This window comes from Cervus elaphus, chromosome 17 (genome assembly GCF_910594005.1).
Source record: "Cervus elaphus chromosome 17, mCerEla1.1, whole genome shotgun sequence".
In the NCBI taxonomy this organism is placed as follows: Eukaryota; Metazoa; Chordata; class Mammalia; order Artiodactyla; family Cervidae; genus Cervus; species Cervus elaphus.
This window is the reverse complement of record NC_057831.1, coordinates 6,230,702-7,384,134: the sequence shown is the minus strand read 5'-3', so window position 1 is coordinate 7,384,134 and position 1,153,433 is coordinate 6,230,702. Positions and strand designations below refer to the sequence as shown.

At 39.9% G+C, this 1,153,433-nt stretch overlaps 11 protein-coding genes, 3 long non-coding RNA genes and 4 pseudogenes across 25 annotated transcripts; 5 read left to right on the top strand and 13 right to left on the bottom strand.

The window, feature by feature from the left end:
* Positions 1–154,989: 154,989 nt before the first annotated feature.
* LOC122673618 lies at positions 154,990–229,311 on the top strand. Its single transcript, XR_006334751.1, has 3 exons — positions 154,990–155,098; positions 189,105–189,244; positions 229,200–229,311. It is a non-coding gene; the product is annotated as an uncharacterized LOC122673618 (long non-coding RNA).
* A 70,417-nt stretch (positions 229,312–299,728) lies between these two features.
* On the top strand, positions 299,729–301,255 carry LOC122673613 (cAMP-regulated phosphoprotein 19-like). Its single transcript, XM_043871541.1, has one exon. The coding sequence runs from the start codon at positions 299,768–299,770 to the stop codon at positions 300,104–300,106; it is 339 nt and encodes a 112-aa protein (XP_043727476.1). The 5' UTR covers positions 299,729–299,767; the 3' UTR covers positions 300,107–301,255.
* Positions 301,256–306,954: 5,699 nt separating this feature from the next.
* On the bottom strand, positions 306,955–316,539 carry LOC122673220 (rho GTPase-activating protein 20-like). The gene is made up of 8 exons (XM_043870747.1): positions 316,526–316,539; positions 316,250–316,305; positions 315,643–315,713; positions 314,836–314,997; positions 311,356–311,465; positions 310,651–310,837; positions 309,317–309,455; positions 306,955–307,112 (listed from the first exon to the last, which is right to left on the bottom strand). Exons 1-8 carry the CDS (start codon positions 316,537–316,539, stop codon positions 306,982–306,984), a joined length of 870 nt encoding a protein of 289 aa, XP_043726682.1. The 3' UTR covers positions 306,955–306,981.
* LOC122673219 (rho GTPase-activating protein 20-like) lies at positions 316,433–329,609 on the bottom strand. Its single transcript, XM_043870746.1, has 7 exons — positions 329,596–329,609; positions 329,258–329,375; positions 327,906–328,067; positions 324,419–324,528; positions 323,713–323,899; positions 322,380–322,518; positions 316,433–316,959 (listed from the first exon to the last, which is right to left on the bottom strand). Exons 1-7 carry the CDS (start codon positions 329,607–329,609, stop codon positions 316,682–316,684), a joined length of 1,008 nt encoding a protein of 335 aa, XP_043726681.1. The 3' UTR covers positions 316,433–316,681.
* Positions 329,503–341,306, bottom strand: LOC122673600 (rho GTPase-activating protein 20-like). Its single transcript, XM_043871521.1, has 5 exons — positions 340,967–341,306; positions 337,489–337,598; positions 336,783–336,969; positions 335,452–335,590; positions 329,503–330,029 (listed from the first exon to the last, which is right to left on the bottom strand). Exons 1-5 carry the CDS (start codon positions 341,123–341,125, stop codon positions 329,752–329,754), a joined length of 873 nt encoding a protein of 290 aa, XP_043727456.1. The 5' UTR covers positions 341,126–341,306; the 3' UTR covers positions 329,503–329,751.
* Positions 341,307–354,017: 12,711 nt separating this feature from the next.
* Positions 354,018–369,194, bottom strand: LOC122673218 (rho GTPase-activating protein 20-like). The gene is made up of 9 exons (XM_043870744.1): positions 369,181–369,194; positions 368,905–368,960; positions 368,298–368,368; positions 367,491–367,652; positions 363,979–364,088; positions 363,274–363,460; positions 361,621–361,759; positions 356,005–356,174; positions 354,018–354,212 (listed from the first exon to the last, which is right to left on the bottom strand). Exons 1-9 carry the CDS (start codon positions 369,192–369,194, stop codon positions 354,036–354,038), a joined length of 1,086 nt encoding a protein of 361 aa, XP_043726679.1. The 3' UTR covers positions 354,018–354,035.
* Positions 369,088–868,894, bottom strand: LOC122673217. The gene is made up of 15 exons (XM_043870743.1): positions 868,882–868,894; positions 868,502–868,589; positions 867,796–867,982; positions 866,463–866,601; positions 860,873–861,042; positions 858,919–859,080; positions 855,446–855,555; positions 854,740–854,926; positions 853,407–853,545; positions 847,819–847,988; positions 845,865–846,026; positions 842,406–842,515; positions 841,701–841,887; positions 840,365–840,503; positions 369,088–369,614 (listed from the first exon to the last, which is right to left on the bottom strand). The coding sequence occupies exons 1-15, from the start codon at positions 868,892–868,894 to the stop codon at positions 369,337–369,339; spliced, it is 2,241 nt and encodes a 746-aa protein (XP_043726678.1). The 3' UTR covers positions 369,088–369,336.
* On the bottom strand, positions 420,297–427,392 carry LOC122673610 (annotated as a pseudogene).
* LOC122673603 (cGMP-specific 3',5'-cyclic phosphodiesterase-like) lies at positions 435,083–505,248 on the bottom strand. 6 transcript variants are annotated; one of them, XR_006334742.1, is made up of 5 exons: positions 505,079–505,248; positions 482,338–482,926; positions 450,180–450,518; positions 446,235–446,550; positions 440,146–440,862 (listed from the first exon to the last, which is right to left on the bottom strand). XR_006334742.1 is itself a non-coding variant. In XM_043871530.1 (3 exons), the coding sequence occupies exons 1-3, from the start codon at positions 505,198–505,200 to the stop codon at positions 440,827–440,829; spliced, it is 747 nt and encodes a 248-aa protein (XP_043727465.1). In that variant the 5' UTR covers positions 505,201–505,248; the 3' UTR covers positions 440,151–440,826. The 6 variants fall into 6 exon arrangements, 4 of the variants coding, with proteins under 4 accessions (XP_043727465.1, XP_043727467.1, XP_043727466.1 ...); XR_006334741.1 differs by lacking the exons at positions 446,235–446,550; positions 450,180–450,518 and adding an exon at positions 435,083–435,100 and having other exon boundaries at positions 440,721–440,862; XM_043871530.1 differs by lacking the exons at positions 446,235–446,550; positions 450,180–450,518 and having other exon boundaries at positions 440,151–440,862.
* On the top strand, positions 477,821–477,936 carry LOC122673661 (annotated as a pseudogene).
* On the top strand, positions 686,961–761,921 carry LOC122673617. Its single transcript, XR_006334750.1, has 3 exons — positions 686,961–687,069; positions 721,687–721,826; positions 761,810–761,921. It is a non-coding gene; the product is annotated as an uncharacterized LOC122673617 (long non-coding RNA).
* On the bottom strand, positions 771,985–775,910 carry LOC122673616. The gene is made up of 2 exons (XR_006334749.1): positions 775,747–775,910; positions 771,985–772,014 (listed from the first exon to the last, which is right to left on the bottom strand). It is a non-coding gene; the product is annotated as an uncharacterized LOC122673616 (long non-coding RNA).
* A 2,797-nt stretch (positions 868,895–871,691) lies between the features above and the next one.
* LOC122673216 (T-cell activation Rho GTPase-activating protein-like) lies at positions 871,692–901,509 on the bottom strand. Its single transcript, XM_043870742.1, has 11 exons — positions 901,497–901,509; positions 901,117–901,204; positions 900,411–900,597; positions 899,078–899,216; positions 893,488–893,657; positions 891,534–891,695; positions 888,061–888,170; positions 887,355–887,541; positions 886,024–886,162; positions 873,940–874,109; positions 871,692–872,148 (listed from the first exon to the last, which is right to left on the bottom strand). The coding sequence occupies exons 1-11, from the start codon at positions 901,507–901,509 to the stop codon at positions 871,972–871,974; spliced, it is 1,542 nt and encodes a 513-aa protein (XP_043726677.1). The 3' UTR covers positions 871,692–871,971.
* A 2,797-nt stretch (positions 901,510–904,306) lies between these two features.
* LOC122673615 (T-cell activation Rho GTPase-activating protein-like) lies at positions 904,307–945,201 on the bottom strand. The gene is made up of 11 exons (XM_043871542.1): positions 943,679–945,201; positions 940,207–940,316; positions 939,502–939,688; positions 938,168–938,306; positions 926,117–926,286; positions 924,164–924,325; positions 920,676–920,785; positions 919,970–920,156; positions 918,639–918,777; positions 906,555–906,724; positions 904,307–904,763 (listed from the first exon to the last, which is right to left on the bottom strand). The coding sequence occupies exons 1-11, from the start codon at positions 943,835–943,837 to the stop codon at positions 904,587–904,589; spliced, it is 1,710 nt and encodes a 569-aa protein (XP_043727477.1). The 5' UTR covers positions 943,838–945,201; the 3' UTR covers positions 904,307–904,586.
* A 107-nt stretch (positions 945,202–945,308) lies between these two features.
* LOC122673599 (rho GTPase-activating protein 20-like) lies at positions 945,309–956,975 on the bottom strand. Its single transcript, XM_043871519.1, has 5 exons — positions 956,807–956,975; positions 953,287–953,396; positions 952,582–952,768; positions 951,249–951,387; positions 945,309–945,802 (listed from the first exon to the last, which is right to left on the bottom strand). The coding sequence occupies exons 1-5, from the start codon at positions 956,963–956,965 to the stop codon at positions 945,525–945,527; spliced, it is 873 nt and encodes a 290-aa protein (XP_043727454.1). The 5' UTR covers positions 956,966–956,975; the 3' UTR covers positions 945,309–945,524.
* Positions 956,976–1,010,665: 53,690 nt separating this feature from the next.
* Positions 1,010,666–1,017,575, bottom strand: LOC122673607 (annotated as a pseudogene). Its single transcript, XR_006334746.1, has 5 exons — positions 1,017,503–1,017,575; positions 1,016,594–1,016,741; positions 1,013,519–1,013,639; positions 1,012,176–1,012,279; positions 1,010,666–1,011,487 (listed from the first exon to the last, which is right to left on the bottom strand). The product of XR_006334746.1 is annotated as a mitotic spindle assembly checkpoint protein MAD2A-like (transcript).
* A 7,713-nt stretch (positions 1,017,576–1,025,288) lies between these two features.
* LOC122673601 (cGMP-specific 3',5'-cyclic phosphodiesterase-like) lies at positions 1,025,289–1,095,730 on the bottom strand. Of its 6 annotated transcripts, none has more exons than XR_006334736.1 (4): positions 1,095,310–1,095,729; positions 1,072,554–1,073,142; positions 1,030,934–1,031,075; positions 1,025,289–1,025,304 (listed from the first exon to the last, which is right to left on the bottom strand). XR_006334736.1 is itself a non-coding variant. In XM_043871523.1 (3 exons), the coding sequence occupies exons 1-3, from the start codon at positions 1,095,429–1,095,431 to the stop codon at positions 1,041,092–1,041,094; spliced, it is 747 nt and encodes a 248-aa protein (XP_043727458.1). In that variant the 5' UTR covers positions 1,095,432–1,095,730; the 3' UTR covers positions 1,040,357–1,041,091. The 6 variants fall into 6 exon arrangements, 4 of the variants coding, with proteins under 4 accessions (XP_043727458.1, XP_043727460.1, XP_043727459.1 ...); XR_006334735.1 differs by lacking the exon at positions 1,025,289–1,025,304 and adding an exon at positions 1,028,535–1,029,290; XM_043871523.1 differs by lacking the exons at positions 1,025,289–1,025,304; positions 1,030,934–1,031,075 and adding an exon at positions 1,040,357–1,041,127 and having other exon boundaries at positions 1,095,310–1,095,730.
* Positions 1,068,039–1,068,154, top strand: LOC122673660 (annotated as a pseudogene).
* Positions 1,095,731–1,153,433: the final 57,703 nt, after the last annotated feature.

The following is a 1,153,433-nucleotide window of genomic DNA, read 5'->3' as shown; positions in this document are numbered from 1 at the left end:
TTTTATGGTCATAGATCTTCTCTCATCTTTCAAATTTGCTTTGAACTAAATACTCCAACAAATACCGTATTTCTAGAAAAAATTTCTTTCACTACCAGTTGCATTCAGTTTCTCTAAGGAAGCAGATGGAGCTTGACCTCCAAGTAATAAATTCAGTGACCTTCCTGGGTACTATTCTATGTCCTTTATCACCAAGTAATAATTTTCACAGGCTTCCCAGGTAGCTCAGTGGGTAAAGAATCGTCTGCAATGCAGAAGACGTGGGTTCGATCCCTGGGTCAGGAAGATTCCTTGGAGTAAAGCATGGCAGCCCACTCCAGTATTCTTGCCTGGAGAAACCCATGGACAGAGGATCGTAGCAGGCTATGGTCCATAGAGTCTCAAAGAGTTGGACATGACTGAAGTGACTTGGCATGCAGGCACGCATACAGTAACTTTCAACAACTTTAGAGGTCAGGGATTTAAAGTTCCTTTGTCTTATTTTGTTGGCTTCATTGGTCAAATTCTTGTCTTTAGAATCCAAACTTTAGTGGTAATACTCTGCTGGACTAAGACTGGGTCTTACAGAATGGATGCTCAGCTGTGATCTTAGTTTATAGAGCCAGGTAAAGCCTCGGTTCTCCTATATATAAAATGGATAAGAGCTGGATCAAGATGGTGGAATACAAGGACATGGAACTTCCTTCCACAAATAGATCAAAAATACATCTACATGTGGAACAATTCTCATAGAATACATGAAGAATGCTGGCAGAAGATCTCATCTGACCAAAAATGCAAAAAAGATCCCCATGTAATCAGGTAGGATGAGAGAAAAACATATTTTTAATCAACTTCACCTTTTCCAAAATCTACAGTTATACTTTGTTGTTAGGATGGGACCTGCACCCCTGGGAAAGAGGTGTGAAAGAGGAAAGGTTCCCTTACCCTGGGGGTGTGGGGTGTGCTTCATCAGTAGTGAGATCAGCTGGGACAGAAGGAGAGCTTCAGCGGCTCAGAGGAGATGCAGCAGCTGGACTGTAGCAGGCAGGACAGAGAGAGCGAGGTGCACAGAAGGTCCTGACCGTCGCACTGCAGTCCCCAGCCCAGGGATGCATGTCTGCTGCTGGCTTTCACTGTGGTGCCGGATGTTTGATACAATTAACAAGACAACGAGAGACAAAAACTTCGGCTTCTGTACTAGGATACTGGCATTAAATAGAAGTGATGCTTGTTTGAGTGGGAATTCATCCTTTAAGTGGCCATCTTATTTGTGAATATTTTTTGTTATTGTGAATTTTTACTTTTCTCTTACCTACTGGGGCTCAGTAAATGAATACTTACATAAAATCTCCCTAACTCTTCCATATTGTTGAGAAAACTAAATATGGGATTATATCCATAATATTTACACACCTGACATATATCAATCAAACCATACATATTAGTGATTGTTACTATTATCATTATTCTACCAACATTCTTTAACAAAGATCAGTCAGTTCAGTTGCTCAGTCGTGTCCGACTCTTTGCGACCCCATGAATCACAACACACCAGGCCTCCTTGTCCATCACCAACTCCTGGAATTTACTCAAGCTCATGCCCATCAAGTCGGTGATGCCATCCAGCCATCTCATCCTCTGTCATCCCCTTCTCCTCCTGCCCCCAATCCCTCCCAGTATCAGGGTCTTTTCCAATGAGTCAGCTCTTAGCTCTTAGGTGGCCAAAGTATTGGAGTTTCAGCTTCAGCATCAGTCCTTCCAATGAACACCCAGGACTGATCTCCTTGCAGTCCTAGGGACTCTCAAGAGTCTTCTCCAACACCATAGTTCAAAAGCATCAATCCTTCGGCACTCAGCTTTCTTCACAGTCCAACTCTCACATATACACGTGACCACTGGAAAAACCATAGCCTTGACCAGACGGACCTATGTTGACAAAGTAATGTCTCTGCTTTATAATATGCTGTCTAGGTTGGTTGTAACTTTCCTTCCAAGGAGTAAGCATCTTTTAATTTCATGGCTGTAATCACCATCTGCAATGATTTTGGAGCCCCCCAAAATAAAGTCTGATACTGTTTCCACTGTCTCCCCATCTATTTTCCATGAGGTGATGGGACCAGATGCCATGATCTTAGTTTTCTGAATGTTGAGCTTTAAGCCAACTTTTTCACTCTCCTCTTTCACTTTCATCAAGAAGCTCTTTAGTTCTTCTTCATTTTCTGCAATAAGGATGGTGTCATCTGCATATCTGAGGTTATTGATATTTCTCCCAGCAATCTTGATCCCAGCTTGTGCTTCTTCCAGCCCAGCGTTTCTCATGATGTACTCTGCATAGAAGTTAAATAAGCAGGGTGACAATATACAGCCTTGACGTACTCTGTTTCCTGTTTGGAACCAGTGTGTTGTTCCATGTCTAGTTCTAACTGTTGCTTCCTCACCTGCATACAGGTTTCTCAAGAGGCAGGTCAGGTGGTCTGGTATGCCCATCTCTTTCAGAATTTTCCACAGTTTATTGTGATCCACATAGTCGAAGGCTTTGGCGTAGTCAATAAAGCAGAAATAGATGTTTTTCTGGAACTCTCTTGCTTTTCCAATGATCCAGCAGATGTTGGCAATTTGATCTCTGGTTCCTCTGCCTTTTCTAAAACCAGCTTGAATATCTGGAAGTTCACGGTTCATGTATTGCTGAAGCCTGGCTTGGAGAATTTTGAGCATTACTTTACTAGCGTGTGAGATGAGTGCAATTGTGTGGTAGTTTAAGAAAGATAGTTAACCACAAACTATGGGTACCCTCATAGTCTTTGGGGGTACCCACTAGCAGAATGGATTTAACCATCTAGCAATTCACAAACTTTTATGTTCATAGACCACTACAGTGAGCTGGGCCTCTCATTTAATTTATTCAATCCACCAGAATTTACTTCTTCAAACCAACTAACAAAAAATACTTTTTATAAATTCTGTAGCCCAATACATTCATGCTGTTTTTCCTCTTCAAAGGGCAGACACAGAAAGTATAGACAAAGAGTTTAGGACTCTAAGTCAGAGACTGAAAAGGAGAATAGTTTCTGGCAGAATCAATATGAAAGACCAGGGCTCCAATCTCTTTAGAGACTTTGCCTCCTTCCTTTCCTCCATTTTATTTTTATTCAGTTTGCTGAAATCCTCTTTAAGCTAAGATAGAAATCAAAAGTAAGATCCAATCGTTACGATTTTTTTTTGAGACTGGAGAAAAGAGCCAAAAAATGATGATAAACGGAAAGATAAACAGTCCTGGTTGAGAGCATTCAGTACCCAGTTCCTGGGACTTGCAGTCAAATGGCCTTGCTAACAAAGAAACTGACCTTGTATAGGATGGCTGCCATTTCTTCAGTTCTCTATCCTTTCTATCCTTGCTTCCACTCCTAGCTTTTTATTTATTTTTTTTTAAAGTGTGCGTTATCAGATCAGTAGATACTTTAATCTACTGACTGGTTCAGTGCATCTCAAAATTAAAGTGCTTAAAATCCCCTGGAGATTTTGCTAAAATGCAGGTTCTGACTCTGTAGGTCTGAAAGATAGTCTGCATTTCCAGCAAATTCCCAGATGATATTTATGCTGCTGATCTAGGGCCAAGGCCCACACTTACAGGGGCAAGAATTTAGTATATTCCCAGCGATGTTGGGTAGGATGAAATGAAAAACCCTTACTGAAGAGTAAAGAGTTTTCCTTTATAAACATTGCTATATAAAAGGAAAGGACATTAAATTGGTCTTTCTAGCACTACTTGGGTTTGCAAAGGCATGCTAGTTACTCTATTTCTGGTCTTTCAACGATATTTCAAAATAATAATATTCCTTTTATCATAATAAAAGGAAAATAATAATATTCCTTTTATTAAGAATCAACTTTGTTCTTGAGTATCTGCACATAGCCCTCATGATTTCCAAGTTACTTCATGACTTCTTACTTTTTTACCCTCAATGGAACCCTTACGTTTATTCTAATTAGAATGTAGATAACTGATAGTGATAGTGTAAGCAGATGGAAATCTCCTACTGTGTGGCATATGCTGTGGTGAGTGCGGGAGACACAACTATGAATCAGGCATATATAGTATCTAACTGCCCCTCCTTCTAACCCAGGAAGATGGGTTATGACTTTGTGTGAAAGAGAAACACACGCTGAGTTAGATAACCGCAGCAGAAACAGCTGGTAAGTGGCAAGGCTGAAATATAAACCCAGTTCTTTTTGACTGTAAAACTCTTGCTTATAGCTCCTGAACTCATTCTGAATAGGGGATTGCCTACCCTCTCATCACCATAAGTAACCAGGGTTTTGTATTTTTTAGTGTCCAAAAAAAATTACTTCATCTCTCTTTCTTATCCTTTCAGGACAAAGCTGCTGACTCTATAGTAATAGCTACCAAAATATTTATAAATAAGTATCCCATCTTCAAGCACAAGTAATCCAAACATACACAATATTTTAAGATTGTTTTGGGATTAGATACTTTTTCTCACTTTACTGTGATTTCCTACTGTTCTATCTCTTGTCCTGGGTGACTGACTAAAACAGGTTTTTTTTTTTTTTTTTTTTTTCAGAAAGGAAACTCCTACCACACACAGAAATCCGGACACTATCTATCAGAATGTAAGCACAGGCTTATCAGTTATTAACTATTTGGAATGTAACTGTGGGCTTATTGATTATTGACTGTTTGAACACATAACATGTGAATGATGGGGTTATTGTAGTTGTATTTACCCTTCCTTTGTTTATGTAAGTCTCAAGGGAATTGGGGTAGTGGGTTTGGACACATGGGGTATAAAAGATTTTCACAAATGCTGGTCGGGGTCCTTGGCTAAGAGGAGACTCTGCCTTGGGCTCGCCGGTGTAATAAACTGCACTCCACTAAAAAAAAAAACAAAAAAACACAAAGTGATGCTGGGATTTAAATGTGAAAACTAAAACAATGAAGTTTATAGAGATAACCCAGGCGAATAACTTCATGAACTTGGAGTGGGAAAAGATTTCTTAAGCAGAATATAAAATACACTAATCAAAAAGGAAAATATTGATGTATCAATTCAGTTCAGTCGTTCAGTCGTGCCCGACTCTTTGCAACCCCATGGACTGCAGCACACCATGGACTGCAGCACTAATTAAAACTTCTGTTGATAAAATAGAGTATTAAGAAAAGTAAGCCACAAAGCAGAGGATATTTGCAATACACAAACCAAAAGAGAATTCCACCCACCCCAAATCCAACAGATCAGTAAGAAAAAAGATAGAAAAAATATTAGAATATGTTGTAAAAGACTTACATGGATGGACACTTGACAAAAAAGCATAGCCAAATTGCCAGTAACATATGAAAATGTTCTCAACCTCATTTGTCAAAAGGGAAATGCAAATTAAAGCCACACTAAGATATCACCCTACACCTTCCAGAATGTCTAAAACTAAGAAGACTGACAATACCAATCTCAATCGATGGTTTAGAGTAACTGGAACTCTTGCACATTAGTAGGAGTGTAAATTGATACAGCAGCTTCAGAAGATCTTTTCATGACGCACATTAAAACTGAACAAATGCACAGCCAATGATTCAGCAGTTCCACTTGTAGGTACATATGCAACAGGTATGTGAATTACAAAAGTCAGGTACATGAATATGCACATGCTTAAGCATTCATAATAGCCACAACTGGGAACAATTCAAATATCTACAAACACAGAATGGACAAGTAAACTTCATTTCATTCATTTAATGACATGCTAGATAGCAATGAACATGAACTGCTACGTGTAACAAGAAGGGTAAAATCTCATAAGAGTCCAACAAAAGAAGTCAAATACATGTTGTATGATTCTGTCTATATGAAAGTCAAAAGCAGGCAGAACTGATCTATAGTGTTAGAAGACAGGAGAGGTACTTTTGCACTGGAGGCCCCTGGCAGGGGCTTGAGGAGGATTTCCAGAGTCCTGGAAATGTACTATTTCTTGATCCAGGTGGTGATTACCAAGGTGTGTTCTTTTTATGAAAATTCACTGAGATGTATACTTGTATATATGTAGGCAAATGTATATACTTTCCTATATGTATGCTATTTAAAATAAAACACATGAAGGAGCAAAATTATTTAAAGTTTCTATTTTTAAGGTCATCTGTTACTGGGTTTTTTTTCACTCTACAGCAAAGAAACAAGCATTTTCTTCATTTTATTCCTTTGCCGTGCAAAACTGAAATCTGTCTTTCAAGCAAATTTTTATGCCATTTGTAAAATACATTTCTATTACTGCTTTTTGTCCCCAGGTTTTGCTTTTCAACATCAAATCCATTTTGTGGTTTTCTTTGGAGATCTGAAACCAATCCTGTTTTTTTGTCTCTTTTCCATTTGCCTTTTATGTTTCAGTAGAGTTCTGGTAATAATCCCATTTGACCTTAGGACAAATGCATTACCAAACATTAAACAAAGACCAGTCACCATGGGCCTGATGTGTGACCTCATTCCATCTAACATTTAAGGACATAACAGTCTTCTAAGAATGATGGGACAATTGCTTCCTGAGGATGTGAGGCTTATTACTGAATAGATGCTCTATGAGGAAAAAAAAAAAAAAAAGCGCAGATGCTGGGAGTACAAATGGAGTTTATCCTGTCAAAAGTGAAACCCCCCTGTCATCACAGCTTGGCACACTCTCCACTGCCACCGCCCAGGGTAGCTTATGCCAGCACATGGTAAGAGTAATTTGGAAAAGACGTGGGTTCTGGGGTCATCGGATAGGGATTCAAACTCTAGGTCTTACTAACAGTGTGTGCCGAGCATGTGTTCAATCTCTATGAACTTCAAATGACTTCTCTATAAAAATAAGGATAAAAATAACTACATCACAAAACAGTCACAGGCGTTTCAATTACACAGACATATAAATGTCTCTAACATGGTATTTAGCACATCTAGGTGTTCAAAGAATGAAACTCTTCTCTTTTCTATTCTTTTCCTTTTTAGGCAAAAGGAATAGTTTGCAATCATATTTGAGTTTTTGATTCATAGCAATTTGGTTTTGGAGATGATAAGTCCTGGAATATTTATTTCATGAATGCATGTTGGATCCATAGATCATTTCATATGTATATATTTTTTAACCTTTTGAATTTTCCAGATGCAATCTGTACCCAAAATGGGATAAGAAAATAATAATAACTGTAAAATTCCTTTAATGGGAAAGAAGATAGTTTAATATTTGATCCACTCTCTTAAAGGAATAGACAGAAATAGTGTAGACGAGAATTTACTTTGTATTCTTAATTCTTACTTCAAAGCCTCACAAATCTGTAGACCTGAGCATAAGTGTAGTGTTTTTAGAGAAATGCACATTTGGTTACTTCTGTCCTCAGCTCCAGTTTTATTGAGAAATAACTGCCATGCATCACTTTATAAGTTTAAGTAATGGCTTGATTTACATTCATTGTGAAATCGGTTCTGCTAATGTCTATCTTCTTACATAGATAAAACAAGAAAAGAAAGAAAAAAGAGGAAAATTCCTCCCTGTGATGTGAAAACTCTTAGGATTCACTCTCATAATAACTTTCCTATATTGGCATAACTTGGAGATATTTCAGGTTTGGTTCCAGACCACCACAATAAAGCGATTATCACAATAAGGTGAGTCACAGGATTTTTTTTTTTTTTTTTTGGTTTCCCAGTGCTTGTAAAACATATTTACACTATACTGCAGTCTCTTAAGTGTGCAATAGCATTATGTCTAAAAAAAAGTACACACCTAAGTTAAAATCTTTTATTACTAAAAAATGCTAACCATCCTCTGACAACTCAGGGTTGCCACAAACTTTCAGCTCTGAAAAATCTAACATCTCTTAAGTGCAATTAAGAAAAGCACAATAATACAATATGCCCACGTATCATTCTTCAGTGTTAGCCATGGTCATCATATTGTACATTACATCCCCAGTGATTATTTATCTTACAACTGGAGGGTTGTAACCTTTGACTTTCCTCCTCCCATCCCCACTCCCTCACCCTTTCCTCTGGTAACCACAGGTCTGATCTCTTCTTCTATGCATTTGGGTTTTGTTTGGTTGGTTTCTTAAGATTATAAGTGAGATCATACAGTATTTGTCTTTCTTATCTGACTTATGTCACTTAGCAAAATGCCTTCAAGATCTATCCAAGGTGTCACAAAACAGTAGGGTTTTCTTGTTCTTTTTATCACTGAATAATATTCCATTGCATATATACACCACATCTTTATCCATTCATCCAACAATGGACACTGAGGATGTTTCCATGTCTTAGCTATTGTAAATAATTGTGCTATGAACATGGTGGGGTGCAGATTTCATTTTGAGTCAGTGTTTTTATTTTTTGAATATATTCCCAGAAGTGGAATTGATCACATGGTAATTCTACTTTTACTTTTTTGAGGGTATTGCATATTATTTTCCATAGCCGCTGCACCAATTTACAATCTTATCAATAGCACACAGGGTTCCCTTTACTCCCACATCCACGCACATCTGACTATATTTTTTTTTTTCCTCCATCCATGGAATTTTCTAGGCAAGAGTACTGGAGTGGGTTGCCATTTCCTTCTCCATGACTATATTTTTTTTATGATAATCAGCTACAGCTGGCTTTAAAAAAATGTGTTACCTAGGAAAGCTGAAATACCTGGAGCATTCCTTATACTAAATACCATAGTATTGAGCATTCTTATTTTATTCTTAAAAATTATAGGAAGGTGAAGCAACTTGCCTAAGGTGGCCATTTAAAGTTAGGAGTCAAAAAAAAATGTTAGGAGCCACTGAATCTCCCACTCCTTTCTCTGAGTTCCAAGTGGCAGAAAGTAGCCACAAATGCTGGGAACAAGTCAGCGTATTAATGGTTGGTAAAGCTGAAATAGGAAATGCAGCTGAGACTCAAGGTTGAAATGCAGTGTTCTGTAACTTTGACTCAGGGACATCTAGGAGCCCTTTGGCAGGTGGAGTTGGCTCTGCAAAGCCGACTCCAGCTGCATGTGCCTACCAGTCTCATGGAGCAGACCAGGTCTGCCTAGCAAGCTCAGACACTGCAGAGTGCAGTTCAAGAGAGAAAGATGGGCCCTCATGAATACTGTGCAATGACCCTCCTCAGATAATGTTCCCTGGCTAGAGAATGCTTGTAGAGCAACAGATGTTTTTAACCATGTCAGAAAATATTTATCCGAAATGCTACTTGCTCTGTAGTTTTACTTAAGAGTATTAATTTGTTTAGCTCGCTTCTTCAAACTTCTTACATCAGGGAAAGTGACAAGCTACATGCCCGCATGATTATTAATGACAGATTATTATTGTGATTATTATTATTTTGGCTATCACTTTTCTTACTGTATTATAGATATTCCCCGTAGCATCAGTTTATTTATTTATTTATTTTTTTTGGCGCCGGGGACCGCCAGGCCGCCAGCGGAGCCGGCCGCGTCCCCGCCCCCGTAGCATCAGTTTAATGTTATACCTTGCAAAGAGACGTCCTTGGAGGATGACACAGAATACTCTCCCTGTGCTTATTCAAACTGATACGGAGTTAGGCCTGTAAATCCTCTAGGAGATCCTTTATGGCTCCAAACTGTAAAGCTGCTCCATAAAACTGTAAAGCCAGAAGAGAAAGAAAGGAAAAAAAGCCACATAAAGGCTAAGCACTATTTACCACATATCAGTGAAGATAAAATTAGGTGAAAGACTGCGTTTCTGGGTACAGGTAGAAGTTTATTCCCTCAAGTTAAGAACCTTACAGTGAAACTATAACTAACATCTTATTAAGTCACCTCATTAACAAATCAGTTTAATGTAGGAAGAAACATGGGCAGCCTATGCAGACACATGATATTAATTTACTTCTTTATACTCCTATCATGTCACAGAAGGATTTGAAGCATCTAAACCACTGTTATTTTGTTTGTTTGCTTTCCAGGAATTTGGCACCCAACACAATTGCATTTAACAGTGTGGCTATGAACAAAAAAGCTCAGTGAATAATTCATACACGTAGTCTTTGTAATTTGTTAAATCCTCTGTGCATCTGGAAAACTCTGGGAAGTAAAATAATTGAAAGAGTCGAGAGGGTTGACATTCAAAGGCACTGCGTCCTGTCTCCATGACGAACCAACAGCTCTCAAGGGAAATGCACACGTGAGCTTTATGACTTGGGAACATTTAGGTTCTCTCACCTCACAGATGGTGACTGCAGCCATGAAATTAAAAGACGCTTACTCCTTGGAAGGAAAGTTATGACCCACCTAGATAGCATGTTAAAAAGCAGAGACATTACTTTGCCAACACAGGTCCGTCTCTTTAAGGCTATGGTTTTTCCAGTGGTCATGTATGGATGTGAGAGTCGGACTGTGAAGAAATCTGAGCGCTGAAGAATTGATGCTTTTGAACTGTGGTGCTGGAGAAGACTCTGGAGAGTCCCTTGGACTGAAAGGAGATCCAACCAGTCCATCCTAAAGGAGATCAATCCCGGGAGTTCATTGGAAGGACTGATGGCTGAAGCTGAAACTCCAATACTTTGGCCACCTCATGTGAAGAGTTGACTCATTGGAAAAGACCCTGATACTGGGAGGGATTGGGGGCAGGAGGAGAAGGGGACGACAGAGGATGAGATGGTTGGATGGCAACACCAACTCGATGGACAGGAATTTCAGTAAACTCTGGGAGTTGGTAATGGACAGGGAGGCCTGGCGTGCTGCGATTCACGCGGTCGCAGAGTCGGACACGACTGAGCGACTGAACTGAACTAACTGAACTTCACCTCTTTCTCACTTGACTCTTTCTCTCTGTCCTCCAAATAGTCTTGCTTTTAAATAGAGAATAAATGAACTCAATAAACCAAGCTTCCATCTCTGTAATCTTCTATCACAAATTAAAGATATTTCACACAGTTTTGACCATAAAACATAGGTTTAAAAGGATAGGTTTTTTTTCATGTAAATAGTAAAAATGGATTATGCAGCTGTATTTTTAGCTTGGTGAGTGGCTACCTTACAGTGGTACTTCTTTCCATGTTTATTAATAGAAAGTGTAACCTACACATGCTGTGAAAGAGATATTGTTTGGTCTGCCCTCCTTCACTGGACTTAAATTTCTGTGTTCTCTTGACTACACACCCTACTCCTGTAACTGTGATTTCTTTTGTTGACAGAGACAGCTTGGAAGATGTATGTACATGGGTTGGTTTCACTGGGTCATGAGTATTATCGTGTTTTATCACTATGACACTGCACTCATTTTAATCATTCCCCCATTCCAAAATTTTGAAAAGCCTGCTCAGAACATAGACTATCCCTTCAAAGCCCTTGCTGCTCTTTAGTTTATGGTTCATCTATTTCAGCAGTTCTTAACATAGGGTACAAGAACAGAATGTTGTCCTTTTGTTTATTAATCCCTGGAGGGATTTTAGAAAATATATGTGATGATTTCCAAGTGGGGCCCAGATATCAGAATGTGTTTTCATTTCCCTCACCCCTTCCCAGGACGATGCTACTGAGCCTTCAGGATTCAGAATCACAGAGCTATTCATACAACTGCCTGTGCATCTGAAAAGGTAATACTGCCTAATGGTGTAAGAGACCCTGTAGTCAGACGGTCTTGTTTCAAATCTGGTGACCACTTTTAACCAGTGTGACATTAAGCAAAGTACTTAGCCATGCTGATCTTCAGTTTCCTCATTTGCAAAATGTGGATGGTAACAGAAGAACATACATCATACACATAAAACAACCAGAATAGTGTCTGGCACATAACAAGTAGTAGAAAAGTATATTAATAAATATTTAATTCTCACTTCCAGTTTATTTTTTCATTTTAAAATTTCTCCCAAATGTTAAGGAGAGCATTATTTATGTGTACATGGTTTATGCATTTTAAGTGGTTAGCAAGTTGGTGTTCCTAAATAAAACACTAAGATTTTCTACTGTTTCATCATCCCCATAATCACCCAGCATGTGCTCAAGAAAGTCCAACTAAATGACTATACTATTTAATTAAAATTTTATTATTTATACCCTCACTTTATTCTAAAAGGGTTTGTCCAGGCTCTTACAAAATACATATAGAACATAAGAAGCTAAAGAACTAAGTAATAATAAAATCAAAGCAAAAGATAAACAAGGGTAGGAAGACAAATTAGTCTTTTAAATTTGGCTCCCAAGAAGGCACCCTATAAGGTCCTATATTCTTTTAGTTCAGGCCCATATCATTCATTCAAGGCTAAATTCAGAGGGTTATTTTACACTATCCGTACAATAGCTTTCCTGGTAACACAAGAAATAGATGACTTTCACTAATGCTATGTTCATAAGCAGGAAAATTTAGGCTCTAAGAATGAGGCAAATTATTACACTTAAATACTGATATTCAGATACAATTTGTTTTACCCCCAAATGGCTTATTCCAAGTCATTTCAGTCAAAGTCATTTTAGTCCGTCAAGTTAAAGCTATGGTTTTCCCAGTAGTTATGTATGGATGAGAGAGTTGGACCATAAAGAAGGCTGAGCACCAAAGAACTGATGGTTTTGAACTGTGGTGTTGGAGAAGACTCTTGACAGCCCCTTAGACTGTAAGGAGATCAAACCAGTCAATCCTGAATATTGACTGGAAATCAGCTGAAGTTCCAATACTTAGGCCACCTGATGTGAAGAACTGAATCATTGGAAAAGACCCTGATGCTGGGAAAGATTGAAGGCGGGAGAAGAAAGATGCTGGGAAAGATTGAAGGCGGGAGGAGAAGGGGACGACAGAGGATGAGATGGTTGGATGGCATCCCTGACTCGATGGACATGAGTTTGAGTGAGCTCCAGGAGTTGGTGATGGACAGGAAAGCCTGGTGTGCAGCAGTCCATGGGGTTGCAAAGAGTAGGACATGACTGAGCAACTGAACTAAACTGAAAATGGCTTAATTTATATTAACAATATTAGATAAAACATAAACCTTTTAAAACACCTGCTAGACAATACTACCCCATAAAAGACAACGGTTTACATTCAACTATTCAAAGAACTGAGCCTAAAATGCATGCCAGATATGACATTTATTTCCATTTCTGTGATCCACTTTTATCAAAGCATGCAACTGCTTGTGGTTAGCTCTTAACTCTATAAAAGGAGTTGAATGAGAATTCGAGAAGTTTGGCCTAGCAGCCACCCACAATCTCCTCCGGACATCCTTCCCCCGCGTTGTCAAACATCTGTCACAAGTACACCCTACAGCCCGATCTGCAGGGCACCCATCCTGGAAAACTGCCTGCAGGCAGATAGCTTAGCGTGCATTTCCCTCAGCAGCCAGAAAACGTGCCGTGTTCTTGTGGACTAACCTACTAAGACAAGAGAAAGACAAAACAACTGTCAAGTCTAAACTTGTCAGAGAGCCACTTAGGGCTTCAGCACTTTTACTGTCAGGCTCGATTGTGGCAACATTTCATTCTCTGAGTCAGAAGAGGGAGGTTGGAGATGGTGCACATTAGTCACTGACGACATTAAAACTCATGATTGTTTGATTTGGCGAATCTATTTCGAGGCTAAAACTTTTCAGGGATTTTAAAATTACAGTGCCTCCCAGGACATCCCAGTAGAATTTATGTGTATTAGTGTATATGTTATATTCCCTCCCCCATGCAGTTAACGCATCTTAATCTCACTGAAAATGATAGGTTGGCAAACAAAGTTAGAATCTGAGGTGAAAGTCTCCTGGTTACTCTAATTTTAGTTTTGATCTTAAATTTTAGTGTCTTATATTTCAGGCTGATAGTTTTTACTTCTATTCCTTATTTGTTGAGCGTTTTTTATCATAAAAGAATTTTAGATTTTCTCCAATGGTGTCTCTGACTCTATTGAGATGATCATGTCACTTTTATCTTTTATTTAGCTAACGTATTGTACTACTATGATTGGGCTTCCCTGGCGGCTCAGACGGTAAACAGTCCACCTGCAATGTGGGAGACCTGGGTTTGATCCCTGGGCTGGGAAGGTCCCCTGCGGGAGGGCACAGCAACCACTCCAGTACTCTCGCCTGGAGGATCCCATGGACGGGAGCCTGGCGGGCTAAGTGCATGAGCGACTGAGCACAGCACAGTACTGTGACTGGGGGGCTCCCCGGTGGCTCAGACGGTACTGTATCTGCGTGTACTGCAGGAGACCCACTGATTTTCATATGCTGAGCCCACGTTTTATTTCTGGGTTAAATCCCATTTGGATATTATTAAACGATTGACCTAGAGCAATATTTCTCCATTATAAGCTTCAGAATAATAATTCCATTGTATGCTAACAGTTGCTCCATGAAAAAGGAGTTGCATTAAGTAAATGTGAGAAATGCTGGGTTACAGTTAAATAGTTTTCTTTTTAGAAGACTATCTCAGAGAATATAATGTACTAACTGACTTTGCAAATCTCTAAGAGGGAGGTATTCATATTCATAGAGTGTTTATTATGCGCCAGGTATTCTTCTAGGCACTGGAAAGGTAGAAATGAGAAAAAGAGAAAAGAAATCTCTGCTCTGTGGAGTATACATTCTAGAAGAAAGGCAAACAAGAAATATAAAAAATCATGCAACTTATAAAATGTTAAAGTACTATATATTACATAAAAAAGAAAAATCAGGTAAGCTCCTTGACACCAGGCTTGAAAATAATTTCTTGGATTTGACACCGAAAGCAAAGGCAACAAAAGCAAAGAATTAAGTGGGACCACATTAAACTAAAGGGCTTCTGCACAGGAGAGGAAACCGTCAACAGGACGAAAAGGCGACCTACCGAATGACGGAAAATACCTGCAGATCGTACATCTGAAAGGGGCTAATATAAAAAACACATGACTCAATAGCTAAAAAGCCAAAGAGTCTGATTTAAAACGGGGGGAGCATCTGAATAGACATTTTTCCAATAAGACATACAGATGCCTCATCGTAAAGAAAAGCTGTTCCACACCATCAGTCATCAGGGAAACGCAAACCAAAACCATACTGAGATATCACCTCATGCCTATTAGAATGACGATTATTTAAAAAGTCAAGAAATAACATTTCTAGGTACTTTTGCCATAAGCATCTTTGGCACAAGCATTTTGCCACATTTTTGCTGCATAACTAATTGGCTATATGGCAATTTTTCTGTAAAAATAAAATAAGTGGTTGATAGTTTGGTGTGATGTACAGAAAGCATGACAGATGATGATGACTTTACACCAAAAGTTGTTTTTGTTTTTTGTTTTTGAAATACAATACATTGGAGGAGAAAGAGGCCAAATATACATTTCTCACAGAACTTTGGAATGCCTCTCAATGGACATGTGACAATAATATTCCAAGAAAAACCAATAGTGGGGAAGGTTTCACAACACAACACAAAGCTCAGTTATAAATAGGCAGCCTAGTATTCGGAAAGTCTATCTAAATGAAGGAAGAAATTTTAGTGAAAGAAGGAAATGTATGATTTTGAACAAGGAGAAGGATCAACAAGCCAAAAAAAAAAAAAAAAAAGATGCAAAATAGTACAAAAAAAAGACCTGGAAGACAAGTGTTTTGGTACAAGCCAAGAAATAAATTTTTTGAGAAGTATTGCTTCGAATAGTTTGTATTTTGCAATAAAGCCTATTCCTTTCTGATGTTTCCTGTTTACATTCTTTTTAATGTCCTTTTATTTGTTGTTACTTATCTTTTATGGCAAAACTGCCCTGTGACTAAGTAGTTATGTGGCAAGAATGCTTGGGACAAAGATGTCTATGTCAAAGGTAAACACCTCTGAAGAAACTGCCAGACATAGAAACAGCACGTGTTGGTGAGGACGCAGAGAAAAAGGAACACTCGTGGACTACTGGCGGGAATGTAACTTAGTGCAACCACTTTCCAAAACAGTATGGGGGGGGGGTAGTCCTTCCAAACTTAAAAACAGAACTACCACATGATCTAGCAATTCCACTTCTAGGTATTTGCCTAAAGAAAAAACAAAAAACCACTAATTCAAAAAAATACGTGCACCCTCATGCTCACTGCAGCATTATTTATAATAGCCAATTCATGGAAACAACTTAACACTGACAGATAAATGAATACAGAAAATATGGTATTATAAATAAATACAATGAAATATTCTTCAGTCATAAAAAATGAAATCTTTCCATTTGCCACTGCCACAACATGGATGGACCTTGAGGGCATTATGCTAAGTGAAATAAGTCTAACAGAGAAAGAGGAACACCATGTGATTTTACATGTGGAATCTTAAAAAGAAAACAAGCTCATAGATCCAGAGAACAGATTTGTGTTTACCAGAGGTGGGGGGGAGGGGGTGGAGCTCAGAAAAATGTGTAAAAGGGTCAAAAGGCACAAATAAAGATTTTCAGTTGCAAATAAATCACATGGATGTAATAATGTACAGCATGGTGACTATAATAAAAAATCACGTACTGCATATTTGACAGTTGCTATGACAGTAGATCTTAAAAATGCTCATCACAAGAAAAACATTTTTTTGGTAGCATGTGTAGTAACGGATGTTAACTAGACTTCTTAGAGTGATCATTTTGCAGTATATACAAATAACAAATCACTATGTTGTGTACCTGAAACTAATATAATTTCATATGTCAATTACACCTCAATTAAGAAAAGAGAAAGTGAAAACTCACTTCAAGAGGTTTCAAAAATTCTGGGTAGGAGGATGGGCAGCGCATTAAAATATTTATAGGACACTCAGGAAAGGCCTTGTTGAAAAGCGACATTAGAGAGAAACGGGAGAGAATAGCTGATTCAAAAATAGCAATGAAGTCATTATGGCTGAAGCGGACTGATGGAGAAAGTGGTAGTAACATTCACTGCCTCTTACCTGGATTACTGCGGTAGATCCTGGACAAATTTCACTGTTTCAACTTTTGCTTCTTCCCCCACCCCATGGGTTGAGAGTAGTCTCTCTGTGTGTATAGTATGGTATGGAGGTATAGGTGGGGATGGGTAGGCAAAAATAAAAGCACTGAAATTAGTTAAGAGTCTATTTCAGTAATCAAGATGAAAGAGGATGGGGATTCAATCCATAAGTGAAGATGAGGAGAAGTGTTCATATTCTGGGTGTTTTGAACATTGAGTCAACAGGATTTGTTGGATAAGAGAAGAGAGAAGTTTGGATAAGAGGTATGAGAGAAAGATGTTAAAAATGACTTTAAATTTTGGTCTCGTGCAACTCTTAGGATAGAGTTGCATCAACAGAGAAGGGACAGAATGTGGGTGGAGCAAGTTTCTGAAAGAGTCAAGATTTCAGTTTTGGAACATGTTGTACTTACGATTTCTATTTTAAAAGTGCAAAGTAAGTATAGGAATTAACACACACATGGTCTCTGTTGCTGACTTGATGAGATACATCTTTTACTTAATACCAGTACCAGTACTTAATACCAAAACCTTACATTGTGGATAGCTAAAGACATTAAGAAAAAGTCAGAATTAAACAGATGCTATTTATACTATTATTTAATTTGTAATTTCTCTCCCATTTTCCAAAAATCTGACTGGTTTTTAGAACTTGCCTTTTTTTGTGGATTAAGGACCTTGCTCAAAGTATTTTTTTTTTTTTCTTTTAAAAGCACTTTTATTTCCATCAAAAAACAAAAACAAAACCTCTGTAGGCAAACGTCAGCTTCCCTGATGCCTCAGACAGCAAAGAATCTGCCTGCAATGCAGGAGACCTGGTTCGATCCCTGGGTTGAAAAGAACCCCTGAAGAAGGAAATGGCTACTCACTCTAGTATGCTGGCCTGGAAAATTCCATGGATAGAGGAACCAGGCAGGCGACAGTCCATGGGGTCACAAAGAGTCAGACATGACTGGATGACTAATGCTTTCACTTTCTCAAAGTATTTTTTGAACCTGTTTTACCAACCAACCAACCAACCCAACCTACAAAATAACAACCAAGAAAACAACAAAATTTTCGATTTGTCTTCTTATGGGATGAGTAATCATTCTTCAGTCTTCTGCTTTTAAAATTCACACTCAGGGCTGACACATAACTGTGAAGTAAACAGACTGCTTTCCTCCAGCAGTGGAAGAGGTGATGGAGGCAGCTGGGAGAGCACTAGAGACTGAGGAGAGGAAAGTACAGTCCTCAGAGATCAGCCTGTACAGAGGAGCGTGGCTGTTGCCCGTCATCCGGGGCATACCTTGGACTCTTGTCCCACTTCCTTTGAAGTGAGATGTGGCCATGCAACTGAGTTCCAGCCAGTGGAATATGACTATAAGTGACCTGGTCTACTTCCAGGTCTTGTCTAGGAAACCTTTCCACTTGATGATACTTATTCCTTTCCCTTTTGATTGGCTGAGGACTAGTCTGCCATACTGGAAACATGCTGAAAATAACAGATCCTAAACTGGAGAACCCTGGGTCTCTGAATTCTGCTCAGACCATCCATGAACTAAGAACTTCCATTTTTGAACTTAACATGAGTGGGAAATAAATGTTTACTGTAGTTGAGCTATTTATTACACATTTGTGTGTTTATTTGTTATAGCAGCTAATGGCCTCAAATCTAATCCTAAGAGAGAAATAGTGGTTCAAAAGCACACTTACTGCCCATATTTTCCTATTTAACTCTCCTGTTTGTAGCCAGCTATTTCCTTCAAATCTCCTATAAGTTAATAGTTGAGGAGTGGAATTACAATTACATACCTTTAAATGCAGGGCTTATATTAAGCTCATGGAATATTCCATATACTATAATACTGACTTAGGCAAGAATTCAAAGATGTAAACCTTTGAGGCCTGAGAAACTGGCAGCATTACTGAGATGTTCAGTTTTTCCAATTTGATTTGCACTGCCAGCTAAATCTGTTTACTGAGTGCATGGTAGTATTTGGAGATCTAATTCAATGATCTATTTGAAAATTTCTGATCATGCTTTTGAAACACTGCCTTTCTCAAATATTATATCCTTATATATATTTTAAAAGTTTCCTTAGAAGTTTTTTTTTCCATTTTTAATATATCCATTCCTTGTCTATAGAGGCATACAGTGTAAAGCCTATATTTTCAAATTTCATATACACATGTCCTTCAGAGGAAAATAAAGTTGTTTCCAACACAGGGGATGTCTTCTACAATGACTCCATGTTAAATATATATTCTTTAAAGTAAAGTACAAAGTTACAAAATGGTGTGGACTTTCTAACCTTGGACTGAGAGGAAAAAAATAAGTAAATTAACATTCTATAAGGAAATAAAAATACTTGAAGATTTTTGTCTACAAATTTAGATACCAAGGGTAAAAATCTTCCAGTATTTAAACTCTGGCTTAGTACCTGGTATACTATGATAATATATGAGCAGTGACAGGCTCCTCTTCCTCAACTATCTCCTCTAAGTATATGATACAGAGTCTCTATGCCCTGCAATATTCCGAATAGTAGTAGTAAGAAAAAAATGTATAATCAAAATAGTTTTATTGAACACTATCATGTGTCAAGGATTATGTAAAGCACTTTTTTTTAATGAATCTTTTAAGGTAATTCTCACAATGACTCTATGAAGAGGCAGATATTATTTTCTACTTTTCCAGTGAGGAAGTTGAAGCACAGATAGATTTAATGACTTGTTCAAGGCTATATTTAGTATGTTGAGAGAGCAAGGAACTGAACAATTTGGCAGTCTGGCTCCATAGCCCATACTCTATATTCCTGGAAAAGCTAACATATTAAGCCCCTTTCATTAAGTGCAAACTGATTCACCATTTTTACTAATGATAGCACATATTGGGTGTTAAAATAATAATGCAAGAAATTAAAAGAAGAAATTATTATCTTTATATTAATATATATATATACTTATGGTTATTCTTATGGTTATATAAGTATAGCTAAACTTATAGTACTTATTATGAGAAATGTAGTACTTACACTAATACATTAATGGTATATATTATATATAAAACTAAGTCAGGTTTAAATATTAGAACGTTTTCAACTTATTATTACCTAAAAATATAGCCAAAACCTTAAATACTGAGATATATATATATGTTATACACACACATAAACTATACTATATGCTAACACATTATACTAAAGAAATCATGACTCACATAAATAATAATCAGTGTAAATACAATTAAATAAAATATAAAAACTGTTACATTGTCCTAATCTGGGAAAAGCTCAGAATTATTTATGTGAAACATATGAAATACACTAGATAAAAATACATTTTTAAAATACATCTTTAAAAATGAACTTTTTTGGAGGGCCTTAGGTGATTTAATGTTCTTAAATATCTTCAAAGTGGTAAATATATTAATATTTATGGTAACATTAAACTATAATGTCAAAGATACATATTTAATTTCTAGGACAGAAAGCTTCTTGAAGGCAAATCATTTAAAAAATCTCCAGCACTAGTCTAGTGTCTGGTATACAGTTCAAATAGAGGAATAACGAACAATTAAAGAGTTATATTAGTCAGGGTTCTCCAGAAAAACAAGACCAACAGAATACATACAGACATATAAGAGATTTATTGTAGGAATCAGTTCATGCAGTTATGGAGAGACAGGAAAGCTGGCTGTATAATTGTTGGAGCCCAAAGTTCTGAGAACTAGGGGAGTTGATGGTGTTAAGTCCCAGAGTCATAAGGTCTAAGAACCAGGAGCTCTGACCTCCAAGGGCAGAAGAAATGGATGTCCCAGCTCCAGAAGAGAGACAAATGCCTTACCTTTAGCTTTTTGTTCCATTCTGGCCCTCAACTGATTGGAAGATTCCCACCAGCACTGGTGAGGGTGGATCTCTTCTTAGTCTACTAATTCAAATGCTAACCTCTTCTGGAAATACCCACACAGACACATCACCAAATAAGTTTTGCCTGGCATTCCCTTAGCCCAGTCAAGTTGATGCATAAAATTAACCATCACAAGAGTGTTTCCAAGTGAAGGACCATTTAGACCTGCTTCACGTCAATGAATAATAAAAGTGATTCATCATCTAACAAATTTATTATCTATATTAATTCATTATGTCCCTATAAAAGTGAAACTTTTGACCTATAATATTTTTGACATTGTTAATCTGATTAGCAGCCATTTTCTTTATAGCTCATAAAGTCAGTGATAGGTTAGTTCAATTCAAGTAAAAAAATCATGGTTCCTAAACTGGTAATTTTGGAATTAACAAAATGATATTGTATAGCTGAGCATGATAACTAGAAAGGCATATTTGAGAGCTGTGCTGACTAATACAGTGGCTATTCGCTACATGTGGCTATTTAAATTTAAAATAATTAAATTAAAAAATTAGTTGCACCAGTGGTAACTGCATCGAAAAGTACAGACAGTTCCATCATCACAGAAGGTTCTACCAGACATTATTATTCTAGAGAAAGAACGTATAATCTGAGTCAATTATTGTGTTGCTGTTCAGTTGCTAAGTTGTGTCCAACTCTTATCTTCTCAGTGTTCATCTAATGACTTATCTAGCATGAATCTGAAGTCTTGCCTTCCTCTTGCTCTAGCTCTGGAGAAGGCACTAACCATGGGAAAAGTATACCTAGTGGAAGGAAGAAAGAAATTAAAGGCAAGAAGCAGGATAACATATAAATTCTGCCATCAGCTTTTCTGAGATCAAGAAATTTGTATATAATACACCATAGTTATTTAGTCTTACAACTTTTGTGAGCAAAAATGTGTTTGAAGGAGATACAACAGAACTATGGAGTATTATGTGACCTGTCAGTTGGGTGAACAACCTAAAATCAAATAATACAAACAGAAAAAGGCATCAGAAACAACAAATATGAAAGGACATAGGTAAACTTCAAACCATTTAGTAGCAATGTCATCCAACTGCTGCAGAGGATGGAATTTTCCCTCGATGCTTCCACACTTAGAGGATGGGGATTTCCTGCTGCTTTCTTCCTTTGAGCAATCAGCCTTTGAGGGGTCTCTTGATGTCTAGGTTTCCAAATACAACTACCAGCTCTTCCTTAGGTACTACCCTTGTACTTTGAACTTTTCAACCTAGGATTCCTTTCTCAAACTGAGTCTAACAAAATGACTAATTACATCCAAGGCAATGACACAATATCAGCTATTTAAATGTTCCAGAAAAGTTCCTATTTCCATTACAAACAATTTCATTCCTAACCTCTCGCTGACCTAGTTATGGTAGGTTCATTGTAATTAGATCTCTTAACAGTTACCATCTTGTCTCTTTCAAGCTGCATTTTGACTTGTCTCTTTTTCAAACAAACTGTAATAAATATTAGATTTAAAATATTCACAAAGACAAGCAAAAAGAAAAAGGTGTTTGCACATGAGTGGGGACATAATTCACTGCAGTGTTTAATCTTTATCTTTTTAAAACAAACTCTAGCTTTGGGAGGAATACTGCAGGAAATAGAAAAAGGAAACAATGTCTCACATGCTTCTAAATGCAGTTGAGATATTTTAAATAAAATATTTAGCCATTTAACCAAAACTTTCACTTTTCATCACCAAGCAATTCTGACAATATGAATTGTCCATTGTGCAACATGCATCAATTTCAGTTTGAGTATAATTAATGGAGAATATATGCAAGAGTATTTTGGCAAGTCTTATTTTGGTGCCTTATTTTGTTTTGTTTTTTTTTTTTTTTGGTGCCTTATTTTGAACCAAGAAAAAATAATTAAAAATTATAACTTTTACTTTACCTTCTTAGGCTGCTGTTTACAGTCACTTGCTGGTCATATACCTGGCATAAGACATGTGAAGCCACTCTGAGTATAACTCAAAGAAGAATTTAGAGCCTCCTGGAGTTAATTTCTGATATATATTTTCCTTAATAGAAGGAAAACTACAATATTTTCTAGTGGTACTATGGTGTTGAGCTTGGGAGGATGATAATTTTTCCAGAAAGTCAGTAAGTTATACACTTGATTCAGAGCTAGTACATATCTCAATATTTTAACTAACATGGAGGAATGGACGAGATAATAAAATGACTGGGTAATGTGTAACAGAGGTCCACATCTGAACTATGCTTATTGCCAGAGTTCAGATCTTTGCTGGAATATATCTATAGGTTGTTTGAAGTCTCTTTGAATGAAGAAATTAGAAATCTCCTTGGAAAGATCTTTAAAAAAAGAGAGACATTTAGGTATGACAAAATCATCCCTATAACAAAATATTCACTAGTGGAGTTTTAGTTGTGAATACAACCATGCTGGTCTGGCTCCAATTTAATTCCTGGGGGGAATGGGGCACATGTTCTCTGCACCTCCAGTTAGCATTTCTTTTAAATAATAAAAGTCTTCTCAAGGTTGTTGCTCCCTCATTTAAAGAGTCAGTGTTATATGCTATCAAAGGTGCAGACTGACACTTACATGCAGATCATCTTCCAGTTCCTTCTTTTTCATACTAGGTGACGTTCTTCAATCAAGTCAGACAACATTCAAAGCCCTTAATCTGTTATGGAGATCATGACAGACATGGTCTCTTCCATGAGAACAGTTATGGTCTCTCAGAGAAGGCAGATCTCAAAAACAAGTACAACAGTAATTATATAATCACAAGAAGGTGAGAATACATGAGAGGGGATCTCATCTAACAGGAGACTGATAAGGAAATCCTCTTAGAGTGAGATTTAAGTGGATAGCTGCAAAATGCGTTCAGTTAATCAGGTCAATGGAATATGGAGAAAACATTACAAAGAAGAACATGTGCCAAGACTGGTAGCAAGAATGAATCTACTGTGGTCCAAGAAGAGAAAGAAGCTAGCAGAGCTGCTGGAAACAGACGGAAGAGGAGGACAGAGGGAGATGAGGCTGTGTTGGGAGGCAAGGACAAAGTAACAGAGGGCTCCATCAGTCACAGAAAGGGTGTCCATTCCATTCCAAGAGTAACGGGGGAGTCAGAAGAGGGTTCTGAGTAGGAAGTGACATGATTAGGTTTGTTTTATTACAAGTCCACCTTCACTGTTTGTTGCTGAATGGATTACAAGGTAGCCAGAATGGACATGTGGCACTTACTGCGATAACTAATCCAAGAGACATTCGTGACTCTAGGTTAGAGTGGTAGCTCTCAAAGTGTTGTCCATGGCACCCCAGGAGGCTCAGAGATGCTTTCTTGAGGCCTGCAAGGTAAAAATTATTTTCATAACAAAACTGTTACTGACCTTTTAAATTGGCTTGATATTTGCGATGATGGTACAAAAGCAATAGAGGGTAAACTTCTGGAAAATTTAGCTCAAATTAAGACTTAGAGTCATTGAATTCTTCATCTTAACATATTCTCATTGGAAACTTTTATTTAAGTTTTATTTAAGAATTTAAGAATTTCCTTGATGAAGCAGAAACATTACTGATTCTATTAAATCTCATCCCCCAGGACACATATTTTTAATATTGTGTGACAAAATAGTGAAACATATTGCAAAAGGAGCTTAAAGTTACTGCCAGCTTCCCATAGCAGATGCTCTTTGTGGTAGCAGAGGTCAGTTGCTCAGTTTACCAGAGGGCTAAAGAAAGACAGCATGTGAGATTAGATGCTCTAAAAGAAGAGATATAAAGACAATGCAGGCACATATAAATATATCTTTGGGCATTTATGAGTCACTCTGCAAAGCTATTTAACCTCCCAGTTTTGCCTGATAGGCTCTCAGGGTGACCCCAGAAAGTCACTGTTGAGTATTAACAATGATGTGCTAGAGTGGGCTCATCACAGATCAGGAAAATGGATTGTGTTTGTCTCTTCTCAACTCCACCTTCAATGATGTCAGGTTGGTAGACTGAAATCAGACATGATGGTGTTCTTCACATGCATGTTAAGTTGCTTCGTCGCGTCCACTCTTTGTGACCCCATGGACTGTAGCCCGCGAGGCTCCTCTGTCCATGGGATTCTCCAGGCAAGAATACTGGAGTAGGTTCCCTTCTCCAGGAGATCCCTTCTCCAGGGGATCTTCCTGGCCCAGGGATCAAACCCATGTCTCTTATGTCTCCTGCACTGTCAGGCAGGTTCTTTACTACTAGCACCACCTGGGAAGCCAGGTGTTATTTACCACCACATTAATTAACAAACAAATGGGGCTCTTTAAAAAAAAAAAAAACAAAAACCCTGGAGAGCCAGTTGTTAAACATTTACCAGCATACTTCTGGTCCAGCCAGGTCTCTAAATTCTTTCTCCCTCTCATGTTCCCAAGACAAATAAATCATCAGCTCTCTCCATCAATCCCCATTCATTTAATAATCTTTGTTTTAAAAGAGAATTGGAGGTAACAGTTGGCATTGTTAAATGGAAACATTTCGCATACATGTTCAACAAATATTTGTTGAATGTTGATAACTGAATAAAATGTGGGTCAAAAAAGGCTAAGAATATATATCTTAATTGTTATTGATGTAATATATTGTCTTCCATAGCACATATTTTGAATATAGCACTTATATCATAGTAGAGTTATTTGTTTAAATACAAATGCCAAAAATCTAGCTATTGAGACAAGTGATTAAGTCCCTGTGTTCTTTATTTCCAATTTACTTTTATGAACAGATGTACAGAACAGACTTTTGGACTCTGTGGGAGAAGGCGAGGGTGGGATGTTTCCAGAGAACAGCATCGAAACATGTATATTAGCTATAGTGAAACAGGTCACCAGCCCAGGTGGGATGCATGAGACAAGTGCTCGGGCCTGGTGCACTGGGAGGACCCAGAGGAATCGGGTGGAGAGGGAGGTGGGAGGGGGGATCGGGATGGGGAATACATGTAAATCCATGGCTGATTCATGTCAATGTATGACAAAACCCACTACAATATTGTAAAGTAATTAGCCTCCAACTAATAAAAATAAATGAAAAAGAAAAAGAAAATATATTTAGAGAAGACACTAAAATCTTAATTTATTTTCTTAATGATATATGACTTGTATAGTCCTAGTGTTAACATCCATTTAGGGAAAAAATAGGGACTCGAACCTTTGAGAAAGCCTCTGTTCATCATGCTTTATGATGCTCTGCAATGCCAGCCTTCTCTAGTCAAGAGCCGAAACAAACAAAAAAGGAGCTCACTAATAATCAATTCCCAGTCATTCTAGGATTAATAGGATAGTTTGTGGCATAGGTTGTTATCTCCATCTTTGCTTTTCTTTATTTTCTTTTTGGCTTCCTGCCACTGAGTTTTTGCATTATTCATTAGAATCCACACCAGTGCATGATTGGGGAAATAAAGGACTCTGAAGTGCAAATTTTTCATTTTACTGCTTGTTAGCAGTGCTTCAGAAAGTGTTATTGCAGGAGGAGATGGTCAAAACAATTAAATGAAACTTGTTTGTATTTATAGGCTTCAAATAATCTATTTAACATAAAGATGGATCTACTTAACTTTATACATTAAAGATTGGCTGGAAATACTAAAGCTATTCATCAGTTGTTCAAACTCTCTAAGATTCTTACAAGGTATCAAAAATCTTAAAAAATTAGATAATAACCCTTCTTCCTCCAAAAAAGCCTTCATGTCTCACAATTTTAAAAAGTATTTCCACAACAGGTACTTTGTCATGATGAGTGCATTTGAGCAAGTTCCCTGGAAGATAAACAAAATGTTGGGCTTCAGTTATAGCAGAGCTCTCCAAAAGAAATAAAGTGACTAGTTAATCCTCAGAGCACTGGAATTCGCTGGACTGTTAGCCAGATGACTATTTAGGAAACTGCCATGTGTTTCTGTGTATAAATGCTCGTATTTCGACACTCTTGTTTGACGAAAGAGCAGAAGGAAGACAAATATGGGACCACTCACCTCAAAACAGGTGTTAAGGATTGTAGAGAAATAGTTCCTATTCATGAATTCATGTGGGTGTATATGTGGGTGTTGTGGCAGGTGTAGGTGAAGCAAAGAGGGGGACAGATAGCTATTGGTTAACATCCCTGTCACTGCTGACACTTGGAACTAAGCAGCCGAAGTTCTAAGAGACTTTTCCTGGTTATCTTCAAGACTGCCATGATGAAGACCTCTGGCCTGGGTGAGGTTTCTGGCAGTGTGACTGCGAAGAGTTCTTTTTAAACTGACGATGATGCCATTTCTCTAGTTTGAAGATTAAGCTAAGCTTTATCACAGCTCAGTTGTGTTTTTTGCCTCTCCACTGAATGTGTGTGTTTTTCAGCAAAGTCTCTCAGGATACTGGAAAATACCTAGTTACATACAAATAAACACACAGTTACCATTAAATTTCCCATGCACCATCTAAGAGTGCAAAAACATATTGTTCTGGGTACAGAAGAGAAATCTATCTCCTCCAGTCCTCTCATAAATCCAGCCTTGATTACCAGACTTTAACTGAATCAACATCATCACTGTGTCCCCCAATCTCTTCCTTCTATAGCAGCCATTCCAGGGCTACACTGGGACTAGGGAGAAAAATAAACACAACAAAAAAACCCCTCTCTGCTTGCACTAGTTTGGAGGGCATAGAAAAACAGGAGCTGAAAGAAGCAAACCAAGACACCACTGATGCCGTTATCAAGAGACTTATAAATGCTGTATCATTCCCAGGAGAACTGTTCCCTGACGTGGTCAGGTCAGCTTTTGGGGGTGATATGTGATTTCTCTTCTTGAACCAATAAATAGTGAAGATCAACCTTCTACTGTAAAGTAGGAATCAGGAGAAGAGGAGAAGAAATTAGTTTTCTACATTGGTATTAGTTGCAGGCATTTTAATTTCACTTTTTAATTTATATACTTGTCTCTGAATAAAATGCCATTTCAAATATTTAATTCAAGGCACACATTGATGACAAAATGTAATAAAGTATAGCTTCTGACTTTTTATTTAGGCTCCTAGATGTTATTTTTTATTCCTGAAATTTCCCTTGAGTCCTTGGCATAATTCTGTTCCTTTGCCTGCTCTTTAGTTTCTTTTCTCACCAACAATTCCAGAGTTTGATTTTATGAATCAAATTCACATTGAGTCAGTGGAGGAATGCATTTTGAAAACTTATCTTTGAGCTGCATCTTACTTTTCCTGCATCAGCCAGCATCCTCTAATACAGACTTCCTTCCCTTAACCTCATGAGACACAAAAATATCTCAGAACATTTTCCAGAAAAATGTTTGTATTAGAGATCAAAACTAACATTAGGCAGAAACATCCTCTGTGAAAACAAAAGGGGGGACAATTAAGTACAGTTTTCAGTCAAAAAAGACCCTACATATATAATTAAAATAAAAATTCAGAATCCTGCAAATGGCTTTGCTAGAATTACATAATCACAAAGGTAAAAAGGAAAACAAAAAAAAATATTGAATTGCAGTATTGATTTTTACTTCCTAAAAGGGCTAGGATAAGACTATTAATATCAAAGGAGTCACCTCAAATTTCAGCAAATTAGAAATAATTCATGCTCAGTCAACAAATAATTTTTGGTGTCTATCATGTCAGTCAAAGTGCTAGGCCTAAAGCTTTTGGGAAATACTTTTATTTTCTTATTGATCAGGATGAAGGATTTTAGCTTCAACCTCTTCAAAATGACCTAGAAGTAATTTTATTTGGAATTTTGTAGATATTTAATAATCATTCTCATTTCTATAATTACTTGTAAATGTTAATTACAGAAACTGATTGCTAATATTCCAAATCAGTAAGAAATCAGCAACTGCATCACTCTTCCTACTGTTTCATAACCACACCGTTAAGACTAACAAGACTAGAACACACACCTTTAAGAAAGGCCCACCCCTGTGTACCTGAGCACCAGCTGACCCATGAGGGCATACAGTTCACACTCCCAACTCCATACCCAGTAATCCCAGGACTTTGGATCCTGTCCGTTCCAGTTGGATCTGTTTGTTGCCCCCTTGGATTGGCCTCTCGTTATCAGCTAGACCGTGGTTCTATTATACATATTTGGTTTCCCCAACTGTAACTCCTTTGCAATTCTTAAAAACAATGACTGCTTGCACCATCTATTTCTTTTCTGGATTTTGGCTCTTTCTTTGTTAAATTCCTAACCTAGCTTTAACATGTCAGGCTCTAGTCCTTAAGTTTTGCTATGTCTGGTCAGTACCTTTATTGAATCCATTTAAGTTATTATGTATTAATAGTTATATATTCAAAAGAGTAAATTTAATAGGATTGACAGTAGTCATGGTATATGCATTTTTATATTTAAACGAAAAACCATTTTTCTGAAATATTTGTTCAAAGCCTGTATTTATTTCTTCTGGTTAAATGCTGTATTTCCTGATCAGTAAAATACTAATAAAAGATCCTTGAGATTAAGTTTAGTTTTTTTTTCTACATTTTGACCACCCCCCAAATTTTTCTGTAACTATCTGTGATTAAATGATAAATGATAATGTATGTAAAGGCACTTTAGAGTGTTCTACAGGTGCTTATGATTATATTATCATTACACACACCTAACAGTCTCAGGTAAGCCAATATCAGCTTATCACTAAATCTAACTGAGTCAGATTTCTTTTTCACTGCATGAAGTTTCATTTAAGAATATATCATTTAGGGAAGAATTTTATAAGTACTCTATCAACAGCATCAAAATAGGTTATAAGAATGAGTGTCACTTTCAAATATGCTTACCTTACTTTTCAGTTTTGCTAATGTGCTGAAAAAACCTGATTAAATACTAAAGATGTGGATGAGGATTTTTGTATTTTCATAATTCCCGTCCCCATTCCTCATATAAAAACAATTTCTTTTCAAACAATATTGTATTCTGGTGAGAACACAAGGTCAGCCAACTAAAGCAGTCATGTGACAATTATCTTGAAGAACAGTATGTAAATTACTTAGCAAAAGGGATATGAATTAGTCTACATTTAAAAAATTTAGGTAAATGTGAGTTTGGGTGAGATTCATACTATTCCACAGAGAGAAATTTGTATGCTTTTCAAAACATGGGTCAACTGAATTCACTAAACATTTTGAAAATTATATAACTTCCTGTCTTGCTTAAGATGTAAGGATCATGTCACTGTCTACAGAATTTAATTTATAACCCAGGTGGGAATGTATTCAATAAATTTATTTTTTGTTCTAAATAGTATACTCTTGAAAAAATAGCTCTCACTGGAAGAAAACTGTTCATAACTATGTAGTTTTTAAACATAAGCGAACAAACATACTGAAATCAAAGTCACATCAGAGAAGCATGACCCAAAATAATTTGCTAAAAGGAAGTTCATGTATACTCAGAACTCATGGAACTCTAGCCCTGGCTGAAGACTTTGTAAATAAATCTTGTACAGCATAGTGGACTGGAGGTTAGAGGCTATTTAGTATAAATAAGCAAAAACAGAGCTTGTATTTGACATACCCTATTACAGAAGACTTTCCCCCAAGGTTTTCAAGTATTGGAATTCATAATAGAAAGCCAAATATGTCCTTGAAAGTCTAATGGATGTCATCAATTATTTGACATTTTTAAACATGCATACTGTGACCATGAGCTATGAATTATTTGAAAAATTCTTATGATGTTAATTCTTGGGATCTGTGTGCAATTTTAATTTCCAAATTTGGGATATCATGAGGCTTTATTAAGGGAAAAGATAACTGCCTACTCTTTGCCAAGCAGAGTATAAGGTTTTTCATTTATAACTCTCAGTTTCTTGTAACAGCCAACAAGGTAGGCATTCTACCCACAATTTACAGAGGAAGACTCTGAGATTCAAGCTGTAAGAACCAACTTTGTGGGGAGTTCTCAAACTTTAGTTATTCATTTATTTATTTATCTTAAGCAAATAAACCCATGCTTCATTCATTGAGAGAGATATGTGTATCTATGACAGACTGAAAAGGAAATGCTGTGATTCCCAAATCTGTGGAAATTCCAGGAATGACTGAGTATGTGGTGGGTCATTGATCCAAGAGGTCCCTTTCAAGAATAGGATGATGAAGCAGGAGTTTAGAATCTGTAAAAGAAAATCGGGGAAAAAGTAGAACACAGACTTATGCATTTGGAAGAAGATATTGTGTATGTATACACACACACACACACACACACACATTTTGAATCTTAAGGTGCTAAGAAACACCATTTTCCTTCTGTATTCTGTATTCTTTATCCATCTCCTTTGCCCAGTAGTTACTCAACACTTACAAGCCAACCCATCACCAGTTACCATATATTAATACATACAAGTTCAGAAGACATAAAATAGTTCTAGGAACAAGAGGAAATACTACAAGTTTCTCATTCCGCAGTGTCTGGACCCTCAGATTCCTGTGGAGGACACCAGGGAGCCAGGGCAGGAGTTAAATTCAACTTAGTTCAGTGAAGTTATAAAGTATAATCTTTTTCAGAAGACCATCTGTTATGCCCCTCTCTGATTGTTCCTGTCTCCTTTCTTCAGGGTTAACTTGAAAAATATGATCCCTCACTTTCACTTTTGGAAACTTGTCCCCCCTAACTCCTGCCCATTTGAGACAACGATGAGTAGTGCTTACATTAAATCTCTTATTTCAGTTTAAGACTTGACTTATTTGAAGCTCTGACTCTTTTCTTTTGACTCCCTAGCCCAAGCAATCCTTCAGCAGGAAAAGGATGACAGAGCTGGGGTTGGGGAAGTGTAATCTGTAGACAGAGTGATTTTTATCAGCTTTGACATGGCTTAGTATGAGTCATATCAGTGTCCATCAGGTTCAGTATTTTACTACCAATAGAAAATCTCAAGAGTATGGCATCAAATTTAAAATTTAGGTACATTCCAGCTTCTTTTAGTAACATACAATCATAGAAGTTTAGGGCTAAAAATGACTTTTGTTTTTCCATTCAGTCTAAAGTCCTCAACTACATTAAAAAGCTAAAATAATAACTCTGACACATGTCAAGTAACATATAAGGCTTTTTATATATATGTTCTCTATACATATACTTTACATTGTCTCAACATATTATAATCATCAGGGTAGAAATCATTATCCTCTATATAAGAATCTGACATTCAAAGCATTTAGGGAGATATTAAGATTTTTAATAGGGAAGAAGCAGACATTTAAAGAAATCACTCCACTTGTACCACAGCAAAAATTTCGGGGTACAGAAGTAAACTTGAGGAACATCAGTTGGGGTTTATTGCATTAGTCTCATGAAGTCAAGTTTGGATTAGAGATGGTGGGATGGAGAAGAAGAGACAACAGAATCAACAGAAATTCAGGGTATAGAACTAATGAGACTTGACGACAGATTTGTCACGGGAGGTGAGAGAAAGGAGAAGGAAGAGCCAGATTTGGTGCCTCGTTTTCAGCGTGAGCAACGGGCTGGATGGTGGAGACACTAGGAAAGATGAAAAGCCCTGACAAGAAGATTTGGGAAGTGCAGGGAAAGCAGGGAGCAGAGAAGGGATGCAGGAGGCCAGATCAGGAACTGATGACATGATTCAGGGAATCTTTTGTTCTCTCTCTTTTTTTTTTAATATATTTTTCCATTTCTATAATTATTTCTTAATTGTAGTTGATTTACAGTGTTTTGGGTATACAGCAAAGTGATTCAAATATATAGATACATATAGACTTTTTTCAGATTCTGTTTCATTATAGGTTATTATAAGACATTGAATATAGTTCCCTGAGCCAAACAGTAGGCATTTGTTTCTTTATCTCCTTTATATATAGTAGTATCTGTTAATCCCAAATCCTAATTTATCCATGCCTGGCTTTCCCTTTTGGTAATCATAAGTTTGTTTCCTATGTCTATGAGTCTACTTCTGTTTTGTAACTAAGGTGATTTGTATCAATTTTTAAAAAACTTTTTCAAATAGTTTTTAAGACTGGAGATCTGAGAATACACTTTCTACCCAATGTCCTCTTAATCTTTTCCCCTCCCGTTATCTGTAGGCCAATCCCGAAGGCACTTGGCCCTTAGGTTTAAAATGCAGATGTTAACTGCATTTTCTGGGTAACCGCAGAGATTTATCAACTTACATGATCTAATAATACCTTGTGACCCCCTTGGACTTAGCTAGATTTTAGGTAACCTGAGAGAAAGGATACTGTTGTAGAAGAATTACTGGTGTAACGGGGATCTCATCTCAACCTAAACTGGGATTTGGAATTTTGGTATGTGTCTGACGAAAAGTTGCAGCTGAAAGTTCAAAGTGGCTGTTTTCGTTGCAGTAGTTAACATAGAAGGAAAGTATCTTCAGAGAGAAGGGAATCTGAAGAGAGAAATGGAGAGGGATGTGAGTGGACAGAAGGCTGTTTCTTCTATTAAGGGTTGCATGGAGTTAGTCTGAACCCTGGTGGAGACATGGGCTGCAAGATAGACCTGTTCCCACGGGCACTGAGGCACCCACTATGTGGCTTAGGGGCCAAGGTGACGAAGCAGGACAGAGCTGAGAGAACATCATCATCTTCTCTCAGCACTAAATGCTCTGCTCCCTTCTCTTTCTTGCATGGTTTCCAAGAAGTCAGCTGTGACTCTTATCTTTATTTCTCTATAAATAAGGTGTTCCCCACCCCCTGACTTTTTCAGGATTTTTTCTCCATCTATGGTTTTTCATAACTTGCAAATGATACGCCAAGGCATAGCACTTTTGTTTTTGGCATTTATCCTGCTTATTCTCTGAGCTTCCTAAATCTGGGGAAATGTCTAGTCATTATTATTCCAAATACATCTTCTGTTCCTTTCTGTCCTCTCCTTCCCATTGTGCACACATTACACTTTTTGCAGTTGTCCTCAGTCCTTGGATACTCCGTTCTGTTTTGTCCAGTCCTCCTTCTCTTTGTTTTGTATTTTGAGAATTGCTCATCTGTTCTTGCACGCTGTTCACTTTACTCATTACAGCCCTAAGCACATTACTCATCGCTGTTTTAAATTCCTGGTCTGATAATTCCAATATCCCTGCCATATTTGGTTTTGATACTTGTCCTACCTCTTCAAACTGTGGGGTTTTTTGCCACTTGCTATGCCATGTTATTTTTCTTGATATCTGAACATGACTTAGTTGTAAAAGAAACTGCTGTAAATAGTTCTTTATTAATATAGTGGTGAGCTGTCAGGGGAGGGGACGAGTTCTCTGGTTCTGTGATTAGGTCTCAGTCTTTCAGGAGATGGTGCCTCTGCATTGTGAAGGAGCATCCTTTCACCACATCTAGGCATAACACAGCCTTGTTCTGAGATAACAAAAACCATCTGGGCTGAAGGGGTTTTACTTTGTGAGTACCAGAATAGGAGTCGGCTCACCGAGTAGGGAGCCAGTGTTAGGTACCCCTCTCAAGCGGCTCTCCTAGCCAGGACGGAAGCAGGGGATGACAGGCAGAAAAATCTCAGAGGGCTGCTCTCTTGTGCTATGCTTCTGGGGACTATGGAGATGGGTGGATGAAACCCTCAAGTACGCGTGGAGGGCGATGAGAGTCGTTACTGTGGCTTTGTTTGTAAGCACAGAGGGGTGAGGCCTGGGGGAAACGTGGACTACATGAGAAAAGTAGTTTTCAAGCTGAAGTGTCCTTCAGAGTAACTTGGGACTTTTTAAAAAAGATCTCTGCCCAGGTCCTACTTGCAGGGTTTCTGTTTTAGAAAGTCTAGGGTGACAACTATGTTATGAAACAGCTCTGTGGGGAATTCTGATGCTTATGCCTGATTAAAATCTACTGCCTTCAATTTATTAGAGTTGAGTCATTTGACACTAGTCAAATAGCTAGCAAAAGAAAAAGAATTTAGATTTTTTGGAGAGACTTCCCTTTTTGACTTTATTGTTTTATATTCTTCTCCCCTTCTCCCCAGCTTTCCACATTCTCACTAAAACAACTTCCTTTCCCTGGTATTGGTTTTTCTAATTTCTCACTGAAGGCTTCTCTGTAGGAGAATTATTAGGAAGCCCACCGAGCCTTACTTTTGATTCTCCATAGTTGGACTCAGATAAAAGAAAAATTAAGAATGTAAACATCCTTTTTTTTTTTTCCCCTTAGAAGAAAATGGTTCACAATTTTATTTTGTTTGACCAGTTCAATGTTAAACAATTGTGTGAATATTTTTCTTGAAACATCCACTCTCTTCTACTGCTATTTCCACAGCTCACTCTACTGTTATTTTTGCTTAAATTATCAATGGAATTTAGACATCAAAGCACTTTCACTTCATTTCTCCATTCTGGCTCCACAGGCTCCAAAGTTTTGAGCCACAAAAATGACCCCTCACCATACATGATTTCATTCATTTCTGTATAAGCTGAAGGAGAATTTTTTCTCTTGTAGAATCTATGGTATCTAAAATAAACTATGTTAGGGACTTAATTCCTGATTAATACATCCTTTATTCCCCAATTTTACCCATAATTTTCAATCCAACAGAATTCTAGTCTTCTCGAAATAAAGTTAAAACAACTGTGTAACAATTTTTTCAGTGCAAAAATTTCAAATGTCAATTCTATTAAATGGAGGTCAAAATTTCTTTTGGAATTAAACATTTTTTCCCCCCAATTATTCTCCAGGAATTAAAGAAGAAAAAATAGACCAAGCTCCAGTTTGAAAGAGCCATAATTCAGCACACTCTGTATTACTTCTCAGAGAAAGAAATCTGAGTTTCTAAAGAAAGAAACAATGCATTAAGTGCTGGGGGAAAGAAAAATGAGGGTCTCCAGTCTTGGGAATGTAGTGCCCTGAGGCAGACTGACCCAATCCGCTGTTGACAAAGTGACATCACTACTGTGCTGTAGGGAGTGCATGCTCAGTCACTCAGCTGTGTCCGACTCTCTGGGAGTCCATGGACTATATAGCCTGCCAGGCTCCTCTGTCCACAGATGCTCCATGGAAAAATACTAGAGTGGGTTGCCATGCCCTTCTCCAGGGGATCTTCCTGACCCAGGGATTAAACCCACATCTCATTAAGTCTCCTGCATTGGCAGGCAGGTTCTTTACCACGAGCGCCATCTGGGAAGCCCTGAAGTTAGGGCTAGGCATATACTTTCTACCCTGAAATCTCTGGTATCTTCATATTACTCTGAATACATAGCAGGGTCAATGAATGTGTCCTTGAGAAAAGTAAAAAAAAGAAAGAAGAAAAGCCTTCTATTTCTCAATGCTAATTAATTTAAAATTCAAATGAAGGAATAATGTGGTTTAATGTATAAGTAGCATATGAATAGTGGCTATGCCAAAAAGAGGTTTGGGGAACCATCTTTTGGTGCCCTAACCCACCCCCAGTTACTTCCACAAATTCATATGTTTACCAGTTAAACAACTGGTGTTCTCTTAATGCATGAAAATCATCTTTTGAAAAAGTTCTTATTTTCACTGATCTATGATTTGTAATTAAGATACAAACAATTGAGACAAGACTCCTAACTTCCCCACCTCCACTTCCTGCCGCCCCTCAACTCCTCTTCTTGTGAACATGCTGATCCCAGCAGATATGTAAGTGAATATGGAAACACGAACTTCAGCGTTCACTATCCTGAATACTACTAGTATTCCATAAAGACCCAACTTCTGTGCAAATAAAATTCTTACTAAAGGAAAAGAGACAGATGATTTTCTGGAGAACAGAAGGACTCAAATTAAATGTGTATATAGTATATGCTCCATGGATGACTGGGAGACGTCATATATCACTTAAGCAGCATTTGTTATATCATTTTTATATAGGTGTGGTTTATAGGAAAGCTATACTGAAAAATAAAGAAATGAAAGGGATTATCTGTGGATTTCTTCTTTTTATTTTTAAATTGATCTGGGCTTACTTTTTGAGGATTTCCATCCACAGTCTATTTCTACACATCTGCATCCCACACACGGGAAGTAGAGGAAAAGAAGAGCACATTTTACAATTTTGGAGACTAATTAAATAGGTATTTGCCTGGAGAAGTACTTATCATGATGTTTAAAATGTTCTGTAATAGTTATTTAACAAGAACCTCAGATTCTTCTGTTTCTGGGAACTCAAAGGAAAGTAAGAGCTGTAGCTGATTTTGAGACTGACGTATGTGCAAAATGAGGACACAATTGAGGTTGAAATGCCACTCTGAGATTTCCCTTAAGGTATTGCTTCGTTCCTGTTTCATCAAAAGCATATCAAGGAGTCACTATGTGTAAAATATCTTGGTTTGGGGATGGATGGAAAGAGGAATTAAACATGGCCCTTACTTCCCCAGTGGCTCAGACAGTAAAGCATCTGCCTGCAATGTGGGAGACCTGGGTTTGATCCCTGGGTCGGGAAGATCCCCTGGAGAAGGAAACGGCAACCCACTCCAGTACTCTTGCCTAAAAAACTCCATGGACGAAGGTGCCTCGCAGGCTACAGTCCATGGGATTGGAAAGAATCAGACACAATTGAGCAGCTTCACTTTTTTGCTTTCAAAGGAGATTTTAACCCAGTGAGGGTGACACACAGGAGGGAGTACACAAAAAGGATTTAGGGAGTGAACAAGATGGAAGTTGGGGGGAAATGCTGAAGGTGAGCTCAGAAGAGAAGGCTACAGTGTTCTGTGTGTTGTTGGGGATGTCTTTTAATCCCCATCTTACAGAGTGAACAGTATTATACTACCTCAGTTGGAAGGGGGACTTGTAAATATATCTCACTTGAATCTGGAATCTGATCTCACTCAGTAATCCCACCCATAATATCTACTATTTTAATAGCATCTATACTCTCAGTGGTTCTTAATCTTTGGAACAGTTTGCATCCTTTAGAAAACATGAATAAACTACGATTCTTTCCCACGGGAGAAGAGGGGAGGAAGAAGCACATGAAAAAATTCAGGGACTTCTTTCTGAAGTACTGGACAATCACTTAACTCCTTTATGTCTCAATTTCTCAGGCAGGGAATGGCAAAGCCTACTCCATAAAGTTCTTGAGAGAATTAAATAAGATAATTGTATACCATGCACCTATGGTCAGTCAACTTATGACAAAGGAGGAAAGAATATACAATGGAGAAAAAGTTTCTTCAATAATTGGTGCTGGGTTAAAAGGACAGTTGCATGTAAAGAATGAAATTAGAACATTCTCTAATATCATACATAAAAATAAACTCAAAATGGATTAAAAATCATGTAAAATCAGATACTATAAAACTCCTAGAAGAAAACATAGGCAGAACACTCTGACATAAACTGTAGCAATATCTTTTTGGATCCATCTCCTACAGTAATGGAAATAAGAACAAAAATAAACAAATGGAATGCAATTAAACTTAAAAGCTTTTGCACAGCAAAGGAAACTATAAACAAAATGAAAAGACAACCTACGAACTGGGAGAAAATATTTGCAAATGATGCAACCAACAAAGATTATTCTCCAAAATATACAAACAGCCCATACAGCTAAAGATAAAAAAAAAAAAAACTAATCAAAAAAAGGGCAGAAGACCTAAATAGACATTTCTCCAAAGAAATATGTATATATATATATACATATATAAAACTGAATCACTTTTCTGTACACTTGAAACTAACACAACTTTGTAAATCAACTATACTTCAATAAAAAAATAATGATATAAAGTACCTAGCACTGATCCCAGAGCAAATATTCAGTAAACGACAGGCATTATTTTATTCTTTCGTTCTTCCTTTTCCTTGGAAGATGTGTTCTTTCCTTCACTGTGACTGATGAGTCAGAGATAAGAGTGGGGGATCAAACAGGGGCTGTTCACCAAGTAAGGTGGAGGAGAAAAGGGGATAGATAAGTTTCATGCCCAGGCATGAAATATGATAGAAAAAGGAATTCTAGGAACTTCATAGGAAGTTATCTGTAGGACTCTCTAGGAGAATACTGTAAAGGATCTATGAAGATGCTGCTCTAGATGTAAATATTTTATGGGTTTACTATAATAGTAATACTAATAGTATTAGTTTCAATAATAATGACAAATGCACACTTAGAGAGAACTTACTGTGTGCCAGGCATTGTGTTTAACTTAGCTTATACAGATCACGTCATTTAATCCTTACAACAATATGAAATTAACACAGTACATAATATCTCATCTGAAGTTCTAAAAAAAAAAAAATCTTTGAAAACTAAAATTTTGAAATAATTGACTGCAAAATCTGACCTGAACTGACATGAGTATATTTTTAGTCTTTATTTATCCCTTTAAAAGTAAATATTTGCACATTTTGCTATAGAAATCTTAATGTTTGGTCAAGGGGTGTTTCATGCCCTACTAGGGTAATGTCCTTGCCATTCTAAAAAATGTCTCTAAGTTTCAAAATTTGCCTAGCCTACAGAATTTCAGATAAGGAGTTTTTGAAAAGAGCTAACATTTATTGAGAACATGCTATTTGTCAGGTTTGAGCCCTAGTTTCTACTTATGTTAATGAATTTATCCTCATCATAATCCTCAGAGGTAGATATATTTAGCATCCTTCCTGCTTTAGAGTTGAAGTGACTATACAAAGTACAGAGAAGTCAAGGAACTCAAGGGTACCAGCTAGTAACTTAGATACACAGAAGCTGAACACAGGCAATCTGGATCTGAGAAGCTTTTGCTTAATTGCTACACATACTGCCTCATTTATGTTATTACAATTGTTATCCTCATTCTACAGATGAAAATTCTGAAAATTAAAGGTAATTTTAAATTAAAATAAAAATGAAATTTAGAAGTAATTATATCTAAGATAAAGTGTTTATGTGATCTTGGGCAAGTTATTTAGCCATTCTGTACCTCAACTTTCCTTTCTGTAAAATAGAGACATTAATAATACATACCACATAGGATTGTTATGGGGAGTAAGTTAGGTTAAAACACTTAGAGAAATGTCTGATATACTCCATGAAATCAACACAGATTAGCTCTTACTATTATTACAACTAAGACATGTGGATGCCAGAAGGGAGGAGAAGGATATAATGAAAGTTAATCCTCATGCAAAGATTTACTATAAAGAAGGTAAAAGGGGTAATATTTTTCTTCCAGACATTAAATCAGTGTTTTCTTTATTTTTTGTTCCCTAGTCCCGAGGTGTTTAATGGCTGCCTATCTGCTCAATCAATGGCATTTATTGCTTCAGAGAGTAGGTACAGAACAAAGAGGTCTTTTATTTCTCTTTCAGTCTATGAGCTGACATTTTTTAATCCATTGCAAGACTTTAATCATGAAGTCATGCTTTGTTAAAGAACAAGACTGTTTTGTAAATCCCCAAAGCTTCTCTTTACAATTAAAAGTCTGGGCCTGGTTCACTTAACTCTTCTAGTATTGTATTTGTAAGAAGCCACGGCATGAAGAGAACAAGGCTTGTACTGAAAGGATTCTCTTGTAACAGGATGGGAAGTTCCTTTTAACTAAGAATAGGATTTGAAAACTACAAAAAGAGAAGTGGGCGAGTATAGATCTGAGTGACATACTCATCTACTTGGGTGCTAATACCCTGGAGAGAGGGAAGATGAAGTGCTGTAAGCTCTTTAGCAAACCCTACATTTAGCCTTGCTTAGTGCTATGTGGTCTCTGGGAAGAAGAGCAACGTCTGAGGCAATATTTGAAGGCTGCCTCAAAGAATTCTGCATATTGTAGAATGGCACTCATGACTCTTTTGTGAGTGAAAGTCGCTCAGTTGTGTCTGACTCTTTGTGACCCCAAGGGCTATACAGTCCATAGAATTCTCCAGGCCAGAATACTGGAGTGGGTAGCCTTTCTCTTCCTCAGGGCATCTTCCCAAGCCAGGAATCAAACCAGGGTCTCCTGCATTGCAGGCAGATTCTTTACCAATTGAGCTATTTTGAGTCTCCCACAAATAGCATAGATTTAAGACAATCAGTAAAACAGAAAAGAATCACTATAGGGACCTCAGGACAAGGGAAGGTGACAAGATGCAGAGGCATCAATGGCAGATGAAACCACAGAAAAAGACTGACAGCAGGCACTGGAATGAGCCTCATTCAGCGATGAGGAAGGAAAGGAAAAATTGCAGGAAACAGCATGTGGATCAGATCTTTCCCTATGTCACCATAATGGCCTGGACCCACAAGCTAGTTTTAAAGAAAGATTTAGAGAAGTCTCTCTAAGAAGGGAGAAACAGTTGTGACTAACCTTTAATGAACTGATTTTTTTTACTCCAAAATATTTTAAAATCAAAAGAAGCTGAATTACTTTTATTTGTCCAATTATATTTTGTCTTTTCCTGCTTGTAGAAGAAACTGAACTCCAGAGATGCGTGAGGTTAAATAATAAAGGTCTACTTTTTTTTTTACAGTCAAATATATGTTTTAATTCTACTATATTTCAAAGATATTAAATCTCAGAATTTTCTAAAACCAAACCCCATTCTAAGTCATGTCAGAATTTGGAGGGCTTCCCAGGTAGCACTAGTGGTGAAGAATCCACTGCACAATTTGTCCATGACAGATATTAAGGATATGTAATTACCCTCCATTCAAAAACAATTAGAAAACTGGACAAATTTTAGTAAATAATTATTTTAAGATACTTGATGGTAGGCAACATAGAACAGTAGTCCTAGATGAAGGATAAACAAATGAGTTAGGTGAGCCTTACCTTCTCCCAGGTTTTCTTCCTGGAAGTAATTTCCACTGAAGTACAAGAAGGGGAGGGATACAAACAAAACTTGGGTATGTCAATGAATTGAAGAGACAAATTATCACTTGGGGAAGTCAAAGCAACTAGAATTTGTGGAACAGACTGCATAAGAGGAAGGAGCTATGCAGAAGTGTTCCATATACCTTCAGAGTCCCACTGAATCTTTGCTTGACTATCAAAAAGTATATCGTTGGGCATGAACAATATCAGAAGAACAATTACTACAGAGCTGTAAACTACAAAAATTTATACAGTTCGTAAAAGTCTGAGAATTATTCAAGGTCCCATACCCAAAGTAAAGAGACTTTAGTGAATATATGGTCCATTTAGTAGAAACTCCAGAAGAGCCTCACCTTAAAAGTGGGGCTAAATAAGCACTGGAGGTAAAACAGATTCACCTTAAAAGACAACAAAATACAGCACTCAGAAACATAAACCCCCTACGATGTCCAGCATCCAAACAAAATTACCACATACTTGAGGAAGCAGAAAAATGTGACCCATAACTTGGAGAGAAGTCAGTCAATAAAACAGACCTAAAATGAAAAGGATAGTACAATTAAGTAACAGACAAGAACTTTAAAAAGCACAAATCCAACATACATATTGGGTAGTGACAGAAAGTATTCAAAAAGAAGCTCAGAGGAAAAAAAACTAAAAAAAGTAGTCCTCAGTGACCTGTGAGACAATAACAAATGATTTGACACATTTGCAATTGTATTTCCAGAGGAGAAGGCAAGGAAGAGAAAAAATACTTGAAAAAATAATGGCCAAAAGTTTTCTAATTTTGATTTAAACAAAGCTATAAACCTTCAGATCCTAAAATCAAGATGAAGCCCAAGTGAAATAAACATAAAATCTCTTCATGTTTCATTATAATTAAACCACTGAAAAGGGAATCTTAAAAAAAAAATCAGGAAAGAAAAGACACACTGCATCCAGAAAAACAAAGATTAAAAACAACAGCAGACTTCCTGTCATAAATTATGCAATTCCAAAGAAAATGGACTTATCTCTCCAAAACACTGACAGAAAAAAGTGTCAACTTAATATTCTATATCCAGTAAATATCTTTCATAAACAAGTGCAAGCAGAAATAGACATGCTTATTGTATAATTTTTAGGGAAATTCAAATGATCTAGAATTTCCATATGATTTATTAAACTACAGTTGTAGTTTAATACAACTGTATTAAAGGATACCCTCTGTATCCATGGGTTTCACATCCAGAGTTAACCAATTATGGATTATTGGTTAAATAATCCCTGCCCCTCCAATCTAGAAAGCTCCAAAAAGCAAAATTTGAATTTGACATGCACTAGCAACTACTTACATAGCCTTTACAACCCAATTACATAGCATTTCATTGTGTTAGGTATTATAATTAACCTAGAAATGATTTAAAGTATATGGGAGAATTGTGAAAGTTATATGCAAATATCATGCCATTTTACATAAGCACCTTGGACACATAGGGGTTTTGGTATATGTAGGGGCAGGGGTCCTGGAACCAATTCCCTGTGATTATCCAGGGATGATGGTAACAAAATTGGAAGATTTATATCATCTGATTTCAAAGTTTATACAACTATTGTATTCAAAGCAGTATAATAATGGTAAAGAACAGACTTATGGATCAATGGAAAAGATATGATAATTCAGAAATAGATCAACACATATAATCAATCAATTTTCAACAAAAGTATCAAAAAATCAGAGGGGGAATGGATAGTCTTTTCAAGAAACTGCTAGTATAATTGGATATCTGTATGGAAAAAAATGGATCTCAGCTCTTTTTATTAAGTTATACATTAAAAAATGATTCAAAATAAGCAATATGTGTAAATATAAGAGAGAAGGTCATAACTCTTTTAGAGGAAAACAGGAGAAAATCTTTATGACTTTGGATTTGGCAAAGATTTATTAAATTAGACATAATCATAAGCCATAAATGAAAAATTTGATTGATTAGACTTCATCAAAATCAAAACTTTCACTTGTCAAAAGACACTATTAATGAGAAGGCAAGGTGCAAAACGGGAGGAAATATTTGCAAAACATATCTGAAAAAGGGTGTAAAACACACATATATACAGAGAATATATAAAGAACTTTCATAATGCAATAATATCATCCCAACTAAGAAAGGGACAAAGAAAAAGTTCTGGACACTTACAACTAATAAGCTCAAGAAAAAATACCCAACATCATCAATCATTTGGAAAATGCAAATTAAAATTACCAGTAAATATCATTGTACACCCAATATAAGCCATTGAAAATGCCAACAATTTCAACCGTTGGCAGGAATGTAGAGAAGCTGGAACCCTCACACACTGCTGAATGTAAAATGTCACCCTCATTTTGGATAATAGCTCAGCAGTTTCTTAGAAAGTTAACTGAACACTTAACATAGGAGCCATCGGGTCTGAAGAAACAATCAGTGATACAAAGTAGCAGTTTAATACACAAGTGGAAATAAACTGCATGAAATTAATGGCACAAGAAATGAGAGAGAAAAATGGAAGTATTATACGTTCTTAAAGTTAATAAATTAAATTAAATTCGTAAAATACGGTTTAAAGAAAGACTGTGATAATTTAAAAGATTGCTCCTAGTGGTGGTGGTGGTTTAGTTGCTAAGTCGTGTCCGACTCTTGCAACACCATGGACTGTAGCCCGCCAGGCTCCTCTGTTCATGGGATTCTCTAGGCAAGAATACTGGAGTGGGTTGCCATTTCCTTCTCCAGGAGATCTTCCTGACCCAGGAATCGAACCCGGGTCTCCTGCATTGCAGGCAGATTCTTTACCAACTGAGCTACAAGGGAAGCCTCAAAATGCTCCTAAAGACCTGGGAAAAAGAGGACAGTATCCTAGGGTCTTTTCATTCTAGTTCCCCAAATAATTATCTTTCTTGGATCGGCAGAGAAAGCGTTTCCTTTGTGGCCCCAGTCTCCTCTCCACACCTCTGCTCCTCAGCAGCAAGCCCAGCTCTGCTGAAATCACCATGCCCAGAATTCTCTCCCTCAGCCCACTTGGCCCCACGGCATAAACTGTTTCCTACCCTCTGTTCTCCTAAAGGGAATGCGAGGTCCGGGGGGTACCAAGTTCTCTAAGCTTTTCCTCCTGTTCTCCTAAGGAGAAACTCTCATTTCTCCTGGGTCTTTGTTCCTAGCTGCTTCGGTGGACCGTGGCTACATGGACTGAGGGATACATGCGCGGAAGAAGCTTGGCAGGGATACTGAGAGAAAATCGTTCCCTCTGCTGTGCCCCATTGAATATGGAAACAGCACAGTCAACTTGATGTTTAGGGCAGTGGCCGTCACAGACATACACCCAAAATTTTATATATATATATGCATATAATTCCAGTTCCAGTTTCTCTACATCCTAGATAAGGCAGGAAGCGGTCTGGTCAAGCTAACCTGTTGACTGCGCGGCTCTGGACAGGAGTTTGGGTGGGGCGGGATCTACTTCCCGGAGGAGGCTCACCGGCGCTGAACCAGGCTCTAGCCCAACGAGCCTTGACAGGATCAGACTGGAGCAGGCCGGTTCTGGGAAGCGGATTGCGCATGCGCGAGAGGCTCTCCGCTTTGAGGGAGGGGCAGTTAGAAAGCAGGCCGGTGCTCACGTGTACCTGATGAGGAGCAGTTTCCGCTACAGGAAAGCCACCATTCTTTCCCAATATCAGACATTAGGGGGCGGGAGGCCACCCAAATGGAGCCCGCCTGAAAATAGCCTGCGCTGACTACTTCTACAGCCCTTCTCTCTCCTGCCCAAGCCGCTAGTGTCATTCTCTTCTCGTCTTTACCTGAGGGCGGCTCTCGTCAACCACCACCCACTCCTGTGCACTCAGAAACCACTGTCCCCGCCACCCTCACCTGCCCGGTGCGAACCGTGGCCAAGGTAGGTCTGGTGTCCCGGCCCTGCCTGCCCGGGCGTGGGCGAGGGGGTGGGTATCCGGTGAGTCGTGGGAGCAACCCAATGAGGGCGCTATAATAAAATTGGTGCTGAAATGTTCCAGGGAAAGTGGGTATGGGTGCCACAATGGGGATATGTTTTTTGGCAAGAAACTTAAAAGTTCAGGCTCTAGGAGTGAATTGAGGTAAAAAGGGCATCCGTTTTTGGAAGGAGTAAGTTTACTTCACAAATCCATCACATATTTAGGAGAACAGAAGGGAAAGCTGAATTTCTGACAGAACACTAGTTGGCCGTTCATGTTCAACTCTAGCAAACAGCGGTGCATTCTACGGCATCATCTTCCCTGTCGGCGCCCTCAGATACAGTCACAGGCACCGGGTGCTGTAAGGCTGTCCATGCTCCGCCACTCTATCGGAATTCGATCCTTTTCAGGACTTTCCCTTCGGTCAAAGTCAAGTCATTCATGAAGCGGGAATGCGCGGGGTGGGGGAGTTCAGATTCTTCTAGTGAAATACCAAGAAAATCCACAGAGACCAGGATATTTAAAACAACCATCACTCCCAGAACCTAGAGTTCCTTGGAAAGAACTAAGGGACTTCCCTGGTGGTCCAGTGGCCAGGACTCCACCCTCCCAGTGCAGGAGGTGAGGGTTCCATTCCTGGTCAGGGGACTAGATCCCACATACCTAAGACTTGGCGCAGTCAGGTAAGTAAATAAGCAAATTTTTGGAAGTGTATATGTGTGTGTGTATGTGTGTGTGTGTGTGTGTGTGTGTATAAAGAGCAACTGAACAACTAATTAGAAAAAAAAAAAGTCAAAATCAGGAGTTTCAGGACTTGAAAGATGATTTGGTTGGGTGAATGGGGAGTGGTTAAAGAGACAGAGTTCCCTCAATAACTAGGAGGGTCACGGAAGGAGCAGAAGCCATGCCTGGCGAAGAAAACGAGAGAACAATGAGTCCTTAGGAGTCTACAGCCCTGGTTCAGCTCATTATTACTTACCATGTTGTTATAGAGAACAAAGATAGGGAAATGTCACTGAGGCAGAGTGAAATTTATAAGCAATTGTAAGCTTTAGGTGGGCTTCCCTGGTAGCCCATCTGTAAAGAATCTACCTGCAATGCGGGAGACCTGGGTTTGATCCCTGTGTTTGATCCCTGTGTTGGGACGATCCCCTGGAGGAGGGCAAGGCAACCCACTCCAGTATTCTTGCCTGGAGAACCCCTTGGACAGAGGACTCTGGTGAACTGTGGTCCATAGGGTTGCAAAGAGTGGTACAGAACTGAGTGATAAAGCGCAGCACGCACAAGCTTTAGGTAAGATGTGTGTGTGTGTGTGTGTGTGTGTCTGTGTGTGTCTGTGCATGCGCGCTCAGTCGTGTCCGACTTTTTCCGACCCCATGGACTATAGCCTGCCAGGCTCCTCTGTCCATGGAATTTTCCAGGCAAGAATACTGGAGTGGGTTGTCATTCCCTACTTCAGGGGATCTTCTCCACCCAGGGATTGAACCCACATCTCTTGCATCTCCTGCATTGGCAGGTGGATTCTTTAGCACTGTGCCACCGGGAAGCCCAAGTTAGGTAAGATAAGGGACTATTTTAACAATGAATATGGCCAAATTAAGACTTATATGGACTAATTCTCATTTAGTCCATTATCAAACTGTTTATAAACAATCATTTCCTGTTATGCTTTCCATTCTGAACTTTTAGAAATCTTATCTACAAATAAGTTTAGGTATAGTGTTTTTGTGTTGATAGCTTTGTGTTTTTCTTTTTTCCCCATCCTTTGGAGCAGTACCAGAACTAGATAGGATTGAAATAATTTCATAAATGCGTTTGAAATAAGAGAGTATGTGTTGATTTCTGTTTTACACTATAGGTACTTGTTACTACTGTGTTTTTTTTTTTTTTTGGTCACTTGTTGATATTTTGAATCATAAAAATAATTTGGATTATAACTTCCATTACAAAACTCAAAGTGGCAAAAATAGCAGGTTAGTACACATATTTGGAAAATGCCTTGTTCCTCACTTTCCCCTCGTTTTTTGAAAGACCAAAATGATCTTTCAGATTCCAAGATCTCAATACTTTATGTAAATGAAAATACACATAAACCATCATCTTACCTGTCTGAAACAGAAAATACTCATAAACCATCATCTTACTGTCTAATAAATGCCTTTTAGAGTGAAAGAAGGAAAGTCAGTAGTTTGTCTGTGTCTTCAGTTGCTTTCCCAATATCTAGTCTGTCCTGTCTAGGAAAAATCCAGAGCAACACACTAAATCAAGTTTAAGTGACGGATTTAAGCTAGATTGTAACTTGAAAGTTTAGAGAGTTTGACTCATATGGGTGTTGTGTGTATAAATGATGTGTTTTATGAACCTTAACAATAGGTGATAAAATCTCATAAACATCTATCGGTGGTGGTGTTCAGTCACTAAGTCATGTCCAACTCTGTGACCCCATGGACTGCAGCATGCCATGCTTCCCTGTCCTTCACTTTCTCTCAGAGTTTGCTCAAACTCATGTACATTGAGTCAGTGATGCCATTCAACAAGCTCATCCTCTGTCGTCCCCTTCTCCTCCTGCCCTCAGTCTTTCCCAACATTAATATTAGGGTCTTTTCCAGTGGTTCGGCTCTTCACATCAGGTGGGCAAAAGTGTTGGAGTGTCAGCGTCAGCCCTTCCAATAGTCATCTATAGAAGCACTCAAATAACCTTAGTTTAGACAGCAAACTTTTTTTTTCCTTGTAGCACTTTAATTATTTATTTATTTTTTAACACCAAAACATTTTGTATTGGGGTGTAGTCGATTAACAGTGTTGTGATAGTGTCAGGTGAATAGTGAAGGGACTCAGCAATACATATACATGTATCCATTCTACCCCAAGACACCCTCCCATCCAGACTGGCACATAATATTGAGTAGAGTTCCATGTGCTATACAATAAGTTTTTGTTGGTTATTCATTTTAAATATAGCAGTGTGTACATGACATTCCCAAAGTCCTTAATTATCCCTTCCCCTCGGCAATCAGGAGTTTGTTTTTAAGTCTGTAAGTCTTTTTCTGTTTTGTATTTAAATTCATTTGTATCATTTCTTTTTAGATTCCACATATAAGTGATGTCATATGATATTTGTCTCTTTCTCTGTCTGACTTACTTCACTAAGACACTGTCTTAGTGTCTTAGACAGTATGACACTGTCTAGGTCCATCCACATGGCTGCAAATGGCCTTATTTCATTCTTTTTAATGGCTGAGTAGTATTCCATTGTATACATATACCACATCATCTTTATCCATTCCTCTGTTGATGGACATTTACCCTGTTTCCATGTCTTGGCTATTTTAAACAGTGCTGCAATGAACATTGGGGTGCATCTGTCTTTTGGGGCCATGTTTTTCTCTGGATATCTGCCCAGAAGTGGAATTGCAGGGTCATATGGTAGCTCTAATTTTAGTTTTTTAAGGAACCTCCATGCTGTTATCCATAGTAGCTATACCAGTTTACATTGCCACCAACAGTGCAGGAGGGTTCCCTTCTCTCCACACTGTCTCCAGCATTTGTTGTTGTGGATTTTTTTTTTTTTTTTTTGATAATAGCCATTCTGACTGGTGTGAGGTGGTATCTCATTGTAGTTTTGATTTGCATTTCTGTAATCACTAGCGATGTTGAACATCTTTTCATGTGCCTATTGGCCATCTATATATCCTCTTTAGAGAAATGTCTGTTCAGGTCTTCTGCCCATCCTTTGAGTGGGTTTTTGTGTTTTGATCCTATTAAGTGTCATAGGCTGTTTGTAAAGTTTGGAGATTAATCCCTTATCAGTCACATCATTTGCAAATATTTTCTCCCAATCTGAGGATTGTCTTTTTGTTTGTTTATTGTTTCCTTTGCTGTGCAAAAGCTTTTAAGTTTAAGTAGGTCCCATTTGGACAGTGAACTTTTAAAAAATTTTTCCTACGTTTTTTCTTCGACTTCCTTGTTGATTTCTTGGAATCCTGGAAGTCTCTGAGCAACAGTTTTCCCAAGACTCTGAGGCAGTGGTTGCATCATTTAAGAATCCAGTTTGTAATTTTATCTTTATTCTGGTTACATTTCCATTATAAACAGTTTAAGCATGTACACACACACGTCTATACATCAAAGACTCTATCCCTCATAAACTGTTTTTGCCTTATTCATAAGCCAGGACTGTGTACAGTCAAGGATCAGATAGTTCTCCAAAAAGCTATTACGGAAAAACTTTGGATTTAAAGGGAAATAATTATTCATCAAACCTTTAGAAAATTCTCAAGCTACGGTTCACCCTTAATTAATTAAATATCAACATTTTAATCTTATTTTTTCTTTTCTTTGTAAAAAAACAATAGTATTTATATGTAAATATGTAAGTAAATATTTATATGTAAATATTTACTATATGTAAATAAAGTAAGTAAAGCTTACTTTAATAGCATCTCTTATGTTCCTATTCTCTTACACTGCATTTCTGAGTTGTTCGTTTACAATAAACCTGTGTTGTGATTTCTCACAATTTTTTTATGGAGTGTGTTATTTTATTTCTAGATCTCTGATCACATTTAAAAACTTTAATCTTTCTGTTCCAGTAATAACTTTTTTCTTCAATGTTCTGCAGAGGAAGTAAGCAGATTCTCACAGTAAGCAGATTGAATGTTTGAATGTGTCTTCAAAACATGCATGGGAAAAAGAAAGTGTAAAGGTCACATTTTTGGCAGCAAAATACTTAAATAGCACTTGTTGTTAAGCCCACTAAGAGACACCCCCATCCTAAATTACTCAACATAAAACTATATTCTTATGAAAAAAGAACAAAACAGGAAGGTAAGATAAGTGTCTCTGAGACATGTCAGGTCCTGATGTGTCTTCACAAATATCAATCAGTTTATGATTTAGACTTTTAAATTACAGAAGGAAATTTGTTTGAGAGCTTTCTTTGTTATATTTGGAATACTTAAGAGTAGTTTTAGAATATAGTTAGAATAGGTTTATGTTGTTTGGGAAAAATAAATGGTAATGGTCTGCAAAGCTGCCCTGTCACCAGCTGGGTCTCAGAAACAGTGCTCTGCCTTCACCAAGCTTTCTGTACTTTCTGCTGCTAAGTAGGCACTAAGGGTGGACAGTGAGAGACGGAAGGAAGAGAATGCACCAACTTCTCTTATTTCAGTCCTCTTATCACCCATCAGCCACTTCACATTGGGAGATTACTACATAAGCATCTATCTTCCTAATTTCTCTTGAAAAATTGGAAAATCTCACCATATTGAGCCTGAAAACCAGGAGCATCAGCTAAGTCAGCCAAGCTGAGAAGCAGCTGATCCCATAAGTAGACCATCTGCTCTTGATTTTTTCCACAGTCCTTACCATTCCCTAACATCCCACCTGTAAAAGCAAATGTTGGTTGCTCTTGATGAGTACAAATAGCGAAAATTGGAATCACTGTGAAGTTATGATCAAAAGCCAGTAAAAATATGAGGGGAATGCAGGAACCAAGAGACTTTTGTTAAAATGACAAGCATTTGATTGAGGTGGATGAAAAGGGATCTAAAACGAATGCGGATTCTAATTGATTAGCATTTATATTAATTGGTTGCTGCTGCTAAGTCACTTCAGTCATGTCCGACTCTTGTGCCACCCCATAGACAGCAACCTGCCAGGCTCCCCCGTCCCTGGGATTCTCCAGGTAAGAATACTGGAGTTGGGTTGCCATTTCCTTCTCCAGTATTAACTGGAACTGATGATATTGTTGAGAAAGTTGGCTGGAGCCAGGTTGCTAATTACAAATACCAACTGCCCAAATCACATGATAGATATTGGTTTATGGAAAGATGTTAGCGTTAGATTGTCCCAAGCTCCATAGCTATCCTCAGATTGTGGTGAAAGAAAGTGAAACTGAGTTGCTCAGTCGTGTCTGACTCTTTGTGGCCCCATGGACTGTAGCCTGCCAGGCTCTTCTGTCCATGGAATTCTCCAGGCAAGAATACTGGATTGGGTTGCCATTCCCTTCTCCAGGGGATCTTCCTGACCCAGGGATCGAACCCCACCCAGGGATTGAACCCGGGTCTCCTGCATTGCAGGCAGATTCTTTATCATCTGAGCCACTGGGAAAGTCCAGGGAAATCACAATGTGGTATGTGCCTTTAGTTTTGTAATTACATTTTGGCTGCTTCAGATCTGTATTAGGCCAATATTCGGATTATACAGTCACAGTCAGACTCTCCCATGGTATCTATTTCTTGAAAATTAATTAGCTGGACTTCCCAGGTTGCGAAGTGGTAAAGAATCTTCATGCTAGTGCAGGAGATGAAAGAGATGTGGGTTTGATCCCTGGATCAGGAAGATCCCCTAGAGTAGGAAATGGCAACCCGCTCCAGTATTCTTGCCTAGAAAATTCCATGAACAGAGGCGCCTGGCAGGCTATAGTCCAGGGGATCGGAAAGAGTTGAAAATGACTATGAGTGTGCACGCACACACACACAATTAGCTACTTTCAGTTTAACTCTGGCTGATGAATGAGATACCCTTTATTAGGGACAGTTTGCTAAATAGGAATTCCAGTTGTCATGTTGAGTATTGTTTGATTACTCAGTGATAACTCCTACACCCCCTCCTTCTCCCCCTAATAGGGATCTTTGTTCATATAATTTAACCTCTTTAATACAGTCATGCTGCTGCTGCTGCTGCATCGCTTCAGTCGTGTCTAACTCTGTGCGACCCCATAGACTGCAGCCCACCAGGCTCCCCCGTCCCTGGGATTCTCCAGGTAAGAACACTGGAGTGGGTTGCCATTTCCTTCTCCTAATACAGCCATATGCGTTCCTAATCCGACTGTGATAATCTCATTCTTCTCAGCTGTTCATATTTTAGTAATAGGTATGATGCTTTTCTGGTTAGTGCAAGGAGTGAAATCTTCTGGGGAACTTTGGGAAAATTTTTGTCACAATTAAAAAGAGACACACAAAAACGTTATTTTCACTTGATGTTCTTTTGTCTGATTATGATATAAGGTAGTTAGCCTAAGGACAAGCCCATATCCTGAAGAATGCATTGTGGAATGATAGAAAGATCCTTAGTCCTTCATGATGTTATTGAGGCATTGAATTAAGCAATCCCGAAGCTGCCTCACCTGAGAAGGTCTTATATAAAATAATAAATTTCATAAGCCTTCAGCTAGTTAGGCCAGGATTTTCTGTTTCTTGTAGGTGAAATCTTCCTATTGAATATACTGAGGGGAATCTTCATTAGTGAGTGATTTACGGTTAGAGGGTTTGTCAGATTAAGTAGAAAGGTCTTTATCTCAGCCTGTCTTAGAAAACAGATTATCCTAGAAAGGAGAGAGAGAACTGAATGATGGGAGAAAGATAAAAGAGAGTCAATAAGGTATAAATAAAAGTATATATGAAAATGTGGCAGTAGCCTAGACCAGGAGTCAGAACATACTCTGACAAATTCATTCAGATTAAAAATTTTAGATACAAATATTCCCTCTAAGATTGCTCAGCTAGTTCAAGTGGATTGTGCTCCTGATAAGTTTTGAGTACTTCCATGTTTCTTAAATTGCTGATCCTAAATTATTAATGTTATGTTAATTCAACCAAGTTCTCTTATCTAGCCATCACTAGTGACAGGTTTTTATTGAACTTAACGTCACTAAAATTTAAACATTAATTAAAGATTTTTATGAAATAAGTTTCTTTTATGAAACTGATTTGTTTAAAATCTCAATATTTCATCAGGTTTGCATATCAAATAATCTTGAGCCCAGACTGCATACTTATTATTAGAAATGTTTGATATGGTTGGTTCAAGTTTAGGGCCAAAGAGTTCTTTATCTGATCAATTTCTTATTCCTTCAGAGGCAGGTATGCGTGTACACACACATATATAAACTCTATTGATAGATAGATAGATAGATAGAGCTATATGTCTCTTCTTAGCTCAGCTTCTCTGTGCTATATTCTATTCTGCTTATGAAAAAAGATGTGGTACGCCATCACATCATTTGATAAAAACTTCATATCACAAGTGAGAAATTATATGGGAGGAGGAGAAATGTATTCTAGGATAAGTTAAATAAATAACAGGTAACTTCACTAAAGTCACATGTGCTGGAAAATATATATAGGTATATTTAGGATCTTGGGGGAATTAGTGAGGGGAGGGGCTAAGTATTGGCTCAGCAGTAGCCTAGAACAAGACTGCAGACTGTGGCCGGTGGGCCAGACCCAGCCTGCTGCCTGTTTATGTGGTACATAAACTAAAAAAGGGTTTAACATTTTTAAATATTTGGAAAAATTAAAAGGTTATTTTGTGACATAAGAAAATCATATGAAATTAAAATTCCAGTTTCCGTAAATAATTTTATTGGTATAGAACCATGTCCATTTGTTTACATATTGTTTACAGCTACTCTCCAACTAGGAAGGCAGAGTTGAACAAGTGCAACACAGATGCAATGCTTCAGAGATTAAGATATTTACTATTTGGCTGTTTACAAAAGTCTGCCGATCTCTAGCCTCAACCAGTGCATCTCAGCCTTTAATGTGCATTGAATCACTTGGGGATCCTGTGTAAATATAGAGATTCTGATTCACAAGGTGTGGGGATCCTGAGTGTCCACATATCTGATGTGCCAAGAATCATACTTGAAGTTACAAAGACCTGGTGCAGAATCAGCAAATTTGTTCTTTAAAGGGCCAGATAATAACTATTTCAGGATCTGTAGGCTTTCCTTTTTTCTTTGTTTACAACTACTAAATCTTCAGGGGAAAGTACACATAGACTACATGCAAAAGAACAGGAGTGACTATGTTCCAATAAATGATTATTTACAAAAGCAAGCTTTGGATTGTACTTGGACAACAAGCTCAGTTTGCCAATTACTGGCCTAGAGTGTTAATATCTGGTGTCCATTAAGAAATAGGCATTGCCCTACTCTTAACTTGCTTCCTAGTTCCATTACACACACCAGTAATAATGCTGATGAAGATAACAGTTAACTTTTATTGGGTGATTATTATATGCCAGGCTCTATATTAAGGACTCTGAACTTTCTCTTATTTAATCCTCACAACAAATCCTAGGAAGCAGAGACTCATTATTTTGGCTTACAAATGAAGAAACTGAGCTTCAGAAAAAAAGTAATTTGCTCAAAGCTGCCACAGCAAACTAATAGTGGGCCTGGGATAAAACATAACCCATGATTATTACATGGCTGTTGGATTATTGGATTACTGAATGGACCATGTATGCTCATAGAAGTTCTGCAAGCCAACAAACTGGACTGTCAGTACACTGGCATCTTTCTTTGGGGATCTTGTGCTCATAGACCTGAATAATAAAAGATTAGACGTCTCTTTCGAGTCAACAGTCAATGTAGGTGTCAGAAACCTGGATGTTTGGCTCAGGGAGGGCAGAGCTTTCTGTTTTATGACAGACGTAGCACCTTCCCTGCACAGTCTTAAAGTTACGGCTCAGCGAGGCCTCAGAAACCACACTTCCATAGTCTTGGATTTTTGATGCGCTAGAAATTAAATTAATTTACTTTATAATAATGTGTTATTTTAGGTACCACATAGCATGGCCTTCTGTCATCTTTGTGTACTTTGGAATTTTCAATTATACAGTGAATGTTCTTTCTAATGACTGTGACTTAAATTACAGTTCACTTTCCAAATTCCTCTAGACTTTTTTCCTTTTTCTTAGCTACAGTTTCTAAAGTAGAGAAGTACACCTTGATTCTGGTCTAGAATTTAAGATGAGTTTTATCTGTCTGTATAATGTTATACTCATTTGAAAAGACCCTGATGCTGAGACAGATTGAAGGTGGGAGCAGAAGGGAATGACAGAGGATGAGATGGTTGGATGGCATCACTGACTCAATGGACATGAGTTTGAGTAAGTTCTGGGAGTTGGTGATGGACAGGGAAGCCTGGCGTGCTGTGGTCCATGGGGTCACAAAGAGTCGGACACAACTGAGCGACTGAACTGAACTGAACTGAATACCGTTATTTCTGTGTAAATTAGTATTTTAGGCATAGGGTGCATATCAGCATAACACTATAGTAGATTAATAGACCACTGAGAGCAAATGTATTGTAAATAAAAATGCTTTGAGGAAAATTTTCTGGAGTCTCAGACACAGATTGAGACTTCCTAGTTTGAGACATTGTGTAAAAATACACAATGTATTTTTACATTACAGATAACATGTAAAGATGAATAATTGTGTCATTTTTGTGAAACATCTATTGAAAAACTTTATATCACTGCCATGATGATTAGTAATTATTTGTACTTTATGAGCAGTTAATGTGGGTTACAGGGCAAGGAGGAATGTAGCTAAGTTTTCAAAATCCTAAGAATCTATCATCTTAAATTTTTATGTGGGGAAGGGAAGGAAATATGGCACTAAACTATGAAATCACACAGAATCATAGATTCTTAGAGCTAGAACTTTTGATGATCTAATATAGCCATCTACATACCCTTACTTTTCTATGTAAGTCCAAACTGATTAAGTGAAATTCTTAAAGGCATTTGTTTCTCCAACACAAATATATTGGACTTTCTTCCCTGAATCTGGGAATATGTGTTATTTTCCTAGATCTGTCATAACAAACTACCACAAACTGGGTGGCTTAAAACAGCAGATACTTATTGTCTTACAGTTCTGGAGGCTAGAAATCTGAGATCAGAGTGTTGGCTAGCTGAAGGCCCTTAGGAGGAATCCTTCCCTGTCTTTCCTAGCTTCTGGTGAAGGCCAGCAATCCTTGTCATTCTTTGCCTATTGATGTATCACCCCAGTCTCTGCTTCCCCCTTCACTTGGTGTGTTCTTTTTCTTTTCTTTAAAAAAATGTGTTTATTTATTTGGCTTAGTTGTAGCCCACGGGGTCTTCATTGTGGCATGCGTGATCTGTCGTTGTGGCATGGGCTTAGTTGCCCTGTGGCATGTGTAAATTAGTATTTTAGGTGTAGGGCACATATCAGCATAACACTATTTATATTAATATGTCACTAAGAGCAAATGTGTTGTAAATAAAAAATGCTTTGAGAAAACATTTTCTGGAATCTCAGACACAATATCCTCAGATTATAGATAACATGTAAAGATGAATAATTGTGTCATTTTTATGAATCATCTGTTGAAAAACTTTATATCACTGCCTTGATGATTAATAATAATTATCACTTTATGAGCAAGCAGTGTAAGTTACAGTGCTAGAAGTCCCCATATGTTATTTTCTCTGTCTCTTTGTCTTCACATTGCTGCCTTCTTCTAAGAACACCAGTCATACTGGATTGGAGCTAATCATACTCCAGTATGACTTCATCTTAACTAATTATATTTACAATAACCCTATTTCCAAATAAAGCCACCTTTTGAGGTACTGGGTATTAAGACTTAAATATATCTTTTTGTGGGGGACACAGTTCAACCATTAATACAAAGATGCAAAGTTATTATTGTTCTTTCCCAGTCAGATCTTACAGTGTGGGGAAGAAGGTATATATAGATCAAGAGGATGCATGTTTTAATAGGGCGGTATGCACAAAATGCTGTAAGATTACCACAGTGGGAGCAACTACGTTTTTCTAAGTGAAACGGTAGAGGAAGGCTTTCAAAGAGAGTTGCCATTTGAATCAGGCTTTGAGGGACAGCTAGGAATTCACTGACAAAAAGATGCCAGGTGGGAGGGACACATCAGGCAAATACATGGCTTTGAGTAAAGGCATGGAAATGAGAGTGAGTAAAGTGTGTGTTTGCTGTGGTTAGTACTAGCTACTCTTTATTGAGTAATTGTGTTGTTGAATATTAACAACAGTCCCTTAATACTCATTTTGCAAATGGGAAAACTGAAATTTAGAGAAAGTAAGCACTTAATTTTAGTTCACATGTCTAGAAGATGTCTACTGGGATTAGAACTGGGACAGTCTCATCACACAATCTGTTTTAGCCATTGTGGTAAAAATTAAAGTTCAAGATATTTAGGAGTGCATAAGTGATGGTTAAAGGTAAGGCTGAAGAAATAGGTTAAAGATAAATTGTGAAGAAATTGTTTCATCACTTGATTTCTCTAACAGAAATTTACTTTATTTAATAGAGTTTGAACTTTAAGTACAGTAGGCAGTTGAACAATTGCCAGAGCTTTAAGGAAGGTATAAATAGCCAGATTCCTGAAGGGTAGTGGGTGGTTGGGGGAGAGGAAGATTGGAGGGCCCAGAGGCTTGAGAGGAAGCTACAGTGGCCAGCCATGTTAGAAATAATGAAGACTGAAACTAGACAGAGATAATGGGGTGAGAGTAGGTGGTAACTGACAAGAGAGACTTGACAGTTAAGACCAGTCACATGTTAATGCTAAAATAAGGGTACTCAATTGCATCGCCTTTCTTGCTCCTTTGATTCTAGTGTTGGAAGTAGAAATGTTTCAACTCAACTGATTAAAGCAATAATTTCCACCCATAACCTAACATTGGAAAGAGTCTAGTATGTCTGAATGCTGTTTAATTATTAATGCTAAAGCTAATTAAACAGTTATAGAAGACATTTTTTTTTTCAAATTCCAAAGACTGAGTTAATATATTTAAAAGCAAACTTCATAAAAGTGACAGAAAATATTTTGCCAGAAATGCCTTGATGCTATTTCGTATATCTTTATTAAGTAATAACTCCTTTGAGTTGAATTCATCCGAGTGTTACTCTGGGTATAGCCACACTTTGATAGCTCAATTTATTCTACTAGAGCTATTATGTTTAAAGATCTGCTGTTTCTTAACGGTTTTAAAGCTGCCCAAACAATAACAACTATCCAACAGGATATTTTTGGATGTTTCAGAAGAAGAAATTTACAACAGGAAAATTTGTTAAAAGAAGCTTCATTTCCCTTACGTGAATTTCTTATATTTTGAGGAATTACTTGATGCAGGTGTCTGGCGCCACCACAAGCCACACCTGTGACTTGCCTCTCTTCAGTGATGTTTGGCCAGTCTGTGTGTCCTCAGCAGCCTTCTCCTAGCACTGCCCAGGGCCACGTGACACAGCTGCCATCAGTCAGACAAAAGCAAACATAAGCAATGTTTGTGAACCTTTTTTATGTTTTTAGTCCTTAACTTGAAAGTATAATACCATGTATTTGGGGGAAACTGAGACATAAGCTGACATACTCCTATATACACTATGTCTCACTAAGTGAAAGCCTAATAAGTAATGAAAAGAATGCTAAAATTCCTATTTGAATTGGTTTTATATTACACAGTGGAAACTGAAGTTACCTGAAAATGATAGGCATTATTAATCTAGTATTTTCCCAGGTGCAAAACCAAACATGCATTGTGTGGAAAGTGTATGTCTTCTTGTGATGGAATCTCAGCTTGGTATCTTGCATCATTGCTAAATAAAAAGAATTGTTGGAATGTTAATTTATAATGTTGAGATTAAATTAGAATTCAGTGTTGTTAAGATTTGAAAGAAAGAGCGATTAAGCGGCTTAAAGTTTTTGTATTTCATCACTTCTGAGAGACCATTCTTTTTATCAATTAATGTTTGGTATAACATCATCCCAAAGGACAGGGAGATGGAGAACAGGAAGAATTCTTCTTTGTTTAGTGCAAAGGTACTCCCAAAGAAAAACATGAAAGATAAATAGTACTACAAAATGCTGATGGTGCAAACTCACTTGGCTAAGCAGTGCAAGCATGTTAATATTGTGAGTTTTTGACTACTGTTAAAATATATAATACAACAGGAGGAAAAACCCCTGACCTTATTCTCAGTGTCCAAGCTATGGCTGCTAACGTGAAGAAAGGCTCTGCATCATATAATGTTCCGATGGACTCACTGTAACTTGGGTCTGTGGGGGTTTCTAGAACTAACATGTCTGCATCATGTAGCGATCTGTAAGATCGCTAGGAGGAGCTTCTTCCTTTGCTTAACAAAGTTCCTAGAATCTGACAGGGAACCAGCCTGGAATCAGGTGGCTAAATGGGGCCTGTGATGGTTTTCTCATAGTAAAGAGTTTAATCATGCAGAGAATGATCATATGAAGGTGTAGTCCACATGAATATGCTGCTTACCCAGAGATTCCTAGCAGTTTAACAATGGGTCTAGATAGGGAGCTGGACCTAGAGTCCAGAACTAAAGGGAGAGGAGACATAGGGTAAAGCACTTTCAGAGACCATCACCTCTCAGATCCTGGAGAAAGTGACAGACAAGTGTGCTTCTGCTTGGCCCATTGAGAGATTCACTTGATTTGCTTTCAGTTTGGGCTAGATCCCCTCATACCTGGACACTCTTGGGTTTTAGTGATATAAAACAGAGCCTCAAATCATTTAGAATCAAGAGCATATGTGCAGGGAACACATTTGCGTTTCAGACCCCTGTGGTCAGCTGCCATTCACTCAGAATCCAGCCGTGGTACATGACACATGACCCTTACAGATGATTAAAAAGTGGTGGACACAGCTGGGTTCACACCAACTGGCTCATATTCTGTCCCAATGGATTCTTAAATGATTATACATTGATCAAGTTCATGAACATCACTGGTGCACAGAAAGCAGTAACATTTCTGGTATCTTGTATGCTCTAAGAAAAAGTCATTTGCCATTTATAATGTTTCAGAGTTAAAGTCATTGAAGTAATATTTAATTTGTTAAAAATTAAAGAAAATTAATAGTGTTATGGGGGCTTCTCAGGTAGCTCAGTGCTCAAGAATCTGCCTCCCAATGCAGGAGACAGAGGTTCGATCCCTGAGTTAGGAAAATCCCCTAGAGTAGGAAATGACAAGCCACTCCAGTATTCTTGCCTGTAAAATCTCATGGACAGAGGAGTCTGGCAGGCTACAGTCCATGGGGTCACAAAGAATTGGACATGACTTAGCGACTAAACAACAGCAGTAGTGTTATAGTATCTATGATTTCACAAAGATACTCAGTTTATTTTAAAAGAAATGAATTTAGAGACAATTTGTAAATAATGGCTATATGAATCAGAGGAGAGGTGAGGGTTCACTGATCTGGAGGTCTTGCCCTGCTTCACCTAGGAAGCTGTTCTTATGTGTTATGTGAAGAACAGATACCAGTGCTCTGCAGGGCTTGAGTCTGAATCTGCTGCCATAAACTCAGTTATGAGCTTAGATCATTTGTTTAAAGCAGTTATCTCAAATAAGACAAAAAGACACTAGAACAGTTGGTTAAAGTTTCTGAAAACCACAGAACAAGACAATTCATTGAGCAGAATAAATAGTGGGGATTTGGAATGATCTTTCTGCATCTGTAACAATGGGTAGGGGGAAAGAGAATTACCAATTTTCCAGCTGTTCAGGATGAAACAACATTTTCTAGGATTCACATTTCATATCAGAGTTGTTTAACCGGCAAAGTGCTGAAGTGCTTAAATATGGAACCGTGAAGCTAAAGCTCAAGAAGACTGGTCAGAAACATTTCTGGAACGAGCCTTTGGCTGTAGTAGCTATTTCTGCTCTGTTGGTCAGTGATGAAATGTACCATAATCAGTGTGCTAAATTATCCAGAGGAAGGTTTACTTTGGTGGTTTTGAGGTATCTTCTTTCAGAATTTTGATGTGGCAGCATATCCCTTAACAGCTCATTTCCTGAGGGATACTGAGCAAGAGCCAAATCCAGGAAAAAAAGGAAAGTTTAAACTCTTTCACCTCCCTGTGAACCCTGTCCTTGTTTAAACATATAAGACACTCTCAGAATCTGGTTTATACTGAACACTGCCGCAAAGGTGCTGAGTATTTTTTATGCAGAGATCCAGGGCCTACTTTTCAGCAGAAAAATAAGAGAAGATGCCTTGAGCAGCATTGTGCTTTCCTCAGATGTGAAGCTAAAGCCAAAATGAATAAAACAACCTTATTTTTTTCTATAAAAATTTAGTTGGAGAAAATTTAGTTTATGTGCAGACATATTTAGTATCTTTTTATTATCCATTAGGAATTTATAAGAGCTCATGTCTCAATCATTATATTATGGTGTATCTTCAGATCTCAGTTTGGTCTTTACTCCATCCAGGAAGCCCTTCCTGACCATAGCTGTCTCCAAATAATATTGGCCCTGGGAAGCTGTCTCCTCCTCTTCTCCTCAGGGCATTTTACATTTACTCCAATTTCTATTGATTTGATGGCAGTTATCCTGTGAACACACAGATCTGGACTTAGAGAGTTCACTTTAATGAAGATTTTTTTCACTGAATGTGTATTACAATACTACAAGATCCATAGTTGGTTGAATCCTTGGTTGATTGAATCTGGATGTGGAACCATGGATATGGATGGCTGATGATAAAAAGTAGTGGACACAGCTGGTTATAAATGAAGAAGTTATAAATGAATTTTTGACTGCTCAGGGGTTGGAGGGGTTTTGAAGGCCCAAACTCAGTGTTGTTCAAGGGTCAGCTGTATTGTCTTCTGACTTTTTCTGTCTTTCTTCGACAGAATCATGCCAAATGGCTAATAATGTAAATGCTATTTTTTTTTTTTTTACGTACAGAGTTACTCATAAGATAAATGTATTCTGAGGAAGTCAAATTGCAGAATCAATAAATCCTCAAAACAGGGGAGGGACAGCAGGAGGGGACTGGAGATCATGGAGACTCACTAACTGTTTCTGAATAAAGTGTATGTATTTCTTTGAAAGACATTACTACAAGCTTTAAAATAAATAGAATTATTTATAGGTAAGTCTGATCTACTATGATTTGATTGGCCCGTATTCTTTAAATTTTATAGTACTGATTCCTGAAATTCTAAAACAATTGGTTAAAAAAGTATAAAGTATTTTAGAGAGATCTTTGGTCAAAGCTGAATTATATAACAGGTTTTATTTTCTTTGGTATTTTATGAAAAAGAGTCAAAGAATAGCTCTGACCAGTGGTTTACTGGTAAATGTTTACTAACCAGTTCTCAGGTTTGGGGGTGCTGGGGTGAGTCCTGATTCATAGAATTTGACAATTAACATGGTGTAAATACTCCCACGTGGACAATTTAAAACTACCAAGGGGCTCTCGATCGGCTCTAAAACCTCCTGCAAGTTTAATAATTGGCTTGTAAAGATAGGGTTGCCAGCTCTAGTATACTGGCTAAAGCTCAGAGCTTAAGAGGTTATCAAACTAGTTACCAAGTGTGAATATGGAGTCTTAACACTCTGCCTTATGACCCTCCAAGTGCTTGTAGAGGAAGGGAAAACATAATAGGGATAAGAATGGGATAGTTTCACTTGTGCACAGAGAATGTCACCTGCCATGTCAGTAAACACAGGATGTTGGGGCTCTCTGGCCATCAACCACTGCCGCCGCCCTGACTGAAGAGATTCAAGATGGAAAACAAAAAACAAAAACAGATACTGGCCCCAGATAGTGAAGGTGCACATCAAAGGAAAGATTTCAGTGAACCCAGACTCTTACATCTTCCCATATACAGGAAATTCATTGACTCGAGATGTCTGGTTTTCTTTAATTAACAGCAACCTTTTGATGTTCTGAGTTTTGGTTGCAAAAACTCCTATGTATCCTGGCTCCCTCCTTACCTCTTCAGAGCAGTCCTTTAGAGCTAAGAGGCTGACCCCTGGGCTTAAGTTTAGAAATTCCACTGAATAAAACATAATTCTCAGCCCTTGGGTTGTGCATTTTTTTCAGTTGATACACTATATTTTCTGTATGTAGATTTTTATATCAAGTATGCCAAAAAGTATATTAACTCGAGTGAAGAGTTCCTTAAGACTTTGAAATAAATATTAAATGTGCCTTTAAAATATAAAGATTTTGGTATTACTTATAGCAAGTTATTGAAAGTATAATTTCAATAAATGGCCATGGATAAGCAATTTCCTGCTAGTCACTAAACTTCTTCCTTTATTACTTTTTAATTTCTATCCCTCTGTTGTTTCCTCTTTGGCATCCTTTTCTCTTGAATCAGTCTCTCTGCATCAATGCCAATTTACTTCACCAAAACAAATACCCTTATGAAAGCTCTTTGTCAGCTAGACATTTTATAGTGTGTAACTAAAATAGTTTTTTTCCTCCTGCAACACCACTCTTTAAATGAAAAGAACATTATAGGGATATTGCCAATCCTGTGCCAGAGTTTTTAAAAATAACCTCTGAATAATCTCACCCTACCTAGATGTGTTAGTCATTTAAGGAAAAGAGATTTAAATATTTAATCTGCCAGAATTGAAAGTTGTTAGTAAAAGTGTTTTAACTTTATTCATTCCTCTCAGCAGCTCAGGTCTGAGACTTTGAAGGTCTGTGTTGACTCAATTCACTGCCTCCTGAGATGTTTTTTTCAACTGGCACCTGATAAGGAGTACCTTCACGATAAATGTACTCTGACGTGGTCCTTCTTGTTGTTGTTCAGTCGCTCAGTCGTGTCCTACTCTTTGTGACCCCATGAACTGTAGCCCGCCAGGCTCCTGTGTCCATGGGATTCTCCAGGCAAGAATATATTGGAGTGGATTGCCATTTCCTTCTCCAGAGGATCTTCCCAACCCAGGGATCAAACCTGCACGGGCAGGTGGATTCTTTAACTACTGAGCCACCAGGGAAGCCCAGTGTAAAGCTACTACTGTTCAAAAACTGTAGCCAGAAGTCCACACAAGGCCAGCTCTGATCTGCAAGCATCTTTCTGAGCTTGGGAACTTGCTGGGAGCCCAGATTTCTAACCAAAGCCACTAATCAAAACTTATAACGCAGGACTTCCCTGGTGGTCCAGTGGTTACGAATCCACCTGCTGATGCAGGGGACATGGATTTGACCCCTGGTCCAGGAACTAGGATCCCACATGCTGTAGGGCAACTACTGAGCCTGCACCCCCTAGAGCCCATGCTCTACAACAAGAGAAGCCCCTGTGATAAGCCTGTGCAGTGCAACCCTGTAGTGAAGACCCCATGCAGTCCCTCCCCCCCATAAAAAAACTTAGAATGCAACTGTGTCAGACACAGACAATTCCATCAAAAGTGAGATATGCTTATTAAATTCTCATCAAGCCTCTTGCAAACAATTTTATGAAATCTAGCTCTGACCCATAACCTGATTTCCTATAGGAAAAAAAAAAAACAATCCACAAGGTGTATGATTAATCTTTTTTTCTCTACCAGTGTAGGGGTAGGTAGAAAGGCGGACCTTTTCAACACCAAAGAACTCTCAAGTTACTGAAAGATGGGCAGTGTTTGATTAACAGACTGTTATGGTTGATCTTCAGAACTAGTTTCCAGCCCAGAGTAATTCCAAATCTTAAAAGTTCAGCAACTTAAAAAAAATTAATATCGTGGTTAAGTGGGTGATAGTGAGATCTGCTGCTGCTGCTGCTAAGTCGCTCAGTCGTGTCCGACTCTGTGCGACCCCAAAGACGGCAGCCCACCAGGCCACCCTGTCCCTGGGATTCTCCAGGCAAGAACACTGGAGTGGGTTGCCATTTCCTTCTCCAGTGCATGAAAGTGAAAAGTGAAAGTGAAGTGGCTCAGTCGTGTCTGACTCTTACCAACCCCTTGGACTGCAGCCTACCAGGCTCTTCTGTCTATGGGATTTTCCAGGCAAGAGTACTGGAGTGGGGTGCATTGCTTTCTCCGGTTAGTGAGATCAGGCGGAGGCTTTCAGAAAGGGCTTTCTGTAGCACCGCCAGCGAGAGTGGGAACATTAAGAAAAAATCAAAACGAGATTGTCAGTGCATTGTCAGCTTGACATCAGTCAAGCCAAACCTTCTGATTTTTCCTGAATGCCCAAACGCTTCTACCCCACTGCTCTGAATGGCAGGTGTTCAAAGGCACTGAAGTCCCAGTCTGATGTTCACTGCCATCTTTCCACACCTGACCAGGGGACTGTGAGCATCCAGGGGCAGGGCTAGGGAACCACGTGGTACACATGCGCTCACACAGGTGCATTCATCCTTGGGGACAGGATGCTCTCACATCCCTGGGCCCAGCGGCTGTAGGAGTGCCCAGCACCTCACTACTGGAGCTTCAAGTGCAGAGCTGGAAACCAAACAAAAATCCACAGAAACATTTCACTCTACACTGTTTTCAGATGTTCGGTGAACTATGAGCACTTGGGTAGAATTGAGATCAGATTTTCAACTAATCAACATGAACTGAGCTATGAATCAATTTCCAACTCAGAGCTGAGAAAGGATTTCTTCGGTCCTTGAAGAGATGCCAAATGTATGACTTTGAAGAAATGATTGTTTTTATTTTAAGCACACCACAGCACGTACTGCAAATAAGAGTTCATTTGCCTCCTATTTGGGCTTCCCTGGTGGCTCAGAGGTTAAAGCGTCTGCCTGAAATGCGGGAGACCCAGGTTCAATCCCCGGGTCAGGAAGATCCCCTGGAGAAGGAAATGGCAACCCACTCCTGTATTCTTGCCTGGAGAATCCCATGGAGGGGGGAACCTGGTAGGTTACAGTCCATGGGGTCCCAAAGAATTGGACACGACTGAGCTACTTCACTTTCACCTCCTACTTAACCAGGGACTGTGGAGCAGTAAGAAAGGGTGGAAGGAAGCCCCTCCTCCTGGCATTTCAAGGCTGTCCATCTTTTTTCCCTGAGAAGAGCCTGACTGAACCTAAAGCCATAAAGAACTACTTTGTAAGCTCTGAAACCAGGGCTGAACCAGTTCCAAAACATGCTCCGAAAACGCAGAGAGGAAGAAGCACTGATTCTGCATGTGGCCATGTAAGAGCATTCACTTGGAGAAGTAAAATTCTGGGATGTTTATTCAACCCAACAGTCTCCTGATGTAAGGGACTATCTTCAGAAATACCTTTATTAACTGAAATTCATCCACAGTTGACAAGAAGGAGGAGGAGGAGGAATTCACCAGCCATTTGGCCATGGATTCCACTGGAAACCCATCTGAGTGACTGAGCTGTCTCAGATGCTTTTGAATTCCCAGCCACAGGGGTTGGAGGGCTGCTGCCATGACAGCTCAGCTGCAGGAATGCTATCAGAAACCACCTTCCACTCTGATGATTCTCACAAAACAAATGAGCCAGAGCCCGGTTATCTACACACACACACACACACACACACACACACACACACACAGCTCAGCTGGAGTAATGCTGTCAGAAACCACCTTCCACTCTGACGATTCTCACAAAACAAATGAGCCAGAGCCCAGTTATCTGCACACACACACACACACACACACACACACACACACACACACACACAGCTCAGCTGCAGTAATGCTCTCAGAAACCACCTTCCACTCTGACGATTCTCACAAAACAAATGAGCCAGAGCCCAGTTATCTGCACACACACACACACACACACACACACACACACACACACACACAGCTCAGCTGCAGTAATGCTGTCAGAAACCACCTTCCACTCTGACGATTCTCACAAAACAAATGAGCCAGAGCCCAGTTATCCACACACACACACACACACACACACACACACACACACACGCACCTCTCTGGATCTATTATTTCCCAACTGCATCATTTTATTTTCTGATAATCCTCTATCAATTCCACTTCATGAAGTTCCTACACCTGTTTTTCCCTGGCACAACATGTAGGTGAACCCCTGAGCAGTTGCATGAATTCAGGATGGTGCTTTATAAACAGTTGCTAGGATCATAAGAAGAAAACTTACGAGTCCCAGCCAGTACTTTCATACTTACCCCTTCCATGTGTGTTTGCTCACTGCTTTTACGTGAACAGTGAGTAAGAAAGTCAAAATAAGCTGCTTCGATCAGTTTCCAGTCTGAGCATGTGGAAACTGCCAGAAAACCAAGGCTATGACGCTGGAATTTTGGAAACCAGTGTTTCTGTCTTTTCTCTTTGACAGTTACCTGTTTCTTACTCTAAAATATGAATCTAAAGGCATTAGGATGGATGCTATGCCTTCTTACTAACTATTCAATCTCCGAACACATAGCTCCCCATCTCACCCAAATCCCTGACAATCCACATTTTCTAGAAGCCAGTGACATGCCAGGAGCAAACCCAGATTCTGAGTCTTTATGTCTATGTCCAAGGACATACCCAGCTAACTCTGGGTCACAGTGGGAGCCAGCATGTTCGGTCCTTGAGTATTAAAAAAAAAAAGATATGGCCAAGAAATAGATTTACAGAAGGATACATAATGAAATAAACCTGAGTCGTCTTTTGTTTTCTTTTTTAAAGTTCTTATTATTTTTAACTTGCTAAATCTTCTCTCACCTATTCTTGTTTGCTCTGACACAGCAGAGGCAAAATAGTGATAATCTAGAATAGGGAAAGCTAGTTCTAAAACAATATTTTATCAGAGAAAACTTAGAAAAATGCCACTTTTCTTTAGAAAGTCTTCAAAAGGTAAAAACAAGTTGAACACACTGATTTTTAAAATTTTATTTTGTAAAGCACTAGAACTCTTCCTTCTCCAAGGAACTTAATACTGGCAGAAAGACTGCCTTTAAACACAGCATGAATGATAATTTTTCTTTTTACCTACAAGGAAATCATTACCCATGTTTTTCTTAATCTTTCTGCATTGGCTGTTTGTCAGTTGGAAACATTGATAGCTCTCATTAGTGAGTAGGTATTAAAATAGCCCATTTATTAAAAAGGAAAACAAGCAAATACACATTTTGCAGAGTTCAGCAATACAATGCACTGTTGGGAGTTTTCCATTCACTTATATATTTTTTTCTATGTATATTGAGAGTACTCTGATTCTTCAGGGAACTGTTTATCGTATTACTCTGTTAAACAAAATAAAGCAATTTTCAATCTATAGCCACTTCAGCAGGAAAAGAAGAAAAACAAAACTTATTTCTTGGTGGATGGTTGGAGGAGAGATCATGGTACAACATGAACTTGTTTAAAAGGAAAGAAGGTGGGTTGAGCTGATACAGTGAACCTGAACTAGTGTACACGAGGACAAGTGTTAAATGCTCAATGAGCTTTTCTTCTTTCCTTGAGTTGAGAGTATCAGGGTCTTAGAACTGTACCCTCTCCACAGTCTAACCCCTCCCCACCAAAACAAACAGTAAACAAACAAACTACTCATCTAGGGAGATTACTAATCAGGTGGTTAGCAGGTTATTGATGACATATATGATTTTGTCCCTCTTTAATTTTCTTCCCAGATTTCCTTTAGTAGCATCCCTCGTTATTCTGTAAAGTCTTTTGAATTTCTCCTTCATTCTCGAGAGACATCAATTAGAGAAATATTATGTCAGTTGATAAAGGTTTGATCCTTCTCACCCATATCTGCATTATGTAACAGGATTCTTGAAGATGGAAAATCTTCCTTCCTCCCTCAGTAAAGCATCCAAAACCAAAACTACTTGTCTTCCACTTCCCAACCCCCTGCTCACCATGAATGAGATCTCATCCAGCCTTTGCACATTTTGAAAGGAAAAAACTACTATAATTGAGAATATTCTGTTACAGAAGAGGAATATCTGTTTTCCAGGTTTATCAATAATGGATATTAAATAATAGAGGGGAAAGGTAGTTCTAAGAAGAATAGTAGGATCTTAGAAAACAAAAAAGAAAAGCAAATAAATAGTTGCCTTTGTTCTCTGCATCTGCTTATTTTACAGCTCTGCACCTACTTCCATCTCTGCTGCTATTAGGGCTACACAGTTACTTCAGATTCTCTGGAGCCAAGCCTCTAGGCAGATCAGCAGTTAAGCTGTATTGAAAAACCACAGAAAGTGACATAAAAAAACCAAGCCAAACTAAAATTACCCAAACAAAAAACTATTTAATCAAGTGAAATTTTCTTGATTTCTGCTTTTCTGAGTAACTATGTCATTACTTAAACATCTTGCTGCCTTGTTTCATTGGTGTGTGTTTGCATCACCCCATCGACCTTAATCTTCAAATGTAGTGTTTCCTTTCATTTAGAAGGGTTTGAATATTCCCATCCCCTTATTTTCTAACAGATTTGCTGCTGGGAGAGATTAACTGTTGCCCTAGAAACATGCAAAACATCAATTTCCCTGGAGCAGTATCTCAGTAATTCCAGCACTTAAATCACAATGTTTAGTTCCAGCTAGTTCAGTAAGTACTTTAAGGTTGATTAAATGACCATTAAAGATCCAAGAGCAACCGGAGTGAAAAATCTCCGAAGAAGCAGATCACCCATGTTGGCAGCTCCTTCCATTCAGAGAAGACCAAGACTATTCTTTTTAAGACTGCCTAGAAGACATACAATTGTCATTTACTAATGGCAACTGCAGAATTAGAATTATTCACACTAATCCTATGCTTAACACAGATGTCACGTATACAAATTTTTCCAACACTTTCTACATGTGTGCTCAGTCACTTCAGTCGTGTCTGACTCTCTGTGACCCCATGGACAACGGCCCGCCAGGCTCCTTTGCCCATGGGATTCTCCAGGCAAGAATACTGGAGTGGGTTGCCATTTCCTTCTCCATTTCTAAATGTAACATGTGGTCAAAACATAGATAAGCATCCTTGTGTGTAGGTATGTGTGTGTATGTGTGCTTACTGTATAGAATCTCTCTCTGATTTTTTTTCCCTTCTTACTTTTTGGTGTAACTTCGTTCTCTTCCTTGTTTACCGACTCTCAGGGAGAGATTTGGCAATTTAGTTTATGTCTCTTGAGGAATGCAGAGAGAATAGATAAAGGATTTGAGAGATATCTCTAAACTGTTTTGATTTCATTGCATGTGTGTTTAGTTGTTCAGTCGTGTCTGACTCTTTTCAACCCCAGGACTGTAGCCCACCAGGGTCCTGTGTCCGTGGATTTCCTAGGCATGAATTTTGGAATGGGTTGCATTTCCTGCTCCAGGGGATCTCCCCTACCCAGGGATGGAATGTGTGTCTCCTGCACTGGCAGGTGAATTCTTTACCACTGAGCCACCTGGGATTTCACCAGGACAGGAATAAGATTGGGCATTTGTGTTATAGTTTGAATCAGGGATTAATTTTCTGATACTGATATGAAAGATGAAATTTCAAAATATGCCTACAAATCATCACATTTGCTCATAAGAGTTCCTGGGAGAGGGAAAACTGAAACAAAAATAAAACAAGACAAATAACAGTATCAACACAGGAATAGAAAACAAAACTTGATTCATTAACCAGGAGTCAGTAAGAAATTTTGGAGCATGCCCATAAAATTCACACAAGTTCCCAAGGGAAATGCCACTCCATCAGTTTTGAAATGACTTTCCATCAGCTGTCAGACCATTGACGAGTACTTTCAATCCCCACTTCCAGTCTCCTTTGGTGGAATGTACTATTCTGTAAAGATTGAGGGAAGTATGGTATTCTGTATACCCACTTCATGTGTGAAACTGAGACATAAAGGATTTCTCTGGGATTCAAAGCTTTCTGAAGCAAGAATGTCCTGATGAATTATAGAAGTGCAATTAAATTATATATGCTTCCCTGGTGGCTCAGATGGTAAAGAATCTGCCTGCAATGCGGCAGACTTGGGATAGATCCCTGGGTTGGGAAGATCCCTTGGAAAAGGGAAAGGCAACCCACTGCAGTATTCTGGCCTGGAGAATCCCATTGGCTGTATAGTCCATGGGGTCAGACAAAGAGTCAGAGTCAGACACGACTGAGCCACTTTCACTAATTTAAAAATGTGTAGTGTAATGCTTAGAAATTCATTTAGCGTATTTGCAATAATTCACATATATTAGTATTATACAAATATATATATGTAAGTTCATTGGAAATTTTGGCTGTTATGAATTAAAATCTAATGTGAATGCTTCAAAATAATTCATAAGAAGGCTTTGCTTTCTATAATTGAGATTAAAATGCATTTAGTTGATTTACAATGTAGTGCTAGTTTCAGGTATATAGCAAAGTGGTTCATTTATGCATATACATACGTTCTTTTTCAGACTCTTTACTCATATAGGTTATTACAGAATATTGAGTAGAGTTCTTTGTGCTGCATAGTAGGTCCTTGTTGGTTATCTGTTTATATGTAGTAGTGTGTGTATATTAATCCCAAATTCCTGATTTATTCCTCCCACTGTTTCCCCTTTGGTAACAATAAGTTTGTTTTCAAAATCTCTGAGTCGATTTCTGTGAAATATATTTTATATACACTATGCTGTGTTTATTTTTTTAACAGGGTTACTAATCATGTACATTTTGAAATAGTTATAATTTTAAAAATTATAATCCTGAAAGTCTCATTTCTATGCTCAGGAAAATATTTAAATACTCTTCCTATGTGACTTTATTTTGTCTTGACTCCAGATGTTAATTACAGTCTATTTTCCTCCAACTAGTGGCTATCAAAATGCCTTCTAAAATGCTTTAAACCAGTGCTTTATTTAAAGTGTATGCTCTCAAAGGTAGTTGTCTGCTTTAAAAATGAAAGATACCAAAAATAGATAAAAGATACCACATCACTTATTCCATTTGTATTTAAGCCGGAAGGAACTTGTGGGGCCCTCCGGTCAGGTACCACATCCTCTCTTTTGTAAAGATAAGGATGCTGAGCCCCGTGAGACAGAGGGGCTTGCCAAGGCCGCACAGCTAGTTAAGGCGGAGCCAGCATTGCAGCCCACATCTCTTGGCTCACAGTTGAGACTGTGGCTGCTATATTTCAGGGAGACCATATTTAGAATAGATTAAAATGATGAAATTTTCTCTCTACATCTGTATTTTTCAGTAAATCATTATCTGAAATGAATTAAATTCACCATTTCCAATGTTTATCTGAAAAGACCTGGAACTCTGAACATTTTGAGATTTGTCTTTCATTAGCTACATTGAAAAGAGTGAGTCAGTTTGACCTCCTGTCCTGAACGCAGCGCTCAGACGCTGATGGACTGGGCATACAGCTGCTCTGAACCTCTCTGTCACTCTTTTTTAATGCTTAGCGTTATTTTTTTTAAAATAATTTTGCTGTTTTCTTTTTTATTATTACTGGAGTATAATTTCTGAGCCTCTGTCTTGAATACCATACTTTTTACCTGATTTGAAGTTATTGGGGATTTGGGAAGTAGCTGAAATTTTTCAGTTTACAACAGTGTTATTTAAAGTTCACCATTAAAGATCACAGATACAAAAATATTATTTATAGTCCTTCTCCCTCTGGTTACTATAAATAACTTAAAAAAGTATAATTAAGGTAATGTTTCAAAGGACTTTTCAACATTCGACATACCTGACATTTATCATCCTAATGCCTGGAAAGGAATGCTTGACTTAAGAGGAACTTTGCTTTTTCACTATAGGAAGTGCACTATCCTAAGTGCACTTGCCCTCTTCAATTCCCTTAAGGATTAGAAGACTAGTTATCATATTTTTTTCTGTTTTTTTTAAGTTGAGGTATAGTTGATGTACAATATTATATAAGTTACAGATATACAGCATAGTGATTTACAATTTTTAAAATGATTTACAATTTTAAAGGTTATATTCCATTTATAGTTAATATTAAATATTGATTATATCCCCTATGTTGTGCATTACATCCTTGTAGCTTTTTTATTTTATACATAATAGTCTGTACCTCTTAGTCCTCTACCCTTATCTTGTCCCTACCCACTACTATCCTCTGGTTTATTTTCTGTATCTGTGAGTCTGTTTCTTTTCTATTATATTCTCTAGTTTTAGTTTTTAGATTCTACATTTAAAGTAGATCATATTGTATTTGCCTTTCTCTGACTTATTTTACTTAGTATAATACCCTCCACATCATCCATGTTGTTGCAAACGGCAAAATTTCATTCCTTTTTATAGTGAGTAGTATTCCACTTTACATCTATATATACACACACACACACATATATATATACATAATGCAATGCATATGTATATATGTGAATACATACATGTATACAGGTATGTGTATATGTATATACACACACACATACATATATGCCATACTTTCTCTGTCTATTCTCCATTGATGATCATTTAGGTTACTTCCATGTCTTGGCTATTGTAAATTGTGCTACTGTGAACTTTGGGGTGCATGTATCTTTTTGAATTAGTGTTTTTGTTTTTTTTCAGGTATATACCCAGTAGTGGAAGTGCTGGGTCATATGGTAGTTCTATTTTCAGTTTTTTGATGAATCTCCATACTGTTTTCCACAGTGGCTGTACCAATTTACATTCCCACCAACAGTGTATGAGGGTTCCCGTTTCTCCACATCCTTGCCAACAGTTGTTGTTATTATTATTATTTTTTTTTCTTCTTTTTTTATTTTTTATTAGCTGGAGGCTAATTACTTCACAACATTTCAGTGGGTCTTGTCGTACATTGATATGAATCAGCCATAGATTTACACGTATTCCCCATCCCGATCCCCCCTCCCACTCCCTCTCCACCCAATTCCTCTGGGTCTTCCCAGTGCACCAGGCCCGAGCACTTGTCTCATGCATCCCACCTGGGCTGGTGATCTGTTTCACCATAGATAGTATACATGCTGTTCTTTTGAAATATCCCACCCTCACCTTCTCCCACAGAGTTCAAAAGTCTGTTCTGTATTTCTGTGTCTCTTTTTCTGTTTTGCATACAGGGTTATCGTTACCATCTTTCTAAATTCCATATATATGTGTTAGTATGCTGTAATGTTCTTTATCTTTCTGGCTTACTTCACTCTGTATAATGGGCTCCAGTTTCATCCATCTCATTAGAACTGATTCAAATGAATTCTTTTTAACGGCTGAGTAATATTCCATGGTGTATATGTACCACAGCTTCCTTATCCATTCATCTGCTGATGGGCATCTAGGTTGCTTCCATGTCCTGGCTATTATAAACAGTGCTGCGATGAACATTGGGGTGCACGTGTCTCTTTCAGATCTGGTTTCCTCAGTGTGTATGCCCAGAAGTGGGATTGCTGGGTCATATGGCAGTTCTATTTCCAGTTTTTTAAGAAATCTCCACACTGTTTTCCATAGCGGCTGTACTAGTTTGCATTCCCACCAACAGTGTAAGAGGGTTCCCTTTTCTCCACAGCCTCTCCAGCATTTATTGCTTGTAGACTTTTGGATAGCAGCCATCCTGATTGGCGTGTAATGGTACCTCATTGTGGTTTTGATTTGCATTTCTCTAATAATGAGTGATGTTGAGCATCTTTTCATGTGTTTGTTAGCCATCTGTATGTCTTCTTTGGAGAAATGTCTGTTTAGTTCTTTGGCCCATTTTTTGATTGGGTCATTGATTTTTCTGGAATTGAGCTGCAGGAGTTGCTTGTATATTTTTGAGATTAATCCTTTGTCTGTTTCTTCATTTGCTATTATTTTCTCCCAATCTGAGGGCTGTCTTTTCACCTTACTTATGGTTTCCTTTATAGTGCAAAAGCTTTTAAGTTTCATTAGGTCCCATTTGTTTAGTTTTGCTTTTATTTCCAATATTCTGGGAGGTGGGTCATAGAGGATCTTGCTGTGATTTATGTCGGAGAGTGTTTTGCCTATGGTCTCCTCTAGGAGTTTTATAGTTTCTGGTCTTACATTTAGATCTTTAATCCATTTTGAGTTTATTTTTGTGTATGGTGTTAGAAAGTGTTCTAGTTTCATTCTTTTACAAGTGGTTGACCAGTTTTCCCAGCACCACTTGTTAAACAGGTTGTCTTTTTTCCATTGTACATCCTTGCCTCCTTTGTCAAAGATAAGGTGTCCATAGGTTCGTGGATTTATCTCTGGGCTTTCTATTCTGTTCCATTGATCTATATTTCTGTCTTTGTGCCAGTACCATACTGTCTTGATGACTGTGGCTTTGTATTATTATTTTTATGATAGCCATTCTGGCATGTGTAAGGTGATATCTGATTGTACCTTTACTTTACATTTCTCTGATGATTAACAATGTTGAACACCTTTTCATGTACCTGTTGGCTGTCTGTCTTCTTTAGAAAAAAATCTATTATTCAGGTCTTCACATTTAAATTGTGTTGGATGGTCATTATTATTTCTTGATATTGAGCTGTATTAGCTTTTTATGTATTTTGGATATTAACCCCTTATCAATCATATCATTTGCATATATTTTCTCCTGTTCAGTAGATTGTCTTTTCTTTTTGTCAGTGGTTCCCTTTGCTGTGCAAATCTTTCAAGTTTAATTAGGTCCCATTTGCTTGTTTTTACTTTTATTTCCTTTGCTATGGGCTTTCCTGGTGGCTCAGATGGTAATGACTTTTCCTGCAATGCAGGAAACCTGGGTTTGATCCCTGGGTCAGGAAGATCCCCTGGAGAGGGAAATGGCCATCCACTCCAGTATTCTTGCCTGGGAAATCCATGGACAGAGGAGCCTGGTATTTACAGTCCATGGAGTTGCAAAAAGAGTCAGACATGATCAGGTGACTAGGAGACAAGATCCAAAAAATATTGCTACCATTTATGTCAAAGAGTGTTCTGCTTAGGTTTTCTTCTAGGAGTTTTATCACTTCCAGCCTTACATTTAGGTTTTTAATTCATTTTGAGTTTATTTTTGTATGTGGTGTTAGAGAATTTTCTAATTTCATTCTTTTACATGGAGCTATCCAGTTTTCTTCGCACCACTTATTGAAGAGACTTCTACTCTATTGTATGATGTTTTCACCTCCTTTGTTGTTGCTTGACCTTAAGTGCACAGGTTTCTTTCTGTGCCTTCTATTGATTTATGTGCCTGGTTTGTGCCAGTACCATGCTCACTTGCTTACCGTAGCTTTGTAGTATAGTCTGAAATCAGAGAGTATGGTTCCTACAGTTCTGTTCTTTCTCAGATTATTTGGGCCATTTGGGGTCTTTTGTGTTTCCATACATTTAAAAATTATTTGTTCTATTTCTGTGAAAAATACCTTTGGTAGTTTGATAGGGATTGCATTGAATCTGTAGATTTTCTTAGGTAATATGGTCATTTTAGCAATATTAATTCTTCTAATCCATGAACACACTATATCTTTCCATATGTTTGTGCTGTCTTCAGTTTCCTTTGTGAGTGTCATAGTTTACAGAGTATGAGTCTTTTACCTCCTCATGTAGTTTTATCCCTAGTTATTTTATTCTTTTTGATGCTATGGTAAATGGGATTGTTTCCTTAATTTCTCTTTCTGATTATTTGTTATAAGTATATTGAAATGCAACAATTTTCTGTGTATTAATTTTTTATCCTACAACTTTACAAATTCATTGATGAGCTTTAGTATTTTCTGGAGGTGTCTTTAGGATTTTCTGTGTATATAGTAAGGAGAAGGAAATGGCAACCCACTCCAGTATTCTTGCCTGGAGATTCATGTGGATGGAGGAGCCTGGTGGGCTGCTGTCCATTCTGGCTGCTGTCCAGAATCAGACATTACTGAATCAACTTAGCATGCATGCATGCATTAGAGAAGGAAATGACAACCCACTCCAGTATTCTTGAAAATCCCAGGGATGGAGGAGCCTGGTGGGCTGCCGTCTATGGGGTCGCACAGAGTTGGACACGACTGAATCGACTTAGCAGCAGCAGCAGCATGTATATAGTATCACGCTATCTACAGTGACAGTTTTGCTTCTTCCTTTCAAATTTGGATTCCTTTTATTTCTTTTTCTTGTCTGATTGTCATGGCTAGGACTTCTAAAATTATGTTGAATAAAAGCAGACATCCTTGTCTTGTTCCTGATCTTAGAGGAATTGCTTTCAGCCTTTCACCACTGGGTATAATGTTAGTTGTGGGCTTATCATACCCGGCCTTTATTATGTTGAGATATGTTCACTCTATACCTACTTTCCTGAGATTTTTCTTTTTTAATCATAAATGGATGTTGAATTTTGTCAAGTTTCTTCTATATCTATTGAGATGATCATATGGTTTTTATTCTTCAATTTGTTGATATGGTGTATCATATTGATAGGTAGATATTGAAAAATCCTTTCATTCTTGGGATAAATCCCAGTTGATTATGGTAAATGATCCTTTTGATGTATTGCTGGTTTCAGTTTGCTGAGATTATGTTGAGGATATTTGCATCTATGTTCTTTAGTTATATTGGCCTGTAATTTTCTTTTTTTCTGATATCTGTCTAGTTTTGATATTGAAGTGATGCTGTCATCACAGAATAAATTCAGAAGGATTCCTTTCTCTACAGTTTTTTGGAACACTTTGAGAAGGATGAGTTAACTCTTCTTTAAAGGTTTGATAGAGTTCACCAATGAAGCCATTCAGTCCTGGACTTTTGTTTGTTGGGAATTTTTAAATTTTTTTTGTTGTTCACTCTCCAAGTTGTGTCTGACTTTTTGTGACCCTGTGGACTACAGTGTGCCAAGCTTTCCTGTCCTTGCCATCTCCTGGAGTTTGCTCAGATTCATGTCCATTGAGTCAGTGATGCCCTCGAGCCAGCTCATCCTCTCTTGCCCCTTCTCCTGCTGTCCTCAGGGTCTTTTCCAGTCAGTTGGCTCTTTTCATCAGGTGGCCAAAGTATTGGAGCTTCAGCTTCAGCATCAGTCCTTCCAACAATATTCAGGGTTGATTTCCTTTAGGATTGACTGGTTTGCTCTCCTTGCTATCCCAGGGACTCTCAGGAGTCTTCTCCAGCACCACAGTTCAAAAACATCAATTCTTTAGTATTCAGCCTTTCTTTATGTTCCAACTCTAACATCTGTACAACTAGTGGAAAAACCATAGCCCTGACTGTATGGATCTTGTTGGCAAAGTGATGTCTCTGCTTTTTAATATGTTGTTGAGGTTTGTGATACTTTTTTCTTCCAAGGATCAAGCGTCTTTTAATTTCATGGCTGCAGTCACCGTTTGCAGTGAGTCTAGAGCCCAAGAAAATAAATCTGTCACTGTTTCCACTTTTCCCCCTTCTGTTTGTCATAAAGTGATGGGACCGGATGTCATGATCTTAGTTTTCTGAACGTTGAGCTTTAAGCCAGCTTCCTCACTCTCCTCTTTCACTTTCATCAAGAGGCTGTTTAGTTCCTCTTTATTTTCTGCCATTAGAGTGGTATTGTCTGCATATCTGAAGTTGTTGATAGTCTCCCAGCAACCTTGATTCCAGCTTGTAATTCATCCAGCCCAGCATTTCTCATGATGTACTCTGCATATAAGCTAAGTAAGCAGGGTGACAATATACAACTTTGTCACACTCCTGTTCCAATTTTGAACCAATCTGTTCCATGTCCACTTCTGACTGTTGGTTCTTGACCTGCATACAGATTTCTCAGGAGATAGTTAAGGTGGTCTGGTACTCCCATCTCTTTTAGAATTTTCCACAATTTGTTGTGATCCACACAGTCAATGGCTTTAGCATAGTCAGTGAAACAGAAGTAGATGTTTTTCTGGAATTCTCTTGCTTTTTCCATGATCCAGCAAATGTTGGCTATTTGGTTTCTGGTTTTTCTGCCTTTTCTAAATCCAGCTTGTACATCTGGAAGCTCACAGTTCACGTAATGTTGAAGCCTAGCTTGAAGGATTTTGAGTATTACCTTTCTAACATGTAAAATTAGTGCAATTGTGAGGTAGTTTGAACATTCTTTGGCATTGCCTGTCTTAGGGATTGGAATGAAAACTCTTTTCAAGTCTTGTGGCCGCTGCTGAGTTTTCCCAATTTGCTGGCAGGTTGAGTGCAGCACTTTAACAGCATCATCTTTTAGGATTTGAAATAGCTCAGCTGGAATTCCATCACCTCCACTAGCTTTGTTTGTTGTAGTGCTTCTTAAGGCCTGCTTGACTTCACAGTCCAGGATGTCTGGCTCTAGGTGAGTGACCACATCATCATGGTTATTTGGGTCACTAGGACCTTTTTTGTATAGTTTTGTGCATTCTTGTCTCTTCTGCTTCTATTAGGGCCTTACCATTTCTGTCCTTTATTGTGCCCATCCTTGTGTGAAATGTTCCCTTTGCATCTCTAATTTTCTTGGAAGAGATCTCTAGTCTTTCCCATTCTATTGTTTTCCTCTGTTTCTTTGCATTGTTCGCTTAGCAAGGCTTTCTTATGTTTCCTTGCTCTTCTCTGGAACTGTGCATTCAGTTGGGTATATCTTTCCCTTTCTCCTTTGCCTTTTTGCTTCTCTTCTTTTCTCAGGTATTCATAAAGCCTCCTTATACAACCACTCTGCTTCCCGCATTTCTTTTTCTTTGCCGTGGTTTTGGTCACCGCCTCCTGTAAAGTGTTAATGAACCTCTGTCCATAATTCTTCAGTCACTCTGTCTACAAAATCTCGTCCCTTGAATCTATTTGTCCACTGTATCATCATAAAGGATTTGACTTAGGTCATACCTGAATGGCCTAGTGGTTTTCCCTACTTTCTAAAATTTAAGCCTGAATTTTGCAATAGGAGCTCATGATCTGAGCCACAGTCAGCTGCAGATCTTGTTTTTGCTGGCTGTATAGTTTCTCTGTCTTGCTGCAAAGAATATAATTTTTAAATTACTTATTTAATTTCATTAGTGGTAGCTGGTCTGTTCTTATTTTCTATTTTTCACTGGCTCAATCTTCGGAGATTGTACATTTCTAGGAGTTTGTTCATCATCTAGGTTATCCATTTACTGTAGTAGTCTCTTATGATCTTTCGTATTTGTATGGTATTGATTGTAACTTCTCCCTTTTCATTTCAAACTTTATTGATTTGGGCCCTCTCCTGTTCTTTTCTTTTTCTTTGGTGAGTCTGTCTAAAGGTTTAACAATTTTATTTTTTTCTAGTTTCAGCTCTTGGTTTCCTTGATCTTATATATATAAGATATTATATATATGTATTATATATATTTATATATATAATATATAATTATAAGGTATAGTATATATAATACATATAAGATCTAATGTAATATATAATGTATTATATATAATGTGTAATATATAATATAGATTAATATATATAAATTTATTAATATATTGATTTATACTATATATAATATTATATATTATAAATTATATATCATTGACTAATAATTATATGTAATTATTAGTCAGTGATGTATAAGATATAATTATATAAATTATATATATAATATAACATATATTAATAAGTACAATAATTATTAATATATTATACACTATATAATGTATTATATAGTCAAATGTATATATTAATATTTGATATTATATAATAATTATATATTTAATATTATAATTAATATTAATGTATTATATAATTATATTATATATAATATAATATCAATACTATATTATATAAACACAATATATTATATATTATTAAGTATATATATATTAAATTTATAAATAAAATCATATTTAATAACTGAATAATATAAAATAATATATAATATATCAGAGAAGGCAATGGCAACCCATTCCAGTACTCTTGCCTGGAAAATCCCATGGGCGGAGGAGCCTGGTAGGCTGCAGTCCATGGGGTTGGTAAGAGTCTGACAGGACTGAGTGACTTCACTTTCACTTTTCACTTTCATGCATTGGAGAAGGAAATGGCAATCCACTCCAGTATTCTTGCCTGGAGAATCCCAGGGACGGGGGAGCCTGGTGGGCTGCCGTCTATGGGTCGCACTGAGTCGGACACGACTGAAGTGACTTAGCAGCAGCAGCAACAGCAGCATATAACATGTATAATATATATATCATAATAATGTATCATAATATGTATATGATATGATATATATCATAATATATATAATTAATATATTATAATATACACTATATAAAATTTATATATATTTATATATAGTATATATTTATTATGTTATAATAAATACATATTAATTTATATTTATTCACATATATGTTATATATGAATATATATTATATATTTATACAATATATAATATAATACATATGTTTATATACATTATATAAATAATATATTTATATAACATATATCAGTATATATGTTATATTATATATTAATATATTAATTTCATATACTATATTATAATTAATCAATATAGTTCATGTTAGTAATATATCAATATTATATATAATTAATATATTAATTATACAATTCACGTATTTATATATAATTATATGTATAAGAAAATATATAATTATATATATAATTAGTCTCTTTCATTTGTTGCTGCTGTGATTTTTATGATTTCATTTCTTCTACGAACTTTGGATTTATTAGTTCTTCTTTAACTCTTTTCGGTGTAAGTGTTGATTGTTTACTTGAGGTTTTCCTTGTTTCCCAGGGCAAACTGTCACTGCTCTAAACTTCCCTCTTTGAACTGCTTTTGCTGTGTCCCATAGATTTTGGATCATTGTGCTTTCATATTCATTTGTCTCCAAAAGTACACTATGCTGAGTATATGTACTTGCTTCAGTTTTCATGGGATCTGAATAATAGCAATCATATTTTTCTCGAGGGATTAAGATTACAAAATTGATAAATGGCAGAACTGTGATTAAATGCATGCAGTGTTCATTCAGCTCCTTGCCTGAGCATTAAAAAAAAAAACAACACCCTTAGGAGGAGATAGTTTCCCAGGTCCAACATTATTTGGTTGCATCTGTGGTCAGGGAGGGCTTCCTGGGTAGAGTAATGTCCAGGTTGAGACCTGAAAAGATACCATACTGTAGTGCTTGAGAGCCTGGGTTCTAGACACAATGCTGGGGCTGGTATCTCCTAACTTTTAGTTACTAAATCTCCCTAAATTTTAGTTTCCATGTCTGTATAATGGGGAGTATATTACTACATCTGTCTGTCGGTTTTCTGTGAGCATAGGATGAAGTAATCCACATAAAGTGTTTTACACAATGCTGGACATAATGGGCACTCAAAAAGCTTAACGAGGGCTTCCCTGGAGGCTCAGTGATAAAGAATCTGCTTGCCAATGCAAGAGACATGGGTTCAGTCCCTGATCTGGAAAGATCCCACATGCCACAGAGCAGCTAAGCCTGTGTGCCAACACCTGTTGAGCTCTTACTCTAGAGCCTGGAAGCCACAACTGCTGAGCTTACGTTCTGCAACTACTGACAACTGCACACCCTAGAGGCCCAGGCTCCCCAACAAGAGAAGCCACAACAGTGAGGAACCCGAGCATCACAGCTAGAGAGTTGCCCTCACTTGCCACAATTAGAGAAACACCAGTGCAGCAGCAAAGACCTAGTCGTCAATAATAATAATAGCAAGAAAGCTTAACTATGCATATACTTGATTGGTGACAAAGATCAAAATGGAAATCCCATTATCCATTTCTCCAAACTCCACAATATCCCATGAGAGAAGAAGACCTGAATGGTGGTCTCAGGGCTAGGGATGAGAGAGGTTTCTTTGTACTCTCCTTTGAATAGCTCAGATGTCATTAAGCCTTGCTTGCCAGAAAAAAATTAGCTAGTCAGCAGGTGTTTATGATGTGATAAAAGAAGCTCAAACAAGACAGAACATAAACTGGACATGGTTCCAGCCCTCCAAAAGCCAAGGATACCAAGAATGGTGGTTCTCACATTTGTTATAGAAATGCACTGTTGGTGGTGAAGTGTGAGATTCTGGGTAGACACTAAAATGAAGTACTTTTAAGATTAAGGCATCCTGGAGATGATGAAACAGTTGTTATGCGAAGCAGACAAGAGGACCTGTTGTGAGTCAGAGAAGCTGTTCTCTGCACCTGGGACATTAAGGTAAGATTTTAGGGATGGGAATTGCAAAGTAAGAAACACGGTGAAAGTTGTTTAAAGTATAGATAGCGATGAGAATGGTCATATGGAATAGAAGTGAAGGGTGAAGAATCTTAAAGTATATGGTTTAAAGTTTATTAGAAAACTGCTAGAGACAAAGAGAAAGATTTTATGGTCTGTGTTTCTCCCTCTCTCATACACGTGCACACACACACTTCCAGGAATATCTCTCTTACCTTCCTTTCCCCACTCCCCTCCCCTTGCTCGACGAACACTTGCAGAGTCTCCAGGTCTCAGCATTGGGTCTTCCTTCAGAAGGTCACCCCTGGCCATGGGCTGGGTTAGGGCTTTCCCTATGTGCCCTAATGTCCTCTGCTTGTGTCAAGTCTGTTTTCTTTGTCTATTGCTGTTTAACAAATTTTCTACCACAAATGTAGCAGATTGTCTTCTCACAGTTTCTGTGAGTCAGGATCTAAAGCCAAGATCAATATGTTGTCTGGCTATGTCCTCATCTAGGGAGAGTTAGTCTTCCAAGCTCCCTCATGGTGTTGACAGAATTTATTTCCTTGCAGTTGTAGGACTGATCTGTTTTCTTAATAGCTATTGAGTGAACCCACCTCAGAGCAGGTCCTTGTCATATGGCGCTCTCTCCAACATGACAGTTTGCTTTCTCAAGGCCAGCAGGAGACTGTCTCTTCTCCATCATCTAAGACTCAGTCTTATGTAAATCACATGATCACAGGAGTGACTACCCATTGCCTTTGACATATATAATGTATAATTACATATATAATGTAACCTAATCTAGGAAAGGACTTCTCCCTCATTCTCACAAATCTTGCCTATACGTAAGGGAAAGAAATTGTACAAAGCATGCAAACCTGGGCTGGGGGGTCTTGGGGAATCTCAGAATTCTACCTACCAAAACATTCTTTATCAGACTGAATTATAATTACCAGATTACTGAGATTTCAGAGAGACTATATCATGGTGAACCTGGAGCTTCTGCTTTGTATACTGTTTGGCAAATACTGGGCTCTCAATAGATACTTGCTCAGTTATTTAATAAATCTGACAGATCAGTTTAGATAGTTGAGAGTATGAAGGCTTAAAGGGAAAAGATTTTAATAATCTATGCATTTAGTGGAATCATAAGTGAAAAGATGCTATTGAAGGGCAAGGAAGAACAGAGAAATTGTGAACTAAATCCAGAGTCTGCAGAATCTGTGAATGAAGATAGTATCATTACTGTGGTGATGGAAAAACTGGGTCCCGTATTTCTGGAGGTAGTGGTTATGTGACACTCAGCAGTGTTTGATCAGTTATATTGCATTTGGTGTTGAATAAGTGAGAATGAGCTATTCTCAGTAATGGTGCTACAATATGGAAGGCCATCATGTGATTTATTGCTTAAAAGAAAATTGGAGCTTTTCTTCTGATGAAGGCACATGGTTAAATATTAGTGGAGAATGTATCAGACTGAATCAAGTAAATATAGGGAATTTAAAGCAGAGAACTGGTTTACTTAGATGATGGAAAACTTAGAAGCCAAGAAGGGACAGCAAGACTAGCTAGGGATCAGTATCAGGAAGCTTCTGCCTTCGAGGTGTGTGAAGGGACAAGGGGGGTCACAGGAGTTTGGGGGCCAAGGCTGCAGAACTGGGGTCATGGAGGAGAGCTGGCTGTCTCTAGAGATGCTGGCTGATTCAGAAAACAGGAGGGATGCCCTGGCTTCTCCCTTCTGCCTACTCTTTAATTTCACCTAGTGTCTCCTGTTAATTGAACCCTGCTGGAGGCAGTTGATGAGGGAACAGAGAAATGCAGGCAGCAGGCTTCAGCCCTCTTCCTCCTGAGTCTCCTAGTTTGGAGATAAGAAAGGGATCTGAAGGCAAACAAGTTCAGAATTAGCATAGGGACAAAAAGAAGAGGAAAGGAGTCATATGTAGAGATCCATTACACCAACACTTTCTAGCATAAAAATTGCTGACCTTTGGTAATGGCAGTCTGGGTGGTAAGATTAATTAAAAAACAACTGAAACCAAGTGAAAAACAAGATTTTTGGTACTTAAAATGGAGTTTGTATAAAGAATTAAATCAAATATTGATTAGAATTTTATTTCATACTTTAAACAGCCTAAACAATTAAATTTAACAGAAAAATTGGAATATATATATATATATGGCTAAGGTGAGATGATTTAAAGAAAGGAAACCCAGAAACTATAAGATGAACAGACGTAATTTATTATGCAAGATATTGTTAAAAGTATGGCAAAATATCATAAATCATAAAGTCAGAATACATATGCTGAATCACAAAAGAACGCCTGTAATAAATAATACAAAACAGTCATTACCTATATTATGCCTTCAAAGTAAGAAAAGCACCCAAATAGAACAGTTAGCAAAGCCATTGGCAATTCACACAGCAGAGTAAGACAGTATGACTCGATTTTTGTAAAGAAAGGTATTACTAGAAAAGAAGACCTCCTTGTCTAATAATGGAGATAAATTTGAAAGGTTGCATATCTGGCTGGTTTCTTGTGTTAGCTATTGGTCGGGAGCAGCAGAGGAGTGTGGGCTGGAGATCAGGTAATGGGGAGATAAAAGTAAAAGGAGTAAATAAGAAAAGTTTGGACAAGACATACAGCATAGATATGGTCCCATTTTCTGTAAGATGATACAAGTATATGGCTATCCCTGTGTGTGTGTATACGATTTCTACCGCCTGCACTCTGATCCGGTCACCATCAGCTCTCACCAGTTCCAGCTACAATCTTCTTTCTGTTTTCCATATTCCACACTTGCCCTCTTACAGTTCATTCTCTGAAGCAGCATCTGGAGTGGGGTTTTGAAAAATTAGACCATGATCCTCCTCTGATCAGTACCCTCTTGCGGTTTTCCATTGCAGTCAGAGTAGAATTTGGCCCCTGTAGCTTCTCTAACCTCCTGGTGCACTGCTCTCCCCTTCCCTCGGGACGGTCCAGCCGCACCGGTCCTCCGTCTCTCCCCTCCCCTCGGGACGGTCCAGCCGCACCGGTCCTCTGTCTCTCCCCTCCCCTGGGGACGGTCCAGCCACACCGGTCCTCCGTCTCTCCCCTGCCCTCGGGACGGTCCAGCCGCACTGGTCCTCTGTCTCTCTCCCCTCCTCTCGGGACGGTCCAGCCGCACTGGTCCTCCGTCTCTCCCCTCCTCTCTGGACGGTCCAGCCGTACCGGTCCTCTGTCTCTCCCCTCCCCTGGGGACGGTCCAGCCGCACCGGTCCTCTGTCTCTCCCCTCCCCTGGGGACGGTCCAGCCGCACCGGTCCTCTGTCTCTCCCCTCCCCTGGGGACGGTCCAGCCGCACCGGTCCTCTGTCTCTCCCCTCCCCTCGGGACGGTCCAGCCGCACCGGTCCTCCGTCTCTCCCCTCCCCTCGGGACGGTCCAGCCGCACCGGTCCTCCGTCTCTCCCCTCCCCTGGGGACGGTCCAGCCGCACCGGTCCTCCGTCTCTCCCCTCCCCTGGGGACGGTCCAGCCGCACCGGTCCTCCGTCTCTCCCCTCCCCTCGGGACGGTCCAGCCGCACCGGTCCTCTGTCTCTCCCCTGCCCTCGGGATGGTCCAGCCCCACTGGTCCTCTGTCCTCCCTGTTTCTCAGACATCACCTCACCTCACAGCTTTAATAGCACAGCCATCACTTCCGACCAGCTGTCTCCATCTCCCTGCTCTCACCTCCACACCTCTGTTCAAGTGTCACCGTTTCAGAAAGGGCTTTTCATGATGGCCTCATCTAAAACAGCATCTTCGCTCTCTAAATTAGCACCCTTCTTTGTTTTTCCTCATTGCGCCTGTTACTGTCAGACATGTGACTAGAATAAAAGCACCTTGAGGACAGAGACTGTGAATCACATGGCACACGGTAGGCACTCAAAAATTATTTGTTGAGTGAAGGAATAAATGGATAAGTGAATGCAGATATTTGGGGAAGGATAGTCAGCAAAATATTAACAGGAATAGGTTTCAGCAATAGGTTTGCAAATTAGTTGACCCTGTATTTTCTAGACATGGGCAGAAAGTTGTATATCCATAAATCTAGCTTCCGCATCATATATGTGCACCCTGAATCTGACTGTTTATTGCAGTGGAGATAAATATGTTTTGTCCATGTCAAAAGACAAATCACTGATGTTTGCTGTAGAACTTAGAAAAAGTGGGCTGATGTTTCGGTTTATTAAAACAAGATGGATTAATGACTGAATAGAAAGATGGGTGGTTGCTGTTGCTGTTCAGTCGTTCAGTCGTGTCCGACTCTCTGTGACCCCGTGGACTGCAGCACACCAGACTTCCCCGTCCCTCAACATCTCCCGGAGCTTGCTCAAACTCATGTCCATTAAGTCGGTGATGCTGTCTCGTTCTTTGTCTTCCCCTTCTCCTCCTGCCTTCAATCTTTGCCAGCATCAGGGTCTTTTCTAATGAGTAGGCTCTTTGCATCAGGTGGCCAAAGTATTGGAATTTCAGCTTCAGTATCAGTCCATGCAATGAATATTCAGGATTGATTTCCTTTAGAATTGACTGGTTTGATCTCCTTGCAGTCCAAGGAACTCTCAAGAGTCTTTCTGCAACACCACATTTCAAAAGCATCAATTCATTGGTTCTTAGCCTTCTTTATGTTCCAGCTCTCACATCACATGACCACTGGAAAAACCACAGCTTTGAACTAGATGGACCTTTGTTGGCAAAGTAATGTCTCTGCTTTTTAATATGCTGTCTAGGTTTGCCATAGCTTTTCTTTCAAGGAGCAAGCGTCTTTTAATTTCATGGCTGCAGTCAACATCTGCAGTGATTTTGGAGCCCAAGAAAATATTCTGCTACTGTTTCCATATCTATTTGCCATGAAGTGATGGGACTGGATGCCATGATCTTTGTTATTTGAATGTTGAGTTTTAAGCCAGCTTTTTCACTCTCCTCTTTCACCATCATCAAGAGGCTTTTTAGTTCCTCTTCACTTCCTACCATAAGGGTGATATCATTTGCATATCTGAGATTATGGATGTTTCTCCTGGCAACCTTGATTCCAGCTTGTGCTTCATCCAGCCCAGCGTTTGACATGAAGTACTCCACATATAAGTTAAATAAACAGGGTAACAGTATACAACCTTGATGTACTCCTTTCCCAGTTTGAACCAGTCTGTTGTTCCATGGCTGGTTCTAACTGTTGCTTCTTGACCTACATACAGATTTCTCAGGAAGTAGGTTAGGTGGCCTGGTATTCCCATCTCTTTAAGAATTTTCCACAGTTTGTCGTGATCCACATAGTCAAAGGCTTTAGAGTAGTCAATGAAGCAGAGATAGATGTTTTTCTGAAACTCTCTTGCTTTTTCTATGATCCAAAGGATGTGGCAATTTGATCTCTGGTTCCTCTGCCTTTTCTAAATCCAGATTGAACATCTGGAAGTTCTCGGTTCACATACTGTTGAAGCTTAGCTTGGAAAATTTTGAGTATTATTTTGCTAGCATGTGAAATGAGTGCTTTTGTGTGGTAGTTTGAACATTCTTTGGCATTGCCCTTCTTTGGGATTGGAATGAAAACATCTTTTAAAGTCCTGTGACCACTGCTGAGTTTTCCAAATTTCCTGGCATACTGAGTGCAGCACTTTCACAGCATCATCTTTTAGGATTTGAAATAGCTCAGCTGGAATTCCATCACCTCCACTAGCTTAGTTCGTAGTGATGCTTCCTAAAGCCCAGACATCTTTACGCTCCAGGATGTCTGGCTCTAGGTGAGTGATCACACCATCATGGTTATCTGCATCGTTAAGATCTTTTTGTATGGTTTTTCTTTGTGTTCTTGCCACCTCTTAATATTTTCTGCTTCTGTTAGGTCCATACCGTTTCTGTCCTTTATTGAGCCCATCTTTGCATGAAGTGTTCCCTTGGTATCTCTATTTTTCTCACAGAGATCTCTACTCTTTCCTGTTCTATCGTTTTCCCCTATTTTTTGCATTGTTTACTTAGAAAAGCTTTCTTGTCTCTCCTTGCTGTTATTTGGAACTCTGCATTCAGATGGGTGTATCTTTCTTTTTCTCCTTTGCCTTTTGCTTCTCTTCTTTTCTCAGCTATTTGTAAGGCCTCCTCAAATAACCATTTTGCCTTTTTGCATTTCTTTTTCTTGGCAATTTCTTTTTTATGTAATAAAACAAGATAGTAAGGTATTAATGGTAGAATCCAGGTGGTTAGTTTATATATTTTCATTCTAACTAAGAGTCTTTCAACTTACAAATATTTGGAAAATTTCACATTAAAATTTTGAAAAATTGGATAAACAATAAATTCAAATAGTATAATATGCAAAACTAATTACTTTTCAATGAGAAAAGAAAAAGGACTTTAGATATTCTGGTGAATGCATTAACAACATTCTTAGATACAGTAAAATATTTTAGCCTTTTTAATGTCTTAGGATTTGTGGTTGTATAAATGACATTTCTCTGATTGGAAAAAAGATCCATTTTGATCATGTGATAGTATGATTTCATCAAACATCTTTTGTACTTTAAGCATTTCTAGGAGACGCAATTAGAGGCTGGTCTTTTCCATTAATTAGGGCTTTCAGAAGCTTACAGAAAAACACCCTTCTGTACATGACAAGCCATTGAGAGCTGTTTTGCAGAACTACAATTAGTACTGTTAATAATAGCTTTTCCAGGAAAAGAATTTAATGACTGTGCAGAATCAAAAAATCTAAATACGGTATCATTGTATATTTCACTTCAACGTTTTCTTTGTTTTTCATGAGATAAATAAGCAGAAAAATTTGTCTCAGTGCTAAATATCATTACCTTCTAAACAACTACTCTAAAAACATGTTCATTCATTCCAGTGCCACGCTGTTCCTTACACAGAAGTTGAAGAGAGAAAGGGACAGAATTTTAACTCGTATGTATGTCTGTCTTTCTTCCTCTTATCCACCCTGATCCTTGTTCCCATCTCCTTGTGGTTCTCAACTTTCTTCTTTCTTTCTGTTTCCCTTCCTCCTTCCCTCCTCTTTGATCTCCTCCTCCTCCTTCTCTCTTTCTCTCTCTATCCTCTCCCTTCCTCTTGCCTTAACTGCCAGAGAGAGGGGCCAGGTCATTCCTACACGCTCATTTCGTTTCTCCCCCAAGTGAGATAATATTGTGGTTGAATACAGGGGAATGTTAAATTCTCCACTTGAGACATATACGCTATACATTTTTATTGTTGCTTATACTTTTCAATTTCTCTCTGTCTCTCTTTTCTCTATTAGGTCTCTATCTGATTTGAAAAGAGATTTAAGTTTTCCACTATAAATGTATTTTAATCAAGTTCTCCTTCCATCATCCCAGATTTTGCTTTATATAATTAGCACCTTTTTTGATTGATGCATTCATACAGTGCATTTTTTTTCACACATTGTATCTTTTATCATGATATAACTTCCCTTCTTATCTAGTTTAGTGTTTTCCCCTGCTTATCAAGTTTAAGACAGTACCTTAAGTTCTGTATTGATATTAATATTTCTATCTCTTTTTCTTTTGCTTGCATTTATCTGATACTTTCTTTCCCATTTCCTTATTTTAAATGTTATTTAAATAAACATTTTAAATAATTTCCACTTATTTTTTATTCTTTTTTAATCCAGCATGACTAAATCTTTTAATGGAAGTGTATGGTCTGCTGACATTGAGCATATCATCTGATACATTTTATTTTTGTCCTTAATTTCTCCTCTTATTGTACCTTATTATTTGCAGTTTATTCTTGTTTCTCTGTTTGTTCAGGTTACTATTCATTCCATTCCTCTTCACCCTTTTAAGCACCACTATTCTGCTGCTCAAAGTCAGACACATATTTCTCTGCTTACTGTTCAAAAATGAGATACCTAGTTGTTTTTTTTCCTTCACTTACACATAAGAGGAACTATATTGACTCATAGAGTATAAAAGTCCAAAGGTATAGCAGGATGAAGAAATAAATACTTCACTGGACTCTTGTTTTCTTTCTCTCTCTTTCCTCTGTGCTTTCTCGCTTTCTCTTTTGTTAGCTTTACTGAGGTGTACTTGACAAATAAAGCTGTAATGTATTTAAAGTGTGCAGTGTAATTATTTAATATATGTATACATTGTGAAAGGAGTGTGAAAGTGTTAGTTGCTCTTCATGTCTGACTCTTTGCCACCCCATGGACTGTAGCCCGCCAGGCTCCTCTGTTCTTGGAATTCTCCAGGCAAGAATACTGGAGTGGGTAGCCATTCCCTTCTCCGGGGAATCTTTCCAACCCAGGGATTAAACCCGGGTCTCCTGCATTGCAGGCAGATTCTTTACCATCTGAACCACCAGAGAAAGGAGAGGCCAGCCTTTTTCTACCAAGACATTCCACCTCTCCTAATTATCATCTGGCTCACTCCAATAAGATATGCCTGTTAGCATACTTTCACTTGCTTATCTTCTGTGCAGCATCCCACCAGATGTTTTTATTCCTCAGTATTTTCACCTCAATCTCATCTTACCACCATCCATAATTTCTAGGTTTTTCTGAGGTAGTTAAACACTTGTAGACTCATTAGACGTTCATTTTAAGAATTCTTATTTAGTACTTTTAAAACTCATTCCTGGACAGTCTACCATTATCTATTTAGATTTAAATACATATTTAGATTGTGTCTGTGTGCTGTACTAAAGTGCTCTTCCATTTTTGTTGTTGTTGTTCAGCTTGTCGTAAATCTCCCCAGCAGCTCTATTTCACTGGATGCCTATATTCTTTGATATTTCTCTTCCGGGTTGTTGTTGTAACAGGTTGTTATTTTTACTGATGTGGGGCTGGGTACAGATCTTGGAGCGTCAGTGGTTTCATTAGTGATAAGCAAGGTACCCTGTGTCTAAACCACTGGAGAATTGTACAGCGGATAGATAGCCAGACTCTATTTAGACAACAGAGACAGTCGTTCTACTCACTCTTTCCTACCCTCAGAAATAGGGAAATTTTAGCCTACTCCTTACTCATAGGCATCAGTCAGACTGAGAAATATGAAACGAGGTCAGCCATAGGTGCTGGGAGGTGTACAGAACTCTGAAGCTTTCCCAGCATTCACCAAGTGTGAACTTCTCTTGAGGGCCTCTGAGTTTAGTTTTCAGGCTTATGCTTGCCCCATGTTAGAAAGGCTCCCATATTATTTCCTCTGCGAAGACCTTTTCTGAGCTCAGTGTCTTACTTACGCTCAGTGGCTCACCATCGCCAGCTGCTGCTTGGCTTAACACAGGCAGATGGATTCAAAGTAGGGGTGAATAGAAAATAAGACATTCCGATTTGATCACTGTTTTCCCAGATCCTCTCAAAACAGAATTCTAGTTTTCAAAAAGTCATTTAATTAATTTTACAAATCATTAGAATGTCTTTAAAATGGAGAAGTAAGCAGAAATGAAAAAGAACAGGGTTTGGTCATGGTTAATATATAGATTGTGCCAGGAGTTATTTTTATTGACAGTCCAAAATTCTTCTAGTAACTACTGCCCCTCCCCTGACTCAGCTCATGTAATTTGAGCCTTGATAAGTTGCACTGTTAGTTAGGAATATTTGTTTTGCAAGTAGCAAAAATCTAATATGACATAAAAACATGGAATTTATTTCCTATTACAATGATCCTGAAGCAAGCAGATTTGGAGGGAGGGTAAGTAGAGATATATCAAACTTCAGATAACTGGTAATTCAGTTATGTCATTAGTGAACTAGTTTTCTTCCTAAGTTCTATTCCTCTGTGGCAAAACTATTTCTTCTCAAGATTGTGAGATGCTTGCCAACAATTCCCAGTGATCCTCATTTCCTTGGTAACATCCAGAAAGATGCAGGACATGCATCTTTCCATTAGCTCTCTGAGAAGAGCATATAAATGTCTCTTCCAGAAGTCCCCAGCAAACATCAGACACACTTCATTGTCCCTATTTGAATCATATTCTACAATGAGCAAAAATCTATACTAGTCACTGGCTTGCACATAGGTGACCACGGCCATGCACTTGTTAACACAGGAGGTAAAGGTCCACCAACACTCTCCTGTCAGGGTCACTAACGATTTCCACTTTGCTAAACCGGTGATCAATTCTCTGCCCTCGTTTATTTGACTTAGTATCATTTGACTCAAATGATTGATCATCCACTCCCTCTTGAAACACTTTCTGCCCTTTGGGTCCATGACTCTACTGTCCAAGTTTTCCTCCTACTTCAGTGACTCTTCCAATTTAGTCTCCTTTGCTGTGTCTTCCTTAAGATCCTAACATCTTATAACCCTGAAATAGTCTTTATACCTATTCTCTTTTCTGTCAACCCTTATTGCTTTCACAGTCTCATCCAGGTTCACAGCTTTAAATAAGATTTTGCAAACTATGTATAATCAGCATTGTAACCATCTAGGAAAATATACAAGATCAACATCATCATTCTTATCATTTAATGCCAGATAAATTTTATATAATTTCTCCTGCAGAACTTAATTATAATATGTAGATTACATTATTACCTCCATTTTACAGGTGAGAAAACAGACTGAAGACAATGGAACTAGCTTGGACAATGTCCCAGCGAGAGGAAGTAGAACCAGGCCTTGAACCTGGACAAATGGATTTCAGCGCTGTTCCTAACCACCATGTGTGACCTCCATGGTGTCGACAGCTTCTTGATTTGTAGCACATCTGAAGGCATTCATTTGCTATTCATTCTAGCATGTGACTCAACTGAAGCGACTTAGCATGCACGCAAAATACTTCAAAATTTTCAGCAATGATTGTCCTGTTTCAAGGTGAATTTTAAAGGTCAACCTGCCAGTGATTTCATTTTCTTAAAAAAGGACTGAACTGACATTGAACGCATTAAAAAGAAGCCTAAAACACTTTTTGAAACTTTTCTTTCCATAGTTAGTGCCTCTTTTATTTCTGTCCTTCTTTACCATCTTACTGGAATAATACCTTTATAAAATAAAGCATAAAATTTGATCCGAGAGATGATAAGAAACTACCTTTGTTTCTTTGCCCTTAATTTACTATCTGAATTCCTACTTCCTTATTCTGCTGAATTTACCACTGTATTACTTTTCACCTCATTATTGCCAAGTCCAATGAGCATTTTTCAGTCTCTTACACTGTTTTCCTCTGGCATTTAACTGTGTTGATTATTTCCTCTTTAAAAGTATTTCCTCCCATGAGATGATGATGTCCTCTTCCTGTGACATCATGCTCTTTGGATTTCCTACTATTTCTGTGACATTTTTTTTAGAGCCACACTTATTTGAAGTATGATTAAGTTTGGTTTACTTTTTAGTCCTCTTCTCATTATTGTCTCTTCATGGAAAATGTTGTCTATCTCTGTATTTAATTATTATTTAAAAGTGAATAACTCTAAACATATATCTTCAGCCAGAGGTCTAATAATTTCCTTCAGTCAACATACCCAGAATCGAGCCGTGTGTCTTCCCTTTTCCACCTTGAAACTATTGGACTTTTCTTTTCTCTGTCTACACTAGTGCTATGTCACCACCACTATCTAAAGTGTAAATTAGATGATTTATCTAATTATTTGGTGCTTCCTAGTTCTCTCACTTTCAGCACCTAAGTGGTCACACATATTGTATGTCAAGTCTGCCTTCTCTAGTGTGTCTCCAGTGGTATTATGTTAGTTCAACTCTAGTCATCTCCAGCAGGTTGTTATTTGATCCCCCTGATTTCAGACTTGCCCCTGCAGTTGTTTTTCCATACTGCTATCAGGGTGACTTTTCCACATTTTGATCTGACCTTGTCATTCACCAGATGAGTTCCTTCAGTAACTCCCTGATGCTTGGAAGAGGTAGTTCAAGCTCAGCAAAGCCCTTCCTAAATTAGTTCCAATCTATTTCTCCAGCCTCATTTTCTGTCAATTCTGTATTAACTTTTTGCATATTCTGCTTATATTTTTCTTCCATCCTCCATCTCCTCCCCTTCTTTCTTTTTTCTTCTTTTCTTCCCACACTCTTATTTTCTTTTTCTTCCTTCAGTATTAGATTGGGTGTTGTTCTCAGATGATGGTGAAGTTCTTTTATTTTCCTAGACCATCTGAAACATTTTTTCCCCATGTTGTTCATCCTTTGGACTCCTATTCATTCTACTAAGGCCAGTTCATGTACCGTTTAGTCCAATTTCTTGGCAGTGAGCCCATTACTGCCTTATTTGTACTAATTTTGTAATATATGCATACTTTATTATACATAAAAGCTATCTAGTTACTTGTTTGGATTCTGTGGGTCTCAGAATATTGTCAGTTTCTTAAAGTTAGTAATCTGTTTTTATTATAATTTTATCCCCTGTTACAGTGTTGACCATATAATTTGTTGTTCACTTGATTAGTAGTGTCCAACTCTTTGTGATCCTATGGAGTGCAGCATGCTAGGATTCCCTGTCCTTCCCTGTCCTGTGGAATTTGCTCAATTCATGTCCATTGAGTAGGTGATGCTATCTAACCATCTCACCCTCTGCCACCCCCTTCTCTTTTTGCCTTCAATCTTTCCCAGCATCAGGGTCTCTTCCAATGAGTTAGTTCTTTGCATCAGGTGGCCCAAGTATTGGGGCTTCAGCATCAGTCTTTCCAGTGAACATTCAGGAATGATTTCCTCTAAGATTGACTGGTTTGATCTCCTTGCAGTCCGAGGGACTGTTAATAGTCTTCTCCAGCAAGACAGTTTGAAAATATCAGTTCTTTGGTTCTCAGCCTTTTTTATGGTTCAACTCTCACATCCATACATGACTACTGGAAAAACCATAGATTGGACTGTATGGACTTTGTTGGCAAAATGATACCTCTATATTTTTAATACTGTCTAGGTTTGTCATGGCTTTTCTTCCAAGGAGCAAGTGTCTTTAAATTTCATGGCTGCAATCACCATCTGCAGTGGTTTTGGAGCCCAAGAAAATGAAATCTGTCACTGTTTCCATTTTTCCACTATCTATTTGCCATGAAGTGATGGGGCTGGATGCCATAATCTTAGTTTTTTGAATGTTGAGTTTTAAGCCAGCTTTTTCACTCTTCTCTTCCTGCTCATCAGGAGACTTTTTAGTTTCTCTTCATTTTTTTTTGCCATTAGAGCAGTATCATCTGCATGTCTGAGGTTGTTGCTATTTCTCCCAGTAATCTTGATTCCAGCCTGACATTTCTCATGATGTAGTCTGAATAGAAATTAAAGAAGCAGGATGACAATACAGTTTTGTTATGCCTTTCCCAGTTTTGAGCCAGTCTGTTGTGCCATATCCAGTTCTAACTGTTGCTTCTTGACCTGCATGCACATTTCTCAGGAGACAGGTAAGATGGTCTGGTGTTCCCATCTCTTTAAGAATTTTCTAGTTTGTTGTGATCTACCCAGTCAAAGGCTTTAGCATGAAGCAGAAGTAGATGGTTTTGCTGGAATTTCCTTGCTTTCTCTATGATCCAATGAATGTTGGCCATTTGTTCTCTGGTTCCCTGCCTTTTCTAAACCCAGCTTGTACATCTGGAAATTCTAGGTTTACATACTGCTTAAGCCTAACTTGAAGTATTTTGAGCATAATCTTACTAGAATGTGAAGTAAGCACAATTGTCCAGTAGTTTGAACATTCTCCAGGATTGTCCTTCTTTGGGATTGGAAGGAAAACTAATCTTTTTCAGTCCTGTGGCCACCGCTGAGTTTTCCAAATTTGCTGACATACTGAGTGCAGCACTTTAACAGCATCATCTTTTAGATTTGAAATAGCTCAGTTGGAATTCCATCACCACCACTAGCTTGTTCATAGTAACTTGATTTCATAGTCCAGGATGTCTGGCTCTAAGTGAGTGACCACACTACCATTGCTATCTGGGTTGTTAAGACTTTTCTTATAGAGTTCTTCTGTGTATTCTTGTGACCTCTTCTTAATCTCTTCTGCTTTTGTTAGGTCCTTACCATTTCTGTCTTTTATCATGCCCATCCTTGCATGAAAGGTTCCCTTGATATATCCAGTTTTCTTGAAGAGATTTCTAGTCTTTACCATTCTATTTTTTCCCTCTATTTCTTTGCATTGTTCATTTAAGAAGGCCTTCTTATTTCTTCTTGCTATTCTCTGGATCTCTACATTCAGTTGGGTATATCTTTCCCTTTGTCCCTTGCCTTTAGCTTCTCTTCTTTCCCTAGCTGTTTGTAAAGCCTCCTCAGACAACCACTTTGCCTTTTTGCATTTCTTTTCCTTTGGGATGGTTTTAGTTACCACTCCCTGTACCATGGTATGAAGCTCCATCCACAGTTCTTCAGGCACTCTGTCTACCATATCTAATCCCTTGAATCTATTCACCACCTGCACTGTATAATCATAAAGAATTTGATTTAGGTCATATGTGAATGGCCTAATGGTTTTCCCTGCTTCCTTCAATTTATCATGAATTTTGCAATGTGGCACTGATGATCTAAGGCACAATCAGCTGCAGGTCTTTTCTTTGCTGACTGTATAGAGTTTCTCCATCTTCAGCTGCAAAGAATATAATCAATCTGATTTCAGTATCGACAATTTGGTGATTTCCATATATAAAGTTGTCTCTTACGTCATTGGGAAAAAGTTTGCTATGACCGGGGTGTTCTCGTGACAAAATTCTGTTAGTCTTTGCCGTGCTTCATTTTGTAGTCCAAGGCCAAAGTTGCCTGCTATTCCAGATATCTTTTGGCTTCCTACTTGTTCATTCCAGTCTCCTATGATGAAAATGGCATCTTTTTTGTTGTTAGTTCCAGAAGGTATTGTAGGTCTTCATGTGATGTATGTGTGTTAGTCCCTCAGTCATGTCTGACAGAACTGGTCAACTTCAGCATCTTCAGCATCAGTGTAAGGCATAGACTTGGATTACTGTGATATTGAATGATTTGCCTTGGAAACAAACCAAGATCATTGTGTTATTTTTGAGACTGCACCAAGTACTACATTTCAGACACTTTTTTCTGACTATAAGGACTACTCCATTTCTTCTAAGGGATTCTTGCCTACAGTAGTAGATGTAATGGTGATCTGAATAAAATTTTTCCATTTTAGTTCACTGATTCCTGAGATGTCAATGTTCATTCTTGCCATCTCCTGCTTGACCTGCTTGACCATGTCCAGTTTACCTTGATTCATGGCTCTTACATTCCAGGTTCCCATACAATGTTGTTCTTACAGCATCAGAGTTTACTTTGACCACCAGACATATCCGTTACTGAGTATCATTTCCCTTCTGGCCCAGCCATTTCATTCTTTCTGGAGCTGTTGGTAATTGCCCTTTGCTCTTCCTCAATAGCTTACTGGACACCTTCTGATATGGGGGTCTTATCTGCTGGTGTCATATCTTTTTGCCTTTTCACACTGTTCATGGTGTTCTTGTAGCAAGAATACTGGAATGGATTGCCATTTCGTCCTCCAGTGGACCATGTTTTGTCAGAACTCTTCACTAAGACCTCTTCATCTTGGGTGGCCCTGCATGACATGGCTCATAGCTTCATTGAGTTACTCAAGCCCCTTCACTGTGACAAGGCTGTGATCCTTGAAGGGGCACCATGTAATAGAGGGTCAGTATTTGTTGAGCTTGTCTTAATTGAAACCATAAGCTTGGTAATTTCCCATGATATTAAAAGTATTTCTAGAAATGATATCACACATTTTAATACCGCATTACTGTGCATTGTGCATCCCTTTATTAAGCCTAAGTAGTTTTCACCATAAGTTAAGTATGTAAGGAATTGCATTTACTAGTCCATGTCATTAGATACCATTTAGTATTAAAAACAAAGTATGTGTGTTATTTATGCTAAAAATTCTTAACATTTTCCATATGGAAAAATCATTTCTATTTTCTCGTGGAAATGACAGTAAAGGCAGTGCCATATGGGATAACATTAATAGCTGAATCCAAATAAATGTGATTACATCATTCTCAAGGAATTCAAGTCTCATATTCTAGAGTCATCTATTTCTACAGTTTCAAGTTTATAGCAAATATAGAAGTAGATTATTTAATAATGACAAAAGAATTAATTCTTATTGTTTGCAGAAAGAGCTCAGCTAAATTTAGCTTTTAAAAACAAATAAGAGCTGCAGAAAAATGAACCTTGCAAATTTGTCTAATTTGTTTTTACAGTTGGGAGATACAAAAAATTAAGGGCTTTTTGATCTTCTCTTCCAGTAATTCTTTTTTGTTTTTGATCATCTCCCTCAAACCTTTAAAACTTGAAAGAAATAGATAGCTATTCTATTAATGAATAAGACATAGCACATGTTAAGTTCCCTCCCTTTAAATATTTGGTTTATGATGGGAAAGACTTATCAAATTAACCCTTATATAACTACTTCTGTCTTCTAAGTGATAAGCAGTTGGCATGTGTTTTTCATTGAGGTGAAAGTGAGGTGAAATTCATGTAACATAAAATTGACCTTGTTTAAAGTGACATTTAGTACATTCATAATATTGTGCCACTGTGACTTCTGTCTGGTTCGAAAATGTTTTTTCATGCCAAAAGAAAACCCTGTGCGTTTACCCCATCCTACCCATATTCTGGTGACTGTCAGTCTGCTTTCTGTTTCTGTGTATTTGTCTATTTTTGATATTCCATTTAAATTTTATTTATTCGTTTTTATGGCTCCTCTGGGTCTTTGCTGTTGCACACAGGCTTTCTCTAGGTGCGATGAGTGGGGCTACTCTTCACTGCGGTGCACAGGCTTCTCACTGGGGTGGCTTCTCCCGTTGTGGAGCACAGGCTCTGGGCCACGCAGGCTCAGTAGCTGTAGGCTTAGTTTCTCTGTGGCATGTGGGATCTTCTCAGACCAGGGGTCAAATGTATGTCCCTTCCATTGGCAGGTGAACTCTAATCCACTGTAGCACCAAGGAAGTCCCTATATATTTTATTTAAATGGAGTCATAATATATATGATACTCTGTGTCTGGTTTCTTCCACCTAGAATGTTTATGAGGTATCTATGTTGCAGCATGTGTCAATACTTCATGCATTTTTAAGGCTGAATAATATTCCACTGAATGAATACACCACAATTTGTTTATCCATAAATACACATTTGGGTTGTGTCCCTCTTTTAGCTATTGTGAATAGTGCTGCTATGAACATTCATGTACAAGTATTTGTCTGATTACCTATTTTCAGTGGGTTTGGTATATTTTTGACACGGATCTAACAGCAAGTCTCCTGAATTTTGGAAAGCTATTAGCAAATTTGACTGAATATAGAGTTTTCTCATCTTGGAATGTATCTAAAAAAACTGAATTTCAAGGCATTGAGTACTTTTTTTCATGAAATTGCCACTTCTGTTCCTGGAAAAAAGCATATAGTCATGGAGAATTCAGTTAAGTTGTTCATATTTATTGAAATTTGTTGAATTTCTAGAATATGAAATCAGTTTCTATTGTATGTCAGTTACTGTATTCACTTGGGAGTACGCAAATAAGTTTCGCTTTCAAGAAGCTTATAGGTAGTGGAACAGATATTCAAATAGCATATAAGAACTCATGGGGATGCTGCTGTGCTTCAGAATTTGTCCAGGATGCTGTGGGTGGAAAGAAGTAGCACTTAACCCTGTCTGGACGGGTCCAGTCAGACCTCCTAGAAGTGAACTCTGAACTCCTCCCAAGTATCATGAAGACGAAGTAGCAGTCTCCGAACCAGTCCTGCTTCCATCCCACTCCTTGGAGGTAGATAATGTACCCTTTTTAATGTTTGTATAATTAAAGTATACATTTGGATTGAATGCACACAGAGATAAATATATCTTGAGACAGAATTAAAGTGTACGTGCTATTTCGGGACATGCTTTTTGCATGTAACTGTTGTGGTATCTCTCCTTAGACACACGGATGAGCTTAGACTGAAGATGTATAGGTTAGCCTGGTGAGTAAAAGTGTGAGTTAGAGCAGCATGGGTAAGGCATAAAGATGGGAGAGGGCATGGCGTATTTTAAACCTCTATTTAATTCAGGTTTTCTGTGTAGGAACCTGAAATTAGCATTGAAACCTTATAATGTTGAAATAGAACTGACATGTCTGAACAATCTATAACTAGATTTGAATTAATTTAGGATTCTTTGTAAGCCTTTGCATTTTTGTTTTTATGTTTTCCTTTTATGTTCTTAGCAAAGCCTTATTTAAAAGATTTTATTCAATTCAGTTCGGTCGCTCAGTCATATCCTACTCTTTGCAACCCCATGAATCACAGCACACCAGGCCTCCCTATCCATCACCAACTCCCGGAGTTTACTCAAACTCATGTCCATCGAGTCGGTGATGCCATCCAACCATCTCATCCTCTGTCATCCCCTTCTCCTCCTGCTCCCAATCCCTCCCAGCATTAGGGTCTTTTCCAATGAGTCAACTCTTCGCATGAGGTGGCCAAAGTATTGGAGTTTCAGCTTCAGCATCAGTCCTTCCAATGAACACCCAGGACTGATCTCCTTTAGGATGGACTGGTTGGATCTCCTTGCAGTCCAAGGTATTCTCAAGAGTCTTCTCCAACACCACAGTTCAAAAGCATCAATTCTGTGGCGCTCAGCTTTCTTGACTGTCCAACTCTCACATTCATACATGACCACTGGAAAAACCATAGCTTTGACTAAAAGATTTTATTAGACTGGTGCAAAAGTAACTGCAGTTTTTCACTGTTTAACTTTTCTGTTTCATATTGGAATACATTCTGAAATGTATTATGCTATGATATATGTCATTTTATTTATTTATTTATTTTTATTTTAGTTGGAAACTAATTGCTTTACAGTATTGTAGTGAGTTTTGCCATACGTTGATATGAATCAGCCATGGTTTTACATGTGTTCCCCACTCTGAACACCCCTCCCACCTCCTTCTCCATCCCATCCCTCTGGGTCATCCCCCTGAGCACTTGTCTCGTGCATCCAACCTGGACTGGCGATTTGTTTCACATATGACAATATACATGTTTCAGTGTTACTATCTCAGATCATCCCACTCTCGCCTTCTCCCACAGAGTCCAAAAGACAGTTCTATGCATCTGTGTCTCGCATACAGGGTTATTGTTACCATCTTTCTAAATTCCACATGTATGCGTTAGTATACTGTATTGGTGTTATTCTTTCTGGCTTACTTCACTTTGTATAATAGGCTCCGGTTCATCTTCCTCATTAGAACTGATTCAAATGTATCCTTTTTAATGGCTGAGTAATATTCCGTTCTGTACATGTACCACTGCTTTCTTATCCATTTGTCTGCTGTTGGACATCTAGGTTGCTTCCATGTCCTGGCTATTATAAACAGTGCTGTGATGCACATTGGGGTACACATGTCTCTTTGAATTCTGGTTTCCTCGGTGTGTATGCCCAGCAGTGGGATTGCTGGGTCATATGGCAGTTCTATTTCCAGTTTTTTAAGGAATCTCCACACTGTTCTCCATAGTGGCTATACTAGTTTACATTCCCACCAACAGTGTAAGATGGTTCCCTTTTCTCCACATGCTCTCCAGCATTTATTGTTTGTAGACTTTTGGATAGAGGCCATCTGACCAGCGTGAGATGGTACCTCATTGTGGTTTTGATTTGCATTTCTCTGATAATGAGTGATGTTGAGCATCTTTTCATGTGTTTGTTAGCTATCTATATGTCTTCTTTGGAGAAATGTCTGTTTAGTTGTTTGGCCCACTTTTAGATTGGGTTGTTTATTTTTCTGGAATTGAGCTTCAGGAGTTGCTTGTATATTTTTGAGATTAATTGTCAGTTGCTTCATTTGCTATTATTTTCTCCCATTCTGAAGGCTGTCTTTTCACGTTGCTTATAGTTTCCTTTGTTTTGCAAAAGCTTTTGAGTTTAATTAGGTCCCATTTGTTAATTTTTGCTTTTATTTCCATTACTCTGGGAGTTGGGTCATGGAGGATCCTGCTGTGATTTATGTCGAAGAGTGTTTTGCCTGTGTTTTCCTCCAGGACTTTTATAGTTTCTGGTCATACATTTAGATCTTTAATCCATTTTGAGTTTATTTTTGTGTATGGTGTTAGAAAGTGTTCTAGTTTCATTCTTTTACAAGTGGTTGACCAGTTTGCCCAGCACCACTTGTCAAAGAGATTGTCTTTTCTCCATTGAATATTTTTGCCTCCTTTTTCAAAGATAAAGTGTCCATAGGTGCGTGGGTTTATCTCTGGGCTTTCTATTTTGTTCCATTGATCTATATTTCTGTCTTTGTGCCAGTACCATACCGTTTTGATGACTGCAGCTTTGTAGCAGAGCTTGAAGTCAGGCAGGTTGATTCCTCCAGTTCCATTCTTCTTTCTCAAGATTGCTTTGGCTATTCGAGGTTTTTTGTATTTCCATACAAATTGTGAAATTATTTGTTCTAGTTCTGTGAAGAATACCATTGGTAGCTTGATAGGGATTGCATTGAATCTATAGATTGCTTTGGATTGTCTACTCATTTTCACTACATTGATTCTTCCAATCCATGAACATGGTATATTTCTCCATCTATTTGTGTCCTCTTTGATTTCTTTCATCAGTGTTTTATAGTTTTCTATATATAGGTCTTTTGTTTCTTTTGGTAGATATATTCCTAAGTATTTTATTCTTTTTGTTGCAGTGGTGAATGGTAATTGTTTCCTTAATTTCTCTTTCTGTTTTCTCATTGTTAGTGTATAAGAATGCAAGGGATTTCTGTGTGTTAATTTTATATCCTGCAACTTTACTATATTCATTGATTAGCTCTACTAGTTTTCTGATAGAGTCTTTAGGGTTTTCTAAAGAGGATCATGTCATCGGCAAACAGTGAGAGTTTTACTTCTTCTTTTCCAATCTGGATTCCTTTTATTTCTTTTTCTGCTCTGATTGCTGTGGCCAAAACTTCCAAAACTATGTTGAATAGTAGTGGTGAGAGTGGACACCCTTGCATTGTTCCTGACTTTAGGGGAAATGCTCTGAATATTTTACCATTGAGGATAATGTTTGCTGTGGGTTTGTCATATATAGCTTTTATTATGTTGAGGTATGTTCCTTCTATTCTTGCTTTCTGGAGAGTTTTTATAATAAATGGATGTTGAATTTTGTCAAAGGCTTTTTCTGCATCTATTGAGATAATCATATGGTTTTTATCTTTGAATTTGTTAATGTGGCGTATTACATTGATTTGTGGATATTAAAGAATCCTTGCATTCCTGGGATAAAGCCCACTTGGTCATGCTGTATGATGTTTTTAATATGTTGTTGGGTTCTGTTTGCTAGAATTTTGTTAAGGATTTTTGCATCTATGTTCATCAGTGATATTGTCCTGTAGTTTTCTTTTTTGTGGCATCTTTGTCTGGTTTTGGTATTAGGGTGATGGTGACCTCATAGAATGAGTTTGTAACTTTACCTTCTTTTGCAATTTTCTGGAAGAGTTTGAGTAAGATTGGTATTAGCTCTCCTCTAAATTTTTGGTAGAGTTCAGCTGTGACGCCATCTGGTCCTGGGCTTTTGTTTGCTGGAAGATTTTTGATTACAGTTTCGATTTTCTTGCTTGTGATGGGTCTGTTAAGATCTTCTATTTCTTCCTGGTTCAGTTTTGGAAAGTTATACTTTTCTAGGAATTTTTCCATTTCTTCCACGTTGTCCATTTTATTGGCATAGAGCTGCTGGTAGTAGTCTCTTATGATCGTGTGTATTTCTGTGCTTTCTGTTGTGATCTCTCCATTTTCATTTCTTGATTTGTTGATTTCATTTCTTCATTTGTTGATTTCATTCTTCTCCCTTTGTTTCTTGATGCAGACAGTCTGGCTAATGGTTTGTCAATTTTATTTATGTTCTCCAGGAATCAGCTTTTAGGTTTGTTGATTTTTGCTATGGTCTCTTTTGTTTCTTTTGCATTTATTTCTGCCCTAATTTGTAAGATTTCTTTCCTTCTCCTAACCTGGGGTTCCTCATTTCTTTCTTCTCTAGTTGCTTTAGGTGTAGAGTTAGGTTATTTATTTGACTTTTTTCTTGTTTCTTGAGGTAAACCTGTATTGCTATGAACCTTCCCCTTAGCACTGCTTTTACAGTGTCCCATAGGTTTGGGGTTGTTGTGTTTTCATTTTCATTCGTTTCTATGCATATTTTGATTTCTTTTTTGATTTCTTCTATGATTTGTTGGTTATTCAGAAGCGTGTTGTTTAGCCTCCATATGTTGGAATTTTTAATCGTTTTTTTCCTGTAATTGAGATCTAATCTTACTTCATTGTGGTCAGAAAAGATGATTGGAATGATTTCAGTTTTTTTGAATTTACCAAGGCTAGATTTATGGCCCAGGATGTGATCTATCCTAGAGAAGGTTCCATGTGCACTTGAGAAAAAGGTGAAATTCATTGTTTTGGGATGAAATGTCCTATTAGATATCAATTAGGTCTAACTTGTGCATTGTATCATTTAAAGTTTGTGTTTCCTTGTTAATTTCCTGTTTAGTTGATCTATCCATAGGTGTGAGTGGGGTATTAAAGTCTCCCACTATTATTGTGTTGCTGTTAATTTCCCCTTTCATACTTGTTAGCCTTTGCCTTACATATTGCAGTGCTCCTATGTTGGATGCATATATATTTATAATTGTTATATCTTCTTCTTGGATTGATCCTTTGATCATTATGTAGTGTCCTTTGTCTCTTTTCTCAGCCTTTATTTTAAAATCTATTTTATCTGATATGAGTATTGCTACTCCTGCTTTTTTTGGTCTCCATTTGCATGAAATATCTTTTCCAACCCTTCCCTTTCAGTCTGTATGTGTCCCTTGTTTTGAGGTGGGTCTCTTGTAGACAGCATACATAGGGTCTTGTTTTTGTATCCATTCAGCCAGTCTTTGTCTTTGGTTGGGGCATTCAACCCATTTCCATTTAAGGTAATTATTGATATGTATGGTCCCATTGACATTTACTTTGTTGTTTTGGGTTCGAGTTTATACACCTTTTTCTGTATTTCCTGTCTAGAGAAGATCCTTTAGCATTTATTGAAGAGCTAGTTTGGTGGTGCTGAATTCTCTCAGCTTTTGCTTGTGTGTAAAGCTTTTGATTTCTTCTTCGTATTTCAATGAGATCCTTGCTGCGTATAGGAATCTGAGTTGTAGATTTTTCCCTTTCATCACTTTAAGTATGTCCTGTCATTCCTTTCTGGCCTGAAGAGTTTCTATTGAAAGATCAGCTGTTATCCTTATGGGGATCCCCTTATGTGTTATTTGTTGTTTTTCCCTTGCTGCTTTTAGTATTTGTTCTTTGTGTTTGATCTTTGTTAATTTGATTAATATGTGTCTTGGGGTATTTCGCCTTGGGTTTATCCTGTTTGGGACTCTCTGGGTTTCCTGGACTTGTGTGACTATTTCCTTCCCTATTTTAGGGAAGTTTTCAACTATTATCTCCTTGAGTGTTTTCTCATGGCCTTTCTTTTTGTCTTCTTCTTCTGGGACTCCTATGATTCAAATGTTGGGGTGTTTCACATTGTCCCAGAGGTCCCTGGGGTTGTCCTCATTTCTTTTAATTCTTTTTTCCTCTCTGCTTCATTTATTTCTATTATTCTATCTTCTATCTCAATTATCATATCTCTGCCTCCGTTATTCTACTGTTGGTTCCCTCCAGAGTGTTTTTGATCTCATTTATTCCATTATTCATTATTGATTGACTCTTTTTTATTTCTTCTAGGTCCTTGTTAAACATTTCTTGCATCTTCTCAAACCTTGTCTCCAGGCTTTTTGTCTGTAACTCCATTATGTTTTCAAGATTTTGGATCATTTTTATTATCATTATTCTAAATTCTTTTCAGGGAGACTTCCTATCTCTTCCTTTTTTGTTTGGTTTGGTGGGCATTTATCATGTTCCTTTACCTGCTGAGTATTTCCCTGCCTTTTCATCTTGTTTAGATTGCTGTGTTTGGAGTGGCTTTTCTGTATTCTGGCAGTTTGTGGTTCCTCTTTATTCTGAAAGGTTCCTCCCTGGAGGTGGGGTTGGACGAGTGGCTTGTCAAGGTTTCCTGGTTAGGGAAGGTTGCCTTAGTGTCCTGGTGGGTGGAGCTGGATTTCTTCTCTCTGGAGTGCAATGAAGTGTCCAGTCATGAGTTTTGAGATGTCTGTGGGTTTGGTGTGACTTTAGGCAGCCTGTATATTGAAGCTCAGGGCTATGTTCCTGCGTTGCTGGAGAATTTGCATGGTATGTCTTTCTCTAGAACGTGTTGGCCCTTGGGTGGTGCTTGGTTTCAGTGTAGGTATGGAGGCTTTTGAAAAGGACTATTAGCTCAGTCAGGAAAGAATCTGCCTACAGTGCAGGAGTTCCGGGTTCGATCCCTGGGTCTGGAAGATCCCTTGGAAAAGGAAATGGCAACTCACTCCAGTATCCTTGCCTGGAAAATCTCATGGACAGAAGAGCCTGGTGGGCTGCAGTCCATGGGGTCACAAAGAGTTGGGCACGACTGGGTGACTAACACTTATGGAGGCTTTTGGATGATCTCTTATCAATTAATGTTCCCTGGAGTCAGGAGTTCTCTGGTGCTCTCAGGTTTTGGGCTTAAGCCGCCTGCGTCTGAGTTTCAGTTTTATTCTTACATTAGCCTCAAGACTTCTCTATCCATACAGCCCTGATAATAAAACTTCTAGGTTAATGGTGAAAAGATTCTCCACAGTGAGGGACACCCAGAGAGGTTCACAGAGTTACATGGAGAAGAGAGAGAGAGGAGGGAAATAGAGGTGACCAGGAGGAGAAGAGAGGGAATCAAAAGGGGAGAGAGCAATCTAGCCAGTAAACAATTCCCTATGTGCTCTCCACAGTCTGGATCCCTCAGAGAGGTTCACGGAGTTACATAGAGAAGAGAAGAGGGAGGAAGGAGATAGAAGTGAGCAGGAGGAGAAAAGGGGGAATCAAAAGGAGAGAGATATATCTAGGCAGTACTCTGTTCCCTAAGTGTTCTCTGTAGCCCAGAACACTCACAGAAATTCACAGAGTTGGGTTGAGAAGAGAAGGGGGAAGGAGGAGATAGAGGTGACCTGGGAGAGAAAAAGGAGAGTCAAAAGGGGGAGAGAGTTTATGTTGCTATTTCACATTAGCTCCCTCAGATTGCCCTCAGGGCATTCAGGTCTGGTTCTTATCCTAAGCAATGTTGCTGCTCCTCTCCATCCAGCCCCCTCTTGCTGGTGGCGGATGCTAGTGTCTGGGTTACTTTTCTGCTGGGAGTTGCCATTAGGCATGTAGCCTGTGGGTTTTATTTATTTATTTTTCCTCCTGGTTGTGTTGCCCTCTGAGCTTTGAAAACTTTCCCCAGACCCGCCGGTGAGAGGTTTCCTGGTGTTTGGAAACTTCTCCTCTATTAAGGCTCCCTTCCTGGGATGGATCTCCATCCCTAATTCTTTCGTCTCTCTTTTTATCTTTTATATTTTGTCCTATCTCCTTTCAAAGACAATGGGCTGCTTTTCTGGGTGCCTGATGTCCTCTGCCAGTGTTCAGAAGTTGTTTTTTGGAGTTTGCTCAGCATTCAACTATTCTTTTGATGAATTTGTGGGGGAGAAAGTGGTCTCCCCGTCCTATTCCTCTACCATCTTAGGACCACCCCCCATTATACATCATTTTAATGCCCATTTCTCACTTTATGTTTTGTTGCTAACGACTTATTCCTTGCTGTTTATTTTAGACTAAGGGAATTATGTTAGAGAAAATGCAAATTCAAACAATTTTTTATTCGAGTTAAAAATGGGTTGTAAAGCGGCAGTGACAACTCACAACATCAACAGTGCATCTGGCCCATGAACTGCTAAGGAACATACAGTGCAGTGGTGGTTCAAGAAGTTTTGCAAAGGAGACGAGAGCCTTGAAGATGAGGAGCATAGTGGTTGACCATTGGAAATTGACAGCTGATCACTGAAGTTTATCCTTTTACAGCTACATGAAAAATTGCTGAAGAACTCAGTGTTGACCATTCTACTATCATTCTGCATTTGAAGTAAATTGGAAAGGTGAAAAAACTCAATAAGTGCGGGCCTCCTGAGTTGATTGTAAATCAAAAAATTGTCATTTTGAAGTATCGTCGTCTTTTATTCAGTGTGATGACAATGAACCATTTCTCAGTTGGATTGTGATGTGTGATAACAAGTGGATTTTGTATGACAACCAGGGATGACCAGCTCAGTGGTTGGACCAAGAAGACGCTCCAAAGCACTACCCAAAGCCAACCTGCACCAAAAAGGATCATGGTCACTGTTTGGTGATCTGCTGCCCTTCCCATCCACTACATCTTTGTGAATCCAGGCAAAACCATTACATTTGAGACATATATTCAGAAAATTGATGAGATGCGCCAAAAACTGCAATGCCTGCAGCTGATGTTGGTCAACAGCGAGGGCCAAATCTTCTTTAAGACGGTGCCTGGCAGCATGTCGCACAACCAAAGCTTCAAAAGTTGAATGAATTGGGCTATGAAGTTTTGCCTCATTTGCCGTAGTCATCTGACCTCTCACCAACTGACTAACCACTTCTTCAAGCATCTCAACAAATTTTGCAGGGAAACTGCTTCCATAAGCAGCAGGAGACAGAACACGCTTTCCAAGAATTCATTGAATCCCAAAGCATGGATTTTTACACTGCAGGAGTAAACAAACTTATTTTTCGATGGCAAAAATATGTTGATTTTAATGGTTTCTATACTGATTAATAAAGATGTGTTTGAGCCTAGTTATAATGATTTAAAATTCACAGTTCAAATTTGCAGTTACATTGGCACCAACCAAATAAGTTCCACCAGGAAGCAACTGTTTCATCTTGTTTGTTTACCCAAGTATAGCATTGAACTGTGTGCTGTTACTCACAACTTTAGTCTTGCTCAGCATTCGTTGTGCCGTGACTATAGTGGAAGCACTGTGGTAAGATGCTGGGGATAAACAGACAAGATTTTCTTTTTATAAGACAGAATCCATGTCCTACTGGCAATCCACAGTCTAATGGAAGACCTAGAGATATGGATATATAGATGTAGATATTGTACAGGTAATTAAGAAGTATAGGGTTCCCTGGTAAAAAAATCGGCTTGCCAATGCAGGAGAGGTAGATCTGATCCCTGAGTGGGAAAGATTCCGTGGAGAAGGAAATGGCAACCCACTCCAGTATTCTTGCCTGGGAAATATCATGGACAGAGGAGCCTGGCAGGCTACAGTCCTTGGGGTTGCAAAAGAGTTGGACACAAGTTAGTGACTAAACAACATTTAAGAATTATACATCAAGGGCCTTAGCCCTCAGACTGATGAGGTCAGGGAAGGCTTCTTGACATAAATGAATATGAATTATCTAAGATAAGAAGTGTGAGCCAAATATTTCAGGCAAAGGATCAAGCAAAATAAAAATTGCTTGCAATTTCATCATTTTGGAGCCTGATATGAAAGAGTCTCAGAGGTAATCTTCCCAACCCAGGGACTGAACCCGGGTCTCCCACACTGCAGGTGGGTTCTTTACCAGCTAAGCCACCGGGGGAGCCCTTGGAAGAGACAGAGGTGAGGAAATGGGAGTCCTCACATGTGGTGTCAGAGAGTTTATACTTGATCAGATGCTGGACAATGCCACTGAATGATATTTAAAGCAGACAGATATGGTCAGGAAGTGTGGATTTGAGGGCAGGTTTACAGTTGGGGAGACCAATTAACAAGTCATTACACTAGTCCAGTCGAGAGATTGTGAAGCCTGAGCAAGAGTCATGATATGAAAGGAACAGGGAGGAGGAAGGGACTGAATTAACAGATTTCTAGAAGTAATATGAGAAGGATTTAATGATAAGAGGAAATAGTGCTGAAAGGAGAAGGAAAACAATGGATGTATGCTAGATCTTTTTCTTTTGGTAAAGGGGGAGATGCCTGTGCCACCAGCTTACAGAGCCAAGAAAAAGTAAGCAAATTTGGGAGGACAAAATGGTTAATGCATTTTTCTCACTAGGAGCATCTGGATCTGCTCCTAATGGACTTAACGGTTCAGAGATTTGAGGAAAAGTTAAAGTTGGGTAAACAGACAGAAATGAGCCAAAGGGGCTGATGAAACCATCACTCAGAGAGATTATGTAGGCTAATGAAGAGTGATGAGCTGAGAATGGACATATAGGGCAATAGTTAGCTTATGAAAAAGAAAATGTAACTATATAGGAATTATATAGTGACTAGAATTTTCAAAATAGAAACAGGTGTGTGTCATGAGGGTCAAGAAGGAGTGTCAAGGGAGTTAAGAAGAAGGGCAGTCAAGGGGTGCAAGGACATCCACTTAAAGACTGAAGACTGAAAATGTCCTTTGGAAATTCCTCAGTTGCTGAGAATGCTTATGTGCTATCCAGGTAGGCTGAGGCCACCGATAATGATATGATAAAATAATAAATAAGGATAGTGAATATTTATGAGGATTTGCCATACGCCAGGTATAGTTCTAACTATTTTTTGTGATTTATCTCTAAGACTCTTCATTTCTACTTGAGTTCGTTTGAGACCTAGTTCTCCAATCGTTCTATGGTCCAAAGTTCTCTATGGTTCAAAGTTACATTCTCATAGTGTTCTTCTTGGAGAAGGAAATGGCAGCCCACTCCACTATTCTTGCCTGGAGAGTTCTGTGGACAGAGGAGCCTGGTGGGCTGCTGTCCATGGGGTTTCACAGAGTCGGACATGACTGAAGCGGCTTAGCATGCATGCATGCATTGGAGAAAGAAATGATAACCCACTCCAGTATTCTTGCCTGGAGAATCCCAGGGACAGAGGAGCCTGGTGGGCTGCTGTCTATGGGATCGCCTAGAGTTGGACACGACTGAAGCGCCTTAGCAGCAGCAGCAGCAGTGTTCTTCTGCTTCTTACACTATTTTATTTCTCTTTTTGAGTTCAGGTTTAGAGGAAATCTCTGGTTCATTGAATAATAAACACACATTGCTTTAGGTTCAAGAAATACAATGATGTACTGCAATTACCTTCAAACTTGACAAGTTCTTCTTTAACTGTCAGAATTTTTACATTCTTTTCTCCAAAAACTTAAGTTCTATTCCATTTATCCCACATCATGTCATCCTAATGTAGTAGATGCTTTTGCTTGAAAATCTTTGATTGATGAGCCCGTTATACTTTATATAAAAGATTTTGAGTTGAAGAGTAGTTGATTTGCAATGTTGTAATTGTGCCAACATCTGCTGTACAGCAAGGTGACTCAGTTATACACATATGTGAATTCTTTTTAATATTATTTTCCATTATGGTTTACCACAGGATATTCAATATAGTTCCCTGTGCTATGCATTAGGATCTTGTTGTTTATCCATTCCAAATATAATAGTTTGAATTTACCAACCTGAAGCTCCCAGTCCATCTGTCTTGCTTGCCACCACCCTGCCCACCCTTGGCAGTGACAGGCATGTTCTTTATGTCTATGAACTGTTTCTGTTTTGTAGGTAGGTTCATTTGTGCCATATTTTAGATTCCACATAAAAGTGATATCATATAATGTTTTTGTCTTTCTCTTCTGATTTACTTCCCTTAGTATGATAACCTGTAGTTGCATCCATTTTGCTGCAAATGGCATTATTTCTCTCTTTTTTTAAATCATTCAGTAGTATTCTGTTGTATATATGTATTGCATCTTCTTTGTCCATTCATCCGTCAATGGACATTTAGGTTATTTCCACGTTTTGGCTATTGTCAACAGTGCTGCTATGTTTTTGAATTATAATTTAATCTGGATATATTCCCACGAGTGATATTGCTGGATCATACGGTGATTCTGTTTTTAGTTTTCTGTTGTTGCTCAGCTGCTAAGTCATCTCTGACTCTTTGCAACCCCATGAACTGCAGCATGCCAGGCTTCCCTATCCTTCACTATCTCCCGGAGTTTGCTCAGATTCATGTCCATTGAGTCAGTGATGCCATCCAGCCACCTCATCCTCTGCTGCCCCCTTCTCCTTTTGCCTTCAATCTTTCCCAGCATCAGGGTCTTTTCCAATGAGTCAGCTCTTTGCATCAGGTGGCCAAAGTATTGGAGCTTCAGCTCCAGCATCAGTCTTTCCAATGAATATTCAGGGTTGACTTCCTTTAGAATTGACTGGTTTGATCTCCTTGCCGTCCACAGGACTGTCAAGAGTCTTCTCCAGCACCACAATTGGAAAGTATAAATTCTTTGGTGCTAAGCTTTCTTCATGGTCCAATTCTCACATCAGTACAGGACTACTGGAGAAACCATAGTTTTGACTACACAGACCTTTGTTGGCAAAGTGGTATCTCTGCATTTGGATATGCTATCTAAGTTTGTCATAGCTTTCCTTCCAAGGAGCAAGCATCTTTTAATTTTGTGGCTGCATTCACTGTCCACAGTGATTTTAGAGCCCAAGAAAATAAAATCTGCCACTGTTTCCATTTTGCCCCCATCTATTTGCCATGAAGTGATGGGATTGGATACCATGATCTTAGGTTTCTGAATGTTGAGTTTTCTAAGGAACCTCCATCCTGTTTTCCATTGTGGCTGTGCCAACTTACATTGTCACCAACAGTGTAGGAGGGTTCCTTTTTCTCCACACTCTCTCCAGCATTGTCATTTGTAGACTTTTTAATGATGGCCATTCTTATTAGTTGGTAAAGAATCTGCCTGCAATGTAGGAGACCTGGGTTCAATTCCTGGGCTGGGAAGATCCCCTGGAGAAGGAAATGGCAACCCACTCCAGTATTCTTGCCTGGAGAATCCCATGGCAGAGGAGCCTGGTAGGCTACAGTCCATGGGGTCACACAGTCAGACATGACTTAGCAACTGAGAGAGAGAGAGATTCTTATCTGTGTGAGGTGAAACCTTACTAAAGTTTTGATTTGCATTTCCCTGATAATTGGTTATATTGAGCATCTTTTCATGTGCCTACTGGCCATCTGTGTGTCTTCTTTGAAGAAATATCTGTTAAGGTCTACTGCCCATTTTTCTATAGGTTTATTTGTTTTGTTATTGAGTTATGAGTTATGCGTTACTTTTATATTTTGGAGGTTAAACCCTTGTCTGTTGCATCATTTGCAAATATTCTCTCCCATTCTGTAGGTTGTCTTTTCATTTTGCTTATGGTTTCCTTTACAGTAACCAAATAATACTCAAAATTCTCCAAGCTAGCCCTCAACAGTGTGTGAACCAAGAACTTCCAGATGCTCAAGCTGGCTTTAGAAAGGGCAGAGGAACCAGAGATCAAATTGCCAACATCTGCTGGATCATCGAAAAAGCAAGAGAGTTCCAGAAAAACATCTACTTCTGCTTTATTGACAATGCCAAAGCCTTTGACTGTGTGGATCATGACAAACTGTGGGAAATTCTGAAAGAGATGGGAATACCAGACCACCTGACCTGTCTCCTGAGAAATCTGTATGCAGATCAAGAAGCAACAGTTAGAACCACACATGGAACCAATGGACTGGTTCCAAATTGGGAAAGGAGTATATCAAGGCTGTATATTGTCACCCTGTTTATTTAACTTATATGCAGAGTACATGATGAGAAATGCTGGACTGAATGGGGCACAAGCTGGAATCAAGATTGCTGGGAGAAATATCAGTAACTTCAGATATGCAGATGACACCGCCCTTTTGGCAGAAAGCAAAGAAGAACTAAAGAACCTCTTGATGAACGTGAAATAGGGGAGTGGAACAGTTGGCTTAAAACTCAACATTCAAAAAACAAAGATCATGGCATCTAGTCCCCTCACTTCATGGCAAATAGATGGGGAAACAGTGACAAACTTTATTTTCTTGGGCTCCAAAATCACTGCAGATGGTGATCTCAGCCATGAAATTAAAAGACTCTTGCTCCTTGGAAGAAAAGCTATGACAAACCTAGACAGCACATTAAAAAGCAGAGACATTACTTTGCCAACAAAGGTCTGTCTAGTCAAGGCTATGTTTTTTTCCAGTAGTCATGTATGAGTGTGAGAGTTGGGCTATAAAGAAAGCTGAGCACCAAAGAAATGATCCTTTTGAACTGTGGTGTTGGAGAAGACTCTTGACAGTCCCTTGGACTACAAGGAGATCCAACCTATCAATCCTAAAGGAAATCTGTCCTGAAAATTCATTGGAAGGACTGATGCTGAAGCTGAAACTCCAATACTTTAGCCACCTGATGTGAAGAACTGGATCACTGGAAAAGACCCTGATGCTGGGAAAGCTTGAAGGTGGGAGGAAAGGGAACGACAGAGGATGAGAATGGTTGGATGGCATCACCGCCTCAGTAAACTTGAGTTTCAGCAAGATCCGATAGTTGATGATGGACAGGGAAGCCTGGTGTGCTACAGTCCATGGGGTCACAGGGAGTTGGACATGACTGAGCAACTGAATTGTTCCTTTACTGTGTAAAAGCTTGTAAGTCTGTTTGTGTTCTTGTGCTCAGTCGTGTCTGTCTCTGCGACCACATGGATTGTAGCCTGCCAGGCTCGTCTGTCTGTGGGATTTCTCCAGACAAGAATACTGGAATGGGTTGCCATTTCCTCCTCCAGGGACCTTCCTGACCCAGGGATCGAACTCACATCTCCTGCATCTCCTGTATTGGCAGGCAGATTCTTTACCACGAACTGCGAAGCTCAAGTTTGTTTAGGTCCCATTTGCTTATTTACTTATTATTTCTATTGCCTTGAGAGACTGACCTAAGAAAACATTAGTACAATTCATGTCAGAATATTTTGCCTATGCTCTCTTCTAGAAGTTTCATGGTGTCATGTCTTATGTTAAAATCTTTAATTTATTTTGAATTTAGTTTTGTGCATGGTGTGAAGGTGTGTTCTAAATTCATTCATTTACATGTGTTTGTTCAACTTTCCCAGCACTACTTGCTGAAGAGACTTTTTCTCATTTTATACTCTTGTCTCCTTTGTTGAATATTAATTGACTGTAAGTGTGTGGGTTTATTTCTGGGCTATCTATTCTGTTTCATTGATCTGTGTGCCTGTTTTTGTACCAGAACCATTCTGTTTTGATTACTGTAGTTTTGTAGTATTGTCTGAAGTCTGTGAGAGGTATGCCTTCTGCTTTTTTTTCCACTTTAGGTTTGCTGTAGCAATTCTGAATCTTTGATGGTCCCATATAAATTTTTTGATTATTTATTCTCATTCTGTAAAAAATATCATGGGTAATTTGATAGGGATCACAGATTAAATTACAGATTAAATCTGTAAATTGCTTTGGGTAGTATTGCAATTTTGACAATGTTAATTCTTCCAATTAAGAGCATGAGATCTCTTTCCACTTATTGAAATCTGTTTTTATTTTCTTTATTAATGTTTTATAGTTCTCAGCATAAAAGCCTTTCACCTTCTTGGTCAGGTTTATTCCTAGGGTATTGTGTGTGTGTATGTCCGCAAGCTTAAGTTTTCTTTTTTTTAACATTCCCTTTCTAATATTTCATTGTTAGCGTAATAGAATGCAACTGATTTCTGAATGTTAATTTTATATCCTGCTACTTTGCTGAATTTATTTATTAGATCTAGAAGTTTTTGTGTGGAATCCCTAGAGTTTTCTATGGTTAGTATCATGTTGTCTGCATGCGTGACAGTTTTACCTCTCCCTTCCAGTCTGGTTATGTTTTATACTTTCTTCTTGTCTGGTTGCTGTGACTAGGACTTTCAGTACTGTGTTGAAGAGACGTGGTGAGAGTGGGCATCTTAGTATTTTTCCATATTTTAGTGGGAAGGCTTTTAACTGTTCATTGTTGAGTATTATATTGGTGATCAGCCTATTATACTTTAAAAATATTGTGTCTGTTAAACTGAATATGAACTTTAAAAATCCCTTAGGCCATAAGGCTTGAAACAATAATATTTATGTTCTGGATTATGTTGCATTTTAACTATTATTATTACACAATTGGTTAGTGCAACATAATTATATATTTTTTTGATAAGTCATACATAGAACTTGAAATTTTACATAGGGTACGTGGGAACCACTGGAGGCATGGGCAGGTAACAAAATGTGTTATATTTGTGTACTGTCCCTTACTTGCTGAACAGAGAGCATGACAGATCCTGAGACCAGCTACTACTCAATATCTGCTTGTTTGAATTTCTTAGTTTTTCCCACTTATTGGGAGTTTTCCTTAGTCCTCCTTAGGAGAGTTTTTTTTTTTTTAAAAAGAAAGCATTTAGCCATAATAATTTCACAATACAATGCACTTTAAACACATAGCAACAAAATAAAACAAAATAAGCACCTATAAAGCAGAAGTATCTATTATGTGGTCTACAATAGAAATTTCCTTTTCCCTTTAGGTGTCAAAAATCTTTCATTCTGTTTTGAAGCATTTATCTGGGGAAAACTGAATATTCAGCATATTTTACTAAACTTCCTGTCACTTTTAATATGGATTTAAATATTTTACTAAACATCCTCTCACTTTTAATATGGATTTAAATACTCTTTGAATTATAGGTACTGGATCCACAACATTATGTGTAAATCACTATCCTAGGCACTGTAGTAACCTTTAATCCTGATATCACAGGAGTACTTATACTTTACACTGCCAACTAGATGACTCTTTAAATTTATATTGCCCGCTAAGTTGCTTCAGTTGTGTCCAATTCTTTTTGACCCTGTGGACAGTAGTCCGCCAGGCTCCTCTGTCCATGGGACTCTCCAGGCAAGAATACTGGAGTGGGTTGCCATTTCCTCCTCCAGGGGATCTTCCTGACCTAGGGATCGAACCTGTGTCTCCTGCATTGGCAGGCAGGTTCTTTACCACTAGCACCACCTGGAAGTATTTAAAATAGCTTTCAGTAAAACTGTTTAGAATAAACATTAAAACTGATGACGCTGTAGTCAAGGTTAACTCACTTATGCATATTGTGAAAGACTTTTAAAGATGGCCACTGAATATGCTAGAGCAATTAAAGTAGGAAGTTTATGCTACTCTTTCCCTCATGAGTTCATTTAAATGAATCCTTACCATTAGTTTTTTCTTTTTTTAAAATAAAGTTGATTTATTGGGTGCAATGAAAAGAAGGAAAAGTAAAAGAGAGCCAGTTTTCCTAATTTTTTACCCCTGGTCCTAGGGAGGGTATTTTCATGAATTAAACTTAATTGACTGAGATAGGTAGGAATGGTGATAGATGCAATACTAGTGTTCGTAGCTGCATCTTTGCCAAAGATCCCTGTTGCAACAAAAGCCAGAAGGGTGAGGTGGATCTGCCGTGTCCCTGAGCAGGTTGGGAGTCTGGGGGTGCTGCCGGCCATCCGTGGCTCCTTCTTCGCTTCCATAATCGAGAGTGAAGGCCCGCTGCTCCCGGATGGTCTCTCTTTTCCATGGCTGCGTCATTAAAAGAAGGATTTCCGTTTCTCTCAAAACTTACTCTTCCCATTAGTCAGGTTTCTAATACTGTGGCTCAATTGGAAAACAAAGTTTAAAAACTATTGGAATCAAGACATGCTTGCAGTGAGGTCAGCTGTCTTCAGCACAGAGTTGTTACTTTTTTTCTTAGGGGTTTATGAGCATACTTGATTCTTTTGTATACTTAGTTCCCAAAGTGAAATAATTACAAAAGAAATTTTAAGAAGTTTTCTATACACTTATTGTTTTCCTCTTAGTTGCTTTTATCCTGATAGTTATCAGTTGAAACTGCTTGAGATAACCTCAGTCAGTATGTAGATCAAAACTGGTAATATCTACATTAAAAGGCAGATGTGTGACAGTATTTTCCTTTGAATTGATGCCAAGAAAGAGGGAACTTGCAAACTTTCTAAGACATCTAAAGCTCAACATTCAGAAAATGAAGATCATGGCACTTCATGGCAAATAGATGGGGAAACAGTGGCTGACTTTATTTTTCTGGGCTCCAAAATCACTGCAGATGGTGATTGCAGCCATGAAATTAAAAGATGCTTACTCCTTGGAAGGAAAGTTATGGCCAACCTAGACAGCATATTAAAAGCAGAGACATTATTTTGTTAACAAAGTTCTGTCTAGTCAAGGCTGTGGTTTTTCCAGTAGTCATGAATGTATGTGAGAGTTGGACTATGAAGAAAGCTGAACACTAATATATTGATGCTTTTTTTTTTTTTTATTTTTTTATTTTTTTATTTTTTTTAATTTTTTTATTAGTTGGAGGCTAATTACTTCACAACATTTCAGTGGGTTTTGTCATACATTGATATGAATCAGCCATAGATTTACACGTATTCCCCATCCCAATCCCCCCTCCCACCTCCCTCTTCACCCGACTCCTCTGGGTCTTCCCAGTGCACCAGGCCCGAGCACTTGTCTCATGCATCCCACCTGGGCTGGTGATCTGTTTCACCATAGATAGTATACATGCTGTTCTTTCAAAACATCCCACCCTCACCTTCTCCCACAGAGTTCAAAAGTCTGTTCTGTATTTCTGTGTCTCTTTTTCTGTTTTGCATATAGGGTTATCATTACCATCTTTCTAAATTCCATATATATGTGTTAGTATGCTGTAATGTTCTTTATCTTTCTGGCTTACTTCACTCTGTATAATGGGCTCCAGTTTCATCCATCTCATTAGGACTGATTCAAATGAATTCTTTTTGACAGCTGAGTAATATTCCATGGTGTATATGTACCACAGCTTCCTTATCCATTCATCTGCTGATGGGCAAATAAAAGCAAAACTAAACAAATGGGATCTAATGAAACTTAAAAGCTTTTGCACTACAAAGGAAACTATAAGTAAGGTGAAAAGACAGCCATCAGATTGGGAGAAAATAATAGCAAATGAAGAAACAGACAAAGGATTAATCTCAAAAATATACAAGCAACTCCTGAAGCTCAATTCCAGAAAAATAAATGACCCAATCAAAAAATGGGCCAAAGAACTAAACAGACATTTCTCCAAAGAAGACATACAGATGGCTAACAAACACATGAAAAGGTGCTCAACATCACTCATTATTAGAGAAATGCAAATCAAAACCACAATGAGGTACCATTACACGCCAGTCAGGATGGCTGCTATCCAAAAGACTACAAGCAATAAATGCTGGAGAGGGTGTGGAGAAAAGGGAACCCTCTTACACTGTTGGTGGGAATGCAAACTAGTACAGCCACTATGGAAAACAGTGTGGAGATTCCTTAAAAAACTGGAAATAGAACTGCCATATGACCCAGCAATCCCACTTTTGGGCATACACACTGAGGAAACCAGATCTGAAAGAGACACGTGCACCCCAATGTTCATTACAGCACTGTTTATATATTGATGCTTTTGAAGTGTGGTGTTGGAGAAGACTCTTGAGAGTCCCTGGGACTGCAAGGAGATCCAACCAGTACATCCTAAAGGAGATCAGTCCTGGGTGTTCATTGGAAGGACTGATGTTGAAGCTGAAACTCCAATACTTTGGCCACCTGATGCTAAGAGCTGACTTATTTGAAAAGACCCTGATGCTGGGAAAGATTGAAGGCAGGAGGAGAAGGGGACAACAGAGGATGAGATAGTCGGATGGCATCACCGACTCAATAGACTTGAGTTTGGGTGAACTCTGGGAGTTGGTGATGGGCAGGGAGGCCTGGCGTGCCACGGTTCATGGGGTTGCAAAGAGTCAGACATGACTGGGGACTGAACTCACCTGAACTGAAAGAGTGTAGTGTATATGAATAAGTTCTAGCTGATGAGATAAAATGGCTTTACAAAAGCCATCTTTACAGGAATCTGGGGCCTGAAACAAATACAGTAAATGACCTTCTACCATGCAGTATATTCATCCACATGAAATCTGGAGTTAAAGCAAAATATAAGAAAAATGAAGAGAGATACTTTAAAGAATATTAACAAATAGCCTGAAGAAGTATCTAAGCTGGTAATTGGATCCAGTCCTGTCAATGCTGATGTTGTTTGCTATGTTTGTGTCTCAGTTCACTTTTGACATCAGCTGGTGAAATCACCTGTTGTTGGTCTTTCCTATTAGCTCCCTCAGTTTCTGATTCTTGGATTCTACTTCCTTCTAATCGCAACAGATCCTTCAGATTATGGGACAGAACAATTTCTCATCTGCACTCTCCTGGAGGTGTGGCCATGGGGTTTAGTTTGTTGCTCCCATAACTTAAATCCCGCAAGAAGGCAGGCAGTCTTGTTCTCTGTAGTTGAATGTTTGGTCTCTTCTGTGGTCTCATCTTGTATGTGACTGATTAGTAGATTGTCCCCATAGATCCAGGATCAGTTAGGGACTTCTTTCCTGCATCTAGCTTGTTATTAGAGATATTCATTCAATTCAATTTTACAAATATTTACTGAGCTAGATTCAAGACACTATATGGAGTGCCTCAGAGATCCTGAGATGAGTAAAACAAAATCATTGACATCGAAGATTTTTTGCAATTTGGAAAGTGATTTTAATGCACAGTAAAGATAGAAGGTTTAGAAGATGAAAAAAAGTTTAATGGAGTGAGAATGCTGTGTATGAGATTTGTCTACATGAAGAAAGGAGGTAGGGACAGTAATATGTACTTTTGAGTTCCAGTTCCTTTGCTGAATTATCTCATTTAAAGCTAAAACTGTAGCTGTGAAGTAGGAATTATGCACATTTTACAGATTACAAAACAAAGGATTTGAAAAATTAAATAATTTTTCTACAGTTACACAACTAATGAGTAGAGATTTGAATACAGTGACTCCAAAGCTCACAGATGTTCTTTCTACCATTTTGTTCTGTCTGAAAGTGTCAGGAAGGAAAAAAAAACCTTTAAAGGAAGAAGGCACAGGTCTTCTTTGGAGAGGCCACCAGGTTTGACTGGAATATGTGGAAGTTGAGGGAAAGTAGTAGGAAATAAGACTGGAAATATATGTCGGGCCTGTATATTTAGAGGGATCTTAAATACCAGGGTAAGAGTGCTAATTTGATGGACAGTGACGAGCCACTGAAGGTTTTGGAGCCAGAAGATGAGTTGAGAGCTGAGGGTAAGAAGGAATGGTCTGACAGCAGTGCCAGGGTAGACGGGAGAAGATGCTCTTCCACTCTGTCCCCTGTTATAGAGCTCCAGTTAAAAACAAGAAAGGTATAAACAAAGCAGAGGAAGTGAGGATTGAAGAGAGAGAATGCAAAGCATATTTTGGAGATAGAATCTACGTGACTTGATGACTTGCCAGAATTTAAGGAGTAAAGTAGAAAGAAGAGCTGAAAATGACTCAGTTATTATAAACTTGAAGGTATGAAGGGGAAAAAAAAAGAGAATTCCTATTACCTGAAAACCAGAGAAGGATCTCCTCTAAGGGAGAGAGTTGTTAAATTGGTTTAGGATAAATTAAATTTATGGTTCAGATAGGTGAGCTCAGGGATTATAGCTAATAAACAGCTAAGAATGTGAGTCTGAAGCTCCAGAAAGAGGCCCAGGATAGGGAAGTATGTTTAGTCTCTATATGGAAATGATGATCTAGGCTGGAAAGTGGGAGAAGATACTTAGAAAAAAGAGAGGAACCTGAAAACTAATGACAACTAGGAAGAAAATGACTGGTAACACCTCAAACAGTAGACATTTTATCAGAATTTTTTTCTTTTAATTTGGTAACACCATGTGACAAGTAGGATTTTAGTTTCCCTGCCTAGGGATCAAACCCACGTGCCCTGATTTGAAAGTATGAAATCTTAACCACTGGATGGCCAGGGATCCCGGACTTATTACTCCTCATCTAGATCCTGCAAATGTAAAATTTTTCTTTCACACTTATGTATGTCAGCCATTTGATAAAATTATAAATTTCAAAGTATACATTTCAGTTGATACCTCTGCTTCACTATTTAGTCATATTCTGAACCTAATCTTTTGCTATCTGCTTTAATAAAAATTTGTGATGATAAGCATAAAAATGAATCCTTTTGAGAGTAAAGCATGGTTAACATATATTTAATACTGAAGTTCATCAGAGATAATTAGACATATGATTTGATTCCTATCTATTGATTTCAAAGAACTTTAAACTTGTTTCAGCTTCTTCTTAGTTCAGCTCAGTCGCTCAGTCATGTCCGACTCTTGGTGACCCCATGAATCGCAGCACACCAGGCCTCCCTATCCATCACCAACTCCCGGAGTTTACTTAAACTCACGCCCATCGAGTTGGTGATGCCATCCCGCCATCTCATTCTCTATCATCCCCTTCTCCTCCTGCCCCGAATCCTTCCCAGCATCAGGGTCTTTTCCAATGAGTCAACTCTTCGCATGAGGTGACCAAAGTATTGGAGTTTCAGCTTCAACATCAGTCCCTCCAATGAACACCCAGGACTGATCTCCTTTAGGATGTACTGGTTGGATCTCCTTGCAGTCCAAGGGACTCTCAAGAGTCTTCTCCAACACAACAGCTCAAGAGCATCAGTTCTTCGGCGCTCAGCTTTCTTCACAGTCCAACTCTCACATCCATACATGACCACTAGTAAAACCATAGCCTTGACTAGATGGACCTTTGTTGGCAAAGTAATGTCTCTGCTTTTTAACATGCTGTCTAGGTTGGTCATAACTTTCCTTCCAAGGAGTAAGCATCTTTTAATTTCATGGCTGCAGTCACCATCTGCAGTGATTTTGGATTAGGCTTGAAAAAATTTGTATATATATTTTTTACTCACTGACAGTTGTGAACAAAGTATGGGAAAGAAAGATTTAAAAAGGGAACACTAGGGAGTCATGGTAAAAATGTCATAAGAATAGTAAAAATATAGATAGTTTTTCTGTTTCTCCTTTTCACCCCTTCTTTTAAACATGTATTCTTCTAGTTCTTTGGCCCATTTTTTGATTGGGTCATTTATTTTTCTGGGATTGAGCTGCAGGAGTTGCTTGTATATTTTTGAGATTAATCCTTTGTCTGTTTCTTCATTTGCTATTATTTTCTCCCAATCTGAGGGCTGTCTTTTCACCTTACTTATAGTTTCCTTTGTAGTGCAAAAGCTTTTAAGTTTCATTAGGTCCCATTTGTTTAGTTTTGCTTTTATTTCCAATATTCTGGGAGGTGGGTCATAGAGGATCTTGCTGTGATTTATGTCGGAGAGTGTTTTGCCTATGTTCTCCTCTAGGAGTTTTATAGTTTCTGGTCTTACATTTAGATCTTTAATCCATTTTGAGTTTATTTTTGTGTATGGTGTTAGAAAGTGTTCTAGTTTCATTCTTTTACAAGTGGTTGACCAGTTTTCCCAGCACCACTTGTTAAAGAGGTTGTCTTTTTTCCCAAAGAAGACATACAGATGGCTAACAAACACATGAAAAGATGCTCAACATCACTCATTATTAGAGAAATGCAAATCAAAACCACAATGAGGTACCATTACACGCCAGTCAGGATGGCTGCTATCCAAAAGTCTACAAGCAATAAATGCTGGAGAGGGTGTGGAGAAAAGGGAACCCTCTTACACTGTTGGTGGGAATGCAAACTAGTATAGCCACTATGGAGAACAGTGTGGAGATTTCTTAAAAAATGGGAAATAGAACTGCCATATGACCCAGTAATGCCACTTCTGGGCATACACACTGAGGAAACCAGATCTGAAAGAGACACGTGCACCCCAGTGTTCATCGCAGCACTGTTTATAATAGCCAGGACATGGAAGCAACCTAGATGCCCATCAGCAGATGAATGGATAAGGAAGCTGTGGTACATATACACCATGGAATATTACTCAGCCATTAAAAAGAATTCATTTGAACCAGTCCTAATGAGATGGATGAAGCTGGAGCCCATTATACAGAGTGAAGTAAGCCAGAAAGATAAAGAACATTACAGCATACTAACACATATATATGGAATTTAGAAAGGTGATAACGATAACCCTATATGAAAAACAGAAAAAGAGACACAGAAATACAGAACAGACTTTTGAACTCTGTGGGAGAATGTGAGGGTGGGATATTTCAAAAGAACAGGATGTATACTATCTATGGTAAAACAGATCACCAGCCCAGGTGGGATGCATGAGACAAGTGCTCAGGCCTGGTGCACTGGGAAGACCCAGAGGAAATGGGTGGAGAGGGAGGTGGGAGGGGGGATCGGGATTGGGAATACATGTAAATCCATGGCTGATTCATATCAATGTATGACAAAACCCACTGGGGAAAAAAAATAAATAAAAAATAAATAAATAAATAAATAAATAAAAAGCCAAGGCGGGGTGGGGGGGGTGGGGGGAGTAGCCCTCTAAATTCTACTTACAAATCCTTCTTCTGTAATAGTTGGTGGCTCTGAAACAAAATAAAATATTACATTATCTCACTCAAAAAAAAAAAAAAAACATGTATTCTTCTAAATATTAGGACTCAATGACATGTGTTTTAAGAAGCACATGTAAACATCAATTAAACATGTAATTTAGAAGTTCTGATTTATATTAAAAGAGGAGTATTTGTTTTATAAATGTGTTTAGCATTGCTAACTCGGTGCATTTAAGCATTTGTTCACAGATGTTAAATTACTTTATAGAGAGAGACAGGGTGGAGGCTCTTCTGGTCTGCTGGTACAGAGCCTCGTGTTTCTGAAACTGTGCTAACTGTGCCCCGTTAGCCTGTGCATTGTGCGTTTATTGACACGGGAACACCCAGCAATGAGCGGCTTGGAGAGATGGTTAGAACTTGGGCTGAAATAACATTTCAACAAAAGAAGGATACACTTTTAGAGAAGTGGCAAGATAAAGGAAGAGGACATTGAACTTCTTGGGGCAGTTAATTGTGGGAAGGGAAATATATGGGGAAGCTAATGGTAGATTAAGGCTAGTCTTAGCAAGATTTGTTAGGCATGTTCCTCTGGTGCCATCTCTAGGCTGCTAAGGGTCAAGAATTGTCTCCAGCGATTAATTGCTCTCCTTTCTAGTAGAGAAAATTTACATCCTGATTTTAGACAAAGGGAGTTGGGGGAGAGAACTTCTCTTGTATCTGCTTTTTCTCTATTGCTTTTAGCTCAAATCTATGCCAAAGTGGCATATTTTGGGAGTGGATATATTCTGCTGCCCTTCACAAGCTTTCAGCTGGAACTTAAAAGTTACTGCTCTGTGTGCGTGCTAAGTTGCTTCAGTTGTGTCTGACTCTTTGAGACCACATGGAATATAGCCCGCCAGGCTCCCCTGTCCATGAGATTCTCCAGGCAAGAATACTGGAGTGGGTTACTGCTAGCTAAACATAAATCATAAAATAAAATGTATCTACAAGTGCATATAGGTTAATGGAAAGTTCAGATTCAATCACATTATTTTTATTTACATTCAGATTCAAGATTACAAAGATTTGTTGTCTTGAGAAGAATCTCCTGGGGTGCTTGGTCATGTAACCCAGATCTCTCCTTGCAGAATCTGACTCAGTGGTCTGGAATGGGATCTTTCATTTTATGTTTTTAACTGGAAGCCCACATCCTTGGTACTCAATTTGGGCCAAGTACCAACAGTATTGGCAGCATAGGGTTTGTTAGAGATATAGACTTTGGGAACCCGTGCTAGGCTTGTTAAATTAGAATTTTCATTTAGTAAGAATTCCAAGCATTCATAGAAGCCTGAGAGATGTCCCTCTGAATCAGTGGTTCTCAAAGAATAGTTCCAGACCAGCGGCAGCAGCAGCATCAGGGAACTTGTTGAAACTGCAAATTCTCAGGCCCTAACCTAGACCTACGGAATGAGAAACTGTGGGGCTGGAGCCTAGCAATCTGTGAGCCCACCAGGTGATTCTAATGCATGCCAAAGTTTGAGAGTCACTTCTGTACATGATTCTTGTCATTGAGAAAATGAGGACACGTAATCTAATCCTACAAGGCTTGTTTAAGCCAGGAGTCCCAACTTTAAACATTAGAGTTTAAAAAAAAACGTCAAGCCACGTGACCACAATTTAGTTAGAATATCTGTGATGTGGATTTTTTAAATGTTCTGATTTTAAGAACAGCTTGGGTTGAAAGATGACTAATTTAATTCATCAACAAATCCAGCAGTCAGTTCTAGAAATAGGCAGGTTGCCAGCATCCTTTCACTTTGTACTGTCTTAGATTTGGAAGTTTTGTCTGATGTGGAGTACCTGTTGAGAGATACATTTCATGACTTTCTCATGCTCCTACACATCAGAAATACAAGGCCATGAGGACTGTTTAACTGGGCCATTTCTTAGGGTTTTATTTTCACGGAGTAATCTTGAGGAATAAAGTAATGTTCCTCTGAAACAAAGAGTAGCATTCCTTAACTCTTGCTATGAAAGGGTGGTTTCTCCAACTGGCTTGCTTAAGGCTCCATCTGAGCCCTCCTCCACATTGCTGTACTGAGACTGGCAAAGCAAGGCAAATGGATGCTCGTGTTGCTTCCTGTGCTATGTGTAGTAAAGTCTTTTATTCCTGACTCAGAAATCCTGTATCTCTACCAATATTTATGAAATCCTTTCAGGTGAACTTACTAAGTTGTAACTAGGGTAATATTCCAATCCCAGACCTGAAGTATGCTATTTCTATTACTCTAGCCTCTTTCAATTAGATCTTGTTCTTTAGACCGTAATCGAGTATTTCTGTCCCAATGAGTCATAGATTTCATTCTAGCCTGTATTTGGGTTTCTTCATCTTGTTATTATTCAGCTTTATCCCACTCAGGATAGTGCCCCTCTTTTGGCAACCTTACTCCAGGTCAGCATCTCCCTGGGATACAACTAAGCCTATCTAAGCTCCAGAAGAGGACCAGATTTTAATATGTTAAAGCACGTACATCTCTGTAATAGTAATAATAGCATCATGCATTTGTATAACATGTCATCACTGTCAGTGTGCTTTTATAAAAATCATTTTACATAATTTATTTTTATTTTTTGTTTAATAACTAGACTAGTACATTGCATGTAGTAGGCATTCATTATTTATTTCCTTAAACAAATGAGTGGAAATACTCATGAACTTAAAATAGATGAAGAGAAGAAAACATCCTGTTTGTAGATGTAGGTGATGTACCTTACCTTTCTGATAAAAGTGCCTGAATCATGTTAACCATTCTGATCATCATCTTCCTTGTGATTATCATCATCATCATTTGTATTAAGTAAACTCACACATTGTTTTAGTTTGATAGAATGGTTTATTTTCTTCTCCTTAAAGAACCTTGGTACTAAAAAGACAAATGTATTAGTATATTATCAAGTCAGTTAACAGTCTTTATTGACTTTCTCGTCTAATTCATGTATGGCTTGTTGTCTCATCCTTGTAGAGTGTCTTCTCAGCCTTTTAATTTGGATAGTTAATCTGTCCTATAACTTACTGTGCTGTGCTGTGTCGCTTAGTCATGTCCTACTCTTTTTGGCCCCATGGACTGTAGCCCTCCAGGCTCCTCTGTCCATGGAATTTTCCAGGCAAGAATACTGGAGTGAGTTGTCTTTTCCTACTCCAGGGAATCTTTCTGACCCAGGGATCAAACCCTGTCATTGGCTACCTGGGAAGCCTAAGTATGTTAGAAAAATGTACAAAAAGTGCATTTTGGGAACACGAATTCCATACTGTGAAGGTGAAGGGGCAGGATGAAAAAGTATTGTCCACATTACAATGAGCATAAAATAATTTCAGTGGTTGGAAGGGATATTTTATTTATGAGAATATCATGGAATCTTAATTTATTACTTATAGGGTTTGGGGAGACTCTGTTTTATGTTAAACACTTAGGAAAACAGTCTCACTAGAAATATAAGAGTTTGTATAATCTTTCTCCATTATGCAGTACAGGAGCAGATAACAAGATGAGTGGCTTCCAAAAACAAACAGAAAGATTGCATTAGCTCTTATAGAGAAACACAGAGCACCTACAGGTAGAACAAAAAGAGGAACTGAAAGTTGTGTACCTCACTGATAGAGGCAGCCTTTCTTACATGTGAGCAGCTGCCGCAAGAATTTACCACACATTCAGGGTGGGATCAGCAGAGAAATAACTCCAGAAAGAATGAAGAGATGGAGCCAAAGCAGCAACACCACGCAGTTGTGGATGTGACTGGTGATGGAAGCAAGGTCTGATGCTGTAAAGAGCAATATTGCATAGGAACCTGGAATGTTAATAAGTCCATGAATCAAGGCAAATTGGAAGTGGTCAAACAGGAGATGGCAAGACTGAATGTCGACATTCTAGGAATCAGTGAACTAAAATGGACTGGAATGGGTGAATTTAACTCAAATGACCATTATATCAGCTACTGCGGGCAAGAATCCCTTGGAAGAAATGGAGTAGCCATCATAGTCCACAAAAGAGTCCGAAATGCAGTACTTGGATGCAGTCTCAAAAATGACAGAATGATCTCTGCTCATTTCTAAGGCAAACCATTCAATATCTCAGTAATCCAAGCCTATGCCCCAACCAGTAATGCTGAAGAAGCTGAACAGTTCTATGAAGACCCACAAGACCTTCTAGAAACACCCAAAAAAGATGTCCTTTCATTATAGGGGACTGGAGTGCAAAAGTAGGAAGTCAAGAAATACCTGGAGTAACAGGCAAATTTAGCCTTGGAGTACAGAATGAAGCAGGGTAAAGGCTAATAGAGTTTTCCAAGAGAGCACACTGGTCATAGCAAACACCCTCTTCCAACAACTCAAGAGAAGACTCTACACATGGACATCACCAGATGGTCAACACCGAAATCTGATTGATTATACTCTTTGCAGCCAAAGATGGAGAAGCTCTATACAGTCAGCAAAAACAAGACCAGGAGCTGACTGTGGCTCAGATCATGAAGTCCTTATTGCCACATTCAGACTTAAATTGAAGAAAGTTGGTAAAACCATTGGACCATTCAGGTATGACCTAAGTCAAATACCTTATGATTATACAGTGAAAGTGACAAGTAGATTCAAAGGGTTAGAACTGATAGACAGCGTGCCTGAAGAATTATGGATGGAGGTTCGTGACATTGTACAGGAGGCAGGAATCAAAACTATCCCCCCAAAAAAAGAAATGTAAAAAGGCAAAAGAGTTGTCTGAGGAGGCCTTACAAATAGCTGTGAAAAGAAGAAAAACAAAAGGCAAAGGAGAAAAGGAAAGATATACTCATTTGAATGCAGAGTTCCAAAGAATAGCAAGGAGAGAGAAGAAAGACTTCCTCAGCGATCAATAAAGAAATAGAGGAAAACAATAGAAAGGGAAAGAGTAGAGAGATAGCTTCAAGAAGATTAGAGATACCAAGGGAACATTTCCTGCAAAGATGGGCACAATAAAGGACAGAAATGGTATGAACCTAACAGAAGCAGAAGATATTAAGAAGAGGTGGCAAGAATACACAGAAGAACTATAGAAAAAAGATCTGCATGACTCAGATAACCACGGTGGTGTGATCACTCACCCAGAGCCAGACATCCTGGAATGCAAAGTCAAGTGGGCCTTAGGAAGCATTACTATGAACAAAGCTAGTGGAGGTGATAGAATTCCAGTTGAGCTATTTCAAATCCTAAAAGATGACGCTGTGAAAGTGCTATGCTCAGTATGCCAGCAAATATGGGAAACTCAGCAGTGGCCATAGGACTGGAAAAGGTGAGTTTTCATTCCAATCCCAAAGAAAGGCAATGTCAAGAAATGCTCAAAGTACCACACAATTGCACTCATCTCACATGCTAGCAAAGGAATGCTCAAAATTCTCCAAGCTAGGCTTCAATAGTACATGAACCGTGGACTTCCAGAGGTTCAAGCCAGATTTAGAAAAGGCAGAACAACCAGAGATTATGCTGCCAACATCCTTTGGATCATTGAAATAGCAAGAGAGTTTCAGGAAAAACATCTACTTCTGCTTTATTGACTATGCCAAAGCCTTTGACTATGTGGATCACAACAAACTGTGGAAAATTCTTAAAGAGATGGGAATTCCAGACCACCTGACCTGCCTCCTGAGAAATCTGTATGCAGGTCAGGAAGCAACAGTTAGAACCGGACATGAAACAATGGGCTGGTTCTAAATTGGGGAGGGAGTACATCAAGGCTGTTTATTGTCACCCTGTTTATTTAACTTATATGCAGAGTACATCATGAGAAATGCTAGACTAGATGAAGCACAAGCTGGAATCAGGATTGCCAGGAGAAATGCCAATAATCTCAGATAAGCAAATGACACCACCCTTATGGCAGAAAGCAAAGAACTAAAGAGCCTCTTGATGAAAGTGAAAGAGGAGAGTGGAACAGTTGACTTAAAACTCAACATTCAGAAAACTAAGATCATGGCATCTGGTCCCATCACTTCATGGCAAATGGTTGGTGAAACAATGGAAACTGTGACAGAGCTTGTTTTTGGGTGCTCCAAAATCACTGCAAATGGTGACTGCAGCCATTAAATTAAAAGACACTTGCTCCTTGGAAGAAAAGCTGTGACCAACCTAGATAGCATATTAAAAAGCAGAGACATTACAAGGTCCATCTAGTCAAAGCTATGGTTTTTCTAGTAGTCATGTATGGATGTGAGAGTTGAACTATAAAGAAAGCTGAACACTGATGTATTGATGCTTTTGAACTGTGGTGCTGGAGAAGACTCTTGAGAGCCCCTTGGACTGCAAGGAGATCCAACCAGTCAATCCTAAAGGAAATAAGTCCTGAATATTCATTGGAAGGACTGATGCTAAAGCTGAAACTCCAATACTTTGGCCACGTGATGTGAAGAACTGACTTATTTGAAAAGACCCTGATCCTGGGAAAGATTGAAGGTGGGAGGAAAAGGAGACGGCAGAGGATGCAATGATAGTATGGTATCACCAACTCAATGGACATGAGTTTGAGTAAACTCCGGTAGCTGGTGATGGATAGGGAGGCCTGGCGTGCTGCCGTCCATGGGTTCGCAAAGAGTTGGACACGCCTGAGCAACTGAACTGAACTGATAGGATAGGAGGGAAGCTCTTTAACTTCTATACAATTAAGAACAGATTTCAAAAGCTATGGAATTGTTTATGGTAAACCTTAACCTAAGGATTTTTGGTTCTTATTTCAATTCATGATTTAAATAAAAATTGCAGTTTAGGAAGTCTTTTATTAGATAACAAATGGTGTGTAATGCAGAGGAAGTTGTTTATAGTAAAATCCCTGGGCAGTTAAATAAAAATTTACTTTTAAAACAATTTCTTAGCCCCTGCCTGAGATTAGATGTAAAACCTGTTCCTTAGGTTGAATTCAGGGAAAAATGGAAGAGTCACACACACAATATTCATTGTAAGATTTTGGCCTATTCGTAATCATTCAATAGCTTGGATTCAGTCAGTATGGATGTTTCAGCTTGGGATTTTTACAAAGGATAGGCAGAATTCCTTTGAGTATTTCAGATAAAGAAATTGAGTAAAACCAGTTCAATCAAGATTTGTACCCAGAGTTGTCAGAAATAGTAAGTCTTCCCCTCAGTCCTCTCCTGAAAGTTGGGAGGGGCTTGACTGTCCATTCCTGTAAGACTGTGCTGCTTCTTTGCCTAACTTTTCTCAAAGCAAGTTGTATTTGCCTGTGTTTAAAAGGCTCTTTTCAGTCTTCAAATTCTTCATATCTCATATAATTACAGATTTTTTTCTATTTTTAAAAAATTATTTATTTATTTATTTCATTTATTTTTATTAGTTGGAGGCTAATTACTTCACAACATTGCAGTGGGTTTTGTCATACATTGACATGAATCAGCCATGGAGTTACATGTATTCCCCATCTGTCAGGGAATGTTTGACGGGAGGATTCCTACATGCTGTCTCTCATGAGTCCTTTGTCCCTCTTCAAGCAGAACAGCACGCTGCTCCCAGGGTCTGAGGTCATTGTGTGAGACAAGCATGAGTCTCCTTTAGTAAACATTCTCCTTAGGACAAAACAGCTTAATCTCCTTCCCCTTTCTTGAGATACGGATTGTCTCCCGACCTTGTGACTAACATTACCCCTTGTTCCCTTGGTAACGGTTGCTGCACATTTGGTTTTCTGATCTCTGTCATTCCCGAAAGAAGTTTCTTGTACTGCAGCCTATATATACTCATAGAAAAATCATTAAAGCACCTTTGCTCCATCAGAGCTTAGGTCACTGGGTCTTTTTTGTCTCTTTCTCTCTCTTTCTCTCTCTCTGTCTTTCTGGCTGACTCTCTGGAGCGTGGAGACCCGTCGTGCTCACTTTTCTGCCCGGGCTTCTAAGACCCCCTCGAGAGGGCGCCTGGTGCCTTCGTGAGCGATGCAAGTCCTGTATCAAGGACTTTATTGGTCCTCTGCATAAACCAAGGGATATCAGCCTCTTTCTCTCTTTCACTTTCTTATCGTCGACTCTGTACCACAAGGTTCCGGTCCATTAAAGGACCCCAACACCGATCCCGATCCCCCCTCCCACCTCCCTCTTCGCCTGATTCCTCTGGGTCTTCCCAGTGCACCAGGCCTGAGCACTTGTCTCATGCATCCCACCTGGGCTGGTGATCTGTTTCACTTTAGATAATATACATGCTGTTCTCTCGAACCATCCCACCCTCGCCTTCTCCCACAGAGTCCAAAAGTCTGTTCTGTACATCTGTGTCTCTTTTTCTGTTTTGCATATAGGGTTATCATTACCATCTTTCTAAATTCCATATATATGTGTTAGTATGCTGTAATGTTCTTTATCTTTCTGGCTTATTTCACTCTGTATAATGGGCTCCAGTTTCATCCATCTCATTAGAACTGATTCAAATGAATTCTTTTTAATGGCTGAGTAATATTCCATGGTGTATATGTACCACAGCTTCCTTATCCATTCATCTGCTGATGGGCATCTAGGTTGCTTCCATGTCCTGGCTATTATAAACAGTGCTGCGATGAACATTGGGGTGCACGTGTCTCTTTCAGATCTGGTTTCCTCAGTGTGTATGCCCAGAAGTGGGATTGCTGGGTCATATGGCAGTTCTATTTCCCATTTTTTAAGAAATCTCCACACTGTTCTCCATAGTGGGTGTAGTAGTTTGCATTCCCACCAACAGTGTAAGGGGGTTCCCTTTTCTCCACACCCTCTCCAGCATTTATTGCTTGTAGACTTTGGGATAGCAGCCATCCTGACTGGCATGTAATGGTACCTCATTGTGGTTTTGATTTGCATTTCTCTGATAATGAGTGATGTTGAGCATCTTTTCATGTGTTTGTTAGCCATCTGTATGTCTTCTTTGGAGAAATGTCTGTTTAGTTCTTTGGCCCATTTTTTGATTGGGTCATTGATTTTTCTGGAATTGAGCTTCAGGAGTTGCTTGTATATTTTTGAGATTAATCCTTTGTCTGTTTCTTCATTTGCTATTATTTTCTCCCAATCTGAGGGCTGTCTTTTCACCTTACTTATGGTTTCCTTTGTAGTGCAAAAGCTTTTAAGTTTCATTAGGTCCCATTTGTTTAGTTTTGCTTTTATTTCCAATATTCTGGGAGGTGGGTCATAGAGGATCTTGCTGTGATTTATGTCGGAGAGTGTTTTGCCTATGTTCTCCTCTAGGAGTTTTATAGTTTCTGGTCTTACATTTAGATCTTTAATCCATTTTGAGTTTATTTTTGTGTATGGTGTTAGAAAGTGTTCTAGTTTCATTCTTTTACAAGTGGTTGACCAGTTTTCCCAGCACCACTTGTTAAAGAGGTTGTCTTTTTTCCATTGTACATCCTTGCCTCCTTTGTCAAAGATAAGGTGTCCATAGGTTCGTGGATTTATCTCTGGGCTTTCTATTCTGTTCCATTGATCTATATTTCTGTCTTTGTGCCAGTACCATACTGTCTTGATGACTGTGGCTTTGTAGTAGAGTGTGAAGTCAGGCAGGTTGATTCTTCCAGTTCCATTCTTCTTTCTCAAGATTACTTTGGCTATTTGAGGTTTTTTGTATTTCCATACAAATTGTGAAATTATTTGTTCTAGTTCTATACTTACAGTTTTAAGCCATCAGTTTCCAATTTCACATGATGCTGTGTTATAAGGATATCTTTCACATCCTTTAAATACTTCTTGTGTCTTCAGTGAATAATTAAACATAATTTCCTGTTCAGTTTTGATGGTTGCTGGTATATTTTCATTAGAACTAAGTGATTGTAATAGTTTTTCTTAAAATTTTTGTGTAAAAATCTGTAACGTTTATAGATTAAAAAGCTGTTCAGAATATGATGCTCCATGGTGCAGTGTGGCAACTTAAAAGAAATGAGTTGGCCTCAAAGATACAAATTTTCAGGGCATCAAGATCATACTAACCATATAAAGGTGCTGTTGTATTTTACTTTCAAAAAAGTGACAGACTAGCATTTTAGAATAAGAATTGGTAAGAAACTGATATCTGAAGAAGAAGTTACATAGTATCTTATTGTAACTGGATGTTAGGAAGAAACTTAGAGATGGTGTGGGACCAACACTTGACGTTTTCAGGTTACATACAGGAAAGTAAATTCTAACAAATATGAGAACTGTCTTTTAAAATCTTTGTTTTTGAAGCAAAGACATATATTCTTTAATACAATCTCTACTAATAATAGAAAGGAACCAAATGATATTTGGTTTAAGATTATACCTGAAGATTTATATTTGAATTAAATGTTTTATTATTTAATTTTAATAAGTAAAGTTTGAAACTGTATCCTCCATTAATACCTGTTTCATTTTAATCACATCTCCTATTTATTAATAGTTTGTTTTTTAGCGTTTATTGAGTATCTATTATGCATGGTTACGGAGAAGGCAATGGCACCCCACTCCAGTACTCTTGCCTGGAAAATCCCACGGACAGAGGAGCCTGGTAGGCTGCAGTCCATGGGGTCGCGAAGAGTCAGACATGACTGAGCGACTTCACTTTCACTTTTCACTTTTATGCATTGGAGAAGGAAATGGCAACCCACTCCAGTGTTCTTGCCAGGAGAATCCCAGGGATGGGATCGCACAGAGTCGGGCACGACTGAAGGGACTTAGCAGCAGCAGTATGCATGGTTAATGCTAGTTTTTCAGGGGTCCAAAAATAAGCATGATTCCTGTCCTCCAAAGAGATAGAAAGGGACTTCCTGCCTGTCTAGTGGTTAAGACTCCATCTTTCAGTGCAGGAAGTGAGGATTCAGTACTTGGCTGTGAGGCTAAGATCCCACATATCTCAGAGCCAAAAAACCAAAGCATAAAACAGAAGCAATATTGTAACAAATTTGATAAAGACATAAAAATGTTTAAAAAAAAAGAGAGGAAAATATATGAACCTTCAATTGAGCTAATTAAGTAAATTGCTCAATTTTTAAAAATTATCAGGACTCCTTTTGACTCTTAAAAAATTGTTGAGGATCCCAAAGAACTTCTGTTTATATAGCTAATATTAGTATTTACCACATTGGAAATTAAAAATTAAAAGTGAATAAACTTAAAATACAAACATACAATAATAATACCTTTCTTTAGCTATCAGGATGATAATCTTATCTCATGTTGTTTAGCCTGTGGAAAACTCTACTGTCTGTACACTTGAAAGAAAATGAGAATGAAAAGGGCAAATAATGTCTTAGCAATATTGAGAAAATGTTCTGACTTTATGAAGCCTCTAAAATCAGGGTCTTGAGGACCCCCCAAATGCCAAACAGATAAAGAGAGGAAGAGCAATTTATGTCAAGTAGTGCTGAAAACCATTAACTAACACATTAACTTGAGTCTTCATTATTTAATATTGAGTGTAAACTTTAATAAAAAAGCAAACTAGTAGCACTGATTTTTCCAGTAAGCTTGGTTCAGAAATGAAGGCACTCCTCTGCCCCTGGTGGCAGTCTATCCCCGTTAGGGGCTGAGAGGGTTTGAGTGGTGCACAGTCACCGTGTGTCTTAGCTGGGATTGTGAGGCTCTGAATGTGGACTCTGCCTTTCAGACACTGAGATGCTATACTTGGAACCTCTGAAACATGCTAACTTATACCCTAAACATTTCCACAATGAAATAAAAGCAACTAAGTTAAAATCCATCCGTGTTTTAAAAAACCAGTAACCGTACATTGAATACAGTTGATGCTCAATATTTCAGTTGGGCAGAAAAAGGAGCATTCTTTGTTTTTCTTGACTGCATGGTCTTATTACCTAGGGTAAATAAAGAGACAGCAAGACAGGTGTACAACCCCTACCACATTCAGTTATGCACGCCACCGCCCCCCCCCCATTTTAGTTTAGAACATTGTTTTTCAGCAGGAAGATTAAGAATAGATTTTATCCTTTTACTGAGGTAGTTCTGAGCTTTTGTGAATCAATAACCTAATAACTCAAGATTTTTCATTAGCTTTTAGCCTCCCTCCCAGTATTTAGAAGTACAGTATATCATGGTGTAGCGGTCATCTCCCTGGGAGAATGGGAAGACTTTCCAAGATACCTAAGCTTGAATGGTCTTATAGCAATAAATTTTCTGACACTTTATTTTCATGTGAAGTTTTCCCTCAAAACTGATGTCAGAAAACACTCCTACTTCATAAGAGCCTGTCTTTATAGAGAATATGAAATTTCCTCAGTCACCTTATTTCTTACCTGAGTGTATTGCCTGAAGAGTAAACCTCTCTGGGTATCTAACGAAGGTGAAGCCTCTGGCAATGACTAATCACAACACTATGAACCTACAGGGCTTTGAGTCTTTCCCAAATTTGCACATATTTCTCTTAAGGAGAAAGCCTAATGATAGAAACTTCTATTTCTGCCACTTAAAAATGAGGTGAATTCACACATGTGGTATAGAGGGTAAGAAACTAACACCAATTTTTATTTACTCAACTTTGCTTTTTTCATTTCCAAAGAATTCATGGCTTCCATGAAAGAGTCCATTGAGGAAAAAATATTACTAACAAATATTAAATGCTTAAAAATGATCTTTTCTGCATACTTCAATTATGGAAACCCTTTTCCGATTGTCTCAATATCATTCTTTGGTATCTGAAATCAAGTAAGAACAGTCAAAATATGGAGAAGGAAGCTTTTTAAGCAATGCAATTGTATGTTTTCTGGACATATGAAAATTTTCAAAACATATTGGAAACATTAAAAAAAAAACTTTAATGTGGTTTCTTTTAGATTTAATATATATCATCAACTAAAGTAATTAAAATCTATTTTTTCTAAGTCAGGTCATATAAAGTGAAAGTGAAAGTCGTTCAGTCCTGTCTGACTCTTTGTGACCCCATGGAATACACAGCCCGTGGAGTTCTCCAGGCCAGAATACTGGAGTGGGTAGCTGTTCCCTTCTCCAGGGGATCGTCCCAACCCAGGAATCGAACCCAGGTTTCCCACATTGCAGGCGGATTCTTTACCAGCTGAGCTACCAGGGAAGCCCATGTCATGTAAATTTATTCTAATTACCAGTACTCCTCACCTTGTTTGAATAAAAAATTAAATGCTTTCTATGTCCTATGACAGAAGGTAACATTGTAGACTAGCTGTTAGATCAGTTACCACCTGAGAGAAGCCAATACTCTGACACAGCAGAGAGGGGACAGGGAAGAAATTACTCTGACCTAAATCCCCTCCCTCAGACCTGAAGATGTGCCTCTCATTGGCTGAACATACTTGGATGTAAAAGGATCTTATGGGTCAAGCTCCCAGAGAATAGAAGAAAGTGAAAAATGATTAAGTGAGAATGCAGAAGAAGATTTGGGAAACACCTAGAAATGCAGAAAATGAATGACTCTAATGAACACCTGAACAACAACAGAAAATGATTGTATATCTTAGCTGGGTCCTTTAAAAAATGAATCTGAAGGCAAAGAGTAAAAGACTGCTTTTTGGCAGCTAATCATCCATGGTGTTTCTACACAACTGTGACAGCTTTTGTCCAAGATTATGTTTTGAAGGATGTTTGTGTAGCAGACAACCTTGGCAGATAGGAATAATGTCATGATAGTAAAGATAATTTTTAACTTATATGTTTACTTAACTTCTATGCAGAGTACATCATGAGAAATGCTGGACTGGATGAAGCACTAGCTGGAATCAAGATTGCTGGGAGAAATACCAATAACCTCAGATATGCAAATGACACCACCCTTATGGCAGAAAGCAAAGAGCTAAAGAGCCTCTTGATGAAAGTAAAAGAGGAGAGTGAAAAAGCTGACTTAAAGCTCAACATTCAGAAAACTAAGATCATGGCATCCGGTCCCATCACTTTATCGCAAATAGATTGGGGAAACAGTGACAGACTTTATTTTTTTGGTCTCCAGAATTACTGCAGATGGTGACTGCAACCATGAAATTAAAAGATGCTTGTTCCTTGGGAGAAAAGCTATGACCAACCTAGACAGCATATTAAAAAGTAGAGACATTACTTTGCCAACAAAGGTCCGTCTAGTCAAGGCTATGGATTTTCCACTGGTCATGTACGGATGTGAGAGTTGCACTATAAAGAAAGCTGAGCACCGAAGAACTGATGCTTTTGAACTGAGGTGTTGGAGAAGACTCTTGAGAGTCCCTTGGACTGCAAGGAGATCCAACCAGTCCATCCTAAAGGAGATCAGTCCTGGGTGTTCATTGCAAGGACTCATGTTGAAACTGAAACTCCAATACTTTGGCCACCTGATGCAAAGAACTGAGTCATTTGAAAAGACTCTGATGCTGGGAAAGATTGAGGGCAGGAGGAGAAGGGGGCAACAGAGGGTACGATGGTTGGATGGCATTACTGACTCAATGGACATGAGTTTGAGTAAACTCTGGGAGTTTGTGATGGACAGGGAAGCCTGGCGTGCTGCAGTCCTTGGGATCGCAAAGAGTCAGACACGACTGAGCAACTTGCTTTTTCTCAGCTGTGCCACAAATATTCTGTGTGCAGAGTGTCTGCATGTGGCTTGGTTGGCAAGGGGAGCATATAACCATAGAGCTCCTGTTGCCTGCTGTGATAATAAAGTCCTTTGTGTCCCACCAAGGCCCTCATGCCTTCCCTCAGCATCTGTGTAACCATGGCAGGTTCACTTGTTAGCTCACAAGCAAGGTAAGACCCTTCGCAGTTCTTCGGGCTAATACTGTATTTGGGAAGTACAAGCCTAAGACAGTGGAGGTAAGGGAAAAGGAGCAGTGAGGCAAAGACATGTGCATTGCCTTGCTCTTTACTATAAAGAACCGCAAAGGAGGCATTATTAGTCACTGTTCACTCAGTGTTGTAGACTTTTCTAGAAAGATTGAAAGAAGGAACTTCCACTCAAAGTAGACCATAAGAAAAAGTGAAAGGAGGGGGACAATTTCTCCTTGACCTCTTCCCATATCCTCTTCCCCTTGGTCAAGGTTTACCTCGATTATGATCTCACTTCTTGGTTGCATCTCAGTGGCTGCTCAGAAAACCAGGTTCCATGCCTTGCAGTGTAGTATTTCATCCAAATACGAAAGTGGAGGACTGACTTTATGTAAGTAAAGTGTTGACCAAGGCATGGAAAGGAGGAAGTAGACAAGAGAATTTGAGACGGTACATATGATTTATATTTTAGTATAATGGGTAAAAGTGTATTTGCATATCAAACAGTTCCTAACATTTTGCTTTCCATAAAATTGAAGGGGAACCTAATTGAGCTTTTAGCTTATTGCTTAAAAAAAGAGGACCCTTTAGTAATAGATTATGTGATTTTTTTTTTTTGATCATGAAGTTAGAAGTAGTTCAAAGAAATATGAGCCAATATTCTAACAGAACTTCTATTTTTATCTACTTGTGTTGGTTTTTTAAAAATAATTTTATTTATGTATTTTCAGTTGTGCCGAGTCTTCCTTGCTGTGCATAGGCTTCCTCTAGTTGCTGTGCTAGCAGGCGCTCCTTTTGTTTCCATGCACAGGCTTCTCACTGTGCTGGCTTCTTTTGTTGCAGAGCACAGACTGTAGGCGTATGGGCTTCAGTAGTTGCAACATGTGGGTTCAGTAGTTGTGGCCCACAGGCTTTGTAGTTCCTGATCTAGCGACTGAACCAGCGTCCCCTGTGGCCCTTGAACTGGCAGGCAGATTTTTTTTTTTTAACCTCTGAGCCACCTGGGAAGCTGCAGCTAAGGTACTTCTTTTATGTCCACCTCCTGTTGACTAAAAGGCATTTGTAAGAGAATGAAGAAGAGACGTGACAAATGGGTTAAAGTCACAAACTTGGGAATAATGTGATTCTTTGTTACAAGCTTACTGTGGTAAGGACACGTAACATGAGACCGTAGCAGTGTTAACTGCTGACTACGGGCACTGTGTTGTACAGCGGTTCCCCAGAACCTGTTCATGCAGCACAACTCAAACTCTATCTCCCCTGAACAGTTCCCTGTTTCTGCCTCCTCCCAGCCCCTAACAACTGCCATTCTGCTCTCTGCTTCAATCACTTTAAGTATTTTGGATCTCTTTTATAAATGCAACCATGAATTGTCCTTCTCCGTCTAGCTTATATAATAATATATAACTAGTATTAGTATAATATTCTCTAGGTTTGTCCACATTGTTGGATATGGCAGAATTTTCTCCTTTTTTCAGGATGAATAATATTTCATTGTATGTGTGTATATGTGTATAAACATACATACATACCACTTTTCTTTATCCATTTATCTGTTGATAGACACTTAAATTGGGCTTTCCCAGTGGCTCAGCAGTAGGGAATCAACCTGCAATGCAGGAGACGCAAGTTCGATCCCTGGGCCAGGAAGATCCCCTGGAGGATAGCACGGCAACCCACTCTGGTGTTCTTGCCTGGAGAATCTCATGGACAGAGGAGCGTGACAGGCTATAGTCCATGAGGTTGCAAGGAGTCAGACGTGAATGAAGCAACCGAGCACATACACACCCCCACATAATAGATATTTAAGTTACTTCCATCTCCTGGTTGTTATGAATAATGCTGCAGAGGACATGGGAATGTAAGTATCTCTTTAGGATGCTGATTTCAGTTCTTTTGAGTATATACCTAAAAGTGAGATTGCTGGATTGTATGGTAGTTCTATTTCTAGTTTTTTTTAGCAGCCTCTATACCATTTTACCTTCCATGATAGCTCAGTTGGTAAAGAATCTGCCTGCAATGTGGGAGACCTGGGTTCAATCCCCTGGAGAAGATCTTCCCCTGCTGGGAAGGTCCCCTGGAGAAGGGAAAGGTTACCCATTCTAGTATTCCGGCCTGGAGAACTCCATGCACTGTATAGTCCATGGGGTCATAAAGCCTGAGCGACTTTCGCTTTCACTTTCATACCAATTTACCTAGTGCTTGTACCATTTTACATTTCCACCAATAGTGAACACGGGTGCCTGTGCCTCCCCACGCTCTCTGGCACTTGGTATGTTTTTGTATTTTTGATAATAGTCATCCTAACAGGTATGAAGTGGTAACTCATTTGGTTTTGGTTTGTGTTTCCCTAATGATCAGTGATTTTGAGCATGTTTTCACACATCTGTTCATAATTTGTCTGTTTTGTTTTTAAAGTTGTTCAAGTCCTTTGTCCGTTCTTCATTCAGGTTACACTCACATGTAAGAGCTAGGGAAAAGAGAATTCAGTGAAGTACAGAGAGGCATTTCCCACAACGGGGAAAGTGTTTTAATTTGAAATCCAGCATGGAGACAGTATTGGAATCGAGGAGTTGACTTAAAGTTATTTTTTCCAGTATTTCACATGTGTTTACCCCTTACAGGTAGTAGATAAAATATTCTTCATTTTCCTGATTCCAAGTTAGAAGGTAAAATTCATTTAAGATATGCATAACTGGTTGTTTTGTGGAAGGTCTTTTATGTTTTGGGTTTTTGTTTAAATCTTTATGTCTCTATCTACCAAGGAAGGTTGTTATTTCCTCCCTTGCTTCTGAATCTGTATTTCACAACTGGATGTCTATAAATAGTACCAGGCAGTACAGTAATTATACAATTACTAAAGGTCATTGTTAGTATGAACATATTTCATTTAGATGCAGACTTTTACTGCTGTATCACAGACATTTGAGAAATACACTGATTCACACTAGAAATGGCACTACTGACTCGAAGAGTTTGAGCAAAATCCAGGAGCTGGTGATGGACAGGGAAGCCTGGCGTGCTGCCGTCCATGGGTCACAAAGAATTGGACATGACTGAGCAACTGAGGTGAACTGAACACTAGGAGTTAGCATGGATTTACCACAGGTTGATACCAGAGGTTTACAATTTGTCTAAAAATATTTCTTTGTCATTTGTTGCCAAGGGGACAATAATTGCAATCTCTGTTTCAAGAAAGACTGTGTAGTATAATCCTATACTGCATAGATGTGTTTATGTTTGGATGTAACAGAGCAGTGGACACAACAAGTTAAAGCCCTTCTTCTTCTGTTTCTTAAATATTATACTTGGGCAGGTTGATTCAGTTTATTTCAACAAATTCTTTACTGAATTCCTGCTATTACCAAGTACCAGAGAAACAAAGCTCAATGAAATACAGTCCCAGAGAAATATAGATGTACATCGAATATTTTGAAATAATGTGAGAGGAGTCTTAATATATACAGGGTACTGTGAGTTTGAAAGAGATTCTCCTTATTTGGCTTGAGCAATAAAGGGTGGGCACGGCTTCTGAAGGAGGAGATGTCTAAGATGTTCCTTAAGGGAGGAACATGTGTGGCCAGGTTTGGGTGGAGAGAAGGTAATGACTGGTCAGAAGATGGTTCCTGCCATAGAGAGCATAAAGGTAGTGCTGAATGAACAACAGGGTGAGTGGGGGGAACCCTATATTATCCTGTATTAATAGTAAAATATGAGGTGTTAGGTTTCTGGGAGCTTGAGCAGGGCTAGCTCTGGAGGGCTTCATAGGCTGCTGTATTTGAAGACTTGAAGTATGCAGAGAACAGCATTCATAGTCCAATTGACACTCATGTAACTCTGGTGGCAGTGTGGAGGGTGTATTTAAAGGAAGCAAATCCAGAGGCATTTTTAATGCTTCAGTCAGGCATGAGTGGAACTTGGCGATGATAGAGTTAGGGAGAGGGAGGGCACAATTAGGAGAGAGTAAGGAGGCATCTATTTATGACAGTGCTTTTGTTGAACCAGAAAAAGTACAGCTTGAAGGGTGAGAAAGACCTGAATTTGAACTCCAGCTTCATCACTTCAGGATTTGAGCTGTTTACAAGTTATAATGTTCTGTATTTCTGAAAGTGAGGGTGACACTTCCTCATGTTATCATGGGGATTAGACTTGACCTGAAACAGTGCTTGAATAGCATGTCAGTAAATGTTACTAGTGTTACTGTTAAAATCTTCAAGACTTAGTCTCCTCTCCTGCATTATAGATTTGTTGTGATGTTATAGCAAGACAATATGTGTTAAAGGTGCCTAATCTTTTGGATAAAGAATTTTTTCAGGAAAAATTTTATGTGTTACTTTCCCCCAATTGAAAGAAAAATAGATTTGAACCTCATTTAAAAATACTATTTTTGTAGCCAGTGCAATTTACTGTTTTATGAATAAAAGCAAACCAGTGAGACCTTTGGCCACGGAAATGCTAGTAAGGATCAACCCTGAGAATTAGCTGTATCATTGCATCATCGTGATTGAGAACATAAGAGCAACGATCAGACTGACGGCTGATTGTGTGTCTTTAAGCAAATTAGCTTGCCTCTCTGTGCCTCAGTTTCCTGATTTCTAAATGTCTATAGACCCTAAAATATGTACGAGGGTTAAATTAGATAATCACTCATGTAAACTGCTCAGCTGTATGCTGGGTACATGCTAAAGACCTCCCAAATAATGACTATTATTTTTTGGAGGGCAGTGTTCAAAAGAATGACTTTACATGCACTGGCTCTTTGTGGATGTTACTAGCGGGCCCCACTGGCAGATGGGGAATGCAGACTGAGAGCTGAGTTATGCTGCCGCAGGTCACACAGCAGGGAGGCACTAGAGCTGAGGCTAGAATTACTTCGTCCTCTTCAGTGTTGTATTTCCCGAGTCTGTTGTGTCTCCTACTAGGGCTTAGTTGGTGACCCTTTCTTGCCACTCCAATCCAAACTAGGTCTTCCTCTCTCCAAGGTTGAAAGATAACCTCTGCTTTATCAGAATGCAACAGGAGCTCTATAACATGGGCTCTGGTTTTCTGGAAGGGTGACCACTGCTTCACTCTGCACTGACGCTGGAGGGCCCAGCCTACGGAGGGTCTCAGCTGCTGTTTGGCTCCTCCTCCTATGGGCGAAGGATACTCTTAGCGAGTCCCCAGCTTCCCACTTGCACCAGGACCTGCTAAACTTGAGTGCACCTTCCCAGAGTCAAGGAATTTTAGTGATGCTCCTCTCAGGATCCCTAGGTCTCTCCTTCCTTCCACCTGAATAGCCTCCTTCTCTGTTTTGTGTGAACGGATAGGCTAGACTTAATTGCCATTTGAGTAGCGGCATGGGTTTCTTATTGGTGGTCACTGTGAAAACATTTTCAAGCCAAGATATTGATATATTTGTTATAAACTATGATAGTTGGGAATTCCCTGTTGTACAGTGGTTAGGATCCTGTGAGTTCCCTTTTGAGGGTGTGGTTTTGATCCCTGATTGGGAGACTTAAGATCCCACAAGCTACTCAATGTGGCCAAAACAAGCAAAACATACGTAATAACAATTAAGAAGCGGTCTGGTGGGCCCAGGTGGCACTCGTGGTAAAGAACTCACCTACCAATGCAAGAGACATCAGAAACAGGTTTGATCCCTGGGTCAGGAAGATCCCCTGGAGAAGGAGATAGCAACCCACCCCAGTATTCTTGCCTGGAGAATCCCATGGACAGAGGAGCCTGGTGGGCTACAGTCCATAGGGTCGTAGAGTCGGATGCAGCTGAAGCAACTTGGCACACACCACACACAAGCAGTCTGGGAGATAACACCTGGAAGAATCTCATCTGTGAGTGGATATGCTCACTTAAGGGCAGACTCTACTTTTAAAGGTGTCAACTTTTCCCTTTGACAGATAAGGACAGGTAGAGAAAAACATGGAATTTGATTTGCTTTTCAGGTAATATATACATACCCACCTCATATTCAAAAATAAAACTTAGGAGAGTTGTTGAGGGCTTCATTAGAAGAAGTAACAATTTCCCGATCTCAACTTCTCCAGTGCATTTGAGTTCCTTCCTTATGTTCCATGATTTTTTTAACAGGCCTGTAGTCCAGTGAACAATGCAAAGAAATAGAGGAAAACGACAGAATGGGAAAGACTAGAGATCTCTTCAAGAAAATTAGAGGTACCAAGGGAACATTTCACGCAAAGATGGGTTTGATAAAGGACAGAAATGGTATGGACCTAAGAGAAGCAGAAGATATTAAGAAAAGGTGGCAGGAGTACACAGAAGAACTGTACAAAAAAGATCTTCACGACCCAGATAATCACGATGGTGTGATCACTCACCTAGAGCCAGACGTCCTGGAGTGTGAAGTCAGGGGGGCCTTAGCAAGCACCACTATGAACAAAGCTAGTGGAGGTGATGGAATTCCAGTTGAGCTATTTCAAGTCCTGAAAGATGATGCTGTGAAAGTGCTGTACTCAATATGCCAGCAAATTTGCACAACTCAGCAGTGGCCACAGGACTGGAAAAGGTCAGTTTTCATTCCAATCCCAAAGAAAGGCAGTCCCAAAGAATGCTCAAACTAAAGCACAATTGCACTCATCTCACACGCTAGTAAAGTAATGTTCAAAATTCTCCAAGCCAGGCTTTAGCAATATGTGAACCATGAACTTCCAGATGTTCAAGCTGGATTTAGAAAAGGCAGAGGAACCAGAGATCAAATTGCCAACATCCGCTGGATCATCAAAAAAGCAAGAGAGTTCCAGAAAAACATCTACTTCTGCTTTATTCATTATGCCAAAGCATTTGACCGTGTGGATCACAATAAACTGTGGAAAATTCTGAAAGAGATGGGCATACCAGACCACCTGACCTGCCTCTTGAGATACCTGTATGCAGATGAGGAAGCAACAGTTAGAACTGGACATGGAACACCAGACTGGTTCCAAATAGGAAAAGGAGTACGTCAAGGCTGTATATTGTCACCCTGCTTACTTAACTTATATGCAGAGTACATCATGAGAAACGCTGGGCTGGAAGAAGCACAAGCTGGAATCAAGATTGCCGAGAGAAATGTCAATAACCTCAGATACGCAGATGACACCACCCTTATGGCAGATAGTGAAGAAGAACTAAAGAGCCTCTTGATGAAAGTGAAAGAGGAGAGTGAAAAAGTTGGCTTAAAGCTTAACATTCAGAAAACTAAGTGCGCGGAGCCGGCCTGACTGCTCAGGCCCCTTCTCGGCCCTGAGAGAGATCAAGAGGTCCCTCTCTGTCCCGCCACCCCTGATTTATTAAAGTGCAAATTGGCCTTTCTCACCTCCCTCAAGGAAATCGCTGCAGCCACCATTTGCCCATTTTCCTGACTCTGATAAGATTATCGGGCTCCTGTGAATGGCTTATGTCTAGGTAGTCTTTACCTGATTGTAAGACGCTGGTGCCATGCTCTGCTGGAGTTAAGATAAAACTCCTGAGCTAAAACTAGTGTCTGCAGTTCTGCACGTATGCAAGTCTTTGATCTAAAATTTGGTGAATCCTGTTAGCATATATATGTATGTTACCCCTCAATAAAGTCGTCGGAATCAGTCACAAGCTGACTCCGTCCCTCTCAACCCCATCTTTCCTAGTCTTTTATTTCTCAGGTGCTCTGGTGATTGCGTCCTCGACCTGTTCGTTTTGCCGGCAGGCCCGGCAAGTGGCGCCCGAACAGGGACGTGGGCGGATCCCAGCGCACAGCCACCCGAAATATTGAAAGTGATCCCGGGAGAAAACCTCATCTATTCAGGTATCGTTGAAAAACTGTGGGTGGAGAGGGTATAGTTGAGAGTAAAAATTATGGGGCAAAGTAATAGTAGGCAGTTCTTTGTTTCTATGTTAAAAACTATGCTAAAAGCTAGAGGAATTTCTGTGTCTAAACAGAAACTAGAAAGATTTCTTGTCTTTGTGGAGGAAACTTGTCCTTGGTTCCCAGAGGAAGGAACTGTTAGCCTTGAAACTTGGGTAAAGGTGGGAGAACAAATTCGAACAGTTTATACCCTCTGTGGACCAGACAAAGTTCCTCTTGATGCTTATTCTCTATGGACTCTAATAAGAGATTGTTTAAACCCAGAACACGAGAGTAGGAAACTTGAAACAGCCTTGAAACTTATAACACCCAAGTGTTCAGGTGCCCCCCCAATGGGTAGCGGAGCACATATATGACTCCCCAATTGTTTCAGGTTCCAGAAAAAATGATAATGAGACTACTGCTTTCGAACAAGACTCAGATTCGGAACTTTCTCCTGATGAGGAAGACAATTTAAAAGAGCAGGCTTTTGAGCATGACAAAGAAGGATGGGATGCCTTTATAGTAACTCAACAAAAGAATAAAGACCAAGGCTCCCCTTTTTCTGAACTTAGAGAGATGCTAACATCCATATCTCAGAGAATGGAACAACTAGACTTATCGCCCATAAATACAACTAAGCCGTTGCATTCTAAAACGCCATCTGTTATAGCCGGTTTAGCTCCTGACCCGCTGCCGCCGCCCGTCCCGCTCCCTCCCCCTCCTCTCGCAGAAGCGCCTTTGATTCCAACAGCGCCTCTATATGTTCCGTCTAGCCTAAAAAGGCCAGTACTTTCACCACTACAAATGGCTGTGAAAACAGCCCGAGAACAGGGTGAAAATCTTGAGGGATATTCCATGATTTTCCCTGTCTTTCAAGATGCTAATCATCGGAGGTATCATGAGCCCCTGCCTTTTAAACAACTGAAAGAACTGAAACAAGCTTGCGCTCAATACGGGCCTACTGCGCCGTTTACTCTAGCCGTAATTGAAAGTCTTTCATCTCAATACTTGCCTCCTAACGATTGGAAGGCTGTTGCGCGAGCCTGTCTCTCAGGAGGTGATTATCTCTTGTGGCACTCAGAATACGGCGAGGTCTGTAACATCATTGAAGACCGTAACCGCCGTAATGGGCTGCAGGTTACTTTTGACATGCTAATGGAGGAAAGACAATTTAGAGACCTTAATCAACAACTGACCCTTCCTCCCCTAAAATACTAAACGATGAGGGGCGAGCTGCTCTGGCACTAGTTGAAAAGGCCCTCTCTCAACATTTTGCTACCTACTGTGATTTTTCTCAACCGTGGGGACTATATGTGTTTCCCTCTAAACATACCCCGACGGCAGTGTTATAGCAAAATGCTCCCTTACAGTGGATCCATTTACCTGTATCACCTTCAAAAGTTCTTACTCCTTTTTTTGATTTCATTAGCCTCCTCATTGCCAAAGGAAGGCGTCTTTCCAGAGAAATGTTGGGAGCCGATCCTGCTTACATTTATGTGCCCTATACCAAAGAACAGCAGGAATGGCTTTTTCAGTTTAATGACTCGTGGACTTTGGCCTTTTCCTCCTTTACAGGTCAAATTATTAATCATTTACCATCTGATAAACTTTTGCATTTTGTCAGCCAGCATTCATTTATTTTTCCAAAGAATGTTTCTAATGTTTCTATTCAAGATGCTCTTACGATCTTTACTGACGGATCCTCCAATGGAACCGCTGCCTTTGTGGTTAATGATACCCCTTTCTCCTGGCAGACAAACTATACATCGGCTCAAGAAGTAGAACTTTCAGCCGTTCATAAAGTATGCTCACGATATTCCTCACAGTCTTTTAATTTGTTTACTGATAGCAAATACATTGCTCATGCTTTGCAATATATAGAAACCATTCCCTTTATTTCTACTGTGAATTCTAACATTCAACATTTGTTACGTTCAATTCAGTCTCTGCTGCAACAGCGCACCTTACCCTGCTTCTTTGGACATTTACGTGCCCACACTGGGCTTCCTGGACCTCTATCTATGGGAAATCAGATGGCTGATTCTCACACTAGAGTTTTTCTTTCACAGGTGGAAGCAGCACAGCAGTCACATGCACTACATCACCAGAATAGTAATACTCTTCGTTTGCAATTTCAAATTCCTCAAGAGACTGCACGACAAATTGTTAAATCTTGTTCTGTTTGCCCTAAGTTTCTCCCAGTTCCACATCTTGGCGTTAATCCTCGCGGGCTTCTACCGAATTATCTTTGGCAAATGGATGTCACTCATGTCCCTTCCTTTGGTCGTTTAAAGTACATTCATGTATCTATTGACACCTTTTCAGGATATATTGTGGCATCCTTACAGACTGGTGAGGCCGCAAAACATTCTATCTCACATTGTCTTTATGCTTTTTCCGTTTTAGGCACGCCAAAGATTATAAAAACTGATAATGGCCCCAGCTATGTCTCCTCTGCCTTCAAAAATTTTTGTTCCTCTTTTTCTATCACCCTAAAAACAGGCATTCCTTATAATCCACAGGGTCAAGGCATCATGGAACGTGCTAATCAAACTTTAAAACTACAGCTTCAAAAAATACAGAGGGGGGAGCTCTACCCCCTTCTACCCAGAAATTACCTTAATCACGCTTTATATTTTTTAAATTTTTTAATTTTAGATAAAGAAGGACATTCAGCCACGCAGAGATTTTGGGACCCTCAGATTTCCAGCAGGAAGCCGATGGTCTTGTGGAAAGACCTGCTGGATAATAACTGGCATGGCCCAGATCCCGTGTTAATTTGGGGGAGGGGTCATGTATGTGTTTTTCCACAGGATGCCAAAGCACCGCACTGGCTCCCGGAAAGGCTGGTACGCCAGACGGAGGAGATTACTGAATCAGCAATTAGGTCGGCTGACTTTAGAGCAGAAGAATCTTCTCCCGACAAATCAGCAGATACATGAGTGTTAATGCGTACTTATATTACAAAAATAGATCTGTTTCTTCTCCTAATGATTTTAATCGATTTGAGGGTGACTACTACCAAGTTTGGGATGAATATTTCTGGATGACCCCTGAAAAAGGACAGCTACTGACCCCTGCTGACATTTGCTGGGAGCAAAAGACTCATGTACCAACATTTGGAGGCCGAGAATTTCCAGGATATCACATGAAACATATGGGACTATTGCCTACCCACAAATGTAAGACTGTGATGGATGTAACGTTTATTGTCAACAAGTCTGTTATGTGGCCGGGGACAGATTGGGAAAATAGCCCTGGTATAAGATGGGTAGCTCCAAATAACACTCGATGGATTTGTGGATACAACCTTTGGCCCTGGCTCCCTGTAGGATGGGTGGGGAGATGTACCCTAGGGTTTGTGTTTGCCCCTGGGAGAATTCATAAGCAAAAAATTAGTCAACCTGTTAATTTACCTTATGTTAAAGCCTGGTGGTCACGCTCTGTTTTTCATTGGTATGATTATTTAGCCTCAATTTTTGTGCCCTCTTTAGGAGCCACTGATATTATGCTCAGGGTAGAGGCTCTGAACAATTTTACAAAACAAGCTTTGACAGATACTAGAAGAGCTTTAGAGGCTCTTAATGAAGAACAAACACAGATGAGAAAAGCCGTTCTACAAAATCGTATGGCTTTAGATATTCTAACAGCCTCTCAAGGGGGAACATGTGCCTTAATAAAAATGGAGTGTTGTGTATATATTCCTGATTATTCCTCAAATGTTTCTGATGCTTTAGAAGATATGAAACAACAAGTAGCCGCTATGGATTTTTCTGACTCCAGCATTTGGAGTCAGATATCTGCCTGGTTTCATAGTGATTGGTGGAAATCTGTAATTTTTATCATTATATGCATATTGTTATTGCTGTGTTTTGGCCCTTGCATTTGTCAATGCTTATCTGAGATGATAAATAAAAGATTGCTGATGTGTTCCCATTTGCAAACGCGGCCATTTCCTTCGAGGGAGATATAATGGCCATTAGTCAAAAGAAAAGGGGGAGATGCGGGGAGCCGGCCTGACTGCTCAGGCCCCTTCTCGGCCCTGAGAGAGATCAAGAGGTCCCTCTCTGTCCCGCCACCCCTGATGTATTAAAGTGCAAATTGGCCTTTCTCACCTCCCGCAAGGAAATCGCTGCAGCCACCATTTGCCCATTTTCCTGACTCTGATAAGATTATCGGGCTCCTGTGAATGGCTTATGTCTAGGTAGTCTTTACCTGATTGTAAGACGCTGGTGCCATGCTCTGCTGGAGTTAAGATAAAACTCCTGAGCTAAAACTAGTGTCTGCAGTTCTGCACGTATGCAAGTCTTTGATCTAAAATTTGGTGAATCCTGTTAGCATATATATGTATGTTACCCCTCAATAAAGTCGTCGGAATCAGTCACAAGCTGACTCCGTCCCTCTCAACCCCATCTTTCCTAGTCTTTTATTTCTCAGGTGCTCTGGTGATTGCGTCCTCGACCTGTTCGTTTTGCCGGCAGGCCCGGCAACTAAGATCATGGCATCTGGTCCCATCACTTCATTGGAAATAGGTGGGGAGACAGTGGAAACAGTGTCAGACTTTATTTTTTTGGGCTCCAAAATCACTGCAGATGGTGATTGCAGCCATGAAATTAAAAGACACTTACTCCTTGGAAGGAAAGTTATGACCAACCTAGAGAGCATATTAAAAAGCAGAGACATTACTTTGTCAACAAATGTCCATCTAGTCAAGGTTATGGTTTTTCCAGGGGTCATGTATGGATGTGAGAGTTGGACTGTGAAGAAAGCTGAGCGCCGAAGAACTGATGCTTTTGAACTGTGGTGTTGGAGAATACTTTTGAGAGTCCCTTGGACTGCAAGGAGATCCGATCAGTCCATCCTAAAGGAGATGAGTCCTGGGTGTTCATTGGAAGGACTGATGCTGAAGGTGAGTTTACTCAAACTCATGCCCATCGAGTCAGTGATGCCATCCAGCCATCTCATCCTCTGTTGTCCCCTTCTCCTCCTGCCCCCAATCCCTCCCAGCATCAGGTCTTTTCCAGTGAGTCAACTCTTTGCATGAGGTGGCCAAAGTATTGGAGTTTCAGCTATTTCCCCACCTATTTCCAATGAAGTGATGGGACCAGATGCCATGATCTTAGTTTTCTGAATGTTAAGCTTTAAGCCAACTTTTTCACTCTCCTCTTTCACTTTCATCAATAGGCTTTTCAGTTCCTCTTCAGTCTCTGCCATAAGGGTGGTGTCATTTACATATCTGAGGTTATTGATATTTCTCCCGGCAATCTTGATTCCAGCTTGTGCTTCTTCCAGCCCAGCGTTTCTCATGAACTGTCAGTATGGTTTTATCTCCTTTCTCCTGCTCATTTTTATGAAGATATTTTGGTGAGACAAGTGTTTGTAATTGAAACAAACAAACAAAAAGTTAAATTGGCCCTGTAAGAGAATTGTTCTGTATATCCATATCTACCTTCACTTTTGGGGCTTCCCAGTTGGTGCAAGTGGTAAAGAACCTGCCTGCCAGTGCAGGAGACTTAAGAGACACGGGTTTGATCCCTGGGTCGGGAAGATCCTCTGAAGGAAGAAATAGCAACCCACCCCAGTATTATTGCCTGGAGAATCCCATGGACAGAGGAGCCTAGTGGGCTACAGTCCATGGCGTCTCACAGAGTCAGACACGACAGAAGCAACATAGCACCTTCATTTTTGGTGCAAGAGAGGTTGCTTATAGAGTTCAGATACGTCAGTGATGTTCATTATAGAAGTCACTCATCAGTTGGAATAGAAAGGGAAGTAGCTTTAAATCCAATTTAAAGGGAACTCCTTTAAATCCAATTCAGAACTGCACCAACTTATGAATAAAAATGCTTCTTGCAGAAACTATCATGTCCATAAGTGTTTTTCTGAAGGCGTTTGTATGGTGATTTTGGTTGTTATCTCAAAATCAGTTGCTATATTTTATCAAGTAACTGCCACAGGCTCCTGTCTTAAGTATAGCATTTTGGGTTACTGTATTACCAATAAGCAAGAATTAAAAACAAAACTCGACAACAAACTAGCCATCGGTCAAAAGTTTGTCATTAGTCTCCTCTTTGAAGGGGCAGCAAATGAGTTGCAGATGGACTGCTATTTACATACAGTTCCTCAGTGTACCCTGAGGGCTTGGCGGATGTTTCCTGCAGTGTCATCACCATGCAGTATTTAAAATTTACACTTAAAAGAGCCCTTGCTTAAGAGAGAATAGGCAAAAAGTGAATTATTCCTAGGTGGGCGGTCCGCAGAGTTGCAGGACTGTGGGTGGTGTGTTACACTTTTCTCTGGGCCAAGGTCATCGATCGTTGTTGTAAAGGGTGGATGCAGAGGAAGGAAAAGGTCTGTGCATTTATGTTCAGGAGTGTTGCTGGGCAGCCAGACTGGTTCGCTTTCTTTTTCTCCTTCTCCTCCCCAGAGCCCTGTCCTGCTATTGATACTCGGAGAATGAATCTTTAGATGGGGTCCACCATCTTCCCATTTCATTGGACTTGGTCCCCATGTCACTTCCTTAGAGACAGTTTTCCTGACCATCCTCTCCAAGCAAGTTCCCCTAACTGCTCTTGTTTTTTTCCCTTAAATATTTGCTTATTTGGCTGCACTGGGTATTAGTTGCATCGCACAGGATCTTTGCTCTTTGCTGTCACTTGCGGGATCTCTCAGTTGTGGCAAGTGAACTCTTACTTGCAGCATATGGAATCTACTATAGTTCCCTGACTAGGGATCGAACCTGGGCCATCTGCACTGGGAGTATGGAATTTTAGCCATTGGACCACCAGAGAAGTCCCTCCCTAACTGCTCTTTACTGTCACACTCAGTCATTTTCTTCGTATCATCTACCACAGATTTTGTTCATGTGTTCTCAAAAAAAAGATCTGTCACCCATTTTGGGCTATAACCTCCAGAGTTTACGTATTTGTCTCATCACTCTTCTTCCACAATAGAATATTGAAAAGAGAAGGCACTTGATAGAAGTAAGGGTTTTATAGAACTAACATCCCTTAGGTTAGAACTAACAAGACCCTTAGGTCAGAACTAACAAGACCCTTAGGTCTTTATTTGCCTTATTAATGTTGTTCGTTGATAACTTCTCAAAACTGATGAAATTTAACAATAATACTATGTTACTTTAGTGGGAAAAATTCTTTTCTCAGCGTCTTCTTTTTTTTTTTTTAACAGCTAGCATAGAGTTCCTTTAGGAAAGAAAAATTTTCCTCTAGAAAGATGGCTATGTAGTCCACTATGGGGGGGTGGAAACATCAGGGCATGGTTTACGATAGTAAAGTGAAACAAATCGCTGGATAAAATACTTTACATAAGATGTTAATAGTAATCTGAAGTTGGAGAAGGCAGTCATGCAACATGGTGCAAATCAGGTCTCTTTAAAAAAGTGTTTAACAAGTTAAGGAGGTGTAATAGTTTCTTGTTGCAGGACTGCTGAAGTCTTTAGAGGACACAGTTGTCTAATATCTGGTGTTAAGACACTTGTTCTGACATAAATCACTTTTATAGCTTCAAACTTTGGAAGAGTCAGCTGCACTCACACACTTTGGGGAGAAGCTTGGGAAGCCCAGTGAAAGGGGGCTGTATCCGTGTGTGATTACCGTGGGACTGGGAGCTGCAGCAGCTCCAGAAGTGACAGGTGGGTATAACTGAAGTCTCAGTGGCCTCATCTATCGCTTTAAGTTGTACCTTAAGTTCACATCTTGAAAACATTCTTGACTGGTTACTTTGGGGCTTCCAGAAATATCTATCTTGCATTGAATGCTGCAGAAAGTTTCAGACGCATAATGCATACATAGAATGTAATCACTGGTTAAAAATAAAGTGTTTGGTATTTTTAGTGACATGTTAAAAAAAAGCAAATGTGTGAGTATTTCTGATTTCTGTTTTTAATGGTGGGAAATCTTGTGTTTTCTATTTCAACTATCTGTTTCTAGTTACCACAGTCAGTTTCCCAGGGGAAGGCTCAGGACTCTGTGCATCCTGTGAGGGAAACTGGCTTCGGCCGGGGTGGGAGGAGAAGGTGAAGCCGTGAGAAGCTGAGCTGGGTCCCTCCTGTAGCCGGTCTTCTGCTCAGGATTCCTGGAGGAAGGGGGCTCCTAGGTGATTCTGGGGGCTCTCTTTTGGGACCTTAATCTCTGGAGTATTGTTTCTTTATTTTTGTTATCATTGAGAGTGTGACTCAGATCTGTACCTTTTTCAAAGCCAGTCAAGTTCGGGGAGACACCTGCTAAGTACAGTATCCACACACCTGAAGGCAATTACTTTCATTATGCCAGACATGCAATTAAGGAGTGAATGTTGTGTGAATCATTAGTCTTCCTTCCTTGAGATGTAAAAATGAGCAGTGACAACTCAAACTCTTTAACCTTTTTGGTTTAAAAGTTATAGGATGTTAATACATTGTTAAAATATTTAAATCCATAAATTACCAGTTACTGCCAAACCACAAGTGAAATTATGCTCTTGCTTATACAAAATGAATCTGATTGTACTTTTAGAGTTTTGTGGGCTTGATGACTTGCTCTCTTAAACCTTAGAGGGAAGAAAATTCCACTCTACAGTTTTGCAGAAAGTCTTGTTCTTTGAGATGCCTTTGGTACATGGCTGGGATATAGATTCAGGGAGACCTTTCCAAATGGATTTAGAGCAGGTTCATATCTGGTTCTTCAGCTGAGCTTATATCTTTTTGTAGCTTCTCTTAAATTACCCAGTATTGCTTTGGTTGCCCCGTGTCCTAAAATGTGTTTATGCACCAGAGTCATTTCTGCTCAGTTGACCTTCAAAAAAAAAAAAGTACAGGAAGGTAGCAATGTTAGAGGTAAAGAACACAGGCTTCATGCTTTGGAATCAGACACAGTTGCCTTATTATGTTGCTTAATAGCTATGAAGATCACTTTGCATAACAGGAGAAACTTATATTTAGGATGACTTCTACATTAGCCCCTGTGGCTTAAATGGCAATTATGGATACATTTTGGAAGTTGAATAGTTACAGTAGGCAATTTAGCTTTTAGGATATTAGTTTACTACTCTTTCTTTATCTGCAGCTCTGTCTACAATGGCAACCCACTCCAGTGTTCTTGGCTGGAGAATCCCAGGGGCGGGGGAGCCTGGTGGGCTGCCATCTATGGGGTTGCACAGAGTCGGACACGACTGAAGCGACTTAGCAGCAGCAGCAGCAGCTGTCTACATAAAACATCTTTCTCTTTCTAGTTTATTTGCCTAGATCATCTCTCATTCCTTCAAGCTGCATTTTAACATGCTGGTTTGCAAGGAGCTTTTCCTGACTTTCTGGTCTCTACTATATGCCTGTTTTATCATGCCCAGTTTCATGCCCTAACATATGGTGCTGCAATTGTTTCTTGACGTGCAACTTCCTCCAGTTATCTCTGAACTTGTGAGCACAGAGATTATTATTATCATTTTATTTTTATCATTGCATCCTCCATGTCAATCACAGGCATCATTCTGGTCTTCTGGTACAGAGTCAGCTCTTGATAAGTATTGATTTAATAAAATTACTTATTGGTTCTTCAGGTAGCATTTACATCTCCAAGGGGAATAATCACCCTTTATTTAAGCAACTTACCAGTGCAAATCACATCTTTACTTCCAGCTTTATGATATGCTTTTAATAGAGGAATTATGAATGTTAGATAAGAAAGAGGATTTGGAATTCATGTAATTCAGTAAAGGAATTTTACATAGAAAGAGACCAAAGTCCAGAGAAATCAATCAATTTATCTGACATCATAGAGCTTGTTAATGGCAGAACCAGTATTTTAGAGAGGGAGGCAGTGTTCAAAGGTGAATGCTTATGGCTTTGAGGTCACACCTGTGTTGAACTCTGTTTTAGCTCCTTTACATTGTTGGCACTGTTGGCATTGGCTAAGATACTGACTTGCAAACCTTGGTTTCTTCACCTCTGATTTGAAGAGGGTGTTTAGGAAAGAGAGTGAGGACAGAAAACTTCTTATGGGGATTATATGAGTTAACATATGAGAATGTGTTGCACAAATTGTGTAGAACTATATAGTAATAGCCATGACTACTTAGACTTAGGATTCTTTAACAATCATTGATGCTGCCTCTGACTCTGAGGGAAACACTTCAAGTCTTTGAACTACTGTTTAGTTCCCAGTAAATAGGTGTGAAGAGCCTTTCTTGTTTTAATAAAGACCTTTGCTGTTAAGTTAGAAGTGCTCCTTACAAACACCTAATAAGGAAACAGCTACCAGTTTAACTTGTATCGAGTCTCTCTCTCCTTCCCATCAGTTTAATTTTCTGACCTCCACATTGTTAAATAGTATGTGCTGTCTCGATTCTGACCTGTAAATAACAAGCTGTCATTTATGAATTCCTTCCTAAATTAAGGATAATTACAAATACTCATTTTCTTGTGTTTACTGTTTACAAGTAACTGGAACATAGATTATTTTTGGACTATTACTTTGCCATACTAAAATAAAGCTGACATTTGATTATCATGCTAAGCTATTCTGAACACCGCTTAGCCATCAGACCTCTCATGCGTGGGAGCTGTGCTAATACATAAATATTGAGGACTGGCATTCCAAGTTAAGGCTCATACTTGCTCCGTGGCAGATGTGATAATAAGGGGAGGAAAAAAGGAAGGCATAAATGGAGTGGAGAGTCTGGCCTGAGGCAAAGCTGTAAAGCAGGTCAGGTTAATCTTCACATGTTTCTCAGCTGTCTTTACCCTTCTATCCCTTGAACACCCTCTCTGAAGAATTTTTTCTCCTAGATTCCTGTAGCCACGCTGCCCTGGTTACTCAAAGCTTGTTACAGCTCTTTATAAAAGCAGCTGGTTCTTTTCTGCCTGGCAAATGGAAGACTGCTCCCCCTCTGCGCTGGGCTCACCTTCACTTTTCAGGCAAGGTATTGATTGTAACAGTGTTCTTTCTGCGTACATGCTGCTACTTTTGCTATCAAGTACAAAGCAAAGCAGAAGTATTAACAGTTCAGAACTCTTCTGGTCCTTTACTCCCCAGAAGGTTCAGGATTGTTTTTTAATTAATGTATCTAATGTTATGGAAACTCTAGAGAATATAAATCTGCTTCCTTTTAGTTGATACTTTTCGTTTTAATTCTTTACTACAGAGGCAAAAATTTAGCCTAATCTTTCTGCCAATTGATGAAAGTGTGAAAGTGTGAGTTGCTCAGTCGTGACCAACTCTGTGTGACCCCATGAACTGTAGCCCGCCAGGCTTCTCTGTCCATGGGATTCTCCAGGGAAGAATACTGGAGTGGGTTGCCATTTCCTCCCACAGGGGATCTTCTCAACTCAGGGATGGAACCTGTCTCCCGCATTGCAGGCAGATTTTGTACAGCCTGAGCCACTAGGGAAGCCGATTAATGTATCTGATGTTAAGGAAACTCACGAGAATATAAAGCTGCTTCCTTTTAGTTGATACTTTAGTTTTTAATTCGTTACTCCAGAGGCAAAAAATTAAGCCTAATCTCTCTGCCAATTGATGAATGTTCATTTATTTGCAGGAGGAGGTGGCTACAGTCTTTCATAAGGCTTCTTAGCTCATTTTTAAATATCAACTTGTTTTTCCTTAGCCAGTAAGGAATAAGTGGCTAGCAGTTCCTTAGCTAGCCTGTTTCTTTCCTTTTGGAGGGTTTCCTCAATGTGTTTCTAGTAATACAATGGCTAGAGACACATTTATTTTTGAAGCCCTTGCCCTTGAATTATTTGTGCAAGAAGCTGATGTTTCTCTTTCACTTTTGCTGACTCTCTGTGTGTCCTTATCTCTTTTTTGCCTTCTCCATTGCTTTCTTTTCCTACTGAATCTTCTTTTTGTTTATTTTTAGTCATTCTCAGAGAGCCAAGCAAAATTTCCCTTAAATAATTTTCTTCACATGTACTTTTTTGTTCTTTCTGTTCATTGTTAATTATACTTTCATAAAAGCAATGCAACTCTATTGAATAAATAAATTAAAAATATATGAACATTAAAAAAGTTTCTAAGAGATAAGTAAAAAATCTTAATGTCTCCTATTGACTTCCTATTATAACTCCCTAAGATAAACTCTGTTGACTGTTTCTTGTGTGTCCTGCCAGACCTTTATTATATCAATCAAGTAATACATACTGAATCCAAATTTCAAATAAAAACCTCTGGTTATGAAAATATCTCACTTGAACTTTTGTACCTCAGTTTAACTTCTTCATGGAGCTCCCATTGTCCTGCTTATCCCTGAGTTCTGGGAGGCTGAATAGTGTTAAGGGCATTTCATCTGGATCACAGTCATCTTTCTATACTGGTCCCTACCTTTTCATTCTTTTTATTTCTTTGGTTATCAGCATGGCTCTATCTGGTCATTTCTTCTCATAAAATGTTTGCCTTATACTTGGGCTTTTGCATTGAATACAAAAAGCCAAAAAATTGACATTTTTTTATTCCTGTAGATTCTTCTGCATTATCCTCTTCTGGAGACATAGAACACTCCAGCTGCTGCCTAAAGGGGGATAAATGTCAGAGAGTAAAAGCAAATATAAGAAAAAAAAATTACCTAATAAGTGTAAATATGTTCACTGACCATTCAATGGGAATTTTCCTGATGCTTTCTCAGTATATTGAGAAAGATTAGGATAATAAACCATGATGTAATGGCACATTCCACTAGCCTGTGGACCTCCCTCTCAGCATCCAGTCCACATAAGCAAAATGCCGAAATTCACCGGAGAATTTATTGAAGAAAGGAAATTTATAAGAATAACAAGTACTTTGGCTTCTGTAGGGAAAATATATTTGTTCTCTGGAGTCTTTCAAGATGTTTTCTTTGTTTTTTTGTCTTTGGCTTTCTATACTTTGAGTATGTTGTGCCTGGGAGGAGATTTTTTTTTTTTTAGTATTTATTCTGCTTGGTGTTCTCTGAGCTTCATGTGTGTGTTCTTTAGTGTATGCCATTAGTTTGGGAACATTCTCAGCCATTATTACTTCAAATATTTCTTGTTTCTTTTCATGTAAGTATCATGTACAGGCCTTCATATCATGCACAATTTACATCTCTTGTTAATTATCACATAGTTCCTGGATATACTATTCTGTTTCTTTTTCCATTAATTTTTATGTTTGCATTTCTGTTTGGGAAGCTTCTGTTGACATGTCTTTTATGAGACTGGTTCTATCACTATTCTACTAATGAGCAAAGACATTCTTTTGTCGTTGTTCATCTTCAGTCCCTCAGTTGTGTCCAACTCTGTGACCCCATGGACTGTAGCACTCCAGGCTTCCCTGTCTTTCACCATCCCCCGGAGTTTACTTAAACTCACATGCATTGAGTCAGTGATGCCATCCAACCATCTCATCCTCTGTCGTCCCCTTCTCCTCCTGCTTTCAGTCTTGCCCAGCATCAGGGTCTTTTCCAATGACTTGGCTCTTCATATCGGGTAGCCAAAATATTGGAGTATTAGCTTCAACATCAGTACTTCCAGTAAATATTCAGGGTTGATTTCCTTTAGGATTGACTGGTTTGATCTCCTTGTTGTCCAAGGGACTCTCAAGAGTTTTCTCCAACACCACAGTTCAAAAGCATCAGTTCTTCAGCACTCAGCCTGCTCTAATAATTACAAAATAGCTGATCCTTATTCTGATGCCTGCTGAGTCTCTTCAGACTGTTTTCTCTTGCCTTAGCATTCCTTGTAATTTTTTGTTGAAAACTGGACATGGTCTAGCAAGTATTAGGATCTAACGGGTAACTAGGCGTTTAGTGTTAGGTTTTGTGTTAATCTGGCTAGGTGCTGACTGTGTTTAATTTTTCTTAGCTCTAAGTGCCAGAGGTTTCAGTTCCCTTTAGTTTCTTTGTCCTTCACCCCCCACCTAGTTCTCTTTGGATTTCCCCAAGAATTCCTTTTTAAATGTAGTCTGTGTCCTGCAACTCTCTCGGTTGTAATTCCGTTTTATTGTACTGAAATCCTGTTGATGCACTGACAGGTTTTGGAGAGGGGCAGCGGTTACGCTTGTGGCTCAGCTGGTGAAGAATCGGCCTGCAACGCAGTAGACCTGGGTTTGATGCCTGGTTTGGGAAGACCCCCTGAAGAAGGGAAAAGCTACCCTCTCCAGTACTCTGGCCTGGAGAATTCCATGGACTGTATGTATAGTCCAGTTCATTTTAGTTCAGTCACTCAGTTGTATCTGACTCTTTGTGACCTTATGGACTTCAGCACGCCAGGCCTCCCTGTCCATTACCAACCCCGGAGTTTACTCAAACTCATGTCCATTGAGTCGGTGATGCCATCCAACCATCTCATCCTCTGTCGTCCCCTTCTCCTCCTGCCTTCAATCTTTCCCAGCATCAGGGTCTTTTCAAATGAGTCAGCTCTTCGCATCAGGTGGCCAAAGTGTTGGAGTTTCAGTTTTAGCATCAGTCCTTCCAGTGAATGTTGAGGACTGATTTCCTTGAGGATGGACTAGTTGGATCTCCTTGCATTCCAAGGGACTCTCAAGAGTCTTCTCCAATACAACAGGTCGACAACATTTCTTCTGTGCTCAGCTTTCTTTATAGTCTGACTCTCACAGCCATACACAACTACTGGAAAAACCATATCTTTGACTACCTGGACGTTTGTCAGCAAAGTAATGTCTCTGCTTTGTAATATGCCATCTAGATTTGTCATAGCTTTTCTCCCAAGGAGGAAGTGTCTTTTAATTTCATGACTGCAGTCACCATCTGCAGTGATTTTGGAGCCCAAGAAAATAAATTCTGTCACTGTTTCCCTTGTTTCCCCACCTGTTTGCCACGAAGTGATGGGACTGGATGCCATGATCTTTGTTTTCTGAATGTTGACTTTTAAGCCAACTTTTTCACTCTCCTCTTTCACTTTCGTCCAGAAGCTCTTTAGTTCTTCACTTTCTGCCCTAAGGGTGGTGTCATCTGCGTATCTGAGTTATTGGTATTTCTCCCCGCAATCTTGGTTCCAGCTTATGCTGCATCCAGCCTGGCACTTCTCATGATATACTCTGCATATAATTTAAATAGGCAGGGTGACACTATGCAACCTTAACGCACTCCTTTCCTGATTTGGAACCAGTCTATTGTTCCATGTCTGGTTCTAACTGTTGGTTCTTGACCAGAATACAGATTTCTCAGGAGGCAAGTCAAGTGGTCTGGAATTCCCATCTCCTGAAGAATGTTCCACAGTTTGTTTTGATCCACAGAGTCAAAGGCTTTGGCATAGTCAATAAAGCAGAAGTAGGTGTTTTTCTGGAACTCTCTTGCTTTTTTGATGCTCCAGAGGATGTTGGCAATTTGATCTCTAGTTCCTCTGTCATTTCTAAATCCAGCTTGAACCTCTGGAAGTTCACGGTTCATGTACTGTTGAAGCCTGGCTTGGAGAATTTTGATCATTCCTTTGCTCGTGTGTGAGATAAGTGCAATTTTGCAGTAGTTTGAACATTCTTTGACATTGTCTTTCTTTGGGATTGGAATGAAAACTCACCTTTTCCAGTCTTGTAGCCACTGCTGAGTTTTCCAAGTTTGCTGGCATATTGAGCACAGCACTTTCACAGCATCATCTTTTAAGTTTTGAAATAGCTCAACTGGAATTCCATCACCTCCACCAGCTTTGTGCATAGTGATGCTTCTTAAGGCCCACTTCACTTCACATTCCAGGATGTCTGGCTCTAGGTGAGTGACCACATCATCATGGTTATCTGGGTCATGAAGATCTCTTTTGTATAGTTCTTCTGTGTATTCTTGCCACCTCTTCTTAATATCTTCTGCTTCTGTTAGGTCCATACCATTTCTGTCCTTTATCAAACCCATCTTTGCCTGAAATGTTCCCTTGGTACCTCTAATTTTCTTGAAGAGATCTCTAGTCTTTCCCAGTCTATTGTTTCCTATTTGTCTGCATTGATCACTGAGGAAGGATTTCTTATCTCTCCTTGCTATTCTTTGGAACTCTGCATTCAGCTAGGTACATCTTTCCTTTTCTCCTTTGCCTTTCACTTCTCTTCTTTTATCAGCTATTTGTAAGGCCTCCTCAGACAACCTTTTGTCTTTCTGCATTTCTTTTTCTTGAGTATAGTCATAATCACTGCCTGCTAAACAGTGTCCCAAACCTCAGTCCATAGTTCTTCAGGCATTCAGTTCTATTAGATATAATCCCTTAAATCTATTTTCACTTCCACTGTATAATCGTAAGGGATTTTATTTAGGTCATACCTGGATGGTCTAGTGATTTTCCCTGCTTTCTTCAATTTAAATATGAAGTTAAGACTGGGTGCTGACTGTGGCTCAGATCATGAACTCCTTATTGCCTAGTCTCTTAGCAACTTTCAAATATGAATACAATATTGTTAACTATAGTCAACATGCTGTACATTGCATCCCCATGACTTATTTCTTTTGCAACTGGAATTTGTGCCTTTTGACTCCCTCCACCCAGTTTTGCCCCCCTCCCAAACCCTGTCTCTGGCAACCGCCATCTGTTTTTCTGTTCATTTATTTTGGCCACATCGAGTGACATGTGGAACTTCCCCAACCAGGGATGAAGCTGTCCCTCTTGCAGTGAAAGTGATGATTCTTAACCACTGGGCCACTGGGGAAGTTCCAATCTATTTTTTTTTAATCTGGGACTCTTAAACTTTGATCCTGAAGCTTACCTCTGACATCTGGGGATCCCTGGTTATCTACTAATTTATTATAATTAAGCAATAAAATGTGCTGATGGGACTTCTGTTCATTTTGTAAGAAATTTGTCCACAGCATGGGCTTGGCTTAGGGTGTAGATGGTCAGGCAGGAAGGCTGGTGTTAAATGAAACCTCTAAATTACAATTGACAGATTTAGCAAGTAAAAATATGGGACATGCAGTTGTTTGAATTTTAGTTTATATAGCCAATAAAAGAAAAAACCACAGGCCTAATACAGTATCACTTGTTCTGCCTTCACCATAAGTGTAATCTTTTTTTTTTAAAAATATTTGTTCATTTATTTGGCTGTGCTGAGCCCCCATTTCAGCACCCAGGGTCTTCAGCTGTGGTGTGTGTGACCCTTAGCTGCATCATGCAGACTCTCAGTTCTGGCGTGTAGGATCTAGTTCCCTGATCAGGGGTCGAATCTGGGGCTACTGCATTGGGAGCATGGGGTCTTAGTCAGTGGACCACCAGGGAAATCTCTAGAATTGTAACCTTAACCAGTTTGGAATTTTCTGGTCAACACTAATGTGATGATCTGTCACATGGGTGCTTTTCCATCTCAGAGGAAGAAGAGGCCATCTGCATGGTAAAACCCTGCTGGTTCTTTCCCCCTAATAATATGTCCTGGCCTAAAAATAACTCTTTCTTTTGTCTAGTAGCTCCTTTACCCTACCCTTCTTCGTATAAAAACTTTAGATTTTGTACAACCCCTTTGAGTGTCCTTCTAGTTGCTAGATGGGATGCTGCTTGATCCATGAATTGTTGAATAAAGCCAATTAGATCTTCAAATTTACTGGGTTGAATTTTATTTTTTTAACACAATAAATGTATTTTTAGTGTAAGTATTTTTTTTACAACCCTACTCTGTCATTATGTGGAGGTATTTGCTTAGGATCAGTTCTTTGAGAGGAACCCTCTAATTCTTTGCATGGAAACAGAAATATAACTCTTGTATTTATGTGTCTACAAGGGGAGGAGGAGTAGAGTTGGGAGTTGATTTTTTTGTATATACAAATTTTCAGATAGTTTGCTGATTTTTCAGTGCCGTGTCTCACTTTCACTTTCTGCAGTACCTCACATTCCCAAGTACCTTATGTCGCTGTGATTCTATGGCCTTGATAGGCTCCCATTGCAACTGAGTTCCTCTCAGCGCATCTTGTAGGCCAAAGCTTCTGAACCAGAGTGTCATGTGGATTGCAAAGATTTAGCAACATATTGATAATTTTACACTTCTTATCATGACAAAAACTTTAAAGCATTTTTTTTTTGCTATCCTTTAAAAAAATATAGGAGCTTCCTTGGTGTCTCATTGGTAAAGAATCTGCCTGCCAATGCAGGAGACGTGAGTTTGATCCCTGATCTGGGAAGATCCCACATCTGATCCCACATTCAGAGCAACAAAGCGTGTGTGCCACAATTACTGAGTCTGTGCTCTAGAGCTGAGGCTGCAATGAAGCCTGTGCGCCCTAGAGCCCATGCCCTGAAACAGGAGAAGCCCCTGCAATTAGCAGCCTGTGCACTGCAACAAAGAGTAGCCCTGGCCCCCCACAACTAGAGAAAAGCCTGCACATCAGCAAAGACCCAGCACAGCCAAAAAGAAGTAAATGTTTCTAAAACTTACAGCAATTACATTTTTGGTTTACATTTTTGGCTTCCCAGTTTCAGTAATTATTATTTTAATGCATAGGACTCTGTGCAGAGTACATATTCTCAGAGAGCAGAAGTATGTCCCAGTTTTTCTATTCTTTTGGGGTTTTTTTTGTCTTCAATGATATTCAGTGTTTTGAGTGTGAGCATAAAATATTTAATGCTTCAGGAGATCACTCTGGTTAGTGTGGTGTATCATGCAGAACCTCCTATAGACCAGGCTCAGCTTTTTCCTTCCTGAGTCAGCTGGCCCTGGAGAAATCCCTAGGAGTCTGTAAGTGGTATCACTGAGAGGAGAAGTAACAGTCCAGCAGGAACAGGCAGGGCCCACATGTTCCTACAGTCTGCTGCTGCTGCTGCTAACTCGCGTCAGTCATGTCCGAGTCTGTGTGACCCCATAGACGGCAGCCCACCAGGCTCCCCCGTCCCTGGGATTCTCCGGGCAAGAACACTGGAGTGGGTTGCCATTTCCTTCTCCAGTGCATGAAAGTGAAAAGTGGAAGTGAAGTCGTTTACTTGTGCCTTTAGTTTCTGCTAGTCCAATCTTGTACATGTCGTTTTCACATGCCAGCTTTATGGCTTCCTGGATTAGATAATACCCAGTTCTTGATGAACAGTCACATCTCCTGTTACTTGGTATCCCAGAGTTAAGTCTCAGCCTGCACCAAGGAGCCAAGTGGCAAGAGAACATCTGTTTTATAAAAGGAGAGTGTTTATCCTCTTTAAGTGCGCTGGCATGTCTCCTAAATCCTAGAGGTTTGTCTGTAAATCATCAATCAGGGCTTGCTGTTGGGTCCTTGCAACAGTTTGTTTGCTACAGATGTTTTGATCAACAGTCATTCTTCCAGATTCCCACTTCAATTGGTCGGTTATGAAATTGCTCATGCTGCAGAGTGGGTTAGCTGCAATATCTTATTGTATTCTGGCATCAACTTAAGATTGTCAACCTGGCAAATTATTTATTTAGTAAGTTGGTGGAGGAAGCATATAGAAAATCTCCCTGAAATGTTACATCTCTGCCTTAGTGATAAGCAAGCAAAATCCAGCACCTTGTCTTTCATTTGGAGGAGACAGTCATATACTGATATGTCGTGGACTCTGGACTCCCTAAAACTTCAGAGTTGGAAGGATGCTGACTTTCCTAGGAATAATCTCTCTATATGTCTAAAGTTCCTGTTTACACTCCTGCTAGCCAGATTCTGTCAGAATTATGTCATCAATATGTGGGATCAGCAAGATGGCCTTTGGAATGGTGTGATGATATGAGTGTTTGCAGACTAAACTGTGGCACAGAGCCAAGCATTGAGGAGAAACAACTATGATCCTAATCTCCTGCCCTTGCTAGCTGACGGAGAATACTTCTGTACCTCTGTGTGTGTGTGTGTGTGTGTGTGTGTGTGTGTGTGTGTGTGTAAAAGAGAGAGAGAGAGACTTGGAGTATACAGGGTACCAGGGGTCATATTGCTTTGTTCTAGTGAAGAATCTTCATGAAGATCAGCAACCATGGTTAGATTAACAACAGTCTTTTTTGATTTTTTCTAAGGAGTCAGTCTGTTATATACATGGGACAAATGGGCCAGTTAAATAGGAATGGAAGATTTACAATCTCAGTATTTTTCAAGTATTCAATGGAGGTAGTACTGTGAAATTTCCTCAGGAGTACAGAACTGATACTAACTTACTACTTTGGGAGAAAGGCTTTGTCCCTGAGACTTACACTTTGCTGTTTCTGTCATTATATCCTTTACTTCATAGTTCAGGATTCCAGTGTTATAACCCTGTCAGTTGCTGAGTATCCCTGTTCCAACTGAGCTTTCACAACTGAGGAAATGACCACAGGCATGTTCTCAGATGTACTAGGCCTATGCTGAGATGGAGTTGAGCCAAAGATCCAGTTATAAATCATCCCCTAAGTAAATACTTTCTAACTCCTAGAAAACAGTGGCATCCTGGATCCGTGGGGGTTTATGTCATCTCAGAGGCACTATCCAGATGTTACTGGTAGGTATGTGTAGCTTCTTTCTTAGCACATTGTATCCCTGTGTGTTAGGGTTCTCCGGAGAAACAAAGGAAATCCATCCTGAATATCCATGATGATGAAGCTGAAGCTCCAATACTTTGACCACCTTATGCAGAGAGCTGGACTCATTTGAAAAGATGCTGGGAAGTTCAGTTCAGTTCAGTCCGTCAGTCATGTCCGACTCTTTGCGACCCCATGGAGTGCAGCATGCCAGGCTTCCCTGTCCATCACCAACTCTTGGAGCTTACTCAAACTCATGTCCATCCCATCGGTGATGCCATCGAACCATCTCATCCTCTGTCATCCCTTTCTCCTCCCGCCTTCAATCTTTCCCAGAATCAGGGTCTTTTCAAATGAGTCGGTTCTTTACACCAGGTGGCCAAAGTATTGGAGTTTCAGCTTCAACATCAGTCCTTCCCAATAATATTGAGGACTGATTTCCTTTAGGATGGCCTGGTTGGATCTCCTTGCAGTCCAAGGGACTCTCAAGAGTCTTCTCCAACACCACAGTTCAAAAGCATCAATTCTTTGGCACTCAACTTTCTTTATAGTCCAGCTCTCACATCCATACATGACCACTGGAAAAACCGTAACTTTGGTTAGATGGACCATCATTGGCAAAGTAGTGTCTGTATTTTTTAATATGCTGTCTAGGTTGGTCAAAGCTTTTCTTCCAAGCTTTCTTCTTTCCAAGGAACAAGTTTCTTTTAATCTTATGGCTGCCGTCACCATCAGCAATGATTTTGGAGCCCCCCAAAATAAAATCTGTCACTGTTTCCATTGTTTCCCCATCTATTTGCCATGAAGTGATGGGACCGGATGCCATGCTCTTAGTTTTCTAAATGTTGAGCTTTAAGCCAACTTTTTCACTCTCTACTTTCACTTTCATCAAGAGGCTCTTTAGTTCTTCTTCACTTTCTGCCATGAGGGTGGTGTCATCTGCATATCTGAGGTTATTGATATTTCTCCTGACAATCTTGATTCCAGCTTGTGCTTCATCTAGCCTGGCATTTCTCATTATATACTCTGCATATAAGTTAAATAAGCAGGGTGACAGTATACAACCTTGATGTACTCCTTTCCTGATTTGGAACCAGTCTGTCATTCCATGTCCAGTTCTAACTGTTGCTTCTTGATCTGCATGCAGATTTCTCAGGAGGCAGGTCAGGTGGTCTGGTATTCCCATCTCTTTCAGAATGTTCTAAAACAACAGTTTGTTGTGACCCACACAGTCAAAGGCTTTCGCATAGTCAATAAAGCAGAAGTAGGTGTTTTTCTGTAACTCTCTTGCTTTTTTGATGATCCAGCAGATGTTGACAATTTGATCTCTGGTTCCTCTGTCATTTCTAAATCCTGTCATTTCTAAATCTGGAAGTTCACGGTTCACGTACTGTTGAAGCCTGGCTTGGAGAATTTTGAGCATTCTTTTGCTCAAATGTGACATGGGTGTAATTTTGCAGTAGGTTGAACATTCTTTGATATTACCTTTCTTTGGGATTGGAATGAAAATTGACCTTTTCCAGTCCTGTGGCCACTGCTGAGTTTTCCAAATGTGCTGGCATATTGAGTGCAGCACTTTCACAGCATCATCTTTCAGGATTTGAAATAGCTCAACTGGAATTCCATCACCTCCACTAGCTTTGTTCGTAGTGATGCTGGGAAAGATTGAAGCAAAAAGAGAAGATGGTGGCAGAGGATAAGATGGTTAGATAGCATCACTGACTCAATGGACATGAATTTGAGAAAACTCTGGAAGATGGTGAAGGACAGGGGAGCCTGGCATGCTGTAGTCCATGGAGTCACAAAGAGTCAGACATGACTAAGTGACTGAACAATGACAGCAACTGCAAAAGAAACAGAACCAATAGGAGGTACAGAAATAGGTATATACAATGAGGTTTATTATGGGAATTGGCTCACATGGTTATGGGCCTGAGATACGCCACAGTCTGCCATCTGCAAGCTGGAGCGCCAGGGAAGTCAGTAGTATATCTCTGTGTCCAGCGATCCTGGCTAACGGCTTGAGAACCAATAATACACTGGCATTCAGTCCTGGAGTCTGAAAGCCTGAAAAACAAGAACTCCAGTGTCCAAGGGCAGGAGAAGATAGATGTCACAGCTCAAGAAGAAAGAGAATTAACCCTCTGTTGACGTTTTTGTTTCTGTTTGGTCTTTCAACAGACTGGATGATGCCAGCCCTCATTGGTTAGGGCAGATCTTTTTTACTCAGTCTGTATGATTCAAATGCTTAACTCTTCTGGAAATATCCTCACAGAAACACCTGGAAAAATAATATTTTATCAGCTATCTGGGGATTCCTTAGCCCAGTCATCTTTAGATGTAAAATTAAGCATCACATCCTAACAAATGGTCCTATTCCCTTGGGAGTAGGCTCCTAGGAATCTTCTAAGAACATTTATACTTGTGGAATTATTCCAGGAAAGTGAAAGTGAAGTCGCTCAGTCATGTCCGACTCTTTGCGGCTCCATGGATTATAGCCCATGGAATTTTCCAGGCAAGAGTACTGGAGTGGGTTGCCATTTCCTCCTCCAGGGGATCTTCCTGACCTAGGGATCAAACCCAGGTCTCCTGCATTGCAGGCAGAGGCTTTACCTCTGAGCCACCAGGGAAGCCCCATTATTCCAGGGTCCCTCCTGAAATATACCTGGCCTCACCTTCATTCAGGGGCTGTGGTTGTGTTTGCTGACTCAGGCCTAAAATTGGATGAAAGACCTTAAGTCTTTTATGTTGACTCAAGTCAGGTCTCTGTTTGCCAGATATTGGTTTTGTATTAATGTCACATAAATCAAGCAGAACCTTACTAAAACTAGCCATTTATCTCAGTTCTTCACTCATTAGCCTATACCAAAGGTCCTTGGAGGTCAAACCATTTTGATAGTCACCCTGGCCCTACTGTCCATCATGTCATCTTGCCCGTCTTGCTTTTCCTGGTTAAGTGACATGCTTTATCAGCTCATTGAAATCAGAAAGACTAAACAGCAGCATCTTTTTATCTAGAAGGACAACTACTACAGAACTACAGACGTTTTTGGGGAAGATGGTGCTTCAGTCTTGACTGAATATTGTCTAAAGCAGTATATTTCTCAATAGTTTGGTATGGGCCTTATACTCTGAGCCATCTCAGGGGATTTAGTTAGGAGTTGATTGTACTTAATTAGTCTATCTCTTCCAACATTTCTGTCTTCTTAATCTTTGGATTTCTTGCTGAACAGTGTCTCAAGGATATTTTTTGCACACCAAGTTCATTTAATGAAAGTGTGACCTTATCTATAAATTCATCCTGGTCTATAATTTTGTTCCTCTCTCCATGGTCTAACACTTGTAGAATCTATTTCCCCAGGTTAACCACAATGTAGAATTAATAACAACATATTTTAATTACTTTGGTGTGTAACTTGTTCACTTTCTGAATTAGATTTTGTACCATCCTCACCATGACGTGTTTGAATTTAATTCTAGCTAACAATCTTGAGACAATGAAAGATGCAAGGAGTGGAACACAAGGAAATTTGTCATGCTTTTGAAAGGTTTTCTGCTCAGATGAAGCCATAGAGGATCGTAGGTCTGGTAGCTCTCTACTCATCAGACAGGGAAGAAGGAATTGCTTCCGCTGACCAGGGTAGCTCCCCAGGAGTTAGGGATCTGGCATATGCAGAGTTATCTGAGTCTGTCCAAGTGTCTCCCTTCGAATTACCAAGCTACCACTCTGTCCCAGACAATGTCCTGAATTTTCCAGAACACTCAATGAGGTTAAAATTTGACATATATTCACCATAACTTGAACTGGGAACTTAAAATCCTGCACTGGTTATTTTCCTTTTTATTAGCCTCAGCAATGTAGTCAGAAGACATTATTGATGGTCCCCATGAACTTCACATTTGTAATTTTTGCCATCCTATTTTATTATAGCAGCCACTTGGGGCTTCCCTGGTGGCTCAGAGGTAAAGCGTCTGCCTGCAATGTGGGAGACCTGGGTTCGATCCCTGGGTTGGGAAGATCCCCTGGAGAAGGAAATGGCAACCCACTTGAGTATTCTTACCTGGAAAGTCCCATGGACGGAGGAGCCTGGTAGGCCACAGCCCATGGGGTCACAAAGAGTCCGACATGACTGAGCAACTTTGCTTGCTTGCTTGCTTGGTTTGTCCAAGCATTGACTCCAAAATGTGCCTCATTCTGAGTGATCACAGGTGATAATCTAAATAACTATTTTACCTCTGCATATCATGGATTTTCCTATGAAAGTCGCTCAGTCATGTCTAACTCTTTGTGACCCCATGGACTATACAGTCCATGGAATTCTCCAGGCCAGAATACTGGAGTGGGTAGCTGTTCCCTTCTCCAGGGGATCTTCCCAACCCAGGGATTGAACCTAGGTCTCCCGCATTGCGGGTGGATTCTTTACCATCTGAGCCACAAGGGAAGCCAGATTTTCCTAGATTCCACCATTTAGTTCTTGTAGGATATTTTCTCTGTTGAGATCTATTTAGATCATATAGCCCTGGATTTTCGTTTCTTTGATACTATGTTGTGGCGATACATAGTTGTAGAGGGCAGAATGTAGCCTGATTAATAAAGAGATGTATGTATAACGTATGTATATACGACAGGACTCAAGTGACTTAGCGTGCAGACACATACGTGGGTTACAGAAATATTGGAGGGGTTGAAGAAGCAAGTTTCAGGATGAACTTCCAGAAACAATTCCCAAAGCCACAGAATGCAAATGGTTGCCAGCATAGTTGGCTGTTGTTTAGTCAGTAAGTTGTGTTGAACTCTTCTGTGACTCTGTGGGCTTAGCCTGCCTGGCTCCTCAGTCCGCGTGATTTCTCAGGCAAGAATACTGGAGTGGGTTGTCATTTCCTTCTCCAGAAGATCTTCCTGATCCAGGGATTGAAGCCATGTCTCCTGGGTCAGCATATTCTTGTTGAAATGAGGATGCTGGGAAACTGTTGCTATGGTTGCTCGCTCCAGAGCCATGCTGCAGCTGGTATGACCCACACCAGCAGAAGATGTGCTTCATTCTGTGATTCTCTTCTCACTTCCTCAGTTCTGAATTCATTTCTCACACACACACACACACACACACTCACACTCACACACACACAAATGCCTCAGCTGGTGGAACCTAAATCATACTGGAACTTCCTCTGTAAGTTCATCTGGGAAGTATAGCTCTTATTTTTCCAGACTCTGTTGTACACTAGAGAAAGATCCAAATAGAGGTTGAGTGGATCAATCTACTATTAGTATGTTTTTCAGTGGAGTTTTAATTGCCACACACTTTTCTTTCTCCTACTTTTTCTCTTTGTTGTTGTTGTTTGTATCTGTAATTAGATATTGTTATGGTTTCTATTTGTCTGTTACTCTGTTTTGAATGTATAAGCTGTTTACTAAGAAAATCTGTGGAGACACGTGGGTAGCATGAGCTAGGGCAGCTGCCAGGGTCAGTCTGTGAGCATCATCCTGAGACATTTCTCACACAGTCCCTGCCTGCTCCTGGGGCACACTCTCCTTCACTTGGACAAACAAGACAGAGAGATGCTATATCTATATCTATATATATCTCAGTGGCTTTCCAAATTGTGAATTTGTCTTTAGTTATCTTATTAGCTGACTCTGTTATCTGCTGTAAATATGATTATACTTTTTGCTTCATCCCCACTCTAACTTCTGAGTTAGGAGGCTATATCTCAGGAAATATATGTGGCAAGTATTAATGGTTTCTCCTTTGGTCCCTTCAATTCTATGGTTCTATGTGTGTAGAACTGGGTGCCTGTAGAACTTTTTAAAGCAAGTAAACAATTGTTGATGAGGCTTCCTGGGCTCTGTCACTTACATTTCAAGAACTCCTTTTCCTGCAGGAACTCTGGAGAGGTGTAAGTTAGCTGTACATCCTCTCTGGATTTGGCAAATAGCCTTCACAATTTATGGCTTGGGATTATGACCATTCCTAGTTTTATCAGATTTTTCTATTCTGCGTTTTGTTCTTTGTTGTTTTGTAGGCTTAGCTAGCATAGTGTAATAAAAACAGCTTTATCATGACATGTCTTGGCAGAAGTTTGGGAATAGGAGAGAGAATGGAAGGAATATTTTAGATTTTTCTCTCTTTCAGAGTAGTGATAATAAAAGTCAAGTTCTTTTTTTAAATTGGACTGACTGCGCTGTGCAGCCTGCAGGCTCCCAGTGCCCGGAGCAGGAGCTGAGCCCAGGCCACGGCAGTGAAAGGGCTGGTCCCAACCATGAGGCCTCAGGGAACTCCCCTCAGGTTCCTTTTTCCTAATGTGCTTTTGACTCCTTTTGCATGTTAGTGCAAATAACATTTGCCTAATAACAACAACATAAAGAGAATAAATTTGGTAACTAAATGGATGATGATCTAGTGTGGGATCTAATTAATGGAAAATGGCATTAAGTTGCAACTGACAACTTAAACCACTTTGTATAATTCTCCCGAAGAAACTTCTTATCTGGGGATCCATTGAAAACGGTGAAATTTTGCTTCTTTGTTGACCAATCTTCCCTTCAAAACACCTTTGGATACTTAGAGACTCAACAGTATATTAAGAATAATTGGGTTCCCCCCGGCTGTGGAAGGGAAACAAAAGTATTATGGGTTTTAAGCCAGAGTAAAACTAGTAATATTTAGGTCATAAATGGAAATGTCACAGTGTTCTGGCAAGGTTTGCTTTGCATATTTATGATTTTAGTTATTTATACCCTACTTTGTTTTGAAAAGGATTTCAGGCAACTTACAAAAACACACAAAATAAAAACAAGTAAGTGGGGAAATTGAGATAAAGGGAAAATATTTTGGAAAAACAAGATGAAGCACAGGGGGAAAGAATTTAACAAATGCTTGCTGCAGAATTCTGTCTACTTGCTTAAAGAGGGCTAGCTGTTTGGCTCAGATTTTCTAGTAGCCAGTGGAAAGAAGCAAATGTAATTAGCTGCAAGATTCACAAACTTATTAAGATATAAATAAAGCCACTGCTCAGGAGACCTGTATAATATTCCTGGTACTAGAAAAACCTGATTAAAATGTAATGACTTGTTTTCCTAACAGCATTTGTAATGTAAGTAAAATAATTTTCACAGAGAAAATTTTGTGTAGCTTCTTTTAATAAAATTCTGTGGCATAACACCAAAAAGTAATCATATAAAATTTATTCCAGCAGGGGCTAGAATGAAGCAGTTCAGGTGCAGGCTCTTACTGGTTTGTAAAATTTGAGTATTCAGATAAATAGTATTTGTTGCAAAATATATTTCTTTCCATTTTAATAATTGTTTTAAATTTATATATGATATATGTATATAAAAAATTCAAGTAGTAAATTAAAACAAAACCCACTTCCTCTTTCCAGGAGGACTCATTGTTAAAAATTTGGATTTTTAAAATATAGAGTCAAATGTATCAATGTACTTGTAGTATGTTCATACACACACTTACAGACACATGAACAGAGTTACATCCTGATATCCACCACTCATAAATCCAGGTGTGTTACTTTTAAGTCATATGCTTTGGTGTAGGGTCCAGCTGATGGTCCATGTGGACTAATGGAATAATTTCATTTGGGAGGAGTGCTCTTCATGGTGCCAGGAACAGAAGCCAGGAGCAGATGTGTTCTGAAGGATATCTGCCAGGCCAGTTACCCAGGGATGTGCTGTGGAGTGGCCATGCAGGCAAGCTTTGGGTCTCTGCCTCCCACCACCCATTCCCTCTAGCCAGGCAGTGAACATCACATATCTTCTTCCAGGTCAGAGAAGTGTAAGTGAAAACTCAAGTAGAAAAGAAAAGCTCTTATCCTCAGTTCCTGCAGATGTCCTGGTGACAAAGAGCCAGTCAGGTCCCACAGACCACTGGTTACATGAAAGGGAGGTTGCAAACTCAAAGGGAAAGAGATTTAATAGAAATACTAGTTCAGGGAACTAAAATAATATCACATATGTCCTAAGAGTGATAAAGAAAGCTATCACAGCTGAAGAATATGATTAGGGATTTACTGAAACAAGAGTAGATGGTAACAATAATGTTATATGTCAATTACATATCAATAAAAAAGAATAAATAGTAATGGCAAAATCAGAAAATATGACTTAAGGAGTATGGTATAATTATTAACATTAAAATCTCTTTACTTCCGGAAGAGCACAAAATCAAGCAAAGAAGAAATTAATGAGCTGGAAATGTGAGAAATGACATAAAATGGCACACAGCTAAAAGGGTTAAAGGAGCAAAAATGTAAGAGAAAAGTTGAGATAGGGATGATATTAAATATTCCAGGATCTATCAAAATGAGTGCCAGATGGAGAAAATAAAATAGACATGATATTTAGGGGAAGGGAAAGAGAATTTCCAGACAGAAAGATATGGTTACTGAAATAAAGAAAAACCCCAACCAATACAATGTTGTAAAGTAAAATAAATAAATAATTTTTAAAAATTAAATTAAAAAATATATATACTGACAGGGCCTACATGGGGGCTCATTGTTAAAATGACTTATTATGCTGACCTCTCAAACAAAGAATAAAATCACAGTGATCCTTGAGATTGAAAAGAAAAAAGAATTATTGTGAGGAGTAAATGAAATAATACATGGAACGCATTCTACACAGTGCTGAGCACACAGTAAACACTCAATAAATGTTAGCTGTACACATGTAAAAAGAAAGAAAAAACCCAAATCCTAAGCAGGATGTATTCAAAACACACACACACACACACACACACACACACACACACAGATACATGGTAGAGAGGGTTTAGTACATGAGGAACAAAAAACCCTAAAACTTTCTGTAAGGAAAACAGACGATTTACAAGGAAATGAGGGTCTGATTGATACGAACCTTCTTACTAGCCACATAAGGCTGTTAAAAGGTTGATAAAATCAGAGGTGAAGAATGGAGACTGGAAAAAAAAGTTGGGGGGTAAAAATAAATAGATACCAAATTGTAGGTATAAAATGTTTTCAAAGTAAACTAGCAAGAAAATCGGAGAAGGCAATGGCACCCTACTCCAGTGCTCTTGCCTGGAAAATCCCATGGACGGAGGAGCCTGGTGGGCTGCAGTCCATGGGGTCGCTAAGAGTCGGACACGACTGAGCAACTTTCACCTTTCACTTTCATGCACTGGAGAAGGAAATGGCAACCCACTCCAGTGTTCTTGCCTGGAGAATCCCAGGGATGGGGGAGCCTGGTGGGCTGCCGTCTGTGGGGTCGCACAGAGTCGGACATGACTGAAGTGACATAGCAGCAGCAGCAAGAAAATAAAGATTAAATAGGTAAACTAATAACTTTTTAGCTAAACAATCTTGAGTTATGGAAAGCAAAACAGAAACAAAGCTGAATTTGTTTATTGGATGGAAAATATCTTCAGTCAGGAAAGAAAAGGGAAAGAGCGAAGGAGAGGACAGACAGACAGATGATTATATGTAGGGAATTCATGTCTTAACAAAATTTTGAGGTGGCTCTCCTGTTAGCGCTCCTGTGGAAGGAGCCAAGACTGCCGACTCTTGCGTGACGGCCTTATGCTGTAGCCCTTTCCTTTAAACCTGCAGGAAACATGTCTTTATTCATAATCTCAGTGGTAGTGTGGTTTTTGCTTTTTTAAATTTCAGACAGGTGCTAGTCGGGTGTGGTGTCTTGCATGACCTGTGCAGCTGTTAACATCACCTCTAACACTTCCACACAACTTGAGTATCAGCGTGTTATAGGGAGTTAAAGAAAATCACAAGTATCCTTAGAACTTTGTAATTCAGGACAGAGGATTTCAATTCACCAGTGAGTGTAACAATGTATTAATTGGAGTTGTCTCTAAAGTGAACACTAGGGCAATCTGATTTGAATTTCTTACTTTAAAAATGGTTATCACTTTTTCTATATGTTAAAAAATTAAAAATTAAAAAAATTAAAATTTTTACTATATTATATTTTAATGTATAGAAGAAAGATAAGAATGAAAGAAAAGGAAATGAAGAGAGGAAAGGAAGTATTGGGCAATATCTCTTTAAGGCTTTGGTTCAAATCTATAGATCTCTGTAGATAGTAAATTCCAATTTTTCTTCATGATATTCAGATTTGGAGACAACATTCTTGGGGTTATAATTATAATAGTATGCCGATGTTACTGCAAAATTCAGTAAACAACTGAAACCCCTATCTATGCTTGCTTCTATGAGTATCTGCTTCTTTTTCTTAAGAATTGTACGAAATAACACGAGAGAGTATTACACGAAAACCACTTCTTCTGGACTTGAATGCTGTAAAACTGGATAAGCTGCTTCAGTGAAATTTGTCGTAAGTTGGGCAAACCTAAGTAAATTACATCTGCAATTAAAAATGACACTTGATCATGCATGTTTGTGGAGCTCCCACCTGGGTATGATCATGTTTTATGATCATTTGTACTTTTAGCAACAAATGTTATATCTACTTTCCCATAGCTTTCCCTTCCTGTTAATGGAGTGAGAAATGAAATATGCTTTCTTAACTTCCCTTGGGCTTTAAGCAAAGTTAGACCATGACTAGGCAACCAGCAATGGGAAACAATGAGAAATAAATGACAAATTCTCACAAATCAAATCCTTTCTTAAGGTCAGCTATGCACATGTGTTGCACTGCAGCTAATAATAATACAGAAGAAATAAACAAAGACTTGTAACCTTATTGCTGTTTTCTCCTTCTTCTCCTTTCCACACCCCAAACCTAATCTCTGGCGTGTAGGTGACTGTCAGTGTCAACCTTATTTCGTAGGTAGAAACATGAAAACTAACATCAACATAAACTAATTTACTTAATTGTGAGTTCTTTAAGGACAGAAATTGTATCCTAATGGTACTTTGAATGCACAGGTAGAGAACAATGCCTAGCTTATATCTGTTGCCCAAGAACAACATAATGTCACTTCACACATGTTTATGGCACACACAAAGGCAGTTCTGCCAGCTTCTGTCATGGAAAAGATAAAAATAGTGCCGTGAATACAGAACTCTGAACCCTTCATAAAACATATAGCTCTGCCAAGATGGTCTTGATTATTCGGGTTTATCTTTTTCACTTTATCGCTAGGGTGCGGAAACGTCTTGATTTTCAAGTGGCATAAGAAACCAGAAAGGTTTGTATGGAAACCGTGACATGGGACCATAAAATATCGAGTCAGGACATTTTGTTCTTATTATTTTATCTTTAACAGTATTTTGAGAATTAATGAGAACAATTTTTTTCAGTGCAGTTAATGGTCCATGAAAGGCAATGTAGAGAGTGAAAAAAGTTGGGAGTCATCTAATCAACTGATATTTACTGGATTGTCTATTATATGTCAAATCTTTGCTAAACTTTCACTGTCTCAAAGGAGTTAGACAGATATGGTTCCCTGTTCTCATTGAGCTGACATTTTAGAGAAAGTGTTAGGCAGAAAACTAACTAGCTAAACAAACGGCCGAGTGAACAAGTGTGCACTGGAGTGTGGGATGCCGGGGGAGCTGACTTCCCATTGGAGAGGGCACCAGTTAGGCAACACTGGCTGAGGTCAGGAGGAGAGTCCAGACCCGGAAGAGGGGTCTTTCAGACCGATAAACCACGGAAGCAAAAGCTCTGATTTGGGAAAGAATCTGCACCTGAGATCTAGGCTTGAATACACACACACTGATCTCTAAGCACAAGTGGGTAAACCGTTTTACCTAATTTCACATTCATAAAATCAAAATAACAATGCGTGTGTTGAAAGTCAGGGCTTCCCAGGTGGCTCCAGTGGTAAAGAACCCTCCCGCCAATGCAAGAAATGTGGTTTTGATCCTGGATTGGGAAGAGCCCCTGGAGGAGGGCATGGCAACCGACTCCAGTATTCTTTCCTGGAGAGTCCCCATGGAGAGAGGAGCCTGGTGGGCTACAGGTCACAGGTTGCCTACCTATGAGTTAGACATGACCGGAGCAACTTAGCATGCACTCACGCAAGCTGAAACCCGGTGTGAAAGTTAAAACTCTTCATGGCAAAGCACTCTAGACATTGTAGACCTTCAGAAAAGGCTGCTTCCCTTTTCTACCAACATTTTATAGCTTTAGCTGAATTATTTACAGAAGTCACAACAACAACAAAATGTTAACATTTCTGAAGAATAAGTGTCATTTTGTTCCAAGCAGCGCTTACTGGAAAAAAAATTTAAAAAACTCTTTTGGAAGCTTTAAACAAGATCCAGCAGTACCCTAACAACTGTGACGGTCACAGATTACCATACATACTTTTGATCCAAGTGTGTTTCAGTGACTGCAAAAAAATCACTATTGAAATGTAACAGACTGAAGTTCTTACTTGTTGAGTTTTCAGTGATAGATTAGAGTGTATTTAATCACCTTTTCAGCATGAGTTAATTTAATCTCTTTTACATTAAACAGACTCTTAAACAAGACTTTGAAATGCTGCTGTATTACACTAGGATTATTTTACTATATATAGACATTTTGGAGTTTTAAAAGCCCTACCCTAAAATGTATCTGTTTAGATGACCTTTCGTAACCAATTCCAGTTGGCTGATACAATTTTATCAGCCAATTGTAATGCTTGCTTTCTTAATAGACAAGTAACCTTCCCTTTCTTGGAGCAAGAATACTTGATACACTAAATGACTAGAGAAATTTAAGTCCTTAGTAAACTCTACTCACTAAAATATGTCCCTTTGAGACCAAACCACACCCATAAAATGAGTCACAATAAAATAATCCCTGGGATTAATATCTGATCTGTATAACCTATGTGTTCTGATGAAGAACAAGTTGATGTAGTTGTTCAGTTGTTATGTCCAACTCTTTGTGACCTTGTGGACTGCAGCATGCCAGGTTTCCCTGTCCTTCACTATCTCCCTGAATTTGCTCAAACTCACACCCATTGTGTCAGTGATGCCATCGAACCATCTCATTCTCTGTTGCCCCCTTTTCCTCCTTCCCTTAGTCTTCCCCAGCATCTGGGTCTTTTCCAGTGGGTTGGCTCTTCACATCAGGTGGACAAAGTATTGGAGCTTTAGCATCAGTCCTTCCAGTGAATATTCAAGGTTGATTTCCTTCAGGATTGACTAGTTTGATCTCCATGCTGTTTAAGGGATTTTCAAGAGTCTCCACCACCATCAATTTGAAAGCATCAACTCTTTGGCGCTCAGCCTTCTTTATGGTCCAGATCTCACATCCATACATGACCACTGGAAAAACCATAACTTAGACTATATGGACCTTTGTCAGCAAAGTGATGTCTCTACTTTTTAATATACTATCTAAGTTTGTCATAGCTTTTCTTCCAAGGAGCAAGCATCTTTTCTCTTCATGGCTGCAGTCAGCTTTCACAGTGATTTTGGAGCCTAAGAAAATAAAATCTGTCACTGCTTCCACTTTTTCTCTGTTTGCCATGAAGCGATGAGATGCTATGATCTTCGTTTTTCGAATATTGAGTTTTAAGACAACTTTTTCATTCTCCTCTTTCATTTTCATCAAGAAGCTCTTTAGTTCCACTTTGTTTTCTGCCATTTGAGTGATGTTATCTGCATATATGAGGTTGTTGATATTTCTTCCAGCAATCTTGATTCCATCTTGTGATTCATCCAGCCTGGTATTTCACATGATTCATTCTGTATAGATGTTAGGTAAGCATTGTGACAATATACAGCCTTGAGGTACTCCTTGCCCAATTTTGAACCAGTCCATTTGTTCCATGTTCCAGGTTCTCATTGTTGCTTTTGGGCCTTCATACAGGTTTCTCAGGAGGCAGGAAAAGTGGTCTGGTATTCCCATCTCCACGGGAGGAGAAGGTGTCAGAGAGGTGGAAAGAGCCATGTGGAGCTTATGATAGTGCTCATAAGGAAAAAAAAGAAAAACAAGTTTTCCTGAGGGAGGGCATAGAAACTCATCAGAAAAAAAAATTGTGGCATAGGTGAAGTGAAGCAAAGTGAAGTTATTATTGTAGAGAAAACTGCTGTGAGTCATCTGGGTTAAAAATTAAACCAACCAACCAACAAACAAAAAATTCTAATTGTAAGAGAATGAGACAGGAATATTTTTTAGTTTTTTAATCTAAATTATTCCCAGGAGTGTAGACTTTCTTTCTGAGAATAAAAGCAGTGAAAGGAGATTTCTGTGGGTTGAGTTAATTTCTTCTGCTGGATACCCCTGAAAAATCATAACAACTGACTGAAATGAATCTTAGCTTTGCCTTTGTTCAGCCAAATTCATGTCTCTCTTTTCTCTTTATTAGTGGCCTAGAATACCTCCCATCTCTCCATTTACTTAAATCCCACAATATCTTGTTAAAAACATATCTTTTTTGTTAAGTTTCTCTCTCTGACCTTTTTTTCAGTAAGCTCTCCCTTCTCTAACTTTCCTGAACTACTCTTTTTAGCTTAACCCGAATAGGGCTTCTCCAATGGCTCAGTGGTAAAGAATCTGCCTGCAGTGTGGAACCCTTGGGTTTAATCCCTGGGTTGGGAAGATCTCTTGGAGAAGGAAATGGCAACCCACTCCAGTATTCTTGCCTGGGAAATCCCATGGACACAGGAGCCTGGCAGGCTATAGCCCGTGGGGTCGCAAAGTCGGACACAACAGAGCAACAGAAACACACACACAGAGAAGGGGAAATAGAGTGAGGCTGTTTGTGGAACTGGTAGACTGATGATCATTTCAGGGTCTATATGCAGGAATTGAATTGTCAGTCTTTTTTGGGGGTGGCGAGGGGTAAGAAGGAGGCAAGTGTTTGTGGAACTTGGATAGTAAAAATATGATGCCAGTGTAGGGGATGAGGTTGAATTTTTTCTTTATTAGCTTTTAGGGTAGGTTTTGAGCTCCAGGGAGAGAGAGGTGAAGGCTGGAGGAATCATAGTTATAAAAGACTCAGTAAGACATTGAATAGAAGCAGTGCTGCTTCAGGACCCATGAGAATGCTAGCACAGATCTGATGAGAAGAACATCCCCAGCCCTACGTCTTCCCCCTCCCTTTTCACCCTAAGATTCGGGAGGCCATTGCTGTGAAACTTTTGAGCATGCCAGGCTGTGTTCCCACACATGGTTCCAGAAACAGAATCAATGAAGACGTACCTAGATGAAGAGGCCAGAGAGGAGGGGCACAAACAGAGTGATCACAGGAAAATGCAAGATAACACCCAAGACTCAGAGATACATCAGGGAGATTGTGAGACGGAGAAGGGGGTTAGGGAGGGGCTTAATTTCTGCATGAGCAGATGTAGGTCAGTATTCCTAACAGTCTGGCATAAGTGTCAATATGGTTTTATTCCTGCTCATAACATAGCATAGTCCCTTCCAGCTCTTTCGTTTATAGTGGTACTAAGTAATGCATTTCTTTAAAAGCTACTGGCTATAATCAAAAGTAGCCAGTGTGCATTTCTTTAAAAACATTGTATTTATGCCCAAGTTTTCACTACAGGTTCATTGAAACTAATTAGTGTATTTATTTGCCAGGGCTGTTATTATAAAATACCACAAATTGAGTGGCTTAACAACAGAAATTTATTGTCTCATGGTTCTGGAAGCTAAAAAACCAAGATGAAGGTGTTGGTAAGGCTAATTCCTCCTAAGGACTGTAAGGGAGAGTCTGTTCCATGTCTCTCTCTAGCTTCAAGTGGGTGGTTGTCCATCTTTGGCATTGTTTGGTTTGTAGGTCTCTGCCCTCATATTCACATGGTGTTCTTCCTGTATGTATGTCTGTCCAGATATCCCTTTTTATAAGTTTATCAGTCATATTGGAGTAGAGACTCATTCTAGTAAATTGGGGTATATAGTCCCTTTGCCGGGCTTCCCAGGTGGTGCTAGTAGTAAAGAACCTGCCTGCCAATGCAGGAGATGGAAGAGACATGGATTTGATCCCTGGGTTTGGAATATTCCCTAGAGAAGGGCATGGCAACCCACTCCAGTATTCTTGCCTGAAAGTTCCATGGACAGAGGAGCCTGGCGGGCTACAGTCCATAGGATCGAAAAGAGTCGAATATGACTGAAGTGACTAAGCACAGTCCCTACACCAATTCCCTGGTGGCTCAGATCCGGTGAAGCGTCTGCCTACAGTGCGGGAGACCCAGGTTCAATCCCTGGGTTGGGAAGATCTCCTGGAGAAGGAAATGGCAACCCACTCCAGTATTGTTGCCTGGAAAATCCTAGGAATGGTGGAACCTGGTAGACTACAGTCCATGGGGTGGCAGAGAGTCGGACACGACTGAGCAACTTCACTTCTATGCCAATTATGACCTCATCCTAACTAATCACACTTACAGTGACCCTATTTGCAAGTAAGACCACATAATGAGGGACTGGGAATTAGGACTTCAACATAAGAACTTTGTAGGACACAATTCAATCCATAACAGTTGGACATGTTGAAGACCTAGAGATGAATTAGAATTCTTGGTCTGAGAATCTGGGGCTATGGTGGGGGTAGTACAGCGCTGTCTTTGAAGATGAAGTGCTCTAGGATAATTAAGTTTTTGTCTCTTAATTAGCTCTGCTCTAGATATTCCTTTAACTAGTGGTGAGGGGAAAGAGTGATCACGAAGTGAACAGATGCTCCCCAGTTATAGTCATCATATATGTGACATCATATAATATATATATATATATTAATCCAAATGAGAGCACATGGTTTATAACAGACTAAGTGATGATTGATAAAGTATACAAAATTGGGGCCAGTCTTGGCCTCATTTGTGGTAGGCTATTCATGTGAAAGGATTGCTTTTGATCCATGGTATGGTAGGTGATCAGTACCTCAAAACATCTAACAACCTAAGTTTGTGAATGTATTTCACAGCAAAATGAATTTTTCAGATGTAATTAGGATTAGGGACCTTAAAATAAGGAGATTATGCTGGATTACCCATGTGACCCAGATGAGAACTTTATCTCAGTTCAATTCAGTTCAGTCGCTAAGTCTTGTCTGACTCTTTGCGACCCCATGGACCACAGTACGCCAGGACTGCGGCACGCCAGGCTTCCCTGTCCATCAACTCCCGGAGCCTACTCAAACTCATGTCCATCGTGTCAGTGATGCCATCAACCATCTCATCCTCTGTCATCCCCTTCTCCTCCCACCTTCAATCTTTCCCAGCATCAGGGTTTTTTTCAGATGAGTCGGTTCTTTTCATCAGGTGGCCAATGTATTGGAGTTTCAGTTTCAGCATCAGTCCTTCCAATGAATATTAAGGACTGATTTCCTTTAGGATTGTCAGGTTGGATCTCCTTGCAGTCCAAGGGACTCTCAAGAGTCTTTTCCAACACCACAGTTCAAAGGCATCAATTCTTCAGCGCTCAGCTTTCTTTATAGTCCAACTCTCACATCCATATATGACTACTGGAAAACCATAGCTTTGACTAGACGGACCTTTGTTGGTAAAGTAATGTATCTACTTTTTAATATGCTGTCTAGGTTGGTCATAGCTATTCTTCCAAGAAGCAAGAGTCTTTTAATTTCATGGCTGCAGTCACCATCTGCAGTGATTTTGGAGCCCAAGAAAATAAAGTCATTGTTTTCATTGTTTCCCCATCTATTTGCCATGAAGTGATGGGACCAGATGCCATGATCTTCGTTTTCTGAATGTTGAGTTTTAAGCCAACTTTTTCACTCTCCTCTTTCACTTTCATCAAGAGGCTCTTTAATTCTTCTTCACTTTCTGCCATAAGGGTGGTGTCATCTGCGTATCTGAGTTTATTGATATTTCTCCCAGAAATCTTGATTCCAGCTTGTGCTTCATTCAGCCCGGCATTTCGCATGATGTACTCTGCATATAAGATAAATAAACAGGGAGACAATATACAGCCTTGACATACTCCTTTTCTGATTTGGAACTGTCTGTTGTTCCATGTCCAATTCTAACTGTTGCTTCCTGACCTGCATACAGGTTTCTCAAGAAGCAGGTCAGGTGGTCTGGTATTCCCATCTCTTTAAGAATATTCCACAGTTTGTTGTGATCCACACAGTCAAAGGCTTTGGCGTAGTCAATAAAGCAAAAGTAGATGTTTCTCTGGGGCTCTTTGGCTTTTTCAGTGACCCAGCGAATGTTGGCAATTTGATCTCTGGTTCTTCTGCCTTTTCTAAATCCAGCTTGAATATCTGGAAGTTCACAAGAACTTTATCTAGCTGGAGGTAGTAGAGGTAAACCAAAGGATAAGGTCAGAGAAACTCAGATAATGGGAAGGACTCAATCCACTGTAGCTCACTTTGAAGATGAAGGAAGGTAGGTGGCCTCTGGATACTGAAAGTAACCGCTAGCTAACAGAGCAAAGACCTTAGTCTTAAAGCCACGAGGAACTCGATTCTGCTGATAACCTGAATGACCTTGGAAAGGAACATTTCCTAGAGCAACCTAGAAACTAGCTAGTCAGCACTTTGATTTTGACCTTGTGAAACCAGAACAGAGGAACCAGTAGGACCAACCAGACTTCTGACCTACAGAACTGTGAGATAATATCTTTGTGTTGTTAAATTGTTGTTAAGCTCCTAAACTCGTGGCAATTTGTTATAGCAGCAACAGAAAACTAATACAGTAGGTGTTAGCTGGAATTTCTCTGCCTTTAAGGTCAAGATAAGCCTGGAGTCCTCTTGTTTATGGTGACAAGGACAAATCACAAATTGTCAGGTTTATAAGGACAGATCTCTTGTCCTCACCAAGATTTCTGCAGGGCCTCAGGTCACGGAGGATAATGTATACTGTCGTGATTTTCTCTTGCTCAGACTTCCTGTTTCTACTGGAGAGTCTTGTAAAATTCTTGTGCAGTTGAGCTTGGTCACCTGCCTTCTTCTATTGTGACGAAAAGAATATGCTGGTCTGGTCTGCTGGAAAATGCGATGTTAGCTTACTTTAGCTGCGGCAGCCAAGGTCATTGTATATCAGGTGACAGCCAGCCTATCCTCAGATACCTTGTGAGCACGACTAGGAAAGATCAGTAGAACTGCCTGATTCCCACTTGTGCAAATAGTAAAATACTTATTTTATGTCACTGAGGTTTTGTGATTATTTGTTACATATTATTATTATGGTTTTATTAGATACCTCACACTTACCTGAGGGAGTTTTGTTCCCTTGGTAGTACATCCTTTTTTACTCTTTCTCCTCCTCCTATGCCTGAACCATACCATTTCCAGCCTCGTTTTGGTATATTTTATCTCTGTCTGTCTCCCATTTTTTCCTGTTGATATAAATTTCTTAGTTTTAAAATAATAGCTTCTTTCAACAGTCTGTTATCAGAGGCAAACTTCTTGTGTGGTAGTCTTCTAGGGAGTTAGATAAGAGGATTCTTTCATAAGGAGTGAATCGTAGCAGAAGGTTAATTCTGCGGATGTCCTGAATGATGTCCTTGGGGGTCTGAGTGACCACAGAGTTGTCAGGGAACCAGAACAGTCTCCAAAAGGGAAGAGTAATATCTCTGATCATGGTTTCTTAGATTAGAGAACATGATTCAAGTTCAAGGGTATTCAAGGGGTCTTAACACCTGTCTTTCTGACATCCAGCCCCAAATTACCTTGTATTGTTATCTTAAATCTGTATGTCACATGTCCTCAACAAAATTGTAAAGCTTTTGAATGTAGGCTTTGCTTTCTATGTTTTTGAAATCATGACATGTTGTCCACTGTGCCCTGCATATAGTGGGCCTTAAGTCAGTGTACATTACTAATGATAAAGAAAAATTAGACCCTAAAAGAAGAAGAGAGACTTTGTGAGGAATATCTCTGATTAGTTTCACCATCTCTAAATTTTTAAAAATCTTAATCTGGGAAGATATTCTAGATTTAAGAAAAAAAAAGTCAAGTTTAAAATTGAATTCTTAGAAGAGAGAAATAAGTGTTAAATTGAATCACAGATTACAAAGAGGAGGTTTTGAAATTACCAAAATCAAGAAGTGCAGATCCAACAGCTATCTATTGATTACTAAGTTGCTGAAGATTATAATTCATTGACATAAGCACTGGCTCCGTATGTCTAAGACAGGAAGCTTTTGGAAGGCAGCTGCTGATGTGAAAGTCATTGCTTAATGTTAAATTTTCTTGTAATAACTCCTTGGCAGAATCCTACTAGCAATTATAATACAAAGCAAAATATGTTGCAACAATATGTGTGAAAATATCAAATCCAAAATTCATTTTATATAGAACACTCATCCTTTGCCTTATACTTGAAATTTCCACTGATTCTTACATTCATTTAAAATTTACATTATTTCCCCAGACTATTAATAAAGATTAGCTATAGATTGAGAAAGGAGTGTTAGTTGCTCAGTCATGTCCCACTCTTTGCGACCCCATGGACTATAGCCCACCAGGCTCCTCTGTCCTTGGGATTCTCCAGGCAAGAATACTGGAGTGGGTACCCATTCCCTTCTGCAGGGGATCTTCCTGACCCAGGGATTGAACTCTGATCTCCTGCATTCTAGACAGATTCATTCCCACCTTAGCCATAGGAGAAGCCCTATAGATTCAGCCCTACTTTAAAAAATGACGCTTTTCCTTAATACAAAAGTAATATATACTGAAAATAGTAGTCCAGATACTATGCTTTAAATTCCTAACACCTACATACACAAGTTTGATGTTTGCCATTTTTAGATGATAAGCATAACACCGTGACCTTGGATGGCATCACTGACTCAATGGACATGTGAAAGTGAAAGTTGCTCAGTCGTGTCCAACTCTTTGCAACCCCAAGGACTGTATAGTCCATGGAATTCTCTAGGCCAGAATACTGGAGTGGGTAGCCTTTCCCTTCTCCAGGGGATTTTCCCAACCCAGGGATCGAACCCAGGTCTCCTGCATTGCAGGCTGATTCTTCACCAGCTGAGCCACAAGGGAAGAATTTGAGCAAACTAGGGGAGATAGTGAAGGACAGGGAAGCCTGGGTGTTGCAGTCTATGGGATTGCAAACAGTTGGACATGACAGCAACAATTGACCTTAATCAAATGGCAATATAATGGCCTCTGAATAGATAAACAAAACATTTGATTGAGAGTCCAAATAGCTATTGAGGTGTGTGTCTAAACCAAAAAATAAAGAAGAGGGATGCACACTTGCCTTTAAACTCTCAATCTTATCAGCTTAACTGTTTGTGTTCATGTATGGTTCTTGTGATACCAACTATGAAAGATTCAACATGGTTGCAAATTGATTTCAGCTCTTCCCGTTGAGGAAAGTTCCTCTCTGGGAATTTTAGATAGTTTTATTGACTTGCTTAACTGATAGAACATGATAAAGAATACTTTCTGGGACTTTTGAGGCTAGATCCTAAGAAGCTCTGTAACTGTTATGCAGTCCTACAGAGCACCCTCTGGAACCTCTGAGCTGCCACCTAAGAAGTTTGCCTCAGCCGAGTCTGCCATGCTGCAGGAGTGCTCCAGCTGACAGTCCCAGCTAGCCCTGCTTCCAGCCATAGCTTCCAGGATGTCAGACACGTAAGTGAAGCTGGCTTGAACTCTTCAAAGCAGAGTATTAGCTAGCTGACTATCACTGAGTACCTCAGTCAACGCTATGAGGAGTAGAACCCTCACCTGACTGAAGTCGTCTTAAATTCTTGGTCCATAAAATTGACAGTTATATGTAAGTGACTGTGTTCTTAAGTCACCTAGTTTGGGAAAGTGTCTCACTTCTCTATTCCTGAATGGCAAATAATCCCTGTACTTAGTGACTTAAAATGACAGCAACCATTATCTTTCTGTGTCTGTTTGGGTCAGGAAGTTGAAAGGCCACAGCTGGACTGACTTCTCACTGCTCTACAATGTCTGAACTGGGAATACTTGAAAGCCGGGAGTGACTTGATGGCTGAGGGCTTGAGTCATATGAAAACTTATGCTTTTGGTGGTTGATTTGGACTGTTAGCCAGGACCTCAGCTGATCTGTTGACTGGCATCTGTGTAGCTTTGTGATCTTTCCATGAGGTCTCTTCACGTGGGCTGGTTTGGGCTTCCTCAGAGCTTGGTACCAGGTTCCAAGTGAGTGAATGCTCTGTTGTCTCTATGTCTTAGTTTTGTAAATCACGCATGTTCTTTTTGATGTAGTCATAGGCTGTCTAGATCAAGGGGAGGAAAGACAAATCTCAGGTGACCAAGGCCTCAGGTTTGTTTTTGTTTGTCTGTTTGTTTTGCATGGGTTAAAGGATTTCTTGGGCACAAGGCTTTCAGTGGTAAAACCAGACAAATTCCAGGCAGACCAGGATGAATTGGTCACCCTACTAAACCTCCTGTTCTGGAGGAGTATCAGAGTCACATTTTATTAAAAGTGGGAGACAGCGTTGGAGCCATCTTTGAAAAATAAATCCTCCCACAGGTGTTTTATTTATTCCAGAATGTATAGTTGGAACACCAGTTGATATTGCTAGGGGAATGAACCGTTCATCAGAGTACAAATTCTGTGAGAACAGAGATTTTTCTTCTGTTGTCTATCAGTGAGTTTCAGGATTTAGTATAGTGATTGGCACAAAGTCATTGTCAATAAATTTTTATGGAATGACTGAATGGATAAATGTTAAGTTCTGTAACATTCCATTGCATAAAATCCAGGTAATATATGACTTTACCACACTTTTCTTGCTTGCTAGTAACCAGAGGAGAAATTATTTAAATTTTTTTTTTTAACGAAATAACAACCTTTCAGGGCAGTAGAAAGTAGAAAGCTAATCAAAACCAATGGACTTTAGAGACTATCACTTCATCCTATGAGACCAGCCTCTGAGTTCTCTCCCTTAAGTATGCTTCACAGGCAGAATCTTGGATGACTGTAGCAGGGATGTAGCAAGATGAAAAGGTGCAAAGGTTCCTTATATTTGTCTGACACGCAGGGTATTTCTGTTGTGATAGGGTCCTTTTGGTCAAAAGTCATACCCTTTCTCTCATTTAAGCAAGTGGTGGTTAAGAATATTACTTTTGCTTTGGAAAACCCGTAAGTTGGAGAAGGGTGAATAGGGAAGATTCTATAGTAAGAACCTAAGGCTTTGGGAGAGGAAGAGATGTTAAGAAAAATTAAGGGAGAAGGTCCATACTCTAAATCAGATTCCTTTAAAGGATGTAACATGAACCGATGTAGAAAATTGGAAGACCATTTTGGCAGCTGGCTATGCTCTGTGTTCATTTTCTCATCCTTCACATCAAGGGATTTGTTAATACTTTCCAGAGTTTAAACATGGGGTTACATTATTTAACAACTCCAAAATTTTAATAAATTGTTTTTCATTTATTTTTATTAGTTGGAGGCTAATTACTTGACATTATTGTAGTGGTTTTTGCCGTACATTGACATGAGTCAACCATGGTTTTACATGTGTTCCCCATCCTGATAAATAGCATGTTTCTGACAGAAGGACATTGATCTCAAAGAATGAAGACCTCTTTTGGGAAAAAATGGGAAATGTGATGGGATGATAGGATCCATGTAGAGAATGGAAGAGTTCAGATGTCAGACAAAGGGAATTTTTTTCATACTGCAGAAGAGTGACTTTTCCTTTTCCTATTTTTGCCTTGACATGTCAGTGCCCTAAATTATTTCCACACATTCTCCATAATTGTAAGTTTCTTAATCTTAAAGTTTGTAAAATAGATTTTAAAGATTTATCATTCTTCACATTGATGCTAAAATAAAAGACTAGATATTATATTTATAAAACAAGATTAATTTCCATAGAGAAATTCTATAATATGTCACATCATTCCATAAAAACCATACAATTTACTGAGACAACTTGTTACAGTATCAAATAACTTTGGTATAAATTATTGATAAATGACACAAATGATTCTGATTTAGTTACCAAAATGAATTACATACACTTGAAAATAAGCCTCTTTATTACTTCCTGGCTATTTAAAAACTATTTTAAATTTGGAGTTGTTATAATGTAACCTCCTGCTTCAACTTTGGACACTATTAATAAATTCCCTGTTCTGAAAGATGAGGAAATGAACACATAATGTAGCCAGCTGCCAACATGGCCTCCAATGATTCTCACTCCCTTGCATTTCCACACTTGTTTAGTTCCCTCTCTCACTGAATAAGACATATGTGACTCAGAAATTGTGTGAGGTAATGGATGTTAGCTTTTTTCAGCAGTTAAGTTTTGAGGTAATTTAATACATAGCAGTAGGTAACTGGTTCACATATATAATTCCCACTTTCCCACTCATCTGTTTCCACTTTCCTCAGCGTCCGTTATTTGCATGACTTCCGTTTTCTTGTTCGCTTGGCCAGAAAGAGCTAAATTCTGTCCGCTGGCAGCTGTCCTGTTATGAGATGCTCAGATAGCTTCTTGATAACGGACCAGAAAAGTGGAAATTTTCTGGGTGTAGCTTCTCTCTCCTCCTTCGGGTGCTTATATAGCACAAGAGTCTCTGTCCTGTTCGTTCTCAGTGCCTTCAGATAATTGCTTTCTGTAGGGTTTTACAGTTGTTTTCTGAGGAGATCGCCTGCTAGGGTCTTACTCTATTAATAAGACAATCAGAAATTCCTCCCTTATTTTTAAAAAATTTGTTCTTTGTTTCAACTGGGCTTTGAATGAAATAATTGTTGATAGCTGCTTTTTCATCCAACCTTTCTAACCAGAAGTTCTTCCAATTTGGTTTCTTTTAGTAAAAGACAAAAACATACTTGGTTTACAATTCTGTCTTACTCTTTGTAACTCTCTGATAGCAAACCCAAGCACTGAAATATAGGGTAGATTTTGTTGAACCCTTATTTAAAAGCACAGACTTTCTGTTATCATGTATTTCAAACTCTATCTCCAGGAACCAGTGAGAAGTTTAATAATCAGGGAGAACTAGGCAACTTGACAACTGGGTGACATTGGGTAAGTTGTTGGGTCACTGTGTGCCTCAGTTTGTGAATTTGGGACAAAAGTATCTATCAAAAGTATGGTGTCAAGGATTAAATGTGGTGATAAATATAAAGTCCCAATAAAGAGTAGGTAATAAGAAAATGTTGATGGTTTGTTTAACTCTTGATTTTACATTTTTCTCACTCCTAAATTAAATTAGGACTCTTAATTATTTTTAATCGTTCCCTATTTTTTTTTCCAATATGCCATTTTATTTATAAGTTTCTACCCTGGTGGCTCAGAGGTTAAAGTGTCTGCCTGCAATGCAGAAGACCTGGGTTCAATCCCTAGGTCGAGAAGATCCCCTGGAGAAGGAAATGGAAACCCACTCCAGTATTCTTGCCTGGAGAATCCCATGAATGGAGGAGCCTGGTGGGCTACAGTCTATGGGATTGCAGAGTCGGACACGACTGAGTGACTTCACTTTCACTTTCATGATTATTTGAGACTCTAGTTTATACTTCTCATTATGTTTTAAGTGTTTCAAGAGACAGCTTTTGCTTATTTGTAGTGCCTTGTATAGATTAAAAGTATTCAGTGAGAATCTGCAGAATTTATTTTCTTGAGTTGTCATTTCATCATCATTATAGCAGTTTCCTTGTGAGATATTATAAAACCCAATATCTGTTCTTAAAATGCATGAAACACTCTTAGTAACACTGATTTTCCCTTTTTTTTCAGTGTTTAAAAATAAACCTAAAGATTTGACTTAAAATTTTCAAATTCAAAAGCACACACTAATCAGTTTGATCCAGGATCCATAATGGCAAATGTCTCTCCATCTTAACTTCAAATGTTTAGGGAGATTTATAATCAAGGACTAAAGATGTCAACAAAACACTTCTCTGTCTTTAGTCAAATATTTTTAACAGTTGACTAGATGGTATGACTATACATCCACGTTTTGCTTTTGTTTTTTTTCGGATACACTTGAATTTGTGTACAAGCATGTTGTCTTTCTCTCCCTTCAGTACGTGGGTGGGAGCTCTTGTTTTTGTTTGCCTAGCATAAAACATGCCCCACCATCACATCATAGGAATGGATAAATGACCTCATCAATGCCAACAAAATGATTCTTCACTTTAAAAATATGAATCTCTAGTGGATACGCACAAGAAAGAAAGTAGCTAAAACGGAGTAATTTATGACAGTGTGACTCTGATTAAGACTTCATAAACACCTTCTACTAAGGTCCCCTCTTATTTTTTTTCAAGATTTCCTTTTTGATGAGGACCATTTTTTAAAGTCTTTATTGTTACAATATTATTTCTGTTTTATGTTTTGGTTTTTTGACCTTGCATCGTGCGGGATCTTAGCTCCCCAACCAGAGACTGAACCCATACCCCCTGCATTAGAAAACAAAGTCTTAACCATTGTACCACCAGGAAAATCCCCCCTCTTCTTGAAGTTTGTTGAGCTCTACCTCTGGTATAGTGAGATAAGATTCTTTCCTTTTCTTTTGTTGTGTGGGAGGGGGAGCATAAGTTAATCAGAATTTTTTTTTTCTTTTGAACGATAAAAAAGTACAGAATATATCTTTTTGGAATTGCTTTATATACTCTTGGACACAAAGAAAATATCATAATAGTAATTATTTTTGATTCTCTACTTGAAGCAAAGTCCTGTTCTTCTTTTCCCCTTTTCCATTTCATGTTCCTGTGAGAGAAATTAAACCAATTGCTCAAAGACCATTGTAGAAAAGGCTTTAACTATCACTGCTCTAAAACAGAAACCCAAAGAAAGAAGAGGACTAGAGAGAAATCACAATCTGGATATTAGGTGATACTGGTGCTTGAAGGAAAATGTTCAGGTACTGTGTCGGGAAGCAGAATGCTCAGTGTAGGCCTTCTATGACTAAATGCTCTGTAAACAGCTGTGACTAAACACATAGTATGGATTTCTGAAAGCTAAATGACTTCAGGAAAATTCTGCTTGCTTTTGAGGGCATCAGTGTACAGTTTCTTTTTGTGATTTGTCAAGCTATTTATAAGTTTTTTTTTGTTTGTTTTTTTTTTTTCAGTGGGTTTTGTCATACATTGACATGAATCAGCAATAGATTTACACGTATTCCCCATCCCGATCCCCCCTCCCACCTCCCTCTCCACCCGATTCCTCTGGGTCTTCCCAGTGCACCAGGTTCGAGCACTTGTCTCATGCATCCCACCTGGGCTGGTGATCTGTTTCACCATAGATAATATACATGCTGTTCTTTCGAAACATCCCACCCTTACCTTCTCCCACAGAGTTCAAAAGTCTGTTCTGTACTTCTGTGTCTCTTTTTCTGTTTTGCATATAGGGTTGTCGTTACCATCTTTCTAAATTCCATATATATGTGTTAGTATGCTGTAATGTTCTTTATCTTTCTGGCTTACTTCACTCTGTATAATGGGCTCCAGTTTCATCCATCTCATTAGAACTGATTCAAATGAATTCTTTTTAACGGCTGAGTAATATTCCATGGTGTATATGTACCACAGCTTCTTTATCCATTCATCTGCTGATGGGCATCTAGGTTGCTTCCATGTCCTGGCTATTATAAACAGCCTATAGCGTAAGGGAAAGTGTTTCTATGTAGGTATTCTATCCTTAACTTAAAACCCATTTGTGGATTTCGAACAGTCTATAATGCATAGATCTGTTGCTCTCCTTTACTCCTTTCACTGTCCCCTCCTATATTGTGCGTGCTGTCTTCATTCATAGTTTATGTGCAAAATTAAGGCTACGGAGGCCCCTGAACTCCCACTTAACATGTTGTCTTTACTGCTGAAAACCTTTACACCTTCATAAGTAGTGCTTAGTTGCTAGAGCCTCTCTATGTGTTAGTTCGTAGCTTCTCATAGAAGCTTAAGAAGTGAGTCTTATGAAAGCTTCCACTGCTGGAACTATATTGATGCAAACAGAATTGACAGAGTTCAGTTATTAAGTCTCCTTTAGAACACATTGATAACTGTCAGAAAGTTTTTGGTGAGGTGATGTTCAGCTTTTTCCCCCTGACCTCATTACTGAATTTGGAGAAGGCAATGGCACCCCACTCCAGTACTCTTGCCTGGAAATCCCCATGGACGGAGGAGCCTGGTAGGCTGCAATCCATGGGGTCGCTACGAGTCGGACAGGACTGAGTGACTTCACTTTCACTCCAGTGTTCTTGCCTGGAGAATCCCAGGGACAGGGGAGCCTGGTGGGCTGCCGTCTATGGGGTCCCACAGAGTCGGACATGACTGAAGCCACTTAGCAGCAGCAGCATTACTGAATTATAGTGAATGCAAATCTTAAACTAAATTATTGAACAGATATAGATTACCACGTGTGAACAAAACTGTATATACAGCATTTTCTGTCAGTTTGATTATGTTCCTGCTCTCTTTTTTAGGTGTCCTAATGGCAACCCACTCCAGTATTCTTGCCTGGAGAGTTCCATGGACAGAGGAGCCTGGTAGGCTGCAGCCCATGGGGTCACGACTGAGTGACTAACACTCTCACTTTCAAGACCATCTTCAATAAAGCATTTCAGTTCAGTTCAGCTCAGTTGCTCAGTCGTGTCCGACTCTTTGCGACCAGGGACTGCAGCACACCTGGCTTCCCTCCATCACCAACTCCTGGAGCTTACTCAAACTCATGTTCATCGAGTTGGTGATGCCATCCAACCATCTCATCCCCTGTTATCCCCTTCTCCTCCTGCCTTCAATCTTCCCCATCATCAGGGTCTTTTCAAATGAGTCATTTGCTTAAAACAGTTGCAAGAATGTGCCGAAGGTAGGATTTGGCTGATTTTATATCTGATGAAAGGAAAACAGAGTTCTTCACTCTAGGGTCTGGATCCCAGAGCAATTAATAACTAAGCCTTAAGCTCTGTATCCCAAGATTCAGGTACTAGGGCTTCCTAGATTACTATACTTTTATGCAAGTGCAGGAGTGTCTTAAAAGTTTAGGTAACCCACATGTCTGGAATACCACTATTGTTACCATTGAAAACACATTTTTAATATCTATCATGCTGACAACACAAGGATTCATTTCACAAATGAGACCCTGCTTTGTTACTCATTATTTTAATCATTAAAAATCTAGTATTGGTCACAAAGAAAGAAAGCTGAAGTTTGTAGAATAGCTGTCTCTAAAGTGTGATCTTTCTCATATAATGCTAGGTGACTATCCCTGGAATGTGAATTTTCAATTAGATAATTGATTAAATTTAAGGTGTAATTGGGCTTCCCTCATAGCTCAGTTGGTAAATCATCTGCCTGCAATGCAGGAGACCTGGGTTCGATTCCTGGGTTGGGAAGATCCCCTGGAGAAGGAAATGGCAACCCACTCCAGTATTCTTGCCTGGAGAATCCCATGGACAGAGGAGCCTGGCAGGCTACAGGCCACGGAATCACAAGAGTTGGATATGACTTAGTGGCTAAACCACCACCAAGGTATAATTGAAGCTAAATAACACATATTATATATTATTTCTGTTTAAATACTTTAATGCAAATTTAAGGTGTTTTGTTATTCTGAAATTTTCAGGGATTATAAATGTTCATGGTTTTAGAAGTTCAGGCTCAGGAATTCTGTGATTCAAATATTAGTTAAGTTTAAGCAATATCAATAATTAAATATAGTTTTGTATCAGAGTTGGAAAGCAAAACGACTGTGAAATAGTAGCTCCAGAATTTCTGAGTCTATTTGGTCTAACTGTTTGGTCTGAGTATATTTGAAAGGAGAGTCTAGTAATGAATTTACTAGACTTCGTATTTACATAACAAGGTCACTGTTTTATGTTTGTTTGGATGGCTTTGAATCTGAGATTATGTAGGACCCTGCTTGGATATTTTCACTGGGCAGACTTATGCAATATAACTTTCAAAAGTTGAGATGGCATATATTTTTAATAATTCATTTGTAATGTATGTGAGGCATTTATGCTTAAATTTTAAAATTTTGAATGTTTGATTATTCTGATCTATAAGAGAGACAAAATTATCTAGTGGATGGGAAGCTTTACTGCAGAATTTGATTTGAGTTTCACAAATGACAATAAAATAGTAGAAGTTCCTTTTCTATAATATTAAGCATTAGTATATACTTCCAGGGTCTAAACATAATGGCAGGTCTAACAAGAAACAGGTTTATGGTCTAAAAAAAGGTATCATTTTATCTTCATTATACTTGTTTTCCTAAGAAATAGTTATTGTATTATGCTCCAGTTTACTAAATCTGTGTTGCATCATGCATATAGTTTCATGGACCAATTGCAATTTTTAATGTGATTCTTGAAAATTATTCACAAAGGTGCTTTAACCACTCTAAGACCTCACTTTTTCATTTGTAAAACTATGATTCTCTCCTTAAAAGGAAATTATATTTCTAAATCATATGATGATTAAGGAATCTGTATAAAATTTGTGAGTGATTCCTTATAATAAAAATTATGGTGAAATTTTTAAAGAGATGATTTTCAATTAGTATGAACTATTTTTTCCTCTGTCCTAAAATCTTACTCTTTACAGTTCTTCAGAAACTGGAGTCATTTATTCTGTGGTCTTTAAAGTCTCTAATCTGAAAAGCTATTCTGTGTTTCAGAAAGGCTTAAAGCTATTATGTGGTCCCTCAACTTAGGCAGAGAATGGCTTTTGGGATCACGAATGGATGAGAGTCAATAAGATCATTCTGAGAGAGAAAAGATAATGAGAAAAGGATAGGGTAGAAGAAAGAGCCCTGAGGAATAACAACATTAGGAAAAGTGAAAAGTACGGGCAAAGGAAAATTTGAATATTTTCATCAATTGACATCGTATGTGCTAGGAAAGATGAGTAAGTGGTCAAGTGTATCAAACACTGTTTTACATTTCTGGTGAGGTTGTAGAGGGTTTAAAAGACCACTGATTTCACCATATAGGTGAGAATGGATAAACTAAAAATTAGTGTTTGTATTTTAAGCTATCAAAAAGTTGTAGAGTCAAGTAAGTCTAAATAAATTCCAAACATAGACAGACCTTCTCTGTCTTTGACAAGTCAGTGCCAGCTTGCATTTCTGGGTTAGTCTGTGAATTGCTAGCAAATGTAATAGGCTTGTCATGGTCAAAGAAAAACTGTGAGGACAAGGGTAAAACAGCCACACTGGGGTGGACATGTTACATCTGAATCTGAAGGAGAATTCCACTCTCCCCGGTTCTCCTCTGTGGGAATTTTACTGAATAAGCTCAATTTTGCTGTGAACTTAAAACTGCCCTAGAAAACAAAGTTTATTAATTTAAGAGAAGTGACATGCAGAATTAATTGGATTGGATTTACACCAGGGTAACTGAAACAGAAGAAAGCATTAGTAACAGATCAATAGAAATAATCTAAAGCATGTAGGATAAGACAACTAAAAAATTACTGAATAGAAAAGCAAGATCTGGGAGGAAAATATAACCTGGCCTAGTGTGCATGTAATTTATGTCCCAAGAAAGAAGGAGAATGGGCAGGAAAATAAAATATGAAGAGAAAATAGCCTAGACGTTTTCAAAGCTGATTAAAGTCTCACACCCCAGAATTAAGAAGCCTGCTGAATACCAGGCAGGATAAACACAAAGAAAATCTTGCCAAGGTAAATCATAGTCAAGCTGTTGAAAACTAAAGATAAAGAGAAAAACCCTAGAAATAGTCCTGATTAAGAAAGATGGATGATTGACTAAATACACAGAAGCTAGAGAAATGGAATAACATCTTTTAAATGCTAAAAGGATGTCAATTCACAATTCTTTACCTAATAAAAATATCTACTACAATTAAAATGAAGTAAAAATGGCTTCAGAAAAATTACGAGGTTATTCTTCACTAGCAGACATGCCTGAACAGTAGGTTAAAGAAGTTTTTTTTAGAATGAAGAGAATTTTCCCAGTTGGAAAGTTGGATATTTAGTAAGAAAACAAAGAACACAGAAAAGGATGAACACGTGGATAAATATAAAAATGAAAGTCATAAATCAGTTATATCAATAATTATATAAATATTGATAGATTATAATTATAATTTTATAATTATACAAATATCGAGGCTTAGTTTCTCCATAGCATGTGGAATCTTCTTAGACCAGGGATCAAACTGCTGTCCCCTGCATTGGCAGGTGCATTCTTATCAACTGCACTACCAGGGAAGTCCTCTGCATCGTAATTTTTAATGGCTTAATGTCAGGTTGCTTATAAAACAAGACCCAATTATAAATTGTATTACTGGGTCTTGCTTTTAAGTCCAAGCTGACATTTTCTGCATTTTGCAGTTTATTCCGTCAATAAACTGACTGAACTGAACTGTAATGTTTAAACATACACATACCTTTGACTTGTTAGTTCCCTTTGTGACTCAGACAGTAAAGCGTCTGCCTACAGTGCCTACAATGAAGGAGACCCGGGTTCAATCCCTGGGTCGGGAAGACCTCCTGGAGAAGGAAATGGCAATCCGCTCCAGTATTCTTGCCTGGAAAATCCCATGGATGGTGGAACCTGGTAGGCACCAGGCCATGGGGTCGCAGAGTCAAACACGACTGAGCGACTTCAGTTTCACCTTTGACTTTGCAAGTGTACATCTAGGTATATCCCCACCCCATCCCCCAAATTAGTTCACAAGTTCACAAAAAGTTTTGTATAAAAAGAACGCTTACATTAGTTTTGTTCCAGTAGAGCATCAGGCAAAGCACGGAAGTTGAGAATATAATGATTTCAGTAGAAAGGGTGATTAAATTGACGCTAGCGGTAAAGAGTCCTGACAATGCAGGAGATGGAGAAGACGCAGGTTTGATCTTTGGGTCAGGAAGATCCCCTGGAGGAGGGCATGGCAACCCATTCCAGTATTGTTGCCCAGAGAATCCCATGGACAGAGGATCCTAGTGGGCTAAAGTCCATGGGGTCACAAAGAGTTGGACATGACTGAAGTGACTTAGCATGCCATCTGAGAAAGAAGCGCCCTTGGAACTGAAGTTTGTCCACCTTTGGCCCGACAGTGGAACCACTTCCTTTAACAATGTGAACTGCAAGTACAGCTCAGATAGCCCTCTGGTCTCCAAGGATCTGAGAGCAAGCACTGACTCAAGAGAAAAGGTTGACATTGTGGGAAGAACAGGAACTGGAAAAAGTTCCCTCACCCCTGCCTCTTCTAGATAGTCAGAACACAGTGGTACAATTCTGATTGATAACAATTCAACAACCCAAATCGGACTTCACAATTTAAGGAAGAAAATGTCAGACTACAAACAACTCATAAAAGACTGGAAATAACCCAAAAGTTCATCAACAGGAAATGTGAAAACAAATTGTAGTTAATTTCATATAATGAGACACTATGGGCGTAGTGAAAGTAGTAATAAACCACAGACACAATCACATTAGCGAATCTTTGAAATATTATTTGTGTGAAAAAAGCTAAACACAAAGAATACATACCATATGACTTCATTAAAAAAAATCATTGGAGTATCAGTTCAGTTCGGTCGCTCAGTTGTGTCTGATTCTTTGCAACCCCATGGACTGCAGCATGCCAGTTTCCCTGTCCATCACCAACTCTCAGAGCTTACTCATACTCATGTGCATTGAGCTGGTGATGTCATCCAACCATCTCATCCTCTGTCATCCTCTTCTCCTCTCACCCTCAATCTTTCCCAGCATCAGGATATTTTCAAATGAGTTCTTTGCATCACATGGCCAAAGTATTGGAGCTTCAGCTTCAGCATCAGTCCTTCCAATGAATATTCAGGACTGATTTCCTTTAGGATGGACTGGTTGGATCTCCTTACAGTCCAAGGGAGTCTTAAGAGTCTTCTCCAACACCACAGTTTCAAAAGCATCAGTTCTTTGGCACTCAGCTTTCTTTTTTTTTTTTAAACGCCAAACAGGGACTCTTATTTATTCTGGTTTCTTAAAAATAAAACCTCAAGGGCAAAAATACTACCTTAAGAAGCATAAATATTCAGTGATTTAAGACTTTTGTAGACTTGATTATTTTAATAGTATCCACACAATCTCTTTTCATATCATTTACATATTCGGTATGACCCATAAAAATATTACATATTCTCATGTGTTCTATAAGCAACTCTATCAGTCTAATTTGAAAGTAGATTTATGTACACCAATAAGATATGCAGGCATTCCTTGGGTGATATATACACAATAATCACATAAAACTGATTCTGATTTCCCAATACACTGTTGTCAATGTGTAGCTAGGGAAAAGCAAAACTGGTTATCAGGTCCAAATGAAGAAGACACCTCAACTCCTCTAGCACATTTCATTATTTACACATTTCACTGGGCAATTGCCATCCTTGACCAACCATGTAAGCTTCTTTCCATCAGAGGAAACTTTACAATTCTGCTAATATTGTGGAAAATCCTCTGTGGCTAGCTACTCAGATATCACAAGCAGGAGGAGCTTCAGTGGGACATTCATGGCTATATATGAATTACTACACGATTTACCAAAGCCTATATTTTTTGCCATTAATATTACCAAGTTGTAGTGGAGAAAGTCATTATCTTCTACGCTATAGCTTAGATGATGGTGTTGATCTTTCAAGCCTAACAAAATAATACTTTTATAAATCAAGTATAGTCTAGAAATGACACCAACTATTGAATTATAGATGTTCACCAGTTCACCAGTCGCTCAGTCATGGCCAACTCTTTGCGACCCCATGGACTGCAACATGCCAGGCTTCCCTGTCCATCACCAACTCCTGGAGCCTACTCAAACTCATGTCCATTGAGTTGGTGATGCCATCCAACCATCTCATCCTCTGCCATCCCCCTCTCCTCCCACCTTCAGTCTTTCCCAGCATCAGGGTCCCCTCCAATGAGTCGGCTCTTTGCATCAGGTGGCCAAAGTACCGGAGTTTCAGCTTCAGCATCAGTCCTTCCAATGAACATTCAGGACTGATTTCCTTTAGGATTGACAGGTTGGATCTCCTCACAGTCCAAGAGACTCTCAAGAGTCCTCTCCAACACCACAGTTCAAAAGCATCAATTCTTTGGTGCCCAGCTTTCTTGATAGTCCAACTCTCCCATCCATACATGACTACTGGAAAAGCCATAGCTTTGACTAGACGGACCTTTGTTGGCAAAGTCATGTCGCTGCTTTTTATGCTTTATGTGCTATCTAGGTCGGTCATAGCTTGTCTTCCAAGAAGCAGGGTGCTTTCCATTTCATGGCTGCAGTCACCATCTGCAGTGACTTTGGAGCCCCCAAAAATGAAGTATGTCACTGTTCCCACTGTTTCCCCATCTATTTGCCATGAAGTGATGGGACCAGATGCCATGATCTTCATTTCCTGAATGCTGAGTCTTTTTTTTTTTCTTTTTTTTTCTTTTTCATTGGTTCTCTCATGCAATCCTTTATAATAACCCTTCAAGGAAGGCACAGTCATTGCCATTTATAGATAAGGAACCTGTGGCATGTAATAGGAGAGTAATCAAGGCCAAGGTTTCACAGGATTAAATGGCAGTATTGGGATTTGAACTGGGATCGGCCTGATTCTTGAGCCTGCACTCTTACCACTTTTCAAGAATATTAAGTCAAGGTTCTGGCAAGTTTTGCATGTCGAGTTGTTCGGTCTGGATATTATCTTCTAGGCAGACCTTTTTCAAAACTTGTTCTATAAGATCACCTTGAGATTTTTTTTTTTTTTTGAGGTCATCAATTTGTGATAGTTTATTTATTTATTTATTTATTTATTTTTAAATTTTTATTAGTTGGAGGCTAATTACTTCACAACATTTCAGTGGGTTTTGTCATACATTGATATGAATCAGCCATAGATTTACACGTATTCCCCATCCCAATCCCCTCTCCCACCTCCCTCTCCACCCGATTCCTCTGGGTCTTCCCAGTGCACCAGGCCCGAGCACTTGTCTCATGCATCCCACCTGGGCTGGTGATCTGTTTCACCATAGATAGTATACATGCTGTTCTTTCGAAACATCCCACCCTCACCTTCTCCCACAGAGTTCGAAAGTCTGTTCTGTATTTCTGTGTCTCTTTTTCTGTTTTGCATATAGGGTTATCGTTACCATCTTTCTAAATTCCATATATATGTGTTAGTATGCTGTAATGTTCTTTATCTTTCTGGCTTACTTCACTCTGTATAATGGGCTCCAGTTTCATCCATCTCATTGGAACTGATTCAAATGAATTCTTTTTAACGACTGAGTAATATTCCATGGTGTATATGTACCACAGCTTCCTTATCCATTCACCTGCTGATGGGCATCTAGGTTGCTTCCATGTCCTGGCTATTATAAACAGTGCTGCGATGAACATTGGGGTGCACGTGTCTCTTTCAGATCTGGTTTCCTCAGTGTGTATGCCCAGGAGTGGGATTGCTGGGTCATATGGCAGTTCTATTTCCCATTTTTTAAGAAATCTCCACACTGTTCTCCATAGCGGCTGTACTAGTTTGCATTCCCACCAACAATGTAAGGGGGTTCCCTTTTCTCCACACCGTCTCTAGCATTTATTGCTTGTAGACTTTTGGATAGCAGCCATCCTGACTGGCGTGTAATGGTACCTCATTGTGGTTTTGATTTGCATTTCTCTGATAATGAGTGATGTTGAACATCTTTTCATGTATTTGTTAGCCATCTGTATGTCTTCCTTGGAGAAATGTCTGTTTAGTTCTTTGGCCCATTTTTTGATTGGGTCATTGATTTCTCTGGGATTGAGCTGCAGGAGTTGCTTGTATATTTTTGAGATTAATCCTTTGTCTGTTTCTTCATTTGCTGTTATTTTCTCCCAATCTGAGGGCTGTCTTTTCACCTTACTTATAGTTTCCTTTGTTGTGCAAAAGCTTTTAAGTTTCATTAGGTCCCATTTGTTTAGTTTTGCTTTTATTTCCAATATTCTGGGAGGTGGGTCATAGAGGATCTTGCTGTGATTTATGTTGGAGAGTGTTTTGCCTATGTTCTCCTCTAGGAGTTTTATAGTTTCTGGTCTTACATTTAGATCTTTAATCCATTTTGAGTTTATTTTTGTGTATGGTGTTAGAAAGTGTTCTAGTTTCATTCTTTTACAAGTGGTTGACCAGTTTTCCCAGCACCACTTGTTAAAGAGGTTGTCTTTTTTCCATTGTATATCCTTGCCTCCTTTGTCAAAGATAAGGTGTTCATAGGTTCGTGGATTTATCTCTGGGCTTTCTATTCTGTTCCATTGATCTATATTTCTGTCTTTGTGCCAGTACCATACTGTCTTGATGACTGTGGCTTTGTAGTAGAGTCTGAAGTCAGGCAGGTTGATTCCTCCAGTTCCATTCTTCTTTCTCAAGATTACTTTGGCTATTTGAGGTTTTTTGTATTTCTATACAAATTGTGAAATTATTTGGTCTAGTTCTGTGAAAAATACCATTGGTAGCTTGATAGGGATTACATTGAATCTATAGATTGCTTTGGGTAGAATAGCCATTTTGACAATATTGATTCTTCCAATCCATGAACACGGTATATTTCTCCATCTGTTTGTGTCCTCTTTGATTTCTTTCATCAGTGTTTTATAGTTTTCTATGTATAGGTCTTTTGTTTCTTTAGGTAGATATACTCCTAAGTATTTTATTCTTTTTGTTGCAATGGTGAATGGTATTGTTTCCTTAATTTCTCTTTCTGTTTTTTCATTGTTAGTATATAGGAATGCAAGGGATTTCTGTGTGTTAATTTTATATCCTGCAACTTTACTATATTCATTGATTAGCTCTAGTAATTTTCTGGTACAGTCTTTAGGGCTTTCTATGTAGAGGATCATGTCATCTGCAAACAGTGAGAGTTTCACTTCTTTTCCTATCTGGATTCCTTTTACTTCTTTTTCTGCTCTGATTGCTGTGGCCAAAACTTCCAACACTATGTTGAATAGTAGTGGTGAGAGTGGGCACCCTTGTCTTGTTCCTGATTTCAGGGGAAATGCTTTCAGTTTTTCACCATTGAGGGTGATGCTTGCTGTGGGTTTGTCATATATAGCTTTTATTATGTTGAGGTATGTTCCTTCTATTCCTGCTTTCTGGAGAGTTTTAATCATAAATGAGTGTTCAATTTTGTCAAAGGCTTTCTCTGCATCTATTGAGATAATCATATGGTTTTTATCTTTCAATTTGTTAATGTGGTGTAGTACATTGATTGATTTGTGGATATTAAAGAATCCTTGCATTCCTGGGATAAAGCCCACTTGGTCATGGTGTATGATTTTTTTAATATGTTGCTGGATTCTGTTTGCTAGAATTTTGTTAAGGATTTTTGCATCTATGTTCATCCGTGATATTGGCCTGTAGTTTTCTTTTTTTGTGGCATCTTTGTCTGGTTTTGGAATTAGGGTGATGGTGGCCTCACAGAATGAGTTTGGAAGCTTACCTTCATCTGCAATTTTCTGAAAGAGTTTGAATAAGATAGGTGTTAGCTCTTCTCTAAATTTTTGGTAGAATTCAGCTGTGAAGCCATCTGGTCCTGGGCTTTTGTTTGCTGGAAAATTTTTGATTACAGTTTCGATTTCCTTGCTTGTGATGGGTCTGTTAAGATCTTCTATTTCTTCCTGGTTCAGTTTTGGAAAGTTATACTTTTCTAAGAATTTGTCCATTTCATCCAAGTTGTCCATTTTATTGGCATAGAGCTGCTGGTAGTAGTCTCTTATGATCCTTTGTATTTCAGTGTTGTCTGTTGTGATCTCTCCATTTTCATTTCTAATTTTGTTAATTTGGTTCTTCTCTCTTTGCTTCTTAATGAGTCTTGCTAATGGTTTGTCAATTTTGTTTATTTTTTCAAAAAACCAGCTTTTAGCTTTGTTGATTTTTGCTATGGTCTCTTTAGTTTCTTTTGCATTTATTTCTGCCCTGAGTTTTACGATTTCTTTCCTTCTGCTAACCCTGGGGTTCTTCATTTCTTCCTTCTCTAATTGCTTTAGGTGTAGACTTAGGTTATTTATTTGGCTTTTTTCTTGTTTCTTGATGTAAGCCTGTAATGCTATGAACCTTCCCCTTAGCACTGCTTTTACAGTGTCCCATAGGTTTTGGGTTGTTGTGTTTTCATTTTCATTCATTTCTATACATATTTTGATTTCTTTTTTGATTTCTTCTATGACTTGTTGGTTATTCAGAAGCGTGTTATTTAGCCTCCATATATTTGAATTTTTAACAATTTTTTTCCTGTAGTTGAGATCTAATCTTACTGCACTGTGGTCAGAAAACATGACTGGAATGATTTCAATTTTTTTGAATTTTCCAAGACCAGATTTATGGCCCAGGATGTGATCTATTCTGGAGAAGGTTCCGTGTGCACTTAAGAAAAAGGTGAAGTTGATTGTTTTGGAGTGAAATGTCCTATAGATATCAATTAGGTCTAGCTGGTCCATTGTGTCATTTAAGGTTTGTGTTTCCTTGTTAATTTTCTGTTTAGTTGATCTATCCATAGTTGTGAGTGGGGTATTAAAGTCTCCCACTATTATTGTGTTACTATTAATTTCCTCTTTCATACCCATTAGCGTTTGCAGCACATATTGCGGTGCTCCTATGTTGGGTGCATATATATTTATAATTGTTATATCTTCTTCTTTGATTGATCCTTTGATCATTATGTAGTGTCCTTCTTTGTCTCTTTTCACATCCTTTATTTGGGTAAAGGAACATGAAAAATGCCCACCAAGTCAAACAAAAGAGGAGGAGATAGGAAATCTACCTGAAAAAGAATTTAGAATAATGATAATAAAAATGATCCAAAATCTTGAAAACAGATAAATACCCTGGAGACAAAGATTGAAAAGATGCAAGAAATGTTTAATAAAGACCTAGAAGAAATAAAAAAGAATCAATTAAAAATGAATAATGCAATGAATGAGATCAAAAACACTCTGGAGGGAACCAAGAGTAGAATAACAGAGACAGAAGATAGGATAAGTGAGGTAGAAGATAAAATGGTGGAAATAAATGAAGCAGAGAGGAAAAAAGAAAAAAGGATCAAAAGAAATGAGGACAACCTCAGGGACCTCTGGGACACTGTGAAATGCCCCAACATTTGAATCATAGGAGTCCCAGAAGAAGAAGACAAAAAGAAAGGCCATGAGAAAATACTCGAGGAGATAATAGCTGAAAACTTCCCTAAAATGGGGAAGGAAATAGCCATCCAAGTCCAAGAAACCCAGAGAGTCCCAAACAGGATAAACCCAAGGCGAAACACCCCAAGACACATATTAATCAAATTAACAAAGATCAAACACAAAGAACAAATACTAAAAGCAGCAAGGGAGAAACAACAAATGACACACAAAGGGATTCCCATAAGGATAACAGCTGATCTATCAATAGAAACCCTCCAGGCCAGAAGGGAATGGCAGGACATACTGAAAGTAATGAAAGAGAATAACCTACAACCTAGATTACTGTACCCAGCAAGGATCTCATTCAGATATGAAGGAGAATTCAAAAGCTTTACAGACAAGCAAAAGCTGAGAGAATTCAGCACCACCAAACCAGCTCTTCAACAAATGCTAAAGGATCTTCTCTGGACAGGAAACACAGAAAGGCTGTATAAACGTGAACCCAAAACAGCAAAGTAAATGGCAACGGGACCACACCTATCAATAATTACCTTAAATGTAAATGGGTTGAATGCCCCAACCAAAAGACAAAGATTGGCTGAATGGATACAAAAACAAGACCCCTATATATGCTGTCTACAAGAGACCCACCTCAAAACAAGAGACACATACAGACTAAAAGTGAAAAAAATATTTCACGCAAATGGAGACCAAAAGAAAGCAGGAGTCGCAATACTCGTATCAGAATGCTGAGTTTTAAGCCAACTTTTTCCCTCTCCTCTTTCACGTTCATCAAGAGGCTCTTTAGCTCCTCTTCACTTTCTGCCATAAGGGTGGTGTCATCTGCATATCTGAGGTTATTGATATTTCTCCTGGAAATCTTGATTCCAGGTTGTGCTTCATCCTGTCTGGCATTTCTCATGAGGCGCTCTGCATATAAGTTAAATAAGCAGGGTATCAATATACAGCCTTGACTGTATATTGGACTGTCAGGGATTTGGAACAGATTTGGAACCAGTCTGTTGTTCCATGTCCAGTTCTAATTGTAGCTTCTTGACCTGCATACAGGTTTCTCAGGAGGCACAGTTGATTTATAAAGTTGTGTTGGTTTCAGGTGTACAGGAAAGTGAATCAGTTATATATCCTCTTGTTCAGGTTACTTTCCCACATGGGCCATCACGGGGAACAACTCCAGTCCCCTGTGCTGTGCAGCAGGCCCTTATTAGTTTCCTGTTTTAGATACAGCAGCATGCATGTGTCACTCTCAATTTCCCACTTTATCCCCCATCAAACCTTTCACCACTTGTAACCATGAATTTGTTTTCTGCACCTGTGACTCTTTTCTGTTTTGTAAATAAGTTCCTTTACGTCTTTTTTTTTTTTTTAGATTCCACATTTAAGCAATATCCTATATTTGTCTCTCTCCATCTGACTTCACTCAGTATGACAATCTCTAGGCCCATCACGTTGCTATAAATGGCATTATTTCATTCTTTTTTATGGCTGAGTAATATTCTGTTGTGTATGTGTACCACATCTTTGTTACCCACTCCTTTGTTCTTTTCGGTCTTTGTTATCCAGGTGTTAGCTATTTTGCCCTTGTTCTCTAATTTTCTCTGTTTTTCCTTGTTTTCTATTTCTTTGTCATTTTGTTTCCTTTTTTGGAGACTTTTTAAACTGCATTTTCAGCCTTTCTATTGAATTTTCCATTTCAGGATATTTATTTTAAAAACTTCTTTTATGTCTCTGATTTTTTTTAATCCATCCCTTTCTTGTTTCATGGTTGTAACATGTTTTCTTGTTTATTAATGATAGACTTTGAAATTTTGTTCTTCTGTAATGTCAGTTTCTTAAAAATTACTTTGTTTGAAATCATGTGGAAGACTTTACTCAGATTTCTGGTGTCTTTAGTATTACCCTCATAATTAAAAGCTTTGGGTGAAAATGGTCATTGGAAACTCTGAAAATACAGGTGGAAGTTACTGTCTTCTCTAGAATGATCTAAATGGGATTTTTTTCTGGAGAACCCCAGTATCCCAATACTTTAAGATTTTCCTAAGACTGTGGATTTCTAAGAGAGTTTTCTTTTATAGTACAGATTACTTTTTGGAATGCAAAGCTCAGTGCTCTGGTGGTCAAGTGGGAAAACAGGTTATGTGTCTCAACTTTCAACATTTAATCCAGTTAATCTGAGTCATTCAGTCCTTCACTTCTCCAGAGAAGAATTCTCCAGTATTCAGTCAGTACTGAGGAAGGGTAGCTATCAGATTATGAAGAGGAAAGTGTGTCTAGGGAAACCCTAATTTGTTACACATCTTTTACCCAGTCCTCCTTATTTTAACCTCGAAACACTTTAGGTTTCCGTGGTGGCTCAGATGGTAAAGAATCTGCCTGCAGTGCAGGAGACCAGGCTTTGATCCCCTGGAGAAGGCTGTGGCAACACACCAGATATTCTTCCGTGGAGAATTCCATGGACGCAGGCTCCTGGCAGGTCATGATCCATGGGGTTGCAAAGAGTCGGCATGTCTGAGTGACTAACGTTTGCACTATAAATTTCAGAAAAACCTGTTGTTACAAATGTTGAACCTTCTGAGGATTCTTCTTTGTAAACTAAAACTTAAGTCTCAGATTTTGCTACTGCTTATTTTAGATTAGGTATTCTAACTCCCATCTGTTTTTCTGGGTTCCAAAAGTTTGTTGCTGTTGTTACCTCTCTTGTTTGTCTTGTAATTTTTTTGTCTTTAAAATATGCAGTTAGAGTGAGGTTTCTGAAGACAGATAATTGAATTGTTTATTAAGTGTACTCTTTTAATTCAGAAGACTTTTTTAAAATTGACTTTAGAGGGTAAGAAATGAAGCCTTGTCCTTCAATTTATGAGAGTACTTATTACTATGACTACTTGAGTGTGTAAAATTAGAATATATTTAATAAGCTTCCCATAATTATTTTAAGCATTATTTTTATGAATGCAGAATGTTTTCATGACAGCAAGCAATTATCTTTGACAATAAAATTTAAATGTATTAATGACTAGTAGTTATTCTAGTGTGTTTGGTTATTAGCAGTTATTTAGAATTTAGTCACAGTAAATTCACGCTATACATAATCCTTTTATGCATTTTCCAGACTCCTCTCCTAATTGATTATTACCTTCATAAGAAAAATTTATCTTTATCACAACTCTTAAACTCTAGAACCTACAGTGTCTTGTATGTCTGATGAGAGCACTAACTTTATGTTGTGTGCATTTAAGAGAGGGGAAACCAACAGGACTGAAGTACATCATACTCTAATTACTCATATTTCAGTTTAACAATTGATAGGTGGATCCAGAGAATCCATGTAACATTTTTAAAGCTAGTGAAATTTTATAGAACCTTAAAAGAACTTATGTTTTTGTGTGTGGAATTCTTATTAGAATAATCCCGCTGATTATCATCTGTGCACTTAGGCAGAATGAAAGCTTACTGGCACTGCATGTGACACAGTCAGTTCTGCACTTCAGTTTCTCCAGTTGTTGTGCCAAAACTATTTTAAAATGGTACCTGAGCCTAGCCTTGCTTAAATGTTCCTTGGACCTTACTTGGTAAAAGATAAGTTTATGTTTTCAAAACTATCCTGTGATTTCTGTTTTTAGTTCAGTTTAATATGGATGTTTTAAATTTGCATGATTCTGACAAGAATACAGTGTTAAAACCTGAGGACTTTTGGTTTTACAAATGAAATCAAAATAAAGAAGGAGGAAACTGACTTTACTATTCAAATAGCTTTGTATAATTTTTAGCAATTAGACTTGAGATCATTCAGTCTATGTTTGAGAAAAGTTTTCAGTTAACTTTTGCAAGGCACTATTTAAAACTTCTTTTCAAAGTAGTATAGATGGATATTGTAACTGTGTGTTGCAACTCAATCTTGTAACTATGTTTTTTTTTTTTCATTGAACCTAATTTGTATGGTCTGAATAAATAACTCCCAGAAGAATTCCCTTACTCAAAGGGAGGTCTGAAAATTATAGCAAGTTACCTGCTTTTCTCACTAATTTGAAGTAAGATGAGTTTGATTTATACATGATGGATTAAGTTGTTTTTGTTGTTCCTCAGAAGAGTGTGTCCCTTCTGAAAGAGCAAGTTACTGATCTTTCCCAAGAACTGTAGCTATGAGAAGGAGCTGAGAGCAGTGCTAGTAACGATGGTGCTGCTCGTTTGAAAGCAACTAAAATGAGTGCGAGTCTAGGCTGAGCTTCTCCTTTCACTGGCGTATGAGGGTCAAAGAAAGAACGAGTAATGAACATTAGGGGTACTTACTCTGTGTCAGACCCACTTTCATAAGCTGTATGGTATTAATTCATCTTCAGAGCAGCTCTGTAAAGTAAATACAATTATTATCATCCCCATTTCATAGAAGAAGGAATAGAGGCAAGTCATGGGGCTGATAAATTATAGAACTGGGCTTTGCATCCAGACAGTCTGGTTCTGGAGTCCATAAGCTTAACTACCACTCTAAATTGTTGCTACTATAAGAGAATTCTGCAGAAAAATATGAAATTGCTCTCAAATAAAAGAAGAAAAAGAAGTGAGGATAAAAGAACATAGCCAAACCAAGTGATTCAAGGTCATGGGGCTCTGATTTATTGACATGGATCAGTATTATTGTCAGATTTTAACTTATTTGGCTTATATAGAGAAAAGAGTAAAATAAAGATGACTAAAGGGGTTTCCTGGATGGCTCAGCGGTAAAGAATCTGCCTGCAACACAGGAGACTCAGGTTCGATCCCTGGGTCAGGAAGATCCGTCTGAAGGAAGAAATGGCAACCCACTTCAATATTCTTGCCTGGAGAGTCCCATGGACAGAGGAGCCTGGCCGGATACAGTGCAAAAGGTCAAAAAAAGTCAGACACAATTGAGTGACTAAGCATGCAGGAAGTAAATTTATCACATTAAAATCAGGAAGAAACACAATATACCTTGTAAATTCAGTAATTTTTCTTCTCAGTTACTTATTCTACTGACATTATTGTAATTCCAAAGGGAGGATGGAAGTGAGAATCACATTAACATGTACATGTATAACTGAATCACTTTGTTGTACACCTAGAACAAACACAACATTGTTAATCAACTATACACCAAAGTAAAATAAAGATAAATAACTTACTGAAAAAATGTTTTGAGGTGCCAATTTGACGTTCAGTGATCAATGCTAAGTAAGCTGTTGGATAAATGTAACTTAAGCTCAGAAGTTTGGGCTGAAGATACAAATTGGAGATCATTAAGACATAATAATATTTAAAGTCATGAAATTGCTTGGTATTATCTAGGAAGAGGATAGACAGAGAGAAGGAAATCTCATGTTAGGGTAAGAGGAGAAGTCAATAAAGGAGCCTGGGAAAGAGCAGTTCATAGAACAAGAGGAAATGCAGGAATGTGTGACGCAGGAAAGCCAGGAAACTAAGCAAGGTAGAACGTGCCTAAGCCTGCTGAGGATTAGATTATGTGCAAGAAAAGTTTCACTGGGTTTGGCAATGTGGAAGGCACTGATGAATTTAGCAAAAGTAGTTTCAATGGACTGTGGACAGGGAGGCTAGATTGAGACGGATGGAAAAATTAAGAGGAAGTAAGCATGGGTAAACTAATATAGGGAAAGGCTTAGTAGACTAATTCTACTATGCTTCTTAAAATTGTTCTCATGTGCAACTCTATGAGACCCCATGGACTGTAGCCCGCCAGGCTCCTCTGTCCATTGACTTCTCCAAGCAAGAACACTGGAGTGGATAGCCATTCCCTTCTCTAGGGGATTTTCCCCACCCAGGGATCGAACCCGGTCTGCTGCTTTCAGGCGGACTCTTTCCCATCTGAGCCACCAGGGAGGCCCTCATAAGACAAAGCCCAGTTTTAATCACTACCCTCCTCAACTCTATGGAACCGTCATTCACATGATTCTATCATCTTTTCTCTGTATTTGTTTACCTCTTATTTATCCTTCCACCTCATCTTTCCCTTTAAAATTCCATTACTGTATCTTAGGGAATTCATTTTTTCTGGTTAAAAGTCTTCAGCCATATCTTTCAGTGTTATCTCTGCTTGCTTGCTTTGTCTTTGCCTTGACAGGGGACACTGACTCCCCTTACGTACCGTACAGGCCGGGAGTGGGAGCGTTATCCTTGTTGACTACTGCTATTTTCAGGCAATACCCCTGCTCTTCTGAGTTTTCCCAGAGTGGGATGGAGTTTTAGTTATCTTAAAAGTAGCAGGGCTCTCAGAGAGTCTTGCATATAGTATTCATTGTACTGCATATTCCATTTTATATAAGACTTTAGCAACCATGGATTTTGGTAACCATAGCCCAGGGCTATTAAGGGGTGACTGTAGTTTCTTTCTGTTAAAACTCTTGCCTGTATTTGTTTTTTTCTTTTTTCCTCTAGAACTCTTTCTTGGGACCAGAATATAACTCAAAGAAACATTGTTCCAAGCAGTCTTTAAAATAAGCAGAGAATCTTTAATTTCTTCAAACTTTCCACTCTCCATTTTTAAATGTTAGGCTGCACGTACAGATTTACTCCTTTTGCTAAGTGTTCTGCTTCTTCATCTGTTTTCTAATCATCATTACATTCAAGGAATTCTCTATCATTTTTGTATTATTAGAAGAAATAAAAATGTATTTGCCTAAAAAAAAAAGAAACATTGTTCCAGATATATCAGAGAGTAAGGATTTTGATTATGAAGTTTTCAGCTTTACGTCCTCTGAATGTTATACCTGAAAAACATGAAACTAACATAGTTCTTCTAAATATTAAATATCAAAATAGTCATTTTAGAAGGATAATGTGAAATAAAGTGGTTGCTAAGAACACTTCGGAGCTAATGTAGTGCACAAGAAAGTAGATGAAAACTCATAATTTTTTATGTAAAAATATTTCATATACTTGTTTTCATTTCTAGATTACAGTGTATTGGCAAAGCAGTAGTTTTCTCTGAATTTATAATTTGGTTTGTCTTCATGAAATGTTTATCTCTTTCTAACTCAACCTTTAACCCTAAGAGACATTTGAGCCCTAGGAAAATTATCCCTTTGGCACAGGAATTTTTCACTTTGAATGACTTATTATTCAGTTTTGGTTAAAAGAATTTGATTAAAAAGATTAAGTACCCAAGAAAATGTATAATCTGCAATTTTAGAAAAAAAATTTAATAATCAAACATTCCTTTTTCATATGCTCGTAATTAAACCCATAGTCACCATAATTTCTAAATATATGTCATTCATCCATCATCTCAAATCTCTAAAGTAGCTTCTTGGTAAGAATAAATGATATATTGAATCATGACCAGTTTTATTATTTAGCATAACAGCTTAGAAATGAATCTATCTTCAGAATTTTTTTTTTAACCTATTTATATACCCAAATATGGCTTCCCAGGTAGCACAATGGTAAAGAATCTACCTGCCAGTGGAGGAGATGCAAGAGACGTGGATTCAATCCCTTGGTTGGAAAGATCCCATGGAGAAGGAAATGGTAACCCACTCCAGTATTCTTTCATGGAAAATTCCATAGACAGAGGAAGCTGGCTGACTGCAGTCCATGGGGTCACAAAGAATCAGACATGACTGAGTGACTGAGCATGCACACATGCATATCCCAATATAGAAAACAAACCTCTGGATAACAGAAAGATTAATGAGCAATATGGTCTCTAGAGGCCCTCACTATCAGTTCTCAGTCCTGTCTTGTGAAAAAAATCTTCTAAGCTAAAATCTTCTAAGCTAAAACCTTCTCTTCTTTGTGAATGTAATGTGGTTTTTCTTATAGAAAGTGATCACATATTCCAAGAGTCTAATATAATGTATTTGGTTGTCTATTTCACTTCTCTTTTTGAGTATAAGACAGTTCAAGCCAGAGATTCGGCTCTTTGGTTGGATCTCCTCAAAGTAATGGGGTTTCGCTAATAGCTCAGTAAAGAATCTTTCTGCAATGCAGGAGACCTGAGTTCGATTTTTGGGTTGGGAAGATATGCTGGAGAAGGAAATAGCAACCCACTCCAGTATTCTCTCCTGGAGAATCCCATGGACAGAGGAGCCTGGCAGGCTACAGTCCACGGGGTCGCAAAGAGTCAGACATGACTTAGCCACTGAGCTACCACCACATACCTCAAACTGATGATGCTACCATTAAAACAACAATAATTACAAAATGTGAAATCTGTGGTTACGTAGACTCTAAACTTCGCTGTTACAAGTAGAACATGATTGTGAAAGTGGATTATTTTCCAAATTTTACAGTAATAGACATGACTTTTTTTTTTAAGTTGCAGTTGCCGATCCCCAGAAAATACCATTGACTCTATTGAAACCATTTATTGGTGTTACAGTAAATACACATACTTTATTGTTGTTGTTGTTCAGTTGCTAAGTTGTGTCTGACTCTTTATGACTGCTTGAACTGCAGCCCACCAGGCCTCCCCGGTCCTTCACTATCTCCCGGAGTTTGCTCAAACGCAAGTGCATTGAGTTGGTGATGCCATCCAACCATCTCATCCTCTGTTGTTCCCTTCTCCTCTTGCCCTCAGTTTTTTCCAACATCAGTATCTTTTTTTTTCCAATGCGTCAGCTCTTCACATCAGGTGGCCAATGTATTGGAGCTTCAGCTTCAGTATCAGTCCTTCCAATGAATATTTAGGGTTGATTTCCTTTAAGATTGACTGATTTGATCTCTTTGCTGTCCGAGGGACTCTCAAGAGTCTTCTCCAGCCCTGCAGTTCAAAAACATCAATTCTTTGTCATTCAGCTTTCTTTATGGTCCAACTCTCACATCCGTACCTGACTACTGGAAAAACCATAGCTTTGACTATATAGATGTTTGTCAGCAAAGTGATGTCTTTGCTTTGTAATATGCTATCTAGGTTTGTCATAGTTTTTCTTCCCAGGAGTAAGTGTCTTTTAATTTCATGGCTGCAGTCACTGCCGTGATTTTGTGAAGTTGCTCAGTCATGTCTGACTCTTTGTGATCCCGTGGACTGTAGCCTACCAAGCTCTTCTGTCCGTGGAATTCTCCAGGCAAGAATACTGGGGTGGGTAACCTTTCCCTTCTCCAGGGGATCTTCCCAACCCTGGGATCGAACCCAAGTCTCCCTCATTGCAGGCAGACACTTTACTCTCTGAGCCACCAGGGAAGCCCTGATTTTGGAGCCCAGGAAAATAAAATCTGTCACTGTTTTCACTTTTTATCCATCTATTTGCCATGAAGTGATGGGACCAGAGGCTATGATCTTAGTTTTTTGAATTTTGTGTTTTAAGCCAGCTTTTCCACTCTCCTCCTTTACCCTCAGCAAGAGACTGTTTAGTTCCTCTTTACTTTCTGTCATTAAAGTGGTATCATTTGCGTATCTGAGGTTCTTGATATTTCTCCTGGCAATCTTGATTCCAGCTTGTGATTCACCTGACCTTTGTAGACCTTTATTTTCTTCACATAAGTAATACATATTTACCCCTTCCTTTTTCCTTCCTGTTTAACAGAATCACACAGCTTTTCTTACAGTGAATATGAATTATTTTCCTTTTTTGACTTGAGCAACCACCAAGCAGTATAGATTTGGGGAGAAATAAAGGGATCTCATCTAAAGTTTCTTTTTTTTAATATGAAGACAGAATTTGTAGGTCAGAGTTGTTTAAGTATTATGCCTTAGTTTATAAGTTTAGGCAAGTCATTAAACTTCTCAGGACTTCATTTACCTCACCTGTGAAATGAAAATCATGGACTAAATTACAAATTCTTGCAATGCTAAAAATTTCAGTTATTATTTGATTGATGTAAATCTGTCTAAGATTAAAAATTGAAAGTGGAACAATAGCTTTTTAACAATCATAAAAGAATTATTAAGCACTAAATTATGCATGGCAATATTTTTCTATAAAATTTAAAAAATTAAGTGTCTTCTTTGAACCAGCTTACATTTAAAAATGAAAAGTCAAATAGGTCACCAGATCCATTAAAGAAGACATTCAATATATCTTGACATTTCTTCATTCAACCTAGTCATTTACATCTCTTAGCTAGACCTTGTGCAGGCAACAGAGGATTCAGAGATGAATAAAACATGGCCTCTAACCTCGAGGAGTTTACAGTTTAACATGTTTAAAAGTCACTGCTAAATTATGACCATAAAGACCTGAATAGCAAATTTGTAAATTGGGATTTTGCTTATTCTTTAGAACTGATGTTATCTTCCTTTACTAAATTAGTCAGGGAGTTATTAAGTTAGTCAGTGTAAGTGTAACTGTAGGCTTGATAAAGGAAGGTACAGGTCTTATTTGAAGCTGTAATGCAGTATAATCACTTAGTCCAGTGATTAGAATGGAGAGATACTTGATATGTTTGGTGAAGTGAATTAAGGGCATAAGATACATTGACATTTCTTACTATGATATCATTTTTGCTTGTTTACTTTGGAATATACACATACAGACTACTGCACAAAATACTGTTGTGTTGCTCAATGAGTTATGGTAAAGTAAGCACCTGTATAACCACTACGGAGGTTAATAAAAAGATCATTGCCCCCTTTTAACTCCTACTCCTTCCCTTCTTCCAAAAATCACACTGATTTCTTGTGCTATCCACATGGCCCAAGAGGCTGCCAAAAGCATTACTCAGCTTGTCATCACCTCTGGTGGGATTAGGAGACACTAAGTGGGACTTTCTAGGCACGCTTCTCTGCGTGTCTTTCTTCTGACTCTCGGTCCTTGTAATTTGGTCTGCCATAATGGATCACATTATTGTTACTATCACATTTTATTATCATATTATCACATATTATCATTATATTATATTATATACTATATCATATCATATTATCACATATCATTATATTATCACATTATTATTATTATCATCATTATTATTGGAAGATGACAATATTTTAAGCCAAGGCACAGAGGTCATATTGAAAAGAAATACTAACTTTAAACAATTGTAAATATATAATCTTCCTGCCACTGCAGGAGATGCAAGTGACATGGGTTTGATCCCTGGTCAGGAAGGTCTCCTGCAGTAGGAAATGGCAACCCACTCCAGTATTCTTGCCTGGAAAATTCCATGGACAGAGGAGCCTGGCAGGCTACAATCCATGGGGTCGCAGAGTCAGACACGGCTGAGCAACTGAGCATGTGCTATTTACCATTATTTGGTCTTCAGTTTTGAACTTTATAGTTAAATACACAGGTATTGTTCAGTTCAGTCACTCAGCCGTGTCCAACTTTTTGCGACCCCATGGACTGCAGCATGCCAGGTTCCCTGTCCATCACCAGCTCCCAGAGCTTATTCAAACTCATGTTCATCGAGTCGGTGATGCCATCCAACCATCTCATCCTCTGTTGTCCCCTTCTCCTCCCGCCTTCAAACTTTCCCAGCATCAGAGTCTTTTCCAATGAGTCAGTTCTTTGCACCAGGTGGCCAAAGTATTGGAGTTTCAGTTTCAACATCAGTCCTTTCAATGAATATTCAGGACTGTTTCCTTTAGGATGGACTGGTTGGATCTCCTTGCAGTCCAAGGGACTCTCAAGAGTCTTCTCCAACACCACAGTTCAAAAGCATCAAATCTTTGGCACTCAGCTTTTTTTATAGTCCAACTCTCACATCCATACATGACTAGCGGAAAAACCATAGCCTTGACTAGATGGACCTTTGTTGGCAAAGTAATGTCTCTGCTTTTTAATATGTTGTCTAGGTTGGTCATAGCTTTCCTTCCAAGGAGTAAGCATCTTTTTATTTCATGGCTGCAGTCACCATCTGCAGTGATTTTGGAGCCCCCCAAAATAAAGTCTGACACTCTTTCCACTGTTTCCCCATCTATTTCCCATGAAGTGATGGGACCAGATGCCATGATCTTAGTTTTCTGAATGTTGAGCTTTAAGCCAACTTTTTCACTCTCCTCTTTCACTCTCATCAAGAGGCTCTTCAGTTCTTCTTTGCTCTCTGCCATAAGGGTGGTGTCATCTGCATATCTGAGGTTATTGATATTTCTCCCAGCAATCTTGAATCCAGCTTGTGCTTCATCCAGCCTGACTCACTGGAGAAGGCCCTGATGCTGGGAAAGATTGAAGGCAGGAGGAGATGGTTGGATGGCATCACTGACTCAATGGGCATTAGTTTGAGTAAGCTCCAGGAGTTGGTGATGGACAGGGAAGCCTGGTGTGCTGCAGTCCATGGGGTCACAAAGAGTCAGACACAACTGAGCGACTGAGCTGAACTGAACTGATAATGGCATGTATCCACCATTGTAGGATCACACAAAGTATTTTCACTACCCCCAAAATCCTCTGTGTTCTGCCTCCCCACAACACTGGCAACCACTGATCTTTTTGCCGTCTCCATAGTTTTACCTTTTCCAGAATTTGAGTAGTTGGAATCATATGGTATGTAGGTAGCCCTTTCACACTGGCTTATTTCACCTAGTAATATGTGCTTAAGGTTTCTTCGTGTGTTCTCATGGATTGATAGCTCATTTTTAGCTCTGAATAATACTCCATTGTCTATTTACACCACAGTGTATTTATCCTTTCACTTTCTAAAGGATATCTTTAATGCTTCCAAATTTTGGCAGTTACAAATTAAGTTGATATAAGCTTCCATGTTCAGATTTTCATGTGGACATAGATATCAACATTTGAGTAAATACCAAGGATTGTGATTACTAGATTGTATTGTAAGAGTACAGTTTGTTTTGTATGAAACTGCCAGACCATCTTCCAAAGTGGCTATATCATCTTAACATTCCCGTTTGCAGTGTGTGAATTTGGGTTGCTCTGCATCCTCTCCAGCTTTTGTTGTCAGTATGTTGGATTCTGGCCATTCTAATGGATATATAATGGTATCTCTTTGTTTTAATTCTCAGTTTGCTAATGACATATGATGTTGAACATCTTTTCATATGTTTACTTGCCATCTGTATGTCTTCTTTAGTGAGGTGTCTGTTAAGACCTTTCGCCCATTTTTAAACATGAGATTATTGATTTTCTTTTTGAGTTTTAAGAATTCTTGTAAATGGATGATAGTCCTTTATCAGATATGTCTTTTCTAAGTATTTTCTCCCAATCTGTTGGTTATCTTCTCCTTCTTTTGACATTGTCTGTTGCAGAGCAAAATTATTTTTAAATTGGAGGGTAATTATTTTACAGTGTTGTGTTGGTTTCTGCCATGCAACAAATCAAATCGGCCTTAAGTGTGTATATATATACCCCTCCCTCCAGAGCAGAAGTTCTTAATTATAATGAAGTCCAAGTATCAGTTGTTTCTTTCAAGCACAGTACTTTGGGTATTGTATTTAAAATATCATCACCATGTCTGTCGTCTAGATTTTCTTCTATGTTTTTCTGGGAGTTCTATAGTTTCTTTTTTAAAGCACTACAGATTTTTTAAGCTGTATTCAGACAAGTTGGTATACAAAATTTAGCATGAACAGCATAATGAGTCTGCTTTCTTTGGCTGGGCTGCACAGAATGCAGGGTCTTGGTTTCCCCACCAGGTACTGAACCTGCACCCTCGGCAGTGGAGGTGCAGAGTCTAAGCCTTGGACCACCAGGGAAGTCCCAGGAGTTCTGTAGTTTCGCATTTTTAATTTATATCTAGGATCTGTTTGAGTTAATCTTTTTGGACGGTGTAAAGTCTGCAAAGATTCTTTTTTTTTTTTTTTTCATGTGGATGTCTAGTTGTTCTAGCACCATTTATTGAAAAGATTATCTTTTTTCCACTGATTTGCCTTTGCTCCTTGTCAAAGATTAATTGACTGTGTTTGTCTAGGTCTATTTCTTGGTTCTCTATTCTGTTTCATAGATCTGTTTGTTTCTTCTCTTGCCAATATCTTACTGTCTTGATCACTGCAACTTTATAGTAAGTTTTGAAGGCAGATAGTGTCAGTCCTCTGACATGCTTTTCTTTACTTAAATGTTCCTTCCTAGTTGCTCCAGTACCTCTGCAACTACTATATTTCAATGAGTGTGCCTGTCTGTGTTTTAATCCTTCTTGCTCTTTTATGGTCTGTCCTGATCAGCTTACCACTTTGCTTTCTTTATTTAATAATCCATATTGAAATTTATAGCTAATTGTTTTTAAATTTACATGTGGCAAGCTTCTTCCCTGAACCCCTCTGATTCTCATCAGAAAGAAGTTCCACTGAAAGTAAGGAAGATCAACAGATCTCCACAATAATTGCCTCAAGTTCCCATATATCCCCCTGGCTTGCACTGTCATACTTGCCCATGTATTTCATAATACCTTATGTCATATCTCTGCATATCCCAAGACAGAATGTTCTTCTTTCTGCCAGCCCTTGAATTGACTAGTTGCTCCTCAGGCCTGATTTCTCCTTCTACCTACAAGCAGGCTGAGGTCTCCCTGAACTGTACTCCAGCTTTATTCATTTCTATTGTATTTCCTCTACAGTACTGAGCTCAGTTGTTGTAATAGATTTCTCAGTTTTCTGAGGAAAAGGAGAATTTCTTATTAATTTTGATACTCACAAACAACTATCCCAGTGACCAGTATATAGCAGTTGCTCCATTAGGTATGTATGTTGAATTCCTGATTAAAACTAAAGCTACTGAGCCCCTGCTTATTGCAACTAGAGAAAGCCCACACAGCATGAATTTTAGTCATCTGTGATAATGAAATTTATAAAAATTTAAACAGTGCAAAAGCTAGCATCAGTTCCTCATTGGTAGTTAAGTTGTTTTAATAGATCCCCCTGAGGACTTTTCCCATTCAAGTATTTTGTGATTTAAAAAATGTTCAGTTTTGTTCACACTTTGAAACAGTTAACTGACAGAGATATGAGTAGATGGTAGGAAAAAAATTCAGAAGAATCTAGGAATTCCTAGATTTCTAGATAAATTCCATAATTTATAAACTGAAAAATCAGTCCTTTAGTAGATAATAAACTGTGTAATTTCTTGTGAAGTTATTTCCATTCCTTTGGTGAAAGTGAAAGTCACTCAGCTGTGTCCAACTCTTTGCAACCCCGTGGACTATACAGTCCATGGAATTATCCAGGCTAGAATACTGGAGTGGGTAGCCTTTCCCTTCTCCAGGGGATCTTTCCAACCCAGGGATCGAACCCAGGTCTCCTTCATTGCAGGCAGTCTTTACCAGCTGAGCCACAAGGAAAGTCCAAGAATACTGGAATGGGTACCCTATCCCTTCTCCAGGGGATCTTCCCGACCCAGGAATCAAACCATGGTCTACTGCATTGCAGGCAGATTCTTTACCACTGAGCTATCAGGTATTTACATGTATTTTAATGGTTCTTTGTTTTTATATTTCTGAGCAATTTCAATCATATAAAACTTTAAAGATTTTTATTCACAGAAGTATTGCATTTTTTTAGCATGTTCTGTGAAAAACTTCATTCAGAACTGGAATTATTAAAATTAATATTAATCTCTAGAGATATATTTTTCAGCAGATGAGAGAATACTTAGGCTATTAAACCTAATTCATAAATCACTATGTAGGGTAACGAGACTTTAATGTTCTCTTCAATTTTTCCATTAACTTGAAGTGTCCAGGGCTTTTAAATAAGTTATTTTGGTACAATCACTATGGGACAAATATGACTCTGTTGCTATGGAAAACTTACTCCTTAAATGTGCATTTTCCCTTCTATATTGAGATCTCTTAATTCCTTTTCCATACTCCCATAATATAACATATCAAAGACTATAAGTATTCTAACACTTTTCTGTTATGATTATTGATATGTAAAATATGTATCAGAGAGTATGGTAATTAAAATTAAAAATGAAGAAGAAGTAAAAGTTTAGCTTTTTAAAGGTAACAGTATTGTAGCTACCAAGAATCAGAGCCCACCATTAATTCTATAAACTACTAAAACATTTGTATGTCATAATCCAAATATAATAATGGCCTGATTTATATAACTTGATAGAAAAATTGGAAGTTTGAATTTTAAATGTGTAAATCAAAGTTCCCAGAAGTGATATGTCTGAATATTTAGTACCACATAATGCTCCAAGAAGATAAATTTGAGAAATGCATTCTTAGAAATTCAGCTTGTATGTTATATATGTCTTATAGTTATGAAAGCTGTTTAATCTAGTTTAACACTTTACTAACTTGATATTGAAACAGTTATTTTAATAATTAACATATTAGTTGATTTTGGAAATCATTTAACCAAACTCACTGTAAGAAATATTGCAGTATGTCAGTAATCTAAAGCTAATGTAGTAATATGTACTTATTTATTAATTTTTGGCTGTGCTGGGTCTTCATTGCTTTATGGGTCTTTCATAGCTGTGGTGAGAAGGGGCTATCTGATTGCAGTGCACAGTGGTGGCTTCCCTTGCTGTGGAGCGTGGATTATAGGGTACATGGGCCTCAGTATTTGTGACGCGTGGGCTCAGTAGTTGCAGCTTGTGGGCTCTGGGGCACAGGCTCTAGCTAATTGTGATCTACAGGCTTAGTTTCTCTTAGGCATGTGGGATCTTCCCAGACCAGGGACTGAACCCATGTCTCTAGCATTGGGATTCTTCACCACTGAGCCACCAGGGAAGCCCAATAATATGAACTTTTATCATGATATAACTTCCAATTTACTTCTATGGATTTGCAAATATTTGCATCAAACAATTGAACATAACTTTAAAAGGTGAACAGGTAGAATTATTTCCGAATTTTTTTATTCTCCAATCACGTAGTAAGATTAGCTTCTAAAAATAAAGCCTGAAGATTGAATGTAATATTTTGGAGGATATTTTAACAATAGGTAGATTAGGTAATCTGAAAATCCTCCCAATAAAAATGCCAAATTTAAAGCAAAATAAGATGAATATATTTGAAAGAATAGCTGGAATTACAGTAAAGTGAGGGAAGTCCTTTTGGGTCACAGAGAAAGGTGGCATGTGAAGCAGGCTTTCCTGGATTGAGGTTGTAGATAGGTGAAACCTAGGAGACAATCTGAGAGCTGATTTTGTTGGAGCGCTGGAAAAGGAGGGCTAAGGGAAAAGTAGGGAGTTAGTTTGGGTTTTAATGGTGATCCAGCTATAGGTTCTTCTCATGATGAGTGTATAGAATCATACTCTGTGTATATCAGGGCTTTTGGAGGTCTACCCTTCAGGGAAATGGTGGCTGAGAGAAATCTACTCACTTGGACAGTGTGATGATAGGAAGCTTGTTGGGGTAGTCATAGGCCCTGTATGGAAATAACCTGATTTGCTGAGGATTTGTTAACATGGATCAACCCATACAAGTTTAGGTTTCGAGTACCTGTGAGGTCCAGGAAACCCCAAGCTAACAAATTAACAAAACAAGTGGTCTTTACTTCACACCTACTAGGATGGCTGTAATCAATAAAACAGAAAGTAACAACTGTTAGCCAGGATGTGGAGAAATTGGAAGCCTCATGTATTGTAGTGGGGATGTAAAATGATGGAGCTGCTAAGGTAAACTGTGTGTTGGTTCCTCAAAAAGTTAAACACAACATTGCCATATGGCCCAGCAATTCCCTTCCTAGGTATGCATCTAAACAAATGAAAAGCCGGGACATAAGTATTTGTACACCAATTTTCATAACAGTTCAGTTCAGTCGCTCAGTCGTGTCCAACTCTTTGTGACCCCATGGACTGCAGCACGCCAGGCCTCCTTGTCCATCACCAACTCCCGGAGTTGAATCAGACTCATGTCCATTGAGTTGGTGATGCCATCCAACCATCTCATCCTCTGTCATCCCCTTCTCTTCCTGCCTTCAATCTTTCCCAGCATCAGAGTCTTTTCAAATGAGTTAGTTCTTCTCATCAGGTGGCCAAAGTATTGGAGTTTCAGCTTCAACATCAGTCCTTCAAATGAATATTCAGGACTGATTCCTTGAGGATGGACTAGTTGGATCTCCTTGCAGTGCAAGGAACTCTTAAGAGTCTGCTCCAACATCACAGTTCAAAACGCATCAATTCTTCGGCGCTCAGCTTTCTTTATAGTCCAACTCTCACATCCGTACATGACTACTAGAAAAACCATAGCCTTGACTAGACAGAGCTTTGTTGGCAAAGTAATGTCTCTGCTTTTTAATAAGATGTCTAGGTTGGTCATAACTTTTCTTGCAAGGAGTAAGCATCTTTTTATTTCATGGCTGCAATCACCATCTGCAGTGATTTTGGGGCCCCCCAAAATAAAGTCTGTCACTGTTTCCACGGTTTCCCCATTATTTGCCAGGAAGTGATGGGACTGGATGCCATGATCTTAGTTTCCTGAATGTTGAGCCTTAAGCCAACTTTTTCACTCTCCTCTTCCACTTTCATCAAGAGGCTCTTTTGTTCTTCTTCACTTTCTGCGATAAGGGTGGTATCATCTGCATATCTGAGGTTATTGATATTTCTCCTGGCAATCTAGATTCCAGCTTGTGCTTCTTCCAGCCCAGCTTTTCTCATGATGTACTCTGCATGTAAGTTAAATAAGCAGGGAGACAATATACAGCCTTGACATACTCCTTTTCCTATTTGGAACTAGTCTGTTGTTCCATGTCTAGTTCTAACTGTTGCTTCCTGACCTGCATACAGGTTTCTCAAGAGGCAGGTCAGGTGGTCTGGTATTCCCATCTCTTTCAGAATTTTCCACAGTTTATTGTGATCCACACAGTCAAAAGCTTTGGCATAGTCAATAAAGCAGAAGTAGATGTTTTTCTGGAACTCTCTTGCTCTTTTGATGATCCAGCAGATGTTGGCAATTTGATCTCTGTTTCCTCTGCCTTTTCTAAAACCAGCTTGAACATCTGGAAGTTCACAGTTCACGTATTGCTGAAGCCTGGCTTGGAGAATTTTGAACATACTTTGCTAGTGTGTGAGATGAGTGTAATTCTGTGGTAGTTTGAGCATTCTTTGGCATTGCCTTTCTTTGGGATTGGAATGACAACTGACCTTTTCCAGTCCTGTGGCCACTGCTGAGTTTTCCAAATTTGCTGGCATATTGAGTGCAGCACTTTCACAGCATCATCTTTTAGGATTTGAAATAGCTCAACTGGAATTCCATCACCCCCACTAGCTTTCTTCATAGTGATACAGCATTGTGCAAAACAGCTGAAAGGTAGAAACCACCCAAGTGTCTATCAACAAATGGATGGATAAACAAAATGTGATTTATACTCCACTATGGAAAGGGATGAAATCTTGATATATGCTACAACATGGATAGACACTGATAATATTTTAAGTGTAATAAGCCATACATAGAAAGGCAAATATTGTATGATTCCTCCATTTATACCTCCATTTATAAGAGGTATCTAGAATAGGCAAATTCATTGAGATAGGAAGTAGAATAGAGGTTAACAGAGGTTGCGGGAGTAGGAAAGGGAGAGTTATTGTTTAATGGATACAGAATGGCTGGAGGCAAAATGTTTTGAGCATAACAGTAGTTCACCCAACACTGAGAATTTATGTAATGCCACTGCACTGTTGTTGGAAATATAAGTGGGTACTGCCATTACAGAAAGACTCTACTATGGAGGTTCCTCAAAAAAAAAAAAAATTTGGTAAAGAAAGATAGAACTACCACATGATCCAGCAGTTTCACTTCTGGGTATTTATTCAAAGGAAATTAAAGCACTCTTTTAGATATCTGAACTCCCATGTATATTGCAGCATTATTCACAATTATTCCAAGACATGGAAACAACCTGTGTCCTTAAATGGAGTAATGCTTAAATAAAATGTGGTATGTGTATTCAACAGAATATTATTCAGCTGTTAAAAAAGGAGATCTTGCCATTTGTGACTATGTAGATGAAACTTGAGGGCATTAAGCTAAGTGAAATAATTCAGACGAAAACAAATGCTGTATGAGGTCACTTACATGTGGCATCTAAAGAGGTTGAAGTCGTAGAAATGGAGAATAGAGTGGTGGCTGCCAAGGGCTGGGGTTGGGGGAAATGAGGGGATATTGGTTAAAGAGTGTGAACTTCCCATTGTAAGAGGGGTACATTCTGAGGCTGTAATGTGCAACATGGTGACTATGGTTTCCAATACTGTATTGTATGCCTGAAATTTGCCAAGAAAGCATATCTTAAATGTTCTCATCATCACCACCACCACAACAACAAAATGGTACTTATGTGAGGCGAAGGATGTGTTAGTTAATCTTATTGTGATGAACATTTTGCAATGCATGTGTATTAAATGTGATGGTTATCACATTGTACACTTTAAAATTATCCATTGTTAAGTATCAATTATATCTCAGAAAAGTTGGAGAAAAGAATGTAATTTTAATTTCACCTACCTTACTGTTATGGACTGAATGTTTGTCTCCCCCAAATTTACATGTTGACATTCTAACCCAATGTGATGGTATTAAGAGCTTTTAGCTTTGAAAGGTGATTAAATCGTCAGCATGGAGTCCTGATGAATGGGATTAGCGCTCTTATAAAGGATACCTCAGAAAGCTCTATACCATGCAGGACACAGCAAGTGAGCTCTCGCCCGACACTAAATCTTTTGGGACATTGATCTTGGACTTCCAGACTCCATAACTGTGGGAAATAAATGTTTGCTATTAAAGCCATCTGTCTATGGTATTTTTGTTACAGCAGTTCAAATGGACCAAGATACCGATAACCAAAGTTTCTTGGGTACTCTCAGGGGTTCAGACTACAATTTGAAAATCATACTTTGAGAATAAGATTATATGACTAGATTAAAAGCACAGTTATATGCCATTCATAAGAAAAATGTCTAAAGTGTAAGTTGAAAGTATTTACTAGGGTGACAGAAAATAGACCAAAAAATATGCATGTGTTGTTAGAATCAGGCTAGGTAGGCTTTAAGGCAAAATGCATTACTAAATATAAAGAGAGCAACAATATTATGGTTAATATTCTTCAGGAATGTCTAATAATCCTAAATTTATAATGAACCTAATAAACTATCATCTCACTATATAAAGACAAATTTAACAAAGACATAATGATAGTGAAATGTATTACCATAAGGGCTTCCCAGTGGCACTAGTGGTAAAGAACCTGCCTGCCAAAACAGGAGACGTAAGAGATGCAGGTTCAATTTCTGGATCGGGAAGATCCCCTGAAGGAGGGCATGGCAACTCACTCCAGTATTCTTGCCTGGAGAATCTCATGGACAGAAAAGCCTGGCAGGCTACAGTCCAAAGGGTTGCAAAAAGTCAGTCATAACCAAAGCAACTTAGCACACACTCACATATTACCACATAGTGTAATATGTTGACATGTATCTGTAATTACTAGCTTCTCAGAGAAATGAACAACAAAGTAAACAAGCTTGTTCTAATTGACCTACAGATATGCTGACACTGTAACTGATGCCAGATATTTCATAAAGTGTGTGAGTTTAACCTCCGTATGCTGAAGGTTAAAACTGTGGCTCTCAGAACCTTATGTTCCCATTGAGATGCTTCCTAATAAAGATTGAATTAATTTAAGGGGAAATAATTTAGGCTCTAGGATTCTTAATTAACTCTTTTGAGTATTGAGACATTTTATTGCACTTTTAGGAAATACTGCTTGAAGTGACTACTGAAAAGATGCTGCTGCTGCTGCTGCTGCTGCTAAGTCGCTTCAGTTGTGTCCGACTCTGTTTGACCCCATAGACGAAAGCCCACCAGGCTCCACCATCCCTGGGATTCTCCAGGTAAGAATACTGGAGTGGGTTGCCGTTTCCTTCTCCAGTGCATGCATGCATGCTTAGTCGCTTCAGTCGTGTCCGACTCTGTGCGACCCCATGGACTGCAGCCTGCCAGGCTCCTCTCTCCATGGGATTTTCCAGGCTTGAGTACTGGAGTGGGTCTCCATTGCCTTCTTCAAAAAGATGCTACAGCTACTCAAAATAAGTATAGCTTTCCCTACTCAGAATAAGTATAGCTTTCTTCTAATAAAGAATAGTGAGGAAACTTCTCTATGCTCAAGAACGTGGAAGTAAAGAAATAAGATTGCCTCTCAGAGATAAATTATTAAATCAGTTCATACCGGATCAGAAAAAGAGATATTCAAGAATTCACTTCTCCCTGTTCTGCCTGTAGTCCGAGTCCCCGGTCGGGAAAGAAGACTCCTCGAAACAATGCAACTCGCAATAGGGGAATTTATTACTGACTGGAGCCAGGGCCTCCTGCCCTCACCAGGTGTGTGAGGACGAAAGGCCCCGAGCCCCAGTTCTCTCGGGTATTTATTAGGTCAAAATAAGCAGCAGGTAGTTGGCGCAATCGGATTGGTTACACAGTGGGTGGTTGGCGTAAGTGGATTGGTTACACAGTTGGAAGGTAATTTTTGTTGGCCCAACGTGGGGCTTTCAGCTTTCCCCTGATAGGTTCCCTTTTTTCTGGCTAGGCATATGTTGCTTGGCTGGCTCCAGGAGGCCTGATAATTATGTTACCCTGGGAAACCAGGCCTACTCCTAATCTAGGCTGCCTGCCATGGCATTAGCCGTGACAGCCTCACATTTCCCCCTGTCTGTTGTTCAAGTAGAGGAATCTTCTTCTTTGCCCTGTGAAATTGACTGATATTGTTGTCTCAATATCATAATGTGGATGGTATTTAGGCGCTCCCTAATAAATGAGATCAGACGGTTTAAAATGCATGGACCAAAGGTCAGTAAGAATATTAATATTATGAGTGGACCCAGGAGGGTGGAAATCAAACTGGTCAACCAGGGGGAGCGCTGAAACCAAGGTTTAAACCAACCTTGTTGGGCTTTTTGTTCTCTCTTTCGCTGGGCTAGTCCCTCTCTTACTTTCTGGAGAGATTTTTGTACCACCCCTGAATGGTCGATATAGAAACAGCATTTTTTTCCCAGTGCTGCACATAATCTTTCTTGTAGAAACAACAAATTTAAACCTCTCTTATTCTGTAACACTACTTCAGCAAAGGAGCTCAAGGATTCTTGGAGGTGCGAAATGGACTGTTTCCGTGGTTTCGCAACCCCAAGTGGCGCAATAAAAAGAGTCAACTCCCCCACATTTTTCAATTTGGTTTCGATCTCTTTTTCCCCCCCAGGCAGACATAGACAGGCACCTGTTCGTAGTACTGTGGGCCTTTTTGCTCACAGTTACAGGTGAACAGACCTAAAGAGCCGTGGGCAAAGAACTTGGTCAGTTGGTGGGGACCAAACCCACTACCGTCAGCCGCCAGCACGCACAAATCAAAGGTCAGTACTGGCCACCATGTCCCTTTGGGGGCCACTTTGGAGCTCGAATTAAGCACTTCTCCAGTCTCAGGATTGTAGATCATCTAAGTCAGGTTAGCCGGCTGATGGGGGTTGTGGCTGGTTCCTCCTGGGCCGATGAAAACTGTTATTAGCAGGAGAGTTAAGAGGGCTCTCGTCGTACGAGTTTCAGTTTTAAAGGATGTGACGGGTGAGGTCTTGCCTCCCCTTCTGCTTGCATCCTCTCTTGTTCTTCCGGGGTGGCTTGCCACAGGTGATTGCAGTTAACCCTGGGCCCGATCCCATCGACCTTAACAGCAGTAGGAGTGGTAAGGAGAACAACATAAGGGCCTTTCCATCTAGGTTCTAATGCTTTAGACTGGTGTTGTTTTACCTAAACCCAATCACCCGGGCCAATATTATGTGAGGGGATGGTTCCCTTGCTTGTTCCCTCGTGTATCTCTCGAATTAATTTTTAAACATGGCTATGCACCTTGCTTAATGCCATCAGTGTTTGCTGGAATTGTCCCAAGGTAGGGGGTGGTAGGCATTTTCTCTCGAATATAGGACACACAGGAGGGGGTCTTCCATACAGAATCTCAAAAGGGGTAAGATTCAGCTTATAAGGGGGTGTTACGCGCTCTAAAGAGTGCGTAGGGAAGGAGGGTCACCCAGTCCCCACCAGTCTCTATTGCCAACTTTGTCAAAGTTTTTTTTAGGGTCCGATTCATTCTTTTAACCTGTCTTGAGCTCTGGGGATTATATTCACAATGTAACTTCCATTTTGTCCCCAGAGCTTGGGCTAGCCCTTGTACAATCTGGCTCACAAAGGCAGGTCCGTTATCAGAGCCCATAGTCACTGGCAGCCTGTACCTAGGCACTATCTCTTCTAAGATCTTTTTTAGCAACGACTGTTGCTGTCTCTCCCTTAGTGGGGAAGGCTTTTACCCACCCCGAGAAGGTATCTACAAGAACCAACAGATAGCGATACCCGTACTTGCCTGGCCCTACCTCAGTGAAATCTATCTCCCAGTGTTGCCCTGGCTCTTCCCCTCGGTACCTCGTTCCAGTGTGCTGCCTTTTCTGTCCTCATCAGCTGGCACACTTTGCAAGCCTGGATTATCTCTCGTACAGTTGTATTTTGTCGAGGGAACCTCAGGCAGGCCATCTGGAGAAGAGTCAGGTCTTTTTTTTCCTCAAGTGTGTAGTTGTGTGCAGGTGTTCACATAGGTGATGATCCAGGATGGCAGGCAATATCAGGTTGTTTTTTTGATCTCGGTACCATCCATCTTTGTCATCTTTCTGGAGGGTGGTATCCTCATTGATCCAAATGAGGTCAGGGAGGGAATAGTCGGGGACTGAGGCAGACTCCCCATACCAGGAGGTGGAAGTCCCATGGCTAATGTGGGGGCGGCGTAGTCCCAGCTGGCCGCTTTTAGTAGGGCCCGTCTGAGTGTCTGGAAAGCCTGTTTTATTGGCTCAGTCCAAGTCCAGTTTGGGGTCTCTTTACTTCCCTCATACAAGGGCCGGGCCTTCTCAGCAAACCCCATGATCCACAGTCTACAATATCTAACAGTCTCCAGAAACTCTCTCATCTGGCGGGGGGTCTTGGGCTCTGGTATCTGCAATATTGTTTCCTTCATGGCCTGAGTTAGCCACCTTTGCCCCTGCCTGATCTTATACCCCAAATAGGTGACCTCTTGCCGAGATATTTGCGCCTTCTTTGCGCTAGCACGATATCCCAAGGTGCCTAGAGTCTGTAAGAGGTCACCGGTGGCACGGCTGCATGCCTCCTCTGTGGTTCCAGCCAACATAAGGTCATCCACATATTGCAGCAGGATGACCTCTGGGTGGCGAGTCCGATATTCATAGAGGTCTTCACTCAAAGCCTCATTAAACAAGGTAGGGGAGTTTTTTTTTTTGAACCCTTGTGGGAGGCGGGTCCAAGTTTGTTGTACTACCGTTTGGCCTTCCCCCTCAGTCCACTCAAAGGCAAATATCTCCTGGCTCTGGGCCGCCAGGGGTAGGCTGAAAAAAGCATCTTTCAAGTCCAACACAGTGTACCAAGTGTACTCAGGCAGCAGACTGCTCAGGAGGGTATACGGGTTGGGGACAGTAGGGTGTATGTCACTCACCCGCTTGTTGACTTCTCATAGGTCCTGGACAGGTCTGTAATCCGTACTCCCTGGCTTCTTCACCGGTAGTAAGGGGGTGTTCCAAGGGGATTGGCACCGCTTGAGAATTCCGGCATCCCTGAGCCGCCGAATGTGGGGAGTGATCTCCCGCCAAGCCTCCTGGCTCATAGGATATTGTTTCACCCTCACAGGAGTCGCCTCGGCTTTTAGTTTGATAACGACCGGATGTCTCTGTTTAGCCAGTCCCATTCCTGCTGTTTTTGCCCATGCCAACGGGTATTTGTGGACCCACGGTTGTATATCTGGTGTTATAACCTCTGAGGGCTCAGGCACAAAAAGTCTGTATTCATCTCTTAAAGCTAGAGACAAGACATGTATCGGCTGTCCAAGTCCATCCGTGACTGACATTCTCCCAGGGTCAAAATGGATCTGAGCATTAACTTTAGTCAACAAGTCCCGTCCAAGTAGAGGGGCTGGGCATTCTGGTATCACCAAAAACGAATGGGACACCTGATGGGTCCCCAAATTTACTTTCCGTTCTGTGGTCCAACAGTATTTTTTTTGTCCCCGTGGCTCTCTGCACCAAGCTGGTTTTCTTAGACACTGGTCCCAGTTTTTGATTTAAAACAGAGTGTTGGGCGCCAGTGTCCACCATGAAGCCAACGGGTTTCCCCTCCACATGTATGGTTACCCAGGACTTGGGGAGGGGTGCCGAGTCTTGACTCCCCTAGTCACTGTCTTCTCCCACATATAGAACTCGAGTTCCAGGGGAAATTCTCTCTCTTTGGGTTGTTCCTCTCTTCAGGTCCCTCTTAGGGCACTCCTTTTTCTAGTGCCCCCATTCTTTGCAGTAAGCGCACTGATCTTTCTTTAGGGCCTGCCTTTTTGGTCTCTCTTTTTCTCCCATCTGGGGGCCTTGAGGCTCCCTCAGTTCTGTTCCGGCCTTTATCCCTGCAGAAAGAATCTTGGCTAGCTATCTCTGGTTCTTCCGGTTTTCTTTCGCCCTATGTTCCCTATCTTTTTTTCTGATCTTCTCAGCTAGTTCCCTTTCTTCCTGACGAAGTCGTTCTTCCCTTTCTTCTGGGGTCTCCCTATTATTAAATACCTTTTCAGCTGCTTTCAGTAAGTCTTGTATTGTCTGTTTTCTTAACCCCTCTATCTTTTGTAATTTTCTCTTAATATCTGGGGCTGCCTGATTCACAAACACTAGTAGAACTGTAGCACGTGATTCCTCAGCCTGGGGGTCCATGGGTGTATATTGCCTGAAGGCTTCCATTAGCCTCTCTAAGAAGGCTGACGGGCTCTCAGTGGGCTCTTGCCTTACTAAATTTACCTTTGCCAAATTTGTCGGCTTCTTAGCTGCGGCCTGCAGGCCAGCCATTAGAGTCTGGCGGTACACTCGGAGATGCTCCCTACCTTCCACTTGCTCAAAATCCCAGTTAGGCCGCAACAGAGGAAACCCCTCATCCACGAGAAGAGGCTGGGCGGTTGGTCTCCCGTCGACCCCCGGGACCCGTTTCTGCTCCTCTGCCAGGATTCGCTCCCATTCTTCCATGGTGAAGAGCACCTGTAACAGCTGCTGGCAATCATCCCAGGTGGGGTTATGAGTGAACACAATGGAATCTAAGAGGTTAATGAGGCCTTGGGATTTCTCCGAAAAAGGAGGATTTTGGGTTTTCTAATTATACAGATCACTCGTGGAAAAGGGCCAGTACTGATAGGTTTGCTCTCTGTCTGGGCTAGCTGGTCCCACCCGGACGGGGAGTGCCTGTACAGTAGATGAAGGTAACTCTGGGTCCCCATGATCTTGCTCACCCCTATTTTTTCTATTTTTTCTCCAGGGTTGGGATTCCCTTGTCCCTTCTGATTCATCGGGGTGGGGGGGGGGGCTCTTCCCCCCGGGGGGCTCCTGCAATGGAGGAGGGGCATATGGTGGGGGCCTAATTTCCGTCTCCAAGTCAATCAGGTTCCAGTCCGAGGATTCCTGCAAGACCGGTTTTGGGCCCTTATTCTTGGCTTCCTCTGGGGGAGTGGGAGTTTTTATAACCAGGGCCTGTACATTAGGAGAATCAGGGAGTTTGTGAACAAAAAGTTTTAACCATTCGGGCGGATCTTTTGCTAGATCTTGCCAGACCATAACATATGGGACTTGGCTCGGGTGGCCCCAGGGATCAGGAGCCATAACTTTTTTTTTTCACCGCCCGAATAATAGAAGGTTGAAAAGTTCCCTCTGGAGGCCATCTAACTTGGAAGGTGGGCCACTCTGCAGAGCAAAAGGTTATTAATTTACTCTTTGTAACTAGTAGCGACAGATCATATGCTCTAGCCCTGACATCCGAGAAATGATCAGTCATGAGAGAGAGTGAGGTAGATTTTCTTTGCCCCATAGCGAGAGTCAGAAGAAGTCATCGAGAATTACCACCAATAATTCCTATCAGGAGTGGTGGCGGCCAGGAGGTTGGGCTTGTGGTATGCTTCGTGGAACTATTTGAGTGCCTTAGTCGCTGCACAGAAGTTTTCTTGCTGGGGGCGGGCACCCTAAGGGTTTCTAACCCGTTCCGTGACCCCCTTATCCTTTCACGGGAGTCTTCCAGTGGCAGGCGCCCTATTGGCTCTTAAGTGCCTGTCCCGTGCCCACACAGATGGGTTTTTATTTGGCCAGATTCTCGGTTTAGAATACGAGAAAAAAAAGAAAGGAGTTTCACCCTCTCGGGCTCCCGTTACTGGGGCTGACTTGTTGGGAGGCCTTCAGAATCCGCCAGGGAGTAGCCCTGGCCAGGACTCATCAGTTGCCCCGACAAATGTCTGCCCGTTCACTGAAACTCCCAGAAACAGAAATGAGGCTCCAAGGCTTTATAGGACGAAGTAGACAACGACACATCAGAGAACGAGACAGGAGACAATGCCGGCAGTTATACAGAAAAACACACAGACAGACACACATCGGCCGACAACACAGATCCTCTGGAACAAGGGTCACCTTACCGTATGGCGTCCACTGTTCCCCAGATTCGGGCTTAGGAGAGGAGGTCTCCTTCCCGCAGAGCTGGCTGCCTCCCAGCGCGCTCGCTGGCCTCGGCCTCATGCCAGCCGGAACGGCCAGTCCGTTCCCTCATGGAAAGCTTTCCCTAACGCCAGACAGCTTCCTGCTTCACAGCAGGGTCTTGGCTTTACTCTGGTCTTTTTGCACTAGACACCTTCCTGCTTCACAGCAGGGCCTCGGCTTTACTCTGGTCTTTTTGCGCCAGACACCTTCCTGCTTCACAGCAGGGCCTCGGCTTTACTCTGGACTTTTCTAGACCTGCCTGAGCACCGGTGCTATTACCTGTCTTTTTTCCCCTTTGTTCCAAAGAGCATTCTTCCCCGGTCAAGGGATCCCGGACGAGCCCCCAAATGTTCTGCCCGTAGTCCGAGTCCCCGGTCGGGAAAGAAGACTCCTCGAAACAATGCAACTCGCAATAGGGGAATTTATTACTGACTCGAGCCAGGGCCTCCCGCCCTCACCAGGTGTGTGAGGATGAAAGGCCCCGAGCCCCAGTTTTCTCGGGTATTTATTAGGTCAAAATAAGCAGCAGGTAGTTGGCGCAATCGGATTGGTTACACAGTGGGTAGTTGGCGTAAGCGGATTGGTTACACAGTTGGAAGGTAATTTTTGTTGGCCCAACGTGGGGCTTTCAGCTTTCCCCTGATAGGTTCCCTTTTTTCTGGCTAGGCATATGTTGCTTGGCTGGCTCCAGGAGGCCTGATAATTTTGTTACCCTGGGAAACCAGGCCTACTCCTAATCTAGGCTGCCTGCCATGGCATTAGCCATGACAGCCTCACACTCCCATACTAGGGAAGTTTTCAGCTATTATCTCTTCAAATATTTTCTCAAATCCCTTCTCTCTCTCTTCTCCTTCTGGGACCCCATAATGATAATGTTGCTACATTTAATGTTGTCCCAGTGGTCTCTTAGGCTGTCTTTGTTTTTTTTCACTCTTACATCTGTATTCTGTTTTGTGGCAGTGGTTTCCACCTTTCTGTCTTCCAGGTCACTTATCCATTCTTCTGCCTCAGTTATTCTGTTATTGATTCATTCTAGATTATTGTTCATCTCTGTTTGTTCCTTAGTTCTTCTAGGTCTTTGGTAAACATTTCTTGCATCTTCTCCATTATTTTCCTGAGATCCTGGATCATCTTCACTATCATTATTCTGAATTCTTTTTCTGAAAGGTTGCCTATCTCCCCTTCATTTAGTTGTTTTTCTGGGATTTTATCTTGTCCCTTCATCTGGGACATAATTCTCTGTATTTACATTTTAACTCTAACAATTTAATAACTTTCTGTGATGTGGTTTTCATTCTGGAGGCTGCAGGATTGTAGTTTTTCTTGCTTTTTCTGTCTGCCCTCTGGTAGATGAGGCTAAGAGTCTTGTGTATGCTCCCTGATGGAAGGGACTGGTGCTGGGGAAAATGGGGTTTTGCTCTGGTGAGCAGAGCTGTGCTCAGTAAAACTATAATTGAATTGTCTGCCGATGAGTGGGGCTGCACTCCCTCCCCCTTTTAGTTGCTTGGCCTGAGGCAACCCAGTCCTGGCGTCTACAGGTTCTGTGGTTTCAAGAGGGCTTATACCAAGGGGGAACTCCCAGGATTGCTGCTGCCAGTATTCACCTCCCTGCAGCAAGCCACTGTCAACTGTGGCTCCATAGGAAACCCTCCAGTATCAGCAGATAGGTCTGATTCAGTCTCCTGTCTGGTCACTGCTCCTTTCCCCCAGGTCCTAGAGCACGCAAGATTTTCTTTGTACCCTCCAAGAGTGGAGTCTCTGTTTCCCCTAGTCCTGTGAAAGCCCTGAGATCAAATCACTGGCCTTCAAAGTCAGATTTCCTGGAGATTCCTAGTCCCTTTAGCAGATCCCCAGACTGGGAAGCTTGACATGTGGCTAAGACCCTTCACAACAGTGGGAGAACTTCTTTGGTATTGTTGTTCTCCAGTTTGTGGGTCACCCACCTGGCAGGTATGGGATTTGATTTTACTGTGATTGCATCTGTCCTACTGTCTCATTAAGGCTTCTTCTTTGTCTTTGGACATGGGGTATCCATTTTTCGTGGGTTCCATCATCTTTCTCTTGATAGTGGTTCAATAGCTAGTTGCGATTTTGATGCTCTCTCAGGGAGATGAACACATGTCCTTCCACTCCACAATCTTGAACCAATCTGCCTTTGCTAACAATTGTGGTGATGTGGCCCTTGTTACATACCTAGTGGGACAGCTTGGTAACTCTGGCCATTCAGAGGAGACAATTAACTTATTTTTCTCTGATTCTTTTGCTTTACTGCCTATGATTTGGTTTCCTGGGCATTTTCACCTAAAATACATTCACCAATCTACCAATCAGTGAACACAAGTCGTAACTGGTTTTTGTAAATGAAAGTAGCATCTTAAAAAAAAAAAATTCTGCATTAGGTTACAGTGAGTTAGCTCCCCAGAGTCTGATTCCCTTGCATGTACCAGAAATCAAAGTCCCAGACACCCAGAGCTTAACTGAAATGAGATGATGGCCTGAGGTCCTCTTGACTGTGGGTCTGTTGGGAGGACAGCATACCTCTCATGAGAGATAACCGACCTCACTGCCTTATGCTCCCTTCTCACTGCAACACTTATGACCCCAGGTAAGGGCGTGCTCTGGCTCATTATCCTGAGTTTGAGCGTCAGGCGAGTGTACACTCCATGGTTCTGTTTCTTCACAACAAAGATTTGGAGTGACGGACATTAAAGCTCTCGGCATGTCACAGCTCTCGGGTCTTGGACAGACCATGTTATAGCTCTCAGGTCTCGAACAGACCATGTTATAGCTCTTAGACAAATCAGTGTTACAGCTCCGTGTTACAGTTCTATTTTATTTAAAAAATAGCAGGAAAATCCATCTTCGAGGCGTGAGGGCATGTCGACCCACAGACGCCAAGAGAAGAGTGCCGCAGCGCGTGGGGGAGAGAGAGAGAGAGAGACCCCCAGCCCGTTGGCTCCTCTTTTTATATATTTTTTTCTCCCCCTGGGCCTGCCCTATGTAAATTGGGCTAGCCAGGAGTGTTGTTTGTTCTACCTGAGGTCCTCACTCCTGTCCTCAGACCTTCTTTTGTTCTATTTTTGCAGGCTTTTTTCTTCCTTGTCTTTTAGCCACCGCCATTCTGTACTCTTGTTTTCTATTCTAACTACCTAACATTCCCCCCCGTCAAGAGATGGGAGGCCCAATTCTTTGGGAATAGGGGCGTCAAGGTCTTTCTTACTTCCTGCTGAACTGGGATGGCGAGGGGCATTGGGCCTTCCCCTCTTGCTAGTCTCAAGACTCAGAGTCTTATAGCAGAGTCCATCTAAGGGTGAGTGGTATTTTCCGTGGTCGACTGTAGCTTTGTATCTTTGTTGAACTGGCGCTGCATGTCGTAGCTTGACCTGGGCAGAGACAAGACAGGTTAGACAATTGACAGTACATGGAACAATCATAAGCAGCATCAATATGGCGTAACAAGGACTAGTAGGGGCATTAACCAATTCCAAATTCACATCACCAGGATGGCTCAAGTCCCTTCTTGTTCAGGGATCAGAAGATCTATCTCCTGTCTGTCTTGGAGTACGATCCCTACCAAGCTGTGTAGGCTCTTTAGAGTTATCCTGAGAAATCTTATCTCCAGAAACTTAATATTTGGGATGTTCATTAGATGACACTCATTTGTCATCCTGAATAGGCATCTGAGATCTCCCAGGTGCTCACAGGTGTACTGAGTGTCCTCTTCTGTTTTCTTCCACGGCTTGACTCGTGAGTAGTGAATCCAGGAGTCATGTTCTGGTACCTTGACTGCTGTGGGGGTAGAAAGTATTACAAGGTAGGGGCCCCTCCATGTGGGCTGGAGTTGAGCCTTTGGGGACCCATCTTTCCATACTTTAATTAGGACTTGAGTCCCTGGAGCATATAGTGGTGACTCCTTAGAATCTTTGGGGTTCTGGTTGACACCCTGTAAGTGTATATCCTGTTGGAATTGCCCAAAGGCCATGGTATAAGACTGGAGGGTCTGCACCTCTGGATCTAGGAAGAGGTCATTGATATAAACAAAAGGTCTCCCATATAGCATCTCATAAGGACTAAGACCAACCTGTTCCTTAGGGGCAATACAAGTGCAGAGGAGAGCTATTGGTAAAGCCTCCTTCCACCCAGGGAGTTCTCCTGGGTTATCTTTTTTATTGCTGATTTTAAGAATTGGTTGGCTCTTTCTACTTTTCCTGAAGACTGAAGCCTCCAAGCACAATGGAGATAATAAGTAATGACCAATGCTTTAGAGACCCTTTGGGTGACCTTAGAAATAAATGATGTCCCATTGTCACTTTGTAATGATCTGGGCAGACCAAATCTTGGAATGATTTCATGGAACAGCTTTTTTACCACCTCCTCACCCTTCTCAGTTCAGGTGGGAAAGCCTTCAATCCATCCTGTGAATGTATCTATCATGGCTAATAGGTATTTATATCCTTGAGAAACTGGCATCTGGGTGAAGTCCATCTGCCAGTCCTCTCCTGGGCAGGCCCCACGTCTTTGGATGGGCTGGGCTAGCTGGAGTCTTCAAGCTCCTTGGGGGCTGTTTAATTGGCAAGTGGGACAAAAGGAGACCACTTGCCTTATAATTGTTTGAAGGCCTGTTCGTTTTAAGGAACTTTCTAGTAATCTTTGGAGGGCCTTTTACCCTAAATGAGTAGTGGCAGGTAAGGAGTTAACCAACTTCCATTGGAGGTTTCCAGGCAGAAAAAGGAGTCCCTCCTTTTGGAACAACCCCATATGATCTTCTTGAAAGCCCTCACTCTTAGCTTTAAGAGTCTCACCTTCAGTATATGAAGGAGTTTCTGGCAAATTAGTCTGTGGAACTAAGGTCATGGTTCTGTAACGCTGCTCTCTTAGCTGCCTGATCAGCTGCCTTGATTCCCTCGTGCCACTTCAGTGCTCCCTTTTTGGTGCCCTGTAGTGTGGGAGACTGAAACCTCAGTGGGCAGATGGACTGCCTCCAAGAGTCTAAGAATTTGATCACCATATTTGATTGGGGACCCTCAGGTGGTCAAGTGGGCCCTTTCCAAATAGCAGCACGTGCATGTAGCACCAGAAAGGCATACTTGGAGTCAGGGTAAATGGTTACTCTTTTTCCTTTTCCCAGTTCTAAAGCTCGAGTCAGGGCTATGAGCTCAGCCAATTGGGCTGAAGTACCTGGTGGCAGATGCTTAACCTCTATGATTTCAAAATTGGAGACTACTGCATATCCGGCTCTTCTTTTTCCATCCAAGACAAAGCTGCTTCCATCAATGTACTAGATTTCCTCAGGATTGGCCAGAGGATCTTCCGACAATCCCTCTCGGGGTTTTGTCCAGTGGTCCAAGGTTTCTAGGCAAGAGTGAAAGGGAAGAGAGCCCTTGGGGGTAGGCAGGAGGGTGGCTGGGTTAAGAACCTCACAAGGGGATACAGTGAGGCCTGGATTTTCCATCATTTCTTGATATCTGAAGATTCTTTGATCAGACATCCATAAATGGCCTTTCCCATTTAGGAGTTGTTTTACTTGGTGGCTGGTAAAAATAGTTAGTTTGTCCCCAGAGGAGAGTTTTAAAGCCTCTTCTATCATGATTGCAACAGCTGCAAGATTTCGAAGGCAGGGGGGCCAGCCTCGGGCGGTTGGATTGAGCCTCTTGGCTAAGTAAGGTATAGGCTGGGGCTCAGATCCCAACGTTTGAGTGAACACTCTCAAGACTGTTCCCTCTCTTTCATGGACATAAAGTTGGAATGCTTTTTCTGGTTCTGGCAACCTCAAGGCAGGTGCCTGAGTTAAGGCCTGTTTTAGTATAGCCTCTGCCTTCTTTTGAGGAGTTCCCCACATCAGTGGGATTGAATCATCTCATCCCTTTAAGCTTTCATATAAGGGCTGGGCAATTAGACCATAGTTGGGTATCCAGTTTCTACAATACCCAGTTAGCCCAAGGAAAGCTGGCAATTGTTTTCGAGTCGTGGGGGAGGGCAACTAGAGGATTCCTTGTACCCAATCGGAGGACAGCCTCCTGGACCCGTGTGTAACCTGAACTCCCAGGTAAGTGACCTTTGTCTCAACCATCTGTGCCTTAGCACGGGAGACTTTATATCCCCTTTCTGCCAAAAAGTTTAGAACCTGAATTTTATGTTGTTGGGCATTTTTTTTTCATCTGGAGAGCAGATTAGTAGGTTATCTATGAATTGTAATATTTTCCCATTAGGTCCCAGGTCCAGATCTAGGAGATCCCAGCTAAGGGCCTGTCCAAACAAGTGGGGGCTATCTCTGAAACCCTGAGGTAATATTGTCCAAGTCATCTGTTGGTGTTTTTCTCCTGGGGCCTCCCACTCAAAGGCAAAAAGATATTGGGATTCTTTAGCCAGTGGTATGCAAAAAAATGCATCTTTGAGAGCTAAGACTGTAAACGACTTGGCACTGGGTGGTATTTCTCCCAAGATTACATAGGAATTGGGTACTGTGGGATGGAGGGGGACTACAACTTCATATATGATATAGAGATCTTGAACCATTTGCCAGGTTCCATCTTTTTTCTTTACTGAGAGGATTGGGGTGTTGCATGGCGAATTGGTGGGGACCAATAGCCCACAAGCAAGGAATTTATTTATTGAAGGCTGTAGTCCCTCCTGAGCCTCCCTTTTGAGGGGATATTGTTTCTGGCTAGGAAACCGAGTGGGATCTCAGAGGACAATGATAACCAGTTCAGCTTGATGGGCTCGTCCAGGAATTCCCTGGTCCCACACCTGGGGGTTAATTTTGTCTTCCCATAGTTTTTGGTCCCTCTCTATTGGAGAAGGTGTAATGGGTTCTTCAGTACTAACCAGAAGCTGTGGGGCCCTAGGGGCTGAAAAGCTTCCCGTCACAAGGGTGGTCCCCAGTTTAGTGAGTATGTCTCTTCCCATTAAGGGAGTAGGACAGTCAGGGACCACCAGGAACTGATGGGAAATTATCTGTCCATCCCAGCAACAAAGAAGTGCTTGGGTGAATCTTCTAGTAGTTGCTTTTCCTGTAGCACCCAAAATGGTACAAGTTTGGGAGGAGAAGGCTCCGGAGTAGGAGATCAAGACAGAGCAGGTAGCCCCTGTGTCAACCAAGAAATTCTCGGACCTACCTGCCACATCCAGTTGCACCCTTGGCTCCAGCCCCGTGATGGTTATCTGTGACAGGCGGGCTGGCTGGAGAGGGCCGCTTCAGTCCTCTTGAACCATCGTGAGGGAAGGCTTGGCCCTTGATCTTGAGGCTCTTGGGTCCCGAGGGCAGAGTGCCGCCCAGTGTCCCAGTTGATGGCATTTGTAGTAAGCCATTTTAGGAGACTTGTCACGGTTTGGACACTCTTTGGCCCAATGCCCCACCTGTCTACAGATTAGGCATTTGCCTCGTGCCTTGTCATTCAAGGCCTTGGGGTTTGCCATAGGGCTTCCCTGGAGGGTGGCCAGCATCTGGGCATGCCTTGTCTCCTTCTCTCCCTCTCCTGGGCCTTGGCCTCTTTCTCCTGTTCTCTGTTATAAAAGGTATTGGTGGCTGTCTGGACCATCTCATCTAAAGAGGAAGCAGGGTCCTGCTGCTGTAGCTGTTGTAACTTAATTCTGATATCTGATGCACATTGGGATAGGAATTTTTCCTTTAAAATCACCTGTCCCTCCTAAGAGTCTAAGTCCAGATTGGTAAACTTTTGGAGGGCCTCTTTTAGCCTTTCCAGAAAGGCAATGGGGTTCTCATTGGGCTCCTGAGCTTTTGCTGAGACTGGGCACAGTCCCACGAGTAATAGGCTTCCCTCTATTTCCATGGGTGGACTTCCTTAGGGGTGAGTCTTTCTGAAGCTTATCCTATGCAGCACTGTTGCAACCAGAGAGCCAGGTGTCCCTGGGTCAGGGTGCAGATCCCCAGGCAGGCTGAGGCATGACAGCTTCCTAGAGATTGAATCCCCAGGCAGGTTGAGGCATGATGGCCTCCTGAGAATTGGGTCCCTGGGCAGGTCGAGGTATGACGACCTCCTGGGATCCCTGGACTGGTGGATCCCTGAGCAGGTTGAGGCGTGACAACCTTTCGAGGACCAGATCCCTAGGTAGGTCAAGGCAGGTTGACCTCCTAGGACCCCTGGGCTGGAGGTGGGCATCCCCAAGATCTCCAGCATGACCAGTGCTGGGTAGGATTGAGGGGTTGTAATCTTAACTCATTGATGGTTTGTCCACCATGGATGGGAATAGATATCATGATGTAAAGCACTCCAGTCCTGTACCCTGAGACTGAGGAACAGTGTAACAGTCATAAGCCTTATCCTCTTACTCTAAGGGATTGTAAGTCACTGATTTCTTCCTTAGTCCTCCATAAGAGCAGGTTAGGGTGTCTCCAGTGGTAAACATTTCCTTGTCATAGACCCACTTTAGGTAATAACAGAAGTACCGATAAAGGAGCGGGTTATCTGGCCCTATTAGGGACATTAAGGTATTTTAATAATAGGCTGGGTGGAGCAGTGTTGCCTACAAGAGGGCAGAGTCCTGGTTGTAGGGGTTAGTAAGTGGCTTAAGAACAAATTTGTTAAGAGGCAACAGACCAGATGTTCCATAAAAGTGGAGTGGAGATTTGATCCAGGGGTGCATTTGTAGCTTTAGGAGAAGGGTGGTAAGGGTTTGGACCCAAACGGCCTTCAGGGCTAACTCCCAAAGTGGCAAACATTATCCCTGGAAGCCAAATTGCCTTTGAAGGGATGCCACCAACAGAGGGACTTCTCGCAGGCATTGTGTGCCTGTCACCTGCCTTAGTGGGTCCCCTGAGGTATACTGCTGTTGCACGTGTTGTAGGGAATATGGAAGGTGAAGGCCTGAATATCTGGAGGGGTTGAATATTATACAGTATTTCCCTCCTAAGGGCCAGCTATTTTCTGGTTGTCTCTCTAGAAGATTGTAGAGGCGACACTGTGGGCCTGGATGTGGCTCAGGAAGAAGCATGAAACAGGAGGGAGAGGTCAGAGCACAACCTTTGAAAGAAAGGCGTAGCCCGAGGGCTTAGCGTGTACCAGTTAAAGTCAGCTGGGTCCAGATGACACGTCAGACTCAAGGAAACCTTACTCCCCAATCTGTGAGCCGGAAGACGCACCCAGAGGAGGCAGGACAGCTCTAGTTCAGTCGCTCAGTCGTGTCCGACTCTTCACGACCCCATGAATCGCAGCATGCCAGGCCTCCCTGTCCATCACCAACTCCCGGAGTTTACTCAAACTCATGTCCGTCGAATCGGTGATGCCATCCAGCCATTTCATCCTCTGTCGTCCCCTTCTCCTCCTTCCCCCAATCCCTCGCAGCATCAGGGTCTTTTCCAAAGAGTCAACTCTTCGCATGAGGTGGCCAAAGTATTGGAGTTTCAGCTTCAGCATCAGTCTTTCCAATGAACATCCAGGACTGATCTCTTTTAGGATGGACTGGTTGGATCTCCTTGCAGTCCAAGGGACTCTCAAGAGTCTTCTCCAACACCACAGTTCAAAAGCATCAATTCTTCAGCGCTCAGCTTTCTTCGCAGTCCAACTCTCACATCCATACATGACCACTGGAAAAACCATAGCCTTGACTAGACGGGCACTTGTTGGCAAACTAATCGCTCTGCTTTTTAATACGCTATCTACGTTGGTCATAACTTTCCTTCCGAAGAGTAAGCGTCTTTTAATTTCACGGCTACAATCACCATCTGCAGTGATTTTGGAGCCCAAAAAAATAAAGTCTGACAGTGTTTCCACTGTCTCCCCGTCTATTTGCTATGAAGTGATAGGACAAGATGCCATGATCTTAGTTTTCTGAATGTTGAGCTTTAAGCCAACTTTTCCACTCTCCTCTTTCACTTTCATCAAGAGGCTTTTTAGTTCCTCTTCACTTTCTGCCATAAGGATGGTGTCATCCGCATATCTGAGGTTATTAATATTTCTCCCGGCAATCTTGATTCCAGCTAGTGCTTCCTCCAGCCCAGCATTTCTCACGATGTACTCTGCATGTAAGTTAAATAAGCAGGGTGACAATATATCAGCCTTGACATACTCCTTTTCCTATTTGGAACCAGTCTGTTGTTCCATGTCTAGTTCTAACTGTTGCTTCCTGACCTGCATACAGGTTTCTCAAGAGGCAGGTCAGGTGGTCTGGTATTCCCATCTCTTTCAGAATTTTCCAGAGTGTCTTGTGATCCACACAGTCAAAGGCTTTGGCATAGTCAATAAAGCAGAAGCAGATGTTTTTCTGGAACTCTCTTGCTCTTTTGATGATCCAGCAGATGTTGGCAATTTGATCTCTGGTTCCTCTGCCTTTTCTAAAACCAGCTTGTGCATCTGGAAGTTCACAGTTCACGTATTGCTGAAGCCTGGCTTGGAGAATTTTGAGCATTACTTTACTAGCGTGTGAGATGAGTGCAGTTGTGCAGTAGTTTGAGCATTCTTTGGGATTGCCTTTCTTAGGTACTGGAATGACAACTGACCTTTTCCAGTCCTGTGGCCACTGCTGAGTTTTCCAAATTTGCTGGCATATTTAGTGCAGCGCTTTCACAGCATCATCTTTCAGGATTTGAAATAGCTCAACTGGAATTCCATCACCTTCACTAGCTTTGCTTGTAGTGATGCTTTCTAAGGCCCACTTGGCTTCACATTCCAGGATGTCTGGCTCTAGTTGAGTGATCACATCATCAGGATTATCTGGGTGATGAAGATCTTTTTAGTATAGCTCTTCTGTGCATTCCTTCCACCTCTTCGTAATATCTTTTTCTTCTGTTAGGTCCATACCGTTTCTGTCCTTTATTGAGCCCATCTTTGCATGAAATGTTTCTTTGGTACCTCTAATTTTCTTGAAGAGGTCTCTTGTTTCCCGTTGTATTGTTTTCCTCTATTTCTTTGCACTGATCTCTGAGGAAGGCTTTCTTATCTCTCCTTGCCATTCTTTGGAACTCTGTATTCACATGAGTCTATCTTTCCTTCTCTCCTTTGCCTTTCCCTTCTCTTCTATTCACAGCTATTTGTTAGGCCTTCTGAGACAACCATTTTGCCTTTTTGCATTTCTTTTTCTTGGGGATGGTCTTGATCCCTGTCTCCTGTATAATGTCATGAGCCTCCATCCATAGTTCATCAGGGACTCTGTCTATAAGATCTAGTCCCTTAAATCTATTGCTCACTTCTACTGTATAGTCATAAGGGATATGATTTAGGTCATACCTGAATGGTGTAGTGGTTTTCTCTACTTTCTTCAATTTAAGTCTGAATTTGGCAATAATGAGTTCATGATCTGAGCCACAGTCAGCTCCTGGTCTTGTTTTTGCTGACTGTATAGAGCTTCTCCATCTCCGGCTGCAAAGAATATAATCAATCTGATTTCGGTGTTGCCCATCTGGTGATGTCCATGTGTAGAGTCTTCTCTTGTGTTGTTGGAAGAAGGTGTTTGCTATGACCAGTGAGTTCTCTTGGCAAAACTCTATTAGCCTTTGCCTGCTTCTTTCTGTACTCCAAGGCCAAATTTGCCTGTTACTCCAGGTGTTTCTTGACTTCCTTCTTTTGTATTCCAGTCCCCTATAATGAAAAGGACATCTTTTTTGACTGTTAGTTCTAGAAGGTCTTGTAGGTCTTCATAGAACCATTCAACTTCAGCTTCTTCAGCCTTACTGATTGAGGCATAGGCTTGGATTACCGTGATATTGAATGGTTTGCCTTGGAAACGAACAGAAATCATTCTGTCGTTTTTGAGATTGCATCCAAGTACTGCATTTCAGACTCTTTTGTTGACCATGATGGCTACTCCATTTCTTCTAAGGTATTCCTGCCCACAGTAGTATATATAATGGTCATCTGAGTTAAATTCACCCATTCCAGTCCATTTTATTTCGCTGATTCCTAAAATGTTGACACTCACTCTTGCCATCTGCTGTTTGACCACTTCCAATTTGCCTTGATTCATGGACCTAACATTCCAGATTCCTATGCAATATTGCTCTTTACAGCATGGGACCTTGCTTCTATCACTAGTCACATCCACAACTGGGCATTGTTTTTGCTTTGGCTCCATCCCTTCATTCTTTCTGGAGTTATTTCTCCACTGATCTCAATGCACTGTCAAAAGACAGAGAAGTGGGTGGTTCCCCAGTGGCTGGGATGATCCTGCCACTCATCAGCATATGAATTCACCCTGCCAGCAAAACCTAGCCAGGCAGCATTCCATGGTCTGCACCCTTCAGAGTGTGCTTCTTTCTGAATCCTAACCAAGCTACCTCTTACCTGTAGCTTTGTCTTTCACTGAATTTTTGCAATGAGACATCAGATCCTGAGCTTCATTAGGTCCTGAAGCTGGGCATCCTGGGTTTTTGTGGGGCTTGAGTCCCGGTAGAGAGAGCTGAAGGACAGGAGGAAAAAGCAGTGGGACAAACGTGCCAAGGAATTGCCTTCATAGCCTCCTGGAAAATTTGCTAAATATCTCACTGGTGCTCACAGTTTTCATTGGCCTGATCCTTGGCACAGAGAAGAGTAAGGACAGAAGAACCCCCACCAGCTTGGGTAACAGCTACTGGAGCTCAGCAGATAGTGCCTTTGGGACATACTAAAGAGTAGCCTCTCCAGAGTCCCTCAGTTGCACCCACTGCTGCCCGCCTGTTTGCAGGGGATTCGAGGAAACAAGAAACAAGAGATTGTAAAGGAATTAAGATTTCGTTAGGCATATGTCCCTCCAGCCATAGGAGCGAGGACCCCTCCTACCTTAACAGGAGGTCTTCTGGAATCTGAGACTGAGTCCCGTGAGCTTTCTGCTGAGTTTGTTTTTCGCTGTCCCAGTTTCCAGCACGACGGGCACTTCCCCTGTGCTGGGTTTTCTTCGAGTTCTGCTTCTGTCCGATGAGCTTTGCCGAGTTGGGCTCCTGCTGTGCTTGGCCTCTTCCTTGTGGGGGCCGCGCGGAGGTGGTTTCAGCCAGGTTAAATCCGAGTCACGGCACCATAGATGTCAGGGGAGTGTAATCTCCTCAGTTCTGTCTCGTCACAACAAAGATTTGGCATGACGGACGTTAAAGCTCTCGGCATGTCACAGCTCTCGGGTCTTGGACAGACTGTGTTATAGCTCTCGGGTCTCGAACAGACCATGTTATAGCTCTTAGACAAATCAGTGTTACAGCTCCGTGTTACAGTTCTATTTTATTTAGAAAATAGCAGGAAAATCCATCTTCGAGGCATGAGGGCATATTGACCCAAAGACGCGAAGAGAAGAGCGCCCCAGCACGCGGGGGGAGAGAGAGAGAGACCCAGCCCTTTGGCTCCTCTTTTTACATGTTTTTTCCTCCCCCTAGGCCTGCCCTATGTAAATTGGGCTAGTCAGGAGTGTTGCTTCCTCACTCTGGTCCTTGGACCTTCTTTTGTTCTATTTTTGCAGGCTTTTTTCTTCCTTGTCTTTTAGCCACCACCATTCTGGACTCTTGTTTTCTATTCTAACTACCTAACATGAGCATCAGATAAGAATAAGCCAGTACATCTCTCCCTACTGTTTTTCATAGATTTGACAACAAATACATTGGACCCCTCGGATACTGTTAGGACAGTGAAGTATTAAGGTGATAGAATTCTCAGACTTGGAACATTTTATGGTGTAGAGATAAGTGAAAGTGAAAGTGTTAGTCACTCAGCTGTGTCTGACTCGTGACTCCATGGACTGTGTGGACTGTAGCCCTTCAGGCTTCTCTTTCTATGGAATTCTCCAGGCAAGAATACAGGACTGCATAGCCATTCCCTTCTCCAGGGGATTTCCTGACCCAGTGATCAAACTCAAGTCTCCTGAGGTGCAGGCAGATTCTTTACCTTCTGAGCCACCAGAGATAAGAAACAAGTAAGCAATAGTACAAGACTGGTGTAAGTGTTACAGAAGTAAGGGATACAGAAAATGTCTGTGGGTATTCAGAGGAAACAGGAATCGCCTCTGCTTGAGGGAGAAGACTTAATGGAGGAGGTAGTAGGTAAAATGGCTCAGTAGTAAAGAATCCTCTTGCCAATGCAGGAGATGCAAGTTTGATACCTGGGTTGAGAGAATCCCCTGGAGAAGGAGATAGCAACCTACTCCAGTATTCTTGCTTGGGAAGTCTCATGGAGAGAGGAGCCTGGCAGGCTACAGTTTATGGGGTCTCAAAAGAGTCAGACATGACTTTGTGGCTAAACACCACCAACAAAGTATGTAAAACAACCTTGAAGAAGTGTGACTGATAAAGTGATATTTTCGAATCTATTTAAAAATTCTTGCTTATCCCCACACATATGCTTAAATCCCCTGGGTGGCTTCCTGCTGGTAGAGACAAAGACTGAAATACCCAGCATGTCTGCTTATCCAGCTTTATCTTACCCTGCACTCTCTGCTCACCTGTACTCTGGCCTTCTCTGGGTTCCTGTGTGATGCTGGGCTCCCTCCAGGTCTAGCGGCTTTGGACATGCCACTCTCTCTGCCTGAAACCCACCCACACACCATCTCATCTGTATTTCCTAATTTGCACCTACAAAGTCTCTTGATTTCAGTTAAAAGTGAATCTCATCTAAGTCTGCTTGTTACAGTGTAAATGCCATCCGCTGGTTAAATGCTGTCATGTACTGCTTCACTTTTATTCCAGTACCTGCATTGTGCTGTTTCACAGATCTAATGACACATGTCCCTGTGTGATTATTTGATTTGTCTGAACCCAGATACTCCAGACTGTAAACTCAAAGAAAGATGAGACATTATCTGTTTTTTTCCCATTGGATGCTTACCACCCTGCATACACTCACCCACCACCTGACCCATGCATGGTTGCTGTGCAATAAATATTTGTTGAATGAATGAGAAATGCAAAAATGGAGAAGTTGTTTTAGATTGTGGGCAAAATGCAAATCAAAATACAGAGGTGAAAACTGCCCAAGCTCAAGGACATAGGAAATTATGCTTTAATGGCAGAGATTTATTACTTAACTGCGGGATATGCAGAGATGAGTTAGTTAATGCCTCAGGAAAGGACTAACCCTCACTAAAAGCACTTCTTGCTACCAACCAGATTCTTGACAGAAAGAAAAAGTTGTTATTCATCAAGTGGTAGAAAAATGTGACAAAAGTCAAATAATTTAGGGAAACAATTAGTAATGTTTCAAAAACATTTGTTAATGGATTGTACAAAATATGGTTAAGGTCAGGTACCAGTGCAAAACCAAAGCCTTGAAAGAAATGAACAAAGCACCTTGTCTGAGCCTGCAGTGACACTGTTAGTTTTTCAGAAAGAACTGGTCTTAGAGCAAATCAAGCATAGACAAAATTTCCTTTTTTAAAATTATATTAATGCAAAATTTACACACAGTGAAATGCAAAAAAATCTTAAGGGTATAATTTGAAGATTTTGAAAAATTCACATGAATCTAATCTACAACATTTTCCAGATGATAGAATTTTCCCTTCCTCCCAGACAGTTCCTTCTTGTCCATCCCCAGTTGGCTCCCTCTCCCACAGGAAGCTACTGCTGTGAAATCTAAATCCATAAAGTAGTTTTGCCTGTTTTGGATCTTCATAGAAATTAAATTATACAGTAAGCATAATTTGGTGTCTGGTTTCTGTTGCTCAGCATATTTTGGGGATTCATCCATGTTGTTGCATATTGCAGTGGTTCACGCCTTCATGTCACTTCAGAGTAGTCTGTTGTCCAAATATACCATAATTTATTTACTCATTTTCATTTCGACATGCATTTGGATTGTTTCCATTTAAGACTTATTAATACTATAAATAAATAATACAAATTATTAACTTCATATCAACTTATGAATAAATTTACTATGAACTTTATTGTACAAATATTTGTGGATATACATTTATTTTTTATATAATTTTATTTATCTATTTGTTTTTGGCTGTGCTTGGTCTTCGTTGCTGCGAGGGCTTTTCTCTAGTTGCAGCGAGTGGGGGCTACTCTTTGTTGGCAGTACATGGTCTTCTCATTGTGGTGACTTCTGTCGTTGTGGAGCATGGGTTTGAGTAATTGTGGCACATGGGCTTGTAGGATCTTCCTGGATCAGGGATTGAACCCGTGTCTCTTGCATTGGCAGGCAGGTGGACTCTTTACCACTGAGCCACTAGGGAAGCCTGGACATATGTTTACTTTAATCTCAGGTATATACCTAGGTGGTGCAGTGGTAAAGAATCCACTTGCCAAAGCAGCATGCAAGAGCCATGGGTTTGATTGGGAAAATCCCCTGGGGTAGGAAATGGCAACCTGCTCCAATATTCCTACCTGGAGAATTCCGTGGACAGTGGAGCCTGGCAGGCTACAGTCTATGGGGTTGCAAAGAATAGGACACAACTGAGTGCACGTGCACGCGTGTGCGTGCCCACACACACACATACACGCTCCCCCGCCCTCCCACCAGGAAACTGATGGGGCATCGGTTCAGTTCAGTTTAGTCACTGAGTCATGTCTGACTCTTTGCGACCCCATGGACTGCAGCACGCCAGGCTGCCCTGTCCACCACCAGCTCCCAGAGCTTACTCAAATTCATGTCCACTGAGTCGGTGATGCCATCCAACCGTCTCATCCTTTGTTGTCCCCTTCTCCTCCTGCCTTCAGTCTTTCACAGCATCAGGGTCTTTTCCAGTGAAGCAGTTCTTCACATCTGGTGCCCAAAGTATTGGAGTTTCATCTTCAGCATTAGTCCTTCCAGTGAAATCTAAGTTGTCATTTTTTTTTATATAGCTAGTGATTTCTGTTTCCTAAGAAGTGTTTGCCTAACTCAAGTTGGCAAAGAAATTATCCTCAAATTTCCCTAGATGTATTAACATTTTAGCCTTCGCTTTTAGGTTTATGATCTTAAGTCAGTGTGGGTTTATTTCTGAAATTTCTGTGCTTTTTGGTTGATCAGCTTATCTGTCCTTTTGCCAGTACTACCCTAGCTTGATTACTATAAAGTTATGCTATTTCTTGAAATCAAGTAGTGTAAACTCTCCAATCTATTTCTCCTTTTTCAAGATTAGTTTTCTAGGTATTTTGTATTTTCATATACATTTTGGAATCAACTTACCAGTTTCTAAAAGCAAAACAAACTTTAAAAATCCTGCTGAGATCGTGATTGGGGTTGCATTCAATTTACAGATCAATTTGGGAAAACATAACATTTTAACAATATTAAGTTTTCCAATTTATTGATGTATATTTCTCTTAGTTCAGGTGTTCTTTAATTTTTTCTCAGCTATGATTAATAGTTTAGTGAAGAGCTCTTACACTTATGCTATTGCTATTCTCTGAGTACCATACTTTTCATATTATTATTTAGGATGGTTTTATGTTTCATTTTCTAAGTACTCATTGCTAAAATCTGGAAAAAAACAATTGATTTTTGTATTTGACTTGTGTTGGTATCCTGTAAATCTTTCTAAAAGTACTTAATAATTCTAGGAGTTGTTTTGTAGATTTTTTGGTATTTTCAGTGTAAATAATTTATTATATTTAAATATGGAAGAGTTTTAGTTTTTTTCCAGTACTTACATATTTTTGTTTTGCATTGTCTCATTGACTAGAATCTCAAGAAAAATGTTGACTAGAAGTGGTGAGTGAACATCCTTGCTTGTTCCCAATATTAAGAAAGCATTCAGTTTTTTACCAGCAAACATAATTTTAACTGTAGGTTTTCTACAAATGTCTCTTATTAGAGTCTGTTCCTAATGTACTAGTTTTTAAAAGTCACTTCTTTAATTCTGGGCTCTTCTGGGTCACTGTTGCTGCGTAGGCTTTTCCTTGGCTGGGGCAAGCAGGGGCTGCTCAATAGCGGTGGCCCGGGCCTCTAGTGTGGCGGCTTCTCTCTCGCTGCAGAGCGCAGGTGCGTGGGCTCCGGTGGCCGTGACCCGTGGGCTCAGGACTTGTGGCTCCCGGGCCGAGAGCACAGGCTCAGTAGTTGTGGCACACAGACTCAGTTGCCCCACAGCATGTGACGTCTTTGCCCATCATCAAACCCGTGTCTCCTGCATTGGCTCTTTACCTCTGACTCTTTACCACTGAGCCATCAGGGAAACCCTGTTAATTTTTTTTTTTTTAAATCATGAAGATGTGTTGATTTTTTTTTTAAGTGATTTTATTGAAGTGATCATATAATTTTCTCTTTTCATGCTTATGTGGTTAACTGTATCCATTGATTTTTAAATGTTGAACTAACTGTGCCTTCCTGTGAAAAATTTCACTTGGCTGTATTTCTTTTTTATACATTATTAGATTTAAATTACTAATAGTTTGTTAGGGAATTTTATGTCTATATTCATGAGAGATATTGGTTTGTAAATTTATTTTTGTAATGTCCTTATCTGGTTTTGGGATCAAGATTGTCGTAACCTTATAAAATGTATTGCAAAGTGTTTTTCTCCTATTTTCTGAAAAAAATTGTGCAGAATTAGTATTATTTCTTCTTTACTTGCTAGGAGCATTCATTAGACACTCCAGATTAGCCTGGAATTTCCCTTGAGGGAAAGCTTCTGATTACAAATTGAAAGAAATATTGTAATAGTCAGATTTTCTAACTTCTTATATCTGTTTTGGCAGTTTGTGTCTCCTTCCACCAATTATTTTCTTGCATTTTTCCCGAGTTGTCCAGTTTTTGCTTGTCTTTTAGTATTATTTATTTATTGTTGGACGTGTTGGATCTTGGTTGTGACACACGGGATCTTCCATGCATCATGTGGAATCTTTTGTCGTGGCAAGTGGGCTCAGCAGTTCAGGCATGCTGGCTTGGTCACCCCATAGCATGTAGGATTTTATTTCCCCAAGCAGGGAAACCTGTGTCCCCTGCATTGGAAGGTGGATTCTTAACCACTGGACTACTAGGGAAGTCCCTGTCCAGTTTGAAAAAATAACATAAAAATTTTAATGATACTATCTTTTTGAAATTTAATGTCTGCAGTTTCCCTAGTGATACCCTCTTTCATTCTTTATACTAATATTTTCCCCTCTTTTATTGTTGATCAGTCTAGTTACAGGTTTATCAATTTTATTAATCCTTTCAAGGAATCCACTTTTGACTTTGACTTTAATGTTTATATTCCATTTTACTTTTTGTTTATATTCTGATTGCTGCTTTTATATTTATTATTTTATTCCTTTTATTTATTTGAATTTAATTTAATCTTTTTATAGCTTTAGTTGAAACTTAGTTTAGTTCTTCTTTTCCAATATAGAGCTGCAAAGCTCCCTTTAAACACCACTTTTACAGTATCACACAAACTTATATCTGTTGTGATTTCATTATTATTTAGTTAAAAGTGTTTCCTAATTAGTCTATGTTTTCTTTTTGGACCTATCAATTATTTATAAATGTATTGCTTTACTTTCAAACATTTCGATATTTTCAAATATTTGATATTTTTTGTTCATTGACTTTTACTTTAATTTTTATTAAGATCAAAAAACATAATTCACATGATTTTAATCCTGTTACATTTTGAGACTCCTTTTTTGTTGTTGTTCAGTACATGATTTATCTTGGTGACTATTACATGTGCATTTTAAAAGAGTAAGTATTCTCTAGGTGCTGGGTGTAGTATCCATAAAAACAAGCAGTTAGATTAAATTGCTTGGCAGTGTTAAGTCTTACATTCTTCCGGATTTCTCAGTTTGTTTATTCTAACAGTGACTGAGAAAGGAGTGTTAAAATATCCAACTATAATTGTGGCTTTGTCAGTTCTTCTCTTTAATTTTTTCAGGTTTTTCTTTATGTAGTTTGAAACCCTGTTATTAGGTACATTGGAAGAGGATTATGACTTCTTAATAACTGACTCTTTAGCATCTTGGAATGTACATTTTTAACCTTTTGTATGTTTACAATGGCTACTTTAAAGACTTTATTTCCCAGTGCCAGCATGTGTCATCTTTGAGATTATTTCTTTTGTCTATTTTTCTTCATGGTTACATGTTATATGTTCTTGTATCTTCACACATTTAGTCATTTTTGATAGTCTGCAGAGTATTGTAGATGCTTTGTTTTTGAAAATTTAGGTTTTCTTTGTTTCCCTAAAGATCATTGCGTTTTATACTAATGGACAGTTAATTTACTAGAGTATCAGCTTGGTCCTGTTGAGCACTGGTTTAAGACTTAATTTGGTTGTGTTTAGGATGGCCTTTCTGTGATTCTTCTGAAGCAAATCCTTTTTAGGCTCTCAACTAGATGCCCAGAATGTTCAACAAGTTCTCTCCACTGTAGATGATTGAAATTCCAGTTTTTCCTAGCACCATATTATCTCCAGAATTATTATTCAACTCACTGTCACCCAGTAACTGTTCTGTTCTAGTCCTTGTAAAATTTTGTCCTGTATGTAGTACAAAGTAGTATTTGGTCCAAAGTCTGTGGAATCCTGTGAAGATTTCTGTTGTTTCTTTTCTGAACATCTTTCTGGTACCTTTCCAGCAAATTCCAGTTACTACAGCAGCCCCAAACATTGATTTCTGTTTCCTTCAGTCAGAATGATCATGCCTTGCTTTTTTTGGACTCTACTTGTCTCCACTTCATTTTGGAAAGAGGACAAAACAAGGATGAATGTATAGCTTACCTCATGAATTTCTCTTTTCAGAGGGATTACATCTAGTTCTTTCTGTTGTACATTGCCTGAAAACAATTGCTTTACATAGTTTTTCAAGTTCTGTTGTTGTCTCTGGTTGTAGTCTATCGTGATCAGAACTTAAAGTTCACATAGATGTTAAAAAATTGTCCCCAGTACATCTTGTCTTTTTTGAAAAATGTGGAGGGGTATTGGGTTTCCCAGGTGACACAGTGGTAAAGAATCCACCCACAATGCAGGAAACACAAGAGATGCAGGTTTTATCCCTGGGTTGGGGAGATGCCCTGGAATAGGAAATGGCAACCCACTCTGGTATTCTTGCCTGGAAAAATTCAATGGAAGAGAAGCCTGGCAAGCTGCAGTCTATGGGGTCGCAAAGAGTTTGACATGACTGAGTGACAAGCATCACGTGCAGAGGGGCTATTTTAGTAACATTTTCAGAAGTGGTTTGTCAAAATGATAAACCTCTACTAATTTTCCTATATACATATTACCTGTGAAATATTTTATCTTAAAAAGAAAGCAAGAATTAACAAAAGTCTCTCTAACATATGCATAATTTACTTTGTTTTTCTTAGCTCCCCCTGTCATCATCATCTTTCTCTCTCTCTCCAAAATTTTTCATTTGTTTATCATTCTTCCATCTCTCAAGCTATTTTCTTAGAGTTGGTCCAGTTTGTTTCCTTCCACACTCAGGGACATTAAGCCTCTAGGGAGTTGTGTCTTTAGGAGTTCTTTGCTACTCGTTGCAAATAGTCTAACTTGCTTTTCGAAAAAAATCTGTTTTTTACCCATTTTTTTTCTAAAAAGGGGAAAAACAAATTGCCATCTGTCTGACTTGTCTTGTGTGTGTACACACATGCAGAGAAACAACATCAGGGAGGGGCTAACTTGGTTTTAAATTATCCTGGTCTAGACAATTGACACAATCTTCCAGAGACAATGGGTTCGAGGAGTTTTCTATCATTTCTCTATCTCTTTTCTGTGCTATGAAGGAATAATTCTCTATTAAAGGATGCTGTTGGTATCAACTGGGTACCCTCCAACTGCTTCCAGTGTATTGACTGAGCTCCTAGAACTGTTGAATGACTCCTTTAATTTTACTTAAAGTATACACAAATAAAATGTAGATTTTCGTTATCAACAAGTTTTTCACAGATGCATCAATAGACTGGGAGTGTGGAAATCAGCGTTAAGAAATCCAAAATGCTTATTTAAAGACTTGCAGAGTGTTGAGATGACATGGTATTTCCAGACAGATCTAATGTTTAAGTGTACACAATGTATCTTGCTTTAGAAAATTGCTAGTTTCTGTAGTCCCTTACGTCTCAAGGATAGACTTAAAAATATTTATTTAGCTCATGCTCTGTGTCTTACACTAGGCTGGGGCAGAATAATTTTTTTTTCCATTTATTTTTATTCATTGGAGGCTAATTACTTTACAATATTGTAGTGGTTTTTGCCATACATTGACATGAATCAGCCATGAATTTACATGTGTTCCCCATCCCAATCCCCCCTCCCGCCTCCCTCCCCATCCCATCTCTCTGGGTCTTCCCAGTGCACCAGCCCTGAGCACTTGTCTCATGCATCCAATCTGGGCTGGTGATCTGTTTCACCCTTGATAGTATACTTGTTTCAATGTTATTCTCTCAGAACATCCCACCCTTGCCTTCTCCCACAGAGTCTAAAAGTCTGTTCTATACATCTGTGTCTCTTTTTCTGTTTTGCATATAGGGTTATCGTTATCATCTTTTAAAATTCCATATATATGTGTTAGTATACTGTATTGGTCTTTATCTTTACCTGGCTTACTTCACTCTGTATAATGGGCTCCAGTTTCATCCATCTCATTAGAACTGATTCAAATGAATTCTTTTTAATGGCTAAGTAATATTCCATTGTGTATATGTACCACAGCTTCCTTATCCGTTCGTCTGCTGATGGGCATCTAGGTTGCTTCCATGTCCTGGCTATTATAAACAGTGCTTCGATGAACATTGGGGTACATGTGTCTCTTTTGATTCTAGTTTCCTTGGTATGTATGCCCAGGAATAATTTCTTTTAGATAATTGACCAGAAGGAAAATAGTCCCAGCAAAAGGGGCTTCCCAGGTAGATCAGTGGGTAAAGAACCTGTCTGCAATGCAGGAGACACAGACGATTTGGTTTCTTCCTGGGTCGGGAAGATATCCTGGAGGAGGGTACTGCAACTCACTCCAGTATTCTTGCTGGAGATTCCCATGGACAGAGGCACCTGGCGGCGGGCTATAGTCCGTAGGTCACAGAGTCGGACACGACTGAAGTGACTGAGCGTGCATGCACACAGGATGCAAGAAGGTGATTCTTTGAGTATTTGAAAACTATTTCAGTTGACTGATGTGAGTTTGAGTGGAGCCTAAATGACATGAGAGAGGGAGGACAAACCTCTCCTAGCTGCATGGCAGAAGCCATAGAGAAGGGGGAAAGGACACCTGCAAATTTGACTAGTGATTTGACTTTGAATGCACTTTGCACCTGTGCTTTTGATCTTCACTTGTTCACTTCACAAGTTTGTCCATTAAACCCAAAGTGAGCACAAGTGTTTGAAAAATTAAATTACTGTTCCACTGACTCTAAAAAGAATCAGTCTAAGACAACAAAATTTTATGTCACTATGAAAAAATTACTTTTTTCCAAAAGTTTATGTTTACAATTGGTAGGCTGTATTAAATAGTTTTATAGTAGATTCATCCTGGACCAATATGAAAATCTTCAGTTATATGAGAAAATTCACGGTAAATGTTAATAGAAGAAATAAACAGCACTAACTTAAATTGACAGTAAAAACTGCACACAACAAAACTACAAAATTTGAGTGGAGAAATTGGATTTAATAGGTTTATGACTGCAAAAAACACTCAAAAAGGCAAAAGCTATAAAGTGTAAAAGTGGACATGAAAAATAAATAGGCTGATTACTCAGAGGAAAATGTGATATAAAATGTTTATATAAAGTAGTTGATACCTGGTGAATATTTTCAAATAAATTTCCAATGTAGACAAAAATTCTTATTTAAATATTTACATTTATTAAAAATAATGTCAAAGCATCCTCAGGATTAAAACAGTGGGATAAAAAAGGAAACAGGTGAAGCATCTTCTTCATGTACAAGATACATCTAAAACAAGTTACATTGTTTACAGAAGAGTGTAACAATTTTTCTAACATTTTATTATAATACTTGGTTAGTCTGCTCAGTGATAGTTAAAATTATAGATACTGAGACAGATACTGTTAAATCTGAAAAAGTTGAAACTCAATTTACAAATATTCTGATAGTTATTAATATATCAAAGTGTACTGCAATTCATGATTTAAAGTTTTTCCATATGTAGTGTAACTCTGTATATTATGGAGTCATTCATATTTGCAAATACTCACTTGCAAAATGTATTTGAATCCAAATCAAACTTACCTGACAGTTCTTCATCAGAGAATACCTAGGTCCCTTCAATGCAAGTGGGACTCGGTAAGTTTTCAGGATGCTTTGGTATGTTCCAAGGTGCAAGATAAACTTGAATCCATTTTGGAAAAGATATTTTTCACATCTCCTGTCCCCTCCCCCACTCTACTAGAGAGAATATTAAATCATCTTCTTTTCTACAAAATTAAAGTCACATGGTTACAAAGTACAAACATTCAGGGTAAAAATTAACCTCCTGTAAGCCGTTTAGTGGGAGAGGTAGGACATGAGTCGTACAGTGATAACAAAAATGAATAAATATATGCGTGTCTTAGATTTAAGCTGAGAAACCATACTTTGCACATTTTTAATGACAGGGCCATGAAACTGGAAAGATTCTGGAGGGTATGATGTACAATCACTTCTTAATGCATGTGTTGAAAATGGAATGCGATTCTCTGCCTTCAGTTTAGTACTTCCCCTGAAAAGTTAAGCACCAGCAAGAAGTCTGTTTAAAAAGGCATTTATCATCGTATCATCCACTGGATCACCCATTTGAGTGTTTAAATAGCTCTTAGTCCTGTGTAACAAAAGAGAAATAAAACTATATCAATATATCAAAGGATATATGTTTAATTTTTCTAAACCTCTTGTGCCAACTCCTTCATAAAGAAATGAAATAAAAATTTTATTTAAAAGTACTTTTTAAAAAAGACCAAATCATTCTATTGTTATACTGACCTGAAGAGAAACTATTGACAGAGAAAAATAGCAAAATGTATATATGAAGCCTCCTATTAAGAAAAAAAAAAAAAAAAAAAAACAGGAAAAAGGACACAAAAAAGTGTGCAGAGGTCTTTTTTTACAAAAAATATAAAACAGCCAAAAGTTTATACACAACATTAACTTTGAAGAGTGTTCAGTTCAGTTCAGTCACTCAGTCGTGTCTGACTCTTTGTGACCCCATGAACCGCAGCACGCCAGGCCTCCCTGTCCATCACCAACTCCCGGAGTCCACCCAAACCCATGTCCATTGTGTTGGTGATGCCATCCAACCATCTCATCCTCTGTCGTCCCCTTCTCCTCCCGCCTTCAATCTTTCCCAGCATCAGGGTCTTTTCAAATGAGTCAGCTCTCCACATCAGGTGGCCAAAGTATTGGAGTTTCAGCTTCAACATCAGTCCCTCCAATGAACATCTAGGACTGATCTCCTTTAGGAGATGAAGAGTGTAGATAAAAGAAAATGGAACATGTCATTTTGTTCAGTCCATTTACCACTTCACAATATGGGCTAAACCATTTGTTTACACATGCTGTTAGTATTTTAAATTTCTATACATTATTTTTTTTTTACTTTTTATGTGTTTGTTTTTCCTTACACTCATAAATAATTATTTCTCCAAGTGTGAAACTTTATGTTTAATTTGTCTATAATAGTGCTTCCATCAGTAAAGAGCTTGATGTTGATTATCTAGTTTCTTTACTGTACATGTAGAAAGAAAATTCTACACATATATTAAGAGCTCTGTAGTTTTAGCAGAAACGGTGTTCCTAGCAACTCTTGAGAAACAGCAACTGAGAGATCCTAAAAGTAAATCAAGTGAAATTAAAGCACCTGTAGGTCGTTGGGCACAAGTAGGCAACTGTCACGTTAGCTTTTTCTTTCTTAGGTAATGGAATTGGTTACGTAATGCTTTATAATTCCAGTGCAGTGCTGTTTGGTCTTCTGAAATCTAAACTTCCAAGATTTAAGACAGTGATGAAAGGCAAATGGTAACTTGGCTGACTTCTTGGCTGTTTAGTGTGGTGTTTGGTGTTTTGTGATGAGAACACACTAATAAGGATCTTTTATCAAGATTGGCTCTGTCAGAGCAACGAAGGGAGTGAGATGGAGAGGTGAGAGCTCAAGCCCCTTGTTCGGTGACACTCGGGATCCTTGAGTGTGTGTGGGATTGGGAAGTTCTGGGAAGAGCAAAGTACCATTTAATTTCAGAGCTTATACAAGCAAGTCTACTTGCCTTGGCTTCTAGTTTTATGTCATAAAATTTTCAATAATTGCTATTAAATATGATAAAATAAAACTTAAAGGAAATAGTTTTCTGAATCAAGAAATTGTTATTATTATGGCTGTTAACATGAAAATCTGAAACAGGCAAGTCAGTTTCTTGTGGACGCTGTATGTTCTTTCACATGGCCTATCTTTAGAGCAGGAGTGGGGGTAATTATAAAGGATAGTATTATGCAGGTCTAAGGTGACAGACAGGGAGGCCTGGCATGCTGCAGTCCATGGGATTGCGAAGAGTCAGACACGACTGAGTGACTGAACTGACTGACAGAAGTAGGTGCTAGTGGTAAAGAATCTGCCTGCCCTAGCAGAAGATGTAGGAGATGCAGGTTTGATGCCTGGTTTGGGAAGATCCTCTGGAGTAGGAAATGGCAACCCACTCCAGTATTCTTGCCTGGGAAATCCCATTGACAGAGGAGCCTGGTGGGCTGTAGTCCACAGGATCGCAAAGAGTTGGACACAACTGAGCACTGAGAAAGATCTGCACCCCCAAAAGCAAGCATTCATTTTGCACTGTATGCAGCCCATTTCCCAGAGTCCTGAGCAGAGTCTGACCAAGTGGTCTGAATGAAATGCATACTCATCTGAAGAAAATGTTTATTTCAGTAGAAGCAGAGCATAACCAGGGACACATATTACAATCAAAGACCTTCTTCTGCAGAATCTTTTAAAAACAATTAGATGAGAAGATGCAATTTTTTGGACTTAATTCATGCCAAGATGATGCATGTATTTGGGCGCAAATACTTGCATATGTGTCATTATAAACAAACACAGCAAATATTGCTACCCAATCTTTTTCCACACAACTTTTCAGACAGCTAATACCAATAAACCAGAGGGTCCTGCAATTTAAAATCTTCTATTTTTGATGTAGTCCAGTAAACCTGATGCCAAAATAGGATGGCCCTAGAGATCAACTTAACATAAATTTACTGAAGAATTTACTCATCAGAATACTTTGTATGGTTACATGAGATCACAGTGAGGCATAAAATGTGGTGTACACTCTTGAGGAACTTTGAGTCTTGTAGGAGAGAGAAGACACAGATTGTAATCCTGAGGTATTAAGTGACAGTTGGGCAAGATGGTCAAGAGGGTCCTACAGGAAATCTAGATGAGAGGAGAGAGCTGGAAGATCTAAAATGTTTAAGCAACAATCGGGGAATTTGGCTGAGGTAGGGAGGAGCAGAGAAAAAGAAGGTAGGATCCAGAGAGGAAGCGAGTTGCTCAGAAGGGCTCCAGGATACATGATCACTGATCCTGAAAAACAAGTCTTTACTGTCTGCTGCATTCTGCATTGTCTACAGCATGTCGGTGCCTCGAGTTAGAAAGGATTGTTGGAGCCACAGATGCCTCAGTGTTTCCAGAATGCCTAATAATATAAGGAATATGTTTGGATTGTTTGACCTTCTTCTTTTTTTTAAAACATGGAGAACAGTGAAATCAAACCAATTCTTGAATACTAAGTTTTATAAGATTGGAGAACACTAAGTCATTTTTATACTACTAAATTAGTTACTAGACATAGAAATGTATCTGTAAAGTATACTGTATACTTAATCAAATATTTGGGCTTCCCTGGTGGCTCAGATGGTAAAGCGTCTGCCTACAATGCAGGAGACACAGGTTCGATCCCTGGGTCAGGAAGATCCCCTGGAGAAGGAAATGGCAGCCCACTCCAGTACTCTTGCCTGGAAAATCCCATGGACAGAGGAGCCTGGTAGGCTACAGTCCATGGGGTCGCAAAGAGTCGGATACGACTGAGCAACTTGACTTTACTTTAATCAAATATTTAATGGACAGCCTTTGTGTGTGTCTTTGACAACTTAAACCAACTATTTTCACTGTACATTTATGAGAGGAAACTGTTAGTTCTTTCTGTGATTTGTGGAAATTATTTTTGCCATGGAACTCTTTACAAAGTTATCTTCTAATTTTATTTTCCCTAGCACATTCTACTTAGGCTAGCAATACATTATAAGTGCTCTATTTAATAATGCTGCATAGGAAGCTTTATTTCTGTTCCAGTGATTAAATTTACTGAAAGTAACTATGTAAACTTAATTTTTTATCTAATATTATATCCAAAAAGATATTTATCCAATGAATATGCCAAAGTCAGTGTCTGTATTTGTGGAACATAACTTTTTACAAATCCTGTTTACTGATATCTCCAACTAATCTTATATTTTTCCAAAAAATGCACAGTGTCTAATTGCATGCAACTGGATATAAACTTCAAATGTGCTTACTTGGATCATTCTCTGTTTGGAAAAGAAATATCTACCATTATAACCAAGGTTTCTCTTTTTATTTAGTTTTAAAACAGTTGAAAACATAACGCAGTGAACCCATCTTTTTTTTATATGGTTTTAAAACATTTCCCCAGAAGCTTTATTTTTTGTTGGTTTTTTTTCATTTATTTATATTAGTTGGAGGCTAATTACTTTACAATATTGTAGTGTTTTTTTCCATACATTGATATGAATCAGCCATGGATTTACGTGTGTTCCCCATCCTGAACTCCCCTCGCACCTCCCTCCCCATCCCTTCCCTCTGGATCATCCTAGTGCACCAGGTTTGATGCATGAACCCATCTTTAAAGAGGTTTCCTGGTGGGATCTCAGAGCTTAAATACTGCTAGCAGGATTGCAGATGGTCCGTCTATATGATACAGCCTATCAAATGACTGATCTCTTACATGGGCAGATGGCAGAGGGGCCTGACAGCAGCTCAGTTTCCAAGTTGTGAGAGAGAGAGAGAGAGAGAGTGTGTGTATAACTGCTGAAGAACAAAGCTCCTTTACTCTGAAAGGCAAAAATAATTGTATATGTTACCTAGGCCATATTTGTCAGCACAACACTGAAAACTAACTCTTGAGTTTTGGAGTTATGCATGAAAAGAATAGTTTACCTAACTAAAACAAAGCAAAACAAAAAGTTGTAAGGCTGCTGATTTACCTAAACTATGGTTCTAAATTTTCTATAAAATAAAAACTCAGAGAACTCTGCTCAGTATTATGTAACAACCTAAATAGGAAAAGAATGTGAAATAGAGAAGGTACATGTGCATGTATAACTGAGTCACTTTGCTGCACACCTGAGACTGTCACAATATCATTAATCAGCTATACTCCAAAAAATAAAAAAATAAAACCTGAAATCGTTGAAGAATGGTGAGCATCTGAAATAGTTGAAGAATGATTCAGTTGAAGAATGCTTCAGAAAATTTTAAATTTAATGTTAATCTTTACTCTTTGATAATTTGAAATTTAAGAAAAATAATTTGCATCTTTTCATCTACAAGAATCTAAAATACTTGTTTTCATAACCTCCTGTTCTCTGTATTTTCAAAAAAAAGTACAATTCTATATTCAATTTGAACTCATCTCTTCTGAGAAATAAATGAAAAGTTTCAAAACATTGTTAGCTGCAGAGCAGGCCCTGGGCTAGTGGTACTCTTTGCTGTCTCTGTGAAGGACACAGTTGTTTCATTAACTTCCAGAGCTAGTTGATCTGAAAAATCTCAGTTGTTTTCCTTTCAAATTATTCTGTCATCTGACACAGCTCAATCATTTATCATGAGAACAGTCAGAAATGAGGGGTTTTTTTTTTTCTTCTCTTTTTTTCTGATCTAAGATGTAGTAAGTAAGCAAACAAATTTCCAGTCTAATTTCTGGTGCAGCCTTTCCCAGGAAACAAGATATTTTGAGAAGAAAATGAGTTGGTTCCTGCCTGGAGCCTAGATGCGGTAAACCATCTATCTCCTCAGGAGATGGAAGGCAGCCATACATTTGGCAGCAAATACTCAGACAACTGACAGAGCAGGCAATTGACGGCACAGGAAAAGCGCATCTGTTGCATTATTAAGTATCAAGATGACAAACAGAGGTCGTAATTAAGCTTGTACTTAACAGTTCATTGCCTTGAGTAATAACCACTACGATTTTCTAAAGGCACCCTCCTATCCCTTCTCTCAGGCCCTCCCAGAGAAATGTAATGATGTCAGAGTTGTCATCACTAGGACAATTTATCAGCACTCTCCTTAATTAAAACCTTTCCTCTAGTCTTCTTGTTAACATTTTTATATTTTCCAGCTTTTAAAATTACTTCAGTTGCTCTTTGGAGACAAATCAGTGTATAAATCCCCAAACACAAATAAATAAGTCAGCCCAATTACATTTTGTCTAAGGCAATTACTTCATTTATATATGTCTATTCAAAAGGAGAAAGAAAAGTATTAGAGAAACTTCAGATGAATACTGTATTTTGATAAATAAAAACACTGAAATGGATTATGCAATGAAATGGCAAGGTATTCTATAAAACCTATATTACATATGTTACATATTACATCTTTGCATAAAGATTGAGTTTTTTCTGTTAGAGGTGAAAGAAAAGAAAAGAAGTATACTTAGCAGGTAATTAGAAATAATATTTTTACAGAGCTAATGTGTCCTAACTTATTTTTAAAAAGAGTAAAATAATGAATTAGATTTCCATATTCAAGAGAAATAAAATGCACTAATTTTGAGTATACAAGAAACCAAAAGACACCAAAAAAAGAAAAAAGCAGCTGTTCAAAGAATGATTATAATATGGCAATTAGTACCTGATCAAATGTATAATTAAAAAACTGAGGATTCTAGTTAATAAGGATTATTCTGAGATGTTTCAAATTTGGTATGTTGAGCCAGGTACAAGTAAATAAAAATATAACTTGTTAATTTCTCCAACCATATGTACATTATAAGTGATGTTCGAGGTCCCTGCATAATACAGTGTTGTATGGATGTGAAGGCTGGACTGTAAAGAAAGCAGAGTGCAGAAGATTTGATGCTTTTGAACTGTGTTGTTGGAGAAGACTCTTGAGAGTCCCTTGGGCTTCAAGGAGATCAAACCAGTCAGTCTTAAAGGAAATCAATCCTGTATATTCATTGGAAGGACTGATGCTAAAGCTGAAACTCCAATACTTTGGCCATGTCATGCGAAGAACTGACTCATTGAAAAAGACCCTGATGCTGGGGAAGATTGAGGGCAAGAGGAGAAGGGGAGGACAGAGGATGAGATAGTTGAATGGTATCACCGACTCAATGGACATGAGTTTGAGTAAGCTCTGGGAGTTGGTGATGGACAGGGAAACTTGGTGTGCTGCAGTCCATGGGGTCGCAAAGAGTTGGATTCAACTGAGCAACTGAATTGAATGTTGAAAGTCAAGTAAGAAGGAATAAAGTATGGCTTTTAGGTTATACTAAAAGTATGGATCGTTAGGTTCTGTTAAGAAAAAAAGAACAACTGAGAGGTCTGTGAATTTACTGTACATAAATTTCTCATGAGTTTTCAGTAAAGAGTTTTTGGTCTATAGGTATCATAGAAGACCAGGCATTGGACAATAAGACACATCAGTACTGCGGGCCTCACATTCCTGAGCAATCCAGTAGGCAAATCCACAGTGGTTAATATGGGGTTTTTTTTTGCCATTATTGTTCCTGTTTTGTTATTATTGCTCGGCTGATACTCCAGTAAAGCTGTTCCTTCTGTAGTCAGCGTAATTTATTTGCTATAGGACAATGCTGATCAAGTAAGCACAGGATGCAGAAGATTGAGTAGGCTGTTCTCCCCTGATTATTTCTAGTCCTCTTACAGGGATAACAGGTACGAGGGAAGAACACTAGTTTCACTTGCCATTTTCAGTGCTCACTTTTCTCTTCCTTTTTATTTTTTAAAAGTTATCCCCACCATTGCTGAAAAGTTTGCTGGTAGATAAAAGAATCCCTGGAGGGCTCCCACAATCCTGCAATGGGGAATTTTTTATTTCAGTATAATGGACTTAGATGAACATGTGAACGAGAAGGTGGAAGCTAGAGTATTCTTCTATTTCGCATGGATTGTATCAGTCCCCTCCTGCTTTCCAGTGCATATTCTTGGCCTAAGCGTGTGAATCAGTTTAAGAGCAAGGATTTTGGAAAAAGTTCTAGGTTTAAGTACTGGCTTCTACCTCTATGGGTCATGTGATTCTGGGCAGGTCAGTTATACTTTGCTGGCTTTGGTTGCCTCATATGTGAAAATATAGTCGTGATGATACCTATTTCAGAGACATTTTGAGATAAATAAATGAGACTATGTAGGGAATTTAGTGTAGTCAGACGTATAAACAATTAACAAATGATATGCTTGTACAACATGAAAAGAGTTTCCCACTCAAAATGATTCACTCTTCCAATTAAGAGTGTGTATGGAAAAGATAAAATATGCATCCTCAAGGGCAAACGATAGGAAAAGAACTGTTTTGGGGGTACTTCTCTTTTGTCTCAGAAGAGAACAGACTTGTCAGCAACCCTGTCAAATACACAGCTACGGGAACCCTTGTTGCAGCCTTGGGGGCACACTGTCACCACCCCAGATATTTTGGAAATTTAGCTCTCATTAAGCTTGTGGCAAGGTCCTTGATCTACCATGGAAGCTTAAGGCTGTCCCATGAGCCAGCAAGAGAGAACTGTGTTAAGGTTTATTCTTCACTGGGATTGAATTTTTGATGGCTTAGCTGTTTTAGGGCCAGGATGGACCACTTGGGTTCTCAGAGATACCCTGGGACACCCCAGTGAAAGACATTATTTGGTAACTCACTATGTTAGCATAACACTTGCCAGGGTGAGCTGTTTTATTTCACTATTATCCCTAACCAAAACCTAGTTGATTTTTGGCTGACTGAAGTTCACTGCCTCTTCAAGCTGGTCAGTTTTGCTGCTTTATTCTCTCTTTCATCACTGACCTCCTTTTGTCCTACCTATTCTACCTTCCTGTTGCTTGCTGGTAAGATTACTCTAGGTTTCCTGGCTTGAGCATTTTGTTTTGATCGTTACTGTCAAAGCTTTTGCCCAAATTTGTAACATTTCTGACATAAAGTTCAGGTACCACAAAAGATAGCTTTTTTCCCTACTCACCTGCCCTCATGATCCAGTATTATACTTCATCTCTTTCTCATAGCCTTGACCATCTTACTTCTCTATCCCTAAGTCTTAGTTGCCTGGCACAAATTTAACCTTTGTTAAACCTACCATTTTACATTTTGCATACCTACAACAGACTTGCTCATTGAGGCTGGAAAAAATACACAATCACAGCTGCATTCACGGTGCACAGTTTATAGCCACAAGACCGCAATATTAAATTTATGACAACAGATCTCAAAGGAGCACCCAGTTAAGCCCAGAAGTCCAGTAATCCTTCCTTTGTCAGTCTTCCCTCACATTCCCTAAAAGATCTTCTCTTTCTTCAAACACCCAAAATTCTATCCCCTTTTCTCACGCATATCTGTTGACCTTATTTCACCAATAAAATAGAAAGAAAGCATAAGAAAAGCCCTTATGTTTTCACTGCCAACACCCCAAAAACATCTGGCTTCGAAAACCTACAGGGCTTACATCCTGAGGAGACATAGGGCCATAGGGAATGGAGAGTCTGCTCTTGAAGAACTGATGTGCAGATTCACTTAACCCTGGCACTCAGTCCACAAACAGCAATTTGAAAAGTGCCCAGGCCGTATGTGAAGGAGATTCATTTGCTGATCTTAAAGCATCTGCCAGAGGGACACGAGCTTGCTGAGACTCTTTCCAGGGCTGGACGTGCTAGTGGGTGCCATTTGTGTATTCTAACTTGCTAGCGCCCACCTCCTCGCGATGCCGTCGCAGCCCTGCCAGAGGCAGCAGGTGAGTGCTCTATCCCCTTGTGTCTCTGCCACAGTCCTCCTGGAGGTGATGGGCAAGTGCCTCACCCCTCATGTATGTTCCAGTCACTTCATTGGAGGTGGTGGGTGAGTATCCTGCCTCCCCCACAGACCCCCAGAGCCAGTGGGCACATGCAGCACACACAGAATATGCCCCTTGAACACTGGGCTCTCATGGCTGGGCGGACTGTGTTTCAGAGCCTGTAGTTCTCAAACAGAGGGAGACTTCAAGAGACATCCAAGTACCAGTGCAGGATTAAACAATAAAGCTCATGGCCTACAGGGGCCACCTCTTTAAGACTGGGAGAGAGAGCTGTTTTACCTAATGTATAGAACAAACATGAAGAGTCAAGCAAAATGAGGAAATAGAAAAGTAGGAAAAAGAAGAGCAAGCTAAGTCTTCAGAAAAAAAAGTTAATGAGATGAGTAACTTGCATAATAAGGAATTCAAAGTAGTAGTCATAAAGATGCTCACTGAACTCAGGAAGAGAATGGATGAACAGAGAGAGCTTTGATAAAGGGATAGAAAATAAACACCAAACAGAAGTCACAAAACTGAAGAATACAATAACTGAACTGAAAATATATTTAGAAGGGTTCAATAGTGGACTTGAATGAAGCAGAAGAAAAAAAAAAAAATTAGGGATCTGGGAGACAAGGAAGTGGAACTCACCCAGACAGAGAAGCAAAAAACAAAAAAAGTAAAGACTGCTTAAGGGACCTGTGGGACAACATCAAGAAAAATAATATCTATATTATAGGAGTCCTAGAAGGACAAAAGGCAGGAATAGGAACAGAAAACTTAACTTGAAAAAATTATGGCTGAAAACTTCCCTAACAATGCTAAGGAAACAAATATCTAGATTCAGGAAGCCCAGAGAATTCCAAACAAGAAGAACCCAAACAGACTCACACCAAGACACAGAGTAATTAAAATGCCAAAAGTTAAAGAGGGAATCTTAAAAGCAGCAAGAGAGAAACAAGGTATTTTGCATAAGGGAACACCCATAACATGAACAGCAGATTTCTCAGGTGAAACCTTGCAGGTCAGAAGGGAGTGGCATGATATATAGAAACTACTTAAAGGAAAATACTTCTGATCATGCAGGATTATCATTCACATTTGAAGAAGATATCAAAAGTTTTCTAAATGAGCAAAAGCTAAGGAAGTTCATCAATGCTAAACTGGCTATACAAGAAGTGTTAAAGGGATCTTCTTTAAGGTGAAAAGAAAAGGCATTAATTAGTAACTAGAAAACATAAGAAAGTAAAAATCTCAGCAGTTGAGATAATATATAGTACAGGAAGTAGACTAATTACTTATAAAACTAGTATGAATGTTAAAAGAGAAAAGTAGTAAAAATAACCCTAATTACATAATTAGTTAATTAGGGATTCACAAACTTGTAAGACTGTAAAATATGATATCAAAAATATAAAATATGAAGATGAGTGCAAGAATGCAGGCTTGTAGAATGTATTCAAATTTGCTATCAATTTAAACTATTGTACATTTATTAAAAAGCAGAGACATTACTTTGCCAACAAAGGTCTGTCTAGTCAAAGCTATGGTTTTTCCAGTAGTCATGTATGGATGTGAAAGTTGGACCATAAAGAAGGCTGAACACTGAAGAATTGATGCTTTTGAACTGTGGTGTTGGAGAAGACTCTTGAGAGTCCCTTGGGCTGCAAGATCAAACCAGTCAATCCTAAGGAATTCAATCCTGAATATTCATTGGAAGGACTGATGCTGAAGCTGAATCTCCAATTATTTAACCACCTGATGTGAAGAGTCGACTCACTAGAAAAGACCCTGATGCTGGAAAAGACTGAAGGCAGAGGAGAGGGGACGACAGAGGATGAGATGATTGGATGGCATCATCAACTCGGTGGATGTGAGTTTGAGCAAGCTCTGGGAGCTGGTGAAGGGGAAGCCTGGCGTGCTGCAGTCCATGGAGTCACAAAGAGTCAGACACGACTGAGCGACTGAACAACAACAATGGTATGCAGAGACTGTTATCTGTGAGCCTCATGGTAACCATAACGCACAAAGCTCTAATAGATGCACAGAAGATAATGAGAAAGGAATCAAAGCGTAACACTACAGAAAGTCATCAAACAACGAGGGAAGAAAGCAAGAAACCTGAAAAAAAACAAACAAAACAGAGATGAACTACAAAACAGTGAGAAAAAAATTTAATAAAATGGCAATTAGTACACACCTATTAATAATTATTTTAAATGTGAAAGGGCTAATTTGTCCAATCAAAAGACATATACTGACTGAATGGATAAAAGAAAACAAGACCCACTTATATGCTGCCTAATCTTGTAAGAAAAAGACTCATCTGTCCAGGCAGGTTGCATAGAAGGTAACAAACAACTACCTCTTCTACAAGCAGACTGAATACTCCTATACAAATATGCATTTGGATAGAAAGCAACATTCTAGAACTATGTTAATCTAATATTTTAGCAGTGAAGAATTCTTGAAGTTTTTCTTTTTATCTTATAAACTCATAAAAGTTGAGGCTACTTTAGCAACATTTTAATGGCTTTCACTGCTTCTCTTCAGACATGACCCAGATAATCACAATGGCGTGGTCACTCACCTAGAGCCAGACATCCTTAGGAAGCAGAACTGCAAACAAAGCTAATGGAGGTGATGGAATTCCAGTTAAGCTGTTTCAAATCCTAAAAGATGATGCTGTGAAAGTGCTGCACTCAATATGCCAGCAAGGTTGGAAAACTCAGCAGGGGCCACAGAACTGGAAAAGGTCAGTTTTCATTCCAACCCCAAAGAAAGGCAATGCCAAGGAATGTTCAAACTACTGCAGAATTGCACTCATCCCACACACTAGCAAAGTAATGCTCAAAATTCTCCAAGCCAGGTTTCAACAGTTCGTGAACCATAAATTTCCAGATGTTCAACCTGGATTTAGAAAAGGCAGAGGAACCAGAGATCAAGTTGCCAACATCCACTGGATCATCAAAAAAGCAAGAAAGTTCCAGAAAAACATCTACTTCTGCTTCATTGACTACCCCAAAGCCTTTGACTGTGTGGGTCACAGCAAACTGTGGAAAATTCTGAAAGAGATGGGAATACCAGACCACCTGACCTGCCGCCTGAGAAATCTGTATGCAGGTCAGGAAGCAACAGAACCGGACATGGAACAACAAACTGGTTCCAAATCGGGAAAGGAGTATGTCAATGCTGTATACTGTCACCCTGCTTATTTAACTTATATGCAGAGTACATCATGAGAAATTCTGGACTGAATGAAGCACAAGCTGGAATCAAGATTGCAGGGAGAAATATCAATAACCTCAGATATGCAGATGACACCACCCTTATGGCAGAAAGTGAAGAAGAACTAAAGAGCCTCTTGAGGAAAGTGAAAGAGGAGAGTGAAAAAGTTGGCTTAAAACTCAACATTTAGAAAACTAAGATCATGGCATCCAGTCCCATCACTTCATGGCAAATAGATGGGGAAACAATGAAACAGTGACAGACTTTATTTTTCTGGGCAACAAAATCACTGCAGATGGTGACTGCAGCCATGAAATTGAAAGACTCTTGCTCCTTGGAAGAAAAGTTATGACCAACCTAGATAGTTTATTAAAAAGCAGAGACATTACTTTGCCAACAAAGGTTCGTCTAGTCAAAGCTATGGTTTTTCCAGTGGTCATGTATGGATGTGAGAGTTTGACGATATAGAAACTCAGTCCTGAATATTCATTGGAAGGCCTGATGTTGAAACTGAAACTCCAGTACTTCGGCCACCTGATGTAAAGTACTGACTCATTTGAAAAGACCCTGATGCTGGGAAAGATTGACGGCAGGAGGAGATGGTTGGATGGCATCACCGACTCAATGGACATGAGTTTGAGCCAACTCCGGAAGTTGGTGATGGACAGGAAGCCTCATGTGCTGCAGTCCATGCGATTGCAAAGAGTTGGAGATGACTGAGCGACTGAACTGAACTGAGACTGATCATTTGCAGTTTTTATAAACTAAAAGTGAAAGTAAAGTGTTAGTTGTTCAGTTTTGTCTGACTCTTTGCAACCCAGTGGACTATAGCCCACCAGGATCCTCTGTCCATGGGACCCTCAAGCATGAATACTGGAATGAGATGCCATGCCCTTCTGCAGGGGACCTTCCTGACCCAGGGATCAAACCTGAGCCTTTTGTGTCTTCTGCATTGGCAGGCAGGTTCTTTACCACTAGCATCATCTGGGAAGGTATCCTAAGACAAAGTTAATTTTCTTGAAACTGTCTAAACTTTCTCTGTCCATACAAGTATTTTTTTTTTTAACTATCTTCTTGCTGTACAGAGTATTTGCTTTAAGAAGAAATTACTCTGTTTTCCCACTGATAAGCAAAAGTGCATCCCATTACTTTGTCTACACATTTAATCTTTTAATCATTGCTCCCAAGATTGCTCCAGCACGAATTTTCAACCTAAATATCCAATTTATTTTCCACACAGAAAATTGAAAGATAAGGAATAACTGTTGCATACACAATCTTGGTAGCATACCAGCAAATTTCATGAGCACACATAAAGCAATTACCTACAGCTATCATTTTTACAACTCCATAAAGTGGCAAAAATAGACACGTTCAGTAAATAAAAAGTATTTTATATGTAAATAAGGGGGTGACAGGGAGGCCTGGCATGCTGCAGTCCATGGGGTTGCAAAGAGTCAGACATGACTGAGTGACTGAATTAACTGAACTGAACTGAAGGGGGCTTCCCAGGTGGCTCAGTGATAAAGAATCCGCCTGCCAAGCAGGAGACTTGGATTCAATCCCTGGGAAGATTCCCCTGGAGTAAAAAATGACAACCCAATCTAGTATTCTTGCCTAGAAAATTTCATGGATAGAGGAGCCTGGCAGGCTACAGTCCAAGGGGTTGCAAAGAGTCGTACATGACTGAGCAAATGAGCATGCATATGTACATAATAAGAAATGTGAATAATAAGAAAAATGTAAATACATAAATAATAAGCAAATATTGGGACTAATATTTCAGTATTCTATTTCATATAGAAATTAAGTATTCAAAGATTATTTATTAAATAATCCAATATTAGTACTGGTCTTAAAGTTAACTAAAAAACCTGGAAATTATATCTAAGCAGATATGCCACTGAGTATAATTACTACTGATAAAAAAAAGTGTGTCAGAGTTATATTTCAGTTTAGTTAAATACAGTTTTTTCTTTGCATTAGTTTCACCACCACCGATCACCATGCTTCTCACATGTAATCTCAGAACTTACAACCCCACAGCAAAGTAGGCGTTATTAGCCTGTTTAGAGATGAATTAACGGAAACACTTCTTTGGTAAGTGGTGGAACCTGTATTCTGCCCTCCGTCTATCTTGCTTTCCAACTTGCTGAGGTACTTCTGAATGTCTCGGTAATTTGTGAGCTCAGGAAGCATGTTGCCTCCAATTTGATTTGTTCTCTCTCATGATTGTTTTGGCTATTCTCGTCTTTTGTGTTTCGTGCAAATTTTGTAATTATTTCTTCTTCTTCTGTGAAGAATGCCATCTGTACAGTAGATCTCCTACACACGAAGCCTCGGCTGCGAACTTTCGCAGGTGTGAACGTGCGTTTGCACGCCCAGTCACGTAAGTCAGCACACTGTGCGCCAGTTTTGTCAGCTGGGCACCCAGGCTCACTTTGTTGGACTTGTGAGCAGCTTTGATTTACGAACGTGCTCTTGGTATGGAACTCATTCGTATGCAGGGGACTTACTGTGTTTTGATAGGGATTGCACTGAATCTGTAGAATGCTGTGGTTAGTATGGATATAGTAACACTATTAATTCTTCTACTTCATAAGCATGGAGTAACTTTTCACTTGTTTCTGTTTACTTCAGTTTTGTCCTTAATGTTATGTAGTTTTCAATGTACAGATCTCCCATTTCTAGGTATTAGGTAAATACACTTTTATATTTTCCATCATCTTGAACACTGTGCAAATGATGCTACCTTGTCTGATCAGTAAACTGATGTGAAAGCTTTAGGAAGTTCAGGTCAACTGGTCTCTTCATAAGAAAGCACATATAAGACCTATTTAAAAATTACATTATGCCCAGAAGTGGGATTGCTGGGTCATATGGCAGTTCTATTTCCAGTTTTTTAAGAAATCTCCACACTGTTCTCCATAGTGGCTGTACTAGTTTGCATTCCCACCAACAGTGTAAGAGGGTTCCCTTTTCTCCACACCCTCTCCAGCATTTATTGCTTGTAGACTTTTGGATAGCAGCCATCCTGACTGGCGTGTAATGGTACCTCATTGTGGTTTTGATTTGCATTTCTCTAATAATGAGTGATGTTGAGCATCTTTTCATGTGTTTGTTAGCTATCTGTATGTCTTCTTTGGAGAAATGTCTGTTTAGTTCTTTGGCCTATTTTTTGATTGGGTCATTGATTTTTCTGGAATTGAGCTTCAGGAGTTGCTTGTATATTTTTGAGATTAATCCTTTGTCTGTTTCTTCATTTGCTATTATTTTCTCCCAATCTGAGGGCTGTCTTTTCACCTTACTTATAGTTTCCTTTGTAGTGCAAAAGCTTTTAAGTTTCATTAGGTCCCATTTGTTTAGTTTTGCTTTTATTTCCAATATTCTGGGAGGTGGGTCATAGAGGATCTTGCTGTGATTTATGTTGGAGAGTGTTTTGCCTATGTTCTCCTCTAGGAGTTTTATAGCTTCTGGTCTTACATTTAGATCTTTAGTCCATTTTGAGTTTATTCTGGGCATACACACTGAGGAAACCAGATCTGAAAGAGACACGTGCACCCCAATGTTCATTGCAGCACTATTTATAATAGCCAGGACATGGAAGCAACCTAGATGCCCATCAGCAGATGAATGGATAAGGAAGCTGTGGTACATATACACCATGGAATATTACTCAGCCGTTAAAAAGAATTCATTTGAATCAGTTCCAATGAGATGGATGAAACTGGAGCCCATTATACAGAGTGAAGTAAGCCAGAAAGATAAAGAACATTACAGCATACTAACACATATATATGGAATTTAGAAAGATGATAACGATAACCCTATATGCAAAACAGAAAAAGAAACACAGAAATATAGAACAGACTTTTGAACTCTGTGGGAGAAGGTGAGGGTGGGATGTTTCAAAAGAACAGCATGTATACTATCTATGGTGAAACAGATCACCAGCCCAGGTGGGATGCATGAGACAAGGGCTCGGGCCTGGTGCACTGGGAAGACCCAGAGGAATCGGGTGGAGAGGGAGGTGGGAGAGGGGATCGGGATGGGGAATACATGTAAATCTATGGCTGATTCATATCAATGTATGGCAAAACCCACTGAAATGTGAAGTAATTAGCCTCCAACTAATAAAAATAAAATTAAAAAAAAATTACATTATGCATTATATTCCACACTTATAAAATAGAGAACTCATAGAAACATTCTTAAACCAAAATTACCAAAGCAGTCTGATTTATCAAAAAAGAATTACCTTGATTACATGAACATTTTTAACAGAAAATGTTGCTATGGAAGGATCATTTTTCTCTTAATAGCACAGCTGAAGTATTCGAAGTCTGCTCCTTTATATGTGGGATTCTAGGGATAATATATTTATGTAGACACCTAAATTTTCTATAAAGCAATCAGAATTGATTTTTATTTTAAAAGATCTTTCATTTATTAATTTATAGAAATTAATTTATTAATGACTGTGATGGTAGGAAAATATTTCATGCTTACATTGAGAGATAAAGACTGTTCTCAACTGTAGATAGAAAAGATCTAGTATCTAGTTTTATACCTTTAGTAATAGGTCAAAAGTAAGTACAGAAACACTATATCACAGTTGTTAACATTGCAATGTGTTCTTCTTTCCCATAAAGTTGAAGCACAAAAAGACAAAACAAGGGGAGGAAAAAAAAAACCAACAACTCTTTGATATCTCTCAGTGACCGAGCTCATCACATGCTGAGACCATAAAACCAGATCTTAAGTGTTTGTTGCCACCCAAGGGCTTCCCTGGTGGCTCAGAGGGTAAAGCGTCCGCCGGCAATGTGGGAGACCTGAGTTCGATCCCTGAGTGGGGAAGATCCCCTGGAGAAGGAAATGGCAACGCACTCCGGTACTCTTGCCTGGAAAATCCCATGGACAGAGGAACCTGGTAGGCTACAGTCCACGGGGTCGTAAAGAGTCGGACATGACTGAGCGACTTAACTTTCACTTTCTTTCAAGGGAAATACGGTGACGCTAGTGGTAAAGAACCTGCCTGTCAATGCAGGAGATTCCAGTTTGATGTCTGGGTAGGGGAGATCCCCTGAGGGCATGGCAACCCACTCCAGTATTCTTGCCTGGAGAATCCTATGGACAGAGGAGCCTGGAGGGTTACAGTCCATAGGGTTGCAGAGTTGGATACGACAGACATAGCACGCAGGCAAGGGAAATATTATTGGTCCTGCACAAATTAGAATCAAAATAAACTTTGCAAAACATCAGAAACAAAGGTAAACTCTTGAGCCCAGGAATACCAGTACTCTACTCTAAGTAAGCTCTGCTCGCGGTCCCTGCTAACCTGTCATGCCTAGTAGATAGGGGCCCAGAATATGACTGTCTTTTGGGAGGGTGCCTGAACTAATTTACATAACTTTGGATATTACAGTTTATAGTAATGAGCATCCTCCTTGAAACCCAGCAATATAGACAAAAAGAATGTATAAAGTTTAAAATAGTAAAAGGGAAAAGGAAAAATTAGTAAACCTGCTCAGTCCAGTAGAATGTAGTAGTGAGATGGAAAGTGAAGTGAAAGTCACTCAGTCGTGTTGGACTTTTTGCGACCCATGGACTATATAGTCCCTGGAATTCTCCAGGCTAGAATACTGGAGTGGGTAGCTTTCCCCTTCTCCAGGGCATCTTCCCAACCGAGGGGTTGAAGCCAGGTCTCCCACATTGCCTGCAGATTCTTTACCAGCTGAGCCATAAGGGAAGCCCAAGAATACTGGAGTGCGTAGCCTATCCCTTCTCCAGGGGATCTTCCCGACCCAGAGATCACCGGGGTCTCCTGCATTGCAGGTGGATTCTTTACCAACTGAGCTATCAGGGAAGTGGGATGGAAAGAGAAGGGAGAAAAGTATCATACCTCGAAATTACAAAATAAGATATAGGAAGATTCCCAAACTGTCATTGTTTTCAAAAACTTTAAATAGAATAAACTCTCCAGTTAAAAGACAAAGATAATTAGTCTGTCAATTGGATTTTAGAAATTTTATTGTATTCTGTTTTAAAAGAGATACCTAAGACATAATGACACAGAAAAGTCTAAAGAGAAAATAACGGTATCAGGCTATTACCAAGAAAAAGGGAACTTATTTGGCTGTGTTAATATTGGAAAAAAATGTATCTTCAGTTAGAATTTTTTTTTAGTAAAGAACTATAAGGTCTCGTGATGTATATTTATATCACGTGAAATATATTTATGTTGTGTGCTTAGTCGCTTAGTTGCATCTGACTCCTTGTGACCCCATGGACTGTAGTCCACCGGGATCCTCTGTCCATGGGGATACTCCAGGCATGAATACTGAAATGGGTTGCCGTGCTCTCCTCCATGCAATCTTCCCAAACCAGGGATCGAACCCAGGTCTCTTGCATTGCTGGCAGATGCTTACCATCTGAGCCACCAGGGAATCCTAGATCTATCTATATATATATGATATAGATATACCTAATGTATATTATGCTTTTCATATATAATCTATGTTTATATAATAGATATCATCAGATCTTAAGCTTCTTTATTCAGAAAAAAATTTTGCCCAGTATTAACACTGCTAATATTAATATAGTAATTACATTATTTATCAATGTATTAGTAAAATACACTACAGTAAAAAGTAGATATTTTAATATATAATATATGATACAATATTGATAATACCATTAATAATATAACAATATTAGTACTATTAGTATATTACTACATTATTACTTATATATATAATTCTAGCTAATATATAAACATTTGTATACATACATACATACATACATATATATACATATACATAAAGTATTATACCTGTCTGAACCTAAGTATCCAATATAAAACACTAGAAAAAAGAGTGTACACAAAGAAAATAGAATGACGGAAATGATCAAATTAAGAGCAGAAATTAATTAATATGGGCCAGTTTCACTTACAACATTGGAAACAAAAATGCTTAATGCCCAACCAAAGCAAGCAGAGTGTGTGTGTGTAGATATGTATAAATATATAACTATAATGTGAAAGTACTAAGTGTTGGTAAGGTATGGAACAACTGGAAGTTTCATATGCTGTTGCTAGGAATAGAAATTGGTTAAAAGTGTTTTAAAAGTCTCTTAGCAAACTTTAATAAATGCCTAAATTGAAAAAATATATCCAAACCATAAAAAATCCCAATACTATATTTAAGAACATTCTAGTAATTCTCAAAATCATTACTCAGACCATCTCAAATTTTCCTCACATTTTTCTGAATTGAAATGTTCAGATGAGTACTTGCTAAAAAGACACAAATATGAACAAGGCATAGTCCTTGCCAAAAGGGATTCATGGATAATTTCAGGCGACAAACTAATTACTAATAGAGAAGATCATGGAAGTACTAGAGGATTTACAAAATGATTTGGTAAAAAATAGATTAGTAGTAAAACTTGAATCTGGTTAAAGAGGTGTAGAAAGTGCATGAAGAATACTTGCCAGAGGTAGTGATATTAAGTAGGGCCTTGCAGGAAAATAGAAATTTTCTTTGCAAATTAGCTTGGGAGAGATGTAGAGACAGAATTTTAGATCACATCCACAATATTAAATGTACAGAGATAAGAAACCGTATGTTGGAACCATATGTAGTAAGAGAAGAAACTGAGAAAGTATATTGGGGCCAAATTTCATAATGTATATGTTATAAAAAGAAGTAAGACAGTTACTGTGACTTCCTAGTATATCAAATTGCTTAAAATCTGTTATTATTAGAAATAATACCTATTTGCAGAAGTATATCATATCACTACTTTAAATTTTATACTTACTATTAGCTGCTTGAATATCACAAGAAACTCCTATTATTTTAATTAAACAGATTTATGTCATTTTAATAAGAAGATAATTTTGATGAGAGTAAAATGAAGAAATCTGAAATGTTATGGGCATTTTTTAAAAAATGCCCTGTTACTTTGGGACTGTGTGTGTAAACTCAGTCGTGTCCGACTCTTTGCAACCCCATGGACTGTAGCCTGCCCAGGCTTCTCTGTCCATGGAGTTTTCCAGGCAAGAATACTGGAGCGGGTTGCCACTTCCTACTCCAGGGGATCTTCCTGACCCAGAGATCGAACCTGTGTCTCCCAATTCTCCTACATTGGCGGGTGGATTCTTTACCACTGCACCACCTGGGAAGTAGCTGTGACTTTTGAGAAATTCACTGGATAAGAGTGTTTCTCTTTACTGGTATTTTTATAGGCAGTGAACTGCTTGTTGAAACAAGTAGCATGGGTTTTATAGTGAAAAAAAATGTTCTTTCTCATCCCATATTTAATATGTTTAGAAACACACAAAGGTCTGATATATTACTGACATACTTTATATCTTTAACTTTTAAAATTGAAATAATAAACTCAGATTCTTTAGCTTATAGGCAACAGATATCCACTTCTACTTGGTTGAGCTGAAGGAGGAAATTTACAATGAGGATATTCAGATATGTTGAGTAAGCAAGGGGATTTGAAAACGCCTTAGGAAAGAGTGAACACGCCAGAGGATGAGATGGTTGGATGGCATCACCGACTTGACAGACATGAGTTTGAGTAAACTCCGGGAGTTAGTGATGGACAGGGAAGCCTGGCATACTTCAGTCCATGGGGTGGCAGAGAGTCGGACATGACTGAGCAACTGAACTGAACTGAACTAGGAGAGTGAAAACTAGGGTGATCGTATGGATCTCAGAAGTAAGAGTTCTGTCATTTCGTGGCTCTAGCTGGCTCTCAAGAATCCAACTGACTGTTCAATCAATCAGCTGTGGTCATCCTGCCAGGATATAGAACAGAGCAATAGGGGCCTAATTCACAATCATTATACATGGGTGAAAATATAAAATTTGGGAATGATTCTTCCTCCAAATAGATATTCCAAAGAATTAAAGCATTTTGTTTTATATATAAATGAATGAGTCTAAGGGAATGCTCTTTTCTTCAAGTCTCACTGAACTTATGCATCCTCTTTATCCTAGCCGTTGGCTGTAAGAAAAACATATGCAAAAATAGAACAGGCTGCATTCAACATTTTCTTTAAATATTGTTTGGGAAAATGTCTGACATACTGTTTGTCAGAGGCAAAAGTTTCCAGAGAGCTATAGTTAGTGGCTATAAAAACATTAAGAGAAGCATTGTATTAAATGTTACTCTTAGCTGATCTAGCTGAAGAAAAAAATGACAGAAGAGAAGGGTGTTTGAGATGACAAGGGGTATGATAAAAAGTCACTGCTCACAGTTTGGAGAAATCAAAAAGTCCCTGTTAAAGTCTGAATGCAACCTCTCTATTTGGCTGTCCTACAACATGCTAAGTCGCTTCAGTCGTGTCCGACTCTTTGCGAGCCCAGGCTGTAGCCTGCCGGGCTCCTCTGTCCATGGGATTCTCCAGGCAAGAATACTGGAGTGGGTTGTCAACCCCTCCTTTAGGGTTCTTCCCAACCCAGGGATCGAGCTCGAGTCTCTCATGTCTACATGTGTCGGCAAGCAGGTTCTTTACCACCAGCACCACCTGGAAAGCCCTTGGTTGCACTAGCAGAGGGAAACGGACCTGAGTCCCAGAGTGAGGTGTACACCCAGGGTGACCTGGCTGAAGCACTACCAGCCCAAGAAAGGTTAAAAAGATCATATTCCCTGAGGTGTCTGGGAAAGCCCAGAGGAGAGAACACTGTGCTTCCTAACACACGCTAGTATTTAGTTGCTAATGATACCTGAGGGCTTATTATGTGCCAGGTACCTGAGATTGGCTTGCTTTATTTCACTTAACATTCAGAATAGCTTAATGAGATAAGCACTGTTCTGTACTCCAGTTTACTGAAGTGGCCACACGGAAAGTGCAAGCTTTTGGGCCATGTGATTTTATTTTGATACTCCGTATAAACAGATGTCAGCATAAAAAATTTTTAAGAGGAAAACCAGTCCCTTCATTGTTAAAAGTTTATCCTAAAATAAACTAAGTGATGGCAGTTTCTCAGGCAGCACCCAACATTAGTGAAGCTCTAACTTTGTGCCATATTAAAGATGTGTAAGCTTGACCGGGGTTATGAATTTGATTATTTTTTAAATGGTCGGCAGTTTAGCAGGTGTCTTTGCCAGACCCCTCAAAGCTTTTCTCAATTATAGAAAAAAAATGCCTTGCACTTTGGCAAGTGAATATTTTTCATTTGTATGCTCATCCAAAACAGGGGATACAGCATTTCTATTTCTGTATATGAGAGTCAGGCTTCCCAGGTGGCACTACTGGTAAAGAACCCACCTGCCAATGCAGAAGACATAACAAAGCTGGGTTTGATCCCTGGGTCGGGAAGATCCCCTGGAGGAGGGCATGGCAATCCACTCCAGTATTCTTGCCTAGAGAATCCCATGGACAGAGGAGCCTGGTGGGCTATAGACCATGGGGTCATAAAGAGTCAGACACAAATGACTTAACATGCATGGAGGCAGAGTCAGCAAGGATAGTCATTATTCTGAGCATGCATGGTAAAATTTTTAATTATAAGTTTATAACCAAGTTAATGAATTTATGATATTTTTGTAATTTATATATTATAACAAACAAAATGTGTAGTTAATGTAATTAATTATTAGTTGCAAATTTAATGATAACAAGGATAGTTAATATTTTGTAGAACTATGAATTTTCATATCACATGTATTTTTTTTTCCTTTGGGCATTTTTTTGTCTCCTAACTTGTATTCTGATTATTTGAATATCTCCCCCTCTATATTTTAGGCACAACTAGCCAGGGACTATATTATAATCTCAGCATTTTCTCCAGTTATATCAAGAATTAGGATTCTTTAACTTTTGTACCGCAAGCACACCACTTTTACAGTAGTTTGGGGAGAATTATTTTCCATGTCTGAGTTTCCTTATCATGGCAATACCTTCCATTGCTTATTTCTATTCCAGGACCTATAAATTGCTTCAGAGTAAGGTTTTCGAAACTAGACACTGTATACCACCTCCACAGTTTTTGCCAAATATATCATCTGTGTTATTACTTAATATTTTCTTTAAATAAATTCAAGACTTTTATGTAGAATTTACTTGTGAAGGAACTATCTAGCTATTGCAAATGGGAAAACAGAATAAGGCAAGTGATTTGCAATAGTTGTATAGATCCTTTATAAATATACTTTATTTATATAATTTATGGGTTTCCCAATGACTCAGTGGTAAAGAATCTGCCTACAGTGCAGGAGATGCAGGTTCCATCTCTGGTTCAGGAAGACCCCCCGGAGGAGGAAATGATAACCCTCTCCAATATTCTTGCCTGGGAAATCCCATGGACTAAGGAGCCTAGCGGGCTACAGTCCATGGGCTCACAAAAGAATCAGGTACGACTGAGCGACTAAGCATGCACAAGCATATAATTTATAGGTATAATCACCTATATAATAATTATATACATTAAAATAATACACTGGAAACAAAGCTTTGGCTTTATTTTCTTACCGGTTCTCAACTGAAAGAGGGAGAGAGAGAGTAGCAGTTACTAGAGAAGCATTAAATACACACTGGCTCTAATCTCAGTCTTTACCGTTGATGCAATCAAGTTAACCAAAGGAAGTTTATAAAGGAGTGGGTTTCTTACGATCTAATGCTATATTACTTCATGCCACTTTTAAAATTTTTTATTTCTGTTTCATTGGAGGATAGTTGCTTTACAATATTGTGTTGCTTTCTGCCACATATCAACATGAATCAGCCATAGGTATACATATGTCTCCTCCCTCTTGAACTTCCTTCCCATCTCCCATCCCAGCCCACCCTTCAGGTTGTCACAGAACACTGGATTTGAGCTCCCTGCATCATGCAGTAAATTTCCACTGGCTATCTAATTTTACATATGGTAATGTATATGTTTCGATGCTACTCTCTCAATTCACCCTCACCCACCACCATGTCCAAAAATGCCCATGAACATCTTATTTCCAGCTATGGTTTTATTTTGGGAAACATGCCTTATGACATGGGCCACAAACAATGTGCATCATACCTTAGCTCAAATCCCTTCTCCTTAATTGCCTGATTTTTAACAAGTTACTTAATTCCTTTAAACCTTGATTTCTTACTGAGGAGAGGAATGATAGTATTTGCATTTCAAGATGACTTTGAGAGTATATGATGTAATATTCACGATGTGTCTAGTCTTGTGCCTAGAGTTTATTGAAAAAAGTGACCTCCTACTATGTGTCAACTATGGTCTTCTGGTGCTTCAGCATCTGGAAGACATGACAGAGAAGAACTCTGCTTTCAGGGAACTTGATTCTAGTAAGGGCAGATCAACCACAAACAACTCAGGTCATTTCAGGCAGTAAGTAAAGCTCTGAGGTAAATAAAACAAGGCAACATGAAAGAAACTGACTGGTATTCAGTGAATACTAACTTCCTTCTGGACTGTCACCTCTATATCAGTTCAATTCAGTCGCTCAGTCGTGTCCGACTCTTTGCGACCCTGTGAATCGCAGCATGCCAGGCCTCCCTGTCCATCACCAACTCCCAGAGTTTACTCAAATTCATATCCATTGAGTCAGTGATGCCATCCAACCATGTCATCCTCTGTCATCCCCTTCTCCTCTTGCCTTCAATCTTTCCCAGTGTCACGGTCTTTTCAAATGAGTCAGCTCTTCGCATCAGGTGGCCAAAGTATTGGAGTTTCAGCTTCATCACCTCTATATGGTTAGTATTTAATATATGTGAAAAGGATGAACTATTGAGAATATGCTTGTCAACTGACGTAAATAAAGGGCAAACACCAGAATAAATAATATATTAATTTCAGTTTACAACATAATTAATTAAATGTGAAAAGTGAAAGTGTTAGTCAGTCATGTCCGACTCTTTGTGACCCTATAGACTGTGGAAATACATGGGCCACATCTTAGGTTTCTGTACTGCTCTAAGATCTGCTCTAAGTCTTTGTAAAGCACATGCTCTTGTTTTTGAAACAGAGGACATTTAAATGATCATGTTTTGCAAATTAAATGCGGTTGAGGCTTTATCACCTACTTTTGTCATGAAAAAAAAGTGAAAGTGTTAGTTACTTCTCTTCAGACTCATCGTTTGCAGTTTTTATAAACTACAGTGTGTCGCTCAGTCACATCCAACTCTTTGTGACCCTGTGGACTGTAGCCCTCAAGGCTCTTCTGTCCATGAAATTCTCCAGGCAAGAATACTGGAGTGGGTAGCCTTTTCCTTCTTCAGAAGTCTTCCTGACCAAGGAATCGAATCTGGGTTCCTGGATTGCAGACAGAATCTTAAGCATCTGAGCTACTTTTGTCACAGTTGCGTTTAAAAAAAAAAAAAATCTCCGGAACTCCTTTTTTATGCTTAATGGGTTTGGTTTCAAAAAAGTTAACATTTTCCCACATAATTCAAACCCACTAATATACTTTGGGGAAAATTTTAGGAATTTTTGTTCAAATATATGTATTATATTTCTACATAGACAAATTTCACTGGGTAATTTCTCAAGATAAATTTTTTTTAAAAAACTTTCTCACTTTTTTCTTTTTTTGCAAAACGTGTAAATCTATGGCTGATTCATATCACTGTATGACAAAACCCACTGAAAAAATAAATAAATAAATAAATGAAAAAAAAAATACTGAACCACGATTTTAAACTGAACTAAACGAACCTTTTGCAGACTCTCTATAAATGGGAACTTACTGTTGAATTCAGTCATCAGCAGAGTCCCTGAGTGGGACAGTACTCCAGGTCAGGGTGCTAATGGCAATGGAATGGGAAACCAAGTTGAAACAATTAAATTTTGTGTGAAAAACACAGGATGGATTTACACAGACAAATAAATTTCAAAGACCTATTATTTGTCCTGTGAAAGATAAATTTGAGGCATTGCAGATTAACTTTGGATTGCTAGGAAAAAAGGTTTCTTTTCCAATTCTTTTATCCCTTTTTCAGTTTTGTCATTTGTAATGGCTTTGAGTTCTATTTCTCTTACTGGACTCTGTTAACCAATCTTTCCAGTGTCTAACTGGTTTAATTATTGGACTATAATATTTTGAAGGATCAATTAAAAGAGTATCAAGTTAGAGACAGGATGCCCAATTAGAAAATACTGAAAAGGCAGCAAATCTGCTCCCTGTGTCTTTCATCTCAGGCATTGTTGAATCTTGCTTTTCCTTCTCAAGTTACAATAACCTTTTTGATTTCTGTGATGGAAGGAAAGATCAGGCTGATTCTCAGAACCCACAAATGAGTCTCTTACCCTGCTCTACTTCTTCAAAGATTCAGCTAAATTTGACTTGCAGTTATGTTTTCAATGTAATTACCAGGCACAAAAGAAAATTGCTTCCTTTATTATCATAACTGAAAAGCACCATTTCTTTATTCTTCCATTTTTTAATGTTACATTTTATATCAGTGGGATTCATGTAAATTTTATTTTTTCAGTGGCAATTCACAATAAGAGATTTTCAAAGTAATGCCACAGTTTGTTTTTGTTTGTTTTCTGTCTGAATCCCTACCTCTAAAACAAGTAAGTTCAGTGCTGCTCATCCATAATTTACTTTAGAAGCCTAATGATTCTATTTCCTAGAATAGTAATTATGAATGTTTAACAGACTAGATGACATAGTGGAAAAAGCTGTGATCTAGTTCTGACCGCAGTGTTTACTGTTTGTCCTTTAGCAAGTGAAATCTGAATTCTGAATCACCAGTTACCTATCGGTAGAACATCAAATGTAGAAATGCATATATCTGCTTTTTACACAGACTAAAGCAGCATACAAGAGCTCATGAAGCATGGCTACAGTTAACCTCGTTTTTTAGTGCTCATTTTATGCAGCCACTTGTGTTCATTTGGACAGTTGTCATTTTGGGAGCTTGAATTATGGTGTTGAATGCCTCAGTTCTTCTCTAAACAAATCCATGGAGATTACCACTGAGATTCCAAACATATGAAAGATATTTGGAGGATGAAAAAGCAGTTCAGAGCCACCCTTAGCCACAATGTTGAAGTCTGTACCTCGTAGGTGAACTGCCCCAGACTTCTTGAAAATTTACTTTTAGAAATAACGATACAAATGATATACTGTCTGTAATAGTACTGATTCGCTGATAAGTCTGTATTGAAATTTTGGGGTCAGCCTACCTCACATAATCCATTTCTCTCTCCGTCCTCTCTCCTACCAAACCTGCCAGCCAGGAATGCCTCTGACACGCAAGGCTGCCTGGGGATTTGGTCTGTGTGGCTGCGTCATCCAGAAGCCCTCTGAAATCCAGACTAGTGCAGGGATTTCCGGTCTGTAGCAAATGGAAGACCCTTAAAAGACTAAAATTAAGTTTTATTTTACTTTGTGAAGTGAGGTGGAACTGAGTCGAGCTGACTGAGGAAAAGATTTCAGAAAACAGGCTGACCAGTAACAAGACACTGTGATGGTCGATTTCATATGTCAACTTGACGAGTCTGTGGCATGCAGTAGTTTGGGCAGCACCAGTCTAGATTCGATCAAAGAAGGAATTCAGCCTCAAGACTCCAGTGTAGAAACCCTGCCTGAGTTTCTCACTTGCCTGACCAGCCTTGAGAATTTCGACTCAAGACTGTGACATTAAATCTTACATGAATTTCTAGCCTGTCAGCTTGCCCTCCAGATTTCGAGCTTGTCAGCCCTCATGAACATGTAAGCTAGTTTCTTACGATTAAATGCTTGTGCATTCTCTCTCTCTGCCTGAAACAACAAAACAAACACATTTCAGTACAACAGAGTAAATAGGGGGAAGAAGACAACAGTTTAAGACGTACATTCACTCACTACTTAGTCTTATCAAATGTAATCTACTTCTTGTTTTCCAACCTTTACTTCTTGCATCCCAACCAAATGTCTACCTTGAAATTCTGCTGCAGTAAGCTTCTATGTTCAAGTTGCCAAGTTTCTAAATAAAAGTTGTGGTTTTTTTTTCCCCTGCCAAATTCTAATCTTATCTCAAGGATAATACCCTCTGATCTTAAATTATAACTATTTACAGATCTCCTTAAAATCCATTTGTGTGCTTTGGAAAGAAAGCTGAAACTTGCTATCTATAAAGACATAATGGGGCTATAATTCATGTTCATTCTGGGAGGCCCAAGACACCATTTTTTAAGAAAATGAGAGAACACAGAAAGGAACTAGCATTTAGGAGACTGGAATAGAGTTGTTTGAAAAGATTAAGAGACATGATCACTGTGGTTGTCATCTGTACATGTGCAGAGGAACCAGTCAGGAACAAGCTGACCCAGTTATCTAGCAATTACTGTGCCAGGCCCCTGGGGTGTAGAAGCCTGGGATCTAATGAGAGAGGCAAAGTTAAAACATGCTAAGCATTTACATAAATATTTTCAGGTTCACAAAACCTTTTGTTCATATGCATGAATAAAATAATAAAGCAAAAATTATTACCAAAAAAAAAAAGAATAAGTTAAGCTGCTTGTTCAAGTTATAGGAGTGACCAGGGCAGGGCTTCACTGGTGTGTCTTGGCTTCTCACTGCTCAGCCCTGTTCCTTGTGGCTCCTGGAGGTGCTGTGGAACACCACCTGAGAGCCATTGAGAGGTCAAGATTTCCCATTTTCTCAGTTTCTAGAACCCATGGATTATATGTGTACACATTCACTTGAACACATTTGGTTGGGGGCAGAGAATCATTGGGGGAAAGAAAACAACTCATGTATACATAAAGAAATACTTCATTTTCAGAAATTAAAAAAAAATTTAAAAAAAGCACATGCCTTAAGACTACATTTCACACAAATTATGTGAAAATGATTACAGGGCTGTAGAAATTCAGAAGAGGAAATGCCAGTCTGACTGAACAAATGAAGACAGACTTCACTGGGAAGCTGACTCTCGATACGCTGAGTCTGGACAAGAGAAGAGGACAAGAAGGGGACCCTATAGGAGTGGTGGCAGTGAGAACACAAGGCTGGGGCAGGAGCGACTGAACGTGATGCTGGGAGACTGACCGCGCGGAGCAAAGAGCCTGCACAGTGAGTCCTAGTGCAAACACATCTGGGGAGATTGAGACGCGTTACCAAGGGCAGGCCCTGAGGTTCCGGGTCGCCTCTAAGCATCCAGCATTTATGACTTTCCCCAATACATATTGGATGTTTAAAATTGCATGTAAAATGAGGAAATTTTATTTGATTCAGGAGGTAATGGGAGAGCAACATCTTTCTAAATTAGACAAGTACATTGTGCTCTTTCCTTCTACAGGTCTTATAGTAAAACTATGTGTTATTAATGTTCTTCTGTGTATTCTTGCCACCTCTTCTTAATATCTTCTGCTTCTTTTAGGTCCATACCATTTCTGTCCTTTATTGTGCCCATCTTTGCAGGAAATGTTCCCTTGGTATCTCTAACTTTCTTGACGAGAACGCTAGTCTTTCCCATTCTATGGTTTTCCTCTATTTCTTTGCATTGATACACAAAATACACAGAAGAATGATAGAAAAAGACCTTTATGACCCAGATAAACACGATGGTGTGATTACCCACATAGAGCCAGACATCCTGGTATGCAAAGTCAAGTGGGCCCTAGGAAGCATCACTTTGAACAAAGTTTCTGGAGGTGATGAAATCCCAGTTGAGCTATTTCAAATCCTAAACGATGATGCTGTGAAAGTGCTGCACTCAATATGCCAGCAAATTTGGAAAACTCAGCAGTGGCCACAGGACTGGAAAAGGTCAGTTTTCATTCCAATCCCAAAGAAAGGCAACACCAAAGAATGTTCAAAGTACTGCACAATTGTACTCATGTCACATGCCAGTAAAGTAATGCTCAAAATTCTCCAAGCCAAGTTTCAACAATACGTGAACCATAAATTTCCGGACATTCAAGCTGGATTTCGAAAAGGCAGAAGAACCAGAGATCAAATTGCCAACATCCACTGGATCATCAAAAAAAAAAAAAAGAGAGTTACAGAAAAACATCTACTTCTGTTTTATTGACTACACCAAAGCCTTTGACTGTGTGGATCACAAAAAACTGTGGAAAATCCTGAAAGAGATGGGAATACCAGACCACCTGACTTGCCTCTTGAGAAATCTATACACAGGTCAAGAATCAGGAGTTAGAACTGGACATGGAACAACAGACTGGTTCCAAATCGAAAAAGGAGTATGTCAAGGCTGTATATTGTCACCCTGCTTATTTAACTTATATGCAGAATACATCATGAGAAATGCTGGGCTGGATGAACCACAAGCTGGAATCAAGATTGCAGGGAAAAACATCAATAACCTCAGATATGCTGATGACACCACCCTTATGGCAGAAAGTGAAGAAGAACTAAAGAGCCTCTTGATGAAAGTGAAAGAGGAGAGTGAAAAAGCTGGCTTAAAACTCAATATTCAGAAAACTAAGATCTTGGCATCTGGTCCCATCACTTCATGGCAAATGGATGGGGAAACAATGGAAACAGTGACAGACTTTAATTTTTGGGCTCCAGAATCACTGCAGGTGGTGACTGCAGTCATGAAATTAAAAGACACTTGCTCCTTGGAAGAAAATCTATGACCAACCTGGATGGCATATTAAAAATCAGAGATGTTACTTTGCCAACAAAATCCGTCTAGTCAAAGGTATGGTTTTTCTAATAGTCATGTATGGATGTGAGAGTTGGACTATAAAGAAAGCTAAGTGCTGAAGAAGTGATGCTTTTGAACTGTGGTGTTAGAGAAGACTCTTGAGAGTCCCTTGGACTGCCAGGAGATCCAACAAGTCCATCCTAAAGGAAATCAGTCCTGAATAGTCACTGGAAGGACCGATGTTGAAGCTGAAACTGCAATACTTTGGTCACCTGATGTGAAGAGCTGACTCCTTGGGAAAGATACTGATGCTGGGAAAGTTTGATGGCAGAGGAGAAGGGGACGAAGAGGATGAGATGGTTGGACATGGACCGATTCAGTGGACATGAGTTTGGGTGAACTCCAGGAGTTGGTGATGGACAGGGAGGCCTGGCGTGCTGTGTTTCATAGGGTCCCAAAGAGTTGGACATGACTGAGCGACTGAACTGACTGACTGATTTTTAATGTGTTATTAATGTAGAACTTCCCTAGTGGCTTGATGGTAAAGAATTCGCCTATAATGAGAGAGACCTGTTTTCCATCCCTGGCTTGGGAAGATCCCCTTGAGGAGAGGATGGCAACCCACTTCAGTATTCTTGCCTAGAGAATCCTAATGGACAGAAGAGCCTGGCAGGCTGCAGTCCATGGTTCGCAGAGTTGGACACTACTCACCAACTAAGCAACTATTACCACAATTATATTTCAATGTAATAACCCAATATTGATTTGAACTCTTGATAATATTCAAAATATGATAAAAGCAACACATTGCCAATTCCCCAAAACTTTACAATTGTTTTGTTAAATGTACTAAAGTTAACCAAGTTCTGAGATGCATGTTTTCTACTACCACAAGTTACTTTTTCTGTCTTTTAAGTAGTACATCATCATTTTGATAGTCGGTTTCCCTGGTGGCTCACATGTAAAGACTCTGTAATGCAGGAGACTGGGGTGGGGAAGATCCCCTGGAGAAGGGAACGGCAACCCACTCCAGTGTTCTTGCCTGGAGAATTCCATGGACCACGGAGCCTGGTGGGTTATAGTCCATGAGGTCGCAAAGAGTTGGACACAACTGAGTGACTAAGCCTTGCACTTTCATAGTTTTGACAGTACTTGGAATTTATTTGAATCATGTACCGTAAGACTCACAGACTTGGAAATGAGTGTTTATGAGGATCCTTAGAAACAGGAGGCATAGCACACCCTGCAGGGTTGGGCGGGGGCCCATGGAGAAGCTCCAAAGCTGGTCAGGAGGTAGAAGGTATGGGAGAAATTGTGGGCAGGAGCCTTCACTGTGGTTTCCATGGACAGGTGCAACTGAGGCAGTGTAAGCAGGCTTAGGATTGGCTAGTGTGAGTAATTTCAGCAGTCTCTGGGGGCATAGGCCTTTATTGTCTGGTACTTAGCCTCTGGAGTGATTGAGACAAGAGGATATTGCCCTGGAGTGTAAGAGCCCAAGAAAGGAGGTGGTTGGGGATATGGACTCTGGATTGTTTGGTTTACATTTGAAAAGCACATGCAAGGGATAGTTGTTTATTGTCCCTAAAAAACTGGCTGACATTGGGAGGGGCAGTTCTTTCAGGCTAGCAAGTATGTAATCCAGGAACTACCTAGTATCTAGCTCTGATCTACTAACGAGATACCAGAAAATCCTAAACAGTTAAAAATAAACTAGGCCCATAAAAACCGAAAAACTGCCTAGGGAACCGTGTATAAGGCAGGAACTGAATTAGCCTTAAAGTACTGGGGCTGACTCTGACATTCCCAATATCCATGCTGATGAAGCTCTGTACTACTGATATAAAAATCTTTCTTTAGTAGCTTCAGGGAGTTAGATCGGGGCAGCTGAAGAAGATTAAATGAGAATGGCAAGGGTGGAGGAGGAGCTTTAAAAATTTGTATTCGAGGTGAGCCATCAAACTGAAATAAAATATGAGATATGAAGACAGTAAAAAAAAATAACCAGTCAGGAGATGAATTCATTCCAGATAAAAATGAAAAATGTTGAGCACTCTTAAAATGACTTTTAAGTCTGTTTAAAATCCTATCTTAGTCTACTTAGGTTGCCATAATGTAATGCCATAGACTGGATGATTTAAAAAACAAATTTATTTTCCTACAGTTTTGGAGGCTGTTAAGTCTAAGATAAAGGTGCTGGCCGGGTCTGCTAATGGCAAGCGCTCTCTTCCTGGCTTGTGGGGGGCTGCCTTCTCACTCTGTTGTCACAGGTCAGAGAGAGCTGATGACTCTTCCACTTTTATAGGGACATCAGTTCCAATATATCAGATTAGTACCCTTTTGACTTCTTTTAACCCTGATATCTTGGAAACCCTATCTCCAATACAGTCACACGGGCGATGAGGGTTTCAGTATACGAATTTGGGGAGGTGACACAGTTCGGTTCAAAGCAGTGTGCCTCTAGCTGCCCAAAATTCATGTCTTTATCATGTGCAAAATACATCGTTCTGTCCACACAGCCCCCAAAGCCTCAGTTCATTCTAGCATCAACGCTGAAGTCCAGAGTCTGATCTACAGACCATATAAACCAGATATGGATGAGATTCAAGGTACATTTCATTCTGAGACAAAAACTCTTCTCTGGCTGTGAACCTGCGACATCAGACAATGATGTGCTTCTGAGATGCAGTGGTGGTTCAGGCACAGACAGTCCCACTCCAGAAGGAACAGGAAAGAAGGCCAGGGTGACGGGTCCCAGGCAAACCCAAACCTAGCGAGGCAGCTTCCTTCAGTGTAGCTGCTGAAGAGTGTTGCGTTAGTTTCTGCCGTACAGCAAAGTGAATCAGTTATATGTGTACATGTACCCACTCTCTGATTTCCCTCCCAGTTAGGTGACCGCAGAGCACTGAGCAGAGTTCCCTAGCTATGCAGTAGGTTCTCATCAGTCTTCTGTTTTACACATAGTAATGTATTTCAGTCCCAATCTCCCAATTCACCCAGCCCTCCTCTTCACCCCTTCACATTCATATGTATGTTCTGTATACTTGTGTTTGTTTCTTTCTTCGCAAATAGGTGAAAGTGAAAGTCACTCAGTCATGTCTGAATCTTTGTGACCCCATGGACTATACAGTCCGTGGAATTCTCCAGGTCAGAATACTGGAGTGGGTAGCCGTTCCCTTTTCCAGGGGATCTTCCCAACCCAGGGATTGACCCCAGGTCTCGCATTGCAGGAGGATTCTTTACCAGCTCAGCCACCAGAGAAACCCTGGTGCAAATAGGTTAAGCTGTACCATTTTTTCTAGATTCCACATAGGTGTGTTAATATACAGTATTTGTTTTTCTGACTCACTTCACTCTGTATGACAGTCTCTAGATTTATCCACATCTCTACAGATGACTTGATTTTGTTCCTTGTTATGTTTCATATTCCTTTGTCTATATATATATATATATATATAGATAGATAGATAGATAGATAGATAGATACACACATACACACACACACATACACACACTTATATACATTATACATTATACAGTGGAAGTGAGAAATAGATGAAAGGGATTAGATCTCATAGACAGAGTGCTTGAAAAACTATAGATGGAGGTTCATGACATTGTCCAGGAGGCAGGGATCAAAACCAACCCCAAGAAAAAGAAATGCAAAAAGGCAAAATGGTTGTCTGAGAAGGCCTAACAAATAGCTGTGAAAAGAAGAGAAGCGAAAGGCAAAGGAGAGAAGGAAAGATATACTCATGTGAATACAGAGTTCCAAAGAATGGCAAGGAGAGATAAGAAAGCCTTCCTCAGAGATCAGTGCAAAGAAATAGAGGAAAACAATAGAATGGGAAAGACTAGAGATCTCTTCAAGAAAATTAGAGGTACCAAAGAAACATTTCATGCAAAGATGGGCTCAATAAAGGACAGAAACAGTATGGACCTAACAGAAGCAGAAGATATTAAGAAGAGGTGGCAAGAATACACAGAAGAACTGTACTAAAAAGATCTTCATCCCCCAGATAATCCTGATGATGTGATCACTCACCTAGAGCCAGACATCTGGAATGCAAAGTCAGGTGGGCCTTAGGAAGCATCACTACGAACGAAGCTAGTGGAGGTGATGGAATTCCAGTTGAGCTATTTCAAATCCTAGAAGATGATGCTATGAAAGTGCTGCACTCAATATGCCAGCAAATTTGGAAAACTCAGCGGTGGCCACAGGACTGGAAAAGGTCACTTTTCATTCCAATCCCAAAGAAAGGCAATGCCAAAGACTGCTCAAACTACCACACAATTGCACTCATCTCACACGCTAGCAAAGTAATGCTCAAAATTCTCCAAGCCAGGCTTCAACAGTATGTAAACTGAACTTCCTGATGTTCAAACTGCCCTTAGAAAAGGCAGAGGAACCAGAGATCAAATTGCCCACATTTGTTGGATCATCAAAAAAGCAAGAGAGTTCCAGAAAAACATCTACTTCTGCTTTATTGACTATGCCAAAGCCTTTGACTGTGTGGACCACAACAAACTGTGGAATATTCTTAAAGAGATGGGAATACCAGACCACCTGACCTGCCTCTTGAGAAATCTGTATGCAAGTCAGGAAGCAACAGTCAGAACTGGACATGGAACAACAGACTGGTTCCAAATAGGAAAAGGAGTACGTCAAGGCTGTATATTGTCACCCTGCTTATTTAACTTATATGCAGAGAACATCATGTGAAATACCAGGCTGGATGAAGCACAAGCTAGAATCAAGATTGCCAGGAGAAATATCAACAACCTCAGATACACAGATGACATCACCCTTATGGCAGAAAGTTTAGTTCTTCTGAACTAAAGAGCCTCTTGATGAAAGTGAAAGAGGAGCATGAAAAAGCTGGCTTAAAACTCACTATTCAGCAAACTAAGATCATGGCATCTGGTCCCATCACCTCATGGGAAATAGATGGGGAGACAGTGGAAACAGTGTCAGACTTTATTTTTTTGGGCTCCAAAATCACTGCGGATGGTGACTAAAGCCATGAAATTAAAAGATGCTTGCTCCTTGGAAGAAAAGTTATGACAGCATATTAAAAAGCAGAGACATTAGTTTGCCAGCAAAGGTCTGTTTGGTCAAAGCTATTGTTTTTCCAGTAGTCATGTATGGATGTGAAAGTTGGACTATAAAGAAAGCTGAGTGCCGAAGAATTGATACTTTTGAACTGTGGTGTTGGAGAATACTCTTGAAAGTCCCTTGGACTGCAAGGAGATCTGACAAATCAATCCTAAAGGAAATCAGTCCTGAATATTCTTTGGAAGGACTGATGTTGAAGCTAAAACTCCAATACTCTGGCCACCTGATGCGAAGAAGTGACTTACTTGAAAAGACCCCAATGCTGGGAAAGATTGAGGGCAGGAGGAGAAGGGGACGACAGAGGATGAGATGGTTGAATGGCATCACCGACTTGATGGACATGAGTTTGAGCAAGGTCTGGGAATTGGTGATGGACAGGGAAGCCTGCTGTGCTGCAGTCCCTGGGGTCGCAAAGAGTTGGACACGACTGAGCAACTCTACTGAACTGAACTGATACACACACACACACACACACACACAATTAGGTTTCCCAGGTGGCACTAGTGGTGAGGAACCTGCCTGCCAGGAGGTGTTAGAAATGTGGGTTCATCCCTGGGTCTGGAAGTGACACTGGAGGACGGCATGGCAACCCCCTCCAGTATTCTTGCCTGGAGAATTGCATGGACGGAGGAGCCTGGTGGGCTACAGTCCATAGGGTTGCAGAGAGTCAAAGACAACTAAGGCAGCCTAACGCGCATGCTTGCATACATACATACATACATACACGTCCATGCTTTGTCCATTGCTCTGCTGGTGCATGTTTAGGTTGCTTCCGTGGCCTGGCTACTGTAAAGAGTGCTGCCTTGAGCATTGAGGGCCATGTGTTTTTGCAGTTATGGTTTTCTCCAGGTGTATGCCCAGGAGTGGGATTGCTGGGTCATGATAGTTCTATTTTTACTTTTTTAAGGAACCTCTCTACTGTTCTCCATAGTGGCTGTATCAATTACATTCCCCCCAGCAATGTAAGAGAGTTCCCTTTTCTGCATACCCTTTCCAGCATTTATTGTTTATAAATTTTCTTGGGAATAATCCTCTTTGGCTCCATTCTCCACCTTCTGGACCCACTGGGGTGGCAGTCCTGTGGCTTTGCCAGATGGAGGTCTCATCCCCAAGGCTTCAGTTGGAGGCCATATGGCCTGTTGAAACAAAGGTGATGGCCCATGCTTCGAAGCTTAAGAAGCAATCTGATGATCTGTGAATGGCCTTTGGAGTCTTTCTGTTTCTTAAAGAATAGTGTACATTTGCAGCCAAATAGCTCTATGTGTCCCTCTTATAAAATCTAAGCAGTTTAACAGCCTTCTTTCATTTCATCCTGTCTCAGTACCCCTGATTGGCAATGTTTCTGCTAATAAAATCCTATATCTATTCCTGGTTTTTGCTGAGGTGGTGGATAATTTTTTGATTCCAACCCCTATTAGTCTTATTTTCAATGGTTGAAATACCCTGTGTTTTCTTTAGAAAAAGCTTACTCTTTTTTTTTTTTTTTTTGTAAAATGTGTAGACTGAAAAATTTCTAAGTATTCAAGTGCTGCTTCCTTTTTGCTCAACAACTCCTTCTTCAGTTCAGCTCCCTCTTCTTGCATTTTATTATAAGCAGTCAGGAGGAACCACACTGCTCCTTTAAAACTTTAATGAGCAACCTCTACAGCTAAAAACCCATTTTTTATATTCCATTTTATTTTATTATAAAAACCAATTTTTAAAATATAGTTGCTATATGTTGTGTCTGATATAGTAATCCACAATTTGTAAAGGTTATATTCCATTTATAGTTATTATAAAATATCTACTGTTATTTCCATGTGGTACAATATATCCTTGTAGCTTATTTTACACTTAAAGCTTGTACCTCTTAATCCCCTATTCTATCATGCCCTTCCCCTTTCCCAGTTTGTAACCACTGGCTTGTTCTCTATATCTCTAAGTCTGCTTCTTTTGTCTTTTATTCACTAGATTCCTCATATAAGTGATATCATACAGTGTTTTTGTCTTACTTATTTCACTTAGCATAGAGCTCTGCCCAGGTCCATCCATACTGCTGGAAATGGCAACAATTTATTCTTTTTTATGGCTGAGTGGTATTCCATTGTATATATGTGCATTCCATTCATCTGTCAATGGACCCTTAGGTGGCTTCTGTGTCTTCAAAGTTGAATAATACTGCCATGAACATTGGGGTGCATGTATATTTTCGAGTAGAATTTTGTATTTTCCAGATATGTACCCAGGAGTGAGATTGCTGAGTCATATGGTAATTCTATTTTTAGTTTTTTTTTTTAGAAACCTCCATACTGTTTTCCACAGTATGAATGGATGCACTAAGTGAGAAGTTAAAAGTTTTTAACAAAGAGCCAAACAACCAAATAGAGGTGAAGAGCACAATAACTGAAATAAAAAATACATTCAAAGGAATCAACAGTAGATTGAATGATACAGGGCAACAGATAAGTGAGCCAGAAGACAAGAGTAGTGCAAATCCCTGCTGCTGAACTAAATACTCATTTCTATTGCTTGCAAGTTCTGTTTTTCACAGAACTAGAACACCGGTTCAACCAAGTTCTTTGCCCTTTATCACGTGGTTATCTTTTCTTAGTTTCCAGCAAAATGTTCTTCATTTCCATCTGAGACTTCACCAGAATGACCTTGAATGTCCATATTTCTACCAACATTCTGTTCATAATTATTTGTTTGTTCTCTAAGAAGATAGACTGCCTCTCAAGCTCTCCTCTTTTCTTTCTGAATCCGTATTAGAATCACCTCTAACATCTATAGTTCCACCAATATTGTCCTCACAGTAACTCAGGCTTTTATTAGCATGTCTCTCAAAAGCTCCTAAAGCCTCTACTCACTACCCAGTTTGCAAAGCCCCTTCCACATTTTTAGGTATTGTTACAGCAGCAGCCTACTTCTTGGTACCAGAATCAAAAAGGAAAAGGAATGATCTCTATTAAAATATATATATAAAATCAGGAAGGCAAGAAGGAAGTGCTTGGGCGTCGCAGAGCTGGAGAAGCGGAGGAAGAGGGAGGAGTATGTCTGCAGAAGTCCCCGAGGCAACCTCCGCGGAGGAGCAGAAGGAAATGGAAGATAAAGTGACTAGCCCAGAGAAAGCTGAAGAAGCAAAATTAAAAGCAAGGTATCCTCATCTGGGACAAAAGCCTGGAGGTTCCGATTTTTTAAGGAAACGATTGCAGAAAGGGCAAAAATATTTTGATTCTGGGGATTACAACATGGCTAAAGCAAAAATGAAGAACAAGCAACTTCCTACTGCAACCCCGGATAAGACAGAGGTCACTGGTGACCACATTCCCACTCCACAGGACCTTCCTCAACGGAAACCATCTCTTGTTGCTAGCAAACTGGCTGGCTGATTAAAAAGAGCTGAACTGCATGGATCTTCTAATTCCCATGATTTCTCCTTAATATGTTACTCCTCTGCTTTTTATTTCCTTTTACTCCCTATGTCATTTGAGAGTGATGGCTTTGCAGATAGCGGTAGTGTGTGCTGCTATTGTAAGGGAATATACATGTGTAGAGTTTTGATTAGTTTAACAGTGCACTGATGAAAAGAACACGTTAGAGCAACATAAAGTAATCTACTTGAAAATAATTGTATATATTACCTAACTCCTAGTGTAGGGCTGGATCCAACAAGTAACAAACAAGTTTTGCAGTTTTAATGTTGGCTTTCTTTAATTCATCTTAATTATAGCTTTGTATGTTACTCTTATTTAATATAACCTCTACTGTTGATTTCTTCTGGATTTTCCTTTTGGGTTTTGTAAAACAGAAGTTTAAGACCACAAGTTAGAAGAAAGGTCACATATTTCAAACACAAATAAATGGGGCTCCAAAAGATTTGTATCCTGTGCTTGAACTTGAATGGCCTTAAATCTGTTTCAGCTTTAACAATAGAATTTTACTCGGGCAATATTTGCCCATTCCGGTGTAACTTACGTGACTCTATTGCTTAACAGCTGCTGTTGAAGCTAGTATTCTTATTCAGTTCTATAGTGTTCAGAATACCTTCTGTCATTGAAGATGTGAATGAAGTGTGCATGTGCATCGACTGTTGAATTCACTTTTGTGCCATTTTTGTAAATACAATAGTTTTGCACAACCTCTCACAACTGTCTGTATTACTTTCACATATTGAAGAGTAGATAATGTGCCAACCAGAAGCACAAGAGTTCCTACAAAAAACTCTGTATGTCATTAGAGCTTTTGTATAGTAAGAATAGTTTATAGTCTTGGGGTTATAGAATACCAAACTGAAATCTTTGCTCAGACTGCCATAGACTTAAGCTTTTTCATTTGTTAGTAGTACCCATGACATTCAGTGGCCTTGTGCAAATATGATATGTTGCTTAGGCATATCTTTTGTCCTATGCAGAATGTTTCATTTTGACTTTTATGAAAATTACTATTCATATAATTTATATAAACTTTTTTAATGTAGAAACTTTTTACTTCCACAGTCAATTTGGGGGACACTAGAATAAAATACTTTGCCTCTTGTGGCCAAAAAAAAAAAAAATATATATATATATAAAATCATAAGGATAGGAAAAAGATCCAGTTAGTAACCCTAGAAAATATATCAGCACTTAAAAACTCATAAAATTTAAAACATGAACTCTGAATGGGACAAAGTTAAAGACATAACAAACTGGAAGAGAGAACTAAGAATTGTACCCAGGATGCAGCATAAACAAAAAAATAGAAAAATAGTTGAGACATGATGTTCAAGAATCCTTGTTTAATAGAATTTTAATGGGATGCTAGCAAAAGATAACAAATGATAATAGAATATTACAGCAGCATATTCAGAGAGATAATGTCTGAGAAGTTTTAATATGCATAAATAAAAATCAATAGGAAAAACACTCATCTACAGTGTACCAATCCAAGAAAAGTTAGGAGGAGGAGGACGAATGAAGCCATTGGAAACTGCTGATGAAACTAAACTATGGAATAAAATGATGTAACTCAAAACACATTGTAGTGACAACAAATGTAAATAGATTACATGACTCTGGTTAAATGAAAAATAAAATTACTAGCTTAGATATAAAAGAAGTCAGTTATATGCTGTTTATAGGAGACACTGACACAAACACACACACACCAAATCCATGCACACCCACCCTAAAACAGAAAATTTAAAAAGAGAAAAAACAAAAGAGATATTCCAGGCATATATGGACCGAAAGAAGAGCTGGAATAAAAATATTATTCAAAATAGAATATAAAGCAGATGCATTAATATTAATAAAGAATATTTATGGAAAGAGTATAAAAATTATAACTTACTATGCTTAATATGGACGTAGACTGTAATCCTCCTCCAAAAAAAAACAGCTATAAAAACTCAGAATTACAAAATAAAATTGACAAACTTACTATCATAATGGGAGAATTTAACACCTCTCTTAGAAACTAATTTAGAGAATATACAGAGAGGATTTGAGTAACACATACAGCATGATTTTAAATATATGTATATCTTTGTACCCAAAAGAGAACCCAACAGAGAATACACACACTTCTAAAGCATGCATGCAACATTTGAAAATTTAAAATTTACTATATACTTGCAGTCATAAAGAATCACAATCATTCACGTATTATCTAGTCACTACTCTATTAAAATTAGAAATTAACTATTACAAATGGTAATGAAAATCCTTCAGGGTTGGGAACCTGAAAAAATAAAAAGCCTAAACAATGTATGGATTAAAGAGTAATTCACAAAGAAAATTATAACATGTATTAACTGAATAATTAAAAAACTAAAATATTAAAAAATAAAAATAATTTATGAGATATAGCTAATGCAGTGAAATAAAAAATTGAACATACTAGTCAATATATTGTAATTATTAATCACCGTAAAGATAATTCATTTCCTCTTAAAGCCTTTGAATAGCTTTCTTTCTGGAATAAATCAAGATTTTCATCCTTAGTATCTTTGCTTTCCTTTGAAAATATTTAACCTTAATTACATCACTAAGTGAAGGTTGTCTGATGATTACACAGATCTTACTAACTATGGTAAAAACTAATATCAGAAAATCTAATTGCCTTTTATTCATTCTAAATTAGACAAATGGGTCCTTTTATAGTTTTGTCAGTTCCTAGGATCTTTTCTAAAATTAATAACTTGACTTTCTCAGTGAGTATCCTAGGGGAAAGCTAACATTTATTGGCCATTTCCACATGGCAAGAATCTCCTCTGTGAGTTACAGTTGACAGACTATTTTCAGCTTTTCTTTACCTCCTATTATTTCTCTTTTTCAGATTTGAGGGACTTTTGTATATCTTTCTTGGCTCAAAAACTCACAGATAAACTGCCCAGCCATGTTTTTACCCCTTTTTGCTATGGAATTGTTTCTATTTAAAAGAAAATTTACACAAGCATGCAATTATTCCCAAATGTATCACACCAATATCCCATTTTTGCAAGATGAGTAAAAACAGTGACTACCAGAACTTGTGAACAGTAAAGACTGTAAAGTCATATCTAAAACTTATGTCTTATTGCTACTCACTGAAATTCCACTTGTGCTGTTTTCTGCCTCTTCAGTTTTAAAATTTGCAGTCATTACCAATTAATGTAAAATTTCTGTACTCTTAAGAAAACTTCACAGATTCATTTATACCTTTTTTAGTAGATTTTCACTCAGGCATTAAAAGTAATATAAACTTAACACAAGGAATAATCATTTACCTCAGGAATTTGGATTGTTGAGCTATGTATAAAAATACCAGTGTAATTCCTGATGGTGCAAAGCAACATATGAGCCAATATCTCATGGGGTCAAATGTTCATGCATTATAAAAGAGCAATCAATTTGAGCTGTAATGGTCACAGATGTCTTTTGTGAAATTTCTGAGAGTAGAACCCAAGTAGCTATCTAGTTTGTGTATATTTAGAGACAAACAGGAGTTGATAATTATACTTAGAGACATGTGTGTATCTTGTTCAGGAAATAGTGAAGTGTCTGACCTAGCTAAAGAAAAGGATCTACACTGAGAAATAGTGAAGAAAAAATGGATTACTGGAGCAGGTTGCATTGTAGAGGATCTTCTGTGACCTAAGGAGATAAGTTAAGAGCAGTGTTTATTTATGTATGTTTCTAGGATCATTCATTAATAAGTTTCCTCTAAAAGGATCTCTCAGGTCAGATGTGGAAAATACTGAGTTTCTTTACTGTGAGTCTTCTCTAAGACATTAATATGTTAATGGGCATTTTGATTTCCAGTAGGAAAATACAGCATTTCCCAAACCTATTTGACCATGGAACCCTTGCTAGGGAAACAGTGCATGGATCAAGTATTCTATATATATTGGTATCAATCTCAGTCTGCAAACTGTAATATATTAAGATATGTACTGTTCTATAGTTTTAAATAGTACGTTTTATTTCTAGTTTAATCCTTTGTTCCCAGATTGGCAGAAATTCAAGATCTTTCCATTTTCTCCATGAATGTATCCATGTTATGGAGTTTACTAATGCTAAGGAGCTAGGTCATTGTGGAATGAGGTGTGACATGTATCCACTGTATCATCTGTGTATGCTGGATGTCTGCTGAAATGTCCTACTTGCTTTCTGGTCCCAGGTGATGGGCCTGAGACATGTGTTACTCAGATCCACTGGTTCTCTTTGTTCCTTCCATACTGTAATTCTCATGTTGATGGGAATAACTTCACTGATCTGCTCCATGTTGAGGTATGAGAAATTCTGTATGAATGAACAGTGCACCGTCTTTCTTAGACCTGTTATGTAACTGCTCTGTGGGGGCCCCCTAATCCCTCTTGGTCTCCACTTATGGAATGTGGCGTGTATCCCATGCCCCTAGTGAATCCAGGCTTTTCCCATGTGGTCTCTATTGAGATCTTCACCCTCTGCCAGGCATGGTTTTTGTTTCCTAGGAAACTAAGTTCTCAAAACTTGTAAGCAATGAAATGCTCTCTTTTTCTCTTATACTTCTGTAATTTCTTCTCTTCTGAGGAAATGATCTAGCTATCCCTTAAGACAGCTTAAGACAAGGAGAAAGGAAGAGCTAAGGAATATCTGAGGGAAAAAAATCAATTATTATTTCAAAGATATTCCCTGCCATGCTTCCTAATACCCTTTGGGAAATGCTAGTCTAAAGAATGGAGGGTTAAAAGCTGATGAATAAAAGGATGTTTGTGACTGTTGTGCTGTCTTGAGTTTCGTTTTCATGTGTGGTAAGTTACAGTATTATTGTTGTTCACTCATTGTGTCCAACTCTTTGAAACCCCATGGATTACAGCACCCAGGTTCCTCTGTCCTCCACTATCTCACTACTGAGAATTGGTGATGCTGTCTAACTATTTCATCCTCTGCCATCCTTTGTTGCCTTCAGTCTTTCCCAGCATCAGAGTCTTTTCCAGTGAATTGGCTCTTTGTGTATTGAGCTTCAGCAACCAAGGAGTTTCAGTCCTTCCAATGAATATTTAGGGTTGATTTCCTTTAGGATTGATTGGCTTGATCTCCTTGCAGTCCAAGAGACTCTTAAGAGTCTTCTCCAGCACCACAATTTAAAACATCAATTCTTCAGCACTCAGCCTTCTTTATGATCCAACTTTCACATCCATACATGAGTACTGGAAAAAGCAGGGCTTTGAATATATGGACCTTTGTCGGTAAAGTGATGTCTCTGCTTTTAAATATGCTATCTAGATTTGTCATTGCTTTCCTTCCAAGGAGCAAGCATCTTTTAATTTCATGGCTGCAGTCACCATCTGCAGTGATTTTGGAGCCCAAGAAAATAAAATCTGTCACTGTTTTCACTTTTTCCCCTCTGCTTGCCATGAAGTGATGAGACTGGATGTCATGATCTTAGTTTTTCTAATGGTTAGTTTCAAACCAGCTTTTTCACTCTCCTCTTTCACCCTTTTCAAAAGCCTCTTTAGTTCGTCTTCACTTGCTGCCATTAGAGTGGTATCATCTGCATATCTGTGGTTGTTGATAATTCTCCCAGAAATCTTGATTCCAACTTGTGATTTGTCCGGCACAGCACTTCACATGATATACTCTGCGTGTCAATTAATTGAGCAGGGTGATGATATACAGCCTTTCTAAATTATGAACCAGTCTTTTGTTCCACGTCCAATTCTAACTGTTGCTTCTTGACTGGCATACAGATTTCTCAGGAGGCAAGTAAGGTGGTCTGGTACTCACATCTCTTTAAGCATTTTTCATAGTTTGTTGTGATCCACATGGTCAAAGGGCTTCCGATAGCTCAGCAGGTAAAGATACCACCTCCAACACAGGAGTCTCAGGAGACATGGATTTGATCCCTGGATCAGGAAGATTCCCCTGGAGGAGGAAATGGCAACCCACTCCAGTATTCTTGCCTGGAAAATCCCATGAACAGAGGAGCCTGGTGAGCTACCGTCCATAGGGTTGCAAAAAGTTGGACACAACTGAAACAGCTGAGCACCATGGATAGATACAGTCAAAGGCTTTAGCATAGTCAGTGAAGCAGACACAGACGTTTTTCTGGAACTCCCTTACGTTCCTCAGTAAATAGTGAATAACTCATTGTCTTTGTAGTCTTCTGTGGAGCACTCTTCTACATTGACTCTTGAAAATCCCCTGTTGCTGTTGGCAACTCTTCTTCTACCATATGAAGTAGGCCGGTTTGCTTGTTGAAGACGTGGGGATCAGCCCAGAGCCAGCTTCAAACAGCAGACACGTAGATTACTCTAGCTGAGCTGCCAACTGATTACAGGTTCGTAAGTGATCTTAGTTGAGACCCAAACTGCCAGTTGAGCATCTCCCGAAGTGTTAAAATGAATCATAAGCAAATGAAATGGTGGTTTAACCTATTTTTATTGCATCGATATAAAAATGTACAGTACAGTACAAAAATGCAATATAATATGGTAGGAATGAAAGAAGAGATATTTTGGAGGGAATATTTTCTCAAATATGGATATATGGGATCAAGAAAAACTGAAATGGTATAAGCTGGGACCTTGAAAGGTCTTATTTTTCACTGAATGATCCAAAGTGGTTCTCTTGGTTTAAGTGCCTCATGTTCATTCTTGTGCCAGGAAATTCATTTATTTCTGGATGAGATGTGATTGTTTAATTCAATCTCAACAAAATCATGCAAATGTTTTGTAAAAAAGTGTTCTCAAGTAAGATATTATAAGATAAAGAAAAAGGAAGGGTAAACTGTGCTTATGGGCACTGTAATCTTCAGGAACTTAGAAAACTGTAGACAGGTCAGTGGATGGACCCATCCTTGATGAGGTCATGGCATTATACTGCAGTTGTGCCTTTCTGTAAATCACTGTCACTCTCACTGGCTTGGATTCAAGAGGTTGTTCTGTTGTCACTGATGAAATGAAAGCAAACAGTTGTCTTAGTTTGAACGTATTCTTAGGTAATCAGTTCAGTTCAGTCCTAGTTTCTCAGGTATTCAGTTGCTCAGTCATGTCTGACTCTTTGCAACCCCCTGAATCGGAGCATGCCAGGCCTCCCTGTCCATCACCAACTCCCAGAGTTTACTCAAACTCATGTCCATCTAGTCGGTGATGCCATCCAGCCATTTCATCCTCTGTCATCCCCTTTTCCTCCTGCCCCCAATCCCTCCCAGCATCAGGGTCTTTTCCAATGAGTCAACTCTTCGCATGAGGTGGCCAAAGTATTGGAGTTTCAGCTTCAGATCAGTCCTTTCAGTGAACACCCAGGACTGATCTTCTTTAGGATTGACCGGTTGGATCTCCTTGCAGTCCAAGGGACTCTCAAGAGTCTTCTCCAACACCATAGTTCAAAAGCATCAATTTTTCGGTGCTCAGCTTTCCTCACAGTCCGACTCTCACATCCATACATGACCACTGGAAAAACCATGGCCTTGACTAGATGGACCTTTGTTGGCAAAGTAATGTCTCTGCTTTTTAATATGCTATCTAGGTTGGTTATAACTTTCCTTCCAAGGAGTAAGCATCTTTTAATTTCATGGCTGCAATCACCATCTGCAGTGATTTTGGAGCCCCCCAAAATAAAAGTCTGACACTGTTTCCACTGTCTCCCCATCTATTTCCCATGAAGTGATGGGACCAGATGCCATGATCTCAGTTTTCTGAATGTTGAGCATAGACTCATCTAAATGGATTGTCGTAAAGATTTCCTCAAAGCAATGAGATAAGTGTCATAAAACCAAGAGGTATTAAAAATATAAAGGGACTCATGATTCATGCCCTCAGGTTCTGAAGCTAAATGCTGCCTTATAAGAATGAACTGCTACCAGGAAGCTGCGATTATCTAGGCTCAAGTAGTACTAACTCTAATCTCATGAGAACTTCTGCTAGACCTATTAATTGCTTCTTTACAGATTTATTTTACATCAATTATCTTAATCTTTAGAGAAATCCTAAGATTTAGGTATTTTTCATTAACAACTTAGAGATGAAGGAACTGAAACTGATCTAGAATAATTGGCCAAAGTTAATGCAACTGGTAAATACTGGTACGAGAGTTTCTACTCTGGAAAATATTTTTGACATTAGTCCTTTTTTTGTCAGTGATGCTGGTTTTTTTCAACCTATTGCAAAGGCACTAGAAACTTGCAGTGCCTCAGGGACCACTGACCAGAAAAAGAAAGGAGAGGGGAATAAACCAGGCAGTGCCCTGGGCCGCTCACTCCAGGTTCAGCCAGAGCACGTCTTTTATATATGAGTTTTATTTAAAGTTTTATTTTAAAAATTTCAAAATGTGATATATTACTGGGATGTCCATTTTGAACTGTGGTGTTGGAGAAGACTCTTGAGAGTCCCTTGGACTGCAAGGAGATTCAACCAGTTCATCCTAAAGGAAATCAGTTCTTTCTAATCAGTCCATCAGTCCATCCTAAAGAAATCAGTCCATCCTAAAGGAATCAGCCCATTCTAAAGAAATCAGTACATCCTAAAGGAATCAATCCATTCTAAAGAAATCAGTACATCCTAAAGAACTCAGTCCATCCTAAAGGAATCAGTCCATTCTAAAGAAATCAGTCCATCTTAAAGGAGATCAGTCCTGGGTGTTCATTGGAAGGACTGATGCTGAAGCCAAAACTCCAATACTTTGGCCACCTGATGCAAAGAACTAACTCATTGGAAAAATCCCTGATGCTGGGAAAGATTGAAGGCAGGAGGAGAAGGGGACCAGATAGGGTGAGATGGTTGGATGGCATCACTGATTCGATGGACATGAGTTTAAGTAAGCTCCGGGAGTTGGTGATGGACAGGGAGGCCTGGCACGCTGCAGCCCTTGACCCCAACGAGCTGGGGTCACTGCAGTCCTTGGGATCATAAAGAGTCGGACCCGACTGAGCAACTGAACTGAACTGAACCATGATGTCTTCTAAAGCTGTATTAGTAGCTTCTTGAAATCAGAACAGTCTTATCCTTCCTTTGATCTCACAAGTGGGAAACTTCCCATGTCTTGGAGCGGATGGAAATTACTGCCCTTAGAATGTGCTTTGGACTCCAAGATCTCCCATTGACCCTGGCAGCCTTGCTGTCTTTTGCATCAAAGCCAGTTACATTATTCACGTACCTGCAACCTTCTCACTGTTATCAGTGACGTCAGTGATATGACTGTTATCACAACTCACTGACTTCGGTCCAAAGAGAGACGTGATATCTTCTCCAAATATCTTGAGACAGTTTTCAATGAGAAATTGTATGAAAGAAATCTGTAACAAAGAGGGGCAAAGAATGGGGTATTACTGTACATATGGCCTAATAGTAAATCACATTTCATACATGAATCTTGGCTCTCACAAAAAATGCAAAAGAAGTCAGAAAAATTCACTTGATTTAAACAATAGGTATATATTATATATGCATCAGCTTTTTCTAAGAAATAACTAATCTTTTCAAGAATACTTTCGGCACAAATTTTAAAATTCTTTTCGTCGGTGGACTAAAGTTATAATATGTGGCCTAGTCTGATAGCTAAAATTTTGTAATGATTGCTACATGCTTAACACTAGGATGATTTTTAAGTAGCCTACATAGGATGTTTGGGACAAAAATGTATATTTTCTTATTAAGTTTTATTTATTTTTATTGAACTTTTTTCTAGTTTTCTTGAGATAGAATTTATATATAGCATCTCATTAAACTTGATAAAGCATCAAATGCAACACAAATTTTGAAATTCACTTCAGTGAAGAACTATCTGAAACGTGGGTAGGAGAGGTTTCTGTGTGGGGTGGCGGGGTTTGTGACGGAAGAAAGCATCTGGAGAGAAAACATGTCTGTCTGTCTAACTGCATTGCCTTGCCTCACACTTGCTGTCCAGGGGAGCTTGGAAAAGAGCTGTGATCTTCTTAGGCATGTTGTGGCTCTGTCAGGATGTTCTGAAATATTTTACTAGCCTCCTCATCCTCTAGCAGAGACACAATAGAAGCCAAGTATTTTCCTGAATGAGCCAGAACTGGCAGAGTGAGGCCGGTATGTGTGGAACCTTGGGTGCTCATATTGCCCAGGCCGCCTAAGATGTGCCGAGACTGACCAGATGTATTGGGTGTTGTCATCATTGTGTAATGGTGAAATCATAGTTTGGAGGTTTGTACACCCCTCAATGATTAGGCTGAGAGTTGAATCTTGGTTCTCAGACTCCAAAGCCACGTTCTTCTCTATCACACCATCCTACTCTTATCTCTCTATTGTTTAATCTCTTGGATGGCAAAGGAGAAGTGACTCGACTGTTCTCAGTTGCAACACACCTTCCCATGCCCAACCAGAGCAGGCCTCTGCCAGTCCAAGGCAGTGTAATTAAAATGTGCACTTTAAATGATTGGTTCACCAGAGTTAATACCACAGACTTCAGGTTCAAAATGGGGACTCTGCCCTGCAAGGCATAAAAATGAGAGCTCTCATTACCTTCTTGGTGAAGTTTTCGAATGCTGTGCTGCCAGAATTAAGCAGACCAAGAATGCTTGGGGTGATACACACTGATAAATTATAAGCTGTCATCTGATTGGATGAGGAATGTTGCTCAATGTTGTGTAACACTCCAAAAAGGTATCGCAGAAAAACTACATTGGCTCTTGGCAGCTGGTCTAGCAGCCTAATGACAGAAAAAGGCACTTATCAATAAAGCGAGTCATTTTGCTCAGTAAGTGGAAATACAGAGAACAAAGTACTTCTTTTTATACCATGTCCACAGTCCATTCTCACAGTTCCAGGCATGAATGCACACAAAAAGGTTTCACCGAGTTGAATTCCTGAGCCAGTAAGAACTGCTCTGGTTAGTTAAGTGTTTGTATTTAAGATCATACCGCTGGCAGATTGGTTCTTTATCATCTCTTTTTAGACCAATGGATTTCATCTCCAACGATTTCGTGTATTCAGGAGGTGTAAAATGGTCAAGCATTCCGTATTAATAAGATTAGCAGAAAAACACCAATTACAATGTCACCAATAAGGCGTGCATCTCCTTTCAAACTGGCTTCCATGGGTATGATCAAGTGAAACCTTTTGATACTGGTCATTATTTTAGTGGACACAGCTGTAAACCATAAGCTGATATTTTCCTAAGAGTATGTTGGTTGTATTTTCTCAGAGTTGAGAAAATTGCATCATTACCTCTGGGTCGCAGTTATTTTCTCCTCCTCATTCCCTTGATCAATAACATCAAGCCATTTATCATAGAGAGTGGCTGAAAATATGCCTCCTGGAATATTTCGAAGAAAATCCTTATATAGATCAAAAAATATATATTAGTCTTATGATAAATTCAATGGAGAAGTTGAAAAGAAAATATTTAGTTGACAAATTCAGTTCAGTCCATGGTTCCTTCATAGCCACGCAGACTGATTCACACAGAGCTTGGCTGTGATTCTCCACAGCCTTGCACATCCAGAAGTACTGGTTGGATTTTCCCCAACTAAAATTAGACGCATAAAAGTAGAGTTTGGGCTGTAGTGAGAATGAAGCTAAAGCTCCTTCTATCACCTGGAACTTACTCTTTGTGTTCATGTTAGCACATTCGTACAAACTGGCAAGGTCTGGTGATAACTCATCCTAAATCCTATTAGTTTCTTGAAAAGAAATGCACATACCCATTTTGTTTGTTTACTTAAGACACAGTGCTTGCTCTGAATTCAAGAAAGAGAAGTTCTGAAATAAAACAAACAAAAGTACACCCCTACATGCTCTTATACACATATTAAGAGAAGACTTGAGGTATATGTGCTCTTTGGGGAAAAGCTAGTCTCATAATAGCTTCAGTCTTTTTCCTTCTTTTTTTTTTTTTTTTTTAAACCATATAAAAGTTCAGTCCTACAGACTTTTAAGCAGCAGGTGTTAGAAATAAATCAAAAGCCCCAAAGGGTAAACAACATGTTACCCTTACAACTCTTTGAATGGAATATATCCTCCCCAAAGAGGAAACTGAGAATTTAGATACATTGCAACTTCACACCTGTGGGATAGAAAATGCAAATGTAAGCTTCCTAAGTGGAGGCCTAGAAAGTTCATCACTGATGAACAAGTCTTAGTATCATAGAATGGGGCCTATTAAAGTAGATGAAGTTGTAAACTGTTGTGCAAGACTGAGGGGAAATGATTGTATTGCCTTGCCAGTTTCAAAGGCACAACTTGCTTCCACTGGTCTTAATATAGAGCCTGACTTCTCTTAATAGTATCTTGTTCAGGCAATGTTTCTGGGCAACTGTCGTGATTATAATGCAGTCAGTGTTCACTTGTTTCAGTACTTATTGAGCTGCTGTTTGTGCCAGGCACTCTTTTGAGTACTGAGGACAGAGTACAAAGATAATGTACAAAGTCGCAGTCCTCTCATACTTTTTCTTGTAATTGGTATACAGTACCCAATCATGGTCATTAGGTTTTCACTATGCTTTTTATGGAGTGCCCACAGTACATTTGGAAGGAGGAAGCACTCCATTTCCGTTCAGTCGTTCAGTCATGTCCTACTCTTTGGGACCCCATGGACTGCAGCACGCCAGGCTTTCCTGTCCATCACCAACACCTGGGTCTTGCTCAAATTCATGTCCGTCGAGTTGGTGATGCCATTCGACCACCTCAGCTGGCTTTGGCTTCTGGGTGTCTGGGAGTGTGCAGCAGGCCTTTGCCTTGTGTACCAAACTACATGCACTTGGAGAGTGTGTCTCTTCTCTCTCCTGAACCCTGTGCTGTAGAATCGATTGGTGAGACTGAGTATGGTTAAGCCAGGACATGACTCATGCAGAATATGCTGTGGGTATTTGCTATTGGATCTCTGTTTATAGACAGTTTAGTGGAAAACTCAATGTGGTTCTGTCTATATATTCATTTGTGACTTAGACCAACTTTATGGTGGCTTTACATATGGTATTATCAAGGCTGAGGTTGCAAAGTCTGATTCCCCACCAAGATCAATCAACTTTAGGAAAAGAACACTTTGGGATTGTGTCAGACCTGTACCCATAAGTAGCCACCCTCTTACTAGTCTGTGCTTAGAGCATGGAAATAGGCAAGAGCCTAGTAAATCTTGCTCAGAACTCAAATCAGTCCCCAGGGTGCACCTTACAGAGGGTAGCACTCTACTTGCTGTTTGCACACCTAGTGTGTGTTATTATGGTGCACGTGCAGTAGGGGTCAGCTCTAAGTAGTATCTGCAGTGTTGCTGTTATCATACAATCGAACATTAATAGGGGACAAGGAAAGACCATATGTTTAGTTTCTAAGGTAATTTTAATAACCTGTCTGTAGTTATTACTACATCAATATATCTTTGTTCATAGCTGCTAACAAGTATCAAGATGAATTGATTAAATTTTTTTGCTGTTCTATTATTGCCCTGGTAGAAATTTAACTATACACTTGTGATTTAGCTGTATCATTTCAAACTCAGTCTATTTTTTGTATGAATCTATTGAATTTTCAAAATTCCAAACTGATTTTGACTGTTGCACTCACTTTAAAAATAAGATTTATAAGATGAGGCATGTAATAAAAACTGGTTACCATGTAACTGTAACCTTGGGTGGTGGGTTAAACATACAAATATTAACAAAGGGTGTTGAAGATGGTAAGAGAGATCAAAGGAGGAACAAATGGTGGAGTCATCCCTACACTAATTTTAAAGTAAAAGGCATTGAGAGACAGGGGAAGGAAGGATGGTGAAATGATCAGAGAATTTGGTGGCCTCACTAAGCGTTTTTCGATTCCCTGTAAGACAAATGGGTTTCCCAGGTGGTGCTGGTGATAAAGAACCTGCCTGCCAATGCAGGAGATGCAAGGGATGCAGGTTCGATCCCTGAATCAGGAAGATCTCCTGGAGAAGGGCATGGCAGCCCACTCTAGTATTCTTACCTGGAGAATCCCATGGACCAAGGGGCCTGGTGGGCTACAGTCCATGGGATCACAGAGAGTCGGAAGCAACTAGGTGACTAACACACACACACACACACACACACACACACACACACACGAGTTTACCACAGTAAGTAACCATCAGTCTTGCATCCATGCTGAGTTGCTTCAGCCGTGTCTGACTCTGTGCCACCCCATGGACTATATAGCCTGCCGGACTCCTCTGTCCATGGGATTCTCCAGGCAAGAATACTGGAGTCGGTATGCCAGTCCCTTTTCCAGGGATCCTTCCAACCCAGGAATGGAACCCAGGTCTCCCACATTGCAGGCGGATTCTTTACTGTCTGAGCCCCTTGGGAAGTTACTTCTGTTAACTATTTCCAAAAGCTTAATGTAAATTTTATTTTGGAAATGCTGCCTTCGTTAAAAGATGATGAGGAAGTCATGAAAAGCAGGAAGCTTGTTTTGGTAAACACTCTATGTGTAAGTGTGTATTTTGAAATTTATTATTATTCTTTTGCATGGAGTGTTCAGGAGTCAAGATGTGCAATGAAAAAGGAAAATATCTAATATGTGGGGCTTATCGTATTTGGGGTACCTTCCTTCAATTTTGGCTTTGTGAAGTGTTTTTCACTTTTTCAAATCCTTCCTCTCTTATGCCTCTTATGTTTCTTGGGCAGTCGTAATGAAGGACCAGTCATACAGCTTCAGATTTCCTCTGTGTGTGGATAATGCTCAAATGTTCCTTACCTTTAAGGTGGATGCTACCACAAGAATGGACTCATCATCCAAGTTCACTTTGTCCCCAGAGTTTAGTTTCTTCTTTAGGGCTCGGCATGATTGTATTTTGCCTGATTTTCCGAAGATGCCTTCTGTAAACGGCCCGTTTTGGTTGATAAAGGAAAGCATATCCTATAGGGAAGGAAAGAAAAGAAAAGTATGGGACATTTCATATCTACAAGCCCAGAGCACAAGCTTGCTCCTCTTTTGACAGAGCTGTGGTGTATGAGGGTACAGTGCTAGAACTGGACCGAAGTCAATTTGAAATTTTTTCTTCAGTGTCTCTAAATATATTTTCTACCCAACAATCGATTTGGCATTCATACCCTGAGACATTTTAAACACTTGTGTAATCAGATTTTCCGTTTAATGAATTTACCGTGTTAAACGTCTCTGCTTTGAGGCCTTTGTAGATTCACCCTCTCCTCCTTCACCGCTCCTTTCTCATTATTCCCTGTTATAGATGCTCTTCCCTAAGTGTGGAAATCGTTTTGCCATATTCATGCTCCATTTGTGTATTCCCCTTTCAGGGACTGTCCACCCCATTCATTCCTATTTCCTGTATTCCCTCCCCTCAAAATCAGGCTCAATATGCCTCTCCTCCTTCTCCGACGACATTTCTTTCTCATCAGCCTTTCTAGTTCCTTTTTCTGTATTTTAATATCCTCTGCTGTCTGCAGAGTAGAGAGATAACAGATATTGGAGCCAGGTTTTTCAAGGAATGTGGAAATCTGTTCTGCTACTTATCCACTGTGAGACTTTAAGCATAGCACATACTTGGGTGTGGCTCTTTTGTTTTTCATTTATGAAGTGGGGGTGATGATAATCATAGCTGCCCCCTAAATTTTCTGTGAAAGACACAGGTCTGGGGTAGTGCTAGCACATAACTTGGATGACAAATTTCTTCATATCTACCATAAAATTCCCTGCATCTAGTGTAGTGCGTGGAGAGATAGTGGACAGTGAACAAGTGTTAATGCTTACAGTTCAATGTACTAATTTGATAAAGCACAGTCCAAACTCTGTGACTTTCTTTTGACACATTCTGTCAGGCTCAAATGATTCATTTTTTGCCAGAGGATGAGTACTTTATGCTTAAACACTTGAGTTACAAATCAAATCCGTGTGAGACATTTTGAGTCATAAGGCGGAGTAGACTCAGCTGAAGGAGACTTGAGACGAGTGTCGACTTCAAGGGAGGAGACCAGGAGACCATATGAGGATGAAGTGGACCCTCAGAGATTCTTTCACACAGAGTCTGAAGGAAAGTTACACAGCTCAAAATACCCTGGAGTTAAAATTCCCCTCCAGGTCCTCCCCACCGTTCTATGCAATATAAAGAACTCTGTCACCCGAAGAAAAACATGGACATTAGGTTGATTACGCCCAGCTCCCAGCTGGTCCCAGCCTCTGGCCAGTCTCTGAAATTCCTTGCCCCAGCTGTGTGAGAGAGAACTGCTCTGAACAACCTTGGCGAACAGGCCCCCTTAGGACAGAGGCTTTCCACATACAGGCCTGTAGATGCTCACTCTTTTCTTGGGGTGGTGCAGCAGCTCACTCCTCTGACTGCTGCCCCTTCTCGCCTCGTTAAAGGTGATCTGTTCCTGTCAAGTGCTGGTCTCATGCTTTCTCCCAACCTCGCCTTCTCTGACTCCCTTACCTTACAGAGTCCATTTTAACTGGCCTGAGCCAGTATAGGTGGGTCTTTGTTGAAATCAGTGGAATGGATGAGAGTACCTTTTCATCTGGTATTTGCCTTGTAACTCTGCAGTACCTAAATCAGACCTTATTCTTTGAAGTAATATTATGAAACTTATCAGACAAAGCCAGACTTCTTCATTTGGGGGTAGATTTGGAAGAGAACACTTGATCTCTCAGAACTCCCCTCCTCAGGAGGGTTACAGAAAACCAAAATAAGACCTACCAGAATTGGGGTGGGCAGGCTGTCGTTATCACATACATCCTCAAGAGGAGCTCCAAAGAGCTGTTTTGGCTTTGTGGGTGGTAGAGGTGGGTGTTGGTTGTCCTCGCGAGTCCTGGAGCTACACCAAAAGGCCCAGGTTTTGACAGAACTCTTGCTAACTGTCTTCTTGTCTGAATCGAATATAGGAGAGAGATTTTCACTAGTAGTAGTTTAGCTTATTTAGCCTGATTTCCACCCCTTAGAGTCAGCAGCATGTTCATTGCAGTGGCTCAAAGAGAGAAACTGAACCATTTGTTATATAGAATTCCCCACATTCTGAAACAGACTAATTGCCTCCTTGTAGTGTTAACATGTTCTTCTTCCCCATATTCTGCAAACCAGTAGTTAAACCTAGAGGCGGGATCAGACTCAGGGTTGATTCTCCCTGTGACAGTGTTCCCCAGACAGTGCTGTCTATTCCCTTTGCCCTGTGTCATGAGGCACTTAACCTGTAGCTATACAGGTTTCCTAAAGTTAAGTATTATCAGTGGATTCTGGTATCAGATCTCATTTTAAAAGCCAAACATATTTAACATTCAAATCAAGCAGCATTTGGTTATCATTTACTTTTGTAGTAAGTTTCCTCCCTCTGTTCAATTTCCTGTTTGGCTTTCTGAGTACCCAGTCATGCCCAATTTTCTCTCATCAAGAGAATCGCCTTTCATGAGACATCCTGCCTGACCCCGGGGTTTCAGTCAGCCTCTGGACCTCTTCTCTGGGAGGCCACACCCCTCAGTCAGCTCCAAGGATGACTTCCTGCCCTCACGGTCCTTGGGAAGTAGTCATTAAACGCAGACTATGTGGTAAGATTACAGGTGGCCATTTTTCTGTAACACCTTCCTCAGCTAACCCAAAGATGAATTTTAACTACCAACAGCCCCTGTCAAAGGAATGCAATGAAGGGCTTTTCCAAGAAAGAGTGATCAGCAATGAAAAATTGAGTTCAAAGTTTCTCGTGCCCAGCTATAAATGTTTTCCTGATATTTGCTCAATAAACCTGCTTAATATTTCCTTAAATAACCTGCTTAAATAGCCAGCTACAGAAGTCAATAGAGGAGCCAAGTTGTAGAAAAATAAACAGAAGAATGTAACCACATGTTTTAAAATGCCCATCCACTTGGCTTTTCTGAGACATAGTGAGTGCATCACCATGTCCATTCAAGTGGGTGAGCCACTTGTGGTGCCGGGTGAGAGAACCAGAAGGCTCCCATTCTGCCTCCTAATGGGATAAGTTACCTGAAGCTCTTTGAGCTTCAGTTTGCTCCAACTTAACATAAATGATGCTACTTACACCTCGCTGGACTACATAACATAATGTACTACTCCGTGCAAGACATGTCACATAGCAGCCTTAATAAAGGTAATTTCCCTCCTTCAAAGGGCCTAAGGCAGCCTAGACATCAGTCAGCTCCCCCACAAGCAGACCCCACCTCCATTCTCCATTTGATTTTGCAGCCTCCAGAAGGTGTGCATTCCTGAAGGAATGTCATCACTTTGCCTTAGGCTCTTCCTGCCTTGACATCATACCGCCATCATTTTAAAAGGAGATGATGAAGAAAGCAAATGCATTCCTAAATTCAGGAAGAGATTCTCCTAATTAATATGTACAAATGTTAAAAGGATACATGTTTATATGGGTTGAGTTGCTTTATGCACCCTGGTGTCCCTGCTCTTAACCTGATTATTTTATTTCTAAAACTACCCAAAGGTATTCATGGATTCCAAATGTATTCATTCATTGTTCAGCTTTAATAAGAATGCTCAGGAAGAACACTCCATCAGTTGCTACAAAGCTATACGTCCAGGTACTCTATGAGCATAGATGGAAAGCAAAATAGACATTAAGCCCTATACTTTTATTTTCAGGCCTAGATGGCCCTTTCGTAATCCTCATTGGTTGGTGTTAGAGTTCTTGTTGGCTCTGTGACCAATAAACGTACATACTGTAGCCACGAAAAGTATGGGGCTCAGTTGTTCAGTCGTGTCCAACTCTTGCAACGCTGTGGACTGTAGTCTATCCTGGAGTGGGTTGCCAGGGACTGTTAAACAGGTTAACTTTATAACCTCATCTTTCTTAAACAATCCTGACAAGATTTAGGTTAGTGTTTCCTCATGTTCAAATTAGGGTTTGAATGTTAAAAAGTGAAATGTTGAAACTTTGTGGGTATAGAATAACAATTATGAGAATAAAAATACTTTAAGTAGAAATTCTCTTCTGGCCCCAATACTTCTTAAGTTAGTGAGACATTCTATTCAGAGAAAGAAATATCAATGGGACAATATTGGAATGGTAGCAGGGTAGCAGGGATAATAAGAGGAAAGATTTAAACAAAAAAAACAAACACATAAATATTTAGTCCAGTTCCATTCGCAGCCTGGCTCTGAAGCAGAATGGAAAGTGAGCTTGCTGTGGAGATAGACTCGAGAGTTCAAGTCTCAGGGGTGGTCCTACGATTGCAGAGGAATAGGACGGGGAGACCACTTTGTCCCTCACAAATTCATCCGAAGAACATTTGAACGCTGAGCAAATTCCACGAAACAACTTCTGAATGCTGGCAGAGGACATCAGGCACCCAGAAAGGCAGCCCATTGTTTTTGAGAGGAGGTAGGACAAAATATAAAAGATAAAAAGGGAGACAAAAGAGGCAGGGACAGAGATCCGTCCTGGGAAGGGAGTCTTAAAAGAGCAGAAGTTTCCAAACACCAGGAAACACTCTCATAGCGGGTCTGTGGGGAGTTTTGGAATCTCAGAGGACAACGTAACCGGGAGGAAAAATAAATATATAAATAAATAAAACCCACAGATTATGTGCCCAATGGCAGCTTCCAGCAGAAAAGTTGCCCAGACGCTGGCATCCACCACCAGCAAGTGGGGGCTGAACCGGGAGGCATGGGCTGCATTGCTTAGAGTAAGGACCGGGCCTGAATGCCCCGAGGGCAATCTGAGGGAGCTAATGTGAGATAGCAACCCGGACTGTGGGATAGCCAGAGAGAGAGAAAGAGAACTGTCCCGAGAAAAGCCCTAACCAAAGACTTTGCCAGACATCACCACATACACATGGACATCACCAGATGGTCAACACTGAAATCAGATTGATTATATTCTTTGCAGGCAAAGATGGAGAAGCTCTATACAGTCAGCAAAAACAAGACCAGGAGCTGACTGTGGCTCAGATCATGAACTCCTTATTGCCAAATGCAGACTTAAACTGAAGAAAGCAGGGAAGACCACTAGACCATTCAGGTATGACCTAAATCAAATCCCTGATGACTATAGAGTGGAAGTGAGAAATAGATTTAAGGGACTAAATCTGATAGACAGAGAGCCTGATGAACTATGAACGGAGGTTCGTGACATTGTACAGGAGACAGGGATCAAGAGCATCCCCATGGAAAAGAAATGCAAAAAGGCAAAATGGTTGTCTGAGGAGGCCTGACAAATAGCTGTGAAAAGAAGAGAAGCGAAAAGCAAAGGAGAAAAGGAAAGATATTCCCATTTGAATGCAGAGTTCCAAAGAATAGCCAGGAGAGAGAAGAAAGCCTTCCTCAGCGATCACTGCAAAGAAATAGAGGAAAACCACAGAATGGGAAAGACTAGACATCTCTTCAAGAAAATTAGAGAGACCAGGGGAACATTACATGCAAAGATGGGTTCAAGAAAGGACAGAAATTGTATGGACCTAACAGAAGCAGAAGATATCAAGAAGACGTGGCAAGAATACACAGAAGAACTGCACAAAGAAGACCTTCATGACCCAGATAATCACAATGGTGTGATCACTCACGTAGAGCCAGACATCCTGGAATGTGAAGTCAAGTGGGCCTTAGAAAGCATCACTTCGAACCGAGCTAGTGGATGTGATGGAATTCCAGTTGAGCTATTTCAAATCCTGAAAGATGATGCTGTGAAAGTGCTGCACTCAATATGTCAACAAATTTGGAAAACTCAGCAGGGGCCACAGGACTGGAAAAGGTCAGTTTTCATTCCAATCCCTAAGAAAGGCAATCCCAAAGAAGGCTCAAACTACCGCACAATTGCACTCATCTCACATGCTAGTAAAGTAATGCTCAAAATTCTCCAAGCCAGGCTTCAGCAATATGTGAGCTGAGAACTTCCAGATATCCAAGCTGGTTTTGAAAAGGCAGAGGAACCAGAGATCAAATTGCCAGTATCCACTGGATCATCGAAAAAGCAAGAGAGTTCCAGAAAAACATCTACTTCTGCTTTATGGACTACGCCAAAGCCTTCGAGCGTGTGGATCACAACAAACTGTGGAAAATTCTGAAGGAGATGGGAATACCAGACCACCTGACCTGCCTCTTGAGAAACCTGTATGCAGGTCAGGAAGCAACAGTTAGAACTAGACACGGAACAACAGACTGGTTCCAAATAGGAAAAGGAGTACGTCAAGGCTGTACATTGTCACCCTGCTTATTTAACTTGTATGCAGAGTACATCATGAGAAACGCTGGGCTGGAAGAAGCACAAGCTGGAATCAAGATTGCCAGGAGAAATATCAATAACCTCAGATATGCAGATGACACCACCCTTATGGCAGAGGGTGAGGAGGAACTAAAAAGCCGCTTGATGAAAGTGAAAGAGGAGAGTGAAAAAGTTGGCTTAAAGCTCAATATTCAGAAAACTAAGATCATGGCATCTGGTCCCATCACCTCATGGGAAATAGGTGGGGAGACAGTGGAAACAGTGTCAGACTTTATTTTTGGGGGCTCCAAAATCACTGCGGATGGTGATTGCAGCCATGAAATTAAAAGACGCTTACTCCTTGGAAGGAAAGTTATGACCAACCTAGATAGCACATTAAAAAGCAGAGACATTACCTTGCCAACAAAGGTCCGTCTGGTCAAGGCTATGGTTTTCCAGTGGTCATGTATGGATGTGAGAGTTGTACTGTGAAGAAAGCTGAGTGCTGAAAAATTGATGCTTTTCGACTGTGGTGTTGGAGAAGACTCTTGAGAGTCCCTTGGACTGCAAGGAGATCCAACCAGTCCATACTAAAGGAGATCAGTCCTGGGTGTTCATTGGAAGGACTGATGCTGAAGCCGAAACTCCAATACTTTGGCCACCTGATGCAAAGAACTAGCTCATTGGAAAAATCCCTGATGCTGGGAAAGATTGAAGGCAGGAGCAGAAGGGGACCAGACAGGGTGAGATGGTTGGATGGCATCACTGATTCGATGGACATGAGTTTAAGTAAGCTCCGGGAGTTGGTGATGGACAGGGAGGCCTGGCACGCTGCAGCCCTTGACCCCAAGGAGTTGGGGTCACTACAGTCCTTGGGATCATCAAGAGTCAGACACGACTGAGCAACTGAACTGAACCGAACCATGATGTCTTCTAAAGCTGTATTAGCAGCTTCTTGAAATCAGAACAGTCTTATCCTTCCTTTGATCTCACAAGCGGGAAACTTCCCATGTCTTGGAGCGGATGGAAATTACTGCCCTTAGAATGTGCTTTGGACTCCAAGATCTCCCATTGACCCTGGCAGCCTTGCTGTCTTTTGCATCAAAGCCAGTTACATTATTCACGTACCTGCAACCTTCTCACTGTTATCAGTGACGTCAGTGATATCACTGTTATCACAACTCACTGACTTCGGTCCAAAGAGAGACGTGATATCTTCTCCAAATATCTTGAGACAGTTTTCAATGAGAAATTGTATGAAAGAAATCTGTAACACAGAGGGGCAAAAAATGGGGTATTACTGTACATATGGCCTAATAGTAAATCACATTTCAGACATGAATCTTGGCTCTCACAAAAAATGCAAAAGAAGTCAGAAAAATTCACTTGATTTAAAAAATATATATATATATTATATATGCATCAGCTTTTTCTAAGAAATAACTAATCCTTTCAAGAGTACTTTGGGCACAAATTTTAAAATTCTTTTCGTCGGTGGACTAAAGTTATAATATGTGGCCTAGTCTGATAGCTAAAATTTTGTAATGATTGCTACATGCTTAACACTAGGATGATTTTTAAGTAGCCTACATAGGATGTTTGGGACAAAAATGTATATTTTCTTATTAAGTTTTGTTTATTTTTATTGAACTTTTTTCTAGTTTTCTTGAGATAGAATTTATATATACCATCTCATTAAACTTGATAAAGCATCAAATGCAACACAAATTTTGAAATTCACTTCAGTGAAGAACTATCTGAAACGTGGGTAGCAGAGGTTTCTGTGTGGGGTGGCAGGGTTTGTGACGGAAGAAAGCATCTGGAGAGAAAACATGTCTGTCTGTCTAACTGCATTGCCTTGCCTCACACTTGCTGTCCAGGGGAGCTTGGAAAAGAGCTGTGATCTTCTTAGGCATGTTGTGGCTCTGTCAGGATGTTCTGAAATATTTTACTAGCCTCCTCATCCTCTAGCAGAGACACAATAGAAGCCAAGTATTTTCCTGAATGAGCCAGAACTGGCAGAGTGAGGCCGGTATGTGTGGAACCTTGGGTGCTCATATTGCCCAGGCCGCCTAAGATGTGCCGAGACTGACCAGATGTATTGGGTGTTGTCATCATTGTGTAATGGTGAAATCATAGTTTGGAGGTTTGTACACCCCTCAATGATTAGGCTGAGAGTTGAATCTTGGTTCTCAGACTCCAAAGCCACGTTCTTCTCTATCACACCATCCTACTCTTATCTCTCTATTGTTTAATCTCTTGGATGGCAAAGGAGAAGTGACTCGACTGTTCTCAGTTGCAACACACCTTCCCATGCCCAACCAGAGCAGGCCTCTGCCAGTCCAAGGCAGTGTAATTAAAATGTGCACTTTAAACTGGTTCACCAGAGTTAATACCACAGACTTCAGGTTCAAAATGGGGACTCTGCCCTGCAAGGCATAAAAATGAGAGCTCTCATTACCTTCTTGGTGAAGTTTTTGAATGCTGTGCTGCCAGAATTAAGCAGACCAAGAATGCTTGGGGTTATACACACTGATAAATTATAAGCTGTCATCTGATTGGATGAGGAATGTTGCTCAATGTTGTGTAACACTCCAAAAAGGTATCGCAGAAAAACTACATTGGCTCTTGGCAGCTGGTCTAGAAGCCTAATGACAGAAAAAGGCACTTATCAATAAAGCGAGTCATTTTGCTCAGTAAGTGGAAATACAGAGAACACAGTACTTCTTTTTATACCATGTCCACAGTCCATTCTCACAGTTCCAGGCATGAATGCACACAAAAATGTTTCACCAAATTTAATTCCTGAGCCAGGTAAGAACTGCTCTGGTTAGTTATGTGTTTGTATTTAAGATCATACCGCTGGCAGATTGGTTCTTTATCATCTCTTTTTAGACCAATGGATTTCATCTCCAACAATTTCGTGTATTCAGAAGGTGTAAAATGGTCAAGCATTCCGTATTAATAAGATTAGCAGAAAAACACCAATTACAATGTCACCAATAAGGCGTGCATCTCTTTTCAAACTGGCTTCCAGGGGTATGATCAAGTGAAACCGTTTGATACTGGTCATTATTTTAGTGGACACAGCTGTAAACTATAAGCTGATATTTTCCTAAGAGTATGTTGGTTGTATTTTCTCAGAGTTGAGAAAATTGCATCATTACCTCTGGGTCGCAGTTATTTTCTCCTCCTCATTCCCTTGATCAATAACATCAAGCCATTTATCATAGAGAGTGGCTGAAAATATGCCTCCTGGAATATTTCGAAGAAAATCCTTAGATAGATCAAAAAATGTATATTAGTCTTATGATAAATTCAATGGAGAAGTTGCAAAGAAAATATTTAGTTGACAAATTCAGTTCAGTCCATGGTTCCTTCATAGCCACGCAGACTGATTCACACAGAGCTTGGCTGTGATTCTCCACAGCCTTGCACATCCAGAAGTACTGGTTGGATTTTCCCCAACTAAAATTAGACGCATAAAAGTAGAGTTTGGGCTGTAGTGAGAATGAAGCTAAAGCTCCTTCTATCACCTGGAACTTACTCTTTGTGTTCATGTTAGCACATTCGTACAAACTGGCAAGGTCTGGTGATAACTCATCCTAAATCCTGTTAGTTTCTTGAAAAGAAATGCACATACCCATTTTGTTTGTTTACTTAAGACACAGTGCTTGCTCTGAATTCAAGAAAGAGAAGTTCTGAAATAAAACAAACAAAAGTACACCCCTACATGCTCTTATACACATATTAAGAGAAGACTTGAGGTATATGTGCTCTTTGGGAAAAAGCTAGTCTGATAATAGCTTCAGTCTTTTTCCTTTTTTTTTTTTAAACCATATAAAAGTTCAGTCCTACAGACTTTTAAGCAGCAGGTGTTAGAAATAAATCAAAAGCCCCAAAGGGTAAACAACATGTTACCCTTACAACTCTCTGAATGGAATATATCCTCCCCAAAGAGGAAACTGAGAATTTAGATACATTGCAACTTCACACCTGTGGGATAGAAAATGCAAATGTAAGCTTCCTAAGTGGAGGCCTGGAAAGTTCATCACTGATGAACAAGTCTTAGTATCATAGAATGGGGCCTATTAAAATAGATGAAGTTGTAAACTGTTGTGCAAGACTGAGGGGAAATGATTGTATTGCCTTGCCAGTTTCAAAGGCACAACTTGCTTCCACTGGTCTTAATATAGAGCCTGACTTCTCTTAATAGTATCTTGTTCAGGCAATGTTTCTGGGCAACTGTCGTGATTATAATGCAGTCAGTGTTCACTTGTTTCAGTACTTATTGAGCTGCTGTTTGTGCCAGGCACTCTTTTGAGTACTGAGGACAGAGTACAAAGATAATGTACAAAGTCGCAGTCCTCTCATACTTTTTCTTGTAATTGGTATACAGTACCCAATCATGGTCATTAGGTTTTCACTATGCTTTTTATGGAGTGCCCACAGTACATTTGGAAGGAGGAAGCACTCCACTTCCGTTCAGTCGTTCAGTCGTGTCCTACTCTTTGGGACCCCATGGACTGCAGCACACCAGGCTTTCCTGTCCATCACCAACACCTGGGTCTTGCTCAAATTCATGTCCGTCGAGTTGGTGACGCCATTCGACCACCTCAGCTGGCTTTGGCTTCTGGGAGTCTGGGAGTGTGCAGCAGGCCTTTGCCTTGTGTACCAAACTACATGCACTTGGAGAGTGTGTCTCTTCTCTCTCCTGGACCCTGTGCTGTAGAATCGATTGGTGAGACTGAGTATGGTTAAGCCAGGACATGACTCATGCAGAATATGCTGTGGGTATTTGCTATTGGATCTCTGTTTATAGACAGTTAGTGGAAAACTCAATGTGGTTCTGTCTATATATTCATTTCTGATTTAGACCAACTCTGTGGTGGCTCTGACATATGGTATTATCAAGGCTGAGGTTGCAAAGTCTGATTCCCCACCAAGATCAATCAACTTTAGGAAAAGAACACTTTGGGATTGTGTAAGACCTGTACCCATAAGTAGCCACCCTCTTACTAGTCTGTGCTTAGAGCATGGAAATAGGCAAGAGCCTAGTAAATCTTGCTCAGAACTCAAATCAGTCCCCAGGGTGCACCTTACAGAGGGTAGCGCTCTACTTGCTGTTTGCACACCTAGTGTGTGTTATTATGGTGCACGTGCAGTAGGGGTCAACTCTAAGTGGTATCTGCAGTGTTGCTGTTATCATACAATCGAACATTAATAGGGGACAAGGAAAGACCATATGTTTAGTTTCTAAGGTAATTTTAATAACCTGTCTGTAGTTATTACTACATCAATATATCTTTGTTCATAGCTGCTAACAAGTATCAAGATGAATTGATTAAATTTTTTTACTGTTCTATTATTACCCTGGTATAAATTTAACTATACACTTGTGATTTAGCTGTATCATTTCAAACTCAGTCTATTTTTTGTATGAATCTATTGAATTTTCAAAATTCCAAACTGATTTTGACTGTTGCACTCACTTTAAAAATAAGATTTATAAGATGAGGCATGTAATAAAAACTGGTTACCATGTAACTGTAACCTTGGGTGGTGGGTTAAACATACAAATATTAACAAAGGGTGTTGAAGATGGTAAGAGAGATCAAAGGAGGAACAAATGGTGGAGTCATCCCTACACTAATTTTAAAGTAAAAGGCATTGAGAGACAGGGGAAGGAAGGATGGTGAAATGATCAGAGGATTTGGTGGCCTCACTAAGCGTTTTTTGATTCCCTGTAAGACAAATGGGCTTCCCAGGTGTTGCTAGTGATAAAGGACCTGCCTGCCAATGCAGGAGATGCAAGGGATGCAGGTTCGATCCCTGAATCAGGAAGATCTCCTGGAGAAGGGCATGGCAGCCCACTCTAGTATTCTTACCTGGAGAATCCCATGGACCAAGGGGCCTGGTGGGCTACAGTCCATGGGATCACAGAGAGTCAGACGCGACTAGGCGACTAACACACACACACACACACACACACACACACACACACACACACACACACACACACAGGAGTTTACCACAGTAAGTAACCATCTGTCTTGCATCCATGCTGAGTTGCTTCAGCCGTGTCTGACTCTGTGCCACCCCATGGACTATAGCCTGCCGGACTCCTCCGTCCATGGGATTCTCCAGGCAAGACTACTGGAGTCGGTATGCCAGTCCCTTTTCCAGGGATCCTTCCAACCCAGGAATGGAACCCAGGTCTCCCACATTGCAGGCGGATTCTTTACTGTCTGAGCCCCTTGGGAAGTTACTTCTGTTAAGTATTTCCAAAAGCTTAATGTAAATTTTATTTTGGAAATGCTGCCTTCGTTAAAAGATGATGAGGAAGTCATCAAAAGCAGGAAGCTTGTTTTGGTAAACACTCTATGTGTAAGTGTGTATTTCGAAATTTATTATTATTCTTTTGCATGGAGTGTTCAGGAGTCAAGATGTGCAATGAAAAAGGAAAATATCTAATATGTGGAGCTTATCATATTTGGGGTACCTTCCTTCAATTTTGGCTTTGTGAAGTGTTTTTCACTTTTTCAAATCCTTCCTCTCTTATGCCTCTTATGTTTCTTGGGCAGTCATAAAGAAGGACCAGTCATACAGCTTCAGATTTCCTCTGTGTGTGGATAAGGCTCAAACTTTCCTTACCTTTAAGGTGGATGCTACCACAAGAATGGATTCATCATCCAAGTTCACTTTGTCCCCGGAATTTAGTTTCTTCTTTAGGGCTCTGCATGATTGTATTTTGCCAGATTTTCTGAAGATGCCTTCTGTAAACAGCCCTTTTTTATTGATAAAGGAAAGCATATCCTATAGGGAAGGAAAGAAAAGAAAAGTATGGGACGTTTCATATCTACAAGCCCAGAGCACAAGCTTGCTCCTCTTTCGACAGAGCTGTGGTGTATGAGGGTACAGTGCTAGAACTGGACCGAAGTCAATTTGAAATTTTTTCTTCAGTGTCTCTAAATATATTTTCTACCCAACAATCGATTTGGCATTCATACCGTGAAACATTTTAAACACTTGTGTAATCAGACTTTCCGTTTTAGTGAATTTACCGTGTTAAACGTCTCTGCTTTGAGGCCTTTGTAGATTCACCCTCTCCTCCTTCACCGCTCCTTTCTCATTATTCCCTGTTATAGATGCTCTTCCCTAAGTGTGGAAATCTTTTTGCCATATTCATGCTCCATTTGTGTATTCCCCTTTCAGGGACTGTCCACCCCATTCATTCCTATTTCCTGTATTCCCTCCCCTCAAAATCAGGCTCAATATGCCTCTCCTCCTTCTCCGACCACATTTCTTTCTCATCAGCCTTTCTAGTTCCTTTTTCTGTATTTTAATATCCTCTGCTGTCTGCAGAGTAGAGAGATAACAGATATTGGAGCCAGGTTTTTCAAGGAATGTGGAATCTGTTCTGCTACTTATCCACTGTGTGACTTTAGGCATAGCACATACTTGGGTGAGGCTCTTTTGTTTTTCATTTATGAAGTGGGGGTGATGATAATCATAGCTGCCCCCTAAATTTTCTGTGAAATACACAGGTCTGGGGTAGTGCTAGCACATAACTTGGATGACAAATTTCTTCATATCTACCATAAAATTCCCTGCATCTAGTGTAGTGCTTGGAGAGATAGTGGACAGTGAACAAGTGTTAATGCTTACAGTTCAATACACTAATTTGATAAAGCACAGTCCAAACTCTGTGACTTTCTTTTGACACATTCTGTCAGGCTCAAATGATTCATTTTTTGCCAGAGGATGAGTACTTTATGCTTAAACACTTGAGTTACAAATCAAATCCGTGTGAGACATTTTGAGTCATAAGGCGGAGTAGACTCAGCTGAAGGAGACTTGAGACGAGTGTCGACTTCAAGGGAGGAGACCAGGAGACCATATGAGGATGAAGTGGACCCTCAGAGATTCTTTCACACAGAGTCTGAAGGAAAGTTACACAGCTCAAAATAGCCTGGAGTTAAAACTCCCCTCCAGGTCCTCCCCACCGTTCTATGCAAAATAAAGAACACTGTCACCCGAAGAAAAACATGGACATTAGGTTGATTACGCCCAGCTCCCAGCTGGTCCCAGCCTCTGCCCGGTCTCCGAAATTCCTTGCCCCAGCTGTGTGAGAGAGAACTGCTCTGAACAACCTTGGCGAACAGGCCCCCTTAGGACAGAGGCTTTCCACATACAGGCCTGTAGATGCTCACTCTTTTCTTGGGGTGGTGCAGCAGCTCACTCCTCTGACTGCTGCCCCTTCTCGCCTCGTTAAAGGTGATCTGTTCCTGTCAAGTGCTGGTCTCATGCTTTCTCCCAACCTCGCCTTCTCTGACTCCCTTACCTTACAGAGTCCATTTTAACTGGCCTGAGCCAGTATAGGTGGGTCTTTGTTGAAATCAGTGGAATGGATGAGAGTACCTTTTCATCTGGTATTTGCCTTGTAACTCTGCAGTACCTAAATCAGACCTTATTCTTTGAAGTAATATTATGAAACTTATCAGACAAAGCCAGACTTCTTCATTTGGGGGTAGATTTGGAAGAGAACACTTGATCTCTCAGAACTCCCCTCCTCAGGAGGGTTACAGAAAACCAAAATAAGACCTACCAGAATTGGGGTGGGCAGGCTGTCGTTATCACATACATCCTCAAGAGGAGCTCCAAAGAGCTGTTTTGGCTTTGTGGGTGGTAGAGGTGGGTGTTGGTTGTCCTCGCGAGTCCTGGAGCTACACCAAAAGGCCCAGGTTTTGACAGAACTCTTGCTAACTGTCTTCTTGTCTGAATCGAATATAGGAGAGAGATTTTCACTAGTAGTAGTTTAGCTTATTTAGCCTGATTTCCACCCCTTAGAGTCAGCAGCATGTTCATTGCAGTGGCTCAAAGAGAGAAACTGAACCATTTGTTATATAGAATTCCCCACATTCTGAAACAGACTAATTGCCTCCTTGTAGTGTTAACATGTTCTTCTTCCCCATATTCTGCAAACCAGTAGTTAAACCTAGAGGCGGGATCAGACTCAGGGTTGATTCTCCCTGTGACAGTGTTCCCCAGACAGTGCTGTCTATTCCCTTTGCCCTGTGTCATGAGGCACTTAACCTGTAGCTATACAGGTTTCCTAAAGTTAAGTATTATCAGTGGATTCTGGTATCAGATCTCATTTTAAAAGCCAAACATATTTAACATTCAAATCAAGCAGCATTTGGTTATCATTTACTTTTGTAGTAAGTTTCCTCCCTCTGTTCAATTTCCTGTTTGGCTTTCTGAGTACCCAGTCATGCCCAATTTTCTCTCATCAAGAGAATCGCCTTTCATGAGACATCCTGCCTGACCCCGGGGTTTCAGTCAGCCTCTGGACCTCTTCTCTGGGAGGCCACACCCCTCAGTCAGCTCCAAGGATGACTTCCTGCCCTCACGGTCCTTGGGAAGTAGTCATTAAACGCAGACTATGTGGTAAGATTACAGGTGGCCATTTTTCTGTAACACCTTCCTCAGCTAACCCAAAGATGAATTTTAACTACCAACAGCCCCTGTCAAAGGAATGCAATGAAGGGCTTTTCCAAGAAAGAGTGATCAGCAATGAAAAATTGAGTTCAAAGTTTCTCGTGCCCAGCTATAAATGTTTTCCTGATATTTGCTCAATAAACCTGCTTAATATTTCCTTAAATAACCTGCTTAAATAGCCAGCTACAGAAGTCAATAGAGGAGCCAAGTTGTAGAAAAATAAACAGAAGAATGTAACCACATGTTTTAAAATGCCCATCCACTTGGCTTTTCTGAGACATAGTGAGTGCATCACCATGTCCATTCAAGTGGGTGAGCCACTTGTGGTGCCGGGTGAGAGAACCAGAAGGCTCCCATTCTGCCTCCTAATGGGATAAGTTACCTGAAGCTCTTTGAGCTTCAGTTTGCTCCAACTTAACATAAATGATGCTACTTACACCTCGCTGGACTACATAACATAATGTACTACTCCGTGCAAGACATGTCACATAGCAGCCTTAATAAAGGTAATTTCCCTCCTTCAAAGGGCCTAAGGCAGCCTAGACATCAGTCAGCTCCCCCACAAGCAGACCCCACCTCCATTCTCCATTTGATTTTGCAGCCTCCAGAAGGTGTGCATTCCTGAAGGAATGTCATCACTTTGCCTTAGGCTCTTCCTGCCTTGACATCATACCGCCATCATTTTAAAAGGAGATGATGAAGAAAGCAAATGCATTCCTAAATTCAGGAAGAGATTCTCCTAATTTATATGTACAAATGTTAAAAGGATACATGTTTATATGGGTTGAGTTGCTTTATGCACCCTGGTGTCCCTGCTCTTAACCTGATTATTTTATTTCTAAAACCACCCAAAGGTATTCATGGATTCCAAATGTATTCATTCATTGTTCAGCTTTAATAAGAATGCTCAGGAAGAACGCTCCATCAGTTGCTACAAAGCTATACGTCCAGCTACCCTATGAGCATAGATGGAAAGCAAAATAGACATTAAGCCCTATACTTTTATTTTCAGGCCTAGATGGCCCTTTCGTAATCCTCATTGGTTGGTGTTAGAGTTCTTGTTGGCTCTGTGACCAATAAACGTACATACTGTAGCCACGAAAAGTATGGTGCTCAGTTGTTCAGTCGTGTCCAACTCTTGCAACGCTGTGGACTGTAGTCTATCCTGGAGTGGGTTGCCAGGGACTGTTAAACAGGTTAACTTTATAACCTCATCTTTCTTAAACAATCCTGACAAGATTTAGGTTAGTGTTTCCTCATGTTCAAATTAGGGTTTGAATGTTAAAAAGTGAAATGTTGAAACTTTGTGGGTATAGAATAACAATTATGAGAATAAAAATACTTTAAGTAGAAATTCTCTTCTGGCCCCAATACTTCTTAAATTAGTGAGACATTCTATTCAGAGAAAGAAATATCAATGGGACAATATTGGAATGGTAGCAGGGTAGCAGGGATAATAAGAGGAAAGATTTAAACAAAAAAAACAAACACATAAATATTTAGTCCAGTTCCATTCGCAGCCTGGCTCTGAAGCAGAATGGAAAGTGAGCTTGCTGTGGAGATAGACTCGAGAGTTCAAGTCTCAGGGGTGGTCCTACGATTGCAGAGGAATAGGACGGGGAGACCACTTTGTCCCTCACAAATTCATCCGAAGAACATTTGAACGCTGAGCAAATTCCACGAAACAACTTCTGAATGCTGGCAGAGGACATCAGGCACCCAGAAAGGCAGCCCATTGTTTTTGAGAGGAGGTAGGACAAAATATAAAAGATAAAAAGGGAGACAAAAGAGGCAGGGACAGAGATCCGTCCTGGGAAGGGAGTCTTAAAAGAGCAGAAGTTTCCAAACACCAGGAAACACTCTCATAGCGGGTCTGTGGGGAGTTTTGGAATCTCAGAGGACAACGTAACCGGGAGGAAAAATAAATATATAAATAAATAAAACCCACAGATTATGTGCCCAATGGCAGCTTCCAGCAGAAAAGTTGCCCAGACGCTGGCATCCACCACCAGCAAGTGGGGGCTGAACCGGGAGGCATGGGCTGCATTGCTTAGAGTAAGGACCGGGCCTGAATGCCCCGAGGGCAATCTGAGGGAGCTAATGTGAGATAGCAACCCGGACTGTGGGATAGCCAGAGAGAGAGAGAAAGAGAACTGTCCCGAGAAAAGCCCTAACCAAAGACTTTGCCAGACATCACCACATACACATGGACATCACCAGATGGTCAACACCGAAATCAGATTGATTATATTCTTTGCAGGCAAAGATGGAGAAGCTCTATACAGTCAGCAAAAACAAGACCAGGAGCTGACTGTGGCTCAGATCATGAACTCCTTATTGCCAAATGCAGACTTAAACTGAAGAAAGCAGGGAAGACCACTAGACCATTCAGGTATGACCTAAATCAAATCCCTGATGACTATAGAGTGGAAGTGAGAAATAGATTTAAGGGACTAAATCTGATAGACAGAGAGCCTGATGAACTATGAACGGAGGTTCGTGACATTGTACAGGAGACAGGGATCAAGAGCATCCCCATGGAAAAGAAATGCAAAAAGGCAAAATGGTTGTCTGAGGAGGCCTGACAAATAGCTGTGAAAAGAAGAGAAGCGAAAAGCAAAGGAGAAAAGGAAAGATATTCCCATTTGAATGCAGAGTTCCAAAGAATAGCCAGGAGAGAGAAGAAAGCCTTCCTCAGCGATCACTGCAAAGAAATAGAGGAAAACCACAGAATGGGAAAGACTAGACATCTCTTCAAGAAAATTAGAGAGACCAGGGGAACATTACATGCAAAGATGGGTTCAAGAAAGGACAGAAATTGTATGGACCTAACAGAAGCAGAAGATATCAAGAAGACGTGGCAAGAATACACAGAAGAACTGCACAAAGAAGACCTTCATGACCCAGATAATCACAATGGTGTGATCACTCACGTAGAGCCAGACATCCTGGAATGTGAAGTCAAGTGGGCCTTAGAAAGCATCACTTCGAACCGAGCTAGTGGATGTGATGGAATTCCAGTTGAGCTGTTTCAAATCCTGAAAGATGATGCTGTGAAAGTGCTGCACTCAATATGTCAACAAATTTGGAAAACTCAGCAGGGGCCACAGGACTGGAAAAGGTCAGTTTTCATTCCAATCCCTAAGAAAGGCAATCCCAAAGAAGGCTCAAACTACCGCACAATTGCACTCATCTCACATGCTAGTAAAGTAATGCTCAAAATTCTCCAAGCCAGGCTTCAGCAATATGTGAGCTGAGAACTTCCAGATATCCAAGCTGGTTTTGAAAAGGCAGAGGAACCAGAGATCAAATTGCCAGTATCCACTGGATCATCGAAAAAGCAAGAGAGTTCCAGAAAAACATCTACTTCTGCTTTATGGACTACGCCAAAGCCTTCGAGCGTGTGGATCACAACAAACTGTGGAAAATTCTGAAGGAGATGGGAATACCAGACCACCTGACCTGCCTCTTGAGAAACCTGTATGCAGGTCAGGAAGCAACAGTTAGAACTAGACACGGAACAACAGACTGGTTCCAAATAGGAAAAGGAGTACGTCAAGGCTGTACATTGTCACCCTGCTTATTTAACTTGTATGCAGAGTACATCATGAGAAACGCTGGGCTGGAAGAAGCACAAGCTGGAATCAAGATTGCCAGGAGAAATATCAATAACCTCAGATATGCAGATGACACCACCCTTATGGCAGAGGGTGAGGAGGAACTAAAAAGCCGCTTGATGAAAGTGAAAGAGGAGAGTGAAAAAGTTGGCTTAAAGCTCAATATTCAGAAAACTAAGATCATGGCATCTGGTCCCATCACCTCATGGGAAATAGGTGGGGAGACAGTGGAAACAGTGTCAGACTTTATTTTTTGGGGCTCCAAAATCACTGCGGATGGTGATTGCAGCCATGAAATTAAAAGACGCTTACTCCTTGGAAGGAAAGTTATGACCAACCTAGATAGCACATTAAAAAGCAGAGACATTACCTTGCCAACAAAGGTCCGTCTGGTCAAGGCTATGGTTTTCCAGTGGTCATGTATGGATGTGAGAGTTGTACTGTGAAGAAAGCTGAGTGCTGAAAAATTGATGCTTTTCGACTGTGGTGTTGGAGAAGACTCTTGAGAGTCCCTTGGACTGCAAGGAGATCCAACCAGTCCATACTAAAGGAGATCAGTCCTGGGTGTTCATTGGAAGGACTGATGCTGAAGCCGAAACTCCAATACTTTGGCCACCTGATGCAAAGAACTAGCTCATTGGAAAAATCCCTGATGCTGGGAAAGATTGAAGGCAGGAGCAGAAGGGGACCAGACAGGGTGAGATGGTTGGATGGCATCACTGATTCAATGGACATGAGTTTAAGTAAGCTCCGGGAGTTGGTGATGGACAGGGAGGCCTGGCACGCTGCAGCCCTTGACCCCAAGGAGTTGGGGTCACTACAGTCCTTGGGATCATCAAGAGTCAGACACGACTGAGCAACTGAACTGAACCGAACCATGATGTCTTCTAAAGCTGTATTAGCAGCTTCTTGAAATCAGAACAGTCTTATCCTTCCTTTGATCTCACAAGCGGGAAACTTCCCATGTCTTGGAGCGGATGGAAATTACTGCCCTTAGAATGTGCTTTGGACTCCAAGATCTCCCATTGACCCTGGCAGCCTTGCTGTCTTTTGCATCAAAGCCAGTTACATTATTCACGTACCTGCAACCTTCTCACTGTTATCAGTGACGTCAGTGATATGACTGTTATCACAACTCACTGACTTCGGTCCAAAGAGAGACGTGATATCTTCTCCAAATATCTTGAGACAGTTTTCAATGAGAAATTGTATGAAAGAAATCTGTAACACAGAGGGGCAAAAAATGGGGTATTACTGTACATATGGCCTAATAGTAAATCACATTTCAGACATGAATCTTGGCTCTCACAAAAAATGCAAAAGAAGTCAGAAAAATTCACTTGATTTAAAATATATATATATATTATATATGCATCAGCTTTTTCTAAGAAATAACTAATCCTTTCAAGAGTACTTTGGGCACAAATTTTAAAATTCTTTTCGTCGGTGGACTAAAGTTATAATATGTGGCCTAGTCTGATAGCTAAAATTTTGTAATGATTGCTACATGCTTAACACTAGGATGATTTTTAAGTAGCCTACATAGGATGTTTGGGACAAAAATGTATATTTTCTTATTAAGTTTTGTTTATTTTTATTGAACTTTTTTCTAGTTTTCTTGAGATAGAATTTATATATACCATCTCATTAAACTTGATAAAGCATCAAATGCAACACAAATTTTGAAATTCACTTCAGTGAAGAACTATCTGAAACGTGGGTAGCAGAGGTTTCTGTGTGGGGTGGCAGGGTTTGTGACGGAAGAAAGCATCTGGAGAGAAAACATGTCTGTCTGTCTAACTGCATTGCCTTGCCTCACACTTGCTGTCCAGGGGAGCTTGGAAAAGAGCTGTGATCTTCTTAGGCATGTTGTGGCTCTGTCAGGATGTTCTGAAATATTTTACTAGCCTCCTCATCCTCTAGCAGAGACACAATAGAAGCCAAGTATTTTCCTGAATGAGCCAGAACTGGCAGAGTGAGGCCGGTATGTGTGGAACCTTGGGTGCTCATATTGCCCAGGCCGCCTAAGATGTGCCGAGACTGACCAGATGTATTGAGTGTTGTCATCATTGTGTAATGGTGAAATCATAGTTTGGAGGTTTGTACACCCCTCAATGATTAGGCTGAGAGTTGAATCTTGGTTCTCAGACTCCAAAGCCACGTTCTTCTCTATCACACCATCCTACTCTTATCTCTCTATTGTTTAATCTCTTGGATGGCAAAGGAGAAGTGACTCGACTGTTCTCAGTTGCAACACACCTTCCCATGCCCAACCAGAGCAGGCCTCTGCCAGTCCAAGGCAGTGTAATTAAAATGTGCACTTTAAACTGGTTCACCAGAGTTAATACCACAGACTTCAGGTTCAAAATGGGGACTCTGCCCTGCAAGGCATAAAAATGAGAGCTCTCATTACCTTCTTGGTGAAGTTTTTGAATGCTGTGCTGCCAGAATTAAGCAGACCAAGAATGCTTGGGGTTATACACACTGATAAAATATAAGCTGTCATCTGATTGGATGAGGAATGTTGCTCAATGTTGTGTAACACTCCAAAAAGGTATCGCAGAAAAACTACATTGGCTCTTGGCAGCTGGTCTAGAAGCCTAATGACAGAAAAAGGCACTTATCAATAAAGCGAGTCATTTTGCTCAGTAAGTGGAAATACAGAGAACAAAATACTTCTTTTTATACCATGTCCACAGTCCATTCTCACAGTTCCAGGCATGAATGCACACAAAAATGTTTCACCAAATTTAATTCCTGAGCCAGGTAAGAACTGCTCTGGTTAGTTATGTGTTTGTATTTAAGATCATACCGCTGGCAGATTGGTTCTTTATCATCTCTTTTTAGACCAATGGATTTCATCTCCAACGATTTCGTGTATTCAGAAGGTGTAAAATGGTCAAGCATTCCGTATTAATAAGATTAGCAGAAAAACACCAATTACAATGTCACCAATAAGGCGTGCATCTCTTTTCAAACTGGCTTCCAGGGGTATGATCAAGTGAAACCGTTTGATACTGGTCATTATTTTAGTGGACACAGCTGTAAACTATAAGCTGATATTTTCCTAAGAGTATGTTGGTTGTATTTTCTCAGAGTTGAGAAAATTGCATCATTACCTCTGGGTCGCAGTTATTTTCTCCTCCTCATTCCCTTGATCAATAACATCAAGCCATTTATCATAGAGAGTGGCTGAAAATATGCCTCCTGGAATATTTCGAAGAAAATCCTTAGATAGATCAAAAAATGTATATTAGTCTTATGATAAATTCAATGGAGAAGTTGCAAAGAAAATATTTAGTTGACAAATTCAGTTCAGTCCGTGGTTCCTTCATAGCCACGCAGACTGATTCACACAGAGCTTGGCTGTGATTCTCCACAGCCTTGCACATCCAGAAGTACTGGTTGGATTTTCCCCAACTAAAATTAGACGCATAAAAGTAGAGTTGGGGCTGTAGTGAGAATGAAGCTAAAGCTCCTTCTATCACCTGGAACTTACTCTTTGTGTTCATGTTAGCACATTCGTACAAACTGGCAAGGTCTGGTGATAACTCATCCTAAATCCTGTTAGTTTCTTGAAAAGAAATGCACATACCCATTTTGTTTGTTTACTTAAGACACAGTGCTTGCTCTGAATTCAAGAAAGAGAAGTTCTGAAATAAAACAAACAAAAGTACACCCCTACATGCTCTTATACACATATTAAGAGAAGACTTGAGGTATATGTGCTCTTTGGGAAAAAGCTAGTCTGATAATAGCTTCAGTCTTTTTCCTTTTTTTTTTTTAAACCATATAAAAGTTCAGTCCTACAGACTTTTAAGCAGCAGGTGTTAGAAATAAATCAAAAGCCCCAAAGGGTAAACAACATGTTACCCTTACAACTCTCTGAATGGAATATATCCTCCCCAAAGAGGAAACTGAGAATTTAGATACATTGCAACTTCACACCTGTGGGATAGAAAATGCAAATGTAAGCTTCCTAAGTGGAGGCCTGGAAAGTTCATCACTGATGAACAAGTCTTAGTATCATAGAATGGGGCCTATTAAAATAGATGAAGTTGTAAACTGTTGTGCAAGACTGAGGGGAAATGATTGTATTGCCTTGCCAGTTTCAAAGGCACAACTTGCTTCCACTGGTCTTAATATAGAGCCTGACTTCTCTTAATAGTATCTTGTTCAGGCAATGTTTCTGGGCAACTGTCGTGATTATAATGCAGTCAGTGTTCACTTGTTTCAGTACTTATTGAGCTGCTGTTTGTGCCAGGCACTCTTTTGAGTACTGAGGACAGAGTACAAAGATAATGTACAAAGTCGCAGTCCTCTCATACTTTTTCTTGTAATTGGTATACAGTACCCAATCATGGTCATTAGGTTTTCACTATGCTTTTTATGGAGTGCCCACAGTACATTTGGAAGGAGGAAGCACTCCACTTCCGTTCAGTCGTTCAGTCGTGTCCTACTCTTTGGGACCCCATGGACTGCAGCACACCAGGCTTTCCTGTCCATCACCAACACCTGGGTCTTGCTCAAATTCATGTCCGTCGAGTTGGTGACGCCATTCGACCACCTCAGCTGGCTTTGGCTTCTGGGAGTCTGGGAGTGTGCAGCAGGCCTTTGCCTTGTGTACCAAACTACATGCACTTGGAGAGTGTGTCTCTTCTCTCTCCTGGACCCTGTGCTGTAGAATCGATTGGTGAGACTGAGTATGGTTAAGCCAGGACATGACTCATGCAGAATATGCTGTGGGTATTTGCTATTGGATCTCTGTTTATAGACAGTTTAGTGGAAAACTCAATGTGGTTCTGTCTATATATTCATTTCTGATTTAGACCAACTCTGTGGTGGCTCTGACATATGGTATTATCAAGGCTGAGGTTGCAAAGTCTGATTCCCCACCAAGATCAATCAACTTTAGGAAAAGAACACTTTGGGATTGTGTAAGACCTGTACCCATAAGTAGCCACCCTCTTACTAGTCTGTGCTTAGAGCATGGAAATAGGCAAGAGCCTAGTAAATCTTGCTCAGAACTCAAATCAGTCCCCAGGGTGCACCTTACAGAGGGTAGCGCTCTACTTGCTGTTTGCACACCTAGTGTGTGTTATTATGGTGCACGTGCAGTAGGGGTCAACTCTAAGTGGTATCTGCAGTGTTGCTGTTATCATACAATCGAACATTAATAGGGGACAAGGAAAGACCATATGTTTAGTTTCTAAGGTAATTTTAATAACCTGTCTGTAGTTATTACTACATCAATATATCTTTGTTCATAGCTGCTAACAAGTATCAAGATGAATTGATTAAATTTTTTTACTGTTCTATTATTACCCTGGTATAAATTTAACTATACACTTGTGATTTAGCTGTATCATTTCAAACTCAGTCTATTTTTTGTATGAATCTATTGAATTTTCAAAATTCCAAACTGATTTTGACTGTTGCACTCACTTTAAAAATAAGATTTATAAGATGAGGCATGTAATAAAAACTGGTTACCATGTAACTGTAACCTTGGGTGGTGGGTTAAACATACAAATATTAACAAAGGGTGTTGAAGATGGTAAGAGAGATCAAAGGAGGAACAAATGGTGGAGTCATCCCTACACTAATTTTAAAGTAAAAGGCATTGAGAGACAGGGGAAGGAAGGATGGTGAAATGATCAGAGGATTTGGTGGCCTCACTAAGCGTTTTTTGATTCCCTGTAAGACAAATGGGCTTCCCAGGTGTTGCTAGTGATAAAGGACCTGCCTGCCAATGCAGGAGATGCAAGGGATGCAGGTTCGATCCCTGAATCAGGAAGATCTCCTGGAGAAGGGCATGGCAGCCCACTCTAGTATTCTTACCTGGAGAATCCCATGGACCAAGGGGCCTGGTGGGCTACAGTCCATGGGATCACAGAGAGTCAGACGCGACTAGGCGACTAACACACACACACACACACACACACACACACAGACACACACACACAGGAATTTACCACAGTAAGTAACCATCTGTCTTGCATCCATGCTGAGTTGCTTCAGCCGTGTCTGACTCTGTGCCACCCCATGGACTATAGCCTGCCGGACTCCTCCGTCCATGGGATTCTCCAGGCAAGACTACTGGAGTCGGTATGCCAGTCCCTTTTCCAGGGATCCTTCCAACCCAGGAATGGAACCCAGGTCTCCCACATTGCAGGCGGATTCTTTACTGTCTGAGCCCCTTGGGAAGTTACTTCTGTTAAGTATTTCCAAAAGCTTAATGTAAATTTTATTTTGGAAATGCTGCCTTCGTTAAAAGATGATGAGGAAGTCATCAAAAGCAGGAAGCTTGTTTTGGTAAACACTCTATGTGTAAGTGTGTATTTCGAAATTTATTATTATTCTTTTGCATGGAGTGTTCAGGAGTCAAGATGTGCAATGAAAAAGGAAAATATCTAATATGTGGGGCTTATCATATTTGGGGTACCTTCCTTCAATTTTGGCTTTGTGAAGTGTTTTTCACTTTTTCAAATCCTTCCTCTCTTACGCCTCTTATGTTTCTTGGGCAGTCATAAAGAAGGACCAGTCATACAGCTTCAGATTTCCTCTGTGTGTGGATAAGGCTCAAACTTTCCTTACCTTTAAGGTGGATGCTACCACAAGAATGGATTCATCATCCAAGTTCACTTTGTCCCCGGAATTTAGTTTCTTCTTTAGGGCTCTGCATGATTGTATTTTGCCAGATTTTCTGAAGATGCCTTCTGTAAACAGCCCTTTTTTATTGATAAAGGAAAGCATATCCTATAGGGAAGGAAAGAAAAGAAAAGTATGGGACGTTTCATATCTACAAGCCCAGAGCACAAGCTTGCTCCTCTTTTGACAGAGCTGTGGTGTATGAGGGTACAGTGCTAGAACTGGACCGAAGTCAATTTGAAATTTTTTCTTCAGTGTCTCTAAATATATTTTCTACCCAACAATCGATTTGGCATTCATACCGTGAAACATTTTAAACACTTGTGTAATCAGACTTTCCGTTTTAGTGAATTTACCGTGTTAAACGTCTCTGCTTTGAGGCCTTTGTAGATTCACCCTCTCCTCCTTCACCGCTCCTTTCTCATTATTCCCTGTTATAGATGCTCTTCCCTAAGTGTGGAAATCTTTTTGCCATATTCATGCTCCATTTGTGTATTCCCCTTTCAGGGACTGTCCACCCCATTCATTCCTATTTCCTGTATTCCCTCCCCTCAAAATCAGGCTCAATATGCCTCTCCTCCTTCTCCGACCACATTTCTTTCTCATCAGCCTTTCTAGTTCCTTTTTCTGTATTTTAATATCCTCTGCTGTCTGCAGAGTAGAGAGATAACAGATATTGGAGCCAGGTTTTTCAAGGAATGTGGAATCTGTTCTGCTACTTATCCACTGTGAGACTTTAGGCATAGCACATACTTGGGTGAGGCTCTTTTGTTTTTCATTTATGAAGTGGGGGTGATGATAATCATAGCTGCCCCCTAAATTTTCTGTGAAAGACACAGGTCTGGGGTAGTGCTAGCACATAACTTGGATGACAAATTTCTTCATATCTACCATAAAATTCCCTGCATCTAGTGTAGTGCTTGGAGAGATAGTGGACAGTGAACAAGTGTTAATGCTTACAGTTCAATACACTAATTTGATAAAGCACAGTCCAAACTCTGTGGCTTTCTTTTGACACATTCTGTCAGGCTCAAATGATTCATTTTTTGCCAGAGGATGAGTACTTTATGCTTAAACACTTGAGTTACAAATCAAATCCGTGTGAGACATTTTGAGTCATAAGGCGGAGTAGACTCAGCTGAAGGAGACTTGAGACGAGTGTCGACTTCAAGGGAGGAGACCAGGAGACCATTTGAGGATGAAGTGGACCCTCAGAGATTCTTACACACAGAGTCTGAAGGAAAGTTACACAGCTCAAAATAGCCTGGAGTTAAAACTCCCCTCCAGGTCCTCCCCACCGTTCTATGCAAAATAAAGAACACTGTCACCCGAAGAAAAACATGGACATTAGGTTGATTACGCCCAGCTCCCAGCTGGTCCCAGCCTCTGGCCGGTCTCCGAAATTCCTTGCCCCAGCTGTGTGAGAGAGAACTGCTCTGAACAACCTTGGCGAACAGGCCCCCTTAGGACAGAGGCTTTCCACATACAGGCCTGTAGATGCTCACTCTTCTCTTGGGGTGGTGCAGCAGCTCACTCCTCTGACTGCTGCCCCTTCTCGCCTCGTTAAAGGTGATCTGTTCCTGTCAAGTGCTGGTCTCATGCTTTCTCCCAACCTCGCCTTCTCTGACTCCCTTACCTTACAGAGTCCATTTTAACTGGCCTGAGCCAGTATAGGTGGGTCTTTGTTGAAATCAGTGGAATGGATGAGAGTACCTTTTCATCTGGTATTTGCCTTGTAACTCTGCAGTACCTAAATCAGACCTTATTCTTTGAAGTAATATTATGAAACTTATCAGACAAAGCCAGACTTCTTCATTTGGGGGTAGATTTGGAAGAGAACACTTGATCTCTCAGAACTCCCCTCCTCAGGAGGGTTACAGAAAACCAAAATAAGACCTACCAGAATTGGGGTGGGCAGGCTGTCGTTATCACATACATCCTCAAGAGGAGCTCCAAAGAGCTGTTTTGGCTTTGTGGGTGGTAGAGGTGGGTGTTGGTTGTCCTCGCGAGTCCTGGAGCTACACCAAAAGGCCCAGGTTTTGACAGAACTCTTGCTAACTGTCTTCTTGTCTGAATCGAATATAGGAGAGAGATTTTCACTAGTAGTAGTTTAGCTTATTTAGCCTGATTTCCACCCCTTAGAGTCAGCAGCATGTTCATTGCAGTGGCTCAAAGAGAGAAACTGAACCATTTGTTATATAGAATTCCCCACATTCTGAAACAGACTAATTGCCTCCTTGTAGTGTTAACATGTTCTTCTTCCCCATATTCTGCAAACCAGTAGTTAAACCTAGAGGCGGGATCAGACTCAGGGTTGATTCTCCCTGTGACAGTGTTCCCCAGACAGTGCTGTCTATTCCCTTTGCCCTGTGTCATGAGGCACTTAACCTGTAGCTATACAGGTTTCCTAATGTTCAGTATTATCAGTGGATTCTGGTATCAGATCTCATTTTAAAAGCCAAACATATTTAACGTTCAAATCAAGCAGCATTTGGTTATCATTTACTTTTGTAGTAAGTTTCCTCCCTCTGTTCAATTTCCTGTTTGGCTTTCTGAGTACCCAGTCATGCCCAATTTTCTCTCATCAAGAGAATCGCCTTTCATGAGACATCCTGCCTGACCCCGGGGTTTCAGTCAGCCTCTGGACCTCTTCTCTGGGAGGCCACACCCCTCAGTCAGCTCCAAGGATGACTTCCTGCCCGCACGGTCCTTGGGAAGTAGTCATTAAATGCAGACTATGTGGTAAGATTACAGGTGGCCATTTTTCTGTAACACCTTCCTCAGCTAACCCAAAGATGAATTTTAACTACCAACAGCCCCTGTCAAAGGAATGCAATGAAGGGCTTTTCCAAGAAAGAGTGATCAGCAATGAAAAATTGAGTTCAAAGTTTCTCGTGCCCAGCTATAAATGTTTTCCTGATATTTGCTCAATAAACCTGCTTAATATTTCCTTAAATAACCTGCTTAAATAGCCAGCTACAGAAGTCAATAGAGGAGCCAAGTTGTAGAAAAATAAACAGAAGAATGTAACCACATGTTTTAAAATGCCCATCCACTTGGCTTTTCTGAGACATAGTGAGTGCATCACCATGTCCATTCAAGTGGGTGAGCCACTTGTGGTGCCGGGTGAGAGAACCAGAAGGCTCCCATTCTGCCTCCTAATGGGATAAGTTACCTGAAGCTCTTTGAGCTTCAGTTTGCTCCAACTTAACATAAATGATGCTACTTACACCTCGCTGGACTACATAACATAATGTACTACTCCGTGCAAGACATGTCACATAGCAGCCTTAATAAAGGTAATTTCCCTCCTTCAAAGGGCCTAAGGCAGCCTAGACATCAGTCAGCTCCCCCACAAGCAGACCCCACCTCCATTCTCCATTTGATTTTGCAGCCTCCAGAAGGTGTGCATTCCTGAAGGAATGTCATCACTTTGCCTTAGGCTCTTCCTGCCTTGACATCATACCGCCATCATTTTAAAAGGAGATGATGAAGAAAGCAAATGCATTCCTAAATTCAGGAAGAGATTCTCCTAATTAATATGTACAAATGTTAAAAGGATACATGTTTATATGGGTTGAGTTGCTTTATGCATCCTGGTTTCCCTGCTCTTAACCTGATTATATTATTTCTAAAACCACCCAAAGGTATTCATGGATTCCAAATGTATTCATTCATTGTTCAGCTTTAATAAGAATGCTCAGGAAGAACGCTCCATCAGTTGCTACAAAGCTATACGTCCAGCTACCCTATGAGCATAGACGGAAAGCAAAATAGACATTAAGCCCTATACTTTTATTTTCAGGCCTAGATGGCCCTTTCGTAATCCTCATTGGTTGGTGTTAGAGTTCTTGTTGGCTCTGTGACCAATAAACGTACATACTGTAGCCACGAAAAGTATGGTGCTCAGTTGTTCAGTCGTGTCCAACTCTTGCAACGCTGTGGACTGTCGTCTATCAGGCTCCTGTCTACGGGATTTCCCGGATAATAATACTGGAGTGGGTTGCCAGGGACTGGTAAACAGTTTAACTTTATAACCTCATCTTTTTTAAACAATCCTAACAAGATTTAGGTTAGTGTTTCCTCATGGTCAAATTAGGGTTTGAATGTTAAAAAGTGAAATGTTGAAACTTTGTGGGTATAGAATAACAATTATGAGAATAAAAATACTTTAAGTAGAAATTCTCTTCTGGCCCCAATACTTCTTAAGTTAGTGAGACATTTTATTCAGAGGAAGAAATATAAATGGGACAATATTGGAATGGTAGCAGGGTAGCAGGGATAATGAGAGGAAAGATTTAAACAAAAAAAACAAACACATAAATATTTAGTCCAGTTCCATTCACAGCCTGGCTCTGAAGCAGAATGGAAAGTGAGCTTGCTGTGGAGATAGACTCGAGAGTTCAAGTCTCAGGGGTGGTCCTACGATTGCAGAGGAATAGGACGGGGAGACCACTTTGTCCCTCACAAATTCATCCAAAGAACATTTGAACGCTGAGCAAATTCCACGAAACAACTTCTGAATGCTGGCAGAGGACATCAGGCACCCAGAAAGGCAGCCCATTGTTTTTGAGAGGAGGTAGGACAAAATATAAAAGATAAAAAGGGAGACAAAAGAGGCAGGGACAGAGATCTGTCCTGGGAAGGGAGTCTTAAAAGAGCAGAAGTTTCCAAACACCAGGAAACACTCTCATAGCGGGTCTGTGGGGAGTTTTGGAATCTCAGAGGACAACATAACCGGGAGGAAAAGTAAATATATAAATAAATAAAACCCACAGATTATGTGCCTAACGGCAACTCCCAGCAGAAAAGTAGCCCAGACGCTGGCATCCACCACCAGCAAGTGGGGGCTGAACCGGGAAGCATGGGCTGCATTTCTTAGAGTAAGGACCGGGCCTGAATGCCCCGAGGGCAATCTGAGGGAGCTAATGTGAGATAGCAACCCGGACTGTGGGATAGCCAGAGAGAGAGAAAGAGAACTGTCCCGAGAAAAGCCCTAACCTAAGACATTGCCAGACATCACCACATACACATGGACATCACCAGATGGTCAACACCGAAATCAGATTGATTATATTCTTTGCAGGCAAAGATGGAGAAGCTCTATACAGTCAGCAAAAACAAGACCAGGAGCTGACTGTGGCTCCTATCATGAACTCCTTATTGCCAAATGCAGACTTCAACAGAAGAAAGCGGGGAAGACCACTAGACCATTCAGGTATGACCTAAATCAAATCCATGATGACTATAGAGTGGAAGTGAGAAATAGATTTAAGGGACTAAATCTGATAGACAGAGAGCCTGATGAACTATGAACGGAAGTTCGTGACATTGTACAGGAGACAGGGATCAAGAGCATCCCCATGGAAAAGAAATGCAAAAAGGCAAAATGGTTGTCTGAGGAGGCCTGACAAATAGCTGTGAAAAGAAGAGAAGAGAAAAGGAAAGATATTCCCATTTGAATGCAGAGTTCCAAAGAATAGCCAGGAGAGAGAAGAAAGCCTTCCTCAGCGATCAATGCAAAGAAATAGAGGAAAACAACAGAATGGGAAAGACTAGAGATCTCTTCAAGAAAATTAGAGATACCAGGGGAACATTACATGCAAAGATGGGTTCAAGAAAGGACAGAAATGGTATGGACCTAACAGAAGCAGAAGATATTAAGAAGAGGTGGCAAGAATACACAGAAGAACTGTACAAAGAAGGTCTTCATGACCCAGATAATCACAATGGTGTGATCACTCACGTAGAGCCAGACATCCTGGAATGTGAAGTCAAGTGGGCCTTAGAAAGCATCACTTCGAACCGAGCTAGTGGATGTGATGGAATTCCAGTTGAGCTATTTCAAATCCTGAAAGATGATGCTGTGAAAGTGCTGCACTCAATATGTCAACAAATTTGGAAAACTCAGCAGGGGCCACAGGACTGGAAAAGGTCAGTTTTCACTCCAATCCCTAAGAAAGGCAATCCCAAAGAAGGCTCAAACTACCGCACAATTGCACTCATCTCACATGCTAGTAAAGTAATGCTCAAAATTCTCCAAGCCAGGCTTCAGCAATATGTGAGCTGAGAACTTCCAGATATCCAAGCTGGTTTTGAAAAGGCAGAGGAACCAGAGATCAAATTGCCAGTATCCACTGGATCATCGAAAAAGCAAGAGAGTTCCAGAAAAACATCTATTTCTGCTTTATTGACTATGCCAAAGCCTTCGAGCGTGTGGATCACGCTCGAATAAACTGTGGAAAATTCTGAAGGAGATGGGAATACCAGACCACCTGACCTGCCCCTTGAGAAACCTGTATGCAGGTCAGGAAGCAACAGTTAGAACTAGACACGGAACAACTGACTGGTTCCAAATAGGAAAAGGAGTACGTCAAGGCTGTACATTGTCACCCTGCTTATTTAACTTATATGCAGAGTACATCATGAGAAACGCTGGGCTGGAAGAAGCACAAGCTGGAATCAAGATTGCCAGGAGAAATATCAATAACCTCAGATATGCAGATGACACCACCCTTATGGCAGAGGGTGAAGAGGAACTAAAAAGCCGCTTGATGAAAGTGAAAGAGGAGAGTGAAAAAGTTGGCTTAAAGCTCAACATTCAGAAAACTAAGATCATGGCATCTGGTCCCATCACCTCATGGGAAATAGATGCGGAGACAGTGGAAACAGTGTCATACTTTATTTTTTGGGGCTCCAAAATCACTTCGGGTGGTGACTGCAGCCATGAAATTAAAAGACGCTTACTCCTTGGAAGGAAAGTTATGACCAACCTAGATAGCACATTAAAAAGCAGAGACATTACCTTGCCAACAAAGGTCCGTCTGGTCAAGGCTATGGTTTTCCAGTGGTCATGTATGGATGTGAGAGTTGTACTGTGAAGAAAGCTGAGTGCTGAAAAATTGATGCTTTTCGACTGTGGTGTTGGAGAAGACTCTTGAGAGTCCCTTGGACTGCAAGGAGATCCAACCGGTCCATCCTAAAGGAGATCAGTCCTGGGTGTTCATTGGAAGGACTGATGCTGAAGCCAAAACTCCAATACTTTGGCCACCTGATGCAAAGAACTAGCTCATTGGAAAAATCCCTGATGCTGGGAAAGATTGAAGGCAGGAGCAGAAGGGGACCAGACAGGGTGAGATGGTTGGATGGCATCACTGATTCGATGGACATGAGTTTAAGTAAGCTCCGGGAGTTGGTGATGGACAGGGAGGCCTGGCACGCTGCAGCCCTTGACCCCAAGGAGTTGGGGTCAGTGCAGTCCTTGGGATCATAAAGAGTCAGACTCGACTGAGCAACTGAACTGAACTGAACCATGATGTCTTCTAAAGCTGTATTAGTAGCTTCTTGAAATCAGAACAGTCTTATCCTTTCTTTGATCTCACAAGTGGGAAACTTCCCATGTCTTGGAGCGGATGGAAATTACTGCCCTTAGAATGTGCTTTGGACTCCAAGATCTCCCATTGACCCTGGCAGCCTTGCTGTCTTTTGCATCAAAGCCAGTTACATTATTCACGTACCTGCAACCTTCTCACTGTTATCAGTGATGTCAGTGCTATCACTGTTATCACAACACACTGACTTCGGTCCAAAGAGAGACGTGATACTTTCTCCAAATATCTTGAGACAGTTTTCAATGAGAAATTGTATGAAAGAAATCTGTAACACAGAGGGGCAAAAAATGGGGTATTACTGTACATATGGCCTAATAGTAAATCACATTTCATACATGAATCTTGGCTCTCACAAAAAATGCAAAAGAAGTCAGAAAAATTCACTTGATTTAAAAAATATATATATATTATATATGCATCAGCTTTTTCTAAGAAATAACTAATCCTTTCAAGAGTACTTTGGACACAAATTTTAAAATTCTTTTCGTCGGTGGACTAAAGTTATAATATGTGGCCTAGTCTGATAGCTAAAATTTTGTAATGATTGCTACATGCTTAACACTAGGATGATTTTTAAGTAGCCTACATAGGATGTTTGGGACAAAAATGTATATTTTCTTATTAAGTTTTGTTTATTTTTATTGAACTTTTTTCTAGTTTTCTTGAGATAGAATTTATATATACCATCTCATTAAACTTGATAAAGCATCAAATGCAACACAAATTTTGAAATTCACTTCAGTGAAGAACTATCTGAAACGTGGGTAGCAGAGGTTTCTGTGTGGGGTGGCAGGGTTTGTGACGGAAGAAAGCATCTGGAGAGAAAACATGTCTCTCTGTCTAACTGCATTGCCTTGCCTCACACTTGCTGTCCAGGGGAGCTTGGAAAAGAGCTGTGATCTTCTTAGGCATGTTGTGGCTCTGTCAGGATGTTCTGAAATATTTTACTAGCCTCCTCATCCTCTAGCAGAGACACAATAGAAGCCAAGTATTTTCCTGAATGAGCCAGAACTGGCAGAGTGAGGCCGGTATGTGTGGAACCTTGGGTGCTCATATTGCCCAGGCCGCCTAAGATGTGCCGAGACTGACCAGATGTATTGGGTGTTGTCATCATTGTGTAATGGTGAAATCATAGTTTGGAGGTTTGTACACCCCTCAGTGATTAGGCTGAGAGTTGAATCTTGGTTCTCAGACTCCAAAGCCAGGTTCTTCTCTATCACACCATCCTACTCTTATCTCTCTATTGTTTAATCTCTTGGATGGCAAAGGAGAAGTGACTCGACTGTTCTCAGTTGCAACACACCTTCCCATGCCCAACCAGAGCAGGCCTCTGCCAGTCCAAGACAGTGTAATTAAAAAGTGCACTTTAAACATCTGGTTCACCAGAGTTAATACCACAGACTTCAGGTTCAAAATGGGGACTCTGCCCTGCAAGGCATAAAAATGAGAGCTCTCATTACCTTCTTGGTGAAGTTTTCGAATGCTGTGCTGCCAGAATTAAGCAGACCAAGAATGCTTGTGGTCATACACACTGATAAAGTATAAGCTGTCATCTGATTGGATGAGGAATGTTGCTCAATGTTGTGTAACACTCCAAAAAGGTATCGCAGAAAAACTACATTGGCTCTTGGCAGCTGGTCTAGAAGCCTAATGACAGAAAAAGGCACTTATCAATAAAGCGAGTCATTTTGCTCAGTAAGTGGAAATACAGAGAACAAAGTACTTCTTTTTATACCATGTCCACAGTCCATTCTCACAGTTCCAGGCATGAATGCACACAAAAATGTTTCACCGAGTTTAATTCCTGAGCCAGGTAAGAACTGCTCTGGTTAGTTAAGTGTTTGTATTTAAGATCATACCGCTGGCAGATTGGTTCTTTATCATCTCTTTTTAGACCAATGGATTTCATCTCCAACGATTTCGTGTATTCAGAAGGTGTAAAATGGTCAAGCATTCCGTATTAATAAGATTAGCAGAAAAACACCAATTACAATGTCACCAATAAGGCGTGCATCTCTTTTCAAACTGGCTTCCATGGGTATGATCAAGTGAAACCTTTTGATACTGGTCATTATTTTAGTGGACACAGCTGTAACCATAAGCTGATATTTTCCTAAGAGTATGTTGGTTGTATTTTCTCAGAGTTGAGAAAATTGCATCATTACCTCTGGGTCGCAGTTATTTTCTCCTCCTCATTCCCTTGATCAATAACATCAAGCCATTTATCATACAGAGTGGCTGAAAATATGCTTCCTGGAATATTTTGAAGAAAATCCTTAGATAGATCAAAAAATATATATTAGTCTTATGATAAATTCAATGGAGAAGTTGCAAAGAAAATATTTAGTTGACAAATTCAGTTCAGTCCGTGGTTCCTTCATAGCCACGCAGACTGATTCACACAGAGCTTGGCTGTGATTCTCCACAGCCTTGCACATCCATAAATGCTGGTTGGATTTTCCCCAACTAAAATTAGACGCATAAAAGTAGAGTTTGGGCTGTAGTGAGAATGAAGCTAAAGCTCCTTCTATCACCTGGAACTTACTCTTTGTGTTCATGTTAGCACATTCGTACAAACTGGCAAGGTCTGGTGATAACTCATCCTAAATCCTATTAGTTTCTTGAAAAGAAATGCATATACCCATTTTGTTTGTTTACTTAAGACACAGTGCTTGCTCTGAATTCAAGAAAGAGAAGTTCTGAAATAAAACAAACAAAAGTACAGCCCTACGTGCTCTTATACACATATTAAGAGAAGACTTGAGGTATATGTGCTCTTTGGGGAAAAGCTAGTCTCATAATAGCTTCAGTCTTTTTTTTTTTTTTTTAAACCATATAAAAGTTCAGTCCTACAGACTTTTAAGCAGCAGGTGTTAGAAATAAATCAAAAGCCCCAAAGGGTAAACAACATGTTACCCTAACAACTCTTTGAATGGAATATATCCTCCCCAAAGAGGAAACTGAGAATTTAGATACATTGCAACTTCACACCTGTGGGATAGAAAATGCAAATGTAAGCTTCCTAAGTGGAGGCCTGGAAAGTTCATCACTGATGAACAAGTCTTAGTATCATAGAATGGGGCCTATTAAAATAGTTGAAGTTGTAAACTGTTGTGCAAGACTGAGGGGAAATGATTGTATTGCCTTGCCAGTTTCAAAGGCACAACTTGCTTCCACTGGTCTTAATATAGAGCCTGACTTCTCTTAATAGTATCTTGTTCAGGCAATGTTTCTGGGCAACTGTCGTGATTATAATGCAGTCAGTGTTCACTTGTTTCAGTACTTATTGAGCTGCTGTTTGTGCCAGGCACTCTTTTGAGTACTGAGGACAGAGTACAAAGATAATGTACAAAGTCGCAGTCCTCTCATACTTTTTCTTGTAATTGGTATACAGTACCCAATCATGGTCATTAGGTTTTCACTATGCTTTTTATGGAGTGCCCACAGTACATTTGGAAGGAGGAAGCACTCCACTTCCGTTCAGTCGTTCAGTCGTGTCCTACTCTTTGGGACCCCATGGACTGCAGCACACCAGGCTTTCCTGTCCATCACCAACACCTGGGTCTTGCTCAAATTCATGTCCGTCGAGTTGGTGACGCCATTCGACCACCTCAGCTGGCTTTGGCTTCTGGGAGTCTGGGAGTGTGCAGCAGGCCTTTGCCTTGTGTACCAAACTACATGCACTTGGAGAGTGTGTCTCTTCTCTCTCCTGGACCCTGTGCTGTAGAATCGATTGGTGAGACTGAGTATGGTTAAGCCAGGACATGACTCATGCAGAATATGCTGTGGGTATTTGCTATTGGATCTCTGTTTATAGACAGTTTAATGGAAAACTCAATGTGGTTCTGTCTATGTATTCATTTCTGATTTAGACCAACTCTGTGGTGGCTTTGACATATGGTATTATCAAGGCTGAGGTTGCAAAGTCTGATTCCCCACCAAGATCAATCAACTTTAGGGAAAGAACACTTTGGGATTGTGTAAGACCTGTACCCATAAGTAGCCACCCTCTTACTAGTCTGTGCTTAGAGCATGGAAATAGGCAAGAGCCTAGTAAATCTTGCTCAGAACTCAAATCAGTCCCCAGGGTGCACCTTATAGAGGGTAGCACTCTACTTGCTGTTTGCACACCTAGTGTGTGTTATTATGGTGCACGTGCAGTAGGGGTCAACTCTAAGTGGTATCTGCAGTGTTGCTGTTATCATAGAATCGAACATTAATAGGGGAAAAGGAAAGACCATATGGTTAGTTTCTAATGTAATTTTAATAACCTGTCTGTAGTTATTACTACATCAATATAATTTTGTTCATAGCTGCTAACAAGTATCAAGATGAATTGATTAAATTTTTTTCCTGTTCTATTATTGCCCTGGTATAAATTTAACTATACACTTGTGATTTAGCTGTATCATTTCAAACTCAGTCTATTTTTTGTATGAATCTGTTGAATTTTCAAAATTCCAAACTGATTTTGACTGTTGCACTCACTTTAAAAATAAGATTTATAAGATGAGGCATGTAATAAAAACTGGTTACCATGTAACTGTAACCTTGGGTGGTGGGTTAAACATACAAATATTAACAAAGGGTGTTGAAGATGGTAAGAGAGATCAAAGGAGGAACAAATGGTGGAGTCATCCCTACTCTAATTTTAAAGTAAAAGGCATTGAGAGACAGGGGAAGGAAGGATGATGAATGATCAGAGAATCTGGTGGCCTCACTAAGCATTTTTCGATTCCCTGTAAGACAAATGGGCTTCCCAGGTGGTGCTAGTGATAAAGAACCTGCCTGCCAATGCAGGAGATGCAAGGGATGCAGGTTCGATCCCTGAATCAGGAAGATCTCCTGGAGAAGGGCATGGCAGCCCACTCTAGTATTCTTGCCTGGAGAATCCCATGGACCAAGGGGCCTGGTGGGCTACAGTCCATGGGATCACAGAGAGTCGGACACGACTAGGCGACTAACACACACACACACACACACACACACACACACACACACACACACGAGTTTACCACAGTAAGTAACCATCAGTCTTGCATCCATGCTGAGTTGCTTCAGCCGTGTCTGACTCTGTGCCACCCCATGGACTATATAGCCTGCCAGACTCCTTTGTCCATGGGATTCTCCAGGCAAGACTACTGGAGTCGGTATGCCAGTCCCTTTTCCAGGGATCCTTCCAACCCAGGAATCGAACCCAGGTCTCCCGCATTGCAGGCGGATTCTTTACTGTCTGAGCCCCTTGGGAAGTTACTTCTGTTAAGTATTTCCAAAAGCTTAATGTAAATTTTATTTTGGAAATGCTGCCTTCGTTAAAAGATGATGAGGAAGTCATCAAAAGCAGGAAGCTTGTTTTGGTAAACACTCTATGTGTAAGTGTGTATTCTGAAATTTATTATTATTCTTTTGCATGGAGTGTTCAGGAGTCAAGATGTGCAATGAAAAAGGAAAATATCTAATATGTGGAGCTTATCATATTTGGGGTACCTTCCTTCAATTTTGGCTTTGTGAAGTGTTTTTCACTTTTTCAAATCCTTCCTCTCTTACACCTCTTATGTTTCTTGGGCAGTCATAATGAAGGACCAGTCATACAGCTTCAGATTTCCTCTGTGTGTGGATAAGGCTCAAACGTTCCTTACCTTTAAGGTGGATGCTACCACAAGAATGGACTCATCATCCAAGTTCACTTTGTCCCCTGAGTTTAGTTTCTCCTTTAGGGCCCTGCGTGACTGTATATTGCCTGATGTTCTAAAGATGCCTTCTGTGAACGGCCCGTTTTTGTTGATAAAGGAAAGCATATCCTATAGGGAAGGAAAGAAAAGAAAAGTATGGGACGTTTCATATCTACAAGCCCAGAGCACAAGCTTGCTCCTCTTTCGACAGAGCTGTGGTGTATGAGGGTACAGTGCTAGAACTGGACCGAAGTCAATTTGAAATTTTTTCTTCAGTGTCTCTAAATATATTTTCTACCCAACAATCGATTTGGCATTCATACCGTGAAACATTTTAAACACTTGTGTAATCAGACTTTCCGTTTTAGTGAATTTACCGTGTTAAACGTCTCTGCTTTGAGGCCTTTGTAGATTCACCCTCTCCTCCTTCACCGCTCCTTTCTCATTATTCCCTGTTATAGATGCTCTTCCCTAAGTGTGGAAATCTTTTTGCCATATTCATGCTCCATTTGTGTATTCCCCTTTCAGGGACTGTCCACCCCATTCATTCCTATTTCCTGTATTCCCTCCCCTCAAAATCAGGCTCAATATGCCTCTCCTCCTTCTCCGACCACATTTCTTTCTCATCAGCCTTTCTAGTTCCTTTTTCTGTATTTTAATATCCTCTGCTGTCTGCAGAGTAGAGAGATAACAGATATTGGAGCCAGGTTTTTCAAGGAATGTGGAATCTGTTCTGCTACTTATCCACTGTGAGACTTTAGGCATAGCACATACTTGGGTGAGGCTCTTTTGTTTTTCATTTATGAAGTGGGGGTGATGATAATCATAGCTGCCCCCTAAATTTTCTGTGAAAGACACAGGTCTGGGGTAGTGCTAGCACATAACTTGGATGACAAATTTCTTCATATCTACCATAAAATTCCCTGCATCTAGTGTAGTGCTTGGAGAGATAGTGGACAGTGAACAAGTGTTAATGCTTACAGTTCAATACACTAATTTGATAAAGCACAGTCCAAACTCTGTGACTTTCTTTTGACACATTCTGTCAGGCTCAAATGATTCATTTTTTGCCAGAGGATGAGTACTTTATGCTTAAACACTTGAGTTACAAATCAAATCCGTGTGAGACATTTTGAGTCATAAGGCGGAGTAGACTCAGCTGAAGGAGACTTGAGACGAGTGTCGACTTCAAGGGAGGAGACCAGGAGACCATTTGAGGATGAAGTGGACCCTCAGAGATTCTTACACACAGAGTCTGAAGGAAAGTTACACAGCTCAAAATAGCCTGGAGTTAAAACTCCCCTCCAGGTCCTCCCCACCATTCTATGCAAAATAAAGAACACTGTCACCCGCAGAAAAACATGGACATTAGGTTGATTACGCCCAGCTCCCAGCTGGTCCCAGCCTCTGGCCGGTCTCCGAAATTCCTTGCCCCAGCTGTGTGAGAGAGAACTGCTCTGAACAACCTTGGCGAACAGGCCCCCTTAGGACAGAGGCTTTCCACATACAGGCCTGTAGATGCTCACTCTTCTCTTGGGGTGGTGCAGCAGCTCACTCCTCTGACTGCTGCCCCTTCTCGCCTCGTTAAAGGTGATCTGTTCCTGTCAAGTGCTGGTCTCATGCTTTCTCCCAACCTCGCCTTCTCTGACTCCCTTACCTTACAGAGTCCATTTTAACTGGCCTGAGCCAGTATAGGTGGGTCTTTGTTGAAATCAGTGGAATGGATGAGAGTACCTTTTCATCTGGTATTTGCCTTGTAACTCTGCAGTACCTAAATCAGACCTTATTCTTTGAAGTAATATTATGAAACTTATCAGACAAAGCCAGACTTCTTCATCTGGGGGTAGATTTGGAAGAGAACACTTGATCTCTCAGAACTCCCCTCCTCAGGAGGGTTACAGAAAACCAAAATAAGACCTACCAGAATTGGGGTGGGCAGGCTGTCGTTATCACATACATCCTCAAGAGGAGCTCCAAAGAGCTGTTTTGGCTTTGTGGGTGGTAGAGGTGGGTGTTGGTTGTCCTCGCGAGTCCTGGAGCTACACCAAAAGGCCCAGGTTTTGACAGAACTCTTGCTAACTGTCTTCTTGTCTGAATCGAATATAGGAGAGAGATTTTCACTAGTAGTAGTTTAGCTTATTTAGCCTGATTTCCACCCCTTAGAGTCAGCAGCATGTTCATTGCAGTGGCTCAAAGAGAGAAACTGAACCATTTGTTATATAGAATTCCCCACATTCTGAAACAGACTAATTGCCTCCTTGTAGTGTTAACATGTTCTTCTTCCCCATATTCTGCAAACCAGTAGTTAAACCTAGAGGCGGGATCAGACTCAGGGTTGATTCTCCCTGTGACAGTGTTCCCCAGACAGTGCTGTCTATTCCCTTTGCCCTGTGTCATGAGGCACTTAACCTGTAGCTATACAGGTTTCCTAATGTTCAGTATTATCAGTGGATTCTGGTATCAGATCTCATTTTAAAAGCCAAACATATTTAACGTTCAAATCAAGCAGCATTTGGTTATCATTTACTTTTGTAGTAAGTTTCCTCCCTCTGTTCAATTTCCTGTTTGGCTTTCTGAGTACCCAGTCATGCCCAATTTTCTATCATGAAAAGAATCGCCTTTCATGAGACATCCTGCCTGACCCTGTGTTTCAGTCAGCCTCTGGACCTCTTCTCTGGGAGGCCACACCCCTCAGTCAGCTCCAAGGATGACTTCCTGCCCGCACGGTCCTTGGGAAGTAGTCATTAAATGCAGACTATGTGGTAAGATTACAGGTGGCCATTTTTCTGTAACACCTTCCTCAGCTAACCCAAAGATGAATTTTAACTACCAACAGCCCCTGTCAAAGGAATGCAATGAAGGGCTTTTCCAAGAAAGAGTGATCAGCAATGAAAAATTGAGTTCAAAGTTTCTCGTGCCCAGCCATAAATGTTTTCCTGATATTTGCTCAATAAACCTGCTTAATATTTCCTTAAATAACCTGCCTAAATAGCCAGCTACAGAAGTCAATAGAGGAGCCAAGTTGTAGAAAAATAAACAGAAGAATGTAACCACATGTTTTAAAATGCCCATCCACTTGGCTTTTCTGAGACATAGTGAGTGCATCACCATGTCCATTCAAGTGGGTGAGCCACTTGTGGTGCCGGGTGAGAGAACCAGAAGGCTCCCATTCTGCCTCCTAATGGGATAAGTTACCTGAAGCTCTTTGAGCTTCAGTTTGCTCCAACTTAACATAAATGATGCTACTTACACCTCGCTGGACTACATAACATAATGTACTACTCCGTGCAAGACATGTCACATAGCAGCCTTAATAAAGGTAATTTCCCTCCTTCAAAGGGCCTAAGGCAGCCTAGACATCAGTCAGCTCCCCCACAAGCAGACCCCACCTCCATTCTCCATTTGATTTTGCAGCCTCCAGAAGGTGTGCATTCCTGAAGGAATGTCATCACTTTGCCTTAGGCTCTTCCTGCCTTGACATCATACCGCCATCATTTTAAAAGGAGATGATGAAGAAAGCAAATGCATTCCTAAATTCAGGAAGAGATTCTCCTAATTAATATGTACAAATGTTAAAAGGATACATGTTTATATGGGTTGAGTTGCTTTATGCACCCTGGTGTCCCTGCTCTTAACCTGATTATTTTATTTCTAAAACCACCCAAAGGTATTCATGGATTCCAAATGTATTCATTCATTGTTCAGCTTTAATAAGAATGCTCAGGAAGAACGCTCCATCAGTTGCTACAAAGCTATACGTCCAGGTACCCTATGAGCATAGACGGAAAGCAAAATAGACATTAAGCCCTATACTTTTATTTTCAGGCCTAGATGGCCCTTTCGTAATCCTCATTGGTTGGTGTTAGAGTTCTTGTTGGCTCTGTGACCAATAAACGTACATACTGTAGCCACGAAAAGTATGGTGCTCAGTTGTTCAGTCGTGTCCAACTCTTGCAACGCTGTGGACTGTCGTCTATCAGGCTCCTGTCTACGGGATTTCCCGGATAATAATACTGGAGTGGGTTGCCAGGGACTGGTAAACAGTTTAACTTTATAACCTCATCTTTTTTAAACAATCCTAACAAGATTTAGGTTAGTGTTTCCTCATGGTCAAATTAGGGTTTGAATGTTAAAAAGTGAAATGTTGAAACTTTGTGGGTATAGAATAACAATTATGAGAATAAAAATACTTTAAGTAGAAATTCTCTTCTGGCCCCAATACTTCTTAAGTTAGTGAGACATTTTATTCAGAGGAAGAAATATAAATGGGACAATATTGGAATGGTAGCAGGGTAGCAGGGATAATGAGAGGAAAGATTTAAACAAAAAAAACAAACACATAAATATTTAGTCCAGTTCCATTCGCAGCCTGGCTCTGAAGCAGAATGGAAAGTGAGCTTGCTGTGGAGATAGACTCGAGAGTTCAAGTCTCAGGGGTGGTCCTACGATTGCAGAGGAATAGGACGGGGAGACCACTTTGTCCCTCACAAATTCATCCGAAGAACATTTGAACGCTGAGCAAATTCCACGAAACAACTTCTGAATGCTGGCAGAGGACATCAGGCACCCAGAAAGGCAGCCCATTGTTTTTGAGAGGAGGTAGGACAAAATATAAAAGATAAAAAGGGAGACAAAAGAGGCAGGGACAGAGATCCGTCCTGGGAAGGGAGTCTTAAAAGAGCAGAAGTTTCCAAACACCAGGAAACACTCTCATAGCGGGTTTGTGGGGAGTTTTGGAATCTCAGAGGACAACATAACCGGGAGGAAAAGTAAATATATAAATAAATAAAACCCACAGATTATGTGCCTAACGGCAACTCCCAGCAGAAAAGTAGCCCAGACGCTGGCATCCACCACCAGCAAGTGGGGGCTGAACCGGGAAGCATGGGCTGCATTGCTTAGAGTAAGGACCGGGCCTGAATGCCCCGAGGGCAATCTGAGGGAGCTAATGTGAGATAGCAACCCGGACTGTGGGATAGCCAGAGAGAGAGAAAGAGAACTGTCCCGAGAAAAGCCCTAACCTAAGACATTGCCAGACATCACCACATACACATGGACATCACCAGATGGTCAACACCGAAATCAGATTGATTATATTCTTTGCAGGCAAAGATGGAGAAGCTCTATACAGTCAGCAAAAACAAGACCAGGAGCTGACTGTGGCTCCTATCATGAACTCCTTATTGCCAAATGCAGACTTCAACAGAAGAAAGCGGGGAAGACCACTAGACCATTCAGGTATGACCTAAATCAAATCCATGATGACTATAGAGTGGAAGTGAGAAATAGATTTAAGGGACTAAATCTGATAGACAGAGAGCCTGATGAACTATGAACGGAAGTTCGTGACATTGTACAGGAGACAGGGATCAAGAGCATCCCCATGGAAAAGAAATGCAAAAAGGCAAAATGGTTGTCTGAGGAGGCCTGACAAATAGCTGTGAAAAGAAGAGAAGAGAAAAGGAAAGATATTCCCATTTGAATGCAGAGTTCCAAAGAATAGCCAGGAGAGAGAAGAAAGCCTTCCTCAGCGATCAATGCAAAGAAATAGAGGAAAACAACAGAATGGGAAAGACTAGAGATCTCTTCAAGAAAATTAGAGATACCAGGGGAACATTACATGCAAAGATGGGTTCAAGAAAGGACAGAAATGGTATGGACCTAACAGAAGCAGAAGATATTAAGAAGAGGTGGCAAGAATACACAGAAGAACTGTACAAAGAAGGTCTTCATGACCCAGATAATCACAATGGTGTGATCACTCACGTAGAGCCAGACATCCTGGAATGTGAAGTCAAGTGGGCCTTAGAAAGCATCACTTCGAACCGAGCTAGTGGATGTGATGGAATTCCAGTTGAGCTATTTCAAATCCTGAAAGATGATGCTGTGAAAGTGCTGCACTCAATATGTCAACAAATTTGGAAAACTCAGCAGGGGCCACAGGACTGGAAAAGGTCAGTTTTCACTCCAATCCCTAAGAAAGGCAATCCCAAAGAAGGCTCAAACTACCGCACAATTGCACTCATCTCACATGCTAGTAAAGTAATGCTCAAAATTCTCCAAGCCAGGCTTCAGCAATATGTGAGCTGAGAACTTCCAGATATCCAAGCTGGTTTTGAAAAGGCAGAGGAACCAGAGATCAAATTGCCAGTATCCACTGGATCATCGAAAAAGCAAGAGAGTTCCAGAAAAACATCTATTTCTGCTTTATTGACTATGCCAAAGCCTTCGAGCGTGTGGATCACGCTCGAATAAACTGTGGAAAATTCTGAAGGAGAAGGGAATACCAGACCACCTGACCTGCCCCTTGAGAAACCTGTATGCAGGTCAGGAAGCAACAGTTAGAACTAGACACGGAACAACTGACTGGTTCCAAATAGGAAAAGGAGTACGTCAAGGCTGTACATTGTCACCCTGCTTATTTAACTTATATGCAGAGTACATCAAGAGAAACGCTGGGCTGGAAGAAGCACAAGCTGGAATCAAGATTGCCAGGAGAAATATCAATAACCTCAGATATGCAGATGACACCACCCTTATGGCAGAGGGTGAAGAGGAACTAAAAAGCCGCTTGATGAAAGTGAAAGAGGAGAGTGAAAAAGTTGGCTTAAAGCTCAACATTCAGAAAACTAAGATCATGGCATCTGGTCCCATCACCTCATGGGAAATAGATGCGGAGACAGTGGAAACAGTGTCATACTTTATTTTTGGGGGCTCCAAAATCACTGCGGGTGGTGATTGCAGCCATGAAATTAAAAGACGCTTACTCCTTGGAAGGAAAGTTATGACCAACCTAGATAGCACATTAAAAAGCAGAGACATTACCTTGCCAACAAAGGTCCGTCTGGTCAAGGCTATGGTTTTCCAGTGGTCATGTATGGATGTGAGAGTTGTACTGTGAAGAAAGCTGAGTGCTGAAAAATTGATGCTTTTCGACTGTGGTGTTGGAGAAGACTCTTGAGAGTCCCTTGGACTGCAAGGAGATCCAACCGGTCCATCCTAAAGGAGATCAGTCCTGGGTGTTCATTGGAAGGACTGATGCTGAAGCCGAAACTCCAATACTTTGGCCACCTGATGCAAAGAACTAACTCATTGGAAAAATCCCTGATGCTGGGAAAGATTGAAGGCAGGAGCAGAAGGGGACCAGACAGGGTGAGATGGTTGGATGGCATCACTGATTCGATGGACATGAGTTTAAGTAAGCTCCGGGAGTTGGTGATGGACAGGGAGGCCTGGCACGCTGCAGCCCTTGACCCCAAGGAGTTGGGGTCAGTGCAGTCCTTGGGATCATAAAGAGTCAGACTCGACTGAGCAACTGAACTGAACTGAACCATGATGTCTTCTAAAGCTGTATTAGTAGCTTCTTGAAATCAGAACAGTCTTATCCTTTCTTTGATCTCACAAGTGGGAAACTTCCCATGTCTTGGAGCGGATGGAAATTACTGCCCTTAGAATGTGCTTTGGACTCCAAGATCTCCCATTGACCCTGGCAGCCTTGCTGTCTTTTGCATCAAAGCCAGTTACATTATTCACGTACCTGCAACCTTCTCACTGTTATCAGTGACGTCAGTGATATGACTGTTATCACAACTCACTGATTTCGGTCCAAAGAGAGACGTGATATCTTCTCCAAATATCTTGAGACAGTTTTCAATGAGAAATTGTATGAAAGAAATCTGTAACACAGAGGGGCAAAAAATGGGGTATTACTGTACATATGGCCTAATAGTAAATCACATTTCATACATGAATCTTGGCTCTCACAAAAAATGCAAAAGAAGTCAGAAAAATTCACTTGATTTAAAAAATATATATATATTATATATGCATCAGCTTTTTCTAAGAAATAACTAATCCTTTCAAGAGTACTTTGGACACAAATTTTTTTTTTTTTTTCAATTTTTTTATTAGTTGGAGGCTAATTGCTTCACAACATTTCAGTGGGTTTTGTCATACATTGATATGAATCAGCCATAGATTTACACTTATTCCCCATCCCGATCCCCCTTCCCATCTCCCTCTCCACCTGATTCCTCTGGGTCTTCCCAGTGCACCAGGCTGGAGCACTTGTCTCATGCATCCCACCTGGGCTGGTGATCTGTTTCACCATAGATAGTATACATGCTGTTCTTTTGAAACATCCCACCCTCACCTTCTCCCACAGAGTTCAAAAGTCTGTTCTGTATTTCTGGGACACAAATTTTAAAATTCTTTTCGTCGGTGGACTAAAGTTATAATATGTGGCCTAGTCTGATAGCTAAAATTTTGTAATGATTGCTACATGCTTAACACTAGGATGATTTTTAAGTAGCCTACATAGGATGTTTGGGACAAAAATGTATATTTTCTTATTAAGTTTTGTTTATTTTTATTGAACTTTTTTCTAGTTTTCTTGAGATAGAATTTATATATACCATCTCATTAAACTTGATAAAGCATCAAATGCAACACAAATTTTGAAATTCAGTTCAGTGAAGAACTATCTGAAACGTGGGTAGCAGAAGTTTCCGTGTAGGGTGGCAGGGTTTGTGACGGAAGAAAGCATCTGGAGAGACAACATGTCTGTCTGTCTAACTGCATTGCCTTGCCTCACACTTGCTGTCCAGGGGAGCTTGGAAAAGAGCTGTGATCTTCTTAGGCATGTTGTGGCTCTGTCAGGATGTTCTGAAATATTTTACTAGCCTCCTCATCCTCTAGCAGAGACACAATAGAAGCCAAGTATTTTCCTGAATGAGCCAGAACTGGCAGAGTGAGGCCGGTATGTGTGGAACCTTGGGTGCTCATATTGCCCAGGCCGCCTAAGATGTGCCGAGACTGACCAGATGTATTGGGTGTTGTCATCATTGTGTAATGATGAAATCATAGTTTGGAGGTTTGTACACCCCTCAGTGATTAGGCTGAGAGTTGAATCTTGGTTCTCAGACTCCAAAGCCAGGGTCTTCTCTATCATACCATCCTACTCTTATCTCTCTATTGTTTAATCTCTTGGATGGCAAAGGAGAAGTGACTCGACTGTTCTCAGTTGCAACACACCTTCCCATGCCCAACCAGAGCAGGCCTCTGCCAGTCCAAGGCAGTGTAATTAAAATGTGCACTTTAAACATCTGGTTCACCAGAGTTAATACCACAGACTTCAGGTTCAAAATGGGGACTCTGCCCTGCAAGGCATAAAAATGAGAGCTCTCATTACCTTCTTGGTGAAGTTTTCGAATGCTGTGCTGCCAGAATTAAGCAGACCAAGAATGCTTGTGGTCATACACACTGATAAAATATAAGCTGTCATCTGATTGGATGAGGAATGTTGCTCAATGTTGTGTAACACTCCAAAAAGGTATCGCAGAAAAACTACATTGGCTCTTGGCAGCTGGTCTAGAAGCCTAATGACAGAAAAAGGCACTTATCAATAAAGCGAGTCATTTTGCTCAGTAAGTGGAAATACAGAGAAAAAAATACTTCTTTTTATACCATGTCCACAGTCCATTCTCACAGTTCCAGGCATGAATGCACACAAAAATGTTTCACCGAGTTTAATTCCTGAGCCAGGTAAGAACTGCTCTGGTTAGTTATGTGTTTGTATTTAAGATCATACCGCTGGCAGATTGGTTCTTTATCATCTCTTTTTAGACCAATGGATTTCATCTCCAACGATTTCGTGTATTCAGAAGGTGTAAAATGGTCAAGCATTCCATATTAATAAGATTAGCAGAAAAACACCAATTACAATGTCACCAATAAGGCGTGCATCTCTTTTCAAACTGGCTTCCATGGGTATGATCAAGTGAAACCTTTTGATACTGGTCATTATTTTAGTGGACACAGCTGTAACCATAAGCTGATATTTTCCTAAGAGTATGTTGGTTGTATTTTCTCAGAGTTGAGAAAATTGCATCATTACCTCTGGGTCGCAGTTATTTTCTCCTCCTCATTCCCTTGATCAATAACATCAAGCCATTTATCATAGAGAGTGGCTGAAAATATGCTTCCTGGAATATTTTGAAGAAAATCCTTAGATAGATCAAAAAATATATATTAGTCTTATGATAAATTCAATGGAGAAGTTGCAAAGAAAATATTTAGTTGACAAATTCAGTTCAGTCCGTGGTTCCTTCATAGCCACGCAGACTGATTCACACAGAGCTTGGCTGTGATTCTCCACAGCCTTGCACATCCAGAAGTACTGGTTGGATTTTCCCCAACTAAAATTAGACGCATAAAAGTAGAGTTTGGGCTGTAGTGAGAATGAAGCTAAAGCTCCTTCTATCACCTGGAACTTACTCTTTGTGTTCATGTTAGCACATTAGTACAAACTGGCAAGGTCTGGTGATAACTCATCCTAAATCCTATTAGTTTCTTGAAAAGAAATGCACATACCCATTTTGTTTGTTTACTTAAGACACAGTGCTTGCTCTGAATTCAAGAAAGAGAAGTTCTGAAATAAAACAAACAAAAGTACACCCCTACATGCTCTTATACACATATTAAGAGAAGACTTGAGGTATATGTGCTCTTTGGGGAAAAGCTAGTCTCATAATAGCTTCAATCTTTTTTTTTTTTTTAAACCATATAAAAGTTCAGTCCTACAGACTTTTAAGCAGCAGGTGTTAGAAATAAATCAAAAGCCCCAAAGGGTAAACAACATGTTACCCTTACAACTCTTTGAATGGAATATATCCTCCCCAAAGAGGAAACTGAGAATTTAGATACATTGCAACTTCACACCTGTGGGATAGAAAATGCAAATGTAAGCTTCCTAAGTGGAGGCCTGGAAAGTTCATCACTGATGAACAAGTCTTAGTATCATAGAATGGGGCCTATTAAAATAGTTGAAGTTGTAAACTGTTGTGCAAGACTGAGGGGAAATGATTGTATTGCCTTGCCAGTTTCAAAGGCACAACTTGCTTCCACTGGTCTTAATATAGAGCCTGACTTCTCTTAATAGTATCTTGTTCAGGCAGTGTTTCTGGGCAACTGTCGTGATTATAATGCAGTCAGTGTTCACTTGTTTCAGTACTTACTGAGCTGCTGTTTGTGCCAGGCACTCTTTTGAGTACTGAGGACAGAGTACAAAGATAATGTACAAAGTCGCAGTCCTCTCATACTTTTTCTTGTAATTGGTATACAGTACCCAATCATGGTCATTAGGTTTTCACTATGCTTTTTATGGAGTGCCCACAGTACATTTGGAAGGAGGAAGCACTCCATTTCCGTTCAGTCGTTCAGTCGTGTCCTACTCTTTGGGACCCCATGGACTGCAGCACACCAGGCTTTCCTGTCCATCACCAACACCTGGGTCTTGCTCAAATTCATGTCCATTGAGTTGGTGATGCCATTCAACCACCTCAGCTGGCTTTGGCTTCTAGGAGTCTGGGAGTGTGCAGCAGGCCTTTGCCTTGTGTACCAAACTACATGCACTTGGAGAGTGTGTCTCTTCTCTCTCCTGGTCCCCGTGCTGTAGAATCGATTGGTGAGACTGAGTATGGTTAAGCCAGGACATGACTCATGCAGAATATGCTGTGGGTATTTGCTATTGGATCTCTGTTTATAGACAGTTTAGTGGAAAACTCAAGGTGGTTCTGTCTATGTATTCATTTCTGATTTAGACCAACTCTGTGGTGGCTTTGACATATGGTATTATCAAGGCTGAGGTTGCAAAGTTTGATTCCCCACCAAGATCAATCAACTTTAGGAAAAGAACACTTTGGGATTGTGTAAGACCTGTACCCATAAGTAGCCACCCTCTTACTAGTCTGTGCTTAGAGCATGGAAATAGGCAAGAGCCTAGTAAATCTTGCTCAGAACTCAAATCAGTCCCCAGGGTGCACCTTACAGAGGGTAGCACTCTACTTGCTGTTTGCACACCTAGTGTGTGTTATTATGGTGCACGTGCAGTAGGGGTCAGCTCTAAGTGGTATCTGCACTGTTGCTGTTATCATACAATCGAACATTAATAGGGCACAAGGAAAGACCATATATTTAGTTTCTAATGTAATTTTAATAACCTGTCTGTAGTTATTACTACATCAATATATCTTTGTTCATAGCTGCTAACAGGTATCAAGATGAATTGATTAAATTTTTTTCCTGTTCTATTATTGCCCTGGTAGAAATTTAACTATACACTTGTGATTTAGCTGCCCTGGTAGAAATTTAACTATACACTTGTGATTTAGCTGTATCATTTCAAACTCAGTCTATTTTTTGTATGAATCTATTGAATTTTCAAAATTCCAAACTGATTTTGACTGTTGCACTCACTTTAAAAATAAGATTTATAAGATGAGGCATGTAATAAAAACTGGTTACCATGTAACTGTAACCTTGGGTGGTGGGTTAAACATACAAATATTAACAAAGGGTGTTGAAGATGGTAAGAGAGATCAAAGGAGGAACAAATGGTGGAGTCATCCCTACTCTAATTTTAAAGTAAAAGGCATTGAGAGACAGGGGAAGGAAGGATGGTGAAATGATCAGAGAATTTGGTGGCCTCACTAAGCGTTTTTTGATTCCCTGTAAGACAAATGGGCTTCCCAGGTGGTGCTGGTGATAAAGAACCTGCCTGCCAATGCAGGAGATGCAAGGGGTGCAGGTTCGATCCCTGAATCAGGAAGATCTCCTGGAGAAGGGCATGGCAGCCCACTCTAGTATTCTTGCCTGGAGAATCCCATGGACCAAGGGGCCTGGTGGGCTACAGTCCATGGGATCACAGAGAGTCGGACACGACTAGGCGACTAACACACACACACACACACACACACACACACACACACACACACACGAGTTTACCACAGTAAGTAACCATCTGTCTTGCATCCATGCTGAGTTGCTTCAGCCGTGTCTGACTCTGTGCCACCCCATGGACTATATAGCCTGCCGGACTCCTCCGTCCATGGGATTCTCCAGACAAAAATACTGGAGTCGGTATGCCAGTCCCTTTTCCAGGGATTCTTCCAACCCAGGAATCGAACCCAGGTTTCCCAAATTGCAGGCGGATTCTTTACTGTCTGAGCCCCTTGGGAAGTTACTTCTGTTAACTATTTCCAAAAGCTTAATGTAAATTTTATTTTGGAAATGCTGCCTTCATTAAAAGATGATGAGGAAGTCATCAAAAGCAGGAAGCTTGTTTTGGTAAACACTCTATGTGTAAGTGTGTATTTTGAAATTTATTATTATTCTTTTGCATGGAGTGTTCAGGAGTCAAGATGTGCAATGAAAAAGGAAAATATCTAATATGTGGGGCTTATCATCTTTGGGGTACCTTCCTTCAATTTTGGCTTTGTGAAGTGTTTTTCACTTTTTCAAATCCTTCCTCTCTTACGCCTCTTATGTTTCTTGGGCGGTCATAATGAAGGACCAGTCATACAGCTTCAGATTTCCTCTGTGTGTGGATAAGGCTCAAACTTTCCTTACCTTTAAGGTGGATGCTACCACAAGAATGGATTCATCATCCAAGTTCACTTTGTCCCCAGAGTTTAGTTTCTCCTTTAGGGCCCTGCGTGACTGTATATTGCCTGATTTTCTGAAGATGCCTTCTGTAAACGGCCCGTTTTGATTGATGTAGGAAAGCATATCCTATAGGGAAGGAAAGAAAAGAAAAGTATGGGACGTTTCATATCTACAAGCCCAGAGCACAAGCTTGCTCCTCTTTTGACAGAGCTGTGGTGTATGAGGGTACAGTGCTAGAACTGGACCGAAGTCAATTTGAAATTTTTTCTTCAGTGTCTCTAAATATATTTTCTACCCAACAATCGATTTGGCATTCATACCGTGAAACATTTTAAACACTTGTGTAATCAGACTTTCCGTTTTAGTGAATTTACCGTGTTAAACGTCTCTGCTTTGAGGCCTTTGTAGATTCACCCTCTCCTCCTTCACTGCTCCTTTCTCATTATTCCCTGTTATAGATGCTCTTCCCTAAGTGTGGAAATCTTTTTGCCATATTCATGCTCCATTTGTGTATTCCCCTTTCAGGGACTGTCCACCCCATTCATTCCTATTTCCTGTATTCCCTCCCCTCAAAATCAGGCTCAATATGCCTCTCCTCCTTCTCTGACCACATTTCTTTCTCATCAGCCTTTCTAGTTCCTTTTTCTGTATTTTAATATCCTCTGCTGTCTGCAGAGTAGAGAGATAACAGATATTGGAGCCAGGTTTTTCAAGGAATGTGGAATCTGTTCTGCTACTTATCCACTGTGAGACTTTAGGCATAGCACATACTTGGGTGAGGCTCTTTTGTTTTTCATTTATGAAGTGGGGGTGATGATAATCATAGCTGCCCCCTAAATTTTCTGTGAAAGACACAGGTCTGGGGTAGTGCTAGCACATAACTTGGATGACAAATTTCTTCATATCTACCATAAAATTCCCTGCAACTAGTATAGTGCTTGGAGAGATAGTGGACAGTGAACAAGTGTTAATGCTTACAGTTCAATGTACTAATTTGATAAAGCACAGTCCAAACTCTGTGGCTTTCTTTTGACACATTCTGTCAGGCTCAAATGATTCATTTTTTGCCAGAGGATGAGTACTTTATGCTTAAACACTAGAGTTACAAATCAAATCCGTGTGAGACATTTTGAGTCATAAGGCGGAGTAGACTCAGCTGAAGGAGACTTGAGACGAGTGTCGACTTCAAGGGAGGAGACCAGGAGACCATATGAGGATGAAGTGGACCCTCAGAGATTCTTACACACAGAGTCTGAAGGAAAGTTACACAGCTCAAAATAGCCTGGAGTTAAAACTCCCCTCCAGGTCCTCCCCACCGTTCTATGCAAAATAAAGAACTCTGTCACCCGAAGAAAAACATGGACATTAGGTTGATTACGCCCAGATCCCAGCTGGTCCCAGCCTCTGGCCGGTCTCCGAAATTCCTTGCCCCAGCTGTGTGAGAGAGAACTGCTCTGAACAACCTTGGCGAACAGGCCCCCTTAGGACAGAGGCTTTCCACATACAGGCCTGTAGATGCTCACTCTTTTCTTGGGGTGGTGCAGCAGCTCACTCCTCTGACTGCTGCCCCTTCTCGCCTCGTTAAAGGTGATCTGTTCCTGTCAAGTGCTGGTCTCATGCTTTCTCCCAACCTCGCCTTCTCTGACTCCCTTACCTTACAGAGTCCATTTTAACTGGCCTGAGCCAGTATAGGTGGGTCTTTGTTGAAATCAGTGGAATGGATGAGAGTACCTTTTCATCTGGTATTTGCCTTGTAACTCTGCAGTACCTAAATCAGACCTTATTCTTTGAAGTAATATTATGAAACTTATCAGACAAAGCCAGACTTCTTCATTTGGGGGTAGATTTGGAAGAGAACACTTGATCTCTCAGAACTCCCCTCCTCAGGAGGGTTACAGAAAACCAAAATAAGACCTACCAGAATTGGGGTGGGCAGGCTGTCGTTATCACATACATCCTCAAGAGGAGCTCCAAAGAGCTGTTTTGGCTTTGTGGGTGGTAGAGGTGGGTGTTGGTTGTCCTCGCGAGTCCTGGAGCTACACCAAAAGGCCCAGGTTTTGACAGAACTCTTGCTAACTGTCTTCTTGTCTGAATCGAATATAGGAGAGAGATTTTCACTAGTAGTAGTTTAGCTTATTTAGCCTGATTTCCACCCCTTAGAGTCAGCAGCATGTTCATTGCAGTGGCTCAAAGAGAGAAACTGAACCATTTGTTATATAGAATTCCCCACATTCTGAAACAGACTAATTGCCTCCTTGTAGTGTTAACATGTTCTTCTTCCCCATATTCTGCAAACCAGTAGTTAAACCTAGAGGCGGGATCAGACTCAGGGTTGATTCTCCCTGTGACAGTGTTCCCCAGACAGTGCTGTCTATTCCCTTTGCCCTGTGTCATGAGGCACTTAACCTGTAGCTATACAGGTTTCCTAATGTTCAGTATTATCAGTGGATTCTGGTATCAGATCTCATTTTAAAAGCCAAACATATTTAACGTTCAAATCAAGCAGCATTTGGTTATCATTTACTTTTGTAGTAAGTTTCCTCCCTCTGTTCAATTTCCTGTTTGGCTTTCTGAGTACCCAGTCATGCCCAATTTTCTATCATGAAAAGAATCGCCTTTCATGAGACATCCTGCCTGACCCCGGGGTTTCAGTCAGCCTCTGGACCTCTTCTCTGGGAGGCCACACCCCTCAGTCAGCTCCAAGGATGACTTCCTGCCCGCACGGTCCTTGGGAAGTAGTCATTAAATGCAGACTATGTGGTAAGATTACAGGTGGCCATTTTTCTGTAACACCTTCCTCAGCTAACCCAAAGATGAATTTTAACTACCAACAGCCCCTGTCAAAGGAATGCAATGAAGGGCTTTTCCAAGAAAGAGTGATCAGCAATGAAAAATTGAGTTCAAAGTTTCTCGTGCCCAGCTATAAATGTTTTCCTGATATTTGCTCAATAAACCTGCTTAATATTTCCTTAAATAACCTGCTTAAATAGCCAGCTACAGAAGTCAATAGAGGAGCCAAGTTGTAGAAAAATAAACAGAAGAATGTAACCACATGTTTTAAAATGCCCATCCACTTGGCTTTTCTGAGACATAGTGAGTGCATCACCATGTCCATTCAAGTGGGTGAGCCACTTGTGGTGCCGGGTGAGAGAACCAGAAGGCTCCCATTCTGCCTCCTAATGGGATAAGTTACCTGAAGCTCTTTGAGCTTCAGTTTGCTCCAACTTAACATAAATGATGCTACTTACACCTCGCTGGACTACATAACATAATGTACTACTCCGTGCAAGACATGTCACATAGCAGCCTTAATAAAGGTAATTTCCCTCCTTCAAAGGGCCTAAGGCAGCCTAGACATCAGTCAGCTCCCCCACAAGCAGACCCCACCCCCATTCTCCATTTGATTTTGCAGCCTCCAGAAGGTGTGCATTCCTGAAGGAATGTCATCACTTTGCCTTAGGCTCTTCCTGCCTTGACATCATACCGCCATCATTTTAAAAGGAGATGATGAAGAAAGCAAATGCATTCCTAAATTCAGGAAGAGATTCTCCTAATTAATATGTACAAATGTTAAAAGGATACATGTTTATATGGGTTGAGTTGCTTTATGCACCCTGGTGTCCCTGCTCTTAACCTGATTATTTTATTTCTAAAACCACCCAAAGGTATTCATGGATTCCAAATGTATTCATTCATTGTTCAGCTTTAATAAGAATGCTCAGGAAGAACGCTCCATCAGTTGCTACAAAGCTATACGTCCAGCTACCCTATGAGCATAGACGGAAAGCAAAATAGACATTAAGCCCTATACTTTTATTTTCAGGCCTAGATGGCCCTTTCGTAATCCTCATTGGTTGGTGTTAGAGTTCTTGTTGGCTCTGTGACCAATAAACGTACATACTGTAGCCACGAAAAGTATGGTGCTCAGTTGTTCAGTCGTGTCCAACTCTTGCAACGCTGTGGACTGTCGCCTATCAGGCTCCTGTCTACGGGATTTCCCGGATAATAATACTGGAGTGGGTTGCCAGGGACTGTTAAACAGGTTAGCTTTATAACTTCATCTTTCTTAAACAATCCTGACAAGATTTAGGTTAGTGTTTCCTCATGGTCAAATTAGGGTTTGAATGTTAAAAAGTGAAATGTTGAAACTTTGTGGGTATAGAATAACAATTATGAGAATAAAAATACTTTAAGTAGAAATTCTCTTCTGGCCCCAATACTTCTTAAGTTAGTGAGACATTTCATTCAGAGGAAGAAATATCAATGGGACAATATTGGAATGGTAGCAGGGTAGCAGGGATAATAAGAGGAAAGATTTAAACAAAAAAAACAAACACATAAATATTTAGTCCAGTTCCATTCACAGCCTGGCTCTGAAGCAGAATGGAAAGTGAGCTTGCTGTGGAGATAGACTCGAGAGTTCAAGTCTCAGGGGTGGTCCTACGATTGCAGAGGAATAGGACGGGGAGACCACTTTGTCCCTAACAAATTCATCCAAAGAACATTTGAACGCTGAGCAAATTCCACGAAACAACTTCTGAATGCTGGCAGAGGACATCAGGCACCCAGAAAGGCAGCCCATTGTTTTTGAGAGGAGGTAGGACAAAATATAAAAGATAAAAAGGGAGACAAAAGAGGCAGGGACAGAGATCCGTCCTGGGAAGGGAGTCTTAAAAGAGCAGAAGTTTCCAAACACCAGGAAACACTCTCATAGCGGGTCTGTGGGGAGTTTTGGAATCTCAGAGGACAACATAACCGGGAGGAAAAGTAAATATATAAATAAATAAAACCCACAGATTATGTGCCCAACGGCAACTCCCAGCAGAAAAGTAGCCCAGACGCTGGCATCCACCACCAGCAAGTGGGGGCTGAACCTGGAGGCAAGGGCTGCATTGCTTAGAGTAAGGACCTGGCCTGAATGCCCCGAGGGCAATCTGAGGGAGCTAATGTGAGATAGCAACCCGGACTGTGGGATAGCCAGAAAGAGAGAAAGAGAACTGTCCCGAGAAAAGCCCTAACCTAAGACATTGCCAGACATCACCACATACACATGGACATCACCAGATGGTCAACACCGAAATCAGATTGATTATATTCTTTGCAGGCAAAGATGGAGAAGCTCTATACAGTCAGCAAAAACAAGACCAGGAGCTGACTGTGGCTCCTATCATGAACTCCTTATTGCCAAATGCAGACTTCAACTGCAGAAAGCGGGGAAGACCACTAGACCATTCAGGTATGACCTAAATCAAATCCCTGATGACTATAGAGTGGAAGTGAGAAATAGATTTAAGGGACTAAATCTGATAGACAGAGAGCCTGATGAACTATGAACGGAGGTTCGTGACATTGTACAGGAGACAGGGATCAAGAGCATTCCCATGGAAAAGAAATGCAAAAAGGCAGAATGGTTGCCTGAGGAGGCCTGACAAATAGCTGTGAAAAGAAGAGAAGCGAAAAGCAAAGGAGAAAAGGAAAGATATTCCCATTTGAATGCAGAGTTCCAAAGAATAGCCAGGAGAGAGAAGAAAGCCTTCCTCAGCAATCAATGCAAAGAAATAGAGGAAAACAACAGAATGGGAAAGACTAGAGATCTCTTCAAGAAAATTAGAGAGACCAGGGGAACATTACATGCAAAGATGGGTTCAAGAAAGGACAGAAATTGTATGGACCTAACAGAAGCAGAAGATATCAAGAAGACGTGGCAAGAATACACAGAAGAACTGTACAAAGAAGACCTTCATGACCCAGATAATCACAATGGTGTGATCACTCACGTAGAGCCAGACATCCTGGAATGTGAAGTCAAGTGGGCCTTAGAAAGCATCACTTCGAACCGAGCTAGTGGATGTGATGGAATTCCAGTTGAGCTATTTCAAATCCTGAAAGATGATGCTGTGAAAGTGCTGCACTCAATATGTCAACAAATTTGGAAAACTCAGCAGGGGCCACAGGACTGGAAAAGGTCAGTTTTCATTCCAATCCCTAAGAAAGGCAATCCCAAAGAAGGCTCAAACTACCGCACAATTGCACTCATCTCACATGCTAGTAAAGTAATGCTCAAAATTCTCCAAGCCAGGCTTCAGCAATATGTGAGCTGAGAACTTCCAGATATCCAAGCTGGTTTTGAAAAGGCACAGGAACCAGAGATCAAATTGCCAGTATCCAGTGGATCATCGAAAAAGCAAGAGAGTTCCAGAAAAACATCTATTTCTGCTTTATTGACTATGCCAAAGCCTTCGAGCGTGTGGATGACGCTCGAATAAACTGTGGAAAATTCTGAAGTAGTTGGGAATACCAGACCACCTGACCTGCCCCTTGAGAAACCTGTATGCAGGTCAGGAAGCAACAGTTAGAACTAGACACGGAACAACAGACTGGTTCCAAATAGGAAAAGGAGTACGTCAAGGCTGTACATTGTCACCCTGCTTATTTAACTTGTATGCAGAGTACATCATGAGAAACGCTGGGCTGGAAGAAGCACAAGCTGGAATCAAGATTGCCAGGAGAAATATCAATAACCTCAGATATGCAGATGACACCACCCTTATGGCAGAGGGTGAAGAGGAACTAAAAAGCCGCTTGATGAAAGTGAAAGAGGAGAGTGAAAAAGTTGGCTTAAAGCTCAACATTCAGAAAACTAAGATCATGGCATCTGGTCCCATCACCTCATGGGAAATAGGTGGGGAGACAGTGGAAACAGTGTCAGACTTTATTTTTTGGGGCTCCAAAATCACTGCGGATGGTGACTGCAGTCATGAAATTAAAAGACGCTTACTCCTTGGAAGGAAAGTTATGACCAACCTAGATAGCACATTAAAAAGCAGAGACATTACCTTGCCAACAAAGGTCCGTCTGGTCAAGGCTATGGTTTTTCCAGTGGTCATGTATGGATGTGAGAGTTGTACTGTGAAGAAAGCTGAGTGCTGAAAAATTGATGCTTTTTGACTGTGATGTTGGAGAAGACACTTGAGAGTCCCTTGGACTGCAAGGAGATCCAACCAGTCCATCCTAAAGGAGATCAGTCCTGGGTGTTCATTGGAAGGACTGATGCTGAAGCTGAAACTCCAGTACTTTGGCCACCTCATGTAAAGAGTCGACTCACTGGAAAAGACTGTGATGCCGGAGGGATTGGGGGCAGGAGGAGAAGGGAACGACAGAGGATGAGATGGCCAATGGCATCACCGACTCCCTGGGCATGAGTTTGAGTAAACTGTGGAAGTTGGTGATGCACAGGGAATTTTGGCGTACTGCGATCATGGGCTTGCAAAGGGTCGGACACGACTGAGTTCCTGAACTGTACTGAAGACATTTCCGCCATGCTCACAGAACAAAGGACTGAGCAAGTACCAGAGGAGAGCTAGCTGGCTGTGGTCTGGCCCATCCCCTGCCGGAGACAGGGGGCAAGTGGGGGGCAGCAGAGCCTGAAAGGGCAATCTCGGCCCCAGAGAGGCATCCTCTACCAAACTGCAAGCAGACTCCCAGTTGCTAACAAAGTCTTCCTGGGATACTCGACGGTTGACATCCGTCAGGAGGGTCACAGCCAGAGATCAGCTCCCCAGAGGAGACACACGACACACCTGAGATGGGCGCGCCCGATGCCACCGAGGAAACCGAGCGGCTGAGACCGGGGAGGTGATAAGATGAGCCCGCACCTGGGGTGACTGCACTCGTCAAGCACCTGTTCGCCTGAGCTGCTCGGACCTGGGATGGGCACAAAACGCAGGCCCAACCGAGTCTGTGCCTTTGTGGAGTACCCGAGAACCTGAACCTGAGCGACTTAGACCTGCGAAGTGCATGTAACCCAGGGCCTGCTCCCTGCAGAGCAACCTGGAGCCTGAGCAGTGTAGACAGGGAAAGCACACACGCTGTGAGTGGGGGCAAACCCAGTGTGGCCGAGACGCTGCGAGCACTCCCCACACACACCAGTGACATTTGTTTGCAGTGCCCCTCCCTCCCCACAGCACGACTGAATAAGTGAGCCTAAATAAGTGACCGCCTCCGTCCCCCTGTGTCAGGGTGGAAATCAGACACTGAAGAGACCTGCAAACAGAAGAAACTAAAATAAACAGAGGGAACTGCTTTGGAAGTGACAGGTGCAACAGTTTAAAACCCTGTAGTTAACACCAACTACTTTGGAAGAGGCCTATAGATCTTGAGAAGTATAAGCTGGATCAAGGAACTATCTGAAACTGAACTAACCCCACGCTGCCCACAGCAGCTCCAGAGAAATTCCTAGATATAGTTTTACTATTATCATTTAAAAATTTTTTTAAGTTTTTTTTCAATTTTTAAGTCCTCTATTACTCCTTTAGTTTTCATTTTTATAACCTACTATTACCTTGAAAGAAAAGACCCTATTTTTAAAACAAACTTCATATATATTTATTATAATTTTTGTGACTTTGTTTTTTTTAGTATTGTATTTTTAAGAATCTAACCTCTACTCTAGATTTTTTTTTTACTCTAGATTTTTAATCTTTGCTTTTTGATATTTGTTATCAATTTTGTACTTTTAAGAACCCAGTCTTCAGTACCCATTTTTTTTGGGAGTGAGATGACTGGCTTGATTGCTCTCTCCCCATTTTGACTCTGCTTTTTCTCCACCAGGTCGCCTCTATCTCCTCCCTCCCCCTTCTCTTCCCTACCCAACTCTGTGAATCTCTGTGTGTTCAGGGCTGTGGAGAACACTTAGGGAACTGATTCCTGGCTGGATCTGTCTCTCTCCTTTTGATTCCCCCTTTTATCCTCCTGGCCACCTCTGTCTCCTTCCTCCCTCTTCTCTTCTCTGTGTAAGTCCGTGAACACCTCTGAGGCATCCAGACTGTGGAGAGCACATAGGAAAGTGATTACTGGCTAGCTTGCTTTCTCCCCTTTGGATTCCCTCTCTTCTCCTCCTGGTCACCTCTATCTCCTTCCTCCCTCTTCTCTCCTCCATGTAACTCTGTGAACCTCTCTGGGTGTCCCTCACTATGGTGAACCTTTTCATCATTAACTTAGATGTTTTATCACCAGTGCTGTATAGATAGAGAAGTCTTGAGGCTACTGTAAGAATAAGACTGGAAACCAGAGGCAGGAGGCTTAAGTCCAAAAACTGAGAACACCAGAGAACTCCTGACTCCAGGGAACATTAATCGATAAGAGCTCATCCAAAAGCCTCCCTACCTACACTGAAACCAAGCACCACCCAAGGGCCAACAAGTTCTAGAGAAAGACATACCATGCAAATTCTCCAGCAACACAGGAATATAGCCCTGAGCTTCAATATACAGGCTCCCCAAAGTCACACCAAACCCATAGACATCTCAAAACTCATGACTGGACACTTCATTGCACTCCAGAGAGAAGAAATCCAGCTCCACCCACCAGAACACTGACTCAAGCTTCCCTAACAAGGAAACCTTGACAAGCCACCCGTCCAACCCCACCCACAGAGAGGAAAGGCCACCCCAAACACAGCAATCTAAACAAGATGAAGAGGCAGAGAAATACTCAGCAGGTAAAGGAACATGATAAATGCCCACCAAACCAAACAAAAGAGGAGGAGATAGGGAGTCTACCTCAAAAAGAATTCAGAATAATGGTAGTAAAAAAAATCCAAAATCTTGAAAATAAAACAGAGTTACAGATAAATAGCCTGGAGACAAGGATTGATAAGGTGCAAGAAATGTTTAACAAGGACCTAGAAGAAATAAAAAAAGTCAATCAATAATGAATAATGGAATAAATGAGATCAAAAACACTCTGGAGGGAACCAACAGTAGAATAACAAAGACAGAAGATAGGATAAGTGATGTAGAAGGTAGAATGGTAGAAATAAATGAAGCAGAGAGGAAAAAAGGAAAAAGAATTAAAAGAAATGAGGACAACCTCAGAGACCTCTGGGACAATGTGAAACACCCCAACATTCGAATCATAGGAGTCCTAGAAGAAGAAGACAAAAAGAAAGGCCATGAGAAAATATTTCAGGAGATAATAGTTGAAAACTGCCCTAAAATGGTGAAGGAAACAGTCACACAAGTCCAAGAAACCCAGAGAGTCCCAAACAGGATAAACCCAAGGTGAAATACCCTAAGACACATATTAATCAGCTTAACAAAGATCAAACACAAAGAACAAATATTAAAAGCAGCAAGGGAGAAACAACATATAACACACAAGGGGATTCCCGTAAGGATAACAGCTGATCTTTCAATAGAAACTCTTCGGGCCAGTAGGGAATGGCAGGACATACTTAAAGTGATGAAAGAAAAAAACCTACAACCCAGATTACTGTACCCAGCAAGGATCTCACTCAAATATGAAGAAGCAATCAAAAGCTTTACAGACAAGCAAAAGCTGAGAGAATTTTACACCACCAAACCAGCTCTTCAACAAATGCTAAAGGATCTTCTCTAGACAGGAAACACAGAAAGGGTGTATAAACTCGGACTCAAAACAATAAAGTAAATGGCAATGGGCTCATACTTATCAATAATTACCTTAAATGTAAATGGGTTGAATGCCCCAACCAAAGGACAAAGACTGGCTGAATGGATACAAAAACAAGACCACTATATATGTTGTCTACAAGAGACCCACCTCAAGACAAGGGACACATACAGACTGAAAGTGAAGGGCTGGATAAAGATATTCCATGCAAATGGAGACCAAAAGAAAGCAGGAGTAGCAATACTCATCTCAGATAAAATAGACTTTAAAATAAAGTCTGTGAAAAGAGACAAAGGACACTACATAATGATCAAGGGATCAATCTAAGAAGATATAACAATTATAAATATATATGTACCCAAGATAGGAGCACAACAATATGTAAAAAATGTTAACAAGTGTGAAAGGAGAAATTAACAGTAACACAATAATAGTGGGAGACTTTAATACCCCAATCACACCTATGGATAGATGAACTGAACAGAAAATTAACAAGGAAACACAAACTTTAAATGATAAAATGGACCACTTAGACCTAATTGATACGTATAGGACATTTCACCCCAAAACAATGAATTTCACCTTTTTCTCAAGTGCACACGGAACCTTCTCCAGGATAGATCACATCCTGGGCCATAAATCTAGCCTTGGTAAATTCAAAAAAACTGAAATCATTCCAAGCATCTTTTCTGACCACAGTGCAGTAAGATTAGATGTCAATTACAGGAGAAAAGCTATTAAAAATGCCAACATAGGGAGGCTGAACAACATGCTTCTGAATAACCAACAAATCATAGAAGAAATTAAAAAAGAAATCAAAATATGCATAGAAATGAATGAAAATGAAAACACAATCACCCAAACCCTATAGGACACTATAAAAGCAGTGCTAATGGGAAGGTTCATAACAATACGGGGTTACCCCAAGAAACAAGAAAAAGGTCAAATAAATAACCTAACTCTACACCTAAAGCAAGTAGAAAAGGAAGAAATGAAGAACCCCAGGGTTAGTAGAAGGAAATAAATCTTAAAATTAGGGCAGAAATAAATGCAAAAGAAACAAAAGAGACCATGGCAAAAATCAACAAAGCTAAAAGCTGGTTCTTGGAGAAGATAAATAAAATTAACAAACCATTAGCCAGATTCATCAAGAAAAAAAGGGAGAAGAATCAAATCAACAAAATTAGAAATGAAAATGGAGAGATCACAACAGACAACACAGAAATACACAGGATCATAAGAGACTACTATCAGCAACTATATGCCAATAAAATGGACAACGTGGAAGAAATGGAAAAATTCTTAGAAAAGCATAATTTTCCAAAACTGAACCAGGAAGAAACAGAAGATCTTAACAGACCCATCACAAGCACAGAAATCGAAACCATAACCAGAAATCTTCCAACAAACAAAAGCCCAGGACCAGATGGCTTCACAGCTGAATTCTACCAAAAATTTAGAGAAGAGCTAACACCTATTTTACTCAAACTCTTCCAGAAAATTACAGAGGAAGGTAAACTTCCAAACTCATTCTATGAGGCCACCAGAACCCTAGTACCAAAACCTGACAAAGATGCCACAAAAAAAGAAAACTACAGGCCAATATCACTGATGAACATAGATGCAAAAATCCTTAACAAAATTCTAGCAGACAGAATCCAACAACATAGTAAAAAGATCATACTTCATGACCAAGTAGGCTTTATCCCAGGGATGCAAGGATTCTTCAATATCCACAAATCAATCAATGTAATACAGCACATTAACACATTGAAAGTTAAAAACCATATGGTTATCTCAATAGATGCAGAGAAATCCTTTGACAAAATTCAATATTCATTTATGATAAAAAAAAAAAACAACAACAAACTCTCCAGAAGTCAGGAATAGAAGGAACATACCTCAACATAATAAAAGCTATATATGACAAACCCACAGCAAACATTACCCTCAATGGCGAAAAATTCAAAGCATTTCCCCTAAAGTCAGGAACAAGACAAGGGTGCCCACTCTCACCACTACTTTTCAACATAGTTTTGGAAGTTTTGGCCACAGCAATCAGAGCAGAAAAAGAAAAGGAATCCAGATTGGAAAAGAAAAAGTAAAACTCTCACTGTTTGCAGATGACATCATCCTCTATATAGAAAACCCTAAAGACTCCACCGGAAAATTACTAGAACTAATCCATGAATACAGTAAAGTTGCAGGATATAAAATTAACACACAGAAATCCCTTGCATTCCTATACACTAACAATGAGAAAACAGAGAAATTAAGGAAACAATTCTATTCACCATTGTAACGAAAAGAATAAAATACTTAGGAATATATCTACCTAAAGAAACAAAAAACCTATATATAGAAAACTGTAAAGCACTGATGAAAGAAATCAAAGATGACACAAAAAGATAGAGAAATATACCATGTTTGTGAATTGGGAGAATCAATATAGTGAAAATGAGTATACTACCCAAAGCAATCTGTAGATTCAATGCAATCCCTATCAAGCGAACAATGGTATTTTTCAAAGAACTAGAACAAATAATTTCACAATTTGTATGGAAATACAAAAAACCTCAAATAGCCAAAGCAATCTTGAGAAAGAAGAATGGAACTGGGGGAATCAACCTTCCTGACTTAAGGCTGTACTACAAAGCCACAGTCATCAAGACAGTATGGTATTGGCACAAAGACAGAAATACAGATCAATGGAACAGAATAGAAATCCCAGAGATAAATCCACGCACCTATGGACACCTTATGTTTGACAAAGTAGGCAAGAATATACAAGGGAGAAAAGACAATCTCTTTAACAAGTGGTGCTGGGAAAACTGGTCAACCACTTGTAAAAGAATGAAACTAGAACACTTTCTAACACCATACAGAAAAATAAACTCAAAATGGATCAAAGATCTAAATGTAAGACCAGAAACTATAAAACTCCTAGAGGAAAACATAGGCAAAACACTCTCTGACATGAATCACAGCAGGATCCTCTATGACCCACCTCCCAGAATATTGGAAATAAAAGCAAAACTAAACAAATGGGACCTAATGAAACTTAAAAGCTTTTGCACTACAAAGGAAACTATAAGTAAGGTGAAAAGACAGCCCTCAGAATGGGAGAAAATAATAGCAAATGAAGCAACTGACAAAAGCTTAATCTCAAAAATATACAAGCAACTCCTGAGGCTCAATTCCAGAAAAATAAATGACCCAATCAAAAAATGGGCCAAAGAACTAAACAGACATTTCTCCAAAGAAGACATACAGATGGCTAACAAACACATGAAAAGATGCTCAACATCACTCATTATCAGAGAAATGCAAATCAAAACCACAATGAGGTACCATTTCACGCCAGTCAGGATGGCTGCTATCCAAAAGTCTACAAGCAATAAATGCTGGAAAGGGTATGGAGAGAAAGGAACCCTCTTACACTGTTGGTGGGAATGCAAACTAGTACAGCCACTATGGAGAATAGTGTGGAGATTTCTTAAAAAAACTGGAAATAGAACTGCCATATGACCCAGCAATCCCACTCCTGGGCAATACACACTGAGGAAACCGGAATAGAAAGAGACACGTGTACCCCAACGTTCATTGCAGCACTGTTTATAATAGCCAGGACATGGACGCAACCTAGATGTCCATCAGCAGACAAATGGATAAGAAAGCTGTGGTACATATACACAATGAATATTACTCAGCCATTAAAAAGAGTACATTTGAGTCAGTTCTAATGAGGTGGATGAAACTGGAGCCTATTATACAAAGTGAAGTAAACCAGAAAGAAAAACACCAATACAGTATACTAACGCATATGTATCGAATTTAGAAGGATGGTAATGATAACCTTATATGTGATACAGCAAGAGAGACACAGATGTATAGAACAGTCTTTGGACTCTGTGGGAGATGGAGAGGGTGGGATGATTTGAGAGAAGAGCATTGAATCATGTAAATTATCATATGTGAAACAGATCACCAGCCCAGGTTCGATGCATGAGACTGGGTGCTCAGGGCTGGTGCACTGGGAAGACCCAGAGGGATGGGATGGGGAGGGAGCTGGGAGGGGGGTTCAAGATGGGGAACACATGTACACCCATGGCTGATTCATTTCAATGTATGGCAAAACCACTGCAATATTGTAAAGTAATTAGCCTCCAAATAAATAAATTTAAAAAAAAGAAAAAAGATTGCCAGGAGAAATGTCAATAACCTCAGACATGCAGATGACACCACCCTTATGGCAGAAAGCGAAGAACTAAAGAACTTCTTGATGAAAGTGAAAGAGGAGAGTGAAAAAGTTGGCTTAAAACTCAACATTCCGAAAGCTAAGATCATGGCATCTAGGCCCATTACTTCACAGCAAATAGACAGGTAAACAGTGGAAACATTGACAGACTTTATGATTTTGCATGCCAAAATCATAGTAGATGGTGACTGCAGCCATGAAATTAAAAGATGCTTGCTCCTTGGAAGAAAAGTTATGACCAACCAAACAGCATATTAAAAAACAGAGACATTACTCTGCCAACAAAGGTCCGTCTAGTCAAAGCTATGGTTTTTCAAGTAGTCATGAATGTATGTGAGAGTTGGACTATAAAGAAAGCTGAGCACTGAAGAATTGATGCTTTTGCACTGTGCTTTTGGAGAAGACTCCTCAGAGTCCCTTGGACAGCAAGGAGAACCAACCCATCCATCCTAAAGGAAATCAGTCCTAAATGTTCATTGGAAGGACTGTTGCTGAAGATGCAATGTCAATACTTTGGCCATGTGATGCAAAGAACCGTCTCATTTGAAAAGACCCTGATCCTGGCAAAGATTGAAGGCAGATGAGAAGGGGCAACAGAGGATGAAATGGTTGGATGGCATCACTGGCTTGATGGACATAGGTTTGAGTAAACTCTGGGTGTTCATCATGGACAGGGAGGCCTGGTGTGTTGCAGTCCATGGGGTCACAAAGAGCCGGACATGACTGAGCGACTGAGCTGAACTGAACTGAACTGAAGAATGTTGTTTAGGTTTTTTTTTTTTTTTAACAATGTTGTTTAGTTTTTATTGCTATTTTTGTCTTCTGTGAAAGTTTCGTTTCTTTTCTTAATGCTAGCAAATAGCAAATGTTTTAGTTACTGTTCTTTTTGAAATATATTTTCTTCAATAAATATACCAATGTAAAAACAAAAGAGTTCAAGTCTAACCAGAATGCCCAAGGCCACTTCAGCCTAAGCCCAGAATAGATTCTAGGTCTTCTCTAAGCCACACAGTCATCTAAACACCTCCTGTGAGGTGCCCGAGATGCTGGACAAAATCTTGGGATGGGGAACGTGTGTTCCCAGGCCATAAGAAGCTCATGTTCTAATAAGATACATAGATGTGTGTGTGTGTGTGTGTGTGTGTGTGTGTGTGTTTAAGTTGTTCAGTCTTGCCCAACTCTTTGTGATCCCATGGACTGTAGGCTGCCAGGCTCCTCTGTCAGTGGGATTCTCCAGGCAAGAATATTGGTGTGACTGATAGCCATTCCCTTTGCCAAGGGATCTTCCTGACCCAGGGGTCAAACTCAGGTCTCCTGTGTTGTAGGCAGATGCTTTACCATTTAAGCCACCAGCAAAGTCCACACAGATGTGTACCTACAGAATTATATGTAGGAAGTGCTATGCTGTCTACCTAGAGGAATTTAAAAAAAAAAAAAAAAAAACCTTCCTAGAAGTGAATTGGGTCTTGATTTCAGACCTTTGGGGTTTCTCTGGGCTTGATTCTGGGTGGAATTGGTGCCTGCCTATACTGCCCTCCAGCCCCCCATGGAGAACTGGCTGTACGTTGTTTGTTTTCAGGAGTAGAGACGAGAGCCAGGAGAAGCCACTTGTAGGAAAGGAAGGGGCTCACCTTTCCCATGCTCATCCCTGGCTTGGTTCTTGGCTGAGCGCCTGGGTTTCAGGATAAACTGGTCTTGAATCTCTTGGGACCCCTCCAGGAAGTCCTCCTGGAGGGCAGAAGCAGAAGTGGAGTCCTCCAGTCCCTGCTGCAGCAGCCCAGTAGCTGGAACACTGCTCATTTTAATTCCATAGGGATGTTCATGACCTATATGGAGAAAAATGTAAATATAGATTCAGACCGATAGTGATGTGTGTGATCAAACCTACCTTACTGTGAGCTAGTGTGCCACACTGGTGTGACTGCTGACCTTAAGGTGCTTCTGGGTAGAGAAGGCTGTGACTCCCAAGTAAGCATAATATGCACTCTCACGGGGACATGCTGCAAAAAGCAGGTGCCCAAGCCGAAAAGTTTAAACCATAACAAGAAAAATGTTTTTAGACACCTTTTTTGGCCTGGAAGGTATATATTCATCAGTGAATTGCACACTATTGACTTTCATTGCGTTTCCATCTGAGAATATTTATGTCCTTCTAGTTTCTGTCTTGGAGAAGGCAATGGCACCCCACTCCAGTACTCTTGCCTGGAAAATCCCATGGACAGAGGGGTCTGGTAGGCTGCAGTCCATGGGTTGCTAAGAGTCGGACACAACTGAGCGACTTCACTTTCACTTTTCACTTTCATGCATTGGAGAAGGAAGTGGCAACTCACTCCAGTGCTCTTGCCTGGAGAATCCCAGGGATGGCAGAGCCTGGTGGGCTGCCGTCTATGGGGTCGCACAGAGTCGGACACGACTGATGCGACTTAGCAGCAGCAGCAGCAGTTTCTGCCTTGACACTTACTATACCTGTACATCTTAGGCAAAGTGCTAACTTTAACATTCCTCCTTTGAAACACTGACCCTCACACATAGACTCATAAGGATCAAAGTAAATATATTAATAAGCATTGGTGCTTAATATTTTTAAAACAATCGGACTCTGTATGTTAAGAATTGCTCTGATCAGTGTTCTGCCACACATGTCAGTTTAACCGATTTTCCATTTCCTTTTGTCAGTTCAGTAGGCAGAGTGCAGTGAGGTGGTTTGGTGAATGTTTCTCTCCCACTACTGCTTCCCTCTAAGGGGTTTCCTACGAGGCAGTGATCAGAGACAAGCCTGCATGGCCGAGAAAACCCAGACGTAAAGTGCAAAACAGTGTTTACAGAGTGGAAAACCACACCAGAAATCATTGGGAGTTGCCTGCCTGCCAAGTGATTTGTTTTGCTCTTTCATGCTGTAAATTGCTTCCTCTCCATAGACTTCTCTAAGGCCCTGTGCTGTCCGGTGGATTCCATCTTTAAAGAATTGCATGAAGGCTCCTTTTCTTTTGTTTCTGATTCGTTAAATGCAGCTGGAGTTCTTGCTTTTGCTTTACATCTGGCATAAAAACAATGTCAGTGCTCTATTCAGAACAAGAATCACAGCGACTTCCATCCTTTAAGGCAAAAGAAGCTTCTGTGAGAGTAATAAAATACAACCAAGTCACCAGGATAACCAGGAGCTAATCCATAATTGTGAGCTGAGAACATGTTAACAAATGCATTCAGAATGACTGCTGAGGCAGCATCATGAAAGGCAGCCTCTCAGGAGTCTTTAGAGCCAGCCATGGTGTCTGAAGCTGTTCGAAGCTTAAAAGTTGTCATCTACATTGTTTTATTTAAATTAATGCATTTTATTAAACTAAATATGTTTATTCAATTTTTTTCACTTTACTGCTGACTGACTTTTACAAGGATGTCAACAAGGCAAGAAAAACATGTGAAATGGGTGAGGTGATTTTTGTCTTCAGCTTTATACTTGGTGACTCCATGTGGTCTAAGACTGGGAATATACATATCAAAGAAAAAACATAGTTGTTTAGATTCTCCAGACCACTTGAAAATGTTCCTCAGATCACTTGAAAGAATAATAGACTCAAAAAAAAAAAAAAAAAGAAAGAGTAATAGACTCACAGGATTGTTGAACAGATGAAAAAAGTTAAAAAAAGATTCTGTAAGAGGAAGTGCTCTAAGATTTCTAGCAGAAGTCATTGTCACCATTACTATATTGCAAGTTCTACTCTAGATTTTGTCTTTTCCCTTGTTTTAATCCCTCCTTTTTTCACTTACCACCCTGACAGATTTGCTCATCCAAGAATGTGCATTATTATTTCTAGTTAACTTGCTATGATAACTATTTTAGGAAAGATGTAGTCTATTTATCAAAAATTTCAAGAGCAGTGCTAGGGAACTCAGCTTGAGAAACAGCAAAGTTACATGCAGATGGTTTAGTCAGTGAAGAATCTAAGAGTCTGAGTGTGATTACTTCATTTTCTTTATGATACTTTTCTTTATGAGAAAAGCTTTGGGCACAGAGTAGGTATTAAATAAATGTACTTGAAGTCAGAGGCATGGCTGGATTTTAGAAGATTATCACAAAATAGAGACTACTTAGTAGTTAGAAAATGGAACTGAGAACATCAAGACTGGAATATGAAAAATAATGTATGAGCAAAAGAAATTCCCGGTTGTGTTGCTTTCATATCTAAGTGAGTAAATAAAGAGTAATTGTTTTCAAGACAACTCTGTTTGTCAAGTGGAAAAAGTAAAGAAGAAAAATTCACACTGCTGTCCCCAAATAGACCATAAGCTGCTGCCTGAAGACATGCTATCTGTGCTTGGGATAGAGCAGGTGCTTAGAATTATTTAACACACGTATAAATGAATACCGCAAGAGATTTTCAGTTTAAGTGCATTTAAGCATTTAAGCTTATCAACCATTACTTTGAGACCTTAAAGTTACAATTTGGAACCCAACCAACTCCATCTTAGGTTTTCCCTGACACTTACCAGTAAGTGGATATGAGGCCTTTTTCGTGCCAGAACTGATCCACAACTGGTAATCTTTCTCAGAGCCCTTGGAAACAAAAAGAACTATGTGTCACAGCAAATCTTCCTAGTAGGCACTTGAAGAACTCATTTCCTTAGCATTTCTATACTTTCAAAAGGAGAATTAGGGCCAGTATAAGTGCTGTTTGGCCCGTGGGAGTGGCAAACATTTTTGAGTTAACAATGCAGATTCCAGTAACCCCTGTCCCTCTCTCAGAGCCTCCAGTGGACCATTTGAGATTCTCGTCCTTTTTGATAAAGGGTGAGGATCTGTGGAACCACAGTACAGTCAGTTAGCCTCTCACTTTGTGGGTGGTTCATAGTATAAAAAAATCATGGTAATTTTAAATAAAATTATAAATAAATATATAAATAAAATGTATAAATTATAAATAAAAATAATTTTAAAAACTTCTCTTCACCATGGAAGAGAAGTCTAATCTCAAGAATCCTGCTTTCTGCTGTTTTGAGGCTCCTTGGAGAATGCTGGCTTTTGCCTTAAAAGGCCCCTGCCCAGTCAGACGTGTTGTCCAGAAAGCCACATAGCTCTGCCATGACTGTTCCTGAACAAAGTAAAACTTGAAAGGAGGCATTAGCTCAGCAACCATTAACAAAATGAGACAGATGCCCAAGAGGCCTTCAGTAGATGGCAGCCTACTGGCTGTGATGTAGGCAAGCACCACTCAAGGCAGAGAAGGGACAAGGACTCTAACCTGAAGAATGAGTCAGATGTAGAAAAGAGTTTCTTCCAGCAGAATCACTGCCTAAGAAGACTGAATGTCCCATTTGAAACAAGTTTAAATTATGAAGACTGCTAAATTGAAGAGCCCTCCAGGAGAGGATAAAGCAAAAAATGTTTGAAATAGAGTTGTTGGTGATAGGTAATAGATACTATGCTTACCTTTGACTCCTGATTAAAAGTCACAGCCTTGCCATGAAGGAAGCAAAGTCCCAGGTATGGAAGCAATCACACACACAAACACACACATATAACTAAATAGGCTCAAAATTGTATTGCAAATAAGAAATGAGAGAGCAGATAAAAATCTTTTCTTTTAAGGTAAAAATTGGAAAAACTATGATGGAATCCCTTAAATCAGGCATATGTATTTGGCAAATGACCCTAGTTATTCACTGAAATAGAAATTTTTTGTCTAGTGAGATGGATCACTTTGATTTCCTTTGATTAAGCAAAGGAAAGTTACAAAAATGAAATAAAATGAGTTCTAACATCAATTAGTCTCACCAGCCTTATCCCTAAAGCCAGTTTCTTCTAAGATTTAATTCTCATTCAGGGCATATATATCATATAGATTAGAAGTCAGTGCAGAGGGGTGATGTACTTAATGCATATGAATTCAATTTTATTTAAAATGTATTACTAAATTATATTTTTACAGAAATCTTGATGTCTTATACCAAATTCTGGATGCCTTGAGGTTTTAAGGGGCTTTACTATACCATTGAGAAACATAAATACAAATATTGTAATTACGTCATATCACAATAGCAAGACATTTTCACTCCAGTATTCTTGCCTGGAAAATTCGATAGACAGAGGAGCCTGGTGGGCTACAGTCCATGAGCTCTCAAAGAGTCGGACACGACTAAGTGACCAACACACACGTAGGTTATTAATATAGTTTGGCTGCCTTCAGTTTCTACATTTAATGAGACAAAATATGACTTACTTATCTGAAATAATCAGCTATCTTATGATGATAGATACATTACACACAAACACAGACACACACACACACATACAAATCTCAAAAATCAAAGTTGGTTTTTTAACTAAAAATAACTTGCTGGTAACTTACAGTTATTCCCAGCTTAGAAAGTGACATGTTGATAACATCATTCACTGTGTCTGAATTTGTCACTGTTACAGTAACAGACTGCAAAAAAGAAGCGAGAAAAGCTGCTGTAAATTAAACATTTTTAAACAAGTGAGTAAATAATTATTGTTAAATTATTATCTATATTCTAAAGGCAAAGCTTATAATTCAGGTAATGACAAAGTAAAATGCTTGTGTATAGAATATAAGCCCCTAATTATAATCTATTTCCATTCCTTTATATAACATGAAGCTAGTAGAAAGCATTCCAGTAAAACAAATATTTCTGCTAAAGGATTTGAGGCACACAAAATATAATAGCCTAACAAGAAATAGAAAGACTGAGAATTCCACAAGGGCACATAGGCTGACCCTCAGCACCTTAAGGCTGTTTCCATAATGGAGGAAAAATAGTTTAAAAAAAAGTACCATCTCGGTGTTCCTGAGTTGTGCTGTTATAATATGGATTTATTTCTTTGCCATTACACAGTCAGTTTTAGTAAAATTAGAATGAGAACTGGTTATTAAAGATGTTTTTAAAAACAAAACTACTATTCAGTGATTACTTTCTTTCTTTCAGGTGTCATGATTACTAAGATTTTCATGATTGAAATCTAATGAATCAATTAAATAAAACTAATCTAGGAAATGAGATTGAAAATTTTAAAAATTTAAGTTCCATTCTAAACTCTGTCAGTGAACAGGGTGATTATTATAGCTCTTGGCCACACAACACATTAAAAAATTCTCCATAAAAATAGGAAGACAAGTCATAGAAAATTAATATAAGATAATAATGACTAAAATTTCTCAAACTTGGTGAAAGACATAAATGTATAAATTCAAGAAGTTCAGAAAATACCAAACAGGTAGATTAAAAGAAAACCATGCTTTGACACTTCATAGCCACACAGCTAAAAACCAAAAATAAAGAGAAGATCTTGAGAGCAGCTGAAGAAAAATGACAAGTCACATACAGAGGGTTGATGTTTGAGTGAGCACAGAGTACTCATCAGAAAACATAGAGACTGAAAGTGAAACATCTTTACAGTGTTGAAAGGAAAATATTTGCAAACAAAATTCTATATCCAGCAAAAATACCCTTGAAGAGTGAAGGTGAAATAAGGACATTTCAGGTGAAAGAAACTAAGAAAATCTGTTGGTACCAGATATGTACAAGAAAAGTTAAGGAAAGTTCTCCAGGATGAAATGAAGTACTAGAAGGAAACTTGAATCTTCAGGAATGAAGAACATTAGAAATGTTTATTTTGTGTAAATTGTACATAAATAAAGTTGATTTTTCAAAATTTCTAGGTGAAAAATTCTGAATATTACCCATTGTCACAAATTAATGTAGGCAGAGATGAAACTGTGCTTTGCAACCAGAGAACCCTCTAGTTGCAGCTCTTGCCGGCATTGCATTTACCTGGTGCTCAGGAACAGATGGGGATTTTGCCTGGCTTTGCTCTTGGCCAGGAAATAACTGTCTTAAATGACTTCCTTTTTCTACCTTCAAATACTGTTTTATGTCATCTAGAGTTACTGTAAACTACAGTAGAACAAAGTATCATAAAAAAAATATCCAGAATATCTTTTCATCACAAATGTCTAGGCTACTGCACTACACTTTCAGAAATCAAATTACATGCAAAAAACTGGGGTTAATGGTATGATCCCCCCTCCCCCACCAGGTAGCATAAGCAAAATAAGGTAGAGATATGCTGATCCTTTGAAAGTATCATCCCTTTTGGCTCAGTTCTATCCAGACATTCCTCAGAATGAAAAACCTTTCAAAAGTCTTCTGCATTTAGCATTACCTTCCTCTTAATCCTGTGCTGGAAAGGGGCATTATTGAGATCAGCTGACAAAATGGAAAAGTAAATGGTTGATTAAAGTATTACATGTATGGTAATTTACTAAAGGTCATAGCTGTGTGATGGTTATATGAGAGAACATCCTTATTCTTAGGACATACCTAATTATTTAAGGAGAAAGGGCATGGTGTACGTATGACCCTCAAAAATAGCTACACACACACACACACACACACAAATATATAGAGAGAGAGAAAAAGAGAGGAGACAAATAAATGATCAAACAAATGAACAAAATGTTCATAAATAGGTGAATCTAGGTAAATGGTATATGGTGTGTTCTTTGTACTATTTTTGTAACTTTTCTGTAAGTTTACAATTATTTCAAATAAAAACATCACAGGAAAAAAAAAAAAACAGTGGAAACAATCCAAACCACAATGTATGCAAATAGCAGCCATTAAAAAATAAGTTTATTTCCAATAGGAAATAGCTGCTTGTGAAAATCATTTTATTACAATGATCCACTATAATTGTTATTAAAAGATCCAGAGAAATATTATGGACACTTAACAGGCAATATTTTTTTTCCCATGCTTAAGCACTGTAACTATTGTGGATCCCTCTTACATCATATTGTCTAGGATTCACTTTTTATATATGCACAGACACTCATCTTTTTACAGGAAAATATGTTACAGTACTTTCTAAATTACTTTCCCTCTCTTTCTCCTCTCCTTTGTTCTCCCTCCTACCCACCCCATCTCTCTATCTCTTCTGTATATCTCTATCAGTTTCATTTTGCTAAGTTGAAAACTTGGAATTTAATTTTTGCTCTTAAAAATACTTACACAGGCACCGTTTTTGATGTCCTCAGTGAAGATTTTGAGGGGAACACTTTTTGGCTGATCCTTCTCTTCGGCTAGACTGATGTACCTAATAAAATTCAATAATAACCCAGAATAGGGTAGACGAATTAGCTTTAGCTATTAGCTTATTTTCAAATCAATCCATGTTGCTAATATTTTAAATACTGTTATTATTTTCTTAAAAATTTATTTAATTTGAAAAAAAAAAAATTTATTTAATTTGCCTGCACTGGGTGTCAGTTGTGGCACACAGGATCTTTACTTGTGGCATGCAGACTCCTAGTTGTGGCGTGTGGGATCTGTCTAGTTCCCTGACCAGGTATTGAATGCAGGCGCCTGCACTGGACCCCCAGAGAAGTCCCTTATTTGTTATTATTCTTTTTTTAAAGTCTATTTTTTATTTTGCTTTATTTTAATGTTTAAATTTTTGGCTGTGCTGGGTCTTTGTTGCTGGGGAAGCCCATCTCTAGTTGTAGCCAGTGGGGGTCACGCTCTGGCTGCAGTTCACGGGCGTCTCCTTGCAGTGGCTTCTCTTGCTGTGGGCACGCGGGCTTCAGCAGCTGCGGTTCGGTTCCTGGGCTCTGGAGCATAGGTTCAGTTGACTGTGGTGCACAGGCTTAGCTGCTCCATGGCATGGGGCATCCTCCTGTATCAGGGATCAAACCTGTGTCTCCTGCATTGGCAAGCAGATTCTTTACCACTGAGCCGTCAGGGAAGCCCTTGTCATTATTCTTAAAAGTGTGGAGAGATAAACTGAGTAAAATCAAATTAGTGATTGGAAGAAGATATGCAAAAATATTTTCAGGAAAATAAGATGTGACCCAGAAAGTAACAGGTCGCCTTTGTCATGTGAGATTTGGGCAGTAGATCCAATCCTCAAAGTTTTCCTGCGTAGATTGGAGGACCCGGGGCCTTCCTGGGTTCGAGGACAGGAAGTAGCATGTGCTTTGAGACTCTTTCATTAGAATAAGTAATCCACACTTGTGAAAATTTAGCATATGTTTTGAGAATAATGTTAGTTCCAACCATTAGGATGGCGAGAAGGGAAAGATGACAGTGACACAGAGAACTTCCTTAAAACTAAGCAGAACATACATGGATATGAGAGAACATTCTTTGCAGTAGCAGTCAGGATAAATCTAAACAAGAAGTCATTTGAGGGGAGTCTTAACAATTCCCACCAAGGAGAAGGAAAAAGTTTGGGGGCCCTGCCTTGAAGAGATTTGCATTCTTCTATCATGAATTAAAGATTTAAAATATGTATACTGTTGTCAAAATACCTTTGAAGGAAGGACTGCCATTTTTCCTTTTGTTCAGAAGAACTACGATATTAAAAAATGGAAGAAAAATTACAGAAAATACGTACACTAACATATTAAGACTGGTACTAACATATTAAGTGCTACTCCAGATTAAAAAAAATAGCAGCAGCCAGTTGTTAACTAATGTGTATGCATGTGTAAGTTGTACCTTCTTCCTAATTAGGCTCTTGATATGGAGTCTCTCTTTTTTAAACCATATTACAGTGATGAGAAGTAGATGTTAAACTTGACAAGAAGATGGTTTGAAATCTAAACACTTAACTGCAAGTGTGATGCAAGCTGTGTAATCATGGGCAAGTCACTAAACCACTCCGAGCCTCAGTTTCCAGAACAGGAAAAGGATTAACTATACCTGAGTGTTCTTGTAGGTGGAAGTGCTATTCAGATATAAAGAACATTATTATTCAGATTAAATCATACTTAGGAATCGGCATTTGGATGGAACTGTCTTATCTCAGAAACAGGAGTGTCCTTTTAGGAAAGAACCCTACAATATTTTATTCCTTTATGTGTGTATCATATAATAAATTGTAATATATGAAATTAGTTCCTAGAAAACTTATTCATTACTACGATCCTCTGATGAAGATCCATCTACTGCTAAATTATTAAAGATTAGCATTTTCTCTGCTAAAGTTTGTGTAGCGTTTAATATCCAGAGCTGAAAATGTTTTAGGCTCATTCATACACAGACTTATCACTAACTTTTATTTATTGTGGTAAATTATGCATAACATAAAACTGACCATTAGTGATCATCTGTACATTAACAGTATTGTGCAACCATCACCACTACCTAGTTCTGGAATATTTTCATTACCCAACGGCAAACCCTGTGTGCATTAAGGAGTCACACCCCAGTCCCCTCCATGCTCAGCCCCATACCAGGTTTGGTTTATACATTCACTAGTTGATAAACATTTAGGCTATTTCCACTTTTTTTTTTTTTTTGGCTAAGATGGATAAAGCAGCTATAAGCATTTGTGTATAAATTTTTTGTGTGGATGTAAGTTTTCATTTCTATTGGATATATACCCGGAATATGTATGTCCTCCTATGGCTGCCATATTTTATATTCCTACCAAAACACTGCTCCTACCCCTCATCCGCATTTCAAGAACTGTTTCACCAGGAAGTGAATGCACTCTTAGCTCCCCAACCTGCATATGTACACAAACACAGCTTCTAATTACTCATGGCAATCTGCAGAAGAGTAAAATAGCAAATGGCAAAAGCACTAGGTGCCAGGCATTGTTATGAATGCCATGTATGTTCTTACACAGCTTTTAAACCTAATAACATGTGTAAACCTGACTTCTGCCTTTCTAGACTCACTAGGAAAAAAGTTTCTTGGACACTCCCTTATCAGAAACTGCACATTCCCAAATGAAACTGCTTTCTTTCACTTACAACATGGAAAAGATGTTTAAGCAATAGGAACTGGATCTTTAGAGAAATAAGTCATGGAAAGGAGACATGTAAAAATGATACAAATACACATTTCTTCCCCAAAAGCTTTCAAAGTTTTCATTAAGTCAACAGCTGCATTCTAGAATTTAGTAAATTTACCACTTGGCAACATTTTAGTTGTCTTACCTCTGTGATGATACAAGAGATTTCGGTGGAGTCCGTGAGGAGGACAAGAGAGGGTGTCAAGTGCGTGTGATGAATGCCCAGTGTGCGTAAAAGACTGAGATTTGGGGCATGGTTGTTCCAAATGGCAGTTGTAAACGTTTCATGACACTTGCGAACCGGGGACTGTCAACTTGGGACATTCACATTCCCCATCTTCACTCCAGTCTAAGAATGTTATTGGAAAACTGACCTCTATGTACTCCATGGAATCATACCTTTGTTTTTATTGTCACCCTTCTACGCACACCAAATAAGATTATATGTACACAGCAATTCAGGCAGCCTAGTATTTTGTGACACAATCAATGTTATGTGTATAATTAAATCCCATTTTAAAGGGAATTAATTTGGGAGTATAAAGTCAGTTTTTCAAATATAATTGTACTTTTTCAAGAAAGATAATCAGGATTGAGGGCAGGATATTGGTGAGGGGTCCTAGAGTCTTGCTCTCATGATCCTCCTTCCTCATACAAGGATACCATGAACACATGAGGATCTGGCTTCCCAAGTAGCTCAGATAGCCCATCTGAAAAACCACTGATCAAAACCAAAGGAAATGACTCCACTCGTTTCCACTGTTTACTATCCATATGCGTGCATTTGCACATAAAAACCGTTTTGGGGGGAGAAGTACAAGGCATATGTGTCATCTGTTGTTGTTTAAGTCACTCAGTCATGTCTGACTTTTTGCAACCGCGTGGACCGTAGCCCGCCAGGCTCCTCTGTCCGCGGGATTTCCTAGGCAGAATACTGGTGTGGGTTGCCATTTCCACCTCCAGGGGATCTTCCTGACCCAGGAATTGAGCCAGCGTCTCCTGCAAGTCTCCTACATTGCAGGCAGACTCTTTACCAGGGACGCCCATATGTGTCATTATGGTCAGTCAAGAAGTGAGTCACTGGCTCAATATACAATCAGATTAAAACGTTCTTCTTTTTAACCCACGTAGATACAGGACACCAAGCTGTAGGTCTCACCTGAAGGTGGCCACAGAGTTCACCGTGGGCCAGCCCAGGCCAAAGGGCCTCCTGGCGCTGACGCTGGCTTCACCAGCCTTGTCTCTACTGTTGGCAGTCCACATGGTGCTCAGGAGTATTTTATCTTAAAGTTCTTTTTATACCTGGAAAGAACCAAATAACGCCTCTGTTAGTTTTTTCTTAAACGTGATGGGAGCAGCTGTGTTCATGCTAAGATGGTGCTTCTTATTCCTGGAGGGCCAAGCATGCCTCCTTCATCTTTATTTCTCTCTGTGGACAGCCTGGCAAGGCATTTGATAGACCTTTTCAAAAATGTGTGTTGAGCGGAGGCTGGTCCAGGAAGTCCCTGAAAATACTTCCTTAATCGTAGGAATAGACATTTTCTGAATGTTAAGTAATAAGTATAGACCATCCTTTTTATTTTAGAGCTTTTTAAGAGAACCATTAACTCACTTATCAGTCTCATATTTACTATTATATATTATATTTAAAAATAAATCTTATATAAATGTAAATATTTAGCATTTTATAATTATAATAATATAAATGTACAAAATATATAAATATTTTTGTAATTATTATAATTAATCATTCATGCCTTGCATATGTCAAAAAGTATTGAGAGGCTGAACCAAAATGCATGCATGATATATGGTTTATAAAAAGTTAAAGAACTTTTTCCTTAACAGAGACCAAAAAAAAAAGCTAGATTAGAGAGATTTAAAATACATTTTCAACTTTAATTTTTAAAAAAAAATTTTTTTATTATCTAGCATAGGTTATTTTAAATTTCCTTTCTTAAAATTTTGTTCATAACATTTCCCCTTATAGCTAAAAACTGAAAAATTGTTAGCATACAAACTGAACCCCAACTTAAAACTCAGTCAGTCAGTCAGTCAGTCAGTCAACCTCAGACCAGTGGCCAGGATGTCTTCTGTGTAGATGATAGACATCTTTCCCATTTACCTCTGGGGAATCAGAAGGTCACCAGTGAAATTGCTCTCTGACAGATTCTGCTGATTCTCTGTTGACTTCTAGCATGGAAACCACCATATCTCTTGGTTAATTCACAAATTTTACTCTTGGCAGGCCTGAGATTTAGATAGCTACAACCCCTATGAAAGATGCCTAGGTAACTTGGGCACACAGTTCTGGAGCTTTCTACAATTCAGAACCACATGTAGACACACTAAATGTAGAATGAGATCTGAAATACTTCATGTGCAGAAATGCCTTTGATTCCTCTGGTTCAGGAACAGTTAAAGCTCCAACTCTTCAATGGGATTTATGAAATGAAAATAATTTTGCAAGAAGCCTGCTTGAAGGATAACCTTGATTCAGTGGGCACTATGGATATAAATGTGATGGAGACCTGCTTTGTGATACAAGGTGGGTTTTTTCTGCAGTTTCAACATTTTTACCCTATGCCTGTGTATTTGAAGATTTAATGAAACATAATTATCAGATAAAATTATTTTTCTATATAGTAACTCTAAAAGTATTTTCAAATTAAAAGTTTATGCCCAGTGGGAAAGAGGGCTTTCCTGATAGGTGGTAAAGAATCTGCCTGCAATACAGGACACTCCCGTTCGATTCCTGGGTTGGGAAGATCGCCTGGAGAAGGGAAAGGCTACCCTCCAGTATTCTGGCCTGGAGAATTCCATGGAATGTATACTCCATGGGGTCACAAAGAGTTGGACATGACTTTCACTTAATGGGGAAGATAGATGCCTATCTGTTGGATTTTATAGATTTTATTTTTTCTGATGTAAATGTCTAAGTGTATTGACACCCAAGGTACTGTGTGGAAACTTCCAAATCCACTGACCTGGGAAAAGGCATTTCAATAATTCTCTTCTTAGTGAAATGAAGTGCCGAGATTATTCATTCCCTTGAAACCAAACCAAGGAGTTATCCAAAGGCCCAGAGGATGGTTTCTATTCTCCAGGAACACTGAATACTTACCATACAGTGAGCACTGTTCTAAGTATTTTATAAACATTTTTTTTTCCACTTAATTGTCAACTACACCAGGTAGTCTTTAGTAGCTCCATTTTACAAGTGAGGAAACTCACATAGAGGTTCAGTAAATTGCCCAAAGCAACAGAAGCAGGGTTTGAACTCAGACAACCTAACTCATGAGGCTAAATCATGAGCCTGTGCTCCTACCTACTTGGCCTCCATGTGTGTTGACCTCAACTTCCCTGAGGTACCCTCTCCTCTTTCCTATCCTCAGCCTCAACACTTCTCCAGGAACCACCAGACTTTCTGACGGAATTGTTCTTTAATTTGCAGACTGACATGATAAATCTCATGACATTATACCAACAAAGCTAGATGCCAGCTTGGAAATGTTTTAAACAACAAAACTTTATACTCTAGTGAATTCTCCTAGGGTCTCATTGTATTTCTTCACACTTAGTCATGACTTAATGAGATTTTCTCATAAGTTAGAACAAATCTAATGTAAACTGACCCAAGGATGAGAAGGAAGAGGACTACCTTTAAAATTTTTATTGTGTGTCCCTTACTACGGATTCCCACACCCCTCTCCTTTCCTCTTTGTTGTTGTTTTTCAGTTGCTAAGTCATGTCAGACTGTTTGCAACCCCATGGATTGCAGAATGCCGGGCTCCCCTGACCTTCACTATCTCCGGGAGTTTGCTCAGATTCATGTCCATTGAGACAATGAGGCTATATAACCATCTCTAACTCTGCTGCCCACTTCTCCTCCTGCCCTCAATCGTTCTCTGCATCAGGGTCATTTCCAGTGAGTTCACTCTTCACATCAGGTGGCCAAAGAATTGGAGCTTCAGCTTCAGCATCAGTCCTTCCAATGAATATTCCAGGTTGATTTCCTTTTGGATTGTCTGGTTTGATCTCTTTGCTGTCCGTGGGACTCTCAAGAGTCTGCTTCAGCACCACAATTCAAAAGCATCCATTCTCTGGTGCTCCACCTTCTTTATGGTCCAACTCTCACATCCATACATGACTACTGGAAAAACCATAAGCTTTGACTATGTGGACCTTTGTTGGCAGAATAATGTCTATGCTTTTTAATATGCTGTCTAGGTTTGTCATATCTTTTCTTCCAAAGAGCAAGCTTCTTTTAATTTCATGGCTACAGTCACTGTCTGCAGTGATTTGGGAGCCCACATCTCTCACTACTTCCACTTTTCCCCCATCTGTTTGCCATGAAGGGATGGGACCAGATGCCATAATACTAGTTCTTTGAATGTTGTTTTAAGCCAACTTTTTCACTCTCTTCTTTCACTCTCATCACGAGGCTCTTTAGTTCCTCTTTGCTTGCATCTGCCATTAGAGTGGCATCATCTGCATATCAAGAGGTTGTTGCTATTTCTCCCAGCAATCTTGATTTCAGCTTATGATTTATCCAGTCTGGCATTTTGCATGATGTGCTCTGCATATAAGTTAAATAAGCAGGGTGACAATATACAGCTTTGTCATACTCCTTTACCCAATTTTGAATCTGTCATTCCATATCTGGTTCTAACTGTTTCTTCTTGACCTGCGTACAGGTTTCTCAGGAGGTAGGTAAGGTGGTCTGGTATTCCCATGTCTTGAAGAACTCTCCATAGTTTTTTGTGATCCACAGAGTCTTCATTGACTACATTAGCATAGTCAATGAAGCAGAAGTAGATGTCTTTCTGGAATTCCCTTGCTTTATGAGCCAACAAATGTTGGAAATTTGATCTCTGGTTCTTCTGCCTTTTCTAAACTGAGACTGTATATTTGGAAGTTCTAGGTTCACATACTGATGAAGCCTAGCTGTAAGAATTGTGAGTCTAACCTTACTAACATGTGAAATGAGAGCAATTGTATGGTAGCTTGAATATTCTTTGACATTGCCCTTCTTTGGAATTGGAATGAAAACTGACCTTTTCCAGTCGCGTGGCCACTGCTGAGTTTTCCAGATTTGCTGGCATGTTGAACACAGCACTTTAACAGCATTCTGTTTTCAGATTTTAGATAGCTCAGCTGGAATCCCATCACCACCACTAGCTTTGTTTGTAGTAATGCTTCCTAAGGCCCACTCAGCTTCATGCTCCAGAAAGTCTGGGTCTAGGTGAGTGACCACAACATCGTGGTTATCTGGGTCTTTAAAACCTTTTTTTGTATAGTTCTTCTGTGTATTCTTGCCAACTCTTCTTAATATCTTCAGCTTCTGTTAGGTCCATAACATTTCTGTCCCTTATTGTGCCCATCTTTGCATGAAATGTTCTCTTGATATCTCCAATTTTCTTGAAGAGATTTGTTAGTCTTCCCCATTTTATTGTTTTCCTCTGATGCTTTACATTGTTCATTGAAGAAGGCCTTGTTATCTCTCCTTGCTATTCTCTGGCACTCTGCATTCAGATGGGTATATCTTTCCCTTTCTCCCTTGCCTTTCACTTCTCTCCTTTTCTCAGCTATTTGTAAAGCCTCCTCAAACAGCCACCTTGCCTTTTGCATGTGTTTTTCTCCAGAATGGTTTTCGTCACCGCCTCGTATACAGTGTTACAAACTTTCGTCCATAGTTCTTTAGGTGCTCTACTGAAATCAGACTGATTATGTTCTTTACAGCTAAAGATGGAGAAGCTCTGTACAGTTAGCAAAAACAAGACATGGAGCAGACTGTGGCTCAGATCATGAGCTCCTGACTGCAAAATTCAGGCATGAAGCTGAGTATTGACCATTTGGTGATGTCCATGTGTAGAGTCTCTTCTTGTTTTGCTGGAAGAGGGTGTTTGCTATGACCAGTGCATTCTCTTGACAAAACTCTGTTCACCGTTGCCCTTCTTCCTTTCCTCTATCTCAGCCTTTATACTGGAGGGTAAGCCCCAATGGTTTGTGGAGCTTATGGGATTCTAGGCAGACTTCTCCTATTCTAACACAAGACTGTTCTCTTAGATGCTTGGAAATAGAGATTGTGGTATATTGCGTAAGTATCTGCTGTTTCATTGATAAGTTAATAGTAATCATCTTTTGATCTAAATAACATTCATTTTTTACTGTTTCTGTATTCTGTAACAGCTAAATGTGAGGATAGTGATGTCTAAAAATGGTGTTGGCTATGTATAGTCCCTCCCTATTTGTTAATTCTTCATAGGCCTCTACTAGTATCTATATCTTAATATTTATAAAGTAGATCCTGTTATAAAAAGTAAAAGTATAATTTTATTTGAAAGGTAGCTTATTAGCATTCTAATTAATATCAAAATAATGTTGAAGAATTCTTGAGATTGATTCTTGAGAACAGAAGTTCTAATGTTTGTAGTGTGGGAGAAAATGACCAAAAAAATCTCAAAATAATTTTCACTGAATATTAACATCCCACAACTGGAGAAATATAATTTCTTTGTGAAGAAATAAATGTTTAAACCCTCCTTATTATTACCCCCCCCCTCTTTTTAGTCGCTCAGTCGTGTCCGACTCTTGCGACCCCATGGACTGTAGCCTGCCAGGCTCCTCTGTCCATGGGATTTTCCAGGCAATAACACTGGAGTGGATTGCCATTTCCTTCTCCGTTGTTATTATTTCCTAGAAAGTAAAATGTACTTATTCTGATCAAATACATAGGGAGAAGTCAGTAAATTACTTATTCCATTTGTGTTAATTTCTACCGCATCAGCCTCAAGATGAGTGAGTTTTCAGCTGAAGTCTGAAGGTGAGCTGAGGTAATAGGGAACCTCAGTGCTCCCACCTCTTCTTATGGCTAAGTGGCAAAACTAGGTGCTAAACTCAGATTATTAATTTGAACAGATTGATTCAAGGCAGGATACAATATTCCATCTAAGAATGAGGCATGACAGGGAAGAAATATGCTTGTTATCACAGGAGGTGATTTCTTTTTAGTTGTTTCTTTCTGGGGAAAAAAAAAAAAAACATTTTTGTATTTTAATAAGGATCATGAATATACCTAAATGTTACTGTGGGAATGATCTTCTAGGTCTTTTTCTAAAAACTGTGGTGAAGTCTTGCACAAGTTCTCAGCACTGTAGTTCCTGCAGTGGGGGAATTGTGTCCTCCCCTCCCCCACCCGCTAAAGTCCTTAACACAGTGAAGTCCTCAGTGCAAACATGACTCTATTTGGAGATAGAGCTTTGGGGGATGTCATGAAGGCTAATGAGGTCATAAAGGGTAAGACTCAAATCCAGTAGGATTGGTGGGCTTATTGGCACCAAGGAGATGCCTTGTGAGCACACGATGAGAAGACAGCTCTCTGCAAGGCAGGAGGAGAGCTCTCCCTGGAGCCTCACCATTCTGGCGCCTGATCTTGGATTTCCAGCCTCCAGAACTATAAGAAAACACATTTCTTTTGTGAAGCCACCAAGTCTGTGGTCTTAGTCGCATCTGTGTTGAGGGCTGAGTGGAAAGTGCACCCCGCTGGTTCTGTCTCCAACATATATTCTGCACCTGTGTGGCTGAATCTTTGGTTTTTACCGCCAGCCCCAGGGTGGAGTCCTCGACCTTTCACAGGACTGCTGCCTCCCTGCTAGTCTCCCTGCTTCCACTCTTGCTTACTCCAACATCTGTCGTCTGCCAATAGCCAGAAAGCTTTGCTAAAAAGTATATGCAGATATGGTTACTATCCTCGTTAAACACTTTTCAGCATAGCATTTTAACCCCTTACTGTGGCCTGTGGAGACCCAGTGGCCTGGACCCCCGACTACAGTGTTACGTCTAACGTCATGCCCCTCACTTTAGGCTCCAGTCACATTGGCCCTCCCAGAGCTATCCTCATCCACCGGGCCCAGCTGCACCCAGTCAGGCCTGCTGCTCCCTCAGCCTCGAAGGCTCAGCGCCTTGGCTGGGAATGGCGGCTGCTTCTCCACGCACAGGTCTAGTTTAGAGGCTGCCTTCTTGAGAGGTCCTGCTGGACAACCCCTTTCTAATATGGTCCTGTCTTCTTCATGATTCCCTTCATGATACTCATGATGTATCATGATGTAACGCCTTGTATCACAGGCGTTAGTCACAACCTTTCCTTCCCCCTCTCATTTCTTATTTTTTATCATCTGTCTACAAGCCGCAGACAAGAGAGACCCTGTCTGTCATATTTTCTTAAAGGTTAGCAAAGGTGTCATTTAATGGTGATTAGGAAAGCATGTAATATATACGCACTTGGTATTAGACATAAGCAACAAATCACTAAATAAGGAGAGGTACCGCTTCTGCTTCTCTATCCGCTTTTGAGTTCTATGGGGCTGTGGATCAGCAGGGTACCATTAGCTTCCTCAGATGATGAAGTATTCTCGCTGTTGGTGTCCACCTCAACAGAAGGGCTTCTCCTGAAAAACATCAAACACCACAGAACAGCTAGTCACTGGTCAGATATACGATGGGGTTTATGTTAAATGTCAAGGTTGACACAACTCTAAAAAATAAGCCTCAGTCTCCCAAACAGAGCTTCACAGCTCAAATCTAGGAATCAGCAAGCTATAGAAAGCTACCGAGAAAAATGAGGTCACTCAGGGAGTTGATGTGGACAGACAACAGTTTCAAGGACAAAGCCCTTGGGCCTGTGGACTCTTAGAGGCAGTGAAATAGAGAAAGGAGCAGAGCTGGTCTTGAACTGTTAGGAAGAGGAGAACCAGAAGGCCAAAGGTAGAGAGGATTACAGGAAGGCAAAAACAGATAATAGTTAAAAACCACACAAAATAGGATAATGTGTGGCCTATTATAGATAAAACGATGTGGAGATTTGCCAAGAAGTCATTACAATTTGGTTTCATGTTAGCCTAAAATTTTAGATAACCGAGGATTCTGGAAAATTGACTTCAATCATATCTAAATCAATATTCAAATTTTGGGGAAAATTCTCTAAGATCAGCTAAATAATACTGGAAACATCAAAAAAGTTTATAAATACTAGGCAGTGCCTAGTTATTACTTGACTGAGCTATGACTAAGGTCTAACAGAACTGCCTGATCAAAACAACTAAATTGTACTGAACATAAAGACTCTTTGATAAACAGAGCAGATATTTTCATAGATCTATAGAAAATTTTAGTCTTGAAGTCAAGAAAATTTCCCCCTACATCCTGCCCCACCATGAGAATATAAAGCTGCTCACTCATGTTCTGCAGTATGAATCTTAGGAACACCAGTAGCTTTTCATGAAACCTGTGCTGAAGTGAAAAATTAGTTCATATGTCTTAGAAGAAACAAAATAAAATTCGTCGTGTGACCACCAATTTGTTTTGATGATAAAAAATAGTATATTAAAGGATTACCTGATGTGGTGAAACCTTGAATGACAACCAAAAAGCTCAGAGTGCTTTTTGATTGCCCTGAAAATCCTTTTTTTCTCCAATTCTCGGCACTGAAAGCTGAGTATGTCTACAGCACTTGGCAGAGTACTGTGAACAGACCCATGAAGCCTGAGGAGGAGTAGTCCAGGTGATGGCCAGTAGGCCATTATGATGTCACCGTTCTGAGGCTCATGCCATAGCTGACAAGGTTCCATATCTGTTCCCCTGACTTTAGCTCTGTCTTTTGATGTTTTTGGAGAAGGGAATGGCAACCCACTCCAGTACTCTTGCCTGGAGAATCCCATGGACAGAGGAGCCTGGAGAGCTACAGGCTCCAGGTAGTCACAAAGAGTCGGACACAATTGAGCGACTGATGCTTTGATTTTTTTTTAATTAATATTTTTATTTTGAAATAACTGCAGATTCACATGCAGTGACAAGAAATAACACAGAGTCTATAACCTTTTACCCAGTTTCCCGTGATGGTAGTATCTCTCTAAGCTATAGCACAATATAGCACAATATAACTAGGATATTAACATTGAAACTGTCCAGATACAGCACATTTCCATCACCTCAATGATAGCCACACAGACTCCCCTCCACTTCTGCCACCTCTTTAATCCCTGCAACCACTAATTTTTCTCCTTTAATCTTGCCATTTCAAGAAGGTTATATCGATGGGATCATACAGGATGTAACATTTTGGGATTTGCTCCAGTTTTGCTCCCTGCTCAGCATAATTGGAGATTCATCTAGACTTTTGCAGGTGTTAATAGTTCATTTCTTTGTAACTCTTAGTAGCAGTCCATGAGAATGATGTATCACTTTTTGTTTAACCATATTGTGGAACACCTGTGCTGTCTTCAGTTTTGGGCTGTTACAAATAAAGCTGCAGCAAACATTTGTGTACACGTTTTTTTTTTGGTGTCAATGGAAGTATCCATTTCTCTAGGTTAAAGGCCTAGGAGTGTAAATGCCCAATTGTATGGTAGTTATAGGTCTTCCCTGATGACTCAGGGGTAAAGAATCTGTCTGCAAATTCAGGAGATGAGGGATTGATTCTTGGGTGAGCAAGATCCTCTGGAGAAGGACAAGGCAACCCACTCCACTGTTCTTCCCTGGAGAATCCCAAGGACAGAGGAGCCTGATGGTCTACAGTCTACGAGGACACAAAGAGCAAACAACAGCAGCAATGGTATCTTTTGTTTTTAAAGAAAATGCCAAATTGTTTTCCAGAGTGGCTGTACCATTTCGTGTTCTCCCCAGCACTGTATGAGTGATTCAGTTTCCCCACATAAGTGTTTGGTGGTGTCACTTTTAGGCATTCTGATAGCTGTGTCGTGCCATCTCATGGTGGATTTATTTTGCATTTCCCTAATAGTTAATGATGCTGAGCATCTTTTCCTGTGCTGATTTGCCTTCTGTGTGTCTTCTTCAGTGTTCTGGAACCTGTAGTCTTCTGCTAAAAGCATTTTATGTAAAGACGGTATTCTCTTTCCACTAGAAAATTGACCATTGTACAGTTGAGGAGGCTGCCACTCAGTTAGTTTGGGTAACTGTGAGGCCAAGAAGCCTGGTATAGTAATAATGAAGGATCAGCTCCAACCGACCCAGGGGTCACACAGCTTCTGGGCAGCGAGGCCCCTAACCTCTTTTCCTGGGGACGGTCTCTTTTCTTTGACAATGGTGGAGAACTGAAATTTGACCATATGGAAGTTTGTGGTTTCTCTTGTAGGTTCTTATGATAGTTATCTGAATGCATATTTTATATTCCCCACTAGACTCTTACAGAGGCTTCCAAGGTGGCAAAGTGGGTAAAGAATCCACCTGCAGAAGACACGGGAGATATGGGTTCAGTTCCTGGGTTGGGACGATTCCCCTGGAGAAGGGCATGGCAACCCACTCCAGTATTCTTGTCTGGAGAATCCCATGGACAATAGGAGCCTGGCAGGCTACAGTCCATAGGGTCACAAAGAGTCACACATGACTGAAGTGATTGAGGATGCATGCAGACTCTTAAGGACTTCAAGGAATTAGTCTATTTTTGATTTATCATTTAATTCTCACAGGCATTGGCACATGGGAAGAATTCAAAACATTTTATTGAATAAATCAGTGAGATGGCTTTCTGCCATGAATGTAGGGGAAAAGGATCATCCAAAGTAGTCTGTCTTTCACTTCATTTGTTCAACGGTGTTTGAACCTGGCACTAAAGGAAAGGCATTTGGTTAGGTCTGGGCAGAGGGAGCAAAAGGGATTCTGACTCAACTCTAGATTTAAGTGGAGGAGACAGAAATTAAACAGTGTCACCAGTAAGTCTTAATGCCAGACTCTGGTAGGTACTACAAAGAAAATTTACAGACTGAGATGATCAATTACCACTGAGACCGGACTCCTGCCTTTGTGGGGAGGGCAGGCAAGGAAGGCTTCTTTGAAGGACTCATTTGAAATGAGCTTTTAAAGATAATTTGGAATTAGACAATTGGTGAGGCGGGGGAGGGAGAAAGAGAACGAGGGATGGAGACAGGAGGGAGGAGAAAGAGAGAGGGAGAATGAGAAGGGGAAAAAGAAGAGGAAGAAAACAGTGTTTGGGGAGAGGGTGTTTTATATTTTGTGCCAAAGGGTAGAACTTGAATCTATGAAATTTCGGAGACCTGAAAGAGTTTACTGGGTTGGAGACACAAACAAGAGGTATAAGAAGGTGCAGTAAGTCTGAAAAGGTAGGTGGAGGCCAGCAGGAAAGGTCTTCTTAGTGTTTTCTGACCTTGTTAAGGCCTGTGATCTTAAAGCCAAACTAGCGTGGCAGGTGGGTTCTTTACCACTAGCACCACCTGGGAAGCCCAAGCACGGACCGCAAGTAGACAGCGGCCTCCAGAGACCGCTTACTACTTTTAAAGGGACGGTGCCACTGGACATGCTCGACTGTATTTAGAACCATAGAGGCTTACTGGGCAACACTTCCTGGCCTCTCATCAAGGGTCTGCAGGATCTATTTCAGGCAAGAAGTGTAGACAGACATATCTCTGCACTTTCCCCAATTCCCAGATTATCTCCATTCTCTGTCTTTCTCTTTTGGAGCGCTTAGAGCCAGGAAAACTTCTCCCCTTCTGGAATCTATTCACTGGTAATCAGTTTTGATATGCTTCAGACTTTTCAGGCTATCCTCCTCCAGAGGTTCTGAGCCACCAGATCCAAAGAACCTGTATTTTTGAAAAGCTTTTTGTATGATTCTTGCATGTAACCAGGATTGTGATTGTGTTTTAGGTATCCATTGAGAAAGAAGTGTTCTTTTATCATTGTTCCCTTGGAGTGAGGCAAAAGAGAGAAACTTTTTTCCCAGAAAGATTAAGGGAGCTTTCCTTAGTCATGTAGTAGTTAACTTTAAAGCTTAATTTTTACAAAATACCATTACTAGTTGTTTTAATTTTTGAAAGAACTAAATAGAATAACAGTGGCAAGGTGTTTTAATTTATTTCACTGAACATTGAACTTTTGCCCTAAATATAAAATAGAAGAGATGATCCCATGCCAGTAGTACCACCATTTAAACACATTGCAAAGACAAGACTATTTTCTTAATTCTGATTTTTCCCTTAGATTTTTAAATTTTTGATTAAATGTCTGTAGTGGAAAATGGATGGTGTATTGTCAAGAATGTGAGTTTTGGATCCCAATTACCTAGTTTGACTCCCTCCTTGTTCTTTACTACATACATGAGAAGACAAGGAAAACCAGTTTACAGTGTCCTCATTTGTAAAAAAGATAATAATAAAAGTACCTACCTAATAGGCTTGTTACTAAAATTAGATAATACTTTGGAAAACTCACTGTGGTTCCCAGCACAGTAATCCCTCAGTTAATGTTAGTTATGCTCTTAGGAGACTGTGAAACTTTGCATTGAAAAACAAAACACACTCTCATGGATGTTCCTCCATGACAAAGACGGGGAGATGGAACAGGTTCTAGTGTTGACTGATGAACTGTAAGTTGCCATGCTCTCTCTCAGGCAGTTTATGTATGTCGTCTGGTTTCTTTGTAGCAGATTTGTGAGGTAAGAATCATTATTTATAGTTTTACAGACAGAGAAACTGAGGCTCAGTAAAGTTAAGTAACTGAGAGTCGTATATCTAACAATTCATAGAGGCACATTTATCTAATTTAAAAATCATATGGTGTTTCCACAACTAAACAACGTTTGCCCTCTGGAGGAAGGAAGTATATCTAAGCCACCTCACATTTAGGTTGGTTCCCAGATTATTTAATTGGAATGTATCTGACTGTTTTCATTAACTGTCAGCATTGTACTCAGGCAGTAAAGAATTCACCTGCAATGCAGGAGACCCTGGTTCAATCCCTGGGTTGGGAAGATCCCCTGGAAAAGGAAATGGCAACCCTCTCCAGTATTCTTGCCTGGAGAATTCCATGGACACAGGGGCCCGGCAAGCTTCATGGCTTGCAACCCCAAGTCCATGGGGTTGCGAAGAGTCAGACGTGACTGAGTGACTAACACACATACACAGGCACACACACTCTTCTCAAAGTGGCAGGTTGTGGAACCCTTAGCCAGCGCTCAGACAGGAAGCTTGTATCATCTCCCCAGGTGGACAGCATGCTCCTGTCACTCTAAGGACCCACTGCATCATCTCCCCAGGTGGACAGCACGCCCCTGTCACCCTAAGGACCCACTGTGTCATCTCCTCAGGTGGACAGCACGCCCCTGTCACTCTAAGGACCCACTGTGTCATCTCCCCGGGTGGACAGCACGCCCCTGTCCCTCTAAGGACCCACTGCGTCATCTCCCCGGGTGGACAGCACGCCCCTGTCCCTCTAAGGACCCACTGCGTCATCTCCCTGGGTGGACAGCACGCCCCTGTCACCCTAAGGACCCACTGCGTCATCTCCCCGGGTGGACAGCACACCCCCGTCACTCTAAGGACCCACTGCGTCATCTCCCCGGGTGGACAGCACGCCCCCGTCACTCTAAGGTGCCACTGCATCATCTCCCCGGGTGGACAGCACGCCCCTGTCACTCTAAGGACCCACTGCGTCATCTCCCCGGGTGGACAGCACGCCCCCGTCACTCTAAGGTGCCACTGCATCATCTCCCCGGGTGGACAGCACGCCCCTGTCACTCTAAGGACCCATACTTGGGCTGTAGACAGACTGGGAAGAGCAGGCAGGATTTGAAAGTGTTCTAATTGATGAGTCACCTCCTGATGTCCAGTTGTTCACGTCTCTAATGACAGATACCAGAGTGAATTGTGGGTGAACCTTTCCACTGCCTCTCCAACCGATCCCCATTCTGGGTCACTGTCCCTGTGAGTAACTTCTCTCCTGATTCTGGTACTCTGGGCCTTCTGCTGCCTGATAATTGATTTCTTCCTTCACAAAGAGGGAAGCGAATCCTTGGCAGGGAGCATTTGTTCCACTACCCTTTGCTGCCCTCTGCTGACCATACCTGGAAACTATGTTTAACCTTCAGGCCCTTGGTTGAAGGCAGATTTCTAAACAGTCAGTGAATCCTGGCATACAAAAAATGAAATAAAATAATTGATATATCATGTATCATTTTTAAAAGTCAAATTTTAAAAATATACATTAAAATGTATTTCAAATTTCAAAAAAAATACACAGTGAACTAAATATTTAAACATACCTTTAAAAAATACAGTCATACCTCAGTATCTATGAGGGGTTAATTCTACCCAGGATGTCCTGTGGATACTGCAACACATGGATATTAAAGTGCCTTGTGTAAAATGGTATAGTATTTGCATATAACCTGTGCACATCCTTCTGTATGCTTTATATCATCTATAGGTTACTTATAATCTATAGGTGCAAGGTAAATATAATGTAAATGCTATTTACATAGTTGCCAGTGCACAGCCAATTTAAATATTGCTTTGTGGAATTTTCTGGAATTTTGAGGGGAACACTTTTTTATCTTAGGTTGGTTGAATCCGTGGATGTGAAACCTGTAGACACCTAGGGCCTATTGTACTAGCTTATATGTACATAAACCCTGCCATCCATCTTTTCATTCACAGGAGAGATCTGATAGCACAGTTGAAAGTTATGCAACCAGTATTAATCTTTTTCATCATGCATGTGTATGAAAAAACCATAAAATTTAGAAGAAACCAACAGCAAAAAACAAGATGATGGTCCAGGTGGAACAGATTTAAATTGACTCCTGAAGAAAACAGGAGCCTCTTTTTTAATTAAGAGAACTGAAAAAAAAGTGATTAAACTCCATGCCCTCCCAAACTTAACATCTGCAGGTCAAGGACCCAAAAAATAAGTGGTTAGGAAACAAGAATAATCAGAGAAGGAAGATTTCTTAGAAATTAAAGGTCAGTTCAGTTCAGTTGCTTAGTAGTGTCCAACTCTTTGTGACCCCATGAACTGCAGCACGCCAGGCTTCCCTGTCCTTCACCAGCTCCCAGAACTTGCTCAAACTCATATCCATCAAGTCCGTGATGCCATCCAACTATCTCATCCTCTGTCATCCCCTTCTCCTCCTGCCCTCAATCTTTCCCAGCATCAGAGTCTTTTCAAATGAGTCAGTTCTTCAAATCAGGTGGCCAAAGTATTGGAGTTTCAGCTTCAGCATCAGTCCTTCCAATGAATATCCAGGACTGATTTCCTTTAGGATGGACTGGTTGGATCTCCTTGCAGTCCAAGGGACTCTCAAGAGTCTTCTCCAACACCACAGTTCAAAAGCATCAATTCTTTAGCACTCACCTTTCTTTATGGTCCAACTCTTACATCTATACATGACTACTGGAAAAACCATAGCTTTGTCTAGACAGATCTTTTTTGGCAGAGTAATGTCTTCTTTTTAATATGCTGTCTAGGTTGGTCATAGTATCATTGCCTAAATGAATAATTTATTTGAAAGTCTTGAAGATTGAGTTTAAGGAATCTGATTTGACCTTGACACTTGGAATATTCATCTTGCCATCTTATATAGATTACCTTATTTTTCTCAATAAATAAAGCGATTCAATATTTCAGTAAGTAGTAATTCATAATTGCAGTAATGTAAATGCTATTTCAGTTTGTAGAATCAGCATATAAATAAAACTTGGAAGACAATAATAACTATTAAAGAGAATCTAATATTGACATTGATCATGTAAGAAAAAGGAAGTTTGAATGTTAAAGGCAGCAGACACATGTGGAAGGTTATGTCAGACACAAATTTTTCTCACTTTGTCAAGACATGCTATCTAAAATTGATGTAACAAAATATGGAGACTAAGCATAGGCTTTAGAATTATAGGTAACCACCAGAAGAACCGAAATACTGGAACTGGAAAAACTTAGCAATGGATAAAGAAATATGAACTAAATTTATCATCTCTCAGTAGATAACTGTCTAAAGTTGATGAACAAGAGGTGGAAGAACTAACGTAAGTTTCAGAGGTGTGGTAATAACTAGCAGCAAAATAAAAAAAAATGTTTAAAAGTGTGGAGCTGAATTAGATATGGGGAGTGGGAGAGTGAGGTCAGGTAGAGAACTTTTCATTCAGCACCACTCTGGACTGTTTGATTTTTAAAAGAAAAACTTGCATATGTATTAATTTTACGCATTAAAAGTGAAAAAGCAAAAAGCAAGACCTTTCTGCAGCGGCACCTCCCGGCACTGCTTTCTTCCACAGCTGCAGTCTTTCTCCTCACACTCGGTCAGTCAGAGCCTGCCGAGACAGGACGGAGGGAAGCAGCAACGTTTCTGCCCTGAAGTTTAGGTTTAGGCTTTTCTTTTTTTTCTTTTTTGGCTTATGCTTGTGTTTTATCTTCTCAATGGCCCACCTTTTGGAATACTAACTTTTGAATTTAATCTGTGATATCTAGAATCTCCTTAAAGTCTTGCTAAACTTTTGTATCCTTCTGCTCCTTTTTCTTAATTTTTAAAAAAATTGAGGTAAAATTAGTATATCATATTTATACAGACTTCAGGTAGACAATATTATAAATCAATATTGGTGTACAGTACAAAGTAATCAGTAAGTCTAGTAACCGGCCATCACCATACACTTGATCCCCTTCATTCTTCATTTAAAGAAAGCTTCAAACTGTTTTTCACGGTGGGTGAAGCAGTTTACATTCCCACCAACACTGTACAAGAGTAATCCTGCCCCTCTGGTCTTACTGAGATCCTGGTGTTTTAATTTTGACTCTGGTCACCTACTTCCTATCTGGGTCCAGCTTAACCCACCTAGGTAGGAAGGGAAAGTTTATGGAAGAGTGACGACAATCACAATCAGAATAAACACAGCAGTGTATATTATTAACTTAAAAAACATAGTGCTAAGGAAGTGGGGTGATGGTCTCTACCCCACTCCTCATATTTTCATGGAGAAAAGTGTATTTCACCCCTAGAAAGAATACAGTTGGAAGAATTTGGGAGTAGAGGTTTTCTCTAGACCACAGTCTTGCATGAGACAAGGAACTAGAATATCTAAATTTTCTAAGAAGGCAATAATGTCTCACATGTCACCCTGAGAGAAAGTAGGCAGCATATATGGGGAGATCCCACGAGCACCACCCACACAAAACAAGGAAGAGCACAAACAAGAAATACACACATATATTAAACATGGACGCAGTTTCCGGTCAGTGAGTACAGATTCCCAGACTGTGGACTTGACTCTGGCGCAGTTGGCTGGCCTGCCCTGGGACTGAGACCCACTCGTCTCAAGTCCTCACTGTCTCCAACACAGGCACCACTGAGTTATCTGTCGTCTTCTTTGGCTGAGAATAGCAGTGTTGACCCACATTACACAACTAGAGATTAGGATTTAAAGAAGCTACATTCTTGTGAAAGACAGCCTAGGACGCAGCGGCAGATATAGGAACCTAGACAACTAAGTAAGACCCTCTGGCAAGACTGAGCCCATAACATTGGGAGTGAAGGCATTTGGGCTTTAATTTCTATGGTCCTTTATTTGCAGGGGGAGTTAGTTTTGAGGAAGTCAAATAATAAGAGCTTCCTATTGTTTGGACTTGGAGCATCTTTATGTTGTAGATCCAGTCTTTGTGTTCATTTCATAAAGTCTGGTGATGTATTTTGGACAGCATGTTAGGACATAATTAGTGATAAGAATAGAACAGGGAGTGAATTTCGAGTTTATGGTGCTGCATGGAATCCTGTCTGACTCACGTGCTGCTAGAGTCTTTTGCGGGCAGTGAGATGCCCGTCAGCAGTTGCAGCGGGGAGGTTTGTGCAGCAAGAGCAGGGCGCGGGATGGTGTGAGCACGCAGCCTGCCCCACTCGGGGACGGCCGCCCTGGCTTACGTCTGAGCTGCGTGAGGACATGGCTCATGGCATCGCTCCCCAGCCTCCCTTCATACACACGGTGCCGTCATGATTTTCCTTTATTTGCCTATCACTCATGCTAATACTTTAAAAAATGTTATGTGTACTTAAAAACCTTTAACTCGTATGTTAAAATGTGTTATGTATTTTTCTGAATACATATTAAAATACATAATTACCAAAGTAAAAAAAAAATGCTTGTCACCATCACCATGAATATTTTTTTTCACATAGATACCTGGAAGTATTGGGTACCAAAATAACTGGCATGATGCCAGTGGAACACACAGTGTGATATGATGAAAGATTAAAAACCTGGCAAATATTGGGAGGGATGCATGTTACTCCCACCTTCAGGTTTCTGTTCTAACTCTGATGATGGAAACTGGTACTGGAGAAATGTTCGGGGCTTCTCTCTCCACTTTCTCTCACACCATCCGCAGCAACGAAGAAGAACACTTTCTGAGACTTACAGGAGTTCAGGTAAGATGCTTTCTAGTTCCGCCCTCGGTATTCAGGATGCAGGTCTTACTCCCACGGTAGAGCTGGGCTTGAGTGAGCAAGACTGAAGTTTTCTGAGTGTTCACAGTTCATTCATGGAGGAGTAGTAGCAAACCTATTTCTGCTTTAGGTCTAAGCCTCATCCTCCTACCCAGCATTAATAGGAACCCCATAATTCATATAGTAATAAATACACTTCAATCTCTTCCTGTTTCCTGTGTCTGTTTCTCAAACTGGTTAAAGGCCGTAAACTAGAAACCCAAATGCCAACACAGCAGTTGGTACAAAAACAAGTGAAAGAATGAGAGAAGAAAATGTTGCTAGAAGAAAATGCTCCTGTTACACAGCAAGACGCTCTGTGTTTATAAACATTTAGTGATAGCTTATTATGAAAAAGAGTTTTTGAAAAAGTTAATGCACCTCGACAGTCAAATATTGTGGCTGTGAGTTTTCACTTCTCCAGCCTGGGGTTAGATTCATGTGGTAAGTCTTGGCTGAGATGGACATTGGAACAGGGCAGCGCTTCTTTGTTCCCTAGTCTCTGAGAGGCAGTGAGGTATAGTAGAAAGAATATTGGTTTTGGAGTCAGGTCTGGGAATGTATTCTGGATGTTTGAAGTTGGACAAATTACTTAACCTACGTGGATCTCACTTTTTACAGGTGTAAAATGAGGATAGTTTGTTGTGAGGATTGAGACTGTGTGTGTGTGTGTGTGTACTCAGTCATGTCTGACTCTTTGCAACCCCATATATACCATAGCCCACCAGGCTCCTCTGTCCATGGGATTTTCCAGGCAAGAATACTGGAGTGGGTTGCCATTTCCTACTCCAGATATAATGCATATAATGTACTAATTTGATGCCAGATCCCATTCCTGTCTACAGGTTGAGTTTAAGATACTCTATGAAGGATCCTTTCTACCTACTCAGTGTTCCTTCATGGTTATCCTCTAGGCATCCGCAGTTATAAACCTTCCTTTTGGATCCACTCCTTCTCTTTCCACACATTTCTCTCCTCGCAGTCCTGAACTGAGGCTCTGGAGCTGTTGCTTACTGTGGACGGCTTGTCGCTGGAGACCCCGACCTCATCCTTTTCTTGCTCCATGGCCCTCCTGTGCCCATCACCAGTTCCCAAGGCCACAGGCTGCAGCCCCGGTCCCTCACTTCCTCACGAGCCCCACCCTCTGGTCTCCCACGAGGAATCGGACTGAACAGATGGAAAGCATTCACTGGTGCTGGGCATGTGCTAGACCATCATTGCCTATAAATTTCCTTTCTTAGATCTGGAACCTTTGAGTTGATTTCTACAAAGCTGCATTGATTATTATGGTTGAGTACAGCAATCCAAGAATGGTATTTTAGACATGAACTATTTTGGTATCACTGACTTAATCTTTAAAACCAGTAACTTCTGTGCATAGACAGGGAGACTGCCATTCAGATAGAAATCATATCCATGTCTAGGCATCCACTTGATATATCCGCATCTAGCTAGTTTTTAAAGATGTTTGAGATCTTTCCCTTGCATGGAAGCGGAGTGTGGTTAGCCTGCTTATGCTCAGAGGCCTTTTCCAGCACAGATGAAATTCCAAGACAATAAAGATTTTGATCTGATGTTAAGTTCCTTTGTGCAAACAAGCTTGCATAGCAAAATGGTGCAGATAAATGTAGATGAAAATGGACCTAGATAAATAAATGAAACTGTATTATGTTTCTCTAGTATAAACATAGATTAAATGGTAGGAGGACAAAAATAGGTGAAGTGGTAACATAAACTGACTTGTGTAATCAGAGGGTCAGCGCTGACATTTTTCTCTCTAGGCCTTTTCTAATAGTTTTGTTGCTAGGGCTACAGTGTTTTTGCCAGATTGGAACAGGATTGTCTGCTCTAATGGAGATTAAGTAGCTTTCCCAGCTAGATTTTTTTTTTTTTAATAAGCATAGATTAATTCTGCTGACTTTCAAAGCCATAATCATGAATAATGGAAAGATTACCAAAGATCTGTTTTTAGAAAATATAACTAATAAAATTTGAAGTTTAATAGACAGGTTTCTTCCATAGTTATTCCAACACAAACTTTTATCATGGTTACAATGAATAAAATAACTGAAATACAGTTTCACACATGGAATTTTTAAAAATGAGAAATTATTTACAAGTTAATCCAAAAGTTAATGCCCCAAGGAGTAATGGACAATTCTCCTGGTAAGTTGGAAAACTGGTTCACAAATGCTTGAAAATTCGTACTTGAATTTCTTCTATAAACAATACAGATAAGGTTTAGGAAAATGTCCTCTGTGTTTTGGTTGCTTCCCATCATTGGTCAGAGTCATCTGAGGGAAGTGGAAATACAAACTCACCGATGAAACTCAAAGCCCAGTAAAGGAAAACTGACTTATTCAGGACACTCAGTTGCTAACAGGATGTAGACGGTAAGAGCCACTCAGAAAATGGTGAGGAAACATTCCTTTCGATGTGCTTGTTATGGAGTCAAATGAACTTCCCCGGCCATGGACAAAAGGAGACCATCTAAACTTTAGATCACAGTGCCATTTGCGTGCCCCTTGGCCCTGCAATTCTTTTTGTGCACTACAGCGCGAGAGTTAAATGAAACAGTTCATGTGAAATGCCAGCAAAAGACAGCTGCTGTGCCTTTCCTCCTGGTGTCTTTCTGTAGCCAGAAGTCCCAATGTTAACTTCAGTAAGAGAAGCTGAATATTAGTCTTTAGTCAAAAGAAAGTCACAGTACTAGTGCCACCTGGTGGAGAACATAGGTATTACAATGTAGCATTATTTCAGCTATCCTGAATTTTCACATTTAATAAAATTAAGATAAATCTTACAATGAAATGAAACAGAAGGTAAAGAAAAAATTAAATGTGTGTGTGTGTACCTGCTTTATTATGCTAGTAATTTTTCAGTCCATAATTATAAAACATATAGGAGGTTAGGAACCTAAGAAACTTGAATGCATACTAGTAGTAAAAATGTATTCAGCATCCATGTTTACACAGTGATCGAAAATAGAAGCATGCAGCATTTTCGCTGTTCTCAATCTATTCATAGGCATCATGTGCCAAAGGGGCTCCCTTCCCGTTTTCAGATAAAAATTCATTGTAGGGTGTCCTGAAGAGTACCTCGAAGAAATAGCCAGTTATATTTCAATACGGGATTGAGGTGAAATAGAGGGCCATCCTATTTGAGGTACTGTGGATGGATTCAACAAATAATGATGTTTTAAATGTGAGCCTTAAGTATCAGAGAATCAGTTGCTTTGAGCCAGCGACGGGTTTGAACATTTGTGAACAAAAGAGCAAATGTACCTATTACAGGGTCAGCAAACTATAACCCATGGACCAAATACAGCAGATCAGCTTTTTGTTACTGGAACACAGCCACGCTCATTCGTTTACTTACTGTCTGAGGAGCTTTCATAACGACTGACTCACTTGAGTAGGTGCAGGAGACCATATTGGCTGCAGAGCCTAAACTGACCCTTTACAGAACAAGTTTGCCAGTCCCTGGTCTATTAGAGCCTTTCATTCGATTTTCACACCTCTCCCTACCATCTCCTTGGGAGGAGTGTATTTCCCTTTCCCACTGAAGTTTGGCTTAACCATGAGACTTGCCTTGGTCAGTGGAATGTGGAAAAGCATCAGTGTACAAGTTTGAAGCGAAGCCTCAGAGTTCTGTGCCCCTTCAGTGGTCAAGTGAGACGTGTGACCTGTAGACTTACGCGAGAATGAGGCAATCTGCTGACCTGCAGACTTTAAGGAGAAACAGATGTTTGTTGTCACTGTTGTGCTTGTGTGCATGTTAATTCCTTAGTTGTGTCTGACTCTTTGCAGCCCCACAGACGGCAGCCCACCAGGCCCCTCTGTCCATGGGATTCTCTGGGCAAGAACCCTGGAGTGAGCTGCCATTTCAGCCAATACATGAGATTGTTACACCTCTGCGTAAAAGTACCAGAGGACTGACTTCTCTGTCCCTCTAACGACACTGGGGGAAGGGCCCTGCAGATTAGGTGGGGTTCAGTCCCTTTTGGGGCTATTCCGGACTTTGAGGGGCTCAGCTGGAGCACGTTTCATTCCTCTACCTACAGTAAGCAAAACTGGGTCAGAGTGCAGGCCATGTCTGGAGGCTAACCAGACTCTCTCGGAATCAACTTCTCTATGTTTAACATGGTGTGGCAGTCACAATTCTTTCCTCTGTTGAATTAAACATTTCCCTCCCAAGGTGAGCCTCAAGTTATAGCAAGAGGGTGGGACAAGTTCAATGGGGATTGAGGCCAGAGTTTTCCAGTCAGGCTTTATCAATAAAGCTCACAGCTTGGCTTCTTCCTACTCAACTCCAGTAAGTGTATTTCTGAATTGATATATAATCTGTAAGTGGTAAAAAATGATCATGACTAGCTCCTCAGAAAACTTACAATAGTAATATGCAATCTAATTTAACCATCTTAACAACGCTGGCTGCATCAAAGTGATCAATATTTAAAAATGCAACTTCCCAGAATTCTTAGTCTTACATCTCAGCTTGTTAAAATGCTAAGGCTCTTCATTGTCACTTTTTTTTTTTTAAACTATCCATATTACTTTTTTTGAAACAATCAGTTTGAATCCTTTGGAGATATCACTGGGTAACACCAGTGACCCATTTATTACAGAGTTCACAAATTTGTGACTTGAGAGTCCTTGAGGCTGCCCTAGTTCTCTAGTTTTCAGCCTTCCCTTTGATCCTTTATGTAGTTAATGTTCTTTCATTAATTTTTTTCAAAGCCAGTTTTTGCTTTTTTTTTTTTTTAAAGAGCCTAGATAATGCAGAATTGGTACTATAGAGTAACTTCTAGGCAATAGACTGTATGGCAGAAGCTTCTATTGAGACTAACATTCAAATCCAGAGCATGAATTTCTGGACATAACTCTTGAAAAGAGAGTATGAATAATAAATCAGTATTAAGATCACTAATATTAAATACATAAATGACAGACATTTAAGTGTTTTTGGTTATCCATAATGTTGCTACTGGTGTGCTTTTAGGAGGAAAGAACCACATTTAGTTTTCCTATTAGCAAAGGGGCAGTGTTTCCAGAAGCAGTCATTGCTTCCTATAATGATTTTCAAACATATTTCCTAAAAACAGGACCATAATTTTTAACTCTCTTCATATTTTTGCTCAAGTTCTACTTTTGCTTTCCTTCTCAATGACTATATCAAATGTCAACAGCCCAATAATTCAAATGTCTTAATATTGACCACTATAATACACCTCATGCTGCTTGGAAACAGAGATTCTGTTGTTCAGTTGCTAAGTTGTCTGACTCTTTGCAGAACCCCAGGGTCCTGTCCTCCACTATGTCCTGGAGTTTGCTCCTATTCTCGTCCATTGATTCAGTGACACTATCTAACCATCTCATCCTCTGCTGCCCTCTTCTCTTTTTGCCTTTTGTATTTCCCAGCATCCGGGTCTTTTCCAATGAGTCAGCTCTTCGCATCAGGTGGCCAAAGTACTGGAGCTTCAGCTCAAGCGTCAATCCTTCCAATATTCAGGGTTGATTTCCTTTTAGGATTGACTGGCTTGACCTGCTTCCAGTCCAAGGGACTCTCAAGTCTTCTCCAGCACCACAGTTCAAAAACATCAATTCTTCAGTGCTGAGCCTTCTTTATTGTCCAACTCTCACATCTGTATATGACTACTGGAAAAACCATAGCTTTGACTAGACAGACCTTTGTTGGCAAAGTAATGTCTCTGCTTTTTAATATGCTGAGTTTGTCATATCTTTTCTTCCAAGGAGCAAGTGTCATTTAATTTCATGGTTGCAGTCACCATCCACAGCGATTTTGGAGCCCAATAAAATCTGTCACCGCTTCCACCTTTTCCCTATTTGCCAAGAAGTGATGGGACCAAATGCCATGATCTTAGTTTTTTGAATATTGAGTTTTGACCATCCCAAAATCAACACAATTTCCACTTCTACATAACTGCTTTTCTTATTCAGGAAAAAAAGACATGGCTGGACCTAAGTTAGATACTTTTAGCTCCTCTCTGGGAATGGCTTTTGCAGCAGCATACATAAACCCATCATCAAAGACGGGCACCTGTTTGTCCAGCAGCACTGAGAGATGAAAGAACGTAAGACATAGGCCTTTACGCTCCACAAGCACCCAGCTGGATCAGAGAGAGATTCTTCCAAGTGAAATAACAGACAAACACACAAGGAAAGAGACCTGCTCAGCCACCTTGTGGTCCTCTGTCCTCCTTTCCTCTCCTTCCTAAGATCTCGAGCTCTGGAAGGGCCAGGACTCTGTTTCATTCCTCCTAGTACTTGGCACGCAGTGTTCTTACTCTGCACGTTAACAGATGCTCATTATGTGATTTTTGAATGAATGGATACCGATTATGTGTACTTACTTAATAGTGAAGGTTGAATGAATGAATACATATAAAGATCTTAGAACAGTGTCTGCTACTACATACTTAAAAAACTGAATTATTACAAAATGGGCTAAGATTTAGTATAGACATTAGAAAGGAATTTTTATGAGTTTGCCTTAAACTGACCTTGGAAAAATAGGTGGGAACTGAAAGAATATACCTGATGAGAGTATTAATGAAGGCACAGGCAGAAGAATAAACATGATGTTTAAGGATACAGCTGACCTTTGAACAACAGTTTGAATTGTGCAGGTCCACTTATATTTGGCTATTTTTGAAGAGTAAGTACTATAGTACTACATGATCCATGGTTGGTTGAATCCATGGGTTTGGGGTAACCACAGATATGGAGTGCTGGTTCTAAGTTTTACTGGGATTTTCAATTGCTTTAGAGGGTCAGTGTTCCAACCCCTATGTTGTTCAAGGGTCAACTGTATACGGAAAATTAGACTGATAATAAACCTAAGAGCATAGAAAGGTTCTATACAATCTGACATTTGCTAAACTGAATTAATTCCAAATGACACTTATCATTTTACATAAAGAACAATGTTTATTTTAAATCTGCTGTTATAGGGTGAAGGAGGTTTAATTAAAGCTTGTCCAATAAATTGAAAGTACCTCAAGACTTACTCAACTTTGTATCCTTAGGCCCTCCCTACAACATAGTAGGCACAAGAAATAATATGCCGTACTGAATCCGTAACTACTTAACTGTATCAACACACCAATATAAAAAATTTAATACAAATTTAAAGCATACACATTTAACTTTATTTCATCATTGTCATTTAAAGCTTGATTTTATAAAACATGAAAAGACATTCTTAAGAGTTCTGTATCACAACAATTTGAAGAGTGGGAATACCCACAGCTTTATAAATTCAAGTTACATAAATTAAACTCAAATAATTGGACATTTTTTCAATATGGAAACTATACAAATGAAATAAATGGCAATAGGACCCAATAAAGAGCAATATTTCACTACTTATGGATTATCATTAGTTCCTTTCAGGATCTAAATGAAGATTCTGAATATTCGTATTTCTTTTGTTCTATTTTATATTTAACTATTTCTCTACATTCTGAGTCAAGCTACTTGACCAAAAGCCTGACTTAGAGAGGCATTTAGCAAAAGTTTTTCCACCTACGGTTACTACCTTGAAAGAAAGTAACACGGCAGTACTGATGTAATCTGTGCAGTAACTTATGTCAACCCTATGGAAAGTCAGATAGGTACCAAAACTGGAACAATTTTGCACAGATTCAGTAAAGCATCATGTTAAGTTTTCCTCATCTAAAAACTAACCAATGAAATAAAACATACCAACTATAGGTGATCTGGAAGGAAAACCACATTTGAGAGTTACAAGTACATTATTGTCCATATCTCATCCTCAGTCATTGACAGGAATTTTGTAGGCTACCATGCTATTTACTTTGTGAATTGTAGTAGTAAATGAACGAAGACGAACTTCCTCAGAATTGGTAATGAACTGTGGTCCTGACTCTTCCCATTTTTCAGGTACAACCAGATCTTTGTCTGTATAAATGAGGAGATCAAATGAACCTAAATTGGAGATAAAATCATTAAAGTACATTATTTTTTTCAAAAGTAGAAGAACCCTCCTTGTCTCTCTCACATTTTGAACCACCCACAGTATTAGAAAAGGGAGTTTAGCCTGGACTGTAATGACTAGTCAATTGCTTTTCCTCAATAGAAATTTACTGTAGTACAGAAAATATTGCACTCCTTTTGCTTTATCTTATGAAAAGTTCAAGTTTGCTTTTTTTAAAAGAGAAAACCATTATTTGCAAGAAGTATATAGTTAATCACATAGGATAGCATAAAGGTAACCCGAAGGAAAGCTAACATCTGGGTTCTGTGACTGATGTAGCCTGGGGCCTAGAACAGTGTCTCGCATATAGAAGGCATTCAGGAAATATCTGATAAGGTAGAAAAGCAAGACAGTTCTGGCTAGCCTTCAAAATATACATAAAAAATTAAGATAATGAAAGGGATTACATTAAGACATTCAAGAATGAATACTGTGGAATACTTTCATTCCTTTCCTTTTCAGAATTTCAGAATTTCTAGAATGCATGTAACACTACTTCTGCTTTATAATACATTTTTCATTTTTATTATGTAATATTAATAATTAAGAAAAATTTTAATAAAGGGCTAACTCTTAAACTAATAGCTTAGTCTTTTCCCTGACAAATTTTAAGTCAATGTGAAGCTGTATAATACTTACAAGAAACTTCCAACAGTGGCAGAAATGTCACTGTAGCTGTGATCTGTCTGATCACTGAACGGATTTCATCTTGGATGGCTTTCTGAGACTTTTCTCTGGGTGCACTATTGGAGAAACCAAATCAATTTACGTGTTAACAAATTATTTAAAACATTGGTAAGACTAACTGATTAAATGTTTCCAAGATCAAATAAGTAATACATTAAAATGGAGTTTTTTGTGTGTTTTTTTAAAAGTTATAAGTGTATCATCAGGACCTATATACCACAAGAGGCATATGCATTTTTATTATTTCATTTATCATTTTAGTCATTTTTTAGGGGTAGTCTTAAAATCAGGTCATTTGGTATCAGATAATCGGAAAACTGGCCAAGTGCTTCAAGTTAGGCAAACTACAGCACCTTTTAAAAACTGAAAATAATAGTATCTAATAATAGTATTATCTAAAATATTTTGTTGGTGCAATCACTTTGGCATTTTTCGTAATCACTCAGTTGCGTCTGACTCTTTGTGACCCGATGGACTGTAGCCTACGAGGCTCCTCTGTCCATGGGATTTTCCAGGCAAGAGCACTGGAGTGGGTTGCCATTTCCTTCTCCAGGGGATCTTCCCGACCCAGGGATCGAACCCAGGTCTCCTGCATTGCAGGCAGACGCTTTACCCTGTAAGCCACCAGGGAAACCCCTTAAAAAATGAAAATAATAGTATCTAATAATAATAGTATCTAAAATATTTTGTTGGTGCAATCACTTTGGCATTTTTTTGTAATGCTTAATTCCCTACTGCTTCAAATAAAATACTAAATTAACTATCAAATTATTTTTATAAGCTAAAAATTTCCTAAAATAGACCAAAGGCTTCAGAAACAAACTACATTTCATTATGAGAAATGATTCTGAATTTACCAGTAAGCAAGCCTAGGACAATGCTAGACATGATCATATGGGCATTTCCAGACAGGTGGTCTGGAAACTTTTTTATGAAGTGTCTTAGAAGATTTGGGGCATTCAATGAAATACAATAGAGCTGAATCTTAGGCTGGGGGAATCTAGGATAATCTCTTATGGTTAAAAGTACCTTTAAACAATTCACTAAAGGGCCACCAGGTACATACTACCATAAACACTGAAGGTGAAATTCACCCATTTACACTATAGGCAAGTCTGTTAAAAGTATATTATCTATGTAAGACAGTGAACTATTCTTTGCCACAGGAGACTAAGGATCAAATTAACATCCTAGAAAAAAACTGTACTTTATATGAAACTTGTTCAATATAATCAGAACTCATTTAGTAAAGAAAATAAATTTTAAAACATGAGAATGGAAGTAACTGCTACTTACCTGTCATCTTTTGCAGTCTTGTCACACTCAATATCAAACTGCCATCTTTCAAGGACCTCTCCACTTTCAATATTTGAGATGACTACCACCAGTTTCTGAACTGAACACTTGTATAACCATTCTGCAATACACAAAACAAGGCATCTTTTTTAGTTTGCTGCATTACAAAGCAACTGTCCTCTCAAGACCGACTTCCTATCCTCAGCAAATTTCTCCCACTGCTATTTTGGATCTCCTCCAAACTATGCAGAAAACTTTCCCCATCAATAGCCTAGCTCCCGATTTCAAATTCTCACTATTTCTGCCAGGCATAGCACTGGGGGCTAAGGACAGTGAACACGAGGTACTTCCATCCTAATCCAAGGGAAGGGTGTAGATGTCACTAATCTAATCACAACAATAAGTGTGAAATTATAATTGTTGTAACCGCCATGATGGTGCAGTTTCCTATGATGTAGTAGCAGTTACCCATCATGGGGCAACATAGAGCACAATTAAAGCACCGAATAGGGAATTCTGACTCACGGGGTTTGAGTTTTGTCCTAAGAGACAACAGTATACATATGCAAAACAGGGAAGAGGGTATAGGTTTTAAAATATGAAGTAATTTATTTTTGGCTGTGTCAGGTCTTAGCTGTGGCACGTGGGATCTTCCTTGCTAAAGGTATAGGTCTTAAAGACTCAGAACAGAGCACTGGATCAGAGGACTGAAAGGAGGCCAAAACAACTGCAGTTTAAGAAAGGGAGAATGAGCAAGGCTAGTCTTACAAGATAAATGGGCCAGACCACACAGAGTCATGGGAGCCATTAAAGACGTGATACTAAGAACTAAGAAGGTCATTACTGTGTTTGAAGCAGAGTATGATGTAATTAAACTTGTACTTGAAAACTATCCTTCTGGATACATGTAGAAAGTAAGCTGGAAGTAAACAGGGGATCTAGGGCACTAAGTAATGAATAATTCAAGCAAGAGCTAATAAAGACTTAGAGAAAGATATACTGGTAGAGATGGAGCAGTAGACAGATTCAAGAGATTTCATGGTTAAAATTGTTAAGATTTATTGGATTACCTTAGGGTAAGGAAGAGGAATGAATCAGGGATAGCTCCCAGGTTTCTGATTTATATCAGTAGTCAGATGGTTGATCCAGTCACTAAGAGGAAAGAGAACTGAAATGGAGATGATCCTAAATTCAGTTTTTAATATACTGAGTGTGAAGTGGTATATTATATAGCTGCATAAAGACATTAAGGGAGTCACTCAATGTATGAGCTGAGAGTTAGGAGAGGCTTTGGTTAGATATCGGTTCATGAGTCAGATACACAAGTTGTTACTAAAATTATCTACACGTAAGAGGGCCTCAGATTGAGCCCTCAAGTAATCTTAGAAATTGAGAATACTTTATTCAGGAATCGGCAGGTATAGAAAATATTTTAGAAATATTGAGGGCTTATGGGTCACCTACATAGCATAGTCTTCTTTAAAATGTGTAATATTCTTAGCTTGCAAGCAGTACAAAAATAAGCCACTTGCTGGACTTGGCCTGTTGGCCTTGCTCACCCCTGGCATATATGAACAACTTTTACCAGTTTACCTGTGAAAAAGAGATTGAGTGGTAATTTGAAGATATGGGGAAGTTGGTGATTTTTTTTTCCTCTCTTAAAAATGGAAATGAAACCAATGGGAATAATCCAAACGAAAACAGAGAAACTGACAACATAAGAGAGAGGAAATAGGGTCAAATTCCTAAGGCTAGAGAAGTGGAATTTAAAAGACTGAATAATTTGCCTGTAAAGCATTTCCTCCATTTGAACTCAAAGGGAGAAGTTAAGTAGGAAAGTGTAGATACATCTGACAAGAAATGTTATTGGTCTCAAAGGACACAAACCAAAAACCAGTAACTTGGGCAAAGCTGGCTTGCTACTTCTTCAGATTAAGATGACGACATACATCCATAGATGCCTAGAGGTTCCATACCAAACAATCTGAGTGCAGCTGTATGAACGACTATGGGTGGCTTAGCTCTCAAGTTAATGAAAACGCAATGATGTAATCTGAAAAAGAAGCTAGCTGAAGCAACAAAAATGATTCATGAATTTTAAGGTTAAAAAAAAATGCGGGCTGTAGTATTTTTAGAACTAGTATTTTGGAAGATCTAATGGGCAGAAAGGGAGAAACATTTTACAACACAGAGAAATTAGAAACAAGAATCCTAAGTGGAGAGAAATATGAAAGAGAAACTACTAGAAATAAAAGGAATATATAGAGCATACTGATCCCACAATACTGCAACTTCTTGAGCTAAAAGAAGAAAATGAGTGCGCAGATAGAAAAGGCTTACTGACTCAGAGGCATGATGAAAAAAAAAAAAGACAAATGGAAACAGGTGAAAAATAAGAAAATTCTAATGAGTGCTGTTATTTAGTAGTTCCTTCTTTTTAAAGTTTAGTTCCCTAGGTTGAATCTGATTTTAGTTCCTTCATCTTAATATAATGATGGCTTTAGATTCCAAGCAGCTACAAAAAATATATGCAGTGGATTTCTCTCAGATAAGAAACTCCATCATAATTACATAAAATTCCAATGTGTTCTATCATCCCTGAAGGAGTTGATGGAGATTGTTTTGTTAAGCCATATCAGATTCTGAACCTTAAAATATTCAGCCTATTCAAAAGTGGAGGAAGGGTGGGAATTCTTTCAATTTGTATGTTATTTGTTTCCCTTCCAACTGGTTCACTGTATGGGAGATGGTAGTGCATTTTACACTACCCTATACAGAGCTGAAAAATGACCACCAAGAAGCTAGAAAATGTGGATCGTAGGTGTGCTCGTATCCAACTCTTTACAACCCAATGGACTGTAACCCGACAGGCCCTTCTGTCCACGGGCTTATCCTGGGAAGAATACTGGAGTGGGTTGGCATTTCCTCCTCCAGGGGATCTTCCAGACCCAGGATGGAACCTGAGTCTTCTGTGTCTCGTACACTGGCGAGTGGATTCTTTACCAGAGTCACCTGGGAAGATCCTATTAACATAAAGGCCCACAAAACTCAAAACTGTGTCCAACAATAAAATACCTTTTAGTTGATCCACCACATTATTTAAGTATTTTATGAGCTCAGGATCAGTAGTTACAAGCAAGGTTGAGACCGTGTTTCTGCACCCGAGTAAAGGTTTCCGATGGATATATGCCACGCTGATATAAAATACTGTTGATGCCAAACGCTGAAAACATAAGAAATATTAAAGTCATCGTCACGTTGTAACTTCTGGGGAAATAAGGCATATGTAGATGGGGCTATGGTTTCATGATAGTGTAAAGTTATAAATGTCTAAACACGTGTTTGTGTTTTGCTGAAAGCCGAGTAGGTACAAAGTGGCATTTAAAAAAAATCCTTAAAATCTTGCGTCTAAGTGACAGCTGCATATGTGGCAACAGAAGAAAAATGCCAAACCACTAATCTACCAGTGCCAAAATTTCATTTCATTGTAAAACAAGTCCAAATGCCTATTTTATGGTTAGAGGGTGTCAAAATAGGCAACTGACAGACGGGTACCAAGCCCAGGCAGGCCTCTCCCACGTCTCTTTCCTCCTTTTCTCCTCACCGATCCTGCCAGGTTCTGTCAGCAGGTACACCTGGCCAGCTCAGAACAGCGCTTCCCGAAATCTAGCCCGTCTCGGTCCACCCCCGAGGCCTCCCCGTAGCGGGGGCGGGGGGTGTAGGAGGAGCTCTGCACTGGAAAGAAACGCTCCCGCCAAGGGGCCCACCGCAAGGCGGGCCCCCGCGGCACCCGGGCCTCCTCCTCCGCCCGGAGCAACGCGAGCGGAGGCGGTGCCCGCCGCCCCACTTCCTGATCCCTCCTGCCGGCACCCGAGGCCGCGGCTACAGGGGCCGGGATTCGGGGCCGCTCCGGCTGAGCCGCGGGCCTGCGGGCGGCCTGCGCTCGGCTCTCCCCGCCCTCCGCTCCGCGCGAGGAGGACTTACAGAAGAACTCGGCCACGATCTCGGCGCTCCCGCGCAAGGTGATGCCTTGCTCCCGGGAGAGTTGCGGCGCCATTGCCAGGCCCACGGATGACGATACGCGATTCCACCCAGCAGACAGCGGCGCCAGGGGCTTCCGGAGCAGTTCCCCGCCACTAGTTTAAAAAGGAACGACGCAGGACGCCGTCGCGCCCTTTGCGCAGGCGCGGAGCGCCTCTAGACCCCGCCCGTCGCGCCCTTTGCGCAGGCGCCAAGAGCCTCTGGACCCCGCCCTGCGCAGCGGGGCCCGCCGGGTTCTCTGCCCCTTTAGGAGCGGCGGTTCGCGCAGGCGCAGTGGGGAAGCGTGGCGGCGCAGTTCCGGGTGGTTACACCTGGCCGGGTTCCCGCTGTAGTTGTGGGCTGGCTGGCGAGCTGGCGGCTAGAGGGGAAGACGGTAGGTTCAGGTTTTAGTGGCCGCTCTCTAGGTCTGCGGACCGAGCGACCTAGGAGCACAATTCCCGAGTTTGAAAGATCTTTTGAAAGGGTTATGAACTGTCCGCCACGCTGAGTGGCCCCAGTGATGTTTAGTCAGCGGTCGGAACTTGCTGGGTTCTCTGGGAGTTTGCTTCCCTAGTGGCTCAGACGGTGAGGACTCTGCCTGCAGTGCCAGAGACCTGCCACGCACGATCCCTAGGTTGGGAGGATTCCCTGGAGAAGGGAATGGCAACAACGCACTTCAGTATTCTTCCCCGGGGAATTTCATGGTAGGAGGAGCTAGGGAGGCTGCAGCCTATGCGGTCACGAAGAGTCGGACGCGACTGAGCGCCTCACTCTCACTTTCTTTCAAAGCAGCTGCGTGCCGCAGACAGGGTTTTAGAGGTATTACTGTGCCGGCGTAGTGTTTTTCCTGAGAAACTGGGCTAGGGATTAAAGGGACGAACGGCATCCCTTTTTCTGCCCCTCGTCCTGGCTCAGCTCGCGTCTACCCCCGACCCCGCTGCTCGGCGGAGGCTGGCGGCAGCAAGAGTCTGCGTCTGATAGTCCAGCTTCTACTCTGCACCCCGCCACCCCTAGGCAACTGGTCAGGAATAGAGTCATCTCACCAAAAAGGCTCGTCAACACTGAAGAGCTTCTCAGTGAATTTTGACTCAAATCCAGAGGCTTTTAATGTTTCTATGAGAAGCATTAAGCAGATGTTTAGTCGCTAAGTGGTGTCTGCCTCTTTTGCGACCCCATGGACTTGCAGCCCGCCAGGCTCCTCTGTCCATGGGATTCTCCAGGCAAGAATACTGGAGTGGGTTGCCACTTCCTCCTCCAGGGTGTCTTCCCCACCCTTGAATCTAACCGGCATTGGCAGGCAGATTCTTTACCACTGAGCCACCAGGGAAACCCAATTAAGCAGATAGTGTACTACTAATGGCGTGTCACTTGTGAAGCAATTGTATTTTTACAGCAGGTGGAGAAATTATTTGTAAAATGAAGTCTGAGAAACCTGCCCGGATGTAGTTATTTAATTATATGAGAAAGTGCCTGAGTGTATTAGTTTTCTATTGATGTGTAACAAATTATGACACATTAGTGGTTTAAAAAAAAAAAAAAAACCCATTTATGATCTCAGTCCTTAGATCTAAGAGTCTGGGCATGGCATGGCTGGTTGCTCTATGTATTCTTGTAAGTTTGAAGTAAAGGCACCTGGCTGCAAGAGGGATCTCATCTAAACTCTGGGTTTGAGGTCCTTGGTTCCTGGCAGATTTAATGTCTTTGTTCTTAAATTGAGGTCCCCATTGGCTTGCTAGCTGTTGGCCAGAGGCCAGTCTTGAGCCCTTGTCACACTTCCACTGTCTCTCTTTCCAAGGAGGTCCTTTTTAAACAACTCATGTCCATAGGTTCGTGGATTTATCTCTGGGCTTTCTATTCTGTTCCATTGGTCTATATTTCTGTCTTTGTGCCAGTACCACACTGTCTTGATGACTGTGGCTTTGTAGTAGAGTCTGAAGTCAGGCAGGTTGATTCCTCCAGTTCCATTCTTCTTTTTCAAGATTACTTTGGCTATTCGAGGTTTTTTGTATTTCCATACAAATTGTGAAATTCTTTGGTCTAGTTCTGTGAAAAATACCGTTGGTAGCTTGATAGGGATTGCATTGAATCTATAGATTGCTTTGGGTAGAATAGCCATTTTGACAATATTGATTCTTCCAATCCATGAACACGGTATGTTTCTCCATCTGTTTGTGTCCTCTTTGATTTCTTTCATCAGTGTTTTATAGTTTTCTATGTATAGGTCTTTTGTTTCTTTAGGTAGATATACTCCTAAGTATTTTATTCTTTTCGTTGCAATGGTGAATGGTATTGTTTCCTTAATTTCTCTTTCTGTTTTTTCATTGTTAGTATATAGGAATGCAAGGGATTTCTGTGTGTTAATTTTATATCCTGCAACTTTACTATATTCATTGATTAGTTCTAGTAATTTTCTGGTAGAGTCTTTAGGGTTTTCTATATAGAGGATCATGTCATCTGCAAACAGTGAGAGTTTCACTTCTTCTTTTCCTATCTGGATTCCTTTTACTTCTTTTTCTGCTCTGATTGCTGTGGCCAAAACTTCCAACACTATGTTGAACAGTAGTGGTGAGAGTGGGCACCCTTGTCTTGTTCCTGATTTCAGGGGAAATGCTTTCAATTTTTCACCATTGAGGGTGATGCTTGCTGTGGGTTTGTCATATATAGCTTTTATTATGTTGAGGTATGTTCCTTCTATTCCTGCTTTTTGGAGAGTTTTAATCATAAATGAGTGTTGAATTTTGTCAAAGGCTTTCTCTGCATCTATTGAGATAATCATATGGTTTTTATCTTTCAATTTGTTAATGTGGTGTATTACATTGATTGATTTGCGGATATTGAAGAATCCTTGCATTCCTGGGATAAAGCCCACTTGGTCGTGGTGTATGATTTTTTTAATATGTTGTTGGATTCTGTTTGCTAGAATTTTGTTAAGCAGTTTTGCATCTATGTTCATCAGTGATATTGGCCTGTAGTTTTCTTTTTTTGTGGCATCTTTGTCAGGTTTTGGAATTAGGGTGATGGTGGCCTCATAGAATGAGTTTGGAAGTTTACCTTCTTCTGCAATTTTCTGGAAGAGTTTGAGTAAGGTAGGTGTTAGCTCTTCTCTAAATTTTTGGTAGAATTCAGCTGTGAAGCCATGCTGGGAAAACTGGTCAACCACTTGCAAAAGAATGAAACTAGAACACTTTCTAACACCATACACAAAAATAAACTCAAAATGGATTAAAGATCTAAATGTAAGACCAGAAACTATAAAACTCCTAGAGGAGAACATAGGCAAAACACTCTCCGACATAAATCACAGCAAGATCCTCTATGACCCACCTCCCAGAATATTGGAAATAAAAGCAAAACTAAACAAATGGGGATCTAATGAAACTTAAAAGCTTTTGCACTACAAAAGAAACTATAAGTAAGGTGAAAAGACAGCCGTCAGATTGGGAGAAAATAATAGCAAATGAAGAAACAGACAAAGGATTAATCTCAAAAATATACAAGCAACTCCTGCAGCTCAATTCCAGAAAAATAAATGACCCAATCAAAAAGTGGGCCAAAGAACTAAACAGACATTTCTCCAAAGAAGACATACAGATGGCTAACAAACACATGAAAAGGTGCTCAACATCACTCATTATTAGAGAAATGCAAATCAAAACCACAATGAGGTACCATTACACACCAGTCAGGATGGCTGCTATCCAAAAGTCTACAAGCAATAAATGCTGGAGAGGCTGTGGAGAAAAGGGAACCCTCTTACACTGTTGGTGGGAATGCAAACTAGTACAGCCACTATGGAAAACAGTGTGGAGATTTCTTAAAAAACTGGAAATAGAACTGCCATATGACCCAGCAATACCACTTCTGGGCATACACACTGAGGAAACCAGATCTGAAAGAGACACATGCACCCCAATGTTCATCGCAGCACTGTTTATAATAGCCAGGACATGGAAGCAACCTAGATGCCCATCAGCAGATGAATGGATAAGGAAGCTGTGGTACATATACACCATGGAATTTTACTCAGCCGTCAAAAAGAATTCATTTGAACCAGTCCTAATGAGATGGATGAAACTGGAGCCCCTTATACAGAGTGAAGTAAGCCAGAAAGATAAAGAACATTACAGCATACTAACACATATATATGGAATTTAGAAAGGTGATAACGATAACCCTATATGCAAAACGGAAAAAGAGACACAGAAATACAGAACAGACTTTTGAACTCTGTGGGAGAAGGTGAGGGTGGGATGTTTCAAAAGAACAGCATGTATGCTATCTATGGTGAAACAGATCACCAGCCCAGGTGGGATGCATGAGACAAGTGCTCCGGCCTGGTGCACTGGGAAGACCCAGAGGAATCGGGTGGAGAGGGAGATGGGAGGGGGGATCGGGATGGGGAATAAGTGTAAATCTATGGCTGATTCATATCAATGTATGACAAAACCCACTGAAATGTTGTGAAGTAATTAGCCTCCAACTAATAAAAAAATTAAAAAAAAAAAATAAAAAATAAACAACTCATGTGATTAAGTCAGACCCCGACAGATGATTTCCTCTTTGTTAAACCTAATCTTCAAAATGATTTTGCCTCATAACTACATGTCTTACCACACTCAAGGGGAGGGATTATATAGGATATGTTCCCTGGAGATCACAAATTTGGGGGGCCATCTTAGAACTCTTGTCTATATACAGTGTTATATATCAGAATTTAATCAGTTTGAAGAGTGAAACAGGTATATAGCTAATAAGCTGACTTGATCCAGTAATACTTTCCTTACATCCTTTAGTCTCTGTGGTGCAAATTTGTGTGTATTTAAATCACCTCCTTTTCATTTCTTCCACCAGGATTTCGGGTTAGAGCCACGCTGGTAGAAAATGGTGCCCACCTTTCTCCATATAGAAATTGTCTCTCTTTCTAAGGAGCTTACTACTTAGCACTTCAGGAAAGATATCCTTCAGTTTCATAATACTATAGTTTGTAAATTTTTTGAAGATGCAAATAATCATTAGTATCAATATAATTTGGGAATTCTAGAAGACTGGTGAAATATATGAGGTTTCCATGTAGAGGAAGTACTTACTTTCTTTGTGTTCTTAAGAACTTAAGTTCTTATGACTTAAGAACTTGAAATATGCTGGTTTGAATAGAGATATGCTACAAGAATAAAGTACCAGATTTTGAAGTCTTAGTATGAAAAACAAATGTGTGTATAACAGCTCATATATATATATATATACACACACATATATATATATATATATAGGTGCTCAGTCGTGTCCAGCTCTTTGGGGCTCATGGACTGTAGCCCACCAGACTCCTCTGTTCATGGGATTTTCCAGGCAAGAATACTGGAGTGTGTTGCCATTTCTTTCTCTACGGGATCTTCCCAACCAAGGGATCCTATCTGGGTGTCCCGCATTGTAGGCTGGCTGGCTATTTACCTTCTGAGCCACCAGGGAAGCCCTGTAAAGTATATTGATAGTAATGTATATTGATATGTCTTTAATTGATTACTTATTGCAATGATACTATATGTGCATTGAATTAAATAAAATATTAAAATAATTTTACTTTTTTTTCTTTTTAGTTTTTTAAACTACCAGAACATTTTACAATTACATATGTAACTTGTATTCTGTTTCTACTGGATAGTGCTGGTCTTTTTCTATGGAATCTAAGAGATAACTTGTTTTAACCAGAGTCCCAAATGATTCTGATGCAAGTTCTTAAATCACTCTTTGAAAAGCAGTAAACTCTGATGGTGATTTTAGTAATGCCGGCCCAGGAGCTTGAATTCTTGGACAAAGTGGATGCCAGAGCTTAAATAAGATGTACATCAGAGCAAGATGTTTTGAAAAAAGAATTGAGTTTTGATGACTGATGTGGAGGAAGGATGAAATGGTAGTACAGAATCCAAGGTGGCAAGCATGCAGTATATGCTAGTGTTGGTCAAAGCTGCTTAACTCTGAGCCTGTTCTGTTTCTTGCTTATCACTGTAACACGTGATTCTAGAAGCTTTGGTGGAACTCCTTTCCCATTAACTTTTGGGTGCTTGATGTTGACCCCATCTTATCTAAAGCATGCACTGTTAGACAGAAATATAGATCAATGGAACAGAATAGAAAGCCCAGAGATAAATCCACGAACCTATGGACAACTTATCTTTGACAAAGGAGGCAAGGATATCCAATGGAAAAAAGACAACCTCTTTAACAAGTGGTGCTGGGAAAACTGGTCAACCACTTGTAAAAGAATGAAACTAGAACACTTTCTAACACCATACACAAAAATAAACTCAAAATGGATTAAAGATCTAAATGTAAGACCAGAAACTATAAAACTCCTAGAGGAGAACATAGGCAAAACACTCTCTGACATAAATCACAGCAGGATCCTCTATGACCCACCTCCCAGAATATTGGAAATAAAAGCAAAACTAAACAAATGGGACCTAATGAAACTTAAAAGCTTTTGCACTACAAAGGAAACTATAAGTAAGGTGAAAAGACAGCCCTCAGATTGGGAGAAAATAATAGCGAATGAAGAAACAGACAAAGGATTAATCTCAAAATATAGAAGCAACTCCTGCAGCTCAATTCCAGAAAAATCAATGACCCAATCAAAAAATGGGCCAAAGAACTAAACAGACATTTCTCCAAAGAAGACATACAGATGGCTAACAAACACATGAAAAGATGCTCAACATCACTCATTATTAGAGAAATGCAAATCAAAACCACAATGAGGTACCATTACACGCCAGTCAGGATGGCTGCTATCCAAAAGTCTACAAGCAATAAATGCTGGAGAGGCTGTGGAGAAAAGGGAACCCTCTTACACTGTTGGTGGGAATGCAAACTAGTATAGCCACTATGGAGAACAGTGTGGAGATTTCTTAAAAAACTGGGAATAGAACTGCCATATGACCCAGCAATCCCACTTCTGGGCATACACACTGAGGAAACCAGATCTGAAAGAGACACGTGCACCCCAGTGTTCATCGCAGCACTGTTTATAATAGCCAGGACAACCTATATGCCCATCAGCAGATGAATGGATAAGGAAGCTGTGGTACATATACACCATGGAATATTACTCAGCTGCTAAAAAGAATTCATTTGAATCAGTTCTAATGAGATGGATGAAACTGGAGCCCATTATACAGAGTGAAGTAAGCCAGAAAGATAAAGAACATTACAGCATACTAACACATATATGTGGAATTTAGAAAGATGGTAACGATAACCCTATATGCAAAACAGAAAAAGAGACACAGAAGTACAGAACAGACTTTTGAACTCTGTGGGAGAAGGTGAGGGTGGGATGTTTTGAAAGAACAGCATGTATATTATCTGTGGTGAAACAGATCACCAGCCCAGGTGGGATGCATGAGACAAGTGCTCCGGCCTGGTGCACTGGGAAGACCCAGAGGAATCGGGTGGAGAGGGAGGTGGGAGGGAGGATGGGGATGGGGAATACGTGTAACTCTATGGCTGATTCATATCAATGTATGACAAAACCCACTGAAATGTTGTGAAGTAATTAGCCTCCAACTAATAAAAAATAAATAAAGCATGCACTCTTATCCTTACAAAAAGTTTTTTTAAAACTTGTTTTCAGTTACTTGAATTGACTTTTATTCACAATTTGGTGACATCTTTCTAATGTGTTTTGAAGGTTTTTTGGACAGGGAGAAGTATAAATTAAGATTTATTTCTGAAGAAAATTCAAGCAGACTGCATAACCAAGCAACCTAGAATTAATAAAAGATATAAATATGAAAACATATGTCATAAACAGGCCTGTATTCCATATTAGGATGCTAAAATCAGAAATACTCATGCAAATTTCTAAAGCTAGAATCAAATGGAATTTTAGAAAGTGACAGTAACTTAGCTGGACAATCTTAGAGATGAAGAAAATGAGGTCCAGAGTGATTATATAGTTCATTTATCTGGTTTATTGTTGTTCAGTTGCTCATAACTGAGTCGTGTCTGCAGAGTCGTGTCTGACTCTGCAACCCCATGGAGTTTGGGGTTTGCAGCATGCCAGGCTTCCTGTCTAGTAACCCATTATCTGGTTAGTAGAAAATTTAGTAATAGAATCTAGGGTTTCTGATTTAGTTGTTTTAAAAGTATTTCTGTTTGAGGATACTCTGGAAGATGGCTGTTTTTAAAATATTAACTGATTTTAGACTGAGCATGTTCAGTAACCTTAGGTTGCTGAGTTGTTGCTAAGTTGTGTCCAACTCTTGCAGCCCCATGGACTGTAGTCCTCCAGGCTCCTCTGTCCGTGGGATTTCCCAGGCAAGAATACTAGAGTGGGTTGCCATGTCCTTCACCAGGGGATCTTCCCCACCCAGGGGCCGAACCCACATCTCCTGCGTTGGCAGTGGGTTCTTTAGGCCTGAGCCACTGAGGAAATCCTGTGAACTTTCAGGAGACTTATAGGTGTCAGTGTGTTAGTGTTAGACTCTTTGCAGCCCCATCGACTATACAGTCCATGGAACTCTCCAGGCCAGATACTGGCGTGGGTAGCCTCTCCCTTCTCCAGGAGATCTTCCCAACCCAGGGATTGAACCCAGGTCTCCCACATTGCAGGCGGATTCTTTACCAGCTGAGCCACAAGGGAAGCCCCAAAATACTGGAGTGGGTAGCCTATCCTTTCTTCAGGGGATCTTCCCACCCCAGGAACCATGGCAGTTTCAATCCATAATCAGTTTTATGCCAGAATGCAAATAGCGGCAACTGCCACAAGATGGCACTATTTACATGTGAAATAATACCTTTAGAAAATTCGGGCCCTGTATGTGTGCTTTGGTTCAAAGTGAAATGAGGGAAAAAGAATTTAGTGATTTCTAAGGTATTTGTATATGTGGAACACATCAGAATGAAATGTTGGATCATAAGATATTACAGAACTTGTATCCTTCTTTTAAATATGTGTGTATGCACACACTCATGCCCTAAAGCATATTTATTTATATTTACATTTAAGTTGCGTATTTGTTTTCACATGGAGAGAGAAAACATTTTGGATAGTTGAATCACGATTCTGATAGACTGAGGACGGTTTTCCATCAAATTTCCAGATGTTATTTTATTCTTGAGTCCAGTATCTTTACATGGAGCATTTTGTTCTGAAATGGGTGAAGTAAGAATATTTGTCTTTGTAACTTTAATACATTTATTTACTAAATTTCGGTAAAAATTCTGTGCACGTAGGCATTTGTGCACAGTTGTCAGTATGAGGAATTTGCCTTCTTGAACAGCAAGGATGCTGTCCTGAGTCTGTGTTACCCTATTTCTTATACAGCTCTCTCATGTGATTTGAAGAGCAAGAATTAAAATCAGAAATTTCCTACTCGGATTATGCTGTAGGTCGAATGAATGTTTACATTTATTCATAAGCTTAAAAATTAAGTTACATAATGTAAATCTCCTAAAGATCCATTTTCCCCAAATACTTTCCTCTTAAGGACTGTTTGATTGTTGTTCCACATGTTCAAACTAATAGAACAGTTTTAAATCATGGAATTTTATTAATAAACAGTGGCTTAATTAACAAATGTATCTCTGTACTTGCATAATTCATCATTTTTAATGATCCAGTTGCATACATAGGATATTAAAATTTTACCTTAGTAAAAATTAGGTACAAAAATTATTGAGAACATTAATAATTTCATAAGTTCTTGTAATGAAAAATATGGGCTGTTCTTATCAGAAAGTATTACCATGTTGTATTGTTTTATTATAATTCTTTTGTAATAAATGATACATAGAGACTTAGAAGTCTTCCATAGCTCAACCATAATTAGGCACCAAAAGGTATAATTTGAAAGTAAAATGATAATCTTATTCATATCTAATTCTCAGAGATTGTTTGATGGAGCACTTATATATTTACAAATATCAACAAATATGTGTGTGATATATATATATGAAAAATGGGTCCTGTAATCAGTTGCCTCTGACAGCAGAGGATATTTTAAAATACAAGTGAAATTTCAAACAAGTCAGAACAGGGTCTGATATGGAAACTAAAAACACAAAGACTCTATGAAAAATTAAAAGCCATGGTTGCAATTAAATTGATAAAAACAGATTTAAAGTGTTAAATGACTTTATAATTACATATTAAATTTGGTTAAATATTTTATGCCTGTAGTACCTTTTAAGCATGTTGTTTCTGAATCTTTTGTAGATAAAATCACTTTTATTGTTCTTAATATGTGCATATAAATGAATTAGTTTTGTTAAATCTACTAACTAATAATAAAATTAAGATGTTAGCTGAGTAAGTGGAAAATATTTTCTGAGATATTCCATAGACAAGCCATAAGTTGGGTGTTTCTCAAATATTTTTTAGTATCATTTTATAAAACATTTATGGGAAGAAAAAGCTTTGTGAACATATGAAAAATCACTTTATTTTAAGTTTGTTTATATTTTTCTATTTATATAAGCTTGGTTTTTTCAACTGAAACAGTTTTCTTATAACTTGCCTTGTGTTTATACCTCAATCAAACAATATAGTAGTCAAGCCATATTTATCAGGTTACAGATCAGTCATGCACATTAATTCTATTATTTGTGCTGAGCTTTTCTACTTATAAATTGAATATGACAGCATTTTAAATTCTTGAATGGTGTATGTAACCTGTAAACATCAACTAACAGCACAAAGACTTACTGAATTCCAAAGGTTTTGGTTGAATGTTGAAGATCAAATGGATTAAATATTAAATAGTGTCTCTTTATGTTTGCTAAGTCCCAGTATGGTTGTAAATATAGATGGAAACATTTTACTTCAAAATAGATTGCAGTTGTTTGGGTGATCTAGAATATACCTCTTTAAACCTGTGTTATGCTATTATCAAAATAAAAGAAAACTTGAAATAAAATTTCATTTAATTAGTATATCCCCAAGAATATTCTTGCAGACTCTAGTGTAAGAAACAACAGAATGAAGCATATATATGGTTTAAAATTTATTCGCAGAATTTTATTATTAAAAGAAATGTGTGGGTTTTTTTTTTTTTTGTATAATTAAAAAGGTATTAATAAGATAGATTTCAGGGCTTCCCTGGTCAAGAATCCACCTGCAATGAGGGAGACCTCAGTTGGATGCCTGGGTTGGGAAGATCACCTGGAGAAGGGCATGGCAAACCACTCCAGTATTCTTGCCTGGGAAATCCCATAGATGGAGGAGCCTGGTGGGCTACAGTCCATGGGGTCGCAAAAAGTCGGACACGACTGAGCAAATAAGTAAGCACAGCACAGCATTTTGTTTTTGGAATTTTGCATTAAGATTCTTATTGTGATAGTCGCTCAGTCATATCTGACTCTTTGTAACCCATGAACTGTAGCCTGCCAGGCTCCTCTGTTCATGGTATTTTCCTGGCAAAAATACTGGAGCGGGTAGCCATTCCCTTCTCTAGGGGATCTTCCTGATCTGAGTCAAGATTCTTTTTAATTTTGAGTTATCATTAATCTCTATTAAATTAATAAGAAATTGTAATATTTACTTTCCAAGAGCAGTCCAAAATACCACTGTTCATAGAAGATGAACATTTTAGGGACTTAAGAAGGTGTGTGTTGCTATTCCTAGGATGGCTGCCGGCCTTGGGAAAAAGATCGGCAGGGTGGGAGGAGCAGGCCTTCAGAACCGCAGGTAAGCTTGCTGTGCCTCCAGGGAGACTGGAGCTTGAAGGGAGGTTCTTCAAAGGACTCTGGAAATGTAAATGTTCCGTCCTCATCTCTTTCTCGAAGATCTTGTTTAAAATAATGTATCTCAACAATAACAGAAAATAGTGAATACACCCCAATATGGGTTTAGTCACTAAGTTGTGTGCGACTCTTTGTGACCCCATGGACTGTAGCCCACCAGGCTCCTCTGTCCATGGGATTTCCCAGGCAAGAGTACTGGAGAGGGTTGCCATTTCCTTCTCCACAATATAGGTTTATTTATCTCTAATGATAGACATTTTCCACAGTATTAGCTACAGTGTGTGCATGTGTGTGTATGTATGTAGGAAATTAAAGATGTAAAGAAGTATTTATTTAAAGATGATTCTTATATCACTAGAAAATAATTTTACTATCTCTAAATATATTAACTATATTAAGAATTATGTGATTAACATGTTAAGGAAGCATGTTCCTTATTCTTAAAAATCTTGGTTTAAATAATGACTTAAAAGTCAGATGCTGCTGCAGCTGCTAAGTCACTTCAGTCGTGTCCAACTCTGTGCAACCCCATAGACCAGGCTCCCCTGTCCCTGGGATTCTCCAGGCAAGAACACTGGAGTGGGTTGCCATTTCCTTCTCCAAAGCATGAAAGTGAAAAGTGAAAGTGAAGTTGCTCAGTCGTGTCCGACTCTTCGAGACCCCATGGACTATAGCCTACCAGGCTCCTCTGTCCATGGGATTTCCCTGGCAAGAGTACTGGAGTGGGTTGCCATTGCCTTCTCCATAAAAGTCAGATACTTCAGCTTAATTTAATACTTGTTTTTTTTTTTTTTTAATTTGTTGTTTTAGTTTTGCTTTGTTTTTTGGCCATCATAGCTAAAAAAGATACAGCACAAAGATATGAAGATCCAAGTGAAAGTGCATTGTTGACTTCTTATTTTTATTTATCAGTATTTAGCAATTATGCAGAGTCTTGAAAAACTACTAAATTCCTCATTTTCTTGGTACCAATTAAATATTCTTGCAAACTAATTTAAAAATGTTGTAGCTTTATAGTTTTAATGAATGGGTCTAAAACTGAAAGTTTAAGTATTTTTAGTCCATTTCTTTAAACTATGAGAACTTAGTACCTTTCTATTAGTTTGGAACTAATTGCTTTCGTCTTAATTGCCTTTGGAAATAGATTGTAATTTAGAAATATTATAAATAGATTAGAAAAATTTGTTTCCAAGTTTTTTAATGTGCAGATGAAACTTTTAAAAAAATAATTGACACAGACATGCTCTTTCAGCCACACAAGTGTCTTCTGGAAAAAAAAAAATCCTCATTTTAAGTCACTTTTTCTTTGAAAGAAATAAATGTTAATTTTTCTGGAATTCTTGTTAGAGGGCACAGTATCTGTTGTTAGCTGCACAGAGAAAGCACCAGTAGATTTGCAACTGTTGACTTTCATTTCTTTAGGACACAAGTCATGATCTGTGACTTTCTGATGTGCAGATTGTGAGGGTGTTGGAGTTGATCCATTTGTTACGTTTTAGTACAGCTTAGTTTATTTTCAACTTAAGTGGGAATTCTACATTTCTCCCTGTACCCCAGTGAATCGGTTTGTACAATCCCACTGTGGAAATAGTTGGTTTAGATAGTATATGCAGAAACCCAGTTGGTTATAGGATATATCACCTGGAGTTGGGGATGGTCGTGGTCCTTCCCTGTCCCCCTCTCTAAGGCAGACGTGGAATGGATGTAGCTAGGATAGTCAACTTGCATTCTTGTGTAGAAATCTGAGTTACTGTTCTCCTTGCTGGCTTCTGCCAGGGCAGTCCTGTGAGGAAAATACATGATCTTTATTGGGAAAGAGAGCTCCAGACTTTTCCACTTAAATGTGCTGAAGGCACATTCGTTCATTTTCCACTTAAATGTGCTGAAGGCATAGAATAAATACCCTCTTAGGAGTTTTGACAAATTCTTATGTGGTAAAAACCCACTTGGATCACAAGAAAACGCTTTACTGCTGGCAGCATAGGGGTAGAGTGTCATGGCATTGTCTGGAGAAGCAGGAATCTCCAAGCAGTCTATCAGAGGCAGACTTCATAGGCAAATGTGCAAGAAAGGGTTGCCAAAATAGTGCGTTCCAGAAACTTTTTAGAGGCAGACTATCTGAACAATTTAAGAAAAGTTATCTAAGGACCTTTCCCCCTCGTATGTAAAATGGAAGTTGTAATAGTACTTGCCACATAAAATTTTTGTGAGGATTCCATTAGATAATGCAAGTGAAGCCTTGATTTACTGTTAATGTATTACATTACTCTTGTTGTTGTTATTATTATTGTTTAGGTAGCTTTCCCTCCATTTTCCCATGCAACTTTCCTGGGTCAGGTACATATTTAGTAGAGGATAACTAAAGGAGTCCTTAGGTAAAGCAACTTAAAGCAAAGATGGGGACACACTCTCTTAACATTGTGACAAAGATGAAATAATAATACTATTAACTACCGCTTATTAAGCTCTTATTTTCTGCCAGGCACACTTCTAAGTGCTTTATGGGAATCAGTGAATTTCATCCCTTCACAAACCCATGAGTTATGTACTATTATTATCTGCATTTTTTACAATGGAGGAAACTAAGTTACAGAAGGAGGTTGGATTAATTTATCCAAGGTCATGCAGCTAAAAGAACAGAAATCAAGTCCAGGAAAGTCTAGATGATAGCAGGATATGAATCCTAAAAGTGTGGAAGGTCTGACTCTATTTTTAATAATCTAGCTTGAGCGATCCTTTATGCTCTGTCCTTCCCTCTGTTCTTGATGGGAAACTCCTGGAACCCATCCAGCAGTGGAATGCAACAAAGCTGAATGGCTGGAAACCTAGTGGAAACTCAGCATAGAGAGAAGACCCTGGGCTTAGGGGTTGTCCAGGTTGAAGTTTTGTCTCTTCAGGTTAAGAGTGGGCAACCAAAAAGGGTACCCGAGTAGGACTGGAACAACAGAAGTGGTTTTATTTTGTGCACTATATAAATGCTTTGGCTAAGAAACAGCTTGGTGATTGAAATCCAGCCTTCTCAGCTTGCCAACTCTCGATAGTTCCAACAAAAGGAAATGAGAATGTCCAGTACAATAAGAATATAAAGGGATGACAGATCTCAGACATTTTGGAAATGTGTTCATGTGTTTGAACTCTGAAGAATTAAGTCTGGTATCTTAGAGGTCATCGTGGAATTATATACATGGAGATCATGATAACTCAATTTGTGGAATTGGATTAATTTTCCTTCAAGTGAGTTTGGGTGAGGAAAAGACTCGGAAGGATCTGGGGGTAATAACTAATAAAATGACACATGGTTGAAGAAGACACAGTGATGGAAACAGAAGAAATGAAGAAGTAGGAGGCAAATCATGAGATGAATGTCCTGAAAACCTACTTAATGAATTTGAGTTGGATGGTAGAATATTTTAGTAGTTCAGTTCACAATTCAGTATGAATAAGAATGGGAAAACGTTAGATTTTGCACTTAAAAGATCTTTGGTGAACTAAGAGGAAGCAATTTGGGTCATGCAGAGGTGATGGACGTCTTCTCTGAGGAGTTTGCAAGTGAGGGGTAGGGAGAGTGGGGTGATAACATGAGCAATTGCTGGAACTTGGACATTTTATTTTTAGGAATATAGAGGAAAGAGATCCAGAAGAAATATATAAACTGTGATTGGAAGTTGGAAAGGTGTAACTAACAGTCCAAGACCACAGAAAATAGCAACATGGAGGACCTAGATGGAGAATAAGCTTTAAAAGAGACCATTTCTTCCTGGGAAATGAAAATACGCAAGAAAGGAGAAGGAAGAGTATAGAATTCTTATTTTTCTTTATGAAACATTAAGTGAGGATAGCTGCAAAGGGTTCCTGGACCAAGTATCAGCATGTGTGTGTGTGTGTAGGCTTCAGGACAGCAACAAGCAATTTTCTGATGCCAACAGTATCCTAGCATTCATTCAACTCAATTCTGATACTGCCTACCCAGAATTCAACTCAATTCTGACACTGCCTACCCAGAAATATAGTCAGAGTCCATAGGTGAAGGGCTCAGTCTCTCATATAAGGCCACCCTTCATTCCAACACCAGTTTCAAGCCTGAGTTGTTTCCCTGTGCTGCTGACCTACTGGCTGCAAACCAGAGGTTCTCAACGGCCTCCTCCTCGGTTTTAATTAATTTGCTGGAGCAAATAATGGAACTCAGGAAAGCTTGTTTACTCAGTAATTACCCATTTATTATAAAAGACTATTAGAGGATATGAATCAATCGCTAAATGAAGAGATGCGTAGGGTGAGATCCTGGACAAAGAAGCCCTGTGTGGCATGCGAGGTATTCTGGTTTCCCTACACAGAAGCTTCCTGGAAAAGGGCAAGCGTGGTCCTTTTGGGTTTTTACGGAGGCTTCATTACATAGTCATGATTGATTGATGGATCCCACCTCCAGTCCCCGGGGGTGGGACTGAAAGTTTTGTCTAATCACAGTTTTGATTAGTTTTGATTAGTTTTGGTTTTCCTGGCAGCCAACCCCCACCCTTGGGTGGAAGCCAAAAGTCACCTTCCCTGGACCTTTGTCTGCAACCAAAGGTTAAGAGACCAAATGTTACCTTTTTTGCCTGTTTCAATCAGGACATTTCAAGCGTTCTGGAAGTTGTGAGCCAGAAACTGGATGAAGACCACAGTCTGTCGTTGGGATGTATGTGGACGCTCTCTGTGTGTGTTATATATGTTACCGGGTAAGGGAGGGTCAAAGAGGACTCTCTCACGGGGCTCAGTTCTCGGTAAGGACGAAGAGAAGAATCTGAGGTCTTATCCATGGCAAAAAGAAGTTTATTAAGGAAAGCACAGAGCCCCTCAAGGGAGAGGTGGGCCAGGCAGGAGGGGCCCTGGTGACTGGACTTTTACGTATTTAGGTGGACGTGAGCTAGCAGTTTTGATTTACAGTTGCAAGTTACATAACAGCGGGCTCTCCTGTGCCTGTCTTTCCCATAATTAAGTCTGTTATAATCAGGTGTCTCTATGTATAGAATATTTATGAATCTTTTATGGGCTCCTGAGGTCTCTTGAGGACACAGCTGTGCATCAAGGTCTCAAGTGCTGAGTTGGAGAAGCCCCTGTGTTTAGTTTGTATCTACCCTGTGCCTAGGGTGCAAGGGCAGGAGTTGGAAAAGTCTGCCTAGGGCAAAAGTTATTTTGTAGCATATCTGTGAGCTCTCCTGGGCCACACTGTGGGGGTGTCTGGGGTGGGGTTTAGAGATCAACTTGAATCTTTTCCCGCTAGTCCACTCCTCATTGCTCATGCCTCACTTCCTACCTAACATACACACACAAACACCTTCATGTGTGTGTGTGTGTGTGTTTGTGTATTTCTCACATATGCTTGGTCATGAACAAACACATAAATTTCCTATGAGTCACAGTATTGCAGTAACTTTTAGTTCTCAGTGGAGGGAGGGGCAGGGAGGGGAGTAGAGATGGGCAGACAAGGTTTTCAGTGCAGCCATTGTGGGGAGTGGGAAGAAACGTCAGCCAAGGAGAAGTAACAACACAGAGCATGTTTTCTCAAGAGAGATTTTTTTATCTGTAGATATTTACTGAGTAATATTTATCTTGTGATGTGGTACTGTGTCACTGCAAGAGGGAAAAGAAAATAACCTTGCTTTGCCAGGCAAATCTAGTTGGGAAGCCAGTACACAAAAACAGCTGCAAATAAGGAGGTATCAGATGAGAACCAAGTGAATATATGCAGCAAATGCACAATGATTCCCAAGATAACTATGGGAATGTTTCTTGGAAGGCAACTTCAAGAGTGCTTCAAACTGGCTGGCGAGATGTGTGGTGGTTAGGGAAGGTTCAGTGGAGAATACTAAGTCCAATTTGAGTCATAAAGTAGGGAAATAACCTTTTTTAGATGTGAACTTCCAGATGCTCAGGCTGGTTTTAGAAAAGGCAGAGGAACCAGAGATCAAATTGCCAACATCCGTTGGATTATCAAAAAAGCAAGAGAGTTCCAGAAAAACATCTATTTCTGCTTTACTGACTATGCCAAAGCCTTTGACTGTGTGGATTACCACAAACTGTGGAAAACTCTTCAAGAGATGGGAATCCCAGACCACTGACCTGCCTCTTGAGAAATCTAGGAAGCAACAGTTAGAATTGGACATGGAACAACAGACTGCTTCCAAATAGGGAAAGGAGTATGGCAAGGCTGTATATTGTCACCCTGCTTATTTAACTTATGTGTAGAGTATATCATGAGAAACGCTGGACTGGAAGAAGCACAAGCTGGAATCAAGACTGCCGGGAGAAATATCAATAACCTCAGATATGCAGATGACACCACCCTTATGGCAGAAAGTGAAGAAGAAGTAAGAGCCTTTTGATGAAAGTGAAAGAGGAGAGTGAAAAAGTTGACTTAAACCTCAACATTCAGGAAACTAAGATCATGGCATCTGGTCCCATCACTTCATGGCAGATAGATGGGGAAACAATGGAAGCAGTGACTGGCTTTATTTTTTGGGGCTCCAAAAATCACTGCAGATGATGATTGCAGCCATGAGATTAAAAGATGCCTGCTCCTTGAAAGAAAAGTTATGCCCAACCTAGACAGCTTATTAAAAAGAAGAGACATTACTTTGCCAACAAAGGTACGTCAAGGCTATGGTTTTTCCACTGGTCATGTATCGATGTGAGAGTTGGACTAGAAAGAAAGCTGAGCACCGAAGAATTGATGCTTTTGAACTGTGGTGTTGGAGAAGACTCTTGAGAGTCCCTTGGACTGCAAGGAGATCCAACCAGGCCATCCCAAAGGAAATCAGTCCTGAATATTCATTGGAAGGACTGATGCTGAAGCTGAAACTCCAATACTTTGGCCACCTGATATGAAGAACTGACTCATCTGAAGAGACCTTGATGCTGGGAAAGATTGAAGGTGGGAGGAGAAGGGGATGACAGAGGGTGAGATGGTTGGATGGCATCACTGACTCACTGGATGAGTTTGAGTAAACTCTGGGAGTTGGTGATGGACAGGGAAGCCTGGTGTGCTGCAGTTCATGGGGTCACAAATAGTCGGACACGACTGAGCGACTGAACTGAACTGAAACATATAAGTAGGATATTACAGGCACAGAACTGAAAATCAACAGACCCAAGGTTTAAACACTAGCTTGGTTTTACCTGGGACACAGTTCTCATGTAATCAGATCACATCTGGGTCTTCTTTCTTTTTCCTTTTGTAACAGGCTGGAAAACTTGTCCTTTTCCAAGACTTTAGAGAGCCACTGAAGGTTTTGGACTTGGGAATATAGAGTCATGTTTAGCAGCATTAGCATAGCTGGTGTAAAGTACAGATTACAGAGTTGTCGGCTTCCCTGGTGGCTCAGATGGTGAAGCATCTGCCTGCAATGCAGAAGGCCCAGGTTCGATCCCTGGGTCGGGAAGATCCCTGGAGAAGGCAATGGCGGCCCATTCCAGTGTTCTTGCCTGGGAAATCCTATGGACAGAGGAGCGTGACATACAGTACAGACTGCAGAGTTATAGTAACAGGAAAAGCAAGAGGCACTTGAATACTTCAGTGTTTAAAGTCTGGTGAGTGCTATAATTACCAGGAGAATCCCAGGTTTTGCCCCATTATCACAGATTCATCAATGTCCCCCCATTTTCCCCTTTCTAAAGGTGTCTTTGCTGTATGATATTTATGGTTCTTTAACTCCCCTAAATTTCCAGTCATTTAAAAAATCTCCTGTCCTTTCCTCTTGACCTTATTTGCTCTGCTTCCCAGTGTTCTTTCTGCATGAGTCACGCTGCTCTCTCTCTGTCCTGTCTATTCAGCCTCAATCACAGAGAATCCTAATGAACTGATGGCCTGCGTCATTCACTTGCTAAGATCAATGATATATTCTGTAATATTTATTGAACATCAATGGCTGCTAGTGTTTGATATCACATTGTTATGTAAGTGCAGTAAAATATTTCTGGTTTTTTGGTACTATGATCAACTGTTGAGTGTATTAAATTTAGTGTGGTTGTATTAGTGACTGGATAGTAGGCGTGGGAACCCTAGAAGTTTCTTACCATTTTACTGAGTTTTCACTCAATTTTAACTAAATTTGAAAGCCTCTAGAATTGAGATCAGAAATTCATATACATTAATTTGATCTTTATGCTCTCTTTGAAATACCAAAATGTTGGTGGTTTCTATTTGAATAAATTGTTTTCTATTTAAAACTGGCTTCCCTGGTGGTCCAGAGGTTCAGAACCACCTGCCAATGCAGGGGCCATGGGTTTGATTCCTGCTCTGGAAACATCCTACAGGCCACAGGGCAGCTAATCCCCGTGTGCCACAACTACTAAAGCCCAATGCTCGGGAGCCCGCATGCTGCACATACTGAAGCCTGCGTGCCTAGAGCCTCTGAAGGGAGAAGCCTCTCCAGCGAGAAGCCTGCTCAGCAACAAGGAGTAGCCCCACTTGCTGCCGCTAGAGAAAGCCCAAGCCAGGAATGACGACCCAGCACAGCCAAAAACTACAAACAGTAAAGGGTTTCTAAAAAACAACTGTCTGTTTCTACTTCAGTATCCACAGCATAGCGGATACTAGAATACATGGGATGGAAGTAAAGTATGAAATGAACAGAAAAAAGTTTTAATCCTGGAGTATGGATTCATCTGCACACATATGATCCTGATATGATTTTACCCTATAATCGTTTCCATTTAAAAGTATCATTATAGTTGTTTTGAAGTCTCTTGAAATTATTCAATTTGAAGCTACTGAAGGCTTTAGAAAGTAGAGATTCTGAGTAATTAATGCTTAATACAGATTTTAACTGAAGACAACAGGAATACATCATGTTGTTAAATTAGCTATTTAATTCTGAGATAACTTATGAATGATTCAGTCCACCCTTCTTCTTGAAACCTTTTTTATTTAGTGAAAGGGCAGTCAAATTTGGTTTTATCTTGACAGTTCAAGAAGGGGTGAAAAGTAAGTCGAAAAGAGTCTATTCTGAAAAGTGGACCTAATTTTGAAGTTGAATTGGAATAAATTATTAAATTTTGTATAGAAAATTTTATCGCACTTCATAATTATCTGATTGTTTGATTTATCAAGTAAACAAAGCATAATGTTTCTTAAAGCCTATGAATACTTTTTCCAACCGTGACAGATTAAATGAATACGGAGAGTGAGCAGAAACGGGAGGGGGTCCTGGTTCTGTGTCCTTATGCAGGAAAGGGCAGTGTTCTGGGGGAGTGCAATTTACATGAGCGTCTGGGTCTTTTGTCGCGTTTTGGATGGATGACCTGAATCTGATATATGGTGAATAGCATTAACAAAGGTCTGATTATCAAAGGCTAGGAAGAAAAATGCAATCAGCCACAGCAATGAAGTGATGCCTGTGTTTGGGGGGAAAACCTGATATCTAACTGGCTATAGAAGACACTGAAATGATACATCAGTAAAAGTCCGGATTTGTGTTTGTGTGTGTGTGCGCGCGCATTATATAGTGATTTTAACTCAGTGGGATATGACCAAAAAGAGTCATTTTTTGGATACTGTTTGGGTTATGTGATGAAAGTGGGATTATGTGATGAAAGTACCTGTTACTAACAAAATGATGTGAAAAACTCAATGCATTCTTAATTTATAACACACCAGTTTCACCAGTCTGACAATTGCAGACTGTTTCTATTTAGAGAAAATTAGAATTAAGTAGAAGTGCATTGGAGTTCAAAAGAAGTTTGCTCTTTTTCTGTTGCTTTTCCCCTCTATAAACCATGCCACCCAGAACAGAGAACCATATCTAATCTCCCAGTTAGGTCAGGCCCTAGGATAATCAATCTCTTTAACAGCAGATTCCTTGCTTTAGCAAATGAATGCTTGGTTTCAAAGGCAGTTTTGTGTTGAGAAAGAAGTGCAGTTGGCATGGGTGATTAGAACTCTTTTAAACCCTGTAAAAAGCTTCTGTAGATTGTTTCATGCCCACACTTTGTGAACTGAAGTAAATGCTGTCTATATCCATCTTCAAATGAATATGGTGGCGGCTTTCTACAGCCTGTGAGAGCATCTACATGCATAGAAATGAGATTATTTTAAGGCCAGATTTATAATACCCATTTGAATTACACTGTGATTTTGATAATATCTAAAAGCAGTGTATATGTTTTTAGTAGATACTCTTCATATTTTTAAGTATGTTCATTAGTGACAGTAATGTAATTATTACATTAAACCTGTTGTGTGACTGAAAATACAATGACAGATTAACATGATTCTTCTATTTGTTGTTTGGACCACATTTATATTAGTTTGTGAAGGCCTTTTTTTTTTTAATATCTGATGCCTTTGAGTTCATATTCATGAAATATGCAAATAGGTCATGTGAGACAACTTTGAAACCAAGAAGAAATAATTAAAAATTGAAGTTTATACAAGAGGAAAGTGGTGGCAGGATGAATTGGGAGACTGGGCTTGACATATATTCACTACTGATACTATGTGCTGTACTCAGTTCTGTGTGGTGACCTGAATGCAGGAAATCGCCCAGTACATGTATCCGAGGGGATGTATGTATACACTTTGTTGTACGGCAGAAACTAATGCAACAGTTCAAAGCAGCTATACTCCAATAAATATTAATTTAAAAATAAAAAAGTTTATAAATAATGTGCTCACAACTCAATCTAAGGTGTTAAAATGTAGTGAAGTACTTTGCAGTATAGTACAACAAAAATTCTAGGGTTTCAATAAGTTATTTTAGATAATTATTGTTCAAAGTGTGATTGCTGGAACTTATCAGTGATGCTTGAAAGTGATACAAAAGTAATTCAGGAAGCCACAAATTGCCTGTTTTAGGAAAGCAGATTATATTCTTAAAAATGTGGTGTTGAAACATTTGCTAGGTAGTTAAGAAAAAAGCATTCTCAAACATTTTTGTATGTTACCATTCAACTTTATTGTGTAATGGTCAGTTCTGTCAGTTTTTCTCCCCTCTTAAAAATTGTTTCAAATGTGCTTAATTTTTGGAAAGTTAATATTTTTCATAGTGACGGTTCATAAAACATCTGAGGAAAAATTGAAAGCAGATGGTCTTTAAGAAACATTTATTGCTAATTACTTCTTACCTTTCACACGAATACCAGCACATGTATGGGGTTAAGTCACTGTTGTAAGCAGGAGTCTTTACTTTGGGCTGTGCTGGATCTTGGTCGCCGCATGGGCTCGTCTCCGGTTGGGTGTGCAGGCTTCTCTTTGTGGCGGCCTCTCTGGTTGCAGAGCACAGGCTCTAGGGTACTTGGGCTTCGGAAGTGGCGGCATGTGGCTCAGTAGTTGGGGCTTCCAAGCCCTTGAACACAGGCTGAAGAGTTGTGGCCTATGGGCTTAGCTACTCTATGGCATGCCCGATCTTCCTGCATCAAGAATCCAACTCATGGCTCCTGCATTGGCAGGTGGATTCTTTACCACTGAAACAAAAGGGAATCCTCACTATTGTAAGTAAGGTTCGAAGGCAGAGTTGGTAGATATTGTAGTGATTCACTGAAACAAGATTTTTAAAATACAGGCTTTTTTTTTTTTTTTAAACAGGCATTCTTAATAATACCAAATGCCAAAATAGAACTATGATGTTTAATCATGCTTATTATAATGCATGCCTGTGCATGCTAAGTCACTTCAGTTGTGTCTGAGTCTTTGCATATGGACTCTTGCAGAGAAGTCCATCAGACTTCTCAGTCCATGGGACTCTCCAGACAAGAATACTGGAGTGCGTTGCCATGCCCTCCTCCAGGGGATCTTCCTGACTCAGGGATCGAACCTGCATCTCATGTCTGCTGCATTGGCAGGCTGGTTCTTAACCACTAGTACCACCTGGGAAGCCCCTTCTACTGTAAAACATTTTAAAATTGCTAGTAGAATCGCTTCTGAATGTTAAATATTTCTATACATTAAAACGTTTAGCTGGAAGACTGTTTAATGTCCAGATCTGTTACTCAGCTATATTTTATTTTATTTTTTTATTTTTTATTAGTTGGAGGCTAATTACTTCACAACATTTCAGTGGGTTTTGCCATACATTGACATGAATCAGCCATAGAGTTACAGGTATTCCCCATCCCCATCCCCCCTCCCACCTCCCTCTCCACCCGATTCCTCTGGGTCTTCCCAGTGCACCAGGCCCGAGCACTTGTCTCATGCATCCAACCTGGGCTGGTGATCTGTTTCACCATAGATATTATACATGCTGTTCTTTCAAAACATCCCACACTCACCTTCTCCCACAGAGTTCAAAAGTCTGTTCTGTACTTCTGTGTCTCTTTTTCTGTTTTGCATATCGTTACCATCTTTCTAAATTCCACATATATGTGTTAGTATGCTGTAATGTTCTTTATCTTTCTGGCTTACTTCACTCTGTATAATGGGCTCCAGTTTCATCCATCTCATTAGAACTGATTCAAATGAATTCTTTTTAACGGCTGAGTAATATTCCATGGTGTATATGTACCACAGCTTCCTTATCCATTCATCTGCTGATGGGCATATAGGTTGCTTCCATGTCCTGGCTATTATAAACAGTGCTGCGATGAACACTGGGGTGCACGTGTCTCTTTCAGATCTGGTTTCCTCAGTGTGTATGCCCAGAAGTGGGATTGCTGGGTCATATGGCAGTTCTATTTCCAGTTTTTTTTAAGAAATCTCCACACTGTTTTCCATAGTGGCTGTACTAGTTTGCATTCCCACCAACAGTGTAAGAGGGTTCCCTTTTCTCCACACCCTCTCCAGCATTTATTGCTTGTAGACTTTTGGATAGCAGCCATCCTGACTGGCATGTAATGGTACCTCATTGTGGTTTTGATTTGCATTTCTCTAATAATGAGTGATGTTGAGCATCTTTTCATGTGTTTGTTAGCCATCTGTATGTCTTCTTTGGAGAAATGTCTGTTTATTTTCTTTGGCCCATTTTTTGATTGGGTCATTTATTTTTCTGGAATTGAGCTGCAGGAGTTGCTTGTATATTTTTGAGATTAATCCTTTGTCTGTTTCTTCATTTGCTATTATTTTCTCCCAATCTGAGGGCTGTCTTTTCACCTTACTTATAGTTTCCTTTGTAGTGCAAAACTTTTAAGTTTCATTAGGTCCCATTTGTTTAGTTTTGCTTTTATTTCCAATATTCTGGGAGGTGGGTCATAGAGGATCCTGCTGTGATTTATGTTGGAGAGTTTTTTGCCTATGTTCTCCTCTAGGAGTTTTATAGTTTCTGGTCTTACATTTAGATCTTTAATCCATTTTGAGTTTATTTTTGTGTATGGTGTTAGAAAGTGTTCTAGTTTCATTCTTTTACAAGTGGTTGACCAGTTTTCCCAGCACCACTTGTTAAAGAGGTTGTCTTTTTTCCATTGGATATCCTTGCCTCCTTTGTCAAAGATAAGGTGTCCATAGGTTCGTGCATTTATCTCTGGGCTTTCTATTCTGTTCCATTGATCTATATTTCTGTCTTTGTGCCAGTACCATACTGTCTTGATGACTGTGGCTTTGTAGTAGAGTCTGAAGTCAGGCAGGTTGATTCCTCCAGTTCCATTCTTCTTTCTCCAGATTGCTTTGGCTATTCGAGGTTTTTTGTATTTCCATACAAACTGTTAAATTCTTTGGTCTAGTTCTGTGAAAAATACCGTTGGTAGCTTGATAGGGATTGCATTGAATCTATAGATTGCTTTGGGTAGAATAGCCATTTGGACAATATTGATTCTTCCAATCCATGAACACGGTATGTTTCTCCATCTGTTTGTGTCCTCTTTGATTTCTTTCATCAGTGTTTTATAGTTTTCTATGTATAGTTCTTTTGTTTCTTTAGGTAGATGTACTCCTAAGTATTTTATTCTTTTTGTTGCAATGGTGAATGGTATTGTTTCCTTAATTTCTCTTTCTGTTTTTTCATTGTTAGTATATAGGAATGCAAGGGACTTCTGTGTGTTAATTTTATATCCTGCAACTTTACTATATTCATTGATTAGCTCTAGTAATTTTCTGGAAGAGTCTTTAGGGTTTTCTGTGTAGAAGATCATGTCATCTGCAAACAGCGAGAGTTTCACTTCTTCTTTTTCTATCTGGATTCCTTTTACTTCTTTTTCTGCTCTGATTGCTGTGGCCAAAACTTCCAACACTATGTTGAGTAGTAGTGGTGAGAGTGGGCACCCTTGTCTTGTTCCTGATTTCACGGGAAATGCTTTCAATTTTTCACCATTGAGGGTGATGCTTGCTGTGGGTTTGTCATATATAGCTTTTATTATGTTGAGGTATGTTCCTTCTATTCCTGCTTTCTGGAGAGTTTTAATGATAAATGAGTGTTGAATTTTGTCAAAGGCTTTCTCTGCATCTATTGAGATAATTATATGGGTTTGTCTTTCAATTTGTTAATGTGGTGTATTACATTGATTGATTTGCGGATATTAAAGAATCCTTGCATTCCTGGGATAAAGGCCACTTGGTCATGGTGTATGATTTTTTTAATATGTTGTTGGATTCTGTTTGCTAGAATTTTGTTAAGCAGTTTTGCATCTATGTTCATCAGTGATATTGGCCTGTAGTTTTCTTTTTTTGTGGCATCTTTGTCTGGTTTTGGAATTAGGGTGATGGTGGCCTCATAGAATGAGTTTGGAAGCTTACCTTCCTCTGCAATTTTCTGGAAGAGTTTGAGTAAGATAGGTGTTAGCTCTTCTCTAAATTTTTGGTAGAATTCAGCTGTGAAGCCATCTGGTCCTGGGCTTTTGTTCGCTGGAAGATTTTTGATTACAGTTTCGATTTCCTTGCTTGTGATGGGTCTGTTAAGATCTTCTATTTCTTCCTGGTTCAGTTTTGGAAAGTTATACTTTTCTAAGAATTTGTCCATTTCATCCAAGTTGTCCATTTTATTGGCATAGAGCTGCTGGTAGTAGTCTCTTATGATCCTTTGTATTTCAGTGTTGTCTGTTGTGATCTCTCCATTTTCATTTCTAATTTTGTTAATTTGGTTCTTCTCTGTTTCTTAATGAGTCTTGCTAATGGTTTGTCAATTTTGTTTATTTTTTCAAAAAACCAGCTTTTAGCCTTGTTGATTTTTGCTATGGTCTCTTTAGTTTCTTTTGCATTCATTTCTGCCCTGAGTTTTACGATTTCTTTCCTTCTGCTAACCCTGGGGTTCTTCATTTCTTCCTTCTCTAATTGCTTTAGGTGTAGACTTAGGTTATTTATTTGGCTTTTTTCTTGTTTCTTGATGTAAGCCTGTAATGCTATGAACCTTCCCCTTAGCACTGCTTTTACAGTGTCCCATAGGTTTTAGGTTGTTGTGTTTTCATTTTCATTCATTTCTATACATATTTTGATTTCTTTTTTGATTTCTTCTATGATTTGTTGGTTATTCAGAAGCGTGTTATTTAGCCTCCATATGTTTGAATTTTTAACAATTTTTTTCCTGTAGTTGAGATCTAATCTTACTGCACTGTGGTCAGAAAAGATGACTGGAATGATTTCAATTTTTTTGAATTTTCCAAGACCAGATTTATGGCCCAGGATGTGATCTATTCTGGAGAAGGTTCCGTGTGCACTTGAGAAAAAGGTGAAGTTGATTGTTTTGGGGTGAAATGTCCTATAGATATCAATTAGGTCTAGCTGGTCCATTGTGTCATTTAAGGTTTGTGTTTCCTTGTTAATTTTCTGTTTAGTTGATCTATCCATAGTTGTGAGTGGGGTATTAAAGTCTCCCACTATTGTTGTGTTACCATTAATTTCCTCTTTCATACTCGTTAGCATTTGCCGTACATATTGCGGTGCTCCTATGTTGGGTGCATATATATTTATAATAGTTATATCTTCTTCTTGGATTGATCCTTTGATCATTACGTAGTGTCCTTCTTTGTCTCTTTTCACATCCTTTATTTGAAAGTCTACTTTATCTGATATGAGTATTGTGACTCCTGCTTTCTTTTGGTCTCCGTTTGCGTGAAATATTTTTTTCCAGCCCTTCACTTTTAGTCTGCATGTGTCTCTTGCTTTGAGGTGGGTCTCTTGTAGACAGCATATATAGGGGTCTTGTTTTTGTATCCATTCAGCCAATCTTTGTCTTTCGGTTGGTGCATTCAACCCATTTCTATTTAAGGTAATTATTGATAGGTGTGGTCCCATTGCCATTTACTTTGTTGTTTTGGGTTCACGTTTATACAACCTTTCTGAATTTCCTGTCTAGAGAAGATCCTTTAGCATTTGTTGAAGAGCTGGTTTGGTGGTGCTGAATTCTCTCAGCTTTTGCTTGTCTGTAAAGCTTTTGAATTCTCCTTCATATCTGAATGAGATCCTTGCTGGGTACAGTAATCTAGGTTGTAGGTTATTCTCTTTCATTACTTTCAGTATGTCCTGCCATTCCCTTCTGGCCTGGAGGGTTTCTATTGATAGATCAGCTGTTATCCTTATGGGAATCCCTTTGTGTGTCATTTGTTGTTTCTCCCTTGCTGCTTTTAGTATTTGTTCTTTGTGTTTGATCTTTGTTAATTTGATTAATATGTGTCTTGGGGTGTTTCGCCTTGGGTTTATCCTGTTTGGGACTCTCTGGGTTTCTTGGACTTGGGTGGCTATTTCCTTCCCCATTTTAGGGAAGTTTTCAGCTATTATCTCCTCGAGTATTTTCTCATGGCCTTTCTTTTTGTCTTCTTCTTCTGGGACTCCTATGATTCGAATGTTGGGGCCTTTCACATTGTCCCAGAGGTCCCTGAGGTTGTCCTCATTTCTTTTGATCCTTTTTTCTTTTTTCCTCTCTGCTTCATTTATTTCCACCATTTTATCTTCTACCTCACTTATCCTATCTTCTGTCTCTGTTATTCTACGCTTGGTTCCCTCCAGAGTGTTTTTTATCTCATTCATTGCATTATTCATTTTTAACTGACTCTTTTTTATTTCTTCTAGGTGTTTATTAAACATTTCTTGCATCTTTTCAATCTTTGTCTCCAGGGTATTTATCTGTAACTCCATTTTGTTTTCAAGATTTTGGATCATTTTTATTATCATTATTCTAAATTCTTTTTCAGGTAGATTCCCTATCTCCTCCTCTTTTGTTTGACTTGGTGGGCATTTTTCATGTTCCTTTACCTGTTGGGTATTTCTTTGCCTTTTCTTCTTGTTTAGATTGCTGTGTCTGGAGTGGGCTTTCTGTATTCTGGAGGTCTGTGGTTCCTTTTTATTGTGGAGGTTTTACCCAGGGGGTGGGGTTAGACTATTGGCTTGTCAAGGTTTCCTGGTTAGGGAAGCTTGTGTCGGTGTTCTGGTGCATGGAACTTGATTTCTTCTCTTTGGAGAGCAATGGAGTGCCCAGTAATGAGTTTTGAGATGGGTCTATGTGTTAGGTGTGACCTTGGGCAGCCTGTATGTTGGCGTTCAAGGCTATGTTCCTGCGTTGCTGGAGAATTTGCGTGGTATGTCTTGCTCTAAAACTTATTGGCTCTTGGGTGGTGGTTGGTTTCAGTGTAGGTATGGAGGCTTTTGGACCGTCACTTATTACTTAAAGTTCGATGTAGTCAGGAGTTTTCCGGTGTTCTCAGGTTTTGGGCTTAAGTCTCCTGCCTCTGGATTTCAGTTTTATTCTTCCAGTAGTCTCAGGACTTCTCCAACTATACAGCACTGATAATAAAACTTCTAGGTTAATGGTGAAAAGATTCTCTCCCGTTAGAGACACCCAGAGAGGTTCACAGAGTTACATGAAGAAGAGGAGAGGGAGGAGGGAGATAGAGATGAGCAGGAGGAGATAAAGGGGAACTCAAGAGGAGAGAGACAGATCCACGCAGTTGTCTGTTCCCAGAGTGTTCTCCGTAGCCCAGACACCCACAATGATTCACAGAATTGGCTTGGGAAGAGAAGGGGAAAGGAGGAAATAGAGGTGTTCTGAGGTAGAAAACAGAGAGTCAAGATTGGGAGAGAATAATCAACACACTCCTGAATAAAAATGGGAACTGAATATTAGATTCTTAAATGTTCACAATTTATATCATATACTGAAAAACAAAAATTAAAAATCTAGAGTAGAGGTTAGACTCTTAAAAACACTATATTAAAAACAAAAACCAAAACACACACAAAAAATTTTAGAAATATATATGAAGTTTGGTTTAAAAACAGGGCTTCTCTTCTTTTCTTTTTTTGTAAGGTTATAGTGTATTGAAAATGAAAATTAAGGAGTAGTAGAGGAGGACTAGGGGACTTTAAAAGAAATAAGAGAAAAAGAAAAACAGAAAATAGAAGAGAAAAAGAAAAAAAAAAGAAATAAAAGAAAAAAAAATTTTCCCTAATTAAAAAAATCATAAAAATCTATGAAAATGAAAGTTAAGGAGTAATGGGGGAGTAATAGGGAATTTTAAAGGAAAATAAAAGAGAAAAAATAAAAAAGAAAAAAAAATTTTTCTTTTTTTCTTACTTAAAAAAAAAAAGGAAAAACATATCTAGGAATTTCTCTGGAGCTGTTGCGGTCAGTGTGGGTTCAGCTCAGTTTCAGATAGCTCCTCGTTCCAGCTTACACTTCTCGATATCTACAGGCCCCTTCCGGTGTAGTCGGTGTTTTCTACAGGGATTTTAATCTGTTGCACCGGTCCCTTCTGAAGTGGTTCCCTTTTTTTATTTGGCTTCTGTTTGCTGGTCTCTTCAGAGCCTCATTTCCGCCCTGACACAGGCCGGCGGAGGTGGACTCTTATTCAGGTTGCTAGTTCCGTCGCGCTGCGGGGAGGGGCTGGTGCTGCTTTCTCCGTCTGCGCTGCTCAGGCTCCCGGCTGCTCTATATGGAGCGCGGCCCGCGCTGCGCGAGGTTCCAGCCCTCGGGTGTTCCACAAAAGCGCGGAACAAAAAGCTGCGCCTGCTCTTTGTGCCTTTCCCGTGAGAGCGGTCCAGGCAGCCAGGGGCTTGACTGGCGCACTCTCCCCTGGTGCGGCGCGCCCACTCCCTTCGGCGGTCCCAGTCTCAGTTTCCGCCGGCGCCAGTCGGGTGCGTGCGCCTTCTGCCCTCCGCATCCCCAGCCCCAGTCCCCGCCCGCGCCAGTCGGGTGCCTGCGCCCTGTGTCTCGCCGCGACCCTCCTGGCGGATGTCGACCATCCAGAATCTCAGGAGGTCTTTGATTAGAAACTGGAGGCCTGTTTGCACTGGGGCAGGGGATGCAGTCCTTGGGGCCGAGCCTGCCCCCTTCCCCTCCCCCCTGCCTCCTGCCTCCGGCGGGGCTGGGCGGTTCCACAGCCTGCGAGCTCTTCTCTGGACTTGCTCAGTCCCTTTGTTCTGTGAACGGCCGGCAGTGTGTTCAGCCGGTTAATTTTCTCTCTCTCTTTTGCTCTCCCACAATTCAAGTTGGCAACTCATAAAAGCTCCCTCCGATTGTCCTCAGGGCACTCAGGCCCGGACCCTACCCCAAGCAATGCCGCCCACTCCTCTCCGTTCCACCCCCACTTGCTGGTGGCGGATGCGGGTGTCTGGGATAATTTTCTGCTGGGAGTTGCTTTTAGGCTCGTAATCTGTGGGTTTTATTTATTGTTCCCCTCCCAGTCAGGTTGCCCTCCGAGATTCAAACACTTCCCCCAGGCCCGCCAGTGCAAGGCTTTCCCGGTGTCTGGAAACGCCCTCTATTAAGACTCCCTTCCTGGGACAGATCTCCGTCCTTAGCTCTTTTGTCTCACTTTTTATCTTTTATATTTTGTCCTACCTCCTTTCGAAGACACTGGGCTGCTTTTCTGGGCGCCTGATGACCTTAGCTAGCGATCAGAAGTTGTTCTGTGAAGTTTGCTCTGCGTTCAGTTATTCTTTTGATGAATTTGTAGGAGACAAAGTGGTCTCCCCGTCCTACTCCTTCGCCATCTTGGCTCCTCCCTTCAGCTATATTTTAGATTGAAAGCTTAATTATTATAGCTTATAGAGCAGTATACATTTAATTTAATGAAATCAAATCACTTAGGTTTATACAATAGATTTCTTACTTATATCCCAATGATTTTCAGGATCCAGAGATTTCCAATCTGAAATCCTTTATTATCCTGAAACTCTTATAGCTAAATTTATATATGGGTTATTTCATCCTTGCCTGGCACACACATTAACTATAGTATGAAAAAAAGAAGTCTGAAAGAAAATATAGCAAAATGTATATCTTTGGGTGATTTGGGGGTGATTTATTAAATCTTCTGTACTGTATTATATAGGCTTTTGATCCTTTTATAATTAGGAAAGATATAAATATTTTCCGTTTCAAAAAACAGAGTTCCAGCATAGGTGATATATAATTGGACAATAATTTTATAATATAGTTTGACAATAACTTTTTCTTTTCCTCTTGAACCTTGTAAAACCTGTTGGGGCAAATACCCTGTTCTTTCCTTTGCACTGCTGATTTGGCCAGACTGTTGAAATCAAACATTCAATGGAAGGTGCACTTGGAGTAGATTAAAGCAACCTAGGAATGATCCAAAATAACAAATAGTAAACATGGTAAACAGAAATCTTATCTATTGAGGATTTCTCAACACTTTTACACTATGAAAAATCATTAAAGAGCTTTTATTAATGTAGGTTATGTCTGAGTATTTATCACATTAGATATTAAAGCTGAGAAATCTTTGAATTTTTTTTATTACTATACTTTAAGATAATAATGAATAATTACATGTTGGGGCTTCCCTGGTGGCTCAGTGGTAAAGAATCCACCTGCCAATGTGGGAGACGTGGGTTCTATCCCTGGGTCAACAAAATCCTCTGCAGGAGGAAATGGCAACCCACTCCAGTATTCTTGCCTGGAGAGTCCCATGGACAGAGGAGCCTGACAGGCCACAGTCCATGGAGTGGCAAAAGAAGCATGACTTAGCGACTAAACAACAACTTTACATGTTAAAATACATAATATGGATTTTTCAGAACAACAAGAAATAGTGAGAAGAGTGATACTGTTTTACGTTTAGTAAATGTCTTGAATATATATCTTAATAGAAGACCGCTGGATTCTTTCAATCTGCTTCTGCATTCAGCTTGTTACAATATGGCATTTAGGTTGACATATATGAAGAAAAGTTGATTTCATGCAAATATGTAGTTGGCAAGGGAGGACAATTTTAACAACTTTTCCAGATACTTCTGGATATTCTTTTTAATATTACATCAAATCTCAACAAGTAATAGTTTGTTAAAGACAAGTTGTCATGTGAAATCTGAAACCATGTCAGTAAACTTTTAATACTTTTGAACTTGACTTATTTCTCAAGGAAGGTTTCTAAAAGGAATCTGAATTTTTATTTTAAAAATAATAAAGTATAATATTCCAATAATAAAAAACAACCCCAAGAATATTCTGAGGATATTTTAAGGATTAATTTGCATCCAAATTGCTTTCTAAAACATTTGAGCACTGCTCAAATCTCTGAGCTAAATTTCTTCATTCTTAGATAGATCAACTTTAGAGTTTACTGTTGTTGCATGAATGATGTCTTAAAGCCTTTACTTTTCATCTCTTTGGAGGTAATTTTATATATATGAATTTATCAGATGTGAGCAGTGTGGGAATACAGTAAAAACTTGATCAGGGATTGTTGGCATGGTGTGGTACTTTTGCAGAGCTCTGTCCTTGCTCTAAGTATGAAAAGATAATTCCCAAACAAAATGACTGCTTGAGCCCTGAGAACCAAAATACTGATTTCCAAAAGAAATACTCGTTTCAGTCATAAGGTTTTATGGCAGAAATTGAAGCCAAAATATGCATTTTCTCTTATGACACTCATATGTCTGATCTCACTAAAAATAATTTAGAAGTTCCCATACATTGCTTTTGATGATACCTCTTTTCTTTGTAAACATTTGTATAAAATATCTCAACAAGGAATCCATTATCAAAATTTCCTAAAATCCTTTATTTTTTTTTCCAAAATAAAGGTCTAGTTGACTTTACTAGGAAATGTGGATGACATGTTTTCATGTTCTTTTTTTGAATGACAAAAACAATGTTGTCATTCTTTTCTAACAAGTCCAGGAGTAATGCCAGAGAATTCCTGTGGATGTGGCTGTCCAATCTATTCAAGATTCCAAGGAAACCATCTGTTATCCCCCCTCCTCTCCCAGGATAAACCTGCTTCTCCTAATGTGCACCCTCAGTCCTGCAACCTCGGGCTTCCCCACATCGCAGTCACTGCAGCTGGTAATTATCTCTTTGTACAGTCAGTGGAATAACTGCTTCTCTCTCTGTCCTCTGAGACAGACAGGTCTGAGCTGGATTTTCCATCTCATGCCCAGGACCTTCAGCACAGTCTTCGGCACATGATGGGAACTCTTTAAGAAATGCAGGGTAGTATATGATAAGACTGGAGAAGAAAATGCAACCCATTCCAGTATTCTTGCCTGGGAAATCCCATGGACAGAGGAGTCTGGCGGGCTACCGTCCGCAGGGTTGCAGAGTGACACGGCTGCGATTAAACCACCAACCACACATATGGTAGAATACCACTGAGTGTTTAACGCACTTTGGTATCCCCAGAGTATTTTCCTGTACCTTCTATATTTGGGGATTTTTCATCCTTCTTGAAAGTAGCTTTTGTGGTAAATCTCAGTTCTTGTTTCCTTCTTGCCTTCTTGACTGTTCCATATTTGTCTGCTTTCATGGCCTTTTTTTTTTTTTTAATTTATTTTTTCCATTTATTTTTATTAGTTGGAGGCTAATTACTTTACAATATTGTAGTGGTTTTTGTCATACATTGACATGAATCAGCCATGGATTTTCATGTGCTCCCCATCCCTATCCCCCCTCCCGCCTCCTTCCCCATCCCATCCCTCTGGGTCTTCCCAGTGCACCAGCCCTGAGCACTTGTCTCATGCATCCAACCTGGGCTGGTGATCTGTTTCACCACAGATAATATACATGTTTCGATGCTATTCTCTCGAAACATCCCACCCTCGCCTTCTCCCACAAGAGTCCAAAATTCTGTTCTGTACATCTGTGTCTCTTTTTCTGTTTTGCATATAGGGTTATTGTTACCATCTTTCTAATTTCCATATATATGCATTAGTATACTGTATTGGTGTTTATCTTTCTGGCTTACTTCACTGTATAATGGGCTCCAGTTTCATCCATCTCATTAGAACTGATTCAAATGAATTCTTTTAATGGCTGAGTAATATTCCATGGTGTATATGTACCACAGCTTCCTTATCCATTCGTCTGCTGATGGGCATCTAGGTTACTTTGTTTTAATCTCTAGTCCTTAAGGCGAGGATGAAGTTCTGTCTTGCCCTTTGCTTTTTTCTCTTTTGTACACTTTCTCTCAATTATGCATAACCTCTGTGATTCTCAGATCTAAGTCTCTAATTCCAGTCTCTCCCTCAAACCACGGTTCTGTATCTTCCAGGTATCCTCTCTACATTTCCAACCAGAGATTAGTCTTTAAAGCCGGTGGATCCGTGGCTAAACCCATCGCCTCCCGTCCTGTGTCCGTTATCCCTTGCCGCTTCTCTGTGACCTGGTGACGCCTGTGCTGCCTTCACCCTTGCGTTCACTGAGTCCCCCGAGGCCTCTCTCACGCGGGGCCCGTGTCTCCGTCACCATCACACCAGCGCACACCTCGGCTGTCTCATGCCTGGCCTGCGCTGATGGCATCCACACTCTCTCCTCTGTTCCGGTTCTCGTGGCATTAAAGCATCATGTGTGCTGGTACGAGGGGAACTTTTCACACCTAAGTTTCCTCTTAAAGTTCTCACTCAATAATTTGAATGTTGCCTGGGCATTTGATGGTATTAATACACAAATACTAAATATAGTACACAAATACTAAAATGTTTATGAATAATTGATATGATGCCTGGGTTTTGATTCAAATCATATAGAGTGAGAAAGCATGGATGGCAGCATAGACAGATAGGCCAGAGTTGATGCTGACTGTTCTTTATAATCTTATGTATGTTTGAAATTCTGCATAATAAAAATTAAGTCAACACTTTAGTTCTTTATGTGCTTGTAAAATAAAGTCCAAGCTCTTTAAGAATAAAAGCCATAGGTCAGTCCCAGTCTATCTTCCCAGGGCCATTGGCCAGTGTCTCCTTTGTATACACTTTGCTGATCTAGCAGCTCAGCAGACTCCTCAGTGTGTGCGTGTGAGCATCTTTCCCTGATTTTCTGCATTCCTTTAGTCTAGGCACATCGCTGTGAAGCCCCCAACAAATGACAGAGGTTTGGAGATTAAATTCCCCAGCTTTCTTTTCTGGGCGGGTCTCCCAGAAGTCTCCGACGGACTTGAGATTAAATTCCCCAGCTTTTCTCTCTGGGCGGGTCTCCCAGAAGTCTCCGATGGACTTGAGCTCCAGTGGCCTACACTGGTATCTGACTTGAGCACATCAGTATTGCTTTCCTTTCCTTCTTGGTCTCACCTGTCCACTTTTGTAGCAGTGCTTCTGGGAACAAGTTGCATCAAGTCCTAGTTTCAGGAGCTTCTTCTGAGGGTTGCCAATCTTATTCAGCTGTAAACTCATCCTTTTCTGGTTCTGTTCAAGCCTGTATCTTGGCCATGCATGTCTCCCCACTTCCCAACTGTTACCTACATTATTGTCGTTTTCAGTCTTAAATTTTAAACAGTGCTAATTTTAGAAAACTTTGAACATAAAAACATTTCAGAGAAAAAAAAGTACATGGTTACAACACCCCATCATTGTTGTTTTCAGTCTTAAATTTTAAAACAGTGCCAATTTTAGAAAACGTTGAACATAAAAGCATTTCAGAGAAAAAAAAAAAAAGTCCATGGTTACAACACCCCAGAGACGAACATTTCCTTTAATCTTTTTGTGTGTGTGTATCTGTAAACATCTGACTTCTTTCCTGGGGCTTGAAGATCCACTTCCACGATGGCTCATTCCCATGGTTCTTGGCAGGACCCCTGGCCCCTTACTGACCTGGGCAGAAGGTTTTAGTTCCTTGTGTATTGGCCTTAGCGTGGGTCCTGAGTGTTCCTACGAGATGGCATCTGGTTCCACCAGGGGAAGTGATTTAAGAGAGCCACAGTATCTTATCATGCCTTAACCTTGAAAGTAACACATCACTTCTGCTTATTCTATTGGTCATACATTGATGAACCCAGGTAAAAAGTAGGAAGAAACTATATAGGGGCGTGAATGTCATGAGGCTGGAATTACTGAGGGCATCTTTGAAGAGCAGAGCTAGTTTGTAATCGGAGCTTTTTGGGGAGTTTTCAAAGACTGCCTTTAGGGCACCTCTTTTTTATGTCTTTCTGGCCTGGCCTCTGTAGAGAAATCATTTGATTTCCCTTGTCACTGTGTCTCACCTGCCTTTTTAAGATCTTAGGTTTCCTTCTAGTTCTCTCTATTTTAATGCTATTGTTTTTCTTTTTTTGTTATTATACTGAAACTTCTCTAATTCTGCAAATAAGACTCAACCATATTTTTAAAGCCACTCCCGTTTATTCCTAATTTCTAAAGTATATCCAATTTTTAGAATTAGATTGTTCCACAGACAGCCCTGTTAAATAATTTTTCTCAGATTTTGTCATTTATATTCAGAACTGTTTCTTTACCTTAAGAAGGTGAAATGTTCTTTTATAACAGCTTCCTCCAGTTTTAGTTGTTCATTAATAAAATCTATCACTCTTCCCTTGGTGAAATAATAGTTTGGGTCACTGATATCTAAAACTATGATCAGATTCTAAGACAGGCTGTGTTCCAGTGGTGAGAGGGTAAGGCTTGAGGCCACAGGCAAAGCCGTAGGCTCCTGAAGTGAAGCCTTTCACAGATTTCTTTCAGAGATTTCTCCTTGGCCGTGAACATAGTTTAAAGCAGAATAAGAATGAAAAGTATTCAGGGCAGCTGATCTAAGCGGCCCATCAAGGGCCTGAACTAGGAATTTAAAACTAGAACTCCATCCATTACTATTGAGCCTCTATCAAACTTTGTGGCCTTTCTGTTTTTTTTTGCAGGCCGTGATGATATTTTCCAATAATTTATCAACACATTTCACATTCATGAAGTCATTTTAGCATGGATGTAAATTTATTGCACAACATTAAATTTAGTCAAACATTAAAAACAATAAGAATAAACATTAAATTAAAAATTTGAGGTACATGTGTCTCTTTCAGTTTGTGTACCCCTGTGTTCATCGCAGCACTGTTTGTAATAGCCAGGACATGGAAGCAACCTAGATGCCCATCAGCAGACAAATGGATAAGAAAGCTATGGTACATATACACAATGGAATATTACTCAGCCACTAAAAAGAGTGCATTTGAATTAGTTCTAATGAGATGGATGAAACTGGAGCCCATTATACAGAGTGAAGTAAGCCAGAAAGATAAACACCAATACAGTATACTAACGCATATGTATGGAATTTAGAAAGATGGTAATGATAACCCTATATGTGAGACAGAAAAAGAGACACAGATGTACAGAACAGACTTTTGGACTCTATGGGAGAAGGCGAAGGTGGGATGATCTGAGAGAATAGCATTGAAACATATATATTATCAAGTGTAAAACAGATCGCCAGTCCAGGTTGGATGTATGAGACAAGTGCTCAGGGCTGGTACACTGGGATGACCCAGAGGGATGGGATGGGGAGGGAGGTGGGTGGGTGGGTGGGGGTTCAGGATGGGGAACACATGTAAATCCATGGCTAATTCATGTCACTATATGGCAAAAACCACTACAATATTGTAAAGTAATTAGCCTCCAACTAATAAAAATAAATGGAAAAAAAATGATACTATGTATGTTATGGTCTGCAGGGGAAACTTGTTCAACAGTTTTATAATTGAGCAATAAAATTAGTTCAAATACTATACTTGTTTTCTCAGTACCTGTCAATAAAAATGGCAGAGTATTGTCATTTGAACATTGCAATTCATCACTGAACATAGTGAAGTGAAGTGAAGTGAAGTCGCTCAGTCGTGTCCGACTCTTTGCAACCCCATGGACTATAGCCTAATAGCCTCCTCCATCCATGGGATTTTCCAGGCAAGAGTACTGGAGTGGGTTGCCATTTATTCGCCAGAGGATCTTCCCCACCCAGGGATCGAACCTGGGTCTCCCGCATTTTAGGCAGACACTTTATCATCTGAGCCACAAGGGAAGCCCCCTTCCTGAACATAATGAGGCGTCCCTCAGGGGGGTGTGCTTTCCACTAAATGTCCCATTTTCATAACTTTGGAATATTTTTATATTTAACTGCTCCTTTTCCTGCCCTTTCCAGTTTGCAGGATGATCTGTTACCTATTTTCTCCACCCTCTGTTCCCTGTGCTGTTCTTTTATAACTTGATTTCTTGTTCTTTTATTTGCTTTGCTTTCATTTTCAGAATGTGGTTGAGTCGGTACCTCAGGCAGATGACTGCCATTAATTGTCTGCACTTACTAACTTGCTTTGCTCTGAGTCTGTCTTTGATAAAGTGTTGAGAGGTATTCCTCTTTTATTAAATATTTGAATTTGTTTGGGCTTTTGTTACTTGACAAACTAAGGATGGTTAAATGTGAGCATGTGCTACAAATGAATTCACAGTCCTGCTTCTCTTGCTGCTGGTCAACTACAGAAAACAATTTTCCTTCCTCAGACTCATCAGTCTCATTTCCTGGCAGACCTTCATCCTCAGAGTCTCAGGTGTATTCAGCTTTACACGGTTCTCCACCTTCTCTGTCCTGTAACCATGCGCTGTCTACATGAACGGAGCCCTCCAATCTGGCATGATCCAGAGCTCCAACCATTCTTGGAGCACAGAATGAAGCAGGGCAAAGGCTAATAGAGTTTTGCCAAGAGAACGCACTGGTCATAGCAAACACCCTCCTCCAACAACACAAGAGAAGACTCTACACATGGACATCACCAGATGGTCAACACCAAAATCAGATTGATTATATTCTTTGCAGCCAAAGTTGGAGAAGCTCTATACAGTCAGCAAAAACAAGATCAGGAGCTGACTGTGGCTCAGATCATGAACTCCTTATTGCCAAGTTCAGCTTAAATTGAAGAAAGCAGGGAAAACCACTAGACCACTCAGGTATGACCTAAATCAAATCCCTTATGACTATACTTTGGAAGTGAGAAATAGATATCTGATAGAGGGAGTGCCTGAGGAACTATGGACAGAGGTTCATGACATTGTACAGACCATCCCCAAGAAAAACAAATGCAAAAAGACAAAATGGTTGTCTGTGGAGGCCTCACAAATAGCTATGAAAAGAAGAGAAGTGAAAAGCAAGGAGAAAAGGAAAGATATTCCCATTTGAATGTAGAGTTCCAAAGAATAGCCAGGAGAGATAAGACAGCCTTCCTCAGTGATCAGTGCAAAGAAATAGAGGAAAACAATAGAGTGGGAAAGACTAGAGATCTCTTCAAGAAAATTAGAGATACCAAGGGGACATTTCATGCAAAGGTGGGCTCAATAAAGGGCAGAAATGGATTGGACCTAACAGAAGCAAAAGATATTAAGAAGAGGTGGCAAGAATACACAGAAGAACTATACAAAAATCATTTTCACAACCCAGATAATCACGATAGTATGATCACTCACCTAGAGCCAGACATCCTGGAATGCGAAGTCAAGGGGGCCTTAGGAAGCATCACTATGAACAAAGCTAGTGGAGGTGATGGAATTCCAGTTGAGCTATTTCAAATCCTAAAAGATGATGCTGTGAAAGTGCTGCATTCAACATGCCAGCAAATTTGGAAAACTCAGCAGTGGCCACAGGTCTGGAAAAGGTCAATTTTCATTCCAATCCCAAAGAAAGGCAATGCCAAAGAATGCTCAAACTAAAGCACAGTTGCACTCATCTCACCCGCTAGTAAAGTAATGTTCAAAATTCTCTAAGCCAAGCTTCAGTAGTATGTGAACAGTGAACTTTCAGATATTTAAGCTGGTTTTAGGAAAGGCAGAGGAACCAGAGATCAAATTGCCAACATCCGCTGGATCATCAAAAAAGCAAGAGAGTTCCAGAAAAACATCTATTTATGCTTTGTTGACTATGTCAAAGCCTTGACTGTGTGGATCACTGCAAACTGTGGACAATTCTTAAAGAGATGGGAATACCAGACCACTTGACCTGCATCTTGAGAAATCTGTATGTAGGTCAGGAAGCAACAGTTAGAACTGGACATGGAACAACAGACTGGTTCCAAATAGGAAAACGAGTATGTCAAGGCTGCGTGTTGTCACCTGGCTTATTTAACTTATATGCATCATGAGAAATGCCAGGCTGATGAATCACAAGGTAGAATCAAGATTTCCAGGAGAAATATCAGTAACCTCAGATATGCAGATGACACCACCCTTTTGGCAGAAAGTGAAGAAGAACTAAAGAGCCTCTTGATGAAAGTGAAAGAGGAGAGTGAAAAAGTTGGCTTAAAGCTCAACATTCAGAAAACTAACATCATGGCATCTGGTCCCATCACTTCATGGCAACTGCGTGGGGAAACAGTGGCTGACTTTATTTTCTTGGGCTCCAAAATCACTGCGGATGGTGACTGCAGCCATGGAATTATAAGATGCTAGCGCCTTGAAAGAAAAGTTACGACCAACGTAGACAGCATATTAAAAAGCAGAGACATTACTTTGTCTATCTAGTCAAAGCTACGGTTTTTCCAGTAGTCATGTATGGATGTGAGAGTTGGACTATAAAGAAAGCTGAGCACAGAAGAATTGATGCTTTTGAACTGTGGTGTTGGAGAAGACTCTTGAGAGTCCCTTGGACTGCAAGGAGATTCAACCAGTCCATCGTAAAGGAGATCAGTCCTGGGTGTTCATTGGAAGGACTCATGCTGAAGCTGAAATTCCAATCCTTTGGTCACTTGATGCGAAGAACTTCCTCACCGAAAAATACCCTGATGCTGGGAAAGATTGAGGGCAGGAGGAGAAGGGGATGACAGAGGATGAGATGGTTGGATGGCATCACTGACATGATTGACATGGATTTGAGTAAACTATGGGAATTGGTGATGGACAGGGAGGCCTGGTGTGCTGTAGTCCATGGGCTCGCAAAGAATCAGAGTACTGAGCGACTGAATTATCATCTTAACTTAACTTAGCTTAGCTTAAGTTAGCTCCAATCTTATCATCTTAACTTTCATAATACTCAAACTGCTCATGCTATTCATTTCTTCTCATGACTGAGAAAGTCGTAGAATTCTCTACAAGGTGACTTTTTATTTTTTCTTCCTAAAAAAAAAAAAGAAAAAAACCAGCATCTTTGCCTTCATGAAGTTTGTCCAGGCAGCCAGATCGTCTTCATTTGAGTTTGGCATTTATACATCATAATCATCATTTCTCCCTATCACTTTTCTTCCCATCCACATCTTTCCACTTGCTGACATTTTCAGCTTCAGATTTCTTTCTATTCATCCCCTCTTCCTCTCTTGTTCCTCACTAATCTGAAAGATAAAGTCACCTTCACATATACTCTCTGGGTAACAGAGTTGAAATCATCACCCAGAGCTGCAACAATGTCAGGACCAAATCCAGTTGAGGGCCCAAAATAGGAGTGGGTTTATTTACCAATCAATAACTTTCTTAAACTCTGTTTTAAACTCTGATTAAGGCAAATTAATTGCACGGCCTAGAATTATCAAAGTCTCCTCTTTCTCCTCTCTCCTGTTACATGTACTAAAGGTAATTGGGATTTAAGCATGTAGGGCCCAGATGCTTCTTTCAAATGCTGTAGGTGGTCATAATCATCATCAAAGCAGACTTCATAACTTCCTCTGTTTTATTGACATTCTTCATCATTTATTTTCTGTGGAGCCAATGGAACCCTCTGGGGTGCTTTTGCATCTGTTTGCTAAACACTCTGTCTTGACTGGCCCATGTGAAGAAACACACTTTTCCTCTCTGTAAAGGACGTTTCACCCACATTCTGTTGCAGTGCGGAGCTAATAGCAAGAGCAGTGACCTGAGGGTCCCAGAGCAGGGGACACAGCTTGGAAGTGGACAAAGCCCAGATAGCAGCCACATCTCAAGACCATATCAGACATCTATTCTTGGGCTTCAAAGTGCAGGCCTGAAGAACTGGCTCAGAAACGCAACAAAAGCTACAAATAGTCCATGCAGCAAGGTCTAAAAACACCTAATCCCTGCCTCCCACACCTGCACCGTTAGCCAAAGCCGTCAAGAGTCCTAAGTTAACTGACTCTGTACCCCACTCAAGCTTGAAAGTCCACAAAGCCTGTAAAGCCTGTAAAGCCCCAGCCTTGATCCAAACACTGATTTCCCCTGCTATTTTGTCCCCTCCTTCATCCACTTCTTATTTATTTCTCAAGGTTCCCTGTCCATTTACCAAGATGGTGGAGTCTGAGTGATTTTTCCACTCCAGTTTAAACTATAGACCAGGAAGTGGGAATGACCATTTGTTAGCATTCTTCATGTTCCAACCAAATTATGTGAGGGTAGTTGTAGAGTACATTTTTTCACTTCATTTTATAGGCATTGACATATATTTCTTAATTTTTAAAATTTTCTATAGAGATAACAATCTAGTAACAATCTGAGAAAGGAAGGGAATTCCAGAAAAAAAAAATTGGTTTGACTATGCTTCTTTGACTATGTTAAAGCCTTGGACTATGTGGATTACAACAAACTGGAGGATTCTTGAAGAGATGGAAATACCAGACCACCTTACCTGCCTCCTGAGAAACCTGTATGCAGGTTAAGAAACAACAGTTAGAACCAGTCATGGAATAAATGACTGGTTCAAAACCAGGAAAGAAGTGTGACAAGGCTATATATTGTCACCCTTAAATTAAATTAAATTGTAACAATTTAATAAAAATTGCTAAGTTTTATTTAACTTAAGGAGATCCATCCTAAAGCAGATCAGTCCTGGGTCTTCACTGGAACGAATGATGCTGAAGCTGAAACTCCAATACTTTGGCCACCTCATGTGAAGAGCTGACTCTTTGGAAAAGACCCTGATGCTGAGAGGGATTGGGGGCAGGAAGAGAAGGGGAAGACAGAGGATGAGATGATTGGATGGCATCACCAACTCGATGAACATAAGTTTGGGTAAACTCCTGGAGTTGGTGATGGACAGGGAAGCCTGCCATGCTGTGCTCCATGGGGCCGCAAAGAGTCAGACATGACTGAGCGACTGAATTGAACTGAAATGCAGAGTACATAATGCAAAATGCTGGGTTGGATTTTTCAATCATATGCTGGACTCAAGATTGCTGGGAGAAATATCAATAACCTCAGAATGCAGATGATACCACTCTAATGGCAGAAAGTGAAGAGGAACTAAAGAGCCTCTTGATGAGGCTGAGACAGGAGAGTGAAAAAGCTGGCTTGAAACTCAATGTTCAAAAAACTAAGATCTTGGCATCCAGTCCCACCACTTCATGGCAAATAGAAGGGGAAAAGGTAGAAGCAGTGACGGATTTTATTTTCTAGGGCTCCAAAATCACTGTGGACAGTAACTGCAGCCATGAAATTAAGACGTTTGCGCCTTGCAAGGAAAGCTATGACAAACCTAGACAGTGTATTAAAAAGCAGAGACTCACTTTGCTGACAAATATCTGTCTAGTCAAAGCTGTGGTTTTTTCCAGTAGTGGTTTTCCAGCTGTGAGAGTTGGACCAGAAAGAAGGCTGAGCACTGAAGAATTGATGCTTTATTACTGTGGTGCTGGAGAAGACTCCTGAGAATCCCTTGGACAGCAAGGAGATCAAGCCAGCCAGTCCAGAAGGAAATCAATCCTGAATATTCACTAGAAGGATTAATGCTGAAGCTGATGCTCCAATAGTCTGGGCAACCTGATGCAAAGTCCCTCACTGGAAAAGACCCTGATGCTGGGAAAGATTGAAGGCAGAAGGAGAAGGGGGCAGCAGAGGATGAGATGGTTAGACAACATCACAGACTCAACGGACTGACTCTGAGCAAACTCCAGGATAGAGGGAAGAACAGGGGACTCTGGCATGCAGCAGTTCATGTGGTCGCAAAGAGTTGTAGAAGACTTAGGGACAGAATGACAACAATAACACAAGTGCTGGGGTGTGCAAGGCAAAGTACCTGCTAAGACAGGCTGTGTTGTCGGTGTGGTAGGGTATAAAGAGGAGTGGCAGAAGACAGTTTGAACATGTCTTTGGTTCAATACAGGCTGAACATGTATTTGGCAAGACTCTTAAGAGAACAAGCAAAAACTACCTTTTGAAAGCTGAAAGTGGACTGGTGCCTCCAATTATAAAAATGTTTGAAGACACTGGGGTCCTACCCATCAGAGGTACCTCACTAGGTACCCAGGCATTCAGCTGAGGCACAGAAGGGCCACTCCTTGGGAGCAAGGACCCTACCGGAGATCCAGGCAGCATTCCCTAAGGATAAATTTAAAACTAAAGTAGATCCATCATAATAAATAATAATATCAAATCTGACAGGGCCAAAAGGATCTTCCAGTAACTTCACTGCTTGCAAAAATAAAGGTCAGCCCTGTTTTAAAAGAAGATAATATAACCCAAATGACTTTCAACAAACAGTCACAATGTCCAGCCTACAATAAACATAATCACAACAAATGAAGAAACAGGAAACACAACCCATAGTGAAGAAAAAGAACAGTCAATAAAAAATGACCCCAGGATGTGAAAGATATTGGAATTAACAACAAGGACTTCAAAGAAGCTATTATAAATGTATTAAAAAGCTTAAAATATGGTAATAATGAACAGATGGGAATCTCTGCAAAGAAAGAAAAAAAGTATTCTTAAAAAGCCAAATGGAAATTCTAGAACTGGAAAGTACGAAGTCTAAAATGAAGAGTTCACTGATTAACAGCAGATTGGATGAGTCAGTGAACCTGAAGGGAAACTGACAAAGTACCTACTCAAAGACTGAGGAAAAACAAAAACTATGCAAAGTTAACAGAGCCTCAGTGTTCTCTGGGACAATATCAAATGGTCTAACATATACAATTGGAGACCAAAGAGAAGAAAATGGGGCCTAAAAAAAATATTTAAACACATGACCAGAATTTTCCCAAAGTTACTGAAAACCTTAAACATATACACACAGTGTGAAAATGATACATAACACGAAACATGTAAGAAAGGAAGGTTGGCTCACTTCTCATAAGAAAAGTGAAAACCAGAAAAAAAGTGGGAAAACATTTTAAATATTAAAAGAAAACTACTGTTAACCAAGAAGCATCTTTGCAGTAAAGATATCTTTCAAGATTATAGGCAAAATGAAGGCATATTTAGGTAAACAAAATCAGAGAATTTGTCACCATCAGACCAATACTAAAGAAATAGTAAAGAAAGTTCTTCAGCCTGAAGAAACAGATTTTACAGAAACGAATAAAGAGCTTGGAACTTGGCCTGAGCACATGCACAAATATATAAACACTAAGGAAATAGACCCGAAAAGATACTGCTGTGATTTATGTCCACGAGTGTCCTGCCGACCTTTCTCTCTAGGAGTTTTATGGTAACCAGTCTTACATTTAGGTCTTTAATCCACTTTGGGTTTATTTTTGTGTATGGTGTTGGAGAATGTTCTAATTTCATTCTTTCACATGTAGCTGTCTAGTTTTCCCAGCACCACTTATTGAAGAGACTGTCTTTTGTCCAGTGTATTCCTGCCTCTTTTGTTGTAGGATGGAATATTACTCAGTCATGAAAAAGAATGAAATAACGTCATTTGCACAACATGGATGGATCTAAGATTATCCCACTAAATGAAGTAAGCCAGACAGAGGAAGGTAATTATTATATGATACTGCTTATATGCAGAAGCTTAAAAAAAGAAAAAAAAACAAAAAGACACAAATTAACTTATTTACAAAACAGAAATAGATCTATACACATAGAAAACAAACTTATGGTTATCAAAGGGGAAAACGTAGGGCAATAAATTAGGAGTTTGGGATTAACAAACTATATATAAAAAAGATAACCAGTAAGGGCCTACTGTAAAGCTGGGGAACTATATTCAACATTTTATAATAACCTAAAAGGAAAAAAATCTGAAATATATATGTATGTGTGTATATATACATACACACAAACACACACACATAACTTTACCACTGTGCTATACATCTGAACATGCCACTGTAAATCAACTATACTTCAATTAAAAAAAGAAGAATAAGGAAGCCTGGTTCTTCATTTTTGGAGGAGGAAAACAAAATGTACCTTGAAGTGTTAGATTAAAATCAGAGGTAAGAATTTATTGTTTATAATATAGTGGGTAGCCAGCTATAGGAATAAATAAAATATTAGTGTATGTTAGTCTGTGTATTTTTTTCCTACCTCTATCTGCTGAAAAACTAGTAGCAACGAGCATGCCTAGTGCCTAGATCTTGGTTTTTAAATACCACCCCGTCCACTGAGAGGCACCTGGGTTCCTAGGTCCACGGCAGGGGAAGTGTAAGATAAAGTCTAGAACATCCTGCTAAGTAGGTAAAACTTTCAGTTCCCCCAGAAAGCAAGAAAATGCCAAGAGTGATGTGGGAACATATCAAAACGACATCGGTTCAGTCACTCAGTCATGTCCAACTCTTTGCGACCCCATGGACTGCAGCATGCCAGGCCTCCCTGCCCATCACCAACTCCCAGAGCCCGCTCAAAGGCATGTCCATTGAGATGGTGATGCCATCCAACCATCTCATTTCTCTGTCATCCCCAGCATCAGGGTCTTTTCAAATGAGTCAGTTTTTCACATCAGTTGGCCAAAGTATTGGAGCTTAAGCTTCAGCATCAGTCCTTCCAATGAATAGTCAGGGCTGATTTCCTTGAGGATGGACTGGTTGGATCTCACTGCAGTCCCAGGAACTCTCAAGAGTCTTCTCCAACACCACAGTTCAGTGCTCAGTTTTCTTAATAGTCCAACTCTCACATCCATACATGACTAATGGAAAAAACATAGCTATGACTAGGTGGACCTTTGTTGGCAATATAATGTCTCTGCTTTTTAATATGCTGTCTAGACATAGCTTTTCTTCCAAGGAGCAAGCATCTTTTAATTTCATGGCTGCAGTCACCATCTGCAGTGATTTTGGAGCCCAAAAAAATAAAGTCTGTCACTGCTTCCACTGTTTCCCCATCTATTTGCCATGAAGTGATGGGACCAGACGCCATGATCTTAGCTTTCTGAATGTTGAGTTTTAAGCCAACCTTTTCACTCTCCTCTTTCACTTTCATCAAGAGGCTCTCTAGATCGTCTTTGCTTTCTGCCATGAGTGTGCTGTCATCTCCATATCTGAGGTTATCGATATTTTTCCTGGCAATCTTGATTCCAGCCTGTGCTTCATCCAGCCTGGCATTTCACATGATGTACTCTGCATATAAGTTAAACAAGCAGGGTGATAATATACAGCCTTGATGTACTCCTTTCCCAATTTGGAACCAGTCTGTTGTTCCATGTCTGGTTCTAACTGTTGCTTCTTGACCAGCATACAGATTTCTCAGGAGGCAGGTCAGGTGGTCTGGTATTCCCATCTCTTTAAGAATCTTCCACAGTTTGCTGTGATGCACACAGTCAAAGGCTTTGGCGTAGTCAATAAAGCAGAAGTAGATGTTTTTCTGGAGCTCTCTTGCTTTTTCTATGATCCAACGGATGTTGGCAACTTGATCTCTGGTTCCTCTGCCTTTTCTAAATCCAGCTTGAACATCTGGAAGTTCACGATTCATGTACTGTTGAAGCCCAGCTTGGAGAATTTTGAGCATTACTTTGCTAGTGTGTGAGATGAGTGCAATTGTGCGACAGTTTGAGCATTCTTTGGCATTGCCTTTCTTTGGGATTGGAATGAAAACTGACCTTCTCCAGTCCTGTGGCCACTGCTGAGTTTTCCAAATTTGCTGTCATATTGAGTGTAGCACTTTCACAGCATTATCTTTTAGGATTTGATAGACTGAGCCAAAAGGACATCAGTTCAGTTCAGTTCAGTTGCTCAGTTGTGTCCGACTCTTTGCGACCCCATGAATTGCAGCATGCCAGGCCTCCCTGTCCATCTCCAACTCCCGGAGTTTACTCAAACTCCTGTCCATAGAGTTGGTGATGCCATCCAGCCATCTCATCCTCTGTCGTCCCGTTCTCCTCCTGCCCCCAATCCCTCCCAGCATCAGGGTCTTTTCCAATGAGTCAACTCTTCACATGAGGTGGCCAAAGTATTGGAGTTTCAGCTTCAGCATCAGTCCTTCCAATGAACACCCAGGACTGATCTCCTTTAGGATGGACTGGTTGTATCTCCTTGCAGTCCAAGGGACTCTCAAGAGTCTTCTCCAACACCACAGTTCAAAAACATCATTTGAGCCAATAAATTGGATATAATCTGAGAATATGAATAAGATAGTAACACAGCATAACTCATTCAAAAATATAAATCCATGAGTCCATAATGATAGAAATAATGAATGAATAAGGAAGACAAAGCTCTTCTTCACATTAGAATGTAACTAATATATATAGAGGGTATTATTGATATAAAGTTGGAAAATTAGTAGATGCCCAAAGTGGTAAGTGCTATGATAAGGAAAAGAGTATTTACATAATATCAAAATAACTTCTCTTAAGATATTTATTAATTACAATGGGAAAATTGTACCTGTATTGTGAAACACTTAGTGGACACCACTTTAACCCACTTACCAAGTTTAATATCATCAAAAATGTGGTAAAGTAACATCGCGTGCTACCTGGTAACATATGCTAAGATCTGTGGTATAATTAAAAAACATGTTTGGTCTGGCATTAGATCTCTTCAAACCCTTGGAATTACCTGATAGTCTTTTTATATTCATAACAAGCCCCTGCCAAGCATACCTGAGCTCGTGGTAATGTAAAGTCTCATGGGTGAGAAGGTTTCAAATAGCTTCAGGACTGGATCTGGGTGCCAGGAAAACCACCTGAGTGATTAGAGGGTCAGAACGTTCAGCCCTGCCACTGGATAAGGAAGAGGGGCCTGGAGACTGAGTCCAATCACCAATGGCCAATGATTTAATCAACCATCCCTACATAATGAAAAAAAAATCAGATTGAGGGAACTTTTGGGTAAAGGTGATCTATGTGCTGGATGGTGTTGCCATAGAGGGTGGGCAAGGAAGTTTTGTGTCCCCTACCTCTCACTCCTTGCCCTGTGCATCTCTTCTACTAGGCTATTTCTGAATGTTATCCTTTATAAACATATAGCTATAATCTTACGTATGGCACTTTCCTGAGTTCTGAGTCATTCCAGCAAATCACTAAACCCGAGTGGGGAGCCCCTGCGTCTGCAGTCGGCCTGAAACTAGTGTGGTCCTACTCACGGCTGGCATCTTAAGTGGGGACAACACTGTACGACAGGGCCCCTAACCCATGGGGTCTGTACCCACTCCAGGCAACTCGTGTCAGGAGTGAGCTGGACTGTAGGACACCCCAGCTGGTGTAGAGGTGAAGAACTGATTGTCGGCTGTAAAGCCAAACGAGGTCGAAAGAACATTTGTGGTATTCCTGCCAAAAGCGCCTAAATTGAATCTATTCAAGAAAAACATTCTGCAAGATAACTGGCCTGTCTCCTTCCAAAAGACATGTCAAGAAAGAGCAGCACTGAGAAACTACCCCAGATTTAATGGAGACTAACAAGACAGGACAAACACGTGCAATATGTAACCCTGAGTTAGAGCCTTCAACAGAGGGGGAAGAAATCACTGCAAAGGACATTCATGGGACAACTGACCAAATTTGACTATGGAATGTTAGCTAAGAGCTTTGTATCAAAAAATTTCCAGATTTTGATAAAAGTACGACAATTGTGTAAGACTATATTCTTGTTAGAAAATATATATAGCAATTGCTTCTCAGCCTTTTAGCTAAGATCAAGTGCAGTATCTGTTCTTACCAGAATATACATATAGTAAAAATGTCTCCGAATGGCTCAGAAAAAAAATAATATGCATGCATCACTTACATGCATTACACACAGAAAAAGAAAGTAATAAAGCAGATGGGGCAAAATATAAACAATTAGAGAATCTGGGTAGAGGGTATACCCAAGTTTCTGATACTGGTCTTGCAACTTTTCTATAAGCTTGAAATCATATAAAGATAAAAATAACAGAAAACAAAAAAGGAAATAACCAACTAGATTTGCCAAATTATATGCTGGTCTTCTTCCACAAAGTGGAATATCTAAAGATTATTAGAGCATTTAACAATGATACAGCAATTCCCAAACTCTGTTCCCTAGGACACAATTACAACACGACAAATGTATCAAAATTGGTAATTTATTAAAATTAGAACAGTAGCTATTGTTATTTCTTTCTTCTGAAATTCATTTTGGAAATAATTTGATTTACCAGAAATTCACTTGAGTAGTGCCTGAGACCTGCAGGATGAGAGATGGTGAAGACGTATTTATCTGAAGAAGGACTGAAAAGGGGGGAATAAGTTTGGGGTGGGAAGAGCTGCAGCTCGAGGGAAAGACCACATGAGTGGCGATGTGATCCGTCCCTACGAACCCTCCAGTTTCTCTCCCTAAAAATCATGGTGTCCATGGAGAGGCTGCCCCATGGAAACAAGAGATGGGTCTAAGTTTTGCATTCCTGTTGATTTAGGAAATAAGAGGGTTATTTAGACAATATAAATCCTTTGACATAGGAAATCTTGGGAGGCGTAAGGCTTCCACCAGACATAGAACCAGGGCTTCAAGGCAATCTGTGATAGTTAATTTTATGTGTCAACTTGACTAGGCTAAGCGACGCCCAAAAGGCTGATAACGCGTTACTTCCAGGTGTGTCTGTGAGGATGTCTCCAGAGGAGATGAACATCTGAATCAGTGGAATGAGTAAAGAAGATCTTTATCAATGCCAGTGGGCATCATCTAATCCCTTGAGTAGGCAGAGGAAAAGAAGGACGAATTTGCTGTTTGAACCAAGATATCCATATTCTCTTGCCCTTGTGCAGTCCACCACAGCTCCTGGCTCTGAAGCTTTTGATTGAGACACAGACCAGAGTTACACCACTGGCCCCCGATTCTTAGGCCTGCAGACTCTGAGTTATACCATCAACTACACCAATCCTGGTTCTCCAGCTTGCAGATGGAAGGCAGACTGTGGAACTTCTAAGCCTCCATACCCAAGTGAGCTTATTCCTACAATAAATCACTTCTTATTTATCTCTATATATCCTACTCTGAAGAACACTGAGTGATACGCAATCTGATCTAAATACTGGATGATGTCTAGTTTTCAAGTATTAGGAAAATTCCAACACATTTATATAAGTTGTTCTGATTATTGGGTCAATATCTTATTATTAATAGATGCTGTGCCACATTCAAGAAAGTTGCATGAAAGATGGCCTGAGAGAGGAGATGATGTGTTGATTGAACATCAGGGACATTTGTGGTGTAACTGAAACTCACTGGTCTAAGCTGCGGATCATGTCATGTTTTAAATATGTGAACGTATTATTTTATCAGCAATAAAACAGTTGAATTCCCAACTGTATACCATTCTGTTACAAAGTTTTAAAATGGGAATCAAATGTTGACCATTTCTTAAAATTAGTTTATCTAAGAGACTTTTTTATTCTCAGCTTCAATCTGAACACTGTTTTATTTCATGGCCACCGCTTGGTTTTCTACTGCTACACCACCATGTCTAAGTGTTCTGTGGTCATGTAAGCTGAAGAAATACTGCTATACAGTGTCATTTTTACAGATTACATATCTAAGGAATGTGTAGGACTAAGAAAACACAGAACACGCTTTTACATTTTGACTATTTCCACAGAAGGCTAAGAGACAGTATTCTGACCACTACTAATTATGAGTGGGCTGAGTAAGGAACTGCGGGCGTGCTCAGGTGCACCAACTCTTTGCGACCCCATGGACTAGGCCATCCGGCTCCTCTGTCCATGGACTCTCCCAGGCAAGAATACTGGAGTGGGTTGCCATGCCCTTCTCAGGGATCTTCCTGACCCAGGGACTGAACCCACGTCTCCTGAATTCGTAGGCAGGTTCGTTGCCACTGAGCCACCAGGGAAGCCAAGTAATGAATTATCCACTAGCCAACTGACTTTCACTGTTAAGACCAACGTAAACTACATCACAATCAATCCCACAACTTCTAATGAAATTCTGTGCCAGGAAGAACTTCTGTAAGGCCACTATAAACGCAGATCAAGGGGGTCAAGGGTGAAGTAGCAACACGAGAAATCCACCAAGCTAAGGGGCTTCACCCTGTGGGCCTATTTTAGACAAGAATTAAACCACTGCTCACTGCAAAACAAAAATTACACCATATTATTGGGTTGGTCAAAAAGTTCTTTCAGACTTTTTGTAATATCTTATGAAAAACTCAAACTTTTTGGGTAACCCAAAAACTCTGAAGATGGTAAAGAAAATAAATAAAATTGATATAGGTGAAGAAATCCTCAGTGCTGGTGAAGTTTAGGACAATGCAGACAAATGAAGGCTTTCTCAGCAAAACTGAAGCATATTTATGGTCCTAATCTACCAGTGTCACCTAAGATGGGAAGGGGATTCTGCAAATTTGGCAGCAATCCTTCAGCTGTGCCCTTAATTCCCCTCTTGGAGTCTGCTACAGTGTGATGTTATTTACAGAGCTCAACGAGGTCATGGAGATGGCTCCGTGAAGAACCAAAATTGAAAACACTGCCGGTATAGAGTGGATTCCAAGAGCTATCTCAGGATTTAACGTACGTGAACTATCACTTATCTCCCCAGACCCCTACCCTCAGAATTCCTCACCAGTCACCACTATTTACTGACCCAGCTTCAGAACCTGAGGCATCTCCAACGTCTCTTCTCACTTCCATCTCCTGCAAGCTTCCAAGTCGGGCAGATTCAACTGCTTCTGCAATCCATTTCCTCCTTTTGATCTTGAAGGCCAGTGCCCTGCTTTAGGTCCTTACTTCCTCAGCCTATTAAAATAGCCTCTCCTACCAGTTTCCAGTATTTTTCCATCTAATTTACTTTATGACCACCATAATATTCATCCTTCTAAAGCACAGTCTGAATCACCCCAGTCCCCCTTTCAAACCATCTTCAATTATTCCTCATGGCTCTGAATCAAATACATGCTCCACAGCTGGGCATTCAAGACCTCAGTGATCTCCAGTAGCTCCTCAAAATCTACACTATCCCCAACATATATCCACATAAGCAACACATGGTCCAACTTCCCGTTTCTTCTTCAAACTTCTCTTTGCATCTGGCTCTCACCACGCACACAACTCAATCTACTCAAATCTTACCCATCCTCCAGGGTCTGTATCAATCATTGCTTCCTCAGAGAAACCTCTCTCCATCCCCCCAGTTACATGCGACCTTCTACTTCCCTGAACCTAACACATTTTTCCTGGCTCTATTACGACCTGCTTTCTACTCTACTTATTTATCTCCCCTACCACAATCTTCTCTTAATCAATACTTATTAGGACTTAGCTCTCTGCCAGGCACTGTACTAGGCATCAGGAGTACAGGGCTGAGCAAAACGTCTATGACCCCTCAAACTGCACAGAGGAACCTCACCTTCTCTGTGTTACTATGGGACCTACACAGTGTACCACATGATAAGTAGCAAGAACAATTGTTCTATCAAGGTGCTAGAACATGATTCATAAACACACTGCCACTCAATTAAGACACTTTGTTTAAAATCTCTAACTCTATCAATAAAAGAATCATTTTCATAGGAAATTTGAAGAAACATATATTGTCATCTTTAAGTCTATAATGAAGACTTGTTCACTACTGAAACAAAAATGGAAGAAATATCAAATCCTTCCATCAAAATATTGTAGAGCAAAAATTTCTATTTTTTGAAGATACAGATAAATTTATTTAGTAAAACAACTGAAAGAGTGGAAAGGAAGATAATCAGACTTTGGTATCAATGAGATGTCAAATGAATGAGTATGATGAAGTGAATGAATGAATTTAAAAAGACTATTGGTTTGGTTTTCAGACAGTTTTTGGACCTATTATTTTAGAATCTCAGTAAAATCCTCAGAAGTCCACGTGGTGATAATGTGGCGAGGGATATGTACAGTAATCAGGAAAAAACGAGAGAACACAACTGTGAGATGAGCTATGTCAAATTATCACTTAGGAGAATAACAAGACAAGATTTCCCTAAGGCCCCTGGGTTGGACTCAACCACCAGTGAAGAAATTGACTTTCAAAAGATGGGGAGGTTCCTAACCATACGTCCCCACTTTAAATAAGCTTGTAAAGGATGAAATCTCAGTTTCAAACATCGCTATGATTCCCAGCGGCTGCCCAATGCCCCATCCACACCCCGTGCCCCACGCTGCCTCTGATCCACGAGCTTACTTACCTCATAGGCGTCCTTGATGTTCAAGGGCTCGCCAAGAGCGGCCACGTGTCCCACGATGCCTTTGTTCCACTCTAAGCGGATACAGTTATTTGAAGCTTCTTCCAGTGTTGAACCTTCTGCAACATCAAAGAGGCGGCTGATAAGAAACTTGTCGTTGGAGCTGTCCTCACAGACGAGGAATAAGGAGTAGCGGTCGGCGGAGATGAGTCCATGGATATGCAAGAAAATTTTGTGACATAAGGCTGTGACATCCAAGTGACTAGAAATATCTTTCACTAATTCCAAGAGTCTCGAGCACTGGTCCCCTTCATCATTATCAAACCGGGGGGAGGTTAGAGGCATCTGTTCCTTCTTGTCTGAGTCAGAGAGGAAGCTCACAGTCCCCTCAGAATCCTTGATAACAATGGGTCTAAGTGGCCGATCGAATTCGGAGGCAGAGATCTTCCTGGTTGGTGTTCCAGGGACACTGCTCTCTGCACGGGTACTTGGCTGCAAGGGACAAGAGCAGGATTCCGCGTGGCCTCTGACTCCTTCCTTGCACACAGGGATGGTGTGTACTCTCTCAGCAAACCATGCATTGACCATTTCTCTGTAGAAAAGAACATGTAGAGACATTAAATATTTGAGGAAGACGGGAGTGGATAAATAAGATGTGGTGCATATATACAATGGAATACTACTCAGCCATAAAAAAGGACTGATGCACGGTAACTTGAAGAGACGTGGATGGACTTACTGTCTGTCATACATAATGAAGTAAGTCAGAGAGAGACGAACAGATATCCTGTATTAACACATATATATGAATCAAGAAAAATGGTACTGATGAACCTATCTGCAGGGTAGGAACAGGGATGCAGATGTAGAAAGTGGACGGCGGTCATGCAGGGGGGTGAACAGGGAGACCAGGATCGCGGTATGTGCGCTGCCACGCATAGGACACACAGTGGTGGGCACTTACTGTGGAACGCGGGCGGTTCAGCTCAGGGCTCTGTGGTGACCTAGACGGGGGCGGGGTGGGATGGGGATGGGGATGGGGATAAGGGAGGGAGGTCCGAGAGAGAGGGGACATGTGTACACACATAGCTGACTCTCTTCACCATTGAGCAGAAATTAACAGAAATTAACACGACAGTACAAAGCTACTATACCTCAATAAAAACAAAACACTGTGTGTGGGGTGGGGGGAGGGGGCGGTGGCGAGCATGCTCGGTCATGGCTGACTCTTTGCTATCCCACGGACTGAAGCCTGCCAGGTTCCTCTGTCCAGGGACCTTTCCAGGCAAAGGAGAGGGTTGCCATTTTCTACTCCAGAGGATCTCGCCAACCCAGGGATCGAACCAACATCTCTGTCTCCTGCATTGGCAGGCAGGTTCTTTACCACTGTGCCACCTGGGAAGCCTCCCTCCTTAAACACTGCTACCCCTGAAAACTTCTAAAATCCTCTCATGGTTAACTGATGCGGTAACCATTTGTCATAGAAAATGAAAACATGATGGTCTATTTAAGACAGTTTATTTTGAAAAACTGTAGAGGACAATTGTTTCACTGAACATTTTAATAAAAGATTGACTCCTGTATACATATATTTTCAGATATCTGATTTATAATGCATCAAGTGTCAAGTCGGTTCCTCTCAAAATCAGTTTGAATTAAAGTAAAAGCCACTAAATTTGACAATAGTCTAAGGAAAACACAGGCATGGAAATCTGCTGTTTAAAACACACAACTTATTCTGAAGTTAAATATTCAAAATTTTTTTAAAAAATTATCTGAACTTGGCTAGGTAACATGCTTAATTTTAGACAGTTTTTATCTATACCACTATATATAGATTAGATTTAGGAAAGGAAATAGAAAACAGAAACAATTTGATCTAGTATGTAGAAGAAAGATCGTAGACTACCATTAATAACTTCCTAATAATGCATGTCCAATAATCTAGAATAATCTTCTATTTACTCCTTGTATAAAGGAGGAAAACAAAAAATAGGCAGTAACTAGTATAAAAAATTTAATCCAAGAAAATTTAAATTATTTATGTTGTTCATGTGCCACTCCATGAAGAAACTTACCTGGGCTAAAGGTTTCATAGTCAGTATTAAAAAAAAACAAAAACAAAAACAAATATACCAGATCATACACATCCAAAAGACTGTTGTTCAGTTCAAGCTTCTTGGGAAGCTGTAATCTGATGCAAATTGATGCCCCCATTACTTTAAACATTCTGGGAACTTTTGAAACTAACTTCTAAAGAAATTCAAAGTCATATATATTAGTTTACCTAAAAGCTAGATCTTGTTTTTCACTGAGCCTTGCTCTCAAAATAAGCAAAGAAAACCACAAAAAACCTAGAGTAACGGCTAACAATACATATTGTATGCAGACCTGATTTTTCCCCGAATACAGACCTGATTTTTCTCCAAACTCAAAATTTACTTTCAAAAGACAATAACTTGCTAGCACCGAGGATGCTTAAAAGAATTGGCCTATAAGAGCAATGCAATCTCCATGAGGCAACGGCTTACTGGTTATTTTCATGAAACAGCCAGGATGCAGACACTCTCCAAGCCTTCTGGCTGCAGCAGAAATTGATAACACCTCTTCAGAGGGCAAGCAGGCAGTATCTAACAAGTTTTAAAATGCATTTATCCTTTGTTCCAAAGATTTTACACACACGGCAAAAGAAGTATCAGTGTATTTACTTACTGTTTGTTATAGCAAAGATAAGAGCAAACTAATCCCATAAATAGAAGCTTGGCAGAATCCATCATGGCACATTTATAAATGAACACTGTGCTAAGGTGCTTCATATCTGACTCTTTGTGACCCCATGGACTGTAGCCCACCAGGCTCCTCTGTCCTTGGGATTCTCCAGGCAAGAATACCGGAGTGGGCTGCCATGCCCTCCTCCAGGGGATCTTCCCGACCCAGGGATTGAACCTGCATCTCTTACATCTCCTGCATTGGCAGGCAGGTTCTTCACCACTAGCGCCCCTGGGAAGCCCAAATGGATCACGAGGCAGATAGTACAAGGTACTGATATGAATAATCACTCCAATCTATTAAGTGAAAAAAGAAGATCCAGAAGGAGGAGAGAAGAGCTAATCATTTTCCTGGGTCTCCACTAAGTCTTTCACTTATAGAGTGTTCCCTGAATTATTTTATTTTGAACAATAATCTATTGTTTGGTAAATATATATTACCCTGAATTGACACCAATCTAGAATGCAATGGGTAAAAAAAATATATAACATAGATATTATCAGGATTATCTCATAATTCCAAGTGTCAGATACATTTTAAAGCTCTCTTTAAAAAGTACTTACTATATTACTCCAGTGTATACGTAGCACAGAGTTTTGTTTTTTTTTAATGTAATTGCCTAATATTTTATAAATGCATGCCGTGGCTTGGCACAAAATTTCTAGTGATAAGAATATACTCTGGTAACAGTGTATCTCAAAAACTTCTATAGAAATGAGGGGGACATACTTTGGGAAATGTTTATGTAATGTCCAAAATCACAAAGACTGTGCCAAAGACACTGATGTCAGATATGCATGTGAGAAATGTACAGGAAGCATTTGAATAAAGTGTTTTGTAAAACATGAAACAGGAACCCAGCAATATGTTTAAGTTAATCTAGTTTATGTGATTAAAAAATATGTACATGTAACTTAAACACTTCTCAAATCAACATAAAAACAGGCATTTTAACTATGTCAGCTACAAACCTGAAACACAGCCTCAGCCTATTTATCCTCTCACTGAAAAATGGTGATCAACATTTCAATTTTTAATCAAACCAACTCCCTGACAACATCTACACAGACACCTTGAAGCGGTGAAATCACAATTCCTAACACCCTGCCCTTCTTCTTGCTCAAATCTCACTCCCTGTCCACTTTCTTCATATCAGTTACTCAATTGCACATCTAGGAATTACTCTGAATGTTTCCTTCAACTCTCAGATCCAATCTAGCAACCAAGTCCCGTCTAGTTGACTTCCAAAACGCTATACTCCAACCTGCTCATTTCTATCTCCTATACTACTGCCCTGGCTCAAGCTGCATCATCTCTCATCTTGGACTAAGGCCACAGCCCCTTAATTGGACTCTCTGAGGTTATACTAGCCTCCTTCAACCCATTCTCCCCATGGCAGCTAGAGCAACCTTTGGAAAAGTAGGCCTTAGCATCTTCACCATCTTACTGGGCTTCTCACTGAACTGAGAGTAAAACCTAAACTCTTCCGAGCCCCGACCACAGGCCCTCCTGGCCACACAGGCCTCCCTGACGCTCCTCAAGCGCATCAAGCCTTGACTGCCCCCAGGCTGGGACGCTCTCCTCACCTGCATCTGGCAGGTCACGGCTCCCTCCTCACCTGCACAGACAGGTCTTCCCTGCTCACTCCACCTCTCAAGGGGCCCCAACACCTCATGTTCCCCCCCAACCCCGACACGATCTGAATTCTTGTTGTTGCTCTTCAGTCGCCCAGTCCTGTCCAGCTCTTTGCAACCTGACAGACTGCAGCACGCCAGGCCTCCCTGTCCCCCACCATCTCCCAGAGCTTGCCCAAGTTCATGTCCATTGCATCCGTGATGCCGTCCAGCCATCTCATCCTCTGATGCCCTTGTCTCCTTCTGCCATCGATCTTTCCCAGCAACAGGAACTTTTTCCAATGAGTCGTCTGTTCACATCAGGTAGCCAAAATATTGGTAGCTTCAGCCTCAGCATCAGTCCTTCCAATACTCAAGGCTGATCTCCCTTAAGACTGACTGGTTTGATCTCCTTGCAGTCCAAGGGACTTTCAGGAGTCTTCTCCAGCACCACAGTTCGAAGGCATCAGTTCTTTGGCATTCTGCCTTTTTACAGTCCAGCTCTCACCACTGTACACGACCAATGGGGAAGACCATAGCCTTGACTATACAGACCTTAGTTGGCAGGGTGATGTCTCTGCTTTTCAACACACTGTCTAGGTTTGTCACAGCTTTCCTGACAAGAAGCCATCGTCTTCTGATTTCATGGCTGCAGTCACCATCCACAGTGATGTTGGAGCCCACAAAGAGGAAATCTGTCACTACTTCCAACTTTCCCCCTTCTATTTGCCATAAAGTAACGGGACCAGGTGCCATGATCTTAGTTTTGTTTTTGTTTTTTTTTTAATATTTAGTCTTAAGCCTGCTCTTTCACTCTCCTCCTTCACCATCATCAAGAGGCTCTTTAGTTCCTCTTCGCTTTCTGCCATTAGAGTGGTAATGAATTCTTACTATCATCTATTTTTCTTGCTTATTAACCTGTTGGTTTACTGTCTGTTTCCTCCAAGGAGATGTAAATTTCATACTCATCTGTCTTGTTAACAACTGCATTCCTGTACTTAGAAAATGTCTGTCACATATTAATACTATGACCTTGATAAATATCTGAGTGAAGTGAATGAATAAATAAATTAAGCCTCCTAAACTAACTGCATTAAAAAGGACAACAGTCTTTTGAAAATTTGAATGCTTAGAAAATCAACATTATGTTTTAGCTGCTAATGGTCACCACCCCTTGGATGTAAGCCTCATAACTCACCATGGCTACTCTCCCCTCATTTATCCCGTAGGACCTGTTATATATACATCTTAAACAGAGTGTTTAATTTGTCTCACAGGTGTTGTATGTCTAGATACTTTCTTGGAGAAATGAACTCAGTATTAAATGACACAGGAAAAGTAGATCTGGTATCTTCAGTCATTCAATCAACAATTTTTATTAACCACCAGTCATGGGGGGAAAGGTTTTCTCAAGACCACATTATTGATTATCTGAGTCCCTGTAGATATATATGCCTGTGGAGGAAAACATAAGTTATCATAACATCAAAACAATTACTTATAAACCAGCCATAAATAATATTAAATCATCTCTTACACCTCTCTCCTTTCAGGCATCCCTTGATGTTTTGCAGTGCATGACCTATGTGCCTATGTGAAGTGAGCCTTCTTTCCTAAGACTAGTATTGATCATCTCCTGTTCTTTAATACTTTAATTTCTGCAAATACAAATCACTTGCAGACTGAAATGTAAACTTACATAAGATATAAAATTTCTAGAAGCAGAACAAAGTGATGTTGGAGACTATTCTAATATTACATAAAGCCACTGATAATTAAAGGTTAAACCCAATTAAAAACCAGATAACAAAATCAACAAAGATCATTAACATAACAAATACCTGAAAAGAAAATTCTATTCAAACAAGTGCATTCTAGATTAAGAAAGCCTGCTGGAAATACTGAAGATCTTCAAATGTTAATTTTAAAAAACTGTATTTGGGAAGAAAAACTCTATGATTTTGTTGCAAATGTCAAACAAGTAAAGCTTTTTGCCAGAAACTATTTTACAAATTAGCTTGGAGTTTCCATTATAATTTAAATTTTGTTGGATTTAAAATAAATTTACTTTCATAACCTGTGGTTCCATTTTTCAAAGTAAAGTTCCAATCGAAACCTTTTCACTGATACTTTTTCATTTTAACTGGATTCACTTTTAAGTGTCCTTTTCTCTAGACTGCATTGTGCTCATGAAGCTTCTTGTGCACGTCAGGCACTGTGCTGGCACCCAGGGATACGGGCGTGAGCAAGCCCAGACCGCTGCTCCCCAAACCGAAACTTAGAATGTGTCCAGAAGTTAATTTATACACATACTGAATTTTGCTGTCATATGAAGTTATATGTCGTTGTTTAGCTGCTAAAGTCATCTCTGACTCTTTGAGACCCCATGGACGATAGCCACCAGGCTCTTCTGTCCATGGGATTTTCCAGGCAAGAGTACTGAAGTGGGTTTTGCATATACATGAATAAAGATGGAAAGACGAACATGTCAAATACGAGGGTAAATATACCAGATGGGATTCAAGAAACCTGGTTGACAGCTCTGACTGGGGCAACTCTCTCCTATGGCCTGGACAGGATCTCTACTTTCCCTTTTTTCTCTCCCTTGAATCTATGAGATTTTGAAAAGTATGTCTATCAGAGATACTGGAAGAAAAAAGCACCATTTTATTTAAACCTGGCGAGGCAGGTATTAACAATCCTACTTTCTAAATTAAGAAGCTAAATTAAATGGCTGAACCACACACACTCTATCTGGTAGCAAAACTAGGAATCAAATCTAGGTTTCTTATTCCAAGTCTTACTGCCTATAAGAATATAGAAGTTCCCACAACATCAATGTTTGTCATGAAGAAGACACCTCATAACATCCAGATGCAGTAGAAAGAGTCAAAAATCAAATTTAAGCATATAAGGTATAGAAAGAACACAGTCGCTCACAACGGCACATCCTCTGACTTAATTCTTTCCATCCAGACCACAAAAGGATGGCATACTAAACCACTGAGGCAAAAACAGTGTCACGGGACCCAGAACAAAAACTCTGAAGGCCAGTGTCCTTAAAAAAATCTGACTGAATCTCAGGCCTGCTTCTCTGAAAACAGGTCACGGTTTATAAACCTAAAATGATGCACTGAAAAGAACGTATATTAAACGTGTTCAAGATAAGAGTAATTCTCAGGGTTGCACTCCTGTTGTTCACTCACTAAGTTCAGGACTGATTCTGTGCAACCCATGCACTGCAGTACACCAGGCTCCTCTGTCCTCCACTGTCCCTGAGTTTGCCCAAACTCACACCCATCGAGTTGGTGATGCCATCTAATCATCTCATCCTCTGCTGCCCCCTTCTCTTCCTGCCCTCAATCTTTCCCAGCATCAGGGTCTTTTTCAGTGAGTCAGCCCTTCCCAACAGGTGGCCAAGGTACTGGAGCTTCAACTTCAGCAGCATCCCTTCCAGTGAATATCCAGGGTTGATTTTCTAACAGTTGATTAGTTTGATTTTCCTGCAGTCCAGGAGACTCTAAAGAGTCTTCTCCAGCACCACAATTCAAAAGCATCAGTTATTCAGTGCTCAAACTTCTTTATGGTCCAACTCTCACATCTGTCCATGACTACTGGAAAAACCATAGCTTTGACTATATGGACCTTTGTCTCTGCTTTTTAATATGCCGTCTAGGTTCAAAGGAGCAAGTGTCTTTTAATTTCATGACTGCAGTCACTATCCACTGTGATTTTGCTAGACTTAGCAAATAAAAATACTGGATACCAGTTAAAACTGAGTTTCAGATAAACAATGAATACAGTTTTAATATAAACAGTATCTAAAATTCAAATTATACTGAATTTATTTCAAATGACCATACTAGTCATTTGATATTCTGTTTTTCCCAACTGAAATTGTTGGCAGAGAGACATCAAAGAAAAGGTAGGTTCTGTGTAGCACATCAATGAGCTCTGTGCCATCAAATAACTAACTGTATCATTGAAAGGGCGCAAAGGATCCTGTGTGTTATGGTAACTGAACTTTGAAAGCTCTTAGATTAATAATGTGTGGCATAAAATTCTTCCTTACATCAAGCCTTTTCATTTTACTGTCCAAATCATGCCATATATTTAGTAGAGAAAAAACAAACTGCAATCTGCTTATATAACGGAGGCTGACACATTGCTAAACATTCTTGGGAAGCACTGAGAGGCTATGTTTTTAGTCATAAATCCCAAATTCCAATCTATACTTTAGCACTTGTTACCAATGGGATTTGTAACCAATAGCAGACAATTTTCTTCTGAGTTTCAATTTTATCCTGTTTCCAGCAGGGGAGACACTGACTGTTATAACTTCTTCCTAAAGTGCAAGGTGGCAACTATCTTCAGTTGAGTATAAAGTCAAGAAGACTAAACTGGCCATCAGGAGATCATTCTACCGGACAATCACTACTCTGGAGTTCATTCTCTCCTGAGTACAAGTTCTTCATTGTAAAAATGGGCAGCTCTCTGAACGGGTCAGGAAGATGCCCACAAGTGCTTACATTATCAGCAGACCAATAGGTGATGATTATTAGGTCAGTCAACTCTCGTCATCTCCTTTTGCCCCTTAGCTTCTTCTCTTTCTTATTCTTTCACTCATCTCACAGGGGTGATGTTCGAGTCAAATTAGAAAATGCACATGGAAGCATTTCAAACTCTCTTCCACATACTTAAGATGCTGCTATCTCCTAGACCCTTTCCAGTGGAGCTGCAGGGCTGGCCTAAGGGGCAATGGGTGTTTATTTCCTCATAACGTTCTCTGAGAGAATCAGAGAAAGCAAGGGGGGAAGAAAGGTCATGTTCCTGGTGGTACAGGCCCACAGGTTTAGCGGGTCTGATATGATTTGGAAACAGCCTGTCTACACGTACCCTGAGCACCTAGGTCTTTGTCCAAAGAAGATAGTGTAGATTGTTATTTATTATAGAATTCCACTAAGCTTCCCCCAAAAAGATGAGTTACATCATAACTCTACATAAATTACATCCTAGCTGTCTGAGCAAAAAGAACGAAATGGACGCAAATTCCACAAAGGTATTTTACCTCTGCTGGAGGTTCTAATAACTTAGAAACCCTACTTCCAAGTATAAGCAAGTCTTTGTTAACTGCCCTGCAAACAAAAACAGAGCAACCATCTTGAAGTCTTTGAGTTGATTTAACTTTTACAAGGCTGTTAATGAAAGACAACAGGCCCTGGATGCTAGAAATAAAGCCACAGCCAAAGGAAATGCAATAAAAGTTAATGCCAAGAATTTATAATCAATGACAAGATCCTGATGTTTAACATCCCATCCAAATCATTCCTTCTCTTCTCACCGAAACCTATTTTATTATCCTCTAGTCAGTTATTTCCTCCCATATTTTATTACAGAAAAAATTTCTTACCTCATAAATGAATTATATGCCTCTTTTAAAATAGGTAAACAGTTCAGTTTTGTTCTTAAACTTTTACAATATGTCTTAAAATAACTGGAGAAATCCTGCATGCGAGCTAACTCGCTTCAGTCGTGTCTGACTCTTTGTGACCCCATGGACTGTAGCCTGTCAGGCTCCTCTGTCCATGGAATTCTCCAGGCAAGAATACTGGAGTGGGTTACCATTTCCTTCTCCAGGGCATCTTCCTGACCCAGGGATCGAACCTGTGTCTCCTGCATTGGCAGGCAGGTTCTTTACCACTAGCACCACCTGGGAATGAGATGCAGAAACCCTGGAGGGTACCAAAATCAATGCCGGGAGTTATTTTCTCAGGTAACATAAATGTGAATACCATTTGTGATTTCAAACTTGTAACACAACTTGGCACAGATGCTGCTCACGGCTCACCAAGGGACCCTTTCCCACAAGGCAGGTAAAGAGCAAGTAAAGAAGTAAAGAACCTCAAAAGAGCAAGTAAAGAACCCCCCAAATTGATATTAATTAGATGGCAGGAAACGAAGCCAACTGGGAGCTGATAAAAACTTGCTATGAGTTATCAAAAATGTGACTTGGATTTTAAATCTCAAATCTTTTAAAACAATGAATCCAACCAGAAGTTTACTGCCTTAATATTCCACTTTAGTGAAGACTCTAGCAGCTCAAGAATCTTGCCCATGCAACAATGATGTAATATAAAAATCAGTGTCAGGAGGAATAATCTTTAGCATATTTTGACTTCATGAGGCTTCCTTAGAGTGTTAACAGCACTGCATCTTTCAAGACGATGTGTCAGGGTGGGTGGAGCGCCCTACAAAACTGAGTGGATGCACTCAAAGGCCCGGCAGCCAGGTTCCAGCAGCTGCTGCACGAAAAGGCTGCGTACTGGCATTTCCAGGGCCGGATGTTTGGGGTCTTTAATAATATACAGAGGAAAGGAATGAATACATCCACTTGTGAATGATTTAAAAAAAAAACAAAAACAGAAGGGAATCTGTGGGGCAGAATGTCTAGGTGAATTGTCTGTTTTTTTTTTAATCATTGTAATAGAGTTTATCTCATCAAAATTATACACATGGCAGAAATAAAGTGCTATTTCATACTACACATCCCATGTGTTCATATTTTTAAAGAAGATGAAAAATATATTATTCTTAAAATAAGAGTCGAGGTAATGATTAAACTGAATGGTAGCAAGCTAATAATATCTGTTTTTACTGGATATTTAAATAGCTTTAATTTTTGTATATCACCTATACTTCATCTCAAACTTTTCAAAAATTTTATAAATTGATAAATAATATTGACTAAAAACCCTGGAGGAGGAAATGGCAACCCACTTCAGTATTTTTGCCTGGGAAATCTTATGGACAGAGGATTCTGGTGGGCTGCAGTCCATGGGGCTGCAGAGAGTCAGACATGACTGAGCGACTGAGCACACAGGCACATTCATTTAAAAAAAAATGGAAAGTCACTATCTGATGGCACATACTCTGTTAAGGATGAAAACTTTCCCCTTTTGCAATTTCTCATTTTCACTCAATAGTACTATCTATCACAGAAAGGAAAACTACAGTTTATAATTTATATTATAACTAATATAATTTTTCACTAATCTAATTAGATCACAGTTTTTTCCAAATGCCTATAATCTAGACGTATTAAATTGTATATGCAAAGCACTGCATAGTGAAATACAAGCTCTCACATAGCACTTCAAATATGATTAGCAAAAGGGATACACACACACAACGTAGCTCCATCCAATAATAACTTTACTTTCTACCAAAGTTGAACTGCTCACTCAGGTTACAAAACGAATCTTAAAAAAGACAGGAATATCTTAAAATACATATTCAGTATTCCAGATGCTTTTTGAAAGGGAAAAATAATTAAAATACCTTGTCTAGGTTTTAAAGAAAATTTCTTGGCATCAAGAAAAGGAAACAATTTACAAAGCAGTGTAAAATTCTAAGGTAAACATAATAATTCTCATGAGCTAAAAATATAATTAGATGAAACCTACTTGTAGAGCAACTAGCTTAATGTGTTTTGTACTCTTGCCTAAAATAATGTACCAGAGGATAAAAATCCTTTGAAAATATACTGCAGGTAGGGTATCTGTAGTCTAATACTAAGAATATAATTGTTAACAGTCTAGTATCTAAATTTTCAGCCACTCTATTTTAAAATATCATTAGAGAGTTCCCACTTTTTATGCTCTAAAATCATATATGGAAACAAAACGCACTTGGGCAAAGTCTCTAGGCAGCTCATTTAGTAACGGACTTGCACATTAAGAGGCACTAGGAGGAACTTCAGCCTCTTCCTGAGTCAAATTTCTCATGCCATTAAATCTCTGAGTCTTTCCTTTGCTTCCATTAATACTGACACTGAACTTCAGTGGAACATGGCGTATAAGGGCACCAGGTGGGACAGACTCAGGCTTCAACCCAAGCTGCTTCTAAGATAAGACCTCAGGTGCATTATTTATACTGTCTATAAAACAGAGATAAGGGTATTAACCCTTATAGGCTTCCTAAGAAAATTAAGAAAAATGACACCTATGAAGTGATTGCATAGAGTCTGGTACTAAGGGTTTAATATATTAGTTACTGTTTTTAAGTTAATCAAACATTAACTGGAGTATATTTTCAAAGGCAATTAAGTTTTTTGTAAAAATAAAAATAATTTATTCATGGATTTCTACAAAATAACTAGATGTTAGCCATTTGTTTTCCAAGCTCCTAGTTTAAAAGCACTAATTTCTCTACAAAAACACTTTTACAAAACAAAAAAGGTGTTTTAATGTCTGTAGTTTCTCAAACTAGAATTGAAAAAACACGGACTCCCTAGACCAATAACTATACTTATGTATGACAAAATTTTCTAAATAATAAAGAATAAGAGCTGATCATTTAGTTAAGAAAATCACTGAGAGAGCATAACTTGTTTTTCTATTACCACTCAGAACTTAATCGCTAAAAATAAGTTATAGAATTTGGAGGATGATGTGGTTTCTAAATACCAAAGATATAATAAAACTGTTTAACAATTGTGATAAAATACACAACTAACTGCCTATGATAAAAACCATAACAATATTTCATAAAAACCATAATTTTAAACTGGGGAATGGTTTCAATACTTGATAAAAACAATGCTTTAACATTTGCTACAGGAGATTTAGGGATTAAAGTCGGTCCGTTTTAGTTCCTACCCAAGGGGGCTTACTTGGAAGAATTCTGTAAGTAGGCTGATACTTGAGCCTCCCGGATGTTACCCTGGTGTGGTATAACATTTGGGGAGACTTGCAGGGCGCCTCAAATAAAACAGAAGTAAAAGCTGCGGGCCCTGAATGACCCACAAGACACAATGCAGGAACGCGTTTTCAAGGCCACTATCAAAACAGCACCCCTTTCTTCCTTTCCCGTGTTTCTTCCATCTTCATGTGAATTAACTACTTAAGACGAGAATCAAGAAGAGTGTACTAATTTCCTGTCAAAGGATGGTTGATAACATAGAAATGGCTAAAATCATCTGTAGGAAAAACACAAAAAATCTCACATAAAATATAATAGATATTTCTCCTGCTCCTGGATCCTAATTTTACAGTTTTAGTTGCCATGTTTGGACACTTTGACCTAGATCTACCACTCTTACTTAGAAAATACTTAAAGAAGGAAACTATTCAAATCTGAGAAGTTGACACTCTGCCCTTCTAGTGAGAATCAAGAATGCTTAGGGATGAAAGAGAATTTTAAACTCATTTACAAATCTCTCTGCCTTGACTTCTCCCTGCTCCCATCTCACATAAAGTCAAGGTTTATTAACCTGGGCCAGTTACCAAGCTGGGGACACAGTTGGGAGGTCTGAACTCCCATTCCAGTTCCCTTTCCAGTACCTTCCACAGTCTTCAGAAGGTTCTGTTCAAACCATTAATACAAATTCACTTTAAAAGTGAGGACACAAAGTCTGTTAAATCCCTATTCTGCTGTTCTAATTTCCACATATCAGAATAGGGGGATGACTCCCCAAACTTGCAATTATAATTAAACCACTGGTGATTCCCAACGTAAAATAAATTGTAACCTACTGAAAATCACTCTACAAAAAAGATTAAAAAATATGTATTTTTCCTTTAAATTTCTTAAGAACACTAGAAGTAATGCTATCATTAACATTTTACAGAGAAAGCAAATAAAGTACCTAAAGGTCATACTCTCAAGAAAGATGTAGTTTGGGAGTTGAAGCTTAAATCTGTCCTACCTGGGAACGTCAACCATCATAAACTGAAATAAATTTTAAAGGGCTCAGAACAGTGGTTCCCAACCAAGTACTTGGAGAAGGCAATGGCACCCCACTCCAGTACTCTTGCCTGGAAAATCCCATGGACGGAGGAGCCTGGTGGGCTGCAGTCCATGGGGTCGCTAAGAGTCGGACACGACTGAGCGACTTCACTTTCACTTTCATGCACTGCAGAAGGAAATGGCAACCCACTCCAGTGTTCTTGCTGGAGAATCCCAGGGATGGGGGAGCCTGGTGGGCTGCCGTCTATGCGGTCGAACAGAGTCGGACCCGACTGAAGCGCCTTTGCAGCAGCAGCAGCAACCAAGTACTGCTGCCAGACTTCGGGGTGGCATCTGGAAACTCGTGTCAGAACAACGGGGTGCTCCTGACATGTAGTGTCTGGGGCCCAGGGATGTTAGACACCCTGCAAGACGCTGAACAGCTTCTCACAACAAACTGTATCCCTACCAAAGGCCCAACAGCATCCCTTTAAGAAGCAATCTTTTACTATAATGGAAAAGAATCTGAAAAAAGAACATATATAAAAAATATACACACTAAACACATATATAAAACATATATATATAACTGAATCACTTTGCTGTAAACCTGAAACTCATACAATATTGTAAGTCAACTATATTTCAATTAAAAAAGAAGAAGAAAAAAAGCAAGGGTTAATAAGAATAAAAGATTACCATACTATAACAGGGTATTAAATCAAACAGGGGAGATCTGAGACACCGCCAAGTGATTCCTCCAATAATCTCTACTCTGATGTTACAGTGAGTAGTTCCCTGGCTTCTGGTATGGTTTAGAAACAAATGCTGCCTAAAGTTAATTAACATTCTCAAGTCTTCTCCAGCTATGAAAACATCTGAGAAGCTTACTGGGACCAAATATAAATAAAATGCATAACCACTTCATATGGTTTTACATTCAAATTTGACCAAGAGTTGGAAGAGACATGTTTTGCAATCTTCCATGCATTCATAATCACATGTATGAAAAATGTTCCTTAAAGAAGTATCTATTTACATCTAAAAGAAAATCTAATAACCAAAATCTATGCTGTAAGTATGTAAGTCAATTTGTTTTACAGCTTAGACATGGAGAAAAGATTAGACTAGACTGGCATGTCTCAATATGAGGTATGAGAAGGCCTCAGAGTCTGAAGCAAGTATGTTTTGAAGACCTGTAGTAGGCTCAGATGGTAAAGAACCAGCTTGCAATGCAGGAGACCTGTGTTCATTCCCTGTGTTGGGAAGGTCCCCTGAAGGAGGGCATAGCAATCCACTCCAGTATTCTTGCCTGGAGAATCCCATGGACAGAGAAGCCTGGTGGGCTACAGTCCGTGGGGTCACATAGAGCTGGACACAACTGAGCGACTAACACCCACACACAGTTTTTCTATGGAAATGCTACAATTCTGTGTTTTCACACTAACGACAATAACAACAAAGACAGACAAAGACATATACTTTAAATTACTGGGATGACTACCTTATAACCAACTACTATCCTGCAATTTTAGGAGTCAAGTTTATATTTGTGTTTACAGTCACACTGCAGCCCAAAGGTTCTGGGATAAGGAGAAAATAAAAGAGGTAGATTTAATATGCAAATATGCTTTCAAGCCAAGTAAAACCAAAAGCTGGTGTACTGTGCTATAGGACTGAAAGTTTCATGACTGTTGAGAGAGACCCAGTGGGAAAAATGAGTCATCACAAGGCAACTGTAGCAAAGGCAAGATGACCTCACCAGACCCCAGCATCGTCCTGCAATTAGGGCCACATTCACTCCGCAAGGATGATTTAATGAGTGTTGTCAATTTGCATTTGGCTAGAGTTTTATCATTTTATTCATAATTAACTTATACATTTATTTTGGTATTGCAGTTGCACAAATGCTATAACTATGATTAAATTATACCTACTCTTAAGAATTCCACATTTAACTAACATTAAAATAAGAGAAAGTCAATATTAGCTATGGCAGATAGCTGGAACTTCTGGGTGCACTCACGTCACTTTCGTTTGGGAACTTTTCCTCCCTCACTGACACATCACACTATGGGTTACCTGCCCCAACAAAGGAAGGAGACAAACCTATTCTTCCAGAAATAAAGGTTGGTCCAGAGCAGGCAAATTATGCAAGTAAGGCCAAAATAATTCTCAGAGGACTGACATGGATAAGAAGGTATTTCTCAAACATCAAAAGTTTAAGACCCACATAAACTTGCCAAGAAAAATGTTCCAGCACATGAAGAAAGCCTGCTGGAGAATAAAACCAATATAGCACAGTGTCAAAAGGATGGCTGAACAAATGGATGGACGGTGAGATGAATGGATGGTGAGATGGATGGAGGGAAGAAAGTGGGAAAGACAGATTGATTAGATATATATACAGGCCAAAAAAAAGAATACTGACAAGATTATATCATCCCGCTGAATTTCACATCCAAACCAATCCCCAGGAATGTCAATTTTGCATGAGTTCAACATGAATTTCTGTCATTTGTGACCAAAAGTTTTTAAACTAAAATACTGGAGGTCAATAAGAATGTCTTTCTTTAACAGGGGAAGATTACTTAAATTTGAGAAACACTGGATTACACGATCTCCAGCTCTATAAAATTCAAAGATTCTGTGTGTGTTTTAAACATTTCACCAGCTTTAAAAAAAAATCAGGATCTTTTCTTATAACCTCAGCACGCTTATTCAACAGAAAGTAGAAGTGATTACTTTTTTCATGATTATTACCAGCGATATTATATCAGATAGGAGACTTTTCTCTCTCAAGTTTAGATGTAATAAAATTATTCAGAAAAGACAATTTCAAAAAGTTAATCTTACGTCATGATTCAGAATCAAGGAAAAGGTTTCAAAGCATATAGAAGCTAATAATGGCACCTAAGATTTTAAAAAGCAAGTTCACTACAAACGACAAACGGGGCACATATATATATATATATACATACACACACACACACATATACACACATGCATCCATATATATATTGAGTAGGAAAAGTTTGTTTTTTTCCATAACATCTTCCGGAAAAAAACAGAGGAACTTTCTGTCCTACCAATAAAAGGCTTTAAGCTTTTAATATTTATCAGAATGATTCTTATAAACTTAACACTCAGTTTGCTTTACCTGCCTGATATTTAGTTGGTAATACATATAAATTCCTACCAGTAAGAGAAAATGAATAAAGCACTCACACCATGAAAAAGAAAAAAAAAAAAAGATTCAAAATAAAATGAGAATACCAAGTCAGTAAGTAAGATTACAGAGCTAAGTATCAAGTGAATGACTCATATGGAAAAGTTTCTTCAGTTTTTATTCTTAGGTTGTAACTCACAGGTACTTTTTTTTAACTGAACCTGATTTAACAGATATTTCCAAGGCCACACCAATCAGCCACATCAATTGGTCAACTAAATCTGTATCTGTTCAGCTAAACTAATCTCATAGGAAGTCCTACACAGTCAGTAGCCACTCTGCATTCCAAATTCAGTCATTTTTCAACCCTTCACTGTCAATCACCTCAGTGATTTATTTAATTACTCTGCAGTCCTTACCAAAGGCTTTTATCCTAAGAAAAGCTTTTATCCTACACTTAGCCCTGAAAACAAAGAAAGAAAACAACTCAATACAACAGTTACAGGTTTAACAAATTGTTTGTTTGAAAAATATTTGGGACAAACTAATAAACAGCAAGCAGTTTTTCCCCCAGCCTTTTTAACTATGAAAGAACTTTCTCCCAACCATTATTAAAATGTACTATGAAGTTCAAGCAGTTTTAAGTTAAATTGCGTCTTCAAACCTAGAGGAAGCAAAGCATCTTGGTAAGACATACTCTCTGTAATGAGGTGAGGGTGAAGGTACAAACTCTATCCATACAACTTGAAAACACCTTCAAATATTTTAAAAGAAATGATATCAGAGACAAGACTCAAGTCATTTCTTTAGATGGAACTATCTAAATAGGAAATTCTGTTGCACCACATAATCAAAATGCTAAAAGTTGCTCATCTTTAGGTATTGAAGATGACTTCATGAAAATATTAGCAATTTCTATAGATTTTTAGATCACAAACTGAAAAAAAAAGTTAATGAAATGTATTACAAACCTAAGTATTATATTAATATTAAACAAATATATTTATTTTGAGATATTTATGACTAACTGCCACTGCATTGGTTCTATCACAGTTTTAGGAATCATGATCTTGTATTGGGGGCTCTAAAAATGGAACTAAATATAAAACCTTGAGAACATTAGTGACAGAAGGGCAATGAGAAGCATCATTTCAGGGGCTCCTGCAGATTCTTCTAGATTTAATCACATCCAAATTCAATCCACATGAGAACTTTTAGGGCACTAAAAAGTGCCTTAGAGCTGGCTATAAGAACCCTGGTTATAAGCAATACAAGGATAAAAGGACATTATCACACCAGAATTACCATAATAAAAATATGAGAATATCAAAGCCCGACTAAGTCAATACGCACAGGATTATATTGTCTTCAACCCTAATGACTACATAACAAAATATGTTTAACAAAATGTTTGTCTGAAAACTGTGAAAAGTTTATATTCCTATATGATATAGAAATTATCATTTTAAAGAGTGAATAGCAATATTTAGTTTATACCCATCATCTGACTTTAAGAAAAATATTTTGCAAATAATAATTACAGCTTCAAGAGATAAAAAAAATATTAAAAACAAGCAAACAAAAAAGAAAGAATCCTAAACAGTGAACTTGGAACACCAACTAATTCACCACAGCTTTGCAGTGTTAAATAAAAAGTCTATCATAGAAAACTGCATGGGAGTGTAAAACTTCTGTTTCTGGACTTTGATCCAAGAAGTCATAAAAAGTTGCCCTCACTTAATATCTCCTATTTCCAGTATGTGCCAAATATTCTCAAGCTTTTGTCTAGTATAAAACAAAGTAATACAAAGTCAATCATATTACCTCGTCAATACTAAATGACATAAAACACTGCCCACAATCACAGAGCTGGTAAGTAATATTGAAAGGTAAATTATTCTAATATGCTGTCAAGAATAACCACAGCTGTTAAAGTGGCATTAGCATCAGAAAGGCTTCATCTGCAAAGGCAGGGGCATTTAAGCCCCTAAGGAACACGGTATCTCAAACCTGGAGGACTGCAAAGTTTTCTACAACAGCAAGGGTGGGAGTTTCCCACAGGTTTTAGTTTCCAGTCGCAAACTAATTTTTATGCCAATAGATTATGTTATGAATTGTTCAACTGACACTCTCAAATCCACTTCAACAGGTTTTGACTGCTAAAAACCATTTATTTGTGTGCTGCACGCTCTGGCTTCTAAGGACGTGTTTAGCTCTGTATTGAAAGATTATTATAGAAAACAATGTAATATAGCAGCAATAATTGCTTTCCAGGTCAATCAAAATTCACAGGTGTTTAAATGAGAGTTTAGGAGTGCCAGAACCTTCCTTCTATTCAATGACTACTATTGGGTGCAGACCATTCAGTCTGGGAAAAGAACAGAGAAGCACAGATAAATGTCAAACAATTAAATCAAATAAGGAGGAAATAGTTCTACCAATAAGCCTGTCTACAGATGCAGATGGCCAATCTAAGTAAATCCAAATTTATTTTAAATAAATAAACATGCAAACCGCCCCTACAGAGCTATTCTATTTCACAAGTTTCCTGAATTACAACAGTATTCATTTTATACATACAAAATTTAAGAAAAGGGGGGTAGCAAAGTAACAGGAGCTTCTGGTTAAACACACACACACACACACACACACACACACACACACACAGCTCAGCTGTAAAGTTAGTGTCTGCAATTAGATTTTACCGCAACCATGTGAATCACATGGTTTAGCAGGGTGGCATTTTTATGTCCAACCTCTCATTCTTAAAATTTTAAGTCTCCAGCTAATGCTATCAAATATAAGCCCAAACTGGAATACTGTTTCTAGAAAAAATTATGGCTACGCACAAGACTTAGATTATATTCTTCACACTGACAACTTTCAGCACTTTATAATTCCTAAAACTGAGGGCCTGTACTATTCTTGAATATCTTCACTTTCATTTTCCAACTTCTACTCAACACAAACTCTTCTCTCAAGATTATATATATATACACACACACATATCACAGAAAGTGTTCAGCCTACTCTCAACATCAACTGTAATATAAAAACTCCAACTGAAGAAAAAGTCTTTAACAGTCTCAGATGATCTAAATTTTATACTAAGTAGTGTCATTTTGAGAATTGAGATTTTAATCCTATGCTACTTCGGAGGGAAAAAAATGTGAAAAGAAATGTAACTGAATTCATTTAATTTATTAGGAAAAAATATTACTCTTCAAGTTTTGGCAGATTCTCAAAGTGAAGTATTCTTATGTATGAGTTAAAAGCTACCGCCAAACACCCCCAAGTTTGTGTCTTTAAAGGGAGAGGAAAGAAAACAAAACAAAACAAAAGGATATTAACTCTGATTTTTAAATAAATAATTTCGTTCTTTCTTAATAATATGCCTAAGGAACATCTCTAAAGAACATCCCCCTTCACACTTAAAAGATCAGCCCAGATCTCCTGCCCAGTCTCTTATGCGCTGTAATTCATTAAGGGTGGAAGTGTGCAAACGGTGAAACGAATCCGGAGACAGACGGCCTCGGAGGAGACCACCTCTGGAAACTGTTGGCCTCCAGCAATGGATAATTCCAGGCCTAGACGGTCTTGGTGCTCACCCCAAACTCACAGAAAAGTGCCCTTCGGAAAGAAACCACTTCCATTCAGGGTTTATCCTCTGGTCACTCCAGATTAAGTATTGTGATAGAAGACGAAAGCGGGGAGAAGAGGATTTTAAAAGGAAGGCGGAGTAATCAAACAGAAGAGAGAAGGTTTGTCCCCAAACCTGCGCCTCTGTTAAAAACCCCCGAAGTCATCAAACCGATACCAACCCTGAACGTTCGTTGGGAGAAACGGAGTTAAAAAGACTCATCTAAGATTTCAAAATTATTACCTCTGCAGGAATGTAAACGAAGACAAAAATGTCAAAGAACGCATTTTCAATAGAGCATCTCCCAGCCGGTGCGACCCGGGTGCCACCAGCCAGCACAGCACCCGGCCCCACCGCGCGCCCCGGGAAAAGTGGGAAAGACGGGGGGACTGCTGAAGGAAGTACCTTGTTTTGTCTCCAAAGGGCAACATAGCAAACGTGGGAAGTTGGAGGTGCACACCAGGCGGCCTCGGCGGACCCTGGACTGCAGGAGGCGTCGGGGGGCGACGACTCGCCCAGGTGAGGCGGGTCGCTCGAAGCCGGCTTCCCTACGGTCCCCGCCGTCGCGCCGCCGCCCGCCGCCGCCCGCTCGCCCCGCGCCGCGCCGCCCCCTGGCGGGGAGCGCCAGGCCGGACCGCGGCCGTGCGCCGGCGGGTGGGAGCCCGGCTGCCAGCCCCGGCCGGCTCTTCCACCATCACCGCCCCGCGTGCGCCTCCCTCCCGGCCGAGGCGGCCAGCTCCGGCTGCCCAAAGGCCGCTGCCCCGAGCCGGCGACGGCGAAGTCCGGGCCCCTTCTCCAAAGGAGTGCGCCTGGGAGTCAGCCTGCGTCCGCGCGCAGCAGCCTTGCCCTGGCTGCGGCTTCGCATCAACTCTCCGGCTTCCGGGCACCCGCCAGCCTCCCACTCTTCGTTCCACCCTCCTAGCCCCTCGGCTTCAGCCTCAATGCCTCTCCAACTCTCCCGCGGGCGTTTCCCACGCGCGCCTCGACTGTCAGCCGCGCAGCCTCCTCCCAAAGCACAGGCTCCCTCCTCCCCGCCCTCCGCAGCAGCCGCCCGGGCGCTTGGCTCCGGACCAGGAAGACTGGCCTCCGGGGTCGCCTCGGGCCGCGCGGGACCTGCCACCCCCCGGGGTCAGCTCTCCGCCGTCCTTTGTGTGCGCGCCGCCAGCCCCTCTGCGGAGCGCCTTCCACGCCGCCGCCTCGCGCGCAAACGCGAAGGAGAGGAAGAGCGCGGGACAACTAGGGGACTGGAAGGGGTAAAAGACGACAGCACTCACTCTGGGAAGGTTCCGGCATGGTGCTGGCTTTGGGCTGCTTCTCGGTCTCGCCCCTACCCCGGCTTCCCCGCCCCGCCAGGGCCGGGGCAAAGGGGGACGGGGGAGGAGCGGAGCCACGGGGACCGCGTTGGAAATGGTGCTTCCGGAGCTGCAGGGAAGGGGGTCAAACACTGTTTTGGTTTCGCTAAGGAGATTTAGGGGGACCAGGAGGCTAGAGAAAGGCCCGTGAGCGCAAATATATGGAAATAATCTTGCTCCCAGGGAATACCAGGGCAGCCGGCGTGTAGGGGGTGGGGGTGGGGGTTCGGCACATACATTTTTGTATTTGAACTTTTGTGAGCAAGTTGGATCGGATCCGACGCTTGGATTTTTCGACTGTACTCGCCTTAAAAGTCGAGGTCTCTACACCGTAAGATCATGGCCCTACTTCAAAAGCACAGGGCCTGAGAGTGGAGGCTGTTTAATGCTTAAGGAAGGGAATTGAGTAGGGAAGAGAGAAACCCCAGGTCATGCTCCATGCCCCGGCCGGGTCTTCCGTGGCTCCTCCTCTTACCTGGTGCCTTTCCTAACAAAGTAAGAGAAGGTAAAGTTCCAGTGATCGTCCAGCCACGCTTCGACCGAGTCCTGGTCCCATTGCTGTTGCGGCCGCGCGGAGTCGGGGCCGGCCCTCTCCATGATCAGCCCGGCTCTCTGCGGTCAGCTGGTGCTGGTTTCCCACTCCAGCTGGGGTCCTTTCCCTCGGAGGAGCAGAACTCGCCTCGAGACCCTCCCCCTTCGCCCAGCTTCAGTCGGGCCGGCTTTCGGCGGAGCTGCTCAGGCGCCGGGCCAGCCTCCTGCCGCGCCCCGCCTCTCCCGGTCCTCACCGCTTCCAGGTGCGGCGGGCGGGGCGGTGCTGCAGCCCCGCGCCTTCCCCGGGGTCTGTCTGAGACTGGCTCTGGAAGTCTCTCTAGGCTCCAGATTCCGAGGCGGCCGGGGCGGCGACTGGCGAGCTCTCCGGAAGCCTAGTGGCCAGGACTAGAAAGGAGGCCAGGCGGCCGCTGGGGTGCGCTGCGTGCCAAGCCGGCTCCGGAGGAGCGCGCAAAGGTGACTGTGGATGTGTTCGCTGAGCGTCCCGCTCTAGGCAAGGGAAGGTCACGCTGTGGAGACCCAGCCCAAACCCAGAGAGCGGTAGCTGGGGAAATTTTCGCCCGAAAATGAGAGGTGCTAGTAGCCCGGGCTCTTTCACCCGGGCCTGGGAGAACAATGACTGTCTTGCCTCGCTTTCCGCCAGATCAGCGCGTGGGTCTGGGAGGAGCTGCGACCCACGGCCCACGGAGCCCGGACAGCGCAACCGCTCAGGGCGCCCCAGCCAAGGACCACGTCTGGGGTGACGAGATCTGGGACGTGAGTCACCAAAATAGATTCGACAGTCCTGGTGGGTAACTTCTAACAGAGCCATTCCTGTGATTAACGTTAATAATAACCATAGTAAGTATAAATTAACTGCCTTCACAGGAAAGGCTTAATTTGCCTTTCTTTGCATTAAGCCCCCTTTCCTAACTGGAAAAAGATGAAGGTAAATTGAAATACAATAATCACTATGGTTTGTGTATGAAATCGCAAATCCCCATACAAGTAGGTTAACTTGCTCGTAGGGGCAGTCCCCAGGTACCGTGCAGAGCAGCCAGTTAGCCCAGTTTTTAATTCGTCATTTATATTGAACTGGAGTTAAAATACACATGCCTCGAAAAATGTATCCGTTTAAAAGGGCTCGGCATTCCTACCCTGTTTTGTCGTATTCTTATCATGCTTTGATAGGGCTTCCCTTGTGGCTCAGCTGGTAAAGAAACTGCCTGTAACTGCGGGAGACCTGGGTTCGATCCCTGGGTTGGGACGATCCCCTAGAGAAGGGAGAGGCTACTCACTCCAGTATTCTGGCCTGGAGAATTCCCTGGACTGTATAGTCTGCTGCTGCCGCTGCTAAGTCACTTCAGTCGTGTCGGACTCTGCGTGACCCCGTAGACGACAGCCCACCAGGCTCCCCTGTCCCTGGGATTCTCCAGGCAAGAACAATGGAGTGGGTTGCCATTTCCTTCTCCAATGCATGAAAGTGAAAAGTGAAAGTGAAGTCGCTCAGTCGTGTCCGACTTGTAGTGACCCCATGGACTGCAGCCCACCAGCCTCCTCCATCCATGGGATTCTCCAGGCAAGAGTACTGGAGTGGGTTGCCATTGCCTTCTCTGTATAGTCTACCAGGCTGCGAAGAGTCAGACACGACTGAGCGACTTCACTTCACTTCTGTCATGCTTCACAAAAAAAGAATTGGGAGTCTTCCCTTGCTTTGTTCTCATCCCCATCTCCCTGCAGTTTTAATATGGTATTTTGCAATGACCTAATTTTTTTGGCAGAATTAAACTGGAGCTGTGTGTTTCACAATGTGTGAACGACACCATTAGCAGTGATATACCAAAAGTGATGTAGCTGACACACTTTCAACAAACTCCTTTCAAAATATTCTTGGCAAGAATGTAAGACATTACTCACTACATAGAAACACATAATTAAACAGATAATATGAGAACTTTAATAAATGTCTTCCAGTCCCCCAGTTTATACTTCCTTCATTAAATAATTGTCCTTTTGTAATTTCAGTTTCTTTGAAAGTTCACTGTTGTATGCAAGTAGCCACAAACCAGTAAAAAGCAAGCAAAGGAGTATGAAATAATACATGGTAAGTTATATCAGACTTTTAAATGAGAATTATTTTCTAATTTCTTACTATGATAGTGATTATAGTGCTCATGACCTAAAGACCATCTCCTCAGTGGTCAGGTTTTCTCTGTGGAAGGTCATGCATTTCTCCCCTCAGGAGGTCAATTATAATTTAAAATTCTACTTCCAACTAAGGATGGAGTGAATTTTTGGCTTAAAAATGCTTGCTTTGGTTGGCTACCATGATTAAATAAACAGGCATTATCCAAATGTCCGTTTTCTCTCCCAACCTGAAAGGGTTAAATTATCAGAAACCAGGAAGGCGTCTAAAAAATTATGCAAGAAAAACAATCCCTGGACTCTCCCATCAGTGAGTCTCAAGTCTGTGTGGTATAGATGTTGGGTGGGGGTTACTGTGAAGGCCGTTACCTGAGTGAGTATATCACAAGGGATGGGGATGAGGCATTTCACACTGTTCTAGTCTCTAGAAAACTCAGATAAAACAATACCTCTTGTAACTTTAAAGTACTTAAAGTTAAGAATATTTTGAACTGGCCTCACCCTGGCATCTGTTCTCCAGCTCCTTTTATTCTTTATCCCAATTTCCCCATTTTTTTTAACATACATTCTTTCTAACTTATTGGTATGGATTGCTTTAAGCATATCAAATCTTGTTTTAGAATAAGTTGAAGGATGAGTAAATAATAAACATTACCAGGAAATAACCTGGAAAATGATGTAAATGCTACTTAAAAAAACTTGCACTGACTTAACACAAAGCCCTCCAACCTGTTATATTCTCATTGTACTAGGAAAAAACCCGAAGTCTCTAACATGGCTTACAAGGTTTTGCGTGACTTTTACTCATTTCTGTTGCTAAAGGTTTTGTTCATACAACTAGAAAAAACAAACAAAACAATGGATGATCAAATTCCTTTTCCAAAAGAGAACACAGATTATAAAAGTCATGACATCTTTCCTGCCTTTTTTTTTTTTTCAAACACTACATAGTATCTTCTTTTTTCTTACAGGAAACCTATATATTCTAAGCTTGAGAAAACTGAGTAAATATATTAGCACATATAATAGGATCTAGGTCCCTCATTGTTGAAGGGGAAGCCTAGAAGGTACATTGTGATGTTGAAATGCAATTGGAGGTTACAAATTAAATGTGTGTGTGTGTGTGTGTGCATGCATGCATAATGCGGGGAAATCCCACATGACAAGGAAATGCAGGCAGCTTTTAAGAGCTGTGGGCAGCCTCTAGCTGATAGCCTACAAGGAGCTCCAGCCACCAAGAAAATTAATTCTTCGGTGTTGTAACTGCAAGACGAAGACTAAAGTGAGCTCAAAAGCAGGTATTTCCCCAGTCACGCCTCAAATGGGACCACAACCACAATTCCAGCCAATAAACTGATTGCACCCTTATGAGATGCTAAGCAGTAGACATCTTCATAATCAACATCTTAATAACACTGAGTCCTATATCTATTAATGTATGTATTTATCCATTTACTTCAATCTTTCAAAATTTCTCCCAGCAGTGTCTTGAAGTTTTTAGTGTACATGCCTTACATGTATTTTGTTAAACTTATTTCAGTATCTATCCCACTGTCACTGAGAAATACTAGAAGCAATGATATTCATGTGGCAGGGTACACTTAGTCCCAGATTTTGGTTTAAACATATCTTTCTTCACTTCAAAAGAAACCAAGAGTCTCTGTAGAAGATTCCAGGTCTGTGACAGGGAAAGTGCAAAATATACCTGGAAAATCTTGTTTTGACAGAATATAAGAAAGACTTAAAAATAATGCCAGCATATCAGAACAGAGGACTTCCAAAGTACAATACAAATCTGAAACAATTAGAACATCAAAATACATATTGATATATTGACATATATTCATAGTAACAAATTTTAAACCATTGACTAAAATAAACTGTGATTCCATACTGATATAAATAAATAACTAGGTAAGCAAATAAACAGAAGAGAAAGGAATGTTCCAGAATGTCAATGAAATGAATAGAAAAGGAATCATGTAATTACAAAATCATTGAAAAGAAGTTGTTAGTCACTCAGTCATCTCCGACTCTGCGACTCCATAGACTGTAGCCCACCAGGCTCCTCTGTCTATGAGATTCTCCAGGCAAGAATACTGGAGTGGGTAGCCATTCCCTTCTCCAGGGGATCTTCTTGACCTAGGGGTTGAACCTGGGTTTTCTGTATAGCAGACGGATTCTTTTACTGTCTGAGCCACTAGGGAAGCCCAGAAAAATCACTAATGGTCATTAGAATTAACTGATGAGAGTGTGATGATGGGTGGGATATTTACATAGCTTCAAGTGTCACCTGGCAGGTTTCTTATTAGTTACCATGGGCAAATAGTATCTTTACAACAAAGAGACTCTAACTAAGTGATTCAGTATCACTTACATTGGGACAAACCAACAGTATGCACATTTTAGAACATACTGAGAAGGATACAACATTACATTTATGTCATTACTGTCAAAATTGTGAATCTAATCATGAGGATGAGATTGACTGATTTCCATACAAACATACCTAGATTGAGGGACATTCTGCAAAATAACTGGCCTGCATGCTTCAAAAATGTCAAGGTCAAGAAAGGTAAAGACTGAGGAGCTGTTTGTTAGTTATTCATTGCTATGGAGCGATACTACCACAATATTAGTGACTGAAAGCAACACACGCTCATTATCTCTGTTTCTGTGAATTAGGAGTCTAGGTTGGTTGAGCTGGGCATTCTGCTCAGGGGTGTCTCACAAGGCAGTCAGGGTGCTGGCCAGAGCTACAGTCTCATCTGAGGCTCAACTGGAGAAGGAGCCTCTTCTAAGATCACTCAGACTGTTGGGAGAATTAACTTTCTTGTGATTGCAGAACTGAGAAATTCTTTCTCTTGCTGGATGCTACCTGGAACTTGTACAGGTCACTGGCTGGAGGCCCCTCTCTGGTTCTCAAAGCCACTTTCAGTGCCTTGCCACGGGGAGCTTTCCAACGTGGTCAGTTGTTTCCTCAGAACCAGCAAGGGAGACAGCCTCCAGCAAGAAGGGCAGTGCACGTTTGTAATAATGTCATCAAAACTGTCACAGACACATAATCACATGCATACCTTTGCCATATTGTTTGTTCGAAGTGTGGGCAAAATAACATGTTGCCTGCCATTTCAGTAAACAGCGAATGTTGCCTGCCATCAAGCCTGCAGCTGTCCCAACCGTGTGCTCAGAGGGGAATATGCTGCTGCTGCTAAGTCGCTTCAGTCATATCCGACTCTGTGTGACCCCATAGATGGCAGCCCAGCAGGCTCCCCTGTCCCTGGGATTCTCCAGGCAAGAACACTGGAGTGGGTTGCCATTTCCTTCTCCAATGCATGAAAGTGAAAAGTGAAAGTGAAGTTGCTCAGTCATGCCTGACTCTTAGCAACTCCATGGACTACAGCCTACCAGGCTCCTCTGTCCATGGGATTTTCCAGGCAAGAGTACTGGAGTGGGGTGTCATTGGGTGTAAATAGTAGGATGAAGGGATCATGGAGGCCACCTCAAAAATCCACCTAGAATAATATTGTAGAATAAGGTACAGTGATTGGGACATAACATGTGTTCAGTAGCTATTTGTTGGGTCAATTTAAAAAGAACTGTGGGCTTTTTAAAAGAGTATTTTGGCAGTTGTTTCTGTTCAGTCATTAAGTCTTTGTGACTCTGTGGACTGCAGCATACCAGGCTCCTCTGTCCTCCACCATCTCCCAGACTTTGCTCAAATTCCTGTCCATTGAGTCAGTGGTGCTAGCTAATCATCTCATCCTCTGCTCTCCCGTTCTCCTCCTGCCTTCCACCTTTCCCAGCATCAGGGTCTTTTCCAAGGAGTCAGCTGTTTGCAAACAGCTCCAAAAGTATTGGAGCTTCAGCTTCAGGATCAGTCCTACCATTGAAAATTCAGGATTGATTTCCTTGGTTTGATTGGTTTGATTTCCTTGCAGTCCATAGGACTCTCAAGAGTCTTCTCTAGCACCACAATTCAAAAGCATCAATTCTTTGGCACTCAGCCTTCTTTATGGTTCAACTCTCACATCTGTGCATGACTACTGGAAAAACCAGTTTTGACTATACGGACCTTTGTCAGTCTCTGCTTTGTAGAATGTTGTCTAGGTTTGTCATAGCTTTCCTTCCATGGAGCAAGTGTCTTTTAATTTCATGGCTGCAGTCACTGTCCACATTGATTTTGGAGCCCAAGAAAATAGAACCTGACATTACTTCCACTTTTCCCCCTTTTATGAAGTGATGGGACTGGATGCCATGGTCAAAAAACTAAGGTAAGGTTTTTTGAATGTTGAGTTTTAAGGCAGCTTTTTCACTCTCCTCTTTCACCATCGTCAAGAGGCTCTTTAGTTCCTCTTTACTTTCTGCCATAAGGGTGGTATCATCTGCATATCTGAGGTTGTTGATACTTCTCCCAGCAATCTTGATTCCAGCTGTGATTTATCAAGCCTGGCAGTTGTATGAAGCAGGGTGACAATATACAGTTGTGTTGTACTCTTTTCCTAATTTTGAACCAGTTCATGTCTGGTTCCAACTGTTGGTTCTTGACCTGCATACAAGTTTCTCAGGAGGCAGGTAAGGTGGTCTGGTATTCCCATCTCTTTAGGAATTTTCCACAGTTTTCTGTGATCCACACAGTCAAAGGCTTTGGTGTAGTCAATGAAGCAGAAGTAGGTGTTTTCCTGGAATTCCTTTGCTTTCTCCATGATCCGATGAATGTTGACAATTTTCTCTCTGGTTCCTCTGCCTTTTCTAAATCCAGCTTGTACATCTTGAAGTTCTCGATTCATGTACTGCTGAAGCCTAGCTTGAAGGATTTTGAGTATAGCCTTGCTAGCATGTGAGATGAGTGTAATTATACAGGAGTTTGAACATTCTTTGGCATTGCCCTTCTTTTGGAATGGAAAAGCATTCCATTGGGATTGGAATGAAAACTGATTTTTTCCAGTCCTGTGGCCACTGCTGAGTCTTCCAAATTTGTTGAGATATTGAATGAAGCACTTTAACAGCATCATCTTTTAGAATTTTAAATAGCTTTAAATTTTCACTCAACTTTGATACTGCCTCTGGCGGTACTTTTGCTTATTGGATATATGTAAATATGTCAGCAACTGATCTTTGGGGAAGGTTTATTTCTTTTAGTGGTCTGTGGAAGTCTTATCACACTTCACAAGATCATCCTTTATTTTTAGCAGCACTAGGCTCATGTGATATAGCAGTTTTCTGCAGAGAGTGTTGGAGTACATGTTTCAGGGTGTCACACAGTAGGGATCAGCTTATTATTTTTAACTACATAAATTTAAATCAAGCCATAATTATATATTTCAAAGACAGAGCCAACCTATGAATAATAAGACTGTGTTATGGTGCAGTGCAATGATTTCAATCAGTACACAGCATGTTCCCTCCAAATCAAATATAGGGTTTTTTTACCCAAGTCTCTTGAAGAAGCCAAGAATTCTATTTGATGTATAAAGGCTGATCCATGTGAGGAGACATTACACAGTGATGGCGAGCAGCTGTTCTTCACATCAAGGAAGGTCACAACGAGAGGAAATGGACTTACATTCAAACAGGAGAGATTTTGGACAGATACTAGACACACTTTCCTGACAAAGGGATGCAGCACAGATGGATTCAGGATGAAAAACAACTGTGGAATTTCCCCCCAGCAACTTTTACAAATGAGGTGGACAACCATCTGTTGCTAATGCTTTGAAGTCCTGTCTTAGGGCAGATCAACCTCAGGAACTCCTGAGGTTTCTCACTGCCCTTTCACCTGCGTCTGGAGAAGATATTAAACAGAAGAATGATGTTGTTTTAATTGATCAGTATAATATGCACCATGCACATAAACATGAAATAACCTAAAACACCTATATCCAGAACAAACCTATGCTCTTTTCATCCACTTTCCTATTAGAGAAAAGATTTCATTCTCTAGAGAAAATATCTTGTGCTAGTCAGAATGGCTAAAAATAAAATAATTAGTTTAGAAAGAAATAGCAAGGAGTGAAACACTTTTAAAAGTCAACTGCACCTGAGTGTGACATACTTAACTAAAAACCAGTTTAAAAGTAGGTCATTTAAAAATAGACTCTTTAAGGTTAAAGGAACAAAAACGTGTATGTTTAAACGTAAATCAAGAGATATCATCTTGTTGATCTTGATTCCAGCCTAGAGAATCATTTGTCTTTCCTCTGTAAGTTACAGACTAAAATTTTTTTAAGTGATGCTCAGTCTCATTTAAAATATCTCAGATGACTGCATAGACATCATTATGAAGCCTGCCTCTTCCCAAATATGTAAGGAAAGTGTGATTTAATTATAATGCCACAGGGGAAAAAAAAAAGAACCTCATGATCAGAGATAATTTTCATCTTTTAGAAGTAGCTTTTGGATAACTTTTTTGACTGAACTCTTTGGAAACAAAAATCAACATTTTATAATTTAATAAAATCAACTAAAACTCAAAAAAGACCCTAAGTATTAGGAATACTTATGCAAAATTCTTCATTCAACTTTACTACATGCCTTGAAAATAATACATGTTTTAAATAAACAAAGGCTGTACGGAGATGAAGTTCATTCTTTTCACAGTGACTCAATTTTCCCATTCACTTCTTATAGGGAAATGAACAATATATTGAAAGTAGGTAATGTGCAACATTCTAATCTGGAAGTTCCAGGATAAAACTTCTGGCTATGCTTACATAAAATGTTGTCTTTAAATAATAGCACTTCCAAGAAGAGCAATCAATAAATCAATGGAAAGAAGGAACTGTTCCATGGAACAGTTCATTTGTTTTCATTCTTCTCTGTCAGTGAAATCACTGATGTGGTGCATAGATTGGAAGTATTGTGCAATACTGGTCTGAGAACTTGAAAAACATTTCTATAATGTCTTAAAACTCTAGAATTGATCAATGTAAGTTATTTTCTCTTTGCCATAGTTACCTTGGAAAGCTGTATGTTTTTATAAACTGTGTTGCCATTGCTTGAAACATTTTGGGAAATTCCTCTTTGAATTGCTTTCAAAGTCTGCATTTGACTTTTTGCATCTCTTCAATAGTGACAATATTTTGGTTTGTAGATTTCATGCTGGAAGTGAATTTTTTTTGTTTTTTGTTTTTGTTTTTTTTTTGGTATTTTAAAGAGCCTAAATTTACTTCATTGGAAGAACTGATGCTGAAGCTGAAACTCCAATACTTTGGCCACCTCATGTGAAGAGTTGACTCATTGGAAAAGACCCTGATGCTGGGAGGGATTGGGGGCAGGAGGAGAAGGGGACGACAGAGGATGAGATGGCTGGATGGCATCACTGACTCGATGGACGTGAGTTTGAGTAAACTCTGGGAGTTGGTGATGGACAGGGAGGCCTGGCATGCTGCGATTCATGGAGTCGCAAAGAGTCGGACACGACTGAGCGACTGAACTGAACTGAACTGAAAGTTACTTCACCTATGGTCTGGTGGGAAATAAGAGGGTTTTTTTTGTTTGTTTTTTTGTGTTTTTTTTTTTTGGTAAAATGGTTACAAGGTTATGAGACTGATTTTTATAGTCGAGATTAGAAGTTTGTGTTATCCTGTTTGTCAGCTATGTGACTGCCCAACACCTCAGTTTCTTTATTTGTAACAACAGTAACAATGGTTCACATAGACTTGTTCTATTAAGTGATATAATAAATATACCATAGTAGTCAGAGTGCCCAGCACACAGTTGAACAGTTCTCACCTGAAGAATAACTCCATGAAGGGATTTCTAGACCTCTCCTTTCTATTAAACTCTCAATCCATCAATCCAGATCCAGCACATCACTCAAAACTGACTCCAAATCCATTCTCTGAAGTCACCTTTGTTGTGTAAGTAATTCATTTTGTAATTTTCTCTTTTTCCAACCAATCATGGAGTCCTCAAGACTGATCTTTCATCATGACTCTTAAATCTTTTTCTCCAACCCACTTCCTGTCTTCAATCCCTGAAGCCATGCCTTCTCCATGTTGTAGGCAGAGTGATCTTTCCAAAGTGTTAGCCTGATGGAGTCACTTCCCTCTTAAAACATTTTAATGTCTCCCCATTATCCTCTGGTAGAAGACAATCTTCTCAGTAGGACATAGAAAGCTATTTGTGATCTGAAGTTGGTTTACTGCAGAAACTCAATGCCACATTTCTTTAAATGTAGCATATTCTCATGTTCCTAGGATTTTGCATGAGGCTGAAATTTGTTCTCTTTCGCTTCTGGCTAATTCCTATTATTTCCTCTGGATTTATTTTAGACATTAGGTGCTCCAGGAAGCTCAATACTCTCAGGCCCTCTAAGGGCCCCACTTCCCACATGAGGCTTATTTATGTATACCTCTTACGTAATCTCGTAACACTTGCTTAGCCATTGGACTGTATTGTTACCCTCTATTTGTTTGAAATTTATTTACAGGTACTGTGTCTTATTCATACCAGTCTTAGTTACACCCTCCAGGACCTTGTGTTCACATTTGTATCCCTAGGAACATAATGTGCTCAGTTGCTCAGTTGTGTCTGACCATTTGCGACCCCATGAACTGTAGCCAGGCTCCTCTGTCCATGGGATTTTCCTGGAAGAATACTGGAGTGGGTTGCCATTTCCTCCTTCAGGGAACATAATAGGCCTCAGTAATCATTTATTGAATGAACGAATGAATGAATAATGTTTCTGACGTCTTATTTACTGTTCTTGTGACTCATTAACAATTTTTATTGCTATTAAGATTTAAAAAAAAAAATTGTCAAATTTTGGCTCTCACACCCGCCCTCTCTGCCTTGGAAAAATCCAAATAGTTGCATTGAATCTACCTCAACCTCTCACTTAATGTGGATCTTTAAGGATCATCTTAAAGGATCATCTCAGAAGGATCTTCTGAGCAAGCAAATAAGACAATCAGAGCTGCCAAACAGAGCTGTGATTTTCTTGAGGCGTTTGTCTACTCTGGACATTATATTCTATATTTACTATTTGTTTTTTTTTTTTTCATTCCTGATGTCTGTAAGCTCCATAAGGTTGAATTTGCTTCATTCACCACTGGGTCCCCAGGTCCCACCATACTATCTGGCACATATTGGGTCTTTAATTTTAAGTAAAGTACTGAATACCAGATTATAAGATCCTTGAGAACAGTAAATTGGGTATGTTCCACATCATGACCTAAAATGTTATATAGTATGTGATTGATAGATATATGTACATGTATTTTTTTGTTGTAGTTGCCGATAAAAAGTAACAGGATGCCTCTTGAGGCAGACAGAACCTGTAGGTATCCTTTGAGGGGGAAAACAATTAAGTGAGCACTTCCATCCTGCGAGAAAGAGGGCAGACTGTTTCTTTGAATCAGATCTGCTAAAAATCACATGAAGTTTTGCCTCTAGTTATGTACAGGTGGCATTGGAAGGTTTCCGCTGAAGGGGGATGCCATCCCTGGGGCCCCTTGAGCAAAGGCAGATTCCTAGGATGGAATTAGATTAATTTGCATAAGGAACTTGGAACTTCTGGAAGAGATGAACTAAAATGTGTATCTTAATTACCTGAGATCTAGCACTGGGAGGCAGCTGGGGGTGGCGGGGGTTGGTGGAGAGTGCGCCAAGCTGAGTCAGGATGTCCCTGATCCAGGTGCAGAGGCAGAGAGCATGGGCTCCTCCTGAGAAAATTCACCTGCGAAAGGGCACAGGTGGTTTCGCCTCCCAGTCACCGAAGCGCACCGCACCATTCGCTTACCGGACGCCTTCCGAGTCTGAGTGAGTCCCGAGCACTGTGGTCACAGAGCTGCTTTACGAGGTCGTTCACTGTCTGTGTACGGCGCAGTGAGTCCGCGGTCAGGACACATACATCCCCTTTCTTTGGGTTTCCTTCCCATCTGGGCCACTGCGGAGCGCTGAGTGGAGTCCCCTGTGCTATAGGGTAGGTCCTCACTCATTGTTTATCTGTTTCACACGTAGCAGTGTGTATACTGCGGTCCCAATTCCTCCTACCCTCCCACCCCCCAACCCTGTGTCCACACATTTGTTCTCTACATCTGGGGCTCTATTTCTGCTTTGCAAATAAGTTCTGTATCATCTTTCTAGATTCTACATATAATCGATATTATATTTGTTTTTCTTTTTCTGTCATTTCTTTTTTTTTTTTTAATTTTTTTATTAGTTGGAGGCTAATTACTTCACAACATTTCAGTGGGTTTTGTCATACATTGATATGAATCAGCCATAGATTTACACTTATTCCCCATCCCGATCCCCCCTCCCACCTCCCTCTCCACCCGATTCCTCTGGGTCTTCCCAGTGTACCAGGCCCCGAGCACTTGTCTCATGCATCCCACCTGGGCTGGTGATCTGTTTCACCATAGATAGTATACATGCTGTTCTTTTGAAATATCCCACCCTCACCTTCTCCCACAGAGTTCAGAAGTCTGTTCTGTATTTCTGTGTCTCTTTTTCTGTTTTGCATATAGGGTTATCATTACCATCTTTCTAAATTCCATATATATGTGTTAGTATGCTGTAATGTTCTTTATCTTTCTGGCTTACTTCACTCTGTATAAGGGGCTCCAGTTTCATCCATCTCATTAGGACTGGTTCAAATGAATTCTTTTTGACGGCTGAGTAATATTCCATGGTGTATATGTACCACAGCTTCCTTATCCATTCATCTGCTGATGGGCATCTAGGTTGCTTCCATGTCCTGGCTATTATAAACAGTGCTGCGATGAACATTGGGGTGCATGTGTCTCTTTCAGATCTGGTTTCCTCAGTGTGTATGCCCAGAAGTGGTATTGCTGGGAAACAAAAGACCTATACATAGAAAACTATAAAACACTGATGAAAGAAATCAAAGAGGACGCAAACAGATGGAGAAACATACCGTGTTCATGGATTGGAAGAATCAATATTGTCAAAATGGCTATTCTACCCAAAGCAATCTATAGATTCAATGCAATCCCTATCAAGCTACCAACGGTATTTTTCACAGAACTAGACCAAAGAATTTCACAATTTGTATGGAAATACAAAAAACCTCGAATAGCCAAAGTAATCTTGAGAAAGAAGAATGGAACTGGAGGAATCAACCTGCCTGACTTCAGACTCTACTACAAAGCCACTGTCATTTCTTTTTATTGTTGAGTTTTTGCTAGCTGCCCTGAGGTAGGAAAGGCTTAATAGACTATCCCTACCACCCATGCTTCAGAATCACCTAATACCAGGACAGGAAAGGTCAGATATCCTGTCAAGATATGAATGTGCCTTATATCACCTGTCACTAGAAGTATGTGGATAATTCTAGAGAAAAAAGACTCTGATTTGGAGAATCTGGAAAACTGTGAAGAAACAGTTTAAAATGAAACTGCAAGATGTCTTAAAATTACTGGACAGCAAAAAATTCTGGAAGATACAGAAGGGAAATGCTACTTTACTAGCCTTTGCTGAAAACGATATTAACTATTTGATTCTGAAGATAAAAAAGAAAAGGATGTAGAGTATGATTTCCAGGGCCTTCACCTGATACTCTACCATTCTCTGCCCTCCATCATTTTTTTTAAACAGAGCTTCATGGTGGAAGGGGACCTGGTATCTGACGTTGCTGGACTCTTGGGTGTACAAGTACACTGTATCCCAAGTCTCAATATGCAACCACAACAGACTAACATGTTGCTAGTGGCCCTGTGTAAGGATAGTTTGTAAAGATATCCCAGTGGTGGGATTCCAACTGGAAGTAAGTCTATTTTTTCCTGCAGGTGAGAAATAGACTACCAGAAATTGAGGATGTGTAGGTAATGAAATTCTAGCCCAAACCAAAGAACACTGTTCCATATGAACACAGATTAAGAATGAAATGTACAACAATAGGAAATACAAATGTAGGTAATGAAGGGCTTATAGGGTTCCTTCCTCTTGGTCATTCCTATGTTCTCACGGACACACTCCTATATAACCATAGCACAGTGCTTGAAAGTCCTAAAACAAGTATTTGAAGATTAGAAGAGTCACTGGATATGCTGGGTATCTTCTGTTTGTTCCTCTGGCTCCTCTGTTCTCCAGAGGGCTGGCTTATAAGGACTGTATAAACAAGTTCCTTTGGAGGCAAGAATATACAGTGGAGAAAAGACAGCTCTTCAATAAGTGATGCTGGGAAAACTGGACAGCTACATGTCAAAGAATGAAATCAGAACGTTCTCTAACACCATGTACAAAGTTAAATTCAAAGTGGATCAAAGACCTAAATATAAGACCGGATACTATAAAACTCCGGAAAACTCAGGCAGGACACTGACATAAATTTCAGCAATATCTCTTTGGAACCATCTCCTAGAGGAATGGAAATAAAAACAAAAATAAACAAATGGGACCGACTTAAACTTAAAAGATTTTGCACAATAAAGGAAACCATGAACAAAATGAAAAGATAACCTAAAGTATGGGAGAAAATATTTGCAAACAATATAATCAATAAAAGATTAATATCAAACATATATACATGGCTCAATAAAAAAAATGGGCAGAAGATCTATATAGACATTTCTCCAAATAAGACATACAGATGGGCAACAGGCACATGAAAATATGCTCAACATTGCTAATTATTAGAGAAATGCAAATCAGAACTACAATGAGGTATATCACCTCACATGGTCAGAATGACCATCATCAAAAAGTCTACAAGTAATAACTACTGGAGAGACTGTGGAAAAAAAGGAACCCTCCTACACTGTTGGTAGGAATGGAAATTGGGGCAGCCACTATGGAGAACAGTATGGAGTTTCCTGAAAAAACTAAAAATAAAGTTACCACATGATCCTGCAACCCCACTCCTGGACATAAATCCAGAGAAAACTATACTTCAAAAATATGCATACACCCCAATGTTCACTGCAGCAACTCCTTACAATAGCCAAGACATGGAAGCGACCCAAATATCCATTGACAGATGAATGAATAAAGAAGATGTGGTATATTTATACAAGGAAATACTACTCAGTCATAAAAAGAATGAAATAATGTCATTGGCAGCAACATGGATGGACCTAAAGATTATCATACTAAGTGAAGTCAGTCAGACAGAGAAAGATAAATATCATATGATGTCATATGTAGCAAGGAGAGATAAGAAAGCCTTCCTCAGTGATCAATGCAAAGAAATAGAGGAAAACAATAGGATGGGAAAGACCAGAGATCTCTTAAAGAAAATTATAGATACCAAGGGAACATTTCATGCAAAGATGGGCACAATAAAGGACAGAAATGGTAGGAACCTAACAGAAGCAGAAGATATTAAGAAGAGGTGGCAAGAATACACAGAAGAACTGTGTATTCTTCATGACCCAGATAATCACGATGGTGTGATCACTCACCTAGAGCCAGACATCCTGGAATGTGAAGTCAAGTGGGCCTTAGAAAGCATCACTATGAACAAAGCTAGTGGAGGTGATGGAATTCCAGTTGAGCTATTTCAAATCCTGAAAGATGACACTGTGAAAGTGCTGTACTCAATATGCAGCAAATATGGAAAACTCAGCAGTGGCCACAGGACTGGAAAAGTTCAGTTTTCATTCCAATCCTAAAGAAAGGCAATGCCAAAGAATGCTCAAACTACCGCACAATTGCACTCATCTCACACGCTAGTAAAGTGATTATTAAAATTCTCCAAGCCAGGCTTCAGCAATTCATGAACCGTGAACTTCCAGATGTTCAAGCTGGTTTTAGAAAAGGCAGAGGAACCAGAGATCAAATTGCCAACATCTGCTGGATCATTGAAAAAGCAAGAGAGTTCCAGAAAAACATCTATTTCTGCTTTATTGACAATGCCAAAGCCTTTGACTGTGTGGATCACAATTAACTGTGGAAAATTCTGAAAGAGATGGGCATACCAGACCACCTGACCTGCCTCTTGAGAAACCTATATGCAGGTCAGGAAGCAACAGTTAGAACTGGGCATGGAACAACACACTGGTTCCAAATAGCAAAAGGAGTACTTCAAGGCTGTATATTGTCACCCTGCTTATTTAACTTATATGCAGAGTACATCATGAGAAGTGCTGGGCTAGAGGAAGCACAAGCTGGAATCAAGATTGCTGGGAGAAATATCAGTAACCTCAGATATGCAGATGACACCAACCTTATGGCAGAAAGTGAAGAAGAACTGAAAAGCCTCTTGATGAAAGTGAAAGAGGAGAGTGAAAAAGTTGGCTTAAAGCTCAACATTCAGAAAACTAAGATCATGGCATCCGGTCCCATCACCTCATGGGAAATAGATGGGGAAACAGTGGAAACAGTGACTGACTTTATTTTTCTGGGCTCTAAAATCACTGCGGATGGTGACTGCAGCCGTGAAATTAAAAGACGCTTACTCCTTGGAAGGAAAGTTATGACCAACCTAGACAGCATATTAAAAAGCAGAGACATTACTTTGCCAACGAAGGTCCATCTAGTCAAGGCTATGGTTTTTCCAGTGGTCATGTATGGATGTGAGAATTGGACTATAAAGAAAGCTGAGCGCCAAAAAATTGACGCTTTTGAACTGTGGTGTTGGAGAAGACTCTTGAGAGTCCCTTGGACTGCAAGGAGATCCAAACAGTCCATCCTAAAGGAGATCAGTCCTGGGTGTTCATTGGAGGGACTGATGTTGAAGCTGAAACTCCAATACTTTGACCACCTGATGCGAAGAGTTGACTCATTGGAAAAGACCCTGATGCTAGGAGGGATTGGGGGCAGGAGGAGAAGGGGACGACAGAGGATGAGATGGTTGGATGGCATCATTGACTCGATAGACATGGGTTTGGGTGGACTCCGGGAGTTGGTGATGGACAGGGAGGCCTGGCATGCTGTGGTTCCTGGGGTCACAAAGAGTTGGACATGACTGAGTGACTGAACTGAACTGAACTGAACTGAACATGTATATCTGGAGTGTAAAAAAATGATACAAATGAACTTATTTACAAAAGAGAGACTGACAGACATAGAAAACAGACTCATAGTTTCCAAAGGGGAAATGGGGAGGCAGAGATAAGTTAGGAGTTTGGGATTAGTACCGATATACTACTATATATAAAATAAATAACCAAAAAGGTCCTACTGTATGGCACAGGGAACTATATGCAATATTTTGTAATCACCTATACAGGAAAAGAATCTGAAAAAGAATATATATATATGTATATATATAATTGGAGAAGGCAGTGGCGACCCACTCCCGTACTCTTGCCTGGACAATCCAATGGACGGAGGAGCCTGGTGGGCTGCCGTCCATGGGGTGGCTAAGAGTCAGACATGACTGAAGTGACTCAGCAGCAGCAGCAGCATATATATAATCTGAATCACTTTTATTGTACACCTGAAATGAATACATTGTAAATCAACTACTGTTCAATTTAAAAATATGAATATAAAAACATATTAACCAACATAATATAATATGTGATTATAAAAGTATAATAATATAAATTTGTAAATTTCCTCATTTTATTAAATTTTAGTAGGATTAAAAAGAACAAGTTCCTTTGCCCTCTGGCTATTGGTTGTCTTGGTTAATTGGGAGTATAAGCAAGAGATGGCAGGCCAGGAGGAAAATGAGCTCAGCATATTTAATAACCTGATATGGTAAACTAAACATGATGTCATTTTTTTTTTTATTTTTGCCGTCGAAGGGTGACGTCTAATTCCTTTCTCCCCTGTAATCAGGATTGGCCTAAGTAACTTTCTTGAACAACTGAATGCAGTAGAAGTGACATTTTGAGGCTTCTGAGACTAGATCATCACAAGCAGACTTACAGACCCCACTGCTTCACTTTCTTGGAGCACTCACTCTTAGGGTTCTGAGCTGTCTTGTAAGTAAGAGGTCAACCACCCTGAGACTTCCCTGCTGGAAAGATGCATATGAAGAGAGCGTGGAGAGAGCAATGCTGGCCGTCCCCAAGCTGTTCCAGCCTTCTGAGGCAGATATGTGAGTGAAGACAACGCCTTGGAGGACACTGCAGTCCCAGCAAATAGCTCGTGAAGAACCGAAGAAGCCAGCCAACAGCCTTACCGAGGCCCCAGATATATATGACCCCTGTGGGGCTGTCTCAGACATCTCCAGCTGTTCAAACCACCCCAGTCGAGGATCCAGGCCCTGCCAGAACTAGTGACCCACAAAATTGTGAGCACAGTATGTGATTATTGTTTCAGAGCAATAAACAACCAAACACCTGGTAACCTCCTAGCTGGGTGAGCCCTGGTAGACTGTGTCCCTCTGCCCAAGTCTCTCCAAGACAGCCTCTCCATAGAACTACTTTTGCTTTACAGCCTATGGGAAGGAGTGACTCCCTGCCATCAAGCACTGTACTATCTTTTGTCATTGGCTTTTAAAAATCTTGTCCACCTTTCAAAATAAAGTCCCTTAATTAAATTCTCCTGCATCACCTAGTTTGAGAGTATTATCTGTTTCTTGTCAGGATCTTGGCTTATAAACCAGACTTGATATATATATACACGTTTCAAGATTTATTAAAGAACAGAGGAGAAAGCTACAGTCTATGTAAGGAGTTTCAAAATTATGCTTTAGAAAACCACACAAATTAGCAAAATGGCATATGTACATACTTATATCAGGTAATTAGCATGTTACCCTTAATGAAATACTTTAGAATACTTCAGAAGAGACTAGGTGGTTAAGACTATCCTTAAGGTTTTCTGGATTCATTGAGTCTTACTCATTCTTTTGCTTTCTGTGGAAATTGGTCCTTTTCTGGAACTGTGTTATTTTATTTAACAGTTTTATGTCACACTTTCTATATTCCAGGCACTCTGGAATAATATACAAATAATAGTCACTCAATCCTCCTAATAACCCTATTAGCCGTGTGCTGCTATTATCACCATTTTACAGATGAAGACACTGGGGCATGCAGAGATTATACTAATGGGCAAGGGGCTCACAGTGAGTGGCAGAGCTAGTGACTGAAGCCACACAGTTCAGCTAGAGGGTATGCACTCTTTACCACTGTGTTATGCTGTGAGGTCTTGTCAGGATTATTTTTTAAAGTGTGGGAGTGTTTAAAGAAAACAAAAATAAGGATTATATAGAACTTCCAAACTAGTAACAGTAGAGAGCCATTGCCTTTCCCTGGACTGAAGGAAAGGGAGAAGTTACCAGAAATCAAGGGAGCTGTTTGTACAGGGTGTCTGACAAAAGTTGGTAGCATTTAGGGAGAGATGCAGATAGCCAAAGATGACCCGGTGGAGGAGGAAGAGGGTGGATACACACTCTCATCTCGTTGTCCCATGCCCTCCGATCTTCTGCTTAGCTAACCTACCCGAAGCCAGGTAGCCGGAGCAGTCCACGGAGGTCAGCCTCCCAGGACTACAGAGCAGGGTGCTGGTGAGAATGGTGGAGGATGGGTCTGGACAAGCAAATAGAAGATAGCCAACACACCAAAGTCTTACTGAGGGTCAGGTTAGGGTGGTGTAAGGCGAGAAGGGTGTTTTGGAGAATTACCAGGTGTCCCATGTAGAGCTCTAGATGAGTGTGGCTGGGGCTTGAAATGCAACCATTTATAGACTTTATGTTGCACTATATGACATTACCATTTTTATAGGTAAAACACCTGGAAAAATTGGCAGTTTCATATAGTTCAACCTAATATTCTGTGTTTTTTCCCATAAAGTTGCTAATAGATAAACTACTCATACCAGATGACTAAATATGTTGCTTCTCACTTGTCAGAGTTAGGGTTGTTCAACAGAGTGTGTATTCTAATTGGACTACATGAAACGCTTTTTTCTTTTTTGGTTGTTCAGGGATGAGTCATTGCTCTTCTCTGTTACCAAGCCTTAGTCAGAACCACCCTAGTCTATGCTGACAGGCAGTCTAACTCCAGATTTCTGTCTTGGTCCCAATCTCTCTGAGGCTCCTAGGTTCTTCATGCAAATTTCTCGTATGGGTTTTTAAGCAGCAACAGTAAAGAGTGAGTGTCAAAAGGAATCTATCCTCATAGGTGCCCCCTCACTATATTCATGTAACTAGGAAAATCACTTTTATTAGTTTCCTGTGGCTGTGGTGACAAATTATCACAAATTTAGTGGCTTAACACAAATCTATTCTTTTACACTTCTGGAAGTCAGAGGGCTGAATTAAGTCTCACAGGGCTAAAATCAGTGGGACTAAAACTGATGTGTCTGCAGGATTGGTTCATTTTGGAAGAGAATCCATCTCTTGCCTCTTCCAACTTTTAGAAGCTGCTAGCTTTCCTTGGCTCATGTCTACATGGCTCCAGTCTCTACTCCATTGTTGGCAAGGACCAACCAGACTGGAGCTGTCTGGTCCCTGAAGGTTCTTGGTAAATTGATGGTGGGGTAGGGAGGGGAGGCTTGGGGGTGAAGAAACTAAACGATACCAATGATCATATTCTTTATTCTCTGCTCTTCACTAAAACAGATAATCTTATAACACTATAAAATGAAAGGATTTGTACTTATATGTTTCAGTTCCTTTGATGGTTGACTTCTTTAACTAGGAGACTCTGTCAAAGGGCATTTTCTAGAAGTCACTTAACCTTTATGGCCTGTGTGCATGTATGCTCAACTGCTCAGTCGTGCCTGACTCTTTGTGACCCCATGGACTGTAGCCCATCAGGCTCCTCTGTCCATGGAATTGTCCAGGCAAGAATACTGGAGTGGGTTGCCATTTCCTACTCCAGGGAATCTTCCCGACTCAGGGATGGAACCCGTGTCTCCGGCACTGAGACTCCGGGGCCTATTTTATGTCAGGCATTGTTTCATGATCTTACATAGTTCATCTCATTTAAATCTTCCCTCCTTCAGTGAGGCAGATTTTCCTTCTATTTTATATATGAAGAGATAAGGCTCAGGATTTTTTTCTAGCTGGTAATAAGAGATGGGTCTCTAGCCATATTATTGGTTTATAAGCATCAATTATGGTCACATTTAAATCAAGTGGCAAGTGAAGCAAGAGTATTGGTAGGATGCTTGAATGCAGCTAATCTAGGAACATAGCCAAGATTTAATATAATTGTAAGATGTAATGAGAGTTTGCATAGGTCCTATTTTGTTCTAATTAATCCCTCACTCCAAACAAACCCTATTATCAAATACCCCAGCATATCCTCCTTAAACTCTCTGACTACCAAATCCCTGAACTATATATATGTCAGTAATGTATGAATGATGTGTAAAAAGTACCTTGAGTAAGGATGAGTGCGTGTGTGCTAAGTCACTTCAGTCGTGTCCAACTCTTTCTGACCCCATGGACTGTAGCCCACCAGGCTCCTCTGTCCCTGGGATTCTCCAGGCAAGAGTACTGGAGTGGTTGCCATGCCTTCCTCCAGGGGATCCTCCTGACCCAGGGATCAAACCCATGTTTCCCGCGGCTCCAGACTTGCAGGTGGGTTCCTTACCACTGTGCCACCGGGGAAGCCCAGGTAAGGATAGTGCTTGTTAAAGTTTGGTTGACTAAAAAGCTAGAAAAAACATAATGTGAAATGCACAGTAACAGATACAGAAGGCAAATAAAATGTTTGATACCATTCCAAAGTTACAGCCTTATTCTTTACCACCGAGCCACCTGGGAAGCCCAGTTTAAAAAACAGCAGCCACAAAAATGACCAAATTGGTATATAACTCCTTTCTGAAAAAATGTTGAAAGCACACTATGACACTGAAAGACAGGACTGCAAAAACCTCCCGACTGAGAGATTACGAAGCTACAGAATAACAATTCTGTATATAGAGAAGAGTAACTGCTCCCTTGCTTTTGGATTTTGGAGGGCTGTATTTTATATATGATCAACAATCACCATTTGAAACAGACATTTCTGCCGCGTACAAGCATTGGTTTCTCTCTTCCTTCCAACAATACCTAGACTTTATTCAAGTTATCTTCTCTTCCCCATACCTCTCATAGGTCTCAGGCGAACTTGACCTCATCAATCCAGATTGCTCTGGCAGGTGGCTCTAGTGCACGTAAAGCTAACCGCACCTCTAGACCAAGTGATGGGTGCCAGAGATGACCTGTGACCCAGCTAACTAAAAAGAGGTTTGCCAGGGGCCTCTGAGACACCGTCACAGTGAGAGAGATTCCCAGAGTAACCCTCTCTCTAGACATGACCCTGAAAATGAAACTTCTGTTTAGAGTAGGAAAAAAAGCTCCAGCAGGTGACAGGAGTCCTATCTCTAACGCGTCTCGTCCTTCTAGCTAATTAAGCCAGGTTGAGTTTTAAGCTAGTTTGAGATGGGTTTTCTGTCATTTGCTGCTGAAAGTATCTATATCTCTGCACTATTAACATTTTTTTGGTGTTGAGTCAATAAAACAAGTAAAAAAGATAGTCTTTGCTCTTGGTATCAAAACGGCAAGACTCATGTAAACCCAGAAGTCTATACTTAAGTGGCCTGTCAAGCCAAATACTGCTACTGCTAAGTCACTTCAGTCATGTCTGACTCTGTGCGACCCCATCCCTGGGATTCTTCAGGCAAGAACACTGGAGTGGGTTGCCATTTCCTTCTCCATCAAGCCAAATAAGCACCTCTTAAAGAATACATTTATTTAAAACTTTCCAATTCAAGTATACCCATTCATCTGAAGTTATCAAGCCTCAGTTTCCTAACATTGTACATTGTGCGTTTCGTGAAATTACAAGTTTCCTGTGACAGCAAGAAGCCCAAGTAACAATTTACCTGGCAAAGGAGAGTGAAGAGTGAAGATGGGTATATAATTTGTGTATGAATTGCTGTAGAACCTTCGCATATTTTTAACACCACATGATATGATTAAAATGTTTTAAAGTTTTAATGTTTAAAATCCAACAAATTTTTAAAAAGTCATAAATTACTCTCTCAGCACAGTTAAAGAGAATTGCTAGAATCAGAGGCATTAAAATTTGTCTAAAGTTGTAATGGTACCTTAATGTAATGGTCAAAGAACATTTGACCCTTGAGTAGATCACAGCAATATATACAATATAATTTTTAGCAGGCATTCTGAATTGAAATGATCACTATCAATATGGGATTTCAAAGTGAGACTATCTCAAGCAGCTAAGCTAGAATAATGTGTCCCTTTTGTTTAACAATCTAGCAGAGAAGCCTAATTTGCACTTATGAAATATCAGTTCATTTACACTCAAATTTAAAAGTATGCTCATGACTTGAATAAATATGCTCTCAAGTATGAAATAGGATCCAAAATTACTTTTAAAATTTAAATGATTTTCTCTGTTAAGTGATTATTTATGGCCTATAATCAAATTATTAACTTTTTTTAAAAAAAGCATTTACTTTGCATGTAAAAAAAGATTAAATCTGCTTGCTTTTCTTCCCAACTAGCACTTATGGTACATTTATTTGGTGTAAAGGGGTAAAAATGAAACAAATCTTGGAAGTTACCTATCACCCCAATCAGTCTGTTCAGTGGCCTGGTTCCGACTGGAAATATAATCCTGGAATGCGCTGGGTAGCCCCCAGTGGGACCCAGTGGCTCTGTGGGCTTAACTTATGGCCATGGTTACCAGTTGGCTGGGTGCGGCGTTGCACATTAGGATTTGCTTTCGCCCATGGCAGAATTAAGCCTAGCCTGCACCAGCCTCCAGTAAACCTGCCTTATCTGCATGCAAGATGGACATGATCCGTGTTCCAATGGTATGACTATCTTGCTGCCTTGTTTGTACCCTCTGTAGGGACAACGGATATCATGGTTAAGGTAGAGGCCTTAACTAATTTCACTAAACAGGCCCTCTTAGACAGTACAAAAGCCATTCAAGCTTTGAACGAGGAACAAATTCAGATGAGGAAGGCAGTAATTCAAAATAGGATGGCATTAGACATACTCACAGCAGCCCAAGGAGGGACTTGCGCCGTAATTAAAGTCGAATGTTGCGTGTACATCCCTGACCTGTCTGGAAATGTATCTACCTCCTTGGAGGATATGCAAAATCAAGTGAAAGCCATGTCTAATGAAAATATTCCCTTTTGGACTTCAGTCCTCTCCTGGGTAAAGGGAGACTGGTGGAAAACCATTGTAACTATTGTTACAGTAATCTTAATCATACTGCTTTGTGGGCCCTGCTTCCTACACTGCCTTGTGAATTTTGTGACGCAGAGGTTGATAGCATTCTCTCATGTGGGTGGCAGGAGGGTTAAGGTACAATATATCTCAATGAATGATGCTCGTTACGGAAACTAAGAGCATCAAGACGGGGGAATGAAGAAGGAATTCATAGGGCCTGGACTCCATCTCAGGCCTGTCTGTGCTGATCGTGCTCGGCCACCTCTCCAGTGGACTCTGAACTCTCTGTTTAGTGCCTGTGGGAACGGCAATGGAAGGATAAGACCCCCTCCAGACAGGGGAACCTTGAAGATCATATCCAGGTTACTCATCACCTAAGAGAAAACAGACACTAATCACCACTGCCTCCAGACACTATCAGAATGTAAGCACAGGCTTATTGGTTATTAACTATTTGGAATGTAACTGCGGGCTTACTGATTATTGACTGTTTGAACACATAACACGTGAATGATGGGGTTATTGTAGTTGTATTTACCCTTCCTTTGTTTATGTAAGTCTCAAGGGAATTGGGGTAGTGGGTTTGGACACATACACATCGTACACATGGGGTATAAAAGATTTTCACAAACGCTGGTCGGGGTCCTCGGCTGAGAGGAGACTCTGCCTTGGGCCCACCGGTGTAATAAACTGCACTCCACTAAAAAAAAAAAAAAAATGATCCAGCTTTATGTAAGCTAGAGAATTGACCTTTGGAATCTCAGAATATATTTTACATTTACTTTGTATTTAGGTATTTTGTGAAAAGCAATAATTCTGTTTTTTTAATTAAGTAGCAGATATCTGTTCTGTTGGTCAGAACTTGTTCATATATAATCACAGTATTGTACCCAGTTGATCTTTTAGTAACTATTTTCCAACCTTTTCTTGGACTGATGGTTTACTATTTTAATCATTTATTACTTCATATTAAATAGGTACAATCTTTAAACCAAATTAACAAATACTTATTGAATGTAACCATATGTCAAATGTTATATTTAAAAATTATTTTTAAAAAAAATAAATAAAAATTATTTTCCCTTTTGGACATAAAAATCCATGTTAAGTCATATTATCACCTGATAAGGTGCAGAAGTATTCCAGCTGCTTTATTTACAATGAAGAAAAACTAGTCACTAACTGTAAAGAAACTCTAGTTGCAAAACAAGTTAGTGAAAACATGAATAGCATGCTCAAGCCGTTTTCCACTAATAAAAATATGACTCTATTCGGATAATTTTATCCCTTATATTATCTGTCCTACAAAAGCTGATTGACTTTAAACAGCTTATAATAATTTTTTTTTCTTTAGGACCCAAATAGGCAATGTTTTATAAGGGAAGTTATCTCACGTTTTGAAGAATAATTTGACTGACAATTCTATTACTAATAATAATCCTATTACTAATAATTCATAGGATCTAGAAAGGATAGGATCTAGAAAGTTCCTCAGTGTTTCTTCAAATTTTATTCATATGTGTATTCATTTTTGAACGCCTCCTATGTAAAATAAGTTATAATTATTTACAAGTGTTTTGTGAAAATACAGTAATAAATTCTAATTATTTAAAAATGTTTTGTGAAGATACACATTTACTGAAAAAACAGCTATCAGGGCATTTATTTTCTGTTTATTTTTGAAAGAAATGTACCCCTCTGAGTTTGATTTGGATATGTATTCCTAAAGGAAATATTGCTATCAATGGCTTCCTGTTTAATGTGAGGCTAGTTAAGTGACCCTAGAAATGTTCCAGTTGTGTTAAAATTTCCTTTACATGGATTCCAATATAATTGCTGTTATACTATTTGATATGTAAAAATCAGCTACCTTCTATATTCACACTTTTATACCACTTTATTCTTACTAAGAAACAAATTACTTAACAAACATAATAGTATTATTTTTAACTAATATACTATGTCCCATTTAGGCTAACATTTAACATGTCATAATTTTTAGACAGAAATTTAATTAACTATCTTGGCTTCCTGGTTCTTGGGAAGTTATGTACTACTATTTTTTTCTTATCTGCAAAATTAAATTATACCAAATGTATTGAGTTTCCTACATCTGGACCCACATCCTCTGCTTTTCATGCAGTAGCACGGCTCCTACCAACCCCTTGTTCCCCCAGCTTGCGTACTGGGTTCTCTTCCTCCTTAACTTCTCTGAGGCTGGACTGATCTCTGCCCTCTTCAGCACCATCCTTTCCTTCTGCACTAAATTACTGCCATCAACTAAAAGTGTGCAGAACATCTCTCATCTCATTAAAAAGAACCCCTCCCTTGACTCCTCATCCCCCGCTAGCTCTGCCTATTTCTCTACTCCATTTTATGCTAGAACTCCATACCTGTTTCTGTTTTCTTCACTTCCTATTCTCTGCCTGAATCTTTTACTTGAACCCACACGTTTGACTCCTCCACAGCACTCTTGATTTTTTCCTATTTCAGCTTCATGTAAGAGCATTTGTTAAGGTCACGAATGACCTCTACCTTGCCATGAATAGCGAGAGTGTCAGTCGTGTCCAACTCTTTGTAACCCCAAGGACCGTAGCTGGCCAAGCTCCTCTGTCCATGGAATTCTCCAGGCAAGAATACTGGAGAGGGTTGTATTCCCTTCTCCAGGGGAGCTTCCTGACCCAGGGATCAAAGCTGGGTCTCCCACATGGTGAGCAGCTTCTTCTCCATCTGAGCCACCTTGCCACATCCAATATGAAATCCTCAGTCCTCATCTAACCTTTCAGCAGCATGTGGAGCAGTGACTACCCCTTCTCCATTTTCTTCACTTTGTTTCCAAGAAACCACCCCCATCTCCATTTACCCCCATCTCACTGGCGGCCTGTCTCTCTTAGTTGCTGGATCTGCCTCCTTTGCCAGATTAGAACTGTCTTCAGCCCTCTTTTCTATTCACACTCATTTCATCAGCACTCTCATCTCTGCACTTGAACCTTCCAAAATTACATGCTCAGCTAACCTGGAGGACCGATTTTTATTTCTCATTGTGATTTATTAACAGTTAGAAAAGACGATTCTGTGGCATCCTTCTTTCTTGAGTCCATATTCAACCCCTCATTCTACCTGCTATCCTTGGGAGCAAACATGATGTTCACTTGTCCGATCATTTGACAAATACTTTTTAAGCAGTAAGTGCCAGGCTCCATGCTGTCTTATCCATAATCTAGGCTTCAAATGGCTTCTGGCCTTTGCCCTCTTTTCTTTTTTAATCAGTTCTTCTTGCTCAGTCTTATCCATTTCCATTAGTTCAGGAAAGTTCTAATGGCCCCTCAAATAAATATCTCCAGCCCATACATTCTCCTCCTCTCTGAAAACTCGAAATTCTACTAACTAGATTTCTAATCCTGGAACAAACACTTCAAATGAAACATTACAATCTAAATGTAAACAACACAAGGAAATGTCTTTCTGCCTAAGTCAAAGATGACTCATTCTCCATCCATCCTCTTCTCTCAGCTCACAGTGTCTTTCTAAGTCTCTCCGTACCTGGTCACCTCATCCCTGTTCCTGCTAATAGTGCTTCATCTTTTACTTGCCTTAACCACTTACTCTCTAAGGATCTCTCAGGCTCTAGTCACGTAGCCTTCAATCCTCTCATTGCTGCCAGCATCATCTGCTTGAAATGAAATACGAATCATTCACTTCCTTCAGTATCATCTTTCATGGCTCTCCATCTCCTATGGAATAGAGCTCATAGCTTCATTCCTCATAAAAACAAACCGTTTTGACCTCTTCAGCTCTTCTGCAAAATCTCTGTAATTTCTAGCCCAACAGAATGACCTGCAGACTCATGAAGCTTGTATCTGCATGTGTTTCCACACCCTGTGTGTCTGGGGAAGCTGCACTCCTGCATCAAGACTCAGATCAATGTATACTAATTTTAAAGCTCCTTAAGCAAGATCTCTCGTTTTTTCCCCCATGTATTTCATGTAGTGTAATTATTTGTTTGTATGTTTGTCTATTCCACTGTACAGGAAGTCTATGTGGGCAGAGACCTTGTAGAATTAACCTTTTCATTTCAGTCCAGTATTTTTATTTCATCTTTTCTAAAGAAGAGGGAACAGCTGATGTGCACTATCCTCTCTTCTAATGTCTTTAGTGAATGTGTTACAATATTGTTTCTGTTTTATGTTTCGGCTTTTTGGCCAAGAGCCATGTGGGATCTCAGCTGTCTGACTAGGGATGGAACCTGCGCCCCCTGCACTGGGAGCAGAGGTATCGTTTGGTTCAATTTGGAAAAAAACATTTTTTTTCTAACATATAGCTATTTTCCTAATATTACTTACTCACCTATATGCTCTTTAAATTGAAATATAATTCACTTATCATAAAACTCACACTTTTAAAGTACACAATTCAGTGGCTTTTACTATATTCACCAGGTTGTACAGCCATCACCACCATATGATTCCAGAATATTTCTAATTCTGGAACACTTTCATTATCCCCAAAAGAAACTCTGACCCCATTCCCTGTCACTCCCGAACCCCATCCCCTCTCTAGATCAACTAATCTATTTTTTACCTCCATACATTTGTCTGTTTCGACCACTTAATAAGTGGAATTATACAATATGTGGTCTTTTATGTCTGGCTTCTTTAACTTGGCAAGTTTTCAAGGTTCATCTAGGTCATAGCATGCACCATTCCTTTTCATGAGTGAATAACATTCCACTGTTTGGATATACCATATTTGTTAACCCATTCTTCAGCCAACTGACATTTGGAGTTCTATGCTTTTGACTATTGTGAATAATGCTTCTGTGAATATTAATATACAAGTTTCTCTGTGGACATATGTTTTCAATTCTCTTAGGTATCCATAAGGAATGGAATTGTTGGGTCTCGTGATAACTCCAGGCTTCCCAGGGGGCTCAGAGGTAGAGAATCTGCCTGTCAATGCACAAGGTGCCGGGAACGTGGGTTCAACCCTGGGTTGGGAAGATCTCCTGGAGAAGGAAATGGCAACCCACTCCAGTACTCTTGTCTGGAGAATTCTGTGGACAAAGAAGCCTGGCAGGCTACAGTCCATGGGGTTGCAAAGAGTAGGACATGACTGAGCAACTGAACACACATACACTTGATGGCTCTGTTTAACTTTTTTAAAAATAATATTTATTTAGCTGTACCAGGTCTTAGTTGTGGCATATAAACTCTTAGTTGCAGCATGTGGGATCTAGTTCCCTGACTGAGGATTGAACCCAGGCCCCCTGTATTGGGAGCGCAGAGTCTTAGCCATTGGGCCACCAGGGAAGTCCCCATTTAACTTTCTAAGGAACTGACAAATTGTTTTCCAAAGTGACTGTACAATTTATATTCCCATGATCTATATATGAGGGTTCCAATTCCCCTACATCCTCATTACTATTTGTTATTGCCCATCTTTTTTTTTATTACAACCTTCTTAGTGGGTATGAACCAGTAGCTCATTGTAGTTATAAGGGTTTGATATCATCCTCCTGTAAAAGGGTTATAAAGAGTTCCATTCTATCTAAAATCAGTATACAAATATTTTGTTTTATACTACTCTGAAATAAATGTAAGACTCTCAGAAAACAGATATTCTTTTTTCTTATCTAAACATCTTTAATGTTTCATAGGACTTAGCATATTTTAAATTTTTTATTATTCCTAAGATTCTTCCAAGACTCTCTTTCCCACTTTTAGGGGCAATATATGGTCCCCAAATACAAAGTTCTTAATTAAGATTTGACATATTATTTTTGAGGGAAAAAATACTTCCTAGTTCCCATCTTCCTATTTATCCTATATCTGTAAGCATCATATGACAGTGTAGGGCTAAGGGCTGTTGTCCTTTATGACTGTAGATTTTTTTTCTTTTTGCTTGGAGATATCAGCAAAAGTCTCTTGAAAGTCCTAACACTGCAGAAAATGGCCTGCATTTAGTTCATTAGTTTTTTTTTTTTTCATTTATTTTTATTAGTTGGAGGCTAATTACTTTACAATATTGTAGTGGGTTTTGTCATACATTGACATGAATCAGCCATGGATTTACATGTATTCCCCATCCCGATCCTCCCTCCCACCCCCCTCTCTACCCAATCCCTCTGGGTCTTCCCAATGCACCAGGCCCCGAGCACTTGTCTCATGCATCCAACCTTAACCAGTCTTTCCTGGTAACTAGCTCTTACCTCGGAGAAGGCAATGGCAACCCACTTCAGCACTCTTGCCTGCAAAATCCCATGGCCGGAGGAGCCAGGTAGGCTACAGTGCATGGGGTCGCTAAGAGTTGGACTCGACTGAGCGACTTCACTCTCACTTTTCACTTTCATGCACTGGAGAAGGAAATGGCAACCCACTCCAGTGTTCTTGCCTGGAGAATCCCAGGGAAGGTGGAGCCTGGTGGGCTGCCGTCTATGGGGTCGCACAGAGCCGGACACGACTGAAGCGACTTAGCAGCAGCAGCAGCTTTTACCTTGTTTTTGTCTGTAATTAGCCCACCTGTCTTGGTATTATTTGAAAACTTTCATAAACATACTATAAATTCCTTTCTGTTGCCTAATATGGCATTCAATATAGATAGCGGGGTTTAGAAATCGGATGATTTATTCGAACATGTGGTAGGGTAAAGTGACATTTGCTATAGTGGCTGTTTGTACCTTTACACACACATTCCCTTGGTTGAATCTTTCAAATGAGGTGTCTGTGATTGTGACCAGGCCTCTAGTCTCCAGTAGAGGAGAGGATTATTTTACTTTACACAAATAAATGGTGACAATGATATGCCCAGATGGATTTTCCATGCTGATAAGTTAGGGCCAAACGCTGCAGGCCATTTTCTGCAGTGTTAGGGCTATTGAGAGGCTTTTGCTGACATGTCCAAATACATTCTGTTGGGGTCATTGCTCCATTTTTCCCATGCTTATATAAACATTCATCCAGTGATCTTGTGTTCACACACTTTAAGCATTTCTAAGTTTTATCTGTAGGCTTTTAGCTAGGTCATTGACTAAATGCTTCATTCATTCATTCACAGTTTATTCACCCTGGATCCAGTGTTGTGCCTATGATTTTCACTACTATTATATTAGAACATTTTATATCCTCTAAGACCTCTCTGACCTTTCCTCCAAGCCATCACACATTTATATAGTTGTAGAGAGCCTAGTCCACCCATTCTATACAACCTTACCGTAGACATCCTAGCTTAAATGTTGTAACTTAACCGTCACGTGAGTCCATATCGGAACATCCCGCTGGGTGTCACTTCACTCCTGCAAATGTGCACCACTAAACATTAATCACCGTATTATTCATCTTACCAATTATACACAATTATTTTATTTTGTCCTAGAAGTCTAAAGGAACAAGCATTCATATTTCTACATCTTAATACACAGTGAGTTTTTTTTAAAAAGTAAAGCAAATTATGTGTGAAGAAGAATAATTCATACAACATGTTAAACACTTGGGAGTTACATTAGCTTAAATATGTTTCACCTGTGATGGATGGTCAGGCCTCACTTTTATCTACTAAGGCAATCTGATTATAAAACACTTCATTGTGTGTCTTGCGATTTCTTTGTTATACTGACTTTTCCTAAGAGGGTTAATATTCTTAGTTGATTCTCCAGTTAGGATCGATACTGACAAGCATCCAACTTCCCCAGTTCAAATATATCTTTCTCACCAGTACATTTTCTTGCTTTTGTTGTTTACATCTGTAACAAAGTTGCACTTAATTTGAGCCAGTGGGAGATCTGATAATGAGCCATAAAGAATTGTTCTCTCTCCCTCCTCCCCCAAGGATATCATGCTTACCTAACTGAAAATTTGAGGCAGATTGATTTTCCTCAAATATATGAAAAGGAAGAATAGACATGGCTATGTATTTTAGCTATTGGAATTAAAAGATGTGCTGTCCAGCGGACATCCAAGTTATCATGCAATTTATATCATGAGGGATTTGTCACTGCTGTAATTAGCACATATACCTGCATAGTCTGGGACCTTCAGGTGTGTCTGTAAATGAGAGGGTGCATCTAGACTTCCCTTAGGTACTGCATCATTTGCTTCCAACTGGATGTGCAATCAGTCACATATTCCCTGTCCATAAACTTGAGCATAATGTGACACTGGGCTTGCATGACATGCTTTTATGGTTATAGATCTTCTGTCATCTTTCAAATTTGCTTTGAATTAAATACTCCAACAAATACCACATTTCTAGAAAAAATTTCTTTCACTACCAGTTGCATTCAGTTTCTCTAAGGAAGCAGACGGAGCTTGACCTCCAAGTAATAAATTCAGTGAACTTCCTAGGTACTGTTCTATGTCCTTTATCATCAAGTAATAATTTTCACAGGCTTCCCAGGTAGCTCAGTGGGTAAAGAATCCGTCTGCAATGCAGAAGATGTGGGTTTGATCCCCGGGTCAGGAAGATTCCTTGGAGTAAAGCATGGCAGCCCACTCCAGTATTCTTGCCTGGAGAAACCCCTGGACAGAGGATCGTAGCAGGCTATGGTCCATAGAGTCTCAAAGAGTTGGACATGACTGAAGTGACTTGGCATGGAGGCATGCATACAGTAACTTTCAACAACTTTAGAGGTCAGGGATTTAAAGTTCCTTTGTCTTATTTTGTTGGCTTCATTGGTCAAATTCTTGTCTTTAGAATCCAAACTTTAGTGGCAATACTCTGCTGGACTAAGACTGGATCTTACAGAATGGATGCTCAGCTGTGATCTTAATTTATAGACCCAGGTAAAGCCTCGGTTCTCCTATATATAAAATGGATAAGAGCTGGATCAAGATTGTGGAATAGAAGGACATGGAACTTCCTTCCACAAATAGATCAAAAATACATCTACATGTGGAACAGTTCTCATAGAATACATGCAGAATGCTGGCAGATCTCATCTGACCAAAAATGCAAAAAAGATCACCATGTAATCAGGTAGGATGAGAGAAAAACATATTTTTAATCAACTTCACCTTTTCCAAAATCTACAGTTATACTTTGTTGTTAGGATGGGACCTGCACCCCTGGGAAAGAGCTGTGAAAGAGGAAAGGTTCCCTTACCCTGGGGGTGGGGGGTGTGCTTCATCAGTAGTGAGATCAGCTGGGACAGAAGGAGAGCTTCAGCGGCTCAGAGGAGATGCAGCAGCTGGACTGTAGCAGGCAGGACAGAAGAGAGCGAGCTGCACAGAAGGTCCTGACCGTTGCACTGCAGTCCCCAGCCCAGGGACGCATGTCTGCTGCTGGCTTTCACTGTGGTGCTGGATGTTTGATACAATTAACAAGACAACGAGAGACAAAAACTTCGGCTTCTGTACTAGGATACTGGCATTAAATAGAAGTGATGCTTGTTTGAGTGGGAATTCATCCTTTAAGTGGCCATCTTATTCATGAATATTTTTTGTTATTGTGAATTTTTACTTTTCTCTTACCTACTGGGGCTCAGTAAATGAATACTTACATAAAATCTCCCTAACTCTTCCATATTGTTGAGAAAACTAAATATGGGATTATATCCATAATATTTACACACCTGACATATATCAATCAAACCATACATATTAGTGATTGTTACTATTATCATTATTCTACCAACATTCTTTAAAAAAGATCAGTCAGTTCAGTCGCTCAGTCGTGTCCGACTCTTTGCGACCCTGTGAATCGCAGCACACCAGGCCTCCTTGTCCATCACCAACTCCTGGAATTTACTCAAACTCATGCCCATCGAGTCAGTGATGCCATCCAGCCATCTCATCCTCTGTCGTCCCCTTCTCCTCCTGCCCCCAATCCCTCCCAGTATCAGGGTCTTTTCCAATGAGTCAGCTCTTAGCATCAGGTGGCCAAAGTATTGGAGTTTCAGCTTCAGCATCAGTCCTTCCAATGAACACCCAGGACTGATCTCCTTTAGGATGGACTGGTTGGATCTCCTTGCAGTCCTAGGGACTCTCAAGAGTCTTCTCCAACACCATAGTTCAAAAGCATCAATCCTTCCGCGCTCAGCTTTCTTCACAGTCCAACTCTCACATCCATACGTGACCACTGGAAAAACCATAGCCTTGACCAGACGGACCTATGTTGACAAAGTAATGTCTCTGCTTTTTAATAGGCTGTCTAGGTTGGTTATAACTTTCCTTCCAAGGAGTAAGCGTCTTTTAATTTCATGGCTGCAATCACCATCTGCAGTGATTTTGGAGCCCAGAAAAATAAAGTCTGACACTGTTTCCACTGTCTCCCCATCTATTTCCCATGAAGTGATGGGACCAGATGCCATGATCTTAGTTTTCTGAATGTTGAGCTTTAAGCCAACTTTTTCACTCTCCTTTGGCACTTTCATCAAGAGGCTCTTTAGTGCTTCCTCATTTTCTGCCATAAGGATGGTGTCATCTGCATATCTGAGGTTATTGATATTTCTCCCAGCAATCTTGATCCCAGCTTGTGCTTCTTCCAGCCCAGCGTTTTTCATGATGTACTCTGCATATAAGTTAAATAAGCAGGGTCACAAGATACAGCCTTGACGTACTCCATTTCCTGTTTGGAACCAGTGTGTTGTTCCATGTCCAGTTCTAACTGTTGCTTCCTGACCTGCATACAGGTTTCTCAAGAGGCAGGTCAGGTGGTCTGGTATGCCCATCTCTTTCAGAATTTTCCACAGTTTATTGTGATCCACATAGTCGAAGGCTTTGGCATAATCAATAAAGCAGAAATAGATGATTTTCTGGAACTCTCCTGCTTTTTCAATGATCCAGCAGATGTTGGCAATTTGATCTCTGGTTCCTCTGCCTTTTCTAAATCCAGCTTGAACATCTGGAAGTTCACGGTTCACATATTGCTGAAGCCTGGCTTGGAGAATTTTGAGCATTACTTTACTAGCGTGTGAGATGAGTGCAACTGTGTGATAGTTTAACAAAGATAGTTAACCACAAACTATGAGTACCCCCATATGGGTACCCACAAAATATGGGTACCCCCACTAGCAGAATGGATTTAACCATCTAGCAATTCACAAACTTTTATGTTCATAGACCACTACAGGGAGCTGGGCCTCTCATTTAATTTATTCAATCCACCAGAGTTTACTTCTTCAAACCAACTATCAAAAAATACTTTTTATAAATTCTGTAGCCCAATACATTCATGCTGTTTTTCCTCTTCATAGGGCAGACACAGAAAGTATAGACAAAGAGTTTAGGACTCTGAGTCACAGACTGAAAAGGAGAATAGTTTCTGGCAGAATCAATATGAAAGACCAGGGCTCCAATCTCTTTAGAGACTTTGCCTCCTTCCTTTCCTCCATTTTATTTTTATTCAGTTTGCTGAAATCCTCTTTAAGCTAAGATAGAAATCAAAAGTAAGATCCAATCGTTACGATTTTTTTTTGAGACTGGAGAAAAGAGCCAAAAAATGATGATAAACGGAAAGATAAACAGTCCTGGTTGAGAGCATTCGGTACCCAGTTCCTGGGACTTGCAGTCAAATGGCCTTGCTAACAAAGAAACTGACCTTGTATAGGACGGCTGCCATTTCTTCAGTTCTCTATCCTTTCTATCCTTGCTTCCACTCCTAGCTTTTTTTTTTTTTTTTTAATTTTTTTATTAGTTGGAGGCTAATTGCTTCACAACATTTCAGTGGGTTTTGTCATACATTGATATGAATCAGCCATAGATTTACACTTATTCCCCATCCCGATCCCCCCTCCCATTTTTAAAGTGTGCGTTATCAGATCAGTAGATACTTTAATCTACTGACTGGTTCAGTGCATCTCAAAATTAAAGTGCTTAAAATCCCCTGGAGATTTTGCTAAAATGCAGGTTCTGACTCTGTAGGTCTGAAAGATAGTCTGCATTTCCAGCAAATTCCCAGATGATATTTATGCTGCTGATCTAGGGCCAAGGCCCACACTTACAGGGGCAAGAATTTAGTATATTCCCAGGAATGTTGGGTAGGATGAAATGAAAAACCCTTACTGAAGAGTAAAGAGTTTTTCCTTTATAAACATTGCTATATAAAAGGAAAGGACATTAAATTGGTCTTTCTAGCACTACTTGGGTTTGCAAAGGCATGCTAGTTACTCTATTTCTGGTCTTTCAATGATATTTCAAAATAATAATATTCCTTTTATTAAGAATCAACTTTGTTCTTGAGTATCAGCACACAGCCCTCATGTTTTCCAAGTTACTTCATGACTTCTTACTTTTTTACCCTCAATGGAACCCTTATATTTATTCTAATTAGAATGTAGATAACTGATAGCGATAGTGTAAGCAGATGGAAATCTCCTACTGTGTGGCATCTGCTGTGGTGAGTGCTGGAGACACAACTATGAATCAGGCATATATAGTATCTAACTGCCCCTCCTTCTAACCCAGGAAGATGGGTTATGACTTTGTGCGAAAGAGAAACACACGCTGAGTTAGATAACCGCAGCAGAAACAGCTGGTAAGTGGCAAGGCTGAAATATAAACCCAGTTCTTTTTGACTGTAAAACTCTTGCTTATAGCTCCTGAACTCATTCTGAATAGGGGATTGCCTACCCTCTCATCACCATAAGTAACCAGGGTTTTGTATTTTTTAGTGTCCAAAAAAAAATTACTTCATCTCTCTTTCTTATCCTTTCAGGACAAAGCTGCTGACTCTATAGTAATAGCTACCAAAATATTTATAAATAAGTATCCCATCTTCAAGCACAAGTAATCCAAACATACACAATATTTTAAGATTGTTTTGGAATTAGATACTTTTTCTCACTTTACTGTGATTTCCTACTGTTCTATCTCTTGTCCTGGGTGACTGACTAAAACAGGTATTTTTTTTTTTTTTTTCAGAAAGGAAACTCCTACCACACACAGAAATCAATTCAAAGTGATGCTGGGATTTAAATGTGAAAACTAAAACAATGAAGTTTATAGAGATAACCCAGGCGAATAACTTCATGAACTTGGAGTGGGAAAAGATTTCTTAAGCAGAATATAAAATACACTAATCAAAAAGGAAAATATTGATGTATAAATTCAGTTCAGTCATTTAGTTGTGCCCGACTCTTTGCAACCCCATGGACTGCAGCACACCATGGACTGCAGCACTAATTAAAACTTCTGTTGATAAAATAGAGTATTAAGAAAAGTAAGCCACAAAGCAGAGGATATTTGCAATACACAAACCAAAAGAGAATTCCACCCACCCCAAATCCAACAGATCAGTAAGAAAAAAGATAGAAAAAATATTAGAATATGTTGTAAAAGACTTACATGGATGGACACTTGACAAAAAAGCATAGCCAAATTGCCAGTAACATATGAAAATGTTCTCAACCTCATTTGTCAAAAGGGAAATGCAAATTAAAGCCACACTAAGATATCACCCTACACCTTCCAGAATGTCTAAAACTAAGAAGACTGACAATACCAATCTCAATCGATGGTTTAGAGTAACTGGAACTCTTGCACATTAGTAGGAGTGTAAATTGATACAGCAGCTTCAGAAGATCTTTTCATGACGCACATTAAAACTGAACAAATGCACAGCCAATGATTCAGCAGTTCCACTTGTAGGTACATATGCAACAGGTATGTGAATTACAAAAGTCAGGTACATGAATATGCACATGCTTAAGCATTCATAATAGCCACAACTGGGAACAATTCAAATATCTACAAACACAGAATGGACAAGTAAACTTCATTTCATTCATTTAATGACATGCTAGATAGCAATGAACATGAACTGCTACGTGTAACAAGAAGGGTAAAATCTCATAAGAGTCCAACAAAAGAAGTCAAATACATGTTGTATGATTCTGTCTATATGAAAGTCAAAAGCAGGCAGAACTGATCTATAGTGTTAGAAGACAGGAGAGGTACTTTTGCACTGGAGGCCCCTGGCAGGGGCTTGAGGAGGATTTCCAGAGTCCTGGAAATGTACTATTTCTTGATCCAGGTGGTGATTACCAAGGTGTGTTCTTTTTATGAAAATTCACTGAGATGTATACTTGTATATATGTAGGCAAATGTATATACTTTCCTATATGTATGCTATTTAAAATAAAACACATGAAGGAGCAAAATTATTTAAAGTTTCTATTTTTAAGGTCATCTGTTACTAGGTTTTTTTTCACTCTACAGCAAAGAAACAAGCATTTTCTTCATTTTATTCCTTTGCCGTGCAAAACTGAAATCTGTCTTTCAAGCAAATTTTTATGCCATTTGTAAAATACATTTCTATTACTGCTTTTTGTCCCCAGGTTTTGCTTTTCAACATCAAATCCATTTTGTGGTTTTCTTTGGAGATCTGAAACCAATCCTTTTTTTTTTTTTTTTAATTTATTGTTTTTTTCCAGTGGGTTTTGTCATACATTGATATGAATCAGCCATGGATTTACATGTATTCCCAATCCCGATCCCCCCTCCCACCTCCCTCTCCACCCGATTCCTCTGGGTCTTCCCAGTGCACCAGGCCGGAGCACTTGTCTCATGCATCCCACCTGGGCTGGTGATCTGTTTCACCATAGATAGTATACATGCTGTTCTTTTGAAATATCCCACCCTCACATTCTCCCACAAAGTTCAAAAGTCTGTTCTGTATTTCTGTGTCTCTTTTTCTGTTTTGCTTTTGTCTCTTTTCCATTTGCCTTTTATGTTTCAGTAGAGTTCTGGTAATAATCCCATTTGACCTTAGGACAAATGCATTACCAAACATTAAACAAAGACCAGTCACCATGGGCCTGATGTGTGACCTCATTCCATCTAACATTTAAGGACATAACAGTCTTCTAAGAATGATGGGACAATTGCTTCCTGAGGATGTGAGGCTTATTACTGAATAGATGCTCTATGAGGAAAAAAAAAAAAAGCGCAGATGCTGGGAGTACAAATGGAGTTTATCCTGTCAAAAGTGAAACCCCCCTGTCATCACAGCTTGGCACACTCTCCACTGCCACCGCCCAGGGTAGCTTATGCCAGCACATGGTAAGAGTAATTTGGAAAAGACGTGGGTTCTGGGGTCATCGGATAGGGATTCAAACTCTAGGTCTTACTAACAGTGTGTGCCGAGCATGTGTTCAATCTCTATGAACTTCAAATGACTTCTCTATAAAAATAAGGATAAAAATAACTACATCACAAAACAGTCACAGGCGTTTCAATTACACAGACATATAAATGTCTCTAACATGGTATTTAGCACATCTAGGTGTTCAAAGAATGAAACTCTTTTTTCTATTCTTTTCCTTTTTAGGCAAAACTATGTTGCTGCAATAGTTTGCAATCATATTTGAGTTTTTGATTCATAGCAATTTGGTTTTGGAGATGATAAGTCCTGGAATATTTATTTCATGAATGCATGTTGGATCCATAGATCATTTCATATGTATATATTTTTTAACCTTTTGAATTTTCCAGATGCAATCTGTACCCAAAATGGGATAAGAAAATAATAATAACTGTAAAATTCCTTTAATGGGAAAGAAGATAGTTTAATATTTGATCCACTCTCTTAAAGGAATAGACAGAAATAGTGTAGACGAGAATTTACTTTGTATTCTTAATTCTTACTTCAAAGCCTCACAAATCTGTAGACCTGAGCATAAGTGTAGTGTTTTTAGAGAAATGCACATTTGGTTACTTCTGTCCTCAGCTCCAGTTTTATTGAGAAATAACTGCCATGCATCACTTTATAAGTTTAAGTAATGGCTTGATTTACATTCATTGTGAAATCGGTTCTGCTAATGTCTATCTTCTTACATAGATAAAACAAGAAAAGAAAGAAAAAAGAGGAAAATTCCTCCCTGTGATGTGAAAACTCTTAAGATTCACTCTCATAATAACTTTCCTATATTGGCATAACTTGGAGATATTTCAGGTTTGGTTCCAGACCACCACAATAAAGAGATTATCACAATAAGGTGAGTCACAGGATTTTTTTTTTTTTTTTTGGTTTCCCAGTGCTTGTAAAACATATTTACACTATACTGCAGTCTCTTAAGTGTGCAATAGCATTATGTCTAAAAAAATGTACACACCTAAGTTAAAATCTTTTATTACTAAAAAATGCTAACCATCCTCTGACAACTCAGGGTTGCCACAAACTTTCAGCTCTGAAAAATCTAACATCTCTTAAGTGCAATTAAGAAAAGCACAATAATACAATATGCCCACGTATCATTCTTCAGTGTTAGCCATGGTCATCATATTGTACATTACATCCCCAGTGATTATTTATCTTACAACTGGAGGGTTGTAACCTTTGACTTTCCTCCTCCCATCCCCACTCCCTCACCCTTTCCTCTGGTAACCACAGGTCTGATCTCTTCTTCTATGCATTTGGGTTTTGTTTGGTTGGTTTCTTAAGATTATAAGTGAGATCATACAGTATTTGTCTTTCTTATCTGACTTATGTCACTTAGCAAAATGCCTTCAAGATCTATCCAAGGTGTCACAAAACAGTAGGGTTTTCTTGTTCTTTTTATCGCTGAATAATATTCCATTGCATATATACACCACATCTTTATCCATTCATCCAACAATGGACACTGAGGATGTTTCCATGTCTTAGCTATTGTAAATAATTGTGCTATGAACATGGTGGGGTGCAGATTTCATTTTGAGTCAGTGTTTTTATTTTTTGAATATATTCCCAGAAGTGGAATTGATCACATGGTAATTCTACTTTTACTTTTTTGAGGGTATTGCATATTATCTTCCATAGCCGCTGCACCAATTTACAATCTTATCAATAGCACACAGGGTTCCCTTTACTCCCACATCCACGCACATCTGACTATATTTTTTTTTTCCTCCATCCATGGAATTTTCTAGGCAAGAGTACTGGAGTGGGTTGCCATTTCCTTCTCCATGACTATATTTTTTTTATGATAATCAGCTACAGCTGGCTTTAAAAAAATGTGTTACCTAGGAAAGCTGAAATACCTGGAGCATTCCTTATACTAAATACCTTAGTATTGAGCATTCTTATTTTATTCTTAAAAATTATAGGAAGGTGAAGCAACTTGCCTAAGGTGGCCATTTAAAGTTAGGAGTCAAAAAAAAATGTTAGGAGCCACTGAATCTCCCACTCCTTTCTCTGAGTTCCAAGTGGCAGAAAGTAGCCACAAACGCTGGGAACAAGTCAGCGTATTAATGGTTGGTAAAGCTGAAATAGGAAATGCAGCTGAAACTCAAGGTTGAAATGCAGTGTTCTGTAACTTTGACTCAGGGACATCTAGGAGCCCTTTGGCAGGTGGAGTTGGCTCTGCAAAGCCGACTCCAGCTGCATGTGCCTACCAGTCTCATGGAGCAGACCAGGTCTGCCTAGCAAGCTCAGACACTGCAGAGTGCAGTTCAAGAGAGAAAGATGGGCCCTCATGAATACTGTGCAATGACCCTCCTCAGATAATGTTCCCTGGCTAGAGAATGCTTGTAGAGCAACAGATGTTTTCAACCATGTCAGAAAATATTTATCCGAAATGCTACTTGCTCTGTAGTTTTACTTAAGAGTATTAATTTGTTTAGCTCACTTCTTCAAACTTCTTACATGAGGGAAAGTGACACGCTACATGCCCGCATGATTATTAATGACAGATTATTATTGTGATTATTATTATTTTGGCTATCACTTTTCTTACTGTATTATAGATATTCCCCCTAGCATCAGTTTAATGTTATACCTTGCAAAGAGACGTCCTTGGAGGATGACACGGAATACTCTCCCTGTGCTTATTCAAACTGATACGGAGTTAGGCCTGCAAATCCTCTAGGAGATCCTTTATGGCTCCAAACTGTAAAGCTGCTCCATAAAACTGTAAAGCCAGAAGAGAAAGAAAGGAAAAAAAGCCACATAAAGGCTAAGCACTATTTACCACATATCAGTGAAGATAAAATTAGGTGAAAGACTGCATTTCTGGGTACAGGTAGAAGTTTATTCCCTCAAGTTAAGAACCTTACAGTGAAACTATAACTATCATTTTATTAAGTCACCTCATTAACAAATCAGTTTAATGTAGGAAGAAACATGGGCAGCCTATGCAGACACATGATATTAATTTACTTCTTTATACTCCTATCATGTCACAGAAGGATTTGAAGCATCTAAACCACTGTTATTTTGTTTGTTTGCTTTCCAGGAATTTGGCACCCAACACAATTGCATTTAACAGTGTGGCTATGAACAAAAAAGCTCAGTGAATAATTCATACACGTAGTCTTTGTAATTTGTTGAATCCTCTGTGCATCTGGAAAACTCCGGGAAGTAAAATAATTGAAAGAGTTGGGAGGGTTGACATTCAAAGGCACTGCGTCCTGTCTCCATGAGGAACCAACAGATCTCAACGGAAATGCACACGTTAGCTTTATGACTTGGGAACATTTAGGTTCTCTCACCTCGCAGATGGTGACTGCAGCCATGAAATTAAAAGACGCTTACTCCTTGGAAGGAAAGTTATGACCCACCTAGATAGCATGTTAAAAAGCAGAGACATTACTTTGCCAACACAGGTACGTCTCTTTAAGGCTATGGTTTTTCCAGTGGTCATGTATGGATGTGAGAGTTGGACTGTGAAGAAAGCTGAGCGCTGTAGAATTGATGCTTTTGAACTGTGGTGCTGGAGAAGACTCTGGAGAGTCCCTTGGACTGCAAGGAGATCCAACCAGTCCATCCTAAAGGACATCAATCCCGGGAGTTCATTGGAAGGACTGATGGCTGAAGCTGAAACTCCAATACTTCAGCCACCTCATGTGAAGAGTTGACTCATTGGAAAAGACCCTGATACTGGGAGGGATTGGGGGCAGGAGGAGAAGGGGACGACAGAGGATGAGATGGTTGGATGGCAACACCAACTCGATGGACAGGAATTTCAGTAAACTCTGGGAGTTGGTAATGGACAGGGAGGCCTGGCGTGCTGCGATTCATGCGGTCGCAGAGTCGGACACGACTGAGCGACTGAACTGAACTAACTGAACTTCACCTCTTTCTCACTTGACTCTTTCTCTCTGTCCTCCAAATAAAGTCTTGCTTTTAAATAGAGAATAAATGAACTCAATAAACCAAGCTTCCATCTCTGTAATCTTCTATCACAAATTAAAGATATTTCACACAGTTTTGACCATAAAACATAGGTTTAAAAGGATAGTTTTTTTTTTCATGTAAATAGTAAAAATGGATTATGCAGCTGTATTTTTAGCTTGGTGAGTGGCTACCTTACAGTGGTACTTCTTTCCATGTTTATTAATAGAAAGTGTAACCTACACATGCTGTGAAAGAGATATTGTTTGGTCTGCCCTCCTTCACTGGACTTAAATTTCTGTGTTCTCTTGACTACACACCCTACTCCTGCAACTGTGATTTCTTTTGTTGACAGAGACAGCTTGGAAGATGTATGTATATGGGTTGGTTTCACTAGGTCATGAGTATTCTCGTAAGTGTTTTATCACTATGACACTGCACTCATTTTAATCATTCCCCCATTCCAAAATTTTAAAAAGCCTGCTCAGAACATAGACTATCCCTTCAAAGCCCTTGCTGCTCTTTAGTTTATGAGCTGAAATTGGTGGTTCATCTATTTCAGTAGTTCTTAACATAGGGTACAAGAACAGAATGTTGTCCTTTTGTTTATTAATCCCTGGAGGGATTTTAGAAAATATATGTGATGATTTCCAAGTGGGGCCCAGATATCAGAATGTGTTTTAATTTCCCTCACCCCTTCCCAGGACGATGCTACTGAGCCTTCAGGATTCAGAATCACAGAGCTATTCATACAACTGCCTGTGCATCTGAAAAGGTAATACTGCCTAATGGTGTAAGAGACCCCGTAGTCAGACGGTCTTGTTTCAAATCTGGTGACCACTTTTAACCAGTGTGACATTAAGCAAAGTACTTAGCCATGCTGATCTTCAGTTTCCTCATTTGCAAAATGTGGATGGTAACAGAAGAACATACATCATACACATAAAACAACCAGAATAGTGTCTGGCACATAACAAGTAGTAGAAAAGTATATTAATAAATATTTAATTCTCACTTCCAGTTTATTTTTTCATTTTAAAATTTCTCCCAAATGTTAAGGAGAGCATTATTTATGTGTACATGGTTTATGCATTTTAAGTGGTTAGCAAGTTGGTGTTCCTAAATAAAACACTAAGATTTTCTACTGTTTCATCATCCCCATAATCACCCAGCATGTGCTCAAGAAAGTCCAACTAAATGACTATACTATTTAATTAAAATTTTATTATTTATACCCTCACTTTATTCTAAAAGGGTTTGTCCAGGCTCTTACAAAATACATATAGAACATAAGAAGCTAAAGAACTAAGTAATAATAAAATCAAAGCAAAAGATAAACAAGGGTAGGAAGACAAATTAGTCTTTTAAATTTGGCTCCCAAGAAGGCACCCTATAAGGTCCTATATTCTTTTAGTTCAGGCCCATATCATTCATTCAAGGCTAAATTCAGAGGGTTATTTTACACTATCCGTACAATAGCTTTCCTGGTAACACAAGAAATAGATGACTTTCACTAATGCTATGTTCATAAGCAGGAAAATTTAGGCTCTAAGAATGAGGCAAATTATTCCAGATGATTTTATGTTAGAAACACTTAAATACTGATATTCAGATACGATTTGTTTTACCCCCAAATGGCTTATTCCAAGTCATTTCAGTCAAAGTCATTTTAGTCCGTCAAGTTAAAGCTATGGTTTTCCCAATAGTTATGTATGGATGAGAGAGTTGGACCATAAAGAAGGCTGAGCACCAAAGAATTGATGCTTTTGAACTGTGGTGTTGGAGAAGACTCTTGACAGCCCCTTAGACTGTAAGGAGATCAAACCAGTCAATCCTGAATATTGACTGGAAATCAGCTGAAGCTCCAATACTTAGGCCACCTGATGTGAAGAACTGAATCACTGGAAAAGACCCTGATGCTGGGAAAGATTGAAGGCGGGAGAAGAAAGATGCTGGGAAAGATTGAAGGCGGGAGGAGAAGGGGACGACAGAGGATGAGATGGTTGGATGGCATCCCTGACTCGATGGACATGAGTTTGAGTAAGCTCCAGGAGTTGGTGATGGACAGGAAAGCCTGGTGTGCAGCAGTCCATGGGGTTGCTAAGAGTAGGACATGACTGAGCAACTGAACTAAACTGAAAATGGCTTAATTTATATTAACAATATTAGATAAAACATAAACCTTTTAAAACACCTGCTAGACAATACTACCCCATAAAAGACAACGGTTTACATTCAACTATTCAAAGAACTGAGCCTAAAATGCATGCCAGATATGACATTTATTTCCATTTATGTGATCCACTTTTATCAAAGCACGCAACTGCTTGTGGTTAGCTCTTAACTCTATAAAAGGAGTTGAATGAGAATTCGAGAAGTTTGGCCTAGCAGCCACCCACAATCTCCTCCGGACATCCTTCCCCTGCGTTGTCAAACATCTGTCACAAGTACACCCTACAGCCCGATCTGCAGGGCACCCATCCTGGAAAACTGCCTGCAGGCAGATAGCTTAGCGTGCATTTCCCTCAGCAGCCAGAAAACGTGCCGTGTTCTTGTGGACTAACCTACTAAGACAAGAGAAAGACAAAACAACTGTCAAGTCTAAACTTGTTAGAGAGCCACTTAGGGCTTCAGCACTTTTACTGTCAGGCTCGATTGTGGCAACATTTCATTCTCTGAGTCAGAAGAGGGAGGTTGGAGATGGTGCACATTAGTCACTGACGACATTAAAACTCATGATTGTTTGATTTGGCGAATCTATTTCGAGGCTAAAACTTTTCAGGGATTTTAAAATTACAGTGCCTCCCAGGACATCCCAGTAGAATTTATGTGTATTAGTGTGTATGTTATATTCCCTCCCCCATGCAGTTAACGCATCTTAATCTCACTGAAAATGATAGGTTGGCAAACAAAGTTAGAATCTGAGGTGAAAGTCTCCTGGTTACTCTAATTTTAGTTTTGATCTTAAATTTTAGTGTCTTATATTTCAGGCTGATAGTTTTTACTTCTATTCCTTATTTGTTGAGCGTTTTTTATCATAAAAGAATTTTAGATTTTCTCCAATGGTGTCTCTGACTCTATTGAGATGATCATGTCACTTTTATCTTTTATTTAGCTAACGTATTGGACTACTATGATTGGGCTTCCCTGGCGGCTCAGACGGTAAACAGTCCGCCTGCAATGTGGGAGACCTGGGTTTGATCCCTGGGCTGGGAAGGTCCCCTGCGGGAGGGCACAGCAACCACTCCAGTACTCTCGCCTGGAGGATCCCATGGACGGGAGCCTGGCGGGCTAAGTGCATGAGCGACTGAGCACAGCACAGTACTGTGACTGGGGGGCTCCCCGGTGGCTCAGACGGTACTGTATCTGCGTGTACTGCAGGAGACCCACTGATTTTCATATGCTGAGCCCACGTTTTATTTCTGGGTTAAATCCCATTTGGATATTATTAAACCATTGACCTAGAGCAATATTTCTCCATTATAAGCTTCAGAATAATAATTCCATTGTATGCTAACAGTTGCTCCATGAAAAAGGAGTTGCATTAAGTAAATGTGAGAAATGCTGGGTTACAGTTAAATAGTTTTCTTTTTAGAAGACTATCTCAGAGAATATAATGTACTAACTGACTTTGCAAATCTCTAAGAGGGAGGTATTCATATTCATAGAGTGTTTATTATGCACCAGGTATTCTTCTAGGCACTGGAAAGGTAGAAATGAGAAAAAGAGAAAAGAAATCTCTGCTCTGTGGAGTATACATTCTAGAAGAAAGGCAAACAAGAAATATAAAAAATCATGCAACTTATAAAATGTTAAAGTACTATATATTACATAAAAAAGAAAAATCAGGTAAGCTCCTTGACACCAGGCTTGAAAATAATTTCTTGGATTTGACACCGAAAGCAAAGGCAACAAAAGCAAAGAATTAAGTGGGACCACATTAAACTAAAGGGCTTCTGCACAGGAGAGGAAACCGTCAACAGGACGAAAAGGCGACCTACCGAATGACGGAAAATACCTGAAGATCGTACATCTGAAAGGGGCTAATATAAAAAACACATGACTCAATAGCTAAAAAGCCAAAGAGTCTGATTTAAAACGGGGGGAGCATCTGAATAGACATTTTTCCAATAAGACATACAGATGCCTCATCGGTAAAGAAAAGCTGTTCCACACCATCAGTCATCAGGGAAACGCAAACCAAAACCATACTGAGATATCACCTCATGCCTATTAGAATGACGATTATTTAAAAAGTCAAGAAATAACATTTCTAGGTACTTTTGCCATAAGCATCTTTGGCACAAGCATTTTGCCACATTTTTGCTGCATAACTAATTGGCTATATGGCAATTTTTCTGTAAAAATAAAATAAGTGGTTGATAGTTTGGTGTGATGTACAGAAAGCATGACAGATGATGATGACTTTACACCAAAAGTTGTTTTTGTTTTTTGTTTTTGAAATACAATACATTGGAGGAGAAAGAGGCCAAGTACACATTTCTCACAGAACTTTGGAATGCCTCTCAGTGGACATGTGACAATAATATTCCAAGAAAAACCAATAGTGTGGAAGGTTTCACAACACAACACAAAGCTCAGTTATAAATAGGCAGCCTAGTATTCGGAAAGTCTATCTAAATGAAGGAAGAAATTTTAGTGAAAGAAGGAAATGTATGATTTTGAACAAGGAGAAGGATCAACAAGCCAAAAAAAAAAAAAAGATGCAAAATAGTACAAAAAAAAGACCTGGAAGACAAGTGTTTTGGTACAACCAAGAAATAAATTTTTTGAGAAGTATTGCTTCGAATAGTTTGTATTTTGCAATAAAGCCTATTCCTTTCTGATGTTTCCTGTTTACATTCTTTTTAATGTCCTTTTATTTGTTGTTACTTATCTTTTATGGCAAAACTGCCCTGTGACTAAGTAGTTATGTGGCAAGAATGCTTGGGACAAAGATGTCTATGTCAAAGGTAAACACCTCTGAAGAAACTGCCAGACATAGAAACAGCACGTGTTGGTGAGGACGCAGAGAAAAAGGAACACTCGTGGACTACTGGCGGGAATGTAACTTAGTGCAACCACTTTCCAAAACAGTATGGGGGGGGTAGTCCTTCCAAACTTAAAAACAGAACTACCACATGATCTAGCAATTCCACTTCTAGGTATTTGCCTAAAGAAAAAACAAAAAACCACTAATTCAAAAAAATACATGCACCCTCATGCTCACTGCAGCATTATTTATAATAGCCAATTCATGGAAACAACTTAACACTGACAGATAAATGAATATAGAAAATATGGTATTATAAATAAATACAATGAAATATTCTTCAGTCATAAAAAATGAAATCTTTCCATTTGCCACTGCCACAACATGGATGGACCTTGAGGGCATTATGCTAAGTGAAATAAGTCTAACAGAGAAAGAGGAACACCATGTGATTTTACATGTGGAATCTTAAAAAGAAAACAAGCTCATAGATCCAGAGAACAGATTTGTGTTTACCAGAGGTGGGGGGGAGGGGGTGGAGCTCAGAAAAATGTGTAAAAGGGTCAAAAGGCACAAATAAAGATTTTCAGTTGCAAATAAATCACATGGATGTAATAATGTACAGCATGGTGACTATAATAAAAAATCACGTACTGCATATTTGACAGTTGCTATGACAGTAGATCTTAAAAATGCTCATCACAAGAAAAACATTTTTTTGGTAGCATGTGTAGTAATGGATGTTAACTAGACTTCTTAGAGTGATCATTTTGCAGTATATACAAATAACAAATCACTATGTTGTGTACCTGAAACTAATATAATTTCATATGTCAATTACACCTCAATTAAGAAAAGAGAAAGTGAAAACTCACTTCAAGAGGTTTCAAAAATTCTGGGTAGGAGGATGGGCAGCGCATTAAAATATTTATAGGACACTCAGGAAAGGCCTTGTTGAAAAGTGACATTAGAGAGAAACGGGAGAGAATAGCTGATTCAAAAATAGCAATGAAGTCATTATGGCTGAAGCGGACTGATGGAGAAAGTGGTAGTAACATTCACTGCCTCTTACCTGGATTACTGCGGTAGATCCTGGACAAATTTCACTGTTTCAACTTTTGCTTCTTCCCCCACCCCATGGGTTGAGAGTAGTCTCTCTGTGTGTATAGTATGGTATGGAGGTATAGGTGGGGATGGGTAGGCAAAAATAAAAGCACTGAAATTAGTTAAGAGTCTATTTCAGTAATCAAGATGAAAGAGGATGGGGATTCAATCCATAAGTGAAGATGAGGAGAAGTGTTCATATTCTGGGTGTTTTGAACATTGAGTCAACAGGATTTCTTGGATAAGAGAAGAGAGAAGTTTGGATAAGAGGTATGAGAGAAAGATGTTAAAAATGACTTTAAATTTTGGTCTCGTGCAACTCTTAGGATAGAGTTGCATCAACAGAGAAGGGACAGAATGTGGGTGGAGCAAGTTTCTGAAAGAGTCAAGATTTCAGTTTTGGAACATGTTGTACTTACGATTTCTATTTTAAAAGTGCAAAGTAAGTATAGGAATTAACACACACATGGTCTCTGTTGCTGACTTGATGAGATACATCTTTTACTTAATACCAGTACCAGTACTTAATACCAAAACCTTACATTGTGGATAGCCAAAGACATTAAGAAAAAATCAGAATTAAACAGATGCTATTTATACTATTATTTAATTTGTAATTTCTCTCCCATTTTCCAAAAATCTGACTGGTTTTTAGAACTTGCCTTTTTTTGTGGATTAAGGACCTTGCTCAAAGTATTTTTTTTTTTCTTTTAAAAGCACTTTTATTTCCATCAAAAAACAAAAACAAAACCTCTGTAGGCAAACGTCAGCTTCCCTGATGCCTCAGACAGCAAAGAATCTGCCTGCAATGCAGGAGACCTGGTTCGATCCCTGGGTTGAAAAGAACCCCTGAAGAAGGAAATGGCTACCCACTCTAGTATGCTGGCCTGGAAAATTCCATGGATAGAGGAACCAGGCAGGCGACAGTCCATGGGGTCACAAAGAGTCAGACATGACTGGATGACTAATGCTTTCACTTTCTCAAAGTATTTTTTGAACCTGTTTTACCAACCAACCAACCAACCCAACCTACAAAATAACAACCAAGAAAACAACAAAATTTTCGATTTGTCTTCTTATGGGATGAGTAATCATTCTTCAGTCTTCTGCTTTTAAAATTCACACTCAGGGCTGACACATAACTGTGAAGTAAACAGACTGCTTTCCTCCAGCAGTGGAAGAGGTGATGGAGGCAGCTGGGAGAGCACTAGAGACTGAGGAGAGGAAAGTACAGTCCTCAGAGATCAGCCTGTACAGAGGAGCGTGGCTGTTGCCCGTCATCCGGGGCATACCTTGGACTCTTGTCCCACTTCCTTTGAAGTGAGATGTGGCCATGTAACTGAGTTCCAGCCAGTGGAATATGACTATAAGTGACCTGGTCTACTTCCAGGTCTTGTCTAGGAAACCTTTCCACTTGATGATACTTATTCCTTTCCCTTTTGATTGGCTGAGGACTAGTCTGCCATACTGGAAACATGCTGAAAATAACAGATCCTAAACTGGAGAACCCTGGGTCTCTGAATTCTGCTCAGACCATCCATGAACTAAGAACTTCCATTTTTGAACTTAACATGAGTGGGAAATAAATGTTTACTGTAGTTGAGCTATTTATTACACATTTGTGTGTTTATTTGTTATAGCAGCTAATGGCCTCAAATCTAATCCTAAGAGAGAAATAGTGGTTCAAAAGCACACTTACTGCCCATATTTTCCTATTTAACTCTCCTGTTTGTAGCCAGCTATTTCCTTCAAATCTCCTATAAGTTAATAGTTGAGGAGTGGAATTACAATTACATACCTTTAAATGCAGGGCTTATATTAAGCTCATGGAATATTCCATATACTATAATACTGACTTAGGCAAGAATTCAAAGATGTAAACCTTTGAGGCCTGAGAAACTGGCAGCATTACTGAGATGTTCAGTTTTTCCAATTTGATTTGCACTGCCAGCTAAATCTGTTTACTGAGTGCATGGTAGTATTTGGAGATCTAATTCAATGATCTATTTGAAAATTTCTGATCATGCTTTTGAAACATTGCCTTTCTCAAATATTATATCCTTATATATATTTTAAAAGTTTCCTTAGAAGTTTTTTTTTTTTCCATTTTTAATATATCCATTCCTTGTCTATAGAGGCATACAGTGTAAAGCCTATATTTTCAAATTTCATATACACATGTCCTTCAGGGGAAAATAAAGTTGTTTCCAACACAGGGGATGTCTTCTACAATGACTCCATGTTAAATATATATTCTTTAAAGTAAAGTACAAAGTTACAAAATGGTGTGGACTTTCTAACCTTGGACTGAGAGGAAAAAAATAAGTAAATTAACATTCTATAAGGAAATAAAAATACTTGAAGATTTTTGTCTACAAATTTAGATACCAAGGGTAAAAATCTTCCAGTATTTAAACTCTGGCTTAGTACCTGGTATACTATGATAATATATGAGCAGTGACAGGCTCCTCTTCCTCAAATATCTCTTCTAAGTATATGACACAGAGTCTCTATGCCCTGCAATATTCCGAATAGTAGTAGTAAGAAAAAAATGTATAATCAAAATAAAGTTTTATTGAACACTATCATGTGTCAAGGATTATGTAAAGCACTTTTTTTTAATGAATCTTTTAAGGTAATTCTCACAATGACTCTATGAAGAGGCAGATATTATTTTCTACTTTTCCAGTGAGGAAGTTGAAGCACAGATAGATTTAATGACTTGTTCAAGGCTATATTTAGTATGTTGAGAGAGCAAGGAACTGAACAATTTGGCAGTCTGGCTCCATAGCCCATACTCTATATTCCTGGAAAAGCTAACATATTAAGCCCCTTTCATTAAGTGCAAACTGATTCACCATTTTTACTAATGATAGCACATATTAGGTGTTAAAATAATAATGCAAGAAATTAAAAGAAGAAATTATTATCTTTATATTAATATATATATATATACTTATGGTTATTCTTATGGTTATATAAGTATAGCTAAACTTATAGTACTTATTATGAGAAATGTAGTACTTACACTAATACATTAATGGTATATATTATATATAAAACTAAGTCAGGTTTAAATATTAGAAAGTTTTCAACTTATTATTACCTAAAAATATAGCCAAAACCTTAAATACTGAGATATATATATATATTATACACACACATAAACTATACTATATGCTAATACATTATACTAAAGAAATCATGACTCACATAAATAATAATCAGTGTAAATACAATTAAATAAAATGTAAAAACTGTTACTTTGTCCTAATCTGGGAAAAGCTCAGAATTATTTATGTGAAACATATGAAATACACTAGATAAAAATACATTTTTAAAATACATCTTTAAAAATGAACTTTTTTGGAGGGCCTCAGGTGATTTAATGTTCTTAAATATCTTCAAAGTGGTAAATATATTAATATTTATAGTAACATTAAACTATAATGTCAAAGATACATATTTAATTTCTAGGACAGAAAGCTTCTTGAAGGCAAATCATTTAAAAAATCTCCAGCACTAGTCTAGTGTCTGGTATACAGTTCAAATAGAGGAATAACGAACAATTAAAGAGTTATATTAGTCAGGGTTCTCCAGAAAAACAAGACCAACAGAATACATACAGACATATAAGAGATTTATTGTAGGAATCAGTTCATGCAGTTATGGAGAGACAGGAAAGCTGGTTGTATAATTGTTGGAGCCCAAAGTTCTGAGAACGAGGGGAGTTGATGGTGTTAAGTCCCAGAGTCATAAGGTCTAAGAACCAGGAGCTCTGACCTCCAAGGGCAGAAGAAATGGATGTCCCAGCTCCAGAAGAGAGACAAATGCCTTACCTTTAGCTTTTTGTTCCATTCTGGCCCTCAACTGATTGGAAGATTCCCACCAGCACTGGTGAGGGTGGATCTCTTCTTAGTCTACTAATTCAAATGCTAACCTCTTCTGGAAATACCCACACAGACACATCACCAAATAAGTTTTGCCTGGCATTCCCTTAGCCCAGTCAAGCTGATGCATAAAATTAACCATCACAAGAGTGTTTCCAAGTGAAGGACCATTTAGACCTGCTTCACGTCAATGAATAATAAAAGTGATTCATCATCTAACAAATTTATTATCTATATTAATTCATTATGTCCCTATAAAAGTGAAACTTTTGACCTATAATATTTTTTACATTGTTAATCTGATTAGCAGCCATTTTCTTTATAGCTCATAAAGTCAGTGATAGGTTAGTTCAATTCAAGTAAAAAAATCATGGTTCCTAAACTGGTAATTTTGGAATTAACAAAATGATATTGTATAGCTGAGCATGATAACTAGAAAGGCATATTTGAGAGCTGTGCTGACTAATACAGTGGCTATTCGCTACATGTGGCTATTTAAATTTAAAATAATTAAATTAAAAAATTAGTTGCACCAGTGGTAACTGCATCGAAAAGTACAGACAGTCCCATCATCACAGAAGGTTCTACCAGACATTATTATTCTAGAGAAAGAACGTATAATCTGAGTCAATTATTGTGTTGTTGTTCAGTTGCTAAGTTGTGTCCAACTCTTATCTTCTCAGTGTTCATCTAATGACTTATCTAGCATGAATCTGAAGTCTTGCCTTCCTCTTGCTCTAGCTCTGGAGAAGGCACTAACCATGGGAAAAGTATACCTAGTGGAAGGAAGAAAGAAATTAAAGGCAAGAAGCAGGATAACATATAAATTCTGCCATCAGCTTTTCTGAGATCAAGAAATTTGTATATAATACACCATAGTTATTTAGTCTTACAGCTTTTGTGAGCAAAAATGTGTTTGAAGGAGATACAACAGAACTATGGAGTATTATGTGACCTGTCAGTTGGGTGAACAACCTAAAATCAAATAATACAAACAGAAAAAGGCATCAGAAACAACAAATATGAAAGGACATAGGTAAACTTCAAACCATTTAGTAGCAATGTCATCCAACTGCTGCAGAGGATGGAATTTTCCCTCGATGCTTCCACACTTAGAGGATGGGGATTTCCTGCTGCTTTCTTCCTTTCAGCAATCAGCCTTTGAGGGGTCTCTTGATGTCTAGGTTTCCAAATACAACTACCAGCTCTTCCTTAGGTACTACCCTTGTACTTTGAACTTTTCAACCTAGGATTCCTTTCTCAAACTGAGTCTAACAAAATGACTAATTACATCCAAGGCAATGACACAATATCAGCTATTTAAATGTTCCAGAAAAGTTCCTATTTCCATTACAAACAATTTCATTCCTAACCTCTCGCTGACCTAGTTATGGTAGGTTCATTGTAATTAGATCTCTTAACAGTTACCATCTTGTCTTTTTCAAGCTGCATTTTAACTTGTCTCTTTTTCAAACAAACTGTAATAAATATTAAATTTAAAATATTCACAAAGACAAGCAAAAAGAAAAAGGTGTTTGCACATGAGTGGGGACATAATTCACTGCAGTGTTTAATCTTTATCTTTTTAAAACAAACTCTAGCTTTGGGAGGAATACTGCAGGAAATAGAAAAAGGAAACAATGTCTCACATGCTTCTAAATGCAGTTGAGATATTTTAAATAAAATATTTAGCCATTTAACCAAAACTTTCACTTTTCATCACCAAGCAATTCTGACAATATGAATTGTCCATATATTGCATTGTGCAACATGCATCAATTTCAGTTTGAGTATAATTAATGGAGAATATATGCAAGAGTATTTTGGCAAGTCTTGTTTTGGTGCCTTATTTTGTTTTGTTTTTGTTTTTTTTTTTTTGGTGCCTTATTTTGAACCAAGAAAAAATAATTAAAAATTATAACTTTTACTTTACCTTCTTAGGCTGCTGTTTACAGTCACTTGCTGGTCATACACCTGGCATAAGACATGTGAAGCCACTCTGAGTATAACTCAAAGAAGAATTTAGAGCCTCCTGGAGTTAATTTCTGATATATATTTTCCTTAATAGAAGGAAAACTACAATATTTTCTAGTGGTACTATGGTGTTGAGCTTGGGAGGATGATAATTTTTCCAGAAAGTCAGTAAGTTATACACTTGATTCAGAGCTAGTACATATCTCAATATTTTAACTAACATGGAGGAATGGACGAGATAATAAAATGACTGGGTAATGTGTAACAGAGGTCCACATCTGAACTATGCTTATTGCCAGAGTTCAGATCTTTGCTGGAATATATCTATAGGTTGTTTGAAGTCTCTTTGAATGAAGAAATTAGAAATCTCCTTGGAAAGATCTTTAAAAAAAGAGAGACATTTAGGTATGACAAAATCATCCCTATAACAAAATATTCCCTAGTGGAGTTTTAGTTGTGAATACAACCATGCTGGTCTGGCTCCAATTTAATTCCTGGGGGGAATGGGGCACATGTTCTCTGCACCTCCAGTTAGCATTTCTTTTAAATAATAAAAGTCTTCTCAAGGTTGTTGCTCCCTCATTTAAAGAGTCAGTGTTATATGCTATCAAAGGTGCAGACTGACACTTACATGCAGATCATCTTCCAGTTCCTTCTTTTTCATACTAGGTGACGTTCTTCAATCAAGTCAGACAACATTCAAAGCCCTTAATCTGTTATGGAGATCATGACAGACATGGTCTCTTCCATGAGAACAGTTATGGTCTCTCAGAGAAGGCAGATCTCAAAAACAAGTACAACAGTAATTATATAATCACAAGAAGGTGAGAATACATGAGAGGGGATCTCATCTAACAGGAGACTGATAAGGAAATCCTCTTAGAGTGAGATTTAAGTGGATAGCTGCAAAATGCGTTCAGTTAATCAGGTCAATGGAATATGGAGAAAACATTACAAAGAAGAACATGTGCCAAGACTGGTAGCAAGAATGAATCTACTGTGGTCCAAGAAGAGAAAGAAGCTAGCAGAGCTGCTGGAAATAGACGGAAGAGGAGGACAGAGGGAGATGAGGCTGCGTTGGGAGGCAAGGACAAAGTAACAGAGGGCTCCAGCAGTCACAGAAAGGGTGTCCATTCCATTCCAAGAGTAACGGGGGAGCCAGAAGAGGGTTCTGAGTAGGAAGTGACATGATTAGGTTTGTTTTATTACAAGTCCACCTTCACTGTTTGTTGCTGAATGGATTACAAGGTAGCCAGAATGGACATGTGGCACTTACTGCGATAACTAATCCAAGAGACATTCGTGACTCTAGGCTAGAGTGGTAGCTCTCAAAGTGTTGTCCATGGCACCCCAGGAGGCTCAGAGATGCTTTCTTGAGGCCTGCAAGGTAAAAATTATCTTCATAACAAAACTGTTACTGACCTTTTAAATTGGCTTGATATTTGCGATGATGATACAAAAGCAATAGAGGGTAAACTTCTGGAAATTTAGCTCAAATTAAGACTTAGAGTCATTGAATTCTTCATCTTAACATATTCTCATTGGAAACTTTTATTTAAGTTTTATTTAAGAATTTAAGAATTTCCTTGATGAAGCAGAAACATTACTGATTCTATTAAATCTCATCCCCCGGGACACATATTTTTAATATTGTGTGACAAAATAGTGAAACATATTGCAAAAGGAGCTTAAAGTTACTGCCAGCTTCCCATAACAGATGCTGTTTTTCTCTTTGTGGTAGCAGAGGTCAGTTGCTCAGTTTACCAGAGGGCTAAAGAAAGACAGCATGTGAGATTAGATGCTCTAAAAGAAGAGATATAAAGACAATGCAGGCACATATAAATATATCTTTGGGCATTTATGAGTCACTCTGCAAAGCTATTTAACCTCCCAGTTTTGCCTGATAGGCTCTCAGGGTGACCCCAGAAAGTCACTGTTGAGTATTAACAATGATGTGCTAGAGTGGGCTCATCACAGATCAGGAAAATGGATTGTGTTTGTCTCTTCCCAACTCCACATTCAATGATGTCAGGTTGGCAGACTGAAATCAGACATGATGGTGTTCTTTACATGCATGTTAAGTTGCTTCGTCGCATCCACTCTTTGTGACCCCACTGTAGCCCGCGAGGCTCCTCTGTCCATGGGATTCTCCAGGCAAGAATACTGGAGTAGGTTCCCTTCTCCAGGAGATCCCTTCTCCAGGGGATCTTCCCGGCCCAGGGATCAAACCCATGTCTCTTATGTCTCCTGCACTGTCAGGCAGGTTCTTTACTACTAGCACCACCTGGGAAGCCAGGTGTTATTTACCACCACATTAATTAACAAACAAATGGGGCTCTTTTTTAAAAAAAAAAAAAAAAAAAACCCTGGAGAGCCAGTTGTTAAACATTTACCAGCATACTTCTGGTCCAGCCAGGTCTCTAAATTCTTTCTCCCTCTCATGTTCCCAAGACAAATAAATCATCAGCTCTCTCCATCAATCCCCATTCATTTAATAATCTTTGTTTTAAAAGAGAATTGGAAATAACAGTTGGCATTGTTAAATGGAAACATTTCGCATACATGTTCAACAAATATTTGTTGAATGTTGATAACTGAATAAAATGTGGGTCAAAAAAGGCTAAGAATATATATCTTAATTGTTATTGATGTAATATATTGTCTTCCATAGCACATATTTTGAATATAGCACTTATATCATAGTAGAGTTATTTGTTTAAATACAAATGCCAAAAATCTAGCTATTGAGACAAGTGATTAAGTCCCTGTGTTCTTTATTTCCAATTTACTTTTATGAACAGATGTACAGAACAGACTTTTGGACTCTGTGGGAGAAGGCGAGGGTGGGATGTTTCGAGAGAACAGCATCGAAACATGTATATTATCTACAGTGAAACAGGTCACCAGCCCAGGTGGGATGCATGAGACAAGTGCTCGGGCCTGGTGCACTGGGAGGACCCAGAGGAATCGGGTGGAGAGGGAGGTGGGAGGGGGGATCGGGATGGGGAATACATGTAAATCCATGGCTGATTCATGTCAATGTATGCCAAAACCCACTACAATATTGTAAAGTAATTAGCCTCCAACTAATAAAAATAAATGAAAAAAAAAAAGAAAAAGAAAATATATTTAGAGAAGACACTAAAATCTTAATTTATTTTCTTAATGATATATGACTTGTATAGTCCTAGTGTTAACATCCATTTAGGGAAAAAATAGGGACTCGAGCCTTTGAGAAAGCCTCTGTTCATCATGCTTTATGATGCTCTGCAATGCCAGCCTTCTCTAGTCAAGAGCCGAAACAAACAAAAAAGGAGCTCACTAATAATCAATTCCCAGTCATTCTAGGATTAATAGGATAGTTTGTGGCATAGGTTGTTATCTCCATCTTTGCTTTTCTTTATTTTCTTTTTGGCTTCCTGCCACCGAGTTTTTGCATTATTCATTAGAATCCACACCAGTGCATGATTGGGGAAATAAAGGACTCTGAAGTGCAAATTTTTCATTTTACTGCTTGTTAGCAGTGCTTCAGAAAGTGTTATTGCAGGAGGAGATGGTCAAAACAATTAAATGAAACTTGTTTGTATTTATAGGCTTCAAATAATCTATTTAACATAAAGATGGATCTACTTAACTTTATACACTAAAGATTGGCTGGAAATACTAAAGCTATTCATCAGTTGTTCAAACTCTCTAAGATTCTTACAAGGTATCAAAAATCTTAAAAAATTAGATAATAACCCTTCTTCCTCCAAAAAAGCCTTCATGTCTCACAATTTTAAAAAGTATTTCCACAACAGGTACTTTGTCATGATGAGTGCATTTGAGCAAGTTCCCTGGAAGATAAACAAAATGTTGGGCTTCAGTTATAGCAGAGCTCTCCAAAAGAAATAAAGTGACTAGTTAATCCTCAGAGCACTGGAATTCGCTGGACTGTTAGCCAGATGACTATTTAGGAAACTGCCATGTGTTTCTGTGTATAAATGCTCGTATTTCGACACTCTTGTTTGACGAAAGAGCAGAAGGAAGACAAATATGGGACCACTCACCTCAAAACAGGTGTTAAGGATTGTAGAGAAATAGTTCCTATTCATGAATTCATGTGGGTGTATATGTGGGTGTTGTGGCAGGTGTAGGTGAAGCAAAGAGGGGGACAGATAGCTATTGGTTAACATCCCTGTCACTGCTGACACTTGGAACTAAGCAGCCGAAGTTCTAAGAGACTTTTCCTGGTTATCTTCAAGACTGCCATGATGAAGACCTCTGGCCTGGGTGAGGTTTCTGGCAGTGTGACTGCGAAGAGTTCTTTTTAAACTGACGATGATGCCATTTCTCTAGTTTGAAGATTAAGCTAAGCTTTATCACAGCTCAGTTGTGTTTTTTGCCTCTCCACTGAATGTGTGTGTTTTTCAGCAAAGTCTCTCAGGATACTGGAAAATACCTAGTTACATACAAATAAACACACAGTTACCATTAAATTTCCCATGCACCATCTAAGAGTGCAAAAACATATTGTTCTGGGTACAGAAGAGAAATCTATCTCCTCCAGTCCTCTCATAAATCCAGCCTTGATTACCAGACTTTAACTGAATCAACATCATCACTGTGTCCCCCAATCTCTTCCTTCTATAGCAGCCATTCCAGGGCTACACTGGGACTAGGGAGAAAAATAAACACAACAAAAAAACCCCTCTCTGCTTGCACTAGTTTGGAGGGCATAGAAAAACAGGAGCTGAAAGAAGCAAACCAAGACACCACTGATGCCGTTATCAAGAGACTTATAAATGCTGTATCATTCCCAGGAGAACTGTTCCCTGACGTGGTCAGGTCAGCTTTTGGGGGTGATATGTGATTTCTCTTCTTGAACCAATAAATAGTGAAGATCAACCTTCTACTGTAAAGTAGGAATCAGGAGAAGAGGAGAAGAAATTAGTTTTCTACATTGGTATTAGTTGCAGGCATTTTAATTTCACTTTTTAATTTATATACTTGTCTCTGAATAAAATGCCATTTCAAATATTTAATTCAAGGCACACATTGATGACAAAATGTAATAAAGTATAGCTTCTGACTTTTTATTTAGGCTCCTAGATGTTATTTTTTATTCCTGAAATTTCCCTTGAGTCCTTGGCATAATTCTGTTCCTTTGCCTGCTCTTTAGTTTCTTTTCTCACCAACAATTCCAGAGTTTGATTTTATGAATCAAATTCACATTGAGTCAGTGGAGGAATGCATTTTGAAAACTTATCTTTGAGCTGCATCTTACTTTTCCTGCATCAACCAGCATCCTCTAATACAGACTTCCTTCCCTTAACCTCATGAGACACAAAAATATCTCAGAACATTTTCCAGAAAAATGTTTGTATTAGAGATCAAAACTAACATTGGGCAGAAACATCCTCTGTGAAAACAAAAGGGGGGACAATTAAGTACAGTTTTCAGTCAAAAAAGACCCTACATATATAATTAAAATAAAAATTCAGAATCCTGCAAATGGCTTTGCTAGAATTACATAATCACAAAGGTAAAAAGGAAAACAAAAAAAAATATTGAATTGCAGTATTGATTTTTACTTCCTAAAAGGGCTAGGATAAGACTATTAATATCAAAGGAGTCACCTCAAATTTCAGCAAATTAGAAATAATTCATGCTCAGTCAACAAATAATTTTTGGTGTCTATCATGTCAGTCAAAGTGCTAGGCCTAAAGCTTTTGGGAAATACTTTTATTTTCTTTTCTTATTGATCAGGATGAAGGATTTTAGCTTCAACCTCTTCAAAATGACCTAGAAGTAATTTTATTTGGAATTTTGTAGATATTTAATAATCATTCTCATTTCTATAATTACTTGTAAATGTTAATTACAGAAACTGATTGCTAATATTCCAAATCAGTAAGAAATCAGCAACTGCATCACTCTTCCTACTGTTTCATAACCACACCGTTAAGACTAACACGACTAGAACACACACCTTTAAGAAAGGCCCACCCCTGTGTACCTGAGCACCAGCTGACCCATGAGGGCATACAGTTCACACTCCCAACTCCATACCCAGTAATCCCAGGACTTTGGATCCTGTCCGTTCCAGTTGGATCTGTTTGTTGCCCCCTTGGATTGGCCTCTCGTTATCAGCTAGACCGTGGTTCTATTATACATATTTGGTTTCCCCAACTGTAACTCCTTTGCAATTCTTAAAAACAATGACTGCTTGCACCATCTATTTCTTTTCTGGATTTTGGCTCTTTCTTTGTTAAATTCCTAACCTAGCTTTAACATGTCAGGCTCTAGTCCTTAAGTTTTGCTATGTCTGGTCAGTACCTTTATTGAATCCATTTAAGTTATTATGTATTAATAGTTATATATTCAAAGGAGTAAATTTAATAGGATTGACAGTAGTCATGGTATATGCATTTTTATATTTAAACGAAAAACCATTTTTCTGAAATATTTGTTCAAAGCCTGTATTTATTTCTTCTGGTTAAATGCTCTATTTCCTGATCAGTAAAATACTAATAAAAGATCCTTGAGATTAAGTTTAGTTTTTTTTTCTACATTTTGACCACCCCCCAAATTTTTCTGTAACTATCTGTGATTAAATGATAAATGATAATGTATGTAAAGGCACTTTAGAGTGTTCTACAGGTGCTTATGATTATATTATCATTACACACACCTAACAGTCTCAGGTAAGCCAATATCAGCTTATCACTAAATCTAACTGAGTCAGATTTCTTTTTCACTGCATGAAGTTTCATTTAAGAATATATCATTTAGGGAAGAATTTTATAAGTACTCTATCAACAGCATCAAAATAGGTTATAAGAATGAGTGTCACTTTCAAATATGCTTACCTTACTTTTCAGTTTTGCTAATGTGCTGAAAAAACCTGATTAAATACTAAAGATGTGGATGAGGATTTTTGTATTTTCATAATTCCCGTCCCCATTCCTCATATAAAAACAATTTCTTTTCAAACAATATTGTATTCTGGTGAGAACACAAGGTCAGCCAACTAAAGCAGTCATGTGACAATTATCTTGAAGAACAGTATGTAAATTACTTAGCAAAAGGGATATGAATTAGTCTACATTTAAAAAATTTAGGTAAATGTGAGTTTGGGTGAGATTCATACTATTCCACAGAGAGAAATTTGTATGCTTTTCAAAACATGGGTCAACTGAATTCACTAAACATTTTGAAAATTATATAACTTCCTGTCTTGCTTAAGACGTAAGGATCATGTCACTGTCTACAGAATTTAATTTATAACCCAGGTGGGAATGTATTCAATAAATTTATTTTTTGTTCTAAATAGTATACTCTTGAAAAAATAGCTCTCACTGGAAGAAAACTGTTCATAACTATGTAGTTTTTAAACATAAGCGAACAAACATACTGAAATCAAAGTCACATCAGAGAAGCATGACCCAAAATAATTTGCTAAAAGGAAGTTCATGTATACTCAGAACTCATGGAACTCTAGCCCTGGCTGAAGACTTTGTAAATAAATCTTGTACAGCATAGTGGACTGGAGGTTAGAGGCTATTTAGTATAAATAAGCAAAAACAGAGCTTGTATTTGACATACCCTATTACAGAAGACTTTCCCCCAAGGTTTTCAAGTATTGGAATTCATAATAGAAAGCCAAATATGTCCTTGAAAGTCTAATGGATGTCATCAATTATTTGACATTTTTAAACATGCATACTGTGACCATGAGCTATGAATTATTTGAAAAATTCTTATGATGTTAATTCTTGGGATCTGTGTGCAATTTTAATTTCCAAATTTGGGATATCATGAGGCTTTATTAAGGGAAAAGATAACTGCCTACTCTTTGCCAAGCAGAGTATAAGGTTTTTCATTTATAACTCTCAGTTTCTTGTAACAGCCAACAAGGTAGGCATTCTACCCACAATTTACAGAGGAAGACTCTGAGATTCAAGCTGTAAGAACCAACTTTGTGGGGAGTTCTCAAACTTTAGTTATTCATTTATTTATTTATCTTAAGCAAATAAACCCATGCTTCATTCATTGAGAGAGATATGTGTATCTATGACAGACTGAAAAGGAAATGCTGTGATTCCCAAATCTGTGGAAATTCCAGGAATGACTGAGTATGTGGTGGGTCATTGATCCAAGAGGTCCCTTTCAAGAATAGGATGATGAAGCAGGAGTTTAGAATCTGTAAAAGAAAATCGGGGAAAAAGTAGAACACAGACTTATGCATTTGGAAGAAGATATTGTGTATGTATACACACACACACACACATTTTGAATCTTAAGGTGCTAAGAAACACCATTTTCCTTCTGTATTCTGTATTCTTTATCCATCTCCTTTGCCCAGTAGTTACTCAACACTTACAAGCCAACCCATCACCAGTTACCATATATTAATACATACAAGTTCAGAAGACATAAAATAGTTCTAGGAACAAGAGGAAATACTACAAGTTTCTCATTCCGCAGTGTCTGGACCCTCAGATTCCTGTGGAGGACAACCAGGGAGCCAGGGCAGGAGTTAAATTCAATTTAGTTCAGTGAAGTTATAAAGTATAATCTTTTTCAGAAGACCATCTGTTATGCCCCTCTCTGATTGTTCCTGTCTCCTTTCTTCAGGGTTAACTTGAAAAATATGATCTCTCACTTTCACTTTTGGAAACTTGTCCCCTCTAACTCCTGCCCATTTGAGACAACGATGAGTAGTGCTTACATTAAATCTCTTATTTCAGTTTAAGACTTGACTTATTTGAAGCTCTGACTCTTTTCTTTTGACTCCCTAGCCCAAGCAATCCTTCAGCAACCTATGACCCAGCAGGAAAAGGATGACAGAGCTGGGGTTGGGGAAGTGTAATCTGTAGACAGAGTGATTTTTATCAGCTTTGACATGGCTTAGTATGAGTCATATCAGTGTCCATCAGGTTCAGTATTTTACTACCAATAGAAAATCTCAAGAGTATGGCATCAAATTTAAAATTTAGGTACATTCCAGCTTCTTTTAGTAACATACAATCATAGAAGTTTAGGGCTAAAAATGACTTTTGTTTTTCCATTCAGTCTAAAGTCCTCAACTACATTAAAAAGCTAAAATAATAACTGACACATGTCAAGTAACATATGAGGCTTTTTATATATATGTTCTCTATACATATACTTTACATTGTCTCAACATATTATAATCATCAGGGTAGAAATCATTATCCTCTATATAAGAATCTGACATTCAAAGCATTTAGGGAGATATTAAGATTTTTAATAGGGAGGGAAGCAGACATTTAAAGAAATCACTCCACTTGTACCACAGCAAAAATTTCAGGGTACAGAAGTAAACTTGAGGAACATCAGTTGGGGTTTACTGCATTAGTCTCATGAAGTCAAGTTTGGATTAGAGATGGTGGGATGGAGAAGAAGAGACAACAGAATCAACAGAAATTCAGAGTATAGAACTAATGAGACTTGACGACAGATTTGTCACGGGAGGTGAGAGAAAGGAGAAGGAAGAGCCAGATTTGGTGCCTCGTTTTCAGCGTGAGCAACGGGCTGGATGGTGGAGACACTAGGAAAGATGAAAAGCCCTGACAAGAAGATTTGGGAAGTGCAGGGAAAGCAGGGAGCAGAGAAGGGATGCAGGAGGCCAGATCAGGAACTGATGACATGATTCAGGGAATCTTTTGTTCTCTCTTTTTTTTTTTTAATATATTTTTCCATTTCTATAATTATTTCTTAATTGTAGTTGATTTACAGTGTTTTGGGTATACAGCAAAGTGATTCAAATATATAGATACATATAGACTTTTTTCAGATTCTGTTTCATTATAGGTTATTATAAGACATTGAATATAGTTCCCTGAGCCAAACAGTAGGCATTTGTTTCTTTATCTCCTTTATATATAGTAGTATCTGTTAATCCCAAATCCTAATTTATCCATGCCTGGCTTTCCCTTTTGGTAATCATAAGTTTGTTTCCTATGTCTATGAGTCTACTTCTGTTTTGTAACTAAGGTCATTTGTATCAATTTTTAAAAAACTTTTTCAAATAGTTTTTAAGACTGGAGATCTGAGAATACACTTTCTACCCAATGTCCTCTTAATCTTTGCCCCTCCCGTTATCTGTAGGCCAATCCCGAAGGCACTTGGCCCTTAGGTTTAAAATGCAGATGTTAACTGCATTTTCTGGGTAACCGCAGAGATTTATCAACTTACATGATCTAATAATACCTTGTGACCCCCTTGGACTTAGCTAGATTTTAGGTAACCTGAGAGAAAGGATACTGTTGTAGAAGAATTACTGGTGTAATGGGGATCTCATCTCAACCTAAACTGGGATTTGGAATTTTGGTATGTGTCTGACGAAAAGTTGCAGCTGAAAGTTCAAAGAGGCTGTTTTCGTTGCAGTAGTTAACATAGAAGGAAAGTATCTTCAGAGAGGAGGGAATCTGAAGAGAGAAATGGAGAGGGATGTGAGTGGATAGAAGGCTGTTTCTTCTATTAAGGGTTGCATGGAGTTAGTCTGAACCCTGGTGGAGACATGGGCTGCAAGATAGACCTGTTCCCACGGGCACTGAGGCACCCACTATGTGGCTTAGGGGCCAAGGTGACGAAGCAGGACAGAGCTGAGAGAACATCATCATCTTCTCTCAGCACTAAATGCTCTGCTCCCTTCTCTTTCTTGCATGGTTTCCAAGAAGTCAGCTGTGACTCTTATCTTTATTTCTCTATAAATAAGGTGTTCCCCACCCCCTGACTTTTTCAGGACTTTTTCTCCATCTATGGTTTTTCATAACTTGCAAATGATACGCCAAGGTATAGCACTTTTGTTTTTGGCATTTATCCTGCTTATTCTCTGAGCTTCCTGAATCTGGGGAAATGTCTAGTCATTATTATTCCAAATACATCTTCTGTTCCTTTCTGTCCTCTCCTTCCCATTGTGCACACATTACACTTTTTGCAGTTGTCCTCAGTCCTTGGATACTCCGTTCTGTTTTGTCCAGTCCTCCTTCTCTTTGTTATGTTTTTTGAGGATTGCTCATCTGTTCTTGCACGCTGTTCACTTTACTCATTACAGCCCTTAGCACATTACTCATCGCTGTTTTAAATTCCTGGTCTGATAATTCCAATATCCCTGCCATATTTGGTTTTGATACTTGTCCTACCTCTTCAAACTGTGGGGTTTTTTGCCACTTGCTATGCCATGTTATTTTTCTTGATATCTGAACATGACTTAGTTGTAAAAGAAACTGCTGTAAATAGTTCTTTATTAGTATAGTGGTGAGCTGTCAGGGGAGGGGACGAGTTCTCTGGTTCTGTGATTAGGTCTCAAGTCTTTCAGGAGGTGGTGCCTCTGCACTGTGAAGGAGCATCCTTTCACCACATCTAGGCATAACACAGCCTTGTTCTGAGGTAACAAAAACCATCTGGGCTGAAGGGGTTTTACTTTGTGAGTACCAGAATAGGAGTCGGCTCACCGAGTGTTAGGTACCCCTCTCAAGTGGCTCTCCTAGCCAGGACGGAAGCAGGGGGTGACAGGCAGAAAAATCTCAGAGGGCTGCTCTCTTGTGCTATGCTTCTGGGGACTATGGAGATGGGTGGATGAAACCCTCAAGTACGGTGGAAGGCGATGAGAGTCGTTACTGTGGCTTTGTTTGTAAGCACAGAGGGGTGAGGCCTGGGGGAAACGTGGACTGCATGAGAAAAGTAGTTTCCAAGCTGAAGTGTCCTTCAGAGTAACTTGGGACTTTTTAAAAAAGATCTCTGCCCAGGTCCTACTTGCAGGGTTTCTGTTTTAGAAAGTCTAGGGTGACAACTATGTTATGAAACAGCTCTGTGGGTAATTCTGATGCTTATGCCTGATTAAAATCTACTGCCTTCAATTTATTAGAGTTGAGTCATTTGACGCTAGTCAAATAGCTAGCAAAAGAAAAAGAATTTAGATTTTTGGAGAGATTTCCCTTTTTGACTTTATTGTTTTATATTCTTCTCCCCTTCTCCCCAGCTTTCCACATTCTCACTAAAACAACTTCCTTTCCCTGGTATTGGTTTTTCTAATTTCTCACTGAAGGCTTCTCTGTAGGAGAATTATTAGGAAGCCCACCGAGCCTTACTTTTGATTCTCCATAGTTGGACTCAGATAAAAGAAAAATTAAGAATGTAAACATCCTTTTTTTTTTTCCCCTTAGAAGAAAATGGTTCACAATTTTATTTTGTTTGACCAGTTCAATGTTAAACAATTGTGTGAATATTTTTCTTGAAACATCCACTCTCTTCTACTGCTATTTCCATAGCTCACTCTACTGTTATTTTTGCTTAAATTATCAATGGAATTTAGACATCAAAGCACTTTCACTTCATTTCTCCATTCTGGCTCCACAGGCTCCAAAGTTTTGAGCCACAAAAATGACCCCTCACCATACATGATTTCATTCATTTCTGTATAAGCTGAAGGAGAATTTTTTCTCTTGTAGAATCTATGGTATCTAAAATAAACTATGTTAGGGACTTAATTCCTGATAACATCCTTTATTCCCCAATTCTACCCATAATTTTCAATCCAACAGAATTCTTGTCTTCTCGAAATAAAGTTAAAACAACTGTGTAACAATTTTTTCAGTGCAAAAATTTCAAATGTCAATTCTATTAAATGGAGGTCAAAATTTCTTTTGGAATTAAACATTTTTCCCCCCAATTATTCTCCAGGAATTAAAGAAGAAAAAATAGACCAAGCTCTAGTTTGAAAGAGCCATAATTCAGCATACTCTGTATTACTTCTCAGAGAAAGAAATCTGAGTTTCTAAAGAAAGAAACAATGCATTAAGTGCTGGGGGAAAGAAAAATGAGGGTCTCCAGGCTTGGGAATGTAGTGCCCTGAGGCAGACTGACCCAATCCGCTGTTGACAAAGTGACATCACTACTGTGCTGTAGGGAGTGCATGCTCAGTCACTCAGCTGTGTCCGACTCTCTGGGAGTCCATGGACTATATAGCCTGCCAGGCTCCTCTGTCCACAGATGCTCCATGGAAAAATACTGGAGTGGGTTGCCATGCCCTTCTCCAGGGGATCTTCCTGACCCAGGGATTAAACCCACATCTCATTAAGTCTCCTGCATTGGCAGGCAGGTTCTTTACCACGAGCGCCATCTGGGAAGCCCTGAAGTTAGGGCTAGGCATATACTTTCTACCCTGAAATCTCTGGTATCTTCGTATTACTCTGAATACATAGCAGGGTCAATGAATGTGTCCTTGAGAAAAGTAAAAAAAAGAAAGAAGAAAAGCCTTCTATTTCTCAATGCTAATTAATTTAAAATTCAAATGAAGGAATCATGTGGTTTAATGTATAAGTAGCATATGAATAGTGGCTATGCCAAAAAGAGGTTTGGGGAACCATCTTTTGGTGCCCTAACCCACCCCCAGTTACTTCCACAAATTCATATGTTTACCAGTTAAACAACTGCTGTTCTCTTAACACATGAAAATCATCTTTTGAAAAAGTTCTTATTTTCACTGATCTATGATTTGTAATTTAGATACAAACAATTGAGACAAGACTCCTAACTTCCCCACCTCCACTTCCTGCCGCCCCTCAACTCCTCTTCTTGTGAACATGCTGATCCCAGCAGATATGTAAGTGAATATGGAAACACGAACTTCAGCGTTCACTATCCTGAATACTACTAGTATTCCATAAAGACCCAACTTCTGTGCAAATAAAATTCTTACTAAAGGAAAAGAGACAGATGATTTTCTGGAGAACAGAAGGACTCAAATTAAATGTGTATATAGTATATGCTCCATGGATGACTGGGAGACGTCATATATCACTTAAGCAGCATTTGTTATATCATTTTTATATAGGTGTGGTTTATAGGAAAGCTATACTGAAAAATAAAGAAATGAAAGGGATTATCTGTGGATTTCTTCTTTTTATTTTTAAATTGATCTGGGCTTACTTTTTGAGGATTTCCATCCACAGTCTATTTCTACACATCTGCATCCTACACACAGGAAGTGGAGGAAAAGAAGAGCACATTTTACAATTCTGGAGACTAATTAAATAGGTATTTGCCTGGAGAAGTACTTATCATGATGTTTAAAATGTTCTGTAATAGTTATTTAACAAGAACCTCAGATTCTTCTGTTTCTGGGAACTCAAAGGAAAGTAAGAGCTGTAGCTGATTTTGAGACTGACGTATGTGCAAAATGAGGACACAGTTGAGGTTGAAATGCCACTCTGAGATTTCCCTTAAGGTATTGCTTCGTTCCTGTTTCATCAAAAGCATATCAAGGAGTCACTATGTGTAAAATATCTTGGTTTGGGGATGGATGGAAAGAGGAATTAAACATGGCCCTTACTTCCCCAGTGGCTCAGACAGTAAAGCATCTGCCTGCAATGTGGGAGACCTGGGTTTGATCCCTGGGTTGGGAAGATCCCCTGGAGAAGGAAACGGCAACCCACTCCAGTACTCTTGCCTAAAAAACTCCATGGACGAAGGTGCCTGGCAGGCTACAGTCCATGGGATTGGAAAGAATCAGACACAATTGAGCAGCTTCACTTTTTTGCTTTCAAAGGAGATTTTAACCCAGTGAGGGTGACACACAGGAGGGAGTACACAAAAAGGATTTAGGGAGTGAACAAGATGGAAGTTGGGGGGAAATGCTGAAGGTGAGCTCAGAAGAGAAGGCTACAGTGTTCTGTGTGTTGTTGGGGATGTCTTTTAATCCCCATCTTACAGAGTGAACAGTATTATACTACCTAAGTTGGAAGGGGGACTTGTAAATATATCTCACTTGAATCTGGAATCTGATCTCACTCAGTAATCCCACCCATAATATCTGCTATTTTAATAGCATCTATGCTCTCAGTGGTTCTTAATCTTTGGAACAGTTTGCATCCTTTAGAAAACATGAATAAACTACGATTCTTTCCCACGGGAGAAGAGGGGAGGAAGAAGCACATGAAAAAATTCAGGGACTTCTTTCTGAAGTACTGGACAATCACTTAACTCCTTTATGTCTCAATTTCTCAGGCAGGGAATGGCAAAGCCTACTCCATAAAGTTCTTGAGAGAATTAAATAAGATAATTGTATACCATGCACCTATGGTCAGTTAACTTATGACAAAGGAGGAGAGAATATACAATGGAGAAAAAGTTTCTTCAATAATTGGTGCTGGGTTAAAAGGACAGTTGCATGTAAAGAATGAAATTAGAACATTCTCTAATATCATACATACAAATAAACTCAAAATGGATTAAAAATCATGTAAAATCAGATACTATAAAACTCCTAGAAGAAAACATAGGCAGAACACTCTGACATAAACTGTAGCAATATCTTTTTGGATCCATCTCCTACAGTAATGGAAATAAGAACAAAAATAAACAAATGGAATGCAATTAAACTTAAAAGCTTTTGCACAGCAAAGGAAACTATAAACAAAATGAAAAGACAACCTACGAACTGGGAGAAAATATTTGCAAATGATGCAACCAACAAAGATTATTCTCCAAAATATACAAACAGCCCATACAGCTAAAGATTAAAAAAAAAAAAAAACTAATCAAAAAAAGGGCAGAAGACCTAAATAGACATTTCTCCAAAGAAATATGTATATATATATGCATATATAAAACTGAATCACTTTTCTGTACACTTGAAACTAACACAACTTTGTAAATCAACTATACTTCAATAAAAAAATAATGATATAAAGTACCTAGCACTGATCCCAGAGCAAATATTCAGTAAATGACAGGCATTATTTTATTCTTTCTTTCTTCCTTTTCCTTGGAAGATGTGTTCTTTCCTTCACTGTGACTGAGGAGTCAGTGATAAGAGTGGGGGATCAAACAGGGGCTGTTCACCAAGTAAGGTGGAGGAGAAAAGGGGATAGATAAGTTTCATGCCCAGGCATGAAATATGATAGAAAAAGGAATTCTAGGAACTTCATAGGAAGTTATCTGTAGGACTCTCTAGGAGAATACTGTAAAGGATCTATGAAGATGCTGCTCTTGATGTAAATATTTTATGGGTTTACTATAATAGTAATACTAATAGTATTAGTTTCAATAATAATGACAAATGCACACTTAGAGAGAACTTACTGTCTGCCACGCATTGTGTTTAACTTAGCTTATACAGATCAAGTCATTTAATCCTTACAACAATATGAAATTAACACAGTACATAATATCTCATCTGAAGTTCTAAAAAAAAAAAAATCTTTGAAAACTAAAATTTTGAAATAATTGACTGCAAAATCTGACCTGAACTGACATGAGTATATTTTTAGTCTTTATTTATCCCTTTAAAAGTAAATATTTGCACATTTTGCTATAGAAATCTTAATGTTTGGTCAAGGGGTGTTTCATGCCCTACTAGGATAATGTCCTTGCCATTCTAAAAAATGTCTCTAAGTTTCAAAATTTGCCTAGCCTACAGAATTTCAGATAAGGAGTTTTTGAAAAGAGCTAACATTTATTGAGAACATGCTATTTGTCAGGTTTGAGCCCTAGTTTCTACTTATGTTAATGAATTTATCCTCATCATAATCCTCAGAGGTAGATATATTTAGCATCCTTCCTGCTTTAGAGTTGAAGTGACTATACAAAGTACAGAGAAGTCAAGGAACTCAAGGGTACCAGCTAGTAACTTAGATACACAGAAGCTGAACACAGGCAATCTGGATCTGAGAAGCTTTTGCTTAATTGCTACACATACTGCCTCATTTATGTTATTACAATTGTTATCCTCATTCTACAGATGAAAATTCTGAAAATTAAAGGTAATTTTAAATTAAAATAAAAATGAAATTTAGAAGTAATTATATCTAAGATAAAGTGTTTATGTGATCTTGGGCAAGTTATTTAGCCATTCTGTACCTCAACTTTCCTTTCTGTAAAATAGAGACATTAATAATACATACCACATAGGATTGTTATGGGGAGTAAGTTAGGTTAAAACACTTAGAGAAATGTCTGATATACTCCATGAAATCAACACAGATTAGCTCTTACTATTATTACAACTAAGACATGTGGATGCCAGAAGGGAGGAGAAGGATATAATGAAAGTTAATCCTCATGCAAAGATTTACTATAAAGAAGGTAAAAGGGGTAATATTTTTCTTCCAGACATTAAATCAGTGTTTTCTTTATTTTTTGTTCCCTAGTCCCGAGGTGTTTAATGGCTGCCTATCTGCTCAATCAATGGCATTTATTGCTTCAGAGAGTAGGTACAGAACAAAGAGGTCTTTTATTTCTCTTTCAGTCTATGAGCTGACATTTTTTAATCCATTGCAAGACTTTAATCATGAAGTCATGCTTTGTTAAAGAACAAGACTGTTTTGTAAATCCCCAAAGCTTCTCTTTACAATTAAAAGTCTGGGCCTGGTTCACTTAACTCTTCTAGTATTGTATTTGTAAGAAGCCACGGCATGAAGAGAACAAGGCTTGTACTGAAAGGATTCTCTTGTAACAGGATGGGAAGTTCCTTTTAACTAAGAATAGGATTTGAAAACTACAAAAAGAGAAGTGGGCGAGTATAGATCTGAGTGACATACTCATCTACTTGGGTGCTAATACCCTGGAGAGAGGGAAGATGAAGTGCTGTAAGCTCTTTAGCAAACCCTGCATTTAGCCTTGCTTAGTGCTATGTGGTCTCTGGGAAGAAGAGCAACGTCTGAGGCAATATTTGAAGGCTGCCTCAAAGAATTCTGCATATTGTAGAATGGCACTGATGACTCTTTTGTGAGTGAAAGTCGCTCAGTTGTGTCTGACTCTTTGTGACCCCAAGGGCTATACAGTCCATAGAATTCTCCAGGCCAGAATACTGGAGTGGGTAGCCTTTCTCTTCCTCAGGGGATCTTCCCAAGCCAGGAATCAAACCAGGGTCTCCTGCATTGCAGGCAGATTCTTTACCAATTGAGCTATTTTGAGTCTCCCACAAATAGCATAGATTTAAGACAATCAGTAAAACAGAAAAGAATCACTATAGGGACCTCAGGACAAGGGAACGTGATAAGATGCAGAGGCATCAATGGCAGATGAAACCACAGAAAAAGACTGACAGCAGGCACTGGAATGAGCCTCATTCAGCGATGAGGAAGGAAAGGAAAAATTGCAGGAAACAGCATGTGGATCAGATCTTTCCCTATGTCACCATAATGGCCTGGACCCACAAGCTAGTTTTAAAGAAAGATTTAGAGAAGTCTCTCTAAGAAGGGAGAAACAGTTGTGACTAACCTTTAATGAACTGATTTTTTTTTACTCCAAAATATTTTAAAATCAAAAGAAGCTGAATTACTTTTATTTGTCCAATTATATTTTGTCTTTTCCTGCTTGTAGAAGAAACTGAACTCCAGAGATGCGTGAGGTTAAATAATAAAGGTCTACTTTTTTTTTTACAGTCAAATATATGTTTTAATTCTACTATATTTCAAAGATATTAAATCTCAGAATTTTCTAAAACCAAACCCCATTCTAAGTCATGTCAGAATTTGGAGGGCTTCCCAGGTAGCACTAGTGGTGAAGAATCCACTGCACAATTTGGCCATGACAGATATTAAGGATATGTAATTACCCTCCATTCAAAAACAATTAGAAAACTGGACAAATTTTAGTAAATAATTATTTTAAGATACTTGATGGTAGGCAACATAGAACAGTAATCCTAGATGAAGGATAAACAAATGAGTTAGGTGAGCTTTACCTTCTCCCAGGTTTTCTTCCTGGAAGTAATTTCCACTGAAGTACAAGAAGGGGAGGGATACAAACAACACTTGGGTATGTCAATGAATTGAAGAGACAAATTATCACTTGGGGAAGTCAAAGCAACTAGAATTTGTGGAACAGACTGCATAAGAGGAAGGAGCTATGCAGAAGTGTTCCATATACCTTCAGAGTCCCACTGAATCTTTGCTTGACTATCAAAAAATATATCGCTGGGCAGGAACAATATCAGAAGAAAGAGCAATTACTACAGAGCTGTAAACTACAAAAATTTATACAGTTCGTAAAAGTCTGAGAATTATTCAAGGTCCCATACCCAAAGTAAAGAGACTTTAGTGAATATATGGTCCATTTAGTAGAAACTCCAGAAGAGCCTCACCTTAAAAGTGGGGCTAAATAAGCACTGGAGGTAAAACAGATTCACCTTAAAAGACAACAAAATACAGCACTCAGAAACATAAACCCCCTACGATGTTCAGCATCCAAACAAAATTACCACATACTTGAGGAAGCAGAAAAATGTGACCCATAACTTGGAGAGAAGTCAGTCAATAAAACAGACCTAAAATGAAAAGGATAGTACAATTAAGTAACAGACAAGAACTTTAAAAAGCACAAATCCAACATACATATTGAGTAGTGACAGAAAGTATTCAAAAAGAAGCTCAGAGGAAAAAAAGCTAAAAAAAGTAGTCCTCAGTGACCTGTGAGACAATAACAAATGATTTAACACATTTGCAATTGTATTTCCAGAGGAGAAGGCAAGGAAGAGAAAAAATACTTGAAAAAATAATGGCCAAATGTTTTCTAATTTTGATTTAAACAAAGCTATAAACCTTCAGATCCTAAAATCAAGATGAAGCCCAAGTGAAATAAACATAAAATCTCTTCATGTTTCATTATAATTAAACCACTGAAAAGGGAATCTTTAAAAAAAATCAGGAAAGAAAAGACACACTGCATCCAGAAAAACAAAGATTAAAAACAACAGCAGACTTCCTGTCATAAATTATGCAATTCCAAAGAAAATGGACTTATCTCTCCAAAACACTGACAGAAAAAAGTGTCAACTTAATATTCTATATCCAGTAAATATCTTTCATAAACAAGTGCAAGCAGAAATAGACATGCTTATTGTATAATTTTTAGGGAAATTCAAACGATCTAGAATTTCCATATGATTTATTAAACTACAGTTGTAGTTTAATACAACTGTATTAAAGGATACCCTCTGTATCCATGGGTTTCACATCCAGAGTTAACCAATTATGGATCAAAAATATCCCTGCCCCTCCAATCTAGAAAGCTCCAAAAAGCAAAATTTGAATTTGACATGCACTAGCAACTACTTACATAGCCTTTACAACCCAATTACATAGCATTTCATTGTGTTAGGTATTATAATTAACCTAGAAATGATTTAAAGTATATGGGAGAATTGTGAAAGTTATATGCAAATATCATACCATTCTACATAAGCACCTTGGACACATAGGGGTTTTGGTATATGTAGGGGCAGGGGTCCTGGAACCAATTCCCTGTGATTATCCAGGGATGATGGTAACAAAATTGGAAGATTTATATCATCTGATTTCAAAGTTTATACAACTATTGTATTCAAAGCAGTATAATAATGGTAAAGAACAGACTTATGGATCAATGGAAAAGATATGATAATTCAGAAATAGATCAACACATATAATCAATCAATTTTCAACAAAAGTATCAAAAAATCAGAGGGGGAATGGATAGTCTTTTCAAGAAACTGCTAGTATAATTGGATATCTGTATGGAAAAAAATGGATCTCAGCTCTTTTTATTAAGTTATACATTAAAAAATGATTCAAAATAAGCAATATATGTAAATATAAGAGAGAAGGTAATAACTCTTTTAGAGGAAAACAGGAGAAAACCTTTATGACTTTGGATTTGGCAAAGATTTATTAAATTAGACATAATCATAAGCCATAAATGAAAAATTTGATTGATTAGACTTCATCAAAATCAAAACTTTCACTTGTCAAAAGACACTATTAATGAGAAGGCAAGGTGCAAAATGGGAGGAAATATTTGCAAAACATATCTGAAAAAGGGTGTAAAACACACATATATACAGAGAATATATAAAGAACTTTCATAATGCAATAATATCATCCCAACTAAGAAACGGACAAAGAAAAAGCTCTGGACACTTACAACTAATAAGCTCAAGAAAAAATACCCAACATCATCAATCATTTGGAAAATGCAAATTAAAATTACCAGTAAATATCATTGTACACCCAATATAAGCCATTGAAAATGCCAACAATTTCAACCGTTGGCAGGAATGTAGAGAAGCTGGAACCCTCACATACTGCTGAATGTAAAATGTCACCCTCATTTTGGATAATAGCTCAGCAGTTTCTTAGAAAGTTAACTAAACACGTAACATAGGAGCCATCGGGTCTGAAGAAACAATCAGTGATACAAAGTAGCAGTTTAATACACAAGTGGAAATAAACTGCATGAAATTAATGGCACAAGAAATGAGAGAGAAAAATGGAAGTATTACACGTTCTTAAAGTTAATAAATTAAATTAAATTCGTAGAATACGGTTTAAAGAAAGACTGTGATAATTTAACAGATTGCTCCTAGTGGTGGTGGTGGTTTAGTTGCTAAGTCGTGTCCGACTCTTGCAACACCATGGACTGTAGCCCGCCAGGCTCCTCTGTTCATGGGATTCTCTAGGCAAGAATACTGGAGTGGGTTGCCATTTCATTTTCCAGGAGATCTTCCTGACCCAGGAATCGAACCCGGGTCTCCTGCATTGCAGGCAGATTCTTTACCAACTGAGCTACAAGGGAAGCCTCAAAATGCTCCTAAAGACCTGGGAAAAAGAGGAAAGTATCCTAGGTTCTTTTCATTCTAGTTCCCCAAATAATTATCCTTCTTGGATCGGCAGAGAAAGCGTTTCCCTTGTGGCCCCAGTCTCCTCTCCACACCTCTGCTCCTCAGCAGCAAGCCCAGCTCTGCTGAAATCACCATGCCCAGAATTCTCTCCCTCAGCCCACTGGCCCCACGGCATAAACTGTTTCCTACCCTCTGTTCTCCTAAAGGGAATGCGAGGTCGGGGGGGCGGGGGGGGGGTACCAAGTTCTCTAACTTTTTCCTCCTGTTCTCCTAAGGAGAAACTCTCATTTCTCCTGGGTCTTTGTTCCTAGCTGCTTCGGTGGACCGTGGCTGCATGGACTGAGGGATACATGCGCGGAAGAAGCTTGGCAGAGATACTGAGAGAAAATCGTTCCCTCTGCTGCGCCCCATTGAATGTGGAAACAGCACAGTCAATTTGACTTTTAGGGCAGTGGCTGTCACAGACATACACCCAAAATTATATATATATGCATATAATTCCAGTTCCAGTTTCTCTACATCCTAGATAAGGCAGGAAGCGGTCTGGTCAAGCTAACCTGTTGACTGCGCGGCTCTGGACAGGAGTTTGGGTGGGGCGGGATCTACTTCCCGGAGGAGGCTCACCGGCGCTGAACCAGGCTCTAGCCCAACAAGCCTTGACAGGATCAGACTGGAGCAGGCCGGTTCTGGGAAGCGGATTGCGCATGCGCGAGAGGCTCTCCGCTTTGAGGGAGGGGCAGTTAGAAAGCAGGCCGGTGCTCACGTGTACCTGATGAGGAGCACAGTTTCCGCTACAGGAAAGCCACCATTCTTTCCCAATATCAGATATTAGGGGGCGGGAGGCCACCCAAATGGAGCCCGCCTGAAAATAGCCTGCGCTGACTACTTCTACAGCCCTTCTCTCTCCTGCCCAAGCCGCTAGTGTCATTCTCTTCACGTCCTTACCTGAGGGCGGCTCTCGTCAAACACCACCCACTCCTGTGCACTCAGAAACCACTGTCCCCGCCACCCTCACCTGCCCGGTGTGAACCGTGGCCAAGGTAGGTCTGGTGTCCCGGCCCTGCCTGCCCGGGCGTGGGCGAGGGGGTGGGTATCCGGTGAGTCGTGGGAGCAACACAATGAGGGCGCTATAATAAAATTGGTGCTGAAATGTTCCAGGGAAAGTGGGTATGGGTGCCACAATGGGGATATGTTTTTTGGCAAGAAACTTAAAAGTTCAGGCTCTAGGAGTGAATTGAGGTAAAAAGGGCATCCGTTTTTGGAAGGAGTAAGTTTACTTCACAAATCCATCACATCTTTAGGAGAACAGAAGGGAAAGCTGAATTTCTGACAGAACACTAGTTGGCCGTTCATGTTCAACTCTAGCAAACAGCGGTGCATTCTACGGCATCATCGTCCCTGTCGGCGCCCTCAGATACAATCACAGGCACCGGGTGCTGTAAGGCTGTCCGTGCTCCGCCACTCTATCGGAATTCGATCCTTTTCAGGACTTTCCCTTCGGTCAAAGTCAAGTCATTCATGAAGCAGGAATGCGCGGGGTGGGGGAGTTCAGATTCGTCTAGTGAAATACCAAGAAAATCCACAGAGACCAGGATATTTAAAACAACCATCACTCCCAGAACCTAGAGTTCCTTGGAAAGAACTAAGGAACTTCCCTGTTGGTCCAGTGGCCAGGACTCCACCCTCCCAGTGCAGGAGGTGAGGGTTCCATTCCTGGTCAGGGGACTAGATCCCACATACCTAAGACTTGGCGCAGTCAGGTAAGTAAATAAGCAAATTTTTGGAAGTGTATATGTGTGTGTGTGTGTGTGTGTGTAAAGAGCAACTGAACAACTAATTAGAAAAAAAAAAAGTCAAAATCAGGAGTTTCAGGACTTGAAAGATGATTTGGTTGGGTGAATGGGGAGTGGTTAAAGAGACAGAGTTCCCTCAATAACTAGGAGGGTCACGGAAGGAGCAGAAGCCATGCCTGGCGAAGAAAACGAGAGAACCATGAGTCCTTAGGAGTCTACAGCCCTGGTTCAGCTCATTATTACTTACCATGTTGTTATAGAGAACAAAGATAGGGAAATGTCACTGAGGCAGAGTGGAATTTATAAGCAATTGTAAGCTTTAGGTGGGCTTCCCTGGTAGCCCATCTGTAAAGAATCTACCTGCAATGCGGGAGACCTGGGTTTGATCCCTGTGTTTGATCCCTGTGTTGGGACGATCCCCTGGAGGAGGGCAAGGCAACCCACTCCAGTATTCTTGCCTGGAGAACCCCTTGGACAGAGGACTCTGGTGAACTGTGGTCCATAGGGTTGCAAAGAGTGGTACACAACTGAGTGATAAAGCGCAGCACGCACAAGCTTTAGGTAAGATGTGTGTGTGTGTGTGTGTGTGTGTGTGTGTGTGTGTGTGTGTGTGTGTGTCTGTGTGTGTGTGTGTGTCTGTGTGTGTGTGTGTGTCTGTGCGTGCGCGCTCAGTCGTGTCCGACTTTTTCCGACCCCATGGACTATAGCCTGCCAGGCTCCTCTGTCCATGGAATTTTCCAGGCAAGAATACTGGAGTGGGTTGTCATTCCCTACTTCAGGGGATCTTCTCCACCCAGGGATTGAACCCACATCTCTTGCATCTCCTGCATTGGCAGGTGGATTCTTTAGCACTGTGCCACCGGGAAGCCCAAGTTAGGTAAGATAAGGGACTATTTTAACAATGAATATGGCCAAATTAAGACTTATATGGACTAATTCTCATTTAGTCCATTATCAAACTCTTTATAAACAATCATTTCCTGTTATGCTTTCCATTCTGAACTTTTAGAAATCTTATCTACAAATAAGTTTAGGTATAGTGTTTTTGTGTTGATAGCTTTGTGTTTTTCTTTTTTCCCCATCCTTTGGAGCAGTACCAGAACTAGATAGGATTGAAATAATTTCATAAATGCGTTTGAAATAAGAGAGTATGTGTTGATTTCTGTTTTACACTATAGGTACTTGTTACTACTGTGTTTTTTTTTTTTTGGTCACTTGTTGATATTTTGAATCATAAAAATAATTTGGATTATAACTTCCATTACAAAACTCAAAGTGGCAAAAATAGCAGGTTAGTACACATATTTGGAAAATGCCTTGTTCCTCACTTTCCCCTCGTTTTTTGAAAGACCAAAATGATCTTTCAGATTCCAAGATCTCAATACTTTATGTAAATGAAAATACACATAAACCATCATCTTACCTGTCTGAAACAGAAAATACTCATAAACCATCATCTTACTGTCTAATAAATGCCTTTTAGAGTGAAAGAAGGAAAGTCAGTAGTTTGTCTGTGTCTTCAGTTGCTTTCCCAATATCTAGTCTGTCCTGTCTAGGAAAAATCCAGAGCAACATACTAAATCAAGTTTAAGTGACGGATTTAAGCTAGGTTGTAACTTGAAAGTTTAGAGAGTTTGACTCATATGGGTGTTGTGTGTATAAATGATGTGTTTTATGAACCTTAACAATAGGTGATAAAATCTCATAAACATCTATCGGTGGTGGTGTTCAGTCACTAAGTCATGTCCAACTCTGTGACCCCATGGACTGCAGCATGCCATGCTTCCCTGTCCTTCACTTTCTCTCAGAGTTTGCTCAAACTCATGTACATTGAGTCAGTGATGCCATTCAACAAGCTCATCCTCTGTCGTCCCCTTCTCCTCCTGCCCTCAGTCTTTCCCAACATTAATATTAGGGTCTTTTCCAATGGTTCGGCTCTTCACATCAGGTGGGCAAAAGTGTTGGGGTGTCAGCGTCAGCCCTTCCAATAGTCATCTATAGAAGCACTCAAATAACCTTAGTTTAGACAGCAAACTTTTTTTTTCCTTGTAGCACTTTAATTATTTATTTATTTTTTAACACCAAAACATTTTGTATTGGGGTGTAGTCGATTAACAGTGTTGTGATAGTGTCAGGTGAATAGTGAAGGGACTCAGCAATACATATACATGTATCCATTCTACCCCAAGACACCCTCCCATCCAGACTGGCACATAATATTGAGTAGAGTTCCATGTGCTATACAATAAGTTTTTGTTGGTTATTCATTTTAAATATAGCAGTGTGTACATGACATTCCCAAAGTCCTTAATTATCCCTTCCCCTCGGCAATCAGGAGTTTGTTTTTAAGTCTGTAAGTCTTTTTCTGTTTTGTATTTAAATTCATTTGTATCATTTCTTTTTAGATTCCACATATAAGTGATGTCATATGATATTTGTCTCTTTCTCTGTCTGACTTACTTCACTAAGACACTGTCTTAGTGTCTTAGACAGTATGACACTGTCTAGGTCCATCCACATTGCTGCAAATGGCCTTATTTCATTCTTTTTAATGGCTGAGTAGTATTCCATTGTATACATATACCACATCATCTTTATCCATTCCTCTGTTGATGGACATTTACCCTGTTTCCATGTCTTGGCTATTTTAAACAGTGCTGCAATGAACACTGGGGTGCATCTGTCTTTTGGGGCCATGTTTTTCTCTGGATATCTGCCCAGAAGTGGAATTGCAGGGTCATATGGTAGCTCTAATTTTAGTTTTTTAAGGAACCTCCATGCTGTTATCCATAGTAGCTATACCAGTTTACATTGCCACCAACAGTGCAGGAGGGTTCCCTTCTCTCCACACTGTCTCCAGCATTTGTTGTTGTGGATTTTTTTTTTTTTTTGATAATAGCCATTCTGACTGGTGTGAGGTGGTATCTCATTGTAGTTTTGATTTGCATTTCTGTAATCACTAGCGATGTTGAACATCTTTTCATGTGCCTATTGGCCATCTATATATCCTCTTTAGAGAAATGTCTGTTCAGGTCTTCTGCCCATCCTTTGAGTGGGTTTTTGTGTTTTGATCCTATTAAGTGTCATAGGCTGTTTGTAAAGTTTGGAGATTAATCCCTTATCAGTCACATCATTTGCAAATATTTTCTCCCAATCTGAGGATTGTCTTTTTGTTTGTTTATTGTTTCCTTTGCTGTGCAAAAGCTTTTAAGTTTAAGTAGGTCCCATTTGGACAGTGAACTTTTAAAAAATTTTTCCTACGTTTTTTCTTCGACTTCCTTGTTGATTTCTTGGAATCCTGGAAGTCTCTGAGCAACAGTTTTCCCAAGACTCTGAGGCAGTGGTTGCATCATTTAAGAATCCAGTTTGTAATTTTATCTTTATTCTGGTTACATTTCCATTATAAACAGTTTAAACATGTACACACACACGTCTATACATCAAAGACTCTATCCCTCATAAACTGTTTTTGCCTTATTCATAAGCCAGGACTGTGTACAGTCAAGGATCAGATAGTTCTCCAAAAAGCTATTACGGAAAAACTTTGGATTTAAAGGGAAATAATTATTCATCAAACCTTTAGAAAATTCTCAAGCTACGGCTCACCCTTAATTAATTAAATATCAACATTTTAATCTTATTTTTTCTTTTCTTTGTAAAAAAACAATAGTATTTATATGGTTTTGCTTATTCTAAAGCTTACTTTAATAGCATGTCTTATGTTCCTATTCTCTTACACTGCATTTCTGAGTTGTTCATTTACAATAAACCTGTGTTGTGATTTCTCACAGTTTTTTTATGGAGTGTGTTATTTTATTTCTAGATCTCTGATCACATTTAAAAACTTTAATCTTTCTGTTCCAGTAATAACTTTTTTCTTCAATGTTCTGCAGAGGAAGTAAGCAGATTCTCACAGATTGAATGTTTAAATGTGTCTTCAAAACATGCATGGGAAAAAGAAAGTGTAAAGGTCACATTTTTGGCAGCAAAATACTTAAATAGCACTTGTTGTTAAGCCCACTAAGAGACACCCCCATCCTAAATTACTCAACATAAAACTATATTCTTATGAAAAAAGAACAAAACAGGAAGGTAAGATAAGTGTCTCTGAGACATGTCAGGTCCTGATGTGTCTTCACAAATATCAATCAGTTTATGATTTAGACTTTTAAATTACAGAAGGAAATTTGTTTGAGAGCTTTCTTTGTTATATTTGGAATACTTAAGAGTAGTTTTAGAATATAGTTAGAATAGGTTTATGTTGTTTGGGAAAAATAAATGGTAATGGTCTGCAAAGCTGCCCTGTCACCAGCTGGGTCTCAGAAACAGTGCTCTGCCTTCACCAAGCTTTCTGTACTTTCTGCTGCTAAGTAGGCACTAAGGGTGGACAGTGAGAGACGGAAGGAAGAGAATGCACCAACTTCTCTTATTTCAGTCCTCTTATCACCCATCAGCCACTTCACACTGGGAGATTACTACATAAGCATCTATCTTCCTAATTTCTCTTGAAAAATTGGAAAATCTCACCATATTGAGCCTGAAAACCAGGAGCATCAGCTAAGTCAGCCAAGCTGAGAAGCAGCTGATCCCATAAGTAGACCATCTGCTCTTGATTTTTTTCCACAGTCCTTACCATTCCCTAACATCCCACCTGTAAAAGCAAATGTTGGTTGCTCTTGATGAGTACAAATAGCGAAAATTGGAATCACTGTGAAGTTATGATCAAAAGCCAGTAAAAATATGAGGGGAATGCAGGAACCAAGAGACTTTTGTTAAAATGACAAGCATTTGGTTGAGGTGGATGAAAAGGGATCTAAAACGAATGCGGATTCTAATTGATTAGCATTTATATTAATTGGTTGCTGCTGCTAAGTCACTTCAGTCATGTCCGACTCTTGTGCGACCCCATAGACAGCAACCTGCCAGGCTCCCCCGTCCCCGGGATTCTCCAGGTAAGAATACTGGAGTTGGGTTGCCATTTCCTTCTCCAATATTAACTGGAACTGATGATATTGTTGAGAAAGTTGGCTGAAGCCAGGTTGCTAATTACAAATACCAACTGCCCAAATCACATGATAGATATTGGTTTATGGAAAGATGTTAGCGTTAGATTGTCCCAAGCTCCATAGCTATCCTCAGATTGTGGTGAAAGAAAGTGAAACTGAGTTGCTCAGTCGTGTCTGACTCTTTGTGGCCCCATGGACTGTAGCCTGCCAGGCTCTTCTGTCCATGGAATTCTCCAGGCAAGAATACTGGATTGGGTTGCCATTCCCTTCTCCAGGGGATCTTCCTGACCCAGGGATCGAACCCCACCCAGGGATTGAACCCGGGTCTCCTGCATTGCAGGCAGATTCTTTATCATCTGAGCCACTGGGAAAGTCCAGGGAAATCACAGTGTGGTATGTGCCTTTAGTTTTGTAATTAACATTTTGGCTGCTTCAGATCTGTATTAGGCCAATATTCGGATTATACAGTCACAGTCAGACTCTCCCATGGTATCTATTTCTTGAAAATTAATTAGCTGGACTTCCCAGGTTGCGAAGTGGTAAAGAATCTTCATGCTAGTGCAGGAGATGAAAGAGATGTGGGTTTGATCCCTGGATCAGGAAGATCCCCTAGAGTAGGAAATGGCAACCTGCTCCAGTATTCTTGCCTAGAAAATTCCATGGACAGAGGCGCCTGGCAGGCTATAGTCCAGGGGGTGGGAAAGAGTTGAAAATGACTATGAGTGTGCACGCACACACACACAATTAGCTACTTTCAGTTTAACTCTGGCTGATGAATGAGATACCCTTTATTAGGGACAGTTTGCTAAATAGGAATTCCAGTTGTCATGTTGAGTATTGTTTGATTACTCAGTGATAACTCCTACACCCCCTCCTTCTTCCCCCTAATAGGGATCTTTGTTCATATAATTTAACCTCTTTAATACAGCCATGCTGCTGCTGCTGCTGCATCGCTTCAGTCGTGTCTAATTCTGTGCGACCCCATAGACTGCAGCCCACCAGGCTCCCCCATCCCTGGGATTCTCCAGGTAAGAACACTGGAGTGGGTTGCCATTTCCTTCTCCTAATACAGCCATATGCGTTTCTAATCCAACTGTGATAATCTCATTCTTCTCGGCTGTTCATATTTTAGTAATAGGTATGATGCTTTTCTGGTTAGTGCAAGGAGTGAAATCTTCTGGGGAACTTTGGGAAAATTTTTGTCACAATTAAAAAGAGACACACAAAAACGTTATTTTCACTTGATGTTCTTTTGTCTGATTATGATATAAGGTAGTTAGCCTAAGGACAAGCCCATATCCTGAAGAATGCATTGTGGAATGAAAGAAAGATCCTTAGTCCTTCATGATGTTAGTGAGGCATTGAATTAAGCAATCCTGAAGCTGCCTCACCTGAGAAGGTCTTATGTAAAATAATAAATTTCATAAGCCTTCAGCTAGTTAGGCCAGGATTTTCTGTTTCTTGTAGGTGAAATCTTCCTATTGAATATACTGGGGGAATCTTCATTAGTGAGTGATTTACGGTTAGAGGGTTTGTCAGATTAAGTAGAAAGGTCTTTATCTCAGCCTGTCTTAGAAAACAGATTATCCTAGAAAGGAGAGAGAGAACTGAATGATGGGAGAAAGATAAAAGAGAGTCAATAAGGTATAAATAAAAGTATATATGAAAATGTGGCAGTAGCCTAGACCAGGAGTCAGAACATACTCTGACAAATTCATTCAGATTAAAAATTTTAGATACAAATATTCCCTCTAAGATTGCTCAGCTAGTTCAAGTGGATTGTGCTCCTGATAAGTTTTGAGTACTTCCATGTTTCTTAAATTGCTGATCCTAAATTATTAATGTTATGTTAATTCAACCAAGTTCTCTTATCTAGCCATCACTAGTGACAGGTTTTTATTGGACTTAACGTCACTAAAATTTAAACATTAATTAAAGATTTTTATGAAATAAGTTTCTTTTATGAAACTGATTTGTTTAAAATCTCAATATTTCATCAGGTTTGCATATCAAATAGTCTTGAGCCCAGACTGCATACTTATTATTAGAAATGTTTGATATGGTTGGTTCAAATTTAGGGCCAAAGAGTTCTTTATCTGATCAATTTCGTATTCCTTCAGAGGCAGGTATGCATGTACACACACATATATAAACTCTATTGATAGATAGATAGATAGATAGAGCTATATGTCTCTTCTTAGCTCAGCTTCTCTGTGCTATATTCTATTCTGCTTATGAAAAAAGATGTAGTATGCCATCACATCATTTGATAAAAACTTCATATCCCAAGTGAGAAATTATATGGGAGGAGGAGAAATGTATTCTAGGATAAGTTAAATAAATAACAGGTAACTTCACTAAAGTCACATGTGCTGGAAAATATATATAGGTATATTTAGGATCTTGGGGGAATTAGTGAGGGGAGGGGCTAAGTATTGGCTCAGCAGTAGCCTAGAACAAGACTGCAGACTGTGGCCGGTGGGCCAGACCCAGCCTGCTGCCTGTTTATGTGGTACATAAACTAAAAAAGGGTTTAACATTTTTAAATATTTGGAAAAATTAAAAGGTTATTTTGTGACATAAGAAAATCATATGAAATTAAAATTCCAGTTTCCGTAAATAATTTTATTGGTATAGAACCAGGCCCATTTGTTTACATATTGTTTACAGCTACTCTCCAACTAGGAAGGCAGAGTTGAACAAGTGCAACACAGATGCAATGCTTCAGAGATTAAGATATTTACTATTTGTATGTTTACAAAAGTCTGCCGATCTCTAGCCTCAACCAGTGCATCTCAGCCTTTAATGTGCATTGAATCACTTGGGGATCCTGTGCAAATATAGAGATTCTGATTCACAAGGTGTGGGGATCCTGAGTGTCCACATATCTGATGTGCCAAGAATCATACTTGAAGTTACAAAGACCTGGTGCAGAATCAGCAAATTTGTTCTTTAAAGGGCCAGATAATAACTATTTCAGGATCTGTAGGCTTTCCTTTTTTCTTTGTTTACAACTACTAAATCTTCAGGGGAAAGTACACATAGACTACATGCAAAAGAACAGGAGTGACTATGTTCCAATAAATGATTACTTACAAAAGCAAGCTTTGGATTGTACTTGGACAACAAGCTCATTTTGCCAATTACTGGCCTAGAGTGTTAATATCTGGTGTCCGTTAAGAAATAGGCATTGCCCTACTCTTAACTTGCTTCCTAGTTCCATTACACACACCAGTAATAATGCTGATGAAGATAACAGTTAACTTTTATTGGGTGATTATTATATGCCAGACTCTATATTAAGGACTCTGAACTTTCTCTTATTTAATCCTCACAACAAATCCTAGGAAGCAGAGACTCATTATTTTGGCTTACAAATGAAGAAACTGAGCTTCAGAAAAAAAGTAATTTGCTCAAAGCTGCCACAGCAAACTAATAGTGGGCCTGGGATAAAACATAACCCATGATTATTACATGGCTGTTGGATTATTGGATTACTGAATGGACCATGTATGCTCATAGAAGTTCTGCAAGCCAACAAACTGGACTGTCAGTACACTGGCATCTTTCTTTGGGGATCTTGTGCTCATAGACCTGAATAATAAAAGATTAGACGTCTCCTTCGAGTCGACAGTCAATGTAGGTGTCAGAAACCTGGATGTTTGGCTCAGGGAGGGCAGAGCTTTCTGTTTTATGACAGACGTAGCACCTTCACTGCACAGTCTTGAAGTTACGGCTCAGAGAGGCCTCAGAAACCACACTTCCATAGTCTTGGATTTTTGATGCTCTAAAAATTAAATTAATTTACTTTATAATAATGTGTTATTTTAGGTACCACATAGCATGGCCTTCTGTCATCTTTGTGTACTTTGGAATTTTCAATTATACAGTGAATGTTCTTTCTAATGACTGTGACTTAAATTACAGTTCACTTTCCAAATTCCTCTAGACTTTTTTCCTTTTTCTTAGCTACAGTTTCTAAAGTAGAGAAGTACACCTTGATTCTGGTCTAGAATTTAAGATGAGTTTTATCTGTCTGTATAATGTTATACTCATTTGAAAAGACCCTGATGCTGAGACAGATTGAAGGTGGGAGCAGAAGGGAATGACAGAGGATGAGATGGTTGGATGGCATCACTGACTCAATGGACATGAGTTTGAGTAAGTTCTGGGAGTTGGTGATGGACAGGGAAGCCTGGCGTGCTGTGGTCCATGGGGTCACAAAGAGTCGGACACAACTGAGCGACTGAACTGAACTGAATACCGTTATTTCTGTGTAAATTAGTATTTTAGGCATAGGGTGCATATCAGCATAACACTATAGTAGATTAATAGACCACTGAGAGCAAATGTATTGTAAATAAAAATGCTTTGAGGAAAATTTTCTGGAGTCTCAGACACAATATTTTTACATTACAGATAACATGTAAAGATGAATAATTGTGTCATTTTTGTGAATCATCTATTGAAAAACTTTATATCACTGCCATGATGATTAGTAATTATTTGTACTTTATGAGCAGTTAATGTGGGTTACAGGGCAAGGAGGAATGTAGCTAAGTTTTCAAAATCCTAAGAATCTATCATCTTAAATTTTTATGTGGGGAAGGGAAGGAAATATGGCACTAAACTATGAAATCACACAGAATCATAGATTCTTAGAGCTAGAACTTTTGATGATCTAATATAGCCATCTACATACCCTTACTTTTCTATGTAAGTCCAAACTGATTAAGTGAAATTCTTAAAGGCATTTGTTTCTCCAACACAAATATTTTGGACTTTCTTCCCTGAATCTGGGAATATGTGTTATTTTCCTAGATCTGTCGTAACAAACTACCACAAACTGGGTGGCTTAAAACAGCAGATACTTATTGTCTCACAGTTCTGGAGGCTAGAAATCTGAGATCAGAGTGTTGGCTAGCTGAAGGCCCTTAGGAGGAATCCTTCCCTGTCTTTCCTAGCTTCTGGTGAAGGCCAGCAATCCTTGTCATTCTTTGCCTATTGATATATCACCCCAGTCTCTGCTTCCCCCTTCACTTGGTGTGTTCTTTTTCTTTTCTTTAAAAAAATGTGTTTATTTATTTGGCTTAGTTGTAGCACACGGGGTCTTCATTGTGGCATGTGTGATCTGTCATTGTGGCATGGGCTTAGTTGCCCTGTGGCATGTGTAAATTAATATTTTAGGTGTAGGGCACATATCAGCATAACACTATTTATATTAATATGTCACTAAGAGCAAATGTGTTGTAAATAAAAAATGCTTTGAGAAAACATTTTCTGGAATCTCAGACACAATATCCTCAGATTATAGATAACATGTAAAGATGAATAATTGTGTCATTTTTATGAATCATCTGTTGAAAAACTTTATATCACTGCCTTGATGATTAACAATAATTATCACTTTATGAGCAAGCAGTGTAAGTTACAGTGCTAGAAGTCCCCATATGTTATTTTCTCTGTCTCTTTGTCTTCACGTTGCTGCCTTCTTCTAAGAACACCAGTCATACTGGATTGGAGCTAATCATACTCCAGTATGACTTCATCTTAACTAATTATATTTACAATAACCCTATTTCCAAACAAAGCCACCTTTTGAGGTACTGGGTATTAAGACTTAAATATATCTTTTTGTGGGGGACACAGTTCAACCATTAATACAAAGATGCAAAGTTATTATTGTTCTTTCCCAGTCAGATCTTACAGTGTGGAGAAGAAGGTATATATAGATCAAGAGGATGCATGTTTTAATAGGGCGGTATGCACAAAATGCTATAAGATTACCACAGTGGGAGCAACTACCTTTTTCTAAGTGAAACGGTAGAGGAAGGCTTTCAAAGAGAGTTGCCATTTGAATCAGGCTTTGAGGGACAGCTAGGAATTCACTGACAAAAAGATGCCAGGTGGGAGGGACACATCAGGCAAATACATGGCTTTGAGTAAAGGCATGGAAATGAGAGTGAGTAAAGTGTGTGTTTGCTGTGGTTAGTACTAGCTACTCTTTATTGAGTAATTGTGTTGTTGAATATTAACAACAGTCCCTTAATACTCATTTTGCAGATGGGAAAACTGAAATTTAGAGAAAGTAAGCACTTAATTTTAGTTCACATGTCTAGAAGATGTCTACTGGGATTAGAACTGGGACAGTCTCATCACACAATCTGTTTTAGCCATTGTGGTAAAAATTAAAGTTCAATGTATTTAGGAGTGCATAAGTGATGGTTAAAGGTAAGGCTGAAGAAATAGGTTAAAGATAAATTGTGAAGAAATTGTTTCATCACTTGATTTATCTAACAGAAATTTACTTTATTTAATAGAGTTTGAACTTTAAGTACAGTAGGCGGTTGAACAATTGCCAGAGCTTTAAGGAAGGTATAAATAGCCAGATTCCTGAAGGGTAGTGGGTGGTTGGGGGAGAGGAAGATTGGAGGGCCCAGAGGCTTGAGAGGAAGCTACAGTGGCCAGCCATGTTAGAAATAATGAAGACTGAAACTAGACAGAGATAATGGGGTGAGAGTAGGTGGTAACTGACAAGAGAGACTTGACAGTTAAGACCAGTCACATGTTAATGCTAAAATAAGGGTACTCAATTGCATCGCCTTTCTTGCTCCTTTGATTCTAGTGTTGGAAGTAGAACTGTTTCAACTCAACTGATTAAAGCAATAATTTCCACCCATAACCTAACATTGGAAAGAGTCTAGTATGTCTGAATGCTGTTTAATTATTAATGCTAAAGCTAATTAAACAGTTATAGAAGACATTTTTTTTTCAAATTCCAAAGACTGAGTTAATATATTTAAAAGCAAACTTCATAAAAGTGACAGAAAATATTTTGCCAGAAATGCCTTGATGCTATTTCATATATCTTTATTAAGTAATAACTCCTTTGAGTTGAATTCATCCGAGTGTTACTCTGGGTATAGCCACACTTTGATAGCTCAATTTATTCAACTAGAGCTATTATTTTTAAAGATCTGCTGTTTCTTAACAGTTTTAAAGCTGCCCAAACAATAACAACTATCCAACAGGATATTTTTGGATGTTTCAGAAGAAGAAATTTACAACAGGAAAATTTGTTAAAAGAAGCTGCATTTCCCTTACGTGAATTTCTTATATTTTGAGGAATTACTTGATGCAGGTGTCTGGCGCCACCACAAGCCACACCTGTGACTTGCCTCTCTTCAGTGATGTTTGGCCAGTCTGTGTGTCCTCAGCAGCCTTCTCCTAGCACTGCCCAGGGCCACGTGACACAGCTGCCATCAGTCAGACAAAAGCAAACATAAGCAATGTTTGTGAACCTTTTTTACGTTTTTAGTCCTTAACTTGAAAGTATAATACCATGTATTTGGGGGAAACTGAGACATAAGCTGACATACTCCTGTATACACTATGTCTCACTAAGTGAAAGCCTAATAAGTAATGAAAAGAATGCTAAAATTCCTATTTGAATTGGTTTTATATTACACAGTGGAAACTGAAGTTACCTGAAAATGATAGGCATTATTAATCTAGTATTTTCCCAGGTGCAAAACCAAACATGCATTGTGTGGAAAGTGTATGTCTTCTTGTGATGGAATCTCAGCTTGGTATCTTGCATCATTGCTAAGTAAAAAGAATTGTTGGAATGTTAATTTATAATGTTGAGACTAAATTAGAATTCAGTGTTGTTAAGATTTGAAAGAAAGAGCGATTAAGCGGCTTAAAGTTTTTGTATTTCATCACTTCTGAGAGACCATTCTTTTTATAAATTAGTGTTTGGTATAACATCATCCCAAAGGACAGGGAGATGGAGAACAGGAAGAATTCTTCTTTGTTTAGTGCAAAGGTACTCCCAAAGAAAAACATGAAAGATAAATAGTACTACAAAATGCTGATGGTGCAAACTCACTTGGCTAAGCAGTGCAAGCATGTTAATAATGTGATTTTTTGACTACTGTTAAAATATATAATACAACAGGAGGAAAAACCCCTGACCTTATTCTCAGTGTCCAAGCTATGGCTGCTAACGTGAAGAAAGGCTCTGCATCATATAATGTTCTGATGGACTCACTGTAACTTGGGTCTGTGGGGGTTTCTAGAACTAACATGTCTGCATCAGAATGTAAGATTGGCTAGGAGGAGCTTCTTCCTTTGCTTAACAAAGTTCCTAGAATCTGACAGGGAACCAGCCTGGAATCAGGTGGCTAAATGGGGCCTGTGATGGTTTTTTGATAGTAAAGAGTTTAATCATGCAGAGAATGATCATATGAAGGTGTAGTCCACATGAATATGCTGCTTACCCAGAGATTCCTAGCAGTTTAACAATGGGTCTAGATAGGGAGCTGGACCTAGAGTCCAGAACTAAAGGGAGAGGAGACATAGGGTAAAGCACTTTCAGAGACCATCACCGCTCAGATCCTGGAGAAAGTGACAGACAAGTGTGCTTCTGCTTGGCCCATTGAGAGATTCACTTGATTTGCTTTCAGTTTGGGCTAGATCCCCTCATACCTGGACACTCTTGGGTTTTAGTGATATAAAACAGAGCCTCAAATCATTTAGAATCAAGAGCATATGTGCAGGGAACACATTTGCGTTTCAGACCCCTGTGGTCAGCTGCCATTCACTCAGAATCCAGCTGTGGTACATGACACATGACCCTTACAGATGATTAAAAAGTGGTGGACACAGCTGGGTTCACACCAACTGGCTCATATTCTGTCCCAGTGGATTCTTAAATGATTATACATTGATCAAGTTCATGAACATCACTGGTGCACAGAAAGCAGTAACATTTCTGGTATCTTGTATGCTCTAAGAAAAAGTCATTTGCCATTTATAATGTTTCAGAGTTAAAGTCATTGAAGTAATATTTAATTTGTTAAAAATTAAAGAAAATTAATAGTGTTATGGGGGCTTCTCAGGTAGCTCAGTGCTCAAGAATCTGCCTCCCAATGCAGGAGACAGAGGTTCGATCCCTGAGTTAGGAAAATCCCCTAGAGTAGGAAATGACAAGCCACTCCAGTATTCTTGCCTGTAAAATCTCATGGACAGAGGAGTCTGGCAGGCTACAGTCCATGGGGTCACAAAGAATTGGACATGACTTAGCGACTAAACAACAGCAGTAGTGTTATAGTATCTATGATTTCACAAAGATACTCAGTTTATTTTAAAAGAAATGAATTTAGAGACAATTTGTAAATAATGGCTATATGAATCAGAGGAGAGGTGAGGGTTCACTGATCTGGAGGTCTTGCCCTGCTTCACCTAGGAAGCTGTTCTTATGTGTTATGTGAAGAACAGATACCAGTGCTCTGCAGGGCTTGAGTCTGAATCTGCTGCCATAAACTCAGTTCTGAGCTTAGATCATTTGTTTAAAGCAGTTATCTCAAATAAGACAAAAAGACACTAGAACAGTTGGTTAAAGTTTCTGAAAACCACAGAACAAGACAATTCATTGAGCAGAATAAATAGTGGGGATTTGGAATGATCTTTCTGCATCTGTAACAATGGGTAGGGGGAAAGAGAATTACCAATTTTCCAGCTGTTCAGGATGAAACAACATTTTCTAGGATTCACATTTCATATCAGAGTTGTTTAACCGGCAAAGTGCTGAAGTGCTTAAATATGGAACCGTGAAGCTAAAGCTCAAGAAGACTGGTCAGAAACATTTCTGGAACGAGCCTTTGGCTGTAGTAGCTATTTCTGCTCTGTTGGTCAGTGATGAAATGTACCATAATCAGTGTGCTAAATTATCCAGAGGAAGGTTTACTTTGGTGGTTTTGAGGTATCTTCTTTCAGAATTTTGATGTGGCAGCATATCCCTTAACAGCTCATTTCCTGAGGGATACTGAGCAAGAGCCAAATCCAGGAAAAAAAGGAAAGTTTAAACTCTTTCACCTCCCTGTGAACCCTGTCCTTGTTTAAACATATAAGACACTCTCATAATCTGGTTTATACTGAACACTGCCGCAAAGGTGCTGAGTATTTTTTATGCAGAGATCCAGGGCCTACTTTTCAGCAGAAAAATAAGAGAAGATGCCTTGAGCAGCATTGTGCTTTCCTCAGATGTGAAGCTAAAGCCAAAATGAATAAAACAACCTTATTTTTTTCTATAAAAATTTAGTTGGAGAAAATTTAGTTTATGTGCAGACATATTTAGTATCTTTTTATTATCCATTAGGAATTTATAAGAGCTCATGTCTCAATCATTATATTATGGTGTATCTTCAGATCTCAGTTTGGTCTTTACTCCATCCAGGAAGCCCTTCCTGACCATAGCTGTCTCCAAATAATATTGGCCCTGGGAAGCTGTCTCCTCCTCTTCTCCTCAGGGCATTTTACATTTACTCCAATTTCTATTGATTTGATGGCAGTTATCCTGTGAACACACAGATCTGGACTTAGAGAGTTCACTTTAATGAAGATTTTTTTCACTGAATGTGTATTACAATACTACAAGATCCATAGTTGGTTGAATCCTTGGTTGATTGAATCTGGATGTGGAACCATGGATATGGATGGCTGATGATAAAAAGTAGTGGACACAGCTGGTTATAAATGAAGAAGTTATAAATGAATTTTTGACTGCTCAGGGGTTGGAGGGGTTTTGAAGGCCCAAACTCAGTGTTGTTCAAGGGTCAGCTGTATTGTCTTCTGACTTTTTCTGTCTTTCTTCGACAGAATCATGCCAAATGGCTAATAATGTAAATGCTATTTTTTTTTTTTTACGTACAGAGTTACTCATAAGATAAATGTATTCTGAGGAAGTCAAATTGCAGAATCAATAAATCCTCAAAACAGGGGAGGGACAGCAGGAGGGGACTGGAGATCATGGAGACTCACTAACTGTTTCTGAATAAAGTGTATGTATTTCTTTGAAAGACATTACTACAAGCTTTAAAATAAATAGAATTATTTATAGGTAAGTCTGATCTACTATGATTTGATTGGCCCGTATTCTTTAAATTTTATAGTACTGATTCCTGAAATTCTAAAACAATTGGTTAAAAAAGTATAAAGTATTTTAGAGAGATCTTTGGTCAAAGCTGAATTATATAACAGGTTTTATTTTCTTTGGTATTTTATGAAAAAGAGTCAAAGAATAGCTCTGACCAGTGGTTTACTGGTAAATGTTTACTAACCAGTTCTCAGGTTTGGGGGTGCTGGGGTGAGTCCTGATTCATAGAATTTGACAATTAACATGGTGTAAATACTCCCACGTGGACAATTTAAAACTACCAAGGGGCTCTCGATCGGCTCTAAAACCTCCTGCAAGTTTAATAATTGGCTTGTAAAGATAGGGTTGCCAGCTCTAGTATACTGGCTAAAGCTCAGAGCTTAAGAGGTTATCAAACTAGTTACCAAGTGTGAATATGGAGTCTTAACACTCTGCCTTATGACCCTCCAAGTACTTGTAGAGGAAGGGAAAACATAATAGGGATAAGAATGGGATAGTTTCACTTGTGCACAGAGAATGTCACCTGCCATGTCAGTAAACACAGGATGTTGGGGCTCTCTGGCCATCAACCACTGCCGCCGCCCTGACTGAAGAGATTCAAGATGGAAAACAAAAAACAAAAACAGATACTGGCCCCAGATAGTGAAGGTGCACATCAAAGGAAAGATTTCAGTGAACCCAGACTCTTCCATCTTCCCATATACAGGAAATTCATTGACTCGAGATGTCTGGTTTTCTTTAATTAACAGCAACCTTTTGATGTTCTGAGTTTTGGTTGCAAAAACTCCTATGTATCCTGGCTCCCTCCTTACCTCTTCAGAGCAGTCCTTTAGAGCTAAGAGGCTGACCCCTGGGCTTAAGTTTAGAAATTCCACTGAATAAAACATAATTCTCAGCCCTTGGGTTGTGCATTTTTTTCAGTTGATGCACTATATTTTCTGTATGTAGATTTTTATATCAAGTATGCCAAAAAGTATATTAACTCGAGTGAAGAGTTCCTTAAGACTTTGAAATAAATATTAAATGTGCCTTTAAAATATAAAGATTTTGGTATTACTTATAGCAAGTTATTGAAAGTATAATTTCAATAAATGGCCATGGATAAGCAATTTCCTGCTAGTCACTAAACTTCTTCCTTTATTACTTTTTAATTTCTATCCCTCTGTTGTTTCCTCTTTGGCATCCTTTTCTCTTGAATCAGTCTCTCTGCATCAATGCCAATTTACTTCACCAAAACAAATACCCTTATGAAAGCTCTTTGTCAGCTAGACATTTTATAGTGTGTAACTAAAATAGTTTTTTTTTCCTCCTGCAACACCACTCTTTAAATGAAAAGAACATTATAGGGATATTGCCAATCCTGTGCCAGAGTTTTTAAAAATAACCTCTGAATAATCTCACCCTACCTAGATGTGTTAGTCATTTAAGGAAAAGAGATTTAAATATTTAATCTGCCAGAATTGAAAGTTGTTAGTAAAAGTGTTTTAACTTTATTCATTCCTCTCAGCAGCTCAGGTCTGAGACTTTGAAGGTCTATGTTGACTCAATTCACTGCCTCCTGAGATGTTTTTTTCAACTGGCACCTGATAAGGAGTACCTTCACGATAAATGTACTCTGACGTGGTCCTTCTTGTTGTTGTTCAGTCGCTCAGTCGTGTCCTACTCTTTGTGACCCCATGAACTGTAGCCCGCCAGGCTCCTGTGTCCATGGGATTCTCCAGGCAAGAATATACTGGAGTGGATTGCCATTTCCTTCTCCAGAGGATCTTCCCAACCCAGGGATCAAACCTGCACGGGCAGGTGGATTCTTTAACTACTGAGCCACCAGGGAAGCCCAGTGTAAAGCTACTACTGTTCAAAAACTGTAGCCAGAAGTCCACACAAGGCCAGCTCTGATCTGCAAGCATCTTTCTGAGCTTGGGAACTTGCTGGGAGCCCAGATTTCTAACCAAAGCCACTAATCAAAACTTATAACGCAGGACTTCCCTGGTGGTCCAGTGGTTACGAATCCACCTGCTGATGCAGGGGACATGGATTTGACCCCTGGTCCAGGAACTAGGATCCCACATGCTGTAGGGCAACTACTGAGCCTGCACACCCTAGAGCCCATGCTCTACAACAAGAGAAGCCCCTGTGATAAGCCTGTGCAGTGCAACCCTGTAGTGAAGACCCCATGCAGTCCCTCCCCCCCATAAAAAAACTTAGAATGCAACTGTGTCAGACACAGACAATTCCATCAAAAGTGAGATATGCTTATTAAATTCTCATCAAGCCTCTTGCAAACAATTTTATGAAATCTAGCTCTGACCCATAACCTGATTTCCTATAGGAAAAAAAAAAAAACAATCCACAAGGTGTATGATTAATCTTTTTTTCTCTACCAGTGTAGGGGTAGGTAGAAAGGCGGACCTTTTCAACACCAAAGAACTCTCAAGTTACTGAAAGATGGGCAGTGTTTGATTAACAGACTGTTATGGTTGATCTTCAGAACTAGTTTCCAGCCCAGAGTAATTCCAAATCTTAAAAGTTCAGCAACTTAAAAAAAATTAATATCGTGGTTAAGTGGGTGATAGTGAGATCTGCTGCTGCTGCTGCTAAGTCGCTCAGTCGTGTCCGACTCTGTGCGACCCCAAAGACGGCAGCCCACCAGGCCACCCTGTCCCTGGGATTCTCCAGGCAAGAACACTGGAGTGGGTTGCCATTTCCTTCTCCAGTGCATGAAAGTGAAAAGTGAAAGTGAAGTGGCTCAGTCGTGTCTGACTCTTACCAACCCCTTGGACTGCAGCCTACCAGGCTCTTCTGTCTATGGGATTTTCCAGGCAAGAGTACTGGAGTGGGGTGCATTGCTTTCTCCGGTTAGTGAGATCAGGCGGAGGCTTTCAGAAAGGGCTTTCTGTAGCACCACCAGCGAGAGTGGGAACATTAAGAAAAAATCAAAACGAGATTGTCAGTGCATTGTCAGCTTGACATCAGTCAAGCCAAACCTTCTGATTTTTCCTGAATGCCCAAACGCTTCTACCCCACTGCTCTGAATGGCAGGTGTTCAAAGGCACTGAAGTCTCAGTCTGATGTTCACTGCCATCTTTCCACACCTGACCAGGGGACTGTGAGCATCCAGGGGCAAGGCTAGGGAACCACGTGGTACACATGCGCTCACACAGGTGCATTCATCCTTGGGGACAGGATGCTCTCACATCCCTGGGCCCAGCGGCTGTAGGAGTGCCCAGCACCTCACTACTGGAGCTTCAAGTGCAGAACTGGAAACCAAACAAAAATCCACAGAAACATTTCACTCTACACTGTTTTCAGATGTTCGGTGAACTATGAGCACTTGGGTAGAATTGAGATCAGATTTTCAACTAATCAACATGAACTGAGCTATGAATCAATTTCCAACTCAGAGCTGAGAAAGGATTTCTTCGGTCCTTGAAGAGATGCCAAATGTATGACTTTGAAGAAATGATTGTTTTTATTTTAAGCACACCACAGCATGTACTTAAGCAAATAAGAGTTCATTTGCCTCCTATTTGGGCTTCCCTGGTGGCTCAGAGGTTAAAGCGTCTGCCTGAAATGCGGGAGACCCAGGTTCAATCCCCGGGTCAGGAAGATCCCCTGGAGAAGGAAATGGCAACCCACTCCTGTATTCTTGCCTGGAGAATCCCATGGAGGGGGGAACCTGGTAGGTTACAGTCCATGGGGTCCCAAAGAGTTGGACACGACTGAGCTACTTCACTTTCACTTTTCACTTTTGCCTCCTACTTAACCAGGGACTGTGGAGCAGTAAGAAAGGGTGGAAGGAAGCCCCTCCTCCTGGCATTTCAAGGCTGTCCATCTTTTTTCCCTGAGAAGAGCCTGACTGAACCTAAAGCCATAAAGAACTACTTTGTAAGCTCTGAAACCAGGGCTGAACCAGTTCCAAAACATGCTCCGAAAACGCGGAGAGGAAGAAACACTGATTCTGCATGTGGCCATGTAAGATCATTCACTTGGAGAAGTAAAATTCTGGGATGTTTATTCAACCCAACAGTCTCCTGATGTAAGGGACTATCTTCAGAAATACCTTTATTAACTGAAATTCATCCACAGTTGACAAGAAGGAGGAGGAGGAGGAATTCACCAGCCATTTGGCCATGGATTCCACTGGAAACCCATCTGAGTGACTGAGCTGTCTCAGATGCTTTTGAATTCCCAGCCACAGGGGTTGGAGGGCTGCTGCCATGACAGCTCAGCTGCAGGAATGCTATCAGAAACCACCTTCCACTCTGATGATTCTCACAAAACAAATGAGCCAGAGCCCAGTTATCTGCACACACACACACACACACACACACACACACACACACACACACCTCAGCTGCAGGATTGCTATCAGAAACCAGTTATCTGTACACACACACACACACACACACACACACACACACACACACACACAGCTCAGCTGCAGGATTGCTATCAGAAACCACCTTCCACTCTGATGATTCTCACAAAACAAATGAGCCAGAGCCCGGTTATCTACACACACACACACACACACACACACACACACAGCTCAGCTGCAGTAATGCTGTCAGAAACCACCTTCCACTCTGACGATTCTCACAAAACAAGTGAGCCAGAGCCCAGTTATCTACACACACACACACACACACACACACACACACACACACACACACACACAGAGCTCAGCTGCAGTAATGCTGTCAGAAACCACCTTCCACTCTGACAATTCTCACAAAACAAATGAGCCAGAGCCCAGTTATCCACACACACACACACACACACACACACACACGCACCTCTCTGGATCTATTATTTCCCAACTGCATCATTTTATTTTCTGATAATCCTCTATCAATTCCACTTCATGAAGTTCCTACACCTGTTTTTCCCTGGCACAACATGTAGGTGAACCCCTGAGCAGTTGCATGAATTCAGGATGGTGCTTTATAAACAGTTGCTAGGATCATAAGAAGAAAACTTACGAGTCCCAGCCAGTACTTTCATACTTACCCCTTCCATGTGTGTTTGCTCACTGCTTTTACGTGAACAGTGAGTAAGAAAGTCAAAATAAGCTGCTTCGATCAGTTTCCAGTCTGAGCATGTGGAAACTGCCAGAAAACCAAGGCTATGACGCTGGAATTTTGGAAACCAGTGTTTCTGTCTTTTCTCTTTGACAGTTACCTGTTTCTTACTCTAAAATATGAATCTAAAGGCATTAGGATGGATGCTATGCCTTCTTACTAACTATTCAATCTCCGAACACATAGCTCCCCATCTCACCCAAATCCCTGACAATCCGCATTTTCTAGAAGCCAGTGACATGCCAGGAGCAAACCCAGATTCTGAGTCTTTATGTCTATGTCCAAGGACATACCCAGCTAACTCTGGGTCACAGTGGGAGCCAGCATGTTCGGTCCTTGAGTATTAAAAAAAAAAAAAAAAGATATGGCCAAGAAATAGATTTACAGAAGGATACATAATGAAATAAACCTGAGTCGTCTTTTGTTTTCTTTTTTAAAGTTCTTATTATTTTTAACTTGCTAAATCTTCTCTCACCTATTCTTGTTTGCTCTGACACAGCAGAGGCAAAATAGTGATAATCTAGAATAGGGAAAGCTAGTTCTAAAACAATATTTTATCAGAGAAAACTTAGAAAAATGCCACTTTTCTTTAGAAAGTCTTCAAAAGGTAAAAACAAGTTGAACACACTGATTTTTAAAATTTTATTTTGTAAAGCACTAGAACTCTTCCTTCTCCAAGGAACTTAATACTGGCAGAAAGACTGCCTTTAAACACAGCATGAATGATAATTTTTCTTTTTACCTACAAGGAAATCATTACCCATGTTTTTCTTAATCTTTCTGCATTGGCTGTTTGTCAGTTGGAAACATTGATAGTTCTCATTAGTGAGTAGGTATTAAAATAGCCCATTTATTAAAAAGGAAAACAAGCAAATACACATTTTGCAGAGTTCAGCAATACAGTGCACTGTTGGGAGTTTTCCATTCACTTATATATTTTTTTCTATGTATATTGAGAGTACTCTGATTCTTCAGGGAACTGTTTATCGTATTACTCTGTTAAACAAAATAAAGCAATTTTCAATCTATAGCCACTTCAGCAGGAAAAGAAGAAAAACAAAACTTATTTCTTGGTGGATGGTTGGAGGAGAGATCATGGTACAACATGAACTTGTTTAAAAGGAAAGAAGGTGGGTTGAGCTGATACAGTGAACCTGAACTAGTGTACACGAGGACAAGTGTTAAATGCTCAATGAGCTTTTCTTCTTTCCTTGAGTTGAGAGTATCAGGGTCTTAGAACTGTACCCTCTCCACAGTCTAACCCCTCCCCACCAAAACAAACAGTAAACAAACAAACTACTCATCTAGGGAGATTACTAATCAGGTGGTTAGCAGGTTATTGATGACATATATGATTTTGTCCCTCTTTAATTTTCTTCCCAGATTTCCTTTAGTAGCATCCCTCGTTATTCTGTAAAGTCTTTTGAATTTCTCCTTCATTCTCGAGAGACATCAATTAGAGAAATATTATGTCAGTTGATAAAGGTTTGATCCTTCTCACCCATATCTGCATTATGTAACAGGATTCTTGAAGATGGAAAATCTTCCTTCCTCCCTCAGTAAAGCATCCAAAACCAAAACTACTTGTCTTCCACTTCCCAACCCCCTGCTCACCATGAATGAGATCTCATCCAGCCTTTGCACATTTTGAAAGGAAAAAACTACTATAATTGAGAATATTCTGTTACAGAAGAGGAATATCTGTTTTCCAGGTTTATCAATAATGGATATAAATAATAGAGGGGAAAGGTAGTTCTAAGAAGAATAGTAGGATCTTAGAAAACAAAAAAGAAAAGCAAATAAATAGTTGCCTTTGTTCTCTGCATCTGCTTATTTTACAGCTCTGCACCTACTTTCATCTCTGCTGCTATTAGGGCTACACAGTTACTTCAGATTCTCTGGAGCCAAGCCTCTAGGCAGATCAGCAGTTAAGCTGTATTGAAAAACCACAGAAAGTGACATAAAAAAACCAAGCCAAACTAAAATTACCCAAACAAAAAACTATTTAATCAAGTGAAATTTTCTTGATTTCTGCTTTTCTGAGTAACTATGTCATTACTTAAACATCTTGCTGCCTTGTTTCATTGGTGTGTGTTTGCATCACCCCATCGACCTTAATCTTCAAATGTAGTGTTTCCTTTCATTTAGAAGGGTTTGAATATTCCCATCCCCTTATTTTCTAACAGATTTGCTGCTGGGAGAGATTAACTGTTGCCCTAGAAACATGCAAAACATCAATTTCCCTGGAGCAGTATCTCAGTAATTCCAGCACTTAAATCACAATGTTTAGTTCCAGCTAGTTCAGTAAGTACTTTAAGGTTGATTAAATGACCATTAAAGATCCAAGAGCAACCAGAGTGAAAAATCTCCGAAGAAGCAGATCACCCATGTCGGCAGCTCCTTCCATTCAGAGAAGACCAAGACTATTCTTTTTAAGACTGCCTAGAAGACATACAATTGTCATTTACGAATGGCAACTGCAGAATTAGAATTATTCACACTATTCCTATGCTTAACACAGATGTCACGTATACAAATTTTTCCAACACTTTCTACATGTGTGCTCAGTCACTTCAGTCGTGTCTGACTCTCTGTGACCCCATGGACAACGGCCCGCCAGGCTCCTTTGCCCATGGGATTCTCCAGGCAAGAATACTGGAGTGGGTTGCCATTTCCTTCTCCATTTCTAAATGTAACATGTGGTCAAAACATAGATAAGCATCCTTGTGTGTAGGTATGTGTGTGTATGTGTGCTTACTGTATAGAATCTCTCTCTGATTTTTTTTCCCTTCTTACTTTTTGGTGTAACTTCGTTCTCTTCCTTGTTTACCGACTCTCAGGGAGAGATTTGGCAATTTAGTTTATGTCTCTTGAGGAATGCAGAGAGAATAGATAAAGGATTTGAGAGATATCTCTAAACTGTTTTGATTTCATTGCATGTGTGTTTAGTTGTTCAGTCGTGTCTGACTCTTTTCAACCCCAGGACTGTAGCCCACCAGGGTCCTGTGTCCGTGGATTTCCTAGGCATGAATTTTGGAATGGGTTGCATTTCCTGCTCCAGGGGATCTCCCCTACCCAGGGATGGAATGTGTGTCTCCTGCACTGGCAGGTGAATTCTTTACCACTGAGCCACCTGGGATTTCACCAGGACAGGAATAAGATTGGGCATTTGTGTTATAGTTTGAATCAGGGATTAATTTTCTGATACTGATATGAAAGATGAAATTTCAAAATATGCCTACAAATCATCACATTTGCTCATAAGAGTTCCTGGGAGAGGGAAAACTGAAACAAAAATAAAACAAGACAAATAACAGTATCAACACAGGAATAGAAAACAAAACTTGATTCATAAACCAGGAGTCAGTAAGAAATTTTGGAGCATGCCCATAAAATTCACACAAGTTCCCAAGGGAAATGCCACTCCATTAGTTTTGAAATGACTTTCCATCAGCTGTCAGACCATTGACGAGTACTTTCAATCCCCACTTCCAGTCTCCTTTGGTGGAATGTACTATTCTGTAAAGATTGAGGGAAGTATGGTATTCTGTATACCCACTTCATGTGTGAAACTGAGACATAAAGGATTTCTCTGGGATTCAAAGCTTTCTGAAGCAAGAATGTCCTGATGAATTATAGAAGTGCAATTAAATTATATATGCTTCCCTGGTGGCTCAGATGGTAAAGAATCTGCCTGCAATGCTGCAGACTTGGGATAGATCCCTGGGTTGGGAAGATCCCTTGGAAAAGGGAAAGGCAACCCACTGCAGTATTCTGGCCTGGAGAATCCCATTGGCTGTATAGTCCATGGGGTCAGACAAAGAGTCAGAGTCAGACACGACTGAGCCACTTTCACTAATTTAAAAATGTGTAGTGTAATGCTTAGAAATTCATTTAGCGTATTTGCAATAATTCACATATATTAGTATTATACAAATATATATATGTAAGTTCATTGGAAATTTTGGCTGTTATGAATTAAAATCTAATGTGAATGCTTCAAAATAATTCATAAGAAGGCTTTGCTTTCTATAATTGAGATTAAAATGCATTTAGTTGATTTACAATGTAGTGCTAGTTTCAGGTATATAGCAAAGTGGTTCATTTATGCATATACATACGTTCTTTTTCAGACTCTTTACTCATATAGGTTATTACAGAATATTGAGTAGAGTTCTTTGTGCTGCATAGTAGGTCCTTGTTGGTTATCTGTTTATATGTAGTAGTGTGTGTATATTAATCCCAAATTCCTGATTTATTCCTCCCACTGTTTCCCCTTTGGTAACAATAAGTTTGTTTTCAAAATCTCTGAGTCGATTTCTGTGAAATATATTTTATATACACTATGCTGTGTTTATTTTTTTAACAGGGTTACTAATCATGTACATTTTGAAATAGTTATAATTTAAAAAATTATAATCCTGAAAGTCTCATTTCTATGCTCAGGAAAATATTTAAATACTCTTCCTATGTGACTTTATTTTGTCTTGACTCCAGATGTTAATTACAGTCTATTTTCCTCCAACTAGTGGCTATCAAAATGCCTTCTAAAATGCTTTAAACCAGTGCTTTATTTAAAGTGTATGCTCTCAAAGGTAGTTGTCTGCTTTAAAAATGAAAGATACCAAAAATAGATAAAAGATACCACATCACTTATTCCATTTGTATTTAAGCCGGAAGGAACTTGTGGGGCCCTCCGGTCAGGTACCACATCCTCTCTTTTGTAAAGATAAGGATGCTGAGCCCCGTGAGACAGAGGGGCTTGCCAAGGCCATACAGCTAGTTAAGGCGGAGCCAGCATTGCAGCCCACATCTCTTGGCTCACAGTTGAGACTGTGGCTGCTATATTTCAGGGAGACCATATTTAGAATAGATTAAAATGATGAAATTTTCTCTCTACATCTGTATTTTTCAGTAAATCATTATCTGAAATGAATTAAATTCACCATTTCCAATGTTTATCTGAAAAGACCTGGAACTCTGAACATTTTGAGATTTGTCTTTCATTAGCTACATTGAAAAGAGTGAGTCAGTTTGACCTCCTGTCCTGAACGCACCGCTCAGACGCTGATGGACTGGGCATACAGCTGCTCTGAACCTCTCTGTCACTCTTTTTTAATGCTTAGCGTTATTTTTTTAAAAATAATTTTGCTGTTTTCTTTTTTATTATTACTGGAGTATAATTTCTGAGCCTCTGTCTTGAATACCATACTTTTTACCTGATTTGAAGTTATTGGGGATTTGGGAAGTAGCTGAAATTTTTCAGTTTACAACAGTGTTATTTAAAGTTCACCATTAAAGATCACAGATACAAAAATATTATTTATAGTCCTTCTCCCTCTGGTTACTATAAATAACTTAAAAAAGTATAATTAAGGTAATGTTTCAAAGGACTTTTCAACATTCGACATACCTGACATTTATCATCCTAATGCCTGGAAAGGAATGCTTGACTTAAGAGGAACTTTGCTTTTTCACTATAGGAAGTGCACTATCCTAAGTGCACTTGCCCTCTTCAATTCCCTTAAGGATTAGAAGACTAGTTATCATATTTTTTTCTGTTTTTTTTAAGTTGAGGTATAGTTGATGTACAATATTATATAAGTTACAGATATACAGCATAGTGATTTACAATTTTTAAAATGATTTACAATTTTAAAGGTTATATTCCATTTATAGTTAATATTAAATATTGATTATATCCCCTATGTTGTGCATTACATCCTTGTAGCTTTTTTATTTTATACATAATAGTCTGTACCTCTTAGTCCTCTACCCTTATCTTGTCCCTACCCACTACTATCCTCTGGTTTATTTTCTGTATCTGTGAGCCTGTTTCTTTTCTATTCTCTAGTTTTAGTTTTTAGATTCTACATTTAAAGTAGATCATATTGTATTTGCCTTTCTCTGACTTATTTTACTTAGTATAATACCCTCCACATCATCCATGTTGTTGCAAACGGCAAAATTTCATTCCTTTTTATAGTGAGTAGTATTCCACTTTACATCTATATATACACACACACACACACATATATATATATACATAATGCAATGCATATGTATATATGTGAATACATACATGTATACAGGTATGTGTATATGTATATACACACACACATACATATATGCCATACTTTCTCTGTCTATTCTCCATTGATGATCATTTAGGTTACTTCCATGTCTTGGCTATTGTAAATTGTGCTACTGTGAACTTTGGGGTGCATGTATCTTTTTGAATTAGTGTTTTTGTTTTTTTTCAGGTATATACCCAGTAGTGGAAGTGCTGGGTCATATGGTAGTTCTATTTTCAGTTTTTTGATGAATCTCCATACTGTTTTCCACAGTGGCTGTACCAATTTACATTCCCACCAACAGTGTATGAGGGTTCCCGTTTCTCCACATCCTTGCCAACAGTTGTTGTTATTATTATTTTTTTTTTTCTTCTTTTTTTATTTTTTATTAGCTGGAGGCTAATTACTTCACAACATTTCAGTGGGTTTTGTCATACATTGATATGAATCAGCCATAGATTTACACGTATTCCCCATCCCGATCCCCTCTCCCACTCCCTCTCCACCCAATTCCTCTGGGTCTTCCCAGTGCACCAGGCCCGAGCCCTTGTCTCATGCATCCCACCTGGGCTGGTGATCTGTTTCACCATAGATAGTATACATGCTGTTCTTTTGAAATATCCCACCCTCACCTTCTCCCACAGAGTTCAAAAGTCTGTTCTGTATTTCTGTGTCTCTTTTTCTGTTTTGCATACAGGGTTATCGTTACCATCTTTCTAAATTCCATATATATGTGTTAGTATGCTGTAATGTTCTTTATCTTTCTGGCTTACTTCACTCTGTATAAGGGGCTCCAGTTTCATCCATCTCATTAGAACTGATTCAAATGAATTCTTTTTAACGGCTGAGTAATATTCCATGGTGTATATGTACCACAGCTTCCTTATCCATTCATCTGCTGATGGGCATCTAGGTTGCTTCCATGTCCTGGCTATTATAAACAGTGCTGCGATGAACATTGGGGTGCACGTGTCTGTTTCAGATCTGGTTTCCTCAGTGTGTATGCCCAGAAGTGGGATTGCTGGGTCATATGGCAGTTCTATTTCCAGTTTTTTAAGAAATCTCCACACTGTTTTCCATAGTGGCTGTACTAGTTTGCATTCCCACCAACAGTGTAAGAGGGTTCCCTTTTCTCCACACCCTCTCCAGCATTTATTGCTTGTAGACTTTTGGATAGCAGCCATCCTGACTGGCGTGTAATGGTACCTCATTGTGGTTTTGATTTGCATTTCTCTAATAATGAGTGATGTTGAGCATCTTTTCATGTGTTTGTTAGCCATCTGTATGTCTTCTTTGGAGAAATGTCTGTTTAGTTCTTTGGCCCATTTTTTGATGGGGTCATTTATTTTTCTGGAATTGAGCTGCAGGAGTTGCTTGCATATTTTTGAGATTAATCCTTTGTCTGTTTCTTCATTTGCTGTTATTTTCTCCCAATCTGAGGGCTGTCTTTTCACCTTACTTATGGTTTCCTTTATAGTGCAAAAGCTTTTAAGTTTCATTAGGTCCCATTTGTTTAGTTTTGCTTTTATTTCCAATATTCTGGGAGGTGGGTCATAGAGGATCTTGCTGTGATTTATGTTGGAGAGTGTTTTGCCTGTGGTCTCCTCTAGGAGTTTTATAGTTTCTGGTCTTACATTTAGATCTTTAATCCATTTTGAGTTTATTTTTGTGTATGGTGTTAGAAAGTGTTCTAGTTTCATTCTTTTACAAGTGGTTGACCAGTTTTCCCAGCACCACTTGTTAAAGAGGTTGTCTTTTTTCCATTGTACATCCTTGCCTCCTTTGTCAAAGATAAGGTGTCCATAGGTTCGTGGATTTATCTCTGGGCTTTCTATTCTGTTCCATTGATCTATATTTCTGTCTTTGTGCCAGTACCATACTGTCTTGATGACTGTGGCTTTGTATTATTATTTTTATGATAGCCATTCTGGCATGTGTAAGGTGATATCTGATTGTACCTTTACTTTACATTTCTCTGATGATTAACAATGTTGAACACCTTTTCATGTACCTGTTGGCTGTCTGTCTTCTTTAGAAAAAAATCTATTATTCAGGTCTTCACATTGAAATTGTGTTGGATGGTCATTATTATTTCTTGATATTGAGCTGTATTAGCTTTTTATGTATTTTGGATATTAACCCCTTATCAATCATATCATTTGCATATATTTTCTCCTGTTCAGTAGATTGTCTTTTCTTTTTGTCAGTGGTTCCCTTTGCTGTGCAAATCTTTCAAGTTTAATTAGGTCCCATTTGCTTGTTTTTACTTTTATTTCCTTTGCTATGGGCTTTCCTGGTGGCTCAGATGGTAATGACTTTTCCTGCAATGCAGGAAACCTGGGTTTGATCCCTGGGTCAGGAAGATCCCCTGGAGAGGGAAATGGCCATCCACTCCAGTATTCTTGCCTGGGAAATCCATGGACAGAGGAGCCTGGTATTTACAGTCCATGGAGTTGCAAAAAGAGTCAGACATGATCAGGTGACTAGGAGACAAGATCCAAAAAATATTGCTACCATTTATGTCAAAGAGTGTTCTGCTTAGGTTTTCTTCTAGGAGTTTTATCACTTCCAGCCTTACATTTAGGTTTTTAATTCATTTTGAGTTTATTTTTGTATGTGGTGTTAGAGAATTTTCTAATTTCATTCTTTTACATGGAGCTATCCAGTTTTCTTCGCACCACTTATTGAAGAGACTTTTACTCTATTGTATAATGTTTTCACCTCCTTTGTTGTTGCTTGACCTTAAGTGCACAGGTTTCTTTCTGTGCCTTCTATTGATTTATGTGCCTGGTTTGTGCCAGTACCATGCTCACTTGCTTACCGTAGCTTTGTAGTATAGTCTGAAATCAGAGAGTCTGGTTCCTACAGTTCTGTTCTTTCTCAGATTATTTGGGCCATTTGGGGTCTTTTGTGTTTCCATACATTTAAAAATTATTTGTTCTATTTCTGTGAAAAATACCTTTGGTAGTTTGATAGGGATTGCATTGAATCTGTAGATTTTCTTAGGTAATATGGTCATTTTAGCAATATTAATTCTTCTAATCCATGAACACACTATATCTTTCCATATGTTTGTGCTGTCTTCAGTTTCCTTTGTGAGTGTCATAGTTTACAGAGTATGAGTCTTTTACCTCCTCATGTAGTTTTATCCCTAGTTATTTTATTCTTTTTGATGCTATGGTAAATGGGATTGTTTCCTTAATTTCTCTTTCTGATTATTTGTTATAAGTATATTGAAATGCAACAATTTTCTGTGTATTAATTTTTTATCCTACAACTTTACAAATTCATTGATGAGCTTTAGTATTTTCTGGAGGTGTCTTTAGGATTTTCTGTGTATATAGTAAGGAGAAGGAAATGGCAACCCACTCCAGTATTCTTGCCTGGAGATTCATGTGGATGGAGGAGCCTGGTGGGCTGCTGTCCATTCTGGCTGCTGTCCAGAATCGGACATTACTGAATCAACTTAGCATGCATGCATGCATTAGAGAAGGAAATGACAACCCACTCTAGTATTCTTGAAAATCCCAGGGATGGAGGAGCCTGGTGGGCTGCCGTCTATGGGGTCGCACAGAGTTGGACACGACTGAATCGACTTAGCAGCAGCAGCAGCATGTATATAGTATCACGCTATCTACAGTGACAGTTTTGCTTCTTCCTTTCAAATTTGGATTCCTTTTATTTCTTTTTCTTGTCTGATTGTCATGGCTAGGACTTCTAAAATTATGTTGAATAAAAGCAGACATCCTTGTGTTGTTCCTGATCTTAGAGGAATTGCTTTCAGCCTTTCACCACTGGGTATAATGTTAGTTGTGGGCTTATCATACCCGGCCTTTATTATGTTGAGATATGTTCACTCTATACCTACTTTCCTGAGATTTTTCTTTTTTAATCATAAATGGATGTTGAATTTTGTCAAGTTTCTTCTATATCTATTGAGATGATCATATGGTTTTTATTCTTCAATTTGTTGATATGGTGTATCATATTGATAGGTAGATATTGAAAAATCCTTTCATTCTTGGGATAAATCCCAGTTGATTATGGTAAATGATCCTTTTGATGTATTGCTGGTTTCAGTTTGCTGAGATTATGTTGAGGATATTTGCATCTATGTTCTTTAGTTATATTGGCCTGTAATTTTCTTTTTTTCTGATATCTGTCTAGTTTTGATATTGAAGTGATGCTGTCATCACAGAATAAATTCAGAAGGATTCCTTTCTCTACAGTTTTTTGGAACACTTTGAGAAGGATGAGTTAACTCTTCTTTAAAGGTTTGATAGAGTTCACCAATGAAGCCATTCAGTCCTGGACTTTTGTTTGTTGGGAATTTTTAAATTTTTTTTGTTGTTCACTCTCCAAGTTGTGTCTGACTTTTTGTGACCCTGTGGACTACAGTGTGCCAAGCTTTCCTGTCCTTGCCATCTCCTGGAGTTTGCTCAGATTCATGTCCATTGAGTCAGTGATGCCCTCGAGCCAGCTCATCCTCTCTTGCCCCTTCTCCTGCTGTCCTCAGGGTCTTTTCCAGTCAGTTGGCTCTTTTCATCAGGTGGCCAAAGTATTGGAGCTTCAGCTTCAGCATCAGTCCTTCCAACAATATTCAGGGTTGCTTTCCTTTAGGATTGACTGGTTTGCTCTCCTTGCTATCCCAGGGACTCTCAGGAGTCTTCTCCAGCACCACAGTTCAAAAACATCAATTCTTTAGTATTCAGCCTTTCTTTATGTTCCAACTCTAACATCTGTACAACTAGTGGAAAAACCATAGCCCTGACTGTATGGATCTTGTTGGCAAAGTGATGTCTCTGCTTTTTAATATGCTGTTGAGGTTTGTGATACTTTTTTCTTCCAAGGATCAAGCGTCTTTTAATTTCATGGCTGCAGTCACCGTTTGCAGTGAGTCTAGAGCCCAAGAAAATAAATCTGTCACTGTTTCCACTTTTCCCCCTTCTGTTTGTCATAAAGTGATGGGACCGGATGTCATGATCTTAGTTTTCTGAACGTTGAGCTTTAAGCCAGCTTCCTCACTCTCCTCTTTCACTTTCATCAAGAGGCTGTTTAGTTCCTCTTTATTTTCTGCCATTAGAGTGGTATTGTCTGCATATCTGAAGTTGTTGATAGTCTCCCAGCAACCTTGATTCCAGCTTGTAATTCATCCAGCCCAGCATTTCTCATGATGTACTCTGCATATAAGCTAAGTAAGCAGGGTGACAATATACAACTTTGTCACACTCCTGTTCCAATTTTGAACCAATCTGTTCCATGTCCACTTCTGACTGTTGGTTCTTGACCTGCATACAGATTTCTCAGGAGATAGTTAAGGTGGTCTGGTACTCCCATCTCTTTTAGAATTTTCCACAATTTGTTGTGATCCACACAGTCAGTGGCTTTAGCATAGTCAGTGAAACAGAAGTAGATGTTTTTCTGGAATTCTCTTGCTTTTTCCATGATCCAGCAAATGTTGGCTATTTGGTTTCTGGTTTTTCTGCCTTTTCTAAATCCAGCTTGTACATCTGGAAGCTCACAGTTCACGTAATGTTGAAGCCTAGCTTGAAGGATTTTGAGTATTACCTTTCTAACATGTAAAATTAGTGCAATTGTGAGGTAGTTTGAACATTCTTTGGCATTGCCTGTCTTAGGGATTGGAATGAAAACTCTTTTCAAGTCTTGTGGCTGCTGCTGAGTTTTCCCAATTTGCTGGCAGGTTGAGTGCAGCACTTTAACAGCATCATCTTTTAGGATTTGAAATAGCTCAGCTGGAATTCCATCACCTCCACTAGCTTTGTTTGTTGTAGTGCTTCTTAAGGCCTGCTTGACTTCACAGTCCAGGATGTCTGGCTCTAGGTGAGTGACCACATCATCATGGTTATTTGGGTCACTAGGACCTTTTTTGTATAGTTTTGTGCATTCTTGTCTCTTCTGCTTCTATTAGGGCCTTACCATTTCTGTCCTTTATTGTGCCCATCCTTGTGTGAAATGTTCCCTTTGCATCTCTAATTTTCTTGGAAGAGATCTCTAGTCTTTCCCATTCTATTGTTTTCCTCTGTTTCTTTGCATTGTTCACTTAGCAAGGCTTTCTTATGTTTCCTTGCTCTTCTCTGAAACTGTGCATTCAGTTGGGTACATCTTTCCCTTTCTCCTTTGCCTTTTGCTTCTCTTCTTTTCTCAGGTATTCATAAAGCCTCCTTATACAACCACTCTGCTTCCCGCATTTCTTTTTCTTTGCCGTGGTTTTGGTCACCGCCTCCTGTAAAGTGTTAATGAACCTCTGTCCATAATTCTTCAGTCACTCTGTCTACAAAATCTCGTCCCTTGAATCTATTTGTCCACTGTATCATCATAAAGGATTTGACTTAGGTCATACCTGAATGGCCTAGTGGTTTTCCCTACTTTCTTAAATTTAAGCCTGAATTTTGCAATAGGAGCTCATGATCTGAGCCACAGTCAGCTGCAGATCTTGTTTTTGCTGGCTGTATAGTTTCTCTGTCTTGCTGCAAAGAATATAATTTTTAAATTACTTATTTAATTTCATTAGTGGTAGCTGGTCTGTTCTTATTTTCTATTTTTCACTGGCTCAATCTTCGGAGATTGTACATTTCTAGGAGTTTGTTCATCATCTAGGTTATCCATTTACTGTAGTAGTCTCTTATGATCTTTCATATTTGTATGGTATTGATTGTAACTTCTCCCTTTTCATTTCAAACTTTATTGATTTGGGCCCTCTCCTGTTCTTTTCTTTTTCTTTGGTGAGTCTGTCTAAAGGTTTAACAATTTTATTTTTTTCTAGTTTCAGCTCTTGGTTTCCTTGATCTTATATATATAAGATATTATATATATGTATTATATATATTTATATATATAATATATAATTATAAGGTATAGTATATATAATACATATAAGATCTAATGTAATATATAATGTATTATATATAATGTGTAATATATAATATAGATTAATATATATAAATTTATTAATATATTGATTTATACTATATATAATATTATATATTATAAATTATATATCATTGACTAATAATTATATGTAATTATTAGTCAATGACGTATAAGATATAATTATATAAATTATATATATAATATAACATATATTAATAAGTACAATGATTATTAATATATTATACACTATATAATGTATTATATAGTCAAATGTATATATTAATATTTGATATTATATAATAATTATATATTTAATATTATAATTAATATTAATGTATTATATAATTATATTATATATAATATAATATCAATACTATATTATATAAACACAATATATTATATATTATTAAGTATATATATATTAAATTTATAAATAAAATCATATTTAATAACTGAATAATATAAAATAATATATAATATATATAATATATCAGAGAAGGCAATGGCAACCCATTCCAGTACTCTTGCCTGGAAAATCCCATGGGCGGAGGAGCCTGGTAGGCTGCAGTCCATGGGGTTGGTAAGAGTCTGACAGGACTGAGTGACTTCACTTTCACTTTTCACTTTCATGCATTGGAGAAGGAAATGGCAATCCACTCCAGTATTCTTGCCTGGAGAATCCCAGGGACGGGGGAGCCTGGTGGGCTGCCGTCTATGGGTCGCACTGAGTCGGACACGACTGAAGTGACTTAGCAGCAGCAGCAACAGCAGCATATAACATGTATAATATATATATCATAATAATGTATCATAATATATATATGATATGATATATATATCATAATATATATAATTAATATATTATAATATACACTATATAAAATTTATATATATTTATATATAGTATATATTTATGTTATAATAAATACATATTTATATTTATTCACATATATGTTATATATGAATATATATTATATATTTATACAATATATAATATAATACATATGTTTATATACATTATATAAATAATATATTTATATAACATATATCAGTATATATGTTATATTATATATTAATATATTAATTTCATATACTATATTATAATTAATCAATATAGTTCATGTTAGTAATATATCAATATTATATATAATTAATATATTAATTATACAATTCACGTATTTATATATAATTATATGTATAAGAAAATATATAATTATATATATAATTAGTCTCTTTCATTTGTTGCTGCTGTGATTTTTATGATTTCATTTCTTCTACGAACTTTGGATTTATTAGTTCTTCTTTAACTCTTTTCGGTGTAAGTGTTGATTGTTTACTTGAGGTTTTCCTTGTTTCCCAGGGCAAACTGTCACTGCTCTAAACTTCCCTCTTTGAACTGCTTTTGCTGTGTCCCATAGATTTTGGATCATTGTGCTTTCATATTCATTTGTCTCCAAAAGTACACTATGCTGAGTATATGTACTTGCTTCAGTTTTCATGGGATCTGAATAATAGCAATCATATTTTTCTCGAGGGATTAAGATTACAAAATTGATAAATGGCAGAACTGTGATTAAATGCATGCAGTGTTCATTCAGCTCCTTGCCTGAGCATTAAAAAAAAAAACAACACCCTTAGGAGGAGATAGTTTCCCAGGTCCAACATTATTTGGTTGCATCTGTGGTCAGGGAGGGCTTCCTGGGTAGAGTAATGTCCAGGTTGAGACCTGAAAAGATACCATACTGTAGTGCTTGAGAGCCTGGGTTCTAGATACAATGCTGGGGCTGGTATCTCCTAACTTTTAGTTACTAAATCTCCTTAAATTTTAGTTTCCATGTCTGTATAATGGGGAGTATATTACTACATCTGTCTGTCGGTTTTCTGTGAGCATAGGATGAAGTAATCCACATAAAGTGTTTTACACAATGCTGGACATAATGGGCACTCAAAAAGCTTAATGAGGGCTTCCCTGGAGGCTCAGTGATAAAGAATCTGCTTGCCAATGCAAGAGACATGGGTTCAGTCCCTGATCTGGAAAGATCCCACATGCCACAGAGCAGCTAAGCCTGTGTGCCAACACCTGTTGAGCTCTTACTCTAGAGCCTGGAAGCCACAACTGCTGAGCTTACGTTCTGCAACTACTGACAACTGCACACCCTAGAGGCCCAGGCTCCCCAACAAGAGAAGCCACAACAGTGAGGAACCCGAGCATCACAGCTAGAGAGTTGCCCTCACTTGCCACAATTAGAGAAACACCAGTGCAGCAGCAAAGACCTAGTCGTCAATAATAATAATAGCAAGAAAGCTTAACTGTGCATATACTTGATTGGTGACAAAGATCAAAATGGAAATCCCATTATCCATTTCTCCAAACTCCACAATATCCCATGAGAGAAGAAGACCTGAATGGTGGTCTCAGGGCTAGGGATGAGAGAGGTTTCTTTGTACTCTCCTTTGAATAGCTCAGATGTCATTAAGCCTTGCTTGCCAGAAAAAAATTAGCTAGTCAGCAGGTGTTTATGATGTGATAAAAGAAGCTCAAACAAGACAGAACATAAACTGGACATGGTTCCAGCCCTCCAAAAGCCAAGGATACCAAGAATGGTGGTTCTCACATTTGTTATAGAAATGCACTGTTGGTGGTGAAGTGTGAGATTCTGGGTAGACACTAAAATGAAGTACTTTTAAGATTAAGGCATCCTGGAGATGATGAAACAGTTGTTATGCGAAGCAGACAAGAGGACCTGTTGTGAGTCAGAGAAGCTGTTCTCTGCACCTGGGACATTAAGGTAAGATTTTAGGGATGGGAATTGCAAAGTAAGAAACACGGTGAAAGTTGTTTAAAGTATAGATAGCGATGAGAATGGTCATATGGAAGAGAAGTGAAGGGTGAAGAATCTTAAAGTATATGGTTTAAAGTTTATTAGAAAACTGCTAGAGACAAAGAGAAAGATTTTATGGTCTGTGTTTCTCCCTCTCTCATACACGTGCACACACACACTTCCAGGAATATCTCTCTTACCTTCCTTTCCCCTCCCCTTGCTCCACGAACACTTGCAGAGTCTCCAGGTCTCAGCATTGGGTCTTCCTTCAGAAGGTCACCCCTGGCCATGGGCTGGGTTAGGGCTTTCCCTATGTGCCCTAATGTCCTCTGCTTGTGTCAAGTCTGTTTTCTTTGTCTATTGCTGTTTAACAAATTTTCTACCACAAATGTAGCAGATTGTCTTCTCACAGTTTCTGTGAGTCAGGATCTAAAGCCAAGATCAATATGTTGTCTGGCTATGTCCTCATCTAGGGAGAGTTAGTCTTCCAAGCTCCCTCATGGTGTTGACAGAATTTATTTCCTTGCAGTTGTAGGACTGATCTGTTTTCTTAATTCCTATTGAGTGAACCCACCTCAGAGCAGGTCCTTGTCATATGGCGCTCTCTCCAACATGACAGTTTGCTTTCTCAAGGCCAGCAGGAGACTGTCTCTTCTCCATCATCTAAGACTCAGTCTTATGTAAATCACATGATCACAGGAGTGACTACCCATTGCCTTTGACATATATAATGTATAATTACATATATAATGTAACCTAATTTAGGAAAGGACTTCTCCCTCATTCTCACAAATCTTGCCTATACGTAAGGGAAAGAAATTGTACAAAGCATGCAAACCTGGGCTGGGGGGTCTTGGGGAATCTCAGAATTCTACCTACCAAAACATTCTTTATCAGACTGAATTATAATTACCAGATTACTGAGATTTCAGAGAGACTATATCATGGTGAACCTGGAGCTTCTGCTTTGTATACTGTTTGGCAAATACTGGGCTCTCAATAGATACTTGCTCAGTTATTTAATAAATCTGACAGATCAGTTTAGATAGTTGAGAGTATGAAGGCTTAAAGGGAAAAGATTCTAATAATCTATGCATTTAGTGGAATCATAAGTGAAAAGATGCTATTGAAGGGCAAGGAAGAACAGAGAAATTGTGAACTAAATCCAGAGTCTGCAGAATCTGTGAATGAAGATAGTATCATTACTGTGGTGATGGAAAAACTGGGTCCCGTATTTCTGGAGGTAGTGGTTATGTGACACTCGGCAGTGTTTGATCAGTTATATTGCATTTGGTGTTGAATAAGTGAGAATGAGCTATTCTCAGTAATGGTGCTACAATATGGAAGGCCATCATGTGATTTATTGCTTAAAAGAAAATTGGAGCTTTTCTTCTGATGAAGGCACATGGTTAAATATTAGTGGAGAATGTATCAGACTGAATCAAGTAAATATAGGGAATTTAAAGCAGAGAACTGGTTTACTTAGATGATGGAAAACTTAGAAGCCAAGAAGGGACAGCAAGACTAGCTAGGGATCAGTATCAGGAAGCTTCTGCCTTCGAGGTGTGTGAAGGGACAAGGGGGGGTCACAGGAGTTTGGGGGCCAAGGCTGCAGAACTGGGGTCATGGAGGAGAGCTGGCTGTCTCTAGAGATGCTGGCTGATTCAGAAAACAGGAGGGATGCCCTGGCTTCTCCCTTCCGCCTACTCTTTAATTTCACCTAGTGTCTCCTGTTAATTGAACCCTGCTGGAGGCAGTTGATGAGGGAACAGAGAAATGCAGGCAGCAGGCTTCAGCCCTCTTCCTCCTGAGTCTCCTAGTTTGGAGATAAGAAAGGGATCTGAAGGCAAACAAGTTCAGAATTAGCATAGGGACAAAAAGAAGAGGAAAGGAGTCATATGTAGAGATCCATTACACCAACACTTTCTAGCATAAAAATTGCTGACCTTTGGTAATTAATGGCAGTCTGGGTGGTAAGATTAATTAAAAAACAACTGAAACCAAGTGAAAAACAAGATTTTTGGTACTTAAAATGGAGTTTGTATAAAGAATTAAATCAAATATTGATTAGAATTTTATTTCATACTTTAAACAGCCTAAACAATTAAATTTAACAGAAAAATTGGAATATATATATATATGGCTAAGGTGAGATGATTTAAAGAAAGGAAACCCAGAAACTATAAGATGAACAGACGTAATTTATTATGCAAGATATTGTTAAAAGTATGGCAAAATATCATAAATCATAAAGTCAGAATACATATGCTGAATCACAAAAGAATGCCTGTAATAAATAATACAAAACAGTCATTACCTATATTATGCCTTCAAAGTAAGAAAAGCACCCAAATAGAACAGTTAGCAAAGCCATTGGCAATTCACACAGCAGAGTAAGACAGTATGACTCGATTTTTGTAAAGAAAGGTATTACTAGAAAAGAAGACCTCCTTGTCTAATAATGGAGATAAATTTGAAAGGTTGCATATCTGGCTGGTTTCTTGTGTTAGCTATTGGTCGGGAGCAGCAGAGGAGTGTGGGCTGGAGATCAGGTAATGGGGAGATGAAAGTAAAAGGAGTAAATAAGAAAAGTTTGGACAAGACATACAGCATAGATATGGTCCCCTTTTCTGTAAGATGATACAAGTATATGGCTATCCCTGTGTGTGTGTATACGATTTCTACCGCCTGCACTCTGATCCGGTCACCATCAGCTCTCACCAGTTCCAGCTACAATCTTCTTTCTGTTTTCCATATTCCACACTTGCCCTCTTACAGTTCATTCTCTGAAGCAGCATCTGGAGTGGGGTTTTGAAAAATTAGACCATGATCCTCCTCTGATCAGTACCCTCTTGCGGTTTTCCATTGCAGTCAGAGTAGAATTTGGCCCCTGTAGCTTCTCTAACCTCCTGGTGCACTGCTCTCCCCTTCCCTCGGGACGGTCCAGCCGCACCGGTCCTCCGTCTCTCCCCTCCCCTCGGGACGGTCCAGCCGCACCGGTCCTCTGTCTCTCCCCTCCCCTGGGGACGGTCCAGCCGCACCGGTCCTCTGTCTCTCCCCTCCCCTGGGGACGGTCCAGCCGCACCGGTCCTCTGTCTCTCTCCCCTGCCCTCGGGACGGTCCAGCCGCACCGGTCCTCTGTCTCTCCCCTGCCCTCGGGACGGTCCAGCCGCACTGGTCCTCTGTCTCTCCCCTCCCCTGGGGACGGTCCAGCCACACCGGTCCTCCGTCTCTCCCCTGCCCTCGGGACGGTCCAGCCGCACCGGTCCTCCGTCTCTCCCCTGCCCTCGGGACGGTCCAGCCGCACTGGTCCTCCGTCTCTCCCCTGCCCTCGGGACGGTCCAGCCGCACTGGTCCTCTGTCTCTCTCCCCTCCTCTCGGGACGGTCCAGCCGCACTGGTCCTCCGTCTCTCCCCTCCTCTCTGGACGGTCCAGCCGCACTGGTCCTCTGTCTCTCCCCTCCCCTGGGGACGGTCCAGCCGCACCGGTCCTCTGTCTCTCCCCTCCCCTGGGGACGGTCCAGCCGCACCGGTCCTCTGTCTCTCCCCTCCCCTGGGGACGGTCCAGCCGCACCGGTCCTCCGTCTCTCCCCTCCCCTCGGGACGGTCCAGCCGCACCGGTCCTCTGTCTCTCCCCTCCCCTGGGGACGGTCCAGCCGCACCGGTCCTCTGTCTCTCCCCTCCCCTGGGGACGGTCCAGCCGCACCGGTCCTCTGTCTCTCCCCTGCCCTCGGGATGGTCCAGCCCCACTGGTCCTCTGTCCTCCCTGTTTCTCAGACATCACCTCACCTCACAGCTTTAATAGCACAGCCATCACTTCCGACCAGCTGTCTCCATCTCCCTGCTCTCACCTCCACACCTCTGTTCAAGTGTCACCGTTTCAGAAAGGGCTTTTCATGATGGCCTCATCTAAAACAGCATCTTCGCTCTCTAAATTAGCACCCTTCTTTGTTTTTCCTCATTGCGCCTGTTACTGTCAGACATGTGACTAGAATAAAAGCACCTTGAGGACAGAGACTGTGAATCACATGGCACACGGTAGGCACTCAAAAATTATTTGTTGAGTGAAGGAATAAATGGATAAGTGAATGCAGATATTTGGGGAAGGATAGTCAGCAAAATATTAACAGGAATAGGTTTCAGCAATAGGTTTGCAAATTAGTTGACCCTGTATTTTCTAGACATGGGCAGAAAGTTGTATATCCATAAATCTAGCTTCTGCATCATATATGTGCACCCTGAATCTGACTGTTTATTGCAGTGGAGATAAATATGTTTTGTCCATGTCAAAAGACAAATCACTGATGTTTGCTGTAGAACTTAGAAAAAGTGGGCTGATGTTTCGGTTTATTAAAACAAGATGGATTAATGACTGAATAGAAAGATGGGTGGTTGCTGTTGCTGTTCAGTCGTTCAGTCGTGTCCGACTCTCTGTGACCCCGTGGACTGCAGCACACCAGACTTCCCCGTCCCTCAACATCTCCCGGAGCTTGCTCAAACTCATGTCCATTAAGTCGGTGATGCTGTCTCGTTCTTTGTCTTCCCCTTCTCCTCCTGCCTTCAATCTTTGCCAGCATCAGGGTCTTTTCTAATGAGTAGGCTCTTTGCATCAGGTGGCCAAAGTATTGGAATTTCAGCTTCAGTATCAGTCCATGCAATGAATATTCAGGATTGATTTCCTTTAGAATTGACTGGTTTGATCTCCTTGCAGTCCAAGGAACTCTCAAGAGTCTTTCTGCAACACCACATTTCAAAAGCATCAATTCATTGGTTCTTAGCCTTCTTTATGTTCCAGCTCTCACATCACATGACCACTGGAAAAACCACAGCTTTGAACTAGATGGACCTTTGTTGGCAAAGTAATGTCTCTGCTTTTTAATATGCTGTCTAGGTTTGCCATAGCTTTTCTTTCAAGGAGCAAGCGTCTTTTAATTTCATGGCTGCAGTCAACATCTGCAGTGATTTTGGAGCCCAAGAAAATATTCTGCTACTGTTTCCATATCTGTTTGCCATGAAGTGATGGGACTGGATGCCATGATCTTTGTTATTTGAATGTTGAGTTTTAAGCCAGCTTTTTCACTCTCCTCTTTCACCATCATCAAGAGGCTTTTTAGTTCCTCTTCACTTCCTACCATAAGGGTGATATCATTTGCATATCTGAGATTATGGATGTTTCTCCTGGCAACCTTGATTCCAGCTTGTGCTTCATCCAGCCCAGCGTTTGACATGAAGTACTCCACATATAAGTTAAATAAACAGGGTAACAGTATACAACCTTGATGTACTCCTTTCCCAGTTTGAACCAGTCTGTTGTTCCATGGCTGGTTCTAACTGTTGCTTCTTGACCTACATACAGATTTCTCAGGAAGTAGGTTAGGTGGCCTGGTATTCCCATCTCTTTAAGAATTTTCCACAGTTTGTCGTGATCCACATAGTCAAAGGCTTTAGAGTAGTCAATGAAGCAGAGATAGATGTTTTTCTGAAACTCTGTTGCTTTTTCTATGATCCAAAGGATGTGGCAATTTGATCTCTGGTTCCTCTGCCTTTTCTAAATCCAGATTGAACATCTGGAAGTTCTCGGTTCACATACTGTTGAAGCTTAGCTTGGAAAATTTTGAGTATTATTTTGCTAGCATGTGAAATGAGTGCTTTTGTGTGGTAGTTTGAACATTCTTTGGCATTGCCCTTCTTTGGGATTGGAATGAAAACATCTTTTAAAGTCCTGTGACCACTGCTGAGTTTTCCAAATTTCCTGGCATACTGAGTGCAGCACTTTCACAGCATCATCTTTTAGGATTTGAAATAGCTCAGCTGGAATTCCATCACCTCCACTAGCTTAGTTCGTAGTGATGCTTCCTAAAGCCCAGACATCTTTACGCTCCAGGATGTCTGGCTCTAGGTGAGTGATCACACCATCATGGTTATCTGCATCGTTAAGATCTTTTTGTATGGTTTTTCTTTGTGTTCTTGCCACCTCTTAATATTTTCTGCTTCTGTTAGGTCCATACCGTTTCTGTCCTTTATTGAGCCCATCTTTGCATGAAGTGTTCCCTTGGTATCTCTATTTTTCTCACAGAGATCTCTACTCTTTCCTGTTCTATCGTTTTCCCCTATTTTTTGCATTGTTTACTTAGAAAAGCTTTCTTGTCTCTCCTTGCTGTTATTTGGAACTCTGCATTCAGATGGGTGTATCTTTCTTTTTCTCCTTTGCCTTTTGCTTCTCTTCTTTTCTCAGCTATTTGTAAGGCCTCCTCAAATAACCATTTTGCCTTTTTGCATTTCTTTTTCTTGGCAATTTCTTTTTTATGTAATAAAACAAGATAGTAAGGTATTAATGGTAGAATCCAGGTGGTTAGTTTATATATTTTCATTCTAACTAAGAGTCTTTCAACTTACAAATATTTGGAAAATTTCACATTAAAATTTTGAAAAATTGGATAAACAATAAATTCAAATAGTATAATATGCAAAACTAATTACTTTTCAATGAGAAAAGAAAAAGGACTTTAGATATTCTGGTGAATTCATTAACAACATTCTTAGATACAGTAAAATATTTTAGCCTTTTTAATGTCTTAGGATTTGTGGTTGTATAAATGACATTTCTCTGATTGGAAAAAAGATCCATTTTGATCATGTGATAGTATGATTTCATCAAACATCTTTTGTACTTTAAGCATTTATAGGAGACGCAATTAGAGGCTGGTCTTTTCCATTAATTAGGGCTTTCAGAAGCTTACAGAAAAACACCCTTCTGTACATGACAAGCCATTGAGAGCTGTTTTGCAGAACTACAATTAGTACTGTTAATAATAGCTTTTCCAGGAAAAGAATTTAATGACTGTGCAGAATCAAAAAATCTAAATATGGTATCATTGTATATTTCACGTCAACGTTTTCTTTGTTTTTCATGAGATAAATAAGCAGAAAAATTTGTCTCAGTGCTAAATATCATTACCTTCTAAACAACTACTCTAAAAACATGTTCATTCATTCCAGTGCCACGCTGTTCCTTACACAGAAGTTGAAGAGAGAAAGGGACAGAATTTTAACTCGTATGTATGTCTGTCTTTCTTCCTCTTATCCACCCTGATCCTTGTTCCCATCTCCTTGTGGTTCTCAACTTTCTTCTTTCTTTCTGTTTCCCTTCCTCCTTCCCTCCTCTTTGATCTCCTCCTCCTCCTTCTCTGTTTCTCTCTCTATCCTCTCCCTTCCTCTTGCCTTAACTGCCAGAGAGAGGGGCCAGGTCATTCCTACACGCTCATTTCGTTTCTCCCCCAAGTGAGATAATATTGTGGTTGAATACAGGGGAATGTTAAATTCTCCACTTGAGACATATACGCTATACATTTTTATTGTTGCTTATACTTTTCAATTTCTCTCTGTCTCTCTTTTCTCTATTAGGTCTCTATCTGATTTGAAAAGAGATTTAAGTTTTCCACTATAAATGTATTTTAATCAAGTTCTCCTTCCATCATCCCAGATTTTGCTTTATATAATTAGCACCTTTTTTGATTGATGCATTCATACAGTGCATTTTTTTTCACACATTGTATCTTTTATCATGATATAACTTCCCTTCTTATCTAGTTTAGTGTTTTCCCCTGCTTATCAAGTTTAAGACAGTACCTTAAGTTCTGTATTGATATTAATATTTCTATCTCTTTTTCTTTTGCTTGCATTTATCTGATACTTTCTTTCCCATTTCCTTATTTTAAATGTTATTTAAATAAACATTTTAAATAATTTCCACTTATTTTTTATTCTTTTTTAATCCAGCATGACTAAATCTTTTAATGGAAGTGTATGGTCTGCTGACATTGAGCATATCATCTGATACATTTTATTTTTGTCCTTAATTTCTCCTCTTATTGTACCTTATTATTTGCAGTTTATTCTTGTTTCTCTGTTTGTTCAGGTTACTATTCATTCCATTCCTCTTCACCCTTTTAAGCACCACTATTCTGCTGCTCAAAGTCAGACACATATTTCTCTGCTTACTGTTCAAAAATGAGATACCTAGTTGTTTTTTTTCCTTCACTTACACATAAGAGGAACTATATTGACTCATAGAGTATAAAAGTCCAAAGGTATAGCAGGATGAAGAAATAAATACTTCACTGGACTCTTGTTTTCTTTCTCTCTCTTTCCTCTATGCTTTCTCGCTTTCTCTTTTGTTAGCTTTACTGAGGTGTACTTGACAAATAAAGCTGTAATGTATTTAAAGTGTGCAGTGTAATTATTAAATATATGTATACATTGTGAAAGGAGTGTGAAAGTGTTAGTTGCTCTTCATGTCTGACTCTTTGCCACCCCATGGACTGTAGCCCGCCAGGCTCCTCTGTTCTTGGAATTCTCCAGGCAAGAATACTGGAGTGGGTAGCCATTCCCTTCTCCGGGGAATCTTTCCAACCCAGGGATTAAACCCGGGTCTCCTGCATTGCAGGCAGATTCTTTACCATCTGAACCACCAGAGAAAGGAGAGGCCAGCCTTTTTCTACCAAGACATTCCACCTCTCCTAATTATCATCTGGCTCACTCCAATAAGATATGCCTGTTAGCATACTTTCACTTGCTTATCTTCTGTGCAGCATCCCACCAGATGTTTTTATTCCTCAGTATTTTCACCTCAATCTCATCTTACCACCATCCATAATTTCTAGGTTTTTCTGAGGTAGTTAAACACTTGTAGACTCATTAGACGTTCATTTTAAGAATTCTTATTTAGTACTTTTAAAACTCATTCCTGGACAGTCTACCATTATCTATTTAGATTTAAATACATATTTAGATTGTGTCTGTGTGCTGTACTAAAGTGCTCTTCCATTTTTGTTGTTGTTGTTCAGCTTGTCGTAAATCTCCCCAGCAGCTCTATTTCACTGGATGCCTATATTCTTTGATATTTCTCTTCCGGGTTGTTGTTGTAACAGGTTGTTATTTTTATTGATGTGGGGCTGGGTACAGATCTTGGAGCATCAGTGGTTTCATTAGTGATAAGCAAGGTACCCTGTGTCTAAACCACTGGAGAATTGTACAGCGGATAGATAGCCAGACTCTATTTAGACAACAGAGACAGTCGTTCTACTCACTCTTTCCTACCCTCAGAAATAGGGAAATTTTAGCCTACTCCTTACTCATAGGCATCAGTCAGACTGAGAAATATGAGACGAGGTCAGCCATAGGTGCTGGGAGGTGTACAGAACTCTGAAGCTTTCCCAGCATTCACCAAGTGTGAACTTCTCTTGAGGGCCTCTGAGTTTAGTTTTCAGGCTTATGCTTGCCCCATGTTAGAAAGGCTCCCATATTATTTCCTCTGCGAAGACCTTTTCTGAGCTCAGTGTCTTACTTACGCTCAGTGGCTCACCATCGCCAGCTGCTGCTTGGCTTAACACAGGCAGATGGATTCAAAGTAGGGGTGAATAGAAAATAAGACATTCCGATTTGATCACTGTTTTCCCAGATCCTCTCAAAACAGAATTCTAGTTTTTAAAAAGTCATTTAATTAATTTTATAAATCATTAGAATGTCTTTAAAATGGAGAAGTAAGCAGAAATGAAAAAGAACAGGGTTTGGTCATGGTTAATATATAGATTGTGCCAGGAGTTATTTTTATTGACAGTCCAAAATTCTTCTAGTAACTACTGCCCCTCCCCTGACTCAGCTCATGTAATTTGAGCCTTGATAAGTTGCACTGTTAGTTAGGAATATTTGTTTTGCAAGTAGCAAAAATCTAATATGACATAAAAACATGGAGTTTATTTCCTATTACAATGATCCTGAAGCAAGCAGATTTGGAGGGAGGGTAAGTAGAGATATATCAAACTTCAGATAACTGGTAATTCAGTTATGTCATTAGTGAACTAGTTTTCTTCCTAAGTTCTATTCCTCTTTGGCAAAACTATTTCTTCTCAAGATTGTGAGATGCTTGCCAACAATTCCCAGTGATCCTCATTTCCTTGGTAACATCCAGAAAGATGCAGGACATGCATCTTTCCATTAGCTCTCTGAGAAGAGCATATAAATGTCTCTTCCAGAAGTCCCCAGCAAACATCAGACACACTTCATTGTCCCTATTTGAATCATATTCTACAATGAGCAAAAATCTATACTAGTCACTGGCTTGCACATAGGTGACCACGGCCATGCACTTGTTAACACAGGAGGTAAAGGTCCACCAACACTCTCCTGTCAGGGTCACTAACGATTTCCACTTTGCTAAACCGGTGATCAATTCTCTGCCCTCGTTTATTTGACTTAGTATCATTTGACTCAAATGATTGATCATCCACTCCCTCTTGAAACACTTTCTGCCCTTTGGGTCCATGACTCTACTGTCCAAGTTTTCCTCCTACTTCAGTGACTCTTCCAATTTAGTCTCCTTTGCTGTGTCTTCCTTAAGATCCTAACATCTTATAACCCTGAAATAGTCTTTATACCTATTCTCTTTTCTGTCAACCCTTATTGCTTTCACAGTCTCATCCAGGTTCACAGCTTTAAATAAGATTTTGCAAACTATGTATAATCAGCATTGTAACCATCTAGGAAAATATACAAGATCAACATCATCATTCTTATCATTTAATGCCAGATAAATTTTATATAATTTCTCCTGCAGAACTTAATTATAATATGTAGATTACATTATTACCTCCATTTTACAGGTGAGAAAACAGACTGAAGACAATGGAACTAGCTTGGACAATGTCCCAGCGAGAGGAAGTAGAACCAGGCCTTGAACCTGGACAAATGGATTTCAGCGCTGTTCTTAACCACCATGTGTGACCTCCATGGTGTCGACAGCTTCTTGATTTGTAGCACATCTGAAGGCATTCATTTGCTATTCATTCTAACATGTGACTCAACTGAAGCGACTTAGCATGCACGCAAAATACTTCAAAATTTTCAGCAATGATTGTCCTGTTTCAAGGTGAATTTTAAAGGTCAACCTGCCAGTGATTTCATTTTCTTAAAAAAGGACTGAACTGACATTGAACGCATTAAAAAGAAGCCTAAAACACTTTTTGAAACTTTTCTTTCCATAGTTAGTGCCTCTTTTATTTCTGTCCTTCTTTACCATCTTACTGGAATAATACCTTTATAAAATAAAGCATAAAATTTGATCCGAGAGATGATAAGAAACTACCTTTGTTTCTTTGCCCTTAATTTACTATCTGAATTCCTACTTCCTTATTCTGCTGAATTTACCACTGTATTACTTTTCACCTCATTATTGCCAAGTCCAATGAGCATTTTTCAGTCTCTTACACTGTTTTCCTCTGGCATTTAACTGTGTTGATTATTTCCTCTTTAAAAGTATTTCCTCCCATGAGATGATGATGTCCTCTTCCTGTGACATCATGCTCTTCGGATTTCCTACTATTTCTGTGACATTTTTTTTAGAGCCACACTTATTTGAAGTATGATTAAGTTTGGTTTACTGTTTAGTCCTCTTCTCATTATTGTCTCTTCATGGAAAATGTTGTCTATCTCTGTATTTAATTATTATTTAAAAGTGAATAACTCTAAACATATATCTTCAGCCAGAGGTCTAATAATTTCCTTCAGTCAACATACCCAGAATCGAGCCGTGTGTCTTCCCTTTTCCACCTTGAAACTATTGGACTTTTCTTTTCTCTGTCTACACTAGTGCTATGTCACCACCACTATCTAAAGTGTAAATTAGATGATTTATCTAATTATTTGGTGCTTCCTAGTTCTCTCACTTTCAGCACCCAAGTGGTCACACATATTGTATGTCAAGTCTGCCTTCTCTAGTGTGTCTCCAGTGGTATTATGTTAGTTCAACTCTAGTCATCTCCAGCAGGTTGTTATTTGATCCCCCTGATTTCAGACTTGCCCCTGCAGTTGTTTTTCCATACTGCTATCAGGGTGACTTTTCCACATTTTGATCTGACCTTGTCATTCACCAGATGAGTTCCTTCAGTAACTCCCTGATGCTTGGAAGAGGTAGTTCAAGCTCAGCAAAGCCCTTCCTAAATTAGTTCCAATCTATTTCTCCAGCCTCATTTTCTGTCAATTCTGTATTAACTTTTTGCATATTCTGCTTATATTTTTCTTCCATCCTCCATCTCCTCCCCTTCTTTCTTTTTTCTTCTTTTCTTCCCACACTCTTATTTTCTTTTTCTTCCTTCAGTATTAGATTGGGTGTTGTTCTCAGATGATGGTGAAGTTCTTTTATTTTCCTAGACCATCTGAAACATTTTTTCCCCATGTTGTTCATCCTTTGGACTCCTATTCATTCTACTAAGGCCAGTTCATGTACCGTTTAGTCCAATTTCTTGGCAGTGAGCCCATTACTGCCTTATTTGTACTAATTTTGTAATATATGCATACTTTATTATACATAAAAGCTATCTAGTTACTTGTTTGGATTCTGTGGGTCTCAGAATATTGTCAGTTTCTTAAAGTTAGTAATCTGTTTTTATTATAATTTTATCCCCTGTTACAGTGTTGACCATATAATTTGTTGTTCACTTGATTAGTAGTGTCCAACTCTTTGTGATCCTATGGAGTGCAGCATGCTAGGATTCCCTGTCCTTCCCTGTCCTGTGGAATTTGCTCAATTCATGTCCATTGAGTAGGTGATGCTATCTAACCATCTCACCCTCTGCCACCCCCTTCTCTTTTTGCCTTCAATCTTTCCCAGCATCAGGGTCTCTTCCAATGAGTTAGTTCTTTGCATCAGGTGGCCCAAGTATTGGGGCTTCAGCATCAGTCTTTCCAGTGAACATTCAGGAATGATTTCCTCTAAGATTGACTGGTTTGATCTCCTTGCAGTCCAAGGGACTGTTAATAGTCTTCTCCAGCAAGACAGTTTGAAAATATCAGTTCTTTGGTTCTCAGCCTTTTTTATGGTTCAACTCTCACATCCATACATGACTACTGGAAAAACCATAGATTGGACTGTATGGACTTTGTTGGCAAAATACCTCTATATTTTTAATACTGTCTAGGTTTGTCATGGCTTTTCTTCCAAGGAGCAAGTGTCTTTAAATTTCATGGCTGCAATCACCATCTGCAGTGGTTTTGGAGCCCAAGAAAATGAAATCTGTCACTGTTTCCATTTTTCCACTATCTATTTGCCATGAAGTGATGGGGCTGGATGCCATAATCTTAGTTTTTTGAATGTTGAGTTTTAAGCCAGCTTTTTCACTCTTCTCTTCCTGCTCATCAGGAGACTTTTTAGTTTCTCTTCATTTTTTTTTGCCATTAGAGCAGTATCATCTGCATGTCTGAGGTTGTTGCTATTTCTCCCAGTAATCTTGATTCCAGCCTGACATTTCTCATGATGTACTCTGCATAGAAATTAAAGAAGCAGGATGACAATACAGTTTTGTTATGCCTTTCCCAGTTTTGAGCCAGTCTGTTGTGCCATATCCAGTTCTAACTGTTGCTTCTTGACCTGCATGCACATTTCTCAGGAGACAGGTAAGATGGTCTGGTGTTCCCATCTCTTTAAGAATTTTCTAGTTTGTTGTGATCTACCCAGTCAAAGGCTTTAGCATGAAGCAGAAGTAGATGGTTTTGCTGGAATTTCCTTGCTTTCTCTATGATCCAGTGAATGTTGGCCATTTGTTCTCTGGTTCCCTGCCTTTTCTAAACCCAGCTTGTACATCTGGAAATTCTAGGTTTACATACTGCTTAAGCCTAACTTGAAGTATTTTGAGCATAATCTTACTAGAATGTGAAGTGAGCACAATTGTCCAGTAGTTTGAACATTCTCCAGGATTGTCCTTCTTTGGGATTGGAAGGAAAACTAATCTTTTTCAGTCCTGTGGCCACCGCTGAGTTTTCCAAATTTGCTGACATACTGAGTGCAGCACTTTAACAGCATCATCTTTTAGATTTGAAATAGCTCAGTTGGAATTCCATCACCACCACTAGCTTGTTCATAGTAACTTGATTTCATAGTCCAGGATGTCTGGCTCTAAGTGAGTGACCACACTACCATTGCTATCTGGGTTGTTAAGACTTTTCTTATAGAGTTCTTCTGTGTATTCTTGTGACCTCTTCTTAATCTCTTCTGCTTTTGTTAGGTCCTTACCATTTCTGTCTTTTATCATGCCCATCTTTGCATGAAAGGTTCCCTTGATATATCCAGTTTTCTTGAAGAGATTTCTAGTCTTTACCATTCTATTTTTTCCCTCTATTTCTTTGCATTGTTCATTTAAGAAGGCCTTCTTATTTCTTCTTGCTATTCTCTGGATCTCTACATTCAGTTGGGTATATCTTTCCCTTTGTCCCTTGCCTTTAGCTTCTCTTCTTTCCCTAGCTGTTTGTAAAGCCTCCTCAGACAACCACTTTGCCTTTTTGCATTTCTTTTCCTTTGGGATGGTTTTAGTTACCACTCCCTGTACCATGGTATGAAGCTCCATCCACAGTTCTTCAGGCACTCTGTCTACCATATCTAATCCCTTGAATCTATTCACCACCTGCACTGTATAATCATAAAGAATTTGATTTAGGTCATATGTGAATGGCCTAATGGTTTTCCCTGCTTCCTTCAATTTATCATGAATTTTGCAATGTGGCACTGATGATCTAAGGCACAATCAGCTGCAGGTCTTTTCTTTGCTGACTGTATAGAGTTTCTCCATCTTCAGCTGCAAAGAATATAATCAATCTGATTTCAGTATCGACAATTTGGTGATTTCCATATATAAAGTTGTCTCTTACGTCATTGGGAAAAAGTTTGCTATGACCGGGGTGTTCTCGTGACAAAATTCTGTTAGTCTTTGCCGTGCTTCATTTTGTAGTCCAAGGCCAAAGTTGCCTGCTATTCCAGATATCTTTTGGCTTCCTACTTGTTCATTCCAGTCTCCTATGATGAAAATGACATCTTTTTTGTTGTTAGTTCCAGAAGGTATTGTAGGTCTTCATGTGATGTATGTGTGTTAGTCCCTCAGTCATGTCTGACAGAACTGGTCAACTTCAGCATCTTCAGCATCAGTGTAAGGCATAGACTTGGATTACTGTGATATTGAATGATTTGCCTTGGAAACAAACCAAGATCATTGTGTTATTTTTGAGACTGCACCAAGTACTACATTTCAGACACTTTTTTCTGACTATAAGGACTACTCCATTTCTTCTAAGGGATTCTTGCCTACAGTAGTAGATGTAATGGTGATCTGAATAAAATTTTTCCATTTTAGTTCACTGATTCCTGAGATGTCAATGTTCATTCTTGCCATCTCCTGCTTGACCTGCTTGACCATGTCCAGTTTACCTTGATTCATGGCTCTTACATTCCAGGTTCCCATACAATGTTGTTCTTACAGCATCAGAGTTTACTTTGACCACCAGACATATCCGTTACTGAGTATCATTTCCCTTCTGGCCCAGCCATTTCATTCTTTCTGGAGCTGTTGGTAATTGCCCTTTGCTCTTCCTCAATAGCTTACTGGACACCTTCTGATATGGGGGTCTTATCTGCTGGTGTCATATCTTTTTGCCTTTTCACACTGTTCATGGTGTTCTTGTAGCAAGAATACTGGAATGGATTGCCATTTCGTCCTCCAGTGGACCATGTTTTGTCAGAACTCTTCACTAAGACCTCTTCATCTTGGGTGGCCCTGCATGACATGGCTCATAGCTTCATTGAGTTACTCAAGCCCCTTCACTGTGACAAGGCTGTGATCCATGAAGGGGCACCATGTAATAGAGGGTCAGTATTTGTTGAGCTTGTCTTAATTGAAACCATAAGCTTGGTAATTTCCCATGATATTAAAAGTATTTCTAGAAATGATATCACACATTTTAATACCGCATTACTGTGCATTGTGCATCCCTTTATTAAGCCTAAGTAGTTTTCACCATAAGTTAAGTATGTAAGGAATTGCATTTACTAGTCCATGTCATTAGATACCATTTAGTATTAAAAACAAAGTATGTGTGTTATTTATGCTAAAAATTCTTAACATTTTCCATATGGAAAAATCATTTCTATTTTCTCGTGGAAATGACAGTAAAGGCAGTGCCATATGGGATAACATTAATAGCTGAATCCAAATAAATGTGATTACATCATTCTCAAGGAATTCAAGTCTCATATTCTAGAGTCATCTATTTCTACAGTTTCAAGTTTATAGCAAATATAGAAGTAGATTATTTAATAATGACAAAAGAATTAATTCTTATTGTTTGCAGAAAGAGCTCAGCTAAATTTAGCTTTTAAAAACAAATAAGAGCTGCAGAAAAATGAACCTTGCAAATTTGTCTAATTTGTTTTTACAGTTGGGAGATACAAAAAATTAAGGGCTTTTTGATCTTCTCTTCCAGTAATTCTTTTTTGTTTTTGATCATCTCCCTCAAACCTTTAAAACTTGAAAGAAATAGATAGCTATTCTATTAATGAATAAGACATAGCACATGTTAAGTTCCCTCCCTTTAAATATTTGGTTTATGATGGGAAAGACTTATCAAATTAACCCTTATATAACTACTTCTGTCTTCTAAGTGATAAGCAGTTGGCATGTGTTTTTCATTGAGGTGAAAGTGAGGTGAAATTCATGTAACATAAAATTGACCTTGTTTAAAGTGACATTTAGTACATTCATAATATTGTGCCACTGTGACTTCTGTCTGGTTCGAAAATGTTTTTTCATGCCAAAAGAAAACCCTGTGCGTTTACCCCATCCTACCCATATTCTGGTGACTGTCAGTCTGCTTTCTGTTTCTGTGTATTTGTCTATTTTAGATATTCCATTTAAATTTTATTTATTTGTTTTTATGGCTCCTCTGGGTCTTTGCTGTTGCACACAGGCTTTCTCTAGGTGCGATGAGTGGGGCTACTCTTCACTGCGGTGCACAGGCTTCTCACTGGGGTGGCTTCTCCCGTTGTGGAGCACAGGCTCTGGGCCACGCAGGCTCAGTAGCTGTAGGCTTAGTTTCTCTGTGGCATGTGGGATCTTCTCAGACCAGGGGTCAAATGTATGTCCCTTCCATTGGCAGGTGAACTCTAATCCACTGTAGCACCAAGGAAGTCCCTATATATTTTATTTAAATGGAGTCATAATATATATGATACTCTGTGTCTGGTTTCTTCCACCTAGAATGTTTATGAGGTATCTATGTTGCAGCATGTGTCAATACTTCATGCATTTTTAAGGCTGAATAATATTCCACTGAATGAATACACCACAATTTGTTTATCCATAAATACACATTTGGGTTGTGTCCCTCTTTTAGCTATTGTGAATAGTGCTGCTATGAACATTCATGTACAAGTATTTGTCTGATTACCTATTTTCAGTGGGTTTGGTATATTTTTGACACGGATCTAACAGCAAGTCTCCTGAATTTTGGAAAGCTATTAGCAAATTTGACTGAATATAGAGTTTTCTCATCTTGGAATGTATCTAAAAAAACTGAATTTCAAGGCATTGAGTACTTTTTTTCATGAAATTGCCACTTCTGTTCCTGGAAAAAAGCATATAGTCATGGAGAATTCAGTTAAGTTGTTCATATTTATTGAAATTTGTTGAATTTCTAGAATATGAAATCAGTTTCTATTGTATGTCAGTTATTGTATTCACTTGGGAGTACGCAAATAAGTTTCGCTTTCAAGAAGCTTATAGGTAGTGGAACAGATATTCAAATAGCATATAAGAACTCATGGGGATGCTGCTGTGCTTCAGAATTTGTCCAGGATGCTGTGGGTGGAAAGAAGTAGCACTTAACCCTGTCTGGACGGGTCCAGTCAGACCTCCTAGAAGTGAACTCTGAACTCCTCCCAAGTATCATGAAGACGAAGTAGCAGTCTCCGAACCAGTCCTGCTTCCATCCCACTCCTTGGAGGTAGATAATGTACCCTTTTTAATGTTTGTATAATTAAAGTATACATTTGGATTGAATGCACACAGAGATAAATATATCTTGAGACAGAATTAAAGTGTACATGCTATTTCGGGACATGCTTTTTGCATGTAACTGTTGTAGTATCTCTCCTTAGACACACGGATGAGCTTAGACTGAAGATGTATAGGTTAGCCTGGTGAGTAAAAGTGTGAGTTAGAGCAGCATGGGTAAGGCATAAAGATGGGAGAGGGCATGGCGTATTTTAAACCTCTATTTAATTCAGGTTTTCTGTGTAGGAACCTGAAATTAGCATTGAAACCTTATAATGTTGAAATAGAACCGACATGTCTGAACAATCTATAACTAGATTTGAATTAATTTAGGATTCTTTGTAAGCCTTTGCATTTTTGTTTTTATGTTTTCCTTTTATGTTCTTAGCAAAGCCTTATTTAAAAGATTTTATTCAATTCAGTTCGGTCGCTCAGTCATATCCTACTCTTTGCAACCCCATGAATCACAGCACACCAGGCCTCCCTATCCATCACCAACTCCCAGAGTTTACTCAAACTCATGTCCATCGAGTCGGTGATGCCATCCAACCATCTCGTCCTGTCATCCCCTTCTCCTCCTGCTCCCAATCCCTCCCAGCATTAGGGTCTTTTCCAATGAGTCAACTCTTCGCATGAGGTGGCCAAAGTATTGGAGTTTCAGCTTCAGCATCAGTCCTTCCAATGAACACCCAGGACTGATCTCCTTTAGGATGGACTGGTTGGATCTCCTTGCAGTCCAAGGTATTCTCAAGAGTCTTCTCCAACACCACAGTTCAAAAGCATCAATTCTGTGGCGCTCAGCTTTCTTGACTGTCCAACTCTCACATTCATACATGACCACTGGAAAAACCATAGCTTTGACTAAAAGATTTTATTAGACTGGTGCAAAAGTAACTGCAGTTTTTCACTGTTTAACTTTTCTGTTTCATATTGGAATACATTCTGAAATGTATTATGCTATGATACATGTCATTTTATTTATTTATTTATTTTTATTTTAGTTGGAAACTAATTGCTTTACAGTATTGTAGTGAGTTTTGCCATACGTTGATATGAATCAGCCATGGTTTTACATGTGTTCCCCACTCTGAACACCCCTCCCACCTCCTTCTCCATCCCATCCCTCTGGGTCATCCCCCTGAGCACTTGTCTCGTGCATCCAACCTGGACTGGCGATTTGTTTCACATATGACAATATACATGTTTCAGTGTTACTATCTCAGATCATCCCACTCTCGCCTTCTCCCACAGAGTCCAAAAGACAGTTCTATGCATCTGTGTCTCGCATACAGGGTTATTGTTGCCATCTTTCTAAATTCTACATGTATGCGTTAGTATACTGTATTGGTGTTATTCTTTCTGGCTTACTTCACTTTGTATAATAGGCTCCGGTTCATCTTCCTCATTAGAACTGATTCAAATGTATCCTTTTTAATGGCTGAGTAATATTCCGTTCTGTACATGTACCACTGCTTTCTTATCCATTTGTCTGCTGTTGGACATCTAGGTTGCTTCCATGTCCTGGCTATTATAAACAGTGCTGTGATGCACATTGGGGTACACATGTCTCTTTGAATTCTGGTTTCCTCGGTGTGTATGCCCAGCAGTGGGATTGCTGGGTCATATGGCAGTTCTATTTCCAGTTTTTTAAGGAATCTCCACACTGTTCTCCATAGTGGCTATACTAGTTTACATTCCCACCAACAGTGTAAGATGGTTCCCTTTTCTCCACATGCTCTCCAGCATTTATTGTTTGTAGACTTTTGGATAGAGGCCATCTGACCAGCGTGAGATGGTACCTCATTGTGGTTTTGATTTGCATTTCTCTGATAATGAGTGATGTTGAGCATCTTTTCATGTGTTTGTTAGCTATCTATATGTCTTCTTTGGAGAAATGTCTGTTTAGTTGTTTGGCCCACTTTTAGATTGGGTTGTTTATTTTTCTGGAATTGAGCTTCAGGAGTTGCTTGTATATTTTTGAGATTAATTGTCAGTTGCTTCATTTGCTATTATTTTCTCCCATTCTGAAGGCTGTCTTTTCACGTTGCTTATAGTTTCCTTTGTTGTGCAAAAGCTTTTGAGTTTAATTAGGTCCCATTTGTTAATTTTTACTTTTATTTCCATTACTCTGGGAGTTGGGTCATGGAGGATCCTGCTGTGATTTATGTCGAAGAGTGTTTTGCCTGTGTTTTCCTCTAGGACTTTTATAGTTTCTGGTCGTACATTTAGATCTTTAATCCATTTTGAGTTTATTTTTGTGTATGGTGTTAGAAAGTGTTCTAGTTTCATTCTTTTACAAGTGGTTGACCAGTTTGCCCAGCACCACTTGTCAAAGAGATTGTCTTTTCTCCATTGAATATTTTTGCCTCCTTTTTCAAAGATAAAGTGTCCATAGGTGCGTGGGTTTATCTCTGGGCTTTCTATTTTGTTCCATTGATCTATATTTCTGTCTTTGTGCCAGTACCATACCGTTTTGATGACTGCAGCTTTGTAGCAGAGCTTGAAGTCAGGCAGGTTGATTCCTCCAGTTCCATTCTTCTTTCTCAAGATTGCTTTGGCTATTCGAGGTTTTTTGTATTTCCATACAAATTGTGAAATTATTTGTTCTAGTTCTGTGAAGAATACCATTGGTAGCTTGATAGGGATTGCATTGAATCTATAGATTGCTTTGGATTGTCTACTCATTTTCACTACATTGATTCTTCCAATCCATGAACATGGTATATTTCTCCATCTATTTGTGTCCTCTTTGATTTCTTTCATCAGTGTTTTATAGTTTTCTATATATAGGTCTTTTGTTTCTTTTGGTAGATATATTCCTAAGTATTTTATTCTTTTTGTTGCAGTGGTGAATGGTAATTGTTTCCTTAATTTCTCTTTCTGTTTTCTCATTGTTAGTGTATAAGAATGCAAGGGATTTCTGTGTGTTAATTTTATATCCTGCAACTTTACTATATTCATTGATTAGCTCTACTAGTTTTCTGATAGAGTCTTTAGGGTTTTCTAAAGAGGATCATGTCATCGGCAAACAGTGAGAGTTTTACTTCTTCTTTTCCAATCTGGATTCCTTTTATTTCTTTTTCTGCTCTGATTGCTGTGGCCAAAACTTCCAAAACTATGTTGAATAGTAGTGGTGAGAGTGGACACCCTTGCATTGTTCCTGACTTTAGGGGAAATGCTCTGAATATTTTACCATTGAGGATAATGTTTGCTGTGGGTTTGTCATATATAGCTTTTATTATGTTGAGGTATGTTCCATCTATTCTTGCTTTCTGGAGAGTTTTTATAATAAATGGATGTTGAATTTTGTCAAAGGCTTTTTCTGCATCTATTGAGATAATCATATGGTTTTTATCTTTGAATTTGTTAATGTGGCGTATTACATTGATTTGTGGATATTAAAGAATCCTTGCATTCCTGGGATAAAGCCCACTTGGTCATGCTGTATGATCTTTTTAATATGTTGTTGGGTTCTGTTTGCTAGAATTTTGTTAAGGATTTTTGCATCTATATTCATCAGTGATATTGTCCTGTAGTTTTCTTTTTTGTGGCATGTTTGTCTGGTTTTGGTATTAGGGTGATGGTGACCTCATAGAATGAGTTTGTAACTTTACCTTCTTTTGCAATTTTCTGGAAGAGTTTGAGTAAGATTGGTATTAGCTCTCCTCTAAATTTTTGGTAGAGTTCAGCTGTGACGCCATCTGGTCCTGGGCTTTTGTTTGCTGGAAGATTTTTGATTACAGTTTCGATTTTCTTGCTTGTGATGGGTCTGTTAAGATCTTCTATTTCTTCCTGGTTCAGTTTTGGAAAGTTATACTTTTCTAGGAATTTTTTCCATTTCTTCCACGTTGTCCATTTTATTGGCATAGAGCTGCTGGTAGTAGTCTCTTATGATCGTGTGTATTTCTGTGCTTTCTGTTGTGATCTCTCCATTTTCATTTCTTGATTTGTTGATTTCATTTCTTCATTTGTTGATTTCATTCTTCTCCCTTTGTTTCTTGATGCAGACAGTCTGGCTAATGGTTTGTCAATTTTATTTATGTTCTCCAGGAATCAGCTTTTAGGTTTGTTGATTTTTGCTATGGTCTCTTTTGTTTCTTTTGCATTTATTTCTGCCCTAATTTTTAAGATTTCTTTCCTTCTCCTAACCTGGGGTTCCTCATTTCTTTCTTCTCTAGTTGCTTTAGGTGTAGAGTTAGGTTATTTATTTGACTTTTTTCTTGTTTCTTGAGGTAAACCTGTATTGCTATGAACCTTCCCCTTAGCACTGCTTTTACAGTGTCCCATAGGTTTGGGGTTGTTGTGTTTTCATTTTCATTCGTTTCTATGCATATTTTGATTTCTTTTTTGATTTCTTCTATGATTTGTTGGTTATTCAGAAGCGTGTTGTTTAGCCTCCATATGTTGGAATTTTTAATCGTTTTTTTCCTGTAATTGAGATCTAATCTTACTTCATTGTGGTCAGAAAAGATGATTGGAATGATTTCAGTTTTTTTGAATTTACCAAGGCTAGATTTATGGCCCAGGATGTGATCTATCCTAGAGAAGGTTCCATGTGCACTTGAGAAAAAGGTGAAATTCATTGTTTTGGGATGAAATGTCCTATTAGATATCAATTAGGTCTAACTTGTGCATTGTATCATTTAAAGTTTGTGTTTCCTTGTTAATTTTCTGTTTAGTTGATCTATCCATAGGTGTGAGTGGGGTATTAAAATCTCCCACTATTATTGTGTTGCTGTTAATTTCCCCTTTCATACTTGTTAGCCTTTGCCTTACATATTGCAGTGCTCCTATGTTGGATGCATATATATTTATAATTGTTATATCTTCTTCTTGGATTGATCCTTTGATCATTATGTAGTGTCCTTTGTCTCTTTTCTCAGCCTTTATTTTAAAATCTATTTTATCTGATATGAGTATTGCTACTCCTGCTTTTTTTGGTCTCCATTTGCATGAAATATCTTTTCCAACCCTTCCCTTTCAGTCTGTATGTGTCCCTTGTTTTGAGGTGGGTCTCTTGTAGACAGCATACATAGGGTCTTGTTTTTGTATCCATTCAGCCAGTCTTTGTCTTTGGTTGGGGCATTCAACCCATTTCCATTTAAGGTAATTATTGATATGTATGGTCCCACTGACATTTACTTTGTTGTTTTGGGTTCGAGTTTATACACCTTTTTCTGTATTTCCTGTCTAGAGAAGATCCTTTAGCATTTGTTGAAGAGCTAGTTTGGTGGTGCTGAATTCTCTCAGCTTTTGCTTGTGTGTAAAGCTTTTGATTTCTTCTTCGTATTTCAATGAGATCCTTGCTGCGTATAGGAATCTGAGTTGTAGATTTTTCCCTTTCATCACTTTAAGTATGTCCTGTCATTCCTTTCTGGCCTGAAGAGTTTCTATTGAAAGATCAGCTGTTATCCTTATGGGGATCCCCTTATGTGTTATTTGTTGTTTTTCCCTTGCTGCTTTTAGTATTTGTTCTTTGTGTTTGATCTTTGTTAATTTGATTAATATGTGTCTTGGGGTATTTCGCCTTGGGTTTATCCTGTTTGGGACTCTCTGGGTTTCCTGGACTTGTGTGACTATTTCCTTCCCTATTTTAGGGAAGTTTTCAACTATTATCTCCTTGAGTGTTTTCTCATGGCCTTTCTTTTTGTCTTCTTCTTCTGGGACTCCTATGATTCAAATGTTGGGGTGTTTCACATTGTCCCAGAGGTCCCTGGGGTTGTCCTCATTTCTTTTAATTCTTTTTTCCTCTCTGCTTCATTTATTTCTATTATTCTATCTTCTATCTCAATTATCATATCTCTGCCTCCGTTATTCTACTGTTGGTTCCCTCCAGAGTGTTTTTGATCTCATTTATTCCATTATTCATTATTGATTGACTATTTTTTATTTCTTCTAGGTCCTTGTTAAACATTTCTTGCATCTTCTCAAACCTTGTCTCCAGGCTTTTTGTCTGTAACTCCATTATGTTTTCAAGATTTTGGATCATTTTTATTATCATTATTCTAAATTCTTTTCAGGTAGACTTCCTATCTCTTCCTTTTTTGTTTGGTTTGGTGGGCATTTATCATGTTCCTTTACCTGCTGAGTATTTCCCTGCCTTTTCATCTTGTTTAGATTGCTGTGTTTGGAGTGGCTTTTCTGTATTCTGGCAGTTTGTGGTTCCTCTTTATTCTGAAAGGTTCCTCCCTGGAGGTGGGGTTGGACGAGTGGCTTGTCAAGGTTTCCTGGTTAGGGAAGGTTGCCTTAGTGTCCTGGTGGGTGGAGCTGGATTTCTTCTCTCTGGAGTGCAATGAAGTGTCCAGTCATGAGTTTTGAGATGTCTGTGGGTTTGGTGTGACTTTAGGCAGCCTGTATATTGAAGCTCAGGGCTATGTTCCTGCGTTGCTGGAGAATTTGCATGGTATGTCTTTCTCTAGAACGTGTTGGCCCTTGGGTGGTGCTTGGTTTCAGTGTAGGTATGGAGGCTTTTGAAAAGGACTATTAGCTCAGTCAGGAAAGAATCTGCCTACAGTGCAGGAGTTCCGGGTTCGATCCCTGGGTCTGGAAGATCCCTTGGAAAAGGAAATGGCAACTCACTCCAGTATCCTTGCCTGGAAAATCTCATGGACAGAAGAGCCTGGTGGGCTGCAGTCCATGGGGTCACAAAGAGTTGGGCACGACTGGGTGACTAACACTTATGGAGGCTTTTGGATGATCTCTTATCAATTAATGTTCCCTGGAGTCAGGAGTTCTCTGGTGCTCTCAGGTTTTGGGCTTAAGCCGCCTGCGTCTGAGTTTCAGTTTTATTCTTACATTAGCCTCAAGACTTCTCTATCCATACAGCCCTGATAATAAAACTTCTAGGTTAATGGTGAAAAGATTCTCCACAGTGAGGGACACCCAGAGAGGTTCACAGAGTTACATGGAGAAGAGAGAGAGAGGAGGGAAATAGAGGTGACCAGGAGGAGAAGGGAGGGAATCAAAAGGGGAGAGAGCAATCTAGCCAGTAAACAATTCCCTATGTGCTCTCCACAGTCTGGATCCCTCAGAGAGGTTCACGGAGTTACATAGAGAAGAGAAGAGGGAGGAGGGAGATAGAAGTGAGCAGGAGGAGAAAAGGGAGAGATATATCTAGCCAATACTCTGTTCCCTAAGTGTTCTCTGTAGCCCAGAACACTCACAGAAATTCACAGAGTTGGGTTGAGAAGAGAAGGGGGAAGGAGGAGATAGAGGTGACCTGGGAGAGAAAAAGGAGAGTCAAAAGGGGGAGAGAGTTTATGTTGCTATTTCACATTAGCTCCCTCAGATTGCCCTCAGGGCATTCAGGTCTGGTTCTTATCCTAAGCAATGTTGCTGCTCCTCTCCATCCAGCCCCCTCTTGCTGGTGGCGGATGCTAGTGTCTGGGTTACTTTTCTGCTGGGAGTTGCCATTAGGCATGTAGCCTGTGGGTTTTATTTATTTATTTTTCCTCCTGGTTGTGTTGCCCTCTGAGCTTTGAAAACTTTCCCCAGACCCGCCGGTGAGAGGTTTCCTGGTGTTTGGAAACTTCTCCTCTATTAAGGCTCCCTTCCTGGGATGGATCTCCATCCCTAATTCTTTCGTCTCTCTTTTTATCTTTTATATTTTGTCCTATCTCCTTTCAAAGACAATGGGCTGCTTTTCTGGGTGCCTGATGTCCTCTGCCAGTGTTCAGAAGTTGTTTTTTGGAGTTTGCTCAGCATTCAACTATTCTTTTGATGAATTTGTGGGGGAGAAAGTGGTCTCCCTGTCCTATTCCTCTACCATCTTAGGACCACCCCCCATTATACATCGTTTTAATGCCCATTTCTCACTTTATGTTTTGTTGCTAACGACTTATTCCTTGCTGTTTATTTTAGACTAAGGGAATTATGTTAGAGAAAATGCAAATTCAAACAATTTTTTATTCGAGTTAAAAATGGGTTGTAAAGCGGCAGTGACAACTCACAACATCAACAGTGCATCTGGCCCATGAACTGCTAAGGAACATACAGTGCAGTGGTGGTTCAAGAAGTTTTGCAAAGGAGACGAGAGCCTTGAAGATGAGGAGCGTAGTGGTTGACCATTGGAAATTGACAGCTGATCACTGAAGTTTATCCTTTTACAGCTACATGAAAAATTGCTGAAGAACTCAGTGTTGACCATTCTACTATCATTCTGCATTTGAAGTAAATTGGAAAGGTGAAAAAACTCAATAAGTGCGGCCCTCCTGAGTTGATTGTAAATCAAAAAATTGTCATTTTGAAGTATCGTCGTCTTTTATTCAGTGTGATGACAATGAACCATTTCTCAGTTGGATTGTGATGTGTGATAACAAGTGGATTTTGTATGACAACCAGGGATGACCAGCTCAGTGGTTGGACCAAGAAGACGCTCCAAAGCACTACCCAAAGCCAACCTGCACCAAAAAGGATCATGGTCACTGTTTGGTGATCTGCTGCCCTTCCCATCCACTACATCTTTGTGAATCCAGGCAAAACCATTACATTTGAGACATATATTCAGAAAATTGATGAGATGCGCCAAAAACTGCAATGCCTGCAGCTGATGTTGGTCAACAGCGAGGGCCAAATCTTCTTTAAGACGATGCCTGGCAGCATGTCGCACAACCAAAGCTTCAAAAGTTGAATGAATTGGGCTATGAAGTTTTGCCTCATTTGCCGTAGTCATCTGACCTCTCACCAACTGACTAACCACTTCTTCAAGCATCTCAACAAATTTTGCAGGGAAACTGCTTCCATAAGCAGCAGGAGACAGAACACGCTTTCCAAGAATTCATTGAATCCCAAAGCATGGATTTTTACACTGCAGGAGTAAACAAACTTATTTTTCGATGGCAAAAATATGTTGATTTTAATGGTTTCTATACTGATTAATAAAGATGTGTTTGAGCCTAGTTATAATGATTTAAAATTCACAGTTCAAATTTGCAATTACATTGGCACCAACCAAATAAGTTCCACCAGGAAGCAACTGTTTCATCTTGTTTGTTTACCCAAGTATAGCATTGAACTGTGTGCTGTTACTCACAACTTTAGTCTTGCTCAGCATTCGTTGTGCCGTGACTATAGTGGAAGCACTGTGGTAAGATGCTGGGGATAAACAGACAAGATTTTCTTTTTATAAGACAGAATCCATGTCCTACTGGCAATCCACAGTCTAATGGAAGACCTAGAGATATGGATATATAGATGTAGATATTGTACAGGTAATTAAGAAGTATAGGGTTCCCTGGTAAAAAAATCGGCTTGCCAATGCAGGAGAGGTAGATCTGATCCCTGAGTGGGAAAGATTCCGTGGAGAAGGAAATGGCAACCCACTCCAGTATTCTTTCCTGGGAAATATCATGGACAGAGGAGCCTGGCAGGCTACAGTCCTTGGGGTTGCAAAAGAGTTGGACACAAGTTAGTGACTAAACAACATTTAAGAATTATACATCAAGGGCCTTAGCCCTCAGACTGATGAGGTCAGGGAAGGCTTCTTGACATAAATGAATATGAATTATCTAAGATAAGAAGTGTGAGCCAAATATTTCAGGCAAAGGATCAAGCAAAATAAAAATTGCTTGCAATTTCATCATTTTGGAGCCTGATATGAAAGAGTCTCAGAGGTAATCTTCCCAACCCAGGGACTGAACCCGGGTCTCCCACACTGCAGGTGGGTTCTTTACCAGCTAAGCCACCGGGGGAGCCCTTGGAAGAGACAGAGGTGAGGAAATGGGAGTCCTCACATGTGGTGTCAGAGAGTTTATACTTGATCAGATGCTGGACAATGCCACTGAATGATATTTAAAGCAGACAGATATGGTCAGGAAGTGTGGATTTGAGGGCAGGTTTACAGTTGGGGAGACCAATTAACAAGTCATTACACTAGTCCAGTCGAGAGATTGTGAAGCCTGAGCAAGAGTCATGATATGAAAGGAACAGGGAGGAGGAAGGGACTGAATTAACAGATTTCTAGAAGTAATATGAGAAGGATTTAATGATAAGAGGAAATAGTGCTGAAAGGAGAAGGAAAACAATGGATGTATGCTAGATCTTTTTCTTTTGGTAAAGGGGGAGATGCCTGTGCCACCAGCTTACAGAGCCAAGAAAAAGTAAGCAAATTTGGGAGGACAAAATGGTTAATGCATTTTTCTCACTAGGAGCATCTGGATCTGCTCCTAATGGACTTAACGGTTCAGAGATTTGAGGAAAAGTTAAAGTTGGGTAAACAGACAGAAATGAGCCAAAGGGGCTGATGAAACCATCACTCAGAGAGATTATGTAGGCTAATGAAGAGTGATGAGCTGAGAATGGACATATAGGGCAATAGTTAGCTTATGAAAAAGAAAATGTAACTATATAGGAATTATATAGTGACTAGAATTTTCAAAATAGAAACAGGTGTGTGTCATGAGGGTCAAGAAGGAGTGTCAAGGGAGTTAAGAAGAAGGGCAGTCAAGGGGTGCAAGGACATCCACTTAAAGACTGAAGACTGAAAATGTCCTTTGGAAATTCCTCAGTTGCTGAGAATGCTTATGTGCTATCCAGGTAGGCTGAGGCCACCGATAATGATATGATAAAATAATAAATAAGGATAGTGAATATTTATGAGGATTTGCCATACGCCAGGTATAGTTCTAACTATTTTTTGTGATTTATCTCTAAGACTCTTCATTTCTACTTGAGTTCGTTTGAGACCTAGTTCTCCAATCGTTCTATGGTCCAAAGTTCTCTATGGTTCAAAGTTACATTCTCATAGTGTTCTTCTTGGAGAAGGAAATGGCAGCCCACTCCACTATTCTTGCCTGGAGAGTTCTGTGGACAGAGGAGCCTGGTGGGCTGCTGTCCATGGGGTTTCACAGAGTCGGACATGACTGAAGCGGCTTAGCATGCATGCATGCATTGGAGAAAGAAATGATAACCCACTCCAGTATTCTTGCCTGGAGAATCCCAGGGACAGAGGAGCCTGGTGGGCTGCTGTCTATGGGATCGCCTAGAGTTGGACACGACTGAAGCGCCTTAGCAGCAGCAGCAGCAGTGTTCTTCTGCTTCTTACACTATTTTATTTCTCTTTTTGAGTTCAGGTTTAGAGGAAATCTCTGGTTCATTGAATAATAAACACACATTGCTTTAGGTTCAAGAAATACAATGATGTACTGCAATTACCTTCAAACTTGACAAGTTCTTCTTTAACTGTCAGAATTTTTACATTCTTTTCTCCAAAAACTTAAGTTCTATTCCATTTATCCCACATCATGTCATCCTAATGTAGTAGATGCTTTTGCTTGAAAATCTTTGATTGATGAGCCCGTTATACTTTATATAAAAGATTTTGAGTTGAAGAGTAGTTGATTTGCAATGTTGTAATTGTGCCAACATCTGCTGTACAGCAAGGTGACTCAGTTATACACATATGTGAATTCTTTTTAATATTATTTTCCATTATGGTTTACCACAGGATATTCAATATAGTTCCCTGTGCTATGCATTAGGATCTTGTTGTTTATCCATTCCAAATATAATAGTTTGAATTTACCAACCTGAAGCTCCCAGTCCATCTGTCTTGCTTGCCACCACCCTGCCCACCCTTGGCAGTGACAGGCATGTTCTTTATGTCTATGAACTGTTTCTGTTTTGTAGGTAGGTTCATTTGTGCCATATTTTAGATTCCACATAAAAGTGATATCATATAATGTTTTTGTCTTTCTCTTCTGATTTACTTCCCTTAGTATGATAACCTGTAGTTGCATCCATTTTGCTGCAAATGGCATTATTTCTCTCTTTTTTTAAATCATTCAGTAGTATTCTGTTGTATATATGTATTGCATCTTCTTTGTCCATTCATCCGTCAATGGACATTTAGGTTATTTCCACGTTTTGGCTATTGTCAACAGTGCTGCTATGTTTTTGAATTATAATTTAATCTGGATATATTCCCACGAGTGATATTGCTGGATCATACGGTGATTCTGTTTTTAGTTTTCTGTTGTTGCTCAGCTGCTAAGTCATCTCTGACTCTTTGCAACCCCATGAACTGCAGCATGCCAGGCTTCCCTATCCTTCACTATCTCCCGGAGTTTGCTCAGATTCATGTCCATTGAGTCAGTGATGCCATCCAGCCACCTCATCCTCTGCTGCCCCCTTCTCCTTTTGCCTTCAATCTTTCCCAGCATCAGGGTCTTTTCCAATGAGTCAGCTCTTTGCATCAGGTGGCCAAAGTATTGGAGCTTCAGCTCCAGCATCAGTCTTTCCAATGAATATTCAGGGTTGACTTCCTTTAGAATTGACTGGTTTGATCTCCTTGCCGTCCACAGGACTGTCAAGAGTCTTCTCCAGCACCACAATTGGAAAGTATAAATTCTTTGGTGCTAAGCTTTCTTCATGGTCCAATTCTCACATCAGTACAGGACTACTGGAGAAACCATAGTTTTGACTACACAGACCTTTGTTGGCAAAGTGGTATCTCTGCATTTGAATATGCTATCTAAGTTTGTCATAGCTTTCCTTCCAAGGAGCAAGCATCTTTTAATTTTGTGGCTGCATTCACTGTCCACAGTGATTTTAGAGCCCAAGAAAATAAAATCTGCCACTGTTTCCATTTTGCCCCCATCTATTTGCCATGAAGTGATGGGATTGGATACCATGATCTTAGGTTTCTGAATGTTGAGTTTTCTAAGGAACCTCCATCCTGTTTTCCATTGTGGCTGTGCCAACTTACATTGTCACCAACAGTGTAGGAGGGTTCCTTTTTCTCCACACTCTCTCCAGCATTGTTATTTGTAGACTTTTTAATGATGGCCATTCTTATTAGTTGGTAAAGAATCTGCCTGCAATGTAGGAGACCTGGGTTCAATTCCTGGGCTGGGAAGATCCCCTGGAGAAGGAAATGGCAACCCACTCCAGTATTCTTGCCTGGAGAATCCCATGGCAGAGGAGCCTGGTAGGCTACAGTCCATGGGGTCACACAGTCAGACATGACTTAGCAACTGAGAGAGAGAGAGATTCTTATCTGTGTGAGGTGAAACCTTATTAAAGTTTTGATTTGCATTTCCCTGATAATTGGTTATATTGAGCATCTTTTCATGTGCCTACTGGCCATCTGTGTGTCTTCTTTGAAGAAATATCTGTTAAGGTCTACTGCCCATTTTTCTATAGGTTTATTTGTTTTGTTATTGAGTTATGAGTTATGCGTTACTTTTATATTTTGGAGGTTAAACCCTTGTCTGTTGCATCATTTGCAAATATTCTCTCCCATTCTGTAGGTTGTCTTTTCATTTTGCTTATGGTTTCCTTTACAGTAACCAAATAATACTCAAAATTCTCCAAGCTAGCCCTCAACAGTGTGTGAACCAAGAACTTCCAGATGCTCAAGCTGGCTTTAGAAAGGGCAGAGGAACCAGAGATCAAATTGCCAACATCTGCTGGATCATCGAAAAAGCAAGAGAGTTCCAGAAAAACATCTACTTCTGCTTTATTGACAATGCCAAAGCCTTTGACTGTGTGGATCATGACAAACTGTGGGAAATTCTGAAAGAGATGGGAATACCAGACCACCTGACCTGTCTCCTGAGAAATCTGTATGCAGATCAAGAAGCAACAGTTAGACCCAGACATGGAACCAATGGACTGGTTCCAAATTGGGAAAGGAGTATATCAAGGCTGTATATTGTCACCCTGTTTATTTAACTTATATGCAGAGTACATGATGAGAAATGCTGGACTGAATGGGGCACAAGCTGGAATCAAGATTGCTGGGAGAAATATCAGTAACTTCAGATATGCAGATGACACCGCCCTTTTGGCAGAAAGCAAAGAAGAACTAAAGAACCTCTTGATGAACGTGAAATAGGGGAGTGGAACAGTTGGCTTAAAACTCAACATTCAAAAAACAAAGATCATGGCATCTAGTCCCCTCACTTCATGGCAAATAGATGGGGAAACAGTGACAAACTTTATTTTCTTGGGCTCCAAAATCACTGCAGATGGTGATCTCAGCCATGAAATTAAAAGACTCTTGCTCTTTGGAAGAAAAGCTATGACAAACCTAGACAGCACATTAAAAAGCAGAGACATTACTTTGCCAACAAAGGTCTGTCTAGTCAAGGCTATGTTTTTTTCCAGTAGTCATGTATGAGTGTGAGAGTTGGGCTATAAAGAAAGCTGAGCACCAAAGAAATGATCCTTTTGAACTGTGGTGTTGGAGAAGACTCTTGACAGTCCCTTGGACTACAAGGAGATCCAACCTATCAATCCTAAAGGAAATCTGTCCTGAAAATTCATTGGAAGGACTGATGCTGAAGCTGAAACTCCAATACTTTAGCCACCTGATGTGAAGAACTGGATCACTGGAAAAGACCCTGATGCTGGGAAAGCTTGAAGGTGGGAGGAAAGGGAACGACAGAGGATGAGAATGGTTGGATGGCATCACCGCCTCAGTAAACTTGAGTTTTAGCAAGATCCGATAGTTGATGATGGACAGGGAAGCCTGGTGTGCTACAGTCCATGGGGTCACAGGGAGTTGGACATGACTGAGCAACTGAATTGTTCCTTTACTGTGTAAAAGCTTGTAAGTCTGTTTGTGTTCTTGTGCTCAGTCGTGTCTGTCTCTGCGACCACATGGATTGTAGCCTGCCAGGCTCGTCTGTCTGTGGGATTTCTCCAGACAAGAATACTGGAATGGGTTGCCATTTCCTCCTCCAGGGACCTTCCTGACCCAGGGATCGAACTCACATCTCCTGCATCTCCTGTATTGGCAGGCAGATTCTTTACCGCGAACTGCAAAGCTCAAGTTTGTTTAGGTCCCATTTGCTTATTTACTTATTATTTCTATTGCCTTGAGAGACTGACCTAAGAAAACATTAGTACAATTCATGTCAGAATATTTTGCCTATGCTCTCTTCTAGAAGTTTCATGGTGTCATGTCTTATGTTAAAATCTTTAATTTATTTTGAATTTAGTTTTGTGCATGGTGTGAAGGTGTGTTCTAAATTCATTCATTTACATGTGTTTGTTCAACTTTCCCAGCACTACTTGCTGAAGAGACTTTTTCTCATTTTATACTCTTGTCTCCTTTGTTGAATATTAATTGACTGTAAGTGTGTGGGTTTATTTCTGGGCTATCTATTCTGTTTCATTGATCTGTGTGCCTGTTTTTGTACCAGAACCATTCTGTTTTGATTACTGTAGTTTTGTAGTATTGTCTGAAGTCTGTGAGAGGTATGCCTTCTGCTTTTTTTTCCACTTTAGGTTTGCTGTAGCAATTCTGAATCTTTGATGGTCCCATATAAATTTTTTGATTATTTATTCTCATTCTGTAAAAAATATCATGGGTAATTTGATAGGGATCACAGATTAAATTACAGATTAAATCTGTAAATTGCTTTGGGTAGTATTGCAATTTTGACAATGTTAATTCTTCCAATTAAGAGCATGAGATCTCTTTCCACTTATTGAAATCTGTTTTTATTTTCTTTATTAATGTTTTATAGTTCTCAGCATAAAAGCCTTTCACCTTCTTGGTCAGGTTTATTCCTAGGGTATTGTGTGTGTGTATGTCCGCAAGCTTAAGTTTTCTTTTTTTTAACATTCCCTTTCTAATATTTCATTGTTAGCGTAATAGAATGCAACTGATTTCTGAATGTTAATTTTATATCCTGCTACTTTGCTGAATTTATTTATTAGATCTAGAAGTTTTTGTGTGGAATCCCTAGAGTTTTCTATGGTTAGTATCATGTTGTCTGCATGCGTGACAGTTTTACCTCTCCCTTCCAGTCTGGTTATGTTTTATACTTTCTTCTTGTCTGGTTGCTGTGACTAGGACTTTCAGTACTGTGTTGAAGAGACGTGGTGAGAGTGGGCATCTTAGTATTTTTCCATATTTTAGTGGGAAGGCTTTTAACTGTTCATTGTTGAGTATTATATTGGTGATCAGCCTATTATACTTTAAAAATATTGTGTCTGTTAAACTGAATATGAACTTTAAAAATCCCTTAGGCCATAAGGCTTGAAACAATAATATTTATGTTCTGGATTATGTTGCATTTTTAACTATTATTATTACACAATTGGTTAGTGCAACATAATTATATATTTTTTTGATAAGTCATACATAGAACTTGAAATTTTACATAGGGTACGTGGGAACCACTGGAGGCATGGGCAGGTAACAAAATGTGTTATATTTGTGTACTGTCCCTTACTTGCTGAACAGAGAGCATGACAGATCCTGAGACCAGCTACTACTCAATATCTGCTTGTTTGAATTTCTTAGTTTTTCCCACTTATTGGGAGTTTTCCTTAGTCCTCCTTAGGAGAGTTTTTTTTTTTTTTTAAAGAAAGCATTTAGCCATAATAATTTCACAATACAATGCACTTTAAACACATAGCAACAAAATAAAACAAAATAAGCACCTATAAAGCAGAAGTATCTATTATGTGGTCTACAATAGAAATTTCCTTTTCCCTTTAGGTGTCAAAAATCTTTCATTCTGTTTTGAAGCATTTATCTGGGGAAAACTGAATATTCAGCATATTTTACTAAACTTCCTGTCACTTTTAATATGGATTTAAATATTTTACTAAACATCCTCTCACTTTTAATATGGATTTAAATACTCTTTGAATTATAGGTACTGGATCCACAACATTATGTGTAAATCACTATCCTAGGCACTGTAGTAACCTTTAATCCTGATATCACAGGAGTACTTATACTTTACACTGCCAACTAGATGACTCTTTAAATTTATATTGCCCGCTAAGTTGCTTCAGTTGTGTCCAATTCTTTTTGACCCTGTGGACAGTAGTCCGCCAGGCTCCTCTGTCCATGGGATTCTCCAGGCAAGAATACTGGAGTGGGTTGCCATTTCCTCCTCCAGGGGATCTTCCTGACCTAGGGATCGAACCTGTGTCTCCTGCATTGGCAGGCAGGTTCTTTACCACTAGCACCACCTGGAAGTATTTAAAATAGCTTTCAGTAAAACTGTTTAGAATAAACATTAAAACTGATGATGCTGTAGTCAAGGTTAACTCACTTATGCATATTGTGAAAGACTTTTAAAGATGGCCACTGAATATGCTAGAGCAATTAAAGTAGGAAGTTTATGCTACTCTTTCCCTCATGAGTTCATTTAAATGAATCCTTACCATTAGTTTTTTCTTTTTTTAAAATAAAGTTGATTTATTGGGTGCAATGAAAAGAAGGAAAAGTAAAAGAGAGCCAGTTTTCCTAATTTTTTACCCCTGGTCCTAGGGAGGGTATTTTCATGAATTAAACTTAATTGACTGAGATAGGTAGGAATGGTGATAGATGCAATACTAGTGTTCGTAGCTGCATCTTTGCCAAAGATCCCTGTTGCAACAAAAGCCAGAAGGGTGAGGTGGATCTGCCGTGTCCCTGAGCAGGTTGGGAGTCTGGGGGTGCTGCCGGCCATCCGTGGCTCCTTCTTCGCTTCCATAATCGAGAGTGAAGGCCCGCTGCTCCCGGATGGTCTCTCTTTTCCATGGCTGCGTCATTAAAAGAAGGATTTCCGTTTCTCTCAAAACTTACTCTTCCCATTGGTCAGGTTTCTAATACTGTGGCTCAATTGGAAAACAAAGTTTAAAAACTATTGGAATCAAGACATGCTTGCAGTGAGGTCAGCTGTCTTCAGCACAGAGTTGTTACTTTTTTTCTTAGGGGTTTATGACCATACTTGATTCTTTTGTATACTTAGTTCCCAAAGTGAAATAATTACAAAAGAAATTTTAAGAAGTTTTCTATACACTTATTGTTTTCCTCTTAGTTGCTTTTATCCTGATAGTTATCAGTTGAAACTGCTTGAGATAACCTCAGTCAGTATGTAGATCAAAACTGGTAATATCTACATTAAAAGGCAGATGTGTGACAGTATTTTCCTTTGAATTGATGCCAAGAAAGAGGGAACTTGCAAACTTTCTAAGACATCTAAAGCTCAACATTCAGAAAATGAAGATCATGGCACTTCATGGCAAATAGATGGGGAAACAGTGGCTGACTTTATTTTTCTGGGCTCCAAAATCACTGCAGATGGTGATTGCAGCCATGAAATTAAAAGATGCTTACTCCTTGGAAGGAAAGTTATGGCCAACCTAGACAGCATATTAAAAGCAGAGACATTATTTTGTTAACAAAGTTCTGTCTAGTCAAGGCTGTGGTTTTTCCAGTAGTCATGAATGTATGTGAGAGTTGGACTATGAAGAAAGCTGAACACTAATATATTGATGCTTTTGAAGTGTGGTGTTGGAGAAGACTCTTGAGAGTCCCTGGGACTGCAAGGAGATCCAACCAGTCCATCCTAAAGGAGATCAGTCCTGGGTGTTCATTGGAAGGACTGATGTTGAAGCTGAAACTCCAATACTTTGGCCACCTGATGCTAAGAGCTGACTTATTTGAAAAGACCCTGATGCTGGGAAAGATTGAAGGCAGGAGGAGAAGGGGACAACAGAGGATGAGATAGTCGGATGGCATCACCGACTCAATAGACTTGAGTTTGGGTGAACTCTGGGAGTTGGTGATGGGCAGGGAGGCCTGGCGTGCCACGGTTCATGGGGTTGCAAAGAGTCAGACATGACTGGGGACTGAACTCACCTGAACTGAAAGAGTGTAGTGTATATGAATAAGTTCTAGCTGATGAGATAAAATGGCTTTACAAAAGCCATCTTTACAAGAATCTGGGGCCTGAAACAAATACAGTAAATGACCTTCTACCATGCAGTATATTCATCCACATGAAATCTGGAGTTAAAGCAAAATATAAGAAAAATGAAGAGAGATACTTTAAAGAATATTAACAAATAGCCTGAAGAAGTATCTAAGCTGGTAATTGGATCCAGTCCTGTCAATGCTGATGTTGTTTGCTATGTTTGTGTCTCAGTTCACTTTTGACATCAGCTGGTGAAATCACCTGTTGTTGGTCTTTCCTATTAGCTCCCTCAGTTTCTGATTCTTGGATTCTACTTCCTTCTAATCGCAACAGATCCTTCAGATTATGGGACAGAACAATTTCTCATCTGCACTCTCCTGGAGGTGTGGCCATGGGGTTTAGTTTGTTGCTCCCATACCTTAAATCCCGCAAGAAGGCAGGCAGTCTTGTTCTCTGTAGTTGAATGTTTGGTCTCTTCTGTGGTCTCATCTTGTATGTGACTGATTAGTAGATTGTCCCCATAGATCCAGGATCAGTTAGGGACTTCTTTCCTGCATCTAGCTTGTTATTAGAGATATTCATTCAATTCAATTTTACAAATATTTACTGAGCTAGATTCAAGACACTATATGGAGTGCCTCAGAGATCCTGAGATGAGTAAAACAAAATCATTGACATCGAAGATTTTTTGCAATTTGGAAAGTGATTTTAATGCACAGTAAAGATAGAAGGTTTAGAAGATGAAAAAAAGTTTAATGGAGTGAGAATGCTGTGTATGAGATTTGTCTACATGAAGAAAGGAGATAGGGACAGTAATATGTACTTTTGAGTTCCAGTTCCTTTGCTGAATTATCTCATTTAAAGCTAAAACTGTAGCTGTGAAGTAGGAATTATGCACATTTTACAGATTACAAAACAAAGGATTTGAAAAATTAAATAATTTTTCTACAGTTACACAACTAATGAGTAGAGATTTGAATACAGTGACTCCAAAGCTCACAGATGTTCTTTCTACCATTTTGTTCTGTCTGAAAGTGTCAGGAAGGAAAAAAAAACCTTTAAAGGAAGAAGGCACAGGTCTTCTTTGGAGAGGCCACCAGGTTTGACTGGAATATGTGGAAGTTGAGGGAAAGTAGTAGGAAATAAGACTGGAAATATATGTCGGGCCTGTATATTTAGAGGGATCTTAAATACCAGGGTAAGAGTGCTAATTTGATGGACAGTGACGAGCCACTGAAGGTTTTGGAGCCAGAAGATGAGTTGAGAGCTGAGGGTAAGAAGGAATGGTCTGACAGCAGTGCCAGGGTAGACGGGAGAAGATGCTCTTCCACTCTGTCCCCTGTTATAGAGCTCCAGTTAAAAACAAGAAAGGTATAAACAAAGCAGAGGAAGTGAGGATTGAAGAGAGAGAATGCAAAGCATATTTTGGAGATAGAATCTACGTGACTTGATGACTTGCCAGAATTTAAGGAGTAAAGTAGAAAGAAGAGCTGAAAATGACTCAGTTATTATAAACTTGAAGGTATGAAGGGGAAAAAAAAAAAGAATTCCTATTACCTGAAAACCAGAGAAGGATCTCCTCTAAGGGAGAGAGTTGTTAAATTGGTTTAGGATAAATTAAATTTATGGTTCAGATAGGTGAGCTCAGGGATTATAGCTAATAAACAGCTAAGAATGTGAGTCTGAAGCTCCAGAAAGAGGCCCAGGATAGGGAAGTATGTTTAGTCTCTATATGGAAATGATGATCTAGGCTGGAAAGTGGGAGAAGATACTTAGAAAAAAGAGAGGAACCTGAAAACTAATGACAACTAGGAAGAAAATGACTGGTAACACCTCAAACAGTAGACATGTTATCAGAATTTTTTTCTTTTAATTTGGTAACACCATGTGACAAGTAGGATTTTAGTTTCCCTGCCTAGGGATCAAACCCACGTGCCCTGATTTGAAAGTATGAAATCTTAACCACTGGATGGCCAGGGATCCCGGACTTATTACTCCTCATCTAGATCCTGCAAATGTAAAATTTTTCTTTCACACTTATGTATGTCAGCCATTTGATAAAATTATAGATTTCAAAGTATACATTTCAGTTGATACCTCTGCTTCACTATTTAGTCATATTCTGAACCTAATCTTTTGCTATCTGCTTTAATAAAAATTTGTGATGATAAGCATAAAAATGAATCCTTTTGAGAGTAAAGCATGGTTAATATATATTTAATACTGAAGTTCATCAGAGATAATTAGACATATGATTTGATTCCTATCTATTGATTTCAAAGAACTTTAAACTTGTTTCAGCTTCTTCTTAGTTCAGCTCAGTCGCTCAGTCATGTCCGACTCTTGGTGACCCCATGAATCGCAGCACACCAGGCCTCCCTATCCATCACCAACTCCCGGAGTTTACTTAAACTCACGCCCATCGAGTTGGTGATGCCATCCCGCCATCTCATTCTCTATCATCCCCTTCTCCTCCTGCCCCGAATCCTTCCCAGCATCAGGGTCTTTTCCAATGAGTCAACTCTTCGCATGAGGTGACCAAAGTATTGGAGTTTCAGCTTCAACATCAGTCCCTCCAATGAACACCCAGGACTGATCTCCTTTAGGATGTACTGGTTGGATCTCCTTGCAGTCCAAGGGACTCTCAAGAGTCTTCTCCAACACAACAGCTCAAGAGCATCAATTCTTCGGTGCTCAGCTTTCTTCACAGTCCAACTCTCACATCCATACATGACCACTAGTAAAACCATAGCCTTGACTAGATGGACCTTTGTTGGCAAAGTAATGTCTCTGCTTTTTAACATGCTGTCTAGGTTGGTCATAACTTTCCTTCCAAGGAGTAAGCATCTTTTAATTTCATGGCTGCAGTCACCATCTGCAGTGATTTTGGATTAGGCTTGAAAAAATTTGAATATATATTTTTTACTCACTGACAGTTGTGAACAAAGTATGGGAAAGAAAGATTTAAAAAGGGAACACTAGGGAGTCATGGTAAAAATGTCATAAGAATAGTAAAAATATAGATAGTTTTTCTGTTTCTCCTTTTCACCCCTTCTTTTAAACATGTATTCTTCTAGTTCTTTGGCCCATTTTTTGATTGGGTCATTTATTTTTCTGGGATTGAGCTGCAGGAGTTGCTTGTATATTTTTGAGATTAATCCTTTGTCTGTTTCTTCATTTGCTATTATTTTCTCCCAATCTGAGGGCTGTCTTTTCACCTTACTTATGGTTTCCTTTGCAGTGCAAAAGCTTTTAAGTTTCATTAGGTCCCATTTGTTTAGTTTTGCTTTTATTTCCAATATTCTGGGAGGTGGGTCATAGAGGATCTTGCTGTGATTTATGTCGGAGAGTGTTTTGCCTATGTTCTCCTCTAGGAGTTTTATAGTTTCTGGTCTTACATTTAGATCTTTAATCCATTTTGAGTTTATTTTTGTGTATGATGTTAGAAAGTGTTCTAGTTTCATTCTTTTACAAGTGGTTGACCAGTTTTCCCAGCACCGCTTGTTAAAGAGGTTGTCTTTTTTCCCAAAGAAGACATACAGATGGCTAACAAACACATGAAAAGATGCTCAACATCACTCATTATCAGAGAAATGCAAATCAAAACCACAATGAGGTACCATTACACGCCAGTCAGGATGGCTGCTATCCAAAAGTCTACAAGCAATAAATGCTGGAGAGGGTGTGGAGAAAAGGGAACCCTCTTACACTGTTGGTGGGAATGCAAACTAGTATAGCCACTATGGAGAACAGTGTGGAGATTTCTTAAAAAATGGGAAATAGAACTGCCATATGACCCAGCAATCCCACTTCTGGGCATACACACTGAGGAAACCAGATCTGAAAGAGACACGTGCACCCCAATGTTCATCGCAGCACTGTTTATAATAGCCAGGACATGGAAGCAACCTAGATGCCCATCAGCAGATGAATGGATAAGGAAGCTGTGGTACATATACACCATGGAATATTACTCAGCCATTAAAAAGAATTCATTTGAACCAGTCCTAATGAGATGGATGAAGCTGGAGCCCATTATACAGAGTGAAGTAAGCCAGAAAGATAAAGAACATTACAGCATTCTAACACATATATATGGAATTTAGAAAGGTGATAACGATAACCCTATATGAAAAACAGAAAAAGAGACACAGAAATACAGAACAGACTTTTGAACTCTGTGGGAGAATGTGAGGGTGGGATATTTCAAAAGAACAGCATGTATACTATCTATGGTGAAACAGATCACCAGCCCAGGTGGGATGCATGAGACAAGTGCTCAGGCCTGGTGCACTGGGAAGACCCAGAGGAATTGGGTGGAGAGGGAGGTGGGAGGGGGGATCGGGATTGGGAATACATGTAAATCCATGGCTGATTCATATCAATGTATGACAAAACCCACTGGGGAAAAAAAATAAAAATAAATAAATAAATAAATAAATAAATAAAAAGCCAAGGCGGGGGGTGGGGGGGGTGGGGGGAGTAGCCCTCTAAATTCTACTTACAAATCCTTCTTCTGTAATAGTTGGTGGCTCTGAAACAAAATAAAATATTACATTATCTCACTCAAAAAAAAAAAAAAGAACATGTATTCTTCTAAATATTAGGACTCAATGACATGTGTTTTAAGAAGCACATGTAAACATCAATTAAACATGTAATTTAGAAGTTCTGATTTATATTAAAAGAGGAGTATTTGTTTTATAAATGTGTTTAGCATTGCTAACTCGGTGCATTTAAGCATTTGTTCACAGATGTTAAATTACTTTATAGAGAGAGACAGGGTGGAGGCTCTTCTGGTCTGCTGGTACAGAGCCTCGTGTTTCTGAAACTGTGCTAACTGTGCCCCGTTAGCCTGTGCATTGTGCGTTTATTGACACGGGAACACCCAGCAATGAGCGGCTTGGAGAGATGGTTAGAACTTGGGCTGAAATAACATTTCAACAAAAGAAGGATACACTTTTAGAGAAGTGGCAAGATAAAGGAAGAGGACATTGAACTTCTTGGGGCAGTTAATTGTGGGAAGGGAAATATATGGGGAAGCTAATGGTAGATTAAGGCTAGTCTTAGCAAGATTTGTTAGGCATGTTCCTCTGGTGCCATCTCTAGGCTGCTAAGGGTCAAGAATTGTCTCCAGCGATTAATTGCTCTCCTTTCTAGTAGAGAAAATTTACATCCTGATTTTAGACAAAGGGAGTTGGGGGAGAGAACTTCTCTTGTATCTGCTTTTTCTCTATTGCTTTTAGCTCAAATCTATGCCAAAGTGGCATATTTTGGGAGTGGATATATTCTGCTGCCCTTCACAAGCTTTCAGCTGGAACTTAAAAGTTACTGCTCTGTGTGCGTGCTAAGTTGCTTCAGTTGTGTCTGACTCTTTGAGACCACATGGAATATAGCCCGCCAGGCTCCCCTGTCCATGAGATTCTCCAGGCAAGAATACTGGAGTGGGTTACTGCTAGCTAAACATAAATCATAAAATAAAATGTATCTACAAGTGCATATAGGTTAATGGAAAGTTCAGATTCAATCACATTATTTTTATTTACATTCAGATTCAAGATTACAAAGATTTGTTGTCTTGAGAAGAATCTCCTGGGGTGCTTGGTCATGTAACCCAGATCTCTCCTTGCAGAATCTGACTCAGTGGTCTGGAATGGGATCTTTCATTTTATGTTTTTAACTGGAAGCGCACATCCTTGGTACTCAATTTGGGCCAAGTACCAACAGTATTGGCAGCATAGGGTTTGTTAGAGATATAGACTTTGGGAACCCGTGCTAGGCTTGTTAAATCAGAATTTTCATTTAGTAAGAATTCCAAGCATTCATAGAAGCCTGAGAGATGTCCCTCTGAATCAGTGGTTCTCAAAGAATAGTTCCAGACCAGCGGCAGCAGCAGCATCAGGGAACTTGTTGAAACTGCAAATTCTCAGGCCCTAACCTAGACCTACGGAATGAGAAACTGTGGGGCTGGAGCCTAGCAATCTGTGAGCCCACCAGGTGATTCTAATGCATGCCAAAGTTTGAGAGTCACTTCTGTACATGATTCTTGTCGTTGAGAAAATGAGGACACGTAATCTAATCCTACAAGGCTTGTTTAAGCCAGGAGTCCCAACTTTAAACATTAGAGTTTAAAAAAAAGGTCAAGCCACGTGACCACAATTTAGTTAGAATATCTGTGATGTGGATTTTTTTAAATGTTCTGATTTTAAGAACAGCTTGGGTTGAAAGATGACTAATTTAATTCATCAACAAATCCAGCAGTCAGTTCTAGAAATAGGCAGGTTGCCAGCATCCTTTCACTTTGTACTGTCTTAGATTTGGAAGTTTTGTCTGATGTGGAGTACCTGTTGAGAGATACATTTCATGACTTTCTCAAGCTCCTACACATCAGAAATACAAGGCCATGAGGACTGTTTAATTGGGCCATTTCTTAGGGTTTTATTTTCACGGAGTAATCTTGAGGAATAAAGTAATGTTCCTCTGAAACAAAGAGTAGCATTCCTTAACTCTTGCTATGAGAGGGTGGTTTCTCCAACTGGCTTGCTTAAGGCTCCATCTGAGCCCTCCTCCACATTGCTGTACTGAGACTGGCAAAGCAAGGCAAATGGATGCTCGTGTTGCTTCCTGTGCTATGTGTAGTAAAGTCTTTTATTCCTGACTCAGAAATCCTGTATCTCTACCAATATTTATGAAATCCTTTCAGGTGAACTTACTAAGTTGTAACTAGGGTAATATTCCAATCCCAGACCTGAAGTATGCTGTATCAATCTATTTCTATTACTCTAGCCTCTTTCAATTAGATCTTGTTCTTTAGACCGTAATCGAGTATTTCTGTCCCAATGAGTCATAGATTTCATTCTAGCCTGTATTTGGGTTTCTTCATCTTGTTATTATTCAGCTTTATCCCACTCAGGATAGTGCCCCTCTTTTGGCAACCTTACTCCAGGTCAGCATCTCCCTGGGATACAACTAAGCCTATCTAAGCTCCAGAAGAGGACCAGATTTTAATATGTTAAAGCACGTACATCTCTGTAATAGTAATAATAGCATCATGCATTTGTATAACATGTCATCACTGTCAGTGTGCTTTTATAAAAATCATTTTACATAATTTATTTTTATTTTTTGTTTAATAACTAGACTAGTACATTGCATGTAGTAGGCATTCATTATTTATTTCTTTAAACAAATGAGTGGAAATACTCATGAACTTAAAATAGATGAAGAGAAGAAAACATCCTGTTTGTAGATGTAGGTGATGTACCTTACCTTTCTGATAAAAGTGCCTGAATCATGTTAACCATTCTGATCATCATCTTCCTTGTGATTATCATCATCATCATTTGTATTAAGTAAACTCACACATTGTTTTAGTTTGATAGAATGGTTTATTTTCTTCTCCTTAAAGAACCTTGGTACTAAAAAGACAAATGTATTAGTATATTATCAAGTCAGTTAACAGTCTTTATTGACTTTCTCGTCTAATTCATGTATGGCTTGTTGTCTCATCCTTGTAGAGTGTCTTCTCAGCCTTTTAATTTGGATAGTTAATCTGTCCTATAACTTACTGTGCTGTGCTGTGTCGCTTAGTCATGTCCTACTCTTTTTGGCCCCATGGACTGTAGCCCTCCAGGCTCCTCTGTCCATGGAATTTTCCAGGCAAGAATACTGGAGTGAGTTGTCTTTTCCTACTCCAGGGAATCTTTCTGACCCAGGGATCAAACCCTGTCATTGGCTACCTGGGAAGCCTAAGTATGTTAGAAAAATGTACAAAAAGTGCATTTTGGGAACACGAATTCCATACTGTGAAGGTGAAGGGGCAGGATGAAAAAGTATTGTCCACATTACAATGAGCATAAAATAATTTCAGTGGTTGGAAGGGATATTTTATTTATGAGAATATCATGGAATCTTAATTTATTACTTATAGGGTTTGGGGAGACTCTGTTTTATGTTAAAACACTTAGGAAAACAGTCTCACTAGAAATATAAGAGTTTGTATAATCTTTCTCCATTATGCAGTACAGGAGCAGATAACAAGATGAGTGGCTTCCAAAAACAAACAGAAAGATTGCATTAGCTCTTATAGAGAAACACAGAGCACCTACAGGTAGAACAAAAAGAGGAACTGAAAGTTGTGTACCTCACTGATAGAGGCAGCCTTTCTTACATGTGAGCAGCTGCCGCAAGAATTTACCACACATTCAGGGTGGGATGAGCAGAGAAATAACTCCAGAAAGAATGAAGAGATGGAGCCAAAGCAGCAACACCACGCAGTTGTGGATGTGACTGGGGATGGAAGCAAGGTCCGATGCTGTAAAGAGCAATATTGCATAGGAACCTGGAATGTTAATAAGTCCATGAATCAAGGCAAATTGGAAGTGGTCAAACAGGAGATGGCAAGACTGAATGTCGACATTCTAGGAATCAGTGAACTAAAATGGACTGGAATGGGTGAATTTAACTCAAATGACCATTATATCAGCTACTGCGGGCAAGAATCCCTTGGAAGAAATGGAGTAGCCATCATAGTCCACAAAAGAGTCTGAAATGCAGTACTTGGATGCAGTCTCAAAAATGACAGAATGATCTCTGCTCATTTCTAAGGCAAACCATTCAATATCTCAGTAATCCAAGCCTATGCCCCAACCAGTAATGCTGAAGAAGCTGAACAGTTCTATGAAGACCCACAAGACCTTCTAGAAACACCCAAAAAAGATGTCCTTTCATTATAGGGGACTGGAGTGCAAAAGTAGGAAGTCAAGAAATACCTGGAGTAACAGGCAAATTTAGCCTTGGAGTACAGAATGAAGCAGGGTAAAGGCTAATAGAGTTTTCCAAGAGAGCACACTGGTCATAGCAAACACCCTCTTCCAACAACTCAAGAGAAGACTCTACACATGGACATCACCAGATGGTCAACACCGAAATCTGATTGATTATACTCTTTGCAGCCAAAGATGGAGAAGCTCTATACAGTCAGCAAAAACAAGACCAGGAGCTGACTGTGGCTCAGATCATGAAGTCCTTATTGCCACATTCAGACTTAAATTGAAGAAAGTTGGTAAAACCATTGGACCATTCAGGTATGACCTAAGTCAAATACCTTATGATTATACAGTGAAAGTGACAAGTAGATTCAAAGGGTTAGAACTGATAGACAGCGTGCCTGAAGAATTATGGATGGAGGTTCGTGACATTGTACAGGAGGCAGGAATCAAAACTATCCCCCCAAAAAAAGAAATGTAAAAAGGCAAAAGAGTTGTCTGAGGAGGCCTTACAAATAGCTGTGAAAAGAAGAAAAACAAAAGGCAAAGGAGAAAAGGAAAGATATACTCATTTGAATGCAGAGTTCCAAAGAATAGCAAGGAGAGAGAAGAAAGACTTCCTCAGCGATCAATAAAGAAATAGAGGAAAACAATAGAAAGGGAAAGAGTAGAGAGATAGCTTCAAGAAGATTAGAGATACCAAGGGAACATTTCCTGCAAAGATGGGCACAATAAAGGACAGAAATGGTATGAACCTAACAGAAGCAGAAGATATTAAGAAGAGGTGGCAAGAATACACAGAAGAACTATAGAAAAAAGATCTGCATGACTCAGATAACCACGGTGGTGTGATCACTCACCCAGAGCCAGACATCCTGGAATGCAAAGTCAAGTGGGCCTTAGGAAGCATTACTATGAACAAAGCTAGTGGAGGTGATAGAATTCCAGTTGAGCTATTTCAAATCCTAAAAGATGACGCTGTGAAAGTGCTATGCTCAGTATGCCAGCAAATATGGGAAACTCAGCAGTGGCCATAGGACTGGAAAAGGTGAGTTTTCATTCCAATCCCAAAGAAAGGCAATGTCAAGAAATGCTCAAAGTACCACACAATTGCACTCATCTCACACGCTAGCAAAGGAATGCTCAAAATTCTCCAAGCTAGGCTTCAATAGTACATGAACCGTGGACTTCCAGAGGTTCAAGCCAGATTTAGAAAAGGCAGAACAACCAGAGATTATGCTGCCAACATCCTTTGGGTCATTGAAATAGCAAGAGAGTTTCAGGAAAAACATCTACTTCTGCTTTATTGACTATGCCAAAGCCTTTGACTATGTGGATCACAACAAACTGTGGAAAATTCTTAAAGAGATGGGAATTCCAGACCACCTGACCTGCCTCCTGAGAAATCTGTATGCAGGTCAGGAAGCAACAGTTAGAACCGGACATGAAACAATGGGCTGGTTCTAAATTGGGGAGGGAGTACATCAAGGCTGTTTATTGTCACCCTGTTTATTTAACTTATATGCAGAGTACATCATGAGAAATGCTAGACTAGATGAAGCACAAGCTGGAATCAGGATTGCCAGGAGAAATGCCAATAATCTCAGATAAGCAAATGACACCACCCTTATGGCAGAAAGCAAAGAACTAAAGAGCCTCTTGATGAAAGTGAAAGAGGAGAGTGGAACAGTTGACTTAAAACTCAACATTCAGAAAACTAAGATCATGGCATCTGGTCCCATCACTTCATGGCAAATGGTTGGTGAAACAATGGAAACTGTGACAGAGCTTGTTTTTGGGTGCTCCAAAATCACTGCAAATGGTGACTGCAGCCATTAAATTAAAAGACACTTGCTCCTTGGAAGAAAAGCTGTGACCAACCTAGATAGCATATTAAAAAGCAGAGACATTACTTTGCCAACAAAGATCCATCTAGTCAAAGCTATGGTTTTTCTAGTAGTCATGTATGGATGTGAGAGTTGAACTATAAAGAAAGCTGAACACTGATGTATTGATGCTTTTGAACTGTGGTGCTGGAGAAGACTCTTGAGAGCCCCTTGGACTGCAAGGAGATCCAACCAGTCAATCCTAAAGGAAATAAGTCCTGAATATTCATTGGAAGGACTGATGCTAAAGCTGAAACTCCAATACTTTGGCCACGTGATGTGAAGAACTGACTTATTTGAAAAGACCCTGATCCTGGGAAAGATTGAAGGTGGGAGGAAAAGGGGACGGCAGAGGATGCAATGATAGTGTGGTATCACCAACTCAATGGACATGAGTTTGAGTAAACTCCGGTAGCTGGTGATGGATAGGGAGGCCTGGCGTGCTGCCGTCCATGGGTTCGCAAAGAGTTGGACACGCCTGAGCAACTGAACTGAACTGATAGGATAGGAGGGAAGCTCTTTAACTTCTATACAATTAAGAACAGATTTCAAAAGCTATGGAATTGTTTATGGTAAACCTTAACCTAAGGATTTTTGGTTCTTATTTCAATTCATGATTTAAATAAAAATTGCAGTTTAGGAAGTCTTTTATTAGATAACAAATGGTGTGTAATGCAGAGGAAGTTGTTTATAGTAAAATCCCTGGGCAGTTAAATAAAAATTTACTTTTAAAACAATTTCTTAGCCCCTGCCTGAGATTAGATGTAAAACCTGTTCCTTAGGTTGAATTCAGGGAAAAATGGAAGAGTCACACACACAATATTCATTGTAAGATTTTGGCCTATTCGTAATCATTCAATAGCTTGGATTCAGTCAGTATGGATGTTTCAGCTTGGGATTTTTACAAAGGATAGGCAGAATTCCTTTGAGTATTTCAGATAAAGAAATTGAGTAAAACCAGTTCAATCAAGATTTGTACCCAGAGTTGTCAGAAATAGTAAGTCTTCCCCTCAGTCCTCTCCTGAAAGTTGGGAGGGGCTTGACTGTCCATTCCTGTAAGACTGTGCTGCTTCTTTGCCTAACTTTTCTCAAAGCAAGTTGTATTTGCCTGTGTTTAAAAGGCTCTTTTCAGTCTTCAAATTCTTCATATCTCATATAATTACAGATTTTTTTTCTATTTTTAAAAAATTATTTATTTATTTATTTCATTTATTTTTATTAGTTGGAGGCTAATTACTTCACAACATTGCAGTGGGTTTTGTCATACATTGACATGAATCAGCCATGGAGTTACATGTATTCCCCATCTGTCAGGGAATGTTTGACGGGAGGATTCCTACATGCTGTCTCTCATGAGTCCTTTGTCCCTCTTCAAGCGGAACAGCACGCTGCTCCCAGGGTCTGAGGTCATTGTGTGAGACAAGCATGAGTCTCCTTTAGTAAACATTCTCCTTAGGACAAAACAGCTTAATCTCCTTCCCCTTTCTTGAGATACGGATTGTCTCCCGACCTTGTGACTAACATTACCCCTTGTTCCCTTGGTAACGGTTGCTGCACATTTGGTTTTCTGATCTCTGTCATTCCCGAAAGAAGTTTCGTGTACTGCAGCCTATATATACTCATAGAAAAATCATTAAAGCACCTTTGCTCCATCAGAGCTTAGGTCACTGGGTCTTTTTTGTCTCTTTCTCTCTCTTTCTCTCTCTCTGTCTTTCTGGCTGACTCTCTGGAGCGTGGAGACCCGTCGTGCTCACTTTTCTGCCCGGGCTTCTAAGACCCCCTCGAGAGGGCGCCTGGTGCCTTCGTGAGCGATGCAAGTCCTGTATCAAGGACTTTATTGGTCCTCTGCATAAACCAAGGGATATCAGCCTCTTTCTCTCTTTCACTTTCTTATCGTCGACTCTGTACCACAAGGTTCCGGTCCATTAAAGGACCCCCAGCACCGATCCCGATCCCCCCTCCCACCTCCCTCTTCACCTGATTCCTCTGGGTCTTCCCAGTGCACCAGGCCTGAGCACTTGTCTCATGCATCCCACCTGGGCTGGTGATCTGTTTCACTTTAGATAATATACATGCTGTTCTCTCGAACCATCCCACCCTCGCCTTCTCCCACAGAGTCCAAAAGTCTGTTCTGTACATCTGTGTCTCTTTTTCTGTTTTGCATATAGGGTTATCATTACCATCTTTCTAAATTCCATATATATGTGTTAGTATGCTGTAATGTTCTTTATCTTTCTGGCTTATTTCACTCTGTATAATGGGCTCCAGTTTCATCCATCTCATTAGAACTGATTCAAATGAATTCTTTTTAATGGCTGAGTAATATTCCATGGTGTATATGTACCACAGCTTCCTTATCCATTCATCTGCTGATGGGCATCTAGGTTGCTTCCATGTCCTGGCTATTATAAACAGTGCTGCGATGAACATTGGGGTGCACGTGTCTCTTTCAGATCTGGTTTCCTCAGTGTGTATGCCCAGAAGTGGGATTGCTGGGTCATATGGCAGTTCTATTTCCCATTTTTTAAGAAATCTCCACACTTTTCTCCATAGTGGGTGTAGTAGTTTGCATTCCCACCAACAGTGTAAGGGGGTTCCCTTTTCTCCACACCCTCTCCAGCATTTATTGCTTGTAGACTTTTGGATAGCAGCCATCCTGACTGGCATGTAATGGTACCTCATTGTGGTTTTGATTTGCATTTCTCTGATAATGAGTGATGTTGAGCATCTTTTCATGTGTTTGTTAGCCATCTGTATGTCTTCTTTGGAGAAATGTCTGTTTAGTTCTTTGGCCCATTTTTTGATTGGGTCATTGATTTTTCTGGAATTGAGCTGCAGGAGTTGCTTCTATATTTTTGAGATTAATCCTTTGTCTGTTTCTTCATTTGCTATTATTTTCTCCCAATCTGAGGGCTGTCTTTTCACCTTACTTATGGTTTCCTTTGTAGTGCAAAAGCTTTTAAGTTTCATTAGGTCCCATTTGTTTAGTTTTGCTTTTATTTCCAACATTCTGGGAGGTGGGTCATAGAGGATCTTGCTGTGATTTATGTCGGAGAGTGTTTTGCCTATGTTCTCCTCTAGGAGTTTTATAGTTTCTGGTCTTACATTTAGATCTTTAATCCATTTTGAGTTTATTTTTGTGTATGGTGTTAGAAAGTGTTCTAGTTTCATTCTTTTACAAGTGGTTGACCAGTTTTCCCAGCACCACTTGTTAAAGAGGTTGTCTTTTTTCCATTGTACATCCTTGCCTCCTTTGTCAAAGATAAGGTGTCCATAGGTGCGTGGATTTATCTCTGGGCTTTCTATTCTGTTCCATTGATCTATATTTCTGTCTTTGTGCCAGTACCATACTGTCTTGATGACTGTGGCTTTGTAGTAGAGTGTGAAGTCAGGCAGGTTGATTCTTCCAGTTCCATTCTTCTTTCTCAAGATTACTTTGGCTATTTGAGGTTTTTTGTATTTCCATACAAATTGTGAAATTATTTGTTCTAGTTCTATACTTACAGTTTTAAGCCATCAGTTTCCAATTTCACATGATGCTGTGTTATAAGGATATCTTTCACATACTTTAAATACTTCTTGTGTCTTCAGTGAATAATTAAACATAATTTCCTGTTCAGTTTTGATGGTTGCTGGTATATTTTCATTAGAACTAAGTGATTGTAATAGTTTTTCTTAAAATTTTTGTGTAAAAATCTGTAACTTTTATAGATTAAAAAGCTGTTCAGAATATGATGCTCCATGGTGCAGTGTGGCAACTTAAAAGAAATGAGTTGGCCTCAAAGATACAAATTTTCAGGGCATCAAGATCATACTAACCATATAAAGGTGCTGTTGTATTTTACTTTCAAAAAAGTGACAGACTAGCATTTTAGAATAAGAATTGGTAAGAAACTGATATCTGAAGAAGAAGTTACATGGTATCTTATTGTAACTGGATGTTAGGAAGAAACTTAGAGATGGTGTGGGACCAACACTTGACGTTTTCAGGTTACATACAGGAAAGTAAATTCTAACAAATATGAAAACTGTCTTTTAAAATCTTTGTTTTTGAAGCAAAGACATATATTCTTTAATACAATCTCTACTAATAATAGAAAGGAACCAAATGATATTTGGTTTAAGATTATACCTGAAGATTTATATTTGAATTAAATGTTTTATTATTTAATTTTAATAAGTAAACTTTGAAACTGTATCCTCCATTAATACCTGTTTCATTTTAATCACATCTCCTATTTATTAATAGTTTGTTTTTTAGCGTTTATTGAGTATCTATTATGCATGGTTACGGAGAAGGCAATGGCACCCCACTCCAGTACTCTTGCCTGGAAAATCCCACGGACGGAGGAGCCTGGTAGGCTGCAGTCCATGGGGTCGCGAAGAGTCAGACATGACTGAGCGACTTCACTTTCACTTTTCACTTTTATGCATTGGAGAAGGAAATGGCAACCCACTCCAGTGTTCTTGCCAGGAGAATCCCAGGGATGGGATCGCACAGAGTCGGGCACGACTGAAGGGACTTAGCAGCAGCAGTATGCATGGTTAATGCTAGTTTTTCAGGGGTCCAAAAATAAGCATGATTCCTGTCCTCCAAAGAGATAGAAAGGGACTTCCTGCCTGTCTAGTGGTTAAGACTCCATCTTTCAGTGCAGGAAGTGAGGATTCAGTACTTGGCTGTGAGGCTAAGATCCCACATATCTCAGAGCCAAAAAACCAAAGCATAAAACAGAAGCAATATTGTAACAAATTTGATAAAGACATAAAAATGTTTAAAAAAAAAGAGAGGAAAATATATGAACCTTCAATTGAGCTAATTAAGTAAATTGCTCAATTTTTAAAAATTATCAGGACTCCTTTTGACTCTTAAAAAATTGTTGAGGATCCCAAAGAACTTCTGTTTATATAGCTAATATTAGTATTTACCACATTGGAAATTAAAAATTAAAAGTGAATAAACTTAAAATACAAACATACAATAATAATACCTTTCTTTAGCTATCAGGATGATAATCTTATCTCATGTTGTTTAGCCTGTGGAAAACTCTACTGTCTGTACACTTGAAAGAAAATGAGAATGAAAAGGGCAAATAATGTCTTAGCAATATTGAGAAAATGTTCTGACTTTATGAAGCCTCTAAAATCAGGGTCTTGAGGACCCCCCAGATGCCAAACAGATAAAGAGAGGAAGAGCAATTTATGTCAAGTAGTGCTGAAAACCATTAACTAACACATTAACTTGAGTCTTCATTATTTAATATTGAGTGTAAACTTTAATAAAAAAGCAAACTAGTAGCACTGATTTTTCCAGTAAGCTTGGTTCAGAAATGAAGGCACTCCTCTGCCCCTGGTGGCAGTCTATCCCCGTTAGGGGCTGAGAGGGTTTGAGTGGTGCACAGTCACCGTGTGTCTTAGCTGGGATTGTGAGGCTCTGAATGTGGACTCTGCCTTTCAGACACTGAGATGCTATACTTGGAACCTCTGAAACATGCTAACTTATACCCTAAACATTTCCACAATGAAATAAAAGCAACTAAGTTAAAATCCATCCGTGTTTTAAAAAACCAGTAACCGTACATTGAATACAGTTGATGCTCAATATTTCAGTTGGGCAGAAAAAGGAGCATTCTTTGTTTTTCTTGACTGCATGGTCTTATTACCTAGGGTAAATAAAGAGACAGCAAGACAGGTGTACAACCCCTACCACATTCAGTTATGCACGCCACCGCCCCGCCCCATTTTAGTTTAGAACATTGTTTTTCAGCAGGAAGATTAAGAATAGATTTTATCCTTTTACTGAGGTAGTTCTGAGCTTTTGTGAATCAATAACCTAATAACTCAAGATTTTTCATTAGCTTTTAGCCTCCCTCCCAGTATTTAGAAGTACAGTATATCATGGTGTAGCGGTCATCTCCCTGGGAGAATGGGAAGACTTTCCAAGATACCTAAGCTTGAATGGTCTTATAGCAATAAATTTTCTGACACTTTATTTTCATGTGAAGTTTTCCCTGAAAACTGATGTCAGAAAACACTCCTACTTCATAAGAGCCTGTCTTTATAGAGAATATGAAATTTCCTCAGTCACCTTATTTCTTACCTGAGTGTATTGCCTGAAGAGTAAACCTCTCTGGGTATCTAACGAAGGTGAAGCCTCTGGCAATGACTAATCACAACACTATGAACCTACAGGGCTTTGAGTCTTTCCTAAATTTGCACATATTTCTCTTAAGGAGAAAGCCTAATGATAGAAACTTCTATTTCTGCCACTTAAAAATGAGGTGAATTCACACATGTGGTATAGAGGGTAAGAAACTAACACCAATTTTTATTTACTCAACTTTGCTTTTTTCATTTCCAAAGAATTCATGGCTTCCATGAAAGAGTCCATTGAGGAAAAAATATTACTAACAAATATTAAATGCTTAAAAATGATCTTTTCTGCATACTTCAATTATGGAAACCCTTTTCCGATTGTCTCAATATCATTCTTTGGTATCTGAAATCAAGTAAGAACAGTCAAAATATGGAGAAGGAAGCTTTTTAAGCAATGCAATTGTATGTTTTCTGGACATATGAAAATTTTCAAAACATATTGGAAACATTAAAAAAAAAACTTTAATGTGGTTTCTTTTAGATTTAATATATATCATCAACTAAAGTAATTAAAATCTATTTTTTCTAAGTCAGGTCATATAAAGTGAAAGTGAAAGTCGTTCAGTCCTGTCTGACTCTTTGTGACCCCATGGAATACACAGCCCGTGGAGTTCTCCAGGCCAGAATACTGGAGTGGGTAGCTGTTCCCTTCTCCAGGGGATCGTCCCAACCCAGGAATCGAACCCAGGTTTCCCACATTGCAGGCGGATTCTTTACCAGCTGAGCTACCAGGGAAGCCCATGTCATGTAAATTTATTCTAATTACCAGTACTCCTCACCTTGTTTGAATAAAAAATTAAATGCTTTCTATGTCCTATGACAGAAGGTAACATTGTAGACTAACTGTTAGATCAGTTACCACCTGAGAGAAGCCAATACTCTGACACAGCAGAGAGGGGACAGGGAAGAAATTACTCTGACCTAAATCCCCTCCCTCAGACCTGAAGATGTGCCTCTCATTGGCTGAACATACTTGGATGTAAAAGGATCTTATGGGTCAAGCTCCCAGAGAATAGAAGAAAGTGAAAAATGGTTAAGTGAGAATGCAGAAGAAGATTTGGGAAACACCTAGAAATGCAGAAAATGAATGACTCTAATGAACACCTGAACAACAACAGAAAATGATTGTATATCTTAGCTGGGTCCTTTAAAAAATGAATCTGAAGGCAAAGAGTAAAAGACTGCTTTTTGGCAGCTAATCATCCATGGTGTTTCTACACAACTGTGACAGCTTTTGTCCAAGATTATGTTTTGAAGGATGTTTGTGTAGCAGACAACCTTGGCAGATAGGAATAATGTCATGATAGTAAAGATAATTTTTAACTTATATGTTTACTTAACTTCTATGCAGAGTACATCATGAGAAATGCTGGACTGGATGAAGCACTAGCTGGAATCAAGATTGCTGGGAGAAATACCAATAACCTCAGATATGCAAATGACACCACCCTTATGGCAGAAAGCAAAGAGCTAAAGAGCCTCTTGATGAAAGTAAAAGAGGAGAGTGAAAAAGCTGACTTAAAGCTCAACATTCAGAAAACTAAGATCATGGCATCCGGTCCCATCACTTTATCGCAAATAGATTGGGGAAACAGTGACAGACTTTATTTTTTTGGTCTCCAGAATTATTGCAGATGGTGACTGCAACCATGAAATTAAAAGATGCTTGTTCCTTGGGAGAAAAGCTATGACCAACCTAGACAGCATATTAAAAAGTAGAGACATTACTTTGCCAACAAAGGTCCGTCTAGTCAAGGCTATGGATTTTCCACTGGTCATGTACGGATGTGAGAGTTGCACTATAAAGAAAGCTGAGCACCGAAGAACTGATGCTTTTGAACTGAGGTGTTGGAGAAGACTCTTGGGAGCCCCTTGGACTGCAAGGAGATCCAACCAGTCCATCCTAAAGGAGATCAGTCCTGGGTGTTCATTGCAAGGACTCATGTTGAAACTGAAACTCCAATACTTTGGCCACCTGATGCAAAGAACTGAGTCATTTGAAAAGACTCTGATGCTGGGAAAGATTGAGGGCAGGAGGAGAAGGGGGCAACAGAGGGTACGATGGTTGGATGGCATTACTGACTCAATGGACATGAGTTTGAGTAAACTCTGGGAGTTTGTGATGGACAGGGAAGCCTGGCGTGCTGCAGTCCTTGGGATCGCAAAGAGTCAGACACGACTGAGCAACTTGCTTTTTCTCAGCTGTGCCACAAATATTCTGTGTGCAGAGTGTCTGCATGTGGCTTGGTTGGCAAGGGGAGCATATAACCATAGAGCTCCTGTTGCCTGCTGTGATAATAAAGTCCTTTGTGTCCCACCAAGGCCCTCATGCCTTCCCTCAGCATCTGTGTAACCATGGCAGGTTCACTTGTTAGCTCACAAGCAAGGTAAGACCCTTCGCAGTTCTTCGGGCTAATACTGTATTTGGGAAGTACAAGCCTAAGACAGTGGAGGTAAGGGAAAAGGAGCAGTGAGGCAAAGACATGTGCATTGCCTTGCTCTTTACTATAAAGAACCGCAAAGGAGGCATTATTAGTCACTGTTCACTCAGTGTTGTAGACTTTTCTAGAAAGATTGAAAGAAGGAACTTCCACTCAAAGTAGACCATAAGAAAAAGTGAAAGGAGGGGGACAATTTCTCCTTGACCTCTTCCCATATCCTCTTCCCCTTGGTCAAGGTTTACCTCGATTATGATCTCACTTCTTGGTTGCATCTCAGTGGCTGCTCAGAAAACCAGGTTCCATGCCTTGCAGTGTAGTATTTCATCCAAATACGAAAGTGGAGGACTGACTTTATGTAAGTAAAGTGTTGACCAAGGCATGGAAAGGAGGAAGTAGACAAGAGAATTTGAGACGGTACATATGATTTATATTTTAGTATAATGGGTAAAAGTGTATTTGCATATCAAACAGTTCCTAACATTTTGCTTTCCATAAAATTGAAGGGGAACCTAATTGAGCTTTTAGCTTATTGCTTAAAAAAAGAGGACCCTTTAGTAATAGATTATGTGATTTTTTTTTTTTTGATCATGAAGTTAGAAGTAGTTCAAAGAAATATGAGCCAATATTCTAACAGAACTTCTATTTTTATCTACTTGTGTTGGTTTTTTAAAAATAATTTTATTTATGTATTTTCAGTTGTGCCGAGTCTTCCTTGCTGTGCATAGGCTTCCTCTAGTTGCTGTGCTAGCAGGCGCTCCTTTTGTTTCCATGCACAGGCTTCTCACTGTGCTGGCTTCTTTTGTTGCAGAGCACAGACTGTAGGCGTATGGGCTTCAGTAGTTGCAACATGTGGGTTCAGTAGTTGTGGCCCACAGGCTTTGTAGTTCCTGATCTAGCGACTGAACCAGCGTCCCCTGTGGCCCTTGCACTGGCAGGCAGATTTTTTTTTTTTTTAACCTCTGAGCCACCTGGGAAGCTGCAGCTAAGGTACTTCTTTTATGTCCACCTCCTGTTGACTAAAAGGCATTTGTAAGAGAATGAAGAAGAGATGTGACAAATGGGTTAAAGTCACAAACTTGGGAATAATGTGATTCTTTGTTACAAGCTTACTGTGGTAAGGACACGTAACATGAGACCGTAGCAGTGTTAACTGCTGACTACGGGCACTGTGTTGTACAGCGGTTCCCCAGAACCTGTTCATGCAGCACAACTCAAACTCTATCTCCCCTGAACAGTTCCCTGTTTCTGCCTCCTCCCAGCCCCTAACAACTGCCATTCTGCTCTCTGCTTCAATCACTTTAAGTATTTTGGATCTCTTTTATAAATGCAACCATGAATTGTCCTTCTCCGTCTAGCTTATATAATAATATATAACTAGTATTAGTATAATATTCTCTAGGTTTGTCCACATTGTTGGATATGGCAGAATTTTCTCCTTTTTTCAGGATGAATAATATTTCATTGTATGTGTGTATATGTGTATAAACATACATACATACCACTTTTCTTTATCCATTTATCTGTTGATAGACACTTAAATTGGGCTTTCCCAGTGGCTCAGCAGTAGGGAATCAACCTGCAATGCAGGAGACGCAAGTTCGATCCCTGGGCCAGGAAGATCCCCTGGAGGATAGCACGGCAACCCACTCTGGTGTTCTTGCCTGGAGAATCTCATGGACAGAGGAGCGTGACAGGCTATAGTCCATGAGGTTGCAAGGAGTCAGACGTGAATGAAGCAACCGAGCACATACACACCCCCACATAATAGATATTTAAGTTACTTCCATCTCCTGGTTGTTATGAATAATGCTGCAGAGGACATGGGAATGTAAGTATCTCTTTAGGATGCTGATTTCAGTTCTTTTGAGTATATACCTAAAAGTGAGATTGCTGGATTGTATGGTAGTTCTATTTCTAGTTTTTTTTAGCAGCCTCTATACCATTTTACCTTCCATGATAGCTCAGTTGGTAAAGAATCTGCCTGCAATGTGGGAGACCTGGGTTCAATCCCCTGGAGAAGATCTTCCCCTGCTGGGAAGGTCCCCTGGAGAAGGGAAAGGTTACCCATTCTAGTATTCCGGCCTGGAGAACTCCATGCACTGTATAGTCCATGGGGTCATAAAGCCTGAGCGACTTTCGCTTTCACTTTCATACCAATTTACCTAGTGCTTGTACCATTTTACATTTCCACCAATAGTGAACACGGGTGCCTGTGCCTCCCCACGCTCTCTGGCACTTGGTATTTTTTTGTATTTTTGATAATAGTCATCCTAACAGGTATGAAGTGGTAACTCATTTGGTTTTGGTTTGTGTTTCCGTAATGATCAGTGATTTTGAGCATGTTTTCACACATCTGTTCATAATTTGTCTGTTTTGTTTTTAAAGTTGTTCAAGTCCTTTGTCCGTTCTTCATTCAGGTTACACTCACATGTAAGAGCTAGGGAAAAGAGAATTCAGTGAAGTACAGAGAGGCATTTCCCACAACGGGGAAAGTGTTTTAATTTGAAATCCAGCATGGAGACAGTATTGGAATCGAGGAGTTGACTTAAAGTTATTTTTTCCAGTATTTCACATGTGTTTACCCCTTACAGGTAGTAGATAAAATATTCTTCATTTTCCTGATTCCAAGTTAGAAGGTAAAATTCATTTAAGATATGCATAACTGGTTGTTTTGTGGAAGGTCTTTTATGTTTTGGGTTTTTGTTTAAATCTTTATGTCTCTATCTACCAAGGAAGGTTGTTATTTCCTCCCTTGCTTCTGAATCTGTATTTCATAACTGGATGTCTATAAATAGTACCAGGCAGTACAGTAATTATACCATTACTAAAGGTCATTGTTAGTATGAACATATTTCATTTAGATGCAGACTTTTACTGCTGTATCACAGACATTTGAGAAATACACTGATTCACACTAGAAATGGCACTACTGACTCGAAGAGTTTGAGCAAAATCCAGGAGCTGGTGATGGACAGGGAAGCCTGGCGTGCTGCCGTCCATGGGTCACAAAGAATTGGACATGACTGAGCAACTGAGGTGAACTGAACACTAGGAGTTAGCATGGATTTACCACAGGTTGATACCAGAGGTTTACAATTTGTCTAAAAATATTTCTTTGTCATTTGTTGCCAAGGGGACAATAATTGCAATCTCTGTTTCAAGAAAGACTGTGTAGTATAATCCTATACTGCATAGATGTGTTTATGTTTGGATGTAACAGAGCAGTGGACACAACAAGTTAAAGCCCTTCTTCTTCTGTTTCTTAAATATTATACTTGGGCAGGTTGATTCAGTTTATTTCAACAAATTCTTTACTGAATTCCTGCTATTACCAAGTACCAGAGAAACAAAGCTCAATGAAATACAGTCCCAGAGAAATATAGATGTACATAGAATATTTTGAAATAATGTGAGAGAAGTCTTAATATATACAGGGTACTGTGAGTTTGAAAGAGATTCTCCTTATTTGGCTTGAGCAATAAAGGGTGGGCACGGCTTCTGAAGGAGGAGATGTCTAAGATGTTCCTTAAGGGAGGAACATGTGTGGCCAGGTTTGGGTGGAGAGAAGGTAATGACTGGTCAGAAGATGGTTCCTGCCATAGAGAGCATAAAGGTAGTGCTGAATGAACAACAGGGTGAGTGGGGGGAACCCTATATTATCCTGTATTAATAGTAAAATATGAGGTGTTAGGTTTCTGGGAGCTTGAGCAGGGCTAGCTCTGGAGGGCTTCATAGGCTGCTGTATTTGAAGAGTTGAAGTATGCAGAGAACAGCATTCATAGTCCAATTGACACTCATGTAACTCTGGTGGCAGTGTGGAGGGTGTATTTAAAGGAAGCAAATCCAGAGGCATTTTTAATGCTTCAGTCAGGCATGACTGGAACTTGGCGATGATAGAGTTAGGGAGAGGGAGGGCACAATTAGGAGAGAGTAAGGAGGCATCTATTTATGACAGTGCTTTTGTTGAACCAGAAAAAGTACAGCTTGAAGGGTGAGAAAGACCTGAATTTGAACTCCAGCTTCATCACTTCAGGATTTGAGCTGTTTACAAGTTATAATGTTCTGTATTTCTGAAAGTGAGGGTGACACTTCCTCATGTTATCATGGGGATTAGACTTGACCTGAAACAGTGCTTGAATAGCATGTCAGTAAATGTTACTAGTGTTACTGTTAAAATCTTCAAGACTTAGTCTCCTCTCCTGCATTATAGATTTGTTGTGATGTTATAGCAAGACAATATGTGTTAAAGGTGCCTAATCTTTTGGATAAAGAATTTTTTCAGGAAAAATTTTATGTGTTACTTTCCCCCAATTGAAAGAAAAATAGATTTGAACCTCATTTAAAAATACTATTTTTGTAGCCAGTGCAATTTACTGTTTTATGAATAAAAGCAAACCAGTGAGACCTTTGGCCACGGAAATGCTAGTAAGGATCAACCCTGAGAATTAGCTGTATCATTGCATCATCGTGATTGAGAACATAAGAGCAACGATCAGACTGACGGCTGATTGTGTGTCTTTAAGCAAATTAGCTTGCCTCTCTGTGCCTCAGTTTCCTGATTTCTAAATGTCTATAGACCCTAAAATATGTACGAGGGTTAAGTGAGATAATCACTCATGTAAACTGCTCAGCTGTATGCTGGGTACATGCTAAAGACCTCCCAAATAATGACTATTATTTTTTGGAGGGCAGTGTTCAAAAGAATGACTTTACATGCACTGGCTCTTTGTGGATGTTACTAGCGGGCCCCACTGGCAGATGGGGAATGCAGACTGAGAGCTGAGTTATGCTGCCGCAGGTCACACAGCAGGGAGGCACTAGAGCTGAGGCTAGAATTACTTCGTCCTCTTCAGTGTTGTATTTCCCGAGTCTGTTGTGTCTCCTACTAGGGCTTAGTTGGTGACCCTTTCTTGCCACTCCAATCCAAACTAGGTCTTCCTCTCTCCAAGGTTGAAAGATAACCTCTGCTTTATCAGAATGCAACAGGAGCTCTATAACATGGGCTCTGGTTTTCTGGAAGGGTGACCACTGCTTCACTCTGCACTGACGCTGGAGGGCCCAGCCTACGGAGGGTCTCAGCTGCTGTTTGGCTCCTCCTCCTATGGGCGAAGGATACTCTTAGCGAGTCCCCAGCTTCCCACTTGCACCAGGACCTGCTAAACTTGAGTGCACCTTCCCAGAGTCAAGGAATTTTAGTGATGCTCCTCTCAGGATCCCTAGGTCTCTCCTTCCTTCCACCTGAATAGCCTCCTTCTCTGTTTTGTGTGAACGGATAGGCTAGACTTAATTGCCATTTGAGTAGCGGCATGGGTTTCTTATTGGTGGTCACTGTGAAAACATTTTCAAGCCAAGATATTGATATATTTGTTATAAACTATGATAGTTGGGAATTCCCTGTTGTACAGTGGTTAGGATCCTGTGAGTTCCCTTTTGAGGGTGTGGTTTTGATCCCTGATTGGGAGACTTAAGATCCCACAAGCTACTCAATGTGGCCAAAACAAGCAAAACATACGTAATAACAATTAAGAAGCGGTCTGGTGGGCCCAGGTGGCACTCGTGGTAAAGAACTCACCTACCAATGCAAGAGGCATCAGAAACAGGTTTGATCCCTGGGTCAGGAAGATCCCCTGGAGAAGGAGATAGCAACCCACCCCAGTATTCTTGCCTGGAGAATCCCATGGACAGAGGAGCCTGGTGGGCTACAGTCCATAGGGTCGTAGAGTCGGATGCAGCTGAAGCAACTTGGCACACACCACACACAAGCAGTCTGGGAGATAACACCTGAAAGAATCTCATCTGTGAGTGGATATGCTCACTTAAGGGCAGACTCTACTTTTAAAGGTGTCAACTTTTCCCTTTGACAGATAAGGACAGGTAGAGAAAAACATGGAATTTGATTTGCTTTTCAGGTAATATATACATACCCACCTCATATTCAAAAATAAAACTTAGGAGAGTTGTTGAGGGCTTCATTAGAAGAAGTAACAATTTCCCGATCTCAACTTCTCCAGTGCATTTGAGCTCCTTCCTTATGTTCCATGATTTTTTTAACAGGCCTGTAGTCCAGTGAACAATGCAAAGAAATAGAGGAAAACGACAGAATGGGAAAGACTAGAGATCTCTTCAAGAAAATTAGAGATACCAAGGGAACATTTCACGCAAAGATGGGTTTGATAAAGGACAGAAATGGTATGGACCTAAGAGAAGCAGAAGATATTAAGAAAAGGTGGCAGGAGTACACAGAAGAACTGTACAAAAAAGATCTTCACGACCCAGATAATCACGATGGTGTGATCACTCACCTAGAGCCAGACGTCCTGGAGTGTGAAGTCAGGGGGGCCTTAGCAAGCACCACTATGAACAAAGCTAGTGGAGGTGATGGAATTCCAGTTGAGCTATTTCAAGTCCTGAAAGATGATGCTGTGAAAGTGCTGTACTCAATATGCCAGCAAATTTGCACAACTCAGCAGTGGCCACAGGACTGGAAAAGGTCAGTTTTCATTCCAATCCCAAAGAAAGGCAGTCCCAAAGAATGCTCAAACTAAAGCACAATTGCACTCATCTCACACGCTAGTAAAGTAATGTTCAAAATTCTCCAAGCCAGGCTTTAGCAATATGTGAACCATGAACTTCCAGATGTTCAAGCTGGATTTAGAAAAGGCAGAGGAACCAGAGATCAAATTGCCAACATCCGCTGGATCATCAAAAAAGCAAGAGAGTTCCAGAAAAACATCTACTTCTGCTTTATTCATTATGCCAAAGCATTTGACCGTGTGGATCACAATAAACTGTGGAAAATTCTGAAAGAGATGGGCATACCAGACCACCTGACCTGCCTCTTGAGATACCTGTATGCAGATGAGGAAGCAACAGTTAGAACTGGACATGGAACACCAGACTGGTTCCAAATAGGAAAAGGAGTACGTCAAGGCTGTATATTGTCACCCTGCTTACTTAACTTATATGCAGAGTACATCATGAGAAACGCTGGGCTGGAAGAAGCACAAGCTGGAATCAAGATTGCCGAGAGAAATGTCAATAACCTCAGATACGCAGATGACACCACCCTTATGGCAGATAGTGAAGAAGAACTAAAGAGCCTCTTGATGAAAGTGAAAGAGGAGAGTGAAAAAGTTGGCTTAAAGCTTAACATTCAGAAAACTAAGTGCGCGGAGCCGGCCTGACTGCTCAGGCCCCTTCTCGGCCCTGAGAGAGATCAAGAGGTCCCTCTCTGTCCCGCCACCCCTGATTTATTAAAGTGCAAATTGGCCTTTCTCACCTCCCTCAAGGAAATCGCTGCAGCCACCATTTGCCCATTTTCCTGACTCTGATAAGATTATCGGGCTCCTGTGAATGGCTTATGTCTAGGTAGTCTTTACCTGATTGTAAGACGCTGGTGCCATGCTCTGCTGGAGTTAAGATAAAACTCCTGAGCTAAAACTAGTGTCTGCAGTTCTGCACGTATGCAAGTCTTTGATCTAAAATTTGGTGAATCCTGTTAGCATATATATGTATGTTACCCCTCAATAAAGTCGTCGGAATCAGTCACAAGCTGACTCCGTCCCTCTCAACCCCATCTTTCCTAGTCTTTTATTTCTCAGGTGCTCTGGTGATTGCGTCCTCGACCTGTTCGTTTTGCCGGCAGGCCCGGCAACTAAGATCATGGCATCTGGTCCCATCACTTCATTGGAAATAGGTGGGGAGACAGTGGAAACAGTGTCAGACTTTATTTTTTTGGGCTCCAAAATCACTGCAGATGGTGATTGCAGCCATGAAATTAAAAGACACTTACTCCTTGGAAGGAAAGTTATGACCAACCTAGAGAGCATATTAAAAAGCAGAGACATTACTTTGTCAACAAATGTCCATCTAGTCAAGGTTATGGTTTTTCCAGGGGTCATGTATGGATGTGAGAGTTGGACTGTGAAGAAAGCTGAGCGCCGAAGAACTGATGCTTTTGAACTGTGGTGTTGGAGAATACTTTTGAGAGTCCCTTGGACTGCAAGGAGATCCGATCAGTCCATCCTAAAGGAGATGAGTCCTGGGTGTTCATTGGAAGGACTGATGCTGAAGGTGAGTTTACTCAAACTCATGCCCATCGAGTCAGTGATGCCATCCAGCCATCTCATCCTCTGTTGTCCCCTTCTCCTCCTGCCCCCAATCCCTCCCAGCATCAGGTCTTTTCCAGTGAGTCAACTCTTTGCATGAGGTGGCCAAAGTATTGGAGTTTCAGCTATTTCCCCACCTATTTCCAATGAAGTGATGGGACCAGATGCCATGATCTTAGTTTTCTGAATGTTAAGCTTTAAGCCAACTTTTTCACTGTCCTCTTTCACTTTCATCAATAGGCTTTTCAGTTCCTCTTCACTCTCTGCCATAAGGGTGGTGTCATTTACATATCTGAGGTTATTGATATTTCTCCCGGCAATCTTGATTCCAGCTTGTGCTTCTTCCAGCCCAGCGTTTCTCATGAACTGTCAGTATGGTTTTATCTCCTTTCTCCTGCTCATTTTTATGAAGATATTTTGGTGAGACAAGTGTTTGTAATTGAAACAAACAAACAAAAAGTTAAATTGGCCCTGTAAGAGAATTGTTCTGTATATCCATATCTACCTTCACTTTTGGGGCTTCCCAGTTGGTGCAAGTGGTAAAGACCCTGCCTGCCAGTGCAGGAGACTTAAGAGACACGGGTTTGATCCCTGGGTCGGGAAGATCCTCTGAAGGAAGAAATAGCAACCCACCCCAGTATTATTGCCTGGAGAATCCCATGGACAGAGGAGCCTAGTGGGCTACAGTCCATGGCGTCTCACAGAGTCAGACACGACAGAAGCAACATAGCACCTTCATTTTTGGTGCAAGAGAGGTTGCTTATAGAGTTCAGATACCTCAGTGATGTTCATTATAGAAGTCACTCATCAGTTGGAATAGAAAGGGAAGTAGCTTTAAATCCAATTTAAAGGGAACTCCTTTAAATCCAATTCAGAACTGCACCAACTTATGAATAAAAATGCTTCTTGCAGAAACTATCATGTCCATAAGTGTTTTTCTGAAGGCGTTTGTATGGTGATTTTGGTTGTTATCTCAAAATCAGTTGCTATATTTTATCAAGTAACTGCCACAGGCTCCTGTCTAAGTATAGCATTTTGGGTTACTGTATTACCAATAAGCAAGAATTAAAAACAAAACTCAACAACAAACTAGCCATCGGTCAAAAGTTTGTCATTAGTCTCCTCTTTGAAGGGGCAGCAAATGAGTTGCAGATGGACTGCTATTTACATACAGTTCCTCAGTGTACCCTGAGGGCTTGGCGGATGTTTCCTGCAGTGTCATCACCATGCAGTATTTAAAATTTACACTTAAAAGAGCCCTTGCTTAAGAGAGAATAGGCAAAAAGTGAATTATTCCTAGGTGGGCGGTCCGCAGAGTTGCAGGACTGTGGGTGGTGTGTTACACTTTTCTCTGGGCCAAGGTCATCGATCGTTGTTGTAAAGGGTGGATGCAGAGGAAGGAAAAGGTCTGTGCATTTATGTTCAGGAGTGTTGCTGGGCAGCCAGACTGGTTTGCTTTCTTTTTCTCCTTCTCCTCCCCAGAGCCCTGTCCTGCTATTGATACTCGGAGAATGAATCTTTAGATGGGGTCCACCATCTTCCCATTTCATTGGACTTGGTCCCCATGTCACTTCCTTAGAGACAGTTTTCCTGACCATCCTCTCCAAGCAAGTTCCCCTAACTGCTCTTGTTTTTTTCCCTTAAATATTTGCTTATTTGGCTGCACTGGGTATTAGTTGCATCGCACAGGATCTTTGCTCTTTGCTGTCACTTGCGGGATCTCTCAGTTGTGGCAAGTGAACTCTTACTTGCAGCATATGGAATCTACTATAGTTCCCTGACTAGGGATCGAACCTGGGCCATCTGCACTGGGAGTATGGAATTTTAGCCATTGGACCACCAGAGAAGTCCCTCCCTAACTGCTCTTTACTGTCACACTCAGTCATTTTCTTCGTATCATCTACCACAGGTTTTGTTCATGTGTTCTCAAAAAAAAGATCTGTCACCCATTTTGGGCTATAACCTCCAGAGTTTACGTATTTGTCTCATCACTGTTCTTCCACAATAGAATATTGAAAAGAGAAGGCACTCGATAGAAGTAAGGGTTTTATAGAACTAACATCCCTTAGGTTAGAACTAACAAGACCCTTAGGTCAGAACTAACAAGACCCTTAGGTCTTTATTTACCTTATTAATGTTGTTTGTTGATAACTTCTCAAAACTGATGAAATTTAACAATAATACTATGTTACTTTAGTGGGAAAAATTCTTTTCTCAGCGTCTTCTTTTTTTTTTTTTAACAGCTAGCATAGAGTTCCTTTAGGAAAGAAAAATTTTCCACTAGAAAGATGGCTATGTAGTCCACTATGGGGGGGTGGAAACATCAGGGCATGGTTTACGATAGTAAAGTGAAACAAATCGCTGGATAAAATACTTTACATAAGATGTTAATAGTAATCTGAAGTTGGAGAAGGCAGTCATGCAACATGGTGCAAATCAGGTCTCTTTAAAAAAGTGTTTAACAAGTTAAGGAGGTGTAATAGTTTCTTGTTGCAGGACTGCTGAAGTCTTTAGAGAACACAGTTGTCTAATATCTGGTGTTAAGACACTTGTTCTGACATAAATCACTTTTATAGCTTCAAACTTTGGAAGAGTCAGCTGCACTCACACACTTTGGGGAGAAGCTTGGGAAGCCCAGTGAAAGGGGGCTGTATCCGTGTGTGATTACCGTGGGACTGGGAGCTGCAGCAGCTCCAGAAGTGACAGGTGGGTATAACTGAAGTCTCAGTGGCCTCATCTATCGCTTTAAGTTGTACCTTAAGTTCACATCTTGAAAACATTCTTGACTGGTTACTTTGGGGCTTCCAGAAATATCTATCTTGCATTGAATGCTGCAGAAAGTTTCAGACGCATAATGCATACATAGAATGTAATCACTGGTTAAAAATAAAGTGTTTGGTATTTTTAGTGACATGTTAAAAAAAAGCAAATGTGTGAGTATTTCTGATTTCTGTTTTTAATGGTGGGAAATCTTGTGTTTTCTATTTCAACTATCTGTTTCTAGTTACCACAGTCAGTTTCCCAGGGGAAGGCTCAGGACTCTGTGCATCCTGTGAGGGAAACTGGCTTCGGCCGGGGTGGGAGGAGAAGGTGAAGCCGTGAGAAGCTGAGCTGGGTCCCTCCTGTAGCCGGTCTTCTGCTCAGGATTCCTGGAGGAAGGGGGCTCCTAGGTGATTCCGGGGGCTCTCTTTTGGGACCTTAATCTCTGGAGTATTGTTTCTTTATTTTTGTTATCATTGAGAGTGTGACTCAGATCTGTACCTTTTTCAAAGCCAGTCAAGTTCGGGGAGACACCTGCTAAGTACAGTATCCACACACCTGAAGGCAATTACTTTCACTATGCCAGACATGCAATTAAGGAGTGAATGTTGTGTGAATCATTAGTCTTCCTTCCTTGAGATGTAAAAATGAGCAGTGACAACTCAAACTCTTTAACCTTTTTGGTTTAAAAATTATAGGATGTTAATACATTGTTAAAATATTTAAATCCATAAATTACCAGTTACTGCCAAACCACAAGTGAAATTGTGCTCTTGCTTATACAAAATGAATCTGATTGTACTTTTAGAGTTTTGTGGGCTTGATGACTTGCTCTCTTAAACCTTAGAGGGAAGAAAATTCCACTCTACAGTTTTGCAGAAAGTCTTGTTCTTTGAGATGCCTTTGGTACATGGCTGGGATATAGATTCAGGGAGACCTTTCCAAATGGATTTAGAGCAGGTTCATATCTGGTTCTTCAGCTGAGCTTATATCTTTTTGTAGCTTCTCTTAAATTACCCAGTATTGCTTTGGTTGCCCCGTGTCCTAAAATGTGTTTATGCACCAGAGTCATTTCTGCTCAGTTGACCTTCAAAAAAAAAAAAAGTACAGGAAGGTAGCAATGTTAGAGGTAAAGAACACAGGCTTCATGCTTTGGAATCAGACACAGTTGCCTTATTATGTTGCTTAATAGCTATGAAGATCACTTTGCATAACAGGAGAAACTTATATTTAGGATGACTTCTACATTAGCCCCTGTGGCTTAAATGGCAATTATGGATACATTTTGGAAGTTGAATAGTTACAGTAGGCAATTTAGCTTTTAGGATATTAGTTTACTACTCTTTCTTTATCTGCAGCTCTGTCTACAATGGCAACCCACTCCAGTGTTCTTGGCTGGAGAATCCCAGGGGCGGGGGAGCCTGGTGGGCTGCCATCTATGGGGTTGCACAGAGTCGGACACGACTGAAGCGACTTAGCAGCAGCAGCAGGAGCTGTCTACATAAAACATCTTTCTCTTTCTAGTTTATTTGCCTAGATCATCTCTCATTCCTTCAAGCTGCATTTTAACATGCTGGTTTGCAAGGAGCTTTTCCTGACTTTCTGGTCTCTACTATATGCCTGTTTTATCATGCCCAGTTTCATGCCCTAACATATGGTGCTGCAATTGTTTCTTGACGTGCAACTTCCTCCAGTTATCTCTGAACTTGTGAGCACAGAGATTATTATTATCATTTTATTTTTATCATTGCATCCTCCATGTCAATCACAGGCATCATTCTGGTCTTCTGGTACAGAGTCAGCTCTTGATAAGTATTGATTTAATAAAATTACTTATTGGTTCTTCAGGTAGCATTTACATCTCCAAGGGGAATAATCACCCTTTATTTAAGCAACTTACCAGTGCAAATCACATCTTTACTTCCAGCTTTATGATATGCTTTTAATAGAGGAATTATGAATGTTAGATAAGAAAGAGGATTTGGAATTCATGTAATTCAGTAAAGGAATTTTACATAGAAAGAGACCAAAGTCCAGAGAAATCAATCAATTTATCTGACATCATAGAGCTTGTTAATGGCAGAACCAGTATTTTAGAGAGGGAGGCAGTGTTCAAAGGTGAATGCTTATGGCTTTGAGGTCACACCTGTGTTGAACTCTGTTTTAGCTCCTTTACATTGTTGGCACTGTTGGCATTGGCTAAGATACTGACTTGCAAACCTTGGTTTCTTCACCTCTGATTTGAAGAGGGTGTTTAGGAAAGAGAGTGAGGACAGAAAACTTCTTATGGGGATTATATGAGTTAACATATGAGAATGTGTTGCACAAATTGTGTAGAACTATATAGTAATAGCCATGACTACTTAGACTTAGGATTCTTTAACAATCATTGATGCTGCCTCTGACTCTGAGGGAAACACTTCAAGTCTTTGAACTACTGTTTAGTTCCCAGTAAATAGGTGTGAAGAGCCTTTCTTGTTTTAATAAAGACCTTTGCTGTTAAGTTAGAAGTGCTCCTTACAAACACCTAATAAGGAAACAGCTACCAGTTTAACTTGTATCGAGTCTCTCTCTCCTTCCCATCAGTTTAATTTTCTGACCTCCACATTGTTAAATAGTATGTGCTGTCTCGATTCTGACCTGTAAATAACAAGCTGTCATTTATGAATTCCTTCCTAAATTAAGGATAATTACAAATACTCATTTTCTTGTGTTTACTGTTTACAAGTAACTGGAACATAGATTATTTTTGGACTATTACTTTGCCATACTAAAATAAAGCTGACATTTGATTATCATGCTAAGCTATTCTGAACACCGCTTAGCCATCAGACCTCTCATGCGTGGGAGCTGTGCTAATACATAAATATTGAGGACTGACATTCCAAGTTAAGGCTCATATTTGCTCCGTGGCAGATGTGATAATAAGGGGAGGAAAAAAGGAAGGCATAAATGGAGTGGAGAGTCTGGCCTGAGGCAAAGCTGTAAAGCAGGTCAGGTTAATCTTCACATGTTTCTCAGCTGTCTTTACCCTTCTATCCCTTGAACACCCTCTCTGAAGAATTTTTTCTCCTAGATTCCTGTAGCCACGCTGCCCTGGTTACTCAAAGCTTGTTACAGCTCTTTATAAAAGCAGCTGGTTCTTTTCTGCCTGGCAAATGGAAGACTGCTCCCCCTCTGCGCTGGGCTCACCTTCACTTTTCAGGCAAGGTATTGATTGTAACAGTGTTCTTTCTGCGTACATGCTGCTACTTTTGCTATCAAGTACAAAGCAAAGCAGAAGTATTAACAGTTCAGAACTCTTCTGGTCCTTTACTCCCCAGAAGGTTCAGGATTGTTTTTTAATTAATGTATCTAATGTTATGGAAACTCTAGAGAATATAAATCTGCTTCCTTTTAGTTGATACTTTTCGTTTTAATTCTTTACTACAGAGGCAAAAATTTAGCCTAATCTTTCTGCCGATTGATGAAAGTGTGAAAGTGTGAGTTGCTCAGTCGTGACCAACTCTGTGTGACCCCATGAACTGTAGCCCGCCAGGCTTCTGTGTCCATGGGATTCTCCAGGGAAGAATACTGGAGTGGGTTGCCATTTCCTCCCACAGGGGATCTTCTCAACTCAGGGATGGAACCTGTCTCCCGCATTGCAGGCAGATTTTGTACAGCCTGAGCCACTAGGGAAGCCGATTAATGTATCTGATGTTAAGGAAACTCACGAGAATATAAAGCTGCTTCCTTTTAGTTGATACTTTAGTTTTTAATTCGTTACTCCAGAGGCAAAAAATTAAGCCTAATCTCTCTGCCAATTGATGAATGTTCATTTATTTGCAGGAGGAGGTGGCTACAGTCTTTCATAAGGCTTCTTAGCTCATTTTTAAATATCAACTTGTTTTTCCTTAGCCAGTAAGGAATAAGTGGCTAGCAGTTCCTTAGCTAGCCTGTTTCTTTCCTTTTGGAGGGTTTCCTCAATGTGTTTCTAGTAATACAATGGCTAGAGACACATTTATTTTTGAAGCCCTTGCCCTTGAATTATTTGTGCAAGAAGCTGATGTTTCTCTTTCACTTTTGCTGACTCTCTGTGTGTCCTTATCTCTTTTTTGCCTTCTCCATTGCTTTCTTTTCCTACTGAATCTTCTTTTTGTTTATTTTTAGTCATTCTCAGAGAGCCAAGCAAAATTTCCCTTAAATAATTTTCTTCACATGTACTTTTTTGTTCTTTCTGTTCATTGTTAATTATACTTTCATAAAAGCAATGCAACTCTATTGAATAAATAAATTAAAAATATATGAACATTAAAAAAGTTTCTAAGAGATAAGTAAAAAATCTTAATGTCTCCTATTGACTTCCTATTATAACTCCCTAAGATAAACTCTGTTGACTGTTTCTTGTGTGTCCTGCCAGACCTTTATTATATCAATCAAGTAATACATACTGAATCCAAATTTCAAATAAAAACCTCTGGTTATGAAAATATCTCACTTGAACTTTTGTACCTCAGTTTAACTTCTTCATGGAGCTCCCATTGTCCTGCTTATCCCTGAGTTCTGGGAGGCTGAATAGTGTTAAGGGCATTTCATCTGGATCACAGTCATCTTTCTATACTGGTCCCTACCTTTTCATTCTTTTTATTTCTTTGGTTATCAGCATGGCTCTATCTGGTCATTTCTTCTCATAAAATGTTTGCCTTATACTTGGGCTTTTGCATTGAATACAAAAAGCCAAAAAATTGACATTTTTTTATTCCTGTAGATTCTTCTGCATTATCCTCTTCTGGAGACATAGAACACTCCAGCTGCTGCCTAAAGGGGGATAAATGTCAGAGAGTAAAAGCAAATATAAGAAAAAAATATTACCTAATAAGTGTAAATATGTTCACTGACCATTCAATGGGAATTTTCCTGATGCTTTCTCAGTATATTGAGAAAGATTAGGATAATAAACCATGATGTAATGGCACATTCCACTAGCCTGTGGACCTCCCTCTCAGCATCCAGTCCACATAAGCAAAATGCCGAAATTCACCGGAGAATTTATTGAAGAAAGGAAATTTATAAGAATAACAAGTACTTTGGCTTCTGTAGGGAAAATATATTTGTTCTCTGGAGTCTTTCAAGATGTTTTCTTTGTTTTTTTGTCTTTGGCTTTCTATACTTTGAGTATGTTGTGCCTGGGAGGAGATTTTTTTTTTTTTAGTATTTATTCTGCTTGGTGTTCTCTGAGCTTCATGTGTGTGTTCTTTAGTGTATGCCATTAGTTTGGGAACATTCTCAGCCATTATTACTTCAAATATTTCTTGTTTCTTTTCATGTAAGTATCATGTACAGGCCTTCATATCATGCACAATTTACATCTCTTGTTAATTATCACATAGTTCCTGGATATACTATTCTGTTTCTTTTTCCATTAATTTTTATGTTTGCATTTCTGTTTGGGAAGCTTCTGTTGACATGTCTTTTATGAGACTGGTTCTATCACTATTCTACTAATGAGCAAAGACATTCTTTTGTCGTTGTTCATCTTCAGTCCCTCAGTTGTGTCCAACTCTGTGACCCCATGGACTGTAGCACTCCAGGCTTCCCTGTCTTTCACCATCCCCCGGAGTTTACTTAAACTCACATGCATTGAGTCAGTGATGCCATCCAACCATCTCATCCTCTGTCGTCCCCTTCTCCTCCTGCTTTCAGTCTTGCCCAGCATCAGGGTCTTTTCCAATGACTTGGCTCTTTATATCGGGTAGCCAAAATATTGGAGTATTAGCTTCAACATCAGTACTTCCAGTAAATATTCAGGGTTGATTTCCTTTAGGATTGACTGGTTTGATCTCCTTGTTGTCCAAGGGACTCTCAAGAGTTTTCTCCAACACCACAGTTCAAAAGCATCAGTTCTTCAGCACTCAGCCTGCTCTAATAATTACAAAATAGCTGATCCTTATTCTGATGCCTGCTGAGTCTCTTCAGACTGTTTTCTCTTGCCTTAGCATTCCTTGTAATTTTTTGTTGAAAACTGGACATGGTCTAGCAAGTATTAGGATCTAACGGGTAACTAGGCGTTTAGTGTTAGGTTTTGTGTTAATCTGGCTAGGTGCTGACTGTGTTTAATTTTTCTTAGCTCTAAGTGCCAGAGGTTTCAGTTCCCTTTAGTTTCTTTGTCCTTCACCCCCCACCTAGTTCTCTTTGGATTTCCCCAAGAATTCCTTTTTAAATGTAGTCTGTGTCCTGCAACTCTCTCGGTTGTAATTCCGCTTTATTGTACTGAAATCCTGTTGATGCACTGACAGGTTTTGGAGAGGGGCAGCGGTTACGCTTGTGGCTCAGCTGGTGAAGAATCGGCCTGCAACGCAGGAGACCTGGGTTTGATGCCTGGTTTGGGAAGACCCCCTGAAGAAGGGAAAAGCTACCCTCTCCAGTACTCTGGCCTGGAGAATTCCATGGACTGTATGTATAGTCCAGTTCATTTTAGTTCAGTCACTCAGTTGTATCTGACTCTTTGTGACCTTATGGACTTCAGCACGCCAGGCCTCCCTGTCCATTACCAACCCCGGAGTTTACTGAAACTCATGTCCATTGAGTCGGTGATGCCATCCAACCATCTCATCCTCTGTCGTCCCCTTCTCCTCCTGCCTTCAATCTTTCCCAGCATCAGGGTCTTTTCAAATGAGTCAGCTCTTCGCATCAGGTGGCCAAAGTGTTGGAGTTTCAGTTTTAGCATCAGTCCTTCCAGTGAATGTTGAGGACTGATTTCCTTGAGGATGGACTAGTTGGATCTCCTTGCATTCCAAGGGACTCTCAAGAGTCTTCTCCAATACAACAGGTCGACAACATTTCTTCTGTGCTCAGCTTTCTTTATAGTCCGACTCTCACAGCCATACACAACTACTGGAAAAACCATATCTTTGACTACCTGGACCTTTGTCAGCAAAGTAATGTCTCTGCTTTGTAATATGCCATCTAGATTTGTCATAGCTTTTCTCCCAAGGAGGAAGTGTCTTTTAATTTCATGACTGCAGTCACCATCTGCAGTGATTTTGGAGCCCAAGAAAATAAATTCTGTCACTGTTTCCCTTGTTTCCCCACCTGTTTGCCACGAAGTGATGGGACTGGATGCCATGATCTTTGTTTTCTGAATGTTGACTTTTAAGCCAACTTTTTCACTCTCCTCTTTCACTTTCGTCCAGAGGCTCTTTAGTTCTTCACTTTCTGCCCTAAGGGTGGTGTCATCTGCGTATCTGAGTTATTGGTATTTCTCCCCGCAATCTTGGTTCCAGCTTATGCTGCATCCAGCCTGGCACTTCTCATGATATACTCTGCATATAATTTAAATAGGCAGGGTGACACTATGCAACCTTAACGCACTCCTTTCCTGATTTGGAACCAGTCTATTGTTCCATGTCTGGTTCTAACTGTTGGTTCTTGACCAGAATACAGATTTCTCAGGAGGCAAGTCAAGTGGTCTGGAATTCCCATCTCCTGAAGAATGTTCCACAGTTTGTTTTGATCCACAGAGTCAAAGGCTTTGGCATAGTCAATAAAGCAGAAGTAGGTGTTTTTCTGGAACTCTCTTGCTTTTTTGATGCTCCAGAGGATGTTGGCAATTTGATCTCTAGTTCCTCTGTCATTTCTAAATCCAGCTTGAACCTCTGGAAGTTCACGGTTCATGTACTGTTGAAGCCTGGCTTGGAGAATTTTGATCATTCCTTTGCTCGTGTGTGAGATAAGTGCAATTTTGCAGTAGTTTGAACATTCTTTGACATTGTCTTTCTTTGGGATTGGAATGAAAACTCACCTTTTCCAGTCTTGTAGCCACTGCTGAGTTTTCCAAGTTTGCTGGCATATTGAGTGCAGCACTTTCACAGCATCATCTTTTAAGTTTTGAAATAGCTCAACTGGAATTCCATCACCTCCACCAGCTTTGTGCATAGTGATGCTTCTTAAGGCCCACTTCACTTCACATTCCAGGATGTCTGGCTCTAGGTGAGTGACCACATCATCATGGTTATCTGGGTCATGAAGATCTCTTTTGTATAGTTCTTCTGTGTATTCTTGCCACCTCTTCTTAATATCTTCTGCTTCTGTTAGGTCCATACCATTTCTGTCCTTTATCAAACCCATCTTTGCCTGAAATGTTCCCTTGGTACCTCTAATTTTCTTGAAGAGATCTCTAGTCTTTCCCAGTCTATTGTTTCCTATTTGTCTGCATTGATCACTGAGGAAGGATTTCTTATCTCTCCTTGCTATTCTTTGGAACTCTGCATTCAGCTAGGTACATCTTTCCTTTTCTCCTTTGCCTTTCACTTCTCTTCTTTTATCAGCTATTTGTAAGGCCTCCTCAGACAACCTTTTGTCTTTCTGCATTTCTTTTTCTTGAGTATAGTCATAATCACTGCCTGCTAAACAGTGTCCCAAACCTCAGTCCATAGTTCTTCAGGCATTCAGTTCTATTAGATATAATCCCTTAAATCTATTTTCACTTCCACTGTATAATCGTAAGGGATTTTATTTAGGTCATACCTGGATGGTCTAGTGATTTTCCCTGCTTTCTTCAATTTAAATATGAAGTTAAGACTGGGTGCTGACTGTGGCTCAGATCATGAACTCCTTATTGCCTAGTCTCTTAGCAACTTTCAAATATGAATACAATATTGTTAACTATAGTCAACATGCTGTACATTGCATCCCCATTACTTATTTCTTTTGCAACTGGAATTTGTGCCTTTTGACTCCCTCCACCCAGTTTTGCCCCCCTCCCAAACCCTGTCTCTGGCAACCGCCATCTGTTTTTCTGTTCATTTATTTTGGCCACATCGAGTGACATGTGGAACTTCCCCAACCAGGGATGAAGCTGTCCCTCTTGCAGTGAAAGTGATGATTCTTAACCACTGGGCCACTGGGGAAGTTCCAATCTATTTTTTTTTAATCTGGGACTCTTAAACTTTGATCCTGAAGCTTACCTCTGACATCTGGGGATCCCTGGTTATCTACTAATTTATTATAATTAAGCAATAAAATGTGCTGATGGGACTTCTGTTCATTTTGTAAGAAATTTGTCCACAGCATGGGCTTGGCTTAGGGTGCAGATGGTCAGGCAGGAAGGCTGGTATTAAATGAAACCTCTAAATTACAATTGACAGATTTAGCAAATAAAAATATGGGACATGCAGTTGTTTGAATTTTAGTTTATATAGCCAATAAAAGAAAAAACCACAGGCCTAATACAGTATCACTTGTTCTGCCTTCACCATAAGTGTAATCTTTTTTTTTTAAAAACATTTGTTCATTTATTTGGCTGTGCTGAGCCCCCATTTCAGCACCCAGGGTCTTCAGCTGTGGTGTGTGTGACCCTTAGCTGCATCATGCAGACTCTCAGTTCTGGCGTGTAGGATCTAGTTCCCTGATCAGGGGTCGAATCTGGGGCTACTGCATTGGGAGCATGGGGTCCTAGTCAGTGGACCACCAGGGAAATCTCTAGAATTGTAACCTTAATCAGTTTGGAATTTTCTGGTCAACACTAATGTGATGATCTGTCACATGGGTGCTTTTCCATCTCAGAGGAAGAAGAGGCCATCTGCATGGTAAAACCCTGCTGGTTCTTTCCCCCTAATAATATGTCCTGGCCTAAAAATAACTCTTTCTTTTGTCTAGTAGCTCCTTTACCCTACCCTTCTTCGTATAAAAACTTTAGATTTTGTACAACCCCTTTGAGTGTCCTTCTAGTTGCTAGATGGGATGCTGCTTGATCCATGAATTGTTGAATAAAGCCAATTAGATCTTCAAATTTACTGGGTTGATTTTTATTTTTTTAACACAATAAATGTATTTTTAGTGTAAGTATTTTTTTTACAACCCTACTCTGTCATTATGTGGAGGTATTTGCTTAGGATCAGTTCTTTGAGAGGAACCCTCTAATTCTTTGCATGGAAACAGAAATATAACTCTTGTATTTATGTGTCTACAAGGGGAGGAGGAGTAGAGTTGGGAGTTGATTTTTTTGTATATACAAATTTTCAGATAGTTTGCTGATTTTTCAGTGCCGTGTCTCACTTTCACTTTCTGCAGTACCTCACATTCCCAAGTACCTTATGTCGCTGTGATTCTATGGCCTTGATAGGCTCCCATTGCAACTGAGTTCCTCTCAGCGCATCTTGTAGGCCAAAGCTTCTGAACCAGGGTGTCATGTGGATTGCAAAGATTTAGCAACATATTGATAATTTTACACTTCTTATCATGACAAAAACTTTAAAGCATTTTTTTTTTTTTTGCTACCCTTTAAAAAAATATAGGAGCTTCCTTGGTGTCTCATTGGTAAAGAATCTGCCTGCCAATGCAGGAGACATGAGTTTGATCCCTGATCTGGGAAGATCCCACATCTGATCCCACATTCAGAGCAACAAAGCGTGTGTGCCACAATTACTGAGTCTGTGCTCTAGAGCTGAGGCTGCAATGAAGCCTGTGCGCCCTAGAGCCCATGCCCTGAAACAGGAGAAGCCCCTGCAATTAGCAGCCTGTGCACTGCAACAAAGAGTAGCCCTGGCCCCCCACAACTAGAGAAAAGCCTGCGCATCAGCAAAGACCCAGCACAGCCAAAAAGAAGTAAATGTTTCTAAAACTTACAGCAATTACATTTTTGGTTTACATTTTTGGCTTCCCAGTTTCAGTAATTATTATTTTAATGCATAGGACTCTGTGCAGAGTACATATTCTCAGAGAGCAGAAGTATGTCCCAGTTTTTCTATTCTTTTGGGGTTTTTTTTGTCTTCAATGATATTCAGTGTTTTGAGTGTGAGCATAAAATATTTAATGCTTCAGGAGATCACTCTGGTTAGTGTGGTGTATCATGCAGAACCTCCTATAGACCAGGCTCAGCTTTTTCCTTCCTGAGTCAGCTGGCCCTGGAGAAATCCCTAGGAGTCTGTAAGTGGTATCACTGAGAGGAGAAGTAACAGTCCAGCAGGAACAGGCAGGGCCCACATGTTCCTACAGTCTGCTGCTGCTGCTGCTAAGTCGCGTCAGTCATGTCCGAGTCTGTGTGACCCCATAGACGGCAGCCCACCAGGCTCCCCCGTCCCTGGGATTCTCCGGGCAAGAACACTGGAGTGGGTTGCCATTTCCTTCTCCAGTGCATGAAAGTGAAAAGTGGAAGTGAAGTCGTTTACTTGTGCCTTTAGTTTCTGCTAGTCCAATCTTGTACATGTCGTTTTCACATGCCAGCTTTATGGCTTCCTGGATTAGATAATACCCAGTTCTTGATGAACAGTCACATCTCCTGTTACTTGGTATCCCAGAGTTAAGTCTCAGCCTGCACCAAGGAGCCAAGTGGCAAGAGAACATCTGTTTTATAAAAGGAGAGTGTTTATCCTCTTTAAGTGCGCTGGCATGTCTCCTAAATCCTAGAGGTTTGTCTGTAAATCTTCAATCAGGGCTTGCTGTTGGGTCCTTGCAACAGTTTGTTTGCTACAGATGTTTTGATCAACAGTCATTCTTCCAGATTCCCACTTCAATTGGTCGGTTATGAAATTGCTCATGCTGCAGAGTGGGTTAGCTGCAATATCTTATTGTATTCTGGCATCAACTTAAGATTGTCAACCTGGCAAATTATTTATTTAGTAAGTTGGTGGAGGAAGCATATAGAAAATCTCCCTGAAATGTTACATCTCTGCCTTAGTGATAAGCAAGCAAAATCCAGCACCTTGTCTTTCATTTGGAGGAGACAGTCATATACTGATATGTCGTGGACTCTGGACTCCCTAAAACTTCAGAGTTGGAAGGATGCTGACTTTCCTAGGAATAATCTCTCTATATGTCTAAAGTTCCTGTTTACACTCCTGCTAGCCAGATTCTGTCAGAATTATATCATCAATATGTGGGATCAGCAAGATGGCCTTTGGAATGGTGTGATGATATGAGTGTTTGCAGACTAAACTGTGGCACAGAGCCAAGCGTTGAGGAGAAACAACTATGATCCTAATCTCCTGCCCTTGCTGGCTGACGGAGAATACTTCTGTACCTCTGTGTGTGTGTGTGTGTGTGTGTGTGTGTGTGTGTGTAAAAGAGAGAGAGAGAGACTTGGAGTATACAGGGTACCAGGGGTCATATTGCTTTGTTCTAGTGAAGAATCTTCATGAAGATCAGCAACCATGGTTAGATTAACAACAGTCTTTTTTGATTTTTTCTAAGGAGTCAGTCTGTTATAAAAATGGGACAAATGGGCCAGTTAAATAGGAATGGAAGATTTACAATCTCAGTATTTTTCAAGTATTCAATGGAGGTAGTACTGTGAAATTTCCTCAGGAGTACAGAACTGATACTAACTTACTACTTTGGGAGAAAGGCTTTGTCCCTGAGACTTACACTTTGCTGTTTCTGTCATTATATCCTTTACTTCATAGTTCAGGATTCCAGTGTTATAACCCTGTCAGTTGCTGAGTATCCCTGTTCCAACTGAGCTTTCACAACTGAGGAAATGACCACAGGCATGTTCTCAGATGTACTAGGCCTATGCTGAGATGGAGTTGAGCCAAAGATCCAGTTATAAATCATCCCCTAAGTAAATCCTTTCTAACTCCTAGAAAACAGTGGCATCCTGGATCCGTGGGGGTTTATGTCATCTCAGAGGCACTATCCAGATGTTACTGGTAGGTATGTGTAGCTTCTTTCTTAGCACATTGTATCCCTGTGTGTTAGGGTTCTCCGGAGAAACAAAGGAAATCCATCCTGAATATCCATGATGATGAAGCTGAAGCTCCAATACTTTGACCACCTTATGCAGAGAGCTGGACTCATTTGAAAAGATGCTGGGAAGTTCAGTTCAGTTCAGTCCGTCAGTCATGTCCGACTCTTTGCGACCCCATGGAGTGCAGCATGCCAGGCTTCCCTGTCCATCACCAACTCTTGGAGCTTACTCAAACTCATGTCCATCCCATCGGTGATGCCATCGAACCATCTCATCCTCTGTCATCCCTTTCTCCTCCCGCCTTCAATCTTTCCCAGAATCAGGGTCTTTTCAAATGAGTCGGTTCTTTACACCAGGTGGCCAAAGTATTGGAGTTTCAGCTTCAACATCAGTCCTTCCCAATAATATTGAGGACTGATTTCCTTTAGGATGGCCTGGTTGGATCTCCTTGCAGTCCAAGGGACTCTCAAGAGTCTTCTCCAACACCACAGTTCAAAAGCATCAATTCTTTGGCACTCAACTTTCTTTATAGTCCAGCTCTCACATCCATACATGACCACTGGAAAAACCGTAACTTTGCTTAGATGGACCATCATTGGCAAAGTAGTGTCTGTATTTTTTAATATGCTGTCTAGGTTGGTCAAAGCTTTTCTTCCAAGCTTTCTTCTTTCCAAGGAACAAGTTTCTTTTAATCTTATGGCTGCCGTCACCATCAGCAATGATTTTGGAGCCCCCCAAAATAAAATCTGTCACTGTTTCCATTGTTTCCCCATCTATTTGCCATGAAGTGATGGGACCGGATGCCATACTCTTAGTTTTCTAAATGTTGAGCTTTAAGCCAACTTTTTCACTCTCTACTTTCACTTTCATCAAGAGGCTCTTTAGTTCTTCTTCACTTTCTGCCATGAGGGTGGTGTCATCTGCATATCTGAGGTTATTGATATTTCTCCTGACAATCTTGATTCCAGCTTGTGCTTCATCTAGCCTGGCATTTCTCATTATATACTCTGCATATAAGTTAAATAAGCAGGGTGACAGTATACAACCTTGATGTACTCCTTTCCTGATTTGGAACCAGTCTGTCATTCCATGTCCAGTTCTAACTGTTGCTTCTTGATCTGCATGCAGATTTCTCAGGAGGCAGGTCAGGTGGTCTGGTATTCCCATCTCTTTCAGAATGTTCTAAAACAACAGTTTGTTGTGACCCACACAGTCAAAGGCTTTCGCATAGTCAATAAAGCAGAAGTAGGTGTTTTTCTGGAACTCTCTTGCTTTTTTGATGATCCAGCAGATGTTGACAATTTGATCTCTGGTTCCTCTGTCATTTCTAAATCTTGTCATTTCTAAATCTGGAAGTTCACGGTTCACGTACTGTTGAAGCCTGGCTTGGAGAATTTTGAGCATTCTTTTGCTCAAATGTGACATGGGTGTAATTTTGCAGTAGGTTGAACATTCTTTGATATTACCTTTCTTTGGGATTGGAATGAAAATTGACCTTTTCCAGTCCTGTGGCCACTGCTGAGTTTTCCAAATGTGCTGGCATATTGAGTGCAGCACTTTCACAGCATCATCTTTCAGGATTTGAAATAGCTCAACTGGAATTCCATCACCTCCACTAGCTTTGTTCGTAGTGATGCTGGGAAAGATTGAAGCAAAAAGAGAAGATGGTGGCAGAGGATAAGATGGTTAGATAGCATCACCGACTCAATGGACATGAATTTGAGAAAACTCTGGAAGATGGTGAAGGACAGGGGAGCCTGGCATGCTGTAGTCCATGGGGTCACAAAGAGTCAGACATGACTAAGTGACTGAACAATGACAGCAACTGCAAAAGAAACAGAACCAATAGGAGGTACAGAAATAGGTATATACAATGAGGTTTATTATGGGAATTGGCTCACATGGTTATGGGCCTGAGATACGCCACAGTCTGCCATCTGCAAGCTGGAGCGCCAGGGAAGTCAGTAGTATATCTCTGTGTCCAGCGATCCTGGCTAACGGCTTGAGAACCAATAATACACTGGCATTCAGTCCTGGAGTCTGAAAGCCTGAAAAACAAGAACTCCAGTGTCCAAGGGCAGGAGAAGATAGATGTCACAGCTCAAGAAGAAAGAGAATTAACCCTCTGTTGACGTTTTTGTTTCTGTTTGGTCTTTCAACAGACTGGATGATGCCAGCCCTCATTGGTTAGGGCAGATCTTTTTTACTCAGTCTGTATGATTCAAATGCTTAACTCTTCTGGAAATATCCTCACAGAAACACCTGGAAAAATAATATTTTATCAGCTATCTGGGGATTCCTTAGCCCAGTCATCTTTAGATGTAAAATTAAGCATCACATCCTAACAAATGGTCCTATTCCCTTGGGAGTAGGCTCCTAGGAATCTTCTAAGAACATTTATACTTGTGGAATTATTCCAGGAAAGTGAAAGTGAAGTCGCTCAGTCATGTCCGACTCTTTGCGGCTCCATGGATTATAGCCCATGGAATTTTCCAGGCAAGAGTACTGGAGTGGGTTGCCATTTCCTCCTCCAGGGGATCTTCCTGACCTAGGGATCAAACCCAGGTCTCCTGCATTGCAGGCAGAGGCTTTACCTCTGAGCCACCAGGGAAGCCCCATTATTCCAGGGTCCCTCCTGAAATATACCTGGCCTCACCTTCATTCAGGGGCTGTGGTTGTGTTTGCTGACTCAGGCCTAAAATTGGATGAAAGACCTTAAGTCTTTTATGTTGACTCAAGTCAGGTCTCTGTTTGCCAGATATTGGTTTTGTATTAATGTCACATAAATCAAGCAGAACCTTACTAAAACTAGCCATTTATCTCAGTTCTTCACTCATTAGCCTATACCAAAGGTCCTTGGAGGTCAAACCATTTTGATAGTCACCCTGGCCCTACTGTCCATCATGTCATCTTGCCCGTCTTGCTTTTCCTGGTTAAGTGACATGCTTTATCAGCTCATTGAAATCAGAAAGACTAAATAGCAGCATCTTTTTATCTAGAAGGACAACTACTACAGAACTACAGACGTTTTTGGGGAAGATGGTGCTTCAGTCTTGACTGAATATTGTCTAAAGCAGTATATTTCTCAATAGTTTGGTATGGGCCTTATACTCTGAGCCATCTCAGGGGATTTAGTTAGGAGTTGATTGTACTTAATTAGTCTATCTCTTCCAACATTTCTGTCTTCTTAATCTTTGGATTTCTTGCTGAACAGTGTCTCAAGGATATTTTTTGCACACCAAGTTCATTTAATGAAAGTGTGACCTTATCTATAAATTCATCCTGGTCTATAATTTTGTTCCTCTCTCCATGGTCTAACACTTGTAGAATCTATTTCCCCAGGTTAACCACAATGTAGAATTAATAACAACATATTTTAATTACTTTGGTGTGTAACTTGTTCACTTTCTGAATTAGATTTTGTACCATCCTCACCATGACGTGTTTGAATTTAATTCTAGCTAACAATCTTGAGACAATGAAAGATGCAAGGAGTGGAACACAAGGAAATTTGTCATGCTTTTGAAAGGTTTTCTGCTCAGATGAAGCCATAGAGGATCGTAGGTCTGGTAGCTCTCTACTCATCAGACAGGGAAGAAGGAATTGCTTCCGCTGACCAGGGTAGCTCCCCAGGAGTTAGGGATCTGGCATATGCAGAGTTATCTGAGTCTGTCCAAGTGTCTCCCTTCGAATTACCAAGCTACCACTCTGTCCCAGACAATGTCCTGAATTTTCCAGAACACTCAATGAGGTTAAAATTTGACATATATTCACCATAACTTGAACTGGGAACTTAAAATCCTGCACTGGTTATTTTCCTTTTTATTAACCTCAGCAATGTAGTCAGAAGACATTATTGATGGTCCCCATGAACTTCACATTTGTAATTTTTGCCATCCTATTTTATTATAGCAGCCACTTGGGGCTTCCCTGGTGGCTCAGAGGTAAAGCGTCTGCCTGCAATGTGGGAGACCTGGGTTCGATCCCTGGGTTGGGAAGATCCCCTGGAGAAGGAAATGGCAACCCACTTGAGTATTCTTACCTGGAAAGTCCCATGGACGGAGGAGCCTGGTAGGCCACAGCCCATGGGGTCACAAAGAGTCCGACATGACTGAGCAACTTTGCTTGCTTGCTTGCTTGGTTTGTCCAAGCATTGACTCCAAAATGTGCCTCATTCTGAGTGATCACAGGTGATAATCTAAATAACTATTTTACCTCTGCATATCATGGATTTTCCTATGAAAGTTGCTCAGTCATGTCTAAATCTTTGTGACCCCATGGACTATACAGTCCATGGAATTCTCCAGGCCAGAATACTGGAGTGGGTAGCTGTTCCCTTCTCCAGGGGATCTTCCCAACCCAGGGATTGAACCTAGGTCTCCCGCATTGCGGGTGGATTCTTTACCATCTGAGCCACAAGGGAAGCCAGATTTTCCTAGATTCCACCATTTAGTTCTTGTAGGATATTTTCTCTGTTGAGATCTATTTAGATCATATAGCCCTGGATTTTCGTTTCTTTGATACTATGTTGTGGCGATACATAGTTGTAGAGGGCAGAATGTAGCCTGATTAATAAAGAGATGTATGTATATACGACAGGACTCAAGTGACTTAGCGTGCAGACACATACGTGGGTTACAGAAATATTGGAGGGGTTGAAGAAGCAAGTTTCAGGATGAACTTCCAGAAACAATTCCCAAAGCCACAGAATGCAAATGGTTGCCAGCATAGTTGGCTGTTGTTTAGTCAGTAAGTTGTGTTGAACTCTTCTGTGACTCTGTGGGCTTAGCCTGCCTGGCTCCTCAGTCCGCGTGATTTCTCAGGCAAGAATACTGGAGTGGGTTGTCATTTCCTTCTCCAGAAGATCTTCCTGATCCAGGGATTGAAGCCATGTCTCCTGGGTCAGCATATTCTTGTTGAAATGAGGATGCTGGGAAACTGTTGCTATGGTTGCTCGCTCCAGAGCCATGCTGCAGCTGGTATGACCCACACCAGCAGAAGATGTGCTTCATTCTGTGATTCTCTTCTCACTTCCTCAGTTCTGAATTCATTTCTCACACACACACACACACACACACTCACACTCACACACACACAAATGCCTCAGCTGGTGGAACCTAAATCATACTGGAACTTCCTCTGTAAGTTCATCTGGGAAGTATAGCTCTTATTTTTCCAGACTCTGTTGTACACTAGAGAAAGATCCAAATAGAGGTTGAGTGGATCAATCTACTATTAGTATGTTTTTCAATGGAGTTTTAATTGCCACACACTTTTCTTTCTCCTACTTTTTCTCTTTGTTGTTGTTGTTTGTATCTGTAATTAGATATTGTTATGGTTTCTATTTGTCTATTACTCTGTTTTGAATGTATAAGCTGTTTACTAAGAAAATCTGTGGAGACACGTGGGTAGCATGAGCTAGGGCAGCTGCCAGGGTCAGTCTGTGAGCATCATCCTGAGACATTTCTCACACAGTCCCTGCCTGCTCCTGGGGCACGCTCTCCTTCACTTGGACAAACAAGACAGAGAGATGCTATATCTATATCTATATATATCTCAGTGGCTTTCCAAATTGTGAATTTGTCTTTAGTTCTCTTATTAGCTGACTCTGTTATCTGCTGTAAATATGATTATACTTTTTGCTTCATCCCCACTCTAACTTCTGAGTTAGGAGGCTATATCTCAGGAAATATATGTGGCAAGTATTAATGGTTTCTCCTTTGGTCCCTTCAATTCTATGGTTCTATGTGTGTAGAACTGGGTGCCTGTAGAACTTTTTAAAGCAAGTAAACAATTGTTGATGAGGCTTCCTGGGCTCTGTCACTTACATTTCAAGAACTCCTTTTCCTGCAGGAACTCTGGAGAGGTGTAAGTTAGCTGTACATCCTCTCTGGATTTGGCAAATAGCCTTCACAATTTATGGCTTGGGATTATGACCATTCCTAGTTTTATCAGATTTTTCTATTCTGCGTTTTGTTCTTTGTTGTTTTGTAGGCTTAGCTAGCATAGTGTAATAAAAACAGCTTTATCATGACATGTCTTGGCAGAAGTTTGGGAATAGGAGAGAGAATGGAAGGAATATTTTAGATTTTTCTCTCTTTTAGAGTAGTGATAATAAAAGTCAAGTTCCTTTTTTAAATTGGACTGACTGCGCTGTGCAGCCTGCAGGCTCCCAGTGCCCGGAGCAGGAGCTGAGCCCAGGCCACGGCAGTGAAAGGGCTGGTCCCAACCATGAGGCCTCAGGGAACTCCCCTCAGGTTCCTTTTTCCTAATGTGCTTTTGACTCCTTTTGCATGTTAGTGCAAATAACATTTGCCTAATAACAACAACATAAAGAGAATAAATTTGGTAACTAAATGGATGATGATCTAGTTTGGGATCTAATTAATGGAAAATGGCATTAAGTTGCAACTGACAACTTAAACCACTTTGTATAATTCTCCCGAAGAAACTTCTTATCTGGGGATCCATTGAAAACGGTGAAATTTTGCTTCTTTGTTGACCAATCTTCCCTTCAAAACACCTTTGGATACTTAGAGACTCAACAGTATATTAAGAATAATTGGGTTCCCCCCGGCTGTGGAAGGGAAACAAAAGTATTATGGGTTTTAAGCCAGAGTAAAACTAGTAATATTTAGGTCATAAATGGAAATGTCACAGTGTTCTGGCAAGGTTTGCTTTGCATATTTATGATTTTAGTTATTTATACCCTACTTTGTTTTGAAAAGGATTTCAGGCAACTTACAAAAACACACAAAATAAAAACAAGTAAGTGGGGAAATTGAGATAAAGGGAAAATATTTTGGAAAAACAAGATGAAGCACAGGGGGAAAGAATTTAACAAATGCTTGCTGCAGAATTCTGTCTACTTGCTTAAAGAGGGCTAGCTGTTTGGCTCAGATTTTCTAGTAGCCAGTGGAAAGAAGCAAATGTAATTAGCTGCAAGATTCACAAACTTATTAAGATATAAATAAAGCCACTGCTCAGGAGACCTGTATAATATTCCTGGTACTAGAAAAACCTGATTAAAATGTAATGACTTGTTTTCCTAACAGCATTTGTAATGTAAGTAAAATAATTTTCACAGAGAAAATTTTGTGTAGCTTCTTTTAATAAAATTCTGTGGCATAACACCAAAAAGTAATCATATAAAATTTATTCCAGCAGGGGCTAGAATGAAGCAGTTCAGGTGCAGGCTCTTACTGGTTTGTAAAATTTGAGTATTCAGATAAATAGTATTTGTTGCAAAATATATTTCTTTCCATTTTAATAATTGTTTTAAATTTATATATGATATATGTATATAAAAAATTCAAGTAGTAAATTAAAACAAAACCCACTTCCTCTTTCCAGGAGGACTCATTGTTAAAAATTTGGATTTTTAAAATATAGAGTCAAATGTATCAATGTACTTGTAGTATGTTCATACACACACTTACAGACACATGAACAGAGTTACATCCTGATATCCACCACTCATAAATCCAGGTTTGTTACTTTTAAGTCATATGCTTTGGTGTAGGGTCCAGCTGATGGTCCATGTGGACTAATGGAATAATTTCATTTGGGAGGAGTGCTCTTCATGGTGCCAGGAACAGAAGCCAGGAGCAGATGTGTTCTGAAGGATATCTGCCAGGCCAGTTACCCAGGGATGTGCTGTGGAGTGGCCATGCAGGCAAGCTTTGGGTCTCTGCCTCCCACCACCCATTCCCTCTAGCCAGGCAGTGAACATCACATATCTTCTTCCAGGTCAGAGAAGTGTAAGTGAAAACTCAAGTAGAAAAGAAAAGCTCTTATCCTCAGTTCCTGCAGATGTCCTGGTGACAAAGAGCCAGTCAGGTCCCACAGACCACTGGTTACATGAAAGGGAGGTTGCAAACTCAAAGGGAAAGAGATTTAATAGAAATACTAGTTCAGGGAACTAAAATAATACCACATATGTCCTAAGAGTGATAAACAAAGCTATCACAGCCAAAGAATATGATTAGGGATTTACTGAAACAAGAGTAGATGGTAACAATAATGTTATATGTCAATTACATATCAATAAAAAAGAATAAATAGTAATGGCAAAATCAGAAAATATGACTTGAGGAGTATGGTATAATTATTAACATTAAAATCTCTTTACTTCCGGAAGAGCACAAAATCAAGCGAAGAAGAAATTAATGAGCTGGAAATGTGAGAAATGACATAAAATGGCACACAGCTAAAAGGGTTAAAGGAGCAAAAATGTAAGAGAAAAGTTGAGATAGGGATGATATTAAATATTCCAGGATCTATCAAAATGAGTGCCAGATGGAGAAAATAAAATAGACATGATATTTAGGGGAAGGGAAAGAGAATTTCCAGACAGAAAGATATGGTTACTGAAATAAAGAAAAACCCCAACCAATACAATGTTGTAAAGTAAAATAAATAAATAATTTTTAAAAATTAAATTAAAAAATATATATACTGACAGGGCCTACATGGGGGCTCATTGTTAAAATGACTTATTATGCTGACCTCTCAAACAAAGAATAAAATCACAGTGATCCTTGAGATTGAAAAGAAAAAAGAATTATTGTGAGGAGTAAATGAAATAATACATGGAACGCATTCTACACAGTGCTGAGCACACAGTAAACACTCAATAAATGTTAGCTGTACACATGTAAAAAGAAAGAAAAAACCCAAATCCTAAGCAGGATGTATTCAAAACACACACACACACACACACACACACACACACACACACAGATACATGGTAGAGAGGGTTTAGTACATGAGGAACAAAAAACCCTAAAACTTTCTGTAAGGAAAACAGACGATTTACAAGGAAATGAGGGTCTGATTGATACGAACCTTCTTACTAGCCACATAAGGCTGTTAAAAGGTTGATAAAATCAGAGGTGAAGAATGGAGACTGGAAAAAAAAGTTGGGGGGTAAAAATAAATAGATACCAAATTGTAGGTATAAAATGTTTTCAAAGTAAACTAGCAAGAAAATCGGAGAAGGCAATGGCACCCTACTCCAGTGCTCTTGCCTGGAAAATCCCATGGACGGAGGAGCCTGGTGGGCTGCAGTCCATGGGGTCGCTAAGAGTCGGACACGACTGAGCAACTTTCACCTTTCACTTTCATGCACTGGAGAAGGAAATGGCAACCCACTCCAGTGTTCTTGCCTGGAGAATCCCAGGGATGGGGGAGCCTGGTGGGCTGCCGTCTGTGGGGTCGCACAGAGTCGGACATGACTGAAGTGACATAGCAGCAGCAGCAAGAAAATAAAGATTAAATAGGTAAACTAATAACTTTTTAGCTAAACAATCTTGAGTTATGGAAAGCAAAACAGAAACAAAGCTGAATTTGTTTATTGGATGGAAAATATCTTCAGTCAGGAAAGAAAAGGGAAAGAGCGAAGGAGAGGACAGACAGACAGATGATTATATGTAGGGAATTCATGTCTTAACAAAATTTTGAGGTGGCTCTCCTGTTAGCGCTCCTGTGGAAGGAGCCAAGACTGCCGACTCTTGCGTGACGGCCTTATGCTGTAGCCCTTTCCTTTAAACCTGCAGGAAACATGTCTTTATTCATAATCTCAGTGGTAGTGTGGTTTTTGCTTTTTTAAATTTCAGACAGGTGCTAGTCGGGTGTGGTGTCTTGCATGACCTGTGCAGCTGTTAACGTCACCTCTAACACTTCCACACAACTTGAGTATCAGCGTGTTATAGGAAGTTAAAGAAAATCACAAGTATCCTTAGAACTTTGTAATTCAGGACAGAGGATTTCAATTCACCAGTGAGTGTAACAATGTATTAATTGGAGTTGTCTCTAAAGTGAACACTAGGGCAATCTGATTTGAATTTCTTACTTTAAAAATGGTTATTACTTTTTCTATATGTTAAAAAATTAAAAATTAAAAAAATTAAAATTTTTACTATATTATATTTTAATGTATAGAAGAAAGATAAGAATGAAAGAAAAGGAAATGAAGAGAGGAAAGGAAGTATTGGGCAATATCTCTTTAAGGCTTTGGTTCAAATCTATACATCTCTGTAGATAGTAAATTCCAATTTTTCTTCATGATATTCAGATTTGGAGACAACATTCTTGGGGTTATAATTATAACAGTATGCCGATGTTACTGCAAAATTCAGTAAACAACTGAAACCCCTATCTATGCTTGCTTCTATGAGTATCTGCTTCTTTTTCTTAAGAATTGTACGAAATAACACGAGAGAGTATTACACGAAAACCACTTCTTCTGGACTTGAATGCTGTAAAACTGGATAAGCTGCTTCAGTGAAATTTGTCGTAAGTTGGGCAAACCTAAGTAAATTACATCTGCAATTAAAAATGACACTTGATCATGCATGTTTGTGGAGCTCCGACCTGGGTATGATCATGTTTTATGATCATTTGTACTTTTAGCAACAAATGTTATATCTACTTTCCCATAGCTTTCCCTTCCTGTTAATGGAGTGAGAAATGAAATATGCTTTCTTAACTTCCCTTGGGCTTTAAGCAAAGTTAGACCATGACTAGGCAACCAGCAATGGGAAACAATGAGAAATAAATGACAAATTCTCACAAATCAAATCCTTTCTTAAGGTCAGCTATGCACATGTGTTGCACTGCAGCTAATAATAATACAGAAGAAATAAACAAAGACTTGTAACCTTATTGCTGTTTTCTCCTTCTTCTCCTTTCCACACCCCAAACCTAATCTCTGGTGTGTAGGTGACTGTCAGTGTCAACCTTATTTCGTAGGTAGAAACATGAAAACTAACATCAACATAAACTAATTTACTTAATTGTGAGTTCTTTGAGGACAGAAATTGTATCCTAATGGTACTTTGAATGCACAGGTAGAGAACAATGCCTAGCTTATGTCTGTTGCCCAAGAACAACATAATGTCACTTCACACATGTTTATGGCACACACAAAGGCAGTTCTGCCAGCTTCTGTCATGGAAAAGATAAAAATAGTGCCGTGAATACAGAACTCTGAACCCTTCATAAAACATATAGCTCTGCCAAGATGGTCTTGATTATTCGGGTTTATCTTTTTCACTTTATCGCTAGGGTGCGGAAACGTCTTGATTTTCAAGTGGCATAAGAAACCAGAAAGGTTTGTATGGAAACCGTGACATGGGACCATAAAATATCGAGTCAGGACATTTTGTTCTTATTATTTTATCTTTAACAGTATTTTGAGAATTAATGAGAACAATTTTTTTCAGTGCAGTTAATGGTCCATGAAAGGCAATGTAGAGAGTGAAAAAAGTTGGGAGTCATCTAATCAACTGATATTTACTGGATTGTCTATTATATGTCAAATCTTTGCTAAACTTTCACTGTCTCAAAGGAGTTAGACAGATATGGTTCCCTGTTCTCATTGAGCTGACATTTTAGAGAAAGTGTTAGGCAGAAAACTAACCAGCTAAACAAACGGCCGAGTGAACAAGTGTGCACTGGAGTGTGGGATGCCGGGGGAGCTGACTTCCCATTGGAGAGGGCACCAGTTAGGCAACACTGGCTGAGGTCAGGAGGAGAGTCCAGACCCGGAAGAGGGGTCTTTCAGACCGATAAACCACGGAAGCAAAAGCTCTGATTTGGGAAAGAATCTGCACCTGAGATCTAGGCTTGAATACACACACACTGATTTCTAAACACAAGTGGGTAAACCGTTTTACCTAATTTCACATTCATAAAATCAAAATAACAATGCGTGTGTTGAAAGTCAGGGCTTCCCAGGTGGCTCCAGTGGTAAAGAACCCTCCCGCCAATGCAAGAAATGTGGGTTTGATCCTGGATTGGGAAGAGCCCCTGGAGGAGGGCATGGCAACCGTCCAGTATTCTTTCCTGGAGAGTCCCCATGGAGAGAGGAGCCTGGTGGGCTACAGGTCACAGGTTGCCTACCTATGAGTTAGACATGACCGGAGCAACTTAGCATGCACTCACGCAAGCTGAAACCCGGTGTGAAAGTTAAAACTCTTCATGGCAAAGCACTCTAGACATTGTAGACCTTCAGAAAAGGCTGCTTCCCTTTTCTACCAACATTTTATAGCTTTAGCTGAATTATTTACAGAAGTCACAACAACAAAATGTTAACATTTCTGAAGAATAAGTGTCATTTTGTTCCAAGCAGCGCTTACTGGAAAAAAATTTTTAAAAACTCTTTTGGAAGCTTTAAACAAGATCCAGCAGTACCCTAACAACTGTGACAGTCACAGATTACCATACATACTTTTGATCCAAGTGTGTTTCAGTGACTGCAAAAAAATCACTATTGAAATGTAACAGACTGAAGTTCTTACTTGTTGAGTTTTCAGTGATAGATTAGAGTGTATTTAATCACCTTTTCAGCATGAGTTAATTTAATCTCTTTTACATTAAACAGACTCTTAAACAAGACTTTGAAATGCTGCTGTATTACACTAGGATTATTTTACTATATATAGACATTTTGGAGTTTTAAAAGCCCTACCGTAAAATGTATCTGTTTAGATGACCTTTCGTAACCAATTCCAGTTGGCTGATACAATTTTATCAGCCAATTGTAATGCTTGCTTTCTTAATAGACAAGTAACCTTCCCTTTCTTGGAGCAAGAATACTTGATACACTAAATGACTAGAGAAATTTAAGTCCTTAGTAAACTCTACTCACTAAAATATGTCCCTTTGAGACCAAACCACACCCATAAAATGAGTCACAATAAAATAATCCCTGGGATTAATATCTGATCTGTATAACCTATGTGTTCTGATGAAGAACAAGTTGATGTAGTTGTTCAGTTGTTATGTCCAACTCTTTGTGACCTTGTGGACTGCAGCATGCCAGGTTTCCCTGTCCTTCACTATCTCCCTGAATTTGCTCAAACTCACACCCATTGTGTCAGTGATGCCATCCAACCATCTCATTCTCTGTTGCCCCCTTTTCCTCCTTCCCTTAGTCTTCCCCAGCATCTGGGTCTTTTCCAGTGGGTTGGCTCTTCACATCAGGTGGACAAAGTATTGGAGCTTTAGCATCAGTCCTTCCAGTGAATATTCAAGGTTGATTTCCTTCAGGATTGACTAGTTTGATCTCCATGCTGTTTAAGGGATTTTCAAGAGTCTCCACCACCATCAATTTGAAAGCATCAACTCTTTGGCGCTCAGCCTTCTTTATGGTCCAGATCTCACATCCATACATGACCACTGGAAAAACCATAACTTAGACTATATGGACCTTTGTCAGCAAAGTGATGTCTCTACTTTTTAATATACTATCTAAGTTTGTCATAGCTTTTCTTCCAAGGAGCAAGCATCTTTTCTCTTCATGGCTGCAGTCAGCTTTCACAGTGATTTTGGAGCCTAAGAAAATAAAATCTGTCACTGCTTCCACTTTTTCTCTGTTTGCCATGAAGTGATGAGATGCTATGATCTTCGTTTTTCGAATATTGAGTTTTAAGACAACTTTTTCATTCTCCTCTTTCATTTTCATCAAGAAGCTCTTTAGTTCCACTTTGTTTTCTGCCATTTGAGTGATGTTATCTGCATATATGAGGTTGTTGATATTTCTTCCAGCAATCTTGATTCCATCTTGTGATTCATCCAGCCTGGTATTTCACATGATTCATTCTGTATAGATGTTAGGTAAGCATTGTGACAATATACAGCCTTGAGGTACTCCTTGCCCAATTTTGAACCAGTCCATTTGTTCCATGTTCCAGGTTCTCATTGTTGCTTTTGGGCCTTCATACAGGTTTCTCAGGAGGCAGGAAAAGTGGTCTGGTATTCCCATCTCTTTAAGAATATTCCAGTTTGTTGTGATCCACACAGTCAAAGGTTTTTAGCATACTCAATGAAGCCAAAGTAGAGGTTTTTCTGGAATTCCCTTGCTTTCTCTATGATCCAATGGATGTTGGCAATTTGATCTCTGGTTTGTCTGCCTTTTCTAAATCCAGCTTATATATCTGAAAGTTCTCAGTTCACATACCGTTGGAGCCTAGCTTGAAGGATTTAGAACACTACCTTGCTAGCATGTGAAATCTGGAACATTTCCTTCATCTCTCTTCAGGTGGCGTAGACCTCTTCAGGTTCCATTTCCCTCTCTTCTGGTGGCATAGACCTCAACCTGTTTGGTGGCTGTCATGATTGCATCAAGGATGCAATTCCATCAAGGATGGAAACCAGCTCTGAATTTGCAGTGGCTTGGATCCTTGGGCATTTACTCTAGCTTGTACAAGTAACCTGAGATGTGGCGAAAAGACATGTTTCTTCCCAGATATGGTCCACCTGCCTTGAGTGTGAATAGCAGGTGGCTTGTTTGTCCTGCTGCCACTGAGACCTCTAGTAGCAAGACAAGTGGCTAGGAAGAGCTAATGTGGGCGGGGCGGGGGGGGGGACATTTTCTACTCCATACAGGTTTTCAGAGAGGTGGAAAGAGCCATGTGGAGCTTATGATAGTGCTCATAAGGAAAAAAAAGAAAAACAAGTTTTCCTGAGGGAGGGCATAGAAACTCATCAGAAAAAAAAATTGTGGCATAGGTGAAGTGAAGCAAAGTGAAGTTATTATTGTAGAGAAAACTGCTGTGAGTCATCTGGGTTAAAAATTAAACCAACCAACCAACAAACAAAAAATTCTAATTGTAAGAGAATGAGACAGGAATATTTTTTAGTTTTTTAATCTAAATTATTCCCAGGAGTGTAGACTTTCTTTCTGAGAATAAAAGCAGTGAAAGGAGATTTCTGTGGGTTGAGTTAATTTCTTCTGCTGGATACCCCTGAAAAATCATAACAACTGACTGAAATGAATCTTAGCTTTGCCTTTGTTCAGCCAAATTCATGTCTCTCTTTTCTCTTTATTAGTGGCCTAGAATACCTCCCATCTCTCCATTTACTTAAATCCCACAATATCTTGTTAAAAACATATCTTTTTTGTTAAGTTTCTCTCTCTGACCTTTTTTTCAGTAAGCTCTCCCTTCTCTAACTTTCCTGAACTACTCTTTTTAGCTTAACCCGAATAGGGCTTCTCCAATGGCTCAGTGGTAAAGAATCTGCCTGCAGTGTGGAACCCTTGGGTTTAATCCCTGGGTTGGGAAGATCTCTTGGAGAAGGAAATGGCAACCCACTCCAGTATTCTTGCCTGGGAAATCCCATGGACACAGGAGCCTGGCAGGCTATAGCCCGTGGGGTCGCAAAGTCGGACACAACAGAGCAACAGAAACACACACACAGAGAAGGGGAAATAGAGTGAGGCTGTTTGTGGAACTGGTAGACTGATGATCATTTCAGGGTCTATATGCAGGAATTGAGTTGTCAGTCTTTTTTGGGGGTGGCGAGGGGTAAGAAGGAGGCAAGTGTTTGTGGAACTTGGATAGTAAAAATATGATGCCAGTGTAGGGGATGAGGTTGAATTTTTTCTTTATTAGCTTTTAGGGTAGGTTTTGAGCTCCAGGGAGAGAGAGGTGAAGGCTGGAGGAATCATAGTTATAAAAGACTCAGTAAGACATTGAATAGAAGCAGTGCTGCTTCAGGACCCATGAGAATGCTAGCACAGATCTGATGAGAAGAACATCCCCAGCCCTACGTCTTCCCCCTCCCTTTTCACCCTAAGATTCGGGAGGCCATTGCTGTGAAACTTTTGAGCATGCCAGGCTGTGTTCCCACACATGGTTCCAGAAACAGAATCAATGAAGACGTACCTAGATGAAGAGGCCAGAGAGGAGGGGCACAAACAGAGTGATCACAGGAAAATGCAAGATAACACCCAAGACTCAGAGATACATCAGGGAGATTGTGAGACGGAGAAGGGGGTTAGGGAGGGGCTTAATTTCTGCATGAGCAGATGTAGGTCAGTATTCCTAACAGTCTGGCATAAGTGTCAATATGGTTTTATTCCTGCTCATAACATAGCATAGTCCCTTCCAGCTCTTTCGTTTATAGTGGTACTAAGTAATGCATTTCTTTAAAAGCTACTGGCTATAATCAAAAGTAGCCAGTGTGCATTTCTTTAAAAACATTGTATTTATGCCCAAGTTTTCACTACAGGTTCATTGAAACTAATTAGTGTATTTATTTGCCAGGGCTGTTATTATAAAATACCACAAATTGAGTGGCTTAACAACAGAAATTTATTGTCTCATGGTTCTGGAAGCTAAAAAACCAAGATGAAGGTGTTGGTAAGGCTAATTCCTCCTAAGGACTGTAAGGGAGAGTCTGTTCCGTGTCTCTCTCTAGCTTCAAGTGGGTGGTTGTCCATCTTTGGCATTGTTTGGTTTGTAGGTCTCTGCCCTCATATTCACATGGTGTTCTTCCTGTATGTATGTCTGTCCAGATATCCCTTTTTATAAGTTTATCAGTCATATTGGAGTAGAGACTCACTCTAGTAAATTGGGGTATATAGTCCCTTTGCCGGGCTTCCCAGGTGGTGCTAGTAGTAAAGAACCTGCCTGCCAATGCAGGAGATGGAAGAGACACGGATTTGATCCCTGGGTTTGGAATATTCCCTAGAGAAGGGCATGGCAACCCACTCCAGTATTCTTGCCTGAAAGTTCCATGGACAGAGGAGCCTGGCGGGCTACAGTCCATAGGATCGAAAAGAGTCGAATATGACTGAAGTGACTAAGCACAGTCCCTACACCAATTCCCTGGTGGCTCAGATCCGGTGAAGTGTCTGCCTACAGTGCGGGAGACCCAGGTTCAATCCCTGGGTTGGGAAGATCTCCTGGAGAAGGAAATGGCAACCCACTCCAGTATTGTTGCCTGAAAATCCTAGGAATGGTGGAACCTGGTAGACTACAGTCCATGGGGTGGCAGAGAGTCGGACACGACTGAGCAACTTCACTTCTATGCCAATTATGACCTCATCCTAACTAATCACACTTACAGTGACCCTATTTGCAAGTAAGACCACATAATGAGGGACTGGGAATTAGGACTTCAACATAAGAACTTTGTAGGACACAATTCAATCCATAACAGTTGGACATGTTGAAGACCTAGAGATGAATTAGAATTCTTGGTCTGAGAATCTGGGGCTATGGTGGGGGTAGTACAGCGCTGTCTTTGAAGATGAAGTGCTCTAGGATAATTAAGTTTTTGTCTCTTAATTAGCTCTGCTCTAGATATTCCTTTAACTAGTGGTGAGGGGAAAGAGTGATCACGAAGTGAACAGATGCTCCCCAGTTATAGTCATCATATATGTGACATCATATAATATATATATATATATATATATATATATATATATATTAATCCAAATGAGAGCACATGGTTTATAACAGACTAAGTGATGATTGATAAAGTATACAAAATTGGGGCCAGTCTTGGCCTCATTTGTGGTAGGCTATTCATGTGAAAGGATTGCTTTTGATCCATGGTATGGTAGGTGATCAGTACCTCAAAACATCTAACAACCTAAGTTTGTGAATGTATTTCACAGCAAAATGAATTTTTCAGATGTAATTAGGATTAGGGACCTTAAAATAAGGAGATTATGCTGGATTACCCATGTGACCCAGATGAGAACTTTATCTCAGTTCAGTTCAGTTCAGTCGCTAAGTCTTGTCTGACTGTTTGCGACCCCATGGACCACAGTACGCCAGGACTGCGGCACGCCAGGCTTCCCTGTCCATCAACTCCCGGAGCCTACTCAAACTCATGTCCATCGTGTCAGTGATGCCATCAACCATCTCATCCTCTGTCATCCCCTTCTCCTCCCACCTTCAATCTTTCCCAGCATCAGGGTTTTTTTCAGATGAGTCGGTTCTTTTCATCAGGTGGCCAATGTATTGGAGTTTCAGTTTCAGCATCAGTCCTTCCAATGAATATTAAGGACTGATTTCCTTTAGGATTGTCAGGTTGGATCTCCTTGCAGTCCAAGGGACTCTCAAGAGTCTTTTCCAACAACACAGTTCAAAGGCATCAATTCTTCAGCGCTCAGCTTTCTTTATAGTCCAACTCTCACATCCATATATGACTACTGGAAAACCATAGCTTTGACTAGACGGACCTTTGTTGGTAAAGTAATGTATCTACTTTTTAATATGCTGTCTAGGTTGGTCGTAGCTATTCTTCCAAGAAGCAAGAGTCTTTTAATTTCATGGCTGCAGTCACCATCTGCAGTGATTTTGGAGCCCAAGAAAATAAAGTCATTGTTTTCATTGTTTCCCCATCTATTTGCCATGAAGTGATGGGACCAGATGCCATGATCTTCGTTTTCTGAATGTTGAGTTTTAAGCCAACTTTTTCACTCTCCTCTTTCACTTTCATCAAGAGGCTCTTTAATTCTTCTTCACTTTCTGCCATAAGGGTGGTGTCATCTGCGTATCTGAGTTTATTGATATTTCTCCCAGCAATCTTGATTCCAGCTTGTGCTTCATTCAGCCCGGCATTTCGCATGATGTACTCTGCATATAAGATAAATAAACAGGGAGACAATATACAGCCTTGACATACTCCTTTTCTGATTTGGAACTGTCTGTTGTTCCATGTCCAATTCTAACTGTTGCTTCCTGACCTGCATACAGGTTTCTCAAGAAGCAGGTCAGGTGGTCTGGTATTCCCATCTCTTTCAGAATTTTCCACAGTTTATTGTGATCCACACAGTCAAAAGCTTTGGCATAGTCAATAAAGCAGAAGTAGATGTTTTTCTGGGGCTCTTTGGCTTTTTCAGTGACCCAGCGAATGTTGGCAATTTGATCTCTGGTTCTTCTGCCTTTTCTAAATCCAGCTTGAATATCTGGAAGTTCACAAGAACTTTATCTAGCTGGAGGTAGTAGAGGTAAACCAAAGGATAAGGTCAGAGAAACTCAGATAATGGGAAGGACTCAATCCACTGTAGCTCACTTTGAAGATGAAGGAAGGTAGGTGGCCTCTGGATACTGAAAATAACCGCTAGCTAACAGAGCAAAGACCTTAGTCTTAAAGCCACGAGGAACTCGATTCTGCTGATAACCTGAATGACCTTGGAAAGGAACATTTCCTAGAGCAACCTAGAAACTAGCTAGTCAGCACTTTGATTTTGACCTTGTGAAACCAGAACAGAGGAACCAGTAGGACCAACCAGACTTCTGACCTACAGAACTGTGAGATAATATCTTTGTGTTGTTAAATTGTTGTTAAGCTCCTAAACTCGTGGCAATTTGTTATAGCAGCAACAGAAAACTAATACAGTAGGTGTTAGCTGGAATTTCTCTGCCTTTAAGGTCAAGATAAGCCTGGAGTCCTCTTGTTTATGGTGACAAGGACAAATCACAAATTGTCAGGTTTATAAGGACAGATCTCTTGTCCTCACCAAGATTTCTGCAGGGCCTCAGGTCACGGAGGATAATGTATACTGTCGTGATTTTCTCTTGTTCAGACTTCCTGTTTCTACTGGAGAGTCTTGTAAAATTCTTGTGCAGTTGAGCTTGGTCACCTGCCTTCTTCTGTTGTGAAGAAAAGAATATGCTGGTCTGGTCTGCTGGAAAATGTGATGTTAGCTTACTTTAGCTGCGGCAGCCAAGGTCATTGTATATCAGGTGACAGCCAGCCTATCCTCAGATACCTTGTGAGCACGACTAGGAAAGATCAGTAGAACTGCCTGATTCCCACTTGTGCAAATAGTAAAATACTTATTTTACGTCACTGAGGTTTTGTGATTATTTGTTACATATTATTATTATGGTTTTATTAGATACCTCACACTTACCTGAGGGAGTTTTGTTCCCTTGGTAGTACATCCTTTTTTACTCTTTCTCCTCCTCCTATGCCTGAACCATACCATTTCCAGCCTCGTTTTGGTATGTTTTATCTCTGTCTGTCTCCCATTTTTTCCTGTTGATATAAATTTCTTAGTTTTAAAATAATAGCTTCTTTCAACAGTCTGTTATCAGAGGCAAACTTCTTGTGTGGTAGTCTTCTAGGGAGTTAGATAAGAGGATTCTTTCATAAGGAGTGAATCGTAGCAGAAGGTTAATTCTGCGGATGTCCTGAATGATGTCCTTGGGGGTCTGAGTGACCACAGAGTTGTCAGGGAACCAGAACAGTCTCCAAAAGGGAAGAGTAATATCTCTGATCATGGTTTCTTAGATTAGAGAACATGATTCAAGTTCAAGGGTATTCAAGGGGTCTTAACACCTGTCTTTCGGACATCCAGCCCCAAATTACCTTGTATTGTTATCTTAAATCTGTATGTCACATGTCCTCAACAAAATTGTAAAGCTTTTGAATGTAGGCTTTGCTTTCTATGTTTTTGAAATCATGACATGTTGTCCACTGTGCCCTGCATATAGTGGGCCTTAAGTCAGTGTACATTACTAATGATAAAGAAAAATTAGACGCTAAAAGAAGAAGAGAGACTTTGTGAGGAATATCTCTGATTAGTCTCACCATCTCTAAATTTTTAAAAATCTTAATCTGGGAAGATATTCTAGATTTAAGAAAAAAAAAGTCAAGTTTAAAATTTAATTCTTAGAAGAGAGAAATAAGTGTTAAATTGAATCACAGATTACAAAGAGGAGGTTTTGAAATTACCAAAATCAAGAAGTGCAGATCCAACAGCTATCTATTGATTACTAAGTTGCTGAAGATTATAATTCATTGACATAAGCACTGGCTCCGTATGTCTAAGACAGGAAGCTTTTGGAAGGCAGCTGCTGATGTGAAAGTCATTGCTTAATGTTAAATTTTCTTGTAATAACTCCTTGGCAGAATCCTACTAGCAATTATAATACAAAGCAAAATATGTTGCAACAATATGTGTGAAAATATCAAATCCAAAATTCATTTTATATAGAACACTCATCCTTTGCCTTATACTTGAAATTTCCACTGATTCTTACATTCATTTAAAATTTACATTATTTCCCCAGACTATTAATAAAGATTAGCTATAGATTGAGAAAGGAGTGTTAGTTGCTCAGTCATGTCCCACTCTTTGCGACCCCATGGACTGTAGCCCACCAGGCTCCTCTGTCCTTGGGATTCTCCAGGCAAGAATGCTGGAGTGGGTACCCATTCCCTTCTGCAGGGGATCTTCCTGACCCAGGGATTGAACTCTGATCTCCTGCATTCTAGACAGATTCATTCCCACCTTAGCCATAGGAGAAGCCCTATAGATTCAGCCCTACTTTAAAAAATGACGCTTTTCCTTAATACAAAAGTAATATATACTGAAAATAGTAGTCCAGATACTATGCTTTAAATTCCTAACACCTACATACACAAGTTTGATGTTTGCCATTTTTAGATGATAAGCATAACACCGTGACCTTGGATGGCATCACTGACTCAATGGACATGTGAAAGTGAAAGTTGCTCAGTCGTGTCCGACTCTTTGCAACCCCAAGGACTGTATAGTCCATGGAATTCTCTAGGCCAGAATACTGGAGTGGGTAGCCTTTCCCTTCTCCAGGGGATTTTCCCAACCCAGGGATCGAACCCAGGTCTCCTGCATTGCAGGCTGATTCTTCACCAGCTGAGCCACAAGGGAAGAATTTGAGCAAACTAGGGGAGATAGTGAAGGACAGGGAAGCCTGGGTGCTGCAGTCTATGGGATTGCAAACAGTTGGACATGACAGCAACAATTGACCTTAATCAAATGGCAATATAATGGCCTCTGAATAGATAAACAAAACATTTGATTGAGAGTCCAAATAGCTATTGAGGTGTGTGTCTAAACCAAAAAATAAAGAAGAGGGATGCACACTTGCCTTTAAACTCTCAATCTTATCAGCTTAACTGTTTGTGTTCATGTATGGTTCTTGTGATACCAACTATGAAAGATTCAACATGGTTGCAAATTGATTTCAGCTCTTCCCGTTGAGGAAAGTTCCTCTCTGGGAATTTTAGATAGTTTTATTGACTTGCTTAACTGATAGAACATGATAAAGAATACTTTCTGGGACTTTTGAGGCTAGATCCTAAGAAGCTCTGTAACTGTTATGCAGTCCTACAGAGCACCCTCTGGAACCTCTGAGCTGCCACCTAAGAAGTTTGCCTCAGCCGAGTCTGCCATGCTGCAGGAGTGCTCCAGCTGACAGTCCCAGCTAGCCCTGCTTCCAGCCATAGCTTCCAGGATGTCAGACACGTAAGTGAAGCTGGCTTGAACTCTTCAAAGCAGAGTATTAGCTAGCTGACTATCACTGAGTACCTCAGTCAACGCTATGAGGAGTAGAACCCTCACCTGACTGAAGTCGTCTTAAATTCTTGGTCCATAAAATTGACAGTTATATGTAAGTGACTGTGTTCTTAAGTCACCTAGTTTGGGAAAGTGTCTCACTTCTCTATTCCTGAATGGCAAATAATCCCTGTACTTAGTGACTTAAAATGACAGCAACCATTATCTTTCTGTGTCTGTTTGGGTCAGGAAGTTGAAAGGCCACAGCTGGACTGACTTCTCACTGCTCTACAATGTCTGAACTGGGAATACTTGAAAGCCGGGAGTGACTTGATGGCTGAGGGCTTGAGTCATATGAAAACTTATGCTTTTGGTGGTTGATTTGGACTGTTAGCCAGGACCTCAGCTGATCTGTTGACTGGCATCTGTGTAGCTTTGTGATCTTTCCATGAGGTCTCTTCACGTGGGCTGGTTTGGGCTTCCTCAGAGCTTGGTACCAGGTTCCAAGTGAGTGAATGCTCTGTTGTCTCTATGTCTTAGTTTTGTAAATCACGCATGTTCTTTTTGATGTAGTCATAGGCTGTCTAGATCAAGGGGAGGAAAGACAAATCTCAGGTGACCAAGGCCTCAGGTTTGTTTTTGTTTGTCTGTTTGTTTTGCATGGGTTAAAGGATTTCTTGGGCACAAGGCTTTCAGTGGTAAAACCAGACAAATTCCAGGCAGACCAGGATGAATTGGTCACCCTACTAAACCTCCTGTTCTGGAGGAGTATCAGAGTCACATTTTATTAAAAGTGGGAGACAGCGTTGGAGCCATCTTTGAAAAATAAATCCTCCCACAGGTGTTTTATTTATTCCAGAATGTATAGTTGGAACACCAGTTGATATTGCTAGGGGAATGAACCGTTCATCAGAGTACAAATTCTGTGAGAACAGAGATTTTTCTTCTGTTGTCTATCAGTGAGTTTCAGGATTTAGTATAGTGATTGGCACAAAGTCATTGTCAATAAATTTTTATGGAATGACTGAATGGATAAATGTTAAGTTCTGTAACATTCCATTGCATAAAATCCAGGTAATATATGACTTTACCACACTTTTCTTGCTTGCTAGTAACCAGAGGAGAAATTATTTAAATTTTTTTTTTTAACGAAATGACAACCTTTCAGGGCAGTAGAAAGTAGAAAGCTAATCAAAACCAATGGACTTTAGAGACTATCACTTCATCCTATGAGACCAGCCTCTGAGTTCTCTCCCTTAAGTATGCTTCACAGGCAGAATCTTGGATGACTGTAGCAGGGATGTAGCAAGATGAAAAGGTGCAAAGGTTCCTTATATTTGTCTGACACGCAGGGTATTTCTGTTGTGATAGGGTCCTTTTGGTCAAAAGTCATACCCTTTCTCTCATTTAAGCAAGTGGTGGTTAAGAATATTACTTTTGCTTTGGAAAACCCGTAAGTTGGAGAAGGGTGAATAGGGAAGATTCTATAGTAAGAACCTAAGGCTTTGGGAGAGGAAGAGATGTTAAGAAAAATTAAGGGAGAAGGTCCATACTTTAAATCAGATTCCTTTAAAGGATGTAACATGAACCGATGTAGAAAATTGGAAGACCATTTTGGCAGCTGGCTATGCTCTGTGTTCATTTTCTCATCCTTCACATCAAGGGATTTGTTAATACTTTCCAGAGTTTAAACATGGGGTTACATTATTTAACAACTCCAAAATTTTAATAAATTGTTTTTTATTTATTTTTATTAGTTGGAGGCTAATTACTTGACATTATTGTAGTGGTTTTTGCCGTACATTGACATGAGTCAACCATGGTTTTACATGTGTTCCCCATCCTGATAAATAGCATGTTTCTGACAGAAGGACATTGATCTCAAAGAATGAAGACCTCTTTTGGGAAAAAATGGGAAATGTGATGGGATGATAGGATCCATGTAGAGAATGGAAGAGTTCAGATGTCAGACAAAGGGAATTTTTTTCATACTGCAGAAGAGTGACTTTTCCTTTTCCTATTTTTGCCTTGACATGTCAGTGCCCTAAATTATTTCCACACATTCTCCATAATTGTAAGTTTCTTAATCTTAAAGTTTGTAAAATAGATTTTAAAGATTTATCATTCTTCACATGGATGCTAAAATAAAAGACTAGATATTATATTTATAAAACAAGATTAATTTCCATAGAGAAATTCTATAATATGTCACATCATTCCATAAAAACCATACAATTTACTGAGACAACTTGTTACAGTATCAAATAACTTTGGTATAAATTATTGATAAATGACACAAATGATTCTGATTTAGTTACCAAAATGAATTACATACACTTGAAAATAAGCCTCTTTATTAATTCCTGGCTATTTAAAAACTATTTTAAATTTGGAGTTGTTATAATGTAACCTCCTGCTTCAACTTTGGACACTATTAATAAATTCCCTGTTCTGAAAGATGAGGAAATGAACACATAATGTAGCCAGCTGCCAACATGGCCTCCAATGATTCTCACTCCCTTGCATTTCCACACTTGTTTAGTTCCCTCTCTCACTGAATAAGACATATGTGACTCAGAAATTGTGTGAGGTAATGGATGTTAGCTTTTTTCAGCAGTTAAGTTTTGAGGTAATTTAATACATAGCAGTAGGTAACTGGTTCACATATATAATTCCCACTTTCCCACTCATCTGTTTCCACTTTCCTCAGCGTCCGTTATTTGCATGACTTCCGTTTTCTTGTTCGCTTGGCCAGAAAGAGCTAAATTCTGTCCGCTGGCAGCTGTCCTGTTATGAGATGCTCAGATAGCTTCTTGATAACGGACCAGAAAAGTGGAAATTTTCTGGGTGTAGCTTCTCTCTCCTCCTTCGGGTGCTTATATAGCACAAGAGTCTCTGTCCTGTTCGTTCTCAGTGCCTTCAGATAATTGCTTTCTGTAGGGTTTTACAGTTGTTTTCTGAGGAGATCGCCTGCTAGGGTCTTACTCTATTAATAAGACAATCAGAAATTCCTCCCTTATTTTTAAAAAATTTGTTCTTTGTTTCAACTGGGCTTTGAATGAAATAATTGTTGATAGCTGCTTTTTCATCCAACCTTTCTAACCAGAAGTTCTTCCAATTTGGTTTCTTTTAGTAAAAGACAAAAACATACTTGGTTTACAATTCTGTCTTACTCTTTGTAACTCTCTGATAGCAAACCCAAGCACTGAAATATAGGGTAGATTTTGTTGAACCCTTATTTAAAAGCACAGACTTTCTGTTATCATGTATTTCAAACTCTATCTCCAGGAACCAGTGAGAAGTTTAATAATCAGGGAGAACTAGGCAACTTGACAACTGGGTGACATTGGGTAAGTTGTTGGGTCACTGTGTGCCTCAGTTTGTGAATTTGGGACAAAAGTATCTATCAAAAGTATGGTGTCAAGGATTAAATGTGGTGATAAATATAAAGTCCCAATAAAGAGTAGGTAATAAGAAAATGTTGATGGTTTGTTTAACTCTTGATTTTACATTTTTCTCACTCCTAAATTAAATTAGGACTCTTAATTATTTTTAATCGTTCCCTATTTTTTTTTCCAATATGCCATTTTATTTATAAGTTTCTACCCTGGTGGCTCAGAGGTTAAAGTGTCTGCCTGCAATGCAGAAGACCTGGGTTCAATCCCTGGGTCGAGAAGATCCCCTGGAGAAGGAAATGGAAACCCACTCCAGTATTCTTGCCTGGAGAATCCCATGGATGGAGGAGCCTGGTGGGCTACAGTCTATGGGATTGCAGAGTCGGACACGACTGAGCGACTTCACTTTCACTTTCATGATTATTTGAGACTCTAGTTTATACTTCTCATTATGTTTTAAGTGTTTCAAGAGACAGCTTTTGCTTATTTGTAGTGCCTTGTATAGATTAAAAGTATTCAGTGAGAATCTGCAGAATTTATTTTCTTGAGTTGCCATTTCATCATCATTATAGCAGTTTCCTTGTGAGATATTATAAAACCCAATATCTGTTCTTAAAATGCATGAAACACTCTTAGTAACACTGATTTTCCCTTTTTTTTCAGTGTTTAAAAATAAACCTAAAGATTTGACTTAAAATTTTCAAATTCAAAAGCACACACTAATCAGTTTGATCTAGGATCCATAATGGCAAATGTCTCTCCATCTTAACTTCAAATGTTTAGGGAGATTTATAATCAAGGACTAAAGATGTCAACAAAACACTTCTCTGTCTTTAGTCAAATATTTTTAACAGTTGACTAGATGGTATGACTATACATCCACGTTTTGCTTTTGTTTTTTTTCGGATACACTTGAATTTGTGTACAAGCATGTTGTCTTTCTCTCCCTTCAGTACGTGGGTGGGAGCTCTTGTTTTTGTTTGCCTAGCATAAAACATGCCCCACTATCACATCATAGGAATGGATAAATGACCTCATCAATGCCAACAAAATGATTCTTCACTTTAAAAATATGAATCTCTAGTGGATACGCACAAGAAAGAAAGTAGCTAAAACGGAGTAATTTATGACAGTGTGACTCTGATTAAGACTTCATAAACACCTTCTACTAAGGTCCCCTCTTATTTTTTTTCAAGATTTCCTTTTTGATGAGGACCATTTTTTAAAGTCTTTATTGTTACAATATTATTTCTGTTTTATGTTTTGGTTTTTTGACCTTGCATCGTGCGGGATCTTAGCTCCCCAACCAGAGACTGAACCCATACACCCTGCATTAGAAAACAAAGTCTTAACCATTGTACCACCAGGAAAATCCCCCCTCTTCTTGAAGTTTGTTGAGCTCTACCTCTGGTATAGTGAGATAAGATTCTTTCCTTTTCTTTTGTTGTGTGGGAGGGGGAGCATAAGTTAATCAGAATTTTTTTTTTTTCTTTTGAACGATAAAAAAGTACAGAATATATCTTTTTGGAATTGCTTTATATACTCTTGGACACAAAGAAAATATCATAATAGTAATTATTTTTGATTCTCTACTTGAAGCAAAGTCCTGTTCTTCTTTTCCCCTTTTCCATTTCATGTTCCTGTGAGAGAAATTAAACCAATTGCTCAAAGACCATTGTAGAAAAGGCTTTAACTATCACTGCTCTAAAACAGAAACCCAAAGAAAGAAGAGGACTAGAGAGAAATCACAGTCTGGATATTAGGTAATACTGGTGCTTGAAGGAAAATGTTCAGGTACTGTGTCGGGAAGCAGAATGCTCAGTGTAGGCCTTCTATGACTAAATGCTCTGTAAACAGCTGTGACTAAACACATAGTATGGATTTCTGAAAGTTAAATGACTTCAGGAAAATTCTGCTTGCTTTTGAGGGCATCAGTGTACAGTTTCTTTTTGTGATTTGTCAAGCTATTTATAAGTTTTTGTTTGTTTGTTTGTTTGTTTTCAGTGGGTTTTGTCATACATTGACATGAATCAGCAATAGATTTACACGTATTCCCCATCCCGATCCCCCCTCCCACCTCCCTCTCCACCCGATTCCTCTGGGTCTTCCCAGTGCACCAGGCCCGAGCACTTGTCTCATGCATCCCACCTGGGCTGGTGATCTGTTTCACCATAGATAATATACATGCTGTTCTTTCGAAACATCCCACCCTCACCTTCTCCCACAGAGTTCAAAAGTCTGTTCTGTACTTCTGTGTCTCTTTTTCTGTTTTGCATATAGGGTTGTCGTTACCATCTTTCTAAATTCCATATATATATGTTAGTATGCTGTAATGTTCTTTATCTTTCTGGCTTACTTCACTCTGTATAATGGGCTCCAGTTTCATCCATCTCATTAGAACTGATTCAAATGAATTCTTTTTAACGGCTGAGTAATATTCCATGGTGTATATGTACCACAGCTTCTTTATCCATTCATCTGCTGATGGGCATCTAGGTTGCTTCCATGTCCTGGCTATTATAAACAGCCTATAGCGTAAGGGAAAGTGTTTCTATGTAGGTATTCTATCCTTAACTTAAAACCCATTTGTGGATTTCAAACAGTCTATAATGCATAGATCTGTTGCTCTCCTTTACTCCTTTCACTGTCCCCTCCTATATTGTGCGTGCTGTCTTCATTCATAGTTTATGTGCAAAATTAGGGCTACGGAGGCCCCTGAACTCCCACTTAACATGTTGTCTTTACTGCTGAAAACCTTTACACCTTCATAAGTAGTGCTTAGTTGCTAGAGCCTCTCTATGTGTTAGTTCGTAGCTTCTCATAGAAGCTTAAGAAGTGAGTCTTATGAAAGCTTCCACTGCTGGAACTATATTGATGCAAACAGAATTGACAGAGTTCAGTTATTAAGTCTCCTTTAGAACACATTGATAACTGTCAGAAAGTTTTTGGTGAGGTGATGTTCAGCTTTTTCCCCCTGACCTCATTACTGAATTTGGAGAAGGCAATGGCACCCCACTCCAGTACTCTTGCCTGGAAATCCCCATGGACGGAGGAGCCTGGTAGGCTGCAATCCATGGGGTCGCTACGAGTCGGACAGGACTGAGTGACTTCACTTTCACTCCAGTGTTCTTGCCTGGAGAATCCCAGGGACAGGGGAGCCTGGTGGGCTGCCGTCTATGGGGTCCCACAGAGTCGGACATGACTGAAGCCACTTAGCAGCAGCAGCATTACTGAATTATAGTGAATGCAAATCTTAAACTAAATTATTGAACAGATATAGATTACCACGTGTGAACAAAACTGTATATACAGCATTTTCTGTCAGTTTGATTATGTTCCTGCTCTCTTTTTTAGGTGTCCTAATGGCAACCCACTCCAGTATTCTTGCCTGGAGAGTTCCATGGACAGAGGAGCCTGGTAGGCTGCAGCCCATGGGGTCACGACTGAGTGACTAACACTCTCACTTTCAAGACCATCTTCAATAAAGCATTTCAGTTCAGTTCAGCTCAGTTGCTCAGTCGTGTCCGACTCTTTGCGACCAGGGACTGCAGCACACCTGGCTTCCCTCCATCACCAACTCCTGGAGCTTACTCAAACTCATGTTCATCGAGTTGGTGATGCCATCCAACCATCTCATCCCCTGTTATCCCCTTCTCCTCCTGCCTTCAATCTTCCCCATCATCAGGGTCTTTTCAAATGAGTCATTTGCTTAAAACAGTTGCAAGAATGTGCCGAAGGTAGGATTTGGCTGATTTTATATCTGATGAAAGGAAAACAGAATTCTTCACTCTAGGGTCTGGATCCCAGAGCAATTAATAACTAAGCCTTAAGCTCTGTATCCCAAGATTCAGGTACTAGGGCTTCCTAGATTACTATACTTTTATGCAAGTGCAGGAGTGTCTTAAAACTTTAGGTAACCCACATGTCTGGAATACCACTATTGTTACCATTGAAAACACATTTTTAATATCTATCATGCTGACAACACAAGGATTCATTTCACAAATGAGACCCTGCTTTGTTACTCATTATTTTAATCATTAAAAATCTAGTATTGGTCACAAAGAAAGAAAGCTGAAGTTTGTAGAATAGCTGTCTCTAAAGTGTGATCTTTCTCATATAATGCTAGGTGACTATCCCTGGAATGTGAATTTTCAATTAGATAATTGATTAAATTTAAGGTGTAATTGGGCTTCCCTCATAGCTCAGTTGGTAAATCATCTGCCTGCAATGCAGGAGACCTGGGTTCGATTCCTGGGTTGGGAAGATCCCCTGGAGAAGGAAATGGCAACCCACTCCAGTATTCTTGCCTGGAGAATCCCATGGACAGAGGAGCCTGGCAGGCTACAGGCCACGGAATCACAAGAGTTGGATATGACTTAGTGGCTAAACCACCACCAAGGTATAATTGAAGCTAAATAACACATATTATATATTATTTCTGTTTAAATACTTTAATGCAAATTTAAGGTGTTTTGTTATTCTGAAATTTTCAGGGATTATAAATGTTCATGGTTTTAGAAGTTCAGGCTCAGGAATTCTGTGATTCAAATATTAGTTAAGTTTAAGCAATATCAATAATTAAATATAGTTTTGTATCAGAGTTGGAAAGCAAAACGACTGTGAAATAGTAGCTCCAGAATTTCTGAGTCTATTTGGTCTAACTGTTTGGTCTGAGTATATTTGAAAGGAGAGTCTAGTAATGAATTTACTAGACTTCGTATTTACATAACAAGGTCACTGTTTTATGTTTGTTTGGATGGCTTTGAATCTGAGATTATGTAGGACCCTGCTTGGATATTTTCACTGGGCAGACTTATGCAATATAACTTTCAAAAGTTGAGATGGCATATATTTTTAATAATTCATTTGTAATGTATGTGAGGCATTTATGCTTAAATTTTAAAATTTTGAATGTTTGATTATTCTGATCTATAAGAGAGACAAAATTATCTAGTGGATGGGAAGCTTTACTGCAGAATTTGATTTGAGTTTCACAAATGACAATAAAATAGTAGAAGTTCCTTTTCTATAATATTAAGCATTAGTATATACTTCCAGGGTCTAAACATAATGGCAGGTCTAACAAGAAACAGGTTTATGGTCTAAAAAAAGGTATCATTTTATCTTCATTATACTTGTTTTCCTAAGAAATAGTTATTGTATTATGCTCCAGTTTACTAAATCTGTGTTGCATCATGCATATAGTTTCATGGACCAATTGCAATTTTTAATGTGATTCTTGAAAATTATTCACAAAGGTGCTTTAACCACTCTAAGACCTCACTTTTTCATTTGTAAAACTATGATTCTCTCCTTAAAAGGAAATTATATTTCTAAATCATATGATGATTAAGGAATCTGTATAAAATTTGTGAGTGATTCCTTATAATAAAAATTATGGTGAAATTTTTAAAGAGATGATTTTCAATTAGTATGAACTATTTTTTCCTCTGCCCTAAAATCTTACTCTTTACAGTTCTTCAGAAACTGGAGTCATTTATTCTGTGGTCTTTAAAGTCTCTAATCTGAAAAGCTATTCTGTGTTTCAGAAAGGCTTAAAGCTATTATGTGGTCCCTCAACTTAGGCAGAGAATGGCTTTTGGGATCACGAATGGATGAGAGTCAATAAGATCATTCTGAGAGAGAAAAGATAATGAGAAAAGGATAGGGTAGAAGAAAGAGCCCTGAGGAATAACAACATTAGGAAAAGTGAAAAGTACGGGCAAAGGAAAATTTGAATATTTTCATCAATTGACATCGTATGTGCTAGGAAAGATGAGTAAGTGGTCAAGTGTATCAAACACTGTTTTACATTTCTGGTGAGGTTGTAGAGGGTTTAAAAGACCACTGATTTCACCATATAGGTGAGAATGGATAAACTAAAAATTAGTGTTTGTATTTTAAGCTATCAAAAAGTTGTAGAGTCAAGTAAGTCTAAATAAATTCCAAACATAGACAGACCTTCTCTGTCTTTGACAAGTCAGTGCCAGCTTGCATTTCTGGGTTAGTCTGTGAATTGCTAGCAAATGTAATAGGCTTGTCATGGTCAAAGAAAAACTGTGAGGACAAGGGTAAAACAGCCACACTGGGGTGGACATGTTACATCTGAATCTGAAGGAGAATTCCACTCTCCCCGGTTCTCCTCTGTGGGAATTTTACTGAATAAGCTCAATTTTGCTGTGAACTTAAAACTGCCCTAGAAAACAAAGTTTATTAATTTAAGAGAAGTGACATGCAGAATTAATTGGATTGGATTTACACCAGGGTAACTGAAACAGAAGAAAGCATTAGTAACAGATCAATAGAAATAATCTAAAGCATGTAGGATAAGACAACTAAAAAATTACTGAATAGAAAAGCAAGATCTGGGAGGAAAATATAACCTGGCCTAGTGTGCATGTAATTTATGTCCCAAGAAAGAAGGAGAATGGGCAGGAAAATAAAATATGAAGAGAAAATAGCCTAGACGTTTTCAAAGCTGATTAAAGTCTCACACCCCAGAATTAAGAAGCCTGCTGAATACCAGGCAGGATAAACACAAAGAAAATCTTGCCAAGGTAAATCATAGTCAAGCTGTTGAAAACTAAAGATAAAGAGAAAAACCCTAGAAATAGTCCTGATTAAGAAAGATGGATGATTGACTAAATACACAGAAGCTAGAGAAATGGAATAACATCTTTTAAATGCTAAAAGGATGTCAATTCACAATTCTTTACCTAATAAAAATATCTACTACAATTAAAATGAAGTAAAAATGGCTTCAGAAAAATTACGAGGTTATTCTTCACTAGCAGACATGCCTGAACAGTAAGTAGGTTAAAGAAGTTTTTTTCAGAATGAAGAGAATTTTCCCAGTTGGAAAGTTGGATATTTAGTAAGAAAACAAAGAACACAGAAAAGGATGAACACGTGGATAAATATAAAAATGAAAGTCATAAATCAGTTATATCAATAATTATATAAATATTGATAGATTATAATTATAATTTTATAATTATACAAATATCGAGGCTTAGTTTCTCCATAGCATGTGGAATCTTCTTAGACCAGGGATCAAACTGCTGTCCCCTGCATTGGCAGGTGCATTCTTATCAACTGCACTACCAGGGAAGTCCTCTGCATCGTAATTTTTAATGGCTTAATGTCAGGTTGCTTATAAAACAAGACCCAATTATAAATTGTATTACTGGGTCTTGCTTTTAAGTCCAAGCTGACATTTTCTGCATTTTGCAGTTTATTCCGTCAATAAACTGACTGAACTGAACTGTAATGTTTAAACATACACATACCTTTGACTTGTTAGTTCCCTTTGTGACTCAGACAGTAAAGCGTCTGCCTACAGTGCCTACAATGCAGGAGACCCGGGTTCAATCCCTGGGTCGGGAAGACCTCCTGGAGAAGGAAATGGCAATCCACTCCAGTATTCTTGCCTGGAAAATCCCATGGATGGTGGAACCTGGTAGGCACCAGGCCATGGGGTCGCAGAGTCAAACACGACTGAGCGACTTCAGTTTCACCTTTGACTTTGCAAGTGTACATCTAGGTATATCCCCACCCCATCCCCCAAATTAGTTCACAAGTTCACAAAAAGTTTTGTATAAAAAGAACGCTTACATTAGTTTTGTTCCAGTAGAGCATCAGGCAAAGCACGGAAGTTGAGAATATAATGATTTCAGTAGAAAGGGTGATTAAATTGACGCTAGCGGTAAAGAGTCCTGACAATGCAGGAGATGGAGAAGACGCAGGTTTGATCTTTGGGTCAGGAAGATCCCCTGGAGGAGGGCATGGCAACCCATTCCAGTATTGTTGCCCAGAGAATCCCATGGACAGAGGATCCTAGTGGGCTAAAGTCCATGGGGTCACAAAGAGTTGGACATGACTGAAGTGACTTAGCATGCCATCTGAGAAAGAAGCGCCCTTGGAACTGAAGTTTGTCCACCTTTGGCTCGACAGTGGAACCACTTCCTTTAACAATGTGAACTGCAAGTACAGCTCAGATAGCCCTCTGGTCTCCAAGGATCTGAGAGCAAGCACTGACTCAAGAGAAAAGGTTGACATTGTGGGAAGAACAGGAACTGGAAAAAGTTCCCTCACCCCTGCCTCTTCTAGATAGTCAGAACACAGTGGTACAATTCTGATTGATAACAATTCAACAACCCAAATCGGACTTCACAATTTAAGGAAGAAAATGTCAGACTACAAACAACTCATAAAAGACTGGAAATAACCCAAAAGTTCATCAACAGGAAATGTGAAAACAAATTGTAGTTAATTTCATATAATGAGACACTATGGGCGTAGTGAAAGTAGTAATAAACCACAGACACAATCACATTAGCGAATCTTTGAAATATTATTTGTGTGAAAAAAGCTAAACACAAAGAATACATACCATATGACTTCATTAAAAAAAATCATTGGAGTATCAGTTCAGTTCGGTCGCTCAGTTGTGTCTGATTCTTTGCAACCCCATGGACTGCAGCGTGCCAGTTTCCCTGTCCATCACCAACTCTCAGAGCTTACTCATACTCATGTGCATTGAGCTGGTGATGTCATCCAACCATCTCATCCTCTGTCATCCTCTTCTCCTCTCACCCTCAATCTTTCCCAGCATCAGGATATTTTCAAATGAGTTCTTTGCATCACATGGCCAAAGTATTGGAGCTTCAGCTTCAGCATCAGTCCTTCCAATGAATATTCAGGACTGATTTCCTTTAGGATGGACTGGTTGGATCTCCTTACAGTCCAAGGGAGTCTTAAGAGTCTTCTCCAACACCACAGTTTCAAAAGCATCAGTTCTTTGGCACTCAGCTTTCTTTTTTTTTTTTAAACGCCAAACAGGGACTCTTATTTATTCTGGTTTCTTAAAAATAAAACCTCAAGGGCAAAAATACTACCTTAAGAAGCATAAATATTCAGTGATTTAAGACTTTTGTAGACTTGATTATTTTAATAGTATCCACACAATCTCTTTTCATATCATTTACATATTCAGTATGACCCATAAAAATATTACATATTCTCATGTGTTCTATAAGCAACTCTATCAGTCTAATTTGAAAGTAGATTTATGTACACCAATAAGATATGCAGGCATTCCTTGGGTGATATATACACAATAATCACATAAAACTGATTCTGATTTCCCAATACACTGTTGTCAATGTGTAGCTAGGGAAAAGCAAAACTGGTTATCAGGTCCAAATGAAGAAGACACCTCAACTCCTCTAGCACATTTCATTATTTACACATTTCACTGGGCAATTGCCATCCTTGACCAACCATGTAAGCTTCTTTCCATCAGAGGAAACTTTACAATTCTGCTAATATTGTGGAAAATCCTCTGTGGCTAGCTACTCAGATATCACAAGCAGGAGGAGCTTCAGTGGGACATTCATGGCTATATATGAATTACTACACGATTTACCAAAGCCTATATTTTTTGCCATTAATATTACCAAGTTGTAGTGGAGAAAGTCATTATCTTCTACGCTATAGCTTAGATGATGGTGTTGATCTTTCAAGCCTAACAAAATAATACTTTTATAAATCAAGTATAGTCTAGAAATGACACCAACTATTGAATTATAGATGTTCACCAGTTCACCAGTCGCTCAGTCATGGCCAACTCTTTGCGACCCCATGGACTGCAACATGCCAGGCTTCCCTGTCCATCACCAACTCCTGGAGCCTACTCAAACTCATGTCCATTGAGTTGGTGATGCCATCCAACCATCTCATCCTCTGCCATCCCCCTCTCCTCCCACCTTCAGTCTTTCCCAGCATCAGGGTCCCCTCCAATGAGTCGGCTCTTTGCATCAGGTGGCCAAAGTACCGGAGTTTCAGCTTCAGCATCAGTCCTTCCAATGAACATTCAGGACTGATTTCCTTTAGGATTGACAGGTTGGATCTCCTCACAGTCCAAGAGACTCTCAAGAGTCCTCTCCAACACCACAGTTCAAAAGCATCAATTCTTTGGTGCCCAGCTTTCTTGATAGTCCAACTCTCCCATCCATACATGACTACTGGAAAAGCCATAGCTTTGACTAGACGGACCTTTGTTGGCAAAGTCATGTCGCTGCCTTTTATGCTTTATGTGCTATCTAGGTCGGTCATAGCTTGTCTTCCAAGAAGCAGGGTGCTTTCCATTTCATGGCTGCAGTCACCATCTGCAGTGACTTTGGAGCCCCCAAAAATGAAGTATGTCACTGTTCCCACTGTTTCCCCATCTATTTGCCATGAAGTGATGGGACCCAGATGCCATGATCTTCATTTCCTGAATGCTGAGTCTTTTTTTTTTTCTTTTTTTTTCTTTTTCATTGGTTCTCTCATGCAATCCTTTATAATAACCCTTCAAGGAAGGCACAGTCATTGCCATTTATAGATAAGGAACCTGTGGCATGTAATAGGAGAGTAATCAAGGCCAAGGTTTCACAGGATTAAATGGCAGTATTGGGATTTGAACTGGGATCGGCCTGATTCTTGAGCCTGCACTCTTACCACTTTTCAAGAATATTAAGTCAAGGTTCTGGCAAGTTTTGCATGTCGAGTTGTTCGGTCTGGATATTATCTTCTAGGCAGACCTTTTTCAAAACTTGTTCTATAAGATCACCTTGAGATTCTTTTTTTTTTTTAAGGTCATCAATTTGTGATAGTTTATTTATTTATTTATTTATTTATTTTTTAATTTTTATTAGTTGGAGGCTAATTACTTCACAACATTTCAGTGGGTTTTGTCATACATTGATATGAATCAGCCATAGAGTTACACGTATTCCCCATCCCAATCCCCTCTCCCACCTCCCTCTCCACCCGATTCCTCTGGGTCTTCCCAGTGCACCAGGCCCGAGCACTTGTCTCATGCATCCCACCTGGGCTGGTGATCTGTTTCACCATAGATAGTATACATGCTGTTCTTTCGAAACATCCCACCCTCACCTTCTCCCACAGAGTTCGAAAGTCTGTTCTGTATTTCTGTGTCTCTTTTTCTGTTTTGCATATAGGGTTATCGTTACCATCTTTCTAAATTCCATATATATGTGTTAGTATGCTGTAATGTTCTTTATCTTTCTGGCTTACTTCACTCTGTATAATGGGCTCCAGTTTCATCCATCTCATTGGAACTGATTCAAATGAATTCTTTTTAACGACTGAGTAATATTCCATGGTGTATATGTACCACAGCTTCCTTATCCATTCATCTGCTGATGGGCATCTAGGTTGCTTCCATGTCCTGGCTATTATAAATAGTGCTGCGATGAACATTGGGGTGCACGTGTCTCTTTCAGATCTGGTTTCCTCAGTGTGTATGCCCAGAAGTGGGATTGCTGGGTCATATGGCAGTTCTATTTCCAGTTTTTTAAGAAATCTCCACACTGTTCTCCATAGCGGCTGTACTAGTTTGCATTCCCACCAACAATGTAAGGGGGTTCCCTTTTCTCCACACCGTCTCTAGCATTTATTGCTTGTAGACTTTTGGATAGCAGCCATCCTGACTGGCGTGTAATGGTACCTCATTGTGGTTTTGATTTGCATTTCTCTGATAATGAGTGATGTTGAGCATCTTTTCATGTATTTGTTAGCCATCTGTATGTCTTCCTTGGAGAAATGTCTGTTTAGTTCTTTGGCCCATTTTTTGATTGGGTCATTGATTTTTCTGGGATTGAGCTTCAGGAGTTGCTTGTATATTTTTGAGATTAATCCTTTGTCTGTTTCTTCATTTGCTGTTATTTTCTCCCAATCTGAGGGCTGTCTTTTCACCTTACTTATAGTTTCCTTTGTAGTGCAAAAGCTTTTAAGTTTCATTAGGTCCCATTTGTTTAGTTTTGCTTTTATTTCCAATATTCTGGGAGGTGGGTCATAGAGGATCTTGCTGTGATTTATGTTGGAGAGTGTTTTGCCTATGTTCTCCTCTAGGAGTTTTATAGTTTCTGGTCTTACATTTAGATCTTTAATCCATTTTGAGTTTATTTTTGTGTATGGTGTTAGAAAGTGTTCTAGTTTCATTCTTTTACAAGTGGTTGACCAGTTTTCCCAGCACCACTTGTTAAAGAGGTTGTCTTTTTTCCATTGTATATCCTTGCCTCCTTTGTCAAAGATAAGGTGTCCATAGGTTCGTGCATTTATCTCTGGGCTTTCTATTCTGTTCCATTGATCTATATTTCTGTCTTTGTGCCAGTACCATACTGTCTTGATGACTGTGGCTTTGTAGTAGAGTCTGAAGTCAGGCAGGTTGATTCCTCCAGTTCCATTCTTCTTTCTCAAGATTACTTTGGCTATTCGAGGTTTTTTGTATTTCTATACAAATTGTGAAATTATTTGGTCTAGTTCTGTGAAAAATACCATTGGTAGCTTGATAGGGATTGCATTGAATCTATAGATTGCTTTGGATAGAATAGCCATTTTGACAATATTGATTCTTCCAATCCATGAACACGGTATATTTCTCCATCTGTTTGTGTCCTCTTTGATTTCTTTCATCAGTGTTTTATAGTTTTCTATGTATAGGTCTTTTGTTTCTTTAGGTAGGTATACTCCTAAGTATTTTATTCTTTTTGTTGCAATGGTGAATGGTATTGTTTCCTTAATTTCTCTTTCTGTTTTTTCATTGTTAGTATATAGGAATGCAAGGGATTTCTGTGTGTTAATTTTATATCCTGCAACTTTACTATATTCATTGATTAGCTCTAGTAATTTTCTGGTACAGTCTTTAGGGCTTTCTATGTAGAGGATCATGTCATCTGCAAACAGCGAGAGTTTCACTTCTTTTCCTATCTGGATTCCTTTTACTTCTTTTTCTGCTCTGATTGCTGTGGCCAAAACTTCCAACACTATGTTGAATAGTAGTGGTGAGAGTGGGCACCCTTGTCTTGTTCCTGATTTCAGGGGAAATGCTTTCAGTTTTTCACCATTGAGGGTGATGCTTGCTGTGGGTTTGTCATATATAGCTTTTATTATGTTGAGGTATGTTCCTTCTATTCCTGCTTTCTGGAGAGTTTTAATCATAAATGAGTGTTCAATTTTGTCAAAGGCTTTCTCTGCATCTATTGAGATAATCATATGGTTTTTATCTTTCAATTTGTTAATGTGGTGTAGTACATTGATTGATTTGCGGATATTAAAGATTCCTTGCATTCCTGGGATAAAGCCCACTTGGTCATGGTGTATGATTTTTTTAATATGTTGTTGGATTCTGTTTGCTAGAATTTTGTTAAGGATTTTTGCATCTATGTTCATCCATGATATTGGCCTGTAGTTTTCTTTTTTTGTGGCATCTTTGTCCGGTTTTCGAATTAGGGTGATGGTGGCCTCACAGAATGAGTTTGGAAGCTTACCTTCATCTGCAATTTTCTGAAAGAGTTTGAATAAGATAGGTGTTAGCTCTTCTCTAAATTTTTGGTAGAATTCAGCTGTGAAGCCATCTGGTCCTGGGCTTTTGTTTGCTGGAAAATTTTTGATTACAGTTTCGATTTCCTTGCTTGTGATGGGTCTGTTAAGATCTTCTATTTCTTCCTGGTTCAGTTTTGGAAAGTTATACTTTTCTAAGAATTTGTCCATTTCATCCAAGTTGTCCATTTTATTGGCATAGAGCTGCTGGTAGTAGTCTCTTATGATCCTTTGTATTTCAGTGTTGTCTGTTGTGATCTCTCCATTTTCATTTCTAATTTTGTTAATTTGGTTCTTCTCTCTTTGCTTCTTAATGAGTCTTGCTAATGGTTTGTCAATTTTGTTTATTTTTTCAAAAAACCAGCTTTTAGCTTTGTTGATTTTTGCTATGGTCTCTTTAGTTTCTTTTGCATTCATTTCTGCCCTGAGTTTTACGATTTCTTTCCTTCTGCTAACCCTGGGGTTCTTCATTTCTTCCTTCTCTAGTTGCTTTAGGTGTAGAGTTAGGTTATTTATTTGGCTTTTTTCTTGTTTCTTGATGTAAGCCTGTAATGCTATGAACCTTCCCCTTAGCACTGCTTTTACAGTGTCCCATAGGTTTTGGGTTGTTGTGTTTTCATTTTCATTCATTTCTATACATATTTTGATTTCTTTTTTGATTTCTTCTATGACTTGTTGGTTATTCAGAAGCGTGTTATTTAGCCTCCATATGTTTGAATTTTTAACAATTTTTTTCCTGTAGTTGAGATCTAATCTTACTGCACTGTGGTCAGAAAAGATGACTGGAATGATTTCAATTTTTTTGAATTTTCCAAGACCAGATTTATGGCCCAGGATGTGATCTATTCTGGAGAAGGTTCCGTGTGCACTTAAGAAAAAGGTGAAGTTGATTGTTTTGGAGTGAAATGTCCTATAGATATCAATTAGGTCTAGCTGGTCCATTGTGTCATTTAAGGTTTGTGTTTCCTTGTTAATTTTCTGTTTAGTTGATCTATCCATAGTTGTGAGTGGGGTATTAAAGTCTCCCACTATTATTGTGTTACTATTAATTTCCTCTTTCATACCCATTAGCGTTTGCAGCACATATTGCGGTGCTCCTATGTTGGGTGCATATATATTTATAATTGTTATATCTTCTTCTTTGATTGATCCTTTGATCATTATGTAGTGTCCTTCTTTGTCTCTTTTCACATCCTTTATTTGGGTAAAGGAACATGAAAAATGCCCACTAAGTCAAACAAAAGAGGAGGAGATAGGAAATCTACCTGAAAAAGAATTTAGAATAATGATAATAAAAATGATCCAAAATCTTGAAAACAGATAAATACCCTGGAGACAAAGATTGAAAAGATGCAAGAAATGTTTAATAAAGACCTAGAAGAAATAAAAAAGAATCAATTAAAAATGAATAATGCAATGAATGAGATCAAAAACACTCTGGAGGGAACCAAGAGTAGAATAACAGAGACAGAAGATAGGATAAGTGAGGTAGAAGATAAAATGGTGGAAATAAATGAAGCAGAGAGGAAAAAAGAAAAAAGGATCAAAAGAAATGAGGACAACCTCAGGGACCTCTGGGACACTGTGAAACGCCCCAACATTCGAATCATAGGAGTCCCAGAAGAAGAAGACAAAAAGAAAGGCCATGAGAAAATACTCGAGGAGATAATAGCTGAAAACTTCCCTAAAATGGGGAAGGAAATAGCCATCCAAGTCCAAGAAACCCAGAGAGTCCCAAACAGGATAAACCCAAGGCGAAACACCCCAAGACACATATTAATCAAATTAACAAAGATCAAACACAAAGAACAAATACTAAAAGCAGCAAGGGAGAAACAACAAATGACACACAAAGGGATTCCCATAAGGATAACAGCTGATCTATCAATAGAAACCCTCCAGGCCAGAAGGGAATGGCAGGACATACTTAAAGTAATGAAAGAGAATAACCTACAACCTAGATTACTGTACCCAGCAAGGATCTCATTCAGATATGAAGGAGAATTCAAAAGCTTTACAGACAAGCAAAAGCTGAGAGAATTCAGCACCACCAAACCAGCTCTTCAACAAATGCTAAAGGATCTTCTCTGGACAGGAAACACAGAAAGGCTGTATAAACGTGAACCCAAAACAGCAAAGTAAATGGCAACGGGACCACACCTATCAATAATTACCTTAAATGTAAATGGGTTGAATGCCCCAACCAAAAGACAAAGATTGGCTGAATGGATACAAAAACAAGACCCCTATATATGCTGTCTACAAGAGACCCACCTCAAAACAAGAGACACATACAGACTAAAAGTGAAAAAAATATTTCACGCAAATGGAGACCAAAAGAAAGCAGGAGTCGCAATACTCGTATCAGAATGCTGAGTTTTAAGCCAACTTTTTCCCTCTCCTCTTTCACGTTCATCAAGAGGCTCTTTAGCTCCTCTTCACTTTCTGCCATAAGGGTGGTGTCATCTGCATATCTGAGGTTATTGATATTTCTCCTGGCAATCTTGATTCCAGGTTGTGCTTCATCCTGTCTGGCATTTCTCATGAGGCGCTCTGCATATAAGTTAAATAAGCAGGGTATCAATATACAGCCTTGACTGTATATTGGACTGTCAGGGATTTGGAACAGATTTGGAACCAGTCTGTTGTTCCATGTCCAGTTCTAATTGTAGCTTCTTGACCTGCATACAGGTTTCTCAGGAGGCACAGTTGATTTATAAAGTTGTGTTGGTTTCAGGTGTACAGGAAAGTGAATCAGTTATATATCCTCTTGTTCAGGTTACTTTCCCACATGGGCCATCACGGGGAACAACTCCAGTCCCCTGTGCTGTGCAGCAGGCCCTTATTAGTTTCCTGTTTTAGATACAGCAGCATGCACGTGTCACTCTCAATTTCCCACTTTATCCCCCATCAAACCTTTCACCACTTGTAACCATGAATTTGTTTTCTGCACCTGTGACTCTTTTCTGTTTTGTAAATAAGTTCCTTTATGTCTTTTTTTTTTTTTTAGATTCCACATTTAAGCAATATCCTATATTTGTCTCTCTCCATCTGACTTCACTCAGTATGATAATCTCTAGGCCCATCACGTTGCTATAAATGGCATTATTTCATTCTTTTTTATGGCTGAGTAATATTCTGTTGTGTATGTGTACCACATCTTTGTTACCCACTCCTTCGTTCTTTTCGGTCTTTGTTATCCAGGTGTTAGCTATTTTGCCCTTGTTCTCTAATTTTCTCTGTTTTTCCTTGTTTTCTATTTCTTTGTCATTTTGTTTCCTTTTTTGGAGACTTTTTAAACTGCATTTTCAGCCTTTCTATTGAATTTTCCATTTCAGGATATTTATTTTAAAAACTTCTTTTATGTCTCTGATTTTTTTTTAATCCATCCCTTTCTTGTTTCATGGTTGTAACATGTTTTCTTGTTTATTAATGATAGACTTTGAAATTTTGTTCTTCTGTAATGTCAGTTTCTTAAAAATTACTTTGTTTGAAATCATGTGGAAGACTTTACTCAGATTTCTGGTGTCTTTAGTATTACCCTCATAATTAAAAGCTTTGGGTGAAAATGGTCATTGGAAACTCTGAAAATACAGGTGGAAGTTACTGTCTTCTCTAGAATGATCTAAATGGGATTTTTTTCTGGAGAACCCCAGTATCCCAATACTTTTAAGATTTTCCTAAGACTGTGGATTTCTAAGAGAGTTTTCTTTTATAGCACAGATTACTTTTTGGAATGCAAAGCTCAGTGCTCTGGTGGTCAAGTGGGAAAACAGGTTATGTGTCTCAACTTTCAACATTTAATCCAGTTAATCTGAGTCATTCAGTCCTTCACTTCTCCAGAGAAGAATTCTCCAGTATTCAGTCAGTACTGAGGAAGGGTAGCTATCAGATTATGAAGAGGAAAGTGTGTCTAGGGAAACCCTAATTTGTTACACATCTTTTACCCAGTCCTCCTTATTTTAACCTCGAAACCCTTTAGGTTTCCGTGGTGGCTCAGATGGTAAAGAATCTGCCTGCAGTGCAGGAGACCAGGCTTTGATCCCCTGGAGAAGGCTGTGGCAACACACCAGATATTCTTCCGTGGAGAACTCCATGGACGCAGGCTCCTGGCAGGTCATGATCCATGGGGTTGCAAAGAGTCGGCATGTCTGAGTGACTAACGTTTGCACTATAAATTTCAGAAAAACCTGTTGTTACAAATGTTGAACCTTCTGAGGATTCTTCTTTGTAAACTAAAACCTAAGTCTCAGATTTTGCTACTGCTTATTTTAGATTAGGTATTCTAACTCCCATCTGTTTTTCTGGGTTCCAAAAGTTTGTTGCTGTTGTTACCTCTCTTGTTTGTCTTGTAATTTTTTTGTCTTTAAAATATGCAGTTAGAGTGAGGTTTCTGAAGGCAGATAATTGAATTGTTTATTAAGTGTACTCTTTTAATTCAGAAGACTTTTTTAAAATTGACTTTAGAGGGTAAGAAATGAAGCCTTGTCCTTCAATTTATGAGAGTACTTATTACTATGACTACTTGAGTGTGTAAAATTAGAATATATTTAATAAGCTTCCCATAATTATTTTAAGCATTATTTTTATGAATGCAGAATGTTTTCATGACAGCAAGCAATTATCTTTGACAATAAAATTTAAATGTATTAATGACTAGTAGTTATTCTAGTGTGTTTGGTTATTAGCAGTTATTTAGAATTTAGTCACAGTAAATTCACGCTATACATAATCCTTTTATGCATTTTCCAGACTCCTCTCCTAATTGATTATTACCTTCATAAGAAAAATTTATCTTTATCACAACTCTTAAACTCTAGAACCTACAGTGTCTTGTATGTCTGATGAGAGCACTAACTTTATGTTGTGTGCATTTAAGAGAGGGGAAACCAACAGGACTGAAGTACATCATACTCTAATTACTCATATTTCAGTTTAACAATTGATAGGTGGATCCAGAGAATCCATGTAACATTTTTAAAGCTAGTGAAATTTTATAGAACCTTAAAAGAACTTATGTTTTTGTGTGTGGAATTCTTATTAGAATAATCCCGCAGATTATCATCTGTGCACTTAGGCAGAATGAAAGCTTACTGGCACTGCATGTGACACAGTCAGTTCTGCACTTCAGTTTCTCCAGTTGTTGTGCCAAAACTATTTTAAAATGGTACCTGAGCCTAGTCTTGCTTAAATGTTCCTTGGACCTTACTTGGTAAAAGATAAGTTTATGTTTTCAAAACTATCCTGTGATTTCTGTTTTTAGTTCAGTTTAATATGGATGTTTTAAATTTGCATGATTCTGACAAGAATACAGTGTTAAAACCTGAGGACTTTTGGTTTTACAAATGAAATCAAAATAAAGAAGGAGGAAACTGACTTTACTCTTCAAATAGCTTTGTATAATTTTTAGCAACTAGACTTGAGATCATTCAGTCTATGTTTGAGAAAAGTTTTCAGTTAACTTTTGCAAGGCACTATTTAAAACTTCTTTTCAAAGTAGTATAGATGGATATTGTAACTGTGTGTTGCAACTCAATCTTGTAACTATGTTTTTTTTTTTCATTGAACCTAATTTGTATGGTCTGAATAAATAACTCCCAGAAGAATTCCCTTACTCAAAGGGAGGTCTGAAAATTATAGCAAGTTACCTGCTTTTCTCACTAATTTGAAGTAAGATGAGTTTGATTTATACATGATGGATTAAGTTGTTTTTGTTGTTCCTCAGAAGAGTGTGTCCCTTCTGAAAGAGCAAGTTACTGATCTTTCCCAAGAACTGTAGCTATGAGAAGGAGCTGAGAGCAGTGCTAGTAACGACGGTGCTGCTCGTTTGAAAGCAACTAAAATGAGTGCGAGTCTAGGCTGAGCTTCTCCTTTCACTGGCGTATGAGGGTCAAAGAAAGAACGAGTAATGAACATTAGGGGTACTTACTCTGTGTCAGACCCACTTTCATAAGCTGTATGGTATTAATTCATCTTCAGAGCAGCTCTGTAAAGTAAATACAATTATTATCATCCCCATTTCATAGAAGAAGGAATAGAGGCAAGTCATGGGGCTGATAAATTATAGAACTGGGCTTTGCATCCAGACAGTCTGGTTCTGGAGTCCATAAGCTTAACTACCACTCTAAATTGTTGCTACTATAAGAGAATTCTGCAGAAAAATATGAAATTGCTCTCAAATAAAAGAAGAAAAAGAAGTGAGGATAAAAGAACATAGCCAAACCAAGTGATTCAAGGTCATGGGGCTCTGATTTATTGACATGGATCAGTATTATTGTCAGATTTTAACTTATTTGGCTTATATAGAGAAAAGAGTAAAATAAAGATGACTAAAGGGGTTTCCTGGATGGCTCAGCGGTAAAGAATCTGCCTGCAACACAGGAGACTCAGGTTCGATCCCTGGGTCAGGAAGATCCGTCTGAAGGAAGAAATGGCAACCCACTTCAATATTCTTGCCTGGAGAGTCCCATGGACAGAGGAGCCTGGCCGGATACAGTGCAAAAGGTCAAAAAAAGTCAAACACAATTGAGTGACTAAGCATGCAGGAAGTAAATTTATCACATTAAAATCAGGAAGAAACACAATATACCTTGTAAATTCAGTAATTTTTCTTCTCAGTTACTTATTCTACTGACATTATTGTAATTCCAAAGGGAGGATGGAAGTGAGAATCACATTAACATGTACATGTATAACTGAATCACTTTGTTGTACACCTAGAACAAACACAACATTGTTAATCAACTATACACCAAAGTAAAATAAAGATAAATAACTTACTGAAAAAATGTTTTGAGGTGCCAATTTGACATTCAGTGATCAATGCTAAGTAAGCTGTTGGATAAATGTAACTTAAGCTCAGAAGTTTGGGCTGAAGATACAAATTGGAGATCATTAAGACATAATAATATTTAAAGTCATGAAATTGCTTGGTATTATCTAGGAAGAGGATAGACAGAGAGAAGGAAATCTCATGTTAGGGTAAGAGGAGAAGTCAATAAAGGAGCCTGGGAAAGAGCAGTTCATAGAACAAGAGGAAATGCAGGAATGTGTGACGCAGGAAAGCCAGGAAACTAAGCAAGGTAGAACGTGCCTAAGCCTGCTGAGGATTAGATTATGTGCAAGAAAAGTTTCACTGGGTTTGGCAATGTGGAAGGCACTGATGAATTTAGCAAAAGTAGTTTCAATGGACTGTGGACAGGGAGGCTAGATTGAGACGGATGGAAAAATTAAGAGGAAGTAAGCATGGGTAAACTAATATAGGGTGGGCTTAGTAGACTAATTCTACTATGCTTCTTAAAATTGTTCTCATGTGCAACTCTATGAGACCCCATGGACTGTAGCCCGCCAGGCTCCTCTGTCCATTGACTTCTCCAAGCAAGAACACTGGAGTGGATAGCCATTCCCTTCTCTAGGGGATTTTCCCCACCCAGGGATCGAACCCGGTCTGCTGCTTTCAGGCGGACTCTTTCCCATCTGAGCCACCAGGGAGGCCCTCATCAGACAAAGCCCAGTTTTAATCACTACCCTCCTCAACTCTATGGAACCGTCATTCACATGATTCTATCATCTTTTCTCTGTATTTGTTTACCTCTTATTTATCCTTCCACCTCATCTTTCCCTTTAAAATTCCATTACTGTATCTTAGGGAATTCATTTTTTCTGGTTAAAAGTCTTCAGCCATATCTTTCAGTGTTATCTCTGCTTGCTTGCTTTGTCTTTGCCTTGACAGGGGACACTGACTCCCCTTACGTACCGTACAGGCCGGGAGTGGGAGCGTTATCCTTGTTGACTACTGCTATTTTCAGTCAATACCCCTGCTCTTCTGAGTTTTCCCAGAGTGGGATGGAGTTTTAGTTATCTTAAAAGTAGCAGGGCTCTCAGAGAGTCTTGCATATAGTATTCATTGTACTGCATATTCCATTTTATATAAGACTTTAGCAACCATGGATTTTGGTAACCATAGCCCAGGGCTATTAAGGGGTGACTGTAGTTTCTTTCTGTTAAAACTCTTGCCTGTATTTGTTTTTTTTTTTTTTTCCTCTAGAACTCTTTCTTGGGACCAGAATATAACTCAAATAAACATTGTTCCAAGCAGTCTTTAAAATAAGCAGAGAATCTTTAATTTCTTCAAACTTTCCACTCTCCATTTTTAAATGTTAGGCTGCACGTACAGATTTACTCCTTTTGCTAAGTGTTCTGCTTCTTCATCTGTTTTCTAATCATCATTACATTCAAGGAATTCTCTATCGTTTTTGTATTATTAGAAGAAATAAAAATGTATTTGCCTAAGAAAAAAAAAGAAACATTGTTCCAGATATATCAGAGAGTAAGGATTTTGATTATGAAGTTTTCAGCTTTACGTCCTCTGAACGTTACACCTGAAAAACATGAAACTAACATAGTTCTTCTAAATATTAAATATCAAAATAGTCATTTTAGAAGGATAATGTGAAATAATGTGGTTGCTAAGAACACTTCGGAGCTAATGTAGTGCACAAGAAAGTAGATGAAAACTCATAATTTTTTATGTAAAAATATTTCATATACTTGTTTTCATTTCTAGATTACAGTGTATTGGCAAAGCAGTAGTTTTCTCTGAATTTATAATTTGGTTTGTCTTCATGAAATGTTTATCTCTTTCTAACTCAACCTTTAACCCTAAGAGACATTTGAGCCCTAGGAAAATTATCCCTTTGGCACAGGAATTTTTCACTTTGAATGACTTATTATTCAGTTTTGGTTAAAAGAATTTGATTAAAAAGATTAAGTACCCAAGAAAATGTATAATCTGCAATTTTAGAAAAAAAATTTAATAATCAAACATTCCTTTTTCATATGCTCGTAATTAAACCCATAGTCACCATAATTTCTAAATATATGTCATTCATCCATCATCTCAAATCTCTAAAGTAGCTTCTTGGTAAGAATAAATGATATATTGAATCATGACCAGTTTTATTATTTAGCATAACAGCTTAGAAATGAATCTATCGTCAGAATTTTTTTTTAACCTATTTATATACCCAAATATGGCTTCCCAGGTAGCACAATGGTAAAGAATCTACCTGCCAGTGGAGGAGATGCAAGAGACGTGGATTCAATCCCTTGGTTGGAAAGATCCCATGGAGAAGGAAATGGTAACCCACTCCAGTATTCTTTCATGGAAAATTCCATAGACAGAGGAAGCTGGCTGACTGCAGTCCATGGGGTCACAAAGAATCAGACATGACTGAGTGACTGAGCATGCACACATGCATATCCCAATATAGAAAACAAACCTCTGGATAACAGAAAGATTAATGAGCAATATGGTCTCTAGAGGCCCTCACTATCAGTTCTCAGTCCTGTCTTGTGAAAAAAATCTTCTAAGCTAAAATCTTCTAAGCTAAAACCTTCTCTTCTTTGTGAATGTAATGTGGTTTTTCTTATAGAAAGTGATCACATATTCCAAGAGTCTAATATAATGTATTTGGTTGTCTATTTCACTTCTCTTTTTGAGTATAAGACAGTTCAAGCCAGAGATTCGGCTCTTTGGTTGGATCTCCTCAAAGTAATGGGGTTTCGCTAATAGCTCAGTAAAGAATCTTTCTGCAATGCAGGAGACCTGAGTTCGATTTTTGGGTTGGGAAGATATGCTGGAGAAGGAAATAGCAACCCACTCCAGTATTCTCTCCTGGAGAATCCCATGGACAGAGGAGCCTGGCAGGCTACAGTCCACGGGGTCGCAAAGAGTCAGACATGACTTAGCCACTGAGCTACCACCACATACCTCAAACTGATGATGCTACCATTAAAACAACAATAATTACAAAATGTGAAATCTGTGGTTACGTAGACTCTAAACTTCGCTGTTACAAGTAGAACATGATTGTGAAAGTGGATTATTTTCCAAATTTTACAGTAATAGACATGACTTTTTTTTTTAAGTTGCAGTTGCCGATCCCCAGAAAATACCATTGACTCTATTGAAACCATTTATTGGTGTTACAGTAAATACACATACTTTATTGTTGTTGTTGTTCAGTTGCTAAGTTGTGTCTGACTCTTTATGACTGCTTGAACTGCAGCCCACCAGGCCTCCCCGGTCCTTCACTATCTCCCGGAGTTTGCTCAAACGCAAGTGCATTGAGTTGGTGATGCCATCCAACCATCTCATCCTCTGTTGTTCCCTTCTCCTCTTGCCCTCAGTTTTTTCCAACATCAGTATCTTTTTTTTCCCAATGCGTCAGCTCTTCACATCAGGTGGCCAATGTATTGGAGCTTCAGCTTCAGTATCAGTCCTTCCAATGAATATTTAGGGTTGATTTCCTTTAAGATTGACTGATTTGATCTCTTTGCTGTCCGAGGGACTCTCAAGAGTCTTCTCCAGCCCTGCAGTTCAAAAACATCAATTCTTTGTCATTCAGCTTTCTTTATGGTCCAACTCTCACATCCGTACCTGACTACTGGAAAAACCATAGCTTTGACTATATAGATGTTTGTCAGCAAAGTGATGTCTTTGCTTTGTAATATGCTATCTAGGTTTGTCATAGTTTTTCTTCCCAGGAGTAAGTGTCTTTTAATTTCATGGCTGCAGTCACTGCCGTGATTTTGTGAAGTTGCTCAGTCATGTCTGACTCTTTGTGATCCCGTGGACTGTAGCCTACCAAGCTCTTCTGTCCGTGGAATTCTCCAGGCAAGAATACTGGGGTGGGTAACCTTTCCCTTCTCCAGGGGATCTTCCCAACCCTGGGATCGAACCCAAGTCTCCCTCATTGCAGGCAGACACTTTACTCTCTGAGCCACCAGGGAAGCCCTGATTTTGGAGCCCAGGAAAATAAAATCTGTCACTGTTTTCACTTTTTATCCATCTATTTGCCATGAAGTGATGGGACCAGAGGCTATGATCTTAGTTTTTTGAATTTTGTGTTTTAAGCCAGCTTTTCCACTCTCCTCCTTTACCCTCAGCAAGAGACTGTTTAGTTCCTCTTTACTTTCTGTCATTAAAGTGGTATCATTTGCGTATCTGAGGTTCTTGATATTTCTCCTGGCAATCTTGATTCCAGCTTGTGATTCACCTGACCTTTGTAGACCTTTATTTTTTTCACATAAGTAATACATATTTGCCCCTTCCTTTTTCCTTCCTGTTTAACAGAATCACACAGCTTTTCTTACAGTGAATATGAATTATTTTCCTTTTTTGACTTGAGCAACCACCAAGCAGTATAGATTTGGGGAGAAATAAAGGGATCTCATCTAAAGTTTCTTTTTTTTAATATGAAGACAGAATTTGTAGGTCAGAGTTGTTTAAGTATTATGCCTTAGTTTATAAGTTTAGGCAAGTCATTAAACTTCTCAGGACTTCATTTACCTCACCTGTGAAATGAAAATCATGGACTAAATTACAAATTCTTGCAATGCTAAAAATTTCAGTTATTATTTGATTGATGTAAATCTGTCTAAGATTAAAAATTGAAAGTGGAACAATAGCTTTTTAACAATCATAAAAGAATTATTAAGCACTAAATTATGCATGGCAATATTTTTCTATAAAATTTAAAAAATTAAGTGTCTTCTTTGAACCAGCTTACATTTAAAAATGAAAAGTCAAATAGGTCACCAGATCCATTAAAGAAGACATTCAATATATCTTGACATTTCTTCATTCAACCTAGTCATTTACATCTCTTAGCTAGACCTTGTGCAGGAAACAGAGGATTCAGAGATGAATAAAACATGGCCTCTAACCTCGAGGAGTTTACAGTTTAACATGTTTAAAAGTCACTGCTAAATTATGACCATAAAGACCTGAATAGCAAATTTGTAAATTGGGATTTTGCTTATTCTTTAGAACTGACATTATCTTCCTTTACTAAATTAGTCAGGGAGTTATTAAGTTAGTCAGTGTAAGTGTAACTGTAGGCTTGATAAAGGAAGGTACAGGTCTTATTTGAAGCTGTAATGCAGTATAATCACTTAGTCCAGTGATTAGAATGGAGAGATACTTGATATGTTTGGTGAAGTGAATTAAGGGCATAAGATACATTGACATTTCTTACTATGATATCATTTTTGCTTGTTTACTTTGGAATATACACATACAGACTACTGCACAAAATACTGTTGTGTTGCTCAATGAGTTATGGTAAAGTAAGCACCTGTATAACCACTACAGAGGTTAATAAAAAGATCATTGCCCCCTTTTAACTCCTACTCCTTCCCTTCTTCCAAAAATCACACTGATTTCTTGTGCTATCCACATGGCCCAAGAGGCTGCCAAAAGCATTACTCAGCTTGTCATCACCTCTGGTGGGATTAGGAGACACTAAGTGGGACTTTCTAGGCACGCTTCTCTGCGTGTCTTTCTTCTGACTCTCGGTCCTTGTAATTTGGTCTGCCATAATGGATCACATTATTGTTACTATCACATTTTATTATCATATTATCACATATTATCATTATATTATATTATATACTATATCATATCATATTATCACATATCATTATATTATCACATTATTATTATTATCATCATTATTATTGGAAGATGACAATATTTTAAGCCAAGGCACAGAGGTCATATTGAAAAGAAATACTAACTTTAAACAATTATAAATATATAATCTTCCTGCCACTGCAGGAGATGCAAGTGACATGGGTTTGATCCCTGGTCAGGAAGGTCTCCTGGAGTAGGAAATGGCAACCCACTCCAGTATTCTTGCCTGGAAAATTCCATGGACAGAGGAGCCTGGCAGGCTACAGTCCATGGGGTCGCAGAGTCAGACACGGCTGAGCAACTGAGCATGTGCTATTTACCATTATTTGGTCTTCAGTTTTGAACTTTATAGTTAAATACACAGGTATTGTTCAGTTCAGTCACTCAGCCGTGTCCAACTTTTTGCGACCCCATGGACTGCAGCATGCCAGGTTCCCTGTCCATCACCAGCTCCCAGAGCTTATTCAAACTCATGTTCATCAAGTCGGTGATGCCATCCAACCATCTCATCCTCTGTTGTCCCCTTCTCCTCCCGCCTTCAAACTTTCCCAGCATCAGAGTCTTTTCCAATGAGTCAGTTCTTTGCACCAGGTGGCCAAAGTATTGGAGTTTCAGTTTCAACATCAGTCCTTTCAATGAATATTCAGGACTGTTTCCTTTAGGATGGACTGGTTGGATCTCCTTGCAGTCCAAGGGACTCTCAAGAGTCTTCTCCAACACCACAGTTCAAAAGCATCAAATCTTTGGCACTCAGCTTTTTTTATAGTCCAACTCTCACATCCATACATGACTAGCGGAAAAACCATAGCCTTGACTAGATGGACCTTTGTTGGCAAAGTAATGTCTCTGCTTTTTAATATGTTGTCTAGGTTGGTCATAGCTTTCCTTCCAAGGAGTAAGCATCTTTTTATTTCATGGCTGCAGTCACCATCTGCAGTGATTTTGGAGCCCCCCAAAATAAAGTCTGACACTCTTTCCACTGTTTCCCCATCTATTTCCCATGAAGTGATGGGACCAGATGCCATGATCTTAGTTTTCTGAATGTTGAGCTTTAAGCCAACTTTTTCACTCTCCTCTTTCACTCTCATCAAGAGGCTCTTCAGTTCTTTGCTCTCTGCCATAAGGGTGGTGTCATCTGCATATCTGAGGTTATTGATATTTCTCCCAGCAATCTTGAATCCAGCTTGTGCTTCATCCAGCCTGACTCACTGGAGAAGGCCCTGATGCTGGGAAAGATTGAAGGCAGGAGGAGATGGTTGGATGGCATCACTGACTCAATGGGCATTAGTTTGAGTAAGCTCCAGGAGTTGGTGATGGACAGGGAAGCCTGGTGTGCTGCAGTCCATGGGGTCACAAAGAGTCAGACACAACTGAGCGACTGAGCTGAACTGAACTGATAATGGCATGTATCCACCATTGTAGGATCACACAAAGTATTTTCACTACCCCCAAAATCCTCTGTGTTCTGCCTCCCCACAACACTGGCAACCACTGATCTTTTTGCCGTCTCCATAGTTTTACCTTTTCCAGAATTTGAGTAGTTGGAATCATATGGTATGTAGGTAGCCCTTTCACACTGGCTTATTTCACCTAGTAATATGTGCTTAAGGTTTCTTCGTGTCTTCTTATGGATTGATAGCTCATTTTTAGCTCTGAATAATACTCCATTGTCTATTTACACCACAGTGTATTTATCCTTTCACTTTCTAAAGGATATCTTTAATGCTTCCAAATTTTGGCAGTTACAAATTAAGTTAATATAAGCTTCCATGTTCAGATTTTCATGTGGACATAGATATCAACATTTGAGTAAATACCAAGGATTGTGATTACTAGATTGTATTGTAAGAGTACAGTTTGTTTTGTATGAAACTGCCAGACCATCTTCCAAAGTGGCTATATTATCTTAACATTCCCGTTTGCAGTGTGTGAATTTGGGTTGCTCTGCATCCTCTCCAGCTTTTGTTGTCAGTATTTTGGATTCTGGCCATTCTAATGGATATATAATGGTATCTCTTTGTTTTAATTCTCAGTTTGCTAATGACATATGATGTTGAACATCTTTTCATATGTTTACTTGCCATCTGTATGTCTTCTTTAGTGAGGTGTCTGTTAAGACCTTTCGCCCATTTTTAAACATGAGATTATTGATTTTCTTTTTGAGTTTTAAGAATTCTTGTAAATGGATGATAGTCCTTTATCAGATATGTCTTTTCTAAGTATTTTCTCCCAATCTGTTGGTTATCTTCTCCTTCTTTTGACATTGTCTGTTGCAGAGCAAAATTATTTTTAAATTGGAGGGTAATTATTTTACAGTGTTGTGTTGGTTTCTGCCATGCAACAAATCAAATCGGCCTTAAGTGTGTATATATATACCCCTCCCTCCAGAGCAGAAGTTCTTAATTATAATGAAGTCCAAGTATCAGTTGCTTCTTTCAAGCACAGTACTTTGGGTATTGTATTTAAAATATCATCACCATGTCTGTCGTCTAGATTTTCTTCTATGTTTTTCTGGGAGTTCTATAGTTTCTTTTTTAAGGCACTACAGATTTTTTAAGCTGTATTCAGACAAGTTGGTATACAAAATTTAGCATGAACAGCATAATGAGTCTGCTTTCTTTGGCTGGGCTGCACAGAATGCAGGGTCTTGGTTTCCCCACCAGGTACTGAACCTGCACCCTCGGCAGTGGAGGTGCAGAGTCTAAGCCTTGGACCACCAGGGAAGTCCCAGGAGTTCTGTAGTTTCGCATTTTTAATTTATATCTAGGATCTGTTTGAGTTAATCTTTTTGGACGGTGTAAAGTCTGCAAAGATTCTTTTTTTTTTTTTTTTTTCATGTGGATGTCTAGTTGTTCTAGCACCATTTATTGAAAAGATTATCTTTTTTCCACTGATTTGCCTTTGCTCCTTGTCAAAGATTAATTGACTGTGTTTGTCTAGGTCTATTTCTTGGTTCTCTATTCTGTTTCATAGATCTGTTTGTTTCTTCTCTTGCCAATATCTTACTGTCTTGATCACTGCAACTTTATAGTAAGTTTTGAAGGCAGATAGTGTCAGTCCTCTGACATGCTTTTCTTTACTTAAATGTTCCTTCCTAGTTGCTCCAGTACCTCTGCAACTACTATATTTCAATGAGTGTGCCTGTCTGTGTTTTAATCCTTCTTGCTCTTTTATGGTCTGTCCTGATCAGCTTACCACTTTGCTTTCTTTATTTAATAATCCATATTGAAATTTATAGCTAATTGTTTTTAAATTTACATGTGGCAAGCTTCTTCCCTGAACCCCTCTGATTCTCATCAGAAAGAAGTTCCACTGAAAGTAAGGAAGATCAACAGATCTCCACAATAATTGCCTCAAGTTCCCATATATCCCCCTGGCTTGCACTGTCATACTTGCCCATGTATTTCATAATACCTTATGTCATATCTCTGCATATCCCAAGACAGAATGTTCTTCTTTCTGCCAGCCCTTGAATTGACTAGTTGCTCCTCAGGCCTGATTTCTCCTTCTACCTACAAGCAGGCTGAGGTCTCCCTGAACTGTACTCCAGCTTTATTCATTTCTATTGTATTTCCTCTACAGTACTGAGCTCAGTTGTTGTAATAGATTTCTCAGTTTTCTGAGGAAAAGGAGAATTTCTTATTAATTTTGATACTCACAAACAACTATCCCAGTGACCAGTATATAGCAGTTGCTCCATTATGTATGTATGTTGAATTCCTGATTAAAACTAAAGCTACTGAGCCCCTGCTTATTGCAACTAGAGAAAGCCCACACAGCATGAATTTTAGTCATCTGTGATAATGAAATTTATAAAAATTTAAACAGTGCAAAAGCTAGCATCAGTTCCTCATTGGTAGTTAAGTTGTTTTAATAGATCCCCCTGAGGACTTTTCCCATTCAAGTATTTTGTGATTTAAAAAATGTTCAGTTTTGTTCACACTTTGAAACAGTTAACTGACAGAGATATGAGTAGATGGTAGGAAAAAAATTCAGAAGAATCTAGGAATTCCTAGATTTCTAGATAAATTCCATAATTTATAAACTGAAAAATCAGTCCTTTAGTAGATAATAAACTGTGTAATTTCTTGTGAAGTTATTTCCATTCCTTTGGTGAAAGTGAAAGTCACTCAGCTGTGTCCAACTCTTTGCAACCCCGTGGACTATACAGTCCATGGAATTCTCCAGGCTAGAATACTGGAGTGGGTAGCCTTTCCCTTCTCCAGGGGATCTTTCCAACCCAGGGATCGAACCCAGGTCTCCTTCATTGCAGGCAGTCTTTACCAGCTGAGCCACAAGGAAAGTCCAAGAATACTGGAGTGGGTACCCTATCCCTTCTCCAGGGGATCTTCCCGACCCAGGAATCAAACCATGGTCTACTGCATTGCAGGCAGATTCTTTACCACTGAGCTATCAGGTATTTACATGTATTTTAATGGTTCTTTGTTTTTATATTTCTGAGCAATTTCAATCATATAAAACTTTAAAGATTTTTATTCACAGAAGTATTGCATTTTTTTAGCATGTTCTGTGAAAAACTTCATTCAGAACTGGAATTATTAAAATTAATATTAATCTCTAGAGATATATTTTTCAGCAGATGAGAGAATACTTAGGCTATTAAACCTAATTCATAAATCACTATGTAGGGTAACGAGACTTTAATGTTCTCTTCAATTTTTCCATTAACTTGAAGTGTCCAGGGCTTTTAAATAAGTTATTTTGGTACAATCACTATGGGACAAATATGACTCTGTTGCTATGGAAAACTTACTCCTTAAATGTGCGTTTTCCCTTCTATATTGAGATCTCTTAATTCCTTTTCCATACTCCCATAATATAACATATCAAAGACTATAAGTATTCTAACACTTTTCTGTTATGATTATTGATATGTAAAATATGTATCAGAGATTATGGTAATTAAAATTAAAAATGAAGAAGAAGTAAAAGTTTAGCTTTTTAAAGGTAACAGTATTGTAGCTACCAAGAATCAGAGCCCACCATTAATTCTATAAACTACTAAAACATTTGTATGTCATAATCCAAATATAATAATGGCCTGATTTATATAACTTGATAGAAAAATTGGAAGTTTGAATTTTAAATGTGTAAATCAAAGTTCCCAGAAGTGATATGTCTGAATATTTAGTACCACATAATGCTCCAAGAAGATAAATTTGAGAAATGCATTCTTAGAAATTCAGCTTGTATGTTATATATGTCTTATAGTTATGAAAGCTGTTTAATCTAGTTTAACACTTTACTAACTTGATATTGAAACAGTTATTTTAATAATTAACATATTAGTTGATTTTGGAAATCATTTAACCAAACTCACTGTAAGAAATATTGCAGTATGTCAGTAATCTAAAGCTAATGTAGTAATATGTACTTATTTATTAATTTTTGGCTGTGCTGGGTCTTCATTGCTTTATGGGTCTTTCATAGCTGTGGTGAGAAGGGGCTATCTGATTGCAGTGCACAGTGGTGGCTTCCCTTGCTGTGGAGCGTGGATTATAGGGTACATGGGCCTCAGTATTTGTGACGCGTGGGCTCAGTAGTTGCAGCTTGTGGGCTCTGGGGCACAGGCTCTAGCTAATTGTGATCTACAGGCTTAGTTTCTCTTAGGCATGTGGGATCTTCCCAGACCAGGGACTGAACCCATGTCTCTAGCATTGGGATTCTTCACCACTGAGCCACCAGGGAAGCCCAATAATATGAACTTTTATCATGATATAACTTCCAATTTACTTCTATGGATTTGCAAATATTTGCATCAAACAATTGAACATAACTTTAAAAGGTGAACAGGTAGAATTATTTCCGAATTTTTTTATTCTCCAATCACGTAGTAAGATTAGCTTCTAAAAATAAAGCCTGAAGATGGAATGTAATATTTTGGAGGATATTTTAACAATAGGTAGATTAGGTAATCTGAAAATCCTCCCAATAAAAATGCCAAATTTAAAGCAAAATAAGATGAATATATTTGAAAGAATAGCTGGAATTACAGTAAAGTGAGGGAAGTCCTTTTGGGTCACAGAGAAAGGTGGCATGTGAAGCAGGCTTTCCTGGATTGAGGTTGTAGATAGGTGAAACCTAGGAGACAATCTGAGAGCTGATTTTGTTGGAGCGCTGGAAAAGGAGGGCTAAGGGAAAAGTAGGGAGTTAGTTTGGGTTTTAATGGTGATCCAGCTATAGGTTCTTCTCATGATGAGTGTATAGAATCATACTCTGTGTATATCAGGGCTTTTGGAGGTCTACCCTTCAGGGAAATGGTGGCTGAGAGAAATCTACTCACTTGGACAGTGTGATGATAGGAAGCTTGTTGGGGTAGTCATAGGCCCTGTATGGAAATAACCTGATTTGCTGAGGATTTGTTAATGGATCCTCATACAAGTGTTAATGGATCAACCCATACAAGTTTAGGTTTCGAGTACCTGTGAGGTCCAGGAAACCCCAAGCTAACAAATTAACAAAACAAGTGGTCTTTACTTCACACCTACTAGGATGGCTGTAATCAATAAAACAGAAAGTAACAACTGTTAGCCAGGATGTGGAGAAATTGGAAGCCTCATGTATTGTAGTGGGGATGTAAAATGATGGAGCTGCTAAGGTAAACTGTGTGTTGGTTCCTCAAAAAGTTAAACACAACATTGCCATATGGCCCAGCAATTCCCTTCCTAGGTATGCATCTAAACAAATGAAAAGCCGGGACATAAGTATTTGTACACCAATTTTCATAACAGTTCAGTTCAGTCGCTCAGTCGTGTCCAACTCTTTGTGACCCCATGGACTGCAGCACGCCAGGCCTCCTTGTCCATCACCAACTCCCGGAGTTGAATCAGACTCATGTCCATTGAGTTGGTGATGCCATCCAACCATCTCATCCTCTGTCATCCCCTTCTCTTCCTGCCTTCAATCTTTCCCAGCATCAGAGTCTTTTCAAATGAGTTAGTTCTTCTCATCAGGTGGCCAAAGTATTGGAGTTTCAGCTTCAACATCAGTCCTTCAAATGAATATTCAGGACTGATTCCTTGAGGATGGACTAGTTGGATCTCCTTGCAGTGCAAGGAACTCTTAAGAGTCTGCTCCAACATCACAGTTCAAAACGCATCAATTCTTCGGCGCTCAGCTTTCTTTATAGTCCAACTCTCACATCCGTACATGACTACTAGAAAAACCATAGCCTTGACTAGACGGAGCTTTGTTGGCAAAGTAATGTCTCTGCTTTTTAATAAGATGTCTAGGTTGGTCATAACTTTTCTTCCAAGGAGTAAGCATCTTTTTATTTCATGGCTGCAATCACCATCTGCAGTGATTTTGGGGCCCCCCAAAATAAAGTCTGTCACTGTTTCCACGGTTTCCCCATTATTTGCCAGGAAGTGATGGGACTGGATGCCATGATCTTAGTTTCCTGAATGTTGAGCCTTAAGCCAACTTTTTCATTCTCCTCTTCCACTTTCATCAAGAGGCTCTTTTGTTCTTCTTCACTTTCTGCGATAAGGGTGGTATCATCTGCATATCTGAGGTTATTGATATTTCTCCTGGCAATCTAGATTCCAGCTTGTGCTTCTTCCAGCCCAGCTTTTCTCATGATGTACTCTGCATGTAAGTTAAATAAGCAGGGAGACAATATACAGCCTTGACATACTCCTTTTCCTATTTGGAACTAGTCTGTTGTTCCATGTCTAGTTCTAACTGTTGCTTCCTGACCTGCATACAGGTTTCTCAAGAGGCAGGTCAGGTGGTCTGGTATTCCCATCTCTTTCAGAATTTTCCACAGTTTATTGTGATCCACACAGTCAAAAGCTTTGGCATAGTCAATAAAGCAGAAGTAGATGTTTTTCTGGAACTCTCTTGCTCTTTTGATGATCCAGCAGATGTTGGCAATTTGATCTCTGTTTCCTCTGCCTTTTCTAAAACCAGCTTGAACATCTGGAAGTTCACAGTTCACGTATTGCTGAAGCCTGGCTTGGAGAATTTTGAACATACTTTGCTAGTGTGTGAGATGAGTGTAATTCTGTGGTAGTTTGAGCATTCTTTGGCATTGCCTTTCTTTGGGATTGGGATGACAACTGACCTTTTCCAGTCCTGTGGCCACTGCTGAGTTTTCCAAATTTGCTGGCATATTGAGTGCAGCACTTTCACAGCATCATCTTTTAGGATTTGAAATAGCTCAACTGGAATTCCATCACCCCCACTAGCTTTCTTCATAGTGATACAGCATTGTGCAAAACAGCTGAAAGGTAGAAACCACCCAAGTGTCTATCAACAAATGGATGGATAAACAAAATGTGATTTATACTCCACTATGGAAAGGGATGAAATCTTGATATATGCTACAACATGGATAGACACTGATAATATTTTAAGTGTAATAAGCCATACATAGAAAGGCAAATATTGTATGATTCCTCCATTTATACCTCCATTTATAAGAGGTATCTAGAATAGGCAAATTCATTGAGATAGGAAGTAGAATAGAGGTTAACAGAGGTTGCGGGAGTAGGAAAGGGAGAGTTATTGTTTAATGGATACAGAATGGCTGGAGGCAAAATGTTTTGAGCATAACAGTAGTTCACCCAACACTGAGAATTTATGTAATGCCACTGCACTGTTGTTGGAAATATAAGTGGGTACTGCCATTACAGAAAGACTCTACTATGGAGGTTCCTCAAAAAAAAGAAAAATTTGGTAAAGAAAGATAGAACTACCACATGATCCAGCAGTTTCACTTCTGGGTATTTATTCAAAGGAAATGAAAGCACTCTTTTAGATATCTGAACTCCCATGTATATTGCAGCATTATTCACAATTATTCCAAGACATGGAAACAACCTGTGTCCTTAAATGGAGTAATGCTTAAATAAAATGTGGTATGTGTATTCAACAGAATATTATTCAGCTGTTAAAAAAGGAGATCTTGCCATTTGTGACTGTGTAGATGAAACTTGAGGGCATTAAGCTAAGTGAAATAATTCAGACGAAAACAAATGCTGTATGAGGTCACTTACATGTGGCATCTAAAGAGGTTGAAGTCGTAGAAATGGAGAATAGAGTGGTGGCTGCCAAGGGCTGGGGTTGGGGGAAATGAGGGTATATTGGTTAAAGAGTGTGAACTTCCCATTGTAAGAGGGGTACATTCTGAGGCTGTAATGTGCAACATGGTGACTATGGTTTCCAATACTGTATTGTATGCCTGAAATTTGCCAAGAAAGCATATCTTAAATGTTCTCATCATCACCACCACCACAACAACAAAATGGTACTTATGTGAGGCGAAGGATGTGTTAGTTAATCTTATTGTGATGAACATTTTGCAATGCATGTGTATTAAATGTGATGGTTATCACATTGTACACTTTAAAATTATCCATTGTTAAGTATCAATTATATCTCAGAAAAGTTGGAGAAAAGAATGTAATTTTAATTTCACCTACCTTACTGTTATGGACTGAATGTTTGTCTCCCCCAAATTTACATGTTGACATTCTAACCCAATGTGATGGTATTAAGAGCTTTTAGCTTTGAAAGGTGATTAAATCGTCAGCATGGAGTCCTGATGAATGGGATTAGCGCTCTTATAAAGGATACCTCAGAAAGCTCTATACCATGCAGGACACAGCAAGTGAGCTCTCGCCCGACACTAAATCTTTTGGGACATTGATCTTGGACTTCCAGACTCCATAACTGTGGGAAATAAATGTTTGCTATTAAAGCCATCTGTCTATGGTATTTTTGTTACAGCAGTTCAAATGGACCAAGATACCGATAACCAAAGTTTCTTGGGTACTCTCAGGGGTTCAGACTACAATTTGAAAATCATACTTTGAGAATAAGATTATATGACTAGATTAAAAGCACAGTTATATGCCATTCATAAGAAAAATGTCTAAAGTGTAAGTTGAAAGTATTTACTAGGGTGACAGAAAATAGACCAAAAAATATGCATGTGTTGTTAGAATCAGGCTAGGTAGGCTTTAAGGCAAAATGCATTACTAAATATAAAGAGAGCAACAATATTATGGTTAATATTCTTCAGGAATGTCTAATAATCCTAAATTTATAATGAACCTAATAAACTATCATCTCAATATATAAAGACAAATTTAACAAAGACATAATGATAGTGAAATGTATTACCATAAGGGCTTCCCAGTGGCACTAGTGGTAAAGAACCTGCCTGCCAAAACAGGAGACGTAAGAGATGCAGGTTCAATTTCTGGATCGGGAAGATCCCCTGAAGGAGGGCATGGCAACTCACTCCAGTATTCTTGCCTGGAGAATCTCATGGACAGAAAAGCCTGGCAGGCTACAGTCCAAAGGGTTGCAAAAAGTCAGTCATAACCAAAGCAACTTAGCACACACTCACATATTACCACATAGTGTAATATGTTGACATGTATCTGTAATTACTAGCTTCTCAGAGAAATGCACAACAAAGTAAACAAGCTTGTTCTAATTGACCTACAGATATGCTGACACTGTAACTGATGCCAGATATTTCATAAAGTGTGTGAGTTTAACCTCCGTATGCTGAAGGTTAAAACTGTGGCTCTCAGAACCTTATGTTCCCATTGAGATGCTTCCTAATAAAGATTGAATTAATTTAAGGGGAAATAATTTAGGCTCTAGGATTCTTAATTAACTCTTTTGAGTATTGAGACATTTTATTGCACTTTTAGGAAATACTGCTTGAAGTGACTACTGAAAAGATGCTGCTGCTGCTGCTGCTGCTGCTAAGTCGCTTCAGTTGTGTCCGACTCTGTTTGACCCCATAGACGAAAGCCCACCAGGCTCCACCATCCCTGGGATTCTCCAGGTAAGAATACTGGAGTGGGTTGCCGTTTCCTTCTCCAGTGCATGCATGCATGCTTAGTCGCTTCAGTCGTGTCCGACTCTGTGCGACCCCATGGACTGCAGCCTGCCAGGCTCCTCTCTCCATGGGATTTTCCAGGCTTGAGTACTGGAGTGGGTCTCCATTGCCTTCTTCAAAAAGATGCTACAGCTACTCAAAATAAGTATAGCTTTCCCTACTCAGAATAAGTATAGCTTTCTTCTAATAAAGAATAGTGAGGAAACTTCTCTATGCTCAAGAACGTGGAAGTAAAGAAATAAGATTGCCTCTCAGAGATAAATTATTAAATCAGTTCATACCGGATCAGAAAAAGAGATATTCAAGAATTCACTTCTCCCTGTTCTGCCTGTAGTCCGAGTCCCCGGTCGGGAAAGAAGACTCCTCAAAACAATGCAACTCGCAATAGGGGAATTTATTACTGACTGGAGCCAGGGCCTCCTGCCCTCACCAGGTGTGTGAGGACGAAAGGCCCCGAGCCCCAGTTCTCTCGGGTATTTATTAGGTCAAAATAAGCAGCAGGTAGTTGGCGCAATCGGATTGGTTACACAGTGGGTGGTTGGCGTAAGTGGATTGGTTACACAGTTGGAAGGTAATTTTTGTTGGCCCAACGTGGGGCTTTCAGCTTTCCCCTGATAGGTTCCCTTTTTTCTGGCTAGGCATATGTTGCTTGGCTGGCTCCAGGAGGCCTGATAATTATGTTACCCTGGGAAACCAGGCCTACTCCTAATCTAGGCTGCCTGCCATGGCATTAGCCGTGACAGCCTCACATTTCCCCGTCTGTTGTTCAAGTAGAGGAATCTTCTTCTTTGCCCTGTGAAATTGACTGATATTGTTGTCTCAATATCATAATGTGGATGGTATTTAGGCGCTCCCTAATAAATGAGATCAGACGGTTTAAAATGCATGGACCAAAGGTCAGTAAGAATATTAATATTATGAGTGGACCCAGGAGGGTGGAAATCAAACTGGTCAACCAGGGGGAGCGCTGAAACCAAGATTTAAACCAACCTTGTTGGGCTTTTTGTTCTCTCTTTCGCTGGGCTAGTCCCTCTCTTACTTTCTGGAGAGATTTTTGTACCACCCCTGAATGGTCGATATAGAAACAGCATTTTTTTCCCAGTGCTGCACATAATCTTTCTTGTAGAAACAACAAATTTAAACCTCTCTTATTCTGTAACACTACTTCAGCAAAGGAGCTCAAGGATTCTTGGAGGTGAGAAATGGACTGTTTCCGTGGTTTCGCAACCCCAAGCGGCGCAATAAAAAGAGTCAACTCCCCCACATTTTTCAATTTGGTTTCGATCTCTTTTTCCCCCCAGGCAGACATAGACAGGCACCTGTTCGTAGTACTGTGGGCCTTTTTGCTCACAGTTACAGGTGAACAGACCTAAAGAGCCGTGGGCAAAGAACTTGGTCAGTTGGTGGGGACCAAACCCACTACCGTCAGCCGCCAGCACGCACAAATCAAAGGTCAGTACTGGCCACCATGTCCCTTTGGGGGCCACTTTGGAGCTCGAATTAAGCACTTCTCCAGTCTCAGGATTGTAGATCATCTAAGTCAGGTTAGCCGGCTGATGGGGGTTGTGGCTGGTTCTTCCTGGGCCGATGAAAACTGTTATTAGCAGGAGAGTTAAGAGGGCTCTCGTCGTACGAGTTTCAGTTTTAAAGGATGTGACGGGTGAGGTCTTGCCTCCCCTTCTGCTTGCATCCTCTCTTGTTCTTCCGGGGTGGCTTGCCACAAGTGATTGCAGTGAACCCAGGGCCCGATCCCATCGACCTTAACAGCAGTAGGAGTGGTAAGGAGAACAACATAAGGGCCTTTCCATCTAGGTTCTAATGCTTTAGACTGGTGTCGTTTTACCTAAACCCAATCACCCGGGCCAATATTATGTGAGGGGATGGTTCCCTTGCTTGTTCCCTCGTGTATCTCTCGAATTAATTTTTAAACATGGCTATGCACCTTGCTTAATGCCATCAGTGTTTGCTGGAATTGTCCCAAGGTAGGGGGTGGTAGGCATTTTCTCTCGAATATAGGACACACAGGAGGGGTCTTCCATACAGAATCTCAAAAGGGGTAAGATTCAGCTTATAAGGGGTTGTTACGCGCTCTAAAGAGTGCGTAGGGAAGGAGGGTCACCCAGTCCCCACCAGTCTCTATTGCCAACTTTGTCAAAGTTTTTTTTAGGGTCCGATTCATTCTTTTAACCTGTCTTGAGCTCTGGGGATTATATTCACAATGTAACTTCCATTTTGTCCCAAGAGCTTGGGCTAGCCCTTGTACAATCTGGCTCACAAAGGCAGGTCCGTTATCAGAGCCCATAGTCACTGGCAGCCTGTACCTAGGCACTATCTCTTCTAAGATCTTTTTTAGCAACCACTGTTGCTGTCTCTCCCTTAGTGGGGAAGGCTTTTACCCACCCCGAGAAGGTATCTACAAGAACCAACAGATAGCGATACCCGTACTTGCCTGGCCCTACCTCAGTGAAATCTATCTCCCAGTGTTGCCCTGGCTCTTCCCCTCGGTACCTCGTTCCAGTGTGCTGCCTTTTCTGTCCTCATCAGCTGGCACACTTTGCAAGCCTGGATTATCTCTCGTACAGTTGTATTTTGTCGAGGGAACCTCAGGCAGGCCATCTGGAGAAGAGTCAAGGTCTTTTTTTTCCTCAAGTGTGTAGTTGTGTGCAGGTGTTCACATAGGTGATGATCCAGGATGGCAGGCAATATCAGGTTGTTGTTTTGATCTCGGTACCATCCATCTTTGTCATCTTTCTGGAGGGTGGTATCCTCATTGATCCAAATGAGGTCAGGGAGGGAATAGTCGGGGACTGAGGCAGACTCCCCATACCAGGAGGTGGAAGTCCCATGGCTAATGTGGGGGCGGCATAGTCCCAGCTGGCCGCTTTTAGTAGGGCCCGTCTGAGTGTCTGGAAAGCCTGTTTTATTGGCTCAGTCCAAGTCCAGTTTGGGGTCTCTTTACTTCCCTCATACAAGGGCCGGGCCTTCTCAGCAAACCCCATGATCCACAGTCTACAATATCTAACAGTCTCCAGAAACTCTCTCATCTGGCAGGGGGTCTTGGGCTCTGGTATCTGCAATATTGTTTCCTTCATGGCCTGAATTAGCCACCTTTGCCCCTGCCTGATCTTATACCCCAAATAGGTGACCTCTTGCCGAGATATTTGCGCCTTCTTTGCGCTAGCACGATATCCCAAGGTGCCTAGAGTCTGTAAGAGGTCACCGGTGGCACGGCTGCATGCCTCCTCTGTGGTTCCAGCCAACATAAGGTCATCCACATATTGCAGCAGGATGACCTCTGGGTGGCGAGTCCGATATTCATAGAGGTCTTCACTCAAAGCCTCATTAAACAAGGTAGGGGAGGTTTTTTTTTTGAACCCTTGTGGGAGGCGGGTCCAAGTTTGTTGTACTACCGTTTGGCCTTCCCCCTCAGTCCACTCAAAGGCAAATATCTCCTGGCTCTGGGCCGCCAGGGGTAGGCTGAAAAAAGCATCTTTCAAGTCCAACACAGTGTACCAAGTGTACTCAGGCAGCAGACTGCTCAGGAGGGTATACGGGTTGGGGACAGTAGGGTGTATGTCACTCACCCGCTTGTTGACTTCTCATAGGTCCTGGACAGGTCTGTAATCCGTACTCCCTGGCTTCTTCACCGGTAGTAAGGGAGTGTTCCAAGGGGATTGGCACCGCTTGAGAATTCCGGCATCCATGAGCCGCCGAATGTGGGGAGTGATCTCCCGCCAAGCCTCCTGGCTCATAGGATATTGTTTCACCCTCACAGGAGTCGCCTCGGCTTTTAGTTTGATAACGACCGGATATCTCTGTTTAGCCAGTCCCATTCCTGCTGTTTTTGCCCATGCCAACGGGTATTTGTGGACCCACGGTTGTATATCTGGTGTTATAACCTCTGAGGGCTCAGGCACAAAAAGTCTGTATTCATCTCTTAAAGCTAGAGACAAGACATGTATCGGCTGTCCAAGTCCATCCGTGACTGACATTCTCCCAGGGTCAAAATGGATCTGAGCATTAACTTTAGTCAACAAGTCCCGTCCAAGTAGAGGGGCTGGGCATTCTGGTATCACCAAAAACGAATGGGACACCTGATGGGTCCCCAAATTTACTTTCCGTTCTGTGGTCCAACAATATTTTTTTTGTCCCCGTGGCTCTCTGCACCAAGCTGGTTTTCTTAGACACTGGTCCCAGTTTTTGATTTAAAACAGAGTGTTGGGCGCCAGTGTCCACCATGAAGCCAACGGGTTTCCCCTCCACATGTATGGTTACCCAGGACTTGGGGAGGGGTGCCGAGTCTTGACTCCCCTAGTCACTGTCTTCTCCCACATATAGAACTCGAGTTCCAGGGGAAATTCTCTCTCTTTGGGTTGTTCCTCTCTTCAGGTCCCTCTTAGGGCACTCCTTTTTCTAGTGCCCCCATTCTTTGCAGTAAGCGCACTGATCTTTCTTTAGGGCCTGCCTTTTTGGTCTCTCTTTTTCTCCCATCTGGGGGCCTTGAGGCTCCCTCAGTTCTGTTCCGGCCTTTATCCCTGCAGAAAGAATCTTGGCTAGCTATCTCTGGTTCTTCCGGTTTTCTTTCGCCCTATGTTCCCTATCTTTTTTTCTGATCTTCTCAGCTAGTTCCCTTTCTTCCTGACGAAGTCGTTCTTCCCTTTCTTCTGGGGTCTCCCTATTATTAAATACCTTTTCAGCTGCTTTCAGTAAGTCTTGTATTGTCTGTTTTCTTAACCCCTCTATCTTTTGTAATTTTCTCTTAATATCTGGGGCTGCCTGATTCACAAACACTAGTAGAACTGTAGCACGTGATTCCTCAGCCTGGGGGTCCATGGGTGTATATTGCCTGAAGGCTTCCATTAGCCTCTCTAAGAAGGCTGACGGGCTCTCAGTGGGCTCTTGCCTTACTAAATTTACCTTTGCCAAATTTGTCGGCTTCTTAGCTGCGGCCTGCAGGCCAGCCATTAGAGTCTGGCGGTACACTCGGAGATGCTCCCTACCTTCCACTCGCTCAAAATCCCAGTTAGGCCGCAACAGAGGAAACCCCTCATCCACGAGAAGAGGCTGGGCGGTTGGTCTCCCGTCGACCCCCGGGACCCGTTTCTGCTCCTCTGCCAGGATTCGCTCCCATTCTTCCATGGTGAAGAGCACCTGTAACAGCTGCTGGCAATCATCCCAGGTGGGGTTATGAGTGAACACAATGGAATCTAAGAGGTTAATGAGGCCTTGGGATTTCTCCGAAAAAGGAGGATTTTGGGTTTTCTAATTATACAGATCACTCGTGGAAAAGGGCCAGTACTGATAGGTTTGCTCTCTGTCTGGGCTAGCTGGTCCCACCCGGACGGGGAGTGCCTGTACAGTAGATGAAGGTAACTCTGGGTCCCCATGATCTTGCTCACCCCTATTTTTTCTATTTTTTCTCCGGGGTTGGGATTCCCTTGTCCCTTCTGATTCATCGGGGTGGGGGTGGGGGCTCTTCCCCCCGGGGGGCTCCTGCAATGGAGGAGGGGCATATGGTGGGGGCCTAATTTCCGTCTCCAAGTCAATCAGGTTCCGGTCCGAGGATTCCTGCAAGACTGGTTTTGGGCCCTTATTCTTGGCTTCCTCTGGGGGAGTGGGAGTTTTTATAACCAGGGCCTGTACATTAGGAGAATCAGGGAGTTTGTGAACAAAAAGTTTTAACCATTCGGGCGGATCTTTTGCTAGATCTTGCCAGACCATAACATATGGGACTTGGCTCGGGTGGCCCCAGGGATCAGGAGCCATAACTTTTTTTTTTCACCGCCCGAATAATAGAAGGTTGAAAAGTTCCCTCTGGAGGCCATCTAACTTGGAAGGTGGGCCACTCTGCAGAGCAAAAGGTTATTAATTTACTCTTTGTAACTAGTAGCGACAGATCATATGCTCTAGCCCTGACATCCGAGAAATGATCAGTCATGAGAGAGAGTGAGGTAGATTTTCTTTGCCCCATAGCGAGAGTCAGAAGAAGTCATCGAGAATTACCACCAATAATTCCTATCAGGAGTGGTGGCGGCCAGGAGGTTGGGCTTGTGGTATGCTTCGTGGAACTATTTGAGTGCCTTAGTCGCTGCACAGAAGTTTTCTTGCTGGGGGCGGGCACCCTAAGGGTTTCTAACCCGTTCTGTGACCCCCTTATCCTTTCACGGGAGTCTTCCAGTGGCAGGCGCCCTATTGGCTCTTAAGTGCCTGTCCCGTGCCCACACAGACGGGTTTTTATTTGGCCAGATTCTCGGTTTAGAATACGAGAAAAAAAAGAAAGGAGTTTCACCCTCTCGGGCTCCCGTTACTGGGGCTGACTTGTTGGGAGGCCTTCAGAATCCGCCAGGGAGTAGCCCTGGCCAGGACTCATCAGTTGCCCCGACAACTGTCTGCCCGTTCACTGAAACTCCCAGAAACAGAAATGAGGCTCCAAGGCTTTATAGGACGAAGTAGACAACGACACATCAGAGAACGAGACAGGAGACAATGCCGGCAGTTATACAGAAAAACACACAGACAGACACACATCGGCCGACAACACAGATCCTCTGGAACAAGGGTCACCTTACCGTATGGCGTCCACTGTTCCCCAGATTCGGGCTTAGGAGAGGAGGTCTCCTTCCCGCAGAGCTGGCTGCCTCCCAGCGCGCTCGCTGGCCTCGGCCTCATGCCAGCCGGAACGGCCAGTCCGTTCCCTCATGGAAAGCTTTCCCTAACGCCAGACAGCTTCCTGCTTCACAGCAGGGTCTTGGCTTTACTCTGGTCTTTTTGCGCTAGACACCTTCCTGCTTCGCAGCAGGGCCTCGGCTTTACTCTGGTCTTTTTGCGCCAGACACCTTCCTGCTTCACAGCAGGGCCTCGGCTTTACTCTGGACTTTTCTAGACCTGCCTGAGCACCGGTGCTATTACCTGTCTTTTTTCCCCTTTGTTCCAAAGAGCGTTCTTCCCCGGTCAAGGGATCCCGGACGAGCCCCCAAATGTTCTGCCCGTAGTCCGAGTCCCCGGTTGGGAAAGAAGACTCCTCAAAACAATGCAACTCGCAATAGGGGAATTTATTACTGACTCGAGCCAGGGCCTCCCGCCCTCACCAGGTGTGTGAGGATGAAAGGCCCCGAGCCCCAGTTCTCTCGGGTATTTATTAGGTCAAAATAAGCAGCAGGTAGTTGGTGCAATCGGATTGGTTACACAGTAGGTAGTTGGCGTAAGCGGATTGGTTACACAGTTGGAAGGTAATTTTTGTTGGCCCAACGTGGGGCTTTCAGCTTTCCCCTGATAGGTTCCCTTTTTTCTGGCTAGGCATATGTTGCTTGGCTGGCTCCAGGAGGCCTGATAATTTTGTTACCCTGGGAAACCAGGCCTACTCCTAATCTAGGCTGCCTGCCATGGCATTAGCCATGACAGCCTCACACTCCCATACTAGGGAAGTTTTCAGCTATTATCTCTTCAAATATTTTCTCAAATCCCTTCTCTCTCTCTTCTCCTTCTGGGACCCCATAATGATAATGTTGCTACATTTAATGTTGTCCCAGTGGTCTCTTAGGCTGTCTTTGTTTTTTTTCACTCTTACATCTGTATTCTGTTTTGTGGCAGTGGTTTCCACCTTTCTGTCTTCCAGGTCACTTATCCATTCTTCTGCCTCAGTTATTCTGTTATTGATTCGTTCTAGATTATTGTTCATCTCTGTTTGTTCCTTAGTTCTTCTAGGTCTTTGGTAAACATTTCTTGCATCTTCTCCATTATTTTCCTGAGATCCTGGATCATCTTCACTATCATTATTCTGAATTCTTTTTCTGAAAGGTTGCCTATCTCCCCTTCATTTAGTTGTTTTTCTGGGATTTTATCTTGTCCCTTCATCTGGGACATAATTCTCTGTATTTACATTTTAACTCTAACAATTTAATAACTTTCTGTGATGTGGTTTTCATTCTGGAGGCTGCAGGATTGTAGTTTTTCTTGCTTTTTCTGTCTGCCCTCTGGTAGATGAGGCTAAGAGTCTTGTGTATGCTCCCTGACGGAAGGGACTGGTGCTGGGGAAAACGGGGTTTTGCTCTGGTGAGCAGAGCTGTGCTCAGTAAAACTATAATTGAATTGTCTGCCGATGAGTGGGGCTGCACTCCCTCCCCCTTTTAGTTGCTTGGCCTGAGGCAACCCAGTCCTGGCGTCTACAGGTTCTGTGGTTTCAAGAGGGCTTATACCAAGGGGGAACTCCCAGGATTGCTGCTGCCAGTATTCACCTCCCTGCAGCGAGCCACTGTCAACTGTGGCTCCATAGGAAACCCTCCAGTATCAGCAGATAGGTCTGATTCAGTCTCCTGTCTGGTCACTGCTCCTTTCCCCCAGGTCCTAGAGCACGCAAGATTTTCTTTGTACCCTCCAAGAGTGGAGTCTCTGTTTCCCCTAGTCCTGTGAAAGCCCTGAGATCAAATCACTGGCCTTCAAAGTCAGATTTCCTGGAGATTCCTAGTCCCTTTAGCAGATCCCCAGACTGGGAAGCTTGACATGTGGCTAAGACCCTTCACAACAGTGGGAGAACTTCTTTGGTATTGTTGTTCTCCAGTTTGTGGGTCACCCACCTGGCAGGTATGGGATTTGATTTTACTGTGATTGCATCTGTCCTACTGTCTCATTAAGGCTTCTTCTTTGTCTTTGGACGTGGGGTATCCGTTTTTCGTGGGTTCCAGCATCTTTCTCTTGATGGTGGTTCAATAGCTAGTTGCGATTTTGATGCTCTCTCAGGGAGATGAACACATGTCCTTCCACTCCACAATCTTGAACCAATCTGCCTTTGCTAACAATTGTGGTGATGTGGCCCTTGTTACATACCTAGTGGGACAGCTTGGTAACTCTGGCCATTCAGAGGAGACAATTAACTTATTTTTCTCTGATTCTTTTGCTTTACTGCCTATGATTTGGTTTCCTGGGCATTTTCACCTAAAATACATTCACCAATCTACCAATCAGTGAACACAAGTCGTAACTGGTTTTTGTAAATGAAAGTAGCATCTTAAAAAAAAAAAAATTCTGCATTAGGTTACAGTGAGTTAGCTCCCCAGAGTCTGATTCCCTTGCATGTACCAGAAATCAAAGTCCCAGACACCCAGAGCTTAACTGAAATGAGATGATGGCCTGAGGTCCTCTTGACTGTGGGTCTGTTGGGAGGACAGCATACCTCTCATGAGAGATAACCGACCTCACTGCCTTACGCTCCCTTCTCACTGCAACACTTATGACCCCAGGTAAGGGCGTGCTCTGGCTCATTATCCTGAGTTTGAGCGTCAGGCGAGTGTACACTCCATGGTTCTGTTTCTTCACAACAAAGATTTGGAGTGACGGACATTAAAGCTCTCGGCATGTCACAGCTCTCGGGTCTTGGACAGACCATGTTATAGCTCTCAGGTCTCGAACAGACCATGTTATAGCTCTTAGACAAATCAGTGTTACAGCTCCGTGTTACAGTTCTATTTTATTTAAAAAATAGCAGGAAAATCCATCTTCGAGGCGTGAGGGCATGTCGACCCACAGACGCCAAGAGAAGAGAGCCGCAGCGCGTGGGGGAGAGAGAGAGAGAGAGACCCCCAGCCCGTTGGCTCCTCTTTTTATATATTTTTTTCTCCCCCTGGGCCTGCCCTATGTAAATTGGGCTAGCCAGGAGTGTTGTTTGTTCTACCTGAGGTCCTCACTCCTGTCCTCAGACCTTCTTTTGTTCTATTTTTGCAGGCTTTTTTCTTCCTTGTCTTTTAGCCACCGCCATTCTGTACTCTTGTTTTCTATTCTAACTACCTAACATTCCCCCCCCTCAAGAGATGGGAGGCCCAATTCTTTGGGAATAGGGGCGTCAAGGTCTTTCTTACTTCCTGCTGAACTGGGATGGCGAGGGGCATTGGGCCTTCCCCTCTTGCTAGTCTCAAGACTCAGAGTCTTATAGCAGAGTCCATCTAAGGGTGAGTGGTATTTTCCGTGGTCGACTGTGGCTTTGTATCTTTGTTGAACTGGCGCTGCATGTCGTAGCTTGACCTGGGCAGAGACAAGACAGGTTAGACAATTGACAGTACATGGAACAATCATAAGCAGCATCAATATGGCGTAACAAGGACTAGCAGGGACATTAACCAATTCCAAATTCACATCACCAGGATGGCTCAAGTCCCTTCTTGTTCAGGGATCAGAAGATCTATCTCCTGTCTGTCTTGGAGTACGATCCCTACCAAGCTGTGTAGGCTCTTTAGAGTTATCCTGAGAAATCTTATCTCCAGAAACTTAATATTTGGGATGTTCATTAGATGGCACTCATTTGTCATCCTGAATAGGCATCTGAGATCTCCCAGGTGCTCACAGGTGTACTGAGTGTCCTCTTCTGTTTTCTTCCACAGCTTGACTCGTGAGTAGTGAATCCAGGAGTCATGTTCTGGTACCTTGACTGCTTTGGGGGTAGAAAGTATTACAAGGTAGGGGCCCCTCCATGTGGGCTGGAGTTGAGCCTTTGGGGACCCATCTTTCCATACTTTAATTAGGACTTGAGTCCCTGGAGCATATAGTGGTGACTCCTTAGAATCTTTGGGGTTCTGGTTGACACCCCGTAAGTGTATATCCTGTTGGAATTGCCCAAAGGCCATGGTATAAGACTGGAGGGTCTGCACCTCTGGATCTAGGAAGAGGTCATTGATATAAACAAAAGGTCTCCCATATAGCATCTCATAAGGACTAAGACCAACCTGTTCCTTAGGGGCAATACAAGTGCAGAGGAGAGCTATTGGTAAAGCCTCCTTCCACCCAGGGAGTTCTCCTGGGTTATCTTTTTTATTGCTGATTTTAAGAATTGGTTGGCTCTTTCTACTTTTCCTGAAGACTGAAGCCTCCAAGCACAATGGAGATAATAAGTAATGACCAATGCTTTAGAGACCCTTTGGGTGACCTTAGAAATAAATGATGTCCCATTGTCACTTTGTAATGATCTGGGCAGACCAAATCTTGGAATGATTTCATGGAACAGCTTTTTTACCACCTCCTCACCCTTCTCAGTTCAGGTGGGAAAGCCTTCAATCCATCCTGTGAATGTATCTATCATGGCTAATAGGTATTTATATCCTTGAGAAACTGGCATCTGGGTGAAGTCCATCTGCCAGTCCTCTCCTGGGCAGGCCCCACGTCTTTGGATGGGCTGGGCTAGCTGGAGTCTTCAAGCTCCTTGGGGGCTGTTTAATTGGCAAGTGGGACAAAAGGAGACCACTTGCCTTATAATTGTTTGAAGGCCTGTTCGTTTTAAGGAACTTTCTAGTAATCTTTGGAGGGCCTTTTACCCTAAATGAGTAGTGGCAGGTAAGGAGTTAACCAACTTCCATTGGAGGTTTCCAGGCAGAAAAAGGAGTCCCTCCTTTTGGAACAACCCCATATGATCTTCTTGAAAGCCCTCACTCTTAGCTTTAAGAGTCTCACCTTCAGTATATGAAGGAGTTTCTGGCAAATTAGTCTGTGGAACTAAGGTCATGGTTCTGTAACGCTGCTCTCTTAGCTGCCTGATCAGCTGCCTTGATTCCCTCGTGCCACTTCAGTGCTCCCTTTTTGGTGCCCTGTAGTGTGGGAGACTGAAACCTCAGTGGGCAGATGGACTGCCTCCAAGAGTCTAAGAATTTGATCACCATATTTGATTGGGGACCCTCAGGTGGTCAAGTGGCCCCTTTCCAAATAGCAGCACGTGCATGTAGCACCAGAAAGGCATACTTGGAGTCAGGGTAAATGGTTACTCTTTTTCCTTTTCCCAGCTCTAAAGCTCGAGTCAGGGCTATGAGCTCAGCCAATTGGGCTGAAGTACCTGGTGGCAGATGCTTAACCTCTATGATTTCAAAATTGGAGACTACTGCATATCCGGCTCTTCTTTTTCCATCCAAGACAAAGCTGCTTCCATCAATGTACCAGATTTCCTCAGGATTGGCCAGAGGATCTTCCGACAATCCCTCTCGGGGTTTTGTCCAGTGGTCCAAGGTTTCTAGGCAAGAGTGAAAGGGAAGAGAGCCCTTGGGGGTAGGCAGGAGGGTGGCTGGGTTAAGAACCTCACAAGGGGATACAGTGAGGCCTGGATTTTCCATCATTTCTTGATATCTGAAGATTCTTTGATCAGACATCCATAAATGGCCTTTCCCATTTAGGAGTTGTTTTACTTGGTGGCTGGTAAAAATAGTTAGTTTGTCCCCAGAGGAGAGTTTTAAAGCCTCTTCTATCATGATTGCAACAGCGGCAAGATTTCGAAGGCAGGGGGGCCAGCCTCGGGCGGTTGGATTGAGCCTCTTGGCTAAGTAAGGTATAGGCTGGGGCTCAGATCCCAACGTTTGAGTGAACACTCTCAAGGCTGTTCCCTCTCTTTCATGGACATAAAGTTGGAATGCTTTTTCTGGTTCTGGCAACCTCAAGGCAGGTGCCTGAGTTAAGGCCTGTTTTAGTATAGCCTCTGCCTTCTTTTGAGGAGTTCCCCACATCAGTGGGATTGAATCATCTCATCCCTTTAAGCTTTCATATAAGGGCTGGGCAATTAGACCATAGTTGGGTATCCAGTTTCTACAATACCCAGTTAGCCCAAGGAAAGCTGGCAATTGTTTTCGAGTCGTGGGGGAGGGCAACTAGAGGATTCCTTGTACCCAATCAGAGGACAGCCTCCTGGACCCGTGTGTAACCTGAACTCCCAGGTAAGTGACCTTTGTCTCAACCATCTGTGCCTTAGCACGGGAGACTTTATATCCCCTTTCTGCCAAAAAGTTTAGAACCTGAATTTTATGTTGTTGGGCATTTTTTTTTCATCTGGAGAGCAGATTAGTAGGTTATCTATGTATTGTAATATTTTCCCATTAGGTCCCAGGTCCAGATCTAGGAGATCCCAGCTAAAGGCCTGTCCAAACAAGTGGGGGCTATCTCTGAAACCCTGAGGTAATATTGTCCAAGTCATCTGTTGGTGTTTTTCTCCTGGGGCCTCCCACTCAAAGGCAAAAAGATATTGGGATTCTTTAGCCAGTGGTATGCAAAAAAATGCATCTTTGAGAGCTAAGACTGTAAACGACTTGGCACTGGGTGGTATTTCTCCCAAGATTACATAGGGATTGGGTACTGTGGGATGGAGGGGGACTACAACTTCATATATGATATAGAGATCTTGAACCATTTGCCAGGTTCCATCTTTTTTCTTTACTGAGAGGATTGGGGTGTTGCATGGCGAATTGGTGGGGACCAATAGCCCACAAGCAAGGAATTTATTTATTGAAGGCTGTAGTCCCTCCCGAGCCTCCCTTTTGAGGGGATATTGTTTCTGGCTAGGAAACCGAGTGGGATCTCAGAGGACAATGATAACCAGTTCAGCTTGATGGGCTCGTCCAGGAATTCCCTGGTCCCACACCTGGGGGTTAATTTTGTCTTTCCATAGTTTTTGGTCCCTCTCTATTGGAGAAGGTGTAATGGGTTCTTCAGTACTAACCAGAAGCTGTGGGGCCCTAGGGGCTGAAAAGCTTCCCGTCACAAGGGTGGTCCCCAGTTTAGTGAGTATGTCTCTTCCCATTAAGGGAGTAGGACAGTCAGGGACCACCAGGAACTGATGGGAAATTATCTGTCCATCCCAGCAACAAAGAAGTGCTTGGGTGAATCTTCTAGTAGTTGCTTTTCCTATAGCACCCAAAATGGTACAAGTTTGGGAGGAGAAGGCTCCGGAGTAGGAGATCAAGACAGAGCAGGTAGCCCCTGTGTCAACCAAGAAATTCTCGGACCTACCTGCCACATCCAGTTGCACCCTTGGCTCCAGCCCCGTGATGGTTATCTGTGACAGGCGGGCTGGCTGGAGAGGGCCGCTTCAGTCCTCTTGAACCATCGTGAGGGGAGGCTTGGCCCTTGATCTTGAGGCTCTTGGGTCCCGAGGGCAGAGTGCCGCCCAGTGTCCCAGTTGATGGCATTTGTAGTAAGCCATTTTAGGAGACTTGTCACGGTTTGGACACTCTTTGGCCCAATGCCCCACCTGTCTACAGATTAGGCATTTGCCTCGTGCCTTGTCATTCAAGGCCTTGGGGTTTGCCATAGGGCTTCCCTGGAGGGTGGCCAGCATCTGGGCATGCCTTGTCTCCTTCTCTCCCTCTCCTGGGCCTTGGCCTCTTTCTCCTGTTCTCTGTTATAAAAGGTATTGGTGGCTGTCTGGACCATCTCATCTAAAGAGGAAGCAGGGTCCTGCTGCTGTAGCTGTTGTAACTTAATTCTGATATCTGATGCACATTGGGATAGGAATTTGTCCTTTAAAATCACCTGTCCCTCCTAAGAGTCTAAGTCCAGATTGGTAAACTTTTGGAGGGCCTCTTTTAGCCTTTCCAGAAAGGCAGTGGGGTTCTCATTGGGCTCCTGAGCTTTTGCTGAGACTGGGCACAGTCCCACGAGTAATAGGCTTCCCTCTATTTCCATGGGTGGACTTCCTTAGGGGTGAGTCTTTCTGAAGCTTATCCTACGCAGCACTGTTGCAACCAGAGAGCCAGGCGTCCCTGGGTCAGGGTGCAGATCCCCAGGCAGGCTGAGGCATGACAGCTTCCTAGAGATTGAATCCCCAGGCAGGTTGAGGCATGATGGCCTCCTGAGAATTGGGTCCCTGGGCAGGTCGAGGTATGACGACCTCCTGGGATCCCTGGACTGGCGGATCCCTGAGCAGGTTGAGGCGTGACAACCTTTCGAGGACCAGATCCCTAGGTAGGTCAAGGCAGGTTGACCTCCTAGGACCCCTGGGCTGGAGGTGGGCATCCCTAAGATCTCCAGCATGACCAGTGCTGGGTAGGATTGAGGGGTTGTAATCTTAACTCATTGATTGTTTGTCCACCATGGATGGGAATAGATATCATGATGTAAAGCACTCCAGTCCTGTACCCTGAGACTGAGGAACAGTGTAACAGTCATAAGCCTTATCCTCTTACTCTAAGGGATTGTAAGTCACTGATTTCTTCCTTAGTCCTCCATAAGAGCAGGTTAGGGTGTCTCCAGTGGTAAACATTTCCTTGTCATAGACCCACTTTAGGTAATAACAGAAGTACCGATGAAGGAGCGGGTTATCTGGCCCTATTAGGGACATTAAGGTATTTTAATAATAGGCTGGGTGGAGCAGTGTTGCCTACAAGAGGGCAGAGTCCTGGTTGTAGGGGTTAGTAAGTGGCTTAAGAACAAATTTGTTAAGAGGCAACAGACCAGATGTTCCATAAAAGTGGAGTGGAGATTTGATCCAGGGGTGCATTTGTAGCTTTAGGAGAAGGGTGGTAAGGGTTTGGACCCAAACGGCCTTCAGGGCTAACTCCCAAAGTGGCAAACATTATCCCTGGAAGCCAAATTGCCTTTGAAGGGATGCCACCAACAGAGGGACTTCTCGCAGGCATTGTGTGCCTGTCACCTGCCTTAGTGGGTCCCCTGAGGTATACTGCTGTTGCACGTGTTGTAGGGAATATGGAAGGTGAAGGCCTGAATATCTGGAGGGGTTGAATATTATACAGTATTTCCCTCCTAAGGGCCAGCTATTTTCTGGTTGTCTCTCTAGAAGATTGTAGAGGCGACACTGTGGGCCTGGATGTGGCTCAGGAAGAAGCATGAAACAGGAGGGAGAGGTCAGAGCACAACCTTTGAAAGAAAGGCGTAGCCCGAGGGCTTAGCGTGTACCAGTTAAAGTCAGCTGGGTCCAGATGACACGTCAGACTCAAGGAAACCTTACTCCCCAATCTGTGAGCCGGAAGACGCACCCAGAGGAGGCAGGACAGCTCTAGTTCAGTCGCTCAGTCGTGTCCGACTCTTCACGACCCCATGAATCGCAGCATGCCAGGCCTCCCTGTCCATCACCAACTCCCGGAGTTTACTCAAACTCATGTCCGTCGAATCGGTGATGCCATCCAGCCATTTCATCCTGTGTCGTCCCCTTCTCCTCCTTCCCCCAATCCCTCGCAGCATCAGGGTCTTTTCCAAAGAGTCAACTCTTCGCATGAGGTGGCCAAAGTATTGGAGTTTCAGCTTCAGCATCAGTCTTTCCAATGAACATCCAGGACTGATCTCTTTTAGGATGGACTGGTTGGATCTCCTTGCAGTCCAAGGGACTCTCAAGAGTCTTCTCCAACACCACAGTTCAAAAGCATCAATTCTTCAGCGCTCAGCTTTCTTCGCAGTCCAACTCTCACATCCATACATGACCACTGGAAAAACCATAGCCTTGACTAGACGGGCACTTGTTGGCAAACTAATCGCTCTGCTTTTTAATACGCTATCTACGTTGGTCATAACTTTCCTTCCGAAGAGTAAGCGTCTTTTAATTTCACGGCTACAATCACCATCTGCAGTGATTTTGGAGCCCAAAAAAATAAAGTCTGACAGTGTTTCCACTGTCTCCCCGTCTATTTGCTATGAAGTGATAGGACAAGATGCCATGATCTTAGTTTTCTGAATGTTGAGCTTTAAGCCAACTTTTCCACTCTCCTCTTTCACTTTCATCAAGAGGCTTTTTAGTTCCTCTTCACTTTCTGCCATAAGGATGGTGTCATCCGCATATCTGAGGTTATTAATATTTCTCCCAGCAATCTTGATTCCAGCTAGTGCTTCCTCCAGCCCAGCATTTCTCACGATGTACTCTGCATGTAAGTTAAATAACCAGGGTGACAATATATCAGCCTTGACATACTCCTTTTCCTATTTGGAACCAGTCTGTTGTTCCATGTCTAGTTCTAACTGTTGCTTCCTGACCTGCATATCGGTTTCTCAAGAGGCAGGTCAGGTGGTATGGTATTCCCATCTCTTTCAGAATTTTCCAGAGTGTCTTGTGATCCACACAGTCAAAGGCTTTGGCATAGTCAATAAAGCAGAAGCAGATGTTTTTCTGGAACTCTCTTGCTCTTTTGATGATCCAGCAGATGTTGGCAATTTGATCTCTGGTTCCTCTGCCTTTTCTAAAACCAGCTTGTGCATCTGGAAGTTCACAGTTCACGTATTGCTGAAGCCTGGCTTGGAGAATTTTGAGCATTACTTTACTAGCGTGTGAGATGAGTGCAGTTGTGCAGTAGTTTGAGCATTCTTTGGGATTGCCTTTCTTAGGTACTGGAATGACAACTGACCTTTTCCAGTCCTGTGGCCACTGCTGAGTTTTCCAAATTTGCTGGCATATTTAGTGCAGCGCTTTCACAGCATCATCTTTCAGGATTTGAAATAGCTCAACTGGAATTCCATCACCTTCACTAGCTTTGCTTGTAGTGATGCTTTCTAAGGCCCACTTGGCTTCACATTCCAGGATGTCTGGCTCTAGTTGAGTGATCACATCATCAGGATTATCTGGGTGATGAAGATCTTTTTAGTATAGCTCTTCTGTGCATTCCTTCCACCTCTTCGTAATATCTTTTTCTTCTGTTAGGTCCATACCGTTTCTGTCCTTTATTGAGCCCATCTTTGCATGAAATGTTTCTTTGGTACCTCTAATTTTCTTGAAGAGGTCTCTTGTTTCCCGTTGTATTGTTTTCCTCTATTTCTTTGCACTGATCTCTGAGGAAGGCTTTCTTATCTCTCCTTGCCATTCTTTGGAACTCTGTATTCACATGAGTCTATCTTTCCTTCCCTCCTTTGCCTTTCACTTCTCTTCTATTCACAGCTATTTGTTAGGCCTTCTCAGACAACCATTTTTCCTTTTTGCATTTCTTTTTCTTGGGGATGGTCTTGATCCCTGTCTCCTGTATAATGTCATGAGCCTCCATCCATAGTTCATCAGGGACTCTGTCTATCAGATCTAGTCCCTTAAATCTATTGCTCACTTCTACTGTATAGTCATAAGGGATATGATTTAGGTCATACCTGAATGGTCTAGTGGTTTTCTCTACTTTCTTCAATTTAAGTCTGAATTTGGCAATAATGAGTTCATGATCTGAGCCACAGTCAGCTCCTGGTCTTGTTTTTGCTGACTGTATAGAGCTTCTCCATCTCCGGCTGCAAAGAATATAATCAATCTGATTTCGGTGTTGCCCATCTGGTGATGTCCATGTGTAGAGTCTTCTCTTGTGTTGTTGGAAGAAGGTGTTTGCTATGACCAGTGAGTTCTCTTGGCAAAACTCTATTAGCCTTTGCCTGCTTCTTTCTGTACTCCAAGGCCAAATTTGCCTGTTACTCCAGGTGTTTCTTGACTTCCTACTTTTGCATTCCAGTCCCCTATAATGAAAAGGACATCTTTTTTGACTGTTAGTTCTAGAAGGTCTTGTAGGTCTTCATAGAACCATTCAACTTCAGCTTCTTCAGCCTTACTGATTGAGGCATAGGCTTGGATTACCGTGATATTGAATGGTTTGCCTTGGAAACGAACAGAAATCATTCTGTCGTTTTTGAGATTGCATCCAAGTACTGCATTTCAGACTCTTTTGTTGACCATGATGGCTACTCCATTTCTTCTAAGGTATTCCTGCCCACAGTAGTATATATAATGGTCATCTGAGTTAAATTCACCCATTCCAGTCCATTTTATTTCGCTGATTCCTAAAATGTTGACACTCACTCTTGCCATCTGCTGTTTGACCACTTCCAATTTGCCTTGATTCATGGACCTAACATTCCAGATTCCTATGCAATATTGCTCTTTACAGCATGGGACCTTGCTTCTATCACTAGTCACATCCACAACTGGGCATTGTTTTTGCTTTGGCTCCATCCCTTCATTCTTTCTGGAGTTATTTCTCCACTGATGTCAATGCACTGTCAAAAGACAGAGAAGTGGGTGGTTCCCCAGTGTCTGGGATGATCCTGCCACTCATCAGCATATGAATTCACCCTGCCAGCAAAACCTAGCCAGGCAGCATTCCATGGTCTGCACCCTTCAGAGTGTGCTTCTTTCTGAATCCTAACCAAGCTACCTCTTACCTGTAGCTTTGTCTTTCACTGAATTTTTGCAATGAGACATCAGATCCTGAGCTTCATTAGGTCCTGAAGCTGGGCATCCTGGGTTTTTGTGGGGCTTGAGTCCCGGTAGAGAGAGCTGAAGGACAGGAGGAAAAAGCAGTGGGACAAACGTGCCAAGGAATTGCCTTCATAGCCTCCTGGAAAATTTGCTAAATATCTCACTGGTGCTCACAGTTTTCATTGGCCTGATCCTTGGCACAGAGAAGAGTAAGGACAGAAGAACCCCCACCAGCTTGGGTAACAGCTACTGGAGCTCAGCAGATAGTGCCTTTGGGACATACCAAAGAGTAGCCTCTCCAGAGTCCCTCAGTTGCACCCACTGCTGCCCGCCTGTTTGCAGGGGATTCGAGGAAACAAGAAACAAGAGATTGTAAAGGAATTAAGATTTCGTTAGGCATATGTCCCTCCAGCCATAGGAGCGAGGACCCCTCCTACCTTAACAGGAGGTCTTCTGGAAGCTGAGACTGAGTCCCGTGAGCTTTCTGCTGAGTTTGTTTTTCGCTGTCCCAGTTTCCAGCACGACGGGCACTTCCCCTGTGCTGGGTTTTCTTCGAGTTCTGCTTCTGTCCGATGAGCTTTGCCGAGTTGGGCTCCTGCTGTGCTTGGCCTCTTCCTTGTGGGGGCCGCGCGGAGGTGGTTTCAGCCAGGTTAAATCCGAGTCACGGCACCATAGATGTCAGGGGAGTGTAATCTCCTCAGTTCTGTCTCGTCACAACAAAGATTTGGCATGACGGACGTTAAAGCTCTCGGCATGTCACAGCTCTCGGGTCTTGGACAGACTGTGTTATAGCTCTCGGGTCTTGAACAGACCATGTTATAGCTCTTAGACAAATCAGTGTTACAGCTCCGTGTTACAGTTCTATTTTATTTAGAAAATAGCAGGAAAATCCATCTTTGAGGCATGAGGGCATATTGACCCAAAGACGCGAAGAGAAGAGTGCCCCAGCACGCGGGGGGAGAGAGAGAGAGACCCAGCCCTTTGGCTCCTCTTTTTACATGTTTTTTCCTCCCCCTAGGCCTGCCCTATGTAAATTGGGCTAGTCAGGAGTGTTGCTTGTTCTACTTGAGGTCCTCACTCTGGTCCTCGAACCTTCTTTTGTTCTATTTTTGCAGGCTTTTTTCTTCCTTGTCTTTTAGCCACCACCATTCTGGACTCTTGTTTTCTATTCTAACTACCTAACATGAGCATCAGATAAGAATAAGCCAGTACATCTCTCCCTACTGTTTTTCATAGATTTGACAACAAATACATTGGACCCCTCGTATACTGTTAGGACAGTGAAGTATTAAGGTGATAGAATTGTCAGACTTGGAACATTTTATGGTGTAGAGATAAGTGAAAGTGAAAGTGTTAGTCACTCAGCTGTGTCTGACTCGTGACTCCATGGACTGTGTGGACTGTAGCCCTTCAGGCTTCTCTTTCTATGGAATTCTCCAGGCAAGAATACAGGACTGCATAGCCATTCCCTTCTCCAGGGGATTTCCTGACCCAGTGATCAAACTCAAGTCTCCTGAGGTGCAGGCAGATTCTTTACCTTCTGAGCCACCAGAGATAAGAAACAAGTAAGCAATAGTACAAGACTGGTGTAAGTGTTACAGAAGTAAGGGATACAGAAAATGTCTGTGGGTATTCAGAGGAAACAGAAATCGCCTCTGCTTGAGGGAGAAGACTTAATGGAGGAGGTAGTAGGTAAAATGGCTCAGTAGTAAAGAATCCTCTTGCCAATGCAGGAGATGCAAGTTTGATACCTGGGTTGGGAGAATCCCCTGGAGAAGGAGATAGCAACCTACTCCAGTATTCTTGCTTGGGAAGTCTCATGGAGAGAGGAGCCTGGCAGGCTACAGTTTATGGGGTCTCAAAAGAGTCAGACATGACTTTGTGGCTAAACACCACCAACAAAGTATGTAAAACAACCTTGAAGAAGTGTGACTGATAAAGTGATATTTTCGAATCTATTTAAAAATTCTTGCTTATCCCCACACATATGCTTAAATCCCCTGGCTGGCTTCCTGCTGGTAGAGACAAAGACTGAAATACCCAGCATGTCTGCTTATCCAGCTTTATCTTACCCTGCACTCTCTGCTCACCTGTACTCTGGCCTTCTCTGGGTTCCTGTGTGATCCTGGGCTCCCTCCAGGTCTAGCGGCTTTGGACATGCCACTCTCTCTGCCTGAAACCCACCCACACACCATCTCATCTGTATTTCCTAATTTGCACCTACAAAGTCTCTTGATTTCAGTTAAAAGTGAATCTCATCTAAGTCTGCTTGTTACAGTGTAAATGCCATCCGCTGGTTAAATGCTGTCATGTACTGCTTCACTTTTATTCCAGTACCTGCATTGTGCTGTTTCACAGATCTAATGACACATGTCCCTGTGTGATTATTTGATTTGTCTGAACCCAGATACTCCAGACTGTAAACTCAAAGAAAGATGAGACATTATCTGTTTTTTTCCCATTGGATGCTTACCACCCTGCATACACTCACCCACCACCTGACCCATGCATGGTTGCTGTACAATAAATATTTGTTGAATGAATGAGAAATGCAAAAATGGAGTAGTTGTTTTAGATTGTGGGCAAAATGCAAATCAAAATACAGAGGTGAAAACTGCCCAAGCTCAAGGACATAGGAAATTATGCTTTAATGGCAGAGATTTATTACTTAACTGCGGGATATGCAGAGATGAGTTAGTTAATGCCTCAGGAAAGGACTAACCCTCACTAAAAGCACTTCTTGCTACCAACCAGATTCTTGACAGAAAGAAAAAGTTGTTATTCATCAAGTGGTAGAAAAATGTGACAAAAGTCAAATAATTTAGGGAAACAATTAGTAATGTTTCAAAAACATTTGTTAATGGATTGTACAAAATATGGTTAAGGTCAGGTACCAGTGCAAAACCAAAGCCTTGAAAGAAATGAACAAAGCACCTTGTCTGAGCCTGCAGTGACACTGTTAGTTTTTCAGAAAGAACTGGTCTTAGAGCAAATCAAGCATAGACAAAATTTCCTTTTTTAAAATTATATTAATGCAAAATTTACACACAGTGAAATGCAAAAAAATCTTAAGGGTATAATTTGAAGATTTTGAAAAATTCACATGAATCTAATCTACAACATTTTCCAGATGATAGAATTTTCCCTTCCTCCCAAACAGTTCCTTCTTGTCCATCCCCAGTTGGCTCCCTCTCCCACAGGAAGCTACTGCTGTGAAATCTAAATCCATAAAGTAGTTTTGCCTGTTTTGGATCTTCATAGAAATTAAATTATACAGTAAGCATAATTTGGTGTCTGGTTTCTGTTGCTCAGCATATTTTGGGGATTCATCCATGTTGTTGCATATTGCAGTGGTTCACGCCTTCATGTCACTTCAGAGTAGTCTGTTGTCCAAATATACCATAATTTATTTACTCATTTTCATTTTGACATGCATTTGGATTGTTTCCATTTAAGACTTATTAATACTATAAATAAATAATACAAATTATTAACTTCATATCAACTTATGAATAAATTTACTATGAACTTTCTTGTACAAATATTTGTGGATATACATTTATTTTTTATATAATTTTATTTATCTATTTGTTTTTGGCTGTGCTTGGTCTTCGTTGCTGCGAGGGCTTTTCTCTAGTTGCAGCGAGTGGGGGCTACTCTTTGTTGGCAGTACATGGTCTTCTCATTGTGGTGACTTCTGTCGTTGTGGAGCATGGGTTTGAGTAATTGTGGCACATGGGCTTGTAGGATCTTCCTGGATCAGGGATTGAACCCGTGTCTCTTGCATTGGCAGGCAGGTGGACTCTTTACCACTGAGCCACTAGGGAAGCCTGGACATATGTTTACTTTAATCTCAGGTATATACCTAGGTGGTGCAGTGGTAAAGAATCCACTTGCCAAAGCAGCATGCAAGAGCCATGGGTTTGATTGGGAAAATCCCCTGGGGTAGGAAATGGCAACCTGCTCCAATATTCCTACCTGGAGAATTCCGTGGACAGTGGAGCCTGGCAGGCTACAGTCTATGGGGTTGCAAAGAATAGGACACAACTGAGTGCACGTGCACGCGTGTGCGCGCCCACACACACACATACACGCTCCCCCCGCCCTCCCACCAGGAAATTGATGGGGCATCGGTTCAGTTCAGTTTAGTCCCTGAGTCATGTCTGACTCTTTGCGACCCCATGGACTGCAGCACGCCAGGCTGCCCTGTCCATCACCAGCTCCCAGAGCTTACTCAAATTCATGTCCACTGAGTCGGTGATGCCATCCAACCGTCTCATCCTTTGTTGTCCCCTTCTCCTCCTGCCTTCAGTCTTTCACAGCATCAGGGTCTTTTCCAGTGAAGCAGTTCTTCACATCTGGTGCCCAAAGTATTGGAGTTTCATCTTCAGCATTAGTCCTTCCAGTGAAATCTAAGTTGTCATTTTTTTTTATATAGCTAGTGATTTCTGTTTCCTAAGAAGTGTTTGCCTAACTCAAGTTGGCAAAGAAATTATCCTCAAATTTCCCTAGATGTATTAACATTTTAGCCTTCGCTTTTAGGTTTATGATCTTAAGTCAGTGTGGGTTTATTTCTGAAATTTCTGTGCTTTTTGGTTGATCAGCTTATCTGTCCTTTTGCCAGTACTACCCTAGCTTGATTACTATAAAGTTATGCTATTTCTTGAAATCAAGTAGTGTAAACTCTCCAATCTATTTCTCCTTTTTCAAGATTAGTTTTCTAGGTATTTTGTATTTTCATATACATTTTGGAATCAACTTACCAGTTTCTAAAAGCAGAACAAACTTTAAAAATCCTGCTGAGATCGTGATTGGGGTTGCATTCAATTTACAGATCAATTTGGGAAAACATAACATTTTAACAATATTAAGTTTTCCAATTTATTGATGTATATTTCTCTTAGTTCAGGTGTTCTTTTATTTTTTCTCAGCTATGATTAATAGTTTAGTGAAGAGCTCTTACACTTATGCTATTGCTATTCTCTGAGTACCATACTTTTCATATTATTATTTAGGATGGTTTTATGTTTCATTTTCTAAGTACTCATTGCTAAAATCTGGAAAAAAACAATTGATTTTTGTATTTGACTTGTGTTGGTATCCTGTAAATCTTTCTAAAAGTACTTAATAATTCTAGGAGTTGTTTTGTAGATTTTTTGGTATTTTCAGTGTAAATAATTTATTATATTTAAATATGGAAGAGTTTTAGTTTTTTTCCAGTACTTACATATTTTTGTTTTGCATTGTCTCATTGACTAGAATCTCAAGAAAAATGTTGACTAGAAGTGGTGAGTGAACATCCTTGCTTGTTCCCAATATTAAGAAAGCATTCAGTTTTTTACCAGCAAACATAATTTTAACTGTAGGTTTTCTACAAATGTCTCTTATTAGAGTCTGTTCCTAATGTACTAGTTTTTAAAAGTCACTTCTTTAATTCTGGGCTCTTCTGGGTCACTGTTGCTGTGTAAGCTTTTCCTTGGCTGGGGCAAGCAGGGGCTGCTCAATAGCGGTGGCCCGGGCCTCTAGTTTGGCGGCTTCTCTCTCGCTGCAGAGCGCAGGTGCGTGGGCTCCGGTGGCCGTGACCCGTGGGCTCAGGACTTGTGGCTCCCGGGCCGAGAGCACAGGCTCAGTAGTTGTGGCACACAGACTCAGTTGCCCCACAGCATGTGACATCTTTGCCCATCATCCAACCCGTGTCTCCTGCATTGGCTCTTTACCTCTGACTCTTTACCACTGAGCCATCAGGGAAACCCTGTTAATTTTTTTTTTTTTTTTAAATCATGAAGACGTGTTGATTTTTTTTTTTAAGTGATTTTATTGAAGTGATCATATAATTTTCTCTTTTCATGCTTATGTGGTTAACTGTATCCATTGATTTTTAAATGTTGAACTAACTGTGCCTTCCTGTGAAAAATTTCACTTGGCTGTATTTCTTTTTTATACATTATTAGATTTAAATTACTAATAGTTTGTTAGGGAATTTTATGTCTATATTCATGAGAGATATTGGTTTGTAAATTTATTTTTGTAATGTCCTTATCTGGTTTTGGGATCAAGATTGTCGTAACCTTATAAAATGTATTGCAAAGTGTTTTTCTCCTATTTTCTGAAAAAAATTGTGCAGAATTAGTATTATTTCTTCTTTATTTGCTAGGAGCATTCATTAGACACTCCAGATTAGCCTGGAATTTCCCTTGAGGGAAAGCTTCTGATTACAAATTGAAAGAAATATTGTAATAGTCAGATTTTCTAACTTCTTATATCTGTTTTGGCAGTTTGTGTCTCCTTCCCCCAATTATTTTCTTGCATTTTCCCCGAGTTGTCCAGTTTTTGCTTGTCTTTTAGTATTATTTATTTATTGTTGGACGTATTGGATCTTGGTTGTGACACACGGGATCTTCCATGCATCATGTGGAATCTTTTGTCGTGGCAAGTGGGCTCAGCAGTTCAGGCATGCTGGCTTGGTCACCCCATAGCATGTAGGATTTTATTTCCCCAAGCAGGGAAACCTGTGTCCCCTGCATTGGAAGGTGGATTCTTAACCACTGGACTACTAGGGAAGTCCCTGTCCAGTTTAAAAAAATAACATAAAAATTTTAATGATACTATCTTTTTGAAATTTAATGTCTGCAGTTTCCCTAGTGATACCCTCTTTCATTCTTTATACTAATATTTTCCCCTCTTTTATTGTTGATCAGTCTAGTTACAGGTTTATCAATTTTATTAATCCTTTCAAGGAATCCACTTTTGACTTTGACTTTAATGTTTATATTCCATTTTACTTTTTGTTTATATTCTGATTGCTGCTTTTATATTTATTATTTTATTCCTTTTATTTATTTGAATTTAATTTAATCTTTTTATAGCTTTAGTTGAAACTTAGTTTAGTTCTTCTTTTCCAATATAGAGCTGCAAAGCTCCCTTTAAACACCACTTTTACAGTATCACACAAACTTATATCTGTTGTGATTTCATTATTATTTAGTTAAAAGTGTTTCCTAATTAGTCTATGTTTTCTTTTTGGACCTATCAATTATTTATAAATGTATTGCTTTACTTTCAAACATTTCGATATTTTCAAATATTTGATATTTTTTGTTCATTGACTTTTACTTTAATTTTTATTATGATCAAAAAACATAATTCACATGATTTTAATCCTGTTACATTTTGAGACTCCTTTTTTGTTGTTGTTCAGTACATGATTTATCTTGGTGACTATTACATGTGCATTTTAAAAGAGTAAGTATTCTCTAGGTGCTGGGTGTAGTATCCATAAAAACAAGCAGTTAGATTAAATTGCTTGGCAGTGTTAAGTCTTACATTCTTCCGGATTTCTCAGTTTGTTTATTCTAACAGTGACTGAGAAAGGAGTGTTAAAATATCCAACTATAATTGTGGCTTTGTCAGTTCTTCTCTTTAATTTTTTCAGGTTTTTCTTTATGTAGTTTGAAACCCTGTTATTAGGTACATTGGAAGAGGATTATGACTTCTTAATAACTGACTCTTTAGCATCTTGGAATATACATTTTTAACCTTTTGTATGTTTACAATGGCTACTTTAAAGACTTTATTTCCCAGTGCCAGCATGTGTCATCTTTGAGATTATTTCTTTTGTCTATTTTTCTTCATGGTTACATGTTATATGTTCTTGTATCTTCACACATTTAGTCATTTTTGATAGTCTGCAGAGTATTGTAGATGCTTTGTTTTTGAAAATTTAGGTTTTCTTTGTTTCCCTAAAGATCATTGCGTTTTATACTAATGGACAGTTAATTTACTAGAGTATCAGCTTGGTCCTGTTGAGCACTGGTTTAAGACTTAATTTGGTTGTGTTTAGGATGGCCTTTCTGTGATTCTTCTGAAGCAAATCCTTTTTAGGCTCTCAACTAGATGCCCAGAATGTTCAACAAGTTCTCTCCACTGTAGATGATTGAAATTCCAGTTTTTCCTAGCACCATATTATCTCCAGAATTATTATTCAACTCACTGTCACCCAGTAACTGTTCTGTTCTAGTCCTTGTAAAATTTTGTCCTGTATGTAGTACAAAGTAGTATTTGGTCCAAAGTCTGTGGAATCCTGTGAAGATTTCTGTTGTTTCTTTTCTGAACATCTTTCTGGTACCTTTCCAGCAAATTCCAGTTACTACAGCAGCCCCAAACATTGATTTCTGTTTCCTTCAGTCAGAATGATCATGCCTTGCTTTTTTTGGACTCTACTTGTCTCCACTTCATTTTGGAAAGAGGACAAAATAAGGATGAATGTATAGCTTACCTCATGAATTTCTCTTTTCAGAGGGATTACATCTAGTTCTTTCTGTTGTACATTGCCTGAAAACAATTGCTTTACATAGTTTTTCAAGTTCTGTTGTTGTCTCTGGTTGTAGTCTATCGTGATCAGAACTTAAAGTTCACATAGATGTTAAAAAATTGTCCCCAGTACATCTTGTCTTTTTTGAAAAATGTGGAGGGGTATTGGGTTTCCCAGGTGACACAGTGGTAAAGAATCCACCCACAATGCAGGAAACACAAGAGATGCAGGTTTTATCCCTGGGTTGGGGAGATGCCCTGGAATAGGAAATGGCAACCCACTCTGGTATTCTTGCCTGGAAAAATTCAATGGAAGAGAAGCCTGGCAAGCTGCAGTCTATGGGGTCGCAAAGAGTTTGACATGACTGAGTGACAAGCATCACGTGCAGAGGGGCTATTTTAGTAACATTTTCAGAAGTGGTTTGTCAAAATGATAAACCTCTACTAATTTTCCTATATACATATTACCTGTGAAATATTTTATCTTAAAAAGAAAGCAAGAATTAACAAAAGTCTCTCTAACATATGCATAATTTACTTTGTTTTTCTTAGCTCCCCCTGTCATCATCATCTTTCTCTCTCTCTCCAAAATTTTTCATTTGTTTATCATTCTTCCATCTCTCAAGCTATTTTCTTAGAGTTGGTCCAGTTTGTTTCCTTCCACACTCAGGGACATTAAGCCTCTAGGGAGTTGTGTCTTTAGGAGTTCTTTGCTACTCGTTGCAAATAGTCTAACTTGCTTTTCGAAAAAAATCTGTTTTTTACCCATTTTTTTTCTAAAAAGGGGAAAAACAAATTGCCATCTGTCTGACTTGTCTTGTGTGTGTACACACATGCAGAGAAACAACATCAGGGAGGGGCTAACTTGGTTTTAAATTATCCTGGTCTAGACAATTGACACAATCTTCCAGAGACAATGGGTTCGAGGAGTTTTCTATCATTTCTCTATCTCTTTTCTGTGCTATGAAGGAATAATTCTCTATTAAAGGATGCTGTTGGTATCAACTGGGTACCCTCCAACTGCTTCCAGTGTATTGACTGAGCTCCTAGAACTGTTGAATGACTCCTTTAATTTTACTTAAAGTATACACAAATAAAATGTAGATTTTCGTTATCAACAAGTTTTTCACAGATGCATCAATAGACTGGGAGTGTGGAAATCAGCGTTAAGAAATCCAAAATGCTTATTTAAAGACTTGCAGAGTGTTGAGATGACATGGTATTTCCAGACAGATCTAATGTTTAAGTGTACACAATGTATCTTGCTTTAGAAAATTGCTAGTTTCTGTAGTCCCTTACGTCTCAAGGATAGACTTAAAAATATTTATTTAGCTCATGCTCTGTGTCTTACACTAGGCTGGGGCAGAATAATTTTTTTTTCCATTTATTTTTATTCATTGGAGGCTAATTACTTTACAATATTGTAGTGGTTTTTGCCATACATTGACATGAATCAGCCATGAATTTACATGTGTTCCCCATCCCAATCCCCCCTCCCGCCTCCCTCCCCATCCCATCTCTCTGGGTCTTCCCAGTGCACCAGCCCTGAGCACTTGTCTCATGCATCCAATCTGGGCTGGTGATCTGTTTCACCCTTGATAGTATACTTGTTTCAATGTTATTCTCTCAGAACATCCCACCCTTGCCTTCTCCCACAGAGTCTAAAAGTCTGTTCTATACGTCTGTGTCTCTTTTTCTGTTTTGCATATAGGGTTATCGTTATCATCTTTTAAAATTCCATATATATGTGTTAGTATACTGTATTGGTCTTTATCTTTACCTGGCTTACTTCACTCTGTATAATGGGCTCCAGTTTCATCCATCTCATTAGAACTGATTCAAATGAATTCTTTTTAATGGCTAAGTAATATTCCATTGTGTATATGTACCACAGCTTCCTTATCCGTTCGTCTGCTGATGGGCATCTAGGTTGCTTCCATGTCCTGGCTATTATAAACAGTGCTTCGATGAACATTGGGGTACATGTGTCTCTTTTGATTCTAGTTTCCTTGGTATGTATGCCCAGGAATAATTTCTTTTAGATAATTGACCAGAAGGAAAATAGTCCCAGCAAAAGGGGCTTCCCAGGTAGATCAGTGGGTAAAGAACCTGTCTGCAATGCAGGAGACACAGACGATTTGGTTTCTTCCTGGGTCGGGAAGATATCCTGGAGGAGGGTACTGCAACTCACTCCAGTATTCTTGCTGGAGATTCCCATGGACAGAGGCACCTGGCGGGCTATAGTCCGTAGGTCGCAGAGTCGGACACGACTGAAGTGACTGAGCGTGCATGCACACAGGATGCAAGAAGGTGATTCTTTGAGTATTTGAAAACTATTTCAGTTGACTGATGTGAGTTTGAGTGGAGCCTAAATGACATGAGAGAGGGAGGACAAACCTCTCCTAGCTGCATGGCAGAAGCCATAGAGAAGGGGGAAAGGACACCTGCAAATTTGACTAGTGATTTGACTTTGAATGCACTTTGCACCTGTGCTTTTGATCTTCACTTGTTCACTTCACAAGTTTGTCCATTAAACCCAAAGTGAGCACAAGTGTTTGAAAAATTAAATTACTGTTCCACTGACTCTAAAAAGAATCAGTCTAAGACAACAAAATTTTATGTCACTATGAAAAAATTACTTTTTTCCAAAAGTTTATGTTTACAATTGGTAGGCTGTATTAAATAGTTTTATAGTAGATTCATCCTGGACCAATATGAAAATCTTCAGTTATATGAGAAAATTCACAGTAAATGTTAATAGAAGAAATAAACAGCACTAACTTAAATTGACAGTAAAAACTGCACACAACAAAACTACAAAATTTGAGTGGAGAAATTGGATTTAATAGGTTTATGACTGCAAAAAACACTCAAAAAGGCAAAAGCTATAAAGTGTAAAAGTGGACATGAAAAATAAATAGGCTGATTACTCAGAGGAAAATGTGATATAAAATGTTTATATAAAGTAGTTGATACCTGGTGAATATTTTCAAATAAATTTCCAATGTAGACAAAAATTCTTATTTAAATATTTACATTTATTAAAAATAATGTCAAAGCATCCTCAGGATTAAAACAGTGAGATAAAAAAGGAAACAGGTGAAGCATCTTCTTCATGTACAAGATACATCTAAAACAAGTTACATTGTTTACAGAAGAGTGTAACAATTTTTCTAACATTTTATTATAATACTTGGTTAGTCTGCTCAGTGATAGTTAAAATTATAGATACTGAGACAGATACTGTTAAATCTGAAAAAGTTGAAACTCAATTTACAAATATTCTGATAATTATTAATATATCAAAGTGTACTGCAATTCATGATTTAAAGTTTTTCCATATGTAGTGTAACTCTGTATATTATGGAGTCATTCATATTTGCAAATACTCACTTGCAAAATGTATTTGAATCCAAATCAAACTTACCTGACAGTTCTTCATCAGAGAATACCTAGGTCCCTTCAATGCAAGTGGGACTCGGTAAGTTTTCAGGATGCTTTGGTATGTTCCAAGGTGCAAGATAAACTTGAATCCATTTTGGAAAAGATATTTTTCACATCTCCTGTCCCCTCCCCCACTCTACTAGAGAGAATATTAAATCATCTTCTTTTCTACAAAATTAAAGTCACATGGTTACAAAGTACAAACATTCAGGGTAAAAATTAACCTCCTGTAAGCTGTTTAGTGGGAGAGGTAGGACATGAGTCGTACAGTGATAACAAAAATGAATAAATATATGCGTGTCTTAGATTTAAGCTGAGAAACCATACTTTGCACATTTTTAATGACAGGGCCATGAAACTGGAAAGATTCTGGAGGGTATGATGTACAATCACTTCTTAATGCATGTGTTGAAAATGGAATGCGATTCTCTGCCTTCAGTTTAGTACTTCCCCTGAAAAGTTAAGCACCAGCAAGAAGTCTGTTTAAAAAGGCATTTATCATTGTATCATCCACTGGATCACCCATTTGAGTGTTTAAATAGCTCTTAGTCCTGTGTAACAAAAGAGAAATAAAACTATATCAATATATCAAAGGATATATGTTTAATTTTTCTAAACCTCTTGTGCCAACTCCTTCATAAAGAAATGAAATAAAAATTTTATTTAAAAGTACTTTTTAAAAAAGACCAAATCATTCTATTGTTATACTGACCTGAAGAGAAACTATTGACAGAGAAAAATAGCAAAATGTATATATGAAGCCTCCTGTCTATTAAGAAAAAAAAAAAAAAAAACAGGAAAAAGGACACAAAAAAGTGTGCAGAGGTCTTTTTTTACAAAAAATATAAAATAGCCAAAAGTTTATACACAACATTAACTTTGAAGAGTGTTCAGTTCAGTTCAGTCACTCAGTCGTGTCTGACTCTTTGTGACCCCATGAACCGCAGCACGCCAGGCCTCCCTGTCCATCACCAACTCCCGGAGTCCACCCAAACCCATGTCCATTGTGTTGGTGATGCCATCCAACCATCTCATCCTCTGTCGTCCCCTTCTCCTCCCGCCTTCAATCTTTCCCAGCATCAGGGTCTTTTCAAATGAGTCAGCTCTCCACATCAGGTGGCCAAAGTATTGGAGTTTCAGCTTCAACATCAGTCCCTCCAATGAACATCTAGGACTGATCTCCTTTAGGAGATGAAGAGTGTAGATAAAAGAAAATGGAACATGTCATTTTGTTCAGTCCATTTACCACTTCACAATATGGGCTAAACCATTTGTTTACACATGCTGTTAGTATTTTAAATTTCTATACATTATTTTTTTTTTACTTTTTATGTGTTTTTTTTTCCTTACACTCACAAATAATTATTTCTCCAAGTGTGAAACTTTATGTTTAATTTGTCTATAATAGTGCTTCCATCAGTAAAGAGCTTGATGTTGATTATCTAGTTTCTTTACTGTACATGTAGAAAGAAAATTCTACACATATATTAAGAGCTCTGTAGTTTTAGCAGAAACGGTGTTCCTAGCAACTCTTGAGAAACAGCAACTGAGAGATCCTAAAAGTAAATCAAGTGAAATTAAAGCACCTGTAGGTCGTTGGGCACAAGTAGGCAACTGTCACGTTAGCTTTTTCTTTCTTAGGTAATGGAATTGGTTACGTAATGCTTTATAATTCCAGTGCAGTGCTGTTTGGTCTTCTGAAATCTAAACTTCCAAGATTTAAGACAGTGATGAAAGGCAAATGGTAACTTGGCTGACTTCTTGGCTGTTTAGTGTGGTGTTTGGTGTTTTGTGATGAGAACACACTAATAAGGATCTTTTATCAAGACTGGCTCTGTCAGAGCAACGAAGGGAGTGAGATGGAGAGGTGAGAGCTCAAGCCCCTTGTTCGGTGACACTCGGGATCCTTGAGTGTGTGTGGGATTGGGAAGTTCTGGGAAGAGCAAAGTACCATTTAATTTCAGAGCTTATACAAGCAAGTCTACTTGCCTTGGCTTCTAGTTTTATGTCATAAAATTTTCAATAATTGCTATTAAATATGATAAAATAAAACTTAAAGGAAATAGTTTTCTGAATCAAGAAATTGTTATTATTATGGCTGTTAACATGAAAATCTGAAACAGGCAAGTCAGTTTCTTGTGGACGCTGTATGTTCTTTCACATGGCCTATCTTTAGAGCAGGAGTGGGGGTAATTATAAAGGATAGTATTATGCAGGTCTAAGGTGACAGACAGGGAGGCCTGACATGCTGCAGTCCATGGGATTGCGAAGAGTCAGACACGACTGAGTGACTGAACTGACTGACAGAAGTAGGTGCTAGTGGTAAAGAATCTGCCTGCCCTAGCAGAAGATGTAGGAGATGCAGGTTTGATGCCTGGTTTGGGAAGATCCTCTGGAGTAGGAAATGGCAACCCACTCCAGTATTCTTGCCTGGGAAATCCCATTGACAGAGGAGCCTGGTGGGCTGTAGTCCACAGGATCGCAAAGAGTTGGACACAACTGAGCACTGAGAAAGATCTGCACCCCCAAAAGCAAGCATTCATTTTGCACTGTATGCAGCCCATTTCCCAGAGTCCTGAGCAGAGTCTGACCAAGTGGTCTGAATGAAATGCATACTCATCTGAAGAAAATGTTTATTTCAGTAGAAGCAGAGCATAACCAGGGACACATATTACAATCAAAGACCTTCTTCTGCAGAATCTTTTAAAAACAATTAGATGAGAAGATGCAATTTTTTGGACTTAATTCATGCCAAGATGATGCATGTATTTGGGAGCAAATACTTGCATATGTGTCATTATAAACAAACACAGCAAATATTGCTACCCAATCTTTTTCCACACAACTTTTCAGACAGCTAATACCAATAAACCAGAGGGTCCTGCAATTTAAAATCTTCTATTTTTGATGTAGTCCAGTAAACCTGATGCCAAAATAGGATGGCCCTAGAGATCAACTTAACATAAATTTACTGAAGAATTTACTCATCAGAATACTTTGTATGGTTACATGAGATCACAGTGAGGCATAAAATGTGGTGTACACTCTTGAGGAACTTTGAGTCTTGTAGGAGAGAGAAGACACAGATTGTAATCCTGAGGTATTAAGTGACAGTTGGGCAAGATGGTCAAGAGGGTCCTACAGGAAATCTAGATGAGAGGAGAGAGCTGGAATATCTCAAATGTTTAAGCAACAATCGGGGAATTTGGCTGAGGTAGGGAGGAGCAGAGAAAAAGAAGGTAGGATCCAGAGAGGAAGCGAGTTGCTCAGAAGGGCTCCAGGATACATGATCACTGATCCTGAAAAACAAGTCTTTACTGTCTGCTGCATTCTGCATTGTCTACAGCATGTCAGTGCCTCGAGTTAGAAAGGATTGTTGGAGCCACAGATGCCTCAGTGTTTCCAGAATGCCTAATAATATAAGGAATATGTTTGGATTGTTTGACCTTCTTCTTTTTTTTAAAACATGGAGAACAGTGAAATCAAACCAATTCTTGAATACTAAGTTTTATAAGATTGGAGAACACTAAGTCATTTTTATACTACTAAATTAGTTACTAGACATAGAAATGTATCTGTAAAGTATACTGTATACTTAATCAAATATTTGGGCTTCCCTGGTGGCTCAGATGGTAAAGCGTCTGCCTACAATGCAGGAGACACAGGTTCGATCCCTGGGTCAGGAAGATCCCCTGGAGAAGGAAATGGCAGCCCACTCCAGTACTCTTGCCTGGAAAATCCCATGGACAGAGGAGCCTGGTAGGCTACAGTCCATGGGGTCGCAAAGAGTCGGATACGACTGAGCAACTTGACTTTACTTTAATCAAATATTTAATGGACAGCCTTTGTGTGTGTCTTTGACAACTTAAACCAACTATTTTCACTGTACATTTATGAGAGGAAACTGTTAGTTCTTTCTGTGATTTGTGGAAATTATTTTTGCCATGGAACTCTTTACAAAGTTATCTTCTAATTTTATTTTCCCTAGCACATTCTACTTAGGCTAGCAATACATTATAAGTGCTCTATTTAATAATGCTGCATAGGAAGCTTTATTTCTGTTCCAGTGATTAAATTTACTGAAAGTAACTATGTAAACTTAATTTTTTATCTAATATTATATCCAAAAAGATATTTATCCAATGAATATGCCAAAGTCAATGTCTGTATTTGTGGAACATAACTTTTTACAAATCCTGTTTACTGATATCTCCAACTAATCTTATATTTTTCCAAAAAATGCACAGTGTCTAATTGCATGCAACTGGATATAAACTTCAAATGTGCTTACTTGGATCATTCTCTGTTTGGAAAAGAAATATCTACCATTATAACCAAGGTTTCTCTTTTTATTTAGTTTTAAAACAGTTGAAAACATAACGCAGTGAACCCATCTTTTTTTTATATGGTTTTAAAACATTTCCCCAGAAGCTTTATTTTTTGTTGGTTTTTTTTCATTTATTTATATTAGTTGGAGGCTAATTACTTTACAATATTGTAGTGTTTTTTTCCATACATTGATATGAATCAGCCATGGATTTACGTGTGTTCCCCATCCTGAACTCCCCTCGCACCTCCCTCCCCATCCCTTCCCTCTGGATCATCCTAGTGCACCAGGTTTGATGCATGAACCCATCTTTAAAGAGGTTTCCTGGTGGGATCTCAGAGCTTAAATACTGCTAGCAGGATTGCAGATGGTCCGTCTATATGATACAGCCTATCAAATGACTGATCTCTTACATGGGCAGATGGCAGAGGGGCCTGACAGCAGCTCAGTTTCCAAGTTGTGAGAGAGAGAGAGAGAGAGAGAGAGAGAGAGAGAGAGAGAGATAGTGTGTGTATAACTGCTGAAGAACAAAGCTCCTTTACTCTGAAAGGCAAAAATAATTGTATATGTTACCTAGGCCATATTTGTCAGCACAACACTGAAAACTAACTCTTGAGTTTTGGAGTTATGCATGAAAAGAATAGTTTACCTAACTAAAACAAAGCAAAACAAAAAGTTGTAAGGCTGCTGATTTACCTAAACTATGGTTCTAAATTTTCTATAAAATAAAAACTCAGAGAACTCTGCTCAGTATTATGTAACAACCTAAATAGGAAAAGAATGTGAAATAGAGAAGGTACATGTGCATGTATAACTGAGTCACTTTGCTGCACACCTGAGACTGTCACAATATCATTAATCAGCTATACTCCAAAAAATAAAAAAATAAAACCTGAAATCGTTGAAGAATGGTGAGCATCTGAAATAGTTGAAGAATGATTCAGTTGAAGAATGCTTCAGAAAATTTTAAATTTAATGTTAATCTTTACTCTTTGATAATTTGAAATTTAAGAAAAATAATTTGCATCTTTTCATCTACAAGAATCTAAAATACTTTTTTTCATAACCTCCTGTTCTCTGTATTTTCAAAAAAAAGTACAATTCTATATTCAATTTGAACTCATCTCTTCTGAGAAATAAATGAAAAGTTTCAAAACATTGTTAGCTGCAGAGCAGGCCCTGGGCTAGTGGTACTCTTTGCTGTCTCTGTGAAGGACACAGTTGTTTCATTAACTTCCAGAGCTAGTTGATCTGAAAAATCTCAGTTGTTTTCCTTTCAAATTATTCTGTCATCTGACACAGCTCAATCATTTATCATGAGAACAGTCAGAAATGAGGGATTTTTTTTTTCTTCTCTTTTTTTCTGATCTAAGATGTAGTAAGTAAGCAAACAAATTTCCAGTCTAATTTCTGGTGCAGCCTTTCCCAGGAAACAAGATATTTTGAGAAGAAAATGAGTTGGTTCCTGCCTGGAGCCTAGATGCGGTAAACCATCTATCTCCTCAGGAGATGGAAGGCAGCCACACATTTGGCAGCAAATACTCAGACAACTGACAGAGCAGGCAATTGACGGCACAGGAAAAGCGCATCTGTTGCATTATTAAGTATTAAGATGACAAACAGAGGTCGTAATTAAGCTTGTACTTAACAGTTCATTGCCTTGAGTAGTAACCACTACGATTTTCTAAAGGCACCCTCCTATCCCTTCTCTCAGGCCCTCCCAGAGAAATGTAATGATGTCAGAGTTGTCATCACTAGGACAATTTATCAGCACTCTCCTTAATTAAAACCTTTCCTCTAGTCTTCTTGTTAACATTTTTATATTTTCCAGCTTTTAAAATTACTTCAGTTGCTCTTTGGAGACAAATCAGTGTATAAATCCCCAAACACAAATAAATAAGTCAGCCCAATTACATTTTGTCTAAGGCAATTACTTCATTTATATATGTCTATTCAAAAGGAGAAAGAAAAGTATTAGAGAAACTTCAGATGAATACTGTATTTTGATAAATAAAAACACTGAAATGGATTATGCAATGAAATGGCAAGGTATTCTATAAAACCTATATTACATATGTTACATATTACATCTTTGCATAAAGATTGAGTTTTTTCTGTTAGAGGTGAAAGAAAAGAAAAGAAGTATACTTAGCAGGTAATTAGAAATAATATTTTTACAGAGCTAATGTGTCCTAACTTATTTTTAAAAAGAGTAAAATAATTAATTAGATTTCCATATTCAAGAGAAATAAAATGCACTAATTTTGAGTATACAAGAAACCAAAAGACACCAAAAAAAGAAAAAAGCAGCTGTTCAAAGAATGATTATAATATGGCAATTAGTACCTGATCAAATGTATAATTAAAAAACTGAGGATTCTAGTTAATAAGGATTATTCTGAGATGTTTCAAATTTGGTATGTTGAGCCAGGTACAAGTAAATAAAAATATAACTTGTTAATTTCTCCAACCATATGTACATTATAAGTGATGTTCGAGGTCCCTGCATAATACAGTGTTGTATGGATGTGAAGGCTGGACTGTAAAGAAAGCAGAGTGCAGAAGATTTGATGCTTTTGAACTGTGTTGTTGGAGAAGACTCTTGAGAGTCCCTTGGGCTTCAAGGAGATCAAACCAGTCAGTCTTAAAGGAAATCAATCCTGTACATTCATTGGAAGGACTGATGCTAAAGCTGAAACTCCAATACTTTGGCCATGTCATGCGAAGAACTGACTCATTGAAAAAGACCCTGATGCTGGGGAAGATTGAGGGCAAGAGGAGAAGGGGAGGACAGAGGATGAGATAGTTGAATGGTATCACCGACTCAATGGACATGAGTTTGAGTAAGCTCTGGGAGTTGGTGATGGACAGGGAAACTTGGTGTGCTGCAGTCCATGGGGTCGCAAAGAGTTGGATTCAACTGAGCAACTGAATTGAATGTTGAAAGTCAAGTAAGAAGGAATAAAGTATGGCTTTTAGGTTATACTAAAAGTATGGATCGTTAGGTTCTGTTAAGAAAAAAAGAACAACTGAGAGGTCTGTGAATTTACTGTACATAAATTTCTCATGAGTTTTCAGTAAAGAGTTTTTGGTCTATAGGTATCATAGAAGACCAGGCATTGGACAATAAGACACACCAGTACTGCGGTCCTCACATTCCTGAGCAATCCAGTAGGCAAATCCACAGTGGTTAATATGGGGTTTTTTTTTTGCCATTATTGTTCCTGTTTTGTTATTATTGCTCGGCTGATACTCCAGTAAAGCTGTTCCTTCTGTAGTCAGCGTAATTTATTTGCTATAGGACAATGCCAATCAAGTAAGCACAGGATGCAGAAGATTGAGTAGGCTGTTCTCCCCTGATTATTTCTAGTCCTCTTACAGGGATAACAGGTACGAGGGAAGAACACTAGTTTCACTTGCCATTTTCAGTGCTCACTTTTCTCTTCCTTTTTATTTTTTAAAAGTTATCCCCACCATTGCTGAAAAGTTTGCTGGTAGATAAAAGAATCCCTGGAGGGCTCCCACAATCCTGCAATGGGGAATTTTTTATTTCAGTATAATGGACTTAGATGAACATGTGAACGAGAAGGTGGAAGCTAGAGTATTCTTCTATTTCGCATGGATTGTATCAGTCCCCTCCTGCTTTCCAGTGCATATTCTTGGCCTAAGCGTGTGAATCAGTTTAAGAGCAAGGATTTTGGAAAAAGTTCTAGGTTTAAGTACTGGCTTCTACCTCTATGGGTCATGTGATTCTGGGCAGGTCAGTTATACTTTGCTGGCTTTGGTTGCCTCATATGTGAAAATATAGTCGTGATGATACCTATTTCAGAGACATTTTGAGATAAATAAATGAGACTATGTAGGGAATTTAGTGTAGTCAGACGTATAAACAATTAACAAATGATATGCTTGTACAACATGAAAAGAGTTTCCCACTCAAAATGATTCACTCTTCCAATGAAGAGTGTGTATGGAAAAGATAAAATATGCATCCTCAAGGGCAAACGATAGGAAAAGAACTGTTTTGGGGGTACTTCTCTTTTGTCTCAGAAGAGAACAGACTTGTCAGCAACCCTGTCAAATACACAGCTACGGGAACCCTTGTTGCAGCCTTGGGGGCACACTGTCACCACCCCAGATATTTTGGAAATTTAGCTCTCATTAAGCTTGTGGCAAGGTCCTTGATCTACCATGGAAGCTTAAGGCTGTCCCATGAGCCAGCAAGAGAGAACTGTGTTAAGGTTTATTCTTCACTGGGATTGAATTTTTGATGGCTTAGCTGTTTTAGGGCCAGGATGGACCACTTGGGTTCTCAGAGATACCCTGGGACACCCCAGTGAAAGACATTATTTGGTAACTCACTATGTTAGCATAACACTTGCCAGGGTGAGCTGTTTTATTTCACTATTATCCCTAACCAAAACCTAGTTGATTTTTGGCTGACTGAAGTTCACTGCCTCTTCAAGCTGGTCAGTTTTGCTGCTTTATTCTCTCTTTCATCACTGACCTCCTTTTGTCCTACCTATTCTACCTTCCTGTTGCTTGCTGGTAAGATTACTCTAGGTTTCCTGGCTTGAGCATTTTGTTTTGATCGTTACTGTCAAAGCTTTTGCCCAAATTTGTAACATTTCTGACATAAAGTTCAGGTACCACAAAAGATAGCTTTTTTCCCTACTCACCTGCCCTCATGATCCAGTATTATACTTCATCTCTTTCTCATAGCCTTGACCATCTTACTTCTCTATCCCTAAGTCTTAGTTGCCTGGCACAAATTTAACCTTTGTTAAACCTACCATTTTACATTTTGCATACCTACAACAGACTTGCTCATTGAGGCTGGAAAAAATACACAATCACAGCTGCATTCACGGTGCACAGTTTATAGCCACAAGACCGCAATATTAAATTTATGACAACAGATCTCAAAGGAGCACCCAGTTAAGCCCAGAAGTCCAGTAATCCTTCCTTTGTCAGTCTTCCCTCACATTCCCTAAAAGATCTTCTCTTTCTTCAAACACCCAAAATTCTATCCCCTTTTCTCACGCATATCTGTTGACCTTATTTCACCAATAAAATAGAAAGAAAGCATAAGAAAAGCCCTTATGTTTTCACTGCCAACACCCCAAAAACATCTGGCTTCGAAAACCTACAGGGCTTACATCCTGAGGAGACATAGGGCCATAGGGAATGGAGAGTCTGCTCTTGAAGAACTGATGTGCAGATTCACTTAACCCTGGCACTCAGTCCACAAACAGCAATTTGAAAAGTGCCCAGGCCGTATGTGAAGGAGATTCATTTGCTGATCTTAAAGCATCTGCCAGAGGGACACGAGCTTGCTGAGACTCTTTCCAGGGCTGGACGTGCTAGTGGGCGCCATTTGTGTATTCTAACTTGCTAGCGCCCACCTCCTCGCGATGCCGTCGCAGCCCTGCCAGAGGCAGCAGGTGAGTGCTCTATCCCCTTGTGTCTCTGCCACAGTCCTCCTGGAGGTGATGGGCAAGTGCCTCACCCCTCATGTATGTTCCAGTCACTTCATTGGAGGTGGTGGGTGAGTATCCTGCCTCCCCCACAGACCCCCAGAGCCAGTGGGCACATGCAGCACACACAGAATATGCCCCTTGAACACTGGGCTCTCATGGCTGGGCGGACTGTGTTTCAGAGCCTGTAGTTCTCAAACAGAGGGAGACTTCAAGAGACATCCAAGTACCAGTGCAGGATTAAACAATAAAGCTCATGGCCTACAGGGGCCACCTCTTTAAGACTGGGAGAGAGAGCTGTTTTACCTAATGTATAGAACAAACATGAAGAGTCAAGCAAAATGAGGAAATAGAAAAGTAGGAAAAAGAAGAGCAAGCTAAGTCTTCAGAAAAAAAAGTTAATGAGATGAGTAACTTGCATAATAAGGAATTCAAAGTAGTAGTCATAAAGATGCTCACTGAACTCAGGAAGAGAATGGATGAACAGAGAGAGCTTTGATAAAGGGATAGAAAATAAACACCAAACAGAAGTCAGAAAACTGAAGAATACAATAACTGAACTGAAAATATACTTAGAAGGGTTCAATAGTGGACTTGAATGAAGCAGAAGAAAAAAAAAAAAATTAGGGATCTGGGAGACAAGGAAGTGGAACTCACCCAGACAGAGAAGCAAAAAACAAAAAAAGTAAAGACTGCTTAAGGGACCTGTGGGACAACATCAAGAAAAATAATATCTATATTATAGGAGTCCTAGAAGGACAAAAGGCAGGAATAGGAACAGAAAACTTAACTTGAAAAAATTATGGCTGAAAACTTCCCTAACAATGCTAAGGAAACAAATATCTAGATTCAGGAAGCCCAGAGAATTCCAAACAAGAAGAACCCAAACAGACTCACACCAAGACACAGAGTAATTAAAATGCCAAAAGTTAAAGAGGGAATCTTAAAAGCAGCAAGAGAGAAACAAGGTATTTTGCATAAGGGAACACCCATAACATGAACAGCAGATTTCTCAGGTGAAACCTTGCAGGTCAGAAGGGAGTGGCATGATATATAGAAACTACTTAAAGGAAAATACTTCTGATCATGCAGGATTATCATTCACATTTGAAGAAGATATCAAAAGTTTTCTAAATGAGCAAAAGCTAAGGAAGTTCATCAATGCTAAACTGGCTATACAAGAAGTGTTAAAGGGATCTTCTTTAAGGTGAAAAGAAAAGGCATTAATTAGTAACTAGAAAACATAAGAAAGTAAAAATCTCAGCAGTTGAGATAATATATAGTACAGGAAGTAGACTAATTACTTATAAAACTAGTATGAATGTTAAAAGAGAAAAGTAGTAAAAATAACCCTAATTACATAATTAGTTAATTAGGGATTCACAAACTTGTAAGACTGTAAAATATGATATCAAAAATATAAAATATGAAGGTGAGTGCAAGAATGCAGGCTTGTAGAATGTATTCAAATTTGCTATCAATTTAAACTATTGTACATTTATTAAAAAGCAGAGACATTACTTTGCCAACAAAGGTCTGTCTAGTCAAAGCTATGGTTTTTCCAGTAGTCATGTATGGATGTGAAAGTTGGACCATAAAGAAGGCTGAACACTGAAGAATTGATGCTTTTGAACTGTGGTGTTGGAGAAGACTCTTGAGAGTCCCTTGGGCTGCAAGATCAAACCAGTCAATCCTAAGGAATTCAATCCTGAATATTCATTGGAAGGACTGATGCTGAAGCTGAATCTCCAATTATTTAACCACCTGATGTGAAGAGTCGACTCACTAGAAAAGACCCTGATGCTGGAAAAGACTGAAGGCAGAGGAGAGGGGACGACAGAGGATGAGATGATTGGATGGCATCATCAACTCGGTGGATGTGAGTTTGAGCAAGCTCTGGGAGCTGGTGAAGGGGAAGCCTGGCGTGCTGCAGTCCATGGAGTCACAAAGAGTCAGACACGACTGAGCGACTGAACAACAACAATGGTATGCAGAGACTGTTATCTGTGAGCCTCATGGTAACCATAACGCACAAAGCTCTAATAGATGCACAGAAGATAATGAGAAAGGAATCGAAGCGTAACACTACAGAAAGTCATCAAACAACGAGGGAAGAAAGCAAGAAACCTGAAAAAAAACAAACAAAACAGAGATGAACTACAAAACAGTGAGAAAAAAATTTAATAAAATGGCAATTAGTACACACCTATTAATAATTATTTTAAATGTGAAAGGGCTAATTTGTCCAATCAAAAGACATATACTGACTGAATGGATAAAAGAAAACAAGACCCACTTATATGCTGCCTAATCTTGTAAGAAAAAGACTCATCTGTCCAGGCAGGTTGCATAGAAGGTAACAAACAACTACCTCTTCTACAAGCAGACTGAATACTCCTATACAAATATGCATTTGGATAGAAAGCAACATTCTAGAACTATGTTAATCTAATATTTTAGCAGTGAAGAATTCTTGAAGTTTTTCTTTTTATCTTATAAACTCATAAAAGTTGAGGCTACTTTAGCAACATTTTAATGGCTTTCACTGCTTCTCTTCAGACATGACCCAGATAATCACAATGGCGTGGTCACTCACCTAGAGCCAGACATCCTTAGGAAGCAGAACTGCAAACAAAGCTAATGGAGGTGATGGAATTCCAGTTAAGCTGTTTCAAATCCTAAAAGATGATGCTGTGAAAGTGCTGCACTCAATATGCCAGCAAGGTTGGAAAACTCAGCAGGGGCCACAGAACTGGAAAAGGTCAGTTTTCATTCCAACCCCAAAGAAAGGCAATGCCAAGGAATGTTCAAACTACTGCAGAATTGCACTCATCCCACACACTAGCAAAGTAATGCTCAAAATTCTCCAAGCCAGGTTTCAACAGTTCGTGAACCATAAATTTCCAGATGTTCAACCTGGATTTAGAAAAGGCAGAGGAACCAGAGATCAAGTTGCCAACATCCACTGGATCATCAAAAAAGCAAGAAAGTTCCAGAAAAACATCTACTTCTGCTTCATTGACTACCCCAAAGCCTTTGACTGTGTGGGTCACAGCAAACTGTGGAAAATTCTGAAAGAGATGGGAATACCAGATCACCTGACCTGCCGCCTGAGAAATCTGTATGCAGGTCAGGAAGCAACAGAACCGGACATGGAACAACAAACTGGTTCCAAATCGGGAAAGGAGTATGTCAATGCTGTATACTGTCACCCTGCTTATTTAACTTATATGCAGAGTACATCATGAGAAATTCTGGACTGAATGAAGCACAAGCTGGAATCAAGATTGCAGGGAGAAATATCAATAACCTCAGATATGCAGATGATACCACCCTTATGGCAGAAAGTGAAGAAGAACTAAAGAGCCTCTTGAGGAAAGTGAAAGAGGAGAGTGAAAAAGTTGGCTTAAAACTCAACATTTAGAAAACTAAGATCATGGCATCCAGTCCCATCACTTCATGGCAAATAGATGGGGAAACAATGAAACAGTGACAGACTTTTTTTTTCTGGGCAACAAAATCACTGCAGATGGTGACTGCAGCCATGAAATTGAAAGACTCTTGCTCCTTGGAAGAAAAGTTATGACCAACCTAGATAGTTTATTAAAAAGCAGAGACATTACTTTGCCAACAAAGGTTCGTCTAGTCAAAGCTATGGTTTTTCCAGTGGTCATGTATGGATGTGAGAGTTTGACGATATAGAAACTCAGTCCTGAATATTCACTGGAAGGCCTGATGTTGAAACTGAAACTCCAGTACTTCGGCCACCTGATGTAAAGTACTGACTCATTTGAAAAGACCCTGATGCTGGGAAAGATTGACGGCAGGAGGAGATGGTTGGATGGCATCACCGACTCAATGGACATGAGTTTGAGCCAACTCCGGAAGTTGGTGATGGACAGGAAGCCTCGTGTGCTGCAGTCCATGCGATTGCAAAGAGTTGGAGATGACTGAGCGACTGAACTGAACTGAGACTGATCATTTGCAGTTTTTATAAACTGAAAGTGAAAGTAAAGTGTTAGTTGTTCAGTTTTGTCTGACTCTTTGCAACCCAGTGGACTATAGCCCACCAGGATCCTCTGTCCATGGGACCCTCAAGCATGAATACTGGAATGAGATGCCATGCCCTTCTGCAGGGGACCTTCCTGACCCAGGGATCAAACCTGAGCCTTTTGTGTCTTCTGCATTGGCAGGCAGGTTCTTTACCACTAGCATCATCTGGGAAGGTATCCTAAGACAAAGTTAATTTTCTTGAAACTGTCTAAACTTTCTCTGTCCATACAAGTATTTTTTTTTTTAACTATCTTCTTGCTGTACAGAGTATTTGCTTTAAGAAGAAATTACTCTGTTTTCCCACTGATAAGCAAAAGTGCATCCCATTACTTTGTCTACACATTTAATCTTTTAATCATTGCTCCCAAGATTGCTCCAGCACGAATTTTCAACCTAAATATCCAATTTATTTTCCACACAGAAAATTGAAAGATAAGGAATAACTGTTGCATACACAATCTTGGTAGCATACCAGCAAATTTCATGAGCACACATAAAGCAATTACCTACAGCTATCATTTTTACAACTCCATAAAGTGGCAAAAATAGACACGTTCAGTAAATAAAAAGTATTTTATATGTAAATAAGGGGGTGACAGGGAGGCCTGGCATGCTGCAGTCCATGGGGTCGCAAAGAGTCAGACATGACTGAGTGACTGAATTAACTGAACTGAACTGAAGGGGGCTTCCCAGGTGGCTCAGTGATAAAGAATCCGCCTGCCAAGCAGGAGACTTGGATTCAATCCCTGGGAAGATTCCCCTGGAGTAAAAAATGACAACCCAATCTAGTATTCTTGCCTAGAAAATTTCATGGATAGAGGAGCCTGGCAGGCTACAGTCCAAGGGGTTGCAAAGAGTCGTACATGACTGAGCAAATGAGCATGCATATGTACATAATAAGAAATGTGAATAATAAGAAAAATGTAAATACATAAATAATAAGCAAATATTGGGACTAATATTTCAGTATTCTATTTCATATAGAAATTAAGTATTCAAAGATTATTTATTAAATAATCCAATATTAGTACTGGTCTTAAAGTTAACTAAAAAACCTGGAAATTCTATCTAAGCAGATATGCCACTGAGTATAATTACTACCGATAAAAAAAAGTGTGTCAGAGTTATACTTCAGTTTAGTTAAATACAGTTTTTTCTTTGCATTAGTTTCACCACCACCGATCACCATGCTTCTCACATGTAATCTCAGAACTTACAACCCCACAGCAAAGTAGGCGTTATTAGCCTGTTTAGAGATGAATTAACGGAAACACTTCTTTGGTAAGTGGTGGAACCTGTATTCTGCCCTCCGTCTATCTTGCTTTCCAACTTGCTGAGGTACTTCTGAATGTCTCGGTAATTTGTGAGCTCAGGAAGCATGTTGCCTCCAATTTGATTTGTTCTCTCTCATGATTGTTTTGGCTATTCTCGTCTTTTGTGTTTCGTGCAAATTTTGTAATTATTTTTTCTTCTTCTGTGAAGAATGCCATCTGTACAGTAGATCTCCTACACACGAAGCCTCGGCTGCGAACTTTCGCAGGTGTGAACGTGCGTTTGCACGCCCAGTCACGTAAGTCAGCACACTGTGCGCCAGTTTTGTCAGCTGGGCACCCAGGCTCACTTTGTTGGACTTGTGAGCAGCTTTGATTTACGAACGTGCTCTTGGTATGGAACTCATTCGTATGCAGGGGACTTACTGTGTTTTGATAGGGATTGCACTGAATCTGTAGAATGCTGTGGTTAGTATGGATATAGTAACACTATTAATTCTTCTACTTCATAAGCATGGAGTAACTTTTCACTTGTTTCTGTTTACTTCAGTTTTGTCCTTAATGTTATGTAGTTTTCAATGTACAGATCTCCCATTTCTAGGTATTAGGTAAATACACTTTTATATTTTCCATCATCTTGAACACTGTGCAAATGATGCTACCTTGTCTGATCAGTAAACTGATGTGAAAGCTTTAGGAAGTTCAGGTCAACTGGTCTCTTCATAAGAAAGCACATATAAGACCTATTTAAAAATTACATTATGCCCAGAAGTGGGATTGCTGGGTCATATGGCAGTTCTATTTCCAGTTTTTTAAGAAATCTCCACACTGTTCTCCATAGTGGCTGTACTAGTTTGCATTCCCACCAACAGTGTAAGAGGGTTCCCTTTTCTCCACACCCTCTCCAGCATTTATTGCTTGTAGACTTTTGGATAGCAGCCATCCTGACTGGCGTGTAATGGTACCTCATTGTGGTTTTGATTTGCATTTCTCTGATAATGAGTGATGTTGAGCATCTTTTCATGTGTTTGTTAGCTATCTGTATGTCTTCTTTGGAGAAATGTCTGTTTAGTTCTTTGGCCTATTTTTTGATTGGGTCATTGATTTTTCTGGAATTGAGCTTCAGGAGTTGCTTGTATATTTTTGAGATTAATCCTTTGTCTGTTTCTTCATTTGCTGTTATTTTCTCCCAATCTGAGGGCTGTCTTTTCACCTTACTTATAGTTTCCTTTGTAGTGCAAAAGCTTTTAAGTTTCATTAGGTCCCATTTGTTTAGTTTTGCTTTTATTTCCAATATTCTGGGAGGTGGGTCATAGAGGATCTTGCTGTGATTTATGTTGGAGAGTGTTTTGCCTATGTTCTCCTCTAGGAGTTTTATAGCTTCTGGTCTTACATTTAGATCTTTAGTCCATTTTGAGTTTATTCTGGGCATACACACTGAGGAAACCAGATCTGAAAGAGACACGTGCACCCCAATGTTCATTGCAGCACTATTTATAATAGCCAGGACATGGAAGCAACCTAGATGCCCATCAGCAGATGAATGGATAAGGAAGCTGTGGTACATATACACCATGGAATATTACTCAGCTGTTAAAAAGAATTCATTTGAATCAGTTCCAATGAGATGGATGAAACTGGAGCCCATTATACAGAGTGAAGTAAGCCAGAAAGATAAAGAACATTACAGCATACTAACACATATATATGGAATTTAGAAAGATGATAACGATAACCCTATATGCAAAACAGAAAAAGAAACACAGAAATATAGAACAGACTTTTGAACTCTGTGGGAGAAGGTGAGGGTGGGATGTTTCAAAAGAACAGCATGTATGCTATCTATGGTGAAACAGATCACCAGCCCAGGTGGGATGCATGAGACAAGGGCTCGGGCCTGGTGCACTGGGAAGACCCAGAGGAATCGGGTGGAGAGGGAGGTGGGAGAGGCGATCGGGATGGGGAATACGTGTAAATCTATGGCTGATTCATATCAATGTATGACAAAACCCACTGAAATGTGAAGTAATTAGCCTCCAACTAATAAAAATAAAATTAAAAAAAAATTACATTATGCATTATATTCCACACTTATAAAATAGAGAACTCATAGAAACATTCTTAAACCAAAATTACCAAAGCAGTCTGATTTATCAAAAAAGAATTACCTTGATTACATGAACATTTTTAACAGAAAATGTTGCTATGGAAGGATCATTTTTCTCTTAATAGCACAGCTGAAGTATTCGAAGTCTGCTCCTTTATATGTGGGATTCTAGGAATAATATATTTATGTAGACACCTAAATTTTCTATAAAGCAATCAGAATTGATTTTTATTTTAAAAGATCTTTCATTTATTAATTTATAGAAATTAATTTATTAATGACTGTGATGGTAGGAAAATATTTCATGCTTACATTGAGAGATAAAGACTGTTCTCAACTGTAGATAGAAAAGATCTAGTATCTAGTTTTATACCTTTAGTAATAGGTCAAAAGTAAGTACAGAAACACTATATCACAGTTGTTAACATTGCAATGTGTTCTTCTTTCCCATAAAGTTGAAGCACAAAAAGACAAAACAAGGGGAGGAAAAAAAAACCAACAACTCTTTGATATCTGTCAGTGACCGAGCTCATCACATGCTGAGACCATAAAACCAGATCTTAAGTGTTTGTTGCCACCCAAGGGCTTCCCTGGTGGCTCAGAGGGTAAAGCGTCCGCCGGCAATGTGGGAGACCTGAGTTCGATCCCTGAGTGGGGAAGATCCCCTGGAGAAGGAAATGGCAACGCACTCCGGTACTCTTGCCTGGAAAATCCCATGGACAGAGGAGCCTGGTAGGCTACAGTCCACGGGGTCGTAAAGAGTCGGACATGACTGAGCGACTTAACTTTCACTTTCTTTCAAGGGAAATACGGTGACGCTAGTGGTAAAGAACCTGCCTGTCAATGCAGGAGATTCCAGTTTGATGTCTGGGTAGGGGAGATCCCCTGAGGGCATGGCAACCCACTGCAGTATTCTTGCCTGGAGAATCCTATGGACAGAGGAGCCTGGAGGGTTACAGTCCATAGGGTTGCAGAGTTGGATACGACAGACATAGCACGCAGGCAAGGGAAATATTATTGGTCCTGCACAAATTAGAATCAAAATAAACTTTGCAAAACATCAGAAACAAAGGTAAACTCTTGAGCCCAGGAATACCAGTACTCTACTCTAAGTAAGCTCTGCTCGCGGTCCCTGCTAACCTGTCATGCCTAGTAGATAGGGGCCCAGAATATGACTGTCTTTTGGGAGGGTGCCTGAACTAATTTACATAACTTTGGATATTACAGTTTATAGTAATGAGCATCCTCCTTGAAACCCAGCAATATAGACAAAAAGAATGTATAAAGTTTAAAATAGTAAAAGGGAAAAGGAAAAATTAGTAAACCTGCTCAGTCCAGTAGAATGTAGTAGTGAGATGGAAAGTGAAGTGAAAGTCACTCAGTCGTGTTGGACTTTTTGCGACCCATGGACTATATAGTCCCTGGAATTCTCCAGGCTAGAATACTGGAGTGGGTAGCTTTCCCCTTCTCCAGGGCATCTTCCCAACCGAGGGGTTGAAGCCAGGTCTCCCACATTGCCTGCAGATTCTTTACCAGCTGAGCCATAAGGGAAGCCCAAGAATACTGGAGTGTGTAGCCTATCCCTTCTCCAGGGGATCTTCCCGACCCAGAGATCACCGGGGTCTCCTGCATTGCAGGTGGATTCTTTACCAACTGAGCTATCAGGGAAGTGGGATGGAAAGAGAAGGGAGAAAAGTATCATACCTCGAAATTACAAAATAAGATATAGGAAGATTCCCAAACTGTCATTGTTTTCAAAAACTTTAAATAGAATAAACTCTCCAGTTAAAAGACAAAGATAATTAGTCTGTCAATTGGATTTTAGAAATTTTATTGTATTCTGTTTTAAAAGAGATACCTAAGACATAATGACACAGAAAAGTCTAAAGAGAAAATAACGGTATCAGGCTATTACCAAGAAAAAGGGAACTTATTTGGCTGTGTTAATATTGGAAAAAAATGTATCTTCAGTTAGAATTTTTTTTTAGTAAAGAACTATAAGGTCTCGTGATGTATATTTATATCACGTGAAATATATTTATGTTGTGTGCTTAGTCGCTTAGTTGCATCTGACTCCTTGTGACCCCATGGACTGTAGTCCACCGGGATCCTCTGTCCATGGGGATACTCCAGGCATGAATACTGAAATGGGTTGCCGTGCTCTCCTCCATGCAATCTTCCCAAACCAGGGATCGAACCCAGGTCTCTTGCATTGCTGGCAGATACTTACCATCTGAGCCACCAGGGAATCCTAGATCTATCTATATATATATGATATAGATATACCTAATGTATATTATGCTTTTTATATATAATCTATGTTTATATAATAGATATCATCAGATCTTAAGCTTCTTTATTCAGAAAAAAATTTTGCCCAGTATTAACACTGCTAATATTAATATAGTAATTACATTATTTATCAATGTATTAGTAAAATACACTACAGTAAAAAGTAGATATTTTAATATATAATATATGATACAATATTGATAATACCATTAATAATATAACAATATTAGTACTATTAGTATATTACTACATTATTACTTATATATATAATTCTAGCTAATATATAAACATTTGTATACATACATACATACATACATATATATACATATACATAAAGTATTATACCTGTCTGAACCTAAGTATCCAATATAAAACACTAGAAAAAAGAGTGTACACAAAGAAAATAGAATGACAGAAATGATCAAATTAAGAGCAGAAATTAATTAATATGGGCCAGTTTCACTTACAACATTGGAAACAAAAATGCTTAATGCCCAACCAAAGCAAGCAGAGTGTGTGTGTGTAGATATGTATAAATATATAACTATAATGTGAAAGTACTAAGTGTTGGTAAGGTATGGAACAACTGGAAGTTTCATATGCTGTTGCTAGGAATAGAAATTGGTTAAAAGTGTTTTAAAAGTCTCTTAGCAAACTTTAATAAATGCCTAAATTGAAAAAATATATCCAAACCATAAAAAATCCCAATACTATATTTAAGAACATTCTAGTAATTCTCAAAATCATTACTCAGACCATCTCAAATTTTCCTCACATTTTTCTGAATTGAAATGTTCAGATGAGTACTTGCTAAAAAGACACAAATATGAACAAGGCATAGTCCTTGCCAAAAGGGATTCATGGATAATTTCAGGCGACAAACTAATTACTAATAGAGAAGATCATGGAAGTACTAGAGGATTTACAAAATGATTTGGTAAAAAATAGATTAGTAGTAAAACTTGAATCTGGTTAAAGAGGTGTAGAAAGTGCATGAAGAATACTTGCCAGAGGTAGTGATATTAAGTAGGGCCTTGCAGGAAAATAGAAATTTTCTTTGCAAATTAGCTTGGGAGAGATGTAGAGACAGAATTTTAGATCACATCCACAATATTAAATGTACAGAGATAAGAAACCGTATGTTGGAACCATATGTAGTAAGAGAAGAAACTGAGAAAGTATATTGGGGCCAAATTTCATAATGTATATGTTATAAAAAGAAGTAAGACAGTTACTGTGACTTCCTAGTATATCAAATTGCTTAAAATCTGTTATTATTAGAAATAATACCTATTTGCAGAAGTATATCATATCACTACTTTAAATTTTATACTTACTATTAGCTGCTTGAATATCACAAGAAACTCCTATTATTTTAATTAAACAGATTTATGTCATTTTAATAAGAAGATAATTTTGATGAGAGTAAAATGAAGAAATCTGAAATGTTATGGGCATTTTTTAAAAAATGCCCTGTTACTTTGGGACTGTGTGTGTAAACTCAGTCGTGTCCGACTCTTTGCAACCCCATGGACTGTAGCCTGCCCAGGCTTCTCTGTCCATGGAGTTTTCCAGGCAAGAATACTGGAGCGGGTTGCCACTTCCTACTCCAGGGGATCTTCCTGACCCAGAGATCGAACCTGTGTCTCCCAATTCTCCTACATTGGCGGGTGGATTCTTTACCACTGCACCACCTGGGAAGTAGCTGTGACTTTGAGAAATTCACTGGATAAGAGTGTTTCTCTTTACTGGTATTTTTATAGGCAGTGAACTGCTTGTTGAAACAAGTAGCATGGGTTTTATAGTGAAAAAAAATGTTCTTTCTCATCCCATATTTAATATGTTTAGAAACACACAAAGGTCTGATATATTACTGACATACTTTATATCTTTAACTTTTAAAATTTAAATAATAAACTCAGATTCTTTAGCTTATAGGCAACAGATATCCACTTCTACTTGGTTGAGCTGAAAGAGGAAATTTACAATGAGGATATTCAGATATGTTGAGTAAGCAAGGGGACTTGAAAACGCCTTAGGAAAGAGTGAACACGCCAGAGGATGAGATGGTTGGATGGCATCACCGACTTGACAGACATGAGTTTGAGTAAACTCCGGGAGTTAGTGATGGACAGGGAAGCCTGGCATACTTCAGTCCATGGGGTGGCAGAGAGTCGGACATGACTGAGCAACTGAACTGAACTGAACTGAACTAGGAGAGTGAAAACTAGGGTGATCGTATGGATCTCAGAAGTAAGAGTTCTGTCATTTCGTGGCTCTAGCTGGCTCTCAAGAATCCAACTGACTGTTCAATCAATCAGCTGTGGTCATCCTGCCAGGATATAGAACAGAGCAATAGGGGCCTAATTCACAATCATTATACATGGGTGAAAATACAAAATTTGGGAATGATTCTTCCTCCAAATAGATATTCCAAAGAATTAAAGCATTTTGTTTTATATATAAATGAATGAGTCTAAGGGAATGCTCTTTTCTTCAAGTCTCACTGAACTTATGCATCCTCTTTATCCTAGCCGTTGGCTGTAAGAAAAACATATGCAAAAATAGAACAGGCTGCATTCAACATTTTCTTTAAATATTGTTTGGGAAAATGTCTGACATACTGTTTGTCAGAGGCAAAAGTTTCCAGAGAGCTATAGTTAGTGGCTATAAAAACATTAAGAGAAGCATTGTATTAAATGTTACTCTTAGCTGATCTAGCTGAAGAAAAAAATGACAGAAGAGAAGGGTGTTTGAGATGACAAGGGGTATGATAAAAAGTCACTGCTCACAGTTTGGAGAAATCAAAAAGTCCCTGTTAAAGTCTGAATGCAACCTCTCTATTTGGCTGTCCTACAACATGCTAAGTCGCTTCAGTCGTGTCCGACTCTTTGCGAGCCCAGGCTGTAGCCTGCCGGGCTCCTCTGTCCATGGGATTCTCCAGGCAAGAATACTGGAGTGGGTTGTCAACCCCTCCTTTAGGGTTCTTCCCAACCCAGGGATCGAGCTCGAGTCTCTCATGTCTACATGTGTCGGCAAGCAGGTTCTTTACCACCAGCACCACCTGGAAAGCCCTTGGTTGCACTAGCAGAGGGAAACGGACCTGAGTCCCAGAGTGAGGTGTACACCCAGGGTGACCTGGCTGAAGCACTACCAACCCAAGAAAGGTTAAAAAGATCATATTCCCTGAGGTGTCTGGGAAAGCCCAGAGGAGAGAACACTGTGCTTCCTAACACACGCTAATATTTAGTTGCTAATGATACCTGAGGGCTTATTATGTGCCAGGTACCTGAGATTGGCTTGCTTTATTTCACTTAACATTCAGAATAGCTTAATGAGATAAGCACTGTTCTGTACTCCAGTTTACTGAAGTGGCCACACGGAAAGTGCAAGCTTTTGGGCCATGTGATTTTATTTTGATACTCCGTATAAACAGATGTCAGCATAAAAAATTTTTAAGAGGAAAACCAGTCCCTTCATTGTTAAAAGTTTATCCTAAAATAAACTAAGTGATGGCAGTTTCTCAGGCAGCACCCAACATTAGTGAAGCTCTAACTTTGTGCCATATTAAAGATGTGTAAGCTTGACCGGGGTTATGAATTTGATTATTTTTTAAATGGTCGGCAGTTTAGCAGGTGTCTTTGCCAGACCCCTCAAAGCTTTTCTCAATTATAGAAAAAAAATGCCTTGCACTTTGGCAAGTGAATATTTTTCATTTGTATGCTCATCCAAAACAGGGGATACAGCATTTCTATTTCTGTATATGAGAGTCAGGCTTCCCAGGTGGCACTACTGGTAAAGAACCCACCTGCCAATGCAGAAGACATAACAAAGCTGGGTTTGATCCCTGGGTTGGGAAGATCCCCTGGAGGAGGGCATGGCAATCCACTCCAGTATTCTTGCCTAGAGAATCCCATGGACAGAGGAGCCTGGTGGGCTATAGACCATGGGGTCATAAAGAGTCAGACACAAATGACTTAGCATGCATGGAGGCAGAGTCAGCAAGGATAGTCATTATTCTGAGCATGCATGGTAAAATTTTTAATTATAAGTTTATAACCAAGTTAATGAATTTATGATATTTTTGTAATTTATATATTATAACAAACAAAATGTGTAGTTAATGTAATTAATTATTAGTTGCAAATTTAATGATAACAAGGATAGTTAATATTTTGTAGAACTATGAATTTTCATATCACATGTATTTTTTTTTCCTTTGGGCATTTTTTTGTCTCCTAACTTGTATTCTGATTATTTGAATATCTCCCCCTCTATATTTTAGGCACAACTAGCCAGGGACTATATTATAATCTCAGCATTTTCTCCAGTTATATCAAGAATTAGGATTCTTTAACTTTTGTACCGCAAGCACACCACTTTTACAGTAGTTTGGGGAGAATTATTTTCCATGTCTGAGTTTCCTTATCATGGCAATACCTTCCATTGCTTATTTCTATTCCAGGACCTATAAATTGCTTCAGAGTAAGGTTTTCGAAACTAGACACTGTATACCACCTCCACAGTTTTTGCCAAATATATCATCTGTGTTATTACTTAATATTTTCTTTAAATAAATTCAAGACTTTTATGTAGAATTTACTTGTGAAGGAACTATCTAGCTATTGCAAATGGGAAAACAGAATAAGGCAAGTGATTTGCAATAGTTGTATAGATCCTTTATAAATATACTTTATTTATATAATTTATGGGTTTCCCAATGACTCAGTGGTAAAGAATCTGCCTACAGTGCAGGAGATGCAGGTTCCATCTCTGGTTCAGGAAGACCCCCCGGAAGAGGAAATGATAACCCTCTCCAATATTCTTGCCTGGGAAATCCCATGGACTAAGGAGCCTAGCGGGCTACAGTCCATGGGCTCACAAAAGAATCAGGTACGACTGAGCGACTAAGCATGCACAAGCATATAATTTATAGGTATAATCACCTATATAATAATTATATACATTAAAATAATACACTGGAAACAAAGCTTTGGCTTTATTTTCTTACCGGTTCTCAACTGAAAGAGGGAGAGAGAGAGTAGCAGTTACTAGAGAAGCATTAAATACACACTGGCTCTAATCTCAGTCTTTACCGTTGATGCAATCAAGTTAACCAAAGGAAGTTTATAAAGGAGTGGGTTTCTTATGATCTAATGCTATATTACTTCATGCCACTTTTAAAATTTTTTATTTCTGTTTCATTGGAGGATAGTTGCTTTACAATATTGTGTTGCTTTCTGCCACATATCAACATGAATCAGCCATAGGTATACATATGTCTCCTCCCTCTTGAACTTCCTTCCCATCTCCCATCCCAGCCCACCCTTCAGGTTGTCACAGAACACTGGATTTGAGCTCCCTGCATCATGCAGTAAATTTCCACTGGCTATCTAATTTTACATATGGTAATGTATATGTTTCGATGCTACTCTCTCAATTCACCCTCACCCACCACCATGTCCAAAAATGCCCATGAACATCTTATTTCCAGCTATGGTTTTATTTTGGGAAACATGCCTTATGACATGGGCCGCAAACAATGTGCATCATACCTTAGCTCAAATCCCTTCTCCTTAATTGCCTGATTTTTAACAAGTTACTTAATTCCTTTAAACCTTGATTTCTTACTGAGGAGAGGAATGATAGTATTTGCATTTCAAGATGACTTTGAGAGTATATGATGTAATATTCACGATGTGTCTAGTCTTGTGCCTAGAGTTTATTGAAAAAAGTGACCTCCTACTATGTGTCAACTATGGTCTTCTGGTGCTTCAGCATCTGGAAGACATGACAGAGAAGAACTCTGCTTTCAGGGAACTTGATTCTAGTAAGGGCAGATCAACCACAAACAACTCAGGTCATTTCAGGCAGTAAGTAAAGCTCTGAGGTAAATAAAACAAGGCAACATGAAAGAAACTGACTGGTATTCAGTGAATACTAACTTCCTTCTGGACTGTCACCTCTATATCAGTTCAATTCAGTCGCTCAGTCGTGTCCGACTCTTTGCGACCCTGTGAATCGCAGCATGCCAGGCCTCCCTGTCCATCACCAACTCCCAGAGTTTACTCAAATTCATATCCATTGAGTCAGTGATGCCATCCAACCATGTCATCCTCTGTCATCCCCTTCTCCTCTTGCCTTCAATCTTTCCCAGTGTCACGGTCTTTTCAAATGAGTCAGCTCTTCGCATCAGGTGGCCAAAGTATTGGAGTTTCAGCTTCATCACCTCTATATGGTTAGTATTTAATATATGTGAAAAGGATGAACTATTGAGAATATGCTTGTCAACTGACGTAAATAAAGGGCAAACACCAGAATAAATAATATATTAATTTCAGTTTACAACATAATTAATTAAATGTGAAAAGTGAAAGTGTTAGTCAGTCATGTCCGACTCTTTGTGACCCTATAGACTGTGGAAATACATGGGCCACATCTTAGGTTTCTGTACTGCTCTAAGATCTGCTCTAAGTCTTTGTAAAGCACATGCTCTTGTTTTTGAAACAGAGGACATTTAAATGATCATGTTTTGCAAATTAAATGCGGTTGAGGCTTTATCACCTACTTTTGTCATGAAAAAAAAGTGAAAGTGTTAGTTACTTCTCTTCAGACTCATCGTTTGCAGTTTTTATAAACTACAGTGTGTCGCTCAGTCACATCCAACTCTTTGTGACCCTGTGGACTGTAGCCCTCAAGGCTCTTCTGTCCATGAAATTCTCCAGGCAAGAATACTGGAGTGGGTAGCCTTTTCCTTCTTCAGAAGTCTTCCTGACCAAGGAATCGAATCTGGGTTCCTGGATTGCAGACAGAATCTTAAGCATCTGAGCTACTTTTGTCACAGTTGCGTTTAAAAAAAAAAAAATCTCCGGAACTCCTTTTTTATGCTTAATGGGTTTGGTTTCAAAAAAGTTAACATTTTCCCACATAATTCAAACCCACTAATATACTTTGGGGAAAATTTTAGGAATTTTTGTTCAAATATATGTATTATATTTCTACATAGACAAATTTCACTGGGTAATTTCTCAAGATAAATTTTTTTTAAAAAACTTTCTCACTTTTTTCTTTTTTTGCAAAACGTGTAAATCTATGGCTGATTCATATCACTGTATGACAAAACCCACTGAAAAAATAAATAAATAAATAAAGGAAAAAAAAAAATACTGAACCACGATTTTAAACTGAACTAAACGAACCTTTTGCAGACTCTCTATAAATGGGAACTTACTGTTGAATTCAGTCATCAGCAGAGTCCCTGAGTGGGACAGTACTCCAGGTCAGGGTGCTAATGGCAATGGAATGGGAAACCAAGTTGAAACAATTAAATTTTGTGTGAAAAACACAGGATGGATTTACACAGACAAATAAATTTCAAAGACCTATTATTTGTCCTGTGAAAGATAAATTTGAGGCATTGCAGATTAACTTTGGATTGCTAGGAAAAAAGGTTTCTTTTCCAATTCTTTTATCCCTTTTTCAGTTTTGTCATTTGTAATGGCTTTGAGTTCTATTTCTCTTACTGGACTCTGTTAACCAATCTTTCCAGTGTCTAACTGGTTTAATTATTGGACTATAATATTTTGAAGGATCAATTAAAAGAGTATCAAGTTAGAGACAGGATGCCCAATTAGAAAATACTGAAAAGGCAGCAAATCTGCTCCCTGTGTCTTTCATCTCAGGCATTGTTGAATCTTGCTTTTCCTTCTCAAGTTACAATAACCTTTTTGATTTCTGTGATGGAAGGAAAGATCAGGCTGATTCTCAGAACCCACAAATGAGTCTCTTACCCTGCTCTACTTCTTCAAAGATTCAGCTAAATTTGACTTGCAGTTATGTTTTCAATGTAATTACCAGGCACAAAAGAAAATTGCTTCCTTTATTATCATAACTGAAAAGCACCATTTCTTTATTCTTCCATTTTTTAATGTTACATTTTATATCAGTGGGATTCATGTAAATTTTATTTTTTCAGTGGCAATTCACAATAAGAGATTTTCAAAGTAATGCCACAGTTTGTTTTTGTTTGTTTTCTGTCTGAATCCCTACCTCTAAAACAAGTAAGTTCAGTGCTGCTCATCCATAATTTACTTTAGAAGCCTAATGATTCTATTTCCTAGAATAGTAATTATGAATGTTTAACAGACTAGATGACATAGTGGAAAAAGCTGTGATCTAGTTCTGACCGCAGTGTTTACTGTTTGTCCTTTAGCAAGTGAAATCTGAATTCTGAATCACCAGTTACCTATCGGTAGAACATCAAATGTAGAAATGCATATATCTGCTTTTTACACAGACTAAAGCAGCATACAAGAGCTCATGAAGCATGGCTACAGTTAACCTCGTTTTTTAGTGCTCATTTTATGCAGCCACTTGTGTTCATTTGGACAGTTGTCATTTTGGGAGCTTGAATTATGGTGTTGAATGCCTCAGTTCTTCTCTAAACAAATCCATGGAGATTACCACTGAGATTCCAAACATATGAAAGATATTTGGAGGATGAAAAAGCAGTTCAGAGCCACCCTTAGCCACAATGTTGAAGTCTGTACCTCGTAGGTGGACTGCCCCAGACTTCTTGAAAATTTACTTTTAGAAATAACGATACAAATGATATACTGTCTGTAATAGTACTGATTCGCTGATAAGTCTGTATTGAAATTTTGGGGTCAGCCTACCTCACATAATCCATTTCTCTCTCCGTCCTCTCTCCTACCAAACCTGCCAGCCAGGAATGCCTCTGACACGCAAGGCTGCCTGGGGATTTGGTCTGTGTGGCTGCGTCATCCAGAAGCCCTCTGAAATCCAGACTAGTGCAGGGATTTCCGGTCTGTAGCAAATGGAAGACCCTTAAAAGACTAAAATTAAGTTTTATTTTACTTTGTGAAGTGAGGTGGAACTGAGTCGAGCTGACTGAGGAAAAGATTTCAGAAAACAGGCTGACCAGTAACAAGACACTGTGATGGTCGATTTCATATGTCAACTTGACGAGTCTGTGGCATGCAGTAGTTTGGGCAGCACCAGTCTAGATTCGATCAAAGAAGGAATTCAGCCTCAAGACTCCAGTGTAGAAACCCTGCCTGAGTTTCTCACTTGCCTGACCAGCCTTGAGAATTTCGACTCAAGACTGTGACATTAAATCTTACATGAATTTCTAGCCTGTCAGCTTGCCCTCCAGATTTCGAGCTTGTCAGCCCTCATGAACATGTAAGCTAGTTTCTTACGATTAAATGCTTGTGCATTCTCTCTCTCTGCCTGAAACAACAAAACAAACACATTTCAGTACAACAGAGTAAATAGGGGGAAGAAGACAACAGTTTAAGACGTACATTCACTCACTACTTAGTCTTATCAAATGTAATCTACTTCTTGTTTTCCAACCTTTACTTCTTGCATCCCAACCAAATGTCTACCTTGAAATTCTGCTGCAGTAAGCTTCTATGTTCAAGTTGCCAAGTTTCTAAATAAAAGTTGTGGTTTTTTTTTCCCCTGCCAAATTCTAATCTTATCTCAAGGATAATACCCTCTGATCTTAAATTATAACTATTTACAGATCTCCTTAAAATCCATTTGTGTGCTTTGGAAAGAAAGCTGAAACTTGCTATCTATAAAGACATAATGGGGCTATAATTCATGTTCATTCTGGGAGGCCCAAGACACCATTTTTTAAGAAAATGAGAGAACACAGAAAGGAACTAGCATTTAGGAGACTGGAATAGAGTTGTTTGAAAAGATTAAGAGACATGATCACTGTGGTTGTCATCTGTACATGTGCAGAGGAACCAGTCAGGAACAAGCTGACCCAGTTATCTAGCAATTACTGTGCCAGGCCCCTGGGGTGTAGAAGCCTGGGATCTAATGAGAGAGGCAAAGTTAAAACATGCTAAGCATTTACATAAATATTTTCAGGTTCACAAAACCTTTTGTTCATATGCATGAATAAAATAATAAAGCAAAAATTATTACCAAAAAAAAAGAATAAGTTAAGCTGCTTGTTCAAGTTATAGGAGTGACCAGGGCAGGGCTTCACTGGTGTGTCTTGGCTTCTCACTGCTCAGCCCTGTTCCTTGTGGCTCCTGGAGGTGCTGTGGAACACCACCTGAGAGCCATTGAGAGGTCAAGATTTCCCATTTTCTCAGTTTCTAGAACCCATGGATTATATGTGTACACATTCACTTGAACACATTTGGTTGGGGGCAGAGAATCATTGGGGGAAAGAAAACAACTCATGTATACATAAAGAAATACTTCATTTTCAGAAATTAAAAAAAAATTTAAAAAAAGCACATGCCTTAAGACTACATTTCACACAAATTATGTGAAAATGATTACAGGGCTGTAGAAATTCAGAAGAGGAAATGCCAGTCTGACTGAACAAATGAAGACAGACTTCACTGGGAAGCTGACTCTCGATACGCTGAGTCTGGACAAGAGAAGAGGACAAGAAGGGGACCCTATAGGAGTGGTGGCAGTGAGAACACAAGGCTGGGGCAGGAGCGACTGAACGTGATGCTGGGAGACTGACCGCGCGGAACAAAGAGCCTGCACAGTGAGTCCTAGTGCAAACACATCTGGGGAGATTGAGACGCGTTACCAAGGGCAGGCCCTGAGGTTCCGGGTCGCCTCTAAGCATCCAGCATTTATGACTTTCCCCAATACATATTGGATGTTTAAAATTGCATGTAAAATGAGGAAATTTTATTTGATTCAGGAGGTAATGGGAGAGCAACATCTTTCTAAATTAGACAAGTACATTGTGCTCTTTCCTTCTACAGGTCTTATAGTAAAACTATGTGTTATTAATGTTCTTCTGTGTATTCTTGCCACCTCTTCTTAATATCTTCTGCTTCTTTTAGGTCCATACCATTTCTGTCCTTTATTGTGCCCATCTTTGCAGGAAATGTTCCCTTGGTATCTCTAACTTTCTTGACGAGAACTCTAGTCTTTCCCATTCTATGGTTTTCCTCTATTTCTTTGCATTGATACACAAAATACACAGAAGAATGATAGAAAAAGACCTTTATGACCCAGATAAACACGATGGTGTGATTACCCACATAGAGCCAGACATCCTGGTATGCAAAGTCAAGTGGGCCCTAGGAAGCATCACTTTGAACAAAGTTTCTGGAGGTGATGAAATCCCAGTTGAGCTATTTCAAATCCTAAACGATGATGCTGTGAAAGTGCTGCACTCAATATGCCAGCAAATTTGGAAAACTCAGCAGTGGCCACAGGACTGGAAAAGGTCAGTTTTCATTCCAATCCCAAAGAAAGGCAACACCAAAGAATGTTCAAAGTACTGCACAATTGTACTCATGTCACATGCCAGTAAAGTAATGCTCAAAATTCTCCAAGCCAAGTTTCAACAATACGTGAACCATAAATTTCCGGACGTTCAAGCTGGATTTCGAAAAGGCAGAAGAACCAGAGATCAAATTGCCAACATCCACTGGATCATCAAAAAAAAAAAAAGAGAGTTACAGAAAAACATCTACTTCTGTTTTATTGACTACACCAAAGCCTTTGACTGTGTGGATCACAAAAAACTGTGGAAAATCCTGAAAGAGATGGGAATACCAGACCACCTGACTTGCCTCTTGAGAAATCTATACACAGGTCAAGAAGCAGGAGTTAGAACTGGACATGGAACAACAGACTGGTTCCAAATCGAAAAAGGAGTATGTCAAGGCTGTATATTGTCACCCTGCTTATTTAACTTATATGCAGAATACATCATGAGAAATGCTGGGCTGGATGAAGCACAAGCTGGAATCAAGATTGCAGGGAAAAACATCAATGACCTCAGATATGCTGATGACACCACCCTTATGGCAGAAAGTGAAGAAGAACTAAAGAGCCCCTTGATGAAAGTGAAAGAGGAGAGTGAAAAAGCTGGCTTAAAACTCAATATTCAGAAAACTAAGATCTTGGCATCTGGTCCCATCACTTCATGGCAAATGGATGGGGAAACAATGGAAACAGTGACAGACTTTAATTTTTGGGCTCCAGAATCACTGCAGGTGGTGACTGCAGTCATGAAATTAAAAGACACTTGCTCCTTGGAAGAAAATCTATGACCAACCTGGGTGGCATATTAAAAATCAGAGATGTTACTTTGCCAACAAAATCCGTCTAGTCAAAGGTATGGTTTTTCTAATAGTCATGTATGGATGTGAGAGTTGGACTATAAAGAAAGCTAAGTGCTGAAGAAGTGATGCTTTTGAACTGTGGTGTTAGAGAAGACTCTTGAGAGTCCCTTGGACTGCCAGGAGATCCAACAAGTCCATCCTAAAGGAAATCAGTCCTGAATAGTCACTGGAAGGACCGATGTTGAAGCTGAAACTGCAATACTTTGGTCACCTGATGTGAAGAGCTGACTCCTTGGGAAAGATACTGATGCTGGGAAAGTTTGATGGCAGAGGAGAAGGGGACGAAGAGGATGAGATGGTTGGACATGGACCGATTCAGTGGACATGAGTTTGGGTGAACTCCAGGAGTTGGTGATGGACAGGGAGGCCTGGCGTGCTGTGTTTCATAGGGCCCCAAAGAGTTGGACATGACTGAGCGACTGAACTGACTGACTGATTTTTAATGTGTTATTAATGTAGAACTTCCCTAGTGGCTTGATGGTAAAGAATTCGCCTATAATGAGAGAGACCTGTTTTCCATGCCTGGCTTGGGAAGATCCCCTTGAGAGGATGGCAACCCACTTCAGTATTCTTGCCTAGAGAATCCTAATGGACAGAAGAGCCTGGCAGGCTGCAGTCCATGGTTCGCAGAGTTGGACACTACTCACCAACTAAGCAACTATTACCACAATTATATTTCAATGTAATAACCCAATATTGATTTGAACTCTTGATAATATTCAAAATATGATAAAAGCAACACATTGCCAATTCCCCAAAACTTTACAATTGTTTTGTTAAATGTACTAAAGTTAACCAAGTTCTGAGATGCATGTTTTCTACTACCACAAGTTACTTTTTCTGTCTTTTAAGTAGTACATCATCATTTTGATAGTCGGTTTCCCTGGTGGCTCACATGTAAAGACTCTGTAATGCAGGAGACTGGGGTGGGGAAGATCCCCTGGAGAAGGGAACGGCAACCCACTCCAGTGTTCTTGCCTGGAGAATTCCATGGACCACGGAGCCTGGTGGGTTATAGTCCATGAGGTCGCAAAGAGTTGGACACAACTGAGTGACTAAGCCTTGCACTTTCATAGTTTTGACAGTACTTGGAATTTATTTGAATCATGTACCGTAAGACTCACAGACTTGGAAATGAGTGTTTATGAGGATCCTTAGAAACAGGAGGCATAGCACACCCTGCAGGGTTGGGCGGGGGCCCATGGAGAAGCTCCAAAGCTGGTCAGGAGGTAGAAGGTATGGGAGAAATTGTGGGCAGGAGCCTTCACTGTGGTTTCCATGGACAGGTGCAACTGAGGCAGTGTAAGCAGGCTTAGGATTGGCTAGTGTGAGTAATTTCAGCAGTCTCTGGGGGCATAGGCCTTTATTGTCTGGTACTTAGCCTCTGGAGTGATTGAGACAAGAGGATATTGCCCTGGAGTGTAAGAGCCCAAGAAAGGAGGTGGTTGGGGATATGGACTCTGGATTGTTTGGTTTACATTTGAAAAGCACATGCAAGGGATAGTTGTTTATTGTCCCTAAAAAACTGGCTGACATTGGGAGGGGCAGTTCTTTCAGGCTAGCAAGTATGTAATCCAGGAACTACCTAGTATCTAGCTCTGATCTACTAACGAGATACCAGAAAATCCTAAACAGTTAAAAATAAACTAGGCCCATAAAAACCGAAAAACTGCCTAGGGAACCGTGTATAAGGCAGGAACTGAATTAGCCTTAAAGTACTGGGGCTGACTCTGACATTCCCAATATCCATGCTGATGAAGCTCTGTACTACTGATATAAAAATCTTTCTTTAGTAGCTTCAGGGAGTTAGATCGGGGCAGCTGAAGAAGATTAAATGAGAATGGCAAGGGTGGAGGAGGAGCTTTAAAAATTTGTATTCGAGGTGAGCCATCAAACTGAAATAAAATATGAGATATGAAGACAGTAAAAAAAAATAACCAGTCAGGAGATGAATTCATTCCAGATAAAAATGAAAAATGTTGAGCACTCTTAAAATGACTTTTAAGTCTGTTTAAAATCCTATCTTAGTCTACTTAGGTTGCCATAATGTAATGCCATAGACTGGATGATTTAAAAAACAAATTTATTTTCCTACAGTTTTGGAGGCTGTTAAGTCTAAGATAAAGGTGCTGGCCGGGTCTGCTAATGGCAAGCGCTCTCTTCCTGGCTTGTGGGGGGCTGCCTTCTCACTCTGTTGTCACAGGTCAGAGAGAGCTGATGACTCTTCCACTTTTATAGGGACATCAGTTCCAATATATCAGATTAGTACCCTTTTGACTTCTTTTAACCCTAATATCTTGGAAACCCTATCTCCAATACAGTCACACGGGCGATGAGGGTTTCAGTATACGAATTTGGGGAGGTGACACAGTTCGGTTCAAAGCAGTGTGCCTCTAGCTGCCCAAAATTCATGTCTTTATCATGTGCAAAATACATCGTTCTGTCCACACAGCCCCCAAAGCCTCAGTTCATTCTAGCATCAACGCTGAAGTCCAGAGTCTGATCTACATACCATATAAACCAGATATGGATGAGATTCAAGGTACATTTCATTCTGAGACAAAAACTCTTCTCTAGCTGTGAACCTGCGACATCAGACAATGATGTGCTTCTGAGATGCAGTGGTGGTTCAGGCACAGACAGCCCCACTCCAGAAGGAACAGGAAAGAAGGCCAGGGTGACGGGTCCCAGGCAAACCCAAACCTAGCGAGGCAGCTTCCTTCAGTGTAGCTGCTGAAGAGTGTTGCGTTAGTTTCTGCCGTACAGCAAAGTGAATCAGTTATATGTGTACATGTACCCACTCTCTGATTTCCCTCCCAGTTAGGTGACCGCAGAGCACTGAGCAGAGTTCCCTAGCTATGCAGTAGGTTCTCATCAGTCTTCTGTTTTACACATAGTAATGTATTTCAGTCCCAATCTCCCAATTCACCCAGCCCTCCTCTTCACCCCTTCACATTCATATGTATGTTCTGTATACTTGTGTTTGTTTCTTTCTTCGCAAATAGGTGAAAGTGAAAGTCACTCAGTCATGTCTGAATCTTTGTGACCCCATGGACTATACAGTCCGTGGAATTCTCCAGGTCAGAATACTGGAGTGGGTAGCCGTTCCCTTTTCCAGGGGATCTTCCCAACCCAGGGATTGACCCCAGGTCTCGCATTGCAGGAGGATTCTTTACCAGCTCAGCCACCAGAGAAACCCTGGTGCAAATAGGTTAAGCTGTACCATTTTTTCTAGATTCCACATAGGTGTGTTAATATACAGTATTTGTTTTTCTGACTCACTTCACTCTGTATGACAGTCTCTAGATTTATCCACATCTCTACAGATGACTTGATTTTGTTCCTTGTTGTTTCATATTCCTTTGTCTATATATATATATATATATAGATAGATAGATAGATAGATAGATACACACATACACACACACACATACACACACTTATATACATTATACATTATACAGTGGAAGTGAGAAATAGATGAAAGGGATTAGATCTCATAGACAGAGTGCTTGAAAAACTATAGATGGAGGTTCATGACATTGTCCAGGAGGCAGGGATCAAAACCAACCCCAAGAAAAAGAAATGCAAAAAGGAAAAATGGTTGTCTGAGAAGGCCTAACAAATAGCTGTGAAAAGAAGAGAAGCGAAAGGCAAAGGAGAGAAGGAAAGATATACTCATGTGAATACAGAGTTCCAAAGAATGGCAAGGAGAGATAAGAAAGCCTTCCTCAGAGATCAGTGCAAAGAAATAGAGGAAAACAATAGAATGGGAAAGACTAGAGATCTCTTCAAGAAAATTAGAGGTACCAAAGAAACATTTCATGCAAAGATGGGCTCAATAAAGGACAGAAACAGTATGGACCTAACAGAAGCAGAAGATATTAAGAAGAGGTGGCAAGAATACACAGAAGAACTGTACTAAAAAGATCTTCATCCCCCAGATAATCCTGATGATGTGATCACTCACCTAGAGCCAGACATCTGGAATGCAAAGTCAGGTGGGCCTTAGGAAGCATCACTACGAACAAAGCTAGTGGAGGTGATGGAATTCCAGTTGAGCTATTTCAAATCCTAGAAGATGATGCTATGAAAGTGCTGCACTCAATATGCCAGCAAATTTGGAAAACTCAGCGGTGGCCACAGGACTGGAAAAGGTCACTTTTCATTCCAATCCCAAAGAAAGGCAATGCCAAGGACTGCTCAAACTACCACACAATTGCACTCATCTCACACGCTAGCAAAGTAATGCTCAAAATTCTCCAAGCCAGGCTTCAACAGTATGTAAACTGAACTTCCTGATGTTCAAACTGCCCTTAGAAAAGGCAGAGGAACCAGAGATCAAATTGCCCACATTTGTTGGATCATCAAAAAAGCAAGAGAGTTCCAGAAAAACATCTACTTCTGCTTTATTGACTATGCCAAAGCCTTTGACTGTGTGGACCACAACAAACTGTGGAATATTCTTAAAGAGATGGGAATACCAGATCACCTGACCTGCCTCTTGAGAAATCTGTATGCAGGTCAGGAAGCAACAGTCAGAACTGGACATGGAACAACAGACTGGTTCCAAATAGGAAAAGGAGTACGTCAAGGCTGTATATTGTCACCCTGCTTATTTAACTTATATGCAGAGAACATCATGTGAAATACCAGGCTGGATGAAGCACAAGCTAGAATCAAGATTGCCAGGAGAAATATCAACAACCTCAGATACACAGATGACATCACCCTTATGGCAGAAAGTTAGGTTCTTCTGAACTAAAGAGCCTCTTGATGAAAGTGAAAGAGGAGCATGAAAAAGCTGGCTTAAAACTCACTATTCAGCAAACTAAGATCATGGCATCTGGTCCCATCACCTCATGGGAAATAGATGGGGAGACAGTGGAAACAGTGTCAGACTTTATTTTTTTGGGCTCCAAAATCACTGCGGATGGTGACTAAAGCCATGAAATTAAAAGATGCTTGCTCCTTGGAAGAAAAGTTATGACAGCATATTAAAAAGCAGAGACATTAGTTTGCCAGCAAAGGTCTGTTTGGTCAAAGCTATTGTTTTTCCAGTAGTCATGTATGGATGTGAAAGTTGGACTATAAAGAAAGCTGAGTGCCGAAGAATTGATACTTTTGAACTGTGGTGTTGGAGAAGACTCTTGAAAGTCCCTTGGACTGCAAGGAGATCTGACAAATCAATCCTAAAGGAAATCAGTCCTGAATATTCTTTGGAAGGACTGATGTTGAAGCTAAAACTCCAATACTCTGGCCACCTGATGCGAAGAAGTGACTTACTTGAAAAGACCCCGATGCTGGGAAAGATTGAGGGCAGGAGGAGAAGGGGACGACAGAGGATGAGATGGTTGAATGGCATCACCGACTTGATGGACATGAGTTTGAGCAAGGTCTGGGAATTGGTGATGGACAGGGAAGCCTGCTGTGCTGCAGTCCCTGGGGTCGCAAAGAGTTGGACACGACTGAGCAACTCTACTGAACTGAACTGATACACACACACACACACAGACACAATTAGGTTTCCCAGGTGGCACTAGTGGTGAGGAACCTGCCTGCCAGGAGGTGTTAGAAATGTGGGTTCATCCCTGGGTCTGGAAGTGACACTGGAGGACGGCATGGCAACCCCCTCCAGTATTCTTGCCTGGAGAATTGCATGGACGGAGGAGCCTGGTGGGCTACAGTCCATAGGGTTGCAGAGAGTCAAAGACAACTAAGGCAGCCTAACGCGCATGCTTGCATACATACATACATACATACATACACGTCCATGCTTTGTCCATTGCTCTGCTGGTGCATGTTTAGGTTGCTTCCGTGGCCTGGCTACTGTAAAGAGTGCTGCCTTGAGCATTGAGGGCCATGTGTTTTTGCAGTTATGGTTTTCTCCAGGTGTATGCCCAGGAGTGGGATTGCTGGGTCATGATAGTTCTATTTTTACTTTTTTAAGGAACCTCTCTACTGTTCTCCATAGTGGCTGTATCAATTACATTCCCCCCAGCAATGTAAGAGAGTTCCCTTTTCTGCATACCCTTTCCAGCATTTATTGTTTATAAATTTTCTTGGGAATAATCCTCTTTGGCTCCATTCTCCACCTTCTGGACCCACTGGGGTGGCAGTCCTGTGGCTTTGCCAGATGGAGGTCTCATCCCCAAGGCTTCAGTTGGAGGCCATATGGCCTGTTGAAACAAAGGTGATGGCCCATGCTTCGAAGCTTAAGAAGCAATCTGATGATCTGTGAATGGCCTTTGGAGTCTTTCTGTTTCTTAAAGAATAGTGTACATTTGCAGCCAAATAGCTCTATGTGTCCCTCTTATAAAATCTAAGCAGTTTAACAGCCTTCTTTCATTTCATCCTGTCTCAGTACCCCTGATTGGCAATGTTTCTGCTAATAAAATCCTATATCTATTCCTGGTTTTTGCTGAGGTGGTGGATAATTTTTTGATTCCAACCCCTATTAGTCTTATTTTCAATAGTTGAAATACCCTGTGTTTTCTTTAGAAAAAGCTTACTCTTTTTTTTTTTTTTTGTAAAATGTGTAGACTGAAAAATTTCTAAGTATTCAAGTGCTGCTTCCTTTTTGCTCAACAACTCCTTCTTCAGTTCAGCTCCCTCTTCTTGCATTTTATTATAAGCAGTCAGGAGGAACCACACTGCTCCTTTAAAACTTTAATGAGCAACCTCTACAGCTAAAAACCCATTTTTTATATTCCATTTTATTTTATTATAAAAACCAATTTTTAAAATATAGTTGCTATATGTTGTGTCTGATATAGTAATCCACAATTTGTAAAGGTTATATTCCATTTATAGTTATTATAAAATATCTACTGTTATTTCCATGTGGTACAATATATCCTTGTAGCTTATTTTACACTTAAAGCTTGTACCTCTTAATCCCCTATTCTATCATGCCCTTCCCCTTTCCCAGTTTGTAACCACTGGCTTGTTCTCTATATCTCTAAGTCTGCTTCTTTTGTCTTTTATTCACTAGATTCCTCATATAAGTGATATCATACAGTGTTTTTGTCTTACTTATTTCACTTAGCATAGAGCTCTGCCCAGGTCCATCCATACTGCTGGAAATGGCAACAATTTATTCTTTTTTATGGCTGAGTGGTATTCCATTGTATATATGTGCATTCCATTCATCTGTCAATGGACCCTTAGGTTGCTTCTGTGTCTTCAAAGTTGAATAATACTGCCATGAACATTGGGGTGCATGTATATTTTCGAGTAGAATTTTGTATTTTCCAGATATGTACCCAGGAGTGAGATTGCTGAGTCATATGGTAATTCTATTTTTAGTTTTTTTTTTAGAAACCTCCATACTGTTTTCCACAGTATGAATGGATGCACTAAGTGAGAAGTTAAAAGTTTTTAACAAAGAGCCAAACAACCAAATAGAGGTGAAGAGCACAATAACTGAAATAAAAAATACATTCAAAGGAATCAACAGTAGATTGAATGATACAGGGCAACAGATAAGTGAGCCAGAAGACAAGAGTAGTGCAAATCCCTGCTGCTGAACTAAATACTCATTTCTATTGCTTGCAAGTTCTGTTTTTCACAGAACTAGAACACCGGTTCAACCAAGTTCTTTGCCCTTTATCACGTGGTTATCTTTTCTTAGTTTCCAGCAAAATGTTCTTCATTTCCATCTGAGACTTCACCAGAATGACCTTGAATGTCCATATTTCTACCAACATTCTGTTCATAATTATTTGTTTATTCTCTAAGAAGATAGACTGCCTCTCAAGCTCTCCTCTTTTCTTTCTGAATCCGTATTAGAATCACCTCTAACATCTATAGTTCCACCAATATTGTCCTCACAGTAACTCAGGCTTTTATTAGCATGTCTCTCAAAAGCTCCTAAAGCCTCTACTCACTACCCAGTTTGCAAAGCCCCTTCCACATTTTTAGGTATTGTTACAGCAGCAGCCTACTTCTTGGTACCAGAATCAAAAAGGAAAAGGAATGATCTCTATTAAAATATATATATAAAATCATAAGGATAGGAAAAAGATCCAGTTAGTAACCCTGGAAAATATATCAGCACTTAAAAACTCATAAAATTTAAAACATGAACTCTGGAATGGGACAAAGTTAAAGACATAACAAACTGGAAGAGAGAACTAAGAATTGTACCCAGGATGCAGCATAAACAAAAAAATTGAAAAATAGTTGAGATATGATGTTCAAGAATCCTTGTTTAATAGAATTTTAATGGGATGCTAGCAAAAGATAACAAATGATAATAGAATATTACAGCAGCATATTCAGAGAGATAATGTCTGAGAAGTTTTAATATGCATAAATAAAAATCAATAGGAAAAACACTCATCTACAGTGTACCAATCCAAGAAAAGTTAGGAGGAGGAGGACGAATGAAGCCATTGGAAACTGCTGATGAGACTAAACTATGGAATAAAATGATGTAACTCAAAACACATTGTAGTGACAACAAATGTAAATAGATTACATGACTCTGGTTAAATGAAAAATAAAATTACTAGCTTAGATATAAAAGAAGTCAGTTATATGCTGTTTATAGGAGACACTGACACAAACACACACACACCAAATCCATGCACACCCACCCTAAAACAGAAAATTTAAAAAGAGAAAAAACAAAAGAGATATTCCAGGCATATATGGACCGAAAGAAGAGCTGGAATAAAAATATTATTCAAAATAGAATATAAAGCAGATGCATTAATATTAATAAAGAATATTTATGGAAAGAGTATAAAAATTATAACTTACTATGCTTAATATGGACGTAGACTGTAATCCTCCTCCAAAAAAAAACAGCTATAAAAACTCAGAATTACAAAATAAAATTGACAAACTTACTATCATAATGGGAGAATTTAACACCTCTCTTAGAAACTAATTTAGAGAATATACAGAGAGGATTTGAGTAACACATACAGCATGATTTTAAATATATGTATATCTTTGTACCCAAAAGAGAACCCAACAGAGAATACACACACTTCTAAAGCATGCATGCAACATTTGAAAATTTAAAATTTACTATATACTTGCAGTCATAAAGAATCACAATCATTCACGTATTATCTAGTCACTACTCTATTAAAATTAGAAATTAACTATTACAAATGGTAATGAAAATCCTTCAGGGTTGGGAACCTGAAAAAACAAAAAGCCTAAACAATGTATGGATTAAAGAGTAATTCACAAAGAAAATTATAACATGTATTAACTGAATAATTAAAAAACTAAAATATTAAAAAATAAAAATAATTTATGAGATATAGCTAATGCAGTGAAATAAAAAATTGAACATACTAGTCAATATATTGCAATTATTAATCACCGTAAAGATAATTCATTTCCTCTTAAAGCCTTTGAATAGCTTTCTTTCTGGAATAAATCAAGATTTTCATCCTTAGTATCTTTGCTTTCCTTTGAAAATATTTAACCTTAATTACATCACTAAGTGAAGGTTGTCTGATGATTACACAGATCTTACTAACTATGGTAAAAACTAATATCAGAAAATCTAATTGCCTTTTATTCATTCTAAATTAGACAAATGGGTCCTTTTATAGTTTTGTCAGTTCCTAGGATCTTTTCTAAAATTAATAACTTGACTTTCTCAGTGAGTATCCTAGGGGAAAGCTAACATTTATTGGCCATTTCCACATGGCAAGAATCTCCTCTGTGAGTTACAGTTGACAGACTATTTTCAGCTTTTCTTTACCTCCTATTATTTCTCTTTTTCAGATTTGAGGGACTTTTGTATCTTTCTTGGCTCAAAAACTCACAGATAAACTGCCCAGCCATGTTTTTACCCCTTTTTGCTATGGAATTGTTTCTATTTAAAAGAAAATTTACACAAGCATGCAATTATTCCCAAATGTATCACACCAATATCCCATTTTTGCAAGATGAGTAAAAACAGTGACTACCAGAACTTGTGAACAGTAAAGACTGTAAAGTCATATCTAAAACTTATGTCTTACTGCTACTCACTGAAATTCCACTTGTGCTGTTTTCTGCCTCTTCAGTTTTAAAATTTGCAGTCATTACCAATTAATGTACAATTTCTGTACTCTTAAGAAAACTTCACAGATTCATTTATACCTTTTTTAGTTGATTTTTACTCAGGCATTAAAAGTAATATAAACTTAACACAAGGAATAATCATTTACCTCAGGAATTTGGATTGTTGAGCTATGTATAAAAATACCAGTGTAATTCCTGATGGTGCAAAGCAACATATGAGCCAATATCTCATGGGGTCAAATGTTCATGCATTATAAAAGAGCAATCAATTTGAGCTGTAATGGTCACAGATGTCTTTTGTGAAATTTCTGAGAGTAGAACCCAAGTAGCTATCTAGTTTGTGTATATTTAGAGACAAACAGGAGTTGATAATTATACTTAGAGACATGTGTGTATCTTGTTCAGGAAATAGTGAAGTGTCTGACCTAGCTAAAGAAAAGGATCTACACTGAGAAATAGTGAAGAAAAAATGGATTACTGGAGCAGGTTGCATTGTAGAGGATCTTCTGTGACCTAAGAAGATAAGTTAAGAGCAGTGTTTATTTATGTATGTTTCTAGGATCATTCATTAATAAGTTTCCTCTAAAAGGATCTCTCAGGTCAGATGTGGAAAATACTGAGTTTCTTTACTGTGAGTCTTCTCTAAGACATTAATATGTTAATGGGCATTTTGATTTCCAGTAGGAAAATACAGCATTTCCCAAACCTATTTGACCATGGAACCCTTGCTAGGGAAACAGTGCATGGATCAAGTATTCTATATATATCGGTATCAATCTCAGTCTGCAAACTGTAATATATTAAGATATGTACTGTTCTATAGTTTTAAATAGTACATTTTATTTCTAGTTTAATCCTTTGTTCCCAGACTGGCAGAAATTCAAGATCTTTCCATTTTCTCCATGAATGTATCCATGTTATGGAGTTTACTAATGCTAAGGAGCTAGGTCATTGTGGAATGAGGTGTGACATGTATCCACTGTATCATCTGTGTATGCTGGATGTCTGCTGAAATGTCCTACTTGCTTTCTTGTCCCAGGTGATGGGCCTGAGACATGTGTTACTCAGATCCACTGGTTCTCTTTGTTCCTTCCATACTGTAATTCTCATGTTGATGGGAATAACTTCACTGATCTGCTCCATGTTGAGGTATGAGAAATTCTGTATGAATGAACAGTGCACCGTCTTTCTTAGACCTGTTATGTAACTGCTCTGTGGGGGCGCCCTAATCCCTCTTGGTCTCCACTTATGGAATGTGGCGTGTATCCCATGCCCCTAGTGAATCCAGGCTTTTCCCATGAGGTCTCTACTGAGATCTTCACCCTCTGCCAGGCGTGGTTTTTGTTTCCTAGGAAACTAAGTTCTCAAAACTTGTAAGCAACGAAATGCTCTCTTTTTCTCTTATACTTCTGTAATTTCTTCTCTTCTGAGGAAATGATCTAGCTATCCCTTAAGACAGCTTAAGACAAGGAGAAAGGAAGAGCTAAGGAATATCTGAGGGGAAAAAATCAATTATTATTTCAAAGATATTCCCTGCCATGCTTCCTAATACCCTTTGGGAAATGCTAGTCTGAAGAATGGAGGGTTAAAAGCTGATGAATAAAAGGATGTTTGTGACTGTTGTGCTGTCTTGAGTTTTGTTTTCATGTGTGGTAAGTTACAGTATTATTGTTGTTCACTCATTGTGTCCAACTCTTTGAAACCCCATGGATTACAGCACCCAGGTTCCTCTGTCCTCCACTATCTCACTACTGAGAATTGGTGATGCTGTCTAACCATTTCATCCTCTGCCATCCTTTGTTGCCTTCAGCCTTTCCCAGCATCAGAGTCTTTTCCAGTGAATTGGCTCTTTGTGTATTGAGCTTCAGCAACCAAGGAGCTTCAGTCCTTCCAATGAATATTTAGGGTTGATTTCCTTTAGGATTGATTGGCTTGATCTCCTTGCAGTCCAAGAGACTCTTAAGAGTCTTCTCCAGCACCACAATTTAAAACATCAATTCTTCAGCACTCAGCCTTCTTTATGATCCAACTTTCACATCCATACATGACTACTGGAAAAACCAGGGCTTTGAATATATGGACCTTTGTCGGTAAAGTGATGTCTCTGCTTTTAAATATGTTATCTAGATTTGTCATTGCTTTCCTTCCAAGGAGCAAGCATCTTTTAATTTCATGGCTGCAGTCACCGTCTGCAGTGATTTTGGAGCCCAAGAAAATAAAATCTGTCACTGTTTTCACTTTTTCCCCTCTGCTTGCCATGAAGTGATGAGACTGGATGTCATGATCTTAGTTTTTCTAATGGTTAGTTTCAAACCAGCTTTTTCACTCTCCTCTTTCACCCTTTTCAAAAGCCTCTTTAGTTCATCTTCACTTGCTGCCATTAGAGTGGTATCATCTGCATATCTGAGGTTGTTGATAATTCTCCCAGAAATCTTGATTCCAACTTGTGATTTGTCTGGCACAGCACTTCACATGATATACTCTGTGTGTCAATTAATTGAGCAGGGTGATGATATACAGCCTTTCTAAATTATGAACCAGTCTTTTGTTCCACGTCCAATTCTAACTGTTGCTTCTTGACTGGCATACAGATTTCTCAGGAGGCAAGTAAGGTGGTCTGGTACTCACATCTCTTTAAGCATTTTTCATAGTTTGTTGTGATCCACATGGTCAAAGGGCTTCCGATAGCTCAGCAGGTAAAGATACCACCTCCAACACAGGAGTCTCAGGAGACATGGATTTGATCCCTGGATCAGGAAGATTCCCCTGGAGGAGGAAATGGCAACCCACTCCAGTATTCTTGCCTGGAAAATCCCATGAACAGAGGAGCCTGGTGAGCTACAGTCCATAGGGTTGCAAAAAGTTGGACACAACTGAAACAGCTGAGCACCATAGATAGATACAGTCAAAGGCTTTAGCATAGTCAGTGAAGCAGACACAGACGTTTTTCTGGAACTCCCTTACGTTCCTCAGTAAATAGTGAATAACTCATTGTCTTTGTAGTCTTCTGTGGAGCCCTCTTCTACATTGACTCTTGAAAATCCCCTGTTGCTGTTGGCAACTCTTCTTCTACCATATGAAGTAGGCCGGTTTGCTTGTTGAAGACGTGGGGATCAGCCCAGAGCCAGCTTCAAACAGCAGACACATAGATTACTCTAGCTGAGCTGCCAACTGATTACAGGTTCGTAAGTGATCTTAGTTGAGACCCAAACTGCCAGTTGAGCGTCTCCCGAAGTGTTAAAATGAATCATAAGCAAATGAAATGGTGGTTTAACCTATTTTTATTGCATCGATATAAAAATGTACAGTACAGTACAAAAATGCAATATAATATGGTAGGAATGAACGAAGAGATATTTTGGGGGGAATATTTTCTCAAATATGGATATATGGGATCAAGAAAACCTGAAATGGTATAAGCTGGGACCTTGAAAGGTCTTATTTTTCACTGAATGATCCAAAGTGGTTCTCTTGGTTTAAGTGCCTCATGTTCATTCTTGTGCCAGGAAATTCATTTATTTCTGGATGAGATGTGATTGTTTAATTCAATCTCAACAAAATCATGCAAATGTTTTGTAAAAAAGTGTTCTCAAGTGAGATATTATAAGATAAAGAAAAAGGAAGGGTAAACTGTGCTTATGGGCACTGTAATCTTCAGGAACTTAGAAAACTGTAGACAGGTCAGTGGATGGACCCATCCTTGATGAGGTCATGGCATTATACTGCAGTTGTGCCTTTCTGTAAATCACTGTCACTCTCACTGGCTTGGATTCAAGAGGTTGTTCTGTTGTCACTGATGAAATGAAAGCAAACAGTTGTCTTAGTTTGAACGTATTCTTAGGTAATCAGTTCAGTTCAGTCCCAGTTTCTCAGGTATTCAGTTGCTCAGTCATGTCTGACTCTTTGCAACCCCCTGAATCGGAGCATGCCAGGCCTCCCTGTCCATCACCAACTCCCAGAGTTTACTCAAACTCATGTCCATCTAGTCGGTGATGCCATCCAGCCATTTCATCCTCTGTCATCCCCTTTTCCTCCTGCCCCCAATCCCTCCCAGCATCAGGGTCTTTTCCAATGAGTCAACTCTTCGCATGAGGTGGCCAAAGTATTGGAGTTTCAGCTTCAGCATCAGTCCTTTCAGTGAACACCCAGGACTGATCTTCTTTAGGATGGACTGGTTGGATCTCCTTGCAGTCCAAGGGACTCTCAAGAGGCTTCTCCAACACCATAGTTCAAAAGCATCAATTTTTCGGTGCTCAGCTTTCCTCACAGTCCAACTCTCACATCCATACATGACCACTGGAAAAACCATGGCCTTGACTAGATGGACCTTTGTTGGCAAAGTAATGTCTCTGCTTTTTAATATGCTATCTAGGTTGGTTATAACTTTCCTTCCAAGGAGTAAGCATCTTTTAATTTCATCGCTGCAATCACCATCTGCAGTGATTTTGGAGCCCCCCAAAATAAAAGTCTGACACTGTTTCCACTGTCTCCCCATCTATTTCCCATGAAGTGATGGGACCAGATGCCATGATCTCAGTTTTCTGAATGTTGAGCATAGACTCATCTAAATGGATTGTCGTAAAGATTTCCTCAAAGCAATGAGATAAGTGTCATAAAACCAAGAGGTATTAAAAATATAAAGGGACTCATGATTCATGCCCTCAGGTTCTGAAGCTAAATGCTGCCTTATAAGAATGAACTGCTACCAGGAAGCTGCGATCATCTAGGCTCAAGTAGTACTAACTCTAATCTCATGAGAACTTCTACTAGACCTATTAATTGCTTCTTTACAGATTTATTTTACATCAATTATCTTAATCTTTAGAGAAATCCTAAGATTTAGGTATTTTTCATTAACAACTTAGAGATGAGGGAACTGAAACTGATCTAGAATAATTGGCCAAAGTTAATGCAACTGGTAAATACTGGTACAAGAGTTTCTAGTCTGGAAAATATTTTTAACATTAGTCCTTTTTTTGTCAGTGATGCTGGTTTTTTTCAACCTATTGCAAAGGCACTAGAAACCTGCAGTGCCTCAGGGACCACTGACCAGAAAAAGGAAGGAGAGGGGAATAAACCAGGCAGTGCCCTGGGCCGCTCACTCCAGGTTCAGGCAGAGCACGTCTTTTATATATGAGTTTTATTTAAAGTTTTATTTTAAAAATTTCAAAATGTGATATATTAACGGGATGTCCATTTTGAACTGTGGTGTTGGAGAAGACTCTTGAGAGTCCCTTGGACTGCAAGGAGATTCAACCAGTTCATCCTAAAGGAAATCAGTTCTTTCTAATCAGTCCATCAGTTCATCCTAAAGAAATCAGTCCATCCTAAAGGAATCAGCTCATTCTAAAGAAATCAGTACATCCTAAAGAAATCAGTCCATTCTAAAGAAATCAGTACATCCTAAAGAACTCAGTCCATCCTAAAGGAATCAGTCCATTCTAAAGAAATCAGTCCATCTTAAAGGAGATCAGTCCTGGGTGTTCATTGGAAGGACTGATGCTGAAGCCGAAACTCCAATACTTTGGCCACCTAATGCAAAGAACTAGCTCATTGGAAAAATCCCTGATGCTGGGAAAGATTGAAGGCAGGAGCAGAAGGGGACCAGACAGGGTGAGATGGTTGGATGGCATCACTGATTCGATGGACATGAGTTTAAGTAAGCTCCGGGAGTTGGTGATGGACAGGGAGGCCTGGCACGCTGCAGCCCTTGACCCCAAGGAGTTGGGGTCACTACAGTCCTTGGGATCATCAAGAGTCAGACACGACTGAGCAACTGAACTGAACCGAACCATGATGTCTTCTAAAGCTGTATTAGCAGCTTCTTGAAATCAGAACAGTCTTATCCTTCCTTTGATCTCACAAGCGGGAAACTTCCCATGTCTTGGAGCGGATGGAAATTACTGCCCTTAGAATGTGCTTTGGACTCCAAGATCTCCCATTGACCCTGGCAGCCTTGCTGTCTTTTGCATCAAAGCCAGTTACATTATTCACGTACCTGCAACCTTCTCACTGTTATCAGTGACGTCAGTGATATCACTGTTATCACAACTCACTGACTTCGGTCCAAAGAGAGACGTGATATCTTCTCCAAATATCTTGAGACAGTTTTCAATGAGAAATTGTATGAAAGAAATCTGTAACACAGAGGGGCAAAAAATGGGGTATTACTGTACATATGGCCTAATAGTAAATCACATTTCAGACATGAATCTTGGCTCTCACAAAAAATGCAAAAGAAGTCAGAAAAATTCACTTGATTTAAAAAATATATATATATATTATATATGCATCAGCTTTTTCTAAGAAATAACTAATCCTTTCAAGAGTACTTTGGGCACAAATTTTAAAATTCTTTTCGTCGGTGGACTAAAGTTATAATATGTGGCCTAGTCTGATAGCTAAAATTTTGTAATGATTGCTACATGCTTAACACTAGGATGATTTTTAAGTAGCCTACATAGGATGTTTGGGACAAAAATGTATATTTTCTTATTAAGTTTTATTTATTTTTATTGAACTTTTTTCTAGTTTTCTTGAGATAGAATTTATATATAGCATCTCATTAAACTTGATAAAGCATCAAATGCAACACAAATTTTGAAATTCACTTCAGTGAAGAACTATCTGAAACGTGGGTAGCAGAGGTTTCTGTGTGGGGTGGCAGGGTTTGTGACGGAAGAAAGCATCTGGAGAGAAAACATGTCTGTCTGTCTAACTGCATTGCCTTGCCTCACACTTGCTGTCCAGGGGAGCTTGGAAAAGAGCTGTGATCTTCTTAGGCATGTTGTGGCTCTGTCAGGATGTTCTGAAATATTTTACTAGCCTCCTCATCCTCTAGCAGAGACACAATAGAAGCCAAGTATTTTCCTGAATGAGCCAGAACTGGCAGAGTGAGGCCAGTATGTGTGGAACCTTGGGTGCTCATATTGCCCAGGCCGCCTAAGATGTGCCGAGACTGACCAGATGTATTGAGTGTTGTCATCATTGTGTAATGGTGAAATCATAGTTTGGAGGTTTGTACACCCCTCAGTGATTAGGCTGAGAGTTGAATCTTGGTTCTCAGACTCCAAAGCCAGGTTCTTCTCTATCACACCATCCTAGTCTTATCTCTCTATTGTTTAATCTCCTGGATGGCAAAGGAGAAGTGACTCGACTGTTCTCAGTTGCAACACACCTTCCCATGCCCAACCAGAGCAGGCCTCTGCCAGTCCAAGGCAGTGTAATTAAAATGTGCACTTTAAACAACTGGTTCACCAGAGTTAATACCACAGACTTCAGGTTCAAAATGGGGACTCTGCCCTGCAAGGCATAAAAATGAGAGCTCTCATTACCTTCTTGGTGAAGTTTTCTAATGCTGTGCTGCCAGAATTAAGCAGACCAAGAATGCTTGGGGTCATACACACTGATAAATTATAAGCTGTCATCTGATTGGATGAGGAATGTTGCTCAATGTTGTGTAACACTCCAAAAAGGTATCGCAGAAAAACTACATTGGCTCTTGGCAGCTGGTCTAGAAGCCTAATGATGGAAAAAGGCACTTATCAATAAGGCGAGTCATTTTGCTCAGTAAGTGGAAATACAGAGAACAAAGTACTTCTTTTTATACCATGTCCACAGTCCATTCTCACAGTTCCAGGCATGAATGCACACAAAAAGGTTTCACCAAATTTAATTCCTGAGCCACTAAGAACTGCTCTGGTTAGTTATGTGTTTGTATTTAAGATCATACCGCTGGCAGATTGGTTCTTTATCATCTCTTTTTAGACCAATGGATTTCATCTCCAACGATTTCGTGTATTCAGAAGGTGTAAAATGGTCAAGCATTCCGTATTAATAAGATTAGCAGAAAAACACCAATTACAATGTCACCAATAAGGCGTGCATCTCTTTTCAAACTGGCTTCCAGGGGTATGATCAAGTGAAACCGTTTGATACTGGTCATTATTTTAGTGGACACAGCTGTAAACTATAAGCTGATATTTTCCTAAGAGTATGTTGGTTGTATTTTCTCAGAGTTGAGAAAATTGCATCATTACCTCTGGGTCGCAGTTATTTTCTCCTCCTCATTCCCTTGATCAATAACATCAAGCCATTTATCATAGAGAGTGGCTGAAAATATGCCTCCTGGAATATTTCGAAGAAAATCCTTAGATAGATCAAAAAATGTATATTAGTCTTATGGTAAATTCAATGGAGAAGTTGCAAAGAAAATATTTAGTTGACAAATTGAGTTCAGTCCGTGGTTCCTTCATAGCCACGCAGACTGATTCACACAGAGCTTGGCTGTGATTCTCCACAGCCTTGCACATCCAGAAGTACTGGTTGGATTTTCCCCAACTAAAATTAGACGCATAAAAGTAGAGTTGGGGCTGTAGTGAGAATGAAGCTAAAGCTCCTTCTATCACCTGGAACTTACTCTTTGTGTTCATGTTAGCACATTAGTACAAACTGGCAAGGTCTGGTGATAACTCATCCTAAATCCTGTTAGTTTCTTGAAAAGAAATGCACATACCCATTTTGTTTGTTTACTTAAGACACAGTGCTTGCTCTGAATTCAAGAAAGAGAAGTTCTGAAATAAAACAAACAAAAGTACACCCCTACATGCTCTTATACACATATTAAGAGAAGACTTGAGGTATATGTGCTCTTTGGGAAAAAGCTAGTCTGATAATAGCTTCAGTCTTTTTCCTTCTTTTTTTTTTTTTAAACCATATAAAAGTTCAGTCCTACAGACTTTTAAGCAGCAGGTGTTAGAAATAAATCAAAAGCCCCAAAGGGTAAACAACATGTTACCCTTACAACTCTCTGAATGGAATATATCCTCCCCAAAGAGGAAACTGAGAATTTAGATACATTGCAACTTCACACCTGTGGGATAGAAAATGCAAATGTAAGCTTCCTAAGTGGAGGCCTGGAAAGTTCATCACTGATGAACAAGTCTTAGTATCATAGAATGGGGCCTATTAAAATAGATGAAGTTGTAAACTGTTGTGCAAGACTGAGGGGAAATGATTGTATTGCCTTGCCAATTTCAAAGGCACAACTTGCTTCCACTGGTCTTAATATAGAGCCTGACTTCTCTTAATAGTATCTTGTTCAGGCAATGTTTCTGGGCAACTGTCGTGATTATAATGCAGTCAGTGTTCACTTGTTTCAGTACTTATTGAGCTGCTGTTTGTGCCAGGCACTCTTTTGAGTACTGAGGACAGAGTACAAAGATAATGTACAAAGTCGCAGTCCTCTCATACTTTTTCTTGTAATTGGTATACAGTACCCAATCATGGTCATTAGGTTTTCACTATGCTTTTTATGGAGTGCCCACAGTACATTTGGAAGGAGGAAGCACTCCACTTCCGTTCAGTCGTTCAGTCGTGTCCTACTCTTTGGGACCCCATGGACTGCAGCACACCAGGCTTTCCTGTCCATCACCAACACCTGGGTCTTGCTCAAATTCATGTCCGTCGAGTTGGTGACGCCATTCGACCACCTCAGCTGGCTTTGGCTTCTGGGAGTCTGGGAGTGTGCAGCAGGCCTTTGCCTTGTGTACCAAACTACATGCACTTGGAGAGTGTGTCTCTTCTCTCTCCTGGACCCTGTGCTGTAGAATCGATTGGTGAGACTGAGTATGGTTAAGCCAGGACATGACTCATGCAGAATATGCTGTGGGTATTTGCTATTGGATCTCTGTTTATAGACAGTTTAGTGGAAAACTCAATGTGGTTCTGTCTATGTATTCATTTCTGATTTAGACCAACTCTGTGGTGGCTTTGACATATGGTATTATCAAGGCTGAGGTTGCAAAGTCTGATTCCCCACCAAGATCAATCAACTTTAGGAAAAGAACACTTTGGGATTGTGTCAGACCTGTACCCATAAGTAGCCACCCTCTTACTAGTCTGTGCTTAGAGCATGGAAATAGGCAAGAGCCTAGTAAATCTTGCTCAGAACTCAAATCAGTCCCCAGGGTGCACCTTACAGAGGGTAGCGCTCTACTTGCTGTTTGCACACCTAGTGTGTGTTATTATGGTGCACGTGCAGTAGGGGTCGGCTCTAAGTGGTATCTGCACTGTTGCTGTTATCATACAATCGAACATTAATAGGGGACAAGGAAAGACCATATGTTTAGTTTCTAAGGTAATTTTAATAACCTGTCTGTAGTTATTACTACATCAATATATCTTTGTTCATAGCTGCTAACAAGTATCAAGATGAATTGATTAAATTTTTTTACTGTTCTATTATTACCCTGGTATAAATTTAACTATACACTTGTGATTTAGCTGTATCATTTCAAACTCAGTCTATTTTTGGTATGAATCTATTGAATTTTCAAAATTCCAAACTGATTTTGACTGTTGCACTCACTTTAAAAATAAGATTTATAAGATGAGGCATGTAATAAAAACTGGTTACCATGTAACTGTAACCTTGGGTGGTGGGTTAAACATACAAATATTAACAAAGGGTGTTGAAGATGGTAAGAGAGATCAAAGGAGGAACAAATGGTGGAGTCATCCCTACACTAATTTTAAAGTAAAAGGCATTGAGAGACAGGGGAAGGAAGGATGGTGAAATGATCAGAGGATTTGGTGGCCTCACTAAGCGTTTTTTGATTCACTGGAAGACAAATGGGCTTCCCAGGTGGTGCTAGTGATAAAGAACCTGCCTGCCAATGCAGGAGATGCAAGGGATGCAGGTTCGATCCCTGAATCAGGAAGATCTCCTGGAGAAGGGCATGGCAGCCCACTCTAGTATTCTTGCCTGGAGAATCCCATGGACCAAGGGGCCTGGTGGGCTACAGTCCATGGGATCACAGAGAGTCAGACGCGACTAGGCGACTAACACACACACACACACACACACACGAGTTTACCACAGTAAGTAACCATCTGTCTTGCATCCATGCTGAGTTGCTTCAGCCGTGTCTGACTCTGTGCCACCCCATGGACTATATAGCCTGCCGGACTCCTCCGTCCATGGGATTCTCCAAGCAAGACTACTGGAGTCGGTATGCCAGTCCCTTTTCCAGGGATCCTTCCAACCCAGGAATCAAACCCAGGTCTCCCACATTGCAGGCGGATTCTTTACTGTCTGAGCCCCTTGGGAAGTTACTTCTGTTAAGTATTTCCAAAAGCTTAATGTAAATTTTATTTTGGAAATGCTGCCTTCGTTAAAAGATGATGAGGTAGTCATCAAAAGCAGGAAGCTTGTTTTGGTAAACACTCTATGTGTAAGTGTGTATTTCGAGATTTATTATTATTCTTTTGCATGGAGTGTTGAGTCAAGATGTGCAATGAAAAAGGAAAATATCTAATATATGGGGCTTATTGTATTTGGGGTACCTTCCTTCAATTTTGGCTTTGTGAAGTGTTTTTCACTTTTTCAAATCCTTAATCTCTTACGCATCTTATGTTTCTTGGGCGGTCATAATGAAGGACCAGTCATACAGCTTCAGGTTTCCTCTGTGTGTGGATAAGGCTCAAACTTTCCTTACCTTTAAGGTGGATGCTACCACAAAAATGGATTCATCATCCAAGTTCACTTTGTCCCCAGAGTTTAGTTTCTTCTTTAGGGCTTTGCATGATTGTATTTTGCCTGATTTTCCGAAGATGCCTTCTGTAAACGGCCCGTTTTGATTGATGAAGGAAAGCATATCCTATAGGGAAGGAAAGAAAAGAAAAGTATGGGACGTTTCATATCTACAAGCCCAGAGCACAAGCTTGCTCCTCTTTCGACAGAGCTGTGGTGTATGAGGGTACAGTGCTAGAACTGGACCGAAGTCAATTTGAAATTTTTTCTTCAGTGTCTCTAAATATATTTTCTACCCAGCAATCGATTTGGCATTCATACCCTGAAACATTTTAAACACTTGTGTAATCAGACTTTCCGTTTTAGTGAATTTACCGTGTTAAACGTCTCTGTTTTGAGGCCTTTGTAGATTCACCCTCTCCTCCTTCACCGCTCCTTTCTCATTATTCCCTGTTATAGATGGTCTTCCCTAAGTGTGGAAATCTTTTTGCCATATTCATGCTCCATTTGTGTATTCCCCTTTCAGGGACTGTCCACCCCATTCATTCCTATTTCCTGTATTCCCTCCCCTCAAAATCAGGCTCAATATGCCTCTCCTCCTTCTCCGACCACATTTCTTTCTCATCAGCCTTTCTAGTTCCTTTTTCTGTATTTTAATATCCTCTGCTGTCTGCAGAGTAGAGAGATAACAGATATTGGAGCCAGGTTTTTCAAGGAATGTGGAATCTGTTCTGCTACTTATCCACTGTGAGACTTTAGGCATAGCACATACTTGGGTGAGGCTCTTTTGTTTTTCATTTATGAAGTGGGGGTGATGATAATCATAGCTGCCCCCTAAATTTTCTGTGAAAGACACAGGTCTGGGGTAGTGCTAGCACATAACTTGGATGACAAATTTCTTCATATCTACCATAAAATTCCCTGCATCTAGTGTAGTGCTTGGAGAGATAGTGGACAGTGAACAAGTGTTAATGCTTACAGTTCAATACACTAATTTGATAAAGCACAGTCCAAACTCTGTGACTTTCTTTTGACACATTCTGTCAGGCTCAAATGATTCATTTTTTGCCAGAGGATGAGTACTTTATGCTTAAACACTTGAGTTACAAATCAAATCCGTGTGAGACATTTTGAGTCATAAGGCGGAGTAGACTCAGCTGAAGGAGACTTGAGACGAGTGTCGACTTCAAGGGAGGAGACCAGGAGACCATTTGAGGATGAAGTGGACCCTCAGAGATTCTTACACACAGAGTCTGAAGGAAAGTTACACAGCTCAAAATAGCCTGGAGTTAAAACTCCCCTCCAGGTCCTCCCCACCATTCTATGCAAAATAAAGAACACTGTCACCCGAAGAAAAACATGGACATTAGGTTGATTACGCCCAGCTCCCAGCTGGTCCCAGCCTCTGGCCGGTCTCCGAAATTCCTTGCCCCAGCTGTGTGAGAGAGAACTGCTCTGAACAACCTTGGCGAACAGGCCCCCTTAGGACAGAGGCTTTCCACATACAGGCCTGTAGATGCTCACTCTTTTCTTGGGGTGGTGCAGCAGCTCACTCCTCTGACTGCTGCCCCTTCTCGCCTTGTTAAAGGTGATCTGTTCCTGTCAAGTGCTGGTCTCATGCTTTCTCCCAACCTCGCCTTCTCTGACTCCCTTACCTTACAGAGTCCATTTTAACTGGCCTGAGCCAGTATAGGTGGGTCTTTGTTGAAATCAGTGGAATGGATGAGAGTACCTTTTCATCTGGTATTTGCCTTGTAACTCTGCAGTACCTAAATCAGACCTTATTCTTTGAAGTAATATTATGAAACTTATCAGACAAAGCCAGACTTCTTCATTTGGGGGTAGATTTGGAAGAGAACACTTGATCTCTCAGAACTCCCCTCCTCAGGAGGGTTACAGAAAACCAAAATAAGACCTACCAGAATTGGGGCGGGCAGGCTGTCGTTATCACATACATCCTCAAGAGGAGCTCCAAAGAGCTGTTTTGGCTTTGTGGGTGGTAGAGGTGGGTGTTGGTTGTCCTCGCGAGTCCTGGAGCTACACCAAAAGGCCCAGGTTTTGACAGAACTCTTGCTAACTGTCTTCTTGTCTGAATCGAATATAGGAGAGAGATTTTCACTAGTAGTAGTTTAGCTTATTTAGCCTGATTTCCACCCCTTAGAGTCAGCAGCATGTTCATTGCAGTGGCTCAAAGAGAGAAACTGAACCATTTGTTATATAGAATTCCCCACATTCTGAAACAGACTAATTGCCTCCTTGTAGTGTTAACATGTTCTTCTTCCCCATATTCTGCAAACCAGTAGTTAAACCTAGAGGCGGGATCAGACTCAGGGTTGATTCTCCCTGTGACAGTGTTCCCCAGACAGTGCTGTCTATTCCCTTTGCCCTGTGTCATGAGGCACTTAACCTGTAGCTATACAGGTTTCCTAATGTTCAGTATTATCAGTGGATTCTGGTATCAGATCTCATTTTAAAAGCCAAACATATTTAACGTTCAAATCAAGCAGCATTTGGTTATCATTTACTTTTGTAGTAAGTTTCCTCCCTCTGTTCAATTTCCTGTTTGGCTTTCTGAGTACCCAGTCATGCCCAATTTTCTCTCATCAAGAGAATCGCCTTTCATGAGACATCCTGCCTGACCCCGGGGTTTCAGTCAGCCTCTGGACCTCTTCTCTGGGAGGCCACACCCCTCAGTCAGCTCCAAGGATGACTTCCTGCCCTCACGGTCCTTGGGAAGTAGTCATTAAACGCAGACTATGTGGTAAGATTACAGGTGGCCATTTTTCTGTAACACCTTCCTGAGCTAACCCAAAGATGAATTTTAACTACCAACAGCCCCTGTCAAAGGAATGCAATGAAGGGCTTTTCCAAGAAAGAGTGATCAGCAATGAAAAATTGAGTTCAAAGTTTCTCGTGCCCAGCTATAAATGTTTTCCTGATATTTGCTCAATAAACCTGCTTAATATTTCCTTAAATAACCTGCTTAAATAGCCAGCTACAGAAGTCAATAGAGGAGCCAAGTTGTAGAAAAATAAACAGAAGAATGTAACCACATGTTTTAAAATGCCCATCCACTTGGCTTTTCTGAGACATAGTGAGTGCATCACCATGTCCATTCAAGTGGGTGAGCCACTTGTGGTGCCGGGTGAGAGAACCAGAAGGCTCCCATTCTGCCTCCTAATGGGATAAGTTACCTGAAGCTCTTTGAGCTTCAGTTTGCTCCAACTTAACATAAATGATGCTACTTACACCTCGCTGGACTACATAACATAATGTACTACTCCGTGCAAGACATGTCACATAGCAGCCTTAATAAAGGTAATTTCCCTCCTTCAAAGGGCCTAAGGCAGCCTAGACATCAGTCAGCTCCCCCACAAGCAGACCCCACCTCCATTCTCCATTTGATTTTGCAGCCTCCAGAAGGTGTGCATTCCTGAAGGAATGTCATCACTTTGCCTTAGGCTCTTCCTGCCTTGACATCATACCGCGATCATTTTAAAAGGAGATGATGAAGAAAGCAAATGCATTCCTAAATTCAGGAAGAGATTCTCCTAATTAATATGTACAAATGTTAAAAGGATACATGTTTATATGGGTTGAGTTGCTTTATGCACCCTGGTGTCCCTGCTCTTAACCTGATTATATTATTTCTAAAACCACCCAAAGGTATTCATGGATTCCAAATGTATTCATTCATTGTTCAGCTTTAATAAGAATGCTCAGGAAGAACGCTCCATCAGTTGCTACAAAGCTATACGTCCAGCTACCCTATGAGCATAGATGGAAAGCAAAATAGACATTAAGCCCTATACTTTTATTTTCAGGCCTAGATGGCCCTTTCGTAATCCTCATTGGTTGGTGTTAGAGTTCTTGTTGGCTCTGTGACCAATAAACGTACATACTGTAGCCACGAAAAGTATGGGGCTCAGTTGTTCAGTCGTATCCAACTCTTGCAACGCTGTGGACTGTAGTCTATCCTGGAGTGGGTTGCCAGGGACTGTTAAACAGGTTAACTTTATAACCTCATCTTTCTTAAACAATCCTGACAAGATTTAGGTTAGTGTTTCCTCATGTTCAAATTAGGGTTTGAATGTTAAAAAGTGAAATGTTGAAACTTTGTGGGTATAGAATAACAATTATGAGAATAAAAATACTTTAAGTAGAAATTCTCTTCTGGCCCCAATACTTCTTAAATTAGTGAGACATTCTATTCAGAGAAAGAAATATCAATGGGACAATATTGGAATGGTAGCAGGGTAGCAGGGATAATAAGAGGAAAGATTTAAACAAAAAAAACACACATAAATATTTAGTCCAGTTCCATTCGCAGCCTGGCTCTGAAGCAGAATGGAAAGTGAGCTTGCTGTGGAGATAGACTCGAGAGTTCAAGTCTCAGGGGTGGTCCTACGATTGCAGAGGAATAGGACGGGGAGACCACTTTGTCCCTCACAAATTCATCCGAAGAACATTTGAACGCTGAGCAAATTCCACGAAACAACTTCTGAATGCTGGCAGAGGACATCAGGCACCCAGAAAGGCAGCCCATTGTTTTTGAGAGGAGGTAGGACAAAATATAAAAGATAAAAAGGGAGACAAAAGAGGCAGGGACAGAGATCCGTCCTGGGAAGGGAGTCTTAAAAGAGCAGAAGTTTCCAAACACCAGGAAACACTCTCATAGCGGGTCTGTGGGGAGTTTTGGAATCTCAGAGGACAACGTAACCGGGAGGAAAAATAAATATATAAATAAATAAAACCCACAGATTATGTGCCTAACGGCAACTCCCAGCAGAAAAGTAGCCCAGACGCTGGCATCCACCACCAGCAAGTGGGGGCTGAACCGGGAGGCATGGGCTGCATTGCTTAGAGTAAGGACCGGGCCTGAATGCCCCGAGGGCAATCTGAGGGAGCTAATGTGAGATAGCAACCCGGACTGTGGGATAGCCAGAGAGAGAGAAAGAGAACTGTCCCGAGAAAAGCCCTAACCAAAGACTTTGCCAGACATCACCACATACACATGGACATCACCAGATGGTCAACACCGAAATCAGATTGATTATATTCTTTGCAGGCAAAGATGGAGAAGCTCTATACAGTCAGCAAAAACAAGACCAGGAGCTGACTGTGGCTCCGATCATGAACTCCTTATTGCCAAATGCAGACTTCAACTGAAGAAAGCAGGGAAGACCACTAGACCATTCAGGTATGACCTAAATCAAATCCCTGATGACTATAGAGTGGAAGTGAGAAATAGATTTAAGGGACTAAATCTGATAGACAGAGAGCCTGATGAACTATGTACGGAGGTTCGTGACATTGTACAGGAAACAGGGATCAAGAGCATCCCCATGGAAAAGAAATGCAAAAAGGCAAAATGGTTGTCTGAGGAGGCCTGACAAATAGCTGTGAAAAGAAGAGAAGCGAAAAGCAAAGGAGAAAAGGAAAGATATTCCCATTTGAATGCAGAGTTCCAAAGAATAGCCAGGAGAGAGAAGAAAGCCTTCCTCAGCGATCACTGCAAAGAAATAGAGGAAAACCACAGAATGGGAAAGACTAGACATCTCTTCAAGAAAATTAGAGAGACCAGGGGAACATTACATGCAAAGATGGGTTCAAGACAGGACAGAAATTGTATGGACCTAACAGAAGCAGAAGATATCAAGAAGATGTGGCAAGAATACACAGAAGAACTGTACAAAGAAGACCTTCATGACCCAGATAATCACAATGGTGTGATCACTCACGTAGAGCCAGACATCCTGGAATGTGAAGTCAAGTGGGCCTTAGAAAGCATCACTTCGAACCGAGCTAGTGGATGTGATGGAATTCCAGTTGAGCTATTTCAAATCCTGAAAGATGATGCTGTGAAAGTGCTGCACTCAATATGTCAACAAATTTGGAAAACTCAGCAGGGGCCACAGGACTGGAAAAGGTCAGTTTTCATTCCAATCCCTAAGAAAGGCAATCCCAAAGAAGGCTCAAACTACCGCACAATTGCACTCATCTCACATGCTAGTAAAGTAATGCTCAAAATTCTCCAAGCCAGGCTTCAGCAATATGTGAGCTGAGAACTTCCAGATATCCAAGCTGGTTTTGAAAAGGCAGAGGAACCAGAGATCAAATTGCCAGTATCCACTGGATCATCGAAAAAGCAAGAGAGTTCCAGAAAAACATCTACTTCTGCTTTATGGACTACGCCAAAGCCTTCGAGCGTGTGGATCACAACAAACTGTGGAAAATTCTGAAGGAGATGGGAATACCAGACCACATGACCTGCCTCTTGAGAAACCTGTATGCAGGTCAGGAAGCAACAGTTAGAACTAGACACGGAACAACAGACTGGTTCCAAATAGGAAAAGGAGTACGTCAAGGCTGTACATTGTCACCCTGCTTATTTAACTTATATGCAGAGTACATCATGAGAAACGCTGGGCTGGAAGAAGCACAAGCTGGAATCAAGATTGCCAGGAGAAATATCAATAACCTCAGATATGCAGATGACACCACCCTTATGGCAGAGGGTGAGGAGGAACTAAAAAGCCTCTTGATGAAAGTGAAAGAGGAGAGTGAAAAAGTTGGCTTAAAGCTCAATATTCAGAAAACTAAGATCATGGCATCTGGTCCCATCACCTCATGGGAAATAGGTGGGGAGACAGTGGAAACAGTGTCAGACTTTATTTTTTGGGGCTCCAAAATCACTTCGGGTGGTGACTGCAGCCATGAAATTAAAAGACGCTTACTCCTTGGAAGGAAAGTTATGACCAACCTAGATAGCACATTAAAAAGCAGAGACATTACCTTGCCAACAAAGGTCCGTCTGGTCAAGGCTATGGTTTTCCAGTGGTCATGTATGGATGTGAGAGTTGTACTGTGAAGAAAGCTGAGTGCTGAAAAATTGATGCTTTTCGACTGTGGTGTTGGAGAAGACTCTTGAGAGTCCCTTGGACTGCAAGGAGATCCAACCAGTCCATACTAAAGGAGATCAGTCCTGGGTGTTCATTGGAAGGACTGATGCTGAAGCCGAAACTCCAATACTTTGGCCACCTGATGCAAAGAACTAGCTCATTGGAAAAATCCCTGATGCTGGGAAAGATTGAAGGCAGGAGCAGAAGGGGACCAGACAGGGTGAGATGGTTGGATGGCATCACTGATTCGATGGACATGAGTTTAAGTAAGCTCCGGGAGTTGGTGATGGACAGGGAGGCCTGACACGCTGCAGCCCTTGACCCCAAGGAGTTGGGGTCACTACAGTCCTTGGGATCATCAAGAGTCAGACACGACTGAGCAACTGAACTGAACCGAACCATGATGTCTTCTAAAGCTGTATTAGCAGCTTCTTGAAATCAGAACAGTCTTATCCTTCCTTTGATCTCACAAGCGGGAAACTTCCCATGTCTTGGAGCGGATGGAAATTACTGCCCTTAGAATGTGCTTTGGACTCCAAGATCTCCCATTGACCCTGGCAGCCTTGCTGTCTTTTGCATCAAAGCCAGTTACATTATTCACGTACCTGCAACCTTCTCACTGTTATCAGTGACGTCAGTGATATCACTGTTATCACAACTCACTGACTTCGGTCCAAAGAGAGACGTGATATCTTCTCCAAATATCTTGAGACAGTTTTCAATGAGAAATTGTATGAAAGAAATCTGTAACACAGAGGGGCAAAAAATGGGGTATTACTGTACATATGGCCTAATAGTAAATCACATTTCAGACATGAATCTTGGCTCTCACAAAAAATGCAAAAGAAGTCAGAAAAATTCACTTGATTTAAAAAATATATATATATATTATATATGCATCAGCTTTTTCTAAGAAATAACTAATCCTTTCAAGAGTACTTTGGGCACAAATTTTAAAATTCTTTTCGTCGTTGGACTAAAGTTATAATATGTGGCCTAGTCTGATAGCTAAAATTTTGTAATGATTGCTACATGCTTAACACTAGGATGATTTTTAAGTAGCCTACATAGGATGTTTGGGACAAAAATGTATATTTTCTTATTAAGTTTTGTTTATTTTTATTGAACTTTTTTCTAGTTTTCTTGAGATAGAATTTATATATAGCATCTCATTAAACTTGATAAAGCATCAAATGCAACACAAATTTTGAAATTCACTTCAGTGAAGAACTATCTGAAACGTGGGTAGCAGAGGTTTCTGTGTGGGGTGGCAGGGTTTGTGACGGAAGAAAGCATCTGGAGAGAAAACATGTCTGTCTGTCTAACTGCATTGCCTTGCCTCACACTTGCTGTCCAGGGGAGCTTGGAAAAGAGCTGTGATCTTCTTAGGCATGTTGTGGCTCTGTCAGGATGTTCTGAAATATTTTACTAGCCTCCTCATCCTCTAGCAGAGACACAATAGGAGCCAAGTATTTTCCTGAATGAGCCAGAACTGGCAGAGTGAGGCCGGTATGTGTGGAACCTTGGGTGCTCATATTGCCCAGGCCGCCTAAGATGTGCCGAGACTGACCAGATGTATTGAGTGTTGTCATCATTGTGTAATGGTGAAATCATAGTTTGGAGGTTTGTACACCCCTCAATGATTAGGCTGAGAGTTGAATCTTGGTTCTCAGACTCCAAAGCCAGGTTCTTCTCTATCACACCATCCTACTCTTATCTCTCTATTGTTTAATCTCTTGGATGGCAAAGGAGAAGTGACTCGACTGTTCTCAGTTGCAACACACCTTCCCATGCCCAACCAGAGCAGGCCTCTGCCAGTCCAAGGCAGTGTAATTAAAATGTGCACTTTAAACTGGTTCACCAGAGTTAATACCACAGACTTCAGGTTCAAAATGGGGACTCTGCCCTGCAAGGCATAAAAATGAGAGCTCTCATTACCTTCTTGGTGAAGTTTTCGAATGCTGTGCTGCCAGAATTAAGCAGACCAAGAATGCTTGGGGTTATACACACTGATAAATTATAAGCTGTCATCTGATTGGATGAGGAATGTTGCTCAATGTTGTGTAACACTCCAAAAAGGTATCGCAGAAAAACTACATTGGCTCTTGGCAGCTGGTCTAGAAGCCTAATGACAGAAAAAGGCACTTATCAATAAAGCGAGTCATTTTGCTCAGTAAGTGGAAATACAGAGAACACAGTACTTCTTTTTATACCATGTCCACAGTCCATTCTCACAGTTCCAGGCATGAATGCACACAAAAATGTTTCACCAAATTTAATTCCTGAGCCAGGTAAGAACTGCCCTGGTTAGTTATGTGTTTGTATTTAAGATCATACCGCTGGCAGATTGGTTCTTTATCATCTCTTTTTAGACCAATGGATTTCATCTCCAACGATTTCGTGTATTCAGAAGGTGTAAAATGGTCAAGCATTCCGTATTAATAAGATTAGCAGAAAAACACCAATTACAATGTCACCAATAAGGCGTGCATCTCTTTTCAAACTGGCTTCCAGGGGTATGATCAAGTGAAACCGTTTGATACTGGTCATTATTTTAGTGGACACAGCTGTAAACTATAAGCTGATATTTTCCTAAGAGTATGTTGGTTGTATTTTCTCAGAGTTGAGAAAATTGCATCATTACCTCTGGGTCGCAGTTATTTTCTCCTCCTCATTCCCTTGATCAATAACATCAAGCCATTTATCATAGAGAGTGGCTGAAAATATGCTTCCTGGAATATTTCGAAGAAAATCCTTAGATAGATCAAAAAATGTATATTAGTCTTATGGTAAATTCAATGGAGAAGTTGCAAAGAAAATATTTAGTTGACAAATTCAGTTCAGTCCGTGGTTCCTTCATAGCCACGCAGACTGATTCACACAGAGCTTGGCTGTGATTCTCCACAGCCTTGCACATCCATAAATGCTGGTTGGATTTTCCCCAACTAAAATTAGACGCATAAAAGTAGAGTTTGGGCTGTAGTGAGAATGAAGCTAAAGCTCCTTCTATCACCTGGAACTTACTCTTTGTGTTCATGTTAGCACATTCGTACAAACTGGCAAGGTCTGGTGATAACTCATCCTAAATCCTATTAGTTTCTTGAAAAGAAATGCACATACCCATTTTGTTTGTTTACTTAAGACACAGTGCTTGCTCTTAAATCAAGAAAGAGATGTTCTGAAATAAAACAAACAAAAGTACACCCCTACATGCTCTTATACACATATTAAGAGAAGACTTGAGGTATATGTGCTCTTTGGGAAAAAGCTAGTCTGATAATAGCTTCAGTCTTTTTCCTTCTTTTTTTTTTTTAAACCATATAAAAGTTCAGTCCTACAGACTTTTAAGCAGCAGGTGTTAGAAATAAATCAAAAGCCCCAAAGGGTAAACAACATGTTACCCTTACAACTCTCTGAATGGAATATATCCTCCCCAAAGAGGAAACTGAGAATTTAGATACATTGCAAGTTCACACCTGTGGGATAGAAAATGCAAATGTAAGCTTCCTAAGTGGAGGCCTGGAAAGTTCATCACTGATGAACAAGTCTTAGTATCATAGAATGGGGCCTATTAAAATAGATGAAGTTGTAAACTGTTGTGCAAGACTGAGGGGAAATGATTGTATTGCCTTGCCAGTTTCAAAGGCACAACTTGCTTCCACTGGTCTTAATATAGAGCCTGACTTCTCTTAATAGTATCTTGTTCAGGCAATGTTTCTGGGCAACTGTCGTGATTATAATGCAGTCAGTGTTCACTTGTTTCAGTACTTATTGAGCTGCTGTTTGTGCCAGGCACTCTTTTGAGTACTGAGGACAGAGTACAAAGATAATGTACAAAGTCGCAGTCCTCTCATACTTTTTCTTGTAATTGGTATACAGTACCCAATCATGGTCATTAGGTTTTCACTATGCTTTTTATGGAGTGCCCACAGTACATTTGGAAGGAGGAAGCACTCCACTTCCGTTCAGTCGTTCAGTCGTGTCCTACTCTTTGGGACCCCATGGACTGCAGCACACCAGGCTTTCCTGTCCATCACCAACACCTGGGTCTTGCTCAAATTCATGTCCGTCGAGTTGGTGACGCCATTCGACCACCTCAGCTGGCTTTGGCTTCTGGGAGTCTGGGAGTGTGCAGCAGGCCTTTGCCTTGTGTACCAAACTACATGCACTTGGAGAGTGTGTCTCTTCTCTCTCCTGGACCCTGTGCTGTAGAATCGATTGGTGAGACTGAGTATGGTTAAGCCAGGACATGACTCATGCAGAATATGCTGTGGGTATTTGCTATTGGATCTCTGTTTATAGACAGTTTAGTGGAAAACTCAATGTGGTTCTGTCTATATATTCATTTCTGATTTAGACCAACTCTGTGGTGGCTCTGACATATGGTATTATCAAGGCTGAGGTTGCAAAGTCTGATTCCCCACCAAGATCAATCAACTTTAGGAAAAGAACACTTTGGGATTGTGTAAGACCTGTACCCATAAGTAGCCACCCTCTTACTAGTCTGTGCTTAGAGCATGGAAATAGGCAAGAGCCTAGTAAATCTTGCTCAGAACTCAAATCAGTCCCCAGGGTGCACCTTACAGAGGGTAGCGCTCTACTTGCTGTTTGCACACCTAGTGTGTGTTATTATGGTGCACGTGCAGTAGGGGTCGGCTCTAAGTGGTATCTGCACTGTTGCTGTTATCATACAATCGAACATTAATAGGGGACAAGGAAAGACCATATGTTTAGTTTCTAAGGTAATTTTAATAACCTGTCTGTAGTTATTACTACATCAATATATCTTTGTTCATAGCTGCTAACAAGTATCAAGATGAATTGATTAAATTTTTTTACTGTTCTATTATTACCCTGGTATAAATTTAACTATACACTTGTGATTTAGCTGTATCATTTCAAACTCAGTCTATTTTTTGTATGAATCTATTGAATTTTCAAAATTCCAAACTGATTTTGACTGTTGCACTCACTTTAAAAATAAGATTTATAAGATGAGGCATGTAATAAAAACTGGTTACCATGTAACTGTAACCTTGGGTGGTGGGTTAAACATACAAATATTAACAAAGGGTGTTGAAGATGGTAAGAGAGATCAAAGGAGGAACAAATGGTGGAGTCATCCCTACACTAATTTTAAAGTAAAAGGCATTGAGAGACAGGGGAAGGAAGGATGGTGAAATGATCAGAGGATTTGGTGGCCTCACTAAGCGTTTTTTGATTCACTGGAAGACAAATGGGCTTCCCAGGTGGTGCTAGTGATAAAGAACCTGCCTGCCAATGCAGGAGATGCAAGGGATGCAGGTTCGATCCCTGAATCAGGAAGATCTCCTGGAGAAGGGCATGGCAGCCCACTCTAGTATTCTTGCCTGGAGAATCCCATGGACCAAGGGGCCTGGTGGGCTACAGTCCATGGGATCACAGAGAGTCAGACGCGACTAGGCGACTAACACACACACACACACACACACACACACACACACACAGGAGTTTACCACAGTAAGTAACCATCTGTCTTGCATCCATGCTGAGTTGCTTCAGCCGTGTCTGACTCTGTGCCACCCCATGGACTATAGCCTGCCGGACTCCTCCGTCCATGGGATTCTCCAGGCAAGACTACTGGAGTCGGTATGCCAGTCCCTTTTCCAGGGATCCTTCCAACCCAGGAATCGAACCCAGGTCTCCCACATTGCAGGCGGATTCTTTACTGTCTGAGCCCCTTGGGAAGTTACTTCTGTTAAGTATTTCCAAAAGCTTAATGTAAATTTTATTTTGGAAATGCTGCCTTCGTTAAAAGATGATGAGGAAGTCATCAAAAGCAGGAAGCTTGTTTTGGTAAACACTCTATGTGTAAGTGTGTATTTCGAAATTTATTATTATTCTTTTGCATGGAGTGTTCAGGAGTCAAGATGTGCAATGAAAAAGGAAAATATCTAATATGTGGGGCTTATCATCTTTGGGGTACCTTCCTTCAATTTTGGCTTTGTGAAGTGTTTTTCACTTTTTCAAATCCTTCCTCTCTTACGCCTCTTATGTTTCTTGGGCAGTCATAAAGAAGGACCAGTCATACAGCTTCAGATTTCCTCTGTGTGTGGATAAGGCTCAAACTTTCCTTACCTTTAAGGTGGATGCTACCACAAGAATGGATTCATCATCCATGTTCACTTTGTCCCCGGAATTTAGTTTCTTCTTTAGGGCTCTGCATGATTGTATTTTGCCAGATTTTCTGAAGATGCCTTCTGTAAACAGCCCTTTTTTATTGATGTAGGAAAGCATATTCTATAGGGAAGGAAAGAAAAGAAAAGTATGGGACGTTTCATATCTACAAGCCCAGAGCACAAGCTTGCTCCTCTTTCGACAGAGCTGTGGTGTATGAGGGTACAGTGCTAGAACTGGACCGAAGTCAATTTGAAATTTTTTCTTCAGTGTCTCTAAATATATTTTCTACCCAACAATCGATTTGGCATTCATACCCTGAAACATTTTAAACACTTGTGTAATCAGACTTTCCGTTTTAGTGAATTTACCGTGTTAAACGTCTCTGCTTTGAGGCCTTTGTAGATTCACCCTCTCCTCCTTCACCGCTCCTTTCTCATTATTCCCTGTTATAGATGGTCTTCCCTAAGTGTGGAAATCTTTTTGCCATATTCATGCTCCATTTGTGTATTCCCCTTTCAGGGACTGTCCACCCCATTCATTCCTATTTCCTGTATTCCCTCCCCTCAAAATCAGGCTCAATATGCCTCTCCTCCTTCTCCGACCACATTTCTTTCTCATCAGCCTTTCTAGTTCCTTTTTCTGTATTTTAATATCCTCTGCTGTCTGCAGAGTAGAGAGATAACAGATATTGGAGCCAGGTTTTTCAAGGAATGTGGAATCTGTTCTGCTACTTATCCACTGTGAGACTTTAGGCATAGCACATACTTGGGTGAGGCTCTTTTGTTTTTCATTTATGAAGTGGGGGTGATGATAATCATAGCTGCCCCCTAAATTTTCTGTGAAAGACACAGGTCTGGGGTAGTGCTAGCACATAACTTGGATGACAAATTTCTTCATATCTACCATAAAATTCCCTGCATCTAGTGTAGTGCTTGGAGAGATAGTGGACAGTGAACAAGTGTTAATGCTTACAGTTCAATACACTAATTTGATAAAGCACAGTCCAAACTCTGTGACTTTCTTTTGACACATTCTGTCAGGCTCAAATGATTCATTTTTTGCCAGAGGATGAGTACTTTATGCTTAAACACTTGAGTTACAAATCAAATCCGTGTGAGACATTTTGAGTCATAAGGCGGAGTAGACTCAGCTGAAGGAGACTTGAGACGAGTGTCGACTTCAAGGGAGGAGACCAGGAGACCATTTGAGGATGAAGTGGACCCTCAGAGATTCTTACACACAGAGTCTGAAGGAAAGTTACACAGCTCAAAATAGCCTGGAGTTAAAACTCCCCTCCAGGTCCTCCCCACCATTCTATGCAAAATAAAGAACACTGTCACCCGAAGAAAAACATGGACATTAGGTTGATTACGCCCAGCTCCCAGCTGGTCCCAGCCTCTGGCCGGTCTCCGAAATTCCTTGCCCCAGCTGTGTGAGAGAGAACTGCTCTGAACAACCTTGGCGAACAGGCCCCCTTAGGACAGTCGCTTTCCACATACAGGCCTGTAGATGCTCACTCTTCTCTTGGGGTGGTGCAGCAGCTCACTCCTCTGACTGCTGCCCCTTCTCGCCTTGTTAAAGGTGATCTGTTCCTGTCAAGTGCTGGTCTCATGCTTTCTCCCAACCTCGCCTTCTCTGACTCCCTTACCTTACAGAGTCCATTTTAACTGGCCTGAGCCAGTATAGGTGGGTCTTTGTTGAAATCAGTGGAATGGATGAGAGTACCTTTTCATCTGGTATTTGCCTTGTAACTCTGCAGTACCTAAATCAGACCTTATTCTTTGAAGTAATATTATGAAACTTATCAGACAAAGCCAGACTTCTTCATTTGGGGGTAGATTTGGAAGAGAACACTTGATCTCTCAGAACTCCCCTCCTCAGGAGGGTTACAGAAAACCAAAATAAGACCTACCAGAATTGGGGTGGGCAGGCTGTCGTTATCACATACATCCTCAAGAGGAGCTCCAAAGAGCTGTTTTGGCTTTGTGGGTGGTAGAGGTGGGTGTTGGTTGTCCTCGCGAGTCCTGGAGCTACACCAAAAGGCCCAGGTTTTGACAGAACTCTTGCTAACTGTCTTCTTGTCTGAATCGAATATAGGAGAGAGATTTTCACTAGTAGTAGTTTAGCTTATTTAGCCTGATTTCCACCCCTTAGAGTCAGCAGCATGTTCATTGCAGTGGCTCAAAGAGAGAAACTGAACCATTTGTTATATAGAATTCCCCACATTCTGAAACAGACTAATTGCCTCCTTGTAGTGTTAACATGTTCTTCTTCCCCATATTCTGCAAACCAGTAGTTAAACCTAGAGGCGGGATCAGACTCAGGGTTGATTCTCCCTGTGACAGTGTTCCCCAGACAGTGCTGTCTATTCCCTTTGCCCTGTGTCATGAGGCACTTAACCTGTAGCTATACAGGTTTCCTAAAGTTAAGTATTATCAGTGGATTCTGGTATCAGATCTCATTTTAAAAGCCAAACATATTTAACATTCAAATCAAGCAGCATTTGGTTATCATTTACTTTTGTAGTAAGTTTCCTCCCTCTGTTCAATTTCCTGTTTGGCTTTCTGAGTACCCAGTCATGCCCAATTTTCTCTCATCAAGAGAATCGCCTTTCATGAGACATCCTGCCTGACCCCGGGGTTTCAGTCAGCCTCTGGACCTCTTCTCTGGGAGGCCACACCCCTCAGTCAGCTCCAAGGATGACTTCCTGCCCTCACGGTCCTTGGGAAGTAGTCATTAAACGCAGACTATGTGGTAAGATTACAGGTGGCCATTTTTCTGTAACACCTTCCTCAGCTAACCCAAAGATGAATTTTAACTACCAACAGCCCCTGTCAAAGGAATGCAATGAAGGGCTTTTCCAAGAAAGAGTGATCAGCAATGAAAAATTGAGTTCAAAGTTTCTCGTGCCCAGCTATAAATGTTTTCCTGATATTTGCTCAATAAACCTGCTTAATATTTCCTTAAATAACCTGTTTAAATAGCCAGCTACAGAAGTCAATAGAGGAGCCAAGTTGTAGAAAAATAAACAGAAGAATGTAACCACATGTTTTAAAATGCCCATCCACTTGGCTTTTCTGAGACATAGTGAGTGCATCACCATGTCCATTCAAGTGGGTGAGCCACTTGTGGTGCCGGGTGAGAGAACCAGAAGGCTCCCATTCTGCCTCCTAATGGGATAAGTTACCTGAAGCTCTTTGAGCTTCAGTTTGCTCCAACTTAACATAAATGATGCTACTTACACCTCGCTGGACTACATAACATAATGTACTACTCCGTGCAAGACATGTCACATAGCAGCCTTAATAAAGGTAATTTCCCTCCTTCAAAGGGCCTAAGGCAGCCTAGACATCAGTCAGCTCCCCCACAAGCAGACCCCACCTCCATTCTCCATTTGATTTTGCAGCCTCCAGAAGGTGTGCATTCCTGAAGGAATGTCATCACTTTGCCTTAGGCTCTTCCTGCCTTGACATCATACCGCGATCATTTTAAAAGGAGATGATGAAGAAAGCAAATGCATTCCTAAATTCAGGAAGAGATTCTCCTAATTAATATGTACAAATGTTAAAAGGATACATGTTTATATGGGTTGAGTTGCTTTATGCACCCTGGTGTCCCTGCTCTTAACCTGATTATATTATTTCTAAAACCACCCAAAGGTATTCATGGATTCCAAATGTATTCATTCATTGTTCAGCTTTAATAAGAATGCTCAGGAAGAACGCTCCATCAGTTGCTACAAAGCTATACGTCCAGCTACCCTATGAGCATAGATGGAAAGCAAAATAGACATTAAGCCCTATACTTTTATTTTCAGGCCTAGATGGCCCTTTCGTAATCCTCATTGGTTGGTGTTAGAGTTCTTGTTGGCTCTGTGACCAATAAACGTACATACTGTAGCCACGAAAAGTATGGGGCTCAGTTGTTCAGTCGTATCCAACTCTTGCAACGCTGTGGACTGTAGTCTATCCTGGAGTGGGTTGCCAGGGACTGTTAAACAGGTTAACTTTATAACCTCATCTTTCTTAAACAATCCTGACAAGATTTAGGTTAGTGTTTCCTCATGTTCAAATTAGGGTTTGAATGTTAAAAAGTGAAATGTTGAAACTTTGTGGGTATAGAATAACAATTATGAGAATAAAAATACTTTAAGTAGAAATTCTCTTCTGGCCCCAATACTTCTTAAATTAGTGAGACATTCTATTCAGAGAAAGAAATATCAATGGGACAATATTGGAATGGTAGCAGGGTAGCAGGGATAATGAGAGGAAAGATTTAAACAAAAACAACAAACACATAAATATTTAGTCCAGTTCCATTCGCAGCCTGGCTCTGAAGCAGAATGGAAAGTGAGCTTGCTGTGGAGATAGACTCGAGAGTTCAAGTCTCAGGGGTGGTCCTACGATTGCAGAGGAATAGGACGGGGAGACCACTTTGTCCCTCACAAATTCATCCGAAGAACATTTGAACGCTGAGCAAATTCCACGAAACAACTTCTGAATGCTGGCAGAGGACATCAGGCACCCAGAAAGGCAGCCCATTGTTTTTGAGAGGAGGTAGGACAAAATATAAAAGATAAAAAGGGAGACAAAAGAGGCAGGGACAGAGATCCGTCCTGGGAAGGGAGTCTTAAAAGAGCAGAAGTTTCCAAACACCAGGAAACACTCTCATAGCGGGTCTGTGGGGAGTTTTGGAATCTCAGAGGACAACGTAACCGGGAGGAAAAATAAATATATAAATAAATAAAACCCACAGATTATGTGCCCAATGGCAGCTTCTAGCAGAAAAGTTGCCCAGACGCTGGCATCCACCACCAGCAAGTGGGGGCTGAACCGGGAGGCATGGGCTGCATTGCTTAGAGTAAGGACCGGGCCTGAATGCCCCGAGGGCAATCTGAGGGAGCTAATGTGAGATAGCAACCCGGACTGTGGGATAGCCAGAGAGAGAGAAAGAGAACTGTCCCGAGAAAAGCCCTAACCAAAGACTTTGCCAGACATCACCACATACACATGGACATCACCAGATGGTCAACACCGAAATCAGATTGATTATATTCTTTGCAGGCAAAGATGGAGAAGCTCTATACAGTCAGCAAAAACAAGACCAGGAGCTGACTGTGGCTCCGATCATGAACTCCTTATTGCCAAATGCAGACTTCAACTGAAGAAAGCAGGGAAGACCACTAGACCATTCAGGTATGACCTAAATCAAATCCCTGATGACTATAGAGTGGAAGTGAGAAATAGATTTAAGGGAATAAATCTGATAGACAGAGAGCCTGATGAACTATGAACGGAGGTTCGTGACATTGTACAGGAGACAGGGATCAAGAGCATCCCCATGGAAAAGAAATGCAAAAAGGCAAAATGGTTGTCTGAGGAGGCCTGACAAATAGCTGTGAAAAGAAGAGAAGCGAAAAGCAAAGGAGAAAAGGAAAGATATTCCCATTTGAATGCAGAGTTCCAAAGAATAGCCAGGAGAGAGAAGAAAGCCTTCCTCAGCGATCACTGCAAAGAAATAGAGGAAAACCACAGAATGGGAAAGACTAGACATCTCTTCAAGAAAATTAGAGAGACCAGGGGAACATTACATGCAAAGATGGGTTCAAGAAAGGACAGAAATTGTATGGACCTAACAGAAGCAGAAGATATCAAGAAGACGTGGCAAGAATACACAGAAGAACTGTACAAAGAAGACCTTCATGACCCAGATAATCACAATGGTGTGATCACTCACGTAGAGCCAGACATCCTGGAATGTGAAGTCAAGTGGGCCTTAGAAAGCATCACTTCGAACCGAGCTAGTGGATGTGATGGAATTCCAGTTGAGCTATTTCAAATCCTGAAAGATGATGCTGTGAAAGTGCTGCACTCAATATGTCAACAAATTTGGAAAACTCAGCAGGGGCCACAGGACTGGAAAAGGTCAGTTTTCATTCCAATCCCTAAGAAAGGCAATCCCAAAGAAGGCTCAAACTACCGCACAATTGCACTCATCTCACATGCTAGTAAAGTAATGCTCAAAATTCTCCAAGCCAGGCTTCAGCAATATGTGAGCTGAGAACTTCCAGATATCCAAGCTGGTTTTGAAAAGGCAGAGGAACCAGAGATCAAATTGCCAGTATCCACTGGATCATCGAAAAAGCAAGAGAGTTCCAGAAAAACATCTACTTCTGCTTTATGGACTACGCCAAAGCCTTCGAGCGTGTGGATCACAACAAACTGTGGAAAATTCTGAAGGAGATGGGAATACCAGACCACATGACCTGCCTCTTGAGAAACCTGTATGCAGGTCAGGAAGCAACAGTTAGAACTAGACACGGAACAACAGACTGGTTCCAAATAGGAAAAGGAGTACGTCAAGGCTGTACATTGTCACCCTGCTTATTTAACTTATATGCAGAGTACATCATGAGAAACGCTGGGCTGGAAGAAGCACAAGCTGGAATCAAGATTGCCAGGAGAAATATCAATAACCTCAGATATGCAGATGACACCACCCTTATGGCAGAGGGTGAGGAGGAACTAAAAAGCCTCTTGATGAAAGTGAAAGAGGAGAGTGAAAAAGTTGGCTTAAAGCTCAATATTCAGAAAACTAAGATCATGGCATCTGGTCCCATCACCTCATGGGAAATAGGTGGGGAGACAGTGGAAACAGTGTCAGACTTTATTTTTTGGGGCTCCAAAATCACTGCGGATGGTGATTGCAGCCATGAAATTAAAAGACGCTTACTCCTTGGAAGGAAAGTTATGACCAACCTAGATAGCACATTAAAAAGCAGAGACATTACCTTGCCAACAAAGGTCCGTCTGGTCAAGGCTATGGTTTTCCAGTGGTCATGTATGGATGTGAGAGTTGTACTGTGAAGAAAGCTGAGTGCTGAAAAATTGATGCTTTTCGACTGTGGTGTTGGAGAAGACTCTTGAGAGTCCCTTGGACTGCAAGGAGATCCAACCAGTCCATACTAAAGGAGATCAGTCCTGGGTGTTCATTGGAAGGACTGATGCTGAAGCCGAAACTCCAATACTTTGGCCACCTGATGCAAAGAACTAGCTCATTGGAAAAATCCCTGATGCTGGGAAAGATTGAAGGCAGGAGCAGAAGGGGACCAGACAGGGTGAGATGGTTGGATGGCATCACTGATTCGATGGACATGAGTTTAAGTAAGCTCCGGGAGTTGGTGATGGACAGGGAGGCCTGACACGCTGCAGCCCTTGACCCCAAGGAGTTGGGGTCACTACAGTCCTTGGGATCATCAAGAGTCAGACACGACTGAGCAACTGAACTGAACCGAACCATGATGTCTTCTAAAGCTGTATTAGCAGCTTCTTGAAATCAGAACAGTCTTATCCTTCCTTTGATCTCACAAGCGGGAAACTTCCCATGTCTTGGAGCGGATGGAAATTACTGCCCTTAGAATGTGCTTTGGACTCCAAGATCTCCCATTGACCCTGGCAGCCTTGCTGTCTTTTGCATCAAAGCCAGTTACATTATTCACGTACCTGCAACCTTCTCACTGTTATCAGTGACGTCAGTGATATCACTGTTATCACAACTCACTGACTTCGGTCCAAAGAGAGACGTGATATCTTCTCCAAATATCTTGAGACAGTTTTCAATGAGAAATTGTATGAAAGAAATCTGTAACACAGAGGGGCAAAAAATGGGGTATTACTGTACATATGGCCTAATAGTAAATCACATTTCAGACATGAATCTTGGCTCTCACAAAAAATGCAAAAGAAGTCAGAAAAATTCACTTGATTTAAAAAATATATATATATATTATATATGCATCAGCTTTTTCTAAGAAATAACTAATCCTTTCAAGAGTACTTTGGGCACAAATTTTAAAATTCTTTTCGTCGTTGGACTAAAGTTATAATATGTGGCCTAGTCTGATAGCTAAAATTTTGTAATGATTGCTACATGCTTAACACTAGGATGATTTTTAAGTAGCCTACATAGGATGTTTGGGACAAAAATGTATATTTTCTTATTAAGTTTTGTTTATTTTTATTGAACTTTTTTCTAGTTTTCTTGAGATAGAATTTATATATAGCATCTCATTAAACTTGATAAAGCATCAAATGCAACACAAATTTTGAAATTCACTTCAGTGAAGAACTATCTGAAACGTGGGTAGCAGAGGTTTCTGTGTGGGGTGGCAGGGTTTGTGACGGAAGAAAGCATCTGGAGAGAAAACATGTCTGTCTGTCTAACTGCATTGCCTTGCCTCACACTTGCTGTCCAGGGGAGCTTGGAAAAGAGCTGTGATCTTCTTAGGCATGTTGTGGCTCTGTCAGGATGTTCTGAAATATTTTACTAGCCTCCTCATCCTCTAGCAGAGACACAATAGGAGCCAAGTATTTTCCTGAATGAGCCAGAACTGGCAGAGTGAGGCCGGTATGTGTGGAACCTTGGGTGCTCATATTGCCCAGGCCGCCTAAGATGTGCCGAGACTGACCAGATGTATTGAGTGTTGTCATCATTGTGTAATGGTGAAATCATAGTTTGGAGGTTTGTACACCCCTCAATGATTAGGCTGAGAGTTGAATCTTGGTTCTCAGACTCCAAAGCCAGGTTCTTCTCTATCACACCATCCTACTCTTATCTCTCTATTGTTTAATCTCTTGGATGGCAAAGGAGAAGTGACTCGACTGTTCTCAGTTGCAACACACCTTCCCATGCCCAACCAGAGCAGGCCTCTGCCAGTCCAAGGCAGTGTAATTAAAATGTGCACTTTAAACTGGTTCACCAGAGTTAATACCACAGACTTCAGGTTCAAAATGGGGACTCTGCCCTGCAAGGCATAAAAATGAGAGCTCTCATTACCTTCTTGGTGAAGTTTTCGAATGCTGTGCTGCCAGAATTAAGCAGACCAAGAATGCTTGGGGTTATACACACTGATAAATTATAAGCTGTCATCTGATTGGATGAGGAATGTTGCTCAATGTTGTGTAACACTCCAAAAAGGTATCGCAGAAAAACTACATTGGCTCTTGGCAGCTGGTCTAGAAGCCTAATGACAGAAAAAGGCACTTATCAATAAAGCGAGTCATTTTGCTCAGTAAGTGGAAATACAGAGAACACAGTACTTCTTTTTATACCATGTCCACAGTCCATTCTCACAGTTCCAGGCATGAATGCACACAAAAATGTTTCACCAAATTTAATTCCTGAGCCAGGTAAGAACTGCTCTGGTTAGTTATGTGTTTGTATTTAAGATCATACCGCTGGCAGATTGGTTCTTTATCATCTCTTTTTAGACCAATGGATTTCATCTCCAACGATTTCGTGTATTCAGAAGGTGTAAAATGGTCAAGCATTCCGTATTAATAAGATTAGCAGAAAAACACCAATTACAATGTCACCAATAAGGCGTACATCTCTTTTCAAACTGGCTTCCAGGGGTATGATCAAGTGAAACCGTTTGATACTGGTCATTATTTTAGTGGACACAGCTGTAAACTATAAGCTGATATTTTCCTAAGAGTATGTTGGTTGTATTTTCTCAGAGTTGAGAAAATTGCATCATTACCTCTGGGTCGCAGTTATTTTCTCCTCCTCATTCCCTTGATCAATAACATCAAGCCATTTATCATAGAGAGTGGCTGAAAATATGCTTCCTGGAATATTTCGAAGAAAATCCTTAGATAGATCAAAAAATGTATATTAGTCTTATGGTAAATTCAATGGAGAAGTTGCAAAGAAAATATTTAGTTGACAAATTCAGTTCAGTCCGTGGTTCCTTCATAGCCACGCAGACTGATTCACACAGAGCTTGGCTGTGATTCTCCACAGCCTTGCACATCCAGAAGTACTGGTTGGATTTTCCCCAACTAAAATTAGACGCATAAAAGTAGAGTTTGGGCTGTAGTGAGAATGAAGCTAAAGCTCCTTCTATCACCTGGAACTTACTCTTTGTGTTCATGTTAGCACATTCGTACAAACTGGCAAGGTCTGGTGATAACTCATCCTAAATCCTGTTAGTTTCTTGAAAAGAAATGCACATACCCATTTTGTTTGTTTACTTAAGACACAGTGCTTGCTCTGAATTCAAGAAAGAGAAGTTCTGAAATAAAACAAACAAAAGTACACCCCTACATGCTCTTATACACATATTAAGAGAAGACTTGAGGTATATGTGCTCTTTGGGAAAAAGCTAGTCTGATAATAGCTTCAGTCTTTTTCCTTCTTTTTTTTTTTTAAACCATATAAAAGTTCAGTCCTACAGACTTTTAAGCAGCAGGTGTTAGAAATAAATCAAAAGCCCCAAAGGGTAAACAACATGTTACCCTTACAACTCTCTGAATGGAATATATCCTCCCCAAAGAGGAAACTGAGAATTTAGATACATTGCAACTTCACACCTGTGGGATAGAAAATGCAAATGTAAGCTTCCTAGGTGGAGGCCTGGAAAGTTCATCACTGATGAACAAGTCTTAGTATCATAGAATGGGGCCTATTAAAATAGATGAAGTTGTAAACTGTTGTGCAAGACTGAGGGGAAATGATTGTATTGCCTTGCCAGTTTCAAAGGCACAACTTGCTTCCACTGGTCTTAATATAGAGCCTGACTTCTCTTAATAGTATCTTGTTCAGGCAATGTTTCTGGGCAACTGTCGTGATTATAATGCAGTCAGTGTTCACTTGTTTCAGTACTTATTGAGCTGCTGTTTGTGCCAGGCACTCTTTTGAGTACTGAGGACAGAGTACAAAGATAATGTACAAAGTCGCAGTCCTCTCATACTTTTTCTTGTAATTGGTATACAGTACCCAATCATGGTCATTAGGTTTTCACTATGCTTTTTATGGAGTGCCCACAGTACATCTGGAAGGAGGAAGCACTCCACTTCCGTTCAGTCGTTCAGTCGTGTCCTACTCTTTGGGACCCCATGGACTGCAGCACACCAGGCTTTCCTGTCCATCACCAACACCTGGGTCTTGCTCAAATTCATGTCCGTCGAGTTGGTGACGCCATTCGACCACCTCAGCTGGCTTTGGCTTCTGGGAGTCTGGGAGTGTGCAGCAGGCCTTTGCCTTGTGTACCAAACTACATGCACTTGGAGAGTGTGTCTCTTCTCTCTCCTGGACCCTGTGCTGTAGAATCGATTGGTGAGACTGAGTATGGTTAAGCCAGGACATGACTCATGCAGAATATGCTGTGGGTATTTGCTATTGGATCTCTGTTTATAGACAGTTTAGTGGAAAACTCAATGTGGTTCTGTCTATATATTCATTTCTGATTTAGACCAACTCTGTGGTGGCTCTGACATATGGTATTATCAAGGCTGAGGTTGCAAAGTCTGATTCCCCACCAAGATCAATCAACTTTAGGAAAAGAACACTTTGGGATTGTGTAAGACCTGTACCCATAAGTAGCCACCCTCTTACTAGTCTGTGCTTAGAGCATGGAAATAGGCAAGAGCCTAGTAAATCTTGCTCAGAACTCAAATCAGTCCCCAGGGTGCACCTTACAGAGGGTAGCGCTCTACTTGCTGTTTGCACACCTAGTGTGTGTTATTATGGTGCACGTGCAGTAGGGGTCGGCTCTAAGTGGTATCTGCACTGTTGCTGTTATCATACAATCGAACATTAATAGGGGACAAGGAAAGACCATATGTTTAGTTTCTAAGGTAATTTTAATAACCTGTCTGTAGTTATTACTACATCAATATATCTTTGTTCATAGCTGCTAACAAGTATCAAGATGAATTGATTAAATTTTTTTACTGTTCTATTATTACCCTGGTATAAATTTAACTATACACTTGTGATTTAGCTGTATCATTTCAAACTCAGTCTATTTTTGGTATGAATCTATTGAATTTTCAAAATTCCAAACTGATTTTGACTGTTGCACTCACTTTAAAAATAAGATTTATAAGATGAGGCATGTAATAAAAACTGGTTACCATGTAACTGTAACCTTGGGTGGTGGGTTAAACATACAAATATTAACAAAGGGTGTTGAAGATGGTAAGAGAGATCAAAGGAGGAACAAATGGTGGAGTCATCCCTACACTAATTTTAAAGTAAAAGGCATTGAGAGACAGGGGAAGGAAGGATGGTGAAATGATCAGAGGATTTGGTGGCCTCACTAAGCGTTTTTTGATTCCCTGTAAGACAAATGGGCTTCCCAGGTGGTGCTAGTGATAAAGAACCTGCCTGCCAATGCAGGAGATGCAAGGGATGCAGGTTCGATCCCTGAATCAGGAAGATCTCCTGGAGAAGGGCATGGCAGCCCACTCTAGTATTCTTGCCTGGAGAATCCCATGGACCAAGGGGCCTGGTGGGCTACAGTCCATGGGATCACAGAGAGTCAGACGCGACTAGGCGACTAACACACACACACACACACACACACACACACACACACACACACACACACAGGAGTTTACCACAGTAAGTAACCATCTGTCTTGCATCCATGCTGAGTTGCTTCAGCCGTGTCTGACTCTGTGCCACCCCATGGACTATAGCCTGCCGGACTCCTCCGTCCATGGGATTCTCCAGGCAAGACTACTGGAGTCGGTATGCCAGTCCCTTTTCCAGGGATCCTTCCAACCCAGGAATCAAACCCAGGTCTCCCACATTGCAGGCGGATTCTTTACTGTCTGAGCCCCTTGGGAAGTTACTTCTGTTAAGTATTTCCAAAAGCTTAATGTAAATTTTATTTTGGAAATGCTGCCTTCGTTAAAAGATGATGAGGAAGTCATCAAAAGCAGGAAGCTTGTTTTGGTAAACACTCTATGTGTAAGTGTGTATTTCGAAATTTATTATTATTCTTTTGCATGGAGTGTTCAGGAGTCAAGATGTGCAATGAAAAAGGAAAATATCTAATATGTGGGGCTTATCATCTTTGGGGTACCTTCCTTCAATTTTGGCTTTGTGAAGTGTTTTTCACTTTTTCAAATCCTTCCTCTCTTACGCCTCTTATGTTTCTTGGGCAGTCATAAAGAAGGACCAGTCATACAGCTTCAGATTTCCTCTGTGTGTGGATAAGGCTCAAACTTTCCTTACCTTTAAGGTGGATGCTACCACAAGAATGGATTCATCATCCAAGTTCACTTTGTCCCCGGAATTTAGTTTCTTCTTTAGGGCTCTGCATGATTGTATTTTGCCAGATTTTCTGAAGATGCCTTCTGTAAACAGCCCTTTTTTATTGATGTAGGAAAGCATATTCTATAGGGAAGGAAAGAAAAGAAAAGTATGGGACGTTTCATATCTACAAGCCCAGAGCACAAGCTTGCTCCTCTTTCGACAGAGCTGTGGTGTATGAGGGTACAGTGCTAGAACTGGACCGAAGTCAATTTGAAATTTTTTCTTCAGTGTCTCTAAATATATTTTCTACCCAGCAATCGATTTGGCATTCATACCCTGAAACATTTTAAACACTTGTGTAATCAGACTTTCCGTTTTAGTGAATTTACCGTGTTAAACGTCTCTGCTTTGAGGCCTTTGTAGATTCACCCTCTCCTCCTTCACCGCTCCTTTCTCATTATTCCCTGTTATAGATGCTCTTCCCTAAGTGTGGAAATCTTTTTGCCATATTCATGCTCCATTTGTGTATTCCCCTTTCAGGGACTGTCCACCCCATTCATTCCTATTTCCTGTATTCCCTCCCCTCAAAATCAGGCTCAATATGCCTCTCCTCCTTCTCCGATCACATTTCTTTCTCATCAGCCTTTCTAGTTCCTTTTTCTGTATTTTAATATCCTCTGCTGTCTGCAGAGTAGAGAGATAACAGATATTGGAGCCAGGTTTTTCAAGGAATGTGGAATCTGTTCTGCTACTTATCCACTGTGAGACTTTAGGCATAGCACATACTTGGGTGAGGCTCTTTTGTTTTTCATTTATGAAGTGGGGGTGATGATAATCATAGCTGCCCCCTAAATTTTCTGTGAAAGACACAGGTCTGGGGTAGTGCTAGCACATAACTTGGATGACAAATTTCTTCATATCTACCATAAAATTCCCTGCATCTAGTGTAGTGCTTGGAGAGATAGTGGACAGTGAACAAGTGTTAATGCTTACAGTTCAATACACTAATTTGATAAAGCACAGTCCAAACTCTGTGACTTTCTTTTGACACATTCTGTCAGGCTCAAATGATTCATTTTTGCCAGAGGATGAGTACTTTATGCTTAAACACTTGAGTTACAAATCAAATCCGTGTGAGACATTTTGAGTCATAAGGCGGAGTAGACTCAGCTGAAGGAGACTTGAGACGAGTGTCGACTTCAAGGGAGGAGACCAGGAGACCATTTGAGGATGAAGTGGACCCTCAGAGATTCTTACACACAGAGTCTGAAGGAAAGTTACACAGCTCAAAATAGCCTGGAGTTAAAACTCCCCTCCAGGTCCTCCCCACCATTCTATGCAAAATAAAGAACACTGTCACCCGAAGAAAAACATGGACATTAGGTTGATTACGCCCAGCTCCCAGCTGGTCCCAGCCTCTGGCCGGTCTCCGAAATTCCTTGCCCCAGCTGTGTGAGAGAGAACTGCTCTGAACAACCTTGGCGAACAGGCCCCCTTAGGACAGTCGCTTTCCACATACAGGCCTGTAGATGCTCACTCTTCTCTTGGGGTGGTGCAGCAGCTCACTCCTCTGACTGCTGCCCCTTCTCGCCTTGTTAAAGGTGATCTGTTCCTGTCAAGTGCTGGTCTCATGCTTTCTCCCAACCTCGCCTTCTCTGACTCCCTTACCTTACAGAGTCCATTTTAACTGGCCTGAGCCAGTATAGGTGGGTCTTTGTTGAAATCAGTGGAATGGATGAGAGTACCTTTTCATCTGGTATTTGCCTTGTAACTCTGCAGTACCTAAATCAGACCTTATTCTTTGAAGTAATATTATGAAACTTATCAGACAAAGCCAGACTTCTTCATTTGGGGGTAGATTTGGAAGAGAACACTTGATCTCTCAGAACTCCCCTCCTCAGGAGGGTTACAGAAAACCAAAATAAGACCTACCAGAATTGGGGTGGGCAGGCTGTCGTTATCACATACATCCTCAAGAGGAGCTCCAAAGAGCTGTTTTGGCTTTGTGGGTGGTAGAGGTGGGTGTTGGTTGTCCTCGCGAGTCCTGGAGCTACACCAAAAGGCCCAGGTTTTGACAGAACTCTTGCTAACTGTCTTCTTGTCTGAATCGAATATAGGAGAGAGATTTTCACTAGTAGTAGTTTAGCTTATTTAGCCTGATTTCCACCCCTTAGAGTCAGCAGCATGTTCATTGCAGTGGCTCAAAGAGAGAAACTGAACCATTTGTTATATAGAATTCCCCACATTCTGAAACAGACTAATTGCCTCCTTGTAGTGTTAACATGTTCTTCTTCCCCATATTCTGCAAACCAGTAGTTAAACCTAGAGGCGGGATCAGACTCAGGGTTGATTCTCCCTGTGACAGTGTTCCCCAGACAGTGCTGTCTATTCCCTTTGCCCTGTGTCATGAGGCACTTAACCTGTAGCTATACAGGTTTCCTAAAGTTAAGTATTATCAGTGGATTCTGGTATCAGATCTCATTTTAAAAGCCAAACATATTTAACATTCAAATCAAGCAGCATTTGGTTATCATTTACTTTTGTAGTAAGTTTCCTCCCTCTGTTCAATTTCCTGTTTGGCTTTCTGAGTACCCAGTCATGCCCAATTTTCTCTCATCAAGAGAATCGCCTTTCATGAGACATCCTGCCTGACCCCGGGGTTTCAGTCAGCCTCTGGACCTCTTCTCTGGGAGGCCACACCCCTCAGTCAGCTCCAAGGATGACTTCCTGCCCTCACGGTCCTTGGGAAGTAGTCATTAAACGCAGACTATGTGGTAAGATTACAGGTGGCCATTTTTCTGTAACACCTTCCTCAGCTAACCCAAAGATGAATTTTAACTACCAACAGCCCCTGTCAAAGGAATGCAATGAAGGGCTTTTCCAAGAAAGAGTGATCAGCAATGAAAAATTGAGTTCAAAGTTTCTCGTGCCCAGCCATAAATGTTTTCCTGATATTTGCTCAATAAACCTGCTTAATATTTCCTTAAATAACCTGCTTAAATAGCCAGCTACAGAAGTCAATAGAGGAGCCAAGTTGTAGAAAAATAAACAGAAGAATGTAACCACATGTTTTAAAATGCCCATCCACTTGGCTTTTCTGAGACATAGTGAGTGCATCACCATGTCCATTCAAGTGGGTCAGCCACTTGTGGTGCCGGGTGAGAGAACCAGAAGGCTCCCATTCTGCCTCCTAATGGGATAAGTTACCTGAAGATCTTTGAGCTTCAGTTTGCTCAAACTTAACATAAATGATGCTACTTATGTTAGGGGAAGCACACTGATTGAAACCGCCCACCCTGGCCAGGCACCACAGTAACCATTTGCATGAGTTGTTCTATGGCAGGAGATCCTGATAAGGAATACGGAACTAATAGGCCACCACCAGCCGGAAGAGTTCGGGAAAGATCGAGAGGAGACACTACCTGTCCGTCCACTTCCCAGAATCCCTCTTGCTAGCATCCATCTTGGCTGAGCGATGCGTGCGCCACCAGGAAAGACTGTGAATTAGAATGACTGGCCAAAGACCACCCGGAAACTAATCCCATCACCATAAAACCCAAGACTTCGAGCCACGCGGCAGAGCAGTTCTCCTGGGTTCCCTTACCTACTGCTCTCCACCCGGGTGCCCTTTCCCAATAAAATCTCTTGCTTTGTCAGCATGTGTGTCCTCGGACAATTCATTTCCGAGTGTTAGACAAGAGCCCAGTTTCGGGCCCTGGAAGGGGTCCTCCTTCCTGCAACAAATGGCGACCACAAAGGGACATCTTCTTCGCTGAGACTGACATCCTGACCACTCGGGGTACTCAGGGGCCAGCTTGCCTGCCAATGGACCAGACCCAGCGGCCGCAACTGGGACCCTTTTGTCCCTGGTCTCCTCCTGACGTGGACAACTGGCCAGAGTGCCCCGACTGGTAAGGAACAAGAGACTTTATGATCTCCCTTCTCTTCCCTCTCTCTTTCCTCTCCTTAGCCCTTCCTATCCTTCCCGTTTTTCTAGTCCCCCGGTCCTGGATGCAGGAATCTGGTCGAAGGGGCTCAGCTTGAGCTGAGGATTGGAGACTGATCACCTCCTCTTGGCAGAGAACTCGAATTTTCTGGTCTGGTTTCTGGTAGGGCCGAGTTCCAGTCCTCCCTTTTCTGGAAGCCCAGGGGAAAGTCCCGTAATGCCTGGGTGTCTGCAGGTGGCAGGAGACGTCTGTAAGGCCACCCCTTTTGCCCCCCTTTCCCGCCTCCTCCCCCTTCTTTCAACCTGGCTTCCTTTCCTCCTTTTGAAATCTTTGAAGACATCTGAAGTTTTGTGTCTCTATAAAAGGTTTTCTGAGAGACTGTATTCTTGTATTTAAGAGAGTGTCTGATGAGGACTGCCTGGTTTATATGTGTGTGTTTTAACTCTGTTCTGTGTTGTGATTTGTGATGGCCATTTTGCTTTGTTTGGCTACCATTTAGACCTGCCACCATTTTGTTAGAGCTTGATTTTCTTTCCCTGTGCCTTGAGACCAGGGCTCTCAGGAACACTTATCTAGACCATCTCTAACTCCTGAGACTGAGAAACGAAAAAAGAAAAAAGCCTTTAAAAATGTTATTTATTTCAGCTTTTTTTATAAACTAGTAAATTTTATATTGTAATATCTAATTCATGACCAAACTTAGAAAATGAAGCTAGGTCTTGCAGTGTGTCTGTCTAAATATGTCTTGGTATGTTTTTGTCTCTGGGTAATATTTTTAGGCTAATTTGTAAATGAGCTCTATTTAATTGGCTTTAAAAAAGGTAAGCGCTTACAAATCAAATAATTCTAAATTAAACAATAAATTCCAGGTTCGGGTGAACTGGGAAATATTCAGTATTAAATACCTGATATTAATGTTTTTTGTTGACCTATCTAATATGGACATGTCTTAGAGTAATTAACATCAAGTAGAATATTTTCATTGTACCTAGGTTTAATATAAGTTAAATATTACACCTATTACAAGTTTGTCAACAAAGAAATTACCTCGAGTGAAAAAACGTCTAAAACATGTAAATGAGGTATGAGTTTATATATAAACTCTATTAAGAATAATTATTCTTTAAAAATATCTGTCTACAATAGTCTCCCCAGATTGGCGTAACTTGAATTTCTAAGGGTTATGCTAAACTAAGAATTGAAAGTCTATTACATAATTAGGTCATTTCCAAATGAAATAAGATTTTGAAACACTTACTACTAAACACTGATTTCTTTTTACAGAAAAACTAAAGAGATTTGAGACTATAAATAAATAATGTTTGATGCCATCCTAAAATGTTTTTAAAAAGCAAGGGTTTTAGAAATTATCACTGGTATTTATGCTCACCAATCTATAAAATGCTAATATAAAAGTTAGCTCTTGGTTGCTAAAGGAAAGCAGGAAGTGTGCTTTCAGTAAAAAAAAGAGTAAAAAAATACTAAAAAGAGTTATGCATGATCAAGATTTTCTAAAATTAGATTACAATTAGTTAAATAAATAGATTTTGTTAAAAATGACACGGTCATAAGAAAACTGGTTAGAGCTAATTAGGTCCAAGATGGCGGAGCTGACTTTCACTAGACCTTGAGCCTTGGTATTTGCACCCACTGTGACATATCAACAAGCTAAATGATACACCCATCAACATTGACTGAATCTGACCAAATGTTCTAAAGCTTTTAATTGATCTTTTCGATAAAACTTCCTGAATTGAATTCTTTTGAAGTTTCTTTGACATCTAGCTAACTTTGGGGTGTTTCAGAGGGCCCCTGAAACATCCCAAAGAGAGATATTAAGCTGTTTATTTGGTTGGTTAAATTACATGAAAAAGGTTATCAAATGAGTAATAAATCCGCTCATGTTATAATGTATGAAAAATTACTAATACAGATATCCTAGAAAGTATATAGAGTTCTTAACATTTTGATATGTCTTGGTATTCTGATGAAAAACCTGATGACTTCACAAAAGTTAACAAAGGACTGAATGAACCAGCGAATATGCTTATAACTTTTATGGTTTCTATCTGAGAAATTACAGGTTTAAATTGTGTGTTTTCCGGGAATAGAAAAAACCTTCCTCTTAAACTAATTATAAAAATAATTTGGTAAAATTACATGTTATAAACAAAACAATTATATTTTCTCTCTGTCTGACTCCTCCAGAAATTTAAAACTCGTAAGTTTCCAGTAAGTTTATCAAATGATCTAAAAAGGTTACCTCACTAACAGGTACAAAAATCTCAAGGAATTTTTGAGACCTTAAAAGAAAAGAGTTCACCTAGATTTGTTAGGCAAAATCTGTGATAAGCCTTTGGTGTGAGTTTCCCAGTCCTGTTTTATATTAAAAGTTCAGTCTGAGATCCTATAAGTGTTTCAGCAAAACAAAAAGTCTATGATCAATTCTGTTATGTGATATTAATGTGAAAGTTTGTTTCTGAAGCTTGTCTCAGTAATCTATCTTTGGACGAAGATCAGATGCCTCATGACCTGCAACCAGGACTGAAAAAAGACGTAATTTAAGAGACTGTCTCCAACCTGGATGGAAAGACTTTTTGTCAGGTACTCTTAATTAGCTGATGCACAATGAAACTGAAGGGAAATTAACTCTTAGATTAATTCCCACTTCCAAAGGCCCCTACACTGGATTGGTCTATAGAGAAGACAGCTGACCTGATCTCACCTTAAAATGATGCTCAAACAAGAAAAACTACAGTACACCAGGATGAGAAGACAATGACATCAGAGGTAGCCAGCTTGTCCAAGATACTGGACCTGATTCGTATGATCCTTTATAGTGTTCTCTTGACTTCTTAGACCTTTGTATATAAATCAAATGCTTTTCTATCATAGGCCTGACACTATGCTAGTTTTAAAAATCAATCCAATTGTTGGGTTTGTGGCCCATTATCTGTGTCTAGCTCTGGGTTACCTTGGTAAATTTCTCTACTACAAGACTCTAACTGGTTGGCCCTGAGGAAATTTACTTGGAAAAATTATAGTCATATTCAGGTTACTATGATACTACCAGAAGGGATCCCCTCACTGGGCCAATTAATAATACCTACTCTGACTCTGGCTATAAATTTGAGCCTTTTCCTATTCCTCAAGCTCAATCAGAGCAACAAAAAAGGTTTTAGCAAAAGAAAAAGAAATCTCCCACAATTATGAGATAGATTTATATAGATAACACTAAGCTATGGTAATTTAGGTTTAAAGTCTCCTCTGTGTTAAAAACAATTAAATCATACTAAGGATAATCAGTCTAGCAACACTAGAAAACTGGGCTATGTGCCTTATAGATGGTGGTGCCAATGAATAATTTCCCTGAAAGATAAAGATTTGTACAGAGTAGAATAAGTCAGATGACCTGGGATATACTGGGCTACATCTAATAGAAGCTCTTAGGTCTTACTTGTGACTTTACTAATACTGCTGGCTACGTTCTTTGTATTTCACCTGTTTTACAGAATTGCTATTTCTTACAGTGCCAAATGTGTGACTGAGGCCTCTGATAGAATAATATATAGTTCCTTATGAAATCGATGATGATGACAGTGTAACTCTAGATATGAGAAAAAGCAACAAGAGGGAATGTTTTCCTGGACCAAGAGGCTAGTAAGACAGGTGGTCCAGAGAATTTTAGATACTGTTTCATGGCCTAATCCAGTAACAGCACATTGAGAGGCTGGTCGACAAAATCTTTGCCAAACCTGAGAATGGACATTCTCAGCACCATGGGATAAAATGGTCATGAAATGCCCCCCTCAAAGTCGTGGTCAAGTTTGTGAGCAAAAAGGGGCTTTGCTAACTGAAGACTGACACTTGCCATCTACATTTACAGCGATTATATCATGGCCACTGCAACTGCTGACTTTCAACAGCCCTGAAAGGAGTTCAGGGTGAAGATCAAGAATGAGGTGTTCCGTGCTCTGGAAAAAACTGGCAGAACAGGCCTTCAGATAGTTAGATCTTTTCAAGAGATTTTATGAGTCCCAATTCTTGCATCTTCTCATACCTAGAGAAACACTGACATCATTAATGGTGCCATCTACTTTGGCTATTAAAGAAAAAATTTTACAATTAAAAGTCAAAATAGAGTACTCAGCTATGGTTCAGACATCCTGGGAAATAACCAGGTGTTACTATGGGTGTAATTTCAGATTAGACATTGTATTGTTAAACACTTGAGTTTTCTGAGTCGTGTCAGGCTTAGATGCCACCATTCTCAAAACAATGTCTGCTGGAAGCTAGTAACTTCTACCTTACTTTTTATAAAACTAGGCAACTGGCCACCTGGCTACAAGTCTCCCTGAAGTGCCAGGTCCAGACTGGATTTCAGGCCTATTCTTCTAAAAGAAAGAGATTTACTTTGTCTATCAAAACTCCAGTTATCCCTTCTCCAGCTACTACTAACTGGGTATGTTACAACAAAATGGCAGACCAAGGGATTGAGATTTTAATCATACAAGGCTCAGATCTAAGACTTGGAACTCAGGAATACTACCAATTCAGTGTCTCTTCTCCAAGCTGAGGCGGTCCTATGCCCCATTTTGACAAAAAGTTATCACAGTCATAGTTGCCCTGTTCCCTAAATAAAACTGAACAGGACTTTGCGGGGTGGCAACTGTGGACTACAGATCTGCTGTACTGTAAAATATAGGCTTTATTCAGCCTCCTTGACCTTCCCTGAGTTCCAAAGGGTAGATTCAAACAACAGCCAATCAGAGAAGGAAAAAAATACAGAAACAGAGGGGAAACAATCAAATGGTGGTACAGCCTTGAGACGGGTCCTGGTTCCTACTCAAAAAAAAAAAAAAGCATAACAATGTCTTTTGAGTTCTTCTACAGAACTAGAGCCCCCACCCAGGTGGAAGATGGTAACTTCAGACTAAACATAAGATTCTTAGAACACAGCTCTGTTGCTTGACCACCAGCCAATCATCCCAGCAGTGCCTCCTGTTTCTGGGGACCAGTGATGACCATCCAGTTAGGTCTCCTGTTTGGCCCCTGTCTATTTTACCTCTGAGAGGAGCTGACAGTTTCAAACTAAGTTGCTGTTATTACAAAAGTAAAAGCTGGTTTCAGATATAAAACACCCCAACTTAGGTCAGGTAGAGAGAGACTTCTGCTCTGCTAGGCAGGCCTACGCCCAGGCACAGCAGGAAGAAGTTACAGAAGAAAGAGACCTCCGCCCCAATTCCCAAGAAGCATCTTGAGTATGAAGTCTCTCAGGGGGGAGTTGTTAGGGGAAGCACACTGATTGAAACCGCCCACCCTGGCCAGGCACCACAGTAACCATTTGCATGAGTTGTTCTATGGCAGGAGATCCTGATAAGGAATACGGAACTAATAGGCCACCACCAGCCGGAAGAGTTCGGGAAAGATCGAGAGGAGACACTACCTGTCCGTCCACTTCCCAGAATCCCTCTTGCTAGCATCCATCTTGGCTGAGCGATGCGTGCGCCACCAGGAAAGACTGTGAATTAGAATGACTGGCCAAAGACCACCCGGAAACTAATCCCATCACCATAAAACCCAAGACTTCGAGCCACGCGGCAGAGCAGTTCTCCTGGGTCCCCTTACCTACTGCTCTCCACCCGGGTGCCCTTTCCCAATAAAATCTCTTGCTTTGTCAGCATGTGTGTCCTCGGACAATTCATTTCCGAGTGTTAGACAAGAGCCCAGTTTCGGGCCCTGGAAGGGGTCCCCCTTCCTGCAACACTTACACCTCGCTGGACTACATAACATAATGTACTACTCCATGCAAGACATGCCACATAGCAGCCTTAATAAAGGTAATTTCCCTTCTTCAAAGGGCCTAAGGCAGCCTAGACATCAGTCAGCTCCCCCACAAGCAGACCCCACCCCCATTCTCCATTTGATTTTGCAGCCTCCAGAAGGTGTGCATTCCTGAAGGAATGTCATCACTTTGCCTTAGGCTCTTCTTGCCTTGACATCATACCGCCATCATTTTAAAAGGAGATGATGAAGGAAGCAAATGCATTCCTAAATTCAGGAAGAGATTCTCCTCATTTATATGTACAAATGTTAAAAGGATACATGTTTATATGGGTTGAGTTGCTTTATGCACCCTGGTGTCCCTGCTCTTAACCTGATTATTTTATTTCTAAAACTACCCAAAGGTATTCATGGATTCCAAATGTATTCATTCATTGTTCAGCTTTAATAAGAATGCTCAGGAAGAACGCTCCATCAGTTGCTACAAAGCTATACGTCCAGCTACCCTATGAGCATAGATGGAAAGCAAAATAGACATTAAGCCCTATACTTTTATTTTCAGGCCTAGATGGCCCTTTCGTAATCCTCATTGGTTGATGTTAGAGTTCTTGTTGGCTCTGTGACCAATAAACGTACATACTGTAGCCACGAAAAGTATGGTGCTCAGTTGTTCAGTCGCGTCCAACTCTTGCAACGCTGTGGACTGGCGTCTATCAGGCTCCTGTCTATGGGATTTCCCGGATAATAATACTGGAGTGGGTTGCCAGGGACTGGTAAACAGGTTAACTTTATAACCTCATCTTTCTTAAACAATCCTGACAAGATTTAGGTTAGTGTTTCCTCATGTTCAAATTAGGTTTGAATGTTAAAAAGTGAAATGTTGAAACTTTGTGGGTATAGAGTAACAATTATGAGAATAAAAATACTTTAAGTAGAACTTCTCTTCTGGCCCCAATACTTCTTAAATTAGTGAGACATTCTATTCAGAGAAAGAACTATCAATGGGACAATATTGGAATGGTAGCAGGGTAGCAGGGATAATAAGGGGAACGATTTAAACAAAAAAAACAAACACATGAATATTTAGTCCCGTTCCATTCGCAGCCTGGCTCTGAAGCAGAATGGAAAGTGAGCTTGCTGTGGAGATAGACTCGAGAGTTCAAGTCTCAGGGGTGGTCCTACGATTGCAGAGGAATAGGACGGGGAGACCACTTTGTCCCTCACAAATTCATCCGAAGAACATTTGAACGCTGAGCAAATTCCACGAAACAACTTCTGAATGCTGGCAGAGGACATCAGGCACCCAGAAAGGCAGCCCATTGTTTTTGAGAGGAGGTGGGACAAAATATAAAAGATAAAAAGGGAGACAAAAGAGGCAGGGACAGAGATCCGTCCTGGGAAGGGAGTCTTAAAAGAGGAGAAGTTTCCAAACACCAGGAAACACTCCCATAGCGGGTCTGTGGGGAGTTTTGGAATCTCAGAGGACAACATAACCGGGAGGAAAAATAAATATATAAATAAATAAAACCCACAGATTATGTGCCCAACGGCAACTCCCAGCAGAAAAGTAGCCCAGACGCTGGCATCCACCACCAGCAAGTGAGGGTGAACCGGGAGGCAAGGGCTGCATTGCTTAGAGTAAGGACCGGGCCTGAATGCCCCGAGGGCAATCTGAGGGAGCTAATGTGAGATAGCAACCTGGACTGTGGGATAGCTAGAGAGAGAGAAAGAGAACTGTCCCGAGAAAAGCCCTAACCTAAGACATTGCCATACATCACCATATACACATGGACATCACCAGATGGTCAACACCGAAATCAGATTGATTATATTCTTTGCAGGCAAAGATGGAGAAGCTCTATACAGTCAGCAAAAACAAGACCAGGAGCTGACTGTGGCTCAGATTATGAACTCCTTATTGCCAAATGCAGACTTCAACTGAAGAAAGCAGGGAAGACCACTAGACCATTCAGGTATGACCTAAATCAAATCCCTGATGACTATAGAGTGGAAGTGAGAAATAGATTTAAGGGACTAAATCTGATAGACATAGAGCCTGATGAACTATGAACGGAGGTTCGTGACATTGTACAGGAAACAGGGATCAAGAGCATCCCCGTGGAAAAGAAATGCAAAAAGGCAAAATGGTTGTCTGAGGAGGCCTGACAAATAGCTGTGAAAAGAACAGAAGCGAAAAGCAAAGGAGAAAAGGAAAGATATTCCCATTTGAATGCAGAGGTCCAAAGAATAGCCAGGAGAGAGAAGAAAGCCTTCCTCAGCGATCACTGCAAAGAAATAGAGGAAAACCACAGAATGGGAAAGACTAGAGATCTCTTCAAGAAAAGTAGAGATACCAGGGGAACATTACATGCAAAGATGGGTTCAAGAAAGGACAGAAATGGTATGGACCTAACAGAAGCAGAAGATATTAAGAAGAGGTGGCAAGAATACACAGAAGAACTGTACAAAGAAGGTCTTCATGACCCAGATAATCACAATGGTGTGATCACTCACGTAGAGCCAGACATCCTGGAATGTGAAGTCAAGTGGGCCTTAGAAAGCATCACTTCGAACCGAGCTAGTGGATGTGATGGAATTCCAGTTGAGCTATTTCAAATCCTGAAAGATGATGCTGTGAAAGTGCTGCACTCAATATGTCAACAAATTTGGAAAACTCAGCAGGGGCCACAGGACTGGAAAAGGTCAGTTTTCATTCCAATCCCTAAGAAAGGCAATCCCAAAGAAGGCTCAAACTACCGCACAATTGCACTCATCTCACATGCTAGTAAAGTAATGCTCAAAATTCTCCAAGCCAGGCTTCAGCAATATGTGAGCTGAGAACTTCCAGATATCCAAGCTGGTTTTGAAAAGGCAGAGGAACCAGAGATCAAATTGCCAGTATCCACTGGATCATCGAAAAAGCAAGAGAGTTCCAGAAAAACATCTATTTCTGCTTTATTGACTATGCCAAAGCCTTCGAGCGTGTGGATCACGCTCGAATAAACTGTGGAAAATTCTGAAGGAGATGGGAATACCAGACCACCTGACCTGCCCCTTGAGAAACCTGTATGCAGGTCAGGAAGCAACAGTTAGAAATAGACACGGAACAACTGACTGGTTCCAAATAGGAAAAGGAGTACGTCAAGGCTGTACATTGTCACCCTGCTTATTTAACTTATATGCAGAGTACATCATGAGAAACGCTGGGCTGGAAGAAGCACAAGCTGGAATCAAGATTGCCAGGAGAAATATCAATAACCTCAGATATGCAGATGACACCACCCTTATGGCAGAGGGTGAAGAGGAACTAAAAAGCCGCTTGATGAAAGTGAAAGAGGAGAGTGAAAAAGTTGGCTTAAAGCTCAACATTCAGAAAACTAAGATCATGGCATCTGGTCCCATCACCTCATGGGAAATAGGTGGGGAGACAGTGGAAACAGTGTCATACTTTATTTTTTGGGGCTCCAAAATCACTGCGGATGGTGATTGCAGCCATGAAATTAAAAGACGCTTACTCCTTGGAAGGAAAGTTATGACCAACCTAGATAGCACATTAAAAAGCAGAGACATTACCTTGCCAACAAAGGTCCGTCTGGTCAAGGCTTTGGTTTTCCAGTGGTCATGTATGGATGTGAGAGTTGTACTGTGAAGAAAGCTGAGTGCTGAAAAATTGATGCTTTTCGACTGTGGTGTTGGAGAAGACTCTTGAGAGTCCCTTGGACTGCAAGGAGATCCAACCAGTCCATACTAAAGGAGATCAGTCCTGGGTGTTCATTGGAAGGACTGATGCTGAAGCCGAAACTCCAATACTTTGGCCACCTGATGCAAAGAACTAGCTCATTGGAAAAATCCCTGATGCTGGGAAAGATTGAAGGCAGGAGCAGAAGGGGACCAGACAGGGTGAGATGGTTGGATGGCATCACTGATTCGATGGACATGAGTTTAAGTAAGCTCCGGGAGTTGGTGATGGACAGGGAGGCCTGACACGCTGCAGCCCTTGACCCCAAGGAGTTGGGGTCACTACAGTCCTTGGGATCATCAAGAGTCAGACACGACTGAGCAACTGAACTGAACCGAACCATGATGTCTTCTAAAGCTGTATTAGCAGCTTCTTGAAATCAGAACAGTCTTATCCTTTCTTTGATCTCACAAGCGGGAAACTTCCCATGTCTTGGAGCGGATGGAAATTACTGCCCTTAGAATGTGCTTTGGACTCCAAGATCTCCCATTGACCCTGGCAGCCTTGCTGTCTTTTGCATCAAAGCCAGTTACATTATTCACGTACCTGCAACCTTCTCACTGTTATCAGTGACGTCAGTGATATCACTGTTATCACAACTCACTGACTTCGGTCCAAAGAGAGACGTGATATCTTCTCCAAATATCTTGAGACAGTTTTCAATGAGAAATTGTATGAAAGAAATCTGTAACACAGAGGGGCAAAAAATGGGGTATTACTGTACATATGGCCTAATAGTAAATCACATTTCAGACATGAATCTTGGCTCTCACAAAAAATGCAAAAGAAGTCAGAAAAATTCACTTGATTTAAAAAATATATATATATTATATATGCATCAGCTTTTTCTAAGAAATAACTAATCCTTTCAAGAGTACTTTGGGCACAAATTTTAAAATTCTTTTCGTCAGTGGACTAAAGTTATAATATGTGGCCTAGTCTGATAGCTAAAATTTTGTAATGATTGCTACATGCTTAACACTAGGATGATTTTTAAGTAGCCTACATAGGATGTTTGGGACAAAAATGTATATTTTCTTATTAAGTTTTGTTTATTTTTATTGAACTTTTTTCTAGTTTTCTTGAGATAGAATTTATATATAGCATCTCATTAAACTTGATAAAGCATCAAATGCAACACAAATTTTGAAATTCACTTCAGTGAAGAACTATCTGAAACGTGGGTAGCAGAGGTTTCTGTGTGGGGTGGCAGGGTTTGTGACGGAAGAAAGCATCTGGAGAGAAAACATGTCTGTCTGTCTAACTGCATTGCCTTGCCTCACACTTGCTGTCCAGGGGAGCTTGGAAAAGAGCTGTGATCTTCTTAGGCATGTTGTGGCTCTGTCAGGATGTTCTGAAATATTTTACTAGCCTCCTCATCCTCTAGCAGAGACACAATAGGAGCCAAGTATTTTCCTGAATGAGCCAGAACTGGCAGAGTGAGGCCGGTATGTGTGGAACCTTGGGTGCTCATATTGCCCAGGCCGCCTAAGATGTGCCGAGACTGACCAGATGTATTGGGTGTTGTCATCATTGTGTAATGGTGAAATCATAGTTTGGAGGTTTGTACACCCCTCAGTGATTAGGCTGAGAGTTGAATCTTGGTTCTCAGACTCCAAAGCCAGGTTCTTCTCTATCACACCATCCTACTCTTATCTCTCTATTGTTTAATCTCTTGGATGGCAAAGGAGAAGTGACTCGACTGTTCTCAGTTGCAACACACCTTCCCATGCCCAACCAGAGCAGGCCTCTGCCAGTCCAAGGCAGTGTAATTAAAATGTGCACTTTAAACTGGTTCACCAGAGTTAATACCACAGACTTCAGGTTCGAAATGGGGACTCTGCCCTGCAAGGCGTAAAAATGAGAGCTCTCATTACCTTCTTGGTGAAGTTTTCGAATGCTGTGCTGCCAGAATTAAGCAGACCAAGAATGCTTGGGGTTATACACACTGATAAATTATAAGCTGTCATCTGATTGGATGAGGAATGTTGCTCAATGTTGTGTAACACTCCAAAAAGGTATCGCAGAAAAACTACATTGGCTCTTGGCAGCTGGTCTAGAAGCCTAATGACAGAAAAAGGCACTTATCAATAAAGCGAGTCATTTTGCTCAGTAAGTGGAAATACAGAGAACACAGTACTTCTTTTTATACCATGTCCACAGTCCATTCTCACAGTTCCAGGCATGAATGCACACAAAAATGTTTCACCAAATTTAATTCCTGAGCCAGGTAAGAACTGCTCTGGTTAGTTATGTGTTTGTATTTAAGATCATACCGCTGGCAGATTGGTTCTTTATCATCTCTTTTTAGACCAATGGATTTCATCTCCAACGATTTCGTGTATTCAGAAGGTGTAAAATGGTCAAGCATTCCGTATTAATAAGATTAGCAGAAAAACACCAATTACAATGTCACCAATAAGGCGTGCATCTCTTTTCAAACTGGCTTCCAGGGGTATGATCAAGTGAAACCGTTTGATACTGGTCATTATTTTAGTGGACACAGCTGTAAACTATAAGCTGATATTTTCCTAAGAGTATGTTGGTTGTATTTTCTCAGAGTTGAGAAAATTGCATCATTACCTCTGGGTCGCAGTTATTTTCTCCTCCTCATTCCCTTGATCAATAACATCAAGCCATTTATCATAGAGAGTGGCTGAAAATATGCTTCCTGGAATATTTCGAAGAAAATCCTTAGATAGATCAAAAAATGTATATTAGTCTTATGGTAAATTCAATGGAGAAGTTGCAAAGAAAATATTTAGTTGACAAATTCAGTTCAGTCCGTGGTTCCTTCATAGCCACGCAGACTGATTCACACAGAGCTTGGCTGTGATTCTCCACAGCCTTGCACATCCAGAAGTACTGGTTGGATTTTCCCCAACTAAAATTAGACGCATAAAAGTAGAGTTTGGGCTGTAGTGAGAATGAAGCTAAAGCTCCTTCTATCACCTGGAACTTACTCTTTGTGTTCATGTTAGCACATTCGTACAAACTGGCAAGGTCTGGTGATAACTCATCCTAAATCCTGTTAGTTTCTTGAAAAGAAATGCACATACCCATTTTGTTTGTTTACTTAAGACACAGTGCTTGCTCTGAATTCAAGAAAGAGAAGTTCTGAAATAAAACAAACAAAAGTACACCCCTACATGCTCTTATACACATATTAAGAGAAGACTTGAGGTATATGTGCTCTTTGGGAAAAAGCTAGTCTGATAATAGCTTCAGTCTTTTTCCTTCTTTTTTTTTTTTAAACCATATAAAAGTTCAGTCCTACAGACTTTTAAGCAGCAGGTGTTAGAAATAAATCAAAAGCCCCAAAGGGTAAACAACATGTTACCCTTACAACTCTCTGAATGGAATATATCCTCCCCAAAGAGGAAACTGAGAATTTAGATACATTGCAAGTTCACACCTGTGGGATAGAAAATGCAAATGTAAGCTTCCTAAGTGGAGGCCTGGAAAGTTCATCACTGATGAACAAGTCTTAGTATCATAGAATGGGGCCTATTAAAATAGATGAAGTTGTAAACTGTTGTGCAAGACTGAGGGGAAATGATTGTATTGCCTTGCCAGTTTCAAAGGCACAACTTGCTTCCACTGGTCTTAATATAGAGCCTGACTTCTCTTAATAGTATCTTGTTCAGGCAATGTTTCTGGGCAACTGTCGTGATTATAATGCAGTCAGTGTTCACTTGTTTCAGTACTTATTGAGCTGCTGTTTGTGCCAGGCACTCTTTTGAGTACTGAGGACAGAGTACAAAGATAATGTACAAAGTCGCAGTCCTCTCATACTTTTTCTTGTAATTGGTATACAGTACCCAATCATGGTCATTAGGTTTTCACTATGCTTTTTATGGAGTGCCCACAGTACATTTGGAAGGAGGAAGCACTCCACTTCCGTTCAGTCGTTCAGTCGTGTCCTACTCTTTGGGACCCCATGGACTGCAGCACACCAGGCTTTCCTGTCCATCACCAACACCTGGGTCTTGCTCAAATTCATGTCCGTCGAGTTGGTGACGCCATTCGACCACCTCAGCTGGCTTTGGCTTCTGGGAGTCTGGGAGTGTGCAGCAGGCCTTTGCCTTGTGTACCAAACTACATGCACTTGGAGAGTGTGTCTCTTCTCTCTCCTGGACCCTGTGCTGTAGAATCGATTGGTGAGACTGAGTATGGTTAAGCCAGGACATGACTCATGCAGAATATGCTGTGGGTATTTGCTATTGGATCTCTGTTTATAGACAGTTTAGTGGAAAACTCAATGTGGTTCTGTCTATATATTCATTTCTGATTTAGACCAACTCTGTGGTGGCTCTGACATATGGTATTATCAAGGCTGAGGTTGCAAAGTCTGATTCCCCACCAAGATCAATCAACTTTAGGAAAAGAACACTTTGGGATTGTGTAAGACCTGTACCCATAAGTAGCCACCCTCTTACTAGTCTGTGCTTAGAGCATGGAAATAGGCAAGAGCCTAGTAAATCTTGCTCAGAACTCAAATCAGTCCCCAGGGTGCACCTTACAGAGGGTAGCGCTCTACTTGCTGTTTGCACACCTAGTGTGTGTTATTATGGTGCACGTGCAGTAGGGGTCGGCTCTAAGTGGTATCTGCACTGTTGCTGTTATCATACAATCGAACATTAATAGGGGACAAGGAAAGACCATATGTTTAGTTTCTAAGGTAATTTTAATAACCTGTCTGTAGTTATTACTACATCAATATATCTTTGTTCATAGCTGCTAACAAGTATCAAGATGAATTGATTAAATTTTTTTACTGTTCTATTATTACCCTGGTATAAATTTAACTATACACTTGTGATTTAGCTGTATCATTTCAAACTCAGTCTATTTTTTGTATGAATCTATTGAATTTTCAAAATTCCAAACTGATTTTGACTGTTGCACTCACTTTAAAAATAAGATTTATAAGATGAGGCATGTAATAAAAACTGGTTACCATGTAACTGTAACCTTGGGTGGTGGGTTAAACATACAAATATTAACAAAGGGTGTTGAAGATGGTAAGAGAGATCAAAGGAGGAACAAATGGTGGAGTCATCCCTACACTAATTTTAAAGTAAAAGGCATTGAGAGACAGGGGAAGGAAGGATGGTGAAATGATCAGAGGATTTGGTGGCCTCACTAAGCGTTTTTTGATTCACTGGAAGACAAATGGGCTTCCCAGGTGGTGCTAGTGATAAAGAACCTGCCTGCCAATGCAGGAGATGCAAGGGATGCAGGTTCGATCCCTGAATCAGGAAGATCTCCTGGAGAAGGGCATGGCAGCCCACTCTAGTATTCTTGCCTGGAGAATCCCATGGACCAAGGGGCCTGGTGGGCTACAGTCCATGGGATCACAGAGAGTCAGACGCGACTAGGCGACTAACACACACACACACACACACACACACACACACACACAGGAGTTTACCACAGTAAGTAACCATCTGTCTTGCATCCATGCTGAGTTGCTTCAGCCGTGTCTGACTCTGTGCCACCCCATGGACTATAGCCTGCCGGACTCCTCCGTCCATGGGATTCTCCAGGCAAGACTACTGGAGTCGGTATGCCAGTCCCTTTTCCAGGGATCCTTCCAACCCAGGAATCGAACCCAGGTCTCCCACATTGCAGGCGGATTCTTTACTGTCTGAGCCCCTTGGGAAGTTACTTCTGTTAAGTATTTCCAAAAGCTTAATGTAAATTTTATTTTGGAAATGCTGCCTTCGTTAAAAGATGATGAGGAAGTCATCAAAAGCAGGAAGCTTGTTTTGGTAAACACTCTATGTGTAAGTGTGTATTTCGAAATTTATTATTATTCTTTTGCATGGAGTGTTCAGGAGTCAAGATGTGCAATGAAAAAGGAAAATATCTAATATGTGGGGCTTATCATCTTTGGGGTACCTTCCTTCAATTTTGGCTTTGTGAAGTGTTTTTCACTTTTTCAAATCCTTCCTCTCTTACGCCTCTTATGTTTCTTGGGCAGTCATAAAGAAGGACCAGTCATACAGCTTCAGATTTCCTCTGTGTGTGGATAAGGCTCAAACTTTCCTTACCTTTAAGGTGGATGCTACCACAAGAATGGATTCATCATCCATGTTCACTTTGTCCCCGGAATTTAGTTTCTTCTTTAGGGCTCTGCATGATTGTATTTTGCCAGATTTTCTGAAGATGCCTTCTGTAAACAGCCCTTTTTTATTGATGTAGGAAAGCATATTCTATAGGGAAGGAAAGAAAAGAAAAGTATGGGACGTTTCATATCTACAAGCCCAGAGCACAAGCTTGCTCCTCTTTCGACAGAGCTGTGGTGTATGAGGGTACAGTGCTAGAACTGGACCGAAGTCAATTTGAAATTTTTTCTTCAGTGTCTCTAAATATATTTTCTACCCAACAATCGATTTGGCATTCATACCCTGAAACATTTTAAACACTTGTGTAATCAGACTTTCCGTTTTAGTGAATTTACCGTGTTAAACGTCTCTGCTTTGAGGCCTTTGTAGATTCACCCTCTCCTCCTTCACCGCTCCTTTCTCATTATTCCCTGTTATAGATGGTCTTCCCTAAGTGTGGAAATCTTTTTGCCATATTCATGCTCCATTTGTGTATTCCCCTTTCAGGGACTGTCCACCCCATTCATTCCTATTTCCTGTATTCCCTCCCCTCAAAATCAGGCTCAATATGCCTCTCCTCCTTCTCCGACCACATTTCTTTCTCATCAGCCTTTCTAGTTCCTTTTTCTGTATTTTAATATCCTCTGCTGTCTGCAGAGTAGAGAGATAACAGATATTGGAGCCAGGTTTTTCAAGGAATGTGGAATCTGTTCTGCTACTTATCCACTGTGAGACTTTAGGCATAGCACATACTTGGGTGAGGCTCTTTTGTTTTTCATTTATGAAGTGGGGGTGATGATAATCATAGCTGCCCCCTAAATTTTCTGTGAAAGACACAGGTCTGGGGTAGTGCTAGCACATAACTTGGATGACAAATTTCTTCATATCTACCATAAAATTCCCTGCATCTAGTGTAGTGCTTGGAGAGATAGTGGACAGTGAACAAGTGTTAATGCTTACAGTTCAATACACTAATTTGATAAAGCACAGTCCAAACTCTGTGACTTTCTTTTGACACATTCTGTCAGGCTCAAATGATTCATTTTTTGCCAGAGGATGAGTACTTTATGCTTAAACACTTGAGTTACAAATCAAATCCGTGTGAGACATTTTGAGTCATAAGGCGGAGTAGACTCAGCTGAAGGAGACTTGAGACGAGTGTCGACTTCAAGGGAGGAGACCAGGAGACCATTTGAGGATGAAGTGGACCCTCAGAGATTCTTACACACAGAGTCTGAAGGAAAGTTACACAGCTCAAAATAGCCTGGAGTTAAAACTCCCCTCCAGGTCCTCCCCACCATTCTATGCAAAATAAAGAACACTGTCACCCGAAGAAAAACATGGACATTAGGTTGATTACGCCCAGCTCCCAGCTGGTCCCAGCCTCTGGCCGGTCTCCGAAATTCCTTGCCCCAGCTGTGTGAGAGAGAACTGCTCTGAACAACCTTGGCGAACAGGCCCCCTTAGGACAGTCGCTTTCCACATACAGGCCTGTAGATGCTCACTCTTCTCTTGGGGTGGTGCAGCAGCTCACTCCTCTGACTGCTGCCCCTTCTCGCCTTGTTAAAGGTGATCTGTTCCTGTCAAGTGCTGGTCTCATGCTTTCTCCCAACCTCGCCTTCTCTGACTCCCTTACCTTACAGAGTCCATTTTAACTGGCCTGAGCCAGTATAGGTGGGTCTTTGTTGAAATCAGTGGAATGGATGAGAGTACCTTTTCATCTGGTATTTGCCTTGTAACTCTGCAGTACCTAAATCAGACCTTATTCTTTGAAGTAATATTATGAAACTTATCAGACAAAGCCAGACTTCTTCATTTGGGGGTAGATTTGGAAGAGAACACTTGATCTCTCAGAACTCCCCTCCTCAGGAGGGTTACAGAAAACCAAAATAAGACCTACCAGAATTGGGGTGGGCAGGCTGTCGTTATCACATACATCCTCAAGAGGAGCTCCAAAGAGCTGTTTTGGCTTTGTGGGTGGTAGAGGTGGGTGTTGGTTGTCCTCGCGAGTCCTGGAGCTACACCAAAAGGCCCAGGTTTTGACAGAACTCTTGCTAACTGTCTTCTTGTCTGAATCGAATATAGGAGAGAGATTTTCACTAGTAGTAGTTTAGCTTATTTAGCCTGATTTCCACCCCTTAGAGTCAGCAGCATGTTCATTGCAGTGGCTCAAAGAGAGAAACTGAACCATTTGTTATATAGAATTCCCCACATTCTGAAACAGACTAATTGCCTCCTTGTAGTGTTAACATGTTCTTCTTCCCCATATTCTGCAAACCAGTAGTTAAACCTAGAGGCGGGATCAGACTCAGGGTTGATTCTCCCTGTGACAGTGTTCCCCAGACAGTGCTGTCTATTCCCTTTGCCCTGTGTCATGAGGCACTTAACCTGTAGCTATACAGGTTTCCTAAAGTTAAGTATTATCAGTGGATTCTGGTATCAGATCTCATTTTAAAAGCCAAACATATTTAACATTCAAATCAAGCAGCATTTGGTTATCATTTACTTTTGTAGTAAGTTTCCTCCCTCTGTTCAATTTCCTGTTTGGCTTTCTGAGTACCCAGTCATGCCCAATTTTCTCTCATCAAGAGAATCGCCTTTCATGAGACATCCTGCCTGACCCCGGGGTTTCAGTCAGCCTCTGGACCTCTTCTCTGGGAGGCCACACCCCTCAGTCAGCTCCAAGGATGACTTCCTGCCCTCACGGTCCTTGGGAAGTAGTCATTAAACGCAGACTATGTGGTAAGATTACAGGTGGCCATTTTTCTGTAACACCTTCCTCAGCTAACCCAAAGATGAATTTTAACTACCAACAGCCCCTGTCAAAGGAATGCAATGAAGGGCTTTTCCAAGAAAGAGTGATCAGCAATGAAAAATTGAGTTCAAAGTTTCTCGTGCCCAGCTATAAATGTTTTCCTGATATTTGCTCAATAAACCTGCTTAATATTTCCTTAAATAACCTGCTTAAATAGCCAGCTACAGAAGTCAATAGAGGAGCCAAGTTGTAGAAAAATAAACAGAAGAATGTAACCACATGTTTTAAAATGCCCATCCACTTGGCTTTTCTGAGACATAGTGAGTGCATCACCATGTCCATTCAAGTGGGTGAGCCACTTGTGGTGCCGGGTGAGAGAACCAGAAGGCTCCCATTCTGCCTCCTAATGGGATAAGTTACCTGAAGCTCTTTGAGCTTCAGTTTGCTCCAACTTAACATAAATGATGCTACTTACACCTCGCTGGACTACATAACATAATGTACTACTCCGTGCAAGACATGTCACATAGCAGCCTTAATAAAGGTAATTTCCCTCCTTCAAAGGGCCTAAGGCAGCCTAGACATCAGTCAGCTCCCCCACAAGCAGACCCCACCTCCATTCTCCATTTGATTTTGCAGCCTCCAGAAGGTGTGCATTCCTGAAGGAATGTCATCACTTTGCCTTAGGCTCTTCCTGCCTTGACATCATACCGCGATCATTTTAAAAGGAGATGATGAAGAAAGCAAATGCATTCCTAAATTCAGGAAGAGATTCTCCTAATTAATATGTACAAATGTTAAAAGGATACATGTTTATATGGGTTGAGTTGCTTTATGCACCCTGGTGTCCCTGCTCTTAACCTGATTATATTATTTCTAAAACCACCCAAAGGTATTCATGGATTCCAAATGTATTCATTCATTGTTCAGCTTTAATAAGAATGCTCAGGAAGAACGCTCCATCAGTTGCTACAAAGCTATACGTCCAGCTACCCTATGAGCATAGATGGAAAGCAAAATAGACATTAAGCCCTATACTTTTATTTTCAGGCCTAGATGGCCCTTTCGTAATCCTCATTGGTTGGTGTTAGAGTTCTTGTTGGCTCTGTGACCAATAAACGTACATACTGTAGCCACGAAAAGTATGGGGCTCAGTTGTTCAGTCGTATCCAACTCTTGCAACGCTGTGGACTGTAGTCTATCCTGGAGTGGGTTGCCAGGGACTGTTAAACAGGTTAACTTTATAACCTCATCTTTCTTAAACAATCCTGACAAGATTTAGGTTAGTGTTTCCTCATGTTCAAATTAGGGTTTGAATGTTAAAAAGTGAAATGTTGAAACTTTGTGGGTATAGAATAACAATTATGAGAATAAAAATACTTTAAGTAGAAATTCTCTTCTGGCCCCAATACTTCTTAAATTAGTGAGACATTCTATTCAGAGAAAGAAATATCAATGGGACAATATTGGAATGGTAGCAGGGTAGCAGGGATAATGAGAGGAAAGATTTAAACAAAAACAACAAACACATAAATATTTAGTCCAGTTCCATTCGCAGCCTGGCTCTGAAGCAGAATGGAAAGTGAGCTTGCTGTGGAGATAGACTCGAGAGTTCAAGTCTCAGGGGTGGTCCTACGATTGCAGAGGAATAGGACGGGGAGACCACTTTGTCCCTCACAAATTCATCCGAAGAACATTTGAACGCTGAGCAAATTCCACGAAACAACTTCTGAATGCTGGCAGAGGACATCAGGCACCCAGAAAGGCAGCCCATTGTTTTTGAGAGGAGGTAGGACAAAATATAAAAGATAAAAAGGGAGACAAAAGAGGCAGGGACAGAGATCCGTCCTGGGAAGGGAGTCTTAAAAGAGCAGAAGTTTCCAAACACCAGGAAACACTCTCATAGCGGGTCTGTGGGGAGTTTTGGAATCTCAGAGGACAACGTAACCGGGAGGAAAAATAAATATATAAATAAATAAAACCCACAGATTATGTGCCCAATGGCAGCTTCTAGCAGAAAAGTTGCCCAGACGCTGGCATCCACCACCAGCAAGTGGGGGCTGAACCGGGAGGCATGGGCTGCATTGCTTAGAGTAAGGACCGGGCCTGAATGCCCCGAGGGCAATCTGAGGGAGCTAATGTGAGATAGCAACCCGGACTGTGGGATAGCCAGAGAGAGAGAAAGAGAACTGTCCCGAGAAAAGCCCTAACCAAAGACTTTGCCAGACATCACCACATACACATGGACATCACCAGATGGTCAACACCGAAATCAGATTGATTATATTCTTTGCAGGCAAAGATGGAGAAGCTCTATACAGTCAGCAAAAACAAGACCAGGAGCTGACTGTGGCTCCGATCATGAACTCCTTATTGCCAAATGCAGACTTCAACTGAAGAAAGCAGGGAAGACCACTAGACCATTCAGGTATGACCTAAATCAAATCCCTGATGACTATAGAGTGGAAGTGAGAAATAGATTTAAGGGAATAAATCTGATAGACAGAGAGCCTGATGAACTATGAACGGAGGTTCGTGACATTGTACAGGAGACAGGGATCAAGAGCATCCCCATGGAAAAGAAATGCAAAAAGGCAAAATGGTTGTCTGAGGAGGCCTGACAAATAGCTGTGAAAAGAAGAGAAGCGAAAAGCAAAGGAGAAAAGGAAAGATATTCCCATTTGAATGCAGAGTTCCAAAGAATAGCCAGGAGAGAGAAGAAAGCCTTCCTCAGCGATCACTGCAAAGAAATAGAGGAAAACCACAGAATGGGAAAGACTAGACATCTCTTCAAGAAAATTAGAGAGACCAGGGGAACATTACATGCAAAGATGGGTTCAAGAAAGGACAGAAATTGTATGGACCTAACAGAAGCAGAAGATATCAAGAAGACGTGGCAAGAATACACAGAAGAACTGTACAAAGAAGACCTTCATGACCCAGATAATCACAATGGTGTGATCACTCACGTAGAGCCAGACATCCTGGAATGTGAAGTCAAGTGGGCCTTAGAAAGCATCACTTCGAACCGAGCTAGTGGATGTGATGGAATTCCAGTTGAGCTATTTCAAATCCTGAAAGATGATGCTGTGAAAGTGCTGCACTCAATATGTCAACAAATTTGGAAAACTCAGCAGGGGCCACAGGACTGGAAAAGGTCAGTTTTCATTCCAATCCCTAAGAAAGGCAATCCCAAAGAAGGCTCAAACTACCGCACAATTGCACTCATCTCACATGCTAGTAAAGTAATGCTCAAAATTCTCCAAGCCAGGCTTCAGCAATATGTGAGCTGAGAACTTCCAGATATCCAAGCTGGTTTTGAAAAGGCAGAGGAACCAGAGATCAAATTGCCAGTATCCACTGGATCATCGAAAAAGCAAGAGAGTTCCAGAAAAACATCTACTTCTGCTTTATGGACTACGCCAAAGCCTTCGAGCGTGTGGATCACAACAAACTGTGGAAAATTCTGAAGGAGATGGGAATACCAGACCACATGACCTGCCTCTTGAGAAACCTGTATGCAGGTCAGGAAGCAACAGTTAGAACTAGACACGGAACAACAGACTGGTTCCAAATAGGAAAAGGAGTACGTCAAGGCTGTACATTGTCACCCTGCTTATTTAACTTATATGCAGAGTACATCATGAGAAACGCTGGGCTGGAAGAAGCACAAGCTGGAATCAAGATTGCCAGGAGAAATATCAATAACCTCAGATATGCAGATGACACCACCCTTATGGCAGAGGGTGAGGAGGAACTAAAAAGCCTCTTGATGAAAGTGAAAGAGGAGAGTGAAAAAGTTGGCTTAAAGCTCAATATTCAGAAAACTAAGATCATGGCATCTGGTCCCATCACCTCATGGGAAATAGGTGGGGAGACAGTGGAAACAGTGTCAGACTTTATTTTTTGGGGCTCCAAAATCACTGCGGATGGTGATTGCAGCCATGAAATTAAAAGACGCTTACTCCTTGGAAGGAAAGTTATGACCAACCTAGATAGCACATTAAAAAGCAGAGACATTACCTTGCCAACAAAGGTCCGTCTGGTCAAGGCTATGGTTTTCCAGTGGTCATGTATGGATGTGAGAGTTGTACTGTGAAGAAAGCTGAGTGCTGAAAAATTGATGCTTTTCGACTGTGGTGTTGGAGAAGACTCTTGAGAGTCCCTTGGACTGCAAGGAGATCCAACCAGTCCATACTAAAGGAGATCAGTCCTGGGTGTTCATTGGAAGGACTGATGCTGAAGCCGAAACTCCAATACTTTGGCCACCTGATGCAAAGAACTAGCTCATTGGAAAAATCCCTGATGCTGGGAAAGATTGAAGGCAGGAGCAGAAGGGGACCAGACAGGGTGAGATGGTTGGATGGCATCACTGATTCGATGGACATGAGTTTAAGTAAGCTCCGGGAGTTGGTGATGGACAGGGAGGCCTGACACGCTGCAGCCCTTGACCCCAAGGAGTTGGGGTCACTACAGTCCTTGGGATCATCAAGAGTCAGACACGACTGAGCAACTGAACTGAACCGAACCATGATGTCTTCTAAAGCTGTATTAGCAGCTTCTTGAAATCAGAACAGTCTTATCCTTCCTTTGATCTCACAAGCGGGAAACTTCCCATGTCTTGGAGCGGATGGAAATTACTGCCCTTAGAATGTGCTTTGGACTCCAAGATCTCCCATTGACCCTGGCAGCCTTGCTGTCTTTTGCATCAAAGCCAGTTACATTATTCACGTACCTGCAACCTTCTCACTGTTATCAGTGACGTCAGTGATATCACTGTTATCACAACTCACTGACTTCGGTCCAAAGAGAGACGTGATATCTTCTCCAAATATCTTGAGACAGTTTTCAATGAGAAATTGTATGAAAGAAATCTGTAACACAGAGGGGCAAAAAATGGGGTATTACTGTACATATGGCCTAATAGTAAATCACATTTCAGACATGAATCTTGGCTCTCACAAAAAATGCAAAAGAAGTCAGAAAAATTCACTTGATTTAAAAAATATATATATATATTATATATGCATCAGCTTTTTCTAAGAAATAACTAATCCTTTCAAGAGTACTTTGGGCACAAATTTTAAAATTCTTTTCGTCGTTGGACTAAAGTTATAATATGTGGCCTAGTCTGATAGCTAAAATTTTGTAATGATTGCTACATGCTTAACACTAGGATGATTTTTAAGTAGCCTACATAGGATGTTTGGGACAAAAATGTATATTTTCTTATTAAGTTTTGTTTATTTTTATTGAACTTTTTTCTAGTTTTCTTGAGATAGAATTTATATATAGCATCTCATTAAACTTGATAAAGCATCAAATGCAACACAAATTTTGAAATTCACTTCAGTGAAGAACTATCTGAAACGTGGGTAGCAGAGGTTTCTGTGTGGGGTGGCAGGGTTTGTGACGGAAGAAAGCATCTGGAGAGAAAACATGTCTGTCTGTCTAACTGCATTGCCTTGCCTCACACTTGCTGTCCAGGGGAGCTTGGAAAAGAGCTGTGATCTTCTTAGGCATGTTGTGGCTCTGTCAGGATGTTCTGAAATATTTTACTAGCCTCCTCATCCTCTAGCAGAGACACAATAGGAGCCAAGTATTTTCCTGAATGAGCCAGAACTGGCAGAGTGAGGCCGGTATGTGTGGAACCTTGGGTGCTCATATTGCCCAGGCCGCCTAAGATGTGCCGAGACTGACCAGATGTATTGAGTGTTGTCATCATTGTGTAATGGTGAAATCATAGTTTGGAGGTTTGTACACCCCTCAATGATTAGGCTGAGAGTTGAATCTTGGTTCTCAGACTCCAAAGCCAGGTTCTTCTCTATCACACCATCCTACTCTTATCTCTCTATTGTTTAATCTCTTGGATGGCAAAGGAGAAGTGACTCGACTGTTCTCAGTTGCAACACACCTTCCCATGCCCAACCAGAGCAGGCCTCTGCCAGTCCAAGGCAGTGTAATTAAAATGTGCACTTTAAACTGGTTCACCAGAGTTAATACCACAGACTTCAGGTTCAAAATGGGGACTCTGCCCTGCAAGGCATAAAAATGAGAGCTCTCATTACCTTCTTGGTGAAGTTTTCGAATGCTGTGCTGCCAGAATTAAGCAGACCAAGAATGCTTGGGGTTATACACACTGATAAATTATAAGCTGTCATCTGATTGGATGAGGAATGTTGCTCAATGTTGTGTAACACTCCAAAAAGGTATCGCAGAAAAACTACATTGGCTCTTGGCAGCTGGTCTAGAAGCCTAATGACAGAAAAAGGCACTTATCAATAAAGCGAGTCATTTTGCTCAGTAAGTGGAAATACAGAGAACACAGTACTTCTTTTTATACCATGTCCACAGTCCATTCTCACAGTTCCAGGCATGAATGCACACAAAAATGTTTCACCAAATTTAATTCCTGAGCCAGGTAAGAACTGCTCTGGTTAGTTATGTGTTTGTATTTAAGATCATACCGCTGGCAGATTGGTTCTTTATCATCTCTTTTTAGACCAATGGATTTCATCTCCAACGATTTCGTGTATTCAGAAGGTGTAAAATGGTCAAGCATTCCGTATTAATAAGATTAGCAGAAAAACACCAATTACAATGTCACCAATAAGGCGTACATCTCTTTTCAAACTGGCTTCCAGGGGTATGATCAAGTGAAACCGTTTGATACTGGTCATTATTTTAGTGGACACAGCTGTAAACTATAAGCTGATATTTTCCTAAGAGTATGTTGGTTGTATTTTCTCAGAGTTGAGAAAATTGCATCATTACCTCTGGGTCGCAGTTATTTTCTCCTCCTCATTCCCTTGATCAATAACATCAAGCCATTTATCATAGAGAGTGGCTGAAAATATGCTTCCTGGAATATTTCGAAGAAAATCCTTAGATAGATCAAAAAATGTATATTAGTCTTATGGTAAATTCAATGGAGAAGTTGCAAAGAAAATATTTAGTTGACAAATTCAGTTCAGTCCGTGGTTCCTTCATAGCCACGCAGACTGATTCACACAGAGCTTGGCTGTGATTCTCCACAGCCTTGCACATCCAGAAGTACTGGTTGGATTTTCCCCAACTAAAATTAGACGCATAAAAGTAGAGTTTGGGCTGTAGTGAGAATGAAGCTAAAGCTCCTTCTATCACCTGGAACTTACTCTTTGTGTTCATGTTAGCACATTCGTACAAACTGGCAAGGTCTGGTGATAACTCATCCTAAATCCTGTTAGTTTCTTGAAAAGAAATGCACATACCCATTTTGTTTGTTTACTTAAGACACAGTGCTTGCTCTGAATTCAAGAAAGAGAAGTTCTGAAATAAAACAAACAAAAGTACACCCCTACATGCTCTTATACACATATTAAGAGAAGACTTGAGGTATATGTGCTCTTTGGGAAAAAGCTAGTCTGATAATAGCTTCAGTCTTTTTCCTTCTTTTTTTTTTTTAAACCATATAAAAGTTCAGTCCTACAGACTTTTAAGCAGCAGGTGTTAGAAATAAATCAAAAGCCCCAAAGGGTAAACAACATGTTACCCTTACAACTCTCTGAATGGAATATATCCTCCCCAAAGAGGAAACTGAGAATTTAGATACATTGCAACTTCACACCTGTGGGATAGAAAATGCAAATGTAAGCTTCCTAGGTGGAGGCCTGGAAAGTTCATCACTGATGAACAAGTCTTAGTATCATAGAATGGGGCCTATTAAAATAGATGAAGTTGTAAACTGTTGTGCAAGACTGAGGGGAAATGATTGTATTGCCTTGCCAGTTTCAAAGGCACAACTTGCTTCCACTGGTCTTAATATAGAGCCTGACTTCTCTTAATAGTATCTTGTTCAGGCAATGTTTCTGGGCAACTGTCGTGATTATAATGCAGTCAGTGTTCACTTGTTTCAGTACTTATTGAGCTGCTGTTTGTGCCAGGCACTCTTTTGAGTACTGAGGACAGAGTACAAAGATAATGTACAAAGTCGCAGTCCTCTCATACTTTTTCTTGTAATTGGTATACAGTACCCAATCATGGTCATTAGGTTTTCACTATGCTTTTTATGGAGTGCCCACAGTACATCTGGAAGGAGGAAGCACTCCACTTCCGTTCAGTCGTTCAGTCGTGTCCTACTCTTTGGGACCCCATGGACTGCAGCACACCAGGCTTTCCTGTCCATCACCAACACCTGGGTCTTGCTCAAATTCATGTCCGTCGAGTTGGTGACGCCATTCGACCACCTCAGCTGGCTTTGGCTTCTGGGAGTCTGGGAGTGTGCAGCAGGCCTTTGCCTTGTGTACCAAACTACATGCACTTGGAGAGTGTGTCTCTTCTCTCTCCTGGACCCTGTGCTGTAGAATCGATTGGTGAGACTGAGTATGGTTAAGCCAGGACATGACTCATGCAGAATATGCTGTGGGTATTTGCTATTGGATCTCTGTTTATAGACAGTTTAGTGGAAAACTCAATGTGGTTCTGTCTATATATTCATTTCTGATTTAGACCAACTCTGTGGTGGCTCTGACATATGGTATTATCAAGGCTGAGGTTGCAAAGTCTGATTCCCCACCAAGATCAATCAACTTTAGGAAAAGAACACTTTGGGATTGTGTAAGACCTGTACCCATAAGTAGCCACCCTCTTACTAGTCTGTGCTTAGAGCATGGAAATAGGCAAGAGCCTAGTAAATCTTGCTCAGAACTCAAATCAGTCCCCAGGGTGCACCTTACAGAGGGTAGCGCTCTACTTGCTGTTTGCACACCTAGTGTGTGTTATTATGGTGCACGTGCAGTAGGGGTCGGCTCTAAGTGGTATCTGCACTGTTGCTGTTATCATACAATCGAACATTAATAGGGGACAAGGAAAGACCATATGTTTAGTTTCTAAGGTAATTTTAATAACCTGTCTGTAGTTATTACTACATCAATATATCTTTGTTCATAGCTGCTAACAAGTATCAAGATGAATTGATTAAATTTTTTTACTGTTCTATTATTACCCTGGTATAAATTTAACTATACACTTGTGATTTAGCTGTATCATTTCAAACTCAGTCTATTTTTGGTATGAATCTATTGAATTTTCAAAATTCCAAACTGATTTTGACTGTTGCACTCACTTTAAAAATAAGATTTATAAGATGAGGCATGTAATAAAAACTGGTTACCATGTAACTGTAACCTTGGGTGGTGGGTTAAACATACAAATATTAACAAAGGGTGTTGAAGATGGTAAGAGAGATCAAAGGAGGAACAAATGGTGGAGTCATCCCTACACTAATTTTAAAGTAAAAGGCATTGAGAGACAGGGGAAGGAAGGATGGTGAAATGATCAGAGGATTTGGTGGCCTCACTAAGCGTTTTTTGATTCCCTGTAAGACAAATGGGCTTCCCAGGTGGTGCTAGTGATAAAGAACCTGCCTGCCAATGCAGGAGATGCAAGGGATGCAGGTTCGATCCCTGAATCAGGAAGATCTCCTGGAGAAGGGCATGGCAGCCCACTCTAGTATTCTTGCCTGGAGAATCCCATGGACCAAGGGGCCTGGTGGGCTACAGTCCATGGGATCACAGAGAGTCAGACGCGACTAGGCGACTAACACACACACACACACACACACACACACACACACACACACACACACACAGGAGTTTACCACAGTAAGTAACCATCTGTCTTGCATCCATGCTGAGTTGCTTCAGCCGTGTCTGACTCTGTGCCACCCCATGGACTATAGCCTGCCGGACTCCTCCGTCCATGGGATTCTCCAGGCAAGACTACTGGAGTCGGTATGCCAGTCCCTTTTCCAGGGATCCTTCCAACCCAGGAATCAAACCCAGGTCTCCCACATTGCAGGCGGATTCTTTACTGTCTGAGCCCCTTGGGAAGTTACTTCTGTTAAGTATTTCCAAAAGCTTAATGTAAATTTTATTTTGGAAATGCTGCCTTCGTTAAAAGATGATGAGGAAGTCATCAAAAGCAGGAAGCTTGTTTTGGTAAACACTCTATGTGTAAGTGTGTATTTCGAAATTTATTATTATTCTTTTGCATGGAGTGTTCAGGAGTCAAGATGTGCAATGAAAAAGGAAAATATCTAATATGTGGGGCTTATCATCTTTGGGGTACCTTCCTTCAATTTTGGCTTTGTGAAGTGTTTTTCACTTTTTCAAATCCTTCCTCTCTTACGCCTCTTATGTTTCTTGGGCAGTCATAAAGAAGGACCAGTCATACAGCTTCAGATTTCCTCTGTGTGTGGATAAGGCTCAAACTTTCCTTACCTTTAAGGTGGATGCTACCACAAGAATGGATTCATCATCCAAGTTCACTTTGTCCCCGGAATTTAGTTTCTTCTTTAGGGCTCTGCATGATTGTATTTTGCCAGATTTTCTGAAGATGCCTTCTGTAAACAGCCCTTTTTTATTGATGTAGGAAAGCATATTCTATAGGGAAGGAAAGAAAAGAAAAGTATGGGACGTTTCATATCTACAAGCCCAGAGCACAAGCTTGCTCCTCTTTCGACAGAGCTGTGGTGTATGAGGGTACAGTGCTAGAACTGGACCGAAGTCAATTTGAAATTTTTTCTTCAGTGTCTCTAAATATATTTTCTACCCAGCAATCGATTTGGCATTCATACCCTGAAACATTTTAAACACTTGTGTAATCAGACTTTCCGTTTTAGTGAATTTACCGTGTTAAACGTCTCTGCTTTGAGGCCTTTGTAGATTCACCCTCTCCTCCTTCACCGCTCCTTTCTCATTATTCCCTGTTATAGATGCTCTTCCCTAAGTGTGGAAATCTTTTTGCCATATTCATGCTCCATTTGTGTATTCCCCTTTCAGGGACTGTCCACCCCATTCATTCCTATTTCCTGTATTCCCTCCCCTCAAAATCAGGCTCAATATGCCTCTCCTCCTTCTCCGACCACATTTCTTTCTCATCAGCCTTTCTAGTTCCTTTTTCTGTATTTTAATATCCTCTGCTGTCTGCAGAGTAGAGAGATAACAGATATTGGAGCCAGGTTTTTCAAGGAATGTGGAATCTGTTCTGCTACTTATCCACTGTGAGACTTTAGGCATAGCACATACTTGGGTGAGGCTCTTTTGTTTTTCATTTATGAAGTGGGGGTGATGATAATCATAGCTGCCCCCTAAATTTTCTGTGAAAGACACAGGTCTGGGGTAGTGCTAGCACATAACTTGGATGACAAATTTCTTCATATCTACCATAAAATTCCCTGCATCTAGTGTAGTGCTTGGAGAGATAGTGGACAGTGAACAAGTGTTAATGCTTACAGTTCAATACACTAATTTGATAAAGCACAGTCCAAACTCTGTGACTTTCTTTTGACACATTCTGTCAGGCTCAAATGATTCATTTTTGCCAGAGGATGAGTACTTTATGCTTAAACACTTGAGTTACAAATCAAATCCGTGTGAGACATTTTGAGTCATAAGGCGGAGTAGACTCAGCTGAAGGAGACTTGAGACGAGTGTCGACTTCAAGGGAGGAGACCAGGAGACCATTTGAGGATGAAGTGGACCCTCAGAGATTCTTACACACAGAGTCTGAAGGAAAGTTACACAGCTCAAAATAGCCTGGAGTTAAAACTCCCCTCCAGGTCCTCCCCACCATTCTATGCAAAATAAAGAACACTGTCACCCGAAGAAAAACATGGACATTAGGTTGATTACGCCCAGCTCCCAGCTGGTCCCAGCCTCTGGCCGGTCTCCGAAATTCCTTGCCCCAGCTGTGTGAGAGAGAACTGCTCTGAACAACCTTGGCGAACAGGCCCCCTTAGGACAGTCGCTTTCCACATACAGGCCTGTAGATGCTCACTCTTCTCTTGGGGTGGTGCAGCAGCTCACTCCTCTGACTGCTGCCCCTTCTCGCCTTGTTAAAGGTGATCTGTTCCTGTCAAGTGCTGGTCTCATGCTTTCTCCCAACCTCGCCTTCTCTGACTCCCTTACCTTACAGAGTCCATTTTAACTGGCCTGAGCCAGTATAGGTGGGTCTTTGTTGAAATCAGTGGAATGGATGAGAGTACCTTTTCATCTGGTATTTGCCTTGTAACTCTGCAGTACCTAAATCAGACCTTATTCTTTGAAGTAATATTATGAAACTTATCAGACAAAGCCAGACTTCTTCATTTGGGGGTAGATTTGGAAGAGAACACTTGATCTCTCAGAACTCCCCTCCTCAGGAGGGTTACAGAAAACCAAAATAAGACCTACCAGAATTGGGGTGGGCAGGCTGTCGTTATCACATACATCCTCAAGAGGAGCTCCAAAGAGCTGTTTTGGCTTTGTGGGTGGTAGAGGTGGGTGTTGGTTGTCCTCGCGAGTCCTGGAGCTACACCAAAAGGCCCAGGTTTTGACAGAACTCTTGCTAACTGTCTTCTTGTCTGAATCGAATATAGGAGAGAGATTTTCACTAGTAGTAGTTTAGCTTATTTAGCCTGATTTCCACCCCTTAGAGTCAGCAGCATGTTCATTGCAGTGGCTCAAAGAGAGAAACTGAACCATTTGTTATATAGAATTCCCCACATTCTGAAACAGACTAATTGCCTCCTTGTAGTGTTAACATGTTCTTCTTCCCCATATTCTGCAAACCAGTAGTTAAACCTAGAGGCGGGATCAGACTCAGGGTTGATTCTCCCTGTGACAGTGTTCCCCAGACAGTGCTGTCTATTCCCTTTGCCCTGTGTCATGAGGCACTTAACCTGTAGCTATACAGGTTTCCTAAAGTTAAGTATTATCAGTGGATTCTGGTATCAGATCTCATTTTAAAAGCCAAACATATTTAACATTCAAATCAAGCAGCATTTGGTTATCATTTACTTTTGTAGTAAGTTTCCTCCCTCTGTTCAATTTCCTGTTTGGCTTTCTGAGTACCCAGTCATGCCCAATTTTCTCTCATCAAGAGAATCGCCTTTCATGAGACATCCTGCCTGACCCCGGGGTTTCAGTCAGCCTCTGGACCTCTTCTCTGGGAGGCCACACCCCTCAGTCAGCTCCAAGGATGACTTCCTGCCCTCACGGTCCTTGGGAAGTAGTCATTAAACGCAGACTATGTGGTAAGATTACAGGTGGCCATTTTTCTGTAACACCTTCCTCAGCTAACCCAAAGATGAATTTTAACTACCAACAGCCCCTGTCAAAGGAATGCAATGAAGGGCTTTTCCAAGAAAGAGTGATCAGCAATGAAAAATTGAGTTCAAAGTTTCTCGTGCCCAGCCATAAATGTTTTCCTGATATTTGCTCAATAAACCTGCTTAATATTTCCTTAAATAACCTGCTTAAATAGCCAGCTACAGAAGTCAATAGAGGAGCCAAGTTGTAGAAAAATAAACAGAAGAATGTAACCACATGTTTTAAAATGCCCATCCACTTGGCTTTTCTGAGACATAGTGAGTGCATCACCATGTCCATTCAAGTGGGTCAGCCACTTGTGGTGCCGGGTGAGAGAACCAGAAGGCTCCCATTCTGCCTCCTAATGGGATAAGTTACCTGAAGATCTTTGAGCTTCAGTTTGCTCAAACTTAACATAAATGATGCTACTTATGTTAGGGGAAGCACACTGATTGAAACCGCCCACCCTGGCCAGGCACCACAGTAACCATTTGCATGAGTTGTTCTATGGCAGGAGATCCTGATAAGGAATACGGAACTAATAGGCCACCACCAGCCGGAAGAGTTCGGGAAAGATCGAGAGGAGACACTACCTGTCCGTCCACTTCCCAGAATCCCTCTTGCTAGCATCCATCTTGGCTGAGCGATGCGTGCGCCACCAGGAAAGACTGTGAATTAGAATGACTGGCCAAAGACCACCCGGAAACTAATCCCATCACCATAAAACCCAAGACTTCGAGCCACGCGGCAGAGCAGTTCTCCTGGGTTCCCTTACCTACTGCTCTCCACCCGGGTGCCCTTTCCCAATAAAATCTCTTGCTTTGTCAGCATGTGTGTCCTCGGACAATTCATTTCCGAGTGTTAGACAAGAGCCCAGTTTCGGGCCCTGGAAGGGGTCCTCCTTCCTGCAACAAATGGCGACCACAAAGGGACATCTTCTTCGCTGAGACTGACATCCTGACCACTCGGGGTACTCAGGGGCCAGCTTGCCTGCCAATGGACCAGACCCAGCGGCCGCAACTGGGACCCTTTTGTCCCTGGTCTCCTCCTGACGTGGACAACTGGCCAGAGTGCCCCGACTGGTAAGGAACAAGAGACTTTATGATCTCCCTTCTCTTCCCTCTCTCTTTCCTCTCCTTAGCCCTTCCTATCCTTCCCGTTTTTCTAGTCCCCCGGTCCTGGATGCAGGAATCTGGTCGAAGGGGCTCAGCTTGAGCTGAGGATTGGAGACTGATCACCTCCTCTTGGCAGAGAACTCGAATTTTCTGGTCTGGTTTCTGGTAGGGCCGAGTTCCAGTCCTCCCTTTTCTGGAAGCCCAGGGGAAAGTCCCGTAATGCCTGGGTGTCTGCAGGTGGCAGGAGACGTCTGTAAGGCCACCCCTTTTGCCCCCCTTTCCCGCCTCCTCCCCCTTCTTTCAACCTGGCTTCCTTTCCTCCTTTTGAAATCTTTGAAGACATCTGAAGTTTTGTGTCTCTATAAAAGGTTTTCTGAGAGACTGTATTCTTGTATTTAAGAGAGTGTCTGATGAGGACTGCCTGGTTTATATGTGTGTGTTTTAACTCTGTTCTGTGTTGTGATTTGTGATGGCCATTTTGCTTTGTTTGGCTACCATTTAGACCTGCCACCATTTTGTTAGAGCTTGATTTTCTTTCCCTGTGCCTTGAGACCAGGGCTCTCAGGAACACTTATCTAGACCATCTCTAACTCCTGAGACTGAGAAACGAAAAAAGAAAAAAGCCTTTAAAAATGTTATTTATTTCAGCTTTTTTTATAAACTAGTAAATTTTATATTGTAATATCTAATTCATGACCAAACTTAGAAAATGAAGCTAGGTCTTGCAGTGTGTCTGTCTAAATATGTCTTGGTATGTTTTTGTCTCTGGGTAATATTTTTAGGCTAATTTGTAAATGAGCTCTATTTAATTGGCTTTAAAAAAGGTAAGCGCTTACAAATCAAATAATTCTAAATTAAACAATAAATTCCAGGTTCGGGTGAACTGGGAAATATTCAGTATTAAATACCTGATATTAATGTTTTTTGTTGACCTATCTAATATGGACATGTCTTAGAGTAATTAACATCAAGTAGAATATTTTCATTGTACCTAGGTTTAATATAAGTTAAATATTACACCTATTACAAGTTTGTCAACAAAGAAATTACCTCGAGTGAAAAAACGTCTAAAACATGTAAATGAGGTATGAGTTTATATATAAACTCTATTAAGAATAATTATTCTTTAAAAATATCTGTCTACAATAGTCTCCCCAGATTGGCGTAACTTGAATTTCTAAGGGTTATGCTAAACTAAGAATTGAAAGTCTATTACATAATTAGGTCATTTCCAAATGAAATAAGATTTTGAAACACTTACTACTAAACACTGATTTCTTTTTACAGAAAAACTAAAGAGATTTGAGACTATAAATAAATAATGTTTGATGCCATCCTAAAATGTTTTTAAAAAGCAAGGGTTTTAGAAATTATCACTGGTATTTATGCTCACCAATCTATAAAATGCTAATATAAAAGTTAGCTCTTGGTTGCTAAAGGAAAGCAGGAAGTGTGCTTTCAGTAAAAAAAAGAGTAAAAAAATACTAAAAAGAGTTATGCATGATCAAGATTTTCTAAAATTAGATTACAATTAGTTAAATAAATAGATTTTGTTAAAAATGACACGGTCATAAGAAAACTGGTTAGAGCTAATTAGGTCCAAGATGGCGGAGCTGACTTTCACTAGACCTTGAGCCTTGGTATTTGCACCCACTGTGACATATCAACAAGCTAAATGATACACCCATCAACATTGACTGAATCTGACCAAATGTTCTAAAGCTTTTAATTGATCTTTTCGATAAAACTTCCTGAATTGAATTCTTTTGAAGTTTCTTTGACATCTAGCTAACTTTGGGGTGTTTCAGAGGGCCCCTGAAACATCCCAAAGAGAGATATTAAGCTGTTTATTTGGTTGGTTAAATTACATGAAAAAGGTTATCAAATGAGTAATAAATCCGCTCATGTTATAATGTATGAAAAATTACTAATACAGATATCCTAGAAAGTATATAGAGTTCTTAACATTTTGATATGTCTTGGTATTCTGATGAAAAACCTGATGACTTCACAAAAGTTAACAAAGGACTGAATGAACCAGCGAATATGCTTATAACTTTTATGGTTTCTATCTGAGAAATTACAGGTTTAAATTGTGTGTTTTCCGGGAATAGAAAAAACCTTCCTCTTAAACTAATTATAAAAATAATTTGGTAAAATTACATGTTATAAACAAAACAATTATATTTTCTCTCTGTCTGACTCCTCCAGAAATTTAAAACTCGTAAGTTTCCAGTAAGTTTATCAAATGATCTAAAAAGGTTACCTCACTAACAGGTACAAAAATCTCAAGGAATTTTTGAGACCTTAAAAGAAAAGAGTTCACCTAGATTTGTTAGGCAAAATCTGTGATAAGCCTTTGGTGTGAGTTTCCCAGTCCTGTTTTATATTAAAAGTTCAGTCTGAGATCCTATAAGTGTTTCAGCAAAACAAAAAGTCTATGATCAATTCTGTTATGTGATATTAATGTGAAAGTTTGTTTCTGAAGCTTGTCTCAGTAATCTATCTTTGGACGAAGATCAGATGCCTCATGACCTGCAACCAGGACTGAAAAAAGACGTAATTTAAGAGACTGTCTCCAACCTGGATGGAAAGACTTTTTGTCAGGTACTCTTAATTAGCTGATGCACAATGAAACTGAAGGGAAATTAACTCTTAGATTAATTCCCACTTCCAAAGGCCCCTACACTGGATTGGTCTATAGAGAAGACAGCTGACCTGATCTCACCTTAAAATGATGCTCAAACAAGAAAAACTACAGTACACCAGGATGAGAAGACAATGACATCAGAGGTAGCCAGCTTGTCCAAGATACTGGACCTGATTCGTATGATCCTTTATAGTGTTCTCTTGACTTCTTAGACCTTTGTATATAAATCAAATGCTTTTCTATCATAGGCCTGACACTATGCTAGTTTTAAAAATCAATCCAATTGTTGGGTTTGTGGCCCATTATCTGTGTCTAGCTCTGGGTTACCTTGGTAAATTTCTCTACTACAAGACTCTAACTGGTTGGCCCTGAGGAAATTTACTTGGAAAAATTATAGTCATATTCAGGTTACTATGATACTACCAGAAGGGATCCCCTCACTGGGCCAATTAATAATACCTACTCTGACTCTGGCTATAAATTTGAGCCTTTTCCTATTCCTCAAGCTCAATCAGAGCAACAAAAAAGGTTTTAGCAAAAGAAAAAGAAATCTCCCACAATTATGAGATAGATTTATATAGATAACACTAAGCTATGGTAATTTAGGTTTAAAGTCTCCTCTGTGTTAAAAACAATTAAATCATACTAAGGATAATCAGTCTAGCAACACTAGAAAACTGGGCTATGTGCCTTATAGATGGTGGTGCCAATGAATAATTTCCCTGAAAGATAAAGATTTGTACAGAGTAGAATAAGTCAGATGACCTGGGATATACTGGGCTACATCTAATAGAAGCTCTTAGGTCTTACTTGTGACTTTACTAATACTGCTGGCTACGTTCTTTGTATTTCACCTGTTTTACAGAATTGCTATTTCTTACAGTGCCAAATGTGTGACTGAGGCCTCTGATAGAATAATATATAGTTCCTTATGAAATCGATGATGATGACAGTGTAACTCTAGATATGAGAAAAAGCAACAAGAGGGAATGTTTTCCTGGACCAAGAGGCTAGTAAGACAGGTGGTCCAGAGAATTTTAGATACTGTTTCATGGCCTAATCCAGTAACAGCACATTGAGAGGCTGGTCGACAAAATCTTTGCCAAACCTGAGAATGGACATTCTCAGCACCATGGGATAAAATGGTCATGAAATGCCCCCCTCAAAGTCGTGGTCAAGTTTGTGAGCAAAAAGGGGCTTTGCTAACTGAAGACTGACACTTGCCATCTACATTTACAGCGATTATATCATGGCCACTGCAACTGCTGACTTTCAACAGCCCTGAAAGGAGTTCAGGGTGAAGATCAAGAATGAGGTGTTCCGTGCTCTGGAAAAAACTGGCAGAACAGGCCTTCAGATAGTTAGATCTTTTCAAGAGATTTTATGAGTCCCAATTCTTGCATCTTCTCATACCTAGAGAAACACTGACATCATTAATGGTGCCATCTACTTTGGCTATTAAAGAAAAAATTTTACAATTAAAAGTCAAAATAGAGTACTCAGCTATGGTTCAGACATCCTGGGAAATAACCAGGTGTTACTATGGGTGTAATTTCAGATTAGACATTGTATTGTTAAACACTTGAGTTTTCTGAGTCGTGTCAGGCTTAGATGCCACCATTCTCAAAACAATGTCTGCTGGAAGCTAGTAACTTCTACCTTACTTTTTATAAAACTAGGCAACTGGCCACCTGGCTACAAGTCTCCCTGAAGTGCCAGGTCCAGACTGGATTTCAGGCCTATTCTTCTAAAAGAAAGAGATTTACTTTGTCTATCAAAACTCCAGTTATCCCTTCTCCAGCTACTACTAACTGGGTATGTTACAACAAAATGGCAGACCAAGGGATTGAGATTTTAATCATACAAGGCTCAGATCTAAGACTTGGAACTCAGGAATACTACCAATTCAGTGTCTCTTCTCCAAGCTGAGGCGGTCCTATGCCCCATTTTGACAAAAAGTTATCACAGTCATAGTTGCCCTGTTCCCTAAATAAAACTGAACAGGACTTTGCGGGGTGGCAACTGTGGACTACAGATCTGCTGTACTGTAAAATATAGGCTTTATTCAGCCTCCTTGACCTTCCCTGAGTTCCAAAGGGTAGATTCAAACAACAGCCAATCAGAGAAGGAAAAAAATACAGAAACAGAGGGGAAACAATCAAATGGTGGTACAGCCTTGAGACGGGTCCTGGTTCCTACTCAAAAAAAAAAAAAAGCATAACAATGTCTTTTGAGTTCTTCTACAGAACTAGAGCCCCCACCCAGGTGGAAGATGGTAACTTCAGACTAAACATAAGATTCTTAGAACACAGCTCTGTTGCTTGACCACCAGCCAATCATCCCAGCAGTGCCTCCTGTTTCTGGGGACCAGTGATGACCATCCAGTTAGGTCTCCTGTTTGGCCCCTGTCTATTTTACCTCTGAGAGGAGCTGACAGTTTCAAACTAAGTTGCTGTTATTACAAAAGTAAAAGCTGGTTTCAGATATAAAACACCCCAACTTAGGTCAGGTAGAGAGAGACTTCTGCTCTGCTAGGCAGGCCTACGCCCAGGCACAGCAGGAAGAAGTTACAGAAGAAAGAGACCTCCGCCCCAATTCCCAAGAAGCATCTTGAGTATGAAGTCTCTCAGGGGGGAGTTGTTAGGGGAAGCACACTGATTGAAACCGCCCACCCTGGCCAGGCACCACAGTAACCATTTGCATGAGTTGTTCTATGGCAGGAGATCCTGATAAGGAATACGGAACTAATAGGCCACCACCAGCCGGAAGAGTTCGGGAAAGATCGAGAGGAGACACTACCTGTCCGTCCACTTCCCAGAATCCCTCTTGCTAGCATCCATCTTGGCTGAGCGATGCGTGCGCCACCAGGAAAGACTGTGAATTAGAATGACTGGCCAAAGACCACCCGGAAACTAATCCCATCACCATAAAACCCAAGACTTCGAGCCACGCGGCAGAGCAGTTCTCCTGGGTCCCCTTACCTACTGCTCTCCACCCGGGTGCCCTTTCCCAATAAAATCTCTTGCTTTGTCAGCATGTGTGTCCTCGGACAATTCATTTCCGAGTGTTAGACAAGAGCCCAGTTTCGGGCCCTGGAAGGGGTCCCCCTTCCTGCAACACTTACACCTCGCTGGACTACATAACATAATGTACTACTCCATGCAAGACATGCCACATAGCAGCCTTAATAAAGGTAATTTCCCTTCTTCAAAGGGCCTAAGGCAGCCTAGACATCAGTCAGCTCCCCCACAAGCAGACCCCACCCCCATTCTCCATTTGATTTTGCAGCCTCCAGAAGGTGTGCATTCCTGAAGGAATGTCATCACTTTGCCTTAGGCTCTTCTTGCCTTGACATCATACCGCCATCATTTTAAAAGGAGATGATGAAGGAAGCAAATGCATTCCTAAATTCAGGAAGAGATTCTCCTCATTTATATGTACAAATGTTAAAAGGATACATGTTTATATGGGTTGAGTTGCTTTATGCACCCTGGTGTCCCTGCTCTTAACCTGATTATTTTATTTCTAAAACTACCCAAAGGTATTCATGGATTCCAAATGTATTCATTCATTGTTCAGCTTTAATAAGAATGCTCAGGAAGAACGCTCCATCAGTTGCTACAAAGCTATACGTCCAGCTACCCTATGAGCATAGATGGAAAGCAAAATAGACATTAAGCCCTATACTTTTATTTTCAGGCCTAGATGGCCCTTTCGTAATCCTCATTGGTTGATGTTAGAGTTCTTGTTGGCTCTGTGACCAATAAACGTACATACTGTAGCCACGAAAAGTATGGTGCTCAGTTGTTCAGTCGCGTCCAACTCTTGCAACGCTGTGGACTGGCGTCTATCAGGCTCCTGTCTATGGGATTTCCCGGATAATAATACTGGAGTGGGTTGCCAGGGACTGGTAAACAGGTTAACTTTATAACCTCATCTTTCTTAAACAATCCTGACAAGATTTAGGTTAGTGTTTCCTCATGTTCAAATTAGGTTTGAATGTTAAAAAGTGAAATGTTGAAACTTTGTGGGTATAGAGTAACAATTATGAGAATAAAAATACTTTAAGTAGAACTTCTCTTCTGGCCCCAATACTTCTTAAATTAGTGAGACATTCTATTCAGAGAAAGAACTATCAATGGGACAATATTGGAATGGTAGCAGGGTAGCAGGGATAATAAGGGGAACGATTTAAACAAAAAAAACAAACACATGAATATTTAGTCCCGTTCCATTCGCAGCCTGGCTCTGAAGCAGAATGGAAAGTGAGCTTGCTGTGGAGATAGACTCGAGAGTTCAAGTCTCAGGGGTGGTCCTACGATTGCAGAGGAATAGGACGGGGAGACCACTTTGTCCCTCACAAATTCATCCGAAGAACATTTGAACGCTGAGCAAATTCCACGAAACAACTTCTGAATGCTGGCAGAGGACATCAGGCACCCAGAAAGGCAGCCCATTGTTTTTGAGAGGAGGTGGGACAAAATATAAAAGATAAAAAGGGAGACAAAAGAGGCAGGGACAGAGATCCGTCCTGGGAAGGGAGTCTTAAAAGAGGAGAAGTTTCCAAACACCAGGAAACACTCCCATAGCGGGTCTGTGGGGAGTTTTGGAATCTCAGAGGACAACATAACCGGGAGGAAAAATAAATATATAAATAAATAAAACCCACAGATTATGTGCCCAACGGCAACTCCCAGCAGAAAAGTAGCCCAGACGCTGGCATCCACCACCAGCAAGTGAGGGTGAACCGGGAGGCAAGGGCTGCATTGCTTAGAGTAAGGACCGGGCCTGAATGCCCCGAGGGCAATCTGAGGGAGCTAATGTGAGATAGCAACCTGGACTGTGGGATAGCTAGAGAGAGAGAAAGAGAACTGTCCCGAGAAAAGCCCTAACCTAAGACATTGCCATACATCACCATATACACATGGACATCACCAGATGGTCAACACCGAAATCAGATTGATTATATTCTTTGCAGGCAAAGATGGAGAAGCTCTATACAGTCAGCAAAAACAAGACCAGGAGCTGACTGTGGCTCAGATTATGAACTCCTTATTGCCAAATGCAGACTTCAACTGAAGAAAGCAGGGAAGACCACTAGACCATTCAGGTATGACCTAAATCAAATCCCTGATGACTATAGAGTGGAAGTGAGAAATAGATTTAAGGGACTAAATCTGATAGACATAGAGCCTGATGAACTATGAACGGAGGTTCGTGACATTGTACAGGAAACAGGGATCAAGAGCATCCCCGTGGAAAAGAAATGCAAAAAGGCAAAATGGTTGTCTGAGGAGGCCTGACAAATAGCTGTGAAAAGAACAGAAGCGAAAAGCAAAGGAGAAAAGGAAAGATATTCCCATTTGAATGCAGAGGTCCAAAGAATAGCCAGGAGAGAGAAGAAAGCCTTCCTCAGCGATCACTGCAAAGAAATAGAGGAAAACCACAGAATGGGAAAGACTAGAGATCTCTTCAAGAAAAGTAGAGATACCAGGGGAACATTACATGCAAAGATGGGTTCAAGAAAGGACAGAAATGGTATGGACCTAACAGAAGCAGAAGATATTAAGAAGAGGTGGCAAGAATACACAGAAGAACTGTACAAAGAAGGTCTTCATGACCCAGATAATCACAATGGTGTGATCACTCACGTAGAGCCAGACATCCTGGAATGTGAAGTCAAGTGGGCCTTAGAAAGCATCACTTCGAACCGAGCTAGTGGATGTGATGGAATTCCAGTTGAGCTATTTCAAATCCTGAAAGATGATGCTGTGAAAGTGCTGCACTCAATATGTCAACAAATTTGGAAAACTCAGCAGGGGCCACAGGACTGGAAAAGGTCAGTTTTCATTCCAATCCCTAAGAAAGGCAATCCCAAAGAAGGCTCAAACTACCGCACAATTGCACTCATCTCACATGCTAGTAAAGTAATGCTCAAAATTCTCCAAGCCAGGCTTCAGCAATATGTGAGCTGAGAACTTCCAGATATCCAAGCTGGTTTTGAAAAGGCAGAGGAACCAGAGATCAAATTGCCAGTATCCACTGGATCATCGAAAAAGCAAGAGAGTTCCAGAAAAACATCTATTTCTGCTTTATTGACTATGCCAAAGCCTTCGAGCGTGTGGATCACGCTCGAATAAACTGTGGAAAATTCTGAAGGAGATGGGAATACCAGACCACCTGACCTGCCCCTTGAGAAACCTGTATGCAGGTCAGGAAGCAACAGTTAGAAATAGACACGGAACAACTGACTGGTTCCAAATAGGAAAAGGAGTACGTCAAGGCTGTACATTGTCACCCTGCTTATTTAACTTATATGCAGAGTACATCATGAGAAACGCTGGGCTGGAAGAAGCACAAGCTGGAATCAAGATTGCCAGGAGAAATATCAATAACCTCAGATATGCAGATGACACCACCCTTATGGCAGAGGGTGAAGAGGAACTAAAAAGCCGCTTGATGAAAGTGAAAGAGGAGAGTGAAAAAGTTGGCTTAAAGCTCAACATTCAGAAAACTAAGATCATGGCATCTGGTCCCATCACCTCATGGGAAATAGGTGGGGAGACAGTGGAAACAGTGTCATACTTTATTTTTTGGGGCTCCAAAATCACTGCGGATGGTGATTGCAGCCATGAAATTAAAAGACGCTTACTCCTTGGAAGGAAAGTTATGACCAACCTAGATAGCACATTAAAAAGCAGAGACATTACCTTGCCAACAAAGGTCCGTCTGGTCAAGGCTTTGGTTTTCCAGTGGTCATGTATGGATGTGAGAGTTGTACTGTGAAGAAAGCTGAGTGCTGAAAAATTGATGCTTTTCGACTGTGGTGTTGGAGAAGACTCTTGAGAGTCCCTTGGACTGCAAGGAGATCCAACCAGTCCATACTAAAGGAGATCAGTCCTGGGTGTTCATTGGAAGGACTGATGCTGAAGCCGAAACTCCAATACTTTGGCCACCTGATGCAAAGAACTAGCTCATTGGAAAAATCCCTGATGCTGGGAAAGATTGAAGGCAGGAGCAGAAGGGGACCAGACAGGGTGAGATGGTTGGATGGCATCACTGATTCGATGGACATGAGTTTAAGTAAGCTCCGGGAGTTGGTGATGGACAGGGAGGCCTGACACGCTGCAGCCCTTGACCCCAAGGAGTTGGGGTCACTACAGTCCTTGGGATCATCAAGAGTCAGACACGACTGAGCAACTGAACTGAACCGAACCATGATGTCTTCTAAAGCTGTATTAGCAGCTTCTTGAAATCAGAACAGTCTTATCCTTTCTTTGATCTCACAAGCGGGAAACTTCCCATGTCTTGGAGCGGATGGAAATTACTGCCCTTAGAATGTGCTTTGGACTCCAAGATCTCCCATTGACCCTGGCAGCCTTGCTGTCTTTTGCATCAAAGCCAGTTACATTATTCACGTACCTGCAACCTTCTCACTGTTATCAGTGACGTCAGTGATATCACTGTTATCACAACTCACTGACTTCGGTCCAAAGAGAGACGTGATATCTTCTCCAAATATCTTGAGACAGTTTTCAATGAGAAATTGTATGAAAGAAATCTGTAACACAGAGGGGCAAAAAATGGGGTATTACTGTACATATGGCCTAATAGTAAATCACATTTCAGACATGAATCTTGGCTCTCACAAAAAATGCAAAAGAAGTCAGAAAAATTCACTTGATTTAAAAAATATATATATATTATATATGCATCAGCTTTTTCTAAGAAATAACTAATCCTTTCAAGAGTACTTTGGGCACAAATTTTAAAATTCTTTTCGTCAGTGGACTAAAGTTATAATATGTGGCCTAGTCTGATAGCTAAAATTTTGTAATGATTGCTACATGCTTAACACTAGGATGATTTTTAAGTAGCCTACATAGGATGTTTGGGACAAAAATGTATATTTTCTTATTAAGTTTTGTTTATTTTTATTGAACTTTTTTCTAGTTTTCTTGAGATAGAATTTATATATAGCATCTCATTAAACTTGATAAAGCATCAAATGCAACACAAATTTTGAAATTCACTTCAGTGAAGAACTATCTGAAACGTGGGTAGCAGAGGTTTCTGTGTGGGGTGGCAGGGTTTGTGACGGAAGAAAGCATCTGGAGAGAAAACATGTCTGTCTGTCTAACTGCATTGCCTTGCCTCACACTTGCTGTCCAGGGGAGCTTGGAAAAGAGCTGTGATCTTCTTAGGCATGTTGTGGCTCTGTCAGGATGTTCTGAAATATTTTACTAGCCTCCTCATCCTCTAGCAGAGACACAATAGGAGCCAAGTATTTTCCTGAATGAGCCAGAACTGGCAGAGTGAGGCCGGTATGTGTGGAACCTTGGGTGCTCATATTGCCCAGGCCGCCTAAGATGTGCCGAGACTGACCAGATGTATTGGGTGTTGTCATCATTGTGTAATGGTGAAATCATAGTTTGGAGGTTTGTACACCCCTCAGTGATTAGGCTGAGAGTTGAATCTTGGTTCTCAGACTCCAAAGCCAGGTTCTTCTCTATCACACCATCCTACTCTTATCTCTCTATTGTTTAATCTCTTGGATGGCAAAGGAGAAGTGACTCGACTGTTCTCAGTTGCAACACACCTTCCCATGCCCAACCAGAGCAGGCCTCTGCCAGTCCAAGGCAGTGTAATTAAAATGTGCACTTTAAACTGGTTCACCAGAGTTAATACCACAGACTTCAGGTTCGAAATGGGGACTCTGCCCTGCAAGGCGTAAAAATGAGAGCTCTCATTACCTTCTTGGTGAAGTTTTCGAATGCTGTGCTGCCAGAATTAAGCAGACCAAGAATGCTTGGGGTTATACACACTGATAAATTATAAGCTGTCATCTGATTGGATGAGGAATGTTGCTCAATGTTGTGTAACACTCCAAAAAGGTATCGCAGAAAAACTACATTGGCTCTTGGCAGCTGGTCTAGAAGCCTAATGACAGAAAAAGGCACTTATCAATAAAGCGAGTCATTTTGCTCAGTAAGTGGAAATACAGAGAACACAGTACTTCTTTTTATACCATGTCCACAGTCCATTCTCACAGTTCCAGGCATGAATGCACACAAAAATGTTTCACCAAATTTAATTCCTGAGCCAGGTAAGAACTGCTCTGGTTAGTTATGTGTTTGTATTTAAGATCATACCGCTGGCAGATTGGTTCTTTATCATCTCTTTTTAGACCAATGGATTTCATCTCCAACGATTTCGTGTATTCAGAAGGTGTAAAATGGTCAAGCATTCCGTATTAATAAGATTAGCAGAAAAACACCAATTACAATGTCACCAATAAGGCGTGCATCTCTTTTCAAACTGGCTTCCAGGGGTATGATCAAGTGAAACCGTTTGATACTGGTCATTATTTTAGTGGACACAGCTGTAAACTATAAGCTGATATTTTCCTAAGAGTATGTTGGTTGTATTTTCTCAGAGTTGAGAAAATTGCATCATTACCTCTGGGTCGCAGTTATTTTCTCCTCCTCATTCCCTTGATCAATAACATCAAGCCATTTATCATAGAGAGTGGCTGAAAATATGCTTCCTGGAATATTTCGAAGAAAATCCTTAGATAGATCAAAAAATGTATATTAGTCTTATGGTAAATTCAATGGAGAAGTTGCAAAGAAAATATTTAGTTGACAAATTCAGTTCAGTCCGTGGTTCCTTCATAGCCACGCAGACTGATTCACACAGAGCTTGGCTGTGATTCTCCACAGCCTTGCACATCCAGAAGTACTGGTTGGATTTTCCCCAACTAAAATTAGACGCATAAAAGTAGAGTTTGGGCTGTAGTGAGAATGAAGCTAAAGCTCCTTCTATCACCTGGAACTTACTCTTTGTGTTCATGTTAGCACATTCGTACAAACTGGCAAGGTCTGGTGATAACTCATCCTAAATCCTGTTAGTTTCTTGAAAAGAAATGCACATACCCATTTTGTTTGTTTACTTAAGACACAGTGCTTGCTCTGAATTCAAGAAAGAGAAGTTCTGAAATAAAACAAACAAAAGTACACCCCTACATGCTCTTATACACATATTAAGAGAAGACTTGAGGTATATGTGCTCTTTGGGAAAAAGCTAGTCTGATAATAGCTTCAGTCTTTTTCCTTCTTTTTTTTTTTTTAAACCATATAAAAGTTCAGTCCTACAGACTTTTAAGCAGCAGGTGTTAGAAATAAATCAAAAGCCCCAAAGGGTAAACAACATGTTACCCTTACAACTCTTTGAATGGAATATATCCTCCCCAAAGAGGAAACTGAGAATTTAGATACATTGCAAGTTCACACCTGTGGGATAGAAAATGCAAATGTAAGCTTCCTAAGTGGAGGCCTGGAAAGTTCATCACTGATGAACAAGTCTTAGTATCATAGAATGGGGCCTATTAAAATAGATGAAGTTGTAAACTGTTGTGCAAGACTGAGGGGAAATGATTGTATTGCCTTGCCAGTTTCAAAGGCACAACTTGCTTCCACTGGTCTTAATATAGAGCCTGACTTCTCTTAATAGTATCTTGTTCAGGCAATGTTTCTGGGCAACTGTCGTGATTATAATGCAGTCAGTGTTCACTTGTTTCAGTACTTATTGAGCTGCTGTTTGTGCCAGGCACTCTTTTGAGTACTGAGGACAGAGTACAAAGATAATGTACAAAGTCGCAGTCCTCTCATACTTTTTCTTGTAATTGGTATACAGTACCCAATCATGGTCATTAGGTTTTCACTATGCTTTTTATGGAGTGCCCACAGTACATCTGGAAGGAGGAAGCACTCCACTTCCGTTCAGTCGTTCAGTCGTGTCCTACTCTTTGGGACCCCATGGACTGCAGCACACCAGGCTTTCCTGTCCATCACCAACACCTGGGTCTTGCTCAAATTCATGTCCGTCGAGTTGGTGACACCATTCGACCACCTCAGCTGGCTTTGGCTTCTGGGAGTCTGGGAGTGTGCAGCAGGCCTTTGCCTTGTGTACCAAACTACATGCACTTGGAGAGTGTGTCTCTTCTCTCTCCTGGACCCTGTGCTGTAGAATCGATTGGTGAGACTGAGTATGGTTAAGCCAGGACATGACTCATGCAGAATATGCTGTGGGTATTTGCTATTGGATCTCTGTTTATAGACAGTTTAGTGGAAAACTCAATGTGGTTCTGTCTATATATTCATTTCTGATTTAGACCAACTCTGTGGTGGCTCTGACATATGGTATTATCAAGGCTGAGGTTGCAAAGTCTGATTCCCCACCAAGATCAATCAACTTTAGGAAAAGAACACTTTGGGATTGTGTAAGACCTGTACCCATAAGTAGCCACCCTCTTACTAGTCTGTGCTTAGAGCATGGAAATAGGCAAGAGCCTAGTAAATCTTGCTCAGAACTCAAATCAGTCCCCAGGGTGCACCTTACAGAGGGTAGCGCTCTACTTGCTGTTTGCACACCTAGTGTGTGTTATTATGGTGCACGTGCAGTAGGGGTCGGCTCTAAGTGGTATCTGCACTGTTGCTGTTATCATACAATCGAACATTAATAGGGGACAAGGAAAGACCATATGTTTAGTTTCTAAGGTAATTTTAATAACCTGTCTGTAGTTATTACTACATCAATATATCTTTGTTCATAGCTGCTAACAAGTATCAAGATGAATTGATTAAATTTTTTTACTGTTCTATTATTACCCTGGTATAAATTTAACTATACACTTGTGATTTAGCTGTATCATTTCAAACTCAGTCTATTTTTGGTATGAATCTATTGAATTTTCAAAATTCCAAACTGATTTTGACTGTTGCACTCACTTTAAAAATAAGATTTATAAGATGAGGCATGTAATAAAAACTGGTTACCATGTAACTGTAACCTTGGGTGGTGGGTTAAACATACAAATATTAACAAAGGGTGTTGAAGATGGTAAGAGAGATCAAAGGAGGAACAAATGGTGGAGTCATCCCTACACTAATTTTAAAGTAAAAGGCATTGAGAGACAGGGGAAGGAAGGATGGTGAAATGATCAGAGGATTTGGTGGCCTCACTAAGCGTTTTTTGATTCCCTGTAAGACAAATGGGCTTCCCAGGTGGTGCTAGTGATAAAGAACCTGCCTGCCAATGCAGGAGATGCAAGGGATGCAGGTTCGATCCCTGAATCAGGAAGATCTCCTGGAGAAGGGCATGGCAGCCCACTCTAGTATTCTTGCCTGGAGAATCCCATGGACCAAGGGGCCTGGTGGGCTACAGTCCATGGGATCACAGAGAGTCAGACGCGACTAGGCGACTAACACACACACACACACACACACACACACACACACACACACACACACACACAGGAGTTTACCACAGTAAGTAACCATCTGTCTTGCATCCATGCTGAGTTGCTTCAGCCGTGTCTGACTCTGTGCCACCCCATGGACTATAGCCTGCCGGACTCCTCCGTCCATGGGATTCTCCAGGCAAGACTACTGGAGTCGGTATGCCAGTCCCTTTTCCAGGGATCCTTCCAACCCAGGAATCAAACCCAGGTCTCCCACATTGCAGGCGGATTCTTTACTGTCTGAGCCCCTTGGGAAGTTACTTCTGTTAAGTATTTCCAAAAGCTTAATGTAAATTTTATTTTGGAAATGCTGCCTTCGTTAAAAGATGATGAGGAAGTCATCAAAAGCAGGAAGCTTGTTTTGGTAAACACTCTATGTGTAAGTGTGTATTTCGAAATTTATTATTATTCTTTTGCATGGAGTGTTCAGGAGTCAAGATGTGCAATGAAAAAGGAAAATATCTAATATGTGGGGCTTATCATCTTTGGGGTACCTTCCTTCAATTTTGGCTTTGTGAAGTGTTTTTCACTTTTTCAAATCCTTCCTCTCTTACGCCTCTTATGTTTCTTGGGCAGTCATAAAGAAGGACCAGTCATACAGCTTCAGATTTCCTCTGTGTGTGGATAAGGCTCAAACTTTCCTTACCTTTAAGGTGGATGCTACCACAAGAATGGATTCATCATCCAAGTTCACTTTGTCCCCGGAATTTAGTTTCTTCTTTAGGGCTCTGCATGATTGTATTTTGCCAGATTTTCTGAAGATGCCTTCTGTAAACAGCCCTTTTTTATTGATGTAGGAAAGCATATTCTATAGGGAAGGAAAGAAAAGAAAAGTATGGGACGTTTCATATCTACAAGCCCAGAGCACAAGCTTGCTCCTCTTTCGACAGAGCTGTGGTGTATGAGGGTACAGTGCTAGAACTGGACCGAAGTCAATTTGAAATTTTTTCTTCAGTGTCTCTAAATATATTTTCTACCCAGCAATCGATTTGGCATTCATACCCTGAAACATTTTAAACACTTGTGTAATCAGACTTTCCGTTTTAGTGAATTTACCGTGTTAAACGTCTCTGCTTTGAGGCCTTTGTAGATTCACCCTCTCCTCCTTCACCGCTCCTTTCTCATTATTCCCTGTTATAGATGCTCTTCCCTAAGTGTGGAAATCTTTTTGCCATATTCATGCTCCATTTGTGTATTCCCCTTTCAGGGACTGTCCACCCCATTCATTCCTATTTCCTGTATTCCCTCCCCTCAAAATCAGGCTCAATATGCCTCTCCTCCTTCTCCGACCACATTTCTTTCTCATCAGCCTTTCTAGTTCCTTTTTCTGTATTTTAATATCCTCTGCTGTCTGCAGAGTAGAGAGATAACAGATATTGGAGCCAGGTTTTTCAAGGAATGTGGAATCTGTTCTGCTACTTATCCACTGTGAGACTTTAGGCATAGCACATACTTGGGTGAGGCTCTTTTGTTTTTCATTTATGAAGTGGGGGTGATGATAATCATAGCTGCCCCCTAAATTTTCTGTGAAAGACACAGGTCTGGGGTAGTGCTAGCACATAACTTGGATGACAAATTTCTTCATATCTACCATAAAATTCCCTGCATCTAGTGTAGTGCTTGGAGAGATAGTGGACAGTGAACAAGTGTTAATGCTTACAGTTCAATACACTAATTTGATAAAGCACAGTCCAAACTCTGTGACTTTCTTTTGACACATTCTGTCAGGCTCAAATGATTCATTTTTGCCAGAGGATGAGTACTTTATGCTTAAACACTTGAGTTACAAATCAAATCCGTGTGAGACATTTTGAGTCATAAGGCGGAGTAGACTCAGCTGAAGGAGACTTGAGACGAGTGTCGACTTCAAGGGAGGAGACCAGGAGACCATTTGAGGATGAAGTGGACCCTCAGAGATTCTTACACACAGAGTCTGAAGGAAAGTTACACAGCTCAAAATAGCCTGGAGTTAAAACTCCCCTCCAGGTCCTCCCCACCATTCTATGCAAAATAAAGAACACTGTCACCCGAAGAAAAACATGGACATTAGGTTGATTACGCCCAGCTCCCAGCTGGTCCCAGCCTCTGGCCGGTCTCCGAAATTCCTTGCCCCAGCTGTGTGAGAGAGAACTGCTCTGAACAACCTTGGCGAACAGGCCCCCTTAGGACAGTCGCTTTCCACATACAGGCCTGTAGATGCTCACTCTTCTCTTGGGGTGGTGCAGCAGCTCACTCCTCTGACTGCTGCCCCTTCTCGCCTTGTTAAAGGTGATCTGTTCCTGTCAAGTGCTGGTCTCATGCTTTCTCCCAACCTCGCCTTCTCTGACTCCCTTACCTTACAGAGTCCATTTTAACTGGCCTGAGCCAGTATAGGTGGGTCTTTGTTGAAATCAGTGGAATGGATGAGAGTACCTTTTCATCTGGTATTTGCCTTGTAACTCTGCAGTACCTAAATCAGACCTTATTCTTTGAAGTAATATTATGAAACTTATCAGACAAAGCCAGACTTCTTCATTTGGGGGTAGATTTGGAAGAGAACACTTGATCTCTCAGAACTCCCCTCCTCAGGAGGGTTACAGAAAACCAAAATAAGACCTACCAGAATTGGGGTGGGCAGGCTGTCGTTATCACATACATCCTCAAGAGGAGCTCCAAAGAGCTGTTTTGGCTTTGTGGGTGGTAGAGGTGGGTGTTGGTTGTCCTCGCGAGTCCTGGAGCTACACCAAAAGGCCCAGGTTTTGACAGAACTCTTGCTAACTGTCTTCTTGTCTGAATCGAATATAGGAGAGAGATTTTCACTAGTAGTAGTTTAGCTTATTTAGCCTGATTTCCACCCCTTAGAGTCAGCAGCATGTTCATTGCAGTGGCTCAAAGAGAGAAACTGAACCATTTGTTATATAGAATTCCCCACATTCTGAAACAGACTAATTGCCTCCTTGTAGTGTTAACATGTTCTTCTTCCCCATATTCTGCAAACCAGTAGTTAAACCTAGAGGCGGGATCAGACTCAGGGTTGATTCTCCCTGTGACAGTGTTCCCCAGACAGTGCTGTCTATTCCCTTTGCCCTGTGTCATGAGGCACTTAACCTGTAGCTATACAGGTTTCCTAAAGTTAAGTATTATCAGTGGATTCTGGTATCAGATCTCATTTTAAAAGCCAAACATATTTAACATTCAAATCAAGCAGCATTTGGTTATCATTTACTTTTGTAGTAAGTTTCCTCCCTCTGTTCAATTTCCTGTTTGGCTTTCTGAGTACCCAGTCATGCCCAATTTTCTCTCATCAAGAGAATCGCCTTTCATGAGACATCCTGCCTGACCCCGGGGTTTCAGTCAGCCTCTGGACCTCTTCTCTGGGAGGCCACACCCCTCAGTCAGCTCCAAGGATGACTTCCTGCCCTCACGGTCCTTGGGAAGTAGTCATTAAACGCAGACTATGTGGTAAGATTACAGGTGGCCATTTTTCTGTAACACCTTCCTCAGCTAACCCAAAGATGAATTTTAACTACCAACAGCCCCTGTCAAAGGAATGCAATGAAGGGCTTTTCCAAGAAAGAGTGATCAGCAATGAAAAATTGAGTTCAAAGTTTCTCGTGCCCAGCCATAAATGTTTTCCTGATATTTGCTCAATAAACCTGCTTAATATTTCCTTAAATAACCTGCTTAAATAGCCAGCTACAGAAGTCAATAGAGGAGCCAAGTTGTAGAAAAATAAACAGAAGAATGTAACCACATGTTTTAAAATGCCCATCCACTTGGCTTTTCTGAGACATAGTGAGTGCATCACCATGTCCATTCAAGTGGGTCAGCCACTTGTGGTGCCGGGTGAGAGAACCAGAAGGCTCCCATTCTGCCTCCTAATGGGATAAGTTACCTGAAGATCTTTGAGCTTCAGTTTGCTCAAACTTAACATAAATGATGCTACTTATGTTAGGGGAAGCACACTGATTGAAACCGCCCACCCTGGCCAGGCACCACAGTAACCATTTGCATGAGTTGTTCTATGGCAGGAGATCCTGATAAGGAATACGGAACTAATAGGCCACCACCAGCCGGAAGAGTTCGGGAAAGATCGAGAGGAGACACTACCTGTCCGTCCACTTCCCAGAATCCCTCTTGCTAGCATCCATCTTGGCTGAGCGATGCGTGCGCCACCAGGAAAGACTGTGAATTAGAATGACTGGCCAAAGACCACCCGGAAACTAATCCCATCACCATAAAACCCAAGACTTCGAGCCACGCGGCAGAGCAGTTCTCCTGGGTTCCCTTACCTACTGCTCTCCACCCGGGTGCCCTTTCCCAATAAAATCTCTTGCTTTGTCAGCATGTGTGTCCTCGGACAATTCATTTCCGAGTGTTAGACAAGAGCCCAGTTTCGGGCCCTGGAAGGGGTCCTCCTTCCTGCAACAAATGGCGACCACAAAGGGACATCTTCTTCGCTGAGACTGACATCCTGACCACTCGGGGTACTCAGGGGCCAGCTTGCCTGCCAATGGACCAGACCCAGCGGCCGCAACTGGGACCCTTTTGTCCCTGGTCTCCTCCTGACGTGGACAACTGGCCAGAGTGCCCCGACTGGTAAGGAACAAGAGACTTTATGATCTCCCTTCTCTTCCCTCTCTCTTTCCTCTCCTTAGCCCTTCCTATCCTTCCCGTTTTTCTAGTCCCCCGGTCCTGGATGCAGGAATCTGGTCGAAGGGGCTCAGCTTGAGCTGAGGATTGGAGACTGATCACCTCCTCTTGGCAGAGAACTCGAATTTTCTGGTCTGGTTTCTGGTAGGGCCGAGTTCCAGTCCTCCCTTTTCTGGAAGCCCAGGGGAAAGTCCCGTAATGCCTGGGTGTCTGCAGGTGGCAGGAGACGTCTGTAAGGCCACCCCTTTTGCCCCCCTTTCCCGCCTCCTCCCCCTTCTTTCAACCTGGCTTCCTTTCCTCCTTTTGAAATCTTTGAAGACATCTGAAGTTTTGTGTCTCTATAAAAGGTTTTCTGAGAGACTGTATTCTTGTATTTAAGAGAGTGTCTGATGAGGACTGCCTGGTTTATATGTGTGTGTTTTAACTCTGTTCTGTGTTGTGATTTGTGATGGCCATTTTGCTTTGTTTGGCTACCATTTAGACCTGCCACCATTTTGTTAGAGCTTGATTTTCTTTCCCTGTGCCTTGAGACCAGGGCTCTCAGGAACACTTATCTAGACCATCTCTAACTCCTGAGACTGAGAAACGAAAAAAGAAAAAAGCCTTTAAAAATGTTATTTATTTCAGCTTTTTTTATAAACTAGTAAATTTTATATTGTAATATCTAATTCATGACCAAACTTAGAAAATGAAGCTAGGTCTTGCAGTGTGTCTGTCTAAATATGTCTTGGTATGTTTTTGTCTCTGGGTAATATTTTTAGGCTAATTTGTAAATGAGCTCTATTTAATTGGCTTTAAAAAAGGTAAGCGCTTACAAATCAAATAATTCTAAATTAAACAATAAATTCCAGGTTCGGGTGAACTGGGAAATATTCAGTATTAAATACCTGATATTAATGTTTTTTGTTGACCTATCTAATATGGACATGTCTTAGAGTAATTAACATCAAGTAGAATATTTTCATTGTACCTAGGTTTAATATAAGTTAAATATTACACCTATTACAAGTTTGTCAACAAAGAAATTACCTCGAGTGAAAAAACGTCTAAAACATGTAAATGAGGTATGAGTTTATATATAAACTCTATTAAGAATAATTATTCTTTAAAAATATCTGTCTACAATAGTCTCCCCAGATTGGCGTAACTTGAATTTCTAAGGGTTATGCTAAACTAAGAATTGAAAGTCTATTACATAATTAGGTCATTTCCAAATGAAATAAGATTTTGAAACACTTACTACTAAACACTGATTTCTTTTTACAGAAAAACTAAAGAGATTTGAGACTATAAATAAATAATGTTTGATGCCATCCTAAAATGTTTTTAAAAAGCAAGGGTTTTAGAAATTATCACTGGTATTTATGCTCACCAATCTATAAAATGCTAATATAAAAGTTAGCTCTTGGTTGCTAAAGGAAAGCAGGAAGTGTGCTTTCAGTAAAAAAAAGAGTAAAAAAATACTAAAAAGAGTTATGCATGATCAAGATTTTCTAAAATTAGATTACAATTAGTTAAATAAATAGATTTTGTTAAAAATGACACGGTCATAAGAAAACTGGTTAGAGCTAATTAGGTCCAAGATGGCGGAGCTGACTTTCACTAGACCTTGAGCCTTGGTATTTGCACCCACTGTGACATATCAACAAGCTAAATGATACACCCATCAACATTGACTGAATCTGACCAAATGTTCTAAAGCTTTTAATTGATCTTTTCGATAAAACTTCCTGAATTGAATTCTTTTGAAGTTTCTTTGACATCTAGCTAACTTTGGGGTGTTTCAGAGGGCCCCTGAAACATCCCAAAGAGAGATATTAAGCTGTTTATTTGGTTGGTTAAATTACATGAAAAAGGTTATCAAATGAGTAATAAATCCGCTCATGTTATAATGTATGAAAAATTACTAATACAGATATCCTAGAAAGTATATAGAGTTCTTAACATTTTGATATGTCTTGGTATTCTGATGAAAAACCTGATGACTTCACAAAAGTTAACAAAGGACTGAATGAACCAGCGAATATGCTTATAACTTTTATGGTTTCTATCTGAGAAATTACAGGTTTAAATTGTGTGTTTTCCGGGAATAGAAAAAACCTTCCTCTTAAACTAATTATAAAAATAATTTGGTAAAATTACATGTTATAAACAAAACAATTATATTTTCTCTCTGTCTGACTCCTCCAGAAATTTAAAACTCGTAAGTTTCCAGTAAGTTTATCAAATGATCTAAAAAGGTTACCTCACTAACAGGTACAAAAATCTCAAGGAATTTTTGAGACCTTAAAAGAAAAGAGTTCACCTAGATTTGTTAGGCAAAATCTGTGATAAGCCTTTGGTGTGAGTTTCCCAGTCCTGTTTTATATTAAAAGTTCAGTCTGAGATCCTATAAGTGTTTCAGCAAAACAAAAAGTCTATGATCAATTCTGTTATGTGATATTAATGTGAAAGTTTGTTTCTGAAGCTTGTCTCAGTAATCTATCTTTGGACGAAGATCAGATGCCTCATGACCTGCAACCAGGACTGAAAAAAGACGTAATTTAAGAGACTGTCTCCAACCTGGATGGAAAGACTTTTTGTCAGGTACTCTTAATTAGCTGATGCACAATGAAACTGAAGGGAAATTAACTCTTAGATTAATTCCCACTTCCAAAGGCCCCTACACTGGATTGGTCTATAGAGAAGACAGCTGACCTGATCTCACCTTAAAATGATGCTCAAACAAGAAAAACTACAGTACACCAGGATGAGAAGACAACGACATCAGAGGTAGCCAGCTTGTCCAAGATACTGGACCTGATTCGTATGATCCTTTATAGTGTTCTCTTGACTTCTTAGACCTTTGTATATAAATCAAATGCTTTTCTATCATAGGCCTGACACTATGCTAGTTTTAAAAATCAATCCAATTGTTGGGTTTGTGGCCCATTATCTGTGTCTAGCTCTGGGTTACCTTGGTAAATTTCTCTACTACAAGACTCTAACTGGTTGGCCCTGAGGAAATTTACTTGGAAAAATTATAGTCATATTCAGGTTACTATGATACTACCAGAAGGGATCCCCTCACTGGGCCAATTAATAATACCTACTCTGACTCTGGCTATAAATTTGAGCCTTTTCCTATTCCTCAAGCTCAATCAGAGCAACAAAAAAGGTTTTAGCAAAAGAAAAAGAAATCTCCCACAATTATGAGATAGATTTATATAGATAACACTAAGCTATGGTAATTTAGGTTTAAAGTCTCCTCTGTGTTAAAAACAATTAAATCATACTAAGGATAATCAGTCTAGCAACACTAGAAAACTGGGCTATGTGCCTTATAGATGGTGGTGCCAATGAATAATTTCCCTGAAAGATAAAGATTTGTACAGAGTAGAATAAGTCAGATGACCTGGGATATACTGGGCTACATCTAATAGAAGCTCTTAGGTCTTACTTGTGACTTTACTAATACTGCTGGCTACGTTCTTTGTATTTCACCTGTTTTACAGAATTGCTATTTCTTACAGTGCCAAATGTGTGACTGAGGCCTCTGATAGAATAATATATAGTTCCTTATGAAATCGATGATGATGACAGTGTAACTCTAGATATGAGAAAAAGCAACAAGAGGGAATGTTTTCCTGGACCAAGAGGCTAGTAAGACAGGTGGTCCAGAGAATTTTAGATACTGTTTCATGGCCTAATCCAGTAACAGCACATTGAGAGGCTGGTCGACAAAATCTTTGCCAAACCTGAGAATGGACATTCTCAGCACCATGGGATAAAATGGTCATGAAATGCCCCCCTCAAAGTCGTGGTCAAGTTTGTGAGCAAAAAGGGGCTTTGCTAACTGAAGACTGACACTTGCCATCTACATTTACAGCGATTATATCATGGCCACTGCAACTGCTGACTTTCAACAGCCCTGAAAGGAGTTCAGGGTGAAGATCAAGAATGAGGTGTTCCGTGCTCTGGAAAAAACTGGCAGAACAGGCCTTCAGATAGTTAGATCTTTTCAAGAGATTTTATGAGTCCCAATTCTTGCATCTTCTCATACCTAGAGAAACACTGACATCATTAATGGTGCCATCTACTTTGGCTATTAAAGAAAAAATTTTACAATTAAAAGTCAAAATAGAGTACTCAGCTATGGTTCAGACATCCTGGGAAATAACCAGGTGTTACTATGGGTGTAATTTCAGATTAGACATTGTATTGTTAAACACTTGAGTTTTCTGAGTCGTGTCAGGCTTAGATGCCACCATTCTCAAAACAATGTCTGCTGGAAGCTAGTAACTTCTACCTTACTTTTTATAAAACTAGGCAACTGGCCACCTGGCTACAAGTCTCCCTGAAGTGCCAGGTCCAGACTGGATTTCAGGCCTATTCTTCTAAAAGAAAGAGATTTACTTTGTCTATCAAAACTCCAGTTATCCCTTCTCCAGCTACTACTAACTGGGTATGTTACAACAAAATGGCAGACCAAGGGATTGAGATTTTAATCATACAAGGCTCAGATCTAAGACTTGGAACTCAGGAATACTACCAATTCAGTGTCTCTTCTCCAAGCTGAGGCGGTCCTATGCCCCATTTTGACAAAAAGTTATCACAGTCATAGTTGCCCTGTTCCCTAAATAAAACTGAACAGGACTTTGCGGGGTGGCAACTGTGGACTACAGATCTGCTGTACTGTAAAATATAGGCTTTATTCAGCCTCCTTGACCTTCCCTGAGTTCCAAAGGGTAGATTCAAACAACAGCCAATCAGAGAAGGAAAAAAATACAGAAACAGAGGGGAAACAATCAAATGGTGGTACAGCCTTGAGACGGGTCCTGGTTCCTACTCAAAAAAAAAAAAAAAGCATAACAATGTCTTTTGAGTTCTTCTACAGAACTAGAGCCCCCACCCAGGTGGAAGATGGTAACTTCAGACTAAACATAAGATTCTTAGAACACAGCTCTGTTGCTTGACCACCAGCCAATCATCCCAGCAGTGCCTCCTGTTTCTGGGGACCAGTGATGACCATCCAGTTAGGTCTCCTGTTTGGCCCCTGTCTATTTTACCTCTGAGAGGAGCTGACAGTTTCAAACTAAGTTGCTGTTATTACAAAAGTAAAAGCTGGTTTCAGATATAAAACACCCCAACTTAGGTCAGGTAGAGAGAGACTTCTGCTCTGCTAGGCAGGCCTACGCCCAGGCACAGCAGGAAGAAGTTACAGAAGAAAGAGACCTCCGCCCCAATTCCCAAGAAGCATCTTGAGTATGAAGTCTCTCAGGGGGGAGTTGTTAGGGGAAGCACACTGATTGAAACCGCCCACCCTGGCCAGGCACCACAGTAACCATTTGCATGAGTTGTTCTATGGCAGGAGATCCTGATAAGGAATACGGAACTAATAGGCCACCACCAGCCGGAAGAGTTCGGGAAAGATCGAGAGGAGACACTACCTGTCCGTCCACTTCCCAGAATCCCTCTTGCTAGCATCCATCTTGGCTGAGCGATGCGTGCGCCACCAGGAAAGACTGTGAATTAGAATGACTGGCCAAAGACCACCCGGAAACTAATCCCATCACCATAAAACCCAAGACTTCGAGCCACGCGGCAGAGCAGTTCTCCTGGGTTCCCTTACCTACTGCTCTCCACCCGGGTGCCCTTTCCCAATAAAATCTCTTGCTTTGTCAGCATGTGTGTCCTCGGACAATTCATTTCCGAGTGTTAGACAAGAGCCCAGTTTCGGGCCCTGGAAGGGGTCCCCCTTCCTGCAACACTTACACCTCGCTGGACTACATAACATAATGTACTACTCCATGCAAGACATGCCACATAGCAGCCTTAATAAAGGTAATTTCCCTTCTTCAAAGGGCCTAAGGCAGCCTAGACATCAGTCAGCTCCCCCACAAGCAGACCCCCCCCCCATTCTCCATTTGATTTTGCAGCCTCCAGAAGGTGTGCATTCCTGAAGGAATGTCATCACTTTGCCTTAGGCTCTTCTTGCCTTGACATCATACCGCCATCATTTTAAAAGGAGATGATGAAGGAAGCAAATGCATTCCTAAATTCAGGAAGAGATTCTCCTCATTTATATGTACAAATGTTAAAAGGATACATGTTTATATGGGTTGAGTTGCTTTATGCACCCTGGTGTCCCTGCTCTTAACCTGATTATTTTATTTCTAAAACTACCCAAAGGTATTCATGGATTCCAAATGTATTCATTCATTGTTCAGCTTTAATAAGAATGCTCAGGAAGAACGCTCCATCAGTTGCTACAAAGCTATACGTCCAGCTACCCTATGAGCATAGATGGAAAGCAAAATAGACATTAAGCCCTATACTTTTATTTTCAGGCCTAGATGGCCCTTTCGTAATCCTCATTGGTTGGTGTTAGAGTTCTTGTTGGCTCTGTGACCAATAAACGTACATACTGTAGCCACGAAAAGTATGGGGCTCAGTTGTTCAGTCGTATCCAACTCTTGCAACGCTGTGGACTGTAGTCTATCCTGGAGTGGGTTGCCAGGGACTGGTAAACAGGTTAACTTTATAACCTCATCTTTCTTAAACAATCCTGACAAGATTTAGGTTAGTGTTTCCTCATGTTCAAATTAGGGTTTGAATGTTAAAAAGTGAAATGTTGAAACTTTGTGGGTATAGAATAACAATTATGAGAATAAAAATACTTTAAGTAGAAATTCTCTTCTGGCCCCAATACTTCTTAAATTAGTGAGACATTCTATTCAGAGAAAGAAATATCAATGGGACAATATTGGAATGGTAGCAGGGTAGCAGGGATAATGAGAGGAAAGATTTAAACAAAAACAACAAACACATAAATATTTAGTCCAGTTCCATTCGCAGCCTGGCTCTGAAGCAGAATGGAAAGTGAGCTTGCTGTGGAGATAGACTCGAGAGTTCAAGTCTCAGGGGTGGTCCTACGATTGCAGAGGAATAGGACGGGGAGACCACTTTGTCCCTCACAAATTCATCCGAAGAACATTTGAACGCTGAGCAAATTCCACGAAACAACTTCTGAATGCTGGCAGAGGACATCAGGCACCCAGAAAGGCAGCCCATTGTTTTTGAGAGGAGGTGGGACAAAATATAAAAGATAAAAAGGGAGACAAAAGAGGCAGGGACAGAGATCCGTCCTGGGAAGGGAGTCTTAAAAGAGGAGAAGTTTCCAAACACCAGGAAACACTCCCATAGCGGGTCTGTGGGGAGTTTTGGAATCTCAGAGGACAACATAACCGGGAGGAAAAATAAATATATAAATAAATAAAACCCACAGATTATGTGCCCAACGGCAACTCCCAGCAGAAAAGTAGCCCAGACGCTGGCATCCACCACCAGCAAGTGAGGGTGAACCGGGAGGCAAGGGCTGCATTGCTTAGAGTAAGGACCGGGCCTGAATGCCCCGAGGGCAATCTGAGGGAGCTAATGTGAGATAGCAACCTGGACTGTGGGATAGCTAGAGAGAGAGAAAGAGAACTGTCCCGAGAAAAGCCCTAACCTAAGACATTGCCATACATCACCATATACACATGGACATCACCAGATGGTCAACACCGAAATCAGATTGATTATATTCTTTGCAGGCAAAGATGGAGAAGCTCTATACAGTCAGCAAAAACAAGACCAGGAGCTGACTGTGGCTCAGATTATGAACTCCTTATTGCCAAATGCAGACTTCAACTGAAGAAAGCAGGGAAGACCACTAGACCATTCAGGTATGACCTAAATCAAATCCCTGATGACTATAGAGTGGAAGTGAGAAATAGATTTAAGGGACTAAATCTGATAGACATAGAGCCTGATGAACTATGAACGGAGGTTCGTGACATTGTACAGGAAACAGGGATCAAGAGCATCCCCGTGGAAAAGAAATGCAAAAAGGCAAAATGGTTGTCTGAGGAGGCCTGACAAATAGCTGTGAAAAGAACAGAAGCGAAAAGCAAAGGAGAAAAGGAAAGATATTCCCATTTGAATGCAGAGGTCCAAAGAATAGCCAGGAGAGAGAAGAAAGCCTTCCTCAGCGATCACTGCAAAGAAATAGAGGAAAACCACAGAATGGGAAAGACTAGAGATCTCTTCAAGAAAAGTAGAGATACCAGGGGAACATTACATGCAAAGATGGGTTCAAGAAAGGACAGAAATGGTATGGACCTAACAGAAGCAGAAGATATTAAGAAGAGGTGGCAAGAATACACAGAAGAACTGTACAAAGAAGGTCTTCATGACCCAGATAATCACAATGGTGTGATCACTCACGTAGAGCCAGACATCCTGGAATGTGAAGTCAAGTGGGCCTTAGAAAGCATCACTTCGAACCGAGCTAGTGGATGTGATGGAATTCCAGTTGAGCTATTTCAAATCCTGAAAGATGATGCTGTGAAAGTGCTGCACTCAATATGTCAACAAATTTGGAAAACTCAGCAGGGGCCACAGGACTGGAAAAGGTCAGTTTTCATTCCAATCCCTAAGAAAGGCAATCCCAAAGAAGGCTCAAACTACCGCACAATTGCACTCATCTCACATGCTAGTAAAGTAATGCTCAAAATTCTCCAAGACAGGCTTCAGCAATATGTGAGCTGAGAACTTCCAGATATCCAAGCTGGTTTTGAAAAGGCAGAGGAACCAGAGATCAAATTGCCAGTATCCACTGGATCATCGAAAAAGCAAGAGAGTTCCAGAAAAACATCTATTTCTGCTTTATTGACTATGCCAAAGCCTTCGAGCATGTGGATCACGCTCGAATAAACTGTGGAAAATTCTGAAGGAGATGGGAATACCAGACCACCTGACCTGCCCCTTGAGAAACCTGTATGCAGGTCAGGAAGCAACAGTTAGAAATAGACACGGAACAACTGACTGGTTCCAAATAGGAAAAGGAGTACGTCAAGGCTGTACATTGTCACCCTGCTTATTTAACTTATATGCAGAGTACATCATGAGAAACGCTGGGCTGGAAGAAGCACAAGCTGGAATCAAGATTGCCAGGAGAAATATCAATAACCTCAGATATGCAGATGACACCACCCTTATGGCAGAGGGTGAAGAGGAACTAAAAAGCCGCTTGATGAAAGTGAAAGAGGAGAGTGAAAAAGTTGGCTTAAAGCTCAACATTCAGAAAACTAAGATCATGGCATCTGGTCCCATCACCTCATGGGAAATAGGTGGGGAGACAGTGGAAACAGTGTCATACTTTATTTTTTGGGGCTCCAAAATCACTGCGGATGGTGATTGCAGCCATGAAATTAAAAGACGCTTACTCCTTGGAAGGAAAGTTATGACCAACCTAGATAACACATTAAAAAGCAGAGACATTACCTTGCCAACAAAGGTCCGTCTGGTCAAGGCTATGGTTTTCCAGTGGTCATGTATGGATGTGAGAGTTGTACTGTGAAGAAAGCTGAGTGCTGAAAAATTGATGCTTTTCGACTGTGGTGTTGGAGAAGACTCTTGAGAGTCCCTTGGACTGCAAGGAGATCCAACCAGTCGATACTAAAGGAGATCAGTCCTGGGTGTTCATTGGAAGGACTGATGCTGAAGCCGAAACTCCAATACTTTGGCCACCTGATGCAAAGAACTAGCTCATTGGAAAAATCCCTGATGCTGGGAAAGATTGAAGGCAGGAGCAGAAGGGGACCAGACAGGGTGAGATGGTTGGATGGCATCACTGATTCGATGGACATGAGTTTAAGTAAGCTCCGGGAGTTGGTGATGGACAGGGAGGCCTGACACGCTGCAGCCCTTGACCCCAAGGAGTTGGGGTCACTACAGTCCTTGGGATCATCAAGAGTCAGACACGACTGAGCAACTGAACTGAACCGAACCATGATGTCTTCTAAAGCTGTATTAGCAGCTTCTTGAAATCAGAACAGTCTTATCCTTCCTTTGATCTCACAAGCGGGAAACTTCCCATGTCTTGGAGCGGATGGAAATTACTGCCCTTAGAATGTGCTTTGGACTCCAAGATCTCCCATTGACCCTGGCAGCCTTGCTGTCTTTTGCATCAAAGCCAGTTACATTATTCACGTACCTGCAACCTTCTCACTGTTATCAGTGACGTCAGTGCTATCACTGGTATCACAACTCACTGACTTCGGTCCAAAGAGAGACGTGATATCTTCTCCAAATATCTTGAGACAGTTTTCAATGAGAAATTGTATGAAAGAAATCTGTAACACAGAGGGGCAAAAAATGGGGTATTACTGTACATATGGCCTAATAGTAAATCACATTTCATACATGAATCTTGGCTCTCACAAAAAATGCAAAAGAAGTCAGAAAAATTCACTTGATTTAAAAAATATATATATATTATATATGCATCAGCTTTTTCTAAGAAATAACTAATCCTTTCAAGAGTACTTTGGACACAAATTTTAAAATTCTTTTCGTCGGTGGACTAAAGTTATAATATGTGGCCTAGTCTGATAGCTAAAATTTTGTAATGATTGCTACATGCTTAACACTAGGATGATTTTTAAGTAGCCTACATAGGATGTTTGGGACAAAAATCTATATTTTCTTATTAAGTTTTATTTATTTTTATTGAACTTTTTTCTAGTTTTCTTGAGATAGAATTTATATATAGCATCTCATTAAACTTGATAAAGCATCAAATGCAACACAAATTTTGAAATTCACTTCAGTGAAGAACTATCTGAAACTTGGGTAGCAGAGGTTTACGTGTAGGGTGGCAGGGTTTGTGACGGAAGAAAGCATCTGGAGAGACAACATGTCTGTCTGTCTAACTGCATTGCCTTGCCTCACACTTGCTGTCCAGGGGAGCTTGGAAAAGAGCTGTGATCTTCTTAGGCATGTTGTGGCTCTGTCAGGATGTTCTGAAATATTTTACTAGCCTCCTCATCCTCTAGCAGAGACACAATAGGAGCCAAGTATTTTCCTGAATGAGCCAGAACTGGCAGAGTGAGGCCGGTATGTGTGGAACCTTGGGTGCTCATATTGCCCAGGCCGCCTAAGATGTGCCGAGACTGACCAGATGTATTGGGTGTTGTCATCATTGTGTAATGATGAAATCATAGTTTGGAGGTTTGTACACCCCTCAGTGATTAGGCTGAGAGTTGAATCTTGGTTCTCAGACTCCAAAGCCAGGGTCTTCTCTATCATACCATCCTACTCTTATCTCTCTATTGTTTAATCTCTTGGATGGCAAAGGAGAAGTGACTCGACTGTTCTCAGTTGCAATACACCTTCCCATGCCCAACCAGAGCAGGCCTCTGCCAGTCCAAGGCAGTGTAATTAAAAAGTGCACTTTAAACATCTGGTTCACCAGAGTTAATACCACAGACTTCAGGTTCAAAATGGGGACTCTGCCCTGCAAGGCATAAAAATGAGAGCTCTCATTACCTTCTTGGTGAAGTTTTCGAATGCTGTGCTGCCAGAATTAAGCAGACCAAGAATGCTTGTGGTCATACACACTGATAAAATATAAGCTGTCATCTGATTGGATGAGGAATGTTGCTCAATGTTGTGTAACACTCCAAAAAGGTATCGCAGAAAAACTACATTGGCTCTTGGCAGCTGGTCTAGAAGCCTAATGACAGAAAAAGGCACTTATCAATAAAGCGAGTCATTTTGCTCAGTAAGTGGAAATACAGAGAACAAAATACTTCTTTTTATACCATGTCCACAGTCCATTCTCACAGTTCCAGGCATGAATGCACACAAAAATGTTTCACCGAGTTTAATTCCTGAGCCAGGTAAGAACTGCTCTGGTTAGTTATGTGTTTGTATTTAAGATCATACCGCTGGCAGATTGGTTCTTTATCATCTCTTTTTAGACCAATGGATTTCATCTCCAACGATTTCGTGTATTCAGAAGGTGTAAAATGGTCAAGCATTCCGTATTAATAAGATTAGCAGAAAAACACCAATTACAATGTCACCAATAAGGCGTGCATCTCTTTTCAAACTGGCTGCCATGGGTATGATCAAGTGAAACCTTTTGATACTGGTCATTATTTTAGTGGACACAGCTGTAACCATAAGCTGATATTTTCCTAAGAGTATGTTGGTTGTATTTTCTCAGAGTTGAGAAAATTGCATCATTACCTCTGGGTCGCAGTTATTTTCTCCTCCTCATTCCCTTGATCAATAACATCAAGCCATTTATCATAGAGAGTGGCTGAAAATATGCTTCCTGGAATATTTTGAAGAAAATCCTTAGATAGATCAAAAAATATATATTAGTCTTATGATAAATTCAATGGAGAAGTTGCAAAGAAAATATTTAGTTGACAAATTCAGTTCAGTCCGTGGTTCCTTCATAGCCACGCAGACTGATTCACACAGAGCTTGGCTGTGATTCTCCACAGCCTTGCACATCCAGAAGTACTGGTTGGATTTTCCCCAACTAAAATTAGCCGCATAAAAGTAGAGTTTGGGCTGTAGTGAGAATGAAGCTAAAGCTCCTTCTATCACCTGGAACTTACTCTTTGTGTTCATGTTAGCACATTCGTACAAACTGGCAAGGTCTGGTGATAACTCATCCTAAATCCTATTAGTTTCTTGAAAAGAAAGGCACATACCCATTTTGTTTGTTTACTTAAGACACAGTGCTTGCTCTGAATTCAAGAAAGAGAAGTTCTGAAATAAAACAAACAAAAGTACACCCCTACATGCTCTTATACACATATTAAGAGAAGACTTGAGGTATATGTGCTCTTTGGGGAAAAGCTAGTCTCATAATAGCTTCAATCTTTTTTTTTTTTTAAACCATATAAAAGTTCAGTCCTACAGACTTTTAAGCAGCAGGTGTTAGAAATAAATCAAAAGCCCCAAAGGGTAAACAACATGTTACCCTTACAACTCTTTGAATGGAATATATCCTCCCCAAAGAGGAAACTGAGAATTTAGATACATTGCAACTTCACACCTGTGGGATAGAAAATGCAAATGTAAGCTTCCTAAGTGGAGGCCTGGAAAGTTCATCACTGATGAACAAGTCTTAGTATCATAGAATGGGGCCTATTAAAATAGTTGAAGTTGTAAACTGTTGTGCAAGACTGAGGGGAAATGATTGTATTGCTTTGCCAGTTTCAAAGGCACAACTTGCTTCCACTGGTCTTAATATAGAGCCTGACTTCTCTTAATAGTATCTTGTTCAGGCAGTGTTTCTGGGCAACTGTCGTGATTATAATGCAGTCAGTGTTCACTTGTTTCAGTACTTACTGAGCTGCTGTTTGTGCCAGGCACTCTTTTGAGTACTGAGGACAGAGTACAAAGATAATGTACAAAGTCGCAGTCCTCTCATACTTTTTCTTGTAATTGGTATACAGTACCCAATCATGGTCATTAGGTTTTCACTATGCTTTTTATGGAGTGCCCACAGTACATTTGGAAGGAGGAAGCACTCCATTTCCGTTCAGTCGTTCAGTCGTGTCCTACTCTTTGGGACCCCATGGACTGCAGCACACCAGGCTTTCCTGTCCATCACCAACACCTGGGTCTTGCTCAAATTCATGTCCATTGAGTTGGTGATGCCATTCAACCACCTCAGCTGGCTTTGGCTTCTAGGAGTCTGGGAGTGTGCAGCAGGCCTTTGCCTTGTGTACCAAACTACATGCACTTGGAGAGTGTGTCTCTTCTCTCTCCTGGTCCCCGTGCTGTAGAATCGATTGGTGAGACTGAGTATGGTTAAGCCAGGACATGACTCATGCAGAATATGCTGTGGGTATTTGCTATTGGATCTCTGTTTATAGACAGTTTAGTGGAAAACTCAAGGTGGTTCTGTCTATGTATTCATTTCTGATTTAGACCAACTCTGTGGTGGCTTTGACATATGGTATTATCAAGGCTGAGGTTGCAAAGTTTGATTCCCCACCAAGATCAATCAACTTTAGGAAAAGAACACTTTGGGATTGTGTAAGACCTGTACCCATAAGTAGCCACCCTCTTACTAGTCTGTGCTTAGAGCATGGAAATAGGCAAGAGCCTAGTAAATCTTGCTCAGAACTCAAATCAGTCCCCAGGGTGCACCTTACAGAGGGTAGCACTCTACTTGCTGTTTGCACACCTAGTGTGTGTTATTATGGTGCACGTGCAGTAGGGGTCAGCTCTAAGTGGTATCTGCACTGTTGCTGTTATCATACAATCGAACATTAATAGGGCACAAGGAAAGACCATATATTTAGTTTCTAACGTAATTTTAATAACCTATCTCTAGTTATTACTACATCAATATATCTTTGTTCATAGCTGCTAACAGGTATCAAGATGAATTGATTAAATTTTTTTCCTGTTCTATTATTGCCCTGGTATAAATTTAACTATACACTTGTGATTTAGCTGTATCATTTCAAACTCAGTCTATTTTTGGTATGAATCTATTGAATTTTCAAAATTCCAAACTGATTTTGACTGTTGCACTCACTTTAAAAATAAGATTTATAAGATGAGGCATGTAATAAAAACTGGTTACCATGTAACTGTAACCTTGGGTGGTGGGTTAAACATACAAATATTAACAAAGGGTGTTGAAGATGGTAAGAGAGATCAAAGGAGGAACAAATGGTGGAGTCATCCCTACACTAATTTTAAAGTAAAAGGCATTGAGAGACAGGGGAAGGAAGGATGGTGAAATGATCAGAGGATTTGGTGGCCTCACTAAGCGTTTTTTGATTCCCTGTAAGACAAATGGGCTTCCCAGGTGGTGCTAGTGATAAAGAACCTGCCTTCCAATGCAGGAGATGCAAGGGGTGCAGGTTCGATCCCTGAATCAGGAAGATCTCCTGGAGAAGGGCATGGCAGCCCACTCTAGTATTCTTGCCTGGAGAATCCCATGGACCAAGGGGCCTGGTGGGCTACAGTCCATGGGATCACAGAGAGTCGGACGCGACTAGGCGACTAACACACACACACACACACACACACACACACACACACACACACACGAGTTTACCACAGTAAGTAACCATCTGTCTTGCATCCATGCTGAGTTGCTTCAGCCGTGTCTGACTCTGTGCCACCCCATGGACTATATAGCCTGCCGGACTCCTCCGTCCATGGGATTCTCCAGGCAAGACTACTGGAGTCGGTATGCCAGTCCCTTTTCCAGGGATCCTTCCAACCCAGGAATCGAACCCAGGTTTCCCAAATTGCAGGCGGATTCTTCACTGTCTGAGCCCCTTGGGAAGTTACTTCTGTTAACTATTTCCAGAAGCTTAATGTAAATTTTATTTTGGAAATGCTGCCTTCGTTAAAAGATGATGAGGAAGTCATCAAAAGCAGGAAGCTTGTTTTGGTAAACACTCTATGTGTAAGTGTGTATTTTGAAATTTATTATTATCCTTTTGCATGGAGTGTTCAGGAGTCAAGATGTGCAGTGGAAAAGGAAAATATCTAATATGTGGGGCTTATCATCTTTGGGGTACCTTCCTTCAATTTTGGCTTTGTGAAGTGTTTTTCACTTTTTCAAATCCTTCCTCTCTTACGCCTCTTATGTTTCTTGGGCGGTCATAATGAAGGACCAGTCATACAGCTTCAGATTTCCTCTGTATGTGGATAAGGCTCAAACTTTCCTTACCTTTAAGGTGGATGCTACCACAAGAATGGATTCATCATCCAAGTTCACTTTGTCCCCAGAGTTTAGTTTCTCCTTTAGGGCCCTGCGTGATTGTATATTGCCTGATTTTCTGAAGATGCCTTCTGTAAACGGCCCGTTTTGATTGATGTAGGAAAGCATATCCTATAGGGAAGGAAAGAAAAGAAAAGTATGGGACGTTTCATATCTACAAGCCCAGAGCACAAGCTTGCTCCTCTTTTGACAGAGCTGTGGTGTATGAGGGTACAGTGCTAGAACTGGACCGAAGTCAATTTGAAATTTTTTCTTCAGTGTCTCTAAATATATTTTCTACCCAACAATCGATTTGGCATTCATACCCTGAAACATTTTAAACACTTGTGTAATCAGACTTTCCGTTTTAGTGAATTTACCGTGTTAAACGTCTCTGCTTTGAGGCCTTTGTAGATTCACCCTCTCCTCCTTCACCGCTCCTTTCTCATTATTCCCTGTTATAGATGCTCTTCCCTAAGTGTGGAAATCGTTTTGCCATATTCATGCTCCATTTGTGTATTCCCCTTTCAGGGACTGTCCACCCCATTCATTCCTATTTCCTATATTCCTTCCCCTCAAAATCAGGCTCAATATGCCTCTCCTCCTTCTCCCATCACATTTCTTTCTCATCAGCCTTTCTAGTTCCTTTTTCTGTATTTTAATATCCTCTGCTGTCTGCAGAGTAGAGAGATAACAGATATTGGAGCCAGGTTTTTCAAGGAATGTGGAATCTGTTCTGCTACTTATCCACTGTGTGACTTTAGGCATAGCACATACTTGGGTGAGGCTCTTTTGTTTTTCATTTATGAAGTGGGGGTGATGATAATCATAGCTGCCCCCTAAATTTTCTGTGAAAGACACAGGTCTGGGGTAGTGCTAGCACATAACTTGGATGACAAATTTCTTCATATCTACCATAAAATTCCCTGCATCTAGTGTAGTGCTTGGAGAGATAGTGGACAGTGAACAAGTGTTAATGCTTACAGTTCAATACACTAATTTGATAAAGCACAGTCCAAACTCTGTGGCTTTCTTTTGACACATTCTGTCAGGCTCAAATGATTCATTTTTTGCCAGAAGATGAGTACTTTATGCTTAAACACTAGAGTTACAAATCAAATCCGTGTGAGACATTTTGAGTCATAAGGCGGAGTAGACTCAGCTGAAGGAGACTTGAGACGAGTGTCGACTTCAAGGGAGGAGACCAGGAGACCATATGAGGATGAAGTGGACCCTCAGAGATTCTTACACACAGAGTCTGAAGGAAAGTTACACAGCTCAAAATAGCCTGGAGTTAAAACTCCCCTCCAGGTCCTCCCCACCATTCTATGCAAAATAAAGAACTCTGTCACCCGAAGAAAAACATGGACATTAGGTTGATTACGCCCAGCTCCCAGCTGGTCCCAGCCTCTGGCCGGTCTCCGAAATTCCTTGCCCCAGCTGTGTGAGAGAGAACTGCTCTGAACAACCTTGGCGAACAGGCCCCCTTAGGACAGTCGCTTTCCACATACAGGCCTGTAGATGCTCACTCTTCTCTTGGGGTGGTACAGCAGCTCACTCCTCTGACTGCTGCCCCTTCTCGCCTTGTTAAAGGTGATCTGTTCCTGTCAAGTGCTGGTCTCATGCTTTCTCCCAACCTCGCCTTCTCTGACTCCCTTACCTTACAGAGTCCATTTTAACTGGCCTGAGCCAGTATAGGTGGGTCTTTGTTGAAATCAGTGGAATGGATGAGAGTACCTTTTCATCTGGTATTTGCCTTGTAACTCTGCAGTACCTAAATCAGACCTTATTCTTTGAAGTAATATTATGAAACTTATCAGACAAAGCCAGACTTCTTCATTTGGGGGTAGATTTGGAAGAGAACACTTGATCTCTCAGAACTCCCCTCCTCAGGAGGGTTACAGAAAACCAAAATAAGACCTACCAGAATTGGGGTGGGCAGGCTGTCGTTATCACATACATCCTCAAGAGGAGCTCCAAAGAGCTGTTTTGGCTTTGTGGGTGGTAGAGGTGGGTGTTGGTTGTCCTCGCGAGTCCTGGAGCTACACCAAAAGGCCCAGGTTTTGACAGAACTCTTGCTAACTGTCTTCTTGTCTGAATCGAATATAGGAGAGAGATTTTCACTAGTAGTAGTTTAGCTTATTTAGCCTGATTTCCACCCCTTAGAGTCAGCAGCATGTTCATTGCAGTGGCTCAAAGAGAGAAACTGAACCATTTGTTATATAGAATTCCCCACATTCTGAAACAGACTAATTGCCTCCTTGTAGTGTTAACATGTTCTTCTTCCCCATATTCTGCAAACCAGTAGTTAAACCTAGAGGCGGGATCAGACTCAGGGTTGATTCTCCCTGTGACAGTGTTCCCCAGACAGTGCTGTCTATTCCCTTTGCCCTGTGTCATGAGGCACTTAACCTGTAGCTATACAGGTTTCCTAATGTTCAGTATTATCAGTGGATTCTGGTATCAGATCTCATTTTAAAAGCCAAACATATTTAACGTTCAAATCAAGCAGCATTTGGTTATCATTTACTTTTGTAGTAAGTTTCCTCCCTCTGTTCAATTTCCTGTTTGGCTTTCTGAGTACCCAGTCATGCCCAATTTTCTATCATGAAAAGAATCGCCTTTCATGAGACATCCTGCCTGACCCTGCGTTTCAGTCAGCCTCTGGACCTCTTCTCTGGGAGGCCACACCCCTCAGTCAGCTCCAAGGATGACTTCCTGCCCTCACGGTCCTTGGGAAGTAGTCATTAAACGCAGACTATGTGGTAAGATTACAGGTGGCCATTTTTCTGTAACACCTTCCTGAGCTAACCCAAAGATGAATTTTAACTACCAACAGCCCCTGTCAAAGGAATGCAATGAAGGGCTTTTCCAAGAAAGAGTGATCAGCAATGAAAAATTGAGTTCAAAGTTTCTCGTGCCCAGCTATAAATGTTTTCCTGATATTTGCTCAATAAACCTGCTTAATATTTCCTTAAATAACCTGCTTAAATAGCCAGCTACAGAAGTCAATAGAGGAGCCAAGTTGTAGAAAAATAAACAGAAGAATGTAACCACATGTTTTAAAATGCCCATCCACTTGGCTTTTCTGAGACATAGTGAGTGCATCACCATGTCCATTCAAGTGGGTGAGCCACTTGTGGTGCCGGGTGAGAGAACCAGAAGGCTCCCATTCTGCCTCCTAATGGGATAAGTTACCTGAAGCTCTTTGAGCTTCAGTTTGCTCCAACTTAACATAAATGATGCTACTTACACCTCGCTGGACTACATAACATAATGTACTACTCCGTGCAAGACATGTCACATAGCAGCCTTAATAAAGGTAATTTCCCTCCTTCAAAGGGCCTAAGGCAGCCTAGACATCAGTCAGCTCCCCCACAAGCAGACCCCACCTCCATTCTCCATTTGATTTTGCAGCCTCCAGAAGGTGTGCATTCCTGAAGGAATGTCATCACTTTGCCTTAGGCTCTTCCTGCCTTGACATCATACCGCCATCATTTTAAAAGGAGATGATGAAGAAAGCAAATGCATTCCTAAATTCAGGAAGAGATTCTCCTAATTTATATGTACAAATGTTAAAAGGATACATGTTTATATGGGTTGAGTTGCTTTATGCATCCTGGTTTCCCTGCTCTTAACCTGATTATATTATTTCTAAAACCACCCAAAGGTATTCATGGATTCCAAATGTATTCATTCATTATTCAGCTTTAATAAGAATGCTCAGGAAGAACGCTCCATCAGTTGCTACAAAGCTATACGTCCAGCTACCCTATGAGCATAGATGGAAAGCAAAATAGACATTAAGCCCTATACTTTTATTTTCAGGCCTAGATGGCCCTTTCGTAATCCTCATTGGTTGGTGTTAGAGTTCTTGTTGGCTCTGTGACCAATAAACGTACATACTGTAGCCACGAAAAGTATGGTGCTCAGTTGTTCAGTCGTGTCCAACTCTTGCAACGCTGTGGACTGTCGTCTATCAGGCTCCTGTCTACGGGATTTCCCGGATAATAATACTGGAGTGGGTTGCCAGGGACTGGTAAACAGGTTAACTTTATAACCTCATCTTTTTTAAACAATCCTAACAAGATTTAGGTTAGTGTTTCCTCATGGTCAAATTAGGGTTTGAATGTTAAAAAGTGAAATGTTGAAACTTTGTGGGTATAGAATAACAATTATGAGAATAAAAATACTTTAAGTAGAAATTCTCTTCTGGCCCCAATACTTCTTAAGTTAGTGAGACATTTTATTCAGAGGAAGAAATATAAATGGGACAATATTGGAATGGTAGCAGGGTAGCAGGGATAATGAGAGGAAAGATTTAAACAAAAAAAACAAACACATAAATATTTAGTCCAGTTCCATTCACAGCCTGGCTCTGAAGCAGAATGGAAAGTGAGCTTGCTGTGGAGATAGACTCGAGAGTTCAAGTCTCAGGGGTGGTCCTACGATTGCAGAGGAATAGGACGGGGAGACCACTTTGTCCCTCACAAATTCATCCGAAGAACATTTGAACGCTGAGCAAATTCCACGAAACAACTTCTGAATGCTGGCAGAGGACATCAGGCACCCAGAAAGGCAGCCCATTGTTTTTGAGAGGAGGTAGGACAAAATATAAAAGATAAAAAGGGAGACAAAAGAGGCAGGGACAGAGATCCGTCCTGGGAAGGGAGTCTTAAAAGAGCAGAAGTTTCCAAACACCAGGAAACACTCTCATAGCGGGTCTGTGGGGAGTTTTGGAATCTCAGAGGACAACATAACCGGGAGGAAAAGTAAATATATAAATAAATAAAACCCACAGATTATGTGCCTAACGGCAACTCCCAGCAGAAAAGTAGCCCAGACGCTGGCATCCACCACCAGCAAGTGGGGGCTGAACCGGGAGGCATGGGCTGCATTGCTTAGAGTAAGGACCGGGCCTGAATGCCCCGAGGGCAATCTGAGGGAGCTAATGTGAGATAGCAACCCGGACTGTGGGAGAGCCAGAGAGAGAGAAAGAGAACTGTCCCGAGAAAAGCCCTAACCTAAGACATTGCCAGACATCACCACATACACATGGACATCACCAGATGGTCAACACCGAAATCAGATTGATTATATTCTTTGCAGCCAAAGATGGAGAAGCTCTATACAGTCAGCAAAAACAAGACCAGGAGCTGACTGTGGCTCAGATCATGAACTCCTTATTGCCAAATGCAGACTTCAACAGAAGAAAGCGGGGAAGACCACTAGACCATTCAGGTATGACCTAAATCAAATCCATGATGACTATAGAGTGGAAGTGAGAAATAGATTTAAGGGACTAAATCTGATAGACAGAGAGCCTGATGAACTATGAACGGAAGTTCGTGACATTGTACAGGAGACAGGGATCAAGAGCATCCCCATGGAAAAGAAATGCAAAAAGGCAAAATGGTTGTCTGAGGAGGCCTGACAAATAGCTGTGAAAAGAAGAGAAGAGAAAAGGAAAGATATTCCCATTTGAATGCAGAGTTCCAAAGAATAGCCAGGAGAGAGAAGAAAGCCTTCCTCAGCGATCAATGCAAAGAAATAGAGGAAAACCACAGAATGGGAAAGACTAGAGATCTCTTCAAGAAAATTAGAGATACCAGGGGAACATTACATGCAAAGATGGGTTCAAGAAAGGACAGAAATGGTATGGACCTAACAGAAGCAGAAGATATTAAGAAGAGGTGGCAAGAATACACAGAAGAACTGCACAAAGAAGACCTTCATGACCCAGATAATCACAATGGTGTGATCACTCACGTAGAGCCAGACATCCTGGAATGTGAAGTCAAGTGGGCCTTAGAAAGCATCACTTCGAACCGAGCTAGTGGATGTGATGGAATTCCAGTTGAGCTATTTCAAATCCTGAAAGATGATGCTGTGAAAGTGCTGCACTCAATATGTCAACAAATTTGGAAAACTCAGCAGGGGCCACAGGACTGGAAAAGGTCAGTTTTCACTCCAATCCCTAAGAAAGGCAATCCCAAAGAAGGCTCAAACTACCGCACAATTGCACTCATCTCACATGCTAGTAAAGTAATGCTCAAAATTCTCCAAGCCAGGCTTCAGCAATATGTGAGCTGAGAACTTCCAGATATCCAAGCTGGTTTTGAAAAGGCAGAGGAACCAGAGATCAAATTGCCAGTATCCACTGGATCATCGAAAAAGCAAGAGAGTTCCAGAAAAACATCTATTTCTGCTTTATTGACTATGCCAAAGCCTTCGAGCGTGTGGATCACGCTCGAATAAACTGTGGAAAATTCTGAAGGAGATGGGAATACCAGACCACCTGACCTGCCCCTTGAGAAACCTGTATGCAGGTCAGGAAGCAACAGTTAGAAATAGACACGGAACAACTGACTGGTTCCAAATAGGAAAAGGAGTACGTCAAGGCTGTACATTGTCACCCTGCTTATTTAACTTATATGCAGAGTACATCATGAGAAACGCTGGGCTGGAAGAAGCACAAGCTGGAATCAAGATTGCCAGGAGAAATATCAATAACCTCAGATATGCAGATGACACCACCCTTATGGCAGAGGGTGAAGAGGAACTAAAAAGCCGCTTGATGAAAGTGAAAGAGGAGAGTGAAAAAGTTGGCTTAAAGCTCAACATTCAGAAAACTAAGATCATGGCATCTGGTCCCATCACCTCATGGGAAATAGATGCGGAGACAGTGGAAACAGTGTCATACTTTATTTTTTGGGGCTCCAAAATCACTTCGGGTGGTGACTGCAGCCATGAAATTAAAAGACGCTTACTCCTTGGAAGGAAAGTTATGACCAACCTAGATAGCACATTAAAAAGCAGAGACATTACCTTGCCAACAAAGGTCCGTCTGGTCAAGGCTATGGTTTTCCAGTGGTCATGTATGGATGTGAGAGTTGTACTGTGAAGAAAGCTGAGTGCTGAAAAATTGATGCTTTTCGACTGTGGTGTTGGAGAAGACTCTTGAGAGTCCCTTGGACTGCAAGGAGATCCAACCAGTCGATACTAAAGGAGATCAGTCCTGGGTGTTCATTGGAAGGACTGATGCTGAAGCCGAAACTCCAATACTTTGGCCACCTGATGCAAAGAACTAACTCATTGGAAAAATCCCTGATGCTGGGAAAGATTGAAGGCAGGAGGAGAAGGGGACCAGAGAGGGTGAGATGGTTGGATGGCATCACTGATTCGATGGACATGAGTTTAAGTAAGCTCCGGGAGTTGGTGATGGACAGGGAGGCCTGGCACGCTGCAGCCCTTGACCCCAAGGAGTTGGGGTCAGTGCAGTCCTTGGGATCATCAAGAGTCGGACTCGACTGAGCAACTGAACTGAACTGAACCATGATGTCTTCTAAAGCTGTATTAGTAGCTTCTTGAAATCAGAACAGTCTTATCCTTTCTTTGATCTCACAAGTGGGAAACTTCCCATGTCTTGGAGCGGATGGAAATTACTGCCCTTAGAATGTGCTTTGGACTCCAAGATCTCCCATTGACCCTGGCAGCCTTGCTGTCTTTTGCATCAAAGCCAGTTACATTATTCACGTACCTGCAACCTTCTCACTGTTATCAGTGATGTCAGTGCTATCACTGTTATCACAACTCACTGACTTCGGTCCAAAGAGAGACGTGATATCTTCTCCAAATATCTTGAGACAGTTTTCAATGAGAAATTGTATGAAAGAAATCTGTAACACAGAGGGGCAAAAAATGGGGTATTACTGTACATATGGCCTAATAGTAAATCACATTTCATACATGAATCTTGGCTCTCACAAAAAATGCAAAAGAAGTCAGAAAAATTCACTTGATTTAAAAAATATATATATATTATATATGCATCAGCTTTTTCTAAGAAATAACTAATCCTTTCAAGAGTACTTTGGACACAAATTTTAAAATTCTTTTCGTCGGTGAACTAAAGTTATAATATGTGGCCTAGTCTGATAGCTAAAATTTTGTAATGATTGCTACATGCTTAACACTAGGATGATTTTTAAGTAGCCTACATAGGATGTTTGGGACAAAAATCTATATTTTCTTATTAAGTTTTATTTATTTTTATTGAACTTTTTTCTAGTTTTCTTGAGATAGAATTTATATATAGCATCTCATTAAACTTGATAAAGCATCAAATGCAACACAAATTTTGAAATTCACTTCAGTGAAGAACTATCTGAAACTTGGGTAGCAGAGGTTTCCGTGTAGGGTGGCAGGGTTTGTGACGGAAGAAAGCATCTGGAGAGACAACATGTCTGTCTGTCTAACTGCATTGCCTTGCCTCACACTTGCTGTCCAGGGGAGCTTGGAAAAGAGCTGTGATCTTCTTAGGCATGTTGTGGCTCTGTCAGGATGTTCTGAAATATTTTACTAGCCTCCTCATCCTCTAGCAGAGACACAATAGAAGCCAAGTATTTTCCTGAATGAGCCAGAACTGGCAGAGTGAGGCCGGTATGTGTGGAACCTTGGGTGCTCATATTGCCCAGGCCGCCTAAGATGTGCCGAGACTGACCAGATGTATTGGGTGTTGTCATCATTGTGTAATGATGAAATCATAGTTTGGAGGTTTGTACACCCCTCAGTGATTAGGCTGAGAGTTGAATCTTGGTTCTCAGACTCCAAAGCCAGGGTCTTCTCTATCATACCATCCTACTCTTATCTCTCTATTGTTTAATCTCTTGGATGGCAAAGGAGAAGTGACTCGACTGTTCTCAGTTGCAACACACCTTCCCATGCCCAACCAGAGCAGGCCTCTGCAGTCCAAGGCAGTGTAATTAAAAAGTGCACTTTAAACATCTGGTTCACCAGAGTTAATACCACAGACTTCAGGTTCAAAATGGGGACTCTGCCCTGCAAGGCATAAAAATGAGAGCTCTCATTACCTTCTTGGTGAAGTTTTCGAATGCTGTGCTGCCAGAATTAAGCAGACCAAGAATGCTTGTGGTCATACACACTGATAAAATATAAGCTGTCATCTGATTGGATGAGGAATGTTGCTCAATGTTGTGTAACACTCCAAAAAGGTATCGCAGAAAAACTACATTGGCTCTTGGCAGCTGGTCTAGAAGCCTAATGACAGAAAAAGGCACTTATCAATAAAGCGAGTCATTTTGCTCAGTAAGTGGAAATACAGAGAACAAAATACTTCTTTTTATACCATGTCCACAGTCCATTCTCACAGTTCCAGGCATGAATGCACACAAAAAGGTTTCACCGAGTTTAATTCCTGAGCCAGGTAAGAACTGCTCTGGTTAGTTATGTGTTTGTATTTAAGATCATACCGCTGGCAGATTGGTTCTTTATCATCTCTTTTTAGACCAATGGATTTCATCTCCAACGATTTCGTGTATTCAGAAGGTGTAAAATGGTCAAGCATTCCATATTAATAAGATTAGCAGAAAAACACCAATTACAATGTCACCAATAAGGCGTGCATCTCTTTTCAAACTGGCTTCCATGGGTATGATCAAGTGAAACCTTTTGATACTGGTCATTATTTTAGTGGACACAGCTGTAACCATAAGCTGATATTTTCCTAAGAGTATGTTGGTTGTATTTTCTCAGAGTTGAGAAAATTGCATCATTACCTCTGGGTCGCAGTTATTTTCTCCTCCTCATTCCCTTGATCAATAACATCAAGCCATTTATCATAGAGAGTGGCTGAAAATATGCTTCCTGGAATATTTTGAAGAAAATCCTTAGATAGATCAAAAAATATATATTAGTCTTATGATAAATTCAATGGAGAAGTTGCAAAGAAAATATTTAGTTGACAAATTCAGTTCAGTCCGTGGTTCCTTCATAGCCACGCAGACTGATTCACACAGAGCTTGGCTGTGATTCTCCACAGCCTTGCACATCCAGAAGTACTGGTTGGATTTTCCCCAACTAAAATTAGCCGCATAAAAGTAGAGTTTGGGCTGTAGTGAGAATGAAGCTAAAGCTCCTTCTATCACCTGGAACTTACTCTTTGTGTTCATGTTAGCACATTCGTACAAACTGGCAAGGTCTGGTGATAACTCATCCTAAATCCTATTAGTTTCTTGAAAAGAAAGGCACATACCCATTTTGTTTGTTTACTTAAGACACAGTGCTTGCTCTGAATTCAAGAAAGAGAAGTTCTGAAATAAAACAAACAAAAGTACACCCCTACATGCTCTTATACACATATTAAGAGAAGACTTGAGGTATATGTGCTCTTTGGGGAAAAGCTAGTCTCATAATAGCTTCAATCTTTTTTTTTTTTTTAAACCATATAAAAGTTCAGTCCTACAGACTTTTAAGCAGCAGGTGTTAGAAATAAATCAAAAGCCCCAAAGGGTAAACAACATGTTACCCTTACAACTCTTTGAATGGAATATATCCTCCCCAAAGAGGAAACTGAGAATTTAGATACATTGCAACTTCACACCTGTGGGATAGAAAATGCAAATGTAAGCTTCCTAAGTGGAGGCCTGGAAAGTTCATCACTAATGAACAAGTCTTAGTATCATAGAATGGGGCCTATTAAAATAGTTGAAGTTGTAAACTGTTGTGCAAGACTGAGGGGAAATGATTGTATTGCCTTGCCAGTTTCAAAGGCACAACTTGCTTCCACTGGTCTTAATATAGAGCCTGACTTCTCTTAATAGTATCTTGTTCAGGCAGTGTTTCTGGGCAACTGTCGTGATTATAATCCAGTCCATGTTCACTTGTTTCAGTACTTATTGAGCTGCTGTTTGTGCCAGGCACTCTTTTGAGTACTGAGGACAGAGTACAAAGATAATGTACAAAGTCGCAGTCCTCTCATACTTTTTCTTGTAATTGGTATACAGTACCCAATCATGGTCATTAGGTTTTCACTATGCTTTTTATGGAGTGCCCACAGTACATTTGGAAGGAGGAAGCACTCCATTTCCGTTCAGTCGTTCAGTCGTGTCCTACTCTTTGGGACCCCATGGACTGCAGCACACCAGGCTTTCCTGTCCATCACCAACACCTGGGTCTTGCTCAAATTCATGTCCATTGAGTTGTTGATGCCATTCAACCACCTCAGCTGGCTTTGGCTTCTGGGAGTCTGGGAGTATGCAGCAGGCCTTTGCCTTGTGTACCAAACTACATGCACTTGGAGAGTGTGTCTCTTCTCTCTCCTGGACCCTGTGCTGTAGAATCGATTGGTGAGACTGAGTATGGTTAAGCCAGGACATGACTCATGCAGAATATGCTGTGGGTATTTGCTATTGGATCTCTGTTTATAGACAGTTTAGTGGAAAACTCAAGGTGGTTCTGTCTATGTATTCATTTCTGATTTAGACCAACTCTGTGGTGGCTTTGACATATGGTATTATCAAGGCTGAGGTTGCAAAGTTTGATTCCCCACCAAGATCAATCAACTTTAGGAAAAGAACACTTTGGGATTGTGTAAGACCTGTACCCATAAGTAGCCACCCTCTTACTAGTCTGTGCTTAGAGCATGGAAATAGGCAAGAGCCTAGTAAATCTTGCTCAGAACTCAAATCAGTCCCCAGGGTGCACCTTACAGAGGGTAGCACTCTACTTGCTGTTTGCACACCTAGTGTGTGTTATTATGGTGCACGTGCAGTAGGGGTCAGCTCTAAGTGGTATCTGCACTGTTGCTGTTATCATACAATCGAACATTAATAGGGCACAAGGAAAGACCATATATTTAGTTTCTAATGTAATTTTAATAACCTGTCTGTAGTTATTACTACATCAATATATCTTTGTTCATAGCTGCTAACAGGTATCAAGATGAATTGATTAAATTTTTTTCCTGTTCTATTATTGCCCTGGTAGAAATTTAACTATACACTTGTGATTTAGCTGCCCTGGTAGAAATTTAACTATACATTTGTGATTTAGCTGTATCATTTCAAACTCAGTCTATTTTTTGTATGAATCTATTGAATTTTCAAAATTCCAAACTGATTTTGACTGTTGCACTCACTTTAAAAATAAGATTTATAAGATGAGGCATGTAATAAAAACTGGTTACCATGTATCTGTAACCTTGGGTGGTGGGTTAAACATACAAATATTAACAAACGGTGTGGAAGATGGTAAGAGAGATCAAAGGAGGAACAAATGGTGGAGTCATCCCTACTCTAATTTTAAAGTAAAAGGCATTGAGAGACAGGGGAAGGAAGGATGGTGAAATGATCAGAGGATTTGGTGGCCTCACTAAGCGTTTTTTGATTCCCTGTAAGACAAATGGGCTTCCCAGGTGGTGCTAGTGATAAAGAACCTGCCTTCCAATGCAGGAGATGCAAGGGGTGCAGGTTCGATCCCTGAATCAGGAAGATCTCCTGGAGAAGGGCATGGCAGCCCACTCTAGTATTCTTGCCTGGAGAATCCCATGGACCAAGGGGCCTGGTGGGCTACAGTCCATGGGATCACAGAGAGTCGGACGCGACTAGGCAACTAACACACACACACACACACACACACACACACACACACACACACACACACACACACGAGTTTACCACAGTAAGTAACCATCTGTCTTGCATCCATGCTGAGTTGCTTCAGCCGTGTCTGACTCTGTGCCACCCCATGGACTATATAGCCTGCCGGACTCCTCCGTCCATGGGATTCTCCAGACAAAAATACTGGAGTCGGTATGCCAGTCCCTTTTCCAGGGATTCTTCCAACCCAGGAATCGAACCCAGGTTTCCCAAATTGCAGGCGGATTCTTTACTGTCTGAGCCCCTTGGGAAGTTACTTCTGTTAACTATTTCCAGAAGCTTAATGTAAATTTTATTTTGGAAATGCTGCCTTCGTTAAAAGATGATGAGGAAGTCATCAAAAGCAGGAAGCTTGTTTTGGTAAACACTCTATGTGTAAGTGTGTATTTTGAAATTTATTATTATTCTTTTGCATGGAGTGTTCAGGAGTCAAGATGTGCAATGAAAAAGGAAAATATCTAATATGTGGGGCTTATCATCTTTGGGGTACCTTCCTTCAATTTTGGCTTTGTGAAGTTTTTCACTTTTTCAAATCCTTCCTCTCTTACGCCTCTTATGTTTCTTGGGCGGTCATAATGAAGGACCAGTCATACAGCTTCAGATTTCCTCTGTATGTGGATAAGGCTCAAACTTTCCTTACCTTTAAGGTGGATGCTACCACAAGAATGGATTCATCATCCAAGTTCACTTTGTCCCCAGAGTTTAGTTTCTCCTTTAGGGCCCTGCGTGATTGTATATTGCCTGATTTTCTGAAGATGCCTTCTGTAAACGGCCCGTTTTGATTGATGTAGGAAAGCATATCCTATAGGGAAGGAAAGAAAAGAAAAGTATGGGACGTTTCATATCTACAAGCCCAGAGCACAAGCTTGCTCCTCTTTCGACAGAGCTGTGGTGTATGAGGGTACAGTGCTAGAACTGGACCGAAGTCAATTTGAAATTTTTTCTTCAGTGTCTCTAAATATATTTTCTACCCAACAATCGATTTGGCATTCATACCCTGAAACATTTTAAACACTTGTGTAATCAGACTTTCCGTTTTAGTGAATTTACCGTGTTAAACGTCTCTGCTTTGAGGCCTTTGTAGATTCACCCTCTCCTCCTTCACCGCTCCTTTCTCATTATTCCCTGTTATAGATGCTCTTCCCTAAGTGTGGAAATCGTTTTGCCATATTCATGCTCCATTTGTGTATTCCCCTTTCAGGGACTGTCCACCCCATTCATTCCTATTTCCTATATTCCTTCCCCTCAAAATCAGGCTCAATATGCCTCTCCTCCTTCTCCCATCACATTTCTTTCTCATCAGCCTTTCTAGTTCCTTTTTCTGTATTTTAATATCCTCTGCTGTCTGCAGAGTAGAGAGATAACAGATATTGGAGCCAGGTTTTTCAAGGAATGTGGAATCTGTTCTGCTACTTATCCACTGTGAGACTTTAGGCATAGCACATACTTGGGTGAGGCTCTTTTGTTTTTCATTTATGAAGTGGGGGTGATGATAATCATAGCTGCCCCCTAAATTTTCTGTGAAAGACACAGGTCTGGGGTAGTGCTAGCACATAACTTGGATGACAAATTTCTTCATATCTACCATAAAATTCCCTGCATCTAGTGTAGTGCTTGGAGAGATAGTGGACAGTGAACAAGTGTTAATGCTTACAGTTCAATACACTAATTTGATAAAGCACAGTCCAAACTCTGTGGCTTTCTTTTGACACATTCTGTCAGGCTCAAATGATTCATTTTTTGCCAGAAGATGAGTACTTTATGCTTAAACACTAGAGTTACAAATCAAATCCGTGTGAGACATTTTGAGTCATAAGGCGGAGTAGACTCAGCTGAAGGAGACTTGAGACGAGTGTCGACTTCAAGGGAGGAGACCAGGAGACCATATGAGGATGAAGTGGACCCTCAGAGATTCTTACACACAGAGTCTGAAGGAAAGTTACACAGCTCAAAATAGCCTGGAGTTAAAACTCCCCTCCAGGTCCTCCCCACCATTCTATGCAAAATAAAGAACTCTGTCACCCGAAGAAAAACATGGACATTAGGTTGATTACGCCCAGCTCCCAGCTGGTCCCAGCCTCTGGCCGGTCTCCGAAATTCCTTGCCCCAGCTGTGTGAGAGAGAACTGCTCTGAACAACCTTGGCGAACAGGCCCCCTTAGGACAGTCGCTTTCCACATACAGGCCTGTAGATGCTCACTCTTTTCTTGGGGTGGTGCAGCAGCTCACTCCTCTGACTGCTGCCCCTTCTCGCCTTGTTAAAGGTGATCTGTTCCTGTCAAGTGCTGGTCTCATGCTTTCTCCCAACCTCGCCTTCTCTGACTCCCTTACCTTACAGAGTCCATTTTAACTGGCCTGAGCCAGTATAGGTGGGTCTTTGTTGAAATCAGTGGAATGGATGAGAGTACCTTTTCATCTGGTATTTGCCTTGTAACTCTGCAGTACCTAAATCAGACCTTATTCTTTGAAGTAATATTATGAAACTTATCAGACAAAGCCAGACTTCTTCATTTGGGGGTAGATTTGGAAGAGAACACTTGATCTCTCAGAACTCCCCTCCTCAGGAGGGTTACAGAAAACCAAAATAAGACCTACCAGAATTGGGGTGGGCAGGCTGTCGTTATCACATACATCCTCAAGAGGAGCTCCAAAGAGCTGTTTTGGCTTTGTGGGTGGTAGAGGTGGGTGTTGGTTGTCCTCGCGAGTCCTGGAGCTACACCAAAAGGCCCAGGTTTTGACAGAACTCTTGCTAACTGTCTTCTTGTCTGAATCGAATATAGGAGAGAGATTTTCACTAGTAGTAGTTTAGCTTATTTAGCCTGATTTCCACCCCTTAGAGTCAGCAGCATGTTCATTGCAGTGGCTCAAAGAGAGAAACTGAACCATTTGTTATATAGAATTCCCCACATTCTGAAACAGACTAATTGCCTCCTTGTAGTGTTAACATGTTCTTCTTCCCCATATTCTGCAAACCAGTAGTTAAACCTAGAGGCGGGATCAGACTCAGGGTTGATTCTCCCTGTGACAGTGTTCCCCAGACAGTGCTGTCTATTCCCTTTGCCCTGTGTCATGAGGCACTTAACCTGTAGCTATACAGGTTTCCTAATGTTCAGTATTATCAGTGGATTCTGGTATCAGATCTCATTTTAAAAGCCAAACATATTTAACGTTCAAATCAAGCAGCATTTGGTTATCATTTACTTTTGTAGTAAGTTTCCTCCCTCTGTTCAATTTCCTGTTTGGCTTTCTGAGTACCCAGTCATGCCCAATTTTCTATCATGAAAAGAATCGCCTTTCATGAGACATCCTGCCTGACCCTGCGTTTCAGTCAGCCTCTGGACCTCTTCTCTGGGAGGCCACACCCCTCAGTCAGCTCCAAGGATGACTTCCTGCCCGCACGGTCCTTGGGAAGTAGTCATTAAACGCAGACTATGTGGTAAGATTACAGGTGGCCATTTTTCTGTAACACCTTCCTGAGCTAACCCAAAGATGAATTTTAACTACCAACAGCCCCTGTCAAAGGAATGCAATGAAGGGCTTTTCCAAGAAAGAGTGATCAGCAATGAAAAATTGAGTTCAAAGTTTCTCGTGCCCAGCTATAAATGTTTTCCTGATATTTGCTCAATAAACCTGCTTAATATTTCCTTAAATAACCTGCTTAAATAGCCAGCTACAGAAGTCAATAGAGGAGCCAAGTTGTAGAAAAATAAACAGAAGAATGTAACCACATGTTTTAAAATGCCCATCCACTTGGCTTTTCTGAGACATAGTGAGTGCATCACCATGTCCATTCAAGTGGGTGAGCCACTTGTGGTGCCGGGTGAGAGAACCAGAAGGCTCCCATTCTGCCTCCTAATGGGATAAGTTACCTGAAGCTCTTTGAGCTTCAGTTTGCTCCAACTTAACATAAATGATGCTACTTACACCTCGCTGGACTACATAACATAATGTACTACTCCGTGCAAGACATGTCACATAGCAGCCTTAATAAAGGTAATTTCCCTCCTTCAAAGGGCCTAAGGCAGCCTAGACATCAGTCAGCTCCCCCACAAGCAGACCCCACCCCCATTCTCCATTTGATTTTGCAGCCTCCAGAAGGTGTGCATTCCTGAAGGAATGTCATCACTTTGCCTTAGGCTCTTCCTGCCTTGACATCATACCGCCATCATTTTAAAAGGAGATGATGAAGAAAGCAAATGCATTCCTAAATTCAGGAAGAGATTCTCCTAATTAATATGTACAAATGTTAAAAGGATACATGTTTATATGGGTTGAGTTGCTTTATGCATCCTGGTTTCCCTGCTCTTAACCTGATTATATTATTTCTAAAACCACCCAAAGGTATTCATGGATTCCAAATGTATTCATTCATTGTTCAGCTTTAATAAGAATGCTCAGGAAGAACGCTCCATCAGTTGCTACAAAGCTATACGTCCAGCTACCCTATGAGCATAGATGGAAAGCAAAATAGACATTAAGCCCTATACTTTTATTTTCAGGCCTAGATGGCCCTTTCGTAATCCTCATTGGTTGGTGTTAGAGTTCTTGTTGGCTCTGTGACCAATAAACGTACATACTGTAGCCACGAAAAGTATGGTGCTCAGTTGTTCAGTCGTGTCCAACTCTTGCAACGTTGTGGACTGTCGTCTATCAGGCTCCTGTCTACGGGATTTCCCGGATAATAATACTGGAGTGGGTTGCCAGGGACTGTTAAACAGGTTAGCTTTATAACTTCATCTTTCTTAAACAATCCTGACAAGATTTAGGTTAGTGTTTCCTCATGGTCAAATTAGGGTTTGAATGTTAAAAAGTGAAATGTTGAAACTTTGTGGGTATAGAATAACAATTATGAGAATAAAAATACTTTAAGTAGAAATTCTCTTCTGGCCCCAATACTTCTTAAATTAGTGAGACATTTCATTCAGAGGAAGAAATATCAATGGGACAATATTGGAATGGTAGCAGGGTAGCAGGGATAATGAGAGGAAAGATTTAAACAAAAAAAACAAACACATAAATATTTAGTCCAGTTCCATTCACAGCCTGGCTCTGAAGCAGAATGGAAAGTGAGCTTGCTGTGGAGATAGACTCGAGAGTTCAAGTCTCAGGGGTGGTCCTACGATTGCAGAGGAATAGGACGGGGAGACCACTTTCTCCCTCACAAATTCATCCGAAGAACATTTGAACGCTGAGCAAATTCCACGAAACAACTTCTGAATGCTGGCAGAGGACATCAGGCACCCAGAAAGGCAGCCCATTGTTTTTGAGAGGAGGTAGGACAAAATATAAAAGATAAAAAGGGAGACAAAAGAGGCAGGGACAGAGATCCATCCTGGGAAGGGAGTCTTAAAAGAGCAGAAGTTTCCAAACACCAGGAAACACTCTCATAGCGGGTCTGTGGGGAGTTTTGGAATCTCAGAGGACAACATAACCGGGAGGAAAAGTAAATATATAAATAAATAAAACCCACAGATTATGTGCCCAACGGCAACTCCCAGCAGAAAAGTAGCCCAGACGCTGGCATCCACCACCAGCAAGTGGGGGCTGAACCTGGAGGCAAGGGCTGCATTGCTTAGAGTAAGGACCGGGCCTGAATGCCCCGAGGGCAATCTGAGGGAGCTAATGTGAGATAGCAACCCGGACTGTGGGATAGCCAGAGAGAGAGAAAGAGAACTGTCCCGAGAAAAGCCCTAACCTAAGACATTGCCATACATCACCACATACACATGGACATCACCAGATGGTCAACACCGAAATCAGATTGATTATATTCTTTGCAGGCAAAGATGGAGAAGCTCTATACAGTCAGCAAAAACAATACCAGGAGCTGACTGTGGCTCAGATCATGAACTCCTTATTGCCAAATGCAGACTTCAACTGAAGAAAGCGGGGAAGACCACTAGACCATTCAGGTATGACCTAAATCAAATCCCTGATGACTATAGAGTGGAAGTGAGAAATAGATTTAAGGGACTAAATCTGATAGACAGAGAGCCTGATGAACTATGAACGGAAGTTCGTGACATTGTACAGGAGACAGGGATCAAGAGCATTCCCATGGAAAAGAAATGCAAAAAGGCAGAATGGTTGCCTGAGGAGGCCTGACAAATAGCTGTGAAAAGAAGAGAAGCGAAAAGCAAAGGAGAAAAGGAAAGATATTCCCATTTGAATGCAGAGTTCCAAAGAATAGCCAGGAGAGAAAAGAAAGCCTTCCTCAGCAATCAATGCAAAGAAATAGAGGAAAACAACAGAATGGGAAAGACTAGAGATCTCTTCAAGAAAATTAGAGAGACCAGGGGAACATTACATGCAAAGATGGGTTCAAGAAAGGACAGAAATTGTATGGACCTAACAGAAGCAGAAGATATTAAGAAGAGGTGAGAAGAATACACAGAAGAACTGTACAAAGAAGATTTTCATGACCCAGATAATCACAATGGTGTGATCACTCACGTAGAACCAGACATCCTGGAATGTGAAGTCAAGTGGGCCTTAGAAAGCATCACTTCGAACCGAGCTAGTGGATGTGATGGAATTCCAGTTGAGCTATTTCAAATCCTGAAAGATGATGCTGTGAAAGTGCTGCACTCAATATGTCAACAAATTTGGAAAACTCAGCAGGGGCCACAGGACTGGAAAAGGTCAGTTTTCATTCCAATCCCTAAGAAAGGCAATCCCAAAGAATGCTCAAACTACCGGACAATTGCACTCATCTCACATGCTAGTAAAGTAATGCTCAAAATTCTCCAAGCCAGGCTTCAGCAATATGTGAGCTGAGAACTTCCAGATATCCAAGCTGGTTTTGAAAAGGCAGAGGACCCAGAGATCAAATTGCCAGTATCCAGTGGATCATCGAAAAAGCAAGAGAGTTCCAGAAAAACATCTATTTCTGCTTTATTGACTATGCCAAAGCCTTCGAGCATGTGGATCACGCTCGAATAAACTGTGGAAAATTCTGAAGTAGTTGGGAATACCAGACCACCTGACCTGCCTCTTGAGAAACCTGTATGCAGGTCAGGAAGCAACAGTTAGAACTAGACACGGAACAACAGACTGGTTCCAAATAGGAAAAGGAGTACGTCAAGGCTGTACATTGTCACCCTGCTTATTTAACTTATATGCAGAGTACATCATGAGAAACGCTGGGCTGGAAGAAGCACAAGCTGGAATCAAGATTGCCAGGAGAAATATCAATAACCTCAGATATGCAGATGACACCACCCTTATGGCAGAGGGTGAAGAGGAACTAAAAAGCCGCTTGATGAAAGTGAAAGAGGAGAGTGAAAAAGTTGGCTTAAAGCTCAACATTCAGAAAACTAAGATCATGGCATCTGGTCCCATCACCTCATGGGAAATAGGTGGGGAGACAGTCGAAACAGTGTCAGAGTTTATTTTTTGGGGCTCCAAAATCACTGCGGATGGTGACTGCAGCCATGAAATTGAAAGATGCTTACTCCTTGGAAGGAAAGTTATGACCAACCTAGATAGCATATTAAAGAGCAGAGACATTACCTTGCCAACAAAGGTCCGTCTGGTCAAGGCTATGGTTTTTCCAGTGGTCATGTATGGATGTGAGAGTTGTACTGTGAAGAAAGCTGAGTGCTGAAAAATTGATGCTTTTCGACTGTGGTGTTGGAGAAGACACTTGAGAGTCCCTTGGACTGCAAGGAGATCCAACCAGTCCATCCTAAAGGAGATCAGTCCTGGGTGTTCATTGGAAGGACTGATGCTGAAGCTGAAACTCCAGTACTTTGGCCACCTCATGTAAAGAGTCGACTCACTGGAAAAGACTGTGATGCCGGAGGGATTGGGGGCAGGAGGAGAAGGGAACGACAACGGATGAGATGGCCAATGGCATCACCGACTCCCTGGGCATGAGTTTGAGTAAACTGTGGAAGTTGGTGATGCACAGGGAATTTTGGCGTACTGCGATTCATGGGCTTGCAAAGGGTCGGACACGACTGAGTTCCTGAACTGCACTGAAGACATTTCCGCCATGCTCACAGAACAAAGGACTGAGCGAGTACCAGAGGAGAGCTAGCTGGCTGTGGTCTGGCCCATCCCCTGCCGGAGACAGGGGGCAAGTGGGGGGCAGCAGAGCCTGAAAGGGCTATCTTGGCCCCAGAGAGGCATCCTCTACCAAACTGCAAGCAGACTCCCAGTTGCTAACAAAGTCTTCCTGGGATACTGGACGGTTGACATCCATCAGGAGGGTCACAGCCAGAGATCAGCTCCCCAGAGGAGACACACGACACACCTGAGATGGGCGCGCCCGATGCCACCGAGGAAACCGAGCGGCTGAGACCGGGGAGGTGATAAGATGAGCCCGCACCTGGGGTGACTGCACTCGTCAAGCACCTGTTCGCCTGAGCTGCTCGGACCTGGGATGGGCACAAAACGCAGGCCCAACCGAGTCTGTGCCTTTGTGGAGTACCCGAGAACCAGAACCTGAGCGACTTAGACCTGCGAAGTGCATGTAACCCAGGGCCTGCTCCCTGCAGAGCAACCTGGAGCCTGAGCAGTGTAGACAGGGAAAGCACACACGCTGTGAGCGGGGGCAAACCCGGTGTGGCCGAGACGCTGCGAGCACTCCCCACACACACCAGTGACATTTGTTTGCAGTGCCCCTCCCTCCCCACAGCACGACTGAATAAGTGAGCCTAAATAAGTGACCGCCTCCGTCCCCCTGTGTCAGGGTGGAAATCAGACACTGAAGAGACCTGCAAACAGAAGAAACTAAAATAAACAGAGGGAACTGCTTTGGAAGTGACAGGTGCAACAGTTTAAAACCCTGTAGTTAACACCAACTACTTTGGAAGAGGCCTATAGATCTTGAGAAGTATAAGCTGGATCAAGGAACTATCTGAAACTGAACTAACCCCACGCTGCCCACAGCAGCTCCAGAGAAATTCCTAGATATAGTTTTACTATTATCATTTAAAAATTTTTTTAAGTTTTTTTTCAATTTTTAAGTCCTCTATTACTCCTTTAGTTTTCATTTTTATAACCTACTATTACCTTGAAAGAAAAGACCCTATTTTTAAAACAAACTTCATATATATTTATTATAATTTTTGTGACTTTGTTTTTTTTAGTATTGTATTTTTAAGAATCTAACCTCTACTCTAGATTTTTTTTTTACTCTAGATTTTTAATCTTTGCTTTTTGATATTTGTTATCAATTTTGTACTTTTAAGAACCCAGTCTTCAGTACCCATTTTTTTTGGGAGTGAGATGACTGGCTTGATTGCTCTCTCCCCATTTTGACTCTGCTTTTTCTCCACCAGGTCGCCTCTATCTCCTCCCTCCCCCTTCTCTTCCCTACCCAACTCTGTGAATCTCTGTGTGTTCAGGGCTGTGGAGAACACTTAGGGAACTGATTCCTGGCTGGATCTGTCTCTCTCCTTTTGATTCCCCCTTTTATCCTCCTGGCCACCTCTGTCTCCTTCCTCCCTCTTCTCTTCTCTGTGTAAGTCCGTGAACACCTCTGAGGCATCCAGACTGTGGAGAGCACATAGGAAAGTGATTACTGGCTAGCTTGCTTTCTCCCCTTTGGATTCCCTCTCTTCTCCTCCTGGTCACCTCTATCTCCTTCCTCCCTCTTCTCTCCTCCATGTAACTCTGTGAACCTCTCTGGGTGTCCCTCACTATGGTGAACCTTTTCATCATTAACTTAGATGTTTTATCACCAGTGCTGTATAGATAGAGAAGTCTTGAGGCTACTGTAAGAATAAGACTGGAAACCAGAGGCAGGAGGCTTAAGTCCAAAAACTGAGAACACCAGAGAACTCCTGACTCCAGGGAACATTAATCGATAAGAGCTCATCCAAAAGCCTCCCTACCTACACTGAAACCAAGCACCACCCAAGGGCCAACAAGTTCTAGAGAAAGACATACCATGCAAATTCTCCAGCAACACAGGAATATAGCCCTGAGCTTCAATATACAGGCTCCCCAAAGTCACACCAAACCCATAGACATCTCAAAACTCATGACTGGACACTTCATTGCACTCCAGAGAGAAGAAATCCAGCTCCACCCACCAGAACACTGACTCAAGCTTCCCTAACAAGGAAACCTTGACAAGCCACCCGTCCAACCCCACCCACAGAGAGGAAAGGCCACCCCAAACACAGCAATCTAAACAAGATGAAGAGGCAGAGAAATACTCAGCAGGTAAAGGAACATGATAAATGCCCACCAAACCAAACAAAAGAGGAGGAGATAGGGAGTCTACCTCAAAAAGAATTCAGAATAATGGTAGTAAAAAAAATCCAAAATCTTGAAAATAAAACAGAGTTACAGATAAATAGCCTGGAGACAAGGATTGATAAGGTGCAAGAAATGTTTAACAAGGACCTAGAAGAAATAAAAAAGTCAATCAATAATGAATAATGGAATAAATGAGATCAAAAACACTCTGGAGGGAACCAACAGTAGAATAACAAAGACAGAAGATAGGATAAGTGATGTAGAAGGTAGAATGGTAGAAATAAATGAAGCAGAGAGGAAAAAAGGAAAAAGAATTAAAAGAAATGAGGACAACCTCAGAGACCTCTGGGACAATGTGAAACACCCCAACATTCGAATCATAGGAGTCCTAGAAGAAGAAGACAAAAAGAAAGGCCATGAGAAAATATTTCAGGAGATAATAGTTGAAAACTGCCCTAAAATGGTGAAGGAAACAGTCACACAAGTCCAAGAAACCCAGAGAGTCCCAAACAGGATAAACCCAAGGTGAAATACCCTAAGACACATATTAATCAGCTTAACAAAGATCAAACGCAAAGAACAAATATTAAAAGCAGCAAGGGAGAAACAACATATAACACACAAGGGGATTCCCGTAAGGATAACAGCTGATCTTTCAATAGAAACTCTTCGGGCCAGAAGGGAATGGCAGGACATACTTAAAGTGATGAAAGAAAAAAACCTACAACCCAGATTACTGTACCCAGCAAGGATCTCACTCAAATATGAAGAAGCAATCAAAAGCTTTACAGACAAGCAAAAGCTGAGAGAATTTTACACCACCAAACCAGCTCTTCAACAAATGCTAAAGGATCTTCTCTAGACAGGAAACACAGAAAGGGTGTATAAACTCGAACTCAAAACAATAAAGTAAATGGCAATGGGCTCATACTTATCAATAATTACCTTAAATGTAAATGGGTTGAATGCCCCAACCAAAGGACAAAGACTGGCTGAATGGATACAAAAACAAGACCACTATATATGTTGTCTACAAGAGACCCACCTCAAGACAAGGGACACATACAGACTGAAAGTGAAGGGCTGGATAAAGATATTCCATGCAAATGGAGACCAAAAGAAAGCAGGAGTAGCAATACTCATCTCAGATAAAATAGACTTTAAAATAAAGTCTGTGAAAAGAGACAAAGGACACTACATAATGATCAAGGGATCAATCTAAGAAGATATAACAATTATAAATATATATGTACCCAAGATAGGAGCACAACAATATGTAAAAAATGCTAACAAGTGTGAAAGGAGAAATTAACAGTAACACAATAATAGTGGGAGACTTTAATACCCCAATCACACCTATGGATAGATGAACTGAACAGAAAATTAACAAGGAAACACAAACTTTAAATGATAAAATGGACCACTTAGACCTAATTGATACGTATAGGACATTTCACCCCAAAACAATGAATTTCACCTTTTTCTCAAGTGCACACGGAACCTTCTCCAGGATAGATCACATCCTGGGCCATAAATCTAGCCTTGGTAAATTCAAAAAAACTGAAATCATTCCAAGCATCTTTTCTGACCACAGTGCAGTAAGATTAGATGTCAATTACAGGAGAAAAGCTATTAAAAATGCCAACATAGGGAGGCTGAACAACATGCTTCTGAATAACCAACAAATCATAGAAGAAATTAAAAAAGAAATCAAAATATGCATAGAAATGAATGAAAATGAAAACACAACCACCCAAACCCTATAGGACACTATAAAAGCAGTGCTAATGGGAAGGTTCATAACAATACGGGGTTACCCCAAGAAACAAGAAAAAGGTCAAATAAATAACCTAACTCTACACCTAAAGCAAGTAGAAAAGGAAGAAATGAAGAACCCCAGGGTTAGTAGAAGGAAATAAATCTTAAAATTAGGGCAGAAATAAATGCAAAAGAAACAAAAGAGACCATGGCAAAAATCAACAAAGCTAAAAGCTGGTTCTTGGAGAAGATAAATAAAATTAACAAACCATTAGCCAGATTCATCAAGAAACAAAGGGAGAAGAATCAAATCAACAAAATTAGAAATGAAAATGGAGAGATCACAACAGACAACACAGAAATACACAGGATCATAAGAGACTACTATCAGCAACTATATGCCAATAAAATGGACAACGTGGAAGAAATAGAAAAATTCTTAGAAAAGCATAATTTTCCAAAACTGAACCAGGAAGAAACAGAAGATCTTAACAGACCCATCACAAGCACAGAAATCGAAACCATAACCAGAAATCTTCCAACAAACAAAAGCCCAGGACCAGATGGCTTCACAGCTGAATTCTACCAAAAATTTAGAGAAGAGCTAACACCTACCTTACTCAAACTCTTCCAGAAAATTGCAGAGGAAGGTAAACTTCCAAACTCATTCTATGAGGCCACCAGAACCCTAGTACCAAAACCTGACAAAGATGCCACAAAAAAAGAAAACTACAGGCCAATATCACTGATGAACATAGATGCAAAAATCCTTAACAAAATTCTAGCAAACAGAATCCAACAACATAGTAAAAAGATCATACTTCATGACCAAGTAGGCTTTATCCCAGGGATGCAAGGATTCTTCAATATCCACAAATCAATCAATGTAATACAGCACATTAACACATTGAAAGTTAAAAACCATATGGTTATCTCAATAGATGCAGAGAAATCCTTTGACAAAATTCAATATTCATTTATGATAAAAAAAAAAAAAAACTCTCCAGAAGTCAGGAATAGAAGGAACATACCTCAACATAATAAAAGCTATATATGACAAACCCACAGCAAACATTACCCTCAATGGCGAAAAATTCAAAGCATTTCCCCTAAAGTCAGGAACAAGACAAGGGTGCCCACTCTCACCACTACTATTCAACATAGTTTTGGAAGTTTTGGCCACAGCAATCAGAGCAGAAAAAGAAAAGGAATCCAGATTGGAAAAGAAAAAGTAAAACTCTCACTGTTTGCAGATGACATCATCCTCTATATAGAAAACCCTAAAGACTCCACCGGAAAATTACTAGAACTAATCCATGAATACAGTAAAGTTGCAGGATATAAAATTAACACACAGAAATCCCTTGCATTCCTATACACTAACAATGAGAAAACAGAGAAATTAAGGAAACAATTCTATTCACCATTGTAACGAAAAGAATAAAATACTTAGGAATATATCTACCTAAAGAAACAAAAAACCTATATATAGAAAACTGTAAAGCACTGATGAAAGAAATCAAAGATGACACAAAAAGATAGAGAAATATACCATGTTTGTGAATTGGGAGAATCAATATAGTGAAAATGAGTATACTACCCAAAGCAATCTGTAGATTCAATGCAATCCCTATCAAGCGAACAATGGTATTTTTCAAAGAACTAGAACAAATAATTTCACAATTTGTATGGAAATACAAAAAACCTCAAATAGCCAAAGCAATCTTGAGAAAGAAGAATGGAACTGGGGGAATCAACCTTCCTGACTTAAGGCTGTACTACAAAGCCACAGTCATCAAGACAGTATGGTATTGGCACAAAGACAGAAATACAGATCAATGGAACAGAATAGAAATCCCAGAGATAAATCCACGCACCTATGGACACCTTACGTTTGACAAAGGAGGCAAGAATATACAAGGGAGAAAAGACAATCTCTTTAACAAGTGGTGCTGGGAAAACTGGTCAACCACTTGTAAAAGAATGAAACTAGAACACTTTCTAACACCATACACAAAAATAAACTCAAAATGGATCAAAGATCTAAATGTAAGACCAGAAACTATAAAACTCCTAGAGGAAAACGTAGGCAAAACACTCTCTGACATGAATCACAGCAGGATCCTCTATGACCCACCTCCCAGAATATTGGAAATAAAAGCAAAACTAAACAAATGGGACCTAATGAAACTTAAAAGTTTTGCACAACAAAGGAAACTATAAGTAAGGTGAAAAGACAGCCCTCAGAATGGGAGAAAATAATAGCAAATGAAGCAACTGACAAAAGCTTAATCTCAAAAATATACAAGCAACTCCTGAAGCTCAATTCCAGAAAAATAAATGACCCAATCAAAAAATGGGCCAAAGAACTAAACAGACATTTCTCCAAAGAAGACATACAGATGGCTAACAAACACATGAAAAGATGCTCAACATCACTCATTATCAGAGAAATGCAAATCAAAACCACAATGAGGTACCATTTCACGCCAGTCAGAATGGCTGCTATCCAAAAGTCTACAAGCAATAAATGCTGGAAAGGGTATGGAGAGAAAGGAACCCTCTTACACTGTTGGTGGGAATGCAAACTAGTACAGCCACTATGGAGAATAGTGTGGAGATTTCTTAAAAAACTGGAAATAGAACTGCCATATGACCCAGCAATCCCACTCCTGGGCAATACACACTGAGGAAACCGGAATAGAAAGAGACACGTGTACCCCAACGTTCATTGCAGCACTGTTTATAATAGCCAGGACATGGACGCAACCTAGATGTCCATCAGCAGACAAATGGATAAGAAAGCTGTGGTACATATACACAATGAATATTACTCAGCCATTAAAAAGAGTACATTTGAGTCAGTTCTAATGAGGTGGATGAAACTGGAGCCTATTATACAAAGTGAAGTAAACCAGAAAGAAAAACACCAATACAGTATACTAACGCATATGTATCGAATTTAGAAGGATGGTAATGATAACCTTATATGTGAGACAGCAAGAGAGACACAGATGTATAGAACAGTCTTTGGACTCTGTGGGAGATGGAGAGGGTGGGATGATTTGAGAGAAGAGCATTGAATCATGTAAATTATCATATGTGAAACAGATCACCAGCCCAGGTTCGATGCATGAGACTGGGTGCTCAGGGCTGGTGCACTGGGAAGACCCAGAGGGATGGGATGGGGAGGGAGCTGGGAGGGGGATTCAAGATGGGGAACACATGTACACCCATGGCTGATTCATTTCAATGTATGGCAAAACCACTGCAATATTGTAAAGTAATTAGCCTCCAAATAAATAAATTTAAAAAAAAGAAAAAAGATTGCCAGGAGAAATGTCAATAACCTCAGACATGCAGATGACACCACCCTTATGGCAGAAAGCGAAGAACTAAAGAACTTCTTGATGAAAGTGAAAGAGGAGAGTGAAAAAGTTGGCTTAAAACTCAACATTCCGAAAGCTAAGATCATGGCATCTAGGCCCATTACTTCACAGCAAATAGACAGGTAAACAGTGGAAACATTGACAGACTTTATGATTTTGCGTGCCAAAATCATAGTAGATGGTGACTGCAGCCATGAAATTAAAAGATGCTTGCTCCTTGGAAGAAAAGTTATGACCAACCAAACAGCATATTAAAAAACAGAGACATTACTCTGCCAACAAAGGTCCGTCTAGTCAAAGCTATGGTTTTTCAAGTAGTCATGAATGTATGTGAGAGTTGGACTATAAAGAAAGCTGAGCACTGAAGAATTGATGCTTTTGCACTGTGCTTTTGGAGAAGACTCCTCAGAGTCCCTTGGACAGCAAGGAGAACCAACCCATCCATCCTAAAGGAAATCAGTCCTAAATGTTCATTGGAAGGACTGTTGCTGAAGATGCAATGTCAATACTTTGGCCATGTGATGCAAAGAACCGTCTCATTTGAAAAGACCCTGATCCTGGCAAAGATTGAAGGCAGATGAGAAGGGGCAACAGAGGATGAAATGGTTGGATGGCATCACTGGCTTGATGGACATAGGTTTGAGTAAACTCTGGGTGTTCATCATGGACAGGGAGGCCTGGTGTGTTGCAGTCCATGGGGTCACAAAGAGCCGGACATGACTGAGCGACTGAGCTGAACTGAACTGAACTGAAGAATGTTGTTTAGGTTTTTTTTTTTTTTAACAATGTTGTTTAGTTTTTATTGCTATTTTTGTCTTCTGTGAAAGTTTCGTTTCTTTTCTTAATGCTTTATTTTATATTGGAGTATAACTGGTTAGTAATGTTGTGTTAGCTTCTATTGTACAGCAAAGTGATTCAATTATACATATATCTATTCTTTTTCAAATTCTTTCCCCATTTAGGTTCTTACAGAGTATTCAGCAGAGTTCCCTGTAGTGTAGAGTAGGTACGTGTTGGTTATCCATTTTAAATAGAGCAGTGTGTATATGTCAATCCCAAACATACCTAACTTATATATGTCTTTTATTATAAGTCACTTTAAATCAGTGTGGAAAGTAATCAGAATGAACATTTTACTAATGATAACATTAATTAGTGAAATATTCATTAGGCACAATACCAGACATTTGAACACAAGTGTCTTAAGATTTCTCTCCCCTTGAAAATCAAAAGGATAGGAAAATATTAAGTAAAATAGTCTTCCCCCAAACAGAACTAGCACATTCAGTTTACTGACCGGAAAAACAAGGATGTTAATAACTATATTGCAGGACTCTAAGTTAAACTAGTTAAAACTGAATATTAGATTTTCTATAAATAGATGTTAGACCAAGGTGCTTGCTAACTTATCTTCTCTGCTTGTAGACTATATGCAAGAGCATTTGGACTTTAATAATTACAAAATACACTAAGAGAAAATTAATTTTGCTAGCAAATAGCAAATGTTTTAGTTACTGTTCTTTTTGAAATATATTTTCTTCAATAAATATACCAATGTAAAAACAAAAGAGTTCAAGTCTAACCAGAATGCCCAAGGCCACTTCAGCCTAAGCCCAGAATAGATTCTAGGTCTTCTCTAAGCCACACAGTCATCTAAACACCTCCTGTGAGGTGCCCGAGATGCTGGACAAAATCTTGGGATGGGGAACGTGTGTTCCCAGGCCATAAGAAGCTCATGTTCTAATAAGATACATAGATGTGTGTGTGTGTGTGTGTGTGTGTGTGTGTGTGTGTGTGTGTGTTTAAGTTGTTCAGTCTTGCCCAACTCTTTGTGATCCCATGGACTGTAGGCTGCCAGGCTCCTCTGTCAGTGGGATTCTCCAGGCAAGAATATTGGTGTGACTGATAGCCATTCCCTTTGCCAAGGGATCTTCCTGACCCAGGGATCAAACTCAGGTCTCCTGTGTTGTAGGCAGATGCTTTACCATTTAAGCCACCAGCAAAGTCCACACAGATGTGTACCTACGGAATTATATGTAGGAAGTGCTATGCTGTCTACCTAGAGGAATTAAAAAAAAAAAAAAATCCTTCCTAGAAGTGAATTGGGTCTTGATTTCAGACCTTTGGGGTTTCTCTGGGCTTGATTCTGGGTGGAATTGGTGCCTGCCTATACTGCCCTCCAGCCCCCCATGGAGAACTGGCTGTACGTTGTTTGTTTTCAGGAGTAGAGACGAGAGCCAGGAGAAGCCACTTGTAGGAAAGGAAGGGGCTCACCTTTCCCATGCTCATCCCTGGCTTGGTTCTTGGCTGAGCGCCTGGGTTTCAGGATAAACTGGTCTTGAATCTCTTGGGACCCCTCCAGGAAGTCCTCCTGGAGGGCAGAAGCAGAAGTGGAGTCCTCCAGTCCCTGCTGCAGCAGCCCAGTAGCTGGAACACTGCTCATTTTAATTCCATAGGGATGTTCATGACCTATATGGAGAAAAATGTAAATATAGATTCAGACCGATAGTGATGTGTGTGATCAAACCTACCTTACTGTGAGCTAGTGTGCCACACTGGTGTGACTGCTGACCTTAAGGTGCTTCTGGGTAGAGAAGGCTGTGACTCCCAAGTAAGCATAATATGCACTCTCACGGGGACATGCTGCAAAAAGCAGGTGCCCAAGCCGAAAAGTTTAAACCATAACAAGAAAAATGTTTTTAGACACCTTTTTTGGCCTGGAAGGTATATATTCATCAGTGAATTGCACACTATTGACTTTCATTGCGTTTCCATCTGAGAATATTTATGTCCTTCTAGTTTCTGTCTTGGAGAAGGCAATGGCACCCCACTCCAGTACTCTTGCCTGGAAAATCCCATGGACAGAGGGGTCTGGTAGGCTGCAGTCCATGGGTTGCTAAGAGTCGGACACAACTGAGCGACTTCACTTTCACTTTTCACTTTCTTGCATTGGAGAAGGAAGTGGCAACTCACTCCAGTGCTCTTGCCTGGAAAATCCCAGGGATGGCAGAGCCTGGTGGGCTGCCGTCTATGGGGTCGCACAGAGTCGGACACGACTGATGCGACTTAGCAGCAGCAGCAGCAGTTTCTGCCTTGACACTTACTATACCTGTACATCTTAGGCAAAGTGCTAACTTTAACATTCCTCCTTTGAAACACTGACCCTCACACATAGACTCATAAGGATCAAAGTAAATATATTAATAAGCATTGGTGCTTAATATTTTTAAAACAATCGGACTCTGTATGTTAAGAATTGCTCTGATCAGTGTTCTGCCACACATGTCAGTTTAACCGATTTTCCATTTCCTTTTGTCAGTTCAGTAGGCAGAGTGCAGTGAGGTGGTTTGGTGAATGTTTCCCTCCCACTACTGCTTCCCTCTAAGGGGTTTCCTACGAGGCAGTGATCAGAGACAAGCCTGCATGGCCGAGAAAACCCAGATGTAAAGTGCAAAACAGTGTTTACAGAGTGGAAAACCACACCAGAAATCATTGGGAGTTGCCTGCCTGCCAAGTGATTTGTTTTGCTCTTTCATGCTGTAAATTGCTTCCTCTCCATAGACTTCTCTAAGGCCCTGTGCTGTCCGGTGGATTCCATCTTTAAAGAATTGCATGAAGGCTCCTTTTCTTTTGTTTCTGATTCGTTAAATGCAGCTGGAGTTCTTGCTTTTGCTTTACATCTGGCATAAAAACAATGTCAGTGCTCTATTCAGAACAAGAATCACAGCGACTTCCATCCTTTAAGGCAAAAGAAGCTTCTGTGAGAGTAATAAAATACAACCAAGTCACCAGGATAACCAGGAGCTAATCCATAATTGTGAGCTGAGAACATGTTAACAAATGCATTCAGAATGACTGCTGAGGCAGCATCATGAAAGGCAGCCTCTCAGGAGTCTTTAGAGCCAGCCATGGTGTCTGAAGCTGTTCGAAGCTTAAAAGTTGTCATCTACATTGTTTTATTTAAATTAATGCATTTTATTAAACTAAATATGTTTATTCAATTTTTTTCACTTTACTGCTGACTGACTTTTACAAGGATGTCAACAAGGCAAGAAAAACATGTGAAATGGGTGAGGTGATTTTTGTCTTCAGCTTTATACTTGGTGACTCCATGTGGTCTAAGACTGGGAATATACATATCAAAGAAAAAACATAGTTGTTTAGATTCTCCAGACCACTTGAAAATGTTCCTCAGATCACTTGAAAGAATAATAGACTCAAAAAAAAAAAAAAAAAAAGAAAGAGTAATAGACTCACAGGATTGTTGAACAGATGAAAAAAGTTAAAAAAAGATTCTGTAAGAGGAAGTGCTCTAAGATTTCTAGCAGAAGTCATTGTCACCATTACTATATTGCAAGTTCTACTCTAGATTTTGTCTTTTCCCTTGTTTTAATCCCTCCTTTTTTCACTTACCACCCTGACAGATTTGCTCATCCAAGAATGTGCATTATTATTTCTAGTTAACTTGCTATGATAACTATTTTAGGAAAGATGTAGTCTATTTATCAAAAATTTCAAGAGCAGTGCTAGGGAACTCAGCTTGAGAAACAGCAAAGTTACATGCAGATGGTTTAGTCAGTGAAGAATCTAAGAGTCTGAGTGTGATTACTTCATTTTCTTTATGAGAAAAGCTTTGGGCACAGAGTAGGTATTAAATAAATGTACTTGAAGTCAGAGGCATGGCTGGATTTTAGAAGATTATCACAAAATAGAGACTACTTAGTAGTTAGAAAATGGAACTGAGAACATCAAGACTGGAATATGAAAAATAATGTATGAGCAAAAGAAATTCCCGGTTGTGTTGCTTTCATATCTAAGTGAGTAAATAAAGAGTAATTGTTTTCAAGACAACTCTGTTTGTCAAGTGGAAAAAGTAAAGAAGAAAAATTCACACTGCTGTCCCCAAATAGACCATAAGCTGCTGCCTGAAGACATGCTATCTGTGCTTGGGATAGAGCAGGTGCTTAGAATTATTTAACACACGTATAAATGAATACCGCAAGAGATTTTCAGTTTAAGTGCATTTAAGCATTTAAGCTTATCAACCATTACTTTGAGACCTTAAAGTTACAATTTGGAACCCAACCAACTCCATCTTAGGTTTTCCCTGACACTTACCAGTAAGTGGATATGAGGCCTTTTTCGTGCCAGAACTGATCCACAACTGGTAATCTTTCTCAGAGCCCTTGGAAACAAAAAGAACTATGTGTCACAGCAAATCTTCCTAGTAGGCACTTGAAGAACTCATTTCCTTAGCATTTCTATACTTTCAAAAGGAGAATTAGGGCCAGTATAAGTGCTGTTTGGCCCGTGGGAGTGGCAAACATTTTTGAGTTAACAATGCAGATTCCAGTAACCCCTGTCCCTCTCTCAGAGCCTCCAGTGGACCATTTGAGATTCTCGTCCTTTTTGATAAAGGGTGAGGATCTGTGGAACCACAGTACAGTCAGTTAGCCTCTCACTTTGTGGGTGGTTCATAGTATAAAAAAATCATGGTAATTTTAAATAAAATTATAAATAAATATATAAATAAAATGTATAAATTATAAATAAAAATAATTTTAAAAACTTCTCTTCACCATGGAAGAGAAGTCTAATCTCAAGAATCCTGCTTTCTGCTGTTTTGAGGCTCCTTGGAGAATGCTGGCTTTTGCCTTAAAAGGCCCCTGCCCAGTCAGACGTGTTGTCCAGAAAGCCACATAGCTCTGCCATGACTGTTCCTGAACAAAGTAAAACTTGAAAGGAGGCATTAGCTCAGCAACCATTAACAAAATGAGACAGATGCCCAAGAGGCCTTCAGTAGATGGCAGCCTACTGGCTGTGATGTAGGCAAGCACCACTCAAGGCAGAGAAGGGACAAGGACTCTAACCTGAAGAATGAGTCAGATGTAGAAAAGAGTTTCTTCCAGCAGAATCACTGCCTAAGAAGACTGAATGTCCCATTTGAAACAAGCTTAAATTATGAAGACTGCTAAATTGAAGAGCCCTCCAGGAGAGGATAAAGCAAAAAATGTTTGAAATAGAGTTGTTGGTGATAGGTAATAGATACTATGCTTACCTTTGACTCCTGATTAAAAGTCACAGCCTTGCCATGAAGGAAGCAAAGTCCCAGGTATGGAAGCAATCACACACACAAACACACACATATAACTAAATAGGCTCAAAATTGTATTGCAAATAAGAAATGAGAGAGCAGATAAAAATCTTTTCTTTTAAGGTAAAAATTGGAAAAACTATGATGGAATCCCTTAAATCAGGCATATGTATTTGGCAAATGACCCTAGTTATTCACTGAAATAGAAATTTTTTGTCTAGTGAGATGGATCACTTTGATTTCCTTTGATTAAGCAAAGGAAAGTTACAAAAATGAAATAAAATGAGTTCTAACATTAATTAGTCTCACCAGCCTTATCCCTAAAGCCAGTTTCTTCTAAGATTTAATTCTCATTCAGGGCATATATATCATATAGATTAGAAGTCAGTGCAGAGGGGTGATGTACTTAATGCATATGAATTCAATTTTATTTAAAATGTATTACTAAATTATATTTTTACAGAAATCTTGATGTCTTATACCAAATTCTGGATGCCTTGAGGTTTTAAGGGGCTTTACTATACCATTGAGAAACATAAATACAAATATTGTAATTATGTCATATCACAATAGCAAGACATTTTCACTCCAGTATTCTTGCCTGGAAAATTCGATAGACAGAGGAGCCTGGTGGGCTACAGTCCATGAGCTCTCAAAGAGTCGGACACGACTAAGTGACCAACACACACATAGGTTATTAATATAGTTTGGCTGCCTTCAGTTTCTACATTTAATGAGACAAAATATGACTTACTTATCTGAAATAATCAGCTATCTTATGATGATAGATACATTACACACAAACACAGACACACACACACACACATACAAATCTCAAAAATCAAAGTTGGTTTTTTAACTAAAAATAACTTGCTGGTAACTTACAGTTATTCCCAGCTTAGAAAGTGACATGTTGATAACATCATTCACTGTGTCTGAATTTGTCACTGTTACAGTAACAGACTGCAAAAAAGAAGCGAGAAAAGCTGCTGTAAATTAAACATTTTTAAACAAGTGAGTAAATAATTATTGTTAAATTATTATCTATATTCTAAAGGCAAAGCTTATAATTCAGGTAATGACAAAGTAAAATGCTTGTATATAGAATATAAGCCCCTAATTATAATCTATTTCCATTCCTTTATATAACATGAAGCTAGTAGAAAGCATTCCAGTAAAACAAATATTTCTGCTAAAGGATTTGAGGCACACAAAATATAATAGCCTAACAAGAAATAGAAAGACTGAGAATTCCACAAGGGCACATAGGCTGACCCTCAGCACCTTAAGGCTGTTTCCATAATGGAGGAAAAATAGTTTAAAAAAAAGTACCATCTCGGTGTTCCTGAGCTGTGCTGTTATAATATGGATTTATTTCTTTGCCATTACACAGTCAGTTTTAGTAAAATTAGAATGAGAACTGGTTATTAAAGATGTTTTTAAAAACAAAACTACTATTCAGTGATTACTTTCTTTCTTTCAGGTGTCATGATTACTAAGATTTTCATGATTGAAATCTAATGAATCAATTAAATAAAACTAATCTAGGAAATGAGATTGAAAATTTTAAAAATTTAAGTTCCATTCTAAACTCTGTCAGTGAACAGGGTGATTATTATAGCTCTTGGCCACACAACACATTAAAAAATTCTCCATAAAAATAGGAAGACAAGTCATAGAAAATTAATATAAGATAATAATGACTAAAATTTCTCAAACTTGGTGAAAGACATAAATGTATAAATTCAAGAAGTTCAGAAAATACCAAACAGGTAGATTAAAAGAAAACCATGCTTTGACACTTCATAGCCACACAGCTAAAAACCAAAAATAAAGAGAAGATCTTGAGAGCAGCTGAAGAAAAATGACAAGTCACATACAGAGGGTTGATGTTTGAGTGAGCACAGAGTACTCATCAGAAAACATAGAGACTGAAAGTGAAACATCTTTACAGTGTTGAAAGGAAAATATTTGCAAACAAAATTCTATATCCAGCAAAAATACCCTTGAAGAGTGAAGGTGAAATAAGGACATTTCAGGTGAAAGAAACTAAGAAAATCTGTTGGTACCAGATATGTACAAGAAAAGTTAAGGAAAGTTCTCCAGGATGAAATGAAGTACTAGAAGGAAACTTGAATCTTCAGGAATGAAGAACATTAGAAATGTTTATTTTGTGTAAATTGTACATAAATAAAGTTGATTTTTCAAAATTTCTAGGTGAAAAATTCTGAATATTACCCATTGTCACAAATTAATGTAGGCAGAGATGAAACTGTGCTTTGCAACCGGAGAACCCTCTAGTTGCAGCTCTTGCCGGCATTGCATTTACCTGGTGCTCAGGAACAGATGGGGATTTTGCCTGGCTTTGCTCTTGGCCAGGAAATAACTGTCTTAAATGACTTCCTTTTTCTACCTTCAAATACTGTTTTATGTCATCTAGAGTTACTGTAAACTACAGTAGAACAAAGTATCATAAAAAAAATATCCAGAATATCTTTTCATCACAAATGTCTAGGCTACTGCACTACACTTTCAGAAATCAAATTACATGCAAAAAACTGGGGTTAATGGTATGATCCCCCCTCCCCCACCAGGTAGCATAAGCAAAATAAGGTAGAGATATGCTGATCCTTTGAAAGTATCATCCCTTTTGGCTCAGTTCTATCCAGACATTCCTCAGAATGAAAAACCTTTCAAAAGTCTTCTGCATTTAGCATTACCTTCCTCTTAATCCTGTGCTGGAAAGGGGCATTATTGAGATCAGCTGACAAAATGGAAAAGTAAATGGTTGATTAAAGTATTACATGTATGGTAATTTACTAAAGGTCATAGCTGTGTGATGGTTGTATGAGAGAACATCCTTATTCTTAGGACATACCTAATTATTTAAGGAGAAAGGGCATGGTGTACGTATGACCCTCAAAAATAGCTACACACACACACACACACACACAAATATATAGAGAGAGAGAAAAAGAGAGGAGACAAATAAATGATCAAACAAATGAACAAAATGTTCATAAATAGGTGAATCTAGGTAAATGGTATATGGTGTGTTCTTTGTACTATTTTTGTAACTTTTCTGTAAGTTTACAATTATTTCAAATAAAAACATCACAGGAAAAAAAAAAAACAGTGGAAACAATCCAAACCACAATGTATGCAAATAGCAGCCATTAAAAAATAAGTTTATTTCCAATAGGAAATAGCTGCTTGTGAAAATCATTTTATTACAATGATCCACTATAATTGTTATTAAAAGATCCAGAGAAATATTATGGACACTTAACAGGCAATATTTTTTTTCCCATGCTTAAGCACTGTAACTATTGTGGATCCCTCTTACATCATATTGTCTAGGATTCACTTTTTATATATGCACAGACACTCATCTTTTTACAGGAAAATATGTTACAGTACTTTCTAAATTACTTTCCCTCTCTTTCTCCTCTCCTTTGTTCTCCCTCCTACCCACCCCATCTCTCTATCTCTTCTGTATATCTCTATCAGTTTCATTTTGCTAAGTTGAAAACTTGGAATTTAATTTTTGCTCTTAAAAATACTTACACAGGCACCGTTTTTGATGTCCTCAGTGAAGATTTTGAGGGGAACACTTTTTGGCTGATCCTTCTCTTCGGCTAGACTGATGTACCTAATAAAATTCAATAATAACCCAGAATAGGGTAGACGAATTAGCTTTAGCTATTAGCTTATTTTCAAATCAATCCATGTTGCTAATATTTTAAATACTGTTATTATTTTCTTAAAAATTTATTTAATTTGCCTGCACTGGGTGTCAGTTGTGGCACACAGGATCTTTACTTGTGGCATGCAGACTCCTAGTTGTGGCGTGTGGGATCTGTCTAGTTCCCTGACCAGGTATTGAACGCAGGCGCCTGCACTGGACCCCCAGAGAAGTCCCTTATTTGTTATTATTCTTTTTTTAACGTCTATTTTTTATTTTGCTTTATTTTAATGTTTAAATTTTTGGCTGTGCTGGGTCTTTGTTGCTGGGGAAGCCCATCTCTAGTTGTAGCCAGTGGGGGTCACGCTCTGGCTGCAGTTCACGGGCGTCTCCTTGCAGTGGCTTCTCTTGCTGTGGGCACGCGGGCTTCAGCAGCTGCGGTTCGGTTCCTGGGCTCTGGAGCATAGGTTCAGTTGACTGTGGTGCACAGGCTTAGCTGCTCCATGGCATGGGGCATCCTCCTGTATCAGGGATCAAACCTGTGTCTCCTGCATTGGCAAGCAGATTCTTTACCACTGAGCTGTCAGGGAAGCCCTTGTCATTATTCTTAAAAGTGTGGAGAGATAAACTGAGTAAAATCAAATTAGTGATTGGAAGAAGATATGCAAAAATATTTTCAGGAAAATAAGATGTGACCCAGAAAGTAACAGGTCGCCTTTGTCATGTGAGATTTGGGCAGTAGATCCAATCCTCAAAGTTTTCCTGCGTAGATTGGAGGACCCGGGGCCTTCCTGGGTTCGAGGACAGGAAGTAGCATGTGCTTTGAGACTCTTTCATTAGAATAAGTAATCCACACTTGTGGAAATTTAGCATATGTTTTGAGAATAATGTTAGTTCCAACCATTAGGATGGCGAGAAGGGAAAGATGACAGTGACACAGAGAACTTCCTTAAAACTAAGCAGAACATACATGGATATGAGAGAACATTCTTTGCAGTAGCAGTCAGGATAAATCTAAACAAGAAGTCATTTGAGGGGAGTCTTAACAATTCCCACCAAGGAGAAGGAAAAAGTTTGGGGGCCCTGCCTTGAAGAGATTTGCATTCTTCTATCATGAATTAAAGATTTAAAATATGTATACTGTTGTCAAAATACCTTTGAAGGAAGGACTGCCATTTTTCCTTTTGTTCAGAAGAACTACGATATTAAAAAATGGAAGAAAAATTACAGAAAATACGTACACTAACATATTAAGACTGGTACTAACATATTAAGTGCTACTCCAGATTAAAAAAAATAGCAGCAGCCAGTTGTTAACTAATGTGTATGCATGTGTAAGTTGTACCTTCTTCCTAATTAGGCTCTTGATATGGAGTCTCTCTTTTTTAAACCATATTACAGTGATGAGAAGTAGATGTTAAACTTGACAAGAAGATGGTTTGAAATCTAAACACTTAACTGCAAGTGTGATGCAAGCTGTGTAATCATGGGCAAGTCACTAAACCACTCCGAGCCTCAGTTTCCAGAACAGGAAAAGGATTAACTATACCTGAGTGTTCTTGTAGGTGGAAGTGCTATTCAGATATAAAGAACATTATTATTCAGATTAAATCATACTTAGGAATCGGCATTTGGATGGAACTGTCTTATCTCAGAAACAGGAGTGTCCTTTTAGGAAAGAACCCTACAATATTTTATTCCTTTATGTGTGTATCATATAATAAATTGTAATATATGAAATTAGTTCCTAGAAAACTTATTCATTACTACGATCCTCTGATGAAGATCCATCTACTGCTAAATTATTAAAGATTAGCATTTTCTCTGCTAAAGTTTGTGTAGCGTTTAATATCCAGAGCTGAAAATGTTTTAGGCTCATTCATACACAGACTTATCACTAACTTTTATTTATTGTGGTAAATTATGCATAACATAAAACTGACCATTAGTGATCATCTGTACATTAACAGTATTGTGCAACCATCACCACTACCTAGTTCTGGAATATTTTCATTACCCAACGGCAAACCCTGTGTGCATTAAGGAGTCACACCCCAGTCCCCTCCATGCTCAGCCCCATACCAGGTTTGGTTTATACATTCACTAGTTGATAAACATTTAGGCTATTTCCACTTTTTTTTTTTTTTTGGCTATGATGGATAAAGCAGCTATAAGCATTTGTGTATAAATTTTTTGTGTGGATGTAAGTTTTCATTTCTATTGGATATATACCCGGAATATGTATGTCCTCCTATGGCTGCCATATTTTATATTCCTACCAAAACACTGCTCCTACCCCTCATCCGCATTTCAAGAACTGTTTCACCAGGAAGTGAATGCACTCTTAGCTCCCCAACCTGCATATGTACACAAACACAGCTTCTAATTACTCATGGCAATCTGCAGAAGAGTAAAATAGCAAATGGCAAAAGCACTAGGTGCCAGGCATTGTTATGAATGCCATGTATGTTCTTACACAGCTTTTAAACCTAATAACATGTGTAAACCTGACTTCTGCCTTTCTAGACTCACTAGGAAAAAAGTTTCTTGGACACTCCCTTATCAGAAACTGCACATTCCCAAATGAAACTGCTTTCTTTCACTTACAACATGGAAAAGATGTTTAAGCAATAGGAACTGGATCTTTAGAGAAATAAGTCATGGAAAGGAGACATGTAAAAATGATACAAATACACATTTCTTCCCCAAAAGCTTTCAAAGTTTTCATTAAGTCAACAGCTGCATTCTAGAATTTAGTAAATTTACCACTTGGCAACATTTTAGTTGTCTTACCTCTGTGATGATACAAGAGATTTCGGTGGAGTCCGTGAGGAGGACAAGAGAGGGTGTCAAGTGCGTGTGATGAATGCCCAGTGTGCGTAAAAGACTGAGATTTGGGGCATGGTTGTTCCAAATGGCAGTTGTAAACGTTTCATGACACTTGCGAACCGGGGACTGTCAACTTGGGACATTCACATTCCCCATCTTCACTCCAGTCTAAGAATGTTATTGGAAAACTGACCTCTATGTACTCCATGGAATCATACCTTTGTTTTTATTGTCACCCTTCTACGCACACCAAATAAGATTATATGTACACAGCAATTCAGGCAGCCTAGTATTTTGTGACACAATCAATGTTATGTGTATAATTAAATCCCATTTTAAAGGGAATTAATTTGGGAGTATAAAGTCAGTTTTTCAAATATAATTGTACTTTTTCAAGAAAGATAATCAGGATTGAGGGCAGGATATTGGTGAGGGGTCCTAGAGTCTTGCTCTCATGATCCTCCTTCCTCATACAAGGATACCATGAACACATGAGGATCTGGCTTCCCAAGTAGCTCAGATAGCCCATCTGAAAAACCACTGATCAAAACCAAAGGAAATGACTCCACTCGTTTCCACTGTTTACTATCCATATGCGTGCATTTGCACATAAAAACCGTTTTGGGGGGAGAAGTACAAGGCATATGTGTCATCTGTTGTTGTTTAAGTCACTCAGTCATGTCTGACTTTTTGCAACCGCGTGGACCGTAGCCCGCCAGGCTCCTCTGTCCGCGGGATTTCCTAGGCAGAATACTGGTGTGGGTTGCCATTTCCACCTCCAGGGGATCTTCCTGACCCAGGAATTGAGCCAGCGTCTCCTGCAAGTCTCCTACATTGCAGGCAGACTCTTTACCAGGGACGCCCATATGTGTCATTATGGTCAGTCAAGAAGTGAGTCACTGGCTCAATATACAATCAGATTAAAACGTTCTTCTTTTTAACCCACGTAGATACAGGACAGCAAGCTGTAGGTCTCACCTGAAGGTGGCCACAGAGTTCACCGTGGGCCAGCCCAGGCCAAAGGGCCTCCTGGCGCTGACGCTGGCTTCACCAGCCTTGTCTCTACTGTTGGCAGTCCACATGGTGCTCAGGAGTATTTTATCTTAAAGTTCTTTTTATACCTGGAAAGAACCAAATAACGCCTCTGTTAGTTTTTTCTTAAACGTGATGGGAGCAGCTGTGTTCATGCTAAGATGGTGCTTCTTATTCCTGGAGGGCCAAGCATGCCTCCTTCATCTTTATTTCTCTCTGTGGACAGCCTGGCAAGGCATTTGATAGACCTTTTCAAAAATGTGTGTTGAGCGGAGGCTGGTCCAGGAAGTCCCTGAAAATACTTCCTTAATCGTAGGAATAGACATTTTCTGAATGTTAAGTAATAAGTATAGACCATCCTTTTTATTTTAGAGCTTTTTAAGAAAACCATTAACTCACTTATCAGTCTCATATTTACTATTATATATTATATTTAAAAATAAATCTTATATAAATGTAAATATTTAGCATTTTATAATTATAATAATATAAATGTACAAAATATATAAATATTTTTGTAATTATTATAATTAATCATTCATGCCTTGCATATGTCAAAAAGTATTGAGAGGCTGAACCAAAATGCATGCATGATATATGGTTTATAAAAAGTTAAAGAACTTTTTCCTTAACAGAGACCAAAAAAAAAAGCTAGATTAGAGAGATTTAAAATACATTTTCAACTTTAATTTTTAAAAAAAAAATTTTTTATTATCTAGCATAGGTTATTTTAAATTTCCTTTCTTAAAATTTTGTTCATAACATTTCCCCTTATAGCTAAAAACTGAAAAATTGTTAGCATACAAACTGAACCCCAACTTAAAACTCAGTCAGTCAGTCAGTCAGTCAGTCAACCTCAGACCAGTGGCCAGGATGTCTTCTGTGTAGATGATAGACATCTTTCCCATTTACCTCTGGGGAATCAGAAGGTCACCAGTGAAATTGCTCTCTGACAGATTCTGCTGATTCTCTGTTGACTTCTAGCATGGAAACCACCATATCTCTTGGTTAATTCACAAATTTTACTCTTGGCAGGCCTGAGATTTAGATAGCTACAACCCCTATGAAAGATGCCTAGGTAACTTGGGCACACAGTTCTGGAGCTTTCTACAATTCAGAACCACATGTAGACACACTAAATGTAGAATGAGATCTGAAATACTTCATGTGCAGAAATGCCTTTGATTCCTCTGGTTCAGGAACAGTTAAAGCTCCAACTCTTCAATGGGATTTATGAAATGAAAATAATTTTGCAAGAAGCCTGCTTGAAGGATAACCTTGATTCAGTGGGCACTATGGATATAAATGTGATGGAGACCTGCTTTGTGATACAAGGTGGGTTTTTTCTGCATTCAGTTTCAACATTTTTACCCTATGCCTGTGTATTTGAAGATTTAATGAAACATAATTATCAGATAAAATTATTTTTCTATATAGTAACTCTAAAAGTATTTTCAAATTAAAAGTTTATGCCCAGTGGGAAAGAGGGCTTTCCTGATATGTGGTAAAGAATCTGCCTGCAATACAGGACACTCCCGTTCGATTCCTGGGTTGGGAAGATCGCCTGGAGAAGGGAAAGGCTACCCTCCAGTATTCTGGCCTGGAGAATTCCATGGAATGTATACTCCATGGGGTCACAAAGAGTTGGACATGACTTTCACTTAATGGGGAAGATAGATGCCTATCTGTTGGATTTTATAGATTTTATTTTTTCTGATGTAAATGTCTAAGTGTATTGACACCCAAGGTACTGTGTGGAAACTTCCAAATCCACTGACCTGGGAAAAGGCATTTCAATAATTCTCTTCTTAGTGAAATGAAGTGCCAAGATTATTCATTCCCTTGAAACCAAACCAAGGAGTTATCCAAAGGCCCAGAGCATGTTTCTATTCTCCAGGAACACTGAATACTTACCATACAGTGAGCACTGTTCTAAGTATTTTATAAACATTTTTTTTTCCACTTAATTGTCAACTACACCAGGTAGTCTTTAGCAGCTCCATTTTACAAGTGAGGAAACTCACATAGAGGTTCAGTAAATTGCCCAAAGCAACAGAAGCAGGGTTTGAACTCAGACAACCTAACTCATGAGGCTAAATCATGAGCCTGTGCTCCTACCTACTTGGCCTCCATGTGTGTTGACCTCAACTTCCCTGAGGTACCCTCTCCTCTTTCCTATCCTCAGCCTCAACACTTCTCCAGGAACCACCAGACTTTCTGACAGAATTGTTCTTTAATTTGCAGACTGACATGATAAATCTCATGACATTATACCAACAAAGCTAGATGCCAGCTTGGAAATGTTTTAAACAACAAAACTTTATACTCTAGTGAATTCTCCTAGGGTCTCATTGTATTTCTTCACACTTAGTCATGACTTAATGAGATTTTCTCATAAGTTAGAACAAATCTAATGTAAACTGACCCAAGGATGAGAAGGAAGAGGACTACCTTTAAAATTTTTATTGTGTGTCCCTTACTACGGATTCCCACACCCCTCTCCTTTCCTCTTTGTTGTTGTGTTTCAGTTGCTAAGTCATGTCAGACTGTTTGCAACCCCATGGATTGCAGAATGCCGGGCTCCCCTGACCTTCACTATCTCCGGGAGTTTGCTCAGATTCATGTCCATTGAGACAATGAGGCTATATAACCATCTCTAACTCTGCTGCCCACTTCTCCTCCTGCCCTCAATCGTTCTCTGCATCAGGGTCATTTCCAGTGAGTTCACTCTTCACATCAGGTGGCCAAAGAATTGGAGCTTCAGCTTCAGCATCAGTCCTTCCAATGAATATTCCAGGTTGATTTCCTTTTGGATTGTCTGGTTTGATCTCTTTGCTGTCCGTGGGACTCTCAAGAGTCTGCTTCAGCACCACAATTCAAAAGCATCCATTCTCTGGTGCTCCACCTTCTTTATGGTCCAACTCTCACATCCATACATGACTACTGGAAAAACCATAAGCTTTGACTATGTGGACCTTTGTTGGCAGAGTAATGTCTATGCTTTTTAATATGCTGTCTAGGTTTGTCATATCTTTTCTTCCAAAGAGCAAGCTTCTTTTAATTTCATGGCTACAGTCACTGTCTGCAGTGATTTGGGAGCCCACATCTCTCACTACTTCCACTTTTCCCCCATCTGTTTGCCATGAAGGGATGGGACCAGATGCCATAATACTAGTTCTTTGAATGTTGTTTTAAGCCAACTTTTTCACTCTCTTCTTTCACTCTCATCACGAGGCTCTTTAGTTCCTCTTTGCTTGCATCTGCCATTAGAATGGCATCATCTGCATATCAAGAGGTTGTTGCTATTTCTCCCAGCAATCTTGATTTCAGCTTATGATTTATCCAGTCTGGCATTTTGCATGATGTGCTCTGCATATAAGTTAAATAAGCAGGGTGACAATATACAGCTTTGTCATACTCCTTTACCCAATTTTGAATCTGTCATTCCATATCTGGTTCTAACTGTTTCTTCTTGACCTGCGTACAGGTTTCTCAGGAGGTAGGTAAGGTGGTCTGGTATTCCCATGTCTTGAAGAACTCTCCATAGTTTTTTGTGATCCACAGAGTCTTCATTGACTACATTAGCATAGTCAATGAAGCAGAAGTAGATGTCTTTCTGGAATTCCCTTGCTTTATGAGCCAACAAATGTTGGAAATTTGATCTCTGGTTCTTCTGCCTTTTCTAAACTGAGACTGTATATTTGGAAGTTCTAGGTTCACATACTGATGAAGCCTAGCTTTAAGAATTGTGAGTCTAACCTTACTAACATGTGAAATGAGAGCAATTGTATGGTAGCTTGAATATTCTTTGACATTGCCCTTCTTTGGAATTGGAATGAAAACTGACCTTTTCCAGTCGCGTGGCCACTGCTGAGTTTTCCAGATTTGCTGGCATGTTGAACACAGCACTTTAACAGCATTCTGTTTTCAGATTTTAGATAGCTCAGCTGGAATCCCATCACCACCACTAGCTTTGTTTGTAGTAATGCTTCCTAAGGCCCACTCAGCTTCATGCTCCAGAAAGTCTGGGTCTAGGTGAGTGACCACAACATCGCGGTTATCTGGGTCTTTAAAACCTTTTTTTGTATAGTTCTTCTGTGTATTCTTGCCAACTCTTCTTAATATCTTCAGCTTCTGTTAGGTCCATAACATTTCTGTCCCTTATTGTGCCCATCTTTGCATGAAATGTTCTCTTGATATCTCCAATTTTCTTGAAGAGATTTGTTAGTCTTCCCCATTTTATTGTTTTCCTCTGATGCTTTACATTGTTCATTGAAGAAGGCCTTGTTATCTCTCCTTGCTATTCTCTGGCACTCTGCATTCAGATGGGTATATCTTTCCCTTTCTCCCTTGCCTTTCACTTCTCTCCTTTTCTCAGCTATTTGTAAAGCCTCCTCAAACAGCCACCTTGCCTTTTGCATGTGTTTTTCTCCAGAATGGTTTTCGTCACCGCCTCGTATACAGTGTTACAAACTTTCGTCCATAGTTCTTTAGGTGCTCTACTGAAATCAGACTGATTATGTTCTTTACAGCTAAAGATGGAGAAGCTCTGTACAGTTAGCAAAAACAAGACATGGAGCAGACTGTGGCTCAGATCATGAGCTCCTGACTGCAAAATTCAGGCATGAAGCTGAGTATTGACCATTTGGTGATGTCCATGTGTAGAGTCTCTTCTTGTTTTGCTGGAAGAGGGTGTTTGCTATGACCAGTGCATTCTCTTGACAAAACTCTGTTCACCGTTGCCCTTCTTCCTTTCCTCTATCTCAGCCTTTATACTGGAGGGTAAGCCCCAATGGTTTGTGGAGCTTATGGGATTCTAGGCAGACTTCTCCTATTCTAACACAAGACTGTTCTCTTAGATGCTTGGAAATAGAGATTGTGGTATATTGCGTTAAGTATCTGCTGTTTCATTGATAAGTTAATAGTAATCATCTTTTGATCTAAATAACATTCATTTTTTACTGTTTCTGTATTCTGTAACAGCTAAATGTGAGGATAGTGATGTCTAAAAATGGTGTTGGCTATGTATAGTCCCTCCCTATTTGTTAATTCTTCATAGGCCTCTACTAGTATCTATATCTTAATATTTATAAAGTAGATCCTGTTATAAAAAGTAAAAGTATAATTTTATTTGAAAGGTAGCTTATTAGCATTCTAATTAATATCAAAATAATGTTGAAGAATTCTTGAGATTGATTCTTGAGAACAGAAGTTCTAATGTTTGTAGTGTGGGAGAAAATGACCAAAAAAATCTCAAAATAATTTTCACTGAATATTAACATCCCACAACTGGAGAAATATAATTTCTTTGTGAAGAAATAAATGTTTAAACCCTCCTTATTATTACCCCCCCCCCTCTTTTTAGTCGCTCAGTCGTGTCCGACTCTTGCGACCCCATGGACTGTAGCCTGCCAGGCTCCTCTGTCCATGGGATTCTCCAGGCAATAACACTGGAGTGGATTGCCATTTCCTTCTCCGTTGTTATTATTTCCTAGAAAGTAAAATGTACTTATTCTGATCAAATACATAGGGAGAAGTCAGTAAATTACTTATTCCATTTGTGTTAATTTCTACCGCATCAGCCTCAAGATGAGTGAGTTTTCAGCTGAAGTCTGAAGGTGAGCTGAGGTAATAGGGACCCTCAGTGCTCCCACCTCTTCTTATGGCTAAGTGGCAAAACTAGGTGCTAAACTCAGATTATTAATTTGAACAGATTGATTCAAGGCAGGATACAATATTCCATCTAAGAATGAGGCATGACAGGGAAGAAATATGCTTGTTATCACAGGAGGTGATTTCTTTTTAGTTGTTTCTTTCTGGGGGAAAAAAAAAAAACATTTTTGTATTTTAATAAGGATCATGAATATACCTAAATGTTACTGTGGGAATGATCTTCTAGGTCTTTTTCTAAAAACTGTGGTGCAGTCTTGCACAAGTTCTCAGCACTGTAGTTCCTGCAGTGGGGGAATTGTGTCCTCCCCTCCCCCACCCGCTAAAGTCCTTAACACAGTGAAGTCCTCAGTGCAAACATGACTCTATTTGGAGATAGAGCTTTGGGGGATGTCATGAAGGCTAATGAGGTCATAAAGGGTAAGACTCAAATCCAGTAGGATTGGTGGGCTTATTGGCACCAAGGAGATGCCTTGTGAGCACACGATGAGAAGACAGCTCTCTGCAAGGCAGGAGGAGAGCTCTCCCTGGAGCCTCACCATTCTGGCGCCTGATCTTGGATTTCCAGCCTCCAGAACTATAAGAAAACACATTTCTTTTGTGAAGCCACCAAGTCTGTGGTCTTAGTCGCATCTGTGTTGAGGGCTGAGTGGAAAGTGCACCCCGCTGGTTCTGTCTCCAACATATATTCTGCACCTGTGTGGCTGAATCTTTGGTTTTTACCGCCAGCCCCGGGGTGGAGTCCTCGACCTTTCACAGGACTGCTGCCTCCCTGCTAGTCTCCCTGCTTCCACTCTTGCTTACTCCAACATCTGTCGTCTGCCAATAGCCAGAAAGCTTTGCTAAAAAGTATATGCAGATATGGTTACTATCCTCGTTAAACACTTTTCAGCATAGCATTTTAACCCCTTACTGTGGCCTGTGGAGACCCAGTGGCCTGGACCCCTGACTACAGTGTTACGTCTAACGTCATGCCCCTCACTTTAGGCTCCAGTCACATTGGCCCTCCCAGAGCTATCCTCATCCACCGGGCCCAGCTGCACCCAGTCAGGCCTGCTGCTCCCTCAGCCTCGAAGGCTCAGCGCCTTGGCTGGGAATGGCGGCTGCTTCTCCACGCACAGGTCTAGTTTAGAGGCTGCCTTCTTGAGAGGTCCTTCTGGACAACCCCTTTCTAATATGGTCCTGTCTTCTTCATGATTCCCTTCATGATACTCATGATGTATCATGATGTAACGCCTTGTATCACAGGCGTTAGTCACAACCTTTCCTTCCCCCTCTCATTTCTTATTTTTTATCATCTGTCTACAAGCCGCAGACAAGAGAGACCCTGTCTGTCATATTTTCTTAAAGGTTAGCAAAGGTGTCATTTAATGGTGATTAGGAAAGCATGTAATATATACGCACTTGGTATTAGACATAAGCAACAAATCACTAAATAAGGAGAGGTACCGCTTCTGCTTCTCTAGCCGCTTTTGAGTTCTATGGGGCTGTGGATCAGCAGGGTACCATTAGCTTCCTCAGATGATGAAGTATTCTCGCTGTTGGTGTCCACCTCAACAGAAGGGCTTCTCCTGAAAAACATCAAACACCACAGAACAGCTAGTCACTGGTCAGATATACGATGGGGTTTATGTTAAATGTCAAGGTTGACACAACTCTAAAAATAAGCCTCAGTCTCCCAAACAGAGCTTCACAGCTCAAATCTAGGAATCAGCAAGCTATAGAAAGCTACCGAGAAAAATGAGGTCACTCAGGGAGTTGATGTGGACAGACAACAGTTTCAAGGACAAAGCCCTTGGGCCTGTGGACTCTTAGAGGCAGTGAAATAGAGAAAGGAGCAGAGCTGGTCTTGAACTGTTAGGAAGAGGAGAACCAGAAGGCCAAAGGTAGAGAGGATTACAGGAAGGCAAAAACAGATAATAGTTAAAAACCACACAAAATAGGATAATGTGTGGCCTATTATAGATAAAACGATGTGGAGATTTGCCAAGAAGTCATTACAATTTGGTTTCATGTTAGCCTAAAATTTTAGATAACCGAGGATTCTGGAAAATTGACTTCAATCATATCTAAATCAATATTCAAATTTTGGGGAAAATTCTCTAAGATCAGCTAAATAATACTGGAAACATCAAAAAAGTTTATAAATACTAGGCAGTGCCTAGTTATTACTTGACTGAGCTATGACTAAGGTCTAACAGAACTGCCTGATCAAAACAACTAAATTGTACTGAACATAAAGACTCTTTGATAAACAGAGCAGATATTTTCATAGATCTATAGAAAATTTTAGTCTTGAAGTCAAGAAAATTTCCCCCTACATCCTGCCCCACCATGAGAATATAAAGCTGCTCACTCATGTTCTGCAGTATGAATCTTAGGAACACCAGTAGCTTTTCATGAAACCTGTGCTGAAGTGAAAAATTAGTTCATATGTCTTAGAAGAAACAAAATAAAATTCGTCGTGTGACCACCAATTTGTTTTGATGATAAAAAATAGTATATTAAAGGATTACCTGATGTGGTGAAACCTTGAATGACAACCAAAAAGCTCAGAGTGCTTTTTGATTGCCCTGAAAATCCTTTTTTTCTCCAATTCTCGGCACTGAAAGCTGAGTATGTCTACAGCACTTGGCAGAGTACTGTGAACAGACCCATGAAGCCTGAGGAGGAGTAGTCCAGGTGATGGCCAGTAGGCCATTATGATGTCACCGTTCTGAGGCTCATGCCATAGCTGACAAGGTTCCATATCTGTTCCCCTGACTTTAGCTCTGTCTTTTGATGTTTTTGGAGAAGGGAATGGCAACCCACTCCAGTACTCTTGCCTGGAGAATCCCATGGACAGAGGAGCCTGGAGAGCTACAGGCTCCAGGTAGTCACAAAGAGTCGGACACAATTGAGCGACTGATGCTTTGATTTTTTTTTAATTAATATTTTTATTTTGAAATAACTGCAGATTCACATGCAGTGACAAGAAATAACACAGAGTCTATAACCTTTTACCCAGTTTCCCGTGATGGTAGTATCTCTCTAAACTATAGCACAATATAGCACAATATAACTAGGATATTAACATTGAAACTGTCCAGATACAGCACATTTCCATCACCTCAATGATAGCCACACAGACTCCCCTCCACTTCTGCCACCTCTTTAATCCCTGCAACCACTAATTTTTCTCCTTTAATCTTGCCATTTCAAGAAGGTTATATCGATGGGATCATACAGGATGTAACATTTTGGGATTTGCTCCAGTTTTGCTCCCTGCTCAGCATAATTGGAGATTCATCTAGACTTTTGCAGGTGTTAATAGTTCATTTCTTTGTAACTCTTAGTAGCAGTCCATGAGAATGATGTATCACTTTTTGTTTAACCATATTGTGGAACACCTGTGCTGTCTTCAGTTTTGGGCTGTTACAAATAAAGCTGCAGCAAACATTTGTGTACACGTGTTTTTTTTTTGGTGTCAATGGAAGTATCCATTTCTCTAGGTTAAAGGCCTAGGAGTGTAAATGCCCAATTGTATGGTAGTTATAGGTCTTCCCTGATGACTCAGGGGTAAAGAATCTGTCCGCAAATTCAGGAGATGAGGGATTGATTCTTGGGTGAGCAAGATCCTCTGGAGAAGGACAAGGCAACCCACTCCACTGTTCTTCCCTGGAGAATCCCAAGGACAGAGGAGCCTGGTGGTCTACAGTCTACGAGGACACAAAGAGCAAACAACAGCAGCAATGGTATCTTTTGTTTTTAAAGAAAATGCCAAATTGTTTTCCAGAGTGGCTGTACCATTTCGTGTTCTCCCCAGCACTGTATGAGTGATTCAGTTTCCCCACATAAGTGTTTGGTGGTGTCACTTTTAGGCATTCTGATAGCTGTGTCGTGCCATCTCATGGTGGATTTATTTTGCATTTCCCTAATAGTTAATGATGCTGAGCATCTTTTCCTGTGCTGATTTGCCTTCTGTGTGTCTTCTTCAGTGTTATGGAACCTGTAGTCTTCTGCTAAAAGCATTTTATGTAAAGACGGTATTCTCTTTCCACTAGAAAATTGACCATTGTACAGTTGAGGAGGCTGCCACTCAGTTAGTTTGGGTAACTGTGAGGCCAAGAAGCCTGGTATAGTAATAATGAAGGATCAGCTCCAACCGACCCAGGGGTCACACAGCTTCTGGGCAGCGAGGCCCCTAACCTCTTTTCCTGGGGACGGTCTCTTTTCTTTGACAATGGTGGAGAACTGAAATTTGACCATATGGAAGTTTGTGGTTTCTCTTGTAGGTTCTTATGATAGTTATCTGAATGCATATTTTATATTCCCCACTAGACTCTTACAGAGGCTTCCAAGGTGGCAAAGTGGGTAAAGAATCCACCTGCAGAAGACACGGGAGATATGGGTTCAGTTCCTGGGTTGGGACGATTCCCCTGGAGAAGGGCATGGCAACCCACTCCAGTATTCTTGTCTGGAGAATCCCATGGACAATAGGAGCCTGGCAGGCTACAGTCCATAGGGTCACAAAGAGTCACACATGACTGAAGTGATTGAGGATGCATGCAGACTCTTAAGGACTTCAAGGAATTAGTCTATTTTTGATTTATCATTTAATTCTCACAGGCATTGGCACATGGGAAGAATTCAAAACATTTTATTGAATAAATCAGTGAGATGGCTTTCTGCCATGAATGTAGGGGAAAAGGATCATCCAAAGTAGTCTGTCTTTCACTTCATTTGTTCAACGGTGTTTGAACCTGGCACTAAAGGAAAGGCATTTGGTTAGGTCTGGGCAGAGGGAGCAAAAGGGATTCTGACTCAACTCTAGATTTAAGTGGAGGAGACAGAAATTAAACAGTGTCACCAGTAAGTCTTAATGCCAGACTCTGGTAGGTACTACAAAGAAAATTTACAGACTGAGATGATCAATTACCACTGAGACCGGACTCCTGCCTTTGTGGGGAGGGCAGGCAAGGAAGGCTTCTTTGAAGGACTCATTTGAAATGAGCTTTTAAAGATAATTTGGAATTAGACAATTGGTGAGGCGGGGGAGGGAGAAAGAGAACGAGGGATGGAGACAGGAGGGAGGAGAAAGAGAGAGGGAGAATGAGAAGGGGAAAAAGAAGAGGAAGAAAACAGTGTTTGGGGAGAGGGTGTTTTATATTTTGTGCCAAAGGGTAGAACTTGAATCTATGAAATTTCGGAGACCTGAAAGAGTTTACTGGGTTGGAGACACAAACAAGAGGTATAAGAAGGTGCAGTAAGTCTGAAAAGGTAGGTGGAGGCCAGCAGGAAAGGTCTTCTTAGTGTTTTCTGACCTTGTTAAGGCCTGTCATCTTAAAGCCAAACTAGCGTGGCAGGTGGGTTCTTTACCACTAGCACCACCTGGGAAGCCCAAGCACGGACCGCAAGTAGACAGCGGCCTCCAGAGACCGCTTACTACTTTTAAAGGGACGGTGCCACTGGACATGCTCGACTGTATTTAGAACCATAGAGGCTTACTGGGCAACACTTCCTGGCCTCTCATCAAGGGTCTGCAGGATCTATTTCAGGCAAGAAGTGTAGACAGACATATCTCTGCACTTTCCCCAATTCCCAGATTATCTCCATTCTCTGTCTTTCTCTTTTGGAGCGCTTAGAGCCAGGAAAACTTCTCCCCTTCTGGAATCTATTCACTGGTAATCAGTTTTGATATGCTTCAGACTTTTCAGGCTATCCTCCTCCAGAGGTTCTGAGCCACCAGATCCAAAGAACCTGTATTTTTGAAAAGCTTTTTGTATGATTCTTGCATGTAACCAGGATTGTGATTGTGTTTTAGGTATCCATTGAGAAAGAAGTGTTCTTTTATCATTGTTCCCTTGGAGTGAGGCAAAAGAGAGAAACTTTTTTCCCAGAAAGATTAAGGGAGCTTTCCTTAGTCATGTAGTAGTTAACTTTAAAGCTTAATTTTTACAAAATACCATTACTAGTTGTTTTAATTTTTGAAAGAACTAAATAGAATAACAGTGGCAAGGTGTTTTAATTTATTTCACTGAACATTGAACTTTTGCCCTAAATATAAAATAGAAGAGATGATCCCATGCCAGTAGTACCACCATTTAAACACATTGCAAAGACAAGACTATTTTCTTAATTCTGATTTTTCCCTTAGATTTTTAAATTTTTGATTAAATGTCTGTAGTGGAAAATGGATGGTGTATTGCCAAGAATGTGAGTTTTGGATCCCAATTACCTAGTTTGACTCCCTCCTTGTTCTTTACTACATACATGAGAAGACAAGGAAAACCAGTTTACAGTGTCCTCATTTGTAAAAAAGATAATAATAAAAGTACCTACCTAATAGACTTGTTACTAAAATTAGATAATACTTTGGAAAACTCACTGTGGTTCCCAGCACAGTAATCCCTCAGTTAATGTTAGTTATGCTCTTAGGAGACTGTGAAACTTTGCATTGAAAAACAAAACAACTCTCATGGATGTTCCTCCATGACAAAGACGGGGAGATGGAACAGGTTCTAGTGTTGACTGATGAACTGTAAGTTGCCATGCTCTCTCTCAGGCAGTTTATGTATGTCGTCTGGTTTCTTTGTAGCAGATTTGTGAGGTAAGAATCATTATTTATAGTTTTACAGACAGAGAAACTGAGGCTCAGTAAAGTTAAGTAACTGAGAGTCGTATATCTAACAATTCATAGAGGCACATTTATCTAATTTAAAAATCATATGGTGTTTCCACAACTAAACAACGTTTGCCCTCTGGAGGAAGGAAGTATATCTAAGCCACCTCACATTTAGGTTGGTTCCTAGATTATTTAATTGGAATGTATCTGACTGTTTTCATTAACTGTCAGCATTGTACTCAGGCAGTAAAGAATTCACCTGCAATGCAGGAGACCCTGGTTCAATCCCTGGGTTGGGAAGATCCCCTGGAAAAGGAAATGGCAACCCTCTCCAGTATTCTTGCCTGGAGAATTCCATGGACACAGGGGCCCGGCAAGCTTCATGGCTTGCAACCCCAAGTCCATGGGGTTGCGAAGAGTCAGACGTGACTGAGTGACTAACACACATACACAGGCACACACACTCTTCTCAAAATGGCAGGTTGTGGAACACTTAGCCAGCGCTCAGACAGGAAGCTTGTATCATCTCCCCAGGTGGACAGCATGCTCCTGTCACTCTAAGGACCCACTGCATCATCTCCCCAGGTGGACAGCACGCCCCTGTCACTCTAAGGACCCACTGCGTCATCTCCTCAGGTGGACAGCACGCCCCTGTCACTCTAAGGACCCACTGCGTCATCTCCCCGGGTGGACAGCACACCCCTGTCACTCTAAGGACCCACTGCGTCATCTCCCCGGGTGGACAGCACGCCCCTGTCCCTCTAAGGACCCACTGCGTCATCTCCTCAGGTGGACAGCACGCCCCTGTCACCCTAAGGACCCACTGAGTCATCTCCCCGGGTGGACAGCACGCCCCTGTCCCTCTAAGGACCCACTGGGTCATCTCCTCAGGTGGACAGCACGCCCCTGTCACCCTAAGGACCCACTGCATCATCTCCCCGGGTGGACAGCACGCCCCTGTCACTCTAAGGACCCACTGCGTCATCTCCCCGGGTGGACAGCACGCCCCTGTCACTCTAAGGACCCACTGCATCATCTCCCCGGGTGGACAGCACACCCCTGTCACTCTAAGGACCCACTGCGTCATCTCCCCGGGTGGACAGCACGCCCCTGTCACTCTAAGGTGCCACTGCGTCATCTCCCCGGGTGGACAGCACGCCCCCGTCACTCTAAGGACCCACTGCGTCATCTCCCCAGGTGGACAGCACGCCCCTGTCACTCTAAGGTGCCACTGCGTCATCTCCCCGGGTGGACAGCACACCCCTATCCCTCTAAGGACCCACTGCGTCATCTCCCCGGGTGGACAGCACGCCCCTGTCACTCTAAGGACCCATACTTGGGCTGTAGACAGACTGGGAAGAGCAGGCAGGATTTGAAAGTGTTCTAATTGATGAGTCACCTCCTGATGTCCAGTTGTTCACGTCTCTAATGACAGATACCAGAGTAAATTGTGGGTGAACCTTTCCACTGCCTCTCCAACCGATCCCCATTCTGGGTCACTGTCCCTGTGAGTAACTTCTCTCCTGATTCTGGTACTCTGGGCCTTCTGCTGCCTGATAATTGATTTCTTCCTTCACAAAGAGGGAAGCGAATCCTTGGCAGGGAGCATTTGTTCCACTACCCTTTGCTGCCCTCTGCTGACCATACCTGGAAACTATGTTTAACCTTCAGGCCCTTGGTTGAAGGCAGATTTCTAAACAGTCAGTGAATCCTGGCATACAAAAAACGAAATAAAATAATTGATATATCATGTATCATTTTTAAAAGTCAAATTTTAAAAATATACATTAAAATGTATTTCAAATTTCAAAAAAAATACACAGTGAACTAAATATTTAAACATACCTTTAAAAAATACAGTCATACCTCAGTATCTATGAGGGGTTAATTCTACCCAGGATGTCCTGTGGATACTGCAACACATGGATATTAAAGTGCCTTGTGTAAAAGGGTATAGTATTTGCATATAACCTGTGCACATCCTTCTGTATGCTTTATATCATCTATAGGTTACTTATAATCTATAGGTGCAAGGTAAATATAATGTAAATGCTATTTACATAGTTGCCAGTGCACAGCCAATTTAAATATTGCTTTGTGGAATTTTCTGGAATTTTGAGGGGAACACTTTTTTATCTTAGGTTGGTTGAATCCGTGGATGTGAAACCTGTAGACACCTAGGGCCTATTGTACTAGCTTATATGTACATAAACCCTGCCATCCATCTTTTCATTCACAGGAGAGATCTGATAGCACAGTTGAAAGTTATGCAACCAGTATTAATCTTTTTCATCATGCATGTGTATGAAAAAACCATAAAATTTAGAAGAAACCAACAGCAAAAAACAAGATGATGGTGCAAGTGGAACAGATTTAAATTGACTCCTGAAGAAAACAGGAGCCTCTTTTTTAATTAAGAGAACTGAAAGAAAAGTGATTAAACTCCATGCCCTCCCAAACTTAACATCTGCAGGTCAAGGACCCAAAAAATAAGTGGTTAGGAAACAAGAATAATCAGAGAAGGAAGATTTCTTAGAAATTAAAGGTCCGTTCAGTTCAGTTGCGTAGTGGTGTCCAACTCTTTGTGACCCCATGAACTGCAGCACGCCAGGCTTCCCTGTCCTTCACCAACTCCCAGAACTTGCTCAAACTCATGTCCATCAAGTTAGTGATGCCATCCAACTATCTCATCCTCTGTCATCCCCTTCTCCTCCTGCCCTCAATCTTTCCCAGCATCAGAGTCTTTTCAAATGAGTCAGTTCTTCAAATCAGGTGGCCAAAGTATTGGAGTTTCAGCTTCAACATCAGTCCTTCCAATGAATATCCAGGACTGATCTCCTTTAGGATGGACTGGTTGGATCTCCTTGCAGTCCAAGGGACTCTCAAGAGTCTTCTCCAACACCACAGTTCAAAAGCATCAATTCTTTAGCACTCACCTTTCTTTATGGTCCAACTCTTACATCTATACATGACTACTGGAAAAACCATAGCTTTGTCTAGACAGATCTTTTTTGGCAGAGTAATGTCTTCTTTTTAATACGCTGTCTAGGTTGGTCATAGTATCATTGCCTAAATGAATAATTTATTTGAAAGTCTTGAAGATTGAGTTTAAGGAATCCGATTTGACCTTGACACTTGGAATATTCATCTTTCCATCTTATATAGATTACCTTATTTTTCTCAATAAATAAAGCTATTCAATATTTCAGTAAGTAGTAATTCATAATTGCAGTAATGTAAATGCTATTTCAGTTTGTAGAATCAGCATATAAATAAAACTTGGAAGACAATAATAACTATTAAAGAGAATCTAATATTGACATTGATCATGTAAGAAAAAGGAAGTTTGAATGTTAAAGGCAGCAGACACATGTGGAAGGTTATGTCAGACACAAATTTTTCTCACTTTGTCAAGACATGCTATCTAAAATTGATGTAACAAAATATGGAGACTAAGCATAGGCTTTAGAATTATAGGTAACCACCAGAAGAACCGAAATACTGGAACTGGAAAAACTTAGCAATGGATAGATAAAGAAATATGAACTAAATTTATCATCTCTCAGTAGATAACTGTCTAAAGTTGATGAACAAGAGGTGGAAGAACTAACGTAAGTTTCAGAGGTGTGGTAATAACTAGCAGCAAAATAAAAAAAATGTTTAAAAGTGTGGAGCTGAATTAGATATGGGGAGTGGGAGAGTGAGGTCAGGTAGAGAACTTTTCATTCAGCACCACTCTGGACTGTTTGATTTTTAAAAGAAAAACTTGCATATGTATTAATTTTACGCATTAAAAGTGAAAAAGCAAAAAGCAAGACCTTTCTGCAGCGGCACCTCCCGGCACTGCTTTTTTCCACAGCTGCAGTCTTTCTCCTCACACTCGGTCAGTCAGAGCCTGCCGAGACAGGACGGAGGGAAGCAGCAACGTTTCTGCCCTGAAGTTTAGGTTTAGGCTTTTCTTTTTTTTCTTTTTTGGCTTATGCTTGTGTTTTATCTTCTCAATGGCCCACCTTTTGGAATACTAACTTTTGAATTTAATCTGTGATATCTAGAATCTCCTTAAAGTCTTGCTAAACTTTTGTATCCTTCTGCTCCTTTTTCTTAATTTTTAAAAAAATTGAGGTAAAATTAGTATATCATATTTATACAGACTTCAGGTAGACAATATTATAAATCAATATTGGTGTACAGTACAAAGTAATCAGTAAGTCTAGTAACCGGCCATCACCATACACTTGATCCCCTTCATTCTTCATTTAAAGAAAGCTTCAAACTGTTTTTCACGGTGGGTGAAGCAGTTTACATTCCCACCAACACTGTACAAGAGTAATCCTGCCCCTCTGGTCTTACTGAGATCCTGGTGTTTTAATTTTGACTCTGGTCACCTACTTCCTATCTGGGTCCAGCTTAACCCACCTAGGTAGGAAGGGAAAGTTTATGGAAGAGTGACGACAATCACAATCAGAATAAACACAGCAGTGTATATTATTAACTTAAAAAACATAGTGCTAAGGAAGTGGGGTGATGGTCTCTACCCCACTCCTCATATTTTCATGGAGAAAAGTGTATTTCACCCCTAGAAAGAATACAGTTGGAAGAATTTGGGAGTAGAGGTTTTCTCTAGACCACAGTCTTGCATGAGACAAGGAACTAGAATATCTAAATTTTCTAAGAAGGCAATAATGTCTCACATGTCACCCTGAGAGAAAGTAGGCAGCATATATGGGGAGATCCCACGAGCACCACCCACACAAAACAAGGAAGAGCACAAACAAGAAATACACACATATATTAAACATGGACAAGCACAGCTGTTGGGCAGTTTCCGGTCAGTGAGTACAGATTCCCAGACTGTGGACTTGACTCTGGCGCAGTTGGCTGGCCTGCCCTGGGACTGAGACCCACTCGTCTCAAGTCCTCACTGTCTCCAACACAGGCACCACTGAGTTATCTGTCGTCTTCTTTGGCTGAGAATAGCAGTGTTGACCCACATTACACAACTAGAGATTAGGATTTAAAGAAGCTACATTCTTGTGAAAGACAGCCTAGGACGCAGCGGCAGATATAGGAACCTAGACAACTAAGTAAGACCCTCTGGCAAGACTGAGCCCATAACATTGGGAGTGAAGGCATTTGGGCTTTAATTTCTATGGTCCTTTATTTGCAGGGGGAGTTAGTTTTGAGGAAGTCAAATAATAAGAGCTTCCTATTGTTTGGACTTGGAGCATCTTTATGTTGTAGATCCAGTCTTTGTGTTCATTTCATAAAGTCTGGTGATGTATTTTGGACAGCATGTTAGGACATAATTAGTGATAAGAATAGAACAGGGAGTGAATTTCGAGTTTATGGTGCTGCATGGAATCCTGTCTGACTCACGTGCTGCTAGAGTCTTTTGCGGGCAGTGAGATGCCCGTCAGCAGTTGCAGCGGGGAGGTTTGTGCAGCAAGAGCAGGGCGCGGGATGGTGTGAGCACGCAGCCTGCCCCACTCGGGGACGGCCGCCCTGGCTTACGTCTGAGCTGCGTGAGGACATGGCTCATGGCATCGCTCCCCAGCCTCCCTTCATACACACGGTGCCGTCATGATTTTCCTTTATTTGCCTATCACTCATGCTAATACTTTAAAAAATGTTATGTGTACTTAAAAACCTTTAACTCGTATGTTAAAATGTGTTATGTATTTTTCTGAATACATATTAAAATACATAATTACCAAAGTAAAAAAAAAATGCTTGTCACCATCACCATGAATATTTTTTTTCACATAGATACCTGGAAGTATTGGGTACCAAAATAACTGGCATGATGCCAGTGGAACACACAGTGTGATATGATGAAAGATTAAAAACCTGGCAAATATTGGGAGGGATGCATGTTACTCCCACCTTCAGGTTTCTGTTCTAACTCTGATGATGGAAACTGGTACTGGAGAAATGTTCGGGGCTTCTCTCTCCACTTTCTCTCACACCATCCGCAGCAACGAAGAAGAACACTTTCTGAGACTTACAGGAGTTCAGGTAAGATGCTTTCTAGTTCCGCCCTCGGTATTCAGGATGCAGGTCTTACTCCCACGGTAGAGCTGGGCTTGAGTGAGCAAGACTGAAGTTTTCTGAGTGTTCACAGTTCATTCATGGAGGAGTAGTAGCAAACCTATTTCTGCTTTAGGTCTAAGCCTCATCCTCCTACCCAGCATTAATAGGAACCCCATAATTCATATAGTAATAAATACACTTCAATCTCTTCCTGTTTCCTGTGTCTGTTTCTCAAACTGGTTAAAGGCCGTAAACTAGAAACCCAAATGCCAACACAGCAGTTGGTACAAAAACAAGTGAAAGAATGAGAGAAGAAAATGTTGCTAGAAGAAAATGCTCCTGTTACACAGCAAGACGCTCTGTGTTTATAAACATTTAGTGATAGCTTATTATGAAAAAGAGTTTTTGAAAAAGTTAATGCACCTCGACAGTCAAATATTGTGGCTGTGAGTTTTCACTTCTCCAGCCTGGGGTTAGATTCATGTGGTAAGTCTTGGCTGAGATGGACATTGGAACAGGGCAGCGCTTCTTTGTTCCCTAGTCTCTGAGAGGCAGTGAGGTATAGTAGAAAGAATATTGGTTTTGGAGTCAGGTCTGGGAATGTATTCTGGATGTTTGAAGTTGGACAAATTACTTAACCTACGTGGATCTCACTTTTTACAGGTGTAAAATGAGGATAGTTTGTTGTGAGGATTGAGACTGTGTGTGTGTGTGTGTGTACTCAGTCATGTCTGACTCTTTGCAACCCCATATATACCATAGCCCACCAGGCTCCTCTGTCCATGGGATTTTCCAGGCAAGAATACTGGAGTGGGTTGCCATTTCCTACTCCAGATATAATGCATATAATGTACTAATTTGATGCCAGATCCCATTCCTGTCTACAGGTTGAGTTTAAGATACTCTATGAAGGATCCTTTCTACCTACTCAGTGTTCCTTCATGGTTATCCTCTAGGCATCCGCAGTTATAAACCTTCCTTTTGGATCCACTCCTTCTCTTTCCACACATTTCTCTCCTCGCAGTCCTGAACTGAGGCTCTGGAGCTGTTGCTTACTGTGGACGGCTTGTCGCTGGAGACCCCGACCTCATCCTTTTCTTGCTCCACGGCCCTCCCGTGCCCATCACCAGTTCCCAAGGCCACAGGCTGCAGCCCCGGTCCCTCACTTCCTCACGAGCCCCACCCTCTGGTCTCCCACGAGGAATCGGACTGAACAGATGGAAAGCATTCACTGGTGCTGGGCATGTGCTAGACCATCATTGCCTATAAATTTCCTTTCTTAGATCTGGAACCTTTGAGTTGATTTCTACAAAGCTGCATTGATTATTATGGTTGAGTACAGCAATCCAAGAATGGTATTTTAGACATGAACTATTTTGGTATCACTGACTTAATCTTTAAAACCAGTAACTTCTGTGCATAGACAGGGAGACTGCCATTCAGATAGAAATCATATCCATGTCTAGGCATCCACTTGATATATCCGCATCTAGCTAGTTTTTAAAGATGTTTGAGATCTTTCCCTTGCATGGAAGCGGAGTGTGGTTAGCCTGCTTATGCTCAGAGGCCTTTTCCAGCACAGATGAAATTCCAAGACAATAAAGATTTTGATCTGATGTTAAGTTCCTTTGTGCAAACAAGCTTGCATAGCAAAATGGTGCAGATAAATGTAGATGAAAATGGACCTAGATAAATAAATGAAACTGTATTATGTTTCTCTAGTATAAACATAGATTAAATGGTAGGAGGACAAAAATAGGTGAAGTGGTAACATAAACTGACTTGTGTAATCAGAGGGTCAGCGCTGACATTTTTCTCTCTAGGCCTTTTCTAATAGTTTTGTTGCTAGGGCTACAGTGTTTTTGCCAGATTGGAACAGGATTGTCCGCTCTAATGGAGATTAAGTAGCTTTCCCAGCTAGATTTTTTTTTTTTTTTTAATAAGCATAGATTAATTCTGCTGACTTTCAAAGCCATAATCATGAATAATGGAAAGATTACCAAAGATCTGTTTTTAGAAAATATAACTAATAAAATTTGAAGTTTAATAGACAGGTTTCTTCCATAGTTATTCCAACACAAACTTTTATCATGGTTACAATGAATAAAATAACTGAAATACAGTTTCACACATGGAATTTTTAAAAATGAGAAATTATTTACAAGTTAATCCAAAAGTTAATGCCCCAAGGAGTAATGGACAATTCTCCTGGTAAGTTGGAAAACTGGTTCACAAATGCTTGAAAATTCGTACTTGAATTTCTTCTATAAACAATACAGATAAGGTTTAGGAAAATGTCCTCTGTGTTTTGGTTGCTTCCCATCATTGGTCAGAGTCATCTGAGGGAAGTGGAAATACAAACTCACCGATGAAACTCAAAGCCCAGTAAAGGAAAACTGACTTATTCAGGACACTCAGTTGCTAACAGGATGTAGACGGTAAGAGCCACTCAGAAAATGGTGAGGAAACATTCCTTTCGATGTGCTTGTTATGGAGTCAAATGAACTTCCCCGGCCATGGACAAAAGGAGACCATCTAAACTTTAGATCACAGTGCCATTTGCGTGCCCCTTGGCCCTGCAATTCTTTTTGTGCACTACAGCGCGAGAGTTAAATGAAACAGTTCATGTGAAATGCCAGCAAAAGACAGCTGCTGTGCCTTTCCTCCTGGTGTCTTTCTGTAGCCAGAAGTCCCAATGTTAACTTCAGTGAGAGAAGCTGAATATTAGTCTTTAGTCAAAAGAAAGTCACAGTACTAGTGCCACCTGGTGGAGAACATAGGTATTACAATGTAGCATTATTTCAGCTATCCTGAATTTTCACATTTAATAAAATTAAGATAAATCTTACAATGAAATGAAACAGAAGGTAAAGAAAAAATTAAATGTGTGTGTGTGTACCTGCTTTATTATGCTAGTAATTTTTCAGTCCATAATTATAAAACATATAGGAGGTTAGGAACCTAAGAAACTTGAATGCATACTAGTAGTAAAAATGTATTCAGCATCCATGTTTACACAGTGATCGAAAATAGAAGCATGCAGCATTTTCGCTGTTCTCAATCTATTCATAGGCATCATGTGCCAAAGGGGCTCCCTTCCCGTTTTCAGATAAAAATTCATTGTAGGGTGTCCTGAAGAGTACCTCGAAGAAATAGCCAGTTATATTTCAATACGGGATTGAGGTGAAATAGAGGGCCATCCTATTTGAGGTACTGTGGATGGATTCAACAAATAATGATGTTTTAAATGTGAGCCTTAAGTATCAGAGAATCAGTTGCTTTGAGCCAGCGACGGGTTTGAACATTTGTGAACAAAAGAGCAAATGTACCTATTACAGGGTCAGCAAACTATAACCCATGGACCAAATACGGCACATCAGCTTTTTGTTACTGGAACACAGCCACGCTCATTGGTTTACTTACTGTCTGAGGAGCTTTCATAACGACTGACTCACTTGAGTAGGTGCAGACCATATTGGCTGCAGAGCCTAAACTGACCCTTTACAGAACAAGTTTGCCAATCCCTGGTCTATTAGAGCGTTTCATTCGATTTTCACACCTCTCCCTACCATCTGCTTGGGAGGAGTGTATTTCCCTTTCCCACTGAAGTTTGGCTTAACCATGAGACTTGCCTTGGTCAGTGGAATGTGGAAAAGCATCAGTGTACAAGTTTGAAGCGAAGCCTCAGAGTTCTGTGCCCCTTCAGTGGTCAAGTGAGACGTGTGACCTGTAGACTTACGCGAGAATGAGGCAATCTGCTGACCTGCAGACTTGAAGGAGAAACAGATGTTTGTTGTCACTGTTGTGCTTGTGTGCATGTTAATTCCTTAGTTGTGTCTGACTCTTTGCAGCCCCACAGACGGCAGCCCACCAGGCCCCTCTGTCCATGGGATTCTCTGGGCAAGAACCCTGGAGTGAGCTGCCATTTCAGCCAATACATGAGATTGTTACACCTCTGCGTAAAAGTACCAGAGGACTGACTTCTCTGTCCCTCTAACGACACTGGGGGAAGGGCCCTGCAGATTAGGTGGGGTTCAGTCCCTTTTGGGGCTATTCCGGACTTTGAGGGGCTCAGCTGGAGCACGTTTCATTCCTCTACCTACAGTAAGCAAAACTGGGTCAGAGTGCAGGCCATGTCTGGAGGCTAACCAGACTCTCTCGGAATCAACTTCTCTATGTTTAACATGGTGTGGCAGTCACAATTCTTTCCTCTGTTGAATTAAACATTTCCCTCCCAAGGTGAGCCTCAAGTTATAGCAAGAGGGTGGGACAAGTTCAATGGGGATTGAGGCCAGAGTTTTCCAGTCAGGCTTTATCAATAAAGCTCACAGCTTGGCTTCTTCCTACTCAACTCCAGTAAGTGTATTTCTGAATTGATATATAATCTGTAAGTGGTAAAAAATGATCATGACTAGCTCCTCAGAAAACTTACAATAGTAATATGCAATCTAATTTAACCATCTTAACAACGCTGGCTGCATCAAAGTGATCAAAATATTTAAAAATGCAACTTCCCAGAATTCTTAGTCTTACATCTCAGCTTGTTAAAATGCTAAGGCTCTTCATTGTCACTTTTTTTTTTTTAAACTATCCATATTACTTTTTTTGAAACAATCAGTTTGAATCCTTTGGAGATATCACTGGGTAACACCAGTGACCCATTTATTACAGAGTTCACAAATTTGTGACTTGAGAGTCCTTGAGGCTGCCCTAGTTCTCTAGTTTTCAGCCTTCCCTTTGATCCTTTATGTAGTTAATGTTCTTTCATTAATTTTTTTCAAAGCCAGTTTTTGCTTTTTTTTTTTTTTTAAAGAGCCTAGATAATGCAGAATTGGTACTATAGAGTAACTTCTAGGCAATAGACTGTATGGCAGAAGCTTCTATTGAGACTAACATTCAAATCCAGAGCATGAATTTCTGGACATAACTCTTGAAAAGAGAGTATGAATAATAAATCAGTATTAAGATCACTAATATTAAATACATAAATGACAGACATTTAAGTGTTATTGGTTATCCATAATGTTGCTACTGGTGTGCTTTTAGGAGAAAGAACCACATTTAGTTTTCCTATTAGCAAAGGGGCAGTGCTTCCAGAAGCAGTCATTGCTTCCTATAATGATTTTCAAACATATTTCCTAAAAACAGGACCATAATTTTCAACTCTCTTCATATTTTTGCTCAAGTTCTACTTTTGCTTTCCTTCTCAATGACTATATCAAATGTCAACAGCCCAATAATTCAAATGTCTTAATATTGACCACTATAATACACCTCATGCTGCTTGGAAACAGAGATTCTGTTGTTCAGTTGCTAAGTTGTCTGACTCTTTGCAGAACCCCAGGGTCCTGTCCTCCACTATGTCCTGGAGTTTGCTCCTATTCTCGTCCATTGATTCAGTGACACTATCTAACCATCTCATCCTCTGCTGCCCTCTTCTCTTTTTGCCTTTTGTATTTCCCAGCATCCGGGTCTTTTCCAATGAGTCAGCTCTTCGCATCAGGTGGCCAAAGTACTGGAGCTTCAGCTCAAGCGTCAATCCTTCCAATAAATATTCAGGGTTGATTTCCTTTAGGATTGACTGGCTTGACCTGCTTCCAGTCCAAGGGACTCTCAAGTCTTCTCCAGCACCACAGTTCAAAAACATCAGTTCTTCAGTGCTGAGCCTTCTTTATTGTCCAACTCTCACATCTGTATATGACTACTGGAAAAACCATAGCTTTGACTAGACAGACCTTTGTTGACAAAGTAATGTCTCTGCTTTTTAATATGCTGAGTTTGTCATATCTTTTCTTCCAAGGAGCAAGTGTCATTTAATTTCATGGTTGCAGTCACCATCCACGGTGATTTTGGAGCCCAATAAAATCTGTCACCGCTTCCACCTTTTCCCTATTTGCCAAGAAGTGATGGGACCAAATGCCATGATCTTAGTTTTTTGAATATTGAGTTTTGACCATCCCAAAATCAACACAATTTCCACTTCTACATAACTGCTTTTCTTATTCAGGAAAAAAAGACATGGCTGGACCTAAGTTAGATACTTTTAGCTCCTCTCTGGGAATGGCTTTTGCAGCAGCATACATAAACCCATCATCAAAGACGGGCACCTGTTTGTCCAGCAGCACTGAGAGATGAAAGAACGTAAGACATAGGCCTTTACGCTCCACAAGCACCCAGCTGGATCAGAGAGAGATTCTTCCAAGTGAAATAACAGACAAACACACAAGGAAAGAGACCTGCTCAGCCACCTTGTGGTCCTCTGTCCTCCTTTCCTCTCCTTCCTAAGATCTCGAGCTCTGGAAGGGCCAGGACTCTGTTTCATTCCTCCTAGTACTTGGCACGCAGTGTTCTTACTCTGCCCGTTAACAGATGCTCATTATGTGATTTTTGAATGAATGGATACCGATTATGTGTACTTACTTAATAGTGAAGGTTGAATGAATGAATACATATAAAGATCTTAGAACAGTGTCTGCTACTACATACTTAAAAAACTGAATTATTACAAAATGGGCTAAGATTTAGTATAGACATTAGAAAGGAATTTTTATGAGTTTGCCTTAAACTGACCTTGGAAAAATAGGTGGGAACTGAAAGAATATACCTGATGAGAGTATTAATGAAGGCACAGGCAGAAGAATAAACATGATGTTTAAGGATACAGCTGACCTTTGAACAACAGTTTGAATTGTGCAGGTCCACTTATATTTGGCTATTTTTGAAGAGTAAGTACTATAGTACTACATGATCCATGGTTGGTTGAATCCATGGGTTTGGGGTAACCACAGATATGGAGTGCTGGTTCTAAGTTTTACTGGGATTTTCAATTGCTTAGAGGGTCAGTGTTCCAACCCCCATGTTGTTCAAGGGTCAACTGTATACGGAAAATTAGACTACTGATAATAAACCTAAGAGCATAGAAAGGTTCTATACAATCTAACATTTGCTAAACTGAATTAATTCCAAATGACACTTATCATTTTACATAAAGAACAATATTTATTTTAAATCTACTGTTATAGGGTGAAGGAGGTTTAATTAAAGCTTGTCGAATAAATTGAAAGTACCTCAAGACTTACTCAACTTTGTATCCTTAGGCCCTCCCTACAACATAGTAGGCACAAGAAATAATATGCCGTACTGAATCCATAACTACTTAACTGTATCAACACACCAATATAAAAAATTTAATACAAATTTAAAGTATACACATTTAACTTTATTTCATCATTGTCATTTAAAGCTTGATTTTATAAAACATGAAAAGACATTCTTAAGAGTTCTGTATCACAACAATTTGAAGAGTGGGAATACCCACAGCTTTATAGACTCAAGTTACATAAATTAAACTCAAATAATTGGACATTTTTTCAATATGGAAACTATACAAATGAAATAAACGGCAAAAGGACCCAATAAAGAGCAATATTTCACTACTTATGGATTATCATTAGTTCCTTTCAGGATCTAAATGAAGATTCTGAATATTTGTATTTCTTTTGTTCTATTTTATATTTAAATATTTCTCTACATTCTGAGTCAAGCTACTTGACCAAAAGCCTGACTTAGAAAGGCATTTAGCAAAAGTTTTTCCACCTACGGTTACTACCTTGAAAGAAAGTAACACTGCAGTACTGATGTAATCTGTGCAGTAACTTATGTCAACCCCATGGAAAGTCAGATAGGTACCAAAACTGGAACAATTTTGCACAGATTCAGTAAAGTATCATGTTAAGTTTTCCTCATCTAAAAACTAACCAATGAAATAAAACATACCAACTATAGTTGATCTGGAAGGAAAACCACATTTGAGAGTTACAAGTACATTATTGTCCATATCTCATCCTCAGTCATTGACAGGAATTTTGTAGGCTACCATGCTATTTACTTTGTGAATTGTAGTAGTAAATGAACGAAGACGAACTTCCTCAGAATTGGTAATGAACTGTGGTCCTGACTCTTCCCATTTTTCAGGTACAACCAGGTCTTTGTCTGTATAAATGAGGAGATCAAATGAACCTAAATTGGAGATAAAATCATTAAAGTACATTATTTTTTTCAAAAGTAGAAGAACCCTCCTTGTCTCTCTCACATTTTGAACCACCCACAGTATTAGAAAAGGGAGTTTAGCCTGGACTGTAATGACTAGTCAATTGCTTTTCCTCAATAGAAATTTACTGTAGTACAGAAAATATTGCACTCCTTTTGCTTTATCTTATGAAAAGTTCAAGTTTGCTTTTTTTAAAAGAGAAAACCATTATTTGCAGGAAGTATATAGTTAATCACATAGGATAGCATAAAGGTAACCCGAAGGAAAGCTAACATCTGGGTTCTATGACTGATGTAGCCTGGGGCCTAGAACAGTGTCTCGCATATAGAAGGCATTCAGGAAATATCTGATAAGGTAGAAAAGCAAGACAGTTCTGGCTAGCCTTCAAAATATACATAAAAAATTAAGATAATGAAAGGGATTACATTAAGACATTCAAGAATGAATACTGTGGAATACTTTCATTCCTTTCCTTTTCAGAATTTCAGAATTTCTAGAATGCATATAACACTACTTCTGCTTTATAATACGTTTTTCATTTTTATTATGTAATATGAATAATTAGGCAAAATTTTAGTAAAGGGCTAACTCTTAAACTAATAGCTTAGTCTTTTCCCTGACAAATTTTAAGTCAATGTGAAGCTGTATAATACTTACAAGAAACTTCCAACAGTGGCAGAAATGTCACTGTAGCTGTGATCTGTCTGATCACTGAACGGATTTCATCTTGGATGGCTTTCTGAGACTTTTCTCTGGGTGCACTATTGGAGAAACCAAATCAGTTTACGTGTTAACAAATTATTTAAAACATTGGTAGGACTAACTGATTAAATGTTTCCAAGATCAAATAAGTAATACATTAAAATGGAGTTTTTTGTGTTTTTTTTTAAGGTTATAAGTGTATCATCAGGGCCTATATACCACAAGAGGCATATGCATTTTTATTATTTCATTTATCATTTTAGTCATTTTTTAGGGGTGGTCTTAAAATCAGGTCATTTGGTATCAGATAATCGGAAAACTGGCCAAGTGCTTCAAGTTAGGCAAACTACAGCACCTTTTAAAAAATGGAAATAATAGTATCTAATAATAATATTATCTAAAATATTTTGTTGGTGCAATCACTTTGGCATTTTTCGTAATCACTCAGTTGCGTCCGACTCTTTGTGACCCGATGGACTGTAGCCTACGAGGCTCCTCTGTCCATGGGATTTTCCAGGCAAGAGCACTGGAGTGGGTTGCCATTTCCTTCTCCAGGGGATCTTCCCGACCCAGGGATCAAACCCAGGTCTCCTGCATTGCAGGCAGACGCTTTACCCTGTAAGCCACCAGGGAAACCCCTTAAAAAATGAAAATAATAGTATCTAATAATAATAGTATCTAAAATATTTTGTTGGTGCAATCACTTTGGCATTTTTTCGTAATGCTTAATTCCCTACTGCTTCAAATAAAATAGTAAATTAACTATCAAATTATTTTTATAAGCTAAAAATTTCCTAAAATAGACCAAAGGCTTCAGAAACAAACTACATTTCATTATGAGAAATGATTCTGAATTTACCAGTAAGCAAGCCTAGGACAATGCTAGACATGATCATATGGGCATTTCCAGACAGGTGGTCTGGAAGCTTTTTTATGAAGTGTCTTAGAAGATTTGGGGCATTCAATGAAATACAATAGAGCTGAATCTTAGGCTGGGGGAATCTAGGATAATCTCTTATGGTTAAAAGTACCTTTAAACAATTCACTAAAGGGCCACCAGGTACATACTACCATAAACACTGAAGGTGAAATTCACCCATTTACACTATAGGCAAGTCTGTTAAAAGTCCATTATCTATATAAGACAGTGAACTATTCTTTGCCACAGGAGACTAAGGATCAAATTAACATCCTAGAAAAAAACTGTACTTTATATGAAACTTGTTCAATATAATCAGAACTCATTTAGTAAAGAAAATAAATTTTAAAACATGAGAATGGAAGTAACTGCTACTTACCTGTCATCTTTTGCAGTCTTGTCACACTCAATATCAAACTGCCATCTTTCAAGGACCTCTCCACTTTCAATATTTGAGATGACTACCACCAGTTTCTGAACTGAACACTTGTATAACCATTCTGCAATACACAAAACAAGGCATCTTTTTTAGTTTGCTGCATTACAAAGCAACTGTCCTCTCAAGACCGACTTCCTATCCTCAGCAAATTTCTCCCACTGCTATTTTGGATCTCCTCCAAACTATGCAGAAAACTTTCCCCATCAATAGCCTAGCTCCCGATTTCAAATTCTCACTATTTCTGCCAGGCATAGCACTGGGGGCTAAGGACAGTGAACACGAGGTACTTCCATCCTAATCCAAGGGAAGGGTGTAGATGTCACTAATCTAATCACAACAATAAGTGTGAAATTATAATTGTTGTAACCGCCATGATGGTGCAGTTTCCTATGATGTAGTAGCAGTTACCCATCATGGGGCAACACAGAGCACAATTAAAGCACCGAATAGGGAATTCTGACTCACGGGGTTTGAGTTTTGTCCTAAGAGACAACAGTATACATATGCAAAACAGGGAAGAGGGTATAGGTTTTAAAATATGAAGTAATTTATTTTTGGCTGTGTCAGGTCTTAGCTGTGGCACGTGGGATCTTCCTTGCTAAAGGTATAGGTCTTAAAGACTCAGAACAGAGCACTGGATCAGAGGACTGAAAGGAGGCCAAAACAACTGCAGTTTAAGAAAGGGAGAATGAACAAGGCTAGTCTGACAAGATAAATGGGCCAGACCGCACAGAGTCATGGGAGCCATTAAAGACGTGATACTAAGAACTAAGAAGGTCATTACTGTGTTTGAAGCAGAGTATGATGTAATTAAACTTCTATTTGAAAACTATCCTTCTGGATACATGTAGAAAGTAAGCTGGAAGTAAACAGGGGATCTAGGGCACTAAGTAATGAATAATTCAAGCAAGAGCTAATAAAGACTTAGAGAAAGATATACTGGTAGAGATGGAGCAGTAGACAGATTCAAGAGATTTCATGGTTAAAATTGTTAAGATTTATTGGATTACCTTAGGGTAAGGAAGAGGAATGAATCAGGGATAGCTCCCAGGTTTCTGATTTATATCAGTAGTCAGATGGTTGATCCAGTCACTAAGAGGAAAGAGAACTGAAATGGAGATGATCCTAAATTCAGTTTTTAATATACTGAGTGTGAAGTGGTATATTATATAGCTGCATAAAGACATTAAGGGAGTCACTCAATGTATGAGCTGAGAGTTAGGAGAGGCTTTGGTTAGATATCGGTTCATGAGTCAGATACACAAGTTGTTACTAAAATTATCTACATGTAAGAGGGCCTCAGATTGAGCCCTCAAGTAATCTTAGAAATTGAGAATACTTTATTCAGGAATCGGCAGGTATAGAAAATATTTTAGAAATATTGAGGGCTTATGGGTCACCTACGTAGCATAGTCTTCTTTAAAATGTGTAATATTCTTAGCTTGCAAGCAGTACAAAAATAAGCCACTTGCTGGACTTGGCCTGTTGGCCTTGCTCACCCCTGGCATATATGAACAACTTTTACCAGTTTACCTGTGAAAAAGAGATTGAGTGGTAATTTGAAGATATGGGGAAGTTGGTGATTTTTTTTCCCTCTCTTAAAAATGGAAATGAAACCAATGGGAATAATCCAAACGAAAACAGAGAAACTGACAACATAAGAGAGAGGAAATAGGGTCAAATTCCTAAGGCTAGAGAAGTGGAATTTAAAAGACTGAATAATTTGCCTGTAAAGCATTTCCTCCATTTGAACTCAAAGGGAGAAGTTAAGTAGGAAAGTGTAGATACATCTGACAAGAAATGTTATTGGTCTCAAAGGACACAAACCAAAAACCAGTAACTTGGGCAAAGCTGGCTTGCTACTTCTTCAGATTAAGATGACGACATACATCCATAGATGCCTAGAGGTTCCATACCAAACAATCTGAGTGCAGCTGTATGAACGACTATGGGTGGCTTAGCTCTCAAGTTAATGAAAACGCAATGATGTAATCTGAAAAAGAAGCTAGCTGAAGCAACAAAAATGATTCATGAATTTTAAGGTTAAAAAAAAATGCGGGCTGTAGTATTTTCAGAACTAGTATTTTGGAAGATCTAATGGGCAGAAAGGGAGAAACATTTTACAACACAGAGAAATTAGAAACAAGAATCCTAAGTGGAGAGAAATATGAAAGAGAAACTACTAGAAATAAAAGGAATATATAGAGCATACTGATCCCACAATACTGCAACTTCTTGAGCTAAAAGAAGAAAATGAGTGCGCAGATAGAAAAGGCTTACTGACTCAGAGGCATGATGAAAAAAAAAAAAGACAAATGGAAACAGGTGAAAAATAAGAAAATTCTAATGAGTGCTGTTATTTAGTAGTTCCTTCTTTTTAAAGTTTAGTTCCCTAGGTTCAATCTGATTTTAGTTCCTTCATCTTAATATAATGATGGCTTTAGATTCCAAGCAGCTACAAAAAATATATGCAGTGGATTTCTCTCAGATAAGAAACTCCATCATAATTACATAAAATTCCAATGTGTTCTATCATCCCTGAAGGAGTTGATGGAGATTGTTTTGTTAAGCCAAATCAGATTCCGAACCTTAAAATATTCAGCCTATTCAAAAGTGGAGGAAGGGTGGGAATTCTTTCAATTTGTATGTTATTTGTTTCCCTTCCAACTGGTTCACTGTATGGGAGATGGTAGTGCATTTTACACTACCCTATACAGAGCTGAAAAATGACCACCAAGAAGCTAGAAAATGTGGATCGTAGGTGTGCTCGTATCCAACTCTTTACAACCCAATGGACTGTAACCCGACAGGCCCTTCTGTCCACGGGCTTATCCTGGGAAGAATACTGGAGTGGGTTGGCATTTCCTCCTCCAGGGGATCTTCCAGACCCAGGATGGAACCTGAGTCTTCTGTGTCTCGTACACTGGCGAGTGGATTCTTTACCAGAGTCACCTGGGAAGATCCTATTAACATAAAGGCCCACAAAACTCAAAACTGTGTCCAACAATAAAATACCTTTTAGTTGATCCACCACATTATTTAAGTATTTTATGAGCTCAGGATCAGTAGTTACAAGCAAGGTTGAGACCGTGTTTCTGCACCCGAGTAAAGGTTTCCGATGGATATATGCCACGCTGATATAAAATACTGTTGATGCCAAACGCTGAAAACATAAGAAATATTAAAGTCATCGTCACGTTGTAACTTCTGGGGAAATAAGGCATATGTAGATGGGGCTATGGTTTCATGATAGTGTAAAGTTATAAATGTCTAAACACGTGTTTGTGTTTTGCTGAAAGCCGAGTAGGTACAAAGTGGCATTTAAAAAAAATCCTTAAAATCTTGCGTCTAAGTGACAGCTGCATATGTGGCAACAGAAGAAAAATGCCAAACCACTAATCTACCAGTGCCAAAATTTCATTTCATTGTAAAACAAGTCCAAATGCCTATTTTATGGTTAGAGGGTGTCAAAATAGGCAACTGACAGACGGGTACCAAGCCCAGGCAGGCCTCTCCCACGTCTCTTTCCTCCTTTTCTCCTCACCGATCCTGCCAGGTTCTGTCAGCAGGTACACCTGGCCAGCTCAGAACAGCGCTTCCCGAAATCTAGCCCGTCTCGGTCCACCCCCGAGGCCTCCCCGTAGCGGGGGCGGGGGGTGTAGGAGGAGCTCTGCACTGGAAAGAAACGCTCCCGCCAAGGGGCCCACCGCAAGACGGGCCCCCGCGGCACCCGGGCCTCCTCCTCCGCCCGGAGCAACGCGAGCGGAGGCGGTGCCCGCCGCCCCACTTCCTGATCCCTCCTGCCGGCACCCGAGGCCGCGGCTACAGGGGCCGGGATTCGGGGCCGCTCCGGCTGAGCCGCGGGCCTGCGGGCGGCCTGCGCTCGGCTCTCCCCGCCCTCCGCTCCGCGCGAGGAGGACTTACAGAAGAACTCGGCCACGATCTCGGCGCTCCCGCGCAAGGTGATGCCTTGCTCCCGGGAGAGTTGCGGCGCCATTGCCAGGCCCACGGATGACGGTACGCGATTCCACCCAGCAGACAGCGGCGCCAGGGGCTTCCGGAGCAGTTCCCCGCCACTAGTTTAAAAAGGAACGACGCAGGACGCCGTCGCGCCCTTTGCGCAGGCGCGGAGCGCCTCTAGACCCCGCCCGTCGCGCCCTTTGCGCAGGCGCCAAGAGCCTCTGGACCCCGCCCTGCGCAGCGGGGCCCGCCGGGTTCTCTGCCCCTTTAGGAGCGGCGGTTCGCGCAGGCGCAGTGGGGAAGCGTGGCGGCGCAGTTCCGGGTGGTTACACCTGGCCGGGTTCCCGCTGTAGTTGTGGGCTGGCTGGCGAGCTGGCGGCTAGAGGGGAAGACGGTAGGTTCAGGTTTTAGTGGCCGCTCTCTAGGTCTGCGGACCGAGCGACCTAGGAGCACAATTCCCGAGTTTGAAAGATCTTTTGAAAGGGTTATGAACTGTCCGCCACGCTGAGTGGCCCCAGTGATGTTTAGTCAGCGGTCGGAACTTGCTGGGTTCTCTGGGAGTTTGCTTCCCTAGTGGCTCAGACGGTGAGGACTCTGCCTGCAGTGCCAGAGACCTGCCACGCACGATCCCTAGGTTGGGAGGATTCCCTGGAGAAGGGAATGGCAACAACGCACTTCAGTATTCTTCCCCGGGGAATTTCATGGTAGGAGGAGCTAGGGAGGCTGCAGCCTATGCGGTCACGAAGAGTCGGACGCGACTGAGCGCCTCACTCTCACTTTCTTTCAAAGCAGCTGCGTGCCGCAGACAGGGTTTTAGAGGTATTACTGTGCCGGCGTAGTGTTTTTCCTGAGAAACTGGGCTAGGGATTAAAGGGACGAACGGCATCCCTTTTTCTGCCCCTCGTCCTGGCTCAGCTCGCGTCTACCCCCGACCCCGCTGCTCGGCGGAGGCTGGCGGCAGCAAGAGTCTGCGTCTGATAGTCCAGCTTCTACTCTGCACCCCGCCACCCCTAGGCAACTGGTCAGGAATAGAGTCATCTCACCAAAAAGGCTCGTCAACACTGAAGAGCTTCTCAGTGAATTTTGACTCAAATCCAGAGGCTTTTAATGTTTCTATGAGAAGCATTAAGCAGATGTTGTTTAGTCGCTAAGTGGTGTCTGCCTCTTTTGCGACCCCATGGACTTGCAGCCCGCCAGGCTCCTCTGTCCATGGGATTCTCCAGGCAAGAATACTGGAGTGGGTTGCCACTTCCTCCTCCAGGGTGTCTTCCCCACCCTTGAATCTAACCGGCATTGGCAGGCAGATTCTTTACCACTGAGCCACCAGGGAAACCCAATTAAGCAGATAGTGTACTACTAATGGCGTGTCACTTGTGAAGCAATTGTATTTTTACAGCAGGTGGAGAAATTATTTGTAAAATGAAGTCTGAGAAACCTGCCCGGATGTAGTTATTTAATTATATGAGAAAGTGCCTGAGTGTATTAGTTTTCTATTGATGTGTAACAAATTATGACACATTAGTGGTTTTAAAAAAAAAAAAAAAACCCATTCATGATCTCAGTCCTTAGATCTAAGAGTCTGGGCATGGCATGGCTGGTTGCTCTATGTATTCTTGTAAGTTTGAAGTAAAGGCACCTGGCTGCAAGAGGGATCTCATCTAAACTCTGGGTTTGAGGTCCTTGGTTCCTGGCAGATTTAATGTCTTTGTTCTTAAATTGAGGTCCCCATTGGCTTGCTAGCTGTTGGCCAGAGGCCAGTCTTGAGCCCTTGTCACACTTCCACTGTCTCTCTTTCCAAGGAGGTCCTTTTTAAACAACTCATGTCCATAGGTTCGTGGATTTATCTCTGGGCTTTCTATTCTGTTCCATTGGTCTATATTTCTGTCTTTGTGCCAGTACCACACTGTCTTGATGACTGTGGCTTTGTAGTAGAGTCTGAAGTCAGGCAGGTTGATTCCTCCAGTTCCATTCTTCTTTTTCAAGATTACTTTGGCTATTCGAGGTTTTTTGTATTTCCATACAAATTGTGAAATTCTTTGGTCTAGTTCTGTGAAAAATACCGTTGGTAGCTTGATAGGGATTGCATTGAATCTATAGATTGCTTTGGGTAGAATAGCCATTTTGACAATATTGATTCTTCCAATCCATGAACACGGTATGTTTCTCCATCTGTTTGTGTCCTCTTTGATTTCTTTCATCAGTGTTTTATAGTTTTCTATGTATAGGTCTTTTGTTTCTTTAGGTAGATATACTCCTAAGTATTTTATTCTTTTTGTTGCAATGGTGAATGGTATTGTTTCCTTAATTTCTCTTTCTGTTTTTTCATTGTTAGTATATAGGAATGCAAGGGATTTCTGTGTGTTAATTTTATATCCTGCAACTTTACTATATTCATTGATTAGTTCTAGTAATTTTCTGGTAGAGTCTTTAGGGTTTTCTATATAGAGGATCATGTCATCTGCAAACAGTGAGAGTTTCACTTCTTCTTTTCCTATCTGGATTCCTTTTACTTCTTTTTCTGCTCTGATTGCTGTGGCCAAAACTTCCAACACTATGTTGAACAGTAGTGGTGAGAGTGGGCACCCTTGTCTTGTTCCTGATTTCAGGGGAAATGCTTTCAATTTTTCACCATTGAGGGTGATGCTTGCTGTGGGTTTGTCATATATAGCTTTTATTATGTTGAGGTATGTTCCTTCTATTCCTGCTTTTTGGAGAGTTTTAATCATAAATGAGTGTTGAATTTTGTCAAAGGCTTTCTCTGCATCTATTGAGATAATCATATGGTTTTTATCTTTCAATTTGTTAATGTGGTGTATTACATTGATTGATTTGCGGATATTGAAGAATCCTTGCATTCCTGGGATAAAGCCCACTTGGTCGTGGTGTATGATTTTTTTAATATGTTGTTGGATTCTGTTTGCTAGAATTTTGTTAAGGATTTTTGCATCTATGTTCATCAGTGATATTGGCCTGTAGTTTTCTTTTTTTGTGGCATCTTTGTCAGGTTTTGGAATTAGGGTGATGGTGGCCTCATAGAATGAGTTTGGAAGTTTACCTTCTTCTGCAATTTTCTGGAAGAGTTTGAGTAAGGTAGGTGTTAGCTCTTCTCTAAATTTTTGGTAGAATTCAGCTGTGAAGCCATGCTGGGAAAACTGGTCAACCACTTGCAAAAGAATGAAACTAGAACACTTTCTAACACCATACACAAAAATAAACTCAAAATGGATTAAAGATCTAAATGTAAGACCAGAAACTATAAAACTCCTAGAGGAGAACATAGGCAAAACACTCTCCGACATAAATCACAGCAAGATCCTCTATGACCCACCTCCCAGAATATTGGAAATAAAAGCAAAACTAAACAAATGGGATCTAATGAAACTTAAAAGCTTTTGCACTACAAAAGAAACTATAAGTAAGGTGAAAAGACAGCCGTCAGATTGGGAGAAAATAATAGCAAATGAAGAAACAGACAAAGGATTAATCTCAAAAATATACAAGCAACTCCTGCAGCTCAATTCCAGAAAAATAAATGACCCAATCAAAAAATGGGCCAAAGAACTAAACAGACATTTCTCCAAAGAAGACATACAGATGGCTAACAAACACATGAAAAGATGCTCAACATCACTCATTATCAGAGAAATGCAAATCAAAACCACAATGAGGTACCATTACACGCCAGTCAGGATGGCTGCTATACAAAAGTCTACAAGCAATAAATGCTGGAGAGGCTGTGGAGAAAAGGGAACCCTCTTACACTGTTGGTGGGAATGCAAACTAGTACAGCCACTATGGAAAACAGTGTGGAGATTTCTTAAAAAACTGGAAATAGAACTGCCATATGACCCAGCAATCCCACTTCTGGGCATACACACTGAGGAAACCAGATCTGAAAGAGACACATGCACCCCAATGTTCATCGCAGCACTGTTTATAATAGCCAGGACATGGAAGCAACCTAGATGCCCATCAGCAGATGAATGGATAAGGAAGCTGTGGTACATATACACCATGGAATTTTACTCAGCCGTCAAAAAGAATTCATTTGAACCAGTCCTAATGAGATGGATGAAACTGGAGCCCCTTATACAGAGTGAAGTAAGCCAGAAAGATAAAGAACATTACAGCATACTAACACATATATATGGAATTTAGAAAGGTGATAACGATAACCCTATATGCAAAACGGAAAAAGAGACACAGAAATACAGAACAGACTTTTGAACTCTGTGGGAGAAGGTGAGGGTGGGATGTTTCAAAAGAACAGCATGTATGCTATCTATGGTGAAACAGATCACCAGCCCAGGTGGGATGCATGAGACAAGTGCTCCGGCCTGGTGCACTGGGAAGACCCAGAGGAATCGGGTGGAGAGGGAGATGGGAGGGGGGATCGGGATGGGGAATAAGTGTAAATCTATGGCTGATTCATATCAATGTATGACAAAACCCACTGAAATGTTGTGAAGTAATTAGCCTCCAACTAATAAAAAAATTAAAAAAAAAAAATAAAAAATAAACAACTCATGTGATTAAGTCAGACCCCGACAGATGATTTCCTCTTTGTTAAACCTAATCTTCAAAATGATTTTGCCTCATAACTACATGTCTTACCACACTCAAGGGGAGGGATTATATAGGATATGTTCCCTGGAGATCACAAATTTGGGGGGCCATCTTAGAACTCTTGTCTATATACAGTGTTATATATCAGAATTTAATCAGTTTGAAGAGTGAAACAGGTATATAGCTAATAAGCTGACTTGATCCAGTAATACTTTCCTTACATCCTTTAGTCTCTGTGGTGCAAATTTGTGTGTATTTAAATCACCTCCTTTTCATTTCTTCCACCAGGATTTCGGGTTAGAGCCACGCTGGTAGAAAATGGTGCCCACCTTTCTCCATATAGAAATTGTCTCTCTTTCTAAGGAGCTTAGTACTTAGCACTTCAGGAAAGATATCCTTCAGTTTCATAATACTATAGTTTGTAAATTTTTTGAAGATGCAAATAATCATTAGTATCAATATAATTTGGGAATTCTAGAAGACTGGTGAAATATATGAGGTTTCCATGTAGAGGAAGTACTTACTTTCTTTGTGTTCTTAAGAACTTAAGTTCTTATGACTTAAGAACTTGAAATATGCTGGTTTGAATAGAGATATGCTACAAGAATAAAGTACCAGATTTTGAAGTCTTAGTATGAAAAACAAATGTGTGTATAACAGCTCATATATATATATATATACACACACATATATATATATATATATATATAGGTGCTCAGTCGTGTCCAGCTCTTTGGGGCTCATGAACTGTAGCCCACCAGACTCCTCTGTTCATGGGATTTTCCAGGCAAGAATACTGGAGTGTGTTGCCATTTCTTTCTCTACGGGATCTTCCCAACCAAGGGATCCTATCTGGGTGTCCCGCATTGTAGGCTGGCTGGCTATTTACCTTCTGAGCCACCAGGGAAGCCCTGTAAAGTATATTGATAGTAAAGTATATTGATATGTCTTTAATTGATTACTTATTGCAATGATACTATATGTGCATTGAATTAAATAAAATATTAAAATAATTTTACTTTTTTTTCTTTTTAGTTTTTTAAACTACCAGAACATTTTACAATTACATATGTAACTTGTGTTCTGTTTCTACTGGATAGTGCTGGTCTTTTTCTATGGAATCTAAGAGATAACTTGTTTTAACCAGAGTCCCAAATGATTCTGATGCAAGTTCTTAAATCACTCTTTGAAAAGCAGTAAACTCTGATGGTGATTTTAGTAATGCCGGCCCAGGAGCTTGAATTCTTGGACAAAGTGGATGCCAGAGCTTAAATAAGATGTACATCAGAGCAAGATGTTTTGAAAAAAGAATTGAGTTTTGATGACTGATGTGGAGGAAGGATGAAATGGTAGTACAGAATCCAAGGTGGCAAGCATGCAGTATATGCTAGTGTTGGTCAAAGCTGCTTAACTCTGAGCCTGTTCTGTTTCTTGCTTATCACTGTAACACGTGATTCTAGAAGCTTTGGTGGAACTCCTTTCCCATTAACTTTTGGGTGCTTGATGTTGACCCCATCTTATCTAAAGCATGCACTGTTAGACAGAAATATAGATCAATGGAACAGAATAGAAAGCCCAGAGATAAATCCACGAACCTATGGACAACTTATCTTTGACAAAGGAGGCAAGGATATCCAATGGAAAAAAGACAACCTCTTTAACAAGTGGTGCTGGGAAAACTGGTCAACCACTTGTAAAAGAATGAAACTAGAACACTTTCTAACACCATACACAAAAATAAACTCAAAATGGATTAAAGATCTAAATGTAAGACCAGAAACTATAAAACTCCTAGAGGAGAACATAGGCAAAACACTCTCTGACATAAATCACAGCAGGATCCTCTATGACCCACCTCCCAGAATATTGGAAATAAAAGCAAAACTAAACAAATGGGATCTAATGAAACTTAAAAGCTTTTGCACTACAAAAGAAACTATAAGTAAGGTGAAAAGACAGCCCTCAGATTGGGAGAAAATAATAGCAAATGAAGAAACAGACAAAGGATTAATCTCAAAATATAGAAGCAACTCCTGCAGCTCAATTCCAGAAAAATAAATGACCCAATCAAAAAGTGGGCCAAAGAACTAAACAGACATTTCTCCAAAGAAGACATACAGATGGCTAACAAACACATGAAAAGATGCTCAACATCACTCATTATTAGAGAAATGCAAATCAAAACCACAATGAGGTACCATTACACGCCAGTCAGGATGGCTGCTATCCAAAAGTCTACAAGCAATAAATGCTGGAGAGGCTGTGGAGAAAAGGGAACCCTCTTACACTGTTGGTGGGAATGCAAACTAGTATAGCCACTATGGAGAACAGTGTGGAGATTTCTTAAAAAACTGGGAATAGAACTGCCATATGACCCAGCAATCCCACTTCTGGGCATACACACTGAGGAAACCAGATCTGAAAGAGACACGTGCACCCCAGTGTTCATCGCAGCACTGTTTATAATAGCCAGGACAACCTATATGCCCATCAGCAGATGAATGGATAAGGAAGCTGTGGTACATATACACCATGGAATATTACTCAGCTGCTAAAAAGAATTCATTTGAATCAGTTCTAATGAGATGGATGAAACTGGAGCCCATTATACAGAGTGAAGTAAGCCAGAAAGATAAAGAACATTACAGCATACTAACACATATATGTGGAATTTAGAAAGATGGTAACGATAACCCTATATGCAAAACAGAAAAAGAGACACAGAAGTACAGAACAGACTTTTGAACTCTGTGGGAGAAGGTGAGGGTGGGATGTTTTGAAAGAACAGCATGTATATTATCTGTGGTGAAACAGATCACCAGCCCAGGTGGGATGCATGAGACAAGTGCTCCGGCCTGGTGCACTGGGAAGACCCAGAGGAATCGGGTGGAGAGGGAGGTGGGAGGGGGGATGGGGATGGGGAATACGTGTAACTCTATGGCTGATTCATATCAATGTATGACAAAACCCACTGAAATGTTGTGAAGTAATTAGCCTCCAACTAATAAAAAATAAATAAAGCATGCACTCTTATCCTTACAAAAAGTTTTTTAAAACTTGTTTTCAGTTACTTGAATTGACTTTTATTCACAATTTGGTGACATCTTTCTAATGTGTTTTGAAGGTTTTTTGGACAGGGAGAAGTATAAATTAAGATTTATTTCTGAAGAAAATTCAAGCAGACTGCATAACCAAGCAACCTAGAATTAATAAAAGATATAAATATGAAAACATATGTCATAAACAGGCCTGTATTCCATATTAGGATGCTAAAATCAGAAATACTCATGCAAATTTCTAAAGCTAGAATCAAATGGAATTTTAGAAAGTGACAGTAACTTAGCTGGACAATCTTAGAGATGAAGAAAATGAGGTCCAGAGTGATTATATAGTTTATTCAGTATCTGGTTTATTGTTGTTCAGTTGCTCATAACTGAGTCGTGTCTGCAGAGTCGTGTCTGACTCTGCAACCCCATGGAGTTTGGGGTTTGCAGCATGCCAGGCTTCCTGTCTAGTAACCCATTATCTGGTTAGTAGAAAATTTAGTAATAGAATCTAGGGTTTCTGATTTAGTTGTTTTAAAAGTATTTCTGTTTGAGGATACTCTGGAAGATGGTTGTTTTTAAAATATTAACTGATTTTAGACTGAGCATGTTCAGTAACCTTAGGTTGCTGAGTTGTTGCTAAGTTGTGTCCAACTCTTGCAGCCCCATGGACTGTAGTCCTCCAGGCTCCTCTGTCCGTGGGATTTCCCAGGCAAGAATACTAGAGTGGGTTGCCATGTCCTTCACCAGGGGATCTTCCCCACCCAGGGGCCGAACCCACATCTCCTGCGTTGGCAGTGGGTTCTTTAGGCCTGAGCCACTGAGGAAATCCTGTGAACTTTCAGGAGACTTATAGGTGTCAGTGTGTTAGTGTTAGACTCTTTGCAGCCCCATCGACTATACAGTCCATGGAACTCTCCAGGCCAGATACTGGCGTGGGTAGCCTCTCCCTTCTCCAGGAGATCTTCTCAACCCAGGGATTGAACCCAGGTCTCCCACATTGCAGGCGGATTCTTTACCAGCTGAGCCACAAGGGAAGCCCCAAAATACTGGAGTGGGTAGCCTATCCTTTCTCCAGGGGATCTTCCCACCCCAGGAACCATGGCAGTTTCAATCCATAATCAGTTTTATGCCAGAATGCAAATAGCGGCAACTGCCACAAGATGGCACTATTTACATGTGAAATAATACCTTTAGAAAATTCGGGCCCTGTATGTGTGCTTTGGTTCAAAGTGAAATGAGGGAAAAAGAATTTAGTGATTTCTAAGGTATTTGTATATGTGGAACACATCAGAATGAAATGTTGGATCATAAGATATTACAGAACTTGTATCCTTCTTTTAAATATGTGTGTATGCACACACTCATGCCCTAAAGCATATTTATTTATATTTACATTTAAGTTGCGTATTTGTTTTCACATGGAGAGAGAAAACATTTTGGATAGTTGAATCACGATTCTGATAGACTGAGGACGGTTTTCCATCAAATTTCCAGATGTTATTTTATTCTTGAGTCCAGTATCTTTACATGGAGCATTTTGTTCTGAAATGGGTGAAGTAAGAATATTTGTCTTTGTAACTTTAATACATTTATTTACTAAATTTCGGTAAAAATTCTGTGCACGTAGGCATTTGTGCACAGTTGTCAGTATGAGGAATTTGCCTTCTTGAACAGCAAGGATGCTGTCCTGAGTCTGTGTTACCCTATTTCTTATACAGCTCTCTCATGTGATTTGAAGAGCAAGAATTAAAATCAGAAATTTCCTACTCGGATTATGCTGTAGGTCGAATGAATGTTTACATTTATTCATAAGCTTAAAAATTAAGTTACATAATGTAAATCTCCTAAAGATCCATTTTCCCCAAATACTTTCCTCTTAAGGACTGTTTGATTGTTGTTCCACATGTTCAAACTAATAGAACAGTTTTAAATCATGGAATTTTATTAATAAACAGTGGCTTAATTAACAAATGTATCTCTGTACTTGCATAATTCATCATTTTTAATGATCCAGTTGCATACATAGGATATTAAAATTTTACCTTAGTAAAAATTAGGTACAAAAATTATTGAGAACATTAATAATTTCATAAGTTCTTGTAATGAAAAATATGGGCTGTTCTTATCAGAAAGTATTACCATGTTGTATTGTTTTATTATAATTCTTTTGTAATAAATGATACATAGAGACTTAGAAGTCTTCCATAGCTCAACCATAATTAGGCACCAAAAGGTATAATTTGAAAGTAAAATGATAATCTTATTCATATCTAATTCTCAGAGATTGTTTGATGGAGCACTTATATATTTACAAATATCAACAAATATGTGTGTGATATATATATATGAAAAATGGGTCCTGTAATCAGTTGCCTCTGACAGCAGAGGATATTTTAAAATACAAGTGAAATTTCAAACAAGTCAGAACAGGGTCTGATATGGAAACTAAAAACACAAAGACTCTATGAAAAATTAAAAGCCATGGTTGCAATTAAATTGATAAAAACAGATTTAAAGTGTTAAATGACTTTATAATTACATATTAAATTTGGTTAAATATTTTATGCCTGTAGTACCTTTTAAGCATGTTGTTTCTGAATCTTTTGTAGATAAAATCATTTTTATTGTTCTTAATATGTGCATATAAATGAATTAGTTTTGTTAAATCTACTAACTAATAATAAAATTAAGATGTTAGCTGAGTAAGTGGAAAATATTTTCTGAGATATTCCATAGACAAGCCATAAGTTGGGTGTTTCTCAAGTATTTTTTAGTATCATTTTATAAAACATTTATGGGAAGAAAAAGCTTTGTGAACATATGAAAAATCACTTTATTTTAAGTTTGTTTATATTTTTCTATTTATATAAGCTTGGTTTTTTCAACTGAAACAGTTTTCTTATAACTTGCCTTGTGTTTATACCTCAATCAAACAATATAGTAGTCAAGCCATATTTATCAGGTTACAGATCAGTCATGCACATTAATTCTATTATTTGTGCTGAGCTTTTCTACTTATAAATTGAATATGACAGCATTTTAAATTCTTGAATGGTGTATGTAACCTGTAAACATCAACTAACAGCACAAAGACTTACTGAATTCCAAAGGTTTTGGTTGAATGTTGAAGATCAAATGGATTAAATATTAAATAGTGTCTCTTTATGTTTGCTAAGTCCCAGTATGGTTGTAAATATAGATGGAAACATTTTACTTCAAAATAGATTGCAGTTGTTTGGGTGATCTAGAATATACCTCTTTAAACCTGTGTTATGCTATTATCAAAATAAAAGAAAACTTGAAATCAAATTTCATTTAATTAGTATATCCCCAAGAATATTCTTGCAGACTCTAGTGTAAGAAACAACAGAATGAAGCATATATATGGTTTAAAATTTATTCGCAGAATTTTATTATTAAAAGAAATGTGTGGGTTTTTTTTTTTTTTTTGTATAATTAAAAAGGTATTAATAAGATAGATTTCAGGGCTTCCCTGGTCAAGAATCCACCTGCAATGAGGGAGACCTCAGTTGGATGCCTGGGTTGGGAAGATCACCTGGAGAAGGGCATGGCAAACCACTCCAGTATTCTTGCCTGGGAAATCCCATAGATGGAGGAGCCTGGTGGGCTACAGTCCATGGGGTCGCAAAAAGTCGGACACGACTGAGCAAATAAGTAAGCACAGCACAGCATTTTGTTTTTGGAATTTTGCATTAAGATTCTTATTGTGATAGTCGCTCAGTCATATCTGACTCTTTGTAACCCATGAACTGTAGCCTGCCAGGCTCCTCTGTTCATGGTAGTTTCCTGGCAAAAATACTGGAGCGGGTAGCCATTCCCTTCTCTAGGGGATCTTCCTGATCTGAGTCAAGATTCTTTTTAATTTTGAGTTATCATTAATCTCTATTAAATTAATAAGAAATTGTAATATTTACTTTCCAAGAGCAGTCCAAAATACCACTGTTCATAGAAGATGAACATTTTAGGGACTTAAGAAGGTGTGTGTTGCTATTCCTAGGATGGCTGCCGGCCTTGGGAAAAAGATCGGCAGGGTGGGAGGAGCAGGCCTTCAGAACCGCAGGTAAGCTTGCTGTGCCTCCAGGGAGACTGGAGCTTGAAGGGAGGTTCTTCAAAGGACTCTGGAAATGTAAATGTTCCGTCCTCATCTCTTTCTCGAAGATCTTGTTTAAAATAATGTATCTCAACAATAACAGAAAATAGTGAATACACCCCAATATGGGTTTAGTCACTAAGTTGTGTGCGACTCTTTGTGACCCCATGGACTGTAGCCCACCAGGCTCCTCTGTCCATGGGATTTCCCAGGCAAGAGTACTGGAGTGGGTTGCCATTTCCTTCTCCACAATATAGGTTTATTTATCTCTAATGATAGACATTTTCCACAGTATTAGCTACAGTGTGTGCATGTGTGTGTATGTATGTAGGAAATTAAAGATGTAAAGAAGTATTTATTTAAAGATGATTCTTATATCACTAGAAAATAATTTTACTATCTCTAAATATATTAACTATATTAAGAATTATGTGATTAACATGTTAAGGAAGCATGTTCCTTATTCTTAAAAATCTTGGTTTAAATAATGACTTAAAAGTCAGATGCTGCTGCAGCTGCTAAGTCACTTCAGTCGTGTCCAACTCTGTGCAACCCCATAGACCAGGCTCCCCTGTCCCTGGGATTCTCCAGGCAAGAACACTGGAGTGGGTTGCCATTTCCTTCTCCAAAGCATGAAAGTGAAAAGTGAAAGTGAAGTTGCTCAGTCGTGTCCGACTCTTCGAGACCCCATGGACTATAGCCTACCAGGCTCCTCTGTCCATGGGATTTCCCTGGCAAGAGTACTGGAGTGGGTTGCCATTGCCTTCTCCATAAAAGTCAGATACTTCAGCTTAATTTAATACTTGTTGTTTTTTTTTTTTTTTAATTTGTTGTTTTAGTTTTGCTTTGTTTTTTGGCCATCATAGCTAAAAAAGATACAGCACAAAGATATGAAGATCCAAGTGAAAGTGCATTGTTGACTTCTTATTTTTATTTATCAGTATTTAGCAATTATGCAGAGTCTTGAAAAACTACTAAATTCCTCATTTTCTTGGTACCAATTAAATATTCTTGCAAACTAATTTAAAAATGTTGTAGCTTTATAGTTTTAATGAATGGGTCTAAAACTGAAAGTTTAAGTATTTTTGGTCCATTTCTTTAAACTATGAGAACTTAGTACCTTTCTATTAGTTTGGAACTAATTGCTTTCGTCTTAATTGCCTTTGGAAATAGATTGTAATTTAGAAATATTATAAATAGATTAGAAAAATTTGTTTCCAAGTTTTTTAATGTGCAGATGAAACTTTTAAAAAAATAATTGACACAGACATGCTCTTTCAGCCACACAAGTGTCTTCTGGAAAAAAAAAAAATCCTCATTTTAAGTCACTTTTTCTTTGAAAGAAATAAATGTTAATTTTTCTGGAATTCTTGTTAGAGGGCACAGTATCTGTTGTTAGCTGCACAGAGAAAGCACCAGTAGATTTGCAACTGTTGACTTTCATTTCTTTAGGACACAAGTCATGATCTGTGACTTTCTGATGTGCAGATTGTGAGGGTGTTGGAGTTGATCCATTTGTTACGTTTTAGTACAGCTTAGTTTATTTTCAACTTAAGTGGGAATTCTACATTTCTCCCTGTACCCCAGTGAATCGGTTTGTACAATCCCACTGTGGAAATAGTTGGTTTAGATAGTATATGCAGAAACCCAGTTGGTTATAGGATATATCACCTGGAGTTGGGGATGGTCGTGGTCCTTCCCTGTCCCCCTCTCTAAGGCAGACGTGGAATGGATGTAGCTAGGATAGTCAACTTGCATTCTTGTGTAGAAATCTGAGTTACTGTTCTCCTTGCTGGCTTCTGCCAGGGCAGTCCTGTGAGGAAAATACATGATCTTTATTGGGAAAGAGAGCTCCAGACTTTTCCACTTAAATGTGCTGAAGGCACATTCGTTCATTTTCCACTTAAATGTGCTGAAGGCATAGAATAAATACCCTCTTAGGAGTTTTGACAAATTCTTATGTGGTAAAAACCCACTTGGATCACAAGAAAACGCTTTACTGCTGGCAGCATAGGGGTAGAGTGTCATGGCATTGTCTGGAGAAGCAGGAATCTCCAAGCAGTCTATCAGAGGCAGACTTCATAGGCAAATGTGCAAGAAAGGGTTGCCAAAATAGTGCGTTCCAGAAACTTTTTAGAGGCAGACTATCTGAACAATTTAAGAAAAGTTATCTAAGGACCTTTCCCCCTCGTATGTAAAATGGAAGTTGTAATAGTACTTGCCACATAAAATTTTTGTGAGGATTCCATTAGATAATGCAAGTGAAGCCTTGATTTACTGTTAATGTATTACATTACTCTTGTTGTTGTTATTATTATTGTTTAGGTAGCTTTCCCTCCATTTTCCCATGCAACTTTCCTGGGTCAGGTACATATTTAGTAGAGGATAACTAAAGGAGTCCTTAGGTAAAGCAACTTAAAGCAAAGATGGGGACACACTCTCTTAACATTGTGACAAAGATGAAATAATAATACTATTAACTACCGCTTATTAAGCTCTTATTTTCTGCCAGGCACACTTCTAAGTGCTTTATGGGAATCAGTGAATTTCATCCCTTCACAAACCCATGAGTTATGTACTATTATTATCTGCATTTTTTACAATGGAGGAAACTAAGTTACAGAAGGAGGTTGGATTAATTTATCCAAGGTCATGCAGCTAAAAGAACAGAAATCAAGTCCAGGAAAGTCTAGATGATAGCAGGATATGAATCCTAAAAGTGTGGAAGGTCTGACTCTATTTTTAATAATCTAGCTTGAGCGATCCTTTATGCTCTGTCCTTCCCTCTGTTCTTGATGGGAAACTCCTGGAACCCATCCAGCAGTGGAATGCAACAAAGCTGAATGGCTGGAAACCTAGTGGAAACTCAGCATAGAGAGAAGACCCTGGGCTTAGGGGTTGTCCAGGTTGAAGTTTTGTCTCTTCAGGTTAAGAGTGGGCAACCAAAAAGGGTACCCGAGTAGGACTGGAACAACAGAAGTGGTTTTATTTTGTGCACTATATAAATGCTTTGGCTAAGAAACAGCTTGGTGATTGAAATCCAGCCTTCTCAGCTTGCCAACTCTCGATAGTTCCAACAAAAGGAAATGAGAATGTCCAGTACAATAAGAATATAAAGGGATGACAGATCTCAGACATTTTGGAAATGTGTTCATGTGTTTGAACTCTGAAGAATTAAGTCTGGTATCTTAGAGGTCATCGTGGAATTATATACATGGAGATCATGATAACTCAATTTGTGGAATTGGATTAATTTTCCTTCAAGTGAGTTTGGGTGAGGAAAAGACTCGGAAGGATCTGGGGGTAATAACTAATAAAATGACACATGGTTGAAGAAGACACAGTGATGGAAACAGAAGAAATGAAGAAGTAGGAGGCAAATCATGAGATGAATGTCCTGAAAACCTACTTAATGAATTTGAGTTGGATGGTAGAATATTTTAGTAGTTCAGTTCACAATTCAGTATGAATAAGAATGGGAAAACGTTAGATTTTGCACTTAAAAGATCTTTGGTGAACTAAGAGGAAGCAATTTGGGTCATGCAGAGGTGATGGACGTCTTCTCTGAGGAGTTTGCAAGTGAGGGGTAGGGAGAGTGGGGTGATAACATGAGCAATTGCTGGAACTTGGACATTTTATTTTTAGGAATATAGAGGAAAGAGATCCAGAAGAAATATATAAACTGTGATTGGAAGTTGGAAAGGTGTAACTAACAGTCCAAGACCACAGAAAATAGCAACATGGAGGACCTAGATGGAGAATAAGCTTTAAAAGAGACCATTTCTTCCTGGGAAATGAAAATACGCAAGAAAGGAGAAGTGAGAGTATAGAATTCTTATTTTTCTTTATGAAACATTAAGTGAGGATAGCTGCAAAGGGTTCCTGGACCAAGTATCAGCATGTGTGTGTGTGTGTAGGCTTCAGGACAGCAACAAGCAATTTTCTGATGCCAACAGTATCCTAGCATTCATTCAACTCAATTCTGATACTGCCTACCCAGAATTCAACTCAATTCTGACACTGCCTACCCAGAAATATAGTCAGAGTCCATAGGTGAAGGGCTCAGTCTCTCATATAAGGCCACCCTTCATTCCAACACCAGTTTCAAGCCTGAGTTGTTTCCCTGTGCTGCTGACCTACTGGCTGCAAACCAGAGGTTCTCAACGGCCTCCTCCTCGGTTTTGATTAATTTGCTGGAGCAAATAATGGAACTCAGGAAAGCTTGTTTACTCAGTAATTACCCATTTATTATAAAAGACTATTAGAGGATATGAATCAATCGCTAAATGAAGAGATGCGTAGGGTGAGATCCTGGACAAAGAAGCCCTGTGTGGCATGCGAGGTATTCTGGTTTCCCTACACAGAAGCTTCCTGGAAAAGGGCAAGCGTGGTCCTTTTGGGTTTTTACGGAGGCTTCATTACATAGTCATGATTGATTGATGGATCCCACCTCCAGTCCCCGGGGGTGGGACTGAAAGTTTTGTCTAATCACAGTTTTGATTAGTTTTGATTAGTTTTGGTTTTCCTGGCAGCCAACCCCCACCCTTGGGTGGAAGCCAAAAGTCACCTTCCCTGGACCTTTGTCTGCAACCAAAGGTTAAGAGACCAAATGTTACCTTTTTTGCCTGTTTCAATCAGGACATTTCAAGCGTTCTGGAAGTTGTGAGCCAGAAACTGGATGAAGACCACAGTCTGTCGTTGGGATGTATGTGGACGCTCTCTGTGTGTGTTATATATGTTACCGGGTAAGGGAGGGTCAAAGAGGACTCTCTCACGGGGCTCAGTTCTCGGTAAGGACGAAGAGAAGAATCTGAGGTCTTATCCATGGCAAAAAGAAGTTTATTAAGGAAAGCACAGAGCCCCTCAAGGGAGAGGTGGGCCAGGCAGGAGGGGCCCTGGTGACTGGACTTTTACGTATTTAGGTGGACGTGAGCTAGCAGTTTTGATTTACAGTTGCAAGTTACATAACAGCGGGCTCTCCTGTGCCTGTCTTTCCCATAATGAAGTCTGTTATAATCAGGTGTCTCTATGTATAGAATATTTATGAATCTTTTATGGGCTCCTGAGGTCTCTTGAGGACACAGCTGTGCATCAAGGTCTCAGGTGCTGAGTTGGAGAAGCCCCTGTGTTTAGTTTGTATCTACCCTGTGCCTAGGGTGCAAGGGCAGGAGTTGGAAAAGTCTGCCTAGGGCAAAAGTTATTTTGTAGCATATCTGTGAGCTCTCCTGGGCCACACTGTGGGGGTGTCTGGGGTGGGGTTTAGAGATCAACTTGAATCTTTTCCCGCTAGTCCACTCCTCATTGCTCATGCCTCACTTCCTACCTAACATACACACACAAACACCTTCATGTGTGTGTGTGTGTGTGTGTTTGTGTATTTCTCACATATGCTTGGTCATAAACAAACACATAAATTTCCTATGAGTCACAGTATTGCAGTAACTTTTAGTTCTCAGTGGAGGGAGGGGCAGGGAGGGGAGTAGAGATGGGCAGACAAGGTTTTCAGTGCAGCCATTGTGGGGAGTGGGAAGAAACGTCAGCCAAGGAGAAGTAACAACACAGAGCATGTTTTCTCAAGAGAGATTTTTTTATCTGTAGATATTTACTGAGTAATATTTATCTTGTGATGTGGTACTGTGTCACTGCAAGAGGGAAAAGAAAATAACCTTGCTTTGCCAGGCAAATCTAGTTGGGAAGCCAGTACACAAAAACAGCTGCAAATAAGGAGGTATCAGATGAGAACCAAGTGAATATATGCAGCAAATGCACAATGATTCCCAAGATAACTATGGGAATGTTTCTTGGAAGGCAACTTCAAGAGTGCTTCAAACTGGCTGGCGAGATGTGTGGTGGTTAGGGAAGGTTCAGTGGAGAATACTAAGTCCAATTTGAGTCATAAAGTAGGGAAATAACCTTTTTTAGATGTGAACTTCCAGATGCTCAGGCTGGTTTTAGAAAAGGCAGAGGAACCAGAGATCAAATTGCCAACATCCGTTGGATTATCAAAAAAGCAAGAGAGTTCCAGAAAAACATCTATTTCTGCTTTACTGACTATGCCAAAGCCTTTGACTGTGTGGATTACCACAAACTGTGGAAAACTCTTCAAGAGATGGGAATCCCAGACCACTGACCTGCCTCTTGAGAAATCTAGGAAGCAACAGTTAGAATTGGACATGGAACAACAGACTGCTTCCAAATAGGGAAAGGAGTATGGCAAGGCTGTATATTGTCACCCTGCTTATTTAACTTATGTGTAGAGTATATCATGAGAAACGCTGGACTGGAAGAAGCACAAGCTGGAATCAAGACTGCCGGGAGAAATATCAATAACCTCAGATATGCAGATGACACCACCCTTATGGCAGAAAGTGAAGAAGAAGTAAGAGCCTTTTGATGAAAGTGAAAGAGGAGAGTGAAAAAGTTGACTTAAACCTCAACATTCAGGAAACTAAGATCATGGCATCTGGTCCCATCACTTCATGGCAGATAGATGGGGAAACAATGGAAGCAGTGACTGGCTTTATTTTTTGGGGCTCCAAAAATCACTGCAGATGATGATTGCAGCCATGAGATTAAAAGATGCCTGCTCCTTGAAAGAAAAGTTATGCCCAACCTAGACAGCATATTAAAAAGAAGAGACATTACTTTGCCAACAAAGGTACGTCAAGGCTATGGTTTTTCCACTGGTCATGTATCGATGTGAGAGTTGGACTAGAAAGAAAGCTGAGCACCGAAGAATTGATGCTTTTGAACTGTGGTGTTGGAGAAGACTCTTGAGAGTCCCTTGGACTGCAAGGAGATCCAACCAGGCCATCCCAAAGGAAATCAGTCCTGAATATTCATTGGAAGGACTGATGCTGAAGCTGAAACTCCAATACTTTGGCCACCTGATATGAAGAACTGACTCATCTGAAGAGACCTTGATGCTGGGAAAGATTGAAGGTGGGAGGAGAAGGGGATGACAGAGGGTGAGATGGTTGGATGGCATCACTGACTCACTGGATGAGTTTGAGTAAACTCTGGGAGTTGGTGATGGACAGGGAAGCCTGGTGTGCTGCAGTTCATGGGGTCACAAATAGTCGGACACGACTGAGCGACTGAACTGAACTGAAACATATAAGTAGGATATTACAGGCACAGAACTGAAAATCAACAGACCCAAGGTTTAAACACTAGCTTGGTTTTACCTGGGACACAGTTCTCATGTAATCAGATCACATCTGGGTCTTCTTTCTTTTCCCTTTTGTAACAGGCTGGAAAACTTGTCCTTTTCCAAGACTTTAGAGAGCCACTGAAGGTTTTGGACTTGGGAATATAGAGTCATGTTTAGCAGCATTAGCATAGCTGGTGTAAAGTACAGATTACAGAGTTGTCGGCTTCCCTGGTGGCTCAGATGGTGAAGCATCTGCCTGCAATGCAGAAGGCCCAGGTTCGATCCCTGGGTCGGGAAGATCCCTGGAGAAGGCAATGGCGGCCCATTCCAGTGTTCTTGCCTGGGAAATCCTATGGACAGAGGAGCGTGACATACAGTACAGACTGCAGAGTTATAGTAACAGGAAAAGCAAGAGGCACTTGAATACTTCAGTGTTTAAAGTCTGGTGAGTGCTATAATTACCAGGAGAATCCCAGGTTTTGCCCCATTATCACAGATTCATCAATGTCCCCCCATTTTCCCCTTTCTAAAGGTGTCTTTGCTGTATGATATTTATGGTTCTTTAACTCCCCTAAATTTCCAGTCATTTAAAAAATCTCCTGTCCTTTCCTCTTGACCTTATTTGCTCTGCTTCCCAGTGTTCTTTCTGCATGAGTCACGCTGCTCTCTCTCTGTCCTGTCTATTCAGCCTCAATCACAGAGAATCCTAATGAACTGATGGCCTGCGTCATTCACTTGCTAAGATCAATGATATATTCTGTAATATTTATTGAACATCAATGGCTGCTAGTGTTTGATATCACATTGTTATGTAAGTGCAGTAAAATATTTCTGGTGTTTTGGTACTATGATCAACTGTTGAGTGTATTAAATTTAGTGTGGTTGTATTAGTGACTGGATAGTAGGCGTGGGAACCCTAGAAGTTTCTTACCATTTTACTGAGTTTTCACTCAATTTTAACTAAATTTGAAAGCCTCTAGAATTGAGATCAGAAATTCACATACATTAATTTGATCTTTATGCTCTCTTTGAAATACCAAAATGTTGGTGGTTTCTATTTGAATAAATTGTTTTCTATTTAAAACTGGCTTCCCTGGTGGTCCAGTGGTTCAGAACCACCTGCCAATGCAGGGGCCATGGGTTTGATTCCTGCTCTGGAAACATCCTACAGGCCACAGGGCAGCTAATCCCCGTGTGCCACAACTACTAAAGCCCAATGCTCGGGAGCCCGCATGCTGCACATACTGAAGCCTGCGTGCCTAGAGCCTCTGAAGGGAGAAGCCACTCCAGCGAGAAGCCTGCTCAGCAACAAGGAGTAGCCCCACTTGCTGCCGCTAGAGAAAGCCCAAGCCAGGAATGACGACCCAGCACAGCCAAAAACTACAAACAGTAAAGGGTTTCTAAAAAACAACTGTCTGTTTCTACTTCAGTATCCACAGCATAGCGGATACTAGAATACATGGGATGGAGGTAAAGTATGAAATGAACAGAAAAAAGTTTTAATCCTGGAGTATGGATTCATCTGCACACATATGATCCTGATATGATTTGACCCTATAATCGTTTCCATTTAAAAGTATCGTTATAGTTGTTTTTAAGTCTCTTGAAATTATTCAATTTGAAGCTACTGAAGGCTTTAGAAAGTAGAGATTCTGAGTAATTAATGCTTAATACAGATTTTAACTGAAGACAACAGGAATACATCATGTTGTTAAATTAGCTATTTAATTCTGAGATAACTTATGAATGATTCAGTCCACCCTTCTTCTTGAAACCTTTTTTCTTTAGTGAAAGGGCAGTCAAATTTGGTTTTATCTTGACAGTTCAAGAAGGGGTGAAAAGTAAGTCGAAAAGAGTCTATTCTGAAAAGTGGACCTAATTTTGAAGTTGAATTGGAATAAATTATTAAATTTTGTATAGAAAATTTTATCGCACTTCATAATTATCTGATTGTTTGATTTATCAAGTAAACAAAGCATAATGTTTCTTAAAGCCTATGAATACTTTTTCCAACCGTGACAGATTAAATGAATACGGAGAGTGAGCAGAAACGGGAGGGGGTCCTGGTTCTGTGTCCTTATGCAGGAAAGGGCAGTGTTCTGGGGGAGTGCAATTTACATGAGCGTCTGGGTCTTTTGTCGCGTTTTGGATGGATGACCTGAATCTGATATATGGTGAATAGCATTAACAAAGGTCTGATTATCAAAGGCTAGGAAGAAAAATGCAATCAGCCACAGCAATGAAGTGATGCCTGTGTTTGGGGGGAAAACCTGATATCTAACTGGCTATAGAAGACACTGAAATGATACATCAGTAAAAGTCCGGATTTGTGTTTGTGTGTGTGTGTGCGCGCATTATATAGTGATTTTAACTCAGTGGGATATGACCAAAAAGAGTCATTTTTTGGATACTGTTTGGGTTATGTGATGAAAGTGGGATTATGTGATGAAAGTACCTGTTACTAACAAAATGATGTGAAAAACTCAATGCATTCTTAATTTATAACACACCAGTTTCACCAGTCTGACAATTGCAGACTGTTTCTATTTAGAGAAAATTAGAATTAAGTAGAAGTGCATTGGAGTTCAAAAGAAGTTTGCTCTTTTTCTGTTGCTTTTCCCCTCTATAAACCATGCCACCCAGAACAGAGAACCATATCTAATCTCCCAGTTAGGTCAGGCCCTAGGATAATCAATCTCTTTAACAGCAGATTCCTTGCTTTAGCAAATGAATGCTTGGTTTCAAAGGCAGTTTTGTGTTGAGAAAGAAGTGCAGTTGGCATGGGTGATTAGAACTCTTTTAAACCCTGTAAAAAGCTTCTGTAGATTGTTTCATGCCCACACTTTGTGAACTGAAGTAAATGCTGTCTATATCCATCTTCAAATGAATATGGTGGCGGCTTTCTACAGCCTGTGAGAGCATCTACATGCATAGAAATGAGATTATTTTAAGGCCAGATTTATAATACCCATTTGAATTACACTGTGATTTTGATAATATCTAAAAGCAGTGTATATGTTTTTAGTAGATACTCTTCATATTTTTAAGTATGTTCATTAGTGACAGTAATGTAATTATTACATTAAACCTGTTGTGTGACTGAAAATACAATGACAGATTAACATGATTCTTCTATTTGTTGTTTGGACCACATTTATATTAGTTTGTGAAGGCCTTTTTTTTTTTAATATCTGATGCCTTTGAGTTCATATTCATGAAATATGCAAATAGGTCATGTGAGACAACTTTGAAACCAAGAAGAAATAATTAAAAATTGAAGTTTATACAAGAGGAAAGTGGTGGCAGGATGAATTGGGAGACTGGGCTTGACATATATTCACTACTGATACTATGTGCTGTACTCAGTTCTGTGTGGTGACCTGAATGCAGGAAATCGCCCAGTACATGTATCCGAGGGGATGTATGTATACACTTTGTTGTACGGCAGAAACTAATGCAACAGTTCAAAGCAGCTATACTCCAATAAATATTAATTTAAAAATAAAAAAGTTTATAAATAATGTGCTCACAACTCAATCTAAGGTGTTAAAATGTAGTGAAGTACTTTGCAGTATAGTACAACAAAAATTCTAGGGTTTCAATAAGTTATTTTAGATAATTATTGTTCAAAGTGTGATTGCTGGAACTTATCAGTGATGCTTGAAAGTGATACAAAAGTAATTCAGGAAGCCACAAATTGCCTGTTTTAGGAAAGCAGATTATAGTCTTAAAAATGTGGTGTTGAAACATTTGCAAGGTAGTTAAGAAAAAAGCATTCTCAAACATTTTTGTATGTTACCATTCAACTTTATTGTGTAATGGTCAGTTCTGTCAGTTTTTCTCCCCTCTTAAAAATTGTTTCAAATGAGCTTAATTTTTGGAAAGTTAATATTTTTCATAGTGACAGTTCATAAAACATCTGAGGAAAAATTGAAAGCAGATGGTCTTTAAGAAACATTTATTGCTAATTACTTCTTACCTTTCACACGAATACCAGCACATGTATGGGGTTAAGTCACTGTTGTAAGCAGGAGTCTTTACTTTGGGCTGTGCTGGATCTTGGTTGCCGCATGGGCTCGTCTCCGGTTGGGTGTGCAGGCTTCTCTTTGTGGCGGCCTCTCTGGTTGCAGAGCACAGGCTCTAGGGTACTTGGGCTTTGGAAGTGGCGGCATGTGGCTCAGTAGTTGGGGCTTCCAAGCCCTTGAACACAGGCTGAAGAGTTGTGGCCTATGGGCTTAGCTACTCTATGGCATGCCCGATCTTCCTGCATCAAGAATCCAACTCATGGCTCCTGCATTGGCAGGTGGATTCTTTACCACTGAAACAAAAGGGAATCCTCACTATTGTAAGTAAGGTTCTAAGGCAGAGTTGGTAGATATTGTAGTGATTCACTGAAACAAGATTTTTAAAATACAGGCTTTTTTTTTTTTTTTTAAACAGGCATTCTTAATAATACCAAATGCCAAAATAGAACTATGATGTTTATTCATGCTTATTATAATGCATGCCTGTGCATGCTAAGTCACTTCAGTTGTGTCTGAGTCTTTGCATATGGACTCTTGCAGAGAAGTCCATCAGACTTCTCAGTCCATGGGACTCTCCAGACAAGAATACTGGAGTGCGTTGCCATGCCCTCCTCCAGGGGATCTTCCTGACTCAGGGATCGAACCTGCATCTCATGTCTGCTGCATTGGCAGGCTGGTTCTTAACCACTAGTACCACCTGGGAAGCCCCTTCTACTGTATAACATTTTAAAATGGCTAGTAGAATAGCTTCTGAATGTTAAATATTTCTATACATTAAAACGTTTAGCTGGAAGACTGTTTAATGTCCAGATCTGTTACTCAGCTATATTTTATTTTATTTTTTTATTTTTTATTAGTTGGAGGCTAATTACTTCACAACATTTCAGTGGGTTTTGCCATACATTGACATGAATCAGCCATAGAGTTACAGGTATTCCCCATCCCCATCCCCCCTCCCACCTCCCTCTCCACCCGATTCCTCTGGGTCTTCCCAGTGCACCAGGCCCGAGCACTTGTCTCATGCATCCAACCTGGGCTGGTGATCTGTTTCACCATAGATATTATACATGCTGTTCTTTCAAAACATCCCACCCTCACCTTCTCCCACAGAGTTCAAAAGTCTGTTCTGTACTTCTGTGTCTCTTTTTCTGTTTTGCATATCGTTACCATCTTTCTAAATTCCACATATATGTGTTAGTATGCTGTAATGTTCTTTATCTTTCTGGCTTACTTCACTCTGTATAATGGGCTCCAGTTTCATCCATCTCATTAGAACTGATTCAAATGAATTCTTTTTAACGGCTGAGTAATATTCCATGGTGTATATGTACCACAGCTTCCTTATCCATTCATCTGCTGATGGGAATCTAGGTTGCTTCCATGTCCTGGCTATTATAAACAGTGCTGCGATGAACATTGGGGTGCACGTGTCTCTTTCAGATCTGGTTTCCTCAGTGTGTATGCCCAGAAGTGGGATTGCTGGGTCATATGGCAGTTCTATTTCCAGTTTTTTTTAAGAAATCTCTACACTGTTCTCCATAGTGGCTGTACTAGTTTGCATTCCCACCAACAGTGTAAGAGGGTTCCCTTTTCTCCACACCCTCTCCAGCATTTATTGCTTGTAGACTTTTGGATAGCAGCCATCCTGACTGGCATGTAATGGTACCTCATTGTGGTTTTGATTTGCATTTCTCTAATAATGAGTGATGTTGAGCACCTTTTCATGTGTTTGTTAGCCATCTGTATGTCTTCTTTGGAGAAATGTCTGTTTATTTTCTTTGGCCCATTTTTTGATTGGGTCATTGATTTTTCTGGAATTGAGCTGCAGGAGTTGCTTCTATATTTTTGAGATTAATCCTTTGTCTGTTTCTTCATTTGCTATTATTTTCTCCCAATCTGAGGGCTGTCTTTTCACCTTACTTATAGTTTCCTTTGTAGTGCAAAAGCTTTTAAGTTTCATTAGGTCCCATTTGTTTAGTTTTGCTTTTATTTCCAATATTCTGGGAGGTGGGTCATAGAGGATCCTGCTGTGATTTATGTTGGAGAGTTTTTTGCCTATGTTCTCCTCTAGGAGTTTTATAGTTTCTGGTCTTACATTTAGATCTTTAATCCATTTTGAGTTTATTTTTGTGTATGGTGTTAGAAAGTGTTCTAGTTTCATTCTTTTACAAGTGGTTGACCAGTTTTCCCAGCACCACTTGTTAAAGAGGTTGTCTTTTTTCCATTGTATATCCTTGCCTCCTTTGTCAAAGATAAGGTGTCCATAGGTTCGTGCATTTATCTCTGGGCTTTCTATTCTGTTCCATTGATCTATATTTCTGTCTTTGTGCCAGTACCATACTGTCTTGATGACTGTGGCTTTGTAGTAGAGTCTGAAGTCAGGCAGGTTGATTCCTCCAGTTCCATTCTTCTTTCTCCAGATTGCTTTGGCTATTCGAGGGTTTTTGTATTTCCATACAAACTGTGAAATTATTTGTTCTAGTTCTGTGAAAAATACCGTTGGTAGCTTGATAGGGATTGCATTGAATCTATAGATTGCTTTGGGTAGAATAGCCATTTGGACAATATTGATTCTTCCAATCCATGAACACGGTATGTTTCTCCATCTGTTTGTGTCCTCTTTGATTTCTTTCATCAGTGTTTTATAGTTTTCTATGTATAGTTCTTTTGTTTCTTTAGGTAGATGTACTCCTAAGTATTTTATTCTTTTTGTTGCAATGGTGAATGGTATTGTTTCCTTAATTTCTCTTTCTGTTTTTTCATTGTTAGTATATAGGAATGCAAGGGACTTCTGTGTGTTAATTTTATATCCTGCAACTTTACTATATTCATTGATTAGCTCTAGTAATTTTCTGGAAGAGTCTTTAGGGTTTTCTGTGTAGAAGATCATGTCATCTGCAAACAGCGAGAGTTTCACTTCTTCTTTTCCTATCTGGATTCCTTTTACTTCTTTTTCTGCTCTGATTGCTGTGGCCAAAACTTCCAACACTATGTTGAGTAGTAGTGGTGAGAGTGGGCACCCTTGTCTTGTTCCTGATTTCACGGGAAATGCTTTCAATTTTTCACCATTGAGGGTGATGCTTGCTGTGGGTTTGTCATATATAGCTTTTATTATGTTGAGGTATGTTCCTTCTATTCCTGCTTTCTGGAGAGTTTTAATGATAAATGAGTGTTGAATTTTGTCAAAGGCTTTCTCTGCATCTATTGAGATAATTATATGGGTTTGTCTTTCAATTTGTTAATGTGGTGTATTACATTGATTGATTTGCGGATATTAAAGAATCCTTGCATTCCTGGGATAAAGGCCACTTGGTCATGGTGTATGATTTTTTTAATATGTTGTTGGATTCTGTTTGCTAGAATTTTGTTAAGCAGTTTTGCATCTATGTTCATCAGTGGTATTGGCCTGTAGTTTTCTTTTTTTGTGGCATCTTTGTCTGGTTTTGGAATTAGGGTGATGGTGGCCTCATAGAATGAGTTTGGAAGCCTACCTTCCTCTGCAATTTTCTGGAAGAGTTTGAGTAAGATAGGTGTTAGCTCTTCTCTAAATTTTTGGTAGAATTCAGCTGTGAAGCCATCTGGTCCTGGGCTTTTGTTCGCTGGAAGATTTTTGATTACAGTTTCGATTTCCTTGCTTGTGATGGGTCTGTTAAGATCTTCTATTTCTTCCTGGTTCAGTTTTGGAAAGTTATACTTTTCTAAGAATTTGTCCATTTCATCCAAGTTGTCCATTTTATTGGCATAGAGCTGCTGGTAGTAGTCTCTTATGATCCTTTGTATTTCAGTGTTGTCTGTTGTGATCTCTCCATTTTCATTTCTAATTTTGTTAATTTGGTTCTACTCTGTTTCTTAATGAGTCTTGCTAATGGTTTGTCAATTTTGTTTATTTTTTCAAAAAACCAGCTTTTAGCCTTGTTGATTTTTGCTATGGTCTCTTTAGTTTCTTTTGCATTCATTTCTGCCCTGAGTTTTACGATTTCTTTCCTTCTGCTAACCCTGGGGTTCTTCATTTCTTCCTTCTCTAATTGCTTTAGGTGTAGACTTAGGTTATTTATTTGGCTTTTTTCTTGTTTCTTGATGTAAGCCTGTAATGCTATGAACCTTCCCCTTAGCACTGCTTTTACAGTGTCCCATAGGTTTTAGGTTGTTGTGTTTTCATTTTCATTCATTTCTATACATATTTTGATTTCTTTTTTGATTTCTTCTATGATTTGTTGGTTATTCAGAAGCGTGTTATTTAGCCTCCATATGTTTGAATTTTTAACAATTTTTTTCCTGTAGTTGAGATCTAATCTTACTGCACTGTGGTCAGAAAAGATGACTGGAATGATTTCAATTTTTTTGAATTTTCCAAGACCAGATTTATGGCCCAGGATGTGATCTATTCTGGAGAAGGTTCCGTGTGCACTTGAGAAAAAGGTGAAGTTGATTGTTTTGGGGTGAAATGTCCTATAGATATCAATTAGGTCTAGCTGGTCCATTGTGTCATTTAAGGTTTGTGTTTCCTTGTTAATTTTCTGTTTAGTTGATCTATCCATAGTTGTGAGTGGGGTATTAAAGTCTCCCACTATTGTTGTGTTACCATTAATTTCCTCTTTCATACTCGTTAGCATTTGCCGTACATATTGCGGTGCTCCTATGTTGGGTGCATATATATTTATAATAGTTATATCTTCTTCTTGGATTGATCCTTTGATCATTACGTAGTGTCCTTCTTTGTCTCTTTTCACATCCTTTATTTGAAAGTCTATTTTATCTGATATGAGTATTGTGACTCCTGCTTTCTTTTGGTCTCCGTTTGCGTGAAATATTTTTTTCCAGCCCTTCACTTTTAGTCTGCATGTGTCTCTTGCTTTGAGGTGGGTCTCTTGTAGACAGCATATATAGGGGTCTTGTTTTTGTATCCATTCAGCCAATCTTTGTCTTTCGGTTGGTGCATTCAACCCATTTCTATTTAAGGTAATTATTGATAGGTGTGGTCCCATTGCCATTTACTTTGTTGTTTTGGGTTCACGTTTATACAACCTTTCTGCATTTCCTGTCTAGAGAAGATCCTTTAGCATTTGTTGAAGAGCTGGTTTGGTGGTGCTGAATTCTCTCAGCTTTTGCTTATCTGTAAAGCTTTTGAATTCTCCTTCATATCTGAATGAGATCCTTGCTGGGTACAGTAATCTAGGTTGTAGGTTATTCTCTTTCATTACTTTCAGTATGTTCTGCCATTCCCTTCTGGCCTGGAGGGTTTCTATTGATAGATCAGCTGTTATCCTTATGGGAATCCCTTTGTGTGTCATTTGTTGTTTCTCCCTTGCTGCTTTTAGTATTTGTTCTTTGTGTTTGATCTTTGTTAATTTGATTAATATGTGTCTTGGGGTGTTTCGCCTTGGGTTTATCCTGTTTGGGACTCTCTGGGTTTCTTGGACTTGGGTGGCTATTTCCTTCCCCATTTTAGGGAAGTTTTCAGCTATTATCGCCTCGAGTATTTTCTCATGGCCTTTCTGTTTGTCTTCTTCTTCTGGGACTCCTATGATTCGAATGTTGGGGCCTTTCACATTGTCCCAGAGGTCCCTGAGGTTGTCCTCATTTCTTTTGATCCTTTTTTCTTTTTTCCTCTCTGCTTCATTTATTTCCACCATTTTATCTTCTACCTCACTTATCCTATCTTCTGTCTCTGTTATTCTACGCTTGGTTCCCTCCAGAGTGTTTTTTATCTCATTCATTGCATTATTCATTTTTAATTGACTCTTTTTTATTTCTTCTAGGTGTTTATTAAACATTTCTTGCATCTTTTCAATCTTTGTCTCCAGGGTATTTATCTGTAACTCCATTTTGTTTTCAAGATTTTGGATCATTTTTATTATCATTATTCTAAATTCTTTTTCAGGTAGATTCCCTATCTCCTCCTCTTTTGTTTGACTTGGTGGGCATTTTTCATGTTCCTTTACCTGTTGGGTATTTCTTTGCCTTTTCTTCTTGTTTAGATTGCTGTGTCTGGAGTGGGCTTTCTGTATTCTGGAGGTCTGTGGTTCCTTTTTATTGTGGAGGTTTTACCCAGGGGGTGGGGTTAGACTATTGACTTGTCAAGGTTTCCTGGTTAGGGAAGCTTGTGTCGGTGTTCTGGTGCATGGAACTTGATTTCTTCTCTTTGGAGAGCAATGGAGTGCCCAGTAATGAGTTTTGAGATGGGTCTATGTGTTAGGTGTGACCTTGGGCAGCCTGTATGTTGGCGTTCAAGACTATGTTCCTGCGTTGCTGGAGAATTTGCGTGGTATGTCTTGCTCTAAAACTTATTGGCTCTTGGGTGGTGGTTGGTTTCAGTGTAGGTATGGAGGCTTTTGGACCGTCACTTATTACTTAAAGTTCGATGTAGTCAGGAGTTTTCCGGTGTTCTCAGGTTTTGGGCTTAAGTCTCCTGCCTCTGGATTTCAGTTTTATTCTTCCAGTAGTCTCAGGACTTCTCCAACTATACAGCACTGATAATAAAACTTCTAGGTTAATGGTGAAAAGATTCTCTCCCGTTAGGGACACCCAGAGAGGTTCACAGAGTTACATGAAGAAGAGGAGAGGGAGGAGGGAGATAGAGATGAGCAGGAGGAGATAAAGGGGAACTCAAGAGGAGAGAGACAGATCCACGCAGTTGTCTGTTCCCAGAGTGTTCTCCGTAGCCCAGACACCCACAATGATTCACAGAATTGGATTGGGAAGAGAAGGGGAAAGGAGGAAATAGAGGTGTTCTGAGGTAGAAAACAGAGAGTCAAGATTGGGAGAGAATAATCAACACACTCCTGAATAAAAATGGGAACTGAATATTAGATTCTTAAATGTTCACAATTTATATCATATACTGAAAAACAAAAATTAAAAATCTAGAGTAGAGGTTAGACTCTTAAAAACACTATATTAAAAACAAAAACCAAAACACACACAAAAAATTTTAGAAATATATATGAAGTTTGGTTTAAAAACAGGGCTTCTCTTCTTTTCTTTTTTTGTAAGGTTATAGTGTATTGAAAATGAAAATTAAGGAGTAGTAGAGGAGGACTAGGGGACTTTAAAAGAAATAAGAGAAAAAGAAAAACAGAAAATAGAAGAGAAAAAGAAAAAAAAAAGAAATAAAAGAAAAAAAATTTTCCCTAATTAAAAAAATCATAAAAATCTATGAAAATGAAAGTTAAGGAGTAATGGGGGAGTAATAGGGAATTTTAAAGGAAAATAAAAGAGAAAAAATAAAAAAGAAAAAAAAATTTTTCTTTTTTTCTTACTTAAAAAAAAAAAAGGAAAAACATATCTAGGAATTTCTCTGGAGCTGTTGCGGTCAGTGTGGGTTCAGCTCAGTTTCAGATAGCTCCTCGTTCCAGCTTACACTTCTCGATATCTACAGGCCCCTTCCGGTGTAGTCGGTGTTTTCTACAGGGATTTTAATCTGTTGCACCGGTCCCTTCTGAAGTGGTTCCCTTTTTTTATTTGGCTTCTGTTTGCTGGTCTCTTCAGAGCCTCATTTCCGCCCTGACACAGGCCGGCGGAGGTGGACTCTTATTCAGGTTGCTAGTTCCGTGGCGCTGCGGGGAGGGGCTGGTGCTGCTTTCTCCGTCTGCGCTGCTCAGGCTCCCGGCTGCTCTATATGGAGCGCGGCCCGCGCTGCGCGAGGTTCCAGCCCTCGGGTGTTCCACAAAAGCGCGGAACAAAAAGCTGCGCCTGCTCTTTGTGCCTTCCCCGTGAGAGCGGTCCAGGCAGCCAGGGGCTTGACTGGCGCACTCTCCCCTGGTGCGGCGCGCCCACTCCCTTCGGCGGTCCCAGTCTCAGTTTCCGCCGGCGCCAGTCGGGTGCGTGCGCCTTCTGCCCTCCGCGTCCCCAGCCCCAGTCCCCGCCCGCGCCAGTCGGGTGCCTGCGCCCTGTGTCTCGCCGCGACCCTCCTGGCGGATGTCGACCATCCAGAATCTCAGGAGGTCTTTGATTAGAAACTGGAGGCCTGTTTGCACTGGGGCAGGGGATGCAGTCCTTGGGGCCGAGCCTGCCCCCTTCCCCTCCCCCCTGCCTCCTGCCTCCGGCGGGGCTGGGCGGTTCCACAGCCTGCGAGCTCTTCTCTGGACTTGCTCAGTCCCTTTGTTCTGTGAACGGCCGGCAGTGTGTTCGGCCGGTTAATTTTCTCTCTCTCTTTTGCTCTCCCACAATTCAAGTTGGCAACTCATAAAAGCTCCCTCCGATTGTCCTCAGGGCACTCAGGCCCGGACCCTACCCCAAGCAATGCCGCCCGCTCCTCTCCGTTCCACCCCCACTTGCTGGTGGCGGATGCGGGTGTCTGGGGTAATTTTCTGCTGGGAGTTGCTTTTAGGCTCGTAATCTGTGGGTTTTATTTATTGTTCCCCTCCCAGTCAGGTTGCCCTCCGAGATTCAAACACTTCCCCCAGGCCCGCCAGTGCAAGGCTTTCCCGGTGTCTGGAAACGCCCTCTATTAAGACTCCCTTCCTGGGACAGATCTCCGTCCTTAGCTCTTTTGTCTCACTTTTTATCTTTTATATTTTGTCCTACCTCCTTTCGAAGACACTGGGCTGCTTTTCTGGGCGCCTGATGACCTTAGCTAGCGATCAGAAGTTGTTCTGTGAAGTTTGCTCTGCGTTCAGTTATTCTTGATGAATTTGTAGGAGACAAAGTGGTCTCCCCGTCCTACTCCTTCGCCATCTTGGCTCCTCCCTTCAGCTATATTTTAGATTGAAAGCTTAATTATTATAGCTTATAGAGCAGTATACATTTAATTTAATGAAATCAAATCACTTAGGTTTATACAATAGATTTCTTACTTATATCCCAATGATTTTCAGGATCCAGAGATTTCCAATCTGAAATCCTTTATTATCCTGAAACTCTTATAGCTAAATTTATATATGGGTTATTTCATCCTTGCCTGGCACACACATTAACTATAGTATGAAAAAAAGAAGTCTGAAAGAAAATATAGCAAAATGTATATCTTTGGGTGATTTGGGGGTGATTTATTAAATCTTCTGTACTGTATTATATAGGCTTTTGATCCTTTTATAATTAGGAAAGATATAAATATTTTCCGTTTCAAAAAACAGAGTTCCAGCATAGGTGATATATAATTGGACAATAATTTTATAATATAGTTTGACAATAACTTTTTCTTTTCCTCTTGAACCTTGTAAAACCTGTTGGGGCAAATACCCTGTTCTTTCCTTTGCACTGCTGATTTGGCCAGACTGTTGAAATCAAACATTCAATGGAAGGTGCACTTGGAGTAGATTAAAGCAACCTAGGAATGATCCAAAATAACAAATAGTAAACATGGTAAACAGAAATCTTATCTATTGAGGATTTCTCAACACTTTTACACTATGAAAAATCATTAAAGAGCTTTTATTAATGTAGGTTATGTCTGAGTATTTATCACATTAGATATTAAAGCTGAGAAATCTTTGAATTTTTTTTATTACTATACTTTAAGATAATAATGAATAATTACATGTTGGGGCTTCCCTGGTGGCTCAGTGGTAAAGAATCCACCTGCCAATGTGGGAGACGTGGGTTCTATCCCTGGGTCAACAAAATCCTCTGCAGGAGGAAATGGCAACCCACTCCAGTATTCTTGCCTGGAGAGTCCCATGGACAGAGGAGCCTGACAGGCCACAGTCCATGGAGTGGCAAAAGAAGCATGACTTAGCGACTAAACAACAACTTTCCATGTTAAAATACATAATATGGATTTTTCAGAACAACAAGAAATAGTGAGAAGAGTGATACTGTTTTACGTTTAGTAAATGTCTTGAATATATATCTTAATAGAAGACCGCTGGATTCTTTCAATCTGCTTCTGCATTCAGCTTGTTACAATATGGCATTTAGGTTGACATATATGAAGAAAAGTTGATTTCATGCAAATATGTAGTTGGCAAGGGAGGACAATTTTAACAACTTTTCCAGATACTTCTGGATATTCTTTTTAATATTACATCAAATCTCAACAAGTAATAGTTTGTTAAAGACAAGTTGTCATGTGAAATCTGAAACCATGTCAGTAAACTTTTAATACTTTTGAACTTGACTTATTTCTCAAGGAAGGTTTCTAAAAGGAATCTGAATTTTTATTTTAAAAATAATAAAGTATAATATTCCAATAATAAAAAACAACCCCAAGAATATTCTGAGGATATTTTAAGGATTAATTTGCATCCAAATTGCTTTCTAAAACATTTGAGCACTGCTCAAATCTCTGAGCTAAATTTCTTAATTCTTAGATAGATCAACTTTAGAGTTTACTGTTGTTGCATGAATGATGTCTTAAAGCCTTTACTTTTCATCTCTTTGGAGGTAATTTTATATATATGAATTTATCAGATGTGAGCAGTGTGGGAATACAGTAAAAACTTGATCAGGGATTGTTGGCATGGTGTGGTACTTTTGCAGAGCTCTGTCCTTGCTCTAAGTATGAAAAGATAATTTCCAAACAAAATGACTGCTTGAGCCCTGAGAACCAAAATACTGATTTCCAAAAGAAATACTCGTTTCAGTCATAAGGTTTTATGGCAGAAATTGAAGCCAAAATATGCATTTTCTCTTATGACACTCATATGTCTGATCTCACTAAAAATAATTTAGAAGTTCCCATACATTGCTTTTGATGATACCTCTTTTCTTTGTAAACATTTGTATAAAATATCTCAACAAGGAATCCATTATCAAAATTTCCTAAAATCCTTTATTTTTTTTTCCAAAATAAAGGTCTAGTTGACTTTACTAGGAAATGTGGATGACATGTTTTCATGTTCTTTTTTTGAATGACAAAAACAATGTTGTCATTCTTTTCTAACAAGTCCAGGAGTAATGCCAGAGAATTCCTGTGGATGTGGCTGTCCAATCTATTCAAGATTCCAAGGAAACCATCTGTTATCCCCCCTCCTCTCCCAGGATAAACCTGCTTCTCCTAATGTGCACCCTCAGTCCTGCAACCTCGGGCTTCCCCACATCGCAGTCACTGCAGCTGGTAATTATCTCTTTGTACAGTCAGTGGAATAACTGCTTCTCTCTCTGTCCTCTGAGACAGACAGGTCTGAGCTGGATTTTCCATCTCATGCCCAGGACCTTCAGCACAGTCTTCGGCACATGATGGGAACTCTTTAAGAAATGCAGGGTAGTATATGATAAGACTGGAGAAGAAAATGCAACCCATTCCAGTATTCTTGCCTGGGAAATCCCATGGACAGAGGAGTCTGGCGGGCTACAGTCCGCAGGGTTGCAGAGTGACACGGCTGCGATTAAACCACCAACCACACATATGGTAGAATACCACTGAGTGTTTAACGCACTTTGGTATCCCCAGAGTATTTTCCTGTACCTTCTATATTTGGGGATTTTTCATCCTTCTTGAAAGTAGCTTTTGTGGTAAATCTCAGTTCTTGTTTCCTTCTTGCCTTCTTGACTGTTCCATATTTGTCTGCTTTCATGGCCTTTTTTTTTTTTTTTAATTTATTTTTTCCATTTATTTTTATTAGTTGGAGGCTAATTACTTTACAATATTGTAGTGGTTTTTGTCATACATTGACATGAATTAGCCATGGATTTACATGTGTTCCCCATCCCGATCCCCCCTCCCGCCTCCTTCCCCATCCCATCCCTCTGGGTCTTCCCAGTGCACCAGCCCTGAGCACTTGTCTCATGCATCCAACCTGGGCTGGTGATCTGTTTCACCACAGATAATATACATGTTTCGATGCTGTTCTCTGGAAACATCCCACCCTCGCCTTCTCCCACAAGAGTCCAAAATTCTGTTCTGTACATCTGTGTCTCTTTTTCTGTTTTGCATATAGGGTTATTGTTACCATCTTTCTAATTTCCATATATATGCATTAGTATACTGTATTGGTGTTTATCTTTCTGGCTTACTTCACTGTATAATGGGCTCCAGTTTCATCCATCTCATTAGAACTGATTCAAATGAATTCTTTTAATGGCTGAGTAATATTCCATGGTGTATATGTACCACAGCTTCCTTATCCATTCGTCTGCTGATGGGCACCTAGGTTACTTTGTTTTAATCTCTAGTCCTTAAGGCGAGGATGAAGTTCTGTCTTGCCCTTTGCTTTTTTCTCTTTTGTACACTTTCTCTCAATTATGCATAACCTCTGTGATTCTCAGATCTAAGTCTCTAATTCCAGTCTCTCCCTCAAACCACGGTTCTGTATCTTCCAGGTATCCTCTCTACATTTCCAACCAGAGATTAGTCTTTAAAGCCAGTGGATCCGTGGCTAAACCCATCGCCTCCCGTCCTGTGTCCGTTATCCCTTGCCGCTTCTCTGTGACCTGGTGACGCCTGTGCTGCCTTCACCCTTGCGTTCACTGAGTCCCCCGAGGCCTCTCTCACGCGGGGCCCGTGTCTCCGTCACCATCACACCAGCGCACACCTCGGCTGTCTCATGCCTGGCCTGCGCTGATGGCATCCACACACTCTCCTCTGTTCCGGTTCTCGTGGCATTAAAGCATCATGTGTGCTGGTACGAGGGGAACTTTTCACACCTAAGTTTCCTCTTAAAGTTCTCACTCAATAATTTGAATGTTGCCTGGGCATTTGATGGTATTAATACACAAATACTAAATATAGTACACAAATACTAAAATGTTTATGAATAATTGATATGATGCCTGGGTTTTGATTCAAATCATATAGAGTGAGAAAGCATGGATGGCAGCATAGACAGATAGGCCAGAGTTGATGCTGACTGTTCTTTATAATCTTATGTATGTTTGAAATTCTGCATAATAAAAATTAAGTCAACACTTTAGTTCTTTATGTGCTTGTAAAATAAAGTCCAAGCTCTTTAAGAATAAAAGCCATAGGTCAGTCCCAGTCTATCTTCCCAGGGTCATTGGCCAGTGTCTCCTTTGTATACACTTTGCTGATCTAGCAGCTCAGCAGACTCCTCAGTGTGTGCGTGTGAGCATCTTTCCCTGATTTTCTGCATTCCTTTAGTCTAGGCACATCGCTGTGAAGCCCCCAACAAATGACAGAGGTTTGGAGATTAAATTCCCCAGCTTTCTTTTCTGGGCGGGTCTCCCAGAAGTCTCCGACGGACTTGAGATTAAATTCCCCAGCTTTTCTCTCTGGGCGGGTCTCCCAGAAGTCTCCGATGGACTTGAGCTCCAGTGGCCTACACTGGTATCTGACTTGAGCACATCAGTATTGCTTTCCTTTCCTTCTTGGTCTCACCTGTCCACTTTTGTACCAGTGCTTCTGGGAACAAGTTGCATCAAGTCCTAGTTTCAGGAGCTTCTTCTGAGGGTTGCCAATCTTATTCAGCTGTAAACTCATCCTTTTCTGGTTCTGTTCAAGCCTGTATCTTGGCCATGCATGTCTCCCCACTTCCCAACTGTTACCTACATTATTGTCGTTTTCAGTCTTAAATTTTAAACAGTGCTAATTTTAGAAAACTTTGAACATAAAAACATTTCAGAGAAAAAAAAGTACATGGTTACAACACCCCATCATTGTTGTTTTCAGTCTTAAATTTTAAAACAGTGCCAATTTTAGAAAACGTTGAACATAAAAGCATTTCAGAGAAAAAAAAAAAAAGTCCATGGTTACAACACCCCAGAGACGAACATTTCCTTTAATCTTTTTGTGTGTGTGTATCTGTAAACATCTGACTTCTTTCCTGGGGCTTGAAGATCCACTTCCACGATGGCTCATTCCCATGGTTCTTGGCAGGACCCCTGGCCCCTTACTGACCTGGGCAGAAGGTTTTAGTTCCTTGTGTATTGGCCTTAGCGTGGGTCCTGAGTGTTCCTACGAGATGGCATCTGGTTCCACCAGGGGAAGTGATTTAAGAGAGCCACAGTATCTTATCATGCCTTAACCTTGAAAGTAACACATCACTTCTGCTTATTCTATTGGTCATACATTGATGAACCCAGGTAAAAAGTAGGAAGAAACTATATAGGGGCGTGAATGTCATGAGGCTGGAATTACTGAGGGCATCTTTGAAGAGCAGAGCTAGTTTGTAATCGGAGCTTTTTGGGGAGTTTTCAAAGACTGCCTTTAGGGCACCTCTTTTTTATGTCTTTCTGGCCTGGCCTCTGTAGAGAAATCATTTGATTTCCCTTGTCACTGTGTCTCACCTGCCTTTTTAAGATCTTAGGTTTCCTTCTAGTTCTCTCTATTTTAATGCTATTGTTTTTCTTTTTTTGTTATTATACTGAAACTTCTCTAATTCTGCAAATAAGACTCAACCATATTTTTAAAGCCACTCCCGTTTATTCCTAATTTCTAAAGTATATCCAATTTTTAGAATTAGATTGTTCCACAGACAGCCCTGTTAAATAATTTTTCTCAGATTTTGTCATTTATATTCAGAACTGTTTCTTTACCTTAAGAAGGTGAAATGTTCTTTTATAACAGCTTCCTCCAGTTTTAGTTGTTCATTAATAAAATCTATCACTCTTCCCTTGGTGAAATAATAGTTTGGGTCACTGATATCTAAAACTATGATCAGATTCTAAGACAGGCTGTGTTCCAGTGGTGAGAGGGTAAGGCTTGAGGCCACAGGCAAAGCCGTAGGCTCCTGAAGTGAAGCCTTTCACAGATTTCTTTCAGAGATTTCTCCTTGGCCGTGAACATAGTTTAAAGCAGAATAAGAATGAAAAGTATTCAGGGCAGCTGATCTAAGCGGCCCATCAAGGGCCTGAACTAGGAATTTAAAACTAGAACTCCATCCATTACTATTGAGCCTCTATCAAACTTTGTGGCCTTTCAGTTTTTTTTTGCAGGCCGTGATGATATTTTCCAATAATTTATCAACACATTTCACATTCATGAAGTCATTTTAGCATGGATGTAAATTTATTGCACAACATTAAATTTAGTCAAACATTAAAAACAATAAGAATAAACATTAAATTAAAAATTTGAGGTACATGTGTCTCTTTCAGTTTGTGTACCCCTGTGTTCATCGCAGCACTGTTTGTAATAGCCAGGACATGGAAGCAACCTAGATGCCCATCAGCAGACAAATGGATAAGAAAGCTATGGTACATATACACAATGGAATATTACTCAGCCACTAAAAAGAGTGCATTTGAATTAGTTCTAATGAGATGGATGAAACTGGAGCCCATTATACAGAGTGAAGTAAGCCAGAAAGATAAACACCAATACAGTATACTAACGCATATGTATGGAATTTAGAAAGATGGTAATGATAACCCTATATGCGAGACAGAAAAAGAGACACAGATGTACAGAACAGACTTTTGGACTCTATGGGAGAAGGCGAAGGTGGGATGATCTGAGAGAATAGCATTGAAACATATATATTATCAAGTGTAAAACAGATCGCCAGTCCAGGTTGGATGCATGAGACAAGTGCTCAGGGCTGGTACACTGGGATGACCCAGAGGGATGGGATGGGGAGGGAGGTGGGTGGGTGGGTGGGGGTTCAGGATGGGGAACACATGTAAATCCATGGCTAATTCATGTCAATATATGGCAAAAACCACTACAATATTGTAAAGTAATTAGCCTCCAACTAATAAAAATAAATGGAAAAAAAATGATACTATGTATGTTATGGTCTGCAGGGGAAACTTGTTCAACAGTTTTATAATTGAGCAATAAAATTAGTTCAAATACTATACTTGTTTTCTCAGTACCTGTCAATAAAAATGGCAGAGTATTGTCATTTGAACATTGCAATTCATCACTGAACATAGTGAAGTGAAGTGAAGTGAAGTCGCTCAGTCGTGTCCGACTCTTTGCAACCCCATGGACTATAGCCTAATAGCCTCCTCCATCCATGGGATTTTCCAGGCAAGAGTACTGGAGTGGGTTGCCATTTATTCGCCAGAGGATCTTCCCCACCCAGGGATCGAACCTGGGTCTCCCGCATTTTAGGCAGACACTTTATCATCTGAGCCACAAGGGAAGCCCCCTTCCTGAACATAATGAGGCGTCCCTCAGGGGGGTGTGCTTTCCACTAAATGTCCCATTTTCATAACTTTGGAATATTTTTATATTTAACTGCTCCTTTTCCTGCCCTTTCCAGTTTGCAGGATGATCTGTTACCTATTTTCTCCACCCTCTGTTCCCTGTGCTGTTCTTTTATAACTTGATTTCTTGTTCTTTTATTTGCTTTGCTTTCATTTTCAGAATGTGGTTGAGTCGGTACCTCAGGCAGATGACTGCCATTAATTGTCTGCACTTACTAACTTGCTTTGCTCTGAGTCTGTCTTTGATAAAGTGTTGAGAGGTATTCCTCTTTTATTAAATATTTGAATTTGTTTGGGCTTTTGTTACTTGACAAACTAAGGATGGTTAAATGTGAGCATGTGCTACAAATGAATTCACAGTCCTGCTTCTCTTGCTGCTGGTCAACTACAGAAAACAATTTTCCTTCCTCAGACTCATCAGTCTCATTTCCTGGCAGACCTTCATCCTCAGAGTCTCAGGTGTATTCAGCTTTACACGGTTCTCCACCTTCTCTGTCCTGTAACCATGCGCTGTCTACATGAACGGAGCCCTCCAATCTGGCATGATCCAGAGCTCCAACCATTCTTGGAGCACAGAATGAAGCAGGGCAAAGGCTAATAGAGTTTTGCCAAGAGAACGCACTGGTCATAGCAAACACCCTCCTCCAACAACACAAGAGAAGACTCTACACATGGACATCACCAGATGGTCAACACCAAAATCAGATTGATTATATTCTTTGCAGCCAAAGTTGGAGAAGCTCTATACAGTCAGCAAAAACAAGATCAGGAGCTGACTGTGGCTCAGATCATGAACTCCTTATTGCCAAGTTCAGCTTAAATTGAAAAAAGCAGGGAAAACCACTAGACCACTCAGGGATGACCTAAATCAAATCCCTTATGACTATACATTGGAAGTGAGAAATAGATATCTGATAGAGGGAGTGCCTGAGGAACTATGGACAGAGGTTCATGACATTGTACAGACCATCCCCAAGAAAAACAAATGCAAAAAGACAAAATGGTTGTCTGTGGAGGCCTCACAAATAGCTATGAAAAGAAGAGAAGTGAAAAGCAAGGAGAAAAGGAAAGATATTCCCATTTGAATGTAGAGTTCCAAAGAATAGCCAGGAGAGATAAGACAGCCTTCCTCAGTGATCAGTGCAAAGAAATAGAGGAAAACAATAGAGTGGGAAAGACTAGAGATCTCTTCAAGAAAATTAGAGATACCAAGGGGACATTTCATGCAAAGGTGGGCTCAATAAAGGGCAGAAATGGATTGGACCTAACAGAAGCAAAAGATATTAAGAAGAGGTGGCAAGAATACACAGAAGAACTATACAAAAATCATTTTCACAACCCAGATAATCACGATAGTATGATCACTCACCTAGAGCCAGACATCCTGGAATGCGAAGTCAAGGGGGCCTTAGGAAGCATCACTATGAACAAAGCTAGTGGAGGTGATGGAATTCCAGTTGAGCTATTTCAAATCCTAAAAGATGATGCTGTGAAAGTGCTGCATTCAACATGCCAGCAAATTTGGAAAACTCAGCAGTGGCCACAGGTCTGGAAAAGGTCAATTTTCATTCCAATCCCAAAGAAAGGCAATGCCAAAGAATGCTCAAACTAAAGCACAGTTGCACTCATCTCACCCGCTAGTAAAGTAATGTTCAAAATTCTCTAAGCCAAGCTTCAGTAGTATGTGAACAGTGAACTTTCAGATATTTAAGCTGGTTTTAGGAAAGGCAGAGGAACCAGAGATCAAATTGCCAACATCCGCTGGATCATCGAAAAAGCAAGAGAGTTCCAGAAAAACATCTATTTATGCTTTGTTGACTATGTCAAAGCCTTGACTGTGTGGATCACTGCAAACTGTGGACAATTCTTAAAGAGATGGGAATACCAGACCACTTGACCTGCATCTTGAGAAATCTGTATGTAGGTCAGGAAGCAACAGTTAGAACTGGACATGGAACAACAGACTGGTTCCAAATAGGAAAACGAGTATGTCAAGGCTGCATGTTGTCACCTGGCTTATTTAACTTATATGCATCATGAGAAATGCCAGGCTGATGAATCACAAGGTAGAATCAAGATTTCCAGGAGAAATATCAGTAACCTCAGATATGCAGATGACACCACCCTTTTGGCAGAAAGTGAAGAAGAACTAAAGAGCCTCTTGATGAAAGTGAAAGAGGAGAGTGAAAAAGTTGGCTTAAAGCTCAACATTCAGAAAACTAACATCATGGCATCTGGTCCCATCACTTCATGGCAACTGCGTGGGGAAACAGTGGCTGACTTTATTTTCTTGGGCTCCAAAATCACTGCGGATGGTGACTGCAGCCATGGAATTATAAGATGCTAGCTCCTTGAAAGAAAAGTTATGACCAACGTAGACAGCATATTAAAAAGCAGAGACATTACTTTGTCTATCTAGTCAAAGCTACGGTTTTTCCAGTAGTCATGTATGGATGTGAGAGTTGGACTATAAAGAAAGCTGAGCACAGAAGAATTGATGCTTTTGAACTGTGGTGTTGGAGAAGACTCTTGAGAGTCCCTTGGACTGCAAGGAGATTCAACCAGTCCATCGTAAAGGAGATCAGTCCTGGGTGTTCATTGGAAGGACTGATGCTGAAGCTGAAATTCCAATCCTTTGGTCACTTGATGCGAAGAACTTCCTCACCGAAAAATACCCTGATGCTGGGAAAGATTGAGGGCAGGAGGAGAAGGGGATGACAGAGGATGAGATGGTTGGATGGCATCACTGACATGATTGACATGGATTTGAGTAAACTATGGGAATTGGTGATGGACAGGGAGGCCTGGTGTGCTGTAGTCCATGGGCTCGCAAAGAATCAGAGTACTGAGCGACTGAATTATCATCTTAACTTAACTTAGCTTAGCTTAAGTTAGCTCCAATCTTATCATCTTAACTTTCATAATACTCAAACTGCTCATGCTATTCATTTCTTCTCATGACTGAGAAAGTCGTAGAATTCTCTACAAGGTGACTTTTTATTTTTTCTTCCTAAAAAAAAAAAAAGAAAAAAACCAGCATCTTTGCCTTCATGAAGTTTGTCCAGGCAGCCAGATCGTCTTCAATTGAGTTTGGCATTTATACATCATAATCATCATTTCTCCCTATCACTTTTCTTCCCATCCACATCTTTCCACTTGCTGACATTTTCAGCTTCAGATTTCTTTCTATTCATCCCCTCTTCCTCTCTTGTTCCTCACTAATCTGAAAGATAAAGTCACCTTCACATATACTCTCTGGGTAACAGAGTTGAAATCATCACCCAGAGCTGCAACAATGTCAGGACCAAATCCAGTTGAGGGCCCAAAATAGGAGTGGGTTTATTTACCAATCAATAACTTTCTTAAACTCTGTTTTAAACTCTGATTAAGGCAAATTAATTGCACGGCCTAGAATTATCAAAGTCTCCTCTTTCTCCTCTCTCCTGTTACATGTACTAAAGGTAATTGGGATTTAAGCATGTAGGGCCCAGATGCTTCTTTCAAATGCTGTAGGTGGTCATAATCATCATCAAAGCAGACTTCATAACTTCCTCTGTTTTATTGACATTCTTCATCATTTATTTTCTGTGGAGCCAATGGAACCCTCTGGGGTGCTTTTGCATCTGTTTGCTAAACACTCTGTCTTGACTGGCCCATGTGAAGAAACACACTTTTCCTCTCTGTAAAGGACGTTTCACCCACATTCTGTTGCAGTGCGGAGCTAATAGCAAGAGCAGTGACCTGAGGGTCCCAGAGCAGGGGACACAGCTTGGAAGTGGACAAAGCCCAGATAGCAGCCACATCTCAAGACCATATCAGACATCTATTCTTGGGCTTCAAAGTGCAGGCCTGAAGAACTGGCTCAGAAACGCAACAAAAGCTACAAATAGTCCATGCAGCAAGGTCTAAAAACACCTAATCCCTGCCTCCCACACCTGCACCGTTAGCCAAAGCCGTCAAGAGTCCTAAGTTAACTGACTCTGTACCCCACTCAAGCTTGAAAGTCCACAAAGCCTGTAAAGCCTGTAAAGCCCCAGCCTTGATCCAAACACTGATTTCCCCTGCTATTTTGTCCCCTCCTTCATCCACTTCTTATTTATTTCTCAAGGTTCCCTGTCCATTTACCAAGATGGTGGAGTCTGAGTGATTTTTCCACTCCAGTTTAAACTATAGACCAGGAAGTGGGAATGACCATTTGTTAGCATTCTTCATGTTCCAACCAAATTATGTGAGGGTAGTTGTAGAGTACATTTTTTCACTTCATTTTATAGGCATTGACATATATTTCTTAATTTTTAAAATTTTCTATAGAGATAACAATCTAGTAACAATCTGAGAAAGGAAGGGAATTCCAGAAAAAAAAAATTGGTTTGACTATGCTTCTTTGACTATGTTAAAGCCTTGGACTATGTGGATTACAACAAACTGGAGGATTCTTGAAGAGATGGAAATACCAGACCACCTTACCTGCCTCCTGAGAAACCTGTATGCAGGTTAAGAAACAACAGTTAGAACCAGTCATGGAATAAATGACTGGTTCAAAACCAGGAAAGAAGTGTGACAAGGCTATATATTGTCACCCTTAAATTAAATTAAATTGTAACAATTTAATAAAAATTGCTAAGTTTTATTTAACTTAAGGAGATCCATCCTAAAGCAGATCAGTCCTGGGTCTTCACTGGAACGAATGATGCTGAAGCTGAAACTCCAATACTTTGGCCACCTCATGTGAAGAGCTGACTCTTTGGAAAAGACCCTGATGCTGAGAGGGATTGGGGGCAGGAAGAGAAGGGGAAGACAGAGGATGAGATGATTGGATGGCATCACCAACTCGATGAACATAAGTTTGGGTAAACTCCTGGAGTTGGTGATGGACAGGGAAGCCTGCCATGCTGTGCTCCGTGGGGTCGCAAAGAGTCAGACATGACTGAGCGACTGAATTGAACTGAAATGCAGAGTACATAATGCAAAATGCTGGGTTGGATTTTTCAATCATATGCTGGACTCAAGATTGCTGGGAGAAATATCAATAACCTCAGAATGCAGATGATACCACTCTAATGGCAGAAAGTGAAGAGGAACTAAAGAGCCTCTTGATGAGGCTGAGACAGGAGAGTGAAAAAGCTGGCTTGAAACTCAATGTTCAAAAAACTAAGATCTTGGCATCCAATCCCACCACTTCATGGCAAATAGAAGGGGAAAAGGTAGAAGCAGTGACGGATTTTATTTTCTAGGGCTCCAAAATCACTGTGGACAGTAACTGCAGCCATGAAATTAAGACGTTTGCGCCTTGCAAGGAAAGCTATGACAAACCTAGACAGTGTATTAAAAAGCAGAGACTCACTTTGCTGACAAATATCTGTCTAGTCAAAGCTGTGGTTTTTTCCAGTAGTGGTTTTCCAGCTGTGAGAGTTGGACCAGAAAGAAGGCTGAGCACTGAAGAATTGATGCTTTATTACTGTGGTGCTGGAGAAGACTCCTGAGAATCCCTTGGACAGCAAGGAGATCAAGCCAGCCAGTCCAGAAGGAAATCAATCCTGAATATTCACTAGAAGGATTAATGCTGAAGCTGATGCTCCAATAGTCTGGGCAACCTGATGCAAAGTCCCTCACTGGAAAAGACCCTGATGCTGGGAAAGATTGAAGGCAGAAGGAGAAGGGGGCAGCAGAGGATGAGATGGTTAGACAACATCACAGACTCAACGGACTGACTCTGAGCAAACTCCAGGATAGAGGGAAGAACAGGGGACTCTGGCATGCAGCAGTTCATGTGGTCGCAAAGAGTTGTAGAAGACTTAGGGACAGAATGACAACAATAACACAAGTGCTGGGGTGTGCAAGGCAAAGTACCTGCTAAGACAGGCTGTGTTGTCGGTGTGGTAGGGTATAAAGAGGAGTGGCAGAAGACAGTTTGAACATGTCTTTGGTTCAATACAGGCTGAACATGTATTTGGCAAGACTCTTAAGAGAACAAGCAAAAACTACCTTTTGAAAGCTGAAAGTGGACTGGTGCCTCCAATTATAAAAATGTTTGAAGACACTGGGGTCCTACCCATCAGAGGTACCTCACTAGGTACCCAGGCATTCAGCTGAGGCACAGAAGGGCCACTCCTTGGGAGCAAGGACCCTATCGGAGATCCAGGCAGCATTCCCTAAGGATAAATTTAAAACTAAAGTAGATCCATCATAATAAATAATAATATCAAATCTGACAGGGCCAAAAGGATCTTCCAGTAACTTCACTGCTTGCAAAAATAAAGGTCAGCCCTGTTTTAAAAGAAGATAATATAACCCAAATGACTTTCAACAAACAGTCACAATGTCCAGCCTACAATAAACATAATCACAACAAATGAAGAAACAGGAAACACAACCCATAGTGAAGAAAAAGAACAGTCAATAAAAAATGACCCCAGGATGTGAAAGATATTGGAATTAACAACAAGGACTTCAAAGAAGCTATTATAAATGTATTAAAAAGCTTAAAATATGGTAATAATGAACAGATGGGAATCTCTGCAAAGAAAGAAAAAAAGTATTCTTAAAAAGCCAAATGGAAATTCTAGAACTGGAAAGTATGAAGTCTAAAATGAAGAGTTCACTGATTAACAGCAGATTGGATGAGTCAGTGAACATGAAGGGAAACTGACAAAGTACCTAATCAAAGACTGAGGAAAAACAAAAACTATGCAAAGTTAACAGAGCCTCAGTGTTCTCTGGGACAATATCAAATGGTCTAACATATACAATTGGAGACCAAAGAGAAGAAAATGGGGCCTAAAAAAAATATTTAAACACATGACCAGAATTTTCCCAAAGTTAGTGAAAACCTTAAACATATACACACAGTGTGAAAATGATACATAACACGAAACATGTAAGAAAGGAAGGTTGGCTCACTTCTCATAAGAAAAGTGAAAACCAGAAAAAAAGTGGGAAAACATTTTAAATATTGAAAGAAAACTACTGTTAACCAAGAAGCATCTTTGCAGTAAAGATATCTTTCAAGATTATAGGCAAAATGAAGGCATATTTAGGTAAACAAAATCAGAGAATTTGTCACCATCAGACCAATACTAAAGAAATAGTAAAGAAAGTTCTTCAGCCTGAAGAAACAGATTTTACAGAAACGAATAAAGAGCTTGGAACTTGGCCTGAGCACATGCACAAATATATAAACACTAAGGAAATAGACCCGAAAAGATACTGCTGTGATTTATGTCCACGAGTGTCCTGCCGACATTTCTCTCTAGGAGTTTTATGGTAACCAGTCTTACATTTAGGTCTTTAATCCACTTTGGGTTTATTTTTGTGTATGGTGTTGGAGAATGTTCTAATTTCATTCTTTCACATGCAGCTGTCTAGTTTTCCCAGCACGACTTATTGAAGAGACTGTATTTTGTCCAGTGTATTCCTGCCTCTTTTGTTGTAGGATGGAATATTACTCAGTCATGAAAAAGAATGAAATAACGTCATTTGCACAACATGGATGGATCTAAGATTATCCCACTAAATGAAGTAAGCCAGACAGAGGAAGGTAATTATTATATGATACTGCTTATATGCAGAAGCTTAAAAAAAGAAAAAAAACAAAAAGACACAAGTTAACTTATTTACAAAACAGAAATAGATCTATACACATAGAAAACAAACTTATGGTTATCAAAGGGGAAAACGTAGGGCAATAAATTAGGAGTTTGGGATTAACAAACTATATATAAAAAAGATAACCAGGAAGGGCCTACTGTAAAGCTGGGGAACTATATTCAACATTTTATAATAACCTAAAAGGAAAAAAATCTGAAATATATATGTATGTGTGTATATATACATACACACAAACACACACACATAACTTTACCACTGTGCTATACATCTGAACATGCCACTGTAAATCAACTATACTTCAATTAAAAAAAGAAGAATAAGGAAGCCTGGTTCTTCATTTTTGGAGGAGGAAAACAAAATGTACCTTGAAGTGTTAGATTAAAATGAGAGGTAAGAATTTATTGTTTATAATATAGTGGGTAGCCAGCTATAGGAATAAATAAAATATTAGTGTATGTTAGTCTGTGTATTTTTTTCCTACCTCTATCTGCTGAAAAACTAGTAGCAACGAGCATGCCTAGTGCCTAGATCTTGGTTTTTAAATACCACCCCGTCCACTGAGAGGCACCTGGGTTCCTAGGTCCACGGCAGGGGAAGTGTAAGATAAAGTCTAGAACATCCTGCTAAGTAGGTAAAACTTTCAGTTCCCCCAGAAAGCAAGAAAATGCCAAGAGTGATGTGGGAACATATCAAAACGACATCGGTTCAGTCACTCAGTCATGTCCAACTCTTTGCGACCCCATGGACTGCAGCATGCCAGGCCTCCCTGCCCATCACCAACTCCCAGAGCCCGCTCAAAGGCATGTCCATTGAGATGGTGATGCCATCCAACCATCTCATTTCTCTGTCATCCCCAGCATCAGGGTCTTTTCAAATGAGTCAGTTTTTCACATCAGTTGGCCAAAGTATTGGAGCTTAAGCTTCAGCATCAGTCCTTCCAATGAATAGTCAGGGCTGATTTCCTTGAGGATGGACTGGTTGGATCTCACTGCAGTCCCAGGAACTCTCAAGAGTCTTCTCCAACACCACAGTTCAGTGCTCAGTTTTCTTAATAGTCCAACTCTCACATCCATACATGACTAATGGAAAAAAACATAGCTATGACTGGGTGGACCTTTGTTGGCAATATAATGTCTCTGCTTTTTAATATGCTGTCTAGACATAGCTTTTCTTCCAAGGAGCAAGCATCTTTTAATTTCATGGCTGCAGTCACCATCTGCAGTGATTTTGGAGCCCAAAAAAATAAAGTCTGTCACTGCTTCCACTGTTTCCCCATCTATTTGCCATGAAGTGATGGGACCAGACGCCATGATCTTAGCTTTCTGAATGTTGAGTTTTAAGCCAACCTTTTCACTCTCCTCTTTCACTTTCATCAAGAGGCTCTCTAGATCTTCTTTGCTTTCTGCCATGAGTGTGGTGTCATCTCCATATCTGAGGTTATCGATATTTTTCCTGGCAATCTTGATTCCAGCCTGTGCTTCATCCAGCCTGGCATTTCACATGATGTACTCTGCATATAAGTTAAACAAGCAGGGTGATAATATACAGCCTTGATGTACTCCTTTCCCAATTTGGAACCAGTCTGTTGTTCCATGTCTGGTTCTAACTGTTGCTTCTTGACCAGCATACAGATTTCTCAGGAGGCAGGTCAGGTGGTCTGGTATTCCCATCTCTTTAAGAATCTTCCACAGTTTGCTGTGATCCACACAGTCAAAGGCTTTGGCGTAGTCAATAAGGCAGAAGTAGATGTTTTTCTGGAGCTCTCTTGCTTTTTCTATGATCCAACGGATGTTGGCAACTTGATCTCTGGTTCCTCTGCCTTTTCTAAATCCAGCTTGAACATCTGGAAGTTCACGATTCATGTACTGTTGAAGCCCAGCTTGGAGAATTTTGAGCATTACTTTGCTAGTGTGTGAGATGAGTGCAATTGTGCGACAGTTTGAGCATTCTTTGGCATTGCCTTTCTTTGGGATTGGAATGAAAACTGACCTTCTCCAGTCCTTTGGCCACTGCTGAGTTTTCCAAATTTGCTGTCATATTGAGTGTAGCACTTTCACAGCATTATCTTTTAGGATTTGATAGACTGAGCCAAAAGGACATCAGTTTAGTTCAGTTCAGTTGCTCAGTTGTGTCCGACTCTTTGCGACCCCATGAATTGCAGCATGCCAGGCCTCCCTGTCCATCTCCAACTCCCGGAGTTTACTCAAACTCCTGTCCATAGAGTTGGTGATGCCATCCAGCCATCTCATCCTCTGTCGTCCCGTTCTCCTCCTGCCCCCAATCCCTCCCAGCATCAGGGTCTTTTCCAATGAGTCAACTCTTCACATGAGGTGGCCAAAGTATTGGAGTTTCAGCTTCAGCATCAGTCCTTCCAATGAACACCCAGGACTGATCTCCTTTAGGATGGACTGGTTGTATCTCCTTGCAGTCCAAGGGACTCTCAAGAGTCTTCTCCAACACCACAGTTCAAAAACATCATTTGAGCCAATAAATTGGATATAATCTGAGAATATGAATAAGATAGTAACACAGCATAACTCATTAAAAAATAAAAATCCATGAGTCCATAATGATAGAAATAATGAATGAATAAGGAAGACAAAGCTCTTCTTCACATTAGAATGTAACTAATATATATAGAGGGTATTATTGATATAAAGTTGGAAAATTAGTAGATGCCCAAAGTGGTAAGTGCTATGATAAGGAAAAGAATATTTACATAATATCAAAATAACTTCTCTTAAGATATTTATTAATTACAATGGGAAAATTGTACCTGTATTGTGAAACACTTAGTGGACACCACTTTAACCCACTTACCAAGTTTAATATCATCAAAAATGTGGTAAAGTAACATCGCGTGCTACCTGGTAACATATGCTAAGATCTGTGCTATAATTAAAAAACATGTTTGGTCTGGAATTAGATCTCTTCAAACCCTTGGAATTACCTGATAGTCTTTTTATATTCATAACAAGCCCCTGCCAAGCATACCTGAGCTCGTGGTAATGTAAAGTCTCATGGGTGAGAAGGTTTCAAATAGCTTCAGGACTGGATCTGGGTGCCAGGAAAACCACCTGAGTGATTAGAGGGTCAGAATGTTCAGCCCTGCCACTGGATAAGGAAGAGGGGCCTGGAGACTGAGTCCAATCACCAATGGCCAATGATTTAATCAACCATCCCTACATAATGAAAAAAAAAATCAGATTGAGGGAACTTTTGGGTAAAGGTGATCTATGTGCTGGATGGTGTTGCCATAGAGGGTGGGCAAGGAAGTTTTGTGTCCCCTACCTCTCACTCCTTGCCCTGTGTATCTCTTCTACTAGGCTATTTCTGAATGTTATCCTTTATAAACATATAGCTATAATCTTACGTATGGCACTTTCCTGAGTTCTGAGTCATTCCAGCAAATCACTAAACCCGAGTGGGGAGCCCCTGCGTCTGCAGTCGGCCTGAAACTAGTGTGGTCCTACTCACGGCTGGCATCTTAAGTGGGGACAACACTGTACGACAGGGCCCCTAACCCATGGGGTCTGTACTCACTCCAGGCAACTCGTGTCAGGAGTGAGCTGGACTGTAGGACACCCCAGCTGGTGTAGAGGTGAAGAACTGATTGTCGGCTGTAAAGCCAAACGAGGTCGAAAGAACATTTGTGGTATTCCTGCCAAAAGCGCCTAAATTGAATCTATTCAAGAAAAACATTCTGCAAGATAACTGGCCTGTCTCCTTCCAAAAGACATGTCAAGAAAGAGCAGCACTGAGAAACTACCCCAGATTTAATGGAGACTAACAAGACAGGACAAACACATGCAATATGTAACCCTGAGTTAGAGCCTTCAACAGAGGGGGAAGAAATCACTGCAAAGGACATTCATGGGACAACTGACCAAATTTGATTATGGAATGTTAGCTAAGAGCTTTGTATCAAAAAATTTCCAGATTTTGATAAAAGTACGACAATTGTGTAAGACTATATTCTTGTTAGAAAATATATATAGTAATTGCTTCTCAGCCTTTTAGCTAAGATCAAGTGCAGTATCTGTTCTTACCAGAATATACATATAGTAAAAATGTCTCCGAATGGCTCAGAAAAAAAATAATATGCATGCATCACTTACATGCATTACACACAGAAAAAGAAAGTAATAAAGCAGATGGGGCAAAATATAAACAATTAGAGAATCTGGGTAGAGGGTATACCCAAGTTTCTGATACTGGTCTTGCAACTTTTCTATAAGCTTGAAATCATATAAAGATAAAAATAACAGAAAACAAAAAAGGAAATAACCAACTAGATTTGCCAAATTATATGCTGGTCTTCTTCCACAAAGTGGAATATCTAAAGATTATTAGAGCATTTAACAATGATACAGCAATTCCCAAACTCTGTTCCCTAGGACACAATTACAACACGACAAATGTATCAAAATTGGTAATTTATTAAAATTAGAACAGTAGCTATTGTTATTTCTTTCTTCTGAAATTCATTTTGGAAATAATTTGATTTACCAGAAATTCACTTGAGTAGTGCCTGAGACCTGCAGGATGAGAGATGGTGAAGACGTATTTATCTGAAGAAGGACTGAAAAGGGGGGAATAAGTTTGGGGTGGGAAGAGCTGCAGCTCGAGGGAAAGACCACATGAGCGGCGATGTGATCCTTCCCTACGAACCCTCCAGTTTCTCTCCCTAAAAATCATGGTGTCCATGGAGAGGCTGCCCCATGGAAACAAGAGATGGGTCTAAGTTTTGCATTCCTGTTGATTTAGGAAATAAGAGGGTTATTTAGACAATATAAATCCTTTGACATAGGAAATCTTGGGAGGCGTAAGGCTTCCACCAGACATAGAACCAGGGCTTCAAGGCAATCTGTGATAGTTAATTTTATGTGTCAACTTGACTAGGCTAAGCGACGCCCAAAAGGCTGATAACGCGTTACTTCCAGGTGTGTCTGTGAGGATGTCTCCAGAGGAGATGAACATCTGAATCAGTGGAATGAGTAAAGAAGATCTTTATCAATGCCAGTGGGCATCATCTAATCCCTTGAGTAGGCAGAGGAAAAGAAGGACGAATTTGCTGTTTGAACCAAGATATCCATATTCTCTTGCCCTTGTGCAGTCCACCACAGCTCCTGGCTCTGAAGCTTTTGATTGAGACACAGACCAGAGTTACACCACTGGCCCCCGATTCTTAGGCCTGCAGACTCTGAGTTATACCATCAACTACACCAATCCTGGTTCTCCAGCTTGCAGATGGAAGGCAGACTGTGGAACTTCTAAGCCTCCATACCCAAGTGAGCTTATTCCTACAATAAATCACTTCTTATTTATCTCTATATATCCTACTCTGAAGAACACTGAGTGATACGCAATCTGATCTAAATACTGGATGATGTCTAGTTTTCAAGTATTAGGAAAATTCCAACACATTTATATAAGTTGTTCTGATTATTGGGTCAATATCTTATTATTAATAGATGCTGTGCCACATTCAAGAAAGTTGCATGAAAGATGGCCTGAGAGAGGAGATGATGTGTTGATTGAACATCAGTGACATTTGTGGTGTAACTGAAACTCACTGGTCTAAGCTGCGGATCATGTCATGTTTTAAATATGTGAACGTATTATTTTATCAGCAATAAAACAGTTGAATTCCCAACTGTATGCCATTCTGTTACAAAGTTTTAAAATGGGAATCAAATGTTGACCATTTCTTAAAATTAGTTTATCTAAGAGACTTTTTTATTCTCAGCTTCAATCTGAACACTGTTTTATTTCATGGCCACCGCTTGGTTTTCTACTGCTACACCACCATGTCTAAGTGTTCTGTGGTCATGTAAGCTGAAGAAATACTGCTATCCAGTGTCATTTTTACAGATTACATATCTAAGGAATGTGTAGGACTAAGAAAACACAGAACACGCTTTTACATTTTGACTATTTCCACAGAAGGCTAAGAGACAGTATTCTGACCACTACTAATTATGAGTGGGCTGAGTAAGGAACTGCGGGCATGCTCAGGTGCACCAACTCTTTGCGACCCCATGGACTAGGCCATCCGGCTCCTCTGTCCATGGACTCTCCCAGGCAAGAATACTGGAGTGGGTTGCCATGCCCTTCTCAGGGATCTTCCTGACCCAGGGATTGAACCCACGTCTCCTGAATTCGTAGGCAGGTTCGTTGCCACTGAGCCACCAGGGAAGCCAAGTAATGAATTATCCACTAGCCAACTGACTTTCACTGTTAAGACCAACGTAAACTACATCACAATCAATCCCACAACTTCTAATGAAATTCTGTGCCAGGAAGAACTTCTGTAAGGCCACTATAAACGCAGATCAAGGGGGTCAAGGGTGAAGTAGCAACACGAGAAATCCACCAAGCTAAGGGGCTTCACCCTGTGGGCCTATTTTAGACAAGAATTAAACCACTGCTCACTGCAAAACAAAAATTACACCATATTATTGGGTTGGTCAAAAAGTTCTTTCAGACTTTTTGTAACATCTTATGAAAAACTCAAACTTTTTGGGTAACCCAAAAACTCTGAAGATGGTAAAGAAAATAAATAAAATTGATATAGGTGAAGAAATCCTCAGTGCTGGTGAAGTTTAGGACAATGCAGACAAATGAAGGCTTTCTCAGCAAAACTGAAGCATATTTATGGTCCTAATCTACCAGTGTCACCTAAGATGGGAAGGGGATTCTGCAAATTTGGCAGCAATCCTTCAGCTGTGCCCTTAATTCCCCTCTTGGAGTCTGCTACAGTGTGATGTTATTTACAGAGCTCAACGAGGTCATGGAGATGGCTCCGTGAAGAACCAAAATTGAAAACACTGCTGGTACAGAGTGGATTCCAAGAGCTATCTCAGGATTTAACGTACGTGAACTATCACTTATCTCCCCAGACCCCTACCCTCAGAATTCCTCACCAGTCACCACTATTTACTGACCCAGCTTCAGAACCTGAGGCATCTCCAACGTCTCTTCTCACTTCCATCTCCTGGAAGCTTCCAAGTCTGGCAGATTCAACTGCTTCTGCAATCCATTTCCTCCTTTTGATCTTGAAGGCCAGTGCCCTGCTTTAGGTCCTTACTTCCTCAGCCTATTAAAATAGCCTCTCCTACCAGTTTCCAGTATTTTTCCATCTAATTTACTTTATGACCACCATAATATTCATCCTTCTAAAGCACAGTCTGAATCACCCCAGTCCCCCTTTCAAACCATCTTCAATTATTCCTCATGGCTCTGAATCAAATACATGCTCCACAGCTGGGCATTCAAGACCTCAGTGATCTCCAGTAGCTCCTCAAAATCTACACTATCCCCAACATATATCCACATAAGCAACACATGGTCCAACTTCCCGTTTCTTCTTCAAACTTCTCTTTGCATCTGGCTCTCACCACGCACACAACTCAATCTACTCAAATCTTACCCATCCTCCAGGGTCTATCAATCATTGCTTCCTCAGAGAAACCTCTCTCCATCCCCCCAGTTACATGCGACCTTCTACTTCCCTGAACCTAACACATTTTTCCTGGCTCTATTATGACCTGCTTTCTACTCTACTTATTTACCTCCCCTACCACAATCTTCTCTTAATCAATACTTATTAGGACTTATCTCTGTGCCAGGCACTGTACTAGGCATCAGGAGTACGGGGCTGAGCAAAACGTCTATGACCCCTCAAACTGCACAGAGGAACCTCACCTTCTCTGTGTTACTATGGGACCTACACAGTGTACCACATGATAAGTAGCAAGAACAATTGTTCTATCAAGGTGCTAGAACATGATTCATAAACACACTGCCACTCAATTAAGACGCTTTGTTTAAAATCTCTAACTCTATCAATAAAAGAATCATTTTCATAGGAAATTTGAAGAAACATATATTGTCATCTTTAAGTCTATAATGAAGACTTGTTCACTACTGAAACAAAAATGGAAGAAATATCAAATCCTTCCATCAAAATATTGTAGAGCAAAAATTTCTATTTTTTGAAGATACAGATAAATTTATTTAGTAAAACAACTGAAAGAGTGGAAAGAAAGATAATCAGACTTTGGTATCAATGAGATGTCAAATGAATGAGTATGATGAAGTGAATGAATGAATTTAAAAAGACTATTGGTTTGGTTTTCAGACAGTTTTTGGACCTATTATTTTAGAATCTCAGTAAAATCCTCAGAAGTCCACGTGGTGATAATGTGGAGAGGGATATGTACAGTAATCAGGAAAAAACGAGAGAACACAACTGTGAGATGAGCTACGTCAAATTATCACTTAGGAGAATAACAAGACAAGATTTCCCTAAGGCCCCTGGGTTGGACTCAACCACCAGTGAAGAAATTGACTTTCAAAAGATGGGGAGGTTCCTAACCATACGTCCCCACTTTAAATAAGCTTGTAAAGGATGAAATCTCAGTTTCAAACATCGCTATGATTCCCAGTGGCTGCCCAATGCCCCATCCACACCCCGTGCCCCACGCTGCCTCTGATCCACGAGCTTACTTACCTCATAGGCGTCCTTGATGTTCAAGGGCTCGCCAAGAGCGGCCACGTGTCCCACGATGCCTTTGTTCCACTCTAAGTGGATACAGTTATTTGAAGCTTCTTCCAGTGTTGAACCTTCTGCAACATCAAAGAGGCGGCTGATAAGAAACTTGTCGTTGGAGCTGTCCTCACAGACGAGGAATAAGGAGTAGCGGTCAGCGGAGATGAGTCCATGGATATGCAAGAAAATTTTGTGACATAAGGCTGTGACATCCAAGTGACTAGAAATATCTTTCACTAATTCCAAGAGTCTCGAGCACTGGTCCCCTTCATCATTATCAAACCGTGGGGAGGTTAGAGGCATCTGTTCCTTCTTGTCTGAGTCAGAGAGGAAGCTCACAGTCCCCTCAGAATCTTTGATAACAATGGGTCTAAGCGGCCGATCGAATTCGGAGGCAGAGATCTTCCTGGTTGGTGTTCCAGGGACACTGCTCTCTGCACGGGTACTTGGCTGCAAGGGACAAGAGCAGGATTCCGCGTGGCCTTTGACTCCTTCCTTGCACACAGGGATGGTGTGAACTCTCTCAGCAAACCATGCATTGACCATTTCTCTGTAGAAAAGAACATGTAGAGACATTAAATATTTGAGGAAGACGGGAGTGGATAAATAAGATGTGGTGCATATATACAATGGAATACTACTCAGCCATAAAAAAGGACTGATGCACGGTAACTTGGAGAGACGTGGATGGACTAACTGTCTGTCATACATAATGAAGTAAGTCAGAAAGAGACGAACAGATATCCTGTATTAACACATATATATGAATCAAGAAAAATGGTACTGATGAACCTATCTGCAGGGTAGGAACAGGGATGCAGATGTAGAAAGTGGACGGCGGTCATGCAGGGGGGTGAACAGGGAGACCGGGATCGCAGTATGTGCACTGCCACGCATAGGACACACAGTGGTGGGCACTTACTGTGGAACACGGGCAGTTCAGCTCAGGGCTCTGTGGTGACCTAGACGGGGGCGGGGTGGGATGGGGATGGGGATGGGGATAAGGGAGGGAGGTCCGAGAGAGAGGGGACATGTGTACACACATAGCTGACTCTCTTCACCATTGAGCAGAAATTAACAGAAATTAACACGACAGTATAAAGCTACTATACCTCAATAAAAACAAAACACTGTGTGTGTGCGGGGTGGGGGCGGCAGCGAGCATGCTCGGTCATGGCTGACTCTTTGCTATCCCACAGACTGAAGCCTGCCAGGCTCCTCTGTCCAGGGACCTTTCCAGGCAAAGGAGAGGGTTGCCATTTTCTACTCCAGAGGATCTCGCCAACCCAGGGATCGAACCAACATCTCTCTTGTCTCCTGCATTGGCAGGCAGGTTCTTCACCACTGTGCCTCCTGGGAAGCCTCCCTCCTTAAACACTGCTACCCCTGAGAACTTCTAAAATCCTCTCATGGTTAACTGATGCGGTAACCATTTGTCATAGAAAATGAAAACATGATGGTCTATTTAAGACAGTTTATTTTGAAAAACTGTAGAGGACAATTGTTTCACTGAACATTTTAATAAAAGATTGACTCCTGTATACATATATTTTCAGATATCTGATTTATAATGCATCAAGTGTCAAGTCGGTTCCTCTCAAAATCAGTTTGAATTAAAGTAAAAGCCACTAAATTTGACAATAGTCTAAGGAAAACACAGGCATGGAAATCTGCTGTTTAAAACACACAACTTATTCTGAAGTTAAATATTCAAAAATTTTTTAAAAAATTATCTGAACTTGGCTAGGTAACATGCTTAATTTTAGACAGTTTTTATCTATACCACTATATATAGATTAGATTTAGGAAAGGAAATAGAAAACAGAAACAATTTGATCTAGTATGTAGAAGAAAGATCGTAGACTTCCATTAATAACTTCCTAATAATGCATGTCCAATAATCTAGAATAATCTTCTACTTACTCCTTGTATAAAGGAGGAAAACAAAAAATAGGCAGTAACTAGTATAAAAAATTTAATCCAAGAAAATTTAAATTATTTATGTTGTTCATATGCCACTCCATGAGGAAACTTATCTGGGCTAAAGGTTTCATAGTCAGTATTAAAACAAAAACAAAAACAAATATACCAGATCATACACATCCAAAAGACTGTTGTTCAGTTCAAGCTTCTTGGGAAGCTGTAATCTGATGCCAATTGATGCCCCCATTACTTTAAACATTCTGGGAACTTTTGAAACTAACTTCTAAAAAAATTCAAAGTCATATAAGAACATTAGTTTACCTAAAAGCTAGATCTTGTTTTTCACTGAGCCTTGCTCTCAAAATAAGCAAAGAAAACCACAAAAAACCTAGAGTAACGGCTAACAATACATATTGTATGCAGACCTGATTTTTCCCCAAATACAGACCTGATTTTTCTCCAAACTCAAAAATTTACTTTCAAAAGACAATAACTTGCTAGCACCGAGGATACTTAAAAGAACTGGCCTATAAGAGCAATGCAATCTCCATGAGGCAACGGCTTACTGGTTATTTTCATGAAACAGCCAGGATGCAGACACTCTCCAAGCCTTCTGGCTGCAGCAGAAATTGATAACACCTCTTCAGAGGGCAAGCAGGCAGTATCTAACAAGTTTTAAAATGCATTTATCCTTTGTTCCAAAGATTTTACACACACGGCAAAAGAAGTATCAGTGTATTTACTTACTGTTTGTTATAGCAAAGATAAGAGCAAACTAATCCCATAAATAGAAGCCTGGCAGAATCCATCATGGCACATTTATAAATGAACACTGTGCTAAGGTGCTTCATATCTGACTCTTTGTGACCCCATGGACTGTAGCCCACCAGGCTCCTCTGTCCTTGGGATTCTCCAGGCAAGAATACCGGAGTGGGCTGCCATGCCCTCCTCCAGGGGACCTTCCTGACCCAGGGATTGAACCCGCATCTCTTACATCTCCTGCATTGGCAGGCAGGTTCTTCACCACTAGTGCCCCTGGGAAGCCCAAATGGATCATGAGGCAGATAGTACAAGGTACTGATATGAATAATCACTCCAATCTATTAAGTGAAAAAAGAAGATCCAGAAGGAGGAGAGAAGAGCTAATCATTATCCTGGATCTCCACTAAGTCTTTCACTTATAGAGTGTTCCCTGAATTATTCTATTTTGAACAATAATCTATTGTTTGGTAAATATATATTACCCTGAATTGACACCAATCTAGAATGCAATGTGTAAAAAAAAATATAACATAGATATTATCAGGATTATCTCATAATTCCAAGTGTCAGATACATTTTAAAGCTCTATTTAAAAAGTACTTACTATATTACTCCAGTGTATACGTAGCACAGAGTTTTGTTTTTTTTTTAATGTAATTGCCTAATATTTTATAAATGCATGCCGTGGCTTGGCACAAAATTTCTAGTGATAAGAATATACTCTGGTAACAGTGTATCTCAAAAACTTCTATAGAAATGAGGGGGACATACTTTGGGAAATGTTTATGTAATGTCCAAAATCACAAAGAAAGATTGTGCCAAAGACATTGATGTCAGATATTCATGTGAGAAATGTACAGGAAGCATTTGAATAAAATGTTTTGTAAAACATGAAACAGGAACCCAGCAATATGTTTAAGTTAATCTAGTTTATGTGATTAAAAAATATGTACATGTAACTTAAACACTTCTCAAATCAACATAAAAACAGGTATTTTAACTATGTCAGCTACAAACCTGAAACACAGCCTCAGCCTATTTATCTTCTCACTGAAAAATGGTGATCAACATTTCAATTTTTAATCAAACCACCTCCCTGACAACATCTACACAGACACCTTGAAGCGGTGAAATCACAATTCCTAACACCCTGCCCTTCTTCTTGCTCAAATCTCACTCCCTGTCCACTTTCTTCATATCAGTTACTCAATTGCACATCTAGGAATTACTCTGAATGTTTCCTTCAACTCTCAGATCCAATCTAGCAACCAAGTCCTGTCTAGTTGACTTCCAAAACCCTATACTCCAATCTGCTCATTTCTATCTCCTATACTACTGCCCTGGCTCAAGCTGCATCATCTCTCATCTTGGACTAAGGCCACAGCCCCTTAATTGGACTCTCTGAGGTTATACTAGCCTCCTTCAACCCATTCTCCCCATGGCAGCTAGAGCAACCTTTGGAAAAGTAGGCCTTAGCATCTTCACCATCTTACTGGGCTTCTCACTGAACTGAGAGTAAAACCTAAACTCTTCCGACCCCCGACCACAGGCCCTCCTGGCCACACAGGCCTCCCTGACGCTCCTCAAGCACATCAAGCCTTGACTGCCCCCAGGCTGGGACGCTCTCCTCACCTGCATCTGGCAGGTCACGGCTCCCTCCTCACCTGCACAGACAGGTCTTCCCTGCTCACTCCACCTCTCAAGGGGCCCCAACACCTCATGTTCCCCCCCAACCCCGACACGATCTGAATTCTTGTTGTTGCTCTTCAGTCGCCCAGTCCTGTCCAGCTCTTTGCAACCTGACAGACTGCAGCACGCCAGGCCTCCCTGTCCCCCACCATCTCCCAGAGCTTGCCCAAGTTCATGTCCATTGCATCCGTGATGCCGTCCAGCCATCTCATCCTCTGATGCCCTTGTCTCCTTCTGCCATCGATCTTTCCCGGCAACAGGAACTTTTCCAATGAGTCGTCTGTTCACATCAGGTAGCCAAAATATTGGTAGCTTCAGCCTCAGCATCAGTCCTTCCAATACTCGAGGCTGATCTCCCTTAAGACTTTGATCTCCTTGCAGTCCAAGGGACTTTCAGGAGTCTTCTCCAGCACCACAGTTCAAAGGCATCAATTCTTTGGCGTTCTGCCTTTTTTACAGTCTAGCTCTCACCACTGTACACGACCAATGGGGAAGACCATAGCCTTGACTATACAGACCTTTGTTGGCAGGGTGATGTCTCTGCTTTTCAACACACTGTCTAGGTTTGTCACAGCTTTCCTGACAAGAAGCCATCGTCTTCTGATTTCATGGCTGCAGTCACTATCCACAGTGATGTTGGAGCCCACAAAGAAGAAATCTGTCACTACTTCCAACTTTCCCCCTTCTATTTGCCATAAAGTAACGGGACCAGGTGCCATGATCTTAGTTTTGGGTTTTTTTTTTAATATTTAGTCTTAAGCCTGCTCTTTCACTCTCCTCCTTCACCCTCATCAAGAGGCTCTTTGGTTCCTCTTCGCTTTCTGCCATTAGAGTGGTAATGAATTCTTACTATCATCTATTTTTCTTGCTTATTAACCTGTTGGTTTACTGTCTGTTTCCTCCAAGGAGATGTAAATTTCATACTCATCTGTCTTGTTAACTGCATTCCTGTACTTAGAAAATGTCTGTCACATATTAATACTATGACCTTGATAAATATCTGAGTGAAGTGAATGAATAAATAAATGAAGCCTCCTAAACTAACTGCATTAAAAAGGACAACAGTCTTTTGAAAATTTGAATGCTTAGAAAATCAACATTATGTTTTAGCTGCTAATGGTCACCACCCCTTGGATGTAAGCCTCATCACTGACCATGGCTACTCTCCCCTCATTTATCCCGTAGGACCTGTTATATATACATCTTAAACAGGGTGTTTAATTTGTCTCACAGGTGTTGTATTTCTAGATACTTTCTTGGAGAAATGAACTCAGTATTAAATGACACAGGAAAAGTAGATCTGGTATCTTCAGTCATTCAATCAACAATTTTTATTAACCACCAGTCATGGGGGGAAAGGTTTTCTCAAGACCACATTATTGATTATCTGTGTCCCTGTAGATATATATGCCTGAGGAGGAAAACATAAGTTATCATAACATCAAAACAATTACTTATAAACCAGCCATAAATAATATTAAATCATCTCTTACACCTCTCTCCTTTCAGGCATCCCTTGACGTTTTGCAGTGCATGACCTATGTGGCTATGTGAAGTGAGCCTTCTTTCCTAAGACTAGTATTGATCATCTCCTGTTCTTTAATACTTTAATTTCTGCAAATACAAATCACTTGCAGACTGAAATGTAAACTTACATAAGATATAAAATTTCTAGAAGCAGAACAAAGTGATGTTGGAGACTATTCTAATATTACATAAAGCCACTGATAATTAAAGGTTAAACCCAATTAAAAACCAGATAACAAAATCAACAAAGATCATTAACATAACAAATACCTGAAAAGAAAATTCTATTCAAACAAGTGCATTCTAGATTAAGAAAGGCTGCTGGAAATACTGAAGATCTTCAAATGTTAATTTTAAAAAACTGTATTTGGGAAGAAAAACTCTATGATTTTGTTGCAAATGTCAAACAAGTAAAGTTATTTGCCAGAAACTATTTAACAAATTAGCTTGGAGTTTCCATTATAATTTAAATTTTATTGGATTTAAAATAAATTTACTTTCATTTACTTCCATTTTTCAAAGTAAAGTTCCAATCGAAACCTTTTCACTGATACTTTTTCATTTTAACTGGATTCACTTTTAAGTGTCCTTTTCTCTAGACTGCATTGTGCTCATGAAGCTTCTTGTGCACGTCAGGCACTGTGCTGGCACCCAGGGATACGGGCGTGAGCAAGCCCAGACCGCTGCTCCCCAAACCGAAACTTAGAATGTGTCCAGAAGTTAATTTATACACATACTGAATTTTGCTGTCATATGAAGTTATATGTCGTTGTTTAGCTGCTAAAGTCATCTCTGACTCTTTGAGACCCCATGGACGATAGCCACCAGGCTCTTCTGTCCATGGGATTTTCCAGGCAAGAGTACTGAAGTGGGTTTTGCATATACATGAATAAAGATGGAAAGACGAACATGTCAAATACGAGGGTAAATATACCAGATGGGATTCAAGAAACCTGGTTGACAGCTCTGACTGGGGCAACTCTCTCCTATGGCCTGGACAGGATCTCTACTTTCCCTTTTTTCTCTCCCTTGAATCTATGAGATTTTGAAAAGTATGTCTATCAGAGATACTGGAAGAAAAAAGCACCATTTTATTTAAACCTGGCGAGGCAGGTATTAACAATCCTACTTTCTAAATTAAGAAGCTAAATTAAATGGCTAAACCAAACACACTCTATCTGGTAGCAAAACTAGGAATCAAATCTAGGTTTCTTATTCCAAGTCTTACTGCCTATAAGAATATAGAAGTTCCCACAGCATCAATGTTTGTCATGAAGAAGACACCTCATAACATCCAGATGCAGTAGAAAGAGTCAAAAATCAAATTTAAGCATATAAGGTATAGAAGGAACACAGTCGCTCACAACGGCACATCCTCTGACTTAATTCTTTCCATCCAGACCACAAAAGGATGGCATACTAAACCACTGAGGCAAAAACAGTGTCACGGGACCCAGAACAAAAACTCTGAAAGACAGTGTCCTTAAAAAAATCTGACTGAATCTCATGCCTGTTTCTCTGAAAACAGGTCATGGTTTACAAACCTAAAATGATGCACTGAAAAGAACGTATATTAAACGTGTTCAAGATAAGAGTAATTCTCAGGGTTGCACTGTTGTTGTTCACTCACTAAGCTCAGGACTGATTCTGTGCGACCCACGCACTGCAGTACACCAGGCTCCTCTGTCCTCCACTGTGCCTGAGTTTGCCCAAACTCACACCCATCGAGTCAGTGATGCCATCTAATCATCTCCTCCTCTGTTGCCCCCTTCTCTTCCCGCCCTCAATCTTTCCCAGCATCAGGGTCTTTTTCAGTGAGTCAGCTCTTCCCATCAAGTGGCCAAGGTACTGGAGCTTCAACTTCAGCAGCATCCCTTCCAGTGAATATCCAGGGTTGATTTCCTAACAGTTGATTAGTTTGATCTTCCTGCAGTCCAGGAGACTCTAAAGAGTCTTCTCCAGCACCACAATTCAAAAGCATCAGTTATTCAGTGCTCAAACTTCTTTATGGTCCAACTCTCACATCCGTACATGACTACTGGAAAAACCATAGCTTTGACTATATGGACCTTTGTCTCTGCTTTTTAATATGCCATCTAGTTTCAAAGGAGCAAGTGTCTTTTAATTTCATGACTGCAGTCACTATCCACTGTGATTTTGCTAAACTTAGCAAATAAAAATACTGGATACCAGTTAAAACTGAGTTTCAGATAAACAATGAATACAGTTTTAATATAAACTATCTAAAATTCAAATTATACTGAATTTATTTCAAATGACCGTACTAGTCATTTGATATTCTGTTTTTCCCAACTGAAATTGTTGGCAGATAGACATCAAAGAAAAGGTAGGTTCTGTGTAGCACATCAATGAGCTCTGTGCCATCAAATAACTAACTGTATCATTGAAAGGGCGCAAAGGATCCTGTGTGTTATGGTAACTGAACTTTTGAAAGCTCTTAGATTAATAATGTGTGGCATAAAATTCTTCCTTACATCAAGCCTTTTCATTTTACTGTCCAAATCATGCCATATATTTAGTAGAGAAAAAACAAACTGCAATCTGCTTATATAACGGAGGCTGACACATTGCTAAAAATTCTTGGGAAGCACTGAGAGGCTATGTTTTTAGTCATAAATCCCAAATTCCAATCTATACTTTAGCATTTGTTACCAATGGGATTTGTAACCAATAGCAGACAATTTTCTTCTGAGTTTCAATTTTATCCTGTTTCCAGCAGGGGAGACACTGACTGTTATAACTTCTTCCTAAAGTGCAAGGTGGCAACTATCTTCAGTTGAGTATAAAGTCAAGAAGACTAAACTGGCCATCAGGAGATCATTCTACCGGACAATCACTACTCTGGAGTTCATTCTCTCCTGAGTACAAGTTCTTCATTGTAAAAATGGGCAGCTCTCTGAACGGGTCAGGAAGATGCCCACAAGTGCTTACATTATCAGCAGACCAATAGGTGATGATTATTAGGTCAGTCAACTCTCGTCATCTCCTTTTGCCCCTTAGCTTCTTCTCTTTCTTATTCTTTCACTCATCTCACAGGGGTGATGTTCGAGTCAAATTAGAAAATGCACATGGAAGTATTTCAAACTCTCTTCCACATACTTAAGATGCTGCTATCTCCTAGACCCTTTCCAGTGGAGCTGCAGGGCTGGCCTAAGGGGCAATGGGTGTTTATTTCCTCATAACGTTCTCTGAGAGAATCAGAGAAAGCAAGGGGGGAAGAAAGGTCATGTTCCTGGTGGTACAGGCCCACAGGTTTAGCGGGTCTGATATGATTTGGAAACAGCCTGTCTACACGTACCCTGAGCACCTAGGTCTTTGTCCAAAGAAGATAGTGTAGATTGTTATTTATTATAGAATTCCACTAAGCTTCCCCCAAAAAGATGAGTTACATCATAACTCTACATAAATTACATCCTAGCTGTCTGAGCAAAAAGAACGAAATGGACGCAAATTCCACAAAGGTATTTTACCTCTGCTGGAGGTTCTAATAACTTAGAAACCCTACTTCCAAGTATAAGCAAGTCTTTGTTAACTGCCCTGCAAACAAAAACAGAGCAACCATCTTGAAGTCTTTGAGTTGATTTAACTTTTACAAGGCTGTTAATGAAAGACAACAGGCCCTGGATGCTAGAAATAAAGCCACAGCCAAAGGAAATGCAATAAAAGTTAATGCCAAGAATTTATAATCAATGACAAGATCCTGATGTTTAACATCCCATCCAAATCATTCCTTCTCTTCTCACCGAAACCTATTTTATTATCCTCTAGTCAGTTATTTCCTCCCATATTTTATTACAGAAAAAATTTCTTACCTCATAAATGAATTATATGCCTCTTTTAAAATAGGTAAACAGTTCAGTTTTGTTCTTAAACTTTTACAATATGTCTTAAAATAACTGGAGAAATCCTGCATGCGAGCTAACTCGCTTCAGTCGTGTCTGACTCTTTGTGACCCCATGGACTGTAGCCTGTCAGGCTCCTCTGTCCATGGAATTCTCCAGGCAAGAATACTGGAGTGGGTTACCATTTCCTTCTCCAGGGCATCTTCCTGACCCAGGGATCGAACCTGTGTCTCCTGCATTGGCAGGCAGATTCTTTACCACTAGCACCACCTGGGAAGTGAGATGCAGAAACCCTGGAGGGTACCAAAATCAATGCCGGGAGTTATTTTCTCAGGTAACATAAATGTGAATACCATTTGTGATTTCAAACTTGTAACACAACTTGGCACAGATGCTGCTCACGGCTCACCAAGGGACCCTTTCCCACAAGGCAGGTAAAGAGCAAGTAAAGAAGTAAAGAACCTCAAAAGAGCAAGTAAAGAACCCCCCAAATTGATATTAATTAGATGGCAGGAAATGAAGCCAACTGGGAGCTGATAAAAACTTGCTATGAGTTATCAAAAATGTGACTTGGATTTTAAATCTCAAATCTTTTAAAACAATGAATCCAACCAGAAGTTTACTGCCTTAATATTCCACTTTAGTGAAGACTCTAGGAGCTCAAGAGTCTTGCCCATGCAACGATGATGTAATATAAAAATCAGTGTCAGGAGGAATAATCTTTAGCATATTTTGACTTCATGAGGCTTCCTTAGAGTGTTAACAGCACTGCATCTTTCAAGACAATGTGTCAGGGTGGGTGGAGCGCCCTACAAAACTGAGTGGATGCACTCAAAGGCCCGGCAGCCAGGTTCCAGCAGCTGCTGCACGAAAAGGCTGCGTACTGGCATTTCCAGGGCCGGACGTTTGGGGTCTTTAATAATATACAGAGGAAAGGAATGAATACATCCACTTGTGAATGATTTAAAAAAAAAAAACAAAAACAGAAGGGAATCTGTGGGGCAGAATGTCTAGGTGAATTGTCTGTTTTTTTTTTAATCATTGTAATAGAGTTTATCTCATCAAAATTATACACATGGCAGAAATAAAGTGCTATTTCATACTACACATCCCATGTGTTCATATTTTTAAAGAAGATGAAAAATATATTATTCTTAAAATAAGAGTCGAGGTAATGATTAAACTGAATGGTAGCAAGCTAATAATATCTGTTTTTACTGGATATTTAAATAGCTTTAATTTTTGTATATCACCTATACTTCATCTCAAACTTTTCAAAAATTTTATAAATTGATAAATAATATTGACTAAAAACCCTAGAGGAGGAAATGGCAACCCACTTCAGTATTTTTGCCTGGGAAATCTTATGGACAGAGGATTCTGGTGGGCTGCAGTCCATGGGGCTGCAGAGAGTCAGACATGACTGAGCGACTGAGCACACAGGCACATTCATTTAAAAAAAAATGGAAAGTCACTATCTGATGGCACATACTCTGTTAAGGATGAAAACTTTCCCCTTTTGCAATTTCTCATTTTCACTCAATAGTACTATCTGTCACAGAAAGGAAAACTACAGTTTATAATTTATAGTATAACTAATATAATTTTTCACTAATCTAATTAGATCACAGTTTTTTCCAAATGCCTATAATCTAGACGTATTAAATTGTATATGCAAAGCACTGCATAGTGAAATACAAGCTCTCACATAGCACTTCAAATATGATTAGCAAAAGGGATACACACACACAACGTAGCTCCATCCAATAATAACTTTACTTTCTACCAAAGTTGAACTTGCTCACTCAGGTTACAAAACGAATCTTAAAAAAGACAGGAATATCTTAAAATACATATTCAGTATTCCAGATGCTTTTTGAAAGGGAAAAATAATTAAAATACCTTGTCTAGGTTTTAAAGAAAATTTCTTGGCATCAAGAAAAGGAAACAATTTACAAAGCAGTGTAAAATTCTAAGGTAAACATAATAATTCTCATGAGCTAAAAATATAATTAGATGAAACCTACTTGTAGAGCAACTAGCTTAATGTGTTTTGTACTCTTGCCTAAAATAATGTACCAGAGGATAAAAATCCTTTGAAAATATACTGCAGGTAGGGTATCTGTAGTCTAATACTAAGAATATAATTGTTAACAGTCTAGTATCTAAATTTTCAGCCACTCTATTTTAAAATATCATTAGAGAGTTCCCACTTTTTATGCTCTAAAATCATATATGGAAACAAAACGCACTTGGGCAAAGTCTCTAGGCAGCTCATTTAGTAACGGACTTGCACATTAAGAGGCACTAGGAGGAACTTCAGCCTCTTCCTGAGTCAAATTTCTCATGCCATTAAATCTCTGAGTCTTTCCTTTGCTTCCATTAATACTGACACTGAACTTCAGTGGAACATGGCGTATAAGGGCACCAGGTGGGACAGACTCAGGCTTCAACCCAAGCTGCTTCTAAGATAAGACCTCAGGTGCATTATTTATGCTGTCTATAAAACAGAGATAAGGGTATTAACCCTCATAGGCTTCCTAAGAAAATTAAGAAAAATGACACCTATGAAGTGATCGCATAGAGTCTGGTACTAAGGGTTTAATATATTAGTTACTGTTTTTAAGTTAATCAAACATTAACTGGAGTATATTTTCAAAGGCAATTAAGTTTTTTGTAAAAATAAAAAGAATTTATTCATGGATTTCTACAAAATAACTAGATGTTAGCCATTTGTTTTCCAAGCTCCTAGTTTAAAAGCACTAATTTCTCTACAAAAACACTTTTACAAAACAAAAAAGGTGTTTTAATGTCTGTAGTTTCTCAAACTAGAATTGAAAAAACACGGACTCCCTAGACCAATAACTATACTTATGTATGACAAAATTTTCTAAATAATAAAGAATAAGAGCTGATCATTTAGTTAAGAAAATCACTGAGAGAGCATAACTTGTTTTTCTATTACCACTCAGAACTTAATCGCTAAAAATAAGTTATAGAATTTGGAGGATGATGTGGTTTCTAAATACCAAAGATATAATAAAACTGTTTAACAATTGTGATAAAATACACAACTAACTGCCTATGATAAAAACCATAACAATATTTCATAAAAACCATAATTTTAAACTGGGGAATGGTTTCAATACTTGATAAAAACAATGCTTTAACATTTGCTACAGGAGACTTAGGGATTAAAGTCGGTCCGTTTTAGTTCCTACCCAAGGGGGCTTACTTGGGAGAATTCTGTAAGTAGGCTGATACTTGAGCCTCCCAGATGTTACCCTGGTGTGGTGTAACATTTGGGGAGACTTGCAGGGCGCCTCAAATAAAACAGAAGTAAAAGCTGCGGGCCCTGAATGACCCACAAGACACAACGCAGGAACGCGTTTTCAAGGCCACTATCAAAACAGCACCCCTTTCTTCCTTTCCCGTGTTTCTTCCATCTTCATGTGAATTAACTACTTAAGACGAGAATCAAGAAGAGTGTACTAATTTCCTGTCAAAGGATGGTTGATAACATAGAAATGGCTAAAATCATCTGTAGGAAAAACACAAAAAATCTCACATAAAATATAATAGATATTTCTCCTGCTCCTGGATCCTAATTTTACAGTTTTAGTTGCCATGTTTGGACACTTTGACCTAGATCCACCACTCTTACTTAGAAAATACTTAAAGAAGGAAACTATTCAAATCTGAGAAGTTGACACTCTGCCCTTCTAGTGAGAATCAAGAATGCTTAGGGATGAAAGAGAATTTTAAACTCATTTACAAATCTCTCTGCCTTGACTTCTCCCTGCTCCCATCTCACATAAAGTCAAGGTTTATTAACCTGGGCCAGTTACCAAGCTGGGGACACAGTTGGGAGGTCTGAACTCCCATTCCAGTTCCCTTTCCAGTACCTTCCACAGTCTTCAGAAGGTTCTGTTCAAACCATTAATACAAATTCACTTTAAAAGTGAGGACACAAAGTCTGTTAAATCCCTATTCTGCTGTTCTAATTTCCACATATCAGAATAGGGGGATGACTCCCCAAACTTGCAATTATAATTAAACCACTGGTGATTCCCAACGTAAAATAAATTGTAACCTACTGAAAATCACTCTACAAAAAAGATTAAAAAATATGTATTTTTCCTTTAAATTTCTTAAGAACACTAGAAATAATGCTATTATTAACATTTTACAGAGAAAGCAAATAAAGTACCTAAAGGTCATACTCTTAAGAAAGACGTAGTTTGGGAGTTGAAGCTTAAATCTGTCCTACCTGGGAACTTTAACCATCATAAACTGAAATAAATTTTAAAGGGCTCAGAACAGTGGTTGGAGAAGGCAATGGCACCCCACTCCAGTACTCTTGCCTGGAAAATCCCATGGAGAGAGGAGCCTGGGGGGCTGCAGTCCATGGGGTCGCTAAGAGTCGGACACGACTGAGCGACTTCACTTTCACTTTCATGCACTGGAGAAGGAAATGGCAACCCACTCCAGTGTTCTTGCCTGAAGAATCCCAGGGACTGGGGAGCCTGGTGGGCTGCCGTCTATGCGGTCGCACAGAGTCGGACACGACTGAAGCGACTTTGCAGCAGCAGCAGCAACCAAGTACTGCTGCCAGACTTCGGGGTGGCATCTGGAAACTCGTGTCAGAACAACGGGGTGCTCCTGACATGTAGTGTCTGGGGCCCAGGGATGTTAGACACCCTGCAAGACACTGAACAGCTTCTCACAACAAAATGTATCCCTACCAAAGGCCAAACAGCATCCCTTTAAGAAGCAATCTTTTACTATAATGGAAAAGAATCTGAAAAAAGAACATATATAAAAAATATACATACCATACATATATATAAAACATATATATATATATATATATAACTGAATCACTTTGCTGTAAACCTGAAACTCATACAATATTGCAAATCAACTATATTTCAATTAAAAAAGAAGAAGAAAAAAAGCAAGGGTTAATAAGAATAAAAGATTACCATACTATAACAGGGTATTAAATCAAACAGGGGAGATCTGAGACACCGCCAAGTGATTCCTCCAATAATCTCTACTCTGATGTTACAGTGAGTAGTTCCCTTGCTTCTGGTATGGATTAGAAACAAATGCTGCCTAAAGTTAATTAACATTCTCAAGTCTTCTCCAGCTATGAAAACATCTGAGAAGCTTACTGGGACCAAATATAAATAAAATGCATAACCACTTCATATGGTTTTACATTCAAATTTGACCAAGAGTTGGAAGAGACATGTTTTGCAATCTTCCATGCATTCATAATCACATGTATGAAAAATGTTCCTTAAAGAAGTATCTATTTACATCTAAAAGAAAATCTAATAACCAAAATCTATGCTGTAAGTATGTACGTCAATTTGTTTTGCAGCTTAGACATGGAGAAAAGATTAGACTAGATTGGCATGTCTCAATATGAGGTATGAGAAGGCCTCAGAGTCTGAAGCAAGTATGTTTTGAAGACCTGTAGTAGGCTCAGATGGTAAAGAACCAGCTTGCAATGCAGGAGACCTGTGTTCATTCCCTGTGTTGGGAAGGTCCCCGGAAGGAGGGCATAGCAACCCACTCCAGTATTCTTGCCTGGAGAATCCCATGGACAGAGAAGCCTGGTGGGCTACAGTCCGTGGGGTCACATAGAGCTGGACACAACTGAGCGACTAACACCCACACACAGTTTTTCTATGGAAATGCTACAATTCTGTGTTTTCACACTAACGACAATAACAACAAAGACAGACAAAGACATATACTTTAAATTACTGGGATGACTACCTTATAACCAACTACTATCCTGCAATTTTAGGAGTCAAGTTTATATTTGTGTTTACAGTCACACTGCAGCCCAAAGGTTCTGGGATAAGGAGAAAATAAAAGAGGTAGATTTAATATGCAAATATGCTTTCAAGCCAAGTAAAACCAAAAGCTGGTGTACTGTGCTATAGGACTGAAAGTTTCATGACTGTTGAGAGAGACCCAGTGGGAAAAATGAGTCATCACAAGGCAACTGTAGCAAAGGCAAGATGACCTCACCAGACCCCAGCATCGTCCTGCAATTAGGGCCACATTCACTCCGCAAGGATGATTTAATGAGTGTTGTCAATTTGCATTTGGCTAGAGTTTTATCATTTTATTCATAATTAACTTATACATTTATTTTGGTATTGCAGTTGCACAAATGCTATAACTATGATTAAATTATACCTACTCTTAAGAATTCCACATTTAACTAACATTAAAATAAGAGAAAGTCAATATTAGCTATGGCAGATAGCTGGAACTTCTGGGTGCACTCACACCACTTTCGTTTGGGAACTTTTCCTCCCTCACTGACACATCACACTATGGGTTACCTGCCCCAACAAAGGAAGGAGACAAACCTATTCTTCCAGAAATAAAGGTTGGTCCAGAGCAGGCAAATTATGCAAGTAAGGCCAAAATAATTCTCAGAGGACTGACATGGATAAGAAGGTATTTCTCAAACATCAAAAGTTTAAGACCCACATAAACTTGCCAAGAAAAATGTTCCAGCACATGAAGAAAGCCTGCTGGAGAATAAAACCAATATAGCACAGTGTCAAAAGGATGGCTGAACAAATGGATGGACGGTGGGATGAATGGATGGTGAGATGGATGGAGGGAAGAAAGTGGGAAAGACAGATTGATTAGATATATATACAGGCCAAAAAAAAGAATACTGACAAGATTATATCATCCCGCTGAATTTCACATCCAAACCAATCCCCAGGAATGTCAATTTTGCATGAGTTCAACATGAATTTCTGTCATTTGTGACCAAAAGTTTTTAAACTAAAATACTGGAGGTCAATAAGAATGTCTTTCTTTCACAGGGGAAGATTACTTAAATTTGAGAAACACTGGATTACACGATCTCCAGCTCTATAAAGTTCAAAGATTCTGTGTGTGTTTTAAACATTTCACCAGCTTTAAAAAAAAATCAGGATCTTTTCTTATAACCTCAGCACGCTTATTCAACAGAAAGTAGAAGTGATTACTTTTTTCATGATTATTACCAGCGATATTATATCAGATAGGAGACTTTTCTCTCTCAAGTTTAGATGTAATAAAATTATTCAGAAAAGACAATTTCAAAAAGTTAATCTTACGTCATGATTCAGAATCAAGGAAAAGGTTTCAAAGCATATAGAAGCTAATAATGGCACCTAAGATTTTAAAAAGCAAGTTCACTACAACGACAAACGGGGCACATATATATATATATATACATACACACACACACACATATACACACATGCATCCATATATATATTGAGTAGGAAAAGTTTGTTTTTTTCCATAACATCTTCCGGAAAAAAACAGAGGAACTTTCTGTCCTACCAATAAAAGGCTTTAAGCTTTTAATATTTATCAGAATGATTCTTATAAACTTAACACTCAGTTTGCTTTACCTGCCTGATATTTAGTTGGTAATACACATAAATTCCTACCAGTAAGAGAAAATGAATAAAGCACTCACACCATGAAAAAGAAAAAAAAAAAAAGATTCAAAATAAAATGAGAATACCAAGTCAGTAAGTAAGATTACAGAGCTAAGTATCAAGTGAATGACTCATATGGAAAAGTTTCTTCAGTTTTTATTCTTAGGTTGTAACTCACAGGTACTTTTTTTTAACTGAACCTGATTTAACAGATATTTCCAAGGCCACACCAATCAGCCACATCAATTGGTCAACTAAATCTGTATCTGTTCAGCTAAACTAATCTCATAGGAAGTCCTACACAGTCAGTAGCCACTCTGCATTCCAAATTCAGTCATTTTTCAACCCTTCACTGTCAATCACCTCAGTGATTTATTTAATTACTCTGCAGTCCTTACCAAAGGCTTTTATCCTAAGAAAAGCTTTTATCCTACACTTAGCCCTGAAAACAAAGAAAGAAAACAACTCAATACAACAGTTACAGGTTTAACAAATTGTTTGTTTGAAAAATATTTGGGACAAACTAATAAACAGCAAGCAGTTTTTCCCCCAGCCTTTTTAACTATGAAAGAACTTTCTCCCAACCATTATTAAAATGTACTATGAAGTTCAAGCAGTTTTAAGTTAAATTGCGTCTTCAAACCTAGAGGAAGCAAAGCATCTTGGTAAGACATACTCTCTGTAATGAGGTGAGGGTGAAGGTACAAACTCTATCCATACAACTTGAAAACACCTTCAAATATTTTAAAAGAAATGATATCAGAGACAAGACTCAAGTCATTTCTTTAGATGGAACTATCTAAATAGGAAATTCTGTTGCACCACATAATCAAAATGCTAAAAGTTGCTCATCTTTAGGTATTGAAGATGACTTCATGAAAATATTAGCAATTTCTATAGATTTTTAGATCACAAACTGAAAAAAAAAGTTAATGAAATGTATTACAAACCTAAGTATTATATTAATATTAAACAAATATATTTATTTTGAGATATTTATGACTAACTGCCACTGCATTGGTTCTATCACAGTTTTAGGAATCATGATCTTGTATTGGGGGCTCTAAAAATGGAACTAAATATAAAACCTTGAGAACATTAGTGACAGAAGGGCAATGAGAAGCATCATTTCAGGGGCTCCTGCAGATTCTTCTAGATTTAATCACATCCAAATTCAATCCACATGAGAACTTTTAGGGCACTAAAAAGTGCCTTAGAGCTGGCTATAAGAACCCTGGTTATAAGCAATACAAGGATAAAAGGACATTATCACACCAGAATTACCATAATAAAAATATGAGAAATAATATCAAAGCCCGACTAAGTCAATACGCACAGGATTATATTGTCTTCAACCCTAATGACTACATAACAAAATATGTTTAACAAAATGTTTGTCTGAAAACTGTGAAAAGTTTATATTCCTATATGATATAGAAATTATCATTTTAAAGAGTGAATAGCAATATTTAGTTTATACCCATCATCTGACTTTAAGAAAAATATTTTGCAAATAATAATTACAGCTTCAAGAGATAAAAAAAATATTAAAAACAAGCAAACAAAAAAGAAAGAATCCTAAACAGTGAACTTGGAACACCAACTAATTCACCACAGCTTTGCAGTGTTAAATAAAAAGTCTATCATAGAAAACTGCATGGGAGTGTAAAACTTCTGTTTCTGGACTTTGATCCAAGAAGTCATAAAAAGTTGCCCTCACTTAATATCTCCTATTTCCAGTATGTGCCAAATATTCTCAAGCTTTTGTCTAGTATAAAACAAAGTAATACAAAGTCAATCATATTACCTCGTCAATACTAAATGACATAAAACACTGCCCACAATCACAGAGCTGGTAAGTAATATTGAAAGGTAAATTATTCTAATATGCTGTCAAGAATAACCACAGCTGTTAAAGTGGCATTAGCATCAGAAAGGCTTCATCTGCAAAGGCAGGGGCATTTAAGCCCCTAAGGAACACGGTATCTCAAACCTGGAGGACTGCAAAGTTTTCTACAACAGCAAGGGTGGGAGTTTCCCACAGGTTTTAGTTTCCAGTCGCAAACTAATTTTTATGCCAATAGATTATGTTATGAATTGTTCAACTGACACTCTCAAATCCACTTCAACAGGTTTTGACTGCTAAAAACCATTTATTTGTGTGCTGCACGCTCTGGCTTCTAAGGACGTGTTTAGCTCTGTATTGAAAGATTATTATAGAAAACAATGTAATATAGCAGCAATAATTGCTTTCCAGGTCAATCAAAATTCACAGGTGTTTAAATGAGAGTTTAGGAGTGCCAGAACCTTCCTTCTATTCAATGACTACTATTGGGTGCAGACCATTCAGTCTGGGAAAAGAACAGAGAAGCACAGATAAATGTCAAACAATTAAATCAAATAAGGAGGAAATAGTTCTACCAATAAGCCTGTCTACAGATGCAGATGGCCAATCTAAGTAAATCCAAATTTATTTTAAATAAATAAACATGCAAACCGCCCCTACAGAGCTATTCTATTTCACAAGTTTCCTGAATTACAACAGTATTCATTTTATACATACAAAATTTAAGAAAAGGGGGGTAGCAAAGTAACAGGAGCTTCTGGTTAAACACACACACACACACACACACACACACACACACACACACACACACACACACACACACACACACACAGCTCAGCTGTAAAGTTAGTGTCTGCAATTAGATTTTACCGCAACCATGTGAATCACATGGTTTAGCAGGGTGGCATTTTTATGTCCAACCTCTCATTCTTAAAATTTTAAGTCTCCAGCTAATGCTATCAAATATAAGCCCAAACTGGAATACTGTTTCTACAAAAAATTATGGCTACGCACAAGACTTAGATTATATTCTTCACACTGACAACTTTCAGCACTTTATAATTCCTAAAACTGAGGGCCTGTACTATTCTTGAATATCTTCACTTTCATTTTCCAACTTCTACTCAACACAAACTCTTCTCTCAAGATTATATATATATACACACACACATATCACAGAAAGTGTTCAGCCTACTCTCAACATCAACTGTAATATAAAAACTCCAACTGAAGAAAAAGTCTTTAACAGTCTCAGATGATCTAAATTTTATACTAAGTAGTGTCATTCTGAGAATTGAGATTTTAATCCTATGCTACTTCGGAGGGAAAAAAATGTGAAAAGAAATGTAACTGAATTCATTTAATTTATTAGGAAAAAATATTACTCTTCAAGTTTTGGCAGATTCTCAAAGTGAAGTATTCTTATGTATGAGTTAAAAGCTACCGCCAAACACCCCCAAGTTTGTGTCTTTAAAGGGAGAGGAAAGAAAACAAAACAAAACAAAAGGATATTAACTCTGATTTTTAAATAAATAATTTCGTTCTTTCTTAATAATATGCCTAAGGAACATCTCTAAAGAACATCCCCCTTCACACTTAAAAGATCAGCCCAGATCTCCTGCCCAGTCTCTTCTGCGCTGTAATTCATTAAGGGTGGAAGTGTGCAAACGGTGAAACGAATCCGGAGACAGACGGCCTAGGAGGAGACCACCTCTGGAAACTGTTGGCCTCCAGCAATGGATAATTCCAGGCCTAGACGGTCTTGGTGCTCACCCCAAACTCACAGAAAAGTGCCCTTCGGAAAGAAACCACTTCCATTCAGGGTTTATCCTCTGGTCACTCCAGATTAAGTATTGTGATAGAAGACGAAAGCGGGGAGAAGAGGATTTTAAAAGGAAGGCGGAGTAATCAAACAGAAGAGAGAAGGTTTGTCCCCAAACCTGCGCCTCTGTTAAAAACCCCCGAAGTCATCAAACCGATACCAACCCTGAACGTTCGTTGGGAGAAACGGAGTTAAAAAGACTCATCTAAGATTTCAAAATTATTACCTCTGCAGGAATGTAAACGAAGACAAAAATGTCAAAGAACGCATTTTCAATAGAGCATCTCCCAGCCGGTGCGACCCGGGTGCCACCAGCCAGCACAGCACCCGGCCCCACCGCGCCCCCCGGGAAAAGTGGGAAAGACCGGGGGACTGCTGAAGGAAGTACCTTGTTTTGTCTCCAAAGTGCAACATAGCAAACGTGGGAAGTTGGAGGTGCACACCAGGCGGCCTCGGCGGACCCTGGACTGCAGGAGGCGTCGGGGGGCGACGACTCGCCCAGGTGAGGCGGGTCGCTCGAAGCCGGCTTCCCTACGGTCCCCGCCGTCGCGCCGCCGCCCGCCGCCGCCCGCTCGCCCCGCGCCGCGCCGCCCCCTGGCGGGGAGCGCCAGGCCGGACCGCGGCCGTGCGCCGGCGGGTGGGAGCCCGGCTGCCAGCCCCGGCCGGCTCTTCCACCATCACCGCCCCGCGTGCGCCTCCCTCCCGGCCGAGGCGGCCAGCTCCGGCTGCCCGAAGGCCGCTGCCCCGAGCCGGCGACGGCGAAGTCCGGGCCCCTTCTCCAAAGGAGTGCGCCTGGGAGTCAGCCCGCGTCCGCGCGCAGCAGCCTTGCCCTGGCTGCGGCTTCGCATCAACTCTCCGGCTTCCGGGCACCCGCCAGCCTCCCACTCTTCGTTCCACCCTCCTAGCCCCTCGGCTTCAGCCTCAATGCCTCTCCAACTCTCCCGCGGGCGTTTCCCACGCGCGCCTCGACTGTCAGCCGCGCAGCCTCCTCCCAAAGCACAGGCTCCCTCCTCCCCGCCCTCCGCAGCAGCCGCCCGGGCGCTTGGCTCCGGACCAGGAAGACTGGCCTCCGGGGTCGCCTCGGGCCGCGCGGGACCTGCCACCCCCCGGGGTCAGCTCTCCGCCGTCCTTTGTGTGCGCGCCGCCAGCCCCTCTGCGGAGCGCCTTCCACGCCGCCGCCTCGCGCGCAAACGCGAAGGAGAGGAAGAGCGCGGGACAACTAGGGGACTGGAAGGGGTAAAAGACGACAGCACTCACTCTGGGAAGGTTCCGGCATGGTGCTGGCTTTGGGCTGCTTCTCGGTCTCGCCCCTACCCCGGCTTCCCCGCCCCGCCAGGGCCGGGGCAAAGGGGGACGGGGGAGGAGCGGAGCCACGGGGACCGCGTTGGAAATGGTGCTTCCGGAGCTGCAGGGAAGGGGGTCAAACACTGTTTTGGTTTCGCTAAGGAGATTTAGGGGGACCAGGAGGCTAGAGAAAGGCCCGTGAGCGCAAATATATGGAAATAATCTTGCTCCCAGGGAATACCAGGGCAGCCGGCGTGTAGGGGGTGGGGGTGGGGGTTCGGCACATACATTTTTGTATTTGAACTTTTGTGAGCAAGTTGGATCGGATCCGACGCTTGGATTTTTCGACTGTACTCGCCTTAAAAGTCGAGGTCTCTACACCGTAAGATCATGGCCCTACTTCAAAAGCACAGGGCCTGAGAGTGGAGGCTGTTTAATGCTTAAGGAAGGGAATTCAATAGGGAAGAGAGAAACCCCAGGTCATGCTCCTTGCCCCGGCCGGATCTTCCGTGGCTCCTCCTCTTACCTGGTGCCTTTCCTAACAAAGTAAGAGAAGGTAAAGTTCCAGTGATCGTCCAGCCACGCTTCGACCGAGTCCTGGTCCCATTGCTGTTGAGGCCGCGCGGAGCCGGGGCCGGCCCTCTCCATGATCAGCCCGGCTCTCTGCGGTCAGCTGGTGCTGGTTTTCCACTCCAGCTGGGGTCCTTTCCCTCGGAGGAGCAGAACTCGCCTCGAGACCCTCCCCCTTCGCCCTGCTTCAGTCGGGCCGGCTTTCGGCGGAGCTGCTCAGGCGCCGGGCCAGCCTCCTGCCGCGCCCCGCCTCTCCCGGTCCTCACCGCTTCCAGGTGCGGCGGGCGGGGCGGTGCTGCAGCCCCGCGCCTTCCCCGGGGTCTGTCTGAGACTGGCTCTGGAAGTCTCTCTAGGCTCCAGATTCCGAGGCGGCCGGGGCGGCGACTGGCGAGCTCTCCGGAAGCCTAGTGGCCAGGACTAGAAAGGAGGCCAGGCGGCCGCTGGGGTGCGCTGCGTGCCAAGCCGGCTCCGGAGGAGCGCGCAAAGGTGACTGTGGATGTGTTCGCTGAGCGTCCCGCTCTAGGCAAGGGAAGGTCACGCTGTGGAGACGCAGCCCAAACCCAGAGAGCGGTAGCTGGGGAAATTTTCGCCCGAAAATGAGAGGTGCTAGTAGCCCGGGCTCTTTCACCCGGGCCTGGGAGAACAATGACTGTCTTGCCTCGCTTTCCGCCAGATCAGCGCGTGGGTCTGGGAGGAGCTGGGGCCCACGGCCCACGGAGCCCGGACAGCGCAACCGCTCAGGGCGCCCCCGCCAAGGACCACGTCTGGGGTGACGAGATCTGGGACGTGAGTCACCAAAATAGATTCGACAGTCCTGGTGGGTAACTTCTAACAGAGCCATTCCTGTGATTAAGGTTAATACTAACCATAGTAAGTATAAATTAACTGCCTTCACAGGAAAGGCTTAATTTGCCTTTCTTTGCATTAAGCCCCCTTTCCTAACTGGAAAAAGATAAAGGTAAATTGAAATACAATAATCACTATGGTTTGTGTATGAAATCGCAAATCTCCATACAAGTAGGTTAACTTGCTCGTAGGGGCAGTCCCCAGGTACCGTGCAGAGCAGCCTGTTAGCCCAGTTTTTAATTCGTCATTTATATTGAACTGGAGTTAAAATACACATGCCTCGAAAAATGTATCCGTTTAAAAGGGCTCGGCATTCCTACCCTGTTTTGTCGTATTCTTATCATGCTTTGATAGGGCTTCCCTTGTGGCTCAGCTGGTAAAGAAACTGCCTGTAACTGCGGGAGACCTGGGTTCGATCCCTGGGTTGGGACGATCCCCTAGAGAAGGGAGAGGCTACTCACTCCAGTATTCTGGCCTGGAGAATTCCCTGGACTGTATAGTCTGCTGCTGCCGCTGCTAAGTCGCTTCAGTCGTGTCGGACTCTGCGTGACCCCGTAGACGACAGCCCACCAGGCTCCCCCAGCCCTGGGATTCTCCAGGCAAGAACAATGGAGTGGGTTGCCATTTCCTTCTCCAATGCATGAAAGTGAAAAGTGAAAGTGAAGTCGCTCAGTCGTGTCCGACTTGTAGTGACCCCATGGACTGCAGCCCACCAGCCTCCTCCATCCATGGGATTCTCCAGGCAAGAGTACTGGAGTGCCATTGCCTTCTCTGTATAGTCTACCAGGCTGCGAAGAGTCAGACACGACTGAGAGACTTCACTTCACTTCTGTCATGCTTCACAAAAAAAGAATTGGGAGTCTTCCCTTGCTTTGTTCTCATCCCCATCTCCCTGCAGTTTTAATATGGTATTTTGCAATGACCTAATTTTTTTTGGCAGAATTAAACTGGAGCTGTGTGTTTCACAATGTGTGAACGACACCATTAGCAGTGATATACCAAAAGTGATGTAGCTGACACACTTTCAACAAACTCCTTTCAAAATATTCTTGGCAAGAATGTAAGACATTACTCACTACATAGAAACACATAATTAAACAGATAATATGAGAACTTTAATAAATGTCTTCCAGTCCCCCAGTTTATACTTCCTTCATTAAATAATTGTCCTTTTGTAATTTCAGTTTCTTTGAAAGTTCACTGTTGTATGCAAGTAGCCACAAACCAGTAAAAAGCAAGCAAAGGAGTATGAAATAATACATGGTAAGTTATATCAGACTTTTAAATGAGAATTATTTTCTAATTTCTTACTATGATAGTGATTATAGTGCTCATGACCTAAAGACCATCTCCTCAGTGGTCAGGTTTTCTCTGTGGAAGGTCATGCATTTCTCCCCTCAGGAGGTCAATTATAATTTAAAATTCTACTTCCAACTAAGGATGGAGTGAATTTTTGGCTTAAAAATGCTTGCTTTGGTTGGCTACCACGATTAAATAAACAGGCATTATCCAAATGTCCGTTTTCTCTCCCAACCTGAAAGGGTTAAATTATCAGAAACCAGGAAGGCGTCTAAAAAATTATGCAAGAAAAACAATCCCTGGACTCTCCCATCAGTGAGTCTCAAGTCTGTGTGGTATAGATGTTGGGTGGGGGTTACTGTGAAGGCCGTTACCTGAGTGAGTATATCACAAGGGATGGGGATGAGGCATTTCACACTGTTCTAGTCTCTAGAAAACTCAGATAAAACAATACCTCTTGTAACTTTAAAGTACTTAAAGTTAAGAATATTTTGAACTGGCCTCACCCTGGCATCTGTTCTCCAGCTCCTTTTATTCTTTATCCCAATTTCCCCATTTTTTTTAACATACATTCTTTCTAACTTATTGGTATGGATTGCTCTAAGCATATCAAATCTTGTTTTAGAATAAGTTGAAGGATGAGTAAATAATAAACATTACCAGGAAATAACCTGGAAAATGATGTAAATGCTACTTAAAAAAACTTGCACTGACTTAACACAAAGCCCTCCAACCTGTTATATTCTCATTGTACTAGGAAAAAACCCGAAGTCTCTAACATGGCTTACAAGGTTTTGTGTGACTTTTACTCATTTCTGTTGCTAAAGGTTTTGTTCATACAACTAGAAAAAACAAACAAAACAATGGATGATCAAATTCCTTTTCCAAAAGAGAACACAGATTATAAAAGTCATGACATCTTTCCTGCCTTTTTTTTTTTTTCAAACACTACATAGTATCTTCTTTTTTCTTACAGCAAACCTATATATTCTAAGCTTGAGAAAACTGAGTAAATATATTAGCACATATAATAGGATCTAGGTCCCTCATTGTTGAAGGGGAAGCCTAGAAGGTACATTGTGATGTTGAAATGCAATTGGAGGTTACAAATTAAATGTGTGTGTGTGTGTGTGCATGCATGCATAATGCGGGGAAATCCCACATGACAAGGAAATGCAGGCAGCTTTTAAGAGCTGTGGGCAGCCTCCAGCTGATAGCCTACAAGGAGCTCCAGCCACCAAGAAAATTAATTCTTCGGTGTTGTAACTGCAAGACGAAGACTAAAGTGAGCTCAAAAGCAGGTATTTCCCCAGTCACGCCTCAAATGGGACCACAACCACAATTCCAGCCAATAAACTGATTGCACCCTTATGAGATGCTAAGCAGTAGACATCTTCATAATCAACATCTTAATAACACTGAGTCCTATATCTATTAATGTATGTATTTATCCATTTACTTCAATCTTTCAAAATTTCTCCCAGCAGTGTCTTGAAGTTTTTAGTGTACATGACTTACATGTATTTTGTTAAACTTATTTCAGTATCTATCCCACTGTCACTGAGAAATACTAGAAGCAATGATATTCATGTGGCAGGGTACACTTAGTCCCAGATTTTGGTTTAAACATATCTTTCTTCACTTCAAAAGAAACCAAGAGTCTCTGTAGAAGATTCCAGGTCTGTGACAGGGAAAGTGCAAAATATACCTGGAAAATCTTGTTTTGACAGAATATAAGAAAGACTTAAAAATAATGCCAGCATATCAGAACAGAGGACTTCCAAAGTACAATACAAATCTGAAACAATTAGAACATCAAAATACATATTGATATATTGACATATATTCATAGTAACAAATTTTAAACCATTGACTAAAATAAACTGTGATTCCATACTGATATAAATAAATAACTAGGTAAGCAAATAAACAGAAGAGAAAGGAATGTTCCAGAATGTCAATGAAATGAATAGAAAAGGAATCATGTAATTACAAAATCATTGAAAAGAAGTTGTTAGTCACTCAGTCATCTCCGACTCTGCGACTCCATAGACTGTAGCCCACCAGGCTCCTCTGTCTATGAGATTCTCCAGGCAAGAATACTGGAGTGGGTAGCCATTCCCTTCTCCAGGGGATCTTCTTGACCTAGGGGTTGAACCTGGGTTTTCTGTATAGCAGACGGATTCTTTTACTGTCTGAGCCACTAGGGAAGCCCAGAAAAATCACTAATGGTCATTAGAATTAACTGATGAGAGTGTGATGATGGGTGGGATATTTACATAGCTTCAAGTGTCACCTGGCAGGTTTCTTATTAGTTACCATGGGCAAATAGTATCTTTACAACAAAGAGACTCTAACTAAGTGATTCAGTATCACTTACATTGGGACAAACCAACAGTATGCACATTTTAGAACATACTGAGAAGGATACAACATTACATTTATGTCATTACTGTCAAAATTGTGAATCTAATCATGAGGATGAGATTGACTGATTTCCATACAAACATACCTAGATTGAGGGACATTCTGCAAAATAACTGGCCTGCATGCTTCAAAAATGTCAAGGTCAAGAAAGGTAAAGACTGAGGAGCTGTTTGTTAGTTATTCATTGCTATGGAGCTATACCACCACACTATTAGTGACTGAAAGCAACACACGCTCATTATCTCTGTTTCTGTGAATTAGGAGTCTAGGTTGGTTGAGCTGGGCATTCTGCTCAGGGGTGTCTCACAAGGCAGTCAGGGTGCTGGCCAGAGCTACAGTCTCATCTGAGGCTCAACTGGAGAAGGAGCCTCTTCTAAGATCACTCAGACTGTTGGGAGAATTAACTTTCTTGTGATTGCAGAACTGAGAAATTCTTTCTCTTGCTGGATGCTACCTGGAACTTGTACAGGTCACTGGCTGGAGGCCCCTCTCTGGTTCTCAAAGCCACTTTCAGTGCCTTGCCACGGGGAGCTTTCCAACGTGGTCAGTTGTTTCCTCAGAACCAGCAAGGGAGACAGCCTCCAGCAAGAAGGGCAGTGCACGTTTGTAATAATGTCATCAAAACTGTCACAGACACATAATCACATGCATACCTTTGCCATATTGTTTGTTCGAAGTGTGGGCAAAATAACATGTTGCCTGCCATTTCAGTAAACAGCGAATGTTGCCTGCCATCAAGCCTGCAGCTGTCCCAACCGTGTGCTCAGAGGGGAATATGCTGCTGCTGCTAAGTCGCTTCAGTCATATCCGACTCTGTGTGACCCCACAGATGGCAGCCCAGCAGGCTCCCCTGTCCCTGGGATTCTCCAGGCAAGAACACTGGAGTGGGTTGCCATTTCCTTCTCCAATGCATGAAAGTGAAAAGTGGAAGTGAAGTTGCTCAGTCATGCCTGACTCTTAGCAACTCCATGGACTACAGCCTACCAGGCTCCTCTGTCCATGGGATTTTCCAGGCAAGAGTACTGGAGTGGGGTGACATTGGGTGTAAATAGTAGGATGAAGGGATCATGGAGGCCACCTCAAAAATCCACCTAGAATAATATTGTAGAATAAGGTACAGTGATTGGGACATAACATGTGTTCAGTAGCTATTTGTTGGGTCAATTTAAAAAGAACTGTGGGCTTTTTAAAAGAGTATTTTGGCAGTTGTTTCTGTTCAGTCATTAAGTCTTTGTGACTCTGTGGGCTGCAGCATACCAGGCTCCTCTGTCCTCCACCATCTCCCAGACTTTGCTCAAATTCCTGTCCATTGAGTCAGTGGTGCTAGCTAATCATCTCATCCTCTGCTCTCCCGTTCTCCTCCTGCCTTCCACCTTTCCCAGCATCAGGGTCTTTTCCAAGGAGTCAGCTGTTTGCAAACAGCTCCAAAAGTATTGGAGCTTCAGCTTTAGGATCAGTCCTACCATTGAAAATTCAGGATTGATTTCCTTGGTTTGATTGGTTTGATTTCCTTGCAGTCCATAGGACTCTCAAGAGTCTTCTCTAGCACCACAATTCAAAAGCATCAATTCTTTGGCACTCAGCCTTCTTTATGGTTCAACTCTCACATCTGTGCATGACTACTGGAAAAACCAGTTTTGACTATACGGACCTTTGTCAGTCTCTGCTTTGTAGAATGTTGTCTAGGTTTGTCATAGCTTTCCTTCCATGGAGCAAGTGTCTTTTAATTTCATGGCTGCAGTCACTGTCCACATTGATTTTGGAGCCCAAGAAAATAGAACCTGACATTACTTCCACTTTTCCCCCTTTTGTTTCCCCCTTTTATGAAGTGATGGGACTGGATGCCATGGTCAAAAAACTAAGGTAAGGTTTTTTGAATGTTGAGTTTTAAGGCAGCTTTTTCACTCTCCTCTTTCACCATTGTCAAGAGGCTCTTTAGTTCCTCTTTACTTTCTGCCATAAGGGTGGTATCATCTGCATATCTGAGGTTGTTGATACTTCTCCCAGCAATCTTGATTCCAGCTGTGATTTATCAAGCCTGGCAGTTGTATGAAGCAGGGTGACAATATACAGTCGTGTTGTACTCTTTTCCTAATTTTGAACCAGTTCATGTCTGGTTCCAACTGTTGGTTCTTGACCTGCATACAAGTTTCTCAGGAGGCAGGTAAGGTGGTCTGGTATTCCCATCTCTTTAGGAATTTTCCACAGTTTTCTGTGATCCACACAGTCAAAGGCTTTGGTGTAGTCAATGAAGCAGAAGTAGATGTTTTCCTGGAATTCCTTTGGTTTCTCCATGATCCGATGAATGTTGACAATTTTATCTCTGGTTCCTCTGCCTTTTCTAAATCCAGCTTGTACATCTTGAAGTTCTCGATTCATGTACTGCTGAAGCCTAGCTTGAAGGATTTTGAGTATAGCCTTGCTAGCATGTGAGATGAGTGTAATTATACAGGAGTTTGAACATTCTTTGGCATTGCCCTTCTTTTGGAATGGAAAAGCATTCCATTGGGATTGGAATGAAAACTGATCTTTTCCAGTCCTGTGGCCACTGCTGAGTCTTCCAAATTTGTTGAGATATTGAATGAAGCACTTTAACAGCATCATCTTTTAGAATTTTAAATAGCTTTAAATTTTCACTCAACTTTGATACTGCCTCTGGCGGTACTTTTGCTTATTGGATATATGTAAATATGTCAGCAACTGATCTTTGGGGAAGGTTTATTTCTTTTAGTGGTCTGTGGAAGTCTTATCACACTTCACAAGATCATCCTTTATTTTTAGCAGCACTAGGCTCATGTGATATAGCAGTTTTCTGCAGAGAGTGTTGGAGTACATGTTTCAGGGTGTCACACAGTAGGGATCAGCTTATTATTTTTAACTGCATAAATTTAAATCAAGCCATAATTATATATTTCAAAGACAGAGCCAACCTATGAATAATAAGACTGTGTTATGGTGCAGTGCAATGATTTCAATCAGTACACAGCATGTTCCCTCCAAGTCAAACATAGGGTTTTTTTACCCAAGTCTCTTGAAGAAGCCAAGAATTCTATTTGATGTATAAAGGCTGATCCATGTGAAGAGACATTACACAGTGATGGCGAGCAGCTGTTCTTCACATCAAGGAAGGTCACAACGAGAGGAAATGGACTTACATTCAAACAGGAGAGATTTTGGACAGATACTAGACACACTTTCCTGACAAAGGGATGCAGCACAGATGGATTCAGGATGAAAAACAACTGTGGAATTTCCCCCCAGCAACTTTTACAAATGAGGTGGACAACCATCTGTTGCTAATGCTTTGAAGTCCTGTCTTAGGGCAGATCAACCTCAGGAACTCCTGAGGTTTCTCACTGCCCTTTCACCTGCATCTGGAGAAGATATTAAACAGAAGAATGATGTTGTTTTAATTGATCAGTATAATATGCACCATGCACATAAACATGAAATAACCTAAAACACCTATATCCAGAACAAACCTATGCTCTTTTCATCCACTTTCCTATTAGAGAAAAGATTTCATTCTCTAGAGAAAATATCTTGTGCTAGTCAGAATGGCTAAAAATAAAATAATTAGTTTAGAAAGAAATAGCAAGGAGTGAAACACTTTTAAAAGTCAACTGCACCTGAGTGTGACATACTTAACTAAAAACCAGTTTAAAAGTAGGTCATTTAAAAATAGACTCTTTAAGGTTAAAGGAACAAAAACGTGTATGTTTAAACGTAAATCAAGAGATATCATCTTGTTGATCTTGATTCCAGCCTAGAGAATCATTTGTCTTTCCTCTGTAAGTTACAGACTAAAATTTTTTTAAGTGATGCTCAGTCTCATTTAAAATATCTCAGATGACTGCATAGACATCATTATGAAGCCTGCCTCTTCCCAAATATGTAAGGAAAGTGTGATTTAATTATAATGCCACAGGGAAAGAAAAAAAGAACCTCATGATCAGAGATAATTTTCATCTTTTAGAAGTAGCTTTTGGATAACTTTTTTGACTGAACTCTTTGGAAACAAAAATCAACATTTTATAATTTAATAAAATCAACTAAAACTCAAAAAAGACCCTAAGTATTAGGAATACTTATGCAAAATTCTTCATTCAACTTTACTACATGCCTTGAAAATAATACATGTTTTAAATAAACAAAGGCTGTACGGAGATGAAGTTCATTCTTTTCACAGTGACTCAATTTTCCCATTCACTTCTTATAGGGAAATGAACAATATATTGAAAGTAGGTAATGTGCAACATTCTAATCTGGAAGTTCCAGGATAAAACTTCTGGCTATGCCTACATAAAATGTTGTCTTTAAATAATAGCACTTCCAAGAAGAGCAATCAATAAATCAATGGAAAGAAGGAACTGTTCCATGGAACAGTTCATTTGTTTTCATTCTTCTCTGTCAGTGAAATCACTGATGTGGTGCATAGATTGGAAGTATTGTGCAATACTGGTCTGAGAACTTGAAAAACATTTCTATAATGTCTTAAAACTCTAGAATTGATCAATGTAAGTTATTTTCTCTTTGCCATAGTTACCTTGGAAAGCTGTATGTTTTTATAAACTGTGTTGCCATTGCTTGAAACATTTTGGGAAATTCCTCTTTGAATTGCTTTCAAAGTCTGCATTTGACTTTTTGCATCTCTTCAATAGTGACAATATTTTGGTTTGTAGATTTCATGCTGAGAGTGAATTTTTTTTGTTTTTTGTTTTTGTTTTTTTTTTGGTATTTTAAAGAGCCTAAATTTACTTCATTGGAAGAACTGATGCTGAAGCTGAAACTCCAATACTTTGGCCACCTCATGTGAAGAGTTGACTCATTGGAAAAGACCCTGATGCTGGGAGGGATTGGGGGCAGGAGGAGAAGGGGACGACAGAGGATGAGATGGCTGGATGGCATCACTGACTCGATGGACGTGAGTTTGAGTAAACTCTGGGAGTTGGTGATGGACAGGGAGGCCTGGCATGCTGCGATTCATGGAGTCGCAAAGAGTCGGACACGACTGAGCGACTGAACTGAACTGAACTGAAAGTTACTTCACCTATGGTCTGGTGGGAAATAAGAGGGTGTTGGTTTTTTTTTTTTTTTTTTTTGGTAAAATGGTTACAAGGCTATGAGACTGATTTTTATAGTCGAGATTAGAAGTTTGTATTATCCTGTTTGTCAGCTATGTGACTGCCCAACACCTCAGTTTCTTTATTTGTAACAACAGTAACAATGGTTCACATAGACTTGTTCTATTAAGTGATATAATAAATATACCATAGTAGTCAGAGTGCCCAGCACATAGTTGAACAGTTCTCACCTGAAGAATAACTCCATGAAGGGATTTCTAGACCTCTCCTTTCTATTAAACTCTCAATCCATCAATCCAGATCCAGCACATCACTCAAAACTGACTCCAAATCCATTCTCTGAAGTCACCTTTGTTGTGTAAGTAATTCATTTTGTAATTTTCTCTTTTTCCAACCAATCGTGGAGTCCTCAAGACTGATCTTTCATCATGACTCTTAAATCTTTTTCTCCAACCCACTTCCTGTCTTCAATCCCTGAAGCCATGCCTTCTCCATGTTGTAGGCAGAGTGATCTTTCCAAAGTGTTAGCCTGATGGAGTCACTTCCCTCTTAAAACATTTTAATGTCTCCCCATTATCCTCTGGTAGAAGACAATCTTCTCAGTAGGACATAGAAAGCTATTTGTGATCTGAAGTTGGTTTACTGCAGAAACTCAATGCCACATTTCTTTAAATGTAGCATATTCTCATGTTCCTAGGATTTTGCATGAGGCTGAAATTTGTTCTCTTTCGCGTCTGGCTAATTCCTATTATTTCCTCTGGATTTATTTTAGACATTAGGTGCTCCAGGAAGCTCAATACTCTCAGGCCCTCTAAGGGCCCCACTTCCCACATGAGGCTTATTTATGTATACCTCTTACGTAATCTCGTAACACTTGCTTAGCCATTGGACTGTATTGTTACCCTCTATTTGTTTGAAATTTATTTACAGGTACTGTGTCTTATTCATACCAGTCTTAGTTACACCCTCCAGGACCTTGTGTTCACATTTGTATCCCTAGGAACATAATGTGCTCAGTTGCTCAGTTGTGTCTGACCATTTGCGACCCCATGAACTGTAGCCAGGCTCCTCTGTCCATGGGATTTTCCTGGAAGAATACTGGAGTGGGTTGCCATTTCCTCCTTCAGGGAACATAATAGGCCTCAGTAATCATTTATTGAATGAACGAATGAATGAATAATGTTTCTGACGTCTTATTTACTGTTCTTGTGACTCATTAACAATTTTTATTGCTATTAAGATTTAAAAAAAAAAAATTGTCAAATTTTGGCTCTCACACCCGCCCTCTCTGCCTTGGAAAAATCCAAATAGTTGCATTGAATCTACCTCAACCTCTCACTTAATGTGGATCTTTAAGGATCATCTTAAAGGATCATCTCAGGATCTTCTGAGCAAGCAAATAAGACAATCAGAGCTGCCAAACAGAGCTGTGATTTTCTTGAGGCGTTTGTCTACTCTGGACATTATATTCTATATTTACTATTTGTTTTTTTTTTTTTTATTCCTGATGTCTGTAAGCTCCATAAGGTTGAATTTGCTTCATTCACCACTGGGTCCCCAGGTCCCACCATACTATCTGGCACATATTGGGTCTTTAATTTTAAGTAAAGTACTGAATACCAGATTATAAGATCCTTGAGAACAGTAAATTGGGTATGTTCCACATCATGACCTAAAATGTTATATAGTATGTGATTGATAGATATATGTACATGTATTTTTTTGTTGTAGTTGCCGATAAAAAGTAACAGGATGCCTCTTGAGGCAGACAGAACCTGTAGGTATCCTTTGAGGGGGAAAACAATTAAGTGAGCACTTCCATCCTGCGAGAAAGAGGGCAGACTGTTTCTTTGAATCAGATCTGCTAAAAATCACATGAAGTTTTGCCTCTAGTTATGTACAGGTGGCATTGGAAGGTTTCCGCTGAAGGGGGATGCCATCCCTGGGGCCCCTTGAGCAAAGGCAGATTCCTAGGATGGAATTAGATTAATTTGCATAAGGAACTTGGAACTTCTGGAAGAGATGAACTAAAATGTGTATCTTAATTACCTGAGATCTAGCACTGGGAGGCAGCTGGGGGTGGCGGGGGTTGGTGGAGAGTGCGCCAAGCTGAGTCAGGATGTCCCTGATCCAGGTGCAGAGGCAGAGAGCATGGGCTCCTCCTGAGAAAATTCACCTGCGAAAGGGCACAGGTGGTTTCGCCTCCCAGTCACTGAAGCGCACCGCACCATTCGCTTACCGGACGCCTTCCGAGTCTGAGTGAGTCCCGAGCACTGTGGTCACAGAGCTGCTTTACGAGGTCGTTCACTGTCTGTGTACGGCGCAGTGAGTCCGCGGTCAGGACACATACATCCCCTTTCTTTGGGTTTCCTTCCCATCTGGGCCACTGCGGAGCGCTGAGTGGAGTCCCCTGCGCTATAGGGTAGGTCCTCACTCATTGTTTATCTGTTTCACACGTAGCAGTGTGTATACTGCGGTCCCAATTCCTCCTACCCTCCCACCCCCCAACCCTGTGTCCACACATTTGTTCTCTACATCTGGGGCTCTATTTCTGCTTTGCAAATAAGTTCTGTATCATCTTTCTAGATTCTACATATAATCGATATTATATTTGTTTTTCTTTTTCTGTCATTTCTTTTTTTTTTTTTTTAAATTTTTTTATTAGTTGGAGGCTAATTACTTCACAACATTTCAGTGGGTTTTGTCATACATTGATATGAATCAGCCATAGATTTACACTTATTCCCCATCCCGATCCCCCCTCCCACCTCCCTCTCCACCCGATTCCTCTGGGTCTTCCCAGTGTACCAGGCCCGAGCACTTGTCTCATGCATCCCACCTGGGCTGGTGATCTGTTTCACCATAGATAGTATACATGCTGTTCTTTTGAAATATCCCACCCTCACCTTCTCCCACAGAGTTCAGAAGTCTGTTCTGTATTTCTGTGTCTCTTTTTCTGTTTTGCATATAGGGTTATCATTACCATCTTTCTAAATTCCATATATATGTGTTAGTATGCTGTAATGTTCTTTATCTTTCTGGCTTACTTCACTCTGTATAAGGGGCTCCAGTTTCATCCATCTCATTAGGACTGGTTCAAATGAATTCTTTTTGACGGCTGAGTAATATTCCATGGTGTATATGTACCACAGCTTCCTTATCCATTCATCTGCTGATGGGCATCTAGGTTGCTTCCATGTCCTGGCTATTATAAACAGTGCTGCGATGAACATTGGGGTGCATGTGTCTCTTTCAGATCTGGTTTCCTCAGTGTGTATGCCCAGAAGTGGTATTGCTGGGAAACAAAAGACCTATACATAGAAAACTATAAAACACTGATGAAAGAAATCAAAGAGGACGCAAACAGATGGAGAAACATACCGTGTTCATGGATTGGAAGAATCAATATTGTCAAAATGGCTATTCTACCCAAAGCAATCTATAGATTCAATGCAATCCCTATCAAGCTACCAACGGTATTTTTCACAGAACTAGACCAAAGAATTTCACAATTTGTATGGAAATACAAAAAACCTCGAATAGCCAAAGTAATCTTGAGAAAGAAGAATGGAACTGGAGGAATCAACCTGCCTGACTTCAGACTCTACTACAAAGCCACTGTCATTTCTTTTTATTGTTGAGTTTTTGCTAGCTGCCCTGAGGTAGGAAAGGCTTAATAGACTATCCCTACCACCCATGCTTCAGAATCACCTAATACCAGGACAGGAAAGGTCAGATATCCTGTCAAGATATGAATGTGCCTTATATCACCTGTCACTAGAAGTATGTGGATAATTCTAGAGAAAAAAGACTCTGATTTGGAGAATCTGGAAAACTGTGAAGAAACAGTTTAAAATGAAACTGCAAGATGTCTTAAAATTACTGGACAGCAAAAAATTCTGGAAGATACAGAAGGGAAATGCTACTTTACTAGCCTTTGCTGAAAAAGATATTAACTATTTGATTCTGAAGATAAAAAAGAAAAGGATGTAGAGTATGATTTCCAGGGCCTTCACCTGATACTCTACCATTCCCTGCCCTCCATCATTTTTTTTAAACAGAGCTTCATGGTGGAAGGGGACCTGGTATCTGACGTTGCTGGACTCTTGGGTGTACAAGTACACTGTATCCCAAGTCTCAATATGCAACCACAACAGACTAACATGTTGCTAGTGGCCCTGTGTAAGGATAGTTTGTAAAGATATCCCAGTGGTGGGATTCCAACTGGAAGTAAGTCTATTTTTTCCTGCAGGTGAGAAATAGACTACCAGAAATTGAGGATGTGTAGGTAATGAAATTCTAGCCCAAACCAAAGAACACTGTTCCATATGAACACAGATTAAGAATGAAACGTACAACAATAGGAAATACAAATGTAGGTAATGAAGGGCTTATAGGGTTCCTTCCTCTTGGTCATTCCTATGTTCTCACGGACACACTCCTATATAACCATAGCACAGTGCTTGAAAGTCCTAAAACAAGTATTTGAAGATTAGAAGAGTCACTGGATATGCTGGGTATCTTCTGTTTGTTCCTCTGGCTCCTCTGTTCTCCAGAGGGCTGGCTTATAAGGACTGTATAAACAAGTTCCTTTGGAGGCAAGAATATACAGTGGAGAAAAGACAGCTCTTCAATAAGTGATGCTGGGAAAACTGGACAGCTACATGTCAAAGAATGAAATCAGAACGTTCTCTAACACCATGTACAAAGTTAAATTCAAAGTGGATCAAAGACCTAAATATAAGACCGGATACTATAAAACTCCGGAAAACTCAGGCAGGACACTGACATAAATTTCAGCAATGTCTCTTTGGAACCATCTCCTAGAGGAATGGAAATAAAAACAAAAATAAACAAATGGGACCGAATTAAACTTAAAAGATTTTGCACAATAAAGGAAACCATGAACAAAATGAAAAGATAACCTAAAGTATGGGAGAAAATATTTGCAAACAATATAATCAATAAAAGATTAATATCAAACATATATACATGGCTCAATAAAAAAAATGGGCAGAAGATCTATATAGACATTTCTCCAAATAAGACATACAGATGGGCAACAGGCACATGAAAATATGCTCAACATTGCTAATTATTAGAGAAATGCAAATCAGAACTACAATGAGGTATATCACCTCACATGGTCAGAATGACCATCATCAAAAAGTCTACAAGTAATAACTACTGGAGAGACTGTGGAAAAAAAGGAACCCTCCTACACTGTTGGTAGGAATGGAAATTGGGGCAGCCACTATGGAGAACAGTATGGAGTTTCCTGAAAAAACTAAAAATAAAGTTAGCACATGATCCTGCAACCCCACTCCTGGACATAAATCCAGAGAAAACTATACTTCAAAAATATGCATACACCCCAATGTTCACTGCAGCAACTCCTTACAATAGCCAAGACATGGAAGCGACCCAAATATCCATTGACAGATGAATGAATAAAGAAGATGTGGTATATTTATACAAGGAAATACTACTCAGTCATAAAAAGAATGAAATAATGTCATTGGCAGCAACATGGATGGACCTAAAGATTATCATACTAAGTGAAGTCAGTCAGACAGAGAAAGATAAATATCATATGATGTCATATGTAGCAAGGAGAGATAAGAAAGCCTTCCTCAGTGATCAATGCAAAGAAATAGAGGAAAACAATAGGATGGGAAAGACCAGAGATCTCTTAAAGAAAATTATAGATACCAAGGGAACATTTCATGCAAAGATGGGCACAATAAAGGACAGAAATGGTAGGAACCTAACAGAAGCAGAAGATATTAAGAAGAGGTGGCAAGAATACACAGAAGAACTGTGTATTCTTCATGACCCAGATAATCACGATGGTGTGATCACTCACCTAGAGCCAGACATCCTGGAATGTGAAGTCAAGTGGGCCTTAGAAAGCATCACTATGAACAAAGCTAGTGGAGGTGATGGAATTCCAGTTGAGCTATTTCAAATCCTGAAAGATGACACTGTGAAAGTGCTGTACTCAATATGCAGCAAATATGGAAAACTCAGCAGTGGCCACAGGACTGGAAAAGGTCAGTTTTCATTCCAATCCTAAAGAAAGGCAATGCCAAAGAATGCTCAAACTACCGCACAATTGCACTCATCTCACACGCTAGTAAAGTGATTATTAAAATTCTCCAAGCCAGGCTTCAGCAATTCATGAACCGTGAACTTCCAGATGTTCAAGCTGGTTTTAGAAAAGGCAGAGGAACCAGAGATCAAATTGCCAACATCTGCTGGATCATTGAAAAAGCAAGAGAGTTCCAGAAAAACATCTATTTCTGCTTTATTGACAATGCCAAAGCCTTTGACTGTGTGGATCACAATTAACTGTGGAAAATTCTGAAAGAGATGGGCATACCAGACCACCTGACCTGCCTCTTGAGAAACCTATATGCAGGTCAGGAAGCAACAGTTAGAACTGGGCATGGAACAACACACTGGTTCCAAATAGCAAAAGGAGTACTTCAAGGCTGTATATTGTCACCCTGCTTATTTAACTTATATGCAGAGTACATCATGAGAAGTGCTGGGCTAGAGGAAGCACAAGCTGGAATCAAGATTGCTGGGAGAAATATCAGTAACCTCAGATATGCAGATGACACCAACCTTATGGCAGAAAGTGAAGAAGAACTGAAAAGCCTCTTGATGAAAGTGAAAGAGGAGAGTGAAAAAGTTGGCTTAAAGCTCAACATTCAGAAAACTAAGATCATGGCATCCGGTCCCATCACCTCATGGGAAATAGATGGGGAAACAGTGGAAACAGTGACTGACTTTATTTTTCTGGGCTCTAAAATCACTGCGGATGGTGACTGCAGCCGTGAAATTAAAAGACGCTTACTCCTTGGAAGGAAAGTTATGACCAACCTAGACAGCATATTAAAAAGCAGAGACATTACTTTGCCAACAAAGGTCCATCTAGTCAAGGCTATGGTTTTTCCAGTGGTCATGTATGGATGTGAGAATTGGACTATAAAGAAAGCTGAGCGCCAAAAAATTGACGCTTTTGAACTGTGGTGTTGGAGAAGACTCTTGAGAGTCCCTTGGACTGCAAGGAGATCCAAACAGTCCATCCTAAAGGAGATCAGTCCTGGGTGTTCATTGGAGGGACTGATGTTGAAGCTGAAACTCCAATACTTTGACCACCTGATGCGAAGAGTTGACTCATTGGAAAAGACCCTGATGCTAGGAGGGATTGGGGGCAGGAGGAGAAGGGGACGACAGAGGATGAGATGGTTGGATGGCATCATTGACTCGATAGACATGGGTTTGGGTGGACTCCGGGAGTTGGTGATGGACAGGGAGGCCTGGCATGCTGTGGTTCCTGGGGTCACAAAGAGTTGGACATGACTGAGTGACTGAACTGAACTGAACATGTATATCTGGAGTGTAAAAAAATGATACAAATGAACTTATTTACAAAAGAGAGACTGACAGACATAGAAAACAGACTCATAGTTTCCAAAGGGGAAATGGGGAGGCAGAGATAAGTTAGGAGTTTGGGATTAGTACCGATATACTACTATATATAAAATAAATAACCAAAAAGGTCCTACTGTATGGCACAGGGAACTATATGCAATATTTTGTAATCACCTATACAGGAAAAGAATCTGAAAAAGAATATATATATATGTATATATATAATTGGAGAAGGCAGTGGCGACCCACTCCCGTACTCTTGCCTGGACAATCCAATGGACGGAGGAGCCTGGTGGGCTGCCGTCCATGGGGTGGCTAAGAGTCAGACATGACTGAAGTGACTCAGCAGCAGCAGCAGCATATATATAATCTGAATCACTTTTATTGTACACCTGAAATGAATACATTGTAAATCAACTACTGTTCAATTTAAAAATATGAATATAAAAACATATTAACCAACATAATAGTGATTATAAAAGTATAATAATATAAATTTGTAAATTTCCTCATTTTATTAAATTTTAGTAGGATTAAAAAGAACAAGTTCCTTTGCCCTCTGGCTATTGGTTGTCTTGGTTAATTGGGAGTATAAGCAAGAGATGGCAGGCCAGGAGGAAAATGAGCTCAGCATATTTAATAACCTGATATGGTAAACTAAACATGATGTCATTTTTTTTTTTATTTTTGCCGTCGAAGGGTGACGTCTAATTCCTTTCTCCCCTGTAATCAGGATTGGCCTAAGTAACTTTCTTGAACAACTGAATGCAGTAGAAGTGACATTTTGAGGCTTCTGAGACTAGATCATCACAAGGAGACTTACAGACCCCACTGCTTCACTTTCTTGGAGCACTCACTCTTAGGGTTCTGAGCTGTCTTGTAAGTAAGAGGTCAACCACCCTGAGACTTCCCTGCTGGAAAGATGCATATGAAGAGAGCGTGGAGAGAGCAATGCTGGCCGTCCCCAAGCTGTTCCAGCCTTCTGAGGCAGATATGTGAGTGAAGACAACGCCTTGGAGGACACTGCAGTCCCAGCAAATAGCTCGTGAAGAACCGAAGAAGCCAGCCAACAGCCTTACCGAGGCCCCAGATATATATGACCCCTGTGGGGCTGTCTCAGACATCTCCAGCTGTTCAAACCACCCCAGTCGAGGATCCAGGCCCTGCCAGAACTAGTGACCCACAAAATTGTGAGCACAGTATGTGATTATTGTTTCAGAGCAATAAACAACCAAACACCTGGTAACCTCCTAGCTGGGTGAGCCCTGGTAGACTGTGTCCCTCTGCCCAAGTCTCTCCAAGACAGCCTCTCCATAGAACTACTTTTGCTTTACAGCCTATGGGAAGGAGTGACTCCCTGCCATCAAGCACTGTACTATCTTTTGTCATTGGCTTTTAAAAATCTTGTCCACCTTTCAAAATAAAGTCCCTTAATTAAATTCTCCTGCATCACCTAGTTTGAGAGTATTATCTGTTTCTTGTCAGGATCTTGGCTTATAAACCAGACTTGATATATATATACACGTTTCAAGATTTATTAAAGAACAGAGGAGAAAGCTACAGTCTATGTAAGGAGTTTCAAAATTATGCTTTAGAAAACCACACAAATTAGCAAAATGGCATATGTACATACTTATATCAGGTAATTAGCATGTTACCCTTAATGAAATACTTTAGAATACTTCAGAAGAGACTAGGTGTTTAAGACTATCCTTAAGGTTTTCTGGATTCATTGAGTCTTACTCATTCTTTTGCTTTCTGTGGAAATTGGTCCTTTTCTGGAACTGTGTTATTTTATTTAACAGTTTTATGTCACACTTTCTATATTCCAGGCACTCTGGAATAATATACAAATAATAGTCACTCAATCCTCCTAATAACCCTATTAGCCGTGTGCTGCTATTATCACCATTTTACAGATGAAGACACTGGGGCATGCAGAGATTATACTAATGGGCAAGGGGCTCACAGTGAGTGGCAGAGCTAGTGACTGAAGCCACACAGTTCAGCTAGAGGGTATGCACTCTTTACCACTGTGTTATGCTGTGAGGTCTTGTCAGGATTATTTTTTAAAGTGTGGGAGTGTTTAAAGAAAACAAAAATAAGGATTATATAGAACTTCCAAACTAGTAACAGTAGAGAGCCATTGCCTTTCCCTGGACTGAAGGAAAGGGAGAAGTTACCAGAAATCAAGGGAGCTGTTTGTACAGGGTGTCTGACAAAAGTTGGTAGCATTTAGGGAGAGATGCAGATAGCCAAAGATGACCCGGTGGAGGAGGAAGAGGGTGGATACACACTCTCATCTCGTTGTCCCATGCCCTCCGATCTTCTGCTTAGCTAACCTACCCGAAGCCAGGTAGCCGGAGCAGTCCACGGAGGTCAGCCTCCCAGGACTACAGAGCAGGGTGCTGGTGAGAATGGTGGAGGATGGGTCTGGACAAGCAAATAGAAGATAGCCAACACACCAAAGTCTTACTGAGGGTCAGGTTAGGGTGGTGTAAGGCGAGAAGGGTGTTTTGGAGAATTACCAGGTGTCCCATGTAGAGCTCTAGATGAGTGTGGCTGGGGCTTGAAATGCAACCATTTATAGACTTTATGTTGCACTATATGACATTACCATTTTTATAGGTAAAACACCTGGAAAAATTGGCAGTTTCATATAGTTCAACCTAATATTCTGTGTTTTTTCCCATAAAGTTGCTAATAGATAAACTACTCATACCAGATGACTAAATATGTTGCTTCTCACTTGTCAGAGTTAGGGTTGTTCAACAGAGTGTGTATTCTAATTGGACTACATGAAACACTTTTTTCTTTTTTGGTTGTTCAGGGATGAGTCATTGCTCTTCTCTGTTACCAAGCCTTAGTCAGAACCACCCTAGTCTATGCTGACAGGCAGTCTAACTCCAGATTTCTGTCTTGGTCCCAATCTCTCTGAGGCTCCTAGGTTCTTCATGCAAATTTCTCGTATGGGTTTTTAAGCAGCAACAGTAAAGAGTGAGTGTCAAAAGGAATCTATCCTCATAGGTGCCCCCTCACTATATTCATGTAACTAGGAAAATCACTTTTATTAGTTTCCTGTGGCTGTGGTGACAAATTATCACAAATTTAGTGGCTTAACACAAATCTATTCTTTTACACTTCTGGAAGTCAGAGGGCTGAATTAAGTCTCACAGGGCTAAAATCAGTGGGACTAAAACTGATGTGTCTGCAGGATTGGTTCATTTTGGAAGAGAATCCATCTCTTGCCTCTTCCAACTTTTAGAAGCTGCTAGCTTTCCTTGGCTCATGTCTACATGGCTCCAGTCTCTACTCCATTGTTGGCAAGGACCAACCAGACTGGAGCTGTCTGGTCCCTGAAGGTTCTTGGTAAATTGATGGTGGGGTAGGGAGGGGAGGCTTGGGGGTGAAGAAACTAAACAATACCAATGATCATATTCTTTATTCTCTGCTCTTCACTAAAACAGATAATCTTATAACACTATAAAATGAAAGGATTTGTACTTATATGTTTCAGTTCCTTTGATGGTTGACTTCTTTAACTAGGAGACTCTGTCAAAGGGCATTTTCTAGAAGTCACTTAACCTTTATGGCCTGTGTGCATGTATGCTCAACTGCTCAGTCGTGCCTGACTCTTTGTGACCCCATGGACTGTAGCCCATCAGGCTCCTCTGTCCATGGAATTGTCCAGGCAAGAATACTGGAGTGGGTTGCCATTTCCTACTCCAGGGAATCTTCCCGACTCAGGGATGGAACCCGTGTCTCCGGCACTGAGACTCCGGGGCCTATTTTATGTCAGGCATTGTTTCATGATCTTACATAGTTCATCTCATTTAAATCTTCCCTCCTTCAGTGAGGCAGATTTTCCTTCTATTTTATATATGAAGAGATAAGGCTCAGGATTTTTTTCTAGCTGGTAATAAGAGATGGGTCTCTAGCCATATTATTGGTTTATAAGCATCAATTATGGTCACATTTAAATCAAGTGGCAAGTGAAGCAAGAGTATTGGTAGGATGCTTGAATGCAGCTAATCTAGGAACATAGCCAAGATTTAATATAATTGTAAGATGTAATGAGAGTTTGCATAGGTCCTATTTTGTTCTAATTAATCCCTCACTCCAAACAAACCCTATTATCAAATACCCCAGCATATCCTCCTTAAACTCTCTGACTACCAAATCCCTGAACTATATATATGTCAGTAATGTATGAATGATGTGTAAAAAGTACCTTGAGTAAGGATGAGTGCGTGTGTGCTAAGTCACTTCAGTCGTGTCCAACTCTTTCTGACCCCATGGACTGTAGCCCACCAGGCTCCTCTGTCCCTGGGATTCTCCAGGCAAGAGTACTGGAGTGGTTGCCATGCCTTCCTCCAGGGGATCCTCCTGACCCAGGGATCAAACCCATGTTTCCCGCGGCTCCAGACTTGCAGGTGGGTTCCTTACCACTGTGCCACCGGGGAAGCCCAGGTAAGGATAGTGCTTGTTAAAGTTTGGTTGACTAAAAAGCTAGAAAAAACATAATGTGAAATGCACAGTAACAGATACAGAAGGCAAATAAAATGTTTGATACCATTCCAAAGTTACAGCCTTATTCTTTACCACCGAGCCACCTGGGAAGCCCAGTTTAAAAAACAGCAGCCACAAAAATGACCAAATTGGTATATAACTCCTTTCTGAAAAAATGTTGAAAGCACACTATGACACTGAAAGACAGGACTGCAAAAACCTCCCGACTGAGAGATTACGAAGCTACAGAATAACAATTCTGTATATAGAGAAGAGTAACTGCTCCCTTGCTTTTGGATTTTGGAGGGCTGTATTTTATATATGATCAACAATCACCATTTGAAACAGACATTTCTGCCGCGTACAAGCATTGGTTTCTCTCTTCCTTCCAACAATACCTAGACTTTATTCAAGTTATCTTCTCTTCCCCATACCTCTCATAGGTCTCAGGCGAACTTGACCTCATCAATCCAGATTGCTCTGGCAGGTGGCTCTAGTGCACGTAAAGCTAACCGCACCTCTAGACCAAGTGATGGGTGCCAGAGATGACCTGTGACCCAGCTAACTAAAAAGAGGTTTGCCAGGGGCCTCTGAGACACCGTCACAGTGAGAGAGATTCCCAGAGTAACCCTCTCTCTAGACATGACCCTGAAAATGAAACTTCTGTTTAGAGTAGGAAAAAAAGCTCCAGCAGGTGACAGGAGTCCTATCTCTAACGCGTCTCGTCCTTCTAGCTAATTAAGCCAGGTTGAGTTTTAAGCTAGTTTGAGATGGGTTTTCTGTCATTTGCTGCTGAAAGTATCTATATCTCTGCACTATTAACATTTTTTTGGTGTTGAGTCAATAAAACAAGTAAAAAAGATAGTCTTTGCTCTTGGTATCAAAACGGCAAGACTCATGTAAACCCAGAAGTCTATACTTAAGTGGCCTGTCAAGCCAAATACTGCTACTGCTAAGTCACTTCAGTCATGTCTGACTCTGTGCGACCCCATCCCTGGGATTCTTCAGGCAAGAACACTGGAGTGGGTTGCCATTTCCTTCTCCATCAAGCCAAATAAGCACCTCTTAAAGAATACATTTATTTAAAACTTTCCAATTCAAGTATACCCATTCATCTGAAGTTATCAAGCCTCAGTTTCCTAACATTGTACATTGTGCGTTTCGTGAAATTACAAGTTTCCTGTGACAGCAAGAAGCCCAAGTAACAATTTACCTGGCAAAGGAGAGTGAAGAGTGAAGATGGGTATATAATTTGTGTATGAATTGCTGTAGAACCTTCGCATATTTTTAACACCACATGATATGATTAAAATGTTTTAAAGTTTTAATGTTTAAAATCCAACAAATTTTTAAAAAGTCATAAATTACTCTCTCAGCACAGTTAAAGAGAATTGCTAGAATCAGAGGCATTAAAATTTGTCTAAAGTTGTAATGGTACCTTAATGTAATGGTCAAAGAACATTTGACCCTTGAGTAGATCACAGCAATATATACAATATAATTTTTAGCAGGCATTCTGAATTGAAATGATCACTATCAATATGGGATTTCAAAGTGAGACTATCTCAAGCAGCTAAGCTAGAATAATGTGTCCCTTTTGTTTAACAATCTAGCAGAGAAGCCTAATTTGCACTTATGAAATATCAGTTCATTTACACTCAAATTTAAAAGTATGCTCATGACTTGAATAAATATGCTCTCAAGTATGAAATAGGATCCAAAATTACTTTTAAAATTTAAATGATTTTCTCTGTTAAGTGATTATTTATGGCCTATAATCAAATTATTAACTTTTTTTAAAAAAAGCATTTACTTTGCATGTAAAAAAAGATTAAATCTGCTTGCTTTTCTTCCCAACTAGCACTTATGGTACATTTATTTGGTGTAAAGGGGTAAAAATGAAACAAATCTTGGAAGTTACCTATCACCCCAATCAGTCTGTTCAGTGGCCTGGTTCCGACTGGAAATATAATCCTGGAATGCGCTGGGTAGCCCCCAGTGGGACCCAGTGGCTCTGTGGGCTTAACTTATGGCCATGGTTACCAGTTGGCTGGGTGCGGCGTTGCACATTAGGATTTGCTTTCGCCCATGGCAGAATTAAGCCTAGCCTGCACCAGCCTCCAGTAAACCTGCCTTATCTGCATGCAAGATGGACACGATCTGTGTTCCAATGGTATGACTATCTTGCTGCCTTGTTTGTACCCTCTGTAGGGACAACGGATATCATGGTTAAGGTAGAGGCCTTAACTAATTTCACTAAACAGGCCCTCTTAGACAGTACAAAAGCCATTCAAGCTTTGAACGAGGAACAAATTCAGAAGAGGAAGGCAGTAATTCAAAATAGGATGGCATTAGACATACTCACAGCAGCCCAAGGAGGGACTTGCGCCGTAATTAAAGTCGAATGTTGCGTGTACATCCCTGACCTGTCTGGAAATGTATCTACCTCCTTGGAGGATATGCAAAATCAAGTGAAAGCCATGTCTAATGAAAATATTCCCTTTTGGACTTCAGTCCTCTCCTGGGTAAAGGGAGACTGGTGGAAAACCATTGTAACGATTGTTACAGTAATCTTAATCATACTGCTTTGTGGGCCCTGCTTCCTACACTGCCTTGTGAATTTTGTGACGCAGAGGTTGATAGCATTCTCTCATGTGGGTGGCAGGAGGGTTAAGGTACAATATATCTCAATGAATGATGCTCGTTACGGAAACTAAGAGCATCAAGACGGGGGAATGAAGAAGGAATTCATAGGGCCTGGACTCCATCTCAGGCCTGTCTGTGCTGATCGTGCTCGGCCACCTCTCCAGTGGACTCTGAACTCTCTGTTTAGTGCCTGTGGGAACGGCAATGGAAGGATAAGACCCCCTCTGGACAGGGGAACCTTGAAGATCATATCCAGGTTACTCATCACCTAAGAGAAAACAGACACTAATCACCACTGCCTCCAGACACTATCAGAATGTAAGCACAGGCTTATTGGTTATTAACTATTTGGAATGTAACTGCGGGCTTACTGATTATTGACTGTTTGAACACATAACACGTGAATGATGGGGTTATTGTAGTTGTATTTACCCTTCCTTTGTTTATGTAAGTCTCAAGGGAATTGGGGTAGTGGGTTTGGACACATACACATCGTACACATGGGGTATAAAAGATTTTCACAAACGCTGGTCGGGGTCCTCGGCTGAGAGGAGACTCTGCCTTGGGCCCACCGGTGTAATAAACTGCACTCCACTAAAAAAAAAAAAAAAAGATCCAGCTTTATGTAAGCTAGAGAATTGACCTTTGGAATCTCAGAATATATTTTACATTTACTTTGTATTTAGGTATTTTGTGAAAAGCAATAATTCTGTTTTTTTAATTAAGTAGCAGATATCTGTTCTGTTGGTCAGAACTTGTTCATATATAATCACAGTATTGTACCCAGTTGATCTTTTAGTAACTATTTTCCAACCTTTTCTTGGACTGATGGTTTACTATTTTAATCATTTATTACTTCATATTAAATAGGTACAATCTTTAAACCAAATTAACAAATACTTATTAAATGTAACCATATGTCAAATGTTATATTTAAAAATCATTTTTAAAAAAAATAAATAAAAATTATTTTCCCTTTTGGACATAAAAATCCATGTTAAGTCATATTATCACCTGATAAGGTGCAGAAGTATTCCAGCTGCTTTATTTACAATGAAGAAAAACTAGTCACTAACTGTAAAGAAACTCTAGTTGCAAAACAAGTTAGTGAAAACATGAATAGCATGCTCAAGCCGTTTTCCACTAATAAAAATATGACTCTATTCGGATAATTTTATCCCTTATATTATCTGTCCTACAAAAGCTGATTGACTTTAAACAGCTTATAATAATTTTTTTTTCTTTAGGACCCAAATAGGCAATGTTTTATAAGGGAAGTTATCTCACGTTTTGAAGAATAATTTGACTGACAATTCTATTACTAATAATAATCCTATTACTAATAATTCATAGGATCTAGAAAGGATAGGATCTAGAAAGTTCCTCAGTGTTTCTTCAAATTTTATTCATATGTGTATTCATTTTTGAACGCCTCCTATGTAAAATAAGTTATAATTATTTACAAGTGTTTTGTGAAAATACAGTAATAAATTCTAATTATTTAAAAATGTTTTGTGAAGATACACATTTACTGAAAAAACAGCTATCAGGGCATTTATTTTCTGTTTATTTTTGAAAGAAATGTACCCCTCTGAGTTTGATTTGGATATGTATTCCTAAAGGAAATATTGCTATCAATGGCTTCCTGTTTAATGTGAGGCTAGTTAAGTGACCCTAGAAATCTTCCAGTTGTGTTAAAATTTCCTTTACATGGATTCCAATGTAATTGCTGTTATACTATTTGATATGTAAAAATCAGCTACCTTCTATATTCACACTTTTATACCACTTTATTCTTACTAAGAAACAAATTACTTAACAAACATAATAGTATTATTTTTAACTAATATACTATGTCCCATTTAGGCTAACATTTAACATGTCATAATTTTTAGACAGAAATTTAATTAACTATCTTGGCTTCCTGGTTCTTGGGAAGTTATGTACTACTATTTTTTTCTTATCTGCAAAATTAAATTATACCAAATGTATTGAGTTTCCTACATCTGGACCCACATCCTCTGCTTTTCATGCAGTAGCACGGCTCCTACCAACCCCTTGTTCCCCCAGCTTGTGTACTGGGTTCTCTTCCTCCTTAACTTCTCTGAGGCTGGACTGATCTCTGCCCTCTTCTGCACCATCCTTTCCTTCTGCACTAAATTACTGCCATCAACTAAAAGTGTGCAGAACATCTCTCATCTCATTAAAAAGAACCCCTCCCTTGACTCCTCATCCCCCGCTAGCTCTGCCTATTTCTCTACTCCATTTTATGCTAGAACTCCATACCTGTTTCTGTTTTCTTCACTTCCTATTCTCTGCCTGAATCTTTTACTTGAACCCACACGTTTGACTCCTCCACAGCACTCTTGATTTTTTCCTATTTCAGCTTCATGTAAGAGCATTTGTTAAGGTCACGAATGACCTCTACCTTGCCATGAATAGCGAGAGTGTCAGTCGTGTCCAACTCTTTGCAACCCCAAGGACCGTAGCTGGCCAAGCTCCTCTGTCCATGGAATTCTCCAGGCAAGAATACTGGAGAGGGTTGTATTCCCTTCTCCAGGGGAGCTTCCTGACCCAGGGATCAAAGCTGGGTCTCCCACATGGTGAGCAGCTTCTTCTCCATCTGAGCCACCTTGCCACATCCAATATGAAATCCTCAGTCCTCATCTAACCTTTCAGCAGCATGTGGAGCAGTGACTACCCCTTCTCCATTTTCTTCACTTTGTTTCCAAGAAACCACCCCCATCTCCATTTACCCCCATCTCACTGGCGGCCTGTCTCTCTTAGTTGCTGGATCTGCCTCCTTTGCCAGATTAGAACTGTCTTCAGCCCTCTTTTCTATTCACACTCATTTCATCAGCACTCTCATCTCTGCACTTGAACCTTCCAAAATTACATGCTCAGCTAACCTGGAGGACCGATTTTTATTTCTCATTGTGATTTATTAACAGTTAGACGATTTTGTCTGGCATCCTTCTTTCTTGAGTCCATATTCAACCCCTCATTCTACCTGCTATCCTTGGGAGCAAACATGATGTTCACTTGTCCAATCTTTTGACAAATACTTTTTAAGCAGTAAGTGCCAGGCTCCATGCTGTCTTATCCATAATCTAGGCTTCAAATGGCTTCTGGCCTTTGCCCTCTTTTCTTTTTTAATCAGTTCTTCTTGCTCAATCTTATCCATTTCCATTAGTTCAGGAAAGTTCTAATGGCCCCTCAAATAAATATCTCCAGCCCATACATTCTCCTCCTCTCTGAAAACTCAAAATTCTACTAACTAGATTTCTAATCCTGGAACAAACACTTCAAATTAAACATTACAATTTAAATGTAAACAACACAAGGAAATGTCTTTCTGCCTAAGTCAAAGATGAGTCACTCTCCATCCATCCTCTTCTCTCAGCTCACAGTGTCTTTCTAAGTCTCTCCGTACCTGGTCACCTCATCCCTGTTCCTGCTAATAGTGCTTCATCTTTTACTTGCCTTAACCACTTACTCTTTAAGGATCTCTCAGGCTCTAGTCACGTAGCCTTCAATCCTCTCATTGCTGCCAGCATGATCTGCTTGAAATGAAATACAAATCATTCACTTCCTTCAGTATCATCTTTCATGGCTCTCCATCTCCTATGGAATAGAGCTCATGGCTTCATTCCTCATAAAAACAAAACATTTTGAGCCTCATCAGCTCTTCTGCAAAATCTCTGTAATTTCTAGCCCAACAGCATGACCTGCAGACTCATGAAGCTTGTTTCTGCATGTGTTTCCACACCCTGTGTGTCTGGGGAAGCTGCACTCCTGCATCAAGACTCAGATCAATGTATACTAATTTTAAAGCTCCTTAAGCAAGATCTCTCATTTTTTCCCCCATGTATTTCATGTAGTGTAATTATTTGTTTGTATGTTTGTCTATTCCACTGTACAGGAAGTCTATGTGGGCAGAGACTTTGTAGAATTAACCTTTTCATTTCAGTCCAGTATTTTTATTTCATCTTTTCTAAAGAAGAGGGAACAGCTGATGTGCACTATCCTCTCTTCTAATGTCTTTACTGAATGTGTTACAATATTGTTTCTGTTTTATGTTTCGGCTTTTTGGCCAAGAGCCATGTGGGATCTCAGCTGTCTGACTAGGGATGGAACCTGCGCCCCCTGCACTGGAAGCAGAGGTATCGTTTGGTTCAATTTGGAAAAAAATTTTTTTTTCTAAAATATAGCTATTTTCCTAATATTACTTACTCACCTACGTGCTCTTTAAATTGAAATATAATTCACTTATCATAAAACTCATGCTTTTAAAGTACACGATTCAGTGGCTTTTACTATATTCACCAGGTTGTACAGCCATCACCACTATATGATTCCAGAATATTTCTAATTCTGGAACACTTTCATTATCCCCAAAAGAAACTCTGACCCCATTCCCTGTCACTCCCGAACCCCATCCCCTCTCTAGATCAACTAATCTATTCTTTACCTCCATACAGTTGTCTGTTTCGACCACTTAATAAGTGGAATTATACAATATGTGGTCTTTTATGTCTGGCTTCTTTAACTTGGCAAGTTTTCAAGGTTCATCCAGGTCATAGCATGCACCATTCCTTTTTATGAGTGAATAACATTCCACTGTTTGGATATACCATATTTGTTCACCCATTCTTCAGCCAACTGACATTTGGATTTTTCTGCTTTTGACTATTGTGAATAATGCTTCTGTGAATATTAATATACAAGTTTCTCTGTGGACATATGTTTTCAATTCTCTTAGGTATCCATAAGAAATGGAATTGTTGGGTCACGTGATAACTCCAGGCTTCCCAGGGGGCTCAGAGGTAGAGAATCTGCCTGTCAATGAACAAGGTGCCAGGAACGTGGGTTCAACCCTGGGTGGGGAAGATCTCCTGGAGAAGGAAATGGCAACCCACTCCAGTACTCTTGCCTGGAGAATTCCGTGGACAAAGAAGCCTGGCAGGCTACAGTCCATGGGGTTGCAAAGAGTAGGACATGACTGAGCAACTGAACACACATACACTTGATGGCTCTGTTTAACTTTTTTAAAAATAATATTTATTTGGCTGCACCAGGTCTTAGTTGTGGCATATAAACTCTTAGTTGCAGCATGTGGGATCTAGTTCCCTGACTGAGGATTGAACCCAGGCCCCCTGTATTGGGAGCGCAGAGTCTTAGCCATTGGACCACCAGGGAAGTCCCCATTTAACTTTTTAAGGAACTGACAAATTATTTTCCAAAGTGACTGTACAATTTATATTCCCATGATCTATATATGAGGGTTCCAATTCCCCTACATCCTCATTACTATTTGTTATTGCCCATCTTTTTTTTATTACAACCTTCTTAGTAGGTATGAACCAGTAGCTCATTGTTGTTATAAGGGTTTGATATCATCCTCCTGTAAAAGGGTTATAAAGAGTTCCATTCTATCTAAAATCAGTATACAAATATTTTGTTTTATACTACTCTGAAATAAATGTAAGACTCTCAGAAAACAGATATTCTTTTCTCTTATCTAAACATCTTTAATGTTTCATAGGATTTAGCATATTTTAAATTTTTTATTATTCCTAAGATTTTTCCAAGACTCTCTTTCCCACTTTTGGGGGCAATATATGGTGCTCAAATACAAAGTTCTTAATTAAGATTTGACATATTATTTTTGAGGGAAAAAATACTTCCTAGTTCCCATCTTCCTATTTATCCTATATCTATAAGCATCATATGACAGTGTAGGGCTAAGGATTGTTGTCCTTTATGACTCTAGATTTTTTTTCTTTTTGTTTGGAGATATCGGCAAAAGTCTCTTGAAAGTCCTAACACTGCAGAAAATGGCCTGCGTTTAGTTCATTAGTTCTTAACCAGTCTTTCCTGGTAACTAGCTCTTACCTCAGAGAAGGCAATGGCAACCCACTCCAGCACTCTTGCCTGGAAAATCCCATGGCCGGAGGAGCCTGATAGGCTACAGTGCATGGGGTCGCTAAGAGTCAGACATGACTGAGCGACTTCACTTTCACTTTTCACTTTCATGCACTGGAGAAGGAAATGGCAACCTACTCCAGTGTTCTTGCCTGGAGAATCCCAGGGACGGGGGAGCCTGGTGGGCTGCCGTCTATGGGGTCGCACAGAGCCGGACACGACTGAAGCGACTTAGCAGCAGCAGCAGCTTATACCTTGTTTTTGTCTGTAATTAGCCCACCTGTCCTGGTATTATTTGAAAACTTTCATAAACATACTATAAATTCCTTTCTGTTGCCTAATATGGCATTCAATATAGATAGTGGGGTTTAGAAATCGGATGATTTATTTGAACATGTGGTAGGGTAAAGTGACATTTGCTATAGTGGCTGTTTGTACCTTTACACACACATTCCCTTGGTTGAATCTTTCAAATGAGGTGACTGTGATTGTGACCAGGCCTCTAGTCTCCAGTAGAGGAGAGGATTATTTTACTTTACACAAATAAATGGTGACAATGATATGCCCAGATGGATTTTCCATGCTGATGTTAGGGCCAAACGCTGCAGGCCATTTTCTGCAGTGTTAGGGCTATTGAGAGGCTTTTGCTGACATGTCCAAATACATTCTGTTGGGGTCATTGCTCCGTTTTTCCCATGCTTACATAAACATTCATCCAGTGATCTTGTGTTCACACACTTTAAGCATTTCTAAGTTTTATCTGTAGGATTTTAGCTAAGTCATTGACTAAATGCTTCATTCATTCATTCACAGCTTATTCACCCTGGATCCAGTGCTGTGCCTATGATTTTCACTACTATTATATTAGAACGTTTTATATCCTCTAAGACCTCTCTGACCTTTCCTCCAAGCCATCACACATTTATATAGCTGTATAGAGCCTAGTCCACCCATTCTACACAACCTTACCGTAGACATCCTAGCTTAAATGTTGTAACTTAACCGTCACGTGAGTCCATATCGGAGCATCCCGCTGGGTGTCACTTCACTCCTGCAAATGTGCACCACTAAACATTAATCACCGTATTATTCATCTTACCAATTATACACAGTTATTTTATTTTGTCCTAGAAGTCTAAAGGAACAAGCATTCATATTTCTACGTCTTAATATACAGTGAGTTTTTTTAAAAAGTAAAGCAAATTATGTGTGTAGAAGAATAATTCATACAACATGTTAAACACTTGGGAGTTACATTAGCTTAAATATGTTTCACCTGTGATGGATGGTCAGGCCTCACTTTTATCTACTAAGGCAATCCGATTATAAAACACTTCATTGTGTGTCTTGCAATTTCTTTGTTATGCTGACTTTTCCTAAGAGGGTTAATATTCTTAGTTGATTCTCCAGTTAGGATCGATACTGGCAAGCATCCAACTTCCCCAGTTCAAATATATCTTTCTCACCAGTACATTTTCTTGCTTTTGTTGTTTACATCTGTAACAAAATTGCACTTAATTTGAGCCAGTGGGAGATCTGATAATGAGCCATAAAGAATTGTTCTCTCTCCCTCCTCCCCCAAGGATATCATGCTTACCTAACTGAAAATTTGAGGCAGATTGATTTTCCTCAAATATATGAAAAGGAAGAATAGACATGGCTATGTATTTTAGCTATTGGAATTAAAAGATGTGCTGTCCAGCGGACATCCAAGTTATCATGCAATTTATATCATGAGGGATTTGTCACTGCCGTAATTAGCACATATACCTGCATAGTCTGGGACCTTCAGGTGTGTCTGTAAATGAGAGGGTGCATCTAGACTTCCCTTAGGTACTGCATCAGTTGCTTCCAACTGGATGTGCAATCAGTCACATATTCCCTGTCCATAAACTTGAGCAGAATGTGACACTGGGCTTGCATGACATGCTTTTATGGTTATAGATCTTCTCTCATCTTTCAAATTTGCTTTGAACTAAATACTCCAACAAATACCGTATTTCTAGAAAAAATTTCTTTCACTACCAGTTGCATTCAGTTTCTCTAAGGAAGCAGATGGAGCTTGACCTCCAAGTAATAAATTCAGTGACCTTCCTGGGTACTATTCTATGTCCTTTATCACCAAGTAATAATTTTCACAGGCTTCCCAGGTAGCTCAGTGGGTAAAGAATCGTCTGCAATGCAGAAGACGTGGGTTCGATCCCTGGGTCAGGAAGATTCCTTGGAGTAAAGCATGGCAGCCCACTCCAGTATTCTTGCCTGGAGAAACCCATGGACAGAGGATCGTAGCAGGCTATGGTCCATAGAGTCTCAAAGAGTTGGACATGACTGAAGTGACTTGGCATGCAGGCACGCATACAGTAACTTTCAACAACTTTAGAGGTCAGGGATTTAAAGTTCCTTTGTCTTATTTTGTTGGCTTCATTGGTCAAATTCTTGTCTTTAGAATCCAAACTTTAGTGGCAATACTCTGCTGGACTAAGACTGGATCTTACAGAATGGATGCTCAGCTGTGATCTTAGTTTATAGAGCCAGGTAAAGCCTCGGTTCTCCTATATATAAAATGGATAAGAGCTGGATCAAGATGGTGGAATAGAAGGACATGGAACTTCCTTCCACAAATAGATCAAAAATACATCTACATGTGGAACAATTCTCATAGAATACATGCAGAATGCTGGCAGAAGATCTCATCTGACCAAAAATGCAAAAAAGATCCCCATGTAATCAGGTAGGATGAGAGAAAAACATATTTTTAATCAACTTCACCTTTTCCAAAATCTACAGTTATACTTTGTTGTTAGGATGGGACCTGCACCCCTGGGAAAGAGCTGTGAAAGAGGAAAGGTTCCCTTACCCTGGGGGTGGGGGGTGTGCTTCATCAGTAGTGAGATCAGCTGGGACAGAAGGAGAGCTTCAGCGGCTCAGAGGAGATGCAGCAGCGGGACTGTAGCAGGCAGGACAGGGAGAGCAGGCTGCACAGAAGGTCCTGACCGTTGCACTGCAGTCCCCAGCCCAGGGACGCATGTCTGCTGCTGGCTTTCACTGTGGTGCTGGATGTTTGATACAATTAACAAGACAACGAGAGACAAAAACTTCGGCTTCTGTACTAGGATACTGGCATTAAATAGAAGTGATGCTTGTTTGAGTGGGAATTCATCCTTTAAGTGGCCATCTTATTCGTGAATATTTTTTGTTATTGTGAATTTTTACTTTTCTCTTACCTACTGGGGCTCAGTAAATGAATACTTACATAAAATCTCCCTAACTCTTCCATATTGTTGAGAAAACTAAATATGGGATTATATCCATAATATTTACACACCTGACATATATCAATCAAACCATACATATTAGTGATTGTTACTATTATCATTATTCTACCAACATTCTTTAACAAAGATCAGTCAGTTCAGTCGCTCAGTCGTGTCCGACTCTTTGCGACCGCGTGAATCACAGCACACCAGGCCTCCTTGTCCATCACCAACTCCTGGAATTTACTCAAACTCATGCCCATCGAGTCAGTGATGCCATCCAGCCATCTCATCCTCTGTCGTCCCCTTCTCCTCCTGCCCCCAATCCCTCCCAGCATCAGGGTCTTTTCCAATGAGTCAGCTCTTAGCATCAGGTGGCCAAAGTATTGGAGTTTCAGCTTCAGCATCAGTCCTTCCAATGAACACCCAGGACTGATCTCCTTTAGGATGGACTGGTTGGATCTCCTTGCAGTCCTAGGGACTCTCAAGAGTCTTCTCCAACACCATAGTTCAAAAGCATCAATCCTTCGGCGCTCAGCTTTCTTCACAGTCCAACTCTCACATCCATACGTGACCACTGGAAAAACCATAGCCTTGACCAGACGGACCTATGTTGACAAAGTAATGTCTCTGCTTTTTAATAGGCTGTCTAGGTTGGTTATAACTTTCCTTCCAAGGAGTAAGCATCTTTTAATTTCATGGCTGCAATCACCATCTGCAGTGATTTTGGAGCCCAGAAAAATAAAGTCTGACACTGTTTCCACTGTCTCCCCATCTATTTCCCATGAAGTGATGGGACCAGATGCCATGATCTTAGTTTTCTGAATGTTGAGCTTTAAGCCAACTTTTTCACTCTCCTTTTGCACTTTCATCAAGAGGCTCTTTAGTGCTTCCTCATTTTCTGCCATAAGGATGGTGTCATCTGCATATCTGAGGTTATTGATATTTCTCCCAGCAACCTTGATCCCAGCTTGTGCTTCTTCCAGCCCAGCGTTTTTCATGATGTACTCTGCATATAAGTTAAATAAGCAGGGTCACAAGATACAGCCTTGACGTACTCCATTTCCTGTTTGGAACCAGTGTGTTGTTCCATGTCCACTTCTAACTGTTGCTTCCTGACCTGCATACAGGTTTCTCAAGAGGCAGGTCAGGTGGTCTGGTATGCCCATCTCTTTCAGAATTTTCCACAGTTTATTGTGATCCACATAGTCGAAGGCTTTGGCATAATCAATAAAGCAGAAATAGATGTTTTTCTGGAACTCTCCTGCTTTTTCAATGATCCAGCAGATGTGGGCAATCTGATCTCTGGTTCCTCTGCCTTTTCTAAAACCAGCTTGAACATCTGGAAGTTCACGGTTCACATATTGCTGAAGCCTGGCTTGGAGAATTTTGAGCATTACTTTACTAGCATGTGAGATGAGTGCAATTGTGTGATAGTTTAACAAAGATAGTTAACCACAAACTATGGGTACCCCCATATGGGTACCCACAAAATATGGGTACCCCCACTAGCAGAATGGATTTAACCATCTAGCAATTCACAAACTTTTATGTTCATAGACCACTACAGTGAGCTGGGCCTCTCATTTAATTTATTCAATCCACCAGAGTTTACTTCTTCAAACCAACTATCAAAAAATACTTTTTATAAATTCTGTAGCCCAATACATTCATGCTGTTTTTCCTCTTCATAGGGCAGACACAGAAAGTATAGACAAAGAGTTTAGGACTCTGAGTCACAGACTGAAAAGGAGAATAGTTTCTGGCAGAATCAATATGAAAGACCAGGGCTCCAATCTCTTTAGAGACTTTGCCTCCTTCCTTTCCTCCATTTTATTTTTATTCAGTTTGCTGAAATCCTCTTTAAGCTAAGATAGAAATCAAAAGTAAGATCCAATCGTTACGATTTTTTTTTGAGACTGGAGAAAAGAGCCAAAAAATGATGATAAATGGAAAGATAAACAGTCCTGGTTGAGAGCATTCGGTACCCAGTTCCTGGGACTTGCAGTCAAATGGCCTTGCTAACAAAGAAACTGACCTTGTATAGGACGGCTGCCATTTCTTCAGTTCTCTATCCTTTCTATCCTTGCTTCCACTCCTAGCTTTTTATTTATTTTTTTTTAAAGTGTGCGTTATCAGATCAGTAGATACTTTAATCTACTGACTGGTTCAGTGCATCTCAAAATTAAAGTGCTTAAAATCCCCTGGAGATTTTGCTAAAATGCAGGTTCTGACTCTGTAGGTCTGAAAGATAGTCTGCATTTCCAGCAAATTCCCAGATGATATTTATGCTGCTGATCTAGGGCCAAGGCCCACACTTACAGGGGCAAGAATTTAGTATATTCCCAGGAATGTTGGGTAGGATGAAATGAAAAACCCTTACTGAAGAGTAAAGAGTTTTTCCTTTATAAACATTGCTATATAAAAGGAAAGGACATTAAATTGGTCTTTCTAGCACTACTTGGGTTTGCAAAGGCATGCTAGTTACTCTATTTCTGGTCTTTCAATGATATTTCAAAATAATAATATTCCTTTTATCATAATAAAAGGAAAATAATAATATTCCTTTTATTAAGAATCAACTTTGTTCTTGAGTATCAGCACACAGCCCTCATGTTTTCCAAGTTACTTCATGACTTCTTACTTTTTTACCCTCAATGGAACCCTTATATTTATTCTAATTAGAATGTAGATAACTGATAGCGATAGTGTAAGCAGATGGAAATCTCCTACTGTGTGGCATCTGCTGTGGTGAGTGCTGGAGACACAACTATGAATCAGGCATATATAGTATCTAACTGCCCCTCCTTTTAACCCAGGAAGATGGGTTATGACTTTGTGCGAAAGAGAAACACACGCTGAGTTAGATAACCGCAGCAGAAACAGCTGGTAAGTGGCAAGGCTGAAATATAAACCCAGTTCTTTTTGACTGTAAAACTCTTGCTTATAGCTCCTGAACTCATTCTGAATAGGGGATTGCCTACCCTCTCATCACCATAAGTAACCAGGGTTTTGTATTTTTTAGTGTCCAAAAAAAATTACTTCATCTCTCTTTCTTATCCTTTCAGGACAAAGCTGCTGACTCTATAGTAATAGCTACCAAAATATTTATAAATAAGTATCCCATCTTCAAGCACAAGTAATCCAAACATACACAATATTTTAAGATTGTTTTGGAATTAGATACTTTTTCTCACTTTACTGTGATTTCCTACTGTTCTATCTCTTGTCCTGGGTGACTGACTAAAACAGGTATTTTTTTTTTTTTTTTCAGAAAGGAAACTCCTACCACACACAGAAATCAATTCAAAGTGATGCTGGGATTTAAATGTGAAAACTAAAACAATGAAGTTTATAGAGATAACCCAGGCGAATAACTTCATGAACTTGGAGTGGGAAAAGATTTCTTAAGCAGAATATAAAATACACTAATCAAAAAGGAAAATATTGATGTATAAATTCAGTTCAGTCGTTCAGTTGTGCCCGACTCTTTGCAACCCCATGGACTGCAGCACACCATGGACTGCAGCACTAATTAAAACTTCTGTTGATAAAATAGAGTATTAAGAAAAGTAAGCCACAAAGCAGAGGATATTTGCGATACACAAACCAAAAGAGAATTCCACCTACCCCAAATCCAACAGATCAGTAAGAAAAAAGATAGAAAAAATATTAGAATATGTTGTAAAAGACTTACATGGATGGACACTTGACAGAAAAGCATAGCCAAATTGCCAGTAACATATGAAAATGTTCTCAACCTCATTTGTCAAAAGGGAAATGCAAATTAAAGCCACACTAAGATATCACCCTACACCTTCCAGAATGTCTAAAACTAAGAAGACTGACAATACCAATCTCAATCGATGGTTTAGAGTAACTGGAACTCTTGCACATTAGTAGGAGTGTAAATTGATACAGCAGCTTCAGAAGATCTTTTCATGACGCACATTAAAACTGAACAAATGCACAGCCAATGATTCAGCAGTTCCACTTGTAGGTACATATGCAACAGGTATGTGAATTACAAAAGTCAGGTACATGAATATGCACATGCTTAAGCATTCATAATAGCCACAACTGGGAACAATTCAAATATCTACAAACACAGAATGGACAAGTAAACTTCATTTCATTCATTTAATGACATGCTAGATAGCAATGAACATGAACTGCTACGTGTAACAAGAAGGGTAAAATCTCATAAGAGTCCAACAAAAGAAGTCAAATACATGTTGTATGATTCTGTCTATATGAAAGTCAAAAGCAGGCAGAACTGATCTATAGTGTTAGAAGACAGGAGAGGTACTTTTGCACTGGAGGCCCCTGGCAGGGGCTTGAGGAGGATTTCCAGAGTCCTGGAAATGTACTATTTCTTGATCCAGGTGGTGATTACCAAGGTGTGTTCTTTTTATGAAAATTCACTGAGATGTATACTTGTATATATGTAGGCAAATGTATATACTTTCCTATATGTATGCTATTTAAAATAAAACACATGAAGGAGCAAAATTATTTAAAGTTTCTATTTTTAAGGTCATCTGTTACTAGGTTTTTTTTCACTCTACAGCAAAGAAACAAGCATTTTCTTCATTTTATTCCTTTGCCGTGCAAAACTGAAATCTGTCTTTCAAGCAAATTTTTATGCCATTTGTAAAATACATTTCTATTACTGCTTTTTGTCCCCAGGTTTTGCTTTTCAACATCAAATCCATTTTGTGGTTTTCTTTGGAGATATGAAACCAATCCTGTTTTTTTGTCTCTTTTCCATTTGCCTTTTATGTTTCAATAGAGTTCTGGTAATAATCCCATTTGACCTTAGGACAAATGCATTACCAAACATTAAACAAAGACCAGTCACCATGGGCCTGATGTGTGACCTCATTCCACCTAACATTTAAGGACATAACAGTCTTCTAAGAATGATGGGACAATTGCTTCCTGAGGATGTGAGGCTTATTACTGAATAGATGCTCTATGAGGAAAAAAAAAAAAAAAGCGCAGATGCTGGGAGTACAAATGGAGTTTATCCTGTCAAAAGTGAAACCCCCCTGTCATCACAGCTTGGCACACTCTCCACTGCCACCGCCCAGGGTAGCTTATGCCAGCACATGGTAAGAGTAATTTGGAAAAGACGTGGGTTCTGGGGTCATCGGATAGGGATTCAAACTCTAGGTCTTACTAACAGTGTGTGCCGAGCATGTGTTCAATCTCTATGAACTTCAAATGACTTCTCTATAAAAATAAGGATAAAAATAACTATATCACAAAACAGTCACAGGCGTTTCAATTACACAGACATATAAATGTCTCTAACATGGTATTTAGCACATCTAGGTGTTCAAAGAATGAAACTCTTTTTTCTATTCTTTTCCTTTTTAGGCAAAACTATGTTGCTGCAATAGTTTGCAATCATATTTGAGTTTTTGATTCATAGCAATTTGGTTTTGGAGATGATAAGTCCTGGAATATTTATTTCATGAATGCATGTTGGATCCATAGATCATTTCATATGTATATATTTTTTAACCTTTTGAATTTTCCAGATGCAATCTGTACCCAAAATGGGATAAGAAAATAATAATAACTGTAAAATTCCTTTAATGGGAAAGAAGATAGTTTAATATTTGATCCACTCTCTTAAAGGAATAGACAGAAATAGTGTAGACGAGAATTTACTTTGTATTCTTAATTCTTACTTCAAAGCCTCACAAATCTGTAGACCTGAGCATAAGTGTAGTGTTTTTAGAGAAATGCACATTTGGTTACTTCTGTCCTCAGCTCCAGTTTTATTGAGAAATAACTGCCATGCATCACTTTATAAGTTTAAGTAATGGCTTGATTTACATTCATTGTGAAATCGGTTCTGCTAATGTCTATCTTCTTACATAGATAAAACAAGAAAAGAAAGAAAAAAGAGGAAAATTCCTCCCTGTGATGTGAAAACTCTTAAGATTCACTCTCATAATAACTTTCCTATATTGGCATAACTTGGAGATATTTCAGGTTTGGTTCCAGACCACCACAATAAAGCGATTATCACAATAAGGTGAGTCACAGGATTTTTTTTTTTTTGGTTTCCCAGTGCTTGTAAAACATATTTACACTATACTGCAGTCTCTTAAGTGTGCAATAGCATTATGTCTAAAAAAATGTACACACCTAAGTTAAAATCTTTTATTACTAAAAAATGCTAACCATCCTCTGACAACTCAGGGTTGCCACAAACTTTCAGCTCTGAAAAATCTAACATCTCTTAAGTGCAATTAAGAAAAGCACAATAATACAATATGCCCACGTATCATTCTTCAGTGTTAGCCATGGTCATCATATTGTACATTACATCCCCAGTGATTATTTATCTTACAACTGGAGGGTTGTAACCTTTGACTTTCCTCCTCCCATCCCCACTCCCTCACCCTTTCCTCTGGTAACCACAGGTCTGATCTCTTCTTCTATGCATTTGGGTTTTGTTTGGTTGGTTTCTTAAGATTATAAGTGAGATCATACAGTATTTGTCTTTCTTATCTGACTTATGTCACTTAGCAAAATGCCTTCAAGATCTATCCAAGGTGTCACAAAACAGTAGGGTTTTCTTGTTCTTTTTATCGCTGAATAATATTCCATTGCATATATACACCACATCTTTATCCATTCATCCAACAATGGACACTGAGGATGTTTCCATGTCTTAGCTATTGTAAATAATTGTGCTATGAACATGGTGGGGTGCAGATTTCATTTTGAGTCAGTGTTTTTATTTTTTGAATATATTCCCAGAAGTGGAATTGATCACATGGTAATTCTACTTTTACTTTTTTGAGGGTATTGCATATTATTTTCCATAGCCGCTGCACCAATTTACAATCTTATCAATAGCACACAGGGTTCCCTTTACTCCCACATCCACGCACATCTGACCATATTTTTTTTTTCCTCCATCCATGGAATTTTCTAGGCAAGAGTACTGGAGTGGGTTGCCATTTCCTTCTCCATGACTATATTTTTTTTAATGATAATCAGCTACAGCTGGCTTTAAAAAAATGTGTTACCTAGGAAAGCTGAAATACCTGGAGCATTCCTCATACTAAATACCTTAGTATTGAGCATTCTTATTTTATTCTTAAAAATTATAGGAAGGTGAAGCAACTTGCCTAAGGTGGCCATTTAAAGTTAGGAGTCAAAATAAAAATGTTAGGAGCCAGTGAAACTCCCACTCCTTTCTCTGAGTTCCAAGTGGCAGAAAGTAGCCACAAACGCTGGGAACAAGTCAGCGTATTAATGGTTGGTAAAGCTGAAATAGGAAATGCAGCTGAGACTCAAGGTTGAAATGCAGTGTTCTGTAACTTTGACTCAGGGACATCTAGGAGCCCTTTGGCAGGTGGAGTTGGCTCTGCAAAGCCGACTCCAGCTGCATGTGCCTACCAGTCTCACGGAGCAGACCAGGTCTGCCTAGCAAGCTCAGACACTGCAGAGTGCAGTTCAAGAGAGAAAGATGGGCCCTCATGAATACTGTGCAATGACCCTCCTCAGATAATGTTCCCTGGCTAGAGAATGCTTGTAGAGCAACAGATGTTTTTAACCATGTCAGAAAATATTTATCTGAAATGCTACTTGCTCTGTAGTTTTACTTAAGAGTATTAATTTGTTTAGCTCGCTTCTTCAAACTTCTTACATCAGGGAAAGTGACAAGCTACATGCCCGCATGATTATTAATGACAGATTATTATTGTGATTATTATTATTTTGGCTATCACTTTTCTTACTGTATTATAGATATTCCCCCTAGCATCAGTTTAATGTTATACCTTGCAAAGAGACGTCCTTGGAGGATGACACGGAATGCTCTCCCTGTGCTTATTCAAACTGATATGGAGTTAGGCCTGCAAATCCTCTAGGAGATCCTTTATGGCTCCAAACTGTAAAGCTGCTCCATAAAACTGTAAAGCCAGAAGAGAAAGAAAGGAAAAAAAGCCACATAAAGGCTAAGCACTATTTGCCACATATCAGTGAAGATAAAATTAGGTGAAAGACTGCGTTTCTGGGTACAGGTAGAAGTTTATTCCCTCAAGTTAAGAACCTTACAGTGAAATTATAACTATCATCTTATTAAGTCACCTCATTAACAAATCAGTTTAATGTAGGAAGAAACATGGGCAGCCTATGCAGACACATGATATTAATTTACTTCTTTATACTCCTATCATGTCACAGAAGGATTTGAAGCATCTAAACCATTGTTATTTTGTTTGTTTGCTTTCCAGGAATTTGGCACCCAACACAATTGCATTTAACAGTGTGGCTATGAACAAAAAAGCTCAGTGAATAATTCATACATGTAGTCTTTGTAATTTGTTGAATCCTCTGTGCATCTGGAAAACTCCGGGAAGTAAAATAATTGAAAGAGTTGGGAGGGTTGACATTCAAAGGCACTGCGTCCTGTCTCCATGAGGAACCAACAGCTCTCAAGGGAAATGCACACGTGAGCTTTATGACTTGGAAACATTTAGGTTCTCTCACCTCACAGATGGTGACTGCAGCCATGAAATTAAAAGACGCTTACTCCTTGGAAGGAAAGTTATGACCCACCTAGATAGCATGTTAAAAAGCAGAGACATTACTTTGCCAACAGAGGTCCGTCTCTTTAAGGCTATGGTTTTTCCAGTGGTCATGTATGGATGTGAGAGTTGGACTGTGAAGAAATCTGAGCGCTGAAGAATTGATGCTTTTGAACTGCGGTGCTGAAGAAGACTCTGGAGAGTCCCTTGGACTGCAAGGAGATCCAACCAGTCCATCCTAAAGGAGATCAATCCCGGGAGTTCATTGGAAGGACTGATGGCTGAAGCTGAAACTCCAATACTTTGGCCACCTCATGTGAAGAGCTGACTCATTGGAAAAGACCCTGATGCTGGGAGGGATTGGGGGCAGGAGGAGAAGGGGACGACAGAGGATGAGATGGTTGGATGGCAACACCAACTCGATGGACAGGAATTTCAGTAAACTCTGGGAGTTGGTAATGGACAGGGAGGCCTGGCCTGCTGCGATTCACGCGGTCGCAGAGTCGGACACGACTGAGCGACTGAACTGAACTAACTGAACTTCACCTCTTTCTCACTTGACTCTTTCTGTCCTCCAAATAGTCTTGCTTTTAAATAGAGAATAAATGAACTCAATAAACCAAGCTTCCATCTCTGTAATCTTCTATCACAAATTAAAGATATTTCACACAGTTTTGACCATAAAACATAGGTTTAAAAGGATAGTTTTTTTTTTCATGTAAATAGTAAAAATGGATTATGCAGCTGTATTTTTAGCTTGGTGAGTGGCTACCTTACAGTGGTACTTCTTTCCATGTTTATTAATAGAAAGTGTAACCTACACATGCTGTGAAAGAGATATTGTTTGGTCTGCCCTCCTTCACTGGACTTAAATTTCTGTGTTCTCTTGACTACACACCCTACTCCTGCAACTGTGATTTCTTTTGTTGACAGAGACAGCTTGGAAGATGTATGTACATGGGTTGGTTTCACTGGGTCATGAGTATTATCCTAAGTGTTTTATCACTATGACACTGCACTCATTTTAATCATTCCCCCATTCCAAAATTTTGAAAAGCCTGCTCAGAACATAGACTATCCCTTCAAAGCCCTTGCTGCTCTTTAGTTTATGAGCTGAAATTGGTGGTTCATCTGTTTCAGCAGTTCTTAACATAGGGTACAAGAACAGAATGTTGTCCTTTTGTTTATTAATCCCTAGAGGGATTTTAGAAATCCCAGTGATGATTTCCAAGTGGGGCCCAGATATCAGAATGTGTTTTAATTTCCCTCACCCCTTCCCAGGACGATGCTACTGAGCCTTCAGGATTCAGAATCACAGAGCTATTCATACAACTGCCTGTGCATCTGAAAAGGTAATACTGCCTAACGGTGTAAGAGACCCCGTAGTCAGACTGTCTTGTTTCAAATCTGGTGACCACTTTTAACCACTGTGACATTAAGCAAAGTACTTAGCCATGCTGATCTTCAGTTTCCTCATTTGCAAAATGTGGATGGTAACAGAAGAACATACATCATACACATAAAACAACCAGAATAGTGTCTGGCACATAACAAGTAGTAGAAAAGTATATTAATAAATATTTAATTCTCACTTCCAGTTTATTTTTTCATTTTAAAATTTCTCCCAAATGTTAAGGAGAGCATTATTTATGTGTACATGGTTTATGCATTTTAAGTGGTTAGCAAGTTGGTGTTCCTAAATAAAACACTAAGATTTTCTACTGTTTCATCATCCCCATAATCACCCAGCATGTGCTCAAGAAAGTCCAACTAAATGACTATACTATTTAATTAAAATTTTATTATTTATACCCTCACTTTATTCTAAAAGGGTTTGTCCAGGCTCTTACAAAATACATATAGAACATAAGAAGCTAAAGAACTAAGTAATAATAAAATCAAAGCAAAAGATAAACAAGGGTAGGAAGACAAATTAGTCTTTTAAATTTGGCTCCCAAGAAGGCACCCTATAAGGTCCTATATTCTTTTAGTTCAGGCCCATATCATTCATTCAAGGCTAAATTCAGAGGGTTATTTTACACTATCCGTACAATAGCTTTCCTGGTAACACAAGAAATAGATGACTTTCACTAATGCTATGTTCATAAGCAGGAAAATTTAGGCTCTAAGAATGAGGCAAATTATTACTCTTAAATACTGATATTCAGATACAATTTGTTTTACCCCCAAATGGCTTATTCCAAGTCATTTCAGTCAAAGTCATTTTAGTCCGTCAAGTTAAAGCTATGGTTTTCCCAGTAGTTATGTATGGATGAGAGAGTTGGACCATAAAGAAGGCTGAGCACCAAAGAACTGATGCTTTTGAACTGTGGTGTTGGAGAAGACTCTTGACAGCCCCTTAGACTGTAAGGAGATCAAACCAGTCAATCCTGAATATTGACTGGAAATCAGCTGAAGCTCCAATACTTAGGCCACCTGATGTGAAGAACTGAATCACTGGAAAAGACCCTGATGCTGGGAAAGATTGAAGGCGGGAGAAGAAAGATGCTGGGTAAGATTGAAGGCGGGAGGAGAAGGGGACGACAGAGGATGAGATGGTTGGATGGCATCCCTGACTCGATGGACATGAGTTTGAGTAAGCTCCAGGAGTTGGTGATGGACAGGAAAGCCTGGTGTGCAGCAGTCCATGGGGTTGCAAAGAGTAGGACATGACTGAGCAACTGAACTAAACTGAAAATGCCTTAATTTATATTAACAATATTAGATAAAACATAAACCTTTTAAAACACCTGCTAGACAATACTACCCCATAAAAGACAACGGTTTACATTCAACTATTCAAAGAACTGAGCCTAAAATGCATGCCAGATATGACATTTATTTCCATTTCTGTGATCCACTTTTATCAAAGCATGCAACTGCTTGTGGTTAGCTCTTAACTCTATAAAAGGAGTTGAATGAGAATTCGAGAAGTTTGGCCTAGCAGCCACCCACAATCTCCTCCGGACATCCTTCCCCCGCGTTGTCAAACATCTGTCACAAGTACACCCTACAGCCCGATCTGCAGGGCACCCATCCTGGAAAACTGCCTGCAGGCAGATAGCTTAGCGTGCATTTCCCTCAGCAGCCAGAAAACGTGCCGTGTTCTTGTGGACTAACCTACTAAGACAAGAGAAAGACAAAACAACTGTCAAGTCTAAACTTGTTAGAGAGCCACTTAGGGCTTCAGCACTTTTACTGTCAGGCTCGATTGTGGCAACATTTCATTCTCTGAGTCAGAAGAGGGAGGTTGGAGATGGTGCACATTAGTCACTGACGACATTAAAACTCATGATTGTTTGATTTGGCGAATCTATTTCAAGGCTAAAACTTTTCAGGGATTTTAAAATTACAGTGCCTCCCAGGACATCCCAGTAGAATTTATGTGTATTAGTGTATATGTTATATTCCCTCCCCCATGCAGTTAACGCATCTTAATCTCACTGAAAATGATAGGTTGGCAAACAAAGTTAGAATCTGAGGTGAAAGTCTCCTGGTTACTCTAATTTTAGTTTTGATCTTAAATTTTAGTGTCTTATATTTCAGGCTGATAGTTTTTACTTCTATTCCTTATTTGTTGAGCGTTTTTTATCATAAAAGAATTTTAGATTTTCTCCAATGCTGTCTCTGACTCTATTGAGATGCTCATGTCACTTTTATCTTTTATTTAGCTAACGTATTGGACTACTATGATTGGGCTTCCCTGGCGGCTCAGACGGTAAACAGTCCACCTGCAATGTGGGAGACCTGGGTTTGATCCCTGGGCTGGGAAGGTCCCCTGCGGGAGGGCACAGCAACCACTCCAGTACTCTCGCCTGGAGGATCCCATGGACGGGAGCCTGGCGGGCTAAGTGCATGAGCGACTGAGCACAGCACAGTACTGTGACTGGGGGGCTCCCCGGTGGCTCAGACGGTACTGTATCTGCGTGTACTGCAGGAGACCCACTGATTTTCATATGCTGAGCCCACGTTTTATTTCTGGGTTAAATCCCATTTGGATATTATTAAACCATTGACCTAGAGCAATATTTCTCCATTATAAGCTTCAGAATAATAATTCCATTGTATGCTAACAGTTGCTCCATGAAAAAGGAGTTGCATTAAGTAAATGTGAGAAATGCTGGGTTACAGTTAAATAGTTTTCTTTTTAGAAGACTATCTCAGAGAATATAATGTACTAACTGACTTTGCAAATCTCTAAGAGGGAGGTATTCATATTCATAGAGTGTTTATTATGCGCCAGGTATTCTTCTAGGCACTGGAAAGGTAGAAATGAGAAAAAGAGAAAAGAAATCTCTGCTCTGTGGAGTATACATTCTAGAAGAAAGGCAAACAAGAAATATAAAAAATCATGCAACTTATAAAATGTTAAAGTACTATATATTACATAAAAAAGAAAAATCAGGTAAGCTCCTTGACACCAGGCTTGAAAATAATTTCTTGGATTTGACACCGAAAGCAAAGGCAACAAAAGCAAAGAATTAAGTGGGACCACATTAAACTAAAGGGCTTCTGCACAGGAGAGGAAACCGTCAACAGGACGAAAAGGCGACCTACCGAATGACGGAAAATACCTGCAGATCGTACATCTGAAAGGGGCTAATATAAAAAACACATGACTCAATAGCTAAAAAGCCAAAGAGTCTGATTTAAAACGGGGGGAGCATCTGAATAGACATTTTTCCAATAAGACATACAGATGCCTCATCGGTAAAGAAAAGCTGTTCCACACGATCAGTCATCAGGGAAACGCAAACCAAAACCATACTGAGATATCACCTCATGCCTATTAGAATGACGATTATTTAAAAAGTCAAGAAATAACATTTCTAGGTACTTTTGCCATAAGCATCTTTGGCACAAGCATTTTGCCACATTTTTGCTGCATAACTAATTGGCTATATGGCAATTTTTCTGTAAAAATAAAATAAGTGGTTGATAGTTTGGTGTGATGTACAGAAAGCATGACAGATGATGATGACTTTACACCAAAAGTTGTTTTTGTTTTTTGTTTTTGAAATACAATACATTGGAGGAGAAAGAGGCCAAATACACATTTCTCACAGAACTTTGGAATGCCTCTCAATGGACATGTGACAATAATATTCCAAGAAAAACCAATAGTGTGGAAGGTTTCACAACACAACACAAAGCTCAGTTATAAATAGGCAGCCTAGTATTCGGAAAGTCTATCTAAATGAAGGAAGAAATTTTAGTGAAAGAAGGAAATGTATGATTTTGAACAAGGAGAAGGATCAACAAGCCAAAAAAAAAAAAAAAAAGATGCAAAATAGTACAAAAAAAAGACCTGGAAGACAAGTGTTTTGGTACAAGCCAAGAAATAAATTTTTTGAGAAGTATTGCTTCGAATAGTTTGTATTTTGCAATAAAGCCTATTCCTTTCTGATGTTTCCTGTTTACATTCTTTTTAATGTCCTTTTATTTGTTGTTACTTATCTTTTATGGCAAAACTGCCCTGTGACTAAGTAGTTATGTGGCAAGAATGCTTGGGACAAAGATGTCTATGTCAAAGGTAAACACCTCTGAAGAAACTGCCAGACATAGAAACAGCACGTGTTGGTGAGGACGCAGAGAAAAAGGAACACTCGTGGACTACTGGCGGGAATGTAACTTAGTGCAACCACTTTCCAAAACAGTATGGGGGGGGTAGTCCTTCCAAACTTAAAAACAGAACTACCACATGATCTAGCAATTCCACTTCTAGGTATTTGCCTAAAGAAAAAACAAAAAACCACTAATTCAAAAAAATACGTGCACCCTCATGCTCACTGCAGCATTATTTATAATAGCCAATTCATGGAAACAACTTAACACTGACAGATAAATGAATACAGAAAATATGGTATTATAAATAAATACAATGAAATATTCTTCAGTCATAAAAAATGAAATCTTTCCATTTGCCACTGCCACAACATGGATGGACCTTGAGGGCATTATGCTAAGTGAAATAAGTCTAACAGAGAAAGAGGAACACCATGTGATTTTACATGTGGAATCTTAAAAAGAAAACAAGCTCATAGATCCAGAGAACAGATTTGTGTTTACCAGAGGTGGGGGGAAGGGGGTGGAGCTCAGAAAAATGTGTAAAAGGGTCAAAAGGCACAAATAAAGATTTTCAGTTACAAATAAATCACATGGATGTAATGTACAGCATGGTGACTATAATAAAAAATCACGTACTGCATATTTGACAGTTGCTATGACAGTAGATCTTAAAAATGCTCATCACAAGAAAAACATTTTTTTGGTAGCATGTGTAGTAATGGATGTTAACTAGACTTCTTAGAGTGATCATTTTGCAGTATATACAAATAACAAATCACTATGTTGTGTACCTGAAACTAATATAATTTCATATGTCAATTACACCTCAATTAAGAAAAGAGAAAGTGAAAACTCACTTCAAGAGGTTTCAAAAATTCTGGGTAGGAGGGTGGGCAGCGCATTAAAATATTTATAGGACACTCAGGAAAGGCCTTGTTGAAAAGTGACATTAGAGAGAAACGGGAGAGAATAGCTGATTCAAAAATAGCAATGAAGTCATTATGGCTGAAGCGGACTGATGGAGAAAGTGGTAGTAACATTCACTGCCTCTTACCTGGATTACTGCGGTAGATCCTGGACAAATTTCACTGTTTCAACTTTTGCTTCTTCCCCTACCCCATGGGTTGAGAGTAGTCTCTCTGTGTGTATAGTATGGTATGGAGGTATAGGTGGGGATGGGTAGGCAAAAATAAAAGCACTGAAATTAGTTAAGAGTCTATTTCAGTAATCAAGATGAAAGAGGATGGGGATTCAATCCATAAGTGAAGATGAGGAGAAGTGTTCATATTCTGGGTGTTTTGAACATTGAGTCAACAGGATTTCTTGGATAAGAGAAGAGAGAAGTTTGGATAAGAGGTATGAGAGAAAGATGTTAAAAATGACTTTAAATTTTGGTCTCGTGCAACTCTTAGGATAGAGTTGCATCAACAGAGAAGGGACAGAATGTGGGTGGAGCAAGTTTCTGAAAGAGTCAAGATTTCAGTTTTGGAACATGTTGTACTTACGATTTCTATTTTAAAAGTGCAAAGTAAGTATAGGAATTAACACACACATGGTCTCTGTTGCTGACTTGATGAGATACATCTTTTACTTAATACCAGTACCAGTACTTAATACCAAAACCTTACATTGTGGATAGCTAAAGACATTAAGAAAAAGTCAGAATTAAACAGATGCTATTTATACTATTATTTAATTTGTAATTTCTCTCCCATTTTCCAAAAATCTGACTGGTTTTTAGAACTTGCCTTTTTTTGTGGATTAAGGACCTTGCTCAAAGTATTTTTTTTTTTTCTTTTAAAAGCACTTTTATTTCCATCAAAAAACAAAAACAAAACCTCTGTAGGCAAACGTCAGCTTCCCTGATGCCTCAGACAGCAAAGAATCTGCCTGCAATGCAGGAGACCTGGTTCGATCCCTGGGTTGAAAAGAACCCCTGAAGAAGGAAATGGCTACCCACTCTAGTATGCTGGCCTGGAAAATTCCATGGATAGAGGAACCAGGCAGGCGACAGTCCATGGGGTCACAAAGAGTCAGACATGACTGGATGACTAATGCTTTCACTTTCTCAAAGTATTTTTTGAACCTGTTTTACCAACCAACCAACCAACCCAACCTACAAAATAACAACCAAGAACACAACAAAATTTTCGATTTGTCTTCTTATGGGATGAGTAATCATTCTTCAGTCTTCTGCTTTTAAAATTCACACTCAGGGCTGACACATAACTGTGAAGTAAACAGACTGCTTTCCTCCAGCAGTGGAAGAGGTGATGGAGGCAGCTGGGAGAGCACTAGAGACTGAGGAGAGGAAAGTACAGTCCTCAGAGATCAGCCTGTACAGAGGAGCGTGGCTGTTGCCCGTCATCCGGGGCATACCTTGGACTCTTGTCCCACTTCCTTTGAAGTGAGATGTGGCCATGTAACTGAGTTCCAGCCAGTGGAATATGACTATAAGTGACCTGGTCTACTTCCAGGTCTTGTCTAGGAAACCTTTCCACTTGATGATACTTATTCCTTTCCCTTTTGATTGGCTGAGGACTAGTCTGCCATACTGGAAACATGCTGAAAATAACAGATCCTAAACTGGAGAACCCTGGGTCTCTGAATTCTGCTCAGACCATCCATGAACTAAGAACTTCCATTTTTGAACTTAACATGAGTGGGAAATAAATGTTTACTGTAGTTGAGCTATTTATTACACATTTGTGTGTTTATTTGTTATAGCAGCTAATGGCCTCAAATCTAATCCTAAGAGAGAAATAGTGGTTCAAAAGCACACTTACTGCCCATATTTTCCTATTTAACTCTCCTGTTTGTAGCCAGCTATTTCCTTCAAATCTCCTATAAGTTAATAGTTGAGGAGTGGAATTACAATTACATACCTTTAAATGCAGGGCTTATATTAAGCTCATGGAATATTCCATATACTATAATACTGACTTAGGCAAGAATTCAAAGATGTAAACCTTTGAGGCCTGAGAAACTGGCAGCATTACTGAGATGTTCAGTTTTTCCAATTTGATTTGCACTGCCAGCTAAATCTGTTTACTGAGTGCATGGTAGTATTTGGAGATCTAATTCAATGATCTATTTGAAAATTTCTGATCATGCTTTTGAAACATTGCCTTTCTCAAATATTATATCCTTATATATATTTTAAAAGTTTCCTTAGAAGTTTTTTTTTTCCATTTTTAATATATCCATTCCTTGTCTATAGAGGCATACAGTGTAAAGCCTATATTTTAAAATTTCATATACACATGTCCTTCAGAGGAAAATAAAGTTGTTTCCAACACAGGGGATGTCTTCTACAATGACTCCATGTTAAATATATATTCTTTAAAGTAAAGTACAAAGTTACAAAATGGTGTGGACTTTCTAACCTTGGACTGAGAGGAAAAAAATAAGTAAATTAACATTCTATAAGGAAATAAAAATACTTGAAGATTTTTGTCTACAAATTTAGATACCAAGGGTAAAAATCTTCCAGTATTTAAACTCTGGCTTAGTACCTGGTATACTATGATAATATATGAGCAGTGACAGGCTCCTCTTCCTCAAATATCTCTTCTAAGTATATGATACAGAGTCTCTATGCCCTGCAATATTCCGAATAGTAGTAGTAAGAAAAAAATGTATAATCAAAATAAAGTTTTATTGAACACTATCATGTGTCAAGGATTATGTAAAGCACTTTTTTTTAATGAATCTTTTAAGGTAATTCTCACAATGACTCTATGAAGAGGCAGATATTATTTTCTACTTTTCCAGTGAGGAAGTTGAAGCACAGATAGATTTCATGACTTGTTCAAGGCTATATTTAGTATGTTGAGAGAGCAAGGAACTGAACAATTTGGCAGTCTGGCTCCATAGCCCATACTCTATATTCCTGGAAAAGCTAACATATTAAGCCCCTTTCATTAAGTGCAAACTGATTCACCATTTTTACTAATGATAGCACATATTAGGCGTTAAAATAATAATGCAAGAAATTAAAAGAAGAAATTATTATCTTTATATTAATATATATATATATACTTATGGTTATTCTTATGGTTATATAAGTATAGCTAAACTTATAGTACTTATTATGAGAAATGGAGTACTTACACTAATACATTAATGGTATATATTATATATAAAACTAAGTCAGGTTTAAATATTAGAAAGTTTTCAACTTATTATTACCTAAAAATATAGCCAAAACCTTAAATACTGAGATATATATATATATTATACACACACATAAACTATACTATATGCTAATACATTATACTAAAGAAATCATGACTCACATAAATAATAATCAGTGTAAATACAATTAAATAAAATGTAAAAACTGTTACTTTGTCCTAATCTGGGAAAAGCTCAGAATTATTTATGTGAAACATATGAAATACACTAGATAAAAATACATTTTTAAAATACATCTTTAAAAATGAACTTTTTTGGAGGGCCTCAGGTGATTTAATGTTCTTAAATATCTTCAAAGTGGTAAATATATTAATATTTATAGTAACATTAAACTATAATGTCAAAGATACATATTTAATTTCTAGGACAGAAAGCTTCTTGAAGGCAAATCATTTAAAAAATCTCCAGCACTAGTCTAGTGTCTGGTATACAGTTCAAATAGAGGAATAACGAACAATTAAAGAGTTATATTAGTCAGGGTTCTCCAGAAAAACAAGACCAACAGAATACATACAGACATATAAGAGATTTATTGTAGGAATCAGTTCATGCAGTTATGGAGAGACAGGAAAGCTGGTTGTATAATTGTTGGAGCCCAAAGTTCTGAGAACGAGGGGAGTTGATGGTGTTAAGTCCCAGAGTCATAAGGTCTAAGAACCAGGAGCTCTGACCTCCAAGGGCAGAAGAAATGGATGTCCCAGCTCCAGAAGAGAGACAAATGCCTTACCTTTAGCTTTTTGTTCCATTCTGGCCCTCAACTGATTGGAAGATTCCCACCAGCACTGGTGAGGGTGGATCTCTTCTTAGTCTACTAATTCAAATGCTAACCTCTTCTGGAAATACCCACACAGACACATCACCAAATAAGTTTTGCCTGGCATTCCCTTAGCCCAGTCAAGTTGATGCATAAAATTAACCATCACAAGAGTGTTTCCAAGTGAAGGACCATTTAGACCTGCTTCACGTCAATGAATAATAAAAGTGATTCATCATCTAACAAATTTATTATCTATATTAATTCATTATGTCCCTATAAAAGTGAAACTTTTGACCTATAATATTTTTTACATTGTTAATCTGATTAGCAGCCATTTTCTTTATAGCTCATAAAGTCAGTGATAGGTTAGTTCAATTCAAGTAAAAAAATCATGGTTCCTAAACTGGTAATTTTGGAATTAACAAAATGATATTGTATAGCTGAGCATGATAACTAGAAAGGCATATTTGAGAGCTGTGCTGACTAATACAGTGGCTATTCGCTACATGTGGCTATTTAAATTTAAAATAATTAAATTAAAAAATTAGTTGCACCAGTGGTAACTGCATCGAAAAGTACAGACAGTCCCATCATCACAGAAGGTTCTACCAGACATTATTATTCTAGAGAAAGAACGTATAATCTGAGTCAATTATTGTGTTGTTGTTCAGTTGCTAAGTTGTGTCCAACTCTTATCTTCTCAGTGTTCATCTAATGACTTATCTAGCATGAATCTGAAGTCTTGCCTTCCTCTTGCTCTAGCTCTGGAGAAGGCACTAACCATGGGAAAAGTATACCTAGTGGAAGGAAGAAAGAAATTAAAGGCAAGAAGCAGGATAACATATAAATTCTGCCATCAGCTTTTCTGAGATCAAGAAATTTGTATATAATACACCATAGTTATTTAGTCTTACAGCTTTTGTGAGCAAAAATGTGTTTGAAGGAGATACAACAGAACTATGGAGTATTATGTGACCTGTCAGTTGGGTGAACAACCTAAAATCAAATAATACAAACAGAAAAAGGCATCAGAAACAACAAATATGAAAGGACATAGGTAAACTTCAAACCATTTAGTAGCAATGTCATCCAACTGCTGCAGAGGATGGAATTTTCCCTCGATGCTTCCACACTTAGAGGATGGGGATTTCCTGCTGCTTTCTTCCTTTCAGCAATCAGCCTTTGAGGGGTCTCTTGATGTCTAGGTTTCCAAATACAACTACCAGCTCTTCCTTAGGTACTACCCTTGTACTTTGAACTTTTCAACCTAGGATTCCTTTCTCAAACTGAGTCTAACAAAATGACTAATTACATCCAAGGCAATGACACAATATCAGCTATTTAAATGTTCCAGAAAAGTTCCTATTTCCATTACAAACAATTTCATTCCTAACCTCTCGCTGACCTAGTTATGGTAGGTTCATTGTAATTAGATCTCTTAACAGTTACCATCTTGTCTTTTTCAAGCTGCATTTTAACTTGTCTCTTTTTCAAACAAACTGTAATAAATATTAAATTTAAAATATTCACAAAGACAAGCAAAAAGAAAAAGGTGTTTGCACATGAGTGGGGACATAATTCACTGCAGTGTTTAATCTTTATCTTTTTAAAACAAACTCTAGCTTTGGGAGGAATACTGCAGGAAATAGAAAAAGGAAACAATGTCTCACATGCTTCTAAATGCAGTTGAGATATTTTAAATAAAATATTTAGCCATTTAACCAAAACTTTCACTTTTCATCACCAAGCAATTCTGACAATATGAATTGTCCATATATTGCATTGTGCAACATGCATCAATTTCAGTTTGAGTATAATTAATGGAGAATATATGCAAGAGTATTTTGGCAAGTCTTGTTTTGGTGCCTTATTTTGTTTTGTTTTTGTTTTTTTTTTTTGGTGCCTTATTTTGAACCAAGAAAAAATAATTAAAAATTATAACTTTTACTTTACCTTCTTAGGCTGCTGTTTACAGTCACTTGCTGGTCATACACCTGGCATAAGACATGTGAAGCCACTCTGAGTATAACTCAAAGAAGAATTTAGAGCCTCCTGGAGTTAATTTCTGATATATATTTTCCTTAATAGAAGGAAAACTACAATATTTTCTAGTGGTACTATGGTGTTGAGCTTGGGAGGATGATAATTTTTCCAGAAAGTCAGTAAGTTATACACTTGATTCAGAGCTAGTACATATCTCAATATTTTAACTAACATGGAGGAATGGACGAGATAATAAAATGACTGGGTAATGTGTAACAGAGGTCCACATCTGAACTATGCTTATTGCCAGAGTTCAGATCTTTGCTGGAATATATCTATAGGTTGTTTGAAGTCTCTTTGAATGAAGAAATTAGAAATCTCCTTGGAAAGATCTTTAAAAAAAGAGAGACATTTAGGTATGACAAAATCATCCCTATAACAAAATATTCCCTAGTGGAGTTTTAGTTGTGAATACAACCATGCTGGTCTGGCTCCAATTTAATTCCTGGGGGGAATGGGGCACATGTTCTCTGCACCTCCAGTTAGCATTTCTTTTAAATAATAAAAGTCTTCTCAAGGTTGTTGCTCCCTCATTTAAAGAGTCAGTGTTATATGCTATCAAAGGTGCAGACTGACACTTACATGCAGATCATCTTCCAGTTCCTTCTTTTTCATACTAGGTGACGTTCTTCAATCAAGTCAGACAACATTCAAAGCCCTTAATCTGTTATGGAGATCATGACAGACATGGTCTCTTCCATGAGAACAGTTATGGTCTCTCAGAGAAGGCAGATCTCAAAAACAAGTACAACAGTAATTATATAATCACAAGAAGGTGAGAATACATGAGAGGGGATCTCATCTAACAGGAGACTGATAAGGAAATCCTCTTAGAGTGAGATTTAAGTGGATAGCTGCAAAATGCGTTCAGTTAATCAGGTCAATGGAATATGGAGAAAACATTACAAAGAAGAACATGTGCCAAGACTGGTAGCAAGAATGAATCTACTGTGGTCCAAGAAGAGAAAGAAGCTAGCAGAGCTGCTGGAAACAGACGGAAGAGGAGGACAGAGGGAGATGAGGCTGCGTTGGGAGGCAAGGACAAAGTAACAGAGGGCTCCAGCAGTCACAGAAAGGGTGTCCATTCCATTCCAAGAGTAACGGGGGAGCCAGAAGAGGGTTCTGAGTAGGAAGTGACATGATTAGGTTTGTTTTATTACAAGTCCACCTTCACTGTTTGTTGCTGAATGGATTACAAGGTAGCCAGAATGGACATGTGGCACTTACTGCGATAACTAATCCAAGAGACATTCGTGACTCTAGGCTAGAGTGGTAGCTCTCAAAGTGTTGTCCATGGCACCCCAGGAGGCTCAGAGATGCTTTCTTGAGGCCTGCAAGGTAAAAATTATCTTCATAACAAAACTGTTACTGACCTTTTAAATTGGCTTGATATTTGCGATGATGATACAAAAGCAATAGAGGGTAAACTTCTGGAAATTTAGCTCAAATTAAGACTTAGAGTCATTGAATTCTTCATCTTAACATATTCTCATTGGAAACTTTTATTTAAGTTTTATTTAAGAATTTAAGAATTTCCTTGATGAAGCAGAAACATTACTGATTCTATTAAATCTCATCCCCCGGGACACATATTTTTAATATTGTGTGACAAAATAGTGAAACATATTGCAAAAGGAGCTTAAAGTTACTGCCAGCTTCCCATAACAGATGCTGTTTTTCTCTTTGTGGTAGCAGAGGTCAGTTGCTCAGTTTACCAGAGGGCTAAAGAAAGACAGCATGTGAGATTAGATGCTCTAAAAGAAGAGATATAAAGACAATGCAGGCACATATAAATATATCTTTGGGCATTTATGAGTCACTCTGCAAAGCTATTTAACCTCCCAGTTTTGCCTGATAGGCTCTCAGGGTGACCCCAGAAAGTCACTGTTGAGTATTAACAATGATGTGCTAGAGTGGGCTCATCACAGATCAGGAAAATGGATTGTGTTTGTCTCTTCCCAACTCCACATTCAATGATGTCAGGTTGGCAGACTGAAATCAGACATGATGGTGTTCTTTACATGCATGTTAAGTTGCTTCGTCGCATCCACTCTTTGTGACCCCACTGTAGCCCGCGAGGCTCCTCTGTCCATGGGATTCTCCAGGCAAGAATACTGGAGTAGGTTCCCTTCTCCAGGAGATCCCTTCTCCAGGGGATCTTCCCGGCCCAGGGATCAAACCCATGTCTCTTATGTCTCCTGCACTGTCAGGCAGGTTCTTTACTACTAGCACCACCTGGGAAGCCAGGTGTTATTTACCACCACATTAATTAACAAACAAATGGGGCTCTTTTTAAAAAAAAAAAAAAAAAAAACCCTGGAGAGCCAGTTGTTAAACATTTACCAGCATACTTCTGGTCCAGCCAGGTCTCTAAATTCTTTCTCCCTCTCATGTTCCCAAGACAAATAAATCATCAGCTCTCTCCATCAATCCCCATTCATTTAATAATCTTTGTTTTAAAAGAGAATTGGAAATAACAGTTGGCATTGTTAAATGGAAACATTTCGCATACATGTTCAACAAATATTTGTTGAATGTTGATAACTGAATAAAATGTGGGTCAAAAAAGGCTAAGAATATATATCTTAATTGTTATTGATGTAATATATTGTCTTCCATAGCACATATTTTGAATATAGCACTTATATCATAGTAGAGTTATTTGTTTAAATACAAATGCCAAAAATCTAGCTATTGAGACAAGTGATTAAGTCCCTGTGTTCTTTATTTCCAATTTACTTTTATGAACAGATGTACAGAACAGACTTTTGGACTCTGTGGGAGAAGGCGAGGGTGGGATGTTTCGAGAGAACAGCATCGAAACATGTATATTATCTACAGTGAAACAGGTCACCAGCCCAGGTGGGATGCATGAGACAAGTGCTCGGGCCTGGTGCACTGGGAGGACCCAGAGGAATCGGGTGGAGAGGGAGGTGGGAGGGGGGATCGGGATGGGGAATACATGTAAATCCATGGCTGATTCATGTCAATGTATGCCAAAACCCACTACAATATTGTAAAGTAATTAGCCTCCAACTAATAAAAATAAATGAAAAAAAAAAAGAAAAAGAAAATATATTTAGAGAAGACACTAAAATCTTAATTTATTTTCTTAATGATATATGACTTGTATAGTCCTAGTGTTAACATCCATTTAGGGAAAAAATAGGGACTCGAGCCTTTGAGAAAGCCTCTGTTCATCATGCTTTATGATGCTCTGCAATGCCAGCCTTCTCTAGTCAAGAGCCGAAACAAACAAAAAAGGAGCTCACTAATAATCAATTCCCAGTCATTCTAGGATTAATAGGATAGTTTGTGGCATAGGTTGTTATCTCCATCTTTGCTTTTCTTTATTTTCTTTTTGGCTTCCTGCCACCGAGTTTTTGCATTATTCATTAGAATCCACACCAGTGCATGATTGGGGAAATAAAGGACTCTGAAGTGCAAATTTTTCATTTTACTGCTTGTTAGCAGTGCTTCAGAAAGTGTTATTGCAGGAGGAGATGGTCAAAACAATTAAATGA

Excerpts from the sequence above, each read along its gene's own strand:
- LOC122673613 (XM_043871541.1), top strand. The coding sequence starts at position 299,768 with ATGTCTGCAGAAGTCCCCGAGGCAACCTCCGCGGAGGAGCAGAAGGAA.
- LOC122673220 (XM_043870747.1), bottom strand. Across the intron at positions 314,998-315,642 it reads AACAAAAGAGCCACACCCAA|GATATGCTTTCCTTTATCAA; the intron begins GTATGTGCTATG and ends CCTTCCCTATAG. Across the intron at positions 310,838-311,355 it reads AAAATAACTGCGACCCAGAG|GCTGCTAGACCAGCTGCCAA; the intron begins GTAATGATGCAA and ends TTCTGTCATTAG.
- LOC122673219 (XM_043870746.1), bottom strand. Across the intron at positions 324,529-327,905 it reads TGGTAGCATCCACCTTAAAG|GATTTTCTTCGAAATATTCC; the intron begins GTAAGGAAAGTT and ends GATCTATCTAAG. Across the intron at positions 316,960-322,379 it reads TAACAGTGAGAAGGTTGCAG|ACAAGAAGACAGTTAGCAAG; the intron begins GTACGTGAATAA and ends TATTCGATTCAG.
- LOC122673600 (XM_043871521.1), bottom strand. The coding sequence starts at position 341,125 with ATGCTTTCCTTTATCAATAAAAAAGGGCTGTTTACAGAAGGCATCTTC. Across the intron at positions 337,599-340,966 it reads TGGTAGCATCCACCTTAAAG|GATTTTCTTCGAAATATTCC; the intron begins GTAAGGAAAGTT and ends GATCTATCTAAG. Across the intron at positions 336,970-337,488 it reads AAAATAACTGCGACCCAGAG|GCTTCTAGACCAGCTGCCAA; the intron begins GTAATGATGCAA and ends TTCTGTCATTAG.
- LOC122673218 (XM_043870744.1), bottom strand. Across the intron at positions 368,369-368,904 it reads GGACCAGCTGGGATCTGGGC|AAAATTTAGGGGGCAGCTAT; the intron begins GTAATCAACCTA and ends TGTCTTTCACAG. Across the intron at positions 367,653-368,297 it reads AACAAAAGAGCCTCACCCAA|GATATGCTTTCCTACATCAA; the intron begins GTATGTGCTATG and ends CCTTCCCTATAG.
- LOC122673603 (XM_043871529.1), bottom strand. The coding sequence starts at position 505,200 with ATGGAGAGGGCCGGCCCCGACTCCGCGCGGCCGCAACAGCAATGGGAC. Across the intron at positions 482,927-505,078 it reads TTTGTTAGGAAAGGCACCAG|AGAAATGGTCAATGCATGGT; the intron begins GTAAGAGGAGGA and ends TCTTTTCTACAG. Across the intron at positions 476,325-482,337 it reads ACATCAAGGACGCCTATGAG|ATTATATCCAATTTATTGGC; the intron begins GTAAGTAAGCTC and ends TCATATTCTCAG.
- LOC122673217 (XM_043870743.1), bottom strand. Across the intron at positions 859,081-860,872 it reads GCCTGCCCACCCCAATTCTG|AATATGCTTTCCTACATCAA; the intron begins GTAGGTCTTATT and ends CCTTCCCTATAG. Across the intron at positions 842,516-845,864 it reads TGGTAGCATCCACCTTAAAG|GATTTTCTTCGAAATATTCC; the intron begins GTAAGGAAAGTT and ends GATCTATCTAAG.
- LOC122673216 (XM_043870742.1), bottom strand. Across the intron at positions 899,217-900,410 it reads TCGAAAACTTCACCAAGAAG|ATTTCTTTCATACAATTTCT; the intron begins GTAATGAGAGCT and ends TCTGTGTTACAG. Across the intron at positions 886,163-887,354 it reads TCGAAAACTTCACCAAGAAG|ATTTCTTTCATACAATTTCT; the intron begins GTAATGAGAGCT and ends TCTGTGTTACAG.
- LOC122673615 (XM_043871542.1), bottom strand. The coding sequence starts at position 943,837 with ATGCTTTCCTACATCAATCAAAACGGGCCGTTTACAGAAGGCATCTTC. Across the intron at positions 940,317-943,678 it reads TGGTAGCATCCACCTTAAAG|GATTTTCTTCAAAATATTCC; the intron begins GTAAGGAAAGTT and ends GATCTATCTAAG. Across the intron at positions 924,326-926,116 it reads GCCTGCCCACCCCAATTCTG|AATATGCTTTCCTACATCAA; the intron begins GTAGGTCTTATT and ends CCTTCCCTATAG.
- LOC122673599 (XM_043871519.1), bottom strand. The coding sequence starts at position 956,965 with ATGCTTTCCTACATCAATCAAAACGGGCCGTTTACAGAAGGCATCTTC. Across the intron at positions 953,397-956,806 it reads TGGTAGCATCCACCTTAAAG|GATTTTCTTCAAAATATTCC; the intron begins GTAAGGAAAGTT and ends GATCTATCTAAG. Across the intron at positions 951,388-952,581 it reads TCGAAAACTTCACCAAGAAG|ATTTCTTTCATACAATTTCT; the intron begins GTAATGAGAGCT and ends TCTGTGTTACAG.
- LOC122673601 (XM_043871522.1), bottom strand. The coding sequence starts at position 1,095,431 with ATGGAGAGGGCCGGCCCCGGCTCCGCGCGGCCTCAACAGCAATGGGAC. Across the intron at positions 1,073,143-1,095,309 it reads TTTGTTAGGAAAGGCACCAG|AGAAATGGTCAATGCATGGT; the intron begins GTAAGAGGAGGA and ends TCTTTTCTACAG. Across the intron at positions 1,066,542-1,072,553 it reads ACATCAAGGACGCCTATGAG|ATTATATCCAATTTATTGGC; the intron begins GTAAGTAAGCTC and ends TCATATTCTCAG.